General features: G+C 37.9%; 32 protein-coding genes and 10 long non-coding RNA genes across 162 annotated transcripts; 30 read left to right on the top strand and 12 right to left on the bottom strand.

The window, feature by feature from the left end:
- Positions 1-554: 554 nt before the first annotated feature.
- On the top strand, positions 555-146,825 carry LOC127511155 (gastrula zinc finger protein XlCGF8.2DB-like). Of its 6 annotated transcripts, none has more exons than XM_051891792.1 (3): positions 555-630; positions 1,255-1,442; positions 145,092-146,825. In XM_051891792.1, the coding sequence occupies exons 2-3, from the start codon at positions 1,322-1,324 to the stop codon at positions 146,501-146,503; spliced, it is 1,533 nt and encodes a 510-aa protein (XP_051747752.1). In that variant the 5' UTR covers positions 555-630; positions 1,255-1,321; the 3' UTR covers positions 146,504-146,825. The 6 variants fall into 6 exon arrangements, with proteins under 6 accessions (XP_051747752.1, XP_051747755.1, XP_051747756.1 ...); XM_051891795.1 differs by lacking the exon at positions 145,092-146,825 and adding an exon at positions 6,440-7,758; XM_051891796.1 differs by lacking the exons at positions 555-630; positions 145,092-146,825 and adding exons at positions 4,111-4,287; positions 6,440-7,760 and having other exon boundaries at positions 1,253-1,442.
- Positions 10,100-173,445, top strand: LOC127511188 (gastrula zinc finger protein XlCGF8.2DB-like). Of its 21 annotated transcripts, none has more exons than XR_007929862.1 (4): positions 10,131-11,530; positions 12,095-12,283; positions 14,292-15,481; positions 23,752-24,496. XR_007929862.1 is itself a non-coding variant. In XM_051891892.1 (3 exons), exons 2-3 carry the CDS (start codon positions 12,163-12,165, stop codon positions 23,308-23,310), a joined length of 867 nt encoding a protein of 288 aa, XP_051747852.1. In that variant the 5' UTR covers positions 10,100-11,530; positions 12,095-12,162; the 3' UTR covers positions 23,311-24,496. The 21 variants fall into 21 exon arrangements, 16 of the variants coding, with proteins under 16 accessions (XP_051747852.1, XP_051747847.1, XP_051747851.1 ...); XR_007929863.1 differs by lacking the exon at positions 10,131-11,530 and adding an exon at positions 13,547-14,181 and having other exon boundaries at positions 12,171-12,283; XM_051891892.1 differs by lacking the exon at positions 14,292-15,481 and having other exon boundaries at positions 10,100-11,530; positions 22,565-24,496.
- On the top strand, positions 57,147-58,573 carry LOC127511311 (uncharacterized). Its single transcript, XR_007929993.1, has 3 exons — positions 57,147-57,310; positions 57,799-58,016; positions 58,315-58,573. It is a non-coding gene; the product is annotated as an uncharacterized LOC127511311 (long non-coding RNA).
- On the top strand, positions 59,602-61,040 carry LOC127511286 (uncharacterized). The gene is made up of 2 exons (XR_007929968.1): positions 59,602-59,821; positions 60,093-61,040. It is a non-coding gene; the product is annotated as an uncharacterized LOC127511286 (long non-coding RNA).
- LOC127511182 (gastrula zinc finger protein XlCGF57.1-like) lies at positions 67,204-71,773 on the top strand. Its single transcript, XM_051891873.1, has 2 exons — positions 67,204-67,410; positions 69,973-71,773. Exons 1-2 carry the CDS (start codon positions 67,290-67,292, stop codon positions 71,115-71,117), a joined length of 1,266 nt encoding a protein of 421 aa, XP_051747833.1. The 5' UTR covers positions 67,204-67,289; the 3' UTR covers positions 71,118-71,773.
- On the top strand, positions 77,193-83,379 carry LOC127511170 (gastrula zinc finger protein XlCGF57.1-like). The gene is made up of 3 exons (XM_051891840.1): positions 77,193-77,268; positions 77,880-78,070; positions 80,078-83,379. The coding sequence occupies exons 2-3, from the start codon at positions 77,950-77,952 to the stop codon at positions 81,325-81,327; spliced, it is 1,371 nt and encodes a 456-aa protein (XP_051747800.1). The 5' UTR covers positions 77,193-77,268; positions 77,880-77,949; the 3' UTR covers positions 81,328-83,379.
- Positions 85,988-93,441, bottom strand: LOC127511179 (gastrula zinc finger protein XlCGF57.1-like). The gene is made up of 3 exons (XM_051891866.1): positions 93,380-93,441; positions 89,953-90,134; positions 85,988-87,293 (listed from the first exon to the last, which is right to left on the bottom strand). The coding sequence occupies exons 2-3, from the start codon at positions 90,071-90,073 to the stop codon at positions 86,107-86,109; spliced, it is 1,308 nt and encodes a 435-aa protein (XP_051747826.1). The 5' UTR covers positions 90,074-90,134; positions 93,380-93,441; the 3' UTR covers positions 85,988-86,106.
- On the bottom strand, positions 105,223-109,362 carry LOC127511174 (gastrula zinc finger protein XlCGF57.1-like). The gene is made up of 3 exons (XM_051891855.1): positions 109,310-109,362; positions 108,550-108,756; positions 105,223-106,537 (listed from the first exon to the last, which is right to left on the bottom strand). Exons 2-3 carry the CDS (start codon positions 108,704-108,706, stop codon positions 105,372-105,374), a joined length of 1,323 nt encoding a protein of 440 aa, XP_051747815.1. The 5' UTR covers positions 108,707-108,756; positions 109,310-109,362; the 3' UTR covers positions 105,223-105,371.
- LOC127511111 (gastrula zinc finger protein XlCGF57.1-like) lies at positions 109,605-116,757 on the bottom strand. Of its 2 annotated transcripts, none has more exons than XM_051891638.1 (3): positions 116,701-116,757; positions 115,817-116,062; positions 109,605-113,451 (listed from the first exon to the last, which is right to left on the bottom strand). In XM_051891638.1, exons 2-3 carry the CDS (start codon positions 115,971-115,973, stop codon positions 111,896-111,898), a joined length of 1,713 nt encoding a protein of 570 aa, XP_051747598.1. In that variant the 5' UTR covers positions 115,974-116,062; positions 116,701-116,757; the 3' UTR covers positions 109,605-111,895. The 2 variants fall into 2 exon arrangements, with proteins under 2 accessions (XP_051747598.1, XP_051747599.1); XM_051891639.1 differs by having other exon boundaries at positions 115,817-116,043; positions 116,701-116,748.
- LOC127511235 (gastrula zinc finger protein XlCGF57.1-like) lies at positions 121,320-126,306 on the bottom strand. Its single transcript, XM_051892012.1, has 2 exons — positions 125,953-126,306; positions 121,320-122,590 (listed from the first exon to the last, which is right to left on the bottom strand). The coding sequence occupies exon 2, from the start codon at positions 122,366-122,368 to the stop codon at positions 121,466-121,468; it is 903 nt and encodes a 300-aa protein (XP_051747972.1). The 5' UTR covers positions 122,369-122,590; positions 125,953-126,306; the 3' UTR covers positions 121,320-121,465.
- On the top strand, positions 128,627-132,488 carry LOC127511214 (gastrula zinc finger protein XlCGF8.2DB-like). The gene is made up of 3 exons (XM_051891966.1): positions 128,627-128,690; positions 129,300-129,553; positions 131,225-132,488. Exons 2-3 carry the CDS (start codon positions 129,361-129,363, stop codon positions 132,040-132,042), a joined length of 1,011 nt encoding a protein of 336 aa, XP_051747926.1. The 5' UTR covers positions 128,627-128,690; positions 129,300-129,360; the 3' UTR covers positions 132,043-132,488.
- An 11,199-nt stretch (positions 173,446-184,644) lies between the features above and the next one.
- LOC127511315 (uncharacterized) lies at positions 184,645-185,192 on the top strand. The gene is made up of 2 exons (XR_007929997.1): positions 184,645-184,757; positions 184,864-185,192. It is a non-coding gene; the product is annotated as an uncharacterized LOC127511315 (long non-coding RNA).
- A 7,242-nt stretch (positions 185,193-192,434) lies between these two features.
- Positions 192,435-210,699, top strand: LOC127511087 (uncharacterized). 4 transcript variants are annotated; one of them, XM_051891541.1, is made up of 4 exons: positions 192,435-192,683; positions 196,843-197,044; positions 197,291-197,339; positions 207,734-210,699. In XM_051891541.1, exons 2-4 carry the CDS (start codon positions 196,901-196,903, stop codon positions 209,578-209,580), a joined length of 2,040 nt encoding a protein of 679 aa, XP_051747501.1. In that variant the 5' UTR covers positions 192,435-192,683; positions 196,843-196,900; the 3' UTR covers positions 209,581-210,699. The 4 variants fall into 4 exon arrangements, with proteins under 4 accessions (XP_051747501.1, XP_051747500.1, XP_051747498.1 ...); XM_051891540.1 differs by having other exon boundaries at positions 196,853-197,044; XM_051891538.1 differs by lacking the exon at positions 192,435-192,683 and adding an exon at positions 193,328-193,765.
- A 4,769-nt stretch (positions 210,700-215,468) lies between these two features.
- On the top strand, positions 215,469-238,335 carry LOC127511263 (heavy metal-binding protein HIP-like). The gene is made up of 4 exons (XM_051892077.1): positions 215,469-215,924; positions 216,100-216,150; positions 230,045-230,176; positions 238,017-238,335. Exons 1-4 carry the CDS (start codon positions 215,552-215,554, stop codon positions 238,295-238,297), a joined length of 837 nt encoding a protein of 278 aa, XP_051748037.1. The 5' UTR covers positions 215,469-215,551; the 3' UTR covers positions 238,298-238,335.
- Positions 238,336-254,057: 15,722 nt separating this feature from the next.
- LOC127511164 (tripartite motif-containing protein 16-like protein) lies at positions 254,058-274,388 on the top strand. 4 transcript variants are annotated; one of them, XR_007929848.1, is made up of 8 exons: positions 254,061-254,372; positions 258,910-259,189; positions 260,432-260,527; positions 261,115-261,348; positions 268,381-268,540; positions 268,694-268,741; positions 268,951-274,072; positions 274,165-274,388. XR_007929848.1 is itself a non-coding variant. In XM_051891828.1 (7 exons), the coding sequence occupies exons 2-7, from the start codon at positions 258,914-258,916 to the stop codon at positions 269,481-269,483; spliced, it is 1,347 nt and encodes a 448-aa protein (XP_051747788.1). In that variant the 5' UTR covers positions 254,058-254,246; positions 258,910-258,913; the 3' UTR covers positions 269,484-274,388. The 4 variants fall into 4 exon arrangements, 3 of the variants coding, with proteins under 3 accessions (XP_051747788.1, XP_051747786.1, XP_051747787.1); XM_051891828.1 differs by having other exon boundaries at positions 254,058-254,246; positions 268,951-274,388; XM_051891826.1 differs by having other exon boundaries at positions 268,951-274,388.
- Positions 274,389-281,076: 6,688 nt separating this feature from the next.
- On the top strand, positions 281,077-299,153 carry LOC127511059 (NACHT, LRR and PYD domains-containing protein 3-like). 5 transcript variants are annotated; one of them, XM_051891419.1, is made up of 10 exons: positions 281,077-281,190; positions 285,195-285,362; positions 286,107-286,268; positions 286,906-288,762; positions 288,847-289,020; positions 291,835-292,008; positions 294,983-295,156; positions 297,180-297,347; positions 297,434-297,480; positions 297,816-299,153. In XM_051891419.1, exons 2-10 carry the CDS (start codon positions 285,214-285,216, stop codon positions 298,337-298,339), a joined length of 3,429 nt encoding a protein of 1,142 aa, XP_051747379.1. In that variant the 5' UTR covers positions 281,077-281,190; positions 285,195-285,213; the 3' UTR covers positions 298,340-299,153. The 5 variants fall into 5 exon arrangements, with proteins under 5 accessions (XP_051747379.1, XP_051747383.1, XP_051747384.1 ...); XM_051891421.1 differs by having other exon boundaries at positions 281,121-281,190; positions 285,158-285,362; XM_051891423.1 differs by lacking the exon at positions 291,835-292,008.
- A 22,292-nt stretch (positions 299,154-321,445) lies between these two features.
- Positions 321,446-570,642, bottom strand: LOC127511276 (uncharacterized). Its single transcript, XR_007929956.1, has 3 exons — positions 570,496-570,642; positions 437,150-437,244; positions 321,446-321,591 (listed from the first exon to the last, which is right to left on the bottom strand). It is a non-coding gene; the product is annotated as an uncharacterized LOC127511276 (long non-coding RNA).
- Positions 342,034-428,508, bottom strand: LOC127511160 (uncharacterized). 11 transcript variants are annotated; one of them, XM_051891807.1, is made up of 6 exons: positions 427,857-428,508; positions 426,870-427,229; positions 425,137-425,187; positions 424,910-425,041; positions 424,430-424,605; positions 389,506-391,560 (listed from the first exon to the last, which is right to left on the bottom strand). In XM_051891807.1, exons 1-6 carry the CDS (start codon positions 428,458-428,460, stop codon positions 391,456-391,458), a joined length of 1,428 nt encoding a protein of 475 aa, XP_051747767.1. In that variant the 5' UTR covers positions 428,461-428,508; the 3' UTR covers positions 389,506-391,455. The 11 variants fall into 11 exon arrangements, 10 of the variants coding, with proteins under 10 accessions (XP_051747775.1, XP_051747774.1, XP_051747773.1 ...); XR_007929847.1 differs by lacking the exon at positions 389,506-391,560 and adding an exon at positions 421,210-421,931 and having other exon boundaries at positions 422,095-424,605; XM_051891816.1 differs by lacking the exon at positions 389,506-391,560 and adding an exon at positions 421,214-421,931 and having other exon boundaries at positions 424,531-424,605.
- LOC127511199 (heavy metal-binding protein HIP-like) lies at positions 402,504-621,560 on the top strand. Of its 30 annotated transcripts, XM_051891924.1 has the most exons (6): positions 570,311-570,875; positions 593,255-593,408; positions 593,581-593,631; positions 593,727-593,858; positions 594,992-595,320; positions 607,585-609,017. In XM_051891924.1, exons 1-5 carry the CDS (start codon positions 570,363-570,365, stop codon positions 595,270-595,272), a joined length of 1,131 nt encoding a protein of 376 aa, XP_051747884.1. In that variant the 5' UTR covers positions 570,311-570,362; the 3' UTR covers positions 595,273-595,320; positions 607,585-609,017. The 30 variants fall into 30 exon arrangements, 25 of the variants coding, with proteins under 25 accessions (XP_051747904.1, XP_051747905.1, XP_051747903.1 ...); XR_007929873.1 differs by lacking the exons at positions 570,311-570,875; positions 593,255-593,408; positions 593,581-593,631; positions 593,727-593,858; positions 607,585-609,017 and adding exons at positions 436,759-436,858; positions 437,172-437,421; positions 437,596-437,646; positions 437,742-437,873 and having other exon boundaries at positions 594,992-595,748; XR_007929877.1 differs by lacking the exons at positions 570,311-570,875; positions 593,255-593,408; positions 593,581-593,631; ... (1 more) ...; positions 594,992-595,320; positions 607,585-609,017 and adding exons at positions 436,759-436,858; positions 437,172-437,421; positions 437,596-437,646; positions 437,742-437,873; positions 438,079-438,388.
- Positions 439,529-446,876, bottom strand: LOC127511080 (eosinophil peroxidase-like). Of its 2 annotated transcripts, none has more exons than XM_051891510.1 (14): positions 446,819-446,876; positions 444,747-444,840; positions 444,480-444,655; positions 444,253-444,385; positions 444,037-444,166; positions 443,733-443,939; positions 443,115-443,472; positions 442,810-442,970; positions 442,463-442,721; positions 442,200-442,370; positions 441,823-442,060; positions 441,366-441,562; positions 440,739-440,774; positions 439,529-440,517 (listed from the first exon to the last, which is right to left on the bottom strand). In XM_051891510.1, the coding sequence occupies exons 1-14, from the start codon at positions 446,874-446,876 to the stop codon at positions 440,354-440,356; spliced, it is 2,382 nt and encodes a 793-aa protein (XP_051747470.1). In that variant the 3' UTR covers positions 439,529-440,353. The 2 variants fall into 2 exon arrangements, with proteins under 2 accessions (XP_051747470.1, XP_051747471.1); XM_051891511.1 differs by having other exon boundaries at positions 440,410-440,517; positions 441,346-441,562.
- On the bottom strand, positions 462,724-470,633 carry LOC127511122 (beta-galactosidase-1-like protein 2). The gene is made up of 18 exons (XM_051891719.1): positions 470,248-470,633; positions 470,101-470,169; positions 468,697-468,792; positions 468,432-468,540; positions 468,227-468,319; positions 468,056-468,137; positions 467,338-467,402; positions 466,951-467,035; positions 466,575-466,712; positions 466,305-466,385; positions 466,080-466,186; positions 464,926-465,072; positions 464,735-464,806; positions 464,407-464,485; positions 464,199-464,286; positions 463,671-463,779; positions 463,435-463,551; positions 462,724-463,336 (listed from the first exon to the last, which is right to left on the bottom strand). Exons 1-18 carry the CDS (start codon positions 470,409-470,411, stop codon positions 463,244-463,246), a joined length of 1,794 nt encoding a protein of 597 aa, XP_051747679.1. The 5' UTR covers positions 470,412-470,633; the 3' UTR covers positions 462,724-463,243.
- LOC127511149 (uncharacterized) lies at positions 480,900-492,693 on the bottom strand. Of its 2 annotated transcripts, none has more exons than XM_051891760.1 (3): positions 491,966-492,693; positions 488,453-488,522; positions 480,900-483,701 (listed from the first exon to the last, which is right to left on the bottom strand). In XM_051891760.1, the coding sequence occupies exons 2-3, from the start codon at positions 488,461-488,463 to the stop codon at positions 482,105-482,107; spliced, it is 1,608 nt and encodes a 535-aa protein (XP_051747720.1). In that variant the 5' UTR covers positions 488,464-488,522; positions 491,966-492,693; the 3' UTR covers positions 480,900-482,104. The 2 variants fall into 2 exon arrangements, with proteins under 2 accessions (XP_051747720.1, XP_051747721.1); XM_051891761.1 differs by having other exon boundaries at positions 488,453-488,525.
- On the top strand, positions 502,663-509,908 carry LOC127511245 (membrane-spanning 4-domains subfamily A member 4A-like). Its single transcript, XM_051892059.1, has 8 exons — positions 502,663-502,793; positions 503,173-503,383; positions 503,877-503,987; positions 504,084-504,152; positions 507,902-508,051; positions 508,397-508,510; positions 509,381-509,461; positions 509,570-509,908. The coding sequence occupies exons 2-8, from the start codon at positions 503,198-503,200 to the stop codon at positions 509,639-509,641; spliced, it is 783 nt and encodes a 260-aa protein (XP_051748019.1). The 5' UTR covers positions 502,663-502,793; positions 503,173-503,197; the 3' UTR covers positions 509,642-509,908.
- LOC127511091 (gastrula zinc finger protein XlCGF57.1-like) lies at positions 510,674-544,599 on the top strand. Of its 7 annotated transcripts, none has more exons than XM_051891565.1 (4): positions 510,702-510,736; positions 518,737-518,952; positions 528,896-529,051; positions 542,122-544,599. In XM_051891565.1, exons 2-4 carry the CDS (start codon positions 518,781-518,783, stop codon positions 543,852-543,854), a joined length of 2,061 nt encoding a protein of 686 aa, XP_051747525.1. In that variant the 5' UTR covers positions 510,702-510,736; positions 518,737-518,780; the 3' UTR covers positions 543,855-544,599. The 7 variants fall into 7 exon arrangements, with proteins under 7 accessions (XP_051747530.1, XP_051747528.1, XP_051747525.1 ...); XM_051891563.1 differs by lacking the exon at positions 510,702-510,736 and adding an exon at positions 518,271-518,375; XM_051891570.1 differs by lacking the exons at positions 518,737-518,952; positions 528,896-529,051 and adding an exon at positions 511,212-511,366 and having other exon boundaries at positions 510,674-510,736.
- LOC127511167 (gastrula zinc finger protein XlCGF57.1-like) lies at positions 545,653-559,990 on the top strand. Of its 3 annotated transcripts, none has more exons than XM_051891831.1 (4): positions 551,901-551,959; positions 552,609-552,834; positions 555,249-556,689; positions 559,375-559,990. In XM_051891831.1, the coding sequence occupies exons 2-3, from the start codon at positions 552,678-552,680 to the stop codon at positions 556,472-556,474; spliced, it is 1,383 nt and encodes a 460-aa protein (XP_051747791.1). In that variant the 5' UTR covers positions 551,901-551,959; positions 552,609-552,677; the 3' UTR covers positions 556,475-556,689; positions 559,375-559,990. The 3 variants fall into 3 exon arrangements, with proteins under 3 accessions (XP_051747793.1, XP_051747791.1, XP_051747794.1); XM_051891834.1 differs by having other exon boundaries at positions 555,362-556,689; XM_051891833.1 differs by lacking the exons at positions 551,901-551,959; positions 552,609-552,834 and adding an exon at positions 545,653-545,984.
- On the bottom strand, positions 564,540-566,554 carry LOC127511280 (uncharacterized). The gene is made up of 4 exons (XR_007929959.1): positions 566,459-566,554; positions 566,236-566,286; positions 566,009-566,140; positions 564,540-565,580 (listed from the first exon to the last, which is right to left on the bottom strand). It is a non-coding gene; the product is annotated as an uncharacterized LOC127511280 (long non-coding RNA).
- Positions 584,607-704,675, bottom strand: LOC127511220 (uncharacterized). Of its 4 annotated transcripts, XR_007929884.1 has the most exons (6): positions 704,072-704,671; positions 703,842-703,892; positions 703,616-703,747; positions 701,816-703,411; positions 701,560-701,649; positions 700,888-701,454 (listed from the first exon to the last, which is right to left on the bottom strand). XR_007929884.1 is itself a non-coding variant. In XM_051891978.1 (5 exons), exons 1-5 carry the CDS (start codon positions 704,598-704,600, stop codon positions 587,035-587,037), a joined length of 951 nt encoding a protein of 316 aa, XP_051747938.1. In that variant the 5' UTR covers positions 704,601-704,674; the 3' UTR covers positions 584,607-587,034. The 4 variants fall into 4 exon arrangements, 3 of the variants coding, with proteins under 3 accessions (XP_051747938.1, XP_051747937.1, XP_051747936.1); XM_051891978.1 differs by lacking the exons at positions 700,888-701,454; positions 701,560-701,649; positions 701,816-703,411 and adding an exon at positions 584,607-587,315 and having other exon boundaries at positions 704,072-704,125; positions 704,168-704,674; XM_051891977.1 differs by lacking the exons at positions 700,888-701,454; positions 701,560-701,649; positions 701,816-703,411; positions 703,616-703,747 and adding exons at positions 584,607-587,315; positions 588,208-588,339 and having other exon boundaries at positions 704,072-704,675.
- LOC127511244 (membrane-spanning 4-domains subfamily A member 4A-like) lies at positions 627,072-699,416 on the top strand. Of its 17 annotated transcripts, none has more exons than XM_051892055.1 (9): positions 627,072-627,197; positions 627,612-627,822; positions 631,969-632,079; positions 632,174-632,242; positions 632,652-632,798; positions 633,067-633,180; positions 633,934-633,999; positions 634,111-634,207; positions 674,026-674,450. In XM_051892055.1, the coding sequence occupies exons 2-8, from the start codon at positions 627,637-627,639 to the stop codon at positions 634,183-634,185; spliced, it is 768 nt and encodes a 255-aa protein (XP_051748015.1). In that variant the 5' UTR covers positions 627,072-627,197; positions 627,612-627,636; the 3' UTR covers positions 634,186-634,207; positions 674,026-674,450. The 17 variants fall into 17 exon arrangements, 16 of the variants coding, with proteins under 16 accessions (XP_051748015.1, XP_051748012.1, XP_051748008.1 ...); XM_051892052.1 differs by having other exon boundaries at positions 634,111-634,205; positions 674,015-674,450; XM_051892048.1 differs by lacking the exons at positions 633,067-633,180; positions 633,934-633,999; positions 634,111-634,207 and adding exons at positions 656,808-656,921; positions 657,673-657,738; positions 657,831-657,927 and having other exon boundaries at positions 674,026-674,449.
- LOC127511242 (membrane-spanning 4-domains subfamily A member 4A-like) lies at positions 691,121-794,546 on the top strand. 7 transcript variants are annotated; one of them, XM_051892035.1, is made up of 8 exons: positions 691,121-691,285; positions 691,726-691,936; positions 694,596-694,706; positions 695,590-695,658; positions 696,359-696,505; positions 696,824-696,937; positions 742,059-742,139; positions 794,150-794,546. In XM_051892035.1, the coding sequence occupies exons 2-8, from the start codon at positions 691,751-691,753 to the stop codon at positions 794,225-794,227; spliced, it is 786 nt and encodes a 261-aa protein (XP_051747995.1). In that variant the 5' UTR covers positions 691,121-691,285; positions 691,726-691,750; the 3' UTR covers positions 794,228-794,546. The 7 variants fall into 7 exon arrangements, with proteins under 7 accessions (XP_051747995.1, XP_051747998.1, XP_051747994.1 ...); XM_051892038.1 differs by lacking the exon at positions 794,150-794,546 and adding an exon at positions 742,684-742,922; XM_051892034.1 differs by lacking the exon at positions 742,059-742,139 and adding an exon at positions 698,743-698,823 and having other exon boundaries at positions 691,122-691,285.
- LOC127511262 (membrane-spanning 4-domains subfamily A member 8-like) lies at positions 719,528-720,855 on the top strand. The gene is made up of 3 exons (XM_051892076.1): positions 719,528-720,060; positions 720,156-720,224; positions 720,620-720,855. The coding sequence occupies exons 1-3, from the start codon at positions 719,893-719,895 to the stop codon at positions 720,764-720,766; spliced, it is 384 nt and encodes a 127-aa protein (XP_051748036.1). The 5' UTR covers positions 719,528-719,892; the 3' UTR covers positions 720,767-720,855.
- LOC127511086 (52 kDa repressor of the inhibitor of the protein kinase-like) lies at positions 734,556-741,365 on the top strand. 2 transcript variants are annotated; one of them, XM_051891536.1, is made up of 3 exons: positions 734,556-734,989; positions 738,411-740,697; positions 740,843-741,365. In XM_051891536.1, the coding sequence occupies exons 2-3, from the start codon at positions 738,536-738,538 to the stop codon at positions 740,844-740,846; spliced, it is 2,166 nt and encodes a 721-aa protein (XP_051747496.1). In that variant the 5' UTR covers positions 734,556-734,989; positions 738,411-738,535; the 3' UTR covers positions 740,847-741,365. The 2 variants fall into 2 exon arrangements, with proteins under 2 accessions (XP_051747496.1, XP_051747497.1); XM_051891537.1 differs by lacking the exon at positions 734,556-734,989 and adding an exon at positions 737,072-737,382.
- Positions 742,673-806,428, bottom strand: LOC127511273 (uncharacterized). The gene is made up of 2 exons (XR_007929949.1): positions 806,282-806,428; positions 742,673-742,716 (listed from the first exon to the last, which is right to left on the bottom strand). It is a non-coding gene; the product is annotated as an uncharacterized LOC127511273 (long non-coding RNA).
- LOC127511289 (uncharacterized) lies at positions 755,854-781,561 on the top strand. The gene is made up of 4 exons (XR_007929971.1): positions 755,854-756,336; positions 780,284-780,577; positions 780,791-780,915; positions 781,496-781,561. It is a non-coding gene; the product is annotated as an uncharacterized LOC127511289 (long non-coding RNA).
- LOC127511247 (membrane-spanning 4-domains subfamily A member 4A-like) lies at positions 799,695-806,614 on the top strand. The gene is made up of 8 exons (XM_051892060.1): positions 799,695-799,847; positions 800,270-800,480; positions 801,401-801,511; positions 801,609-801,677; positions 802,178-802,327; positions 802,657-802,770; positions 805,631-805,711; positions 806,250-806,614. Exons 2-8 carry the CDS (start codon positions 800,295-800,297, stop codon positions 806,316-806,318), a joined length of 780 nt encoding a protein of 259 aa, XP_051748020.1. The 5' UTR covers positions 799,695-799,847; positions 800,270-800,294; the 3' UTR covers positions 806,319-806,614.
- Positions 806,615-809,016: 2,402 nt separating this feature from the next.
- LOC127511055 (NACHT, LRR and PYD domains-containing protein 3-like) lies at positions 809,017-835,716 on the top strand. Of its 2 annotated transcripts, XM_051891405.1 has the most exons (13): positions 809,017-809,924; positions 810,033-810,167; positions 810,577-810,673; positions 814,254-814,520; positions 815,102-815,257; positions 815,420-815,467; positions 821,979-823,758; positions 823,935-824,108; positions 827,343-827,510; positions 827,611-827,784; positions 830,740-830,913; positions 831,469-831,515; positions 831,594-835,716. In XM_051891405.1, exons 4-13 carry the CDS (start codon positions 814,274-814,276, stop codon positions 832,154-832,156), a joined length of 3,531 nt encoding a protein of 1,176 aa, XP_051747365.1. In that variant the 5' UTR covers positions 809,017-809,924; positions 810,033-810,167; positions 810,577-810,673; positions 814,254-814,273; the 3' UTR covers positions 832,157-835,716. The 2 variants fall into 2 exon arrangements, with proteins under 2 accessions (XP_051747365.1, XP_051747366.1); XM_051891406.1 differs by having other exon boundaries at positions 809,017-810,167; positions 814,251-814,520.
- Positions 835,717-837,803: 2,087 nt separating this feature from the next.
- LOC127511239 (CD209 antigen-like protein C) lies at positions 837,804-842,294 on the top strand. Of its 2 annotated transcripts, none has more exons than XM_051892024.1 (5): positions 837,804-838,130; positions 840,645-840,980; positions 841,196-841,320; positions 841,903-842,009; positions 842,125-842,294. In XM_051892024.1, the coding sequence occupies exons 1-5, from the start codon at positions 837,971-837,973 to the stop codon at positions 842,246-842,248; spliced, it is 852 nt and encodes a 283-aa protein (XP_051747984.1). In that variant the 5' UTR covers positions 837,804-837,970; the 3' UTR covers positions 842,249-842,294. The 2 variants fall into 2 exon arrangements, with proteins under 2 accessions (XP_051747984.1, XP_051747985.1); XM_051892025.1 differs by having other exon boundaries at positions 837,805-838,130; positions 842,085-842,294.
- Positions 842,295-854,176: 11,882 nt separating this feature from the next.
- Positions 854,177-1,028,077, top strand: LOC127511454 (C-type lectin domain family 4 member M-like). The gene is made up of 4 exons (XM_051892267.1): positions 854,177-854,356; positions 1,005,469-1,005,783; positions 1,027,758-1,027,885; positions 1,027,973-1,028,077. Exons 1-4 carry the CDS (start codon positions 854,209-854,211, stop codon positions 1,028,075-1,028,077), a joined length of 696 nt encoding a protein of 231 aa, XP_051748227.1. The 5' UTR covers positions 854,177-854,208.
- LOC127511210 (CD209 antigen-like protein C) lies at positions 906,374-938,567 on the top strand. 4 transcript variants are annotated; one of them, XM_051891961.1, is made up of 5 exons: positions 906,374-906,653; positions 906,835-907,293; positions 907,453-907,580; positions 937,705-937,811; positions 937,927-938,567. In XM_051891961.1, the coding sequence occupies exons 1-5, from the start codon at positions 906,527-906,529 to the stop codon at positions 938,048-938,050; spliced, it is 945 nt and encodes a 314-aa protein (XP_051747921.1). In that variant the 5' UTR covers positions 906,374-906,526; the 3' UTR covers positions 938,051-938,567. The 4 variants fall into 4 exon arrangements, 2 of the variants coding, with proteins under 2 accessions (XP_051747921.1, XP_051747920.1); XM_051891960.1 differs by lacking the exons at positions 937,705-937,811; positions 937,927-938,567 and adding exons at positions 909,720-909,847; positions 909,963-910,260; XR_007929882.1 differs by lacking the exons at positions 906,374-906,653; positions 906,835-907,293; positions 907,453-907,580 and adding exons at positions 919,985-920,304; positions 920,528-920,652 and having other exon boundaries at positions 937,887-938,067.
- Positions 943,657-996,862, top strand: LOC127511275 (uncharacterized). Of its 5 annotated transcripts, none has more exons than XR_007929952.1 (5): positions 943,657-943,855; positions 982,147-982,314; positions 983,050-983,177; positions 983,251-983,351; positions 983,467-984,629. It is a non-coding gene; the product is annotated as an uncharacterized LOC127511275 (long non-coding RNA). The 5 variants fall into 5 exon arrangements; XR_007929953.1 differs by lacking the exons at positions 943,657-943,855; positions 983,467-984,629 and adding exons at positions 979,602-979,975; positions 996,740-996,862; XR_007929954.1 differs by lacking the exon at positions 943,657-943,855 and adding an exon at positions 979,602-979,975 and having other exon boundaries at positions 983,427-984,629.
- Positions 985,276-990,072, top strand: LOC127511310 (uncharacterized). Its single transcript, XR_007929992.1, has 3 exons — positions 985,276-987,134; positions 987,294-987,461; positions 987,838-990,072. It is a non-coding gene; the product is annotated as an uncharacterized LOC127511310 (long non-coding RNA).
- A 24,020-nt stretch (positions 1,028,078-1,052,097) lies between the features above and the next one.
- Positions 1,052,098-1,054,027, top strand: LOC127511312 (uncharacterized). The gene is made up of 3 exons (XR_007929994.1): positions 1,052,098-1,052,661; positions 1,052,764-1,052,805; positions 1,053,507-1,054,027. It is a non-coding gene; the product is annotated as an uncharacterized LOC127511312 (long non-coding RNA).
- Positions 1,054,028-1,065,369: 11,342 nt separating this feature from the next.
- LOC127511455 (CD209 antigen-like protein E) lies at positions 1,065,370-1,069,406 on the top strand. The gene is made up of 6 exons (XM_051892268.1): positions 1,065,370-1,065,373; positions 1,066,514-1,066,675; positions 1,068,091-1,068,300; positions 1,068,667-1,068,848; positions 1,068,936-1,069,036; positions 1,069,152-1,069,406. The coding sequence occupies exons 1-6, from the start codon at positions 1,065,370-1,065,372 to the stop codon at positions 1,069,282-1,069,284; spliced, it is 792 nt and encodes a 263-aa protein (XP_051748228.1). The 3' UTR covers positions 1,069,285-1,069,406.
- Positions 1,069,407-1,074,374: the final 4,968 nt, after the last annotated feature.

A 1,074,374-nucleotide genomic window follows, 5' to 3' on the forward strand; every position in this document is an offset into this window, starting at 1 on the left:
TAAAAATACTTTAAGGTAAACACATTAATACAATACGAAGAATTAATTCTTTATTTGTGTATCATTTATAAACAAAACATTTATTGAACTGGCTGGTTTTAAAACTGCAGTGTTTTCTGTGGAGCAGGAGTGAATGTCTGTGTTCACTCATTGGTGAGTGATTTGAATCACTACATGGGCAGCAATTCACAAATTTTCAAACTCAAAAAATTGTCTCAATGACATTGAAGACTTGCTATTGATTTCATTAAAAATCTGTGAAATTACATTTTTAATTGGACTGAACCTTTTAGCAATAATTGTTGGTATACTTGAAATTATTATTGCTTATTTTACTTATACTGATTCTTGAAAGATAACTTTTTACACATTTTATACCTATTTTTAGACTTAAATGAACTTGTCCACATTTTTAATATTGGTAAAAACACACTGCCTTTTATATGTATTTAAATTCGGACACATGTATTAACTCTGCTTTATGATGAATTTATTAATAAGAAATTATCTGGTTGCACTTTTGTGATTTTAGGCAGCAGAGTGTGAGCAGGACTTTTATTTTGGAGTGGTGACATGACGCCATAATGCTGCTCCGTGTTCCTGCATCTGTTGTGATTCGGCTGGAGAAAGGTTTGTTTTAAGAATTTAAGCTGTTTAAATCGATAGACATCGTTCATTGTTTTATAGTTTTTACAAACGATGTAAAAGTTGTTTATTTACTATTGAATATAACATTGTAATGCTTTATCTAACTTTAATAAAGGATATTTTGTGTGAGTAAAGCGCATCCACACAATAGAAACAGTAAACCTGCGTCTCATTTCGCTCCCTTTATCGTGAATCAGTTTATCATAAACATGAATTCGGTCACTGGCTATTAGTGATGGAGAAACTGAGCTTTTCTAAACTCCGAGTCAATTGAATCAAATACTTTGCAAAATGATTCAGTGATTCGAATCGCTTGAATCACGAGACTTGCTGGTCAAACTATGAAGGAGAAACACGTGTAGTGGCAACTTTTTCAAACCTAAAATGTTTTCACAGTTTTATAAACTAAATACTAAATATAAATAATAAATGTTTGTGTTCTTTTATAAATTTGCAATGTTAGTTTTGAGTGTTTTTTTGTTTAATCAGGTCATTTAAACCTGACTGACTCTCTTTACCAGTGTGCTGAACTAGAGCTGACTGAGACGCACCCAAACATTTAGTATGGATTCATTCTTCTCTGTTAATGATTCTCATCTTAAACAGGACAGAGGGACCAAACACAGAAAAACTCTTGATGAAGCGACTGAGATCTATGTGACACATTATAAAGATGGCGTTTATTAAAGAGGAGAGTGAAGACTTAAAGATGGTGTTTATTAAAGAGGAGAGTGAAGACATAAAGGTTGAAGAAACATTCAGAGTGAAACAAGAAGAAACTGAGGAACAAACAGGTTGGTTTCATTCTCAGAGCTCAACTCAGTCATTTGATCCTCATTAAAATGTCCATCTCTACAGAAATAGAGAATAATACAGAATTAGCCTAAACAAGACAATTATTTAACATTAAACCCAATATCTACTTCTGAATAGAGAACAATGAAAAAGTCATGTTTTATATGGGAGTGTCAAACTCAGTTCCTGGGCTGCATTCCACTCCAATTTTAGACACGCACTCGCAAACTTCCCTAATCACTTCCCCTTGGGGGAATCCCTGCCACCCTTTTTAAGTGCATTCCACTTCATGAAGTGGACGAGGGAAGTTTATATGGACAGACTCTCGTCCCCTCAATTTTGACCGAGTTCACTCCGATGCATTAAGCCCCTTCTCGCACACAATTGAGTGCACAAGTCTTTTAGAGTATACTCCTTTGGGCGTGCACGCACTATCTAGCGGACTTTGTTTTCAAGCACTAAAGTCACTCGCACATGCGCTGTTGTATGCGCACCGTCTGCACGGTCACAAAAATTGAGCTGCACCACGGGCGGGGTGTGCGGACGCGGACAGCCGAAGTATTCTTTAGGCTTAAAGTGAACATTGTGCATGTTTACAGCTGTCTGAGGTGTTGCTGGTTATGTTTTGTTAATAAGAGACCTTGGTAACAAAAACTTTTGAGGAGAAAGAACAGGGGAGAATGGTATTTGCTCAGTTCAGCTGGGTTTTTGTCTTATGACATTTTTTTCTCAGCAGCTCTGAGCTTGGTTCTGTGGTCACAAAGAACATATCTTACAATCAGAAAGAGCTTTATTGCCAAATGTGCACGCACGAGGAATTTACCTTGGTATTGAAGCTTCCGGTACACACACATAAATATAACAAGACACATAACATTTAGGAATAAAAATTATAAAAAGTGTAAAGAGAGAAAAGTTTAGTCAGAATAACCATTTACATTTAGAGTATTGTAAATAATATGAATAAATAAGAATAAATTAATTTAGTATTGCACTTGGAAGGCATTTAACTGTTCAAGAGAGAAGTAGCCTGTTGGAAGAAATAGTTTCTGTGCATAGATGTTCTAGTGCCTAATGAGGTCTGGACGGCAACAGTTCAAATAGTTTGTGGGGTGAGTGGAGTCATGATTTTACCTGCCCTTTTCCTCACTCTAGAAGACTACAGGTCCTAGAGGGTGGGCTGGGGGCACCAATAATCCTCTAAGCATTCCGGACTGTCCGTTGTAGTCTCCTGATGACTGATTTGGTGGCTGAATCAAACCAGACAGTTGTAGATGAACACAGGACCGACTCAATGACAGCTGAACAGAACTGTGTCAGCAGCTCCTGTGGCAGGTTCAACTTCCTTAGCTGGCGAAAGAAGTACAACCTCAGCTGGGCCTTTATGACAATGGAGTCAATAATGTGATTGTCCCACTTCAGGTCCTGAGAGATGGTGGTCCCCAGGAACCTGAATGACTCCACTGCTTTTACAGTGCTATCCATGATGGTGAGTGGGGGGAGTGCTGGGATGTCCACTATTATGCCCACTGTTTTCAGCTGCAGGTTATGACTGCATCAGACGGCCAGTTGTTCAACCTCTTGTCTGTATGCAGACTCGTCACCATCCAGGATGAGGCCAGTGACTGTGGTGTCATCTGCAAACTTCAAAAGCTTGACAGAGGGATCTTTAGAGGTGCAGTCATTTGTGTACAGTAAGAAGAGCAGTGGGGAGAGGACGCAACCCTGAGGAGCGCCAGTGCTGATAGTCAGGGTCCTGGATGGGAGTTTTCCCAGCTCACTAGCAGCTGCCTATATGTCAGAAAGCTGGAAATCCATTGACAGATTGGGATGGGCACAAAAAGCCTGATCAGTTTGTATGATAGACAGAAGATCTGGGCTAATGGTATTGAAAGCCGAAGCGAAGTCTACAAATAAGATTGTTGCACAAGTCCCAGGTCTATCAAGATGTTGCAGGATATAATGCAGTCCCATGTTGACAGCATCATCCACAGACATGTTTGCTCTGTCGGCAAACTGCAGGGAGTCCAGCAAGAGTCCAGTGATGCTCTTCAGGTAGGCTAACACCAGTCTCTCAAATTACTTAATGACCACAGACATGAGACCTATAGGTCTGAAGTTATTAAGTCCAGTGATTTTGGATTTTTTGGGGACCGGAATGATAGTGGAGCGTTTGAAGCATCTTTCAACGGGCCCCAGTGGAGCTGGGAGATAGTGGTCGACATTTTGTGATGGCCCAACAGCTCTGTGATGCTTGCCGCAAGTGGCTGATGGCCCAGACATGCAACGTCAAGGAAGTGATTGATTTGGTGGTACTGGAGCAGTTCATCGTTCTGCTTCCTTAAAGAACAGCTGAGTGCGTCCAGTGCCACCGCCCGGTGTCTCTAAATCAGGCCATCCAGCTGGCTGAAGACCATCTGGTGGTGTGCCTCGGGGTCGGCGAGCCCCTCCCTAATCTCTCTCTCCAACTCCTCTCTCTTCTCTTTCTCTTGTCCTGTCCTTGTTCCCAGGTCATGGAGCAACATGCCCCCTTGAACCCTATAGCGGAGAAAAAGAGGCAGTCTGGCCTCAGAGTTTTCCCAAGGGGCTAGATCTGGGACACGAGGAGGCATGTCAGAAAGCGTTAGAGCCTCTGCTCCACATTCATCTCTTCCCTCTCTCCGCCAGTCTCTTGGCCATCCTTCTGACGCTGGGGTGGCGGGAAGACCTGGGCTGCCCTGCTGCAGATGCGGTTACCCAGGTCAATTCCAGGACCAGTGTCCAGTGATGGAGGTGGGAGCATTGATCCGGGTCCCTGACTCCCTGTGGGCTGCCCCTGATCAAGCCAGGCAGTACCAAATACCTGTGAGTATTAAGGGGGTACATATCACACTTTGGTGGATTCAGGCTGTAACCAAACCTCCATTCATCAAAGCCTGATGCAACAACGGGCATTGAATACGAGCCGCAAGATTAAGATGAGGTGTGTGCAAGGGGATGTGATGGATTATCCTTTAGTACCTGTCAGTATTCAATTTAGGGGAGAAAAGCATAGAGTTAAAGTGGCAGTTAATCCCCATTTTAGGCATCCGCTAATTTTGGGTACAGATTGGCCAGCTTTTTCACAATTATTGGGGATTTTGTGCAGGTACTTTTTGGTAGATAGGGCTAGGGACGAGAGAAGCGGTTGCTCATGCTGGGGACACTGTTCCGGGACCATCACAGACTGACTCGAGGAAACAAGGGCAGAATTAATACCTTCTGAGTTAGATGACTTTCCTCTTGAGCAGTCCCGTGATGAAACTCTCAGAAACGTGTATGGACTGGGTCTGCACCATTGACAGACAGTTACATCAGCTTGATCGGCCTCTTTCCTATCCTTATTTTTTTATTATAAAAGATAAAAGTTGTATTGGGTGGCCCAAAGCACCCATACAAAATACAACCCAGTTATTAGTGCCAAAAAGCTGTCGGGAAATGCTTTTCCAGGCAGCTCATTGTAGTCCCATGGCAGGCCACTTAGGGGAAGCAAAGACATGCTCATGGCCCAATTTTTTTGATCAGGCATTCACGAGAACGTCCTCCAGTGGTGTGTCGTGAACGTCAGCTGGTTAATCCTCAATATCATTATCTCCAGTAATGATTGGCAGCAGCATCTGGAACATCTGTGTGTTGTCCTAAGATCGCTGAGGGTGGCTGGACTCATGGCGAACCAACGGAAGTGTGCAATTGGGCATGTGGAGGTACGGTATCTGGGCTTTCACTTGGGACATGGGCAGGTGTATCCCCAAATTGACAAGACTACTGCGACTGCAGCCTGCCCAAATCCCAAGACCAAAAAAGAGGTGAGACAGTTCCTGGGGCTGCAAGATATTATAGGAATCTTACCAGCCTGCTGACTGATCTCACTAAAAAGGAAGCACCAGATCCAGTCCAGTGGACAGAGCTGTGCCAACAGGCTCTAACCAAAGTAAAGGCTGCCCTGTGCGGCAGGCCACTCTTATATTCTCCTAACTTTTTCTGTGGGGAATTCAATGGATTTCTTCACTGGATCTCCCATCGCTGTGTAGCAAAAGTGTCGCGTGATCAAGATAGGCCTGCGACTCGTGAGTAGCTTGTGGCACTGCTCTTTCTATTATTGATCTGAATGTTGTGCAATGTTGTGGTCGTGCCAGAATGACCTCTAACAAAATGTTGGTCGCACCGGCAGGAAAAATGGTCTAGAGCCCTAAACTAAAATTATATATTTCATTTTAACTGTTGTTTTGTTTGTTTGTTTTTTATCCTTGTATCTTATTTAAAGTGACACAATTATCAGAGATGAACCAGTCAAGAGTAGTTTCTAAAAACTGCATCTTATTTTAACTGATTGTTTCTAACTTATTGCATGTATATTTGTTTATATTTGTTGTGAGTCAGAGGAGTAGCTACAAGGTTCTTAAAGGGACATGGTGATGGAAAAAAATTTGAGATCGGAAGAAAAATTATCTTAATGCTTCTGCGTTCCTTAATGAAACTTTGCATTTGATTGCAAAGCTTTTCAGTTATTTGCGAAAGAACTCAAAGTTTCTCAGGTGAACGTGACAAATCTTTTCAGATAGGACATAAAAACATATTTGTTCCTTTCAAATGAGCCTGAAGGACTTGATTAGCTGGATTCAATTTCGGTTAAAGCTAAACTCTGCAAGGCTGTGGCCCTCCAGGAACTGAGTTTGACACCCCTGCTTTAGGGGTTCCATGTGGGTCTGACTGTCTAAATGAAAATAAAAAGGGGATGTTTGTATTGTTTTATTGTGCTGTTTTCTGTCCCTTCAAATTAAAAATAAAAATTCACACTGTGAATGTGATATCATTTAGAGCATCTGGATTTGGTAATCTGATCTCGATCAGGGTGATCCAGTCCAATTTTCCAATCCAGTCCCAACTTTTTGATGCTTTACATGTATAAATGTTTTGTTGTCTGTTGCTTTGTGCCATTAAAATGGTGTTAATTTGCATTTGTCTCTTTTCACCTTAGACCTGATGGTGCTGAAAGAGGAGACTGAAGTGCTGAATGAAATGGAAGAGAATGATCAATACAAGAATCATCATGATTTCATAACTGGAGAAAAAACTTTCAGTAGCTCACAGGCTGAAAAGACTTCCTCACGAAAAAGGGCTAAAAAGACAGGAACTAGAAGTAATTTCACCTGCCAACATTGTGAAAAGTGTTTCAACCAACATGAAAATCTTAAAGTCCACATGAGAATTCACACAGGAGAGAAGCCTTACACCTGCCAACAATGTGGAAAGACTTTTGCTGAAAAAGTAAGCCTTAAAAGACACATGAGAGGTCACACTGGAGAAAAGCCTTACACTTGCCAACAGTGTGGAAAGACTTTTGCTGAAAAAGTAAGCCTTAAAAGACACATGAGAATTCACACAGGAGAGAAGCCTTACATCTGCCAACAGTGTGGAAAGACTTTTGCTGAAAAAGTAAGTCTTAAAAGACACGTGAGAGTTCACACTGGACAGAAGCCTTATACATGCCCTCAGTGTGGAAAGAGTTTCAGTAGTAAAGGAAGCCTTAAAGTCCACATGAGAATTCACACTGGAGAGAGCCCTTATACCTGCCAACAGTGTGGAAACAGATTCAATATAAAAGGAAGCCTTAAAAAGCACATGAGAACTCACACTGGAGAGAAGCCTTACACTTGCCCTCAGTGTGAAATAAGTTTCACTCTGAAAGAAAGCCTTAACAGACACTTGAGAATTCACACAGGAGAGAAACCCTACACATGTCCTCAGTGTGGAAAGACTTTTGCTGAAAAAGTAAGCCTTAACAGACACATGAGAATTCACACTGGAGAGAAGCCTTACACATGTTCTCAGTGTGGAAAGAGTTTCACTCAAATTGGAAACCTTAAAGTCCACATGAGCGTTCACACTGGAGAAATGCCTTTCACCTGCCAACAGTGTGGAAGAAGTTTCAACCGAAAAGGAAACCTTAATTGCCACATGAGAATTCACACTAGAGCAACAGCGTGGAAGGAGTTTTTATCAACATGAAAAATCCACATGAGAATTCACTCTGGAGAGCAACCCTACACATGCCCTCAGTGTGAAAAAAGTTTTGGGGAAAAATAGCTCTTAAGTACCACATGAGTATTCATGTATGAGATAATTAGATTCAATGTATTGATTATAAAAATTAAAGGAACACTCCACTTTTTTTGAAAATAGGCTCATTTTCCAACTCCCCTAGAGTTAAACAGTTGAGTTTTACCGTTTTCGAATCCATTCAGCTGATCTCCGGGTCTGGCGGTACCACTTTTAGCATAGCCTAGCATAGTTCATTGAATCTCATTAGACCGTTAGCATCTCGTTAAAAAAGAGTTTCAATATTTTTCCTATTTAAAACTTGACTCTTCTGTAGTTACATCGTGTACTAAGACCGAAGGAAAATGACAAGTTGTGATTTTCTAGGCCGATATGGTTAGGAACTATACTCTCATTCCGGCGTAATAATCAAGGAACTTTGCTGCCGTACCATGGGTGCAGCAGGCGCAATGATATTACGCAGCGTCTCTCACAAATGTCTCCATGGTTGCAAGGCACGCTCCCTGTGCAAACGGGGTCACTGGCGCTGCGTAATATCATTGCGCCTGCTGCAGCCATGGTACAACAGCAAAGTTCCTTGATTATTACGCCGGAATGACAGTATAGTTCCTAACCATATCGCCCTAGAAAATCACAACTTTTCATTTTCCATCGGTCTTAGTACACGATGTAACTACAGAAGAGTCAAGTTTTAAATAGGAAAAATATCTCTTTGGTCATTTTTGAGCGAGATGCTAACGGTCTAATCAGATTCAATGAACTATGCTAAGCTATGCTAAAAGTGGTTCCGCCAGAACCGGAGATCAGCTGAATGGATTCGAAAACGGTAAAACTCAACTGTTTAGGCTCATTTTCCAACTCCCCTACAGTTATTTTCAAAAAAAGTGGAGTGTTCCTTTAAGAATGAACTACTTACAATTTTACATGTCAACAAAAGTATAAATCTGTATCAAATAAAATACATAAAACTGTGTAGGCCTGAGCCCAGATGCTGAATGATTTTAGGGAGCAATGATTTGAGATTAGCATAGTTAAAATCTCTGGCAACATTGAACAGTCCACCAAGCTTCTGCAGTTCTCTAATAGCCCCATATACAATTCACTGAATGCCTGCTTAGTGTTAGTGCCGGTGGGAATGTACACCCCAAGCTACCATGGTAAATAAGGTATTCTGCATCGAACAGTCACAAACTCCACCAGTGATGAGCAGTTTCACATAAACAGGGTAATTTGACTTATTGACTTAGTTCACATATGAGATGGATAAAAAATAAGTCTCTTTGTTGAATAAAGCAAACCACTGTCACATTAGTAAAGTTTTGATGTATGATGACTGTAATCAAGGAAAAGATGATTACAGTGATATACAGGAGTCATACATTAGGCATGTGTGAGTCTGTTATTATTGATGTGGAAACAAACTGTGTGCTCTGATCCCTATAACATTGTATTTTTGTATGAACACATTGAAGTATATTTGCAAAATGAATGCCCTGTGAGTGATTTATAATGGATGCTTGCCGAAGAAGAGTGTTTTTTGGGAAGTTTCTTAGGGTTTGTGTACATAAGGGCATCAGACACGAACACTCGCTCTGATGGAGGAGACCACTGTATATTTGAGAGCACATGGGTTTTGTATATTTGAGAGTTTTGTAATACATAGATATGCTCTACACATTTGTCATTAAAATAACATCATAGAAACTGCCTTAAATGAAATATAAAAATGAGAAGACAGTCATGTCTGGATGTCTCATTTAATTTTTTTTTATTAGTTAAAAAATTAATAAAATATCTCATTTTTTCATCGGTGTTTTACCATTATGGGGGCTCGAGTACCCACGGGATCGGTGCCAATGACAGGAACTGTTCACTTAAGACACCGACCCACCTTCAGATCGATGCGTTTCAACAAATTCAGAATGTTTCCTTTTTTTTTTTTTTTTTTTTAAAGATTACTTTTTTGGTGTTTTTGCCTTTATTGCGATAGGACAGTATTCAGACAGAAAGCGAAGTGGGAAAGATGTTCAATTCACATTTGCTGTCTAATATAACACCCAGGTCTTTAACTGTAGAGGATAAAGTAACAGTACATCCTTTTAGATACAAATTGTATTCTAAGAGATTCTGTGTGCAGGTGTTTGGTCCAATAAGTAATACCTCAGTCTTACCTGAATTTAGTAAAAGAAAATTACTGGTCATCCAATGTTTTATATCTTTATCACACTCTGTCAATTTGGATAATTTGGAGATTTCATCTGGTCGTGATGAGATAAATAATTGAGTATCATCGGCATAGCAGTCGAAACTAACTCTTATTCTTATAATATTACCAAGTGGCAGCATACAGTGCTGCTTTAAAGTTTGGGAACCCCTTGCAGAATCTGTGAAAATGTGAATAATTTTAACAAAATAAGAGGGATCATACAATATACATGTTTTTTTTTTATTTAGCACTGTCCTGAGTAAGATATTTTACATAAGAAATGTTTACATATGGTCCACAACAAAAAAATAGCTGAATTTATTAAAACGACACGCTCAAAAGTTTGTGAACCCTTGATTCTTAATACTGTGTGTGGTTACCTGGATGATCTATGACTGTTTTTTTGTTTTGTGATGGTTCTTCATGAGTCTCTTGTTTGTTCTGTGCAGTTAAACTGCCCAATATTCTTCAGAAAAATCCTCCAGGTCCTGAAAATTCTTCAGATTTCCAGCATCTTTTGCATATTTGAACCCTTTCCAGCAGTGACTGTATGATTTTGAGATCCATCTTTTTACACTGAGGACAACTGAGGGACTCAAACACAACTATTAAAAAAGTTTCAAACATTCACTGATGCTCCAGAAGGAAGCACGATGCATTAAGAGTCAGGGGTGAAAACTTTTGAACAGGATAGAAATGCCCAAATTTTTATTTTGTTTATTTTTTTTTTCTTCCATTTAGTACTGCCTTTCAGAAGCAACAGAAGACACTTAAATGTTTGCCAGAAGACAAATTAAGTACAATTTACCTTGATCTTCAAATTCAAAAGGTTTAAAAGTTATTTTAGTCAAGAGTGTAAAGTAGTACAGAGCCTCTAAAGGGACACGGTGGCGGAAAAAATATGGAATGGGAGACTGGGAATTAATGCAGACTGTGGCAATGCTTGGTTTAATTTCAAAAGTAATTTTTAGGGCTAATTCATGGGCTTGTTGTTAATGGGGAGATGTGGTGTGATTATTATGTGTTTATCATGGGCCTCTTTAAGAGAGAGAGCCTGTATGAGTAAGAGAGTTGAGCGAATAAAAGAATGGCAAGCGAGTTAACACGTTCAATGGGCCTGATCTCTTTTGTTTAATAACACGATAGCAGCAACCCACACAAATGACGCTTGATATTGAAGACTTGACTTTTGATTTCATTAAAATTCTGTGAAATATTACATTTTTAACTGAACAACCTTTTAGCAATATTTTTTTGGTATTGAATGAATTACATCTATACTTTAATTTTTACTGGTTCCTTATACTGATTCTTGAAAGATAACTTTTTACTCCTTTTTTTTTTTTAACTTATTTCTAGACACAAATTAACATTTAACATTTTTAATACTGGTAAAAACACACCGACTCTTATATGCATTTCAATTCGGACACGTATGAACTCTGCTTTATGAACATTTTTGTTTTTATATCACATTTTTCACTATTTTAATTTTTCATACAGGGATTATCTGGTACATTTCTATGCCTTTCCGTGCTTTTTTAATGCACTTATAAGATACAGACAGCAGCGATTGAACGGGACTTTTATTTTGATATGGTGATATGACGTCATAAGGCTGCGCCACACTCCTGCATCTGTTAAGATTCGGTTGAAGAAAGGATTGTTTTAAGAATTTAATCTGTGTAAATTGATATAAACCGTTCAACGTGTTGCAGTTTTTACTAGCGTTGTGAAGTTAGTCATTTACTATTGGATATAACATTGTAATGCTTTATCTAACTTTAATGAAGGATATTGTGGGTGAGTAAAGTGCATCCACACATGAGTAACGTTAACAGAGAAGGTGCGTCTTATCCCCATATCGTGAATCAGTTTATCATAAACACTAATTCGGTCACTGGCGAGTAGTGATGGAGAAACTGGGCTTTTCGAAACTCCGAGTCAATTGAATCAAATACTTTGTAAAAATGATTCAGTGATTCGAAGCGCTCGAATCACGACTCGTGCTTCTCAAACAGTGTAATTGAACGAGAACAACAAATACTAACATGTAATGACAACTTTTACAAACCAACTGCTAATGTTTTCATGAAAGTGTAATCATTTCAATATAATCTATAATTTATTATATACCAAATGTAGATCATAAATGCCTAAATATGAAGTGTCTGTATTATTTGTGTTCTTTTATTAATTTGCAGCGTTAGTTTTAAGTGTTTTGGGTTAATTTAAGTCCATTAACTCTCACTCTGACTGACTCCCTCACCAGTGCACTGAACTACTGAACTAGAGCTGATTGAGACGCACCCAGAGATTTAGTTTGGATTTATTTTTCTGTCTGTTAATTATTCTCATCTTAAACAGGACAGAGGGACCAAACACAGAAAAAATCCTGATGAAGCGACAGAGATCCATGTGTCACTATCATAAAGATGGCGTTTATTAAAGAGGAGAGTGAAGACATGAAGATGACGTTTATTAAAGAGGAGATTGAAGACATGAAGATTGAAGAAACATTCAGAGTGAAACATGAAGATACTGAGGAAAAAACAGGTTGGTTTCATTATCAAAGCTGAACTCAGTCATTTGATCCTTATTAAAATGTCCAGCTCTACAAAAAATAAAGAAAAAACATAAGTATAATCATACAGAGAATAATACAGATTGCTCTGATTGGTCAGATGGCCTAGTCTGTTGTGATCGGTTGGCTGCTTGCAATGCGTGTCGGAAATGAAACGGCTATTATTATATCCGAATTTCCAATCCTCAGCGATTGTACACACAGTAAAGATTTTAGCATTGATTTTACCATATCAATCTGAGCACGAGTCTGATGATTAAACATTGGAAGAACTAGTTATTTAACCCGAACCTCCATCGCAAGCAGTTACTAATAATATGTTTATTTCTTGGAAATGCTTGAGTTGAGATGCAAAAAATTAAACATTTAACAGCAATCTAATTTTTACATGAAACATTTAAATATTCTCTTATTAAATGTACCATTGTTCTATAGTATCATACCGAACTGATAGTGATCGTGATTATAGGAGGAGCGCTCTTTACTTGCTTTCTCTGTAATTCTTCGCAATTTGAAGTTTTTGTTTTCCATGAGACTTTGTGACTTCCTACTTCAGTACAAAAAGTGTCAAACTTTGACAAAAAATCATTTCTTGATGATTTTATATTTTAATAAGCCATCTACTGGTTATAGCGGTAATTTCATATCTTTATTTTTTAAATCTTGTTTTCCTGCTTCTTGAAAATTAGTTTTACAAATGGGGACAATCTTTGAAGGATAAACAAATAATGATTTTGGTCATGATAATAAAAATAACATTTAAATTGGATCATTTTAAGAGCTTTGAAGAGCTGGAAAAAGTGTAAAGCACTTGAAAGCCCTTGAAAAATATGATTTAAGTTGAACCGTGGTGCAAGTGCGTGCCGAACCGCAACTGCAACCCTTTTGTAGCAGTCTGGAGCCCTGTCAAAACAACGTTCAGATGTTTTATTTCAGGGCTGTCAAACTCAGTTCCTGGAGGGCCACAGCCTTGAAGAGTTTAGCTTCAAACCTAATTAAACACACCTGATCCAACTAATCAAGTCCTTCAGACTTATTTGAAAACTTCAGGTATTTGTGTTTAAGCAGGGTTGGAACTAGAGGCCTTCTTGGCTCCTATAATCTGTACCCGACCCGAATCGACCCGAATCACTTCTTTCCTAAACCTGACGTGCATAAATAAATAACTTCTTTTTAAAAGAAAAATCGGACCCGAACATCAACGGCATTGACGAGAGTGTAACCCTTCTACCCAGGTCCTACTCGCCCTGCTCTGTGCGGGGTTCAAACCTGGGTCTCTGGCGTGGGAGTCGGACGCTCTAACAAGGAGGCTAAAGGCTGCAACCTCTAGCGTCAGTCGCTAGAGCATCTCTTGAGATCAGAGGAGTGAGGTTTACTCGCACAGCAACTACTAGCTGGCCTCCGTTACAGTCACCCCCCTAAACCTCACACCCATCCGGGTCACGGCACCAATGTAGCCCCTCCAGTTCGCACCTGCCCGCTCCAAGCGGGACTTGAACCCGGGCCCGTCCGCATGGGAGTGCGGACTACTAGCTGGCCTCCGTTACATGAGCGCAGCCCTAGAGTCAGTCAGGAAAAATCCCACTGTCCTGCTGACTGATTTGGCCGCTGCTTCATTACTTTCATTTATTTATTCACTTATTTATTATTCCTTTATACACTGAATGTGTGTGGGTTGATGATGTAAAACTCCGGACAAGTTTTCAAGTGTGCATCAGTTTTTAACGCGTCTTGACTGTCGGACAGCTGAGATCCCACAGTGTGACATGAGGATCATGTTTGTACAGTCTGACAACCAACAATCGCAAAGGACTACTATAAATCGCGCATTGTGCACCCGGCTTTAGGGTAATAAGAAGGGGCTCCTCAGGTATTTCGAAGGACGTTGTTCTGGACAGAACATCTTCTAAAAAAAATTTTTGTTGTTGCTTTGTGCCATTTAAACTGGTGTTAATTTGCATTTGTCTCTTTTCGCCTTAGATCTAATGATGCTGAAAAAGGAGAGTGAAGTACTGAGTGAAATGGAAGAGAAAGATCAATATAAGAATCATCATGATCTTATAACTGGCCAAAAAACTTTTAGTTGCTCGCAGGCTGAAAAGACTTCCTCACGAAAAAAGGCTAAAAAGACAGAAACTATAAGTAATTTTACATGCCAACAGTGTGGAAACAGATTCACTCATAAAGGAAGCCTTAACAGGCACATGAGAATTCACAATGGAGAGAAGCCTTACACGTGTCCTCAATGTGGAAGGAGTTTCAGTCAACATGGAAACCTTAAAGTCCACATGACAATTCACACTGAAGTGAAGCCTTATACCTGCCAACAGTGTGGAAAGAGTTTCGGTCAACATGAAAAGCTTAACGTGCACATGAGAATTCACACAGGAGAGAAGCGTCGTACCTGCCGACAGTGTGGAAAGACTTTTGCTGAAAAAGTAAGCCTTAACAGACACATGAGAGTTCACACTGGAGAAAAGCCTTTCACATGTCCTCAGTGTGGAAAGAGTTTCGCTCAAATTGGAAACCTTCAAGTCCACTTGAGTGTTCACACTGGAGAGAAGCCTTACACTTGCCAACAGTGTGGGAAAAGTTTTAACCGAAAAGGAAATCTTAATTACCACATGAGAATTCACACTGGAGAGAGCCTTTTCACCTGCAAACAATGTGGAAAAAGTTTTAAGCGAAAAGGAAGCCTCAACAGGCACATGAGAATTCACACTGGAGAGAAGCCGTTTACATGTGGTCACTGTGGGAAAAGTTTTAGGTATAAAGTAAGCCTTAAGTGCCACATGAGTATTCATGTATGAAAGAACTGTTTTTGTTTGTCATCATCGTGAAATGATTTTCACATACCGGAAACACCTCATGTCTAATAATGTGCTGATTATTGTTATTGTACTAAATCACCTTTGAGGGCTGAATTCCCTGTTAATGTCCAGTGACTACAAGAGGAATAAAGAGTCAAGAATTAGATTCAATGAATTGATTAGTCAAATGAAGAATAAAGTAGTTACAATTTTACATGTCAAAAGAAGTATAAATCTGTATCAAATAAAATACATAAAACTCTGTTGGTCTGCACAAAATAATAAACAATATAACAGAAACAGGCTTTTGATTCAGAAGATACAGAGATGTGGTGATCTGGCAATAGCTGCTTTCAACGGGTGGGGCTAATAGCCTTGGACCTGTAGGACCGAGCCCAAAATCACATGGTTTCCACCACTGGGCCAGATGCTCTGCAGTGTTTTACTAAAACCCTACTTTAATGCTTCTCTCTGAAACAATGTCACACAACCACATCATTTCACCAACAAAGGGACGTTTTATCAGACTGGAAACTAGCGAGATTGCGAAACAAACGTGATAAATGTTTGCCTTTTTGTTTTTTATTTACTTTTTTTTTTTAAATTAAAACCTAAACATCGATGTTTTACCACAGTTTTACAATAAAAAGTGAAACATTGATAATTATTTTGTGTCAGGATTGCAGTTATAATATAGAAATAGTGTTTTCTACCATTATTTCACAAAAGAGGGAGGACACACGTACTTATTCAGTCATGTATTTCTGTTTATTTGTAGTCACAAGACGGCACAAATCTCTGGGGCTTTAGTCAGAAACGATGCACATAAAAAATACATATAAATTCTCATGTTTACATCACATTTCCTTAGATAATTTCTATAATGTTTCCACCATCTGAGGAGCTTTGAGCGCTCTCACCAGTCTCAATATATCGATATCATTTCAGCCAGAGAAACACAGGGAGCTCTTGAATGGAAAAACAGGAGTTATGTTAGAGGAAGCTATATTTTATGACATATGCACAGCTAAATATGCATATCAGGCAGTCTGGTATAAAGAGATGAGGCGTATTGACAGATAAAATATGTAACCAAATAAATACACGATTGTGATATATGATTTGTCTTATTTCTTTAAGCGGTGTCTTTACTGTTTACTCGGTAACTGTTAGCATGCAAAGCCTTTTGCATCACGGATAAATATATTTCTGTCTTATATGGTAATTGGAATCCAAATCGGATCACAAATGGAAGTTATTTTAGCACCTTAAACACAGAACCGTGACTTGTCAAATCCCGTGTGAAGCATCACGTCCATAAATGATATATCAATGCAGGTGACGTCAACAGTTTGTCACAGTTACAAATTGTAACATTTAAAAAATAATTAATTTGGTATTTCTGTATATTTAGTATGTGGTTCCAACAACCAGATGCATTTAGACTTGTTCAGTTTTCACTGAAATGCGTCTCAGACCACCTCCTGAAGTGGTTTGAGCGATCCGATTCAAATCCGTCCCGGAGGGCATTTAAACCTTTTTAAATGGGATCGGATAACTATCCAAACAGAGAAAACGCATGAAGTGACCAGCTCTAAACAGGCCCAAAATGTTTGTTAGACCCTATACTGACTAAGCTACTGAACGAGATGCTTCCAGAACTCATAGATCGTCTTCTTAAAATGATTTATTCATCATTGTCCAAAAAAAAAAAAAAAAAAAAAAAGAAACCATCAGGAAAACACATTAACATGATAATACAATATAAGTAAATAATTCTTTATTTGTGTATCATTTATACGCAGTCTTGAACTGGCAGATTTTAATACATATAACAGTTTTCTGCAGAGCAGGTGTGAATTGTGTCTGTGTTCACTCATTAGTGAGTGATTTGAATCACTACATAGGCAGCAGCTCACACATATGACCCTTCACACTGAAGACTTGACTTGCTATTGATTTAATTAAACATCTATGATATTACATTTTTATTTGGAACCTTTCAGCAATCATTTTTGGTATTGAATGAATTACATTTATATTTTTAAGACTAGTCTTAGTGGTTTATGCAACCGGCCCCTTGACTCTGCTTTATGAACTCTTAACATGTTTGGTTTTTTTTTTATCACATTTGTCACTTTTAAGTTTAAATCAGGGAATATCTGTTAAAAAATAGTACATTTCTATGCACTTCAGTGATTTCAGGCAGCAGAGTGTGAACGGGACTTTTATTTTGCCCTGATGACGTGACGTCATAAGGCTGCGACGCGCTCCTGCATCTGTTGATTCGGCTGAAGAAAGGTTTGTTTTAAGAATTTAATCTGTTAGTGTTCAGTGTTTGACAGTTTTTACAAGCGATGTGAAAATTAGGTAGTGCTATTTAATGAAACATTGTAATGCTTTATCTAACTTGAATGGAGAATATTTTGTGTGAGTAAAGCACATCCACTGATGAGACACAGTAATACTTGAGTCTCATTTCGCTCCCTATCACCCTTATTTTTCGACGCATATGTAAGGTGTTTTCTAGTGATGGAAAAATGAAACTTTGCGAAGCACCAAGGCTTTGTCCACTCAATTGTATCGTAAAAAGGTTCATTACTTGCATCTTTTCATCACGGTGCACACTATCGCCATCTTGTGGTCAAAAGGTGGAAAAAGCTGCCTTTGCGTCCGAGACAGACATTTTTAGACTTTTTCATATAATAAATCAGTGGGTGCTTTTATAACCGTATAAAACAAAGAAAATAGGCCTGAGTCTAAATAAGTTATTAACATGTCATTGGACTGACACAATGTATGAAAAAACGAGTGTGATTGTGTGAGTGTAATATCAAAATAAAAGATAATCGTGGAATGGTCAGTTGAAGTACTTATTAACTGGGAATTAATACAAATTTTAACATGATCAAAACTACACTTTAAATATTTATTCATATTATAATTTATTTTTGTCAAAGAAGCAAATGACGCTTGAAACTAAGCAAGGGGTTTGCGTTATTTGAATCATCATTGTGTTTATTTATGTGTGAGTATATGGGAAATACGGGTCAAATCACATCCTGTAATTATTTGATATGAGGCGCATCATTTTACCTGTAAATACAGAATGATTATGTGATGATTAAAAATAACTGGAAGCGAATGACACCGGACGGCAGTATTAAATTAACAAATGACCGCGCATGCTCTTACCTGAAAAATAAGGTGGATATTGTGAATCAGTTTATTGTAAACACGAACACTGTCGAGTAGTGATGGAGAAACTGAGCTTTTCGAAATTTGGAGGCAATTGAATCAGATACTTTGTAAAATGATTCATTGGTTGGAAGCGCTTGAATCACTAAACGCTGACGTCACCTGCTGCTCACACAGTGTAAATGAACGAGAACAACAAACACTAAAGGCAGGAACACACCAAGCCGACGGTTGGCTGTCGGGCAGTTTTTGTTCGTTGGCCGACTAAGTTTTCTCAGTGTCTTCCACACCGTCGGCTGAAGTTGGTCCTCGTTGGCTTTTTTTTTCAGGCAATTCGACATGTTGAATCGGCGTTGATCCATCGGGCCATCTGATCATTCTGATTGGCTGTTCAGCTACTGCCACCTGCTGGTACGGAAAGGCATTTCATATTGCGCAGGCGCAGAACGGACGTGCTACTTGGCTGTCGAGCGTCGGTTTGGTGTGTCAGGGCAACTTTGGACCCAGACGCTGCCGATGTGAGCCAACCCCGCAGTCTGCTTTCGTCGCCACTAGTTTGTCGGCGTCGGTTTGGTGTGTTCCTGCCTTAACATTTGATGACAACTTTTACAAACCAACTGCTAATATTTTCATTAAAATGTAATAATTAAAATATTTATTAAATGTAGATAATAAATGCCTAAATATGAAGTGTCTGTATTACTTGTGTTCTTTTATTAATTTGCAGCATTAGTTTTGAGTCTTTTTGGCTAATTTAAGGCCACTAATTGAGATGATTGAGACGCACCCAGAGATTTAGTTTGGATTTATTTTTCTTTTTGTTAATTATTCTCATCTCAGCAATTATTCTCATCTTAAACAGGACAGAGAGACCAAACAGAAAAAATCTTGATGAAGCGACTGAGATCCAAGTGACACTCTATTATAAAGATGGCGTTTATTAAAGAGGAGAGTGAAGACATTAAGATGGTGTTTATTAAAGAGGAAATTGAAGACATAAAAATGGTGTTTATTAAAGAGGATATTGAAGACCTAAAGATGGCATTTATTAAAGAGGAAATTGAAGACATGAAGATTGAAGAAACATTCAGAGTGAAACAAGAAGATACTGAGGAACAAACAGGTTGGTTTCATTCTCAAAGCTGAACTCAATCGTTTGATCCTTAATAAAATGTCCAGCTCTACAAAAAATAGAGAATAATACAGAATGCTCTGATTGGTCAGATATCCCAGTCTGTTGTAATTGGTCGACTGCTTGCAATGCATGTCGGAAATTAAACACCTATTACTATATCCAAATTTCCAATCCTCAGTGACTGTAAAGACAGTAACTATTGGGTTAGGGTTAGGCTTTTACTTGCTTTCTCTATAATTCTTCGCAATTTGAAGTTTTTGTTTGCCATGAGACTTTGTGATTTTCCTACTTAATAATTCAGTACAAAAACTTTGACAGAAAATCATTTCTTGATGATTTTAATAAGCCATCTACTGGATATAGCGGCAATTTCATATCTTTTTTTATTTTTTAAATAATCTCATTAGTTTTATTGCTTCTTGAAATTTAGTTTTACAAATAGGGACAATCTTTGAAGGATGAACAAATAATTTGGTCATGATAATAAAAATAACATTTAAATTGGATGATGTTTAGAGCTTTGAAGAGCTGGAAAAAGTGTAAAGCACTTGAAAGCCCATGAAAAGTAAATGTGTCATAAACGCGATTTAAGTTGAACCATGATGCAAGTGCGTGCCGAAATGTGGGTGGAGAACAGTATGGTTTGATTTTTTTTTATTTTATTTTTTTATCGAGAACCATTACACCCCTAGTTTCCATGTCAGCACTGTTTGATCTGATGTCTATGGTTTATAATAGTATTGTGCTCTGAATGTGAGTGCTTCCCACTAGATCTCTGTGATGTTATTAATTCTGGTCTGAGTGGTCTGTAGTATTAAACTGCTGTACTAGGCTTGAGTGTTGTTGTCTTTTTTAGCAGTGGGGTTACCCAAGCCTGCTTAAATGCCGTGGGAAATTTGCTGGTAGTGCAGGATGTGTGCTACAAGATGGCGCCGTGTATGTGGCAGGCCGTCTACTCTCTGTGTTTCCTGTGATGTTTTTATTGTCTTCTATGTTTTTTTTATGGCCACTCTCTGATTACCTACGACCGTCAACGATTGATGGACATTTTTCAATCTATGCCCAAGCTGTATGAGTCTCATGTGACTCACGGTGAACTCAGCAACTATTGCTTACACTCACCACCTAACCTCTCTAACCCTTCTGGCTATCTGCACTGTCAAATCATTGATGTCAAGGGCAGGCGATGACGAAGAAGACGCAGAAAATGGCCAGGTGTTGCCGTGAGGCTAAAGTTGGCTCTGGCTTTGGGCCGTCCTCCTATGACGGTTCGGTTCTTGCTAGACATGGACTGGTGTCTGCGGAAATCACAGTGATTGGATTATGTTAAAGGATTAGGCTAGGTCACTTCAGAAGTAAAATTTCCTGATAATTTACTCACCCCCATGTTTTTCTTTCTTCAGTTAAAAAGAAACTAAGGTTTTTAAGGAAAACATTCCAGGATTTTTCTCCATATAGTGGACTTCACTGGGGTTCAATGGGCTGAAGGTCCAAATGTCAGTTTCAGTGCAGCTTCAAAGAGCTCTACACGATCCCAGACGAGGAATAAGGGTCTTATCTAGAGAAACGATTGGTAATTTTCAAAAAAAGGAAAAAAAAAAAATATATATATATATATATATATATATATATATATTTAACCACAAATACTCATCTTGCACTGCTCTGTGCCACGCATTACGTAATCATGTTGGAAAGGTTACACGTGACGTAGGCAGAACTTCAAAATCGTCCCACATCGTTGTTTTCCTTTTTTTGTAAAGGTCGTTTGCTTTGCTTGTTCTCTTTGTAAACACTTGCTCAGTACTTCCGTCTACGTCATGCGTGACCTTTCCAACGTGATTATCGCATCGCAAGTTATTTGCAAGACAAGCATTTGTGGTTAAAAAGTATATACTTTTTCTTTTTTTTTTTAAAATGACCTATCGTTTTGCTATATAAGAACCTTATTCTTCGGCTGGGATCATGTAGAGCCCTTTGAAGCTGCACTGAAACTGACATTTGGACTTTCAACCAGTTGGTAGCTGTTGGAGTCCACTATTCTGCCATTTCTTCTCAGCAGCTCTGAGCTTGGTTTGGTGTTCACAAAGAACATCTGTGGGCCTACATCTTAAAGTCACGTGGTGGCCAGAACTGCATCATGTTGACTTAGTCATGTAGGCCACGCCCATACCAGATATACGTGGCGGGACATGCCTCGGCAACAGCCCGGAGATATCCTCTTGACTGGCGCGCAACATCGATCGCTCGGTGCAGATCATTCCTGGCTCTTTCTCTGTACGTAGTGCCAATGCGGAGGTAAATATTCCCCTCTTTACTGCAGTATTCGTCGTTTTGTTGATCAGTACCTTTAGCGCTCTCAAAGTGGGCACGTGGCGTCAGCCATTTTTTCATGGCGGACAATCAAAGCTTTGTTTTCATGTTCACAAATCCTTGCAGATGCAGAGTCCCTCCGTCACCTACTTCTCTCCCAACTGCAGCAAAATCAAAGGTCTCCGCCGTGAGTACCTCCTTAATGTGATGCATCTCATCGTCCGTCGGGTTATTCACGGTGAAACACCAGCGTTTCACAGGTTGTTCACGTCTAGGAGCATTCTCCCGTGGTGTCTCCAGATGTCGCGTCTTACTGGTGTCCTTAGACATGCTTCAGGTGTCGTATTTTCGATGAAATTGACAAAATTCGGTGGTGGTGCTTGGTGCCGCAGGTGTGCCAAACTCAATTTCTGAATGGCAGTAGGTCTGCAGAGTTTAGAATATTTTGTCCAGAATTGGTAAAATACCCTAACCTCGACTTTTTGGTGGACGAATAGTTTTGTTTTGTGCTGCAGTCCTCCAAGTCTGATGTACTCTGATTGGAGCGAAATTCTTATTTAGTCATCGTTTAGGGTAATAAGAAAGGGCTCCTCAGGTATTTTGAAGGACATTGTTATGGACCGAACATACCCCCACCCACCCCACTCTGTTCCCTTTTCCCCCTGGTGCAACCTCTTGTGTATAGGATCTAGGATCTGTATGTTGGTTTTGATGCTTTACATGTCTAAATGTTTTGTTTTTTGTTGCTTTGTGCCGTTAAACTAGTGTTAATTTACATTTGTCTCTTTTCGTCTTAGATCTAATGATGCTGAAAAAGGAGAGTGAAGTACTGAGTGAAATGGAAGAGAAAGATCAATGTAAGAATCATCATGATCTTATAACTGGCCAAAAAACTTTTAGTTGCTCACAGACTAAAAAGACTTCCTCACGAAAAAGGGCTAAAAAGACAGAAACTATAAGTAATTTTACATGCCAACAATGTGGAAACAGATTCACTCATAAAGGAAGCCTTAACAGGCACATGAGAATTCACAATGGAGAGAAGCCTTACACGTGTCCTCAATGTGGAAGGAGTTTCAATCAACATGGAAATCTTAAAGTCCACATGACAATTCACACTGAAGTGAAGCCTTATACCTGCCAACAGTGTGGAAAGAGTTTCGATCAACATGAAAAGCTTAACGTCCACATGAGAATTCACACAGGAGAGAAGCCTTACATCTGCCAACAGTGTGGAAAGACTTTTGCTGAAAATGTAAGCCTTAACAGACACATGAGAGTTCACACTGGAGAAAAGCCTTACACTTGCCAACAGTGTGGAAAGAGTTTCACTCAAATTGGAAATCTTAAAGTCCACATGAGCGTTCACGCTGTAGAGAAGCCTTTCACCTGCCAACAGTGTGGGAAAAGTTTTAAGCGAAAAGGAAACCTTAACAGGCACAAGAGTGTTCACGCTGAAGAGACGCCTTTCACCTGCCAACAGTGTGGGAAAAGTTTCAACCGAAAAGAAAACCTTAAAAGGCACATGGGATTTCACACTTGAGAAAAGACATTTATGTGGTCACTGTGGAAAAGTTTTAGGTATAAAGTGACCCTTAAGTGCCACATGAGTATTCATGTATGAAAGAACTGTTTTTGTTTGTCATCATCGTGAAATGATTTTCACATACCGGAAACACCTCATGTCTAATAATGTGCTGATTACTGTTATTGTACTAAATCACCTTTGAGGGCTGAATTCCCTGTTAATGTCCAGTGACTACAAGAGGAATAAAGAGTGTAGAATTAGATTCAATGAATTGATTAGTCAAATGAAGAATAAAGTAGTTACAATTTTACATGTCAAAAGAAGTATAAATCTGTATCAAATAAAATACATAAAACTCTGTTGGTCTGCACAAAATAATAAACAAAATAACAGAAACAGGCTTTTGATTCAAAAGATACAGAGATGTGGTGATCTGGCAATAGCTGCTTTCAACAGGTGGGGCTAATAGCCTTGGACCTGTAGGACCGAGCCCAAAATCACATGGTTTCCACCATTGGGCCAGATGCTCTGCAGTGTTTTACTAAAACCCTATTTTAACACTTCTCTCTGAAACAATGTCACACAACCACATCATTTCACCAACAAAGGGAAGTTTTATCAGACTGGAAACTAGCGAGATTGCGAAACAAACGTGATAAATGTTTGCCTTTTTGTTTTTTATTTACTTTTTTTTTAGATTTAAAACCCAAGCATCAATGTTTTACCACAGTTTTACAATAAAAAGTGAAACATTGATCATTAATTTGTATCAGGATTGCAGTTGTAATATAGAAGTATTGTTTTTTTTTACCATTATTTCACAAAAGAGGGAGTACTTATTCAGTCACATATTTCTGTTTATTTGTAGTCACAAGACGGCACAAATCTCTGGGGCTTTAGTCAGAAACGATGCACATAAAAAAGAGAAATTCTCATGTTTACATCACATTTCCTTAGATAATTTCTATAATGTTTTCACCATCTGAGGAGCTTTGAGGGCTCTCACCAGTCTTAATATATCGATATCATTTCAGCCAGAGAAACACAGGGAGCTCTTGAATGAAAAACAGGAGTTATGTTGGAGGAAGCTATATTTTATGACATATGCACAGCTAAATATGCATATCAGGCAGTCTGGTATAAAGAGATGAGGTGTATTGACATAAAATATGTAACCAAATAAATACACAATTGTGATATATGATTTGTCTTATTTCTTTAAGTGGTGTCTTTTACTTGTGCTGCGTTCACGCCACCTTGTATTTACTGGAATCTTGAGATGACAAATTCGGTATTTATAAAATATATACTATAAATATAAGTAACGTACACTGTGTTGGGACACCCCTCCAAATCATTGAATTCAGGTGTTCCAATCACTTCCATGGTCACAGGTGTATAAAATCAAGCACTTATAAATGCAGACTGCTTCTACAAACATTTGTGAAAGAATGGGTCGCTCGCAGGAGCTCAGTGAATTCAAGTGTGGTACCGTGATAGATTACCACCTGTGCAATAAGTCCATTCGTGAAATTTCCTCACTACTAAATATTCCATGGTCAACTGTTAATGGTATCATAACAAAGTGGAAGCAACTGGGAACAACAGCAACTCAGCCACGAAGTGGTAGGCCACGTAAAACCAAAGAGCGGGGTCAGCGCATGCTGAGGCGCACAACTTTCTGCAGAGTCAATAGCTACAGGCCTCCAAACTTCGTGTGGCCTTCAGATTAGCTCAAGAACAGTGCATAGAGAGCTTCATGGAATGGGTTTCCATGGGCGAGCAGCTGCATCCAAGCCTTACATCACCAAGTGCAATGTAAAGCGTCGGATGCAGTGGTGTAAAGCACACTGCCACTGGACTCTAGAGCAGTGGAGACATGTTCTCTGGAGTGACCAATCACGCTTCTCTGTCTGGCGATCTGATGGACGAGTCTGGGTTTAGCGGTTGCCGGGAGAACGGTACTTGCCTGACTGCATTGTGCCAAGTGTAAAGTTTGGTGGAGGGGGGATTATGGTGTGGGGTTGTTTTTCAGGGGTTGGGCTTGGCCCCTTAGTTCCAGTGAAAGGAACTCTTAATGCTTCAACATACCAAGACACTTTGGACAATTTCATGCTCCCAACTTTGTGGGAACAGTTTGGGGATGGCCCCTTCCTGTTCCAACATGACTGCACACCAGTGCACAAAGCAAGGTCCATAAAGACATGGATGAGCGAGTTTGGAGTGGAGGAACTTGACTGGCCTGCACAAAGTCCTGACCTCAACCCGATAGAACACCTTTGGGATGAATTAGAGCGGAGACTGTGAGCCAGGCCTTCTCGCCAACATCACTGTCTGACCTCACAAATGCGCTTCTAGAAGAATGGTCAAAAATTCCCATAAACACATTCCTAAACCTTGTGGAAAGCCTTCCCAGAAGAGTTAAAGCTGTTATAGCTGCAAAGTGTGGGCCAACTCTATATTAAACCCTACAGAATAAGAATGGGATGTCATTAAAGTTCATGTGCACGTAAAGGCAGGCGTCCCAAAACTTTTGGCAATATAGTTTAATATAAAAATATTAAATAATAAATAAATGATGAAATATGATAAATGATAAATGTTGTTCCCTTTTTTAGGTGTGTTTAAGATGTATTGGCGCTGTGCAGACCGATCGACGTATGCATCTCGAACAGTCATCTTTTGATTCAAGCTTCGAAGCCTCAGCGTCACATTCCACATCACTGTTTTCTGTGAATTCATTAATGTGCGAGCATTATATTATTTTACATTTTATTATTTTATTTTTCTGAAGGACTCTTTAGTATTTGGTGTGCAGTTCACAAATCCCGTATTAATTTGATATGGGACACATAATTTTACCTGTAAATACGGGACGATTATGTATTTCACAGGATGGGTGGCAACTCTACTGTACAGCTAAAAATAACTGGAAGCGAATGACACCGGACGTCAGTATTAAATTAACAAATGGCCGCACATGCTCTTACCTGAAAAATAAGGTGGATATCGTGAATCAGTTTATCGTAAACACGAACACTGTTGGGTAGTGATGGAGAAACTGAGCTTTTTGAATCGCAGAGGCAATTGAATTAAATACTTTCTAAAATGATTCATTGGTCGAATCACGACACGCTGACGTCACCTACTGCTCAAACAGTGTAAATAAACAAGAACAACAAACACTAACATGTAATGACAACTTATACAAACCAACTGCTAATGTTTTCATGACAGTGTAATCATTTAAATATTTATTAAATACCAAATGTAGATAAATGCCTAAATATGAAGTGTCTGTATAATTTGTGTTCTTTTATTAATTTGCAGCATTAATTTTGAGTGTTTTTTGTCTTATTAGATGATTTAAATCCATTAACTCTCTCTGACTCCCTCACCAGTGCTCTGAACTACTGAACTAGAGCTGATTGAGACGCTCCCAGAGATTTAGTTTGGATTTATTTTTCTGTCTGTTAATTATTCTCTTCTTAAACAGGACAAACAGACAGAAAAACTCCTGGTGAAGCGACAGAGATCCACATGACACTATTATAAAGATGGAGTTTATTAAAGAGGAGAGTGAAGACATGAAGATTGAAGAAGCATTCAGTGTGAAACATGAAGAAACTGAGGAACAAACAGGTTGGTTTCATTCTCAAAGCTGAGAATTTGATCTTTAATAAAATGTCCAGTTATACAGAAGTAATCATACAGAGAGTAATATAGATGTAGACAAAACAAAACAGTTATTCTGTGTATGTAGCATTGAACCCAATATCTAAGTCTGAATAGAGAACAATAAAAAAGTTTTTTTTTTCTCTACTCATACTCAAACGTGCTCTACTAACATTTTAACTCATCTAAACATAAATATGAAGTTAAGATAACGCAACATACCATCCTCCATCGTGTTCTCCAACAACGCCTTGGCCAAGTCCCTCCCTCCCATTGCTCGCCAGTCTACTTCCGTAGATTTGGTCAAACCACTTCGACGTTCTTCTGTTTGAACCACTCCGGCTGTTGTGGTTCTGTAGTTGCTTTTAGTTTTTAGTGTTCCTACACTGGTTGTAGGTCTGGTGGTAGCCGTGTGCGGCCAAGAGCTGAGCAACTTCCTGAAAAACTTTTTCATTCCAGGTCGCCCCATCTATGTCTTGCTGGATTCGCTCCTTGGCTCCCAACAAGAGGAACGTCTGCGTCTACTGACCACGATTCAGCCATTTATTTTTTCAAGTTGCGTGCAACGGTTGTTCAAAGCTAGTCATTTAAAAAGGTTGTGCGAACAAATGATACTGCGGTGGCTCGTGTCGCAAATCCAATGACGGTGACGATTCTCTGACCAATCAGTGAATCTGCAGTGTTTACACATCACATTTTAATATCAGTAATTAATTGACATGCATATGCATGGGCTCACTGTGAGGACACATTAAAAAGCGGTGGGATTGCACCATTTGGTGGTGCTATAATTGAACAAAACATAAAATTTGCTCTTACTACAGTACTGTTGGTCCTACAGTACTGTTGCACCTTAAGAAAAACATGGCCGCCATTTTACACAATGCCCAATGACAAAAAAGATCCGAAGCTGTAACTGCAGTGGTTTTGCATATTGACACCAACTCTCTCTGTATTGTTATGCCACTCTAAATATGTGCAGTGGTAGGTCCCTTGGACCAGGTATGAAAACCACTGGTGTATTGAGTATAAGATCTATAGGCGAGATGGGCAACTCTGGTCCTGGAGGGCCACTATTTTGCAAAGTTTAGCTCCATCCTTGATCAAATACACATGGAAAATTTAACCCAACCTCAAAATTTAACCCTAAAAAGATTAGGGACAACACTTAATTCTGCAAGACAGTGGCAAGGACCATCCCTGATCCATAGGATAGGATAGTGTATATAGCGTACATGTTGGTTTTGCTTTAAATGTCTAAATTCTTTTATGTCTGTTTTTTCCTTAGACCTGATGGCACTGGAAGAGGCGAGCTTAATGAAAGGGAAGAAGAGAAATACCATTATGATAAACATAATGATTACATGACTGGAGAAAGATCAACACAGACTAAAAAGACTTCCTCACAAAAAAGAGCTCAAAAGACAGGAACTAAAAGTTATTTCACCTGCCAACAGTGTGGAAAGAGTTTCACCCAAATAGGAAACCTTAAAGTCCACATGGGAGTTCACACTCGAGAGAAGGCTTACACCTGCAAACAGTGTGGAAAAAGTTTAAGACATAAAGGAATCCTTGAAGTCCACATGAGAATTCACACTGGAGAGAGCCTTTTCACCTGCCAACAGTGTGGAAAGAGTTTCAGTGGAAAAGGAAACCTTAAAATCCACATGAATATTCACACTGGAGAGAAGTTATTTCCATGTGATCAGTGTCGAAAGACTTTCAGACGTAAATCAACCCTTAATAACCACGTGAGAATTCACACTGGAGAGAAGCCATTCATATGTGCTCAGTGTGGAAAGAGTTTCAGATTTAAAAATAACCTTGAGTGCCACATGAGGATTCATGTATGAGAGAATGGTTTTAGATGTCGTCAATGTGGAAAGAGTTTCACAGCCAGGAAACATGAGAATCATGTAATAACTCGCACCGAGAGAAGTTCCCATGTCTTCAGTGTGAGAAGAGTTTCCCGCATCAAAGAGACGTGAAACAGCATTTGCCAACTTATTCTGGGAGGAAATTTCAGTGTTTATCTGTGTGACAAGGTTTAAAAATGTCTAAAAACCAACTGTGCAATCATTTTTGAGAAAGGCAATGTAATTTTGATCTGTGTAATAGAAAAAAAAAATGTCATTACACGTACAGATACACCTGAAAATTCTTGCAGATCTGAGGCTCTACAATTTAAAATGGCATCATGAAATATGTATCTGTGTGAAATGAATGCTATATTCACATTGCATCGCTCAGAAGGCTGTTCACATGACCTTTAAATGTGGCTCGTATCAGATACTTCAGGCACTTCTGCAAGACTCCACTCTGGAAAGTTCATCACAAGTGATTCACTCATTTTCACTTATTTTATTTGCTTTCTTCATCTCTCTATTTTTCAGACTTTTAATCTTTTTGTGTACATCCACACCTGACCATCTTGCTTTTGTCTCATTTTTCCTGTATTTTTTGTTTCTCAGTAGAGACTCTTATTTAGATATATTTTCTGTTCTTTTGTTTCAGTTCACATTTCTTGTGTCTATTAGGCTACGTTCAGAGTGTCAGTCCCTATCAGATTTTTGTGTATATCCGCTTGAAATACGATCAGATTTAGCACATGTGAATGGCAAAAAAGAAGAGCTGTGGTTTGAAATCCTATTCAAATCGCTTTTCTGGGAAACCTTTTCAGTTTGACCGCTTTGATTTTGGGTGGTTAATGTGGCTTTCTCATGCCACGTAAAACGTAAACGTCAAGCGTTGTTATAGGATACAAGCTGAAAGTCACTGCAGAAATAAGGTTGTGTTGTTGCAAATTACCAGACGAACAGAACAGTGGACATGACAGCGCGGAATGAAGCCACTCATACCAGCCTCCTATGTTTCTGGCCCTGCCTCAGAAGATGCAGTAGTCCAACGTGGCGGCTACACATTGTCATGTGGTAGATAAGACAACATTTGTATTGCAAACCCCTCCATGTTGCAGTTGCTGTCGTTTATGGCATATACCTACCATCATTGCAATAGAAACCAATGCAGATATTCCGGAAAATGAAAGAGCGGCATGGACACACAAATCAGATCTGAACAGTTGTGATACAGTCAATAATTTTAAATCAGATTCCAATCGCATGCACAAATAATCGGATTTGGATTGACAGTGTGAACATAGCCTTGGTGTCTACAGTTACTAATCATGTTTCTATGGTTTCAGCTTAGTTTCACTTGTGTCTTGTTTAGGTCCTTGTTTATCCCTTTGTATTTATGATATATGTCGGCATGTAGTCGGGCTTTGGAGTTTTGTTTATTTGTGTGCATTTTGTACCTGTTCCGCTCTAGGTCTGCTCTTGGGGCTTTTTCGCCAAATGGTAACTCCACGTGTTACGATCGTCAAACTCTTATTAGCATTCAAATGTCTTTAATGGCTTTGGGACCCCGAGACTCTGGTCATCGTGGCTTTACTCATCCTGCGTTTTTACTTTCGGTTCCCATGGAGGTGCTTCGGCGACGTTCCGAGCAAAAGAAGAAGGGACTCTAGAAATGTGGAAAACAAGGAGAAGTTTTGATTAAATCTAAGGCCCTGTTTACACCTGGTATTAAGATGCATTTTGGACGGCCTGATCACAAGTAGATGGAGACAGATACCCGTTTACCACTATGAAAGCAGTCCAGTCGAATGTGTTTTCGACTACCTCTGGAAATGGTTGAAAGTGGACAAGCTGGAAACATTTTACACCCCGTTTACACCTGTATTTAGCGTTGTCCACTTGTGATTTGATCGACCAAAATGCATCTTTATACCAGGTGGATACAGGGCCTGAAAGACAATTCCCAGGTAGCCAAAACAGTTCGGACCAATAATGGCCCAGATCCGGCAGGCCGGAAGAAATAACTCGGCCTGGTTGCGGTTGCCAGAACTGCAGGAGCCTCCTCAAGTAAGTGTACTTTAACCCTCTGGGGTCTGAGGATTTTTGGGGCCCTGGAGAAGTTTTGACATGCCCTGACATTTGTGCTTTTTTCAGTTGTTCATAAACATATTAACTCCCTCGGGTCGGCGGTCACGCCGGCGATACCACCTCGGTTTTTTTCTTATCAGTGTGAAAGAGACTCAAAATACTTCCTCAATGTTGCACATATAATTAAGAGTTATACACCATTAAAATTTGTGGAATATATTCTTTTATTTGCGTACACTCAGAGTAAAAACAAAATGATGTGCTTTTTGCAAAATAAAGAAAACTAACATGATGCGTGATCTCTCGTCTCCCTCTGAACGAAGTTTAATCTGATAGTTCTCAGAAAATGAACTGTAACTTAGTGAATACTAATGACACAAAAATGAGACTTATGTCTAAAATAACGTTGAAATGTCAGGTTTTAAATCGTGTAAGTCAAATCGAAAAATATTCTGTGTTTATGTAATCTGTATGAAAAGAGACACATGTCAGACGCCCATGATTCAGCTCATTATCCGCTAATGCGCCCACACCCACGGAGCGAGCGCTATTCAGACGCAAATTCTGAGGCAATACATGTATATATCATCTCAATTGTGCATTTATTGTCTTGAAAAGTGTTTATCTGGATGTTAAAGCCATGGTTAGCAATCTCTGGAAGACATGCCGTTAGCTCCTGAATGTCCTGTTCTTCTTTAGAGTAATTTGTGGACTAAAGGTGTACAGAGCGCCCTCCGGCTGCAAGTATGAATTGAAAACAGTATCCAGCGCTCACAGTGATGACAATAAATATTGAATAAATATTACTCCTCTGTATAGAAAATTGACATAAACATATGAGAATCCATCAATATTTCTCCAAATGTGCATGCTTTTAAGCTAAAAGACTATATGAAATGCCATTGAGGTAACATGAATGTTCAGACACTTTGCATCACAAAAATACATTATATTTTAAAGTATATAATAGAATACCATTATTTTAAATTGTAATAATATTTCACAGTATTGCTGTTTTTTTGTATGTTTGATATACACCATGATGAGCTTGAGACATGATCACAGAGGGTTTTTTCACAGCCTACCTGACTGAAAGGCCTCATTATTATGCAGGTCATTAGAGGTCTTTATGCGATTCTTTTGTCTTCTCAGGTGTAAATCACCCATTATTCATGATGATTCACGCCTCCACGCATACTGTGTTTCTTGACAAAAAGTGTCTTACAAAAACTAAATCAATATATTGTTATAAATGAACGAGTATGCAGGATCATTTTTACATCATTTTGAAGCAAAAACTCTAGTCTACAACCTCCAATACCCAGAAGTCTTGTGAACACAGATTTAATATATACTTTTTGGCTTTATTTCAGTGACTTAAGTTTTTTTTTTTTAATAACCACGCATAAACGTTATTCCTTCAAAAACACAAACATGTACATACATGTTCCTCACATATTATGGTAGCTTAGTTTGTGCTGAATACAGTGTAATGACACTTTTTCCATTAAAAGAGGGACAGAGAGAGAGACATCAAGGGGAACAGATAATGACACGTACGGTTAGTCAGATCTCAGAAATCTCAGATTGATAACATGAATGGTAACTCTGGTAAATGTTAACATTTGGACCATACCTTCGGTAGAATTAGTTGGCTTTTGGGCCCGCTCTTTTCTTCCCCCATCTCTGTCCGAAGCGAGTTGCAGCCATCTTTTGATGGATTTTTCTATCTCTCCATCTGATGCACTGGCAGTGCTTGCATTTTAGTTCCTGGCACAAGTCTGTGAGAAGGAACACCACCAACTGGCATTAATTTATTGGGTAGTCAAAGAAGCTTGAACAATGATTAAACTCATTGTACACCAAATATAGAACCCCATCAACCTCAATGATATTCCAGACTATGCCTACTACACCATTATGATATATGCAGTTATCTCCTGTGGATGCCTTGGCATAAAAGTGTGGAAGACTAGCCTCTTTGTACTAAATGATTGAAGAAGTGATGTAGATGGTAGTGGAACCTCGCTGTGTGGCTTTTTGAGTTTGGCTTTGTTTTGCTCACTTGCACTGCAATCTGCATTTTCTCTGACATTTGCCTCACAACTTGTGCAACTGGGAACTGAGCGCTGTGGATAATTTTCTTTATTTTTCCAGAGGTAGTTCTCATAGGGAAACCCAGATATGTTGTCCAGACACTGACCATGTTCTTTTACATCATCACTGAGACGTATAAGGCCATGCACATTGTACCCAAGATTTTCCCTGCCATAAAACTGTCCAAAATGTTCTACAAAAGACACAAGCAAAGTTTTTGCAAAGTCACAGAAGATCACACAGAGATTTGGACATGCCAGTATGGATATGGCAAAATAGAGCAACATGAAGTTGTTGTAAACTGGTGAGGCAAGAACATTAAGTAGTGCAACTGGCCCGGTATACAACAAAAACTGTCTATATTCAGTTGCCTTCCATCTATGTCTCTGCAACAGTTCTTGGCTTTCTAGCAAATTCACTGGGCATGTAACATTTGAAAGACAAAAGGGTTCCTGACAACTGAGCTACTTTATTGGAAAGCAAGAGTCCGCCACTGGTACCTGCCCTCAGCTCTAGGAGCTTCCTTGTTCAGTTCATCAAGCTAGTAGTCAGAGTTGGCTGTTGAATTTCTTCATCACTCTCAACCGCATTTCCACAGTAACTCGCTGTCTCAGGATAAGCCTCCGCTGTGCATTCACTTTCCATGCTTGTCTCCAAGTCCTGGCCACTGAGACCACCATTTTCAACTTCATCACCACCCTCAGCAACTTCTTCCATACACTCAGGAAGTTGACAGGCACTTTCATGAGGATCAGTAGCTTCATCTATTGAGGTAGAGTTTATCTAGATGCTTCCTGACTGTAGTTGTTGACTTTCTTAGCAGATTAGATGATTTAATGGGGGCAAAAGGGATTTACTTTAAGTACAATGGCAAATTGATACCAGTCCCACTCCGACTATGCCACTATGGGAATTTCACCCAAAGATTTAGAATAAACCACCTACAGAGGCATACACAGATTTGTATCACCAATTAGAGTCTGAGACATGGGTCATAATACAAAAATAAACTCTTTATTGACAAATCTTGAATAAAAACAATGGTAAAATAAATATGGAAACATTTGTTCCAGTCCAACGAGCCACTAAGGGTTTAGAACAAACCAAGGGCCAGGGACTAGAGCTTACCAGTAGAGGCAGAAAATCAGACCACACCACCTGCAGGTGAATCACTGCACTTCACTGTGTACACACACACGTTAAGACAAGTCACAAAACACTGTGAGGAAGATACCACCACCTAAAATAAAGCCAGTCCTCTGCCCCTGGCCCTGCCAAGACAAAGAAGATGCGCATCAAATAGTCACTTTGGGAGATGGGTTGGTTAACAAGCTCAGTTAGCCAGTCAATAAACAAATAAACTTTGTAACTAATGAATCAGCAAATTCCAACAAAATAAGAAAATCAATAAAAGGGAAACAAAATACAAACTTTCTCTATAAACAAATTATATATATACATCACAAAACAAATCTAATGCAACTGGAGAGAGCAAGTAGAAACAAACTAGAGAAAAATCACAAACAATTCAAACTTCAGAAACAAAAAAATATAATGCAACTGAAAAGAGCAAGCAGAAACAATATAAAACAGCCAAAGGAGAAAGATTAACAAAAAAAAAAACAAAAAAAAGAAATTTGGAAACAGGACAGCACTGCAGCCGTAAACGAACACGGAGCAAAAATATTAATAGGAACATTGACAGGGAAAGGGTATTACATTTAAGTTTATGGCTCACTGCTATATACAAATTACCACATTGTAAAAGGATACCCCCAGCACTCAACCTAAACTGGCCCCGGTCTGTATGGCCATATCTCACCCAAAATCAGACCAGCCCTTATGGGTTGAATGTTACTAAATGTGCTGTGTCTCAGTGCAAATCCGGCCAAATCCGCACATCCAAAGCCTAGCCAAATCTGACAACAAACACAGCAAATCATGAATTGTGAGGCCTCCAGGATGTTCCAGGAAGCCAGAATCTTGAGTAATGAATTTGTCACTACATTTGCCCCCATAAGCAGGGGAGATGAACATAAGTCCACAGGGGGCAATGGCAACCAAATACTTCAAGAGTATTTGAATAATAGTGACGATACGACTCCCCCCTGGAGTCAAGATTGTGCTTTTTGCAGAGTTGTCTCAGAGCAACCAAAAACAGGTGGTTTTCAAGAAGTTTTCCTTAAAGCACAGAGGCATCATACTACGGATTGTTTCCCGTGGCAACCATGGAATGTAGACACTCATGTGCTCCTCCACATTGTATCAAATCGTGACACAAGTGTAGCATTACACCCCTACTAAACAATGTTTCATAGTGGAGAGCGCCAGTAAATGCTGCTCCATCTCTGCAAGCACTGTGAGTTTGAGTCACTTATGATGTGCATTTGGAAAGCAAAATGTGCCAAACATCAAACGAGTGTTTGAAATAACTTCCACTTGGGATCTGAAGTGGCTTCTTATCACAGAATAAGGCAGACAAAATATTACTTTCTAGTATTCTATACTGTAATTAAAGGGTTAGTTCACCCAAAAATGAAAATAATGTCATTTATTACTCACCCTCATGCCGTTCCAGACCCGTAAGACCTTCGTTAATCTTCGGAACACAAATTAAGATATTTTTGTTGAAATCCGTGAGGCCTCCATAGCCAGCAATGACATTTCCTCTCTCAAGATCCATTAATGTACTAAAAACATATTTAAATCAGTTCATGTGAGTACAGTGGTTCAATATTAATATTATAAAATGACAAGAATATTTTTGGTGCGCCAAAAAAAAAAAAAAAAAAACGACTTATATAGTGATGGCCGATTTCAAAACACTGCTTCAGGAAGCTTCGGAGCGTTATGAATCAGCGTATCAAATCATAATTCGGATCGTGTGTCAATCCGCCAAACTGCTGAAATCACGTGACTTTGGCGCTCCGAATCGCTGATTCGACATGCTGATTCATAACTCTCCGAAGCTTCATGAAGCAGTGTTTTGAAATCGGCCATCAGTAAGTTATTTTGGTTTTTTTGGCGCACCAAAAATATTCTCGTCGCTTTATAATATTAATATTGAACCACTGTACTCACATGAACTGATTTAAATATGTTTTTAGTACATTAATGGATCTTGAGAGAGGAAATGTCATTGCTGGCTATGGAGGCCTCACTGAGTCATTGGATTTCATCACCAATATCTTAATTTGTGTTCTGAAGATTAACGAAGGTCTTACGGGTGTGGAACGGCATGAGAGTGAGTAATAAATGACATTATTTTCATTTTTGGGTGAACTAACCCTTTAATGCTACATCAATTAGCATTGTATTATAAATATACTTTATTCTTATTAAAATACCCACAATGATTGGCCTTTTCCACATTACTTGCCAGAAGATTAATATTGTTTAAATGGAAAGACCCTCTTCCCCCTCTAACCCCTCACCCCAGGTCTTACTCGCCCCACTCTGCGCGGGCCTCAAACCTGGGTCTCCGGCGTGTGAGTCGGACGCTCTTACAAGGAGGCTAAAGGCTGCAACCTCAAGTGTCAGTCACTAGAACATCTCTTCAGAGGCGTGAGGTTTACTTGCACAGCAACTACTAGCTGGCTTTCGTTACACTCACCCCACTAAACATCACTCCCGTCCAGGTCACGGCTGGCCTCCGTTACACCCCCACTTTTTTCACTGGATTGAGGACGTCATGCAATATCTTAAACTAGAAAAAATAAGATACTCACTTCAAGGGTCTACCCAGAGATTCTATGCAATCTGGCAACCCTTTCTGTTATTTGTTGAAAAACTCAAGTAGATTCCCAAATATGTATAATTCATGTGTGTTTTTTTCTTCTCTTTGTATGTAATTGATACTTATGTCTGATGGGTAGAGGGATGGGTTATGTTGGGGTTTTGACTGTATACTGTATTGTTTCGGTCTTTTATTTCTTCTTGCATATTATAACATTTTAAATAAACAGACCTTGTTCAAAAATAAATAAATACCCGCAATGGCTTGAGGATGGCTTGATAAACCATATATTGTCGCAGTCGTGGGTTTATTGTCTTCATGTTTTATAAGTCTTGTGAACAAATATTCAGTATGGGTTTTATGGCCTTATTTCAGTGACTTTTTTTTCACTAACCACACATAAATGTAATTTTCCCAAAACTGCAAACTTTTATTTACATGCTGCTCTCATATTATTGTAGCAGAGATTGTGCTGAATACAGTGTAATCAGACTTTAGCCAAGAAAATGTAATAAGACATAAGCACAAATGTCAGGGCATGTCAAAACAACTCCAGGGCCCAGAAAACACCTCAAACCCCAGAGGGTTAAGAAATCTGTGCATAAACAAATGCCCACAAAACTCAATGAACTGAAGCAACCGTGTAAGAAATGGTGGGCCAAAATTCCTTCAAATGATTTGAGAGACTTATAAAGTCATGCAGAAAATGATTACTTCAAGTTATTACTTGCTAAAAGTGGCACTACAAGCAACAGAATCATAGGGTGTCACACACGTCTTTTCCATTTTTCCTTTATTTTTGTTAAATAAATAATGACACAGTGTAATATGTCACGTGTTGTTGTTCATCTGATGTTGTCTTTACCTAATTTTAAGACCAGCTAACAAGCAGATGATTTTTTGTTATTATGCCCTGGTATGTAAAACCAAAGAATTCAAAAGGGTTTCTTTTTCACATGACTATATAGGCTATACATAACAAATAATCTTTCACATACAATGTCATTTAAAAAAAAAATCATCCCATTCATGTAACAGCTGCAGAATTGGCTAAAAAGTGATTTCTGGTTGACTTCTGACAGGATGACTGCTTAAGGGACGAAAACCACTTTGGGTCAAAGCATTGCCATTTATTAAACTTATTTGGGAGCAGAAATTGCAGTGTGCTGGTTATTTTGCATTTTTGCTTAAGGTACAAAAACATATCCTGAAAAAATTCTATAGAAATAAATCAATCCAATTTAAAACAATCTAAAATGTATTCTGTTGCAAGTTCACATACTTGTTCTCATGTTTTATTATTGAGCTGTCAAGTTGAAATAATCAGTTCATTTCTTATTCTTTATTTGGGTCTTTGAAGACTCCAGAGAACATCTATTCTGGTCACGCTGACGATCTCATCTCCAATCTGCCCATGAGACTCGGTACGTTTACACGACAACGACGTGAAGTAACGGAGATGTTTTTCCTTTGAGTTTTCCGCGTACAGACGACACCATTGTCAAAACGATCCCCATTTATACGAATCCGTGAAAATGACTAAAAACGCTTTATTCTGCTGGCAGGCCATTAAATGGCGAGGAAACACTATAGACTGAACATGTAATGTGCATGTGCATGACGTCATCGTTTTCACAGATATGCATTTTTGTTGTTTACACGGAGGCCGTTTTCAGAAACTTGCCCTTTGAAACCTGTTTTCAAAAGTTTGCGTTTTCAGGCCACCAAAACGTCATTGTCGTGTAAATGAACGGCCAAAACGCATACATTTTATTAATCAGAACATTAATGATTTAAGTATAATATAGCCATTTGTGTGAACAAGATCTATAATCATTTATCTGATTATGTGTGTCTGTGTAGAGGCTTGTGAGAGAAAGAAATGTGGCTGAATGGAATGTATTTGCATATATTTGCCAACGTTGGAGCCTCTTGCTCTGCCATCTGACTATGTATGTCTGTGTAGAGGCCTGTAAGAGAATGAAATGTATTTGCATATAGTGAAGCCTCTAGCTCTGCCATTAGATAAAGTTCTGGTCAGAATGATTGGCACCCTTGCTAAATATTAACAAAGAAACCTGTAAAAATAAATCTGCATTTTGATCTTTCATTAAACTGGGGAAAATCTCTTTATGAAATAAATGTTTTTCTCCAAAAAACGTTGGTCACAATTATTGGAACCCTTTTATTCAATTCTTTTTCCAACCTCCTTTTCCCAAGATAACAGCTCTGAGTCTTCACCTATAATGCCTGATGAGTTTGGAGAACACCTGACAAGAGATCAGAGACCATTCCTTCATCCAGAATCTCTCCAGATCCTTCAGATTCCCAGCTCCATGTTGGTGCTTCATCTCTTCAGTTCACTCCACTCATTTTCTTCAGGGTTCAGGTCAGGGGACTGGGACGGCCATGGCAGAAGCTTCATTTTGTGCTCAGTGACACATTTTTGTGTTGGTTTTGATGTTTGTTTTGGATCATTGTCCCGATGGAAGATCCAACCACGGCCCATTATAAGATTTATAGCAAAAGCGGTCAGGTTTTGATTTTTTATCTGTTGGTATTTGATAGAATCCATGATGCCATGTGTCTGAACAAGATGTCCGGACCTCCAGCTGAAAAATAGGCCCACAACATTAAAGATCCAGCAGTATATTTAACAGTGGGCATGGGGTACTTTTTACCCCTGTTTGCACCAAACCCATCTGGTGGGTTTGCTGCCAAAAAGCTCTTTTTTTTAGTTTCATCTGACAACAGAACCCATCCTGTTTGAGGTTCCAGTCGTGTCTGACTACTAAATATGTTGGAGATTTTTTTTGGATGAACAAGGAGGATTTTTCTTTAAACCCTCCTGAACAACTTGTGGGGATGTAGGAACTGTTCGATATTTTTTTAGGCTTTCTGTCCCCAAGACTAATTTCTGCAGTTCTCCAGCCGCATCCTTGGAGAGTCTTTGGCCACTCAAACTATTCTCCTCGCCGTACAATATAGACAGGGGCCTTATGTATAAAACTTCTCAGAAATTCTCTTAAGAATAGTCTTAAGCTTTGACTTCAGAATTTTTACTAAAATTCTTAGTAAAAAGAAAGAGACTTTTTTAAAGAAGCTTTCAAAGAAAGCAATTTCAGCAAAGTGTAAGACTAATTCTTAAGTGCCTCCTCAGTCAATGTTTAAGTGTTGCAGACTAAGGACAATGATGTCAACCCAAAATGGCCGCCCTCAACCACTGAATCGGCCAATAGTGAGCCTGGAAGGGTGAAGTCACAGCAGCACCACACCAATCATTTAAAGTAATTATAATAAAATCATTTAATTAAGGCACTGAAACTTTAATATTTACATTTATTTAAAAACAGTTATGATCTGATGTGACTTATATTTTTAAGCTCTAAACAACAACAATGATAATAATATTGCAATAGATAATTTATCAGATTTTTAAAATATTTTTATTGTTGAGACCCATTCAAAAGTATGGAACGTGTAAAATTTAAAAACTTGCAGAAATTGAGAAGAAATAATTAAAATAAATTTAAAAATGTAATTTATTTACAGTAAAGTTAGCCCCCATCCCCAAACCCCCCCCCCCCCCCCAATTTCTTTCTTTCTTTCTTTCTTTCTTTTTTTATACATGTGACCTTGAAGTAATCCAAAAGTAATCAGATTACATTACTTTCATATTGTGGTTCTTGGATTATGTTACTGAATAATTTTTTTATGACATAATTTGTAACTGTAACGGATTACATTTTTAAAGTAACACTCCCAAGTCTTCGCGTAATTCACGTTAACCAATCAGGAGCTTGCTCTAGTAGTGACGTGATTACGACGTAGCGAGAGGAGGCAGAAATCCGAAACAACAATGGAGGACAAAATCATTGTCACTGTATGTGGATACCCGGAGCTGTACGATACATCTTCATACTTTTATAGAAACAGGAATAAAAAGGATCTTGCTTGGAAGAAAGTGAGTGAGGAGGTCGGACAATCTGGTAAGTTGTAAAAAACGCTCTTTACTCAATTTGAGCTATATATATATATATATACATATTGAGACTACAAGCTAACTAAAGCCGGCAAATTGAGCTTATTCGCTGTATTTTACAACTACTTTCCTGCTGACAAGTTGATGTGTTTATTCAGAGGAAGTGTGCAGAAACGAGACTCGAGCCGCCTGGCAGAAGCCCCTCTGTTGTAAAGCGAATTTCACGCGCGAATGAAGCGATTTATTTGCGCAAGTTGCATCTGGTGTGAACGCACCATTAGTCAATGTGTCATGTGCTGATTGGTTATTGTCATGTCATGTGGTTATGAGTTCTGGTTGTTCATTGGTTGTCTTAGTCATGTGTTCCACTTGCCTAAAGGTGCGTTCACACCATGTCGTAATTACTGTAACTACGAGATTCTGGCTCGTAAAAAGCGTTCACGTCCTCGTAGAGCTCGTAATTGCAGTTTGTAAGCTGGGAGTTTTCTGAAAGCTCCCACGTGTACCACGTGGCCGCTGTACCACCTGACAGCTGTAGATTCATTTAGGCGTTGACAGTGGTGCCATAGAAATTAATTAATAATTCCCAGTCCGAGGACGTGAACAGCGCCGAATATAAAGTCACGTGTCGTCATCTCAAGATTCCGGTAAATACGAGGTGGCGTGAATGCAGCATAAGTATTTAAGCTGTCGTGCATTGGATTTATGTAACTCTGCTGATGGTGTGTTTCGTGTTCTTGTTTCAAGCCAAGCCAAGTCAAGTCTTTGTTTGTTTAGTTTATTTTGTTCATGTTTTGGATTTTTGTCAATAAACTGCACTTGGGTTCTGCAAACTTGCCTGCAGTGAACTAAGTTACAACATGTTTATGTAAAAACCAAATACAGCCACGCACTTCCTTTCAGGATTATTCCTCACCCAGTATAATTAAACGAATCTGTTGAAACTTGATGGGTTTATCGAGTTGATGTGAACATTGTCTCTGTTTACATGGATCACCTCAGATCATTACCGTAGGTGTGTTCGCATTAGCAGTAATTAGGTCACACAGGAACAGCTGGGCATCTCTCAATTTCAGACAAATTAAATAAACAGAAAATATTTGTTTTCATTTTGAAATATATAATTAAAAGTAGACACTTAAATGTTTCTATACATATATTGTTCATGTCTGTGTGACAAGTATTCATTGAGTTTTTCATTTTTGTGAGGCTCTCCAGAAAATAGTCCACATCCTGTGTGTTTTCTTTATTTTTCAAAAGCACAATGTTTTGTTTTGATTGTAAGTGGATAAATATAAAAGTAGACCATTTAAAGTTTCAAATTATGTATTGCTTATATTTGTATGGCCATAAACGATGGATTGTTTTAAGTTGATTTCGCTGCCATGTGAAAAAAAATCCAGCAACACATGCCGACACGTCCGTCAACCCCAGAGGGTTAACAGGTGCCCACTTTACATTAAGGTGCACCTTCACAAGTTATTAACATTTATAACTCTTGAGTAAATAGTGGAGCGCAGTTTGAATGTTTGCCGGTTGCCACCTCCTTCTTGCCTTATATAAGAACTGGTGTTACAACATGTCTGTCCGTAAGCCTTTGCACTTTTTTGCTTGTTCACGTGACAATTTGCAGGCCTCGCTGCATTTACGACAGCTTGTAACGTACTATTTCCTGCATGCGAAATGAAGAGAAAGCAGAAGAAAATGGGTAAATGTCAGTTCAGTAACAGTTGCAAGTTCATTCTTTATGTGCGTAGGGGTGTGTGATAAGCATAGTCTCGTAATTATTGTTTTAACGATGTGCGAGCTGACAGTGAGTTTGTCACTCACGCTTTCACTGCGTGATGTATGCAGTAATATGCCCTCAAAATTCACGATACACGCACTGTAAAAAGTAATACGCTATATCTACTCCATAACATTTTGGCAGCTGATTACAAGCAATATTATTAATTAAATTCAACAAATAGAATTGAGTTAGAATTAATCAAATTAATTCTTCAGATGTCAACCATTTAAAATGAGTAAAATTGAAACAAAAATATCTGAATAACAGACAGACAGATGAATTAAGACTTCTTTATTTTTTATTGTCAACATTGAAGACACCTGATGATAAAAAGCAGAATCACTGAAGGAAAGAGAAACACAAGAATTAACAGAGGTTTAGATGTTGATGTTGATTTTATTGAAAATGTTTGGTTACCGTTATGGTGGTCAGTGTTTCTTTTAGTTGGGCAGTTTGTGGTTTTTGTAATGGTGTTTGCTAATTTTACACATTTTAAATGGTTGACTTTTAAGGGATTAAATTGATTAATTCTTATGTTCAGTTTAATTAATAATATTGCTTGTAATCTGTTGCTACAATTTTATTGCAACAGACAAATGTTTTTGTTGTTCTGACTGAATCCGCGGTTTGACGATGAATGAATCAGTCGTTTGAACAAATCAGTTGAATGACTCACTCATTGACTCACTCAGACAGTGACTTGCTGCCCCCTACTGGCAGTTTAGTTTCATATTTAAAGTTCATTTTAATTAAAAAAGTTAAAATTAGAAATAACTTCATATTTGAATATTTAATTAAATTTATGTAGACAAATTGTAAATGCTGTGTAAATATATTAATGCCACTTCTCATGCCACATCTGTGTCACCTCTGCATTGCAAAGATGGATTTTGTTGATAATGATTTCATTTGATTGGTAATAACAGCCCTATACTGTGCTATTATTCTAACTGAATTTAATTTGAATGTGACATAAAAGGTAATGCATACATCCAATAAGTTTAGAAAAATACAGGGTGTGCAATATTGCACACCCTTAATGTAGGCCTATAGTATTAATTTTTATTTTTTCAGGACTTAAAAAGCCTTAAATTTGACTTAAAAAAATGTGCAACAACCCTAAGGTAAAATGGCCTGTCATGTAGAGCACTGTATGGATACTGCTCTATGTTGCGATAAAATATCAGGAGTTGAAATCTGTTCATATGTTGAAGAATTGCATAGGGGTTACACAACAGGTCTCTTTTTGAAGGTTGCTACCTGTCACGTTTGAGCACGCTGAGGCAGAAGATGAACTCAAATGAGGGTTTATTGGCAGAGGAGGTCATGATGTGAGAAAACGGCTTCTCATTTCTGTACATTCCTGTGGATAGAATCTCATCAAAACGTTATATAATAAAGTACGTCACATCATTTATGATAAATGGTCCTAAGCTCAGCCCCTTTCTGTCCTCACCTTCTGATGGACAGTTTATAAAGAGCAGCAGAATGCATGAGCTTCTTCACTTTTCTTACAGCACAGGAGTGCTGAACATTTTCTCTGCACAGGAATGAAATCAGGTTCTGTTTCTTTTTACTGTAGTTATAATAATGCAATTCTATTTGTTTTTAGTTACTTTGCATAACTGTTAAATACTGACCAATGATTACTGTTTTATTCTAACAGATTATCCTGAATAATGGGTGTCACAGTTTCAGTCGTCAATCAGACTCCTTATACCTGGTATTTTGCCACTCAGGACAAGGGGGTAAGAACTTTTGGTGCATTCACTACACACGATTGTTTATGCACTTCTATATTCTAAATCCTGTTTCATAGTTATTTTTCCCTAGTTAGCATTTCCTCTGATTAGCCAGATAATAACTTAAAGCATGACATAACATCTCGCAACAATATCAGTTTGTTCTTTGTGTTATCTTAATCTGTAACACTTTTGAATACTGTTCTGTCATGAAACCCTAAAACACATTTTTTTGAGATGCTAACAGATATGTACAGGTTGCACATCACTGAAAACAACAATATTACTCATTATGTTTATTATTAAAGGGTTAGTTCACCCAAAAAATGAAAATTCTGTCATTTATTACTCACCCTCATGTCGTGCACACCCGTAAGACCTTCATTCATCTTCAGAACACAAATTAAGATATTTTTGATGAAATCCGAGGGTTTCTGATCCACTCATAGGCAGCAATGTCATTGCACCTTTTGACGTCCAGAAAGGTAGTTGAAAACATGGTTAAAATAGTCAATATGACCGCAGTGGTTCAACCTTAATGTTATGAAGCAACAAGAATACTTTTGTGTGCAAAAACAAAACAAAAATAACGACTTTATTCAACAATTTGAATCGTTGTCATACCTAGTGAACTCAGTGCAGGCTTCAACTCAGTATTGGCCGTAGTATTGAGTTCACTACGTATAACGATGGTTCAAATTGTTGAATAAAGTCCTTATTTTTGTACACAAAAGTATTCTCGTCGCTTCATAACATTAAGGTTGAACCACTGTATTCAAGTCAACTATTTTAACCATGTTTTCAACTACCTTTCTGGACGTCAAAAGGTGCAATGACATTGCTGTCGATGTGTGGATCAGATACCCTCGGATTTCATCAAAAATATCTTAATTTGTGTTCCTTAGATGAACGAAGGACTTGCGAGTGTAGAACGACATGAGGGTGAGTAATAAATGACAGAAATTTCATTTTTTGGTGAACTAACCCTATAAGTGAAAAGTGGTTATTTTTTAGTTTTTCTGAGCCATTTCATTCTTCCAGTTTAAAAAGCAAAGTTGAACCAACGTCATGAAAAGTGAGGTATAAACCTTAATTCTGAGTGCTGATTGGCTGCTGTGGATGGACAATATGAATGTCCGTCAGCAGTTTTTGAGCTTTTCTCTACAATGAGCAAGTTTACATGAACACCAATAAGCTGATAACTCACAAATATCAGCTTATAACCAGTTTTACATGCAAACCAGTGAACTGACAACGCAAGTAAACCACTTTTACAAGACTTTATTAATAAACCAGGTTATTTTCCTGTAGTGACGTCAAAAAAATAATCATTTGCGCATCTGACTCCGAGGATTCCATGTTACTGTATGTCAGTTGTGATGTTAAAGGGATAGTTCACCCAAAAATGAAAATTTGATGTTTATCTGCTTACCCCCAGGGCATCCAAGATGTAGGTGACTTTGTTTCTTCAGTAGAACACAAATGATGATTTTTAACTCCAACCGTTGCGGTCTGTCAGTCGTATAATGCATGTCAATGGGAACACAATCTATGAGAGTCAAAAAAACATGCACAGACAAATCTAAATTAAACCCTGCGGCTCGTGACGACACATTGATGTCCTAAGACACGAAACGATCGGTTTGTGTAAGAAACCAAACAATATTTATATCATTTTTTTACCTCTAACACACCATGTCCAACTGCCTTGAGCGTACACACGGCATCCGGTGCGTGAGGTGTGTACACGCTCTGGCGTAGTTTAAAGGATTAGTTCACTTACAAATTAAATTTTCCTGATAATTTACTCACCCCCATGTCATCCAAGATGTTCATGTCTTTCTTTCTTCAGTCGAAAAGAAATGAAGGTTTTTGATGAAAACATTCCAGGATTATTCTCCTTATAGTGGACTTCAATGACCTCCAAACAGTTGAAGGTCAAAATTACAGTTTCAGTGCAGCTTCAAAGAGCTGTATATGCTGTACAAATGTATATGCTTTATAAACACAAATGATCGCCTTGCACGTGCTTCCGCTTTCCGTATTCTTCAAAACGTTTACGCTCTATGTCCTACGCCTTCCTTATTCAACTTACGGAAGGAACGCGGCGCCAGTTCCGTTTTTTCCTTAAGTGGAATAGGGAAGGCGTAGGACATACAGCGTAAGCTTTTTGAGGAATACGGAAAGCGGAAGCAGATAAACACTTTGGTGACTTTGTTTCTTCTACTGAAGAAACAAAGTCACCTACATCTTGGATGCCCTGGGGGTAAGCAGATAAACATCAAATTTTCATTTTTGGGTGAACTATCCCTTTAAATAAAGCTTGCAACATGTCAGCAAGAAATTTATTATGCATGCAGTTACAGATGCAGGGTTTTGACTGAACCAATTCTACTTCTGCTGCACGAGAGATGAGAACACATTTTTTACAATTTTCTGGGTCTTGAGTCTGCGTTTGTGATATTCTTCCTTTCCCGCAAAACGCTTGCTCTGTCTGGATGCGTTTAAATCTGCACTAAGGATGCGTTTCTGTCACGTATCACACATGTGCACTTCAATAAGCCGACAGAAAGCAGGTTAATGCGTTTACATACCGCGCAAAATCGGTGTTAGAGGCAAAAAACTACCTGTTCCGACCGGTTTATTCTTAAGCTGTTTAAGATCTTACTCCGATAAAAGAAAACAGGTTACCGCGTTTACATGACCACATTCGTTGTCGGCTTATTAAGCATAATCGGCTTAAGAACGTGGATGTAAATGCACTCATTTATTCATGAGAATGAATTCCAAACACTGCGCTGTGTTACGCATAAGATCGCATTACAGTGGAGAATTCAAATGTCAAGAAAGACCGTTTTAGCGTTGTTCGTTCACCTCTCCTGTTCAGCTCTACATTCGGACACACTTGTCATAAGTGTGTTTCCTCAGTAACACAAAAGTGTTGTTTGTATTTTCCCCACGATGCTGGAGTTTGACTATCAAACACGGGGAAGTTATGGCTAACAATATATGTAAGAACACGCAGAGAGCGCATGAGATCGGTTTCTACGTGGAACGCTGTGATGAGTTTAACAACGCTCGCAACGCAGATCATATATTTCATATACGGACCAGAGCAATTACGTTTTCTGGACATATTTCATATACTTTAGACCAGTGGTTCCCAAACACATTTTGCATGTCTCCTTTGTCTGACACACCCATTTCCGGTCTTGGAGTCTCGACTAATGAGCTGATGATCTGAATCAGGTGTGTTTGATTAAGGAGACATGGAAAACATGCAGTGCTGGGGAGGCTCCAGGAATGTGTTTGGGAACCCCTGCTTTAGACTACAGTTCTAAACATGAACCAGCACCGTGTATGCGCCCATTTCAACATGTCTCCTTCAAATGAAATATATGTGCAAATAAGGACAGCAGTACGTCTGATCATGAACACAATATGACACGATGAATTATTCTGATACACAGAAGACAATGATGTAGACCGAAAATTCAAAGAAGAATGGACAAAAAAAGTAGCCATGCCTTTATAATTTCTGTTAAACTGACACGTGTCATTTGTTCAGAGACTGTAGTGTTTGTAAATGTAATGAAAATATTATTAGACATTTTTAATGTTCTTCCACGTTTCTCCCTCATTCTTGGGACTTTGTTGTCACATAGGGTTATATTTTTAAAATATATCAAGTTTTTTTTTTTTTTTCAATTGTCATATTTTAGTATTCATTTGTCATGACACTTTAATAAATAACTACACAGGAACAAATTAGCAACGTATTATTAACATTCTAGTAATTATTAACAAAAACTCTGATTAACGAATTAGTAAGTAATAGTGCTCAGTTGAATATGGTAGTTCACTATTAGCTAATCAATAACTACTATTTATTTTTCATATTGGAGGACAACTAGTGTATTAAGCGCCTGCAATACATTCAGAACTCAGCTGCATGTGTCCTTACACATACTCCTTCTCGTCAGCACATCTCTGGCATGCTTAGGAACCTGCATTGGCCTTTAAAAACTGTACAAGCTGTACAAGGAACAAGAACAATTCTTCCAGAATCTGGCAGTAAATTTTGGGAGTTCATTTTTAGTCCATCTCCTACCCTGAAGTCAGTTTTGCAGAGATGGACTAAAACTGAACCCCCAATTGGTAAGATGTGCCCGGAAAAAAAAAAAAATCAGAAAATCAACTTGCCTAATAATTCTGCACGCACTGTACAGTAGTTCTAGTAGTCCTCTATTGATTATCTAACAGTGAATTACATTTGACTAAGCACTATTAATTACTAATTTGTTAATCAGAGTTTTTTGTTAGTTAATAGTAGTTACTAGAGTGTTAATATTGCGTTACTCATTCGTTCTTGTGTAGTTATTAATTAATGACGGAACAGTCTTCTAAAGTGTCTTACGGTTTATCCACTGCTTTTCTGATGGAAACTGATGTATAATTCTGCTCCCCAGTATACACGCATCGATGCTGGCTGCACAACATCCTATGAGGAGTATAGGGAAATCCATCGCTACTTCTACGTCAGATATAAAGATCACTCATGGAACAGTTTTAAGTATGAGTTTAACACCCATAAAGGCAACACCTCCTTCATCTTAAGGGAAACCTTCGACCGTTCCCAGATTCAGATGCACTGCACCTCTGAGGGTGGCACACATTACTGTACCAACTATGGTAAGTTCCTGCAAACATATCAGTTCTGCACAACACTATGCAGCTAAAAGTATGTTTACCCCGATCATCAAACCCATATGTAATTTTTGAGCATCCCATTCCATATTTATTTCCCCTTTGCTGTTTTAATAAGCTTCACTCTTTTGGGAAGACTTTTATGGGAATAATTTTATGCCCACAGTATTGCAATCACGGATCAAAAACACCTGTAAATATATATTGTACAGAACTGAAAAACAAATGCTAAATTATCAGAATAGCAAACAAATGGTCAAGAATAAAAAATAAATAAATACACATTTTAAAAAGTAAGCATAAATCCAAACTTACATCTTCTCTTGGCTTTCTTTGTCATGACAAATGTGTTTAATAAACACACAGATACAGCAGCCAGAGAAAAACTAATGTTAAAAAGTCAAGGGTAAAGAGCCCAGCTAAACCGAATACTGATCACCATAATGGTGACCTAAATCAGTGACTCTTTCCTTTAGTGATTCTGCTTGTTAACGCAAAGCAGAGTCCTGCACGTGGGCGGGTACCCGCCAAATTTTTGTAACAGGTGGAATATTATTTTTGTGTCGTGTGCGGTGCGGGTGCGGGTCAGACGCGCAGTAGGCACGGGCACACTGCAGGTCCAATAGCCAAGACTATTCCAACTCATTTCGGTGCATTTGACAGATGCTTTAAAATGGTTCCGTGCTCATTTGTGTTCACGCTCTGTCTGAAGACTGTTAAAGACTTACAGCATGATTTGCAGCGCTGAGCATTGTAGCCAATCGCGCTGCATCTGATTGAAAGCTATAGTGATTATATTAAAGGGAGCGCGCTTTGCTCACTCTATGTATTTAATATAAGGCTATTCACAATGTGAATAAAAGTTTTAGAATACTTTTCGCACTGCTACAAAGAGAACCAGCGGCCAGGTAAACACTGCTGAGTTTCAGAAGAGACTTATGTTTTAAAACAAATTATAAGTAAAGTGTTTGTGTTTCTTGAAAATGATTGCTTCAATTAATGTTTGACCCGTTCCAAAAATTCCCATTTACAAATTTGAGAGGATTTTGATATTGTACAGTTAGAATACATTTAGGGTCTCTATCATTTTCGTGTATGGAAGAGACTTGTTCCCCATGTAATTTTTGCTATATGGAATGCAAAAACTCAATATCTCAAAATTGCTCAAAATGCAGATAGAACCTTATAATTCCAAGGGGACGAAGTGAGACTGCGCACTGCACAGATATAGATATAAAACACAGACAAAGAAATGGTATGTCTACAGAACAATACAGTATATGTTTTCATCTCATCATGAAGTAATTAATTTGTTGACTAGATGCTGTATTAGTAGAGAAAGAACAGCAGTAGCCTATGTTTGCAGTCAAGACACTAACATTAGTTGCACCTCAAATAGTTAAAATAGTGTGACAAAGTCCAACCCAAATGTTTAAGGTCATGATTGTTGCCATCTATTTGCATTAGTTTATATCCAGCTGCTCATTTTTATTAATTTGTTTGCAACCAAAGTTGCGTATTTAATGATAGTGACATTAAAAAGCAAATTGATATTTTCATGCAGGTGACAGAAACAAATCAGAAATGCATTTGATTTCAGTTAATTTTTATGTAACATTTTATTTTGATTAGATAATCGTCAAGTGTTCTAAAATAGAAGCAAATAACATGATAGTATGCATACAATATACATATTCATACAACAGTTCTTTCTGGTTCTCAAATCTGATTGGCTAAGAGCCAATGCGATATGCGATATTCTACCTCGTTTGAATCACTCCGCTGTCAGCATTCTCACAACGAATGTCATGGTGGACAAGCAAATCCACCATATTTTTATAGATACTACTGTTATTTTGTAACGGAATGTAGTTTTAAGAGTTTTTGTAGGCAAGAATATAGTTGTTTAGACCTCAGATATGCGATAATGTAAACATAGCGCCTGTTTGAAAAATTGTTTAGATGCTTTCGGAGATATGAGCTCCAGGCCAACGTTCCAGGCGTCCTCTAATTGTCACTTAATTAACTTAACTTTACCAACAACTTAACTTTAACACTGCTTCAGTGTTCATTTTAACACTCTTGAATGTGGACTTAGTTAATTTACAACTAGGGTTTTTGCTGTGTATATTTCTCCTGATTATGCCCAGATTCTTTTGGTTCAATACATATTCACACAAGGGGAGATGCAAACCTACATTCATTATTTTATAAGTTTTCTGTTCTCTCTTCTACAGTCTATACAGCATGTTCCATGTAATCTGTAAGCTGTTTGTAATCCTGTGGTGTCTGATGTTTTTAAACAGGAAAAATTGAAGAAGATGAAAAACAGAGACAGCAAGAGGAGGAAAGAAGACGCCTGGAACGTTTGGAACGTGAGCAAAGGATTCAACAGGAGCTAGACAGAGAGAGTGAGTTATCTAGACACAAGCTTTCTCGAGCAACTGAGCGGCTTCGTCAAAAACAGAGCTTTAGAGGTCATGAGCAACATCATCAACGCACACAAGTTCTCCATCAGCAAATAGAAGATGACGCTGCTGCGATCGAGAGGGACGAGGTATGACTTTAATTTGGATTGAGCAACATAACTGTATATGTAGCATGTTGTAACTTAACTTTTTACTGAGATCCATTTTTGTTTTGCACATTTATGTAGGTTAATGATGTTGAAGAAAAATTCAAAGACCTTTTGTTAAAGTACCAGATTACAGAAGATAAAGAGGTACAGCACTACCAGATTTGGGACAGGATTAAGACACTCCAGAATGAACTTGCAGTTCAATATTGTAGAGAAAACAACCTTTCAGTAGGGTCTCAGTTTACCTTTGATCAAGCTATAGGATATAACGAACTGTCTCTTACAGAGAAGCTCACAGTTCTCGAAGCATCTCTACAGTTCATTCTGCACAGTAGCACTGCAGATGCTAAAGATGATGGGGATCAGCCGCTTGGCTGGGAGAAGTACAACTTTCTTTTGGGTTTGGTGGAGCATCTTCATGCCACAAATCCAACTTTGGCTGAACACATTTTATTAAATATACTTGACATGATCTCAGAGCTTTCACCAAAAAGTAGGGAGATTTTGGGTCAAATATTGTTCAACAGAATCTGGACACCAACAGAGGTAATGCTCTTCATTTGCAAAAGTCCAGCTATCAAATGTGATCAACTCGATTCAGTTCTCCACACAGCACAAACCTACCACCTGGACTGCATCCTCGTTCTCTCTGCTCTTACAAATGAAAACCCTTTAATGTTTCTTCAAGAACAAATAAAAAACGACAAGGAAAAAGACGCTGATACAATTGTGAAGGAACTTCGTGAAGCAAACTGCCCAGAGAAAGTCTTGGTGCTGTTGAAGGATGTGCTTAGATACGTAGAGTTGGAACTCCCAAAATATCAATTGGTGGACCTTAACAAAGAAAAAATCTATGATTTGAAACGGACAATAACTTCTCTTAATCTTACAAACCCAGAGAGTAACATTCTGAAAGATGTATTAATTGGAATGTCAATAGCAGTGCAAGACTGCTCAACCATCACCACAAAAGACAACACGAAGATTCAAGGCTATTTTCCAAGATGTACACAACTAGCATCATTGCTTTTGCTCCTTCTGGCACAGCTGACAGAAGATAAAGGTTGTCTTCTAGAGATTGGCACAGGTGAGGGCAAGTCCTGTATCTTAGCCATGTTTGCAACAATTCTGGCCATTCGTGGAACAAAAGTGGACATTGTGACAAGCTCTCCACTTCTTGCCCAACGAGACCAAGAAGAGTGGAAAAAGTTTTTTGAAATGTTTGGTGTCACCTCGTCTGTAGTACCTCCACGTTTCTCAAGTAACTTTACACCAGACGAACAAGAGGAACATGTTAAAGATGCTTACAGGCAACAAATAGTATATGGCACAGTGGGAGCCTTTGCAGCAGACATACTTAAACAGGAATTTGAGAAGAGGACTACTCGTGGTACAAGGCCATTTGAGCTTGTAATAGTGGATGAAGTGGACTACATGACCTTGGACAATGGAGTTCAAGTAACATTCTTGTCCCATGAATCTAGTGGATTTAGGCATGTGGAGCAAGTGCTTTCCAACATATGGGCCATGATATCTACTTGTCAACCGATTGAAATGTTTGAAACAGGGGAGATAAAATGGGCGACAAGGATACAGTACTTTCATAAAGCTGTAACAGCAGCCGTTATGGGGCTGGAAACATCAGACAGTTTTTCAGCAAATGAGATCTTGTTGCCTGGAGTGACTTTGGAGTTCTTCACCCAGGAGGATATTGATATGTTACATCAAGCTGAGACCAAGAAAGAAAAGGATGATGGGAATGAGGACAGAATGTCCACAGCATTATCTGAAGTCATGAAGAAACTTGGTGTTTCACAACAGTATGATCTTGTGAGTATATTTGAGGAGGTCTTGGAAAACAGTGCAGTGTTTAAGTGCTATTCTTTAGAGAACAAGAAAGCCAAATGTTTTCAAACTCAGGAAAAAAAAGGTGACCTTAATGTTGAAATGCTACTGCTGGAAGGAGGACTAGCGTGTGAAATCATGTCTGAGAAATCGCTCATTGATGCAACTGTAAGCACAATAAAGTCATCTATTAAGTACTCTGGTAACCTTCAAACAGCAGAAGAATCCAACAACTTCATTGTCCTTCCTGTTTTCTTGAAAAGTTATGTTGAGAATCAGTTACCAGTTTTTGTTGAGAATGCACTAAGGGCTGTTGAGATGACACGGGGCCGGGAATACATGATTGACACCTCACCGGCTGCTGAGAGAGACGTTGCTGGCACTCATGACAGAGACAAGTATAATGCGATAATTCCAGTGGACTTCAAAGCGAGCGGTGTGCTAGAGAAAAACAAGAAGTGGGGTAATGGTCTGCAACAATTCTTGGAGTTCAAGCACCAACTTGCAATTTCACCAATATCCAACGTGACAAATTACATGTCAAATTTCCATTATTTTAAAAGGTACCTCAGTGGGAGTGGCATATTTGGTGTTTCTGGTACATTAGGAGGCAAGGCAGATTGGGACTTTCTGGCAAAACATTATAAAGCAAAGAGCTACACTGTACCTGCACATCGCCATAAAAGGGTGGTGGAGCTTCCTGTCATCCAGGTGAAAGGTGGGAATGACCAATGGATCCAGACTATTTGCGAAACTTCATGGAAAGTAGCAAAGAGAGGACAAGTAGTCTTGGTAATTTGTGAAGATGTTAAAACAGCAGATGAACTACATAAGAAAATACAAGGTGGTGGCAGAGTTAAGGCAGAACAGATTACTCTGTACACAATCAGTGAGAAGCACAACATTGAAAGAGAGAAATTCTGTGCAGGCAGAATCATCATTGCTACAAATCTCGGAGGACGGGGGACAGACATAAAGGTCGATGAAAGTGTGAATAAGTGTGGTGGTCTTTTTGTTCTACTTACTCACTTTCCTCAAAACCGAAGAGTCGAGAAACAAATATTTGGTCGTACGTCTCGAAAAGGCAATCCTGGCATGGTCCAGATGATTGTCAGTTGTGATCATCTTGCACCCGCTTACCAAGATCAGTCAGTGGAAATCATGCGTCAGCTAAGAGAGGATTATGAAATTAAACGAATCCATGATATGGAAAGTGATGAGCTGGTTGAAATAAACCTAAAGGAAAATCTGTTCTCCACATTTTGCACATTGCTGATGAAATTTGATGGGAATTACACACAGCAAGAAAAACTGGACCCCATGCGAATGCAATTTGAGAATATTCCTGATTGCTTTAAACATTATCAGAATAGGTTTGATTATCAGCCAGCCATCAACGCTTTGAAAGAATCTTGGGCCTTGTGGTTGACCCTTCACGAGGATCACATCAATAGACATGATGACTTAAGAGAACTTGAAGCAGACCTTATGAGGACAATAAACGAAACAAGTGGAAAGCTGCTGCGAGGAGAATGCGATAATTTCTACGATCATGTGAAACAGGCAATTGTAAGAACTGATTTACACTGCCGTGACAAAACCAACAATGCCTTTGGAGCTGAATCCTACTGGCAAAAAGTTGCTAACTCTGACCCACACTACAAGGCTGTGGCACTCTATAACCAGGCGTACATCACCATCAACCTCGGTAAGGGTAACTATAAAGCAGACGCTATGAAACTGCTGAATGATGCAAAGCAATCAATTGACGCCTATGTTTCAGAAGTCTCAAACACAATGGTCTCATGTAACTTATCAGTCACTGGTAACAAAGATCAGAGCACAGACAAAAACAACAACTTTCAGAGTCAAATGGAGGCCAGAATGAACATCTTTAAGTCTTGGATGAAGTACATTGATAATGCATTGAATAAACTTAAAGAGCTGGAGAAAAGCAACAGTGATGCCATTACAGAGGACTGTTCAGTCTACATACTGTCTGAAGAAAAGGACTTCATCATCACTAATGAGCTGAGATCGTTATATGACTACGGCCTGGGGGTTGTTTTTGAGGTGAAAAAGAAGCCCAAGTTTTGCATAGATGCTTTGATATGTTTCATACTCGGGGTGGTACAGGTTCTTGCTGGGATTCTTATTTGTGCACTGTCACTTGGAACAGCCAGCCAGTTCGGAATGGGCCTGATTTCAGAAGGAGTTTCTGACATGATCAGTGGAATAGAGGGGATGATTAAAGGCACATTTGATTGGGTGTCATGGGCAATATCTAAGAGTATCAGCATTGGGCTTGCTTTGCTAACGGCTGGCTTTAGTGTTATCAAGAAAGCAGTTACTGCAGTGTTTAAAGTGACAAAAAGTCTCCTCAATGGTACAAAGTCTTTCTCTTCTGTTGCGAATGAATTCATCAAGTCAGGAAAGGCAATGTTTACTTCATTCAAAGGAAGTGTTAAATCTGGTTTATCGACCCTCGGTAAAGAATCTTTTAAGTCTACAATGAAAAACATGACATCTTCAGCAGTGGTCAAACAGAACTTCAAATTTGCAGCTAAATATGCAGTTCAGGAAATCGGGAAAAAGTCTGTGCTCACTGCCATGAACTACGCAATTGATGCAGCACTTCAGGAAGTCTTTAAGAAGATTTTACAAAGCAGTTTTGAAAATGTTGTTACTTCATCAGTGAAGCAGAGCAGTAAACTGGATCAGACTCTGGTTGAATTCATCAGCTCAGGCATTCCGAAAGCTGCCTTGAAAAAAGAGAATTTCAAGATTGACCAGAATTATGAGAAGCAAATAAAAAAATCAGTCGGTGTGCTCTCCGAAGAGATAATTCCTTACCTCATACTGGATTGTACCAAGGCACGGGAAGTTATCAGCAAACTCTCTGAGGTGTGTGAAGCTGCAACAGATCTTATGAATAAAGCGAAACTGTCAGGTGTGCTTGAAACGGCAAAGCTGGCTCTGAAAGTAGCTGAGTACACAACAAATCTCTGTCAAATATTAGGTGCCGTACCAACAAAACAGATTATAGACCAGAAATTTGTTCCTGAATTACTGGAGAGCATCAGTGAGCTTCAGAAAGATATGACAAAGTATGACCAAGATGGACGACACAGTTTACAGGATGTACAACGCCTTAAAGGAGAACTTCTACAGATTATCGCTCAGAAAGTTTCTGAGCAATTCATCAGTTCCTGTTCTGAACATATGACTTCTTTAATGACCAACACATTTAAGAGTCAGTTGAACACTGCTGCAGGACAGGCGTTAGACAAGGTCATGCGCAGACATAAAACTCAGAGTTTCTTTGATGACCAGAGAGAAAAACACAACAAGAAATCTACGAGCCACAAGGAAGTGGAACAGCTGTCAGATGAGGACAAAACAAAACTAATGCAGTATACAGAAGAAATGTGCAAAGCCAATCAGCCTGCTACAGCCCTCGATGTGTATGTGCTCACAAAAAGTAACCTGCTGAACGGAAAAGGGATTCAACTCACTGTCGTTGATGAAAATGGAAAACAGTTCACTGAGGAACGTTACCCAGGAACCACCAAATCAGCAGGCGATATAAAACTGAGAGTAACTAAATCTGCAAAAGCCACACAAACATCACAGTAAGACTAATCACTAGAGCATTACACAGTTCACATATAGAAATAAATTTCAATGTTAATGCTTATAAACTTTGTGTACTGAATGTAGTTCATTTTATTTTTTAAAACAGAGCTGATGCACAGATGTACAGCGGCCATTTTGACATTGTACAGGATGATGGCAGGATAATCAGCGTTAACTCGGATCGTCAGATTGCGCTTTATGATGCTGTAGCTCAAGCAACTGGCAGCAACACAGAAGACCCAAAGAAGGAAGCATTAATTCTACGTGAGAAAGTGAAAAATGAGGTGAGTACACAATTTAAGGCTCTGATTCCTTCATGGAACAACTTGTGCACATCCTGAGTGGAAAAGCCAGATTTTAGTTGTAGACCTGCTCATATTTACTGATGTACTGAAATCGCTGCCTGTCGCAGAGAGATAGATAGATAACTTTATTCATCCCAGAGAGAAATTCACAAAGAATTTGTCACTACTACATACGTTTATCACCAGGTTATCCTTTAGAAAAATACATGAGCTGAGAATGGCCCAGCTCATGTCACCTCCTGATGAAATATGGAGCAGAATTCCTTTCTAAGTAATTAAATACTCATGTGATGCTGTTAAAGGAAGATAATCAATAGCTGGATAGACCGATGAATGATAAGCGGTACAGAAAATAGATGGATGAAAATCCCATTCCTGGTGAATCAGTGTACAGTGTTACTCAATCCTGATCATCTCTCATTACATGTGCAGGTGACTGTGTTTAATCTCTCTTAATTTCTCATTAGATCCAGAAAAACTTTGAATCGTACACACCCCTGCTTATTCTCCAGAGAGGATACGACTTCTGCCAAAAAAACCCTAGGAAATATGACATAACTGGAGGAAGTAAAAAGGAGACGAATGTTGCACTGCAGGAATACTTACAGAGTGTTAGATTCATCAAAAGTGACAAACGGATCCTTATCAAAATGTACCATCTAGGATTTGTTGGTGAATATAACAGGTAAAGAATCTGATTGCTGAAAGTGATTTCTGTTATTTATTCACAACACAACAGTACAGAGGTCCATGGAAATAAGAAAGAAAGCGGATTAACCTGATATAGTTATATAAAAATGATTGTAATTTAAGTATTACAAAATAGTATAGATAACCAGGTGTGTCATTTGTACATTCCATACATCAACAGAAGCTAGACAAAGATCAAGTACTCACCTGAGCTCTAAATTAGCTTACTAGTTTAAATAAGCAGATTTCATGCTAATTTCCTTATGTCATTAATTCTCATTCTCTCTGGACAGTGTTCAAAGTGCTCGGAGGTCCATTAAGAACAACACAGGAACGCTCAACACAAGCCATATTCCACCGAAGGACTCCATCAGACTGGCTCAGACGGTCATAGAAGACCCAAACTCAGGGAGTGAGATTAAAAATAAAAACCCAGCGCTTTATAAACTGATCAGCAGCATAAAGACTGACAACAATGGATTGAACCTGATTGCCATGGAGGTTCTGGGACAAGATCACAGACAAGCTTTGACTACAGGCCCAAGCAGCCGCTCACAGACGGCCAGGTAATGTTCAAACTTACGGATGCAGGAAAATTATACAGAATTCCAATTAACATGCAGGAATTTGGAGTAGTATTAAACATTGAACATTTTAGGTACAGGATTACAAATGTAAGCAAGCAGCTGATTATTTCATAAAAACTAAGAAAAATTGTAAATCTGCTTTTAACATTTCTCTTTATTTACAGGAAACTTCTAGCAGACACCATGATTAGTGGAGACGTGGAGTTTCTGCTGAAACGCTGCATGATTCTGTATCACCCGCGTACCTCACAAAAGCTCAGAGAAGCTCTTGGTAAGAAACTCCTCCTCGTGCATGATCTACCCTCCAGCAGATACTGTGATTGGTCAGGCTGTTTTCTGTAGACACGATAATGGAGCGGTTTATATGGTGAAAATGTAATCTTACTAATCAGTTAGATTAGAGAGATTAAAGGATTAGTTCACTTTCAAATTAAATTTTCCTGATAATTTACTCACCCCCATGTCATCCAAGATGTCCATGTCCTTCTTTCTTCAGTCAAAAAGAAATTAAGGTTTTTGATGAAAACATTTCAGGATTTTTCTCCTTATAGTGGACTTCAATGGCCTCCAAACGGTTGAAGGTCAAAATTACAGTTTCAGTACAGCTTCAAAGTGTTCTACGCGATCCCAGACGAGGAATAATGGTCTTATCTAGAGAAACCATCGCTCATTTTCTAAAAAAAAATGTAAAATTATATACGTTTTAACCATAAATGCTCACCTTGAACTAGCTCTCTTCTTCTTCTCTATTAGAATTCCAGCAGTGTAGACACTTCTAAGTGTCTTACTGCCCTCCACAAGTTTGAACTAATTGTTATATACTTGCACTAGCATAATGTATATGAGAATTTAGTTCAAACCTTGACCTGTGGAGGGCAGTAATACACTTAGCAGCGTCTACTCTGCCGGAATTATAATAGAGAAGAAAAAGAAGAGAGCTAGTTCAAGATAAACATTTATGGTTAAAATGTATAAAATAAAAATTTTTTTTTTAGAAAATAAGTGATGGTTTCTCTAGATAAGACCCTTATTCCTCGTCTGGGATCGCGTAGAACGCTTTGAAGCTGCACTGAAACTGTAATTTTGACCTTCAGCCGTTTGGAGGCCATTGAAGTCCACAATATGGAGAAAAATCCTGGAATGTTTTCATCAAAAACCTTCATTTCTTTTCAACTGAAGAAAGAAAGACATGAACATCTTGGATGACATGGGGGTGAGTAAATTATCAGGAAATTTTAATTTGAAAGTGAACTAATCCTTTAAAGAGTTTTTGATACAGTAGAATGAAATAGCGGTCTCTAAAGCCTTGGTGAAACATTACAGAAGTCAAAGTGTCAGTTCACAATGAACATGACATTAAATACAACACGAGACTTTAAATACAACACAAGATATTAAATGCAAAGCATAAAACAACTCATAGTCTAAGAGTGAAAGAGCTGTAATGTTGCTGCACTTAATAACATTCTTGTGTGTAATTTCAGGTGAAATCATTCAGTCTCAGTGTCACATTTTGTCCGATAAAGACATCCGAGGCTACTACAAAGCAGGATACCGAAACCTGGTGTTGAAGTACAGCTACATGGGAATCGTGGATCAGAAGCAGCATGAGCGTCTGGATGCGTGGGTGACTCAGGACCAGCACGAGGACACCAACACTGCAGAGTACAGCCAGCTTCTGCAGGAATTAAAGTAAAAATGTCTAATGTTTATGAACACGTTTTCTTCAGAGCTTCATGATAAATATGATGATGGTAAGGAAGATGATAATAAGTAGTACTACAAAAAGTAGGAAATGATTGATCTCTGCCATTGAAATCTCAAAAAAAAAAAAAAAAAAAAAAATAGCAAGTTAAGTTGTCTTGTTCTATTGGTAGATCATTTTTTAAGCATTTATTTCTAGAAAGCAGCAATAGAATAAGAGCATTTAAACTCAAAATCAGTAAAAATGTCTAAGTTTGCATGATGATAATGTTGTAATGTGTGTGTTTGGGGTTTAAACATGTAGAGGGTTAAAATATTACAGGGTTATTTCACAAAACATGAATTGTATTCCAAATATAAGAATGTGGGGTTGTGATTAATGGTGTTGGGTTGTGATTAAATGTTGAAAATATATAACACAAAATCTAAAAGCAAATTTTCAGCTTCTTTTCAGTAAACTGATGTACACATTACAGCTCAGAACAGGAGCATGCCCAGTTTCAAGCTTCTCCCTGATTAAAACTACAAACACTGTGAAATCATTTTACTTAAAACTGTGCTAAATTTATAATCCCATACTTTTTCATAATCAGTGAAATGAGTTTCTGAACATCTACATTTTACACGTGTGTATTGTAAAATGTTTCGTTAGTAATCTGCATGATGCTGGATTTATACTTGTAACTCTCGGTTTCTGAAATATTTCCCAATAAAATTTCAATATTTTATTTTTGTGTCATTTTTATTCTTAAAAATGAGATTATCACCTATTATGGAAAGTAGGAAAGAGATAAATGACTAAACACATGGTAAAACTGATCTGACTGAATGACTTTATTTTAATTATTTTAAAAAATCTCAATCAAAAATCACTCTATGGCATTTGATTAAAACTTTTTAGATAATTAAATTGTTTTCTATTTTTAGCAATAAAATACTGCTATAGCTTAAAACCCAGTGTCTGTATACTGTATGAGTGGACAACATTTATTCTCATTGTATGGTTTTGAAGGCTTGTTTTGGGTTGAATTGGGAGTCTAAGTTTGGAAATTTTTCACTTTATTTGGATATTTTGTGAACAACCTTCATTTAAGAGAATGTAAAGGAAACAGGTCAATTTAGCTCAAAGGGAATTATTAATTAATTTTAAAGGAAATTTTGACAGAATTGCCTATGTTACGGTCAAAAAAATGAATCATCCAGTGCTTAATTTAACTGACCATAACTATCAACTCTGCAGTGGAAATTAATATCAGAAATATAGTGAAAGTACTATTATTAGCATGGTAACAAGATCAGCAGTTTAAGACATTAAATTATATAATGCACATAACACAAGACACCTCTTTAAAATACAAGAGTTTACTGAACTTCTATCTACCCAGCTAGCAGGGAAAGTTCTCAGAACTTTGACTAACATTCCCCACAAGTTTGGTTAATGTTTTTAAAGAAAACATTTGAATGTAATGTTTTAAGAATGTTTTCTCATTTCAAATAATGTTCCTATAAGGTTAAATGTAAACTAAGAGATAACGTTTTATAAGGATTTTTTGAGGATGTTGTTGAGATAACAGATTATACAATGTTCTCAATAAAACATTGGCACAATGTTCCATAATAACAAAGGAAGAACATTCTCACAGCAACATTAGGAAAATGTTATGAGGATGTCATTGAGGCAGGAGATGAAGGAGTGTTTTTAATAAAATGTTCTTGTGTTAAAAAAGCTAGAACATTTTACCTGCAACTTTTTGAGAATGTTTTGAGGATGTTGTTGAGGTAAAGGATTGTAGAATGATCTTTTATAAAATATTGGCACAATTTTACATAATAACAAAGAAAGAACATTCTCAAAACAACATTAAAAAAAATGTTATGATGAAGTCATTGAGGCATGAGAGGATGGAGTGTTTTTTTATAAAATGTTCTTGTAATGTGACGTGTCAACAAAGCTAGAACATTTTAAATGTCACATTTTGAGGATGCTGTTGAGGTAAAAGGTTGTAAAATGATCTTTTATAAAACATTGGCGCAGTGTTCCATAATGAAGGAAAAAGTTTCTCACAACATTAAGAAAATGTTATGAGGATGTCATTGAGGAATGAGATGATGCAGTGTTTTTTATAAGACGTTCTTGTAACGTTCTTGTGTTAACAAAGCTAGAACAGTTTACCTCCAACATTTTGAGGATGTTGTGGAGATACAAGATTATGCAATGTTCTTAATAAAACATTGGCACAATGTTCCATAATAACAAAGGAAGAACATTCTCACTGTCACAGATCAGCCAGGCTCTCCACCCAACAAATCACAGCACTTACTCTCTCCAGAATACTAATCATACACACCTGCACCTGCATACTTACCTGCCAGCGAGGTGTGTACTTCTGCTATCTGTCTGCTTCAGCAATCCATGATCTCCGTCATCGGTAAGGAAAAGACATTTCATTATCCTCCATCTCAGTTCAATGTAAATCATCATGTCACTGTCTACTCACCTGTTTCCTGTCTGAACGCTCATTTGCTGAAAAATAAAGAACCTGTTACTGCATTTCTCTGTCTCTGAGTCTGTATTCCATAACACTCACAGTGACATTAGGAAAATGTTATGAGGGTATCACTGAGGCCTGAGATGGTAAACATTCTTGTAATGTGACATGTTAACAAAGCTAGAACATTTCACCTGTGACATTTTGAGGATGTTTTAAAGATGTTGTTGAGGTAAAAGGTTGCAGAATGATCTTTTATAAAAGATTGACACAATGTTCCATAATAACAAAGGAGGAATATCAAATCAACATTTGTAAAATGTTTTGAGGTTATTTTTGAGGCCTGGGATGGCAAAATGTTTTTAATAAAACATTCCTGTTAAGTGGTGTTTTAACAAAAGTAGAACATTTTGCCTGAAACATTATGAATCTACAGCTCTACAGATGTCTGCTAGAGAGGCGCCTTGTGCCAACGCCCAGGAGGAGGCAACACTCAGAGTAGAGTGAGCTCTCACACCAAGTGGGCATAGCTCACCTTGGGATTGATACGCCAAGACGATGGCATCCACTATCCAGTGGGCTAACGTCTGCTTAGAGACAGACTTTCCCTTCTGCTGGCCTCCATAACAGACAAAGAGCTGATCTGAGGTCCTGAAACTCTGTGTACGGTCCACATAGAGACGTAGAGCATGCATTGGGCACAGAGATGCTAGGGCTGGGTCTGCCTCCTCTGGGGGCAGTGCTTGCAAGTTCAGACCTGGTCCCTGAAAGGAGTGGTGGGAACATTGGGCACATATCCAGGCCGGGGCCTCAAGATAACATGAGGGTAGGCCAGCCCGAACTCCAGGCACGTTTCATTGACCAAAAATGCTTGCAGGCACTTGCAGGCCCTCTACATAGAAGTGAGCGCAGTCAGACACGCCTCCTCAAGGGAGCTGAAGTGATAGTGTCTAGGGTAGGTCACTAAACCCTCCGGTCCAGAGACCACACGTGGAGTTTCCAGATGTCTGGACATGGGGGCCATATGGTGCCCCATCCCTGAGAAAGAATATCTTTCCTCAGGGGAATCTGCCATGGAGGGGCTGTTGTGAGGAGCATGAGTTCCAGGAACCAAAACGGCGCAGCCAGCAAGACCTGCTCCTCGTCCTCCCTGACCTTGCACAGGCGTTTCTGCATTAGTATTTTGAATGGAAGCTTGTGAATGGCCCGATTCAAAACACGCAGATCCAAGATTGGTCGTAACCCACCACTCTTCTTGGGGACGATGAAGTAGGGACTGTAGAATCCTGACCTCAATGGCTGGAGTGACCGGTTCTATCACGTACTTCGCCAGGAGGACTGCGATCTCCGCATGCAGGACAGGGGCCTCTACCTTCACCACTGAGGTGAAACAGATGCTGCTGAACCTGGGGGGACGCCGGGCGAACTGAATCACATAGCTAAGTCTAATCATCCAAATGAGCCAGCGTAACAGACCGGGAAGAGCTAACCAGGCTCCCAGAGACCGAACCAACGGGACCAATGGAACCACAGATGTACCCATGGTGGGGCAGCGAGGTGAAGCATAGGGGCCTGACCCGGAAGACACAGCATCCCAGAGTGGGGCCGTGAGTGTAACACTTACTAAGCTCCGTGGTTCCCACGAGGGAGTGGCTGGAGATGCGTGAGGAGGCACTGCATCCTCGAACCGTGGACTCCTACCTGTTGGCGAAAGAGAAATGGGATAAGAGTGGCAAGGCATAGCGTCGCTGACTGTCAAACCGTATTTCTCCTTACCCAGAGATTGAGGAAACTTCTCTTTTTTTGGGGGGCCAGTGGCAGAACAGAAATAAAACATTCTCCACCCGGCCCTTATCCGGGGAAAAAGCAGCTCCCTCCATCTCCAGGGCACCCTTCTCAGGGTTTTGCCGACCACTTGGAAGATTAGCGGTGGCCGAGACGGGTGTCGTCGTCTTCTTATTAATGAGTGAGTCATTCACTCAACTGATTTGTTCAAACAGCTAATTCAAGCATGAGATTTGTCTTTAATAAATAGGTTACTGAATCATTGACTCACCTGATGTGCGTTTCCCAAAGCGAACTATGGTCGGAAGTTCCGTTGTTACCAATAGAGTTCAATGGGACTTAAGACCATAGTTCAACAACAATGTTTTCAGGAAACGCACCCCTGATTTGTTAAAACCCCAGCATACATTCATCAATGACACACCGCTCTGTTCAGACACACACAACAGTTTTACTGTTCTACTGTTTTCGATGGCGAAACTGTCCAGAAACACACAATATTGCTCCTGAAATGCAACACAGTATTAACTCCTTGTTTATTGAACTGTTTGTATAAAATGAATTTCACATTTGCAATTGTGCAGATATTCTGTAAAAAAAAAATACCAATCTTTCTTTTGATCTATACCTATTAAATCTTATTTTTTACTATCTTTTAACAGACAGATGATACTAGTGTAAGAGAGCTTGATGATGACAACTTGTCAAGGTACGTTCCTATCTATGACACGACTGCTGCAAGGGGCTTCTGTAATGGGCCTATCCTAAATTAGGCCAAACAGGGTAGGGCCTATTAAGGAGTGTCCTACAGTTCAGTCCTGTTGTCAGTTAGCAGTTTCTCCAAAGTCTCCAGACTTCTTTCTTTTTCTTTGGATGCTCTTTGAAGGCCACTGGACTTTGAGATGAAGCTCAGTTTTTCTTGTGACTCAGCTTTTTCTGCATTATTGTCATCAGCAGACTTCAGAAGGACCCTCATATTCTCCTTTTGTTTCTTCTCTTTTGATTTTATCTCTGCCATTAGTCCTTTCCTCTTCTGTGCCTTCTGTTCGTCTTGCTCTTTGGACATCAAGATACAGAGCCGATCGTCCATATATGTCAGGTAGGGCCCCCTTGCTCATCACTACATAAAAGACCTGTACACTAAAACATTCAGGAATTACAACCATTCAGTTTAGATTTTCCATTTTTTAAGTCTACATTTAAAAAGTTATGAAAGTAAACAAAATGAATACTAAAGCATGAGCATATTTACTTAGAGCAAATTATCTCAGTCAAGATGAACTCTTCTTGTGTGCTTGCCACTTTAGAATCAATCTTAAAAAATACTTTCAGGAAATGCATTAATACAATGTGAAGAAATAATTCTTTATTTGTGTATCATTTATAAACAGGACATTTATTGAACTGGCAGATTTTAATACATATAATAGAAACAATTTGGAAAAACAATCTGCACAAATGCAGAGCTTTCTGTGGAGTTCAGCAGGAGTTCATTAGTGAGCGATTTAAATCACTACATAGGCAGCAACTCACACAAATGACCCTTGACACTGGAGACTTGACTTACTTTTGATTTAATCAAAAATCTGTGAAATGTTGCATTTTTAATTGGACTAAACCTTTTAGCAATCATTTTTGGTTTTGAATGAACATTTATACTTGAAAAATGGTATTGCTTCTTTTACTTATACTGATTCTTGAAAGATACATTTTTACACAATTTATATCTATTTTTTGACTCAAATGAACTTTATATGTCCACATTTTTAATATTGGTAAAAACACAATGACTCTTGCATGTGTTTCAATTCGGGCACATGTATGAACTCTGCTTTATGAACTCATACTCTTTTTAACAATTTTTTTTTTTTTTTTCACATATGTCACTATTTTTATACAATGATTATCTGGTAAAAATAGTACATTTCTAGAGACTTTGTGATTGCAGACAGGAGCGTGTGAACGGGACTTTTATTTTGGACTGGCGACATGGCGTCATAAAGCTGCACAGCGCTCCTGCATCGGTTGTGATTCGGCTGAAGAAAGGTTTGTTTAAAGAATTGAATCTATTTACAACGATAGAACACTTTCAATCTTAGTTATTTATTAGTTAGTTGTATTAACCAACGTTACTTATTTACTGTTGAATATAACACTGTAATGGTATATTTTGACACGAATTCGGTCACTGGCGAGTAGTGATGGAGAAACGGAGCTTTTCGAAACTCCGAGTCAACTGAATCAAATACTTTGCAAAATGATTCAGTGATTCTTAGCGCTCGTACTGGTAAAAGTGTAAATGAACGAGAACAACAAACACTAACACGTGTAATGACAACTTATACAAACCAACTATTTTCATGAAAGTGTAATAAATTAAATATAATCTATAATTCATTATATACCAAAATGATCATAAACACCTAAATATGAAGTGTATGTTTAGTTTGTTCTTTTATTAAATTGCAGCGTTTTTTTTTTAGCTAATCAGTCATTTAAGTCCATTAATTCTCACTCTGACTGACTCCCTCACCAGTGCACTGAACTACTGAACTAGAGCTGACTGAGACGCACCCAGAGATTTAGTTTGAATGTATTTTTCTTTCTGTTAATTATTCTCATCTTAAACAGGACAGAGTGTTCAAACACACAGAATAACTCCCAGTGAAGTGATTGGGATCTACATGACACACTATTGTAAAGATGGCATTTATTAAAGAGGAGAATGAAGACGTGAAGATGGCGTTTATTAAAGAGGAGAGTGAAGACTTGAAGATTGAAGAAACATTCATAGTGAAACATGAAGATACTGAGGAACAAACAGGTTGGTTTCATTCTCAAAGCTAGGGGCGGATTAAGGTCTACACAGGCCCCTAGAATCAGGAATTTCTAGAGGCCCCCCGCCCTACAAATTATATACAATATCCCGGAAATCGAGCAAGCGAGAGAGAAAGCCTGTTTCCCCCTGGTATTAAGATGCGTTTTTGGTGATCCGATCACAAGTGGTCAGCCAAGACGCATTACCATTACGATCTCTGGTTTTCAATAAAGGAAAACAGAAATAAGTATATGCTATATAAGGGGATTTTACGGTACTGCTGCATAGATGGTTGTGTGAATGGCTTGCAGACATAATAACTTATTTGTATTAGGTTTGCATTTGGATATAGCCTATATTTAGACATTATTAGAGACTACCTTTTGTCAAAATTGAGATTGTTTTTTGGTTAATTTGTTTAATTTGAATTTTACACTAAGCAACAAATATTATCCAAAAGTATGAATGAATTTGTAATTCCAATCGAAATATCAATAAACAGCAGTTCTGCTAAAAAAAAATTAAAAAATACAGAAAGATTTTTAAAACCACGGTTGTAAGGATCCCAGGATCAATTTAATTGAGTTAAAAATATTGTTCATGGCAACAAAGTAGGCTACTATTTCTACTATAGGCTACTATTTACTTCTGCCAGACGGCTCCAGTCTCGTTGCAAAATGGCTGACATGGATTTTGTTGAGAGGGTAGCTGCACTTTACGTGCTATGGAAGGCTGAAAAACGGCGTAGACTCATTCGGCGCCATGTCTGGGTCCATCAATATGTGTGTGTGTATATATATATATATATATATATATAGCATTTTTACAACTTACCAGATTGTCCGACCTCCTCACTCACTTTCTTCCAAGCAAGATTCTTTTTATTCCTATTTCTATGAAAGTACGAAGATGTATCGTACAGCTCCGGGTATCCACATACAGCGACGATGTCTGTTAGAGTATAGAAAAAAATTGTATTGCGCATGTGTCGGTCATCCGCAGTTGAGAATACTTTGAAAGATGCACGGACAAGTGAAGTATACTCGGCCCATTCGTCTTCAGAAGAGAAGTGAATTGCGGCCTCTCTTTGTCAAGAAGTGAATCAAACGGACGCGCTTAATGTTCCGTGTGATTGGGTGTTTGCCGCATATGTTGCACTTTCAGGTGCACGCGCTTCAGAGTTAATCACAAACTCTGGGTCAAACCTGAGTTGACAGAGAGCTTTTATACTTAGCGTTGTGAGACCGCTGAAACTGATCTAAACCAGGTTGGATTTATCTGGATTTGGCAACTCTAAACCTACTCTGAAACTGCAACAGGCCTCTGGCAATAAAGCTCTTTATGGTTGAGAATATATTTAATTTTAACTGTTGTTTTTTATAATTTTATATTAATTAAAGTGACACAATCATTAGAGATGAACCATTCAAGAGTAGTTTCTAGCAATTGCATCTTATTTTAACTTATTGCATTAACTTATTGTTTCTAAGTAATTGTCTGTATATTTGTTTTAATTTATTTGTTGTGGGTCAGATGAGGGGCTACGGAGCCCTTAAAGGGACATGGTGATGGGGAAAAAAATGTATATTTGCTATCCTTTTGTGTCCTGGGTAAATACAACACAAAGCTTTCCAGAGAGAACGCAGGAACTGAGTTTGACACCCCTGCTTTAGGGGCTCCGTATTGGTCTGACCATTTAAATGAAAATCAAAAGGAGATGTTTGTATTGTATTATTGTGCTGTTTTCTGTCTCTTCAACTGAAAAACACTTAAAGTTACCCCACATTGACTCTTTTACCTGCTGTTTTTCACATGGCTGATCTACACTGTGAAATGCAATTCCATTAAGAGCACTAGTAATTTGGGGCCAGTTGTTCAAAAGTTATTCTGATCGGATTTCGGCTATCGGATTGGATCAAATCTTGAAAATGGGTTGTTCAAAAGGAAAAAAGGATTCTGAAATCCAATCTTGGTTTTGATCTGGATAAAATTACCAGTTTGTGTTGTTTAAAACTTTTTAGTATGAATTGGGATACCTTTGATCCAAAAAATCTGGATTATACTGATCCCATCAGAAGGATGGATTTCAGGAACAAAAATGTAATAAAACTTTAAAACTGGTCAAAAAAATACAACATATTTATCATGTAATATACATACACACATTTTTTATTTTGCTCTTGATTAGTTTATCTGTTAAAGTAATAAATTAGAGGCTACATATTTATTATTTTGGTAACCTACTGTAAAGTAAAGATTTGGTGCCATAAAATAATCCACAAACAGCAAACAAAACAAAAATATTATATTTGACTCAAAGTGTTTTTATCACTGTTTGTGAACTACATTGGAACAATTATAAGAGATGAACCTGTCGAAAGTTCTTTGCAAGCGAATGCACAGTTTCTCGAGTGAACGCTATGTGGAACTTTTCTGAGAGATTGCAAAAGCATTGAATGCTCCCTCCCTCCCCCTGGTTTTTATGATTTACATGTCTAAATGTTTTGTTGTCTGTTGCTTTGTGCCATTAAACTAGTGTTAATTTACATTTGTCTCTTTTTGCCTTAGACCTGATGGTGCTGAAAAAGGAGAGTGAAGTATTGAATGAAATGGAAGAGAAAGATCAATATAAGAATCATCCTGATTTCATAACTGGAGAAAAAACTTTTAGTCGCTCACGAAAAAAGGCTAAAAAGACAGGAACTAGAAGTAATTTCACCTGCCAACAGTGTGGAAAGACTTTTACTCAAAAAGCAAGCCTCAACAGACACATGGGAGTTCATGCTGTAGAGAAGTCTTTCACATGCCAACAGTGTGGTAACAGATTCACCTTAAAAAAAAGCCTTAACAGGCACATGAAAATTCACACTGGAGAGAGCCTTTTCACCTGCCAACAATGTGGAATAAGTTTCACTCAAAAAGGAGACCTTAAAGCCCACATGAGAATTCACACTGGGGAGAGTCCTTTCATCTGCCAACAGTGTGGAAACAGATTCACCCTAAAAAAAAGCCTTAACAGGCACATGAAAATTCACACTGGAGAGAGGCCTTTCACATGCCCTCAGTGTGGAAAGAGTTTTGCTCAAAAAATTACCCTCAACAGACACATGAGCGTTCATGCTGGAGAGAAGCCTTTCACCTGCCAACAGTGTGGAAGAAGTTTCAACCGAAAAGGAAACCTTAAATTCCACATGACAATTCACACCGAAGAGAAGCCTTTCACCTGCCAACAATGTGGAATAAGTTTCACTCAAAAAGAAAGTTTTAACAGACACATTAGAATCCACACCAGAGAGAAGCCTTACACCTGTCAACAGTGTGGAAGGAGTTTTGATCAACATAAAAACTTTAAAGTCCACATGAGAATTCACTCTGGAGAGGAACCCTACATGTGCACTCAGTGTGGAAAGAGTTTCAATCAAAAACGAAACTTTAAATACCACATGAGAATTCACTCTGGTGATCAACCCTACACATGTCCTCAGTGTGGAAAGAGTTTCAATCAAAAACAATACTTTAAAGACCACATAAGTATTCACACTGGAGTGAAGCCTTTCACCTGCCAACAATGTGGGAAAAGTTTCAACCGAAAAGGAATCCTTAACAGACACATGAGAGTTCACACTGGAGAGAAGCCGTTTACATGTGGTCACTGTGGGAAAAGTTTTGGGTATAAAATAGCCCTGAAGTGCCACATGAGCATTCACGTATAAGAGAACTGTTTTTGTATGTCATCAGTGTGGAATTAATTTCACAGACAAGAAACACCTCATGTTTGATGTGCTGATTATTGTTATGGTACTAAATCTCCTTGGAGGGCTAAAATCCCTTTTAATGTCCAGTGACTACAAGAGGAGTAAATAAGCCATAGTCAAGAAATTAGATTCAATGTATTGATTAGTCAAATAAAGAATAAACTTGTTACAGTTTTACATGTCAACAGAAGTATAAATCTGTATCAAATAAAATACATAAAACTGTGTAGGCCTTTGCAAAATAATAAACAATATAACAGAAACAGGTTTTTGATTCCAAAGATAGAGATGTGGCAATAGCCGCTTTTCCATTGCGAGCCAGGGCTTTCAGCTGGCCAGGTGGGGCTAATAGCCTCGGACCTGTAGGACCAAGCCCAAAGCCCCCGCTGTGTTTCCACCATTGGGCCAGAATCTCCGCAGTGCTTCGCTTAACACTTCTCTCTGAAACAATGTCACACAACCCCATCATTTCAACAACAAAGGGAAGTTTTATCAGACTGGAAACTAGCGAGATTGTGAAATGAACATAATAAATGTTTGCCTTTTTGTTTTTTACTTAAAGCATCAATGTTTTACCACAGTTTTACAATAAAAAGTTATACATTGAAAATTAATTTTTGTCAGGATTGCACAGTAATAGTACAGAAATAGTGTTTTTTACCGTTATTTCACAAAAGAGGGAGGATACATACTTATTCAGTCACGTCTGTTTCTGTATATTTTATTCACAGGACAGCATAAAACTCTGGGGCTTTAGTAATGGGGGTAGTAACGGGAGCACAGGCAAACTTGAGCAGAAAACAATGACAACTGATTACAAGGCTTAAACAAGACATGAATGCAATGAAAATTAAACCAGAAACATAAAACAGAACTTAAACCATTACAGAACCCTGCCCTCCCAGAAGGCCTGTCCTTGCACCGTAAATCCACTGGGGTAGGTGGGCGACCTGGAGGCTGACAAGGGGTGGATTCAGGCGAACATGCAGCCACCAGGGCGGTGCAGGCAGTTCAGGGGGCCATGGCAGATCGGCCTCTGTGGCCTTGACCTGGGGGCTTTGCTTGGCCACTACGGCCTAGGACATTTACAGTAGCGCACCCTCCCCCCCAAAAAAGTTTCTTGGGACGATCTATCGGGTTGTGGATTGGAGTGGGCTCTTGGGCTGGAGTAGACTCTGGAACGGGCTTTTAGGCTAGAGTCCTCACTGGACTTATGATGGAAGCTGGAGTCCTCTCTGGACTCACAACGGGGACAGGAGTGTGCTCTGGACGATAGACAGGGGCTGGAGCTTTCACTGGACGACAGTCAGTGGCTGGTATGTTGGTTTCCTCCTCACTCTCCACAGTGGTTATGGGGGATCCATTGTGGACAGGCACCCACTCAACATAGTCCTGGAAGCTCTCCCGAGGCCCGTCTCCGGGCAGGCGTGCTCTGGTCTCTGCATTGAAAAAAAAATGACAGAGGCTGGTGTCATCATAGTGAACGAAAGGAACCAAATCCACATTCCTTTGTGTGTGGGCCTTGGGAGACATTTCCCCCTGAGAGGAGGAGAATCTCCACTGCTGCTAGATCCATTTTGTTAGGTCTGTTAATCTGTCACAAGGTGGTTGCAGGGTAAGTATAAACAGGATCCAAGTGCAGCAGTAACAGGTTTATTTAAGAGAAGAATTTATCGGGTACAGGGAACACCAGACAGAATGACCACTTCAACGTAACGGTTAACAGACAACTAGACAGAACAAAACTCAGGGATTAAATAGACAGGGACTAATCAAGGACACAAGACACAGCTGACAAGACTAATTAGGTAAATGGAGAACAACAGGTGACAGGAATCCAACAATCAGACACACAGGAAAACTAGGTAAAATTAACGGCACAGGCAAACATCAGCAGAAAACAATGACAACTGAATACAAGGCTTAAACAAGACATGAACACAATGAAATTTAAACTACAAACCCGATTCCAAAAAAGTTGGGACACTGAACAAATTTTCAAATTTCAATATTTTATTCAGAATACAACATAGATGACATATCAAATGTTTAAACTGAGAAAATGTATCATTTTAAGGGAAAAATAAGTTGATTTTAAATTTCATGGCATCAACACATCTCAAAAAAGTTGGGACAAGGCCATGTTTACCACTGTGTGGCATCCCCTCTTCTTTTTATAACAGTCTGCAAATGTCTGGGGACTGAGGAGACAAGTTGCTCAAGTTTAGGAATAGGAATGTTGTCCCATTCTTGTCTAATACAGGCTTCTAGTTGCTCAACTGTCTTAGGTCTTCTTTGTCGCATCTTCCTCTTTATGATGCTCCAAATGTTTTCTATGGGTGAAAGATCTGGACTGCAGGCTGGCCATTTCAGTACCCGGATCCTTCTTCTACGCAGCCATGATGTTGTAATCAATGCAGTATGTGGTCTGGCATTGTTATGTTGGAAAATGCAAGGCCTTCCCTGAAAGACACGATGTCTGGATGGGAGCATATGTTGTTCTAGAACTTGGATATACCTTTCAGCATTGATGGTGCCTTTCCAGATGTGTATGCTGCCCATGCCACACGCACTCATGCAACCCCATACCATCAGAGATGCAGGCTTCTGAACTGAGCGCTGATAACAACTTGGGTTGTCCTTGTCCTCTTTAGTCCGGATGACATGGCGTCCCAGTTTTCCAAAAAGAACTTCAAATTTTGATTCGTCTGACCACAGAACAGTTTTCCACTTTGCCACAGTCCATTTTAAATGAGCCTTGGCCCAGAGAAAACGCCTGCGCTTCTGGATCATGTTTAGATATGGCTTCTTTTTTGACCTATAGAGTTTTACCCGGCAACGGCGAATGGCACGGTGGATTGTGTTCACCGACAATGTTTTCTGGAAGTATTCCTGAGCCCATGTTGTGATTTCCATTACAGTAGCATTCCTGTATGTGATGCAGTGCCATCTAAGGGCCCGAAGATCACAGGCATCCAGTATGGTTTTCCAGCCTTGACCCTTACGCACAGAGATTGTTCCAGATTCTCTGAATCTTTGGATGATATTATGCACTGGAGATGATGATAACTTCAAACTCTTTGCAATTTTTCTCTGAGAAACTCCTTTCTGATATTGCTCCACTATTTTTCGCCGCAGCACTGGGGGAATTGGTGATCCTCTGCCCAGCTTGACTTCTGAGAGACACTGCCACTCTGAGAGGCTCTTTTTATACCCAATCATGTTGCCAATTGACCTAATAAGTTGCAAATTGGTCCTCCAGCTGTTCCTTATATGTACATTTAACTTTTCCGGCCTCTTATTGCTACCTGTCCCAACTTTTTTGGAATGTGTAGCTCTCATGAAATCCAAATTGAGCCAATAATTTGGCATGACATTTCAAAATGTCTCACTTTCAACATTTGATATGTTATCTATATTCTATTGTGAATAAAATATAAGTTTATGAGATTTGTAAATTATTGCATTCCTTTTTTATTCACAATTTGTACAGTGTCCCAACTTTTTTGGAATCGGGTTTGTATAAACTTAAAACAGAACCTAAACCATTACAGTAGCCTTTTGCATCACATATAAATATATTTCTGTCTTATACTGTGATTAGAATCCTATGGAAGCTTGTTTCCGCCACTGAATAAAAAGGCAGTTGCGAGAATTGCGAGTTCAAAATTGCAAGAGCAATTGCAAGTTATAGTCAGAATTGCGTGATATAAAGTCCCAATTGCATGTTATAAAGTCACAATTTTGTGTTATAAAGCCTTTTTGCGTGAATTGCGGGAAATGAAGTCTTTTATAGTCTTTATAGTTTATATCTCGCAATTTTTACTTTTTTTCTTAGAATTGAAAGTTTATATCCTGTAATTCTGACTTTATAACTCGCAATTCTGACATTATAACTTGCAATTGCTATTTATGACTCAGTGGTGGAAACAAGCATCCGTAGAATCCACATCAGATCACAAACAGAAGTTATTTCAAACACTCGCTGCTGTCTGAGAGTTTTGAGTTAAAATGATTTTAAATGTCTTAAATGCTGATGTTAGCTGGTAGCTATATATAAAATGACTGGCAGCGCTGACCCTCTCCAGACTCAGATAAACTCCGCCTTTGTTCATTACCGCTCCTCAAGCCCGAGCTGGCCCACTTTGGACTAAGGTATTCGGCGGGCCAAAAACCCCAGGCCGTTGGCCCTGAAGAAGCCCCAGTCATTATCACTTCACATGGTTATCAGCGCACAGGCTTGCAACGGGGAAGCGTTATGAAGCTTACTTAACAACAGTTCATATCGATATCTTAAAGGCAAGTTTCGCTGCTAGAGGTCACTTTTTTTAAACAAAAACAAAGGCGTAGCTTGATGCTGTGAATGAGCGAGCAATTAATTTTAAAATATAGTCTATTGCATTGGTTCCCAACCTTTTTTACTCCATGGTACAAGACTCTGCTTGAAAAGATTGGGCAGAACATGTGAATTAATAACAGAACAGAAGCTGATGAAGGCTCTTATGAGGACTTAAAAGCAGATGACACAGCCTTTTCTAGGCTTAAGTTTGTTCTCTTTTATTTTACGCAGGCTGATATCTCAAAAAATGAGCTTACGGTTAGATTATTTGGGTGCAGTACCAAACTTTTCCACTAGATGACCTCAAAGCTCTATACGTAATCCATATAAGGACTCTTCATTTCCAAAAATGGTTCGAGTGATCTGAACCATATATTTTCATAATTGTCATACTTCTACCAAATTTCATGATTTTTCATGTGCATCACTATTTCAAAATTTAAAAAAATATTCTGAAAATATTCTTGTTGCAAATGAATAAACCATTGTTCCAGTGTAACTTGTTTTGAAAATCAGTCACCAAATATGGAAACTATAGTTTGTAAATTTTCAAATGATATATATAGTTTGTCAATATTACAAATGACAAAAAATTCACAAATAATCACTAGACAAATAACTTCAATTTCAATCAAAACTTTATTAAACTGTGCTTTTTCTGCCTTCTGCTTATCTTGAGCAGCACTCAAACACATGGTATGAATAACACTATCAATAACTTAAATTATATGTGCCCTTTAGGCTGTTGAGTTGGGAAAAAACGGCAATGAACAACACAATTTAAAAAAACTGCAATGAATATAGAGGAAAAACAGTCGTGACTAGCTAGTTGATTTGTTCAACGATGCTCGTACTATGGTAGAGAAACAGCGAGTTACGTCATTGTATGGGAAACCCACCCCAGTTTAGATTTTCAATTTTTTAAGTCTACATTAAAAAGAGTCATGAAAGTAAACAAAATGAATAATAAAGCATGAATACATTTACTTACAGCAAATGATCTCATTCAAAATGAACTCAAAAAATTTCACAACAATTTTTCTTGTGTGTTTGCCACTTTAGAATGAATCTTAAAAAATACTTTCAGGAAACGCATTAATACAATGTGAAGAAATAATTCTTTATTTGTGTATCATTTATAAACAGGACATTTATTGAACTAGCAGGTTTTAATACATATAATAGAAACAATTTGGAAAAACAATCTGCAAAAATGCAGAGCCTTCTGTGGAGTTCAGCAGGTGTGAACTGTGTTTGTGTTCACTCATTAGTGAGCGATTTGAATCACTACATAGACAGCAACTCACACAAATGACCCTTGACATTGAAGACTTGATTTGCGTTTGATTTAATAAAAAATCTGTGAAATATTGACTGAACCTTTCAGCAATTTTTGGTTTTGAATTAATTACATTTATTCTTGAAAAATTATATTGCTTCTTTTACTTATACTGATTCTTGAGAGAAAACTTTTTACACATTTTATACCTATTTTTAGACTCAAATGAACTTTATCATAAGTCCACATTTTTAAAAACACAGTGACTTGCTTTATGAACTCGTACTCTTTTTAACATGTTTGTTTTTTATCACGTCTGTAACTATTTTAATTTTTAATATAGGGATTATCTGGTATAAAAAAAATAGTATTTCTATACACTTTTGTGATTGTAGACAGCAGAGTGTGAACGGGACTTTTATTTTGGTGTGGTGACATGACGCCATAATGCTGCACCGCGCTCCTGCATCGGTTGATTCGGCTGAAGAAAGGTTTGTTTTAAGAATTTGTTTAAATCGTTAGAAACCGTTCAATCCTAGTTATGTATTAGTTGTACTTATTTACTATTGAATATAACATTGTAATTGTATATTTTGCGTGAGTAAAGCGGATCCACTCATAGATAACCGAAAAGATGCGTCTCATTTCGCTCCCGTTTATCATAAACATGAATTCGGTCACTGGCGAGTAGTGATGGAGAAACAGCTTTTCGAAACGAGTCAATTGAATCAAATACTTTGCTAAATGATTCAGCGAATCTTAGCACTCGTGCTGGTAAAACAGCGTAAATGAACGAGAATAACAAACACTAACACATGTAATGACAACTTATACAAACCAACTGCTAATGTTTTCATGAAAATGTAATCTATTATTCATTATATACCAAAATGTAGATTATAAATGGTTAAATATAAAATGTCTGTTTAGTTTGTGTTATTTTATTAATTTGCAGCGTTTTTTTTTTTTTAGCTAATCAGGTCGTTTAAGTCCATTAACTCTCACTCTGACTGACTCCCTCACCAGTGCACTGAACTAGAGCTGACTGAGACGCACCCAGAGATTTATTTTTCTCTCTGTTAATGATTCTCATCTTAAACAGGACAGAGTGTCTAAAGACAGAAAAACTCCTGGTGAAGCGACTGAGATCCATGTGACACACTATTAAAAAGATGGCGTTTATTAAAGAGGAGAGTGAAGATATAAAGATGGCGTTTATAAAAGAAGAGAGTGAAGACATGAAGATTGAAGAAACATTCAGAGTGAAACAAGAAGATACTGAGGAACAAACAGGTTGGTTTCTCAAAGCCTTTTTGGATTCTCAAAGCCAGAGATGGATTAAGGTTTACACAGGCCCCTAGATTTCTAGAGGCCCCCCTATCTATCTATCTATCTATCTACTTGCTCAGGTGGTTGCTGGGTTCCTATCTCTATCAGCTTGCAATGTCATATCTATTGTTCACTAGAACACATAGCATGCATTTCTGTTGTTAAAGGCCCACTGAAATGTCTTCAAATGCACAGCATTATTCAATGTGTTGATGTAATTTCAACTGAAACAGGAAGACAGGGCGGATATATCGAACAGCTCCACCCCTTTTTTTAAATATAGCCAAAATAAGTTTCGTTTATACCACAGCTCAGCCAGAGCCGTTAAACTCAGTAAACAATGATATCTCCCAAGGGTAGCATGTACAGAGTGAAAAGCAACGGTCCTAGTACTGAGACTTGTGGTACTCCATATTGAAATTGTGATCGATATGACATCTCTTTGTTTACTACTATGAACTGACAACGGTCAGATAACAATCTGATGATAGGAGCAAATCATTTATAACTCTAACGCCGGTTTCACACTGCAAGTGTCAGCAGCGTGTATTTTTTTCGGTATGCATGTTAACCAACGGATGCATTCACACCGCGTAAGCGTGAAGCGGGGGTTTCGCCACAGAGTCTATTTTTGCTGCGCTGCTGATGCTCACTTAAAGTGAAAGCACACCTTTGATGGACAAAATAAATATAATTTCACACAAGAAGTGTTCAAAATGCACAGAATAAGCATGTCTAATGTGTCTTAACAAGAATTTGAGTATGACAGAAAAGAAAATTAAGAATCAAAAATATTTATAGAAGATTTACCCATTTAAACTTGTTTTTAATTATTCAGTTTAGGTTAAAGTATGGTGTATTATAAAAAACTAAAGTAAACTAGCCAGAAAATATGATATATAAACATTCTTTTAGTTATTACACAGACAGATATATAGGCTCTAGCATAACCAAATCAAACCCGAGTTTGCTGACTTTTTTCGCGGAGTTTGCTGTATTGTAAACGCACACGCGGCAGATGATGTAAAACACAAAGCTTACCTCATTCATGTGCAGCAATGGATGACACAAGGCTTTTATTTATTTTATATGAGAATGTTGTACACCTCCCCATGTTAATAAACTTTCAATACTATCAAGTTTATAAATAACTAACTTATAAAAACAAATTTCTTGCTGTCTTTGTAAAAAATAATGCTCACTTTATATGTAGCTTAAAGCCACTGCTGTGACGCTGTACAAACGCTTCCAGTGTGAATACTCGAGCGTCTCTGCAGCTGCAGTGACGATGTATTTACGCTCAAGTGCTGCTCACGCGCCGCTCACATGCGCAATGAGAGCAGTCTCAGTGAGCCGTTCTGATTTCGCTCCCCTTGTGACGTAGGAAGGGGATCTTATTATAACATTACCGCCCACTGAATCTGTGTGTTTACACCCACGGCGCCGCCATTGCTTTCGCAAGTGACGAGTAACACTGGTCCTGGAGTGCAGCAGCAGCTGTTCTGCACAGTTTAGCTACAACCCTGATCAAACACACTTGAATGTTTTCAGGATTACTAAAGCTACAAAAGTAAAATGGATTACCTGGTCCTGGATAGTAAAACATGGGATTTCAAAATCCAGATCATTCTGATCCAGATTAAACTTTTTGAACAAGTGGGCCCTGGAGACTCTGGTGCATCTTCAGCAGGATTCTTTATTGAGAAGATGTCCTTTTTTTTAGTTTTTCTTTATTTAGTGGTAACAAGATGGGGCTCCTCAGGTATTTTGAAGGACATTATAGACAGGACATCGATTTTCCACCCTATTAGCATCTGGGCCCTATTCACTCTGTCCCCTTTTTCCCACCGGTGCAACCCCCTGTGTATAGGATCAAGTTGTATGTAGGTTTTGATGCTTTACGTGTCTAAATATTTGTTGCTTTATGCCATTAAACTGGTGTTAATTTCCATTTGTCTCTTTTTGCCTTAGACCTGATGGTGCTGAAAAAAGAGGCTGAAGTACTGAATGAAATGGAAGAGAAAGATCAATACAAGAATCATCCTGATTTCATAACTGGAGAAAAAACTTTTAGTTGCTCGCAGACTGAAAAGACTTCCTCACGAAAAAGGGCTAAAAAGACAAAAACTATAAGGAATTTCACCTGCCAACAGTGTGGAAAGAGTTTTGCTGAAAAGATGCACCTTGAAAGACACATGAGAGTTCACACTGGAGAGAAGCCTTACACCTGCCAACAGTGTGGAAACCGATTCACTTTAAAAGGAAGCCTTACCAGGCACATGAGAATTCACACTGGAGAGAGACCTTACAGATGCCCTCAGTGTGGAAGAAGTTTCAGTTGTAAAGGACACCTTAAAGCCCACATGAGAGTTCACACTGGAGAGAAGCCTTTCGTCTGCCAAGAGTGTGGAAACAGATTCACTCTAAACGGAAGCCTTAAAAAGCACATGAGAATTCACACTGGAGAGAAGCCTTTCACATGCCATCAGTGTGGAAATACTTTTGCTCAAAAAGTAAGCCTTAACAGGCACATGATAATTCATACTGGAGAGAAGGCTTACACATGCCTTCAGTGTGGAAAGACTTTTGCTCAAAAAGTAAGCCTTAACAGACACATGAGAATTCACGGTGGAGAGAAGCCTTTCGCCTGCCAACAGTGTGGAAGAAGTTTCAACCTAAAAGGAAACCTTAAAGTCCACATGAGAATTCACACTAAGAAGAGCCTTTTCACCTGCCAACAATGTGGAATAAGTTTCACTCAAAAAGAAAGTTTTAACAGACACATTAAAATCCACACTATAGAGAAGCCTTACACCTGCCAACAGTGTGGAAGGAGTTTTGATCAACATAAAAACTTTAAAGTCCACATGAGATTTCACACTGGAGAGAAACCATACATGTGCACTCAGTGTGGAAAGAGTTTCAATCAAAAACGAAACTTTAAAGATCACATGAGAATTCACACTGGTGATCAGCCCTACACATGTCCTCAGTGTGGAAGAAGTTTCAATCAGAAAGGACACTTTGAAGACCACATAAGAATTCACACTGGAGAGAAACCTTTCACCTGCCAACAGTGTGGAAAAAGTTTCAACCGAAAGGAAATCCTTAACAGACACATGAGAGTTCACACTGGAGAGAAGCCGTTTACATGTGGTCACTGTGGAAAAAGTTTTGGGTATAAAATAGCCCTTAAGTGCCACATGAGTATTCACGTATGAGAGAACTGTTTTTGTACATCATCAGTGTGGAATGAATTTCACAGACAGGAAACACATCATGTTTGAGAGACTGTATAATGTGCTGATAATTGTTATGGTGCTAAATCACCTTAGAGGGCTAAAATCCCTATGAATGACCAGTGACTACGAGAGAAATAAAGTAGCCAGAGTAAAAAAATTAGATTCAATTAATTGATTACTCAAATGAAGAATGAACTACAGTAGTCAACATTTGAAGTGTATCAAAACCTTTCATCAAAGTTGTCCTAAAACCTTCTTCTTAGGACAACGTAGTTCTTAGGACAACTTTTCTGATCCACTTCAAATGTTGACTACTATAGTTACATATTTACATGTCAACAGAAGCATAAATCTGTATCAAATAAAATACATATTACTGTGTAGGCCTGTACAAAATAATAAACAAACAATATAACAGAAACAGGCTTTTGATTCAAAAGAAACAGAGACGTGGCGATCTGGAAAAGCCGCTTTTCAACTGTCATGCCAGGGCTTTCAACGGTTGGGGCTATTGGCCTTGGACCTGTAGGATCGAGCCCAAAATCACACGGTTTCCACCGTCGTGCCAGAAGGTCCACAGCGCTTTACTAAAATCCTACCTTAACACTTCTCTCTGAAACGATGTCACACAACCCCATCATTTCACCATCAAAGGGAAGTTTTATTAGACTGGAAACTAGCGAGATTGCAAAATGAACAATGTTTGCCTTTTTGTTTTTTACTTAAAGATTTTAAAGCAAGCATCAATGTTTTACTATAAAAAGTGATACATTGATAATGAATTAATTTGTGTCAGGATTGCACAGTAATCATACAGAAATAAAGTGGTTTTTACCATTATTTCACAAAAGAGGGAAAAGACGCGTACTTATTTAGTCACGTGTTTCTTTTTATTTGTAGTCACAGGATAGATTAAACTCTGGGGTTTTTGTCCGAAAGCATGAATATTGAAAAAAAAAATATATATATAAAATCTCATGTTTACATCACATTTCCTTTGAAAGAATGATAATTTCTATAATTTTTCAACCATCTGAGGAGCTTTAAGCGCTGTCACCAGTCCCAATATATCGTTATCATTTGAGCCAGAGAAACAGAGGGAGCTCCTGAATGAAAAACAGGAGTTATGATGGAGTATATATTATGGCATATGTGCAGTACAGTACAAAGAGATGAGGCGTATTGACAAAATATTGTGATGTATGATTTGTCTGGTTACTTCTAGCGGTGTCTTTACTGTTTACTTTGTAACGTTTAGCATGCAAAGCCTTTTGCATCGCATATAAATATATTTCTGTCTTATACGTTGATAAGAGTCGACACTGGATCCCAAACACAAATTACTTCAAACACTCGCTGCTGTCTGAAAGTGAGTTTTGAGTCAAAATGATTTTAAATGTCTTTAATGCATATGTAGCTGGTAGCTATGTATGAAATGATCAGCAGTGCTGACCCTCTCCAGACTCGGATAAACTCCACCTTTGTTGATGACCGCTCCTCAAGCCAGAGTTGGCCTGCTTTGGATTAAGGTATTTGGTGGGCCAAAAAACCCTGGGTTTGGCCTTGATGAGGCCAGATCAAGCCCCAGAAGCGGCTAATAATGTGGTGGAAAGAAGGTTCTCAGTCTTAATAAGACCCAATAATTTCAGGGAAAGTCCACTTAATGGAGGGCAAGAGAGCAGATAGTATCACAGTTCATGGGTCTGTGTGTTGCTGTCGGATTGCTTGTTAACCACGGTGCAGGTGAGATAACGCTCCTATATCTACCTCGTGTTTTGCTGTTTGTTATCAGATCGTTGTTTGCTCGGTTTTTTTTCTACTTCTCTTTTCCTGTTTTTGCATCCTGCCTTGTGTAGATTTACTTCTGCCGAGCTGTTTCTGGATTACTCATTCACTTCCGTTTCGAAACAGCTTATTGCGGTCTCTGTGCACCTAGGGCCTACTATTCATCTGAATGACAACAACATCTGACCATTTGCCTTGCATTATTTTCCTGTGCATTATAAATAAAATTTCTTGTTGCACTCACAATTGGACCTTGAGTTTCATTACTGACAGATAGATGATGATCCACAGATGCTTTGCAGTCTTCACAGGGGAACTCGAACAGGCAGATATTTGTCCTTGTCTGGGGTCATAATACACTAGATGTGAGGCGATGACAACACTAGTGCAATACGTGAGGTGTGTGTGTGTGTGTGCTAAGCATGATTGGCTTGATAAACATGGTTCTATAATAAAACAAGGCTCCATTAGTCTCTTTAGAGACTATGAGACCCAATAATATTACAATGAATAGTGAGACAAACACTTATAATCTTCAATGATGCACATTTTTTCTTTCTTTCTTTTGCTTTCAGGTTATGCCAGTTATGATAAGACTTTAACTTAATGACTATTACGACTGCATGTATGCCTGTGATGCTAATATTATACATTTTAGTGAATAAAGAGAAAATTAGTAATTTAATTATAAATGTTCTATTATTGTCAATGGACAGAAGGAGACAACACAGGTAATACGGTTTACAAAGGTTTATTATAGCAGGTGGCAGAGAACAAACAGGTGAGAAGATTAAATGATGACAGGTTGGATGAACTTAGCTTGATGATAACAGTCTTTTTGTATTTGTAGATGGTGGTGACCTGTGACGGAGTATTTTATCTATCTTATAGAAAACAATTGTAGAATTAGTTTGCTTACTATAAAAGCCAGAAGTGTTTTGAGGCCTCTTGGCCTACGTGATTACAAGGGTCAGATGTATCCGAGAAGGACACTAAGGTAATTTTCTGTTAATTTTCCACAACAGGAGGATGTGAAATGAATAAGATCATTATTACACGTGGGTGACACGTGAAGGCTTCTTGCCTCCGGGGAGTGTTGATTGTTTTTGATTCAATGTTTCATTTTACCTATGAGAAAGGGTTGACCATCAATTGGCAGAATTTCACCACGAGAGATAAAGTCAAAAGATGTAGACTAGTTGGCAGTTTGCCCCACCCTTACAAAGAGAATTATCTCTTGCATAAGCAACACCTGCAGTTTAATTGGTGAAGTGACTGTGGTAAAAATGTTGGGGAGTACTTGGGAGACTCCAGGAAGAGAAAGGGAGGAGAGTACCTGTAAATGAGATCATGGAAAAGAACTGTAGGGGTGGATCTTACACTGTTTTAAACAGATAAGAAAAATGTATAAAAACTGTGCCCTGGCTAGAGAGATTCAGATGTGGAGCTGGCATCTCACTTTGTTGCTTGTCAATAAAGTTAAACTCCTGGGACCTGGAACTTCGACTCTGAGAGTTTTTCTTTGAGACCAGAACTGAAGGGACAGAGACATTGAATTTGCCATAACACCTGCAGGCTGAAGATGATCTGGACTGAAGACGAGGGATGACGAAGCACAAACAGGTACGGAGTCAGGAAAGTTATATGAAATTACAATAATTAAATGAAAATTACGTTTTTAAATTTAATCTAAAAAATGGATTTAAAACAGTTCATGCGAATTCAGTAGTTCTACCTTAATATTATAAAGTGACGAGAATACTTTTTGTGTGCCAAAAAAACAAAATAACGACTTTTCAACAATATAGTGATGGGCTGATTTCAAAACACTGATTCGGAGCTTTACGAATCGAATCAGTGTTCATCTTCGGAACACAAATTAAGATAGTTTTGATGAATTCCGAGAGACCTTCTATAGAAAGCAATTTAATTACCACTGTCAAGGCCCAGAAAGGTACTAAAGACATTGTTGAAATAGTCCACATGACTACAGAGGTTCAACCTTAAAGGGTTAGTTCATTCAAAAATGGAAATTCTGTCATTAATCACTCACCCTCATGTCGTTCCACACCCGTAAGACCCGTAACACAAATTAAGATTTTTTTTAAGAAATCCGAGAGGTATATGACTCGTCCACTGACAGCAATATAATCACCACTTTCAAGGTCCAGAAAGGTACTACATTGTTAAAAAAGTTGACGTGACTGCAGTGGTTCAACCTTAATGTTACGTAGCAACAAAAATACTTTTTGTGTGCAAAAACAAAAAAATAATGACTTTGTTTAACAATATCTTCTTCACAGTTTACGTTCAGCACGGCGGCTCAGTATTGGCCGACTCCTGCGGCAGCATCACATGTATGCACCGTGCTGATGACGTGAACAGACGGGACGGGACACTAGTTAAAATTGCTTATTTCTCTGGATTTAAACATTCTTGGAAACATCTGGGATAATGTAAGTACAAGTCAACAAAATATATAAGCACTGTTCTAGTGGTTTTGGGATGTTTTAATTACTTTCCATTAATGTGACTTCTATTTTAACCATTTCATGTTTGTTTAAAAAAAAAAAATGAAAACAGAGAACAGCCGACTTGATAATCTCTAATGCCATCAGAAGCCGTGGGTATTAATTTTAGCATTAGCATTAAATTTCATTGTCAGTGACAATGTGGAGTGGTAATTACCTAGTCTTAATCATAAATCAGTTGTAAATTAAGTAGCTTAACCATTACATGTTTGCTTAAAAAAATGCATTAGGGATATTCACCAAGTCCGCTGCTCAGTTATTTTGAATTTCTTTTAACCCCTAAGCAAAGAAAGAAAAAGAACTCTGCCAGAGTATATCGGGAATATGTGAACCTCAAGATTTGCTTTATTTCTGCAATTCTTTCCTCAGTGATTGCACATGACAGGCTTTTCTCTGGTATGAGTTATTACATGATTCCTAAGGTAATTCCTGTCAGTGAAACTCATTCCACACTGATGACATTAAACAGTTCTCTCATACATGAATCCTCATGGTAATCAAGTGTTTCTTTATGTTTGAAAGCCTTTCCACAGTGACAACACTTAAATAGCTTCTCTCCAGTGTGAACTCTCATGTGTCGGGTAAGGATTCCTTTTTGGTTGAAACTTTTCCCACATTGTTTGCAGGTGAAAGGCTTCTCTCCAGTGTGAATTCTTTTGTGGTCTTCAAAGTGTCCTATTTGATTAAAACTCTTTCCACACTGAAAGCACATGTAAGGTTTTTCTCCAGTGTGAACTCTCAAGTGGAGTTTAAGGTGTCCTTTTTGATTAAAACTCTTTCCACACTGAGAGCATCTGTAAGGTTTCTCTCCAGTGTGAGTTCTCATGTGTCTGGTAAGGCTTCCTTTTTGATTGAATCCATTTCCACACTGTTGGCAGGTGAAAGGACTCTCTCCATTGTGAATTCTCATGTGTCTATTAAGGCTTCCTTTGTGAGTGAATCCATTTCCACACTGTTGGCAGGTAAAAATGCTCTCTCCAGTGTAAACTCTCTTGTGGACATTAAGGTTCCCGTCTTGAACGATAGTCTTTCCACACTGAGTGTATGTATAAAGCTTCTCTCTAGTGTGAGTTCTTGTGTGCCTGTCTAGGTTTCTTTTATGGTTGAAACTTTTCCCACATTGTTTGCAGGTGAAAGGCTTCACTCCAATGTGAATTCTTATGTGGTCTTCAAAGTGTCCTAATTGATTGAAACTCTTTCCACACTGAGGGCATGTGTAGCGTTTCTCTCCATTATGAATTCCCATGTGGACTTGAAGTTTTCCATATTTTTCAAAAGTCTTTCCACACTGAGAGCATGTGAAAGGCTTGTGAATTCTCATGTGGGCATTAAAGTTTCCTTTTTGACTGAAACTCTTTCCACACTGAAGGCACATGTAGGGTTTCTCTCCAGTATGAATTCTCATGTGGGCTTTAAGGTTTCCTCTTCTATTAAAACTTTTTCCACACTGTTTGCAGATTAAGTTACCTCTAGTCCTTGCCTTTTGAGCTCTTTTTCTTGAGGAAGTCTTTTCAGGCTGTGAGCAACTAAAAGATTTTTCTCCAGTTATGAAATCATGATGATTCTTATATAGATCTTTCTCTTCCATTTCATTCAGTACTTCACTCTCCTCTTTCAGTGCCGTCAGGTCTAAAAAAGACAGATACAAGTCAAACCCACTTAATGGCACAAAGCAACAAACGTTGAAACATTTATACATGTAAAAACCAACATACAAGTAGATCCTTTATCCACTAAACTACTATAAGAGGTGTTCATCTGAGAAGCCTTCTAAATATTGCTAACTCTTCACTTGCTTTAGGGCATGTCTCAAAAATGTCAAGCTGGCAGTTAAACTATAAAATAAAATAATAATTTTGACCCAGGAGATCTGAATAATTATAGATGTCTATGGAAGGGGTAGCCAACCCTGTTTTTGGAGGGCTACCTTCCTGCATTCTTCGGTTTCAACACACTTACTGTTATACCTTGAACACCTTGATTGGCTGGTTCATGTTTGTTTGACTGGATTAGAGCTAAACTCTGCAGGATGGAATCCTATGAGGAGCAAGGTTAGAGACACTTGTCTGAGGGGTTAAGATGAAAAAAATAATAATTTAAGGAACAAGTGGGGAAAGAAACAAGGACAAACTCCCCGCTCAACTGTGCATCATGGCCAAACAGTCTGTCCAAGGATAATGACCCAAAAGTCTTGTAGTTTGTTCAGATGCAACCTAAGCCATGCTGCCGTTCTTTTTAGAGAGAAGCTTTCTCCTGACAAACCTCCCAAACCTGTCATACTTTTTCAGTCTTTTTATAATTATACTGTCATGAACTTTAATATTTAACATGTTAACTGAGGCCTGTAGAGTCTGAGGTGTAGTTTTTTGCAGTTTTTCTGGGCATTGCACAGTCTGACCTTGGGGTGAATTTGCTGGGACATCCAATCCTGGGAAGATTGGCAACTGTCTAGATTGTTTTCCATTAATGAATAATCTTCCTCACTGTAGAATGATGGGCAGGGCATTGTGTTAACACACACCGAACTTGAAGTGGGCTTACCATAATCCGAAAAGGGATCGGACCCAATCAAGTTCCTTAAGTTGTTCCATGTATGTATACCCTCCTTGACTATTTGAGAACGTACATCACCTTTACAGCAGGACAGAACCTGAATCTTCACACTCATGCAACTGATCTTTAAACTTGATTAAGTGGATCATCAGACAATTCTAAAAGGTGCTAAGGAGGCTTACACTGGAGCACAGAGAGGATCCTATCCTTCCTTCCTGACTTGAACAATGAGACAATGAGGAAGCGGATTGAATTAAACCAAATTCAGAAGAAGATGATTGCCCTTGGTGTCACGCCAATTCTTATTTATCCAGCTGAGATCAAGTTGACACACTGTGGTCCATCTTCTCTCCTCCTCTTCCCCTCTTACAGAGGAAGAAGTCTTTAAATTTCTCCTCTCCAGCCACCGTACACTTACCCTTTAGACCCCATCCCCTCACACCTTCTACAAGCAGTCTCTCCTACACTTCTGCCATCACTCACACACATCAACACACAGGCATTTTCCCCACTGCATTCAAGCATGCTCAGGTAACCCTACGGTGTTGAAAATTATAGACCTATCTTCTCCAAGTCACAGCAAAACACTTGAATGAGTTGTTTAAACAAGGTGTCATCTTTCCTTTCACAGAACAACCAACTGGACAAAAATCAATCAAGATTGATTAAGAGTGGCCACTCAACCAAAACTGCCTTCCTGTCAGTCACTGAAACTCTACAACACATTCAACCAGATTGCGTTCATGGTGTAGAAGCTCATGTGGTCGTAAGTGTTCGAACAGCCGATAAAGACTGCATACTCTCCACCTACTAACACAATAAACATTATGGGAAGCGCGCTAGCCATATGGGATTTATATTTTGCCGGATGAAGCCATAAGTTTGGTTTGAAGATTAAAAATGTACTAAGCACAATGTTCTCTAATCAGTTCTGTTTTCTAACATGCACTTACCGCTGTCTCGCGGCTGTCAGTGCAGAAACAAAAGCTGATGCTCTCTGTACGTTTTCCTTTGTCTCCAGTCACGTTCATATGCAAATTATATATGGTTATTTCACCTAATAAATCAAAACTTCTGAAGAAGCCCATACATTTACCTGCCCATAGACCCTCCCCTCAAAGAAATCAGAACAGAAGTGGTCGAAAGTGGACAAAACAGATGGATTAAAACACCAGGTGTAAACGGGTATGTGTCTCCCTCGTCTACTTATGATCCGATCGACCAAAACACATCTTAATACAAGGTGTAAACAGGGCCAAAGAGATCTAAGACCACATTACTATTTAAGTAGACCAAAAAGGATCCGGGTTCTCTTTCAGGGTTCAGCTCTTGGTCCACTTTGAGGGGTCTCAGTTCAGTTCAATGTGGACTCAAGTGTGAAAACACTGCCCATGTTTATAACGTAAGAGCGCATATAACTAAGAGTTGCACATTCTGACTATAAAGGAAGAGTTCACTTGTGCATTTGCGTCCTTTTGTGGAGATGTAAGTTGTAATATTCCCCCGGTTTCACAGACAAGGCTTAAGCTAGTCCTAGACTAAAATGCATGTTCACTCATCAGCTTCAGCTCAAATGGCAATGCCTGACATTACTGACAATGACTGGATTATTTAAAACAATCATTTTCCTTTTAACTCTTTCCCTGCCAATGATTTTTTTTATTTGCCAATGCAAACATTGGATCATTTTAACCACTGAACAAATTTAATTAGTATCTTTGAGAATGAAACCAACCTGTTTGTTCCTCAGTTTCTTCTTGTTTCTCTCTGAATGTTTCTTCAATCTTTATGTCTTCACTCTCCTCTTTAATAATCGGGATCATTATGTCTTCATTCTCCTCTTTAATAAACGCCATCTTTATAATAGTGTCATGTGGTTCTCAGTCGCTCCACCAGGAGTTTTTCCGTGTGTTTATCCTGTATAATAAGAGAATAATTAACAAAGAAAAAAATTCAAAAATATAGCTGCAAGCAGCGATGACGGGCCCAAGCCCAGTGGCACCACCACCCCGGTGGCTTCAGGGCAACTGTGCACAGCGGGCAATAGGCATTTAAAATGGTTAAACAAAGGATTATGTCAAATTCACTCCACATTTACTGCACTATAAGGTGGCGCTATAGAGCCCCTTCTCCCCGCCCGTTTCTAAGGCTTTGCCCATGTCTACTGGATAACAATCCTGACGTGTGTGTCGAGTTTCATGCAATTTGCAGCATGCTAAGAGTCTCAAAAGCATCCAAAATGAATATTAAAGTTTGATGCATTGCCAAGGCAACAGTGCTTGAGATATCACGATTCTTTTCAATGTTTTGACATTATTCTGATGAAGTTTGAAGCAAATCGGGTAAAAATAAGAGGGTTATCTCAAAGTGTGTTCAAAGTGACACACTTCCTGCTGCCAGTTGGTGGCACTATAACTTTGACTGACAATAGTCACATCCGTGTGAACAGCCTTGTACAACGAACACACAGCTAGTTTCATCAAAATCAATTAATGTATGCAGAAGTTATAACACTTCCTGTTTCCCTTTTCTCACCATAAATAAACAACTTCAATGTCTTAGCACCAAGTTAAAAAAGTCTGGGGAGATCCTTTATTAATTTGGATTTCTTCACTTTTTTATTATAACACAAGAAACACAGAATGTCAATGTTATACTACATGCCAGGGAGCAAAAAAATAATATACCTTTTGAAAAGACTAAATTTTACAACTTTCTTTCTCTGTTGAGTGGATTCGTAAACACCTCTGATTGGCAACTGTGTTCACATGCTCATCAGATATGTCTGTGATTGGCTACAATGATCAGTGCACGGGAGTATTTGAAAGCACATAGAAGTGTTTGAATTTGAATCTGTCAGCAGACTGTTCCTGTGTGTATCTGTGTAAGCACTCAGTGAAGAGCCATTGATGACTATTTACGTTTTTGAAGCATTGATCATTGAAGCCAATCACAGACATATCTGATGAGCCGTGAACACAATGGCCAATCAGAGGTGTTTACGAATCCACTCAACAGCGCTCAAAGTGTCACATTTTTAAAATTTCAGTACTAACTTGGTACTGAAGTCGGTACTTTTGACAACACTAGAAAAGTCAGAAATCAAATACATAGTTTTAACTTTTCCAGAAAAAGGTTAAAGACTTACGCTTACAATATTTACACTTGTGTATAAAATATTTGGCGAGAACAAAATAAGATTAAGTAAATAATATGTCTGTTCTTTTTCACAATGTGTATAATCCAGAATAACATTTTCATATTTAAATTAAATTTTAGTAATTATACCACCAAAAATGCTCAAAATGTTTTCCCACAGATTCTTGGTACGCTCACAATACCATAATGAAATTAAACAAATCTTCGGTTTGGAGACCACAGAAGGAGCAATTTACATCAAGGTCATCAGAAATAATTCTTTGTAAAAAAAAAAAAAAAAAAAAAAAAAAAATTGTGGGATTGCACCAATGTATCATTTTATAAGACACTTCTTTGATCTTATTGTACAAAAAGAATTTTTGAGCCCATGCTCTATCCTAGTTAATATCACCTCCATGTCTATTCCAATAAAAGATGGCAATAGGACAAGAGACAACCTCATTCTGAATACTACTGTTGTTTGATTTGGTGGTAAGGGATAATTTACCATCAAATACATTGAGATGTGGCACCATCTGAGAGAGATAAATACCTTCATAAACATGATGATCCAAGAAGGAATAGCTACAAAAACAATAGCATATTCCTTTGCTGTAATTGGGATTTTATAATGTGACAAAAAATTCCTCATAATTTAAAGGAATTGCTTGGTCATTAAATAACTAACTCCCAAAAATAATTTTATTTTTAACCCAATTATGAAAGTAATTTTTGTGTGTTTTAAAAAAATATATTTTTTTAAAGTTAAAAAAAAAAAAAAATTTATATTTTATTTTTTAAATCATGTCACTACCGAAACAGTGTAGGTTTTAGTCCATTGGCTGAGACTGATTTTAACCACACATCTACATTTTTGATCAGGAAATATTCCTGTGTCCCTCCCTCTCATAGCCTCTCTTTCATAGTAGATAGGTACCATCGTTTTGAGTTAGATGTGTTCAAAAGTCTGAAAATCTATGAGTAACTTAAGTAACCTAAGAAATGTCACTACCAAACACCTTTTTTCTGCAATTAACCAAACTTTTTTGGGGTGTTATTTGATATATATATATATATTTTTTCTGTGTACAGCTGTTTAGAACTGTGCTAAGTAACCATGTGCTGATTATCATCTTTGAGCTAGGCTCAAAAGTATCAAAAATGGTCACTACCGAAACTTCAGTAGTGACAGAGGGGAACACATAATCGAAACTAAAACAAAATTTTAGTACAGTTATGCGAATCATTAAAATTTTAGTATCCAACACATTACAGTCACTACCGAAAATGTGCAGTCACGACCGAAACATGGGATGTTTTGTCAAAAATAAAGTATATTGAATTATCAACTAAGATGTTATGATAGTGTTTGGTTCAATGTTTATTCAAACTAATGAATCCTTCACTTTGAAATCTGTATGATTAACTTTATGCCTTTTACAAAGATTGGATTCAAAATACAACAAATCTTAAATTACACTTGAAATATTGTTAAAAATTGTAATTGTAATTGATTTACCTGTGAAAACTTTTTTTTTTTTTTTTTTTTTTTTAAATAACAAAAATATATTTACAAAGCAGATGTAAACAAAATCTTAATAGGTCAATGTAACCTTCCTTATTAAATTATTTATCATTGTGTTTCGGTGAGGAAAAATATTACAAAACTTTCTGAAAATACAATATGAGAATTAACTGTACAATTATTATTGATGAGCACCTTGGATATTATACAATTTGCATACATACAAAATTTGTGGAAAAATAATTTTTTTTCAAGACGTTTCTAACTCCGACTTTGCACCAATTCTGTAGAATGGCCCATATAGGGAGCGAAATGAGACACACCTTTTCTGTTACTCACGTGCGAAAGCGATTTACTTAACGAAAAATAATGTTCATTTATGTTAGATAAAATATTACAATGTAAATTTCAATAATAATTTTACGTCGCTTGTAAAACTGTAAAAATGCCTGAATGGTTAGTATCATTTAACCACCATAAAATGCTTAAAAACACAAACCTTTCTTCAGCCGAACCCCAACAGTTGCAGGAGCGCGCCGCCGCCTTATGACGTCATATCTCCAGACCAAAATAAAAGTCCCATTCACACTCTGCTGTCTACCATATATATGACTGATTCTTGAGATAAGGGACAAAACATATTTTAGAAGGTAGTTTTATTTAATAATACATATATATTTGTAGACAAAGGTCTCAGCTAATGAACTATGTAAGGGAACAGTTTCTCAAAAAGTTTCCTGAAAATGGAAATTTATTCACTTCATAACTTAATTTGTGTTAACTCCGTCAGACACATTAAAAAGCATGCTATTTTAATTTGATCCATCCAATAACAGTGTAAAAGTCTTCAAATAATATTTAATATGATTATTTTTACACAATAAATGTAAGAAAAAAGAATAAAATATTTCTTTCAAAATCAACAGAAACCCTCATCTGACGGTTTTAAATACTGAGGGAGTTGACAAAAACTGACGGAGTTGACAAAAGGTCCAATTGAGGTAACAACAACTGGTTGACAAGATAACAAATTAAGACAACTAACTAATTTTTTAACTAATATTTAATTTAATACAATAATCCTTCCAGTGGAATCCTTTCACAGGTCTACATCTGCCACGACTTTATTCTGACAAAGTTTGAAGCAAATCGGGTAAAAATAAGAGGGCGATTTTAAAGCATTATGAAAATCACACACTTCCTGTTGCCAGTTGGTGGTGTTATGACTTTGACTCACAATAGTCACATCCATGTGATCGGCCTCCTACAACAAACACACAGCTGAAGTTTCATCAAAATCATTTAATGTATGCATAAGTTATATCGCACTTCCCTTTTCTTGCCATAAATTCATTTCAACACCACAGTCAAACCGTTAGAGATATCAAAAATCCGCTCGCATCCTCAATGTCTTGATTTCATGTTGACCGAGTTTGGTTGTGATCGGATAATTCCCCAAGGAGAAGTGTATCAAATTCCAGAGCTTGCATTTTTTTCAAACGACCCTAAATAGGCGACTTCCTGTTGGGCTGGCATATGACTTAGAGTGCGAAAGTTGTTCGGCCTGATGAGATCTATAACTGTATGAAGTTTGGTGAAAAGGAGTGCGCTACAGAGCCCCTCAAATACAACCATATAAAAGGGTGTGCCACAGAGCCCTTTCAGGGCTTTGGCCCTAAAAATGCAGAGCGTTCTGTGAAGTTTGGCAGGTGTGAATTAGAGTCCTGCAACGGGTCGGGTACCCGCGGGTACCTGCATAAAAGTGGCTAAAACGGGTGGATTGTGACATTCCTAAAATTCACGGGCAGGGATGCGGGCAGATAATTAACTCCCTGCGGGCGGTTAGTAGCGCGGATGAAAAATATGCGCAATATTTAGGAGCATACGAAAACATTTCCCAACCAGCCAATGATTGCGCGGAATGTTTTCTCTCTATCCCAGCATCGAGCGCTGCGAGTGAGAGGGACTTTTCCACAGCTGGATTTGTAATTCAAGAACGGAGAATGCAACTTAAACCTGGGACTGTGGACGATATCCTTTTCCTGCACAGTAACCTTAAGGAAACGTAAATGCATAGGCCTATAGGCTATTGTTTGTGAGCGACAGGCTCAGGTTGTATTTTTTCTTGTTCTTTTTTTTTCCATTAATAGGTCTATTTGCAGGTTCCATAGCCTATTTAGGTGCCGATGGTAGGCTACTTGAATGGCGCAAAGCAAATCGCACTTTAGCGTGTTTCATTAGCCCATTCATGACGCTGTTGTGATGTTGAGAGAGGTGCGAGATGAAAAATAAAGCACTTTAATTGGAATGATTTTAGCGTGTGTGATTTATCCCGGGCACGGATCGGGTAACGGGCCAAATATTAACGGGTCTGGGCGGGTGCGGATTTAATTTTGATATTATCACAGGTGACGGGTCGGATCTGGTGCTGAACTTTGCGGGTACGGGCGGGGGCGGGTCTCCAAAAATGGACCCGTGCAGGACTCTGGTGTGAATCGAGTCCTTGTTCACTCATTAATTTGAATCACTACATAGGCAGCAACTCACACAAATGAACGTTGACATTGAAGACTTAGTTTTGATTTCTTTAAAAATCTGCGAAATACTACATTTTTAATTGGACTGATTCTTTTTTTAACAATAATTGTTGGTTTTGAATGAATTATATTTCTACGTTATTTTTTTATTATACTGATTACTGATATTATTATACACATTTGTAATATTGGTAAAAACACACCGACTCTTATTCGGACACATGTATGAACTCTGCTTTATGAACTCTTTGTAACGTGTCTGTTTTAATCTCATTTGTCACTATTAAAATTTTTAAAACGGTGATAATCTGTGATTGTAGACAGAAGTGTGAACATGACTCTTATTTTGGTGCTGCGGCATGACTTCATAAGGCCGCGCCGTGTTCCTGCATCTGTTGTGATTCGGCTGAAGAAAGGTTTGTTTTAAGAATTTAAGCTGTTTAAATCGATAGAAACCGTTCATTGTTTTATAGTTTTTACAAGCGGTGTGAAATTAGTTTATATATAAACATTGTATTGCTCTATCTGATTTTAATGAAGGATATTTTGTGCGATTAAAGCGCATCCACACACGAGTAAAAGGTAAAGGTGCGTCCCATATCGTGAATCAGTTTATCATAAACGCGAATAAGGTCACTGGCATATAGTGATAAGAGAAATCAAAGACGATAGGGACTTTGGAGAACCTGGGCTTTTCGAAACTCCGAGTCAGTTGAATAAAATATTTTTTAAAATGATTCAGTGATTCGAATCTCTTGAATCACGAGACGTGCTGGTCAAACTATGAAGGAGAACAAACACTAACGTGTAGTGGCAACTTTTACAAACCAGCTACTAATGTTTTCATGAAAGTGTAATCTGTTAAATGTAACTTATAAAATACATACAATATATAAATTATAAACATGAAATGTCTGTGTTAATTTGTGTTCTTTTATTAATTAGAAGTCAGTTTGTTGGGTTTTTTTTTTTTTTGTCTAATCAGATCATTTAAGTCCATTAACTCTCACTTTGACTGATTCTCTCACCAGTGCACTGAACTACTGTACTAAAGCTGATTGAGATGCACCCAGAGATCTTTCTTTATGTTAATTATTCTCTTCTTAAACAGGACAAACTCCTGGTGAAGCGACTGAGATCCACGTGACACTATTATAAAGATGGCATTTATTAAAGAGGACAGTGAAGACATGAATGCTGAAGAAACATTCAGATTGAAACATGAAGAAACTGAGGAACAAGCAGGTTGGTTTCATTCTCAAAGCTGAGAATTTGATCTTTATTAAAATGTCCAGCTCTACAGAAATGGCGAATAATACAGCAGTAACCTAAACAAAACAATTATTTAACATTAAACCCAATATCTACTTCTGAATAGAGAACAATGAAAAAGTCATTTTTTTATATTTGTCCTCAAAGGTCTCTACTAATATTATAACATACCTGAACATAAATCGCAGTAAATGAAGAAGTCATAATTGAGCGGATCATATCGATCCGAGCCATCAGATGTTTTTAAAGTTGCTGATCCTCTCCTCTGATAGAGCATCAAATCCAGGGTTGCCAGGTTTTCACAACAAAACCCACCCAATTGCTACTCAAAACTAGCCCAATCGCATTTCAGGGGGGGTCCCAAGGTAAAAACCGCATTCTGGGGGGTAAAATCCGCATTTTTGGTAGGGTTCCTCTTGTAAAACTCGCATTGCATGGGCTAAATATTATGTTATTTGGGGTCGCTTCAACTCACGGACATGAAAAACAATCCGCAGCAACAGTGTAAATGTAGCCCAATTCCACGGGAAAACCGCAGACTTGGCAACACTGATCAAATCCACCTTTTGATTTAAAATGTCACATCCTTTGCAAAAGCAACACAAAATCAAAATTTAGCTAATAAGTTGTTAGATCAGAGTGAACACCTAAAATTATGAAAAATATTTACCTTGTCTTTTGTGGTATGGCTGCAGGTCGGGAATCAATAACCACGGTTGGATTGCGGGTAGAGATGAAACATGAAAATTTTTGTCAAGCGGTATCAAATTTTCATGGTTATTTATACTTTTTGTTAAAGTACTGATACAAACTGATAATTTCACCAAAATTTATATTAAACCCACAAATAAATTAAGCAGCACTATGCAGTTTTTTTGTGAATAAACATTAAAATAATAACTTTACCATTAAAGATGGCACCATGTCGCCATGAGAGGTAAACCTTCCCTAGTGCAAGTTTGAAAGCTCCTAATTTTGCTATTTTAAAGGTTTCCACTAGTGGTGTAACAGTTCGAATTACTCTTGATTCAGTTTATGGTTCGGTATGTGCTATGTTCGGGAAAAGGGACTGTCAAATAAATATAAAGAAAATAAGAACAAATGATCAAACTACAAGAAACAGCACAAATAAATACAACAGAGCAAAGATACAAATAAAATATACAGTGCTTTTCAGGGTATCTAACAGTAGTTTCCAGGTACAAAAATTGAATAATCAAATGTAAAATAACATTACATATAATCTTAAGTGTATGAATTAAATTAGGGTAAATGTACCCTTTAAGCCCACTTTCAACTCTGAAGTCAAATAAAAAAGAAAAGAAGAGAAAACAAGTGATTTGTTACTTCCCTGACATTTTGTATTGCATACCAATCACATTTGTCAATGTTGAGTTAGCCCCACTCATGTGCATGCTGTCTCAGGGGACCTCACACAAAGACACCCAAAAACTGTTTCGGGACCCTTTAAAAAATCAGCAGCTATTTCTTTGCCAAGTACATTGATATTATGTCAAATAAGAGATGTTTTAATTGTACAACATAATTCAAAGTCAAATATAAACAAGTCATTTCCATTCACTGTAAATCACCCCAGGTGGAAGGGAAAAAAAAAAAAAAAAAAAAGTTACTGCACTGGCAATAGCAAAAGTTATTGCTCATTAAACAAAGCAACATGTTTCAAAATATTAGTACATGAAGTTATTCACAACCTAATCATAAGCTCTACTCTTCTGCACAATGGTAACAATCAAAACTTCAACATAACAGGAACTCTTTCAAATGTCAAACATATCTGAACATTAAACATTAACAGATATTTCCCCTCACTCAAAAACTATAATAAAACTTAATTTCAATATTTACTCTCCATTTCCAGCCATATGCAAAGCATGCTGGGAACTAACAATGGTGTCTCTAAATAAAACCGCATAATTTAACTAATTCTCCTAAATAGCTTTCTTTCCTTAATTTTATTTGCTTAATCGGTTAATCTATTCAAGCCTCAAAACTGCGTAAGTTTCCTTAAAAAAAATTAGGAAAATGTATTTCTTGGTTTTATTAGTGAAATATTCTCAATATTTTCCATACAACACTGAACCCCAATTTTATTAATAAAATATACACACTATTTTCAATTATCACCTTAATAAAATTACAAGACCGATGATTCATTTTTTACAGTGCTGCTTTAGGACCTGTTTAAAAAGGGATGTTTGTATTGTTTTATTGTGCTGTTTTCTGTCTCTTTAAATAAAAACACTTAAAGTGACCCCACAATGACTCTACCTGTGCCATTGAACTGGTGTTAATTTGCATTTGTCTCTTTTTGCCGTAGACCTGATGGCACTGAAAAAGGACGGTGAAGTACTTAATGAAATGGAAGAGAATGATCAATACAAGAATCATCCTGATTTCATAACTGGAGAAAAAACTTTTAGTTCCTCACAGGCTGCAAAGACGTTCTCACGAAAAACAGTGTGCCAACAGTGTGGAAAGTGTTTCAACCAACAGAAAAATCTTAAAGTCCACATGAGAATTCACACAGGAGAGAAGCCTCATACCTGCCAACAGTGTGGGAAGTGTTTCTCTCAAAAAGTACAACTTAACAGACACATGAAAGTTCACACAGGAGAGAAGCATTTTACCTGCCAACAGTGTGGAAAGACTTTCTCTGAAAATTCAAGCCTTAAAAGACACATGAGAGTTCACACCGGAGAGAAGCCTTTCACCTGCCCTCAGTGTGAAAAGAGTTTCGGTTGTAAAGGAAACCTTAAAGTCCACATGAGAATTCACACTGGAGAGAACCCTTATACCTGCCAACAGTGTGGAGACAGATTCAATCTAATAGGAAGTCTTAAAAAGCACATGAGAACTCACACTGGAGAGAAACCTTTCACATGCCCTCAGTGTGAAAAGACTTTTACTGAAAAAGTAAGCCTTAACAGACACATGAAAACTCACACAGGAGAGAAACCTTTCACATGCTCTCAGTGTGGAAAGAGTTTTGTTGAAAAAGTAGGCCTTGACAGACACATGAGAGTTCACACAGGAGAAAAGCCTTACACATGCCAACAGTGTGAAAAGAGTTTCACTCATATTGGAAACCTTAAAGTCCACATGAGACTTCACTCTGGAGAGCAACCCTACATATGTCCTCAGTGTGGAAAGAGTTTGAAACAAAAACGACACCTTAAAGACCACATGAGAATTCACTCTGGAGAGCAACCCTACATATGCCCTCAGTGTGGAACGGGTTTCAATCGAAAACAACACTTCGAAGACCACATAAGAATTCACACTGGAGAGAAGCCTTTCACCTGCCAACAATGTGGGAAAAGTTTCAACCGAAAAGGAATCCTTAACCAACACATGAGAGTTCACGCTGGAGAAAGCCTTTCACCTGCCAACAATGTGGAAAAAGTTTCAACAGGAAAGAAGTCCTTAACAGACACATGAGAGTTCACACTGGAGAGAGACCGTTTATATGTGGTCACTGTGGAAAAAGTTTTGGGTATAAAATAGCCTAAGTACAACATGAGTATTCGCGTATGAGAGAACTGTTTTTGTATGTCATCAGTGTGGAATGAATTTCAGACAGGAAACCACCTATTTGAGAGACTTTATAATGTGCTGATTATTATGGTACTAAATCACCTTAGATGGCTGAATCAGTACTGGAGGGGTTAGAAACCTTCCTGATGGTGACCCAATGAGCATTAACTCATTGCAATTCCTAGTATTGCTTTAATATCGCATCCTTCTCATAGGCATTTAATAATTTTTGACTTTTCAGTCTGAGTTAAATCTCGTTTTGGCTCATTTTATCTGTAAAAGAAAACCTGCCTAATAATTATGCACACCTCAATATAAGGCGTTTTCATTTCCAGCCCTCATGAACGATTTTATATATCACTTATAAATGATTAAATACAAAATTAATAGTAGTTATTAAGAGTGATGTGGTTTCGAATTGGTAAAATGTGCCTGGGGGAAAAAATATGATCAGAAAATCAACTTGCCTATTAACTCTGCACACTGTGTACATAAAACTGGACAACTGTCTAGTTTTATTTCTTCTTTTGTTATTTTCAGACAATAATTATGACCAAGTGTTAGAGACATACAGTATCAAAACATATCTAAATGTTATCCCTGTAAGTAAAAAAATGTTAGTTATGATTAATTTTAATTAAAATTTCTTTCACAATGACTTGAATGAAGCTGTTTGTTCTTAACCCATTTTCATGTTCCAAATCGGTCTTCATCTACTCATCGTCTCATCTGATTCTTTGTTCTAATACCTCAGTTTAAAAATTCAGGATTTGTCCAACCTCTTTGAGAGGTTTTGACCAATTAAGTATCGGCTTTGGTTCAGAGGTGGCTCTTTCTCCTCCTCTCACCATAAATTACATGTTATCTGTGGTCTCTTAACTTTCCCGCTTTTGGCAGTGAGTACAGTTTAGACATGATTTCTGTAAAAAGAATACAATACATTTTACACAGATTTCATTTAAGCCAAAAAGTTATGAACAGAGATTTACACTCAAACCAAACAAGGCACCATTCAATAGTTATAACAATTACACAAATTGTGAGTGATCTAAGCATAATGGTCACATATATAGGTTGTAGACGTGATACAGAATTATGCAGTTGAATGATGTTTGATTACAAGTCCATTTAGTCATAATTTCGGAATGCTTTGATGCTTTTTTTTTTATAAGTAAAAGCAATTTCTGTGGTTTTTAAGAGATTTGAGTCTTGTTTTTAAAAGGTCATTCAAAGGTCTTGTAGAAAAAGAAGGTCTGTCTTATTTCTGTATCAGGAAACCAAAAGAACTCTGGCGTTAACTGATGGTTTTCCTCATGCAAGTCACGATGTATCGTCTTTTCGACAATTAGTCTTGGGTTTACTGCCCAAAGTTGACAATGTTCTTCCTTATCTCTTACAAACTTGCAAGGCCATAAAGTACTTAGCTGGGGGTTTTGTTAGTTAGCCAAGACTGGATGGAGCTCACTTCATTTATGGTCCTAGAAATCGGAACAGCTATGAAAGAAATCAGCTAACAGCACAGGAAGAACATAGTTAAAGCATTTCAGAGTTGGGTTTTTGTGTGAAATTATGTTTGAACAAATCATCTGGAAGATTCATATGTGTCTGGTTCACCCTCGATTCCTACACCAGCAACATTCTCCTGTATTGAAGGATGATGACTCCTCAGGCTATCTCCCCTCAATACCTCTTCTTGCTCAAGCTGCTTCACTCACGACGGCAGACAGGTCTGGCTTTCTCCCTGCGTCAGGTGTTCCAGCCCCAACACCAGACCCCACAGGGGAAAAACCTCCTCAACTAGCCCTCATGGGCCAGTCTTTGAATTTTGAGATCGCAATAGACGTGAAGGACTATAATGTGTTAAGAGTACTCACTCAAGTACTGGGGAGCTAAACCATTTATTGCTTTGTAAGTAATCAAGATTTTAAAATTTGTACAATGTTTAATAGGGAGCCAATGCAGTGTTGACAGAAATGGGCTAATATGGTCATACTTCATGGTTCTAGTAAAAACTCTAGCTGCATTTTGGACAAGCTGGAGTTTGTTTATTAGGAGTGCAGGGCAACCACCCAGTAGAGCGTTACAGTAATCTAGCCTTGAGGTCATGAGCGCATGAACTGTCATTGGCTACGTTTACAGTACATGAGCACCAATAATCCAATTATTTCCAATAATCAGCGCAAGGTCTTAATCGCATTATGATGTCAGGAGCAAAGCCCTTCACTCCAGTTTACATGCAATTTTAATTAATCGGAATATTTGCTAAGAATTGTGGTTATTTTTTTTACCGCCATTATTCACATACCTCACTGCACAGCACAAATGACGGATCGCTGTTTAATATATTTGTGTCTATTGCAAAACACATTTGTATGGATGTATCCATGCTTTTTTAACACCATATAACTGTGATGGCAATGCTGCTTCAACTGGGGTTGCCTACACTGCCGTCTCGTTCTTCGCGCCCCATTATTTCGATAATGCAAAATTTCCTATCTTGTCTCATAGCATACATGTACTTAAATAAGTATCTGCCCTGAACAGCAAAAGGAACATTTGAATCCATAGTGGATGGATGCAGCAGCAGAACAGGATAGAGGTCTCCCTCAGCCAGTGGCCCCTGCAATCGACACAGGCAAAAGCCATCAGACGAGCACTTACACACCACATGGCAGCCATCCACTGAAGAGACGTTAGTGAAATCGGAACAGCTATGAAAGAAATCAGCTAACAGCACAGGAAGAACTGTGATAAGAGTTTGGTACATTCGCTGTACATAGTTAAAGCATTTCAGATTGTAACGTATATTTTCTTTCATATGATTAATCACTTGGTAGGACTGTAAGTGAATACTTTTATTTAAACTTTTTCAAGCAACAGCTTTGCCAACAAACATCATTTGTCCTTTGTATTTTGCTTCTTCAATAAAAAAAGTTCCATTCAACAAAAAAATTAAAAATTTAAAACAAAGGGCACTGTGTGATTGGAAACATCAATGGAATAACTGGAATTATGTGAAGAATAGCATTCAAACAGAACTACAGTTCTTCTAATTCAAAACAAAAGCTACAGCTGGTTCTTCTGCGTGGCAGCGCATAGCAGGAGCAGCAGTGCCGCGATCGTTTCGGAGCTGGGTCTATTTTTGCTGTGGTGCTGACGCTCAATTAAAGTGAAAGTACACTTTTGATGGACAAGAATGTGATTTTTTTTGGTGAAAGTATGGCGTATTATAAAAAACTAAAGTAAACTAGCCAGAAAATATGATATATAAACATTCTTTTAGTTATTACACAGATAGGTATATAGGCAGCAATACCCAAATCAAACCCGAGTTTATGGTCTTTTTTTCACAGTTTGCCGTCTTGTAAACGTACACACGGCAGATGATGTAAAGCTTACACAAAGCTTACCTCATTCATCTGCAGCAATATGACAAGAGGCTTCTTGTTTGTTCGTTACGTTTACATGAGAATGTTGTACACCTCCCCATTGTTAACAAACTTTCAAGACTATCAAGTTTATAAATCACCAACTTATAAAACAAATTTATAGTTATTTTTGTAAAGAAATGCTCACTTTATTATGTAGCTTGGAGCCGCTGTACAAATGCTTCCAGTGCTTGCATGTCTCTGCAGCTGCAGTGACAATGTAGTTATGCTCACGCACCATATTACTAGAAAGAAGAGCAGCACCACCCCGGGAGGGATGAATACCATCTCTTTTGAACAGGTCGGGTCTGCCCCAAAAACTTTTCCAATTATCTATGAACCCTATATTATTCTATGGATACCACTTAGACAGCCAGCCATTAAGTGATGATAGTCAGTTAAGTATCTCATCACTCCGACAAACAGGAAGAGGGCCAGAGCAAATTACAGTGTCTGACATCGTACTTGCGACTTCACATACCTCTTTAATATTAATTTTAGTGATCTCCGACTGGCAAAGTCGAACATCATTAGTGCCGACGTGAATAATAATCTTAGAGTATTTACGATTAGCATTAGCCAGCATGTTTAAATTTGCTTTGATGTCAGGTGCTCTGGCTCCCCGTAAACATGTGACTATGGTGGCTGGTGTCTCTATTTTCACGTTCTCTGTAATAGAATCGCCAATAACTAGGGCACTATCAACAGGATTCTCAGTGGGTGCATCACTGAGTGGGGAGAACCTGTTTGATGTTCTAATCGGAACAGAAGAGTGGTGTTTTGTCCCGCGACTATGCCTTCTCACAGTCACCCAGTTACCCTGCTGCATGGGCTCTACAGCCGGAACTGAACAATGTACAGAGTTCACTAAGCTAGTCACATCCAAAGCCCTTGCAATCTGACTATCCTCAATTAAAGTTTGGATGCGTGTCTCTAATCCTGAAATCTTCTCCATCAGCCTGACTATCTCTCTGCATTTATCACATGTGTAAATCTCACTGCAGACAGAGAAGGCTATACTATACATGTGGCGGGCAGTGCAAATGACAATAACAGGTGAAGATGACATGACTTGCCGCGTTTGTTGACTGATCCAACTCACTCGGACTCGTAAAGGTGCAAGCGCAAGAGAAAAAAAAAGACGGCAAGCACGGATGACAAGTTAACAGGCTAGCAAAATGCTAGCGCGTTGTGCTAGCAATAACGATTAGTCAGATTAATGTGATAGGCAATATTAGACAATATCTGATATACGGTGATGAGTAAGTTATATTTAACAATATAAACAGCATTGAATGATAGTAACTAGAGATTCAAAACAAAAAGCTATACAGAGCTTACAGACGCAAACCACTCAGCAGCGAGGAAGATCTCTGCTCTACGACTGGGTAATTACCACTCCACTTCACATTGTCATTGACAATGAAATTTAATGGTAAAATGAATACCCACGACTTCTGATGGCATTAGGGATGTTCTGCTGCTCAGTTATTTTGAACTTCTTTTAACCCCCAAGCAAAGAAAGAAAGAAAGAATTCTGCCTGAGTATATCAGGTATATGTGAACCTCAAGGTTTGCTTTATTTCTGCAAGTCTTTCCACAGTGACGGCTCATAAAAGGCTATTCTCTGGTGTTGTTACATGATTTCTAAGATGATTTCTGTCAGTGAAACTCATTCTACACTGATGGCATAAAACAGTTATATCATACACGAATCCTCATGGTAATTAAGTGTTTCTTTATATCTGAAAGTCTTTTCACAGTGACAACACTTAAATGGCTTCTCTCCAGTGTGAATTCTTGTGTGTCTGGTAAGAAGTCCTTTTTGGCTAAAACTTTTTCCACATTGTTTGCAGGTGAAAGGCTTCTCTACAGTGTGAATTCTTATGTGGTCTTCAAAGTGTCCTACTTGATTGAAACTCTTTCCACACTGAAAGCACAAGTAGGGTTTCACACCAGAGTGAATTCTCATGTGGAGATTAAGGTGTCTTTTTTTATTAAAACTCTTTCCACACTGAGAGCATGTGAAAGGCTTCTCTCCAGTATGAATTCTCATGTGTCTATTAAGGCTTCCTTTTTGATTGAAACTCTTTCCACACTGAGGGCAAGGGTAGGGTTTCTCTCCAGTGTGAATTCTCATGTGGCCTTTAAGTATTTCATGTTGATCAAAAGTCTTTCCACACTTATGGCATGTATAAAGCTTCTCTCTAGCATGAGTTCTCATGTGCCTGCATAGGTTTCTATTTTGGTTGAAACTTTTTCCACATTGTTTGCAGGTGAAAGGCTTCTCTCCACTGTGAATTCTTATGTGGTCTTCAAAGTGTCCTTTTTCATTGAAACTCTTTCCACACTGTGAGCATACATAGGGTTTCTCTCCCGTGTGAATTCTCATGTGGACTTTAAGTTTTCCAAGTTGATCAAAACTCTTTCCACACTGATGGCATGTGTAGGGTTTCTCTCTAGTGTGAATTCTCATGTGCCTGTTTAGACTTCCTTCTAGAGTGAATCTGTTTCCACACTGTTGGCAGGTGAAAGGCTTCTCTCCAGTGTGAATTCTCATGTGGGCTTTAAGGTTTCCTTTTTGACTGAAACTCTTTCCACACTGAAGGCACATGTAGGGTTTCTCTCCAGTATGAATTCTCATGTGGGCTTTAAGGTTTCCTTTTCTATTAAAACTCTTTCCACACTGTTGGCAGATGAAGTGACTTCTAGTCCCTGCCTTTTGAGCTCTTTTTCGTGAGGAAGTCTTTTCAGGCTGTGAGCAACTGAAAGATTTTTCTCCATTTATGAAATCATGATGATTCGTATATTGATCTTTCTCTTCCATTTCATTCACTTCAGTCTCCTCTTTCAGTGCCATTAGGTCTAAAAACAACAAATACAAGTTAATACCACTTTAATTGCACAAAGCAAGCCGAAATGTTGGTGAATAAATACGACAATGACCCAAAACATTCTAGTAAATCCACCAAGAAATGGCTCAAAACAAAGAAATGGAGAGTTCTGGAATGGCCAAGTCAAAGCCTGGATCTGAATCCTATTGAGATTTGAAAATGCAGGAAACCTCTCAGACATCACACAATTGAAAAGATTCTTTATGGAGTGGGAAAAACTTTCTCCCAGTCGATGTCAGAGACTTGCAGACAGTTATAGGAAACGTCTTAAGGTTATTTCAGACAAAGGGGACAATACCAGCTATTAGGGCACAGGGTGTACTAACTTTTTCCTTAGTAGGAATTGGCATCTTTATACATTTTTTTGTTAAATAAATTATATCATGGTTAAAATTTCATTGTTTTTGGTTCAATTACATCACCTTCATCTATAAATATTGTTTGAAAGAAGATCAGATATCGATATCCATATTTCTTACAAAAGAACTAAATATTTCATGGGGTGTCCTTTCTTTTTCACATGAGTGTAGCTATAAGATGGATTTCTGTGGGATGTTACAAACATTTTTTCCTTTTCTACGTACGTTTCTCAAAAATGAACTTGACATGAACGCGCAAGCACGCGCTGAAATTTTAATCACTCATCACTATAACCCATTACGTCCTATAACTTCTGCCGTAATGTTATTTACTTGACCATAAGATGATTTAAGTTTATTTTAATCCATGCTGATGGCGCTCCTTGAAACGAGGCAAAAAGCAACTGTGCTTTGCACATAGAAATGTGAATTCAGAGAGAATGTAGAAAAAGTGAGATAAAGTTGTCATAAAATTGTTTAAATAATAAAATTGTTAAATGCCTTATATAGATTTAAAGAATGTGTTTTCTCGGGTCCATTCGGGATAAAGCACATTTATTTTAAATTACCCAAGACCACTAATACTGAACCCGACCCGTGTCCGAGACCCTCGTCGAAGTTTAGTAAAATATCTAGCTTACACTCGACTGCCTTCCATATTCAAGTTATGAAGAAAGCGTAAACTGGCGTTGCGTCAGTTACACTTTTTTTCCGCAAGTTAAATAGGGAAGGCGTAGGATGTAGTGTAAGCTTTTTACACTTTCTTTGTACGTTGAATACGGAAGGTAGTCAGGCGGAATAAAACTGCGGTACATCTTGGTCACGTGACACGTGAGAGTAAAGTAGTCTTCAGAGGAATGCACGCAATGCATATATAGGCCTGGCCTACAGGAAAGCACAGTTTATGTTTCTAATATTTTGTTGGTCATACTATACAATCTGTGGGAGATAAGATTCTCTCTCCAATGATTATGGATTGATTTTGAGAATTTCAGAATAAATTCTCTGAATTGTTTTTAACCACAGATGCGCAATTTGGCTGTATGTGTTTTAGAAATGCCCATATTCTGCTTGCTTCCAATTCCTCACACATAAAGTTTGAAGGGCATTTGAGATCTGTGCATTAGTTTGAATGCAGCTTATTAGATCTCCCGCTGTCTTTGATGTCATCAGAAATAAACAGTAAAGCTGAGAAGGAGAAAAATTACTCAGGTCTTGAATGGAAAATGTTCAGATACTCTTACTTGTAATATGTTTTTCCCCCCTTTTATTAACTAACTTTTATGTTTGGTATCATTATTAGCTATATTTATATATATACATTTTTTAACATGCAAATTTTTTAATTTGTTTTTTTAATGTACTTATTTAAAAAAGTACTTATAATTACATACATAAACATTTTTAAATTTTATTAATAAGATTCATTAATAAGAAAAAAAAAAAAAAAAGTAGATCAAGAATTGTTTTAGAATTGGAGTCTCGGAATCGGACCATGAGGTGTCTAAAGATTCCCACCCCTACTATACAATGATTTATTGCTTATTTTGTTGAATAATACAGAAGACAAAGAGCTTAATACCCTTGGACAAATTTAATAAGACGCTTTGAGAATGAAACCAACCTGTTTGTTCCTCAGTTTCTTCTTGTTTCACTCTGAATGTTTCTTCAATCTTCATGTCTTCACTCTCCTCTTTAATAAACGCCATCTTCATGTCTTCACTCTCCTCTTTAATAAACTCCATCTTTATGTCTTCATTTTCCTCTTTAATAAATGACATCTTTACAATAGTGCGTCACGTGGATCTCAATCGCTTCACCAGGAGTTTTTCTGTGTTTAAGATGAGAATAATTAACAAAGAAATATAATTCCAAACTAAATCTCTGGGTGCGTCTCAATCAGCTCTAGTTCAGTAGTTCAGCACACTGTTGAGGGAGTTAATGGCCTAAAATGATCTAATTATTTAAAAAGAATAATAAAATAAAAATTAGCAATAAAAACTAACAACAGCATTCAAATTATACAAACTTTTTTGTTATGATTTACATTTGGTGTTTATTGATTTGTAGATATTTAATAGGCTACTACACTTTTATACAAACATTAGCAGTTGGTTTGTTGTCATTACACATGTTAGCGTTTGTTCTCGTTACATTTACAGTGTTTTGAGCAGCTGGTGTCCGCGTGCGGTGATTTGAGCGCTTCGAATCACTGAATCATTTTGCGATTCAACTGATTGTTACTCATGAGCGGATGCGATTTACTTAACAAAAACAGTGTTTATTTATGTTAGACAAAGTATTGCAATGTTAAATTAAATTATCAAGCTGTAAAACTAAAAAAAAAAAGTCCGAAACCGTTTGTATCGATTTAAAACACAAACCTTTCTTCAGCTACATCACAACAGACGCATGAGCGCGGCGCAGACTTATAACGTCACACCACCAGACCAAAATAAAAGTACCGTTCACACTGAAATAATTCATTAAATGTATGTTGTCCATTGATTTGATGAATATATTAACAACTAATGAAAGCATGTATGATTTTTATTAAACTATAATGTTTGAGTAAAGAATCCATTTGTACCAGATAAATTAGAAACAGATAGTGGCAAATGTGAAAAGTTAAAAGTTTAAAATAGTCTATGAATTAATAGAGCAGAGTTTATGCATGTGTCAGTATTGAAACTTATATATTTTGAAAGAAATGTCAGACCAAAACTAAAACAGATACAGTTCATAAAGCTTTTGCACAAATAAGACCACACAACAAACATAAGTGTGGACTCATTTGAAAGCAGACACTTGGCAGTTTTGTTGTCATCAAGTCGCAATTAATTATTGCCATAAAAAACGAAATATTTAGAAAGGCATAGGCCCGTCACAAGGGGGTTTGAGGCCCTGTGTGAACTTGATGTGTGAGGCCGGGGGGTTGCTATAGTAATACTGTTGCTGTAGAGACAAACAATTTGTAGTTTGTGTTGTGGATATTTAGGAAAAAAAGTTTTGCTCAGTATTGGCCAATGCTGTACACGTGATGCTGATGCAGGAGCCGGCCAATGAGTGGGCGTTCTGACATACAACCAGGAAATGTTGAACATAAACAGCGTAGGAGACTGACAGGGAAGAGAAGAAATGGTTGAATCAAGTCGTTATTTTTGTTTTAGCGCACAAAAAGTAATCTTATCACTTCATAACAATAAGGTTGAACCACTGCAGTCACGTTGACTATTTTAATGATTTTTTATTAATATGTTATTATGCTCATGGAACATTGTGTTATGTTTGCATTTTTTGTATTGCTTAGAGAGACAGGATGTAGTTAATTTTCACAGTATGCATGCAGTGTGAGCACTAACCGTGCTAGAGCATGGAACAGCTACTACTTTTGTGTGCGCTATCATTACGACGGCAAACATCTTTATTACTACATGGATAGTACACTTTTCAATTAATTTAACTAATTTTAGTGTATTTGTATATAACGGGTCTGGTTCTCACCTTTTTGATCTCACCATTTCTCCATTAACGTCAGCTGCCTTCGTAATGATCCTCTAATAATAAGTGAAAATCGCTGTGTTGTATAAATAATAAATCTATTAGGCAGTATCTTAGCGAAAGTGCTTTTTTTTCCTGTTTTCTTCCATACAAGAAGTTGCATCATATGTTGACGTAAGCGTGCTCCGGCCCAGAACGTTAAGTGCAATATGAGTGGAGGCCAGCGGGGAGTGTGGAGGGGGGAACAAGACTAAATATCTTATAGTTTCTTATATAGAAAATGCATCTTGATTTAAGAATTTTTAGATATTTGTACTTGAAATAAGACAAAAATACTCAGGAAAAGCATTTTTGCAGCGTGAATGAATGAATAAAGTATTTAAACATTACTTATGCTTTAAAAAGGGAGAGGAGACCAAAAGAAACCCTGGGTTTACCAAAGAAAACCTGCTCCCGACCAGGTTAGATTCACAGAGTAACTTACTATGGTAACTTACCCAGAGGTTTAGTTTTGTGTTTTGTTGAAACTGAAAATCACGAGTTTCCCTTTTCTGGGGTTAACAAACTCTGAGTTTCCAACTAAACCCACTTTCTGGAATACACCCCAGGTCTTGATGCCCAATTTTGATTTGTTGCCTATATCCGATTTTTTTTGACCGTCCGTTCACACGTTCTTTTAATTGTGACCCATATCCGATTCATGTGTTTACACTTGCCATACTATCTGAAACATTGCCAAAATTGACCTCATGTTTAATATATCCTTACATCTGCTATAATACAGTATTTTGTTAGTCTTGAGAATATTTACATTAGTCAATTAATATGTGGATCTGCATTTAATGTCAAATTGTCCTGATGAACTAGTGGAGGATGTTTTATTCAGCGTTCCGGAGGTTCTGGGTTCTAATCCGCCCTAGTATAATGTATTTTATTTTTTTCTTATTAAAACCAGAAATGTTCATCAGTGATTGTATATCAAGAGCAGGGACACATTTATGTGTATTTTGTTTTGTGATTTCACCGGAATTAATAGAGCCTCTGCAACAGTGTTTGATTGAAGCGCTTGTTCGTGTGAAGACTGTGCAGTGTGCACGAGCGCAAAGAGAACCATGTTGCGCCACTGATAACAGCGGCAACAAGCACTCAACATGATTTAAAAAACAACACACCCCAGTGTCAGATGCCTCTTCTTTAACACAAACGATTGAATTGCTAATCAACTAGAGATATGTTTTCTTTTGTATTAAACACATCTGTGCCGCAAGATGTTTCAAAAAGTGGTGGGAACAATATCAACCCTGGCAAAAAAGTGGTGGGGTCATGTCCCACCCGCAAATTATGAACATCGCGCATACTTAAAGGGGGTTTCTTGCACCGCACACGAAATATCCTCGAAAACAGAGTGACAACACTTAAACGGAAAGCATATGTAGGGTTTCTCTCCAGAGTGATTTCTTAAGTGTAATTTAAGGTTGTCCTTTTTGATTCAAACTCTTCACCTGAGGGCATGTGAATAGCTTCTCTCCATTGTGAGTTCTCATGTGTCTGGTAAGGCTTCCTTTGTGAGTGAATCTTTTTCCACACTGTTGGCAGGTGAAAAGGCTCTCTCCAGTGTGAGCTCTCACGTGCCTGTATAGGTTTCTTTTTTGGTTGAAACTTTTTCCACATTGTTGGCAGGTGAAAGGCTTCTCTCCACTGTGAATTCTTATGTGGTCTTCAAAGTGTCCCGTTTGATTGAAACTCTTTCCACACTGAGGGCATGTGTAGGGTTTCTCTCCAGAGTGAATTCTCATGTGGAGTTTAAGGTGTTCTGTTTGATTGAAACTCTTTCCACACTGAGGGCAAGGGTAGGGTTTCTCTCCAGTGTGAATTCTCATGTGGACTTTAAGTTTTTCATGTTGATCAAAAGTCTTTCCACACTTATGGTATGTATAAAGCTTCTCTCTAGCGTGAGTTCGCATGTGTCTGCATAGATTTCTTTTTTGGTTGAAACTTTTCCCACATTGTTCACAAGTGAAAGGCTTCTCTCCACTGTGAATCCTTATGTGGTCTTCATAGTGTCCTATCTGATTGAAACGCTTTCCACACTGATGGCACATATATAGTTTCTCTCCAGAGTGAATTCTCAAGTGGAGTTTAAGGTGTCCTTTCTGATTGAAACTCTTTCCACACTGAGTGCACATGTAGGGCTTCTCTCCATTATGACTTTTCATGTGGACTTGAAGTTTTTCATGTTGGTCAAAAGTCTTTCCACTCTGAGAGCAGGTGAAAGGACTCTCTCCATTGTGAATTCTCATGTGTCTATTAAGGCTTCCTTTGTGAGTGTATCCGTTTCCACACTGTTGGCACTTGAAAGGTCTCTCTCCAGAGTAAACTCTCTTGTGAACTTTAAGGTTCCTGTCTTGAACGATAGTCTTTCCACCCTGAGTGTATGTAAACAGCTTCTCTCTAGCGTGAGTTCTCATGTGCCTGCATAGGTTTCTTTTTTGATTGAAACTTCTCCCACATTGTTTGCAGGTAAACGGCTTCTCTCCACTGTGAATTCTTATGTGGTCTTTTAAGTGTCCTATTTGATAGAAACTCTTTCCACACTGAGAGCATGTGTAGGGTTTCTCTCCCGTATGAATTCTCATGTGGTATTTAAGTTTTCCTTGTTGATCAAAAGTCTTTCCACACTCAGAGCATGTGAAAGGCTTCTCTCCATTGTGAGTTCTCATGTGCTTTTTAAGACTTCCTTTTTTAGTGTATCTGTTTCCACACTGAGGGCAGATGAAAGGGCTCTTTCCAGTGTGAACTCTCATGTGGAGTTTAAGGTTTCCTTTTCTTTTGAATCTCTTTCCACACTGTTGGCAGATGAAGTGACTTCTAGTCCCTGCCTTTTGAGCTCTTTTTTGTGATAAAGTCTTTTCAGGCTGTGAGCAACTAAAAGATTTTTCTTCAGTTATGAAATCATGATGATTCGTATATTGATCTTTCTCTTCCATTTCATTCACCTCAGTCTCCTCTTTCAGTGCCATCAGGTCTAAAAAAGACAATAGAAGTTAACCCCATTACTGGCGTTTAATGGCACAAAGCAACAGACATCGAAACATTTATACATGAAAAAAACAACAACATACAAGTAGATCCTTTACCCACTAAGCTATAAGAGGTGTTAATCTGAGATGCCTTCTCAATATTGCTAACTCTTCACTTGCTTTAGGGAACGTCTCAAATATATCAAGCTGGCAGTAAAACCTTTTATTTAAAAAGCCCAGTTTGACCCCTGGAGATCTGAATTATAGACTGACCTTTTAAGGCAGAGATAGCCAACCCTGTTCCTGGAAGGGCAACCTTCCTGCATTCTTCAGTTCCAACCCTGCTTCAACACACTTACCTGTTATAACCTGAACACCTTGACTGGCTGGTTCAGGTGTGTTTGACTGGATTGGAGCTAAACTCTGCAGGATGGTAGCCATTCAGGAGCAGAGTTGGAGACCCCTGCTCAAGGGGTTAAGATGGAAAAAAATGAAAGAAACAAGGGGTAACTCCCCGTTCAACCATCAGATGAAAAACTCATCACACAGTAGTTCCATGTATTTATTTATTAAAAGTAAACTGGCAATATTTTTGTCAGGGATCAAGCAAAATATGTTTATTATAACTTTGGAATGACCCAACACGATGGTCCAAACATCACTTACAGGTGGAGCTACAACTCTCAATCGACCGAACCTGAACGCAAAACACTCATAGATACAAGTGAGAGAGCACAGCAGAACAACACAAGAGAAAAACAAAATGATATAAAAATAACCAACATAACACTATTTGTTCAAAAAAAAAACAACAGTAAATATTGTCTTATGAATTTAACCATGTTCAGTTTTGCAGAGAAACTGTATGTGCGATGGAAGCACAATCACAGAAACTGCCTATTGATGTTACAAATTACCTGCTTTTACCATTTGATTGTGTATTGAAGTAAAACAATGACAAAAAAGCATGTTAAGCATGTTGAATTGCACAAATGCATTGCATTATTATTCTCAGGTTAGGTATTACACCAGTGTCATTATTTAACCAAAGAAAAAAAAAAGAGAAGCTATACCCTGGTTTTACAGACAAGGCTTAAGCTAGTCCCAGACTAAAATGCATGTTTAATATCTTAAATTATTTCAGCGCCATTGTTTTGTCTCAACCAGTAATGTTTTTGTCTAGTGTACATTTATAAAAGCTACTTAAATGCCCTAATTGAACTAAGGCCTAATCCTGGCTTAGTCTAAGGGTGTGTTCACACTTGTCATGTTTGATTCGATTAAAATGAACCCTGGTGCGATTGCTCTCTTAGTGCGGTTCATTTGAACATATGTGAGCGCTGCCATCCGAACCCTGGTGCGCACCACGGTTCAAACACGGACCAAAGACATGTAAACGAACCAAAAACAGGAAGATGAGACCCTAAAAAGTACAGAATCCTCACGCATATCGGCTTTTCTCGTCATAGTCGCAAGTTTGCTCATCACAGGCATCAGACGCCCGTCTCCATGCAGCAGATCGTTTGTGTGTCACGGAGGGATTCCCGCCGCTATTTTGACTCCTTTACACATTTTATAAACTCTTCACAAGTTCCCAGCTGGCCAAAATACCATCATATGCAGGCTACAACAAGCGCATTTACCTCAGCACAGAGCATTGTTTTTGGATGTTCGGTAAGTTCCGTCTCAAAAAAAGCAATACGTCATAAAATCCGACCAATCAGGTTGTAAATGTATCCCTGTGCCTTTAGGTTTGGTGATAAAATGGCCAATTTGAACGCTAATTGGACCAGGACTAAATGTTTTTTTTTCTTTTTTGGTTCGGACCATATGAACCAAACGAACCAAACTACAAGTGTGAATGCACCCTAAGCCGTCTGTGAAACCAGGCCTATATGTGACAAACTAAGTACACCCAATGATTCAATTGCTTGTGAACCACTTTTAGCAGCAACAACCTGAAGTAATAATTTTTTATATAATATTATCAGTCTCTCACATTATTATGGAAAAATGTTGGCTCATTTTTCTTTACGACATTGCTTCAGTTCATTTCAATGAGGTTGAGCTCTGGACCTTGACTGGGTCATTGCAACATTTTGATTCTTTTCTTTTTCAGACCTTATGTTGTAGATTTTATGGTATGTGCTTATGGTATGTCCTTGTTTTTCTTATTAAATTTATTGATCAAATGTAAAAAAACTTGAAAACTTTCACATATGCTGATCTAAATATGTAAAAGCTGATGGAACACCGTTGAGAATATTGCTTCAGAATAAATTATATTTACACGACAAATAAATCCTTTTTCACCAGTGATTTTATTTACCATTGGACATTTTAATAAGTATCTTTGAGAATGAAACCAACCTTTTTGTTCTTCAGTTTCTTCTTGTTTCACTCTGAATGTTTCTTCAATCTTCAAATCTTCACTCTCCTCTTTAATAAACGCTGTCTTTATGTCTTCAAACTCCTCTTTAATAAACAACATCTTCATGTCTTCACTCTCCTCTTTAATAAACTCCATCTTTATAATAGTGTCACATGGATCTCGGTCACTTCACCAGGAGTTTTTCTGTGTGTTTGGTCTCTCTGTCCTGTTTAAGAAGAGAATAACTAACAAAAAGTAAAATAAATCTCAGGGTGCGTCTCAATCAGCTCTAGTTCAGTAGTTCAGGGCACTGGTAAGAGAATCAGAGTTAATGGCCTTAAATTATCTGATTATTTTTTTTTTTTTCAATAAATAAGTAAAATAACTAGCAATAAAAATGAACAACAGCATGCAAATTATACACACTTTTTTGTTATGATTTACATTTAATGTTCATTGATTTGTAGAAATGTAATGCTACACTTTAATTAAAAACATTAGCAGTTGGTTTGTAAAAGTTGTCATTACACGTTTATGTTTGTTCTGCTTTCATTTACAGTGTTTTGAGCAGCTGGTGTAGTCAGAATCGGTGATTCAAACGCTTCGAATCAGTGAATCATTTTGCAAAGTATTTGGTTCAATTGACTCGGAGTTTCGAAAAGCTCCATTTCTCCATCACTTGCCAGTGACCAAACTCTGATTCACTATTTAGAGAGCGAAACGAGACGCAAGTTTACTGTTACTTGTGAGCGGATGCGATTTACTTAACAAAAATAATGTTCACTGATGTTAGATAAAGTATTGCAACGTTAAATTAAATAATTATTTAGCTATCTTATGTTGCTTGTATCGATTTAAACACCGTAAAATACTTAACACAAACCTTTCTTCAGCTGAATCACAACAGATGCACGCGCGGGGCGCATCCTTATGGCGTCTCACCACCAGACCAAAATAAAAGCTTTTTTTTTTTTTTTAAATGCATGTTGTCCAATGATTTCATGAATATATTAACTATTAACAACTAACGAAAGAGTGTATGGTTTTCATTAAAAGGTAAAACTATAGGCACATAACTATATTCAAGGTCCAGTAATAAAGACATCATTAAAATAGTCAACTTGACTGCAGTGGTTCAACCTTAATGTTATGAAGCCACAAGAATACTTTTTGTGTGCAGTAACAAAAAAAAAAAAAAAGAAAGAAAGAAAAAAGGAAAAGGTACATCAAAAGTAAAACAACAGGCATTTAAAAAGAGGTTCAACACACAAGAAATATGAATACTGCTTGTATTACAAGGGAATGTTTGTGCGAAATGAGCTGTGGAGGCGCATGAGACGATGCAAGTCCAAACCAGCCAAGACAGATGAGGTTACAGAGGGCAGACAGAGAGTCCTCACCATTGCTGCAGCTCTCCAAAAACTTTTGTAAACATACCTTGTTTTTTGACTTTTTCTTTGCATTAACACGCCACGGCAATCCAGTTCCTCCGTAATCATATGCGATTTCTTCCCCCTTTTTTATGTCCGTAGGATAAATTTATTATCATACACTGAAATATGCTGAAATGTTTGCGGTAATGTGACCGAACCTATTTAAGACCCATTGAATCTGAATTTAAGACAATTTAATACTTCTGAGGCCTTTTATTTGGAAAACTAATGTCCCATGGCCACCCTGTGTAAGGAATTATTGGGTCCAACTAGTCCAATATATATATGTATATACAAGTGGTGTAGTCTACGTGATACACAGGTATACGCCGTATACCCACTAGGAAAGGACAAGGATTTGCACATACCCACTTAAATAAGCGCAAACTTTTTTAATACAGAACACTTTCATTCATAAAGGCTGATGTTGTCCTACACGGAACAGAAAATGAGCCCAATGCTATCGTAACGTTATCTGGTAAGGTAGCATAGTTTTAGATAGCAAGAGGCACTTTCTATTGTGTTATTTTAATGACAGACGGTGAGGGCACATCCATGTAAAGCGCGAGCACGACTCTCAGCGGATTTCCTTCACATGTAGCACAAAACTGGACACAGGCTCTCAAACATACAGTGGTTTCATGGCTCTCGTTTGGATATTACATGTGTGCACTCGGAGTTTTAGTTTGTCCTGTGCACAAGCTGATTTTAGTTAGCCAGTTCTATAGTTATTTTATTATTTAAAATGCCTTGTTATTTCAGTTAAGTGCTTATTGTAAACGGAGGCTTATCATGAGCCTCAGCTTTCCATTATTGTTAATAGTAGTTGCAACTTGCACTCTTGGATAAAACCTGTGCTCCAGGGACCATATTCCTAAAATATCTAAGGCTAAATGTAGCTCTTAACTGTATGCATACATTAGTGAGTGTGGATATCTAACACATAAACACGCACACATATTCACACTAGCTGCCGAAAGAGAAACTGAGGAAAGAATGATTTTTAAGAGCATGAAATGATGAAATCCCAAGTTTCTAGCAATGTATGCACTTTATAAAACCTGGCCTGAACGAACCATTAATCATTAATTTAACCCTTTTTTCGTTTCTTAGGCAGGGTTATTAAATTTATATCAATGCACCAGTTCAGCTAGAATCTGGAGGTATACATGCATCTGTTGTTTGTCTTTAAATGGGGATTCTCTCTGTTGGCACCTTTGGCTTGGAGAAGGGGTTTTCCCAGGTTCGTTGGGAAGCCAATCACGTTCTGGTATGCTGGATGAATGAAGTCTCCCTTGTGGCTGAAGTTTAAACTTTTGAGGTGGGCAAAGACTGTAGAGTCGTTGATTAAACTTTGTGGCAAAACGTAACTTAGAACACAAGACTCTAAACGGAAAAGAACAGAAACTAAGTAAAAGAAAGAAAAGTGAGACGAGAGTAGTTAGATGGCTTAAATTAAGCGGTTTACCCATTTTCATCTGATCTTGATCTTCTTCTGATCTACTCATCATCGTCTAATTCTTTGTTCATGTCCTGAGATTTTAAACTGAGTTGTTTGTCCAACCTCTTTGAGGAATTCTGACCAATTAGGTGTCGTCTTTGGTTCAGAGGTGACTTCCTCCTCCTCTCACCATAAATTACATGTTATCACCTGGTCTCTTAACTTTCCTGCTCTTAGCAGAGTATAGTTTAGACATAATTTCTATAAAAATAATGATACATTATACACAGATTTCATTCATGCCATCCTTTGAGTTATTAACAGAGATTCACACTCATACCAAACAAGGCACACCTTCAATCAACAATTCAATAGTTACAACAATTAGATGAATTGTGAGTGATCTAAGCATGATGGTCACAAATATAAGATGTAGACATGCAACAGAATTATGTGGTTGAACAATGTTTGATTACAAGTCCGTTTAGTCATCATTTTGGGAATGATTTTATGCATTTTTATATGTAAAATCAGTCTCCGTGGTTTTTAAAATATTTGAGTTCTGTATTTAAAAGGTCATTCAAAAGGTCTTATAGAAGAAGGTCTGTCTTATTTCTCTGTCCCGGGAATCAAACAACCTCTAGCATTATCTTGGTGGGGCTTGAGCTGTGCTCTCTTCAAACCAATCTGTCTTTTACAAACTGCCTAAGGTTGACATGTTCTTCCTTAGCTAGGCTCATCTTTTACAAGCTGGCACGACCATAAAGTACGTAGCTGGGGGTTTCGTTAGTTAGCTCAGACTGGATGAAGCCCACTTCATTTATGGTCCTAGATTGTTGATTTGGGGTCTGCAGTGTTTAGTTGGGTTTTTGTGTAGAGTTATGTTTGAACGAATCATCTCTGTCAGATCAGCTCAGTTCCTACAAAGGCAATTGCATCAACTATCCAGTGGGCCATCCTCTGCTTGAAGACAGCCTTTCCCTTCTGCTGGCCTCCGTAACAGACATGGTCACCTAGAATCTCTGCGTCCCATCCAGAGACCAGACATGAAGATTCCAGAGGTCTGGACCCAGGTGCCTCGTCTCTGAGAAAGCAGGTCCTTCATCAGAGGAATGCGCCAGGGAGGGGCTGTCGCGAGGAGCATCAGTTCCGGGTACCAGGTCCGGTTGGGCCAATAGTGCACCACTAAGACCTGCTCCTTGTCCGGCTCCAGAACATCTCCAAATCAGCTGGACTATCTGGGGATGGAGTCGCCACTTTCCGGGAAATGCAGGCTGTCGTGAGAGCTTGTCAACTGCATGCCCGTTGTACATGGCACCCCAGCCGGTGGTGGAGGTATCTGTAAAGACAACAGCATGCCTGGACACCTGTTCTAGGGGCACTCCTGCCCGTAGAAATGAAGGGTCTGACCACGGGCTGAAGGTTTGGTGACAGACCTGAGTGATTGTCATCCAGTGCATGCCGCATTGCCACGCCTATCTTGGGACTCGGCCGTGAAGCCAGTGCTGAAGCGGCCTCATATGAAGCAAACCGAGCAGCGTTACTGTGGCTGCCATATGCCCCAGGAGCATCTGAAATTATTTCAGTGTGGCCACCGTCCTGCCTCTGAACAAATTCAAGCAGTTCAACACTGATAGAGCATGTTCCTCTGAGAGGCGTACTGTCTCTTTGACCGAATCCGGCTCCTGAGAAAAGAGATCCTCTGCGCAGGGGAGAGTTTGCTCTTTTCCCAGTTGACCCAGTCACAACTGGCTGAGGTGACTGAGCACCAAGTCATATATCTACAGACACTGCAGATGCTCATCGGGATAAGGTGGGCAAAGTAATAAAAAAATAATCAGATTAATTGTGGGTGGGTCACACAAATAAGATAAATCATTAATAACAGAAATATTAACTACATTCCCTACAACGTGAATGTGTTTTAAAACGTTTTAACAATAGCTACACAACACCGTTTTCAAAATGCGTTTTGGCCGTTCATTTACACGACAATGACGTTTTGGTGGCCTGAAAACGCAAACGGTCCCCATGTAAACAACAAAAATGTGAAACTGTGAAAATGATGACGTCATGCACATGCGCATTACATATTCAGTCTATAGTGTTTCATCGCCATCTAATGGCCTGCCAGCAGAATACAGCGTTTTTAGTCAATTTCACAGATTCATATAAATGGGCATCGTTTTGACAATGGTGTCGTCTGTACACGGAAAACTCAAAGGAAAAACTTCTCCGTTTTAACCATATCGTTGTTGTGTAAACGTACCCTAAGTCTGCTGCTCAGTTATTTTGAACTTCTTTTAACCCCTAAGCAAGGAAAGAAAAAGTACTCAGCCCGAGTGTATCTATATGTGAACCTCAAGGTTTGCTTTACTTCTGCAAGTCTTTCCACAGTTGACGGCTTATGAAAGGCTTCTCTCTGGTGTGAGTTATTATTTGATTCCTGTAAGTGAAACTCATTCCACACTGATGACATAAAACAATTATCTCATACAAATCTCATAAAAATATCTCATACAATTTATCATAATATTTTCACAGTGACAACACTTCAATTGCTTCTCTCCAGTGTGAATACTTATGTGGCCTTCAAAGTGTCCTTTTTGATCAAAACTCTTTCCACACTGAGGGCATGTGAAAAGCTTCTCTCCATTGTGAATTCTCATGTGCCTGGTAATGCTTCCTTTTTGAGTGAATCCGTTTCCACACTGTTGGCAGGTGAAAGGGCTCTCTCCAGTGTAAACTCTCTTGTGGACTTTAAGGTTCCCATTTTAAACTATAGTCTTTCCATACTGATGGTATGTATAAGGCTTCTCTCCATTGTGAGTTCTCATGTGCCTGTATAGGTTTCTTTTTTGGTTGAAACCCTTCCCACATTGCTTGCAGGTGAAAGGACTCTCTCCACTGTGAATTGCCATGTGTCTATTAAGGCTTCCTTTGCGAGTGAATCCGTTTCCACACTGTTGGCAAGTGAAAGGGCTCTCTCCAGAGTAAACTCTCTTGTGGACTTTAAGGTTCCTGTTTTGAATGATAGTCTCTCCACACTGAGAGTATGTATATGGTTTCTCTCCAGTGTGAGTTCTCATGTGCCTATATAGGTTTCTTTTTTGGTTGAAATTTTTCCCACATTGTTTGCAGGTGAAAGGCTTCTCTCCACTGTGAATTCTTATGTGGTCTTCAAAGTGTCTTATTTGATTGAAACTCTTTCCACACTGAGGGCATGTGTAGGGTTTCTCTCCATTATGGATTCTCATGTGGACTTGAAGTTTTCCATGTTGATCAAAAGTCTTTCCACACTGAGAGCATGTGAAAGACTTCTCTCCGTCGTGAATTTTCATGTGTCTATTAAGGCTTTCTTTGAGAGTGAATCTGTTTCCACACTGTTTGCAAGCGAAAGGCTTCTCTCCACTGTGAATTCTTAAATGGTCTTCAAAGCGTCCTATCTGATTGAAACGCTTTCCACACTGATGGCATGTGTAGCGTTTCTCTCCAGTGTGAATTCTTATGTGCCTGTTAAGGCTTCCTTTTTGAGTGAAACTTATTCCACACTGTTGGCAGATGAAAGGGCTCTCTCCAGTGTGAACTCTCATGTGGTCTTTAAGGTTTCCTTTTCTATTGAAACTCTTTCCACACTGTTGACAGATGAAAGGTCTCTCTCTAGTGTGAATTCTCATGTGGGCTTTAAGGTTTACTTTTCTATTGAAACTCTTTCCACAATGTTGGCAGATGAAGTGACTTCTAGTCCCTGCATTTTGAGCTCTTTTTCGTGAGGAAGTCTTTTCAGGCCTGTGAGCAACTAAAAGATTTTTCTGCAGTTATGAAATCATTATGATTCGTATATTGATCTTTCTCTTCCATTTCATTTACTTCAGTCTCCTCTTTTAGTGCCATCAGGTCTAAAAACAACAAATACAAGTTAACTTCACTTTAATGGCACAAAGCAACAGACATCAAAACATTTATACATGTAAAAACCAACATACAAGTAGATCCTTTATCCACTAAGCTACTATAAGAGGTGTTAATCTGAGATGCCTTCTCAATATTGCTAACTCTTCACTTGCTTTAGGGCATGTCTCAAAAATGTCAAGCTGGCAGTTAAAACTTATTTTAAAAACCCATTTTGACCCCTGGAGATCTAATTAATTATAGACTGACCTTCTAGGGAAGGGGTAGCCAACCCTGTTTTTGGAGGACTACGTTCCTGCATTCTTCAGTTCCAACCCTGCTTCAACACACTTACCTGTTTTACCTTGAACACCTTGATTGGCTGGTTTAGGTGTGTTTGACTGGGTTGGAGCTAAATTCTGCAGGATGGTAGCCCTCGAGGAGCAGGATTGGAGACCCCTTGTTTTTTTGTCAGGGATCAAGCATAATATGTTAGTTATAACTTTGGAATGACCCATCACGATGGTCCAAACATCACTTACAGGTGGACTTACAACTAAGCCAGGATTAGGCCTTAGTTCAATTAGGGTATTTAAGTAGCTTTTATAAATGTACCCTGGAAAAAAAAAAAACATTACTGGTGTGCATCTTGAGACAAAACAATGGATCTGACATATATATCTCAGTGCAAGTTAAAAAAGTTCAAACATGTGTTTTAGTCTAGGACTAGCTTAAGCCTTGTCTGTGAAATCGGGGGCCAATCGAGAAAAAAAAAAGGTAAAATATTGTCTTATGAATTTAACCATGTTCAGTTTTGCAGAGAAACCGTATGTGTGACGAATTTCAGTGAAGATTTAAAGGTGCAGTATGTAAGATTTCCGTCCACTAGAGGTCGCTAGAGGCCTATTCAAAACAAAGGCGTAGCTTGATGACACCAAGCTTGAGCGCGGAATCTTGGGACATGTGGTCTTCACCTCAACGGACAGTGCAAAAGAATAGGGATAGGACTCGGGAAGAAATCATGTTCATGTATGCGATTATTAACGTTATTGTAGTATGAAGCAGTGCAGGACCGAGTGTTGTTGGAGCTGAAGGAGGCCGCTGGAGCGATTGCGCAACACACGCCTCACGAGCAGCGGGACTTTTATTATGCCACAGTCGCCAGCACCGCTTCCTCTTTTCTGGTCATGAGTATGAGGTAACGCAGCTCTGTTTGTCATATTAGATACATTTGAGTGTGTTGAAAATGTTATAACGTTACTCTGCGTTCGCTCGGCGGCTGCTGTGAGACACTGTTGCACACTGCAGTAAGATAGATCGGTATTAGAATATCATAATAAATGCTGGATGGCTTGTGTTGATAAATGGCATGCAATTCATTTTAAAACATTGTATGATGGAGAATATTCTGTATTACTGTTACTAAAAATAAAGCTGCATCTGATTATGCTATGTTTGCTACTTGACAAAATAGTGTTTTTCTCTGAGGCATGGTAAAGCATGGTACTCGCAAAAAAATCAGGAAAATTAGATTTAAACAATAAGACTAAACGTGTTGAGGTATATAACAATAATTAGTTTTCTGTCTATAAATGTAACCAAACAGTTGTTCCCTCGTCTATTAAAACATGTAATATATTAAAGCGTCTTTGGTGTTTCCATGGTTTTTACAAAATAAAACCGGAAACCGAGGGTAACGCGGGTATAACGCAATTGACAGGCGACTCCTCACACGTCCCGCAGCCTTGGTTAAAATTGCAATTTTCTCACGATTTACAAATAGTTGGAAATATTTGGGATATTGTAAGTACTCAAGTGAACAAAATATGTAACACTGGCCTAGTGGTTTTTGGATATTTTACTGCAAAAATCTTACACATTGCACCTTTAAGCCCCATCACAGACACTGTAAAGTGATGTTACAAATTACCTGCTTTTACCATCTCACCAAACAAAAAAGCATGTTGAGCATGTTTAATTGCACAAAAAATGCATTATATTATCAGTGGGGCTGATAATTACACTTTTATATGCATTACATTATTTTGGGGAGCTGAATTTGAACTGTGATTTCAACTGAAAACATTTCACACAATTTTAATTTTAAAAATATCAATAATCCATATTCACATTCAAGATTTAATTTGCAAAATACCACCTATAGCAGTGATATTCAAATGGCAGACCGCAGTCCGGTTCCGGACCTCGGCTTAGTTCCATCCGGACCGTGGGACATAATTGCGCCATTTTGACATTTCTACAGATTAAAGTGAGCAGCACGCCAAAACAAAGGAGCGGTTCGCACCACAACGGCTCAGGGTCACTTCCCATTACCAACTGCCTGGACTGATCAGCCATGATTACATTCAGCTGTTGGTCATTTACTTGTTAGCGTCTGCCTACATAAACCTGGTTCATTCAGTCACTCTTCGCTAGGTCTTGTATGTCTGTAGTTAATGCGTTTCTGAGCCTTTGTATCTTGTTTTCGGTTTCAAAATCAATAAATGTCTTTTCTTTCTCTTTTGTATAATTTATTGATCCTTAATAATTTTGTTTCAAATACAGTTTTTTGAACGTTATTTACATTTACAAACGTACGTTATTCATGATTAAGTAGTATTTTATTTAATGGAATTATTTTTTACTATGAGTTAATAAGGCAAAATAAGTTAGAATGAAGGATAAACTGAAATTCACTGCATTTCAACAAATTCTGCTCACATATTTGAAGGCTGCTATTGGATCATTGAGGGTAAACGTCATATTATGTGATACTTTACGGAAAGCTTACAACCTACTTAGCTAGGTTCTGCCTTAAGAACAAATGGTGCAACTGAATAAAGTACAGAGTTAGTTACAAACTAGCAAATAGTTACTCTAGTATGGACTTTACGTTCCAATTTAAGAAAACTTAAATGAACGGCTGGTGCAACCCTACCCTGGTCCACTTCAGTTCTTTTTAAAGTAGAGTCAGTGTGAAAACACTGCCCGTTTTGGGAAGAGCGCATCTAACAAGGGTTACACTTTCTGACTACCAAGGTTGAGTTCACTTGTGCATTCGCATCCTTTTTCTGGAGATGTAAGATATGATGTTTTTGTTGTATATATCTGAATAATCTCATATAGGATGTGTTTGGTTGAGTTTTTCCAAAGCGCTTCAGTTAACGAGTGTTCATCCATTCTTCAGCTTCAGCTCAACCAGCAATGCATTACAGACATTATTGACTGATTGGATTTTTTTAAACAATAATATTACTTTTAACTCTTTACCCACCAGTGTTTTTTTGTTTGTTGATTTGTTTTTTTCAGCCAGCTCCATCAATTTTCACCATTGGACCTTCTAATAAGAAGCTTTGAGAATGAAACCAACCTGTTTGTTCCTCAGTTTCTTCTTGTTTCATACTGAATGTTTCTTCAATCTTTATGTCTTCACTCTCCTCTTTAATAAACGCCATCTTTGTTTGTTCCTCAGTTTCTTCTTGTTTCACTCTAAATGTTTCTTCAATCTTCATGTCTTCACTCTCCTCTTTAATAAACTCCATCTTTATGTCTTCACTCTCCTCTTTAATAAATGCCGTAATTATAATAGTTTGTCACGAGTATCTCAGTCACTTCACCAGGAGTTTTTCCTCTGTGTTTAAGATGAGAATAATTAACAGAGAGAAAAATAAATCCAAACTAAATCTCTGGGTGCGTCTCAATCAGCTCTAGTTCAGTAGTTCAGAGCACTGGTGAGAGAGTCAGTCAGAGTGAAAGTTAATGGACTTAAATCACCTGAATATTTAAAAAGAACTAGCAATAAAAAATGAACAACAGCATGCTAAGTATTGTTATTTACATTTGTTGTTTATTGATTTGTAGATAGTATTTAATATTGAACTTAAACATTTGTAGTTGCTTTGTAAAAGTTATCATTACAGGTTTGTTTGTTGTTCTCGTTACATTTACAGTGTTTTGAGCAGCTGGTGTAGTCAGCATGCGTTGATGAGGTCGCTTGTAAAACTATAAAAATGCCTGAACGGTTTGTATCTATTTAAACACCGTAAGATGCTTAAAAACAAACCTTTCTTCAGCTGAGTCTCAACAGATGCAAGAGCGCGGCGCTGCCTTATGATGTCACACCACCACACCAAAATAAAAGTCCTGTTCACACTCTGCTGTCTACAATCACAATGAATAGGCCTTTTTCACCAAAATCTGAAATTAAGTCAGCACATGGTAAATTAGTTCCGCTACACGTCTGCACCTATTATATTAGTATGCTAACCTTTTCTGTTTCTGTTTTCCAAGTTGTTGTTATATCTACAAAGAAATAACATTTTACTTGTTTCTAACTTATATGGCTGCTCAGACCACTCGCTTGTTGAGATAATTAGCTCAAATTAAGCGGGTTGGTTTCTCTCCGGCTCCTATGTCAATGTCAAACCACCTAGCGGTACCCTCGAATCACCACATCATGATTAATTATTTAATAAACAACTAATTTATTTCCAGTACAGATGCACATTTTTTCAATAATAAGTTAAACAATTCTAAATGAGTCCAACTGATGAATGTATTAAACTCAATAATCCCGAAGAATAAAGCCACAAACCCAAGTCATGTTTCCCAGGGCACATCATACAATATACATCTACACCATCACGTTAATAATGAAAGATTTTATTAATAATAATAATGTGTATGATGTGTTGAAGGTACAATGTTAGAAGCTGACTCAAAAACTTAATGCTGGGTCATCATCAAAGTTGTAAAACGTTTGAGCTTTAGAGTAAAGCATCGGCAGTTTAAACATTTTCATAATATTTAATTTAAAAAAAGACTTTGACAATACTTTAATTCCCGAACTTGTTCTTTTTCCCTGCAAGCACCAATCCGGAAGCCACAAAATTGTCGTGAATTGTGGTGTCACCAAGTTTGGGCATGGTATTGATACTGTTCCCAATTAATTTCTTATGGCATATTGGTCAGCATTAATGGTTTTGAACATTTCGGGTAAAAGTTAATACTAGGTTTTAAATAATTATTTAATTATTACCATGAAAAACACAGGGGAAGTGTCCTCATTATGCCCAATTCAAATAATATTTCTATCACAGGAAAATCATGATGACTGCTGCTGTAAATTTACAATATGTTGTTCATAATTTATCTGGGTCCAGCAGTCACTGGAGAAGTTCTTTAGCTTATTTGTACACCTCTCAAACAGCATTTCTCATCCACACAGTGCAATTAAATTAGTCATTTAAATATCTCATTTGATGACAAAATATCACATAATATTTATGTGAGAGATAAATCTATATTTAATACCCACCTTATTCTTACAACTATTAATTTATCAATAAGAAAATATTTAAAACTGACGGGCCTAATTGAGTCACTTCCCCTAATCACACAAATTGTAAACAACTAATTATATACATTGACTGAAACAAACTAAATTGTTATAAAAAATGATGATGAAAATCCAAATACTTTTTCAAGTACATGAGAAGTTGCTTATTCGGACAGACACTTTGTGAGCTGGAAGTGCCTCCTTCCCAGCAAACACTGGTCTGAAGGCAACATCGTGTCCCTGGCCAAAAATAGTCGCAGTTGGATGGCATAAATGGGTAAAAATATATAACACAAAACATTTCAATAACAACTCGTTATTTCGGTGTGAAACAGTTCTGGAAATGTATCAATTAAAGTTAAAGCTCTGTAAGACTTGATTTTCCTACTAAGACAAAATCATGTCTTTCTTTCTTCAGTTGAAAAGAAATTAAGGTTTTTGAGGAAAACATTCCAGGATTATTCTCCATATAGTGGACTTCAACAGCTACTAACGTGTTGAAGGTCCTGTAACCTGTAAACCACATTTGTCTCTACCAGAAATGAAATTTCTGTCATCCTGTCGACATTACATTTTTGCCATAAACTAAATTTCACACACTTTAACTATTAATTCTTAATATTTTCATTAGTAGTATTTAATATAACATGTATATGTTTACATTTCTTTGCACGTTCGGGATTTCAGACTCTTATTTTGGTCAGAAGTTGTGACTTCATAAGGCTGCGCCGCGCTCCTGCCTCTGTTGTTGTTAATTTGGCTGAAGAAAGGTTTGTGGTTTTATGCATTTAAAGTGTTTAAACCAATGTAAACTGTTCAGTCAATTGAATCGTTTTGCAAGCTTGTAAAGTAAATTAATTGTTTTTAATGTAAAATTGTAATAATTTATTTATTAACGACCATTGTTGTTTTAGTAAAGCGCATTCACACATGATTAACGGAGAAGGTGCGTCTCATTTCGCTCCCTCAATCGTGAATCAGTTCATTGTAAACACAAATTCTGTAACTGACAGTAGTGATGAGAGAAACTGAGCATTTTGAAACTCCGAATCATTTGAACCGAATGCTTTGCGAAACGATTCAGTGATTCGAAGCGCTCGAATAACCTGTGTGTAATTACAAAATGTACATTCAACTGAAAATGTTTTCATGAAAGTGCAATATTAATTATAATTTCCAGATCCATAAATATAGTTTGTAGTGCTAGTGTTTTTTTTTTTTTAGAGTGTTTATGTCTAATCAGGTCATTTAAGACCATTCACTTTGACTGACTCCCTCACCAGTGCACTGAACTACTGAACTAGAGCTGATTGAGACGCACCCAGATATTGAGTTTGGATTAATTTTTCTTTCTGTTAATTATTCTCTTTCTTAAACAGGACAAACACACAGAAAAACTCCTCGTGAAGCAACTGAGATCCACGTGACACTATTTCAAAAATGGCGTTTATTAAAGAGGAGAGTGAGGACATAAAAGTGGTGTTTATTAAAGAGGAGAATGAAGATATAAATATGGTGTTTATTAAAGAGGAGAGTGAAGATATAAAGATTGCATTTATTAAAGAGGAGAATGAAGACATGGAGATTAAAGAAACATTCAGTTTGAAACATGAAGACACCGAGGAACAAACAGGTTGGTTTCATTCTCAAAGCTGAACTCAGTCATTTGATCCTTAATAGATACATGAAATGAAGGGGAATCATAGTAAATAGCTTATATATATATATATATATATATATATATATATATATAAATAAGAAAACGTCACCGAATGGATTTAAAAAAAAAAATAGTTTTCTTGTCTAAATTATTTTATGTTCTTATTAGGGCTGTCAAGCGATTAAAATTTTTAATCTAATTAATCGCACATCAACTTTGGCTGAGAAATTACCCCCAAAAGATCATCAAAGAGACATTACAAAAAGTAGCTTTAGAAAGAAATATTTCATTTGATTCAACATGAGGGTGAGTAAATGATGACAGAATTTTCATTTTTGGGTAAACTATCCCGTTAATGTTTTTTTTTTATTATTATTATTATTATAATTAAAATGGAAACTGGTAACCGTCTTAATGAGTGAGTCATTCATTCATTCGATTCATTCAAATGGCTGATTCATTCACACTGTGTGTTGCTCAGAGTCGCACAACTGTTCTGCTCTGGCTTTATAGGTAATATTTTCATTGGCAAAATTGAGCTAAAGCAGACAATATTATGTGTTAACTTCTGATTTATTGAACTGTTGTATAAAATCACTATCACATTTGCACTCGTGCTATTCGGGACAAAACTCATTCATTTAGTTGCTCAACTATATCATATGACATACATATTAGACGACAACTCATACAGGGGCATTTTTGACCTGATATCTTGAATTTTAGGATCATTCTAACTGCATTCTATAGGCTCCGTCACGCAGTGAGTTGTTGCCCTGCATCAAATTCGTCTTCAATCAACTGTATGAAATGTTAAATGACCTACATAGGTCAGGGTGGGTGCGTTAAATAATTTTAATGCGTTATTTTTCACTGTAACTAATCTAATTAACGTGTTAAATCGACAGCCATATTAATTACTATCAATATAACGCCTAGGTTCTTAACTTTAGAGAAATGCCTCACAGTACATACATTGGGAGCCAGCATCTTATGTTCCAAGATTTTTGGTCCAGTAATTAATGCTTCTGTTTTTGTAGAATAAAATAGAAGAAAATTACTAGCCCTCCCATTTTATATACCACTAATACAATAAATGTGCAGATTTTTCAGGTTGTAAGGAAACATAAAACTGAGTGTGATTGTCAAAACAATAAAAACTAATGAAAATGCCCCTCAAGGAAAGTGTATAAAAGGACAAAAGCAGAGGACCCAATATTGAACCCTGTGGCACTCCACACTTGTGTTCGATGAGAAGTCTTCATTCACACAAACAAACAAAGTGTTAGCAGTCAGGTAGATAAGACTTAAACCATGCTAATGCCTGTCCACTAATCCCAATATAATTCTAAAGCTATCCAAGAGAATGTCAAAAGAGCTAATAGCAATAGATGTAACTTTAATAAGGAAGGTTTCTATGCTACAATAGGGCTTAAAAGTACCGTTTCTCTGCAAAACTGAACATAGTTTTAGAAGACACTATTTTTAGATGATTTGAGACATAAAATTTAAATCATTTAGTGTAGACCAGCCTTGTTGGGTATAGGTTCTAGCATACGTGTTGTTGGATTTCTTGCTTTTTATGTCTGTTGCTTTATGCTATTGAACTGCTGTTCATTTTGTATTTGTCGTCTTTCGCTTTAGACCTGATGGCACTGAAAGAAGAGAGTCAAGAACTGAATGAAATGGAAGAGAAAGATCATGATTTCATTACGGGAGAAAAATCCACACAGACTAAAAAGAATTCCTCACAAAAAAGAGCTCAGAAAACCATATCTGACAGTTGTTTTACCTGCCAACAGTGTGGACAGAGTTTCACTCAAAAACAAAACCTTAAAGTCCACATGAGAGTTCACACTGGAGATAAACCTATCGCCTGCCAACAGTGTGGACAGAGTTTTACACGTAAAGGAAACCTTTATGTCCACATGAGAAACCACACTGGAGAGAAGCCTTTCACCTGCCAACAGTGTGGACAGAGTTTTGCACGTAAAGGAAACCTTAATGCCCACATGAGAGTTCACACTGGAGAGAAGCCTTGCACCTGCAAATTGTGTGGGAAGAGCTTCTCACGAAAAGAATGTCTTACGACTCACATGAGAATTCACACTGGAGAGAAGCCGTTTGTATGTGGTCAGTGTGGAAAGAGTTTCAGATGTAAAGAAAACCTTAATCAGCACACGAGGATTCACTCGAAAGAAAAACGTTTCATGTGTCATCATTGTGGAAGGAGTTTCAGAAACGGCCATCACCTTAAGAATCATGTAATAACTCACACTGTAGAGAAGCCTTTCACCTGCCATCACTGTGGAAAGAGTTTCAAACATAAAGGAAACCTTAACATTCACATAAGGCTTCACACTGGAGAGAAGCCTTTCACGTGTCCTCAGTGTGAGAAGAGTTTCACGTATCGAAGAGATTTGAAACGTCATTTGCAAACTCATTTTGGAATGCAACTGTAGTGTTCTGTATGTAGTAAAAGATTTACAAAAAAAACAGCAGTTTCAGAAATTACTTGCTTATTCACTTTGGAAAATGACCATTTAGTTTTGATAAATTTATATATAAAAAAAAACACTCTGAAAAGTCACACAGTTGTGAGACCCGTGAATTTACTACTGTACGTTTTTGGTGATGTTCGAATAGTGTAACAAGTTAATATTGCTGGTTGCTGCATTTTTATATTTAGTAATATTCTTCAAAAGAAGATACTAGTATCATGTTACTACCAAAACCAAAAGCATCTTAGCTGGACAAATGCTGCACCTCCAAAGCTAAAGTTTAATGAATGAGGCCCAATAACTTCACTATAAGATGGAAGATTGTGTATAGACATTTTTCATTGATACGTTTGTCTTTCCATGGATGGAATAAAGGTATGCTTCGTATTAAAAGATATAAACCTGTACATCGCTCTTTCTTGTTTTTACAGCAAATCTCATCAACTGCACTTTGTTCATTCTTATAATGACTTGTAACCAGTTCAGTGATTATTTCACTGTTTTGGACTGCCACCTTGAACTTGAGAACGCAACCTGTCTGGTGTCTTGTCCATTTAGCATGATGTGCATCATAGCCTATTTGAAGTTAAGAGGGTTAGTTCACCCAAAATTGAAATTTCTGTCATTAATTACTGTCATTCCACACCCACAAGACCTCCGTTCATCTTCAGAACACAAACTAGGATATTAAGCGATGAAACGAGATATGATACGTTTCAGTAAAGGGGCGGTCACACTGCACTTTTCGTTCCATATAGACTTCCATTCAAACGCATACGAATGCGTCAGACTCGTGCGAAAAAATTTCACATTTCGCTGCGTTTCAAAGTTCAAGTTTGGTGAACTGACCGACGAATTTACATCACGTGAAGACGTGTGACCAGTAGAAGATCGATTCGTCATGGCATGACCTCTTGGCTGAATTAAATTTTTGCAGTAAAGTTGAGTATGTTCTATATTTTTTACATTTTGAATGTATTACTTAAAATTATATGTTGAATTCATGTTTATAAAAAAGACGCTGTAGACCGTGACGTCATATCACGACTGTTACAGCATCCGAAGAAATTTCGCATTTGTTCAAAGTCTAGTGTGACCGCGGCTTAAGTTGTACTGTATCTTTCAACATACGCGCTCCGCGCTGCCCTTTGAACTGAGGTGCCTATTCAGCGATCTGTCACGCCACATCAAAAAGCGTCAAAACGAATTTGAATTTCATGATAAAATGGACAGAATTTGAAAAGATGGCACTTTGTTTCTCATCGAAAGTAACAAAACATAGAGCTTATTGCGATTATTGGTGGTTAATGCTGGTTAAAAGTGGTTAGGCTAAAAAGCATTACCGCGCACGCCCCCTTCTGGATTGCAGTATGGGTCGCCTGTGACTGACTGTATTCGTCGTCCAAATTGCGGGACGAATACATGTACTGTTACACCCCTTTATATCGCAAATTTCAACAGGGCATTTTGCTTTATTATTATTTATGAAGTTTGTAAATAGCCAAACTTCAATGAATAAGGGCAGATCCTTTGAGAGCAGCTGATGAAGCTTGAGTGATTAAGAACATCCTTGCAGTCTTCTCTCACAGGGAGCCTTCAGAGGTGGAACTGAGACGCGTGGAAAGGAAACAAGGATGCACAAATAAGAAATGAGAAACACCCACAGCCTCTGCTCTTGCGGCTGCCATCTCTGTCTGTGCTGTCCTCTATAGCCAGACAGTGATCATTTAAGGCCCCGATATACTTCAAGCGAAATTGAAGAATGAACTGATGCGATGCCATTTTGAACAAAATCAGGCCAAAATGAACTTTGTTTGGAGTTCGTTTTGGGAGTTCGAAACAGCTCCGCTTTCTTTCACGCTGAAATCTTTTCCAGTTTATTTCTTCTCGTAAGTACGTTGAGGTCAGACATCCGTGAGTAAAAATAAGAACACCCTAGAGATGACACTACTTCTGATGAAACGAGACACTGTTTTTCACGTTTAATATGGTAAAGCTGCTTGATTGTAAGCAATCTATTGTATTAAGTGCTATATAAATAAATGTGATGTGACTTTACTGAAGTGCCAAATTACAGAGCTTCTGCAAACATATCCACGGTGCTATGATGAGATTAAAAATGCTTTATTAAAAAAACTGCTTGCTGATTTCTCAATTTTATTATTGAGAGGAAAGCACCCAGCACATATTTACATATTTGATAACGTTCGATAACAGTATACCGCTGCTCACATATTTCGAACATTGTTTTACCCCAAAGCTCCGAGCAAAGCCAGAGAAAAGTCCAAATCCATTCTGTCAGCCAATGTGTTATTGCATTAACATTGTGTCACACTTTAGCTCCTATCCCCTGCCAGAAAACCCTGATATAAAATATGGCCAGACATGCCATTTGGTCTCACAGTGGAGTTAGGAAACATCTTTGATAATGACTTGTACAAATACATTTGTGTTTGACTCCAATAGTGACAGAAAAACTTGTCCAGTCCAATGTCTTTAATGCTACCACCGTGAGGTGCACTGTATTTTAACATCTGCAGTGGCAAAATAGGATCCTTGTCGCCTAATTTGAAGTCATTTCTCTCTTGCTTTGCTTTGCGCAGAGTGGTTAAATTAGGCAGATGGCTTGGCTCAGGATGTCCAAAAGCTTTGTTGCCTCTGACGCCTTTCATACGTTTTCATTCCACCCTCACACAATTTTTTGGCTTTCTGCACACACAAGTTACCAGACGTCACATGCTTGGCACAGCTAGTGTGCAGGCAGTCATCAGTGTTCTTAATTAATCTCTGTCACATTTTATGTGAATGTGGCCACAACACTCCTTACAGTTGCCTCTGATTTCTATGTATTTCTGTGTGGATGATGAATAGAGCTTGGCTCTTTTAAAGGCAAATGTGCAAGGGCTTTTCACTTCTTGCTAAATGTGATGATTTATCACATGCATCCAAATGCCAGGCTTCAAAATTGTGTGTTCCCCTTTTTGTGTTTTAGAGAACTTGTTTTTGTATTTAACTCTTTCAGGCATGAATTCAATCCATTTCTGAAGCGGAACTGCAAGATCAGAAGTCTAGCAATGTTTTGGTCTGGGGGAAAGGGACACTGGCTAAAAATTGTTTCATGATCACTTTCATATGTAAACAGCAGTCCATATGTTGTGTCTGTTTAATTTTAAAAAAGTGTATAGAGCCTTTGAAGTGATCTTGTTTTCTAGTTGCTCACTAAGCTTTGTCCAGATGCTCTGACTAGGAGTATTAGGAGAAAAGGGAATGTCTGTCGACTGCTGGTTTCTTGGGCATCTGGCATAAGCAAAGCATAATTACCCACTTAAATAATTCTGACTCAAAAAATGTCATGTATAGTATAAACAAGCATGGTTTGACTTTAGCTTTGTGAAATTATGCTTCATAAGACACTTGCACAAAACAAAATCAGCAGACGGACTGAATGAAAATGCAAATTCTCTCTCTGACAGTAGGTGGCGCTTCTGGATTAGCAGCGATACAGCTTTTCCATGGTCACCGCTATACACAAAGCTGTGCTGCGTTAATAAATAAGCTCCTACTAAAGATAAAAGATAAGGAGATAAGAGGAAAAGCCATCAAAACTTTTCTGAAGACAGTTCCCTTGAGAGATACATTCATATCAACCCCAATCCAAACCCTGTATGTTAGACACCCTGGTTTAAAGTGAGGGACAGAAGAATATATACATTATTAAATGTATATCCCTCTGCTGCAGCTGTCAATCATTCTTTGTTCAGCATTCAAACAGGGTGGGGGTATTATGATAACATGAATTATCCATGTTTCTTTATATTTTATTTTTACTATTACAAATTGTATTACATAAACAGAAACACTGCATAGCAGTTAAAAATTGTGGCGCATGTAACTGTGGAACATGAAACAAAAACACATGTATTTCATGTAGGTCGAAGGTCAAAATGGCCGATGTGCCCCTCTGTGCCTCCGTTGCGCGATTGTGTCATTGTGATTTATGCTGCCTTCAAGTGCTCTCAGAATTATCGTGAAAACATCTTTCCTAGGTAAAGATTGCACATGAACGCCCTGCCATTACAAAACTTGAATGCGATGAGTTTGTAATCACGACTTCAGAATTGGGAATTATCAAATTTCCAATAGCACGTGAAGGCAGCATTAATGTGCTGAGTAACGTAATTTTTCCCACCGCGTCCAATATTAAAATCAGTGTGACACGCTTTGCAAAAGGCGTGGGCAATATAACTTCGAGATATGAATTCACTTCGAGATATGAAATTAAAATCTTCCATTCGCCGGAGCACCACATGAGTCTTCTCCTCCCATTTCTTAGCAGTGATGCTTGCCTTGATTTTGTCGACTGTGCAGATATCAACAGCGCAACGGGGTTGTAGTTTGCCAGGTTGAGGTCACAAATGGGTTGGGATTTGTATGATATGTCGATTGCGTGAGTAGAATGCGTTTTATACAAGATCTGGCAACTGGACAGCCTTGGAATAATATATTTATGTGATTATTCATATAACGAGGTTTGGGGCATACAAATTAAGTGAGTTTCCCAGGAGAAATAGCAAAACGGGAGGGGGGCAGGAGATGGGTGTGAAATACGAGAGACTCCCGGCAAAAACGGTAGCGTTGACAGGTAAGCCATGTACAGAACGAGCGCCAGGTATTACATGTATTATATCTGTTTTTTATTTGTTGAACATAAATTAAATATTTCCCCTTTAAATGGGTTTGAGAGTTTTTTTGTATTTACTAATTCAGGGAACAGACACAGTCTCTATGTAATGATATCTAGGTGAAAGAGTCTATGTGTTGGGATTTATATGACTTCTGTGACATGAGACAGCTAGCAGACAGTCGGTTTAGCCAGTCTGTCTGCTTCTTGACCTGGGCCCCCGTTTGTCATGTTTCAGCTCTAAGACAATTGTGCCATATTACTAGAGAGAAGAGCGGCACCATCCCAGGAGGGATGGATACCATCTCTTTGCAACAGGTCAGGTCTGCCCCAAAAACTTTTCCAATTGTCTATGAACCCTATATTATTCTGCAGACACCATTTTGACAGCCAGCCATTGAGTGATGATAGTCTGCTAAGTATCTCATCACTCCGACGAACAGGAAGGGGGCCAGAGCAAATTACAGTGTCTGACACTTGCGAGTTCACACACCTCTTTAATATTAATTTTAGTGATGTCCGACTGGCGAAGTCAGACAACATTAGTGCTGACGTGAATAATATGCCGTCTCGCAGTCACATAGTTGTCCTGCTGCACGGGCTCTACAGCCGGAACCGAACAATGTACAGGGTTCGCTAAGCTAGTCGCATCCAAAACAGCATCTAGAGCCCTTGCATTCTTACTATTGTAACGGGGCGTGTTTTAGGAACTACAAATCCCATCAGCCTTAGTTCTATAAAAGGAAGTGATGAGAGTTGTTCTTCCACTTCCGCCTTTGTTTTTCCCACTGATGATTCATGAATGGAAGTCGCGGCAGATATAAGGTATGGCACTGTGACGCTAGATTAGTACATTTTTTGTTAAGTTATTGTACATGTAGTGATGTGTTAAATAATGGGTTGCCCTTCTGTTTGTTGTACATCTTCCTGTTTATTGAAATGGAAGTCGCAGCAGGTTTACGTATTGTATGGTGGCAATAGACCAGCAAATGTAAGGATCACTTATGTGTAGTCACATGTCAAATATTGGTTGAACATGGTTGAGTGTTGAACTCATGAGGAATCGTTTAGGAGGTAGTAGTTTTATTATCCAATGATCGCGTGGCCATGTGTATTTAACACGTGCTTTATTGATGTTATTTTGTTTGTTTTTTAGTATTATGGCTGGATGGTTGCCCGAGTGTCATAAACCAAAATAACGGATGGTAGAGGTATTATTCTTATTTTTCTAAAAAAAATAAAAAAAAATAAAGGGTTTATAAAAGGGGTTTATAAATGTTTTAATGATTTTAATGTGTATTTTGAATGTTTTATTTATTGTAAAATGTTTTGGGTATGTGACTTTTCCTTCTTTTTAGTAATGGATTGTGTTTTCCCTTACAGGGATGCACGATTACCGTTTATTTTAGGTTGAATTATTATTGAGATTGTGTGTTTTTTTTGTTTGTTTTTTGTGGGTAATTGCATTGAAGGTCTGCTGCATCCTTTTAACATGTTAATGTTTTTTTTCATAATTATATTATTTTCTTTTGAATAAAATGTTGTTTATGGAAGCTTCACTACTGCCTTCTGCCTGATTATTTTCACCTTTTTGGGTCATGATGTCACACTATCCTCAATTAAAGTTTGGATGTGTGTCTCTAATTCTGAAATCTTTTCCATTAGCCTGACTATTTCTCTGCATTCATGACATCTAAAACACTTGAGAACTGACAGAGAAGGCTATGCTAAACATGTGACAGGCAGTGCAAGTGACAATAACACGAGAGAATAACATGACTCACCGTGTTTGTTGATTGATTCCGACTTACCACAGTTGTTTGATGGACTCATAGAAAAAGGAGGGCGCAAGAGAAAAAGACGGTAGGCACGGATGACAAGTCAACAGGCTAGTGAAATGCAAACGCATTGTGCTAGTGATAGCGATTTAGATTAAAAGCTAGTGACGTCTGAGTCAAAGTGAAATCAGATCAGACAGGCCAACTTAATTTTATTGTTCAATGACAAAATGTATTATAACATGTATTAATACATAGAACATTAATACATAGACTCCCCCCCACATTATTTACTCCCCCTCATGTCGTTTATAAGTGTATGTGCGTGTGTTTTGTAGGAACGTAGCCATATACATATATACTCTCCCCCCACATAAAGTATTTACTCCCCTTCATGTGGTTTTATAAGTGTAAAGCAAACATTTAGAGTTTTCTGCGGAGCAGGTGTGAATTGTGTCTGTGTTCACTCATTAGTAGGGGATTTGAATCACTACATAGGGAGCAACTCACACAAATGACCCTTGACATTGAAGACTTGACTTAGTTTTGATTTTCATTAAAAATCTGTGAAATATTACATTTTTTTAATTGGACTGAAGCTTTTAGCAATAAGTTTTGGTATTTAATGAATTAAATTTATACTTTACATTTTTATTGCTTCTTTTACTTATACTGATTCTTTAGATAAACTTTTTTACAAATTTTATACCTATTTTTAGACTATTTGTCCATGTTTTTAATGTATTATATGATGAATATGTATTTAAATTTGAACATGTGTATAAACTCGTACTCTTTTTAACATGTTTGTTTTTATTCACATTTGTCAATATTTATTTATTTTTTTAATTCAGGGATTATCTGGTAAAAATAGACAGTACATTTCTATACACTTTTGTTTTATTAGGCAGCAGCGTGTGAACGGGACTTTTATTTTGGTGTGGATACATGACATAAGGCTGCGACGCGCTCCTGCATCTGTTGCGATTCGTCTGAATAAAGGTTTGTTTTAAGAATTAAAGCTGTTTAACTGTTACGTGTTTTATAGTTTTTACACGCAATGTGAAATTTGTTTATTTACTATTGAATGTAACATTGTAATGCTTTATTTAATTTTAATGAAGGATATTTTGTGTGAGTAAAGCACATCCACATATGAGAAACAGTAAACCTGCGTCTCATTTTGCTCCTTATATCGTGAATTAGTTTATCATAAACACTAATTCGATCACTTGTCAATAGTGATGGAGAAATTGAGCTCGAAACTACTGCACTGAACTACTGAACTAGAGCTGATTGAGACGCACACAGAGATTTAGTTTGGATTTATTTTTCTGTCTGTTAATTATTCTCATCTTAAACAGGACAGAGGGACCAAACTCAAAAAAACTCCTGGCTCCTGACACACTATTATAAAGATGGCGTTTATTAAAGAGGAGAGTGAAGACATGAAGATTGAAGAAACATTCAGAGTGAAACAAGAAGAAACTGAGGAACAAACAGGTTGGTTTCATTATCAAAGCTGAACTCAGTCATTTGATCCTTATTAAAATGTCCAGCTCTACAGAAATAGAGAATAATACAGAAGTAGACTAAACAAAACAATTATTTTGTGTAACTCAATATCTACTTCTGAATAGAGAACAATGTAAAAGCAACAATTTATATTCGTACTCAAGTGCTCTACTAACATTTCAATATACCTGAACATAAATAGCAATAAATGCATAAAATGAAGCAATAAATAAGTCAAACTTGAGTGGATTATATTGAGCCTTCAGAGCTGCCGATAAACCATCATATCCACCTTTTGACTAAAAATTTCACATCCTTTGCAAAAGCAACACAAAATCAGAGTTTAATATGTTATAAGTAGAACAGAGAGAAATGAAACGCCTATTGCTATATCTGAATTTCCAATCCTTAGTGATTGTACACACAATAAATACAGTAACAATGGTGTTGATTTTACCATATCAATCCGACCGCGAGTCCGATGATGAAACATTGGAAGAACTAGTTATTCAACCGGTTATTCAATTGTACAGATGGTGGTGCTGAGGGACAGGGTCTTATTGATTCCTTAATAAATTACAATTGTTTTGCATTAATAAGCGCAGTTCTTAATAATATTGCATGTTTATTTCCCGAAAATGCACATTTGACAGTAAAGCACTGAGTTTGAGATGCAGAAAAAATTAACTTTTTAACAAAAATCTTATTTTTATCGGGAAATATTTAAATATTCTACTCTTATAAAATGTGCCATTGTTCTTCTATAGTATCATACTGAAATGACTGACAGCTTCAGTGATTATAAGAGGTGTGCTTTTTACATGCTTTCTGTGTAATTCTTTGCAATTTGAACAAGTTTTCTTTGTGACTTTTCATACTTCAGAACAGAGTCAAACTTTGATAAAAATGAATCGGGATTATAATCGGGATTTCATAAAGTCTACATATAAATTTAAAAGCAAAATGTGTGAAAAAATATATATTAGGGAGTGGAAATGGCTAACCAAGAAGTGCTCCTCTGCTGCCATCTATTGGTTATATTGGTAATTTCATATATTTTTTTATTTTAAATAAAAGCATTTGTTTGCCATGTGTTAGTTTTTCTACATCTTAGTTTTACAAATGGGGACAATCTTCAATTACTGAACAAATAATGTTTTTGGTCATGACGTTAAAAATAACATTTATATTGGATAATATTTCGAGATTTAAAGTGCTGGGAAAAAGTGTAAAGCACTTGAAACTCCTTGAAAAGTGCTTGAATTTCACTCTCAAAAGGTTGTACGAACCCTGAAAATGAATAATGTAAAACATTCGACTATTTATGCCACAATACCATGGTTACAGTTAGCTTTGCTACATTAAATCCATGGTGAATGTTGGTGATTTTTGGACTGAAAAGTCTTCTATAACATTCATTCATGGCACAATGTTTTCACTAGGGGTGTAATGGTTCAAAGGTATGTGTGTTGGAGCAGGGTTGGAACTAAACTCTGCAGGGCTGTGGCCCTCCAAGAACTGAGTTTGACACCCCGGTATTATTTCAAGACAGTTGTTTTTTTCATCAGTGTTTCAGATTAGCAGTGTGGTCTCTCTGGAGCATCTGCTTTTGAAGCCAGACAAGTTGTCAAGCAGGTCATTCTTTGAGAGAAAAGCAGAGAACAGACTGAACACAAATCTTACATTAAAGGAAGCTTTAATGCGGTGGGAAATTTGTCAGTAGGGCAGGATGTGTGGATGATGTGAGTCAGAGCAGGTAGCAATGTTGGTGAGATCTGCTCCAGGTGCGTGTTCACGGTGTGCGTGTGTCTCGCTGCTGTATGTGTGCACTTGGATGGGTGAACGGCCGTTCGCCGTGGGCCGGAGCCTGCTGCTGTCCGCCATGATGTGGAGATGACCGAAGTGATCGAATCGGGATGTAGGGAAGAAGCAGACTGCAGAGATAACTAGGAGCCAAGCCAAGCCATGCAATGATTTGAAAGTGAGCACGAGTATTTTGTACTTGATACGATAGGCCACCGGAAGCCAGTGAAGATCAAACAGAATAGAGGTGATATGGGCAGAATGCTTGGTGTGGGTGAGTATTCTTGCAGCAGAGTTTTGAATAAATTGCAGTCTGGTGATGGAGCTAGCAGGTAAACCAATGAAAAGAGCATTACAATAGTCAAGACGGGATGAAATGAAAGCATGGATAACGATAATTTTGTTAGTAAGCGATGGGGTTCCAGTAATAATGATTTCCATCTTGTCCATGTTTAATTTCAGAAAATTGGAGATGATCCATTTTTTTAAATTCCATTCACACAGATGGCAATTTTATCAATATATACATTTAGTATATATTTGGATGTCATCAGCATAAATGTGATAATTAAAGCCATGATGATGTAATATCTGACCCAGAGGTAGTATGTAAATGATAAATAGCACTGGACCAAGAACGGATCCCTGAGGGACACCTTGCTTCAGGGGGTCAGTCGGAGATCTAAAATTCTGCATTGAAATGTAAAACTGTCTATCAGAGAGATAGGAGGAAAGCCAAGAAAGAGCAACACCAGAAATACACACATCTTAGAGGAGTGAAATAAGTTAATCATGACAGACAGTATCGAAGGCGGTACTAAGATCGAGTAACAGAAGTATTGAGAAGGGAGTCAGAGTCACCAGTGAGTAGTAGGTCATTCACTACCTTGACACAAGGGCAGTTTTAATACTATGGAATGGGCGAAAACCAGATTGAAAGGGATCAAAAAGCTTATTTTCAACTAGAAAAGACTGAAGCTGAGAGGCAACAGTTTTTCCCAGTAATTTGGCAATAAATGGTAGATTTGAAATTGGACGATAATTAGATGGAACTGAGGAGTCGAGGTTGGGTTTCTTTAGAACTGGGCTAACTGCAGCAGTTAATGAAATGAAAAATAGGTGCAGAGATGACAGAGTGGCATAATTTCAGGAGAGAAGTGGGGGCAGGGTCAAGTCAGCAGGATGAAGAATTGGATTTCAAGCTTAGCTCAGAGACAGAAGATGGATTAGTCAAAGAAAAGCTAGTCAATGATTGGCCAGAGAGATTAGGCAGGAAGCTAAACTCAATCGCCTCACCAGAAAAACACAGGTGGATGGCATCTCACTTTTCCAGTATATGATTAAAGTAGGAACAGCAAAATTTATCTGAAACTAATGCATCATGAGATGGAGGTTTGGTTAGCTTGTGTGTTGTTAAATAATGCTTTTGGCCTGTTGCTTGATTTGTTAATCATAGGAGAGACAAAACCAGAATGAGCAGAGTTCAGAGCAGATTTGTAACTTTTGAGGTGCTAATTATTGAACAGTGAGGCCTGTTTTCCTGAAAAGACGCTCAAGACTTGTACCAGTATCCTTTAAGATGTGTAGCCCAACAGGGAAGTGTTGGTAGATGACAGATTGTTGACAGATCTGATCTTAACAGGAGCATGCTTGTGCAAGATATCAAAGATAATGGAGAGGTATTCAGAGAGTATCAGTGAGGGAGAAGTGATATAAAAGATGCATGGAACCCCATTCGTCACATCACCAAGGCTTGGAGCATTGGATACTCATGGGGACTCGTGCTGAGCAATGTATATTTTGTGGATGGCGGAGATTTCCTAGACTCTGGTAGTATTCATATGTCAGATAATCAAGACATGGGCGGCAGTTCAAGGCCCTTAGTTGAGCCAGAGAATATCCAACTTCCATGACGTATAATAGATAAAAAACGAGGCAAAAAAGAAAAGACAAACTGAAAAACTGTTGGCCAAGGCATGTTTGTATTGTTGGAACAATGCCAATCGCTAACGAAAACCCCATCTGTCACATCACCAAAAACAGCAGGCTAAGAGGGAGACAACACATCCAGATAGCAAGCAGTTAACAAACCACACAACTGATAGATAGAGTGATAACTCACCCATCTGATGAGCTGAAATTGGTGGAAGACGCAACAGAAAAAATTGCAGTCAACAATCAAGTAGGCACCAACAGTTAGAATTGGAGTAATCCGAATGGTGATAGAGAAATCCAAATGAAGCAGTAATCCGATCAGCGCACCAATACATACGTACAATCAAACAATCCAGGTAAGAAACGGCAGCCAGTCGCACACAGCGTTCTCGACCCGAAGATAAACAATTTATTGTTAATTTATAGCACAAAAAATGATCGTACAGTTCACAAGAGTAAATACAAACATGAGTTGGTTGTTAGTTGCCAACAGCACAGCAGCCCGACAATCATGACACTCAAACCCAGTGTTACTCACGTGTAGAGCGGAATCGAAGCAGCCTCACGACTGTTTTCAGGCCTTCCCGCTTAGCTCTCTCCAGCGCTGGAAAGCTTTTCTAATATTAACATTTGTCCTAAAGCTCTTGCCCAGTCATAACCCTTCATTCCAGTGATATTCTTCTGAGCTTTTCTCTTTTGTATTGCCTCATCAGTCTTTCTTCAAATCTCCCTCTTACTCTTTCTCTCTCCTCAACTGTCACACGTCCCAAGTTTGTTGTTGGTGTCGGTCCGACTAACTTCCAAACAGCATTTTTGAAATATCGCTCACCCCTCCTTTACACTACTTGAGTTTCATGCACTTTTAGCATTTACTAGTGTTTATTAGTTCTGAATTCTCCTGTTGTATGCTCTGTTCAGAAAGTTTTTGTTGTTGTTGTTTTTCGATGTTTGCTACATTCAGAAAGTGTACTTTCTTGAAGCTGATAAAAAAAGTGAATACAACTGACTGCTTGTATTCATTGACGAAAATGTGAACTCAATCCGATCCAATCCGATTTTGCTTTGAAAAACCAGCACAAAAGTAAAATTGATTACCTGATCCTGGATAGCAAAACATTGGATTTCCAAATCCAGATCATTCTGATCAAGATTTAACATTTTGAGCAACGGACAACGCCACTGTGTATAGGCTCTAGTTGAATGTTGGTTTTGATGCTTTATATGCCTAAATGTTTTGTTGTCTATTGCTTTGTGCCATTAAACTGGTGTTAATTTGCATTTGTCTCTTTTCGCCTTAGACCTGATGATGCTGAAAGAGGAGACTGCAGTACTGAATGAAATGGATGAGAATGATCAATATAAGAATCATCCTGATTTCATAACTGGAGAAAAAACTTGTTCACAGACTGAAAATACTTCCTCACAAAAAAGGGGTAAAAAGACAGAAAGTAAAAGTAGTTTCATCTGTCAACAGTGTGGAAAGAGTTGCAACCAACATGAAAATCTTAAAGTCCACATGAGAATTCACACAGGAGAGAAGCCTCATAACTGCCAACAGTGTGGAAAGCGTTTCTCTCAAAAAGTACACCTTAACAGACATATGAGAATTCACACAGGAGAGAAGTGTCGTACCTGTCAACAGTGTGGAAAGACTTTTGCTGAAAAAGTAAGCCTTAAAAGACACATGAGAGTTCACACTGGAGAGAAGCCTTTCACATGTCCTCAGTGTGGAAAGAGTTTCACTTGTAAAGGAAACCTTAAAGTCCACATGAGAATTCATACTGGAGAGAACCCTTATATCTGTCAACAATGTGGAAACACATTCAATCTAAAAGGAAGTCTTAAAAAGCACATGAGAACTCACACTGGAGAGAAGCCTTACACCTGCCCTCAGTGTGAAATAAGTTTCACTCTGAAAGAAAGCCTTAATAGACACATGAGAACTCACACAGGAGAGAAACCCTACACATGTCCTCAGTGTGGAAAGACTTTTGCTGAAAAAGTAAGCCTTAACAGACACATGAGAATTCACACTGGAGAGAAGCCTTACACATGCCCTCAGTGTGGAAAGAGTTTCACTCAAATTGGAAACCTTAAAGTCCACATGAGCGTTCATGCTGGAGAGAAGCCTTTCACCTGCAAACAGTGTGGAAAAAGTTTCAACCGAAAAGGAAACCTTAATTGCCACATGAGAATTCACTCTGAAGAGAGCCTTTTCAGCTGCCAACAATGTGGAATAAGTTTCACTCAAAAAGGAAGCTTTAACAGACACATTAGAATTCACACTAGAGAGAAGCCTTACACCTGCCAACAGTGTGGAATAAGTTTCACTCAAATAGGAAGCTTTAACAGACACACAAGACTTCACTCTGGAGAGAAACCCTACATGTGCACTCAGTGTGGAAAGAGTTTCAATCAAAAACGACACTTTAAAGACCACATGAGAATTCACACTGGAGAGCAACCCTACACATGTCCTCAGTGTGGAAAGAGTTTCAATCAAAAACAACACTTTAAAGACCACATAAGAATTCACACTGGAGAGAAGCCTTTCACCTGCCAACAATGTGGAAAAAGTTTCAACCGAAAAGGAATCCTTAACAGGCACATGAGAGTTCACACTGGAGAGAAGCCGTTTACATGTGGTCACTGTGGGAAAAGTTTTGGGTATAAAATAGCCCTTAAGTACCACATGAGTATTCACGTATGAGAGAACTGTTTTTTGTACATCATCAGTGTGGAATGAATTTCACAGACAGGAAACACATCATGTTTGAGAGACTGTATAATGTGCTGATTATTGTTACTGTACTAATCACTTTAGAGAGCTAACATCCCTATTAAATGGTTAGTTCACCCAAAAATGAAAATTGTCATTTATTACACATCCTCGTGTCGTTCCACATCCATAAGAATTTCTTTCATCTTTGGAACACAAATTAAGATCTTCTTGATGAAGTCTGAGAGGTTTCTGTCTCTCCATAGAGATCCAGCACAACTACTACTCCAAGGTCCAGAAAGGTAGGAAAAAGACATCATTAAAGTAGTCCATGTGACTCCAGTGGCTTAAACTCAATTTGTATGAAGTGACGTGAGTGCTTTGTTTGTGCAAAAAACAAAAACAAACATAATTTACCACTTTATTTACAAAATAATATTACCCTAATCGAGTTTAATGGTTGTTATAGCTTTGCAGCTATAACAGCCTCAACTCTTCTGGGAAGGCTTTCCACAAGCTTTAGGAGTGTGTTTATGGGAATTTTTGACCATTCTTCTAGAAGCGCATTTGTGAGGTCAGGCAGTGATGTTAGCGAGAAGGCCTGGATCGCAGTCTCCGCTCTAATTCATCCCAAAGGTGTTCTATGGGGTTGAGGTTAGGACTCTGTGCAGGCCAGTCAAGTTCCTCCACTCCAAACTCGCCCATCCATGTCTTTATGGACCTTGCTTTGTGCACTGGTGCGCAGTCATGTTGGAACAGGAAGGGGTCATCCCCAAACTGTTCCCACAAAGCTGGGAGCATGAAATTGTCCAAAATGTCTTGGTATGCTGAAGCATTAAGAGTTCCTTTCACTGGAACTAAGGGCCCAAGCCCAAACCCCGAAAAACAACCCCACAGCATAATCCCCCCCCCACCAAACTTTACACTTGGCACAACGCAGTCAGGCAAGTACCGTTCTCCTGGCAACCGCCAAACCCAGACTCGTCCATCGGATCGCCAGACAGAGAAGCGTGATTCGTCACTCCAGAGAACACGTCTCCACTGCTCTAGAGTCCAGTGGCGATGTGCTTTACACCACTGCATCCGACGCTTTGCATTGCACTTGGTGATCAGGCTTGGATGCAGCTGCTCGGCCATGGAAACCCATTCCATGGTGCTCTCTACACACCGTTCTTGAGCTATTCTGAAGGCCACATGATGTTTGGAGGTCTGTAGCTATTGACTCTGCAGAAAGTTGGCGACTTCTGCGCGTTGTGCGCCTCAGCATGCACTGACCCCGCTCTGTGATTTTACGTGGCATACCACTTCGTGACTGAGTTGCTGTTGTTCCCAATTGCTTCCACTTTGTTATGACACCACTAACAGTTGACCGTGGAATATTTAGTAGTGAGGAAATTTCACGAATGCAATCATTGCACAAATGGCAACCTGACGGTAGCACGCTTGAATTCACTGAGCTCCTGAGAGCGACCCATTTTTTCACAAATGTTTGTAGAAGCGGTCAGCATGCCTAGGTGCTTGATTTTATACACCTGTGGCCATGGAAGTGATTGGAACAGCTGAATTCAATGATTTGAAGGGGTGTCCCAATACTTTTGGCAATATAGTGTATACGTGCAAGTATGTAACCAAGTTTTCAGATTCTGTAGAGCCCCCCCACCATGCCCACGTACCAGCTTTGGCTCGGCCCTAATGACCGCGGCTTCCAATGTGTGTGCAAATCGCAAACTGGTTCCTCTACATGTCCCTAATAGACCCTGGTCTCACATTGGAGTCGATTTCATCATGGATCTACCACCTTCTGACTTCCACACCTCTGTCCTCTTCATTGTAGACCGGCTCTCCAGAGCATGCAAGCTGATTCCTCTGAAGGGATTTCCCACTGCCTTTGAAATGGCTGAAACCCTCTTCCAACAAATCTTCCATCACTTTAGGATACCTGAAGATATTGTATCGGACTGTGGTCCCTAATTTATCTCCAGAGTATGGCATGCCTTCTTCCAATTACTTGGAGTTACAGTAAGCTTATCATATGGATATCATCCGCAGTCCAATGCCCAGACTGAGTGGAAGACACAAAAAATCAGGAGATACCTATGGTCATATTGTCACAATCATCAAGACAGCGGGAGCTGTTTTCTTCCATGGGCCCGACTATGAACAAAGCCACCAAAGAACTGACACATTTCCAGTGCATACTTGGCTACCAACCGCCGATGTTTCAGCTGTCCACCACTGGTTTCAAAGAGCGCAAGAGGGTCTGGGACTCAGCTCACATCCATCTGCAGAGGGCAGTTCGGAGACACAAGAGCCAGCCCTACGCTAGAAGGTCTGGCTCTCAACCAGGGACATCCATCTTCGACTGCCCTGTCGTAAGCTGAGTCCCCGCAACGTTCGACCCTTTACCATCAAGAGGCAGATCAATGATGTCACCTACAGGCTAAAGCTAAACCAGACCGCTGAAAGGTTGTTGGCTAGTGCCATTAAATTCCTGTGCGTCTGAGATTTCTGCCTTTGAGACCCCTTCATAACCTGCTGCAATACTCCACTATGGCCTTTGGGATGCGCAATGCTCCCGCCACGTTCCAAAGATTGATGCAACAAGTGTTTTCAGGAATCCCTATCTGTGAAATCTACTTGGATGATGTAGTAGTTTATTCTCACACTTGGGAAGAGCATTTAACTCCCTGGGTTCGGTGGTCGCGCCGGCAATACCACCTCGCTTATTTCTTATCAGTGCAAAATAGATTGTTCAACAGAATTTTACAAAGAATATTTAGTTTAAGTTATGAGAGAGTTAAGTTTTTTTTTTTTTTTAAATGGCTAGAATGTTGTAACATGCATTTTTTTTCTCCAATGAATTTATATACCCAAAATGGCGACGTATTCTGGGGGATACAAACATTTACATGCAGATCAAGAAAAATGTAAAAATTTAATTCATAAAATTTCAACACAAACATAATAAGCTAACGTTTAACAACTTTTTAAACATGCAAGTCCCCTCCAAATACTGTAAATATGTGAAATAACTGTTAGACAATTCAGAAATTGAATGCCGCTGTTTGTTGCTCGAAGACGAACAGTTCTGCTTTCTCTTTATATTTTCATTGGCAAAATTGAGCAAAACAGACAATATTGTGTCTGAAATAACAAAATAGGCCTATTAACTTATTGAACTGTTGTATAAAATCATCACATTTGTGTGATATTGCACTAATTTCTTGTGTAATATAGCTTAACTCGCATATAGCATATGATGTAAATATGAGACAAAAACTCAAACGGGCATTTTTTGCCTCATATCTTGAATTTTACGAACATTCTAACTACATTCTATAGGCTCCATCACCCTCCTTATTATTAGTCATCAATTAACTGTGTATTATGTCAGATGACCTGTGTAGGTCTGGGGGTGGGCCAAGTGCATTAAATGCGTTAAATTTAACGAGTTATTTTTCCACTGTGATTAATAAATCTAATTAACATGTTAAATCACTCAAACCATATATGGAAATCGATGAGTCATTATATGGTCACTGGTGGAATCTGGATGTCATCTAGTGGAAAAGTTTGGTACTGCGCACAAAACATCTTACTGAAAGTTATTTTTTTGAGGAATCAACTTAAATTTGGCACAGAACTTGTTCAGATATTAAGTTTTGAATTTCTTTAAGTTTTAGGGTTGAACATGATTTGTAAAATATATATTCTATATAAAATATAAGAATATATATTTTAAATGTATTTTTACACCCGTCTTTAGTTGTACAATAATCTGAAGTGTTCCCTCTAAAAAGATAACAAACTTAAGTCTGTGCTCTGAAGTTTTCAAGATTTTTAACAATTTAAGTTGTAAAAGTCCTTTTCAAGTCTATGCTCAAAAAGTGGGACAGACACTAACAGGTGAAACAACCTTTTATTTTCACAAACTTTAGTAGTTTCTTTTGAACAGCTGTCAATATGGGTCAAATTGACCCACGAACAGTTAAGAACGTATACAATTTCTGTATGCACATTTCACAACACATCAGCGTATTAAAACTTTGCATGCATGTTCATGATCCTAAATGAGAAAAAGTCACAAAATTTCAAGAAAAACATCATAGGTATGATTTTTATTTGAGATAGATTGAAAAAAGAAATGATAGCTCATTTTTACCATATGAGGCTGACAAAATATATATTTTTTTTTTTGTATTGAAATAAGTAAGGAAAAGCTTTTTTTCTTTTTTCTTTTTTTTTTTTAGCTTCGCAGGGTAGTTCAAAACTAAAATAACAAAATATATCCAAGAAATGTTATTTTATGTCTGTACAGTTGCCTTAGAACATTAAAATATGCGGGTCAAATTGACCTGTGAACATCACGAACATACTTTTGTGTGAATATGTAAAAACACATCAGTGTGTTGAAACTTTGCATGCATGTTCAAGACCCTAAATGAGAAAAAGTCAAAAAACAGGTTAACTGGTATTTTTCGACAACTCAAATGTCAAAACAGGTCAAACTGACCTGCAACAGTACATGAGGGTTAACATGTATTTTTATCTGTACACCACATTTGTCACTACTTGAATATTAATACTGTAATATTTGGTATAAATGAAATTCTGTATCCAAACGGTACATTCAGACAGAACCTCTCTATTTAACTATTAATATTTTTTTAATATTATACGTAAATTTGTACATTTCTATGCAGGTTTGTGAGCAGGGCTTTTATTTTGGTCAGAATATGTGATGTAATAAGGCTGCGCCGCGCTCCTGCATCTGTTATGATTCGGCTGAAGAAAGGTTTGTGGTTTTATGCATGTAATGCAAACTGTTCAGTCAATTGAATCGTTTTGCAAGCTTGTAAAGTAAATTAATTATTTTTTAATGTAACACTATAATGCTTTATTTAATAACGAAAGCTGTTTTTAAGAGTAAAGCGCATTCACACATGACTAACAGAAAAGGTGCGTCTCATTTCCCTCCTTCTATCGTGAATCAGTTCATTGTAAACATGAATTCGGTCACTGACAAGTTGTGACGAGAGAAACTGAGCTTTCTGAAACTCCGAGTCATTTGAACCGAATGCTTTGCGAAACGATTCAGTGATTCGAAGCGCTCAAACAAACTGAAAATGTTTTCATTAAAGTTTAATATTAAAAATAATATACAGATCAATTAATATCAAATCATAATTAAATAAATATGAATTGTCTGTGTAATGTGTGCTCTTTTAGTAATTTTTTAGTGCCAAGTTAGAGTGTTTTTTTTGTCTTGTCATGTTATTTAAGTCCATCAACTCTGACTCTCTTACCAGTGCACTGAATTACTGAACTAGATCTGACTGAGACACCCCGAGATTTAGTTTGGATTCATTTCTCTTTCTGTTAATTATTGTTATCTTTATCATGACAGTGTCCAAACACACAGGAAGACTCTTGATGAAGCGACTGAGATCCACGTGACACACTATTATAAAGATGGCGTTTATTAAAGAGGAGAGTGAAGACATGAAGATGGCGTTTATTAAAGAGGAGAGTGAAGACATGAAGATGACATTTATTAAAGAGGAGAGAGACGACATAAAGATTGAAGAAACATTCAGAGTGAAACACGAAGAAACTGAGAAACAAACAGGTTGGTTTCATTCTCAAAGCTGAGAGCAGTCATTTCGTCCTTTATTAAAATGTTGACTTATTAGAGTCGAGACAGAGAAGTCCAAGATCTTGATGAAAAATTGATGCTTCTCTTGATGGAAACAACATCACAACATTTACTTTCATCAAGAGGTGCATCAATTTTTGGTCAAGATCTTGAATTGACAATGCAAGAGTCGAGCACTCTGTAAAGTCTACTCCAGCACATCCCAAAGACTTTCAATGAGGTTAAGGTCTGGACTCAGAGGTGCCAATTCATGTGTGAAAATGATTCTTCATGCTCCCTCCCAACCATACTTTACCAATTTGAGCCTGATGAATCTTGGCATTGTCATTCTGGAACCCAGCTAACAATTTTATGTTATAAGAACGTTTCCATAACATTCCCATTAAGTTATCCCTTTATCTTAACTTCTAGGAACATTCAAAGCGTCCACTTTTTTTTTTTAGACGTTTTATTAACGTTCTTGCTTGCTTATTCAAAACGTTATTAGAACGTTCAATTCTCTCATTATATAAATGTTCTCTTAATGTTTTTGTAAGAATATGAAAATGTTCTTAACATTATTACAAAGTTCACCCAGTATTTTTGCATATAACGTATATAATATGATAATTATTTTATTAAAGTACCTTAAACAGAGAGCCATCTCCGCTTGGTCTGCCCACATGCTTTAACGTAAGAATCTTGTAACATAGCGTTATGATAACCTTAATTTAATTGCAGTGAGTATCGGCATATAAAGCTTGGGACTGGTAATTAGCCTGACATATGTTATGACCCTGGTCGAGGGTCAGGGAAGTTAACATAAATACAGTTGCTACCTAGCCTGTGTGTTTATTTATTTATTTATTTATTTATTTATTAAGAAGTAGCTAAATGGCTTATAAGAAAACAACAGGTAACACGAAGAAATAAAGGTCTAGACCAGGGGTTTTCAAACTTTTTTGTCAGCCGAACCCCTTTGACCAAATAATTTACTTGATATATTAGACCTGCACGATTCTGGATAAATTAAGAATCACGATTTTTTGATTTTGGTTTGATTTTTTTCTAGTAAAACAACATAATTTACTAGAGGTTCTGACAAAACGTTAATTGCTTTAGAATGAATTATTAAAACATGCTGTGAATGAATTATTCAACGACTTATAAGTACTTTATTGTTTCATAACTAGAATTGGCCTTTTTTAAAACAAATCTGTTGAATGAATGATTCAATGCAAAATACATTTTTAAACAGTCTCTTGTCGCCACCTAGTGGCATAACAGTGAAATTCATACAATTGTTACTTTCAAAAGGTGATTCACTCTATTTTGATCGCTAACGTAGACATTAGTGTTTATATATCCGAACTATACACTTTTATCCCCGTTCTTCTGATGAAATTAATATTTGTAACAGAAATAACGACTGTGTGGTTGACAAGACTGTTTGTGAAGCTGTTTCATACCTAACTGCTCTCTCTGGGTCAGCGCAGCGCAAACGCAGATTTGAATGTTCCAGTGTGATTTTGCTAAAAGTTTAAAAGACAGGAGAATTGTTGTAATTTAGGAATGAGATCGCATGGCCTCAATACTTTTTAAGGTCTTTTATAGGGAAAACTTTATTTAAGACATTTTAAGGACCCGTGGCCACCCTGATGTTATTTGGGTTCGCTTTAACCCGCGGACATGAAAAACAACCCGTGACAACAGTATTAAAGTTGCCAAATTCTGTGGGAAATCACGGACATGGGAACACTGTCCATCTGTCCTGCTGTGATTAACTGATGGGCATGTGCCCATCTATTACGCTAAACGTAGCAATGTTGGGAATGATCAAATAAAGACATTAAAACAATTTTTTTATATGTACTTTTAAAGCCTTTAAGTTTATTTTCCTAGAGTCTTATCTACTTTTGAAATATTGCACAATTAATTATACTATATAATAAATAATTGTGATTTTTTTTTTTTTTTTTTTTTGACCGTAAAAAATATTTTAACAAAAAACAGAATTTCAGTACATTGTGTCATTAGTTGTGTCACTGTATATACAAATTGTTTCTGAAGTTGATTTGCAGAAGAATAAAGCTGTATGACTAATTTGTAAGGACTAATACATTTAGTTTAAAGTGGTAACGAGTTTAAAACGTTCTGTAAGAATAACATTTTAATGCTAACATATTTAGAAAGTTTATCAATGACTTTACATTGGCACAACGTTCTACTAAAGTTACTGCAAGATGGTTTTGATAACTTTGTTGGCAACTTTCAGAGAACCTAAGCTAATGTTTTGAGAACGTCCCCTGTATAATTTTATTAAAACAGTAGCAACTGCTGCATAACTAAGTTAATCAGCATTGTGATTAAAATTATTTTATTCATACAACCAGCAAAATTCACTCAACTAACATGAAAGCTGCCGTCTTTAAGTGAGTAATCTATCTGTCCCACTGTGTTTGATTTGATGAAACATAATCTTTGAATCTTTTTCTCAACATAATATAAATAGCACTTTAAATAAAACTTACCAAGAGCACTCCTCTTTCGGTTCTTGTGGCGAGCGGATTCGAGATGCTCCAGTGCCGTCTGTCGCCTCAGGTAATCGACAGTGTGTTGACAGGCTTTAGAGAACATCTCTCTAATGCAGTCTTTTGATGTCTGTTGCTTTATGCCATTGAACTGCTGTTAATTTTGTGTTTGTCTTCTTTCGCTTTAGACCTGATGGCACTGAAAGAAGAGAGTCAAGAACTGAATGAAATGGAAGCGAAAGATCGTGATTTCATGACGGGAGAAAAATCCACACAGACTAAAAAAAAATCCTCTCAAAAAAGAGCTCAGAAATCCATATCTGACAGTTGTTTTACCTGCCAACAGTGCGGACACAGTTTTGCTCATAAACAAAACCTTAAAGTCCACATGAGGGTTCACACTGGAGAGAAGCCTTTCACATGCCAACAGTGTGGACACAGTTTTGCACGTAAAGGAAACCTTAATTTCCACATGAGAATTCACACTGGAGAGAAGCCTTTCACCTGCTCTCAGTGTGGAAAGAGTTTCAATCATAAAGGGAACCTTTATGTCCACATGAGAAATCACACTGGAGAGAAACCTTACACGTGTACTCAGTGTGAGAAGAGTTTCACGTATCTAAGAGACCTGAAATGTCATTTGCAAACTCATTCTGGAATGCAACTGTAGTGTTCTGTATGTAGTAAAAGATTTATAAAATACAACAGTTTAAGAAATTACTTGCATATTCACTATGGTGTAACAAATTAGCTCAAAGGGGAATTAGTTAATCAGATTAACTTGATGTAGCTACATTAACATTACAATAAATCAGTTTATCCTGTGAACACTCAGCATTTACAGCGCTTAGAGCGTGTAACAAGATCGAGGTTATTTTAGTGACATTTATTTGCAGGCAGGGAGTCAGAATCAAATATGTTTTGTGCACAAGTTTTATTAACTAAATCACAAAAACATAACTAAACTAACAAACACAGACACACAATCACACACACATGGTAAAATGAAAAATGGCAGAATGAAGCTGGAAATGGAAATAGGGAAGGAGGCTATGGAAAAGAGTAATTAAACCATGAAAAGAACCACCAGTCTCTGATTTCAAAACACCTAGTTCAGAGGATTCTACTGCTTATCCTAAATGTGATGATAATATGATGAGATGTTGATGCAGTGACTTAAAAGATGCTGATTCTATCCTGTGTAGGGCTGAACGATTTTGGAAAATAATCTAATTGCGATCATTTTTACCAATATTGCGATTTAATATGCAATTATTTTTTAAGCTCTTTATCTTCTGTGTTATTCAACAAAGGCAAGCGATAATTCATTGTAGGGGTGGGAATCTTAAAGCTTTGTTTACACTGCAAGCGTCTGCGGCACGTTACGGCTCCGGCAAGGTTTTGTTCCGTCCTCTGCGCAGTGTCACCTCACACCAGAAGCATTTCAGAAGCGAAGCGGCTGGATTCGCGAGACCACGAGATTTGCCTGTCTGACGTTTTTTTTTCATTGATTTTTTTCGTGTTTTTAATGGCTAAATGGTTATATTTTGTCTGGTTTAATTGCGTTTATTGCTATGCCATACTTTATTTTGCTGTAGCCTACAGATGAAGTTAAAGGGATAGTTCACCCAAAAATGAAAATTTGATGTTTATCTGCTTACCCCCAGCGCATCCAAGATGTAGGTGACTTTGTTTCTTCAGTAGAACACAAATGATGATTTTTAACTCCAACCGTTGCAGTCTGTCAGTCTTATAATGCGTGTCAATGGGAACTTCATCTATAAGAGTAAATAAAACTTGCTTAGATAAATCCAAATTAAACCCTGCGGCTCGTGACGACACATTGATGTCCTAAGACACGAAACGATCGGTTTATGCGAGAAATCGAACAGTATTTATATCATTTTTTACCTCTAAAACACCACTATTTCCAACTGCGTTCAGCATTCGGTGAGGTCTGATCGCGCTCTGACAACTGAAGTGATGTCTCGCGCTTATACTTCAATGAGTGCGAGACATCACTTCCGTTGTCAGAGTATAAATACTGTTCAGTTTCTTGCACAAACCGATCGTTTCGTGTCTTAGGACATCAATGTGTCGTCACGAGCCGCAGGGTTTAATTTGGATTTGTCTAAGCAAGTTTTATTTACTCTTATAGATGGAGTTCCCATTGACATGCATTATAAGACTGACAGACTGCAACGGTTGGAGTTAAAAATCATCATTTGTGTTCCACTGAAGAAACAAAGTCACCTACATCTTGGATGCGCTGGGGGTAAGCAGATAAACATCAAATTTTCATTTTGGGGTGAACTATCCCTTTAATACACTAAAAAGGCCAGTTATGGACAACAAGAACAAAGAAATTTCAAGTTTTTTAACTTCAAATCTCTTGTCATCAGTTTCTGGCCTCCTAGTGATGTGAAATATGAGTGGGAGTTTACATGGGGTGATTCTTTTGACTTTATTTTGTATTTGAGCTGTGCGTCTTGGACGCGGTGTCCGTCAAAAATAGGCGAGGCTCCTATCTTTAGTGAAAGGGTGCGGCGAGCCACTTCTGGGACACTTCTAAAACGCACCGCGGCGCGGCTGGTGTAAACACGAGCATTGACTAGAGTAGCCGCGTATCAGCTCTGGTAGCAGCGTCGCAGCCGTAATGTGCCGCAGACGCATGCAGTGTAAATGAGGCTTAAAGTAAAAATAATCACCCTGTGTAAACTCCCGCTCATATCACTAGGAGGCCAGAAACTGACAACAAGAGATTCGAAGTTGAAAAACTTGATTTTTTTTTTCTCTTGTCATCCACAACTGGACTTTTAAGTGTATTAAGTTCATCCATGGGCTACAGCAAAATAAAGTATGGCATAGCAATAAGCACAACCAAACTGGACAAAATATAACCATATTAACCATTAAAAACACGAAAAAAATCAAGGAAAACGTGTCAGACAGGCAAATCTCGTAGTCTCGTGAATCCATCCGCTTCGCTTCTGAAATGCTTCTGGTGTGAGTTGACACTGCATAGAGGACGTAACAAAACCTTGCCGGAGCCGTAACACGCCGTAGACACGTGCAGTGTAAACAAGGCTTGAGAGTGTTGAGGAGAGTTGAAGTCAGGTCAATTTTATGGTAATGAGCTATGACGCGGTTCAACGGCAACCAAACGCAGTGTAGAGGTCCTCGCTTGAGAGGATTCCGATTGATTGCCACAGCTTGTCATTTACTTTAACCCTCGTTATCACGATATTATCGCAAATGCGATTAATCTTTCAGCCCTAATCCTGTGTGTGGATGGAGTTTAACCAGCATCAGTTTAAATGTTAAATGGCAAAAAGGAAAAAAAAATTATGTTGAATGTTGGAAAAATTCCTATCCTAAAATTTCATCACAACTATGTGGATTCCCAGTCTCATTAGAGTTACAAATGATTTGCTCTTATCATCAGATCATGGCTGTATCTCTCTATTAGTGTTACTGGATCTCAGTGCTGCTTTTGACATTGTCATGGTTTAAATCATACTTATCTGACTGTTATCAGTTTGTAGTAGTAAACGAAGAGATGTCATATCGATCACAAGTTCAATATGGAGTACCGCATGGCTCAGTACTAGGACCGTTACTGTTCACTCTGTACATGCTACCCTTGGGAGATATCAGTAGGAAACATGGCGTTAGTTTTCACTGTTACACTGATGATACTCAGCTCTATATTTCTTCGCGCCCTGACGAAACTTACCAACTCACAAAATTAACAGAATGCATAGCTGATATAAAAAATTGGATGACTAGTAATTTCCTACAACTAAATTCAGAAAAAATTGATTCTAATTTTTGGACCAAAAACTTAACGTAATAACCTAGAATACTGTCTAAGACTTGATGGCTGCTCTGTTAAGTCTTTGTCGTCAGATAGGAACCTGGGTGTGCTCTCCTCAGCATGCACTGACCCCGCTCTGTGATTTTACGTGTTTTACGTGGGCTACCCCTTCGTATCCGAGTTGCTGTTGTTCCCAATTGCTTCCACTTTGTTATAATACCACTAACAGTTGACCGTGTTACTGAATATTCAGTAGTGAGGAAATTTCACGAATGGACTTGTTGCACAAGTGGCAACCTATCACGGTACCACACTTGAATTCACTGAGCTCCTGAGAGCGACCCATTCTTTCACAAATGTTTGTAGAAGCAGTCTGCATGTCTGGGTGCTTGATTTTGAACACCTGAATTCAATGATTTGGAGGGGTGTCCCAATACTTTTAGCAATGTATGATGTAAATATGAGACAAAAACTCAAACGGGCATTTTTTGCCTCATATCTTGAATTTTACGGACATTCTAACTAAATTCTATAGGCTCCATCACCCTCCTTATTATTAGTCCTCAGTCAACTGTATATGTCAGATGACCTGTGTAGGTCTGGGGGTGGGCAAAGTGCATTTTTCCACTGTGATTAATAAATCTAATTAATATGTTAAATCACTCAAACCATATATGGAAATGGATGAGTCCTTATATGGTCACTGGTGGAATCTGGATGTCATCTAGTGGAAAAAGTTTGGTACTGCGCACAAAACATCTTACTGAAAGTTATTTTTTTGAGAAATCAACTTAAGTTTGGCACAGAACTTGTTCAGATATTAAGTTTTGAATTTCTTTAAGTTTTAGGGTTGAACATGATTTGTAAAATATATATTTTAAATTTAATTTTAACGTTACTTTTACACCCGTATTTACTTGTACAATAATCTGAAGTGTTCCCTCTAAAAAGATAACAAACTTAAGTCTGTGCTCTGAAGTTTTCAAGATTTTTAACAATTTAAGTTGTAAAAGTCCTTTTCAAGTCTATGCTCAAAAAGTGGGACAGACACTAACAGGTGAAACAACTTTTTATTTTCACAAACTTTAGTAGTTTCTTTTGAACAGCTGTCAATATGGGTCAAATTGACCCACGAACAGTTAAGAACGTATACAATTTCTGTATGCACATTTCACAACACATCAGCGTATTAAAACTTTGCATGCATGTTCATGATCCTAAATGAGAAAAAGTCACAAAATTTCAAGAAAAACATAGGTATGATTTTTATTTGAGATAGACTGAAAAAAGAAATGATAGCTCATTTTTACCATATGAGGCTGACAAAATATTTTTTTGTATTGAAATAAGTGAGGAAAAGCTCCTTTTTTTTTCTTCTTTTTTTTTTTTAGCTTCGAAGGGTAGTTCAAAAACTAAAATAACAAAATATATCCAAGAAATGTTATTATTTTGGGTCTGTACAGTTGCCTTAGAACATTAAAATATGCAGGTCAAATTGAACATCACGAACATACTTTTGTGTGAATATGTAAAAACACATCAGTGTGTTGAAACTTTGCATGCATGTTCATGACCCTAAATGAGAAAAAGTTACAAAATTTCAAGCAAAAAAACAACAAAAAACAGGTTAACTGGTATTTCTGACAACTCAAAAATCAAAACATCAAATTGACCTGCAACAGTACATGAGGGTTAACATGTATTTTCATCTGTACACCACATTTGTCACTACTTGAATATTAATACTGTAATATTTGGTATAAATGAAATTCTGTATCCAAATGTTACATTCAGACAGAACCTCTCTATTTAACTATTAATATTTTTTTAATATTATAGTATGAGAAGTAAATATGTAATATGTAATAATTTGTACATTTCTATGCAGGTTTGTGAGCAGGGCTTTTATTTTGGTCAAAATATGTGATGTCATAAGGCTGCGCCGCGCTCCTGCATCTGTTATAATTTGACTGAAGAAAGGTTTGTGGTTTTATGCATTTAAAGTGTTTAAAGCAATGCAAACTGTTCAGTCAATTGAATCGTTTTGCAAGCTTGTAAAGTAAATTAATTATTTTTTGAATGTAACACTATAATGAAAGTTGTTTTTAAGAGTAAAGCGCATTCACACATGACTAACAGAAAAGGTGCGTCTCATTTCCCTCCTTCTATCGTGAATCAGTTCATTGAAAACATGAATTCGGTCACTGACAAGTTGTGACGAGAGAAACTGAGCTTTCTGAAACTCCGAGTCATTTGAACCGAATGCTTTGCGAAACGATTCAGTGATTCGAAGCGCTCGAATAACCGCATTCTGAAGACACGTACATGTGTAATTTTTACAAACCAACTGAAAATGTTTTCATTAATCAATTAATATCAAATCATAATTAAATAAATATGAATTGTCTGTGTAATGTGTGCTCTTTTAGTAATTTTTTAGTACCAAGTTAGAGTGTTTTTTTTGTCTTGTCATGTTATTTAAGTCCATCAACTCTGACTCTCTTACCAGTGCACTGAATTACTGAACTAGATCTGACTGAGGCACCCCGAGATTTAGTTTGGATTCATTTCTCTTTCTGTTAATTATTGTTATCTTTATCATGACAGTGTCCAAACACACAGGAAGACTCTTGATGAAGCGACTGAGATCCATGTGACACACTATTATAAAGATGGCGTTTATTAAAGAGGAGAGTGAAGACATGAAGATGGCGTTTATTAAAGAGGAGAGTGAAGACATGAAGATGGCGTTTATTAAAGAGGAGAGTGAAGACATGAAGATGGCGTTTATTAAAGAGGAGAGTGAAGACATGAAGATGACATTTATTAAAGAAGAGAGAGACGACATAAAGATTGAAGAAACATTCAGAGTGAAACACGAAGAAACTGAGAAACAAACAGGTTGGTTTCATTCTCAAAGCTGAGAGCAGTCATTTCGTCCTTTATTAAAATGTTGACTTATTAGAGTCGAGACAGAGAAGTCCAAGATCTTGATGAAAAATTGATGCTTCTCTTGATGGAAACAACATCACAACATTTACTTTCATCAAGAGGTGCATCAATTTTTGGTCAAGATCTTGAATTGACAATGCAAGAGGTGAGCACTCTGTAAAGTCTCCTCCAGCACATCCCAAAGACTTTCAATGAGGTTAAGGTCTGGACTCAGAGGTGCCAATTCATGTGTGAAAATGATTCTTCATGCTCCCTCCCAACCATACTTTACCAATTTGAGCCTGATGAATCTTGGCATTGTCATTCTGGAACCCAGCTAACAATTTTATGTTATAAGAACGTTTCCATAACATTCCCATTAAGTTATCCCTTTATCTTAACTTCTAGGAACATTCAAAGCGTCCACTTTTTTTTTTAGACATTTAATTAACGTTCTTGCTTGCTTATTCAAAACGTTATTAGAACGTTCAATTCTCTCATTATATAAATGTTCTCTTAATGTTTTTGTAAGAATATGAAAATGTTCTTAACATTATTACAAAGTTCACCCAGTATTTTTGCATATAACGTATATAATATGATAATTATTTTATTAAAGTACCTTAAACAGAGAGCCATCTCCGCTTGGTCTGCCCACATGCTTTAACGTAAGAATCTTGTAACATAGCGTTATGATAACCTTAATTTAATTGCAGTGAGTATCGGCATATAAAGCTTGGGACTGGTAATTAGCCTGACATATGTTATGACCCTGGTCGAGGGTCAGGGAAGTTAACATAAATACAGTTGCTACCGTGAGCCTGTGTGTTTATTTATTTATTTATTTATTTATTAAGAAGTAGCTAAATGGCTTATAAGAAAACAACAGGTAACACGAAGAAATAAAGGTCTAGACCAGGGGTTTTCAAACTTTTTTGTCAGCCGAACCCCTTTGACCAAATAATTTACTTGATATATTAGACCTGCACGATTCTGGATAAATTAAGAATCACGATTTTTTGATTTTGGTTTGATTTTTTTTCTAGTAAAACAACAATTTACTAGAGGTTCTGACAAAACGTTAATTGCTTTAGAATGAATTATTAAAACATGCTTTGAATGAATTATTCACTGACTTACTTATAAGTACTTTATTGTTTCATAACTAGAATTGGCCTTTTTTAAAACAAATCTGTTGAATGAATGATTCAATGCAAAATACATTTTTAAACAGTCTCTTGTCGCCACCTAGTGGCATAACAGTGAAATTCATACAATTGTTACTTTCAAAAGGTGATTCACTCTATTTTGATCGCTAACGTAGACATTAGTGTTTATATATCCGAACTATATACTTTTATCCCCGTTCTTCTATGATGAAATTAATATTTGTAACAGAAATAACGACTGTGTGGTTGACAAGACTGTTTGTGAAGCTGTTTCATACCTAACTGCTCTCTCTGGGTCAGCGCAGCGCAAACGCAGATTTGAATGTTCCAGTGTGATTTTGCTAAAAGTTTAAAAGACAGGAGAATTGTTGTAATTTAGGAATGAGATCGCATGGCCTCAATACTTTAATACTTTTTAAGGTCTTTTATAGGGAAAACTTTATTTAAGACATTTTAAGGACCCGTGGCCACCCTGATGTTATTTGGGTTCGCTTTAACCCGCGGACATGAAAAACAACCCGTGACAACAGTATTAAAGTTGCCAAATTCTGTGGGAAAACTACGGACATGGGAACACTGTCCATCTGTCCTGCTGTGATTAACTGATGGGCATGTGCCAATCTATTACGCTAAACGTAGCAATGTTGGGAATGATCAAATAAAGACATTAAAACAATTTTTTTATATGTACTTTTAAAGCCTTTAAGTTTATTTTCCTAGAGTCTTATCTACTTTTGAAATATTGCACAATTAATTATACTATATAATAAATAATTGTGATTTTTTTTTTTTTTGACCGTAAAAAATATTTTAACAAAAAACAGAATTTCAGTACATTGTGTCATTAGTTGTGTCACTGTATATACAAATTGTTTCTGAAGTTGATTTGCAGAAGAAAAAAGCTGTATGACTAATTTGTAAGGACTAATACATTTAGTTTAAAGTGGTAACGAGTTTAAAATGTTCTGTAAGAATAACATTTTAATGCTAACATATTTAGAAAGTTTATCAATGACTTTACATTGGCACAACGTTCTACTAAAGTTACTGCAAGATGGTTTTGATAACTTTGTTGGCAACTTTCAGAGAACCTAAGCTAATGTTTTGAGAACGTCCCCTGTATAATTTTATTAAAACAGTAGCAACTGCTGCATAACTAAGTTAATCAGCATTGTGATTAAAATTATTTTATTCATACAACCAGCAAAATTCACTCAACTAACATGAAAGCTGCCGTCTTTAAGTGAGTAATCTATCTGTCCCACTGTGTTTGATTTGATGAAACATAATCTTTGAATCTTTTTCTCAACATAATATAAATAGCACTTTAAATAAAACTTACCAAGAGCACTCCTCTTTCGGTTCTTGTGGCGAGCGGATTCGAGATGCTCCAGTGCCGTCTGTCGCCTCAGGTAATCGACAGTGTGTTGACAGGCTTTAGAGAACATCTCTCTAATGCAGTCTTTTGATGTCTGTTGCTTTATGCCATTGAACTGCTGTTAATTTTGTGTTTGTCTTCTTTCGCTTTAGACCTGATGGCACTGAAAGAAGAGAGTCAAGAACTGAATGAAATGGAAGCGAAAGATCGTGATTTCATGACGGGAGAAAAATCCACACAGACTAAAAAAAAATCCTCTCAAAAAAGAGCTCAGAAATCCATATCTGACAGTTGTTTTACCTGCCAACAGTGTGGACGCAGTTTTGCTCATAAACAAAACCTTAAAGTCCACATGAGGGTTCACACTGGAGAGAAGCCTTTCACATGCCAACAGTGTGGACACAGTTTTGCACGTAAAGGAAACCTTAATTTCCACATGAGAATTCACACTGGAGAGAAGCCTTTCACCTGCTCTCAGTGTGGAAAGAGTTTCAATCATAAAGGGAACCTTTATGTCCACATGAGAAATCACACTGGAGAGAAACCTTACACGTGTACTCAGTGTGAGAAGAGTTTCACGTATCTAAGAGACCTGAAATGTCATTTGCAAACTCATTCTGGAATGCAACTGTAGTGTTCTGTATGTAGTAAAAGATTTATAAAATACAACAGTTTAAGAAATTACTTGCATATTCACTATGGTGTAACAAATTAGCTCAAAGGGGAATTAGTTAATCAGATTAACTTGATGTAGCTACATTAACATTACAATAAATCAGTTTATCCTGTGAACACTCAGCATTTACAGCGCTTAGAGCGTGTAACAAGATCGAGGTTATTTTAGTGACATTTATTTGCAGGCAGGGAGTCAGAATCAAATATGTTTTGTGCACAAGTTTTATTAACTAAATCACAAAAACATAACTAAACTAACAAACACAGACACACAATCACACACACATGGTAAAATGAAAAATGGCAGAATGAAGCTGGAAATGGAAATAGGGAAGGAGGCTATGGAAAAGAGTAATTAAACCATGAAAAGAACCACCAGTCTCTGATTTCAAAACACCTAGTTCAGAGGATTCTACTGCTTATCCTAAATGTGATGATAATATGATGAGATGTTGATGCAGTGACTTAAAAGATGCTGATTCTATCCTGTGTAGGGCTGAACGATTTTGGAAAATAATCTAATTGCGATCATTTTTACCAATATTGCGATTTAATATGCAATTATTTTTTAAGCTCTTTATCTTCTGTGTTATTCAACAAAGGCAAGCGATAATTCATTGTAGGGGTGGGAATCTTAAAGCTTTGTTTACACTGCAAGCGTCTGCGGCGCGTTACGGCTCCGGCAAGGTTTTGTTCCGTCCTCTGCGCAGTGTCACCTCACACCAGAAGCATTTCAGAAGCGAAGCGGCTGGATTCGCGAGACCACGAGATTTGCCTGTCTGACGTTTTTTTTTCATTGATTTTTTTCGTGTTTTTAATGGCTAAATGGTTATATTTTGTCTGGTTTAATTGCGTTTATTGCTATGCCATACTTTATTTTGCTGTAGCCTACAGATGAAGTTAAAGGGATAGTTCACCCCCCAGGGCATCCAAGATGTAGGTGACTTTGTTTCTTCAGTAGAACACAAATGATGATTTTTAACTCCAACTGTTGCAGTCTGTCAGTCTTATAATGCGTGTCAATGGGAACTTCGTCTATAAGAGTAAATAAAACTTGCTTAGATAAATCCAAATTAAACCCTGTGGCTCGTGACGACACATTGATGTCCTAAGACACAAAACGATTGGTTTATGCGAGAAATCAAACAGTATTTATATCATTTTTTACCTCTAAAACACCACTATTTCCAACTGCGTTCAGCATTCGGTTAGTGAGGTCTGATCGCGCTCTGACAACTGAAGTGATGTCTCGCGCTTATACTTCAATGAGTGCGAGACATCACTTCCGTTGTCAGAGTATAAATACTGTTCAGTTTCTCGCACAAACCGATCGTTTCATGTCTTAGGACATCAATGTGTCGTCACGAGCCGCAGGGTTTAATTTGGATTTGTCTAAATAAGTTTTATTTACTCTTATAGATGGAGTTCCCATTGACACGCATTATAAGGCTGACAGACCACAACGGTTGGAGTTAAAAATCATCATTTGTGTTCTACTGAAGAAACAAAGTCACCTACATCTTGGATGCGCTGGGGGTAAGCAGATAAACATCAAATTTTCATTTTTGGGTGAACTATCCCTTTAATACACTAAAAAGTCCAGTTATGGACAACAAGAACAAAGAAATTTCAAGTTTTTTAACTTCGAATCTCTTGTCGTCAGTTTCTGGCCTCCTAGTGATGTGAAATATGAGTGGGAGTTTACACAGGGTGATTCTTTTGACTTTATTTTGTATTTGAGCTGTGCGTCTTGGACGCGGTGTCCGTCAAAAATAGGCGAGGCTCCCATCTTTAGTGAAAGGGCGCGGCGAGCCACTTCTGGGACACTTCTAAAACGCACCGCGGCGCGGCTGGTGTAAACACGAGCATTGACTAGAGTGGCCACGTATCAGCTCTGGTAGCAGCGTCGCAGCCGTAATGTGCCGCAGACGCATGCAGTGTAAATGAGGCTTAAAGTAAAAATAATCACCCTGTGTAAACTCCCGCTCATATCACTAGGAGGCCAGAAACTGACAACAAGAGATTCGAAGTTGAAAAACTTGATTTTTTTTTTTCTCTTGTCATCCACAACTGGACTTTTAAGTGTATTAAGTTCATCCGTGGGCTACAGCAAAATAAAGTATGGCATAGCAATAAGCACAACCAAACTGGTTGAAGTGAATTACAAAGACATTCGCATGCTTCATTGCACAGGATGCGCTGTGAGAATCGCTGACGCTTGCAATGTATCATCTCGCCCGCCGGTGTTTTCCTACTGTGCGTTCACACCGCCGCTGGCGAGAGCGTCAAAATTCGCCTTGGCTGCCAACAACGCTGTACTGTGCGTTCAAACGAGGGTTAAAGTAAATGACAAGCTGTGGCAATCAATCGGAATCCTCTCAAGCGAGGACCTCTACACTGCGATTGGTTGCCGTTGAACCACGTCATAGCTCATTACCATAAAGTTGACCTGACTTCAACTCTCCTCAACACTCTCAAGCCTTGTTTACACTGCACGTGTCTACGGCACGTTACAGCTCTGGCAAGGTTTTGTTCCGTCCTCTATGCAGTGTCAACTCACACCTTTCCGAACTTTATTAAAGATCATTTTGTGGATGGTTCGAGTGTGTGTGTTTGAGAGAGAGCAATTGGAAGCAAGCAGAATAAGTTTCTAAAGCACACGCAGCGCCATCACGCATCTGTGGTTAAAAACTAAGCTCAGGATCAATCCAGAATCGTTAGAGAGAGAATATTTTCTCCCATCTCTATTGTATAGTATGAACAACACAATAATAGATAGATTAAACATAAACTGTGCTTTTCTGTAGGCCAGACATATGCGTAGCATGCCAAGTTGATGCTTCCTCTGCAGACTGCTTACTCTTGTATCATGTGACGAGTGTGTAATCGCAACCTTTACGGTTAAAAAAAAATCACGTTTTGTCATACCACGATATTATCGCAAATGCGATTCATCTTTCAGCCCTAATCCTGTGTGTGGATGGAGTTTAACCAGCATCAGTTTAAATGTTAAACGGCAAAAAGGAAAAAAAAATTATGTTGAATGTTGGAAAAATTCCTATCCTAAAATTTCATCACAACTATGTTCCTTCTTGGAAAGAAATGGTATCTGTGAGGATTCCCAGTCTCATTAGAGTTACTAATGATTTGCTCTTATCATCAGATCGTGGTTGTATCTCTCTATTAGTGTTACTGGATCTTAGTGCTGCATTTGACACTATTGATCACAATATTCTTTTGAATAGACTTGAAAATTATGTTGGCATTAGTGGAATTGCATTGTCATGGTTCAAATCATACTTATCTGACCGTTATCAGTTTGTAGTAGTAAACGAAGACATGTCATATCGATCACAAGTTCAATATGGAGTACCGCAAGGCTCAGTACTAGGACCGTTGCTGTTCACTCTGTACATGCTACCCTTGGGAGATATCATTAGGAAGCATGGCGTTAGTTTTCACTGTTACGCTGATGATACTCAGCTCTATATTTCTTCGCGCCCTGACAAAACTTACCAACTCACAAAATTAACAGAATGCATAGCTGATATAAAAAATTGGATGACTAGTAATTTCCTACTACTAAATTCAGAAAAAACAGATTCTAATTTTTGGACCAAAAACTTCACGTTATAATACCACTAACAGTTGACCGTGGAATATTCAGTAGTGAGGAAATTTCACGAATGGACTTGTTGCACAAGTGGCAACCTATCAGGGTATCACGCTTGAATTCACTGAGCTCCTGAGAGCGACCCATTCTTTCACAAATGTTTGTAGAAGCAGTCAGCATGTCTGGGTGCTTGATTTTGAACACCTGAATTCAATGATTTGGAGGGGTGTCCCAATACTTTTAGCAATGTATGATGTAAATATGAGACAAAAACTAAAAAAAACCCTCATTTTTTGCCTCATATCTTGAATTTTACGGACATTCTAACTAAATTCTATAGGCTCCATCACCCTCCTTATTAGTCCTCAGTCAACTGTATATGTCAGATGACCTGTGTAGGTCTGGGGGTGGGCAAAGTGCATTTTTCCACTGTGATTAATAAATCTAATTAACACATTAAATCACTCAAACCATATATGGAAATCGATGAGTCCTTATATGGTCACTGGTGGAATCTGGATGTCATCTAGTGGACAAGTTTGGTACTGCGCACAAAACATCTTACTGAAAGTTATTTTTTTGAGAAATCAACATAAGTTTGGCACAGAACTTGTTCAGATATTAAGTTTTGAATTTCTTTAAGTTTTAGGGTTGAACATGATTTGTAAAATATATATTTTATATAAAATATAAAAATATATATTTTAAATTTAATTTTAACGTTACTTTTACACCCGTATTTACTTGTACAATAATCTGAAGTGTTCCCTCTAAAAAGATAACAAACTTAAGTCTGTGCTCTGAAGTTTTCAAGATTTTTAATAATTTCAGTTGTAAAAGTCCTTTTCAAGTCTATGCTCAAAAAGTGGGACAGACACTAACAGGTGAAACAACCTTTTATTTTCACAAACTTTAGTAGTTTCTTTTGAACAGCTGTCAATATGGGTCAAATTGCCCACGAACAGTTAAGAACGTATAAAATTTCTGTATGCACATTTCACAACACATCAGCATATTAAAACTTTGCATGCATGTTCATGATCCTAAATGAGAAAAAGTCACAAAATTTCAAGAAAAACAGCATAGGTATGATTTTTATTTGAGATAGATTGAAAAAAGAAATGATAGCTCATTTTTACCATATGAGGCTGACAAAATATTTTTTTGTATTGAAATAAGTGAGGAAAAGCTCCTTTTTTTTTTTTTTTTTTTTTTTTTAGCTTCGAAGGGTAGTTCAAAAACTAAAATAACAAAATATATCCAAGAAATGTTATTTTGGGTATGTACAGTTGCCTTAGAACATTAAAATATGCGGGTCAAATTGACCTGTGAACATCACGAACATACTTTTGTGTGAATATGTAAAAACACATCAGTGTGTTGAAACTTTGCATGCATGTTCATGACCCTAAATGAGAAAAAGTCAAAAAACAGGTTAACTGGTATTTTTCGACAACTCAAATGTCAAAACAGGTCAAACTGACCTGCAACAGTACATGAGGGTTAACATGTATTTTTATCTGTACACCACATTTGTCACTACTTGAATATTAATACTGTAATATTTGGTATAAATGAAATTCTGTATCCAAACGGTACATTCAGACAGAACCTCTCTATTTAACTATTAATATTTTTTTAATATTATACGTAAATTTGTACATTTCTATGCAGGTTTGTGAGCAGGGCTTTTATTTTGGTCAGAATATGTGATGTAATAAGGCTGCGCCGCGCTCCTGCATCTGTTATGATTCGGCTGAAGAAAGGTTTGTGGTTTTATGCATGTAAAGTGTTTAAAGCAATGCAAACTGTTCAGTCAATTGAATCGTTTTGCAAGCTTATAAAGTAAATTAATTATTTTTTGAATGTAACACTATAATGAAAGTTGTTTTTAAGAGTAAAGTGCATTCACACATGACTAACAGAAAAGGTGCGTCTCATTTCCCTCCTTCTATCGTGAATCAGTTCATTGTAAACATGAATTCGGTCACTGACAAGTTGTGACGAGAGAAACTGAGCTTTCTGAAACTCCGAGTCATTTGAACCGAATGCTTTGCGAAACGATTCAGTGATTCGAAGCGCTCGAATAACCGCATACTGAAGACACGTACATGTGTAATTTTTACAAACCAACTGAAAATGTTTTCATTAATCAATTAATATCAAATCACAATTAAATAAATATGAATTGTCTGTGTAAGGTGTGCTCTTTTAGTAATTTTTAGTGCTAGTTTATTATGTTTTTTGTCTTATTTAAGTCCATCAACTCTCATTCTGACTCTCTTACCAGTGCACTGAATTACTGAACTAGAGCTGATTGAGATTTAGTTTGGATTTATTTCTGTTAATTATTGTTATCTTTATCATGACAGTGTCCAAACACACAGGAAGACCCTTGAAGCGACTGAGATCCACGTGACACACTATTATAAAGATGGCGTTTATTAAAGAGGAGCATGAAGACATGAAGATGACATTTATTAAAGAGGAGAGTGAAGACATAAAGATTGAAGAAACATTCAGAGTGAAACACGAAGAAACTGAGAAACAAACAGGTTGGTTTCATTCTCAAAGCTGAGAGCAGTCATTTCGTCCTTATTAAAATGTTGACTTCTTAAAAAATCAAACTGTTGATGTTTGTGAGCGATACAAACAGTTTTAAAACAGAAACAGGTAAGACTTAGTCATTGTTTTGCAAGTTACAGTTAGGTCTCGGGTCAAGCCTAGAGTCGAGACGGAGAAGTCCAAGATCTTGATGAAAAATTGATGCATCTCTTGATGGAAACAACATCACAACATTTACTTTCATCAAGAGGTGCATCAATTTTTCATCAAGATCTTGAATTGACAACGCAAGAGGTGAGCACTCTGTAAAGTCTCCTCCAGCACATCCCAAAGACTTTCAATGAGGTTAAGGTCTGGACTCAGAGGTGCCAATTCATGTGTGAAAATGATTCTTCATGCTCCCTCCCAACCATACTTTACCAATTTGAGCCTGATGAATCTTGGCATTGTCATCCTGGAACCCAGCTAACAATTTTATGTTATAAGAACGTTTCCATAACGTTCCCATTAAGTTATAAAAACTTTATTTCTGATTGTTCTAGGAACGTTCAAAGCATCCAGTTTTTTAGACGTTGTATTAACGTTCTTGCTTGGTTAAAAGAACATTCTTGAACGTTCTAATAACGTTTTGAATAACGTAGACCTGCACGATTCTGGATAAATTAAGAATCCAAATTTTTTTGGTTTCAAACAGATCATGATCCTCCCACAGTTCTGAACAGACTACAAGTCCTAAACTAAACAATTTACTAGAGGTTTTGACAAAATGTTAATTGCTTCAGTCTATTTAAAATGTTTAATGAATCTAAATGACTTATTAAAACATGCTGTGAATGAATTATTCAACGACTTATAAGTACTTTATTGTTTCATAACTAGAATTGCTTTTTTTTTTTTAACAAATCTGTTGAATGAATGATTCAATGCAAAATACATTTTTAAACAGTCTCTTGTCGCCACCTAGTGGTATAACAATGAAATTCATACAATTGTTACTTTCAAAAGGTGATTCACTCTATTTTGATCGCTAACGTAGACATTAGTGTTTCCGAACTATACACTTTTATCTGAAATTAATATTTGTAACAGAAATAACGACTGTGTGGTTGACAAGACTGTTTGTGAAGCTGTTTCATACCTAACTGCTCTCTCTGGGTCAGCGCAGCGCAAACGCAGATTTGAATGTTCCGGTGTGATTTTGCTAAAAGTTTAAAAGACAGGAGAATTGTTGTAATTTAGGAATGAGATCGCATGGCCTCAATACTTTAAAAGTTTATAAGGTCTTTTATTGGGAAAACTTTATTTAAGACTTTTTAAGGACCCGTGGCCACCCTGATGTTATTTGGGTTCTCTTTCAATCTATTTGCAAAAGTTTTTTATATGTATTTTTAAAGCCTTTAAGTTTAACAAATAACAACAGTGGACAGTCGACAATGTGTTGACAGGCTTTAGAGAACATCTCTCCCTCATCCTCATAAATTTACAAATTATTTTGCTTAGCATACGTGTTGTTGGCTTTCTTGTTTTAATGCAGTCTTTTGATGTCTGTTGCTTTATGCTATTGAACTGCTGTTAATTTTGTGTTTGTCTTCTTTCGCTTTAGACCTGATGGCACTGAAAGAAGAGAGTCAAGAACTGAATGAAATGGAAGAGAAAGATCGTGATTTCATGACAGGAGAAAAATCCACACAGACTAAAAAAAAATCCTCTCAAAAAAGAGCTCAGAAAACCATATCTAACAGTTGTTTTACCTGCCAACAGTGCGGACACAGTTTTGCTCATAAACAAAACCTTAAAGTCCACATGAGGATTCACACGGGAGAGAACCCTTATATCTGCCAACAGTGTGGACAAAGTTTCACTCAAAAACAAAACCTTAAAGTCCATATGAGGGTTCACACTGGAGAGAAGCCTTTCACATGCCAACAGTGTGGACACAGTTTTGCACGCAAAGGAAACCTTAATATCCACATGAGAATTCACACTGGAGAGAAGCCTTTCACCTGCAAACAATGTGAACAGAGTTTTGCACGTAAAGCAAACCTTATTATCCACGTGAGAATTCACACTGAAGAGAAGCCTTATACCTGCAAACAGTGTGAAAAGAGCTTTTCTCATAAAGGAAACCTTAATCAGCACATGAAGATTCACTTGAAAGAAAAACATTTCATGTGTCATCATTGTGGAAGGAGTTTCATAAGCGGCAATCACCTTAAGAATCATGTAATGACTCACACCGGAGAGAAGCCTTTCGCCTGCTATCAGTGTGGAAAGAGTTTCAATCATAAAGGGAACCTTTATGTCCACATGAGAAATCACACTGGAGAGAAGCCTTACACATGTACTCAGTGTGAGAAGAGTTTCACGTATCGAAGAGACCTGAAACGTCATTTGCAGACTCATTCTGGAATGCAACTGTAGTGTTCTGTATGTAGTAAAAGATTTACAAAATACAACAGTTTCAGAAATTACTTGCATATTCACTATGTTAGAACAAATTAGCTCAAAGGGGAAATGTTAAAAATTATTCATAACTTGTTAGTGAATATTTGAATTAGTTAATCAGATTAACTTGATGTAGCTACATTAACATTACAATAAATCAGTTCATCCTGTGAACACTCAGTATTGATTATCAATTAGTTCTAAGAAAAGGGTATTTTTCATGGCCACAGAAAAATAATTCTTTCTTAGCATTTACAGCGCTTAGAGCGTGTAACAAGATGGAGATTATTTTAGTGACATTTATTTGCAGGCAGGGAGTCATAATCAAATATGTATTGTGCACAAGTTTTATTAACTAAATCACAAAAACATAACTAAACTAACAAACACAGACACACAATCACACACACTGGGAAAATGAAAAATGGCAGAATGAAGCTGGAAATAGGAATAGGGAAGGAGGCCATGGAAAAGAGTAATTAAACCATGAAAAGAACCACCAGTCTCTGATTTCAAAACATCTAGTTCAGAGGATTCTACTGCTTATCCTAAAACCCCATTTTGCTAAAAGATTCGATGCTTGCATGTCTTGCAGTAGAAGCAGTCTGTGTTCTGAACAGGTTCTTCGTGGTTCCGTGAATCGATGGTGTTGAAGTTGCAGTTGGTTTCTTCTGTGTTGAATGAAGAAATTATGATGAACTTGCATGGTTAGTTTGACTCTTGTAGTGAGGAAAGAGTTCTCTCTCTTCTAGGTAAGCACATGGCTGGAGTACAGGTTTAGGTCTGCCAGCCTGGACCAACAGGCCACCCAGCAGGAGGTGTCTCGAGTCAGTCACAGGAGCAAGAGAAGGCAGTGATACTGACAGTGCCTTTTTTCACTCTGTGTGGTGGTCCCACCTCCACAGGGTCAGCGAGCCAATGTTAGCTTAAGCTCTTGGAGGGAAACTTACGATACTTTGTCTCAAGCAGATCATTTGCATATGTAACTGGAATGGAGGCTGATAAAGAAACTATTAATGATTCTTGCAGTACTACTATGTTGCACAGGTATCAGTATATCATATACACAATGAGGTTAACTGTTGGTTCTATCATAAAACATTCATAAAACAATACAATGCAAGATACACTATAACAATAATCATACGCACAATGTCCTTGGATGCATGTTCATTTATAGAACAGTTTGTCTGTAAATTGAAGCATTAGAGTATGTTTTTACAGGCTTTGTGTCTTCCCTATGGCCTCTGCTTTTCCACATTACTTTCTTTAGAACAATAAACCATTTTATCAGTTGGTCTTTTAGGGGATGCGTCCACAGACCCCAGAGTGAGTTTTAAAGATTATTTGTTAAATATAACAAATTACTGTGTCTGATTTGTCTTAGTCATTACAATGGACAATGACCATTTCATTTTCAAAAGTGTAGAAAAAAACAAAAAAAAACCAGATTCTGTCAGCTGGGGACACACTTAACGACTAGCTGAAACATTCTAAAGCCTGCTGTTCTGACAGTTTGTTCTACCCTGTCAGTTTTTGCTACCTCCCATTGAAACAGTAGGTAGCACAATTCGACGGCGAAAAATGCTTCAGCATGTTATTAATGTGGTTTAAGGCTTCATTAACATCTACACCTACCCCAACCCTAAACCTACCCTTATAATAATGCAAGTACAGTAGTGGTAGCACAATCTGATGTAGCATTATTCGTTAGAACATGTACAAATCGGCAGCGAAAAATGCTACCTATCAAATTGTGCTTTATTAATGTCTACATCTACAATATAACACTAAACCTACCCTTGCAACAAAACAAATACAGTAATTTTGTGTTATTTATCATGACAAAAATGATGTAATATTAATGTGCGCAACCACAGTAAGCCCAGGTAGGACAATCTGACGGGTAGAATGAAATGTCAGGACACCGAGACATACTGCACGATTTTCTGTGATCATGGCTCCTAATCGGTGGTCCTGTGTCGTACAGTGAGAGAGGCTCAACAAAGGTCATTGTCACAGTCTTGTGACCAAACATAGCCTACGATAATTTTCTGACAGTGTCAGAAATTCAGCATGATCATTGCACAGTTTGTTTGCTGCTACGACCTATGTCTATTAAAACCATGACATGCCAACCACCTCCATTCCTCTCTTCGACCTTAAGGACATTTTTGTCTTTCTCAGTTTTGTTTTGTTTTTGTTTTTTTTCATCATTTTGCCTGTGTTAATGCCAACTACATAAATTTTGGCGCAAATCACCGACTATCATTGAAATCTCCTAACGAAACAAAACCGACTGTCTTTGAAATCTCCTAACGAAACAAAACCGACTGTCTTTGAAATCTCATAACAGAACAAAACCGACTGACACTGAAAACCAACCGTCATTGAGATCTAGGAACCCAGCAAAACTTACTGTCCTTGAAATCTCGTAGAGGAACAAAACTGACCATCATTGAAATCTCATAAACCAGCAAAAATGACCGTCATTGAGATCTCGGAACCCAGCAAAACCGACTGTCACTGAAATCTCGTAGAGGAACAAAACTGACCATCTTTGAAATCTCAAAACCAACCGTCATTGAAAAAAACTGACTGACAATGAAAACCAACTGTCATTGAAATCTCGTAAAGGAACAAAACTGACTGACCGTCATTGAGATCTCATAACCGAACAAAACCAGCCATCACTGAATTCTCATAACCGAATAAAACACGTCATTAAAAACACATAACCAAATAAAACCGACCATCATTGAAATCTCACAACAGAACAAAACCGACTGACACTGAAAACCGACCGTCATTGAAATCTCCTAAAGAAACAAAACCGACTGTCTTTGAAATCTCATAACAGAACAAAACCGACTGACACTGAAAACCAACCGTCATTGAGATCTCAGAACCTAGCAAAACCGACTGTCATTGAAATCTCATAATCCAGCAAAAATGACCGTCGTTGAAATCTCATATCTCAGGTTGAAGGTCCAAATTGCAGTTTCACTGCAGCTTCAAAGTGCTCTACACAATCCCAGACGAGGAATCTTACGAGGGTCTTATCTAATGAAACGATCAGCCATTTAAAAAAAAAAAAAAAAAATTACAAATTATAAACTTTTTAACCACAAATTCTCATCTTGCACTAGTTCTGCGATGCTCCATGCATTACATAATCATGTGGCGCATTGCAGAACTAGTGCTACATCTGTATTATTGACTGTAATATAATAAGTCAATTAATTGTGTCTGCTCCCAAAGCATATTGTTTTGAATCAACCGCACCATTATAGACACAATCATGGAAATTTAGAAAGCCTATTTTTAACCTCTACGTTGATTCCAGAGACGGGATTTTGATTCTCCACATTCCAATTATGTTGCGGAGGAGGAAATCAAAGGATGGAAAATAAACTAAGATTTAGGGAACATAAACAATGAGTGATGGTGATTACTAGTTGCTGTAATGTCATTATTAAAACTGCATATTTGCATGTGTCAATGTTAAGGACTCCAGGCAGCTGTTGAGGAATCACCGGTGGAAACGGATAGAAGCATTAGAGAAAGAAAGTGACTTTCTTTGGCACACTCTTGCATCCGTCTGTGCTGAGTGATACTTAGCTATGTAAGATATAATCACAATCTTTATATGTGACGTTGCTTATTATACATGGTTACATTTGACAAGACTACAGGACTAAACATTGTACCAAATGAATACACTGCTTTGAGTGGTTACTTGCAATTACCTTAAAGGGTTAGTTCATCCCAAAATGAAAATTCTGTCATTAATTACTCTCCCTCATTTATTTCTTTGTTTTTTATATCACAGACAATCATCTGACATTGAATCGGATGAAGACTGGGAGCCAGTCAGCAAAAAGCCACATACTGAGGGACATGATGACAGCAGCTCATCAGGAGAGGATCTTCATCCCACACCTTCCCTAAGAGGTTCTGCCAGCAGAAGACCAAGAGGCAGAGGACGGGGAGAGGGAGAACTGGCAGCAGCAACAATCAAGCTGAGAAGTCAACCAGCACATCTGAAGCAAGATGGGATCATGTTGACGTTCCAGAGGTCACACCACCACAGCCCACATTCAGACCCATCAATTCACCAGGACCTCAACTCATACGTACAGCTACCTACAGTTTTATAGCTTTACCAACTTTTTTAACAAACTCCATGTTACAGAAAATAATTGAAAACACCAATGACTTTGGCTAAACTCACCACTCGAAGCCCTCCAACCCGTGGATTGACGTGACATTACAAACATATATGTTTGCATTCATGGCCTTGATAATTTATATGGGTCTAGTAAAACTCCCTGCAATAACTGATTCTGGCGAGGAGGTAATCTGTACAGCTTGAAAACCGGAAAAAAGTTTCTTGGGATCTGCTACTCCCTTTACCTCAGTAGCTTGGTGGACTGTCACATATAGATTTGGTATGTTTTGTGCCAAGCCAAGTCTTTCTTTGTTTTGTATTTTGTTCACAGTGTTGCCAGTTTAGCGATTTTGTCACTAGATTTAGACTTACATGGACGATGCTGCTAATGAGAAGAGGTACAGCACAATTCTCTGCAAAATAAAGCCACTATACGTTAAGATGAGGGATGCCTGCAAAATAAACACCTGGCCAGGAAATTTCAATTGATGAGTGGATGGTTGCCATGTATCTGGCTGAAACAGTATATGAAAAATAAGCCTATACGCTGGGGATATAAACTTTTCGTTCTGTTGGACTTGATCAATGAGTACACTTGGGACTTCTTTGTGTACAAAGCTGTAAAATAGTGGCAAGGGGCTCAGTTATGAGTAAAATGTAGGCGAATGTTTTTTTTTTCCTTTTTCAGTGTGTTCAAAGTTCTATTACTCCATACCACAAAAGGCCCATTAACACCAAGGACGATAACTATAACAGTAAAGATATAGTTCTAAAAATCGTTCTCAATATTAAAGAATAGATAACACCACAGCTAAAACGATATAGAGAAACAATTTCATTGGGATCACTTTCAGAATGATTTTTTTCCCAGCTCTTGAATGATAAAACACTGCCAGCCAATCAGAATCCATTCTAATTTAAGGGCTCACACATTTAAAATGGCAGACGACATTGGAGAAGTTAATCGCAAAGGTCCAGACAAAGCCATCACTGTTTGACAAGTCAAACCCCCTTTTCAAGAAAATGGATTTGGAAAACAATTGTTCATACCCTCTGAATAAATGGAGAGAAGTATTACCTCAGATATTCAGCGATGTTGTACACACTTTGAAACTGCAGCGTGAGCTTAGAATAAACAGACCGTTATCATTCGTTGATGTGGATGCAAATATAGTTATAGTTATGGTTTTTGGTGTGAATTTTAACTTCGGTTAGTAATATAATTACTATATCATGATGTGTAGATTTAAAATGACTCGTATCCTGTAAAATTCTGGTCATTTGCTTTAATCCCACACTGAGCAGCCAGAGATAAATGTGGCGAGGAACTAAAAACTCAATTTTTAATGTTTTATTGCCATTTATCATTAAATGTTCAATTGGTCCATTGACAGTTTTCTTTTGTTCAGCTAGAAGAAGTAATTAAATGATACAAAGAAGTACTGAAGACTTTCAGGAAAGTGAGGACAATGTCTGCAGCCTTCCATCAACAGAGGAACTACTGCATCCACTGCTTCAGATCCTGGTTTTTACCAAGAGATAAACAAGCAATCTGACATTTTGCCAAAAGTTGCAATGCAATGATTCTACAAAGCAAAAAATAGAAGATATGATACAAATAAATGAGCTCCTGTCCTTGCAGTATAGTTATAATTAAGGCTTGGCTGATGCTTGATGTCTGACCTATGACCTATACCTGTTTAAATCGTAAGGTCTCTAATTTCACTGTCATGTTCTGTTTGGAAAACTCATTTTTTTCTGAGCAAACACATCTGTAATGTGCAGTACTATTTCAGTGTAGTATTACACAACTGATTTAGTTTTTCATATTTCAACCCCTTACTAGACACCCCCATTTTGGCAAGTGGGGTATAAATGACATACCCAAAATAAAAGGGTTGCTGCTCAGAAGTTATTCTGAATAGACACAACTAAAATATATTTAGAAAGATAATAATTGAGAGTTTACAGTTCAAGACTCAGAATTACCCAGACTGTTATTAAAATGGAGATATATAAGCTCAAACATAAAACATATAAATATGATGTATTATTTTTAAATGTATAAAAATATTATTTGTATGTGGTATAACAACTTATAACCACAATTAAACTGAAGCCATAAGTGTGCTCATGCTTCATTTCAAATCTGAGGATGATATCTCTAAAATTGCACATGTTATGAAGCATTTCCTAAGACCATGTTCATGTGAGTATTTAGAGAAGACTGATAAGATGCTAATAAAATGTTGTATTGCCCTATAAACACCTACTTGCAGTCTATTGTCTGGCGAGGAGAACTGCTCCATTCATGTTTTATTGTTCTCACTCAACAAACCTTTCACATCTCTGCCGATAAAAGATTTAATCTTTATTATTCTTTTATCATTATTCTTTTGTTTATATTCAGCCATTATTAGCCTTTATTCTGGCATTATATGGCTTGCCCATCAACACCACTTTCATCCCACTATACATTAATCCACTTTCTAGAAAACAAACAAAAATGTATTCTTGAATTTTTTAACAAATTAGATTGTAATAGAATAGTTCCTGGTGCTACAGGTGCATTAGAGCTACAATTAGCATCAAGCTACATAAAACAATTTAAAAGATTAGTATTACTTTTATTCAAAACTCACTTTAAACCACCATCAAAAGTTTGTGTTAACTTCCAATCACAATCTATATGTGGCTTTTAGTCATATAATGATGTTGAAATATGTTATATTCAGCATATTGTATGCAGCTAATTGCTACATCTGCTTAGCATTTATAATGTAAACATTCTTTATTCATATGAAAATACACTAAATTGCATGAAAATTGCATCCAGAAACGTGCCACCTAAGATGATTGACAGGCAGCTGGATGCAAACCAGGAACAGTAAAGACAGAGCTTGCTCTGAACGCTCTTTCAGCTCTTCAGATCACATAATTCAGTGAGAAATGAATAGAAATGATGTTCTGTATCATGAAATATTTTGCAAACATGATAAATCAATATTGCTCCATATAAGCGCACTTTTGGACTAAGAGCCCTAACGGACGCTGTTCAGTGAGGCTGTGTGAACACAAACAAATAGGAGAAGACGTGAGTGAATTCATATTCGCGTTGATAATCTATTCAAAATATAAAAATATTAAAGACTAATTATTTTGCACTCCTGGCATAAATTAATGTCACTGCAACCTAGTTTTATCATAAACAGTGGTCAAATATCGAAGCTGGAGTCTTTAATCTTTCTAATGATACTGTAATGAACCCAGCCGCCACTAGGGGGCACTGGCGAGATTTCTTATCGTGGGCTCGTACTTAAGCTGCCACCACTATTAATTCTAACCCGGTAAGGTCTGGGGGGAGCACTCAATGCACACTCACAAGGAGTTTTATTTAACAGAGAATATACATTTTATTAACAATAATAGCAACCTATTAACAAGTGTCTTTAACAAAACTTAGAAAGTTAGTACTGAGGTAGTTTTGACACTGAAATATTTTATTATATTATTATTGTTTTATAAAAAATATTTGTTGTATTTTGGCACTCCTGTAATCCAGTGTTGGCACTAATAAATTTTTATTCAGCAATGGTTACACTTTACAGAAATTATTTATTTTTATATCAGATCGCAGAGGCTTAGTTTCATTTTACTCAACAGTCATGTTTTCTGGAGGTGTACAGGAATTTTTAATGATTCACAGCACGCAGTTATTGTAAAGTGTTACCATTTTTTCTTGTACAGGAATTCTTCTTAAAGAGTTAGAGGATGTGTTAGCTGATACCAAAGACATTCAGAGCTCAAATCCGGCACTCGGTCAGTTCACATGGCCCAGAATAAAATGAAGTAGGCAGCTTTGAGGAAAGAGATGTTGGAGTCAGGCAGTGCTATCTGTTATCCGCTGTAAAGACTGGATTCCTGAACAGCTGTACTGTGAAGACTGTGATATATCGGCCCATGAAAGGAAACTTCACAACCGAGAGACCGATGTGGAGGGATTCTTTTGGCCCCTGTCCCCAACAACTTTGGTGAAGGTGAATATTGAAGGCCAATTCCAATTTGAGGTTAAAATAGTATGTAATATAGCTTTTTCAGAATTATAAAACCTTGAAATCTATCATGTGAATTTCCACGTAATCATAATAATAATAATAATGGAACAATGTTATTTTTGGTAAAGGTTGAATTTTTGCCTCTTGAGGCACCTGAGCAAATTTTCCACTGTACTGCTGATTTCATTGTGGTAGTGTAGAAATGCCTGTTTTTACCACAAAAATCAACTTAATTGCTTATCAAAACTAGCCCAAAACTAGCCCAATCGCGTTAAGTTTAATTCAAGTTTGATTATATTTCCCCACAAAGATAAATGTTTCAACGTATTCCGCTTTGAGAGGACTGTGGGACACAAGCAGGAGAGAGCCCATCTCTTGTCTAATATCTGTGTTTTCTCCCAAAGTTCTAATGCAATAGAGTACCTCAGGGATGACGTGTTTGTGTAGGCCAACCCGGAAGTTAGCGGCGCACGGGTTCCCTCGATCGAAAGCCTATTCATTTTTCCCATAGACTTTTGGAAAATCACAAAAAATAAGCTCTGTGTTCAACAAAGGGTTATGACACTTACACGTTTTGTCTATCAAGACCATCTTTACAAGTTAACACAACATTTATACATTTTGAAGCCTAAATAAAGTGGTCAGATATAAAAAGCTAACAGTAGGCTATAAACGGACTACAGCACATAATGGTCATGGATCAACGTCACCACCGCCAAGCTTCCTCAAACTTTATTTAGAAAACAACTTTATTTAAAAACATGTTCGCTGATTATGATATGCGCTGTGTATGAATACTTATCCACTTTTTCATGAGAAATGCTGTCCAAATGTTCTGTTTGTCATGATGACCCATTGACGATGGAACCGGAAGTCCTAAAATGCTAACTCGCTTCCGGGTTTTGCCTACAAAAACATTATCCTTGAGGTACTCTATGGACACTGATTGTAAAAGGTCAGAAGAAATTTATCTTCCACACTAGCAAGCATGAATAGCCATTTGATGCTGCGCTGCCAAAGAAAACGAAATTGAATTACCTGTGCATGTGAAATGTTGAATTGCATATAGTGTAAGTGTGGCAAATGAATAGTTGTTGCCAAACCTACACTTACCAAACAATTTACTGGTGAAACAAACCTGTCAACTTTGTGCAAACACTTGCAAAGCTACAAAACTTTTCCAGAACTACATAAATTGTATGTAACTGCTCTTGTCATTGGTGTGTCCTCAGCATTATGTAAGAGCTCATTTCTGACTCTGTCACAGGATCTGGACACTCTTCGTTGCTGTATGTAACACCAAAAAATGAGTCATTTAGTGACACCGGCCCATGAAAAGTCCATCACTGGTAGCTTAGATATGGATGAATTTGTTAAGACTTTTGCTAGAAAAACAGGAGGCTGATGCTGTAGATGATATTGTATCATTAAAGTAGTATGTCCCCAAAAACATACTACTGTGTTCAGCTGCCCTGCGCATCCGGTTAGTGAGGTCTGAACGCGCTCTGACAACGAAAGTGATCGCTCGCACTCATTGAAGCAAAGCGTGAGAGATCACTTCTGTCATCAGAACGCGTTTTCAGACCTCACTAACCGGATGCGCAGGGCAGTTGGACATAGTGGTGTTTTAGAGGTAAAAAATTATATAAATATTGTTCAGTTTCTCGCGCAAACCGATCATTTCGTGTTTTAGGACATCAATGTGTCGTCACGAGCCGCAGGGTTTAATTTGGATTTGTCTGTGCATGTTTTTTTACTCTTATAGACGAAGTTCCCATTGACATGCATTATACGACTGACAGACCGCAACGGTTGGAGTTAAAAATCATCATTTGTGTTCTACTGAAGAAACAAAGTCACCTACATCTTGGATGCCCTGGGGGTAAGCAGATAAACATCAAATTGTCATTTTTGGGTGAACTATCCCTTTAATGCACTTCATGTTGTTGTTAAAGACTGGAATATATTTTCTTTCTCTTTGTATTTTTACATCAGTATGGCACAATATTATCCTATTAAAATCAATGTGATAAACGAGTTAGGTCAGAAGTAATCAAAAAGTAGTCAGATTAGATTACCTTATATGTGTAATGTATAGATTACGTTCCTGACCACAATTTGTAAGTAATCTACCCAGCACTGAGTGTGACATTATTTTTGCACCAGTCATAAGAAAGAGCTGGTCGAGTCAACTAAGAGGTTTTATTACAGACTTCTTCTCAAGGTTTCATAAAGTTTCACACCAAAGATTCTTTTTATTTTTCTCACTACCCTCACTTGATAGTGGACCACACTGGTGTCTAAGAAAAATTTAATCTGTGGTCAACAACAACCAAAATATAATGAAAACCCCTTGCAAAACAGTATTAGATGAGACAGTGTTGGGAAGCACAGTCCAGTAATACTCCTGATTCTGAAGCAATCCCTGAATCTGTGACAGAAATGCATACTGCCACTGGGACTAATGCAACTCCTTTTCTGAGCATATGCATGTATATTGTGTGAAATCACAGTTTACTGGATTGCCCTCAATCCTGGTGATGAAGCAGACGACTGTCCACTTGACTGCTACTCTGACATGGAAGATAATCTATACATCTCACTGCAACATTGTCCTGTGAGATAACATTCTATAATTATTATTATTTATTTTTGTTGCTGTTGTTGCCAGAATTCAGAATTCACCCTCAAATATGGACAAACCCAACCATTGGTTTACATTTTTTAATTAAATCTTTAAACCCCCCCTGCTGAAAAAAACAGCATATTCTGGTTAAGGTAGGTTTTGGAGCTGGTATGCTGGTTTGAGCTGGTTTATGCTGGTCCAATGCTGGTCCATGACTTAAGCAGTGGGAAACAAGCAAGTAAATAATTACTGAATTTATATGTTTGCGTGAATTAACCCTTTATGCTCCCAAATAGAAACTGTATGAAATATATGTATGCATTTATATTACAGTAGTACCTTGAAAAAGTAAACTTTAAGAAATAAGCAGCTTTATTGAGCGTTTGTGCCCCAGACACTAACAAACAAAGGATTTACAAAAATCACATTTACATTTATTTGCATTTATGCATTTGGCAGATACTTTTATCCAAAGTGACTTACAGTGCTCTTATTACAGGGACGATCCCCGTGGAGTAACCTGGAGTAACCTGGAGTAAAGTATCTTGCTCAAGGACAGATCGAACTGGCTGCGGAGATCGAACCAGCAACCTTTTGCTTACCAGCTCAGTGGTTTAACCACTATACCACAAAAGTAATAAAGCTACAACAAAAATATATGAATATGAAATGAAATATGGCAAGAAACAGAATGCTGACATGAATTGTAAAACGTTTTAATCTGTTTAAATGTTTTACAGGTAGTCATGCTCATGGAGAGCACATGAATGTTTGGAGCAGACACAGCAGCAGCCAGATTGTCCCGCACATCTTCTCCCACTCTTGCTTCAAGGTTGTGGGGTTCAGGGGTCATGATGGTCTTCCTCATCCTCTGGATCAACAGTGTCCCCATTGAGAAGAGCAGCAGTGAGGGACATGATGAATGGCAAAGACAGGTGCAGGTGTTCACGGTGGTCAGCTGCTTCTTCAAAATAAAGCTGCAGAATGGGCACAGCTGTGTTGAGATGGCAGCAGGACTGTAAATACATGATTGTTAGAACAATAAGTTTGAATAAAGCTTTGTTTCATGTGTTGTTTCCTATTGTTGTCAGTAAATAATATATAATTATTTTATTAATTTATGCATTAATTCATTGCTTGACTAAATTGAGATGTATTCACATCAGCTGTATTTGTCTAGTGTGTGTTCATGCATAGCTATGTCATATGACAAAACAATTGCATTTTGCTTGTTTTACTAAAACATTTTCAGTAAAAAAAAAAAAAAAAGTAATATAATTAAGTATTGGTCAGCATTTATCATTATTGTGTGTAAGTGTTGGGGTAGGCTAGCAATGCAGTTCATTCTGCAGAAATCTTATCTTTACTTACATTTTCTGAGTACAAAATCATCTCCAAAAGCAAGATCTTCGAGCAGAGGAAAACCGTTCTAGCTAGGGTTGTCGAGTTACTGGTGCAATGAGGTGTTAGTGCACCCGTTACTGATATCTTTTTTTTATTTATTTAATTTTTTTTTTTTATTGCAGAACTTATAATTACATACAAGATCAGGGTAAACACCATGCTTGTATCTTTAACAATGAACAATCATAATGATAAAAAAAAAAATCATGTGTTTGCATACATTATAGTATGAGATTATAAACCCAGAAAAAAAGCACAATGACAAGGTTAAATATCTGAATAATTCATCATAAGGCTTCAAAAAATATATATTTTATTTATAAGCCTGAGGGACGAAACGACAGTTAAACTCAACAAGAGAAAGAGGAAAACAGGAGATTTAAACCACTTTTGCTTGTGGATGAAAATGTTTGCATATAAAATAAAGAAATTAACAACATATTCAAGAGATCACAATTTTAGGTTTTCGTAATTAAAAAAAAAAAAAAAATCTTTAAGGGTAAAACTGTTGGTCACATTAGTAGGGTTAAAAATATAAAAACTTTAATTAACCCCAAATGTATTGGTTATACTACAATCACAAAATAAATGGGCAGCTGTTTCAACAAGACCACAAAATGAGCAAGTTTAATCAATATCAAGATATTTACAGATAGATGAATTAAACCTGTCACTCATATATTTTAAGTTGTTGCGTTTGTGATAACGTCGTAGGTCACATGAAAACGTCAACGTGGCGGATGATGTCCGGATCGCATTCATACTCAATGAGATCGGTACTCTTTTAGGCTCGTTAAGTAATTGTAAAAGTAAACAGTAAAAGTAAAAAGTAAAATTGGACATCGTTATTTACAGCAGATTCTCAATTAAAATGAGTCCAACCTCAGCATAATCCCATAAGCTGATCACAAGATATTGATCACGCAATTACGACACATAAAACCCAACGCACAGATGCTAACTAAAACTAAAATGTAGCTATCACGTGGCATTTTCTCTTATAACTTCATGAAACATGCATAGATTGTAGAAAATGGCACATCATTACTTACAGTGGATACTCCTGATTAAAATGAGTCCAAGACCAACATATTCCCATGCGGTCACGAGTTACTCCACGTGAAAGAACGCTTTTAAAAGCGTAGCGTAAAAGCATAGCAGATTGCTCATATACAGTCGTGACGATAATCTATGTGGGGTCAGTTTGATTTATGCCATTCTCTGAGTTTTCAATTTCCAAAAGAGACTACGAATGTCCCAACACAAACAAGAGCGAATGAACTGTGTGCAAGTGGGGATAAAGAGAATTAAAGACCCAGGCTGCAGAGAAACACAGGCGCTCTCCCCTTCAACTCACCCCTGAAAGAGGAAGCTGACACTTCTGAGGGCTGGCAATGAAAAGACTGAGTTAATGCAGAAACAACAATGGAAACAAGCTGCAATGAGATGGAGAGAGAGAAAGACAACTGCATCCAGAGTCAAACTCCAATACTCCACCAGGTCTTCATCACATTACTGAGACACACTGGATGAAGAGAGACAATAAAACAGCCAAACATACTCAACTGATTGATGACCCCCACTCACTGACAAGTGGGGGACTTCCATCTCTTCCCTCGTGTGGGTGCAGGTACTGCATATACAGTGATCACTACAGAGAACGCCTCAAAATTGGACTTGTCATCACAACTTACAAATTGGTAATTCACTGGTCTCATTGCAGTTCTTCATTTTGTCAACGTACAGCACTTTTCTTTCAATAGGCACCAGTCCAACCCTATATGAAGTTAAGTGGATGCTTGATTCACCATTTGGTTAAACTGGGACTGGACTTAGCATAGGTAGAGGACATTGCATTTACAAACTAGGAGTAATGCTGTGCAATGAAGAGAGTTTAGACTCTGCTCTCAGGGCAGACATGTATGTTACAGAGTTCTCTTAATATGGATGGTAAAGCTATGATATTAGTCACTCCATCTTGGTTAATAGATATATTTAATATAAGGAATAACTCTAAAACTGCAAACTCATGAAATCACAAATGCTGTCATTACCAGACTTTGCGACTATTGTTGGCCATGGATCCAAAATTATGAGATCTCCAGTTTTTTTTAGTTTTTTTTTTAGTTTTTTTTAGAGCTTAGAGCAGCTCCATGAGAAAAAAAAAAAAAGATTATAATTTTTTTTATTATACAGTTGAATGATAAAATGTAATTAAGAAATTTGATCTCTTAACTGTGGCATGCCTAGGCCTAAAAGATTATTTGTTTAAATCAGATATTGAAAAAAATATCAGGTTTGTGACCACGGTGTTAAAATCAACCCTATTGCAACTGACATTGTCTGACTGTATTATTCCAAAAAAAAAAAACGTACACAGCCGAGTTTCTATTACAGAATTGTGCAAAACTTTTGCGATATTTTCTAAAGGTCGATAAAAACTATTGCGAAATGGCGGCGTTTCCATTAACCGATGTTATGCGACTAAAACTCTCATGATGAGTCATGATGAGTGGAAAATGATCAAAGAAAATCTCGAAGGCCATTTTAATTCTAAAATATTCATAAATATCCTGATGTATCTGAGCTTTACAATGGCAACGAATAGGGTTCACGGATATGAGCTGAACAAATTGCTTCCATCCACATTCATCCATCATAAACATGTGCTACAGGGGTTAATGATGACCTTCTGAAGCGAAGCGATGCGTTTGTGTAAAAAAATATCCATATTTAAACAAATTATGAAGTCGAATATCGAGCTTCTGCCAGACTGCCTTCCGTATTCAAGTTACAAAGAAAGTGTAAAACTCTTGCTTACGCTACGTCATGCGCCTTCCCTATTTAACTTACGGAAAAAGTGTAACTGATCCGATGCCAGTTTACACTTTCTTCGTAAATACGGAAGGTGATCTGGCGGAAGCTAGATATTTGACTTCACAACTTGTTTAAATATGGATTTTTTTTTTTTTTACACAAACGCATGTATTGCTATATTCAATTGTTCCAATATGACAGGTCATGTTGACACATTGTGGTTAGATATTGGATGCCTGCATGTCTTCTTTTGTTTTCCACTTCTCAATGCTCTGACCTTTACTCTTCATCTGTTAGTTTAGAATAAAATCCAGTCTATTATTTACTTGATTAATTTGTTTCTCTCTATAATTTTTACTTAATAAATTTATTATTCCATCAATGGTGGGTCCAAAATGGTCAATATTCATATTTGTGCAATTTATGCATATTTAATGTTAATCATTTTTATCATTTATGGCTTATGGTTTATCAATATTATCTTTGATTTCACTTATTAATGTAATCCTACTTCATATATTAATCCTCTTCATATATTCAAATGTATACTTCTTATTGTACTCATTTATGATTAGTCTTCATTGTATTTTCTTTTGTCTTTGAAATTGCATGTTATGTTCAGTTGTTCTTCAAGTGTTCAAGGTGGCAGGTTAAGTCGACACTTGTAGTTAGAATTGGATGCCTGCCATGTACTGCAGAAGTGAGGGTGTTCTCAGAATTAAAGCACTTTTGCACATGTACTATTTCCTGCAATAATATTTTGTACACAACATAAGACTTGATATTTGAAAAACTCATTTCTAAACTCGAGAAGGCAAAGGCCAAGGAGCTGGCTACTAAACCGGGCGGAAACACCAAAACTGATGCAATTAGATCCAATCAGTCAATGCGTTGATGAAAAATTATTTTTTTATTAAAAATCGTCATGCACAAAATATTATTGCAGGAAAAGGTACATCATGTGCAAAAGGGCTTTAATTTTGAGACCACCCTCGCTTCTGCAGTACATGGCAGGCATCCAATTCTAACCACAAGTGTCGACTTAACCTGCCACCTTGAACTCTTGAAGAACAACTGAACATAACAGGAATACGCACTACAAATGGAGTATGTGTGAAACGGGTTTAAGTATCTTGTCAAATCTCTTAATTGTACAGTGGAGTAAGGTCAGTGAATGGCATCCAGATAAATATATGCAAAAGGTAAGGTAAAGGTGAGATTTGTTAGGTGTACATGAAGGCCTGATTTCACAGACAGGGCTTAGACTAAGCCAGGATTAGGCCTTAGTTCAATTAGGATTTTTAAGTATTTTTTAAGTATAAACGTAAACTAGAAGTAAACATTACTGGTGTGTGTCTTGAGACAAGACAAGGGCTCTGGCATATTTTAAGATCTGTCAGTGCAAATTGCTTTCAGTTAAAACAGCTGAAACATGCATTTTGGTCTAGGACTAGCTTAAACCTTGTCTGTGAAACTGGGGGTAAATGTAACATTAAAGGAACGCTCCACTTTTTTTGAAAATAGGCTCATTTTCCAACTCCCCTAGAGTTAAACAGTTGAGTTGAGTTAAGTCAGAGTTGTATCTGCCTTACAGTGGCTAGGTTGTGGGTTTACAGTCAGGGCCTGTAAGCTGTTCATCTGGGCTCCTTTACAGCAAGTTCTGCTACAAGTTCCATACAATGAGCAATACTGTGCCAAGACTGTAGCTAGACTAAAAGCCTTTTATTTTATTTATATGCTCCCTCAGATGAGGTTCTAGCATCTGCAATCTCTGTAACTTACAGGAATAACGTGAGCTATTGTACTATTGTAAATATGAAATATATAGGTGGGCAATGGTAATCATGCAAGATTCATTCTATTTTGTTAACTGCTCGTTACTGATCTCAAATGTATTTATAGAACGGACTTTACAAATCTAACGCTAGGCTAACATGCACATGGCTAGCTAAGTTAGCTTACCTGACAACCTGTTTAGTCTCCGGTGTGACTTCTTTACCGCATCGTAGCTGAGCCATTTCTCGGGGTAAGGGTGTTCTTCAGTCAGCTTCCCGTCCATGAAATGGTACGAACACACATAAGGGCGCTTGGGTGGGCACTTCAAGTTTAGTGCCTTCAGCCATTGTTTGACCTGAGACCAAACATCCCTGATAGCACACATACATCTCGGAGACGTCTATTTGAGGTGTGTGTTTACGTCTGGAAGACGTATTTTTTAGAGTGTTTGCTCATCTGCAATACGTCTATTGGACGTTTCCTGTCAGATGTCAAATAGATGTTTAGAAGATGTCTTTAAGATGTTTATGATTTAGAATGTATGTAAAACTGACATCTAAAAGATGTCTATCAGATGTTTGTAAACAGCAGATGTTTTCCAGATGAAGTGATCTTTAACAGACATCTTGCAGATGTATGTGTGCTATCTGGGATGTTATTGTATTGTCAGTATTAAGTGTTATTTGTAGTGATGGTGAAATGAAGCTTTGTGAAGCACCGAGGCTTTCCCCTCAAGTGTATCGTAAAAAGGTTCATTACTCGAAGCTTTTCAACACGGTTCACACTAACGACATCTTGTGGTCAAAAGGTGGGAAAAAAAAACTGCATTTGCGTCCCAGACGACCTATTTTTGAACTGTTTCATGTAATAAATCAGTCTGTGCTATGAAAAGCGCATAAAACAATGTAAATTATTATTATACATTTAAAAGAAAGTCTTTCACATGTCATTTTACTTAGACAATTCGAATAAATGAGTCTGTAAATAATATTTTGGGGGGGAAATAGGCGAGCTTGGGCATATATTATCAAAATAAATGAAGATTGTCATAGAATTAAGTATGAACTGGGAATAAATACAAACTGAACATGCACAAAACTGCACATGTAAATATTTATTCGCATTATGGCATATTCTTTTGCTGAAAAGCAAATGACACTTCACATCTGCGCAAGGGTTCACGTTATGTGAATCAGAATACGAAGCAGTCACGTGGTTGGGTGCGAAAACGAAGCTTTGGACGCCTTTTCTTTTATTGCCCTACCTTCATTTTGAGGTACACACACACTTCTTTTAATATTGTACTCCCGTTTTACCCCTAGCCAAATATCCAATTACATCTAAGGGACATAACAAGCACAAAACAGGAGTTGTATGACTTAACTGGAATATGTTAGGCCTATGACATGTGGATGCATTAGTACGGTTAGGCACAGGGAAGAAACAGACGAAACATGAGACCAAATAAATACATGATTATATTCATATTTATTTTGTTTAAGTTCTTTAAACAGTCTCTGGTATTTTCCATAAGCATATTTATTATGGCAATGATTAGCTTAAGTAGCCTTTAGCATCACATGTATATATTCCTGCCTCCTATGGTGATCAGAATTCCCATCGGATCACAATCGGAAGTTATCTCAGGTGCTTGCTGGTGTCTGAAAGTGAGTTTGAGCTGAAAATTGTTTTAAATCTCTTAAATGTTGATGTTAGCTGGCAGCTTGATATGATAATCTGGAAAATGAGCAGCAGTGTTTTGCCAATTTAGAGGATTTTTTATTGTTTATCATTTATTTTCTTGATTTATAAAATTATGCATTGATATTTGTTTTCCCTCCATCTTATGTGACATTTAAAACAGTTCAGTGGAAAATTACTTATGCTGTTGTTTTTTAAAGGGATAGTTCACCCAAAAATGAAAACTCTGTCATAATTTACACACCCTCAAGTTGTTCCAAACCTGTAAAAAATTTCTTTGTTCTGTTGAACACAAAGGGAGATATTTGGAAGAAAGTTTGCAACCAGGCCGCTTTGGGGCACCATTGACTTCCATAGTAGGAAAAAAAAAAATACTATGGAAGTCAATGGTGCCCCACAACTGTTCAGTTTCCCACATTCTTTATAACAACTTCCTTTGTGTTCAACATTACAAAAAAAAAATATATATATATATACAAGTTTGGAACAACTTGAGGGTGAGTAAATGATGACAGAGTTTTCATTTTTGGGTGAACTATCCCTTTAAGAAGCACTTCTGAAACTAACAAAGGAAGTGAGGCAAAGGTGCAAATGTGTTTGTCTAGGCAGCTTGGACTTCAATAGGGCATTTGCTAAGTTTTAGACCCCTCTCTTTTTTATTCCTCTGATCCATATATGGTAACGTGTTATGATTGGTTGGGATAGAGAGGCGCATATAAGACAGCCGCACTGGGTGAGGATTTCCTTCTCTCTACAACTGTGTATCTTCTTTAAACAACCTTCTTGCAGAGCAACAGTTATAAAAATCAGCACAGAGACTTTCTGCAGCTACACATGAAGAGCAGATTCAAGTGGAATAATGGTAAGTCTTTTTCTCGTCATTTTACTTTCCTGGTGAAAAAAAAAAGTATACTTTATTGTATTTTAAATATATTCCCTTTTCAATAGTACATTGCAAATATACTAACAATTTTTACCATCTTTAAATATATAAAAAGTATATTAACATCATGCTTTTACCTATTTTCACAATACAACTTTTTACATACTTTAAAATAATTGTAATCCAGTATAATTTCTAAAAATATATTTTAGAAATATATACTAAACAAAATTAATGTTCTGTGGATTTTTTTTTAAAGTGGTCTTATTTGAACATTACTTTAAAATATGTTTTAGGTATATTTTAAACTGTATGCTCAAAATAGTCATTGTAACAATTCACTGAAAGTATATTTAAAAAATACATTATTTAAAATCCTGAAGAAAAAATTTGAGTATAATTTTTAAGCTTGCTTGGAATTAATTTCATTACTTGTGCATGTTTCTTTCAGAAAGTGTTAAAATGTATGACTAATGTGTTAAATGCCCAGTTTACACTGGCAGAAAATAATCCTGTTAGAATCATACACACAAATCTGTTTTAAACAACATATCAGCAGCAAGAAACATGCAAGAAAATAAGAGTTGAGCGGTTGAGAATTCAAATGTCTCTTCAACATGGTCTGTGACCAATCAGATTTTGTTGCTCATTGCCGTCAGCCAATCTGCTGACGTCTCGGTACTTGTCTGAATCCCCCTTGCTCACTCACAGAGGCTTGCAGGGGAAGTACAATGTCGCAATGCATTATTTATTTAATAAAACATGGAAAGAGCAATACATAGCTCAATCTTGGGAATTCTGACCAGTTTCAATCAAGTGACATCGCAACCTGACCTTGATGGCGACAACAACCGGCTAGGAATAAAATGCCTGCGCGATCCCGGAAAGAACCAGAGAATAAGTCCCTTTTCACAATGACTTCAGTTAACTTCCGCCTATCCACAAAGCAGTGGATCTGTAGTTCCGTCTTAGCTTCTCGCCAGAGACTTCTCGGGAAAATGCTTTAATAACTTTAAATGCGAACTGTATATGTCAAGAATTTACACAGTCAGTTTTTTTGGGTAACATTATTTATTACTTCCTTTCTGTAACTGCCTTGGTTAGGGTTTCCGCGAGCAGAAACTTTAGCAATGTTGTGTCCTTGAATTGCTGTCAGAGTTTTATCACAATGATTGTGTGTCCACACAAATCTTTTAGCCTATTTGGAATAACAAGAATATTGTCTTTTAAAACAAATCTTTATTTTTAGAAATTAGGCTATGATAACGGTATTGTTTCTTGTGAGATTTATTTACGAGTAATGGACACCTGAAAGTAGCACATCCACATATAATACAACGAAGAATTAATGGTGTGAAGATTTTAGATCATTTTACATCATACCAGTTTAAACTGAACTGCTGCAATATATTAAGATTGTATAATTTGTAAGAAGTGTATTGAAAATACCAAACAGAAGTATATGTGTTCATTTAATGTTATTCCCTGGAGAAATAATTTAATTTAATTAATTTATTGCTGCTATAACAACGAGTACTGTTGTAAATCCTCTGTATATTAATAAGTAGCACATTAAGCATTGAATGAAACTTTTTTTTTCTGTACATAAATGTCAGAAACGTGCGTTTATTTCACAAATACAGGTGCTGGTCTTATAATTAGAATATCATCAAAAAGTTGATTTATTTCACTAATTCCATTCAAAAAGTGAAACTTTTATATTATATTCATTCATTACACACAGACTGATATATTTCAAATGTTTATTTCTTTTAATTTTGATGATTATAACTGACAACTAAGGAAAATCCCAAATTCAGTATCTCAGGAAATTAGAATATTACTTAAGACCAATACAAAGAAAGGATTTTTAGAAATCTTGGCCAACTGAAAAGTATGAGCATGTACAGCACTCAATACTTAGTTGGGGCTCCTTTTTCCTGAACTACTGCAGAAATGCGGCGTGGCATGGAGTCAGTCAGTCTGTGGCACTGCTCAGGTGTTATAAGAGCCTAGGTTGCTCTGATAGTGGCCTTCAGCTCTTCTGCATTGTTGGGTCTGGCATATCGCATCTTCCTCTTCACAATACCCCATAGATTTTCTATGGGGTTAAGGTCAGGCGAGTTTGCTGGCCAATTAAGAACAGGGATACCATGGTCCTTAAACCAGGTACTGGTAGCTTTGGCACTGTGTGCAGGTGCCAAGTCCTGTTGGAAAATGAAATCTGCATCTCCATAAAGTTGGTCAGCAGCAGGAAGCATGAAGTGCTCTAAAACTTCCTGGTATATGGCTGCGTTGACCTTGGACCTCAGAAAACACAGTGGACCAACACCAGCAGATGACATGGCACCCCAAACCATCACTGACTGTGGAAACTTTACACTGGACCTCAAGCAACGTGGATTGTGTGCCTCTCCTCTCTTCCTCCAGACTCTGGGACCCTGATTTCCAAAGGAAATGCAAAATTTACTTTCATCAGAGAACATAACTTTGGACCACTCAGCAGCAGTCCAGTCCTTTTTGTCTTTAGCCCAGGTGAGACGCTTCTGACGCTGTCTGTTGTTCAAGAGTGGCTTGACACAAGGAATGCGACAGCTGAAACCCATGTGTTGCATATGTCTGTGCGTAGTGGTTCTTGAAGCACTGACTCCAGCTGCTGTCCACTCTTTGTGAATCTCCCCCACATTTTTGAATGGGTTTTGTTTCACAATCCTCTCCAGGGTGCGGTTATCCCTATTGCTTGTACACTTTTTTTCTACCACATCTTTTCCTTCCCTTCGCCTCTCTATTAATGTGCTTGGACACAGAGCTCTGTGAACAGCCAGCCTCTTTTGCAATGACCTTTTGTGTCTTGCCCTCCTTGTGCAAGGTGTCAATGGTCGTCTTTTGGACAACTGTCAAGTCAGCAGTCTTCCCCATGATTGTGTAGCCTACAGAACTAGACTGAGAGACCATTTAAAGGCCTTTGCAGGTGTTTTGAGTTAATTAGCTGATTAGAGTGTGGCACCAGGTGTCTTCAATATTGAACCTTTTCACAATATTCTAATTTTCTGAGATACTGAATTTGGGATTTTCCTTAGTTGTCAGTTATAATCATCAAAATTAAAAGAAATGAACATTTGAAATATATCAGTCTGTGTGTAATGAATGAATATAATATACAAGTTTTACTTTTTGAATGGAATTAGTGAAATAAATAAACTTTTTGATGATATTCTAATTATATGACCAGCACCTGTACATATAAACAGCTTCATCTGCAATAAAGACAGCAAAGTTTGCTAGTTAGGCTACTACAGGCAGTAGAAGGTGTACGGCTTCAGTTCTCCGTATACTTGAAGTTGTTCCATTTTAGCACACAAAAGTACACTAAATATACTTAAAGTTATGCTTTAATACAACTTAATTACAACTAAAATGTGCTTAGTACAAAATTAGTTGTTTCAAAATAGCAAACTTTAACTAATCATTAACACACTTATACTGATAATTAGTCTGGCTGCAAGTATACTTAACTTTTTTTTCACCAGGGTTAACGGGGTTTTTCACCAGAATGTAAACTTTTCCTACTCTAAGTCTTAAATTAATTTCAATATGGATGACACTCATCTTTGTTTTGTCCTTGTTGAATTAATGGATGTTAGGATCAAATAAATATAAAATTAGTATTCATTTAAGTGAAAAATAAATTATATATTTCCTAGTACAACACAAACAGATTTACGAACTATTGCAAAGTAGTTTGGCAAAGCCTTGATACAAAAAGGGATATATTTTCTTCATAGTTTTTAATCTTATGAGCCATATAAGTTGACCTTTCCTCTCCAGAGAAAAAGACTTAAGAATCATTTTGTAATATTTGACTGAAAAAAGTGGTTAAAAACCTATTTACAGTAATTGCAGATATAAACTTAGATAACTTTAAATTTGATTAAACATAACCAATTTCTCAGCAGTAGGATTTACAATTTAAAAAAAAAAACTATACTATTAGATTGTGAATCTTAATAATCTTATACAATCTCTCTTTTCTATTTATAATTGGCATGTCATACTTGGTTTAAACTGTGAAATGTAAAAATAAATAAAAAACATAGCTGTGTCAAATCTATAATTAATAAATAGCTTGTGTGAATAGTTTTGTCAAGGTGTATAACAGAAGACCCAAACGCAGAGCTGCCAGACAACTACAGACAATGGCTAGTCGTGGAACTCAGGAGAGCACGAGGAAAAGGAAGCAGACCACGAGTGATGACAGCCCAGTGCCCAGGACAAGAGGACCGGGACCGTCAACCCCAGGGAGAGCTGCCAAATCACCTTACTGCAAACCAGTAGCAAACGTGAGTAAAGCAGTTTCCTTAAACATAGAGCCTGCTGATTCTGCACTGATGAAAATATGAAAAATTTCCTAATCTGAAACGTTTACAGTAAAGTTGAAAAAGCTAAATACTCAATTATTTTTCATTATAGTAGGCAGTAGATTTAAAGGCCAAATTCTAAAGTGAAATGCACAAAAAATGCACTTTTTTAAATTGTGTTTTTCATAATTTGACTAATATTAAAAAAACTTTTTTTTATTTTTCAAGGCATGCCGTCATCAGCCGCTAACACCGAAAAAAACAGGGTTTAGTGCACGTAAGTATATTATCAGTTATTTTACATTTTAATAATATTTCACAATATTGCTGTTTTCAACTGTATTTTTGATTAAATAAATGTAGGCTTGGTGGATATAAGAATCTTCTTTCAAAACATGATAAAATCACAAACTTATGAACAGTAGAATTCCAGTTGTTTCATTATACAGTGAATATATCTTAATAGGTTAGTTCACCCAAAAAAAAAAAAAAATTCTGTCATTAATTACTCACCCTCATGTCGTTTCAAACCTTTAAGACCTTCGTTCATCTTCAGAACACAAATGAAGATATTTTTGATGAAATCCGAGGGTATCTGATCCACACATACGCAGCAACATCATTGCACCTTTTAGTGCCCAGAAAGGTATTAAAGACATGGTTAAAGGGGCTATATGTAAGATTTTTACTTTAATAAAGCATAAAAATACCCCAATATGTTTGCAGATATTTAGGAAACATGCTAAGTTCACCTACTTGTTTCTCAGAAAAACAATGCTACAGCCAAATATTCTACTTTGAAATGTGTGTTCCGTGTCGGAATGTCTGTCTTTGTTTTGGTCTGTGCGAAACCGTGTGCTGCCAGTTTATCCAATAGTATTTCGACATCACAGGTTGCCAGTTGACGGAAAACACCGCGTATTGTAGCCATGGAAACCAGCAAACAAACTGGGTCAGAGAATCGCAGATTCTACCCGACCTAAAAAGCCTCTGAATCCATCTAAAAATCTCTATGAACGACAGCATATTAAAACAGATAAATTAACTCATCAGCTTACAGCGTAAGTCTTTTCAGCTTTTATTGTCAGTTGCGCTCCCTCTTGTTGCGTGTCCTCAAGCTGGCCAACCGCATCTTTGAAGCAGGGGGCGGGGCAAACAATATTTTGAATTTGGACTGCAGTGCCTATTTTGACCACTGTGTGTCATTCCTACATAGAGCCCCTTTAAAACAGTCAACGTGACTGCAGTGGTTCAACCTTAATGTTATGAAGCGACGAGAATACTTTTTGTGTGCAAAAAACAAAACAAAAATAACAACTTTATTCAACAAATTCGTCTCTCCCCTGTCACTCTGCTACGCTATTTACGTCCAGCGCTTCCAGATTCTCTGTCGAAAGCAACACATTATTGGCTGTCTCCTGCATCAGCATCATACTCGTGCATCGTGCTGCTCATGTGACCAATACCAATACCGAGCCCACATTCTGACATAACACGGAAGCACTGCAATGTAAAAAACGTAGCAGAATGACAGGGGAGAGATGAATTTGTTGAATAAAGTTTTTTTTTTTTTTTTTTGCGCACAAAAAGTATTCTCATCACTTCATAACATTAAGGTTGAACCACTGTAGTCACGTTGACTGTTTTAACCATGTTTTTAATACCTTTCTGGATGTCAAAAGGTGCAATGACGTTGCTGCCTGTGTGTGGATTAGAAACCCTCAGATTTCATCCAAAATATCTTAATTTGTGTGTTCTGAAGATGAACAAAGTTCTTATGGGTTTGGGACGACATGAGGGTGAGTAATTAATGACAGATATTTCAATTTTGGGTGAACTAACACTTTAATTTGCAATCAACAGATAAGAGAAAAACAAAAAGATCATTTTAAAGTGGAATTAAGGTTAAACAAAAGCACATCTTTTCTTAATAGGGATTAAAGGTACAGTCGAAGTTATTAAATCACATTCAAAATCATGTTCAAATGAATAGAGCAAGCATCTACTATTAATGAAAGTGATTCTGATGATACATTAAAAAAAATCTGGTGTCCTTGTATCATTTTTCTTGAAAACATTTTTGGTTGCATTGTAGTCCTCAACTAAGAATGATCTGTTTGTTTTCTCTTGAATTTTCCTCTTCGTTAGGTTATTAAAAATTTAGATTGTCTGACATGATTTTATTATTTCTGGAAGTTTTGAGAAATCAGATGAATTTTCAAACTTAACAGCATTTTTTATAAACAGGTAATTACACTTTGTTGGCTGTTCAAAAAAAAAAAAAAAAAAAATCAGGTTTTGTATAGGTACTATACTACTAGCTGTACTAGCCTTCTAACAATTTAATGGAAAATAAAATCAAATGTTCCTTTTACCCCGGTGAGCCTTTAGCCCTGCTGTACCCTATACTGTGTAAAATAGAAATGAATACAGGCCTGTGCAAGATCACTTATATGTCAAATGATTCTAAATAGTATCACCATTTAACTTGTGCACAAAATTGGAATATCGCATAAAACATTTGCAAATGAAGCAGAGTTTCCATCCAGTGAGTCGAAAAGAACAAAATCGTCACTTCCTGATAAACTGGTGCTAAATATCACTAAGAAAAATGGAAGTTGCTGCAGTAGAAGAAGGCACTGTTTATAATATTTTCATGTATAATAAATTTCTCGTGCCTTAGAGTGTGAGACAAAACTAAATAAGGTTATCTTGCTTTTGAAGGTGGATGCTGGTGTTTGGTGGAACAGACATGTAAGACAGTTTTGCGAGGGAATTATACTGAACCACTTTGATAACAGATTTTGCTCAGGCATTTTAGAACAACCAAAACAGCATTTCACATGCTGTGCAACAAGAATGGTCCACTGGTTGGTCCAATTATGCCGTCCCAGCACGCAAAGTCACGTTTTTTTTTTGTTTTTTTTCAATGAGAATAATTTTTGTCTTAATGTGTTTGCAAGTGGCTGTATTTATGAATGAATTATTGAATCAATGACTTTCACGAACGATTCGTTCAAAACTACAGATCATTCTCGAACTACCGCTGTATCTGTTGTAAGTTCTTTCAAATTACACAATTTCACTACTTTCTTCCAAATGTTTAAGGATACATTTAACCAAGGATTATATGTAGTTAATAATATTTATCAGTCCAATATCTCCCAATGCTACCTGACAAGGTAGTGCCATTCCCCCTTTCCCTTCGATATCTCAAGTGTTTTAAATCTAATTCTGGTTTCATTCAACCCGGAATGTCTGACTTGCATAGCAATAGTTTTGCCACTAGACCACATGGGAATATGCAAGTTTAGCACGTGTCTGTGTATATATGGACTGAGACTTGCATATGGACTATATTACATTAAGAGCTTGACCATATAATGGGGAGCTAAATCATTTAGTACTTTGTAAGTGATTAGCAAGATTTTAAAATCTATACAATGTTTAATAGGGAGCCAATGCAGTGTTGACAGAACTGGGCTAATATGGTCATACTTCCTAGTTCTAGTAAGAACTCTAGCTGCTGCATTTTGGACCAGCTGTAGTATGCAAGTATGCAGGGCAACCACCCAGTAGAGCGTTACAGTAATCTAGCCTTGAGGTCATGAATGCATGAACTAACTGTTCCGCGGTTTTACAGATGTTAGAAACATGGCTTTCAAATGAAAGATTGGTATCAAAGAGCACACCCAGGTTCCTAACTGACGACGAAGGCGAAAAACTTCTAGTTTTGTTTTCTTCCAGCTGCACTCCATTTTTCTGACTGCTCCCTTTAGAGCCTGAGTGTGCTCATTGTACCACGGTGTTGGATTAATTTCCTTAATCTTTTTTAAAAATTAAAATTAAGGCCTTAAATTGCATTAAAAAGCATTACATTTTATTTTTACTGGCATTACATTTTTTTAGATAGTTAGAAGACAATACTACCAGTTTATTTTGAACCTTGCCTCTGGCCGGTGCAAAATTGCCGTAACGTTGTCTTGGACAGCGGCGGGCTGGGGCCTGAGGTGTTTCTCAATACCAAGTTCGGACCTGTGTCCTTGGTAGTTAGGACTTGGCAAGTTCGACTCAGGAGAACGAACTCCCGTGAACAGGAGAACCCAAGTCCGGTGATTCTGCAAATGGCACAGCAGCTTACATGATAACGTCACTCAGCTCGCTCTGGCTTCTCCAGTTATCTCTGTATGTATATTTTAGGCAACAATAAAACGAAATGTGTTATAAAACACCACTCTGACTCTTTTCGTTTTATTTAAAAAACAAACTAACAAACAAAAACATATTAATAGCCTCAGGCAATGCGTTCATTGACTATCTTCAATGTCTGCATATAGTATTTATAACAAAACGAAATATTAAACAACCCTGCCTCTTTTCGTTTACAGTTCAAAAATATTAAACATATTAATATGTGCATTCTCTGATTATCTTCACTGTAATAAAATGAAATATAACAAAACACAACCGTCTCATTTTGTTAAATGTCAGTTTTAATGATCAATAATAGCCATTATAAAAGGTATAAGAATATACAAGAAATAAAGCAAACAATTCAGTCAAGCGTACAAAATCAGTGCTTTAGTACGCTACAACGGTAAAGTTAAATAGCCTAAATATATAGTTATGAAACGTCACTTTGCCTTCAGCCAAAACGATTTGCCACAAAACAAATTATAGATTCATGAGATCAAAGATCACCCGTTAGATATACAAAAGAAGAATTATGTCATGTTTAACCACTACAGAGACATCAGAGCCAGAAGCAAACATCACAAGGACTAGCCGAGGTAAGGCTGCTCTCGGCTGGGCACATGAGCGCTGAGCGCCCGGTGATTGTCTGGATCTCAGAACTCTGACAACGTCAGATCAAATTTTCAGAAAGGCGCTATCTTTATCAATAAACCACAAATTTGAGCTTTAAACCAGTACATTCTAGCCTGAAAATCTCTTAAAACTACATATAATAACATAATAACAGTAGTATGTTTAAACTATGCGGGTTTTCTCCTTTACTATTGGCACTTGCTGGTTAGTGCGAGATGCATTCTGGGATACCTGGCTGTCTCAAGTCGGCATAAGTCACTTCTCGATGCATCTTTGGTAAAAGGGGCAGATCAAGAACACATCCGGGGATTTTAACTGTACTTGGCTAGATGTAAACTTTAAATTGGAACGGTACTTGGGCAGCTACTGATGACGTTTCACAAGTCTACAAGAACACAAAGTACAGACCAGAACGCATATTGAGAAACAGCTCTGGAGATGGAAGGCTGCATCACTGTTGCCAACTTAGCGCCTTTTCAGGCCCCTTTTGCGACTTTTTTCTAAGAAAGCGCGTTGTGGCGAATATAGCGACTTGTTAACCTGATCTAGCTTCCAAGACCCACCGGTACTACCGCACGAGTGGGAGGTCTTGCTTTCCTGCCGCAGGCATACCTCTCTGGTTCAGCAGCGCATTCAGTTGAGGATGTGCGCTCTGTTAGATAACAAATAAAATAGATACTATTGCTTCTAACCTAAAAGATCATTTTTTACGTGTACATATAGCCAAAATACCAAAGCGCAACACTCAGCCTTGTTTTCATTACTGAATGATTCAGCGTTTTGAACGAATCGGTTGAGTCAAAGATTAAATGACTCATTCATAAACAGTTGCCTCATTCTTGAATGAATCAGCCATTTGAATTAATCATTTGAATCAATGAATCAGTGACCCACTCATTAAGATGGTTACTTGCCACCACCTACTGGTGGTTTAGTTTCATTTTTAAAAGTATCATTTCCCCCCAACATTTCATTTTTGTATTTTCAAAAAATATTTAAAACAATCCCATAACATTAACATATGTCAAAGCTGCAATATTCTGAAAGGATATTGCTTCAGAACAAATTTATATTTCCACCACCACAAAAAAAAAAAAAAAAAAAATTTTTTTCCGGACAAGCAACTGTTTTACTCGTACAAGTGAATGACCGATTTACTCGTGTCCACATGACAAGGCTTAATGTCGAGCCCTGTATGTAGTCTTAATGGGTCGTGTTTCAGTCACCATTTCGTATTGTCTGACAACAAAAACAGAAAAAATATATAGATGAAACAATTTTATTGGGAATTTGGCTGTATTAAAATATATTATGTGACCAAAAGGGTAGCAGCAGAGAAGCAAACAAATGTAAAGGGCTGACACTTTTTTTTTTTTTTCACATCTTTTGGTAAGATAAAATGTTTTGTGAATACGGCCCCTGATATTGTTTGTTCTGTGAAGAGCCAACCCTTCTCCATTTGGCAGATATTGCTTGTGGTTTGTGCATTGTAATTCACAGAAAGTTTACAAAATATGTTCAGTCCGTAACGCATGTGTATTTCCCTCATCTAAAATATAAAGACTGATATTTTTTCTGATGTCTGGGGCCGTATTCACAAAACATTTTATCTTACCACTAAGAGTTCTCCTAAATAGCAGTAAAAGTTCTTAGCTAAGAGTTTTCTCTTAAAACCTATTCACAGAGCTGCTGAGACCAACTTTTACTAAGGAATAGACTTAAGTCTTAAGCTAAGAGTAAGGGCGGGGTTGACCTCGTTGCTATGGAGTATACACACAGTGATTGGCTGATGGGGGAGGAGTCAGCGATTTAATCATAGAAATACTGTAGAATGAGTTGTCATGTTTCCATATTAAAATAAAGGTTTTAAAATACAATTGTTGCCCTATTCAAATAAAGGTTTTAAAATGTAAGCTAAGTGTCACTAATTAAACAATACAGTTAATTGTGGACCGCCTCTTGGATGTCTGCATCTCAAGAGAATGCAGAATTCAAGCGACAAATTATGTTTTATAAACAAAGTTTGGGAGGAACACATTTAAACAGTATTTCTAATCAGCTCGAGAGGAGGAATATATACACAGACGAGAGCTGACTTGCCTATAGTTACTTCGACAGTTTTCTGCATCCCTCCGCCACCCCGCTCCTCACTCTCGGCTGAGGATATGAGGAGTACTTTGGGTTTGGGCTAAATTCCAAGCTCGGAGCCCTTGATCCCCTTGGATAGCACACCAAATACGCTTATTATATATATATATTTTTTTTTTACTCTATTCAATCATTTGTAAATGTGAACTCACGAAAACCACTGCCACAGGTAATCAGACAATATTTATTTATTAAAGATTTATTTTCCGTGTCTCATCGTAGATTCAAATCTATAAATAAAAATGTATTTATGAAGAAAAAGTTGAGCACCTAAGGCTCTATCACTATTTCCTCAATGGTGTTCAGTGTCTTTGGGTGGATTAGGATTGTTTGTGATTTGGTCTTAGTGAGTTCTCTTAGGGAGTCCTCTTGACTACTCCTAACGTTTCACAGATTTAGGAGCTAGTTTTAGCACTAAATGCTTTGTGAAATACTCTTAGAGCAAAAATTTAGGACTCCTAAAATTAGGACTGACACACCCATTATTTTTAAGAGTTTGTCCTAAATTTCGCAATTTAGGAGCTACTTTTAGCCTTAGCATGTTTTGTGAATACGGCCCCTGTTTTATTTAAATTTTCATTTTTGCATTTCGGAGGAAAAATCTATTATGAATGTAACTGACTATGGAAATGCATAAAAAAATGCATTTGCAGTCTATTACAATATAATAAAACACAATGAGCCCTTAAAATATAGAGGCATAGGCTAATTTAGTCTGCGAGCGTAAAGCATAGACTAAAGCACGCATAAAGCTTGTTGTAAAGCACCGGCAAAATTAGCCTAATAATTATGAATGTGTCTGGAAAATTTAGATATTTGAATTATTTAATTTAATTTTCTGAGTAAGTGTCGGCTGTAGGAGGATAGTGAATGTTGACCCGGGTCGATAAAGACCCGAGGTATGCATTTAAGGGTTAAAGTGCACTATTGCAGCTCTCCTCAATGGATGTACAGCGTATTTGATGCACCATAAAAGTCGACCTCAACCCTAATCCCTGACTTGCTGTCAATTAGTTTAGAGCTCTCCGTGTTTCTCTCACACATGCAAAGAGACAGAGAGTGAGAGAGTAGTGATGGGAAGTTCAGATACTGACTCAGATCTTTGAATCTTGTTCATCAAAATTATAATTATAGATAATTATAAAAAAATTATAATTTTATAGATAATTGTTTAAAAAAATAGTTATTTTTTTTCAAGCCATTTTATTCAATTCAGCAGAATAGAATTAAAAAGTTTACAGCCAAATTCCTATGCAGTCTGCACTGGAAATAAAAATAATTAGCTAAAAATAATTATCCAGAGTCTTTGGATCTGAGTCTTTCATTCTTTTGTCACATGACCATTTCCTGGCTCAGTACAGCAACAAATTAGTTTATCCGTATGATGGGGGAAAATCACTTTAAAGTTTATAGCATTAACCATCTGTTACATTCACGCCTTCCCGGACTCCAGTTCCCAGCATCCTCCTGTTCTCCACACCTGTCTTCACTTCCCTCATCAGTCTTCCCGCTATCTCCCCGGATTCCCAGCACCTGTTTGTCCTCGTCAGCACTCCCTTTAAGTTGGACTCACTCCTTGCACCCCTTGTCTGTTATATTGTTTGCCTAAGTGTGTAAAGCTGTCGTTCTGCTCCTTTATGTGATTAAAGCCCTTATAATTGTGGATATCCATATTCGCCTTATTAATAGTCACCTTTATTTATATAGCGCTTTTTACAATGTATTTTTTTATGCGTTTCCATAGTCAGTTACATTCATAAAAGATTTTTCCTCCGAAATGCGAAAATGAAAATTGAAATAAAACAGGGGCCGTATTCACAAAACATCCTAAGGCTAAAAGTAGCTCCTAAATTGCAATACAGCAGCACACATAACACCATCTCTTTATTACCACATTCAGTGTTATGGAAAATAACCATCATGATAGAAATTCACAACTTTATAAATTGTAAGAGATAACAAAGCTATATTTTAAGGCCAGAAATGGATCACATAACTATAAGTAAAAAAAAAAAAAAAAAAACTTGTTGGTGAGGAAGGTTGGGAATTATTGTATCTAATACGACTATCAAATCTTGTGACAAAAGAATGAACAGCTCAAACCTGAAGACTCGAGAGGTGAATTGATCATTTCTATTTCCGGTAAAGACTCTATAGCCTTAGTTGTGACATGATGAACAAACAACTCTGACCCATAACCTCGAGAAGTGAACTAATCAGTTCAATTTTCTATACAAAACCTATAAGATGCACAATGAACAAATCACTCTCTGAGACAACTTGTGAGGACAACTCGCATATTAAATATTTGTTCAAAAAGTTCATGAGCGACCCATCATTACGAAAGAGTCTGACGTACACAGAATTGACACACTAACCAGGTTTATGCTTTGTAAATCACAGGTGTATTCAATTTTGTTTCAGTGATCACAGTTTTTTTTTTTTTTAAACTTAAGCTACATCCACACAAAGCCAGAGCTTTCCCTATCCAATCTTTTTTTTGTCCAATTTATCCAATCTTGTCTTAAGAAATATCTGTACACACGAAACCACTAAAACTGACTCAAAACGATGTAGTATACATGCCAGATCAGTATATGGTGCTGTAATTCTGCCACAGAGATGGACTAAAAATGGAGAATAAGATTTGGAGCACGTGCAATACCCTTCCGTGCTGTATTCAGACTTTAGTAAAGCTTATAAAAAAAGCTTTATTTTAGTAAAGCGAATAGGCTCAGTAGCTTCTGCAGCACGAATACAAGCATGTAGTCCGCCATTGTTGTTGTTTTGTGCTGTTAGCGGTGTCTGACTAGGGTTGACACATGGGCTGATGACATCATCATTTCGCAAAATATACAGATTGGTGGTACACACGAAAATGCAAGGGTATCGTTTTCAGATTTATCCAGTCTGGGACCCGGTTTCAAAAAGTAGCGAATTCAGGCTCTGAAAATGCCGGATCCATCTGGATGAAAAGGCCAACACAATACAAAATTTTTGCATATAGCCTACTGCTAAACGTGTCTCCGAGTGGACGGCCCTTAAAGTGCTCCTATTATGCTTTTTTTTAATATTACCTTTCATGCAGTGTGTAATGTAGCTGTCTGTGAATGTAAACAATCTGCAAAGTTGTGAAGCTGAAAGTATTTGCTTTTGTTGCACTACTCTACCTGCCCATTTAAAAATTATTCAATTTTTGATAGTTGATACAATTTTAAAGTTGTCATGAAAACAAAATTGACCCTATTTTCTTTTATAGCACATATTACTGGTCTTGTGGTGAACAATTAATCTGTGCAATTAAAAGTTAATACACAGAAAAAGAAAAAAAAATTGTCGTGGTTATCTTTAATCAAAATCTGAAAAGATTTACTTCCGGTCTAGAATGGCGTTCCTTCTCTGGTAATGTCAGTTTGATGGCTTGGGTTGAAAATGCTTAAACCACTCCCCTCCAACCGTTAGTCTGCTATGAGCGAGAGATGGAGAGGAGGAGCGCTAAAGTAAAACTCTGCCCTCTATTCAATATTCCGTTTCACTTGCACCTGGAGAAACACTGGAGAAAAGCTGTTTGCAACTTCCGGTTCACGGTAAATCATTTGACATTTTAGTGGTATTGCACAGGGTTGTACTCACTTGTTTTGTATACTTTATTAATAAATGGACATACAAAAAATAATTTCCTTTTCTTTTAACCAGCAGAGGTGGAAAAAGGTGAGAGAAAGAATATTAGACTGTGCCAGCTTGCTATTAACAACGACCTTAAAATATCTGGAAAAAGCACAAGCAGTCAAATCATGGAAAAAGACCACAGCAGTATAAAGGGCTTAAGTCTTGCACATGTTATAAAGAACAACCGGAGCAAAAAAGTAGAAGATGGAAGCAATGAAAACCTACCCATGTTTAAACTCAACCTGGATGAAACATGGAAGAACAGTGATGGATTCTGCAGAAGATGCACATTTGGGAATAACATAACAAAAGAGAACAAGACCATTATGATGATCGGAGCCACAGGTGCAGGAAAAACCACTCTAATTAACAGCATGATCAACTACATTCTGGGAGTGCAATGGAAAGATGACTTCCGGTTTGTGTTAATACATGAAGGGAAGCAGAAATCTCAGGCTGAAAGTCAGACTTCAGAGATCACGGCATATCAAATTAATCACAGGCATGGTTTCCAGGTTCCATATTCTCTGACTATTGTGGACACACCAGGCTTCGGTGATACCAGAGGAATTTCACATGACCAGAAAATCACAAAGCAGATTCAGGAGTTCTTTTCTGCCCGTGGAGGCATCGACCGCATTGATGCCGTGTGTTTTGTAGTACAGGCTTCACTTGCCCGTCTGACACACACACAGAAATACATCTTTGACGCCATTCTTTCCGTATTTGGAAAGGATATTGCTGAAAACATCCTTGTGATGGTCACGTTTGCAGATGGGAAAAAACCTCCTGTACTTGAGGCCATCAAAGTATCTGAGGTTCCCTGTTCTACCAACGAGTCTGGAGAGTCTCTTCACTTCAAGTTCAACAACTCTGCTGTGCTTGCTACCAATAATCAATCTGCAGAGGATGAGGAGTTTGGCTGTAACAACTTTGATCAAATGTTCTGGAAGTTGGGACTTTGTAGCATGAAAAAATTCTTCACATCCCTCAGCAAGATGGAAACCAAGAGCTTGTCTCTGACACGGGAGGTCCTAAAAGAGCGACAGCATCTGGAAGTGCTTGTGGAAGGTCTCCAGCCCCAAATCAATGCTGGTCTGACAAAACTGGATGAAATCAAGAAGACAAGAGCTGCTCTGGAGCAGCACAAAGCTGAAATGGATGCAAACAAGGATTTTGAATATGAGGTAGAAGTAACTGTCCCAAAACAAATTGAAAACAACACTGACTGCTTCTTAACCAACTGCCAAAAGTGTCATTACACTTGTCATGAAACATGCATTTTTTCAAATGACAGTGATAAATATTTATGTTGTGCTATGACAGACAGAGTGTGTACAGTCTGTCCTGGAAAGTGTGATTGGAAAATTCACTTTAATCAGAAATACAAATGGGTTTATGTCCCAGAAAAAAGAAAGGAAACCTACAAGGAATTAAAAAAGCGATTTGAGGAAGCACATGGGCAGGTCATGTCAAAAGAAAAGATCTTTGAAGAGCTTGAAAAGGAGTTTCAGGTTGTCCAGGATACTGTAGCCAGACTAATTGAAAGATCTCAAAAGTCCTTGGAGCGTCTGCAGGAAATCGCCCTCAAGCCCAATCCTCTGTCCACCCCTGACTACATTGATCTGATGATTGAGTCTGAGAAACAAGAAGCCAAACCTGGATTTCAAGATCGCATTCACTCTTTAATGGAAGTCAGGAAGAAGGCTGAGCTTATCAGTCAGGTTTCTACAGGAGAAGTGCTTCCAGAGGATTGGGAAGGTCGCAAATCACAGGAAGAACTACCTTATAGTCCAGGCCTCCTGTGTCGGATGAAGGAAGGTTTCGACGAAGGTTTTCGAGTTATCAAAAAATTCCTACCAAAGAAACAGTGAATGAAACAAGCAAGTCTTTTAAATGTCACTGTCAACACTTAAATAACAGCTTTTTTGTTTTACCATATAGATATTAAAGGCACAGTATGCAAGTTTCGCCGCTAGAAATCGCTTATGCAAAACAATAAAAAATGTATAGCTTAATGACACTGTGAATGAGTGTGGAATCATGGGAGTTGTCGTCTTCACCTCCACATCCAATGGAAAGCATTCTGACAGAACTAAGGCAGAAAACATGTTCATAAATGAGCTTTGTAGATTTAAAGCAGGGTGGGGCTGAGAGCCACTGGAGCGAATGCTATTAAGAGATACCTGTGTGACACACCGGTCTCGAGTCCCATGGAATGACGGCAGTGAAGGGGGAGAGAGGACCGGGATTGGGACGTTGCTGTTTTATTATGCTTATATAACAAAGTCACTACTTTCATTTTGTTGTTTGCCTTATTTTAAGATAAAAATTTATGTTTAACATTTGCTGGTTCCTGCCTGCCTCCTACATTTGCTCGGTGGCTGATATGAAACAATCGTTTCACACTGCAGTAAGTTAGATAGATTTTAGTCAAGTCACCTTTATTTATATAGCGCTTTTTACAATACAGAGTGATTCAAAGCAGCTTTTCAGTCATTTCAGTGTTGTTACAGTTCCGCTGCAAAGAATATTTTTTAAATTAGTTCATTTAATCTATAAAGCAGTTCTGCAAAAAATATTGCCGTCCTCAGTTCAGTTCTAATTCAACAGTGTCAGTAAAGTCAGATCAAAAATATTGTTGAATGTTAAGTGTCCTCAACAAAGCAATATTAAAATATAATATTAATAAATCTGGATGACTTGTTGTTAAATGGCATGCAATTCATTTTAAAATATGTTGTATTGTGGTAAAAATGCAGTATTACCTTTGCTTCACATAAAGCTTTCTGATTATGAGTATGTTAGCCACTTGACTAAATAGTGTTGTCTCTGAGGTACAAACATGTTATACTTGTAGTAAATCAAGAAAACAAGATTCAAACAATAAGATTTAATGTGTTGAGCTATATAACAATGATTAGATTTCTGTCGATTAATGTATCCATTTAAACCGTAACTCACCTGTCTAATAAAACATATAATATACTAAAGCATCTTTGGTGTTTCCATTGCATCTACGGAAATCAAGGATAGAACAGAAATGAAATAATTGACAGGTGACGCAATGACAGGGGCAGTTACGCTGGTTGAAATTGCTAATTTCTCTGGATTTAAACATTGTTGGAAACATTTGGGATAATGTAAGTACACGAGTCAAAAAAAAAAAATATATATATATATATATACAGCATTTTTCTAGTGGTATTTGGATATTTTAATTCAATTCACATTTATTTGTATAATGCTTTCACAATCCATATTGTTTCAAAGCAGCTTTACAGAAAATGCATGCATCTATACCTGTGTAAGATTACTGCGTAAGCTACCTCCATGGGAAATGTAGCAAGCTAAGCTACAGCACAATAGCAAAAGTAGTTTACTACATCTAAGCTGTTTTTTAACATTTAATTTTTATATTGAACTAACTTTATTCCAAGTCAGTCAATAATAGAGATAAAAGAGATAATTGTTCAGTTTAATTGTATATTCAACAACTGTTCCTACGGTGGTGCATTGCTGCCACATACATATTATTTTTTCCACTCAATTATGTCGTTCAAACGACATCTATTCTCGTTAAAACAACATTTTTTGTCGTTAAAACCACATATTTTGTACGTGACGTGTACGAAAAACACCTTTATCTGATCTATAATAGAGAATTTATATAGCCTAGATCAGTGCCTTTATCACACTTCCGCACTCGAAAAGCAGAAGCAAATGTGGTGTAAAATACCTTTCGATGCCTGCATCAATGGCAGTGCAGAGTAATGAACACAATATTATTGTTTTATTGGCATATATGCAGTTTCTAATAGCCTAATAAAGCACAATTTTATCATTTAGCATTCCTTATTTTCTGGAAAATAGGTTTATTGGCCTCAATGAGTCTGAGACTCCCGGTCAGTGATTGTGTCTCAGACAACATTAAATAATTCGTGAATATTTGTAAATATTCGTGGCATAACAGGTGGAAAAATGACTGTACTGCAGTTCTGTGGATGTTTTGCCTAGGCAAGGTTATTAGCCTTTAGTTAACTAAAAATAAATAAACAAACTATTAAAAATATTTATGCTAATCGACATATGAGAATATATAAATATTAGTTGAAAATGATAATTTTCAATATAATTTAGTTTTTTTTCCCCCCTGACCTTCAACCAATGCGATCCTTTCATTAACCAACAAGATTGTTAAATTAGAATTAAACGAAATTAGAATGAAGAAAAAAAATCCCATGGGTTTAGTTTTAGGCTATATGCACATAGAAGAAACAACAAAACATGAGGGTTCATTGCATCACATGCAGCGCTTCTGTGAACGGAGAAAAAACAAGATGAAATCTTATAAAAGGAATAAATAGCCTATTCCTATATAGCTAGGCATACACAAAATATATTAAACCTAAATAATTAACATATGAAAATAAAAGAAAAAAAAAAACTGCGACAAGTAGATCATCTATATGATGAGTTTCGCTTCATTTTTGAGAAGCAGGTTCACGGAAAGGAATTGCTTGTCTTTATTTTTCAAGCAATGTTATTGTGAGTGTACAAAATTAATATTTACACCTTCACAGATTCGAATGGTGTTACTCTTATGACCATAAATGTCTGAGTATTTTAATTGTTTCCGCTTTTATAAGGAAATTCAAATGAACGCGCCGGCGCCTCACGCGCACACACAACATAGGCATCAGTTAGTAGCTACTTGACATCTCAGCCTATTGTCAAAATAAAATATAGTCAACCAAATATAGAAAAAGTTACTCTGCTAATTTATAGTCTGTGTATAATCAGAGCGTTTAAATAATAAATAGGCTAGACTATTTAGCATCCAAAAACATAGCTAGTGCACATTTGGATTTATTGTTTTATGCAAAATATAATTATAAAATAAACAAATTATATTGGCATTCATAACCTATATTTTAAGCGAAACAACAACAGCCTAAAATTGCTAAATTTTGTTATAATATTCATTCAAGCTAATTTTACTGCACAAATGCAGAGTTAAAAAAAAAGTGTTTAAAAGATTACATGTATTGGAAAAAATGTTAAAAAGTAAATGTTAGCCACATAAAATATAGGTTAGCAAATGAATGCCAATATAATTTGTTTATTTTGACAATAGGCTGAGATGTCAAGTAGCTACTAACTGATGCCTATGTTGTGTGTGCGCATGAAGCGCCGGCGCGTTCATTTGAATTTTCTTATAAAAGCGGAAACAATTAAAATACTCAGACATTTATGGTCATAAGAGTAACACCATTTGAATCTGTGAAGGTATAACTATTATTTTTGTACACTCACAACAACATTGCTTGAAAAATAAAGACAAGCAATTCCTTTCCGTGAACCTGCTTCTCAAAAATGAATCGAAACTCATTTCTTGGACTGACTGGATGACAGATCTGTATATTTAAAATTCAAAGTAATCACTTTGGTAATCTAAAATACTTTTTGAATGTAACTGTAATTTGATTACCATCTATTTAAAATGTAACTGTAAGGAAATACAGTTACTCAAATTTTGTATTTTAAATACATAACGTTGTTACATGTATTTCATTATTCCCCAAACCTGTGTGTGTGTGTGTAGATATATATATATATATATATATATATATATATATATCAGGGGCATTTCCTCCGAGGAGGCAAGGGAGGCAGTGCATCCTCAAAAAAACTGGATGAGAAAATAATTGATATTACAAAAATAAAACAATGCAAATTTTACAAAATTTGACGTTAAAAAGTGTAAGAGTCACACGTTTTTCTAAAGAAACACTGTCAAACAGCGACACCTGCAGGTGAAGTTACAGCGGGGAGTCCGCGTCTCTTGTGCCTCCCTTTTGCTCATAGAAACCAAAGAGTATAGAACCCAAGAGGCGACACTTTGATACTTTTTGGGTAACAGCCACTAGATGCCGCACTGCCATTATGGGGTGAAAATACTAACTGGACCATAGAATCCTTCACATCTCACGCAGCCAAAATCGGCAAGTTTCACAACCAAATTAGAAGCACAGTAGAACAGTTTTTTAAATTAAGTCACCAGTAAATTGTATGGCTCCTACAGTAAATGTATTGTACCAGTATTTTACCAGTTGTGGAATCCAACCATTCAACCATCTGAGGTAACGTAGTTAGCCTACTTTATTGAGTATTTCCATTTTATGCAACTTTACACATTTATTAATAGTAAATAATAATTAATACATCTAAGATCATCATGTTTGCAGCGAACAACATATTTCAGGCCTAGTGGAGTAATAGTAATAATAGTATCACTAGGTCTGAATTGAAATATGTATATTGTACGTTTTAATGGATCACGCTACAAACATAATGATCTTATAATACATGATGCATTGCGCCCGATATCGCATAATTCACACTTTTGGACACTTTGCTTTAACGGACATTAGACAACACTGCAAAATCAAGCTGTTATATTCATATTTATTGTCCAACATTTCCAATTGATGCATGTCCTTAATTTAATTTCATATGTTGCTATTAATTCAGTGTTTATAATGCTAATACTAGATCTTTTAAAGAATTTTAACCTAAACTGCCTGGGTTTCTATGAGCAAAGGTTTTGTGAAAAAAGTGGAAGACTTAAACACAAAGTGTGTAAAATAAACTGTTAGAAGGATTTGATGATCATTGATAGTATTTTATTCTGTGTTGTCATCATTCAAGTTGGATTTTAGCTTTAATGTACTTTTTTTTTTTTAACAAAGTAGCTGATATTGCCATAGAAACTAGTGGACTGCTGACTCACTTTCACCCCAAAATGGCGGAAACGCAGGGCTGCTGCTCGGCGCCGGTGTTGCAATGGAACGTTCTATTGAGTGTGGCTTCTTGTTAGTGTATATTCTTTGTAGAAACGAAGCAGAGACCCCTAAGTGGGTTTAGTGGGGGTAATTGAAAATGAATGGGGGAAAGTCACGTGAGAGAATGGATATGATCGGTTACGATTAGACATGATAGGTTTGTGCGATAAATCCCACCTCTTGTTTTCGTGCGCGTTCTCGTCTAATCGGTCTGAATAAAGACAGCGATGGGGTTAATGGAAGACTTAATTAAAAAGTAAGTAAACAACTGTCACATAGATATCACCGCTTTATTTCATGTCAAAATTAAACTCGAAATGGCCTGAAAACATGATGACTGCGGGGGGTTTTAATGAGCAATCAGCGTGGTGAAATTAAAGGTACATCTTTGTGTCTGTGAGTGACTGACCAGTGTGTACAAGCTTGATGACTGCTGAAAATAAATTGACTATTAAAAAGAAAAGCTGAATATTACTTTATAAATAATATATATTGTTTAAATTGTTACTGCCTTTAGTCATTATTTTGGAATAAATGTAAAAATGAGTAAAAACTCTAACTTGATTAAATTTATACTTGGTTGTAGTAAATAGAACGTTACATAGTGTAAAAACAACAAAATAGAATTGTATTTTGGTCTCTTTATGTAATGTTAACTTAAAATTGTGTAACAGGGACATAAATGAGGACTTAGCCTTCTCATTTTAAAACACCACCGCACACCACTGATATAAACTAAAAAAAAAAAAAAAAAACCTGAGAGTCAAAGTTATTTTCTTTTGAGATCAACATAGTGCCACAAATGTTGTAAATAGAGATAAACATATACTAAGCCTGGAACACCCTAGTAATTATGATTAATAATTAACTGCAGAACTACTTTTTTTATCTGAAGCAATATAAATCAAGTACAAAAGACAGTAAATCAGGAAACTATAAAAGGAACATGAGAGGCTGTGGGGATGACAGAGCAAGAGCTGGAAACAAACATCAGTGAAGAATGAAGGCTTTAGTATGTATACTGCTGCTGTTGGAAACCTTTGTGTTTGTCGTCCAGCAGCAGGTAGATGGAGGACTCAATGAGAATGAGATCAGTCAACAGATCAGCTCTGAGGACGGAAGACAGAATCCACCTCAAACAGACACTTTGAGAGCTGAAGCTTCAACTGACAGCCAACAATACTGCAATCTGGGCATCCCTGACATCCATGCAGCACTGAGAGAACTGACCGCCACCGTTACAGAGCAGAAAGGAAACATCAGAGAACTGACCGCCACCGTTACAGAGCAGAAAGAAAACAACAGAGCTTTAGAGACACAACTGAGGGAACAACAAACGTTTATCCTGGAAGAGCTGAACAAGAAAAATGAAGGTATCTCACCAAAACATTCACTCTTTTATCAATGATCCTCAAAGTAAAACACCAATGCAATAACATTGTATAGTGTAAATGTTAGTGTAAAGTTGAGAGTATACTGTGTAAATTGTGTTATCTATTACAATAATCAGTGTAAATGTCATTTAACAGAATCTTTATTTCTTCACAGAAATTTCAAATCTTACTCTGAGTCAAGTGGAGTTGAGAAAGGAAAATAGAGGTGAAAGTGTGCTTGAATGATGTTAAATTCAGAGTATAATTCTCAGTGTAATAGAGTAATATATCACAATATTGCTTATGTTTTTCAACAACAGACAGAGAAATAGCTTTTTCAGCTTCACTGATGGAATCTGGCAGTGGATATATTGGTCCTTTTACCACTGAAATCACACTAACCTACAGGAACGTCTTCACAAACATAGGGAACGCCTACAACCCAATTACAGGTAATTATCAATGAAATGGAGTCATGAAACTCAGTTTATAGTAATGAAAACCCTTCTGCTCCATTCAGACTTCTCTGCGGTTGTGTAATGTGTATAAGAGAATTAAACAATCTGCCATCTTTCAAAACTATTACAGTGTGTAAATGAAACAGCTGATTCTGTATCTCTTGTTATTTGATTTAGGTATTTTCACAGCCCCATTGAAAGGAGCGTACATGTTCAGAGTCTCTATATATGGTCATGCCGGAACTGCAGCAAGTGTATACATTATTAAGAATGGAGAGAAGGTTGTTTCAGCACATGATCATCAGGCTCAGAATCCGGATGTGTTAAACTCCTCTAATGGAGTTGTGTTGATCCTGGAGGTTGGAGATGTTGTCTATGTGAGACTTTGGTCTGGCAGGAGGATATATGAAAACCAGAATATACACAACACTTTCAGTGGTTTCCTATTGTTCCCCTTAAGAGAACAGGAGCTTTGCAGAATGTGATTCCAATAATTCTGAACCTTCTACGTAAAATCAGTAAACTTGAAATGTTAAATATCTTTTTAAGTGTATCTTGTCACTGATCCTTGATCTGTATCTCTTTATCCTACATACATAAGAGAACAAAGAGACATTGTGGCATTTTCTTTTACTCACATTTTCATAAATATTCCCCAAACAATGCTTGCTTTGAAGCCTTCATGATATTATATTTATCAGTCCCACCTGGATTTTGCAAAAAAAAAGAAAAAAAAAAAGTGTTTGTCTGTGTGTGTGATTTTTTTTTTTTTTTTTTTTCATTAAAAATGACTGATTTTGTGGTGGCAATTTCCAGAAATTCATGAAAAATTCACAATGTTTTATTTCTAATTAGAACACAGCATTTACCAGATTATTATGTTAGATGCACAATAGTCATACATGGCTCAAAAGACAAATAAAATGCATAGATCTTGTTTATTTTGACCTTTTGCCAATTTCTGATACATTTTAACTTTTAAAACAACCTATGGACATGTTTTAGCCATACTACACACATTATCACATGTCTGAGTTGATGTGTTAGAAGCAGGAAAAATGGGCAAGCGTAAGGATTTGAGCGAGTTTGACAAGGGCCAAATTGTGATGCTAGATGACTGGAGCAGAGCATCTCCAAAACTGCAGCTCTTGTGGGGTGTTCCCGGTCTGCAGTGGTCAGTATCTATCAAAGGTGGTCCAAGGAAGGAACAGTGATGAACCGATGACAGGGTCATGGGTGGCCGAGGCTCACTGATGCACGTAGGGAGTGTGGTCTGATCCAACAGACGAGTAGCTCAAATTGCTCAAGAAGTTAATGCTGGTTCTGATAGAAAGTTGTCAGAATATATATCACAGTTTGTTGCATATGGGGCTGCATAGCCGCAGACCAGTCAGGGTGCCCATGCTGACCCCTGTCCACCACCAAAAGCACCAACAGTGGGCACGTGAGCATCAGAACTGGACCACGGAGCAATGGAAGAAGGTGGCCTGGTCTGATGAATCACGTTTTCTTTTACATCACGTGGATGGCTGGGTGCGTGTGTCGCTTACCTGGGGAACACATGGCACCAGGATGCACTATGGGAAGATGGCAATTCAGTGGAGGCAGTGTGATGCTTTGAGCAATGTTCTGCTGGAAAACCTTGGGTCCTGCCATCCATGTGGATGTTACTTCGACACGTACCACCTACCTAAGCATTGTTGCAGACCATGTACACCCTTTCATGGAAACGGTATTCCCTGGTGGCTGTGGCCTCTTTCAGCAGGATAATGATCCTGCCACAAAGCAAAAATGGTTCAGGAATGGTTTGAGGAGCACAACAACGAGTTTGAGGTGTTGACTTGGCCTCCAAATTCCACAGATTTCAAACCAATCAAGCATCTGTGGATGTGCTGAACAAACAAGTCCGATCCATGGAGGCAAATTACAGGACTTAAAGGATCTGCTGCTAACATCTTGGTGTCGGATACCACAGCACACCTTCAGGGGTCTAGTGGAGTCCATGCCTTGACGGGTGAGGGCTGTATTGGCAGCAAAAGGGGGACAAACACAATATGTGGCTGCACTGGTACAGAGCGGTACAAAAACTAGTATTGCGCTATGAGGCAGTTACGGCAGTTTTGGATGCAACTGCTGCGGCCCACAAGGATGGGTCATTCGAGGCTACTGGACTTAAATTGGAGTCATACTTTTTTATTGTCAATCTTTACATTGCTGCAAAGGTATTGGCTATCACATTTGATCTGTCTGAACAGCTGCAGGAGTCTTGCTTTATTGTCCTTAAAGCAAAGGCTCTGATCAGAAGCACCAAAAAGCACCTTTACACCATCAGATCCAACGCTGATTGGGAGGCTGTGTTGAAAAAAGCAAAAAGCTTTGCTGTCACACTAGGCATTTCACCTGAGTATGCAGCCACAGTAGCAAAGTCCCAACCTGCAAGACTACAGAAAGAGTCATCACTTTTGAGTGGGCATCTCATTGCTTCAACCACTGGATCCAGAGAGACCATAGGAGCAGACAATGTGAAAAGGGTGTACTTCTCTGTCATTGATTATTTTGTTAACAAATTCCATTGTCGGTTCAGTGACAACAATGCCCCTCTACACACTCTCAGAAAATAAAGTACATAATTGTACCTTTAGGGGTACAATGGCTTGTCACTGGGGCTGTACCCTCAAGGGTACAGCTTTTGTACCCTTGGCATAGGGTTGGGAACATATATGTACCTTTTTGACCCTCAAAAAGGTACATACATGTACCTTGAGGTACAGTAATAAGCCCTATGGGGTACGTTAGTGTAGATTGTACCTTGGGGGACAGAAATGGACTCCTACTGTACCCCTATTTCTGACAGTGCAACCACTAGAGGCCTTTGATAAAAATTCACCAAATTTGTACATGGATTCAGCAATAATTGCTGCATTTGCGTACTGCTACGCTGCACATGTTGATGAAGTTATCCTTGAGTCCCAGGTCAGCACTGCAAGGATATTTTTTTAAGTGTGATGAAAAACCAACAAATGACAATACTATTTTGTCAGATTTATTTTGTCTGCCTGTTGCCTACAGTGACTGTATGTAAGTTTACTGAATTGTAGATTCAAGACTATTTTCTTGTCTTAATATTTTCTTCTCTGTGTTCTGTAAAGCTGTGCAACAATTTGCATTGTAAAAGGTGATGTACAAATAAATTAAAATGGAATTGTAATAAAAATTACTTTGGATGAAATCATCTGCCAAATGTGTAAATGTGAAATTGGTTGCACTCTCTGGCAGAACCTATGAGTAAGTAATAATTAACAAATGTAAAAACACAGTTCATATTATGGTACTGTAAAACAAGTCAATGTCAATGTTATCATGGTGGATAACCACTTACCCATAATCTAGGGCATTCTTGCTTGTGAAAAGTTGTAAATCAGGTTAATAATTACATTACATTACACCCCACAAGAGCTGCAATTACAGAAAATAACATTTAAAGGAATTTTGTGAAAGTTAAACTCCATCAGCATCAGCTCTTGCCAGCAGCCATATCACCCTGTAGCCCAAGACCGGTTCCTCACTGAAGCTAAGCAGGGTTGAGCCTGGTCAGTACCTGGATGGGAATGTTCTGGGAAAACTAGGGCCTGGTTTCATAAATAAAAAAAGAATAAGACAGGATAAGGCCTTAGTTCAATTAGGAGATTCAAGTAGCATCTATAAATTGCATTAGAAAAAAAAACATCTTGAGACAGAACAATGGCACTGACATATTTTAATATATATCAGTACAAGTTGCTTTCAGTTAAAACAGCTCAAACATGCATTTTAATCTAGGACTAGCCTAAGCCTTGTCTGTGAAACCGGGCCTAGGTTGTTTCTGGAAGAGGTGTAAGTGAGACAAGCAGGTGCTCACCCTGTGGTCTGTGTGGATCCTAATGACCCAGTATAGTGATGGGGACACTATACTGTCAAAAAGCACCACCTTTCCGATGAGACGTTGAACCGAAGTTCTGTGGTCATTAAAAATCCCAGGATGGCCTTTGAAAAAAAGAGTAGGGGTTTAACCCCGGCATCCTGGCCAAATTTGCCCATTGGCTTTTGTCCATCATCATGGCCTCCTAATCATCCCCATATATTGTTAGTCGGTGTGACCATTTATAGTACACCTTTTAATCCTAGATTATTCAGGTAGGGTAAGGAAAGTCAAATCTAGCCTAAACCATAAGATACTTACCCGCCGGCAGGTTGAAGTCATTCAGGAATGATGTAGAAGACTACCTTGTGGTTGTTCTTTGTCGAGGCTCAGGTTGTAGTTATAAGTAAAGTCTCACGGAAGGCAAACATAACAATAAAATATCTCTTTTATTGATTACAATACAAAGCAGTTAATGCAAAATAAAACAAAATAAAACTTAAATCAACTTAAGCTAAAAAGCTCTATAACCTAGCTTTATCCAGCAATATTGGAGATGCTGTTAAGCGCCCCTCGTTAGGGTACCAGGTGTCCTTCTACGCTTAATGCAGGCAGCATCTGAGGAGGCCTTTTACTCCTCAGACTTTTATACAAATTTTTGGGACATTCTAACTTAATATTACTCATCAATTGATCAATGTCTATGATCCAATCTTCCTGCTATAGGCGTATCAGTCTCTGTATCTCTTGCTTACTAAGCCGGATGTCCCTCCTTTGTCGCCTACGCTGTCGTCTTCTTCTAGCACTTTTCCTCTTCTTCACCGAAGTCTTCGTCTGGCTCACCTCCGCTTTAGGTTGCAACATGCTTTCTTCATCCTTATTGTTAATCTTTGTGGTTGGTTACAATCATCAAACTCAAAAACCTAACTTTCACAATTGTTGCTTAGTCATCTTATCTTATAACAAACAAAGGAAGTATTGCAGTTTAATTTCATAATCATTCAAGCATTCAAGCATATATGGCATTAACTTAAGCAAATAACAACATTCAAACAGGTAAATAGCAATATCAACATCAAAATCCAAAACAATATATATACTGATTGGTTTCATCACTCTGTCTCCTCTCCACCAAACAGCTGGTGTGTGGTGGGCGTCCTGGTATAATATGGCTGCCGTCGCATTATCCAAGTGGATGCTGCACATTGAGGGTGGTTGAGGAGATTCCCCCTTCCATGTGCAGTCTTTAGAGTGCTGAGAATAGCTGCAATATGTATATTATAGCTATATAATAGCTATAAATGTAACATTATTATTATTATTTACTATTTTTTGTGGCATGATCAGTCACATGGTCAGTCACAACAGAAATAAATTTTAAATTGTTCTTTAGTTTAAAAAAAATGTCATGCACTTACAATCGATGTAAATGGGCCAAGCAGTAAAGATTAAAATACACACTGTTTCAATAGTATAGCCACAAGACTTAAACATTATGTGTAAACGTCACTTTTTAATTTTGTCTGTGTAAATTTACATACAAAGTCTCCTCTTTTTTGTCATAACATAAAGCTGGTAAACCTAGTAACTTTTGTAAGATATTCACATGGATACCAGAGAGTGGAGTCAGAGGTCAGAAACATACCAGAGGTCGAGATTATCACTGACACGTGACAATAGCTAATGTATTTAATTTAAATAAACTCACTCAAACTTGCATATCAATTGGAGTAGTTCATGTGACTACAGTTGTTCAACCGTAATATTTTAAAGCGACGAGAATACTTTTTGTGTGCCAAAAAACCCCAAAATAATGACTTTTTTCAACAATATCTAGTGATGGGTGATTTCAAAACTTCATGAAGCTTTGGTTCTTTATGAATCTTTTGTTTCAAATCAGTAGTTCGGAGCATGTATCAAACTGCCAAAGTTACGTGAAGTATTGAAGTTTTAAAACACTTACGACGTAACGAAGCCTCCTTTACTGAAATCTTGTTTTTTGGTGCTCTGAATCACTGATTAGAAACAAAAGATTTGTAAAGCTTCAAAGCTTCATGAAGCAGTGTTTTGAAATCTCCCATCACTAGATATTGTTGAATAAGGTCATTATTTTGTTTTTGTTTTTTGCCACACAAAAAGTATTCTCTTTGCTTTATAATATTAAGGTTGAACCACTGTACTCACATGAACTGGTTTAAATACACTGGCCCTCATTTATCAAACGAACGTAGAAACCAGCGTACATCCGAACGGAAAATTCCACTCACTATAACGCTCACGTGGTATTCATTAAACTTTCGTATGCGTCCAATTCTGTCACACGAACGAACGGGTGTTGATAAATGTGGCGGCTGAAAACAATAGTCATTTAAATATCACGGCTCCAAATTTTAGAAGCCTCGCCCCATACGAATGCAACACAGACCAAAGACATGTAAACGAACCAAAAACAGGAAGACAAGACCCTGAAAAGGACAGAATCCTCACGCAAGTTGGTTTTTCTCGTCATAGTCGCGAGTTTGCCCATCACAGGCATCAGACGCGCGTCTCCACGCAGCAGATTGTTTGCATTTATAGTCTACATGGTCTTTGACCTGAGGATCCATAGTCTGCATTTTCTGTACATTTCATGTTGACATGAAATATTTCTATCACACCAATTAAAAGAAATATAACTGATTACAAAAACTGTCTACCGAAGCTTTGATTTATAGTGTTTTAAGACTTTAATCAAGAACACACCACAGAGAAGTCTTCTGACCAAACTGTGAGTAATTTAAAATGCTTATAATTTAGGCCAGACTCGACTTACTTTACGTAACCTGAGAATAATAAATAATAAGGTTAAAGGTGTTAAGATCAAAGTACACAAAACGGCTCATATTATGATACCGTAAAACAAGTTATTATAAACTTTATCATAGGTGCATAAATCCAGTTTCTCAAAATCAGGTTAATAATTACATGTAATGTTTTTATACATGTCATTACATTTATTAACTTGACATGTTTTGTGTTGAGTAATAATATTGAGTTGTACACATATAGTCTGTTATCTTCAGTATATTTTGTATATAATTGTATAATAACAGCAAGGAAAGAATGAAATTGATTTTGCCCTCGAATTACTTTTTTGTATTTATTAATCCATGCATTTATTCAGTTCTACATCTGTTTTTATTTACTGTGTAAATTAACATCCAAATTTTTTTTTTTTTTGTCATAATATAAACCTGGTAACTTTTGTAAGATATTCACATGGATATATTTCTGACCTCTGATTATATCAGAGGTCCAAAATATATCAGAGATCAGGATAATCACTGACATGTGACAATATCTAATGTATTTAATTTAAATAAAGTCAATCAAACTTGCATATAGGTGTACATTTTGAGGTAATAATTCCTCATAATCTCACAAGCCTGTTTTATTAAGTTAGGTGCTATAAATAAATACTATAAATACTACTAAAGTGTAAAAAGATTTTAACCTGCGCTAGCGTGCAGATCAGATGATCCATTCACACGACCGGAGGTTTCTGCGATCCAACAATCTTTGTGATTATCACTCCACCTCCCATAAGGTTGCTGATCTATATAAATTAAAAAAACAAAACAAACAAAAAAAGAACTGAGAGATGAGTCAAAAGCTATTTTCTGTTGAGATCAACATAGTATCACAAATGTGAATAGAGATGAACTTGCCTGGAACATCCTTTTGATTACGATTAACAATTAACTTGAACTACTTATTTATCTGAAGCAATATAAATCAAGTTCAAAAGGCAGTAAATCAGGACACTATAAAAGGAACATGAGAGGCTGTGGGGATGACAGAGCAAGAGCTGGAAACAAACATCAGTGAAGAATGAAGGCTTTAGTATGTATACTGCTGCTGTTGGAAACCTTTGTGTTTGTCGTCCAGCAGCAGGTAGATGGAGGACTCAATGAGAATGAGATCAGTCAACAGATCAGCTCTGAGGACGGAAGACAGAATCCACCTCAAACAGACACTTTGAGAGCTGATGTAATGATGGGTCGACAGAATGTGGATCCATTTGCAGCTAGTTTATTAAAAGTACTTACAGAGTAGACAGGGCAAAGGCAGAGGCATAAACAGTAACAGGCAATGGTCGAGGCAGGCGGCAGACAAACTGAGTCAGGGTACAGGCAAGGATCAGGGCAGGCAGCAAACAATCACAGTCCAGGAAACAGGCAAAGATCAGGGTAGGCAGCAAAGGGTCGCAGGGAATAAACAGTCCAATCGGTAACAGATAAACAGTCCACAGAAAAACGCTCAGAAATGATCACCTCGGCAAATCAAGACTTCGCGATGTGTGTGTGTGTGAGTGTGTCTTATATAGTGTGAGTGTGATGCGGTGCAGGTGTGTGTGCAATCAGTCCCAGGAGTGAGGGCCCATGGGAAACGTAGTCCGAATGAGAACTGATCAGTATTCCGGTGATGGCTCCCTCCGGTGGTCCGGAGGAAGGGCCGAAGGAGCCATATTCGTGACAGAGCCCCCCCCCTGTGAGCGGCTCCAGACGCGAGGAAGCGGACGCCGGGGTCTACCACGTGGTCGAGGGGCCGGTCTCTCCGGGTGCGTCCGATGAAATTCCTCTGTGAGTGAGGGGTCCAGGATATCATCCGCATTGACCCAGGATCGCTCCTCCGGGCCGTACCCCTCCCAGTCGGCTAAGTATTGTAGTCTCCTACCCCGGCGCCTGGAGTCGAGCAGCTCTCGTACTTGATAGGCTTCCTCGCCTTCAATCATCAAGGGTGGGGGGGAGCGGACCTCGGCTCCCTCTGGCTCCCCTCTCGGACCCCCGGAGGGTTTCAGCAGCGAAACATGAAAAGTGGGAGAGACACGGTAATTAGCAGGCAAGTCTAAACGAAATGATACTGGGGTGATTTGTTTGATAATTTGAAAGGGCCCTACAAACCTGGGACTGAGTTTTCTGCATGGAAGTCTTAGCCGGAGGTCTCTGGTGGACAGCCAAACCCATTGTCCCACGGCGTACTGGGGATTGGGACGTCGGTGACGATTGGCCTGCATCTCCTGCCTTCTTACGGCGCGTTGTAGGTGATGGTGAGCTTGGTCCCAGGTTTCTTCGCTTCTTTGCATCCATTCAGTAACAGACGGTAGATTGGATGGTTCACCAGACCAAGGAAATAATGGAGGTTGGAAGCCCAAGATGCACTGAAAGGGCGTGACACCAGTGGCAGGTTTCTGTAGGGAGTTTTGGGCGTACTCCGCCCAGAGCAGATAACGGCTCCAGTCAGTCTGGTTGCGCTGGCAGTAGGTGCGTAAGAATCGTGTTAATTCTTGGTTCATGCGCTCTGTTTGGCCATTGGATTCTGGATGGTACCCTGAAGTGAGGCTGACGTTGATATTGAGACTCTTGAAGAAGGATGACCAGACTCGAGATGTGAACTGTGGGCCCCTGTCTGATACAATGTCCTCAGGTAGTCCATAGAAACGGAACACATAATTGCATAGAAGCTCAGCTGTTTCGAATGCTGTGGGTAGCTTGGCCAGTGGTATGAGTCTGCATGCTTTTGAGAAACGGTCGATGACTGTGAGTATGGTGGTGTGGCCCTGGGATTCTGGGAGATCCGTGACAAAATCAATGGCTATGTGAGACCAGGGACGTTGAGGAATGGGTAATGGTTGTAACAGTCCAGCTGGCGCTTGGTGTGAAGCCTTGGTGGTTTGACAGGGTGTACAGTTAGTGATGAAGCGGGTAGTGTCGGATAACATGGAGTCCCACCAGAACTGATTTTGTAGCAGGTGGAGAGTGGCTGTAACACCCGGATGACCAGAGCTTGGGAAGTCGTGCACGTGATGAAGTAGTCTGTCCCGAAGCTGTGCTGGGACGTAGGTGTGGTCCGGCGGGCATGTTGGAGGAGGAATGGTCTGTTCGTTGGCATGTGTGATCTCTGTGATAATGTCCCATTGAACTGGAGCCAGCAGTAGGGTGTCAGGGATTATGTTCTCTGCGATTTCTGTCCGTTCCACCTCCTCATGCTGCCGTGACAGCGCGTCTGCCTTGGTGTTCTTAGAGCCTGGTCTATAAGTTACAGAGAACTGGAAGCGCGTGAAGAACAAGGCCCACCTAGCTTGCCGTGGATTTAGACGCTTGGCGGAACGCAGGTATTCCAGGTTTTTATGGTCTGTGAGAATGGTGAACGGATGTTTTGCTCCCTCCAGCCAGTGACGCCACTCCTCCAGTGCTGCCTTCATAGCCAGTAATTCCCGATTGCCCACATCGTAATTACGTTCAGCCGCCGACATTTTCCTGGAATAAAAAGCACACGGGTACATCTTCTCTGGGTTACCTTGGCGCTGAGAAAGGACGGCCCCTATGCCCGTGCTGGAGGCGTCCACTTCTACAATGAAGGGAAGTTCAGGGTCTGGGTGACGGAGAATGGGTGCTGACGTGAAACGCTCCTTTAGCTCTTGGAAAGCCTGTATTGCCTCAGAGGACCAGATGAGACGTGAGGACTGCCGCTTGGTCATGGACGTTAACGGGGCTGCAACGCCGCTGAAGTTCCGTATGAATCGCCTGTAGAAGTTGGCAAACCCCAGGAACCGTTGTAACTCCTTCAGTGTGCGAGGTTGTGGCCAGTCCTGTACCGCCCTCACCTTACTGTCATCCATGGCCACGCCCTCACGGCTGATAATGTAACCCAGAAAGGTTGTGGAGGTTTGGTGAAATTCGCATTTCTCTGCTTTTGCATAAAGTTTGTGTTGTATCAGTCTTTGGAGTACCGCCCGTACGTGCTGAACATGTTCCTTGAGAGAGTTGGAGTAGATGAGGATGTCATCTATGTAGACTATGACCCAGCGATTAAGCATGTCACGGAAGACGTCGTTAATAAAGGACTGGAAGACAGAGGGACTGTTGGCTAGCCCGAACGGCATGACGAGGGTCTCGTAGTGACCAGTGGTGGTGGAAAAAGCTGTCTTCCATTCGTCCCCTTCTCGGATGCGAATCAGGTTGTACGCACAGCGAAGGTCCAACTTGGTAAAGTATGTGGCCTGCCTGAGTTGTTCGAGGGCTGGAGGAACTAGAGGTAAGGGGTACCGGAACTTGATGGTGATGTCATTGAGTCCACGGTAGTCGATACAAGGTCTTAATCCGCCGTCCTTTTTCTTGACGAAGAAGAATCCTGAGGCTGCCGGTGATGTGGACGGGCGGATAAATCCTTTGGCTAGTTCCTCCTCGATGTAGGCTTTCATGGCTGCTGACTCGGGTTGTGACAGGGGAAAGATCCTGCCCTTGGGAGGTGTGGTTCCAGGCACCAGGTCGATGGCACAGTCCCCGGAGCGATGAGGAGGAAGTTCGGTGGACTTGTTCTTACTGAAGGCCACAGCCAGATCGGAGTATTCTTCGGGTATGTTTAATTTCTCGGTGTCAGAATCGTGGAGTGCAGCGGCTTGAACTGGCAGGGGAGTGATTTGTTTCAAGCAGTTTGCATGGCAGTTAGCGTCCCATTGTACAATCTGGCCCTCCTTCCAGGAAATGTGTGGGTTATGGGTTCTGAGCCACGGCAGACCAAGGATCACGGGGTTGTTGGGTGAGTGGATAACGTAGAAGCGAATGAGCTCATGGTGAAGGGCCCCTACTTGTAAAGCGAGTTCGTCTGTGATATGGATCACTTTGCCTCCGCCGATGGGCTTCCCATCTAGCGCCTCCACTGTCAACAGGGAATTACAGTCTGTTAGTGAGATGTTATGATTTTTGATGAAAGCATCAGACATGAAGTTCCCGGCGGCCCCAGAATCCAGCAAGGCGTGAGTGGATAGACGTTGGCCATTTACGGTAATCTGAATGGGAATTTTAAAGCAGTTGGAGTGTGGTACAGAACTCACCGCTTTGGGATTGGAAGACTGAGGTCGTACGGGGCAGTTAATCTTGATATGGCCGGCCTGGCCGCAGTAGAGACACAGATGTAGTTGTCGTCTCCTTTCTCTCTCTTCGGGAAGTAGCGGAGTGTAGCCGAGTTGCATGGGTTCCAAAGCGGGTCCGGCTGAGGCGGATAGCCGAACGGGTCGTCGGGTGCGTAGCAGATTGTCAATGTGAATGGCCAGTTCGATGAAAGCGTTGAGCGAGCTTCCCTCATCCCGGCACGCGAGTTCGGCTTGTAATTCCAGTGATAGACCCCTTCGGAAAAGCAGTTTTAATGTGTCCTCAACCCAGTTCGTCTGAGCGGCGAGAGTGCGAAAGTTGAGCGCGTACTCAGCTGCTGTTTGTTTACCTTGGCTGAGAGACAATAGCTGATCGCCGACGCTCTTGCCTCCTTCGGGATGTTCGAAGACCTCTTTAAAGCTTCGCAAGAAGTCCTGGAAGGTGGGGAACACAGGACTGTCATCTCTCCACACCGCGGTGGCCCAATCCAGTGCTTTGCCAGTGAGCAGGGAACACACAAACGATATCCGACTGGATTCGGTGGGATACAGAGACGGTTGTTGGTTGATGAACAGGGAGCATTGGAGAAGGAACCCCTTACATCTGGCGGGACTGCCGTCGAACTTTTCTGGGAGCGCTAGGCGAGGGTTGACCGCAGGGGAGGCCGCGAAGCCTGGATTGGCGGGAACAACGGGCGGCGGTGTGGCGATTTCAGCAGGGCTAAATCGGAGGCCTTGGAGCGTTTTCACCAGTTCTTCGGTAAGAGAAGTTAAGCGGTTAAGCTGATGTTGATGCACCGCTAGCTGGTTGGCCTGGGCAGTTAGTTCTGACGAAATCTGCATGAGGGCTGCTGGATCGCTGATCGGCGAAGTCTTCTGTAATGATGGGTCGACAGAATGTGGATCCATTTGCAGCTAGTTTATTAAAAGTACTTACAGAGTAGACAGGGCAAAGGCAGAGGCATAAACAGTAACAGGCAATGGTCGAGGCAGGCGGCAGACAAACTGAGTCAGGGTACAGGCAAGGATCAGGGCAGGCAGCAAACAATCACAGTCCAGGAAACAGGCAAAGATCAGGGTAGGCAGCAAAGGGTCGCAGGGAATAAACAGTCCAATCGGTAACAGATAAACAGTCCACAGAAAAACGCTCAGAAATGATCACCTCGGCAAATCAAGACTTCGCGATGTGTGTGTGTGTGAGTGTGTCTTATATAGTGTGAGTGTGATGCGGTGCAGGTGTGTGTGCAATCAGTCCCAGGAGTGAGGGCCCATGGGAAACGTAGTCCGAATGAGAACTGATCAGTATTCCGGTGATGGCTCCCTCCGGTGGTCCGGAGGAAGGGCCGAAGGAGCCATATTCGTGACAGCTGAAGCTTCAACTGACAGCCAACAATACTGCAATCTGGGCATCCCTGACATCCATGCAGCACTGAGAGAAATGACCGCCACCGTTACAGAGCAGAAAGAAAACATCAGAGCTTTAAAGACACAACAGACGTTTATCCTGGAGGAGCTGAAGAAGAAAAATGAAGGTACCTCACCAAAACGTTCACTCTTTTATCAATGATCCTCAAAGTAAAACACGAATGTAATACATTGTACAGTGTAAATGTTAGTGTAAAGTTGAGTGTATACTGTGTAAATTGTGTTATCTATTACAATAATCAGTGTAAATGTCATTTAACAGAATCTTTATTCCTTCACAGAAATTTCAAATCTTAATCTGAGTCAAGTGGAGTTGAGAAAGGAAAATAGAGGTGAAAGTGTGCTTGAATGATGTTAAATTCAGTGTATACATTCTCAGTGTAATACAGTAATATATCACAATATTGCTTATGTTTTTCAACAACAGACAGAGAAATAGCTTTTTCAGCTTCACTGACACAATCGAACAGTGAATATATTGGTCCTTTTTCCACTGAAATCACACTAACCTACAGGAACGTCTTCACAAACATAGGGAACGCCTACAACCCAATTACAGGTAATTATCAATGAAATGGAGTCATGAAACTCAGTTTATAGTAATGAAAACCCTTCTGCTCCATTCAGACCTCTCTGCGGTTGTGTAATGTTTATACAAAAATTAGGAGCCGTTTACACGACAACAGTTTCAACTAAAAACGGTAAACTTTGAGTTTTGTGGTTTTGCCGTTCATTCACAGTGTAAAGTAGGGTTCATAAACGTTGCGTGACACACACTCAAAAGAATAAAATAAATTACCGGAGAGAAGCAGCTCATGAACAGTCGTCTGTTTATTCACTCACATGCTTGGCGCTGAGAAAAACAACACCAACTTGCAATCCAGCCAATCAGGAAACACAACGATGAACACTGAAGTAAATCAAATTTTTGAACAAGAACACAGATTCCAGACTTTAACCCACTATCTCCCATTTATATAATTATATGTATATTTAACCTTACATTTCTTCCCCCACCCACTTAAGAAACGTCCCCGTTTCTTTACAGTTACATCCATTGGAAAGGGCAAAGTGCTAAGGAAACAGAACCAAAGGAACGAAGAAAAAAAAAAAAAAAAGTAAAATGCAAGTCATACCAGGTCCACAGGCATTTACTCTTTTTACATCAAGACATAATCTTTTAAATACCTAGGCAATTCAACCTGACGTCGACCTAGGCATGCAGCTGGACCAGAGCTTGAACTCTGAATAACAGGAGGACTAGCAGGCAGGGGGTCTGCCAGTAAAGGGTGAGGTCCAGGAGCAAGTGATGTCTGTGGCAGGATGGGGTCCTTAGATGTTCCCTTAGAAGTGCACAGGGCAATTTGTGGCGGTTTGAAAGGAAAGGCCCCTGATAGAGCAGTCAAGGATGGGGAAAGAGTTGAGGGGGTATTTTGTTTCTGTTTTTGAGGGACAGGTGCATGGTATGGTCTCAGATAATAACAGATAATAATGTATAATGTATAATAAGTGACACCCACATCACCCTCTGACTCCAAACAGTCCACAATTTCAAACGGCCCTTTCCAGTGAGGAGCAAGTTTCTGCCTGATTGTGGTAGGGTCATGCAGCCACACGAAGTCTCCCCGTTGATAAGGAGTGAACTTCAGTCCCTTATCATAGTGTCGCTTGCAAACAAGCGAAGCATGGCGGTTGCTCAGTGTTTGGATGTACAAATGAACACCAAAGTATTTTTTTAGTTCCTTCATCCCAGCCTATGAAGAAACAGTGGGTTAATTTTATTTTCTCTGGTAATGCGCCGACACAACTTTTCACCGACGACTGTTTCCTCAATTTGGGCCAATACAGAGCTGGCCTTGCTGAACATCTGAAAATAAAGTCTGGATCAGTACCAACTCTCCTTGGCTCAGCTACAAACCTCAGGCAAGTAAGTCAACTAACGTTATACAATTTTGTTGCTTTACTGTATATGGTTACCTAGTTTGTTATCCTTAGAATGTGGCTGTAACTTCAGCCCTGCAGCTAACAGCCCAGTTACTGTCATTAATGTAAAGGTAGATAGCATCAAGTATGTGTGTGAATACACACACTGTAACGTAAGTTACACAACGGCACCTATCCAAAAAGGTAGATGTAATAATGGCACAGGTCTGACTAATATAGTGGCGCTGGTTAGTGTCTATAGCTGATAATAAATATATATATATATATATATATATATATATACACACATAATAGAAAATCAGAGCAACATGAAAAGCCAACAACGTAGTAATAACTGTAACAGCATACATAAACATACATAAACAAACCAACTAAAATACTGTATCCAGACACAATATTTTAAATGAACCATTTGGAGACGTCCTGCTGTAGCCGTTGGGTTGCAACTTCTTCATCCGGTGCTTCTCCATCCGGATCAGATTCTGGGTCAAATTGAAAAGCTTGAACGACTGGGTGTCTACGAGCCATTGCGATACATCCACTGTCAACATTAGCGCATGGTACCGTGGCCACAAGCTGGTTAAGGCCACACACCCGCCCTCCACCTTGCCCCGCCTCTCTCTTCCTCATTAGCATTTAAAGCTACAGACCCAGAAACGGCACGTCCTGAGGAAAGCTCATTGTGGGACTGGCTTGTAGTGGCTGAAATTCTGTACCGTGGCTGAAATTCTGTATCAAGGCTGAATTTCGGGAAAGAGACTTCAGATACAGTACTAGGGACCACTAAGCCCTTTATAAAATCATCCAAAAAGCAGCACGTCATGGGACTTTTAAAACGTTCAACCATACCATCACCTTGTGGATGGTATGGGCTGGTTCTGGTCTTATGAACACCCAACATTTGACAGAGATGTTTAACAAGGTCTGACTCAAATTGCCGCCCTTGGTCTGTAAGACCTTTGGAATGCCATGATCGCAGATAAAATTCTCAAAAAGACACTTAGCCACTGTTGTAGCCTTCTGGTCTTGAATAGCGTAAAGGTTAACATATTTGGAAAAATAGTCCTGAACAACAAGAACATACCTGTTTCCTTGACTTGTAACAGGAAGTTCAAGAATATCTGCAGCCACTTTCTAAAGAGGTGCTGTCACTGCCACTGTTTTCATCGGTGCTTTTTGAACAGGGATTGGAGTGCGTCTGGCATCACAAGGAACACACTTCTTACACCACTCACATATGTCCCGGGACATGAAAGGCCAGAAGCAGAGTAGTTGTGCCTGTTGCAAGACTTTTTTTGACCAATAGATGACCAGCAATACGGTTGCCATGGAGGGACTGAAGGACCTGCTCCCTTAAGGTTTGAGGTACAATGACCTGAAAAATCACAGATTTGGTGCCTGGACTAACAATTTCACGACAGAGGAGCCCATTGTGTAGTGTTAGCCTGAAGTATTCTTTCCACAGAATTCTCTCCTCTGGCGACCGTCTGTTCATCTTCCTATATGGTGGTTTGTGGCCTTTGAGTTTCCAACTCACAACTTCCTTTAAAACTGGATCCTGTCGTTGCTGCTCTTTGAAACTCAATTCAGAGGTAGCCAACTGCAGAATGAAAGAGGAGGTTTTCTCCTCTTTCAAGAGGAGGTTTTTCTTGCTCAACACAGGCGGTTAATGTTTATTATATCATGGGTCATGCCGACTGATTGAACTGGTCTTTCAGTCCCTGAATAGTTGCTAATTGACAGCTGCCATTTGACAGTGTTGCCAAATTCTGAGCCTGAGTCTTGACGACATGACTGGGCGTCGGCATTGGCATGACTTTGTCCTTTTGTGTATGACCATCCATTCAAATGGATCTAATTCAAGGGCCCAGCGGGCTCGCCGACCAGTGCGATAGGCCCAGGAGGGGTTTGTGGTCCGTAATGATGAAGAAGGGCTGCTTGTACAAATAGTGGCGGAAATGTCTGACAGCCCACACAATGGCCCAAAGTTCTCTATTGTACATAGACCACTTCTTTTCAGCCTTTGTGAGGACATGGCTGGCATAAGCAACCACTGTTTCTTGAGTCCCTTTTTCCTGGGCAAGGACAGCACCTATAGCTGATGCAGAGGCATCTGTTTACAAATGGAATGGCCGGTGAAAATCTGGGAAAGAGACAGTAGGTGGATGAGATAGGGCATGCTTCAAATAAGCAAATGCATCATGACATTCAGCAGTCCAATGGAATCCAACATTTTTCTCTGTCAGTCTATGGAGAGGGACTGCGTGGTGAGCAAAATTCTTTATGAATTTGAGTAGCAGCACAATCCTAAGAATGCCCTCACTTCAGTAGGTGAGCATAGGATAGGCCAGTCCTGAACACTCTGAACATTTCTTGGATCAGGTTGAACGCTGTCTTTAGATACAATGTGACCCAAGAACTGAACCTCACTTTTGGCAAGCGAGCATTTTTTCAGGATTTGAATCTGGAAAAAATTTCCTCCAAATGCTGATGGTGATCCATAAAAGTCTTACTGAAAATTAAGACATCATCCAAATACACCAAGCAAGTTTTCCAAGGCAGCCCACAAAGTACCGTCTCCATTAACCTTTGAAAAGTTGCTGGAGCATTTGTCAGACCTATGGGCATAACTTTAAAATAGTACAGCCCACTACCTGTGGTGAAAGCAGTTTTCTCACGATCCTCTTTTGCCAACTCCACTTGCCAATAGCCATGCTGCAGGTCTATTGTGGAGAAGCAAGCAGATCCTGATAATGCATCTAATACATCATCGACTCTTGGAAGGGGATGAGAGTCTTTTATGGTTACAGCATTGAGTTTCCTGTAATCTAGGCAGAATCGCCATGTGTCATCCCGCTTACGCACTAAAACTATGGGCGCTGCCCAGGGGCTATAAATCTCTTCAATGACATCTGCTTTTAAGAGTTTCTTGTCTTTGTTCAGGCGTCACACTATCGGGCCTTTGTTTGATTGGCATGGCCTCACCTGAGTTCGATGTCTTCTTCTGTGGTGTTCAGAACTTGTACTACAGTCAGGCCATTTTGAACCTCAATGAGTGTGTGCAATGGCCACATTACTAGCTCGGTTGGGCTCCAGGACACCTGTGTAGTCAGTTGGCACAGGAGATACAGCCGTCGCTCCTGCCACACATGCTGTGATAATCGTTTCACTCCATGCCGGTAAATTTGGTAGATGTAAGCACAGAAACATTACAACAGGCTGCAGCTTTATGTCCTGTCAGGTGCAGAGGGAGCTCAACATTTCATAAGGACAATTTCTGATTAACTACATCAAGGACAGCATGGTGTTTTTGTAGGAAGTCCCACCCAAGGATGACTGGATGGTGTGCACCTCTAACCACCCGGAAATCATAAATCATGATGCAGCAATTCTTTCCAAGTCTCATACCTAGAACTAAGACACCTAAGGTGTCCAGACATTGCCCAGTGACAGAACGTGCAAGTACCATTGAAGTTTTCATAGGCCGTTTTTTTAACATTGGATGAGAATGTCGAAAATCTTCCCCCACAATGGAGATAGTAGAGCCCGTGTCCACCAGAGCAGAAATTTCCACTTCTTCCACAATTGCCAAAACATTTGCTGACACCTTGTTAGGGGGTTGTGTGTGCTCCTCATTTGTATTAAATACTGTAAAATCAGTATGGGGCCGGGAGGCTGAAGCTGATGTTTGCCCCTCAACATGCATGGCATTGTGCCCTTTCACAGCGACAATAAGAGTGTAATGTCCAAATGGCGCCACTATTGCGTGCCGAAAAAGTTCATAAAACTCTACAAAAAGCGCCACAAATGCAAAATAATGACCCAGCTGCCACCAAATGTAAAGTAGGGTTCGTAAACTTTGCGTGACACACTCAAAAGAATAAAATAAATCACCGAAGAGAAGCAGCTCATGAACAGTCGTCTGTTTACTCACTCACACGCTCAGCGCTGAGAAAAACAACACCAACTTGCAATCCAGCCAATCAGGAAACACAACGATCAACACTGAAGTAAATCAAGTTTTTGAACAAGAACACAGATTCCAGACTTTAACCCTCTATCTCCCATTTATATAATTATATGTATATTTAACCTTACAACAGAACAATAGCGTTTTGGGACCTGAAAATGCAAACTTTTGAAAAAGTTATTTACAAAAACTTTCAAAGTGCAAGTTTTTGGTAACAATACTGTTATTAGCATCCTCTCAGCCTCGACTGCAAACATACTACTGTTCTCCACTGATGCAGCATCTAGTCAACAAACTAATTACTTTATAATGATATGAAAACATGTACTGTAGTGTACACTGTATAACATACCATTTTGTTGTCTATGTTTTAAATCCATTTTTGAAGCGTCCCACTCACGTGTCAAAACAAACTCATCAGTGATATTTCACCTCTAGAGGCCACTCTCGTACTGTATAATGACAGCGCACACTTCTCAGCCACTCCAGCAACAGACGCAACCTGGAAAATGAAACCAACCATGGTTGTGGGAGCACTTGTTTGCACATGCTTGTTTGCAGTCTGTGTTCTTCCCGAATTTATTTTGCAGTAAGTAACGAAAATGCTTTGGGGAAATGTATTGGAGTAAAAGTATACATTTTATTCAGGAAATGTAGTGAAGTAAAAGTAAAAGTTGACAAATATAAAAACTCAAGTAAAGTACAGATTCTCCCAAATAATGTGTGAAATGGGCAAATAATGTGTGAAAGTATACACATAATAGACCTATGCTATGCCTTTGTGTGTAAAGATGGCAATTTTTAAGCATGACTGTTTGGATTTATATGAAATAGTAACACTTTGCAATAAGAGTCCATTTGTAACATTTAAGGTCAATAAAAGTATTGTTCATTGTTAATTTCAACATCTACATTTTAACATTTTAAAGTGGTCTCTTACATTAGTTATAATGCACTATGAATTAACATGATCAATGTATAAATAATATTAGTTTTTTATATTTAAAACTTACAATAAACATTTTGCAATTTTTTTTAATTCAAAGAAAACAAAATGTAATAAAGAGTTAAAACTGAACACAGTCTTGCTGTTCAAACTGTATATAGGACAATTTTTAATAATTTTTTTCACTCCTTTTATATTTTACATTTACTTGTACTTTTAATACTTGAGTACATTGAATATAAAAAAATACTTTTCATACTTAAGTACAAAAAATATCACATACTTTTACTCAAGTAATATTCTAAACAGTGACTTTAACTTCTACCAAAATCATTTTCTGGTAAGATATCTATACTTTTACTTAAGTATGGCTTTCAAGTACTTTATACACCACTGCAAACATGTGAATTTGTAAAAACTGTGATGTCATGCGTATTACGTGTTCAGTCTATAGAGGGTATGCACGTGACGTCACCGTCGACCATTATGACTGCGGTTACGCCCACTGAGTGGCAGCATTGGTTTTCAGCATGAATGCTGCGGAAAACACAAAAAAACATCCAAAATGTGAAAGAGCTTTGCGATTGACTGTACAAATAGCTTTGGCACAAAACCTGAGGTATATATTTAAAAACTGCCGAAAGCTACAGAAAAAAAAGAAGCAAATGGATCGCTGTAATTCACAGAAACAACTGGACTCCAGGCAAAGAAACATGGATTTGCAGTTATCATTTTGTTACATTGTTGGATTTTGAGGTAAAATCATACCGTATATATTGTATTGTTATATATTGTGTTGACAACTCGTCAATTAAATATTTACCATCTTATATTCTGCATAATTGGGTGTTTTTAAATAAACACTGACAAAAACTATACAAGTTTTAGGGCTGGGTTAATGACGAAATATATAACATTGATATAAGTGATCACTCGGATTTAAACCTACCTATATTGTAGTTATATAAAATATTCACAGGCAGGTTTGCTTTATGTATTTTCCCAGTGTTGAAATCAGGCACATATAAATGTCAGTAAAGCAAAATTCCAGGCTGCATGTACATATCCATGGATTAGGTTTATTTGACAAGTTGTAAGAAACACTTTCGAGATCAACCCTTAGTGTAATCGTTTATTTTACTCGCGTTTTCGCAGTTTCCCCTATTAAATCCAGTCATGCAGCAGCTTCTTTTACCACTCAGTCCAGCTGAGGGAGCGCGTTCTGGCGGGAAAGTGGCGTTGATGCATACCCTCTATAGGTGTGTAGTGTTTCTTTAAAAAGTGACACTGGCCTGGCAGCAGAATACATTGTTTTTAAGTTGTTTCCTTGGATCTGTGTGAACGGGGATCATTTTGACAACATTGTTGTCTTTACACGAAAAACACAAAGAAAAAAACATGTCTGTTTTAGGAAATTGTTGTCGTGTAAATGTAGCCTGAATTGATCTGCCATCTTTCAAAACTATTACACATTGTGTTTGGTAATTAAGCAATCATAAATGAATCGGCTAAATCTGTGTCTCTTGTTATTTGATTTAGGTGTTTTCACAGCCCCACTGAAAGGAGCGTACATGTTCAGAATCTCTGTATTTAGTCATGCCCCAACTGCATCAGGTGCCTCCATTTATAAGAATGGAGAGAAGGTGGTTATAGCATATGATAATCGGCCTCAGAATGAGTTAAACGCCTCTAATGGAGTTGTGTTGATCCTGGAGGTTGGAGATGTTGTCTATGTGAGACTTTGGCCAAACTCGAGGATACATGATAGCTATAATAACCACAGCACATTTAGTGGTTTTCTACTGTTTCCCTTAAGATAACAGGAGCTTTGCAGAATGTGATTCCAATAATTCTGAACCTTCAGCGTATGATTTAAGATGAAGAACCATTAACATATAAATCTGTATTAATGAGGACTAATGTGTGTTTGAAATTTGTAATAGATTACTGTATAAAAGTCTGACCTGCCTATACATGTAACATTGTATAAAGAGTTTCAGCACTGAGACAGGAACCATGAATATCATGAGACTCAAAAGTAGGGCTGTCACGATTCCTCAATTAAATATGAGTACTCTATTTTTAAAAAAATCCTCGATTGCAATCTACCTGTGTCGATAAATGCCAAGTTCACACTGCACAATTTTCAAACTCCTCAGATCACTGTTCTTTTCACAATGCACCACTATCTTGGGACAGCATTCAGTCACTGCTGTGAGCACATTGCTCGATGGATTGGTGACAGAGGGTTACATATTACATGACTTTACAATAGGAAGAATTGCCGACACCACTGTCTGGTCCTCAAACTACGCTTCACATCCAAACACACGTGAGGAGTGATAAGGGAACAACACAAGGACACGTGTGAGAATGGAATTGTTAGTAAAAATGTTAGCCGGCAAGAAGCTTGTGATCCAAATTGTCTGTGTGCTTACTTGCAGCGAAAAGGATTTAATAAAGAAAAAAAGAATTAGATTTTTTTTAAAATGAAAGAAAAAAAGATTATGGAGGAGTAAATGTTTGGCAAGACATAGGGCTGTGATGGTATGGGTTTTTTTTCTTATCGCGGTGATAAGCAACAAATCCCGCGGACATTTCAAGCTTTCTTTAGACGCAAGTTTCATGTTTGTGTATTAATTATTCGCCGAGTTTCAGTTCATTTTTGAGACGTTTCAGAAAGAGTCAGAGACAGATGAAACCGCATTCTGTTTTTTTTATTTTACAAAAGCAGAAGGTTTCGTTTTTATTGTGAGTGTACACAAATAAAAGTAGATCATTTGTAGTTTGTAATGATGTCTTGCAAATAATCTGTATCGCCAAAAATGACAGAGTAGGCCTATTTTAAGTTGTTTCAGCTGTCATGAGGAAAAATCCATCAGAACGCGCCGGCGCCTTCGTCGGCCAGACTGTCAAAGAAAACATAGCCTGTTTAGTTTCATATTTATGTTTCAATATTAGACTATAGCCTAATATTAGTTTTTAAATTTCATTTATGTTGATTATGAGAAGTGAACAGCATGACTAGGCTAATAAGATGCGCAATATATCGGAAGACATGCAGTGGGTCAGACGTGATTTTGACCACTTCATTAAGTTTTGTTTTGTAGTAAGCCTTTCTTTAGAGTGAATTTCATTTTGTATAAATTGTATCTTAGTTTTAATTAATGTTTTATCAACCAATTGCCTGGATTTAATAAATAGGAAGAAAACCAAGAACGTCGGGTGTGAACGTCATAATTATTTGCTATTGATATTTAATTACATAAATAAAAGATATTGTTGGTCTAACAATGTATTTTAGCTGAACATTATCTATAGAAATCACAAGTCCAGGAACCTAGCAGTTAATTAATAATCAGACCCAAGCACAAAATAAATCCCTATATATTTGGACTGTCCCTCCCCCTTGCCTAAAGCTGTTTTTTGTTCTCCAGAAGCACTTGATAGTAGGACAGAAGACAGTGAATTATGATAAACAATGATTATTGTGTTTATAGTTCATATCACACACCATATGCACTCCTGTAACTTTTACCAGCAAAGATAAATATATAAATAAATAAAATACCAAAAAAAATTGCGATGATGATGGTGATTACCTCAGCACTGCGGTAGGCACCTCATTACCGCGGTGATGCAGTAATTGTCCCAACCCTACAAAGACGTGGGTCTATAACTCCTCCCCGAACATCCCGCTGCCCTTTATCTTGCTCTCTCATTGGCTGTAGGTCATCGCTGATGTCATTTTCAGTCAGAACTCATTTCACACAGCAGGATTTTGAATCGCAGACAGGTCCAGATATTTAACATGCCAAATATCTCACGACCGCCAGCGATGCATTGTCGATTCTCTTTGATCGCGTCTTTGATAATTCACACTGCATCACTGTCACTCACATGACCGAGCACCAATTTACCTCTATTATCGCTAAATCTGTGCCTAAAATCGTTCGCATTCCACGGACGAGAGTCAATGAACCACATTATTAGATTGTTTCTAAGGCTGTCTCAGATCTCTCTAGATTATTTGTTCACAATGTACACGTTTATTGTGATTTTAACTGTACGAGAGACGCGCCTGCATGCCTAAACTGAATTATATGTAGCGCCTTAATGTGTTGTGTCAAAATCTCTAGATTCACATAAACAGGCTTTGTCTTAAATGAATGTATCTGGGAAAGAAATCGTGTATGTTAATCAGTGTATTGGATCCATGCATTACTGTAGTTCTTAAAGTGACAGTCTAATAAAACAAGTCAGTATACGTTCTATTCATAAAGCGAAGAATATGTTTTATTTTTTCATTTGATTATTCAATTTCTTGTATGCCGCTTTTAGGTATACTTGCTGTACATGAAAAATTTAAAGCAGTTTATTTCATTTGCATCTTTCTTTCATTGTATTTTTCCTTGTAGTTTTTTTCTATCCTGATGTTATCATTGCCTTTTGTAATAAAAACCACGATTCAAAGAGAACAATTCAAAATAAATGTGTGATATAGTGCAAGAATACGGATGTAATATTGCAACAAAATTTATATTTTTGTGCAAAAGATAAACAACTTACACTTATTCAAGAGCATTTGTAGCAATGTTGTTTTACAAAATAATAATAATAATCTTTGCAAACAAATTTCTTGGTTAGTGAAGCACATACAATGTAAGTGAATGGGATCAAATGTTGAAGGCCATAGGGTCAGCCATCAAACACTGAACTGGACTAGATCCAAAAAGCAACAGTATGAACACAAAGAGGTCTGAGACCACATTCCTACTTAAAGGTGCCCTAGAACCAGTTTTTACAAGATGTAATATAAGTCTAAGGTGTCCCCTGAATGTGTCTGTCAAGTTTCAGCTCAAAATACCCCATAGATTTTTTTTAATTAATTTTTTGGGGCATAATTAACTATGCACCGATTCAGGCTGCGGCCCCTTTAAATCACGCGCTCCCTGCCCCCTGAGCTCTCGACTATAATACAGTGCATTTACAAAGTTCACACAGCTAATATAACCCTCAAATGGATCTTTACAAGATGTTCGTCATGCATACTGCATGCATGCATGCGTCGAATCATGTGAGTATAGCATTTATTTGGAGGTTTACATTTAATTCTGAATGAGTTTGATGGTGCTTCGTGGCTAAAGCTAACATTACACACTGTTGGAGAGATTTATAAAGAGTGAAGATGTGTTTATGCATTATACAGACTGCAAGTGTTTAAAAATGAAAATAACGACGGCTCTTGAATCCGTGAATACAGTAAGAAACGATGGTAACTTTAACCACATTTAACAGTACATTAGACTGTTGTGTCACAGTCGGTGTAATGTTGAGATTCGTCTGTTTTTCGGAGGTCTTTTAAACAAATGAGATTTACACAAGAAGGAGGAAACATGGTGTTTGAGACTCACTGTATGTCATTTCCATGTACTGAACTCTTGTTATTCAACTATGCCAAGGTAAATTACATTTTTGATTCTAGGGCACCTTTAACTCACTCACTCACTCACTCTTCATTGTGTGGCCAATATGTAGGTATGATTTAGACATCAGTGTATGTGTGTGTAGCTCAGGACTCACTTTTCACCATGGGACCAATATATAGGTATGATTTAGAAATCAGTGTATGTGTGTTTTAGAGGTGTCGCAATATACCGGTATTGACGATAACCGTGATATTCAAAGCATGAAATATCGATATCGTGTTAATTTAGGGTGTGACGATATACCGGTATTGGCGATAACCGTGATATTTAAAATGAATAGGACTCTTATGATATCATGACATGTAAATACTCCAGCGCCAGTACCTGGTTGAGCTCTCAGGTGGCAGTATTGCACCTTAACGCTGACAAACAAGAAGAAGATGCAGTGCACGCAGCTATTCCGAGCGGGAGAGTGAGAGGCTCTGTCCACACCCGAAAAAAGTAAGCTCGACAGTATGGGAGTTTTTCGGCTCCTTAGACAGCCCAATCCGCAGGATTTGCCTAGCTACAGTCAGTGCGAAGGGTGGCAACACCATCAACCTCTTACCCACCTCTGTGTCCATCACCCTGCAGATTACTCCATTTTACAGAGAGTAAGTTGCGATTATTTTACTATTCATGGAATGGGAAATGTTATATTAACCTGTTAACAGCGATTTTCTGTGTTCATATATTTAAATAAAGAGTGATTCTTTTAAAAAGTAGCCTACTGCGTTTTCATTACTCGTCTTACTCAAAGTGATGCATACAGTTATATGCCCTCAAAATTCAAGATACACGGGCATTTTTTGCCCCGACAATTTTTTGTCATTATATCATATTATAAGATGTAGTTTTACAATATCACACGAGCAAGAGTGCCGTTTTCCCCAAATCAGCACAAATGCAATGTTCCTTTAACTTGTTAAATGAACAATGTGAGTTACATTTTAGACAGTATTGTTAATATTGTTTTGTTTTTTTCTTTATTTCGCCAACGAAAATTTCAAAATGATGAACAGCAGAACAGAGCCTCCGTGCACCAGAAATGTTTTTGTTATACTGACTGAATCGCATTTAGAACGAATGAATCCGAGCTTCGTTCCTGAATGAATCAGTCATTTGAACAAATCGGTTGACTCACTCATTCATTAAGACAGTGACTTGCTGCCACCTACTGGCAGTTTAGCTTCATATTTAAGGGACATTTTAATTAAAAAGTTAAAATTAGAAAAATGTATTTAAATATTGAATTAAATTTATGTAGACAAATTGTAAATACTGTGTAAATATATTAATGCCACTTCTCATTCTGCGTCACCTCTGTATTGCAAAGATGGATTTTGTTGATAATGATTTCATTTGATTGGAAACAGCCATAATGTATAGGCTACTATGCTAGTATTAATTTTTATTTCTTCAGGACTTAAAAAGCCTTAAATTTTACTTTTAAAAATGTGCAGCAATCCTGAAAGAGAAAAACTAAATAAACAAAGTAAAAATTATTAGACTGATAAATTTCCCCCCCCAAGGATTCTATAAATATCGCGATATATCGATATCGTGATATTTTTTGGCCACAATAACCGTGGTGTGAAAAATCTAATATCGTGACAGCCCTAGTGTGTTTAAATGTCCTGAAAAGTGATGAAAGCTGACCAAGAATAGCCAGTCTTAGAAGTGCGTCGATATAGAAATTCTCATTTTGTGTTCTATGGAAACAAATTCAAAAAGTTTTGAAACCACATTAGGTGAGTAAATGATTACAGAATTGTCATTTCAGATTTTACTGAAACTTATAAAATGTAACTGTATATTTACATTTATTATACGTTTAATGTCAGTTCCATTGTTACAATGACAATGTATTTAAACTTCACAACAACTGACACCATAAATGTTATACAATTAAATTATTATCAACAATACTCGTGAAATTGCCTGGATGTAGTCCTAGTAGATTAAAAAAATAATCAATGTTATCTTCTTGTGTTCTAATACAGTTTTTTTTTTTTTTTTTTTTAAACGATGCAGAGATTCAACAGCAGCACTGTGTTTCTACAGCATAAGATCCAGCTTTTTCAAAATAATACAAGGGTTGTAGTTGTTCTGATTTAAAAAAAAAATAATAATAATAATCTTTTTGGCACACATAGACATCAAGAATCAGCGAATGAATCTCAACAACGGCGACAAACAACATATTCTGATCAACACTAGAAAACAAGCTACTAAAAAGTCACATAAAACAGCAAAAATAAAATAGTGAGAATAAAGAAAATTACTAAGACAATTCAGCTTGTAATTTATTCATGCAGCAATGTATGATGGGAGCCATGGATAAATTTTGATTGGTAGCACCCAGAATGCAGAATGAGATTCACAGGCTGATTCTTGATGTCTGTGTCTTTAAATGAAAGATCGTTTTTTTTTTTTTTTTTTTTTTTTTTTTTTAAATCAGAACAACTTTTGAGAAATTATTTGGATTATATTGAAAAAGTTGATCTTCTGCTGTCGAATCACAGTGCTGCTGTAATCAATTATGTAAATCTAACTCAGAGATTGGGCTCTAAATGAGTTCAGTGATTCAGGTCAAACAATGATAATGTTAAAACATAACCAACGCCACCTGATCATCTTTTCTCTTTGCTTGTTTGGCTGTTACAACTCAGTTACAACAGCCAAACCAAATATAATATTAAAATGCCAAGGGACAAGAGCCCGACTAAAGCAAACCCTGATCTACATAATGGTGACTTAAAAATGTTCTCCTTTGGTGATTCTCCTTGTTAACATCAGGTGACTTCAATAACGGTCAATCATCACTCAATTAATCACTTAATTATCTCATTAACTTTAACACTGCTTCAGTGTTCATTTAACACTCTTATTTTAACACTTTAACTCTCCTGTGAGTATATGTGAGACCATACTCAAGAGTGTTAATTTAACACTGGATTTTTTGCTGTGTACCTCCTGGTTGAAAAACTGTGCTAATTAGCAAATCCAGGAGACTGGAACAAATTACAGAGGAGGACTTTCACTTTCTGAACCTGGACTTTACACCTCTGACATTAGTACCTTTTCGGAGTAAAAAAAGGTACAAAAATGTCCCTTTAAAAGGTACTGCCCCAGCGACAAGCTGTTGTACCCCTAAAGGTACAATTTTTTTTCTGTGTGTAGGCAAATAGTGGAGCTCAGCCATCTACTGGATAAAGTGATAATTTTTTACTTATAAAACTGCATTTTTTTTAAAAAATCTTACACTAAACCATGTCAAATTATCCATGTTATCCCCATGAATGAAAGTTAGAAATGTGGGTCTTTTATAAAGTGATTTTTACATAAAAAGCTGTTTTTGTATAAAAACGTATTTAAAAATATATATATTTTAAAATTATTTATATAAATTTTAAAAAATCTAAATCCTCCAAAAAGCACAAATGTGGAGTAAAAAAATTGATAAAATTAAAATTACATTTGTAATATATTGTAACATATTATGCTTGTAAAGATTGTTTTTAACCTTATTATTTATTATTCTCAGGTTAGGTAAAGTAAGTCGAGTCTGACCTAAATTATAAGCATTTTAAATTACTTACAATTTGGTCAGAAGACTCCTCTGTGGTACGTTCTTGTTCAAAGTCTTAAAACACTATAAATCAAGCCTCGGTAGGCAGCTTTTGTAATCAATTAAATTTCTTTTAATTGGTTACTTTTCTTTTTATAATAAACGTAAAACGTAAACGTAAAAAAATGTAAAGGCAAATAAAACTTCATCATTAAGGTATAAAATACAGTAATCACTCTTTTGAGTCAAAGGTGTAGTCAGCTCTGGGCTTCCCATCTTCAGCTTGGGGTTTCTTGTCCTCAGCTCTGGGCTTCTAGGCGTCGGGGGTACTGACGTATCAGTATCCGAAGAGGCAATCAACTCATCAGTCTTTTATACTCCTGCTGTTTATTGCAGACGTTGGGCTATCTTCTTGATTGACGTACGTTGTAACTTTCCCAAAGTTTCCAGATCCTTCTCAAGGCCTCGCAGGTGCGAGCTGTCTGGCTTTTGTGTCCTTGAACTCCAGTAAACTCATCCAAGATGGCTGATGTCCTTATAAGGTTGTAGGAGTAGAACCACAGTTCTCTGTGTCCTTGAGCTCACACACATAGAACCACACACACATATCCAACAATAACTGTACATCTCTGGCCATACAGTATAATACATTTCTTAGAAACAAACAAAAATAAATAATAATAATATTGTAAGCAATGCCTAATTTTTAATACATTGGCCAAATGTGTAGCAACAGACTTCCAAAATCTAAACAAGGAGGCAGAGTAATTGCATTTTCTTGATATAATACAACAAGATGAACTTCTTTCTGAGGGAGTTAAAGATTCTTTTGTTGTTATCCAGTTGTCTCATCATCCATGACTTCAAACCAAAGGCCTCATCTGCCACAACAACATAAGGGACAGGGGTTTGACGTCCAGGCAGGTCTTCTGGTGGTAGTATGTTCAGTGTGCTGTCCTCCAATGTCCGGCTCAGCCTACACTTGGCCCAAACTCCCCCGTCGCTCTCTGTCATTTGTCCCTACATCTATGTAAATAAATTTCAGGTCAGCATCTACTAGAGCCATGAGAACTACTGAATTGAAACCTTTGTAGTTATAGAAATGGGACCCTGAATTGGGTGGAGGATAGATGTTGACATGCTTTCCATCGAAGGCACTGATGCAATGTGGGAAGTTCCACCTCTCCTCAAATCTAGTGTAGATGTGCATCCACTTCTCTTCAGCGGATGGTACTTTGAGGTAATGCTGTTGTAATGCCTTGTAAAAAGCATCGCTAGTCTCGACTACAATCCTAGAAATGCTGTGCCTACTAACCTGGAATGTGAATTCCAGAGAGGAGAAGGTCTGTCCTGTGGCCAAGTACCTCAATGTTATTGCCAGTCTCTCCCCAACAGGTATTGCCTTCCTCATCACTGGGTCTTTCCTTCTTAATGGTGGTTCCACCAGGCTCACCAGATTGTTAAATGTGTTTTGTCCCATTCTAAACCAGTTTCTGTAGCCAGGAGGATCTTCATCAGCCAGCTCCCTCAGTAGTTGGCTGTAACAACCCCTCTTCCTCCTCAGCAGCTATTTTCTGGTCTATGTCCTTTTTTGCTGAGATGAATTAAATAAAAAGGTTACCTGATTATTTTGATAACATGTTAGGGGCCGTTCACACAGAATGCGTTTTTCTATTCCAATGCGCTACTTTCCCGTTGTTTTTCTATGTAAACACGCGCTTGATGTACGTGCATGACCGTTACGCTCGCGTCTCGCGTCTTTTGCAGCGCCTCTCACATGAGCGCCGTGTTTTTAAGACGGCGTGTCAAGTTAAAAGAATTTCAACTTTTACACGCAGCGCTGCTCATCAATGTCAGTTCCAAAACAGTGGACCAATCAGAAGAACTCGGAGGCGGGGCAAGCGTGGCGAGCTTCTGTTTACAGTAGCAAGTTGGCATGACAACTGTTTTATTTGACGGCAACATGGCGGAGGAGTCGCTCTTTATTATTATATTATTTTCTCTTTTTCCATGTCAAAACTCGTTTCTATCAATTCTGCTGTTTGCCTATTTCATATTATTTCCGTTATTGTCGTTATTGCATCACGCCTCAAAAGCGCGTCTCGAGACCCTCGTGTTCTACGCTGCGCTTTTTTCAAAACCATTCCTGAGCGCTGCGTCTCGCGTTTTTAGACGCAAAGACGCGTTCTGTGTGAACGGCCCCTTATGGCACAGTTACATGCATACATTCCATCATTTTGTTTTAGATGTGTCAGCTTTCAGAATGCTTATAGAATGCACTTTGAAACATTTGTTCTCGTACAACACCGAGCTCTCCGCATAACATGCAGAAAAAAATATAGTGTCCATGAATTAAGAAATTGTCGATCATATTTGTTAACAAAGGGGTTCACAACTTAATACTAAATCGCTGTTTAGTGTTCAAATGTACGATACTTGCAAATACCTTAGCGTTTGAAGACTGTCCGGATATGCAGTCTCAAGAGAAATTCTTGATGATTCGGTCCGAGCTCAACACACTCTCATGACATTTCACACTCCCAGGAGAATGGAGACTCCATCCCCAGGAGGTCCAGTGGATCTGGAGTCAATTTGGGGATGCACAGACCTGTTTGGCTCCCAGAAGTCCTCCCACTGCCAGCTCTTTTACTAACAAAGTCTTCATTTGTCTTTTTTTTTTTTTTTTTTTTTTAAATATCGCAATAAATATTGTACCGTGGATTCTTTACTGAGATATTATCATATTGTGAGATTATGATATCGTTACATCCCTAATAACGAGTGTGACATATTTAAGTGTGGCATTTCGGAAATTTATTTGCATAGCGTTTTTCACAAGATGTATCTTACGTTATGTACAGGTGCTGGTCATATAATTAGAATATCATCAAAAAATGGATTTATTTCACTAATTCCATTCAAAAAATGAAACTTGTATATTATATTCATTCATTACACACAGACTGATATATTACAAATGTTTATTTCTTTTAATTTTGATGATTATAACTGACAGCTAAGGAAAATCCCAAATTCAGTATCTCAGAAAATTAGAATATTACTTAAGACCAATACAAAGAAAGGATTTTTAGAAATCTTGGCCAACTGAAAAGTATGAACATGAAAAGTATGAGCATGTACAGCACTCAATACTTAGTTGGGGCTCCTTTTGCCTGAATTACTTCAGCAATGCGGCGTGGCATGGAGTCGATCAGTCTGTGGCACTGCTCAGGTGTTATAAGAGCCCAGGTTGCTCTGATAGTGGCCTTCAGCTCTTCTGCATTGTTGGGTCTGGCATATCGCATCTTCCTCTTCACAATACCCCATAGATTTTCTATGGGGTTAAGGTCAGGCGAGTTTGCTGGCCAATTAAGAACAGGGATACCATGGTCCTTAAACCAGGTACTGGTAGCTTTGGCACTGTGTGCAGGTGCCAAGTCCTGTTGGAAAATGAAATCTGCATCTCCATAAAGTTGGTCAGCAGCAGGAAGCTTGAAGTACTCTAAAACTTCCTGGTATACGGCTGCGTTGACCTTGGACCTCAGAAAACAGTGGACCAACACCAGCAGATGACATGGCACCCCAAACCATCACTGACTGTGGAAACTTTACACTGGACCTCAAGCAACGTGGATTGTGTGCCTCTCCTCTCTTCCTCCAGACTCTGGGACCCTGATTTCCAAAGGAAATGCAAAATTTACTTTCATCAGAGAACATAACTTTGGACCACTCAGCAGCAGTCCGGTCCTTTTTGTCTTTAGCCCAGGCGAGCCGCTTCTGACGCTGTCTGTTGTTCAAGAGTGGCTTGACACAAGGAATGCGACAGCTGAAACCCATGTTTTGCATACGTCTGTGCGTAGTGGTTCTTGAAGCACTGACTCCAGCTGCAGTCCACTCTTTGTGAATCTCCCCCACATTTTTGAATGGGTTTTGTTTCACAATCCTCTCCAGGGTGCGGTTATCCCTATTGCTTGTACACTTTTTTCTACCACATCTTTTCCTTCCCTTCGCCTCTCTATTAATGTGCTTGGACACAGAGCTCTGTGAACAGCCAGCCTCTTTTGCAATGACCTTTTGTGTCTTGCCCTCCTTGTGCAAGGTGTCAATGGTCGTCTTTTGGACAACTGTCAAGTCAGCAGTCTTCCCCATGATTGTGAAGCCTACAGAACTAGACTGAGAGACCATTTAAAGGCCTTTGCAGGTGTTTTGAGTTAATTAGCTGATTAGAGTGTGGCACCAGGTGTCTTCAATATTGAACCTTTTCACAATATTCTAATTTTCTGAGATACTGAATTTGGGATTTTCCTTAGTTGTCAGTTATAATCATCAAAATTAAAAGAAATAAACATTTGAAATATATCAGTCTGTGTGTAATGAATAAATATATAATATACAAGTTTCACTTTTTGAATGGAATTAGTGAAATAAATCCACTTTTTGATGATATTCTAATTATATGACCAGCACCTGTATATATGCAATCTATTTGCAGTTTATGTCATTAAATTAACATGAATGAATTGTTAGGTGATGATACACGGGGCAACTTTTTGAGCAATGTTGAGGGGCAATGTTGCTTGGGCATTTTCCCTTTGAGAATGGACAACAGATTTCTATCTGTATACTTCATCGAAATTTGTTGCCCATTCTCAATGGGAAAGCGCCCAAGCAACATCGCTCAGCAACATTGCTGTTACCCTGTGTATCATTATCACCTTAAGAGTGGTACAATTCACGGTGTCTGTTAAACTCAAGTTTACGCAAACGCTTATGTGATATGATATATATGCGTTTGAGTAGTGATTTAACAGACATGGTGGATTGTAAGATTCATTTGAAAAATTTTATCGGCAAGTTTGTTAATGATTTTACTGAATTTAAAAATGTGTTTAGATAGGCTTATCATTCATTCATTTCCAGTTAATGCGGCATTGATGAACCCCATGCTTGCGTGTTTGTTTGTTTATTTATGCATGTATGCCTGAGTGAGTGAGTGAGTGATCAATGTTGTGGACAAAACTTACCATAACTTTCCATTATATTGCCTGGATCCAGCAACATTTGTTCAGATGTTGCTGAAAGTTTTCTGGAAGTAATGGTCCGATTGAATTGATCCCTCACACCTTTGCGATTGTAACTCCAGGTGACCCACAGCCAGTGACGGTTTTTGTCGGTATCTTCTCCAAATAAAGCAATGGAGAGCTATGACCAAATTGGTGATGCATACTTTTGAGAACATTTTAATATTTCAGCTTTTAGCAGTTCTTGCACTATACATTCTTTTCCCCCTGCCTATGCCCAGACATCTTTCCTTGCCTGTTTATGTCACTTTTTAAACCTACCCATGATGATATGTGAATGTTTCTTCAGTCTGGGCACTCTTTTATAAGGTTTGTAAAATAACACACCTGTCTTACCAATTCATGAGGACATTGGTGGAATCAGGAACTTGTCATGCCAGATTAATTAATGTTAATGTGAATGTTTCCAAAATGCGAAAATCACTAATTCTATTCAGGTGCAGATTGTAGAAATGGTTTAGGATATTGCTCTTACATTGACAAATGTCTTTCAGGCACTTGAACTATATTAAATAACCTACACATTTGTTTTCTAAGTTATATATTGTTGATTTGACCAAATAATATAAATATTCACACACAAATTCACAATGCACTTAAAAGGTGTAGTCTAAATTGTGTAAATGACACTGGAATGCATAATGCTTATCTAAGCTCAGCCTGAACTCAAACCGGTGTCCTTCTTGTTGGTAGTCGATAGAGTTGATCGCCGCGAAATCTCATCTCATGTGAAAACATCTTTAAGTTGTCATATATTATGGTTCACATTTAGTCTGCTCAAAATCTTTTGAGCTATATTCTGCAACATGGCGTGCAGTAGAACCATGAGTATTCAGCACCACGCCCCTGGACAGCGACCATGGCATAAAATCAGACCAGTTTTTATAATGATAAACACTGCCAAATTCTTCTGAAGTGAAACTTTTCACTGTAGCATATTCAGTTAGCTTAAAGAAAGTCATTGTAAACAATTTTAAAATAACATGTACCATGTAAGATTTAATGATCACTATATGCTTGGCATTATAAGCAGTGTACCTTTCAGATGAAGAGTTTAGTATATTCAGTGAGGTTAAACAAATATATTACAGACCATTTTAAAACTAACCGTTCCACTGCATAAGATCTTTTGCGCACATCTCTTGTGTGTCGAGTAGATATATGCATAGTCAAACCTTGAGGTGTAGTATGTAATTAATAGGATGCTTAATAATGATAAAGTAATTTTGGGCCCATATGTGCATGTACAAAAAAGATACTGAAATGGTGAAGTATTGCAGTTTAGAAATATTAGGGAAAAGGGTTTAAATTTGTTTTTGAGAAATCTATAGAAAACTGTTGAACACTAAATGGATTCTAAGAAAAAAAAATAACACTTTAACTGTTATTTCAATACACTGGTGCTCAGCGAAACCTTGTGCGTTCAGCACCATGGGTGTCGACAACAACCATGTAGTAAAAAACGATAAATTAATTAAATTCACATATTAAGATTTGCCGCCACCTACTGATGGATTAAGTAATTTCATGCATATAATCGTACAATTTCATTTACCCCAAATATTTCTTTATTTAAAATGTTATTTGTGATGCGATCTGGGAAAACTCGTCGGATGTCGCGATGAAACGTTTTTAGTAAAATAAAAAAATAGGTCGAATGTCATTTTCTTTGTCAAAATTGGGTTTTCATCGAATTGTCATTCTTGTCTATCATTTTTGAAAATATCTTGGCAAAATTTGCCTAAGTTTTTTTTTGTTTGTTTGTTTTTGTTTTTTTTCTGTTAAGTGCAGAAAAATAGCGATTTATAGTGGCAAGGCTGTCTTTCTCTAACGTTAGCCTAGGATACTGTTTAAGAACACACCCAGCGGAAGAAAAAAAAAAAAAAACGCCCATAGCTTTCCCTCTCTTAACACTACAAAGACTGGTCACCTATCAAAATAAGCCATGTAACATATAAAATTAAGGTGTATTAATGCACATTTCCCGCCAGTCCTATATAAACTATGGCATGCAAAGATTTTTTTTTCCTAATACGTTATCGTGAGAACAACGGAGCTAAAATGAACACACATGTTCTATTATCAAATACTGCCAAACTGCCCATACTACTTCTGAATAGGATGTGTACTTCATAAAATGTATGAAAATATTGAAATATATGGTTCAGATAACTCAAACTATAAATGGAGGCGCCCTTAAATGGTCAGATATGGAGCTTGGGTGTCATCTAGTGAAAAAGTTTGGTATTGCGCCCAACAAAATCTTACTGAAAGCTCATTTTTTAAATATTTCAACCTAAAATTTGAAATGTTGACATTTTTGGCTTTTATTTTCTTGCCGTTTAAGAGTAAAACATGCTTTGTGATATAAAATATAAACAATTAAACTTCTATAACTTTTTTTATTTCACTTTCATAATTTATTTCACTTCTACAATACTCTGACAAGTGTCTTCTTTAAAACAAGACCAAGTCTATATTTACATATATTTACCATTTATGTTTGGATAGTGCATTTTCATGTCTATGCGAAAAAGCGGTGACAGTTATTTAAACCTGTTTTTCTCAAAATTCCGTTCCTAAAAATAAGAGCGATCAGCCGAATTCGGATAACCATAACGTTTGTTACCGACAAGCTATGAAAGAAGTAAAAACAGATATGGAAAGGGCTCAAATTCAGCTTTCGAATGGTATTGAAACCTGCGATAGGTAAAATTTCACCATGTGATGGGTTTTTGCAGATCACATTACAATTAAAATAGCAAAATAATGTTATTATTGTTCTAAATGTGTGGAGTAAATGGATTTGATGATACTTATTTAATTAGTATGACATCCTTATAGTGTGTATACTGTTAATTAGCTTAAATATTAAAAAGATGTTCAATAGTATGTATTTGTATTTTATTTTTTCAGAAATAATTATGAGAAGGGAGGTTTTTTTCACTTGTCAAAATACACAACCCTAGCAGTCAACCTGTATGCTCAGCTATCCAGTTAATTTGAATAATCTATTTCCAAGCTTCAGTCCTGCTGTGGCAGCTGAAACAGACTGTCAGGAAGAGACTGATAATGAAGAGAGAGATGTGGATTCACTAGGTAGTTCAGACACAGAAGGGGAGAAAATATTTTTTCAGAAAGCCCCATGAAATAGCATGATCAAACAAAGAGGGCAGGATGTGCCATAAATAGTAAAGCTGTTATGTGTGAGATATTATAATTATGTAAATAATTTTTGGTGCAATAATATATATTGAATATATATATATATATAGATACAAGAGAAGTTTAAAAGGTTCTATCTGTCTGTCTAAACTCAAAACAGCAGTTCAAGATCAGTTTTTCAGTGATTTTTCTTTGACTCAGCAATGATGGACAAGGACAAATGTGTGTTTGTCTTTTTTATGTTTGTCTTAACTTCTTTTGTAAAGTTTGTGTCGTGTGAAATACAGATATTCAGTTTTGAATCCTGAAACATCATGCCAAGCAAATGTATCATGAATTAGACAAAACATGTCGTGTAATTTGTAGACTGTCCCTTGGATATCGCTGACCTCATCACCGCCCATGGAGAGCAATGTTTTTTTCGCATTTGAAAGACATCGACTCTAAAAGAAAACAGAATAGTAGATGATAGTTACACATGGAGGTAATAATAATAATAATCTCATACGAACATTTTTGAACACGCCGTAAGGAAGTTATTGAGGGCAAAAGTCCGAATGTGTGAATATAAAAACCAACGTTACCGCAGTCTGAACTTTTCTACACACAAGTAAGCTAACATAATCTAAATTTACTATTTTGTTTCTTCATTGGATTAACTGGCTGGAATTTTAACCTAAGATGTTCATGTCTTTCTTTCGTCAGTCGAAAAGAATTTAAGGTTTTTGAGGAAAACATTCCAGGATTTTTCTCCATATAGTGGATTTCAAAGGCTACCAACAGGTTGAACGTTTCAGTGCAGCTTCAAAGGGCTTTAAACGATACCAGACGACGAATAAGGGTCTTATCTAGCGAAACGATCGGTCATTTTCGAAAAAAAAAAAAATACAACTATGCTTTATAAACACAAAATATCGCCTTGAACGTACTTTCCGTTTACGCATTCTTCAAAACGCTTACGCTGAATGTCCCACGCCTTCCCTATTCACCTTACGGAAAAAAAACTAAACTTTCGAAAATGAGCCGATTGTTTCGCTAGATAAGACCCTTATTCCTCATCTGGTATCGTTTAAAGCTCTTTGAAGCTGCACTGAAACTGTAATTTTGACCTTCAACCTGTTGGTAGACGTTGAAATCCACTATATGGAGAAAAATCCTGGAATGTTTTCATCAAAAATTTCTTTTCGACTGAAGAAAGAAAGACATGAACATCTTGGATGACATGGGAGTGAGTAAATTATCAGGAAAAGTTTATTTAAAAGTGGACTAATCCTTTAATCATTTTTTTTATTTTGACTCCTGTTTCTTCAAAATGATTCAAAGGTTGAAATGTGAGGTTTAATTTATAAAACTTATTTGAACATTTAGTGCATGTTTGTAGACAACATTATGTTGTAAATCATCCAATCAGCACACGTGTTTATTAAAAAAATCTGGCTGGCATATAGCAATTTATATAATACTGTATTGTAGTTAGTGTCAATTTCATGTTTTGTTCAATTACAGTATCACCAAGTGACACAATTCCGATTTTTTTTTTTTTTTTTTTTTTAATTTTTTTTTTATGTGTCCTCAGAGTACGCCCATGATGCCCATTGGTGAAAATATCAAATTTTGTTTAGGAGTTACAGATATTTATATTTATAAGCACATAAAAAAATTACCCATGCATGACTTTGACGGCATTTTTTTGCCAATTACTATAAAAAGTTTGACTTTCACAAATATCTTTAAATCTGTTAGTCCGATCGAGACTAAACTAACGTAGGAAAATGGAAAACATAGGTCGTTGGCGAAATGCTAAAAAATTACCCATGCATGACTTTGACGGCTATAAAAAGTTTGACAATTGAAAAATGCCATCAAAGTCATGCAATTTTTTTAGCATTTCGCCAACGACCTATGTTTTCCATTTTCCTACGTTAGTTTAGTCTCGATCGGACTAACAGATTTAAAGATATTTGTGAAAGTTGTTTAAACGCTAAATCACAACGTTGCACTAACCACTAACCAAGGCGAAACCTAGCGTGTTTGGTATCGTTGGAATTGGCAAGGATTCAGGAATCTAAGGAGATGAATCCCTTGTAAATAAGTCAACCATGTCCAAAGTTATATGCGTGTAAATAATTTTTTTCACCACTGGGTGGTGCTGGCCCGAAACTTTTTTTTAGACTCCTTCAGGGCATTATGCCAATGACCCATACCATGTTTCATAATGATACGTTCATGTGCTTGTAAAATACAGCATTTTTTTTCTTTTTTACAAAATGGCCAATGCACAAAATGACCGATATGGGAAAATTGGATATTGTTCAATTTGGCATGCCTCCCTGAATCTAAAGAGACCACTTTGACCACTTTTTGATTTTTGGGCAAACCATTCAGAAGTTATAAGTAAAAATAGCAATTTTTCATATCTGCGGTCCAGTAGGTGGCGCGGGGCCGAATTGCAGCATGTAGCCTCAGGTTATGCTTGTGATAACGTACCAAATTTGGTCAGAATATGCCTAAGCGTTGCAGAGATATAGCCCCACGTTCATTTTGGTGGGCACGCCATCAAATTTTTTTTATAGGTAGCACTTTCTATGAAGCCTGTATTTATAATGCATTATAAGGGTATTCTTAATGTGTTATAATGCATAATGCCTTATAAACAACATTATAATTTGTTGTATCATCTTACAAATAATTATAACAACAGTTACAATACATTATAATACCTATTTGTGGTTATATCTTGCATTATAACACCAGGTGAAGCCTGCATTTATAACGCATTATAAGGGAATTCTAAATGCGTTATAATACACGCATAATGTCTTATAAACAACATTATAATGTGTTGCATCATCTCATGAAATGACAAAAACTTTTAAAAAGCTTTATGATGTGGTCATAATATTTATAAGTGGTTTTTGTCTGCTTTAAGTAAAGTAACAAAAGTTCTTTTAAACAGCTATAAGATATCATGAAGTGATTATAAGACATTTGATTTAAACATTTTTTATTTGCTTTGAACATTTTAATTGCAATACTTAGAAAATGTGTTCCATATGTGCAAATCAGCTTAAACATATGGTATTGTTTTAAACGTAAAAGAGTTTTCATTGAGTTTAAAGGGATAGTTCACCCAAATATACAAATTCGGTCATCATTTACTCACCCTCAAGTTGATCCAAACCTGTGTGAATTTCTTTATTCTGCTGAACACAGAAGAAGATGTTTTAAAGAATGTTGGTAACCAAACAGTTAACGGTAGCCATTGACTTCCATAGTATATTTCTGTCCTACTATGGGTGTTTGATTATCAGCTTTCAATAAAATATATTCTTTTGTGTTCAACAGAATAAAGAAACTATTTTTTGGCCTTCATAGGAAACACTTAAATATGAACAAAGTAACAGTGAACCATTGAAAGTAATTTTTTTTTTACACATGACATGATTTGCATTGTGAAGATATTGTTCCTTTGTACTTTTCTTCACAACTTTGATTTTACTTTAAGGGAAATGTCATATAAACACTTCATGATATCTTATGGCTGTTTAAAAGAAGAATTAACTTGTGTTACTTTACTTAAAGCAGACAAAGACCACATAAATATTATGACCACATTATAAAGTTTTTTAGATGTTTAGAAGAATACTTTGTTTTCATCACTTTACTTTACGCAGTTAAAGACCACTCATAAGATGTAGTAAGATATTGATTTTTTTTTTAATCATTCAAATTTGGCTGGGTGGTTAATAACACATTTTTCTGCAGTGTGACAAACTCAGAACACATACTTTAAAATGACTTTACAGGGAGTTTAATATAATCTTAATATTATTGATTCGTCCCCTCAAAGAAAGGGGCAGCAGATCCCAACATTTAATATCTAGTTTCAGACCACAGCTTTGTAGAGGTCCTTATGATTATGTAGCCCAGAATCCCAAATATAGTATCTTTTCTGTAGTAACTTTAAAAGGAATCGAATTATGTGTGGCAGCTGTATTGATTGGCATTAGCTCACTTTTTTGAAGATTTATTTTGTAGCCAGATATTTTACCAAATCTTTCCAATATATTCAGTGATTTAGGGAGAACTGGTAAAGGATCTGATAATTACAGTAACAAATCGTCTGCATAAAGCGAGCCTTTACACTCTATTGAATTTTGATCTAAAATTATGGCCAAACCCAAATTTTCCTTGAGTGTAAAAAAGTTAGTCCCACTTCATCCAATCAAAGGCCTTTTCAGTAGCGAGCGATATCAAAAGAAGAGTACCAATTCTTCATGAGCCTGGCTGGTCTGATGAAATTAAGGAGGGCATGAGCACCTCAAGATGTCGGGCCAAAAAGTTTTGCCAAAATCTTAACATCTGTGTTTAGGAGAGAGACTGGCTGATATGAGCTGCACTGAGAGGGATTCTTATCTTTCTTCAAAATAAGAGAGATGGTCACTTCACGCATAGTTGGGGAAGAGAATTTGAGGAAAGTGATTCTTTGAATACAGTGAGGAGCAAAGAGACAAGAATATCTCACTTATTATTATTATTTCTTTTATTTTTTTTTGAAGAACTTTTATGGAAAGCCATCTGGCCCTTTGCCACATTTCATACTTATAATTGCTTCTGTGATCTCTTCTAACGAAATATTCTCTAGTTTGGCAGCCAGTTCTGGATCTAACCTGGAGATATCCAAACTATGAAAAAAATAATCTAGGACAGATTTATTATCTAGTGGCTCTGAGGTGTAAAGGGCAGCATAGTATCGATGAAAGCATGAATTTATTTCCATATGATCTCTGTGTTTTAGACCTTGCTCATCACTAACCTTCAAAATGTACTGATTGGCAGCCATCTGAAGCAACTGATGTGCTAAACATTTTCCAGCCCTCTCGTCGTATTCCTAAGAGATATGTCTAGATTTTAGTATAAGCTTTTCTGCTTGATGTGTCAAGAGGAGATCAAACCCCATTTTAGGCATCAGACATTAAGTACATAATCAGAGTAAGAGTGGCTGTATCTAATATCTCATTTCATAATATCATCTGTCAGACTTGCATACAAACCTGTTTTGCATTCAAACAGAAGCAGGAAACTTCTCAGTGAAACTGAAACTAAGTATAATTGAGCTGTTTGTGTCTCTTTCTGTTTTTGTGCAGTAAAATGTCAGAAGCCAGAATTTATCAGGATGAGTTGAGGTGTGCAGTGTGTATGGATGTCCTGAAGGATCCAGTGACCATTCCCTGTGGACACAGTTACTGTAAGAGCTGTATTACAGTCTGCTGGGATGAGGAGGATCAGAAGAGAGTCTACAGCTGTCCTCAGTGCAGACAGACCTTCAGTCCAAGACCTGCTTTAGCTAAAAACACCATTCTGGCTGAAATGGTGAAGAAACTGAAGAAGGCTCAACTTCCTGATGACTGTTACGATTTGAAAATGGTAAAACTCAACTGTTTAACTCAAGGGGAGTTGGAAAATTAGCTTATTTTCAAAAAAAGTGGAGTGTTCCTTTAATTAAAATGTACTTTAAATATGAAACTAAACTGCCAGTAGGGGGTCACTGTCTTAATGAGCGAGTCATTCATTCAACCAATTTGTTTGTCTGATTTATTCAGAAACAACCGATTCGTTCAAAACGCAGATTCAGTCAGTATATATACTGTTGCACAGAGACTGTTCTTCTGTTCTTCATTTTGAAATTTTCGTTGGCGAAGTGAAGAAAAACAAACTATCGACAATATGTTAATTTATTATTCATTTAACTGTTGTAGCAAACAAATAATGAGCTTACAACGGTTACTGAACTGACATTTACCCATTCTCTTCCTTTCATGTGCAGGAGACAGACGTTATATGCTGTAGTAAATGCAGCGAGGCCCGCAAATTGTCACGTGAACAAGCAAATCCATAAAGCAAAATAAAATAAAAATAATATTTAAGCTAATTAGATATTTTAATTTGGTAAATGATTTAGTTATGTCTAAGTCAAATTGTCATCTAAAATTTAAGACCTCTCATAAGTAAAAATAAGACTTTTTATGGCCTAAAAATCTAATTTAAGACTTTTTAAGGATCCGCGAGAACCCTGGATAGTGAGAGGGTGCATTTCCGCAAATCTGCGTCAGGATAGGTCACACTAAAGGCTCAATGAAAGGAGCATGTAGCACATCATGTGGGACCTTTTGATTTCTGTCTATCACTGACTTAGCAAGTTGCAGTATCGTGACTAAGAAAACTGGATTTTTGTATGAGCATGGAGTGGTTCGACTGATTTCTGTTGATATGTGCACTTCATTGCTGTTCATACTGGTTAGATGTTACAGGACACTAATAAAAGAAACTAGGTATGATGACGTGTGTAATGGTGTAGTAGTGGTGTCCCATTTCTTAGGGGTATATCTTCACCCCTACACCTTGCTACTCTGTTTCAAGGGGAAGGGCGAAGGGGTATAAAATAGAATTGGGATTGTGCCTAAGAATCAGAATCAACAAATTTGTGTCTGTGAGAACACAAATTGGCCGATGTGAATTCTTTATGCGATACCGGGCCCCTAATGAGCGAATAATTGAAAGTACTGGATACCCAGAATAATCAAATATCTAAATGGATACATACATCAATCACACTATGATTTTGTGACAGTTTTATGTGAGATTTACTGTTATTCATTTGTTCTCAAGAAAGGGTTAAAGGCTACGCAAAGGATGCCTCAGCAGAGGATCCAGCAGAGAGAGAAAGATCTTCAGCAGCTGAGAGAGGCTTTGGAGTCTCATAAGGTGAGTTTCAGGAGTCTCACACTGCAGACTGTGAGGGACCAGTAAGAGCTGTAGCTCCCCTCAGTAATTTCACGAGCACAAAGACTGTCTGATGACAGTTTATTGAATGGTTCACCATCAGGATAACCATCCAACTTAAAATGCAGTGAGAACTAAATACAAAGAATATAAACAAACAAATAAGAATAAATATTGTTTTTGTAACTTATCAAAGAATTTTCACAGAATTAAATTCACTTTAACAGCAAAACTAGTCTTTAGATATTGCTCCTTTCCACACAATAGAATCCACATCATTCACATCTGAAACAAATGCAAAAAATTACTTCATTGGCTAATTATTAATAAAGGAGAACTTAATCTTGTAATATCTTCTGTAACTTAAGATGAATAGATTAACTTTAATAATCATCAGAAATGTAGAACACTCTTTAACTCCAAATGTGGTGCAGACATTTTCCTTGCGAGTTGCACTGTTTTCCTTTCATAATAAAAGAAACAGCTTTTTTATAAGCAGTTTCTTATTAAAGGTATTTAATGACTTCTATGTCAGTTACAAGAGCTGCTTTTGATGTGTGTCCTAACAGCGCTCTGCACAGACAGCAGTGGAGGACAGTGAGAGGATCTTCACTGAGCTCATCCGCTCCATTGAGAGAAGCTGCTCTGAGGCCACACAGCGGATCAGAGATCAGGAAAAGACTGCAGTGAGTCGAGCTGAAGGACTTCTAGAGCGACTGGAGCAGGAGATCAGTGATCTGAAGAGGAGAGACGCTGAGCTGGAGCAGCTTTCACACACACAGGATCACATCCATTTATTACAGGTAACTGTAATATAGAAGAACAGTGTAGTGGACTTGAGCAAGATCCTCACTGTAAAAATTAAGTTGCTGGATTTACTTTAAAAAAAAAATAGTGTGTATTATTTTTTTGTGAGCCACTTCTTAAGCATTTTTCATGTGGAATTTTAAGCAATGTCAACTAAGAAACCTTAGCTGGCTATACCCAATGTCTGAGGCAACACTTATAGCATTTACCCTGACGGCTGTCAAGGTGAAGGAATTTCCCTTGCAGTAATTTTGAGTGTCTCAATAGCACGATATGCATATCATGTTATTGAGCCACTCAAAATTACTGCAAGGGAAATTATATATATGTGATGTGATCTGCAAAAACCCATCACATGGTGAAATTTTACCAATCACAGGTTTCAATACCATATGAAAGGATTCGAGATCTTTTCCAAATCTGTTTTTACTTCTTTCATAGCTTGTCGGTAACAAACGTTATGGTTATCTGAATTCGGCTGATCGCTCTGATTTTCAGAAATGAAATTTTGAGAAAAACAGGTTTAAATAACTGTCACCGCTTTTTCGCATAGACATGAAAATGCACTATCCAAACATAAATGAAATAAATTATGAAAGTGAAATAAAAAAACTTATAAAAGTTTGGTAGGCCCCTCAAGGCCTCCTTTCTCAGATGACATGCTGGCATAATGCTTGTATATGGCCATTACTGCTTTGAGCCATGCACCACCTCCTTGAGGAGGCCTTGGTAGGTCTCATGAGGTTTAGTGGAATATTATTGATTTGAATAATGTGCATGGCTTAAGTGGTATGGTAGTATGGTCACCACTTGCTGATGCCACGTGTCTACTGAGGGTAGGCTCTATCGGCCTCCCATGTATTATGTTGGAGTTCAATTGTGTACTCCTTCAGTAGAAATGAAGTAACTGCTGAGTACTTTTTAATATGGTTGACCTTTCAGGTTGGTTTATTTGCTTAATTCAGGTTTTGTATACATTAGCCTCCTGGAGTCTGGGTTTTTGGGTGATTACAACTTTGGGTGATTACAACCACTAGACTTTCGCTATTGTCTTAGGGACATACTAGCGTTTGTGATAGCATAATTCTTTTTGTTAATTATTAGTCTGTCATGACTTGATTTCTGGTTGGCCAGGGCCCTAGGGGTTGTTTTAACCTCCTTTGGGTAAGTTAATCATCCTTGTTGGTGCCTCAAACACTGTCACGAGCTGATGCTGCGTTTCTGCTGAGGTTATAGGCCGCTGGGGCCTTCTTTAGCAGTAGGTGGCGTTTGTTGTACCCCTCATGTTTAGAGGTTAAGGGTTCTTTCCCAAGTACACTGCTCGTTGGATTGTATTGGGTGGATGTTCAAGCACTGTGTGGCTCAATGCAAGAATCTTGTTTAAGAGTGAAAAGGTTCCTTTAGACCGAGTACACTGCTCGTTGGATTGTGTTAGGTGGACGGTTATGTGGGCACTATCACAGTCCTTCTTGTGGTATGCTAGTCATGGTTTCTTGCAGTAGCAAGAGAGGTCTCCAAGGTGGCCCCACGCGCGCCTTTTATACTTCCAGTACTTCCCTACTAGGGTTGTCTGCATAATTGTGCCTAGTTCCCTAAGCACACAGCTCTCCTCAGTGCAAATAAGCAGGCGCTGAGTAGATCCTAGGATTGAGCGGATTTTACTCCCCTCAATATGAGGGTTTATAGCTTTCAGCTGAGTTCTGCTCTCCAGGATGCCCGTCTCTACGCGTGGGTTTGAGTTTCCTACTGCCCCTTTGCAGTCGCTCCTACTTGCTCTCTTCTCTGAAGAATGCGTTTTTGAGATTCTGTGATCCAGACAGGGTTGGCTAGGACACTGAGTTGGTTGGCCTCCCTGGTGGCAGTGAGGGTGATATTTTTCCCCTCTAGTGACTGGCTGGGGGTTCCTTTCGGTCTCCCGGCCACATTCCCTTGAAGGGACCACTTTCCTTTGGAATTGTTTGGTCCCAGAAGCCGGAGCAAGAGCCTGGGTAGGCTCTCTACGGAGAGCCTCTTTTAGGCTTAGCTTGGGCTGTTTGGCCATAGGGAATGATGTCACTGACAGCCTTGTGCGACCCTAGGGTGAGCTGCTTCTGGTTTCCTTTGGAACCATTCCTATGTTTCTTAGCCGTTTCCTGGCTTGCACTGCCCTCAAGCATGGCGGCGTGGGTATACCGTTCCCCATAGCGTGAAGCAAACGCAGAGTTGAGTTCCCTTTCGAAAGGGAACGTCTCAGGTTACGTATGTAACCATAGTTCCCTGAGAACAGGGAATGAGACTCTGCGTTTCCTTGCCATGCTCTGGGCTGCCTGCTGAACAGTCCCTCAAGACAAGTTAAGATGCTGGCTGTTTCGCTAGGCGCGCCTTTTATACTTCCAGAGTCGCGCCCTATTACGTCATGGGCTGTCGCCGGCCAATAGGATTGGAATTTGTTGACATTTGGCTTTCAACACCGAACGTCACATGGACGTTCCCCCATAGCGTGAAGCAAACGCAAAGTCTCGTTCCCTGTAGACCTACTGTTGGTCTTGTTTTAAAGAAGACACAGATTGTAGAAGTGAAATAAATTATGAAATTGAAATTAAAAAAAAGTTATAGAAGTTTAATTGTTTATATTTTATAATAATATATTACAAAGCGTGTTGTACTCTTAAACTGCAAGAAAATAAAAGCCAAAAATCTCAACATTCTAAATTTTAGGTTGAAATATTTCAAAAATGAGCTTTCAGTAAGATTTTGTTTGTGCGCAGTACCAAACTTTTTCACTAGATGACACCCAAGCTCCATATCTGACCATTTAAGGGCGCCTCCATTTAACTGAGTTATCTGAACCATATATTTCCATATTTTCATAAATTTTATGAAGTAGACATCCTATTCAGAAGTAGTATGGGCAGTTTGGCAGTATCTGATTTGAATTCAACCTCTAAAAAACACATAATTAGAACATGTGTGTTCATTTTAGCTCCGTTGTTCTCACGATAACATTGTATTAGAGAAAAAATCTTTGCGTGCTGTAGTTTATACAGGACTGGTGGGAAATTTGCATTAATACACCTTCATTCTACATGTTATGTGGTTTGCTTTGATAGGTGAACTGTCTTTGTAGTGTTAAGAGAGGGAAAGCTATGGCCGAGTATTTTTTTTTAACCTCCGCTGGGTGTGTTCTTAAACAGTAAAGTTAGAGAAAGACAGTCTTTTCAGCTTGCCACTATAAATCGCTATTTTTTTTTGCACTTAAATGGCAAATTTTGCCAAGATGTTTTCAGAGATGATAGACAAGATGTATAGAATAATTTAATGAAAACCCAATTTTGACCAAAAAAATGACATTTGACCTATTTTTTGACTACTGAAAATGTTCCATTTTGACATCCGACGGGTTTTCACAGATCGCATCACATATATACACTGCCCTCCAAAAGTTTGGAAACGCCCTAGGAAAGTGGGGCTTTGGACACTATTGGCATGAATCCTTTTTAATTTGTGATAATTTTGCACTGATAAGGGACAACACAAACTACGAAAACATATTTTATTACATAAACAGTTTATACATAGAAAAAACTTAAATTTTCGATTCATCAAAATATCCACTATTAGCAGCTATTACAGCTCTGGATAATCTGGGCATCCAAGCTGTCAGTTTATTCAAACATTGACTTGCTATATTACTCTAAGCCTCCTGAAGTCTCTAAAAATCTTTTGAAAACCTGGGCCAAGTTAGCCAGGCATCACAGCTGGCAAAGGGGCATGTCTGACTTTGACATGTATATATTGCCATTATTATGTAATCAAAATGATAATTATTATTGCTGGTCTTCAATGATAATGTCAAGTTACTGTAATGTATTTGCACAAAAAAATTGAGGATTTATGCTGATATCGTCCAAAACCACATTTTGCCAGGGGTGTTTCCAAACTTTTGGAGGGCAGTGTATATCCCTCGAAGATCCCTAAAGCGTCACTTCAAAGCATCATCAGCTGCGCTCAAGGTATCTGCCCTTATGTTGTTAAAGTTTGGTTATTTAAGAAAATCACAATAAATATTAATAATGCAAGATGGCCCATTGAAATATGTGAGATGTAAAGTTTATTTAAACTGCAAAAGTAAAGAATACATTTAAATTATTGTGACATATATCAATGGGGAGGACAATGTATACATGCGTCAAGTTTTTCAACGAGAAAGACTTCTGCAAAGGATACACCTGTGTATCCTCGCTCATAGCTCATCTGAAAGCTTCCTTACTCCTCGTTCCTCGCCTCCTTGTGGTGCAATTAGATAATTGAGATGTCCTTCAAGATGGCTGAGTTCGGTTGGTTTCCGGGTCACAGGCTGGAGGATGTAGGAGCAAGGAAATGAGGAAGCTTCGATTTTTGAGTATTGAGAAGCACCCCTAGTCATTACCATCAATACGAGTGTGCCAATTTTTCTTCATTTTCCTATGGTCTGTTCATAGGGCTGCCATAGATTCCCGATCTTTGGACTGAGCCACACATAAATGTCTGAACAGAAAATTCATCATTGTTCAAAAGTTATGATGTCACAAAGTTAACAAGGTCGGAAGGATGGAAGAAGTTTGTAACCACCAGGACTCTTCCTAGAGCAGGTCGCCCGGCCAAACTGAGCGATCAGGGGAGAAGGGCCTTAGTAAGGGAGGTGACCAAAAACCTGATGGTCATTCTGACAGAGCTCCAGTGTTTCTCTGTGGAGAGAGCAGAACCTTCCAGAAGAACAACCATCTCTGCAGCACTCCACCAATCAGGCCTGTATGGTAGAGTGGACAGACTGAAGCCACTCCTCAGTAAAAGGCACATGAAGGACTCTCAGACAATGAGAAACAAAATTCTCTGGTCTGATGAAACAAAGATTGAACTCTTTGGCCTGAATAGCAAGTGTCATGTCTGGAGGAAACCAGGCACCGCTCATCACCTGACCAATCCCATCAGTGAAGCATGGTGGTGGCAGCATCATGCTGTGGGGATGTTTTTCAACGGCAGGAACTGGGACACTAGTCAGGATCGAGGGAAAGAAGGATGCAGCAAAGTACAGCGACATCTTTGATGAAAACCTGCTCCAAAACGCTCTGGACCACAAACTGTGGCAAAGGTTCATCTACCAACAGGACAACGATCCTAAGCACACAGCCAAGATAACAAAGGAGTGGCTACAGGACAACTCTTTGAATGTCCTTGAATGGCCCAGCCAGAGCCCAGACTTGAACCAGATTGAACATCCCTGGAGAGATCTGAAAATGGCTGTGCACCGACACTCCCCATCCAATCTGATAGAGCTTGAGAGGTCCTGCAAAGAAGAATGGGAGAAACTGCCCAAAAATAGGTGTGCCCAACCTATCTTGTAGCATCGTACTAAAAAAGACTTGAGGCTGTAATTGGTGCCAAAGGTGCTTTAACAAAGTATTGAGCAAAGGCTGTGAATACTTTTTCTTTTATTTCATTTGTTATTTTTAATAAATTTGCAAAGACTTCAAACAAACTTCTTTCACGTTGTCATTATGGGGTATTGTTTGTAGAATTTTGAGGAAAATAATGAATTTGATCCCTTTTGGAATAAGACTGTAACAAAATGTGGAAAAAAGTGCACTGTGAATACTTTCCAGATGCACTGTATATGTACTCAACAATTTGTAAATAAAACAATTGCTTGCAGTTCAGTTCAGCCATGTATCGCTGCTTTTTTGCCTCAAGTAGGGTGTTATTGTGTTGTGAACACATTTGCAGACACATAACACACTAGGTAGACGTAGTTAAAAATTATTTTAATATTAATAAGTTGCATAGGTATCAACATAAAATATAAATGATCATTCAGATAATTAAAATAGGAATTCATAGATACCAAAACATGGTATATGCGATCTTGATTAGGTAATAATAAAACATTTATTCAGAGAGTTTAGATTAATACATAGTGTTACGAGTTTACAGATGTTAAATGGAATGAACGCAACATTTAGGTGAGATGCAACTGTTGCAGTGTGAGGAAGAACAGGCCGGACAACAAGGGTTGCAAAAATAACCCGATCTTTATTGACACGGGTGGAGAAAAGGACAATACAAGAGAAACAAACTCAAAAGAAAGAAAAGAAACGAGGGTGTCGCCAAACAAAAGAAATAATCAAAACAAAACCCCATTAACTAGCGCCCACGCCCCTAAACTAACTACCAAAAATAAAATGTAGAAACAAAACCGAAAACTTCGGCGTATACGACGCCTTAACTAAACTCACTACATAAATAACCAAAAGTACAATGGAGGCGAACACCCCCCCCACACTAACTAACATAAATCACTAACTAACAAATCGAGCCGTCATTCACTACAATTGTCAAGAAGGTTGAGATTAACACCGAGTAGGGCTGTACATAACAAAGGGATCATTATTTCCCAATCAAGACCGAATCAAGTGGTTAACTTCACACCAGCATACGAATGCGCACATACAATGAATACGTGAAACTTGTATCACGCTCTAACTCCATCAGATTAACTATTACACGAGTGCATCAAACAACTCACAGAATACTGTCTCAGTAAACCACAGACTAAGTGAACGGCTCAAAGACACGTAGATTGGCTGAGTGCTTCTGGCTCGACAAAGGTGAGTGAGGTCCGAGGCCCAAACGCTCACTGCAGATGGACGCCGCCAAAAGCCCTTTAAACAATCCGCAACCCGCAGATTGGCAGAACGCTGGTCGTGACGTCAGAGCGTCATGACATCACGATGATTGCTGGTCTTCCGGTCCAATAAGATCAACCTAAAACAACTCGATGGATAGATAACATGAGAGGGAGAAAACAAAATACAATACAAAACATACATGGAACGTAACAATAGACAAGGTGGGTGAGTTTGCTGGATTATTCATTAAATATAATGAATAATTGTGTGTCAGACTGGTCCAGATGCTACAAAAATGAATTCATTTTACACAATTTTACACAACTTTGACAAAATGTCAATGTTCAAAGGGGTTACACTACTGTTTTTTTTTTTTTTCTGTAGAGTTTCCAGTCTCTCTCAGCACTTCCTGAATGCACATCCATACTCAACATGCCCTTCAGTTCTCTCTCCTCTTTTGATGGTGTGAGAGAATCTGTCCGTCAGCTGAGAGACAAACTGGAGGATTTCTGCAAAGAGGAGCTGAAGAAGATCCCTGACAGAGGTAAAGTCCTGGAGATTCATCTGCTCTCAGAAATGATCCTCCATCATCTCATATCATGTAGAAGATCATATTAGAAATGTCTTAGGAACGGATGCAGGGATCATTTTCTCTTGACATGATAATCACACTCTTCATGTCTGTTGATTTCCACAGTCACTTTCACCAGCATTGTTCCCAAAACCAGGAACGAGTTCCTAGAATGTAAGTCACTAATCAATCAACCAACAAAGAACATTTTAGAAACATGATGAAAGATTTATAATTGATCATTTAAATGATTTGCACAGGATATCTGGTAAATTGTACTGAGACATTGAACACAAAGACATGAAGAGTTCAGCAACATTAAAAGAGCAAACAGATTCATAATTCATGATTTCATAATTCCTGACGTGTTTTATCTTCATCAGATACCCATCGGCTCACTCTGGATCTGAACACGGCACATAAACGCCTCCATCTGTCTGAAAAGAACAGAGTGATTACTGAAACTAACAAAGTCCAGTCGTATCCTGATCATCCAGACAGATTTGATTATTGGTGTCAGGTGTTGTGTAGAGAGAGTGTGTGTGATCGACGCTGTTACTGGGAGATTGAGTGGAGTGGGCTCCTTGGTCTGTATATATCAGTGTCATATAAGAGCATCAGCAGGAAGGGTGAGGGTTATGAGTGTTGGTTTGGACATAATGATCAGTCCTGGAGCTTGTTCTGCTCTTCCTTCAGATTCTCATTCATTCACAATAAGATAGAGACTGATCTCCCTGTAGTGTCCTGCTGTAGAATAGGAGTGTATGTGGATTACAGTGCAGGAATTTTGTCCTTCTACAGTGTCTCTGGAGACACAATGAGCCTCATCCACACAGTCCAGACCACATTCACTCAACCGCTCTATCCTGGGTTTTGGGTTTATCATTGTAGATCAAGAGTGAAACTGTGTCAGTGAATCAGAGTCGATTGAAGAGAGATTCTACACATAATATTTAAAATAACATTCATTTCCAGAGCCTTGAGAAAGTTTTTCCTGTTTTGTTGGAAATAATAAAAAAAAAAAAAGGATTTTATGTAATGGACTTTAGTGGTAGGTTCAAATTGTTAAAGAAGAATGGGATAATACGAATTATAAAACAAAAATAAAAACTGAAAAGTTACGAGTGCATGTGTATTCACAGCATATCAGTGCTATAAAATCCCTAGAAGAGTAACATTTTTAATTAGTTCAACCAAATTATGCTGTCTTCACATGCACATGCACAGTTTCCTAGGTTTAAATTGCACATTTAATGCCCTCCCATTTCGAAACTTGAGTGCGATGAGCTCATAATCACGACTTCAGGAGTGGGAACTATCAAATTTCTGATAGCACGTGAAGGCAGCATTAACCCTTAATTGTCCCTTAATTGGACTAACGTTTTAGTCAGATAGATCCCAAACTTACAGAGCGATTGCATAAGGAAATATACATTTTTTTATATGATAAACTATATATCACTTTTTAAATTTACTTCTCAACTATGCATTTATGCTGTTTTTGTGGATATTTTGAAGTTTTTTACCTATTTACTGCACAATTACTTAACCACACCATAAATTGGCTAATGAAAAATTGATTTTTAATGAAAGAAATCACTTTAATGAACTTAATTAAATCTAAATTGTATTTGGACATTGCTCTATGTGTTAGGGATAGAATACTGCCATCTACAGGTTTTTGGAAAAACTTTAGAAATTATAGTTAAAGAAAGAATGTGCAATGACCACATATATCCAATAGAGGTCAATGGGGACTCATTTCAACTTCATTTGTCTTGATGCTTCAACCTATGATAAATATTTTTTTTATATATATATTTTGTGAACATGCTTGTTCCATGTTGCCTTTGTGCTCTAATATTAGTACTTCATTTATGTATGGACATTTTTCAGATTTATGCCAGTTTTGATGATTTTATTTGCCAATTTCTACAAAAATGCCCTCTGTTAAACACTTTGTGTTTATGGTCTAGGACCAGACCTTTATTTAAATGTAGAAATTTTAAGTTTTATGCCAGTTTTGTTGATTTTATTTGCCAATTTCTATAAAAAGGTCCCCAAGGACCTTTAACAGTGATTTTTTTTTTTTTTTTTTTTTTTAACAACCAAATCAAGCCCAGATTTTGTGTGCGCACTTAGATAGATTATTTAGGAAAAGTCTCATACCCCTGAGATGAAGAGAACCGTTTTTAAAAATGAAGGAATCTTTCAGTGGGTTCAGCTGGACCTCAAGGACCAATTAAGGGTTAAGGTGCGTTCATGTCATATCGTAATTACTGTAACTACGAGATTCTGGCTCGTAAAAAGAGTTCACGTCCTTGTAAATCTCGTAATTGACCCTTCGCAAAGACCCGCCCCCCCCCCCCCCCCTTAGTTACTGTTGCTTTGTCCGACAAGCCATGGCGCTGTCACGCCACACGCAGTGAAAAATACATCGTGAAGCAAAGAGGACACTGACAACATGCCACTTGATGCCACTTATAGCATCAAATAAACATGAATGAACATGAGAAGGAATGTTGTTTCAAATGTGGTAAGATGTCAGTACACACCATTTTTCAAGTTTAAGTCCACCGAGGTTAATCGTCTAACTCCTGACTGCTTTGTCGGACAAAATGGCGGATTCGGCTTTCTGATTGGTTAGATCGCTTGTCAATCAAACTCCTGGCGAAGGGTCAATTACAGCTTGTAAGCCACCTGACCGCTGTAGATTCACTTAGGCATTGATAGAACAGCCCCGAATACAACGTTACATGTTGTCATCTCAAGATTCCGGTAAATACGTGGTGCTGTGAACACAGCATTACTTCAGAAGTCACATAATTAGTTAATTAATGTTCACCTGTGTGCAATCAAAGTGTTGCATGATCTGTCACATTGTATCAGTATTAGTATACCTGTCACATGTGCTCTGTGTTTGTCCTTGGACTTTTAAGTTGAAGTGTTTCCTGTGCTTTATGTTGTAGTTCTTTGTAGTTTTTCATGTTGATTTGTCTCCCCAGGTGTTTCTTGTTTCCTTGTTAAGCCTGTTTGCCCTTGTGTGTATATATAGCCCTTGTGTTTCCTGGTTCTTGGCTAGTCGTTCTGTAACGATCGTTGAGAGACAAAGCAGAGAGAGAATCCAATTGCACGCACACTTTTAATAACAAAACTCCATACGAAAAGACTGGAACCTTAGACCCAAGACATGAACACGATTCGTCACAACACATGAAACAACGACTAGCAAAGAACAAGAAAACACAAGGGCAAACAGGCTTAACAAGGAAACAAGAAACAACTGGGGAGACAAATCAACATGAAAAACTACAAAGAACTACAACATAAAGCACAGGAAACACTTCAACTTAAAAGTCCAAGGACAGACACAGAGCATGTGACAATACCTAGTCTGCAAAACCACTAATCATGTGGACCAAGGAACTCTCCAAACACATCAGAGACAAAAATTTGGAGGAGTGTAGATCAGGTTTGGTAAAAAAAAAAAATAATAATCACCATTAATGAGAAGGTCACCAACCAGAACTCATAAACAGGGCAATGAGGTCATTAATCAGAGATTCAACAAAGATATCAAAGATAACACTGAAGGAGCTAGAAAGATCCACTTTAGAAATGAAAACATCTGTCCATAGGACCACTTTAAGTCAAACAAAGAGGGGTTTATGGAAGAGTGGGTAGAAAGAAGCCATTGCTTAAAGAAATAAGAAAACATGTTTGAAGTTTACCAAACAGCATGTGGAAGACTCCTCAACCACATGGGAAAAGCTTCTCTGGTCAGATGAGACAGAAATGTAAAGGCCTTTGCACACTGAGTCTGAAATTTTCGTACTTTGTTTGTCATACAGTGCCACTCCTTTGTGCTGTAGAAGACATGAATCAACTTGTCAGATGGCATTGGGGATTTTGAAATTGTCAAACTCTGAACGCTCTGAATTGTCAAAACGTCTCTCAAAATGCGTGGCATGGATGCGAAAAACGCAGAAAATCGAACCTGATCCGAATTGTTTATGACGGACGAAAGTTTCGGAGGCAGTGTGTAAACGTGATTGACACAACGTGAGGTCATATTTATTTTTTAACGTGCGAACATTTCGCACGTCCGAATTTCGGACTCAGTGTGCATATCAAATTTAGGACCAAGATAGTTCCTTATTAGGTAATCAATAATTACTGAATGAGATAGGAATCATTAAAAACTAACAGGCAATTATGACAAATTATAAAGAATTACTAATGAATTATTAATCACAACATTAATGTGTGAGATGTGAGCAATTGTCTTTTTTTACTTAGAAGATGGTCGTAAAAAATGCATCACTATTTACTCAAGTGTTACCTAAGCCTCGTTCGGACTATCAGTCCAAATCCGATTTTTGTGCATATCTGATTGAAATCCGATCAGGTTTAGCAAGTCTGAATGGCCAAAAATCAAATGAAATCCCTCAAACTCCACTATTAAGTACATACATTTATTTTTTAAGTTTTTTTTAATTTTATTTCATTTTTTGAAAAGCTTCAAGCCAGAAACACATATTGTTTATTAAATTTGTTGTAAACGTGTTTATGAATTTTCAACTATGTAACAAAATGCACATTTATAGAACTACTCCATATGTAAAAGAGGAAATGAGACAAAATAACTGTAAAATAAATATTTTGCTCTCTATTTTCTAAAACTTTAAGAAATTGACTGTTTTTGAGATCTTGTCAACTAAATGAATGCCAAGTTTAGAAGGGGTTAGGGGATAGTAAAAAAAAATATTCCTAGTGGTTGAAGGTACTGTAGGCTACATAAATTTCCTCACTGAATGAAATGATGTTCTGCAGCTTAGCAACTTTACTGTCAATGTACTGTTGATGAATATGATGATTATGCAATTACTCTATTTTGTTTAAAGTTGTTTTTCTTTGTAGTAGCTTTATGTAACCCAATTAGTGATGATGCATAAAAATGTATTGAAATGATGTAATGTAGAAAAGAAAACTATGTATAAGAATGATATTAATGGCTATTATGTATGCATGTATACTTAACCATGTTGAAGTAGTTTATATATGGCTGTTTTACTTACAGTATATGTTTATGTTAAAAAGAAATATTAAACTGTAGTGTATAGTACAAAATTTATATTAAAGTAATGTAGAGTAGAGAACATTTATGTATTAGATACAAGGAAATTGTAATGCTGTAGATAAAGCATATTTTACAGACGAAAAAGGAGACGGACACAAAGTAGAAGAGCCAAGAGGAGAGCTAACAGGAGAAAACGCAGGCTACGTCAGAAACACCTTAAAAGGATTGTGGAAGACTTGGCAGCTCTCCAACTGATGACAACAGGCAAGAATTTAACATCAGCAGTGAACTGTTTGAGTATAAAAGACGGATGAGAAGACTGGCCAGGCAGATACAGATTGAGCAGTGTCTCTCGACGTGAGAAACCCAGTTGATTGACTCAACCTAACCTGAGAATAATAAATAATAAGGTTAAAGGTGTTAAGGTAAAAGTTATACACCATAAAACAGTACACATGACTGTTTTTGCCTGGTCCAGTTTGAGAGTATTCATTTTTATTTATTTATATTTTTGCAGCTTCTTTGCATTTGAGACCGTTACTGTTTGACTCAGTGGGCATGTTGGTTTCCTCAGAAGTCTTTTCAGTTTGTTCAGGTGATTCTTGTACTTGAAAGTGCTGAAGTTGTAAAGGACACCATGCTTTTTTTGCATCATCTGCAAGATATTACAGTCTTCAGCATCACTGTAAAATAACAATGTTTGAAACTCCATATGAAACACTTCATATTCACAGAACACAATTTTGTGTTTTCTTTTTCTATTGTGTTGTTTTCCACGTTTTGATAGATTTGACTTGTGTGCTGTCCTAGTTGTATGTTTGAACACATTCTTTTTTCCCTTGTTTAACTTGGTAGGGTTGTGTTTTTGGTTTAGAAAATGTAAGCTTTGCTCGTTTTGGACTGTGTACTTCACAGAGACTCTAACACAGTTTAGTGTACTACTACAGTAAAATGTGAATCTTAAAGTCATATCTGTTATTTTTGGATTCAAATATTTAATGCACTTACTTAATACTCCAGAAAAATTTAAACACTCTGGAAACGTGAATTCTGCTACTTTGAAATCCATACATATGGCGGTAAGAAATTAATTGCTTACATTTTATCTAGTTTTATCACTTGAATTCATATAAACATAAATATAAACAGGGCAGCACAGTGGCTTAGTGGCTCAGTGGGTAGCACTGTCACCTCACAGCCAGAAGGTTCCTGGTTCAAGTCCTGGCTGAGCCAGGAGTTAGCAGGTTCTCTGTGTGTCAGTGTGGGTTTCCTCCGGGTACTCCAGTTCCCACCACAGTTCAAAGACATACAGCAGAGGTAAATTAGCGATAAGTCTCTGTGTGTGAGCCCGATGATAGACTGGCCATCCTTTTGTCATGTTTTGAACGTTCAGAAAACATTTAATAACATTTCCAAAATTATACAATGGAAAATATACAACGTTCACATAAACCAAGAAAGAAACATTCTTAATACGTAAAAACAACCTGATAATTTGAATGTTCCGAAAAATATTCCAAAATAACGTTTTCATAACATTTCCAAAATGATAGAGTGGAATGTTCCTCTAACATTCACATAAATCAAGAAAAAAAACTGGATGTTTTCAATGTTTAAAAAACATTCAGAAGTAACGTTTTCATAACTTAATGGGAATGTCAGCAAAACATTCTAAGAACATGTTTTTGTTTGCTGGGAACTCAGGGTGATTCCTGTTTCTTGGTTCTGTGTTTGAGTGATGTGTGTAAAACAGGTGTGTCTGTAAAGCAGCTTCCTCATTCCTGATCCTGAAGAGTCTCATTTCTACTAAGTTTTTAGTTTCCGTGTGTGTTCCCACACACATTGTGTCCTATCAGTCTCAGACATGCACTCAAACAATATAAGTTAGAGAGAAGCAACACAACACGCTTAAGTTCAGTGATTCTGTATCCTAAATACTACACTGGTACTGAAATCATTACCATGAAATCAAAATGGCCAGATCTTGTTTTTATTGAATACTGCAGTAATTATTATAAATGATTTATCCATGCACATCATTATTTTGTTAAATCCATGTGCGCTCGTAATCTTGAATCAAAATAAATTCCCCTCCCTTTTGCAGTGACATCTCTTCTCTGATGACGAGGGCGGGGCAACCTGTCACTCACATGAGATCCACCAATAGCAAACCACTTCCATCCAATCAATTCCCTATGGACAAATTCAAGCCTACATGTGTTCTTGTTCCTGAGACCATTTCACTTGGATATACTGTATGTCACGATAGCAAGGTATCGTACCTTATATATCATGCTGACATTAATACCTCATGAGTGATTTCACTTTGAGTGTCATGAAATATTTAGTCTTTTCAGAAATGTACACCAACAGCTTTATCTTCAGGAGCTGTATTTTTGTTGAGAGCGTGTCTGTCTGCAATACTGTGTGTGAAAATAAGTTATTTCTTATTAGATATTTATTGATATAACTTCGATTGTGTTCATCAGAAAGAAGAAAGTCATATACACCTAGGATGGCTTGAGGGTGAGTAAAGCTTGGAGTAATTTTCATTTTAAAGTGAACTAATCCTTTAATCTTCAGTTGCCTTCCAGGTTAACTTGTCATCTATAAACACCAAACTTCTTAAGGCCAAGAAACATTAGCAACAGCACAAATAAATTCAATAGAATAGAGAGCTATGAAACTAAGTTTTTCAGGTTAAGTAGGTTTTTATTCAGGTAAGAAATACTACAGAAATTAAAGTAATCAAATGTAAAATAACACATCCAGTGTAACACATTTATTGTAAATATTAAATACAGATTTATTCGTACCATTAAAGTTATAAAACGTATTCAGTCAAGAGCAGAAAGTGATTTTCTTTGTCTTTTGTTCTTTAAATAACATGACAGACAGCAGCAGGAATATTGGACTGCTGTCCCTTTAAGAGTTTATGAACAGACCCAATACTGTTACACAATATGCGTTCTCTTTCTTAGCTATTTAACGATCCAAAACTGACTGTGTTTATCTGAATAATCACCAAGACGGGCATTTTGATATAATTTTGTATGTATTTGACCTTTTAAGTGCAGTAAGTCACTCATTTTGGTACATGTGACTCTGTTTGACTTCTGTCTCTGTTTGAGACTGAGCGTGGCTTGTTCACTCCACTAATATAGATCAGTGGTGTACGTGCTTTTGGTGTGAGCACGAAACCTGCGGGAACCGGAGCGAATGAGACTCATGGTGTGTGTCACTTCACCGTTGGAGAGAAGAGAGCAAGAATGCGCAGCTGACGTTATTGCCTGTGTGGCGCCGCTGGTAACAACGGATCGGCTCGGAATTGGAAAGAAGTGAGACTGACCTGCTGGACTTGGTCGAGACCAACTAGAACTTTTAGCGAGACCAATGAACAAGTCCGAGACAATTCCGAGTGCAAATACCAACGAGTCAGAGACAACAGAAAAAAGTCTTGAGTCCGGACTACAGCACTAATTGATGTAAAAAAAAAACAGTCAAATTGGCATCAATTTGACGTCCACACACTGATATCCAATTGATGTTGAAAAAAAAAAAAAAAACGTCAAATTGACGTCAAAAACTTGATATCCATTTGATGTCCACACAGTGATGTCCAGATGTTGAAAAAAAAAGTCAAATTGATGTCAAAAAATTGACGTCCATTTGACATGCACACACTGATGTCCAATTGATGATCAAATTGACGTCAAAAAACGGGTCAAAAATGCAAATCAAACTGATTTTCTTTCGACCACCAAAATAACGACGCAATGCAATGAAAGAAAAATACAAGGTTCTGTCATGAAACTAAATGGGCAAGCTAATAGGTCCTCAACCCAACTGCTCGTAATCACATCATTATCTATAGGACACAGATGATTGGTTCCTGCTGTATTAGTAGCAAATACACAAATCTTCAAATATACAAATAGCATTTGCCTTTGCAGTGCAGCACGCTTTCAGAAACCCTCCACCTTCCCCAGCTCCACCTGTATAGATCTACTACGGGTAATTCATGTACGCTATATTGTACAGCAGCAGCATGTCTTACTTGCTTACAGCAGTGTGTTGTGTATGTAGCAAATCCTGTACTTGCTCTGCAGAAGCAGCAGCAATTATCAACAGCCGCAGCAGCAATAAAAGCAGCAGCAGCGTAGCAGATGTATTCCGCCAAGACCAAACATATCAACATTGTCATACCCGTTACCATGCCAAACACTCAGAGTTGTCATGACAGAACTTTTATTCAGCAAACTTCAAATCAATAATACAAATGTAAATAAAAACAAAAATGCCCCTATTCTTATTGAGAACAAAGATCAATGGCTGTCTGACCCTTCTGGCGTCCCATACCCCCATATCTGTCGGGAGCTGATCGGAGATAGTTCTTTATGTATTTGATGATGTCAGCCTCAGACGATTCTGGATTTGACTGCTGTGCAGCACCTGTATGAAGATGGAACAACTTGTATCACTCATTTTAAGACATTATAAACTACAGCATTAATTACAAGATTTTCAGCCACCATACTCATACTAACATACTGTAGCAATCCACAAAATAATTAAAGCTCTCGAAACAAGCATGGATAACCACCTAGATCAGTAATCCTCACGATTTCTTACAAGTAAGCCACACCAGCAGGATAAAGTCAACAAGCAAGTTGCCACAATAAAAAACATGCACGGAAATACACATCTGCCAAGTACAATATGCAATGCATTTAGCCACTGCCATTCTAATAATACAAAACTGTTAAGGTGTACAAGTTGCTTTAAAGGTGGGGTAAGTAGATTTTCAAAAACGCTGTTGGACATTGTTGATATCCATTCACTGATGTCCAATTGACGTTGAAAAAAACATCAAATTGACGTCAATTTTTTGATGTCAATTTGACGTGCACACACCGATGTCCAATTGATGTAGAAAAAAACCCATCAAATTGACGTCAATTTTTTTACATCAATTTGACGTCCACACACTTATGTCCAATTGATGTCGAAAAAAAAAAAAAACGTCAAATTGACGTCCACACACTGATGTCCAATTGATGTAAAAAAAAAACATCAAATTGACGTCAATTTGACGTCCACACACTGATGTCCAATTGATGTCGAAAAAAACCCCCATCAAATTGACGTCAATTTTTTTATGTCAATTTGACGTCCACACACTGATGTCCAACTGACACGTAATTACGCATACATGCTATAACGTCTGTACATGAAATTATGGAAAACCTGTGAAACTAACGTCTTAACGCATAATCAAAAAAAAGTTGCATCCACTGGCACCGCAAACTCTACATTTACATTACATTTACATTTATTCATTTGGCAGACGCTTTTATCCAAAGCGACTTACAAGTGAGGAATACAACAAGCAAGTCATAATTAAGAGGCAAATAGACACAAGAAGTGCTCACAATACAAGTTTCAGACATTGCTCAGAGTATCATAAGCTACAATAGAGAGGGCTTAAAGGAAGTGAAAGGATAGGTAATGAAAGGATAGGGGGTTTTTTTTTTTAGTTTTTTTTTTTTTTTTAGATGAGGTTAAGTGCTCACGAAAGAGATGAGTTTTCAGCTGTCTTTTGAATATTGCCAGGGATTCTGCATTCCGGATGAAGGGAGGAAGATCGTTCCACCAACATGGAGCAGTGAACAAGAATGTTCTGGAGAGTGATTTTGTGCCTCTCTGTGATGGTAACATGAGCCTTCGCTCCTTCAGTAAGCATAGGCTTCTAGTAGGGATGTAGACTCGTAAGAGTGAGTGGAAGTAGGAGGGTGCTGAGCCTGTGGTAGATCCGTAAGCAAGCGTCAACGCCTTGAACTTGCAGCAAGAGGTAGCCAACCAGCTCACAAATCTTTTATGGACCAGCATAGGACCAGCTCAGGACCAGCATGGAACCAGCTTAGGGTCAGCACAGGACCTGCATAAACCAGCTCAAACCAGCATACCAGCTTCAAAACCTACCTTAACCAGCATATGCTGTTTTTTTCAACAGGCTTGTTCTTAAAATATGGATCAATGCCCAGTTTATTTGGACCAGCTTGCTCCTCTGACTCTCAACCTGTAAGTATGATTAATAATTGATGTTTATATTTTCTAGCGATCGTTCAAAATTCGTAGTTTTGTATGTTATGTTGTGTAACGTACACCAGTTTGTCTCCTGCTAACCAGCTAACTCGCATTTCTGTAGTTCTGCTATTCAGATGTGGGTCCAATATTGTCTAAAAATGTGTCGATTAATGCAGCTTGTCTGTCTTATTACTTGGAGTAATGATGACTTTTGTTTACAATGTCTTGCGAATTGATAGCTGTCATTCAATTATAGTAATGGGTGCACACAGTAGACCAAGCACAAAGGATTGGGCCATCTGACCAATCAGAGCAGTGTAAGCTCATGGAAAGAAGGGGTTTAGAAAGACTGATTTATTGAACTGCTTCTAACGAATCTACCAATCTTTGGTGAACTGAGGTGAAATTAAATGTATATTTTGAGAAAACTAAAGTGTTTTTTGACCTTGCATGCATGTAAACCTGTTGTAGGAGACTCCCAAAACAATATTAAGAACCTTAAAAATGGCATAGGGGCACTTTAAATTATTATTATTATTTTAAAGTTTGAATATCAGTAGCATTTCTCCTGCATTACTTATGATTATAAGACCAAAGCAGTTGCTTCAGGATTTAGTAACAGAACATACATTTTGAATTAAATGTCATGTATAATTTTATGTTTGTTTGTTTTTTTTCTTAAGCAAAATGCATATATTACTGTCCTTAATAATGCTGTTATTGTTGCTATTATTCTTTTCAATATCTAACATTTTTAGCAGATAGTTTAGATAGTTGTGTATTATTTGGATGTGTAACCAAGTAGATGACTCCTATCCTGCATCATTGCATTATAAAATATATGGGTTGTGACACACATAGGTAGATTAAAACATAGAATGCATTATGTTCTCTTATACATTTTAAAACAATTTAGACAAAACCTGTTTTATGCCGTTATGCTAAATCATTCATGATTTCTTAAAGTTTTTCGAAGCTAAATGTCTGACAAATGTCAAGGGAACTTTATCTCAGTAAACATTTTTGACAGACTCAAGCACATTTGTAGATAAGCAAGAACCATATTTATTACTCAGTGGTAAAGTTTTCTTTTTGAATATAAGCAGTTCCAGATTCTAATCCAGCCAAATAGAATTTTTCATGACTTTCATAACTCTACACACAATAAAACTTGAGCCCAGTGTCTGACTGGCGTTTATGTAAACGTGTGTAAGGACGCTTGGACAAGTTCGTATGTTTAACTCCAAAAAAGAAGGTGACATGAGAAGCATGAGTGGCACCTGCTATTGGCCAATCACAGCCCTCTGCTGTCAGGATTGACCAATCACACTCGCGATAATACTTGTTATTTGAATCTTCAGTCACAGTAATAGAAAACGAAACCAGAAGTTCGCATTTGGTAAGACGCCATTTCAGATCGCTAAACCAAAGACTACAAGTTCTATCATATTTATTGGTAAGTCCAGTAATGTCCTTCTCATAACTTCCATGAAGTTTTCATAAAAAATATCTTGACGTGTGTGTGGTATTTATATTTATGATGAAACTCAATTGAGAGTTTATTACAGGGTATACTCGAGGCGTGAGGCAAAAGTAACAAATAATGTTTATCATATAATGTATTATATACATTTCTGCAAAATATGAATAAATCTAGGTTTTAATGAGGTTTTATTAACATTCACATCGAGGTCAACATTTGTTATATTTTTATTTACCTCAGTGTCGTAGCCACGGGTTGGGCTGGGCCTTCCAAGGAAACGTACATAGATACTGTTTTCTCTAGCTTCAAATCCGAATCTTGAATTGTTTTTTGTGTTATTAATACAGCATCATCTGCCCTGCTTAGTAATGCATAGTACAATAGATAAGGTTACTGTTTACAAACAAATGCTCAACGATGGCACTTCTGGGTTCTTTTTGGCACACCAGAAATGAATTGCACAATATTAAAAAAAAAAAAAGTGGCTTTCAGTGGCTAGCCAGCTATGTTGTCACACTTTCAGGTCATAAACTTTGGATCTAACCCTGAGTTGACAGTTGACCCACTGAACATGATCTAAACCAATTCTGAAACTCAAAATTTGTTAATCTGAATTAGCGTGTACTGAAGTTTTTTTTTTTTAAATGTGTTGTTATAGGCAGGCCTATGCGTGCAGGTGTGTACAGCCTGTCTCACATTTAAAAAGTAGATCTATATCTTTTATCTTTATATATATATAGTAAATTTATGTCATTTTTACACTTAATTTTCCTGGTTAAATATTACATAAAAAAAAAAAAAGAAACCAAATGACTCTTTTTGTACTATGTAATGTTTTGTTTATTAAAACCCAGTATAAATTGCAAGTCAGGGTTTTTGCACATTTTTACATTTATTCGAAAATAATATCTAAAGGCAGTAACAATTTAAACAATATATATTATTTGTGAACTAATGTTCAGCTTTTCTCTTTAACCCTCATGCACTGTTCGATTTCTGGCGACTGCCTGTGTGGTCCGGGTCAAATTTACCCTAATTGGATTCAATACAATTCCCCAAAAATCACGCTGAGAAAAAAAACATACAATCATGTACAAATAATTAACTTTTAATATCAATACTTTTCACACGTTACAAAGAATAAATATCTGAATTTATGAGTTTTTAACCACTATTTTTAAGACTGCCCCTCCCCCCACCAATGGGACATTTGCCATTACATTTATAACAATAATATCTTAGTCTAAACCTAAATTAATCTTGACAAACTATATAACATTTGAAAGCTTTCAGACTCTAGTTTTCATATTTGGTGACTGATTTTCAAAAGAAATGACAGAGCAATAGAGAAATAGCGATTTGTTGGTGCCAAACTATAACATGCTCTGATTCTTTCCGTATGTTTTTTGTGGTTTTGGGATTGAATTTAAATCAAATATTAACATTACTGCACAAACATCTTCATAATAGGATGTCTACTTCATAAATATTTTGAAAAGTATGGAAAAATATGGTTCAGATCACTCAAACCATATATGGAAATTGAAGAATCTTTATATGGTCACCGGTGAAATCTGAATGTCATCTAGTGAAAAAGTTTGGTATCTTACTGAAAGTTCTTTTTTTGAGATGCCAACCTAAAATTTGACACAGAACTTGTTCAGACACTTAGCTTTGATTTTCTTGAAGTTTTAGTGTTGAACATGTTTTGTAAAATATATATTTTATATAAAATATAAAACATATATATATTTTACATTTTTACAAACTTCTATAACTTTTTTTAAACTTTACTTTTACAACTTTTTTTTTTTACTTCTACAATAATCTGTGAAGTGTTCCTTTTAAAAAGATACCAAACTTAAGTCTTAAAACTCTTTTAGATTTTTAACAATTTTAGAGTGAAAAGTAATTTTCATATCTATGCTCAAAAAGTGGGACAGACAATTAACAGGTAAAACAACTTTATGTTTTCACAAACTTTGAAAATAAAAAGTTGTTAAACTCAGTAAGACACTGGTACTTAAGTACTAGAGTTGAGGAGTTCTGACATACAACACAGAAGTGTTCTGTATTTTAGGTCTTTACAGTTGCTTTTGGCCTTAATAGTCAGCTTATTTTCAGCAGTTATCAAGCTTGTACACACTGGTCACAGACACAAAGATGTACCTTTAATTTCACCAAGTTGATTTCTCAGTAAAAAACCCCCATAGTCACCATGTTTTCAGGCCGTTTCAAGTTTGATTTTGATGTGACATAAAGAGGAGATATCTAAATGGCTGAGTTGTTTACTTTACTTTAATGGCATCATTATTGTCTTCATTCATTAGTTCAAGAACACACACAAACCAATCATATCCTATCATAATCGATCATATCTATGACTTTCCCCCATTCATTCTTAATTATCCAAACCTGCAAAAACATTCGAGCTCAGAGTGGCAGTGCTAAAGCTTTGAGGCCACAGTGACACCTTGTGGTGTGACTAAACAAAACGCAAGAGGTTTGGACTTGCAAGAAGTCGCACAGGGAATGAATGACTTAGAGATGGGCAATTTATCCAAAATCTTATATCACTGTTCAAGTCATTTAATATCACCCTAACTGTATGTATATACCATCTTTATTCCGAAAAACATCGCCGGTCGGGATTTCTTAATTGTCTTGGCACACGTGAACAGAAGCAACTGCCTTCAACAAATCTGATAACAGATACTTTGACACAGAAGCGTGTAAATTATCCACTGTAAATGCGCTGGATGGGGCTGATAAGAGCTTGCATTTATTGTCAATGAGACTTGCACACCAGCTCAGAACGCAGAGAGAATTCAGTGCACATTTCGCTGAAGTCTATGCAAGCATATTGATCAATGCTTTCAAAATGTGGCTTCAAATACAGTTTATATTCGCGTTTCCTAATTTTGCATGCATAACTTGACAATTCAAATGCTTAAAATAAAATGCATATTTCATAGATGCTGCTCTTAGATAACCTACTGATTAATCACAAGTCATCAATTGGAATTATTCGGGATTAAATCAAACAAAAAGTGCTCATGTAAATGCAGACAGTGAGACGTGCATCTCACAATGCATTGTAGATCTGTACACAGAAGCATCATGCCCATTCAAACAGCACCTGTCGTGCCCCCTCAGATTTCTGAGCCAACTGCATTTTTAATGTAACTTCCAAAAACAATGTTGACAGCAAAGACACAAACTTTTCTATTAAGAGGTCGTATTTCCCCCTATAAATTGCTTTCCAGGGGCATTTTATTCAAACCATATTAAATATGCATCATCGTATGATCAAGTCCTTTATTTTAATCGAAAAATTCAGTTATTATATTAATAAGACACTATGGCTGTTACCAGTAAAATAAAATCAACAAAAGCCATCTTTGCCACCTACTGGCTGTTTTAGTTTCATATTTAAACATATTTCATTGATTCCATCATTTCATATTTCTATATTCAAAATTGTATATTTAAAACAATCTCATAATGATTTCTATGCAATTGTAATGGCTGTGTAAAAGAATTATGATCTGCATTAAGCAGTCTGTGTATATATACCTAATACCACTTGAAGAGACAGCTTCTGTCCCACCTCTGCAGTGCAAAGATGACTTTTGTTAATTTTATTTTACTGGTAACAGCCATAGTGGCATATGACACTGAAAAATCACATGTCAAATAGAACATTTCCCTAGCACAAACACACTTAATTTTCTTTGCAAAATGACTACTACATAGTTAGCTGTCAACAAAATGACAAAGTGCAAAGAAATATGAAAATCCTATGAACAGATTTCATGATTGTTTTTTTTTTTTCTTAGTTTTGTTTTCTTGTGTGAGATTCGGCAACCTTGCATTATAGAATGATATTGTTTATTAGAATTGTTTATTTTTTTCTCTTATATATCATTTATGTTCTCAGTGTTTCTAACAGGCTGAAAATCATGATTAAATTATAGGAGAGCACCGCTTGTTAAAATGAGTCTCTCTGAGGAGAGAGAGGAGGGAGATCCTGTTCAGAACCAGAGAGCAACATCTCCAGAGCCCAGCTGTGTGTCTATGAAGAGTGATGAATCCATGAGAATCCCTGTCACTTTCAGTGATGGAGAAGTGATCTTCAACCCCAGGTGAGACAATAACCAGTATTGGAGACAAGAAACAGAACTATTCATTAAACAACAGAGAGATCATCAGAATTATCATTTTATTAGTATCCGAATCCATCATGTCCAGTATCCAGCTGTGTCTATGAAGAGTGACAGTGATTTGAATCCTTTCATCTAATTTTTTTTTTTTGTACACGACAAATGACGTCAGAAAAGCATCAGTACGTTATAATCCGTTATGGTCTATTACTGAACCGATATCGAATCGTCCTCGTCTGCATCGCAATGCATCGTAGAAACTTTTAGAAAAGATTACTTTTATGATGGATGGATGGATATTTTTTTGTGTTTGGCTGAACAAAGGAAGTCATATACACCTAGGATGGCTTGAGAGTGAGTAAATTATGGAATAATTTTCATTTTTGGGTGAACTAACCCTTTAAAGAAGACCTACTATGCCACTTTTTACAAGATGTAATATAAGTCTCAGGTATCCCCAGCTCAAAATACACCACAGATCAATTATTATTCCATGCCCTAAAATGCTACTTTTTGGGCATATGTGTCTCTTTAAATGAAAAATAACCTGCTTCTTCCCACTTCCTCTTCTAGAAAAGAAAAAAAAAAAAAATTCTTGTTGACTGTGATTCGGCAAACCTGCATTATAGAATATTGTTTATTAGAATTGTCTATTTCTTTTTCCTCCTATGTATCATTTATGTTGTCAGTGTTTCTAAAGGGCTGAAAATCATGATTAAATTGTAGGAGAGCACCGCTTGTTAAAATGAGCCTCTATGAGGTGAGAGAGGAGGGAGTTCAGACAGAGAGAGCAACATCTTCAGAGCCCAGCTGTGTGTCTATGAAGAGTGATGAATCCATGAGAATCCCTGTCACCTTCAGTGATGGAGAAGTGATCTTCAACCCAAGGTGAGACAATAACCAGTACTGGGGACAAGAGAAAATTATCTGTATGTATATATATCTGAAAAGTTATAGCATATATTTCTTAGTAACTAAAACCCACAGCTTTACAATTAGTAGAGAGACACTGCCAGGTAGAATTAATTCACACACAATTGGTCTCTTACTAATGCATTATATAAATGTAAACTTTACTGTGCTAATTTATCTGTATCTGATTTAGAGCGAGCAGAAATCTGTGAGAAATATAATGACCCAAAATGATGAAATTAAACTGTTATGTAGCAATAGCCTTGTGGGCAGCGCTGTGTCATACGCCATAGCTGAGCATAAGGCGGTCCGTGTTCTTCTCAGCTCAAGGTTCAGGCTTATTTGTTCATTAATGACATAATCAGCAATAGTCAACGTCCATTCGACTTTAATCACATAAATGTCGACTTTATGTGATTACAGTCATCCACCAGCTAGACCAGAACTATGCCAGCTCTAAACAGCCTGGACCAACATGGAATTCATGCTTGATTTTTCAGCAGGGTTGTGTCTCAGTTGGTTCTGAGAATGACACACATGGCTTTACTAGAAAATCTTGCAGCTAGTGCCCTCATTCATTCTATGTGTTTTTTTCCCTCTGCTGTGTGGATAGAGATGATCTGACTGGAGAACTGCAGGATTCTCACCTACCAAAAGATGATGAACTACAGAAAACCAAAGACCAACACAAAACCAGCATGAAGAACAAGAACGAGAGCTTATTTGAGGGAATCAAACTACAAGAGAATCAAACTCTTCTGAACAGGATCTACACACAGCTGTACATCATAGAGGGAGAAAGTGAAAAGGTGAATGAAGAACATGAGGTTTTGCATATGGAGAAAACTCCCAGAACACAACACTCACAAGACATTCCAATCAGCTGCAATGACATCTTTAAACCTTTGGCTGAACCAGGATGTGAGCAGAAAGACAAAATAAAGGTTGTTCTTACTAAAGGCATTGCTGGAATTGGAAAAACCGTCTCTGTGCAAAAGTTCATTCTGGACTGGGCTGAGGGAAAAGCCAATCAGGATGTAGATTTCATGTTTGTGCTTGCATTTCGGGAGATAAACTTGATTAAAGAAGATCAGTACAGTCTTCACAGGCTTCTGGTTGACTTCAATCCTGAACTTCAAAATCTGGACTCAAAGATTTATGAGGAGTGCAAAGTTGTGTTCATCTTTGATGGTCTGGATGAAAGCAGAATTACACTGATGTTTTCAGACAGTGAGAAAGTTTCTGATGTAAATGAGTCTTCATCAGTGGGTGTGTTGATGTCAAACCTCATCAGAGGAGAGCTGCTTCCCTCTGCTCACATCTGGATCACCTCCAGACCAGCAGCAGCCAATCAGATCCCCTCTAAATATATCAACCGTGTGACAGAAATTCAAGGATTCAGTGACCCTCAGAAGGAAGAATATTTCAGGAAAAAAATTAGTGAGGAAAAACAAGCCAGCAGAATCATCTCACACATTCGAAGATCAAGAAGCCTCCACATCATGTGCCACATACCCGTCTTCTGCTGGATCTCAGCCAATGTGCTTCAAAACCTCCTGAAACAAGATGGCAGTGTAGAAATCCCTCAAACTCTGACTGAAATGTACATCCACTTCCTACTCATTCAGATAAACACAAGGAATCAGAAGTATGAAGAGAGAGATCCAAAGAAACGCTTGCAGTCCAACAGAGAAGTGATTTTGAAACTTGCTGAACTGGCTTTCAAACAGTTGATGAAGGGCAATGTTATGTTTTATGAGGAGGATCTAAGCGAGTGTGGCATAGACATCACTGATGCCTCAGTGTATTCTGGGATTTGCACTGAGATCTTTAGGGAGGAATCTGTGATTCATCACAGGAAAGTCTACTGCTTCATACATCGGAGCTTTCAGGAGTTTCTTGCAGCTTTATGTGTATTTTACTCCCATCTGATGAAGAAAATGGAATCATTGCAGTTTTTTCTGGATAACAGAACTGAGAGCTACACATCTAAGCCAAAGTCTTTGTGTGAGCTTCTAAAATCAGCAGTTACTAAAACTCTTCAGAGTACTAATGGTTACCTGGATCTTTTTCTGCGGTTCCTGTTGGGCATCTCACTGGAGTCTAATCAGAGACTCTTAGAGGATCTATTGACACATACAGAAAAAAGCTCAGAGACCATCAGAGAAACCACACAGTACATTAAAGACAAAATTAAGGAAAGTTATGGTCTATTAGCTGACAGATCCATCAGTCTGTTCTTCTGTCTTCTTGAAGTAAATGATCAGACTCTGTACAGAGAGATTGAGGAGTTTGTGAAATCGGGTGAACATTCAGAGAATAAACTCTCCCCTGGTCACTGCTCAGCAATAACCTACATTCTTCAGATGTCAGAGGAAGTACTGGATGAATTTGATCTCATGAAATACAACACATCAAATGTGGGTAGAAGGAGACTAATACCAGCTGTGGTTAACTGCAGAAGAGCTCTGTGAGTATTTACATATATTTTTTTGTCAATCACAGAATACAGATAACATTAGCCTTCTCACTCCATTGTTATTCTTTGCTACAGACTTGTTGGATGTAATCTATCTGATCAGCACTGTGAAAGTTTGTCTTCAGCTCTGCAATCATCAAACTCCCGTCTGATAGAGCTGAACTTGAATAACAATAACCTGCAGGATTCAGGAGTGAAGCTACTCTCTGTTGGACTGAAGAGTTCAGACTGTCAACTGAACATACTGAGGTTTGAGTTTTACACTGATTCAATCAGTACGTTGAAATATGTTAATGAATAGTTTGTTTAAATAAACCAGTTAATGTCATAGTATTGTATTTTAAATATTTGTTTAATGGCATCTTTTTTATGAAAGAAGGCCAGTATCACTAATTCCAATATTGCTACTGATGTCTCTATGAAACTGATTTTTATTACTTAAAGGCATTCAGCTTTACAGTGTAATTGAAAGCTATCTCTTTTTTTAACATTTATTAGACTAAACATACTAAATGATATAACAACTTTAAACTTAAAACTTAAAATAACTTTAAAACAATTTTCACATAAAACCATTATAACAAATGCCACAATCACCTGTTACCTTCAGTTATTTCTATTGGCCCAGTCAGACCAGTTCAGATTTTTACTTTATGAAAATGGAAAAAAAGTTATTGTTTTCGTTGTTTTTGACCCATGTAACCTTGTAAACAGTGCTTTAAGATTTTTAGGTAGGTCTAACAGGTAGAATATATACAGAAATTGAATAAGTTATCAAACACTTCACAGTTTTCACTGCATAAATTATAAATTAAATATAGATTAAATATAATTAAGTATTGACCCCTTTGACTGAGAGAGAAGTTCCCTCCTGGACGAAATCTACATAGGAGAGCCATCAAGGAGAGAAACGAGGTCCGAAAACCAAACTCGGGCCGACCAGAATGGGGCTATTAGCAGAAGACAGACCACGTCAAGGTGAACTCTCTCCAGAACTCCCTGGAGCAGAACAATCGGGGGAAAAGCGTACAGATACAAGCTCGGCCACTTCTGTACCATGGTGTCCAGCCCAAGAGGAGGTGAGGGAGAACCACAGTGGACAATAAGTCGTCTCTAGAGATGCGAAAAGATCTACTTCTCCACCACATCAGGGTAAAGTCTCCATTCCCCGGGCCTCGGCCCCTGCCTTGATAGGATGTCTGCTCTCTGATTCAGGTACCCTTGGATGTACACTGCACTCAGAGAGAGCAGCTTCCCTTGGGCTTACATGAGGATCTCGTGAGCCAGGTTGTATAAGGAGACAGCATTTCCAGGCAATTTATGTGCCACGAAAGAGGACAGTCCTGCCACAAAACTTGAGTCGAGCAACCAGTTATAATCGCCCCCTGCTGGTCAGGGATGCATCCATCGTTAGCACGACATGACGACCAGGAGCCCCAAGCACAGGTCTTTGGGTAAGGAACGAAGGCATCGCCACATGACCTTGATCATGTGGAGTGGGTTTCTCCTCGGGAAAGCCCCTTGGTTTTGAGCCACCACTGCAAAGGTCTCATGTACAGCAGACCAAAAGGTATCACATTAGACACAGCTGCCATCAGACCTAACAGTCTCTGAAACTGTTTGACAGTGAGTGATTGGCCTAGCTTTAGCATCGTCGTCAAATCCAATACCACACCTAGAAAAGTGGTCCTCTAAGCAGGAGAAAGCAAACTCTTCTTGGCATTCATTCTCAACCCCATCTTTCTCATGTGTGCGAAAACGACATCTCGATGTTGAACCGCTAGATTCTCCGATTGAGCTAGAATCAACCAATTGTTGATACAATTTAGTATGCGGATGCCCTGGAGTTGCAGAGGAGCCAGAGCTGCATCCACACACTTTGTGAAAGTGCGAGGTGATAAAGCTAGGGCAAAAGCGAACCTCAGGAACTTCCTGTGTTGAGGAAGGACGGATACATGGAAGTATGTGTCCTTGAGATCTATTGTGACAAACCAGTCCTCGGACCAGATTTGTGACACGATTTGCTTTAGAGTAAGCATTTTGAATTTGAGCTTCAACACAGATTCTTTTTTGGAACAATAAAGTACTGGCTGTAGAACCTGGATTCCCTTTAGGGCCTTTACTTCCTGCTCCATAAGCAGAGCCTGCTTGGGGATTGGGGTGGGCGAGACCTGAACTGAATGGTAAAGCCTTTTTCGACTGTCTGCAGGACCCAACAAGATATGTTTGGCAGTAGTGTCCACTCTGTCAAAAAATGTACTAATGGAACCAGTTTTTCGAGACTGGCCTCTGGTGTAACTTAAGCAGCTAGTGCAGCGCCCTGAAGCGGCGAACTGGCAGGGAACAACTGACTCAACTGCTCTAGAGCCCTCTTTGAAGGAGCGAGGAACTCAACGCCTCTACATTTCCGAGCAGACGTTGGGAATACATCAGTGATTCTTATCCCTTTTAACAAATCATTCACTTTATTACTTTTTGGCTTTACCTACATATTACTTCTAGAACAGTCTAACTTAGGAATTAAATGCATGTTAAGTCACCTCCACATATTAAATTTCCTTGGGCATCATTATGTCATTGTGAATGATGTAATTGCATGAGGATGTAACCAATTCATTGAAACGAACTGTCTGAAAGAACAAATTTGTGAAAAAGAACCATACTTCCCATCACTAATTCCTGGAGGGCCACTGTCCTGCAGAGTTTAGCTCCAACCCTAATCAAACACACCTGATCCAGCTAACCAAGGTTTTTAGAAGTTCTAGAAACTTCCAGGCTGGTGTGTTGGAGCTAGGAGCTAGTGGCCCTCTAGGAGACGAGTTTGACACCCCATCCTAAAGTGTATTTAATTGGTTTAATTGGTTTCCTCTTAATGTGATGGTTAACAATTATATCTTATAATTACTGTACATATCCATCTATAACTTTATCTTAACAAAACATTTATACAACAAAGTATATTATAATATCTAATCCAAAGGTGATATTTGTAAATACAGAATTAGTATCAAATTTTGTAATAGGCAATTATTGGGTATACTCACGTGTTTTGTTTTTCTTCAGATTGACAGGTTGTAGATTGACTGGTGAGTGCTGTGAAAGTCTGTCTTCAGCTTTACAGTCATCAAACTCCCATCTCAAAGAGCTGGACCTCAGTAACAATAGCCTGCAGGATTCAGGAGTGAAGCAGCTGTCTGTTGGACTGAAGAGTTCACATTGTCAGCTGAACATACTGAGGTTTGCCTATCACATTTAGTTCTAAATAAGAGATTTAAACAAAAAATAGCTTGTGAGCAAAGACTCCAAGTGCAGTTAAAAAAAAAAAAAAATTGTGACACCCTTGGTTGTAGCATGGTTTTAAGCAGTTTATATAATTTAAATATCAAATAAAAATTACTTTATATAATTTTAATTATAAAAACACTTTAAAATAAAAAGTAAAAATAAATTAGTTGTATGTAGGCAAGTAATTTTCAACATACAAATGCATAGTAATAAACGCACTACAAGCAATACACAAAATGTTAGACATATTTGCTGAACAGTTGAGGTGAGTCAAGTGAGTTCACTCTTTTGTCTGCACTTCCTGTTTCCCCACGTCTTCTGTGCTTGTTTACATGTGCCATGTACATGTGTGGCCACATATTCTTCAGTGATTTTTGCACATTGAACATACACTGCATTCCAAACTAAATAAATGATTCCTATGTAAGGCAATTGGAAGGGAAAATACTCTTAAAAGGTCATGGGTCAGATTTACTAACAGTTTGCACCAGAGCAGACACTCTTTTGCCCTTAAAAAAGAAGTCAGGATTTACTTAAGACAAGCAGTGAAAAGTTAACATTGAAAAGGCATGGACAGAGTCATTTTTATAGCTTGTCTTATTACAAATGCATTTGTTAGGAGTCTCAGACACAAAATTCACGCGGTTTGCGGTAGTCAGTTTACTGGCATTTGCAACATTATTTAACATTAAAAAAAAAAAGTCTTAACCCATTATGATCTGACATGATGTTACACAGGTTTCAGAGATGGTCACTTCTGGGCAGATTTTCCATCTCATCCCCTCATCTGGAAACTAGTTCACTGTAGTGCTGTTGTTCATAATTGAAACACTCATTACATACATTCAGTTTTTAAATAAAATGAAATGTGTTAAGGTTGAGACAAATAGTTTTCAAAAGTTCATTCTTCAAAAAAAGTTGCAAAGCTGCTTTGCATTGTGACAGTTAATTACAAAACAATCAGCAGTGAACTGTATATTTACAAACTGAAATGAAGATCAGGCTGAAATGATCAGGGACCCTGTTTAAAATGATTCTGCTAGATACTATGCTAATAGTATAGGGTCTATGCTAATAGGGCAGAGATCATTACCAGTCATGGGCAGGGCTTGCTCTACATCACAGTAGGCAGAAAACTGGGACAGCTTGTTTGGAGACACTGCAAAAAGGAGTGTGTGGATTTTTACCATTATTATATACAGTATCTCACAGAAATGAGTACACCTCTCACATTTTTGTAAATGTTTTATTATATCTTTTCATTTGACAACACTGACGAAATGACACTTTGCTACAATGTAAAGTAGTGAGTGTACAGCTTGTATAACAGTGTAAATTTGCTGTCCCCTTCAAAATTACTCAACACACAACCATTAACGTCTAAACTGCTGGCCACAAAAGTGAGTACACCCCTAAGTGAAAATGTCCAAATTGGGCCCAAAGTGTCAATATTTTGTGTGGCCACCATTATTTTCCAGTACTGTCTTAACCCTTTTGGGCATGGAGTTCACCAGAGCTTCACAGGTTGCCACTGGCGTCCTCTTCCACTCCTCCATGACAACATCACGGAGCTGGTGGATTTTATAGACCTTGCAATCCTCCAACAGGGTTTAGGTCTGGAGACATGCTTGGCCAGTCCATCACCTTTACCCTCAGCTTCTTTAGCAAGGCAGTGGTCGTCTTGGAGTTGTGTTTGGTGTGTTTGTGTGTCGTTATCATGTTGGAATACTGCCCTGCGGCCCAGTCTCCGAAGGGAGGGGATCATGCTCTGCTCATTCATGGTTCCCGCAATGAACTGTAGCTCGCCAGTGCCGGCAGCACTCATGCAGCCCCAGACCATGACACTCCCACCACCATGCTTGACTGTAGGCAAGACACACTTGTCTTTGTACTCCTCACCTGGTTGCCGCCACACACGCTTGACACCATCTAAACCAAATAAATTTATCTTGGTCTCATCAAGCCACAGGACATGGTTCCAGTAATCCATGTCCTTAGTTTGCTTGTCTTCAGCAAACTGTTTGCGGGCTTTCTTGTACATCATCTTTAGAAGAGGCTTCCTTCTGGGACGACAGCCATGCAGACCAATTTGATGCAGTGTGCGGCATATGGTCTGAGCACTGACAGGCTGACCCCCCACCCCTTCAACCTCTGCAGCAATGCTGGCAGCACAACCTCTGGATATGATGCTGAGCACGTGCACTCAACTTCTTTGGTCGACCATGGCGAGGCCTGTTCTGAGTGGAACATGTCCTGTTAAACCGCTGTATGGTCTTGGTCACCATGTTGTAGCTCAGTTTCAGGCTCTTGGCAATCTTCTTATAGCCATCGCCATCTTTATGTAGAGCAACAATTTTTTTTTCAGATCCTCAGAGAGTTCTTTGCCATGAGGTGCCATGTTGAACTTCCAGTGACCAGTATGAGAGAGTGAGAGCGATAACACCAAATTTAACACACCTGCTCCCCATTCACACCTGAGACCTTGTAACACTAACGAGTCTCATGACACCATGGAGAGAAAATGGCTAATTGGGCCCAATTTGGACATTTTCACTTATGGGTGTACTCACTTTTGTGGCCAGTGGTGTAGACATTAATGGCTGTGTGTTGAGTTATTTTGAGGGGACAGCAAATTTACACTGTTATACAAGCTGTACACTCACTACTTTACATTGTAGCAAAATGTAATTTCTTCAGTGTTGTCGCATGAAAAGACATAATAAAATATTTACAAAAATGTGAGGGGTGTACTCACTTCTGTGAGATACTGTATATTACACATTTATTTTCAAACACCATGTTAAAAGTGAGTTTTGCAAAATAGGTCCCCTTCAAGGTAGAAGTGATCACTGCAAATGCCAGCCAGAATATGTCATTTAATGATTGTTGTGACAGGAGTTTCTTACTTCTTTATTGTTCTGCTTAGATTGGTCACCTGTAATATCACTGGTCAGTGCTGTGACAGTTTGTCTTCAGCTCTACAATCATCAAACTCCCATCTGAGAGAGCTGGACCTTAGTAACAATGACCTGCAGGATTTAGGAGTGAAGCGGCTGTCTGCTGGACTGGAGAGTTCACACTGTCAACTGAACATACTGAGGTATTTAATAGAATTACTCTCATCAAAGTAAACATGTCAGTTTTGTCCTGCTCTTTAATGTCTTGGCAGAACCTAGTTGCTGCATTTGCTCCAGTCTTTTAATGAAGGCAATGGAAAATAGTGACATTCTATTTACACTGACAATAGCAGCATTTTCTTAGCGATATGCTATTTACATTAAGTGAAAAAATCAATATTTTCTATTTACATTGTATAAAAGTAGCAGTTCTTTGCAATAAGTGCAAATAGTTGTTGGATACTATTTACTTTTAAATAGTGGCTGATAGTATTGTTGTACATTAACAGGATTCAGTAATAACAAAGTGTAAATGACTATATTAAAATTATTAAATGGATACCGCTTCATTGGGACAATAAAGCCCTCCCTACACCTACCCCTACCCCTAACCGATAAACACTTTATTATTAAACAGTTGTTAGGCACTTTATTTCCACTTTTCAAATATTTTCTTTATTTTATTGAAAATAAATGGCTTTCCGATCTGATGTGATGGGAAAAGGGAGAAGAGGAAGTTCAGCAAAAGGCAGATTCGAACTTGAGTTGAATGCATAAAAAGTTACTTTCAGGCACCACATTCCCTATGGCCTACGCCACTGCAGACGTTAAGTGGCGCGTGTCTTTTTTAATCTTGTGTGGCCCAACCAGACGTGGGTGGAGTTAGTGTAAATAGCCTTTGCCAACAAGACAGGCTATTTACACATAGCAAAGGGTGTTCTACTAAGTACCAAAGATGCTTACCATAAAGGGGTTGAATAATTTTGAGACTGCAGAAGTCATTAAAAGTTGCATTTTCTGTTGAATTTGGGGAAATCACTTGAAACATTTGTTGAGCCATTTCAATTACTTTTGTCTGATTTGTTTATTACAAACAGCTGAAAGTCTATAGCCAATAAAACTGATTTGCAATGAGGGTTGAATAATTTCTAATAACTTTAAGTGCTGGAGTGATGCTGTTAACAGTGCCCTTTTAACTGAACATGAACACAATCCATTCAGATTAGAATCTCACCTAAGGGTTTGAGAAGCACTGACCTATATATATGAACAATATACATCAAATTACTATGTGCCATTGTTATTGAATACCTCCAGTTTTGCAGACCACACTACATCAAGAAAACAGCATTTTCAAATATATCGCCCTTGGAGAGTATTTTGGTAACACTTTAGAATAGGGAACACATATAAACTATTAATTACGACTTTTTTCTCAATAAACTCCTAATTGACTAATTATTAATAGTTAATAAGGTAGTTAAGTTTAGGAATTTGATAGGATTAAGAATGTAGAATAAGGCATTAATATGTGCTTAATAAGAACTAATAAATAGCCAATATTCTAGCAATATGCATGCTAATAAGCAACTAGTTAATAGACCCTAAAATAAAGTGTTACCAGTATTTTCAATAAGTTCTCACAGTATTTTTACAGTTTCATTCTATTGTAGAAGGAGGACCAAAATATAGAGGAAAAATATGCATTTTCAAATGTATCTAGATCAGTAGTTCCCAAACTTTACCAACTCGCAGTCCAGTTTGTGAAGGTAGGAAATGTTTAGAATTTATTAAGTGCAGCATTAAGTCAGGCTGAATAAAAAAAAGTTGCAAATGGAGATCAGGCTCGACATTAAAGGGGTCATGATGAGAAATTGAATTTTTCCTGATCTTTTGACATATAAGAGGTCTTTGTATCATTAATACATCCTGCAAGTTCCATAATTTAAAACATTCTTGTTATCAATAAAAAGGCATTTCTATAATCAAGCTGTAAAAATAATTAGTTTGAATCCAAGGTGCATACAATTGCCTCTGGAGCCAGACAACAACACCTACTTTTACATCGTTGCCAAGTGGTAGCGAGTTCTGTTGTTACCAATAGAGTTCAATAGAACTTTCGACCATAGTTGACTGATGACACTTTGGGAAATGCACCCCAGATCATGGGGTGATAAATAATGATCTTTCTTTGTCAAATTGGACTCTTGTTGTGTATGTCTGTAGGTTGTCTGGCTGCATGGTGACAGAGGAGGGCTGTTGTTATCTGTCTTTGGCTCTAAAATCCTCACACTTGATAGAACTGGATCTGAGCTACAATCACCTAGGAGATTCAGGAGTCAAGCTGCTGTCTGATAGACTGAACCATTCAAGCTGCACACTGGACAAACTTAAGTATGTTGACACTACTGTATATGCTTGTGTGTTTACTGATTGTATCAAGTCTGTAGAATGTGTGTTTTATGCTTTGTGTTTTACAGTGTGGATCATGGAGGAGAGTTGAGGATTACAACAGGACTACACAAATGTATGTCTACGCACACACACACACTTGTTACATGGTTTACGGGGACTCTCCACAGACGTAATGATTTTTATACTGTACAAACTGTATATTCTATCCCACTACACTTACCATACCCATAAACCTACCCATCACAGAAAACTTTATGCATTTTTTGAATACCAAAATACACTTGTTTAAGTCATTTGGTTTACAGGAAGGACACAGGAAGTGTTATCATAAACCATGTTTATATTACATAATACCCATGTCATTATACACATTTGTGTTCTCATAATCCAAGAACACACACACACACACACGCTTTGTGATTGTTAAATGTCTCTTTTTGTGTTCAGATGCTTGTGATCTCACACTGGATCCAAACACAGCACACACTCGCCTCGTTTTATCTGAGAAGAACAGAAAGGCGACAAATGTGGAAGAGTATCAATCGTATCCTGATCATCCAGAGAGATTTGATGGGTGTCCTCAGGTTCTTTCCAGAGAGAGTCTGTCTGAACGCTGTTACTGGGAGGCTGAATGGAGTGGAAATGCTATTATATCAGTGACATATAAAGGAATCAGAAGGAAAGGAGGAAGTTGTTCCTGTGAATTTGGATACAATAAAAACTCCTGGAGTCTAATATGCTTTAATAACAGATTTACTGTCTGGCACAATCTTATTTCAATTGACATATGTGTTCCTTCACACTCCTGTAGAAGAGTTGGAGTGTATGTGGATTTGTCAGCTGGCATTCTGTCCTTCTACAGTGTCGCTGACACAAACACACTCACTCATTTACACACATTCAACAACACATTCACTGAGTCTCTCTATGCTGGATTTACAGTTTTTGATTCTTTGTCTCTGTGTCAGTAAGTAAAAAGAGAACAGCACAGTGTAAGAGTCGCAGCACAGATCAGCATGGTGTATGTCATGCCTCCAAGCTGTCTTATTCGTTTTGTTAATAAATGAAGAGTTCATTTGCAACAACGATAAACGCCACTTTAAAAAAGAAAAAATTTAACTGACTGCTGTGTGTTATTCTCCAAATATAGAACGTTCTGAACCCTAAATACATTTTGTCAGAAAAGCCGGTATTGTCCATTGTCAAGTCCTTTTACACCATACACGTCTTACATGTTGAACCCTTGGTTGTCCTTTTGCGATTGTGTGAGTGTGTGTATGTGTGTGCCAATCTGTTAGTGTGTTTGAGTGTGTTTTAAGTGCTGTTACAAAGCAATTACTTGGTTTGGTCAAACTCTGAAACATGAAATGTGGAGTTATCTGCTTTTGCCAAAAAACAAACTTTTAATATGGAAAAAAAACACTTTCAATGAACCTTAATCTTGTAAGTTACATGTATTTTTTGGAGTTATTATTCAAAACAACCCAACTGCAGTTTGATTGATATTATTTGGAATGCACAATAAAAAAAAACATGATTTGTGAGAATTTATAAAAATGGAGTTATCTGTTTTTGCAAATTAACTCTTCAAATGTTCTGTTTAATATAAGCGAGATTATATTTGGTTCCACAGTGTTTGCTGTTTTTCAGTTTTTTATTAAAACTTTGTGTAAGTTATTTGTTATTTTATATTAGGCCTATAGCATGGTGTATGCCATGGTTATTTGCTTTGTTAATTAAGCTGTCTTATTCCTTTTGTTAATAAAATTTCTCTGTTTAATATAAGCAAGTTTTGTCATTGTACTGTTTTGTTGTTGTATTTTTCATGTCTTCGGATGTGAATTACAGCATTATTCAGGATTATTCACGCCTCCATGCATACTGTCTTCCAAAACAAAAAGTGTATTACAAAATTTAAATCAGTATATTGTTTTATGTGATTGAGTAGGCAGGATGATTTTCACATCATTTGGAATGTGAAAATCTCTAGTCTACAACCTCCAATACCCAGAAGTCTTGTGAATAAATATTTAGTATTTGTCTTGTGGCCTTATTTCAGTGACTTCATTTTTTTTATTGTTTTACATGTTTCTCACATATTATGGTAGTGTAGTTCATGCGGAATATAGTGTAATGACACTTTTGCCATTAATATTTTTTATAAACAACTGAAAAAAGCACCAATGTCTGGGCATGTCAAAACTTCTCCAGGGCCCCAAAAATCCTCAGACCCCACAGGGTTAATGACAGATTTACTGTCTGGCACAATCTTAATTCAATTGACATATGTGTTCCTTCACTTTTGTAGGAGAGTTGGAGTTTATGTGGATGTGTCAGCTGGCATTCTGTCCTTCTACAGCAGGGGTGGTGTTATGTCCCCTGTTGGCGTAGGGGTATGAGGAAAACGTACATAATGAAATTGAAGCACACTCTTATAATTTTGGTCTCTGGGGAGTACTGTGGGAGAATGACACAAGGGCAACTGGCATAACTATAAGTGGTTCACTTTTATTTACAAAGGAAAGAACTTACACAAATGAAAACACATAAACCAAAATCCTTATTTACAATTATGTACAACCAAGCAAAAGAAAAGAAAAATAATAATAAATTGAAATAAGCCACAGAGAAAAAGAAAATGAGCAGTGCTAAACAAACTAAAATAACAAAATCAAAACATTCACTAACTAATTCCCCGCCCTCTAAACTAAACAAAACCAGAAAATAAAGAAATCTTCGGTGTTCAACACGTCATATCTAAAGCTTCACTAACTAACAAAAACAAAACTTACACGAGGTTGCACACGCTCCTTCCCTAGTGTGTCTAACAGAGGTAATTCTGCGTGTCTGTAAGATGTTAGTCACGTGACATACTTCCCTTTTCTTTATCTCCGGGCTGGTGAAGTTTAGGTCAGATAAGACATTCTCTGACAGACAGTCAAACACAGCAAGCAAGCAAGCGAACCACCACTAAACAGCAGCATCAAACAGATGGCACAGCCAACGAACACTCCAAGCTCCCTCCTCTTCCGTTCTCCACAGCATCTTTTAACTTGAACCCATTAATGATTAATGGTTTCTCAAGATCATTCATAATGATGGACACGCTACACAACCAATCACAGCACCTAAAAAGAGAGAGACAGCAGAGAGCGGGAAAACAGGAAGAAACCAATAACAAAGGAGAGGGAACAACAATCCAAGCACGTAACAGGTGGGGAATGTTGATCCTGGAGGGCCACTGTCCTGCAGAGTTTAGCTCCAAAGTTTGTATACGCAGAGTATAAGGAAACGCAGAGTCTCATTCCCTGTTCTCAGGGAACTATGGTTACATACGTAACCTGAGACGTTCCCTTTCGAAAGGGAACTCAACTCTGCGTTTGCTTCACGCTATGGGGAACGATATACCCACGCCGCCATGCTTGAGGGGAGTGCAAGCCAGGAAACAGCTAAGAAACACAGGAATGGTTCCAAAGGAAACCAGAAGCAGCTCACCCTAGGGTCGCACAAGGCTGTCAGTGACATCATTCCCTACGGCCAAACAGCCCAAGCTAAGCCTAAAAGAGGCTCTCCGTAGAGAGCCTACCCAGGCTCTTGCTCCGGCTTCTGGGACCAAACAATTCCAAAGGAAAGTGGTCCCTTCAAGGGAATGTGGCCGGGAGACCGAAAGGAACCCCCAGCCAGTCACTAGAGGGGAAAAATATCACCCTCACTGCCACCAGGGAGGCCAACCAACTCAGTATCCTGGCCAACCCTGTCTGGATCACAGAATCTCAAAAACGCATTCTTCAGAGAAGAGAGCAAGTAGGAGCGACTGCAAAGGGGCAGTAGGCAACTCAAACCCACGCGTAGAGGCGGGCATCCTGGAGAGCAGAACTCAGCTGAAAGCTATAAACTCTCATATTGAGGGGAGTAAAATCCGCTCAATCCTAGGATCTACTCAGCGCCTGCTTATTTGCACTGAGGAGGGCTGTGTGCTTAGGGAACTAGGCACAATTACGCAGACAACCCTAGTAGGGAAGTACTAAGTTCAACCTAACAGTATTGCGGGCACCTGACCGAGGAGGCCTGTAAGGCCTACCTCTGCTGGCAGAAGAATGAGAGGCAAGACTCACAAAGTCAAAAGTGTAACGTCAGAAACACAGAATCCAACGGTGGCCCGTGGGGCCACCTTGGAGACCTCTCTTGCTACTGCAAGAAACCATGACTAGCATACCACAAGAAGGACTGTGATAGTGCCCACATAACCGTCCACCTAACACAATCCAACGAGCAGTGTACTCGGTCTAAAGGAACCTTTTCACTCTTAAACAAGAGGAGTACAACATACGTCATCATGCATGCAAGGAAGGTCCGAAAACAGGCCTATGACCTCAGCAACCAAGGCCGTAGAAGGCCTACAACCATGAACAGCTTAGGGAACTGAGCACTATTACACAGATCAACCCAGCAGGGAAGTACAAAGTTCACCTTAACAGGTAGACCTCACTGTGGGCACACAATAATGGAGGCCATAAAGGGGCCTACCCAATAGGACTTCATATGGAAAAATGAGTCACTGGTAGAAGTGATGGTTCTACCATATTTATGGCATGGAGGCAGTTTAGCCGCCTTGACTAAATGTAGTATACACGAGACTAGATAATGATCTGAGATGTCGTCACTCCCACTGAAAGGAGCGTACATGTTCAGAATCTCTGTATTTGGTCATGGCCCAACTAGGTCAGGTGCAGCCATTGTTAAAAATGGAGAGCGTGTGGTTATAGCATATGCTTATTAGGCTCAGAATGAGTTGAACTCCTCGAATGTAGTTGTGTTGATCCTAGAGGTTGGAGATGTTGTCTATGTGAGAATTTTCTTTGACCTGACACAAGGATAATTGAAAACGAGAATAACCACAGCACTTTCAGTGGTTTTCTACTGTTTCCCTTAAGATAACAGGAGCTTTCCAGAATGTGATTCCAATAATTCAGCATGTGAGTTTAAGATTAAAATCATGAAGAATCATTAACAACCTGTATTAATGAAGACTAATGTGTGTTTGAAATTTGTAATAGATTACTGTATAAAAGTCAGTATAATACACTATACTCATAAGTTCTGAGCTGTCTTTATGTAAGCACTGATCCAAACAGGACCCATGAATATCACATGTGACTCAAAAGTAGGGCTGTCACAATTCCTTGATTAAATTTGAGTACCCTATTTTAAGAAAATCCTTGATTGCAATTTACCTGTGTTGAATAACTGGCAAAATACCAGAAGTGGCGCATATCCACAGACAAGAATCCATGAACTGCATTATTAAACTGTTTTCTAAGGCTGCATAATATATTAAAATGATTAAAAAAAAAACAACATAGCATAGTGCCATTGTGAATTTCACAAAGGCTGCGATTCAATTAAATAAACATATGCCCTGCAGGTTTAATATATGCCCTTTATTTACATGCGTTATGAATCAGCGTGTCGAATCATGATACGGATCACGTGTCAAACCGCCAAACTGCTGAAATCACGTGACTTTGGCGCTCCGAACCGCTGATTCGACACGCTGATTCATAACGCTCCGAAGCTTCATGAAGCAGTGTTTTGAAATCGGCCATCATCACTTTATTTTATTAGTTGTTATTTTTTTATTTTTTTTGGCGCACCAAAAATATTCTCGTCACTTTATAATATTAATATTGAACCACTGTACTCACATGAACTGATTTAAATATGTTTTTAGTACCTTTATGGATCTTGAGAGAGGAAATGTCATTGCTGGCTATGGAGCCTCACTGAGCCATCGGAATTCAACAAAAATATCTTAATTTGCGTTACGAAGATGAACGAAGGTCTTACGGGTGTGGAACGGCATGAGGGTGAGTAATAAATGACATTTTCATTTTTGGGTGAACTAACCCTTCAATATGATATTCTAAAATTGATCTATCTTACTACAGTTTGTCTCAAACAAGTATCTCACAGCAGCCGCTGAGCGAACGCACAGAGTAACGTTATAACATCATTTTCAACACACTCAAATGTATCTACTATGATAAACGGAGCTGTGTTACCTCATACTCATGACTGGAAAAGCGGAAGTGGTACCTGCGACTGCGGCATAATAAAAGTTCCGCTACTTGTGAGGCGTGTGTTGCGCAATCGCTCCAGCAGCCTCATTCAGCTCCCACAACACTTGGTCCTGCTCTGCTTCATACTACAGTAACGTTGATAATCACATCCATGAACATGATTTCTTCCTGAGTCCTATCCCGGTTGTTTCCACCGGCTATGATGTGAAGACCACATGTCCCAAGATTCCGACCTCAAACTTGCCATCATCAAGCTACACCTTTGTTTTGAATAGGCCTCTAGCGACCTCTAGCGGACAGAAATTTTACATATTGCACCTTCAACAAAAGTAAACACATACATCTTTGAAACACAGTTTTACACTAGTTTAAAACAGTTTTTGAATCAGTTTTGCTCACCTGTAAAATAATAAAGAAGACTCTGTAAGACAGGACTACGGTGTCCATCCTCACACCTCAGTCATACAACGAAAAGGCATCATGCCTCAGACTAAAAGGCTTCAGTCATCGGACAAAACGGCATCACGCTGTAACGATTAGTCCAAACTGAAGGCGAGATGATGAACCCAAGTGCAGTTTATTGTAACAAAGTGAACAAACAAAGCAACCAGTTGACATGAACTTGAACAGACTTGGACTTGAACAGACTTGACAATAAGACTCACCAACAGCAGGGTTACAATAACAATACACAACAAAGTAACACAGGGAAGACAATGGCTTAAATACATGAACTTAGTGAACACATGACTATGGCAACCAATGGGGACGTGACACAAGGAACAAGGGAACCAATGACAGAACAGAACTGAAAACCACATGACCATAAACAACCAATCAGAACATGACACATAGCCTAAGGGAGAACATGAGGAGCAAGGGAAGCATGACACAAACAAGCAACATGAAACAAACTACAAAATAAAAGACATGAAAACATGAAAACAAAACCCAAAACAAGACATTACACGTGCCCACTGAGATTATTTTGTAAATTTGTATTATTCGCTAGTTTTATTTGCATGTATAAAAAGTTAGCTAAATAACACATTGCAATTTGCTTGCATTGCAAACTATTGTGAACACATAGGCTACGAAAATTAATGGTTAAAAGTGTGTTAACTATGATTTTTTTGTCGGATTGATAGGCTACTATTTGTATAACAATATTTTTACCATAAACTATAGTGTAGCAAAACCATGGTTAATTTGTGGTTACCATGGTTAGAACAAAACTATTCAAGGCATTCTTGAAAATATATGGCAGATTAACAGCACCAATAACAATGATTCCACTCGGTCTGAAACATCTGGATATCAAGCATGTTATGTCTTTTCAGCGATATACGACAAGATATTGAATTGCACAACAAGATCCACTCCACTTGGCTGTAAAGGTAAACAAATGAAGGCAAAGATTACACAGTCTTTAGCTCGGATCACATGTTTCTTGTGTGGAGAGCAAGGGCATGTTCAAATAAACAAACAGATAAGCTGTCTAATTTGCAAACAATTGAGCAACATGTTGGACAAAATAATGACCTTGTTTCAGGTTGCTGACAGTAAATGAAAAACAACTAACAGGAATAGAAAATAATAAAGCGACTCTAGATTGTACACAGCAAAGCAAATGACTTTCTAGATGAAACTAAAGGGGCTCGCAAGCCACAAATTGAGGCATTTTTCCTTGATTTTAAGTGCTTTTTGGCATCATAAAAGTAAAACTGCAATGAAAAAAAGCAACCTTCTGAGAACTTTTAGACCGAAGCATTATCGCCTCAAGAAAATAGTAACAAAGTTTAAAGATAAAATGCAATGTAAAGAAGGTTTGATTTTTTTTTTTTTTTTTTTTTTTAAGAAGAGAAAAGAATATGTATCTTGCATTTTGATGTCATTTGTCTCTTTTTTTTTTTTAATAGTCAGCATCATGACATCCTTAAACTTTGGATCTTTGAATGTTAATGGATGTTGTGATGCTGAAACACACAGATATAAATAATCAAGTACAATGGCTAGGTGAATAGAAAGGTAAAGTTTTTCTTAGCCATGGTTCAAATGTAAGCTATGGAGTAGCAGTTTTTATTTCTTCAGATTTACAAATCCAAGATAGTAGAGCTGAAGAAATTATACCAGACAGAATGCAAATGATAGATATTAAGTTATATGAGTTATTTTTTTCTTATTAATATTTGCCTGAGGCTGTTCTCTTTGCTCTACAGAACACACAGGTCAGATGTGTCCACATGTCATGGATGGTAAATCTAAAACATATCCCACTGCAAATAAAAATCATATCACATGCATAATGCAAAAAGCCGTCATGTGTAACATGACAAGCACATCTGTGAAGTACAAAGAGATCAGGGTGATATATAAACAGGGCAATATGAACTACAAATAGATTCATTTGAAATCAAATCTATTCCCAAATCTATTCCCAGTTGTTACAAATTCTGTTCAATTTGGCAAACCACATGACTGATTTAATCAGCCAAGAACTGAAAAAGGAAGAAAAAAGTTTTTGTTTTTTTTCTTTTAATAGAGGGACCAATAGAGAATACAATCAGCAGGATGCGTGTTATTTAAATGAGTTTTGATAGCTTTTACATACATTCAGCACCAAAAAGTGTACACAAAAATGTCCCAATTTATTTATTAAGACTTAAGTAGAGTTTAAAGTTAGTCCTGGGACACACTAGACGATTTTCAAATCTTAAACGATTTTAAAACTGTGGGAGACCACAGACATAATGACAGTTTCAACAGTTTTTTCAGGAATATGGGTGATCTTTTTTCTCAATACTCCACTTTTGTGGCATGTTTGTGGCTGCCAAGTTTCAGTTATAGAAGCTCAACCAAGAGTTGTAAATATCAAACATGTTTGATATTTATGATTTGAGATCGGGGATGCACTGTCTTGATCAGGAGCAGTTAAATATTCGTAATGACACCACACAATAGAGGATTTTTTGGACATCAAATTTTTTGCGACAAGCTTTGAATCTGGTCACGCCCCCCCAATCACTTAAAATCTTCAAGTGTGTGCCCAGCCTTAGCAAGCATTTTCAAAACATGCTCATGTACACACACAAAAAATTGTTGCAGCCACGAAAGTCAAATTATACAGAAATAAAGTCGAAATAAAGTGATTTCCTCTTTGTAAAGGTCAAAATGGAAAAACTGGATCTAGTTGAGTGTTTACTCATGGTTATATATTGATAGAAAAATGTCAGTGTGGCTCTGCTTCTAAGAGATTCAAGTACACTGACCATGAACTCATTCTCTGAATTGCAAATCAACTCGTATTGTATATACACTGAACAAAATTATAAATGCAACACTTTTTTTTTTGCCCCCATTTTTCATGAGCTGAACTCAAAGATCTAAGACTTTTTCTATGTACACAAAAGGTCTATTTCTCTCAAATATTGTTCACAAATCTGTCTAAATCTGTGTTAGTGAACACTTCTCCTTTGCCGAGATAATCCATCCACCTCACAGGTGAGGCATATCAAGATGCTGATTAGACAGCATGATTATTGCACAGGTGTGCCTTAGGCTGGACACAATAAAAGGCCACTCTAAAATGTGCAGTTTCATCACACAGCACACTGCCACAGATGTCGCAAGTTTGCAATTGGCATGCTGACTGCAAGGAATGTCCACCAGAGCTGTTGCCCGTGAATTGAATGTTCATAAGCCGTCTCCAAAGGCGTTTCAGAGAATTTGGCAGTACATCCAACCAGCCTCACAACCGCAGACCACGTGTAACCACACCAGCCCAGGACCTCCACATCCAGCATTTTCACCTCCAAGATCATCTGAGACCAGCCACCCGGACAGCTGCTGCAACAATCGGTTTGCATAACCAAAGAATTTCTGCACAAATTGTCAGAAACCGTCTCAGGGAAGCTCATCTGCGTGCTCGTCATCCTCATCAGGGTCTCGACCTGACTGCAGTTCGTCGTCGTAACCGACTTGAGTGGGCAAACTCAATGACATTCGATGGCGTCTGGCACTTTGGAGAGGTGTTCTCTTCACATATGAATCCCGGTTTTCACTGTACAGGGCAGATGGCAGACAGCGTGTATTGCGTCGTGTGGGTGAGCAGTTTGCTGATGTCAACGTTGTGGATTGAGTGGCCCATGGTGGCGGTGGGGTTATGGTATGGGCAGGCGTATGTTATGGACAAAGAACACAGGTGCATTTTATTGATGGCATTTTCAATGCACAGAGATACCGTGACGAGATCCTGAGGCCCATTGTTGTGCCATTCATCCACGATCATCACCTCATGTTGCAGCATGATAATGCACGGCCCCATGTTGCAAGGATCTGTACGCAATTCCTGGAAGCTGAAAACATCCCAGTTCTTGCATGGCCAGCATACTCACCGGACATGTCACCCATTGAGCATATGTGGGATGCTCTGGATTGGCGCATACGACAGCGTGTTCCAGTTCCTGCCAATATCCAGCAACTTCGCACAGCCATTGAAGAGGAGTGGGTCAGCATTCCACAGGCCACAATCAACAACCTGATCAACTCTATGCGAAGGAGATGTGTTGCACTGCGTGAGGCAAATGGTGGTCACACCAGATACTGACTGGTTTTTGGACCCCCCCCCAGTACAGTAAAACTGCACATTTTAGAGTGGCCTTTTATTGTGGCCAGCCTAAGGCACACCTGTGCAATAATCATGCTGTCTAATCAGCATCTTGATATGCCACACCTGTGAGGTGGATGGATTACCTCGGCAAAGGAGAAGTGCTCACTAACACAGATTTAGACAGATTTGTGAACAATATTTAAGAGAAATAGGCCTTTTGTGTAAATAGAAAAAGTCTTAAATCTTTGAGTTCAGCTCATGAAAAATGGGGGCAAAAATAAAAGTGTTGCATTTATAATTTTATTCAGTGTATTTACTGTTAAATGTTCAAACTAATCCAATGATTCTCGTTTGTATGGCGTAAATTCAGTTTGCTTTGCATTCATTCTTGAGGTCATTCTCATGTCGCAATGATATCAATTTCACTGAAACTTTATTGGCATGACAAATAGACAAATCTGCGGATCAACACTCAGACTGAAATTATTTTATCTAAGAGTTTGATTACGAGCGATGATGCAACTTGTCTGCTCGCCAGATTTACAGCCAATCATCATCTATCAAACTGCCTGCTCTAGGTTTAGAACATTACCTACAGGCACATCGATTAACATACGTCTACACACACACTCGCTCACGTCTCTGTCTGACTTTGAGACCATTGAGACTTTGAGACTGAGGTAATCAATCGGTATTCACAGAGATCTTAGAGTTTTGATAACAGACTTTAGTGTAGTCCATTATCTCAGAAAAAAAAAAAAAATCAGGCAACTCCAGTCAAAGTCTCCATTTCCTCTACATTTAATCTCACGGCTGCCTACAGGAAATCTGACCAAGCCGTTATGCTACTGTAGCATCAGTTAGAAAAACCACATGCCACAACCAACCATGCATGACCATGAGTCAGCTACACACACACAGCTACAGTAGGTAGTCAACCAAAATGCCTATTATAGCCACGTTTCCGAGACAGCGGCGTTAAGTACAACCCAGTCACCTGCAACACTTGTTCATGAAATCACCAGCAGGTATGGAACATTTGACTTCTGTTACAGTGAAATATTACAGGGACAGCAGTGCATAAATGTGCTTATAGCGTATAGTACTAGCCAGTATTTTAGATTCTTACATGATAAATAAAGTGATAGAAAAGGTGAATTACTCTTAATGGGAACAGTGCCAAAACACATGAATTTATATACTTTGTCAATTTTTTGACCAAATTACTGTGTCCAAATGATTTTTAAAAATAAAATGTTTAAAACTACATTTAAATGTCACAAAAGTGCTGTTCATTCACCTCTGTGTTCGGACACATGAACCGTGTGTGTTTCCCTCAGCACAGTAGCACAAGTGTTTGTATTTTGCCCGCAATGCAGTCTAAACTGGAGTTTGAAAATGAACACATGAGAAAAAAAAAAGAAAAAAAGATGATGATAAACATGATCGGTTTCAGCGCGGAGCTCCGCGATGAGTTTAACAACTCTCGCCACATGGATTATAGATCGTATACAGAATAAAGGGTAAGACTTTACATTAAGGTTCCCTTTGTAAAAGGTTTATAAAGGTGTTTGTTAATGAGTAATGTCATTTACAAATGCATTATAAATCATTAATAAGCAGTTATAACTGCATGAATAAAAAGGGCGACTTTAACGCAATACCTGCAAAATAGTGAGCCATTTTTAACTGCTTAATGTATTTATTCACACTTATTTAACTCAAAACCAGATTCCTGGTTTATTTCATGATGCAAAAATTGACTATCATAATTAAACTGAAGGTTGTTGTATTTGTGGTTTTCTTATTAATATCTCATGACTGCCACTTTTCTTACTATGTTGCTTACCAGAAGTTTCTGTCTTACCCATGATACTCTCCAAAAATCTCCATGATACTCTCCCGCGCAGGTACTGCAAGTGTGGATAGCCAAAGCCAAATACTCAAGTTACGGTGGCCTTTGTCATGATATCAAAAATAATTATTGACTGCATATTAATATGCTAATGTTCTGTAACAGTGTATTCGGTCATTGATTTAATGATTTACACAACTGTTTAAAATAATACATATTAAGGTGCCTTTATTCACTTGTTATTTTTTTTTATTAAACACTTTTACACAACTGACCATTGACCAAAGTGCTGTACAAATTTGTAAACACAAAGACAATCACAACCATGAAACACAACACTAAAACCAGAAATAAAATAACAGTGAAATAAAACCCTCAATTTTAAAAGAATTTCTATACCCCATTAAATGCTAATGCGAGGAGGTATTCCTTAAGTTTGTGTTTAAAAACACTTAGTGTGGGTGCCGATCTGAGAGAAAATGGTACACTGTTCCAAAGTTTTGGAGCTATCGCTACAAAAGCTCGATCTCCACTTCTCCTTTTCATTCGCAGAATCATCAAACCTTAAAGACCATTTTGGCTCGTATTTCTCAATCAGATCCACCAAGTGCAATGGAGCCATACAATGCAGTGATTTGTAAACAAAAACCAAAATTTTAAAATTTATTCTGTAGTCAATCGGCAACCATTTTAAAAAACAACACTGGAGTAATATGGTCTCTCTTACGAGTACCTGTCAAAAGCCTCGCAGCAGCGTTTTGGACTAGTTGTAAGCGGTTAAGCAAAGATTTATTTATGCCAACATATAATGAGTTGCAGTAATCTAACCTTGTAAATATGAACGCATGAATGACTTTTTTGAGATCATGCATGGACAAAAATGGTTTTACTTTCGCTATTAATCTCAAGTGATAAAAACAAGACTTAACCACAGAATAAATCTGTTTCTCAAACTTGATCACTGTCAAAAATAACTCCTAGATTACGCACTGATGGCTTACAAAAAGAGGCTAAACTGCCCAGATCAGCAAAGTTGTTTGGGACTCCGAACCACACAACTTCTGTTTTATTCTCATTCAGTTTTAAAAAATGTAAAGATAGCCATGATTTGATTTCACATATGCAGTCCCACAACGACTCTATTTGGTTCTTACTGTTCTTTTTCAGAGGAAGATAGACTTGCCTGTAATCTGCATAGAAGTGTAAAGAAATTCCATGCTTACTAAAAATGGACCCAAGTGGTAACATATACAAAGAAAACAAAATCGGACCGAGAATTGACCCCTGTGAAACCCCACTAAGGAAAGAGAAAGGTTGTGAATGATCCTGACCAACATTTACAGAAAATGCTCTATTTGAAAGAAAGGACTTAAACCATGCAAGTGCTATATCATGAATTCCCACCACCTTTTCAAGGCACGAGAGTAAAATCTCATGGTCGATGGTGTCAAATGCAGCACTAAGGTCCAATAGAACAAGAACTGCTGAAGACTCTGAGTCAACTGCCGTCAATATATCATTTAAAACCCTGATCAAAGCCGACTCAGTGCTGTGATAAGCCTTGAAACCTGACTGAAAAATTTCAAAAATATCGTTTTGAAGCAGAAAGGTGTTTATTTGATTCAAAACCACCTTCTCCAAAACCTTTGATAGAAAAGGTAACTTTTAAATTTGGCCGATAGTTTGATACAACAGCAGGGTCCAAATGTGTTATTTTCAAAAGAGGCTGAACAAGAGCATGTTTAAACTGATTAGGAACTACTCCTGTTAAAGGACTATTATTTATAATAGATAGGATACTAGGGCCAAGAACATCAAATGCTTCCTTTACTAATCTCGCTGGAATAATATCCAGTAAACAGTCAGTTGATTTTGACTGCTTGATTACATCGGCTCGTGACTGCAAAGAGATCAGTTCAAAATGGTCAAAACTAACAGATGATGGCCAGACAACTGAAGGATCAAACAAGCTAGGTTCGATCATAGATCTAATTTCAGAGATCTTTTGAACAAAATAATCCAAAAAAGCCTCACAAGTGATAATGGGAGGGTCAGAGAACACATTAGTTGTTGGACTGATTGCAGAATTTACTACATTAGATAAAACTTGTGGCTTACTACTATTTTTTGTAATTACTTCTGCAAAATAATTTCTCTTAGCCATCTTTATGTCACAGACACGCCAGGCTCCAGCACCCACCAATCACAACGCACACCTTCCCCTGAGTACTAATCACCGCCACCTGCATCTCATCAGCACACTCATCACCAGCACCATTTAAGACACTCACACACTCAGTCACATTGTCCGGTCTCGTTCGCATCAAGGAACTTACCTCTGTGCTTACCTCAAGGACTCCCATTGCTACTTACCTGTCTCCTGTGTCTCCGTGCTACCTCGTGTGCTCCAAGTCTGTGTGTCATCCGCCAGCATTGTCTCCAGTCTGCCACCGCCATCAACCTGCAAACCACAAAAGGACAGTATTATCACCCATTCATTCATCCTTCACCTCTACAACCACAATCTACTCACCTGTTGTCACTGTTACCTCTGCTTGTGTCCAATAAACCATCTAAACTGTTATCTTCTGCCTCCAGCTGGTACTTACTATAACACTTTACGGCATTCTGATAATTGACTTGCGACTCCCATAACATTTCAAGAGATACCTGTAACTTTTCTTTTTTCCATTTTCATTCAAATTGTATTTATAAAATATTTTTGCCTTATAGCTGCAGGGCTCCTGCACCTATAAATCTTTATATTGAATAATATGTGTCAAATAATGTTCTTAGTCTTTCCTTCCTGAAGCTACACCAGTTTACCCCAAGAGCCCAATCACCTTCAAGTGTTAACAAAACAAGCCAACGGTACGCTGAGTACCTTGGTCTGTGATATATGCATCGCAAGCTCCACCCCTCTGTGTGGGTATATAAGGAGCAGTGCGAGCAACTCACATATTCAAGTCTTCGCCGAGGAGCCGAGCCAAACGACCCGGCTATTTCAATAGAAAAAACAAAAATTTTGTCAAAGGGACGTAACGTCTCTTTTCCCTCCCTCAGGGAACGAGGGTTCCCTTTCAGTCGGTAACGTTCAACGTTACGTCAGAACAGACTGACGAATGGGGTCCCTTACAAAATGCCACAATAGCTGTCTTCAATGACCTGCATAAGCAGTAGCACCCCGTCGCGAGGAAGCACAAGCAAGGGGCTATACTTAACACAGAATACACTAGGTAGCATATTCCAGCTGGAAGTATGCCAAAGGTAGTCTGCTTGAAGGAGGTCTTACAAGCATATATGAACCGATGTAGTGGTAAACATATGGAGAATCTCTGAGGTACCCAGCCTGCAGGGTGGATATATTTCAAAGTCAGAGCTGGCAAGAGTGGCTTGCCAAGGGAAAGACACGTGCTACCGCAGGAGACTTACCGTGGAGAACACAAGTGGGATTACCCAGAGCGGGGAATCACAACATATGGAGGCACCTAGTTTGACACAGGGGCTGACCGAATGGGCATGCACACCAGTGTAAACATAACAGTGCTGGAGGAACCCAGGGTTCTAACTGAGGAACTCACCTGCGACAATAGTGCACTCATCCAGTCTGAGGAGTGGAATGGTGCAGCAAGCGAATGACACAGAGCCGGTCCTAACTACTGCCCCGAAGGGGCGAGTACCCAGGAGGAAACAGGCTCTACACAAAGATATGGAATCTCGCAAATGTGTTAGGTGTCGCCCAGCCCACATGCGCCAGCTCCCAGGAGGAAGCCACACTCCTAGTAGAGTGGACTCTCACCCCTAGGGGGCATGGCAGGTCTTGAGATTGATAAGCCAAGACAATAGCATCCACTATCCAGTGGGATAACCTCTGCTTGGAGAGAGCCTTTCCCTTCTGCTGGTCTCCAAAACAAACAAAGAGCTAGTCTGAGGTCCTGAAGCACTGAGTTCTGTCTACGTAAGTGCGAAGAGCACGTACTGGACAGAGCAGTGCCAGGGCTGGGTCTGCCTCCCCTGGGGGCAGTGCTTGCAAGTTCACCATCTGATCCCTAAAAATAGTGGTGGGAACTTTGGGCACATATCCAGGCCAGGGTCTCAAGATAACGTGAGAGTTGGCCGGTCCGAATTCTAGGCACACTTCGTCAACTGAAAATGCCTGCAGGTCCCCGACCCTCTTAACTGAAGCCAAAGCCATTAGGAGTGCAGTTTTCAATGATAAAAATTTCAGCTCCACTGAAAGCAAAGGTTCAAAGGGAGCCCTCTGCAGTGCACATAGAGCCACTGCGAGGTCCTAAGAGGGAACTTGTTGAGGGCGAGGCGGATTAAGCCTCCTGGCCCCTCTCAGGAACCTGATGATCAAGTCGTGCTTCCCCAAAGACTTACCATCAATAAGATCATGGTGAGCCGCATTAAGCCTCCTGGCCCCTCTCAGGAACCTGATGATCAAGTCGTGCTTCCCCAAAGACTTACCGTCAATAAGATCATGGTGAGCCGCAATGGCGGCCACATAGACCTTCAGGGTGGAAGGAGACAGCCTTTGTTCCAACCCTTCTTGAAGGAAGGAGAGCACCGACCCGATCAGGCAAGTCCAGGGGTCTTCTAGATGAGAAGAACACCAAGTGATGAAGAGATTCCACTTTAGGGCATTGGCATGTCTAGTAGTCAGGGCTCTAGCTGAAGAGATGGTAGCAACCACCTGAGGTGGCAAAATACCTAAATCTTCTGGGACTCATCCAGAACCCACTTATGCAGGTTCCAAAGATCGGGACATGGGTGCCAGAGGGTGCCCTGTCTCTTGAGAAAGGTGGTCCTTCCTCAGAGAGATAGGCCAGGGAGGGGCTGTCGCGAGGGAAACAAGTTCGGAGAACCAGGTCCGGCCGGGCCAATAAGGCGCAACCAAGAGGACCTGCTCCTCGTCCTTCCTGTTCTTACACAGTGTCTGTGCCAGAAGGCTTACTGGGGGAAAATGCTTCTGACTCCATTAAAGGAGATGGCGGGCGAGTTGCGACATGCGACAGGAGTGTGTACCACCCTGACGGTTGATGTAAGCTACGATCGCAGTGTTGTCCATACAGACCAGGACGTACTTGTCTCTCAGCAGGGCCTTGAAGTGGTGCAAAGCAAGCCGAACTGCTAGCAACTTGAGGCAATTGACATGCCACTGAAGTCTGGTTCCTGTCCAGGAGCCTGACACAGCATGTCCATTGCACATGGCACCCCAGCCCGTGGCAGAGGCATCTGTTAACACAACAACGTGCCTGGACACTGGTTCTGGGGGAATACCAGCCCGTAGAAACGAGAGGTCTAGCCACGGGGTGAAGGTTTGATGGCAAGCCGGAGTGATGGTCACTCGGAGCGTGCCCTGTTGCCATGGCCATCTCGGGACTCGGCCGTGCAGCCAGTGCTGAAGCATTCTCATATGAAGCAATCCCAACAGAATAACTGCCAGGCAGTTCAGCAGTGACTGCGCACGCTCGCTCATATACTGTGCGAACATGGCAGCCGAGTCTATTTCCATACCATGAAAAGAGATCCTCTGCACAGGGCAGAGTTTGCTCTTTTCCCAGTTGACCCAAAGGCCCAAATGGGTGAGGTGTCTGAGCACCAGATCCTTGTGCTCAAACAACTGTTCTCGAGAGTGAGCCAGAAAGTTTTGAGTTTCTAAACTACTTTAGTGATAAATCACAGGACAACTAGTTTCTGCGTTCCTCTCTGTGTGCGTGATCTTCACATTTTGTGCAGCTACTGTTTGTATGAGTTTTCGTGCCACAATGCAGCTGCGTGAGTATGGTAGCTCGAAATAGTATACAAAAATCGCTTGAATGTCCAAACTGGCAAACTTTAAAACAAATACAACTGACAAAGTTTAGTGAAGACGCAAGGCTCACCGATTGCGCCATCACTACGTGTTGAACCGGCGTTCACATCCGTGTTGCTTTTATGCCACTGACTGGACGGGGCAGAGTCACGTGGCTACACACGCGGTAGTATGTTTTTAAGGGGGAAGTATTAACAGGATTAAAAAAACGAAATAACCGTCGTGGGAAAATTACGCCGGTTTCGATTACTTTTCGATTAATCGTCCAGCCCTAGTTTCGGGCAGTTAAAGATGCCTTCCATGAACTGGTGACTTCCTGATGCACCTCTGGGAAGAAAGGAACCAGTGGGGGGCGCTGACGATCAGCGTGTGCAGCCCCCAGGAACCAATTGTCCAGCCTCGAGCGCTCGGGACAGGGCAGAGGATTCCACTCAAGCCAGATGCTCTGAGCTGCCCGGGAAAGCATGTCCGTCAGCTCGGGATCAGACTCGGACAACGCTGGCGTCCTAGGGGGAGGCAACGCAGCCGAATCCTCATCTCCCGAGGACTCAAGCCCACCTTGTGATGCGGCAATCGGCATCTGGTCATCTTCCAGCTCTGGAATGTATCTCAGAATCCATCAACTGACAGGACAGGATTTACAGAATTGTTCAGGGCAACATGGCACAAGTTCATACTACAGTAGTCAACATTTGAAGTGGATCAAAAAAGTTCATCAAAGTTGCCCTAAGAACTAAGTTGTCCTAAGAAGAAGGTTTTAAGACAACTTTTGATCCCCTTCAAATGTTGAACTATATGACTACTATAAAATAAAAAACTACAACTAGGAAAGCCCAGTGTCATGTAGGTTGGGGACAGAATAATCAGGCAAAACATCAGAAGTCAGCAGAGAAAGGGGGGAAACTAGATCCAGATTATGTTGGTCCATTCACTGTAACAAAAACAAAAGGATGGAAAAACCATTGACCTTCTGGATGACAATGGAAAAAAACATATCCCAGGGCTGCCTCCCAGCCTGCTGCCTCCAGCACTGCTGCCTCCCAGCCGCCTTCAGCACTGCTGCCTCCCAGACTTCTTGTATGAATCCATTTTTAACTTCAAGGATAATTAAATGAAAATTGAGCATTGCTTCTCTTTTGGTCCATTTAGTCTTAAAATTAATCTGGGCAGGGAAAGTAGGAGGAAGGCTCTATTGCAAAATAGGTCCCTATAAATTGTTTATGTGGGATCTTGAGCACCTCAGGCCAGGGGAGAAGCTTGAGAGTGAGGTCAGTGACTTCATGTTTGGTTTTGTTCACGATTTCATAATAGTTATGAAATTAATTAGTTTGCACCAAACATGAGCCAGCGTGGTGTAAGCACACATATTTCATCATTTCTTCTTCAAATGAAATTTATGTGCAAACTGGACACTGATACAGTGGTGTATCTGAACGTGATGACACGATTATTCTGATACACAAAAGGCAATGATTTAGACTGAAAATAAATTCAAAGAATGGACAAAAAAAGTAACTATGTCTTTATTCTTTCTGTGTTAAATTATCTGTCGTTTATCATGACACTGTAGTGCTCGTAAACATAATAAAAATATTATTAGTAGGGCTGTCAATAGATTACAATTTTTAATCGTGATTAAAAATTACACTTAATTTTACACTTTTTGTGAAATTAAGCATACACCATTTATCTTGTTTGACATGTCCATTTTGTCATCATTGCCTATAGATCCAGCAAAGTAAACATCAGATTGAAGTGTGATTCTCACAACAGTGTATTTTTCAGCTTTTTTCAAGGTAAATTTAGGTGTCTTTCCAAAACAAAAGAACCCTTGCAGACTCCAAAATAACCAAATGATGTGAGTCCATATAATTCATACATTTATGGACACCAAAGCACCCATAAAAATAAAAATCACAGCAAAAAATGTTTCAGAATTCACAGTATGTAGTATGTGCAACAGCAATGAGCTTGTTTACATTTTAGACAAGTCAAGTTGCGATACTGAACAGGACCACATTGAGATGCCAAAATTTTGTGGATTCAACACAAGTTAAACTCCATCAGCTTTTGCCAGCAGCCATATCACCCTATAACCCAAGACCGGTGGCCCACTGAAGCTAAGCAGGGTTGAGCCTGGTCAGTACCTGGATGGGAATGTCCTGGGAAAACTAGGGCCTGGTTTCACAGACAGGACTTAGATTAAGCAAGGATTAGGCCTTAGTTCAATTAGGACATTTAAGTAGCTTTTATAAATGTAGCCTAGAAAAAAAAAACATTACTGGTGTGCATCTTGAGACAAAACACTGGCACTGACATATTTTAAGGTATGTCAGTACAAGTTGCTTTCGGTTAAAAAAGCTCAAACATGCATTTTAATCTGGGACTAGGCTTAAGCCTTGTCTGTGAAACCGGGCTTAGGTTGCTTCTGGAAGAGGTGTTAGTGAGACAAGCAGGTGTTCACCCTGTGGTCTGTGTGGGTCCTAACTCCCTAGTATAGTGATGGGGACACTATACCGTCAAAAAGTACCACCTTTAGGATGAGACATTAAACCGAGGTCCTGACTCTCTATGGTCATTAAAAATCCCTGGATGGCCTTTGAAAAAAAGAGTAGGGGTTTAACCCCGGCATCCTGGCCAAATATGCCCATTGGCTTTTGTCCATCATCATGGCCTCCTAATCATCCCCATATATATACTGATTGGTTTCATCACTGGTGCATTATGGCTGCTGTCGCATTATCCAAGTGGATGCTGCATATTGGTGGTGGTTGAGGAGATTCCCCCTTCCATGTACAGTGTTTACAGTGCTGAGAATAGCTGTAATATGTATACTATAGCTATATAATAGCTTTAAATAACATTAACAAATAAATTAACAAATTAATATTATTATTTACTATTTTTTATGGCATGATGTTAACCACCACAGAAACAAAATGTTAACTCGTCCTTTACAGGGTTTCTGCAGGTTTCATCAAATCTAATATAATGCTTTTTAATGCATTTTTAATGCCAATTTTTTAATTTTTAATGCCATATATATATGTCGATAGATGACGTCATGCGGCAATTTGTTTGCTTCTCTGCTGCTACCCTTTTTGCTCACATAATATATTTTAATACAGCCAAATTCCCAATAAAATTGTTTCATGTATATATTTTTCTGTTTTTGCTGTCAGACTATATGAAATGGTGACTGAAACGCGGCCCATTAAGACTACATACAGGGCTCGACATTAAGCCTTTTCATTCACTTGTATGAGTAAAACAGTTGCTTGTCCGAAAGAAAAAAAAATACATGTAAAATGTAATGTAAAATGTATGATTCATCTTTCATTTTAAATTCGATCAATACATTTAATTGGAATAAGACACTAAGGGCTGTTACCAATCAAATTAAATCATTTACAAATTTACAATTGCATTAAATAATGTTATGGGATTGTAAGAAATGTTGGGGGAAAATGATACTTTTAAAAATTAAACTAAACCAACAGTAGGTGGCATCAAGTAACTGTCTTAATAAGTGAGTCATTCATTTAAACGATTCATTCCAATGGCTGATTCATTCAAGAATGAGGCAGTTGTTTATGAATGGGTCATTTAATCTTTGACTCTAAATGCTTCAAATTGCTGAAACATTCAGTAACAAAAACAAGGCTGAGCCTGCATCTCAATGTGCATTCTATCCATCCTAAATAGTATGTAACATTATTAATATTCAATACTATTTAGGGCGGATAGTATGCACATTGGGATGCAGGGTGAGTGTTGCGCTATGGTTCTGCTGTGATCTTTGTTTGAAACTATTTTTGCTGCTAAAATAGAACAAAAACAGTCAATGTTCCTTCTAAAAGTGACTTAATATTAACTATTTGTAAACTGAACTGTTGTATGAAATCAGTGTCACGTTTTTAATCATGACAGTAGCCTATTTAGGAAAACAGCATTCTTGGTCGTGTGATTTTGCTTACCTGTATCAAGTTATAAAAACTCCACATTTTTAATTTTTACCGCAGTATGTTTAACTGAGATTCTTTTTGTGTGTGCTTCGCTTGTTTCCATTTCTCCTCGAGATGGTGTGCGAGCCTCAACAGCACAACCTTGTTATTATCAGAACATTATACAGACTATTATTATCCACTATCGAGCACCACTTACACTAAATGTAATAAAAAATCATTCTCGTGTTTTTTTTTTTTTTTTTTTTTATTGACGTTTTAATCAGGTCCTTGTCCGGCCAGGCAAGTAAAATTCTCTTTCACTTGCCCCTTCAAAAAAATCCACTTATCCCAGACTAATTGACAAGCGTTAGTGTCGAGCCCTGACATGTTAAACCAGTGCTAAATCCTGATTTATAATCGAGACATTATCTGACAAAATCACATTACACATAAGATAAAGATAGTTCAGTTGCTGTGATTTTGGCTAACGTTATATGTACACGTAAAATGATCACTCAGATTAGAAGCAATAGTATCTATTTTATTTGTTCTCTGACAGGGCGCACATCCTCAGCTGAATGTGCTGCTCCTCTCAGCCACTCACTGAACAGCAGACGCAGAGAGAGGTGCGCCTGCGGCAGCGTCAGAAAAGCAAGATCTCGCGCTCGTGCGGCAGTACCGGGGAGTCTTGGAAACTAGATCAGGTTAACAAGTATATTCGTCACAACGCGCTTTCTTGGAAAAAAGTCGGAAAAGGGGTCTGAAGAGTTGCTAAGTTGGCAACACTGATGCAACCTTCCGCCTCCAGGTCCCAGCCCGCTGCTGTCCAAAATGGCGTTACGGCAATTTTGCACCGGCCGGAGGCAATTACCAAACTGGTTCCGTGTGTGTATCACACCAATGTACATATTTTACGACAGCAAATAAAAGTTATTAATTATGAAGGCTAAATTCAATATAAACTGGTAGTATTATTATTCTTCAAAACTATCTAAAAAAATGTAATGCCTGTAGAAATAAAATTTAATGCTTTTTAATGCCATTTAAGGCCTTAATTTTCGCAAAATCCATTTAATGACTTTTTAATGCCCCGTGGATACCCTGCTTTAGTTAAAAAAAAAAAAAAAAAGTCAGGCATTTACAATCGATGTAAATGGGCCAAGCAGTAAAGATTAAAATACACACTGTTTCAATAGTATAGCTACAGGACTTGTAAATGTCTTGTAAATGTCACTTTTTAATTTTGTCTGTGTAAATTTACATACAAAGTTTTTTTTTTTTTGGTCATAACATAAAGCTGGTAAACCTGGTAACTGTTGTAAGATATGCACATGGATACCAGAGAGTGGAGTGACCATCTAGATCAGAGATCAGAAACAGGCTATATCAGAGGTCAGGATAATCACTGGCATGTGACAATAGCTAATGTATTTAGTTTAAACAAAGTCACTCAAACTTGCATATGGATGTACATTTTTGAGATAATCATTCCCCATAGTCACACAGCCTGATCCGACAATCTATTTAATATATCTGTGATCATCCCTCCTCGTCCAATAAGGATGCAGAGTGCTGATCTATATATATATATATATATATATATATTTTTTTTTTTTTTTGCAAATAATAATAATAATAAAAAAACTCAAAGTTATTTTCTTTTGAGATCAACATAGTGTCACAAATGTTGTGAATAGAGATAAACATCATCTGAGCCTGGAACATTCAACTAATGATTAACAATTAACTTGAACTACTTATTTATCTGGAGCAATGTAAATCAAGTACAAAAGACAGTAAATCAGGACACTATAAAAGGAACATGAGAGGCTGTGGGGATGACAGAGCAAGAGCTGGAAACAAACATCAGTGAAGAATGAAGGCTTTAGTATGTATACTGCTGCTGTTGGAAACCTTTGTGTTTGTCGTCCAGCAGCAGGTAGATGGAGGACTCAATGAGAAGGAGATCAGTCAACAGATCAGCTCTGAGGACGGAAGACAGAATCCACCTCAAACAGACACTTTGAGAGCTGAAGCTTCAACTGACAGCCAACAATACTGCAATCTGGGCATCCCTGACATCCATGCAGCACTGAGAGAACTGACCGCCACCGTTACAGAGCAGAAAGCAAACATCAGAGAACTGACCGCCACCGTTACAGAGCAGAAAGCAAACATCAGAGAACTGAGGAATGAGATGAAGAAGAAAAATGATGGTATCTCACCAAAACATTCACTCTTTTATCAAAGATCCTCAAAGTAAAACACCAATGCAATACATTGTATAGTGTAAATGTTAGTGTAAAGTTGAATGTATACTGTGTAAATCTATTACAATAATCAGTGTAAATGTCATTTAACAGAATCTTTATTCCTTCACAGAAATTTCAAATCAAGTGGAGGAGTTAAGAAAGGAAAATAGAGGTGAAAGTGTGCTTGAATTATAAATTCAGTGTATACATTCTTAGTGTAATACAGTAATATATCACAATATTACTGGTTTTTCAATAACAGACAGAGAAATAGCTTTTTCAGCTTCACTGATGGATTCTGGCCATGGATTTATTGGTCCTTCTCCCATTGAAATCACAATAACCTACAAGAACGTCTTCACAAACATAGGGAACGCCTACAACCCAATTACAGGTAATTATTAATTAAATTCAGTCATAAAACTCAGTTTATAGTAATGAAAACCCTGCTCCATTCAGACCTCTCTGCAGTTGTGTAATGTGTATAGAAAAGTTAGGAGCCGTTTACACGACACCAGTTTCAACTAAAAACGGTAAACTTTGAGTTTTGTGTTTTGAAAAAGTTATTCCTGTGTAAACTACAAAAATGTGAATTTGTGAAAACTGTGATCTCATGCGTATTACTGTCACGAATGTGGCTCTCGCGCCTCCTCCTCCGCACCACCGGAGGGAGCCGTCACCTGAATATTGACTGGTTTACATTCGGACTACGTTTCCCATAGGCCCTCATTCCTGGGACTGATTGCGCACACACCTGCACCTCATTACACTCACACTATTTAAGACACACACACCCTTTGCGAAGTCTTGATTTGCCCCGGTGATCACTACTGAGCGTTTTCTTGTGGATTGTATTTCTGTTGCCGTTGGACTGTTTATTATTATTTTTTATTGTTATTTGGACTGTGTTTGTTAGCCGCCTGCCCTGACCATTGCCTGTGACTTTACTCTGCTTGTCTGCCGCCTGCCTCGACCATTGCCTGTCCCTGTTTGTGTCTCTGCCTTTGCCCCTGTCTGCTTTGGTGATTATCTTAATAAAGCTGCAAATGGATCCTCATTCTGTCGACCCGTCATTACAGAAGACTTCGCCAAACAGCGATCCAGCAGCGATCATGCAAATTTCCACCGAGCTGTCTGCCCAAGCCAACCAGCTCGCGGTGCACCAACACCAATTGAATCGATTGACTTCCCTTACCGAGGAGCTGGTGAAAACTCTGCAGGGCCTTCGATTCAACGCCACCGAGGTTGCCACGCCACCGCCTGCGGCCTCCGTCAGTCAAGCCTTCACTGCCGCTCCCGCCGTGAATCCACGCCTCGCACTCCCGGAGAAGTTTGACGGCAACCCCGCTAAATGTAAGGGATTTCTTCTCCAATGTTCTCTTTGTCAACCAGCAGCCATCTCTCTATCCCACTGAATCCAGTCGGATCTCCTTTGTATGCTCCCTGTTGACTGGTCGAGCGCTGGATTGGGCCACGGCGATGTGGCGAGAGGATGGTTCCGTGTTTCCCACCTTCTCTGCCTTCCTACGAAGCTTCAAGGAAGTGTTCGAACATCCTGAGGGAGGCAAGAGCGCTGGGGATCTACTGCTGTCGCTGAGTCAAGGTAAAACCACGGCTGCGGATTATGCTTTAAATTTCCGATCCCTCGCCGCACAGACAAACTGGGTCGAGGACACGCTAAAACTGCTGTTTCGAAAGGGGCTGTCCCTGGAACTGCAAGCCGAGCTCGCATGCCGCGACGAGGGAAGATCGCTTAACGAATTCATCGACCTAGCTATACACATTGACAATCTTCTCCGCTCACGACGCCCTGTTCAGCTGTCCGCTCAGACCACGCCTCCCTCGGAACCCATGCAGCTCGGATACACTCCGCTTCGCCCCGAGGAACGCGAGAGAAGACGACAACTTCATCTGTGCCTCTACTGCGGCCAAGCTGGTCACATCAAGACCAACTGCCCCATTCGACCCACTCCGTCTAACCCAAAAGCGGTGAGTTCTCCACCTCCCACTGCTTATTCCTCTAACTGCCTCAAAATTCCCATACAAATAGCTCTGAATGATCTATGCATAACCACGCACGCTCTTCTGGACTCTGGTGCAGCGGGTAACTTCATGTCTGATACATTCATCAACGAACACAACATCACATTAACAGACTGTAACTCTCCATTGACAGTGGAGGCGCTAGATGGGAGACCCGTCGGTGGTGGAAGAGTGGCGCACATCACTGTCGAACTGACCCTACAGGTGGGAGCCCTTCATCACGAGCTCATCCAATTCTACGTCATTCACTCACCCAGCAACCCAGTCATTCTTGGTCTCCCGTGGCTCAGAACCCACAACCCGCTAATTTCCTGGAAGGAGTGCCAGATCGTACAGTGGGACGCCGCTTGTCACAATCGCTGTCTGAAACGGATCACTCCCTTACCTGTGCAGACCGTCACTGTTCACGAGTCCGACACCACTGAGCCCGACATACCTGCTGAGTATGCTGATCTAGCAATCGCGTTTAGCAAAAGCAGGTCCACCGAACTACCACCTCACCGCTCCAGTGACTGTGCTATAGATCTCCTACCTGGTACGACACCCCCCAAGGGCAGAATATTTCCCCTGTCACAGCGCTAGTCAGCCGCCATGAAAGCATTCATCGAGGAGGAGCTGGCCAAAGGATTTATTCGACCTTCTACCTCCCCGGCGGCATCCGGCTTCTTCTTCGTTAAGAAAAAGGACGGCAGTCTTCGGCCCTGCATCGACTATCGTGGTCTGAATGATATCACAGTGAAGTTCCGCTATCCTTTGCCATTAGTCCCCGCAGCCCTGGAGCAGTTGAGACAGGCCAGGTACTTTACAAAGCTGGATCTCCGGTGTGCGTACAATCTGATTCGCATCCGAGAGGGGGATGAATGGAAGACGGCCTTCTCCACCACCACCGGCCACTATGAAACCCTCGTTATGCCCTTCGGGCTGGCCAACAGTCCCTCCGTCTTTCAGTCCTTCATCAATGACGTCTTCCGGGACATGCTCAATCGTTGGGTCATCGTCTACATTGACGACATACTCATCTACTCCAAGACCCTCGAGGAACACGTCCAACATGTCTGGTCCGTACTGCAGCGGCTCATTCAACACAAACTGTATGCCAAAGTCGAAAAATGTGAATTCCACCGCACCTCCACCTCATTCCTGGGATACGTCGTCAGTCAAGAGGGAGTGGCGATGGACGACAACAAGGTGAGGGCGGTGCTTGAGTGGCCTCAACCACGCACGTTAAAGGAACTACAGCGGTTTCTGGGGTTCGCCAACTTCTACAGGCGGTTCATACGGAACTTCAGTGGCATCGCTGCTCCGTTGACCTCCATGACCAAACGACAGTCCACACGCCTCTCCTGGTCCCACGAGGCGGTGCACGCCTTTCAAGAACTAAAGGAACGATTCACCACAGCACCCATTCTCCGCCACCCAAACCCAGAACTCCCCTTCATAGTCGAGGTCGACGCCTCCAACACAGGTATTGGGGCCATACTCTCACAGCGTCAAGGTAATCCCGCAAAGATGTTCCCTTGTGCATTCTACTCCAGGAAATTGTCAGCGGCAGAGCGCAATTACGACGTAGGCAATCGGGAGCTCTTGGCGATGAAGGCGGCGTTGGAGGAGTGGCGCCACTGGCTGGAGGGAGCACAACACCCGTTCACCATACTAACCGACCACAAGAACCTGGAATACCTCCGGTCTGCTAAACGTCTGAACCCCCGACAAGCTAGGTGGGCCATGTTCTTCACTCGGTTTCAATTCACGGTAACCTACAGACCCGGGTCAAAGAACGTCAAGGCAGACGCCCTATCTCGTCAGACAGAGGAGAGGGAACGGTCAGAGAACGAAGAAAATATAATCCCAGTCAAACTGCTGCTCGCTCCGGTTCAGTGGGACGTCATGACCGAAGTCACCCAAGCGAATGAACTAACAGCACCACCACCAAACTGCCCACCGGATCGCACCTTCGTACCTGCACACCTCCGCGACAAAGTGTTACACCACGTTCACGATTTCCCCAGCTCTGGCCACCCTGGTATCACAGCCACACTACACCTACTACAGAACCGGTTTTGGTGGGACACCATGGTACTAGACACCACCCAATTCATCAACCAGTGCTCAGCCTGCCAAACTTCTAAAGCATCTCATCAAGCCCCAGCGGGTCTGTTGCAACCACTGCCCATTCCCCAACGTCCGTGGTCCCATATTGCCGTTGACTTTGTCACTGACCTCCCTGAGTCCCGTGGTCACACCACCATCCTCACTGTAATTGACCGGTTCTCCAAAGCATGCCGTCTCATACCACTCCCCAAGCTACCCACCGCATTGGAAACCGCCGAAATCTTATGCAACTACGTGTTTCGATTCTATGGTCTTCCAGAGGACATTGTGTCTGACAGGGGCCCACAGTTTACATCCCGGGTATGGACAGCTTTCTTCAAACACTTAAACGTCAATATCAGCCTCACCTCCGGGTACCACCCCGAGTCCAATGGACAAACTGAACGCCTGAACCAAGAACTCACCAGGTTCCTACGCACGTACTGTCAGCAGAACCAGTCAGAGTGGAGCCGCTATCTGCTGTGGGCCGAATATGCCCAGAACTCACTACAAAAACCTGCCACTGGCATCACGCCCTTCCAATGCGTCCTGGGTTTCCAGCCTCCACTCTTCCCCTGGTCCGGGGAACCATCCAACCTGCCCGCAGTAACCGAGTGGATGCAACGCAGCGAGGAGACCTGGGACCTGGCCCACCATCACCTCCAACGAGCTGTAAGACGACAGGAGCTACAGGCCAATCGACGTCGTCGTCCCAATCCCGAATACACCGTGGGGCAGTGGGTCTGGCTGTCAACCAGGGACCTGCGTCTAAGACTTCCATGCAAAAAGCTCAGTCCCAGGTTTGTAGGGCCTTTTCAAATTACCAAGCAAATTACTCCCGTGTCATTTCGTTTGAATCTACCTGCTAATTACCGTGTTTCTCCCACTTTCCATGTGTCGTTGCTGAAACCCTCTGGTGGTCCGAGAGGAGAGGCGGAGGGAGCCGAGGCCCGCAACCCCCCACCCTTGACGATTGAAGGCAAGGAGGCCTATCAGGTTCGAGAACTGCTCGATTCCAGGCGCCGGGGTAGGAGACTACAGTACCTAGTCGACTGGGAGGGGTACGGCCCGGAGGAGCGATCCTGGGTCAATTCGGATGATATCCTGGACCCGTCACTCATAGTGGAATTTCATCGGACGCATCCGGAGAGACCGGCCCCTCGACCACGCGGTAGACCCCGGCGCCCGCTTCCTCGCGTCTGGAGCCACTCGCAGGGGGGGGGCTCTGTCACGAATGTGGCTCTCGCGCCTCCTCCTCCGCACCACCGGAGGGAGCCGTCACCTGAATATTGACTGGTTTACATTCGGACTACGTTTCCCATAGGCCCTCATTCCTGGGACTGATTGCGCACACACCTGCACCTCATTACACTCACACTATTTAAGACACACACACACACACACCCTTTGCGAAGTCTTGATTTGCCCCGGTGATCACTACTGAGCGTTTTCTTGTGGATTGTATTTCTGTTGCCGTTGGACTGTTTATTGGACTGTGTTTGTTTGCCGCCTGCCCTGATCCTTGCCTGTTATTTGGACTGTTTGTTAGCCGCCTGCCCTGACCATTGCCTGTGACTTTACTCTGCTTGTCTGCCGCCTGCCTCGACCATTGCCTGTCCCTGTTTGTGTCTCTGCCTTTGCCCCTGTCTGCTTTGGTGATTATCTTAATAAAGATGCAAATGGATCCTCATTCTGTCGACCCGTCATTACAATTACGTGTTCAGTCTATAGGTGTGTAGTGTTTCTTTACAAAGTGACATCACCAACTACTGGCCTGGCAGCAGAATACAGTGTTTTTAAGTCGTTTCCATGGATCTGTGTGAACGGGGATCGTTTTGACAATGTTATTGTCGGTACACGAAAAACGCAAAGAAAAAACATCTGTTTTTAGGACATTGTTGTCGTGTAAACGTAGCCTGAAATGATTTACCGTCTTTCAAAACTATTACACAGTGTGTTTGGTAATTGAGCAATCATACAGGAAACAGCTGATTCAGTATCTCTTGTTATTTGATTTAGGTGTTTTCACAGCCCCACTGAAAGGAGCCTACATGTTCAGAATCTCTGTATTTGGTCGTAGTGGAATTGCATCAGGTGCCTCCATTTATAAGAATTCAGAGCGTATGGTTTTGGCATATGATAATCAGCCTCAGAATGATTTAAACTCCTCGAATGGAGTTGTGTTGATCCTAGAGGTTGGAGATATTGTCTATGTTAAACTTTGGCCTTTCGCGAAGATATATGATAGCAAGGATAACCACAGCACTTTCAGTGGTTATCTACTGTTTCCCTTAAGATAACAGGAGCTTTGAAGAATGTGATTCTAATAATTCTGAACCTTCAGCATATGATTTAAGATGAAAACCATGAAGAATCATTAACATATAACCTCTATTAATGAGATCTGATGTGTGTTTGAAATTTGTAATAGATTATAAAATTCTGAGTTGTCTATACATGTAAGTTTGTATAAAGAGTTTAAACACTGAGTCAGACAGGACCCATGAATATCACGTGATTTAAAAGTAGGGCTGTCACGATTCCTCAAATAAATACAAGTACTTTTTTTTTTTTTTTTTTTTTTTTAATAATAATAATTTACCCATGTCGAGTAATGCAGAGTTCACACTGCACGATTTTCTGAGGGAGTATTCTAACTGCTGCTGTGTGCACATTGCACGATGGATCAGCGATGGGGTTACACATTGCATGACTTCACAATAGGAAGAAACGCCAACACCTGTCTGGTTCACAAATTATGTTTTGAGCCATTCCACCAAATGGGTAACATTTCTGTCCCCAGGACATTGTATGTATAAATATGCATGAAAATTAAAATACATTTTACTATTAAGCAAAATGTCCTGAACAATACTCTAACTGCAAATTTTAAATATACAATTTAAAACATTATTAAAAACTGCTCAGAACACTAAAAAATAGCATTTGTTACATGTCTCGCTGTCTAAAAAAATGAAATATAATCATTAAAAGCTATCAGAAATCTTTTTTTTTTTTTTTTTTTTGCATTGTTGTGTTACTCCATATACCATTTGCTAAACAAAAAGAAATTTCATGAGAAATCCATAATATATTATATAAAATACACATTTTAGTTGTGTCCCCAGGTTTTCACTCAGTCCTGTTACCCTCACACATTGCCCCTTCTAAAAAACTTGAAACATGCCACAAGACATTTTCAACAGTAAGTTACATCATCTGGATCTTATGCAGGCCATAAGAAGACCAAAAGTAAGTCCTTTCATTTTAATTTCTGCTTAGTGTCCTCATGCTATTAGCATGTATGCCATGTGGCCACATGTCATGTGTTTGATTATTTTTTGCTTAAAATCTCAATTCTGTTACTTTCAGTCCTGTTACTCATTTGAAAAATAACAGGAGTGAGTTAAGAGTAACAGGAGTGAGTAGAGTCCTCTGTTTTGTTGATTTAATAATGTGAATATTAGTTGATATAATACTATTCACCTGTATCATGAGTTGTACAATTGAAATTACTTAAATTGTAGATTTTTAGGATTAGTTTTACAGCATGAATACCATACTTGCAGGGAGCCAGTCCACCACAATGTGATTTAATCTTTTTGTCTTTCTCTTTCTTATCTTTTGTAGAAGATGGAGAGAAACCATACTGTGCAGTTGCAAGAAACACCAATTCATGTCATGCTGCAAGATAAGGAGTGAAACACACCCGCAACTCTCTTTTCTCCCCTTTTTGTCTTTCCTTCCCTCTCTCTCTCTCTCTCTCTCTCTCTCTCTCTCTCCTTCTTTCTCTTTCCACCTCCTTCTCTGTGATGTACTACTAGCACACAGCACATCCCTTCAACACAGAAATCTCACTCACACACATGCACACACAGCCATGTACACACTCTCTTTCTTGCACACATGCACACACATATGGACACTCATTCCTATTACCCAGTGTTCATTCCTGTTACAAAGTGCTCATTCCTGTTAAAGGAACACTCCACTTTTTTTGAAAATAGGCTCATTTTCCAACTCCCCTAGAGTTAAACAGTTGAGTTTTACCGTTTTCGAATCCATTCAGCCGATCTCCGGGTCTGGCAGTACCACTTTTAGCATAGCTTAGCATAGTTCATTGAATCTGATTAGACCGTTAGCATCTCGTTAAAAAATGACCAAAGAGTTTCAATATTTTTCCTATTTAAAACTCGACTCTTCTGTAGTTACATCGTGTACTAAGACCGAAGGAAAATTAAAAGTTGCAATTTTCTAGGCCGATATGGCTAGGAACTATACTTTCATTCCGGCGTAATAATCAAGGAACTTTGCTGCCGTACCATGGCTGCAGCAGGAGCAATGATATTACGCAGATGTATAACGAGATGCTAACGGTCTAATCAGATTCAATGAACTATGCTAAAAGTGGTACTGCCAGACCTGGAGATCGGCTGAATGGATTCGAAAACGGTAAAACTCAACTGTTTAACTCTAGGGGAGTTGGAAAATGAGCCTATTTTCAAAAAAAGTGGAGTGTTCCTTTAAACATGCTTTTTAAATGGCACATAAGTTTTGGTAACAGGACTGAGAAAACATGCATTCATCTTCTGCTTTGAAACCTTTTTAAAAAATTAAATAAAGTTGCCTGAGATTGACCAATACACATTTTGAATAGTTAAATATGTGTAGTATTAGATTTAGTGTTGAAAGAATATGAAAAATAAAGTTTAATTTTGAAGAGTTTCAACAAGCAAATGTTACCCATTCGGTGTTAATGGCCCTTTTATTAACAAAGTTCGGGAGGAACACATTCAAATGATCTGACTAATCATCACATCCTGATCCAAACTGTCTATGTGCTAACTTGCAGGGAAAAAGAAAAAAAGATCACGAAGGAGGAAATGTTTGGTGAGACGCGGGTCTATAACTTCTCCCCGAACTTCCCTTTGCCTCTGATTTCAGGCATTTGACGGTGATTTTGTTAAATCTGTCAAAGATTTGTCTGTCGAGTGAAAATGGGGCCTAAAATCGTGCAGTGTGAACTCGGCATAATACCAGAAGTGGCGCATTCCACGGACGAGAATCCATGAACCACATTAATAAACTGCTATATAAGGCTGTCTCATATCTCTACAAATTATTCGTTCAGAATGCACACTTGTTTATTGTGATTTTACTGTGTAAGAGAGACGCGGCTGTACCAGTTTACATTTTTTTTGATATATGGTTTTACGAGCGCACACACTTAGCGCATGCACGGAAAACCAGCTGTCATAGCGCATGTACTAAACTGAATTATCTGTAACGTCTTATTGGTTTAAAGTGTCAAAAAAACCCAGGTTCACAAACAGGTTTTGTCTTAAGTGAATGTATCTGGGGAAGAAATTGTGTATGTTTATCAGTATATTGGATCAGTGCATTACTGTAGTTCTTAAAGTGACAGCCTGATAAAACAATCAGTAGAGAATCAGTATGTTTTATTTTTTCATTTAATTTAATTTATAATTTCTTACTTGAATGCCACTTTTAGGTATACCTACTGTACAATGAAAATTTAAAGCAGTTTATTTCATTTGCATCTGTCTTTTATTGTATTTGTCCTTGTTTTTTTCTATGCTGATGTTATCATTACCTTCTGTAATAAAAAACATGATTTAAGGAAAACAATTCAAAATAAATGTTATTTACAAAGATGGATATGTGATATAGTGCAAGAATACGGATGAAATACTGCAACAAAATGTATATTTTTGTGCAAAAGATAAACAACTTAAGCTCATTTAAGAGCATTTGTAGCAATGTCGTTTTACAAAATAATAATTATTAATTATAATCTTCACAAACAAATTTCTTGGTTAGTGAGGCACATACAATGTAAGTGAATGGGATCAAGGCCATAGGGTCAGTGTTGTAGGATGGTTGTATTTAGGCATCAAGAGGTTGATTTTATAGCATTTAAAAACAAGGAGAGTCAAACTCAAGGATGATGGGACTTTAATTTTCCCAATTAAGGCCAAATGTCTTTAAATCCATTTAAAGACATAACAAATGACTAAACTTTTCTAAACAGAAAACAAAACTCACATGTGAGTCGAATAAAAAATAAATAAATAAACAACTTTCAAAATTACAATATACAAAATTGGCTTCTCACTAGCCAGTAACCAAGTCACTCAGGTGACCAAGACAAATTACAGACGTCCGTTTGCTTTTTGCAACACTAAACAGCCTTCTTAAAGCTGTAGTCCGGAACATTTTTGGTTAAAAATTGTCCAAAATCAATTTTTTAGCAAGTACATAACCAGCCAGTGTTCAAAACGATCTCCTTACCTTAGCCAGATTCACAATGATAACCATGTAATAATGTTTTATAATAAGAGCAACCTGGTGGATTTCCGTGGGAAATTCGAGCATGCAGCTGTTCATCTTTGCGTAATTATGTCACGTCTGTAAACAGAAAGTGAGGATGCTTGTTGTAGCGGATCATTTATAGCCTTTTCTCACAGCAGCTGAAATAATTAAACATATTTTGATGGCGGATTGTAATTCAGAAAGGTCCAAATGACAATCATCAGTGACAACTGGAGATTCAGCCGTAGTCAAAAGCAAAAGACCTTCGGACTGGCTACAGAAATTGAAATCTACAGGTAATACGCTAATACACTCTAAATACACTTACGCAATGCTGATGTTGTTAACATTAACAATTTGAGAACAAAGTATAACAGTAATAATAATTTGCATTGTTTGGCGTGATCCGAGCTAAGAGATCGTTAGATTTAATCATCATTGGCAGCACGATTTGCTGTAGGCTAATGCTTTTCTTCTCAGTTGGTCAGAACAAAAGTGGCAGAAATGCGAGCTTATATTTTCCAGTGAAAATTCTTATATTGGTCATACTTTCAAGACGTAGAATCTGTAATTCTGAATTACAGTATCCACACCGGTGTAGTGATTGACACCAAACATTAGATTCATCCACTGAGGAGCCGTGCCAATGCACAACGCAAGTAAAGATAACAATTCTGCATTTGACTGCATTTGCAGGTTTCAAACAGAGATGGCGACAAAGAGGAAAAATGCCGGACTGCAGCTTTAAATAGAATCAATTTCTGCCAGTCAAATTGGCCTAAACCAATAACAATAATATCACGGGGGTACACAAATTCATAATATCTGAAAAATACTAGTAAAATAGTAGTTTTAAACCACATATAGTGACACTTACACTAACCCTTCTTCAATAAGCACATAATAGCAGCAAAAAAACAAAACAACACAAAAACTCCCTACAGGTAGCATTTATATAAGGTGCTCACTAGGGCGTGCTCCTGTAGTGAGACCTACAAACAGTCAACCATGAAGAAGAGATGAAGGTAAGACGATGCTAACATGTTTAACAGCTAAATATGAAATAAATAAAACTTTGCAAAACGAAAACAATTTGTATAGTGATTATTTGGACATATGGGAATATACACTACTAAGAATTACATCTGCCATATATCAGATGTTTTTTAACATTTGTTCTCTCTGCAGCGCAATCTATTTAATCGGTGCACACAAATAAATGCATCTGCGTGAGTATCACTAAATACATTGTGTATACGTAAGTTCCAAACAACAACCATTTATATAATGTAGAAATTGATGACTCAGTAAAAATAAATAGTTTTTACTAGAACCCATAATATTAATAATACATAGTCCAATGGCAGAAATGTCTGCCGTGATGGAGCGTAATCTGTCCCATCACAGTCAGCCATCAAACACTGAACTGGACTAGATCCAAAAAGCAACAGTATGAACACAAAGAGGTCTGAGACCACATTCCTACTTAAGTGGACCAAAAAAGGATCTGAGTCCTCTTTCAGGGAAAAGGTTCACCTCTTGGTCCACTTAAAGGGGTCTGAGTTCGACTCTTTTAAAGAGGACTCTATAATGTTCTTATCTTAATCACAGTCAAGGCTGGTGTCTCCCTCCACTTAACACATGCATTTCAACACACTTCACTTCTTCTTCTTAGTTGTCTCTCCCCAAAACCCTTAACTATGTTTGCCTGCCCCCTAGTGTCTATAATTAACATAACATTAAACATTGCAGACTCTGGGTTGCTTATAATGTTCATCTGGGAACACAATGTGCACCATTTCATCAGATTTGTAAGGTAAATCATTTATAAACTTATGCCAACACAGGAGAATACATCAATATGTTTCTAAAATATGCAAACTTCATGATTTCAAAATAAAAGTTTAAACCATTTTTCTGTTTTGCATGTTTTGATGTCCACAAATTCTTGCAAGAAATGACAGTGGCTGTTGCATTTCTACCGTAAAGAAGTGGCCAAAGATTAAGTGAACATTTTCATTAAATGTCATTTGGCCAATATTAAAAAAGGATTGATCTGCTGTAAAGTGGGACAACAACAACACCAGGGTGTTGGCACCCTCTGCAGGCATTTGTTTTAATACATACTGTACAAGTACCACCAGCCCTGCACATTTTGTATGTCTCCCTATATCTGACATGCCCATTTCAGGTCTTGCAGTCTCTACTAATGAACTCAGACATACAAAATGTGCAGGGCTGGTGGTACTCCAGAACAGGTTTGAGAACCACTGGTCTATATTATGTATATTATACATGTATCTTAATTTTTTTTTTTTTTTTTGCCTTCTAAATTGAGGTCGTAACGTCTGTTTGTTGTTCTCAGGGTCCTTTTTGCAAGTGCAAGGGCAGACTGAGTGAGAGCAGTCACCTTAACACATCTCTCACAAAAACCCCTCGCTGTTTGAGCCACTGTTGCTTTCGGGGTCCAGTCATGTCCTCATCTAATGCCTTCATTTTATATCTTTGTTTATTTGTGTTTGTGTAGATTTGCTTTGTGTTTCTGTCACCAACCTCAATTTCTCTATCAATTGTATCGATTACCACCATGCGGTTGAAGTGGTTTCGGCCATTTCGAACCCTTGTCAAGAAATCCTAAAGGATTCCAGTAAGAAAATTACAGGATTCGAAGTAAAATATATATTTTTGAACCGTTCCTATAAGATTCCTATAAGAATTGTCTGTAAATTGTAAATATCCTGAAGGATCAGTTCTATGGGTTTTTTTACTGGGATCCATTATTCAGGTGTATTTGTGAATTCAAAGTGATTTTTAAGGTGCCCCGTTCCACTGAGTTTACTGACTCTTGCAATCTGACCTAACTCTCCTCAACATTGACACTGTTCAGAGAATATCAACTTATGTTAGTAACATAATAAACAACATGGCCGCTGTGCTGGTGGGGGCAGCAGAGAGGGTTTTGCTATTGTTCTGGGTGTTGATCATGTGGTGGAAACTACTCTTAACGGTTATAAGACACTGATGATGGTGTAACCGAGCTTCTGTATCGGGTTCGCCTAAACACTTTTGAATAAAAAATTATGAAAATGAGACTCAGGAGTTCCATGAACGGTGGATAATTTTAAATTTTCCCACATTTCAACCACATGTCCCACACAAATCCACACATAACCTTATGCGCATGCACAAGCCTCTCTTGCCTACGGCAAGCCCCAAAGGACAGAATGTATTACAAACACATAAATGCAACATCCCTTTAGCCTAAACTTCAACTCAACTCAGAATTTAACCTTTAAAACTGTCCATCCCCCTAAAATAAACGTCCCCCTTTATCTACCAAACAACGAGGGATAAAACAGAAACAAGAATAATAGATATTAACATGTGTAACACCTGAACCTGTGTCCAGCCATAGAACAGTTTGTACCATATGAAATGCCAATACAGTTATCACTTATACATGGTTAATACATTTTTTTTCACAACAATGAACCGGTACATCAGTACAGTACAAAATCGACACAAAGCGACACAACAGTTCATTTACTATAGAGAAGCGGTTAAACTCTGTCCAATATTTACGTAAACTCTAAGATGGACAAACTCTGTGGAGAAGAGGCTGATGTTGACTGGAGTGCACTTGCTGCAGAGATGAAGATCCTTCCAGAACTCCTCCAAGCAAAGAAGACCACATTTGAGCTTCTCACTTACCTCTCTCAAAATGAGATCTGTGAGTTTTAGCCAAATCTTTGGGTAGCTCTCCTGATAGCCTGCAGTCTCTCTGTGACTGTTACATCTGCAGAGCGGAGCTTTTCTAAACTAAAATTGACTTCAGATCTTCTATGGCTCAGGTAAGACTGAGTGGACTTGCTCTAATTAATATCAATAACAGAATTGCCCGTCAGTTCTCTTATAATGATATAAACGAAAATGCTGGAAGCATATGAGTCAAAGGAAGCTACAAACAAGAAAGTGGCACAAATGATAAAGCCAACAAAAGATTTCTTGAACCAGCGATAGCAGCTGTTCACTTATTGTAAATGGCATCTATTACTGAGAAAATATTAGATATGCATCTAATTGCTATGTACACTTAATTTCATTTCACACCGTCAGGGACACGCAGCGACATGATCCCGTTCATTTTCAATGCCGCGCTGGCGACTTCCGGTGACAATGACCGTCAGTAACAGAATGTAGTCGTGTCGAGCGACGCAAAATACATGACAAAAGTTCAGAAATTTCAACTTTATGCAAATTTACAGCTAATTTCGAGAGTGACAACGAACAGGAGTGAAGTCAGTGGAGTGCATGTGATTCGTCTGCTGTAGTGTGGTGTCGTGACAAGATGGAGACGTTGATTTCAGCGGTTAGCAGTTTCCCTGTACTTCACAATATGTCTCTGTGTACATACAAAAAATGATGCATGGAAAAACGTGTCAGAGATTGTGGGCATATCAAGTAAGTTTCAGTACTTCACTAAACTGCATGTAATATAGTCTACCTAGTAATTGATTACAGTGTGTTTGTCCTATTCTAATAATGTACAGTGTTCTGCAAAACACTAGTAATAAAAACTGCGATATTTAACAATTTTATAGTTATATTATTTAATGGAAATATTACTATTACGAACGCTCATAGTAATGTTATAACATCATTTTTAACACACTCAAATGTATCTAATATGATAAACAGTGCTACTTTACCCACATAGGCTTGACTAGAAGAAGAAGCAGAAGCGACTGTGGCATAATAAAAGTTCCTCTAATTCTTGAGCCGTGTTGCGCTCTGCAGTGAGGACCATCTCGCTAGGGCTGGGAATCGATTCCAAAAAGAATCGATTTCTCGATTCCAAGGCGTTGGGAATTGAGAGTCGATTCCAAAGGTTGGAATCGATTCCGTTAAGGGGAATCAAATCCTCTTTAAGATTTTTTTTTTTTTAACACAAACCGCGGCCTGTAGCCGATTTCATTTGTCAACACAATCACGTCACCTGTAAAGAAATAACGTTCAGACTAAATAAATAGATCCAGTCGTGACACAGAGCATTGTGTAGCCAATCAGCGCAATGACTGACCCAATGAAATCTTTAGAATCGGTTGCTGGGCGGGGTTTGATCTTACTCATTGTAGTTTAGGACAAGAAGAATAAATCAATCGACAACAACAATCAATCACACTCACGCGAAGTCGAAGAAGAATGCCTCCAAGGTCAACATCAGTAGTCTGGCGCTACTTTACGTTAGATTCGACAAAAAATGAAGTTAAATGCCAAATTTGCGATAAAAAATTAACATATAATAAAACAACATCCCCAATGATAAAACATCTTAGGGCCGTTCACAAAAAGGAGGTGACAGAGGAGGATCAGGTAACAATTAACTAATCTGACGCACCATTTTACATCAGATACGTAAGCAGATCAATTTGAAGGTTTAAAAGACAGGGGAATGTAAATCAAACTGCTCAATAAATTACTAACGATTGTGGTTAGTCAGATTTAGGTAGCCTAGCCTCATTAACTCAGCAAGGGTTTTTTTTTTTTCCTAATCGCAATTCCAAAAGGAGGATGGGGAGGGAGAAACTCTGCCAGCCCTGAAAAAGCGTTTGATCCAGTCATCAATTGAACAACAGTTTGGGGCCAAGATGCCATACCCTGGTAGGTGTTTACTCAAATTATTTATTGTAAGATTATTTGGTGTAGGGAAACTAAGCAAGTATACAGTGTAATCATCCCATAAAAATTTTCTGATGTTTGTCAATAATAGTGCTGTAGTAATTTCAGTCTTAGTTGGTTAGTTTAGGTTATTTTTTGCACATAAGATTTAAAAATGTCTTTCTTTTATCTGACTCGCTGTTTTCTTTATATGATTGTTCTTTCATTGTAGCTCATAGTCTTCCCAAACAAAAACTGGATCAAAAGCTAATTGAGTTCATAATCAAGGACATGAGCCACTATCTGTTGTGAAGGTTTTCGAGCATTCGTGAAAGTACAGGACTCCATGCAGACAAACAACAAAACAACTAATTTTGGAAAGATATTCAAAAGAAAAACAAGCTCTGAAGGACCAGCTCACTGTACGTCTGAATATTATTAGGATACACAGTATTATTGTTGGCAGATTATTGTTGGTTTATGATTATTAAAACTTTTGAGTGGCCTACTTTATAGTACAATTGCTGGCAGATGGGAATAATTGAAGTCATTTTGAAAACGTAATATTTTTTAAAATTCCATTTGATAATGTTCGTTCTGTAGAAATTACTCTTTTTTTTTTTTTTAAGAATTAAATTCAGAAATTTAGATTTAACAGTCATGAAACTATGTGCATAATAAATAATCTGAGCTGAGTATATCTTATTTCTTTGTTAGATTTGAAGGAAGACACACAGCTGATGCCATAGCTACACACCTCCGCAGTATCCTTCTGGAGTGGGGTCTTCAGGACAAAGTTTTTTTGTGTAACTACAGACAACGGATCAAATGTGGTTGCAGCAGTAAAAAAAAAAATGAACATGAGACATCCAGCATGCTTTGCGCACACTCTCAGTCTTATTGTAAAAGACAGTCTTGCTGCAGTCACTGAACTTGATGACTTGAGATCCAAAGTGAGGAGAGTGGTAGGATTTTTTAGATCCAGTTGCACAGCAAAGGTGAAGCTAGACAACTTGCAGAAAGACTTGAAAATGCCCCAACTGCGCCTTCTCCAGGAAGTTGAAACTAGGTGGAATTCCACCTATTTAATGCTAGAGAGGTTTTTTAACCTCCGGGAACCCCTCTCTGCAGCAATGAGCAACATGGACCTACCCATGTTTTTCCCCCAGGACTGGACTGCAATGGCTGACGCAATTGATGTGACCATACTTTGTATCATATTGTATAGATAGGCTTTGTTTGTGGGGCTTGTTTACAAAAAACCTTGATTTAACCTTAATTTTAAACAAAGTTTGTTTTACCAACTGTTTTTGTATAGGTCCTGAGACCATTCCTGGAGGTGACAGAGGAGATGTCTGCTGAAAGCCACGTCACATCCTCTAAGTTAATTGTCTTGGTACGCAACTTGCAGAAGCTAACTAGAAGTATGGCAAACACTTATACTCCAGAGTCTGTTGGTCAGAGGCTAGCTAGCTCTTTAAACAAGCACCTGACCAAAAGGTGTGGCGACTGTGAATCAACTAGGTTTGTATAGATTAGTTATATACTGAGATATATATACTGAAATTAATCAATTTATAACTAAAGTTGTTTAATTTGCCAAATGTACAACTTTAGATTTCTTTCAGTGTCAATGTTGCTGGATCCTCGATTTAAAAAAGTAGCATTCGGCATGGATACAAATGCAGACAACGCTGTTCGAGCGTCGACATCCGAGGCCAGCCAGCTTAATGCAGAATGTCAACCGGAGGCAACGACTTCTGTTTCACTGCACATACAACAAACTGGGGCTAGTTGTGTGTGGTCTGATTTGGATTTGAAGGTTACATTTTGTCATCAGATTCTTGGAAAAACTGTTAATTAGGGGTGTGTAATGAGATCCTGCGATACTAAAATGTGGCAAGATTTCTCTTCAAGTGAAAAGCTGTCCCGCGACATCACCATCTTTTTTCTTCTTTTATTAAGACTTTTTTTTATAGAATTGAAAACCTAATTCAGTTTGATAACGGTCGCTTCAATTGTAAACTATTTTAAACGTCTGCCCTGCTCATCCAGCACGAGCTGCTGATATCAAAGCTATCTTAGGCTGGGCTGTGTAGGTATAACCACCTTTAGCTCTGGTCTCTGTTTGCACTTTGAATATTGAGAGAGTACTTTGATTATGGTTGCACTTATTGTTTGCATTTAATAAGACTGAGAAAAAATGGAATAAAACTGAATTTTTATTTCTATGTTCAATTTGTGGAAAGGAGTTAATTTTAGGAGGTCAAAATGTGCAGCCTCAGGTCTGAAGCGAATAAATGAGAAAATTAGAATGTTTTTCTTTTTCTCCCTCCTGAATTCAGGGATTAATAGGCAAGATTTTTCTTACACTGCTTTTTAAAAAACAACCACGTACAGTATGGAGACTGACGCTGTCAGTGACTACGTTTACATGGGCTGCAGTAATCTAATTATTGACCTTATTCTGAATAAGACAATATTCTGATTAAGGTGTTTACGTGAGTTGCTTTTAGATTATTCCGTTCATGTTCCCATGTTACATGTTACAGATCGATTAATGGCACACGTCATTACGTCTCCATGCCATGCAGTCCAACGTTCCTTCCAGAATTATCAACATACAGTTTGTCTTCGTTATAGTACTATAAACAGTTTTGGCTGTTTCATTTTCAAATTTTACGAAAGCTTCAAGTGCAGTTAATTACCTCAAAGCAAAGTATGAGTCACTTCGTCGTTGTATTAACAACGTTAATAGTTAGATTAAGGTGTGTACATGTCTGTAATGCAGTCCAATAATGCGACTAAAATAGGAATACTCCACGTCTTAATTCGATTATGACTTTAGCCGGATTAAGGTAATTAGAAATCACTGTTTACATGGTAGTTTCTTAATCAGAGTATTGTTTTAGGCTAATCAGGTTAATATCGGAGTATTGTTGTCGAAAGTCCCCAAACTCACAGACACTTACAAAAAAATACTTGGCCATAATGGCAACATCTGTGCCAAGCGAGCGTGTATTTTCAAAGTCTGGCAAGCTTATTTCAAAACGTCGCTCTTGCCTAAAGAGCTCTCAGGTGAAACAGATGATGTTTTTGCATTACAATATGTAATTGGTCTAGGCTATGATGAGTGTGTATGCCTCGTTCTATTTATGACCTAGCAGCACTCGCAATACATCTAATAGGAAGGACAAATGGATTTGCAATGGTCGCTTTGTCACGCCCGGTGTAGAGAGTTTTTCGCTGTGTGGCACGGTAAGACGCAACAATGTTAGACACGGTGTTGGTATTTAAAAAAAAAGAATCGAAAATAACAGTGAGGAATCGATTCTTGGAATTGATTCTTTCGATTCCAGAAACAGGAATCGGAATCGACTCCAAAAAATCCGGAATCGAACAGCACTACATCTCGCAGCCTGCATCTCACATCCAAGTTTGACATCAAAAGCCACACCCGTGCTCAATACGTCACCTCGTGACTCCCTACTAAACCACTTCACCAGAAATTTCGCCCTGCAGGTAATTTTATTTGGTTACAGTGACGGGTAGGTTTAGGGATCAGTGTTTGGTGAAGGCAATCATACTGTGATTGACATGAGCAATAACATAAAGTCGGCTGCAGGGCGGCATGGGCCTGTCTTCTGACGTCACACTTGGATGTGGGCCAGGTTGGATGTCCACCGCAGGCTGCAGTGAGACGTTACACAATTACCACATCAGTTTCGTGTGTACTTTTGATGTTTTATCACGTGGGACACCACAGGACGTTTTTGTAATACATAATCTGGTAATTGTGGTGTCTTAATTAGAAATAAAACATAAATTCTGGAAATTGTCACCACAAAATCAGTAATTTTGACCAAAAAAAAAAAGCGTAATCCAGGTGGGACTGATAAATAAATCATAAATCCTTTGAAGCAAGCATTGCTGGGGAAATATTCATGAAAAAATGAGGAAAAGAAAATGCCACAATGTCTCTTTTTTTCTTTCGTTTATTTATGTAGGATGAAGAGATAAAGATCAAGTCACACTTAAAAAATTATTAAACATTATAGCTTTACTGCTTTAACAAAACACTTTTCAGTAAGGCTGTCACTAATGATTATTTTGGTAATCAGTCAATTATTTTGACGATTAATCAAAAAAAAAAAAAAATTGTGGTAATAAAAATAGACCAAGCAAACAATAGCTTTTAAAATGACTTAAAATACATAGATAATAATAATAATAATGAAGCAATAATATTTGGTATTAGAAGCAAGTAGTCATATGGTTTTATAGCACAACACTTCTAAAATACATAATATAATATACATAATATAGACAATCAACTTTTGTACATTATGTATTAAAACAAATGCCTGCAGAGGGCGCCAATAGCCTGGTGATTGTTACACTTTACAGCAGATCAAATCCTTGTTTAATATTGGCCAAATGACATTTAATTTAAATTCACTTAATCTTTAATATTTGGCCACTTCTTTGATAGAAACTCAGAGCGAGGGTTTAAACTTTTATTTTGAAACCACGATTAACAGTTTGCATATTTAGGAGTGTAAAAATCACGTTCTGAGGGGTAAAAAACACTTTTTGGCAGGATTCCCCTATGGCAAAATTTGCATTTCAGGGGCTAAATATCATGTTAGTCCTGGGACACACTAGACGATTTTCAGATATTAACCGATTTTAAAACTGTGGGAGACCACAGACATAATGACAGTTTCAACAGATTTTTAGCATTATAATCCAAACATGTTTGATATTATTTGAGATCGGCGTCGCTCCATCTCGATCGGGAGCAGTTAAATAATCGTAATGACACACCACACAATAGAGGATTTTCTGGACAAAAAATTATTTGCTACAAGCCTCAAATTGGGACACACCCCTCCGATGGTTCGGGAGTGCAAATCAGGCTTAAAATCTTCTCGTGTGTGGGCAGCATTATTTGGGGTCGCTTCAACCCGCGGACATGAAAAACAACCCGCGGCAACAGTGTTAAAGTAGCCCAATTCAGTAGTCCAGTCCACGGACTTGGCAACACTGCACATAACCTACACTCATGGAAATAATTAAAGCTCATATACATTAAACCCGCAGGACATATATTTATTTAATTGAATCACAGTCTTTCTGAACTCTCAATGACACTATGTTATGCGGTTTTTCAAAGGTTTTAATATATCGTGCAGCCTTACAAAATGATCCAATAATGCGGTTCATGGATTCTCGTCCGTGGATATGCACCACTTCTGGTATTTTGCCGGTTTCTTGACACAGGTAAATTGCAATCAAAGATTTTTTTTTAAACAGAGACTACAATTTAATCAAGGAGTCATGACAGCCCTACATTTGAGTCACATGTGATATTCGTCCCGTCTGTCTCAGTGCTGAAACTCTTTATACAAACTTACATGAATACAGCTTATGCAAATTCCAAACACGCATTAGTCCTCATTAATACAGATTCATATGTTAATGATTCTTCATGATTTTCATCTTAAATCATACACTGAAGGTTCAGAATTATTGGAATCACATTCTTCAAAGCTCCTGTTATCTTAAGGGAAACAGTAGATAACCACTGAAAGTGCTGTGGTTATTGTAGCTATCATATATCTTTGCGTTAGTGCCAAAGTCTCACATAGACAACATCTCCAACCTCCAGGATCAACACAACTCCATTCGAGGAGTTTAACTCTCTCTGAGGCTGATGGGCATATGCCGTAATCACACGCTGTCCATTCTTATAAATGGATACAGCTGCTGCAGTTGGGCCATAACTAAATACAGAGATTCTGAACATGTACGCTCCTTTCAGTGGGGCTGTGAAAACACCTAAATCAAATAACAAGAGATACAGAATCAGCTGTTTCCTGTATTATTACTTAATAGTTTAAGCAATAATACAGGAAATCAGGAAAACTTAAATAGTTTTGAAAGATGGCTGATGATTTCAGGCTACATTTACATGACAACAATGTCCTAAAACAGACACGTTTTTTCTTTGCGTTTTTCAAACAGATCCGTGGAAACAACTTAACTCTGTATTCTGCTGCCAGGCCAGTAGTTGGCGATGTCACTTTGTAAAGAAACACTACACACCTGGAGACTGAACATGTAATACGCATGACATCACATTTTTCACAAAAAAATGTTTTTCCCATTTTTTCCCCATTTTCAAAAGTGTATTTTCAGGACCCCAAAACGCTGTTGTCATGTAAACGGCCTCTAATTCTCTTATACACATTACACAACCGCAGAGAGGTCTGAATGGAGCAGAAGGGTTTTCATTACTATAAACTGAGTTTCATGACTCCATTTCATTGATAATTACCTGTAATTGGGTTGTAGGCGTTCCCTATGTTTGTGAAGACGTTCCTGTAGGTTAGTGTGATTTCAGTGGTAAAAGGACCAATATGTCCACTGCCAGATTGCACCAGTGAAGCTGAAAAAGCTATTTCTCTGTCTGTTATTGAAAAACATAAGCAATATTGTGATATATTACTGTATTACACTGAGAATGTATACACTGAATTTAACATCATTCAAGCACACTTTCACCTCTATTTTCCTTTCTCAACTCCACTTGACTCAGAGTAAGATTTGAAATTTCTGTGAAGGAATAAAGATTCTGTTAAATGACATTTACACTGATTATTGTAATAGATAACACAATTTACACAGTGTACACTCAACTTTACACTAACATTTACACTATACAATGTATTACATTGGTGTTTTACTTTGAGGATCATTGATAAAATAGTGAATGTTTTGGTGAGGTACCTTCATTTTTCTTGTTCAGCTCTTCCAGGATAAACGTCTGTTGTTCCCTCAGTTGTGTCTCTAAAGCTCTGATGTTTTCTTTCTGCTCTGTATCCGTGGCGGTCAGTTCTCTGATGTTTCCTTTCTGCTCTGTAACGGTGGCGGTCAGTTCTCTGATGTTTGCTTTCTGCTCTGTAACGGTGGCGGTCAGTTCTCTCAGTGCTGCATGGATGTCAGGGATGCCCAGATTGCAGTATTGTTGGCTGTCAGTTGAAGCTTCAGCTCTCAAAGTGTCTGTTTGAGGTGGATTCTGTCTTCCGTCCTCAGAGCTGATCTGTTGACTGATCTCATTCTCATTGAGTCCTCCATCTACCTGCTGCTGGACGACAAACACAAAGGTTTCCAACAGCAGCAGTATACATACTAAAGCCTTCATTCTTCACTGATGTTTGTTTCCAGCTCTTGCTCTGTCATCCCCACAGCCTCTCATGTTCCTTTTATAGTGTCCTGATTTACTGTCTTTTGTACTTGATTTATATTGCTTCAGATAAAAAAAGTAGTGCAAGTTAATCATAATTAAGAGTTGTTTCAGGTTCAGTAGATGTTTATCTCTGTTCACAGCATTTGTGGCACTGTTTATCTCAAAAGAAAAGAACTTTTACTCAAAAGATTTTATTTTATTTATTTATTTTGCTTTTTTAGTATTTTGACAATCATAAAACACAGACCTAAAAACACTAACATCAGGTGGCATTATACAGTGTTTTCTTTTTCTGTACAAAACAAGAATGACATTCTCTACTGCTTATATGTTGCATGGCCCATTGTTTACATTACACTACACAATTATTCCTAAGATTTGAAATTGAAAGAACTACTTTCAATTTTTGAACCACTTTTTATAAATATGAACTTTGAATTTTAGCATAAACACTCTAAGATCTAATCTGCACATACGCATATTTAATGAGGGTTCATATGAGCACTTACTATAAATGCTTCAATTCAGTGTTGTTCAGTCCAAAGTCTGTTCAGGGTCTGATCTGAAGCTTTTACTGCAGGCCTGTTTAACAGCCTGAATGTCATTTGTGCTTCTGCACGTGTCAAAAATATACTTTCGTTATTGATTAACCACTATATACTTTATGGTGGTTTACACACCCTGATGACACCTTTTATGAAGAAAAACAAATAAAAAACAATCTGACAACACAACACATTCAGACATGTCAGTCTAGTAGATGTCAGTGAACACATTATCAAAAGTGTCGATTCTTCTACTTTCCCATAATTTAAGAAGATATTCTTGCATGTGAAGAAAAACCACACATATAATTATTAACTCATTGTAAGACTGGAAGAGTACACTTCTATTTTAAACCAATAATAGAAATAAAAAGCAGTTGGAGATATGTATAATGCCATTATTTATCAGGCTCTGAACTCATAGGAAAATATAGTGTAGGGAAATTTACAGTTGAAGACCCGAGGATCAGATATGATGAATGAAGACCAGGAGTCAGAAGTGCAGTCAACTGAAGAAAATTGTACAGTTTCATCAGCAGAAGTCAACTTCAACACTCAGCAATGAGTTTGTAAGCTGCTCTCACTTTGAAAGATTGTGATTGGTTTAAGGGTCAGTTCCAGGATTAGGTCTTAGTTCAATTAGGGTATTTAAGTAGTTTTTATAAACATGCCCTAGTAAAAAACATTACTGGTGTGCATCTTGAGACAAAACAATGGCACTGTCATATTTTAAGATATGTCAGTACGACTACAATATGCATTTTAGTCTAGGACTATCTTAAGCCTTGTCTGTGAAATTGGGGGATTATGTCCTGGCTAATCCAAGCTTTACAATAGCAGTAAATAGAGGATGAGATTTTGAAGCCCAAAGAAGTGCATCAATCCATCATAAAAGATATTCACACGGCTCCAGGGGGTTAAAAAAGGCCTTCTGAAGCGAAGCCATGTGTTTGTGTAAGAAAAATATCCATATTTAAATCTATTTTACAAACTAAAAGAACTAGGTTCTGACAGACGGCCGTATGCATCGATTTACAGCGAAAGAGTGAACTCTGACCTGACGCATGACGTAATGACATACGTGGAAGAACAGAGGAGAGAGCAAAACAAAACACCAGTCACGAATTGTAAAACAAAGAATTTTTAAAGAGAAATGTCAGGATTTTGAAGAGTAGAGGAGCTTGAGTTTGTGGCCGAGCCCTATTTGTTTAAACCGCGAGAGGCGTCAAAGCTTCTCTCTCAAACCTTACAAAAACAAGTCCATATTCAGACATGTAATTCTGTAACTAATGTCGAGCTTGAAGAAATCATTGAAATCATTTAATACGTAGAAGGATAAATATTGATTATTAATTAATATCTTGATTATAATTCACTCATTACAAATTTCTCAAAAGGATATACTGAATAAATCCAGATTCAGAAATAATGAACTATTTATTCATCTGCACTGTCATTCTTTGTGTGACATGAATCAGTGTGTTCAGGGTCTGATCTGAAGCTTTTACTGCAGGCCTGTTTAACAGCCTGAATGTCATTTGTGCTTCTGCACGTGTCAAAAATATACTTTCATTATTGATTAACCACTATATACTTTATGATGGTTTACACACCCTGACGGCACCTTTTATGAAGAAAAACTAATAAAAAATCTAATCTTACCACACAACAAATAACTTAGGATATTCTTGCATGTGAAGGAAAACCACACATATATTTATGGATAATATATATTAGAATCAGTGTGTGTGTTCTTAATACACTGGATTCAGGAATTGGACCCTTCAATAGGATTAAAGAGGGGAGAATACTTGAACATATTCTCCTCAATGCATGTTTAAACAACAACACCTACATCGTACATTAGTATACTTTAATATAAAGTACACCACAATTCAGTTCAGTTTCTAAGCTGTCAGATGAGACCAAACATGACATAGTTACATTGTAACACTGCTACAGTAAAGCCCTGCATGATGCTCACTTAAGTTAAAAAAAAAAAAATCAGCCATTGAAGCAGAAGCCAGCTTCAGTTCTCACAAGGAGGTTGTAGGCCGCTCTGCTTACATTACATTTTCACAGTTACACCTCACATCCCTGTGACCTTGGCTGTCTTGGTCAGCTAGAAGAGAAGAAATATGTTTTAATCTCTCTCAAAAACATAAGCTTAAAGATGTTATTCAAATCATTTAATAGGTAAAAGGAAAAATATTTGTTAATAACTCGTTACACATCTCTCAAAGCATATACATCTGAAGCGGCAGTGGATTTCGAAATCCTACCCTTCAGTGCCATGCCTAAATATTTATCATTTATTTTTTCGTTTGTTGGTCAGTAAGGACTTTTATTTTGATGGACCAGCCCATTAGAAGGGAAGGGTGATCATTTTGAAGAGGGATGTGTGTTGTGAGAGTATTTGTCCAAAAAAGTCATGGTGTATTAGACTTTAGAGCTGTTTTATAGGTGCACGCTCTAATCTGGAATATACTTTTTTCAGACTAAACTCTGAGAACTTTTTTTCTTCAGCTGGAGGATAATCTGTGTTTTTGTGGTGCCTGGACCAGCAGATTATACTTTTTCTCTTCTTTGGGACATTTGATTTTTCCATCTGGATTTTCGGTTTGTCATCAGGCTGATGAGTATTATTTTTATTATTACCTTTTATTTCTATGGACTAAGGAACTGGTGTGTTGCGGCCAATGAGCCTATTGATGGAATATTGGGACTATTTTGTTGGAGTTCATAAAAAGTCAACAGTTTGTGTTTTGTTTGGTGTTACCTTCTAGCAAATGAGTAAAAGGGAACAATACAACCAAACTCTCCCTGTGATAGTGATTCGACCCTTTCGTAAAGAGGTTGCAGTTGTTATAACATGTTAGAAATCACTATTAGATAAATAGTATGTAGTGGAAAGCACGTGTTCTGTGAAGCAAAGGGTACAGATGTGTCACAACACCCTACTTATAGAGATAGTTCACCCAAAAATGACAATTGTCATTTACCCACTTTAAAAGCACATTTCTCACCGTTCTCAGTTATCCTAAAGCAACCAGGGTGGCGGTGGCACCAGAGCTTGGGCCCGTCATCGCTGCTTGCAGCTATATATTTTTTTCTGTACATTTGTTATCAGTTATCTCCTTCAGACAAAAATGGACCAATACTGCTAACTGTGTTAGCACTGAGAGAACTGACCGCCACCATTACAGAGCAGAAAGAAATCAACAGAGCTTTAGAGACGCAACTGAGGGAACAACAGACATTTATCCTGGAAGAGCTGAACAAGAAAAATGAAGGTACCTCACCAAAACATTCACTCTTATCAATGATCCTCAAAGTAAAACACCAATGCAACACATTGTATAGTGTGAATGTTAGTGTAAAGTTGAGAGTATACTGTGTAAATTGTGTTATCTATTACAATAATCAGTGTAAATGTCATTTAACAGAATCTTAATTCCTTCACAGAAATTTCAAATCTTACTCTGAGTCAAGTGGAGTTGAGAAAGGAAAATAGAGGTGAAAGTGTGCTTGAATGAAGTTAAATTCAGTGTATACATTCTCAGTGTAATACAGTAATATATCACAATATTGCTTATGTTTTTCAATAACAGACAGAGAAATAGCTTTTTCAGCTTCACTGATGGAATCTAGCGATGGATATATTGGTCCTTTTACCACTGAAATCACACTAACCTACAGGAAAGTCTTCACAAACATAGGGAACGCCTACAACCCAATTACAGGTAATTATCAATGAAATGGAGTCATGAAACTCAGTTTATAGTAATGAAAACCCTTCTGCTCCATTCAGACCTCTCTGCAGTTGTGTAATGTGTGTAAGAGAATTAGGGGCCGTTTACATGACAACAGCGTTTTGGGGTCCTGAAAACACACTTTTGAAAACGGGAAAATGTGAAAAACATTTTTTGTGAAAAATGTGATGTCATGTGCATGCGTATTACATGTTCAGTCTATAGGTGTGTGGTGTTTCTTTACAAAGTGACAACGCCAACTACTGGCCTGGCCAGAATACAGTGTTTTTAAGTCGTTTCACGGATCTGTTTGAAAAACGCAAAGAAAAAACTTGTCCGTTTTAGGACATTGTTGCCATGTAAATGTAGCCTGAAATCATCAGCCATCTTTCAAAACTATTTAAATTTTCCTGATTTCCTGTATTATTGCTTAAACTAATTAAGGGGGTTAGGCTCCAGACCCGCCATGGCCGTCCACGTCTCCTGACCCGCCATGGCCGCCCACGTCCCCTGACCCGCCACGGCGGCCTGAACTCCTGGACCCGCCCTGGAGACCTCCGTGCCCGTCCGCTCCTCTCCCTGCACCTGCGTGAGGTCTCCAGGGCACCCACTCCCCCTCCCCCTCTCCCTCCAGTAATACAGCATTCTCTCCGTCATACAATATTAATTTCATGCCATTTATCAATACAGCCCAAAAAACCCCTGCATTTATTAATGTGATCTAGCTTACTGCAGTGTGCAACAAGTGTCTCACAGCAGCTGCCGAGCGAACGCAAAGAGTAATGTTATAAAATCATTTTCAACACACTCAAATGTATCTAATATGATAAACAGAGCTGTTACCTCATACTCATGACCGGAAAAGTGGAAGCGGCACCGGCAACTGCGGCATGAAAAAGTTCTGCTGCTCGCGGCGTGTGTTGAGTTCATCTCTCATAACCAATCGCTCCAGCTGCCTCGTTCAGCTCCCACAACACTCGGCCCTGCTCTGCTTCATACTACAGTAACGTTAATAATCACATGCATGGACATGGTCTTACTGCATAAGAGACAAACACGTCCAATTGTCTTTCGAAAGTTTTATTTCTTGCAAGTAAGGTCAGACAGTCATACAGACTCACAAGTAGCTGCAGAGTGTAAGACAAAGAATGAAAGCTTCCCTTCACTTTTATATTTCTAACCTCCAAGGCTAAAGCCTCTGTCCTTTTACCATATTAGGAACATGTTTACCACTTCAGTACTTAAGCACTTCTGAGAAAAACAAAATCATTTAACCATAAGTATATAAGTAAAATCATATGGAAATTCAAAATTTCCCCTACAGGTGCTATAGAGCCATTTTGCCACACCTAATTCTGAAACCCATATCAGACGTAAATATTCACCACTTCTAACGCGTGTGAAAAGTTTCATGAGTTTTCGAGCATGTTTAGGCCCTCAAAAATGTGATTCATTTCGGAGAAGAAGAATAATTGACTAAGCAATTATAATAGGGTCCTCACACCATCGGTGCTCGGCACTAATAAAGCACATACAAAAGACCTGAACCGTAAGCGATGCGAGTTGTTTTACATAATACGGAAGTTTGTTGTGCATAACCGTCAGAGTTTCTAACTGCAACACTTTTAGAAATCAGATTACCACTTTCACAAAACTTGTTCTGAAGTTCAGTGTCCGTCATTCTCAGTGACATGATATCATGGGAAGTGAATGAAACACACTCACAAGAGATGAGATCAAAGTCTTCAACGTTTATTAAGGACACACAAGCGACATTTTAAAAAAAACAATTTATGATTTAGCCGTTTTCCTCATGAGGGCCGACATTTACTTTTACATTTTACGTAGTTTCATGCCTTGTATGTATTCCTGTGTGTTGGAATATTGCTTTTGGAAAGCTAAACATAAGTTTATTAGACATGTATGACTGGAATGTTTATTCTCAGTACATTATCAATCCTTCAAAATGCTGTTTATATCAATTTCAGACAAGATTAAAAACCCCAGGAGCACTTACTCTAAATGCTTCAATTCAGTGTTGTTCAATCCAAAGTCTGTTTGAAATTATTATACAAGTGTCTTTTTTTCTGTCTGTAAGATTATGAAAATAATCTTTCATTTAGTTAACGTGACCGTAATTACATGATATGTAATAAATGATCATTTATTTCCAGTTTCTGTGATTCCCAATCTTAATAAATCCAGATTCATAAATAATGAACTATTTATTTATTTACACAGTCATTCTTTGTGTGATATGAATCAGTGTGTTCAGGGTCTGATCTGAAGCTTTTACTGCAGGCCTGTTTAACAGCCTGAATGTCATTTGTGCTTCTGCACGTGTCAAAAATATACCTTCATTACTGATTAACCACTATATAGTTTATGGTGGTTTACACACCCTGACGAAGAAAAACAAATAAAAAACATAATCTTACAACACAACAAATTTAGACATTGAAGTTTAGTAGATGTAATGTACACATTATCAAAAGTGTTGATTCTTCCACTTTCCCATAACTTAGAATGGCAATTTGTTTACATAGCACAATTAAATACAACCTACATTGTCTAATGTGCTTTACAATAACTAAAAATTAAATAACTAAAATAACTATAATTTTAAATATTAAAATTAATAACTAAAAATTGATTTAGAGATAGACAAGAGTCTCTAATTTGATGACCAAAAAGACCTTCTTGCATGTGAAGGAAAACCACACATTGAATTATTAACTCAGTGTAAGGCTGGAAGCGGTAATTTATAATAACTTTCATTAATATGTCAACCATTTAAAATGAGTAAAATTTAAATAAAAATATCTGAATAACAGACAGATGTCAAAGATGAATTAAAAACTCTTTATTTTTATTGCCAACAATAAAAACACCTGATGATAACAAGCAGAATCACTGAAGGAAAGAGAAACACAAGAATTAACAGAGTTTTAGATGTTGATTTTTATTGAAAATGTTTGGTCGCCATTATGACAATCAGTGTTTCAGTGTTTAGTTGCCAGTTTGACTCATTCTCTTTAATAGAATTAATTTGATTCATTCTAACTCAATTCTTATATGTTGAATTTAATTAATAATATTGCTTGTAATCTATTTTATTAAATATATAGAGCGTATTACTTTTTACAGTGTAGCCGTACTATTAAACCTGTCCCTAACCTTGCCCGTATCACTCCTCAACAGCAGCACAAGTGTTTTTGCAATAGAACATGAACATAATGAGTACATTTTAACTAACAATTATTTTTATTATTATTTTAATGCAAGTACGCAGATAAAGACACCTTGTATAAAGTAAGTCATTCTTATAGTGTTGAACATTTGGATCACTCATTGCTACCAAACACCTTTTTGCATTTGTACATTTGTAAATGCAAAAAAAAGGAGGTGAAGGAGGATGGCTGAATGCAGGTTTCCAGACACAACAACGGAGCTGGACTTCACACACGAAGACGAAGCACACAGGAGGAGACAGACTGGAGACAGGTAAGTAATCCAACGGAGTCCTTGAGGTAAGCATACAGGTAAGATGCTAACGAGACCGGACAATGAGCGCGTGTGAAAGAGAGTCCTTTATACTGCCGGTGATGAGTGTGCTGATGACGTGCAGGTGTGCGTGGTTAGTATTCTGGTGACGGGGTGCGCTGTGATCGGGTGACGGTGGAGCCTAGCGTTTCTGTGACAACATGTTTAAAGAATGGAAAAACACATACTCCATAGAAAAACTTAACTGTAACAAATAATGCAGTTGTGAAGGAGAGGCTGTGAGAGTTTTTCTTGTAGAATGGGTTAGAGCCTTTCTCCCAGATCAATAGCTACCTTTCCTTCTTACCCTGAGCAACGGATTGTTAAACATGAGTGGAACACCAAAACCAGCTGACAGGAAACCGAAAGATAAGGGAAATAGGTGGAGATCAAGAGGGGAGAATACATTAACATATTCTCCTCAATGCGTGTTTAAACAACAGCACTGAGATTGTACATTAGGATACTTAAATATACAATGAGGACATTTCCACAAAAGATAAATAGAATTATAGCCCTTGCATTAGCTCTACTACTACATATATTTATGGAGATGAGAAAAAAATCCTGCCCTGTACAGTTTTGATCAGCTGTTCGGCTGAGTTTTCGATGTTTTACGGAAAGGCCAAAGCTGAACGATTGCTTCTTGTCACATGACCTGTGGTGCGCTTGTGGAATTCGGAAAAGTTGGCCTGGAAAAAGCGAGTGCGTCACGAGTGTCACTTCTGTTATGAGCGTGCTTGTCGTGTGACTACATTGGAAATAACAAGTAACATGCTTGAGAGCGCAAAAGACACGACATGTGAAAATAGAGACACCAGCCACCATAGTCACATGTTTGCTGGGAGCCAGAGCGCACACAGGTCACACAGGTTCCCATAAGGATGCCGAACGCTGTCTATAGAAATATATTAAAAAAGAAAAAACTAATAAAAACAAAACAAAAAAACTTTGAGTCAAACATAGCGTCACAAATGTTGTGAACAGAGATAAACATCTACTGAGCCTGGAACATCCCTTATAAACAATAAACTTGAATTACTTATTTACCTGAAGCAACATAAATTAAGTACAAAAGACAGTAAATCAGGACACTATAAAAGGGACATGAGAGGCTGTTACCATTACAGAGCAGAAAGAAAACATCAGAGCTTTAGAGACGGAACTGAGGGATGAGATGAACAAGAAAAATGATGGTACTTCACCAAAACATTCACTCTTTTATCAATGATCCTCAAAGTAAAACACCAATGTAATACATTGTATAGTGTAAATGTTAGTGTAAAGTTGAGTGTATACTGTGTAAATTGTGTTATCTATTACAATAATCAGTGTAAATGTCATTTAACAGAATCTTTATTCCTTCACAGAAATTTCAAATCTTACTCTGAGTCAAGTGGAGTTGAGAAAGGAAAATAGAGGTGAAAGTGTGCTTGAATGATGTTAAATTCAGTGTATACATTCTCAGTGTAATACAGTAATATATCACAATATTGCTTATGTTTTTCAATAACAGACAGAGAAATAGCTGGACTGATGCAATCTGGCAGTGGATATATTGGTCCTTTTACCACTGAAATCACACTAACCTACAGGAACGTCTTCACAAACATAGGGAACGCCTACAACCCAATTACAGGTAATTATCAATGAAATGGAGTCATAAAACTCAGTTTATAGTAATGAAAACCCTTCTGCTCCATTCAGACCTCTCTGCAGTTGTATAATTTGTGTAAAACTTTGTAAGTGTTTTGGTTGTTCATTCACACAACAACAGCATTTTGGGGGCCTAAAAATGTAAACTTTTGAAAACGGACTTAAAAGTACAAGTTTTTGGAAACAATACTGTTATTGTGTTTGTGTAAACTACAAAAATGTGAATTTGTGAAAACTGTGATGTCATGCGTATCAATTACGTGTTCAGTCTCCAGGCGTGTAGTGTTTATTTATAAAGTGACATCACCAACTACTGGCCTGGGAGCAGAATACAGTGTTTTAAGTTGTGTCCACATATCTGTGTGAATAAGGGTCGTTTCGAAAATGTTGTTGTTGGTACGTGGAAAGCGCAAAGAAAAAATGTGACTGTTTTTAGGACACGTAGCCTGAAATGATCTGCCATCTTTCAAAACTATTACACAGTGTGCTTCGTAATTAAGCAATAATACAGGAAACAGCTGATTCTTTTCTGTATCTTTTGTTATTTGATTTAGGTATTTTCACAGCCCCACTGAAAGGAGCGTACATGTTCAGATTCTCTATATTTGGTCATGGCGGAACTACAGCAGGTGCATCTGTTGTTAAGAATGGACAGCGTGTGGTTATGGCAAATAATAATCAGGCTCAGAGAGAGTTAAACGCCTCAAATAGAGTTGTGTTGATCCTGGAGGTTGGAGATGTTGTCTATGTGAGACTTTGGCCTGGCAGGAGGATATTTGATAACGAGAATAACCACAACACTTTCAGTGGTTATCTACTGTTTCCCTTAAGATAACAGGAGCTTTAAAGAATGTGATTCCAGTAATTCTGAACCTTCAGCGTATGATTTAAGATGAAAATCATGAAGAATCATTAACAACCTGTATTATTGAGGACTAATGTGTGTTTGAAATTTGCAATAGATTACTGTAAAGTCAGTATAATACACTTTACTTATAAGTTCTGATCTGTCTACACATGTAACTTTGTATAAAGAGTTTCAGCACTGATCCAGACAGGACCCAATTTCTGAGTCTTTCTGAGTACTTTTGAGTCACATATGACTGAAAAGTAGGGCTGTCACAATTCCTTGATTAAAATTAAGTACTCTATTTTAAGAAAATCCTCGATTACAATTTACCCGTGTTGAATAACCAGCAAAATACCAGAAGTGCCATTGTGAATTCACAAAGGCTGCAATTCAATTAATTAAATATACAGGTTTAATATATTTGCGCTTTAATTATTTACATGCGTGGAGCGTCTCAAGCTCCATCTCTGAAAGTTTGGGTTGCTTATAACATTCATCTGGGAATGCAATGTGCGCCATTTTATAAACATGGGAGAATACATTAATGTGTTTCTAAATATGCAAACCGTTCATTGTGATTTCAAAACAAAATTTTAAACCCTCACTCTGTGTTTGCATGTTTTGATGTCCACATATTCTTGCAAGAAATGACAGTGGCTGTTGCATTTCTATTGTAAAGAAGCAGCAAAATATTAAAAATTAAGTGAACATTTTCATTAAATGTCATTTGGCCAGTATTAAACAAGGATCGATCTGCTGTAAAGTGGGACAACAACAACACCAGGCATTTGTTTTGATACATAATGTACGTAAGTTGATTGTCTATATTATGTGTATTATATTATGTATTTTAACAATGTTGTTCTAGAAAACCATATGATTACTGTCACGATCACTGTCTGTTCCTGTCAGTTCCTGGACTCCACTTCCCAGAATCCTCCCTTCCAATCACATGCACCAATTGCCACACACACCTGCAGATCATTACCTGGACTATTTAAGACACACACACACCCTTTGCGAAGTCTTGATTCACCCTGTGTTCAATTCTGAGCGTTTTCCTGTGTTTATTGTCTGCCTGTTATCGATCCTGTCTGGTTACCTGTTTATGATTCCCTGCTGCCTGCCTTTGGACTATTTATTGTTATCTGGACTGTGAACGTTTTCTGCCTGCCCTGATCTACTGCCTGTATCCTGACCACGATTCTGCCTGTCCCTTGCTGTTCCTGTTTGCTCCTGTCTAACCCTGCCTGTACGACCACGCTCTTATTTAATAAAGCTTGCACATGGATCCTCATTCTGTCGACCCGTCATTACAATTACTTGCTTTTAATACCAAATATTTATTTGAACCAAAAATTATTGCCTCAATATTATTATATGTGTATTTTAAGTCTTTTTTAAGGCTATTGTTTGGTTAGGTCTGTTTTTATTACCACACACACACAAATCAGATTACTGGATTAATCGTCAGAATAATTGACTGATTACCCGATTACCAAAATAATAATTTGTGACAGCCTTATTCAAAAGGGTTTGTTAAAGCAGTAAAGCTAGAATGTTAAATAATACCTTTTTAAGTGTATCGTGTTACTGATCCTTGATCTGTATCTCTTCATCCTACATGAATAAAGAAGAGAAGAAAGAGACATTGTGGCATTTCCTTTTCCTCATTTTTTCATGAATATTTCCCCAACAATGCTTGATTTGAAGCACTCGTGATTTATTTATCAGTCCCACCTGGATTCCGCAAATTTTTTGCAATCACACACAAAATTTGGACAAACATTTTTCTTGTAGGAATATCATATAATGTTACCATAATATTCTCTATAAAGGGTTACAGGAATACCACAGAAATACAAAAATATAACACAGTTAAGCACTAGCCCCTCACTGCAGAACATGAGATCCAGGGGGCGAGGTTAGATCCAGATCCAACTCCTCCCACTTTACATATCCCTAAACCTACCCATCTCCACCCCCTGGATCTGGATCCTGGTCCAGATGTTCTGCAGTGAGGGGCTAGTGCTTAATTGTGTTATATTTTTGCAGTATTGTGTGGTATTCCTGTAACCCTTTATTTCTAGAATATTATGGTAACATTATATGATATTCCTGCAAGAAAAGTGTTGTTTGTCCATGATAAACCTGCGATATTACTTACATACTAGTCATAATCTGAAAACATATGTAGTGCACATGCAAGACAAGGCTTTAGTGATCACAAGTTCATATTCAAGGTAAACTGCTACGGGAGGTCATCATGTTAGAATGTGACAGACCATATACACTTGTGTTATTACATTTTAACATTTATTCACAACACATGGTAGGGTGATTGGGACACTTTTTGCCATTGAGATGACTTTTTGAACACCCTGTGTTCACACACATCTTTATTCCCTACAAACTAGGGTAAAAGCACAATGACTCAAAGAATGAAAATGGAACTATATATTGAGACAATACTTACATGCTACGATCACTAATCTTTCGCTCATTTGAGAGTTTGTTGCGAGCTGCTTCTTTTAAGCATCTTGAGTCCTCATCAGGGAAATCACATCTCATCTTTCCTGCGAGGGAAAATAGGACAGCTTAGCTGAATGCCACTGCATAGTTTAACAGAGGAATAAGTGGTAATGGGTCATTGAATTACTGAAAAACTCATTTTCAATAATTGTATTCCAATAATACTACAGCTACCATGTCTCAAGACATTTTTAGGTTTATGTCAAAACTTTTTTTTTCTCTAGGTTTTTGTCCCTAAAATTATTTTCCAATACAGCACAATACAGGTTCATGACAATTCCTACCCCTCACTGATATACAATTAGTTAAAACAATTAGCTTATTTCTAGTGCTGTCAATAGATGAAAAAAAAAAAAACTAGATTAATCACACATTTTTTCTGATTTATTGCAATTAAAAACACAATTTTATATTTTATAATGTAATAATTTCACAGTTATTCTCCAAGTTAATGTAGAAACAACATAAAGACAGTATATTTTAAATACTTGTTTATTGGCATCTTTTTATGAATGAAGGCCAATATCACTGATACTAATACAGCGACTGATGTCTTGATTAAATAGATTTTTTCCTCCAATTTTAAACATGAATTATTGCCATTCAACATTACAGTGTAACTGAAAGCTATAATTTTTTAAACATTAGGCTTTATACAGAAATTGAATAAAGTTGTCAGTCTGCACTGCATAATTTATAGCCTAAATTAAATATAGATTAATCCTTATTAAAGGATTGTTCAGTGGCGCCGCGCGTGTCCGGTGTAGACAACTCTTCCGCTTCCATAATGCCGTGCATTTGCATGAATAACAGTTTGATTGTATAATGTAACACTAGCCAACGGATGACATTAAACTAGCAAAAGTGGATTCGGACACGCCGTAAGTGCACTTGCGCTGTGCGCTTATATCGTTAAAATAGGGCCTATAATGCACTGAGTAACGTCATATTCACCCCCATGTCCGATATTAAAATCAGAGTAACACCCTGCAAACAGTCTCTGCCTGTGGCCTACAGCGAGTTAAAACTATTCCAAATCACAATGAAACTACCTATCACAACAGCTTCCAACGACCACTTTTTAAGTAAAAACGTATATGAGGACAACAATGTGTAATGAGAGACCTAATGCTTATGTCTTTGGAGAAGAAATTTTTTGGTGAAAGGTTTTGATTTGGATGAATTTAATCACCGACTTCGCACTGCCCAGACCTCGCCGCTACCCACTCATGCAATAAAAACTGCACTGCGACAAAAGGTAAGGCATGTGTTTTCATATATAATGCTGTTCAGTCAGTTTTAATCATTAGTGTAATAAAGTTACACTATTAATTTTCAAGCATTGTGTTTAGGTATAATGTGGGTTTATCTTTCGGGAATGTCATTGTATGTATATAGCCAGAGGGGATTATGCCATACCCTAGGTTTTTGCGAAACGGCGCCACTGTTTGTGATGTGTCTAAAGCCCTGAACACACCAAGCCGAAGCCGACGAACTAGTGGCGACGAAAGCAGGGGGTTGGCTCATGTCGGCAGCGTCTGGGTCCAAAGTTGCCCTGACACGCCAAACCGATGCTCGACACCCGACGGCCAATAGCACATCCGTTCTGCGCCTGCGTAAGAAGAAATGCCTTTCCGTACCAGCAGGTGGCAGTAGCTGAACAGCCAATCAGAAAGATCAGATGGCCTGACTGATCGACAAGCTCCGACGCCGATTCGACATGTCGAATCAGCCGAACAAAAGCAGACGAGGACCAACTTCAGCCGACGGAGCAGAACACACTGAGAAAAACAAAAACTGCCCGACGGCCGTCCGTCGGCTTGGTGTATCACTGACCTCTGATACTATGTATATTGTTCTCTTTTATTTGATTTATTTTCTATGTATTCTTTTCTGTGCATTTCTGCCTTACATTTGTTATCAGTTATCTTCAGACTAAAATGATCAGTGAAAGTATATTACTGTCAATACTGGTAACTCCCTTCGTAAGAAAAGTACAATAAAATATTAGTTAAAAAAACCTGTAAACAACTCAGTGATTTTGCTCCATAAGACTAGAATCTAAATTCACAGCAATGGCAAAACAAAGGGTAAAATGAGAACAAACAGTAGTATTACATACAGTGTACTTTTAGACAGACTACTCTGCATAAGAACCAAAACAGAGAACTTTTACAAAAGCGCTCTAAAAAAAAAAAAACCCAAATATTTCCAATCTTTATCAAGATAAATGCTTACCATAAGCCATAATAATTTCTTAAATATCTTAAGGATTTTCCTTGGCACTTTTTCCTTTGGCTGCTTGTGATTTATAAGAATATTTTCTTTTCTTAATATTTTCTTCTCTGTGTTCTGTACAGCTGTACAACAATGTGCATTGAAAAAGGCGATGTACAAATAAATTAAAATTGAATTGTAATATAAATTATTTTGGATTAAATCACCTGCCAAATGTGAAATTTGTTGCACTCTCTGACAGAACCTATGAGTAAGTAATTATTAACAAATGTAAAAACACAGTTCATATTATGGTACTGTAAAACAAATCAATGTCAACGTTATCATAAGTGCATGAGTCCACTTTCCCATAATCTAGGGCATTCTTGCTTGTGAAAGTTGTAAATCAGGTTAATAATTACATTTAATATTTTATACATGTCATTAAATTTAAGCTTGTGCATTTATTCAGTATCTGTTGATACAGGATGTTGTTGCATGTCGGGAGAAAATAACATTTAAAGGAATTTTGTTGATTCAGCACAAGTTAAACTCCATCAGCATCAGCTCTTTCCAGCAGCCATATCACCCTGTAGCCCAAGACCGGTGGCCCACTGAAGCTAAGCAGGGTTGAGCCTGGTCAGTACCTGGATGAGAGATCTCCTGGGAAAACTAGGGCCTGGTTTCACAGACAGGGCTTAGATTAAGCCAGGATTAGGCCTTAGTTCAATTAGGACATGTAAGTAGCATCTATAAACTTGCTAAAAAAACATTACTGGTGTGCATCTTGAGACAAAACAATGGCACTGGCATAGTTTAAGGTATGTCATGGCAAGTTGCTTTCAGTTAAAAAAGCTCAAACATGAATTTTAATCTGGGACTTGGGGAATTTGAATCTTAAGCCTTGTCTGTGAAACTGGGCCTAGGTTGCTTCTGGAAGAGGTGTAAGTGAGACAAGCAGGTGCTCACCCTGTGGTCTGTGTGGGTCATAATGCCCCAGTATAGTGATGGGGACACTATACTGTCAAAAATCCCCACCTTTCAGATGAGATGTTAAACCGAGGTCCTGACTCCAAATTTGCCCATTGGTTTGTCCATCATCATGGCCTACTAATCATCCCCATATACACCGATCAGGCATAACATTATGACCACCTTCCTAATATTGTGTTGGTCCACCTTTTGCTGCCAAAACAGCCCTGACCCGTCGAGGCATGGACTCCACTAGACCCCTGAAGGTGTGCTGTGGTATCTGACACCAAGATGTTAGCAGCAGATCCTTTAAGTCCTGTAAGTTGTGAGGTGGAGCCTCCATGGATTGGACTTGTTTGTTCAGCACATCCCACAGATGATCGATTGGGTTAAGATCTGGAAAATTTGGAGGCCAAGTCAACATGTGCCCACTTTCAGTGGTGGACAGGGGTCAGCATGGGCACCCTGACTGGTCTGCGGCTATGCAGCCCCATACGCAACAAACTGATACACTGTGAATTCTGACACCCAGGGTGCGATTTCTGTAAAAAAAGAGTGGGGATGTTTTGAATTTTTTTTTATTTTTGTCTTTTTTTTCCCCCCCTTGAAAATAAATCACAAACCACAGTGGAGCAGCTGCCTGTTACAGAAACATTTTTACAATAAATCATCTGATTTAACCTTGAGATTTGAAGCATTAGATTCAATATTTGTACCACTATTTACAATGACACTAATAATTCTTAATTTCTGATAGGAATGCAAAATCATGCAAAATCAATCGGTAGTTATTGATTTTTTTTAATAGAATAACAAGACACAAACCTCTAGATTCAATCGCGTTTGCTCTCCCTTTTTTTTTGATCACAGTGCATACACATACAAATTTTTAGTCCAAAAGTGCACGTTTACCTCATATTTCGTTAGATAGAATAGAAGCAGGGCCGTACGCAGAGTTTCATAATTACCGAGGTCACAAAGGACACTCTAGTGTCCTGCTCCCCCGAGAAAATGTAGATTTCCCTGGTGTACATATGTGCATTTTAAGAAGGCCATAAAATTTGGTTAACAATAAATTAAAAAACAATTAACAATTAACAATAAAAAAAAACCATGTCAACAAATACATACGTTTTACTTGGCGATGTTTTAAAAAAATATATATTTTTTTTTTTTTTGTATTTTATATGCTCTTTTGGTGGTTTGTGAAGTAGCAACCCACCGGGGCAATTTTTTTTTTTTTTTCAATCCCCACCAGGGATAAAAATAATACAGCAGAGGCAGGGATACACAGACCACAAGGGGGAAATGCCCCCCATCCCCCCCTACGAATTGCACCCTGCTGACACCTTTCTATCAGAACCAGCATTAACTTCTTGAGCAATTTGAGCTACAGTAGCTCGTCTGTTGGATCGGGCCACACGGGCCAGCCTTCGCTCCCCACGTGCATCAATGAGCCTTGGCCGCCCATGACCCTGTCGCCGGTTCACCACTGTTCCTTTCTTGGACCACTTTTTATAGATACTGACCACTGCAGACCGGGAACACCCCACAAGTGCTGCAGTTTTGGAGATGCTCTAATTCAGTCATCTAGCCATCACAATTTGGCCCTTGTTAAACTCACTCAAATCCTTATGCTTGCCCATTTTTCCTGCTTCTAACACATCAACTTTGAGGACAAAATGTTCACCTGATGCCTAATATATCCCACCCACTAACAGGTGCTGTGATGAAGAGATAATCAGTGTTATTCACTTCACCTGTCAGTGCTCATAATGCATGATTGGTTTCATCACTCTGTCTCCTCTCCAACAGTAAGTTGGTGTGTAGTGGGTGTAGTTCCAGTAATGTTTAACAACTAACTTGAACTACTTTTTTATCTGAAGCAATATAAATCAAATACAAAAGACAGTAAATCAGGACACTATAAAAGGAACATGAGAGGCTGTGGGGATGACAGAGCAAGAGCTGGAAACAAACATCAGTGAAGAATGAAGGCTTTAGTATGTATACTGCTGCTGTTGGAAACCTTTGTGTTTGTCGTCCAGCAGCAGGTAGATGGAGGACTCAATGAGAATGAGATCAGTCAACAGATCAGCTCTGAGGACGGAAGACAGAATCCACCTCAAACAGACACTTTGAGAGCTGAAGCTTCAACTGACAGCCAACAATACTGCAATCTGGGCATCCCTGACATCCATGCAGCACTGAGAGAACTGACCGCCACCGTTACAGAGCAGAAAGAAAGGAACAGAGAACTGACCACCACCGTTACAGAGCAGAAAGCAAACATCAGAGCTTTAGAGACGCAACAGACGTTTATCCTGGAAGAGCTGAACAAGAAAAATGAAGGTACTTCACCAAAACATTCACTCTTTTATCAATGATCCTCAAAATAAAACACCAATGTAATACATTGTATAGTGTAAGTGTTAGTGTAAAGTTGAGTGTATACTGTGTAAATTGTGTTATCTATTACAATAATCAGTGTAAATGTAATTTAACAGAATCTTTATTCCTTCACAGAAATTTCAAATCTTACTCTGAGTCAAGTGGAGTTGAGAAAGGAAAATAGAGGTGAAAGTGTGCTTGAATGATGTTAAATTCAGTGTATACATTCTCAGTGTAATACAGTAATATATCACAATATTGCTTATGTTTTTCAATAAGAGACAGAGAAATAGCTTTTTCAGCTGCACTGATGCAATCTGGCAGTGGATTTATTGGTCCTTTTACCACTGAAATCACACTAACCTACAGGAACGTCTTCACAAACATAGGGAACGCCTACAACCCAATTACAGGTAATTATCAATGAAATGGAGTCATAAAACTCAGTTTATAGTAATGAAAACCCTTCTGCTCCATTCAGACCTCTCTGCAGTTGTATAATTTGTGTAAAACTTTGTAAGTGTTTTGGTTGTTCATTCACACAACAACAGCATTTTGGGGGCCTAAAAATGTAAACTTTTGAAAACGGACTTAAAAGTACAAGTTTTTGGAAACAATACTGTTATTGTGTTTGTGTAAACTACAAAAATGTGAATTTGACCTCTCCGCAGTTGTGTAATGTGTCTAAGAGAATTAGGAGCCGTTTACACGACACCAGTTTCAACTAAAAGCGGTAAACTTTGTGTTTTGTGGCTGTTCATTCACAGGACAACAATGTTTTAGGGACCTGAAAACGCAAACTTATGAAAAAGTTATTTACAAACTCTTTCAATGTGCAAGTTTTGGAAACAATACTGTTATTGTCTCTGTGTAAACTACAGAAATGTGAATTTGAAAAAAACTGATGTCATGTGTATTACATGTTCAGTCTCCAGGCGTGTAGTGTTTCTTTATAAAGTGATATAAAGCCTGGCCTGGCAGCAGAATACAGTGTTTTTGAGTTGTTTCCACAGATCTGTGTGAACAGGGATCGCTTTGACAACGTTGTCATTACACGAAAAACTCAAAGAAAAAATGTGTCTTTTTAGGACATCGCTATCATATAAACATGAAATGATCTGATCTGAAATATTCTGCCATCTTTCAAAACTATTACAGTGTACAGTATTACAGTGTGTTTGGTAATTAAGCAATCATACAGGAAACAGCTGATTCTGTATCTCTTGTTATTTGATTTAGGTATTTTCACAGCCCCACTGAAAGGAGCGTACATGTTCAGAGTCAATGTACATGGTCTTGGCGGAACTGCAGCAACTGCCGAAATTTATAAGAATGGACAGCGTGTGGTTATGGCAAATGCTAATCTGCCTCAGAATGATTTAAACTCCTCAAATGCAGTTGTGTTGATCCTGGAGGTTGGAGATGTTGTTTATGTGAGACTTTGGTCTAACAGGAGGTTATTTGATAATGAAAGTAACCGCAACACTTTCATTGGTTTCCTACTGTTTCCATTAAGATAACAGGAGCTTTGAAGAATGTGATTCCAATAATTCTGAACCTTCAGCGTATGATTTAAGATGAAAATCTTTACGAATCATTAACATATGACCTGTATTAATGAGGACTAATGTGTGTTTGCAATAGATTACTGTATAAAAGTCTGAGCTGTCTATACATGTAAATTTGTATAAAGAGTTTCACCATAGACTGTAAAAAAATATGGACGTAGTGTCTGTGACGTCACCCGTAGATTTCTGAAGAGCATTTCTGAAGCGAAAATGAGGCCGCCGCCATCTTAGCATCGTGTCACTCCTGGATAACTGAAAATGGGCAAAGAGGCGGGACGTGGTTGGAACTGAGGTGACTGGTTGCTGAAACCACACCCGCCTAGCTCGATGTGATCATATAACTTGTTATCTTTATTAGTTAATAAAGAAAAGTTATATCATTAGAAATTTCTAAAGGTTTACTGTCAATCTACGGTGTCTTTTTTACGATATAGATGCACCAGCAGCACCAGTAATTGTAATTTGTGTCGGGTGTGCGAAAAACCAAATGGGACTTCATACCTTTACAATGAAATAGTGATCGCGAGATGAATCCAATCCTTGGCTCTGGGTAAATGATGATCATTATAGTAAATCTCACGAACAAAACTTTTAGCCAATGCCACAATCCAACGTGTGTTCTGTATATCTTCCGCATGCGAGCACATGCACACAGACGCACATCTGTCACGAGTCTCAATCATTAATGCACCAAGCCATATTATTTTTTTAATTGCATAAAATAATCCTGAAAAAAAGTACAAACACAGCAAAGATGCCAAATTCAGCGGCTGGAATTAGCTGAGGTAAGGTGACGGCTCACAGACAGCAGCGCAATCCACCTGTCACTCAAGTGAACACGCCCTTAATTATGCAGAACTTTATGGCTTAATATCATTTAAACAGATGAGTTATAAAAAAATTCACCCTGCTCAGAGCTGTCATGAAGGGCAAAATTAGTTGTATATACAAACCACAATTTGATCCAGGCTGTAAACGTGTTTTTTTCTGCTGTGAAGTTGGCCATTGTAACATGGGGGTTAATGAGATTCTGTTCTCTTTTGGAGCCTGTCCCTAGAGGCCCGTTGATGAATCGCAGTTTAAGTCACTTCTGTATTAGCTTCAAGAGAAATTGAGGGAGGTTGCCGCTTGGTCCTGACTGACTCCTGACACCAAAGAATGAGCTCTTGAAGCTCCGCCCTCTAAGGCCGAGCACAGCAGCTCATTTGCATTTAAAGGGCACACACTGAAACAGCACGTTTTTGCTCACCCCCCAAAAGTGGCAATTTTAACATGCTATAAAAAATTATCTGTGGGCTATTTTGAGCTGAAACTTCACATAGACACTCCGGGGACATCAGAGACTTATTTTACATCTTGTAAAAGGGGGCATAATAGGTCCCCTTTAAAAGAACCAAACAGTAAAGTGAACCAGAAAGGGAACTTAGCTGAAAGTGACCTCAGTCCTTTTGGTGTTTACAATCTAGAGGACTCAAAAGAGAACCCAGTTCTTTTTTTGGTCCTCTTCAGTGTTGAAGTGATCTGAGACACTTTCTTGTTCACAACACAACTTCATAAGAACTCAGACCCTGGCTTTCTGTGTTTTCAGTAACACTGCTGCATCTCTCCAATTGTGAAAAATACAGAAAAAAATAAGCGAATAACTGATGAGAAGTTTATCACATATCACACGATTGGCTCAACCTAATCAATCTCATTTGGTACTATAATCTTCATGTCTGTAACTCTTTTGTAGCTACAGAAAAAGAACAACAATAACACTTCACAATAAGGTTCTATTAATTACCTTTAGTAATTCTTTTAGGTATCATGAATTAACAGCATTTTTATTAGGGCTGGGAAGCGGAGCGTGTATCTGTATTAATCTCAAAATTATATGTATCTGTATTTGGATAAAACTGGAAGTGATAGTGTAATGGTTGAGAAAATGTCATTTATAAGTTGAACTGACTGTCGCTGTGAAAGGACGTAATTTCTGTCCTCTCGTGTTTTTAACTGTGTATTATTTGCTGCCGGCACAGATATCCCCTAGGTCTGAGGTAACAATAGCTTTAACCAGAAGTTTTTACAATTACTCGAAGACTGTCATGTCTATGGTTTTAAATGTATATCTATTTCCTTTGTAGTTCAAATGTGCCATATAGCTCACAATATAGCTTATATAATATATTATATACTGATTAGAGAACAAGTTATAAAATAATAGTGGCTGAATATTGCTTAAACAACTTTTTCTATGCATACAAAAAACCTATGGAACTTGTTATAAAAATATAAACATAATGGGTTAGAAAATGTAGACATTAACAAAGATTACATTCGTAGTTTATATTAAGTGTAGCAAATATATTAAGCATTCCCCCTGGAACGCGTTTGCGAATGGACCTTGTTTTCAGCAGTGACAGAAAAGACGGAACAGCGGATATGGCGAGCCTGAAGGTACAATTGTCGAAACGAAACAAAGCGCACTGGGACCTTGATGCTTTCACATGTCACAAAGAAAACTAACCACAAACGGACCCACAAATTAACCATACTCAGACCACCTCTGGAGGTTCGCTTTTCGGTCCTTTTAGGGGTGTCTAAGATCACTTGCTTTGTTCACATATACACGCTGAACCACTCCAAAAGAGCGTTTGAAAGGGTTAAATGAAGTAGGTATGAAAACACCCTAAGATATGTCAGTGCAAGTTGCTTTCAGTTAAAACATGCTCAAACATGCATTTTAATCTGGGACTAGGCTTAAGCCTTGTCTGTGAAACCGGGCGACAAGAAGGTGCTCACCCTGTGGTCTGTGTGGGTCCTAACGCCCCAGTATAGTGATGGGGACACTGTACTGTCAAAAAGCACCACTTTTCGAATGAGACATTAAAGCGAGGTTGTGACTCTCTGTGGTCATTAAAAATCCCATTGGTATCTCTGGGTCTGCCCGTATATGGCAGGACATACACGGCAGCAGATTAAGTTCTGGGCCCTGGAGCTCCCTTTATTAGGGAAGGTTATCGTGACACCCTTACTATATGCCTCCTCTCTTTTGAGAGTCGTTTTGTGAGGTCTTAATATAGTGGGTAGCATTAAGAATGAAATATCGCCTGTAGTGAATGGCATGGCCTCCTCTCGATTGGAGAGTTGGTTTTCTGAGGTTGCCGCTCATCTGAGCTCCAGATAGTTGATCTGTCAGGTGCTTGGCCCTCTGGGGTCTACCCTGATGATCCTTTTGGGTTGAGTGAGTTGGCTTCCTCTCGTTAAGAGAGTCGTTTTGTTGAAGCCATCGCTCTACTGAGCTCCAGGAAATATCACGATTTGAGGTGTATTGCCTTTGTTAGGCCCCCTTGATACCTTCCCTAGGTCAAGTGAAGTGGTGAGTGTGTTGGTTTCCTCTCACTTAGAGAGTCGTTATGCTGAAGCCATCGCTCCATTGAGCTCCAGGAAGGTCATGAGCGCGGGTGTGCCGGCCCTTCTTTTTGGGCCACCCCGATATCCAGCCTAGGCTAGTACTTCAGGAATACATCTTTTTAGACAGAGGCGGTTCTGCTGTAGCTTTTCCGCCTCCTAGCATGCATTAGCTCAGACTAGGCTACTCCTAGGAGAGCCTCTCCAGCTTAAGACTGGCAGCTAGTGATCCTAGTACGTCTCCTCAAACTGTGAAAGTCGTCCCGGCGGGGGTCCGGCCTTCTGCATTAGGCTAATAATACGAGTAGCAGGCCTTGCGGCCTCCTCAATCTGCTTAGGTTGAGTTGAGTATGCTGAGCTAGTTTCTTAGTGGTGTTGGGCACAGACAAATAGGCAGTTGTTGTAGGCTTTCGTAGAAAGCCTTCCCTGTGGTTGTCCTTGAGCGTTGTTAGACTTCCTCTCATTTAGAAAGTGGAAAGCACTATGCTTAAGTCTCTGTTCTCTAGAGCTTTGGTAGTAGCTTTTTCTAGTTCAAGCATAGAGCAATCTCTCCATCAAAGCTCCTTGATTATTATCAAGTCGCGGGTGTAGTGATTTTGGATTAACCTCATACAAGGGCACCACAAATGTAGTTATTTATGGTCTTAAATATTAATATCAATATTTTGTATTAATATTGAGTCAGATGATTCCTTCCAATATTTCGGGGCACCAGCCAAAGACTCTTACCTTGACGATAAAGATCATGGAAGATTGTTGACTGAATTAGAATTTTATAAATTGCCAGAAGTTTATCATCTGACCAATGTGAAGGATTTAGTGAGATTCGGGCGAGCTTGTAGAACCTTTGATTATCAACACAAGACACAGTTTGCAATAAAAATGAATTTATTAACAAAAAAAGAGTAAAATATCACACTCATTAAATACTATGAAGGAAAATGACTAAACTACTTCTAAGAAAATTGAATCAATAATTGAGCAGAAACTACAAACTACTACACAAATGGATGTTAACAAAATGAATGCCAAGTAGATGAGCAACAGATTGGATGAAGCAATGAATGGGTAATTAGCAGTTTATGGGGGAGTCAATTGTGGTCTTTCTGAATGCTGGTATGAACAAGTAAATAAGCATTTACTATGAATACAGATAACGTGTCTGATGTATCTATCTGTATATGCTGACCCTAGATAAGCAGTCTCTACACAAATAGCAATCTCGTATAGCAACAACCTAATACCAAGGCCTTTGGGAAAAGGTTTGGCTAGCTTATATGTACGTTTCACTTGGTTGGGTGATCAGTCCAGCAATGGGAAACGTCTTCCACTGGTATCCTTCCATTTGCAGTGGGAGAGACTGGATTGATTTCCAACAGTTGCAGAGCTGCACTGAGTGCTGGGGTCTTTGTGTAATCCAGAGAACTGTAGGTCAGATGGTGGTCGAGCCGCAGAATTTTCTGTAGGTTGGAGGTATTTGAGTTATGCAGGTCAGGAGCCAAAGTCTACTTGAAGTTCCGTGCGGTGAAAGGTTTACCTTGATGGTGCTGTTCTTCCCTTGTCAGGTTAGAAACTCAGAACAATGTTTTTTCACTTGGGAAAGCTTTTATTCCTTCCCGATGTGGTGATGTTATAAGGCTGGAAGCTTACGCTGCTATTTTGAACCAATAATCAGAAACAAAAAGCAGTTGAAAGATGACATGCATAATTCAGTTATTTATCTGACTCCAATATAATTAATCTGACTCCATTAAAGTTGTTGTTATTCTTTAACCTCTTATTCTTTAAAGGTAAATGTCTTTCTTAGAACTGATAGGAAAACGTAGGATTTAACCTGAACGTTTAGATAACGAAAGTTAGTCACTTTAGCTTTCAACATTATCAGTGATAAAAGGAAAGATTCTCAAAACCTTTAAAGCAGGCAAAGTTATTTATTAAGTTACATGTTTAAATATACAAACAGTAGAATGGAACAACATACGGTATAGAAAAACTTTGTTGTAACAAATAATGCACTGCTGTGCAGAAGAGGCCGTAAAAGCCTTTCTTGTAGTACGAGGTTACGCACTGGTGTACGGCAGTGGCAGAGTTAAAGCCTTTCTCCCAGATCAACAGTTACCTTTCCTTCTTATACCCTGAGCAAAGCATTGTTATACATGAGTGGAATACCAACACCAAAACCAACTGACAGGAAACCAAAATATATGGAAAATGGCTGGTGATCAAGAGGGGGAGAAGTACATTAACATATTCTCCTCAATGCATGTTTAAGCAATACCCAGATTGTACATTAGGATACTTTAATATCTCTATTAAGTACACTACCATTCAGTTCAGTTTATAAGCTGTCAGATGAGACCAAACATGACATAATTACATGTTAGAAAACACTAGTAGATTAAACAGTATGTAGTTGAAAGCATATATGTCATGTGAAGCAAATGGTACAGATGTGTCATTGAGCTGTAAATGACTCTGTTTCTCCAGACAGAACCATCCTGTGCCTGGAGTGTCCCAACAGTCCTCAATCAGCATATTGATGAATCCCTTGCACTAGATAGGCATTAGCATACTGTGATGATGAAGGCCACTGTTCCACGTTTAGTTCACATGTATACCTTTGAAGGGATTTCTGAAGTACTAGGGCAGTTCTACCCATACTCGCTCAGCCCTACAATGTGATTGAGTCGTAGCATTCCAGGTGTCTGCCTATCACGCCCACCTTTCATCCTGTGGAGCTTGTTGCATTGTCCCAAAAATACACAGTTAAATAAAACAATGTCTTTAAGACCTTGGAAATGCTTTATTTCTTTTTTAAACCTTTCTCAAAGTCCTTGTGGCAGTGTTCTGAATTAATAGAGTGCAAACTTGATGTGAATTGGTTGAGGTATCACAATTCTGTCTCAGTGGGTGCGATTGCATTAGCTTTTATTCCAGGTGCGGTTTCCACTGTGTGTGCAGAGTTTCCTGGATGAGTAAAAAGATGTATAGGAAATGTTCCTTACAGTATTCCCTTCTTTTTTTGGTGATTTCAAGCCAATGTTTTGAAATTGTCTTTCTCTTAAAGCCTTTCATTGTTCTTGCTGTGCTCTAGCCAGAACTAGTTTGGTGGCCCTGAGAGTCCATGATCGTTCACACATTGGTCTCAGGCATGGAGGGCTAAGGTGAACAAAGGCAACTCGTGATGAGATTAGCCTGTGTTCAATGGGCCATTGATGTCATCTTTCCTGCCCTCCACCTTTGGCAGTCCTGATTACAATAGTCATTTAATTGTCGTTGAGCGTCCTATCACACTCCTTTGTATTAATCAAAGTGGGACAAAAGGATTCTTGTTTTGACGTGTGAACTTCTGTTGTGAAGCTCTGGTGCCATCATGTCTGCTGTTCACTACATGGGTTCGAGTGTCGCAGGCACCTCCTGTAAAATTCCATTCCTCCAGAGCTGAGATCAGACGGTTATTCTCGGCTTGGAGCAGGAGTTTTTGCTCAGGCTTTTACCCTTGAGCCTTTCTCGGGTCTAGCTCACCTCGCTCCTAGAGCTCTGTGCCCATATGTGCCCAACACCAGTGATGCTCAGGTCGAACGTATCGAGTACTCCCTCCTTTCATGGTGGGTTAAGCATGCTCCCTTAGAGCTCAAGTATTAGCCCCGGGACTGTGGCTGTGTTTTGCTAGAGTAGTAGGCCCTAATTGAGGCCTCCTCAGTAGCCTGGTTACATATATTTGTACTCTCCTTGTTTTAAGGGTAGAAAGCGATATGCTGAGTACACTGCTCATGATGGCAATGCAAAACGAGTATTCCAAGCCTGCAATACCACTTGTGGCTGTCTCTGCTGGAGTTAGATTTGCTACCAAGTAGTTGGCCCTTCTTGAGTCTCCTTGAAAGCAATCCTCCAGGTTGAGCTGGGTTCCTGAGTGTCCCAGATCCCTAGAGTTGAGCAGACTGTTATCAGGTAGCTCAGGCTCCCTGATATCAGGCCTAGAGTTCTAAATCTGCTACCAAGTAGTTGGCACTCGAGCGGGCCACCTTGAAGGCAATCCTATGGGTCAAGTAGGCCCTTAGCACTTCCAGCTAAGAGAGTATCCTGACTCCCTAGAGTTATGTCAGGGTGTAGGCTCTAATGGAGCCTCCCTGGTACTTGTGTTGAGCTTGGTCAATACTCATCTCAGTTGAGTCTAGTTTGCATTGAAGGTTATTCTTTAGAGTACTGGGCTCCCGAGGTCTGGTTGGAAGATCGAAGGAGGAGTGGTTATGGCATTTCGTCACAGCCATTCTTTGTCATGCACTCCCCTCAGCATGGTCGCATGGGTATTTCGTTTCCCATAGTGCTAGACAAAATGCGAGTTCCCTTTCAAAGAGAAAGTCTCAGGTTACGCATGTAACCATGGTTCCCTGAGAACAGCCGCCTGCTGAACAGTCCCTTCAGACGATAAGCTAATTACTTGTTCTCTAGGTGCCCCTTTATGTGCGTTTGGGTCATACTAGTAGTGATGTCATAGGCTGTCGCCAGCCAATCGTGATTTGAATAGTTGTAATATGTATACTATAGCTATATAATAGCTATAAATGTAACACATTATTGTTATTATTTACTGTTTTTTTGTAACATGATGTTAATCACCACAGAAACAAATGTTAACTCATTCTTTAGTTAAAAAGTCAGGTGCTTACAATCGATGTAAATGGGCCAAACATTAAAATACACAATGTTTTAATAGTATAGCCACAGGAATTAAACATTATGTGTAAATGTCACTTTTTAATTTTGTCTGTGTAAATTTACATACAAAGTTTCCTCTTTTTTTTGTCATAACATAAAGCTGGATATGAAGATATTCACATGGATACCAGAGAGTGGAGTGACCATCTATATCAGAGGTCGGGATAATCACTGGCATGTAACAATAGCTAATGTATTTAATTTAAATAAAGTCACTCAAATTTGCATATGGGTGTACATTTCTGAGGTAATCATTCCCCATAGTCACACAGAATGTTTTATTAAGTTAGATGCTATTTAATACTATTAAAGTGAGATTTTAACCTGATCCGACAATCCATTCACGTGACTGCAGGTCTATCTGTGATTATCCCTGTTCGTCCAATAAGGATGCTGTGCACTGATCTGTAATAACAAAAAAAAAAAAAAAAAAAAATTGAGTCAAAGCTATTTTCTGTTGAGATCAACATAGTGCCTCAAATGTTGTGAATAGAGATAAACATCTACTGAGCCTGGAACATCCCAGTAATGATTAACAATTAACTTGAACTACTTATTTATCTGAAGCAATATAAATCACGTACAACAGACAGTAAATCAGGACACTATAAAAGGAACATGAGAAGCTGTGGGGATGACAGAGCAAGAGCTGGAAACAAACATCAGTGAAGAATGAAGGCTTTAGTATGTATACTGCTGCTGTTGGAAACCTTTGTGTTTGTCGTCCAGCAGCAGGTAGATGGAGGACTCAATGAGAATGAGATCAGTCAATAGATCAGCCCTGAGGACGGAAGACAGAATCCACCTCAAACAGACACTTTGAGAGCTGAAGCTTCAACTGACAGCCAACAATACTGCAATCTGGGCATCCCTGACATCCATGCAGCACTGAGAGAACTGACCGCCACCGTTACAGAGCAGAAAGAAAACATCAGAGCTTTAGAGACGCAACTGAGGGAACAACAGACGTTTATCCTGGAAGAGTTGAACAAGAAAACTAATGGTATCTCTCCAAAACAATTCACTCTTTTATCAATGATCCTCAAAGTAAAACACAAAAGCAAAACACTGTATAATGTAAATGTTAGTGTAAAGTTGAGTGTATACTGTGTAAATTGTGTTATCTATTACAATAATCAGTGTAAATATTATTTAACAGAATCTTTATTCCTTCACAGAAATTTCAAATCTTACTCTGAATCAAGTGGAGAAGTTGAGAAAGGAAAATAGAGGTGAAAGTGTGCTTGAATGATGTTAAATCCAATGTTAAATTCAGTGTATACATTCTCAGTGTAATACAGTAATATATCACAATATTGCTTATGTTTTTCAATAACAGACAGAGAAATAGCTTTTTCAGCTGCACTGACACAATCGAGCAGTGAATATATTGGTCCTTTTTCCACTGAAATCACACTAACCTACAGGAACGTCTTCACAAACATAGGGAACGCCTACAACCCAATTACAGGTAATTATCAATGAAATGGAGTCATAAAACTCAGTTTATAGTAATGAAAACCCTTCTGCTCCATTCAGACCTCTCTGCAGTTGTGAATACAAAAATTAGGAGTCATTTACACGACACTAGTTTGAACTAAAAACGGTAAACTTTGAGTTTTGTGTTTCGGCCGTTCATTCACAGGACAATGGCGTTTTGGGGACCTGACAACGCAAGCTTTTGAAAGTAATTTACAAACACTCAAAGTGCAAGTTTTTGGTAACAATACTGTTATTGTCTCTGTGTAAACTACAAAAATGTGAATTTGTGAAAACTGTGATGTCATGCGTATTACTTGTTCAGTCTATAGGTGTGTGGTGTTTCTTTATAAAGTGACATCACCAACTACTGGCCTGACAGCAGAATAGTGTTTTAAAGTCATTTCCATGGATCTGTGGGAACGAGGATCGTTGTGACAATGTTGTTGTCAGTACACAAAAAACACAAAGAAAAAATGTGTCTGTTTTTATTTACAGTGTCATTGTTACATGTGTTACATGTAGTTACTATAGTAATAACTGTAAAATATGTATAATTACATGCAACTAAACCTAAACCAAACCAAAACCCTAATCCTAACCCTATAGTAAGTACATGAAGTTACTTAATATTACTCAGTACTTAAATGTATAGTTTCAGTGTAACAAAGACACCTTAAAATAAAGTGTAACCCATTGTTGTCGTGTAAACGTAGCCTGAAATGATTTACCATCTTTCAAAACTATTACACAGTGTGTTTGGTAATTAAGCAATCATACAGGAAACAGCTGATTCTGTATCTCTTGTTATTTGATTTAGGTATTTTCACAGCCCCACTGAAAGGAGCGTACATGTTCAGAATCTCTGTATATGGTCGTGGCGGAACTCCATCAACTGCCTCCATTTTTAAGAATGGAGAGCGTGTGGTTATGGCACATGATAATCACCATCAGTATGAGTTAAACTCCTCAAATGGAGTTGTGTTGATCCTGGAGATTGGAGATGTTGTCTATGTTAAGCTTTGGCCTAACACAAGGATATTTGATAGCGTGTATAACCACAGCACTTTCAGTGGTTATCTACTGTTTCCCTTAAGAGAAGAGGAGCTTTGTAGAATGTGATTCCAATAATTCTGAACCTTCAGCGTATGATTTAAGATGAAAGTCATAAAGAATCATTAAAATATAAATCTGTATTAATTAGGACTAATGTGTTTGAAATGGATTACTGTATAAAAGTCTGAGCTGTCTATACATGTAACATTGTATAAACAGCTTCTGCACTGAGACAGACAGGACATGAATATCACATGACTCAAAAGTAGGGGTCACAATTCATCAATTAAATTCTAGTACTCTATTTAAAAAAATAAAAAAAAATCCTCGATTGCAATTTACCTGTGTCAAGTAATGTCGAGTTCACACTGCATGATTTTCAAACTCATCAGATCACTGTTCTTTTCACACTGCACCACTATCTGCGACAGCATTCAGTCACTGCTGTGAGCACATTGCTCGATGGATCTGCGACAGGGGGTTACATATTGCATGACTTCACAATAAGAAGAATTGCTGACAACTCTGACTGGTCCTCAAACTACACTTCGCAACCAAACACATGCGAGGAGTGATAAGGAAATAACACAAGGACACGTGTGAGACCAGAATTGTTATTAAAAATGTTAGCCCGCAAGAAGCTTGTGATCCAAATTGTCTGTATGCTTACTTGCAGGGTCTATAACTCCTCCCTGAACTTCCCGTTGCCCTGTGTCTTGCTCTCTCATTGGCTGTTGGTCATCGCTGATGTCATTTTCAGACAGAACTTATTTCAAACAGCAGGATTTTGAACCACAGACAGATCCAGATATTTAACATGCCAAATATCTCACTGGCGTCGACAATGCATCGTCAGTTCTCTCAAATCGCATCTCAGATCAACAATTTGCATCCGATTTCAGGCATTCATCCGCAATTTTGCTAAATCTGTCAATGATTTGTCTGTTGAGTGAAAATGGGGCCTAAAATCGTGCAGTGTGAACTCAGCATAACTGGCAAAATATTGCTGTAATGTGTAATAATCACCAGGCCATTTGTTGTATAGTATGTAATTCCTGTAATATTCTTGCAGCACTGTGTGGTATTACGGTCATATTTCTGCAGTATTTACCACAGGATTTTGTGCTGTACACTATGTAATATTGCTGTGATATTATTGTTTTACTACTGTCATATTTCTGCAGTAATACTTGGAATTTCCTGTAATAAACCTGTGGTCCTTAATTGTGTTATATTTTTGCAGTATTGTGTGGTATTCCTGTAACCCTTTATTTCTAGAATATTATGGTAACATTATATGATATTCCTGCAAGAAAAGTGTTGTTTGTCCATGATAAACCTGTGATATTACTTACATACTAGTCATAATCTGAAAACATATGTAGTGCACATGCAAGACAAGGCTTTAGTGATCACAAGTTAATATTCAAGGTAAATTACTACGGGAGGTCATCATGTTAGAATGTGACAGACCATATACACTTGTGTTATTATATTTTATTATTTATTCACAACACATGGTATGTTCGCAAACATCTTTATTCTCTACAAACTAGGGTAAAAGCACAATGACTCAAAGAATGAAAATGCAACTATATATATGAGACAAGACTTAAATAAAATGAATACATACTACGATCACTAATCTTTCGATCATTTGAGAGTTTGTTGTGAGCTGCTTCTTTTAAGCATCTTGAGTCCTCATCAGGGAAATCACATCTCATCTTTCCTGCGAGGGAAAATAGGACAGCTTAGCTGAATGCCACTGCATAGTTTAACAGAGGAATAAATGGTAATGGGTCATTGAATTACTGAAAAACTCATTTTCAATAATTATACAGTCTGAAGTAATTTATTCCAATAATACCACACCTACATGCCTCAAGATATAAATCTAGGTTTTTGTCCCTAAAATGTTTTTCTGATATAGTACAATACAGGTTCTTGACAATTCCTGCCCCTCACTGATAAACAATTAGTTAAAACAATTAGCTTATTTCTTGTGTAGTTGTTACATCTGTCAGCTGTGGATGCAATTTTTTAACAGCAAATGGCAGCCTAGTTTATAGTTTTTATGCTTTCAGGGGTTAAACACTTTAGAAGATTTTCTGTTTCTCATCAAGTTCATCATTGAGTCTTTTGATTTCTTCACATTTAGTTTTTGCAGACCATCTTAGACTGTTTGACACTAGGCTATTCCTGTAAATGGTTATGATTATTTAAGTCTGAAATAAAAAATAATTAATAATTATTAAATAACTAAGTCCCATAATATTTTTCCTTCAGAAGTAATCTTGGTAGTTTATCAAATGTGCATTTATTAATTTATTCATATTTATTCATTCTACCATGGTGAATAAACGAAGGTAGCGGCTATGCACGACCAATTTGAAAATTCTGTGCGACTGCCACTAGGGGGCGAAATGCGACAATCGTGCAGTGAAAAGGTGGCTTACCCTTTTACAGTCTATGGGCTTACCGTGTCCTTTTTTTAATTTTTTTTTATTAAGCTTACCGTATCCTAACCAGACGTGACAAAGCTACAAGGCGACAAAATCAAACATAAATCACAGCCAATCATAACAGCTTGTGGGCGGGCTCTGTTTGCAGCTAAACACAAAAACCAAACGAAATTAAACTAAACAAAATTAAACCATATAACATTATTCAAAATACATACTCAGTGACTGATACTGTCACGAATACGGTTCCCGCGGCTCTTCCTCCCGGCCGCCGGAGGGAGCCGTCACCGGAGTTCTGATCATTTCCCATTCGGACTACATTACCCATGGGCCCTCATTCCTGAGACTGATTGCTCACGCACCTGCGCTGCATTACACTCGCCCACTATTTAAGACACACACACACACTCACACCGCGAAGTCTTGATTTGCCCCGGTGATCACTACTGAGCGTTTTCTTGTGGATTGTATTTCTGTCGCCGTTGGACTGTTTATTGGACCTGTGTTTGTTTGCCGCCTGCCCTGATCCTTGCCTGTTATTTGGACTGTGTTTGTTTGCCGCCTGCCCTGACCATTGCCTGTGACTTTACTCTGCTTGTCTGCCGCCTGCCTCGACCATTGCCTGTCCCTGTTTGTGTCTCTGCCTTTGCCCCTGTCTGCTCTGGTGTTTATCGTAATAAAGCTGCAAATGGATCCTCACGCTGTCGACCCATCATTACAGAAGACTTCGCCATCAAACGATCCAGCAGTTCTCTCACAGATTTCCACCGAGCTATCAGCACAGGCCAGCCAGCTCGCGGTACATCAGCATCAACTGACCCGCTTAACATCCCTCACTGAGGAGCTGGTGAAAACCCTGCAAAGCCTGCGGTTCAATCCTCTCGAGGCCGCCATGCCGCCGTCCGCTACACCTGCCAGCCACGCGGTTCCTGCTCCCCCTGCAGTGAACCCGCGCCTCGCTCTGACAGATAAATTCGACGGCAATCCAGCCAAATGTAAGGGCTTCCTTCTTCAATGCTCTCTGTTTGTGAACCAACAGCCCTCACTGTACCCTAACGAATCCAGTCGGATATCTTTCGTATGCTCTTTGCTTACCGGCAAAGCGTTGGACTGGGCTACGGCAGTATGGAGAGAGGATGGCTCCGTTTTCCCCACTTTTGCCGCTTTTCTACAAAGTTTCAAGGAGGTGTTCGAACATCCGGAGGGTGGTAAGAGTGCGGGCGACCAACTCCTCTCATTAAGCCAAGGTAAATCGACAGCTGCTGAATTTGCTTTAAATTTTCGCACCCTGGCCGCCCAAACTAACTGGGTAGAGGACACCTTAAAGCTGTTGTTCCGTAAGGGCTTAACTTTGGAGCTACAAGCTGAGCTGGCATGTCGTGAAGAGGGAAGATCACTAAACGAATTCATTGAACTCGCCATCCACATTGATAATCTCCTTCGAGCTCGGCGTCCCAGCCGATTACCCTCCATGTCCAATACTTTCGCTGAACCCATGCAGCTCGGATATACCCCACTTCTTCCCGAAGAACGTGAGAGAAGGCGCCAGTTACATCTGTGTCTCTACTGTGGCCAGGCCGGTCACATTAAGGTGAACTGCCCCATTCGACCCAGCACTCCCAATCCCAAAGCGGTGAGTGTTTCTCAACATACAGACTATGCATCCAACTGTCTAAGAATTCCCATTCAAATAACTGTCGATGAACGAGTCATATCTGCCCACGCACTCCTGGACTCTGGCGCGGCTGGAAATTTCATGTCTGACACATTCATTCACGACCACAAGATTGCTCTAACCAGCTGCCATTCTTCATTAACAGTGGAGGCGCTAGATGGAAAACCCATCGGAGGAGGAAAAGTGGCGCACATCACCACCGAGCTCGCCCTTCAGGTGGGAGCTCTCCATCACGAACAGATTCGCTTTTACGTCATTCACTCACCTAACAACCCAGTCATCCTTGGTCTGCCCTGGCTCAGAACACACAATCCACACATCTCCTGGAAGGAGGGTCAGATCACGCAGTGGGATCCCACATGCCACCATCGCTGCCTGAGGTCTGTCACTCCACTACCCTCTCAAACCATCCCCAACTGCGAAACCGAACCCGATATAAAGTCAACCATACCAGCTGAGTACTTGGATCTAGCAATTGCTTTCAGCAAGACCAAATCGACGGAGCTGCCTCCTCATCGCCCCAGCGACTGTGCCATAGAACTGCTGCCCGGTACTACACCGCCTAAGGGCAGAATATTCCCTCTATCACAGCCTGAATCCGCAGCCATGAAGTCTTACATTGAGGGGGAGTTGGCTAAGGGGTTCATTCGGCCTTCCACGTCACCGGCTTCCTCAGGCTTCTTCTTCGTTAAGAAAAAGGACGGCAGTTTACGGCCCTGCATTAACTACCGTGGCCTGAACGACATCACGGTGAAGTTTCAGTATCCCTTGCCGCTAGTTCCTGCAGCCCTCGAACAACTACGACAAGCCAAATATTTCACCAAGCTGGACCTCCGCTGTGCTTATAATCTAATTCGCATCAGGGAGGGAGATGAATGGAAGACAGCCTTTTCCACCTCCACTGGTCACTATGAGACTCTCGTCATGCCCTTCGGGCTAGCCAACAGTCCCTTGGTCTTTCAGTCTTTCATCAACGACGTCTTCCGAGACATGCTCAACCGCTGGGTTATCGTTTGGGTTATCACCGAAGCGGTAAATGCTTTCCAAGAGCTAAAGGAGAGATTCACTTCAGCGCCCATTCTCCGTCACCCTAGATCCTGAGCTCCCTTTCATCGTGGAGGTGGATGCCTCCAGTACGGGCATTGGCGCGATTCTCTCACAACGACAGGGTGATCCGGCCAAGATGTTCCCCTGTGCGTTTTACTCCAGGAAACTGTCTGCGGCAGAGCGCAACTACGATGTGGGCAACCGGGAACTGCTGGCAATGAAGGCGGCGCTGGAGGAGTGGCGCCACTGGTTGGAAGGGGCGAAATATCCATTTACCATTCTCACCGACCATAAAAATTTGGAGTACCTCCGGTCTGCCAAACGTCTGAATCCTCGACAAGCACGATGGGCAATGTTCTTCACCCGCTTTCAGTTCACGGTTACGTATCGACCGGGGTCAAAGAATGTCAAGGCGGATGCTCTGTCCCGGCAGGCCGAGGAGGTCGAACGTCCAGAAGACACAGAGAACATAATTCCTGAAATCCTATTACTCGCCCCAGTCCAATGGGATGTCATGACCGAGATCTCGCAGGCCAACGAACAAACAGCGCCTCCACCAGCATGTCCACCCAACCGCACCTATGTTCCCATCCATATCCGGGACAAATTGCTACATCACGTCCATGACCTTCCCAGTTCCGGCCACCCAGGTATCACCGCCACCCTACACCTGTTACAGAATCAGTTCTGGTGGGAAACCATGCCGGCAGACTTAACAAACTTCATCACCAACTGCACCGCCTGTCAAACTTCTAAAACCCCACATCAAGCTCCCGCAGGTCTGTTACAACCTCTTCCCATTCCTCAACGACCCTGGTCCCACATTGCCATAGATTTCGTCACCGATCTTCCCGAATCCCAGGGCCACACCACCATACTCACCATCATTGATCGCTTTTTGAAAGCGTGCCGGTTGCTACCACTCCCCAAACTACCCACTGCATTAGAAACAGCAGAACTCCTGTGCAACCAGGTCTTCCGGCTCTACGGTCTGCCGGAGGACATTGTATCCGACCGGGGCCCGCAGTTCACTTCACGGGTCTGGGCAGCATTCTTCAAACAGCTGAACGTCAACATCAGCCTCTCTTCTGGGTACCACCCTGAATCCAATGGGCAGACTGAGCGCATGAATCAGGAGCTCACAAGATTTCTACGCACATATTGTCAGCATAATCAATCAGACTGGAGCCGCTATCTAATGTGGGCCGAATATGCTCAACTCCCTGCAGAAACCTGCCACCGGCATCACGCCGTTCCAATGCGTCCTGGGGTTCCAACCACCTCTCTTCCCATGGTCTGGGGAACCATCCAACTTACCCTCTGTCACTGAGTGGATGCGCCGAAGCGAGGCGACCTGGGACATGGCACATCATCACCTGCAAAGAGCTGTGAGACGACAGGAGGCTCAAGCCAACCGACATCGACGCCCCAATCCTTCGTATGCTGTGGGACAGTGGGTTTGGCTGTCTACCAGGGATCTACGTCTCAGACTTCCATGCAGAAAACTCAGTCCCAGGTTTGTAGGGCCCTTTCAAATCACAAAACAAATCACTCCTGTATCTTTTCGTCTCAATTTACCTGCTAATTACCGTATTTCTCCCTCTTTTCATGTATCGTTGCTGAAACCCTCCGGGGGCCCGAGGGAGGAGCCGGAGGGAGCCGAGGCCCGCAATCCCCCACCCCTGATCATCGAGGGCGAGGAAGCCTACCAGGTTCGAGGGCTACTCGATTCCAGGCGCCGGGGTAGAGGACTGCAATATCTGGTGGACTGGAGCGATCCTGGGTCAACGCGGATGATATCCTGGACCCATCTCTCATTGAGGAGTTTCATCGGACGCATCCGGAGAGACCGGCCCCTCGACCACGTGGCAGACCCCGGCGCCCTCTTCCTCGCGTCTGGAGCCGCTCGCAGGGGGGGGGGGCTCTGTCACGAATACGGTTCCCGCGGCTCTCCCTCCCGGCCGCCGGAGGGAGCCGTCACCGGAGTTCTGATCATTTCCCATTCGGACTACATTACCCATGGGCCCTCATTCCTGAGACTGATTGCTCACGCACCTGCGCTGCATTACACTCACACTATTTAAGACACACACACTCACACCGCGAAGTCTTGATTTGCCCCGGTGATCACTACTGAGCGTTTTCTTGTGGATTGTATTTATTGGACTGTGTTTGTTTGCCGCCTGCCCTGATCCTTGCCTGTTATTTGGACTGTGTTTGTTTGCCGCCTGCCCTGACCATTGCCTGTGACTTTACTCTGCTTGTCTGCCGCCTGCCTCGACCATTGCCTGTCCCTGTTTGTGTCTCTGCCTTTGCCCCTGTCTGCTCTGGTGTTTATCGTAATAAAGCTGCAAATAGATCCTCACGCTGTCGACCCATCATTACAGATACAATCTTTGTCATGAAATACACTTGTTTGAGCTTTGCTTAATATTAAAATGGTTTGAGCTTGAATATCATTTTGCATGACTTTAATAGCCACTATGAGAGCAACAATGGATAATTTACCTCAGAATTTGAAAAGAAATAAAAGGAAACAAGAACGTTCAAACTAACAAATACTTTTCTTTGTGCATTTATGTCCTTGTTCCCTCTCTATGACCTGAACTATTAGCTGCAAAATCCCAGAAATATAGAAACCATTCCAAAAATAGAATCCTTTGTAATGTTGCGACCATAGACTGTAAAAAAAATATAGACGTAGTGTCTGTGACGTCACCCGTAGATTTCTGAAGAGCATTTTTTAAGCGAAAATGAGGCCGCCGCCATCTTAGCTGCGCGTCACCGCACGTCACTCCTTGAAAACTGAAAATGGGCAAAGAGGCGGGACGTGGTTGGAACCAAGGTGACTGGTTGATGAAATCTATGAAATATTGATATATTATCCATTGTTTGTATCACATTTCTTCTGAATGATCTGCTCTCCATCATCGTTCTTCAAGAAATTATGCAACCTGAGCAGCGTTTATGTTGTATAACTGTATATGATCGTATCTAACAAACAAATGAGCCCGCGTCCAAAGTATAATTTTTCAAAATGGAGCAGTTTTAGTTATAATATCCAAGCAGTGCTGTCGGAGTTTTATATCCTCCTGCCATTGTCATTGTAGTAAATCTCATGAACAAAACTTTAAGCCAATACCACGATCCAACAATGTGTGTTCTGTTTATCTTCCGCATGCCTGCACATCTACACAGACGCACATCGTCTCGAGTCTCGACCATTAACGCAGCAAGCAATATTATTTTATAATTGTATAAAATAATCCAGAAAAAAGCACAAATACGACTGAGATGTCAAATTCAGCGGCTGGAATTAGCTGAGGTTACATGATGGTTCACAGACAGCAGCGGCAATGTCACCTGTCACTCAAGTGACCACGCCCAAAAAATTCACCCCCCTCAGAGTTGTCATGAAGGGCAAAATTAGCAGTATAGACCAAAACCACAATTTGTACCAACTTGTAAACATGTTTCTTTCTGCTGTAAATTTGGCTGCTTTAACATGGGACTCAATGAGATTCTGCTCTCTTTTGGAGCCTGTCCCTTCTTGAAAGGTTGCATGTATGGGTCGGAATCTCAGGTACTGCACTGAATGGTTTACATCTTACCTTACTAATCGATTTCAGTTTGTGAGTCTTGGGAAAAATCAATCTGAACCAACATTAGTTCAACAGGTGTCCCACAGGGGTCTGTACTTGGGCCCATCCTGTTTAGTGTTTATATGTTGCCTCTGGGTTCGATCATTCGCAAGTTTGGGTTAGGGTTTCACTGTTATGCTGACGATACACAGATCTATGTCAGCATGCACCTTAATCCAAACCTTGCAGTTACAACTCTTATGACCTGCTTGGACGAGATAAAAGCTTGGATGCATGATAATTTTCTTAAGCTCAATGAGACAAAAACAAAAGTTCTGGTTGTCGGAACTCCACGGCCTTGCGTAAATTTAATAGTTCCAATTTGATTACTGGCAATGACTTTGTTACCTCGTCTGCTCATGTGCGCAATCTTGGCATTATTTTTGACCCACAACTATTGTTTGATGCCTATATCAAAATGGTATCGAAAACTGCATTCTTCCATCTAAGAAATATCGCCAGACTTCGACATTCTTTATCGCTGCTGGATGCAGAAAGACTTATTTATGCTTTTATTACAGCTTGATTATTGCAATGCACTTTATGTCGGTCTCCCAAACAAGTCTATCAAGAAATTACAATACATTCAGAACTCAGCCGCCTGGCTATTGACATATACAACTGCTCATCAACATATCTCCCCGGTGCTTTATAACTTGCACTGGCTTCCTATACAAGCACGAGTTGTTTTTAAAATACTTATTTTAACATATAAAGCGATTCATGGGACTGCCCCCGCGTATCTCTGCAGTTTAGTTGCCTCCTACACTCCAGGCCGTTCTCTCTGCTCCTCTGGGTCACATATTCTTCAGCAGCCAGTATATAATTTAAAGTCTATGGGTGGTCGAGCTTTCTCTGTTTCATCTCCTTGTGGAACGCATTACCACCTGTGATTAGAGACTCTCCAACACTGGACTGTTTTAAGAGCTCTTTAAAGACTCACCTTTTTAGAGCTGGTTATTGTAATTGACTATGACTTGTCTCTCTTTCTCTCATATATATTATATATATATATATATATGTATATATAAACTAAAAAAAAAAACTGAGAGAAGAGTCAAAGTTATTTTCTTTTGAGATCAACATGCCACAAATGTTGTAAATAGAGATAAACATCTACTGAGCCTGAAACATCCCTTTGATTATGATTAACAATTAACTTGAACTACTTATTTATCTGGAGCAATATAAATCAAGTACAAAAGACAGTAAATCAGGACACTATAAAAGGAACATGAGAGGCTGTGGGGATGACAGAGCAAGAGCTGGAAACAAACATCAGTGAAGAATGAAGGCTTTAGCATGTATACCGCTGCTGTTGGAAACCTTTGTGTTTGTCGTCCAGCAGCAGGTAGATGGAGGACTCAATGAGAATGAGATCAGTCAACAGATCAGCTCTGAGGACGGAAGACAGAATCCACCTCAAACAGACACTTTGAGAGCTGAAGCTTCAACTGACAGCCAACAATACTGCAATCTGGGCATCCCTGACATCCATGCAGCACTGAGAGAACTGATAAGAATTTATAAGAATGGAGTGCGTGTGGTTTTGGCATATACTAATCAGGCTCAGAGTGATTTAAACTCCTCGAATGGAGTTGTGTTGATCCTGGAGGTTGGAGACGTTGTCTATGTGAGACTGTACCCTAACACAAAGATATTTGATAGCGAGAATAACCACAGCACTTTCAGTGGTTACCTACTGTTTCCCCTAATGTGAGGACTAATATGTGTTTGAAATTTGCAATAGATTAATGTATAAATGCCTGAACTGTCTATACATGTAACTTTGTATAAAGTTTCAACACTGAAACAGACAGGACCCATGAATATCATGTGACTCAAAAGTAGGGCTTACAGAATGTAGAATACATGAATCGCATTATTAGACCATTTTCTAAGGCTGTCTCAGATCTCCACAAATTATTGCTTTAAAGTGTCAAAACACTCTAGATTCACATAAACAGGTTTTGTCTTAAGTGAATGTATCTGGGAAAGAAATCGTGTATGTTAATCAGTATATTGGATCAGTGCATTACTGTAGTTTTTAAAGCGACAGCCTAAAAAAAAAAAAAAAAAAAAAAAAAATCAGGAAATCAGTATACGTTTTATTTGTTCAATTCAGCAAAGAATTTGCAGTTTTATTTTTTCATTTGATTATTCAATTTCTTACTTGAATGCTGCTTTTAGGTATACCTACTGTACATGGAAAATTTAAAGCAGTTTATTTCATTTGCATCTTTCTTTTATTGTATTTGTCCTGATTTTATCATTGCCTTCTGTAATAAAAAACTTATTTTAAATTGTTTTCCTTAAATCATATGTTATTTACAAACATGGATATGTAATATACTGCAAGAATACTGATGTATATTTTTGTGCAAAAGATAAACAACTTACACTTATTAAAGAGCATTTGTAGCAATGTTGTTTTACAAAATAATAATAAATAATCTTTACAAACAAATTTCTTGGTTATTGAGGCACATACAATGAAAGTGAATGGGATCAAATTTTGAAGGTCATAGGGTCAGCCATCAAACACTGAACTGGACTAGATCCAAAAAGCAACAGTATGAACACAAAGAGGTCGGAGACCACATTCCTACTTAAGTGGACCAAAAAAGGATCTGAGTCCTCTTTCAGGGACAGGGAAACTGAACGAAAAGACAGCTGGGTCCTTTTTCACTTGGTTCACCTCTTGGTCCACTTAAAGGGGTCTGAGGCTACTGGAAATTCCACAAAGTACCGCAAGAATATTACAGAAACATTACATACTGTACAATAAAATCCTGTGGTTAAAAACAACACAATACTACACAATTATCACACCAATTTTATGTGGTACTTCTGATGTTTTATCACATGGAATACCACAGGACATTTTTGTATGATATTATATAATACATAATCCCAAGTAAGGCTCGCTGCAGCCTGCGGTGGACATCCAAGTGTGACTTCAAAAGCCACGCCTGTGCTCAATACGTCACCTCATGACTTCACCAGAAATCCCACCCTGCAGGTAATTTTATTCGGTTACAGTGACGGGTAGGTTTAGGGATCAGTGTTTGGTGAAGGCAATCATATTTTGTTCAATTCTGCCAATGAAAATGTAAAGACAAAGCAGAACTGCTCAGCAGTGTTTCTTTTCTGAATCTACATTTTGAAAGAACCGAGTGAAATCAATGATTCAGCGGACCATTCATAAAAGACTTGTTGAACTTGAAGTGGCGCTACAGACCGATCGGTGTATGACAGCGAGAGCGATTCAAAAGCATACATCTGCTCTCTATTCGCTCTCATGGTACTTTACTACTCTGATGTCACACATGTCATCGGTCTGTATAGTGCCGCTTCAAGAAGAGAACCATTTATTTACTTCACTGTTGAACAAATCCAGCCATTTGAATGAATCGAATGAATGAATGTGAACAACTTAATCATCAAGACTTTTACTGCCAGCTACTGGCAGTTTTAGTTTCTTTTTTAGAGTAATTTTATTTTTAGGTATATAAGGTATGGTTCACCCAAAAATGAAAATTCAGTCATTATTTACTCAACCTCATGGTCCGAGAGTTAATTTGTAATAATTTCTGCGTTGAATCGATTTAAATATTTCTCTCTGAAGCTACTTTTTTGTAGTGTCTATTTGATGCTTTATAATAATGACTTCAAATTATCTTTTGGGGGTAATTTCTCAGCCAAAATTGATGTGTGATTAAATTGCGATTAATTAGATTAATTAATCACCACATCATTTAATTAATTAGATAAGAAAATTTAATCACTTGACAGCCCTAAATAAAACATAAATAAATTCTGGAAATTGTCACTACAAAATCAGTTATTTTGACCAAAGAGGGGGGTCTGATAAATAAATCATGTGCTTCTCGAAGCAAGCATTGTTGGGGAAATATTGATGAAAATATGAGGAAAAGAAAATGCCACAATGTCTCTTTATTCTCTTATTTATTTATGTTAGATGAAGAGATAAAGAATCAGTAACAAGATACACTTAAAAAGGTATTATTAAACATTATAGCTTTACTGCTTTAACAAAACACTTTTCAGTAAGGCTGTCACTAATGATTATTTTGGTAATCGGGTAATCAGTCGATTATTTTGACAATTAATCAAATAATCTAATAAAAAAAATTGTGGTAATAAAAATAGACCAAGCAAACAATAGCCTTTAAAATGACAAAATACATAATAATGAGGCAATAATATTTGGTATTAAAAGCAATAGTCATATAGTTTTATAGCACAACACTTCTAAAATACATAATATAATATACATAATATAGACAATCAACTTTTGTACATTAGTCCTGGGACACACTAGACGTTTTTCAAATCTTAACCGATTTTAAAACTGTGGGAGACCACAGACATAATGATAGTTTCAACTGATTTTTAGCATTAAAGTCTAGATGAATTGACCGGATTGCGACACACCTGTTGACTGCAGGAACGATTTCACAATGAGACAAGAGGCTTGTTCAACTTGATGCAGCGCCGCACAGACCGATCGGCGGCTGACACAAGCAGTGCATGCCGGTAAGAAATTTTGTCCGACTTGAGACAGCGCTTATGCCATGTGACTGTGACTTATGGCATCAAAGAACCACGAGAGCGATTCGAGATCAGCTGCCTGAGTCAGCCAGTGCAGTTTCTCTCTTTTTTTTTTTCCCCCCAAAATTATTTATTGTACAGATTTCACATATATTCAACAGATATAAATGTTTCACAAAATAATGCTTTGATGAGTTTCATATCATCAACCAGCGCAGTTTCTCATGAGGAGCTGCACGAGCTCTGATGACGACACAGCTGTTCCACGATTGGCCGGATTCTTCGCATGACAACGATCACGTGTGTTTCGTGTTTATTTTCATGCCTTCAGTTCCACTAATGCTCACAAATCTGTATTTTATAACTTAAAAAACTTAGACCCCACTACATTAGTTTTTATATAGTAAATGCTTACATTGAACTTTATTCTTGTAAAAACAGATGCTGTGAGCAGTACATAAAGTATTGAATGAAAATATCTCTGAAACATCAGTGTATTAGTCAAATATTGCATTTATTTCACTTCAGCTGTGATAAAGTATGCAAACGCAGCACAAGCGTCACTACGAGAAGCAGAAAGTGTCCGACTTCACGTCTCCATTTTCAGCTCCTCCCCGCCTGCACGCGGCTACTCTCGCCGATCGGTTACATCCAGCCGCAGCTGATGTCGAACACACCTGTCATCTCACTGAGACTCACGAGATAAAATGTGACTTGAAAATAAAAACAAATGGAGGACAATTGACGTTGTCAGCAGGCTTTCCTGTCACATGATCTGCTTTACAGTGAAAAACAAAATAGAAAAAAAGATAATATGGGTGATCTTCTTTCTCAATACTCCACTTTTGTGGCATGTTTGTGGCTGCCAAGTTTCAGCCACAGAAGCACATAACATCCGGTAGGTGACGCTTGATCATTCTCATTGGCTGTCGAGGGTATCAAGAGTTGTAAATATCAAACATGTTTGAGATCGGTGTCGCTCTCTCTTCATCTGGAGCAGTTAAATAATCGTAATGACACACCACACATTAGAGGATTTTTTGGACAAAAAATGATTTGCTACAAGCCTCAAATTGGGACACGCCCCTCCGATGGTTCAGGAGTGCAAATCATGCTTAAAATCTTCAAGTGTGTGGGCAGCATTATTTGGGGTTGCTTCAACCGGTGGACAAGAAAAACAACCTGCGGCAACAGTGTTAAAGTAGCCCAATTCTGCGGGAAAACCACAGACTTGGCAACACTGCATGTAACCTACACGCATGGAAATAATCAAAGCGCCTATGTTGCACTCCTGGACAGACACGACTCCGTCTTCCTTTTTTTTTTTTTTACAACTTTATTCTTCCCAGTTCGAAGTTGGAGTTAATATTTACACGTGAGAATTTCTCTACACACACACAATCAGCAGTTCACGTTCGCTCTCTTCTTCTGTCTCGCTCGAGGGCGTTCGCTGATGATATTACTCTTCTGCTCACCTCTGACCTCTCGACAGCAAAGTCAGTCAACATAATTTAACAAAATAAAACTAGGATGTAATTTTAATATATTCCCCTTATAAAACTAAAATCCATATCTGGTTCAAAAATGTAAATTGCAACATACTCCTAGCGTGCAACACATATACATTAAACCCACAGGACATATATTTATTTAATTGAATCACAGTCTTTCTGAACTCTCGATGACACTATGCTATGCGGTTTTTCAAAGGTTTAAATATATCGTGCAGCCGTACAAAATGGTCCAATAATGCGGTTCATGGATTCTCGTACGTGGATATGCACCACTTCTTGTATTTTGCCGACACGGGTAAGGATTTTTTTTTTTAAACAGAGACTACAATTTAATCAAAGAGTCATGACAGCCCTACTATTGAGTCACATGTGATATTCGTCCCGTCTGTCTCAGTGCTGAAACTCTTTATACAAAGTTACATGAATACAGCTTATGCAAATTCCAAACACACATTAGTCCTCATTAATACAGATTCATATGTTAATGATTCTTCATGATTTTCATCTTAAATCATACACTGAAGGTTCAGAATTATTGGAATCACATTCTTCAAAGCTCCTGTTATCTTAAGGGAAACAGTAGATAACCACTGAAAGTGCTGTGGTTATTCTCGCTATCAAATATCCTTGTGTTAGGCCAAAGTCTCACATAGACAACATCTCCAACCTCCAGGATCAACACAACTCCATTTGAGGAGTTTAAATAACTCTGAGGCTGATGGGCATATGCCATAATCACACGCTCTCCATTCTTATAAATGGATGCAGCTGATGTAGTTGGGCCATGACCAAATACAGAGATTCTGAACATGTACGCTCCTTTCAGTGGGGCTGTGAAAACACCTAAATCAAATAACAAGAGATACAGAAAAGAATCAGCTGTTTCCTGTATGATTGCTTAATTACCAAACACACTGTGTAATAGTTTTGAAAGATGGTAAATCATTTCAGGCTACATTTACACGACAATGTCCTAAACTGGACAAGTTTTTTCTTCGGTTTTCACACAGATCCATGGAAACGACTTAACGGCATATTCTGCTGCCAGGCCAGTAGTTGGCGATGTCACTTGTAAAGAAACACTACACGCCTATAGACTGAACATGTAATACGCATGCACATGACATCACATTTTTCACAAATTGTAGTTTACATGGAGATGATAAAACTTGCACTTTGAAGCCCGTTTTTTAAAAGTGTGTGTTTTCAGGACCCCAAAACACTGGTGTCGTGTAAACAGCCCCTAATTCTCTTACACACATTACACAACTGCAGAGAGGTCTGAATGGAGCAGAAGGGTTTTCATTACTATAAACTGAGTTTTATGACTCCATTTCATTGATAATTACCTGTAATTGGGTTGTAGGCGTTCCCTATGTTTGTGAAGACGTTCCTGTAGGGTAGTGTGATTTCAGTGGTAAAAGGACCAATATATTCACTGCTCGATTGTGTCAGTGCAGCTGAAAAAGCTATTTCTCTGTCTGTTATTGAAAAACATAAGCAATATTGTGATATATTACTGTATTACACTGAGAATGTATACACTGAATTTAACATCATTCAAGCACACTTTCACCTCTATTTTCCTTTCTCAACTCCACTTGACTCAGAGTAAGATTTGAAATTTCTGTGAAGGAATAAAGATTCTGTTAAATGACATTTACACTGATTATTGTAATAGATAACACAATTTATACAGTATACACTCAACTTTACATTAACATTTACACTATACAATGTATTGCTTTGGTGTTTTATTTTAAGGATCATTGATAAAAGAGTGAATGTTTTTGTGAAGTACCTTCATTTTTCTTGTTCATCTCATCCCTCAGTCGCGTCTCTAAAGCTCTGATGTTTTCTTTCTGCTCTGTAACGGTGGCGGTCAGTTCTCTGATGTTTCCTTTCTGCTCTGTAACGGTGGCGGTCAGTTCTCTGTTCTTTTCTTTCTGCTCTGTAACGGTGGCGGTCAGTTCTCTGATGTTTCCTTTCTGCTCTGTAACGGTGGCGGTCAGTTCTCTGATGTTTCCTTTCTGCTCTGTAACGGTGGCGGTCAGTTCTCTCAGTGCTGCATGGATGTCAGGGATGCCCAGATTGCAGTATTGTTGGCTGTCAGTTGAAGCTTCAGCTCTCAAAGTGTCTGTTTGAGGTGGATTCTGTCTTCCGTCCTCAGAGCTGATCTGTTGACTGATCTCATTCTCATTGAGTCCTCCATCTACCTGCTGCTGGACGACAAACACAAAGGTTTCCAACAGCAGCAGTATACATACTAAAGCCTTCATTCTTCACTGATGTTTGTTTCCAGCTCTTGCTCTGTCATCCCCACAGCCTCTCATGTTCCTTTTATAGTGTCCTGATTTACTGTCTTTTGTACTTGAGTAGTTCAAGTTAATTGTTAATCATAATCAAAGGGATGTTCCAGGTTCAGTAGATGTTTATCTCTGTTCATAACATTTGTGGCACTATGTTTATCTCAACAGAAAAGAACATTTACTACTTTTTTTTTCTTTTTTAGTATTTAAAATAAAGTTTTACATCCTTGTGGGACGTGGAGGAATAATCACAGAAACACACCTCCAGTCATGTGAATGAATTTACCTAATTCTGGCATGAAACTCTAGATAGCGCAGGCTGATAGGTCTTTAACTCATTTGGTAGCGATTACGTCATTATCTACATTGCACAGCTGATTGGTTGTTGTTGCATCAGTGGTCAATGAGCTGCGGCTTAACATTCAAAAACATACTGGTAGTGTTGCTTGTTAGCAGTTTGCAGGGTGTTTTCTGAAACTCCTCACCTTCCCCAGCTCCACCTGTATAGATCTGCTACAGGGGTTAATTCATGTAACATTCACATGTTACATGTGCAGCAGTGTTACATACCTTACATGCTCACAGCAATGTCTGTGAATGTACTGGCTGTAGCAAGTTTCGATACTTGCTCCGGAGCAGCAGTGTAGCAGATCTATTCTGCCAAGACCGAATACATTAACCCTTTGGAGTCTGAGGCTGATTTGGGGTCCTGGAGAAGTTTTGACATGCCCTGACATTTGTACTTTTTTCAGTTGTTCATAAACATATTAATGGAAAAGGTGTCATAACACTGTATTCAGCACGTACTTGGCTACCATAATATGTGAGCAACATGTACATGTTTGTGTTTTTGAAGGAATAACGTTTATGCGTGGTTATTGAAAAAACAAAAAACTTAAGTCACTGAAATAAGGCCAAAAAACTCATATTAAATCTGTGTTCACAAGACTTCTGGGTATTGGAGGTTGTAGACTAGAATTTTTGCTTCAAAAGTTCATATAAAACAATATATTGACTGAAATTTTGTAAGACATTTTTTGTCAAGACACATAGTATGCATGGAGGCGTGAATCTTCATGAATAATGCTGTGGTTCACACCTGAGAAGACAAAGACCCGCATAATGACCTGCATAATGACCCGCATAATGAGCTCTTTCAGTCAGGTAGGCTATGTGGAAAAAACCCTCTGTGATCATGCTAATAAAAGGATCACATCAGCTATTGTATTAAAGTTAATGTACTGTCCACTCTTGACAAAAAAAACATGATTTTTTGTGATCTCATGCATGCACGTATTATTTACATCATGTGAAGAAAAATTTGTATAGGCCTATTATAGTTTAAATTACAGTACCAGTCAAATGATTGGACGCATTACTATTATAATGTTTTTAAAAGAAGCCTCAAGCTCATCATGTTGTATATCAAACATACAGAAAAAAACAGCAATACTGTGAAATATTATTACAATTTAAAATAATGGTTTTCTATTTGAATATACTTTAAAATACAATGTATTTCCGTGATGCAAAGCATCTGAACAGTCATGTTACCTCTATGGTATTTCATATAGGCTTTTAGCTTAAAAGCATGCACATTTGGAGAAATATTGATGGATTCTCATATGTTTATGTCAATTTTCTATACAGAGGAGTAATATTTATTCTATATTTATTGTCATCACTATGAGCGCTGGATACTGTGTTTTCAATTCATACTTGCTGTATGAGCTGACACATGGACATCTGACATGTGTCTCTTTTCATACAGATTACATAAACAGAGAATTTTTGTTTTCGATTTGACTTGCACGATTTAAAACCTGACATTTCATCGTTTCTTTAGACATAAGTCTCATTTTTGTGTCATTAGTATTCACCAAGTTACAGTTCATTTTCTGAGAACTATCAGATTGGACTTCGTTCAGAGGGAGACGACAGATCACGCATCATGTTAGTTTTCTTTATTTTGCAAAAAGCACAACATTTTGTTTTTACTCTGAGTGTACACAAATAAAAGAAGATATTCTATAGTTTCAATTGATATATTACTTATGTCTCTATGACAAAAAATTACAGAGTATTTTAAGTCTGTTTTGCTGCAATGTGAAAAAAATCCTGAATCCTGAGTGTTAACATTGCCATCTCTATTACCTTACCAATCTCCAGAGAGTTGTCATTACAGAATGTAGGATCTGCGCACTAGCGCAGGCTAAAATATCACACTTTAATAGTAGTTATTGAACCTAATTTAATAAAACAGGTTGTGTGACTATGAGGGACGATTACCTCAAAATATACTGTAGTGATTTTACTTTCACCCATCCAATTACACTATTTCCGTAAGTTTAATAGGGAAGGCGCGTGACGTAGCGTAAGCTTTGTAAACTGCAAGAGGTTTATACTTTCTGCGTACTTTAAATATGGAAGGCAGCACTGCATGAAGTCAAACAAGTCTTTAAACTACTGAGAAGCGCACATGTAAAACCAAAATAGTCGTTTACCAATCAGTGGCCAATTTCAAAGTACAATGGATGTTTTTCAACCATTTTCAACAGACTTGCTGAAAGTATGAAGGCCCACCCCTAAACCAAGCCCCCAGTGGATTAGAGCAAATCAGGGTAAAGCAGTTGAAAAACCCATCGTGGTTTGACATGCCCCACTGATTGGGAAACACCCACTAGTGTTCTGCAGAGATACACATCTGCATGATCTTGTGCTCATCCACTACAAATCACTGTTAGTTCAATGTCACTGTCTCAATCCATGTGTGCTGTCAGCTTTCATCAAAATTTAAATTCTGATCCAACACACTTTAAACATTGAAATATCAATCTCAAACAAAATGATGATTTGGATTAAAACAAAACATTGTATCAATTTCACCATGCTATCAGGGTCACCACCAGCCCATGTTTTGGCTTTCTGACATAGAACCTGGAAGTGCTGAACTTCGTTCACTACAAACAGTTCAAATTGTCAAATAAAGTCATTATTTTTGATTTATTTTTGCGCACAAAAATTATTCTTGTCGCTTCATAATATTAAGGTTAAACCACTGTAGTCATGTTGACTATGTCGTGAATACCTTTATGGACCTCAAAAGGTGCAATGACGTTGTTGCCTATGTGTGGATCAGAAACCAAGGCCAGTAGACCAATACTCTACATAGGTTCCCTCATGAGAGGCATACTTCCAGCTCCAACAGGAGCTGATCTACCAAGGGAGATCTTCCTAAAGAATATCTTAAACCTTTAAGACCTACTCAGGGAGCGAGGTCCTATATATGATGACCCATACAAGAGAAGGGAGTACCTACAGCCTAAAATACTGATCTACCAGGGAGGTGTCACAAGAGACCTTCAATCATCCGACCAGAACTCGGTAGTGTTGTACTCTAAGGAACGACCCTCAAAGCGAGGGGAGTACAAACTAGACTCAACCGAGATGAGCATAGACCAAGCTCAACCGAAGTACCAGGGAGGCTCCTGAAGAGCCTACACTCTGATATAACTCTAGGGAGTTTGGATACAAACTTAGCTGGAAGTGCTAAGGACCTACTCGACCCAGAGGATTGCCTTCTGGGAGCGAAGTGAGCTAAACCCGAGAAAGGGCTCAAGAGTGAAAGCTTGAGCAAAAACTCTAGCTCCAAGATGAAAAAGTCTGAGCTCAGCTCTGGAGGAATGGAGGCCCCAACAGGAAGAAATTCCACCGGAGGGCCTGCAACACTCAACCCTGTGACTTGATAATAATCAAGGAACTTTGGGTGGAGAGATTGCTCTAAGCTCAAACTAGACAAAGCTACTACCAAAGCTCTAGAGAGCAGAGACCTCAGCATGGTGCTTTCCACTCTCTAAATGAGAGGAAGTCTAACAACGCTCAAGGACAATCACAGGGGTTGCTTCCAACGAAAGCCTACAACACCTGGCTATTTGTCTGCCTAACACCACTAGGGAACTGAAGCTCAGCAAATCGCTTGTACTCTAATATCAAGAGGAGCCTCAGCTCAACCTAGGCAAATTGAGGAGGTCGTAAGGCCTGCTACTCGCATTAATAGCCTAATGCAGAAGGCGGCCCCCGGACAGGGGCGACTCTCACAAAGAGAGGAGGCGTATTACGATCACTAGCTGCCAGTCTTAAGCTGGAGAGGCTCTCCTAGGAGTAGCCTACTCCGAGCTACTGCACGCTAGGAGGCGGAAAGCTGCAGCCAAACCGCCTCTGTCTAAAAGACAGGCCTTAACAGTCCAGCACTTGAGGACATCGACTACCTGGAGCTCAGTGGAGCAGAGGCTTCAATAAAAAACTCTCTAAATGAGAGGAAGCCAACACACTCATCATAGGGCTAATTGTCAAGGTGGCCTGCAGTAGGCCAACGTCAAAACATCAACTACCTAGAGCTCATATGAAGCAGCTTCAAATAGAGACTCTCAAACAAGAGGAAGCCAGCTCACTCATCACAGGGTGATGTCAAGGCGGCCCAGAGAGGGCCGACACCTACAGTCATGATCTATCTGGAGCTCGGGGGAGCGGAGACTTCAGCATATCGCCTTCTACTCTCTCAGCAAGAGGAAACCACTACACTCGACCTAAGGAAGGTATCAAGGGGTCCTAACAAAGGCCAACACCTCAAACCGTGATATTACGTGGAGCTCAGCAAGAGCGGTGGCTTCAGCAAAACGACTCTCTTAACGAGAGGAAGCCAACTCACTCAACCCAAAAGGATCATCGATCATCAACTTATAAATTACATTTTCTCAACCCATTACACTATCACTTCCAGTTTTATCCAAATACAGATACATATAATTTTGAGATTGTTACAGATACACGCTCCGCTTCACAACACTAATAAAAATGCCTGGAGGGCCAAGCATCTGACATATCGACTATCTGGAGCTCAGATGAGTGGCAGCCTAGAATACCGACTCTCAGAATGAGAGGAGGCCATGCCATTCACTAGAGGTGATATTTCGTTCTAAATGTTACCCATTACATAAAACCTTACAAAGAGAGGTGGCACATAGTAAGGGTATCACGATAACCACAGAACGTAATCTGCTGCCGCGTATGTCCTGCCATATACGAGCCTGCATAACCTTGCATAAATTACATGCTGATGTAAACAGATGCAGGACAAAAACAGATTCTTCCACACCCTGTCGATCTCAAAGCAGAGATCAAAAGAGAAAGGAAGGCTCATATACACGGGTGCAGATAAACAACACGCGACTGGGGTTGCCATGAGAAACACACAAAGCTTTCAAACAGCTTTGAAATTGAAAGAACTACTTTCAATTTTTGAACCACTTTTTATAAATGTGAACTTTGGCGTAGATTTTAGCGTACACACACTCTAAGATCTAATCTGCACATAAGCATGTTTTATAAATGAGGGTTCATATGAGCACTTTCTATAAATGCTTCAATTCAGTGTTGTTCAGTCCAAAGTCTGTTCAGGGTCTCATCTGAAGCTTTTACTGCAGGCCTGTTTAACAGCCTGAATGTCATTTGTGCTTCTGCACGTGTCAAAAATATACTTGCATTATTCATTAACCACTATATAGTTTATGGTGGTTTACACACCCTGATGACACCTTTTATGAAGAAAAACAAATAAAAACAATCTGACAACACAACAAATTCAGACATGTCATTCTAGTAGATGTCAATGTACACATTATCAAAAGTGTCGATTCAAAAGTGTCGATTATCAAAAGTGTCGAAGATATTTTTGCATGTGAAGGAAAACCACACATATAATTATTAACTCAGTGTAAGACTGGAGGCTTGGGCTGCTATTTTGAACCAATAATAGAAACATTACCCCATGATTTACTCACACTCAAGCCATCCTAGGTGTATATGACTTTCTACTTTCAGATGAACACAATCTGAGTTATAATACATAGGCCTGGTTTCACAGACAGGGCTTAGACTAAACCAGGATTAGGTCTTAATTCAATTAGGATATTTAAGTAGGTTTTATAAACATGCCCTAGAAAAAACATTACTGGTGTGCATCCTGAGACAAAACAATGGCACTGTCATATTTTAAGATATGTCAGTACAAGTTGCTTTCAGTTAAAACAGCTACAATATGCATTTTAGTCTAGGACTATCTTAAGCCTTGTCTGTGAAAATGGGGGATTATGTCCTGGCTAATCCAAGCTTTACAATACCAGAGTGCAACAATCCATCATAAAAGATGTCCGCATGGCTCCAGAGGGTTAATAAAGGCCTCCTAAAGTGAAGCGATACATTTGCACTATTTTACAAACTAAAAGAACTAGGTTCTGACAAACGGCCGTACACATCGATTTACAGCGAAAGAGTGAACTCTGACCCAACGCATGACGCAATGACGTACGTGGAAGAACAGAGGAGAGAGCAAAACAATACACCAGTCACGAATTACAAGTGTAAAACAAAGAATTTTTAAAGAGAAATTTCGGAGGATTTTGAAGAAGAGAGGAGCTTGAGTTTGTGGCCGAGCCCTATTTGTTGGAACCGCGAGAGGCGTCAAAGATTCTCTCTTAAACCTTACAAAAACAAGTCCATATTCAGACATATAATTCTGTAACTAATGTCGAGCTTGAAGAAATCATTCAAATCATTTAATACGTAGAAGGATAAATATTGGTTAATAACTCATTACACATCTCTCAAAGCATATACATCTGAAGTGGCAGTGGATTTCAGAATCCAGCCCTTCAGTGCCATGCCTAAATATTTATCATTTATTTTTTATCATGTATATGTTGATTTTGAGCATTTGCATATGCTTTTTGTTTGAGGGGAGTTAGGGGGACGTTTGTTGGTCGCTAAGGACTTTTATTTTGATGGGCCAGCCCATAAGAAGGGAAGGGTGTCCATTTTGAAGAGGGATGTGTGTGTGGTGAGGTGGCATGCTTTTACTACTCTAACTCCAGAGTATTGGTCCAAAAATGATCTCTGAAAATAGAGTCATGGTGTATTAGACTTTAGAGCTGTTTTATAGGTGCACGCTCTAGTCTGGAATATACTTTTTTTGGACTAAACTCTGAGGATTTTTTTTTTTTTTCGGCTGGAGGATACCCTGTGTTTTTGTGAGGTCTGGAACCAGCAGATTATACTTTCTATTTTTGGGGACATTTGATTTTTCCATCTGGACTTTCGGTTTGCTGTCTGCCCTAAGCAGAAAAGGACTGAGTCATCAGACTGATTAGTATTATTTTTATTATTACTTTTTATTTCTATGGACTAAGGAACTGTGTGTTGTGGCCAATGAGCCTATTGATGGACTTTCAATATTGGGGCTATTTTGTTGGTGTTCATAAAAAGGTCAACAGTTTGTGTTTTATTTGGTGTTACCTTCTAGCAAATGAGTAAAAGGGAACGATACAACCAAACTCTCCCTGTTATAGTGATTCTACCCTTTCGTAAAGAGTTGCAGTTGTTGTAACATGTTAGAAATCAGATGTGTACAGATGTGTCACAACATCCCACTGAAAGGGACAGTTCACCCAAAAATGACAATTCTGTCATCATTTACCCGCTTTAAATGCACGTTTCCCACCGTGCACAGTTATCCTAAAGCAACCAGGTCCAGGGCCTACATGAAAAGGCAGACAGCTGAAGAGTTGATTGCCTCTTTGGAAAGTGATACATCAGTCCCTCTGACTCCTAGAAGCCCAGATCTGACTACACCTTTGATTCAAAGCAGGAATATTGTACTTTATACTTTAATGATGACATTTTATTTGCCATTAAATTTTTTTTATTATAAAAAGAAAAGTAACCAATTAAAAGAAATATAACCGATTACAAAAACTGCCTACCGAAGCTTTGATTTATAGGCCCGGTTTCACAGACAGGGCTTAGCCTAAACCAGGATTAGGCCTTAGTTCATTTAGGACATTTAAGTAACTTTTATAAACGTACACCAGAAAAAAACATTACTGGAGTGAATCTTGAGACAAAACAATGACACTGATTTATTTTAAAATATGTCAGTACAAGTTGCTTTCAGTTAAAACAGCTCAAACATGCATTTTAGTCTAGGACTAACTTAAGCCTCTTCTGTGAAACGGGGGTATAGTGTTTTTAAGACTTTAATCAAGAACATACCACAGAGAAGTCTTTTGACCAAACTGTAATTTAAACTGCTTATAATTTAGGCCAGACTCGACTTTATCTAACCTGAGAATTACAATAACAAGATAAGGTCAAAAGAAGATCAAAACACACTCTGCGAAACAACAGCTCATATTATGGTACCATAAAAGTTATTGTAAACTTTATCACAAGTGCATAAATCCAGTTTCCCAAAATCTAGGGCATTCTTAAATCAGGTTAATAATTACATTTAATGTTTTTATACATGTCATTAAATTAATTTAACTTGACAAGTTTTGTGTTGAATAATTATAGTGATTTTTACACATATAGTCTGATATCTTCAGTATATTTTGTATATAATTATACAGTAACAGAAAGGAAAGAATGAAATTGATTTTGTCCTCAAATGACTTTCTTTGTATTTATTAATCCATGCATTTATTCAGTTCTACTTCTGTTGATACAGGATGTTGTTGCATGTGGGGGGAAATAACATTTAAAGGAATTTTGTGGATTCAACACCAGTTAAACTCTGTCAGCAACAAGCTTCAACATTATATGTAAACATCACTTACTAAATTTTTTTTTTCTGTGTACATTTACATCGAATCTTTTCTCTTTTTTTTTTTTTTTTTTGTCATAACATAAAGCAGGTAAACCTGGTAACTTTTGTAAGATATTCACATGGATACCAGAGAGTGGAGTGACCATCTATATCAGAGGTCAGAAATATATCAGAGATCAGGATAATCACTGACACGTGACAATAGCTAATGTATTTAATAATAAAAATAAAAAAAAGTCACTCAAACTTGCATATGGATGTACATTTCGAGGTAATAATTCCTCAGTCACACAGCCTGTTTTAGTTAGGTGCTATAAGTACTATTGAATTGTAAAGAGAGTTTAACCTGTGCTAGCGTGCAGATCAGACGATCCATTCACATGAACGGAGGTTTCTCAGATCCAACAACATTCTGTGATTTATCACTCCGCGTCCTATAAGGTTGCCTACTGCTGATCTATATAAATAAAAAGAAAAGAGTGAGAGATCATTCAAAGTTAATTTCTGTTGAGATCAACATAGTGCCACAAATCTCGTGAATAAAGCTAAACATCTACTGAGCCTGGAACATCCCTTTGATTATGATTAACAATTAACTTGAACTACTTATTTACCTGAAGTAATATAAATCAAGTACAAAAGACAGTAAATCAGGACACTATAAAAGGAACATGAGAGGCTGTGGGGATGACAGAGCAAGAGCTGGAAACAAACATCAGTGAAGAATGAAGGCTTTAGTATGTATACTGCTGCTGTTGGAAACCTTTGTGTTTGTCGTCCAGCAGCAGGTAGATGGAGGACTCAATGAGAATGAGATCAGTCAACAGATCAGCTCTGAGGACGGAAGACAGAATCCACCTCAAACAGACACTTTGAGAGCTGAAGCTTCAACTGACAGCCAACAATACTGTAATCTGGGCATCCCTGACATCCATGCAGCACTGAGAGAACTGACCGCCACCGTTACAGAGCAGAAAGCAAACATCAGAGAACTGACCGCCACCGTTACAGAGCAGAAAGCAAACATCAGAGAACTGACCGCCACCGTTACAGAGCAAAAAGAAAAGAACAGAGAACTGACTGCCACCGTTACAGAGCAGAAAGAAAACATCAGAGCTTTAGAGACACAACTGAGGGATGAGATGAACAAGAAAAATGAAGGTACCTCACCAAAACATTCACTCTTTTATCAATGATCCTCAAAGAAAAACACCAATGCAATAGATTGTATAGAGTAAATGTTAGTGTAAAGTTGAGTGTATACTGTGTAAATTGTGTTATCTATTACAATATTCAGTGTAAAAGTCATTTAACAGAATCTTTATTCATTCACAGAAATTTCAAATCTTACTCTGAGTCAAGTGGAGGAGTTGAGAAAGGAAAATAGAGGTGAAAGTGTGCTTGAATGATGTTAAATTCAGTGTATACATTCTCAGTGTAATACAGTAATATATCACAATATTGCTTATGTTTTTCAATAACAGACAGAGAAATAGTTTTTTCAGCTGCACTGATGCAATCTGGCAGTGGATATATTGGTCCTTTTACCACTGAAATCACACTAACCTACAGGAACGTCTTCACAAACATAGGGAACGCCTACAACCCAATTACAGGTAATTATCAATGAAATGGAGTCATAAAACTCAGTTTATAGTAATGAAAACCCTTCTGCTCCATTCAGACCTCTCTGCAGTTGTGTAATGTGTGTAAGAGAGTTAAATGATCTGCCATCTTTCAAAACTATTACAGTGTGTTTGGTAAGTAAGCAATCATACAGGAAACAGCTGATTCTGTATCTCTTGTTATTTGATTTAGGTATTTTCACAGCCCCACTGAAAGGAGCGTACATGTTCAGAATCTATGTATTTGGTCACGGCCCCACTACAGCAACTGCATCCATTTATAAGAATGGACAGCGTGTGGTTATAGCATACTGTTCTCGGCCTCAGAGTGATTTAAACTCCTCAAATGGAGTTGTGTTGATCCTGGAGGTTGGAGATGTTGTCTATGTGAGACTTTGGCCTAACGGGAGGTTATATGATGACCAGAATAACCCCAACACTTTCAGTGGTTTCCTACTGTTTCCCTTAAGATAACAAGAGCTTTTGAAGAACCTTCAGCATATGATTTAAGATGAAAATCATGAAGAATCATTAACATATGAACCTGTATTAATGAGGACTAATGCGTGTTTGACATTTGTAATAGATTGCTGTATAAAAGTCAGTATAATTCACTATATTCATAAGTTCTGATCTGTCTATACATGTAAGTTTGTATAAAGAGTTTCAGCACTGAGACAGACAGGACCCATGAATATCACATGTGACTCAAAAGTAGGGCTGTCACAATTCCTTGATTAAATTTGAGAAAATCCTTGATTGCAATTTACCCATGTTGAATAACAGACAAAATACCAGAAATGGCTCATATCCATGGACGAGAATCCATGAACTGCATTATTAAACTGTTTTCTAAGGGCTTGTTCACAAAGAAAGCGTTTTTGCTTTTTAAAATGCGAGACGTGGGCAGTGGAACGGGGGAAAAAACTCAAGGTCTCGAGACGCATTTTTTAAAAAGTTGAACTGATTTTAACTTGAGTGCCGTGTTTTTTTAGAACACCATGTAATGCTTGAGATGCTGCACAAGTGCAACAGTTTTGCACGTCCGTCTAGCGCGTTTACATAGAAAAACAATGGAAAAGTAGTGCGTCGGAAAGGAAAAACGCATTCTGTGTGAATGGCCCCTAAGACTGCATGATATATTAAAATGATTAAAAAACCATGTTATAGCGTAGTGCCATTGTGAATTCACAAAGGCTGTGATTCAATTAATTAAATATATGCCCTGCAGATTTAATATACACGCTTTAATTATTTACATGGTGGAGCATCTCAAACTCCATCTGCTGTGAGTTTGGGTTGCTTATATAGTCCATCTGGGAACACAATGTGTGCCATTTCGTCAGATTTGTAATGTAAATCATTTATAAACCTACGCCAACACAGGAGAATACATCAATGTGTTTCTAAGTTTACAAACTGTTCATCGCAATTTAAAAAATAAAAGTTTAAACCCTCTCTCTGTGTTTGCATGTTTTGATGTCCACATATTTTTGTAAGAAATGACAGTGGCTGTTGCATTTCTATTGTAAAGAAGTGTCCAAATATTAAAGATTAAGTGAACATTTGAATTAAATGTCATTTGGCCAATATTAAACAAGGATTGATCTGCTGTAAAGTGTAACAATCACCAGGCTATTGGCACCCTCTGCAGGCATTTGTTTTAATACATAAAGTACAAAAGTTGATTGTCTTTATTATGTATATTATATTGTTTTTTAACAGTGTTGTTCTATAAAACCATATGATTACTTGCTTTTAATACCAAATATTAATTTGTATCTTGTTCCTGTTTTCATGAATATTTCCCAAACAATGCTTGCTTTGAAGCACTCATAATTTATTTATCAGTCCCACCTGGATTTTGCAAAAAAAAATTTTCTTTCTGATTTTGTGGTAGCAATTTCCAGATTTGGTAAATGTGGTGTCCTAATTATACATAAACAGATTATGTATTGTCCCTTACAAAAAATGTCCCATGTGATAAAACATCAAAAGTACCACACAAATTGGTGTGGTAATTGTGTAGTATTAGTTGTTTTTTTCCCAGTAGCCCCTCACTGCAGAACACACAAGATCCAGGGGGTGAAGTTGGGAAGGTTTAGGGATATGTAAAGTGGAAGGAGTTGGATCTGGATCTAACCTGCCCCCCTGGATCTCGTGTTCTGCAGTAAGGACCATCTCGTTTTTTGGGGCACTTTATCACAGTATTTTGTTGTACAGTATGTAATATTCCTGTAATATTCTTGCAGCACTGTGTGGTATAACTGTCATATTACTGCAGTATTTACTACAGGATTTTGTGCTGTACAATATGTAATATTACTGTGATATTATTTTGGTACTACTGTCATATTTCTGCTGTAATACTTGGAATTTCCTGTAAAAAACCTTTGGTCCTTAATTGTGTTATGTAGTTTTCTGTGGGATTCCTGTAACCTTTTATTTCTAGAATATTGTGGTAACATTATACGATATTCCTGCAAGAAAAGTGTTGTTTGTCCATGATAAACCTGTGATATTACTTACAAACTAGTCATAATCTGAAAACACAGTATGTAGTACACATGCAAGACAAGGCTTTAGTGATCACAAGTTGATATACAAAGTAATTACTACGGTAGGTCATGTTAGAATATCACATACCATATAAACTTGTGTTATTACATTTTATTATTTATTCACAACACATATGGTATGTTCACAAACATCTTTATTCTCTACAAACTAGGGTAAAAGCACAATGACTCAAAGAATGAAAATGCAACTATATATATGAGACAATACTTAAATAAAATGAATACATACTACGATCACTAATCTTTCGCTCATTTGAGAGTTTGTTGTGAGCTGCTTCTTTTAAGCATCTTGAGTCCTCATCAGGGAAATCACATCTCATCTTTCCTGCAACGGAAAATAGGACAGCTTAGCTGAATGCCACTGCATAGTTTAACAGAGGAATAAATGTTAATAGGTCATTGAATAACTGAAATCGTCTTAGGTTACAGATGTGACCCTGGTTCCCTGAGTAGGGAACGAGACGCTGCGTATAACGCATTGGGGAACCTTCTGCGTGATAACGTCATTGAAGCACTCATGTATCTAACCAATCGCGTAGCGAGACGTCAGAGGCGGGTGACATCACGGACCAGGAAACTATAAAGCATACCCGGATGCAGAGATCGCTAGCTTCTGGGATAAGTCTGAAGCAAGCACTCGCAAGTATGCTGGGGGTACGGCAGGAGACGCAGCGTCTCGTTCCCTACTCAGGGAACCAGGGTTACATCTGTAACCTGAGACGTTCCCTTTCGTGGGAACTGTCGACGCTGCGTATAACGCATTGGGAAAGCAATCCCAACTGTGCCGTAGCTTCAAGTACTTGCCAATGTTAGCTTGACAGAATAGAAGACCCCGGAGTGGAGCCAACATCAAGGTTATAAAACCTGATAAATGTGTGCTGGCATGACCATCCAACTGCATCACAGATATCATTAATGGAAATACCAGACATCAAAGCCTTTGATGCCGCCATACCCCTGGTAGAATGGGCGCGGACATTCAATGGAGAAGGCTGTCCGGCCGCTTCATATGCAAGTGAGATGGCCTCGACCACCCACTTGCTCATCCTCTGCTTAGATGCTGGGCCCCCTTTCTTAGGGGACCCATAACAGACAAATAATTGATCTGACTTTCGCCACAGGGCAGCTCTGTGGACATACGCATCCAAAGCCCTCACTGGGCAGAGCAGATTCAGTTTTTCCTGATCCGAAGACTCGAAGGGAGGAGGATAGAAGGCCTGGAGCACAATGGGACCTGGGACATTGGTGGGGACCTTCGGCACATAGCCAGGTCTAGCGTGAAGGAATGCCTTCACCATTCCTGGGGCAAATTCCAGGTAAGATGGAGCAATTGAAAGTGCTTGTAAGTCTCCTATCCTCTTCAGAGAAGTGATAGCAAGTAAGAAAATAGTTTTCAGAGTGAGGAACTTTTCTGGAACCTCCTCTAATGGTTCGAAGGGAGCCTCGGCTAACCCTTGCAGTACCACAGCCAGGTCCCAGGCCGGAACCCTTGTGCGCACTGGAGGCCTCAACCTCAGTGTACCACGGAGGAAGCGTGTAATGAGGGGGTCTCGTCCTACCGAGGAATCCCCCTCAAGAGGAGCATGATAGGCTGAGATAGCCGCAACATAAACCTTCAAGGTTGAAGGAGATAGGCCCTCCGAGAACTTTTCTTGGAGGAATCTTAGCACGAAGCTTATAGAAGAGTGGACAGGGTCCGTATTATTTCGTCTACACCAAGTAGAAAATAAATTCCATTTATAGGAATACAGCTTCCTCGTGGAGGGAGCTCTGGAGTTAAGGATGGTCTCCACAACCTCAGTTGGGAGACCAGGGTCTATGAACCTGGCCCCCTCAGAGGCCAGGCCCATAGCTTCCACAGTTCTGGACGAGGGTGTATTATCGTGCCGCCTGCTTGCGACAGGAGATCCTGTCTGAGGGGAAGCTCCATTGGGGAGCCGTCTAATAGGGACACTAAGTCCGAAAACCATATCCTGGTTGGCCAGAACGGGGCTACCAGTATTAGGTTGGCCCCCTCCTGGCGTACTTTCTCCAGAACTCCCGGGAGCAGAGCGAACGGGGAAAATGCGTACAGACGTAGCCTCGGCCACGTCTGCACCATGGCATCCAGACCCAGAGGTGCTGGATGTGTTAGGGAGTACCAGAGTGGACACTGGGTTGACTCTCCCGAAGCAAATAGGTCGACTTCCGCTTGACAGAAATTTTTCCATATGAGATCCACCACTTCTGGGTAGAGTCTCCACTCCCCGGGCCTCGGCCCCTGCCTCGACAGGGCGTCTGCTCCCACGTTTTGATACCCCGGGATGTAAGCTGCCCTTAATGAGAGCAGCTTCCCTAGGGACCATAGGAGGATCCGACAGGCCAAGTAATATAGTTGGCGAGACCGCAGACCCCCCTGATGGTTTATGTATGAGACCACTGACATGTTGTCCGTGTGGACCAACACATGGTGGTCTCTCAGGTCTGGGAGGAAGTGTTTCAATGCTAGAAACACCGCCATCATCTCCAGCCGATTTATGTGCCAGGAGAGCTGATGGTCCTCCCATAAACCCTGAGCTGAGCAACCACTCATGATCGCCCCCCAGCCCGTGAGGGAAGCATCTGTCGTAAGCATTACACGACGAACAGAAGTCCCCAGCACAGGTCCCTGGGACAGGAACCAGGGATTTTTCCACATGGCCAGAGCACGAAGGCATCGCCGCGTGACTTTGATCATGCGAAAAGAATTTCCCCTCGGAGAAAATCCCCTGGTCCTGAGCCACCACTGTAAGGGTCTCATGTGCAGAAGGCCAAAAGGTATCACGTTGGACGCAGCTGCCATCAGACCCAACAGTTTCTGGAACGGTTTTACAGTGAGTGACTGACCTAATTTCACCCCTTTCACGGCTGCGAGAATGGAACTCACATGAGCAGGGGACAGATGTGCCCGCATCGTGGTGGAGTCCCAGACTACACCTAGATAAGTGGTAGTCTGAGCTGGAACTAGCACACTCTTTTTGGCATTGAGCCTCAGCCCAGGCCTTTTCATGTGGGACAGAACAGCATCTCGATGCTGAACTGCTAGTTGCTCTGATTGAGCTAGAATCAACCAATCGTCAATATAATTCAGTACGCGGATGCCCTGGAGTCTCAGTGGAGCCAGAGCTGCATCCACACACTTCGTGAATGTGCGGGGTGATAATGACAGGCCGAACGGAAGAACCCTGTATTGGTAAGCTTCACCCCCGAAAGCAAACCTGAGGAACTTCCTGTGAGAAGGATGGATGGACGCATGAAAGTACGCATCTTTCAGGTCTATCGCCACAAACCAGCTCCTTTTTGCAAAAGTGTCATAACCTCTTGTTCCATCACCAGAGACTGCTCGGGGGTCACCACTGTGGGAAGAACCCCGTTGAACCTGGGCGGGCGAGACCCGAACTGAACCATCAAATTCCAGCAGCAGGAAACAGACATACTATTTTACCCACAGATTTTTTTCTGTAGTGCTGGAATGTCTCGCTGTCAGGGACTGTGCTGGTAGAACTCATACGAACACGAAGGGAATGAAGATAAGGCTGACTTTAATAAATCCACAGGCATAGAAGGTAACACACATCCGTACACAAACGAGACCCGACAACGATGAACAGAAACCAGGGAACTAAATACACAGACGAATTAACTAATAATGACAAACAGCTGTGAGGAACGTGATGAGTGTCCATGGTGACTGATTGTGGTGGGAAACTAGACAAAGGAAACAAACTGAACACAAAGGAAACTAACTGAACAAAACCGTGACATTACGCTCCCTCCGGCAAGGCGCGTCCTCGTGCCGTGGAAGGATGAAGACATACAGATAGATGGTGGAGGTTTAGGAGGAGGATGAGGATGTGGCGAAGGGCTGGAGAGAAGGGGAGGCAGCAGGATGGCAGAAGCAGGCAGATTGGACCATGGATATGCAGAAGATGCAGGTGGTGGTTCTGGAGGTAGACGGCCAAACGGGAGGGGGCGGAACATAAAAGTCCAGGGTGGTGCAGGAGGTGGTGATAGCCAAGTGATGGCCTTGAGCAGGGGCTGCTGATGATCCAGGCCACAGCCAGGGTAGTGCCCCACGGCGGCATTGATGGAGGGAGGAGCCATGGTGGAACACAGATGAGGGACGCCATGGGGATGACTGGAGACAATCACGGCGAGGATGGAGCCCACCGCGCAGCCGAAGAGCCGAGGTGGTGGAGAGATGGCGAAGATCCTGGTAGCCGCGACGGAGCCGCAGCGACGACCTCCAGAGATCGAGGAGGGGATCCAGAGGTCTGAGGACGAGCTGGAGCGACCGAGGGCGGAGGCGGAGCGAGCCATAGTCTAAGGGGTGAAGGACCAGAAAGCAGCGGACTGTCCGCAAGTCCACAGCGGAGGTGAAGTGACGCCTGATCCAGGTGGAGCCGACGTGCCGAGGGAGTCCGGCACAGCCAAATGGCCGATGGTCCACTCCGAGGTCGAGGGTGGAAGGAGCGCAGGTGCAGGAGCCCGGGCGACAGGTTGAGGCGCCTCGAGACCCTCTGAGGCTGGAGGCGGAGCTTCGGGCTCTTCGTGCCCAGGAGGAGACGGTTCCCAACAGGCCCGAGATGGTGCCCCACTACTGAGAGGAGGTGGTACAGAGGGACTGGAGGGAGATGGAGATGACTGGGTGGCACCGATGGCTGGAGACTGGGAAACAGACTGGAGAGATGGTGTGAGAGGCATGCTGGGCAGGATCAATGGAGTAGGAAGAAGACAGGCAGGTTCAGATGACAGTATAGGGGCTAGGAAAGTGTCCACTTCACATCTTGAGTCGAGCAGTAATTCAGCCAAAAACTTACTCTCAGTAGCGGGAGGGTGGGCGGGGCTCACTTCCGAACCCTCAAACTCTACCAACACTCCCTCAGCGATGGATGGCTCGGCTGGCTCACACACCTGGTCAGGCGCACGCTGCTCAGACTCCGTGACAATGTAACCCTCGGTTGCACTTGTGGGCTTGGGCTCCATTGCAGCGGTCTCCGTCGCGCTTGCTGCGGTGGGCTCAGGTCGTTGATCCTCGCCATCTGGATGGTTCTGGCTGGGCACTGGATGGGGAGTGGGGCTGGCGGCAACCTCGATGGTGAGCGCTGATCCACAGGATGCCAGCACCCACTCCACATAGGACGCAAAGCTCCCTCGAGGACCCTCCCCAGACAGCTGTGCTCATGTGGCGGCGTTGAGTCCAACAAAGAGGAACGAGCACAGGCAGTAGTCCGGGAAGGTGGTCAGATAAGCGAGATCCAGGAATTTTTCCAAATGTCTCTCGAGGGAGCTTTCTCCCTGCTCAAGGCACATGAGTTGGACCGGTGCAAAATCCATAGTGCCAACGGGCGAGAACAGAACGAAAAAAAAAAACCACTGAACACGAAAAGTGAGAAAAAAAGTTTTTTAAGCACGATGCTAACACTCTTTATCTAAGTCGGGTCTTCTGTCAGGGACTGTGCTGGTAGAACTCACACGAACACGAAGGGAATGAAGATGAGGCTGACTTTAATAAATCCACAGGCATAGAAGGTAACACATCCGTACACAAACGAGACCCGACAACAATGAACAGAAACCAGGGAACTAAATACACAGACAAATTAACTAATAATGACAAACAGCTGTAAGGAACGTGATGAGTGTCCATGGTGACTGATTGTGGCGGGAAACTAGACAAAGGAAACACATGTGACTGAAGGTATCAAACTAAAAGTCCATGAAAAGGAAACTAACTGAACAAAACCGTGACACTCGCGGTGTTGGTAAAATATAAAACTAACACCACTTAACTTTCAATTGAGAGAGAAATGGTTAGCAATAATTTTATTATAATTTACATACTGAGATGGCGTATCTTAGGGAAAAAATGTTTTGATTTTTTTTTTTTGTTATTTTCTGAATTGCTCATATCTGATTTATCCATGTATGCTGGTAATAAATTAAAAATAAATGCAGTAACCTTTCATATAAATAATGGACTTTTTTTGCATTCAGATTTCAACAACTGTAATGTCATGAGTAAGGTACGGTGACCTGGAGGGGACATTTTTGGTTCACTTAGTTTTATCATGGCCACGAGATCATTTTGGCAAGGTAACAACATCCTTATGTTTTGTCCACGTGATGTAAAGTTGTGGCCTCGAGATCCTATGTTGAGGGAACGACATCCGTTTCTCGTGGCCATGACGACTTATGTCCAGGACGCCTCTACGGATACCGCTGGATGTGTGCAAAATGCCTGGAAAATGATATACGTGCAGAAAAAGATCCAGAATGTTCATGTCAGCAAAACTTTTCTCAAGGACCCAATTATATTTGGCATGTAGATTCTTATGATAAACTCAAAGCACATGGAATCTGTATTAAAGGGTGGACAGATGGATTTTCTCGCAGAATCATCTTGCTCAAGGCAGAATACACTAACATCAACCCTGATATTATCGCTGGTTACTTCGTGGATAGTGTGCTACAAAATGGGGGATGTCCACGAATTATAAGATGCGAACTGGGAACAGAGAATGTGATCATTTGTGACATCCAGATGTTCTTCAGACGAAATGTTCTTGATGAGCATATTTCCAGCATATATTTTGGAAATCTGTTGTCGATGTTCTTCTTTGCCACTTGTAGTACATACTTGTTTCCTTAATCTCTCAAACAAGTTACTTTTGCTGTCTGTATTTTCCAGGGAATGATTGGCACAGTTGCCACTCTGTCTCCATAACAGGGAATGTGTTTGGCTAGCTCTGTCTCTGACATCAGTGGTATTACAAATGCAACAATCTGTTGAAAGAAACAATTGAAAAATTAAATCAAGTACACTGAAAAAACTACAAAAGCATTAAATGGTAATCTTTATTTCCTTGCATGCCAATGTGCATTGGCTTGTTTATTTACACAAGAGGATTGGTCTTCCCGAACAACATACAGTAATGTGCTTTGGCTTGTTGCATACAGCAAAAAAAGTAGGCTTTACAATGACATAAACGTATGTATATTGGATTGTATTTGGCCCAAAGTTTAACAGTCTTGTTCAGTGAATTTTACAATACAGCTTCGAAAAACATATCAAAAACAAAAACATAAATAATAAGCTTTACAATCACATAGTCAAATAACTTGAACTGTATTTGGCTGAACAGCAGTGACGGGCGGCCTGCTTTACTGTTTCTTGATGCTCTTCTGGTCATCCCCATTTGATGAAGTACAACCAGACAAACACAGCAACCAGACCCCCCACAAAGAGCACAAAATCATGATCCAGTCAATGTCAGAGGTGGCATATGTAATTGGTGTGGCAGGTAACTGTACAGGTGGTGCCTCTACCATTATGTGGCAGACAACAGTCCCATTGTTGCTGGCAGGGCCAACGTACTCGATGTACATGCTTTCAGTGAAGTAGGTTGCCTTCCCTATTAACTTCTTTGATCATCACAAGGCGACCAAGGTGCATCGCAATTTGGATACCTCCAAGTATGCCGTCTTTCCACTGCAGAAATATTTTTGAATATACATAGAAGAAATGTTGGGGGATGAAATTAAATCGCCAGTAGGTGGCGGCAAATGACCGTGTAATGAGTGAGTCAGTGGTTCATTCTATAAAGCGATTCATTTAAACAGCTGATTTATTCCAGAATAAGGAAGTCTTTTATGAATGGGCCATTGAAAATTTGACTCAGTAATGCGACACTACTGAGTGTTAATTGCTGTGAGAGGATGTGGTTCTGATGTGATCTTTGTTTGGAACTATATTTTTACTGCTGAAATAGAAGAAAAACTGTCAATATTGCTCCTAAAATGTAAGTGACTTAATTTTAACTAGGTGCTTGTTTATTGATGTGTTGTATGCTGTCATTCAGTGTCACATTTTCAATTGTGATTTTAATAATGTGGAAAACAGCACTCTACTTTAATGTTGCTTAACTGTATCATACGTTATAAATAAAAAAATCAGCATTTTGATTTTTTACTGCAGTATTTTAATTAAGTATCTTTGTTTGTGTTGCGCTCATTTAATTTGATTTCTCCTCAAGAGGCTGTGCGAGCCTCAACAGCGCAACCTTGTTACGGTGTATCAGTCACCACTTACTTCGAATGTAATAAAATCAGAATCACTATCGCATTTTGGTGATTGCCTAGTTATTCTTTGTTACTGATGTTTTAATCAGGCAATATTGTCTGGTCGAGAAAATAAAATTCTCTTTCACTTGCCCCTTCAAATAAATCCACTTGTCCTGACAAGCGTTAAAGGGTTAGTTCACCCAAAAATTAAAATTCTGTGATTTATTACTTACGCTCATGCTGTTCCACACCCGTAAGACCTTTGTTAATCTTCGGAACGCAAATTGAGATATTTTTGTTTAAATCCGATGGCTCCGTGAGGCCTACATAGGGAGCAATGACATTTCCTCTCTTAAGATCCATAAAGGTACTAAAAACATATTTAAATCAGTTCATGTGAGTACAGTGGTTCAATATTAATATTATAAAGCGACGAGAATATTTTTGGTGTGCCAAAAAACCAAAATAACGAATTATTTAGTGATGGCCGATTTCAAAACACTGCTTCAGGAAGCTTCGGAGAGTAATGAATCAGCATGTCGAATCCGCAGTTCGGAGCACCAAAGTCACGTGATTTCAGCAGTTTGGCGGTTTGACACGCGATCCGAATCATGATTCGACACGCTGATTCATAACACTCTGAATCTTCCTGAAGCAGTATTTTGAAATCGGCCATCACTAAATAAGGCGTTATGTTTCATGGTTTATTTGGTTTATTTTCAAGTTCATGCTTTGTTTCATTGCTTTGTTTATGTTTGCCATGCGTTCCCTGTTGTCACGTGATTCCCTTGCCCTCATATGATAATAGGCTTGTTCGAGATGCATCGGCGCTGTGCAGACCGATCGGTGTATGACATCAAAGTACTGCGAAAGCAATTCAATGGTATAAGAAGTCGTAATGTGTAACCCGCTGTTTGGTGAGTGTCTGTTTATGTCAAGCCAAGCCATGTCAAGCCACGTCTTTGTTTTCGTATTTTGTTTGGAATGATATTAAACTGCACTTAAGTTCACTACGCTCGCCTTCAGTGGACGTTCTTTACAACCTTCATTGCAGTGATATTCTTCTGAGCTCTTCTGAGCTGATTGGTTACTCGTTTGTTGTTGGTGTCGGCCGACTAACTTCCAAAAATAATAAGTTTAAAGGTTTTAAGATCAAAGTTCACACCACAAAACAACAGTTCACATTATGATACCATAAAACAAGTTATTGTAAACTTTATCAGAAGTGCATAAATCCAGTTTCCCAAAATCTAGAGCATTCTTGTACGAGAAAAGTTGTAAATCAGGTTAATAATTACATTTAATGCTTTTATACATAATTTATTAACTTTTATTAAGTTTTGTGTTGAATAATTATAGTGATTTTCACACATATAGTGTGTTTTTCTGTATATTTTGTATATAATTATACAGTAACAGGAAGGAAAGAATGAAATAGATTTTGTCCTCAAATTACTTTTTTTTTGTATCTATTAATCCATGCATTTATTCAGTTCTACATCTGTTGATACAGGATGTTGTTGCATGTGGAAAATAACATTTAAAGGAATTTGGTGGATTCAACACAAGTTCAGCAACAATGGTTTCATTAGTATAGACACAAGGCTTCAACATTACATGTAAACATCACTTACTAATTTTTTTTTTTTTTTCTGTGTAAATTAACATCCAATCTTTCCTTTTTTTTCACAACATAAAGCTGGTAAACCTGGTAATATTTGTAAGATATGCACATGGATACCAGAGAGTGGAGTGACCATCTATATCAGAGGTCAGAAATATATCAGAGATCTGGATAATCACTGACACAATAACTAATGTATTTAATTTAAATAAACTCACTCAAACTTTCATATGGGCACACATTTTGAGGTAATAATTCCTCATAGTCACACAGCCTGTTTTAAGTTAGGTGCTATAAATACTATTAAAGTGTAAAAAGATTTTATCCTGTGCTAGTGTGCAGATCCGACAATCCATTCACACGACTGGGGATTTCTGTGATCCAACAATCTTTGTGATTATCACTCCGCTTCTGCTATCTATATAAAAAATACAAAGTAAGAGATGAGTCAAAGTTATCAACATGGTGATCAACATAGTGTCACAAATGTTGTGAATAGAGATAAACATAATCAAAGGGATGTTCCAAACTCAGTAGATGTTTAACAATTAACTTGAATTACTTATTTATCTGAAGCAATATAAATCAAGTACAAAAGACAGTAAATCAGGACACTATAAAAGGAACATGAGAGGCTGTGGGGATGACAGAGCAAGAGCTGGAAACAAACATCAGTGAAGAATGAAGGCTTTAGTATGTATACTGCTGCTGTTGGAAACCTTTGTGTTTGTCGTCCAGCAGCAGGTAGATGGAGGACTCAATGAGAATGAGATCAGTCAACAGATCAGCTCTGAGGACGGAAGACAGAATCCACCTCAAACAGACACTTTGAGAGCTGAAGCTTCAACTGACAGCCAACAATACTGCAATCTGGGCATCCCTGACATCCATGCAGCACTGAGAGAACTGACCGCCACCGTTACAGAGCAGAAAGAAAGGAACAGAGAACTGACCGCCACCGTTACAGAGCAGAAAGCAAACATCAGAGAACTGACCGCCACCGTTACAGAGCAGAAAGCAAACATCAGAGAACTGACCGCCACCGTTACAGAACTGAAGGATAAGATGAACAAGAAAGATGATGGTACTTCACCAAAACATTCACTCTTTTATCAATGATCCTCAAAGTAAAACACCAATGTAATACATTGTATAGTGTAAATGTTAGTGTAAAGTTGAGTGTATACTGTGTAAATTGTGTTATCTATTACAATAATCAGTGTAAATGTCATTTAACAGAATCTTTATTCCTTCACAGAAATTTCAAATCTTACTCTGAGTCAAGTGGAGTTGAGAAAGGAAAATAGAGGTGAAAGTGTGCTTGAATGATGTTAAATTCAGTGTATACATTCTCAGTGTAATACAGTAATATATCACAATATTGCTTATGTTTTTCAATAACAGACAGAGAAATAGCTTTTTCAGCTTCACTGACACAATCGAGCATTGAATATATTGGTCCTTTTTCCACTGAAATCACACTAACCTACAGGAACGTCTTCACAAACATAGGGAACGCCTACAACCCAATTACAGGTAATTATCAATGAAATGGAGTCATAAAACTCAGTTTATAGTAATGAAAATACAGGAAACAGCTGATTCTGTATCTCTTGTTATTTGATTTAGGTATTTTCACAGCCCCACTGAAAGGAGCGTACATGTTCAGAATCTCTGTATATGGTCATGGGGGAATTACATCAACTGCAGCCATTCATAAGAATGGAAAGCAGGTGGTTTCAGCACATGATATTCAGCCTCAGGCTCAGGATCGGTTAAACTCTTCAAATGGAGTTGTGTTGATCCTGGAGGTTGGAGATGTTGTCTATGTGAGACTTTGGTCTGGCAATAGGATAGTAGATAGCTATAATAACCACAACACTTTCAGTGGTTTCCTACTGTTTCCCTTAAGATAACAAGAGCTTTTGGAATATTGTGATTGCAATAATTATGATCCTTCAGTGTATGATTCAAGTCATAAGGAAACATTAACATATGAATCTGTATTAATAAGGACTAATGTGTGTTTGAAATTTGTAATAGATTACTGTATAAAAGTCTGATCTGTCTATACATGTAAGTTTGTATAAAGAGTTTCAGCACTAAGACAGACAGGACCCATGAATATCATGTGACTGAAAAGTGATCTGTTAAAGTAGTAAACCTAGAATGTTAAATAATAATTCTTTAAAGGATTAATTCACTTTCAAATGAAAATTAGCCCAAGTAGCCCATTTTGCCTAGGATGGAAGTACTTTCTTCAGCTCATACTCATTGGTCACTGCCATTATAAAGCTTGGACACTTCAGGATATTTATTAATATAATTCTGATTGTGTTCGTCAGAAAGAATAAAGTCATATACACCTAGGATGGATGAGTAAAGATTGGGCTAATTTATAAATAAGAGAATAAAGAGACTTTGTGGCATTTTCTTTTCCTCATATTTTCATGAATATTTCCCCAACAATACTTGTGTCATGATCCCAGTCTGTTCCCCTGGTTTTCTGTGGACGTATTTCCTCAGTTCTCCATGTTGGATTTATTATGTTTATTCTTTTATTAAACTCACTGCATTTGGATCCAGCTTTCCTTTGTTTTTAAGTTCACTCCGCTTAACAGCTTGCTTTGGAGCACTAATGATAACATATTTATCAATCAAATTTTACAATTAAAATAACTTTTTATTTCATAAATTTGCAAAACAATTGTGATGTTTTATTTATAATTAAGACAGCACATTTACCGGTTTGTGTTATGTTAGATGACAGTAGTCATTCAGACACAAATGACACGAAGGACAAACAAAATGCATAAATCTTGTTTAATTTTGTCTCTTACCAAATTCTGGTATATTTTAACATTTAAAACAACATGGACATTTTCTTCAGGCGTAGAAAGGGGGTTGTTGAGTGCGATGAATGGGCAATATAACCCAAATCTATAGGCTAAGCAAACCACAGCAAAACAAATACTTGCCTATTAGTAAAAAGTTCTCAATTAATAAGTAATAAAGTAAACAGTTAGTAATAAAATTAGAACAAAGAAAGTGACAATAGCATAAATAAATAAAGCACAGTTTCTGTCTGTATATTTATGTTGTAAGTTTAAGTAGCTACTGTTTTTTGTTTCTGTTGTTTGATTAAATTAAGTTGCTTTCAATTTAAGACTTACAGTAATGTGCAGATTAAATACTGACACGCCCCAAACTATTTTTGTTTGTTTACTTAACACATAACCCCCAATATGGACATTTTAACACAATTTTGACTGTTCAAGTGCAATAAGTCTAAAAAGAGAGCACAATTCGTGCAAACACAGAAATTGGCAGCCAGTCTATTGGTCAGTATGTCAGAACCAAATTAAATCTCTTTTGCCGTTCACTGCACTTTTACTTACTCTCTTTAGTACTATCAAATGTTTCTTAATCGCTTCACATGGTCTTTGGCACTTATGTGAGATGGCAGAAGTGAAAGATTCGCTTTCGCTTAGTTTCACACAGACCACTAACATAACGTGACATCTGTATCCTTGTGAAAATTACAACTTTGTTTATGTTTATGTGGTATAATAATGGCACTGCATTGTAATTCCTGACAGGACATGTAGTCTTCATGTAATTTACAGTTATTGTTTCTAAAATCTAAAATTATTGGATTAAAAATCCTGAGCAGCAAAAACAGAAAGTCCTCGAATACAATTCATAATTGCTGGCCACTGGTTATTTTCCATAACAACACAGATTTTAGTATATTCATTACCTTCATCATTTGGATGGAAATAAACCACGACTGGCTTGAGCATGTAAGCAGTAAGTTCTGCGGCCGGTTACATAACTCTTTAAGACCTGAAGGCATTCTTACATGTGAGCAGCATCTGGATCAAATTTTGTGGTGATAGCATAAAGTAATCAGAAGTTACAGCTTTTGGAACCAAGGTAGTCTTTTTGTTTAGCCCTTGACACCCCAAATGGGCATTTTTAAAATCCTTTACTCAGTGAAGAATATCTGCAATAAATTGTTGATTTTGGACTCATGTCAATCGGGAGCATCCACTGCAAGCAGGGTGAAAATTACGGAATTTCGCCCCTGAAATGGGTCGTACTATTGTCAGTGCATGATCGCGCCGAACAGGCTAAATGCGGGAAAATACCGAGCAGTGTCAACATAACAGAAGACACTGTAAGTGTTCAAAAGATATGTTTTCTTGGAAATTAAATGTTTGAATTTAATTTTAAGTGTCTCTCATGTATGGCCTACATTTCACACACTGTTCATCTAAATTAAACGTTTAATGTGAGATGGTTAAGATGATGTGATTGTGGTCACTTTACGACTTGAGTGTGATGAATGAATTATTAATGGTAAAATCGGGAATGCCTACTGAAACCCAGTAAACAGGCCACCCCGGGGCTAAATTAAGACTGTATTATTGATAAGCTTGGACTATATTGATTGAACCTCTGTCAATAATGGAGAAATTGTACACTTACTAATTCTACATAACATAGATGTTATCTTCCTAATTCTATCTTGCCAACCTTTTAAAGTTTTTTTATATGTGATACTTACAAATAAGGAAGTAATATAGGAAGTAATAGCAATACCATAGTTTCAAGAACTGTCTATAATAGTACAAACTAGAACAGGGAGGGATTTAAAAAATAAAGAAGGTAAAGAAAAATATATTTTTTAGGTAAGGGTCTGTAGGAGGCAGTTAAGTGCACATGGAAGAGATGAGTTTTCAGCGTTTCTTGAATATAGATTGGTTGTCCAGCTGGTCACTCTGTGAAAGGATGGTTGAAAACAACTTGATCAAGTTCTTCACTCAAGTAGGGCTTCACACAAGGGCTTGACACTGCAAGGACTCCAGTTAAGTATGCAATAGATAGCAGGGCTGGGAGAATAAATCGAGATTCATCTCGATTCATGGATCAATTCTGAGATTTCCCGAATGCATTGCGATTCTCTCTTGAATCGATTCTGAGCTCAGATTTAACAGCAGATGGCGCTCACTGCTCAGTCACTGCTGGAAAGGGTTCAAATATGCAAAAAATGCTGGAAAACTGAAGAATCTGCAGGACCTGGAGGATTTTTCTGAAGAACAGAGCTCAGTTTAACTGCTCAGGATAAACAAGAGACTCATGAACAACCATCACAAAACTAAAAAACAGTCGTAGATCATCCAGGTAACCACACACAGTATTAACCCATTTGTGCCCAAATTTTTCTGAATGGTTTCATGCATATAGTCATGTTAATAGTGTCCTATGTGAACATGTTCTGCAATTATTTTCCCCAGGTTTTTTTTTTTTTTCTTGAAAATCATGTTTGAATGTGCGGCAACTATAGTTACCGGTGGGCAAATATGTTGTAAGCACCCTTTCAATGTAAAATTTGAATAGGAGGAGAACATTTATGCATTTAACTCAAAATAACTGTTTTCAACAGATCAATCTTTATTCATAAACACATTTATTATGTAGAAAAGTCAAAGAACATTCGATGCAAACCCAAAAAAGCTGCATCTAGCTTATAATCTCTTCAATATGAAAACACAACGAACAACAAATCCATTTGTCTTAAAGTGGTGGAACATAGTGCAGAACAAAGTGCAGCCATTAAGCTGCCCCAACAGGGCATTGTATATCAAAAAAGTTAAATGAAAATAAATAAATAAAAACAAATAGAATTAATAAAAAAAAAAAAAACATCTATATAACAAAAACAACAACAACAAAATAACAAAAATAACAGTGCATACAGAATTATTTTTAAAGACATTCGGAATGGGAAGTTATGTAATACGTCTCCTACCCACTCCCCTTTTCTATCTCTCTTCTCCCTCCACTCCTCTCTCTCCTGGGTAGATTTTAGTGGTTGGCATGAAATTTCCTGAAGCACTCAATATGCAAGGCAACACTGCATTTCTCACATGCAAAGGAAGTGCGTCCATCACATCTTCGACAACTCATGTACTTTCTTCCTGTGTTGTGGGGCCAGTGGTTCAAGTTGTCAAATCTGGCAGCCTCACATATTGCAGAGCCCAACACTGACCTTCTTCCATGCCCCTGTGGCCTCATCCCATGGCGCTGGAGTAGACTCTGGGCAACCAGCCTTTGGAAGGAGAGAAGATCTCTGTCTCCCCCTTTACATGACCTGTATGGATGGATTGATGGATGAATTTTCAATTTGTGGGTATTGAATGAATTAAATAATTAATAAATACATGTTTTTGTTTTTGTGTCATGCCACTTAAGATATAGACCCATCCTTCCACCCTGCAGCCTCACCTCCCACTTCCCATTACACCCCCATGTACCTGTAATAACACCAGGCATTGACCATAGCACTATTGAGTGCCCAACTGTAGCATGGCCACTACCACTTCTTTGATCGAATGCCAGTCCGGTAACGGTTCACACATTGGTCGTGCAGGTCAACACCTCCCATATGTGTGTTGTGGCTCTTTATACATGTAGGCTGTTTCACTTTATCCATTGCGTGTTTCTGTTTGTTCCATCGTTGAGTGTCAACATCGGAGTACTTATTCTCCATATTGGTCACAACAGTGACCACGCTATTGTCATTCCATCTCACGATCAGTTTTCCATCTTCAATAAGGAATTCTGCATTACCTCTTGAGGTCTTCCGGAAGCTCTTTGCTGGTGTTAGTGGGATATCAAAGAGACGATTCTCCCGAAGTGTGCCACAGCTGCCGTAGCCCCTTTTGGTCATCTCATCAACCAGGGTGAGTGTTGTGAATAGGTTGTCATGATAGAACTTGCATCCAGGTGGCACTCCAGCTTTCTCTGCCAAGCGAAGAACCACACTTGGACCCTGACCCAGTCCAGTTTCAACGAGACGAGTGTGGCTACCTGCATATGGTTCCATCTGGTAGACAAATCCAGATGAGGATGCAAGACTCCAGATCTTGAAACCAAAGCGAATGGGCTTCCCCCTGATAAACTGCTTGCATCCATGCCTACCAAAGTACTCAATCATCATCTCATCCACTGCCAGATATTCCTGAATAGTCATGGTTTTGTTGACTTTATTCAGCTCCTCAAACACAGGACGCACCTTGAAGAAAGGGTCATCTGTGACTTTCATGTTATCCACAACATGAACGGAAGCCATTATCTCATCAAATCTGTTCCTCCGCATGGCCTCTTTAATGCTTTTGTTGTTCACATCATTGTCATCTGACCAAAGAAGACGTCGTCTTGGGACTGAGTTGTAGGCAGTGGTCAAAAGAATGCCATAGAATGTTAGGAGCTCTTCATCAGTCAGATTGAGGGTGGCACCTTTCTGTGCTGCATATAAATTTGACATTTCCAGGGTGATATCCCGTAGTGATTTGGGATAGAATGTGAGAAAGATGTCTGCTGGATCATCTGACGTGATGATGGGATTGGTTGGCTTGTGTTGATAGGGAGGGAGTTTATGACGCTTGGCCTGTATTATCTCTAATATTATCTCCCTTATTTTGTTAAAATTATTAACATTTTCACAGATTCTGCAAGTGGTTCACATACTTTTTCTTGCAACTGTACATCTGAAGCGGCAGTGGATTTCAGAATCCAGCCCTTCAGTGCCATGCCTAAATGTCTATCGTTTATTTTTTATCTACATTTTTGTACGGGTAATACATAATCTTGTAATTGTGGTGTCCTAATTAGAAATAAAACATGAATAAGTTCTGGAAATTGTCAACACAAAATCAGTAATTTTGACCAATAAAATTGCTTTTATTTTGAAACCACGATTACCAGTTTGCATATTTAGGAGTGTAAAAAACACATTCCGGGGGGTAAAAAACACTTTTTGGCGGGATTCCCCTATGTAAAATTTGCATTTCAGGGGCTAAATATCATGTTAGTCCTGGGACACACTAGACGATTTTCAGATCTTAACCGATTTTAAAACTGGGAGACCACAGACATAATGACAGTTTCAACTGATTTTTAGCATTATAATATGAAAAACAACCCACGGCAACAGTGTTAAAGTAGCCCAATTCTGCGGAAACCCACGGACTTGGCAACACTGCATGTAACCTACACACATGGAAATAACTAAAGCACACCTGCAGGAGATATATTTATTTAATTAATTGAATCACAGTCTTTCTGAACACTCAATGACACTATGCTATGCGGTTTTTCGAAGGTTTTAATATATTGTGCAGCCTTACAAAATGGTCCAATAATGCGGTTCATGGATTCTCGTCCGTAGATATGTGCCACTTCTTTTTTTGCCAGTTACTCGACACAGGTAAATTGCAAGGATTTTTTTTTAAACAGAGTACTACAATTTAATCAATAAGTCATTACAGCCCTACTATTGAGTCACATGTGATATTCGTCCCGTCTGTCTCAGTGCTGAAACTCTTTATACAAACTTACATGAATACAGCTTATGCAAATTCCAAACACACATTAGTCCTCATTAATACAGGTTCATATGTTAATGATTCTTCATGATTTTCATCTTAAATCATACACTTAACTTTCAGAGTTATTGGAATCACATTTTTAGCAAAGCTCCTGTTATCTTAAGGGAAACAGTAGGAAACCATTGAAAGTGTTGTAGTTATTCCCGTTATCATATATCCTTGTGTTAGGGTACAGTCTCACATAGACAACATCTCCAACCTCCAGGATCAACACAACTCCATTCAAAGAGTTTAACACATTCTGAGCCTGATGGGCATATGCTACAACCACCCGCTCTCCATTCTTAAAAATGGACGCACCTGATGCAGTTGGGCCAATACCACATACAGAGACTCTGAACATGTAAGCTCCTTTCAGTGGGGCTGTGAAAACACCTAAATCAAATAACAAGAGATACAGAATCAGCTGTTTCCTGTATGATTGCTCAATTACCAAACACACTGTGTAATAGTTTAGAAAGATGACAGATGATTTCAGGCTACATTTACACGACAAAAATGTCCTAAAAACAGACACATTTAAAAACGTGCGTTTTCAGGACCCTAAAAACGCTGTTGTCATGTAAACTTCCCCTAATTCTCTTACACACATTACACAACTGCAGAGAGGTCTGAATGGAGCAGAAGGGTTTTCATTACTATAAACTGAGTTTTATGACTCCATTTCATTGATAATTACCTGTAATTGGGTTGTAGGCGTTCCCTATGTTTGTGAAGACGTTCCTGTAGGTAAGTGTGATTTCAGTGGTTAAAGGACCAATATATCCACTGCCAGATTGCATCAGTGCAGCTGAAAAAGCTATTTCTCTGTCTGTTATTGAAAAACATAAGCAATATTGTGATATATTACTGTATTACACTGAGAATGGATACACTGAATTTAACATCATTCAAGCACACTTTCACCTCTATTTTCCTTTCTCAACTCCACTTGACTCAGAGTAAGATTTGAAATTTCTGTGAAGGAATAAAGATTCTGTTAAATGACATTTACACTGATTATTGTAACAGATAACACAATTTACACAGTATACAGGTGCATTTCAATAAATTAGAATGTCGTGGAAAAGTTAATTTATTTCAGTAATTCAACTCAAATTGTGGAACTCGTGTATTAAATAAATTCAGTGCACACAGACTGACTTTGGCTCACATTTAACAAAAACCCACCAATTCAATAAATTAGAATACTTCATAAGATCAATAAAAAAAAAAAAGAAATTAAAAAAAAAAATTTAAACAGAAATGTCAGGCTTCTGAAAAGTATGTTCATTTCTATGCACTCAATACTTGGTTGGGCCTTCTTTTGCATGAATTACTGCAGCAATGTGGCGTGGTATGGAGGCGATCAGCCTGTGGCACTGCTCAGGTGTATTGGAAGTCCAGGTTGCTTTGATAGCGGCCTTCAGGTCATCTGCATTGTTGGGTCTGGCATCTCTCATCTTCCTCTTGACAACACCCTATAGATTCTCTATGGGGTTCAGGTCAGGCGAGTTTGCTGGCCAATCAAGCACAGTAACACCATGGTCAGTGAACCAGCTTTTGGTACCTTTGGCAGTGTGGGCAGGTGCCAAATCCTGCTGGAAAATGAAATCAGCATCTCCATAAAGCTTGTCAGCAGAAGGAAGCATGAAGTGCTCTAAAATTTCCTGGTAGATGCCTGTGTTGACTGTGGACTTCAGAAAACACAGTGGACCAACACCAGCAGATGACATGGCAGCCCAAATCATCACTGACTGTGGAAACTTCACACTGGACTTCAAGCAACATGGTTTCTGTGCCTCTCCACTCTTCCTCCAGACTCTGGGACCTTGATTTCCAAATGAAGTGCAAAATTTACTTTCATCTGAAAAGAGGATTTTGGACCACTGAGCAACAGTCCAGTTCTTTTTCTCCGTAGCCCAGGTAAGACGCTTCTGACGTTGTCTTTGGTTCAGAAGTGGTTTGGTACGTGGAATGCGACAGTTGTAGCCCATTTCCTGAAGATGTCTGTGTGCGGTGGCTCTTGATGCACTGACTCCAGCTTCAGTCCTCTCCTTTTGAAGCTCTTAAATCGGCTTCACCTGACAATCTTCTCAAGCCTGCGGTCATTCCTTTCACTTGTACACCTTTTCCTACCACACTTTTTCCTTCCAGTCAACTTTCCATGAATATGCTTTGGCACAGCACTCTGCGAACAGCCAGCTCTTTCAGCAGTGACCCTCTGTGGCTAACCCTCATTGTAGAGGGTCTTGACAATCATCTTCTGGACAACTGTCAAGTCAGCAGACTTGCCCATGACTGCTGTTGGGATTACCGACCTAAACCCAGTATTTATACCCTGAGAACGGTAATTTAATAGAACTTGAAATTAAATATTCTAATAATTTGAGATACTGATTTTTTTATTTTGATGAGCAGCAAGCTGTAATCATCAAAATGAAAACAAAAAAGTCTGGAAATATTTTACTTTATGTCTAATAAATCTAGAATATATTTAAGTTTTACATTTTGAATTAAATCACAGGAAAAAAAAAAAAAAATTATTGAGATTCACCTGTACGCTCAACTTTACACTAACATTTACACTATGCAATGTATTACATTGGTGTTTTATTTTCAGGACCATTGATAAAAGAGTAAATGTTTTGGTGAAGTACCTTCATTTTTCTTGTTCATCTCATCAATCAGTTGCATCTCTAAAGCTCTGATGTTTTCTTTCTGCTCTGTAACGGTGGCGGTCAGTTCTCTGTTGTTTTCTTTCTGCTCTGTAATGGTGCCGGTCAGTTCTCTGATGTTTGCTTTCTGCTCTGTAACGGTGGCGGTCAGTTCTCTGATGTTTCCTTTCTGCTCTGTAACGGTGGCGGTCAGTTCTCTGATGTTTTCTTTCTGCTCTGTTACGGTGGTGGTTAGTTCTCGGATGTTTCCTTTCTGCTCTGTAACGGTGGCGGTCAGTTCTCTGATGTTTTCTTTCTGCTCTGTAACGGTGGCGGTCAGTTCTCTGATGTTTCCTTTCTGCTCTGTAACGGTGGCGGTCAGACACATTTAAAAACGTGCGTTTTCAGGACCCTAAAAACGCTGTTGTCATGTAAACTTCCCCTAATTCTCTTACACACATTACACAACTGCAGAGAGGTCTGAATGGAGCAGAAGGGTTTTCATTACTATAAACTGAGTTTTATGACTCCATTTCATTGATAATTACCTGTAATTGGGTTGTACCCTCATTGTAGAGGGTCTTGACAATCATCTTCTGGACAACTGTCAAGTCAGCAGACTTGCCCATGACTGCTGTTGGGATTACCGACCTAAACCCAGTATTTATACCCTGAGAACGGTAATTTAATAGAACTTGAAATTAAATATTCTAATAATTTGAGATACTGATTTTTTTATTTTGATGAGCAGCAAGCTGTAATCATCAAAATGAAAACAAAAAAGTCTGGAAATATTTTACTTTATGTCTAATAAATCTAGAATATATTTAAGTTTTACATTTTGAATTAAATCACAGGAAAAAAAAAAAAAAATTATTGAGATTCACCTGTACGCTCAACTTTACACTAACATTTACACTATGCAATGTATTACATTGGTGTTTTATTTTCAGGACCATTGATAAAAGAGTAAATGTTTTGGTGAAGTACCTTCATTTTTCTTGTTCATCTCATCAATCAGTTGCATCTCTAAAGCTCTGATGTTTTCTTTCTGCTCTGTAACGGTGGCGGTCAGTTCTCTGTTGTTTTCTTTCTGCTCTGTAATGGTGCCGGTCAGTTCTCTGATGTTTGCTTTCTGCTCTGTAACGGTGGCGGTCAGTTCTCTGATGTTTCCTTTCTGCTCTGTAACGGTGGCGGTCAGTTCTCTGATGTTTTCTTTCTGCTCTGTTACGGTGGTGGTTAGTTCTCGGATGTTTCCTTTCTGCTCTGTAACGGTGGCGGTCAGTTCTCTGATGTTTTCTTTCTGCTCTGTAACGGTGGCGGTCAGTTCTCTGATGTTTCCTTTCTGCTCTGTAACGGTGGCGGTCAGTTCTCTCAGTGCTGCATGGATGTCAGGGATGCCCAGATCACAGTATTGTTGGCTGTCAGTTGAAGCTTCAGCTCTCAAAGTGTCTGTTTGAGGTGGATTCTGTCTTCCGTCCTCAGAGCTGATCTGTTGACTGATCTCATTCTCATTGAGTCCTCCATCTACCTGCTGCTGGATGACAAACACAAAGGTTTCCAACAGCAGCGGTATACATACTAAAGCCTTCATTCTTCACTGATGTTTGTTTCCAGCTCTTGCTCTGTCATCCCCACAGCCTCTCATGTTCCTTTTATAGTGTCCTGATTTACTGTCTTTTTTACTTGATTTATATTGCTTCAGATAAAAAAGTAGTTCAAGTTAATTGTTAACCATAATTAGTGGGATGTTCCAGGCACAGTAAATGTTTACAACACTCTGTTCACAACATTTGTGGCACTATGTTGATCTCAACAGAACATAACTTTTACTTTTTTTGTTTGCTTTTTTAGTTTTTTTTTTTTTTTTTTTTTTTTTTTTTTTTAAAGTTTCATATAGATCAGCAGTCAGCATCCTTGTGGGACGTGGAGTAATAATCACAGAAACACATCTCCAGTCGTGTGAATGGATTTACCTAGTTCTGGCATGAAACTCCAGATGTCACAGGCTGATAGGTCTTTAACTCATTTGGTAGTGATTACGTCATTTCAGGGATCTACGTTAACATTTATCTTTAGGAGCACTTTCTGATCAATAACAGACATTAACTTTTCTATTACAGGGCGATATTTGCCCCTTTAAATTAATTTCCAGGGGCATTTTTTTTACCATTATAAGAGCAATTTCTTCTAATCTTATTAAATGTATGCATCATATTTCATCAATTTCTTAAGTTAAAATAGTAAATGTGTTTTTAAATGTTAAACAATAAATTCAGTTAGAAACAATTCAGTTAAGACCCAATCAGACTGTTACCAATCAAAAGAAATCATCAAAAAAATGCATCTTTGCACTGCAAAAGTGGCATAGAAGCTCCATCTGAAGCGGTATTATTTAGACACATTTACATAGACTGCTTAATGCAGCTCATTGATATATAATGTTGTACAAATGTTTTTTAATAGAATTTTTTGAATTTAGAATACATGTAAAAAGTAATCTTTAAAAGTTTGATATTTTAAGTAGAGGACTCTTAAGAGTGGCTTGCAGACGCCATCCACCATCCACTTCTTCTATCTCTACCTTGCTGATATACTACAGCAATCAGCGCCACACTGCCCCTAGTGTCAGGTAGTGGATTTACATTTACAAAGGCAACTAATGTGACAGGTCAAGACTGTTACATACCCTCCCCCTCAGAAGAAGGTTGACTAAAACCATAACATGGCTTCAGATTTTGAACATGTACAGTTTCCACAACATTAGGATCATCCATGTACCTTAAAAAACAATTAACAGGCCCAAGTACTTTTACTACCTTCGCAGGGCCTTTCCATTTTGCTGCCAACTTAGCCATATACCCTTCGTTAGCTCTGGAAAGAGGATGGGTTCGGACCCAAACCACATCTCCCACCTGAAACTGAACTGATTTATGCCGTTGATTGTAGTATCTCCTCTGTTTATCTTGGGCTCTTTCAACATTCGCCTTCACCAAGTTGCTGAGTTGTTGTTGTCTGTCGATAAAGTAAGTAGGGTTGTCCGGATTAGGCGGTTTGTGGATGGCTCTTTCTATGGGTCCCTTCAATTTTCGCCCCAATGCAGCCTCTGCAGGTGTAAACCCAGTGCTCTCGTGCCATGCTGCGTTGAGGGCAAAACGAAACTCTGCAAGCCACTTGTCCCGTAGTCGATGTTGGTCACCGACATAAGAAGCAATCATTGTTTTAAGGTTGCGGTTAACCCTTTCTGTAAGGTTGGTTTGGGGGTGATAAGCAGTTGTCAATTTCTGGATAACCCCCCATTGCTTGCAGACTGCATTGAGTAGTTGAGAGGTAAATTGTACCCCTCTATCCGACACCAAATACGCAGGCGTACCCCATCTGGTGAAAATCTCCTCTAGAAGAATCCGAACTATTTGCGGTGTCATGGCTTTCCGCAACGGAAACATTTCTACCCATTTAGAGCAATAGTTAACAACCACAAGGAGGTATTCATTTTGTTTACTGCTCTAAGGGAAAGGTCCCATTAAGTCCACTCCGAACATATGTCCAGGTTCGATGACCGGCGTTGATTGGAGATGACCAGACAACTTGGTTATTGCAGGTTTGTATTTTTGACAGATGGTACATTCCTTGCAATACTTCCACACATCATTTCTCACATTTGGCCAATATGCTATGTCGAGTAATTTTAGAAGAGTTTTCAATCTCCCTAGGTGTCCACTAAGGAGACTGTCATGTGCGTAATGTAACAGAGCTTCACTTTGACTGGATGGAATCATCAGTTGGAGTTTTTGTCCTTGTTGTCCTTTTGGTAGACTACGAAAGAGAAAACCATTCTGCATCACGTAATGGACACGGGTAGGATCAGCAACATCCTTGCACTGTGCCTCTTGAATCAGTTCTTGTAACTCTGGGTCTCTTTGTTGATCCGTGGCAATTTGTGCTAGATCCACTTCCATGTTGTTTGGTAACACATCTGTGGTTTTTATTACTGCAATCATTTCCTGAGTATGGTTATGTACTCTGGACAAGATGTCAGGCACCACATTGCATTGACCTTTACAATATTTTATTGTAAATTGAAACCCTTGTAACCTTAATGTCCAACTGGTGAAACGTGATATTGGCTTTGGGTGTTGGAACACCCATGTCAGTGCTGCATGGTCTGTAATAACTGTAAATGAACGCCCCTCCAAATATGGCCTCCACTTTTCCACAGCCCAAATTACAGCCAAACACTCCTTTTCAGAAACAGAGTAGGCTTTCTCTGCTCCTCGTAGTAAATGTGAAGCATAGGCAATGACCTTTTCTTCACCTGCCATTTCCTGAGTGAGTACCGCACCTAACCCAACTTCACTAGCATCCGTTTGTACTGTGAAAGGTTTGCTGAAATCAGGGGGTTTCAACACTGGTGCTTGGTTAACTGGTGCTTAAATCCTGTTTTATAGTGTTGAATGCATGTTGGCATTGTTCTGATCATAACCAAGTAGAGTTTTTTTGTTTCAGTGCATGGAGTGGGGCAGCTTTCTCAGAGAAATGTGCAATACAGCGGTGATACCAACCGGCAAGCCCCAGAAAGCGCTGCACATCCTTGAGTGACTGAGGGGTTGGAAAGAAAGTGACTGCCTCCACTTTTGCTGGATCTGTTTTTATCCCACTGCTTGACAGAATGTGACCTAAGAAGGTAAGAGTCTGCTGCATAAAGTTACACTTGCTCAGGTTGAGGGTTAGACCGGCTTTATGGAGACAATGAAAAACTTGCTGTAAATGGTAGAGATGATCTTCCTCATTCTTGGAGAACACTACCACGTCATCAATGTAGATGAAACAGCACTTGCCTTTGAGTTCTCTTAGAGCATGTTCCATTAGTCTCTGGAACGTTGCAGTGGCATTTTTGAGCCCAAACGGAAGATGACAAAATTCATATAGCCCAGATGAAGTGACGAAGACAGTTTTCTGGATGCTGTCAGGCGCCATTTCCACTTGCCAGTATCCACTTTTCAGGTCAAGTGTACTGAATATTGCGACGCCATGCAAGGATTCAAGAATATCTTGGATTTGTGGCAAAGGGTAGGCATCGAGGTAAGTTTTAGCATTCAAACCACGATAGTCCACACACAGTCTTGAACTACCATCCTTCTTTGGCACTACTACAACAGGTGCTGCCCACGGAGAAGTTGATGGCCTGACAAACTTCTTAGTCAGCAGATTATTGATTTCAAATTTGATGAACTGCTGCTTGTCTACAGATACTTTATATGGGCGTTTCCTGACAGGCACTTCATCAGTTGTGAGAATTTGGTGTTTTACCAGGTTGGAATGTCCTATTTCATGTGTGCATATTGCAGGCCATTGCAACATTAACTTCTCTAATTGGGTTTTGAACTGAAAACTAGTATTAGCTTGTTGAACCAGTTTTTGAATGGATAGGTGGGTTTCACTGGATGTAAGAGGGATGGGTAAGGCTATATAAAAATTTACTGTTGCTTGGGGTCCATGTGGCAAGAAAGGAAAGGCTTCTTCAGTTCTTCCTTCACTGGCAGGTATGATGTATTTTGATCTCTGGAAGTCTAAAGTCAATCCAGAACCCATCAGTAAATCCATCCCTAGGATGATTGGCACGGTCAAATCTGTGTCATTCATTATGTATAACGTTAGCTCCATCTTACATCCCTGGATCTCACATTTCCAAGTCACTCTTCCAATTGCAGTCTGCTGCTGTCCATTGGCGAGAAGGAATGCTTGACCACCACGTGGCTGATATGGCTCGTTCTTGCTGATCTGTTCCCAGGTTGACTTTTGAATGAGAGAGAGTGTACTACCCGTGTCTATCATCGCTGAACAGTACCGGTCTTGGAGAATAATGGGGATGTTGACGGTCTTGACTCCAGTTAGAGCCAAGTTATGAAAAGGTTGTACAATACTGGTATTGGTACGAGGAGGTCCTACTTGGAGACAGTGAGTTGACTGAACTTTCTTTTTTTGATCAGCTGTATTAACTTGACTCCAATATCTCTTAGACTCTTCAAAATCCCTTCCAATTTGTGTGCCAATTCTTATCAGTTCACCAGCATCCTTTACTGTCCCTCTAAACAGACTAGCTAGCCGAGGGTTACAGTTTCTTAATATAGCCTGGACAATGTCTCTCTCACTCATCTCACTTTTCCATTTCATACACAGTGCTCAGTACTGGTAAGCAAGGTCCCGAATACATTCCTTCCCCCTTTGTTTCCTTTCTTGCAATCTTCTAATCGCTACTTCTTCATAGTCTTCACTTAAGAAGGACTGTAAGAAGACTTCTCGAAACTGCTTCCAACTCCTCACATGTTGCCGTTCCACCATCCACCAGTCTTTAGCAGTGCCTTTGAGCACAGCAGTGAACGCAGCCATAATTTCAGCATCACTGAGAGGTCGAACTGCAAAGTATTCTTCACATCGCTCAATGAAGTTTACAGGATCCTCTTCCTGCATTTCACAAAAGCTGGGAAACACAAGTTTTACTGGAGGATTGTAATGCAAGGAAGTATGACTTTCTGGACATACTGAGGGAATGTTCTGTACACTATAAGTTTGATTTTGAGAAGCTGAATATGGGGTAGAGCAATTGGGAACAGTCTGTGTGGAGTTATACAAGCATTGATAGATTTTAATTTTTGGTCAATTTGGGCATCCCTCCATTTCAAAGAGTCTATCATGGATTGTCCCAAGTCCCTTACTGCTAGTTCCAGTTGTTCCTTCATTCTATCTCTCTCTCTATCAAAATGGTAGTTCATTTTATCCCTCAAGGCTTGAAACTTGGCATCCAACATCTCTTGAGAAACACACTCACTCACCCTCTGTTTGCGCTCTACCCAGCAGCCTTCGAGTGTAGTTAGTCATTCTGATAGCCTCTCTACTGACATTGCCGTTATTGTGGGTGTAGCCGAATTATACTCACTTTCAACCTCAAGCGGTGGTGGAGATGGAAATGTTTCCTGTACATCATCGCAGATCATTTCCTCCTCTCCTTCAGAATCTCCAGTTGCTGAATGTATGAATCATCTCACCAAATGGGTCTCTTCGAGTAGTAAATGTCTCCAATGAGAAATCTGGTTCAGGACCAAATCCATCCTCTCCCAGAGCAGCCTCACTTGCCATACTGAAGTATCTAAAATATACACTGACCACCAAAGATTATAAACGCCTGAAGGTCCCTGTTCGGGCGCCACTATGTAACACTTGGTCTAGTATTTTAAATCCAGACCAACTGCCACAAGATTTATATGAGGGAGGGAACCACCGGCAAAGATCCATGCAAGTCAAAATACTCAGTAAGGCAAACAGTAGATGCAAAAGTATGTGTAATTCGAAAAAGAGAAAAATAAAGAACACATCCAATCATCAAGACAGGTTATGAAATCACACATAAGCACGTAACAACTGGAGTCAGACCATTTCCCCAATGGGAAGGAAAGATCATATATAAATAAACACTATTCACTGGTGAAATGTTATCTTATCTGGATAGTCCGCAATGATGAAGTCCTTGCTGCTGTAGTCCAGTGAATTAAAGTCTTGGAGTGATGTGAACTGAACCAGTCAGTGATAATCCATCAAGTATCATAGCGTACAATCATACATTTCCGCTAGTGCCTCAACCCACAAGATCACAAGGAGGTTGGAAACCGCTACTTCCTGAGGTTAAATGTCCTTTTTGGTTAATAATCCATCTTGGTATTTTTCATAAGGACTAAAGAGTCCTTCTACAAATAAGCAAACAGAATTGACATTAGACCATATGTAAATAAACACAAAAAGAAACAACTATACATACATAACTATACAAAACACAAAAGCAAAAACAACACCTTACATTGACCGAGCAAAAAATCCCAAAGATTCCCAGTCAGGACTCTTAAGAGCTACCATGCTGTAGCACCAAACCAATCTAACTTCTTCTATCACTACCTTGCTGATATACTACAGCAATCAGCGCCACACTGCCCCTAGTGTCAGGTAGTGGATTTACATTTACAAGGGCAACTAATGTGACAGGTCAAGACTGTTACAAGCTTTGTTTGAAACTATTGTCACGAAATAGAGCAAAAACAGACAGTATTGTGGCTAAAATATTAAATCACTTAATATCAACTTGTTTATTAGACTTCAATAAGATCAGTAAGTATTACATTTGCAATCATGCCAATACTCTGAGAAACAGGAGTCTACTCGTGTGATAGAATTTAACTTGCATATTAGGCTTGCTGCGATAGACAGTGTTTCTGGTGTTCAGCAACAACACCTGTTATATTACTTGCCCACCGTCACCGTGGCACCGCCCCCACCGTCGTTTTGATTTTTTTTATAGTAATAAAAATCATTTAGTTCAGTTAGAGAACAGACACTACAGTTAAAAACTGAACACATCTGCTCAATTCAGCGTGAGCCGAACGTGAGTCAGCAGGAGTCAGATTTCACCTCACTTCACACTTTTCGCCTCACTTTTCTGAATGACAAGACGATGGATGAAGATTTGGTTCCAAAGTGTGAGATTCTAAGAACATCATGTGCTCTGTCTCCTTCAGACATCATGTGACCTTTCTCTGTACATCCTAAAAGGATGTAGCCCTTACCTTTTTTGTACTTTAGTTAATGAGCTGTCAGTTTCACTTCTTATATTTTTCTTATATAATGTACCCCTGGACAATAAACTGTGTGCCATGATTGAACTGCACTTTATGTGTCTGTCTAATCATTGGTACCCAGGTATACCTGCTTTTCTGTGCTAGATCGCTTAACCTGAAAGATCTTCCTGAAATACTTGATCTCCAAATTATTTTATCTTACACAAAGCGAAATGTAAAAGCACATATTTAAGGGGGTGGTTCATTGCGATTTCACTTTTTTAACTTTAGTTAGTGTGTAATGTTGCTGCTTGAGCATAAACAGTATCTGCAAAGTTACAGCGCTGAAAGTTCAATGCAAACGGAGATATTGACTTTTAAAGAATTCTCTGTTTAAGACTTTGAATAAGAACACCACAGAGAAGTCTTCTGACCAAACTGTAAGTAATTTAAAATGCTTATAATTTATGCCAGACTCAACTTACTTTACCTAACCTGAGAATAATAAATAATAAGTTTAAAGGTTTTAAGATCAAAGTTCACACCACAAAACAACAGCTCACATTATGATACCATAAAACAAGTTATTGTAAACTTTATCAGAAGTGCATAAATCTAATTTCCCAAAAGCTAGGTCATTCTTGTACAGGAAAAGTTGTAAATCAAGTTAATAATTACATTTAATGTTTTTATACATAATTTACTAACTTTTATTAAGTTTTGTGTTGAATAATTATAGTGAGTTTTACACATATAGTCTGATATCTTCAGTATATTTTGTATATAATTGTACAGTAACAGCAAGAAAATAATCAAAGTGATTTTGCCCTCAAATTACTTTTTTTGTATTTATTAATCCATGCATTTATTCAGTTCTACTTCTGTTGATACAGGATGTTGTTGAAATTTGTGGATTCGACAAGTTAAACTTCAGAAACAATGGTTTCATTAGTATAGACACAAGGCTTCAACATCACATGTAAACATCACTTGACCGGTTCCTGTGATCCAACAGTCTTTGTGATTATCACTCCGTTTCTGCTGATCTATATAAAAAAAAAAAAAGTAAGAGATGAGTCAAAGTTATTTTCTGTGGACATCAACATAGTGTCACAAATGTTGTGAATAGAGATAAACATCTACTGAGTCTGGAACATCTCTTTAATTATGATTAATAATTAACTTGAACTACTTTTTTTATCTGAAGCAATATAAATCAAGTACAAAAGACCATAAATCAGGACACTATAAAAGGAACATGAGAGGCTGTGGGGATGACAGAGCAAGAGCTGGAAACAAACATCAGTGAAGAATGAAGGCTTTAGTATGTATAGACCTTATGTAGCCCCGCCCCTTTTCAGCGCTGCGCTCGTTGTCTTTTGACTTCCGGTTTGTATTTCCACAGCGATCTTACATATTTATGAATGAACTGCTCATTTTAAAATCTTCCCGGTCTACTGACATTTGTTAAGACATCTGCTTTAAACATTACAGTGCTCACGATAACTTTCATTAACTCTACAACAAGTAAATCCACTTAACCAGCTAATTATTCTTTGACAGCGATGCCATAGAAATGTACAGAACTACCGCAAAACGGAAGTTCAAAGACAATTTTATAAAGATGGCGGCGTGCTTATTTCTCTGGTGCATAAGGCCTATACTGCTGCTGTTGGAAACCTTTGTGTTTGTCGTCCAGCAGCAGGTAGATGGAGGACTCAATGAGAATGAGATCAGTCAACAGATCAGCTCTGAGGACGGAAGACAGAATCCACCTCAAACAGACACTTTGAGAGCTGAAGCTTCAACTGACAGCCAACAATACTGCAATCTGGGCATCCCTGACATCTATGCATCACTGAGAGAACTGACCGCCACCGTTACAGAGCAGAAAGAAAACATCAGAGCTTTAGAGACGCAACTGAGGGATGAGATGAACAAGAAAAATGATGGTATTTCACCAAAACATTCACTCTTTTATCAATGATCCTCAAAGTAAAACACCAATGCAATACATTGAATAGTGTAAATGTTAGTGTAAAGTTGAGTGTATACTGTGTAAATTGTGTTATCTATTACAATAATCAGTGTAAATGTCATTTAACAGAATCTTTATTCCTTCACAGAAATTTCAAATCTTACTCTGAGTCAAGTGGAGTTGAGAAAGGAAAATAGAGGTGAAAGTGTGCTTGAATGATGTTAAATTCAGTGTATTCATTCTCAGTGTAATACAGTAATATATCACAATATTGCTTATGTTTTTCAATAACAGACAGAGAAATAGCTTTTTCAGCTGCACTGACACAATCGAGCAGTGAATATATTGGTCCTTTTACCACTGAAATCACACTAACCTACAGGAACGTCTTCACAAACATAGGGAACGCCTACAACCCAATTACAGGTAATTATCAATGAAATGGAGTCATAAAACTCAGTTTATAGTAATGAAAACCCTTCTGCTCCATTCAGACCTCTCTGCAGTTGTGTAATGTGTATAAGAGAATTAAATGATCTGCCATCTTTCAAAACTATCACAGTGTGTTTGGTAATTGAGAAATCATACAGGAAACAGCTGATTCTCTGATATCTCTTGTTATTTGATTTAGGTGTTTTCACAGCCCCACTGAAAGGAGCGTAAATGTTCAGAATCTCTGTATATGGTCATGGTCCAACTGCAGCAACTGCAGCCATTTTTAAGAATGGAGAGAAGGTGGTTATGGCACATGATAATCAGCCTCGGAATGCATTACACTCCTCGAATGGAGTTGTGTTAATCCTGGAGGTTGGAGATGTTGTCTATGTGAGACTTTGGTCTGGCACAAGGATATATGATAATAACAATAACCACCTTGGTTTCCTACTGTTTCCCTTAAGATAACAGGAGCTTTGCAGAATGTGATTCCAATAATTCTGAACCTTCAGCGTATGATTTAAGATGAGAATCATGAAGAATCATTAACATATGAACCTGTATTAATAAGGACTAATGTGTGTTTGAAATTTGTAATAAAGTTCTGATCTGTCTATACATGTAAGTTTGTAAAGAGTTTCAGCACTAAGACAGACAGGACCCATGAATATCACGTGACTGAAAAGTGATCTGTTAAAGTAGTAAACCTAGAATGTTAAATAACAAATTTTTAAAGGATTGTAGTAGGCCGATCACATGGATGTGACTATTGTGAGTCAAAGCCGTAGCGCCACCAACTGGCAGCAGGAACCGTGTCACTTTCAAAAATGCTTTGAAATCGCCCTGTGATTTTTACCTGATTTGATTCAAACTTCATCAGTGTAATGTCAAAACAGGGCAGATGTAGACCTGTGAAAAGATTCTTGATATCTTAAATACTGTTGCCATGGCAACACATCAAACTTTAATCATATTCTTGTGTTTCATCCATGCTTCAGATACTCAACAACAACAAAACTGGAGAATATCTTGCATCCAAAATGTCAGAAATTGTCAGTAGCATGTTCAGCCTTTGTTTGAACTATAGTCGGACACTGATGGAGAGACTCAGGAAAAAGTTACAACTTTTAGAATGCAACTTGATGTTTTTAAATGGTTAGTGGATAAATTTATCTAGTTGTTGTGGAGTTACGTTGATTCAACTCTTCAACTAGCATGTACTGTCATGTTAATCTTTTGTGCAAATCCAGAGTTGAACTGACCCTCGTTTGTGAAGCATTCCGTTGTAAAATGATTTGCACAAATATATAACACTTTACCAACTTTCTTCGGCACATTTCCTTCATAAATTAAATTCAACCACTGGAACCGCTTGTTTGGATAGAGTGTATGATTTATGGGGATAATAAAAAAGGAGTAGGTGGATTTGGACCATTATGTATGACCATTATGTACCAGTATGGTGGACCATTATAGGTTGGTTGTTAACACACACTGTAAATACACATTTGTGTTCAAACACCTTAAAAAAGAGAATTTTGCATAATAGGTCCACTTAAAGGTCACAGTGCCCAAAGTCTGAGTTCCTATGACTGAGAACTGGAATTCATATACACCAGGTATCTGGCAAAAGAACAACCCTGATATTTGATATTTGATAATTTATTTTCATTTCAAAAAGGGACAGTGTACATTAGTAAACATTCATGAAAGTAAATGTACACGAAGGCTAGTTTTCATTGGTAGTCCCTTTACTAAAAAGAACAATAATAATACAACTAGAAATTCTAAACAACTCTGTAAAATACAGTTAGATAACGTGTTATACAAAAAGACAATATATATATATAAATATAAAAAAGACAAAACAGAACAGAAATCGAGTGGCAATGACAAGATCACTGCATTCATGTTTGTCTTCGGCTACAATACTCATCGCTGCACACTTTGATGCGACGGGAGATCTAAATATAATTCTATAAACACTTTTTACAATTAGTTAATCTTGACAGCTGTAATAGTAAAAATGTAGTAAAGGTTTTCGAGAGAGTTCCATGTTCCAAAAGACAGAAGAGCAGTAAGAAGACAAAGTGTTGTTATGGGTTAAATAATAATAAATATTGCTGCAAGCAGCAGTTATCGTGGCCAAGCACAAAGTGCATGATAAGCCATGCCAACATGGCTGGGAGCATCAGACCAGCTGCAACAAGCAAGTAACAACATTTTAAGATGATTTTAGGCAAATTGGCATCATGCCTAAAATATGTTGCTGCGCTATACAAAAACAGTTTTGTCTATCAACATGAAATCCATATTTTTTTGCCGGCATGGTGAAGGTGATCTGACTCGAATTTGGTGAAAATCGGACTAACGGTCCCTAATAAAGGGAGCAACATCAATGTTCACATTGTTGATTATAAAGAAAAGATTTCCTAAAATTAAACTTAAATGAGTCAAATGAAATGCATTCTCTAATTGATTGTGGTATAGAATTCCACTGATGTGATGCTCTGAATAAAAAAACAAAGGACCCAACTGAACACAATCACTTTAGCAGAGACAGGAAGGGTGGTGCCAACAGAAGCAGGTCCTGGTGGTCCTGGAGGTCCTGGGGGTCCAGGCGGGCCTGCTACACCTTGGGGACATGGAAAAATTAATTATTAAAGAAAATATATATATATATATATATATATATATATATATATATATATATTGATAACATATGAATTTTTTTTTTTGCATTAGTTGTAATCTTGGCTCTGTTAGTTAGTTCTGGTCTCTGGCTTTAAAAAAAATGTTGGCGGCTTTGTGTTGAAGGAATATTTAGAGGGATTGTTTGATGTATGACTGGCTTACCAGGTTCCCCTCGAGGTCCTTGGAAGGACTCTGTATCTGAGGAGTAATGCAAATATGTTATATGTTTGTACTTTAAGCCGAACTATTCACATCAAAGGAAAAAAAGTTTTAAATGTAAAAGAGGCCCCAAACCCAAGCAAAACCCTTTGAAGCAAGTGAAAGGCAGAAAGAAGGACTAAACAGTTTACAAAGGTTTGGTGCAGCTCATGTGCAGTCATAAAACACTGCTTAACAGTTGTGACATTCAATGGTTTTACAGTGAACTAATTGTCATTTTAAGGTAAATAATAGATCATGTGCACAACAACATTACTCATCTTTTTGCTTGCAATTAGGAGAAAACACTTGTCTAACCTCATTTCCAATGTCTAAAATGTTGATGTCACCATAACCTGGAAGGCCAAATACCAAATTACAGGTGAACCAAATGATGGTGACCATGCGAACAAATTGTAAAATGTCTTCAATACCTGATATGTGCCTATACTACCATAAATTAGGTACTCTACAAGCACAAATAAAGTTAGAAAGAAGCTTAGAATTTTCCAGTCAGAGGAAGAAGATTTATGTATGACCACATAGCACATAGCAATTTAAGAGCTCTTACTGTATACTACGGTGCCGTACCAGTTTCAGTCCAAGGGTTGAGGTCTAAGGCTGGAATATCCCCACAGTTAACGAAATTGGCAGAACTGGTGAAGCGGAAAGGGTCATTGGGAACTCTGCTGATTCCAGTGTTGTCGCAGATGATGCGGGCGAGCGACACAGAGGCCAGTGATGCTTTTTGCTGGGTGGTAAACGCTCCTTTGTTCTCCCACCATAACCTGAACACACCATGCCACATAGCATTAACACCTCAAACATATACTAGTTTCAGAAACTAAATCAGGGGTATCCAATCCTGCTCATGGAGGGCCAATATCCTGCAGAGTTAGGTTCCAACCTGCCCCATTGCATGTACCTGGACGTTTCCTGAAGACCTTGATTAGCAGGTTCAGGCGTGTTTAATTAGGGTTGGAGGAGGATAGTGGCACTCCAGGAAAGGGACTGGATATCCCTTTACTAAATACACAAAAATCTTTACCTGTCTCCCTCACGAATGTGCTGGAACTGTGTAGAGATAAGGCAGGCAAAAAGAGCACCAACACGACCACCAGGAACAAAAGGCTCAGCGACGCCTCCCAACCAAATGTCAATGTTTTCAGGGGTGCCATAAAGCTCAATCAGCCTGTGAGCCAATTCAGTGTTGTTCATCACCACAGCCAATTCTTGCTCATTTTGAGGGGAGGACAGTCCACAGAACCGACGCCATGCATTATAGCCTTATGAGGAACAACATAAGGATATGCGGTAAGTCTTCTCTTAAAAACACATGGAGTGGTAATGTAGTATGAAGCTGAGTTGGCCTTACATGGTTTGGTTTAAAGAGTTACAAGATTTCAGATATCCAGAAATATGTACCTGGTATTGCATGGTCACGACTTCTTTGCATGTTGAGGGATGCCAAGTCCAAAGCAATGTGGGCTGTAAAGGCAAATAGTTTCTCTCTGAGAGCATTTACCATCATGTGGTCCTGCGTATTCAATTTTGCCGGCCGACCAATCAATCCACGGAGCAGAGGATCGATGCCCCCTAAGCAAAAAGCAAAGCAGAAATAAACTAAGATTGAAAGAAGACAGATTTACGACTCAGTAGGTATGCTGCAACAAGCCTGACAAACTCACCTTCGAAGATCACCCTCCATGGTGAGAAGAAGGTCTCAAATAGGGGCACGTTTGGAAATTGAGTATGGGTCTGGTAATTTTCATCAAGACGAAATATGATGGGTTGGATGGCTAGGTGGGCAAAACGGAAAGCTGCAGTGGCAAAGACGTTTGCAATGGTAGGGTCCACATTTTCATTGTAACCTGAATATTGTCCAAGGTGTTTATTGTAAGCATCAGGGCCCACAATTAATGGCAAGTATTCCTTAATCACCAAGATCTAAAAGAGAATATGAGAATAAATGAATATATGTTGTACCCAACATGTAATTGCTTGTGTTAATGCATTTTTTATTGAGTGTCTTTACCTGGTTGTAGGCACCCACAATTTTTCTTGCCTCTTGATAGAGGGTTTCACTACTCCATGTTGGATTGAGTACATGGAGGGCACGAGCCAGTCTATTGTGCTCTCTCAAGAAAAGTGCGTGTAATGAGGTAAGAGCAATGTTCTCAACAACACGAACATCCCCTACACACATCAAGAGTACATTACCATTAATATTAGGAGTATACCACACATTTTAGATGTTGCATTTACCAATGACTACTAGGAAAATGTCTAATAATTGCATATGAAAGCATAAGATTTTCTAAGAATGAAAAAGTTACTGACCTGCAATGAAGCAAGGCACCTCTGTTAAGGTGGTGTCATTGAGGGTTTTCCCACGCGTGGCACACATGTTGCTTTTTACACTGGTAAAGGGCAGGTGCTCTCGTCCATTGTCCAGGAACTGATTGTTGACACGTAGAAGACCACCATCATTGGTCAGGTCTCGTAGTTCCAGTGCTAGCCCATCCTCTGCCCCGTAAACCTGTCCAGCATCTAGGTAAGCTGTTAGAGCATTGATCTGTTCCCGAACTTTGGGGACTCCACCAAAGAGATAGGCAGTGTTTCCAGAACCACAGGCAGGTGATGAACGGAAGAAAGGGAGACAGGTGTCAGGACGCAGGCGTTGATCTCCTGGAGGGGCCTGTTTTTTGACATTAAATATAGCATGGAAGATACTTATTATACAATAACAACCCAGCAAACAGTCCAACTGCAACATCGTGTCCCTGGCCAAAAATAGTTGTGGTACGATGGCATAAATCGGTAAAAATATGTAACAGAGTACATTTCCTAAAAACGTCCGTTCATATTTTATTTTGGAACAATTTTTCGACCATGATGTCCAAATGTTTGCAGGGAAGATTGGGACAATCTTTGACAAAATGACAATCTTTGACTAACCGGAATAGGGAAGCAGGGTTCAGAGCGCTCACAGCTCTCATCACAGTTGAGGCCACTGCTGAAGGACCTAATGCTTGGTGAGGTGGGCGTAAAAGTCAGATCGTGGTCAACCCATTGCCCAAAGATGGTAAGCATGAAGGTAAAGTCACGATCACTCTCTATGTCAGCATCTGCAGTGCTTAGAATACGATTGGAAACCAGTCTGACCTGGAATCAATGATGAAGACAGAATTCAGACATTGTTAATTATTTGGTGGCCTGCTTGTAGACTTCAGTAAACTATTCATAATCATCTCCATCATACCAAGGGCAGCGCTGCACCATTGTACAATCTGTTGGGATCCCACCCTTTGGGCTGGGAGATGTCATCCTCATAGACAGCAGGCAACCAGCGGGCAAATGGGGTGTTGGATGCACCAAGAAGTGGGTTCCTCCTGGGAATTATAAATTTAGTTGTTTAGCTAGGTGAAAACTGAGTCTTTAAAAAAAGACTACTGTGAATAAGGAGGGCAAGACGGACCTGTTGTTGCAGATATTTGTGGCAGTTCGGTACTTGTTTATGAGGGGTGTGGTCCTACAAGAAGGGGGCCGGGTTTGAGCCGCACAGCCTGTCAGACGTTTAATCGTGTTAAGCTCATCCAGAGTGAGCAGATCTAGGGGAAAACACAATGACAGTTTTTAGCATGGAACATCAGTCAGTGATGGATCTTATCTGAGCTTTGTAAGTTTTGCAACATGTCCTCATACTTGTAGCATTGATGGACCTCTTGTGTACATGATGGGCTTTCTCACTGATCAGTCTGAGCGTTTGCGCCATGTAGTCTGCGGCTCTCACAGCCTCTCGTGTCTTTCGAGCTGGCTGTTTCAGCAGACGTAGCTTGTCAGAAGGCTTGATGACATCTCTGCGCACCCTTGCTAAACTCCTGGAAGGGAGGAGGTTTATAAAAAATAAATAGATCAGTGACTGATGATGGCACAGAAATACTGAGCAACATTCTTACAAACTTTACTCACTCATCACGAGAATACTTGTAAGCAGCATCTACTATTTTCTTTGCTTCTTCAATTGAATCTAGAATGAAATCTCCACTGGAACTCTCTTCTTCTGCTAAAAAAGAAAATGGTATTAAATCATGAGATTGCCCTAGATAGGCTAATAATGACTAATTTTAATGAAATGTATTTCAAACTTCTTTTTTCCCCTAAGCGAAGAATGAAAAAGAAATTCGCCATGAGCATATCAGGGGCCTCATTTATAAAACTTTACATAGATTTCATCCCAAAAGTGTACAGTACATATGCATAAAAGCTAGATTTTGTATATGCAGAAAAGTTTTCAGATTTATAAAACCATTAGTACGCCAGAACCTGCGCAAAAAAAAAAAAAAAAAACTTTTTAAAACCCAGTCAGGGGAAGATCACCATATATGGAGCTTACAACGCCTAGTTTTACTATGCATAACCTCATCTGCATATCATTTCCATGCATATTCCTTCTTTAACACCGCCGACTATAAATGTCATTTGTGCCATACGCATTACATAAAATTCATCCAATATCCTCATGTTTTACAATATTATTAAAATATCCATAAATGAACATTAAAAGAAAAGTAATAATTGCGGCATTAAATTTAGATCTGCTCATGTTGCATCATGCTTTTTACACGTTTTACAGCGTTGCGCACTATAACCAATCACACACGATTTTGCTAAGCTTATAAACGCAATGGCAAATCAGAAACGTTAAGATTAGTAATCGCTGAAACGCTGTAGTTTTGTTCAGTGCAATAAACTCTGTATTCTGACTGAATTATGCACTCGCGCAAATACTTTCTCATCATAAACTAATAAACATAAACCGATTTAATGATTGTGCTCTTGAGAGCGTCGAAACTGATATAGTTTTTTTTTTAATTACAACGTATTTTGCAGCATTAAGCACTGTAGCCAATCACAAACATATGATTTCTTGAAAGCAATGGCCAATCAGACATTATAATTTAACTTGTAACAAAAATTGTAGACATTATGTAGGCTAAATTAGATATTCATTGTACAGTCAGCTTAATCAATTAGCAGAACTTCAGATGAATTAAGATGAGTGATTGATTATAAAAGGAGCGCTTTTATGCATGCTTTCTAGTCTATAATCCATTCAGAATTTGAAGAAAACGTATGTTTTGCTGCATTAGGTAAGTTTTTAAGGAGGACTCGCATCTAGCCTTACCCTAGAATTGGTTCACCCTCCACCTATGCTTCTTAGATAAAGTTTTTAGAATAGAGTTGATCTCAGTCTTTCCCACTGGCCATATAGTGTTTTAAACAATTAAACTTTTAGGATGTTTATAGGCTATTTTTAGTGTAAACAGATCAGCCTACTTATTTATTGCAGTGTAGTCTGACTCGGTGTGTCATTGACAAAGTAGCCTATTTTAAAAAGGAAACGTTTTCTTCAAGTTGTATCCTTCAAATACATTTCATAATGTTGAGAAGATACCTTCACACATGACAACACTGTGCAGCTGTGGTTGTACAGTAATATATGATCATTGGACCTATTCAAACCAGATAATGGACCGTTCGAATCATTTAAAACACTGAATCCAGCAGTGTCTGCCATAATTTCGAAGTTAAGTGTGCATCATATTTTCTCATAACATGAGATCTGCAGTTTAGTTTAAAGAGGAATTACGGTCCGCCTAGCACTCCTCGCTGTTATTAAAAGTGCGTGTCACAGGAAAAGTGATCAAAAGTCACACATCCACTACAAATAGGTCTATCTAAATTCATATAATTTTTGTTGAACTTTTGCGTAATGACTTCGTGATTTCAATGCTTATCGCCATTAACGAGTGTGTCATATTTAAATATATCAAATAAAACAGAGTTTAAAATCATTCTGTTTACTTTATTACTTTTCTCACTCCAGGAAAAATAGTTCTTACGCATGATCTACAGTTTGCGTATGGTGCACGCATATTTACGGCAAGTTTATTTTTTATAAATCCTGACATGTGCGTGGAAAATTGTGTATGCATATTTCTATGCCCATTTTGTGCGTATGATTTAATTGATAAACTTACCACCAATTGAAAGGGCGCAACAGCACCCCACCACAAAAAGAAAGGTTGGAAGTTTCATCTCTGCAACACAAAGTGTGATCATATGAAAGACATTATGTTTATGAAAATTGCACTTTTTGTTTTATGCATTTCATCAATTTTGAAAGATAAATTCCTCTTCATTTAATTGAAAAAAAAAAAAAAAAAAAAGATTTAAAAAAAAGAAACAATTTAACTTTTTAAAAGCTGCTAAGTTAGATTAAAATGTGTACATTTGCAGTATAAAATAGCATTTTAATCTAACTTGGCAGTTTTTAAACAAAATAAATTTGTTTCAATACTGTGCATATTTTAGATTTTAAGAGAATTAAAATCTAAAAATTAATACAGATTTTATTGTGAAAGAATCTGAAAAATTTGACAATTAAAAAAAAAAACATTCTAGAGCAAGAAGTGTCTATTAAATGTAACAAATAATTATTCTAAATACATTCTTAGCATAACAGAGTTTCAAAACAACTGCATAAAAAGTGCAATTAAATTTATATTAAAGTCATTTTAGATGTGTTGCATTTCTCACCTGGTGACAGGTCTCAGGCTCAGAAAGTGTTGTACTGAGTGGATGTGTGGACGTGCTTTTATACCATCCTTCATCTTCACTCTGTTAAGCATCTCTGAGGGAGTCTGAGGTGGGTAAACAGGTTTACTTCCTTCTTCCTTTTCACATTTACCATTTAATATAAAAACATTTTGAGGTGAGTGTGACACCTAGTTACTACGCATACAGGAATGTAAACACATCTTTAGATTTCGGTATGTAGCTTCAAGGTGACACAAAATATTTAGGCAAGGCAATTTTATTTCATACACAATGGTAATTCAAGGTACTTTACATAAAGAGGAAACAAATACATAAATACAAAAATGGAATGCATAAGAAATAAAAATAATAGTAAAAACAGACTCAGCAAAAGTAAATACCCCTATCTGGATGGAAGAGTCGGGGAGTTTCCGTCAGAATATTTGTAGCCAACAGGGCTAACTCAGCTTTCCATCAGTGGATCTAAATGGATCTTCCTCACACTGGAGGATAACTGTAAAAAATATTTATATTTGTCAACAGTACCCTTACAGACAAATCTTCCTGGGCTAACTCTGTCAGAGCTCCATCCAGGGATAACTCTACTCAACTTTGTTGTCCGTCAGAGCAGAACTAAACGGGTCTATTCATCAGAGCAGATTTAAAAGGATAGTTCACCAAAAAATTTAAATTCTGTATTATTTATTCACCCTCGTGTTGTCCCAAAACTGTATGCATTTCCTTTTTTTTGTGGAAAATAAAAGAAGATATTTTGAGAAATGTCTCACTGTTTTTTGTCTATACAATGGAGGTCAGAAGCCTCCTACGTTGTTTGGTTCCCAATGTTCTTCAAAATATCTTCTGTCACACGCTCTGGCTGAAAGGATAAAAGTATAGCGAGAGACGGAGAGATCACTCAAACCTCATCAGATCGCAACCATCGCATAATTTCGAGGAAAATTAATAGAAATGTTCAGAAATGTGACGTAAACATATGATATTTTATCAATATTTTTCTAAATGTGTAAGCCTTTGGATTTAAAAGCCTGATCGTAAATAAATGTCTGTCTGTTTTTCATTTTTCCTATTTTTCAAAAATCCTACTTCCATAAAACGCTTTCATGATTGAGGTCATATCAAGTTTAATTTCATGTCATTTTATTGCATTTAACTACTAAAAGTAAACGCCTACAGATTTGAAAAACAACTGATTCTTTTTTATTTTTTATTACACAGAAAATTTCTTATAAAGATGTTTAAAGCATTTAGAGGAGCTTTCTTTGTTGACTAAGTGAAGGCAAACAAAGTCAATTTTTAAATGAAACATTCAAGTGCAAGAACACATTTTTTTTTTATTGTCATGGTATATTAGTCAACTTACAGTTTATCATTTAAACAACTTTTGACATTGTTCAAGTTGTGCAAAAGATGAGATGCTTCTTTCATTTACCTGAGGTGAGGTTTAATTTTAATAGTGCAGGCAGATAAAACAAATATATGTTACACTCTAATTACACTCTATTGACTTTTTAGTTTATGAAGTGTCACAGATAAGGTACAGTGTTCTCAATATGTGCTCAAAGAAAGTATATAAAAGATTATTAAAGCTTGAGGATCATATTAAACTGATGCAAATTTGATTACTAATAATGTCATACTGTTGAATCACATTGTTACACAAATAGAGACTCAACAGACTTGAAACTGACTGACTGAAATGGTCCTGTCAGCACTGCTAAAAGATGTGGTCATCCAAAACATCTATGGTATGTTCATGGTGAACTTTAAAATCTTATCGGAGTTTCCTGAAAAGTATTTCATGTTTACAGGAATATATTTGGCGGTTTTTTGCTTTAATACTGTCCCTCTTACTCACTCTGTTAAGCATCAATGGGCGAGTCTCAGGTGAGGCAGCTGATTTATTTCCTTCTTCCTTTTCACAATTACCATGTGTCGTTTTGGTTTTGTTTGTTTTTTGAGGCGAGTCTTCCATGACAGGAATGCAAAAACAATACAGATTTCTGTACTTGGCTGCTTAATACTAACACAAAATTTTTAAAGGGATAGTTGAAACATCATTTATTCACCCTTGTGTCATCCTAAAACTGTATGATTTTCCTTTTTCTGTGGAAAATAAAAAAAAAGATATTTTGAGAAATGTCTCATTGTTTTTTGTGTGTACAATGGAGGCCAATAGGTTCCTATGTTGTTTGGTTCCCAATGTTCTTCAAAATATCATATTTTGTGTTTAACAGAAGAAAAAAGGTATACAGGTTTGGAACAACATGAGTGCGAGTAAATGATGACAATTTTCAATTTGTGGTGAACTATCCCTTTTATAGTTTCTTGCACTGAATATATACTACAGTATGCCATTTTATAAGCTATATAACATATACATATATATATATATATATATCAGTATCTCACAAAGAGTACACCCCTCACATTTCAGCAACCATTTTATTATATGTTCTCAAGGAACAATACTATAGAAATGAAAATTAGATATACTTTCGAGTAGTCAATGTGCTGCTTGTATAGCAGTATAGATTTACTGTCCTCTAAAATTAACTCGACATACAGCCATTATTGTCTAAATGACTGGCAACAAAAGTGAGTACACCCTAAGTGAACATGTCAAACCTGTGTCCAAAGTGTGAGCACCATTGTTACCTAGCACTGCCTTAATCCTCCTGGGCATGGAATTCACCAGAGGTGCACAGGTTGTTGCTGGGATCCTCCTTAACATGCTGGCAGCACTCATGCATCTATTTTTTGAAGCCAGCTTCTGCACCTGACGCACAGCACAAGGTCTCAACTACTTTGATTCAACTTCTTTGGCCTGTTCCGAGTGGAACCCGTCTTGGAAAACCTCTGTATGACCCTGGCCACTGTGCTGTAACTCAGTTTCAGGGTGTAATCTTATAGTCTGGGTCATCTTTGTGGAGAGCAACAATTCTAATTCTCTAAAACCTTTTACGTCAAATTCTAACATTCTACAGTACATTCTACATATACTACAGTATGTCATTTTATAAGCTACATAACATATATATATATATATATATATATATATATAATGTATATACACATACAGTATCTCACAAAAGTCAGTACACCCCTCACATTTCAGCAACCATTTTATTGTATGTTCTTAAGGGACAATACTATAGAAATGAAAATTGGATATACTTCAGAGTAGTCAATTAAATTCAATTAGAATAACAGCACAGTATAGGGCTGTTACCAATCAAATTAAATCATTATCAACTGATGCAAAAACTTGAGAAAATGAGATCCAGGCAGTCCAGCAATGATTATGTCAGAGATTAAATCTGAATAAGGAATAACAAATTTATTAATTAGAAATTATAGAGACACACAAATTAATTAATTAATAGTTAATAACAAAATCTAGAGTATTGTAAAATCCAGAGTATTGTATCTAATATACAGAAAGAAGGAACAAAATTAAGACATTTGCAGAATGAAATGAGAGATAGAAGAGAAGAAGCAGAAGAGCAAGGGAAAGGCTAAACTATCAACGACTCAGTCCATTTTATACCATAAGCATAGGGAAATTTTCATCCCACTCAAACTTATGTTTTGGTCTAATAAGAAAAGGTCAAATGGATTTATCCATTATGTCACAGACTGGTCCGATGTCAAAAAAAATAGATGAAAATAGATATAGGGGATGTTTTGACCCCCTTAAGGGAATTTTGCAGATCTTACATTATCACATGTCAGCAGAAATAGAAACGGACATATTTTGATACAAAAGGTACATCGAGTTCAAATGAGCAACTAATTACGAAAACACCATCGCTTCTGCAGTACTTGGAGGGCGTCCAATATCTAACCACAAACGTGTCAACGTGACCTGTCACACTGGAACACTTGAAGAACAATTAAATATAATAAGCACACATACTCTTAAATATAAAAGAATAATAACCATAAAGGGTACAATAGAAAGTAAATACTCGAGAATATGATGAAGATTAATATATGGAGTAGGAGTACATGAATATATTAAATCAAAATATTGATAAATCATAAGCCATAAATGATTAACATGAAATATGAATATTGACCATTTTGGATCCACCAATCCCCCACTTAAGTCTTGATAGACTCATTACAAAATTTAAAAGATACAAAATGGATACAGAACGAATGAGATCTAAAAAGCATCAAATATAAATGAAGCTACGTGTACCTCTCTAACCCCAGCTAACTGCATAGAATATTGACTGGAAGCCTTCACCTAAAAGAACCCGACCCCGAACATCCCCTGGGTTGAGGACTTACCGCAGCTGTCAGGTGGATAAAGGTGTGGTCAAATTTTTTTTCACTAATCAGCTAACAATACATTAGCACTCGGATTAGTAGGATGAATTTCCTCAATGTTAACAGCACGGCTTTGACCTGTGAATGAAAACCTTGAAATGCTTTTGTTAGAGACAACATATATTTACACATCACCCCGTCCAGTCCACCTTGGGGTAACAAAACCTGTGAAAATTCATTTGGTGTGAGGGTTATCCAGGGCTGTTCAGGGCTTGAACCCATGACATTCCCTGATCTGGCAATCTCATACATAAGTCCATTATCATTAAATCATTTCTTGTTTTTACCCAGTAATATCGATTTCTCAACCTGGATAACACTCATCCCACCTTGGTGTTAACAATCACAAGATAATACTTTATACATTTAGAACCGAATCAGTTCATTTAGTGGAATCCATCATGACATGCTGAAAAGAAAAGTTAGGTGTGGGGTAAACAGGACAAGCTTGCTTGTTCTGCCTTCCTAAGAAATTCCCCTTGCGCAGGTGTGGCATTGTTTCTTTCTTCTGCCACAATAACCCAGGTCAGGATAGTTAGCCCATTTCATCCATGACCATTATTTTATTAGGCATAATTCACATAATGTGGCCATTTTAGAAAATTTGAATACAGCTGTTTATGGCATTTTTCTTTGCCATGGTGCACCATCACTCACAAACACACACACACTCTCACACGCTTTCACACTTTTTCGGTCTCTGGCCAGAGTATCTTTTTTTTTTTTTTTTTTTTTTGTCACTGCATCTGCAAACAGTGAACTGAATGGGGAATGTATATTGTTAAGAGTGGAATACCACCAAGTCGAATCGAATAAAACTCTTTCGATGATGTTGGAAATGATGAAACATAGGCACTGTGGCATTCCCCGTGCAACGGTGTCTAAGTTTTTGGAAGGATTTAGTCAGACGACGTCGGTCGCAATAGAATTGATTTTAAAACCCGCAAAAACAAACACTAGTTTTAAAGAAATATTATTTTAAGCCTAGGCATGCCACAGTTAAGAACCATTTTCTTAAATATATTTTATCATTCATCTGTATAATAAAAAAAAAAAAAATCCTTTTTGCTAGGAATGCACCGATCCGATACTCAGATCGGGTATCGGCCGGATGGGACCGAACCAAATCCGATATTGTGCGTGTACTATTCTGTGTTATTGTTAAGCTCCACAAAAGGCACAAAAACATTAAAAAGCACCATAAAGTTTACATGCACTATATTCCAAGTGTTCTGAAGCCATTCCGTAGTTTAATTTGAATCTGAATCTGAATTTGAATCTGTCAGTCATTCTCTATTCAGCATTTAGACTGCGTGTCGCGTTCGGTTACGACAGTCAACACAATGAAACTCTCTCCAAGATGAATCAGTGTTTCTATTATTATACTTCATCTGTAGACAACGATACCGGTCATACAATACGCATATCTTCACTTTGCGCTTTGAACTTTTCAATGCGGAGCGCTGCCGCTGCGCGCTGTAACTCCGTGATGCTTCAAGCGCATCATTCTGCACACGGGATGCGCATAAGCGCTTTGTGCCGCTCTGTATGGGAGCCATTCATATTATATTTTTGCGCAATGAAAGATTGTTAATAGCATTTTTTGTTCTGTCCTATCTATCATATGTGGCTGCCTCATTAAAAAAAAATCCGCTATAAATTTAAAAGAAATGTCTTTTAATTTTATTGTATAGCCTATATTTATATATAAATATATTTAGTTTATGTCATGTATGACTCATACATTCATGAAAAACAAACCATGAGTCATGGATGAAGGAATCAGCTGGACTCCTGTTTATTTTGAATGTCTACCAAGCTAGTGAAGCTATTGGTTTATTTACAGTTGTTGCACTGATGCACAATTATTTAATAAATTATTCACTACATTTGTGTCTGTTTGTTATTTTGTTTTACAATGTTAAGAAAGTAATATTTAAGTCAAGCCTGATACCTTGCACAAAAGAATGATCCTAGTTTCTTCCACACAGTGAGGCATACAGTTTACTAGGTATCCGTATTGGCCGATACTGAATCCCAGGTTTCGGAATCGGTATCGGAAGTGAAAAAGGCGGATCGGTGCATCCCTACTTTTTGCTGTTGCTCATGAGCTGTCCTAAAAAAAAAAAAAAAACTGGAGATCTCATAATTTTGGATCCATGGCTAACCATAATCATAATCTCTGGTAAAGACAGCATTTGTGATATAAAGATTTTGCAGTTTTGGAATTTTTCCTTATAAAAAAATAAAAAAATAAATATCTATTAACCAAGATGGAGTGACTAATATCATATCTTTACCATCCATTTTCTATTTAAGAGAACTCTGTAATATAAATGTCTTCTTTGCAAAATGCAGAAAATAGCAAACTAAACTATTTTTAATTATCTAAACATATTATAGATGATCCTCACAAATACATCAAAATAAAATGAAAATGTTCTTTTTTACTTAAATCAACTTAATTTCGTTTAACAGTCACTCAATCTTGTTCTTATTTAACACAGTGCAAAAGTTATTTCCATTAACACATACTAAAATCTTTAACCTATCTGATACAATGCATAAATGAATAATAATAAAAAAAACTCTTCAGCAGAATTATCTAAATACAGTTGTACATATTGTATCACTACAAATTTGGAACACAATACTTTAAAGATATCAGCACACTTGATCTAACACAGCTGGGCCAGAACTGAGCAGGACAGGATTTGGTTAAAAACTAACTTCACCTCATCAAAGGGATTTGGAGGAAATAGTGGCAAAAATAGCCATTAGTTGAATTTGTAAACCTTTTTACAATCCAATCTCCTTTATGAGACGGACATCCACGTACAAAAATAATTGCTGACGTACTGCTCTGCTTTGACACCCATTCTGACAAGATTGATTTATGTAGGAAATTTAGAAAGTTATTTAGCATTTTAGGTTTTAGTGCCTTGCAAGGACTTCACTATACAATAGAATAGGTCATGACCGTATAACTTCATCCATTAGATAAAACACTCAAAGAAAAATTGTTCTCTTTGAAGAACAACTGAATATAGCAAGCATACATACGCTTAAATATAAAAGATTAATAATCATAAAGGGTACAATAGAAAATAAATACTTGAGAATATGATGAGGATTAATATATGGAGTAGGAGTACATGAATATATGAAATCAAAAGTAATATTGATAAATCATAAGCCATAAATTATTAACATGAAATATGCATGAATATGAATATTGACCATTTTGGATCCACCATCAACAAAATCCATCTTTGCAATGCTGAGTTGACACAGAAGCGGCATGAGAAGATTCAGTCAGTATATATATATATATATATATATATATAATATTTGACTGTTGCACGGAGACTGTTCTACTGTTGGCAAAATAAAGAAAAAACAAACAATATTGCTGATATTGTGTCTAAAATGTAACTCACAATGTTAACTTATTGTTCATTTAACTGTTGTATAAAATTAATATCACATTTGCAATCGTGCTGATTTGGGGATACAGCACTCTTGTCAAATTGTCACGTGAACAAGCAAATCCACAAAGAAAAAATAATAAAAAATTAATTAGATGGTTTTAATTTGGTAAATGATATAGATATGTCTATATCAAAGTGTCATCTAAAATTTAAGATGTCTCATAAGTAAAAAAATAAAACTTTTAAAGACTTTTTATGACCTTAATTTTTAAAAATCTAATTGAAGACATTTAAGGATCCACGGGAACCCTGTAGAGAGGCAGCAGCTTTTCTTTTCTTTTGACTGAGTGAATGCTAGGATAGGTTTAACCACATTTTGATGTGGTTATGGGCTTTGCTTCCACTCATCATCAGTCTCAGTAGTTTCCACTGTCATTTGTTACACTTTATGTTTTAAAGTGCAACAAATGACAGACATTACATCCCATTTACATTTTAAATTGTACATCAAATAGATGAACACATGAAATTATGGAATTAATTATGAAACAAATGCATAGAATATTTACACAACAGCACATACATTCCTGCTAAATATAATCATAATGTTAATAAAAACATGACCTAGATCAAAAGCCAAGTTCTTCGCGTTTACTTGAAAAGTACAGTCATGTGTGCAGAACGATCGGAAATAAACTCAGCAGGAATGTGGCTATCCAGGTCCAGGAATGAGGAAACCCTGGATGCTTTACTGTCATGCAGACGTGAAGATATTTTAAGAAGAATACAGAAACTGTTGCTTAAATTACAAACCATCAAATTCATTACTGATGTGTCCAATTATTTATTTCTTAGCATAACATAAGAGTGGGCCATTTGTAACGTGAATGTGTGAGGCTTCTGGTGTCATTGGCTTCATTATTTTAGTCTGTTTTGTTGCTTGACATTGCAAACTGGTATTTGCTATCATATATTTTAATTCATAATCATAAACAAACTGGTTTGTAGCGCAAATAGTTTTACTATTTACTGCACTTTGTTGTTTGCTAGTTATTTCCCTGTAGCGGCTAATAAATCAGAAGTCTCGCACATTCAAATAAAATAGCTTACTTTCATGTTTCGAAATAAGATTGTATGAGAAGAACGTAGAGGTGGCTGTCTTTTCCGACCATAATCAATGTTTTGTTTGTTTTTTTGCAGCAAAACCTGTTAGTGAACTGTGGTCCGACTGCCCGTCACACTACCACTGGTAAGAAAAATTCTGAAGTACTTGCTGATTTGCCAAGATTTTTATCTACTTTTTCTACTGAAGAAAGAGTTGACATCATTGTTCAGTCTTTTCTGATGAACTTCTGAGGAAGGAGGTGGATTACTTATTAAAATAAGAAAGAGATTTATTGCCATGTTTAAGCATGTGTAGCCTGTTTGGAAGAGTGAAATGTTAATTGTATTTTATTTTTGTATGATGAACTTCCTTTAAGCATTAAATTCCTACACAGGTCATGCAATGTTATTGCGAGTAGGAACTATTCATAGTAACATTATCAAAATTATTGTACAAATATGATAATTATTGTACGTCTGGCACTAGATGTAACTCACACACTCCCCAAAAGACTTACGATAATTATTGTATTTGATAATATTTATATATTATCAATAATGAAAAAAATCCCATAATGTACAATAATTTCATTTTTTGACATTTAAAATGATTGACATTGTAATGGCTTCTGTGCTCATTGACCTCGCTGTGGAATCCTACATCTGCCGTCATGAATGTGAGGATAATGTGTACGTGATGTTACATGTCTTCCATCTCATCTCACGTTACGTCTTCTTGGCCAATCATTGTGGAGAATGACTCATACGAGCACAAGGTAATGTTTCTGCTGTGGCTCTAAGGTCAGGATTGCCAACTTTTGACAATCGTGGTTCTTTATAGGAAAATAAGGGACACTCAAAATATTTGTACTGTACCACACAGTGTATGTCACTTCAGTATCTGCAGTTAAGTATGTGTATAAAAGATGTATGAAAGATTAACACATTGGGTAATTTCGTGTCAAAATCAACCAAATTTCAGAAACTTTCCCTGCTCAATTTTTTGATTTTCTTTTTTTTATGAAGAAAGAGAAACATAAATGAAGAAGAAAGCCAAAATATTACATGTAATGGATGTATATTTACTGAGTAATCCAATATTTTGTAGAGGGGGGGTCAGAATTACAGTTTTCACCGGAGATTTGGATTCAGATTACAGGGGGGTAAAATTACTTTAGAACAACATCATTATTTTATTTTTTACACAGAGATTGTTAGGCCTGTTAGTTAAATCTGTTGACGTTAGCAATCTTAGTTTCATTATATGCCAACAGTTGAAAAATGGCAAAAAGCACTTTTTTTGTTTTTCGCCCAAAGTTTGTATTTCTGTAACTCATATTACAGATATCTTAATATCCTTTTAGATTATAATTCTTAACAAGCTTTTCTTTTAATTGTTAAGACCCAATATGGTTAATTTCCAGAAATAAGGATCTCAATGCACCTCCATGAGTACACTGGTACACATTTTCTGTAATTCTAACTTTTAAAGATATCTCTATATGTCTATATTCTCATTCTTAATAAACTTTATCTTTTGTAATCTTCATTTTAAAGGCCCTATAATATGGTTCAATCCCATAGATATGTGGCTCCATGTTCAAATTGTTGAATTTTACCCATTTTCTATATATAGCTACACCAATGGATATTAAACATCAACCTCTATTCAAAACCATAAAAAAAAAATAAAAAAAAATGTCAGGAAGACAGGCCTACATAACATAGATGGCATACAATTAGAAAGCACAGTAACTGAATATCTTTGAAATTTTAGCCAATAAAGCATTTTTAAAAAATGGCACTTAAAGGATTAGTTCACTTTTAAATAAACTTTTGCTGATAATTTACTCACCCCCATGTCATCAAAGATGTCCATGTCTTTCTTTCTTTCTTCAGTCGAAAAGAAATGAAGGTTTTTGATGAAAACATTCCAGGATTATTCTCCTTATAGTGGACTTCAATGGACACCAAACGGTTCAAGGTCCAAATGACAGTTTCAGTGCAGCTTCAAAGGCTTTAAACGATACCAGACGAGGAATAAGGGTCTTATCTAGCGAAACGATCGGTCATTTTCGGGAAAAAAATGTAAATGTATATGCTTTATATAAACAAATGTTCGCCTTCTAAGTGTTTCCGCCAAAACCGCATTCAACTTACCCTATTCAACTTACGGAAAAAATGTAACGGGCGCTGCGTTCGTTCCGTAAGTTGAATAGGGAAGACGTAGGACATACAGAGTAAACTTTTTGGAGAATACGGAAATGCGGTTTTGGCGGAAACACTTAGAAGGCGAACATTTGTTTATATAAAGCATATACATTTACATTTTTTTCCGAAAATGACCGATCGTTTCGCTAGATAAGACCCTTATTCCTCGTCTGGTATCGTTTAAAGCCCTTTGAAGCTGCACTGAAACTGTCATTTTGACCTTCAACCGTTTGGAGCCCATTGAAGTCCACTATAAGGAGAATAATCCAAACTGACAAAGTTTCATTGATGCGTTAAATACGGGATGATTCTGTATTATACTGAATGGTTGGCAACCCTAGTTGTTTCCCACTTAAGGTATTTATCAATTGTGGTAATTTGCAGGTTGTGTCAAAACGTTGTTGGTCTAGATAAATAACTGTATTCTATACGTTTGACTCGTCAAGTCAAGTGACCTTTATTTATAGCGATTTTTACAATACAGATTGTGTCAAAGTAGCTTTACAGTGACAGAGGGAACATAATTTTGGCTGTACAGCAGCTCTAGAAGAAAACAGTGATTGTCCACTGTCCAGCTTCAGTGAGTTCAGTATTAATTCATTCCGTTCAATCATTAGCCTAGTTATTAATTTAGTTAATTTATCTAAAACTTCATATTATCAATAACTTGTGTATGATAATTTTCTTCTAAATACGATAATTTTGAGCTTCTGGTATGATCATTTCTATCTGGCCACACTGACCGTGAATGGACGCTGGCGAAGCAAGACACACATTCTCCCTTCTCTTCTTTCAGTCACTATTGTTATGTCTAAAAGTATTAATTAGGTTAAAGTTCATGTAAATATCAATGATTCAAGTATACATGTGTATTGGTTACATGTGAGTTTTGTGAGTTTTGTCTGATGCAGTTTTAACATTGGTGAAGAGGTGCTGGCAAATTTTGCAGGCCCACATAAGGCCTTTCACGCTGCTCAAAATTGGAGACACCTGACAGACAGAAAGACCTACGGGTCTGCACATTAACCTGTTAATACCTTACTTTCCTACATATCTTCCATTGGGGCTAACCAATTTTCCTCTTTTACCAGTGATGAGGATGGGGTATATGCTTCTTGACAAATAGTTGCTGAGGGACATCTGAAAAAAGTACTTGCTAAGTTGCCCAGATTTTAATCTCATTTTTCTACTGAAAAAGAGTTGATGTCATTGAGCTTTTTCATTCTTTTCCTTCCTTGTTTTCTGATGTACCCAGTTGGACAACTAATCTGAAACATGACATAGGTTTGGCTGGGTTAACCCTATGAAATGGGATCTTTATTTTTGTATGATGAATCATTTTTGTATGATGAACTTCCCAAAACTGAAACTCCCCAAGTTATTTAATTCCATGAAGTATTAAATTCCTACACGTGTCAGGCAATGTTATTGTGAGTAGGAACGATTAATTATGGTGTTTTGTTCAAGTGGGATGCTTATCGGTTTTGTGCGCTATGCTTTTGGGGAGCACTTGAGTTATGTCAGCCTTGGACGCTGGCGAGGCAAGATCCACATTTCCCTTCTCTTCTTCCAGTCACTGTTTGTATGTCTAAAAGTATTAATTTGGTTAAAGTTAATTTAAATATCAAAGGGAATGTGTTCTGAGTCAAGTATACATGTGTATTGGTTACTTTATGTGAGTTTTGTCTGACGCACATTGAGTTTGTACACAGTGTTTAACGTTGGAAGAAGTTAGCGCAACGCAAGTTTCTCTGATCAAGTGTCCCATGTGTTTCAGATCAATAAATAAAGCTGTTTAGAAGCTGTCCTGCTGTCTCCAGTGAAATTCCTTATGTACAGAATCAGATCTGCTTACACATGTAATGTTTACACACACAAGTCTTGGTGACAGGAGCTTCCATTGCAGAAGAAAGTACAGACATAGTGCAGACGTGTAAAGGCAGGAACACACCAAGCCGACGGGCAGTTTTTGTTCATCGGCCGACTAAGTTTTCTGTGTGTTTCGGACCGTCGGTTGAAGTTGTCGTCGTCTGGTTTTTTTCAGCCGATTCTACATGTTGAATCGGCGTCGGAGCTCATCGGTCCATCTGATCATTCTGATTGGCTGTTCAGCTACTGCCACCTGCTGGTACGGAAAGGCATTTCATCTTACACAGGCGCAGAACGGACGTGCTACTTGGCCGTCGGCTGTTGAGAGTTGGTTTGGGGCGTCAGGCCAACTTTGGACCAAGCCCCGCAGTCTGCTTTTGTCGCCACTAGTTCATCGGCGTCGGCTTGGTGTGTTCCTGCCTTAATGATTGTTGTTCCCAACGTGGCCTTAACACATCCCACACAACCGTCACAAACTTAAAATGGACGACTGGGCTGTTGAATGCTCTAGTCTGAAGAAATTAGTCCCACACGCGCGAGTGTTTTAAGGGCAAAAATCTGACAAATGTTTTGAAATACAACATCTGAACAGTGTCTTGAGGTGCGGTAACTGTAGTATAAGCGGAATAATTGACGACGGGCCGTGAAATTCTCTGTAACATTTAACTTTATCAGTTATTTTACTTCAGGTATTCATGAATCTATTGCGCTGCTGAATGGGCGGAGTGATTACTTGTATTTTTACAAAGGTGAGTGTTTTTGATTATATAAGTTAGATAATAGCACTATTTTCAGATATTGTTGTGCAATTGTTCAGAATTTATGTGAAATATAAAAAAGTGTACTTTTTAATATGTTTTTGGAATGTTAGTTTCATTCAATCTTGGTTTCTGTTTGAGGGAACTCGACTCTGAATTAAATGTTGACGCTATGGGGATACATCTGCTGAGGCAGCGTGGTGGCTATGATTGTGGGGATCACAGTTAGAGCTGGTAGAGGAGCTTGAAAGGGCTTCTCATGCTAGCTCCATAGCTCTCATGCCCGATCCCAAAGCCCACTCTGTGGCCTATTCCGGCTTGGCTGAGTGCATGATGTTGATTTCTAATTCTGAGGAACTAGATGTGGAGGGAGTTGACGCCGATGTTATCAGTGGAGGGAGTTGACGCTGATGTTATCAGTGAGATTGCATTTGTTGGGGCTTACAGTGAGATTGAATTTGAACAGGTGTAGCGTTAGTCAGGGAGTTGCGCATGGCCGTTTATATGAGTGAATCCTTGCAAGTCACACATGCTCCCCACTGGTAAGCCTTTTAATTCTTCCAGACAGACTTCCACACTGAAGTGTCAGGGTTGTGGAGAAACCGTTGTCTCAAGAAACTGTATGTCAGTGTATTCTGGACATTGCTTCACTGATTTCCCTTTGCTCCAGCTGGTACAGTGGCCACAGCTTTTATTAGTGCTCCTCTCTTAAAGGATTAGTCCACTTTCTAATAAAATTTTCCTGATAATTTACTCACCCCCATGTCATCCAAAATGTTCATGTCTTTCTTTCTTCAGTCAAAAAGAAATTAAGGTTTTTCATGAAAATGTTTCAGGATTATTCTCCTTATAGTGGACTTCAATGGTCTCCAAATGGTTGAAGGTCAAAATTAGAGTTCCAGTGCAGCTTCAAAGGGCTTTAAACGATACCAGACGAGGAATAAGGGTCTTATCTAGTGAAACGATCGGACATTTTCTAAAAAAAAAAAATACAAATGTATATGCTTTATAAACACAAATAATCACCTTGCAAGTGCTTCCGCTTTCCGTATTCTTCAAAAAGCTTACGCTGTATGTTCTACGTCTTCTACTTGCGAAAAAAACGGAACTGGCGCCGCGTTTGTTCCGTAAGTTAAATAGGGAAGGCGTAGGACATACAGTGTAAGCTTTTTGAAGAATTCTTGCAAGGCGATCATTTGTGTTTATAAAGCATATACATTTGTATTTTTTTTTAGAAAATGACCAATCGTTTCGCTAGATAAGACCTTTATTCCTCGTCTGGTATCGTTTTGAAAAAATGACATATGCCAATTTTGCTACATTGACACATGCTGCCACAACTTGTGAAATGTCAGGAAACCTCGTCAATAAAAATTATATTCGGTAGTCTGAAATATAAATTATATGGCATATTATGTCTAGCACCTTGTGTTTAGACAATCCTGTTGCAACTAATGTATGTTGTGCTTATGTGTATGATCCGTGATTAGTTAGTTAATACAATACAGCTAGTACTGGAGGAATACTAAGGTTAGTAGTAAGAATATAAGTGTTTATTACACTTTATCTATTTGCATCAGTAGATTTCAATTATAATACATATCTTTAAAGGCTGTTTTCTCACTTCAGTAGCACTTGCATACACCAAACGCTCCAGTTTTATTCCTATTTATATTCTGAAAGTTTTTACAGAGGGATTTGTTCATTTAACATTTTCTTGATTTATACATTTCCTAAAAACATGGAGATTTTTTGAGGCTTTACATACATTATTTTCTGATTTATGGAGTGATAAAAAAAGATCCAAAATCCTCTGTGTTAAAAAAACTTAAAATCTAATATGTCAACAAAATGAAACAAGAATTTTGAACCTGGTTTTATCCAATGTTTAAATTTCTGTTCTGGAAATGTATGCATATTAGCACAAAATTAGATAATGCATCATTCACGTATTTAAACAACATTTCAGAAATCTTGCAATACAAAACCATTTTCTTAATGCTAAATGATAAATCAAATGGAAAGGTGATATACTACTACAAAATTAAGTCATTTGTGTTCAGATCTGTAGTTTTGATGGATGTAAGCCTGAGATACATTGTAAAACTGCAGGTGTGTTTCAAACAAGGATGCAAAACTATTGCGTAGATACGTTGATTGTCTTTCCATATTCTGGATTTTCAGCAAAATGGATTTTTTCCGCAGCTTTGAATTCCTCAAAAACTATAATCTAAATGATCGAAAAAGAAAGAAAAGATTGACATGTATTACATTTCATAGATTTAAACAAGACAGATTTTGTATTGATATTTACACGCAGCTAGTCACCTCATTATCTCCACTCCTGAGCCAGGGACCAGGGAGATAGAGGGATTTCTGAGGACCAACCGACCAGTGGCGTCCAAGATTTTGCCCGTTCACAAAAACCACTCCTTTACTCCAATTCTGCCAACAATACAGAACAACGAGATTCGTGGTTCTAAGACTGTGAGGGAACATGTCAGTCAAGGATAAAAGCAAATGTGAAGAAAAAATAAAACTGTAGAAATTTGCTGGATTCTCACCGGCAGCTTCACAAAAGTATCTGTGGGCTTATCCACTACCAGGGTTCCCCTGAAAAACGCAGGGTAGGTGGGCTTCTGACCGGCAGACATCCATTTCTGTGACTGCAGTCTAATGAAAATTGAGAGATTCAGTTTTGTCCTGTGATTTAAAAAAAATATCAAATGTGTGCAGAGATGGTACCAGTTCTTAAACCTCAGATAAGCCAATAATTGCTGAAGTTAAATTTTATATAACACTATTATGGAAGCTTATATCAGCCATGGAATAAAAACAAAAAAGGACATTTTACCTCACAATTCTGAATTTTCACACAAGTTTATATCTCACAACTCGGAATTTATAACTCACAATTCTGACTTTTTTCCTCAATTCCGAGTTTATAGTTGATTTTTTTCCCAGAATTGCCATAAAAAAAGTCAGAATTGTGAGATATAAACACAATTAACTTTTTATTTTTTATTCCGTGGCGGAAACGAGCTTCCATACACTATAGACACACAATACAGAAGCAAATACTCAGAATTAACCTGTTAATGAAACTGGTTTTCATATCCAAACAGTACATGGAGAACTTTTTCAGAGGTACATCTTCCAGAGTTATATCTCCAGTAAGCCCTGTATGGATGAAAACGATAATGAATGGCATGTTGTTATGGTCACTACACACCATATCATATCTATTACAGTATTGTGACATACAGCTATATTTGTTTTAATTAAATAATCTTCCCACACCTTTGTGCTGGTTGTCCATGGCTGGACCATAGTTCACTCGCCCACAGTTCTCAACAAGCAAACTCAAGGTCCTCTCACTCTGAAAAAAGAAATCAGGGATGCACAATAATTCATCATAAAATGTAATTATCTTAAGATTATATGAATACATTCTAGGAAAAAGACTGTTGTAAGTCAAAGAACAAAAATGAGCTCAAAGTGCTCAAATTTTTATGTTTTATAATAATACTACTAATTATTATTATGCAAGCAACTTTTATAGTTAACTTTTATGTTGTATCATAACCTTTTGTAAAATTTTAATATACTAAGAGTGCATCATATTTACCTTACTGTGAGATATTTTAACTGTCTGAGTTCTGTAGTCCAAAACACCGATCAGCTCTCTGTCAATAAACACCTTCAAAAGAGATTGGAATTAAATAGAATTCAGTTCTCCCTTGATTTGATTTGTTTGTTATTGTTATCCATTATAACCTTTATAAAATGGAGGCCAAAATAGATCGGAAAAGATCTTACTAGAGCTCTGTCATGAACATGGTTCCTTGAGTTGAGTTCTCCACCTGAATGAATGTCAGTCTGATAGAGTGTGTACCCATAGGACTGACCATTGCTGTGGTTTGCCGGAAGGTTCTCCATGCTGATAGGATCATCAGCTCGGAAATGCTATTGGACAAAGGTTTATAGTCATTTTGAGAACATTTCTTGCCAAATGTTTTCTCCTCTTTCTAGTTTTTTCCTATAACATGAAACAGCATTCGCAAACCCATTTTTATTTCATAATGTAACATATTTCCTAGTGAAACAGGATATTTAATAATAAAACAATGTAAACTGGGTCAGTTTTGATGAAATGGAAGCTCAAATGTTCAAACGTGCATGTTTGGCATGGGAAAACCAATAGGGTTGGTGCTCATGCTCATGGTTAGGTACTACAACACTTAGTTTGGCAAGTAGCACATAAACTTTAGCACCTTCTTTACACAAATGATGTTGGTACACAGCTTACATACTTACAACAGCTTTTGCATGATAATTGCTTACTTGATTTGATGGCATTACAATTTATTCAATATTTTTACTAATAACAGTGAAGTTATTTATTTTATTTAATAATCATAAAAGTTATGCATTTTTTATCAAACTAAGTGTTCCGGTACAACCAGCAGGAGAGGAGTGATGTATGAACTAAATTTGGTGACAGTACAGTGTGTTACAGTGAGGTTATTGAGTATTTTTCATAATATAAAATGAGCAAAAGGGTTTTGCACTTTTCAGACGGTCCCTTCAGACGTGTATCTCCGCCGCCTGCTCATAGAGACCAATTTATTATAAGCATATTTGAGGAAAATTGGGTTGTTGTAGCTCGTTGTCTAGGTTACTATGATTGAAAATAGCTGCATTTGTGTTTTAACAACGTTTAGCTCACGAGTTATTGATCCGGGAAGCTCGAATCTGTGAATATATTGCCAACCACAATGTGGTGATTGTGCATATTATGAGAAAATGAAAGTATAGTGTATATTATGAGAAAATGAAAGCGTTTTTTGACCTGTTATAGGAGACCTCCAAAACAAAATAAAGAACCTTTAAAATAGCATAATAGGGGCACTTTAAGGGAAAGTAAAGAAGTAAAAGAAAGAATGTTATATAGTAGGATACATTGTTCTTACTGTTTCTGCACACTGAAGAGTCTCCCATAGAGAAATGTAATGAGAAACAACCACCGGCTCATATGCTCTTCTGCTCTGCACAGCTGGCGGCTCTAATAGTGGCTTCTCTGTCATAGATAGAGACAAACAGACATAAAGAGACAAGCACAGAAGGACGGAGAGATTCATAAATACACTTTTAAAATGGCAGATTCTGTAATCAGGGACCACAGTGTAGAAACGTACTGTTGTAGGTGCGCAGCAGGTCCCTCAAGAGATGATATTTGGTTGTATAATCACCGCTCTCAGTCAATGGAGCATCATAATCTAAAAGAGACGTGATTTTAAGTGCCAATTGCTATAAAAACACATGTACACAAATATATAGTAAAGACAGAAATATGATTTAAAATGCAATTATTATCAACACTGAAAATAGTTGCGCCGCTTAATATGTACATTATAATCATAACGTGTACATTGTCTCAGAAGCCATGAATATTAAAACTACAGAACCGTAGCTGCTCGTCTGTGGTTGGTAGGTCCATTCGTTATTTGCGCCATTCATGAATCCAAAGCTGGTTCCTCCATGAAACATATAAAAATTGATGGAGATGCCACGATCCAAAAGCTGTCGCACTATGGGGATCATTTCTGTCATAACAGAAGAAATACAGAAACAATATGTGTCAAAGCAGAATTTATCAGACAGTAAAGTATATACTGACAAGGAAAAATGGATCACGCAATGCAAATTGATTGTTTTTCACAAGCATATACATATTTATGTATTGTGTCATGCAAAAAGATACAGATTTAAAGGCAGTGCCTATTCTAAGTGGTTTGTTCTTTCTACCTTGGTAGAACATCTGTGTCCATGTCCATCCTTTACCTTGAGCAGCGAAAACATGATGAGGTCCTCCCCAGACATCAAACCACCCAGGCCAATACTCCATCACCATCAGCGGCTTCTGTGGCTGCAGCACAGAAAATGTTCATTATCTCTTTTGTGCTGCCTCTATGTTGTAGGATAGATTTATAAACTGTTGCTGCACAATTATTTTAGTATTTTATATAATTCATGTTCTAGTATTTGTAGGTGTTTCATTGTTCATTAAGCTTTATATCTATCATATATCAGTGTAGTATAGGAGGTTTTACTTGGGCTGTAAGAAATATAGCAGATTTGAATGCAGATGCAGTCATTTTAGCAAAGTAAAATGATGAATACAATTGCAAATAAGGAAAAATGTGAAAACATTCTAAAATCTTTACTGACCTGCAGTTTTGCTAAATGCTGTAGACCACCGTTTGACAGTTTCTGCAGGTTCACTGTCTGCAAGGCTTTTAGAAAAAGTGAGAACAATTCAATTTAATCTGCGGGAGAAGAGCTTTACTTACCTACCGTTCAAAGTTTGGGGTCAGTCAGACTTTTTAAAAAAATAATTAATAAGCAAGGACGCATTAAATTGAACTTTTACATTGTTACAAAAAAAAATCTATTTCAAAGAAATGCTGGTCTTTTCAACTTTACATTCATGAAATATACTGAAAAAAAAATCTAATACGGATTTCCACAAAAATATTAAGCAGCACAACTGTTTTTAACATTGATAATAATAAGAAATGTTTCTTGAGCATCAAATCAGCATATTAGAATGATTTCTGAAGGATCATGTGACACTGAAGACTGGAGTAATGATGCTGAAAAAATACATTTAATTTTAAAATACATTAAAATAGAAAACATTTTATTTGATAACATTTTTGATAAAATAAATGCAGCCTTGGTGAACATAAGAGACTTCTGTTAAGAGCTTTAAAAACTCTCTGAACCCAAACTATTGAACAGTAGAGTAAACACAATGAAATGACTGCGTATGCGCAAAATACTATCCTAACATTGTAACTGTAATTAACAATACCAAAAACATGAATATCACATTATAAACAAGCAGTGGGAACACTAAATAAATGAATGGATATATAAGTGATACCTCCATCCACCCCTCCACATTTTAACCCTTCGTGGCTGTCTGATGTCAGAAGAAGCTCTGAGATTCCCCGGGACACTAATGCCTGTTGATTTTAAGAACAAACTGTATGTATAAAAGAAACGGATTACCATATTTCAGAGTAAAAGATATTGATTTCATTTCATTCCATACCTCTTTGATGAACGACAGGTATTGCTTATCCTTCGCATATAAACCATATTCATTCTCTACTTGAACAGCAATAATAGGGCCTCCATTCTTAAACTGCAGGGAGAGCAATGAAGGCAGTTTCAGGATAATAATTTACAATTCTAATTTATTCAATCATTTTCAACAAATAAAAACAGGTAAAAAAAGAAAAGAAAAAAAAAGTCACCTGGAGGGGTGTGATTCTCGGAATCAGATGATCAAAGTATGAGTTCACAGCACTTGTGAAACCAGAGTAGGTCGTTCTCACTTTCATTTTCTTATCTTGCAGCAACCAGCTAATTAAAATAAGGTAAAAAAAAAAAAAAAATGTATTATATATATATATATATATATAACTAATGCAAGACTAAAGCAAACAACAAAAGATGCACAGACATTCACCACAAAAAAATAAAAATAAATAATTTTCATAACACAGTTTATGCACTAACCTTGGTAAGCCACCCAAATCCCACTCGGCACATATATATGGTCCTGGACGCAGAATCACCCAGAGGCCTAATTCCCCTGCGAGACGAATATACGCCCTTCAAACAAGCAAAAGAGTTAAAGATGCCGTATGTAGGATTTCTGTCCGCTAGAGGTCACTAGAGGCCTATTCAAGACAAAGGCGTGGCTTGATGACGCCAAGTTTAAGAGCGGAATCCTGGGACATGTGGTCTTCACATCAACAGACAGTGCAAAAGAATAGGGATAGGACTTGGGAAGAAATCATGTTCATGAATGCGATTATTAATGTTACTGTAGTATGAAGCAGTGCAGGACCGAGTGTTGTGGGAGCTGAACGAGGCCGCTGGAGCGATTGCGCAACACACGCCTCACGAGCAGCAGAACTTTTATTATGCCACAGTCGCCGGCGCCGCATCCGCTTTTCCGGTCATGAGTATGAGGTAACACAGCTCTGTTTATCATATTAGATACATTTGAGAGTGTTGAAAATGATGTTATAACGTTACTCTGTGAAACGTATTGTATGATGGAGAAAATGCTGTATTACTGTTACTAAAAATAAAGCTGCATCTGATTATGCTATGTTAGCTACTTGACAAAATAGTGTAGACGGTTGGTAAAGCGTGGTACTCGCAAAAAATCAAGAAAATTACATTTAAACAATAAGACTAAACGTATTGAGCTATAGAACAACAATTCGTTTTCTGTCTATTAATATATCAAAACAGTTGTTCCCTTGCCTATTAAAACATGTAAATATTAAAGCGTCTTTGGTGTTTCCATGGTTTCTACAAAATAAAATGGAAACCGAGGGTAACGTGGGTATGACGCAATTGACAGGCGACTCCTCACACGTCCTGGAGCCTTGGTTAAAATTGCAATTTTCTCACGATTTACAAATAGTTGGAAACATTTGGGATATTGTAAATATTCAAGTGAACAAAATATATAACACTGGCCTAGTGGTTTTTGGACATTTTACTGCAAAAATATTACATATTGCACCTTTAAATTGATGAGGGGGAAATACTTAAGAGTATGTTCAAAACAAAAATTGTTAGGTGCAAAAACAAAAATATTTACTGGTAGTGAGGTGGGATATGGGTAAGGTTAGGGACAGTTTAAGGTTTAAGGGTGGGTAAGGGATGGGTCAACAGTGTAATTATAGATATTAATTACAGAAATTGATTACAGCTGAGCTGTAATTACATGCAGGTATTAAATATAAGCACAATGTAAAAACATGCATGTGCACAATAAGTGCATTGTACCAAATTATTAATTTAAATGTAGGCGCACAGTAGTTAAAGACACTTAATATAAATAAAGTAGGACCCCACCACCACCACCAAAAATAAATAAATAAAAATAGAAACATCACTTACTCCATATCCAGCTGCTCCTGAAACAGATAAACTCCTCTTTCTGGTTCATGCAGATTCCATGGCACATACCTGACAGACAGAACAAATATGACTCTTTAAGAAGATTTTGAGGGGGAAAAAAACTGTGAACCCCTGTCATGGTCTTACGTGGTGAGAGTATTGAGACCACAGGCCTTCAGTTTCAGCAGCCGGTCTCTCCAATATGCCCTTGGGACCCGAAAGTAATGAATGGAGCCTCCCAGGATGAGAAATGGTGCTCCCTCTAAAGTGAAGTGGGTCGAGTCTGCCCTTAGTCCCTTTTTCGCTGACATTCTCTGGAAGAGCCACAACGAGATTAAAAATTACAGAATAGTTTATATAAAATATAGTATCTATGTTTACTCTGGATCTGAAAAACAACAACGTTTTGGTGCAGTTTGTAAACAGCAATGTTGTCTCTTTTCCTAAGAGCACATTCTGCTGTAAAGTTTGGCCTATCTGTCCAATGAGAGTTATTATTGTTGTGAAAAGACGTGTGCTTAATTGTGCTGAATGTGTACTTCAAATCTTAAAAGTATATTTTTATAAACTGTTTTTGCAGATAATCCAATATTAATGAAATATAAAAGTGCAATAATGTCAATTTTAAAAAAAATTTTTTTTACTTTAAAGTACATTTTAAATCGTTTTTATAATCTTTTGTCATGCTTTAAAGAAGTACTTATTTTGAAGTGTTGACTAACATACTAAAGCATGTGTAAAGTACTTTAAAAAAAAATTAAATGTAGTGTGTTATTTGATATTACATTTAAAGTTAATATATTTTAAATGGTCTAAACAGGAATTTCATCATTTCAAGTGTAATTGCAATTAAAGCTGCAAGCAGCATTTACTCGGGTTCAAGCACTTTAAAGCCTTTAAGCACATAAAAAAGGTATTATATTTTATTTAGCAAGCATGTAAACACTTAGATCGTAGATGGAAAAGACCATTTACAGCCAACAGGCAATTTAGTAAGGAAAAATACGTTTTTTAAAGGTTTTTTTGACAGTTATAGCGCCACCTATTGCCCGATCTCCACCACTTTTTTGGGGTGTCCTCAGAGTGTGCCCATACATATGTGTGTTAATTTTGGTGAAAATATCTTGTTTCATTTTGAAGTTATAGATACTTATATATATGAGAGCATAAAAAATCAAAATTTTGACATTTGGGTTAATACTTTACATTAATCAACTTAGGTTCCGTGTTTCTTATGCTGGTTTCGTCTCGATCGGACTAGCGGTTTCGAAGATTCGCGAAAGTTTTTAAGCGCTAAATCACAACGTAGCAAAAACCATAAGGCGAAACATTGCAAGTCTGGTATCGTTGGACTCGGCAAGGATTCAGGAGTCTAAAGACGTGACTCCTGTGAAAATATGTCAACTACACCCAAAGTTATATACATTTTTAGCCAAAACAATTAAAAAAATGATAAAAGCTTTTTATCAGTTATAGCACCACCTATGGTTCGATCTCCATAAAAATTGGCATGCTTCTTTAGAGTCATATGCTGCATGTGCTCAGTTAATTTCGTGAAGTTTTTGTTAAGGATTTATAGGCTTTTGGGAATATTTAGCCACGCCCATTTTCTAAATGACCCTGTAATAGCGACCCAAAGGGTAAAGTTCAACTTTTTTTTTGATAATTATTGATCTAGAGAGTCCAGAGAATTGTCCTGCAGTGGTTTGGTACGATTGGGCTAGTTCGTAAAAGTAGGTTTTTCAAAAAACCCAAAATACCCCAAAAATTTCATGCATCTTGTCCGCCTCGAGCCAAGGATTCCAATGTTATAAGACACTTGAGCCTGGGCCTAACAGTTCAGGAGTTATGAGCCATTTCGTACTTTTGACCACTGTAGCGCCCCTGTCAGGCCGATCGGGGCGAGCCTTGGTGACTTTGTAGGCGGTATGAGTACTATCAGCCCTCAAAGTTTCAAGTCTCTACTACTTACGGTTTGGTCTGCCTGATCACTTTTAGGGGAAAATGCTGATCCTTGGAAAATTTAACAATTACAATAGGGTTTCAGCTGAAACCCCTAAATATATTTAAATATATAAAACGCAAGTTTCAAGAGAAATGCATATTTTTAAATGTGTAAGTATACTTTAGTTTACCATTAATTTTTGTCAGTACATTCAGCAGTTTCACTATATTTCAAAGACAACAGAATAATGAAATTACATATAAAGATGTACTTAAGCACTCTTAACTTCAACCGATAGGATTTGATATAAATTTCAACAACAATACATTTTAATTTAATTGTAAATGACATGCATTTAAGTGTCTTAAACAGTATTTAATTAATGCTTAAGTATATTATTTCCCTAATAAGTATTCTTTTTAAATCTTTGCTTTTAACGATGGTTAGTAGTAGTAATGTTATTAGAGCAATTTGAATCAAATGGCTCTAATTAAAAATAACATACACTACAGATAACAACACAGACGTACAAATCACATATTAGCAGAACTATGAGTCTTACCTTACATAAAAAAGAATCATACAATGCAATTGCACTGGTTGTTATTAAGAGAGGAGCACTAATCAAAGCTGTGGCCACTGTACCAGCTAGAGCAAAGGGAAATCAGTGAAGCAATGTCCAGAATACACTGATACAAAGAGAACAATGCATGCTTTGCTTTGATGGGCAAACAAACATAGGTTCAATGTGGAAGGTTCTTTATTTGTCACATGCATATACATGTCAAATGGTTTTCCTCTAGGTTCTCTCACACAATGCAACAATACTAACAAGAAGTTAAAATCAAATAAACCTATATATATATATATATATATATATATATATAATATGTGTGTGTGTGTATGTGTTTGTGTGTGTATATAATACAAACATGAATATAAAATAAAATCAGTATATGATAATGTTTCTGTCTTTACGTAGAACTGTGTTTAGCCTTGCAGTCACTGGTATAGAGGGAGTAAAGCAGGGGACTGAGGACAGAGCCTTGAGGGGCTCCGAGGTTGAGAGTGAGTGTAGAGGAGGTGTAGTTTCCCATTTTAACCACCTGTCCAAAAAATTCAAGATCCAGTGGGAAAAGAGGAATTCAGCCCTAGAATTTGAAGCTTTTTGCAGAGATGTAAGGGGACAACACTGTTAAAAGCAGAGCTATAATGCATGAAAAGCATCTGCACATATTTCGCTTTCCTCTGAAAGAGCAGAGTGTAAAATGTGGTTAATAGCGTCATCTGTAGACCTATTAGGACAATATGCAAACTGTATAGGGACCAGACCACTGCAGAGAGAGGAGCAAAATAAGTTTTGACCAATTTATCAAAGCACTTAATCACTAAATAAGTGAGTGACGATAATCATTCAAAGTGGCAGTACACGGGTCTCAGGTTTCAGGATAATAAATGAAGACTTAAAACTTGTGGGAACAACACCCTGATTAAGAGAAAGATTAAAAATAGTTGTAAAAATTGGTGCTAATTGATTAGCACAGACCAGAGATATTGTCTGGCCCACATCCTTTCCTAATGTTAACTTTATATTGCTCCTTTCTTACATCCATTTCAGTAAGTACAAATGTCAAGATGTTCACAAATTCAGCAAAACAAAAACTAATTGTATGCCTAAAAAGCACACTGTAAATCCCTGAAAACTTTTCCTGCTCTGAAACGGAAAGAAAACTGATTTGATTGGTCTTAGTTTGCTAAATATAGACAGAATAAACTCAAAAAAACTAAGTAAATATGCATGTCCATGCTGGTCCTATGCTGGTATTAAGCTGGTCCAGGACCAGCATGGACCAGCATACCAGCTCCTAAACCTACCTTAACCAGCATATGCTGTTTTTTTTTCAGCAGGGCCGTATCCTACTCCCACCTCATCTGTGTTGCTGAGCGACATCAACTGACACTACTAACGTTATATAACATGAAATATCAAAATCACGAAAACCACAATATAGTGAAAGTCTTGACAACAGTGTAGGTTAAAAAAAACACAATTTGATATAAAAGGGTTGTCAGTCAAATAATGCACAGCACAGCAGCCATTTCAAAGTATTGCCTCTCATTAAATGATGCCACCTCTAAATCAATTTCAGACATTAGACTATAATTCATTGTTTATTCTAACACTGTTGCACGTGTAACTTTTTCATTTGAAAATGAAAAATAAAACGATATCTATCCTCTGCTTAGTAGCACCTGCTCCATCGCAAACCTACTTACTGCTGCCTCAGCTCAAGAGCGCATGCGACACGAGGGTCATAGTTTAGTTCTTAAATCTGATTGGTTGGCATAATCGTTATTGGTTTTTAAATTCCATAACATAGCGTGACTGCAGGAGTTAGGTGGGCGACTGTGACGTAACATTGTGGCCACGCTACAGTATGGAACGCTGAGCCTGAGTGTGGTGCAGTTGAGTTCAGGAGAAGTGATACAGGTATTAGCAGTGATTAGAGTTGATATTTGCTTGTTAATATTTTATCAATCCAATTGTGATTCATTACGATCCATTGTGAAGATGACATTACTGAGCAAAGTTCTTGCTGGCTTTAGCCGCTTGCCTAAACGGCTCGTGACAAGGCAAAGTGTGCAAGAATTTAGCCACATTCATGAAGAGTCCATCCAGAAACCTCCAGAAGACATAGAGGTGGAGACCCAAAAGAGAGATTGTGAGGTATCTTCTGCTGAGATGGAAATATTTGGAGCAAAATGCTACGGTTGAAGAGGAGCGTCCACCCAAAAGGCGAGGGACAAGAAAGTGTAAGAAGGAGAGGAGAAAGAATCCGAAAACTCCATCACCTTCAACTGTACAGAATGATTGGATGGAGACATGCAACATTGCAGGTGGCACCTGCTGAGGTGGAAACACCACCATTTACCTCCACCACAGTGGCTGAACCACTGATGATTCAGGTTGCACCGCTACATCCTGCTACGGTTGAAGAGGAGCGTCCACCCGAAAGGTGAGGGACAAGAAAGTGTAAGAAGGAGAGAAGAGAGAATACCAAAACTCCACTACCTTCAACTATATGGAATGCTTGGATTGAGACATGCAACATGCAGGTCCACCCATCCAGAAAATGAATGGCTGGAAGACCACATAAGGAGAGAGAAAAGAACAAAGAAGAAGAGAAAAAATGACCATCCAGAACAATCAACTCCACCACCAACAAAAGTAAAACTGGCTTGGATAGAAACATCTAATACACAAGTCAGTCATGAACAAACTACAAAGGTAGAAGAAGATTCAGAGTCTGAAACAATGGTGGAGATACTGACAGTGGCTAAAGAAAAGATAAAGAAGGAGAGAAAGATTGAATATCATAATGAAATTCCACCACCTGCAACAAGAAAACTGGCCTGGATGGAGACAAGTAACACACAAGTCACACACCCGGAAGTAAGAAGGCCAAAAAGAAAAGAAAATGAGCAGGAAGAGACTCAGCAGGCAAAAAATACTCCATCAACTGCAAAGGAAAAATGTGTTCAGACAGGGAGCGATAGAAAGGGGGCAAGCAGCCGGCCGTCCCATGTGAAAAAAAAACTGAACCAGAGTTTTTTCATATTTATACAATGTCAGAGCTGAAAGCCTATGAAAAAAATGAAAGAGGAGCGAAAACAGAGGCAGTCTGCCAATGAGCCCTCTTTGAAAGACCGTCTTATCAACAGGCTCAAAAAATACATCTAGTGGACGGTCTCCCTCTGTAGGGCAGTGGTGGCCTAATGGTTAGAGAGTTGGACTTGTAGCCTGAAAGTTGCAGTTTCGAGTCTCAGTACCAGCAGGAAATGTAGGTGGGGGGAGTGAATGCCACATACCCCCATCGCCCCTTGCAGGCAGTGGGGTACCCTCGAGGGGGGACCTGTCACGGTGGCCGCAGCACCTGAGGGTAAGGACAGACGAGGCGAGACATCAGGAGCGACGGAGACGAGAGAGGACAAGAAAAATATTCTCGGTCCAGTTCCCAAACCTCCTCCACCAGCTGTGGATTCCCCGCAGCAGCGAGGGCTCTTTGACAGCGCGTTCCTCCTTCCTCCCGGGTTTCGGCACCAATGTAACACACTAGCGCCACCGGCCTCACCCTGTTCTCACGGCCCTCGGCCTCATCCTGCTTGCCACAGTTTTACAAAGCATTTTTTTCAGAGCATTATGCAAACATTCCGGGAACATTACTTTTGAGTGTTCTCTAAACATTCTGAAACAAGTAGTAACAAGTAAAAAATATTAGACAAACAACCAACTAAGACGTTTCAGAAAAAATGTTTTATGAATGATTTATAAATAATGTTTTTGTGCTAACATTTTGAGAACATTATTAAAGACCAGATAAATTTGTACAACCTTGCACAAGGCTTATTTTAGCTGGGCAAAAACAGTTCATTATGCTGCTTGGATTAGAGGATGGATGATCGATTAGATCATCCATCCTGTAGACATACATATGCCAGTTTTTATAAAAACCTCTCTAAGCCTTCATCCACATGATTACCAGAGAATACACACACAATAGGAGTATCAAAACCATAATTAGCCTAAACTCATGGTCATTTTTGTCTGGCTGGTGATGTGTAGATTTAAGCCCTAATTTACATAACAGGTTGTTTTGTCCTCCTTTCTTTGAAAATGCTGTTTAGATTGGGGCTATTTAATATGTTTTTGAACTGGTTTTGAACTTGCTTCAACACTGCCTCATTTGGGGTCTGTATCGAGAGTTCAGGGACAGGTCCATCAGTTCGGGCAGTGGTTAAAATCTTTGGTTCTGTTTATTACGTTCCGTGATTAAACGCACCTGTTCTGCAGGTGAAACATGCACATAATTAGCTCGCGCTGCGCGGTTCAAAAAAGCAGTATTTCGTCTCACTTTTCACTTGCATGCTTAGTGTTCGATGATTAACAAACGCTACATAATCAAAGAGAATTGGCTAACTCGTAATCAATTTATCTACCAATGGGAACGACAAATAAGGGAATCACAACCTGCATGGCCCTCTTGTGTTCACGCAATCGTAACCGTTAAACCATGCAAACATTTATGATACGTTACGTTTGAACTTACAATTACTATAAAATGTGTTCAGATGTTGTTGTACAAGCATACTTACGTTCAAAACAGTTCTTCATGATACGCAGCACGCCTCGCGTTTGAAGTGGCTGCCTGCATGTGCACATTGCGCATGCGTGGATTAAGTCATTATTACGAGAAAGTTTCTCATTATTATGAGATGTTAAGTCATTATGATGAGAAAGTTTCTAATTATTATGAGATGTTAAGTCATTATTATGATAAAGTTTCTCATTATTACGAGAAAGTATCTCATTACAAGATGTTAAATCATTATTATGAGAATATTTATCATTTTACGAGAAATTTTCTCATTATTATGAGATGTTAATCATTATTATGAGAAAATTTCTCATGATTACGAGAAAGTTTCTCATTATTATGAGATGTTAAGTCATTATTTCGAGAACGTTTCTCATTATTATGAGATGTTAACTCATTATTACGAGATGTTAAGTCATTATTATGAGAAAATTTCTCATGATTACGAGAAAGTTTCTCATTATTATGAGATGTTAAGTCATTATTATGAGAAAATTTCTCATTATTATGACTTAAGAAATCATTTTTTTACACAAATGTGGCGGAAACGGGCTTCCATAAAAAGCAGCGTTTCCATCCAGTGATCCGAAGATAACAAAATCGTCACTTCCTGATAAACTGGTGCTAAACATCACTAAGAATGGTAGAGTACATGGCCTGTTGGTTTGTGTTGGATTTATTCGCTCTAGTCAAGCTAAATAGTTACCTCACTAAGTAAGTCTGGTTCTATTATGGCTCCTAGAACTTTTAGTTGCCACTAGCTGGCGCCACGTGTCTGTGAGTTTGAGAGCACGTATGTCTTTGTACTCCTCTTGCTTAAAGAGTAAAAGGTGTTTTACTGAGACCCTCTTTCCTCGGACGGTTTGGTCCCAGAAGCCTTGGAGCGGCCTTGGTAGGCCTTCTGCGGAAGGCCTCTTTGAGGCTTATAGCTTGGGCTGTTGGCCGAAGGGAATGCTGTCACTGACAGCCTTTGTTTGACCCGAGGGGGAGTTGCTCTGGCGTTTCATTTGAAACTGCTAGTTGACATTTGTCTAGCCATCTTCTTGGCATGCACTCCCCTCGAGCATGGCGGCGTGGGTATATCGTTCCCCATATGCGGTAAAACAGTGTTGAGTTCCCTTTCAAAAGGGAACGTCTCAGGTTACGTATGTAACCATGGTTCCCTGAGAACAGGGAACGTGACACTGCGTTCCTTGCCATGCATCGGGGCTGCCTGCTGAACAGTCCCTTCAGACGATAAGATACTGACTACTTCTCTGGCGTCTCCTTGGCCGCGTCTTAATGACGTCATAGGCAGTTGCCGGCCAATAGGATTGGCGAGATTTGATACATTGCTTTCAGACACCGGTTCACGAGTGACGTTCCCCATATGCGGTAAAACGCAGTGTCACTTTCCCTGTTCTCAGGGAACCATGGTTACATATGTAACCTGAGACGTTATGATTACAGATATGAGCAGGTAGCAAAATCTAGAAAGTTTAAGGCAGTAATTTGGCAAGCACAGCACAAGACACTTGTATACGTGAAAAATCAAATAAGACTTTATTGAACTAATCTAATACACACAAACTAATCTAACGAAAACTCACACACACACACACATTCATTCATACAGTTACAGAGAAATGGTGAGATTGTTATCGGGAGGTGAATGGAGTCCCTAATTGTCTAGCTTTAACAATATTCTTTGACCGTAACCTTAGAGAATTAATATACTAACAATTCAACCATAGTTTAATTTGCTTAATAAAAATTGCACCAACTCAGCAAAATTAGGAGACCTGTGTTGCTCAGTCAAGAGTTCTGAAGAACGGCGTTCCATGGGGAAATAGTTGGCTTTGCAGGAAATGGAATCTTCGTTGAAGTGGTTGCAGGGTTAAGCCTTCGGATGCTGTAACGGTCATGATATGACGTCACGGTCTACAGCGTCTTTTTTATAAACATGAATTCAACATATAACTTATACATTCAAAATGTGAAAAATATAGAACATACTCGACTTTATTGCAAAAATATCATTCTTTTAATTCAGCCAAGAGGTCATGCTGTGACGAATCGATCTTCTACTGGTCGCACGTCTTCACGTGATGCAAATTCGAGTTTACCAAACTTGAACTTTGGAACGCAGTGAAATGCGAAATTTTTTTCACACGAGCTTGCGTTTCTGGTCTGACGCATTTGTATGCGTTTGAATGAAAGTCAATGGAATGAAAAGTGCAGTGTGACCGCCCCTTTACACATTTAAAACAGAAAACACAAGTTTTTGTGTTAATCAGAAAAAAGAAAGTTATATACACCTAGGATGGCTTGAGGGTGAGTAAAGCTTGGGCTAATTTTTATTTGAAAGTGAACTAATCCTTTAATCTTCACAACCACTCATCCAGGCAGACTTCATGATGTCTGGTTTACCCACTGAGAATTATCACCCCTTTTGCTTCACTCATACACTTCAAAGACACTTAGGACATTGATTGTTCTCAATGAGAGAACAATACAGGCTACAAGAAACAGACATGCCATCCCACAGAAATGGAATTCTAATGAATGAACATACGTTTCCCCAGTACATGTTGTGTATTATTAATGTTTATATATTGTTCTTTTGTATTGTATGGTGTTATGCATGCCTGATGACAGAACTACTAGATAATGTAGCCCATCTAGGGGGTGTCTACTATCAAAATATTCCTCATTTAATGACTCACTCTTTGGTGGACATCACCTTCTCATAGAATGCAGTGCATGTTTGTTATATTTATCAGAGTATAAATGGACACAAACTGCCAGCTTACTCCAATCATGCAAATGAGTCAGCTTTTTAAACAAAGGAACTTTTCTGCTTGAGAATTGCACCTTTCTCTTCGGTCAAGCCAAAACTCAAGGGTGTCACATCTTTGTAGAGCTTAAAAACTAACAGAAAGTTCCCTCCTTGCTGGTTTCTGCTCCTGATTGCTATTTGCGTAAGACCTCATCCAGAACCAGAGAAGGTGCAGCTTTGCCGGCAGGCCTCCTCTACATCAAGCCTTATGTACCTTCCTCGACCATAACAGAGTCAAACTAACACTGCAAGTTCACCATCGTTTCTTCATTCAATGTGGAAGAAATCCGTATTCATGTTACCGTAACTCTTGAACCGTTTTCGCTATCGTAATAATTCAAATTACTACAGACAGTAGACAAAATGGGCTTTTTACAGTAATTTCGTGCCGTCCGTCAGCAAATGACAGCCACTTTCGGGGAGAGAGGGTGGAAGGAGGATTTGAACGGAGAGATATGGAGCACGGCAGTTTAGGGAGTTTTGGATCACATAAATAATAGAAGAAACAAACAAAAATATGGCGAAGGAGTACACAGGCGATTGGGATGATTATTGATAAGACTTGGGAGGAGGCCAAGCGAGACTCTTTCGCATTTGGTGTGTGTATCTGTATAATGTGTCTGTGCGGTATGCGTGCATATGTAGTATATGTACAGTATGCGTGTATGAAAAAAATTCTCCTGAATGAAAACTGTGCAACCCAGTGTCACAAAAAGACTTTTATATATGTAATATAGTTGAATTTTCAAGTTTGAAGTATTAGATTATTTTAATCATCATTTTTCTCTTCTACATTAAAATCAGAAAATTTATTCTTTTTTTTTTTGTCTATTTAAATTCTATTTACAAACTCACCATACATAATGGTCAATAACTAATTTATTGAAAGCCATTTGTTTTCTGGAAAAAAAAAAAAAAAAAAAAAATGACACTGCACTTGAAGATAGCACATTGTGTGAGAATTTTATAATAAAAAAAAACATAATATGTGAAAACGGGCTATTTTAGCTTTAGGTTCTAAAGGGTTAAACAGATAAGGTAAATGCAAGTATCATACGATATTCTAAATCACTGATTAGTTAGTTAAAGTTGTGAACCCCTTTGTTAACAAAGAAGCTTTGTAGTAAGGACTGATGGTTCTTCCAGGTGGTTAAATTACTCTTGATTCCCCTGTTCTTTTCCAGTTTTTCTCTTTTTACCCATGTATGCATAATTGTGTATATGTGTTTGTTTAGATTACTTATGTTTATTTGAATAAAACTTTTGTGGACATTCATGTGAGTTTTGATTCTGGTCCCTGCTTGTAAATCAACGTCAATTTAACGATGCAAACACAGCTACATGCTAAGAAAGGGTTATTTTGCTGCGGCCACAGAAAATATCCTTTCTGAGAGTTGATAGATAATCAATACTGAGTGTTCGCTGGACAAACAGATTAATTGATTGTTATATTAATTCAGCTACATCAAGTTAATTCTATCAGCTGGTCCAAATATTTATAATTATTTATAACAAGTTCTGATTAATTATTCATATTTAAGCTAATTTGCTACATGCACAAGATAGAGACAAAAAAAAAAAAAAAAAAAAAACTTGATAAAGATGGTGTGCACTCATTTAAATGGACAAATTCTATTTTTCATATGAAAGGTTCAAATATGCCTATACATGTTTTTCTTTTTTGCATCCTTTCCCTAATTATTTGTCACTTATTTGAAGATAATGAGGTTTTCTAGCTCGGTCAACAAAATACAACATTTATGAATGTAATATATTCTTGTATTTATTTTAGTTATTTTATTTAATAAAAAAAATTGATATTGACATCAAGACAGACAAATCTGAAGGAAATAACAATACAGGCAAAAGTATAAAAAAAAAAAAAAATGAAAGACTCCAACAATTGAGATAAAACATAAAAGAGTTCAATCAGGATTAACACAAGTGTAAACACAATGTTCATGGATGCAATATTTTCTGTCAAAACTACCATTTAGTACCAGCTTGATACTATATTTTATTTTCTTTATTATTATTATTATTTACAGATCATTCTCATTGATTTCTTGTCCTCTCTGCATTTGTTCACTGCCCACTAAAAACACGTTCCAGTTTTGTCAGACCAGCTTTCAGATAACTCAGAGCATCTTTATTTGCTTCCTCAGCTTCAGCGGTTCTCTTCATTTCCTCCAGCTCTTGGGCCCAGTTTACTTTCCTAGCCTCCTTCAGTCTGGGGATGAAGAAGTCGAGATGATGAAGAGTGAACGCGGAGTCTGGCTTTAATGCAATCTGAGACAGATGCTTGATGGTCCTGTAAGCATTGAACAGAAGAGTTGACTTTTGGTCCTCAAGCTCCTGCAGATCTTTGCTAAGATGTTCCATTACAACCAAATGTGTCTTGGTTTGTTCTAGGGCTTTTTCATATCTCTTTTTTAAATCTTCAAATTGCATCACAATGTTCAAGTTTCTGATGATATATTTCTTGTTTTCTTTGACATGTTTGCTGTGATGGCACTTCCCTGTGCAGACGGTGCAGTAGCCTTTTTTCATGACTTCACATTTGCTGGGATTAGAAGCCCACCAGCAGTCAAGCTCATGGCAGTTTTCCTCACAGACAGTACAGGTTGTCGCATTCCTGCTCTTCCATGACATGCTTTCAATGGGAACCTTCTCTTTGACTGTTTTTTTTACTCTAATGCTAAAGTTTGCATGTCTGTCAACCTTATCTTTGTTTTGTCTTATTGCCTCCTGGATCTGAATTTTTTCAGACATCTTTGATTCTTTCTCTTGAATTCGCAGCCGTAAGTTGCAAATATACGCTTCAAATTGAATGCGCTCTATCAGGACATTTGAAGTCAACTCTAAACTCTTCCTGTTCTTTTCATCCAGTGACTGAAGAAATAGATTCATCTCTTCCATGCTGTTTTCCCAAGCATCTCTTTGAGCACGAAGGTAACGTTTCTCATTGTGGTGGGCTTCAGCCTGACGGTTGTTAAATATGAAATGAACTGGCTTGTTATTGTGGTCTCGTCTGCAGGGGATTTTAGCTATATTAATGGCGCCAAGGACGTTATTGGGTTCCAGACCATCAGAGTGTGTTATTAAAAACACAATGTTGTTCACAATGTCTTTCCCAAACAAAGACAGAACTGAACTGATAATATAATGCTGTCTGTCCGAGAGACGATTCTTAGATGCTTGAATGACAAAACAAATGGCATCAATCTCATGAACTCCATCATTACTCTGAAACAGAACAGATAAATTCTCAGCAACTTCTAGATCTTTTTCCAGTCCTCTAGTGTCTCCGTAGCCTGGAGTATCAATGATGGTGAGAGACATGAGACTCTTTAATGGACAGAACTCGTACATGGTGATTTCAGAGGTTTGTGATTCTGATTGGTCTCTGGCTTCTTCTTCTGTGATTTCATACCACATTTCATCCTCAAACTTCACCCCCAGCAAATAGTTGACCATGGTGTTAATGAGAGTCGTCTTTCCAGCTCCGGTTTCTCCCACCAGCAGAACAATTTTGTTTTGTTTACTTTTGTCTTTTATCCCAAAAGTCCATTTTCTGACTTTTCCATTATCATCAAGCACATTTCTTTCTGTGGCTAGACGAAATCGTTTTGGTGGGCCACGATGAATCAAATAGGATGTGCGTGGTAAAGGACTCAACTTTCTGTAAAATATGGAGGTAAATGTTTTTCAGAATATTTATGTACCAAGAATTTCAGATTAGTAGTGGCCATAAATATACAGATATATTTTGTTACATACATTTGCAACATGAACATACAAAACAATATTTTAGGAATATTTTTATGTCAGATAACCTACTTCATTTTTGATGTGAATGCTAGCGTATGCAAAAACTGCATGTAACTAGACGGACCACAATAGTCTATGCAGACACAAAAATTGGGCTGTATGTGGATGGTGTGCGTGGATATCTTTACTCTTAAAAGAGATTGTCAAAACGATCCCCATTCACACAAATCCATGAAAACGACTAAAAATGCTGTATTCCAGAGTCCTGCATGGGTCCTGTTTGATAAACAGCATTATTAGCTTAACTTATTACTGACAAGTTTGACTTTATTTCTGTCAGGCGTCTACAAAAGTTCTTACTGAGAATTAACAAAGGCTTAGATGTCACCATTATGGAGATCGGTGTTTGCTTTAGTTGTGCTCTTGACCCTTGGCTTTTGAACATTAGTTTTTCTCTGGATGCTGTAACTGTGTGTTTATAAAACATATTTGTTACAGCAAGAAGCACCAAGAGGAAATATGATCAGATTATGCTGGTTATGTATTGATAATGACATAGTCATCATATAGTGACCTTATTTACTGATCTTATCCAGTATTTCATATAATTACATAGTTGAGGTTTAATTAATTTTGCATTGTCCATTAAATTTGCTCTGTGATTCTACAGCATGAGATCCAACAGTGTTTATACAATCTGAAAGATTTTTAAAACACATTATGCAGAGAAAGTTTTGAACTACTGTATCATTCAGACACATAAAGACAACAATCAGCATATAAATCTTGACAATGGTGACAAACCAAAAGCTTCATGCCACAATGCATGCTGGATACCAGCATAGTACAAATCTCAACCATGACTCCCAGCATACATTGCAGCATAAATTATGTAGATGAATTGTCTTAGTGTTTTCTTTTATTCTTACTATTTTAAGAATATAAGAATTTTACTTTTATTTTATTGTTTTGTTGTCACTTTAGTTGCTTGTTTTGTGGTGTTCAGTGTTATTCTGTTTATCCAAATATTGTGATTGTCACCATTGTTGAGATTCTAATGCTGATTTTTAATGTCTGTGTTTGTCTTAATTAGGTAGTAGTTCAAAACTATCTGTGCACAATGTGTTTTTGAAATCGGATTATCTGATTGTCACAACACTACTAGATCTCAAGCTGTATTATCATAGGGCTACTATAATGAACTATGCAAAACTAATAAAACATGACCTATAGAATTACACATTACAATACTGCATGAGATCAGTGAAACAAGATACTACTTGATAATTATGTGACCATCAACAGGTAGCTGACATCACCAGATCATATTTTCTATTGGTTTTGCTTGTCATTAAAAAAAAAAAAAAAAAAATTCTACAAACACTCAGTTACAGCAGCCAGAGAAAAAACTAGTGTTAAAAAGACAAGAGTCAAACTGCCCAACTAAAGCAAACACTGATTTCTATAATTGTTCAAACCAAACCTTTTCAATAAAATATTAACATCTAAACCTTTTGTAGATGAATGAAAGAAATAAAGTCAAACTGGTCAGTAATTGAATTTGTTTTTCAAATAAAGGTTTCTGAGTCAGTAATATCAGTTTGTGTATGTGTTCTTATTGTACTTACACTTGCAATGTCACACTTACCCTGTAACTACATGGAACAAGAGTATATGTCCCCAGTATTTAAAAAAAAAAAGTTTAGTTTTACTTCCCTTGAAACACAGAAGCCCAAACTTAATCAGTGTACTTTTGTTATAAAAACATTTACTGTATAAATGCATTGATATGTACCCTGTATTTTTAAAAAAATCCTTTATGTATTGATATACTATTACACAAAGCTATAAGCTATCATAACAGAAGTACCCCTTAGTCCTAAAATATTTACAGTATAAATAAATTGTTAATTTTACTGGTTGTTACCCCTTTATTCCCTTTATAATAGTTATAATAGTTTATAATAAATTGTGTTATAAGTGTTCATGTCATGTTTAAATGATCAAATGTGAGAAAGTATTCAGTGTGATGTTATATTTGACCATTAGTTAGAGTTATCAACTTGGTAAATGTAGTTTATTTGAGTGCTGTTACCGGGTGAATGGTGCATTGCGTGAGATGGCGGCGAAGTGTGTGCGTCCCATGTGAGAGATGAGTTAGGGGCTAAGCAGCTAAGATCTCGATTAATTAATATATATATATGTATATAAATAGATAAATATAAACTGATAAATAATAAATATTTAAAAATATATGTATAATTATGTATATTTTGTAAGCACACTAAAGATATATTCTAGTCTATTAATATATATTGTCCATTGCATTCATTGTGTTCTGTGGTTAACTACCTGGTGTACTTAACATATATTTTATGATTAACAGGCAAAAGAGCAGAGAGTTACAGATAACAGTGCCTGTCTGTGTCAGGGATATGTGTGTTTTGCCTTTTGTTTTTGGATTTGTCTTCTGTGTTTTCAGTTTGACCTAGTTTTTCTCATGCGTTTCACCAGTTAATTTCTATCACCTGTGCCTTGTCATTCACCTCGTTAATCATCTTGTTTGCTCATTAGTTGTCTGTGTATATAAGCCTTCAGTTTGAGTCTAGCCTTTTTCCTGTATTGATGATGTTTTCAAGGTTAGAGTGTGTTATTGTTTGTTTCTACGTTCCTGTCATGCCTTTTGAAGTAAATATATTGTTGGATTTGAATTCTTCATCGTTTGCATCTCTTCAGCCTGTTATTTTGTGACAGGCATGTTAATTGGTATCTAAGCCACTGTAATGCTGTTTTGAATTATTTGTATATATGAATGACATGTTTGTGAATTGATTATTATTATAATTAATATTTGTATTATTCATACTATTACATATGTATATTGTGAATTGTACATCCTCTTTCCTGCAGTGTCACTAGAGAGGAAAGGCAAAAGAGCAGAGAGTTGCAGACAATAGTGCCTGTCTATATGTGTGTTTTACCACACAGGCACTGAAATTAACATCAAAAATCAACACAATGCAGAGGAACCGCTACACGGGCAGTAATCTAAAACGTTACCCTTTTTTTTTTTTTTTTTTTCTTTCTTGTTGCTCTTTCCTTTAGTGATTCTGCTTGTTCATAACACTTGAATGGTCTTGGAGGACTGGTGCTCATTACACCTCTAAGATTAGATGTGTAAATGTCTAAAATTACCTGGGGGTATTCCAGAAAGCAAGGTTATCTTACTGTCAAATATACCCTGAACTCTTGGTTGATTAACCCAAATCTTGCTTACTTGAGGGATGGTGGTACACATTGCCACCTATTTGGTGGATGTGCAATCATCTTTTCATTTAAAAAGTAATCTTTATTCACTTAGAATAAGAATTATATTGTTGGTTTAATGCTAATTATTTAATAAGATATCACATATGTGTTTTATTATAGAAATTATAGCATAGAAAACAGCAGATCCATGTGTGAGATGACAATAAAATACAGTCAAACCACAATTTATTCAGACACCTTGAACATTTCATTCATTATTACAGTTTATTCACTATAGTTTAAAAAAATGGTAATAAAATATGACTTTTCCATTGTTTTTCTATTTTAACTAGTCGACGTCATGCTTAAAGCATCACGGCAGAGCATTAAAGTCGACTATTCAACTAGTCGATTAGTCGGTGCAACCCCTAAAATATATATATATATATATATATATATATACATACACACACTGTATTGCCAAAAGTATTGGGACACCCCTCCAAATCATTGAATTCAGGTGTTCCAATCACTTCCATGGCCATAAAATCAAGCACCTAGGCATGCAGACTGCTTCTACAAACATTTGTGAAAGAATGGGTCGCTCTCAGGAGCTCAGTGAATTCAAGCGTGGTACCCTGATAGGTTCCCACCTGTGTTATAAGTCCATTCGTGAAATTTCCTCACTACTAAATATTCCATGGTCAACTGTTAGTGGTATCAAGTGGAAGCAATCGGGAACAACAGCGACTCAGTTGAGGTTATCTGCTTACTTACTCTTAAACATACCCAGGTATGTCACATAACCTGCTTTCTGGAATACCCCCCTGGTTTCACAGACAGGGCTTAGATTAAGCCAGGATTAGGCCTTAGTTCAATTAGGGCATTTCAGTAGCTTTTATAAATGTGCTTTAGAAAAAAAACATTACTGGTGTGAATCTTGAGACAAAACAAAGGCACTGACATATTTTTTTATATATTTTTTAGATCTGTCAGTGCAAGTTACTTTCAGTTAAAACAGTTCAAACATTTATTTCTGGGACTAGCTTATGCCTTCTCTGTGAAACCGGGGGTATGGGTGTTCTTGGCTTCACAGATCGTGTTGGATGCTGTGAACAAATACACAGGTTGTGTTAATTTTAAAACTACACATAACTTTGTAAAACAACTGAATTCTTCTCAGTTTTATTTAATATTGACACAAAATGTGTAAACTATAGTCACATAATATGTGTCTTCTAAGAGTGTAAGGGGTCATAACTGACAAAAATGATCATTTTTACCCTTCCGCTCAAACATTGCACTGCTTACACCATTTACAGCTATAACTTGACTGTGCTGCAAGTAACCATGTTATAGCCATAGATTATCCCTTAAATCATTTATGTAGAAATCACATAAATTTAAACTCACCTGGAATTCATGGTAATCACTGGACTGAATGTGTCAACCTCACAGAAGACCTTCACTGTCAGTCTTCAGTCTGCTTACAGAAAAACAATTCATTACTTTATTTGTAAACACTGTATTTATGTAAAAAAAAAAAAAAAAGCTATTACTTAAACTTGTATATTTAACAAGTCTAAATGGCTGAAGTCCCTCCGAATGAGTCATTCAGGAACATGGTTTTTCCTATCACTGTTATGCTGATGACACACAACTCTACCTCTCATTCAAACCAGATGATCCGACGGTTGCTGGTCGCATCGCAGCCTGCCTGATAGCCATTTCTGCCTGGATGAAGGACCACCACCTTCAACTCAACCTTGCTAAAACAGAACTGCTTGTGGTCGGTGCCAACCCAACACTTCATCATAACCTTTCCATTCAACTTGGGTCGTCAACCATAACTCCTTCTAGGATGGCCAGGAACCTTGGAGTGGTGATGGATGATTGTTTAAGCTTCACAGATCATATTGCTACAATGGCCCGGTCCTGCAGATTTGCTCTGTACAACATTAGGAAGATCAGACCCTTCCTATTGGAGCTTTCCACACAAATTCTTGTCCAAACACTTGTTCTATCCAGACTGGACTATTGTAATGCTCTCTTGGCAGGCCATCCAGCATACACTGTCAAGCCTCTACAACTGATCCAGAATGCTGCAGCAAGACTGGTCTTTAACGAACCGAAGAGAGAGCATGTCACACATCTCTTCATCAGTTTGCATTGGCTGCCAGTAGCTGCTCGCATCCAATTCAAGGCTCTGATGTTTGCCTACAGAACATCTACTGGCTCTGCACCTCTATACCTAAACTCACTACTTCAGACTTACGTGCCCTCCAGAAGCTTGCGTTCTGCAAGTGAACGGCGCCTTGTGGTGCCATCCCACAGGGGCACAAAATCACTCTCACGGACCTTCTCCTGGTCTGTTCCTGGTTGGTGGAATGACCTACCACGCTCTATCCGAGCAGCGGAGTCTTTAGCCATTTTAAAAAAACTGCTAAAGACATATCTTTTTCGTCAACATATGACCCAGCAATATTAGCACTTTTTATTTTACTTTTCTTTTTTCGATTTTCTATTCTCTTTCTCCATCTATTTGCGTATATTTAAAAAAAAAAAAAATCCTTGCTACAAGTACTTTATCGATGAAACTGTGACTTGACACGGCACTTACATACTGTTGTACTCATGTTGATTTGATTGCTTCTACTATTCTCATTTGTAAGTCACTTTGGAGAAAGGCGTCTGCTAAATGTAAAATGTAAATGTAGTCACCGCTCAAAACGCTGGAGTTTTTGTTCAGTTATGATTTCTGCTTGCTCTCGCGAATCCTCTCATTAACAGAGAGAGATTCGTTATGCAGTGTGTCAGACAACTTTATTGATTTGAATGGAACGTTGTAAGATCGCAAACTGAGATGAGTGACAGCTTTTGAGTGATTGTAAAGTGAACGCTCTTTAGTGCTTGCAAGGCTTAATAGCTATAATCCATTTTATAAAACGGTTAGTTCCTGTCCTTGATTCTGATTGGTCAATAGCTGTGGTTTATTCACAATAAAACACAGCTATGACCGCTTCACCCACCGGTTCTGTGTATCACTACACAACACTCTTAGCAACGTAAACTGTATGTTCTCAATTGATATTGTTCATTGAAGCTTACTGTATTATGTAGAAGAGTATTGTGAGAAAGAGATCGAGTGAGAGAGTGTATTACCTGCATTCAGATTTTAGCATTTTCTTTCAGGTCAGTCCTATGGTCATAATAAAACATCTGTTTAAATGTCCGATGTATTATCTTGTCCTTTTAACAGTTAAGGTGTTTTACTGTGACTGACAGTGCTAGTCAAAGCATTTGTCAGCTGTGTTTTGTTCTGTGTTCACAACAATTCAGTCTTTTCAATGTAAAAGTCTTCGCTACTGACTGAATCACTCATAAAGACTAATGGCGTAATAATGTAACTTCTGTTGCTGTTCTCGGTCAGGGACTATTTTTTTTTTCGACGGAAGGCTTTTAGTGAAAGTTTACTTCATTAAAGTTGAAATGATACATATTTTTGACTTTAATATTTGTATTGTGTGGTAACTGTTTTATAAAAGCAATAAGGTACTCGAGGCTAGTGCTGTATCGTGAATAAGTCACGATTGAAGGGGTTGCAATGCCCTTCATCCGTGATTTATTCACGATACAGCACAGCCTCGAGTACCTTAATGCTTAAGAATAAAATTGTTGTTTTTCATGCTTCTAAGAGGACCGATAGCCAATTACACACTGCAAAGTTTTGGAAGTGACGTCTACACATAAATGCAGGATTCACTCTCGATACATGTGCAGTTTTGTTCTGTTTATGCAGTTTTTCTTTGACTACCTTGTGAATCGATGCCACCAGGCACGGTTGCCACCTTGTGGTTAAATTAATTACTGTGACCTGCGCATAAAAGGTGAACTATAATTTGGGCTTTAGTAATAACTAGTGGTGGCAAGATGAAAATACAAATATACTTAAAATTTACTTAAGTATACTTAATAAAATTAACTTGATTTATTTTTTGAAAGGGTTATGAGTACAGTCAAGGCTGAGGGGTTTCAGGCATGCCACGAAACGCCCTTAAAAATACAAATATACTTAAAATTTACTTAAGTATACTTAATAAAATTAACTTGATTTATTTTTTGAAAGGGTTATGAGTACAGTCAAGGCTGAGGGGTTTCAGGCATGCCACGAAACGCCCTTCGGCTGTGACTGTATTCACAATAGAATAATATACAGACAGTGATGCATGCGCAACAGCAACAATGTGCATAGTTCTGATCTACTGTCTTAATATAATTTATGGCTGAAAGGTATAGAAACAGTATTTTCAAACAGATTGTACTTCTGTTTAACAACATGCTGATGAAATGTCATTCTAAAAGCTTAGATGAAGTTAATTTTTATTATTATTATTATTATTATTATTATTATGTGCCTCATGCCTATGTAAAATCCTATTTCATGGCACACACCAACTGCTGAGTGTTATTTTAAAAGCAACGTTTGTATTCAGAGCCTTACTTTACAAAGCTTTTTACATACTACTTCTACAATATTTATGAAGCTTTCTGCTTTTAGAAAATGTGCCATAGAGATTAACCATTTTAGTGCTTTGGGTAACCCAGGCATATTAGTGGCATTAGTCGAAGCAAAGGTAATACAGTGAGAGAAAAATGCAGCCAGGAAAGTAAATGTAAATATATATTTACTATACAAATGTAATACACAAATTATTTTTACTCCTTTTTTGTGCCTAACATTTGTTTATTGTTCCATTTTTTTATTGTTCCAAATGCAAGGAAACAAATAATTCCTAAATCAAACACCAAAAATATGTGACTTAAACAGGTTCAAGAATAAATTCAAGAAGGTCTTAAAATATCCTCCTTACTTATATACTGTGTACTTTGTAATGTAATGTTTAATGGAGACAACAATCTACTTACATGTCCCGCAAGAAGACTTGGTCCAATTTAATCAGAAATGTTGCATCCTGCCGAACAGTATAATGAAGCACTGAGGAGAGTTACTTCTCTCTTATTTGGACTGAACTGTTCGAAAGCCTTTCTTATGCAGTTTCCACTTCCTGTTTTTTTTTTTTTTTTTTTTTTTTTTAAGCCAGATGCAAAGGCCCCAGAGGTGTAAAGTATTTGAGTAAATGTAATTGGTTACTGCACTTAAGTATCTTTTTCACTATTTTGTAGTTGTACCGAGTATTTGAGTATAGATATTAGCAACTTTTACTCTCTACTTGACTACATTTTTGAACAAGTAAATGTACTTTTTACTCCAGTACATTTGTGATGAGTAATGTAATTACACATTACATTTTTCATGGCACCTAACTTTTTCTGCAGCAGTTTGTTTCTGCTGTAAAGAAGTGATTTCGCCATCTACAGGTACTATATCTTGTATGTTTTGCCTTTACTCATCCAAACTTGTCAACAAGGATACTTTACTTGAATGTGAGTGCATTAGCAGGTAGTTGCTGAATCACAGGTGTTTCAGATATGAGATGAGGTCATGACTGCAGCCAGTGATGAGGCTGAAAACAGCACATCCAGTGCAAGTACACTTTGACTAGTTCATTTTACTTAACATTATTTTATTTATCCGCTATATTGACAAGACCTTTTTGAAGGATATTGGTTTACTTATGGCCTTTCTGTGCACTCTTAACTGAGACTTGAAAGTTTGTAGACATTTAAGAGGCTGATGTGTTGACCTTGATTTATTGCAATTTTGAGGTTGTTTTATTTTGATTTTAGAAAATAAACATGATTTCTCATCTTACAAATCAACTGTTTCTTATTTTCACTGGCATGTCTCTTAGATGTTGAGGGCTAGTGCATCTTTGAAGACTTTTACTCAAGTCGTATTGGAATTGGTGACTTGTAACTTGTAATGGAGTAATGTTCATTGTAATGTATCTGTACTTGTACTCAAGTATGTTTTTCAGGTACTCTTTATACCTCTGAAAGGGCAGAGAATGTAAAAGCTATTCAGTTGATTTGTTTGCATTTTCCCCCCAATTTTGTTTTTCATTGCTAATAAAGAAAATTAAGATTTTTTTTTTTTTAATATTTTTTGACTCAAATTTGGGCATTATCCAATGAACAGTGTAGGACAGCAATCAAAATAGCAGTCAGGCAAAATAAAATAAAAATAGTCAAACTGTGACTTTGGGCAAAATCATATATAAAAAGTCAAGTCAAGTGGTTTTATTGTCATTTCCTTTCTCTATGCAGCGGAAGAAGTCAAACAGTTTCTCTGAAAAACCACAGTGCCAAAAAAAGAAAAAAAGAAGTACACTATGTATTATGAGACATGTTATTGAAGGGGGTAGATTTATAATACAGGTGCTGGTCATATAATTAGAATATCATCAAAAAGTTGATTTATTTCACTAATTCCATTCAAAAAGTGAAACTTGTATATTATATTCATTCATTACACACAGACTGATATATTTCAAATGTTTATTTCTTTTAATTTTGATGATTATAACTGACAACTAAGGAAAATCCCAAATTCAGTATCTCAGAAAATTAGAATATTACTTAAGACCAATACAAAGAAAGGATTTTTAGAAATCTTGGCCAACTGAAAAGTATGAACATGAAAAGTATGAGCATGTACAGCACTCAATACTTAGTTGGGGCTCCTTTTGCCTGAATTACTGCAGCAATGCGGCGTGGCATGGAGTCGATCAGTCTGTGGCACTGCTCAGGTGTTATAAGAGCCCAGGTTGCTCTGATAGTGGCCTTCAGCTCTTCTGCATTGTTGGGTCTGGCATATCGCATCTTCATCTTCACAATACCCCATAGATTTTCTATGGGGTTAAGGTCAGGCGAGTTTGCTGGCCAATTAAGAACAGGGATAACATGGTCCTTAAACCAGGTACTGGTAGCTTTGGCACTGTGTGCAGGTGCCATCTCCATAAAGTTGGTCAGCAGCAGGAAGCATGAAGTGCTCTAAAACTTCCTGGTATATGGCTGCGTCGACCTTGGACCTCAGAAAACACAGTGGACCAACACCAGCAGATGACATGGCACCCCAAACCATCACTGACTGTGGAAACTTTACACTGGACCTCAAGCAACGTGGATTGTGTGCCTCTCCTCTCTTCCTCCAGACTCTGGGACCCTGATTTCTAAAGGAAATGCAAAATTTACTTTCATCAGAGAACATAACTTTGGAGCACTCAGCAGCAGTCCAGTCCTTTTTGTCTTTAGCCCAGGCGAGACGCTGTCTGTTGTTCGAGTGGCTTGACACAAGGAATGCGACAGCTGAAACCCATGTCTTGAATACGTCTGTGCGTAGTGGTTCTTGAAGCACTGACTCCAGCTGCAGTCCACTTTTTGTGAATCTCCCCCACATTTTTTAATGGGTTTTGTTTCACAATCCTCTCCAGGGTGCTGTTATCCCTATTGTTTGTACACTTTTCCTTCCCTTCGCCTCTCTGTTAATGTGCTTGGACACAGAGCTCTGTGAACAGCCAGCCTCTTTTGCAATGACCTTTTTTGTCTTGCCCTACTTGTGCAAGGTGTCAATGGTCGTCTTTTGGACAACTGTCAAGTCAGCAGTCTTCCCCATGATTGTGTAGCCTACAGAACTAGACTGAGAGACCATTTAAAGGCCTTTGCAGGTGTTTTGAGTTAATTAGCTGATTAGAGTGTGGCACCAGGTGTCTTCAATATTGAACTTTTCACAATATTCTAATTTTCTGAGATACTGAATTTGGGATTTTCCTTAGTTGTCAGTTATAATCATCAAAATTAAAAGAAATAAACATTTGAAATATATCAGTCTGTGTGTAATGAATGAATATAATATACAAGTTTCACTTTTTGATGATATTCTAATTATATGACCAGCACCTGTGTGTAATGAGTAATACATTACTAATAACTTAAAACATAAAAAACATTTTTGTTCCCTTGCCATATTTTTTAAAATCTAATCTAAACCTTAAACTATCTACAAATTGCACCAGATTTAAATATACATCAAATTATTACTACTACTAGTACTACTGTACATTATATGAGTTATATACATAACCCAAATCATCTGAATAACAATCTGTGAAGAAATAACGTTACGTTTACCTCAGAAAGATTTGGCCAATAATGACTTTATGTCACAGTCACATGGATTTTCAGTTTGTTTGTTTCCATCTGTCACGTGTTCCTTTGTTCTAGTTTCCCGCCACAATCTGTAACCATGGACACTAATCACATTCATCACAGCTGTTCATCATTTGAGTTAATCAGTCAGTGTATTTAAGTTCCTGTGTCTGTTCAGTATGTTGTCGGGTGTCGTTTGTGTCTACATTGGTGTATGTTCCTGTCTGTTCCTGTATTCTCCTGTTGGATTTTCAAGTAAAAGACTTATTTGACTCTTATCTCCTCGTCGTGTGTTTAATACACCGGTAGAATTGTAACACTTTAGTTCGTTAGTTATCTACAAAAATGAAGGAGAAAAAAAAAAATTATAAATAGTTTTGTAGAAAATAAAAAAAAGTTATGACAATCATTTAAATTTTTATTTCTTAAAAATGATTACAAACATATAGTGACAGTTAGAAAGCAGAAGCTTTATTTTATTAATTTAGTGTATAAAACTTAAAATGTGTTTCAACTCAAATTGATGGAGCACATCATAATCACAAAGTTAGTAAAGTCTTTATGAAATCGTTGAGTAGTACTGAATTGTGAAGTTAGAACGTTAAACAGTTTTTTACCAATTCTGTGTTCAGGAATTTTTGGGCGGAGCTAAAATGGGGGCTGGACTGGAGCCCCCAAGCGTGGCCCCGCCCCTAACACTATATCCATGGGTTTCAAAGACGTCACTTCCGCTATTCTAGAGCTGCATACGCACGCTGAAGCTGAAGAGAATGAACACATCCTATATAAGATAATTCATTTATTTATACAAAATAAAAATAATATTACAACTCTTTGCATAAAATCACGCACAGATGAACTTGAACTAAGTAACGTAGTCAGAATAATGTAGCTGTTGTGGATCCGTTCTTCCTGTAACAACACGCCGAAACACAGCAGCTAAGCCCAAAGAATTCACAACGTTTTATTACAATAGTGTATACAATTATAATGTTATGAATAAGATAGGCCCAATCATAGTTATTAATGTTTTGCGTTGCTGTTTGAGAGGAAGATGATCATCAGTATTGTACTGAATCAGTACAACAAAGGTCTGCAGGTTGTTAACCTCAACGAAAACGCATCCTATATGAGATTAATCATATATTTATAAGCTACATAAATTTAATATTACTACTTTTATCTGCACAAAATCACGCGAATGCACAAGTGAAGCTTGAACTCATGTGCTAGAATACCTCGCAAATAACATTAGTATAATTTAATCATTACTTACCAATTTAACTTAACGACTTTAGGGCCAGATTTACTAAACAGGGCAAATTAGCCTGAGAGCGCAATTCCACAAATGCGCCGATGGGAGTGGCAAGTTTTGGGCGTGATCTTCTGCTGACACACAAATTAAAGAACACAAACGCAGTCAAATCGTTTACATAATGACCAAAGCAATCTAAGAAGAGCTTCGCAAATAAGCAGAGCTGATGCTCTCATCAGGTGCGGGTCGACACAGGCGCAACGACAGCTTTTTTTGGGCGTTAAATAATGGCGCAAATACCAGTAAATTGACGAGCGCAAATCTTAATAAATTGCATTGCATGATTCATTTAAATACTCTCCTCCCATAAATTTTGCGTCTGAAAGGGAAACTCCTACAAATGCATATGGAATAAGGTCAGTCGCAAAAACAGCTCAGTCCACGCCTTTTCAGTGCTAATTTTGGACTGCGTGTCTTTAGGAAATCTTAAAAGTAGTTTTTCAATGCCAAAAGAGGGTTTGCACTGGCGTAAGCTGTTAGTAAATCTGGCCCTTAATCTTTTAGATGTGGCCTGCTGTGTCAGCAATTTCACAACGTCCAAAAAATTAAATTACTGCCTTGTGCTATATTGACCAATCAGTGCAGTTGTCAAGGCAGAATTTCAAACATGACCAATCATATTAAACAGAGACAAAGCAGACAATTTTAATAAACTGAAATTTTGAGTTTATAACACTTAAAATCTTATTTTGAAAGATTTTTGCTGCCAAATGAGTACATTAAACACACCTGTTTAAGTTTTGATGCTTGGTATTTTAAGTAACGTTAAGTTAAGATAACTTGATTTCTTTATTAATGACAACATTGGGGTTTACAGTGTATAACTTTTGAAAGGGTACCACCGCAGTGACAGCTTTTGTACCTTTTATTATGAGAGTGATGAGAAGCTTAATACATAACACCATGAGACAATAAAAAAATAAATTACATATAGCATACACAGAACAAAAAAAAAATATGTTTTAAACCACTTAATAAAAGATAAACAAGGTGTAAATCTTTTACATTTACCCAAAATATACTTCAAACAACAACAGCAAACTTTCAGCATGTTGCTCCTTCTCTTTTCTCCATCTTCTGCCACCAAAACAGGTTGAACTCAAAACATTCAACCTGCAATAACTACAGCAATTTTGTACAATTTAATCTATTAATATCACACTGCTATAGTAAAGTTTACTGGTTGAAAATCAGACTTGTTACTCTTATTGCTGTTGGTTTGGTACCTGTGGTATCTGTGAGAAGAGATCAAATGCTGAAGAAACATTTTGAGGCAGTGAAGTAAAGCAAAAGGAACTGCACAAAAAAAACATACATGCAAGCTCACAATTTATTTTTAAATGAACTAAATTCACGACATTTGAGAAGTCAAACTAGTAAAATTTAATACACCCAGTTTTGTGTGCTATACTTTAGACAAAGTGACAAATTGTGTGCAGTTTTTTTTTTGTTTGAAGCTTAATCTGCAATTACTGCACGCAGGATGTGTTCAGTGTAAACAGGATATCGGCATTTTTGTGGTTGGGTAATTTTCTGTTGCATTTAGTTTCTCACGTTTCTGCGCTCAAGCTTCTTGATAACATGTGCCAGGTTTATTTATAACATTAGACAGTATCGACTCTCATCTACTCTGTCGATCATCTGTGAAATAAATAAAAAAAAATCCTTTTATATTCAATATTTTTTTAAACTTCGCACAATACATATTTGCACAATAAAGAACACCTCACTTTAATACTTGAATAAATGCAAATGCATTTAAGTTAATACTCCATACATCTAATCACCTTTAGCCCCAGATTGGCTGTATTTGTCAGTGTTTACTATATACTGTGCTAAGTTAAAATCATATTTATTACATTTATCATGTCATCACATTGGAATTATAAGGTTCAATTTGACATTTTTTTTCAAAATTGAGTTATTCACATATTCTGTGACAACTTATTTAGATTATGTGATATTTCCTTTTTTATGTTGTGTACATTTTGGAAAACTATAAGGTTCTATTTGTGAGCCAGTCAGCACATATGGGTGCTCCTGCCAAAGTTTGACTAAATTTTCCTCCATTTCATGGATCCAAATAGACCGAGAAGGAGCCTTTTTCAGAACCAAGGCCATGCTTGCTGATATTCTGGTCTATAACTCCTCCCTAAACCTCCCGCTGCCCTGTATCTTGCTCTCTCATTGGCTGTAGGTCATCGCCAATGTCATTTTCAGTCAGAACACACTTCACACAGCAGGATTTTGAATCGCAGGCATCTCATGGGCGTCATCGTCGATTCTCTCAGATCGCGTCTTTGATGTGTGATTGTCACTCACGTGAACGAGCACCAATTTGCCTCAGATTTTGGGAATTTGTTGGTGATTTTGCAAAATCTGTCTGCGAGTGAAAATCAGAGCATTTTGTGTTTAAAAAGTATATATATTTTTTATTATTTAGATAATGACTGATCATTTCGCTAGATAAGACCTTCATTCCTCATCTGGGATCATGTAGAGCTCTTTGAAGCTGCACTGAAACTGACATTTGGACCTTCAACTCGTTGAACCCCAGTGAAGTCCACTATATGGAGAAAAATCCTGGAATGTTTTCATCAAAAACCTTAATTTCTTTTAGACTGAAGAAAGAAAGACATGAACATCTTGGATGACATGGGGGTAAATTATTAGGAAGTGAACTTATCCTTAAACTTGATGTTAAGCAAGAGGTGTTATGTTAATGATTTTATCATCAGTAAATTTGATTTATTTTCCATTACTTTTTTTTTGTTTATGAATTTTCAACTATGTAATTCAAATGCATAAACTATTTAACAAAATGCACAGCTATAGAACTACTCCGTGTCACGATCACCAGTGAGAGTACCCATCATTGCCACCAGAGGGCACTCCATCCTGGACTACACACATCATTTGGACTCCATTTCCCATCTACCCTCATACCCTGGACTGATCACCCTGCACCTGCTACCCATTATGCAATCACTCACTCACACATACACTTGCACCCACACCTCCACGCAAAGTCTTGATTTTCCCTGGTGATCTTTTCTGAGCGTTATTGTGGATTACTATTCTTGTGTTTGATTCTCTGCTGCCTGCCCTGACCTTTGCCTGTTCCTGGATTCTGTACGTTTGCTGCCTGTCCCTGTTTACACCTCTGCCTTGTCCTTGCCCTGTTGTGTTTGCTTATCAATAAAAACTGCAAATGGATCCTAACTCCGTTGACCCAATCCTTACACTCCGTATGTAAAAGAGGAAATGAAACAAAACAACTGAAAATTTTGCTCTCTATTTTCTCAAACTTGCAGAAATCAACTGAGATTGGGATTTTGAGATTAGGTTAGGGGATTGTCAAAATTAAAAAAAAAAAATTCCTTGTGGTTGAAGGTACTGTAGGCTACATAAATCTCCTCACTGAATGAAATGATGTTCTGCAGCTTAGCAACTTTACCACCAATGTACACATGACTGTTTTTGCCTGGTCCAGTTTGAGAGTGTACTATTTTTTATTTATTCATTCATTTTTTTGCAGCTTCTTCGCATTTGAGAGAATCTTTTTACTATTTGACTCAGTGGGCATGTTGGTTTCCTCTGAAGCCTTTTTAGTTTGTTCAGGTGATTCTTGTACTTGAAAGCGCTAAAGTTGTTAAGGACACCATGCACCATTTTTTGTATCTTCTGCAAGATGTACAAGGCAGTGTGCATTATAGGACAAGAATTGTGGCCCATACAGTTGACAAAGTGAGTGATAAATAGAGCCAGTATGTCATTGGCGTAATCACTGTAATCTTCTATCAAACTGTTGACGCACAGAATGAAAATTCCCACAAAAAGCAGTTTTTTTACACCTCTGTGCTGAGGAGATCTTTTATCATGACGGGTCCGGTATACAATAAAAAGTGTCTGAACTCTGTTGCCTTTCAATTTCCCTCAAACTCCATGGGCACACTTCTCTGAGCATTCACCAACTTTTCTGTCAATGTGTGGACTTGAAATCCAGACAGTCTACAAGTGAGAGACCCATCTTCAGCCACAAGTGGAGATGCTGTCTCATAATTACAATACAAGGCATACGAGGTGCATGTAATCGAGGGGGAAGCCAGAGACCATTTCTAGGGAAGTTTCTTCAAGAGGTGAGGTACCATGATGTTGATCAGAGTCTGTCTTGTTTCTGAAACTCTCATTCATTTTCAGAGGCATGTCATGTCTTTGAAATGTAATTGTGTTTTCCAGGTACACTCCATCCTGTGTGCATTGTTCACATCCGTGATAGCCTGTGTGACCTTTAACGTTTTTCAGAAATGCACGTGCAGGTGCATCACAAACTCTCAAAGACAGCTGGTAGGTTTACAAGTGCTACAAATCAAACCTATTGTCACTGGTTCCTCTTGTCTAATATTTTGCATTGTTCCTAGAATGGGCCAGAACTGTGTTGCTGAATTCTTGTAGAGAGGCAAACCATCAATGTTGACCTGAAGCTCAGAATGTAGATGTTAATTTGAAATGGTAATAATGGCCAACAACCTTGACTTGTATTTCTGTGTGGGAAAGCACAGTTCCTTAACAATGTCTTTTGGAAGATTTAAACTATGCTGATATAGTATGTTGAGTAGCAAATTCAATGCCATGTGTGTTTTGTGTTTAATAGCCCAGGTTGCCAAATCGATTGTGAAGTTTGATGTTCACAAATCAAACCCTGTTGTTTCTCCCACTGTATCTTAAACAGTTCAGTGCACATTGTGTTCTTTTTAGGTTTTCTGAACTGCTTACCAGGGACCCCAAGAGCATGATCACCTAAGAGAGGAGTTCCTTGAATATCAATTGATAGACATCCCCATGACTCAAGACCCAGCCACTTTCGACATTGAGAGTTTTGGGGGGAATATGTAATCAATGAAGAAGAATAGGGTAAGAAATATTCTACACCCTTTGACATCTACTTAAATTAATGAGTGCTAATAAAAAATTAAAGAGATTTATTTTTGGTTCATGTTTTTTTTTTTAAAGGTGACTAGTTTGAGCAGATTTGGTAGGCTGTCTAAGATTTCCAAACTGGTTTTAGTTCTTCCCCACTTGAATGCAGATGCAGAGTGTTCTCCATGGTGGGTTTGAACAAAACCAAAACTAGAAACAGTTTGGCTCTGGACAGGACTCTATCATCCATCATGACAGTGAAAATGGCTGGCCTTGAGCCCCCTACCCCTGTCATCAAGGCATCAAAACTTGCAACAAACACTTACAACACAAAACACCATTCATAAGCTCTCACTTATGAGCTCTCTCTGAAGAATGAAACCATAAAACATTTTTGATTCTAACTTCGAGATATCACACCACTACAGAATAACTTTCATGGTTGAGGACAACTGGGATGTCATGGGTTTCCATTGCAAATATTCTTGGCATTGGTTTGTCAACCCTTTCTCATTGGTGAGATGTGTTTGGACTAGTTGACAATTATGCCATTTCAAACAGTCAGCTGGATGACATAATTAGAAACATCACTGCACAACTAGATAACATTTTAAATAATCACTCTAGTATAGGCGATTTTAAAACTGTGGCTATGTTTGTTCAAGTGTGAAACACAACACTCAGAGGTGATTACATGTGCCATGTCTGTAATGTAGCCCTCGAAGTTCACCCGTCTGGAGTTATCGCTAGAGTAAACAGTAACAGAAAACCCAACAGGATAATTGGATCATTGATACCATGACCCCAATAGTCACAGTCTGTCTGCTTATACTAACAGCTACGTAAGAGTGACTTCTAGAGAAGAAAGCACATGTTAGTGGAATGATAGTTGTTTTGTTTTTTAAATTCAAAACTGAATCAAACCAGTAAAGTGTTAATGCTTTGTTTTGGAACAATGATTATGTATGATTATTGACTGAAATTCATTTGACAAGAGGAGAATGAATGCTAATTTTATAAAAACTTTATAAAATTAAATTACACTTCTAAGTTACAAAAGGTTGAATCTGTTATCAACTAAAGAGTGTTACCTGCTTTCACTATGGAATTTTAAATCATGCTGTGCTAATCATTATTATTTCGATCACATTTTGTTTTACAGTATTTATATGCAGATTACTTGCTATGAAGTACAACATAAACACATTTATGAATACTTCAGTTAATTATTGTCCTTTGTGCCTGCTTTACCACCCCTTCTAACCACCTGATCTCCACCTGATTCCCGTTTCATTCTGGGAAACAGTATCAGCAGTTACTCTTATTACATCTTAGTTACATCGGCTCATCTCAGAAGAGTGAACTCAACTACAGTGTGGTAAACCAACTGAAGAGAAGATTTATTTTCCGGTAAAACAACAAATTATACACTTACACAGACTATCTGACTACCTGTATACAGATGCCTATTCTCTATAATGGTTGATAGGGCACTTTTGTAAGTGTCTTTGGAAAAGAGGATCTGCTAAATGCCTTAAATGTTAATGACGTGGATCAATTTAAACATGAGCTGTTTGTTATATAGCATATACTCTGTTTTTAAGGTCTAATAGAGTAACTATTATTGACATAAGTGTTTTCATAGGTTTTTCAACAATGTGAAGTCCACATTTATATTAATAACTGTAATGAATATATAACATTTTAATAAATAAACTGGAAAGTTTGTTTACATAGAAAATGTATTTTATAATTATATCTAATCTCAATTTACTATGATTTTGTACAGGTCAATTTCAGATTCAGAAACAAGAATGTCTCAAACTGTCATACCCGTGACCTCTTCGACGCTTGTCATCCAGTTTCAACCACCAACACAAACAACAGCAGCTGGAACTGGGACAAATGCTCCTGTGCCTGTTTACGGACAACAGCCAGCAGGAGTTTCACCTTTTCATGGACTTCAGGCATTTCTGAAAGGCCAACCAAAAGCCCTTGGGGTGAGAAATTGATTATAAACCCAAATAATTGTATAATTTGTATGTGTGTATGTCAGTGTGAGGTAAGGAATGATTAAATTCTTAAAAAAAAAAAAAAAAAAAAAAAAAGGAGTGGTACACACATGAACAAAGCATACACATATGTTTATTGAAGAATGTGACTTATTGCCTTGTGACAATGCAGTAAATACAGCAATATAATGTTAGGTTTATCATTTACAGGGTAAAATAGTAAAAAATTATAGTGTATCAGTCTCAGACAAGAATGTTTTAAGAGTTGCAAACTAACAAAAAATGTCAAGTAATGGACAAATTTTGCTCATCCGTAAATCGGTATGTGATTTCATGCAATGAGAATACCTGGATATTTTTGTAGTGCAAGCATAAGTCCAAAACTACAGCTTCTTTAAATATATATTGTACATTTTATAATGTTCCCCAAAATTTGATGCTGTTTTACTTTCTTTATAAAAGACTCTCTTGTCCTTCACAGACTGTCCAGATAATGATTGGTCTGTTGACTCTCCTGTTGGGAATCGTGTCTACAATTTATGCAAATTCCATCTCTGTCATTAGTGGTATTCCTTACTGGGGATCTCTCATCGTAAGAAACAATTATATAATTAAGTGTTGTGTCTTTCTAACATAAGTTATAGATTCCAGCAGAAGTCTTGATTTGTGTCTTTCTCTCTGCTCTCAGTATATTTCCGCAGGCTCACTCTGCATTGCTGCAGAAAACAAACTGAATTCACCCTCCAGTTTGTGTTTGGTATGTACACAACACTTGTCATTTTTAGGGCTTGAAGCACCAGAAGTACTTGAAACCTATAATGTTTGTACTGATTTTTTCATCCTTATTTTTCTTCTATAAAAGTGTATGGGCATCAGTGACCGTAATTTGTAGAGAACCCAAACTTGTCAGTAACTGAAGGATTGGTAAAGTTGAAAATTAATATGAATCTTTTTTGGTGGATGTCATAACAAACTTATAATATGATTTGGCTACATAAAAAGTCCACTAGCAGCCAATCAAATTTCAGTTACTAATAAAGTCAAATCTGAGTGGCCTACCTTTAAAAAAAATTGACTTATTGATGTACATCAGAGCCGATCCTCCCTATACGCAAACTACGCAAGTTGCGTAGGGCCCTCGAATTACCAGGGGGCCCCCTTGCTCATCACTATATAAAATAAAAATTATGGTAATTTACCATAATGTGAATATAACATGCAAATATACACAGATCAGGCATAACATTATGACCACCTTCCTAATATTGTGTTGGTCCCCCTTTTGCCAAAACAGCCCTGTCCTGTCGAGGCATGGACTCCACTAAACCCCTGAAGGTGTGCTGTGGTATCTGGCACTAAGATGATAGCAGCACTAAGATGTCCTTTAAGACCTGTAAGTTGTGAGGTGGAGCCTTCATAGATCGGACTTGTTTGTTCAGCACATTCCACAGATGCTCGATTGGATTGAGATCTGGGGAATTTGGAGGCCAAGTCAACACCTCAAACACGTTGTTGTGCTCCTCAAACCATTCCTGAACCATTTTTGCTTTGTGGCAGTACGCATTATCCTGCCGAAAAAGGCCACAGCCACTAGAGAATACCGTTTCCATGAAAGGGTGTACATCAGGGGTCTCAAACTCAGATTGGCTGGGGCCCATTGCTGTGATTGAAACCTCATAGGAGGCCCATTTTAACATTCAAGCACAACAAGAAAGCAGAACATTTCTGAAAATTTATTTCATTTTTTTAATTTACTTCAAATTCCATTACTAAAATATTTTTGTCAAACTTAAAAAATATAAACAGACACATGGCAGCGTTTCTGCTCGCACAATTTACCCTGATGGAAGTCACAATTGAAACTCTGAGTACAGCTTCAAGATGGGCATCACTAAGCCTGGACCTGTACTTGCATCTATTGAAGTTCATAGTTGAGGAAAGTTTCTCACACAGATATGTGCTTCCAAAAAGGCATATTACCGGGCTGAACACTTTGGATAGCTCTGGGAAGCATGGAGGTAATTCTCTCAAAACCTATCCAGTCTTGTCTGCTTGTCCCTGTGCCTCTCTGAATTTAGTTTTTAGCTCACTGTTGCACTGCAAGTCAATAAGTTCCATTTGCAACAAAAGGGGCTTTCGCACCAGAGGAATCTTTTCATAGTTCCTAGAACTATTGGCTGAAGTACCCAGATTTTGCTGTGTTCACACTGCAGGAACTAGGAATGATTTTAGTTCTAGGAACTCCTTTTGGTGGAACTAAATTAGCTTCTACTTTAGAGTAGGGTCTAAACTAGCACTATAGGAACTATAGGGCAGAGCTCAAGGTCTGGTAAAGCCAGTCCCTGACAGGCATTACCTTTAAGGAAATGCGGGAATAGAGAAAAAAATGAGTTCCTTTGCCTTGTCACTATACTAGTAGGATCTGGTTCAACCCCTGAGGACCACAGGGCAACTGAAAAGACATGCTCAATCCTGCCTGACTCAAGGTCAGGATCTCTGAGCCAAATAAAAAAAGGCCCCAAGACGGGACCGATCAAAGACAGTTTACCAAGGTGGCCTCACAGAAGGCCGAACACTTGATGTCACCATCTAACTTTAACCCTGGTGAGCAGAGGCCTCAGCACAACAACTCACTATTCTGAGAGGAGGCCAAGCATGCTCAACTTCATAGACAATATACCAAGGCGGCCAACAGAAGGCCGGACACTTGATATCACTGTCTAACTGGGGCTTAGGTGAGCTGAGGCTTCAGCAGAAAGACTCTCTAAAATGAGAGGAGGCCAAACACACTCAATTTCAAAGACAGTTTACCAAGGCGGCCTCACAGAGGGCATAATACTTAATGTCACTGTCTAACTTGAGCCCAGATGAGGAGAGGCTTCAGTAGAATGACTATAGTGAGAGGAGGCCGGTCATATTCAGATTCAAAAACAGATTATTATGGTGGCCTACATTGGGTCTTGATGTTACTGTCTAACTTATGCCCAGGTGAGCAGTGACCTCAGAAGAACGACTCTCAGAGTGAGAGGAGGCCAACCAAGCTCAACTTCAAAGACCGTTACCAAGGCAGCCCTACAGAGGGCCGAACACTCAATGTTCCTATCTAACTGGAGCTCAAGCGAGCAGAGGCTTCAGCAGGACGACTTTCTATAATGAGAGGAGGCCAAACACACTCAATTTCAAAGACAGCTTACCAAGGCGGCCTCATAGAAGGCTCAAATGAGCTAAGGCCTTAGAAGAAAAAACTCTCCATAGCTAGAAGGCCAACCATACTCAAACTGACAGCCAGCTTACCAAGGCGACCTAAAGAGGGCCAAAATTTGGTGTCGCTGACTAGCTGGAGCTAAAGTGAGCAGAGGCCTCAGCAGAATGACTCTCTATAGTGAGAGAAGGCCAACCAGCTCAACATAAAAACAGATTATCAAGGCAGCCACACAAAGGGCCAAACAGACTGGAGCTCAGGTGAGTGGAGGCCTCAGTAAAACAACTCTAAAATGAGAGGAGGACAAACACACTCAACCAAAAAGAGTCTTTCAAGGTGGGGGGCTCAGATGAGTGGAGGCCTAAGCAGAACGATCCTCAGATCGGGATGAGGCCAAACTATACTCAATCTTAAAAACAACTCACCACAGTGGCCGACACACTGTCTAAATAGAGCCTAAGAGAGTCGAGGCCTCAACCGAACGATTCTCAGATCAAGAGGAGGCCAAACCACACTCAAGGCTAAAAGACAGCTCACCATGCGGGCCACAGAGGACTGACACTCTTGATGTCAGTGTCTTAGCTGGAGCTCAGGAGAGCGGAGGCGTAAACAAAACTCTCTAGAATAAGAGGTGGCCAGCTACACCCAACCTTGAAAAACAGCTCATCACAACGGCCCGCAGGGTCGTAAATTTGGTTTTAATTTTACTTAATTGTTCTTACTGCCAATTTAACATGTTTTATCAGGTTTTCCTTTACATATTTATGTAGGCCTATGTTTTTCATAACTTGCAGTTTGATTCCTTGATGTTTTAATTTCATTAGCTATAGAAAACTGGCAATGCACCTTGTATAAACCATTGTAATTATTACTTAAGTTTATGGAAATTTTGGGTTTTTTACTAAATTTCAGTGTTTAACATGAGTCCATATACACCCCGTATATTTTACGATCGCATATCTTACGACAGTAAATAATATATCTATATACAGAGGATTTGTTTTGGACTAGAAATAAGAGGGAGGATTTCCATTTGTCCCTTTTGACACCAGCATATTTGCTGTAACCTAAACTATCAGTGAAGATTGACTGGACTTTGCTGTAAAAACTACATTTCAATTGTATCCCTTAATCATCCACATGAGCTTGGACCCTGATAATTGATGCTTGTGGGTATATTTTATTCATTTATGTCAAGCAGTGTATTTTTTATCACACTCCATATACCTTTCCATCTATGTTAACAAGCTAAAGTTCTTGTTAATTTATTAATCAATTTTATGTTGTTGGTTTTCTACCTATAGGTGAAAGGTTCACTTGGGATGAACATTTTCAGTACTATAACTGCAGGCATTTCCTTTATCATAATTTCAATGGATTTGGGTCTAGGGCCATTGAACATGTACATTTACTGCAATGATTATGAGTGTTATGATATTGAGGCAAAGTATAAGGTATGTCACCAACTTTTATATTCACGTTTATTTATTAATTACAGTAAGATCACTGTGTGGTCAGAACACTTGTCAAAAGTCAAGCCATAATCTGCACTCATCTGTCCAGTCTTTTTCCCAACATTTTCAGAAGTAGTTTATAGATCTTTTACTATTACTGATCATTTACAATGTAAGAAAGCATTGACATTATACATTAATTGTAAACTCAGTCCAGTTTGACCTATAAATATGTTGTATTATGAACCTCAAGGATGGTAGATTCTGATCTTCTGAACAGCCATTGTACCAGTGTGAGTGCTAATTATCAATTATTTTGTCATTATTATTTTTGCTCTCTCTCAGACTCTCTTCTTTGGAATCAATAGTGTATCATTGATATTCGCAGTCCTTGAGTTTATCATCTCCATCTGTCTGTCAGCATTTGCTTGTAAAGCCACCTCCTGCTGTTCTCCACAGGTGAGTGATGCATCAAGTCAGGGGTTCCCAAATGTTTTTGTCAGCTGAACTCCTCAGATATGCAAGACAAATATATATTTCTTAAATTTTTCACTCTCAAATGTTCAAAACCTCAAACTTTTACCATGTTAAATTCTCAAGGTTTAAACTTATGTCCACAAAAATGTTGGAAATTATGTGTAAGTAAATAAAGTGAAATTAGCACACATTACATTACAAAACAGTAAATTTGCAGCACTTGCTGAGATGGATTTTGTGAGAAGAAACATTTACTGTGACCTGAGCCACTTTAAAAATGTGGTATTATAAGCTGCACACGTGTACATGATCACAGTACAGCTTTTTACTCTGAAACATGCAACTACTAATTCAATGGAGTCAATTTTCCCAATTTAAAAACATTGTTCAAACATTTTATTTCAAGACATTTATCAGATTTCTGTCCTTAAAGCACCCTTTCTTGTAGAACCCTTTCTCATCCCTTAATCCAAAACATCATTTTCGAGCTAGTAATTGAGGTTTGAGCCACTGATATACAGAGATTAAACGTCTGTGAATTACCAGTCTCTCAACAGTGTTCAACGTCTCTACTAATAGCAAAACTCCAAGTTTAACTGCTTCAAAAACAGCAACATTACCATCTACTGAGAAATGTCATATGGTTTTTCAATCGTGAAATTATTTTAAGAAATCCAAATGAAAGCATGAGGTTTCACACCAGGACATTTCTGTCTTTTGCTTTTTTCTTCTCTATCTGAAGTAGATTGATGTCTATAAACCTGTAATATTGAAACTGTCTGCCAGTGTCAATGAATATATGTCATTTCACAGTAAGAAGGCATAAAACACTTCTTGTGCATTTTTCCAAAGGTGGCGTTTGTTCCACAAGTTTTACCTCAACACCCCTGTTGTTTTGGGCACAATCATTTCCATAATCTTAACAACCCAGAGGTAAGAGAAGCTTGTAAGCCCAGTTTACTTTTTTTTTTTTTACTCAAAGTTTATTAATCTGTAATCAATGAAGCTGATCATATAGTTTTGTTTTTTGTTTTCTTGCAGATATCTGTGGTCAGCAACCCTGCCATGCCACTTCCTGCAGAAATTCCTCCACAATACAGTGAATTTAAATAAATATTAAAACAGAGTTCCTGCAGTTGTGTGAAATGCTTTTGTGGGTTTTCCTGTCCATTATCTTTCATTTAAAAAAAAAGAACATGACAGCAAAGGAAAAATCACTTGATCAGATAATAATGATTATTTTTTTTAAGTCACTATTTCATGATTTTTTTTCTTTAGTTAAGAAATTTGCCTGATCATTAATGAAATTGGATTGCTTGTTTTGCACAACTAATTAATACAGTATAATCTGTAAAAAGAAAGTATACATAATAAAAAAAAAAAGGCTTATTCTTGTCTCTTTTGTTTGTTTGTCACCTTTCACCTTTATTTAAAGTTTGTGATATTGCATTGTCATAAGTTTCGTGGGTCTTGTACAGCAGAGTACCCCACCCTCTCCATGTAATGTAATAGGACGTGGGGCAAACAATCAAATTACACATAAATTTTTTTTCCCAAAGATGGTTTCTCTCATTTTAGGCAGTTTTTGTCACGCTGATATAAGTTCAAGTGTTCATTATTTAAATAAGTTTGTTTTTAGTTAGTTATTTGATGCTATAAAAATGCAGGTTTTGACATCATGATTGACAGCTTCTCTGAGTGAAGTAGTCACTGAAGCACCAACAGACTTTTTTCTGGATCTTCAGGAGGAGATCGGAGCTTTAACTTTAATTTCTACATTTCCAGAAGTGTTTATTTCACAGCAACATAATGAGTTGTTCTGCAGTAAACTGTATACTGTATATAGACACAATAACAGTAGATCTCTCTCTTCTGGGTTGCGAATAGCAAAAATGCATTAATATTATCGCATATAGAAATGGCTGGGAAGAGAAATGGCAAGATAACGTCTATATAGCAATCATATTTTATAAACATTTGTCACTATTTGCATTTAAATCTAATTTATATCTGATATAAAATGGTTTCTTCACCCAGACATTAGAGTTTTTCCTTTTAGACAAAATCTCACATTATTTGTATATATTGTTCTATGTAAATTTCTATGCATTTTAAACAGCAGCAGCAGGACTTTTATTTTGGTGTTGTGGCGTGGCGTCATAAAGACGCGCCGCGCTCCTGCATCTGTTGTGATTCGACTGAAGAAAGGTTTGTGTTTAAAGCATTTGAAAGTGTAGAAACCGTTCGTTCAACTTTAACGTTTTACAAACGACGCAGAATTAATAGTTTATTATTGTATGTAGCATATTATTGTTTTATTTGCGTTACTTTTGTGAGTAAAGCGCATCCTCACACGAGTAACACAATGGTGGCGTCTCATTTCTCTCTTTTTATCAGTTCATCATAAACGTGTTTAATTAAGACTTAAACCAATAGAAAATGCTTCCATTAAAGTGTAGTATATGTGATTTACAAATCATTAGATGCCAAATATAAGTCATAAATACCTACATGTCAACTTTCATTATAAATTGTGTTATTTTATTAATTTGTAGTGCTGTCTTAAGTGTTTTTGTCTAATCAGGTCAATTAAACTCTCACTCTGACTCTCTTACTAGTGCACTGAACTAGAGCTGATTGAGACACCTATTTTCTATCTGATAATTATTTTCATCTTAAACAGGACAGAGTGTCCAAAGATACAGAAATACTCCTGGTGAAGTGGCTGAGATCCACGTGACACTATTACAAATATGGCTTTAATTCAAGAGGAGACTGAAGACATAAAGGTTGAAGAAACATTCAGAGTGACGCATGAAGATACTGAGGAACAAACAGGTTGGTTTCATTTTCAAAGCGAAACTTGGTTACTGACATTCTTCCAAATATCTTCCTTTGTGTTCAGCAGAACAAAGACATTCATACAGGTTTGGAACAACTTGAGAGTCAGTAAATGACAGACATTTTTGGGTGAACTATTCCTTTTAAATTGGTTTTATTTGACACGGAGCAGGTCAAAGTATGTGGACAGACATGTTGAGATCACATGACCTGACAAATACTGCTGCTGCCTTCAAGTGAACCTGAGAAGATCCTACCTCCATGTTGGTCATTCATTATTACAACTAGGGTTGGGAACCGAGAACCGGTTCTCATCCAGAACTGGTAGTGTTTTTTGAAAAGAACCGAAGATTTCTAAGTTTCGGTTCCGGAAACGGTTCTGGTGTGTGATGGGTGGGCGAAGTGCCGGGAGCGTATCCTTTAATAGAGACAGCTGAATATTATAGCAATGAATGCATCGAAAAGCCCTCGCGCTACTCAAATACGCCAGATATCAATGCAGAGAGAGGTACACAAAGCTGCACGATTAATCTTCGAAAGATCGCGTTCTCGATTTAATCACCCGCATGATCTAATTCCTAAATGACAACGATTCGCCCGTGTATATTAACCTTTGACAAAAATAAAATCTCTACATTCAAATCTGCGTTTGCGCTGCCGTTGATCTAAAGAGAGTTGTCATGTGTAGATATAAACAGCTTCACAATCTTTTCAAACACACAGTATCATTATTTCTGTGTGACAAATATTCCAGTTATAACAGAAGCATATAAAAGTTTATTATTCAGTTAGAAACACTGATGTTACTGATCAAAATATAATAAATTTCCTTCTGAAAGTAACTGGACTTCAAATAACGACTGTATCGATTGCATTGTTACACCACTAGGTGGCAACAAATTACTGTTAAAAATGTGTCTATCACTGAATCATTCTTTCAGAAACAAGTCTTTATGAATCCAACTTACAAAAATATTCTGTTTCACCTGTCTGAATCTTACATGTGTGTTCAAGCATCTTATCTAATTTGTGGTAACACATAACAATAAGGTTCATTTATGAACTAACCATGAGCAATACATTTGTTACTGTATTTGTTAATCTTTGTTAATGTTAGTTAATAAAAATACAGCTGTTCATAGTTTGTTCATGTTACTTCACAGTGCATTAACTAATGTTAACAAATACAACTCTTGATTTTAATAATGTATTAGTAAATGTTGAAATTAACATTAACAAAGATTAATAAATGCTGTAGAAATGCAGTTCATTATTAGTTAAAGTTAATGTAGGCCTAGTTAACTGATGTTAACTAATGAACCTTATTGTAAAGTGTTAGCGAATATGAGATTAGCAGTCTATTAAATTAATTTGACAAGAATAATAAACACAAATAGGACTGTTTGAGTTGAGTATTGTGCATTTTTCCCTTACTACTATTTTTTTATTAGTTATCTAATTGTTTTAATGGAACCGGAACCGGAAAATTTCTTACGATTCCCAACCCTACCCTCCAGAGCAGGTTTGGACACCTCTGGTATAGGATCTAGCATAACATGTTGTTGGTTTTGATGCATTACATACCTAAATGTTTTGGGGCCAGATTCACTAACAGCTTGCACCAGTGCAAACCCTCTTTTGGCATTAAAAAACTACTGTCAGGATTTAATAAAGACAGACCGTGCAAAATTAGGACTGAAAAGGCGTGGACTGAGTTGTTTTTGCGATTGACCTTATTGCCTATGCATTTGTAGGAGTTTCCCTTTCAGACGCAAAACGTATGGGAGGAGAGTGTTTACTAAAAAATCACGCAGCACTAATGATTTACTAATGTTTGTGCTAGTCAATTTACTGGTATTTGTGCCATTATTTAATGCCCCAAAAAGCACATCTTAACCCATTTTGTGACATGGCTGCAATTGTTGCTGCTAGGAGGAGACCAGAGAACAGAGAGCATGTGGTAGAAATGAGAAAATATTTTCCACTCATATTAATTTCTTTGAAATGCCAGAGGAAGATGTTATCCGAACATATCGTTTGCCAAGCCATGTTGGCCTATATATATATATATATATATATATATATATATATATATATATATAATGTGTGTGTATGTGTTTGTCAGATTACATGTAACAAGTTGTGCCTGTGTCTACCCGCACCTGATGAGCATTAGCTCTGCTTATTTGTGAACCAACGCTAATTTGCGCTGCTCTTGGTAGATTGCTTTGGTCATTATGTAAATTATTTGACTTCGTCTCTGTTCTTTAATTTGTGCGTCAGCAGTAGATCACACGCAAAACTTGCCACTCCCGTCTGCGCATTTGGGGAAATGCGCTCTGACGCCAATTTGCCCCGGTTAGTAAATCTGGCCCTTGAATGTCTGTTGTATTGTGCCATTAAATTGGGGATAACTTTTATTTGTTTTGATTTTTTTCCACTTTAGCCCTAATGGCAATGAAAGAGGAGACAGAAGTACTCAATGAAATTGAAGAGAAAGATCAATATGAGAATCTTAATGATTTTATAAATGGAGAAAAACCTTTTAGATGTTCGCAGACTAAAAAGACCTCCACACGAAAAAAAACTCAAAAGAGTTTCAATCAACAAAGAAACCTTAGAGACCACACAGGAGAGAAGCGTTTCACCTGCCAGCACTGTGGGAAAAGTTTTGCTCAACATGTAAACCTTACAATCCACATGAGAATTCACACTGGAGAGAAGCCTTACACATGCCAACAGTGTGGAAAAAGTTTCAATCAACATGGAAACCTTAAAGTTCACATGAGAATACACAATGGAGAGAGTCCCTTCACCTGCCAACAGTGTGGACAAAGTTTCAAACATAAAGTAAGTCTTAATATACACATAAAAATTCACAGCGGAGAAAAGCCTTACTCATGCCATCAGTGTGGTGAGAGTTTTGCTAAACGTGTAAACCTTAAAGTTCACATGAAAATACACAATGGAGAGAGTCCCTTCACCTGCCAACACTGTGGAAAAAGTTTCAACAGAAAAGGAGACCTTAAATGCCACATGAGAATTCACACCGGGGAGAAGCCTTACACCTGCCTGCAGTGTGAGAAAAGTTTCACTCATAAGGGAAGCCTTGACTGGCACATGACTATTCACACTGGAGAAAAGCCTTTCACATGCCCTCAGTGTCGAAAACGTTTTGCTCAACATGGAATCCTTAAAGCACATATGATGATTCACACTGGGGAGAGACCTTTTACCTGCCCACAGTGTGGAAAAAGTTTCCATCACAAAGGAAGTCTTGAGAATCATATACGAATTCACACTGGAGAGAAACCTTACACATGCCAACAGTGTGGAAAAAGTTTCAATCAAAGTGGAGCCCTTACAGTCCACATGAGAATTCACACTGGGGAGAGCCCTTTTACCTGCCAACAGTGTGGACAAAGTTTCAATCGTAAAGAAAGGCTTAACAGGCACATGAGAAGTCATACTGGAGAAAAGCCTTACACCTTCCAACAGTGCTTAGAGCCCATATGAGAATTCACTTTGAATAGAACATCTACACATGCCCTCAGTGTTTACGTTAACAGTAATGAGCACGAGAACGACTGTACATCTCTCTCTTTTTATACAGATAACAGAAAATGTTTATGTTTTGAATTGGATAATTGGGTGACATGCTCCAAAAAAAGTTAACGGAGGCCGAAATGGCAGAAAGCACACCCTGTTTGTTTTCTTTATTTTACAAAAACAATGTTTTGTTTTAATTGTATGTGGTCACAAATAAAAGTAAATCCTTTCAAATGATGTATTGTTATCATCTGTGTGACTAAAATGACAGAGTATTTTAAGTCGATAAATGCCTCAAGATTAAAGTCTCTAGTATGTGGTTATTCCCGCATTTTGTTCTTCTTTTGGTTTTTAAAGGAAATCAAAACTGAACTTACTTAAGCTGGACAAAAGCCAATAGCCTTCATCCAAAAAGGGGAAACGAAGCTGGCTAACCCCCTATCCTCAGATTCTAGCCCATTAAACGCAGCCAGGAACTGGAAAATGCGAGTCGACTTAGACCAGAGACTCACTTTCCCAATAGCGGTTGCTTTGACCAATCTGCGCCCAGACCTAGTGCTGTGGTCCCTTGGGAAGATGCCATCGGTGAAGCATAGGAAAGGAAAAAGCTGCGCTATGCCACCTTGGCAGCTGGAGCGTGAAGGTGTGTCCATTGGAAGTTGGCTGCAGGGGCTTTGTTGCCAATTCTACTACAAGGTTTCTGAAGGAAATGGGCATCAGAGGGCAGGCCCAGAGGAAGACCATCAAAGACACAGTCGCTGAAAGGAGCAGTCACTGGCTGTGGGGGAATCAAATGATCACTCCGTCCCCTTGCGACACACCAATGTCTGATCAGCCTGTGGTCGGCCTGCCTCGGTGGAGGGTGTCTTATGGTAAACGGCCAAAACAACCAAAGAAGCCAAGGTGCACAACTGAAGATTGTATAGGAGGAAACATCAGTAAGTGGTCACCAACGAAACCCCCCAACCAAGATGATGCCTCAAAACCCACTCAAGGCAAGTATCGGACTGAATCAGTTGGGATTGCAACATCTAGTCCTTATTATGCCATTTGAATATAAAACTATGTTGTCAGTGCACTACAAATGAACTGGATTTATGCCTTTATTTTAACTCATATAAATAGACAAGGCCTAAGAGATTCCTTATCCTGTAATGCAGGCCAAAAAACACAGCAGTGTAAGGGTTAAACTGTAAACCATGAAACACACAAAGAGGCAGAGTGAGACCTAAGGATAAGTTGTAAGCTGTTTACCAGTCAGTTAAAAGCCAGAAAATTTAACATTTAAGTAAGCAATAAGGTACTCAGAGGCTGTGCTGTATTGTGAATAAATCACAGCCTGCAACCCCTTCAGCCGTGACTTATTCATGATAAAGCACTAGCCTCGAGTACCTTACTGCTTTTATAAAACGGTTACCACACAATACAAATATTAAACCCCAAAAATTTGTATCAGTGCAAATTTCATGAATTAAAAGCGAAAAAAATAGTGCCTGACTGTGAACAGCAACAGAAGTTACATTATTACGCCATTAGATGGCGGCAAAGACTGTCTTTATGAGTGATTCAGTCAGTAGCGAAGACTTTTATATTGAAAAGACTGAATTGTTGTGAACACAGAACAAAACACAACTGACAAATGCTTTGACTAGCGCTGTCAGTCACGGGAAAACCCCTCAACTGTTAAAAGGACAAGATAATACATCGGACATTTAAACAGATTTTTTAGTAAGAACATAGGACTGACCTGAAGGAAAATGCTAAATCTGAATGCAAAGAATAAACTCGCTCAATCGATCTCTTTCTCACAACACTCTTCTACATAATACAGTAAGCTTCAATGAACAAAATCAATTGAGAACATAGAGTTTACATTGTTAAGAGTGGTTGCTAAGGGTGTTGTGTAGTGATACACAGAACCGTTGGGCGAAGCGGTAAATAAAACACAGCTATTGACCAATCAGAATCAAGGACAGGAACTAACCATTTTATAAACAAAAATAAATTCTAAATTATGACAAAGTTGTTTTTGATCATGTCTAAATATATATCCAAATGCAATACCTGATAAAAGGATTATGTCTGAACAATTTCAGTACAACAGCACCACATAAAAGCACTCGCCTCGTCTCCCCAGGTTTTCCAGTCTAGTTAAGACATAGTGAACTACTTACCTATGATCTCCAGCGTCTGTATCCCCTTGTGTCTCCTAGTCCTTTGTGTGTGATTTCCCCACACTTACCATTCAGCGAGGTGTGTGCTTCAACCATCCATGATTTCCCACATCTGTAAGCAAGTGACATTTCAGTTATTATCCATCTCCAGTCATCGTAAACTTTCTTTGTACCGTCGACTCATCTGTTTTCATGCCACATTGCTCTGTGCTGCAAAATAAAGAACGTGTTACTGCATTTCTCTGTTCCTGAGTCTGTGTTCCATGACAGGTACGTATCTCTGCAACATTTCAGCTGTACATTAAGTATAAATGGTTGATATATTGATAAACACAGTGAACACAATGTATGTTTATGCTGAAATACAACTGAATAATGGTATTGTGTGTCATGGTGTGCATTGAGCTGGTTTGTGCAATTCTGTTTCATGCTTCAGAATCTCTATTAAGGGAACATTTAGTATTTAAACAATAAGTACATTTTATTTTTACATAAGTACATAGTAGTTAAACACACCTGTTATAAATGTTTTGTAATGTAGTACTAAAACTATTGTAAAAAAACACAAGACATTTGAATTGTAATACAAAATATAAAAATATATGATGTTTGAGAGTGTGTAGAGACCCTTAAAAAAAGCTTTTTTTTCTATGGCTAATGGCTGTAATTTTTTTTATCATTTATCATCAATCAGTTTATGGCTTTAAAATTGAAAAAGTGACCCAAATAATGTCAGTATTTGTTGAAGGATTTAAGATATAATGTAAATAAATCTCATCAATCATAATGTTTAGACATTTTATACCTATTTTCAGGAATTTTTAGTCTCGAATGTCCACTTTTTTAAAATGAGAAAAACACTAACTTTTATGTGTTTCAATACTGACACAAGAATAAACTCTGCTTTATGAACTTGTGCACTTAAAAAAAAATAAAATAAAAAATCATATTTGTCAGTATTTGCATTTCAATCTAATTTGTATCTGGTATAAAATGTTTTTATTATTTATTTATTTTTTCCAGCCAAATATTACAGGTTTTCTCTTTAGACAAAATCTCACTCTAGTAGTTTCCTAATATTTTCAGCACATAATTGGACAACATACAGTACATTAAACTCTGAATTCCTGTCAACTCTTTTATTATTTGTATATATTGTTCTATATAAATTTCTATGCATTTTAGACAGCAGCGTGTGAACAGGACTTTTATTTTGTTGTTGTGATGTTAAGTCATAAAGCTGCGCCTCGCTCCTGCATCTGTTGTGATTCGACTGAAGAAAGGTTTGTGTTTAAAGCATTTAAAGTGTAGAAACAGTTCATTCAACTTTAACTGCAACAGGAACACAAACGTGTTTAATGAAAACTACCAGTAGAAAATGTTTTCATGAAAGTGCAGACTATTAAATGTGATCTACAAATAATTAGATACCAAATATGAGCCATAAATACCTAAATGTTAACTTTCATTATAAGGTATTTTATTAATTTGTGCTAGTCTTGAGTGTCTAATCAGGTCATTAAAGTCCATTAACTCTGACTCCCTCACCAGTGTGCTGAACTACTGAACTAGAGCTGATTGAGACGCACCCAGATATTAGTTTATTTTACTTTTTTCTTTCTATTATTTTTATCTTAAACGCAGAAAAACTGAACAGCGACTGAGATCCACGTAACTCTATTATAAAGATGGTGTTTATTAAAGAAGAGAGTGAAGACATGAAGATTGAAGAAACATTCAGAGTGAAACAAGAAGAAACTGAGGAACAAACAAAGATGGAGTTTATAAAAGAGGAGAGTGAAGACATAAAGATGGAAGAAACATTCAGTGTGAAGCATGAAGATACTGAGGAACAAACAGGTTGGTTTCATTCTCAAAGCTGAGCTCAGTCATTTGATCCTTATTAAAATCTCCAGGGGCCTCATGTAAAAACCTTTCTGTAGATTTCATCCTAAAAGTCAAAAAGCAACTCACGGTGCTTTTTGATATGAATTTAAACAGAAATATTTGTTGTGGATGCGCTGCTTTTGAACACTTTTCCTGTGGCATGCTGTGTTTTAAAGTTTTAACTAGCGAGGTTTGCTTGGCGCATGATATTTCCGCTTTAAATTGTGTTCTCAATAGCAGAACTCATGTTCTGAGAAAATATTTAGATGATGTTTTAAGCAGATGGCTTAGTAACATAGATGGTGTAATAACAGACACTGAAGAACTCGCTCGGAGATCGAACGGTCCACTGGCCTGTTTGAATAAAAAGTTCACAGTACTGTACAACCTCTGCTGAACGCAGGTGTGCTGTTAGTGTCGTACACAGATGGACAGTTGCCTAATGACAAGCATTTTTGTGGTCTTCCCAATATTATGATAAATACCAATGCATTTGAAGGATGGCATTTGAAGCAAATACGCAAGAACCATTGAGGTTCATTGTCTTGTTACACAGCAAATTTGAGCTTCAGCAAGAACCAATGAGGTTCATTCTTAAGTTACGCAGTACGTCTGAGCTTCAGCAAGAACCAATGAGGTTCTCGTGAGTCTGAGGTGTGTGTTCAGTCTGAGGTGTAGTTCTTGGGTTGTCTGCAATTTCTCTGAGCATTGCAGGCTCTGATCTTGGGCTAAATTTGCTGGGAAGATTGGTGTCTGTTTTGAATATTTTCCACTTGTGAATAATCTATTTTACTGTAAAATATGGACTTCAAACTGTTTGGAAATGGCCTTGTAACCCTTCACAGATTGATGGGCAGCAACAATTGCTTCTCTAAAATCATTGCTGATGTCTTTCCTCCTTGGCATTGTGTTAACACACACCTGAAGTCTCCAGACACTCAAACTGCCAGAACTTCTGCTTTTATAGAGTTGATAACACTTGCTGATGATCAGTTAATCAAAGGCATTTGATTAGCAGTGCCTGACTTACCCTCTTAAAGGGATAGTTCACCCAAAAATGAAAGTTCTGTCATCATTTACTCGCTCTCAAGTTGTTCCAAACCTGGATAAATTTGTTTGTGATTGTGAATAATTGGACATCAATATTTACAGCAGATTCTCACAATTAAAATGAGTCCAATCCGATCACAAGATATTGATCACGCAATTACGACACAAAACCCCACAGGTGCACAGATGCTAACTAAAACTAAAATCTAACTATTACTTGGCATTTCCTCTTATAACTTAATAAAACATGCATAGCATTGTAGAAAATGGCACATCATTACTTACAGTGGATTCTCTCGATTGAAATGAGTTCAAGAAAAAATCCCATGTGTCTGTTACAAGTTACTCCACGTGAAAGAACGATTTTAAAAATGCCCATCGGGGGGCGGCAATGGATAAACAAAAAAACTACCTCTGTTCCAAATGCTGTAACTTTTGATTTTTTTTTATGCGATCACCACAAAAAGTTACAAATAAAGTATAAAGTCTAACTGTAGTATTAATTTTCATGTACAGAAATGTAATAATTAAATGTAAAATGACAATGTTCACTGTATAAGTGTAATATAGATTAATCTTTGTTAAAGCTGTGTTTTGTTGTTTGATTTACATGACAGACAACAGCAGGTATTTATAGGTTGCTGTCACTTTAAGACCCCATGCACGCTCACATCCGATAGAAACACATCCGAATTCTCACCTCGTTCAATTAAGACATAACCGAATGTGTTTACAAGAATACTTGCCGAGAGGGGTATTTTGACTGACATAATGCGTGTATGTGTCCATCCAAGTGCATTGAGGACGCGAAAGAGAAAAAAATTTGGAGTTTGCGAGTCAATCAGTATCCTCTCTCTATGTGTGTGTGCCCGAGCCTTGTACTGTGCTATTTTGAGACAGCATGAAATATGAACTAAAATGTGCTTTTAATATACTATTTCTGTATTTAAAAAATATATTTAGCTACCACTTCTAGTACACTATGGGTTCAAATGTACATGCTGTCTCAAAATAGCACAGTTGAGTACACTTAGATGTTCTTAAGATTACCTTAAGTAGTACTAAAGAAGAATTTTTAGTATTCTAAGTACAAAATTAGTGCACGAAAATAGAGCACTTTAAGTATATTATAGAAATGTACTTTTTTTTTCACCTGGGGTATGTATTTAAAGGGAGCAAGAAGAGGAAGCAGAGAAGAGTCTTCGTCAATATGTTCCGTCTAAGTTAGTTGTAGCCAATATGCTATGCTATATAAAGGATAAGGTAATTATTATCAAATTAAACATAGCACAATTCGACTCGCTCTGGAACAAATAATAGATTAAGACCAAAGATTGCCCGTTTAATGTACTCAAATTGAATTATGTCTCATGTTCAACCACTATAAGAGCCAGCAGCAAATCCCCGAAGCACTGGCCGAGATGCAGCTTACACAAGCACTGAACGGCTGCTGACGGCCTGGAGCTCGCATCTCCGAAAACGTCAAAACAAATTGCAAAATAGGCGCTATTATTAAATATGAGTTACATATTTCAGGTCTAAACAACTACATTCTTATCTAAAAAACTATTAAAACTATAGTTCGTGGCACAACAAGTAGTATTCGCAAAAATTACGGTGGATTTGAATGACGGTCACTTCAAGCGGAGTGATACAAACGGTGTAAAGGTAGGAGTGCTGTTATCACTGAAATATCGCATGGCTATCAGCCAATCAGATTCGAGAACCAGACATAACTGTTGTGTGTGTATATTATATTTTATATATATATATATATATATATATACACATACATACATACATATAATATGTGTGTATATGTGTTTGTCAGATTACATGTAACAAGTTGTGCCTGTGTGAGCCATTAGCTCTGCACTAATTTGTGCTGCTCTTGGAAGATTGCTTTGGTCATTATGTAAATGATTTGACGTCTCTGTTCTTTAATTTGTGTGTCAGCAGTAGATCACACGCAAAACTTGCCACTCCCATCTGCGCATTTGGGGAAATTTGCCCCAGTTAGTAAATCTAGCCCTTGATTTCTGTTGTATTGTGCCATTAAATTGGGAAAAACTTTTGTTTTGTTTCTTTCACTTTAGCCCTAATGGCAATAAAAAAGGAGAAAGAAGTACTCAATGAAATTGAAGAGAAAGATCAATATGGGAATCTTCATGATTTTATAAATGGAGAAAAACCTTTTCGGTGTTCGCAGACTGAAAAGACTTCCACACGAAAAAAAACTCAAAAGAGTTTTAATCAACAAAGAAACCTTAGAGACCGCACAGGAGAGAAGTGTTTCACCTGCCAGCAGTGTGGAAAAAGTTTTGCTCAACATGTAAACCTTACAGTTCACATGAGAATTCACACTGGAGAGAGTCCCTTCACCTGTCAACAGTGTGGAAAAAGTTTTGCTCAACATGGAAACCTTAAAGTTCACATGAGAATTCACACCGGAGAAAAGCCTTACACATGCCAACAGTGTGGGGAGAGTTTTTCTCAACGTGTAAACCTCAAAACCCACATGAGAATTCACAGTGGGGAGAGCCCTTTTACCTGCCAACAGTGTGGAAAAAGTTTCACTCGTAAAGAAAAACTTGACAAGCATATAAGAATTCACACTGGAGAGAAGCCTTACACATGCCAACAGTGTGGAAAAAGTTTCCATCAACCTTACAACCTTAAAGTCCACATGAGAGTTCATACTAAAATGAGTCCATTCACCTGCCAACAGTGTGGACAAAGTTTCAATCATAAAGCAAGTCTTAACAGGCACATGAGAATTCATACTGGAGAAAAGCTTTACTCATGCCAACAGTGTGGAAAAGTTTTTAATCGTAAAGAAAAACTTGACAGGCATATACGAATTCACACTGGAGAGAAGCCTTACACATGCCAACAGTGTGGAAAAAGTTTCCATCAACATGGAAACCTTACAGTCCACATGAGAATTCACACTAAAAAGAGTCCATTCACCTGCCAACAGTGTGGACAAAGTTTCAATCATAAAGCAAGTCTTAACAGGCACATGAGAATTCACACCTGAGAAAAGCCTCATACGTGCCCACAGCGTGGAAAAAGTTTCCATCAGCGTGGAAACCTTAAAGCCCACATGAGAGTTCACACTAGAAAGAGTCCCTTCACCTGCCAACAGTGTGGACAGTTTTTCAGTCGGAAGGAAAGTCTTAACAGGCACATGAGAATTCATACTATGCCAACAAAGTGTGGAAGAAGTTTCACTCAAACAGGAAACTTTAACAGGTACACGAGAATTCACACCTGATAAAAGCCTTACATCTGCCAACAGTGTTTAGAGAGTTTTGCTCAACATGGAAACCTTGAAGCCCACATGAAAATTCACACTGAGGAGAGCCCTTTTACCTGCTAACACTGGAAAAAGTTTCAACAGAAATGGACATCATAGGGTGTACTCACACTATACGCTCTGAACCGTGCCTGAGCCCGTTTGACCCCCAAAGACTGGTTCGTTTGATTAGTGTGATTGCTCTATACCATGCACGGTTCGCTGAACTGTCCCTGACCCATTTGGAAGAGGTGGGCCAGAGCACGGTATGCATGCAGTATGAAGCACAGAACAGCTACTACTCTTGTGTGCGTTACTGTCATCATTATGTTGGCAAACATCTTTACATTTACTACTTCGATAGTATACTTTTCAGTTACTTTAACTAATTCAAGTGTATTTGGGTATATTCGGCTGTTTTTAAACTATCCGACCGATAGTGTGAAAATTTGCTTTTATCGTCCGATTATTGGGGATATATCAGTGCATCTCTAGCATTAACGGTAATGAGCTCACACAAGAATGACTGTACATCTCTCTCTTTTTATACAGATAACATAAACAGAGAATATTTGTTTTGAATTAGATCATTTAAAATTTGACTCCTAAATGTTTCTATAGATATATTGGCCATATCTGTGTGACATAGTTTTGTTTTGTTTTTTTTCTTCATTTTTGTGACATGCAGTTGTATGTGGACACAAATAAAAGTGATTCTTTACAGTTTCAAATGATGTATTGCTTTTATCTGTATGACTAAAATGACAGAGTATTTTAAGTCAATAAATGCCTAAAGGTTAAAGTCTAAACTATATGTTTGTTCCTGCATTTTGTTCTTCTTTGGATTTAACTACACAGCATACACAACAGAATGACGAACCTCCAAAACAAAATGAGTTATGTTAAAGCTGTAACTTTTTTTTGGTTGAAATGATAAAAAGTTTTTGTGCAAGTACATAACCAGCCAGTGTTCAAAACTATCTCTTTACCTTAGTCCGATTCACAATGGTAAGCTTGTAATAAAGTTTTCTAATTCGAGCGGTACTGAAAGGTGTCCGCAGGAAATTCGAGCATGCAGTCATGCATCTTTGCATCGTTATGTCATATGCTAAAAAGTTGTGAAATTTGGCACACTGATAGAGGCCAGTCTCAACTGTGTCTATAGCAAATTTGGAGTCTCTAACTCAATCCCTCTAGCGCCACCACCTGTCCAAAGTTTCACTCATGTTTATGCTAATAACTTTTGAACCGTAAGGGCTAGAAACAAAAAAAATTCCGCTTATTCCTTGGTTCGACGATTCGAATGCACCCTATGACATCATTTTCCATCATAAAAATTTTCCTGCCATTTTAATTTTTCAGATTTTTTTAACTCCTCCTAGGCCATTACTCCGATTTTCACAAAAATTGAACCAGAGCATCGAGACCATGGGGACAAAAAGTGATCAAAAGCTTTCTGATAGAACCATCTGTTCTCAAAAACTGCCCAAATGAATTCGACAAAAAGTTTGTCAAATCGGATTTGAGGCTATATCTCCACAAAGTTTTATCGTATTTAGACCAAACTTGGTTATCACAAGAATGACCTGAGGCAACATGCAGAGTTTTGACGCAGCACCACCTACTGGCCCCGATATACAAAAAAATTGCTATTTTTGCTTATAACTTCTGATGGGTTTGTCCAAAAAATCATAAATTTGGTCTCATTAGATTCGGGGCATCATGCCAAGTTGAATGATATCCAGTTTTTTTTTATTTTGTGCTAAAATGCTGCATTTTATGAATGCATAAGCGTATCATTACAAAACTCGGTATGGATCATCAGCACAATGCCCTGAAGGAGCCTGAGAAGTTTTGGACCTGTGCCACCTAGTGGACAATTTTTTTTCCATATGCTTATAACTTTTGATGTGGTTGAATTGTTTTCACGGGAGTCACATCGTTAGACTTCTGAATCCTTGCCGAGTCCAACGATACCAAACATGCTAGGTTTCGACTTAAGGTTTGTGTCTTTGTGTCTTCAATATCTTTGAAAAAGCATTAGTCCGATCGAGATGAAACCAGCGTAGGGAAACACTGAACCTAAGCTGTTTAACTAAATGTCAAAATTTTGATAGGAAATGGCAAAAAAATCAAAAAGTCATCCATGGGTCATTTTTTATGCTCTCAAACATGTAATTGTCTATAACTCCAAAACGAAATGAGATATTTTCACCAAATTTGAGAGACAGATGTATGGACTCATAAAAAATTGGTGGGATTGTGCCTCTTGGTGGCACTGTAATAAAAAAAAAAAAAAAACATGAAATTGCCATTAATAACAATACAGTATTATGATATAAAATGCTATATTATATGAATGCATTGTTGTTCCATTACAAATCCAGTATGTGTCATCAGCACCATGCTCTGAAGTTTCTCAAAATGGTTTCGAGACCTTGTTATAATAACATAAAAAACAAAAAAAAAACGATAATAGCTTTATATAAATGTGTCCTATTGTAATGAGACTGGTCTTAATAGATTGCGTGTGTAATGCTGAGAACATTGATGCCAATTTTGCCAAAGTCTGCGGATAAAGTCCTTGTTGTTGGTGATTTTAATATCCATGTATATAATGAAGACGCATTGGGATTGGCATTTATAAACATTCTAAACTCTATTTGAATTAGACAACATGTGTCAGGACCCACTCATTGTCGTAGTCATAATTTAGATCTAATATTGTCACATAGAATCGATATTGATGCCGTTGAAATTCTGCAGCAGAGCGATGACATCTCAGATCATTATCTAGTCTCGTGTATACTACATTTAGCCAAGGCAGCAAAGCCGCCTCCCTGCCATAAATATGGTAGAACCATCACTTCTACCACTAACGATTGCTTTATAAATAATCTTCCTGATCAGTTTCATTGCCTTAGCATACCAGATAGCTTAGAAGAACTCTGTTGCAACAGAAACTATGGACTCTCTTTTTTTCAGCGCATTAGACTCAGTTGCTCCTCTGCGCTTAAAGAACATTAAGGAAACTAATCCAACACCATGGTACAATGAGCACACTCGGGCTCTTAAGAGAGCTGCCAGAAAAATGGAGTGCAGCTAGAAGTTTTTCACATTTCGTGGAGAGAGAGAATGATTGAGTACAGAAAGGCCTTAAAAACTGCTAGATCTGCTTATTTCTCAAATCTTTTAGAAGAAAATAAACACAACCCTAGGTATTTATTTGATACTGTATCTAAATTAACGAGAAATAGAGCTTCAACTTCTGATAATTCCAAACAGCACAGCAGTAATGACTTTATGAACTTCTTTACTTGCAAAATTGACAATATTAGAGAGAAAATTATAACCATGCAACCGTCTCTACAGTATCGTGTCCGACAGCACATTGTAGTATCCCTGAGGAAAAATTCAATTCATTCGTTGCTTTAGGAGAGGAAGAAGTGTCTAAATTGTTAAATCATCAAAATCAACAACATGTATGTTAGACCCTATACCGACTAAGCTATTGAAAGAGATGCTTTCAGAGGTCATAGATCCTCTTCTTAATATTGTTAATTCGTCTTTATCATTAGGATACGTACCAAAAAATTTTAAACTGGCTATTATTAAACCTCTTATTAAAAAACCACAACTTGATCCTAGAGAATTAGTCAATTACAGGCCGATCTCAAATCTCACTTTTCAAGGCAGTTTTATACCAACTATGTTCCTTTTTAGAAAGAAATGGTATCTGTGAGGATTTCCAGTCAGGATTTAGACCGTATTTAGAAATTCAGAAAAAACAGAGATTCTAATTTTTGGACCAAAAACTTTTTCACGTAATAACCTAGAATACTGTCTAACACTTTATGGCTGCTCTGTTAAGTCTTCGTCGTCAGTTAGGAACCTGGGTGTGCTCTTCATTTGAAAGCCATGTTTCTAGCATCTGTAAAGCCACATTCTTCCATCTTAAAAATACATCTAAACTACGACATATGCTCTCAATGACAAATGCAGAACAGTTAGTTCATGCGTTCATGACCTCAAGGCTAGATTACTGTAATGCTCTACTGGGTTCCGTTCGTCTGTTAAACAAACTACAGCTGGTCCAAAATGCTGCAGCTAGAGTTCTTACTAGAACCAGGAAGTATGACCATATTAGCCTATATTTATCTATGTATAGATAAAACGTTATCAAATTATTCCAGTTCGCATAGATCCTCGGACACATCTAATTTTTCTGTATTATGCAGACCAGAGAAGTAATTTGGCAATATCACTTTGTAAAAAAGACTAAGCGTCTGCGCACATACACATTCAAACATGCAAACCTATAGACTAAACACGTAAATAAACGGCAAGAATGCATTGGAGTTATTCGTTTTTTCAGTGAGAAGGGTGTCATTTAAGTGGCCCCTAAAGTAATAATTAACAATTTTTACAACAGAAGTGATTCAATAAAAAACAACAACTTTAGCTTGATAATAATTTTCCTATTGTCACTGTGAAGCTGCTTTGAGACAATGTGTATTGTGAAAAGCGCTATATAAATGAAGATGACTTGACTTGACTTAATTATGACTCTTTCACCTTTTAGATAGAATTTCACATATTACTTTGATATACTGAATGTAACTACCAATAACAATGTACAAGTACTGTATATTCAAACATATCACCACTGAATATATTTCACCGTTTTTTTTTCTTTTATCAATGTATTCTGTTTATAAATTTCTATCCAATTAAATTTCTATGCACTATATAGGACTTTTATTTTGGTCTGGTGGTGTGATGTCATAAGGCTGCGCCGCGCTCCAGTGTCTGTGATTTGGCTAAAGAAAGTGGTTTGTGTTACAAGCATTTAAAGTGTTTACATTTGGTACAAAGCATTCAGTCTATTTTATAGATTTAACTTTTTATTTTTTTGTTAATGTTAATTAAAATACAGCTGTTTATTGTTTGTTCCTGTTACTTCACAGTGCATTAACTAATGTTAACAAATACAACTCTTGATTTTAATAATGTATTAGTAAATGTTGAAATTAACATTAACAAAGATTAATAATGCTGTAGAAGTGCAGTTCATTATTAGTTCATGTTAACTAATGTAGTTGACTAATGTTGACTTAATATGTGTATTGAGCTGGCTTGAGTGATTCTGTTTCATGATTCAGAATCTTTATTAAGACATTTTGTATTTAAACAATAAGAAAACTTTATTTTTACTTAAGTACATAGTAGTTAAACACACCTAATATATACGTTTTGTAATATAGTATTAAAACTACACAAGACATGTGATATAGAGAGTGTATAGAGACTTCAACCCTTAAACAAAAGCTTTTTTCTATGGCTATAGTTTTTTTTTTTTTATCATTTATCATCAATCAGTTTATGGCTTTAAAATGGTAAAAAGTGAATGTCAATAATTGTTGAAAGATTATGAAGATATAATGTAAATAAGTCTCATCAATCATAATGTTTAGACATTTTATACCTATTCTCAGGAATTTTTAGTCTCGAATGTCCACTTTTTTAAAATGAGAAAAACACTAACTTTTATCCGTTTCAATATTAAAGAAGAGAGTGAAGACATGAAGATTGAAGAAACATTCAGAGTGAAACAAGAAGAAACTGAGGAACAAACAAAGATGGTGTTTATTAAAGAAGAGAGTGAAGACATGAAGGTTGAAGAAACATTCAGTGTGAAGCATGAAGATACTGAGGAACAAACAGGTTGGTTTCATTCTCAGAGCTGAACTCAGTCATTTGATCCTTATTAAAATCTCCAGGGGCCTCATGTATAAAACTTTCAGTAGATTTCACCCTAAAAGTGTACGTACACATAAAAGCCAGATTTTCCGTACGCTCAAAAGTTTTCAGATTTATAAACCAAGCGTACGCAAGAACTTGAGCAAAATCCATCAAACCCAGTCAGCTGAAGATTGTGCGTACATGAATCTCCACCCTGAAATAACCATATGTGACCCTGGACCAAAAAAACAGTCATAAGGGTCAATTTTTTGAAATTGAGATTTATACTTCATCTGAAAGTTGAATAAATAAGGGATATGACAATATTTGGCTGAGATACAACTATTTGAAAATCTGGAATCTGAGGGTGCAAAAAAAAAAATAAAATATTGAGAAAATCACCTTTAAAGTTGTCCAAATGATGTCCTTAGCAATGCATTTTTGATATATTTATGGTAAGAAATTTACAAAATATTTTCATGGAACATGATCTTTACTTAATATCCTAATGATTTTTGGCATAAAAGAAAAATCGATAATTTTGACCCATACAATGTATTGTTGGCTACAAATATACCCGTGTCTTACGATTTTGTAGGTCCAGGATCACATATATGGAGCTTACAACACCTAGTTTTACTATGCATTACGTCATCTGCATATCATTTCCATGCATATTCCCATCTACGGTAACACTGTGTTTAACGGCACAACACAAGACATTAGAAAAAATATGATAATTAATGCTGTCACATTACATTGCTAAAAATCATTCAATCTCATAGTCTTGTTTTAGAAAAGTTATTCTCATTCTTTTCCACTGGCCAAACAGTATTTTTATTTGTTTTAAACAAATCAAATTTATGCAATTTTGCCTATTAGGTAAACATATATTTTAGGATGTTTATGTATTTTTTATGGAAACGGATAGGCCTCATTTTTGCATTGTAAATAATTGTCTGACTCAGCGTGTCACTGAGAAAACATTTTAAAAATAAAATGTAGGGCCTATATCTTACCGATTCCTTCAAAATCTGTCCTTCAAATAAAATGCCATTTTTCAAAATATTGAAAAGACTATGAAATGGGTTATCTTTAGGCTACTGTCTGTCTGTGCAGGACACCAGCAGCACACCTGCATTCAGCAGAGGTTGTATAGTACTGTGTGTGTGTGTATGTATATGTATACGTGCAAAAATATTTCATGTTCATGTGAAAATAAGATGATGCGCTCTTGACTCTAAGCAGATGGTGTAATAACAGACGCTGAAAGACTCACTCGAGTGGTCCACTGGCCTGTTTGAATAAAAAGTTCACACAGTACTGTACAACCTCTGCTGAACGCAGGTGTGCTGTTAGTGTCGTACACAGATGGACAGTTGCCTAATCACAAGCATTTTTGTGGTCTTCCCAATATTATGAAAAATACCAATGTATTTGAAGGATGGCATTTGAAGCAAATGCGCAAGAACCATTGAGGTTCATTCTTACGTTACGCAGTACGTTTGAGCATCTGCAAGAACCAATGAGGTTCATTCTCGTGTTACGAAGCATGTTTGAGCTTCAGCAAGAACCAATGAGGTTCATTCTCATGTTACGCAGCACGTTTGAGCTTCTACAAGAACCAATGAGGTTCATTCTCATTGCGGAAGCTAAAAACATGCTGCGTAACACAGGAATGAACCTCATTGGTTCTTTACTGAAGCTCAAGCATGCTTCGTAACATGAGAATGAACCTCATTGGTTCTTGCAGTAGCACTAACTTACTGCGTAACACAACCAGTAAGGTTAATTCTCATGTTACGCAGCACGTTTGAGCTTCCACAAGAACCAATGAGGTTCATTCTCATTTGCTGGGAAGTCCACTCCTGGGAAGATTGGTGTCTGTTTTGAATATTTTCCACTTGTGAATAATCTATTTTACTGTAGAATATGGACTTCAAACTGTTTGGAAATGGCCAGCAACAATTGCTTCTCTAAAATCATTGCTGATGTCTTTTCTCCTTGGCATTGTGTTAACACACACCTGAAGTCTCCAGACATTATCATTATGACTCCATTATCATCATGTAAATGATTTAACTGAGTCTGTGTTCTTTAATTTGTGCGTCAGCAGTAGATCACGCTCAAAACTTGCTACTCCCATCTGCGCATTTGGATAAATTTGCCCCGGTTAGTAAATCTGGCCCTTGATGTCTGTTGTATTGTGCCATTAAATTGGGAAAAAACTTTTTACTTGTTTTTTTTCACTTTAGCCCTAATGGCAATGAAAGAGGAGAAAGAAGAACTCAATGAAACTGAAGATAAAGATCAATATGAGAATCTTCATGATTTCATAAATGGAGAAAAACCTTTTCGGTGTTCGCAGACTGAAAAGACCTCCACACGAAAAAAAACTCAAAAGAGTTTTAATCAACAAAGAAACCTTAGAGACCGCACAGGAGAGAAGCGTTTCACCTGCCAGCAGTGTGGGAAAAGTTTTGCTCAACATGGAAACCTTACAGTTCACATGAGAATTCACACTGGAGAGAGTCCCTTTACCTGCCAACAGTGTGGAAAAAGTTTCAACAACAAAGGACACCTTAATTGCCACACAAAAATTCACACTGGTGAGAAGCCTTACACATGCCAACAGTGTGGGAAAAATTTCTCTCATAAACAAAGCCTCACCTGGCATATGATGATTCACACTGGAGAAAAGCCTCACGCATGCCAACAGTGTGGAAAAAGTTTCAATCGTAAAGAAAGTCTTGACAGGCATATACGAATTCACACAGGAGAGAAACCTTACACGTGCCAGTGTGGAAAAAGTTTCCTTCAACGTGGAACCCTTAGAGTCCACATGAGAATTCACACTAAACAGAGTTCCTTCACCTGTCAACAGTGTGGACAAAGTTTCAATCATAAAGTAAGTCTTAACAGGCACATGAGAATTCATGAGAAGCCTTACACATGCCAACAGTGTGGTGAGAGTTTTGCTCAACGTGTAAAGCTTAAAGTTCACATGAGAATTCACCCTGGAGAAAAGCCTTTACACATGCCATCAGTGTGGTGAGAGTTTTGCTCATCATGTAAACCTTAAAGTCCACATGAAAATACACAATGGAGAGAGTCCCTTCACCTGCCAACACTGCGGTAAGGGTTTCAGACATAAAGGAAACCTTAAAGCCCACATGAGAATTCACACTGGAGAGAAGCCTTTCACCTGTCAAGAGTGTGGGAAAAGTTTCACTCAAAAAGGAAGCCTCACCTTGCACATGGCTATTCACACTGGAGAAAAGCTTCACACATGCCCTCAGTGTGGAAAAAGTTTCCATCAACATGGAAACCTTAAATCCCACATGAGAATTCACACTAGAAAGAGTCTGTAGTGTACAGCTCATTCCAGGGCCCAGTTTATGGCCGGGCCCCTCTCTGTCCGTAACAGCGGACAAAGTTTTGCTACATTTTGATTGGATCTTGGTGGACTAACACAAACAAACTGTCCAACGCCATCAGATAAAGATGTAAGGACAACACCCAGACCTCTCTTAGAGGGCAAGAAGAAGACCTCTTGTACCAAGCCTGGGAAGGACAAGACTTCTCATTGGTCCACATGCAGTTTCTGCCCTTCACCCATCTAGAGACTACTTCCTAAGGTTGGCCAGAGACTGCCATAAAAATTCCTCGGGACCTCAGCAGCAATGGGTGAAGCAAAAAGAGATCACAAAGATCCATCCAAATCCATTCAAAACTATGTTTGAAAACCTTAGAACTGAAGCAAACTACACATCCATTTCATACTTATTCACAGGAATAAATATTCTCAGTGACAAAATCGCCAAATTGCAATCTCCTCCTCATCGGAAAGGGATAAATGTACCCTTTCAAAAGACACTCCTGGTTCTGAGTCTGCCCTTCAAAGGGGAAAGACATAACAGATATACCGTTCTGGGTCTCAACTCTGTAAGGAGTGAGACATTAACAGATATGCCGTTTTGAGTCCCGGCTTGTGAAGCTGAGACACTAACAGATACAACACCGTTCTGAGCCTCTGGTCCATCCAGAGAGACAACAACAGATCCCATGATCTGAGTCTACAGCTTGTGAGGCAGCAACAGAGACGACCACGTTCTGAGCCTCCAGCCTGTGAGGAAAGAGACATTAACAAACACTACGTTCAGAGTTTCCGTCCAGCGAGACAGTAACGACATTTGCAACAAGGTTAAGCTCAGGAGAGCAAACCTTGCTTCCAAGGTACCTTCGTCTGCGTGTTCCAGATTGTTCAGGACCTTCTGCACCTACGCCAGGGCCTCATCTGCGTGTTCCAGATTTTAGGACCCTTTGGTGCTCCAGGAGATCAGCATCCTCCTTCGTGTTCAAGACTGTTGAAACAGATTCTGGCTCCTCTCCCCACTGCATTGTCACCCAGCACAACCAGTGGAAGACGTCACCGTCATCGGACTCAAACAAGTGGAACGTAAATATCACTTAACCAAACCTCTTTCCAGAGACCTTGGCATTGTTGTATTTATCAGTATATAATTTCCTAATTCCCATTAGATGTAATATAGCTGATGTTAGTTAATAACAAATAATCTTTCGTTTATTTGTTTAGTGCGTAATACGGTTCTTTATTATTTTTTTTATTTTCAGAGAAACAGTTTATCTTTCCATAAGATAACGTAACTCTTCCATAGCCACACTCAACTTAATCACTTGTATTCTATGTATCTTATGCACTTTTTTTTATTCCTTTCTCAATCATGGTATTCATTTAGTAGTTGTGTTAGTTATTCTTGTTTATCTTTTTGTTAATAAAATGTATTTTATTACACTTGTGTCTTCCTTGTGCTGATAATACAGAAGAGGCTCTACAAGTTAGCAATCTCACCAGTCTTTCAGATAAATCAGCTGACCACTTTACATTAATTCTAAATGAATGAAAGCCCCTGTTGGGAGTGTTCTCATACTGTCAAGGTAAAAGACCTTAACTGGTGCCCTGAGCTACGAAAAGAGGAGAAAGTGGTCATTTGATGTACTCATAACCACACCTTAAGAGACGTGTGATCCAAAAATTACAACGTCAGCGGTGACGTGAGTACCAATCCCTATTTTACTTTGCATCCTTGGATGGGCGAAAGTGTGGAAAAAGTTTCCATCAGCGTGGAACCCTTACAGTCCACATGAGAGTTCACACAGGGGAGACCCCTTTTACCTGCCAGCAGTGTGGACAGTTTTTCAATTGTAAGGAAAGTCTTAACAGGCACATGAGAATTCATACTATGCCTACTGGAAGAAGTTTCACTCAAAAAGGAAACTTTAACAGGTACACGAGAATTCACACCAGATAAAAGCCTTACATCTGCCAACAGTGTTTAGAGAGTTTTGCTCAACATGGAAACCTTGAAGCCCACATGAAAATTCACACTGAGGAGAGCCCTTTTACCTGCCAACACTGGAAAAAGTTTCAACAGAAATGGACATCATAGGGTGTACTCACTCTATACTCTCTGAACTGTGCTTGAGCCCGTTTGACCCCCAAAAGGCTGGTTCGTTTGATTGGTGTGATTGCTCTATACCATGCACGGTTCGCTGAACTGTCCCTGGCCCGCCTGGAAGAGGTGGGCCAGAGCACGGTTCAGCTGGGCTCAAGCGCGGTATGCAAGCAGTGTAATCGCTTGCATACACTACTCTTGTGTGCGTTACTGTCACCATTATGTTGGCAAACATCTTTATTACTACTTGGATAGTATACTTTTCAGTTAGTTTAATTAATTCAAGTGTATTTGGGTTTATAACGGGTCTGGTTCTCACTTTATTGATGAACAGGAATTGTAGTTTGCAAGTAAAGCTGCAAATTGGATCAAGTCGCTCCTCAAAATTAAACCGAAACTGTGCTCTTTTTCTGAGGTAAATTCTACCAGGATTATTCCTCACCCAATCCTAAAACAATGCAAAGTACATCAATCTGATGAAACTTGATGCATTTAATCAAGTTTATCTGGGCGTTTACTCTGTTTGCATGGATTGCCTTTACCGTAATAATAGAGTGCTGTCCGGAGTCGTGTTCACATTAACTAGAAATGCACAGATACTAAATTTCTCACCAATACCGATAGCCGATTATTCGAGTGATATCCGAGCGATATCTGCCGAGACCGATAATGATAGTTTGGGGATTATCATTTATAACTTTTAAATGAATGGTAATTTCATTACAATTAATAATTAATCATTTTTTAATTATTATATTTTGAAAGAATTGCAAATACAAACTTTATATTCTCTCCATTTCATCAACTTGTTTCAGAGTAACTGGGGTAAACACATTTCTGAATGTTATTAATTCATATCATTATTATTAATATTGAACATCAAACTGATTTTTTAGCATTTTCTTTACACAAAGCACAAATTCAGTGCTTTTCCTGCCCTTTTTTGATTGACAGGATATATCGGCTGTTTTTAAACTATCGACCGATAGTGTGAAAACTTGCTTTTATCGTCCGATACCGATTAATTAGAATTAGTTTTGAATTAGATTATTTAAAATTGTAAAATGTTTCTATAGATATATTGGTCATGCCTGTGTGACAATTTTTTCTTCTTCTTTTTTTTCATTTCTGTGACGCAATTGTATGTGGACACAAATAAAAGTAGATTCTTTACAGTTTTAAATGATGTATTGCTTTTATTTGTATGACTAAAATGACAGAGTATTTTAAGTCAATAAATGCCCAAAGGTTAAAGTCTAAAGTATACGCTTGTTCCTGCATTTTGTTCTTCTTTAGAAAGCATACATGACAGAATGACAAACCTCAAAAACAAAACCAGACAGGATCTTGATCTGGTGGTCCTCAATCCACACCTTGATTGACCTGGCTGTATGGAAAACAAAACACAACCCTAGGTATTTATTTGATACAGTGGCTAAATTAACGAGAAATAGAGCTTCAACTTCTGATGTTTCCAAACAGCACAGCAGTTAATGAACTTTACACTTTATTACAAATTAGATTAAAATGCAAATAGTGACAAATATGATTATATATATATATATATATAATCATATTTCCTATTTGTCACTATTTGCATTTTAATCTAATTTGTATCTGGTGTAAAATGTTTTTTTTATCTTGTTTTTTCAGCCAAATATTACAGTTTTTCTCTTTAGACAAAATCTCACTCTAGTAGTTTCCCAATGTTTTTTGGACAACATACATTTAAATTAGTTTTTCACCAATACATTAAACTCTGAATTTCTCTCGACTCTTTTATCATTTGTATATATTCTATGTAAATTTCTATGCATTTTAGACAGCAGCGTGTGAACAGGACTTTTATTTTGTTGTTGTGATGTGACGCCATAAAGCTGCGCCGCGCTCCTGCATCTGTTGTGATTCGACTGAAGAAAGGTTTGTTTAAAGCGTAGAAACAGTTCATTCAACTTTAAAGTTTTACAAGCGATGCAGAATTAATTGTTTATTATTGAATGTAACATATTAATGCTTTATCTAAAATGTACGTTATTTTTGTGAGTAAAGCGCATCCACGTGCGCGTAACACAACAGTGGCGTCTCACTTCTCTCTCTTTATCGTGAATCAGTTTATCATAAACATGAATTCAGGTAGTGATGGAGAAATTGAGCTTTTTAAACTCCGAGTCAATTGAATCAAATGATGCGCAAAATGATTCGCTGACGTCACGTGCTCGTCAAAACAGTTTTAATGCAACAAACGTGTTAATTAAGACTTAAACCAGTATAAATGTTTGCATGGAAGTGCAGACTATTAAATGTGATCAACAAGTAATTAGATACCAAATATAACTCATAAATACCTAAATGTGAACTTTCATTATAAGTTATTTTATTAGCTAGTCTTAAGTGTTTTTGTCTAATCAGGTCATTAAAGTCCATTAACTCTGACTGACTCCCTCACCAGTGCGCTGAACTACTGAACTAGAGCTGATTGAGATGCACCCAGATATTAGTTTATTTATTTTTCTTTCTATTAATTATTTTTTATCTTAAATGCAGAAAAACTCCTGAAGAAGCGACTGAGATCCACGTGACGCACTATTATAAAGATGGCGTTTATTAAAGAAGAGAGTGAAGAGATGAAGATTGAAGAAACATTCAGAATTAAACAAGAAGATACTGAGGAACAAACAAATATGGCGTTTATTCAAGAGGAGAATGAAGACATGAAGGTTGAAGAAACATTCAGTGTGAAGCATGAAGATACTGAGGAACAAACAGGTTGGTTTCATTCTCAAAGCTGAACTCAGTCATTTGATCCTTATTAAAACGTCCAGCTCTACAGAAATGAAAGATTTTTTTTGAAGAATGTCATATGAGTGTCCTAATTAAAGTGGTTTTATGACCAGACAAATACTAATGCTGCCTTCGAGTTAACCTGAGAAGTTCATACCTCCATGTTGGTCATTCGTTATTACGACATGTCACACATTAAATTAAGAAGGAAAAAAATAAATAAAAAATTAAATAATGCAGAAGTTGTCTAAACAAAATAAATCTTGTATGTAACATTAAACCCAACTTAACTGCAACTTAATAGATCATACAAACTGTGGGTGTTTCTTCTTCTGGGGCCTGATTTAAAAAAGTTGCATATGCACAAAATGGGCATATCAGGAATTATAAAAAATAAACTAGGGGTAACCCGTATGAACAATGTAGACCGTGCTCACGCAACTCTTTTACTGGAGTGAGCAAAGTAATGAAGTAAACGGAGTGATTTAAACTGTCTTACATCTGATATATACATTTACATTAAATATGTCATTCCACACTCAAATGACATTAAATCAGTATCCAAAATTTACATTTTGTATTTAAATAGAAATATTTGTTGTGGATGCACTACTTTTGAACACTTTTCCTGTGGCATGCTGTGTTTTAAAGTTTTAACTAGCGAGGTTTGCTTGGCGCATGATATTTCCGCTTGAAATTGTGTTCACAATAGCAGAACTCGTGTTCTGAGAAAGTATGTTCATGTGAAAATAAGATGATGCGCTCTTGACTCTAAGCAGATGGCTTAGTAACATAGATGGTGTAATAACAGACGCTGAAGAACTCGCTCGGAGATCGAATGGTCCACTGGCCTGTTTGAATATAAAGTTCACACAGTACTGTACAACCTCTGCTGAACGCAGATGTGCTGTTAGTGTCGTACACAGATGGACAGTTGCCTAATGACAAGCATTTTTGTGGTCTTCCCAATATTATGATAAATACCAATGTATTTGAAGGATGGCATTTGAAGCAAACGCCCGAGAACCATTGAGGTTCATTCTTACATTACGCAGCACGTTTGAGCTTCAGCAAAATCAACGAGGTTCATTCTCGTGTGTTACGCAGCACATTTGAGCTTCCTCAAGAACCAATGAGGTTCATTCTCGTGTTACGCAGTACGTCTGAGCTTTAGCAAGAACCATTGAGGTTCATTCTTGTGTGTTACACAGCACATTTGAGCTTCAGCAAGAACCATTGAGGTTCATTCTTGTGTGTCTGAGGTGTGTGTTCAGTCTGAGGTGTAGTCTTCAAACTGTTTTGAAATGGCCTTGTAACCCTTCTCAGATTAATGGGCAGCAACAATTGCTTCTCTAAAATCATTGCTGATGTCTTTCCTCCTTGGCATTGTGTTAACACACACCTGAAGTCTCCAGACACTCAAACTGCCAGAACTTCTGCTTTTATAGAGTTGATAACACTTGCTGATGATCATTTAATCAAAGGCATTTGATTAGCAGTGCCTGACTTACCCTCTTAAAGGGATAGTTCACCCAAAAATAAAAGTTCTGTCATCATTTACTCGCTCTCAAGTTGTTCCAAACCTGGATAAATTTGTTTGTTTGTGATTGTGGAAAATTGGACATCAATATTTAAGCAGATTCTCAAGATTTAAATGAGTTCAATCTGATCACAAGATATTGATCACGCAATTACGACACACAAAACCCCACAGATGCACAGATGCTAACTAAAATCTAACTATCAGTTGGCATTTCCTCTTATAACTTAATAAAACATGCATAAATTGTAGAAAATAGCACATCATTACTTACAGTGGATTCTCTCGATTGAAATGAGTCTAAGATAAACAAAATCCCATGCGTCTGTTACGAGTTACTCCACGTGAAAGAACAATTTTAAAAATGCCCATCAGGGGGCGCCAATGGATAAACAAACTACCTCTGTTCCAAAAGCTGTAACTTTTAATTTTTTCTATGGGATCACCATGAAATTTGATCCAGATACAGCTTACAAATAGAGGAACATCAAAAAATTGTCCTCCTACCTTATTTCCTCTCTGCGTTATTGCATGTCAAATATGAAATATATGTAAAATTTCCCTTGAGCAAACTTTTATTTTTTGCCTTTATCAGCAGTTTCTCAGCATGAGAATGTCCAAATTTAATTTTTTTTTTTATTTAAAAATGCAAAATTTTCTTTCAAACGATACCAACCTTTTGAATCTCCTTGCTAGAGATTTGAAATTATAAGTCATTCTTTGTGCATGTCACTCAGGAAAAAAAAAAAAAAATTATTAAAAATGCCTACCTTTGTTCTAAATGCTGTAACTTTTGATTTCTTCATGCGATCACCACAAAATTTGATCCAGATACAGCTCATATATAGAGGAACATCACCAGAATGAACTGCTACCGAATTTCCTTCATGAGATATTCCCTTTTAAAATAAAAAAAAAATGTAAATTTTCAGTTTTTCCACTTTTTTGCTGTTTATTTGCAGTTTCTCAGCATGAGATTGTCCAAATTAAAAAAAAAAAAAAAAAAAAAATTATTTAAAAATGTAAGAAGTTTCCTTTCAAACGATACCAACCATTTGACTCTCCTTGCTATAGTTTTGGAGTTACGAGTCTTTACTTTTTTGTCACACACATTAAAAAAAACCCTCTGAAAATACCCTCAGGGCTTAAGGGGTTTAATAAATAATGACACAGTGTGATATGTCATGTGTTGTTATTCATCTGAAGTTTTATTTTCAAAATTTTAAGATCTGCCTAGGACCAGATGATTTTTTTTTTTATGCCCTGATACAGAAAACCATGGCATTCAATAGGATCTTTTTTACATGACTGTAGGTTAGTGGCCATCCAGAGCAGGTTTGGACACCACTGGTATAGGATCTAGCATAACATGTTGTTGGTTTTGATGCATTACATACCTAAATGTTTTGGGGCCAGATTTACTAACAGCTTCCACCAGCGCAAACCCTCTTTTGGAGTTAAAAAACTGCTGTCGGAAGTCCCTGTAAAGCCATATTAAAGTATGTGTTTGTCACACCACAGAAAAATGTTTTATTAACCACCCTGCCAAATTTGAATGATTAAAAAAAATCGCCAAGTAAATGAAATAAGTTACCAAAATCGTAAAAAAAATAAGCAGTGCTCTCTGCTCTCAAACGCTGGGGGCGTGTCCGCTGTCGGCGCTAAAACCACACCCACCCGTGAGAGCTGCCGTCTCAACTGACTTGTCTAATGAGTCAAACATACTGATGCATATAAACAAAAGAATCACATTAGAGGGTTGCAAAATTGAGAGTTACTGTGGACTACCTACTAATTATAACATAAGCACACAAGGCAACTTACACTCATTGGTGGGTACGTAACGTTACTGCTGACTGTTGTCGACATATGTCAGCGCCGCAAGACTGGAGGATGAAGGCCGGGACGGGAGAGACTCGGTCCGGCCCCATTTCATCGGTTGTCGGTGCGACGGGAGTATGAAGGCCGAGGCGGGAGATAGTCTGTTCAGCTCCATTCACTAATAACAGTGGATTATCAGTGAATCCTAGTTGTCTCTAATGAAAGTTTGTAGAACTATCCGGTGTAAAATGATCACTGCAGAAACTAAATTAATCCATACCTTCTTCATATCATCGTGTTTAAGAAATTTAAAAAAGGAGACCGGGCTGTTTTGTATATTATCGCAACCAGGTAATATGCATTTGCGTGACAAAGTCATTGCTAGCTAGCAAAGTGTAGGCAGTATAACTAACGGTAATGACAGTAACTCGAGATTGAGCGGGCGAGCCGCTGTAGCGTTGGGGCGGTGCTATGCTCGGTGGCTCTAGTGCATCATTGATATAGTGTTAGGAGCGGGGCCATGTTCGGGGGCTCCAGTGCGTCATCTAGCCCCTGTTTTAGCTCCGCCCAAAAAATCCTGAACACAGAATTGGTGAAAAACTGTTTAACGCTCTAACTTAACAATTCAGTATTACATTGTTCACAGTCTTTGTAATGTTTCAGCAGTACATTTGTAACATTTATAATGTGTTTAGAAACAATTCTCAGAATTGACATTACAGGGACTTTAATAAAGACACATTGCAAAAGTGAGTTGTTTTTGCGATTGACCTTATTTCCTATGCATTTGTAGGAGTTTGCCTTTCAGACACAAAACATATGGGAGGAGAGTATTTGAATAAATCACGCAACGCGATATACTAATGTTTGTGCTAGTCAATTTACTGGTATTTGCATCATTACTTAGTCCCCCTAAAAATAAAAAAAAGCACGTCTTAACCCATTTTGTGACATGTCTGCAATTGTTGCTGCTAGGAGGAGACCAGAGAACAGAGAGCATGTGGTCGAAATGAGAAAATATTTTCCACTCATATTATTTTCTTTGGAATGCCAGAGGAAGACGTTTGCCAAGCCATGTTGGCCTATATATGTAAATGTGTATGTGTTTGTCATATTACATGTAACAAGTTGTGACTGTGTCTACCCGCACCTGATGAGCATTAGCTCTGCTTATTTGCGACCCAACGCTAATTTGCGCTGCTCTTGGTAGATTGCTTTGGTCATTATGTAAATGATTTGCCTGCGTCCGTTTTCTTTAATTTGTGCGTCAGCAGTAGATCACACACAAAACTTGCCACTCCCATCTGCGCATTTGGGGAAATGCGCTCTGGCGCCAGTTTGCCCCGTTTAGTAAATCTGGCCCTTGATGTCTGTTGTATTGTGCCATTAAATTGGGAAAAACTTTTATTTGTTTTTTGTTTTTTTCATCTTAGCTCTAATGGCAATGAAAGAGGAGACAGAAGTACTTCATGAAATTGAAGAGAAAGATCAATATGAGAATCTTCATGATTTCATAAATGGAGAAAAACCTTTTAGATGTTCGCAGACTGAAAAGACTTCCACACGGAAAAAAGCTCAAAAGAGTTTCAGTCAAAAAAGAAACCTGAAAGACCGCACAGGAAAGAAGCCTATCACCTGCCAGCAGTGTGGAAAAAGTTTTGCTCAACATGGAAACCTTAAAGTCCACATGAGAATACACAATGGAGAGAGTCCCTTCACCTGTCAACACTGTGGAAAAAGTTTCAATCATAAAGCAAGTCTTAACAGGCACATGAGAATTCACACCGGAGAGAAGCCTTACACATGCCAACAGTGTGGGGAGAGTTTTGCTCAACGTGTAATCCTCAAAACCCACATGAGAATTCACAATGGAGAGAGTCCCTTCACCTGCCTACACTGTGGAAAAAGTTTCAACAAAAAAGGACACCTTAATCGCCACACAAAAATTCACACCGGGGAGAAGCCTTACACCTGCCAACAGTGTGGGAAAAGTTTCACTCATAAAGGAAGCCTCACCTGGCACATGACTATTCACACTGGAGAAAAGCCTCACACATGCCCTCAGTGTGGAAAAAGTTTCTATCAACATGGAAACCTTAAAGTCCACATGAGAATTCACTCTGGAGAGAGCCCTTTTACCTGCCAACAGTGTGGAAAAAGTTTCAATCGTAAAGAAAGTCTTGACAGGCATATGCGAATTCACACTGGAGAGAAGCCTTACACATGCCAACAGTGTGGAAAAAGTTTCCATCAACATGGAAACCTTACAGTCCACATGAGAGTTCACACTGAAGAGAGTCCCTTTACCTGCCAACAGTGTGGACAAAGTTTCAATCATAAAATAAGTCTTAACAGGCACATGAGAATTCATACTGGAGATAAGCCTTTCACATGCCATCAGTGTGGTGAGAGTTTTGCTCGTCATGTAAAGCTTAAAGTTCACATGAGAATACACCCTGGAGAAAAGCCTTACACATGCCATCAGTGTGGTGAGAGTTTTGCTCATCATGTAAACCTTAAAGTCCACATGAAAATACACAATGGAGAGAGTCCCTTCACCTGCCAACACTGTGAAAAAAGTTTCAATCATAAAGCAAGTCTTAACAGGCACATGAGAATTCACACCGGAGAGAAGCCTTATACCTGTCAAGAGTGTGGAAAAAGTTTCACACATAAAGGAAGCCTTAACTGGCACATGGCTATTCACACTGGAGAAAAGCCTCACACATGCCCTCAGTGTGGAAAAAGTTTCCAGCAACATGGAAACCTTAAAGCCCATATGATGATTCACACTGGGGAGAACCCTTTTACCTGCCAACAGTGTGGAAAAAGTTTCAATCGTAAAGAAAGTCTTGACAGGCATATGCGAATTCACACTGGAGAAAAGCCTTACACATGCCAACGGTGTGGAAAAAGTTTCCATCAACGTGGAACCCTTACAGCCCACATGAGAGTTCACACTAGAAAGAGTCCCTTTACCTGCCAACAGTGTGGACAGTTTTTCAATCGTAAGGAAAGCCTTAACAGGCATATGCGAATTCACACTGGAGAAAAGCCTTACACACGCCAACAAAGTGTGGAAGAAGTTTCACTCAAACAGGAAACTCTAACAGGTACACGAGAATTCACACCAGATAAAAGCCTTACATCTGCCAACAGTGTTTAGAGAGTTTTGCTCAACATGGAAACCTTGAAGCCCACATGAAAATTCACACTGAGGAGAGCCCTTTTACCTGCCAACACTGGAAGAAGTTTCAACAGGACATCATAGGGTTTACTCACTCTATACTCTGAACCGTGCCTGAGCCCGTTTGACCCCCAAAGTCCGGTTCGTTTAATTAGTGTGATTTAATTCAAGTGTATTTGTGTTTATAACGGGTCTGGTTCTCACTTTATTGATGAACAGGAATTAAAGATGCAAGTAAAGCTGCAAATTGGATCAAGTCACTCCTCAAAATTCTGAATGTTATTAATTCATATAATTACTATTAATATTGAACATCAAACTGGTTTCTTAGCATTTTCTTTAAACAAAGCACAAATTCAGTGCGTTTTCCTGCCCTTTTTTTGATTGACAGGATATATCGGCTGTTTTTAAACTATTGACCGATAGCTGATAGTGTGAAAATTTGCTTTTATCGTCAGATACCGAGTATTGGGGATATATCAGTGCATCTCTAACATTAACGGTAATGAGCTCACACAAGAATGACTGTACATCTCTCTCTTTTTATACAGATAACATGAACAGAGAATATTTGTTTTGAATTAGATCATTTAAAATTAGATACTTAAATGTTTCTATAGATATATTGGTCATGTCTGTTTTTGTTTTTTTTTGTTTGTTTTTCATTTTTGTGACATGCAATTGTATGTGGACACAAATAAAAGTGATTCTTTACAGTTTCAAATGATGTATTGCTTTTATCTGTATGACTAAAATGACAGAGTATTTTAAGTCGATAAATGCCCAAAGGTTAAAGTCTCTAGTATCCGCTTATTTCTGCATTTTGTTGCACTTTGGATTTAACTACACAGTATACATAACAGAATGACGAACCTCCAAAACAAAATGAGTTATGTTAAAGCTGCAGTCCATAACTTTTTTTTTGGTTAAAATGATCCAAAATAATTTTTTTAGCAAGTACATAACCAGCCAGTGTTCAAAACTATCTCTTTACCTTAGTCCGATTCACAACGGTAAGCTTGTAATAATGTTTTCTAATTTGAGTAGAACTGGGGTCCTTAAAGGGTCCTCTCGCATCTGGTGTTTCTCGCAATGCTGATGCAAATATGGAAAGTGCAGCTTTCTCCCTTGAAGATCCCACTCAAAAAGCTTCAACAGCTTCATACATGTCAGCAATAGTGTGGTTCTTGCCTTGTAAAAAAAAATTAAGCTGATTTAGGTGAGACATGATATTGCACAATAAATGCACGTATGCCATCTCTGTGTTGTCGTTCAAAAACCTCAGAAATTTCTCTGCCTTTTGGCTTTGAAGATTCATTTTGAACACTCTATCCAGCACACGAGCCTTGCTCAGCCATCGGACATCGTTGTGTAGCAAAAGATCATGCTGTTCTGCATGCATTTCCACCAGCAAGGCTCGAAAAAGGCAACGTTGCAGACCAGAACTCACGCGAATACAGTTTACCAGCCTCATCACAGTATCAATTATGTCTAATGTTAAAAAAATGCAACTCTTTTAATGTATTAGAAATGTTGAAATTAACATTAACAAAGATTAATAATGCTGTAGAACTAATGTACTTGACTAATGTTAGCTAAAAAAAAACTTTATTGTAAAGTGTTACAATGAATTAAATATTATAATTAATTAATATTTAATTCATTGTAACACTTTACAATAAAGTTTTTTTTTAGCTAACATTAGTCAAGTACATTAGTTCTACAGCATTATTAATCTTTGTTAATGTTAATTTCAACATTTAAATCAGTTTATCATAAACACAAATTATGTCGATGGAGAAACATTACTCAATTACTCAGTCACTGAGTCATCAATTACTTTTCATTACTCGGAGTCAACTGAACCAATTGTTTCCCAAAATGATTCAGTGATTCAAAGCGCTTGAATAATCGCAATGTTGATGACACGGAAAACAGAAAAACTCCTAGTGAAGCAAATGAGATCCACTTGACACACTATTATAAAGATGGTGTTTATTAAAGAGGAGATTGAAGACATAAAGATGTTGTTTATTAAAAAGGCGAGTGAAGACATGAAGATTGAAGAAACATTCAGAGTGAAACATGAAGATACTGAGGAACAAACAGGTTGGTTTCATTCTCAAAGCTGAACTCAGTCATTTGATCCTTATTAAAATGTCCAACTCTACAGAAATGAAAGATATTTTTTGAAGAATGTCATATGAGTGTCCTAAAGTGGTTTTATTTGACATAGAGCGGGTCGCCATTACTAGCACACGTATCAAAATAGCTTTATTAACAATGTTTCGGTCTCATGACCTTCATCTGGCATATACAAAAAACAAAACATTTAAACTAAATGTCATTTAAAATCCACACATGACCAATCACTGCGAAGATCCAATGGAAAATGGAAGAAGTGAATTAACGGTGGCGTCAGACAACTGAGAATATTCATCACAATCAACCAAAACAAAGGCAGAGAGCAAGAGCTATAGAGGTGACACAATCTGGCATTGCTCTTTAAAGGGTTAGTTCACCCAAAAATTAAAATAACATCATTTATTACTCACCCTCATGTCGTTCTACACCCGTAAGGCCTTCATTCATCTTCGTAACACAAATTAAGATATTTTTGATTAAATACAATGGCTCAGGGAGGCCTCTATAGACAGCAATGACACTGAACTTCTCAAGATCCAGAAAGGTGCTCAAAACACATTTAAAACAGGTCATGTGAGTACAGTGATACAAAATACTTGAATATTATAAAATGACAAGAAAACTTTCTGTGCACCAAAAAAACAAAATAACGATTTTTCAACGATATCTAGTGATGGCCTATTTCAAAACACTGCTGCGAATCTTTTGTTTCAAATTAGTGATCTAGAGCGCCAAAGTCATTTGGCATTTTGACTGGATCCGAATCACTGATTCGAAACAAAAGTTTTGAAGCAGTGTTTTGAAATCGGCCATCACTAGATATCGTTGAAAAGTCCTTATTTTGTTTTTTTGGCGCACAAAAAGTTTTCTTGTTGCTTTATATTAAGATAGAACCAATGAAACTCACATGAACTGTTTTAAATATGTTTTGAGTACCTTTCTAAATCTTTAGAACTTCAGTGGCATTGCTGTCTATAGAGGTCTCACTGAGCCATCGGATTTCATCAAAATATCTTAATTTGTGTTCCGAAGATGATGAAGGTCTTACGGGTGTAGAACAGCATGAGGGTGAGTAATAAATGACATTATTTTCATTTTTGGGTGAACTAACCCTTTAATTCGACTAACTGCTCCTCCATGTCAACTGAAAGGTCTTTTCCTCTGCAAATGAAGAGATCTCTGACCCAAGCAAATAAACTCACAGAAATAAGAGTTTAATTGTTGTTTCAGTCCTTCAACATGTTGAAGGACAGATGGGGCACTGTCTTGCAAAGTTTAGCTGCAACCTCAATTAAACACACCTGTACCAGCTAATGTCTTCAGGCAACTTCAGAAACTTCCAGCAGGTGTATAGGGGCTAGTTGGAGCAAAACTCTCTAGGACAGTGGCCTTGCAGGAGAAGGTTTGGACACCCCTGGTATAAGATCTAGCATATATGTTGTTGGTTATTGCATTACATATCTTAATGTTTTGTTGTCTGTTGCTTTGTGCAATTAAACTGGGGTTAACTTTTATCTGGGCTTGTGTTTTTCACCTTAGACCTAATGCCATTGAAAGAGGAGAAGGAAGTACTCAATGCAGAGAATGATCAATATGAAAATCTTCATGATTTTATACCTGGAGAAAAATCTTTTAAATGCTCACAGACTGAAAAGACTTCCACACAAAAGAAAGCTCAAAAGACAGGAACCAGAAGTTATTTCACTTGCATTCAGTGTGGAAAGAGTTTCAGTCAAAAAAGAAACCTTAAAGTCCACATGAGAATTCACACTGGAGAGAAGCCTAACAGATCCCCTCAATGTGGAAAGAGTTTCAATCAAGATGGAAGCCTTAAATTCCATAACAGAGTTCACACTGGAAAGAGTTCCTTCACCTGCCAACAGTGTGGAAACAGTTTCACTCATAAAGGAAGTCTCAACAGGCACTTGAGAATTTGAGAGTTTCAACAGAAAAGGAAACCTTAATTACCACATGAGAGTTCACACTGGAAAAAAGCCTTACACATGCTCTCAGTGTGGAAAGAGTTTCACTCAAAAAGGACATCTTGAAGTACACATGAGGTTTCACTTTAAAGAGGACTTTTAAATGTCATCAGTGTGTAATGAGTTTTACAGGCAGAAACACCTTAGGATTCATGTAATAACAGGGAAGGGAAGGAAAGCCTTTCAAGTGCAATCACTGTAAAGACTTCCAGATGCAAAACAAATCTTAAGGTTCACATAAACTGGATGATGGCACCGTCGTCTTGTGTTGAGCTGCTTAATACCTGAATCACATCTTGCAACACTGACACTGGTATCTGAACTGAAGTGAATCAACAATGAACTGAATAACTACATTGCTTTCTTTTGTAGAACTGTTTACATCTGAATTGACCTTGTTTCAAATTGATGAATGTCACACTGTTATTGATCTAAAATAACTTGAGCTAAATAATGACACCATTGTCTTTTAAGGTGTACTCACACTAGGCATTCTGAACTGTGCCCGAGCGCATTTGGCCCCCAAAGCCCGGTTTGTTCGAGTAGTGTGATTGCTCCGTACCGTGCCCGGGTGCGGTTCGTGTAGCCGTCCCTGGTCCACTTGGAAGAGGTGGGCCAGAGCACAGTTCAGTTGGGCTTGGCCATGGTTCGCATGCAGTGTGAGCGCTTAATCGTGCCGGAGCACGGAACAGTTAGTACTCTTGTGTGCGCTACTTTCATCATTACGACAGCAAACATCTTTATTACTACTTCGATAGTACACTTTTCAATTAACGCAATTAATTCAAGTGTATTTGGGTTTATAGTGGGTCTGGATCTCACCTTATTGATGAACAGGATTTGTAGTTTGTGAGTAAAGGTAAATTCCTCCATTAACGTCAGCTGCCTTTGTAATAATCCTCTGTTAAGTGAAAATCACTGCGCGGCATAAACGATAAATATATTAGGCAGTATCTAAGTGAAAGTGCTTTTCTTCCTGTTTTCTTCCATACAAAAAGTTGCATCGTATATGACGTAAGTGTGCTCCGGCCCGAAACGTGGAGGGCAATGTGAGTGCAGGGGAGTGAGGAGGGGGAACAATCGTGCTAGGTTCAAGGCAACCGCGCCTAGTGTGAGTACACCTTTAAAGCTGTTTGACAGCACAATATGAATTGTCTCCATAGCCAAGTCGCTGCCTCTCCTGCCTCACTTATCCACTTCACGAGATCACTATTACCTTAAATTTTGAACTTAAGACTCCATTTCCCACAACCCATTGCCCAGATTTAGCTGGAATTAGCTGTTTGTCATTAGCAATAGGTCTATATAAGCAACCTCTGTTCACTCACTAGTTGCAAGGTCTTGTTTGCTACTGCAACAATTCTGAGCGTTCCTGTATTTTGTTTCTCTGCCTGTTCCAGTTTGGGCCTTTTTGCCTTTCTTTAGACCTCTGCCTATTGCTTATCTACTGTTTGCCTGTTGCCAACCCCAGCCTGTCTGACTACAAACTGATTGTTGTGTTTGCCCATCTTGGTTTGACTATTGCCTGCTCTGTTTTTTGACGATGGTTTGAATCTACTGACTCCAGCAGCTCAGCACTAAAATCTCAGCTCAAGCGATAATGCCGTCATCCCACCATCAGCAGTTGTGCCGGTTGACATCTCTACAAAGGAACTCATCAGATTTCTAATTGTGTACATTGATGACATCTTGGTATATTCACCTAGTTTGGAGGAATGCATCGAGCATGTCCATGTGATCCTCAAACAACTCATAAAGCTTCAACTGTACGCAAATGCTGAGAAATTTGAGTTTCAACTGGAAAAGCCACCTTTGAGGAATGACGTCACTAGTTGGAAGGAGCGAGACATCTATTTTTGGTTTTAACTGATCATTGCAACCCTGTGGTCAGCCAAAAGCCTCAACTTAGCTAGGTGGGAGCTCTTTTTCACTAAATAAATTTTTTTATTACCTACAGTCTGGTCAAAGAACTGATGCTCTCTCTCGCATTCATGATTCTCTTGATTTAAACTCTGTAATATACTCTCAGGAGCAGAATCGTCCACCCTCTGTACAAGCAGGCCCCTCGATATAGCAAATTATGGAGGAGATTGAGCAGGCGCTGCTTCACAAACCAGCTCTAGCTTATTGCCCTCCTGGCAAGATTTATGTACCTCCTATTCTCTGAGTGTGAATACTTCAATGAGTGACCATCAGGTTACCACACACGGTGTCTGTGGATCCTTAAAAAGTCTTCATATGTCTTGAATATGTTTCAGTGAAATACATGTTCTGATAAAACTGTCTTAAATACATGAAAATCTGAAAATCTTAAAACCATGTCAGTGTGTTGTGCCAGGAATGCACCCGATACAGTTCTCATGGAAGCAGACTTTCTTTACATATGTTACAGTCCTGTGCTGGAGTGCTTTTGAGAGCCACCAGAGGGCACTCCCCTGTTCATTGCCATTTTCATCTCGGACTTAATTACCCATAACCCACTGCCCAGACTAATGATTGTCTACAGCTGTTTCTTGTTACCTCATCAATCTCACCCTATTTAAACCCTGGTTTCTGTCTCATTCTTTGTTCAGTCTTGCTAATGTTTATACTGCTTTCCTAGCATTGGTTTTCCAGTTTTCTAAGTTTTGTTGTGTTTTCCCTTGTTCAGTTTGCCTGTGTTCTAGATATCATTGTTTGGACTGCTCACTCTGTGTTTGACCATTTTCCTGTTTTTGGACTTGATTTTGGATTACTCCCTCTAATAAATACTGCGTTTGGATCCTCAACCTTTGTGTAAAAATTTTGTAAATCCAGCAGTATCTATCTTAAGGTCTTTTATTAATTAACCTAATTATTTAAGTAATTATATAAAATATGTTGTAAAAGCACTACAAATTGAATGCTTCTATGCCTTTTTTTTGTTAATCAAAATCAGTCTGTCCAGCCATCCTCGATTCACCACATCTGTAAGAAAGGACATTTCAGTTATTATCCATCTCCAGTCATTGTAAAGTTTCTTTGTTCCATGACGGGTACGTGTCTCTGCAACTTTTCAGCTGTACACTAAGTATAAATTGTTGATAGATTGATAAACACAGTGAACACAATGTATGTTTATGCTGAAATATAACTGAATAATGGTGTCGTGATGTGTTTTGAGCTGGTTTGCGCGATTCTGTTGTATGCTTCAGAATCTCTATTAAGGGAACATTTTGTATTTAAAGAATCAGTACATTTTATTTTTACATAAGTACATAGTAGTTAAACACACCTAATATAAAGTGGGACCTTGTTTTGTAATATAGTACTAAAACTATTGTATAAAACACAAGATATTTGAATTGTAATACAAAATATAAAAGTACATTTTGTTTTGACAGTGTATAGAGACTTAGCTTCAAACAAAAGCTTTTTTCTATGGCTTATAGCTATAATTTTTTATCATCTTTAAAATTGAAAAAGTGACCCAAATAATGATTATTAAGAAATAATGAAAATAAATTTCATCAATCATAATGTTTAGACATTTTATACCTATTTTCAGGAATTTTTAGACTTGAATTAACTTTAGGCTATATGTCCACTTTCAAAATGAGAAGAAAAAAAAAAACATTAACTTTTATGCATTTCAATACTGACAATCAAATTTGTCACTATTTGCATTTTAATCTAATTTATGTCTAGTCTAAAATGGTTTCTTCACCCAAACATTCAGGTTTTCTTTTTAGACATAATCTCACTCTAGTCGTTTTCTAATATTTCAGCACATAGTTGGACAAAATACTTTTAAATGAGTTTTTCACCAATACATTAAACTCTGAATTTCTGTCAACTTATTATTTGTATATTGTTCTATGTAAATTTCTATGCATTTTAGACAGCAGCGTGTGGACAGGACTTTTATTTTGGTGTGGTTGTGTGGCGTCATAAAGACGCGCCGCGCTCCTGCATCTGTTGTGATTCGGCTGAAGAAAGGTTTGTGTTTAAAGCATTTAAAGTGTAGAAACCGTTCATTTAATTTTACAAGCAATGCAGAATTAATTATCTATTATTGAATATAACATATTAATGCTTTTTCTAAAATATACGTTATTTTTGTGTGTAAAGCGCATCCACACACGAGTAACACAACAGTTGCGTCTCATTTCTCTCTCTTTATCGTGAATCAGTTTATCATAAACATGAATTCAGTCACTGGCAGGTAGTGATGGAGACACTGGGTCCGAGTCAATTGAATCAAACGCTTCCCAAAATGATTCGCTGTGAGTCACGTGCTCGTCAAAACAGTTTTAATGCAACAGGAACACAAACGTGTTAATTAAGACTTACATCAAAAGAAAATGTTTTCATGAAAGTACAGTCTATTAAATGTGATCTACAAATCATTAAATACTAAATATAAGTCATAAGCACCTAAATGTGAACTTTCATTATAAATTGTGTTATTTTATTAATTTATAGTGCTAGTTTTGAGGGGTTTTTTTTTTTGTCTAATCAGGTCTTTAAAGTACACTAACTCTGACTGACTCCCTCACCAGTGCGCTGAACTAGAGCTGACTGAGACGCATCCAGACATTTAGTTTGGATTTTTTTTCTCTCTTTTAATTATTCTCATCTTAAACAGGACAGAGTATCCAAAGATACAGAAATACTGGTGAAGCGACTGAGATCCATGTGACACACTATTATAAAGATGGCATTTATTAAAAAGGAGAGTGAAGACATGAAGATGGCGTTTATTAAAGAGGAGAGTGAAGACATGAAGATTGTGTTCATTAAAGAGGAGAGTGAAGACATGAAGATTGAAGAAACATTCAGAGTGAAGCATGAAGAAACTGAGGAACAAACAGGTTGGTTTCATTCTCAAAGCTGAACTCAGTCATTTGATCCTAATTAAAACGTCCAGCTCTTCAGAAATGAAAGATTTTTTTCAAGAATGTCATATGAGTGTCCTAATTAAAGTGGTTTTATGACCAGACAAATACTAATGCTGCCTTCGAGTTAACCTGAGAAGATCCTACCTCCATGTTGGTCATTTGTTATTATATGTCACACATTAAATTAAGAATAAATAATACAGAAGTTGTCAAAACAAAATCATTCTCATGTGTAACTTTAAATCCAATATTTATTTCTGAATGGAAAAGAATGAATTTCTATCAATTAATTATACCACAGTATCTAACAAAAACATTTATTTTGTGTAAGGCAAACCTTGAAATGTGAGTGATTAACTTTACATTTGGTAGAGTTACTGCTGCTGTCTGCATTTGTTCTTCGTTTAAAGGGCTTTGATGAGCAAATAAAACCACCAGTGGGCACTAATTTTATAACAAACTGCAATTTATTAATTATTTTTAATCAAACTGTTTGAACGTTTGAGTGACAAACAGTTCAAATCAAAAAGAGTCAAACGGGAACTAAAGAAACATCTGTTGTGACTTTCACACCTTCTATCAAGCTCAGCTGTAAATGTAACATAATATGTTGATCTTGGATGGGTGTTTCTTCTTCTGGGGCCTGATGTATAAAAGCTGCATACGCACAAAATGGGCATATCGGGAATTATAAAAAATGAACTAGGTGTAAATGTGTGTGCACCGTACGGACACTCTTTTACAAAGTAGTAACAAAAGTAAACAATGATTTTAAACCGTTTTGATATACACATTTAGATTAAATATGCCACTCCACACTCAAATTACATGAAATCAGTATCCAGAAATTACAACATTTTTAGAACCAATGAGGCTCATTCTCATGTGTTACGCAGCACGTTTGAGCTTCCGTAAGAATTAATGAGGTTTGTTCTCGAACGTCAAGCATGTACGATTGAGCTGTTTGTTCGCTGGTTAATGGTTATATGCGATTTAAAAGTCTAAATTCAGCATGTTCATCATATAAAGTGATCATTTCGCTTCTGACTAAATCACTCATTGAGATAAGTCTATAATTAACTATATCTCCTGGGTAAAACTGTTTTTTTTTCTTTTGTTTTTTTTTAAATAAAGGGTTTAAAGGAACACTCCACTTTTTTTGAAAATAGGCTCATTTTCCAACTCCCCTAGAGTTAAATAGTTGAGTTTTACCGTTTTCGAATCCATTCAGCCGATCTCCGGGTCTGGATATCAGCTGAATGGATTTTAGCATAGTTTAGCATAGTTCATTGAATCTGATTAGACCGTTAGCATCTCGCTCAAAAATGACCAAAGAGTTTTGATATTTTTCCTATTTAAAACTTGACTCTTTTTACATTGTGTACTAAGACCGACGGAAAATGAAAAGTTGTGATTTTCTAGGCCGATATGGCTAGGAACTATACTCTCATTCTGGCGTAATAATCAAGGAACTTTGCTGCCGTACCATGGCTGCAGCAGGCGCAATGATATTGTGCAGCGTCTCTCACAAATGTCTCCATGGTTGCAAGGCACGCTCCCTGTGCAAATAGGGGTCACAGGCACTGCATAATATCATTGGTACCCATGGTACGGCAGCAAAATTCCTTGATTATTACGCCAGAATGACAGTATAGTTCCTAGCCATATCGGCCTAGAATATCACAACTTTTCATTTTCCATCTGTCTTAGTACACGATGTAACTACAGAAGAGTCAAGTTTTAAATAGGAAAAATATCAAAACACTTTGGTCATTTTTGAGCGAGATGCTAACGGTCTAATCAGATTCAATGAATTATGCTAAGCTATGCTAAAAGTGGTACCGCCAGACCCAGAGATCTGCTGAATGGATTTGAAAAAGGTAAAACTCAACTGTTTAACTCTAGGGGAGTTGGAAAATGAGCCTATTTCCAAAAAAAGTGGAGTGTTCCTTTAACTGCCATTTTAAAGGTTTTTGGGATATGACCTAAAGAAAGTAAAGAGTTAGCAATATTGTGAAGAGCAGCGTTTCTCAACTCTGGCCCTCAAGGTCCCCTTTTCTGCAACCTTGATAAAACTCACCTGCTTTTAGCTTTCAAAAAATACATGAAGACCTTGATTAGCATGTACAGGTTTGTTTGGGGTTGGAGCAAAACTCTGAAGGAAAGGGAGTTTTAAGGGCCAGAGTTGAGTACTTCAGAAACTTCCGGCAGGTGTATTGGGGCAAGTAGGATAGTGGCCCTCCAGAGCAGTTTTGGACACCGCTGGTATAGGATCTAGCATACATGTTGTTGGTTTTGATGCATTACATACCTAAATGTTTTGATGTATGTTGTATTGTGTCATTAAATTGGGGATAACTTTTTTGTTTGTTTTTTTTTCACCTTAGCTCTAATGGCAATGAAAAAGGAGAAAGAAGTACTCAATGAAATTGAAGATAAAGATCAATATGAGAATCTTCACAATTTCATAACTAGAGAAAAACCTTTTCGATGTTTGCAGACTGAAAAGACTTCAACACAAAAAAAACCTCAAAAGAGTTTAAATCAACAAGGAAACCTTAAAGACCACACAGGAGTGAAGCCTTTCACCTGCCAACAGTGTGGAAAAAGTTTTGCTCAACATGGAAACCTTAAAGTTCACATGAGATTGCACACTGGAGAGAACTCTTACACATGCCCTCAGTGTGGAAAGAGATTTGCTCAACATGGAAACTTTAAAGTCCACATGAGGATTCACACTGGGGAGACCCCTTTCACCTGCCAATACTGTGGAAAAAGTTTCACTCGTAAAGTAAGTCTTGACAGGCACATAAGAATTCACACTGGAGAAAAGCCTTACACATGCCCTCAGTGTGGAATAAGTTTCACTCTAAAAGGAGATTTTACCACGCATATGAGAATTCATGTTGGAGAAAAGCCTTACACATGCCAACAGTGTGGAGAGAGTTTTGCTCAACATGTAAACCTTAAAGTCCACACGAGAATACACACTGGCGAGAAGCCTTACACATGCCAACAGTGTGGTGAGAGTTTTGCTCAACATGTAAACCTTAAAGTCCACATGAGAATACACACTGGAGAGAGTCCCTTCACCTGCCAACACTGTGGGAAATGTTTCAAGAAAAAAGGACAACTTAATTGCCACATGAGAATTCACACTGGGGAGAAGCCTTACACCTGCCAGCAGTGTGGGAAAAGTTTCACCCATAAAGGAAGCCTTAACTGGCACATGACTGTTCACAGTGGAGAAAAGCCTTTCACATGCCCTCGGTGTGGAAAGAGTTTTGCTCAACATGGTAACCTTAAAGCCCACATGATAATTCACAGTGGGGAGAGCCCTTTTACCTGCCAACAATGTGGAAAACGTTTCAATCATAAGGGAAGCCTTAACAGGCACATGAGAATTCACACTGGAGAGAAGCCTTACACATGCCAACAGTGTGGAAAAAGTTTCCATCAACATGGAAACCTTACAGTCCACATGAGAATTCATACTAAAAAGAGTCCCTTTACCTGCCAACAGTGTGGACAAAGTTTCAACCGTAAAGGAAGCCTTAACAGGCACATGAGTATTCATACTGGAGATAAGGCTTTCACAAAAAGGAAACTTTAACAGGCACATGAGAATTGACACCAGATAAAAGCCTTACACCTTCCAACAGTGCTTAGAGAGATTTACTTAACTATCTATTTAAGGCCACATGAGAATTCACACTGAATAGAACCCTTACATTTGCCCTCAGCCATTATAAAGCTTTGGAGCATCAGGGTGATTATTAACTGTGTTCGTCTGAAAGAAGAAAGTCATACACCTAGGGTGGCTGGAGGGTGAGTAAATCATAGGATAATTTTCCTTTTAAAGTGAACTAATCCTGTAAATGGATAGTTCACCCCAAAACGGAAGTTCTGTAATCATTTTCTTATCCTCAAGTTGTTCCAAACTTTCTTTGTTCTGCTGAACACAAAGGAAGATATTTTGAAGAATGTTCAAGGATGCACAAACAGTTGTGGGGTACCATTGACAAAATTCTATAGAAGTCAGTGGTCCCCCACGACTTGGTCACAAACATTCTTTAAAATATCTTCCTTTGTGTTCAGCAGAACAAAGAAATTTATACAGGTTTGGAACAACTTGAGGGTGAGTAAATGATGACTGAATTTTCATTTTTTCGTGAACTAACTGGCACATGAGTATTTGAACTCGCCAGTGATTCTTACATCACAAACTACCTTGTAACCTATCGTGTCAAGGTGCATAGAGTGAACTATGATCACTCTATATCAGGGAAGTCTCAAGAGAAGCCAGGTTATCCTGGTATATTTTTCTGTTGATTTGAAAACTCATGTACATTTGGTGATATAGCAGGTGATTACACACACATACATGCATACAGTTTACCAAGGAAAATAAAGCTGAAACAAAATACAGGAAAGCAAGAAGTTGTAGCATTGTTTGAAATTCAGCAGATCAACAGCCTTGAGCAAACCATCAGTTTAGTTCTAACACACCCTTATTTAAAAGGGGTAGGGATACTTAATGTAGCAAATAATTTGACTAAGTTTGATATTTGCATGTCTCCAATTTGAATTAAACTGTACTGATGCAATTTGTTGAGGCTCCAGTTGATCTTTGCTGATGTTTTCTTGATGAAAGAGAACCAGATGGGGGTCAAAGGATCTTTGGTGGATGGAAAGACAAGGCCAAAGCCTGGCACAAACTTAAGGGTCCTTAGAAGACTTCTAGTTCAGCATCATCTTCACATCAGAATTTCTCAAAAAGTGGAAAAACCGCATGATCTTGTGATCAGTCATCTTTTAAAGTTTGAAGATGTCACACCCAATAAGAAGTTGTTCCTTTGGAGGGAAAATTTATGATCCTTTGTCTTCTAGCAGGTATTTGCATATGTAATTTGATTGGGTGTTAAAGAGAAGAATGTTTAGGTTACTATTGTAACCCCCGTTCCCTGAAGGAGTGGGAGCCCAATCACTTCCAAGTCGTACAAAACGAGCCAATGGGAATTGGCCAGTGAGATTTACATGCCGAGTCACACCTACCCGGCACATATGGGTATAAATAGGACCGGCATACTCGCTTCATTCATATTTTGCTGAGGAGCCAAGACAAGGAACCCGGCCATTCAGCGGTGGTTCAGGGCTATAGCAAGGGGACATAACATCTCCGTTCCCTCCTTCAGGGAACAGGGGTTACAATAGTAACCTGTACATTCCCATTCAGTCAGTCACGTTCAACGCTACATCGATACTGACGTAATGGAGTCCCTATGGAAAATGCCATAGTGACTGAACCATGTTACGAGTGTTGGAGATGCAGAGGCTGGCAAGCCTGCGCCATGCCAAAGGCAAGTGCTTCTAAAAATTTTTGTAACTTGCCCAGCATCCAAAGTAAGCCAGAGAGAAGTCCTCCATACCAAAGGGGATGAAGGGTATGGGGATGGTCAAAGCTGCTGTTTCTACCCCAGCTGTTCCTATCCCAGGGAAGAGTGCTTCAGAACTCAATTCCCACGTTTTTCAGCCATAACAAATACGCTAGGGAAATGTTCCCAGTGCAATGGAGGGAAACGCTACGGAGACCGCACCCTGCCCATGTGGAAGTGCTACATATGGAGGATCCCTGAGGTAGGTCCTACTTAACCAGGGAGGAACTGCTACTGGCACCGAGATAGGGCAGAACAGAGCCACCCAGGAAAAGACACGGGTTTACCATCAGGGAAACCATGCCATGAACAAATATACACATACATATGGGATTATCTGCAGGGAATCACATCATATGGCCATCTAGCCCAGTACAAGATGCTGGAGGAACTCCACAGGGTTCGCCATCTGGGGAAGCAGAGGAGCAGAATAAGCGCTCACATCCCCTCCTTGGAGAAAAATGGCGCAGCAAGCGAGGACCCATGGCTATCTACTTGTCGACAGCACAGTGGGTCCATTCCAAGATTATAAAATCTTGAGAATGTGTTGGGTGTCGCCCAGCCCGCAGCTCTGCATGTGTCTGCCAGAGAGGAAGCAGCAAGCCAAGGCAATGGCATTCACTATCCAGTGGGCCAACCTCTGTTTGGAGACAGCCTTTACCTTATGCTGACCTCCAAAGCAGACAAAAAGCTGCTCTGAGCTTCTCAAGCTCTGTGTGCGGTCCACTTAAACGCACTGAGCGCCAATGGGATACAGCAACGCAAGGGCTGGGTCTGCCTCCTTCAGGGGCAGTGCTTGCAAGTTCACCACCTGGTCCCAAAAGGGAGTGGTGGGAACTTTAGGCACGTATCCAAGCCGGGGTCTTAGGATGATGTGAGACAAAGCAGGCACGAATTTTAGGCACGATTCGCTGACCGAAAATGCTTGCAGGTCCCCCAGAGATCCCAAGAGGGGATGAGGTGTGGCCTGGGAGGATTTAATCTCCTGGCGCCTCTCAGGAACCAGCTCTGACACGTATAATGGCTAGGACTGTTTACAGTGCACAGTGATTTTTTTTTAAAAATCCTTTTCTTGCAGAATCTGCCACATGAAGTAGCATCCCTGAATCTACCTCTTCATGTATGCAAGAGGAAATCTAATTTGATTCTTGTGCAGGCCATTGTGCCAAAACAGAAACTGAGGACTTTCTTGCTGTCATGGTACACCAGTTGATTCAGTGTACTGGTTGTAGGCGCATGTCAGCAGGATGTGGAGACTACTGGCAGTTACAAATCCAAGGCCCTACACGTGTTCTATGCCTTCACCGGCTGTGACACAGTATCTGCATTTGCAACCAGGGGCAAGAAGATAGCATGGGATACCTGGAATGCAGATGACATGGCAACTAAGAATGTACTGGTGCTGCAATGAACACTGTTGAGGACAAGTACTTAAGGTGGCAACAGACTAGGGTTGGATGGGCCCAAGCATTTGGAGACATTGTGGTCAACTCTTCCACAGCCAAGCAAGACCATCCTTGAACTCTTAAGCTGTGGCTGCAAGAAAGGCTGCCGGTCAGCACTGAAAATGTAAAAATGCTTCCTTAAAGTGCACAGCTTTGTGTCAATGTGGAAGAGACTGTGAAGAAGGCTGAAGAATAGGTTCAACAACAAAACAATCAAACATGTTTCTGAAATAAATTTCTTTAAATCAATCTTTGTTTGACATTCTTTACAGTCACAGTATTTTCAAGGTTAATGAACAAAATAATTAAGCTTTTAAAGTTCTACACATGCATGCAACAGACACGCTATTATAAAGTCTAGCCTAGGTACTCAGATACTAGGTGCATCCCAGTTTGCGTAGTTATGCACTATTCTATGACGTTTTTAAGTATAAATAGTGTGAGTAGTGTGTTCTTAAAATATGCCAGTGCAAGAGAAATTCCCCAGATTAAGGGTATGTTTACATGACAACAATGTACTTAAAACAGATGACAATGTTGTCAAAGCAATCACCGTTCACACAGATCTGCAAATACGACTAAAAACGCTGTATTATGCATGCCAGGCCAGTAGTTGGCGATGTCACTTTTGTAAAGAGAAACTCCAAGCCTATAGACTGAGCACAAAATATGCAAGCACATGATGCCACCATTTTTACAAATTCACGTTTTTGTTGTTTACATGGAGATGGTAAAGGTATCGTTTTCAAAACCTTGCACTTCAAAAGCTTGCATTTTCAGGCCTCCAAAAAGCTGTTCTCGTGCAAATGAATGACCAAAATGCATAAAAAGTTTTTAGTTTGAAATAGTGTTATGTAAACATACCCTAAACCCTGCTCCAACACACCTGTCTGTTATTATCAAGTGCTCCTTAAGATCCTAATGAGTTGGTTCAGTTATGTTTGATCAGGGTTAGCAAGGAATGTAGATCTCCAGGGACAAGATTTGGGATTCCTGTTTTAGCGTCTCTGCAATCAGATTATTTTAAACCACTAAACTTCTTTATAATTTGTATTTTACTATTACTGTTTTTACTATTTTTACTATTTTGTGGTTTTTACTATTCTGAAAAGGAGCATGGGCGTAGAATACGCGGGGGATGTGTCGCACTTTTAATAAAACGTAAATTCGTCCCCCACACTTTTTGTATGACCTGTCGTTGTATTCTTAACTAAATTGAGGTGATCTATTGAGTGCTCACTCTCGTGTAACATGTTTCATTCATACTGGAAGCTGGGGGCGCTCTCTCGCAGAATGTCCAAAACGGTTTCGTAGAAGTAATTCAGCTATTCGATGTAGCTGCAGCAGCTGAATAAAATGCTGAAACGTATTGTCTGATGAAACGAAGACAAACACACGATTGCGACAAGATTTGGTTTATGTGTGTTTTTCAAGGCATTTATTGACAATAAAGTATATGAATAATGCAATGCTAATTCGCAACTGTTTTAATGTTTTTGAAAAAAGTCTCTTATGCTCACCTAGGCTGCATTTATTTAATAAAAAATACAGTAAAAACAGTAATATTGTGAAATATTATTACAATTTAAAATAGCTGTTTTCTGTGTGAATATACTTTAAAATGTAATTTATTCCTGTGATGCAAAGCTGAATTTTCAGCATCATTACTCCAGTCTTCACATGATCACATGTCACATGATCCTTCAGAAATGTGGAGAAACCATGATACATTTTTTTCTGGATTCTTTGATGAATAGAAAGTTCAATGAACAGCATTTATTTGCATTTATTATCACTGTTACTTTGATCAATTTAATGCATCCTTAATGAATAAAAGTATTAATATCTCTCTCTTTTTTAATCTTACCACAAATGTTTGAATGGTATCATGGTTTCCACAAAAATATGAAGCAGCACAACTGTTTTCAACATTTATAAATGTTTCTTGAGCAGCAAATCAGCATATTAGAATGATTTCTGAAGGATCATGTGACACTGAAGACTGGAGTAATGATGCTGAAAATTCAGCTTTTATCACAGGAATAAATTACATTTTACAATATAGTCACATAGAAAACAGCTGTTTTAAATTGTAATAATATTTCACAGTATTACAGTTTTTACTGCATTTTTTTGATTAAATAAATCCAGCCTTGGTGAGCAGACGAGACATAGGTCTATTTCAATTGTACAATTACAACTGTAATGTTTACAAACTTTTGATAGGTACTGTATTTTCTGCCTTATTCTGTGATTTTTTTTTTTTTTTTTTTTTTTTTTTTTTACATCATATATAATCCATGGGGACTTAATGCACTTAATAAACTAATCATAAAATTGTCATAAAAATTAGACCAGGGGTGTCAAACTCATTTTAGGTTGAGGGCCGGATGGGAAAAAATGTAACCATGTGTGGGCCTAATTTTTTTTTTTAAACCCATTACCAGTTACATTAATATTAACCATACAAGATACACATTAATTTGCAAGAAAAAAAATACACTACTCACGGCATTTGTTTTTACTGCGAAAAGACTTTGGCCTTTCCGTAACAACATTGAAAACTCAGCCGAACAGCTGATCAAAACTGTACAGGGCAGGATTTTTTTCTCATCTCCATAAATATATGTAGTAGTAGAGCTAATGCAAGGGCTATAATTCTATTTATCTTTTGTGGAAATGTCCTCATTGTACATTTAAGTATCCTAATGTACAATCTCAGTGCTGTTGTTTAAACATGTATTGAGGAGTATATGTTAATGTATTCTCCCCTCTTGATCTCCACCTATTTCCCTTATCTTTCGGTTTCCTGTCAGCTGGTTTTGTTGTTCCACTCATGTTTAACAATCCGTTGCTCAGGGTAAGAAAAGGAAAGGTAGCTATTGATCTGGGAGAAAGGCTCTAACCCATTCTACAAGAAAAGCTCTCACGGCCTCTCCTTCACAACAGTGCATTATTTGTTACAGTTAAGTTTTTCTATGCAGTATGTGTTTTTCCATTCTTTAAACATGTTGTCACAGAAACGCCAGGCTCCACCGTCACCCGATCACAGCGCACCCCGTCACCAGAATACTAACCACGCACACCTGCACGTCATCAGCACACTCATCACCGGCAGTATAAAGGACTCTCTTTCACACGCGCTCATTGTCCAGTCTCGTTAGCATCTTACCTGTATGCTTACCTCAAGGACTCCGTTGGATTACTTACCTGTCTTCAGTCTGTCTCCTGTTCTCCTCCTGTGTGCTTCGTCTTCGTGTGTGAAGTCCAGCTCCGTTGTTGTGTCTGAAAACCTGCATTCAGCCATCCTCCTTCACCTCCTTTTTTTTTGCATTTACAAATGTACAAATGCAAAAAGGTGTTTGGTAGCAATGAGTGATCCAAATGTTCAACACTATAAGAATGACTTACTTTATACAAGGTGTCTTTATCTGCGTACTTGCATTAAAATAATAATAAAAATAATTGTTAGGTAAAATGTACTCATTATGTTCATGTTCTATTGCAAAAACATTTGTGCTGCTGTTGAGGAGTGATACGGGTAAGGTTAGGGACAGGTTTAATAGTACGGCTACACTGTAAAAAGTAATACGCTCTATATATTTAATAAAATAGATTACAAGCAATATTATTAATTAAATTCAACATATAAGAATTGAGTTAGAATGAATCAAATTAATTCTATTAAAGAGAATGAGTCAAACTGGCAACTAAACACTGAAACACTGATTGTCATAATGGCGACCAAACATTTTCAATAAAAATCAACATCTAAAACTCTGTTAATTCTTGTGTTTCTCTTTCCTTCAGTGATTCTGCTTGTTATCATCAGGTGTTTTCATTGTTGGCAATAAAAATAAAGAGTTTTTAATTCATCTTTGACGTCTGTCTGTTATTCAGATATTTTTATTCAAATTTTACTCATTTTAAATGGTTGACATATTAAGGAAAGTTATTATAAATTACCGCTTCCAGCCTTACACTGAGTTAATAATTCAATGTGTGGTTTTCCTTCACATGCAAGAAGGTCTTTTTGGTCATCAAATTAGAGACTCTTGTCTATCTCTAAATCAATGTTAAACTGGAGGGGGGACCGTGCTTTTTCTGCAGTTGGCCCCAGACTCTGGAATGACTTGCCCATTTCGATAAGACTGGCTTCATCTTTATCTGTTTTTAAATCTAAGTTAAAAACATATTTGTTTGACAAAGCATATAATTCATGTTGAAGCACCTTTACATTGTATTTTATTGTTATTTTTTATTTAGCACTAATTTTAGTTTATTTTATGGTATTTTTCTACAATTCTTTGTGTCTGTGTTTTATTGCTTTATAGTTTTGTTTTTTTAATTTTTTGTTTTTAGTTATTGTAAAGCACATTAGACAATGTAGGTTGTATTTAATTGTGCTATATAAACAAATTGCCATTGCCATTCTAAGTTATGGGAAAGTGGAAGAATCAACACTTTTGATAATGTGTACATTACATCTACTAAACTTCAATGTCTGAATTTGTTGTGTTGTAAGATTATGTTTTTTATTTGTTTTTCTTCGTCAGGGTGTGTAAGCCACCATAAACTATATAGTGGTTAATCAGTAATGAAGGTATATTTTTGACACGTGCAGAAGCACAAATGACATTCAGGCTGTTAAACAGGCCTGCAGTAAAAGCTTCAGATCAGACCCTGAACACACTGATTCATATCACACAAAGAATGACTGTAAATACAAACCCGATTCCAAAAAAGTTGGGACACTGTACAAATTGTGAATAAAAAAAGGAATGCAATGATGTGGAAGTTTCAAATTTCAATATTTTATTCAGAATACAACATAGATGACATATCAAATGTTTAAACTGAGAAAATGTATCATTTTAAGGGAAAAATAAGTTGATTTTAAATTTCATGGCATCAACACATCTCAAAAAAGTTGGGACAAGGCCATGTTTACCACTGTGTGGCATCCCCTCTTCTTTTTATAACAGTCTGCAAACGTCTGGGGACTGAGGAGACAAGTTGCTCAAGTTTAGGAATAGGAATGTTGTCCCATTCTTGTCTAATACAGGCTTCTAGTTGCTCAACTGTCTTAGGTCTTCATTGTCGCATCTTCCTCTTTATGATGCACCAAATGTTTTCTATGGGTGAAAGATCTGGACTGCAGGCTGGCCATTTCAGTACCCGGATCCTTCTTCTACGCAGCCATGATGTTGTAATTGATGCAGTATGTGGTCTGGCATTGTCATGTTGGAAAATGCAAGGTCTTCCCTGAAAGAGACGACGTCTGGATGGGAGCATATGTTGTTCTAGAACTTGGATATACCTTTCAGCATTGATGGTGCCTTTCCAGATGTGTAAGCTGCCCATGCCACACGCACTCATGCAACCCCATACCATCAGAGATGCAGGCTTCTGAACTGAGCGCTGATAACAACTTGGGTTGTCCTTGTCCTCTTTAGTCCGGATGACATGGCGTCCCAGTTTTCCAAAAAGAACTTCAAATTTTGATTCGTCTGACCACAGAACAGTTTTCCACTTTGCCACAGTCCATTTTAAATGAGCCTTGGCCCAGAGAAAACGCCTGCGCTTCTGGATCATGTTTAGATATGGCTTCTTTTTTGACCTATAGAGTTTTAGACCTATAGAGTTTAGGTGCCCTGGAGACCTCACGCAGGTGCAGGGAGAGGAGCGGACGGGCACGGAGGTCTCCAGGGCGGGTCCAGGAGTTCAGGCCGCCGTGGTGGGTCAGGAATCGTGGGCGGCCATGGCGGGTCAGGAGACGTGGGCGGCCATGGCGGGTCTGGAGACGTGGACGGCCATGGCGGGTCTGGAGCCTAACCCCCTTAATTAGTTTAAGCAATAATACAGGAAATCAGGAAAACTTGAAAAGTTTTGAAAGATGGCTGATGATTTCAGGCTACATTTACATGGCAACAAGTTTTTTCTTTGCGTTTTTCAAACAGATCCGTGAAACGACTTAAAAACACTGTATTCTGCTGCCAGGCCAGTAGTTGGCGATGTCACTTTGTACAGAAACACCACACACCTATAGACTGAACATGTAATACGCATGCACATGACATCACATTTTTCACAAAAAATGTTTTTCACATTTTTCCCGTTTTCAAAAGTGTGTTTTCAGGACCTCAAAACGCTGTTGTCATGTAATTCTCTTACACACATTACACAACTGCAGAGAGGTCTGAATGGAGCAGAAGGGTTTTCATTACTATAAACTGAGTTGTATGACTCCATTTCATTGATAATTACCTGTAATTGGGTTGTAGGCGTTCCCTATGTTTGTGAAGACGTTCCTGTAGGTAAGTGTGATTTCAGTGGGAAAAGGACCAATATATCCACTGCCAGATTCCATCATTGAAGCTGAAAAAGCTATTTCTCTGTCTGTTATTGAAAAACATAAGCAATATTGTGATATATTACTGTATTACACTGAGAATGTATACACTGAATTTAACATCATTCAAGCACACTTTCACCTCTATTTTCCTTTCTCAACTCCACTTGACTCAGAGTAAGATTTGAAATTTCTGTGAAGGAATAAAGATTCTGTTAAATGATATTTACACTGATTATTGTAATAGATAACACAATTTACACAGTGTACACTCAACTTTACACTAACATTCACTATACAATGTGTTGCATTGGTGTTTTACTTTGAGGATCATTGATAAAAGAGTGAATGTTTTGGTGAGGTACCTTCATTTTTCTTGTTCAGCTCTTCCAGGATAAATGTCTGTTGTTCCTTCAGTTGCGTCTCTAAAGCTCTGTTGATTTCTTTCTGCTCTGTAACGGTGGCGGTCAGTTCTCTCAGTGCTAACGCAGTTAGCAGTATTGGCAGTAACTCTGTTATCAGTATTGGTCCATTTTTGTCTGAAGGAGATAACTGATAACAAATGTACAGAAAAAAAAATATAGCTGCAAGCAGCGATGACGGGCCCAAGCTCTGGTGCCTCCGCCACCCTGGTTGCTTTAGGATAACAGAACGGTGAGAAATGTGCTTTTAAAGTGGGTAAATGACAATTGTCATTTTTGGGTGAACTATCCCTATAAGTAGGGTGTTGTGACACATCTGTACCCTTTGCTTCACAGAACACATGTGCTTTCCACTACATACTATTTATCTAATAGCGATTTCTAACATGTTATAACAACTGCAACTCTTTACGAAAGGGTCGAATCACTATAACAGGGAGAGTTTGGTTGTATCGTTCCCTTTTACTCATTTGCTAGAAGGTAACACCAAACAAAACACAAACTGTTGACTTTTTATGAACTCCAACAAAATAGTCCCAATATTCCATCAATAGGCTCATTGGCCGCAACACACCAGTTCCTTAGTCCATAGAAATAAAAAGTAATAATAAAAATAATACTCAACAGCCTGATGACAAACCAAAAGTCCAGATGGAAAAATCAAATGTCCCAAAGAAGAGAAAAAGTATAATCTGCTGGTCCAAGCACCACAAAAACACAGATTACCCTCCAGCTGAAGAAAAAAAGTCCTCAGAATATAGTCTGAAAAAAGTATATTCCAGATTAGAGCGTGCACGTATAAAACAGCTCTAAAGTCTAATACACCATGACTCATCATTTTTGGACAAATACTCTCACAACACACATCCCTCTTCAAAATGGCCACCCTTCCCTTCTAATGGGCTGGTCCATCAAAATAAAAGTCCTTATTGACCAACAAACGAAAAAATAAATGATAAATATTTAGGCATGGCACTGAAGGGTAGGATTTCGAAATCCACTGCCGCTTCAGATGTATATGCTTCGAGAGATGTGTAACAAGTTATTAACAAATATTTTTCCTTTTACCTATTACATGATTTGAATAACATCTTTAAGCTTATGTTTTTGAGAGAGATTAAAACATATTTCTTCTCTTCTAGCTGACCAAGACAGTCAAGGTCACAGGGATGTGAGGTGTAACTGAAAATGTAACGTAAGCAGAGCGGCCTACGACCTCCTTGTGAGAACTGAAGCTGGCTTCTGCTTCAATGGCTGATTTTTTTTTTTTTAACTTAAGTGAGCATCATGCAGGGCTTTACTGTAGCAGTGTTACAATGTAACTATGTCATGTTTGGTCTCATCTGACAGCTTAGAAACTGAACTGAATTGTGGTGAACTTTATATTAAAGTATACTAATGTACGATGTAGGTGTTGTTGTTTAAACATGCATTGAGGAGAATATGTTCAAGTATTCTCCCCTCTTTAATCCTATTGAAGGGTCCAATTCCTGAATCCAGTGTATTAAGAACACACACACTGATTCTAATATATATAATTCATAATTATATGTGTGGTTTTCCTTCACATGCAAGAATATTCTAAGTTATTTGTTGTGTGGTAAGATTAGATTTTTTATTAGTTTTTCTTCATAAAAGGTGCCGTCAGGGTGTGTAAACCATCATAAAGTATATAGTGGTTAATCAATAATGAAAGTATATTTTTGACACGTGCAGAAGCACAAATGACATTCAGGCTGTTAAACAGGCCTGCAGTAAAAGCTTCAGATCAGACCCTGAACACACTGATTCATGTCACACAAAGAATGACCGTGCAGATAAATAAATAGTTCATTATTTCTGAATCTGGATTTATTCAGTATATCCTTTTGAGAAATTTGTAATGAGTGAATTATAATCAAGATATTAATTAATAATCAATATTTATCCTTCTACGTATTAAATGATTTGAATGACTTCTTCAAGCTCGACATTAGTTACAGAATTACATGTCTGAATATGGACTTGTTTTTGTAAGGTTTGAGAGAGAATCTTTGACGCCTCTCGCGGTTCAAACAAATAGGGCTCGGCCACAAACTCAAGCTCCTCTCTTCTTCAAAATCCTGACATTTCTCTTTAAAAATTCTTTGTTTTACAATTCGTGACTGGTGTTTTGTTTTGCTCTCTCCTCTGTTCTTCCACATATGTCATTGCGTCATGCGTTGGGTCAGAGTTCACTCTTTCGCTGTAAATCGATGCGTACGGCCGTCTGTCAGAAGCTAGTTCTTTTAGTTTGTAAAATAGTTTTAAATATGGATATTTTTCTTACACAAACACATGGCTTCACTTCAGAAGGCCTTTATTAACCCCCTGGAGCCGTGTGGATATCTTTTATGATGGATTGATGCACTTTTTTGGGCTTCAAAATCTCATCCTCTATTTATTGCTATTGTAAAGCTTGGATTAGCCAGGACATAATCCCCCAATTTCACAGACAAGGCTTAAGATAGTCCTAGACTAAAATGCATATTGTAGTCGTACTGACATATCTTAAAATATGACAGTGCCATTGTTTTGTCTCTGGATGCACACCAGTAATGTTTTTTACTAGGGCATGTTTATAAAAACTACTTAAATACTCTAATTGAACTAAGACCTAATCCTGGAACTGACCCTTAAACCAATCACAATCCTTCAACGTGAGAGCAGCCTACAAACTCATTGCTGAGTGTTGAAGTTGACTTCTGCTGATGAAACTGTACAATTTTCTTCAGTTGACTGCACTTCTGACTCCTGGTCTTCATTCATCATATCTGGTCCTCGGGTCTTCAACTGTAAATTTCCATACACTATATTTTCCTATCAGTTCAGAGCCTGATAAATAATGGCATTATACATATCATCTTTCAACTGCTTTTTGTTTCTATTATTGGTTCAAAATAGAAGTGTACTCTTCCAGTCTTACAATGAGTTAATAATTATATGTGTGGTTTTTCTTCACATGTAAGAATATCTTCTTAAATTATGGGAAAGTGGAAGAATCGACACTTTTGATAATGTGTTCACTGACATCTACTAGACTGACATGTCTGAATTTGTTGTGTTGTCAGATTGTTTTTTATTTGTTTTTCTTCATAAAAGGTGTCATCAGGGTGTGTAAACCACCATAAACTATATAGTGGTTAATCAATAACGAAAGTATATTTTTGACACGTGCAGAAGCACGAATGACATTCAGGCTGTTAAACAGGCCTGCAGTAAAAGCTTCAGATCAGACCCTGAACAGACTTTGGACTGAACAACACTGAATATGAACCCTCATTAAATATGCGTATGTGCAGATTAGATCTTAGAGTGTTTATGCTAAAATTCAAAGTTCATATTTATAAAAAGTGGTTTTGAAATTTGAAAGTAGTTCTTTCAATTTCAAATCTTAGGAATAATTGTGTAGTGTAATGTAAACAATGGGCCATGCAACATATAAGCAGTAGAGAATGTCATTCTTGTTTTGTACAGAAAAAGAAAACACTGTATAATGCCACCTGATGTTAGTGATTTTAGGTCTGTGTTTTATGATTGTCAAAATACTAATTAAGCCAAAAGAAATAAATAAAATAAAATAAAATATTTTGAGTAAAAGTTATTTTCTTTTGACATAAACAGTGCCACAAATGTTGTGAACAGAGATAAACATCTACTAAACCTGAAACAACTCTTAATTATGATTAACAATTAACTTGAACTACTTTTTTTTTATCTGAAGTAATATAAATCAAGTACAAAAGACAGTAAATCAGGACACTATAAAAGGAACATGAGAGGCTGTGGGGATGACAGAGCAAGAGCTGGAAACAAACATCAGTGAAGAATGAAGGCTTTAGTATGTATACTGCTGCTGTTGGAAACCTTTGTGTTTGTCGTCCAGCAGCAGGTAGATGGAGGACTCAATGAGAAGGAGATCAGTCAACAGATCAGCTCTGAGGACGGAAGACAGAATCCACCTCAAACAGACACTTTGAGAGCTGAAGCTTCAACTGACAGCCAACAATACTGCAATCTGGGCATCCCTGACATCCATGCAGCACTGAGAGAACTGACCGCCACCGTTACAGAGCAGAAAGAAAACATCAGAGAACTGACCGCCACCGTTACAGAGCAGAAAGAAAAGAACAGAGAACTGACCGCCACCGTTACAGAGCAGAAAGGAAACATCAGAGAACTGACCGCCACCGTTACAGAGCAGAAAGAAAAGAACAGAGAACTGACCGCCACCGTTACAGAGCAGAAAGAAAACATCAGAGAACTGACCGCCACTGTTACAGAGCAGAAAGAAAACATCAGAGAACTGACCGCCACCGTTACAGAGCAGAAAGGAAACATCAGAGCTTTAGAGACGCAACTGAGGGATGAGATGAACAAGAAAAATTATGGTATTTCACCAAAACATTCACTCTTTTATCAATGATCCTCAAAGTAAAACACCAATGTAATACATTGTATAGTGTAAATGTTAGTGTAAAGTTGAGTGTATACTGTGTAAATTGTGTTATCTATTACAATAATCAGTGTAAATGTCATTTAACAGAATCTTTATTCCTTCACAGAAATTTCAAATCTTACTCTGAGTCAAGTGGAGTTGAGAAAGGAAAATAGAGGTGAAAGTGTGCTTGAATGATGTTAAATTCAGTGTATACATTCTCAGTGTAATACAGTAATATATCACAATATTGCTTATGTTTTTCAATAACAGACAGAGAAATAGCTTTTTCAGCTGCACTGATGCAATCTGGTCATGGATATATTGGTCCTTTTTCCACTGAAATCACACTAACCTACAGGAACGTCTTCACAAACATAGGGAACGCCTACAACCCAATTACAGGTAATTATCAATGAAATGGAGTCATAAAACTCAGTTTATAGTAATGAAAACCCTTCTGCTCCATTCAGACCTCTCTGCAGTTGTGTAATGTGTGTAAGAGAATTAGGGGCTGTTTACACGACAACAGCGTTTTGGGGTCCTGAAAACACACACTTTTAAAAAAATGGGCCTCAAAGTGCAAGTTTTTGGAAATCTAAATCTATTCTCCATGTAAACTACAATTTGTGAAAAATGTGATGTCATGTGCATGCGTATTACATGTTCAGTCTATAGGCGTGTGGTGTTTCTGTACACAGTGACATCGCTAACTACTGGCCTGGCAGCAGAATACAGTCTTAAGTCGTTTCCACGGATCTGTGTGAAAAAAAAAAAAAACAAAGAAAAAACTTGTCCATTTTAGGACATTGTTGTCGTGTAAATGTAGCCTGAAATCATCAGCCATCTTTCAAAACTATTACAGTGTGTTTGTTAATTAAGCAATCATACAGGAAACAGCTGATTCTGTATCTCTTGTTATTTGATTTAGGTGTTTTCACAGCCCCACTGAAAGGAGCGTACATGTTCAGAGTCTCTGTATTTGGTCATGGCCCAACTACATCAGCTGTATCCATTTATAAGAATGGACAGCGTGTGATTATGGCATATGCCCATCAGCCTCAGAGAGAGTTAAACTCCTCGAATGGAGTTGTGTTGATCCTGGAGGTTGGAGATGTTGTCTATGTGAGACTGTACCCTAACACAAGGATATATGATAACGACAATAACCACAGCACTTTCAGTGGTTTCCTACTGTTTCCCTTAAGATAACAGGAGCTTTGAAGAATGTGATTCTAATAATTCTGAACCTTCAGCGTATGATTTAAGATGAAAATCATGAAGAATCATTAACATATGAATCTGTATTAATGAGGACTAATATGTGTTTGAAATCTGCATAAGCTGTATTCATGTAAGTTTGTATAAAGAGTTTCAGCACTGAGACAGACGGGACGAATATCACATGTGACTCAAATGTAGGGCTGTCATGACTCCTTGATTAAATTGTAGTCTCTGTTTAAAAAAAAATCCTTGATTGCAATTTACCTGTGTCGAGTAACCGGCAAAATTCCAGAAGTGGTGCATATCCACGGATGAGAATCCATGAACCGCATTATTGGACCATTTTGTAAGGCTGCACGATATATTAAAACCTTTGAAAAACCGCATAGCATAGTGTCATTGAGAGTTCAGAAAGGCTGTGATTCGATTAAATAAATATATGTCCTGCAGGTTTAATGTATATGAGCTTTAATTATTTCCATGCGTGTAGGTTATGTGCAGTGTTGCCAAGTCCGTGGACTGGACTACTGAATTGGGCTACTTTAACACTGTTGTCGCGGGTTGTTTTTCATGTCCGCGGGTTGAAGTGACCCCAAATAATGCTGCCCACACACTTGAAGATTTTAAGCCTGATTTGCACTCCCGAACCATCGGAGGGGTGTGTCCCAATTTGAGGCTTGTAGCAAATCATTTTTTGTCCAGAAAATCCTCTATTGTGTGGTGTGTCATTACGATTATTTAACTGCTCCCGATCGAGATGGAGCGACGCCAATCTCAAATAATATCAAACATGTTTGGATTATAATGCTAAAAATCAGTTGAAACTGTCATTATGTCTGTGGTCTCCCACAGTTTTAAAATCGGTTAATATCTGAAAATCGTCTAGTGTGTCCCAGGACTAACATGATATTTAGCCCCTGAAATGCAAATTTTGCCATAGGGGAACTCCGCCAAAAAGTCTTTTTTACTCCCCAGAACGTGATTTTTACACTCCTAAATATGTTAATCGTGGTTTCAAAATAAAAGTTTAAACCCTCGCTCTGAGTTTCTATCAAAGAAGTGGCCAAATATTAAAGATTAAGTGAATTTAAATTAAATGTCATTTGGCCAATATTAACAAGGATTTGATCTGCTGTAAAGTGTAACAATCACCAGGCTATTGGCGCCCTCTGCAGGCATTTGTTTTAATACATAATGTACAAAAGTTGATTGTCTATATTATGTATATTATATTATGTATTTTAGAAGTGTTGTGCTATAAAACCATATGACTACTTGCTTCTAATACCAAATATTATTGCTTCATTATTATTATTATTTATGTATTTTAAGTCATTTTAAAAGCTATTGTTTGCTTGGTCTATTTTTATTACCACAATTTTTTTTTTTTTTTTTTTTTTTTGATTAATCGTCAAAATAATTGACTGATTACCAAAATAATCATTAGTGACAGCCTTACTGAAAAGTGTTTTGTTAAAGCAGTAAAGCAATAATGTTTAATAATTTTTTAAGTGTGACTTGATCTTTATCTCTTCATCTTACTTAAATAAATAAAAGAATAAAGAGACATTGTGGCATTTTCTTTTCCTCAATTTTTCATGAATATTTCCCCAGCAATGCTTGCTTCATAGGACTTATGATTTATTTATCAGTCCCACCTGGATTACGCAATTTTTTTTGGTCAAAATTACTGATTTTGTGGTGACAATTTCCAGAATTTATGTTTTATTTCTAATTAGGACACCACAATTACCAGATTATGTATTACAAAAATGTCCTGTGGTGTCCCACGTGATAAAACATCAAAAGTACCACACGAAACTGATGTGGTAATTGTGTAACGTCTCACTGCAGCCTGCGGTGGACATCCAACCTGGCCCACATCCAAGTGTGACGTCAGAAGACAGGCCCATGCCGCCCTGCAGCCGATTTTATTTTATTGCTCATGTCAATCACAGCATGATTGCCTTCACCAAACACTGATCCCTAAACCTACCCGTCACTGTAACCAAATAAAATTACCTGCAGGGCGAGATTTCTGGTGAAGTGATGTCCACCGCAGGCTGCGAGATGGTCCTCACTGCAGAGCGCGACCCAGCTCAAGAATTAGAGGAACTTTTATTATGCCACAGTCGCTTCTGCTTCTTCTTCTTCTAGTCAAGCCTATGTGGGTAAAGTAGCACTGTTTATCATATTAGATACATTTGAGTGTGTTAAAAATGATGTTATAACATTACTATGAGCGTTCGTAATAGTAATATTTCCATTAAATCATATAACTATAAAATTGTTAAATAGCGCAGTTTTTATTACTAGTGTTTTACAGAACACTGTACATTATTAGAATAGGAAAAACACACTGTAATCAATTACTAGGTAGACTATATTACATGCAGTTTAGTGAAATAGTGAAACTTACTTGATATTCCCACAATCTCTGACACGTTTTTCCATGCATCATTTTTTGTATGTACACAGAGACATATCGTAAAGTACAGGGAAACTGCTAACCGCTGAAATCAACGTCTCCATCTTGTCACGACACCACACTACAGCAGACGAATCACATGCACTCCACTGACTTCACTCCTGTTCGTTGTCACTCTCGAAATTAGCTGTACATTTGCATAAAGTTGAAATTTCTGAACTTTTGTCATGTATTTTGCGTCGCTCGACACGACTACATTCTGTTGCCGACGATCATTGTCACCGGAAGTCGCCAGCGCGGCATTGAAAATGAACGGGATCATGTCGCTGCGTGTTGCTGACGGTGTGAAAGGAAATTAAGTGTACATAGCAATTAGATGCATATCTAATATTTTCTCAGTAATAGATGCCATTTACAATAAGTGAACAGCTGCTATCGCTGGTTCAAGAAATCTTTTGTTGGCTTTATCATTTGTGCCACTTTCTTGTTTGTAGCTTCCTTTGACTCATATGCTTCCAGCATTTTCGTTTATGATATCATTATAAGAGAACTGACGGGCAATTCTGTTATTGATGTTAATTAGAGCAAGTCCACTCAGTCTTACTTGAGCCATAGAAGATCTCAAGTAGTTTTTGATCAATCTGAGTTTAGAAAAGCTCCGCTCTGCAGATGTAACAGTCACTGAGAGACTGCAGAGCTACCCAAAGATTTGGCTAAAACTCACAGATCTCATTTTGAGAGAGGTAAGTGAGAAGCTCAAATGTGGTCTTCTTTGCTTGGAGGAGTTCTGGAAGGCTCTTCATCTCTGCAGCAAGTGCACTCCAGTCAACATCAGCCTCTTCTCCACAGAGTTTGTCCATCTTAGAGTTTACGTAAATATTGGTCCGAGTTTAACCGCTTCTCTATAGTAAATGAACTGTTGTGTCGCTTTGTGTCGATTTTGTACTGTACTGATGTACCGGTTCATTGTTGTGAAAAAAAAAAATGTATTAACCATGTATAAGTGATAACTGTATTAGCATTTCATATGGTACAAACTGTTCTATGGCTGGACACAGGTTCAGGTGTTACACATGTTAATATCTATTATTCTTGTTTCTGTTTTATCCCTCGTTGTTTGGTAGATAAACGGGGACGTTTATTTTAAGGGGATGGACAGTTTTAAAGGTTAAATTCTGAGTTGAGTTGAAGTTTAGGCTGAAGGGATGTTGCATTTATGTGTTTGTAATACCTTCGGCCCTTGGATGCTTGCCGTAGGCAAGAGAGGCTTGTGCATGCGCATTAGGTTATGTGTGGATTTGTGTGGGACATGTGGTTGAAATGTGGGAAAATGTAAAATTATCCACCGTTCATGGAACTCCTGAGTCTCATTTTCATAATTTTTTATTCAAAAGTGTTTAGGCGAACCCGATACAGAAGCTTGGTTACACCATTATCAGTGCCTTATAACTGCCAAGAGTAGTTTCCACCACATGATCAACACCCAGAACAATAGCAAAACCCTCTCTGCTGCCGCCACCAGCACAGCGGCCATGTTGTTTATTATGTTACTAACATAAGTTGATATTCTCTGAACAGTGTCAATGTTGAGGAGAGTTAGATCAGATTGCAAGAGTCAGTAAACTCAGTGGAACGGGGCACCTTAAAAATCACTTTGAATTCACAAATACACCTGAATAATGGATCCCAGTAAAAAAACCCATAGAACTGATCCTTCAGGATATTTACAATTTACAGACAATTCTTATAGGAATCTTATAGGAACGGTTCAAAAATATGATTTTACTTCAAATCCTGTAATTTTCTTACTGGAATCCTTTAGGATTTCTTGACAAGGGTTCAAAATGGCCGAAACCACTTCAACCGCATGGTGGTAATCGATACAATTGATAGAGAAATTGAGGTTGGTGACAGAAACACAAAGCAAATCTACACAAACACAAATAAACAAAGATATAAAATGAAGGCATTAGATGAGGACATGACTGGACCCCGAAAGCAGTGGCTCAAACAGCGAGGGGTTTTTGTGAGAGATGTGTTAAGGTGACTGCTTTCACTCAGTCTGCCCTTGCACTTGCAAAAAGGACCCTGAGAACAACAAACAGACGTTACGACATTTAATGAAAATGTTCACTTAATCTTTGGCCACTTCTTTACGGTAGAAATGTCATTTCTTGCAAGAATATGTGGACATAAAAACATGCAAACTCAGAGAAAGGGTTTAAACTTTTATTTTGAAATCATGAAGTTTGCATATTTTATAAACATATTGATGTATTCTCCTGTGTTGGCATAAGTTTATAAAAGATTTACCTTACAAATCTGCTGAAATGGTGCACATTGTGTTCCCAGATGAATGTTATAAGCAACCCAGACTCACAGGAGACGCAGAGATGGAGTTTGAGGGTGTTTTCACTCTCCAGTCTGTAATGTTTAATGTTATGTTAATTATAGACACTAGGGGGCAGGCAAACATAGTTAAGGGTTTTGGGGAGAGACAACTAAGAAGAAGAAGTGATGTGTGTTGAAATGCATGTGTGAAGTGGAGGGAGACACCAGCCTTGACTGTGATTAAGAACATTATAGAGTCCTCTTTAAAAGAACCGAACTCAGACCCCTTTAAGTGGACCAAGAGGTGAACCAAGTGAAAAAGGACCCAGCTCTCTTTTCCCTGAAAGAGGACTCGGATCCTTTTTTGGTCCACTTAAGTAGGAATTTGGTCTCAGACCTCTTTGTGTTCATACTGTTGCTTTTTGGATCTAGTCCAGTTCAGTGTTTGATGGCTGACCCTATGACCTTCAAAATTTGATCCCATTCACTTTCATTGTATGTGCCTCAAAAACAATAAAGACATTTGTTCGTAAAGATTATTATAATTATGTATTATTTTGTAAAACGTTGTTACAAATGCTCTTGAATGAGCTTAAGTTATTAATCTTTCGCACAAAAATGTAAATTTTGTTGCAATATTACATCCGTATTCTTGCACTATATCACACATCCGTCTTTGTAAATAACATTTATTTTGAATTGTTTTCTTTGAATCATGGTTTTTATTACAGAAGGCATGAAAACATCAGCATAGAAAAAACAAGACACAATACAATACAATAAAAGACAGATGCAAATGAAATAAACTGCTTTAAATTTTCCATGTACAGTAGGTATATCTAAAAGCAGCATTCAAGTAAGAAATTGAATAATCAAATGAAAAAATAAAACTGCAAATTCTTCACTGTATGAATAAAACGTATATTGATTCTACTGATTGTTTTATCAGGCTGTCACTTTAAGAACTACAGTAATGCACTGATCCAATATACTGAAAAACATACATGATTTCTTTCCCAGATACATTCACTTAAGACAAAACCTGTTTATGTGAATCTAGAGTGTTTTGACACTTTAAAAGCAATAAGATGCTACAGATAATTCAGTTTAGTACATGCGCTGTGACAGCTGCTTTTCTGTACACGCACTAGGTGTGTGCGCTCGTAAAACCGCATATAAAAAATTTAAACTGGTACGGCATGCAGCCGCGTCTCTCTTACACAGTAAAATCACAATAAACAAGTGTACGTTGTGAATGAATAATTTGTAGAGATCTGAGACAGCCTTAGAAACGGTTTAATAATGCGGTTCATGGACTCTCGTCCGTGGAATGTGCATGATTTTGGGCCCCATTTTCACGCGACAAACAAATCTTTGACAGATTTAGCGAAACGGCCGTCAAATGCCTGAAATCAGAAGGAAATCGGTGCTCGTTCACATGAGTGACAGTCACACAGTGTGAATTATCAAAGACGCGATCTAAGAGAATCGACGATGCATTGCTGACGGTCGTGAGATATTTGGCATGTTAAATATCTGTACATGTCTGCGATTCGAAATCCTGCTGTGTGAAATGAGTTCTGCCTGAAAATGACATCAGCGATGACCTACAGCCAATGAGAGAGCAAGATACAGGGCAGCGGGAAGTTCGGGGAGGAGTTATAGACCCATTTCCTCCTCCATAATCTTTTTGTTCATTTTTTTTAAAAATGAAAAGGATCTTTTTCTTTTTTCAATCCTTTTCGCTGCAAGTAAGCACACAGACAATTTGGATCACAAGCTTCTTGCGGGCTAACATTTTTACTAACAATTCCGGTCTCACACGTGTCCTTGTGTTATTCCCTTATCACTCCTCGCATGTGTTTGGTTGTGAAGTGTAGTTTGTGGACCAGACAGAGGTGTCGGCAATTCTTCCTATTGTAAAGTCATGCAATATGTTCAGTGACTGAATGCTGTCGCAGATAGTGGTGCAGTGTGAAAAGAACAGTGATCTGATGAGTTTGAATATCATGCAGTGTGAACTCGACATTACTTGACACAGGTAAATTGCAATCAAGGATTATTTTTTTTTTTTTAAATAGAGTACTCATATTTAATCGAGGAATCGTGACAGCCCTACTTTTGAGTCACATGTGATATTTATGGGCCCTGCTGAAACTCTTTATACAATGTTACATAGACAGCTCAGACTTTTATACAGTAATCTAAAGCAAATTTCAAACACACATTAGTCCTCATTAATACAGATTTATATGTTAATGGTTCTTCATCTTAAATCATACGCTGAAGGTTCAGAATTATTGGAATCACATTCTTCAAAGCTCCTGTTATCTTAAGGGAAACAGTAGATAACCACTGAAAGTGTTGTGGTTATTCTCGCTATCAAATATCTTCGTGTTAGGCCAAAGATTAACATAGACAACATCTCCAACCTCCAGGATCAACACAACTCTATTTGAGGAGTTTAAATCATACTGAGGCTGATTATCACACGCTCTCCATTCTTAAAAATGGAGGCACCTGATGCAGTTCCGCTACGACCAAATACAGAGATTCTGAACATGTACGCTCCTTTCAGTGGGGCTGTGAAAACACCTAAATCAAATAACAAGAGATACAGAATCAGCTGTTTCCTGTATGATTGCTTACTTACCAAACACACTGTAATAGTTTAGAAAGATGGCAGATGATTTCAGGCTACGTTTACACGACAACAATGTCCTAAAAACACTCTTTTTTTCTTTGCGTTTTTCGCATAATGACAACAACGTTGTCAAAACGATCCCCGTTCACACAGATCCGTAGAATCAACTTAAAAACACTGTATTCTGCTGCCAGGCCAGTAGTTGGCGATGTCACTTTGTAAAGAAAAACTACACACCTGGAGACTGAACACGTAATACGCATGACATCACAGTTTTCACAGATTCACATTTTTGTAGTTTACACAGAGACAATAACAGTATTGTTTCCAAAAACTTTGAAAGTGTTTGTAAATAACTTTCAAAAGTTTGCATTTTCATGTCCCCAAAACGCTGTTGTCCTGTGAATGAACGGCCAAAACACAAAACTCAAATTTACTGTTTTTAGTTGAAACTGGTGTCGTGTAAACGACTCCTAATTCTCTTACACACATTACACAACTGCAGAGAGGTCTGAATGGAGCAGAAGGGTTTTCATTACTATAAACTGAGTTTTATGACTCCATTTCATTGATAATTACCTGTAATTGGGTTGTAGGCGTTCCCTATGTTTGTGAAGACGTTCCTGTAGGTTAGTGTGATTTCAGTGGTAAAAGGACCAATATATCCTTCACCAGATTGCCTCAGTGCAGCTGAAAAAGCTATTTCTCTGTCTGTTATTGAAAAACATAAGCAATATTGTGATATATTACTGTATTACACTGAGAATGTATACACTGAATTTAACATCATTCAAGCACACTTTCACCTCTATTTTCCTTTCTCAACTCCACTTGACTCAGAGTAAGATTTGAAATTTCTGTGAAGGAAAAAAGATTCTTTTAAATGACATTTACATTTACACCCAAAAATGAAAATTATCCCACATTATAAACCTTGGAGAACTAAGGATATTTTTAAATATATCTCGGATTGTGTTCGTTTGAAGGAAGATAGTCATATAAGGTGAGTAAATCATGGGATAATTTTCATTTTTGAGTGAACTATCCCTTTAATAAGTGTTATTAGACAAGATAACACGCCTAATGTTAGCCATGACGGGAAAATAACAGATGATCATTTTCTGGCAGTTACTAATTATTTGTATGGGTATAAAATAATAATTTGCAGGACAAAACTAAGGATAGGCTACTCTAATTAATCATTATTACAGTGTTTTGAAATCGCACATATTGTTGAGAAGTCGTTATTTTGTTTTTTTGGTGCACAAAAAGTATTCTTGTTGGTTTATAATATTAAGATAGAACCACTGAACTCACATGAACTGTTTCAAATATGTTTTTAGTCCCTTTATGGACCTTGAGAGTTTCAATGGCTTTGCTCTCAATGGAGGCCTCACTGAGCCATCGGATTTCATCAACAATATCTTATTTTGTGTTCGGAAGATGAACAAAGGTCTTACGGGTGTAGAACGACATGAAGGTGAGTAATAAATTACATTATTTTCATTTTTGGGTGAACTAACCCTTCAAGATCAAAGTAGACACCGCAAAACAGCTCACATTTAAGGTTCTAGGAGTAGAACCACAGTTCTTTGTGTCCTTAAACACACACACACACACACACTTCTGTGTACTGGCAGTCCAGTTCTGCTCCTTTTTCTCGTGGGTAGTCACATACGTACATAACTAACAATTACTGTACAACTCTGTCCATACAGTATAAGGCAATTCTTAGAAAAAAAAAAACAAAAATAAATAACAATTTAAGCATTGCATTATATTCAACAATTTGATCAAATATGTGTAGCAAAAAGTCATCTAAAATAAACATTCATGTGCAGATTAGTCGGCCTAAAATTACACTGTATGTAATACTACTGTTTGTTTGTGCACATCTATTTCCTATTCGTATTTAACCCTTACTTTACTCTTTACTTTACTCTTTACTTTTAACTGCCATTACTGTGTATTTAGAATCTGGTCATATGGTGTAAAATCACTACGTGTTTAAGTTTTTTTTATCAATGCTTTTCTTACAGTATTGACAGTAACTCCGTTGTCAGTATTGGTCCATTTTTGTCTGAAGGAGATAACTGATAACAAATGTACAACAGAAATGCACAGAAAAAAAATATAGCTGCAAACAGCGATGATGGGCCAAAGCCCTAGTGCCACCGCCACCCTGGTTGTCTTGGGATAAGTGTACATGGTGGGAAATGTGCTTTTAATGTGGGTAATATGAGAATTTTCATTTTGGGTGAACTGTCCCTTTAAGTCAGGTGTTATGACACATCTGTACCCTTTGCTTCACAGGACACATGTGCTGTCCACTAAATACTATTTATCTGTTAGTGATTTCTAACTTGTTATAACAACTGCAACTCTTTACGAAAGGTTGAATCATTACCACAAGGAGTGTTTAGTTTTATCATTCCCTTTCACTCATTTGCTAGAAGGTAATACCAAACAAAACAAACTGTTGACCTTTTTATGAACACCAACACAATAGTCCCAATATTGAAAGTCCATGAATAGGCTCGTTGGCCACAACAAAGCATGCTGCACAAGTCCTGAAAAGTGAAGACAAAGCGCTGCGATCGCCCCCAGGTTGTTGTATATCCCAGTATAGGTCATAAACACCGCCCTCTCCATGTAATTTAATGGGACGTGAGAAAAACTAAACAATTAAATTACACTTCAATTTTTTTTTTCTCCAAAGATACTTTCTGTCATTTTATGTAGTTTTTATCACATTGATGTAAGTTAATTGACATCATAATTGACAGAGAAGTAGTCACTGAGGCACCAACAGACCTTTTTTAGGAGGAGATTGGAGTTTTAACTTTAATTTCTACATTTCCATAACTTTTTTTCACACTGACATGAGTTGTTCTGCAGTAAACTGTGCTAAACAATTCTGCGGGAGTGCTGGCGCCTAGATAATGTAGTTCTGTGACCCAGGGGGTCACTTCGTCCCTAACTCTGGGCCCAGGTGTCATCCACATGATCAGTGAAGATATTGTGGTAGATTTTCCCCTACGCATCTGACTTAAGTTTACGTTTTTACCTGGGGCGTCTCCTAATCGACACCCGAGCGTCTCCTAATCGACACTCAACAATATACCTGATGTTTCGGCGCGTCTCCTAATCGACACTCAATATCTCAATAATATCTTTCCCCTTTTCTTATATTTGGACATGATTCAGACACACACTAATTATGATTAATTAAAAATTCCATTACAATATGCTTCTGCCTATCAGTCCATGTGTGGAAATTTACTGTTTATGATTTTCATAGCCAATCAGAATCATTCATACCTTAAGTAATGATGTCAGGGCTCCAGACTGCGATTAAATGGTCATATTTTGTGACCTTTTTTTCTGCCAGCGCGACTAAGTTTTGATAGAGGTCACACTGGTGCGAGCAACACATTGCACAACTGATAAGAGCTGCCATTTCTGTTTCATATGAGACAGAAATGGCAAACAAAATTAAAGTGAAATGTAAGCACTACTTGTTTGAGCTGTGCAGTGTTTATCAGCACTGTGCAATAATAGACAGCACAAGCTCAGCATGCGTTGATCTCGATCACGTGACACTCTTTACTGCTGGGAGATCCAGTGAGAAAGAGTTTGAATACACAGCAAAATTAATAACATCACTGTGAGATCTAGTGGGAAGCATTCACATTCAGCGCAGAATTGACCGTACACAAATACCCGCCCTCTTTACTTATGTTGCTATGTCCGACAAGCCATGTCGTTCTCATGCCACACATCATGTTCTCAAACAGAGAAAAATGCATTGCAGACAAAGATGACACTGATGATAACACGTCGACAGACAAGACAGAGAAGGTTACTTTTGAAACATTTTTGAAATTTTGTCATTTTTAAAGGTAAGTGAGTCAAACCTGATCTAAATTATAAGCACTTAAAAATACTTAAAATCAGACAGAAGACTTCTCCGTGGTCTGTTCAGGTTCAATGACTTAATGTCACGTGAGGCAGAGTTTGGTTATTAAGTTATAAGTTAGTTTATTTATTACATTTAGTATTTTTAGCAGTACATATATTCTACAAACAGTCTATACAAGTAATTAAATTAAGTATAAATATTAAGTTCTTCAGTCAAGGCAATATCACTGATGGAGGCAATGTCAGCGATGGTTCTGGTGCCGGAGAAGCTCTTCAGGTGTGAAGCAGCATGTCCAGTTCTCTTCACGTTCCAGCCTTTTATAGACTATCTGACCTCTTCTCTTTTGCTGTCTCCGATGTCTCGTCTTGCAACACTTCATCCAAAGGTAACGATCTTTTTTGTACTTTATAGCAAAGCTCTTTCTAATACATGTTTTTCTCTATTCTACCAACATGGTCCTAATAAAATCTTAAAACAACAGTTGTCTTTTTTTATAAACTACATTCTTATTAATGTTTTTATAACAATAAAGTGTTTTGTCTCTTTTCTTAATAAGCAATTATCTTATTAAACACTTTTACAAAAAACAGTTGTTTTGTCTTTCTTAATTAATACATGCTTTAATAAATGTGTTACACCAGTTGTCTTTCGTTCTTTAAACCAAACATCTATTTTCCTCCAAGTTATCTTCAACATTTTTTATATGAAAAGCTATCATTTGCTTTCTATAAACCAAACTGTGCTGCTTCTTTTCTTTTAAACAATTATCACTTTTATCAGTCACTTAGTGTTTTTCCAATAAATATTTTGCAGTTGTGTTTTTTCTTCTTATTAAACTTATTATGTTGCATGTTCTAATGAAGCAGGGTATTGCTGATAACAACAATTGATATAGAGTCTAATAATCCCGCCTAAGAAGCGATAGAAATGTTAAATTAATGATTGATGGTTCGTTTAGATCAGGTCTGATGAAGTGCATATAGAGCTAGAAATTTGGGATTTCATCATTTCACTCTCTTAAAACACGTTCTTTCCTCAGTTTCTCTCTTTCTGCAACTTGTGTGAATATGTGTGTGTGTGCGTGTTTGTGCTAGATATTAGTTTGTGTTAGAATAATCAAAGTCTCATTTATATTTTTAAAGAGAAGTGTCTTGTGTTATGTGCTTATGTATTTAATGTCTTCAACTGCAGATCTATGTTACCTTACTCATACTCATATCCACTACAGAGCTTACGGCCCATGCTGTACGCTGTACAATTCCTTTGCTCGGTTAAAATAATGCTGCGTTCACGCCACCTCGTATTTACTGGAATCTTGAGATTAAAACGTGACGTTATATTCGGAGCTGTTCACGTCCTTGGACTGGGAATTATGCATTTCCATGGCACCACTATCAACGCCTATTAATCTACAGTGGTCAGGTGGTACAGCGGCCACGTGGTACATGTGGGAGCTTTCAGAAAACTCCCAGCTTAAAAGCTGTAATTGCGAGCTGTACGAGGACGTGAACACTTTTTACAAGCTAGAATCTCGTAACTACAGGAATTACGAGGCCGTGTGAACGCACCTTATATGACATGGTTTAAAAAAGACACAGCTGAAACTGATAAACTAATAATGAGCAGAGAGTTCTGGGAAATGGAGTCCGGGAATAACAGTGTGACTGTAAGGGACAAGGCTGCAATCTGCAGAAAACAAAAGTTTTGACATACACCTAAAAATGTCTTGAGGCATGTATGTGTGGTATTATTAGAATAAATGACTACGGACTGTATAATTATTGAAATTTTTTTTTTTTTTTTTTCAATTCAATGACCCATTACCATTTATTCCTCTGTTTAACTATGCAGTGGCATTCAGCTAAGCTGTCATGTTTTCCCTCGCAGGAAAGATGAGATGTGATTTCCCTGATGAGGACTCAAGATGATTAAAAGAAGCAGCTCACAACAAACTCTCAAATGAGAGAAAGATCAGTGACAATAGTATGTATTCATTTTATTTAAGTATTGTCTCATATATAGTTGCATTTTCATTCTTTGAGTCATTGTGCTTTTACCCTAGTTTGTAGGGAATAAAGATGTGTGTGAACACAGGGTGAATTCAGGTTGACACTTTTTCCAAGTCATCTCAATGGCAAAAAGTGTCCCAATCACCCTACCACATGTGTTGTGAATAAATGTTAAAATGTAATAACACAAGTGTATATGGTCTGTCACATTCTAACATGATGACCTCCCGTAGCAGTTTACCTTGAATATTAACTTGTGATCACTAAAGCCTTGTCTTGCATGTGTACTACATATGTTTTCAGATTATGACTAGTATGTAAGTAATATCACAGGTTTATCATGGACAAACAACACTTTTCTTGCAGGAATATCATATAATGTTACCATAATATTCTAGAAATAAAGGGTTACAGGAATACCACACAATACTACAAAAATATAACACAATTAAGCACTAGCCCCTCACTGCAGAACATCTGGACCAGGATCCAGATCCAGGGGGTGGAGATGGGTAGGTTTAGGGATATGTAAAGTGGGAGGAGTTGGATCTGGATCTAACCTCGGCCCCTGGATCTCATGTTCTGCAGTGAGGGGCTAGTGACTCAATTACCACACCAGTTTTGTCTGGTACTCTTGATGTTTTATTGCATGGAATACAACAGGACATTTTTGTAAGCAATAATACATAGTCTGGTAAATGTGGTGTCCTAATTATAAATAAATCATAAACAAATCTGGAAATTGCCAAAGTCAGACATTTTGATTGCAAAAAAAAAAAAAAAAATCACACACACACACAAAAATCCAGGTAGGACTGATAAATAAATCATGCATCTCTCGAAGCAAGTATTGTTGGGGAAATATTCATGAAAATATGAGGAAAAGAAAATACCACAATGCCTCTTTATTCTCTAATTTATTTCTGTAGGATGAAGAGATACAGATCAAGAATCAGTAACAAGATACACTCAAGTAATCATATTGTTTTATAGAACAACACTGTTAAAATACATAATATAATGTACATAATAAAGACAATCAACTTTTGTACATTATGTATTAAAACAAATGCCTGCAGAGGGCGCCAATAGACTGGTGATTGTTACACTTTACAGCAGATTAAATCCTTGTTCAGTATTGGTCAAATGACATTTAATTAAAACGTTCACTTAATCTTTAATATTTGGCCGCTTCTTTACGATAGAAATGCAACAGGTTTAAACTTTTATTTTGTAATCATGATAAACAGTTTACATATTTAGAAACACACTGATGTATTCTCCTGTGTTGGCTTTGGTTTATAAATTATTTATGTTACAAATCTGATTAAATGGTGCCCAGATGAAAGTTATAAGCAACACAAACTCTCAGAGATGGAGTTTGAGACGCTTCACGCATGTAAATAATTAAAGCCCATATATTAAATGGCAGGGCATATATTTTTTTAATTGAATCGCAGCCTTTGTGAATTCAGAATTATTGGAATCATTCTGCAAAGCTCCTGTTATCTTAAGGGAAACAGTAGGAAACCACTGAAAGTGCTGGGGTTCTGATCGTTATCAAATATCCTTGTGTTAGGCCAAAGTCTCACATAGACAACATCTCCAACCTCCAGGATCAACACAACTCCATTAGAGGAGTTTAAATCATTCTGAGCCTGATAAGCATATGCTATAACCACCTTCTCTCCATTCTTATAAATGGAGGCACCTGATGGAGTTGGACCATGACCATGTACATTGATTCTGAACATGTAGGCTCCTTTCAGTGGGGCTGTGAAAATACCTAAATCAAATAACAAGAGATACAGAATCAGTTTCCTGTATGATACCAAACACACTGTACTAGTTTTGAAAGATGGTAAACCATTTCAGGCTACATTTACACGACAACAATATCCTAATACAGTATATATATATATATATATATATAGAAAGAGAGAGAGAGAGAGAGAGAGAGAGAGATTACATTTATAATACCATGGTTGCACTACAAACATCAAAACATAGTTATGGTAATTGAGACTCTAGTACTAAATACTGTTGCTGTAGTATTTTTACTGTGGTAAAACCATGGATAACTAGAAAGAAAACATTCTCACAGGGCGAAAACGTTTTTGTTTCATTTCAATGTATTTTTAATATATGCATTTAATATATGCAATCATAAATAAACATTAAAAAAGCTGAAAATAATGGTCAAGCTCATTCATTATTTAGCTCATAATCAGCAGGTGATGTGTTAAAGATGACAAATAGTTTTTTCTTTGCATTTTTCTCATACTTTCACACAGATCTGTGGAAACAACTTAAAAACACTGTATTCTGCTGCCGGGCCAGTAGTTGGCGATGTCACTTTGTAAAGAAACACTACACACCTATAGACTGAACAAGTAATGAGCATGACATCTCCATTTTCACAAATTCACATTTTTTGTACTTTACATAGAGACGACATCACTATCGTTTTCAAAAACTGCATTTTTAGGCCCCCAAAACTCCTTTGTCGTGTGAATGAACGACCAAAACACTTCCAAAGTTTTCCTTTTTCAGTTGAAACTCGTGTCGGCCACTAATTCTCTTACACACATTACACAACTGCAGAGAGGTCTGAATGGAGCAGAAGGGTTTTCATTACTATAAACTGAGTTTTATGACTCCATTTCATTGATAATTACCTGTAATTGGGTTGTAGGCGTTCCCTATGTTTGTGATGACGTTCCTGTAGGTTAGTGTGATTTCAGTGGTAAAAGGACCAATATATCCACCGCCAGATTGCATCAGTGCAGCTGAAAAAGCTATTTCTCTGTCTGTTATTGAAAAACATAAGCAATATTGTGATATATTACTGTATTACACTGAGAATGTATACACTGAATTTAACATCATTCAAGCACACTTTCACCTCTATTTTCCTTTCTCAACTCCACTTGACTCAGAGTAAGATTTGAAATTTCTGTGAAGGAATAAAGATTCTGTTAAATGACATTTACACTGATTATTGTAATAGATAACACAATTTACACAGTATACACTCAACTTTACACTAACATTTACACTATACAATGTATTGCATTGGTGTTTTACTTTGAGGATCGTTGATAAAAGAGTGAATGTTTTGGTGAAGTACCATCATTTTTCTTGTTCAGCTCTTCCAGGATAAATGTCTGTTGTTCCTTCAGTTGCGTCTCTAAAGCTCTGATGTTTTCTTTCTGCTCTGTAACGGTGGCGGTCAGTTCTCTCAGTGCTAACGCAGTTAACAGTATTGGCAGTAACTCTGTTATCAGTATTGGTCCATTTTTGTCTGAAGGAGATAACTGATAACAAATGTACAGAAAAAATGTATAGCTGCAAGCAGCGATGACGGGCCCAAGCTTTGGTGCCACCGCCACCCTGGTTGCTTTAGGATAACTGAGAACGGTGAGAAATGTGCTTTTAAAGTGGGTAAATGACAATTGTCATTTTTGGGTGAACTATCCCTATAAGTAGGGTGTTGTGACACATCTGTACCCTTTGCTTCACAGAACACATGTGCTTTCCACTACATACCATTTATCTAATAGCGATTTCTAACACGTTATAACAACTGCAACTCTTTACGAAAGGGTCGAATCACTATAACAGGGAGAGTTTGGTTGTATCGTTCCCTTTTACTCATTTGCTAGAAGGTAACACCAAACAAAACACAAACTGTTGACTTTTTAGGAACTCCAACAAAATAGTCCCAATATTCCATCAATAGGCTCATTGGCCGCAACACACCAGTTCCTTAGTCCATAGAAATAAAAGGTAATAATAAAAATAATACTCAACAGCTTGATGACAAACCGAAAGTCCAGATGGAAAAATCAAATGTCCCAAAGAAGAGAAAAAGTATAATCTGCTGGTCCAGGCACCACAGAAACACAGGTTATCCTCCAGCTGAAGAAAAAAAGTCCTCAGAGTTTAGTCTGAAAAAAGTATATTCCAGATTAGAGCGTGCACGTATAAAACAGCTCTAAAGTCTAATACACCATGACTCATCATTTTTGGACAAATACTTTCACAACTCACATCCCTCTTCAAAATGGCCACCCTTCCCTTCTAATGGGCTGGTCCATCAAAATAAAAGTCCTTATTGACCAACAAACAAAAAAAATAGGTAGGAGGGTAGAAGGGTAGGATTTCGAAATCCCCTGCCGCTTCAGATGTTTATGCTTTGAGAGATGTGTAACGAGTTATTAACAAATATTTTTCCTTTTACCTATTAAATGATTTGAATAACATCTTTAAGCTTATGCTTTTGAGAGAGATTAAAACATATTTCTTCTCTTCTAGCTGACCAAGACAGCCAAGGTCACAGGGATGTGAGGTGTAACTGTGAAAATGTAATGTAAGCAGAGCGGTGTTACAATACAGAAGGGACTGAGGCAGATATAACAGACAAGGATGTTTATTGATACCAGCAATGGTGAAACAGCAGTGCAGGTGAATATAACGTGATGTAATTGAAGATGGATAGAGTGCAGATAAGTAATACTGTCCTTAGTTGATTGTAGAAGAGGGGAACTTGAATGACGCTGGAGAAACTTGACGTTGGAGACGGAGAACACTCACACACAGATGGGAATCACACGAGGAGAACAGGAGACGCTGGAGACAGGTAAGTAGGTTTGTAGGAGTCCTTGAGGTAAGCATACAGGTAAGTCTTGATGCAAACAAGACCGGACGAAGACTGTGTGTGATTGTGGGTGTTAAATACTGTGGGTGATGCGGTGCTGATGAGGTGCAGGTGATCAGTACTCTGGGGAATCGGTGCACTGTGATTGGTGAGTGGTGGAGCCTGGCGTGTCTGTGACAAGCGGCCTACGACCTCCTTGTGAGAACTGAAGCTGGCTTCTGCTTCAATGGCTGATGGCTGAATGGCTTTTTTTTTTTTTTTTTAACTTAAGTGAGCATCATGCAGGGCTTTACTGTAGCAGTGTTACAATGTAACTATGTCATGTTTGGTCTCATCTGACAGCTTAGAAACTGAACTGAATTGTGGTGAACTTTATATTAAAGTATCCTAATGTACGATGTAGGTGTTGTTGTTTAAACATGCATTGAGGAGAATATGTTCAAGTATTCTCCCCTCTTTAATCCTATTGAAGGGTCCAATTCCTGAATCCAGTGTATTAAGAACACACACACTGATTCTAATATATATAATTCATAAATATATGTGTGGTTTTCCTTCACATGCAAGAATATCCTAAGTTATTTGTTGTGTGGTAAGATTAGATTTTTTATTAGTTTTTCTTCATAAAAGGTGTCATCAGGGTGTGTAAACCATCATAAAGTATATAGAGGTTAATCAATAACGAAAGTATATTTTTGACACGTGCAGAAGCACAAATGACATTCAGGCTGTTAAACAGGCCTGCAGTAAAAGCTTCAGATCAGACCCTGAACACACTGATTCATGTCACACAAAGAATGACTGTGCAAATAAATAAATAGTTCATTATTTCTGAATCTGGATTTATTCAGTATATCCTTTTGAGAAATTTGTAATGAGTGAATTATAATCAAGATATTAATTAATAATCAATATTTATCCTTCTACGTATTAAATGATTTCAATGATTTCTTCAAGCTCGACATTAGTTACAGAATTACATGTCTGAATATGGACTTGTTTTTGTAAGGTTTGAGAGAGAAGCTTTGACGCCTCTCGCGGTTTAAACAAATAGGGCTCGGCCACAAACTCAAGCTCCTCTCTTCTTCAAAATCCTGACATTTCTCTTTAAAAATTCTTTGTTTTACAATTCGTGACTGGTGTTTTGTTTTGCTCTCTCCTCTGTTCTTCCACGTATGTCATTACGTCATGCGTCGGGTCAGAGTTCACTCTTTCGCTGTAAATCGATGCGTACGGCCGTCTGTCAGAAGCTAGTTCTTTTAGTTTGTAAAATAGTTTTAAATATGGATATTTTTCTTACACAAACACATGGCTTCATTTCAGAAGGCCTTTATTAACCCCCTGGAGCCGTGTGAATATCTTTTATGATGGATTGATGCACTTCTTTGGGCTTCAAAATCTCATCCTCTATTTACTGCTATTGTAAAGCTTGGATTAGCCAGGACATAATCCCCCAATTTCACAGACAAGGCTTAAGATAGTCCTAGACTAAAATGCATATTGTAGTCGTACTGACATATCTTAAAATATGACAGTGCCATTGTTTTGTCTCAAGATGCACACCAGTAATGTTTTTTTCTAGGGCATGTTTATAAAAACTACTTAAATACCCTAATTGAACTAAGACCTAATCCTGGAACTAACCCTTAAACCAATCACAATCCTTCAACGTGAGAGCAGCCTACAAACTCATTGCTGAGTGTTGAAGTTGACTTCTGCTGATGAAACTGTACAATTTTCTTCAGTTGACTGCACTTCTGACTCCTGGTCTTCATTCATCATATCTGATCCTCGGGCCTTCAACTGTAAATTTCCATACACTATATTTTCCTATCAGTTCAGAGTCTGATAAATAATGGCATTATACATATCTCCAACTGCTTTTTGTTTCTATTATTGGTTAAAAATAGAAGCGTACTCTTCCAGTCTTACAACGAGTTAATAATTATATGTGTGGTTTTTCTTCACATGCAAGAATAAGTTATGGGAAAGTGGAAAAATCGACACTTTTTATATTGTGTTCATTGACATCTACTAGAATGACATGTCTGAATGTGTTGTGTTGTCAGATTGTTTTTTATTTGTTTTTCTTCATAAAAGGTGTCATCAGGGTGTGTAAACCACCATAAACTATATAGTGGTTAATCAATAACGAAAGTATATTTTTGACACGTGCAGAAGCACGAATGACATTCAGGCTGTTAAACAGGCCTGCAGTAAAAGCTTCAGATCAGACCCTGAACAGACTTTGGACTGAACAACACTGAATTGAAGCATTTAGAGTAAGTGCTCATTTATAAAATATGCGTATGTGCAGATTAGATCTTAGAGTGTTTATGCTAAAATTCAAAGTTCATATTTATAAAAAGTGGTTCAAAAATTGAAAGTAGTTCTTTCAATTTCAAATCTTAGGAATAAGATAATTGTGTAGTGTAATGTAAACAATGGGCCATGCAACATATAAGCAGTAGAGAATGTCATTCTTGTTTTGTACAGAAAAAGAAAACACTGTATAATGCCACCTGATGTTAGTGTTTTTAGGTCTGTGTTTTATGATTGTCAAAATACTAAAAAAGCAAAAAATAAAATAAAATAAAATAAAATCTTTTGAGTAAAAGTTCTTTTCTTTTGAGATAAACAGTGCCACAAATATTGTGAACAGAGATAAACATCTACTGAACCTGAAACAACTCTTAATTATGATTAACAATTAACTTGCACTACTTTTTTTTTATCTGAAGTAATATAAATCAAGTACAAAAGACAGTAAATCAGGACACTATAAAAGGAACATGAGAGGCTGTGGGGATGACAGAGCAAGAGCTGGAAACAAACATCAGTGAAGAATGAAGGCTTTAGTATGTATACTGCTGCTGTTGGAAACCTTTGTGTTTGTCGTCCAGCAGCAGGTAGATGGAGGACTCAATGAGAATGAGATCAGTCAACAGATCAGCTCTGAGGACGGAAGACAGAATCCACCTCAAACAGACACTTTGAGAGCTGAAGCTTCAACTGACAGCCAACAATACTGCAATCTGGGCATCCCTGACATCCATGCAGCACTGAGAGAACTGACCGCCACCGTTACAGAGCAGAAAGGAAACATCAGAGAACTGACCGCCACCGTTACAGAGCAGAAAGAAATCAACAGAGCTTTAGAGACACAACTGAGGGAACAACAGACGTTTATCCTGGAAGAGCTGAACAAGAAAAATGAAGGTACCTCACCAAAACATTCACTCTTTTATCAATGATCCTCAAAGTAAAACACCTGCAATACATTGTATAGTGTAAATGTTAGTGTAAAGTTGAGTGTATACTGTGTAAATTGTGTTATCTATTACAATAATCAGTGTAAATGTCATTTAACAGAATCTTTATTCCTTCACAGAAATTTCAAATCTTACTCTGAGTCAAGTGGAGTTGAGAAAGGAAAATAGAGGTGAAAGTGTGCTTGAATGATGTTAAATTCAGTGTATACATTCTCAGTGTAATACAGTAATATATCACAATATTGCTTATGTTTTTCAATAACAGACAGAGAAATAGCTTTTTCAGCTACAATGATGGAATCTGGTCATGGATATATTGGTCCTTTTTCCACTGAAATCACACTAACCTACAGGAACGTCTTCACAAACATAGGGAACGCCTACAACCCAATTACAGGTAATTATCAATGAAATGGAGTCATAAAACTCAGTTTATAGTAATGAAAACCCTTCTGCTCCATTCAGACCTCTCTGCTCCATTCAGACCTCTCTGCAGTTGTGTAATGTGTGTAAGAGAATTAAATGATCTGTCATCTTTCAAAACTATTACAGTGTGTTTGGTAATGGACTACTTGCACTGAGCTTCATGACACACTTTGAAATACAAGCACAACTCATTTATCTCCACTTATGTATATCTTCAATGTGCTCTAGTCAATTACTTTACTAAATGGCACATAAAATGAGTGTCTATGAGAAGATTTTAAAAAATCTGGACATTTTTCAGTCAGGAGAAGAGATATTCTGATGATTACTGTGTAACGGATTTTCCAAACTCAACAGAACATGAAGTTTTAATCAACTCAAGTCGATCTGAGAAAGCAGCAGCTGTTAAACATTCATGATTATTTCAGCACAGGGTGTCAGTGCTCGTCTAAACTAGTGACTGTGATGCTGAAGTGTGAGACCTGATGAATATGAACCTTTATTTATTTGAATTAAATAGTTTAATCACTATTCTGTGTAATTTTTTCATTGTCAATCATTTCACCGCCTATATAATTTGCATGTGTATGCCTAATTTTTTAAAAATTTATATTTTAAAGTAGTAGCACTGTTAACGTGTTAGTGTTTAGGATTATTTAAATATTCAATGTCATTAAATTTATGTTTAAGGCACACACCGCACATTCATTCAACTATTTTAAAAGACTGGAGTAAGAGCTCCAGCACACACAATCAATCCTTTTATCAGTCAAATTCATTTAAAAATGTGAATTCAGCAGGTATGAAATATGATCAGTAAGAGAAAAACACTGTTAATGAGAAGACGAGCACTGGACTGATGCAGGTTAGTGGGGAAATATATTTATTTATTATTCAGAATGCACAGCTGGAAAGAAAATATATTTATAGGAACATTTCAGCAGGTTCAAAATAATTCATGTTAACTCAGAGAACATGATTCATTGTTTTAAACTGACAGACATAAAACAGTAATAAGTAGAACGAGGAAGTAGTTGTGCAAGTAGTCCATTCAGCAATCATAGAGGAAACAGCTGATTCTGTATCTCTTGTTATTTGATTTAGGTATTTTCACAGCCCCACTGAAAGGAGCGTACATGTTCAGAGTCTCTGTATTTGGTGTTGGCCCAACTGTAGCATCTGCATCCATTGTTAAGAATAGAGAGCATGTGGTTATAGCTCGTGGTGATCAGGCTCAGGGTGTGTTAAACTCCTCAAATGGAGTTGTGTTGATCCTGGAGGTTGGAGATGTTGTCTATGTGAGACTTTGGTCTGGCACGAGGATATTTGATAACGGGAATAACTACAACACTTTCAGTGGTTATCTACTGTTTCCCTTAAGATAACAGGAGCTTTGCAGAATGTGATTCCAATAATTCTGAACCTTCAGTGTGTGAGTTAAGATGAAAATCATGAAGAATCATTTGAATCAACTTATGAACCTGTATTAATGAGGACTAATGTGTGTTTGAAATTTGCAGTAGATTACTGTATAAAAGTCAGTATAATACACTATATTCATAAGTTCTGATCTGTCTATACATGTAAGTTTGTATAAAGAGTTTCAGCACTGAGACAGACAGGACCCATGAATATCACATGTGACTCAAAAGTGTTTTGTTAAAGTAGTAAATCTACACTGCAAAAAAATGCTTTTTTTTCCCTTTTCTTTTTCTTACCCCATTGGCAGATGATTAAAGATTTTTTATTTAATTTTATTTATTTATTTTTATGTTAAATAATACCTTTTTAAGTGTATCTTGTTACTGATACTTGATCTGTATCTCTTCATCGTACAGAAATAAATAAGAGAATAAAGAGACATTGTGGCTTATTTTTTTCCATCTTATTTTCATGAATATTTCAGATTTCACTTTCATTTTAAACAATGTTTACTTTGAAGCACTCATGATATCATATTTATCAGTCCTGGATTGTGCAAATTTGTGATTTTTTTTGTGTGTGTGTGTGTGTGTGTGTGTGTGTGTGTGTGTGTGTGTGTGGTGGCAATTTCCAGAAGGGTGGGCCTAATTTCCTTAGGATGGGCAATATGACCAAAATCTTATAGGCTAAGCAAATCAAAGCAAAACAAATAAGTAAAAACTTCTCAATTAATAAATAATTAAGTAGTCAGTAATAAAATCAGAACAAAGAAAATGACAATATGATAAATAAATACAACATGAAGATACAGATATATGAGGCTGTATTCATAATCATGTAATCATGCTGGTGACCCCTGCTGGTCTCACATAGACATCTCCAACCTCCAAATACACTTTTTACAAACATAATTGCAAATGTTTTATTGAAAGTAAAATCTATCCAATGCAATGAACTAAAACTCTATTTAGATTTAATATCAAGTGTCTGTATAATGTGTGTTATTATATCCACATGATTCATGGAAATGTGTTTCTGTAAATGTGTTCAGCACAGATATTTTTCTGATTTTCAATCATAAAGTGAGCAGGATATATTAAAATTTATGTATCATGATACTAAGCGGCTCAGCGGGTGTCTGAGTCTCCTCAGCTCTACAGCAAAGACAATGTCCAGACCAAGACCAGTCCTCTTCAGCTGTGTATATCAGTCTGGATCAGGTCAGTAACTAGTTTGCATGTCTGTTTTTTATATGTAGAGTTGCATATCAAATTAATGAAAGTATAAATCGTTGAGTTTAAACATGCTCATGTGAATAGCCTTTTTATAGTTCTGTTGTGTTTGTTTTATGTTTGAGAATAGACATGACTTTCTTTTTCTAACTGTAATTCCTCCACAACTTGTAATATTTTAAAACATCATTTCAAGGCAATACTACATTTAGGCAATTCTATGCGTGTGTCGTCTGATATCGGTCAGTATGTCAGTACTGAATTTAGTTTTTTTTCTTCCCCCTTTTAATAACACTGTTTAATACTACCAAATGTTTCTTAAAGTGCCCCTATTATGGATTTTTGAAAATGACCTTTCATGTAGTGTGTAACATTGCTGTAAGTGAATGAAAACATCCTGCAAAGTTTTAAATCTTAAAGTGCGCCGTATATAAAGTTATTGTCTCTCAAGTCAAGTAAATGAGTCATTTGTAAAACGAATCGCAAGCCGTTTCGTTGTGACGTCACACCGAAACATTAGCATATTGCCTGCCCACTTATTGCGCATGCAGACACCAGGGAAAATTCATTTTTTCAATGAAACCACAGCAGTAAAATCTTTTGTTGTGTTCCCGTCATGTTACTGACGACTGCTTCTCAGACCTCTGGGAGTTTAATGCAGGATTCACAAAACGCTTGGTCTTAAAATATTGATCAATGCCCAGTTTATTTGGACCAGCTTGCTCCTCTGAATCTCAACCTGTAAGTATGATTAATAATTGATGTTTATATTTTCTAACGATCGTTCAAAATTCATAGTTTTGTATGCTATGTTGTGTAACGTACACCAGTTTGTCTCCTGCTAACCGGCTAACTCGCGTTTCTGTAGTTCTGCTATTCAGATGTGGGTCCAATATTGTCTAAAAATGTGTCGATTAATGCAGCTTGTCTGTCTTACTACTTGGAGTAATGATCAAGGATGGAGCACGACTTTTGTTTACAAAGTGTAATGCATTATAAGCTGCTCGGCTAACCTGGGAGTTTACAACATACAAAACAAACAGTTTTTTATATTACAATAGAGTGAAGCTCTATCTGTATTGTAATAGGATGTTAAGATGCTAGTCCACGCTAACTAGTTGAAGTATTCTCTCTGTAAACAGTAAACACTCATTGTAATGTCCAACAATTATATAGTCATTTTTTACGTAGTCTGTGTACTCATCTGGCCTAAATGTTTATCTTATGTTTAGAGGTTTTCAGCTTCGCTTGGCATTCTGATACAGTTCCCACAGGTGCACCTACATAAAGTATAACAGTGACGCTGCTATCACGTCTTATAAATAACTAAGGTGACACTTACCATATAGAAACGTCCTACTTCAGTTGTGATTGCGATTCAGTTTCTGGTTGATCGACTACTTCAGACGTTTCATTGTCAGACTCGGGCTCGAATTGATAGGGTAAAATCGATTTGCAATGGTTGCGTGGTGCGCACAGTAGACCAGTCACAGAGGATTGGGCCATCTGACCAATCAGAGCAGCGTAAGCTCACGGAAAGGTGGGGTTTAGAAAGACTGATTCATTGAATTACTAACGAATCGTTTACAAAACATTGAAACCTCAGGTGAAATTAAATGTAGATTATGAGTAAATGAAAGTGTTTTTTGACCTTGCGCGCATGTAAACCTGTTGTAGGAGACTCCCAAAACAATATTAGGAACCTTAAAAAACGAATAATAGGGGCACTTTAATGGCTTCGCCCGATCCTTGGCACTTATGAGAGATGGCAGGAGAGAGTTTAGTTTCACACAGACCACTCACTAGTGTTGTAGTAATCGAGACCAGTCTTAATAATAACCCCGCCTAAGAAATGATAGAAGGGTTAAATTAATGATTTATTCAGGTCAGGTCTTATAAAGTGCATATACTGCTAGAAACTTGGGCTTTCCTTTCCTCACTTTCTTTCTTTCTGCAACTCGTGTGAATGTGTGTTTATGTGTTAGATATTCATTTTTGTGCGTTAGAATAATCAATAAAGTCTCGTATTTAAAGAAAAGTGTTCTTGTGTTATGTGCTTACGAATTTAATGTCTTAACTGCTGATATTTTTGTAAATACAAGGTGGTATTTTGTACAAATGTAGAACAATTTCAGTATAATTTCATTTTGAACATAAGTTGCACATTGTTACTTTCAACCCCGTCAGATGGGACGAAAGTAACAGACAGGTGGGTCAAAAGTAACAACAATACAAATTAGATTTTTACTCTTGTTTTTATTAAATATACCTTGTTAATATGTAACTGCAAACCTATTTTGTCTTTCATCCGAAAGCATCAAATATGTGTGGAGCGATGAGGAGACTTCAACGTTCCTCGAATCAATCCAACAAACTAACAAAAACCGCAAAGAAGCGCCACCATGTATCAGTGGCTGCAGAAACAAATGTTAGACAGAGGCTTTGAGAAACCATGGCATATTCTCAGAAGACTGGGGAAAAGTTTGAAACAACACTATATGAGCCAGAAGAGTCAAGTGGCAAAAAGAGATCCATTTGAATGGAAATCTGACTAATGTTAACAGGCATTAAAAGATGAACAGTATAAACAAACAGGAACATTAAAAAAGGCATTAGCCTACGCATTGTCACAGTTGTGACAGATATAATGTTCTGCACCCTCACTGCATGCCTCATGTGACCAGAGCTGGCAAAAGAGACACTTTTCTTTGGAGTGGGCGGCTTCCTCTGGATCCTCTTCTGTTGCTCCTCCTCCAGATCTGCAACATTAAAAGTGAGAAAAACTGTCAACATTTAATATATAAATTTACAGCCAGTTATTGCGTATCCTCTGTCCACATGGTAGCAGTATGCAAAAAGAAATTACTCAGGACAAAGCAAACACCAAAACGCCACTTACCTCCTTTTGCCTCTTCGTTTTGTGTCCTTTCTCGGTCCAGCCTTAGGAAAGGGACGTACAGCTTCTGGAATGAATGCCTGGACTATTTATATAATTACAAATTTATTCACCTCATAGTTTTATAATCTGTATATATTTATCTGTATAGGCTACAGTATGTATTATCAAGATCTTTATTTTATATCTGTTATTAAATTTTATATAGCAATGAATTTGTCTCATGTATTTTAAACCACTAAAGCTTTTTAGTTTTAATGAATTGTAAACTTCCAAATGTCCTTTGCTTCAAAAGGGTAGCAGTTAAGAACTGTCTGCAGATTGTTATAAAAATGTGTTTTACTGAAGCAGGTGGAATGGGACATGCAAGTGAACATTTTGTCCTCAAAGTTGATGTGTTAGAAGCAGGAAAAATGGGCAAGCGTAAGGATTTGAGCGAGTTTGACAAGGGCCAAATTGTGATGGCTAGACGACTGGGTCAGAGCATCTCCAAAACTGCAGCTCTTGTGGGGTGTTCCCGGTCTGCAGTGGTCAGTATCTATCAAAAGTGCTCCAAGGAAGGAACAGTGGCGAACAGGCGAAGGGGAGTGAAGGCTGGCCCGTGTGGTCCGATCCAACAGACGAGCTACTGTAGCTCAAATTGCTCAAGAAGTTAATGCTGGTTCTGATAGAAAGGTGTCAGAATACACAGTGCATCACAGTTTGTTGCGTATGGGGCTGCATAGCCGCAGAATCAATGTTTAATATTGTCAATTCATATAATAATTATATGATTATATGTATTATACATAATTATAATTCATATAATATAAATACTATAAATAATTAGCAGCAAAAGATGAGCAGTTTTGTCTTTTAAATGTTTTCACTAAATGATTTCATTTGGAGCAAGAGATACAGGGGGAGTGGCTTTATTGCATCAGATACAGGTCACTTTATTCACAGCTGATTGGTCGAGTTTGGTCGATACCGCTGATCTATATAAATATTTAAAAAAAAATTGAGTCCAAGTTAATTTCTGTTGAGATCAATATAGTGCCACAAACATCTACTGAGCCTGGAACATTTCACTTATTATGATTGTAGGATCATCCATGAATGAAGCCCACCAAATGAACACAACACCACATTCCAAAGATCACAGAGATTCCCCACTAAACCATTAGTGAGCCAAAACAAACAAACCTGTGGTGAAGGAGGAAACGAAACTGCTGAAGGAGACTGATCTCCCATGCCTGCTGAATCTCAAACCAGTGTTTGTATTAACAGAGCTGATCAATAAAGTTGACTCTCCTTTGTTCCACAAACTTTAAAGTGCACAACTTTGTGTCAATGTGGAGGAGACTGTGAAGAAGACTGAAGAATAGGTTCAACAACAAAACAAGCAAACGTGTATCTGAAATAGATTTCTTTAAGTAAATTTTTGTTTGACATTCTTTTTAAGCTATGTTTCTAAGGTCATATTGAATATTCTACTCTTTACATTCACAGTATTTTCAGGGTTAATGAACAAAAGGATTAAGCTTTTAAAACTACACAACATGCATGCAACAGACATATTATAAAGTCTAGCCTAGGTTCTCAGATACTGTTTCCTTCTCACATCACTGAAATCACCATTAACTATTCACCTGAACAGTTTATGATGTTTTATATGGTATCATTGTAATCCTTGACCATCAAAACATAAGGGTAGACATCACCTTTTCTGTGTTATCATGTTTGATTCAGGAGATATGATACAAAATACATAATTTGGTTATGCTGAAAAGAGCAAATGGTTGCCATGGCGACCACAAGGCTTTTATTGCTATGGCTCAATTTCTGAAAATGTTCAGGGCCCCAAACTGTACAAGTGCACCAAATTTCATGCTTTTATGAAAAATTGGACATTATTTTTCCATATCACCTGGACTTTAAGTGATTCTGCTATTTTCTAGTTTATCTCTGTGAAGCTGCTTTGATGCAATCCATACAGCATAAAGTTTTATAGAAATAAAAGTGACTTGACATAAGAGTTCATGCTGACAGGCCACCCATGCTGCTGGGAGTTGCATTTAGAGGAATATGCAAATATGCGCTGCATGTTTTCCTCTCAACAACAAAATGAACGTAAAACAGAAATGACAGTGGTAACAAATCAGGAGGTAGCCCCAACTCAGTATTGGCCGAAGCTGATCACGTGAGCAGAACAATGCAATGCATGTGATGCTGACAGGATCTGGCCAATAATGAGCCGGCATTTGGACGTAAACAAGGAAGCCTTCACTGAGTTCACATGTATGACAACAGTTTAAATTGTTGAATAAAGTCATTATTTTTGTTTTGCTTTTGCACACAAAAAGCTTTCTCGTCGCTTCATAACATTAAGGTTGAACCACTGTAGTCACGTTGACTATTTTAACCATGTTTTTAACTACCTTTCTAGACGTCAAAAAGGTAGATGATGTTGTTGTCTATGTGTGGATCAGATACCCTCGGATTTCATCAAAAATATCTTGATTTGTGTCAGTAAGTACTTTTACAAAAATGAGAGCCGTCATCTTATATTCTTATTTAAATAAAGTCTGTTTTTCTACCCAAATGTGCAAAAAATATTATAATTCACCATGAAAAGTTTGGTCTCATCTGTGATGGATACAGTGTGCTTTTTGTGTTGCGTTTGTTGCGTCCTGTTTAAGGATACTAATAAATTCTTCTACTGAAAACATATTAAACAATTTCTTTGACATGTAAAGCAGGGGGATATTCCATGAAGCAAGGTTAACTTAAGCTGGGTGCACACTTTGTACACATTGTATTATATGAGTTTTAACAGTATGAGTTATAACAGTCTTTTACGATTGTTGCTTGTCAAACTGTATGAACATGATCCCAGCTATAAGCCATGCCATAATGTGGGATCTCAGTTGTCATTAAGGTCAGACTGTAAGACAATCAAGACATGCAAACAGACTCACCCAGAGTTCCCTCACCGTCACTGAATGTGTCACAGATTGATGACATAAAACGTCTCGGGTTACGTATGTAAACATGGTTCCCTGAGAACAGGGAATGAGACACTGCGTTTACCGTATATGGGGAACGTCACTCGTGAACCGGTGTCTGAAAGCAATGTATCAAATCTCTCCAATCCTACTGGCCGGCGACAGCCCATGACGTTATCAAGACGCGGCCAGTGAAGCAGTCAGTATATTTTCGTCTTTCGGGACTGTTTTGTCTGATCGCGATTTCATTGAATCTGGTAAGGAAACTTTGTATTATGTCTGACAAACCCTGCCCCTGATCCAGATCTTTCAGCAGGTCGGCCTGGTACGCTTGTAACACCGCCATGGTGTGTAAAGCCGCACCGGCCTGACCCGCTGCTGCGTATGCCCTGCCGTTTAAGCGAGAGGTGGTCTTAATGGGCTTAGATGGCAGGACCGGAGCTTTCAGTGTCGGTGCCTGCCCCGTGACGAGATAGTTCGCATGGTGACTATTTGTACTCCCCTTGCTTTTAGGGTTTTTGGTGTTTTACTGAGTACATGACCTGATGGATTGCATAGCTCAGGTTGAGTGGTAGGGAACCTCACTTTCAGTTTGGTTCTTTTTAGCTGTCTTTAGAGTTAATCTCTGCCACAACAGCTTATTGTGTCTGTGGAGTTGAAGGCTCGGGTAATCTGAGCCTCCTTCTAGCACGATAGCTTGTGGTTTCACAAGTGTTGTTGGTAGATGTTCATGAGATTTTGCTCACTTAGCACTGCCACAGGTTAATGGCCGTGTCTGTCCGAAGTAGTAGGCCACTTCAGGCCTCCTTCAGACCATGGTAGCATATGTTTTTGTGCTCCCCTGTCTGTTAGGGTTTAGAGTGTTTACTTACATTGCCTGTTGGAATGTGTAGCTCAGGTTAAGTTAGGCTAGTTAACCGCAATTGTCTGTTGGGTTTTAGAGCTGGTTCCCTTTGAGCTTGGTCACCTATGAAACCACTAGCTGACGCCACGTGTCTTTTGGAGTCGCAGGCCCCTCTTGGGCCTCCTTCAATTAACATTTTGGCACAGTTCTGTGTTGGTTTTGCCATCACTGCCACTGGCTACGCCCGTATCTGCTATAGCAGGCCCGGTTTGGGCCTCTCTCAGAGTATGCTGGCGGAGTGTGTACTCTTGCTTTAAGAGTGAAAGGTGTTTTTCTGAGTACATAGCCTCTTGGCTGGTGTTGATTTATTAGCTCTAGTCGAGCTGAATAATTACCTCACTAAGTAAGTCTGGCTCTATTATGGCTCCTAGAACTTTTAGTTGCCACTAGCTGGCGCCACATGTCTGTGAGTTGTAGGCCCTCTGGGCCTCCTTTGTGAGCATGTTGACGTATGTCTTTGTACTCCTCTTGCTTAAAGAGTAAAATGTGTTTTACTGAGTACATTGCTGAGTGGCCGTTGGCTCAGGTTGAGTTTATCTAGTTAACCTCACTTTGGTTCGGTTTTCTTATGTTTGCTCCCTTGAGCTTGAAACACTGCCACGAGCTGACGCTACGTGTCTGTCTGAAGTCGTAGGCCCGCCTTTGGGCCTCCTACAGAACATGATGGCATATGTTGTACTCCTTGCTTTAAGAGTAAAAGGTGCTTTTACTGAGTACACTGCTTGTTGGATTGTGTTAGGTGGACTGCTATGTGGGCACTCTACAGTCTTATCTGCTGGTTTAACTCGGTTTCATTCTGAACGAGTTACATGTTTGTGGGTTCTTGCTTTCAGCAAGCTAGCTGTTCGAGGGATTGGCCTTAACAGGCCGCCCTTGAAGTTTTCCCACCCCCACATCTGGGCGTTGAAACTTAAGCAGATTTAACATGTAGCTTCACATGTAGGCCTTTAGCAAGGCTGCTGTGTTATTTATTGTTTCTACACTGTGTAGAACTGTTGTCATGTTGTATGCCCCTTCTTGGGCCTCCATGATTTTGTGCCTACAGTACAGTCTATCTGTTAGGTTGAGGTCTGTACTCCCCTTGTTAGGGTCGTCCTGCATAATGCTTAGCTCCCTAAGCTGGTCAGTTTTGAAGGCCTCCATGAGGCCTCCCTTTTGTGATCCAGACCCAGGCTGATTGTGTTTGAGTGCACAGCCTCCTCAGTGCAAATAATCAGGCGCTGAGTAGATCCTAGGATTGAGCAGAGTTTACTCCCCTCATTTGTAGGGTTAAGAGCACTTTGCTGAGTCCTGCTCTCCTGGATGCCCGTCTCTACACTCTGGTCTGAGTTGTTTACTGCCCCTAGGCAGTCACTCTTACTGGATATCTTCTCTGAAGAATGCATTGTTGAGGCTCTGTGTTCAGACAGGTTGCTGGCCAAGACTAGGTTGCTATCAGACCGGGTCGGCCTCCCCTGGTGGCATTTGGGGTGACTGTGTCCCCCTTCTAGTGACTGGCTGGGGCTCCTTCCGGCCCCCTAGCTACATTCCCTTAGAGGGACCCACTTTCCTCGGAAAGTTTGGTACCAGAAGCCTTGGAGCGGACTTGGTAGGCCTTCTGCGGAAGGCCTCTTTGAGGCTTATAGCTTGGGCTGTTGGCCGAAGGAAATGCTGTCACTGACGGCCTTTGTTTGACCCGAGGGGGAGTTGCTCTGGTGTTTTTAATTGAAACTACTAGTTGCCGTTTGTCTAGCCATCTTCTTGGCATGCACTCCCCTCAAGCATGGCGGCGTGGGTATATCGTTCCCCATATGCGGTAAACGCAGTGTTGAGTTCCCTTTCGAAAGGGAACGTCTCAGGTCTCAGAACGTCTGAGAACAGGGAACGAGACACTTCACTGGCAGCTCCTTTATACTTCCGGGCCACGTCTTGATGATGTCATAGGCTGTCGCCGTCTAATAGGATTGGAGAGATTTGATACATTTCTTTCAGACACCAGTTCACGAGTGACGTTCCCCATATACGGTAAACGCAGTGTCTCATTCCCTGTTCTCAGGGAACCATGTTTACATACGTAACCTGAGACGTTTTATGCTATCAATCTGTGACACATTCAGTGACGGTGAGCTACATTTCCACATACATGCAGATTTGAAATTGTGCTTAGCAAACAAAAACAATCTTAAAATGACAAAGCTGATCCATTTATGTACTTGTGTTCTTGAAAATTATTGTACATTTCCAAAATAAAAACCAAATGGCATATACTCACAGTGTTTCTATGTTAGCCAAGATTTAAAAAAAAAAAAGTCATAAAGTGATGTCACGCTTACCAAAGGACAACTAAAAGAAACCTGTCTGGAGCTAGATAAAAATATTACAGTATATAGCAGTGAAAGATCATTACCATTAAAGGGATAGTTCACTCAAAAATGAAAATTCTGTTACCATTTACTTACCCTCATGTTGTTCCAGATCCTGTAAAATTTATATTTTTAATGAAATCTGAGAGATTTCTGTCCTTCCATTGACAGTTATGCAACTACCACATTTACACTTCAAAAAGTTCATAAAGAAATTGTAAAACTAATCCATATGAATTGAGCAGCTTTTTATTCACATGTAAATATTGATCTGCAAAAATAAACAGAAGCTCAATCAAAATATCTAAAGATTCTGAAATCCAAATGCTTTTACTATTTAACTAAAAGAACAAAGCATAAAAAAAACTTTGAGTGTCACAAATGTTTTGAATAGAGATAAGCATCTACTGAAGCTGGAACATCCCTTTGACTATGATTAACAATTAACTTGAATTACTTATTTATCCGAAGCAATGTAAATCATGTACAAAAGACACTGAATCAGGACACTATAAAAGGAACATGAGAGGCTGTGGGGATGACAGAGCAAGAGCTGGAAACAAACATCAGTGAAGAATGAAGGCTTTAGCATGTATACCGCTGCTGTTGGAAACCTTTGTGTTTGTCGTCCAGCAGCAGGTAGATGGAGGACTCGATGAGAATGAGATCAGTCAACAGATCAGCTCTGAGGACGGAAGACAGAATCCACCTCAAACAGACACTTTGAGAGCTGAAGCTTCAACTGACAGCCAACAATACTGCAATCTGGGCATCCCTGACATCTATGCAGCACTGAGAGAACTGACCGCCACCGTTACAGAGCAGAAAGAAAACATCAGAGAACTGACCGCCACCGTTACAGAGCAGAAAGAAAACATCAGAGCTTTAGAGACGCAACTGAGGGAACAACAGACGTTTATCCTGGAAGAGCTGAACAAGAAAAATGAAGGTACCTCACCAAAACATTCACTCTTTTATCAAGGATCCTCATAGTAAAACACCTGCAATACATTGTATAGTGTAAATGTTAGTGTAAAGTTGAGTGTATACTGTGTACATTTTTTAGTTTATCTATTGCAATAATCAGTGTAAAAGTAATTTAACAAAATCTATATTCCTTCACAGAAATTTCAAATCTTACTCTGAGTCAAGTGGAGTTGAGAAAGGAAAATAGAGGTGAAAGTGTGCTTGAATGATGTTAAATTCAGTGTATACATTCTCAGTGTAATACAGTAATATATCACAATATTGCTTATGTTTTTCAATAACAGACAGAAAAATAGCTTTTTCAGCTGCACTGATGAAATCTGGAAGTGGATATACTGGTCCTTTTACCACGGAAATCACACTAACCTACAAGAACGTCTTCACAAACATAGGGAACGCCTACAACCCACTTACAGGTAATTATCAATGAAATGGAGTCATAAACCTTTCTGCTCCATTCAGATCTCTCTGCAGTTGTGTAATGTGTAAAAGAGAATTAAATGATCTGCCATCTTTCAAAACTATTACACAGTGTGTTTGGTAATTGAGAAATCATACAGGAAACAGCTGATTCTGTATCTCTTGTTATTTAATTTAGGTGTTTTCACAGCCCCACTGAAAGGAGCGTACATGTTTAGAATCTCTGTGCGTGGTGATGCCGGAACTGCAGCAACTGCAACCATTTTTAAGAATGGAAAGCGTGTGGTTATAGCTCATGATAATCAGGCTCAGGGTGTGTTAAACTCCTCAAATGGAGTTGTGTTGATCCTGAAAGTTGGAGATGTTGTCTATGTGAGACTTTGGTCTGGTAGGAGGATATTTGATAGCCAGAATAACTTCAACACTTTCAGTGGTTATCTACTGTTTCCCTTAAAATAACAGGAGATTTGAAGAATGTGATTCTAATAATTCTGAACCTTCAGCGTATGATTTAAGATGAAAATCATGAAGAATCATTAACATATGAACCTGTATTAATGAGGACTAATGTGCGTTTGAAATTTGCAATAGATTACTATATAAAAGTCTGATTTGTCTATACATGTAAGTTTGTATAAAGTGTTTCAGCGCTGAGACAGACAGAACCCATGAATATCACGTGACTCTAGTGTTTTGTTAAAGTAGTAAACCTACACTGCAAAAAATGTTTGGTTTTTTTTAGATTTTTTTTATTTTAAGTCCAGATATCTACAAATTCTTAAATCAAGATGCATTTACTAGATAAGTAAAATGGCATAAGATATGTCTTGTTTTCTGAAAATTCAGTGAGTTTTTGCTTAAAACAAATCAACTGCTAATGGGGTTATTTTAAAGGTGCCATAGAATGCTTTTTCACAAGATGTAATATAAGTCTAAGGTGTCCCCTGATTGTGCCTGTTAAGTTTCAGCTCAAAATACCCAAAATAGATTTTTTATTATTCAATTTTTTAACTGCCTATTTTGGAGCATCATTATAAATGCGACGATTTAGCGTGCGTCCCCTTTAAATGCTCGCGCTCCCCGCCCCCGAGCTCGCGACTCTATAATACATTGCATAAACAAAGTTCACACAGCTAATATAACCCTCAAAATGGATCTTTACAAAGTGTTTGTCATGCAGCCTATCGTATCAATGTAAGTATAGTATTTATTTGGATGTTTACATTTGATTCTGAATGAGTTTGAGGCTATGCTCCGTGGCTAAAGCTAACATTACACACTGTTGGAGAGATTTATAAAGAATGAAGTTGTGTTTATGAATTATACAGACTGCAAGTGTTTAATAATGAAAATAACGACATGGTCTTGTCTCCGTGAATACAGTAAGAAACGATGATAACTTTAACCACATTTAACAGTACATTAGCAACATGCTAACGAAACATTTAGAAAGACTATTTACAAATATCACTAAAATATCATGATATCATGTTAGTTATTATTGCCCCATCTGCCATTTTTCGCTGTTGCTTACCTGCATAAAGTCTGTTGATTTAGCTGTGCACAGATCCAGACGTTAATACTGCCTGCCCTTGTCTAATGCCTTGAACATGGGCTGGCATATGCAAATATTGGGGGCGTACATATTAATGATCTCGACTGTTGTGTCACAGTCGGTGTAATGTTGAGATTCGCCTGTTCTTCAGAGGTCTTTTAAACAAATGAGATTTATATAAGAAGGAGGAAACAATGGTGTTTGAGACTCACTGTATGTCAATTCTATGGCTTCTTTAAGGTTTTTTTTCTTACCTCATGATTAAAGATTTTTTATTTTATATTATTTGTTTCATTTTTATGTTAAATAATACTTTTAAGTGTATATTGTTACTGATCCTTGATCTGTATTTCTTCATCCTACATAAATAAAGAGAATAAAGAGACATTGTGGCTTCATATTTTCATGAATATTTCAGATTTCAATTTCATTTCAAACAATGTTTACTTTGTCCGTGTATCTTGTGGTCATTCGTTTTTTGATTTAATATTGAAATCGGAAAATGAAAAAACAGCACCTTTTTCGTTTTTCATTCTTTTCCAACAAAACGTAAAACAAGAATTCGGCTTGATTTTTCATTTTTCGTTCAGTGGCCTGTTGCACAAAGTGGGTTTCAGTTGCTACCCAGGTAAGTTCAAGATTAGTTTGAGCAAACTCTGGTTTTTCGGGTTTATGAAGGTGGAATGGTTTTTAGCGGGGTTCATTGCTATGGTTCATTACTTGCTCCGGAGCAGGATTTATTCTGAGTTAGAGATCACAAACCCAAACTCGACTGTGAGTAAAGTGACATGTATCAGATCCAATAAAGCCACTCCCCCTGTATCTCTCGCTCCAAATTAAATCAGTTTATAGTGAAAACATTTTAGAGACAAAATTTCTCAACATTTGCTGTTAATTAGGCCTATTCATTTTATTTATATTAAATAAATTAAAATTATGAATAATTCATGACACATTCATATAATTAGGCCTATTATATTAATTGACAATATTAAACTTTGCTTTTAAATTAAAATAAATATAATACATGCATAATATATAAAGCTTTGAAACAGATTAAGCTTGTATTTGTTTGAGCTCTTTGTGAAACTATATTAATTATTTGGTCTATTTGTTTGATTCACATGCATTGATATAGTCAGATATTTTCTTTCAGCTGCCTTCTCAAACTTTCACTGCAGCAGCAGTGTTTATTCCTGCTTTGTAAATGCGTTTAATTTCATATTTTTCATAACGATCTCTTAATCTTCGGAAGAGACATGAATTGCGCGGCTCTCTCACGAGAAGTGAATCAAACTGACGTTCTCCTTGTTCCCTGTGATTGGCTGTTTGCCGCACGTGTCACACTTTCAGGTGCACGCGCTTTGCAAACTCTGGATTAAACCTGAGTTGACAGAGAAAGTTTATACCGAGTGTTGTGCAACAGTTGATCATGATCTAAACCAGGTTGGATTTATCTGGATTTGTCAACTCTAAACCTACTCTGAAACTCAGAGTTTGTTCAACTAGCTTCATGCAACAGGCCACAGGAGTATAAAATGAATAAACAACTTGAATATTTGATCTCAACATGTGGGCGGGATTGAAACACCCCTTTCTGCTGATTGGTCAACCAAACATTAAATGGTGCCATCATGTGGGGCACATTCAAGATCAAACCGGTGCGCAACGTTTTGCTACGGGTTTGAGATACGTTTTCTCTTGTTTGGTGGGTGTGTCAGAAATTTCAGCCCAGCATCAACATGTATATAAACCACATGGTAGAGACAGCTGGCACAATGAGTATGAAAGTAACATAATTATATATTTTTATATATATTTTTTTTTAATAATTTATATATTTATAAATTAACATTATTATATATTTTATCAATATTTTGTATTTTGGAGTGACACTTTCATAAACTTTTCTATTCTCCTCTGATTAATGGTAAATATTACAATCATAGGCGCCGATTTATGTTTCTGCCGGTGGGTACCCAGTACAGACAGTTCCTCAACACAGCATTTCAAAAACAACACGTTCCAGTGCAGTTTTACCTCTAAAACACCACTATGTCCAACTGCTCTCCACATCCGGTTAGTGAGGTCAGAAAACGCATTCTGGTGACGGAAGTGATCTCTCACGCATATACTTCAATGAGTGCAAGACGTCACTTCCGTTGTCAGAGCGTGTTCAGACCTCACTAACCGGATGCTCAAGGCAGTTGGACATAGTGGTGTTTTAGAGGTCAAAAATGATATAAATACTGTTCGGTTTCTCGCACAAACCGATCGTTTCGTGTCTTAGGACATCAATGTGTCGTCACAAGCCGCAGGGTTTAATTTGGATTTGTCTGTGCACGTTTTTTTTTTACTCTTATAGACAAAGTTCCCACTTAAATGCATTATAAGACTGACAGTTAAAAATCATCATTTGTGTTCTACTGAAGAAACAAAGTCACCTACATCTTGGATGCGCTGGGGGTAAGCAGATAAACATCAAATTTTCATTTTTGGGTGAACTATCCCTTTAAATCAATATCAACCAACTGCATGAAGTTGCTTTCAGATGTAGCTACTTACAGTAAATACATTTACACAGCAATTACAACTGTATAATATAATGAGTTTCACATTTTAAACAACATTTTAATACAGAAATATGAAATGACACAATGAAATCTTATATCCCACTCTAAGTTTAGACTTTTCGTACAGGGTCTGGAGATAAAAAGATTCTGTTCTTCCCATGATCTTCATAGCTGTATGAATAAGACGTCCAAGCCTGGATTTCAACTGTACTGTCAAATTACCATACCAAAGGTATATTCTGTATCTAATCACATTCTTCATTTTCATAAGCATAAAAACACTTTTTACAAACACAATTGCAAATGTTTTATTGAAAGTAAAATCTATCCGATGCAATGAACAAAAACTCTAATAAGATTTGATATCAAGTGTCTCTTTAATACGTTATTTCTGTATAATATAATTAATCACCTGATATAATGCACTTATTGTGTACATACATGTTTTTATACTGTACTTATATTTTAAAAATAGCTGTATGTAATTACAGCTGTAATTAATTTCTGTAATTACATCTATAATTACACTTTTGACCTTCTCTTACACCTTAATACACCCTTAAACCTATCCATACCACCAAACCTGTCGCTAACCTTACCATATCCCAATAGCAGCAAAAATGTTGTGCAATATAATATGCGCACAGTAAGTACATTGTACTTATTTTATGCAAGTACATAGTAGTTGCAGTCACACTAAGATAATCTTAAACTGACAGTATGAATGACAATAGCATAACAAAGTTTAAAGTTTCTATGACTGAATGCAATACTGCACAATTTCAGCACCACTGGAAATGAACAGCGACTGATCAAACAGAAAGCACAGACATGTCAAGTAGTTTACATTATATCCTGAAACACTGACTGACATCAAGAACAGGTGACAAGCGTTAACTGCACATCAGTTGTCTATATGCAATCTCTACTTAGGTTATATTAACATAATCATTTCCAGGTAGCAACTCGGCCCTCAGGATCTGCAGGATAGTATGAACAAATAAACTGACCTTTGAAATGAAGAATAAATAAATGTCTTATTTTACATTATTTTTCACAGTAAATGCACAATTGGCTCGACGTGCTTGACAGAATATGTGCTTGTCACGATTAATAGATAATTTAATTGATACTGACACACATAAAATGGATAAAATGCCAAACATAATGGATATAGTCCGGCAGCTTGTGTTCTTTTTTATTTCTTTTGTTTGTCTGTTTGTTTCAGGATTTAAAATACAAACTCGATTCCAAAAAAGTTGGGACGCTGTACAAATTGTGAATAAAAAAGGAATGCAATAATTTACAAATCTCATCAAATGTTGAAAATGAGACATTTTGAAATGTCATGCCAAATATTGGCTCATTTTGGATTTCATGAGAGCTACACATTCCAAAAAAGTTGGGACAGGTAGCAATAAGAGGCTGGAAAAGTTAAATGTACATATAAGGAACAGCTGGAGGACCAATTTGCAACTTATTAGGTCAATTGGCAACATGATTGGGTATAAAAAGAGCCTCTGAGAGTGGCAGTGTCTCTCAGAAGTCAAGATGGGCAGAGGATCACCAATTCCCCCAATGCTGCGGCAAAAAGTAGTGGAGCAATATCAGAAAGGAGTTTCTCAGAGAAAAATTGTTTGAGAGTTTGAAGTTATCATCATCTACAGTGCATAATATCATCCAAAGATTCAGAGAATCTGGAACAATCTCTGTGTGTAAGGGTCAAGGCCGGAAAACCATACTGGATGCCCGTGATCTTCGGGCCCTTAGACGGCACTGCATCACATACAGGAATGCTACTGTAATGGAAATCACAACATGGGCTCAGGAATACTTCCAGAAAACATTGTCGGTGAACACAATCCACCGTGTCATTCGCCATTGCCGGCTAAAACTCTATAGGTCAAAAAAGAAGCCATATCTAAACTTGATCCAGAAGCGCAGGTGTTTTCTCTGGGCCAAGGCTCATTTAGAATGGACTGTGGCAAAGTGGAAAACTGTTCTGTGGTCAGACGAATCAAAATTTGAAGTTCTTTTTGGAAAACTGGGACGCCATGTCATCCGGACTAAAGAGGACAAGGACAACCCAAGTTGTTATCAGCGCTCAGTTCAGAAGCCTGCATCTCTGATGGTATGGGGTTGCATGAGTGCGTGTGGCATGGGCAGCTTACACATCTGGAAAGGCACCATCAATGCTGAAAGGTATATCCAAGTTCTAGAACAACATATGCTCCCATCCAGACATTGTCTCTTTGAGGGAAGACCTTGCATTTTCCAACATGACAATGCCAGACCACATACCGCATCAATTACAACATCATGGCTGCGTAGAAGAAGGATCCGGGTACTGAAATGGCCAGCCTGCAGTCCAGATCTTTCACCCATAGAAAACATTTGGCGCATCATAAAGAGGAAGATGCGACAAAGAAGACCTAAGACAGTTGAGCAACTAGAAGCCTGTATTAGACAAGAATGGGACAACATTCCTATTCCTAAACTTGAGCAACTTGTCTCCTCAGTCCCCAGACGTTTGCAGACTGTTATAAAAAGAAGAGGGGATGCCACACAGTGGTAAACATGGCCTTGTCCCAACTTTTTTGAGATGTTGATGCCATGAAATTTAAAATCAACTTATTTTTCCCTTAAAATGATACATTTATCATTGTACATTTACAATGATACATTTTCTCAGTTTAAACATTTGATATGTCATCTATGTTGTATTCTGAATAAAATATTGAAATTTGAAACTTCCACATCATTGCATTCCTTTTTTACTCACAATTTGTACAGTGTCCCAACTTTTTTGGAATCGGGTTTGTAATAATAATATATAATAGATGAATGGTTCTTTTCATTCACTGTTAATAAAATGATACAAATCATTCTACTGTTGTTCTTTCATTCTGAGTTGAAAATGCTTTAGTTTACAGTATAACAGAATTTTTAAAGTTCTGTTATTAAAAGAAGCTTGTTTTCTTGATGTTTCATAGACATTCTTCTTGTTCTTTCCAAATTTTATCACATATGTGTCAGCAGATAGACGAGGGACACAGAGGTAAGTGATACAATCAACAGCAGGTTTATTGAACAGTAATGAAGATAACACAGCAGTGATAGCAGTCCAGGTAAGCAGGCTGGGAGAGGGAATGTCTTGGTGTGGCTTTTCTGTGTGTGATGCAGTCTTTGTGTTTTCCCAGGAGATCCAGTGGGGCAGTGAAGTGTGGAGAGGACGGAGAACAGGAGCTGACGAGAACTTGGACGGTTAGCAGGAACAACAGGTAAGTGTAATGCAGGTAAGTCGTTGTACAGGTACATGGTAAGGTTGAGACCAGACAGTGAGTGAACGTGTTGAGTGCAGTTATATGGAGCTGGCTGCTGATTGCTGACAGGTGAATAACATTAGTAATCAGGTGACTGGGATCTGGTGACGGTGGTGACCGTTGACTCCCTGACAATATGAATGCAACTTCCTAAAAACCCCTTTTTTTTCTCTCTCTTTTTTCTTTAAACATTTTAGTTGAATAATAATTACAATATTCTAGTCCAAAAAATAAACCTGAAGTAAAATATTATATATTTACAAAAAAGAAAAGTCCAATTTTAAACTATTCAATAAATATGTTGAGACGAGATTCCAATCCATCTATGGTCATGAAGAAAATGAAAGGTTCATAGCTGCAGACTCCTCCCCAAACCGGAGACAGTAAAAAGTGAAACCGTTTTATAGACGCAGCTCTTTATATAAAGTCTGAGAAACCGTCACTAAACCTAAACGAAACCTAGTGAGATTTTCAAACTTGTCCATTATACAGGCAAAATGAGTGAACGTGATGTACATGGTAAGTGCATTTTAATAATTAGATTTATATTATTAACTTTGATAAAATCATGAATTAAAAAAAAAACATGAATAAATAAATTAAAATTGATAAAATGCTGCATGTTGTGATAATTATAGGCATATAAACTCAAATAAGAAAAAAATAATCACAAATATTATAATGTATTTTATAGTCAATGCATGTTGATATATATATATATATATATATATATATATATATTTTATTGTTTGATCTCTTTAGCAGGTTGGGAAATACTGAGTAAAGTGAGAAAATTAGATTGCAGAGTGAAGGAAATAAAACCATTTTAAAATGAAACAGAAACACTGCTTCTTATCGAGTCTGAACTATACAGGCCTTTATCTGAACAATCTACTAATAAAACAGACACATATAAGGAAAAATCCAAAGTCCAAATTCAGTCCATTCAGAGTGACCATAAATACTAATGCAACATATCATAAAATGTGTTTTGGAGTCAGTAATTAACATTTCCAAAATTATTAGCCATCCAGATAAATAGATATCTGTGACCGTTAAAATTTGTAAACATACTGTTTAGTTGGTTACTATAAAAATCATGTAAATTATGATAAAAATTCAAGTTAATTTTGTGCAAATTTAAGTTTGTGTTTTCTGTGTCTTCTGAAATAGAACTTCATGCAACTATTTGTCTTTTATCTACAGATGACAAATCAAATATAATTTATACCAAACGGCTACGGGGAGGACGACACCCCGTAGATTTCAATATTTCAAGTGATATAAATAAGAATTTACTTAAAAAAGAAACATGGGAAATCAAAAAAGAAACTACAAAAAAACCAAGTATCCAACTTGCATCAGTCAATGTTGATTTACTGGACACCATAAACATCATTGACACATTTGACAATCCAAAAAACACCAGCGCAGAGGGCAAATATGCGAAACATGGAAAATATTTAGTAGGTTTGGAAGACAAACCAGGACACAGAATTCCCAAGGCAGGAGTTTTTGCAGAAGCAGGAGTGGGTCGTGCTGTAGCTGAAGTGAGTGTATTGAAGGCAGATGCCAAGGGCCCAAACGCTTCGGCTGGTGCTGAAGCAAGTTGGACTGGAGCTGGAGTGGTGGCTCGTGCTGAAGTTGGAAGTGTTTCAGCAAAAGCTGGCCCAGTTGCTGCTAAACTGGGACTTGGAGTTGACACGGGTGCATCTATTGGTCTGGGTGGACTGGAGGCAAAATTCCTGGGAACTGGAATCTCAATTGGTCCAAAAACCAGTGTTTCTGTCTTGGGTTCAGAAGTGTCATGTTCAGTCATGTAGTCGTGCAGATATTCAATGATAATTCATTCCTGTGGACCATGAGGAAGATTACAAGAATATTAAAATATATATTTTCAAATTGATTTAAAAAACACATTTGCAGTGATTAATATTGAACTGAATCATACTTTAATAAAATATAACTCTGAATAAGGTCGGTGTTAATGTATTGTATTCTCTTTTCTTCAGTACTGTCATGCCTTTTGTAATGAGATTAGAAACAGTTCACGTAAAAAATCATTTCCTAAATAAATAAATCCCAACAATAAAGTCAATAAAAACCTTTAAAAATATACATTACAATTCTGCTAAATGTGTTTTTTTATTTGTTGAGTTGAGTTCATGAGTCCACTGCAATATGCAACTAATATGATTCCTATACAGTCTTTCCTTTATATTATTATCATCTCTAACCCAACCATTGCTATATCATCTACACACTGCATACAGAAGTTACGGTCATTAACTTTCATTTCATTAGTGTGGACAGAGAAAACAACAAATTATAAAACACAAGTGTGAGGAGCAGTTATACTTATTAATAAAACTCTTTGGGGCAGATCTGACTGGAAATCTTTTATACAGTAGTGTTAGTGTGGCAACCAAATTACCTCTTCATTTCTTTTATGGTCAAATTCATTTTCCTTTCAAGGCCACCATACTATTAAAGTCCCCCTGTAGTCAATCATTTTATCCACTGAAGACTGTGAAAACATTGGTGCACATGTAACATTTACATTCGCCCATTAAAACATCACATTGGCATACAACGTTGCTCCCAGCAGCTAGTATTAGAGCGTTAGGAAAGGCCCTAAAACTTCAATGCCCAATAGGGACCTCACACCAGTCCAGGACAGTGCAGATCCCTTTGAGCAGAGCTAGAAAAATTGACTCGGATAAGTCAATGCCTACATCTAATCACCCAACCAGGCTGTAATTCAGAATATGAAGTTGCTTGTAGCAATTCAGGTGGTAGTAAACTACATTTGAGGCAATAAAAAGGAGCATAACCTCACTCAACATCCAGTTTCTGGAGAAGGCAACAGAAGAGAGCACTTATTTTTGTCTCTCACTGAAGTCTATAAGCGTGCCAGCTTTCTTTTTTTCCTCAATGGTGCTTTGCAGTGGCTCCTGTCTGCATAATTATCTGCACCGTTCTGCAAAATCAGTTTCTATCTTCTTTGGAAAGTGCCATGCAAATCTTTGTAGGCTTCGATGTCACAAGCCTTGAGCTCTGCAATTGCTGCAGTATCCACAATGGTCTTTCTGTCCATGCCACATTTGTAGTATGCCTGAGGTTTTATTTTCCCACCTTTCAAATAGCCCAGGACCTTGTTGTACCTCTTAATGGCTTGCTCTGGGAGAAATACTGACAAAAAACAGAGAGTAAACCACTGTTTTATAAATCAATGGAAGTCGGAAGGATTCGGCCAATAATGAGCTGGCATTCGGACGTAAACAAGGAAGCCTTCACTGAGTTCACATGTATGGCAACAGTTCAAATTGCTGAATAAAGTCGTTATTTTTGTTTTGTTTTTGCACACAAAAAGTATTCTAGTCGCTTCATAACATTAAGGTTGAACCACTGTAGTCACATTGACTATTTTAACCATGTTTTAACTACCTTTCTGGACGTCAAAAGGTGCAATGATGTTGCTGTCGATGTGTGGATCAGATACCCTCGGATTTCATCAAAAATATCTTAATTTGTGTCAATAAGTACTTTTAGAAAAAATGAGAGCCGTCATCTTATATTCTTATTAAATAAAGTCTGTTTTTCTACCCAAATGTGCAAATATTATACTCGCCATGAAAAGTTTGGTCTCATCCGTGATTCTCTTCTGGATGTAATGTGCTTTTTGTGTCGTGTTTGTCTTTCTCACGGGAACAGAATTACTGCAAACATTAAACTGTTGCAGCTGTTTTAGGATACTAATAAATTCTTCTACTGAAGAGATATTAAACAATTTCTTTGACATGTAAAGCAGGGGGATATTCCAGGAAACAAGGTTAACTTAAGCCGGGTGCACACTTTGTACACAATTCATTAGATGAGTTATGACAGTATTATATGAGTTATGACAGTATGAGTTATTACAGTCTTTTATGATTGTTGCTTGTCAAACTGTATGAACATGATCCCAGCTCTAAGCCATGCCATAATGTGGGATCTCAGTTGTTGTTAAGGTCAGACTGTAAGACAGTCAAGACATGCGAATAGACTCATCCAGAGTTTTACATCATCAATCCGTGACTTACATTCAGTGACGGTGAGCTACATTTCCACAAACATGCAGATTTGAAATGGTGCTCAGCAAACAAATACAATATTAAAATGACAAAGCTGATCCATTTGTTTATGTAAAATTCTTGAAAATGATTGTACACTTCCAAAATAATACCCAAATGACATATACTCACAGTGTTTCTATGTTAGCCAAGATTTTTAAAAAATAAACAATAATTTTACCATGAAGTCCTCACAACATTGTCATAAAGTGATGTCACGCTGACCAAAGGACAACTAACTAACAGAAACCTGTCTGGAGCTAGATAAAAATATTACAGTATTTCAGCAGTGAAAGATCATTACCATTAAAGGGATAGTTCACTCAAAAATCAAAATTCTATCGTCATTTACTCACCTTCATGTCGTTCCATATCCCATAAAACTTACATTCATTTTCGAAGCACAAATGAGGATATTTTTATTGAAATCTGAGAGATTTCTGTCCTTCTATTGACAGTTTTTCAACTACCAGTTTTTGCTTCAAAAAGTTCATAAAGTGATCGTAAAACTAATCCATATGAATTGAGCGGTTTAATCCAAATTTTCTGAAGACACACAATCACTTTATATGATGAACAGGATGAAATAAGGCTTTTTATTCACATGTAAACTTTGATCAGCAAAAATAAACAGAAGCTCAATCAAAATATCTAAAGATTCTTAAATCCAAATGCTTTTACTAGATAACTAAAAGAACAACAACAACAACAAAACTTTAAATCAAACATAGTGTCAATGTTGTGAATAGAGATAAACATCTACTGAACCTGGAGCATCCCTTTGATTATGCTTAACAATTAACTTGAACTACTTATTTACCTGAAGCAATATAAATCAAGTACAAAAGACAGTAAATCAGGACACTATAAAAGGAACATGAGAGGCTGTGGGGATGACAGAGCAAGAGCTGGAAACAAACATCAGTGAAGAATGAAGGCTTTAGTATGTATACTGCTGCTGTTGGAAACCTTTGTGTTTGTCGTCCAGCAGCAGGTAGATGGAGGACTCAATGAGAATGAGATCAGTCAACAGATCAGCTCTGAGGACGGAAGACAGAATCCACCTCAAACAGACACTTTGAGAGCTGAAGCTTCAACTGACAGCCAACAATACTGCAATCTGGGCATCCCTGACATCCATGCAGCACTGAGAGAACTGACCGCCACCGTTACAGAGCAGAAAGAAAGGAACAGAGAACTGACCGCCACCGTTACAGAGCAGAAAGGAAACATCAGAGAACTGACCGCCACCGTTACAGAGCAGAAAGAAAACATCAGAGCTTTAGAGACACAACTGAAGGAACAACAGACGTTTATCCTGGATGAGATGAACAGGAAAAATGAAGGTACTTCACCAAAACATTCACTCTTTTATCAATGATCCTCAAAGTAAAACACCAATGTAATACATTGTACAGTGTAAATGTTAGTGTAAAGTTGAGTGTATACTGTGTAAATTGTGTTATCTATTACAATAATCAGTGTAAATGTCATTTAACAGAATCTTTATTCCTTCACAGAAATTTCAAATCTTACTCTGAGTCAAGTGGAGTTGAGAAAGGAAAATAGAGGTGAAAGTGTGCTTGAATGATGTTAAATTCAGTGTATACATTCTCAGTGTAATACAGTAATATATCACAATATTGCTTATGTTTTTCAATAACAGACAGAGAAATAGCTTTTTCAGCTGCACTGATGCAATCTGGCAGTGGAAATATTGGTCCTTTTACTACTCACATCACACTAACCTACAGGAACGTCTTCACAAACATAGGGAACGCCTACAACCCAATTACAGGTAATTATCAATGAAATGGAGTCATAAAACTCAGTTTATAGTAATGAAAACCCTTCTGCTCCATTCAGACCTCTCTGCAGTTGTGTAATGTGTGTAAGAGAATTAAATGATCTGCAGTCTCTCAAAACTATCACAGTGTGTTTGGTAATTGAGAAAATCATACAGGAAACAGCTGATTCTGTATCTCTTGTTATTTGATTTAGGTATTTTCACAGCCCCACTGAAAGGAGCGTACATGTTCAGAGTCTCTGTATTTGGTGTTGGCCCAACTCAAGTATCTGCACACATTGTTAAGAATGGAGAGCTTGTGGTTATAGCTCATGATAATCAGGCTCAGGGTGTGTTAAACTCCTCGAATGGAGTTGTGCTGATACTGGAGGTTGGAGATGTTGTCTATGTGAGACTTTGGTCTGGCAATAGGATATATGATGACCAGAATAACCGCAACACTTTCAGTGGTTATCTACTGTTTCCCTTAAGATAACAGGAGCTTTGCAGAATGTGATTCCAATAATTCTGAACCTTCAGTGTATGATTTAAGATGAAAATTATGAAAAATCATTAACTTATGAACCTGTATTAATGAGGACTAATGTGTGTTTGAAATTTGTATTAGATTACTGTATAAAAGTCAGTATAATACACTATATTCATAAGTTCTGATCTGTCTATACATGTAAGTTTGTATAAAGAGTTTCAGCACTGAGACAGACAGGACCCATGAATATCACATGTGACTCAGAAGTGTTTTGGTGAAGTAGTAAATCTAGAATGCAATCCTACACTGCAAAAAATGCTTTCTTTTTTGCTTTTTTAGATTTTTTGTTTGTTAGTTTCCAGTCCAAATATCTAAAAATTCTTGAATCGAGATGCATTTACTAGATGAGTAAAATGGCATAAGATATGTCTTGTTTTCTGAAAATTTAGTGAGTTTTTGCTTAAAACAATCAACTGCTAATGGGGTTATTTTCAGATGATTAAAGATTTTTTATTTTATTTTTATTTATATATTTTTTGCAGTGTAGAATGTTTAATAATACCTTTTTAAGTGTATCCTGTTACTGATATTTGATCTGTATCTCTTCATTCTAAATAAATAAATAAATAAGAATAGTTTGGAAAGAGATATTGTGGTTTCTTTTTTCCATCATATATTCATGAATATTTCAGATTTCAATTTTATTTAAAACATTGTTTGCTTTGAAGCGCTCATGATATCATATTTATCAGTCCGGGATTTTGCAAATTTTTTGTGTGATTTTTTTTTTTTGTTTGTTTTTGTGGTGGCGGCAATTTCCAGAAGGGTGGGCCTAATTTCCTTATGTAGTAAGTGGCTCCCTGGGGCACCCTGTAGACACACCGCACTGGGGGTAAGCAGTACACCACACACACACACACAGCCTTGGCAGACCGACGTCACACTCTGCAATCCACAGCAGTAAAAGAAAAGGGGCGGGCTTTTGACCAAGACGCTCCCCAGGGGGGCATGAACAACAAATTTATATACAAAAGCAGAGCGGTGTCTCATTGGCCACGTATTTAATGATGGTGACGTTTCAAACACGTCACAAACATCACTACACTTAGGATGGGCAATATGACCAAAATCTTATAGGCTAAGCAAATCAAAGCAAAACAAATGAGTAAAAACTTCTCAATTAATAAATAATCAAGTAGTCAGTAATAAAATTAGAACAAAGAAAATGACAATATGATAAATAAATACAACATGAAGATACAGATATATGAGGCTGTATTCATAATCATGTAATCATGCTGGTGACCCCTGCTGGTCAGAACAGTGTAAATGCAACAAAAACTCAGGCCAAACATAAGGTTAAGGTATACTTTATTGTCCCTGAGGGAAATTTGTCTTGGGTTCAACACATTCGACGCTTACATGCTATCTTGTTCACAAACAGCGTCACATTACCGCAGGCGCCTTCTGGACTGGAGTGGGGATTGCCTGTGATTGACTGTATTTGTCATCTGACTGCATCCACCGAACCGTGATGTTCGGGATGAATACATGTACTGTTACACCCCTAGTAAACAATAACTATTTAAGACTAGATACTATTTCATAATAGTAATAGCCACTCGACTGCATTGCCACTTTAGTGGATCCCAAATACAAGGACAGGCAAGTTCAGTAGGCCATGAATGCTATGATAAAACTTTATTATTCTTTATGTAACCCTAAGTAAACTTAGGTTAATAAAACCTGTCAATGATTAAAAAGCTCTTAATCTGTGAACATTTTAACTGGACACATACAAATGTGTTCATTACTGTCGTTATTTTAAGAGTGTGAATCTATATTTATAATGTATGCAAATATGGTTGAGCAAAACCATTTTTTTTTTTTTTTTGATTGGCTGTAAAAGTTATAGTCCCACCTTCCATACTGGAAGGTGCACTCTTATTGGTGAGTAAAGATTCATTAGGGGAGAAGAGATAAATCAGTGAAGAAGAGCGGTCACAGAAGTTTTTTTCCTACAGTGATTACTTATTCGTAATGTTGCTACCTTGTTTGTATGCTGGGTGTTTTCGACAATAATTTACTCTGTGAGTGTTATGTGAGATGACATTATTTAAGCCATTTTTATTTTATTTTTTTATGTTGATTCTGTGTTGCAAATGGTTGGAGGATTTTTTAAGTACACATCATTTATGTAATTTCAGATAGTTCAGATTGGATTTGGCCTACCCAAATTAAAAAGCTTCCCATACCCACATGCAGTGCTCTAAATTTTGGTGTAATTTTACAGAAAACCCTTTGAATGTACATAAACCACTGTTGACAGTGATAAAAAATGATAGTATATGTTCTCCGTGCTGTAATAAACCCAAAAAAGAGGCGCTTTTTTTTTTTTTTTAATTATAAAGTTATAAATTAGTTATACATTTTTCTTTGAAAGTGTATAACTCAGGCCATGTGTGCTCTAGCACCCTGCAGACAGTTTCATGTTAAAACCAATGTTTTAAAATCAATACGTGTCTGTATTGGGAGCCAATTCAGTTTGTGAAGAACCGGAGAAATATGCTGACGAGCAGTTGTATAAGACAATACGCGTGCGGCTGAGTTTTGAATATTTCTTAATAGACTTACCAGAATAAAGGGAATTGCAGTAATTAAGCCTCGACGAAATAAAGGCATGGATAAGCATTTCTGCATCAGGCAGGGAAAGAGAAGTCTGGCAATATTTCGGAGGTGGAAAAATGCTGCTTTCAAGACAATATAAGGTTAAAACAATAAGGTTAAAACATACGATATATTGAATTATATGATCATAACTTTCTTATAAATTTCTTTTGCTCCCTCTGCTGAAAGTAAAATTTAAAATTTAATTGTTTAATTACGATTACATTATTAATCAATGTCACTGGTAAACTGGTAAAAGAGCTTGTGCACATTGCAAAACAAGAACAATATGAAAACCAATAAAAATGCCCAATAAAACCATAATCATAAGCAGTTTGTTCAGTGATGGGTTATGAGAAGAGCTCTTTCAATCACAGTTAAAATCAACTTGATAATGAAAATTCAAAAGGAACTCACATGTGTCAAAATCAATAAAAGGTATGTCAGTGCAGCCAGGAGCATGAAATAAAGTTGAAAATAGTGATAGCATGCACTTTTAACAATTGCTGAAAGAGAATTAATTCAACCAAGTCAATGGCAAGTGCCCAACTAAAGAAAACACTAATCACCATAATGGTGACTTCAATCAGACTTCAACAACCAATGTACATGTACCATATGAAAGAAATAAAGACAAACTGGTTTGTAAAAAGTGAATATGGTAATGCTGTTTTGGATTTGTTTAATCATCCTCTGGTGAGATATTGATTTTTTTTTTTTTTTTGCAGTTGATTTCATCAAATATAGTTTTGAATTATGGGTATTGATGGATCTTATTGTTAACTGGAACATTGTTTTGTTAATTTTTAAATGTATTACCTTATAAAATGGAACATATTGTATAGTGAAGCGTCAGGTTCAGTGGTCGGCTTTACCACCCCTCCTAATCACCTGAGCTCCACCTACTTCACCCTTCATTCTGGGAAAGAGTATCAACAATTATGACAACTATTGACATAGAATTTGCCTTATCTTATCTCTGAAGAGTTACCTAAAAACAAGAGAGCAAAGTGTAAAAGATTAGATTTTTATATATTTTTTTATTTGATTTTTTTTGTAAAACAATATTATTTACTTTTGCACTGTTAACATTTTAGATTAAAATATATGGTAACTGGGAAGGGACATGTTCAGTTCACTTAGTTTTGTCATGGCCGTGACATAGTAAGTCATGGGAATGTCACAGTATGCTGAGGCCATGACATAACTCAGGGGAACGACATTTTTTTCTCATGGCCATGAGTTTAAAGTGTAAACAAAAAAGCATGACCGCAGCAACCTGGGATTATCTCAAATGGATATTATTAATAAATTGAAATGATAACATTCCTGAGACAATATGGGGGAACGCCTCAGCATGACTGGTATCTGAAGCAACTGTAAAATCGCAGCAAACCCATTGGCCGGTGACAGCCTATGATGTCTCATTTAGGGTTTTGTGTGTCCTTAATTTGGTTTGATCAAATTTAAGGCCATAAAAAGTCTTAAATGGTATATCAAAAGTCAAATTTTTTTTAAGAGGTCTTAAATTTGGAAAATTAGAGTGATACACCACAATGAATATGTGATTTACTAAACTTCAGAACATTTGTGATTCAAATAAATAAATGTAAGCTCTGCACGTTTCAAAGACCAAATGTTATGATCACCTGCTGGAGTGCCCTTGATAGCCACCAGAGGGCACTCCACCCTGGACTATTGTCACTATCACGGACTCCAATTCCCATAACCCACTGCCCGGACTTACCAGCCATGATTGCTTTCAGCTGTTTTCACTCATCTTGTTAGTTTCTGCCTATTTATACCTGGTTGTTTCTGTCATTTGTCATTGAGTTTTTGTTGTTACCACCCTGCACTTCTGAGCACTCTCCTTGGTTCCTTGTTTTTGCTGGATTTTGTAAGTATTTTGAACCTTTGCCTGGCATACATATGCTGGATTTTCCAATAAAACTGCAATTGGATCTTACTAAAGTCTCAGAGCATTCTGTGACAGTTGAATGTGCAACAGGACCATGGTTTCAGAGTAGTTCGCAATAAATTAATATCAAATTTATGCCTATCGTTTGCTTATAATGCACCTTTAATGAACTGAATAGCTGTTTCCATCACCCTGTTTATGCGCATTTTGAAGTATCGCATCAGAAACGAGTGATGGAAATGCCTAATTTTGAACAAAAATCCCTTAATTCACAAAGTTATGCTCACTTGAGGTGGTTTTTGACTTGTGCGAAAAACCGTAAATGTGAATAATGGGAGATGGAAACGCATTTGCTGAATAAATGGTGAGGACGTCGAGAATGAGCTTGAAAACACACAGAGCAACGCTGAATCAGAAAGTACCATGAAGCCCTAATTCACAGCTTGTTGCAGCTCTTTTTAACTTAAAGGTTTACTTCACTTAAAAGTGAAATTTCTGTCATTTAGCCTATTATTCACCCTCATGTACATTATCTTTGAAACACAAATGAAGATATTTTTTTGATGAAATCCAAACTGACTCGTCCATAGACAGCAATTTAATTACCACGGTCAAGGTCCAGAAAGGTACTAATGACATCATTAAGATAGTCCTCGTGATTGCAGTGGTTCAACCTTAATGTTATGAAATGATGAGAATGCTTTTTGTGCTCAAAAACAACACAAAAATGACTTTATTCAACAATTTCTTCTCTCCCATGTCAGTCTCCTACACTGATGACATAGTGCAGCACTTCCGTGTTTATGTCCAAACGCTGGCTCAGTATTGGCTGACGTTGTTCATGTGAGCTGCATGATGCATGTGTGTGTGATGCTGACGCAGGAACCGGCCAATAATTTGTCAAACTTTTATTTCTCAATAAAAATCACTTCCACAAAGTCGTTTACACCATGCTCTCTCGTCTTATTTCTCATTTTGGTGTGTAAATGTATTCAATTAATCCAAGTCTACAGTTGTGATCCACACTCAAAGTTCTTTTAAGCACTTTATTGTATATTTATCAGTGAGCTGAAATGTCAATGTCAATAAAAATCACTAAAATATCCCTTCTGTGCCCACATTCTTCATCACCCAGTTACACAAGCACATTAAATAACCACATAATCTTGGGTGCCCATAATTACTGCCCATAAACACAGCTAACAGCATTTTATTATCTTACATTGACTAATATCGACATATATTACCATGAATTACCACATTATAGTAAAAGATTATCAGAGTGTAAAAGCTTCTTGTGCTTTTCTTTGTGCGCTACAGAGTAAAATCACAATCAATCACTTTTATATGTTACCCAATGAGGGTGTGATTGAAACCCACTCCCTCTCTTAATAAGGTAGAAAGTAGCTACTGCTTTATCTAGTATTTACATGCCTGTTTCCAAACCAGCATGCAGATTACTTGCTATTAAGTACAACATAAACACATTTATGAGTCCTTCAGTTAATTATTGTCTTTTGTGGTTTTATTATCTTATGAAATGGCCAGCTTTGACACCCCTCCTAACCAGCTGAGCTCCACGTGCTTCTTGTTCAGTCTGGGAAACAGTATCAGCAGTTACTCTGACATCTTACTGTACATCGGCTCATCTCAGAAGAGTGAAATCAACTACAGAGTGAAGAGAAGATTTATTCCGGTAAAACAACAAATTATACACTTACACTGACTATCTGACTACCTTTATACAGATGCCTATTCTCTATAATGGTTGGTAGGGCACTTTTGTAAGTGTCTTTGGAAAAGAGGATCTGCTAAATGCCTTAAATGCTAATGACGTGGATCAATTTAACATGAGCTGTTTGTTATATAGGATAATTTCTGTTTTTAAGCTCTAATAGAGTTATTTTAGTTGATGACAATAATTTAATGGTAATAACTACTATTGACATAAGCTCATTCATAGGTTTTTCAACAACGTGAAGACCACATTTATAATAATAAAAATCATGAATATATAATATTTTAATAAATAAATGGGAAAGTTTGTTTACATCAATCTATTTTATAATCATATTATTTACATGTCTCAATTTACTCTGATTTTGTACAGGCCAATTTCAGATTCAGAAACAAGAATGTCTCAAACTGTCGTACCCGTGAACTCTTCGACGCCTGTCATCCAGTTTCAACCACCAACACAAACAACAGCAGCTGGAACTGGGACAAATGCTCCTGTGACTGTTTATGTACAACAGTCAGCCGGAGTTTCACCTCTTAATGGACTTCAGGCGTTTCTGAAAGGCCAACCAAAAGCCCTTGGGGTGAGAAATTGATCATACACACACAAAAATCATACAATTATTTGGGTTTATGTCAGTGTGACAAGTACATGAATAAATTCCAAAAAATGAGTGGTACACACATGAACAAAGCATTCACATTATTATTATTTATTTTTTTTAATTGAAGAATGTAAATTATAAACCTTCTTATATTTCTGTATTTCCTGCATTGTCACCAAGGCATTGAATCACAGAGTAAAATCATGAAAAAATTGATAGTGTATCACTCTCACAGTCACAGAGAAGAATGTTTTTGGGAATTGCAAACTATCAAAAAATGTAAAGTAATGGACAAATTTTGCTCATTCATAAATCCGTATGCGATTTAATGCAATGAGAGTACCTGGATATTTTTGAAGTACAAGCATAAGTCCATTTTTAGTACAGCTGCTAAAAAGTGTACGTTGTACATTTCATAATGTTCCCCAAAACTTTTTATCGGAGTGTCTATTTACACTAAGTGCAAATAGCGTCCCTTGTTGGCAAATGCTATTTACACTAGCTCCGCCCACCAATGTCTGTTTTTTAAAAAAAAAAAAAGACAGAATTCAGTGTCCTCAGTGGCGCAGCAGTAGCGAGTGAGGCTTGCAGCTCTGGCATGTAACATGATCGAGGCGGGTTCGAATCCGCCTTTGGCCAAGCTCGCATTTATTTTCAACAAAAATGAAAATAATGTTCTAAAAGTGGAAATAAACTGCAAACGAGTGTTTAATAATATTAAAAGTGTTTATTGGGTAGGGTTAGGGGAAGGTGTAGGGTGGGTTTCATTCTCCCATTAAGGCAGCATCCATTTAATAATTTTAATAAATATAATCATTTACACTCTATGATGTTATTGCATCCTGTTAACCCTCTGGGGTCTGAAGATTTTCGGGGCCCTGAAGAAGTTTTGACATGCCCTGATGTCAATTGTGCTTTTTTCAGTTGTTCATAAACATATTAATGAAAAAAGTGTCGTTACACTGTATTCAGCACGAACTAGGCTACAATAATATGTGAGGAACATGTATGTACATGTTTGTGTTTTTGAAGGAATAACGTTTATGCGTGGTTATTGAAAAAACAAAAAACTTAAGTCACTGAAATAAAGCCAAAAAAAAAAAAAAATATTAAACCTGTGTTCACAAGACTTCAGGTTGTAGACTAGAGTTTTTTCTTCAAAATGATGTAAAAATTATCCTGCCTACACGTTCAAATAAAACAATATATTGATTTAGTTTTTGAAAGACACTTTTTGTCAAGAAACACAGTATGCGTGGAGGCATGAATCATCATTAATAATGATGTAATTCACACATGAGAAGACAAAAGAATCGCATAAAGACCTCTAATGACCTGCATAATAATGAGCCCTTTCAGTCAGGTAGGCTGTGAAAAAACCCTCTGTGATCATGTCTCAAGCTCATCATGGTGTATATCAAACATACAGAAAAAACAGCAATACTGTGAAATATTATTACAATTTAAAGTAATGGTATTCTATTATATACTTTAAAATATAATGTATTTCCGTGATGCAAAGAGTCTGAACATTCATGTTACTTCTATGGCATTTCATATAGCCTTTTAGCTTAAAAGCATGCACATTTGGAGAAATACTGATGGATTCTCATAGGTTTATGTCAATTTTCTATACAGAGTAATATTTATTTAATATTTATTGTCATCACTATGAACGCTGGATACTGTGTTTTCAATTCATACTTGCAGCCGGAGGGCGCTCTGTGCACCTTTAGTCCACAAATTACTCTAAAGAAGAACAGGACATTCCAGGAAATAACGGCATGTCTTTCAGAGGTCTCTAACCATGGCTTTAACATACAGATAAACACTTTTCAAGACAATAAATACATGATTGAGACGATGTATACATGTATTGCCTCAGAATTTGCGTCTGAATATCGCTAGCTCTGTGGGCGTGGCCGCATTAGCGGATAATGAGCTGAATCGCGGACTTCTGACATGTGTCTATTTTCATACGGATTACATAAACACAGAATTTTTGTTTTCGATTAAAAGAAGAAGTTCCACAGATTAAAATGGTGTATAACTCTTAATTGTATGTGCAACATTGACAGAGTATTTTGAGTCTCTTTCACACTGGTAAGAAAAAACCGAGGTGGTATCGCCGGCGTGACCGCCGACCCGAGGGAGTTAATGTACGAAAATCCTGAGGTGCAAATACTATCTGCCAATATAAAGTATAGATAGCATCTAATTACTATTTACTCTTATTGCAAAGAACTGATCATTTTACAGTGCATCCGGAAAGGATTCACAGCTCTTGAGTTTTTCCACATTTTCTTATGTTACATCCTTATTCCAAAAGGGATTAAATTCTTTATCTTCCTCAAAATTGTACAAACAATACCCCATAATGACAACATGAAAGATGTTTGTTTGAAATCTTTGCAAATTTATTACAAATTAAAAAAAAAAAAAAAAAAAAAATCACATGTACATAAATATTCACAGCCTTTACTCAATAGTAATTCCAGCCTCAAGTCTTTTTGAGCATGATGCTAAAAGCTTGGCACACCTATTTTTGGACAGTTTCTCCCATTCTTCTTTGCAGGACCTCTCAAGCTCCATCAGGTTGAATGGGGAGCGTCGGTGCACAGTCATTTTCAGATCTCTCCAGAGATGTTCAATCGGGTTCAAGTCTGGGCTCTGGCTGGGCCACTCAAGGACATTCACAGAGTTATCCCATAGCCACTCCTTTGTTATCTTGGCTGTGTGCTTAGGTTCATAGTCCTGTTGGAAGATGAACCTTCGCCCCAGTCTGAGGTCCAGAGAGCTCTGGAGCAGGTTTTCATCAAGGAAGTCTCTGTACATTGCTGCATTCATCTTTCCCTCAATCCTGACTAGTCTCCCAGTTCCTGCCACTGAAAAACATCCCACAGCATGATGCTGCCACCACCATGCTTCACTGTAGGGATGGTATTGGCCAGATGATGAGCGGTGCCTGGTTTCCTCCAGACATGCTATTCAGGCCACAGAGTTCAATCTTTGTTTCATCAGACCACAGAATTTTGTTTCTCATGGTCTGAGAGTCCTCCAGGCAGGCTGTCATGTGCCTTTAACTGAGGAGTGGCTTCCGTCTGGCCACTCTACCATACAGGCCTGATTGGTGGAGTGCTGCAGAGATGGTTGTTCTTCTGGAAGGTTCTCCTCTCTCCACAGAGAGTCCAGACGGATCCAGCGTTTTCAAAAGGTGAAACCGGGTCCCAGAGTGGATAAATCTGAAAACGACGCCCTTGCATTTTCGTGTGTACAGCCAATCCATATATTTTGTGAAACGATGTCGACGCTAGTCAGACACCGCTAACAGCACAAAACACCAACAACAGCGTACTACATGCTTGTGTTCGCGCTGCAGAAGCTACCGAGCCTAAAGCCTTATTAAAATAAAGCTTTATTTCGAAGCTTTACTAAGGTTTGTATACAGCGCGCAAGGTTTATGCGCATGCTCCAAGTTTTATTCTTTGTTTTTAGTGTATCTCTATTGCAGAATTACAGCACCACATACTGATCTGGCATGTATACTACATCGGTTTGAGTCATTACAGTGGTTTCGCGTGTACGCAGATATTTCTAAGAAGACTAGGGGAAAAAAAGATTGGATAGGGAAAGCTCTGGCTTCGTGTGGATGTAGCTTCAATTTACCACAGGTGGACTTCCAATCAAGTTGTAGAAACATCTCAAGGATGATCAGTGGAAACAGGATGTGCCTGAGCTCAATTTTAAGTGTCATGGCAAAGGCTGTGAATACTTATGAACGTGATTTTTTGTCATTTTTTTTTTTTAATAAATTTGCAAAGATTTCAAACAAACTTCTTTCACGTTGTCATTATGGGGTATTGTTTGTAGAATTTTGTGGAAAATAACGACTTTAATCACTTTTGGAATAAGACTGTAACATAACAAAATGTGGAAAAAGTGAAGCGCTGTGAATACTTTCCTGATGCACTGTACATGGTGTAAATAGAATTCATAGCTATTTTCACTTAGTGTAAATAGCATCTATTGCAAAGAAAATATGCTATTTTCACTTAGTACAAATAGCCACTGCCAAATTTTATATTGTTTTAGTTACTTTATAAATGTCTCTCTTGTCCTTCACAGACTGTCCAGATAATGATTGGTCTGTTGACTCTCCTGTTGGGAATCGTGTCTTCACTTCATGCAGATTCCATCTTTATCTATAGTGGTATTCCTTACTGGGGATCTCTCATCGTAAGAAACAATTATACAATTAAGTGTTGTGTCTTTCTAACACAAGTTACATATTCCAGCAGAAGTCTTGATTTGTGTCTCTCTCTGCTCTCAGTACATTATCGCAGGCTCACTCTCCATTGCTGCAGAAAACAAACTGAATTCACCCTCCAGTTTGTGTTTGGTATGTACACAACACTTGGTATTTTTAGGGCTTTTAGAGGTACTTGAAACCTATTGTGTCTGTAGTGATTTCTTCTTCCTTATTTTTCTTCTATAAAAGTGTATGGGCATCAGTGACTGTAATTTGTAGAGAACCCAAACTTGTCACTCATGATCCTGGTAGTGTGCCTTGTGTTTGTATTGACTTTTATGTTGAAGTGTTTTCTCTGTTCCCATTTGTTTCTGTGCTCAGTTCCTGTTTTCCTTGTTGTCTTGCCTGCCTTGTTTGTTACCATAGTTACCCTGATTAGTTCATGATTGTTTGTGGTTTGTCTGGTGTTGTGTGCACACATTTGTTTTAGTTCCTGTTGTTTGGATTATTTTTATCAAATCTATTTTATGGTTTTTTTTTTTTTTTTTTCTACCTACAGGTGAAAGGTTCACTTGGAATGAACATTTTCAGTACTTTATTTGCAGGCACTTCCCTTATCATAATTTCAGTGGATTTTGTTATAGGGCCATTGAACAGTTACTGCGACAATTATCATGATTGTTATTATCTTGAGAGAAAATATGAGGTATGTCACCAACTTTTATATTCACATTTATTAATTAGAGTAAGATCACTGTGTGGTCAGAACACTTGTCAAAAGTCAAGCCATAATCTGCACTCATCTGTCCAGTCTTTTTCCAACATTTCAGATAGTTATAGATCTCTTACTATTACTGATCATTTACAATGTAAGAAAGCATTGTAGATTCTGAACTGATGATTGTACCAGTGTGAGTGCTAATTATCAATTATTTTGTCATTATTATTTGTGCTAATGTTGAATTCTCTCTCAGACTCTCTTCTTTGGAATCAGTGGTGTATCATTGATATTCGCAGTCCTTGAGTTTATCATCTCCATCTGTCTGTCAGCATTTGCCTGTAAAGTCACCTGCTGCTGTTCTCCACAGGTGAGTGATGTGTCAGGTCAGGGGTTCCCAAACTTTTTTTGTCAGCTGAACTCCTCAGATATGCACATATAATGGATTTGTTTTTTTAAGGGTGTTCGCACATAGAATTACCAAATGTTAAACTTGCAGCACTTGCACAGATAGAGTTGGTGAGAAGCAGCATTTACTGTGAACCGAGACACTTTAAAAACATGGTATTATAAGCGGCACACGTGTACATGATCACAGTACAGTTTTTCACTCTGAAACATGCAACTACTAATTCAATGGAGTCAGTTTTTCCCTACCTAAAAAATTTAGTTTCAAGATATTTGTCAGGTTTTTGTCCTTAAAGCACCTTTTCTTGCAAATTCTTTCTCACACATCCCTTATTCTAACACATCATTTTAGAGCTAGTAATGGAGATTTGAGCCATTGATATACAGAGATTAAACATCTGTGAATTACCCGAGTCTGTGCGTCTCTCATCAGTGTTCAGCGTCTCTACTAATAGCAAAACTCCAAGTTTAACTGCTTCAAAAACAGCAACATTACCATCTACTGAGAAATGTCATGTGGTTTTTCAGTTGTGACATTATTTAAAAAAAAAACCCAAATGAAAGCATAAGGTTTCACACCAGGACATTTCAGAAGGATTTCTGTCTTTTGCTGTTTTATACTTCATTTGAAGTACATTGTCTATAAACCTGTAAAACTGAAACTGTCTGCCAGTGTCGTTGCACATATTAATGCTTCTTGTGCATTTTTCCAAAGGTGCCGTTTGTTCCACAGGTTTTACCTTTTGGGCCCAATCACTTCCATGATCTTAACAACCCAGAGGTAAGAGAAGCTTGTAAGCCCAGTTAAATTAGACTATGTGTAAGTACTCAAATAAATAAATAGTACTTTAAAAAAAAGAAGGCTGATCATATAGTTTTTTTCCCCCTACAGATATCTGTGGTCAGCAACCCTTCAATGCATCACCTTCCTGCCGAAGTTCCTCCACAATACAGTGAATTTAAATAATGAATATTAAAACAGAGTTGAGGTGGGACACATGAGTTTCCCAGTGATTTCCTGTCCATTATCTCTCATCTTCTTTCATTAAAAAGAGAACATGACAACAAAGAAAAAATCTGATAATAATTACAATTTTTTAAGTCACAAATGTGTAAACAATAACAATTCAAGACTAGATACTATTTCATGTTTTTCTTTCTTTAATGAAGTAAAGAAATTTGCCTAATTATCAATGTAACTGAATAGATTGTTTGAACAACTAAATGCTTAATAAAGTATAATCTGTAAGAATAAAGTATACAGAATATATATATATATATATATATATATATATATATATATATATATATATATATAAAAATGGCTTATTTATGGCTTTTTTGTGTGTTACCTTTCACCTGTATTTAACCAGACAAGTCACTTAAGAACAAATTCTTATTTGCAACAACAGTCTGGCAGGAGAATATCAATCTCCTGGAGGACATACAGACATATATCTCATTAAAACTTCATTAAAACAACGGTGATTAAACATAATAAACAGATATATAGATATTTTACAATCTTAAATTATCTGGGCTGATCAAGGTATTTTTAACAGATCTATATTGGATCTATTAAGCCTGATCCTTTAATTTACGTCAGCCATCGTGCAAGTGTCCTAAACGTAGAGCAGGAATACTTGGATAAATGTCTGCAGTGTGGAATTATTTTCAAATGGAATATGAAGGCAGTCGGCACCATTTGCCAGGAGGCCGGAGTCTGCTGCCACAATCATATTATATTGTTTTTCATTAACATTATTAATCAGCACGTTAAGAGCATTTTATAATAAACAATGCTATAATTGGGAACATTTATTTATAGATGCCCTTACAAAAAAGAGGTTTATTCAAGTGTGCTATTAGTACACCTCTTTTAAACTAAAAATAAGAAGGTATATTTTCAGTCTACTTTTTATGTACTTTTCAGAAATATACTTAAAATTGCACTTACATATACTTGACTTACTGACAGAAAAGTCTTAGTATATTTGGCCTTTACTTGCACTCAATCTTTTGGTCCAGATATACTTAAAAATATAATTAAGTATTCTAAGTATACGTGGCTTGTAGTTGTGTCTACCGTCTTCAACATTCAGTACCCAGAAGTCCTAGTTCGTGCTGAATACAGTGTAATGACACTTTTGCCATTAATAAAGAGCTGAAAAGAGTACATGTCAAAACTTCTCTAGGGCACCAAAACCCCCTCAGATCCCAGAGGGTTAATCTGATCGGTGCAACCTTTTTTAATGTACTAGTGAAAATGGTGCCCATACTGCTAGTCATTTCCTCAAGTTCATGTGTGTTTGGGTACATTGATCAGCTGAGACAGATCAGGCCGGTTATTTGTGAATCTATCTATAGTGTTTGGGATAATTGTTCTTCCTGGCTGATAACGTGGTGCGACATGGCAAATTTAAGCAGTACAGTTGCATACAAACATATTAATAAATAAAGTCTGATAAGCTGTATTCAGCACAAACTCTGCTACAATAATATGTGAACATGAATCTACATGTTTATAATTTTGAGAAAATAACGTTGATGCGTGGTTGTTGAAAACACACATTTTAAGTCACTGAAATAAGGCCATAAAACATACCAAACATTTGTTCACAAGTCTTTTGAATATTGCATCTTGTAGACTAGAATGTTTTTTCACAACATGATGTGAAAATCACCTTGCCCACTCATTCACATAAAACAATATATTGATTTAATATTTTAAGACAGTTTTTGTTTAGAAAGGCCAAATGTGAGTAGGCGTGAATGATCATGAATAATGATGTGATTCACACCTGAGGAGACAATGATCCTCCCTAATATGACTCAGGGGGAAATACAAGAAAAAATGTGAGGACAAAATAAATATTTTTTTGTTTGTAATTTATTTACATTATAGTTAAAAATATAGCCCAAATATAAATGAGGATCAAAGGCACATTTTAATACTCATACCTGTAAACAAATCCTGATCAAATACTTAAGTGCACATCACATACCTGGCATTCACAAAGGTGTTTAATTTTTCTATGCACTGGAGAGAAAAAAAAAAAAAAAACTTGCTTGCAAGCAGTGAGCTCACCTTCACCAAATTCACATAGCATATTAGTCCAATGTAGCTGTACATCTCAATAATGCTCACATTTATCCAGTTGACTCTGACCTTTTGCATTTGCCCTGACAGCCTGAGCATTTGTGTGCACATAACCGAGACAAAAAAAAAAAAAAAAAAAAATGAGGAGAGTCAGGGGAGGGTTTGTGGTCCAGGTTCACAGCCAAGCTGGTATCTGGTCACTATCATTCTCACATCTGTGAAATGTGCTGTTGCTGCCTGATCTTGATTACCGAAAAACACATTCCTCCTGAAGCAATAGAGTCACTATATTCAAATCCACTTGGCAGGATATCATTTATTGTGAAGTAAAGAATTTTAACATGAGGAACACCCACACTTAGAATTACTCATCCTTACAAATATTTTGTCGCTTCACTCCTAGTACAAATGCTATATGTGAATGGTTAGATGGATGTCCATCCCTACAAAAGCTTTTCTGCTGGTCCCGTTTGCTCCTTAGATATGACAAGAAGATCCTCTGGATGACAGCCAGGTACAACAATCTAAGTAACTTGCATATTAGTACACCAGTACAGAGATGTGCTGAAAAGGCTAAGAGATGTTGTCATCTACCTTGGGACACGGGTGCAGGCATTTTGTAGTCACTTAGAAGTAGTGTTGCCAGATTGGATCAATGATTTCTAGCCCTAAAGCTCTCCAAAAAATACCCACTCCAAGGAAAACCCACCCAAAAGAATCACTGTCAAAATAATATGATATAATGACAAAATAAAATTATACAAATAAATCAATTTCCCTGACAGGAAAACAGATGATCAAAAAAACAGGTTTTAACGATTATTCCATCAGGCAGCCGATAAGATGCAACACACATTTATATTATATATTTATATATATATATATATATATGCACAAAGAAAGTGACAAATGAAAACAAACTGAAAGTCCATACAAACAGAAACTAACAGACTGTGACATCTGCAATAACTACAATGTCTTTTTGAATTCGTTCTGAATTATGGATCAAAGCAGATTTATATTATTAAAGTCTTTACTGATGCTGCATCCTCTTAATTTTACATCCCAGACACAGAGTACAAACACTTATCTCTCAATTCAAACCTGCAATAATTAATAAGTTTAACTGTCCCAGAAATTTATGTAGGCCCGTGTTGAAAATGTTTAGGCCAATTCACGAAGCTCCACATTGACATGTGGGGGAAAAACTCCTAGAGCTTTAATCGGATCAACATCATATTTGGTCAGTCTAATCTAAAGGCCTTTGCGATGTTAAATTGTGAAGATCTAGAGTTTTCACTGAAGGGCGTGTCCGTGGCACCCTTACGAATTTCGATGTTTCGCCATGAAAAAGGAAGTTGTTGTAACTCTGGCATACAATGTTCGATCTACCTCAAACTTCACGTTTTATTAGAGTCCTGGTCTGAAGACATCTACATGCCAATATTCAGTTACAGTCATAGCGCCACCTGCAGCCAACAGGAAATGACATGTTTTGGACTGTGATTAACTCATTTTGATTTAACCAGAACAACTTCATTTGTTGGTCAGTCTAATCTTAAGGCCTTATTGATTGAATTTGCAAAGATCTTGAGTTTTCGCTGAAGGATGTGTCCAGAATATCTCTGGCAATATTCAAAAGACAGCTGAAAACTCATCTCTTTCTAGAGCATTTAATCTCATCTTTTTAAAAAAAAAAAAAAAAAAAAAATGCTTTCTCTTCCTTTAATCCCTCCCTATTCTAGCTTATGCTACTCTGAGCAATGTCTGAAACTTGTATTGTGAGCACTTCTTGTGTCTATTGACTCTTCACAATGACTCGCTTATTGTATTCCTCACTTGTAAGTCGCTTTGGATAAAAGCGTCTGCTAAATGAATAAATGTAAATATCACATTTTGTTCTACTGTATTTACATGCCTGTTTCCAAACCAGCATGCAGATTACTTGCTATAAAAAACATTTATGAATACTTCAGTTAATTATTGTCTTTTGTGGCTAACCACCTGATCTCCACCTGCTTGCCGTTTCATTCTGGGAAACAGTATCAGCAGTTACTCTTATGACATTTTACTTACATCGGCTCATCTCAGAAGAGTGAACTCAACTACAGAGTGCGGTAAACCAACTGAAGAGAAGATTTTTTTTCGGTAAAACAAATTATTTACTTACATTGACTATCTGACTACCTTTATACAGATGCCTATCTCTGCGTTATGTCTGTTTTTTTTTTTAATTTATGGATTTCCTTTATTTGGCAATAATCTATAATGGTTGGTAGGACATTTTTGTAAGTGTAGCATCTTCTAAATGTCGTAAATCATATAGATCAATTTAAACATGAGGTGTTTGCATATTCTCTGTTTTTAAGGTCTAATTCTAATTGATAACAATAATTTAACCAATGGTAGTAACTACTATTGACAACTGCATTCATAAGTGTTTCAACAACATGAAGACCATGTTTTATAATGAATATAAAATACTGGAAAGTTTGTTTACATAAATCTATGTTATAAAGATATCTAGTCTCTATTTACTATGATTTTAAACAGGTCAATTTCAGATTAAGAAACAAGAATGTCTCAAACTGTCATACCCGTGAACTCTTCGACGCTTGTCATTCAGTTTCAACCACCAACACAAACAACAGGAGCTGGAACTGGGACAAATGCTCCTGTGCCTGTTTATGGACAAAAGGTAGCAGGATTTTCACCTTTTCATGGACTTCAGGCATTTCTGAAAGGCCAACCAAAAGCCCTTGGGGTGAGAAATTGATCATAAACCCAAATAATTGTATAATTTTTATGTGTGTATGTCAGAGTGAGGTCTGGAAAGTACATGAATAAATTCTTTAGGAAAAAAAAAAAGAGTGGTACACATGAACAAAGCAAACACATTTGTTTATTGTAGAATATGACATTGCCTTGTGACAATGCAGGAAATATAGCAATATAAGATACTGTTTATCATTTACAGAGTAAAATAGTACAAATTTATAATGTACCAGTCACGGAGAAGGATGTTTTTGGAGTTGCAAGCTATCAAAAAATGTTTTATCTGCAAATTAGTATGTAAAATTATGCAATGAGAGTACCTAGATATTTTTGTAGTACAATCATAAATCCATAACTACAACTGTTATAAATTTATATTGTTTATGTTATACTGTTCCCCAAAATGTTATACAGTTTTACTTGTGTTATAAATGTCTCTCGTCCATTACAGACCGTCCAGATAATGATTGGTCTGTTGACTTTCCTGTTGGGAATCGTGTCTACAATTTATGCAGATTCCAACTCTGTCCTAAGTGGTATTGTTTACTGGGGATCTATCATCGTAAGAAACAATTATACAATTAAGTGTTGTGTCTTTTATAACACAAGTTACATATTCCAGCAGAAGTCTTGATTTGTGTCTCTCTCTGCTCTCAGTACATTATCGCAGACTCACTCTCCATTGCTGCAGAAAACAAACTGAATTCACCCTCCAGTTTGTGTTTGGTATGTACACAACACTTGTACCAGATGTACTTGAAACCTATTGTGTTTGTACTGATTTCCTCTTCCTTTTTTTTCTGCCGTAAAAGTATATGGGCACCAATGACCATAATATTCACAGAGAACCAAAATTTGTCAGGAATGTCAATGCTATTTTTTTTTTATTTTATTTTTTTAATTGAACTTTATCTCCTAAACGCAACACCCAAATTTAACGAAAGTTAATAGACATAAACTGCAGGACATTTTGAGAATTCACATCAAATTGTGTATTGTTTGCTCTAAAACTACATCATTTTTTTATTTTATTTAATATGTCAAGCAGTGTATTTTTTAATCACACTCCATATACCTTTCCATCTGTGTTAGCAAGCTAAAGTTCATGTTAATTTATTAATCTATTTTATGTTGTTGTTTTTCTACCTACAGGTGAAAGGTTCACTTGGAATGAACATTATTAGTACTTAAACTGCAGGCATTTCCATTATCATAATTTCATTGGATTTGGCTTTTGGGCCATTTAACACTTGGTGCAACGATTATTCTTGTTATTATATTGAGGGAAAGTATAAGGTATGTCAACAACTTATATATTCACATTTATTTAGTAATTACAGTAAGATCACTGTGTGGTCAGAACACTTGACAAAAGTCAAGCCATAATCTGCACTCATCTGTCCAGTCTTTTTCCAACATTTTCAGAAGTAGTTTATAGATCTCTTACTATAGGTTGTTTGCAATCACGTGGTTCTGGTGACGCGTGAAATACCAGTGGAGGGCAAGCAGTGAAAATTAGAACGGAAGAGATGGAGAAAAGTCCTTTCTGTGCTGGTTTAGAAAGGTATAAACAGAAAATCACAACATGTGTTGGACGTGATCTTTATGTTATGAAGAGGAGCGACTTTTCCACTGAATTGAAAGACTTTCCTGCCATCAAGGAGGTAGATATAGAGAATATGAAGCTGCCGTCACACCGTGTTCAGGTCTATTCTGGTTTGTTTATATCGCACTGCCTTTCTGCTAGTGAAGTTAGGGTTAAAACAACGGTGATGGAACTGTGTGTCATTCACTCTTCAAAATAGCCTTCCTTTTTTCTTTAAACATAGGAAACAGATATAAATATAGATATTAGGGATGTCCCACACCAATCTTAAATTATCTGGGCCGATCAAGGTATTTTTTTTAACGGATCTATATCAGCTCTATTAAGCCTGATCCTTTATTTTACGTCAGCCATCGTGCAAGTGTCCTAAACGAAGAGCACAATTTGTGGCAGGAATACTTGGATAAATGTCTACAGTGTGGAATTATTTTCAGTTGGAATATGAAAGCAATTCAACAGCCATTTTCAATATCTGCAATGCGAGCATTTAACGAGGCGATAGCAACAGAGCTGTGTTCAATATTACCAGTTTGATACGGCACCTCAAAACAACAAAAACTCAATGAAATACAGGGAGTTCACTCAGGTAACTCAGACTAAGACTACAACGAAGGAACACACACTGGTGGACATGGAGAAATTTTCTCTGGAGAGCGACAACGCCACAAATATTACAGAGGCTAACTGTTAATTTGTTCATGGAGCTTTTGGAGCCACAGTATGTTCTGCCTTCTCGACACTACCTATCAGAAACCGTTATACCGAAGCTTTACAAAAAAAATCAACCGACGAGGTCTTTTATGAAATGTGACTGCTATTGCTTTTACCACAGACATCTGGAGTTCTGATGTTTACCCAATGTCATTGCTTAGCATCACTGCACACTGGATGGACTCCAATTTTGATTTAAAGTGTGCAATATTGCTTTGTCATCAGTTTCATAGGTCTCCAGGGATTAAAGTTCTCCGTCACTACGACAGATTTTGGTCAATAGCTTGTTTAGTCACGTGGTTCTGATGACGAGCGAAATTCAGCTGGAGGGCAAGGAGTAATGAAACAGAATGGAAGACATAGAGGTAAGTCCGTATTGTAATGTTTAGACAGTATTGAAAAAGATAGCTATAAACAAAAATCACCACATATATTGGACGTGATCCTTATGTTATGAAGAGGAGCGATTTTTCTAATGAATTGCATCGAGGCAGTAGATATAGTGAATGTGAAGCCATCACAGCGTGTTGAGTTCTAGACTGGTTTGTTTATATCACGCTTGCCTTTCTGCTAGTGAGTTTAGGGCACTAGCAGAAAAATGTCGCCATTGTAGGTCATTCATGCTGAATCGAGAATTGATTATATGCACGGAGTGTTCTTTAGAACTTCCCCAATAATATAGGCCAGCTTATATTAAACTTCCGGTGAAATGTCACTTGCTTGTGGTGTTGGGCATAAATATTGTAATACTTAGTTTATAATCAGAATATAGTCACTTAAATAGTCAAGCGTAGCATTAATTTAGTTATTCAAACACAAAAAAATAAAGACATACCATGTTCCTCCTCAGATAAATTCAATTCGACCATCAGTTTTCACACTTTCATGTGAAAAAAAGCGTCAAAAATTAAATTATTATAGTTTTATTTATACTATATAAATTAGTTTTCACAATTGTGCCAAAATCATCAAGCTTGCGCTGCACTGACTGACAGCTGCTGTGATTACAAAGGGAAAGAGCGGTGCTCGCTTTCTGTGTTTTCACATGAAAAGTTATTGTTTTTCATGAGATTTTGTGAGTACTTAATACTTCACATTGACAAAACTAGTTATTTTATAATGTTTAATATTTGTTTAAAAACAAAACCTAAGTGAAAAACTATTACAAGAAATGACTATTTTACATTCGAGATTATTAGGTGGTAGGTCATCTAATAATGATAAGCACACCTGAGTGGTGACTTGAGGAAACCCTTGCTGTCCCTCGCCTACTAGTCCAAACAAAAACGCATCCAAAGGGATGCTACTAGGGAAAAACTAAGGGGGAATCATCAAAAAGAGTCATTAATGCTGAGAGGACCAATACCCCCTACAGTCAAGTGCCCCGCATATATAAATCATATAAATATAAATCATATATAATCAAAACATCCATTACGATTATCGTACTCCCCTTCTCCACGACCAGATCTGGTTTAATGAACGACTGAGCGGTGGGGATGATAGGCTTGACCCAGGTCTTAAAGGCTTCCCTGTTCAAGTTCACATCTAGCCTCTTGACGACCCTGTTGATCTTCCATCGTGTGTTATTTCGCAGATCTGGAGGACATGATTTAACGTTTCTCTTGCCTTGCAACCACCTCTACATCTCTCTATATATGCGCAAATAAATGCTACTCTTCCGCCACCTGCTGGTTATATGATTATTTGTCAAGGTAAATATCATTTTTCATAGATTAAAAATAGCTTTTAAAATACGCAAACTGGCAATATTAAAGCTGTTTAAAACATCTCCCCTTAAAACGCCATTGGTCTCGACTATTTAAATAATGTGTCGGTTAAAGGAATATGACTTGGCCTGAAAAAAAATTCAGTCAGAAGAATTTTTTTCACTTTAATCCTTGGGTCTCACAGCAGAGAATATTAAACAGGCAATTGAGGAGATGCTGAACATTTGGGAAAACGTTCAATGGGTCTGTGTCATTTTGCGGGACAATGCAAAAAATATGAAAAAAGCAATAGATGGTATAGGGGTACCGAACATGGGCATCGCGCACACACTTCAGCTTGTTGTATATGAGGGTCTGCTTTCTCAGCGCAGCTTCACCGAGACACTGGCTATTGCGAGGAAGATTGTAGGGCATTTTAAACATTCACAACAAGCCTACACATGTCTGGAAATGAAAATGCCAACCAAGCGCCTACAGAAAGATGTGTAACTTAGATGGAACAGCAGTCAACACATCATAATGCAGAGCAAAAGTGGCCTCTCTGTGTCTACGCAGCTGACCACAACCTGCCAGTGGACACTAATGGAGAAGACAGTCGATGTTTTAGCTCCCTTTGAATAACTGACGAAACCAGTGATCATTGAGACTGCAGCTTTCTATAGAGCACAGCACTGATCAAAGTATCAAAATGATTAAAGCCACTTTCCTAGAGGCAGTGGATAGACGCTTTAGCTAGGTTGAGATTGAGCCACTCGACTGCATTGCCACTTTAGTGTATCCCAGATACAAGGACAGGCAAGTTCAGTATGAATGCTATGATAAAACTTTATTATTCTTTATGTAACCTTGGTTAATAAAACCTGTCAATGATTGAAAAGCTCTCAATCTGTGAACATTTTATCTGGACACACACAAATGTGTTCATTACTGTCGTTATTTTTAGGAGTGTGAACCTATATTTATAATGTATGCAAATACAGGTGCTGGTCATATAATTAGAATATCATCAAAAAGTTGATTTATTTCACTAATTCCATTCAAAAAGTGAAACTTGTATATTATATTCATTCATTACACACAGACTGATATATTTCAAATGTTTATTTCTTTTAATTTTGATGATTATAACTGACAACTAAGGAAAATCCCAAATTCAGTATCTCAGAAACTTAGAATATTACTTAAGACCAATACAAAGAAAGGATTTTTAGAAATCTTGGCCAACTGAAAAGTATGAACATGAAAAGTATGAGCATGTACAGCACTCAATACTTAGTTGGGGCTCCTTTTGCCTGAATTACTGCAGCAATGTGGCGTGGCATGGAGTCGATCAGTCTGTGGCACTGCTCAGGTGTTATAAGAGCCCAGGTTGCTCTGATAGTGGCCTTCAGCTCTTCTGCATTGTTGGGTCTGGCCTATCGCATCTTCCTCTTCACAATACCCTATAGATTTTCTATGGGGTTAAGGTCAGGTGAGTTTGCTGGCCAATTAAGAACAGGGATACCATGGTCCTTAAACCAGGTACTGGTAGCTTTGGCACTGTGTGCAGGTGCCAAGTCCTGTTGGAAAATGAAATCTGCATCTCCATATAGTTGGTCAGCAGCAGGAAGCATGAAGAGCTCTAAAACTTCCTGGTATACGGCTGCGTTGACCTTGGACCTCAGAAAACACAGTGGACCAACACCAGCAGATGACATGGCACCCCAAACCATCACTGACTGTGGAAACTTTACACTGGACCTCAAGCAACGTGGATTGTGTGCTTCTCCTCTATTCCTCCAGACTCTGGGACCCTGATTTCCAAAGGAAATGCAAAAAATTTTCTTTCATCAGAGAACATAACTTTGGACCACTCAGCAGCAGTCCAGTCCTTTTTGTCTTTAGCCCAGGCGAGACGCTTCTGACGCTGTCTGTTGTTCAAGAGTGGCTTGACACAACAGCTGAAACCCACGTCTTGCATACGTCTGTGCGTAGTGGTTCTTGAAGCACTGACTCCAGCTGCAGTCCACTCTTTGTGAATCTCCCCCACATTTTTGAATGGGATTTGTTTCACAATCCTCTCCAGGGTGCGGTTATCCCTATTGCTTGTATACTTTTTTCTACCACATCTTTTCCTTCCCTTCGCCTCTCTATTAATGTGCTTGGACACAGAGCTCTGTGAACAGCCAGCCTCTTTTGCAATGACCTTTTGTGTCTTGCCCTCCTTGTGCAAGGTGTCAATGGTCGTCTTTTGGACAACTGTCAAGTCAGCAGTCTTCCCCATGATTGTGTAGCCTACAGAACTAGACTGAGAGACCATTTAAAGGCCTTTGGAGGTGTTTTGAGTTAATTAGCTGATTAGAGTGTGGCAGCAGGTGTCTTCAATATTGAACCTTTTCACAGTATTCTAATTTTCTGAGATACTGAATTTGGGATTTTTCTTAGTTGTCAGTTATAATCATCAAAATGAAAAGAAATAAACATTTGAAATATATCAGTCTGTGTGTAATGAATGAATATAATATACAAGTTTCACTTTTTGAATGGAATTAGTGAAATAAATCAACTTTTTGATGATATTCTAATTATATGACCAGCACGTGTATGGTTGAGCAAAACCACTTTTTTTCTGATTGGCTGTAAAAGTTTTAGTCCCACCTTCCATACTGGAAGGTGCACTCTTATTGGTGAGTAAAGATTCATTAGGGGAGAAGAGAATTTGTGCATTCAAGTATTTACGAGCTGAACGCACATGAACGACACCACAATGCCGTGAACACGAGTGGGAAGCTCGGGATTTTCGCTAAGCCCCGATCTGTACGAGTTGAGGGCGTGTGAGTGAGAAACATAGCGGAATACCACAATACTTATAGGTATTTAGCAGTGACATTGTCAGGCTTTTCTGTTTACAACGAAGTAAGCTAATACCCTGCACAATATAATATGTAACGATAAAGTTTACAGTGGCTTCATAAATTAATTAAAAACAAAAAAGCAAAACACACCTGATGAACATTCTTTGTTCTATGTTTTCTAGAATTAGAAGTGTTGTATTTTTGTGTAATTAATTAAGAGAAGATACACCACCATCTTACTATGACAAAAGTGAATTGAACGCACCTACTGTCGTAAACACAACTTCCCACCTCGTAATACGAACTTCCAGGAGGACTTGAATCCACCAATACATCAGTGAAGAAGAGCGGCCACAGAAGTTTTTTTCTCCAGTGACTACTTATTTGTAAAATCTTGTTTGTATGCTGGGTGTTTTCAACAAGAATTCACTCTATGTGTGTTATGTTTTGTATCAAGTGAGATGACATTATTTAAGCCATTTTTATTTTATTTTTATGTTGATTCTGTGTTGCAAATGGTCAGATGATTTTTGTTTTAAAGGAACATGCCACTATTTTTGAAAATAGGCTCATTTTCCAACTCCCCTAGAGTTAAACAGTTGAGTTTCACCATTTTCAAATCCATTCAGCCGATCTCCGGGTCTGGCGGTAGCACTTTTAGCATAGCTTAGCATAGTTCATTGAATCGGATTAGACCGTGAGCATCTCGCACAAAAATGACAAAGAGTTTCGATATTTTTCCTATTTAAAACTTGACTCTTCTGTAGTTACATTGTGTACTAAGACTAACGGAAAATGAAAAGTTGCGATTTTCTAGGCCGATATGGCTAGGAACTATACTCTCATTCCGGCGTAATAATCAAGGAACTTTGCTGCCGTACCATGGCTGCAGCAGGCGCAATGATATTACACAGTTGATATTACAATTGATGCACCTAAATTGTTATGCATATTGTGATTTTCAGTTGAATGTTGAATAAAAGACTTTTCCATTCATATATTTAATCATTGAGGATTTCTTAAAAATAGTGTAAAAATTTTGTCTCGTCTTATTCTCGTGAACCCAATCTCATGTCTCGTCACACCCCTAGTAATGACACTTTTGCCATTCATGTTTATAAGCTACTAAAAAAAGCACAAATGTCAAGGCATGTCAAAACTTCTCCAGTACAGATTCAAAGAGCTCTACATGATCTCAGCCGAGGAATAAGGGTCTTATCTAGTGAAACGATTGGTCAATTTCTAAAATAAGTAAAAAATTATATACTTTTTAACCACAAATGCTCGTCTTGCACTGCTCTGCGATGAGCCATGCATTACGTAATCATGTTGGAAAGGTCACACGTGACATAGGCGGAAAACTCATTTTCTCCAACTTCAAAATCGTTGAAACCAACATCGTTGTTCAACATCGTACCTTTTTTTGTAAAGGCGTTTTGGCTTAGTCTTTGCACGTTTGCTTTGTGGGCACTGGATTGGTACTTCCACCTACGTGACCTTTCCAACATGATTACGTAATGCGTAATCATTGCAGAGCAGTACAAGACAAGTATTTGTGGTTGAAAAGTGTATGTATGTATATACATTATATAAATATATATATATATATATATATATATATATTATATATACACTTTTTTTTTTTTTTTAAGAAAATGACCAATCATTTCGCTTGATAAGACCCTTATTCCTCATCTGGGATCACTTCGAAGCTGCACTGAAACTGACATTTGGACCTTCAAACAGTTGGTAGCCGTTGAAGTCCACTATACTGTATGGAGAAAAATCCTGGAATGTTTTCCTCAAAAACCTTCATTTCTTTTTGACTGAAGAAAGAAAATAAAACATCTTAGATGACATGGGAAGTGAAGATGTGCTCTTACGAGTGCCCAAGGTGTCACCTGATTTAGAAGCTTTGTCTGTTGTTTGGAACAAGTACCATTTGGCAATGTTTTTGTGAGGGGAAGACATACATGGCTTTGCACATGGGCAGTGCTAGGTACCAGCCGTTGAATTGTATGTGACCATTACTCTCCCAATGAGATTATAGTAATGAACAGTAGGCTCATGTATGGAGAGAGTGATTTGCTTTTGAGATTCACCTAATGCCACCAACACTGAAATTAAAACATGAGCTGTCTGAGCTAATTTTTGTCTTTTCAAATAAACTGCCTTCTTGAGATGGTCAAGCTTAAATTCATAGGAGAGCTATGAATTTAAGCTTGACCATCTCATCAAGGACACTTGGTTCCAGGTGCTCCTCAAATGCTGTGTCAAAACAATAATCCAGTGAACAAAAGTGTTCACAGAGACTAAATGTGTGTCCACTCCAGTGAGCAAGTTGCCGGTATTGGCGACACTACTCTAACTCACACCTAACATAATGAGTTTTACCCTATGTCTTTCTCTGTACATGAACTGGTATAGTGAAACCATGATCACTTCTTTGAACTCCTGACAGTCCATTTTAGGGATCAATACACACTGGAAAGATGTGACTCCATTGTAATATCTTTCAAATGGTCAGTATGTTTTCTGTTAATGTAGATTATCTGTAATGAACTGCTCCAAGACACAAATGGTTGAGGATCCAAATGCAGTGTTTTATTGAAAGGATAATCCACAATCGTAGTCCACAAACAGGCAAAAGGGTCAAAACACAGGTGGGCAGTCCAAACAATAAACACAGAACAAGGCAGGGTGGCTTTGAGGATTCAGGAGGCTCACCATCTTCATCCTCATCAGCCATCTCCTGCTCTCGTTTGGCTTAGAACAAGAAGAGCAACTGCTGCTGAATCTAACAATGTCATTTACAACACATCATCATAATCACACAGCTCTCTCCCGTCACGGGGAATTTCACCCCTTCAACTCTTCAATAAGCTCCAGCTGAAAACCCCATGATCTAGTCTCTACTCTGCCTCAGCAAGAGTAAGACCCGAACCATTAGGTGCAGCTGCCGGTCCTTCTCCTCTCGAGGAAAAGACCAGAACAGAGTGGAGCATTTTACAATAAAACACACAATAAAAACAGACAGATCCCTCAAGAACTGCTCTTTTGTTCTCATAAAAGACAACGTTATAAGTTATATATGTGATCAGATGTCAACACTACGGGACATGGATGCACACACTTCCTGAAACGTTTGTTAGACATAATTTGTCTTACCTTAATATTGGTTTTATATCGCTTGCTTTCAAACAAAATAGTCCCTAATGAAAAGATACTGACTGGTTCTCTAGGAGCTCCTTATATACTGTGATGTATATAATGATGACGTCATAGGCTGTCGCCGGCCAATAGGATTGTCGTGAGTTGATATTATTTTCAGACACCGGTTCACGAGGAGGCGTTCCCCAAAAGTGTTTTCGAATGCAGTGTTGAGTTCCCTTTCGAAAGGGAACTATATTTTGTTCTAATGTATGTATGAGATTTGATTAACTTGCTTAGTTAATTTAAAGCTGCAAATATTTTGTTGTTTCAGGTACAGAAGCAAACAGGGATATTTGTGGCCTTCTTTGCAAAAGAGTGGAGAGGCATTTAACAATACTACATCATTTTAATGTGTAACTTTCTCTCTTTTTGTTTTTATTTGATTATGGCTCATCAGATATTGTTTAACATAAATTAGTCATTTGTTTTTAAAGTATGTTTTTGCATGTGCAACAGGAACATAGTTTCAGAGCAGTTCACAATAATTTAATATCACACGTTTATGCCTATCGTTTGCTTATAATGCACCTTTGATGAACTGACAATAGCTATGTTTCCATCGCCCTGTGTTTATGCACATTTTGAAGTATCTCATCAGAAAAAATTCACAAAATTCAAGTTTTTTGACGAAATGGATAGGATTCTCGGCCACAGACCTATCATTAGGACTCTGGCTTCTGTCATTAACAGTTCAGGTTGGTATTGAGTTATTTCTGTTATTATTATTAAATTACTGGTTAACATTTAAAGGGATTTTTCAACATGGGCCCTGTGTTTACATTTTTTTTTGTGTCTAGAGACGAATGGTGAGGACGTCGAGAATGAGCTTGAAAACACACAGAGCAACGCTGAATCAGAAAGTACCATGAAGCCCTAATTCACAGCTTGTTGCAGCTCTTTTTAACTTAAAGGTTTACTTCACTTAAAAGTGAAATTTCTGTCATTTAGCCTATTACTCACCCTCATGTACATTATCTTTGGAACACAAATGAAGATATTTTTGATGAAATCCGAGAGCTCTCTGACTCGTCCATAGACAACAATTTAATTACCACTGTCAAGGTCCAGAAAGGTACTAAAGACATCGTTAAAATAGTCCACATGACTGCAGTGGTTCAACCTTACATTTCTCATTTTGGTGTGTAAATGTATTCAATTAATCCAAGTCTACAGTTGTGATCCACACTCAAAGTTCTTTTAAGCACTTTATTGTATATTTAATCAGTGAGCTGAAACGTCAATGTCAATAAAAATCATTAAAATATCTCTTCTGTGCCCACATTCTTCATCACCCACAGTTACACAAGCACATTAATAACCACATAATCCCTGATCTCATCAAACATTATGTTCTTATTTGAAGTTTACATTGTGACATACTGCTATACTAGTTGAATAAATAATACAGACAATGCTATTACTATACAAATAATTGTCAAAAACAAATCACATACAACTCTTTTAGTTATTAAAATGTATGGATTGCTTTCTTACTGTGGGCACCCACAACACAGCTAACAGCATTTTATTATCTTACATTGACTAATATCGACATATATTACCATGAATTACCACATTATAGTAAAAGATTATCAGAGTGTAAAAGCTTCTTGTGCTTTTCTTTGTGCACTACAGAGTAAAATTAAATCAATCACTTTTATATGTTACCCAATGAGGGTGTGATTGAAACCCACTCCCTCTCTTAATAAGGTAGAAAGTAGCTACTGCTTTATCTAGTATTTACATGCCTGTTTCCAAACCAGCATGCAGATCACTTGTTGTTATATACAACATAAAAACATTTATGAGTCCTTCAGTTAATTATTGTCTTTTTTGATATTATTATCTTATGAAATGGCCAGCTTTGCCACCCCTCCTAACCAGCTGAGCTCCACGTGCTTCTTGTTCAGTCTGGGAAACAGTATCAGCAGTTACTCGGACATTTTACTTACGTCGGCTCATCTCAGAAGAGTGAAATCAACTACAGAGTGAAGAGAAGATTTATTCCGGTAAAACAACAAATTATAGACTTACACTGACTATCTGACTACCTTTATACAGATGCCTATTCTCTATAATGGTTGGTAGGGCACTTTTGTAAGTGTCTTTGGAAAAGAGGATCTGCTAAATGCCTTAAATGCTAATGAGCTGTTTGTTATATAGGATAATTTCTGTTTTTAAGCTCTAATAGAGTTATTCTAGTTGATGACAGTAATTTAATGGTAATAACTACTATTGACATAAGCTCATTCATAGGTTTTTCAACAATGTGAAGACCACATTTATAATAATAAAAATCATGAATATATAATATTTTAATAAATAAATGGGAAAGTTTGTTTACATAAATCTATTTTATAATCATATTATTTACATGTCTCAATTTACTATGATTTTAAACAGGTCAGTTTCAGATTCAGAAACAAGAATGTCTCAAACTGTCGTACCCCTGACCTCTTCGACGCTTGTCATCCAGTTTCAACCACCAACACAAACAACAGCAGCTGGAACTGGGACAAATGCTCCTGTGCCTGTTTATGTACAACAGTCAGCAGGAGTTTCACCTCTTCATAGAATTCAGCCGTTTCTGAAAGGCCAACCAAAAGCCCTTGGGGTGAGAAATTGATCATACACACATAAAAATCAAACAATTATTTGGGTTTATGTCAGTGTGAGGTAAGGAAAGTACATGAATAAATTACAAAAAATGAGTGGTACACACATGAACAAAGCATTCACATTATTATTTTTTTTTTTTATTATTGAAGAATGTGATCCAATGCCTTGGTGACAATGCAGGAAATACAGAAATATAAGATAAGGTTTATCATTTACAGAGTAAAATCATAAAAAATTGTTAGTGTATCACTCTCACAGTCACAGAGAAGAATGTTTTAGGAATTGCAAACTATCAAAAAATGTAAAGTAATGGACAAATTTTGCTCATTCATAAATCATGCAATGAGAGTACCTGGATATTTTTGAAGTACAAGCATAAGTCCATTTTTAGTACAGCTGCTAAAAAGTGTATGTTGTACATTTCATAATGTTCCCCAAAACTTTTTATCGGAGTGTCTATTTACACTAAGTGCAAATAGCGTCCCTTGTTGACAAATGCTATTTACACTAGCTCCGCCCACCAATGTCTGGTTGGGCCACTCAAGTTTTAAAAAAAGACCAACAGAATTCAGTGTCCTCAGTGGCGCAACAGTAGCGAGTAAGGCTTGCAGCTCTGGCGTATAACATGATCGAGGCGGGTTCGAATCTGCCTTTGGCCAAGCTCGCATTTATTTTCAATAAAAATTAAAATAATGTTCTAAAAGTGGAAATAAACTGCAAACGAGTGTTTAATAATATTAAAAGTCTTTATTGGGTAGGGTTAGGGGAAGGTGTAGGGTGGGTTTCATTCTCCCATTAAGGCAGCATCCATTTAATAATTTTAATAAATATAATCATTTACACTCTATGATGTTATTGCATCCTGTTAACCCTCTGGGGTCTGAGGATTTTCGGGGCCCTGAAGAAGTTTTGACATGCCCTGACATTTGTGCTTTTTTCAGTTGTTCATAAACATATTAATGGAAAAAGTGTCATTACACTGTATTCAGCACGAACTAGGCTACAATAATATGTGAGGAACATGTATGTACATGTTTGTGTTTTTGAAGGAATAACGTTTATGCGTGGTTATTGAAAAAACAAAAAACTTAAGTCACTGAAATAAAGCCAAAAAAATATATATTAAATCTGTGTTCACAAGACTTCAGGTTGTAGACTAGAGTTTTTTCTTCAAAATGATGTAAAAATTATCCTGCCTACACGTTCAAATAAAACAATATATTGATTTAGTTTTTGTAAGACACTTTTTGTCAAGAAACACAGTATGCGTGGAGGCATGAATCATCATGAATAATGAGGTAATTCACACCTGAGAAGACAAAAGAATCGCATAAAGACCTCTAATGACCTGCATAATAATGAGCCCTTTCAGTCAGGTAGGCTGTGAAAAAACCCTCTGTGATCACGTCTCAAGCTCATCATGGTGTATATCAAACATACAGAAAAAACAGCAATACTGTGAAATATTATTACAATTTAAAGTAATGGTATTCTATTATATACTTTAAAATATAATGTATTTCTGTGATGCAAAGCGTCTGAACATTCATGTTACCTCTATAGCATTTCACATAGCCTTTTAGCTTAAAAGCATGCACATTTGGAGAAATACTGATGGATTCTCATAGGTTTATGTCAATTTTCTATACAGAGTAGTATTTATTTAATATTTATTGTCATCACTATGAACGCTGGATACTGTGTTTTCAATTCATACTTGCAGCCGGAGGGCGCTCTGTGCACATTTAGTCCACAAATTACTCTAAAGAAGAACAGGACATTCCAGGAAATAACGGCATGTCTTTCAGAGGTCTCTAACCATGGCTTTAACATGGCTTTAACATACAGATAAACACTTTTAAGTGTCTTTACTCAAGACAATAAATACATGATTGAGACGATGTATACATGTATTGCCTCAGAATTTGCATCTGAATATCGCTAGCTCCGTGGGCGTGGCCGCATTAGCGGATAATGAGCTGAATCGCGGACTTCTGACATGTGTCTATTTTCATACGGATTACATAAACACAGAATTTTTGTTTTCGATTAAAAGAAGATATTCCACAGATTAAAATGGTGTGTAACTCTTAATTGTATGTGCAACACTGACAGAGTATTTTGAGTCTCTTTCACACTGGTAAGAAAAAACCGAGGTGGTATCGCCGGCGTGACCGCCGACCCGAGGGAGTTAATGTACGAAAATCCTGAGGTGCAAATACTATCTGCCAATATAAAGTATAGATAGCATCTAATTACTATTTACTCTTATTGCAAAGAACTGATCATTTTACAGTGCATCCGGAAAGGATTCACAGCTCTTCAGTTTTTCCACATTTTCTTATGTTACATCCTTATTCCAAAAGGGATTAAATTCTTTATCTTCCTCAAAATTGTACAAACAATACCCCATAATGACAACGTGAAAGATGTTTGTTTGAAATCTTTGCAAATTTATTACAAAAAAAATAAAATAATAAAAAATAAAAAAATCACATGTACATAAACATTCACAGCCTTTACTCAATAGTAATTCCAGCCTCAAGTCTTTTTGAGAATGATGCTAAAAGCTTGGCACACCTATTTTTGGACAGTTTCTCCCATTCTTCTTTGCAGGACCTCTCAAACTCCATCAGGTTGAATGGGGAGCGTCGGTGCACAGTCATTTTCAGATCTCTCCAGAGATGTTCAATCGGGTTCAAGTCTGGGCTCTGGCTGGGCCACTCAAGGACATTCACAGAGTTATCCCATAGCCACTCCTTTGTTATCTTGGCTGTGTGCTTAGGTTCATAGTCCTGTTGGAAGATGAACCTTTGCCCCAGTCTGAGGTCCAGAGAGCTCTGGAGCAGGTTTTCATCAAGGAAGTCTCTGTACATTGCTGCATTCATCTTTCCCTCGATCCTGGCTAGTCTCCCAGTTTCTGCTGCTGAAAAACATCCCACACCATGATGCTGCCACCACCATGCTTCACTGTAGGGATGGTATTGGCCAGATGATGAGCGGTGCCTGGTTTCCTCCAGACATGCTATTCAGGCCAAAGAGGTCAATCTTTGTTTCATCAGACCAGAGAATTTTGTTTCTCATGGTCTGAGAGTCCTCCAGGCAGGCTGTCATGTGCCTTTAACTGAGGAGTGGCTTCCGTCTGGCCACTCTACCATACAGGCCTGATTGGTGGAGTGCTGCAGAGATGGTTGTTCTTCTGGAAGGTTGTCCTCTCTCCACAGAGAAATGCTGGAGCTCTAGGAAGAGTCCTGGTGGTTCCAAACTTCTTCCATTTACGGATGATGGAGGCCACTGTGCTCACTGGGATCTTCAATACTGCAAAACATTTTCTATAACTTTCCCAGATCTGTGCCTCGATACAATCCTGTCTCGGAGGTCTACAGACAACTCCTTGGACTTCATGGCTTGGTTTGTGCTCCAACATGCACTGTTAACTGTGGGATCTTGTATAGACAAGTGCGTGCCTTTGCAAATCATGTCCAATCAACTGAGGCCCCATCCACACGGAGACGAGTTTAGCTGTATACGCAAAAATTTTGTATCGTATAGGTGTTTTGTCTAGACGGTTCCGGCGTTTTCAGAAGGTGAAACCGGGTCCCAGAGTGGATAAATCTGAAAACGACGCCTTTGCATTTTCGTGTGTACAGCCAATCCATATATTTTGTGAAACGATGTCGACGCTAGTCAGACACCGCTAACAGCACAAAACAACAACAACAGCGTACTACATGCTTGTGTTCGCGCTGCAGAAGCTACCGAGCCTAAAGCTTTATTAAAATAAAGCTTTATTTCGAAGCTTTACTAAGGTTTGTATACAGCGCGCAAGGTTTATGCGCATGCTCCAAGTCTTATTCTTTGTTTTTAGTGTATCTCTATTGTAGAATTGCCAAATTTTATATTGTTTTAGTTACTTTATAAAAGACTTTATTCCTTCACAGACTGTAGAGATAATGATTGGTCTGTGGACTCTCCTGTTGGGAATCGTGTCTTCACTTCATGCAGCATCCACCTTTGTCTATAGTGGTATTCCTTACTGGGGATCTCTCATCGTAAGAAACAATTATACAATTAAGTGTTGTGTCTTTTATAACACAAGTTACATATTCCAGCAGAAGTCTTGATTTGTGTCTTTCTCTCTGCTCTCAGTACATTATCGCAGGCTCACTCTCCATTGCTGCAGAAAACAAACTGAATTCACCCTCCAGTTTGCGTTTGGTATGTACACAACACGTGTCATTTTTAGGGCTTGAAGCACCGGAAGTACTTGAAACCTATTGTGTTTGTACTGATTTTTTTCTTCCTTATTTTTCTTCTATAAAAGTGTATGGGCATCAGTGACCATAATTTGTAGACAGCTCAAATTGTCAGTGTCATGATCCTGGTGGTGTGTCTTGTGTTTGTATTGACTTTTATGTTGAAGTGTTTTCTCTGTTCCCATTTGTTTCTGTGTTCAGTTCCTGTTTCCCTTGTTGTCTTGCCTGCCTTGTTTGTTACCATAGTTTAGTGAATTAGTTCATGATTGTTTGTGGTTTGTCTGGTGTTGTGTGCACACATTTGTTTTACTTCCTGTTGTTTGGATTAGTTTTATTAAATCTATTTTATGTTTTTTTTTTTTCTATCTACAGGTGAAAGGTTCACTTGGAATGAACATTTTCAGTGCTGTAACTGCAGGCACTTCTTTTCTCATAATTTCAATTGATTTTGCTGAGGCAAAGTATAACGTATGTCACCAACTTTTATATTCACATTTATTAATTACAGTAAGATCACTGTGTGGTCAGAACACTTGTCAAAAGTCAAGCCATAATCTGCACTCATCCGTCCAATCTTTTTCCAACATTTCAGAAGTAGTTTATAGATCTCTTACTATTACTGATCATTTACAATGTAAGAAAGCATTGTAGATTGTAGATTCTGAACTGCTGATTGTACCAGTGTGAGTGCCAACTATCAATTATTTTGTAATTACTTTTGTGCTAATGTTGAATTCTCTCTCAGACTCTCTTCCTTGGAATCAGTAGTGTATCATTGATATTCGCCATCCTTGAGTTTATCATCTCCATCTGTCTGTCAGCATTTGCCTGTAAAGTCACCTGCTGCTATTCTCCACAGGTGAGTGATGTGTCAGGTCAGGGGTTCCCAAACCTTTTTTGTCAGCTGAACTCCTCAGATATGCACATATAATGGATTTGGTTTTTTTAAGGGTGTTCGCACATTTAATTACCAAACGTTAAACTTGCAGCACTTGCACAGATAGAGTTGGTGAGAAGCAGCATTTACTGTGAACCGAGACACTTTAAAAACATGGTATTATAAGCTGCACACATGTACATGATCACAGTACAGCTTTTCACTCTGAAACATGCAACTACTAATTCAATGGAGTCAGTTTTTCCCTACTTAAAAAATTTTGTTTCAAGTTATTTGTCAGGTTTTTGTCCTTAAAGCACTTTTTCTTGCAACTACTTTTCTACACATCCCTTATTCTAAAACATCATTTTAGAGCTAGTAATGGAGGTTTGAGCCATTGATATGCAGAGATTAAACATCTGTGAATTACCCGAGTCTGTGCGTCTCTCAACAGTGTTCAACGTCTCTACTAATAGCAAAACTCCAAGTTTAAATGCTTCAAAAACAGCAACATTACCATCTACTGAGAAATGTCATGTGGTTTTTCAGTTGTGACATTATTTTAAGAAACCCAAATGAAAGCATAAGGTTTCACACCAGGACATTTCAGAAGGATTTCTGTCTTTTGCTGTTTTCTACTTCATTTGAAGTACAATGTCTATAAACCTGTAAAACTGAAACTGTCTGCCAGTGTCGTTGCACATATTAATGCTTCTTGTGCATTTTTCCAAAGGTGCCGTTTGTTCCACAGGTTTTACCTTTTGGGCCCAATCACTTCCATAATCTTAACAACCCAGAGGTAAGAGAAGCTTGTAAGCCCAGTTAAATTAGACTATGTGTAAAATAGTACTCAAAAAAAGAAGGCTGATCATATAGTTTTTTTTCCTGCAGATATCTGTGGTCAGCAACCCTTCAATGCATCACCTTCCTGCCGAAGATCCTCCACAATACAGTGAAATTAAATAATGAATATTAAAACAGAGTTGAGGTGGGACACATGAGTTTCCCAGTGATTTCCTGTCCATTATCTCCAATGTCCTTTCATTAAAAAGAGAACATGACAGCAATAATAAAACAAAATTTAAGTCACAAATGTGTAAACAATAACAATTCAAGACTAGATACTATTTCATGTTTTCCTTTCTTTAATGAAGTAAAGAAATTTGCCTAATTATCAATGAAACCGAATAGATTGTTTTGAACAACTAAATGCTTAATACAGTATAATCTGTAAGAATAAAGTATACAGAATATAAAAATGACTTATTTATATCTTTTTTTTTTTTAACCTTTCACCTGTATTTAACCAGACAAGTCACTTAAGAACAAATTCTGATTTACAACAACAGCCTGGCAGGAGAATATCAATCTCCTGGAGGACATACAGACATATATCTCATTAAAACTTCATTAAAACAACAGTAAGGGAACTCATGCTGGGTCGAATGACGCTGTGGGAACACTGTGTGATTGTCGTGAAGCACATGCGAAATCAGTCCAATGGTGTGACGAGACATCAGAAGCTGGTGATGTCACAGACCAGGAAACTATAAAGCATGATGAAAACACTGAAGCGATAGCTTCCGTTTCTTCAGCAAGCGCCATATATGTAATCGTTTGTCTTATTTGGCGTTGTCCGTCTACCCACTCTATATATTATCATGGTGACTAAACAGGAGCAGTTTAGACCGTGTTCATCCCTGCCCTCGTTTCAATACGGGTGGGGATACACAAGACCACAGATGAATAGAGTACGAGGAGGAGAAAAGAGGCAGCAGCTCACTGTCCCACACAAGGGAGAGGCGACTCTTGGAGTTGAGTCAGAAGAGACAGAACTTGCTTCCGAATAGACGTCGCTTGAGGATCTACTAGGGGACTCTTTCTCTTAGACAGAAAAGTCCAGCAGCGGGATTGAGAGGGAAATTAATCTCTATCCCACTCAGTTGCTGCCCTCTGAAGTGGTGGAGAGAAAACAGCTCTAGATATCCTTTGCTATCTCCACTTGCCAAAGCATACCTTTCCATCCCTGCTACCTGTGTTCCAAGTGAGCGTGTTTTTTCAACTGCAGGAGACATAGTTACTGCCCAAAGGTCTCAACTGCTGTCAGAAATCGTCAACATGCTTATATTCTTGAAAAAGAACATGACCATATCTGTTCTGTGTAGTTTATTTATCTCTTTTTCATGCTTGAAGAAAAAAATAGTTTCTGTTTGCACTTTTAGTTTTGAGAGAGCAGTACTTTGATTATGGATGCTCTTATTGTTTGCATTTAAAGCGTTATTTATATATTTATTTTATTTATACTGTTTATAATTTTTTATGCTCGATTTTTGGAAAGGAGATAGATTTGTCATGTGAAATCGTACAGGGAAAAGGCCAGTCGGTAGAGTTTGTGGCAAAACATTTTGCAGTGTCTGCATGTTCTTTACTGCATAGAATTCATTAAAACAGAAGTAAAATGACATTCATTACAAGTTGATATCAAAATGCACCTAAATTGTTTTGCATTTTGTGATTTTCAGTTGAATAAAAGACTTTTCCATTCATATATTTAATCATTGAGGATTTCTTAAAAATAGTGTAAAAATTTTGTTCTCGTGAATCCAATCTCATGTCTCGTCACACCCCTAGTAATGACACTTTTGCCATTCATGTTTATAAGCTACTAAAAAAAGCACAAATGTCAAGGCATGTCAAAACTTCTCCAATACAGATTCAAAGAGCTCTACATGATCCCAGCCGAGGAATAAGGGTCTTATCTAGTGAAACGATTGGTCAATTTCTAAAATAAGTAAAAAATTATATACTTTTTAACCACAAATGCTCATCTTGCACTGCTCTGCGATGAGCCATGCATTACGTAATCATGTTGGAAAGGTCACACGTGACATAGGCGGAAGTAGCGCGGTAGGGTGAAAAACTAATTTTCTCCAACTTCAAAATTGTCCAACATCGTTGTTTAACATCGTACCATTTTTTGCATGTTTGCTTTGTAGGCACTGGATTGGTACTTCCACCTACGTGACCTTTCCAACATGATTACGTAATGCGTGGCGCATTGCAGAGCAGTACAAGACAAGTATTTGTGGTTGAAAAGTGTATGTATGTATGTATATATATAAGAAAATGACCAATCATTTCGCTTGATAAGACCCTTATTCCTCATCTGGGATTGTGTAGAGCCCTTCGAAGCTGCACTGAAACTGACATTTGGACCTTCAAACTGTTGGTAGCCGTTGAAGTCCACTATACTGTATGGAGAAAAATCCTGGAATGTTTTCCCCAAAAACCTTCATTTCTTTTTGACTGAAGAAAGAAAATAAAACATCTTAGATGACATGGGAAGTGAAGATGTGCTCTTACGAGTGCCCAAGGTGTCACCTGATTTAGAAGCTTTGTCTGTTGTCTGAACAAGTTCTTATTTGTTTGGAACAAGTACCATTTGGCAATGTTTTTGTGAGGGGAAGACATACATGGCTTTGCACATGGGCAGTGCCAAGTACCAGCCGTTGAATTGTATGTGACCATTACTCTCCCAATGAGATTATAGTAATGAACAGTAGGCTCATGTATGGATAGAGTGATTTACTTTTGAGATTTACCTAATGCCACCAACTCTGAAAATAAAACATGAGCTGTCTGAGCTAATTTTTGTCTTTTCAAACAAACTCCCTTCTTTTACTCTCCTATGAATTTAAGCTTGACCATCTCATCAAGGACACTTGCTTCCAGGTGCTCCTCAAATGCTGTGTCAAAACAATAATCCAGTGAACAAAAGTGTTCACAGAGACTAAATGTGTGTCCACTCCGGTGAGCAAGTTGCCGGTATTGGCGACACTACTCTAACTCACACCTAACATAATGAGTTTTACCCTATGTCTTTCTCTGTACATGAACTGGTATAGTGAAACCATGATCACTTCTTTGAACTCCTGACAGTCCATTTAAGGGATCAATACACACTGGAAAGATGTGACTCCATTGTAATATCTTTCAAATGGTCAGTATGTTTTCTGTTAATGTGGATTATCTGTAATGAACTGCTCCAAGACACAAATGGTTGAGGATCCAAATGCAGTGTTTTATTGAAAGGATAATCCACAATCGTAGTCCACAAACAGGCAAAAGGGTCAAAACACAGGCGGGCAGTCCAAACAATAAACACAGAACAAGGCAGGGTGGCTTTGAGGATTCAGGAGGCTCACCATCTTCATCCTCATCAGCCATCTCCTGTTCTCTTGTTTGGCTTACAACAAAAAGAGCAATTGCTGCTGAATCTAACAATGTCATTTACAACACATCATCATAATCACACAGCTCTCTCTCGTCACGGGGAATTTCACCCCTTCAACTCTTCAACAAGCTCCAGCTGAAAACCCCATGATCTAGTCTCTACTCTGCCTCAGCAAGAGTAAGACACGAACCATTAGGTGCAGCTGCCGGTCAAGTCAAGTCAAGTCACCTTTATTTATATAGCACTTTTTACAATGTAGATTGTGTCAAAGCAGCTTTACATTGATAACTGGTACATTGTTTGGCTGCACAGCAGCTCTTAAAGAATAGTGTCAATGCAGGCAGATCAAAGCACTGTTGAATATCAAATGTCAAGTCAAATGTCAAGTGTCCCCAACTAAGCAAGCCAGAGGCGACAGCGGCAAGGAACCCAAACTCCATCAGGTGACATTAGGTGGCAGACAAGTGGCAAATTGGTGTTAAAATGGAGAAAAAAACCTTGGGAGAAACCAGGCTTAGTCGGGGTGCCAGTTCTCCTCTGGCCAACAGTGCTTTGTTACAATTCAGGTTGCTATCATAAGTCCAATAGGATCGCAACATTAAAAGTATTTATTTCAGTTCCATCCAATTGAGGATCACGCCGGTATGGACGGTTGTTGAGGAACTGTGTCGTGGCTGTCGTGTCGATGAGGCCCTCACAGTGGATGATCTAGTTGACTCAATCTCTGCTGATACGTCAGGGCTGCGTTGTGGTCGTGTCAAGGTGCAGGTCCTTGGTCTCACCTGGATACGGCCCGGATCCGGTTGAATACGGTGAACCTCGGGATAAACAGAAAGACTAATATTAGCGTAGATGCCATTCTTCTTCTGATGTAACGAGTACATCAGGTGTTATAGGAAGTGTTCCCGGTTCCGGCTGACCTAATTTATGCAGCCTAATAATCCTTTAACGGATTTGAAAATATAAATTGGTTATGTGTATGCCAGGTTAAAGAGATGCGTTTTTAGTCTAGATTTAAACTGACAGAGTGTGTCTGCTTCCCGAACAATGCTAGGAAGATTGTTCCAGAGTTTAGGTGCCAAATAGGAGAAGGATCTACCACCTGCAGTTGATTTTGATATTCTAGGTATTATCAGCTGGCCTGAATTCTGAGATCGCAATAGACGTGAAGGACTATAATGAATTAGGAGCTCGCTCAGGTACTGGGGAGCTAAACCATTTAGTGCTTTGTAAGTAATTAGCAAGATTTTAAAATCTATACGACGTTTAACAGGAAGCCAATGCAGTGTTGACAGAACTGGGCTAATATGGTCATACTTCCTGGTTCTAGTAAGAACTCTAGCTGCTGCATTTTGTACGAGCTGTAGTTTATTTATCAGGCGAGCAGAACAACCACCCAGTAGAGCATTACAGTAATCTAGCCTTGAGGTCATGAACGCATGAACTAACTGTTCTGCATTTTTCATTGAGAGCATATGTCGTAGTTTAGATATATTTTTAAGATGGAAGAATGCGGTTTTACAGATGCTAGTAACATGGCCTTCAAATGAAAGATTGGTATCAAAGAGCACACCCAGTTTCCTAACTGACGACGAAGACTTAACAGAGCAGCCATCAAGTGTTAGACAATATTCTAGGTTATTACGTGAAGAAGTTTTTGGTCCAAAAATTAGAATCTCTGTTTTTTCTGAATTTAGTAGTAGGAAATTACTGGTCATCCAATTTTTTATATCAGCTATGCATTCCGTTAATTTTGTGAATTGGTAAGTTTCGTCAGGGCGCGAAGAAATATAGAGCTGAGTATCATCAGCGTAACAGTGAAAACTAACGCCATGCTTCCTAATGATATCTCCCAAGGGTAGCATGTACAGAGTGAACAGCAACGGTCCTAGTACTGAGCCTTGTGGTACTCCATATTGAACTTGTGATCGATATGACATGTCTTCGTTTACTACTACAAACTGATAACGGTCAGATAAGTATGATTTGAACCATGACAATGCAATTCCACTAATGCCAACATAATTTTCGAGTCTATTTAAAAGAATATTGTGATCAATAGTGTCAAATGCAGCACTAAGATCCAGTAACACTAATAGAGAGATACAACCACGATCTGATGATAAGAGCAAATCATTAGTAACTCTAATGAGAGCAGTCTCAGTACTATGGTACGGTCTAAATCCTGACTGGAAATCCTCACAGATACCATTTCTTTCTAAAAAGGAACATAGTTGTGATGATACTGCCTTTTCTAGTATTTTTGACAGAAAAGTGAGATTTGAGATCGGCCTGTAATTGACTAATTCTCTAGGATCAAGTTGTGGTTTTTTAATAAGAGGTTTAATAATAGCCAGCTTAAAAGTTTTTGGTACGTATCCTAATGATAAAGATGAATTGACGATATTGAGAAGAGGATCTATGACCTCTGGAAGCATTTCTTTCAATAGCTTAGTCGGTATAGGGTCTAACATACATGTTGTTGATTTTGATGATTTAACAAGTTTAGACAATTCTTCCTCTCCTAAAGCAGTAAATGAATTGAATTTTTCCTCAGGGACACTACAATGCACTATCTGACACGATACTGTAGTAGACGGTTGCATGGTTATTATTTTTTCTCTAATATTATCAATCTTGCAAGTAAAGAAGTTCATAAAGTCATTACTGCTGTGCTCTTTGGAAACATCAGAAGCTGAAGCTTTATTTCTTGTTAATTTAGCCACTGTATCAAATAAGTACCTAGGGTTGTGTTTATTTTCTTCTAAGAGTTTTGAAAAATAGGCAGATCTAGCAGATTTTAAGGCCTTTCTGTACTCAATCATTCTTTCGCTCCACGAAATACTTCTAGTTTTGATTTCTTCCAGCTGCGCTCCATTTTTCTGGCTGCTAACTTTAGGGCCCGAGTGTGCTCATTGTACCATGGCATTGGATTAATTTCCTTAATCTTTTTTAAACGCAAAGGAGCAACTGAGTCTAATGTGCTGGAAAAGACAGAGGCAATAGTTTCTGTTGCAACATCGAGGTCTTCTAAGCTGTCTGGTATGCTAAGGCGATGAAAATGATCAGGAAGATTATTTATAAAGCAATCTTTAGTGGTAGAAGTGATGGTTCTACCATATTTATGGCATGGAGGCAGTTTAGCCGCCTTGACTAAATGTAGTATACACGAGACTAGATAATGATCTGAGATGTCGTCACTCTGCTGCAGAATTTCAACAGCATCGATATCGATTCCATGTGACAATATTAGATCTAAAGTATGATTACGACAATGAGTGGGTCCTGACACATGTTGTCTAACACCAATAGAGTTTAGAAGATCTGCAAATGCCAATCCTAATGCGTCTTTTTTATTATCTACATGGATATTAAAATCACCAACAACAAGGACTTTATCTGCAGCTAGTACTAACTCTGATAGAAAGTCAGCAAATTCTTTGATAAAGTCTGTATTGTGTCCTGGTGGCCTGTATACAGTAGGCCAGCACAAATGTCAACTTACATAATGTTACGTAAAGTACCATAGTTTCGAAGGAATTATATTTGAAAGACTTCTGACTAATACTGTAAATATTACTATAGATTACAGCAACACCTCCCTCTTTGCCTTTCTGACGGGCATTGTGTCGATAATCATAACCTTGAGGACTAGACTCATTTAAAGTAATGTAATCGTCCGGTTTTAGCCAAGTTTCTGTCAAACACAGCACATCTAGATTATTATCTTTGATAATATCATTAACAATAAGTGATTTTGAAGAAAGGGATCTAATATTTAACAACCCGAGTTTTATCATTTGTTTAGCATTATTATCTCTATTTTTTATTTGTTGAACATCAATTAAATTTTTACCATTAAATGGGTTTGGAAGTTTTTTGTTTTTACTAATTCGGGGTACAGACACAGTCCTTCTCCTCTCGAGGAAAAGACCAGAACAGAGTGGAGTATTTTACAAGTAAAACACACAATAAAAACAGACAAGATCCCACAAGAACTGCCTGTACATGCTCTTTTGTTTTCATAAAAGACAACGTTATAAGTTATGTATGTGATCAGATGTCAACACTACGGGACATGGATGCACACACTTCCTGAAACGTTTGTTAGACATAATTTGTCTTACCTTAGTATCGGTTTGATATGGCTTGCTTTCAAACAAAACAGTCCCTGAAGATGAAAAGATACTGACTGGTTCTCTAGGCGCTCCTTATATACTGTGATGTATATAATGATGACGTCATAGGCTGTCGCCGGCCAATAGGATTGTCGTGAGTTGATATTATTTTCAGACACCGGTTCACGAGGAGGCGTTCCCCAAAAGCATTTTCGAATGCAGTGTTGAGTTCCCTTTCGAAAGGGAACTATATTTTGTTCTAATGTATGTATGAGATTTGGTTAACTTGCTTAGTTAATTTAAAGCTGCAAATATTTTGTTGTTTCAGGTACAGAAGCAAACAGGGATATTTGTGGCCTTCTTTGCAAAAGAGTGGAGAGGCATTTAACAATACTGCATCATTTTAATGTGTAACTCTCTCTCTTTTTTGTTTTTATTTGATTATGGCTCATCAGATATTAACATAAATTAGTCATTTGTTTTTAAAGTATGTTTTTGCATGTGCAACAGGAACATAGTTTCAGAGCAGTTCACAATAATTTAATATCACACGTTTATGCCTATCGTTTGCTTATAATGCACCTTTGATGAACTGACAATAGCTATGTTTCCACCACTCTGTGTTTATGCACATTTTGAAGTATCGCATCAGAAAAAATTCACAAAATTCAAGTTTTTTGACGAAATGGATAGGATTCTCGGCCACAGACCTATCATTAGGACTCTGGCTTTTGTCATTAACAGTTCAGGTTGGTATTGACTTATTACATTAAATTATTGGTTAACATTTAAAGGGATTTTTCAACATGGGCTCTGTGTTTACATTTTTTTTTGTGTGTCTAGAGACGAATGGTGAGGACGTCGAGAATGAGCTTGAAAACACACAGAGCAACGCTGAATCAGAAAGTACCATGAAGCCCTAATTCACAGCTTGTTGCAGCTCTTTTTAACTTAAAGGTTTACTTCACTTAAAAGTGAAATTTCTGTCATTTAGCCTATTATTCACCCTCATGTACATCATCTTTGAAACACAAATGAAGATGTTTTTGATGAAATCCGAGAGCTCTCTGACTCGTCCATAGACAGCAATTTAATTACCACTGTCAAGGTCCAGAAAGGTACTAAAGACATTGTTAAAATAGTCCACATGACTGCAGTGGTTCAACCTTACATTTCTCATTTTGGTGTGTAAATGTATTCAATTAATCCAAGTCTACAGTTGTGATCCACACTCAAAGTTCTTTTAAGCACTTTATTGTATATTTAATCAGTGAGCTGAAACATCAATAAAAAAAATCACTAAAATATCCCTTCTGTGCCCACATTCTTCATCACCCACAGTTACACAAGCACATTAATAACCACATAATCCCTGATCTCATCAAACATTATGTTCTTATTTGATTTTTCTACCTTTCTAACAAAAGCAAATGTATGTTTGTAAGTTCACATTGTGACATACTGCTATACTAGTTGAATAAATAATACAGACAATGCTATTACTATATAAATAATTGTCAAAAACATGTCACATACAACTCTTTTAGTTATTAAAATGTATCGATTGCTTTCTTACTGTGGGCACCCACAACACAGCTAACAGCATTTTATTATCTTACATTGACTAATATCTACATATATTACCATGAATTACCACATTATAGTAAAAGATTATCAGAGTGTAAAAGCTTCTTGTGCTTTTCTTTGTGCACTACAGAGTAAAATAACATCAATCACTTTTATATGTTACCCAATGAGGGTGTAATTGAAACCCACTCCCTCTCTTAATAAGGTAGAAAGTAGCTACTGCTACATCCAGTATTTACATGCCTGTTTCCAAACCAGCATGCGGATTACTTGCTGTTATATACAACATAAACACATTTATGAGTCCTTCAGTTAATTATTGTCTTTTTTGGTATTATTATCTTATGAAATGGCCAGCTTTGCCACCCCTCCTAACCACCTGAGCTCCACCTGCTTCTTGTTCAGTCTGGGAAACTGTATCAGCAGTTATTCTGACATCTTACTGTACATCGGCTCATCTCAGAAGAGTGAACTCAACTACAGAGTGCGGTAAACCAACTGAAGAGAAGATTTATTCCGGTAAAACAACAAATTATACACTTACACTGACTATCTGACTACCTTTATACAGATGCCTATTCTCTATAATGGTTGGTAGGGCACTTTTGTAAGTGTCTTTGGAAAAGAGGATCTGCTAAATGCCGTAAATGCTAATGACGTGGATCAATTTAACATGAGCTGTTTGTTATATAGGATAATTTCTGTTTTTAAGCTCTAATAGAGTTATTTTAGTTGATGACAATAATTTAATGGTAATAACTACTATTGACATAAGCTCATTCATAAGTTTTTCAACAACGTGAAGACCACATTTATAATAATAAAAATCATGAATATATAATATTTTAATAAATAAATGGGAAAGTTTGTTTACATAAATCTATTTTATAATCATATTATTTACTACTCAATTTACTATGATTTTAAACAGGTCAATTTCAGATTCAGAAACAAGAATGTCTCAAACTGTCGTACCCATGACCTCTTCGACGCTTGTCATCCAGTTTCAACCACCAACACAAACAACAGCAGCTGGAACTGGGACAAATGCTCCTGTGCCTGTTTATGCCAGAGTTTCACCTCTTAATGGACTTCAGGCATTTCTGAATGGCCAACCAAAAGCTCTTGGGGTGAGAAATTGATCATACACACATAAAAATTATACAATTATTTGGGTTTATGTCAGTGTGAGGTAAGGAAAGTACATGAATAAATTCTAAAAAGTGGTACACACATGAACAAAGCATTCACATTTTTTTATTGAAGAATGTGATCCAATGCCTTGGTGACAATGCAATACAGAAATATAAGATAAGGTTTATCATTTACAGAGTAAAATCATAAAAAATTGATAGTGTATCACTCTCACAGTCACAGAGAAGAATGTTTTAGGAATTGCAAACTATCAAAAAATGTAAAGTAATGGACAAATTTTGCTCATTCATAAATCCGTATGTGATTTCATGCAATGAGAGTACCTGGATATTTTTGAAGTACAAGCTTAAGTCCATTTTTAGTACAGCTGCTAAAAAGTGTACGTTGTACATTTCATAATGTTCCCCAAAACTTTTTATCGGAGTGTCTATTTACACTAAGTGCAAATAGCGTCCCTTGTTGGCAAATGCTATTTACACTAGCTCCGCCCACCAATGTCTGTTTTAAAAAAAAGACGGACAGAATTCAGTGTCCTCAGTGGCGCAGCAGTAGCGAGTGAGGCTTGCAGCTCTGGCATATAACATGATCGAGGCGGGTTCGAATCCGCCTTTGGCCAAGCTCGCATTTATTTTCAATAAAAATGAAAATAATGTTCTAAAAGTGGAAATAAACTGCAAACGAGTGTTTAATAATATTAAAAGTCTTTATTGGGTAGGGTTAGGGGAAGGTGTAGGGAGGGTTTCATTCTCCCATTAAGGCAGCATCCATTTAATAATTTTAATAAATATAATCATTTACACTCTTGATATTATTGCATCCTGTTAATGTATGAAAATCCTGAGGTGCAAATACTATCTGCCAATATAAAATATAAATTGCAATAAGAGTAAATAGTAATTAGATGCTAAGAACTGATCATTTTACAGTGCATCCGGAAAGGATTCACAGCTTTTCAGTTTTTCCACGTTTTGTTATGTTACATCCTTATTCCAAAAGGGATTAAATTCTTTATCTTCCTCAAAATTGTACAAACAATACCCCATAATGACAACGTGAAAGATGTTTGTTTGAAATCTTTGCAAATTTATTACAAATAAAAAATAAAAAAAAAGATCACATGTACATAAGTATTCATATCCTTTGCTCAATACTAATTACAGCCTCAAGTCTTTTTGAGCATGATGCTAAAAGCTTGGCCCACATATTTTTGGGCAGTTTCTCCCATTCTTCTTTGCAGGACCTCTCAAGCTCCATCAGGTTGAATGGGGAGCGTCGGTGCACAGTCATTTTCAGATCTCTCCAGAGATGTTCAATCGGGTTCAAGTCTGGGCTCTGGCTGGGCCACTCAAGGACATTCACAGAGTTATCCCATAGCCACTCCTTTGTTATCTTGGCTGTGTGCTTAGGTTCATAGTCCTGTTGGAAGATGAACCTTCGCCCCAGTCTGAGGTCCAGAGAGCTCTGGAGCAGGTTTTCATCAAGGAAGTCTCTGTACATTGCTGCATTCATCTTTCCCTCAATCCTGACTAGTCTCCCAGTTCCTGCCGCTGAAAAACATCCCACAGCATGATACTGCCACCACCATGCTTCACTGTAGGGATGGTATTGGCCAGATGATGAGCGGTGCCTGGTTTCCTCCAGACATGCTATTCAGGCCAAAGAGTTCAATCTTTGTTTCATCAGACCAGAGAATTTTGTTTCTCATGGTCTGAGAGTCCTCCAGGCAGGCTGTCATGTGCCTTTAACTGAGGGGTGGCTTCCGTCTGGCCACTCTACCATACAGGCCTGATTGGTGGAGTGCTGCAGAGATGGTTGTTCTTCTGGAAGGTTCTCCTCTCTCCACAGAGAGTCCAGACGGATCCAGCGTTTTCAAAAGGTGAAACCGGGTCCCAGAGTGGATAAATCTGAAAACGACGCCCTTGCATTTTCGTGTGTACAGCCAATCCATATATTTTGTGAAACGATGTCGACGCTAGTCAGACACCGCTAACAGCACAAAACACCAACAACAGCGTACTACATGCTTGTGTTCGTGCTGCAGAAGCTACCGAGCCTAAAGCTTTATTAAAATAAAGCTTTATTTCGAAGCTTTACTAAGGTTTGTATACAGCGCGCAAGGTTTATATGCATGCTCCAAGTCTTACTTTTTGTTTTTAGTGTATCTCTATTGTAGAATTACAGCGCCACATACTGATCTGGCATGTATACTACATCGTTTTGAGTTGTGTACGCAGATATTTCTTGCTCTGGCTTCATGTGGATGTAGCTTCAATTTACCACAGGTGGACTCCAATCAAGTTGTAGAAACATCTCAAGGATGATCAGTGGAAACAGGATGCGCCTGAGCTCAATTTTAAGTGTCATGGCAAAGGCTGTGAATACTTATGAACATGTGATTTTTTTCAGTTTTTATTTGTAATAAATTTGCAAAGATTTCAAACAAACTTCTTTCACGTTGTCATTATGGGGTATTGTTTGTAGAATTTTGAGGAAAATAATGACTTTAATCACTTTTGGAATAAGACTGTAACATAACAAAATGTGGAAAAGTGAAGCGCTGTGAATACTTTCCAGATGCACTGTACATGGTGTAAATAGAATTCATAGCTATTTTCACTTAGTGTAAATAGCATCTGTTGCAAAGAAAATATGCTATTTTCACTTAGTACAAATAGCCACTGTCAAATTTTATATTGTTTTAGTTACTTTATAAAAGACTCTCTATTCCTTCACAGACTGTCCAGATAATGATTGGTCTGTGGACTCTCCTGTTGGGAATCGTGTCTTCACTTCATGCAGAATCCATCTCTGTCTTCAGTGGTGTTGTTTACTGGGGATCTCTCATCGTAAGAAACAATTATAAAAGACACAACACTTAATTGTATAACACAAGTTACATATTCCAGCAGAAGTCTTGATTTGTGTCTTTCTCTCTGCTCTCAGTACATTATCGCAGGCTCACTCTCCATTGCTGCAGAAAACAAACTAAATTCACCCTCCGGTTTGCGTTTGGTATGTACACAAACACAATATACTTGAAACCTATTGTGTTTGTAGTGATTTCTTCTTCTTTATTTTTCTGCCGTAAAAGTGTATGGGCATCAGTGACTAATTTGTAGACAGCTCAAACTTGTCACTCATGATCCTGGTGGTGTGTCTTGTGTTTGTATTGACTTTTATGTTGAAGTGTTTTCTCTGTTCCCATTTGTTTCTGTGCTCAGTTCCTGTTTTCCTTGTTGTCTTGCCTGCCTTGTTTGTTACCATAGTTACCCTGATTAGTTCATGATTGTTTGTTGTTTGTCTGGTGTTGTGTGCACACATTTGTTTTACTTCCTGTTGTTTGGATTATTTTTATCAGATCTATTTTATGTTGGGTTTTTTTCTATCTACAGGTGAAAGGTTCACTTGGAATGAACATTTTCAGTACTTTGATTGCAGGCACTTCCTTTATTATAATTTCACTGGATTTAACTCTAGGGCCATCGAACACTCACTGCCACCATTATCGTGATTGTTATGAAATTGAGAGAAAGTATGAGGTATGTCACCAACTTTTATATTCACATTTTTAATTACAGTAAGATCACTGTGTAGCCTTTGCGCACTTCACACTACAACAAACTATAATTAAGCGCAAGTGCCTAGGAACTTTCCCAAGGAGGAGTAATGAAACAAAAAATATCCCAAGCTCTAATTCACTTCACTCAAAACACACACACACACACATTATATATATATATATATAAACCATAATCCAAAAATTATTTTTTTCTTCCATTACAATGTATTTAGTTGAAAACACAATATCCCTTGTAACTCAGAAATCAATGTCCTTTTAGTATAGAACCAAATGTCCTTTCAAAATTAGAATCGGAGCTCTGATAAAAAAAAATAAACTCCAAAAATATTAAATAAAATGTTCTACCCGGGTAGTAAGTGTAATGAGATCTCAAGCGCTTATCTGTGAAATGAAATTAAAACACGTCGAATGGAAACAGTTCCTGCTGATTACTAAAAAAACATATTCATAATTGTACAGCTGTTTACAATTTGAAAAGGTTACATCTTTCTCTCTGTCACTACACACGTTAACTCAGACTAGCTTATTACATCATAACCGAGATTATACGCGGCTCGTAATAGCATTTCAGATTCATACGACTCAAATTCACTCGAAAAAATACACATCAAGATATTGAGATATTAAGATCATAGTATTACCACAAAACAGTATTTTGCAAAAGCAATACTTAAAAAACTGCGTCACGCTAGCATAGTGAACACGCGGCAAACTCACCGGAGAAAACAGAAAATAATCCACAAATCCTTGTCAGTAGTAAAACGCCTCGTCCCTCTTGATACCGTATAAAAGATGATTTCTGTATAGAAACTAGCAAAAAAACAACTCAGTATGGTTCTTTCCTCGTGCAGAGCTCAGTTCACTCCAGTTCTGTCGCGTTTTCTTTTCCTTCTCGCTACTGAAAACTATATTGGTTTCACCTCTCTGCAGCACCATTACTGCCATCTGCTGGGCAATAATGATATGTAGTTAAAAGACATAACTGAAAATAACCTAATAGATAAAACTAAAAATCTCTTAACTCTGCTTTTAGGTTAATTTTAAGTAGATTACAACTGTGTGGTCAGAACACTTATCAAAAGTCAAGCCATAATCTGCACTCATCTGTCCAGTCTTTTTCCCAACATTTCAGATAGTTATAGATCTCTTACTATTACTGATCATTTACAATGTAAGAAAGCATTGTAGATTGCAGATTCTGAACTGCTGATTGTACCAGTGTGAGTGCTAATTATCAATTATTTTGTCATTATTATTTTTGCTCTCTCTCAGACTCTCTTCTTTGGAATCAGTAGTGTATCATTGATATTCGCCATCCTTGAGTTTATCATCTCCATCTGTCTGTCAGCATTTGCCTGTAAAGTCACCTGCTGCTATTCTCCACAGGTGAGTGATGTGTCAGGTCAGGGGTTCCCAAACTTTTTTTGTCAGCTGAACCCCTCAGATATGCACATATAATGGATTTGTTTTTTAAAGGGTGTTCGCACATTGAATTACCAAACGTTAAACTTGCAGCACTTGCACAGATAGAGTTGGTGAGAAGCAGCATTTACTGTGAACCGAGACACTTTAAAAACGTAGTATTATAAGCGGCACACGTGTACATGATCACAGTACAGCTTTTCACTCTGAAACATGCTACTACTAATTCAATGGAGCCAGTTTTTCCCTACTTAAAAAAAAATTAAGTTTCCAGATATTTGTCAGGTTTTTGTCCTTAAAGCACCTTTTCTTGCAACTTCTTTCTCACACATCCCTTATTCTAAAATATCATTTTAGAGCTAGTAATGGAGGTTTGAGCCATTGATATGCAGACTTAAGCATCTGTGAATTACCCGAGTCTGTGCGTCTCTCAACAGTGTTCAGCGTCTCTACTAATAGCAAAACTCCAAGTTTAACTGCATCAAAAACAGCAACATTACCATCTACTGAGAAATGTCATGTGGTTTTTCAGTTGTGACATTATTTAAAAAAAAAACCAAATGAAAGCATAAGGTTTCACACCAGGACATTTCAGAAGGATTTCTGTCTTTTGCTGTTTTCTACTTCATTTGAAGTACATTGTCTATAAACCTGTAAAACTGAAACTGTCTGCCAGTGTCGTTGCACATATTAACGCTTCTTGTGCATTTTTCCAAAGGTGCCGTTTGTTCCACAGGTTTTACCTTTTGGGCCCAATCACTTCCATAATCTTCACAACCCAGAGGTAAGAGAAGCTTGTAAGCCCAGTTAAATTAGACTATGTGTAAGTACTCAAATAAATAAATAGTACTTTAAAAAAAAGAAGGCTGATCATATAGTTTTTTTTCCTGCAGATATCTGTGGTCAGCAACCCTTCAATGCATCACCTTCCTGCAGAAGATCCTCCACAATACAGTGAAATTAAATAATGAATATTAAAACAGAGTTGAGGTGGGACACATGAGTTTCCCAGTGATTTCCTGTCCATTATCTCCAATGTCCTTTCATTAAAAAGAGAACATGACGGCAATAATAAAACAAAATTTAAGTCACAAATGTGTAAACAATAACAATTCAAGACTAGATACTATTTCATGTTTTCCTTTCTTTAATGAAGTAAAGAAATTTGCCTAATTATCAATGAAACCGAATAGATTGTTTTGAACAACTAAATGCTTAATACAGTATAATCTGTAAGAATAAAGTATACAGAATATTAAAATGACTTTTTTATATCTTTTTTTTTAACCTTTCACCTATATTTAACCAGACAAGTCACTTAAGAACAAATTCTGATTTACAACAACAGCCTGGAATATCAATCTCCTGGAGGACATACAGACATATATCTCATTAAAACTTCATTAAAACAACAGTAAGGCAACTGTGTGTCATTCACTCTTCAAAATAGCCTTCCTTTTTTCTTTAAACATAGTAAACAGATATAAATAGATATTTTAAAATCTTAAATTATCTGGGCTGATCAAGGTATTTTTAACGGATCTGTATCAGCTCTATTAAGCCTGATCCTTTAGTTTACGTCAACCATCGTGCAAGTGTCCTAACTGAAGAGCACGATTTGTGGCAGGAATACTTAGATAAATGTCTGCAGTGTGGAATTATTTTCAGTTAGAATATGAAAGCAGTGCAACAGCCATTTTCAATATCTGCAATGTGAGCATTTTGAGAGGTGGTAGCAACAGAGCTGCGTTCAACAATACCAATTTGATACAGCACCTCAAAACAAAACACTCAAAGGAATACAGAGAGTTCACAACCTTCCATCTACATTGACAGCAAGCCAGTGGACACTAATGGACAGTAATATTATTAATAAATTTAAATAATAACATTTTTTAATAATAATAAAAGTACAAAAAAAAAACGCAGAATTATGATATGATTATATTAGCCTATATTATTGTGTAAAGCAGGACGAGGCTGAGGGCCTGAGGTTCTCACGGAGGAGCTTCGGAAGCATAAAAGGAGCGACAGCAGTGAAGGACAAGAGAGGATCAGGCCTGGATTTTATGTTATGTTTTCTTTATGTGTGTGCTGCAGTCGTCTGCGAGGGGCTGCCGGCTCTACTTTTGTTTTATGTGTGTATATTGATACATTCACCGGTTCCTGCCTCCTTCTTCCTGAACACAAATGTGTTACATTGGTGCCAAAACCCAGGAAGGAGAGCATGCTGTCGGAGAGCCCTCGCTGCTGAGGGGAATCGCGGAATCATATTATATTGTTTTTCATTTACATTATTAATATTTACATTATTAAGAGCATTTTATAATAAACAATGCTATAATTGGGAACATTTATTTATAGATGCCCTTACAAAAAAGAGGTTTATTCAAGTGTGCTATTAGTATACTTCTTTTAAACTAAAAAATAAGAAAGTATATTTTCAGTCTACTTTTTATGTACTTTTCAGAAATATACTTAAAATTGCACTTACATATACTTGACTTACTGACAGAAAAGTCTTAGTATATTTGGCCTTTACTTGCACTCAATCTTTTGGTCCAGATATACTTAAAAATATAATTAAGTATTTTAAGTATACTTGGCTTGTAGTTGCGTCTACTCCTTTGATTGAGTAGCCTATTAAATATACTTTTTTCCACATAGTTTTACATACTGTCTAATAAACTTAAATTTAAAAAAATACTGATTTATAAAGAAAACTGATATGTCCCTGATTCTAAGTATCTGAATTTTTGTCTAGGCTAGTCCACTGGTAGTGCACATAGGATTTTACTTCACTTTACTCTTTCCCCGCCATTGACTGAAGTTCCCTTTCAAGGGAACTCATGCTGGGTCGAATGACGCTGTGGGAACACTGTGTGATCGTCGTGAAGCACATGCGAAATCAGTCCAATGGTGTGACGAGACATCAGAAGCTGGTAATGTCACAGACCAGGAAACTATAAAGCATGATGAAAACACTGAAGCGATAGCTTCCGTTTCTTCAGCAAGCGCTATATATGTAATCGTTTGTCTTATTTGGCGTTGTCCATCTATCCACTCTATATATTATCATGGTGACTAAACAGGAGCAGTTTAGACCGAACAGGCACAAGAACTGCCTGTACATGCTCTTTTGTTCTCATAAAAGACAACGTTATATACGACATGGATGCACACACTTCCTGAAACGTTTGTTAGACATAATTTGTCTTACCTTAGTATCGGTTTGATATGGCTTGCTTTCAAACAAAACAGTCCCTGAAGATAAAAGATACTGACTGGTTCTCTAGGCGCTCCTAATATACTTCCGTCGCACAATGATGACGTCATAGGCTGTCGCTGACCAATAGGATTGTCGTGAGTTGATATTATTTTCAGACACCGGTTCACGAGGAGGCGTTCCCCAAAAGCGTTGTCGAACGCAGTCTTGAGTTCCCTTTTGAAAGGGAACTATATTTTGTTCTAATGTATGTATGAGATTTGGTTAACTTGTTTAGTTAATTTAAAGCTGCAAATATTTTGTTGTTTCAGGTACAGAAGCAAACAGGGATATTTGTGGCCTTCTTTGCAAAAAAGTGGAGAGGCATTTAACAATACTGCATCATTTTAATGTGTAACTCTCTCTCTTTTTTTTTATTTGATTATGGCTCATCAGATATTAACATAAATTAGTAATTTGTTTTTAAAGTATGTTTTTGCATGTGCAACAGGAACATGGTTTCAGAGCAGTTCACAATAATTTAATATCACACATTTATGCCTATCGTTTGCTTATAATGCACCTTTGATGAACTGACACTAGCTATGTTTCCATCGCCCTGTGTTTATGCACATTTTGAAGTATCGCATCAGAAAAAATTCACAAAATTCAGGTTTTTTGACGAAATGGATAGGATTCTCGGCCACAGACCTATCATTAGGACTCTGGCTTCTGTCATTAACAGTTCAGGTTGGTAATGAGTTATTACTGTTATTATTATTAAATTACTGGTTAACATTTAAAGGGATTTTTCAACATGGCCTCTGTGTTTACATTTTTTTTTTTTTTGTGTGTCTAGAGACGAATGGTGAGGAAGTCGAGAATGAGCTTGAAAACACACAGATCAACACTGAATCAGAAAGTACCATGAAGCCCTAATTCACAGCTTGTTGCAGCTCTTTTTAACTTAAAGGTTTACTTCACTTAAAAGTGAAATTTCTGTCAATTAGCCTATTATTCACCCTCATGTACATCATCTTTGAAACACAAATGAAGATGTTTTTGATGAAATCCAAACTGACTCGTCCATAGACAGCAATTTAATTACCACTGTCAAGGTCCAGAAAGGTACTAAAGACATCGTTAAAATAGTCCACATGACTGCAGTGGTTCAACCTTAATGTTATGAAGTGACGAGAATACTTTTTGTGCGCAAAAAACAACACAAAAATAATGACTTTATTCAACAATTTCTTCTCTCCCATGTCAGTCTCCTACACTGATGACGTAGACGTATTTTTCCACCTTTGTAACAAAAGCAAATGGATGTTTTTGTCCATTTTCAAACTTCTTTGAAGTTACATTATGATATACTGCTATACTATTTGAATAAATAATACAGACATGCTATTACATTTTATGAACCATTAGCACAGTAATCGACACTCCAAGACTTTGAATCTTTGCTCGGAACAATAAGCAAAAGCCTCAGAGCTTCACAAGGCTTCATTTTCCCATCTCTACTGCTCACAGCTTCTACCTCGCAGGCATTCGCCGCACCAGTTTTCAAAACACTGCTTCATGAAGCTTCTGAGCATTTTGAATCAGCGTGTTGAATCAGCGGTTCGGAGCACCAAAGTCACGTGATTTCAGCAGTTTGGTGGTTTGACACGCGATCCGAATCATGATTCGACACGCTGATTCATCATGCTCCGAAGCTTCCTGAAGCAGTGTTTTGAAATCGGCCATCACTATATAAGTCGTTATTTTGTTTTTTTTGGAGCACCAAAAATATTCTCGTCGCTTTATAATATTAATATTGAACCACTGTACTCACATGAACTGATTTAAATATGTTTTTAGTACCTTTATGGATCTTGAGAGAGGAAATGTCCCTATGTAGGCCTCACGGAGCCATCGGATTTCAACAAAATTATCTCAATTTGCATTCCAAAGATGAACAAAGGTCTTATGGGTGTGGAACGGCATGAGGGTGAGTAATAAATGACAGAATTTTCATTTTTGGGTGAACTAACCCTTTAATAAGGTAGAAAGTAGCTACTGCTACATCCAGTATTTACATGCCTGTTTCCAAACTAGCATGAAGATCATTTGCTATTAAGTACAACATAAACACATTTATGAGTCCTTCAGTTAATTATTGTCTTTTGTGGTTTTATTATCTTATGAAATGGCTAGTTTAACCACCCCTCCTAACCACCTGAGCTCCACTTCTTGCTTCCTGCTTCTTGTTCATTCTGGGAAACAGTATCAGCAGTTACTCTGACATCTTACTGTACATCGGCTCATCTCAGAAGAGTGAACTCAACTAGAGTGTGGTAAACCAACTGAAGAGCAGATTTTTTCCGGTAAAACAACAAATTATAGACTTACACTGACTATCTGACTACCTTTATACAGATGCCTATCCTCTATAATGGTTGGTAGGGCACTTTTGTAAGTGTCTTTGGAAAAGAGGATCTGCTAAATGCCTTAAATGCTAATGACGTGGATCAATTTAAACATGAGCTGTTTGTCATATAGCCTAATCTCTATTTTCAAGCTCTAATAGAGTTATTCTAGTAAACAATAATTTAACAAATGGTAATAACTACTATTGACATAAGTGCATTCATAGGTTTTTCAACAACGTAAAGACCAAATTTATAATAAAAATATTGACTATGTAATATTTTAATAAATAAATGGGAAAGTTTGTTTACATAAAACTATTTTATAATCATATTCTTTACATGTTTCGATTTACTATGATTTTGTACAGGTCAATTTCAAATTCAGAAACAAGAATGTCTCAAACTGTCGTACCCGTGAACTCTTCGACGCTTGTCATCCAGTTTCAACCACCAACACAAACAACAGCAGCTGGAACTGGGACAAATGCTCCTGTGACTGTTTATGTACAACAGCCAGCAGGAGCTTCACCTCTTCATGGACTTCAGGCTCTTGGGGTGAAAAATTGATCATATGCACATAAAAATTATACAATTATTTGGGTTTATGTCAGTGTGAGGTAAAGAAAGTACATGAATAAATTCCAAAAAAGGAGTAGTACACACATGAACAAAACATACACATTTTTTTTTTAAATTGAAGAACATGACTCAATGCCTTGGTGACAATGCAATACAGAAATATAAGATAAGGTTTATTATTTATAGAGTAAAATCATAAAAATTGATAATGTATCACTCGCATAGTGACAGAGAAGAATGATTTAGACTGAGTTGATGATTGATAAATGTAAAGTAATGGACAAATTTTGCTCATTCATAAATCAGTATGTAATTTAATGCAATGAGAGTACCTGGATATTTTTGTACATGCATAAGTCCATTTTTAGTACAGCTTTTAATGTTCCCCAAAACTTTTTATCGGAGTGTCTATTTACACTAACTGCAAATATCATCCCTTGTTGGCAAATACTATTTACACTAGCTCCGCCCACCAATATCTGGTTGGGCCTCTCAAGTTTAAAAAAAAGGACGGGCAGAATTCAACGTCCTCAGAAGCACAGCAGTAGCGTGCAACGCTTGCAGCTCTGGCATTTAAAGGAACACTCCACTTTTTTTGAAAATAGGCTCATTTTCCAACTCCCCTAGAGTTAAACAGTTGAGTTTTACCGTTTTCGAATCCATTCAGTCGATCTCCGGGTCTGGCGGTACCACTTTTGCATAGCTTAGCATAGTTCATTGAATCTGATTAGATCGTTAGCATCTCGCTCAAAAATGAACTTTGCTGTCGTACCGTAGGTGCAGCAGGCGCAATGATATTACGCAGCGTCTCTCACAAATGTCTCCATGGTTGCAAGGCATGCTCCCTGTGCAAGCAGGGGGTCACATTGCCGTAATATCATTGCGCCTGCTGCACCCATGGTACGGCAGCAAAGTTCCTTGATTATTACGCCGGAATGAGAGTATAGTTCCTAGCCATATCGGCCTAGAAAATCACAACTTTTCATTTTCTGTCGGTCTTAGTACACGATGTAACTACAGAAGAGTCAAGTTTTAAATAGGAAAAATATTGAAACTCTTTGGTCGTTTTTGTGCGAGATGCTAACGGTCTAATCAGATTCAATGAACTATGCTAAGCTATGCTAAAAGTGCTACCGCCAGACCCGGAGATCTGCTGAATGGATTCAAAAACAGTAAAACTCAACTGTTTAACTCTAGGGGAGTTGGAAAATGAGCCTATTTTCAAAAAAAGTGGAGTGTTTCTTTAAAGTGATTGACGCGGGTTCGAATCCGCCTTTGGCCAAGCTCGCATTCATTTTCAATAAAAATGAAAATAATGTTCTAAAAATGAAAATAAACTGGAAACAAATGTTTAATAATATTAAAAGTGTTTATTGGGTAGGGTTAGGGGGAAGGTGTAGGGAGGGTTTTATTCTCCCAATAAGGCAGCATCCATTTAATAATTTTAATAAATATAATCATTAACACTGTATTAGGGTTGCACAATTAATTGAATTTATAATCGTGATTACAATTACGGGTGACACAATTATGTAATCATTCAAAGGCACAATTACAAAAAAAGTCCACTTATATTACTTTGCATGCTTTTTTTTCTACAGGTTATCTAAAGATTTTTTCCCCCCATTGTTTTCATTTTAGTTTTAGTATAACATTATGATACCATGCATATTTATCCTTTTTTTTTAATTTAAAGAAGAAACCAAACCATTGTATAGTTGTTTTCAGCTTATTTTCTTTTGAAAATATGGCATGCAGATGCTTCAAACAATGGAATAAAGCTATTCAATACATCATTCAATGTAAATTGTGATAATCGTAATTAATAATCGCAATTACAATTTCAAGGGAATAATCAACAATTATGATTTGTCATAATCGTGCAGCCCTACACTCTATTATATTATTGCATCCTGATAAATAAAATACTGAGGTGCAAATAGTATCTGCCAATACAAAGTATAGATAGCATCTAATTACTATTTACTCTTATTGCAAATATCTGATACTTTTACATGGTGTAAATATAATCTATCGCTATTTTTCACTTAGTGTAAATAGCATATCGCTAAGAAAATGCTGCTATTGTCACTTACTGCAAATAGCCACTGCCAAATTTTATATTGTTTTAGTTACTTTATAAAAGACTCTCTATTCCTTCACAGACTGTCCAGATAATGATTGGTCTGTTGACTCTCCTGTTGGGAATCGTGTCTTCACTTCATGCAGAATCCATCTCTGTCTTCAGTGGTGTTGTTTACTGGGGATCTCTCATCGTAAGAAACAATTATACAATTAAGTGTTGTGTCTTTTATAACACAAGTTACATATTCCAGCAGAAGTCTTGATTTGTGTCTCTCTCTGCTCTCAGTACATTATCGCAGGCTCACTCTCCATTGCTGCAGAAAACAAAGTGAATTCACCCTCCAGTTTGCGTTTGGTATGTACACAACACTTGGTATTTTTAGAGGTTTAAAGCACCAGAGGTATTTGAAACCTATTGTGTTTGTACCGATTTCTTCCTTATTTTTCTTCTATAAAAGTGTATGGGCATCAGTGACTGTAATTTGTAGACAGCTCAAACTTGTCACTCATGATCCTGGTGGTGTGTCTTGTGTTTGTATTGACTTTTATGTTGAAGTGTTTTCTCTGTTCCCATTTGTTTCTGTGCTCAGTTCCTGTTTTCCTTGTTGTCTTGCCTGCCTTGTTTGTTACCATAGTTACCCTGATTAGTTCATGATTGTTTGTTGTTTGTCTGGTGTTGTGTGCACACATTTGTTTTACTTCCTGTTGTTTGGATTATCTTGTTCTGGCCTGGATTTATTTCTGTTGTAATCTATTTTTATCAAATCTATTTTATGTTTGTTTTTTTCTACCTACAGGTGAAAGGTTCACTTAGAATGAACATTTTCAGTGCTATAACTGCAGTCATGTCCATCATCATAATTTCAATGGATTTGGTTCTAGGGCCATTGAACAGTTACTGCGACTATTATGATTGTGATTATATTGAGGAAAAGTATAAGGTATGTAACAAACTTTTATTAATTACAGTAAGATCACTGTGTGGTCAGAACATTTGACAAAAGCCAAGCCATAATCTGCACTCATCTGTCCAGTCTTTTTTTCCTCCCAATATTTCCATTGTACCAGTGTGAGTGCTAATTATCAATTATTTTGTCATTATTATTTTTGCTCTCTCTCAGACTCTCTACTGGGGAATTAGTGGTGTATCATTGATATTCGCCTTCCTTCAGTTTATCATCTCCATCTGTCTGTCAGCATTTGCCTGTAAAGCCACCTCCTCCTGCTGTTCTCCACAGGTGAGTGATGTGTCAAGTCAGGGGTTCCCAAACTTTTTTTGTCAGCTGAACCCCTCAGATATGCATATATAATGGAGATGTTTTTTTTTAAGGGTGTTCACGCATTGAATTATCAAACGTTAAACTTGCAGCATTTGCAGAGATGGAGTTTGTGAGAAGCAGCATTTACTGACACTTTAAACATTTGGTATTATAAGCTGCACACGTGTACATGATCACAGTACAGCTTTTCACTCTGAAACATGCAACTACTAATTCAATGGAGTCAGTTTTTCCCTACTTAAAAACGCTCAAATTTAGTTTCAAGATATTTGTCAGGTTTTTGTCCTTAAAGCACCTTTTCTTGCAACTACTTTCTTACACATCCTTTATTCTAAAACATCATTTAAGAGCTAGTAATGGAGGTTTGAGCCATTGATATGCAGAGATTAAACGTCTGTGCGTCTCTCAACAGTGTTCAGCAGTGTTCTCCAACTGCTTCAAAAACAGCAACATTACCATCTACTGAGAAATGTCATGTGGTTTTTTAGTTGTGGCATTATTTTAAGAACCCCAAATGAAAGCATGAGGTTTCACACCAGGACATTACAGAAGGATTTCTGTCTTTTGTTTTTCTACTACACTGATGTCTATAAAGCTGTACAACTGAAACTGTCTGCCAGTGTTGTTGCATATACTAATGCTTTTGTGCATTTTTCCAAAGGTTCCGTCTGTTTCACAAGTTATAACTCAACAGCACTGTTGTTTTGGACACAATCACTTCCATGATCTTAACAATTCCCAGGTAAGAAAAGCTTGTAAGCCCAGTTAAATTAGACTTTGAGTAAAATGGTACTCAAAAAATATATATATAAATAAATAAAATCCACAAAACAATGTATTATTTAAATTTGTTTCACTGTATGAACTGGAAGTGTGTAAATCACTAAGTAATGGGTACATTAATTGTTCAATATCAATAAATAAGTAATCTGTAATCAAAGAAGGCTGATCATATAGCTTTTTTCTTGCAGATATCTGTGGTCAGCAACCCTTCAATGCATCACCTTCCTGTAGAAATTCCTCCACAATACAGTGAATATAATGTATAAATATTAAAACAGAGTTGATGTGGGACACATGGTTTTTCCCAGTGATTTCCAGTCCATTATCTCTAATGTTCTTTCATTAAAAAGAGAACATGACAGCAAAGAAAAAAATGATCAGATAATAATGCATTTTTTTTTAATTCACAAACGTTTAAACAGTAACTATTCAAGACTAGATACAATTTCATGATTTTCTTTCTTTAAGTCAAGAAATTTGCCTAATAATCAGTGAAACTGAATAGATTATTAAGCAATTAGTTGTTCAAAACAAAGTATAATCTATAAGAATAAAGTATACAGAATATATATAAAAAATGGCTTTTTGTGTGTTACCTTTCACCTGTATTTAACCAGACAAGTCACTTAAGAACAAATTCTGATTCACAACAACAGTCTGGCAGGAGAATATCAATCTCCTGGAGGACATACAGACATATATCTCATTAAAACTTCATTAAAACAACAGTAAGGCAACTGTGTGTCATTCACTCTTCAAAATAGTAAACCGATATAAATATAGATATTAGGGATGTCCCGCACCTATCTTAAATTATCGGTGTCACATGGCTGTCTGTTTTGGACTCTCTAGGCTTGTTCGACTTGATGCAGCGCCGCACAGACCGATTGGCAGCTGACTTGAAACAGTGCATGCCGGTAAGAAATTTTTTCCGACTTGAGACAGCGCTTATGCCATGTGACTGTGACGTATAGCTTGAAAGTACCACGAGAGCGATTCGAGAGCAGCCGCCTGAGTCAGCCAGTGCAGTTTCTCAAGAGGAGCTGCACGAGCGCTGATGACGACACAGCTGTTCTACGATTGGCCGGATTCACCGCATGACAATGTTCACGTGTGTTTCGTGTTTATTCTGAAAACTACAATTCCACTAATGATCACAAATCTGTATTTTTATACCAGTTAAAGCTCTTTTCATGTAGTCGCGATGTTATATTGTGTCATGTTTATCAAAATAAAACTGATAAAAAAAAACTTACATTGGTATTTAAATAATATATGCTTATGTTTAACTTTATTCTTGTAAAAACAGATGCTGTAAGCAGTACATAAAGTATGAAAATGTCTCTGAAACATCAGTGTATTAGTCAAATATTGCATTTATTTCACTTCAGCTGTGATAAAGTATGCAAACGCAGCACAAGCGTCACTACAAGAAGCAGAAAGTGTCAGACTTCACGTCTCCTTTTTCAGCTCCTCCCCGTCTGCATGTGGCTACTCTCGCCAATCGGTTGCATCCAGCCGCAGCCAACGTCGAACACAGCTACGACTGGATGCAACCGGTCGGCAAGTAGCCGCGTGCAGGTGCGTGTAGCAACAGAGCTGCGTTCAACAATAGCAATTTGATACAGCACCTCAAAACAAAAAACTTAAAGGAATACAGGGAGTTCACTCAGATAACTCAGGAAAAGGTTGCACCGAAGAAACACACACTGGAAGATACTTTCAAAAGGAGAGAGTAATTTCCTCTGAAGAGCGACAAGGCCACAAATATAACAGAGAGGCTAATTGTTAATTTAAGTGCTTATTCTTTTAAAGCTTTTGGAGCCACAGTATGTTCTGACCTCTCGACACTACCTATCAGAAACAGCTAGACTGAAGCTTTACAACAAGGTTTGGGACCAGCAACGAGGTCTTTTATCAAATGTAACTGCTACTGCCTTTATCATCTGCTCAATGTCATTGCTTTGTTTTACTGCACAATGGATTGACTCCAATTTCGATTTAAAGTGTGTGATACTGCTTTGTCATCAGTTTTGTGAGTCTCATACAGCAGAGCATATAAAACAGGCAATCAAGGAGATTTGGGAAAATAGACAAGCAACGGGTCCATGTTATTTTGCGGGAAAATGCAAGAAATATGGAAAAAGCAATAGGTGGTATATTCTAGAGCAAAAGCGGCCTATGCAGTGTCTATGCAGCTGACCACAACCTTTTAGCTACTCTGACAGCAAGCCAGCGGACACAACTGGTTGTTGAAAAGACTAATTTTAAGTAACTGAAATATGGCCATAAAACACATCAAACATTTGTTCACAAGTCTTTCGAGTACTGCATCTTGTAGACTAGAATGTTTTTTCACAAAATGATGTGAAAATCACCCTGCCTACTCATTCACATAAAACAATGTATTGATTATTTTAAGACACTTTGTTTAGAAAGGTCAAATGTGAGTAGGCATGAATGATCAAGAATAATGATGTGGTTCACACCTGAGGAGACAATGATCCTCCCTAATGTGACTGAGAGAGAACTACAAGAAAGAATATGATGACAGAATAATTTTTTGTTTGTAGTTTATTTAGAATATAGCTAACAATATAATCCAAATATAAATGAGGGTCAAAGGCACATTTTAATACTCATACCTGTAAATATTGCTGCCAAATTTCAATTACTGAAAAACACATTTCTTCTGAAGCAATAAAGTCACTGTGTCTTAATAAAAATCTATCAAATTCACTTTGCAGGAGATCATTTATTGTGAAGCAAAGAATTTTAACATGATGAATACCCACACTTAGAATTACTCATCCTGACAAAAATTTTGTTCACCACTTCACTCCCAGCACATATGCTATATGTAAATGGTTAGATGGATGTCCATCCCTACAAAAGCTGGTCCTGTTTGCTCTTTAGATATGACAAGAAGATCCTCTGGATGACAGCCAGGTACAACAATCTAAGTAACTTGCATATTGCCTGGACAAAGCATGAACGTGCAGTTAAACATTCAGTTTAGTGCACCAAGTGAACAAAGGTACACAACAGATCAGTACGACGAACATGTTAAAAAGTTGTCATCTACCTGGGGACACAGGAGCAGGCATTTCGTGGTCACTCAGAAGCAGTGTTGCCAGATTGGGTTGACGATTTCTAGCCCAAAAGTAAAATAAGCAAAAGAAAATGAGCAAATATGACCAACAAAAACAGTTTCCACTTTCTACCCAAACTGGTAGAAACGATTAAATTATGTCAAATACTTGCAAACAGCAGTCAAGAAATTAATAGACCTTAACCCTCAGAAGCACCAGCCGACTTCATTAACGTCATGATCACAGACTGGATGGAGTACATGTACACTTTGGATTTGTATGTTAATGAATTTGCCTAAATGTGAAGGCTAAAAATCACCAAACGGATCCCAATCCAGCTCAATTTTTGTCCACTTGCCCAAACCACTTTTGACCCGCACAATCAATTCAAAACCACACAATCTGGCAACATTGCTCAGAAGGGGAAAATTCTGACAACTGTGGGAATTATGTGGAGCTTGTTAACTTGCTTTGAAAATATGATTACAAACTAGCACATCACTTTGAAATTGGCACAGTTTACTCTGGCCTGTCAAGTCACATTCAAAAAAAGCTTGATAACTTAAATGTCGGTTAAATTGCAGCACTTAGTGACTGGTGTGTAATCCAACATGGTGGAATATTTGCAAAATGCAGACCACTCAAACATTCCTGCACATTTTGTGCCTTGGTGATAAGACAACGACATGCCAGACTTTCACCATTGTTTCAGGCCACACCACTCTTTGTTGATGTTTGTATTTATGGCTTTCTTGAAAGCATTGTCTTTACCTGGGAGTTTCTCCAGCATATGGTCTATCATAGTGATGGAGATGAGTCCTCATCTCCTAAGTTTTTCAGCCCACATATAACATTTTTTTTTACATTTTTAAGATCTATGTTGATAGACCATATGTTGCAGGACTCCTTGTTCTTCTTGAAGATAGTCCTTAATAACTCTGTGACACCATACCTCCCTACTTTATAGTAGTTGAAAAGCAGTATGTGGAATGAAGTGGTGTGTCTGAATTCATAGTATTCTTAAAATGTTAGAAAAAGTACCCGGATGACCTTCTACTTCTGCCAAGTTCTAAACTTAACATCCAATGGACACTTCCCTTTACACAGGCCATGGGAGATGAGTCTTGAATGGCAGGGAAATTAAGCAATAATGATGATGCTAACATTGCGGGAGATGTAGTACATTTAAACTGCATTCATAGTACTAACATTCATGCTTAGAAAGGTACAAATCTTATGTGAAACGTTCTGTCTCTGTCTGAAAAGATCACATGATCTGTGAGAAATATTCAGAGTAAAAGGTTTAGACTAGAAAATACAGTAGATCTAAATTAGTTCAAGTTTCTTTAGAATTTTTTTTTTTTAATTATTGTCTTCTGTAATGCAAATAAATACAAGGAAAGTGGACAAATATTTGATATATTAAAACATTTATGTCTCATCAATCATTTCATATTTTTGTGTATTTCATGTTTTTCTTTAGTAGCTCAAGAACATCTAAGTGTACTCAACTGTAACACCATGATCTCTATTTTGAGACACCATGAATATGTATCATGTATTATTCTTATATTTTAAAAAATTCGTAAGTGTATTTTATATGTCTGATGAATATATTTAAAAGTGTATGAAAAATGGGTTCAAGTGTACTACATGTGGTAACTAAATAATTTTTTTTTAATACAGACATAGATATAGTACTGTTCTGACCACAATGCACTAAAGAGGGAAAAAAAAAAAAAAAAAACACGGCTAGGTGACAGATCCTTATACTGTAGGGACAGTTAAGATAAGTTTTTAACTTGGATTTAAATTCAGATTCTGAAGAGACTAGTCTGAGGGAAACTGGAAGACTATTCCACAGTTTAGGCCCAGCAATTGGAAAAGGCATGGTCACCTCTCAATTTCAAGAGATATGATCAAATTTGCGGGTGCCAGTCAGAAGTCTGGCAGCTGCGTTTTGAACCATCTTAAGTCAATTTATATTTGATTGACTTATTCCAATATAAAGGGAATTACAATAATCAAGCTGTGATGACCCAAATGCTGGGATCACTCTCTCAAACTCCTGAAAAGTTTAAAAAAACCTCTTGCCTTTTGATAGCAATCTTAATTGGAAGAAACTGGATTTGACTACAGAATTTGAGAGCAGAATCGAAAGTAACACCCAAATTTTTCACAGACAGTTTTCTGTAGCAATCCAGATCTCCCAAATCACAATCGGGGGTTCCTGAAGGCCCACAATGCAATCCCATCAACACAATGACCTCTGTTTTGCTCTCATTAAAATGTAAAAAGTTCAAAGAGAACCAAGACTTAATATCAGACAAACACGTATTTAGTGATCCTAAGTCTCTTTGTCATTTTCCTTCAAGGGCAGGTAGATTTGGGTGTCATCAGCATAAAAATGAAATGCTTGGTAAGGATGAACCCCAGAGGAAGCATATATAATGAGAACAGAACAGGGGCTAAAATGGAGCCTTGAGGAACGCCAAAATACAGGATAGAGCTAGATGAAGAAAAACCATCAAGACAAACAGAAAACGTTCTGTCATCAAGATAGGATATAAACCAGTCGAGAGCACAACCTGTAATGCCCACACATTGTTCAAGACGTGAAATAAGGATCCTATGATCGATAGTATCAAACGCAGCACTTAAATCTAATAGTAGAAGTATCACAGAGTGCCCCGAATCTACAGATAATATCATTCAAGACTTTTAAAAGTGCAGTCTAAACCCAGATTGAAATCTTTAAAAAAATATTATTTGACTCTATAAAACTCTGCAAATACAACTTGTATGGGGACTGGTGAAAGCAAGTCTCAACAGGTAGAAGTATACTATAAAAGACAATAGACAATAAAAGGTCCAACATATGAGCAATATTTTTAGCTGTGTTGCTATGTGTCTTGAGTAAGCATTTAAGCAGGCAACACTGTCTAGAGCGAACGCGAGCGTCTCGCTTTTAATAAATCCATCCAATGTATCTGCACCGGGAGAATTCTTCAAAAAACTATTTGAGGCTGTTCACACAGTACACACCAAATTAAACGTTATCAACTGGAACATTTGTCTTTCTCAATGAGTGCGTGTTCATTGTCGTTCATTCGAGTGGTTTTGGGAATTCATGGCAAACAAGTGGAAACTATCCTAGTCACTGGCTCCACGTTCACCTTAAGACAGCTGTGGGAAGGGTTAGCTAAACCAGGTGAACAAATGAAGGAGCATTTCAACAGGACTTTCTTGCTAGCTGATGGGAAGGTGCAAACCTCAGAAGGCAGAGTCCCTATAACTTATGAATGGCATGGGATGGTGTGGACGGTCGACACCTATGGTGTCGAACCTTTCCCCCTTCTATTAGGCCTGGATTTTTTAAGTCAAAAATAATTACATGTGGGAAAACATAGTTATGAACTATGAATCAATGGGCCGATGACTTTGAAGGCCCCTCCTTCACCAGAAGGAGATATTTGTTTTCTTGTAATTTTTTAATAAATAAACATACTTTCTGGATTAATTTAATCTGCGTGTGACCTCCCCGTTAGTGTTTCACCGCACTGAGCCATGCTGGTTGTAACACCTACAATTCACATTAGTTCTCGCAGCTAGCTGAGTTCTTCACCGCTAAGAGTATCGACACAATAACTTACCAATGCAATGTCAGTACCACAACAATGCCATTTGATTGAAATTCATTTGACAAGAGGACAATGAATGCCAATGGATTTATTACACTTCTAAGTTGTAAAAGGTTAAACACATTATAAATGTTAGAAATATATTGCTGAAATCAGATTACAAAGACTGTGAACTATGTAGTATTCAATTGATTTAGACCATTTAACAGTTTGTCACCATTTTTGTGCTAAGGATTTTTTGGGCAGGCCTGAAATCATGGCTTAGTCGACGCACTAGAGCCTCTCCCCTAACACTATAATAACTAGAGCATATTAGCAGCTAGCTATGCCTTCATCACGTAAATGCTTATTACCTGGTTGCGATAATTTCCAAAACAGCTGAGGATCAGCACCAACACCTGCCTCTGCAGTGAACATTTTACACCGGATAGTTTTACACCTTTTCACAAGTTTTTCACTGATAATCTGTTGTTACTGGTGAATGGGGCCGAACCTGTCCCGGCCTTCATCCTCCCGTCCCACTGACATCCGGTGCCATCGTCTGCAGTACGTCCCCACCAATGGCGGCAGCCTTCTAGTGAGTGGGCTTGGTTTCAGCACTGACAACAGACACGCCCCCAGCATTTGAGAGCAGAGAATACTTATACTTATTTTTTCAAGATTTTGTTAACTTTTTTTAACTTTTATTCACTTAGCATTTTTTATCATTCAAATTTGGCTGGGTGGTTAATAACACATTTTTCTGTGGTGTGACAAACTCAGAACACATATTTAATATTGCTTTACACAGACTTTAATCTGTTATCAACTACAGAGTATTACCTGCTTTCATCATGGCATTTTAAATCATGCTGCGCTGATCATCGTTATTTATATCACATTTTGTTCTACTGTATTTACATGCCTGTTTCCAAAACAAGCATGCTAGCAGCACGTTTATGAATACTTCAGTTAATTATTGTCTTTTATGGTTGCATTTTCTTATGAAAGAGCCAGCTTTGCCACCCCTCCTAACCAGCTGAGCTCAACCTGCTTCCTGATTCTCGTTTATTCTGGGAAACAGTATCAGCAATTACAGCTAAGACATCTTACTTACATCGGCTCATCTCAGAAGAGTGAACTCAACTACAGAGTGCGGTAAACCAACTGAAGAGAAGATTTATTTCTCCCGGTAAATCAACAAATTATTTACTTATACTGACTATCTGACTACCTTTATACAGATGCCTATCTCGGTGTTATGTCTGCAATTTTTTTTTTTTTTTTTTACTTATGAATGGATTTCCTTTATTTGGTAATCATCTATAATGGTTGGTAGTGCACTTTTGTAAGTGTCTTTGGAAAAGAGCATCTGCTAAATGGCGTAAATATAAATAATATATAGACCAATTTAAACATGCTGTTTGCCTATTCTGTTTTCGAGGTCTAACTATAATTGATGACAATAATTTAACCAATGGTAATAACTACTATTGATATAATTGCATTCATAAGTGTTTCAACAACATGAAGACCATGATTTATAATATTTTAATAAATTGAAAAGTTTGTTTTTATAGAAAATCTATTTTATAATCATGTCTGGTCTTGATTTACTTTGATTTTGTACAGGTCAATTTCAGATTCAGAAACAAGAATGTCTCAAACTGTCATACCCGTGACCTCTTCGACGCTTGTCATCCAGTTTCAACCACCAACACAAACAACAGCAGCTGGAACTGGGACAAATGCTCCTGTGCCTGTTTATGTACAACAGCTAGCAGGAGTTTCACCTCTTCATGGACTTCAGGCATTTCTGAAAGGCCAACCAAAAGCCCTTGGGGTGAGAAATTGATTATAAACCCAAATAATTGTATAATTTTTATGTGTATATGTTACTGTGAGGTCTGGAAAGTACATGAATAAATTCTTTAAAAAAAAAGGTACACTGTCTCTGTCACAGTCACACAGTCACCCTCAACACTACACTTCCCAGATGTGACTTTGGCAGTTTGATACACGCTCCGAACCACTGATTCAAAACAAGATTAGTAAAGGTTTTGAAGCTTCATGAAACACTGTTTCGTAATCACCTATCATCAGGTTACTTCATAAAAAAAGTATTCAGTAACGTAATCCAAGTACCACAATATGAAAGTAATGTAATCTGATTACTTTTGGATTACTTCAAGGTCACACACATATATATAAGAAAGAAAGAGAGAGAAATTTGGGGGAGATCAACTTTGCTATAAATAAATTGCATTAAATTTAATTTTAATTATTTCTTCTCAATTTCTGCAAGTTTTTAAATGTTACACATTCCATGCTTTTAAATGGGTCTCAACAATAAAAATATTTCATAAATCTGATAAATTATCTATTGCAATATTATTATTGTTGTTGTTGTTGTTTAGAGCTTAAAAATATAAAAGTCACATCAGATCATAAACAAAATAAACAAGTTTGGATCAAACATTTCTGTTTATGTTTGTTCTGCTTTAATTTTAAAGTTAAGCATTTTGGTTACTTTTAAAACCTATTAAAACTAAGCAATTATGTCTAATTTCCACAACTTTGGAACACACAGCCCTGAATATATAAATATAAAGGGCTATACAGACATCTAGTGGCTACAGTATGGTATTACAGATTATTTTTTTAGTCCTTTGAGAAAGAGTTTTCGCAGCTGGAAGGCAGAGTTTGCACTGTATACTGTTTGCATTTTCTTCTTTGAAAACAAAATAGCTGCAAAATTTCCATGAATTGAAAGCGTTTTTTCCCCGCGGGCAGCATCGTTTCAGCTAGCAGCAGTGATTCAATCTGCATCTGAGGAGATTGTAGACAGGTGTTATTTGCGCATGTACCAGCGTCATCAATGGCAACAGAACCAGGAAATACTGTATAATCAATCAGCACTTAATATGTGTTATCATGGCAAAATAATGATTTATTTAGTTTTAAATGAAATGATTGTAATCCTGATAGTATCCCCCCTTTTTTTAAAATGTAACTGTAATCTGATTACTAAGGTTTTTGACGTAACTGTAACGAATTACAGTTAGGATTTATGTATCCTGATTACGTAACGCCGTTACATGTATTCCGTTACTCCCCAACCCTGCCCATCACTACTACTTAACAGTGATCGCTATCTTCAGTGTTCTGTCATTCGTCTTTAGCCTCAGTTGTCAGTGACCATTAGTGATGGTAGAAAGGAAGCTTTTGAAAACTTCGAATCAACTGAACCAAATGCTTCTCAAAAAGATTCACTGGGCCCTATTTTAACGATCTAAGCGCATGATCTAGTGCACGGCGCAAGTGCGCTTAGGGCCTGTCCGAATCCACTTTTGCTAGTTTAAGGACGGGAAAAATGGTCGGTGCACCAGGCGCATTGTCTAAAGAGGTTGTCCCTATTCTCTTAATGAGTCATGGGTGTGTTTTGGGCGTAACGTTTAATAATCCAACCAGAGTCTCGTCTCCCATTCCCTTTAAAAGCCAGTTGTGCTTGCATCATGGCGTATTCGCTATTTACAAGGCGGAATTTGAAAGCGGAATAATTGAACGCGTCTATAGTGGAGAAACGGATCTGCTCGTGCGCGCTGACCATCTACGGGAAAAGCCGGATTCCACCAAAGCATTTTTTATTTTTATGCACACAATAATAATCTTTTACATTGTAATTTTTATTTTTAATATTTTGCATGTTTGTGTGCTGCTACGATTCCGTGTGTATAATAAGCAGAATGCACGTGCGTTGTGCATCCGCATATAGGTGCATATTACTAACACGCTCTTTAAAGGGCATGAAACCCACCCCTTCTGTCTCCTTCTGTTGCATGACATGTACACGTGAATAAAGCATTAGAATAAGACTTATTTCCTTGTGACAATGCAGGAAAGACAGCAATAACATAAGGTTTATCATTTACAGAGTAAAATAGTAAAACTTTATAGTGCATCAATCACAGAGAAGAATGTTTTCGGAGTTGCAAACTATCAATAAATCGTTTGCTTTATACACAAATCAGTATGTGAATTTATGCAATAAGAGTACCTAGATATTTTTGTAGTACAATCATAAATCCATAACTACAGCTGTTAAAAATGTATATTGTTCATGTTATTGTAACGCGCTGGTTGTATATATAACACACGACGAAGAAGATAACTAACAAAGAAGTCTTTACTTGATAATCCAAAGGGAGAATACAGAATCCAGGCAGGAACACAACACAACACAAGTAGATACGAGACCCGACCAAGACACATTAACAGAACTGAACTAATATACACAGACGAATTAACTAAAATGACAAACAGCAGTGATGAATGTGATTAGTGTCCATGGTAACAGATAGTGGCGGGAAACTAGAACAAAGGAGCACGTGACAGAAGAAAACAAACAAACTGAACATGACGGTGACCGTGACAGTTATATTGTTCCCCCAAATTTTATACTGTTTTACTTGCATTATAAATGTCTCTCTTGTCCTTCACAGACTGTCCAGATAATGATTGGTCTGTTGACTTTCCTGTTGGGAATCGTGTCTTCACTTCATGCAGAATCCATCTCTGTCTTTAGTGGTGTTGTTTACTGGGGATCTCTCATCGTAAGAAACAATTATACAATTAAAGTGTTAGTTCACCCAAAAATGAAAATAATGTCATTTATTACTCAAGCTTATGCCGTTCCACACCCTTAAGACCTTCGTTGATCTTTGGAACACAAATTAAGATAATGTTGTTGAAATCCGATGGCTCAGTGAGGCCTGCATAGCCAGCAATGACATTTCCTCTCTCAAGATCCATTAATGTACTAAAAACATATTTAAATCAGTTCATGTGAGTTCAGTGGTTCAATATCAATATTATAAAGCGACGAGAATATTTTTGGTGTGCCAAAAAACAAAATAATGACTTATATAGTGATGGCCGATTTCAAAACACTGCGTCAGGAAGATTCGAAGCGTTATGAATCAGTGTGTCGAATCAGCGGTTCAAAGTGCCAAAGTCACGTGATTTCAGCAGTTTGGCGGTTTGACACGCGATCCGAATCATGATTCGATACACTGATTCATTACGCTCTGAAGCTTCCTGAAGCAGTGTTTTGAAATTGGCCATCACTAAATAAGTCGTTATTTTGTTTTTTTGGCGCACCAAACATATTCTCGTTGCTTTATAATATTAATATTGAACCACTGTACTCACATGAACTGATTTAAATATGTTTTTAGTACATTAATGGATCTTGGGAGAGGAAATGTCATTGCTGGCTATGGAGGCCTCACTGAGCCATCGGATTTAAACAAAAATATCTTAATTTGTGTTCCGAAGATTAATAAAGGTCTTACGGGTGTGGAACGCCATGAGGGTGAGTAATAAATGACATTATTTTCATTTTTGAGTGAACTAACCCTTTAAGTGTAGTGTCTTTTCTAACACAAGTTACATATTCCAGCAGAAGTCTTGATTTGTGTCTCTCTCTGCTCTCAGTACATTATTGCAGGCTCACTCTCCATTGCTGCAGAAAACAAACTGAATTCACCCTCCAGTTTGTGTTTGGTATGTACACAACACTTGGCATTTTTTGGGATTTAAGCTCTGGAGGTACTTGAAACCTTTACCCTCGGTTTCACAGACAAGGCTTAAGCTAGTCTCAGACTAAAATGCATGTTTGATCTGTTTTAACTGGAAGTTACTTGTACTGACAGATCTTAAAATATGTCAGTGCCATTGTTTTGTCTCTTGATTCACAACAGTAATGTTTTTTTTTTCTAGTGAATGTTTATAAAAGTTACTTAAATGCCCTAAATGAACTAAACTTAATCCTGGTTTAGGCTAAACCCTGTCTGTGAAACCGGGCCATTGTGTTTGTACTGATTTCTTCTTCCTTATTTTTCTGCTATAAAAGTGTTTGGGGATCAGTGACATAATTAACAGAGAACCAAATTTTTGTTCTCATTTTTCACATATTTAACTTGATCTCCAAAACGCAACACCCAAACTTAATTAAACTTAATAGACATATGCTGCAGGACATTTTGAGAATTGTATCCCTATTGTATCCCAATTATATCACTTAATCATCCACATGAGCCATTGGTGCTTGGACCCTGATAATTGATGCTGTGGGTATATTTTATTTATTTATGTCAAGCAGTGTATTTTTATCACACTCCATATACCTTTCCATCTATGTTAACAAGCTAAAGTTCTTGTTCATTTATTAATCTATTTTATGTTGTTGTTTTTCTACCTACAGGTGAAAGGTTCACTTGGAATGAACATTTTCAGTACTTTAACTGCAGGCATTTCCATTATCATAATTTCATTGGATTTGGCTTTAGGGCCATTGAACACTTACTGCAACCATTTTCATGATTGTTATTATATTGAGGAAAAGTATAAGGTATGTCACCAACTTTCATATTCACATTTATTTAGTAATTACAGTAAGATCACTGTGTGGTCAGAACACTTGACAAAAGTCAAGCCATAATCTGCACTCATCTGTCCAGTCTTTTTCATTTTCAGAAGTAGTTTATAGATCTTTTACTATTACTGATCATTTACAATGCAAGCATTGATATTATACATTAATTGTAAACTCAATTCAGTATAAATATGTTGTATTACTATATGAAGATTCTGAACATTCTGAACAGCCATTGTACCAGTGTGAGTGCTAATTATCAATTATTTTGTCATTATTTTTGCTCTCTCTCAGACTCTCTACTGGGGAATTAGTGGTGTATCATTGATATTCGCCTTCCTTCAGTTTATCATTTCCATCTATCTGTCAGCATTTGCCTGTAAAGTCACCCCCTGTTGTACTCCACAGGTGAGTGATGTGTCAAGTTCCCAAACTTCTTTTGTCAGCTGAACCCCCTCATATACATATATAATGGAAATGGTTTCTTTAAGGGTGTTCACACTTGGGTTCACGCTTTACAAGGACCAACAAATACTACAATACAAAGTTACAATGCAAATATTTATTTCTTAAATTCTTCACTTTCAAATGTTCAAACCTTCAAGCTTTTACCATGTCAAGTCAAGTCATCTTCATTTATATAGCGCTTTTCACAATACATATTGTTTCAAAGCAGCTTCACAGTGACAATAGGAAAAAAATGTCTTCTGAGAGAACATGTAAATTCTTGAGCTTTAAAGTGGAAATAAAGGAGTCAGTCCAGTTTGCATTATTTAGTAATCTGATTTCCACTTCATTAAAACATGAATAATGTAACCATTTTAAAGAAAAAAGGATGTTTTTTTATAGCTTTTGGATTAAGGGCGCCGCCATCTTGTAATATCACAGCGTGTGACGTCACAGGGTTTGTTTGCTCCTTTGGACAGTGAAGTAATATAAGCATTTCTTTACTTTTTGAACACATGCTTGTTTTGAAATGGAGGAAGATGAACTCATAATTATTCCTATTGCTTATGCATTTGAGCCGATGCAGCGAGGGGATTGAGCAATATTACCGTTAAGGGTGGAAGAAGTCGTGAATCTGCTGGTTTGGGGTGAAGAGAGGGTTGGAAACACTACCTGGAGTAAGTGTGGATGGTATACGTTGATACCCACCGTATCAGAGTCCATCTGCTGTCAGGAGGCTGATCTGGACCATGTATTGCGTGGTGAAGTTGACAGTTTGATGTTGGATATTCATCCAAATTATGGTAAAACCCAAAAACATTACTTTTAATAAAGTACATTGGAAAAGCAGTAATAAAAGAGCCATACTAGAAAATAGCAAACATCCAAATAACATTAGACCCTTTTGTCTTCTGATGTGGCTTTCCACATAAAGTGGAAACGTCACACGCTGTGGTATTAAGATGGTGGTGCCCTTTCTCCAAAAGCTCGAACAAAACATCCTTTTTTCGTTAAAATGGTTACATTAATCATGTTTGTTATATATTTTTTTATTGGAAATCAGTCTAATAAATAATGTAAACTTGACTGACTGCTTCATTGGAAATTATCTGAATGTAACGTGAACTTAGCACACATTGCATTATCATCAATCTTTAAACTCGCAGCACTTGTAGAGATAAAAATGTGGTATTATAAGCTGCACATGTGTACATGATCACAGTACAGCTTTTCACTCTGAAACATGCTACTACTAATTCAATGGAGTCAATTTTTCCCTACTTAAAAACATTGTTCAAACATTTTATTTCAAGACATTTATAAGGGTTTTGTCCTTTTTTGCAACTACTTTCTTACACAACCTTTATTCGAAAACATAATTTTAGAGCTAATAATGGAGGTTTGAGCCATTGATATACAGACTTAAGCGTCTGTGAATTACCCGAGTCTGTGCGTCTCTCAACAGTGTTCGGCAACAACGTCTCTACTAATAGCAAAACTCCAAGTTTAACTGCTTCAAAAACAGCAACATTACCATCTGCTGAGAAATGTCATATGGTTTTTCAGTAGTGACATTATTTTAAAAAATCCAAATGAAAGCATAAGGTTTCACACCAGGACATTTCTGTCTTTTGCTTTTTTCTTCTCTATATGAAGTCGATTGATGTGTATAAACCTGTAATATTGAAACTGTCTGCCAGTGTCAATGAATATATGTCATTTCACAGTAGGAAGGCATAAAACACTTCTTGTGCATTTTTCCAAAGGTGGCGTTTGTTCCGCAAGTTTTAACTCAACAGTCCTGTTGTTTTGGACACAATAATTTCCATAATCTTAACAACCCAGAGGTAAGATAAGATTATAACCCCAGTTTAATTGTTTTGTGGAATATTCTTTTTAAGTACCATTTTACTCAACGTCCAAAGTATTTTTTGAATTTATTGTCAATATATATGAACTGGAAGTATGTAAAGCATTAAGTAATGGATGCATCAACTGTTTAATATTATCAACAAATAAGTAATCTGTAAGGAAGCTGATCATATAGATTTTTTTTTTCTTGCAGATATCTGTGGTCAGCAACCCTTCAATGCATCACCTTCCAGCAGAAGTTCCTCCACAATACAGTGAATTTAAAGAGTGAATATTAAAACAGAGTTGAGGTGGGACACATGAGTTTCCCATTGATTTCCTGTCTCTCTAATGTCATTAAAAAGAGAACATGACAACAAAGGAAAAATCACTTGATCAGATAATAAGATTTTTTAAAGTCACAAATGTGTAAACAACTATTTAAGACTAGATAGATTATTCATAGACTTCTTTTTTTTTTCTTTACTTAAGTTTACTTTATCATTACTGAAATTGGATAGATTGTTTCGAACAACTACTCGCTTAATACAGTATAATCTGTAAGAATAAAATATACTAAATTAAAAAATGGCTTATTTGTTTCTCTTTTTTGGGTTACCTTTCACTTGTATTTAACCAGACAAGTAATTAAGAACAAATTCTGATTTACAACAACAGTCTGGCAGGAGAATATCAATCTCCTGGAGGACATACAGACACATATCTCATTAAAACTTCATTAAAACAACAGTAAGGGAACTGTGTGTCATTCACTCTTCAAAATAGCCTTTTTTCTTTAAACCTGCTGACAAATCCAGAATAGGCCAGCATTGATTCCATGCTGATCCAGGCTGGTTTATGCTGGTTAATGCTGTGTGGCTGGTGGACCAGCATATTCATGCTGTTTTTAAAGGGTTAGTTTACACAAAATTTAAAATCTGTCATTTATTACCCACCCTCGTGTCGTTCCACATCTGTAAGACCTTCATCTTCGGAACACAAATTAAGATATTTTTGATGAAATCCGAGAGGTATCTGTCCTTCCGTAGAGATCCAACGTTGTGAAGCTCTCGTGAACACTTGCGCATGTGCATTGAGTTGATGCTCGAACCTGAACACAACACGCATGCATTGTGAACACTCGTACGTTATGTTGACGCGCGAGTCTGAACACAACACATGTCCTGAAGCTCTCGTGAACACTCGTGCATGTGCATTGATGCGCGAACCTGAACACAACACGCATTCGTCGTGAAGCTCTCGTGAACACTCATGCATGTGCGTTGAGTTGACGCTCGAACCTGAACACAACACGCATTCGTCGTGAAGCTCTCGTGAACACTCCTGCATGTGCATTGATGCGCAAACCTGAACACAACACGCATTCGTCGTGAACACTCATGCATGTGCGTTGAGTTGACACATGAACCTGAACACAACACGCATGCATCGTGAAGCTCTCGTGAACACTCGTGTATGTGCGTTGAGTTGACGCTCGAACCTGAACACAACACGTATTCGTCGTGAAGCTCTCGTGAACACTCGCGCATGTGCGTTGAGTTGACGTGCGAACTTGAACACGCATACGACGTGAATATCTTGTGAACATGCGTTGCAGATCAATATTTTTGTAAGTTAAGTGGTAAATTATGTTTTTTTGCACAAACAAAGCACTCATAAAATTGAGGTTAAACCACTGGAGTCACATGGAGTACTTTAATAATGTCTTTTCTCTACCTTTCTGGACCTTAGAGCAGTGCTTGCATTGTATCTCTATGGAGAGATAGAAACCTCTCAGACTTCATCAAAAATATCTTAATTTGTGTTCTGAAGATGAACGAAGGTCTTACGGATGTGGAACGACACGAGGAAAAGTAATTAATGATAGAATTTTAATTTTTGGGTGAACTAACCCTTCAAGCAAAATGGAGCTGGTGAAGCTGGTTTGCAGGGTTGAGTGTGAGTAGGTCAGCTGTCTGTATGCAAGCAGTGTTTGGGGACAAGCATTGTTTTTGCTTGCATATTTCTATATTTAATAATGATGTAAATGAAAAACAATAAAAGGTTAAAAAATGATTTATTGAATTATATGATTATAACTTCATAATTTCTTTTGTCACTGGTAAACTGGTCAATTACAAAACAAGAGCATTTAAAGATATGAAAACCAAGAAAAATGCCTAATAAAAGCATAATCATAAGCAATTTGTTCAATAACAGGTTATGAGAAGAGCTCTTCAGACAGTTAATATCAACTTGATAACAAAAGTTCAAAATGGAAAGTTTCATACTCATTTAGGAACTCATGTGTCAAAATTCAGCTGACAGTCACTGATTCCAAAAAATGCACATAGTAAAAGATATGTCAGTGGAGTTAGGAACAAGACATATTGTTGATAATAGTGAACTGCTGAAAGAGAATTAATTCAACCAAAGACAATGCCAAGTGCCCAACTAAAGGGATTAAGTAACATTTGTACATGTGCCATATGAAAGAAATAAAGTTGTTTAATCTGTTTGATCTGTTCCTGACCCCGTTTTCGTCATCTGTCTGTCGTCCTGCTCATTCGCCCTTTGGATCCTCCTGTCTTCCTCACCGCCTACACAATTTCTGCAACAAACAATGACTGCATTATCGTTAGCTAAGTTCACCTGCAATATCCTTACCTGCATCACATTACTGATCTGCTATTTCATGCATTCCTGCAAATAAAAGACTGTTTTGTACTCACCTTGTCTGCCTTCATCTGTTTGTGACATTAGGCTTGATTTCCTGGTTCAGTGACCAGCTTTATCACCCCTCCTAATCACCTGAGCTCCACCTTTCATTCAGGGAAATAGTATCAACAATTATGACAACTTAAGACATAAAATCTGCCTTATCTGATCTCAGAAGAGTAACCTAAAAATAGCAGAGCAAAGTGCAAAAGAAGAACTGAGGATTGGATTCTTCGACCTCAGGATTAAGATCTTTAGTGATCCACTAACCTGCAGTGCAGCAGTAATCAGACAGACTCCAGACAATGCCTTCAATATCCTTTAACTTGAAGATCTCAGACCACTTTCAGAGAAAATCCCCAGATAAATAAACAGTTTTTATAGAAAAGGAACATGGTAAAGGTGACATGATTCCTTACGTTATTTTCTTCCAACTTTGTTGGTTCCACATTTATAATTCTTTGTATATCCAAATAGCAAAATTTGTCTGGCTCACCTCTGGGCCTCATCCTTGCTTCAGTTCTGGCTGGGTCCCCGGCCCAAAACTGGCCCACATGAACAGCCTCAAATAGTTGTGGTGCATCATGTCAAAAAAGCCTCCCAGTGCAGATATGTTAGATTGTCTCATTTAATAAGTCCATCTCATGCGCTCTAGAGTCTAGACACGTGCAACCAAATTATCCATTAATAATCGAACTGACAGCTCAGTCAGACAGAAAAGCCTTCATGTAAACACCTTAATCGATCTGACTGAAATTTCGATTGGAATGAAAGGGGTGGTTTATTTCTTTTCTAATCCGATAGAGAGATCCTGTAAACACTTGATCAGATTGAAAACCAAAACTGGAAAGGACTGCACATGTGAGCTCTACTAATGAGCTGATGATCTGAATCAGGTGTGTTTGATTACGGAGACATGGAAAACATGCAGTGTTGAGGGGGGCTCCAGGAATGTGGTTTGGAATTAGCATAATTATTATTAATAGAATAGAGTTTTAATGCATGACAAAACAAAGCACATTTAAAACAATTATTGAAGAATTGTTACATGTTAAAATCTGACTATTGATCAATCTGGGCCCACCCGTAGCTCCACCCCTGCTTCAAAGCAAGCATTGTTGGGGAAATATTTATGAAAATGTGAGGAAAAGAAAATGCCACAATGTCTCTTTCTTCTCTTATTTATTTACAGTATGTAGGATAAAGAGATACAGATCAAGAATCAGTAACAAGATACACTTAAAAAGGTATTATTTAACTTTCTAGATTGGATGGAATTGGATTAAATATTTTGATTCATGACCGGTAATCCCAATATGAATTGGATTACCATCCCCACCCACCGACTGAACCTGGTTTCTCCTAAGGTTTTTTTCCCTCCATTTTTGTCACCTGATGGAGATGAGGACCTGTCTGTGTCAGTGCTGAAACTCTTCAAGCAAAGTTACATTTATAGACACCTCAAATCTCAAACACACATTAGTCCTCATTAATACAGGTCCATATGTTAATGATTCTTCATGATTTTAATCTTAAATCATACGCTGAAGGTTTAGAATTATTGGAATCACATTCTTCAAAGCTCCTGTTATTTTAAGGGAAACAGTAGATAACCACTGAAAGTGTTGTAGTTATTCGGGCTATCATATATCCTTGTGTTAGCCCAAAGTCTCACATAGACAACATCTCCAACCTCCAGGATCAACACAACTCCATTCGAGGAGTTCATCCGATCCTTAGGCTGAATATCATGTGCTATAACTATACGCTCTCTATTCTTATAAATGGCTGCAGATGTAGTTCCTTCAACACCAAATACAGTGAATCTGAACATGTACGCTCCTTTCAGTGGGGCTGTGAAAACACCTAAATCAAATAACAAGAAATACAGAATCAGCTGTTTCCTGTATGATTGCTCAATTACCAAACACACTGTGTAATAGTTTTGAAAGATGGCAGATCATTTAATTCTCTTACACACATTACACAACTGCAGAGAGTTCTGAATGGAGCAGAAGGGTTTTCATTACTATAAACTGAGTTTTATGACTCCATTTCATTGATAATTACCTGTAATTGGGTTGTAGGCGTTCCCTATGTTTGTGAAGACGTTCCTGTAGGTTAGTGTGATGTCAGTGGTAAAAGAACCAATATGTCCACTGCCAGATTCCATCAGTCCAGCTGAAAAAGCTATTTCTCTGTCTGTTATTGAAAAACATAAGCAATATTGTGATATATTACTCTATTACACTGAGAATTATACTCTGAATTTAACATCATTCAAGCACACTTTCACCTCTATTTTCCTTTCTCAACTCCACTTGACTCAGAGTAAGATTTGAAATTTCTGTGAAGGAATAAAGATTCTGTTAAATGACATTTACACTACTAATTATAATAGATAGACTAAAAAATTTACACAACTTTACACTAACATTTACACCTGTTTAATGTATTACATTGGTGTTTTACTTTGAGGATCATTAATAAAAGATGAATCTTAATGTGAATGTTTTGGTGAAGTACCATCATTTTTCTTGTTCAGCTCTTCCAGGATAAACTTGTGTTGCATCTCTAAAGCTCTGATGTTTTCTTTCTGCTCTGTAACGGTGGCGGTCAGTTCTCTGATGTTTTCTTTCTGCTCTGTATCCGTGGTGGTCAGTTCTCTGATGTTTGCTTTCTGCTCTGTAACGGTGGCGGTCAGTTCTCTGATGTTTGCTTTCTGCTCTGTATCCGTGGTGGTCAGTTCTCTGATGTTTGCTTTCTGCTCTGTAACGGTGGCGGTCAGTTCTCTGATGTTTGCTTTCTGCTCTGTAACGGTGGCGGTCAGTTCTCTCAGTGCTGCATGGATGTCAAGGAAGCCCAGATTGCAGTATTGTTGGCTGTCAGTTGAAGCTTCAGCTCTCAAAGTGTCTGTTTGAGGTGGATTCTGTCTTCCGTCCTCAGAGCTGATCTGTTGACTGATCTCATTCTCATTGAGTCCTCCATCTACCTGCTGCTGGACGACAAACACAAAGGTTTCCAACAGCAGCAGTATACATACTAAAGCCTTCATTCTTCACTGATGTTTGTTTCCAGCTCTTGCTCTGTCATCCCCACAGCCTCTCATGTTCCTTTTATATTGTCCTGATTTACTGTTTTTTTGTACTTGATTTATATTACTTCAGATAAATAAGTAGTTCAAGTTAATTGTTAATCATAATCAAAGGGATGTTCCAGGTTCAGTAAATGTTTATCTCTATTTACAACATTTGTGGCATTATGTTGATCACAACAATAAGAAAGAAAATAAGAAAATAACTGATTCATCTCTCTCCCTTTTTTTAATTTATTTATATAGATCAGCAGTCAGCATCCTTAAAGCATGCAAAGGGAAAATCAATCAACCCTCTAGTCACATGAATGGATTTTTGGATCTCACATTTTAATAGTATTTATTGGACCTAACTTAATAAAACAGGCTGTGTGACTATGAGGAATGATTAACTTAAAATGTATGTCCATATGCAAGTTTGAGTGAAATGAAATACATTAGCTATTGTCACATGCCAGTGATTATCCAGACCTCTAATATATTTCTGACCTCTGATATAGATGGTCATGCCACTCTCTGATATCCATGTGAATATCTTACAAAAGTTACCTGGTTTACCAGTTTTATGACAAAGGAAACATTGGATATAAATTTACATAGACAAGATTAGTAAGTGACGATTACATATATAATGTTGAAGCCTTGTGGCAATACTATTGTTGTAACAGTCAGGATCCAATGATGATGAAGATGAAATAACATAAGATTTATTTACGAACACAATAATAAGCCAAACTCCAAAACAGTGTGCTAGTGCACAGACAACAACCGACAAATGAAGAAGACAAAGGGAGGAACTTAAATACAGAGATGATCAACTCAAATGACGAACAGCTGTGATGATTAGTTAGTGTCCATGGTGACTGATAAGTGTCGGGAAAATAGAATAAAGGAACACGTGATGAATGAAAACAGAAACTAACAGAAGATTACTGTGACATTGCAACTCCCTTCAGCAAGGGCTGGGTTTCCCGGCTGGATGGGGCTCTGGAACGAGCACTGGGCAGACCTCTGGGACTGGATGGAGCACAGGGAGGAGCTCTGGGACTGGAAGGAGCATAGGGTGGAGTTCTGGGAATGGAAGGAACCCATGTGTGTGCAGCCCACACACACACACACAACATGGCTGTGGCCATAATGGTCAGCGCTTCATTCACAGAAGCTGACTCAAGGGCAGGAACCAGCTCTGGGATTTCTCTCTCAGGAACAAGCTCAGGCATGGCGACCATCTTGGCTGAGGGCTCAGGCGCGGCTGCCATGACAGGACTAGACTTTGGAATGGCGGCCATGACTGGATGAGACACTGGACTGGCAGTCATGACAGAACAAGACTTTGGACTGGCGGCTATGACGGGAAAAGACTCTGGAATGGACAAGTGTGTCTTTGTTGGTCATAATGAGCCAAGGAACAGGTGGTAGCTGCCACTGGAACTTGTTGATGGAGTTGGTAAATTAATTAAAAGGAATGAAAAGGACAAACAGGGAAACAAATAGCACACTCTAACCTAATAATAATAGGCTAATAATAAAATATTATACATTTTTTAAGGAATATCAAACAATTTCACATTATTTAAATGGATAGTTCACCCAAAAATGAAAATTCTGTCATCATTTACTCACCCTCAATGTTGTTCCAAACCTGTATACATTTCTTTGTTCTGCTGAACGCAAAGGAAGATATTTGGAAGAATGTTTGTAACCAAGCAGATCTCACCCCCCATTGACTACCAGTATTTTTTTTCCTACTATTATATTCAATGGGATGGCGATTTATTCATTGTGGACGAGTGAACCCGGGAATTGCTGCTCATGTGGTCAGTGACATGATTGTCTGCTGTAAATAAAAAGTCATGTGCTTGGAATAACAAGACTACATTCATACTTAATTTAATAATAGAAAAAATAATGTCCTAATTATTCTTTAATTATTTAAACTTCCTGTTTAAAAATAGGAAGTTAGACACTATATTTGAAATGATTTACTGTCTTGCATTAAATATAAAATGATGGATGTCATTTTAAAAGCAGTGATGAAATAGTATTCTTTTAAATACTTTCCAGTGAAGCGTAGCGGTTATCGTACAGTGCTCGACAGTTTTAATCTCAGAATTTTTAAGCGATCTCTTCTTGTAAACTCAGAGATGTGGATTTGAGCAATTAAATTACCACACATCAAATTTTTATGGATTGGGTTAGTCAGCTGGAGAACTTGTTTAAAATAAGCTGTTTAAAGTAGCAAAGGCAAAATGTTCCACCAAGCTACACGCTGTGACGGAGAGACATCCTTGCACTGAACTATTTAAATCCCTCCCAATCTTTGATCCAGCCAAGGTATCTGGTTTAAAACCTAATATTAAGAAGTATGTCCAAGTTGTCCCGGCTTTGAGCAAAGTCTTTGCAGAGTAGTGGCATCTCTTCATATGTATGGACAAGGGTGTGCAGCTGAGGTTAGAGCAGTGGAGTGGTGGGCGGCAAGGGAAGATCAACTGCCAGCACTCGCCCCACTGGCTGCACTGTACCTGCATCTCCCCACTACTTTAGTGGAAGTGGAGAGACTTTTTTTTTACTTCTAACACAGCACAGACCCAGCCTAACAGGACAATATTAAAACAAGTGCTCTTCATGTGGGAAGAGTTTCTCTCAGTCAAGAAACCTTAAAGACATGAGAGCGGTCATGAGAAGCTGCACCAGTGCTCTACATGACACTTCAGCCTATGCCAGTGGTCAGCCTATGCCAAAACTGGCCCGCCAGCAATAATATCTGGCTTGTGCCCGCAGCCAGATTATTTTTTATAGCTGCTGGTTCTAAAATAGATCTTCGTCTCGTGGTGCCGTCTAATATTATCGACTTTTTTCGTGTCGCATTGTGCTGCAACAGCTAAAAGTTGCCTACACTGTTACGCAACAAACCGACCATTGCAAAGCACTTGGACTACGTCAGAAACAGAACGGGGAATCCGTTTACTGTTGCGAATGTGTTATGTCGCGTGACTCGCATCATGCGGCATCTAGTATAGACAATATCATTGATTATAATGGGTTCTATTATCTTATGACGCGTTGCATCGCGCCGCTCACGTCCGGTGTAGACATGGTGTTATATTCTTTGAAAACAGCTACAACTTTGTTGCAGATAAGACACACTGGCTTTGCATTCACAAAACTAGGTAAGAACGCATAGTTGTCTTTCCATTCTTCTTTGTATGCCCTATTTTTGCTGTCAACTTTCCTCTTTAGACTCTTTGATAGTGCCGTTTTCTCTCACCAGCTAGCTTAAATGTTAACATCACTCTGCACACGATGTAATAACGTACCTCCAACATGCAAAAAATTAAAATAAATGCAGTTTAGTACGTGAGGATGCCAAGGAATAATTCTGAGTGTAACAGTAGGCAACGTCAAATAATTATTACAATAAGTTAGGCTCCATTGTGTAAAAAGCAAATTAAAATGATACACATTTATTGTTCACAATATGGAAAGAGGAAATAAAACATAGGCCTAGTTTGTTAAGAGCATGACTCAAACATGCCATTAATGGGCTTATTCACGGGCGCCTTTTATTTTCTGCCTTTTTTTCCTCTTCTGGACAAACTCAGAAAATGCCATTTCCGGTCGATAATTTTCGGCAGCCAAAATTTTGGTGCATCCCTACTGAATTTAAAAGTAAATTAACAGTTAACACAGTTACATTGTGACGACGTAACTGGAACGGGCCATATTCGTTGTAGCGACGTACCAAATAACGTTCCAGTGACGTAACTTTGTAATTCCCATAATCGTCATTGCGACGTTATAGTGGTACATTGCTGGAACGTGGCTGGTAAGTCCTAACGACCACCTTACCACCTTGACCTTTACTCACCTTTACTCCAGGGAATGGATATGTGCTCGGTCGGTCCATAACCTTAAAATCCATGTAAAACTGATAAACTCAAACATCTCATTCTCTGTGAAAAACCGTATAAATTCTAATGGTTAAAAGCAATTGTATTGTTTTAATACCTTTACAAATCAATATGCAATGGAAACCAATACAAACCCTATGAAGAAACGCAGAAACACTGCATTAATTCAATACTATTCAGTGTTACTACAGTGTTACAATTATGTCCATTCTGATAATCGCCCAGAAAATGAACTGTAACTGTAATGATGGGTCGACAGAATGTGGATCCATTTGCAGCTAGTTTATTAAAAGTACTTACAGAGTAGACAGGGCAAAGGCAGAGGCATAAACAGTAACAGGCAATGGTCGAGGCAGGCGGCAGACAAACAGAGTCAGGGTACAGGCAAGGATCAGGGCAGGCAGCAAACAATCACAGTCCAGGAAACAGGCAAAGATCAGGGTAGGCAGCAAAGGGTCGCAGGGAATAAACAGTCCAATCGGTAACAGATAAACAGTCCACAGAAAAACGCTCAGAAATGATCACCTCGGCAAATCAAGACTTCGCGATGTGTGTGTGTGTGAGTGTGTCTTATATAGTGTGAGTGTGATGCGGTGCAGGTGTGTGTGCAATCAGTCCCAGGAGTGAGGGCCCATGGGAACCGTAGTCCGAATGAGAACTGATCAGTATTCCGGTGATGGCTCCCTCCGGTGGTCCGGAGGAAGGGCCGAAGGAGCCATATTCGTGACAGAGCCCCCCCCCTGTGAGCGGCTCCAGACGCGAGGAAGCGGACGCCGGGGTCTACCACGTGGTCGAGGGGCCGGTCTCTCCGGGTGCGTCCGATGAAATTCCTCTGTGAGTGAGGGGTCCAGGATATCATCCGCATTGACCCAGGATCGCTCCTCCGGGCCGTACCCCTCCCAGTCGGCTAAGTATTGTAGTCTCCTACCCTGGCGCCTGGAGTCGAGCAGCTCTCGTACTTGATAGGCTTCCTCGCCTTCAATCATCAAGGGTGGGGGGGAGCGGACCTCGGCTCCCTCTGGCTCCCCTCTCGGACCCCCGGAGGGTTTCAGCAGCGAAACATGAAAAGTGGGAGAGACACGGTAATTAGCAGGCAAGTCTAAACGAAATGATACTGGGGTGATTTGTTTGATAATTTGAAAGGGCCCTACAAACCTGGGACTGAGTTTTCTGCATGGAAGTCTTAGCCGGAGGTCTCTGGTGGACAGCCAAACCCATTGTCCCACGGCGTACTGGGGATTGGGACGTCGGTGACGATTGGCCTGCATCTCCTGCCTTCTTACGGCGCGTTGTAGGTGATGGTGAGCTTGGTCCCAGGTTTCTTCGCTTCTTTGCATCCATTCAGTAACAGACGGTAGATTGGATGGTTCACCAGACCAAGGAAATAATGGAGGTTGGAAGCCCAAGATGCACTGAAAGGGCGTGACACCAGTGGCAGGTTTCTGTAGGGAGTTTTGGGCGTACTCCGCCCAGAGCAGATAACGGCTCCAGTCAGTCTGGTTGCGCTGGCAGTAGGTGCGTAAGAATCGTGTTAGTTCTTGGTTCATGCGCTCTGTTTGGCCATTGGATTCTGGATGGTACCCTGAAGTGAGGCTGACGTTGATATTGAGACTCTTGAAGAATGATGACCAGACTCGAGATGTAAACTGTGGGCCCCTGTCTGATACAATGTCCTCAGGTAGTCCATAGAAACGGAACACATAATTGCATAGAAGCTCAGCTGTTTCGAATGCTGTGGGTAGCTTGGCCAGTGGTATGAGTCTGCATGCTTTTGAGAAACGGTCGATGACTGTGAGTATGGTGGTGTGGCCCTGGGATTCTGGGAGATCCGTGACAAAATCAATGGCTATGTGAGACCAGGGACGTTGAGGAATGGGTAATGGTTGTAACAGTCCAGCTGGCGCTTGGTGTGAAGCCTTGGTGGTTTGACAGGGTGTACAGTTAGTGATGAAGCGGGTAGTGTCGGATAACATGGAGTCCCACCAGAACTGATTTTGTAGCAGATGGAGAGTGGCTGTAACACCCGGATGACCAGAGCTTGGGAAGTCGTGCACGTGATGAAGTAGTCTGTCCCGAAGCTGTGCTGGGACGTAGGTGCGGTCCGGCGGGCATGTTGGAGGAGGAGTGGTCTGTTCGTTGGCATGTGTGATCTCTGTGATAATGTCCCATTGAACTGGAGCCAGCAGTAAGGTGTCAGGGATTATGTTCTCTGCGATTTCTGTCCGTTCCACCTCCTCATGCTGCCGTGACAGCGCGTCTGCCTTGGTGTTCTTAGAGCCTGGTCTATAAGTTACAGAGAACTGGAAGCGCGTGAAGAACAAGGCCCACCTAGCTTGCCGTGGATTTAGACGCTTGGCGGAACGCAGGTATTCCAGGTTTTTATGGTCTGTGAGAATGGTGAACGGATGTTTTGCTCCCTCCAGCCAGTGACGCCACTCCTCCAGTGCTGCCTTCATAGCCAGTAATTCCCGATTGCCCACATCGTAATTACGTTCAGCCGCCGACATTTTCCTGGAATAAAAGGCACACGGGTACATCTTCTCTGGGTTACCTTGGCGCTGAGAAAGGACGGCCCCTATGCCCGTGCTGGAGGCGTCCACTTCTACAATGAAGGGAAGTTCAGGGTCTGGGTGACGGAGAATGGGTGCTGACGTGAAACGCTCCTTTAGCTCTTGGAAAGCCTGTATTGCCTCAGAGGACCAGATGAGACGTGAGGACTGCCGCTTGGTCATGGACGTTAACGGGGCTGCAACGCCGCTGAAGTTCCGTATGAATCGCCTGTAGAAGTTGGCAAACCCCAGGAACCGTTGTAACTCCTTCAGTGTGCGAGGTTGTGGCCAGTCCTGTACCGCCCTCACCTTACTGTCATCCATGGCCACGCCCTCACGGCTGATAATGTAACCCAGAAAGGTTGTGGAGGTTTGGTGAAATTCGCATTTCTCTGCTTTTGCATAAAGTTTGTGTTGTATCAGTCTTTGGAGTACCGCCCGTACGTGCTGAACATGTTCCCTGAGAGAGTTGGAGTAGATGAGGATGTCATCTATGTAGACTATGACCCAGCGATTAAGCATGTCACGGAAGACGTCGTTAATAAAGGACTGGAAGACAGAGGGACTGTTGGCTAGCCCGAACGGCATGACGAGGGTCTCGTAGTGACCAGTGGTGGTGGAAAAAGCTGTCTTCCATTCGTCCCCTTCTCGGATGCGAATCAGGTTGTACGCACAGCGAAGGTCCAACTTGGTAAAGTATGTGGCCTGCCTGAGTTGTTCGAGGGCTGGAGGAACTAGAGGTAAGGGGTACCGGAACTTGATGGTGATGTCATTGAGTCCACGGTAGTCGATACAAGGTCTTAATCCGCCGTCCTTTTTCTTGACGAAGAAGAATCCTGAGGCTGCCGGTGATGTGGACGGGCGGATAAATCCTTTGGCTAGTTCCTCCTCGATGTGGGCTTTCATGGCTGCTGACTCGGGTTGTGACAGGGGAAAGATCCTGCCCTTGGGAGGTGTGGTTCCAGGCAACAGGTCGATGGCACAGTCCCCGGAGCGATGAGGAGGAAGTTCGGTGGACTTGTTCTTACTGAAGGCCACAGCCAGATCGGAGTATTCTTCGGGTATGTTTAATTTCTCGGTGTCAGAATCGTGGAGTGCAGCGGCTTGAACTGGCAGGGGAGTGATTTGTTTCAAGCAGTTTGCATGGCAGTTAGCGTCCCATTGTACAATCTGGCCCTCCTTCCAGGAAATGTGTGGGTTATGGGTTCTGAGCCACGGCAGACCAAGGATCACGGGGTTGTTGGGTGAGTGGATAACGTAGAAGCGAATGAGCTCATGGTGAAGGGCCCCTACTTGTAAAGCGAGTTCGTCTGTGATATGGATCACTTTGCCTCCGCCGATGGGCTTCCCATCTAGCGCCTCCACTGTCAACAGGGAATTACAGTCTGTTAGTGAGATGTTATGATTTTTGATGAAAGCATCAGACATGAAGTTCCCGGCGGCTCCAGAATCCAGCAAGGCGTGAGTGGATAGACGTTGGCCATTTACGGTAATCTGAATGGGAATTTTAAAGCAGTTGGAGTGTGGTGCAGAACTCACCGCTTTGGGATTGGAAGACTGAGGTCGTACGGGGCAGTTAATCTTGATATGGCCGGCCTGGCCGCAGTAGAGACACAGATGTAGTTGTCGTCTCCTTTCTCTCTCTTCGGGAAGTAGCGGAGTGTAGCCGAGTTGCATGGGTTCCAAAGCGGGTCCGGCTGAGGCGGATAGCCGAACGGGTCGTCGGGTGCGTAGCAGATTGTCAATGTGAATGGCCAGTTCGATGAAAGCGTTGAGCGAGCTTCCCTCATCCCGGCACGCGAGTTCAGCTTGTAATTCCAGTGATAGACCCCTTCGGAAAAGCAGTTTTAATGTGTCCTCAACCCAGTTCGTCTGAGCGGCGAGAGTGCGAAAGTTGAGCGCGTACTCAGCTGCTGTTTGTTTACCTTGGCTGAGAGACAATAGCTGATCGCCGACGCTCTTGCCTCCTTCGGGATGTTCGAAGACCTCTTTAAAGCTTCGCAAGAAGTCCTGGAAGGTGGGGAACGCAGGACTGTCATCTCTCCACACCGCGGTGGCCCAATCCAGTGCTTTGCCAGTGAGCAGGGAACACACAAACGATATCCGACTGGAGTCGGTGGGATACAGAGACGGTTGTTGGTTGATGAACAGGGAGCATTGGAGAAGGAACCCCTTACATCTGGCGGGACTGCCGTCGAACTTTTCTGGGAGCGCTAGGCGAGGGTTGACCGCAGGGGAGGCCGCGAAGCCTGGATTGGCGGGAACAACGGGCGGCGGTGTGGCGATTTCAGCAGGGCTAAATCGGAGGCCTTGGAGCGTTTTCACCAGTTCTTCGGTAAGAGAAGTTAAGCGGTTAAGCTGATGTTGATGCACCGCTAGCTGGTTGGCCTGGGCAGTTAGTTCTGACGAAATCTGCATGAGGGCTGCTGGATCGCTGATTGGCGAAGTCTTCTGTAATGATGGGTCGACAGAATGTGGATCCATTTGCAGCTAGTTTATTAAAAGTACTTACAGAGTAGACAGGGCAAAGGCAGAGGCATAAACAGTAACAGGCAATGGTCGAGGCAGGCGGCAGACAAACAGAGTCAGGGTACAGGCAAGGATCAGGGCAGGCAGCAAACAATCACAGTCCAGGAAACAGGCAAAGATCAGGGTAGGCAGCAAAGGGTCGCAGGGAATAAACAGTCCAATCGGTAACAGATAAACAGTCCACAGAAAAACGCTCAGAAATGATCACCTCGGCAAATCAAGACTTCGCGATGTGTGTGTGTGTGAGTGTGTCTTATATAGTGTGAGTGTGATGCGGTGCAGGTGTGTGTGCAATCAGTCCCAGGAGTGAGGGCCCATGGGAACCGTAGTCCGAATGAGAACTGATCAGTATTCCGGTGATGGCTCCCTCCGGTGGTCCGGAGGAAGGGCCGAAGGAGCCATATTCGTGACAGTAACTTAGTGAATACATATCACACAAACATATGTCTAAAGAAACGTTGAAATGTCAGGTTTTAAATAATGTAAGTCAAATCAAAAAAAAATATTCTCTGTTTGTGTAACCTGAACAGGGAGAGAGATGTCAGTCGTTTGCGAGTCACCACCTTGAAAAAAAAAACGTGTCAAGTTTAGTCAGATTTATGTACTTTTCATCGCTTTGAGACAGGGTGAGGAATAATGCTGGAAGAATTTACCTCAAAGGAAGAGACTATTTAAATATGAATCCTGTATGTCTCTGAATGGCGCAGATGCAGTTTTGTTTATTACACTTACATTATTAGTAAACATGCCATATTCCCTAAACTATATTGTTATACTGAGATGAGTGAAATCGACTGAAATATATAGGAAATATATATGGTATGAAATATATGTTAGCAACATATTAAATTGCAAATTGTTAAGTGCCACATCAATGAAGCTTTTCTTCACAATGAATGATGAAAATTCATCTTTGCGTAACAGAAATTAAAAATTATATTTTGAATTGTAATAATATATCATAATATTGCTGTTTTGGAATGCCAGGTAAGGGATATTCACTTATATCAGGATTTATTTCCAAGTAAAACTATATACTCAATATGTGCCTTCATTTATTCAAAATGTTTATATTGTTAACTTTATTCTAAATAAACTACAAAATAAACTTTGTTCTCAAATTCTTTAGTTCTCTCACACATAGCATACCTGACTGAAAGGCTCTTTATGAGGCTCATTATGCAGGTCATTGTCTCATATGGTGTGAATCACAGCATTATTCAGGATTATTATTTACGCCTCCACGCATACTGTCTTTCTAAACAAAAAGTGTCTTACAAAATGTAAATCAATATATTGTTTTATGTGAATGAGCAGGCAGGATGATTTTACATAATTTTGAAGCAAAAATTCTAGGCTTCTACATTCAGTACACAGAAGTCTTGTGGGCATATATTTAGTATTTGTTTTGTGGCCTTATCTCAGTGACTTATTTTTGTTTTGTTTTTTTTCAATAACCACGCATAAACGTTATTCTCTCAAAAATACAAACATGTTCATACATGTTGATCACATTTTATGGTAGCCTAGTTTGTGCTGAATACAGTGTAATGACACTTTTTCCATTAATATGTTTATAAGCAACTGAAAAAAGCACAAATGTCAGAGCATGTCAAAACTTCTCCAGGGCCCCAAACATCCTCAGACCCCAGAGAGTTAATCTGTTATTGATTAAAGAGTGTTACCTGCTTCCACTATGGCATTTAAAGTGCCACTATTATGCCATTTTAAAGGTCCCTAATTTTGTTTAGGTCTCCTACAACAGGTTTACATGCATCAAAGGTCAAAAACACTTTCATTTTCTCATAATTTACATTGCCTCCGGTCCTGAGGCTTCCGGAGCTCAGCGATTGTACACACTGTAAAGACAGTAATGATGGCATTGATTTTACGATATCAATCCGACCGTATAATATGAGATGTTGCAACTGTAATTCCTATACATCAGCATTAACAAGTGTATGTCCATCAACAAACAGATGTGTATATTTCTCATTTAGTGCAGTACACATGTGGGAACTGTATTATCAACTGTATCATTAACAGTGTAAATGTAAAATGCATATATAAAAATGCAATATAAATATAAAATATATAAAATATAAAATGCATTTTAAAAACTCGAAAATATATAGAAAATATATACATCAATAATTTATCATACTTACAGGTTGTGATTCTGAGGAGCAAGTTGATCCAAATACAGTGCACTCTGTAAATACCATTTAGACCTCATGGAGATATAAGAAGCCATCATCAAGAGGTTATACTGCTGTTGTATTGCTGTGATCATTTTAACCACTGACTCTTCACATCCTCATCCCTTTGGAAGTGTTTACAAAAAGAATTTGCTTTTGAAGAGCAAAAAACAGCATCTTCTCGACTTGGACACAATACGAACCAGGCAGCTTCAGTGTTTGAGGGCGGGTCAAGTTGTTCATAGGCGGGCATTAGGCAAATGTGTTATCCAGTGATGTGTAGCCATCACAGAATTGGGATTTGAATTCCTGACGACTCATTTAAGCGGTTCAGAGTTGACTCTTTCTTTTGAGACTTTCCCCTGGTTTCACAGACAGGGCTTAAGTTAGTCCCAGACTAAAATGCATGTTTGAGCTGATTTACCTGAAAGTAACTTGTACTGGCATATCTTAAAATAAGTCAGTGTCATTGTTTTGTCAAGATGCACACCAGTAATGTTTTTTTCTAGTGTATGTTTATAAAAGTTACTTAAATATCCTAATTGAACTAAGGCCTAATCCTGGCTTAGGCTAAGCCCTGTCTGTGAAACCGGGCCAAAAACTTTATTATCTTACACTTTCGGTTTTTTAACTTTGCAGATTGTTTCTATCCACAGACAGCTACATTACACATTGCATGAAAGGTTATATTTGAAAAAGCATTATGGGGCACTTTAAAATCATTCTGCGCTGATCATCGTTATTTGTATCACATTTTGTTCAGAAGTATTTACATGGCTGTTTCCAAAACCAGCATGCAGATTACTTGCTATAAAGAACAACATGAACACAGTTTATTGTCTTTTATGGTTTTATTATCTAACAACCTGACCTCCACCTTCTTCCTGCTTCTCGTTCATTCTGGGAAACAGTATCAACAGTTACACTTTTGACATCTTACTGTACATCGGCTCATCTCAGAAGAGTGAACTGAACTAGAACTAGAGGATCTGCTAAATGCTGTAAATGTAAATGATATAGATTAATTTAAACATGAGATGTTTGCATATTCTCTGTTTTCAAGGTCTAATTCTAGTTGATGACAATAATTTAACCAATGGTAATAACTACTATTGACAACTGCATTCATAAGTGTTTCAACAACATAAAGACCAAGTTTATAATAAGTATAAAATATTTTAATAAACAAACTGGAAAGTTTGTTTACATAGAAAATCTATTTTATATCATGTCTAGCCTTGATTTTCTATTATTTTGTGCAGGTCAATTTCAGATTCAGGAGCAAGAATGTCTCAAACTGTTGTACCCGTGACCTCTTCGACTCTTGTCATCCAGTTTCAACCACCAACACAAACAACAGCAGCTGGAACTGGGACAAATGCTCCTGTGTCTGTTTATGTACAACAGGTAGAAGGAGTTTCACCTCTTCATGGAATTCAGCCATTTCTGAAAGGCCAACCAAAAACCCTTGGGGTGAGAACTTGTTCATAAACCCAAATAACTATAATTTTTGTGTGTGTGTATGTCAGTGTGAGGTCTGGAAAGTACATGAATAAATTATTTTAAAAAAGCAGTGGTACACTTTCACAGTCACTAGCTCAGGCACCTTCAACACTACACTTCCCAGAGTCCCTTCTGCTCACCATCTGCACACACTACTCAATCACCTGCACCTGCAAGATGCAAGGAAGACTGTTGCAAAGTTTAGGTGCTAACCAACCTACGGTTGATTTTGATATTCTAGGTTTTATCAACTGGCCAGCATTTTGAGATCACAATAGACGTGAAGGACTAATTAAGAGCTCGCTCAGGTACTGCAGAGGTAAACCATTTAATGCTTTGTAAGTAATTGGCAAGATTTTAAAATGGATATGATGTGTAATAGGAAGCCAATGCAGTGATAACAGAACCAGACTAATAAGGTCATACTTCCTGGTTCTAGTAAGAACTCTAGCTGCTGCATTTTGGACCAGCTGGAGTTTGTTCATCAAGCGAGCAGGGCAACCACCCAGTAGAGTGTTACAGTAATCTAGCCTTGAGGTCACGAACACATGAACTAACTGTTCCACATGTTTTTTATTGAGAGCATATGACATAGTCTAGATGTATTTTTAAGATGGAAGAATGCAGTTTTACAGATGCTAGAAACGTGGCTTTCAAATTAAATATTGGTATCAAAGAGCACACCCAGATTCCTAACTGGCGACGAAGACTTAACAGAGCAGCCATCAAGTGTTAGACAGTATTCTAGGTTACTACATGCAGAGGTTTTTGTCCAATAATTAGAGTTAAGTAGTAGTAAATTACTGGTCATCCAATTTTCTATATCAGCTTTGCATTCCGTTAATTTTGTGAATTGGTAAGTTTCATCAGGGCGCGAAGAAATATAGAGCTGAGTATCATCAGCATAACAGTGAAAACTAACTCCTAATGATATCTCCCAAGGGTAGAATGTACAGAGTGAAAAGCAACGGTGCTAGTACTGAGCCTTGCAGTAATTCTACAATGAACTTGAAGCGATACGACATCTCTTCGTTTTTACTAATGCAATTCCATTAATGACAAAATAATTTTAATGTCAATTCAAAAGAATATTGTGATCAATAGTGTCAATTGCAGCACTAAGATCCATTTACACTAATAGAGAGATACAGCCACGATCTGATGATAAGAGCAAATCATTAGTAACTCTAATCCGTTTCAGTACTATGATACCGTCTAAATCCTGACTGGAAATCCTTACAGGTACCATTTCTTTTTAAGAAGGAGCATAGTTGTGAGGATACTGCCTTTTCTAGTATCTTTGACACAAAAGGTAGATTAGAGATCGGCCTTTAATCGAGTTGTTTTTTTGTTTCGTTTTTTAATAAGAGGTTTAATAATAGCCAGCTTCAAAGTTTTTGGTATGTATCCTAATAACAAAGATGAATTAATGATTTTAAGAAGAGGATTTATGACCTCTGGAAGCATCTCTTTCAATAGCTTAGTCGGTATAGGGTCTAACATACATGTTGTTGATTTTGATTATTTAATGAGTTTAGGCAATTCTTCCTCTCTTACAGCAATGAATAAAATGGAGGTTTTCCTTAGGTTGTTTATAGAAGGATGTCTGACGCAATACTGTAGAGACGGTTGCATGGTTGTAATTTTCTCCCTAACATCAATCTTGCAAGTTAAGAAGTGTGCTGTTTGGAAACATCAGAAGTTGAAGCTTTATTTTTCTTGTTAATTAAGTCACTTTACCAAATAAATACCTAGAGTTTTGTTTGCTTTCTTCTAAGAGAGTCGAAAAATAAGTTTTTAAGGCCTTTCTGTACGAAACGGTGAAACAGTTTTTTAATCAATTTTCAGGGCTTGTTTTGTTTGTTCCACGGATGGCTCAGCTAAACAGGCGAATAAGAGACTATAAACTGCTATTCCTTTTAATTATACTAATGTCTAATTAAAATGTCTACAAATGAATACAACTAAATAAAACAGAGATCAGGTAAAAACCATAGACAATTGTTCAATGGTTCATCACTAGGGGGCGATCACCCCCCAGAGGTGAACCATTGAAATTTTTAAAAGTTTCGAAACAGTTATGACGAAACAAAGCCTCGTTTTCTGAAATCACGACTGGCAGTTTGATACATGCTCCGAACATGTCATCTGTTTTAAGTCATCAGTCATCATTGGTGATAGGAGAATCAAAGCTTTTCAAAGCTTTGAATCAAATTGAACCAATTGCTTCGCAAAATGATTCACTGTTTCGAAGCATTTGAAACGCCACTCGCTGGTGACATATGCTGGTCAAAACAGAGAAATAACAACAAAAACTCAGGCCAAACATGCATAAAAACACATTTTACAAACACATTGCCAATATTTTATTGAAAGTAAAATCTATCAAATACAATTAACTAATTATCTAATAAGATTAAATATAAAGTATCTGTCTAACATGTGTTCTTTTATCAATTTTCAGGACTTGTTTTGTTTTTTTCATGGATGGCTCAGCTAAACAGGTCAATAAGAGACTATTAACTACAATTATTCCTTTTAATGATACTAATGTCTAATTAAAATGTGTAAACAATGTATAAAACTGGTCAGAGATCAGGTAAAACACAGACACCTGTTCAATGGTTCGATAATGATTGGTCTGTTGACTTTCCTGTTGGGAATCGTGTCTACAGTTGATGCAGTACCCTTCTCTGTCTTAACTAGTATTCCTTACTGGGGATCTATCATCGTAAGAAACAATTATACAATTAAGTGTTGTGTCTTTTATAACACAAGTTACATATTCCAGCAGAAGTCTTGATTTGTGTCTCTCTCTGCTCTCAGTACATTATCGCAGGCTCACTCTCCATTGCTGCAGAAAACAAACTGAATTCACCCTCCAGTTTGTGTTTGGTATGTACACAACACTTGTACCGGAAGTACTTGAAACCTATTGTGTTTGTACTGATTTCTTCTTCCTTATTTTTCTGCCATAAAAGTGTATGAGCATCAGTGACCATAATATTCACATTTTTCACAAATTGAACTTTATCTCCGCAACACCCAAATTTAACTAAAGTTAATGTCCATAGACTGCAGGACATTTTGAGAATTGAATCCCAATTAACTCCATCAATCATCCACATGAGCCATTGGTGCTCTGATAATTAATGCTTGAGAGTATATTTTTAATTTATGTCAAGCAGTGTATTTTTGATCACATTCCATATACCTTTCCATCTATGTTAGCAAGCTAAAGTTCTTGTTCATTTATTAATCTATTTTATGTTGTTTTTTTCTACCTATAGGTAAACGGTTCACTTGGAATGAACATTTTCAGTGCTATAACTGCAGGCATGTCCATTATCTTCATTTCAATGGATTTGGTTATAAATATACCTGTGACGTCACATGCTGTGGTATTAAGATGGTGGTGCCCTTTCTCCAAAAGCTAGAACAAAACATCCTTTTTTCTTTAAAATGGTTAAATTAATCATGTTTGTTATATATTTTTTAAATCAATTTAATAAATAATGTAAACTTGACTGACTGCTTCATTTCCACTTTAAAATTCTGTCCACAAAAATGTTGGAAATGATCTGAATGTAAAGTGAACTTAACACACATTGCATTATTAAACGTTAAACTCGCAGCATTTGCAGAGATGGAGTTTGTGAGAAGCAGCATTTACTTTGAACTGAGACACTTTAAAAACATGGTATTATAAGCTGCACACGTGTGCATGATCACAGTACAGCTTTTCACTCTGAAACATGCAACTACTAATTCAATGGAGTCCAGTTTGCCCTACTTAAAAACATTGTTCAAATATTTTATTTCAAGACATTTATTTTTGTCCTTAATGCACCCTTTCTTGCAACTACTTTCTTACACAACCTTTATTCCAAAACATCATTTTCGAGCTAGTAATGGAGGTTTGAGCCATTGATATACAGAGATTAAGCGTCTGTGAATTACCCGAGTCTGTGCGTCTCTCAACAGTGTTCAACATCTCTACTAATAGCAAAACTCCAAGTTTAACTGCTTCAAAAACAGCAACATTACCATCTACTCAGAAATGTCATGGCATTAACGGCATTAACTGTTTAATATTATCAACAAATAAGTAATCTTGAAGGAAGCTGATCATATAGATTGTTTTTTTTCTGCAGATATCTGTGGTCAGCAACCCTTCAATGCATCACCTTCCAACAGAAGTTCCTCCACAATACAATGAATATAATGTATAAATATTTAAACACATGAGTTTCCCAGTGATTTCCTGTCCATTATCTCTAATGTCCTTTCATTAAAAAGAGAACATGACAGCAAAGAAAAAGGTCACTTGATCATTTAATATTTACATATTTAAGTCACAAATGTATAAACATTAATAACGTCTTTTTCCTACCTTTCTAGACCTTGGGGCGGTGGTTGCATTGTATCTCTATGGAGAGACAGCAACCTCTCAGACTTCATCAAAAATAAACTTAAGTTATTAATGATTGTAGGCTCTTTAACAGTAAAAGATAATTGATGGATTGTACTGTAAACTGAAACATTGTTTTGAGGTTTTTAAATTTATTATCCTATAAAGGGGCACATATTGTACTGTAGCCTATAGTGAAGTGTCAGAATTGATTTCCTGGTTCAGTGGCCGGCTTTATTACCCCTCCTAATCACCTGAGCTCCACCTTTCATTCTGGGAAATAGTATCAACAATAAAATCTGCCTTATCTTATCTCAGAAGAGTTACCCAAAAACAAGAGAGCAATGTGCAAAAGAAGAAATGAGGATTGGATTCTTTTTGTGTAAAATTATATTACATACTTTTACTTTGTTAAAAATTTAGCTTAAAATGTATGGCGACTGGGAAGGGACATGTTCAGTTCACTTAGATTTGTTTTGGACATGACAAGATAATTTGTGGAAATGTCAGTGTGTCAAGGCATTGACCGTAGCAACTTGCGATTTTCTGAAAAGGATACTGTTATTAAATTTAAATAATACATTATATTTTGAATTAAGAATGACAATGTTATGTATATAACCTACGTATATAACGAGACGCTGCGTAATCGCTATGGGAACGCCTCTGCGTGATGTCGTCGTGAAGCATGTATGAAATCTGTCCAATAGGGAGACGGTACGTCATAGGCGGGTGACGTCACTGACCAAGAACTATAAAGCCTACCCGAAAACACTCACATTCAGCTTCTGTGTCTTTAGCAAGCGCTACGTGTGATCTTGTCTGTCTTATTTACTGTTGTCTGTCTACCAACATTGAGTATATTATGGCAAGCGAGCAGCCGTTCAGGAAGTGTGTTCATCCCTGCCCTCATTTCATTACAGGTTCATTACAATGACGTACCGTCTCCCTATTGGACAGATTTCATACGTGCTTCACGACGACATCACGCAGAGGCGTTCCCATAGCAATTACGCAATTACTTGAAAGGGAATTAAGGTTTTTGAGGAAAGCATTCCAGGATTATTCTCCTTATAGTGGACTTCAATGGCCTCCAGTCGGTTGAAGGTCAAAAATTCAGTCCGTTTCAGTGCAGCTTCAAAGGGCTTTAAACGATACCAGACGAGGAATAAGGGTCTTATCTAGCGAAACGATCGGCCATTTTCGAAAAAAATATAACTGTATATGCTTTATAAACACAAATTATCGCCTTGCACATGCTTTCACTTTCTGTATTCTTCAAAAAGCTTACGCTGTATGTCCTACGCCTTCCCTATTCTACTTGCTGAAAAAAACGAAACTGGCACTGCGTTCATTCTGTAAGTTGAATAGGGAAGGCGTAGGACATACAGCGTAAGCGTTTTGAAGAATGTAGAAAGCGGAAGCACGTGCAAGGCGATAATTTGTGTTTATAAAGCAAATACAGTTGTATTTTTTTTTAGAAAATGACCGATCGTTTCACTAGATAAGACCCTTATTCCTCGTCTGGTATCGTTTAAAGCCCTTTGAAGCTGCACTGGAACTGTAATTTTGACCTTCAACCGTCTGGAGGCCATTGAAGTCCATTATAAGGAGAATAATCCTGGAATGTTTTCCTCAAAAACCTTAATTTCTTTTCGACTGATGAAAGAAAGACATGAACATCTTGGATGACATGGGGTGAGTAAATTATCAGGAAAATTTTATTTGAAAGTGGACTAATCCTTTAAGAGCATTTCATAAATTATTTGTAGATGGCAAAGAAAGACAACTTAAACTTTGAAATTACTAGTTAACTTTGTTTTTTTGCTCATAATTAGGGCATTTTAATTATGTACATTGTTTGTTTTTAGTAGATACTTATTTTAAGCGAAATATAAAAATGGAAAATACAGCCCTGAACTGCCTTTGGGACTCCAGATTTATCCTCAGGGTTGACTCCCGAAGCCTTACCCATGGCTGGGTATAGCCACAAGGCAGCGGAGGTTAGACGGGCTACCTTCACAGGTTAACGAGCCCCATCTGCCCAAAGCAAAACTGGTTTTAACTGTCCTAACCAGACACGTGATAAAAGGTATCTTTTTCCATGTTAATCAGAGTTTTTGTCCTAACCAGCTGCGACGGCGACACGCGAATATTCTATTTTAGAAACGGTTTCTATTTCTCCGCGACGTCGCAGTTGGAACAGCAACACAAAGTATGGCAATGATAATATCAGGTACTGTTTATGTGCTTTATTTAATGTTAAAAGCGTCTAATGTGAGTTTGAATATCATTCTGTGTTCCCAGCTTTTTAGCTGTAGTGAAAAAAACACTGGCTAATTCACCTCAGATCTTGAAAATAAATAAATGGGCACAAGAACTTTAAAACTGTCAACTCAGTACTAACAAACAAGTGTATTCTATGACAAAGATTGGTTCAGTCACTCTGTATGTACTTTAACGTTTAAATTGTGTAATATTTATGAAATTTACTGTACTTGCCCATTTCATTGTGTCTGCTTTGCTCTTGCCGAGAGAGCCCGCCAAAAACTCTCTTCTGATTGGCTGTGGTTTTTGATTGATTTTATCGCTTCTCGTTTTCACGTCGCGTCTAGTGTGGACAGTCAAATTGCTCGCTGCTGGAATCTTATTGCATCGCATCTGGTTAGGACACAAGGTAAGGCGCCAGTGATCACCTTCGCCCCTTCTCAAATCAGTGAAAATGTTTCCGCCGGGTTTAGATGCTAAACCACACATGAAGGCCAGGAGCTGGACTTGGTTGTCAGAGGCTAATTTAGATGCATGCCTTTTGGGGAGCACTTTATAGGCAATAGGAGCTTATCCCCACTACCACCTCCTTGGCATTAGCAAACTTTAGAACCAAAACTTTCCTTTGGTAAGTTTGGAAGAGACAAATTAGCACATTATTAATAGAATAGAGTTCTAATTACTGAAACAATTACTGAAGAATTGTTAAATGTTAGAAATGTATATTCTATATAAAACATTTATTAGGTTTCTGGTTCAAATGTGTTTGCTTCATCTGAATTTGATTTGAAACGGTTACTCTTTGACTTAACTTGATGTTTTCAATTTGAAATAATGTTTAAATCAAGTAAGCCATTCAAACAGGACTTTCACTTCCCATCATGCTTTGTAAAGGGGCTGAATTGGGAGAGTAAATGTTGAGATAAAGTGTTTTTGAATACATTTTTAAGCAAGATGAGAAAATGCAGATATGTTCTGTTATGTTGGGGAAATATTCATGAAAATATGAGGAAAAGAAAATGCCACAATATCTCTTTATTCTCTTATTTATTTATATAGGATGAAGAGATACAGATCAAGGACCGGTAACAACATTTAAAAAAAAATGAATTTGTTGGATTTACTTAAATAAGACGTGTCAAGTGGTTCCATGCAAATATATTGATTAATTTGTACAAATAACAATTTAGTTGTATGAACAAAAATTCAAGTAAAACATTTCTTTGAGTAAATATAACTATAGATTCATGTAGTTACATGTTTTTAAGTAATGTAAACAAGGATGGTTTGAGTAAAACTAACAACAGTGAACGTTATTTTATTTGAGTGAAGCTACACTTAAAAAGGTATTATTTAACTTTCTAGATTGGATGGAACTGGATTAAATATTTTGACTGTTCCGATCTGACCATAATGCTGCCTGAATCATACACTGTGCATTGTTGGCCAGAGAACTGGCCCCCCAACTGAGACTGATTTCTCCAAAGGTTTTTTTCCCCTCCATTTTTGTCACCTGTCTGTCTCAGTGCTGACACTCTATACAAAGTTACATTTATAGACAGCTCAAACTTCAAACACATTATTCTTCATTAATACAGGTTCATATGTTAATGATTCTTCATGATTTTCATCTTAAATCATACGCTGAACTTTCAGAATTATTGGAATCACATTCTTCAAAGCTCCTGTTATCTTAAGGGAAATAGTAGATAACCACTGAAAGTGTTGTAGTTATTGTGGTTATCATATATCCTTGTGTTAGCCCAAAGTCTCACATAGACAACATCTCCAACCTCCAGGATCAACACAACTCCATTCGAGGAGTTTGCCCGATCCTTAGCCTGAATATCATTTGCCATAACCACAAGCTTTCCATTCTTATAAATGGCTGCAATTGATGAAGTTCCGTCAATACCAAATACAGAGACTCTGAACATGTACGCTCCTTTCAGTGGGGCTGTGAAAATACCTAAATCAAATAACAAGAGATACAGAATCAGCTGTTTCCTGTATGATTGCTTAATTACCAAACACACTGTGTAATAGTTTTGCAGATTATTTAAATCTTATACACATTACACAACTGCAGAGAGGTCTGAATGGAGCAGAAGGGTTTTCATTACCATAAACTGAGTTTTATGACTCCATTTCATTGATAATTACCTGTAATTGGGTTGTAGGCGTTCCCTATGTTTGTGAAGACGTTCCTGTAGGTTAGTGTGATTTCAGTGGTAAAAGGACCAATATGACCACTGCCAGATTGCATCAGTGAAGCTGAAAAAGCTACTTCTCTGTCTGTTATTGAAAAACATAAGCAATATTGTGATATATTACTGTATTACACTGAGAATGTATACTCTGAATTTAACATCATTCAAGCACACTTTCACCTCTATTTTCCTTTCTCAACTCCACTTGACTCAGAGTAAGATTTGAAATTTCTGTGAAGGAATAAAGATTCTGTTAAATGACATTTACACTGATTATTGTAATAGATAACACAATTTACACAGTATACACTCAACTTTACACTAACATTTACACTATACAATGTATTGTATTGGTGTTTTACTTTGAGGATCATTGATAAAAGAGTAGATGTTTTGGTGAAGTACCATCATTTTTCTTCTTCAGCTCTTCCAGGATAAACGTCTGTTGTGCCTCTAAAGCTCTGATGTTTGCTTTCTGCTCTGTAACGGTGGCGGTCAGTTCTCTGTTCCTTTCTGCTCTGTAACGGTGGTGGTCAGTTCTCTGATGTTTCCTTTCTGCTCTGTAACGGTGGCGGTCAGTTCTCTGTTCCTTTCTTTCTGCTCTGTAACGGTGGCGGTCAGTTCTCTGTTCCTTTCTTTCTGCTCTGTAACGGTGGCGGTCAGTTCTCTGTTCCTTTCTTTCTGCTCTGTAACGGTGGCGGTCAGTTCTCTCAGTGCTGCATGGATGTCAGGGATGCCCAGATTGCAGTATTGTTGGCTGTCAGTTGAAGCTTCAGCTCTCAAAGTGTCTGTTTGAGGTGGATTCTGTCTTCCGTCCTCAGAGCTGATCTGTTGACTGATCTCCTTCTCATTGAGTCCTCCATCTACCTGCTGCTGGACGACAAACACAAAGGTTTCCAACAGCAGCAGTATACATACTAAAGCCTTCATTCTTCACTGATGTTTGTTTCCAGCTCTTGCTCTGTCATCCCCACAGCCTCTCATGTTCCTTTTATAGTGTCCTGATTTACTGTCTTTTGTGCTTGATTTATATTGCTTCAGATAAAAAAAGAAATTCAGGTTAATTGTTAACCATAATTAGTGGTATGTTCCAGGCTAAGTAGATGTTTATCTCTATTCACAATATTTGTGTTGATCACAGCAGAAAATAGCACTGATTCATCTCTCTCCCTTTTTTTCCATTTATTTATATAGATCAGCAGTCAGCATCCTTAAAGCATGCAAAGGAAAATCACAGAAACCTCCGGTCATGTGAATGGATTTTCAGATCTCACACTTTAATAGTATTTATTGGACCTAACTTAATAAAACAGGCTGTGTGACTATGAGGAATGATTAACTTAAAATGTATGTCCATATGCAAGTTTGAGTGAAATGAAATACATTAGCTATTGTCACATGCCAGTGATTATCCCAACCTCTAATATATTTCTGACCTCTGATATAGATGGTCACTCCACTCTCTGATATCGATGTGAATATCTTACAACAGTTACCAGGTTTACCAGCTTTATGACAAAAAAAGAGGAAACATTGGATATAAATTTACACAGACAAAATTCGTGTAATGATAGGTCAACAGAATGGGGATCCATTTGCAGCTTTTATTAAGAAAAGTATTCTCACAGGCAAGGGCAAGGCAGAGACGTAAACAGGGACAGGCAAGGGTCGAGGCAGGCGGCAGACAGACAGAATCAGGATACAGGCAGAGATCAGGGCAGGCAGCAAGCAAACACAGTCCAGTAAACAGGCAAGGATCAGGGCAGGCAGCAGAGAATCACAAGGGGTAAACAGTCTAGACAGCAACAGTATAACAATCCACAGAAAAGATCACCGGGGCAAATCAAGACTTCGCTGTGTCTGTATGTGTGTCTGTGTCTGTGCGTGCGTGCTGCTTAAATAGTGTGAGTGTGATGTGGTGCAGGTGTGTGCGTAATCAGTCCCAGGAATGGGGCCCTATGGGAAACGTAGTCCGAATGATGGTAGGTTCAGTATTCAGGTGAAGGCTCCCTCCGGTGGTGCGGGGGAGGAAGTGTGGGAGCCTCATTCATGACAATTCGTAAGTGACATTTAATGTTGAAGCCTTGTGGCAATACTATTGTTGTAACAGTCAGGATCCAATGATGACGAAGATGAAATAACATAAGATTTATTTACAAACACGATAATAAGCCAAACTCCAAAACAGTGTGCTAGTGCACAGACAACAGCCGACAAATGAAGAAGACAAAGAGAGGAACTTAAATACAGATATGATCAACTCAAATGACGAACAGCTGTGATGATTAGTTAGCGTCCATGGTGACTGATGAGTGGCGGAAAAATAGAACAAAGGAACACGTGATGAATGAAAACACACTGAAAGTCCATGAAAACAGAAACTAACAGAAGATAACTGTGACATTACAACTCTCTTCGGCAAGGCCTTGCACCATAACAGAACAACAGATGGAGGGCCGGAGGGGGCTTTGGAGGTGGACGAGGTGATGGTGAAGGGATGAAAACAGGATGAAGCACAGGGATGGTGACAGGAGATGACGGAGGACTGACACGATGACGACGATCCCCTGGCAGTAATGGTTGAGATGGTCCACTAGCACAGACCCAGAGCTTCCCAGTGCCGACAGCCCACGGCGGAGTTGAGGGAGGGAGGAGCCAAGGTGTTGTAGTGACTGACGACAGCCGAGGGGACGACGGTGAGAGACGAGGACGAAGGATCCATGGGCGCAGACAGAGGACCGCAGGAGCCGAGAGACATCACTGGTAAAGGAGACCCAGGCGAAGTCTCGGTGACGAGCATCGCAGGTGGAGTCAGAGAATCTGAGGACAGGGGCGATGCTGGTGAGACAGAGGCAACCCAGAAGGGAGGAAGGAGCCTGCAGCGGACAGCCCGGATGTCTGTGCCATAGGCAGAGCGATGATAGACCAAGGGGGAGCTGGTGGGATCAGGGATCCCGGTGGTGTCACTTGGACGAGGGTGCCTGGAGGAGCCAGGGCGGAGCCGACAGGTCGATGCACAGAGATGGAAAGAGGGCGTCCAAGGCCGAAGGCAGAGCCGCAGGCTCGACGTCTTGGCAGGGCATCTCCAGGGATGTCACAGGGCTGCAAACTTCAAACAGCAGTGGAGCTGGAGGACTGTCTGAGCTCTGGGATGATGGAGTTGAAAGCAGACTGGACATGATGATGGTGAGTAAGGTAACTTCTACGCACATTAAAGAAATGAGCACATCACAGTCCAGTTCACTTATTTTGCTGTCTTTAAACAGCGGTGAAGGGTCAATAACAATTACAGTACTGCCTTTAAACAGTGATATAGGTTCAAATCAGGTTCAGGTTAGAAATACTCTAGAGCGGCACCGGAAGTTCAGGGGACTTGGGCGTAGCTGGCAGCTTAGGGGACCAGGGTGGTGTTGGCAGCTCAGGAGACAAGGGAGGCTCGGCCAGGGACGTATATACCCCCCTCCCCCAAAATTTTCATGGGGGGAGCTATGGGTTTCTGTGATGGATGGGGTTCTGGAACGGGCACTGGGCGGAGCTCTGGGACTGGAAAGAACACAGGGTATTATTAATATTATTATTATTACCAGTAATTTATTTTGTTATTTTATCTTCATTTTAAAGTATAAATGTCACAGCAGTCTTACACAATGTTGCAAACCGTCCCCTTGCGCTACTTGGTGGTGTTTTTGCGACAAGTGTGACATAACACTGGGTTGTATTTAATGCTGCGGTGTTACAAGCGGCAGTAATAGGCATTTTAGTTGAGTACCTACTGTACCTGCTTTCACCATGGCATTTTAAATCATGTTGTGCTGATCATCGTTATTTATATCACATTTTGTTCTACTGTATTTACATGCCTGTTTCCAAACCAGCATGCAGATTACTTGCTATAAGAAACATTTATGAATACTTCAGTTAATTATTGTCTTTTGTGGTTTTAGTATCTTATAAAAAGTGCCAGTTTTACCAACCCTCCTAACAACCTGATCTCCACCTGCTTCCTGTTTCATTCTGGGAAACAGTATCAGCAGTTACTCTGACATCTTACTTGCGTCGGCTCATCTCAGAAGAGTGAACTCAACTACAGAGTGTGGTAAACCAACTGAAGAGAAGAGATTTTTTCGGTAAAACAACAAATTATTTACTTACACAGACTATCTGGCTACCTTTATACAGATGCCTATCTATTCTCTATTTACTATGATTTTAAACAGGTTAATTTCAGATTAAGAAACAAGAATGTCTCAAACTGTCGTACCCGTGAACTCTTCGACGCTTGTCATCCAGTTTCAACCACCAACACAAACAACAGCAGCTGGAACTGGGACAAATGCTCCTGTGCTTGTTTATGGACAACAGCCAGCAGGAGTTTCACCTCTTTATGGACTTCAGGCATTTCTGAAAGGCCAACCAAAAGCTCTCGGGGTGAGAAATTGATCATAAACCCAAATAATTGTATAATTTGTATGTGTATGTTACTGTGAGGTAAGGAAAGTACATGAATAAGTTCTTTAAAAAAAAAAAAAAAAAAAAGTTGTACACGAACAAAGCATACACATTTTTTATTGAAGAATATGACTTATTACCTTGTGACAATGCAGGAAATACAGCAATATATGTGTTACATTCCCCTCCCAGTCTAGGGGTCAAGAGGGGAGGTAACAAAGGAAATTAAAATATGATAATAAAAAGTAATGCAGAGATGTTTAAAAAAAAAAAAAAAAAGCTTCAGTCTCAGAGTGAAAACATAACACAACTTTAAGCAAAAGTAAAAATGTTTATTTCGTTCATGTACCAAAAAGCTTAACAAAAATAAGGGGATAAATCTTCAGGAGAGAATATGGCATAAAATAATAAACAGAACAGGTAACTAAGGTTTAGAGAAGCTACTTACCCTGCTCAAAAACAAAGATAAAAAAATCAACAACATAAACATTCCTGAGCTTCCTCTCTGACCAAAAACAGGAGAAAATTATTGTACACAAAATAAAAAGGCACTCTTATCCCTACATTTCCCAAGTAACCATTAACTAGTTAACAGAGATAAGAAGTGATACAATACCTTTTAGTTACTCACAGGTAAAAGTCAATACTAAAATGATACAATACCTTTTAGTTACCCACACAAGGATAAATTGGTAAGCAAACTAAGGCTGCATTTACACGGGGCGTCAGCGTCAATGCTTGACAGAGGGCGTGTCTGAAGCTTGTGTTGACACGACCATTATCAAAGAGCTTAGAACCCAAGAGGCGACACTCTGATACTTTTTGGGCAACAGCCACTAGATGGCGCTCCGGTAGCGTGGCCACCATTATGGGGTGAAAATACTAAGTGGACCATAGAATCCTTCACATCTTACGCACCCAAAACCGGCGAATTTCACTGCCAATACAGTTTTTTTGAAATTAAGTCACCAGTAAATTGTATGGCTCCTACAGTAAATGTTGTATTGTCTTATATATGTTTTATTTTACCAGTTGTGGAATCCAACCATTCATCCGAGGTAACATAGTTAGCCTACTTTATTGAGTATTTCCATTTTATGCAACTTTGTTTACACATTTATTAATATTGGATTTGGATTTCAGCTTTAATGTGCGTTTTTTTTAACAAATCAGCTGATATTGCCATAGAAACTAGTGGACTGCCGACTGGCTTTCACCACAAAATGGCGGAAACGCAGCGCCGCTGCTGGGCGCCGGTGTTGCAATGGAACGTTCTATTGAGTGTCACTTCTTGTTAGTGTATATTCTTTGCCGTTATAGTGATAAAAGCCAATCACATTACTTTCCATTGTTGCACGAACGCAATTGGCTAGCAACTGCTCTAGGGTATTTGCATAGGGCGATCTGATTGGATGATGCCTGCGTTGGCGCTTGAAAAGTTGAGAAATCTTCAATTTCTGCCGCTTGCAACGTAAGTGAAGCGATGCGACGGAACCCACAATTCAGTACAGCAACGCATGACATCACCCATTCAAAGTAAATGAGAAGCGTTAACGCCGGCGCCCCGTGTGAATGCAGCGTAAGGAACAGTTGCTGACACATATCTTTGAGTTAGGTGTGGGACCCATACTTATTTGCTGTAAGCACTAGTTCTCACTCCACATGCACAGACACAGAAATTTTCCATTTTAAGGCTGGGGAGAAGTGTTCCTCAGCACAGGATCTTCTGACTCTGGCATGATTACAACGAGTTGCAGCTGATGGTAATTAGCCTGAGTAAGAGAGTACTCAGAGAGAAACAGAGAGCACAACAAAGGGCACACAAACATTCTCTCACCAAAAAAAAAGTGATATTAGAACACCCTGGGACGTAACAATAAAGGCAGATACACACTGTGCGATTTATAATAGTCCTTTAGGATTGTTGCTTTTCAGACTGTACGAACATGATCCTCATGTCACACTGTGGGATCTCAGCTGTCATTTATGTCAGACTGTACGACAGTCAAGATGCGTTAAAAACAGACGCGCACTTGAAAACTTGTCCGGAGTTTTACATCATCAACCCACACACATTCAGTGACAGTGAGCTGCATTACACGCGGGACTGAAATGGTGGCTAACAAAGAAATCTCTAGCGTTAATTTTGATCACGGCTTATCTTGAAAAACAAAGACAATTTGACGTTTGTCGTAAGCCCGAGATACACTGCATGATTTTTGGCTGTCCCAGACGAAAGATTGCCATCGTGAAACAATCGTGGCGATTTCTGTGATCGTGGCTCTGAATCGGTGGTCCTATGTCAGACAGTGAGAGACGTTCAAAGACGACCGTTTTCCCGGTCTTGTGACCAAAGATAGCCTACGATCGTTTTCTGACAGTGTCAGAAATTCAGCATGATCATCGCACAGTGTGTTTGCCGCTACGACCTACGTCTAATGAGCAGCCAATAAAAATACGACATGAAATCAAAGCGACATGGCGCTAAAACTTAAAACTGCTCACCTCAAGCTCTTTTCCCTTCTTCTTTCGCCACTTCCTTTTTTTCCCCAGCGCACATAAAAACTACAACTGCCAAAGTGTGATTCAACATGGTGTTTTGTTTACCAGTAGCGCATGCTGATGATGTTTTATTCTTCTATAGAAACTTGCATCGTAGCATACAAGTCAACAGGTGTCATCATCGTACAGTCTACATGCATGTCGTGCCCAAGTTTAGTAGATCCATATCACACAGTGTGATAAAGTCTTATCTTATAGGATTGCTAAAATCATGCATTGTATACCGGGCTGTAGGAGAAGTCACAAATTATGCAACGAGAGTTCCTAGATATTTTTGTAGTACAATCATACATCCATAACTACAGCTGTTATAAATATATATTGTTCATGTTATATTGTTCCCCAAAATGTAATACTGTTTTAATTGCATTATTGATGTCTCTCTCATCTCTCACAGACTGTCCAGATAATGATTGGTCTGTGGACTCTCCTGTTGGGAATCGTGTCTTCACTTCATGCAGAATCCATCTTTGTCGTTATTGGTATTCCTTACTGGGGATCTCTCATCGTAAGAAACAATTATACAATTATGCGTTCTGTCTTTTATAACACAAGTTACATATTCCAGCAGAAGTCTTGATTTGTGTCTCTCTCTGCTCTCAGTACATTATCGCAGGCTCACTCTGCATTGCTGCAGAAAACAAACTGAATTCACCCTCCAGTTTGTGTTTGGTATGTACACAACACTTGTACCGGGTGTACTTGAAACCTATTGTGTTTGTACTGATTTCTTCTTCCTTTTTTTTCTGCCATAAAAGTGTATGAGCATCAGTGACCATAATATTCACAGAGAACCAAAATTTGTCAGGAATGTCAATGCTAATTTTTCACAAATTGAACTTTATCTCCTAAACGCAACACCCAAATTTAACTAAAGTTAATAGACAGACTGCAGAACATTTTGAGAATTCACATCAAATTGTGTATTGTTTTCTCTAAAACTACATTATTTTTTAAAAGATAAATTTCAGTCATATCCCTTAATCATCCACATGAGCTATTGGTGCTTGGACCCTGATAATTGATGCTTGTGGGTATATTTTATTTATTTATGTCAAGCAGTGTATTTTTATCACACTCCATATACCTTTACATCTATGTTAACAAGCTAAAGTTCATGTTAATTTATTAATCTATTTTTTGTTGTTGTTATTTTTCTACCTACAGGTGAAAGGTTCACTTGGAATGAACATTTTCAGTACTATAACTGCAGGCATTTCCTTTATCGTAATTTCAATGGATTTGGCTGTAGGGCCATTGAACACTTGGTGCAACGATTATTCTTGTTATTATATTGAGGAAAAGTATAACGTATGTCACCAACTTTTATATTCACATTTATTTATTAATTACAGTAAGATCACTGTGTGGTCAGAACACTTGACAAAAGTCAAGCCATAATCTGCACTCATCTGTCCAGTCTTTTTCCCAACATTTCAGAAGTAGTTTATAGATCTCTTACTATTACTGATCATTTACAATGTAAGAAAGCATTGACATTAATTGTAAACTCAATTCAGAATAAATATGTTGTATTACTATATGAACTTCAAGGATGGTTGATTCTGATCTTCTGAACAGCCATTGTACCAGTGTGAGTGCTAATTATCAATTATTTTGTCATTATTATTTTTGCTCTCTCTCAGACTCTCTTCTTTGGAATCAGTAGTGTATCATTTATATTCGCAGTCCTTGAGTTTATCATCTCCATCTGTCTGTCAGCATTTGCCTGTAAAGTCACCTGCTGCTATTCTCCACAGGTGAGTGATGCATCAAGTTCCCAAACTTCTTTTGACAGCTGAACTCCTCAGATATGCATTTGTAATGGAAATGGTTTCTTTTAAAGAACACGCCACTTTTTTTGAAAATAGGCTCATTTTCCAACTCCCCTAGAGTTAAACAGTTGAGTTTTACCATTTTTCAAATCCATTCAGCCGATCTCTGGGTCTGGCGGTACCACTTTTAGCATAGCTTAGCATAGATCATTGAATCTGAAGAGACCAATAGCATCTCGCTCAAAAAAATGACCAAAGAGTTTCGATATTTTTCCTATTTAAAACTTCACTCTTCTGTAGTTACATCGTGTACTATGACCAACGGAAACTGAAAAGTTGCGATTTTCTAGGATGATATGGCTAGGAACTATACTCTCATTCCGGCGTAATATTCAAAGAACTTTGCTGCCGTACCATGGGTGCAGCAGGCGCAATGATATTACGCAGCATCTCTTACAAATGTCTCCATGGTTGCAAGCGGTTGCATGGCACGCTCCCTGTGCAAACGGGGTCACAGCTGCTGCGTAATATCATTGTGCCTGCTGCACCCATAGTATAGCAAGAAAATCGCAACTTTTCATTTTCCGTCGGTCTTAGTTCACGATGTAACTACAGAAGAGTCAAGTTTTAAATAGGAAAAATATCGAAACTCTTTGGTCGTTTTTGAGTGAGATGCTAACGGTCTAATCAGATTCAATGAACTATGCTAAGCTATGCTAAAAGTGGTACCGCCAGACCCGGAGATCGGCTGAATGGATTCGAAAACAGTAAAACTCAACTGTTTAACTCTAGGGGAGTTGGAAAATGAGCCTGTTTTCAAAAAAAGTGGAGTGTTCCTTTAAGGGTGTTCACACTTGGCTTCACGCTTTACAAGGACCAACAAATGCTACAATACAAAGTTACAATACAAATATTTATTTCTTAAATTCTTCACTTTCAAATTTTCAAACCCTCAAGCTTTTTAACATAAAATTCTTGAGCTTTAAAGTGGAAATGAAGCAGTTTAATTATTTAAGTTTGCATTATTTAGTAAACCGATTTCCATTTCAATAAAACAAACGTGATAAATGTGACCATTTTAAAGATAAAAGGATGGGGGTTTTTTTATAGCTTTTGGAGTAAGGGCGCCGCCATCTTGTAATATCACAGCGTGTGATGTCACAGGGTTTGTTTGCTCCATTGGACAGTGAAGTAATATAAGCATTTCTTTACTTTTTGAACATATGCTTGTTTTGAAATGGAGGAAGACGAACTTGAAAGGACTGTTGAGCCCATAGTAAGTCCTATTGCTTATGCATTTGAGCCGATGCAGCGAGGGGACTGAACAGTACTACCATTAAGGGTGGAAGAAGTCGTGAACCTGCTGGTTTGGGGTAAAGAGCGGGTCCGAAACACTACCTGGAGTAAGTGTGGATGGTGTACACCGATACCCACCGTGTCAGAGTTCATCTGCTGTCAGGAGGCTGATCTGGACCATGTATTGCATGGTGATGTTGACAGTTTGATGCTGGATATTCATCCAAATTATGGTAAAAACCAAAAACATTACTTTTAATAAAGTACATTGAAAAAGCAGTAATAAAAGAGCCATACTAGAAAATAGCAAACACACAAAACATCATATAACATCTGACTCTTTTGTCTTCTGATGTGGCTTGTGGTATGTGGCTTTCCAGTTTCCATCTTTAAATGTCTTTGTCTTTACCTTACCCTGTCAGTCTTCTACTTCATCTATTTACCTCAGGCAACACAACAAACCTGTGACATTATACACTGTGGTATTAAGATGGTGGTGCCCTTTCTCCAAAAGCTAGAATAAAACATCATTTTTCTTTAAATGGTTACATTAATCATGTTTGTTACATATTATTATTATTGGAAATCAGTTTACTAAATAATGTAAACTTCACTGACTGCTTCATTTCCACTCTCAACTTCTGTCCACAAAAATGTTGGAACTTGTATGAATGTAAAGTGAACTTAACACACATTGAATTATCAAACGTTAAACTCACAGCACTTGCAGAGATGGAGTTTGTGAGAAGCAGTGTTTACTGTGAACCGAGCCTTTAAAAATGTGGTATTATAAGCATGGCCGTATCTACCATTGAGGACACCGAGGTCATGTCCTCGGTATTTTTTCCCTAAATTTCAAATTAGTCAAAGCTGAAATCCAGCAGTGATGATCAATGCCAAACACAGAATCCGAATCTATATGTCGTATGTATTTTCTCCCAATTAAATTCACATTCTCCGTCTAATCTCAAGTGAAATCTCCGCCTCTATCTGTCTTTGCAGGCAGTGGCACGTGACACGTTACCTAGGCTACAGATTCAGAGAGTCTGGAAAGCCGGCAGGCTGATTGTATGTTTTTTCACGTAAGCTAATACATCGTAGTGTGGTCTTGAGCGAAATGCAGACATGAAGAAGAACTTGCATCAAACTAAATTAAGTTTTAAAAAGCCAACAACAGAAGGGCAGGGAAAGAGTAGGAGAGAAGGTGAGCCTGTGTGTGTCAGTGGCAGACTGTTCAGCGCTGTGAAGCGCTAAGTTTCATTTGTCATTAGAATCTCGAGAAACACACAAAACTACGTTGTCATAGGACTGACTAAACAGGCTTGTTCGAGTTTGCTGGCTAAGTAGATTGATAGTACTTTATCCGTTAGACGGTCAGCTAAGCAACATCAGCAATAGTGACTTTTGCTCAACGAAAAAAGTCCCACTCACAGTCACAGCCAGCCATTCGACGAGCCCGTTTAGTCAGATATGCGCAGCCTGCTCATCTGACTGTGATATTTTACTGTGAACTAGCAGTAGGCAAGGCTATGCCATGGTTCCTGATGGCCTCGTTGTGATTGAAGTAGCCTAGATTGCCCATATTCAGGAGGCTCTAAAGATACAGAATCATTTACCTTATCCATCTATGAGATAGACTACTGCCAGTTCAAAAACATATCATTCAATAATCAATAGGCCTTTTTACAAATATTGTGATAACAGCCAATAGCCTAATCATAAAAATAACCATAACCATAGGCTAATGATTCATGCAAAAATGACAACATGCAAAAATAAGTAAGCTATTGAGAGGGACACTTTTCACATTATTCATTAGTAATGAATAATGTGAAAAGTGTCCCTCTCAATAGCTTACATATTTTTGCATGTTGTCAATCAAGGGATAACAGCAGTAGGCTATTGCAATTAGGCTACCATTCATTTTTTCATTCATTTAGCTTAAATTCTTTTTTGTTTCAATCAGTTCTTAGAAGTTTTGTTAGTACAGGCTAGTCAATTACTGTGAGGTTCTCTTAGGCATGGCCCTCACATATAAGCTAAATTATTGTGAATTTATTAATTAAATAATGCATCTGTTATTAAGACTTGTTGTCTTAATGTTCAACAGATGAGACAGGAGAGAGAGATAATCAGGCAGAGAGAGAGTCAAGACAAGAGGAGAGGGAAATAACAGGTGCAACACAGTCAGATGGTCCGACTCCGAGTGCATGTTCCTCCGTCTGTGATCCAGCTATGTACAAAGGCAAAAGTAACTACTCAGATGAGGAAAAAAAAAGCATTCTTCAATGTAGATGGACTAGGGACCACCAGTATAAATATCCTCAAAGTCAGTTTGGGACAAGGCTTCTGAGATACAATGGAGACTGGGAAAAAAAATACTCTTGGCTTCGGTACTCCCCATCTGAGAATGCTGCATATTGCTGTGTGTGCATATTGTTCAATAAACAGAAGGGGACAAACATGACATTCCAAACAGAAGGATTCAGGGACTGGAAAAATGCTGTCGGTGAAAAACGGGGAATAATCTCGAACCACGAAAAGACACCAGGACATATGACAGCTTCGACTCTAGCAGAAAATTTCCTCTCTGTAACAAAAGGACAAATGGAAAACATACAGTCAGTGATCAGCAAGACATATTCTGACAAAGTTGAGAAAAATCGTAAGACTTTGTTGTCAATACTCGATGTTGTTATCAATCTTGGGCAAAGAAATGTTGCATTCCGTGGCAACTGGAAAGGTGACAGTGAAGATGGCAATTTCATTCACTTCATTCAATGGAAATCTCATTTTGATGATGTACTGAGCCAACACCTGGAGACTGCACCTGGCAATGCAAAGTACTTGTCACCAATTATTCAGAATGAGATGATTTCCTGTTGTGGTGATGAAATCAGAGATTTTATTGTTCGAAGAATTCAGAAATCAAAGTACTTCTCTGTATTGGCTGATGAGACAGCTGATATTAGTGGCACAGAGCAGTTGTCAATCTGCATTCGTTATGTATCTGAATCTGATAATTTTGAGATACACGAGGATTTTCTTGGATTCTGTCCACTTCTTAAGCAGGATTCTGAATCCATCACAAAAGCCATCATTGAACAGTTATCCAAATGGGGGCTTCATGTCTCTTTACTGCGTGGCCAAGGGTATGATGGTGCCAGCAACATGAGTGGAAGGCTGAGTGGAGTTCAGAAGAGAATCCAAGAGGTTCAACCACGAGCCCTTTATACTCATTGCCGTAGTCATGCCTTGAATCTTGTTGTGGTCCATGGATGTACAGATGTCCCAATAGTGAGGAACACTATGACCTTAATTGAGAAGGTGGCTGTGTTTTTCTCAGCAGGCACCAGGAAACACAAGCTGCAAGACATTTTGCAAGAACAGGGAAGTGATGATGGACCCAGAGGAATCCCACTGATGTCTGATACTAGATGGGGGTCCAGGATAAAAACAGTGAGTGCCTTTATATCCAAGCTTGAGCCAACTCACAGTGCACTGCAAGAAATTGAAAGTGACTGCACCCATAACTCTGAAAAAGCCAGCAGGTTGCGCAACTCAATTGAATCCTTTGACACGATCATCACATCAGTTGTAACCCAAAATGTTCTGGGATATATATGGCCACTGACCCTTAAACTGCAGTCACCAAATGTAGACCTTTCAAGTGCCTACAAAGAAGGAAGACAAGTGGCAGAAGTCATTGAGAGCCTTCGCAATGATGAGGAAAGATTCTGCAAAATATATCAACAAGCAGTGCAGCTGGCAAACGCCATTGATGTTACACCTGTGAAGAAAAGAATAGTGGTGAAACAGCAACACAGGGGCAATGTACCTGCCCAATCAATTGCAGAGCATTACAGGTTGAATTTATTCATTCCCTTCATCGATCATGTTACAAACGAATTGAGAACCCGGCTTGCAGAGTCCACTGAACCAGCCCTGCTTGCAGCCTACTTAGTGCCCGAGGCTTTGCCACAGCTCAGTGAGGAAAGAGAGAACCGTCTGTTGGCATGGTATAAAGAGGACTTGCCTTATCCTGACACTGCAGAGCAGGAAATACACAGATGGAAGCATCAATTCCAGAATCACACTGGGCCTCTCCCTGCTACTGCAATGGAAACATTGCAGAATGGAATTTTGGAGTTTTACCCAAATGTTAAGTGCATGCTTTTGCTTTTCTTGACATTGCCAGTCACCACTTGCTCATGTGAAAGGTCTTTTTCTGCATTACGTCGACTCAAAACATGGCTTCGCTCTACCATGGGTGATGAGAGGCTATCTAGTCTAGCTCTCATGCATGTCCACCAGAACACTGAAATTGACCCCCATCGAGTGCTCCAGAGATGGGATGCTTCTGGCCACAGGAGAATTGTTACTTGCTTTGACAAGAGGTGAGACTTAGTGTAATCTAACAATATGAACTAACTATTATGACATGTGTTGCATGTACTACAGTTGGTACTGTATTAATAGGAGGAAAGGGGAGGAATACTGATATATTAATTGTTTTTTTTTCTATTCATTATGTCATTACAGTTAATGATGTGAACACTGGATGGATGGATTGATCTCCACCACAAGACAAGAGGCCAGATTATTCTCTCTCTTATTCTCACACACATAGACACACAACTACAGACACATGCATATACTGTACAAATTTTACAATCTCTCACACTTTGCCTTTATTAAAACATACCTTTCACAGAGGCATACACACACAGAATAGGTTGGTTGCAAGTCATCAGTTCACACTCTCTCTAGGCCTACTGTATGTCTCTCCACATACACCCACAAATGGCCTAATACACACACACACACACTCACTCTCTTTCTAAAACACACAAACACACACAGACACATTGATATATGCCAAGCCAACACTTTAAGGGTTCATATTAAAAGAATACAGCAGTTGTTGGCTTTCTATTGCCATGTGTTATGTTAGTTACAATGTAAATATGGCTGTAAATATTAGGTAGCTGAGTAACACAGTCAGTTATGGTGCCATTGTTACACAAGTTTAGAATTGTGAAAATAAATGTGTCTTCCAAATCTATGGTATTTTTTTGTATTTATATGTAAGTGTATGTATGTGTGTGTGTGTGTGGATGGGGGGGGGGGGTGGAATTTGAAAAAATGACCTCGGTATTTTACAAATCCTGGCTACGGCCCTGATTATAAGCTGCACACGTGTACATGATCACAGTACAGCTTTTCACTCTGAAACATGCAACTACTAATTCAATAGTATTGTCCAGTTTGCCCTACTTAAAAACATATATTTTATTTAAAAGACATTTATCAGTGTTTTGTCCTTTAAGCAACTTTTCTTACAACTACTACTTCTTACACATCCTTTATTCTAAAAATTATTTTAGAGCTAGTAATGGAGATTTGAGCCATTGATATATAGAGATTAAGTGTCTGTGAATTACCCGAGTCTGTGCGTCTCTCAACAGTGTTCAACGTCTCTACTAATAGCAAAACTCCAAGTTTAACTGCTTCAAAAACAGCAACATTACCATCTACTGAGAAATGTCATATGGTTTTTCAGTTATGAGATTATTTTAAGAAATCCAAATGAAAGCATAAGGTTTCACACCAGGACATTTCTGTCTTTTGCTTTTTTCTTCTCTATCTGAAGTAGATTGGTGTCTGTAAACCTGTAAAACTGAAACTGTCTGCCAGTGTCATTGAATATATCTCATTTCACAGTAGGAAGGTAAAACACTTTTGCATTTTTTCTAAGGTGGCGTTTGTTCCACAAGTTTTACCTCAACAGCCCTGTGATTTCAGGCACACTCATGTCCATGATCTTAACAACCCAGAGGTAAGAGAAGATTATATCCCCAGTTTAATTGTTTTGTGGAATATTCTTTTTGAGTACCAGTTTACTCAAAGTCCAATGTATTATTTGAATTTAACGTCAATATATATGAACTGGAAGTGTGAAAAGCAAAGTAATGGGTGCGTTGAAGGGTTAGTTCACCCAAAAATGAAAATTCTGTCATCATTTACTCACCCTCAGGTTTTTCCAAACCTCTATAAATTTCTTTGTTCTGTTGAAAACAAAGGAAGATATTTTGAAGAAAGTTTGTAACCCGGCCGCTTTGGGCCACCATTGACTTCCATGGTATTTTTTTTCCTACTATGGAAGTCAATGGTGGCCCAAAGCAGCCTGGTTACAAACTTTCTTCATTTTCTTTTGTGTTCAGCAGTACAAAGAAATTTATACAGGTTTGGAACAATATGAGGGTGAGAAAATTATGACAGAATTTTTATTTTTGGGTGAACTAACCCTTTAACTGTTTAATATTATCAAAGAATAAGTAATCTGTAATCAAGGAAGCTTATCATATAGCTTTTTCTTGCAGATATCTGTGGTCAGCAACCCTTCAATGCATCACCTTCCTGCAGAAATTCCTCCACAATACAGTGAATTAAATTAATGAATATTAAAACGGACTGGACAGAGTTGAGGTGGGACACATGAGTTTCCCAGTGATTTCCTGTCTCTCTAATGTCATTAAAAGAGAATATGACAACAAAGGAAAAATCACTTGATCAGATAATAAGATTTTTTAAGTCACAAATGTGTAAACAACTATTTAAGACTAGATACTATTTGTACTACTATGCTATTTCATTTTTTTTCTTTAGTTAAGTTTACCTTATTACTGAAATTAGATATTCTTTTGAACAACTAATTGCTTAATACAGTATAATCAGTAAGAATAAAGTATACCAAATTTAAAAACGGCTTATTCGTTTCTCTTTTTTGGGTTACCTTTCACATTTTATTTAACCAGACAAGTAATTAAGAACAAATTCTTATTCACAACAACAGCCTGGCAGGAGAATATTAATCAATGGTACAGTCTTTGCAGAGATCGGCCAAAATAAAACTTAGAACTGTTCCAATTTAAGATTGTTCTCCCGCGGTAGAAAACGCGTTCCAGGGTGGGGGGAGAAATGGGAACGCGGGGGCACCGCGATGCGACCGCAAAGGGCACTTTCACTTTCGCGATCAAAGGGGCAGGGGCTCAAGTTCAAGTGATTATTTATCACAGAAATCATTATTTTAGGAACAAGATAAGTATTTATGAATCTTACAAAGCTATTGTGTTTCACCTGTCTGGATCTTACATGTGTGTTCGATGGTGCACCAAACTGAAGAGAGTAAAGGACAAAAAAAAGTACACTGAAGGAATGGCATCTATTAAGAAACTTTGTGACGTGACAGTCAGCTCATTTTGTTTTTCATGTTGTTTCAATATCTAAGGTGTTTGTATGCATATTAATGTATTTCTAGAGAGGTTTTCCATGTAAGAGGTCGGTCCTCAGCACAGAGGATTATGCGTCAGGGAATCAGACCACAGAAATGAAGAGGGACCTTCAGATGGAGCCCAGTAGAGGAATAAAGCTTTCTGAAAGAGGTAAATCATCACCCTTCTGGATTCATCATACATCCTGATGTACCATGACACGGCTCATCACCAGATGGGCAGGTGTTCGACCCTAAAGCTGAACCTGTGTTTGGACTGCTAGAAGTGAAGTGCCCAAATATAAGAAGCTATGTAGATTGCGCCTACCGTAGGGTCCAAACAGTCACACACATACTATTGACAGATACAGGCCCAACTAATCATCACTGGTTTAGAATGGTGTGATTTTGGTGTCTATGCTGAAAACAATACTTAAAGATGCATTTACTAGATGAGTAAAATGACAAGATATTATGTCTTATTTCTGAAAATATAGTGAGTTTTTGCTTAAAACAAGCAAAATTAACTGGGGTACGATAAATAATCTGAATTCAAATGGAAAATAGATTATTTATAATAATAATAGAACATTTAACAGTACATTAGCAACATGCTAACGAAACATTTAGAAAGACAGTTTACAAATATCACTAAAAATATCATGATATCATGTCAGTTATTATTGCTCCATCTGCCATTTTTCGCTGTTGTCCTTGCTTGCTTACCTGTATAAAGTCTGTTGATTCGGCTGTCCTGCTCCAGACATTAATACTGCCTTGTCTAATGCCTTGAACATGGGCTGGCATATGCAAAATTTGGGGGCGTACATATTAATGATCCCGACTGTTGCATCACAGTCGGTGTAATGTTGAGATTCGCCTGTTCTTCAGAGGTCTTTTGAACAAATCAAATTTACATAAGAAGGAGGAAACAATGGTGTTTGAGACTCACTATATGTCATTTCTGTGTACAGAACTCTAATTATTTAATTATGTGGAGGTAAATTCAATTTTCAATTCTAGGGCACCTTTAAAGAACTGAGAATGTGACATCCATGATAGCCTGTGTGTTCTTTAACATTTTCAGAAATGCACATATGCAGGTGCATCGCAGACCCTTGAAGACAGTTGTAAAGTTAACTTTACTCCTTCAAATTCAAATCCATTAGTCAATTCTTTAAATTCAGAGATGAAGTCTTCAAGATATTCAGTTAGTGAGGTATGTTTACATGTGCAACAAAATAAACCTGTTGACACTGGTTCCTAATATTTTGCTTTGTTCCTAGAATGGGGCAGAAAGGTTAGGGTTAGTGTTGCTGAAGTCTTGTAGAAAGGCAAACCATCAATGTTGACCTGAAGCTCCATCTTGTGGATGTTGCTCACAATGTAGATGTTCTGAGGTAGCACCTCTGTAATTGACTTCAGCACACTGAAATGGTAATGCTGGCCACCAGCCGTGTCTAATATTTCTGTGTTGAAACGCAGAGTTCCTAGCAGAGTCTTTTGGAAGATTTAAACTATGCCATGTAGTATGTTGGGTAGTGAATTCAATGCCACATATGTGATTTTGTTTTCAGTTGCCCAGGTTGCCAAATCGTCTTTCAGGGAAGTTTGTCTGATTCACTGTCGTCAAGAATACTTGCCATATTGACACCTTCTTATCTAATCAAAATGAGAGACGGTCCATAAATGTGTCGTCATCATCATTTTGACAGGCATTACTTGTCATTCAGCATCCCATGATCGAGTGCAGTGATATCACCTGTGCGAGTCATGTTTCAACTATTTTGGTCTTGTCAAAGATCTGAATTTCAAAGAAAGCATGCATTGGAGGCATCTTTCATGATAGTAAAAAGTCTTTTGTAACCAAAATGTTTTGACAATTTGTAGTGCAATCCCTTGAGTGTTTTTGTTCATGTCTAGTAGTTTAGCATCATATAATACAAAAGCAGAGGGAGCCCGCAAAGGCCCCCAATTAACTACACTTCTTGGTAAATGGAGGCAAAGAAGGACATTATAAGACTTCCCCATAATATACCTCCATTTCCAACGTGATCCCATGAATTTGTCTGTTGCAAAAGAATGTGTCACGATCCCAGTTTGTTTTGTATAAACTCTTGCACCACACTAACTGTTGTCACCCCAGACTACATTTCCCATCATCCATTGCACTGATTACACTGTAGGGAATCACACACCCTACATAAGCCATGGACTTCCTCTCTCTCACAGCCGAGTATTGTTTAGCGTTTATGCTGTTTTGCGTAGCTACTTTACGGAGCCTGCTCCCAGTCCTTGTGTGAATTTCTAGTTTTAGTCATAGTCTAGTCATGTCTTGTTTTCTTATTGCCTGTTTTCTGATTACCTGCCTGTTTTGGACTTCTCTCTCGCCTTGCCCTTTGGACTCTGTTTGCACCTCTCTTGGACTATTGCCTGTTTTCCCTGGATTATTCTTTAGCCTAGCCCTCCTGGATATTGTTCGCCACAGAACGAACACGCTTGTCCCTAGATTACTCTTCTGTCTTGCCATCTAAATACCTGTATGCCATTGTCAGACCCTTGCCTGTTTTTGATCATTTTTGGAATAAAGCTTTGCATATGGATCCACACGCCTCTCGTTGCAGTCCCTCCGTAACAGTATCTTGAGGATATTTTCTGATTGGGTGATTGTTCACTTTGTGTAGTTAACTGTAATAATGGATAATAGTTTACAGTACTTATGTAGCACACAGGCCTAACAACTACAAAATGACAGACAATTTAAATTTTCAAAAGTAAATTTTAATATTTATGGTAAGTATGAAAATTTCAACAGCAGTATTGGATAGTCCAGGTGAAAAACGACAAACACAAGCAGACATCAAAAGCAACAAAAACAATCAGTAAAGAACAGCTAGAAAGATTTAAAGGGATAGTTCATCCAAAAAAGTTTTTTAAAACCCTAGAGCCTCATTTGCTCTGTTGACGTACACGTTCTACGACGCTGGCTTTCAAATCAGTAGCAGTTGCGAAATGATTAATGTCATGCTTTTTCATTACATCTTGAAAATGTTTGTTGAAAAATTGCTTCCCCTGATCCGTCTGCAATTTCTGCGGTTTGTATCCCTCTACAAGTATAGAGTTAAACGCTTTAGTAACCTCGAGTCCACTCTTATTCTTTAGCACACAAGCCCAGGTGTACTTGCTAAAAACACTGATACATATATTTTTCATATATTTATATATGTAGACTTTTACTGTATTCTCATAAACTCACAAACTGTGGCTGTGAAAATGAATTTATTACCTTTACTTAATTGAACACTTGTATTCAGTTCATTCAAAATAAATCAGTTTAGCTGGTTAAGGTCAAGTTAATTTACTCTAGTATGTTAACTTTATTACATCAACCACAATTTTTATTAATTTACCGAGACATAATTTTCTTTTGTTTATTATTGCTTCATTATACATTGTGTATAATAAGAAAAGCCTGGTGTCAGTACTGATATTAGCACAGAACACCGAGTGTCCACAGCCTAAGTATAGGCAACAAAAATTACAGAAACTCTTCTAAACGTCCAGCATAACTGAACATTAAACTACCAACATCTTTCCCTTTACTGAAAATAACACTTAATCCCTAAAGGTACTATTCTAATGCAGCCCCTCGCAAAGCATGCTGGGAACTACACATGTCCTCCATTTCCTGTCAAGTTTAACTTTAATCCTAATCAACCCATTAATCAAGGTCTTCAGGATTACTGATTTTACTAACAGTAGGTAAGTGTGCTGTAGCGGGTTGGATCTAAACTCTCTAGGACAGTGGACCCCTGCCCTGTAGAGCACTATCAGTGTTTTACTGCATCAGTCAAAGCTCTTAAAAGATGAAAATGTGTGAAGTGCTGACTTTTCTTTTTTGATGAATATCAGTTAAAGATTATTCATCTTACTTTCATTTTTAGTTAGCCATATATATGGTTTGAAACTCTGTTTACTTATATCACATAAAGGGCTATCTGTCTTTTTACTGCATCAGTCAAAGTCTTGAAACTGGAAAATGTGTGAAGTACTGTCTTTTTTCATAAACATCAGTTAAATATTACTTTCATTTTATTTAGGCCCGGATATGGTTTAGAACATGGCTCTCTCTATTTAAATCCTAGCTGTATTCGTTGGATATGGCAGAGAATTCTGTTGATGACAAATTTTACTGGTGTACAAAGAAAATGGAACATCGGGTGCAGACAGAATATCTGAAGAAGGAAATGTCCTCTTCAACATTTGAAAAAGCTTGGAAAGATGCTGAACAGAATCTCAAACCACCAGGAGATAATTTGTGAAAGAATCATTCAGTTGCCATTTATGTGTACACTAACACAGCTTTTGATGTATAAAAGAAATTTAATGATGCTACTCGTATTGATAAACAAAAATATAAAGATGAGACATATGCTTACTATTCACTTTACTTTTGGTTAACAGAAGCGATACAGATTTCGAAGAAAACACAAACTAAATGCTATAATACTTACCGTGGTATTAACGTTCAATTTGATATGAATGTTAAAGGATTAGTCCACTTTCAAATAAACTTTTCCTGATAATTTACTCACCCCCATGTCATCCAAGATGTTCATGTCTTTCTTTCTTCAGTCGAAAAGAAATGAAGGTTTTTGAGGAAAACATTCCAGGATTATTCTCCTTATAGTGGACTTCAATGGCCTCCAAACGGTTGAAGGTCAAAATTACAGTTTCAGTGCAGCTTCAAAGGGCTTTAAACGATACCAGACGAGGAATAAAGGTCTTATCTAGCGAAACGATCGGTCATTTTCGAAAAAAAAAAACCAACTGTATATGCTTTATATAAACAAACGTTCGCCTTCTAAGTGCTTCCGCCAAAACCGCATTTCTGTATTCTTCAAAAAGTTTACGCTTATGTCCTACGCCTTCCCTATTCAATTTACGGAACGAACGCAGCGCCATTTAAATTTTTTCCTTAAGTAGAATAGGGAAGGCATAAACATACAGCGTAAGCTTTTTGGAGTATGCTGAAATGCGGTTTTGGCGGAGGCACTTAGAAGGCGAACGTTTGTTTATATAAAACATATACAGTTGTATTTTTTTCGAAAATGACCGATCGTTTCGCTAGATAAGACCCTTATTCCTCGTCTGGTATCGTTTAAAGTCCTTTGAAGCTGCACTGAAACTGTCATTTTGACCTTCAACCGTTTGGAGGCCATTGAAGTCCACTATAAGGAGAATAATCCTGGAATGTTTTCATCAAAAACCTTAATTTCTTTTCGACTGAAGAAAGAAAGACATGAACATCTTGGATGACATGGGGGTGCGTAAATTATCAGGAAAAGTTTCTTTGAAAGTGGACTAATCCTTTAAGGGCAAAGAAGTTCGTTTTGGCCAATTTGCTTCATCCTCACTTGAACGTAAAGTAGCAGAAGGTTTTGGAACTAAATCTTGTTTTGAAATCAGAACTTGTTCCGGTGCTGATGTGACACAATATTCAAAGTATCCTGATGAAAAAGAGGTGCTGATTCCTCCATATGGGACATTTAAAGTCATTGATGTGAAGCAAAAAGCAGAGCAGAAAGATCCCTGGTGTGACACTGTGTTCATTTTGAAAAGCTAAAAAAAAAGTTTCCTGAACTGTGCAGTGGCAACCAACAGTGGAGACCAAGTTGTCTTTTTTAATGGTCTATTCATGTTAACGTTTTTTTTGCTACGTGGTTAGCTACTAATCAGATAAATACTGCATGTTTCTTGTTAAACATCAAACTGATTTGTCATGCTTTATTCAATCAAATGTTTGGAAAAATCAAAGCAGCTGAAGGTTAGGATTCTGAAATCCACTGCCGCTTCAATATATATCTTTTGAGAGATTTATGATCACGTTATTAATCAACATTTATTCTAATATTAAATTATTTGGATGAATTATTCAATGTATGTTATAGCATTTATTTTCCTTTCATCTTCAAACACTAGAGAATAATGATGTATATTGTCCGTAGCTCTCACTGAGAGAAAAGTACAACTTATCAGTACGTTTTGTGGAAGATTAACCAACTTCAACCTTGGAGAAGCTGTGCATCTTGTGTATCTGTGTATGTGCGCTAGTGTTCTGTGTGCAGGTCTTGTATTGGTATTGATAGACAACTAGCCTTCTACTTGAGACCTGCCGGAGCCTTTCATAACTTAACTGGTCACCATGTGCCTAAATCTAGGGTCCCGAGCGTAAGAATCGTGATGATGGAGATACGCTTCTGCCTTTCAGTTCATGTGTGGAAAATTACTAATTTTGTCTATTTTTTAGCCAAACAGAATCATTCAACCTGAAGTAATGACGTAGTTAGTTGACTCTGTTAGAGTATAATTGTTGTGGAAATGTGAATGTACGCAGAGCGGCCTACAAACTCTTTGTGAGACTTGAAGCTGGCTTCTGCTGATGAAACTGCAAACTATTCTTCAGTAAAATTTTCTTCAATTTAAACTCTGACTCCGGGTCTTCATTCATCATATCTGGTCTTTGGGTCTTTAACTGTAAAATTCCCCTACACAGCTGATATTGAAAAACTGAGATTTGAATCTTTACAAAGCATGCAAATAATAAAATTGTTTAATAATTTTAATTAAATTGTATCTTGATATTAAGTAAATACTTCATTTTTTTTTTTAGTGCATATAACTAAACTCAAAACTTGTAATATGTGCTATAAACTTGTGATTTATCAAGTCAAGTCACACCTTTATTTATAGCGCTTTTTACAATGCAGATTGTCAAAGCAGCTTTACAGAGATAACAGGAAACATCTTTTTGGCTGTACGGCTGTTCTAGAAGAAAATGGTGTCGTAGTTTTAAAGCTTAAAGTTTGATGGTTTTGAAGGCAGTCAGATAGATAGATAGATTGTAAAATCCAACAGTTCTAACTACTTTTAGTTAACTTAATGTCTAGTAATCTAGTAATCTATGCTATTCTATCTATCTATACTGATCTCATGGTTATTCTGACACATTCAGTTGCGTTAGTGCTCACTCTATTCATGTAACATTAATGCTAGGCCTATAACATATTGTCATAGTTATCAAAATAAAAGTGGAGACAATACCTCAAAAGAGGCACATTATTATCACTTTTCCAACATTTATTATTCTTAAAAGTAATGTAAATTATGTTTGCAACAATAGCTGTAGGTTTATTGATGAGTCTGAGACTCCTGGCCTGAGATTTTGTCCCAGACGGCATTAAATAATTTGTGAATATTTGTAATGCGTGGCCTAAACAGCTGGAAAATTGACTGTAATGCAGTTCTGTAGATGTTTTGCCTATAGTTAACTAACAAAAACTAAAATTATTAAAAACAATTATTCTAATTGAAATAAACTTGAAATATAAGAAAATGTAAATATTAATTGAAAAAAAAAGAAAATTCAAGTGATCGCGCCGGCACCTCACGCGCACACACAACATAACCTAACAGTTTTCGTGACTTGACATCGCAGCCTGTTTATTGTCAAAATAACATACAGTCAACCAAATATATAAAAAGTTATACTGCTCATTTTAAGTAGTCTGTGTACAATAAAAGCGTTTAAATAAATATAGTTTAGCATCCAAATACATTGTGAATATGGAAACATTTGGATTTGTGCCAAATTAGAGAGGTTATAACGCCGGCTTCTGATTCAGTTTAGCTTTAAATGAATTCTTTTTGGCTTAACGTTTATATATTATATGTTTCACATCTAAAATAGCCTATGTAGTGGTGCCCTCCATGGGATTAAAATGCCCCCCCAAAATGATCCAAAATCAATTTTTGAGAAAGTACATAACCAGCCTGATTCACACTGATAAGCTTGTAATAAAGTTTTCTAATTCGGGTGGTACTGGTGGTGTTACATCCACGCCTTCCCGGACTCCAGTTCCCAGCATCCTCCTGTTCCGCGCACCTGTCTTCACTCCCATCATCAGTCTTCCCGCCTTCTCCCCGGATTCCCTGCACCTGTTGTTCCTCGTCAGCACTCCCTTTAAGTTGGACTCACTCCTAGCACTCCCGGTCCGTTGTTGTTTTATACGTGTGATGCTGTGCACTTTCCTGGATTGTCTATTAAAGCCTATTGCATTGTGGATTTCCGTATTTCGCCTCGTCTTTACAGCAGCATCGGTGACAGGACAACGGACCAAACCGCTGGAGATCCACTAGCAAGATGGGATTGTTCATAGTCTCCGAGGCTCCTACTTCTCCCATGCCTCCCATGCCTGTTTCTGCCGCGGATCGCCTCATTGGGCTGCTTCAGGACGGCCGTTTACTGGAGAAGTATGTGGAGGAGTTTGTTGAGTTGGCCTATGTGACGAATTGGCCAGATGCTTGTTTGAACGCCCTTTTCTGGAGGGGCTGGACGAGAGCACGATCCGTTTTGATGAACCTGCCGATCATTTATCCTTAATCGATACCATTGATTTGATTTTGTATTTAAATGGTTCTAAGTTTGTTATTGAAGAGGTTCCGGATATAGTGTGCATTTCACGTTCAATTCCTCCAAAAACACGGGCGGCCTGGCCAGTTCGTCGGCCTCCATCTTCCTCCGCATGCCCCTCCAGTGAGCTTTTCTCCTGTGTCCTGCCGGACCCACAACCCTCTGCTGGGTCCAGACGACCCAAGAGAAGGAGGAGGAAGACCAAGCCGGCCAAGTTCCCTGAGTTTTCTGCCCCCATGCAACCCAAGTTTCCTGAGTTTTCTGCCCCCATGCAACCCAAGTTTCCTGAGTTTTCTGCCCCCGAGCAGCCCAAGTTCCCTGAGTTTTCTGCCCCCGTGCAGCCCAAGTTCCCTGAGTTTTCTGCCCCCGTGCAGCCCAAGTTTCCTGCTCCCGTGCAGCCCAAGTTTCCTGAGTTTTCTGCCTCTGACCAGCCCAAGTTCCCAGAGTTTTCTGCCTCCGTGCAGCCCAAGTTCCCTGATTTTCCTGCCGTTGAGCCCGCTCCAGTTCCAGTGTGGCTTTTAATTGAATTTGAGGGGATAAACTGGACCCCATTGCCAGGCCCCGCTCCATGCACCGCTGAGCCCGCTTCATGCACCGCCGAGCCCGCTCCAGCCTGTCACGAGCCCGCTCCAGCTCCAGCCGCCGCCACCGAGCCCGCTCCAGCTTCAGCCGCCGCCGCCGAGCCCGCCCCAACCACCGCTGAACCCACTCCAGTAGCCCACGAGCCCTTTGAACCCCTGAGTCTCCCAAAGAATTTTTTTGGGGGGGAAAGGTATCCGTGGGTGGGAAAGATGGGGGTGGGCTCGGAGACCTACCATGGCCGACCACGGCCTCTGACCCGTCTCGGCCACCTGAGACTCTTGACCCGCCGTGGCCGCCCACAGCCCCTGACCCGCCGTGGCCATCCCTGGCTTCAGACCTGCCGTGGCCATCCCTGGCTCCAGACCCGCCATGGCCGCCCATGGCTTCAGACCCGCCATGACGGCCGAGGACCTAGTACCGCCCTGGAGACCTCTGCACCCGCCTGCACCCCCCGCACCTGCCCGTAGGTCTCCAGGGCGCCCATCCCCCCTCCCCGCTGTTTCATCTGAGGCGTGAGGACACGCCTTCCGGGGAGGGGGAGGTAATGTTACATCCACGCCTTCCCAGACTCCAGTTCCCAGCATCCTCATGTTCCGCGCACCTGTCTTCACTCCCATCATCAGTCTTCCCGCCTTCTCCCCGGATTCCCTGCACTTGTTGTTCCTCGTCAGCACTCCCTTTAAATTAGACTCACTCCTAGCACTCCCGGTCCGTTGTTGTTGTTGTTTTATACGTGTGATGCTGTGCACTTTCCTGGATTGTCTATTAAAGCCTATTGCATTGTGGATTTCCGTATTTCGCCTCGTCTTTACAGCAGCATCGGTGACAGGTGGGTTATTGTGGGAAATATGAGCATACCGTCGTTCGTCTTTGCGTCATTAGGTCACGTCCGTTTACATGAAGAAGGAGATTATATGGCATGTGAGGATGCTGCTGGTAGCGGATCATTTATAGCCTTTTCTCACAGCAGCTGGAATAACTAAATTTATCATTTTGATGGCGGATTGTAATCCAGAAAAGTCCAAATGACAATCATCAGTGACAACTGGAGATTCACTGTAGTCAAAAGCAAAAGACTTTGGACTGCAGAGTGGCTACAGAAATTGAAATCTACAGGTAACACTAACACACACTAAATACACAGTCACACAGTGTTGATGTTGTTAACATTAACAATTTGAGAACAAAATATAACAATAATAATAATTTGCATGGTTTGACGTGATTCGAGCTAAGCGATTGTTAGATTTAAACCATCGGCAGCGGGATTTATTGTAATACTTCTTTTTTTTCCCAGTTGGTCAGAACAAAAGTGAAAGACATGTTACTTACTTGTTCAGATGATATTTTCCGGTGAAAATACTAATTTTGGTCATACTTTAAAACTACAATCTGAAGTACAGTATCCACATCGGATTCATCAGCGCTGAGAAGACGTGCCGATGCACAATGCATGTAAAGTTAATAATTCCGCAAATAACATAAATTGCAGGTTTCAAACAGAGATAGCGACAAAGAGGCAAAATTATGAACTGCAGCTTTAACAATACCTTCAGTCCTGTGTTACTAAATTGGTTTGTTTTGCCTCTTTGTTGCCTTACATCAGATTTCATGATTTCTCAACACAAAACAATTTCAGGAAAGCATGGGTGAGACTGATACGGCAAGATGAAGGTCCTTGTTTAACCCTCTGGTCCTATTCGTTTAGGAGTCACACTTGGCTTCTTAACGGTCAAAAATGACCGAAGCCTAAAAATGTAACTTTTTTTCCCCCCAGGAAAACTAATGAAATATATTTTTGTTCAATAATATTTTTTGAATATTATTTAGAATTTTGAGGGTATTTTATGATACTATGCAATATTTATACAATTTTTATGAGCTATTTTCCCCAATTGAAAATTCTTTTTTTTTTTATTATTATTATTTTTCAATTAAAGCAGTATTCTATGTTAAAATAGAGACAAGGCATTTAAAATCCAATTAATTAGTGACATCTGTTGGGAGTAAAAAAAAAAAGGAAAACTTTTATAATGCCATGGTGTAACCACTAGATTCCTATATAGTTCTATATAAAGTGGCTTATAAATTATCTAGTGTTTTTAGACATAAATACTTTTTTTAATGCATTGTGGATTTGGATTTATACTTAGACATTCTCAAACAGTACTTTTTGTCAAGGTTTATATATATATATATATATATATATATATATTTTATTTTATTTTTATTTTTATTTTTATTTTTTTTGAAATGTTGATTTGAAGTGTCAGTTTTTGCATGAATTTTTCTACAGTCAAACCTGAACACAGAGGAGGACATTTTGTTACACATAACAGCAAAATTCAATAAAAATGTGACAAAAATGAACAGGTATGTTTTATCACAGCTTAATAAATCTGGGTCTGATCTGATATCAACCTCTTATTTGAGTCTTCTGGCTCAATTTTACCATATTGTTACAGCCACACCAGTTCATTTGTGTGTATAATAGTGTGTTGTGTGTGTGTTTCTCTGCATGTGTGTGTTTGAGTGGGTGTTTCTGTTTGGTACTCTCGATGTTTTAGAGTGTAACCTCTTCCTGCTGTTCATTATTTACTGCTTTGTGGCTGAATTATTGTTTTTATTTCACACTTTTGCAAAAACTTGCTCTAGTCAGGCTAGTCCATATATACAATATGTGTATGGGGGGGTGGGGGGTTGGATGTGTCTATTTTGCACTCTTGACATTTTAGAGTGCCCCCCTTCATTACTGAATTATTAGTGTGTTCATGTGCAGTATACATTTCCAAACTGAGGATGTTTACATCTCATCTCATCTCGAACCTGCTGAAATGTTCCTGTAAATATATTTCCTTTCCAAATGTGCATTTCCCCAGTAACCTGCCACAGTCCAGTGCTTGTTCTAAACGTTGTAGAGGAATTTTTATTGCTTATCATTTATTCTCCTGATTTATAAATGGATGCATTGATACTTGTTTTCTCTCTGTCTTGTGTATCATTTAAAACAACTTGTTCAGTGGAAAATTACTGCTAATGCTGTTCTCTTTTAAGAAACACTTCTGAAACTAACAAAGGAAGTGAGGCAAAGGTGCAAATGTGTTTGTCTAGACAGCTTGGACTTCAATAGGGCATCTGCTAAATTTTAGACCTATTATTCTTATTTTTATGGAATATTGCAGTATTTATAAATGATTTATTTATAAATTCATGTGCCCCCATAATCTTTAATTAAAATAACTTCCCCTCCCTCTTGCAATGACTTCTCTTCTCTTCTCTGATGACGTGTTTACTGGAGCGAGAGCGGCACAACCTGTCAATCACATGATATTACAACAATGGCCGAGTTTCACTCGAATATACATCACAAAAGGGAAGAAAGACTCACAACTACTGTTTCATGTCAACTTTAAGGGTCTGATGTCATGTGTTTGTTTTCACACATTGACCGCAAGTTTGTTTGTCACTGGCTTTAAAAAGAAGACGAGTGCTGACTATATCTACAACGAACAAGGAACAAGATCATTTAATGTTTGACGGTTAAAGAGCAGTCTGATGATATTTATGAAGATGTGATCAGGACTGAGTCTGAGGGAATGAACACAGACAGAGTGGAGATGACAGTGGTAATCTATGAGAGTGCAGAATGTGTGAGAGATCATGACTTCAGGACAGAGACAAACACACACCAACCACTTCAGCGTACAGGTAATCACATTCATTACTTTGATCAAATCATCAGAGTCTGCACATGTTCAGTCATCTAATGTCAGACCTGTGGTGTTCAGAAGTGATTGTGTGAAGATCAGAAGCAGCTACAGTGTGTTTGGTTCTGCTTTGTGTTCTTCTGATGCTATTGTAGGATTTAATAACTAACCATTTGTATATGATTTTGGAGAGAGAGAGAAAAAAAAAAACAGACTAAAATGTTTACTCAGCCTGTGTGTTTCAGTTAGGATGGTCAGTCAGTTTCGTCTGATGCCTTTTTTTTGTCTGAGGCCGTTTCGTCCGATATCTAATTGTACGAGACCTGACACTGATGTTTTTTCCTGAAGCCTGAAGCCTTTTAGTCTGAGGCGTGATGCTTTTTCATCATATGACTGAGGTACCTGAGGCCTTCATAATAATGTTGATGAGAATGCTGCTCTATCTTTGTGTTGGTGTAGAAACAGAGAAACCACAGGCTTGACTTTACTGCCTTTATGACACCAAATTTGTATCACTGATTGTACATATACTCATATACTGTGCCAGCCTCATTATGTCAATAAAGTTCAAAATCTTTACCCTAGCCTCCTTGAGCATTGCACCTCACCTCACTTTACACTGACCTCAGATCATTTCCGTTCTCAGTGTAATGTGATTGACTTGCATTAAGAAGCATCGCAGGCAATAGAAACAAACATGCAACAGAAGAACACAGTAAAGTGACTTTTCTCTCATGTATAACTGTACTGTGCTAATTTGAACCCGGCTGCTACATCTAACTACAATAGTGTCCTCTAGGAAGAGCTTTTTGTTATGCAAATATATTGGTTTTAACAGGAAGGGTGTCACATGCTCTTACTGTGACATACTTTGCCACTTATTGACCTCAACTTCTAAAAGTAGAGTCTCAAATAGCAGAGGACTACAGAGTAGAAACACACATAGCTTCCATCATGTGAACAAAAATGTCTCAGCCTGTTCATGGCAATATAAACACTGAACCAAGAGAAACCATACAGTTACACATACAACACAAACATACAATTAGGAAACTGAGAAAACATTTATCTTGATATCTGTCATTTTTAGGAAGTGATTATGTGAGGATCAGAAGCTCCAGAGCAGCTGCAGTGTGTTTGGTGCTGCTGTGTGTTCTTCTGCTGACTGCAGTCATAGTGCTGTGTGTCCACATCCATACAAAGAGCTCAAACTACACACCAGAGACACACCAGCTACTAACTAACATCGCCAACCTCTCAGAAGAGAGAGACCAGCTACTAACTAACATTGCCAACCTCTCAGAAGAGAGAGATGGGCTGAAAATAAAGAACAAAAACCTGACCAATGAGAGAGACCAGCTACTAAACAAGAACATAGCCTTGACAAATGAAAGGGATGAATTAACTAAAGAAAGAGACCAGTTCAATCAGAAGAGAAATGAACTGTGGAAGATGCTCAGTGAAATGGGTAATGTTAAATTAAATTACAATTACTTGTGCAAGTGTTTACTTAAATATCTAAATGGGGTCATTCCATAATCTTTATTGTCTTTATATACATTTAGTTATATACACCATAACCTAACCCACACCCCCACACACAGTTTTTAAGTATCAAAGAATTGCCATAATTCAGTACAGGTGGGGGAAAAAAACTAGTCAATGATCTGGTTGTGTTTACAGGTGGATATATTTATCAGTCCAGTTTTTACTTCATTTCCTCTGAGAAGAGGAACTGGGCTGAGAGCAGAAGATACTGTACAGAGAGAGGAGCAGATCTGATCATCATCAACAACAGAGAGGAACACGTGAGTGAAAAATAGATTGGGCACCAAAGGTTGTGCTGCTCACAGTATGAATGTCTACTCACCAACACAGACCATAAGAGTTAGTTCACCCAAAAATGATCATTCTGTCATCAATTCCTCACCCTCCTGTTTATTCAAACCCATAAGACTTTCGTTCTTCTTCAGAAAACAAATGAAGATATTATGAAATCTGAAAGTTCCCTTTCAGTCGGTCACGTTCGACATACGTCAGTAGTGACCAACGAATTGGGATATTGCTAGAGAGCCCTATCAGCTTCGAGTGAACTACAACAGGCCAATGAAGTTGGCGTGCGATATTTGCATCATGCGCACCGCCCCCGCCAGGTGGTATAAATAGGGGAGCAGATGCAATCGCACTCTGTCTTTCGCTTCGGAGCCAACCTGTGAGTTCCTGCTATTAGTCTGAGAGTGACTTCACAAGCCTTTGAAGAGCTTTTGTTCTACAGTGCTGGCTTTATGGCACCTTACAGCGAGGCCGCGAGCTTTCCCAGAGTGAGCTTCTCGAGCTGTTATACAGCTCTCAACTGCTGTTTTCACAGCATTATTTGCCCCATTTGGTTTGCAATTTGGGCCGGTTCCTCTGTGTCTGTGACTCAGGGAATGAAAAGTGTACCTGCAGTCACATCGCGGCTGTTCCCTGTGTGCTTCGGCACAAAGAACAAGAGCTTCACAGACAGACACTGCGTCTTTTTCAAGACGTCATTCTGTCTGTGCGTTTTTGGAGGCGGTCGTTTCCTGTCCTCACTGACGGCCACAATCACTTTCTCTCATGTCTGCTTAACGTGCTGAGACTGTGTTTGTGGGTGGTTCATATTCTCTTGTAAAACAAAAAAAAGAGAGCATGCCCATGTCGGCGCGTTGTTCGTCTTGCCTTTCTCGTAAGGGCTTGAGCGCTCAGCGCCGTGTGCCGTCGAGCTGCCGGCTGACAGCGCGCGTTGCCATGGCAACCCAGCGCGTTGTTCGGTGCTCTAGATGCGTGGTCGAGACTCGAGTGCCTCAAATGAGGTGGAGTCCCCTCACCTATTCCCCGATCTAGTTTCTCTTTCTGAATCAGAAAAGTACTACTTTTGGTGAATAAGCCAGGGTGACCAGAGGATCACAGTGGGGCAATACCCGCCGAGCCAATCTCCGTGGGCCCCCCACTCCTCTAATGCATCGCAAACATGTTGTGACTGTGTTCGTGGGTGGTTTATGTTTGGTAACAACATGGCCACGTCGGCGCTCAGCGCCGTGTGTTGTTCAGTTAGACGACCACGTTCACTGTCCCACATGGCTGGTAGCTTCTGGGTGGATTGCTGGTCCTTCTCATGGGGGACCTAGCATCTTAGTCAGGGCTCCAGCAGAGGATCAGATGTCGACTGCTACATTGGAGAGAGAGTTGTTGGGCTCTGCACATGAAGATGAGGCTGAGCATCCCACGGTTGTAATGTGCTCATGCTGAATCAGATTCAGAGTTAACGACCATGCTTTCCCGGGCCCCTGGGGGCGTGGTGCGACGCATACTCGCCTTGCCCCGCCCCCTGTCTTAGCCCGGACGTGCATGAAAAACTGTAGCAGTTTGGAAGCCTTTTTTGGTGCCAAATATGGAACACCAAAAGGGTCATAATCTGCACTACCCTCTGTGGTGGGGTGGCAGTGCTACGGGCACACCACCTCTGCCCTGCATGGGTCTTGGCCCCGGCAAGTCTGTGGAAGGCCAAAGCACTCATTGCATATGGGTAGTTCGGAGTCGGGGTTGAGCTACGCATGATGTATGTCATAGCGCAGGCCCCTGGCCAGACAGTGTCCACCATGGTGGTCCGGAAACACCCCTGGCTAGCCTTGCAGAGGTGTGTCATTGTCTAAGTACGCTTTCTCGATGCTCTCATCTCACAAGCTGGCCTAAAATCCAGCCCGCAGCCAAGCCACTTGGCTAGCGAGAAGCGGTCCTGGAGAAACGGGTGACCTGGAGCTGAGGTAAACAGTTCTTCGGGAGACGATGCCCGCATCACTCCCTCCCTGGAGGAGGGCCGGGTGGAGAATTTTGGTTTGTTCCGCTGCTGGCTCTCCGGAGTCCAGCGGTACCCATGAAGCAGAACTGTTTTCTAACCCTCCAGGTCCCAAGAGGGCACGGCTGGCAGTGTGCGAGGCCCCACCTCGCCACTCTCAGCCCCCTCTCACTTCGCCAGCAGGTCCCAGTGTGTTGGTCGAGACCGCCTCCCATGTGCCGTCTCCCATTCACACTGCCACCTTGCAGAGTCTGACCCCACTACGGGCCGCTATGCCGTCCGAGTCGGGTCCCAGCACTCTACCTCGCTGCCCCACGCCCGGTATGTCTGTGGTGCATTTGGTCCCGCTGGTTCGGTGTCTGGAAGCCTGGCTAACGCTTTCCAGCCTGTCCCGCTGGCTCATTCGTACCATCAGACTCGGCTATGCGATTCAGTTCGCCCGGCGTCCCCCGGTGTTCAGGGATGTCCATTACACTCGTGTGTCCCTGGACAATGCACCTGTTCTCCGGGCGGAGATTGCTGTCCTCCTGGCGAAGGATGCAGTCGAGCCGGTCCCTCCAGCCGATATGGAGTCAGGGTTCTCCAGCCCCTACTTCATTGTACCCAAGAAGGGCGGTGGGCTACGGCCAATCCTGGATCTGCGTGTCCTGAATCGGTCCCTTCACAGGCTGCCGTTCAAGATGCTTACGCAGAAGCGCATTTTCAAATGCATCCGTCCCCAGGATTGGTTTGCAGCGATCGACCTGAAGGACGCGTACTTTCATGTCTCGATTCTGCCTCGTCACAGACTCCTACGGTTTACGTTCAAGGGTCGGGCATGTCAGTACAAAGTCCTACCCTTCGGGCTGGCCCTGTCACCCCGCGTCTTTACGAAGGTTGCGGAGGCGGCCATTGTTCCGCTCAAGGAACAGGGCGTTCGCATCCTCAACTACCTCAACGACTGGCTCATCCTGGCCAGCTCGCGGGAGCAGTTGTGCAAACACAGGGACATGGTGTTAGCTCACCTCAGCCGGTTGGGTCTTCGGGTCAACTGGGACAAGAGCAAACTGGAACTGGATTCGGTCACCCGGACCAGTCTGTGTTGACCTGCCTGAGTACGCTCAAGTGCAGGACAGCGGCCCCACTGAAACTCTTTCAGAGGCTCCTGGGGCATATGGCATCCGCAGCCGCAGTCACGCCGCTCGGATTGCTTCATATGAGGCCGCTTCAACACTGGTTCCGCGGCTGGGTCCCGAGATGGGCATGGCAGCGCGGTACGTTCCGTGTCCCCGTGACACTGAACTGCTGTCGCACCCTCACCAAGTGGTCGGACCCTTCGTTCCTGCGGGCTGGAGTTCCCCTCGAACAAGTGTCCAGGCATGCTGTGGTCCACACAGATGCCTCTGCCACAGGGTGGGGGGCCACGTACAACGGGCATGCAGCGTCAGGTCTGTGGACAGGGCCCCAACTGCATTGGCAGATCAATTGCCTCAAGTTGCTAGCAGTACGTCTTGCACTGGGCCGCTTCCAGGACCTGTTGACAGACAAGCACGTACTGGTACGCTTGGACAGCACTGTGGCCTGTTGCGTACATCAACCATCAGGGTGGTCTACGCTCCCGCCGTAGGTCGCAACTCGCCCGCCATCTCTTGCTATGGAGTCAGAAGCATCTGAGATCGCTTTGTGCCATTCATGTCCCAGGCGTGCTCAACCGTGCAGCCGACAAGCTCTCACGGCAGCCTCCGCCTCCGGGCGAATGGAGACTCCATCCCCAGGTGGCCAGCTGATCTGGCAGCGCTTCGGCGAGGCACAGATAGTTCTGTTCACCTCCCCGGAGACTGCCCACTGCCAGTGGTTCTATTACCTGATCGGCGGCACGCTCGGCACGGATGCCCTGGCACTCAGCTGGCCCCGGGGCACACGCAAATATGCGTTTCCCCCAGTGAGCCTTCTTGCACAGCTCCTGTGCAAAGTCAGGGAGGACGAGGAGCAGGTCTTGTTAGTGGCTCCATACTGGCCCACTCTGACCTGGTTCTCGGACCTCACGCTCCTTGTGACAGCACCTCCCTGGCCCATTCCTCTGAGGAAGGACCTCCTGACTCAGAGACAGGGCACCCTCTGGCACCCGCGTCCCGACCTGTGGAAACTCCATGTGTGGTCCCTGGACGGGACGCGGAGGTTCTGAGTGATCTCCCGCAAGCGGTCACAGACACTATCACTTCTGCTAGAGTTCCTTCTACGAGGAACCTCTATGCGCTGAAGTGGAACCTGTTCATCGAATGGTGCTCCTCTCACCAAGAGGACCCCCGATTATGTTCGGTCAGAGCTGTGCTTTCCTTTCTGCAAGAGGGCCTGGAGCGAAGACTGTCTCCCTTCACCCTCAAGGTGTATGTTGCCACTATCGCCGCACATCACTATGCAGTTGATGGTAAATCGTCAGGTTCTTGAGCAGGGCGAGGAGACTGAATCCTCCCCGGCCCCCCTCTGTACCCTCTTGGGATCTGACCCTGGTTCTTACATCTCTCCGGGGTCGTCCCTTCGAGCCTTTGCAATCAGCTGAGTTAAAAGTACTGTCCCTAAAGACCGTCCTCCTGGTTGCATTGGCCTCGCTCAAGAGGGTAGGGGACCTGCACGCATTTTCGGTTGACGAATCGTGCCTGGAATTCGGGCCCGGTGACTCTCACGTTATCCTGAGACCCCGGCCTGGATTTGTGCCCAAGGTTCCTACCACTCCCTTTCGAGATCAGGTAGTGAACCTGCAAGCGCTGCCTTCGGAGGAGGCAGATCCAGCCCTAGCTTTGCTCTGTCCCGTCCGCGCTCTGCGCCTGTACGTGGACAGAACGCGAAGCTTTAGGACCTCAGATCAGCTCTTTGTCTGTTACGGAGACCAGCAGAAGGGAAAGGCTGTCTCCAAGCAGAGGATGGCCCACTGGATAGTGGACTCCATCGCCCTGGCGTATGAATCCCAGGGCGTGCCTTGCCCGCTCAGGTTGAGAGCCCACTCCACCAGAGGATTTGCCTCTTCCTGGGCGCTGGCACACGGCGCCTCGCTGACAGATATCTGTAGAGCTGCGGGCTGGGCGACACCTAACACATTCGCTAGATTCTATAGCCTTCGTGTAGAACAGGTATCTTCCCGTGTACTCGCTTCCACCAGCCGGTAGACGCGAAGAGCCCGTTCTAGTGTCAGCTTGCAATGCCACTCCCGCCCCCTGGGCCGGATACGTGCATCCTTTTTACTCCAGTCGAGTTCCCCGCTTGGCGAACCCTGTCGAGTTCCTCAGCCTCCCCCTTCAGCTCGGACATTGCGGAGTGTCTGATGCCAGGCCAAACCTCTGTCTCCGACGTTGACGTTTGGCTGGGTTCCACATGTCGTGACCCCTCCACGTGAGTGGTCCCATGTGTGTATTTGTCCACGGTCAACTCCCCACGATGAGCCCATGTCTTTCCCTTAGCAGAGCCAGCTCTGCTGTCACCTGTCAGATGAGTCTCCCCCTACCCAGGTGGAGCCATCCCAGGGACTCCATATGTGTACTGCCCACGGCCAGTCCATATGTGTACTCTCCACGTAAATTCCTCCCCTACGGGTGGGTAGTGGTCTCCGCAGCATCCCCTACGGGTTCGCTTCCCCAGTGTAGTCTAGTTTACTTAGTGGGTATATCGGAACAGCAGTAGACTCTCTCGGCATCAGCTCGCCCCCTTCCCGTCCCACTGGTGCGCCGGTTGGCTAGAGCTTGCGCTGGGCACCGGAAGGGGTTCATACTGTGGCGCTTTATTTGGGATCCCAATTCGTCGGTCACTACTGACGTACGTCGAACGTGACCGACTGAAAGGGAACGTCTCGGTTACGTATGTAACCCTCATTCCCTGAAGGAGGGAATGGAGACGTACGTCCCGTCGCCACAGTTGCTGTACCCTCGCTGTAGTTCGGACTAGGTTGTCTCCTCAGCGAAAAACAGAGTGCGATGGCATCTGCTCCCCTATTTATACCACCTGGAGGGGGCGGTGCGCATTATGCAAATATCGCTCGCCAACTTCATTGGCCTGTTGTGGTTCACTCGAAGCTGATAGGGCTCTCTAGCGATATCCCAATTCGTCGGTCACTACTGTCGTACGTCTCCATTCCCTCCTTCAGGGAACGAGGGTTACATACGTAACCGAGACGATTTCTGTCCCTCCAACGAAAGTGTATTCACCCAAAACCGTTCTTGCTTAATGCATGAGAACAAAGTTGCTCTACATCTGTTTGCTGCTCAATGTTTATATGTGAATAAAACACTAAATTAAACCTGTTCATCATATATAGCTATCATGTCTCTTTGGAATGCTCAATTCATATGAATTACATTTACAATCTCTTTATGAACTTATTGAAGCATCATAGTTTTGGGTGAATAGATTTTTAATGGAGGGACAGAAATCTCTCAGATTTCATTAAAAAATATTGTGTACTGGAACAACATGAGTGAGGAATTGATGACAGGATTTTCATTTTTAGGTGAACTAACCCTTTAAATGTTGCTTCCTGCTTCATTCTACTAGGAGTTTGTTAAAAAGATGTCTGGTGGTACTGGAGTCTGGATTGGTCTGACTGACAGCGATGTGGAGGGCAGATGGAAATGGGTTGATGGCAGCACACTGACCTCTGGGTGAGAAATCACTGAATTTAACTGATTATTCTCTTATTAATTATCATATCTTACAGTCAGTATCATATCACACAGAAAGCAGCACTGAACATCTAATGCTGATCTGTTGATACAGGTTTTGGGCAACTGGAGAACCAAATGGATATGAAAAAGAGAACTGTGCTGTGTTATATTCATCAGGGTGGCATGATTATCCCTGTAATGATGCATTTAAATGGATCTGTGTGAAAAATATTTAAAAACAAAAAATAAAAAAAAAAAAGGAAAAAAAGAGCAATTAAATTAAATATATTTGGGAAGCGTGTTGTAACTGAGTCAAGTTTCTTAATATTCTCACCATAGATGTAAATAATGGCAGTAACTACTGTATCGGGTCAGTGGGTAAAGTACACGAGGACATCTTATCACAATAAATACATTATTTAACATTATTTATTAACGTATTTATTAAAGTTCAAACAATGAGTTCAGTCAAATATAACCAACAGTAGCTTGAACTCAGACCACAAAACTATTAGCTTTGATGGAACATAAAACCTTTAGATGACACACAGCTCCTATACTGAAGATTGACCAGATCAATACAGTGAGAGACACAGATAACATGCAGTCAGTGAAACAATGTTAATGCGTCAACATTAATTCCAATTAGTGTTGAAACAATGGTGATATTTCAACAAAATAATCAATGGTAATGTCAGTGAATCAACGTTACAGTATGATTGATTCCACATCATTGTTGAATCAATATTGAAATGAACAAAAATAATAAATGGTAAATATTGTTTGATCAATGTTAATGTGATGTTGATTCAAAGTCACTTAAACAGTATTAATATTTCAGAAACACTTCAATAATGCATCAACAAATTCCTGACCATTTTAAAAATGTGGAAAACCTTTTAAAATATAAATGACACCTTTCCAGCAATTAAGTCAATTTATTTAGTTTGACAGTTTAACACAATCAATGACAAAATTACGTGCAAAAAGGACAAAAGCATCACAACCTTTAAAAAAACCATTAATTTCAGAAGTCTAATGTCATAATTACAAGTGGTCCAACGATTCAAGCTTTCAAAATCAACATCAGACTACTGCCTCTTTTCCTTTGAGTTCTCTGAAATCTGAAAAAGAAACCATGATGTTACCTAAGAGCAACTCAATTCAGTTGTCAAACATAGTCACATTCAGAAATGTTAATATGCTAAACACAATATGATTCACTTTTTATAAAAACAGAATATTCTAACTCTATTTATAATACTGTTAAATTACGTATATATTTAATCTATATATCTACAATTGTGCTGTTCTCTATGAACATTTTGCATTTAGTCTATTAACAAGTTGTCGTAGAGTGACCCCTTCTGTTCAAAGTGGGGTATTGCATATAATTATTTAAGTCCTTATATGATGACATCACTAATGTGAGCCAAGTTTCAGCAGCCTAGAAGGGATACAGCAACGGCCGGAAGTGAGGCAAATACCTTTATTAAATAAATAAATATTAAAATGTCCAGTGGTCCTTCTAGTCTTTACCAAGAGCATGCGGTCATGGCTATTGCTGCTTGATTTAAGTTGATTTGAAGGCACTTTCGGTATGTAGATATTGCTACATTATAATTCCTGTGCATAATTACTTTAAATTGTTATATCTTATAGGCCAGATGTTAATTTAATTTCCCTTTATTTTGTGAATTGCACAATCTATTTCTGATATAGTTGATGCTAACTATAAGGAATGTAAAGAGCCTTTGTTGTGTTTATGTGAACATGTTATTGATTCTGTACACTAAGAATTCTGTATTTTGTACTTTTACAGTTTAATGTTATTCCTTGGATAGCAGTAAAAGGGTTTATCTGACTGCATACTCAACGCTTCAATGTCAAATGGAAGCACTATTAGTTGCTATTAGTTTTTCTAATAATTTTAAAGTGAATCATTTTAATATATTGAGTCAGTTGAAGGCCACACTGCTAAATAAGGCCCCAGGCCTGGATGGTATATGTGGTATAACACTGAATCACTGTGCTGAACATCTTAGTGGAGTTCTCCATGTACTCTTTCAGTCTTCCTGAGATCTAGGGTTGGTACCTGATCTGTGGAAAACTATTGTTCCAATACCTAAAAAAAGCTAAGACAGATTCTTTCTATTGCCTTGACCTCTTTGGTCATGAAGGCGTTTGAAAAAGAGATCAAAAAGCATATAATGACAGCTTTAGATCTGCTGCAGTTTGTATATTGCGCTGGAAGAGATGATGCAAAACTGTTTCTGTTAAATATTCTCTATCAGCATCTGGAAAATACACTGTAAAAACTGTTAGATTCAACTCAAAAAAATTAAGGCAACATTTTCCAACTACTTTTTGTAAGTTTAGTGAACTTCTTGGTATTTTGAGTTGGTAAAAATCAGTATTATGTATTTTACTGTATGCTAAAAAATGAAGTAGAGTCTACAAGATAAAGCAAAACATTTGAGTTTAACCATTGTGACAAAAAGCAGCATATTGACCAAATCATACTTAGTTAAAATAAGTAACATTTAAAATAAAAAATTAAACTTTTTGATTTTAATTAATTCATTTACTCTCATTAATTTAGACAAATTTATTTCTTCAATCCACTTGAAATAATTAGTTAGCATTGCCATAACTTTAATAAATAAGGAAAGAGAGGTATTCATTTCCAACGTTTATTACTCTATAACAGCTTCCATATACAAACAATTGGGTGCACTAATTTTCTGTAATCAATTTTAATGTTAATGTAACACAATGGTAATGTAAACATTTTAACATTAAAAATTACAGAAACTTCTGACCTCATCTTTAAGTGCAGCATAGAACACCTTCAAAGTGCAATCTGTGTACTCTTAACACTGACACCAAATACAGTGACTCTTGACCTGAGCGATTTACATAAAAGGACTGACTTTAGTGCACAGTACAGTACCTTTTCATATGTATTAAAACATAATAAACTAATACAAGAACACGTTTTAAGTACAATTTGTGCCATATTCTACTAAAACATTTGACAATGAAATAAAATAAAGGGCCTCTGACCTCAGCACTTGACATAACAGAACTGACTTCAGCTCAAGTGCCCAGCAGCTGGAGGCTTATCCAGGAACTGAAGAAGTCTGTGCTTGACTACCACGTTGTTCTCAGTTAAACTGCCCACCGAGCAAGAGTGGTGAAGCAAAGAAAACGTCAAAAAAACAAAAGCATAATCTTACATACAGGTGCTGGTCATATAATTAGAATATCATCAAAAAGTTGACTTATTTCACTAATTCCATTCAAAAAGTTAAACTTGTATATTATATTCATTCATTACACACAGACTGATATATTTCAAATGTTTATTTCTTTTAATTTTGATGATTATAACTGACAACTAAGGAAAATCCCAAATTCAGTATCTCAGAAAATTAGATTACTTAAGACCAATACAAAGAAAGGATTTTTAGAAATCTTGGCCAACTGAAAAGTATGAACACGAAAAGTATGAGCATATACAGCACTCAATACTTAGTTGGGGCTCCTTTTGCCTGAATTACTGCAGCAATGCGGCGTGGCATGGAGTCGATCAGTCTGTGGCACTGCTCAGGTGTTATAAGAGCCCAGGTTGCTCTGATAGTGGCCTTCAGCTCTTCTGCATTGTTGGGTCTGGCATATCGCATCTTCCTCCATACAATACCCCATAGATTTTCTATGGGGTTAAGGTCAGGCGAGTTTGCTGGCCAATTAAGAACAGGGATACCATGGTCCTTAAACCAGGTACTGGTAGCTTTGGCACTGTGTGCAGGTGCCAAGTCCTGTTGGAAAATGAAATCTGCATCTCCATAAAGTTGGTCAGCAGCAGGAAGCATGAAGTGCTCTAAATCTTCCTGGTATACGGCTGCGTTGAACTTGGACCTCAGAAAACACAGTGGACCAACACCAGCAGATGACATGGCAACCCAAAACCATCACTGACTGTGGAAACTTTACACTGGACCTCAAGCAATGTGGATTGTGTGCCTCTCCTCTCTTCCTCCAGACTCTGGGACCCTGATTTCCAAAGGAAATGTAAAATTTACTTTCATCAGAGAACATAACTTTGGACCACTCAGCAGCAGTCCAGTCCTTTTTGTCTTTAGCCCAGGCGAGACGCTTCTGACGCTGTCTGTTGTTCAAGAGTGGCTTGACACAAGGAATGCGACAGCTGAAACCCATGTGTTGCATACGTCTGTGCGTAGTGGTTCTTTAAGCACTGACTCCAGCTGCAGTCCACTCTTTGTGAATCTCCCCCACATTTTTGAATGGGTTTTGTTTCACAATCCTCTCCAGGGTGCGGTTATCCCTATTGCTTGTACACTTTCTTCTACCACATCTTTTCCTTCCCTTCGTCTCTCTATTAATGTGCTTGGACACAGAGCTCTGTGAACAGCCAGCCTCTTTTGCAATGACCTTTTGTGTCTTGCCCTCCTTGTGCAAGGTGTCAATGGTCGTCTTTTGGACAACTGTCAAGTCAGCAGTCTTCCCCATGATTGTGAAGCCTACAGAACTAGACTGAGAGACCATTTAAAGGCCTTTGCAGGTGTTTTGAGTTAATTAGCTGATTAGAGTGTGGCACCAGGTGTCTTCAATACTGAACCTTTTCACAATATTCTAATTTTCTGAGATACTGAATTTAGGATTTTCCTTAGTTGTCAGTTATAATCATCAAAATTAAAAGAAATAAACATTTGAAATATATCAGTCTATGTGTAATGAATTAATATAATATACAAGTTTCACTTTTTGAATGGAATTAGTGAAATAAATCAACTTTTTGATGATATTCTAATTATATTACCAGCACCTGTATATCCTTACAAGGACATTAAAATAAAACACAGGGAAGCCGGATCACGGCATTTGACACAAAAGAACTGACTTCAGCTTCAATCCCTAAGTGCACAGTACAGTATATCTTAGTATGTATTAAAACATTTTACCATAAAATGGTTTATATAACAGAACTTCTGAACTGCAGCCAATTACAATTAAACATTCAGAACAATCTTCTGAAAAACTCTGAAAAACACAACAAGATTGCCATTTATGAGTGTGAGGCTGGCATTTGACCAACTAACTCAGAAGTTTGTTTTTTAGTGTTATGAATCGGGAGGAAGGCTTTGGGCGCAGTGTGTCAAGTCCCACAAAAAGTCTTTGGAACACCTCAAATGTTTTGCAGAGTTGTGGTGGATACTGCAGGTTCAGAGCATATGTCATCCCCAGAAGCAGGCAACATGCCCTGGCCAGATTTTCAAGATCAGTAAGCATTGGGATTCCCTCAATGATGATGCCCACTGCATCTGGTTCACGGCAGACATATATCTGCATATTGCGCATTTTCAAGTCCTCGTGGACACTGCTCTCCGTTTTTCCCTGTATGAGACATAAACAGAACAATAAGTGGCAACAGAGAACGATCTTCAAAAGCCTTCAATAAAATCACACATTAAAAGTTCACAAAAGGTTTCAAGTTTGGTCGAGCCAGCTCCTGCACAGAAAGCCTGGCCTGTTGAACTGGCTTCACAGTACAACTTTCAGTAGAGACTCACTTGCCACAACAATCCTGCTAGACTACATCACATACACAAGTCTCCAAGGCCTCAATCCTTAAAGGGGAGAGGGGTTCAGCTGGTAACACATAGGTGTGGTTAAGTAAAAGTATCTGGAAATGCCACTCTTACAGTTATATCATCAGATGATTATAACTCCTGCATTAATGTAAAACAAGGATTTTACTTCTGTGAAGCTGCAGTTGAAAAATATGACAGTATTTTTAAAATCAAGTCTACTAGCCACTGGAAGACCAAAAGGTTAATGTTGGACACTGGTTCCTGCACATACATTTGGGTGTTTGTAGGTGTGTTTTTGAACTTTTGACAGAGCCAGACTAGCCATTTCCACCCAATTATAGTATTTGTTCTAAGACAAGCTAACCAATCCCCAACTCCAGCTAAGTGCTTTTCCCCAAAAAGTTGAACTATGCTTTTTAAACAATACTTACATAGTAGTCAGAGATGAGCTCTTGCCCACTCTCTCCCATGTATTCAATGAGGCATCTCAGAGTCACGTCTCTCTTCTTCACCACAGAGGTAAGTGAATAATGAAAAACTGAATCTTGCAGGCAATATAACTACAAACATACAATGCCATTATCAGTGTGGGTCTGTACTACCTATTCAACAGAGCTTATATATACATTTTTTTTTTTTAATATTTAACCTTAAAATTAATTAGGAGCTGTAAACAAAAATGTTTTTTTGCAATATTCACCCAATTAGGCAAGACAAAAGAATAAAGTACTTATTGTATTAATATGCCCCTGCAACATTGTTATCATTTTTACCTCACCTGTATCAGTTCCATTAACAAGTTCTTGATGCGTTGACCAACCGCTCCACCCTTCGCACTAAACAGGTCGAGAAGTTCTGGAGTGTACTTGTCCAGCTGGGACATAAACACTGATTCTAGTGGAACTGCAGCACACCTTCGGAATTCTTCATTTATCTGTAATACATCAATTGTTTGACTGTTATTTGGAACACTCAGGATGTGTAAAGAATTGGCAACCTTTCATTTTTATGCAATCCAATACTCCATAAAATATGTGGGGTGGGTCTTCAGTATGTGTTCAGCAAAAAGTGTCTAGCATCACATAAACAACCTTGTTCACTATTATTTGCCTTTTAAAAAAAAACTGAGTGAGCAGCATGTCAGTGATAAATCATTTGCCTGGAATGGTTCAAAGAGGGCAGGCCATCTTTCTTTAAATTTTGCCACATCTGGGGACTGGACAACCACTTCCATTCTTCTCCAGCTATATGTCCTGGCCATCATGTCATTTATGCTTTTGACGTCCCTTTTCTTGCTGGCTTCTATTAGGTCAAGCCTCACATTCTCAAGGCTGCTGTCTGTTTCACCAGAAGGGTGCTGAGGCAGGTAATTTACTTCTGCCCTCTTTGGTTTCTTGATGTTTTTAGCAGGTTTTCTGTCATCTCCCATCTTGTATTTCATTGAGTTTATCAGGAGTTCAGGGCTTCCCAATGCTTTACGTTTGGTACGATAGTTTCCACATTTGTATTTCAGGCTTTGTTGCCACCCATAAATTCCATTAAAAGATCCAGGCTCCTTCAAACAGGGATGCTTTTCTATTAGTGCCTGTGCTACTGCAGACCTCTGGGCATCATTGGGGTACGCTGTGTAGCAAAACATGGCCTCTGCCAGGCGCTCCAAGATATCTGCTTTGACACTGGGTGATGTCAGTGGGGTGCCATCTCTTAAATAAATCTCATTACCTTGACTCAGAGCCAGCTCAGTGTTGTGTGAGAAAGTTGGAATTGGAAATACAGCAGGCCATGGATTTTGCCTTTCAGAGGGTGAAGGAGACAGAATCACAGTATCATCTGAGCCGTCAGAGTGTGTCACAGACTCGGATAAAGAGTACACACTGGAGGTATCGGGGTGCTTTCCTGGGAAACAAGGGTCAGTGTTGTGTTTAGCGGTACATACACTACTTTCAGTGTGTCTTTATCTTAGAGTTCCTTTGTGGTCGTTAGGGTGAAAAAGTCATCAAACTCTTCATCTTTGTACTGAAGACTGATTTCTGTGGTGATGGCAAATTGTTCTTTGATGGCTGCAACCAATTCATCCACAGTTGAGGGTGTGCCACTGTTGAGTGTAAGTTTTTTGACTTCGTGATCAATGAGGACCCGGAATCTGACTGTTGGTTCCATGTCTAGAAAGACAGAAGAAACAAATATGTTATACAAAGTCATACTCAACACTGGAGACAGATGTGGCGCTTTAATGTCACCATGAGCTTTCCTGCAACAATATAGGCTGACAGGGGACAAACATCACTAAGGTTTTGTTGTTCAACAAGAGTTATGTGATCGGTCTTCTCAAGATGAAATCCACGATAGTGTTCATCATACCAGGACATGAGTGTTTTCACAATAAAATGCACCTTTTCCCCAAAAAGGGCAATTTGAACAATCTCTGCAAAATCAGGAAGACCAGCAGTACAACCATAGGCCACGATCATGCCTTTTGAGTACCTTGTTCCATGGAAGGTGACTGTATCAGCCAGCTGTACTTGAGACTGACAAGGAAACAGATGCTTGATTGTTTCTTGAACATTTACATGCAGGGCATCTAATGGCACTGATGCGACTCTTACAACACTCAGAGCGGGCACAACTGTTGTGGAATGCAGGTGGTGACTTATCATAAGCTGATGCTTTGTGGCCAGAGAAAGGAGAATGTTCTTAAAGTTGCCAGTATGTCTCACAATCTGCTTAAATTGGCTGTGCTTCGCTTCAAACCTCATTGTCCAGAAAGCAATCACAGGTCCAAAAGCATTTATTAATGCAGGATAGTGTTCTAAGAAGTGGTGCTTTGGGATTAACCCTTCATTAGGAAATACTTCTTGGAATCTGTGTCGGTGTTCGGAAATTTTTGAGTCAAGATATGCAACACTTTCTTTGTTGTGGACTGGGGCAACAACAAGTTCAATAATGTCTTTTAAAGACATGAGTAGAAGCCAGGCTGGATCATTCAAAGGTATTCTGTGTCCAATAATGAATGGCAGCAGTCGTATGAGGGCCCAACTTTCATGTGCATTTCCTCCAATCTTCTTTTTTGAGGAAAAGGTTGTAGGCAGTGGCTGAGGACAATCAGTTTTGTCAGCCCATTTATACGGAAATTGTGTGATGGCACCTGTTAAGTTCACTGAAAGTTAAATATTTCTTTGAGATAAAAACACTGAAGCACAGACCCAATTCCAAGGGAACGATGCCTTCAAAAATGTTGTGCAATATATCGGGTGGATAGCCAGTCACACAGTGGAAATAGCTCAGATTTTCAGTAAGTGGGCAAGCATTTTTTACACCGTAACAGTGTGTCAAAGCAGGATTTTCTTTAACAGTCAATAAATGAGTGGCATGATTCTCTTTGGTCCGAGCAGGAAATGCACCTGACCTCATCTCCTTTCTTTGAAATTCTGATCGCTCTCCAAGACAAAATCTTCAAATGAATGGTCCACAAAAAATGTCCACAAGTCCACAAATTGAATGTGCCCCAAGGTTATCAGCGACTACAGAAAACACAGAGCCTTTAACATGTTGTCCAACACTGGAAATGTAGACACCGTCACGCTCCAAAATAGCAATGTCTTTTAACAAAGGACTGGAGAATTGGGATATACTGGAAACTTCTCTTTTCATTTGGTTCAAGGATGTATTCAACAGGCTCAACAACTTCAAATTTTTCTTTATAATACTGTCACCTTCTAAATGATGATGAAAGAGGACCACCAGCACTAAGTGCTGTGCTTAGTGGATTTGATTTCCACAATTCTTCCACTAGAGATGTTACCAACGTGTCAGCAATCGTACAATTATTTTTCTTTAAGTGTGAAACAACAATCTCTCTTATTGCAGTTATGGATGCAGAACTTGCTATGAAGTGAAGATCTTCTACCAGTTCATCAATGCACCGAATTGAAACATTATGAACACTTTCTAATTTCAAAAGGAGGGATGCTATGTACTCTACAACCACATTGCTTCCATCATCCTCTTCATAGTGAGCATCTGAGCGAGAGACTTGATAATTGGCATCATTGTGATCATCATCCTCTTCAGAGGCTTCAAAAACAAGTGACTCCTGTTCAGTTAACTGCCTTTCACAAATAATGCCTGGTTTGAAATCTTGTGAAGTATGTGGCGTACGCTTCCTGTGTTTGTGTGTCGCGAAAGTCCCATACACATTTGTTTGGTGATCGCACCCTGCAAAAACACACTTTACAGTCTCATTATTCTTCAGATGATGACCAATGTGTTCAAAAAACTCCTTTTTGCTAGGGAATCCAGATTTTTGACATGATAGGCAGGTAAAGAAAAGAGTTACTTGAGGTGAGTTAAGTGAGTCAACTGCTGGATGTTGTTGTGATAAGTGACAGCGGAAGCTACTCCAGTTTTTAAAAGAGCATGGGCAGTCTATATGTATACAAGGCAAGGCATGGCTGTGTCCAAAGGTCCCATGATGCAGTCTATAATGTTTTAGAATATCAGTCTTTGCTGGTACAATAGTGCTGCATAATTTACAAGGCCATCCCATCTGTCATTAAAAAATAGGAAGGGATGATAATTTGTTTTTTTTTTTGTTTGTTTTTTTCCTTTTTTCCTGACTTCTGGTTACCTTAATTCCTCTAAATGACAGATAACAACAAACCTCTGAAACATTTACCTCAATTCCACCTACTAAAGAGCTTACCTACTCCATGAACTCCTCCTCCCAGTAGATCTGATGGTCTTCTAAAGAAGCAACACAAATGAAAGAAGAGTTTATTTATGAAAATATCAGGATCATTGATGTTATTTCAATGCAAAAGAAATATTTAATCTTTTTACTTGAACAAATGGTTTTAAAATATTTCAGACAAATATATCAATAGATTAAGTTAAAGCATTTAAAAAAACTGATAAAACAATGTTAAAGCGGACTAGGTCCATAAACAGCTGCTTTGCTGAACACTTAGCCTGCTGCCAGTCCTAACTTTCTACTTTAAGTCTAACAACTTTTTTACCCTCATTCAAAACAGAATGCGAGGAGAGAGCAACACACACGTATACATATTTACGAATTTTCATGATACCACGTTGCAGAGAGAGAGACGCCAGGAATATATTATGTCCTCATCTTTTTCAATCATGCAGGGACAACAACAGTAACTACAAACCTAGCAGTTAAAGGAACACTCCACTTTTTTTGAAAATAGGCTCATTTTCCAACTCCCCTAGAGTTAAACAGTTGAGTTTTATCGTTTTCGAATCCATTCAGCCGATCTCCGGGTCTGGTGGTACCACTTTTAGCATAGCTTAGCATAGTTCATTGAATCTGATTAGACTGTTAGCATCTCGCTCAAAAATGACCAAAGAGTTTCGATATTTTTCCTATTTAAAACTTGACTCTTCTGTAGTTACATCGTGTACTAAGACCGACGGAAAATAAAAAGTTGCAATTTTTCTAGGCCGATATGGCTAGGAACTATACTCTCATTCCGGCGTAATAATCAAGGAACTTTGCTGCCGTACCATGGGTGCAGTAGGTGCAATGATATTACGCACCTGTGTTCTTTGTCCATAACATACGCCTGCCCATACCATAACCCCACCGCCACCATGGGCCACTCGATCCACAACGTTGACATCAGCAAACCGCTCACCCACACGACGCCATACACGCTGTCTGCCATCTGCCCTGTCCAGTGAAAACCAGGATTCACCCGTGAAGAGAACACCTCTCCAAAGTGCCAGACGCCATCGAATTTGTGAGCATTCAAACATTCACTGATGCTCCAGAAGGAAACACGATGCAATAAGAGCAGGGGGGGGTGAAAACTTTTTGAATTTGAAGATCAAGGAATATTGTACTTACAGGTGCTGGTCATATAATTAGAATATCATCAAAAAGTTGATTTATTTCACTAATTCCATTCAAAAAGTGAAACTTGTATATTATATTCATTCATTACACACAGACTGATATATTTCAAATGTTTATTTCTTTTAATTTTGATGATTATAACTGACAACTAAGGAAAATCCTAAATTCAGTATCTCAGAAAATTAGAATATTGTGAAAAGGTTCAATATTGAAGACACCTGGTGCCACACTCTAATCAGCTAATTAACTCAAACCACCTGCAAAGGCCTTTAAATGGTCTCTCAGTCTAGTTCTGTAAGCTACACAATCATGGGGAAGACTGCTGACTTGACAGTTGTCCAAAAGACGACCATTGACACCTTGCACAAGGAGGGCAAGACACAAAAGGTCATTGCAAAAGAGGCTGGCTGTTCACAGAGCTCTGTGTCCAAGCACATTAATAGAGAGGCGAAGGGAAGGAAAAGATGTGGTAGAAAAAAGTGTACAAGCAATAGGGATAACCACACCCTGGAGAGGATTGTGAAACAAAACCCATTCAAAAATGTGGGGGAGATTCACAAAGAGTGGACTGCAGCTGGAGTCAGTGCTTCAAGAACCACTACGCACAGACGTATGCAAGACATGGGTTTCAGCTGTCGCATTCCTTGTGTCAAGCCACTCTTGAACAACAGACAGCGTCAGAAGCGTCTCACCTGGGCTAAAGACAAAAAGGACTGGACTGCTGCTGAGTGGTCCAAAGTTATGTTCTCTGATGAAAGTAAATTTTGCATTTCCTTTGGAAATCAGGGTCCCAGAGTCTGGAGGAAGAGAGGAGATGCACACAATCCACGTTGCTTGAGGTCCAGTGTAAAGTTTCCACAGTCAGTGATGGTTTGGGGTGCCATGTCATCTGCTGGTGTTGGTCCACTGTGTTTTCTGAGGTCCAAGGTCAACGCAGCCGTATACCAGGAAGTTTTAGAGCACTTCATGCTTCCTGCTGCTGACCAACTTTATGGAGATGCAGATTTCATTTTCCAACAGGACTTGGCACCTGCACACAGTGCCAAAGCTACCAGTACCTGGTTTAAGGACCATGGTATCCCTGTTCTTAATTGGCCAGCAAACTCGCCTGACCTTAACCCCATAGAAAATCTATGGGGTATTGTGAAGAGGAAGATGTGATATGCCAGACCCAACAATGCACCTGAGCAGTGCCACAGACTGATCGACTCCATGCCACGCCGCATTGCTGCAGTAATTCAGGCAAAAGGAGCCCCAACTAAGTATTGAGTGCTGTACATGCTCATACTTTTCATGTTCATACTTTTCAGTTGGCCAAGATTTCTAAAAATCCTTTCTTTGTATTGGTCTTAAATAATATTTTAATTTTCTGAGATACTGAATTTAGGATTTTCCTTAGTTGTCAGTTATAATCATCAAAATTAAAAGAAATAAACATTTGAAATATATCAGTCTGTGTGTAATGAATGAATATAATATACAAGTTTCACTTTTTGAATGGAATTAGTGAAATAAATAAACTTTTTGATGATATTCTAATTATATGACCAGCACCTGTACATGTTTCCCTGAAGACAGATTAAGTATCTTAATCCAAAAAAAGTATCTGTTGCTTCCAAAGGGCAGTACTAAAAAAAAAAAAAAAAAAGATATTTCAACAAAATAAGAACAATTTGGACATCTACATCTTGTTCAAAAGTTTTCACCCCTATCCTGTGTTACTAAATTTGTTTTGCCTCTTTGTTGCCTTATCTCAGATATCACAAATTCCCAACACACACACAAAAAAAAAAAAAATCAGGAAAGCATGGGTGAGACTGATACAGTGGAAAAAAAAGGTCCTTGTTTAAAAAAAATATATATATATTAAAAAAAATGTTTGTGTGCAGTATGCATTTCCAAATTGAGGATGTTTACATCTCATCTCATTTTGAACCTGCTGAAATGTTCCTGTAAATATATTTCCTTTCCAAATGTGCATTTCCCCAGTAACCTGCCACAGTCCAGTACTTGTTCTAAACGTTGTAGAGGAATTTTTATTGCTTATTATTTATTTTCCTGATTTATGAATGATGCATTGATACTTGTTTTCTCTCTGTCTTGTGTATCATTTAAAACAGCTTGTTCAGTGGAAAATTACTGCTAATGCTGTTCTCTTTTAAGAAACGCTTCTGAAACTAACAAAGGAAGTGAGGCAAAGGTGCAAATGTGTTTGTCTGGACAGCTTGGACTTCAGTAGGGCATCTGCTAAATTTTAGACCTATTATTCTTATTTGTATGAAATATTGCAGTATTTATAAATGATTTATTTATAAATTCATGTGCCCCCATAATCTTTAATTAAAATAACTTCCCCTCCCTCTTGCAATGACTTCTCTTCTCTGATGACGTGTTTACTGGAGCGAGAGCGGGACAACCTGTCAATCACATGACATTACAGCAATGGCCGAGTTTCACTCGGATATACATCACAAAAGGGAAGAAAGACTCACAACTACTGTTTCATGTCAACTTTAAGGGTCTGATGTCATGTGTTTGTTTTCACACATTGACCGCAAGTTTGTTTGTCACTAGCTTTAAAAAGAAGGCGAGTGCTGACTACATCTACAATGAACAAGGAACAAGATCATTTAATGTTTGACGGTTAAAGAGCAGAAATGTCTGATGGTATTTATGAAGATGTGATCAGGACTGAGTCTGAGAGAATGAACACAGACAGAGTGGAGATGATGGTGGAAATCTATGAGAGTGCAGAATGTGTGAGAGATCATGACTTCAGGACAGAGACAAACACACTCCAACCACTTCAGCGTACAGGTAATCACATTCATTACTTTGATCAAATCATCAGAGTCTGCACATGTTCAGTCATCTAATGTCATTCCTGTGGTGTTCAGAAGTGATTGTGTGAAGATCAGAAGCAGCTACAGTGTGTTTGGTTCAGCTTTGTGTTCTTCTGATGCTATTGTAGGATTTAATAACTAACCATTTGTATATGATTTTGGAGAGAGAAAAAAACACAGACTAAAATGTTTACTCAGCCTGTGTGTTTCAGTTAGGATGGTCAGTCCGTTTCGTCTGATGCCTAATTGTACGAGACCTGACACTGACATTGTTTTTCCTGAGACTTAAAGGCTTTCCATGTAAGGCATGATGCAGTTTTGTCCAATGACTGAAGCATTTTAGTCTGAGGCATGATGCTTTTTCATCATATGACTGAGGTCCGAGGATGTCCTAAAATGTACACTGTACCTGAGGCCTTCATAATAATGTTGATGAGAATGCTGCTCTATCTTTGTGTTGGTGTAGAAACAGAGAAACCACAGGCTTGACTTTACTGCCTTTATGACACCAAATTTCTATCACTGATGGTTCATGCTCATTGAAAGCATCATTCTGTGCCAGCCTCATTATGTCAATAAAGTTCAAAATCTTTACCCTAGCCTCCTTGAGCATTGCACCTCACATCATTTGAGACTTTACACTGACTTCAGACCATTTCCGTTCTCAGTGACGTGTGATTGACTTGCATTAAAAGAAGCATCGCAGGCAACAGAAACAAACATGCATCAGAAGAACAGATTTCAAGTACAATTAAGATACATTTTCTCATCAATTTTAATTTCACTGGATTAAGTAAAGTGACTTTTCTCTCACGTATAACTGTACTGTGCTAATTTGAACCCGGCTGCTACATCTAACCACAATAGTGCCCTCTAGGAAGAGCTTTTTGTTATGCAAATATATTGGTTTTAACAGGAAGGGTGTCACATGCTCTTACTGTGATATACTTTGCCACTTATTGGCCTCAACTACTAAATATAGAGTCTCAAATAGCAGAGGACTACAGAGTAGAAACACACATAGCTTCCATCATGTGAACAAAAATGTCTCAGCCTGTTCATGGCAATATAAACACTGAACCAAAAGTAACCATACAGTTACACATACAACACAAACATACAATTAGGAATTGAGAAAACCTTCATCTTGATATCTGTCATTTTTAGGAAGTGATTATGTGAGGAACAGAAGCTCCAGAGCAGCTGCAGTGTGTTTGGTGCTGCTGTGTGTTCTTCTGCTGACTGCAGTCATAGTGCTGTGTGTCCACATCCATACAAAGAGCTCAAACAACACACAAGAGACACACCAGCTACTAACTAACATCGCCAACCTCACAGAAGAGAGAGACCAGCTACTAAACAAGAACATAGCCTTGACAAATGAAAGGGATGAATTAACTAAAGAAAGAGACCAGTTCAATCAGAAGAGAAATGAACTGTGGAAGATGCTCAATGAAATTGGTAATGTTAAATTATTGTACAATTACTTGTACAAGTGTTTACTTAAATATCTAATTGGGGTCATTCCATAAACTTTATTGTCTTTATATACATTTAGTTATATATACTATAACCTAACCCACACCCCCACACACAGTTTTTAAGTATCAAAGAACTGTCATAATTCAGTACAGGTGGGGAAAAAAATAGTTGATGATCTGGTTGTGTTTACAGGTGGATATATTTATCAATCCAGTCTTTACTTCATTTCTTCTGAGAAGAGGAACTGGGCTGAGAGCAGAAGATACTGTACAGAGAGAGGAGCAGATCTAATCATCATCAACAACAAAGAGGAACAAGTGAGTGAAAAATAGATTGGGCACCAAAGGTTGTGCTGCTCACAGTATGAATGTCTACTCACCAACACAGACCATAAGAGTTAGTTCACCCTAAAATGATCATTCTGTTATCAATTCCTCACCCTCCTGTCTTTTCAAACCCATAAGACTTTCGTTCTTCTTCAGAAAACAAATGAAGATATTATGAAATCTGAAAGATTTCTGTCCCTCCATTGAAAGTGTATTCACCCAACTGTTCTTGCTTAATGCATGAGAACAAAGTTGCTCTATGTTTGTCCGCTGATCAATGTTTATATGTGAATAAAACACTAAATTAAATCTGTTCATCATATAAAGCGATTGTGTCTCTTTGGAACACTTAAACCGCTCAATTCATATGAATTACATTTACAATCTCTTTATGAACTTATTGAAGCATCATAGTTTTGGATGAATAGACTTAATGGAGGAACAGAAATCTCTCAGATTTCATTAAAAATATTGTGTACTGGAACAACATGAGTGTGAGGAATTGATGACAGGATTTTCAGTTTCAGGTGAACTAACCCTTTAAATGTGACTTCCTGCTTCATTCTACTAGGAGTTTGTTAAAAAGATGTCTGATGGTGCTGGAGTCTGGATTGGTCTGACTGACAGTGATGTGGAGGGCAGATGGAAATGGGTTGATGGCAGCACACTGACCTCTGGGTGAGAAATCACTGAATTAAACCAATTATTATCTAATAAATGATTCTCACAGTATCATATCACACAGAAAGCAGCACTGAACATCTAATGCTGATCTGTTGATGCAGGTTCTGGGCGACTGGAGAACCAAATGGATATAAAAAAGAGAACTGTGCTGTGTTATATTCATCAGGGTGGTATGATTATCCCTGTAATGATGCTTTTAAATGTATCTGTGAGAAAAATATTTTTTTTTAAAAATGAGCAATTATAAATATATTTGTGAAGCGTGTTGTAACTGAGTCAAGTTTCTTAATATTCTCACCATAGATGTAAATAATGGCAGTAACTACTGTATCGGGTCAGTGGGTAAAGTACATGAGGACATCTTATCACAATAAATACATTGTTTAACATTATTTATTAACATATTTAATAAAGTCCAAACAATGAGTTCAGTCAAATATAACCAACAGTAGCTTGAACTCAGACCACAAAACTATTAGCTTTGATGGAACATAAAACCTTTAGATGACACACAGCTCCTATACTGAAGATTGACCAGATCAATACAGTGAGAGACACAGATAACATGCAGTCAGTGAAACAGTGTTGATGCATCAACTTTAATTCCAATTAGTGTTGAAACAATGGTGAGATTTCAACATTTGTTGATTGTACATCACTGCTATTGAATCAATATTGAAATGAACAAAAATAATAAATGGTAAATATTGTTTGATCAGTGTTAATGTGATGTTGATTCAAAGTCACTTAAAGATATGAAAACCAAGAAAAATGCCTAATAAAAGCATAATCATAAGCAGTTTGTTCAATATGAGAAGAGCTCTTTCAGACAGTTAATATCAACTTGATAACAAAAGTTCAAAATGGAAAGTTGCTGTTCTGAAGACTTTCATACTCATTTAGGAACTCGTGTCAAAATTCAGCTGTCAGTCACTGATTCCAAAAAATGCACATAGTAAAAGATATGTCAGTGCAGTCAGGAACAAGACATATTGTTGAAAATAGTGATAGCATGCACTTTCAACAATTGCTGAAAGAAAATAATTCAACCAAAGTCAGTGCCAAGTGCCCAACTAAAGGGATTCAGTAACATTTGTACATGTACCATATGAAAGAAATAAAGCCAAACTAGTTTGTGTCATGTTTCCGCCCACTGCTGCTTCCTTCCACTCCCCACCAGAGGTCTCCGTTTCACCATTAAGACTTTTTCATTGCACACACGCAGTCACTTCACTCTGGACTACATTTCCCACAATCCCCCAGCTAGGCACGATCACACTCACACCTGTTTCCTATCAGGAACTCTTTATAAGCTGCACTCCCTCAGACACGTTGCTGAGTATTGTTTTGGCTTTCGTTTGTATCCCGTGTGATTCCCTGTTGTTGGCTTATTTCCTAGATGTCTTTCCGTGTTCTGCCTTGCCTATCTGTGTTTTTGACTCTGGACTGACTTCTTGTTTTTGCCGTTTGCTGCCTGCCATGACCATTGCCTGTATTTTTGATAACTCCTTGCATTGCCTCTTCTGATTCCGTTTGCTGGTGTTGACATCCTGCCTGTTTGACTTTGGTCTCTTTTAATAAAGCTTGCTTTTGGATGTACCACCCTTTCTTCTCGATCACCATCATTATAGTTTATAATAAGTGAATATGGTAATGCTGTTTTCGAAGTTGTTTGATCTGTTCCTGACCCCGTTTTCGTCATCTGTCTGTCGTCCTGCTCGTCGCCCTTCGGATCCTCCTGTCTACTGCAACAAACAGACTGCATTACCGTCAGATAAGTTCACCTGCATCGCATTACCGATCTGCTATTTCATGCATTCCTGCAAATAAAAGACTGTTTTGTGCTCACCTTGTCTGCTTTCATCTGTTCATGACATCAGGCTTGATTTCCTGGTTCAGTGACCAGCTTTGTCACCCCTCCTAATCACCTGAGCTCCACCTTTCATTCTGGGAAAGAGTATCAACAATTATGACAACTTAAGACATAAAATCTGCCTTATCTGATCTCAGAAGAGTAACCTAAAAACAACAGAGCAAAGTGCAAAAGAAGAACTGAGGATTGGATTCTTCGACCTCAGGATTAAGATCTTTAGTGTTCCACTAACCTGCAGTGCAGCAGTAATCAGACAGACTCCAGACAATGCCTTCAATATCCTTTATCTTTAAGATCTCAGACCACTTTCAGAGTACAAAAGTTTTTATAGAAAACGAACATGGTAAAGGTGACATGATTCCTTACGTTATTTTCCTCCAACTTGATTGGTTCCACATTTGTAATTCTTTGTATATCTAGATAGCAAAATTTGTCTGGCTCACCTCTGGGCCTCATCCATGCTTCAGTTCTGGCTGAGTCCCCGGCCCAAAACTGGCCCACATGAACAGCCTCAAATAGTTGTGGTGCATCAAATCAGTGCAGATATGTTAGATGGACTTATTAAATGAGACAATCTCATTTGCTCTAGAGTCTAGACACATGCAAATTATCCATTAGTAATCGAACTGACAGCTCAGTCAGACAGAAAAGCCTTTATGTAAACACTTTAATCAATCTGAATGAAATTTCGATTGGAGTGAAAGGGGTGGTTTATTTCTTTTCTAATCCAATAGAGAGATCCTGTAAACACTTGATCGGATTGGAAACCGAAACTGGAAAGGACTGCACATGTGAGCTCTACTAATGAGCTGATGATCTGAATCAGGTGTGTTTGATTACGGAGACATGGAAAACATGCAGTGTTGAGGGGGGCTCCAGGAATGTGGTTGGGAATCCCTGAATTAGCATATTATTATTAATAGAATAGAGTTGTAATGCATGACAAAACAAAGCACATTTAAAACAATTACTGAAGAATTGTTAAATGTTAAAATCTGACTATTGATCAATCTGGGCCCACCCGTAGCTCCACCCCTGCTTCAAAGCAAGCATTGTTCAGGAAATATTCATGAAAATATGAGGAAAAGAAAATGCCACAATGTCTCTTTCTTCTCTTATTTACAGTATGTAGGATAAAGAGATACAGATCAAGAATCAGTAACAAGATACACTTAAAAAGGTATTATTTAACTTTCTAGATTGGATGGAACTGGATTAAATATTTTGATTTATGACCGGTAATCCCAATATGAATGGGATTACCATCCCCACTCACCGACTGAACCTGGTTTCTTCCAAGGTTTTTTTTTTTTTTTTTCTCCATTTTTGTCACCTGATGGAGTTTGGGACCTGTCTGTCTCAGTACTGAAACTCTTCAAACAAAGTTACATTTATAGACAGCTCAAACTTCAAACACACATTAGTCCTCATTAATACAGGTTCATATGTTAATGATTCTTCATGATTTTAATCTTAAGTCACACGCTGAAGGTTCAGAATGATTGGATTCACATTCTTCGAAGCTCCTGTTATCTTAAGGGAAACAGTAGGAAACCACTGAAAGTGTTGTGGTTATTCGGGCTATCATATATCCTTGTGTTAGCCCAAAGTCTCACATAGACAACATCTCCAACCTCCAGGATCAACACAACTCCATTCAAGGAGTTTATCCGATCCTTAGGCTGAATATCGTATGCTATAACCATACGCTCTCCATTCTTATAAATGGCTGCAGATGTAGTTCCTTCAACACAAAATACAGAGAATCTGAACATGTACGCTCCTTTCAGTGGGGCTGTGAAAACACCTAAATCAAATAACAAGAAATACAGAAAAGAATCATGTTTCCTGTATGATTGCTTAATTACCAAACACACTGTGTAATTGTTTTGAAAGATGGCAGATCTTTTAATTCTCTTATACACATTACACAACTGCAGAGAGGTCTGAATGGAGCAGAAGGGTTTTCATTACTATAAACGGAGTTTTATGACTCCATTTCATTGATAATTACCTGTAATTGGGTTGTAGGCGTTCCCTATGTTTGTGAAGACGTTCCTGTAGGTTAGTGGGATTTCACTGGTAAAAGGACCAATATGTCCACTGCCAGATTGCATCAGTGCAGCTGAAAAAGCAATCTCTCGGTCTGTTATTGAAAAACGTAAGCAATATTGTGATATATTACTGTATTACACTGAGAATTATACTCTGAAATTAATTCTCTAATGTTTTCTTTCTGCTCTGTAACGGTGGTGGTCAGTTCTCTGATGTTTCCTTTCTGCTCTGTAACGGTGGCGGTCAGTTCTCTCAGTGCTACATGGATGTCAGGGATGCCCAGATTGCAGTATTGTTGGCTGTCAGTTGAAGCTTCAGCTCTCAAAGTGTCTGTTTGAGGTGGATTCTGTCTTCCGTCCTCAGAGCTGATCTGTTGACTGATCTCATTCTCATTGAGTCCTCCATCTACCTGCTGCTGGACGACAAACACAAAGGTTTCCAACAGCAACAGTATACATACTAAAGCCTTCATTCTTCACTGATGTTTGTTTCCAGCTCTTGCTCTGTCATCCCCACAGCCTCTCATGTTCCTTTTATAGTGTCCTGATTTACTGTTTTTTTGTACTTGATTTATTGCTTCAGATAATAAAAGTTGTTCAAGTTGATTGTTAACCATAATTAGTGAAATGTTCCAGGCTCAGTAGAAGTTTATCTCTATTCACAACATTTGTGGCACTATGTTGATGACAACAATAAGAAAGAAAATAAGAAAATAACTGATTCATCTCTCTCCCTTTTTTAAATTTATTTATATAGATTAGCAGTCGGCAGCCTTAAAGCATGCAAAGGGAAAATCACTGAAACCTCCGGTCACATGAATTAATTTTCGGATCTCACACTTTAATAATATTTATTGGACCTAACTTAATAAAACAGGCTGTGTGACTATGAGGAATGATTACCTTAAAATGTAGGTCCATTTGCAAGTTTGAGTGAAATTAAATACATTAGCTATTGTCACATGCCAGTGATTATCCAGACCTCTGATATATTTCTGACCTCTGATATCCATGTGAATATCTTACAACAGTTACCAGGTTTATGACAAAAATTTTACACAGACAAGATTAGTAAGTGATGATTACATATATATAATGTTGAAGCCTTGTGGCAATACTATTGTAACGGTCAGGATCCAGTGATGACGAAGATGAAATAACAAAAGATTTATTTACGAACACGATAATAAGCCAAACTCCAAAAAAGTTTGCTAGTGCACAGAAAACCGACAAATGAACAAGACAAAGGGAGGAACTTGAGTTGATCATCTGTGTATTTAAATGACAAACAGCTGTTATTAGTTAGTGTCCATTGTGACTGTTAAGTGGTGGGAAAATAGAACAAAGGAACACGTGATGAATGAAAACAAACAGAAACTAACAGAAGATAACTGTGACATTACAACCCCCTTCAGCAAGGGCTGGTTTCTGGGCTGGATGGGGCTCTGGAACGGGCACTGGGCGGGGCTCTGGAACGGGCAGTGGGCAGAGCTCTGGGACTGGATGGAGCACAGGGTGGAGCTCTGGGACTGGAAGGTGCATAGGGTGGAGCTCTGGGAATGGAAGGAGCACAGGGCGGAGCTTTGAGGCAGAATTGGGCATAGCTCTTAGTTTAGGGGCTGGTGCCATCACTGGACTCTGGTCAGGGGCTGGAACCCACGTGTGTGCAGCCCACACACACACACAACATGGCTGTGGCCATAATGGTCAGCGCTTCATTCACAGAAGCTGACTCAAGGGCAGGAACCAGCTCTGAGATTTCTCCCTTAGGAACAATCTCAGGCATGGCGACCATCTTGTCTGAGGGCTCAGGCGCAGCTGCCATGACAGGACTAGACTTTGGAATGGTTGCCATGACAGGACGAGACTGGACTGGCGGTCATGACGGAACGAGACTTTGGACTGGCAGCCATGACGGGACAAGACTCTGGAATGGACAAGGGTGTCTGTGTTGGTCATGTCTCCATCAACCTCACCGACTGTGAGGGAAGAACCACTCAACCATAATCAATATAATGAGCCAGGGAACAGGTGGTAGCTGCCGCTGGAACTTGTTGATAGAGTTGGGAAATGAATGAAAAGTAATGAAAAGAACAGAGAAACAAATAGCACACCCTAACCTTACAACAACGTCAGTAATAATAATAGGCTAATAATAATATATTATATATTTTTTAAGGAATATCAAACAATTTCACATTATTTAAAGGGATAGTTCACCCAAAAATGAAAATTCTGTCATCATTTACTCACCCTCAAACCTGTATACATTTCTTTGTTCTGCTGAACGCAAAGAAAGATATTTGGAAGAATGTTTGTAACCAAGCAGATCTTGCCCCCCATTGACTACCAGTATTTTTTTTCCTACTATGATATTTAATGGGATGGCGATTTATTGTGAACCCGGGAATTGCTGCTCATGTGGTCAGTGACATGACTGTCTGCTGTAAATAAGAAGTCATGTGCTTGGAATAACAAGACTACATTCATACTTAATTTAATAATAGAAAAATTAATGTTCTATTTAAATTTTCTGTTTAAAAATTGGAAGCTAGACACTATATTTGAAATTATTTTCTGTCTTGCATTTAATATAAAAATGATGGATGTAATTTTAAAAATATGGAAATTAGCTGAGGTGGAGCAGTGATGAAATAGTATTCTTTTAAATACTTTCCAGTGAAGAGCAGCGGTTATCGTACAGTGCTCGGCAGTGGTCAAAAAGGATTTAAACTGAATTTTTAAGTGATCTCTTCTTGTAAACTCAGAGATGTGGATTTGATGGTGGGCGGCAAGGGAAGATCGACTGCCAGCACTCGCCCCACTGGCTGCACTGTACCTGCATCTCCCCACTACTTCAGTGGAAGTGGAGAGACTTTTTTTTACTTCTAACACAGCACAGACCCAGCCTAACAGGACAATATTAAAACAAGTGCTCTTCATGTGGGAAGAGTTTCTCTCAGTCAAGAAACCTTAAAGACATGAGAGCGGTCATGAGAAGCTGCACCAGTGCTCTACATGACACTTTAGCCTATGCCAGTGGTCAGCCTATGCCAAAACTGGCCCGCCAGCAATAATATCTGCCCCGTGCCTGCAGCCAGATTATTTTTTATAGCGGTTAGTTCTGAAATAGATCTTCATCTCGAGATCTTTGTCTCTTTAACGAACTCCTCCTAGAGCTTCAATCGGATCAACATCATATTTGGTCAGTCTAATCTAAAGGCCTTTGTGACATTAAGTTGCGAAGATCTTGAGTTTTCACTGAAGGGTGTGTCCGTGGCGGCCTGAACAAAGTTCAGTGTTTCGCCATGAAAGAGGAAGCTGTTGTAACTCAGGCATACAGTGTCCGATCTGCCCCAGACTTCACATGTGTGATAATAGCCCTGGCCTAAAGACATCTACATGCCAATATTCAGTTAGTCATAGCGCCACCTGCTGGCAGCAGGTAGTGTGGTGCATCAAAATGACTTATTTTGCCATTTTTCTCTTCTATTTATCCGCTTAAATGAACATTGCCCCGTTTACAGTTTTCCACAGGCCAACGGTTGGCGGTGAGCCCCGGTGAGAGGGCCCTTCATCACTGCTTGCAGCTGTATTATTATTAATACTATTATTACCAGTAATTTATTTTATTTTATCTTCATTTTAAAGTATAAATGTCACAGCAGCCTTACACAATGTTGCAAACCCATGCGCCACTTGGTGGTGATTTTGTGACAAGTGTGACATGACACTGGGTTGTATTTAATGCTGCGGTGTTACAGGCGGCAGTAATAGGCATTTTAGTTGAGTACCTACAGTACCTGCTTTCACCATGGCATTTTAAATCATGCTGCGCTGATCATTGTTATTTATATCACATTTTGTTCTACTGTATTTACATGCCTGTTTCCAAACCAGCATGCAGATTACTTGCTATAAAAAAACATTGAACACTGAACATGAATACTTCAGTTAATTATTGTCTTTTGTAGTTTTATTATCTTACAAAAAGTGCCAGTTTTACCAACCCTCCTAACCACCTGATCTCCACCTGCTTCCTGTTTCATTCTGGGAAACAGTATCAGCAATTACAGCTAAGGCATCGGCTCATCTCAGAAGAGTGATCTCAACTACAGAGTGCGGTAAACCAACTGAAGAGAAGAGATTTTTTTCGGTAAAACAAAATATTTATTTACACTGACTATCTGACTACCTTTATACAGATGCCTATCTCTGCATTATGTCTGATTTATTTTTTTTTTATTTTTTTAATGGATTTCCTTTATTTGGCAATAATCTATAATGGTTGGTAGGACACTTTTGTAAGTGTCTTTGGAAAAGAGCATCTTCTAAATAGCATAAATGATATAGATCAATTTAAACATGAGGTGTTCATATGTTGCATATTCTCTGTTTTCAAGGTCTAATTCTAGTTCATGACAATTTAGCCAATGATAATAACTACTATTGACATAACTGCATTCATAAGTGTTTCATCAACATGAAGACCATGTTTTATAATAAATATAAAGTACTGGAAAGTTTGTTTACATAGAAAATCTATTTTATAGAGATATCTATTCTCTATTTACTATGATTTTAAACAGGTCAATTTCAGATTCAGAAACAAGAATGTCTCAAACTGTCGTACCCATGACCTCTTCGACGCTTGTCATCCAGTTTCAACCACCAACACAAACAACAGCAGCTGGAACTGGGACAAATGCTCCTGTGCCTGTTTATGGACAACAGCCAGCAGGAGTTTCACCTCTTCATGGACTTCAGGCATTTCTGAAAGGCCAACCAAAAGCCCTTGGGGTGAGAAATTGATCATAAACCCAAATAATTGTAGAATTTTCATGTCAGTGTGAGGTCTGGAAAGTACATGAATAAATTATATTTAAAAAAAAAAAAAAAAAAAGTAGTACACACATGAACAAAGCAAACACTTACTGTATTGCCTTGTGATAATGCAGGAAATACAGCAATATAAGATACTGTTTATCATTTACAGAGTAAAGTAGTAAAAATTTATAGTATACCAGTCACAGAGAAGAATGTTTTCGGAGTTGGAAGCTATCAAAAAATGTTTTATCTGCAAATTAGTATGTGAATTTATGCAATGAGAGTACCTAGATATTTTTGTAATACAATCATAAATCCATAACTACAACTGTTATAAATTTATATTGTTTATGTTATACTGTTCCCCAAAATGTAATACAGTTTTACTTGTGTTATAAATGTCTCTCGTCCTTCACAGACTGTCCAGATAATGATTGGTCTGTTGACGCTCCTGTTGGGAATCGTGTCTACAATTTATGCAGATTCCATCTCTGTCTTAAGTGGTATAGTTTACTGGGGATCTATCATCGTAAGAAACAATTATACAATTAAGTGTTGTGTCTTTTATAACACAAGTTACATATTCCAGCAGAAGTCTTGATTTGTGTCTTTCTCTCTGCTCTCAGTACATTATCGCAGGCTCACTCTGCATTGCTGCAGAAAACAAACTGAATTCACCCTCCAGTTTGTGTTTGGTATGTACACAACACTGGGTACTTGAAACCTATTGTGTTTGTACTGATTTCTTCTTCCTTATTTTTCTGCCATAAAAGTGTATGGGCAACAGTGACCATAATATTCACAGAGAACCAATGTTCATTTTTCACAAATTGAACTTTATCTCCTAAACGCAACACCCAAATTTAACTAAAGTTAATAGACATAGACTGCAGGACATTTTGAGAATTCACATCAAATTGTGTATTTTGTGTAGTTTTAGTTTTATATTTTATTTATTTATTTATTTATTATGTCAAGCAATGTATTTTTTAATCGCACTCCATAAACCTTTCCATCTGTGTTAGCAAGCTAAAGTTCTTGTTAATTAATCTATTTTATGTTGTTTTCTACCTGTAGGTGAAAGGTTCTCTCGGAATGAACATTTTCAGTACTTTAACTGCAGGCACTTCCTTTGTCTTAATTTCATTGGATTTGGCTTTAGGGCCATTTAACACTTGGTGCAACAATTATGATTGTTATTATATTGAGGAAAAGTATAAGGTATGTCACCAACTTTTATATTCACATTTATTTAGTAATTACAGTAAGATCACTGTGTGGTCAGAACACTTGACAAAAGTCAAGCCATAATCTGCACTCATCTGTCCAGTCTTTTTCCAACATTTCATAAGTAGTTTATAGATCTCTTACTATTACTGATCATTTACAATGTAAGAAAGCATTGACATTATACATTAATTGTAAACTCAGTCCAGTTTGATATATAAATATGTTGTATTACTATATGATCCTCAAGGAAGGTAGATTCTGATCTTCTGAACAGCCATTGTACCAGTGTGAGTGCTAATTATCAATTATTTTGTCATTATTATTTTTGCTCTCTCTCAGACACTCTTCTGGGGAATCAGTAGTGTAACATTGATATTCGCAGTCCTTGAGTTTATCATCTCCATATATCTGTCAGCATTTGCCTGTAAAGCCACCTGCTGCTGTTCTCCACAGGTAAGTGATACATCAAGTTCCCAATATATATATATATATATATTTTGTCAGCTGAACCCCTCAGATTTGCATATATAATGGAAATGGTTTCTTTTAAGGGTGTTCACACTTGGCTTCATGCTTTACAAGAACCAGCAAATACTACAATACAAAGTTACAATACAAATATTTATTTCTTAAATTCTTCATTTTCAAATTTTTAAAACCTCAAGCTTTTAACATGTATTCTTAAGATTTAAGGGGTCATGAACTGGGTTGTTTTATTGTTTTATAATGTTTCCTGGGGTGCACTTATAATGTTAACATGATTTTTACATCAAAAATTGTCATAATTTAGAAATAAAAGGCATTTTTCCTACCCTGATTTTAGTGCTCTGATTTGAACGCTCTGTTTTAAGGGCCGTGTCTGCTGTGAGACTTCAGTGTAAACCTCTTTCCATTTGAAATATCCAAGTATTACTCCCTCTTTTAGCACGTTTTACTATTACAGCTCTCAAGGTTAACTAATCGTGAAAAGTGCTGCATTATATCTATGGGATTACATTTAGATTGTATCATGAAAGGTTGCAGAGATGAACATTTTAGCCGATCACAGACATTAACTCTAACATGTCAACAACATACTCTTATTGCATTAATGTGTTTCGTACCTGATGATCTATAAGGTAGTCAAAATCAATCATCATGGACAAGATATAAAATAATACACTATAAAATGTTCAAGAGATATTACATTTAATATATTTTACCCTTTTTTAATTAATACATTTTTTTCTCCTTTATAACCACCACACAAACACATATAACATCAGACCCTTTTGTCTTCTGATGTGGCTTGTGGTATGTGACTTTCCAGTTTCTATCTTTAAATGTCTGTCTTTAACTTGCCCTGTCAGTCTTCTTACTTCATCTATTTACCTCAGGCAACACAACAAACCTGTGACATTACACGCTGTGGTATTGCAAGATGGCGGCGCCCTTGCTCCAAAAGCTAGAACAAAACATCCTTTTTTCTTTAACATAGTTACATTAATTGTTCTTGTTATATATATTTTATTGGAAATCAGTTTACTAAATAAGGTAAACTTGACTGACTGCTTCATTTCCACTTTAAACTTCTGTCCACAATGTTGGAAATTATCTGAATGTAAAGCAAAATTAGCACACATTTAATTATCAAACGTTAAACTCATAGCACTTGCAGAGATGGATTTTGGGAGAAGCAGTGTTTACTGTGAACTGAGACACTTTAAAAATGTGATATTATAAGCTGTACACGCAGAATCACAGTACAGCTTTTTACTCTGAAACATGCAACTACTAATTCAATGGAGTCAATTTTTCCCTACTTAAAACATTAACACATTTTATTTCAAGACATCAGGTTTTTGTCCTTAAAGTACCCTTTCATGTAGTTAACTACTTTTCTACACATCCCTCATTCTAAAACATCATTTTAGAGCTAGTAATGGAGGTTTGAGCCATTGATATACAGAGATTAAACATCTGTGAATCACCCGAGTCTGTGCGTCTCTCAACAGTGTTCAACATCTCTACTAATAGCAAAACTCCAAGTTTAACTGCTTCAAAAACAGCAACATTACCATCTACTGAGAAATGTCATGTGGTTTTTCAATCGTGAAATTATTTTAAGAAATCCAAATGAAAGCGTAAGGTTTCACACCAGGACATTTCTGTCTTTTGCTTTTTTCTTCTCTATCTGAAGTAGATTGATGTCTATAAACCTGTAATATTGAAACTGTCTGCCAGTGTCATTGAATATATGTCATTTCATAGTAAGAAGGCATAAAACACTTCTTGTGCATTTTTCCAAAGGTGGCGTTTGTTCCACAAGTTTTACCTCAACACCCCTGTTGTTTTGGGCACAATCATTTCCATAATCTTAACAACCCAGAGGTAAGAGAAGTTTAATTGTTTTGTGGAATATTCTCTTTGAGTACCATTTTACTCAAAGTCCCATGTTTTATTTGAATTTAACGTCAATATATATGAACTGGAAGTGTGAAAAGCAAAGTAATGGGTGCATTAACTGTTTAATATTATCTGTAAGGAAGCTGATCATATAGATTGTTTTTTCTTGCAGATATCTGTGGTCAGCAACCCTTCAATGCATCACCTTCCTGCAGAAATTCCTCCACAATACAGTGAATTTAAAGAGTGAATATTAAAACAGACTGGACAGAGTTGAGGTGGGACACATGAGTTTCCCAGTGATTTCCTGTCTCTCTAATGTCATTAAAAAGAGAACATAACAACAAAGGAAAAATCACTTGATCAAATAATTACAGATTTTTTAAGTCACAAATGTGTAAACAACTATTTAAGACTAGATAGATTATTCATAGATTCATTTTTTTTTCTTTGCTTAAGTTTACTTTATCATTACTGAAATTGGATAGATTGTTTCGAACAACTACTCGCTTTATTCTTACAGATTATACTGTATTAAGTATACCAAATTAAAAAATGGCTTATTCGTTTCTCTTTTTTGGGTTACCTTTCACTTGTATTTAACCAGACAAGTCACTTAAGAACAAATTCTGATTTACAACAACAGCCTGGAATATCAATCTCCTGGAGGACATACAGACATATATCTCATTAAAACTTCATTAAAACAATGGTGTGTCATTCACTCTTCAAAATAGCCTTCCTTTTTTTCTTTAAACGCAGTAAACAGATATAAATATAGATATTAGGGATATCTATATTTATCCGCACAATCTTAAATTATCTGGGCCGATCAAGGTATTTTTAATGGATCTATATCAGCTATATTAAGCCTGATTCTTTATTTTACATTAGCCATCGTGCAAGTGTCCTAAACGAAGAGCACGATTTGTGGCAGGAATACTTGGATAAATGTCTGCAAAGTGGAATTATTGTCGATTGGAATATGAAAGCAGTGCAACAGCCATTTTCAATATCTGCAATGCGAGTATTTCACAAGGTGGTAAGAACAGAGCTGTGTTCAATATTACCATTTTGATACGGCACCTCAAAACAAAACACTCAATGAAAGTTAATGCAGTTCAAAGTGCTTTACAGGCAGGAAGGAACCAAATAGATACAGTATAAATTAGTAAAAATTAAAATGAGGAAAATTAGAACAAAAATAAAAATAGACCCATTAAAATAAAAGAACAAGAATAAAGTTACTGCCGATACTGCATACCGGTGAATACCGGCCCACTTTGAGCACTGGATCCAGGTCAGACAGAGTGGCCAACACTGGCTCAGGGACAAACAAGGCTTCTCATGGGCGCAGGCAAAGCATCCATAACGAGGTCTGGATCAGTGATGTTGTGATCATCCACGGTGGAAGAGCCAGCTCCACACACTGGCAAAATGTTCCTTGAGGACCATCTATGGGCAGCAGTGACTTGAGTGATACTTTTAATTCTGTTCAAACATTTTTATTAGGAATAATTACACAAAAGAAATGTGAAACTAAACTAGAAACAGGTTGATTAGTAACTAAGGTAACCATGATAAACAGGAAATAAACCACTGGAAATGTGAACACATATAAAAGATCTTAATATAAACTATGTGTACCCTGCTGACACATCAGGAATAAACCAGCATTGATTCCATGCTTGACCAGAATATTCATACTGTTTTTAAAGGGTTAGTTTACACAAAATTTAAAATCTGTCATTTATTACCCACCCTTGTGTCGTTCTACATCCTTAAGACCTTTATCTTCGGAACACAAATTAAGATATTTTTGATGAAATCCGAGAGGTATCTGTTCCTCCGTAGAGATCCAACGCAACTACCACTCCAAGATCCAGAAAGTTAGGAAAAAGACATCATTGAAGTACTTCATGTGACTCCAGTGTCTTAAACTCAATTTTATGGAGCAACTTGAGTGCTTTGTGCAAAAAAATAATTTACCACTTTATTTACAAAATAACATTATCCAAAGTGTGTTCGCGCAACAATGCAAGCTCTCGCAGCGTGAACACAACACGCATGCATCGTGAAGCTCTCGTGAACACTCGCGCATGTGCGTTGAGTTGACATACGAACTTGAACGTCGTGGAGATCTTGTGAACATGCGTTGCAGATCAATATTTTTGTAAGTTAAGTGGTAAATTATGTTTTTTTGCGCAAACAAAGCACTTGCGTCGCTTCATAAAATTTAGGTTAAACCACTGGAGTCACATGGAGTACTTTAATAATGTCTTTTTCCTATCTTTCTTAACCTTGGAGTGGTGGTTGCGTTGTATCTCTATGGAGAGACAGAAACCTCTCAGACTTCATCAAAAATGCCAAAATTTTTGTTCTGAAGATGAACGAAGGTCTTACGGATGTATAACTTTGTAATTTCTTTTGTCACTGGTAAACCGGTCAAACGTTTCACAGCATCAAAGGAATTGTCTCCTGTTTCAAAATATCTGTACGCAAATCAGTTAAAATCAATTAAAATGTTTGTCCTCATTGCAAAACAAGAACATTTAAAGATATGAAAACCAAGAAAAATGCCTAATAAAAGCATAATCATAAGCAGTTTGTTCAATTCAGTCATCATTGACTGCTATCCTTACCTGCATTGCATTACCGATCTGCTGTTTCATGCATTCCTGCAAATAAAAGACTGTTTGTTTTGTGCTCACCTTGTCTGCTTTCGTCTGTTCATTACATCAGGCTTGATTTCCTGGTTCAGTGACCAGCTTTATCACCCCTCCTAATCACCTGAGCACCACCTTTCATTCGGGGAAACAGTATCAACAATTATGACAACTTAAGACATAGAATCTGCCTTATCTGATCTCAGAAGAGTAACCTAAAAACAACAGAGCAAAGTGCAAAAGAAGAACTGAGGATTGGATTTTTTGTGTAAAATTATATTATATACTTTTACCTTACACAATGTTAAAATTTTAGATAAAAATGTACGGCGACTGGGAAGGGACATGTTCAGTTCACTTAGATTTGTTGTGGCCATGACATGGTAATTTGTGGGAATGTCATAGTAGGTTGAGGCCTTGACATAACTTGTGGGAACGACATCCTTGCATGACCGTAGCAACTGCAATTTTCTGAAAAGGATATTATTAATAAATTTAAATAACATTTTATTTTGAATTAAGAATGACAAAAAAAAAAAAAAAAAAAAAACTATGGAATTAAGATGTGATTATATTAGCCTAAATTATATTGTTTTTCCATTTACATTATTAATCAGCATGTTAAGAGCATTTCATAAGAATCGTTATAATTGGAAAAAAAAATGTAGATAGCAAGGAAAGACAACTTAAACTTTGAAATTGCTACTTAACTTTGTTTTCTGCTCATGATTAGGGCATTTTAATTATCATGTACATTGTTTGTTTTTAGTAGATACTTATTTTAAGCAAAAAAATCATGAAAAATAATAATACATTTTAGTATTCTTGACTATTTTGATGGTTTAAAATGCTTTTCTTTTACAAAGCACTACTAATGTCCAGATGGAAATTTATAACTATTCCAAAAAAATAAAAATGAAGTAGACTCTAACGACGACAACTTGCTTCAAGTCGGACGACGTTTTGCACCCTAAATTAAAGGATTAGTTTAAATGAAAATTAGCCCAAGCTTTACTCACCCTCAATCCTAGGTGTATATTACTTTGTTTCTGACGAAGACAATCGGAGAAATATTAATAAATATCCTGACGCATCCAAGCTTTATAACCGCCTTCTGTATTCTTCAAAAAGCTTACGCTGTACGTCCTACGCCTTCCCTATTCAACTTACGAAACTGACGCAACACCAGTTCCGTTTTTCCGTAATTTGAATGCGGAAGCTTTATATTTCAATTTATAACTTGTTAATAATGGATTTTTTTTTTTTTTTTTTTTACACAAACGCATCGCTTCGCTTCAGAAGGCCTTTATTAAAGGGTTAGTTCACCCAAAAATGAAAATAATGTAATTTATTATTCACCCTCATGCCGTTCCACACCCGTAAGACCTTCGTTCATCTTCGGAACACATATTTAAATCAGTTCATGTGAGTACAGTGGTTCAATATTACTATTATAAAGTGACGAGAATAATATTTGTGCACCAAAAAAACAAAAAAAACAACGACTTATATAGTGATGGCCGATTTCAAAACACTGCTTCATGAAGCTTCGGAGCGTTATGAATCTTTTGTGTCAAATCAGCAGTTCGGAGCACCAAAGTCATTTTTGGGTGAACTAACCTTATTTTTATTTTAGGGTGAACTAACCCTTTAACCCTCTGGAGCCGCGTGGAATATGTTTATGATGGATGAATGTGGATGGAGACACTTTCTTCAGCTCCTACTCATTTGGTAACGCATACTGCTACTGCATTTTCAACGGTTGCTTGTTTTGGGGAGTTTCCGGCTTTAGTCTCCTCTTCAGCTGGTGAAATGCTTGTTCAATAGGATTTAAATCTGGAGTTTGACTTGGCCAATCTAAGACCCAAAATTTCTTTACCATGATAATCTCCTTGATTGAGTTGGCACTACTAGTGTTTTGGGTCATTGTCCTGTTGCCATATGAAGCACTTCCCAGTGAGTCTGGTGGCATTTTCTTGAACACTGGTAGGCCAGATTTTTTTGTACACTTCTGAATTCATTCTTCTGCTGCCATCGTTGAATAAGTCATCAATAAAGAAGAGTGAGCCTGTTCCAGAGGCAGACATGCATGCCCATGACATGACACTACCTCCACCATGCTTTCCAGATGAGCTTGTATGCCTTGGATCATTTGCCGTTTCTTTTCTCCTCACTTTTGCTTTCCCACATTGATAAAGGTTAATCTTTAACAAACTCTCTCCTAGAGCTTAAATCGGATCAACGTCATATATGGTCAGTCTAATTTAAATCCTTTGTGACATTAAATTGTGAAGATCTTGAGTTTTCACTGAAGGGTGTGTCCGTGGCGGCCTGAACAAAGTTCAGTGTTTCGTCATGAAAGAGGAAGCTGTTGTAACTCAGGCATACAGTGTCCGATCTGCCCCAGACTTCACATGTGTGATAACAGCCCTGGCCTAAAGACATCTACATGCCAATATTCAGTTAGTCATAGCGCCACCTGCTGGCAGCAGGTAGTGTGGTGCATCAAAATGACTTATTTTGCCATATTTCTCTTCTATTAATCGGCTTAAATGAACATCGCCCCGTTTACAGTTTTCCACAGGCCAACGGTTGGTGGTGAGCCCCGGTGAGAGGGCCCTTTCATCACTGCTTGCAGCTGTATTATTATTATTATTACCAGTAATTTATTTCAGTATTTTATCTTCATTTTAAAGTAGAAATGTCACAGCAGCCTTACACAATGTTGCAAACCGTCCCCTTGCGCCACTTGGTGGTGATTTTGCGACAAGTGTGACATAACACTGGGTTGTATTTAATGCTGCGGTGTTACAGGCGGCAGTAATAGGCATTTTAGTTGAGTACCTACTGTACCTGCTTTCACCATGGCATTTTAAATCATGTTGTGCTGATCATCGTTATTTATATCACATTTTGTTCTACTGTATTTACATGCCTGTTTCCAAACCAGCATGCAGATTACTTGCTATAAAAAACATTTATGAATACTTCAGTGAATTATTGTCTTTTGTAGTTTTATTATCTTATAAAAAGTGCCAGTTTTACCAACCCTCCTAACAACCTGATCTCCACCTGCTTCCTGTTTCATTCTGGGAAACAGTATCAGCAGTTACTCGGACATCTTACTTGCGTCGGCTCATCTCAGAAGAGTGAACTCAACTACAGAGTGCGGTAAACCAACTGAAGAGAAGAGATTTTTTTTCGGTAAAACAACAAATTATTTACTTACACTGACTATCTGACTACCTTTATACAGATGCCTATCTCTGCATTATGTCTGATTTTTAAAAAAAAAATTATGGATTTCCTTTATTTGGCAATAATCTATAATAGTTGGTAGGACACTTTTGTAAGTGTCTTTGGAAAAGAGCATCTTCTAAATAGCATAAATGATATAGATCAATTTAAACATGATTTAAACATGAGCTGTTTGCGTTTTCAAGGTCTAATTCTAGTTCATGACAATTTAACCAATGATAATAACTACTATTGACATAACTGCATTCACAAGTGTTTCATCAACATGAAGACCATGTTTTAAAATAAATAAGTACTGGAAAGTATGTTTACCTAGAAAATCTATTTTATAAAGATATCTAGTCTCTATTTACTATGATTTTAAACAGGTCAATTTCAGATTCAGAAACAAGAATGTCTCAAACTGTCGCACCTGTGAACTCTTCAACGCTTGTCATCCAGTTTCAACCACCAACACAAACAACAGCAGCTGGAACTGGGACAAATGCTCCTGTGCCTGTTTATGTACAACAGCTAGCAGGAGTTTCACCTCTTCATGGACTTCAGGCATTTCTGAAAGGCCAACCAAAAGCCCTTGGGGTGAGAAATTGATTGTAAACCCAAATAATTGTATAATTTGTATGTGTATGTTACTGTGAGGTAAGGAAAGTACATGAATAAATTCTTTAAAAAAAAGAAGAAGAAAAAAAAGTTGTACACATGAATAAAGCATACACATTTTTTTTGAAGAATGTGACTTATTGCCTTGTGATAATGCAGTAAATACAGCAATATAAGTGTTACGTTCCCCTCCCAGTCTAGGGATCAGAAGGGAAGGTCACAAAGGACAAGAAAATATGATAATATAAAGTAATGCAGAGACGTAAAAAAAAAAAAAGCGTGGAGAACACACTTCAGCTTCAGTCTCAGAGTGAAAACATAACACAACCTTAAGGAAAAGTAAAAATGTTTATTTCCTTCATGTACCAAAAAGCTTAATAAAAATAAGGGAATAAATATTAAGGAGAGAGTATGGCCTAAAATAATAAACAGAACAGAAGCTAACTAAAGTTTAGAGAAGCTACTTACCCTGCTCAAAAACACAGATAAAAAAAAAAAAAAAAAAAAAAAAAAAAAAACACACAACAACATATCCCTACATTTCCCAAGAGACACAGACACATTCCAGTCTAAGGCTGGGGAGAAGTGTTCCTCAGCACAGGATCTTCTGAGTGCACTATTTATACTGCTCTGACTCGGGCATGATTACAACGAGTTGCAGCTGATGGTAATTAGCCTGAGTAAGAGAGTACTCAGAGAGAAACAGAGAGCACAACAAAGGGCACAAAAAAAATTTTTTTATCTGCAAATTATTTAACGAGAGTTCCTAGATATTTTTGTAGTACAATCATACATCCATAACTACAGCTGTTATAAATATATATTGTTCATGTTATATTGTTCCCCAAAATGTAATACTGTTTTAATTGCATTATTGATGTCTCTCTCATCTCTCACAGACTGTCCAGATAATGATTGGTCTGTGGACTCTCCTGTTGGGAATCGTGTCTTCACTTCATGCAGCATCCACCTTTGTCTATAGTGGTATTCCTTACTGGGGATCTCTCATCGTAAGAAACAATTATACAATTAAGTGTTGTGTCTTTTATAACACAAGTTACATATTCCAGCAGAAGTCTTGATTTGTGTCTTTCTCTCTGCTCTCAGTACATTATTGCAGGCTCACTCTCCATTGCTGCAGAAAACAAACTGAATTCACCCTCCAGTTTGTGTTTGGTATGTACACAACACTTGTACCGGGTGTACTTGAAACCTATTGTGTTTGTACTGATTTCTTCTTCCTTATTTTTCTGCCATAAAAGTGTATGAGCATCAGTGACCATAATATTCACAGAGAACCAAAATTTGTCAGGAATGGCAATGCTCATTTTTCACAAATTGAACTTTATCTCCTAAACGCAACACCCAAATTTAACTGAAGTTAATAGACAGACTGCAGAACATTTTGAGAATTTACATCAAATTGTGTATTGTTTGCTCTAAAACTACATTATTTTAAAAGATAAATTTCAGTTGTATCCCTTAATCATTCACATGAGCTATTGGTGCTTGGACCCTGATAATTGATGCTTGAGGGTATATTTTATTTATTTATTTAGTATGTCAAGCAGTGTATTTTTATCACACTCCATATACCTTTCCATCTATTTTAGCAAGCTGAAGTTCTTGTTAGTTTATTAATCTATTTTTTGTTGTTGTTGTTTTTCTACCTACAGGTGAAAGGTTCACTTGGGATGAACATTTTCAGTACTATAACTGCAGGCATTTCCATTATCATAATTTCAATGGATCTGGTTATAGGGCCATTGAACATGTACATTTACTGCAATGATTATGAGTGTAATTATTTTAAGGAAAGTTATAAGGTATGTCACCAACTTTTATATTCACATTTATTTATTAATTACAGTAAGATCACTGTGTGGTCAGAACACTTGACAAAAGTCAAGCCATAATCTCCACTCATCTGTCCAGTCTTTTTCCCGACATTTTCAGAAGTAGTTTATAGATCTCTTACTATTACTGATCATTTACAATGTAAGAAAGCATTGATATTATACATTAATTGTAAACTCAATTCAGTATAAATATGTTGTATTACTATATGAAGATTCTGATCTTCTGAACAGCCATTGTACCAGTGTGAGTGCTAATTATCAATTATTTTGTCATTATTATTTTTGCTCTCTCTCAGACACTCTTCTTTGGAATCAGTAGTGTGTCATTGATATTCGCCTTCCTTGAGTTTATCATCTCCATCTGTCTGTCAGCATTTGCCTGTAAAGTCACCCCCTGTTGTACTCCACAGGTGAGTGATGCATCAAGTTCCCAAACTTCTTTTGTCAGCTGAACCCCTCAGATATGCATTTGTAATGGAAATGGTTTCTTTTAAGGGTGTTCACACCCTTCTTGAACTTTAAAGTGGAAATAAAGGAGTCAGTCCAGTTTGCATTATTTAGTAAACTGATTTCCACTTTAATAAAACACGATTAATGTAACCATTTCAAAGAAAAAAGGATGCACTTGGATGGACACATACACGCATTATGTCAGTCAAAATACCCCTTTAGGCAAGTATTCTTGTAAACACATTCGGTTATGTCTTAATTGAGAGGTGAGAATTCGGATGTGAGCGTGCATGGGGTCTTAAAGTGACAGCAACCTATAAATACCTGCTGTTGTCTGTCATGTAAATCAAACAACAAAACACAGCTTTAACAAAGATTAATCTATATTAAATTTATACAGTGAACAGTGTCATTTTGCATTTAATTATTACATTTCTGTACATGAAATTTAATACTACAGTTAAACCTTGTACTGTATTTGTAACTTTATATTGTATTTATCTATGCTTGTAATTGGTGTACAGTATTTGTACTTTTTACAGTCTGTTCACTCGCCTTTAATAAGTTAAAGTGGCCTAAGTAATAAATGCAAAGGTTTTTTTTTTTTTTTTTTTGTGCTGATCCGAAAAATGATCCGATCCGTGACTTAATAACCGTGATATGATCCGAACCGTGAGTTTTGTGATCCGTTGAACCACTAACCGTTAAGGGTGGAAGAAGCCGTGAACTTGCTGGTTTGGGGTAAAGAGCGGGTCCGAAACACTACCTGGAGTAAGTGTGGATGGTGTACACCGATACCCACCGTGTCAGAGTTCATCTGCTGTCAGGAGGCTGATCTGGACCATGTATTGCATGGTGATGTTGCCAGTTTGATGCTGGATATTCATCCAAATTATGGTAAAAACCAAAAAACATTACTTTTAATAAAGTACATTGAAAAAGCAGTAATAAAAGAGCCATACAAAAAAAATAGCAAACACACATATAACATCAGACTCTTTTGTCTTCTGATGTGGCTTGTGGTATGTGACTTTACCGTTTCCATCTTTAAATGTTTCTGTCTTTACCTTACCCTGTCAGTCCTCTACTTCATCTATTTACCTCAGGCAACACAACAAACCTGTGACACTGTGGTATTAAGATGGCGGCGCCCTTTCTCCAAAAGCTAGAACAAAACATCCCTTTTTTTTTTTTTAAATAGTTACATTAATCATGTTTGTTATCAGTGGTGTGCAGTGGTGTTCTGAAATGAGGAGGCACATTTTTTATTTATTTATGAATCAAATGTAAATTCATGTGCATTACTCTTAACGTTGACACATGTTCCTTGTTAAATGAACATTACTTTACATTACATCAAAAAAGAAACCAAATACAATTCTATTTTGTAATTTTACATTAACAATGTATTGTAATAAATGTTGTTTACATCAAAACCAAGTCAATCTCAACAAGTTAGTGTTTTAAGCATTTCTACATTCATTCCAAAATAATAACTAAAGGCAATAATTTAAACAATATATTTTATTTGCGTATTGATGTTTTTCTTTTGTAATTGTCAACTTAGGCTATTTTGGATCATCAGTCATGCTCCGTAAACACCGTCTGTCACAGACACGAATTGTATTTTTAATTTCACCAAGCTGATTGCACTAAAAACCCCTGCAGTCATCGTGTTTTCAGTCCATTTCAAGTTTGATTTTGACGTGACATAAAGCAGTGATATCTAACTGGGTGATCTGTTTACTTAGTCTTCCCATTGACGCCATCATTTGTTCATTCAAACTGAGGCGCGGAACGTGCACGTAAACAAGAGGCAGGATTTGTCGCACAAACCAATCATATCCAATCATAGCGCGATGGAGACATTGCCTCCTCTCACGTGACTTTCCCCCATTCATTCTCAATTACCCCCCACAAAACCCACCGCACGCCAGGGGTCTGATGGTTTTCTATGGTTTTCTATGAGAGCAAAGGGAGGCATGACTCCTGCTGTAACTTTACCTGCGGGTGTCGCTGTTGGACAGTGTTCCTTAAGAAATATGAGTGACTTGCGCTCTTTTTAATGTCATAATTTGTAATATTTGTGTTGTTTTATATGTAATATGGATTATTTTCTCATCCTATTTTTTTTTTTGAGGAGGCGCTGCCTCCCTCGGAGGAAACGCCCCTGTTTGTTATATATTTTTTATTGGAAATCAGTTTAAGCATTTACTGTGAACCGAGCCACTTTAAAAATTTGGTATTATAAGCTGCACACGTGTACATGATCACAGTACAGCTTTTCACCCTGAAACATGCAACTACTAATTCAATGGAGTCAGTTTTTCCCCACTTAAAAACATTGTTAACATATTTTATTTAAAGACATTTATTTTTGTCCTTAAAGCACCCTTTCTTGCAACTACTTTCTTAAAACATCCCTTATTCCAAAACATCATTTTCGAGCTAGTAATTGAGGTTTGAGCCACTGATATACAGAGATTAAACGTCTGTGAATTACCAGTCTCTCAACAGTGTTCAACGTCTCTACTAATAGCAAAACTCCAAGTTTAACTGCTTCAAAAACAGCAACATTCCCATCTACTGAGAAATGTCATGTGGTTTTTCAGTTGTGAAATTATTTTAAGAAACCCAAATGAAAACATAAGACTTCACACCAGGACATTTCAGAAGGATTTCTGTCTTTTGCTTTTTTCTACTTCATTTGAAGTACATTGATGTCTGTAAACCTGTAAAACTGAAACTGTCTGCCAATGTCATTGAATATATCTAATTTCACAGTAAGAAAGCATAAAACACTTTTGCATTTTTTCTAAGGTGGCGTTTGTTCCACAAGTTTTACCTCAACAGCCCTGTTGTTTCAGGCACACTCATGTCCATGATCTTTACAACCCAGAGGTAAGAGAAGATTATAACCCCAGTTTAATTGTTTTGTGGAATATTCTTTTTGAGTACCAGTTTACTCAAAGTCCAATGTATTATTTGAATTTAACGTCAATATATATGAACTGGAAGTGTGAAAAGCAAAGTAATGGGTGCATTGAAGGGTTAGTTCACCCAAAAATGAAAATTCTGTCATCATTTACTCACCCTCAGGTTGTTCCAAACCTCTATAAATTTCTTTGTTCTGTTGAAAACAAAGGAAGATATTTTGAAGAAAGTTTGTAACCCGGCCGCTTTGGGCCACCATTGACTTCCATAGTATTTTTTTTTCCTACTATGGAAGTCAATGGTGGCCCAAAGCAGCCTGGTTACAAACTTCATTTTCTTTTGTGTTCAGCAATACAGAGATATTATACAGGTTTGGAACAATATGAGGGTGAGTAAATGATGACAGAATTTTTATTTTTGGGTGAACTAACCCTTTAACTGTTTAATATTATCAAAAAATAAGTAATCTGTAAGGAAGCTTATCATATAGCTTTTTTTCTTGCAGATAACTGTGGTCAGCAACCCTTCAATGATCACCTTCCTGCAGAAATTCCTCCACAATACAGTGAATTAAATTAATGAATATTAAAACGGACTGGACAGAGTTGAGGTGGGACACATGAGTTTCCCATTGATTTCCTGTCTCTCTAATGTCATCAAAAGAGAATATGACAACAAAGTAAAAATCACTTGATCAGATAATAAGATTTTTTTAAGTCACAAATGTGTAAACAATAACTATTCAAGACTAGATACTATTTGTACTACTATGCTGTTTACCTTATTACTGAAATTGGATATTCTTTTGAACAACTACTTGCTTAATACAGTATAATCAGTAAGAATAAAGTATATCAAATTTAAAAATGGCTTATTCGTTTCACTTTTTTAGGTTACCTTTCACCTTTATCTAACCAGACAAGTAATTAAGAACAAATTCTTATTCACAACAACAGCCTGGCAGGAGAATATTAATCAATGGTACAGTCTTTGCAGAGATCGGCCAAAATAAAACTTAGAACTGTTCCAATTTAAGGCCGGTTGACCTATGCATCTCCATTTTCTTTTATTGTCCAAATCATCCCCTGTGCTGGATTAGGACCTAGCTGTGCTTTAGTGTTACTTTTACTCTCTATAGACCGGGACCATATGAAAACTGAGTGTTTGTTTAACACTGATAATTTTACTATGTTAACCAGCAACGTTTTTTTTTTTTTTTTTTTTCTCCTTTAATAAATAATTTATTAAATTAATTTGGAAACTTGGCTTGGCCTTTATTTATCTACAAACACACGCTAAAAAATGTGATATGTAACACATACACAAGTTGTGGGTTTGTCCCTCGAGGGACAAACCCACAACTTGTGTATGTGTTACGTGATATGTATGAAATGAAATGGGAACGCGGGGGCGCGATGCGACCGCAAAGGGTACTTTCACTTTTGCCAGTCCCCTGGCCCCCCCTTGTGCATGCCAGTGGTTTTTGGTATGCCAGGTGGGTGAATATTATAGGAATGAATGCACTGAAAAGCCCTCGCGCTACTCTTATAGGTCAGATGTCAATGCAGAGAGAGTGAGAGAAGCACAAATGGAAGCCGCACGACTAACCTTTAAAAGATCGCGTTCTCGTTTTTATTACCCACATGATCTAATTCCTAAATGACAACGATTTGCCCGTGTAGGCTATATTAAATCTTTGACAAAATTAAATCGCGAGATGCAAGTCTGCATTCGCGCTGCCGCTGATTTAAAGAGAGCTGTCATGTTTAGATATAAACAGCTTCAAAACAATCTTGTCAAACACACAGTATCATTATTTCTGTGTGACAAATATTCCAATTATCACAGAAGAATACAAAAGTTTAGATATGTGGGCTGATGTCTACCTTACTTATCAAAACAGAATAAATCACCTTTTGTGTTCTAAAGTGCTTCAAATAACGCTGTATCGATTGCATTGTTACGCCACTAGGCGTCTCTTGTGCCTCCCTTCAGCTCATAGAAACAAAGCAGAGCCTCCTAAGCGTGCGGTGGGTTAAGTGGGGGGTAATTGAGAATGAATGGGCGAAAGTCATGTGAGAGGAGGCAATGCCTCCTTCACGCCATGATTGGATATGATCGGTTACGATTGGACGCGATTGGTTCATGCGATAAATCCCGTCTCTTGTTTTCGGGTGCGTTCTCGTCGAATCGGCCTGAATGAAGACAGTGATGGCGTTAATGGAAGACTAATTAAAAAGTAAGTAAACAACTGTCACATAGATATCGCCGCTTTATTTCATGTCAAAATCAAACTCGAAATGGCCTGAAAACATGATGACTGCGGGGGGTTTTAGTGAGCAATCAGCGTGGTGAAATTAAAGGTACATCTTTGTCTGTGAGTGACTGACCAGTGTGTAGCTTGATGACTGCTGAAAATAAATCGACTATTAAAAAGAAAAGCTGAATATTACTTTATAAATAATATATATTGTTTAAATTGTTACTGCTTTTAGTTTTTATTTTGGAATAAATGTAAAAATGCGTAAAAACACTAACTTGATGAAATTTATACTTGGGTTTAATAAACAGAACATTACATAGTGTAAAAATACAATACAGAATTGTATTTGGTCTCTCTTTTTATGTAATGTTAACTTAAAATTGTGTAACAGGAACATAAATGAGGACGTTGCCTCCTCATTTTAAAACACCAACGCACACCACTGCTTTTGACCCATCTATATCTCATACCATTAAGCAACAGTTATGATTAGAAGATAAAGAAAAGAGCACAAGATATTGTAACGGTCAATCATTGTTTAATTATGGCACTTATGGCATTTTTTTTCTTCATTTCTTTCTTTTATTTAATTTTTTTTATAAATATCGCAATATTTATACCTTTACACTATGTCTGCATTTTTTTTTTTTTTTTTTTTTTTTAGTTTTGTTTCAGATTAAAATGTACAGTGACTGAAAAGAGACACTTAGTTGTGTCATTACCATGACATAGTAAGTCATGGGAAAGGTCATGGTGCACCAAACTGAAAAGAGCACAGGACAAAAAAAAAGTACACTGAAGGAATGGCATCTATTAAGAAGGTCACATGTGACTTCCTCTAGAATCAGGTAACTGTAAACTTTGTGACATGACAGTCAGCTCATTTTGTTTTTTTATGTCGTTTCAATATCTAAGGTGTTTGTATGCATATTAATGTATTTCTAGAGAGGTTTTCCATGTAAGAGGTCGGTCCTCATGTACCATGTGTCATGTACCATGACTTGGCTCATTACCAGATGGGCAGGTGTTCGACCCTAAAGCTGAACCTGTGTTTGGACTGCTAGAAGTGAAGTGCCCAAATATAAGAAGCTATGTAGACTGCGCCTACCGTAGGGTCCAAACAGTCACACACATACTATTGACAGATACAGGCCCAACTAATCATTACTGGTTTAGAATGGTGTGATTTTGGTGTCTATGCTGAAAACAATACTTAAAGATGCATTTACTAGATGAGTAAAATGACAAGATATTTCTGAAAATATAGTGAGTTTTTGCTTAAAACAAGCAAAATTAACTGCCAATGGGGTACGATAAATAATCTTAATTCAAATGGAAAATAGATTATTTTTCTGATTATGATTATTTATCATTATTTAATGATGGCGTCGATTTGTCACAATAACATATAAAATTAAATCATGACCAACCACTGCAAAGATCCATCAATTACCAATCACAATCAGTGACTTAATGCATCATTGCATCCTCATCATCATTATATAACTGGGCCACTTCATGGATATGTTGATATATGGATATGTTCCTTGCTATGTGTCACATTGTATTAAGTATGTTTGAAATGTGGAAAGCGCTAAAGAAAACTATGTATATCTTTAGGACTGTAGGAGAAATAATGGCTGTCAGTTAGGCCTAAGGTGGTCCAGCGCCAAATTTCCTGATGCATTAGTGCTACAAGTTCCTATGCAGTGGGTCTCTAGAGTTTGAACAATGGAATAAAAATGATCTGGGAGATGGACAATATTGACACTTTATAGCTCATATAATTTTATTTAGGTGATAATGATGGAGAGATGTTTTTACAAAGACTAATGCACCATTCTCTATTATTTCAGGTGGACTCAGCCACAGAAAGTTGAGACCTCACTGAAGACATCCTGAGCTGTCGGTATCTTGGTATTGTCAGCGTGGAGAAGGATGAAATAACTCAGTATGTTGAAATGGTTAATAAACATCCATTTGAGTGAGTTTTTTCCAGAATTAAACTGATTTTTCTTTCTCCAGGGCTATTACCCTTCATGCAACTCTGAAGCTGATCCCTGTGCTGCAGGAGATAGGAAAGGGTTTGGGGCTTTATGGCCTTGGTGATCTGACAAAACACCCAGTCAGTAACTGTTTGTTTCAGGAACAGAAACAGAGGTAAGTGACAGAAGTTACCCAGCTTTAAAGGAATAGGTAAAGGCAATGGTATTACTTCCTAATTTGACTTTAGCAATCAAAATTAATGTACGTTTATTCACTTTGACCAAGCTTTCACTAGTGGCCCACTCTGATAATTTAACAGTTACACAGCTACATAGAGGGCAAGGTTGTTTAGAAAGAGGAACAGTTAATCTATTGGCTGTAAAGACTGTCAGATGTATGACATACATTAAAGCTTTATATTACAGTCCTACTCGTATAATTAATTGTTTTTAGCAAAAGAGTGAGAGAAAAGAGTTGTCTCTTGAGACACTCTTGTCTCTTTCACAATGTAATAATAAAAATATTATTATTATAAATGTGTGTGTGTGTGCGTGTGTGTGTGTGCGTTGACTTCTGACTATAGGAAGTGGTTTTTATAAAAGTGAAAGAGATTACAGAGCTGCTGGTAAAGTCAACAGTTTCAGAGGAGGAAATGGAAAGATCTACAAATATTATTTGAGGTGAGTGTTTCATCATTCTTTAGTTGTTTTTTTATGTATGAGTGTCGACTTATGATGTGTCATTGGTCACTTCGAGATTCTGAGACTTTAATGCTGTGCTGAAGTCATTTTGATGATTAATTTATTTCAACCTCTTTATGTCGTGATCAAACATGATCGAGTATGTCTTTGGAAGTGAATCACAGAAGGCTGCACATTCTGATATTGTTGTCACATTGTGTGAAATCACTGTGTTTCTCATTAGATTGTGTTTATTAGTGAACCTGTGATTTCTCAAACAGTATTTCTTAACATGCAGACTCCAGAATATGCCTTAGAATATGCTTTAATCACAGCCAGAGGACCTCATATCAATCACAGAGAATCCCACCAGGAAAAGTAATACAACAGTTTATATAGGATAGGAGCATGGCAAAGCATTCTACAATATGACTGGTTCTTCATATGTCAAATCCTCATGTTTCTAGTTAAAGCAAGATCTGCCCAAATCATGTTTTTATTAGTTCGTTGGTTACTCAATATCATCGCGCTATTATATTTAGATGGTTGTCTAGCTGTCCCTAAGTTTAATTTCCCCCTTTTCTTATATTTGGACGTGATTAGGCCCAAAGTTTGAGGACATTTAGGTTTCAAAAGCATATAAATGTTATTCCTGCAAGGAAAAAGAATGTTAGTTATGATTAATTAAAAAATTCCATCACATTACGTAATGCCATTACATTACAACAGAAAACATGGAAAGCTGGGAATTTCCATCAATGGTAGGGAAGCGTTGTCTCAAATGATGGAAAATTCTGTCAGTGGTGGGAAAGAGTTAATAATATTTAATAAAATAATATAATCATTTGTTTATATACAGTGGTAAATTATGTTTTTTGTGCAAACAAAGCACTTAGGTTGCTTCATAAAATTGTGCTGTGTTGACAACCCTATCACACTCGTGGTGTTCCCGGTCAAAAATGACCGGTTTGCAAAAAATTGCTTATAAATCTCTTGTTATACTACTTTATCACCAAATATTGGATTAAATCTTTTTGTCAGCTTGTTTTCTTTCAATTAGGACAGAGTTTATATTTATTTCTGAAACTAGGGTGACCACCATCAAATAAACCAAATGTGGGACGATTACTAAGTTTGTGTGGGACAATGTGGGACATGATACCAACACTAAAACATAACCTGAAACTCTTATATAATGTATATCTAACTTAATAAAACACTTGTATTCTGCCTTTAGCTGATAAAAATACTTTAATGTTTTTTTAGTCCCTTCCAGAAAACACCATTACATCACAATGTAACATAACATGTCATTTAAATTCAACATAACTGAGCCCAAAGGCAGCAGGAATCATGCAGATAAGTATTTTTGAAACAGTTCTGACCAAGTCCAACAAAATAATAATGAACAAATAAAATATAAAACAGCATGCAATTAGTTAATTGACAGTCTTTATATATATAAAAAGGTATCCACTTCTTTCGGTCCTATCCCAGTCTTTACTAAAAGAACATTTTCTCTTTTTTTGTTGCCATTATGCCGCCTTGTAAAATTTTAATTTACCAAATTATCCATTTGTTTTCTGACAGGGAACACATACGAATCACCGCTCCACATTTTGATTGACAGCCGTCACAACCTACTAGTGACCGTGTTTACTCCTTTCTTTTCAACCATTGGATAGGATTTAAAAAACGGCTGTTGTATTTGTGTAAGGCGGGATGTTACTTCTGACGAAGTGGTGTTAAGTATAGAAAAACAAAAAGAATAAATAAAATGCTTTCTTAAAAAGGCAATAGAACACATGCACGTTTTCTTAACGTGATAATTAAAAACCAACAGACTAATGAAAATGCGGGACATTTTCTCAATATGCAACGTGCGGTACAAAGGGTGAAAATGCAGTGCGGTACAACGCAAAGTGGGATGGGGTAGTCACCCTATTTGACACTGATCAATCGCAGGCCTTATTTATCTGAGGTTATGTACCTCAGTTTTTAAGTGAAAAAAAAAGTGTTATTTGTGGATAATTTTGTCAATTTTACATTAAAAAATTGCACTGTGTATCACACTAGTGTGCTTTAATGTTTAAACAGGAAATTTGTTTTGAAATGGTTTTATTTTGATTTATTTATTACAAAATAGCACAAAGTCACACTTGTGGTGTTCCCGGTCACAAATTACTGGCCTGCAGAAAAATAACTTCACTTGTTACACTATTTTATTAGCAAATATTGGATTCAATCTTTTTGTCAACTTGTTTTCTTTAAATTAGGACAGGTTTTGTATTTATTTTTGAAACTGATTGATCATAGGCCTCATTGAAATGAGCCTCACTGATTTGAGGATAAAGTTCATCTCTGTGTTTACTTTGTGCCATTTTGTAATAAATAAAAACCAAAATAAAAACATTTCAAAACAATTATCCTGCTTAAACATTAAAGCACACTAGTGTGATAAACAGTGCACATTTTTAAAATATTTTTTGTAAAATTGACAAAATTAGCCACTAATAACGCTTTTTCACTCAAAAACTGAGGTACATAAGCTGAGGTACATAAACAGATAAATAAGGCCTCTGATCAATCAGTTCCAAAAAGAAATATAAAACCTGTCCCAGTTGAAAGAAAACAAATTGACAAAAAGATGGAATCCAATATTTAGTGATAATGTAGCATAATGTAGCATAAATTTCTAAGCAATTTTTTGTATGGCGGTCATTTTTACTGGGAACACCACAAGTGTTACAAAAATTATCAAAATAAATTTGGGAAGTTGTTAGACTCTGGGTGAGTAAAGTCAGTAAATTTTAGTCCAATGTGATCACATTAACTAGCATTTTTGGGTACGGGAAAATCCTCAAAAAGTGGTAGTTGTGTAGCTGCCAATGGAGGGACAGAAAGCTCTCAGATTTCATCAAAAATATCTTCATTTGTGTTCCGAAGATGAATGAAAGTCATTCGGGTTTGGAACGACATGAGGGTGAGTAATTAATGACAGAATTTTCATTTTTGAGTGAACTAACCCTTGAAGTCCAATGCAGCTGCAGAATCACACAGACACAGATTTAGTTACTCATTTGTCCACTAGAGGTCAATGATGTTGTCAATGATGTTGTTGATGTGACAACAATGTACCTAGTACAGGCAATGGTTACTTACTGCTCATCTTTCAAAAGAAACAGAAAGAAGAGAGATTATTAATGAAATAGACAACTCTACTACTACAACATCTACTACAACACTCCAGCTTCTACCTTATTATTGTCATGAGCCTTCCTTATTGCCACCTCCAGACTAACTTCCATGCAATCCATAGTAATCGCCCCTTAATAAAAATACTCTGGTGTTGGGAAAATAACCTCTTTTTCTCAATAAAATACACCAAACATTGACATTACAATTCACTTTATAAGTTTGCACAGGTTGGAGGTCAATGCTATAGGCTTTTAACTGCTTGATTTAGATTGATCTTTTTCTGGCTTAGGGTCAATATAGGGTCATTATCATGTTTGTTGACCTGCTGTTTTCAGTGTTGTAGTACTAGTGTGGTAATGGACGTTTTCTTCTTGTCCAGCAGAAGCGAGTCAGTGACAGAAGATGACGTCAGAGCACCTTCTGGACACACTGGATGCTTTAGACAGAGAAAAACTGAAGAGGTTTAAATGGCACTTACAGCAAGATGCTCATGTTTCAGCTGCCGATCTAGAGAATGCAGATGCCATTGACACAGTGGATCTGATGATGGCATGTTGTGGACCAGAAAGAGCTGTGATGATCACAATGAACATCTTGAGAAAAATGAGACAAAACCAACTAGCTGAAGAGTTAGAGAATGAAACCAAAGGTAACAACAGCTGCAAGTGTCAGTTACTGGATGAATTCAACATGACATGACAAATGAGTACATGCAAGATTTTAACACACCCTTTGAATTATCAACCCAGAATGACTGTCACCATCTACAGGTTTTAGTTTGTTGTGCATTAATTGAAAGTGAACACACAAAAGCATTTTACAGATTCTACAGCTGTTAGGAACCTGAAGTTCAAAACATCCAGTTGACACACGTTGCTATGAAGCACTTAACATTTATCTGTAACTTGTTTATTTTTTAAAACTTGCATCTGGTATGGTCTGTATTTAGTTGGAATTGGACAATATTTTTTTTAAAGCAAGTATCACTTAAGTTTTGTTCAAAGATAAAGCCACACCTGTTGCTTAAATCAAAGATGGCAGCTAGTCTTGTGGAATCCAGTTAATGGGTTCATTGATAATATTACTAACAGAAGCAGAAGAATAAAAATTCATTAGTGTTTTTAATATTATTATTATTATATGGTGTTCTTTAAAGCGTGTATACTGACCCATGATAAGTTGCAATGCATTTAAATGTGTGTAAAAATAATAAATCAATATCTCTTTCAGTTCACAAAGCTCCAGACCAGATGAGCAACAGTGCTCAGACTGGAGTCAGTGTTGATGTGAAAGCTGAAACAGGTGCAAGTGTAAATGCTCCTGTATTGACTGGAAACACCATGACAGGACCAGTAATCATTTATGGCTCAAATACTGCAGGAAATGGTACATTTTCATTACTATGACAAGACACACTACTAATAATGTGATCTTAATGGGGCACACATGATTTAGCACCATTTTAATGCTATGGAATAATATCTTGCTTAATATTTATCTTCTGTTTATTCCTTGCATTCTGTATGCATCTTTTCTTTCTCCTCACAGATCAACACACATGCTCAGAGACAGCAGAGAAACACACAGAAAAACAAGGTAAATCAACAGATACAACAGTGTTTTACAGCCATATATTTTAATATTTAGTAATGCCTGAGATACTACACTACTCCAATTTCTCATGGTAAGGAAATCCTAATAAAAAAAATATATTAAAACACCCAATATAACTGTTACGAAGGTGTAAAAGAGCAGGCAGTGAAGCAGATCTAAACGCAGGATTACTTACATAAAACATGGAGAAACACTAGGAACAATGACACCCGAGGAAACACCACATATAACACCTACAGCGACTAACGAAACACAAGTGAAATACAAGTACTATATATACACACAAGGTTTTCAAATTCACACAGATTCATGAAAATGACAAAAAAAAGGCAGTATTACTCATGCTAGGCCAGTAATTGCCAATGTGTCACTTTGTAAAGAAACACATGTGCCTACAGACTGAACACGCAATATGCATGCATGTGACATCACCGTTTTCACAAACTCACGTTTTTGTAGTTTACATGGAGACGATAACAATATCGCTTTCAAAAACATGCAACCCCAAAACACTGTTGTCGTGTAAATTGACAGCCAAAATGCATACATTTTTCCCTTTTAGTTTTAAATGCCAAGTTTACACTACAGGACTTTAAACGTCGGCAGATCGCTGTGCTGTTCAGACTACATGACTTGCTGTGGAGTCTTGAAGTCGTTGTGGTGTTCACACAATGTGACACTACATAAATGATCAGCAACAGGAGGTTACACACTACACGAGGTGACAACAACTGTCACCAAATGACTTATTTGAAAATGATAAAATTGGGAAGAAATTAGATTAAATTTTGAATTCAATTTAATTAAAATTAAATGAACCCTTTCACACACAAGTTTAAAATATTCTGGCTGACCTCCCAGAGGTAAGGCCACTATTAGAATGTTTCCTTTATTGTTTCCATGATGACACATCATGATTGTCACATGACACACCGCTGCCACACTGTATGACAGATGTATCGCTTTTCTCACCATGTCATCAACTATCTGATATTCCGATTGTCATATATTTACAAGTGAGTGTTTTGTCATGTAAAAACCTACATCATGATCCTGATCTTAATCTATAACACAAGATGGGCGCTGCCTTGTTTGTTCAGAGAGTCCTGTCAGTCGGATTTATAGGCTACAGCAGGTGAATCAATCCATTTGTACCAAAATACATGTGGCTGGTGAACTAGGAGAAGAATAGAGTGAGCTTTATAGTTACTTACACAATGTGCATCTGATATGAATAAACGTCGGCAAATTATAGGCTATTTGAATGGATTGTTATTGCTTCTTCCATAGACATCAGCGTATATTTCATTGGCTGTTTTCCCCCGATCACAGCCCGACCTGTCGGCGAGCTTGTTAACTTGCAAATCGGGCTTAAAATCCTGTAGTGTAAACTTGCATTAGATGGCAATCAACTGCAAATAAAATACACCTTTAAATGGAACTAATTAACACTGATCTATCTGAATGTGAGAGGTTTAGCTTTATTTAGAGTTACTGATGTTGTTTCACTTCATTCATCAAGTGTTACATTTGGTTGGGTACTTGGACTTTGCTTAATATTGAATTTAATATCTTCCTTATTGTACAGCAGTGTTACTAAAAGCACCTACCTTGTTTATACCAAGGAAAAGTGTATAAAAAATATGATTATGCCACTTTTAGCATTGAGATGAATGCTAAAAATTGGGTTGATTAATTGTTGCCATCCTAACTGTAATAAGTGAATGCAAAGATTATAGTGCTGAATCTATGATCATTGTAACAATACAATTTGTTATAATATAGTGGAACTACAATGGCGAAATACTGTTGTATTAAGGTGAGCAGATACTGCCTCTGAAGAATTTGTAGACATTTTGCCAGATTTTTAGTGTACAACCTGAACTCCGGAAATGTTGGGACATTTTTTAAATTTGAATAAAATGAAAACTAAAAGACTTTCAAACCACGAGCCAATATTTTATTCACAGTAGAACATAGATAACATAAATGTTTAAAGGGAGAAATGTTACACTTTTATCCACTAAATGAGCTCATTTCAAATTTGATGAGACCTGTAGCAGGCCTCAAAAAAGTTGGCACGGGGCCAACAAATGGCTGAAAAAGCAAGAAACTGAAAATATTCAGCTGGGAGAATATCTAGCAACTAATTAAGTTAATTGATATCAGCTCTGTAACATGATTAGCTATAAAAGGGATGTCTTAGAGAGGCAGAGTCTCTCAGAAGTAAAGATGGGCAGAGGCTCTCCAATCTGTGAAAGAGTGCGTAAAAAGATTGTGGAATACTTTAAAAACAATGGTCCTCAACGTCAAATTGCAAAGGCTTTGCAAATCTCATCATCCACAGTGCATAACATCAACAAAAGATTTAGAGAAACTGGAGAAATCTCTGCGTAAGGGACAAGGCCAAAGACCTTTATTGGATGCTTGTGGTCTTATGGCCCTCAGACGACACTGCATCCGTCATTGGCATGATTGTGTCAATGACATTACTAAATGAGCCCAGGAATACTTCCAGAAACCACTGTCCGTAAACACAATCTGCTGTGCCATCTGCAGATACCAACTAAATCCCTATCATGCAAAAATGAAGCCATATGTGAACAGGGTCCAGAAGCGCCATTGTGTCCTGTGGGCCAAGGCTAATTTAAAATGGACTGTTTCAAAGTGGAAAAGTGTTCTATGGTCAGACGAGTCCAATTTGACATTCTTGTTGGAAATCATGGACACTGTGTCCTCTGGGCTAAAGAGCTCTACTTAAATAGAGTTTTAATATCAAATTAAAAATATACCAACAAATAAATTAAAAGAGATATACGTCATAAATGATGTATGCGAATACAGCACGTGAGCTTCGTAACGCCCACATCCAGAAAACACACATTCCCACTCCCACCTAAACACAGAGATGTTAGTCCCGTCTGAGTCGGTACATGAAATCATAGACATCGGGTGAAAATAATTGAAACTCAAACTACGTTTGTAAAACTAGTCTGAATAGGGCTTAAGTGTCTCAAATTTTACATAAAAGATGTTTAGCATGTTTGCATTACAGTGATCTTTTTAATCACAACAGCTGCATTTTAAAATGAAAGCAGACATCTTAACCTTATCTAATTTTATATCAATCTTTCTTTAGCAATACACAAATGTTCTCTGAAAACACTTCAATTGCAATTGCTGAAAGAGAATTAAAATAACAGAAGTCAAGGGTCAAGTGCACAGCTAAATCATCAATGATCCAGCTAAAGCTAAACCTGTTAATTCTCAGTGAGAACTTCTGGTATGACAGAACTAAAGTCAAACTGATTTGTAATAAGTGAATATGGTAATGCTGTTTTTGGAGTTGTTAAATCATCCTCTGCTGAGATCTTAAAACTGTTTACCTCAAGCTCTTTTCACCTTCCTCTTTCGCCGCTTCCTCTTTTTTTCAGCACAAAAACTACAACTGCTAAAGTGTGTTTCATCATGGTCTTTTAGTTTACCACTAGCACATGCTGATGACGTTTTATTCTTCTATAGAAACTTGCATCTTAGCCTACAATTCAATAGGTATCATCATCGTACACTCTACATGCTTGTCGTACCTAAGTTTAAAAAATCCATGTCGCACAGTGTGATTTGTAATGATCTTATAGGATTGCTAAAATCGTGCAATGTATCCCGGGCTTAAGACTGTGGCTGGTACTCAGTTGTATTTCTGCTCATCTCTTCTCTTTCTTTGTGTTTTTGTTGCTTCTCTTTCCTTCAGTGATTCTGCTTGTTAACAGCAGGTGTTAATCATTAATGCTCAATCATCACTTAATTAATCAATTATCTCATTAACCCCCTGGGGTCTGAGGATTTTTGGGGCCCTGGAGAAGTTTTGACATGCCCTGACATTTGTGCTTTTTTCAGCTGTTCATAAACATATTAATGACAAAAGTGTCATTACACTGTATATAGCACAAACTAGGCTACAATAATATGTGAGGAACATGTATGTACATGTTTGTGTTTTTGAAGGAATAACGTTTATGCGTGGTTATTGAAAAAACAAAAAACTTAAGTCACTGAAATAAGGCCAAAAAAATATATTAAATCTGTGTTCACAAGACTTCTGGGTATTGGAGGTTGTAGACTAGAGTTTTTGCTTCAAAATGATGTAAAAATTATCCTGCCTACTCGTTCATATAAAACAATAGAGAGAGATTTAAATTTTCTAAGAAATTTTTTGTCAAGACACACAGTATGCATGGAGGCGTGAATCTTCATGAATAATGCCATGATTCACACCTGAGAAGACAAAAGATTTGCATAATGAGCTCTTTCAGTCAGGTAGGCTGTGAAAAAACCCTCTGTGATCATGCTGATAAGAGGATCAATGTCCACTCTTGACAAAAATGTGAAGAAAATTTTGTATAGGCCTATGTTAAATTACAGTACCAGTCAAAAGATTGGATACATTTTTTAAAAAGAAGTCTCTAACCAAATAATGGTTTTCTATTTTAATATACTTTAAAATATAATGTATTTTTGTGATACAAAGCGTCTGAACATTCCTACCTCTATGGCATTTCATATAGGCTAATATATTTGTTATATTATATAGCCTAAATGTTAATGTGCAGTTGACAAACTATACATCATTAAAAAGATCTAAGACTCAAGCTTCACATTTTGACTCTTAAAATCTTATATTGACCGTAATTTCTTAATATGCTTGAAAGCATGCACATTTGGAGAAATATTGATGGATTCTCATATGTTTATGTCAATTTTCCATACAGAGGAGTAATATTTATTCATTATTTATTGTCATCACTGTGAGCGCTGGATACTGTGTTTTCAATTCATACTTGCAGCCGGAGGGCGCTCTGTGCACCTTTAGTCAACAAATATCTCAGTAAAAGAAGAGGCATATCATGTGACATTCCAGGAACTAACAGAGGCTTCCAGAGATCGCTATAACATGCAGATAAACACTTTTAAAGATAATAAATACACGATTGCGATGATGTATACATGTATTGCCTCAGAATTTGCATCTGAATAGCGCTCGCTCCGTGGGCGTGGCCGTATTAGCGGATAATGAGCTGAATCACGGGCGTCTGACACGTGTCTCTTTTCATTCAGATTACATAAACAGAGAATTTTTGTTTTCGATTTGACTTACATGATTTAAAACCTGACATTTCAACGTTTCTTTAGACATAAGTCTAATTTTTTTGTGATTAGTATTTACTAAGTTACAGTTCACTTTCTGAGAACTATCAGATTGGACTTCCTTCAGAGGGAGACGAGATCACGCATCATGTTAGTTTTCTTTATTTTACAAAAAGCACATCATTTTGTTTTTACTCTGAGTGTACACATAATAGAAGATATTTCACAGATTAAAATAGTGTATAACTCTTAATTGTATGTGCAACATTGACAGAGTATACTGATAAGAAAAAAGCACGGTGGTATCGCCGGCGCGACCAGCCGACCCCTGAGTGTTAACTGCAATTGCTTCAGTGTTACTTTTTAGCACTCTGTAGATTAGGCCCATATAGACATAGAATAGTGTTCATTCAACACTGAGGATTTTGCTGTGTATCATGTTGAGTTTTTAATAAAAAAAATTAAGTTTTAGAAACATCATACTAACCTTCAAATAATGTTCTATTATCTGTCTGTCTGTGTAAAAATCTGTGTAAAAGAGCTTTTCTCTAAAAATGGTCTGATAACATGTGAAGGTGCCGTTATCTCTTCCTAAAGCCCGGGATACACTGCACGATTTTTGGCTGTCCCAGACGAAAGATTGCCATCGTGAAACAATCGTGGCAATTTCTGTGATCGTGGCTCTGAATCGGTGGTCCTATGTCAGACAGTGAGAGACGTTCAAAGACAGCCGTTTTCCCAGTCTTGCGACCAAAGATAGCCTACGATCATTTTCTGACCGTGTCAGAAATTCAGCATGATCATCGCACAGTGTGTTTGCCGCTACGACCTACGTCTAATGAGCAGCCAATAAAAATGCGACATGAAATCAAAGCAACATGGTGCTAAAACTTAAAACTGCTTACCTCAAGCTCTTTTCCCTTCTTTCGCCGCTACCTTTTTATTTTCAGCACACATAAAAACTACAACTGCCAAAGTGTGATTCAACATGGTGTTTTGTTTACCACTAGCGTATGCTGATGACGTTTCATTCTTCTATAGAAACTTGAATCTTAGCCTACGAGTCAATAGTCATCATCGTACAGTCTACATGCATGTCGTACCCAAGTTTAGTAGATCCATGTCGCACAGTGTGATTTGTAATGACCTTATAGGATTGCTGAAATCGTACAGTGTATCCCGGGCTTTACAGGAAGCTCAAATGACTTTGAAATTTTGGTTTGCAGGACAGTGCTGCTTTTAGCAGTATGAATTTAATCTGTTTTCCTGCACCAGTTAAATATTGTTGTCAATTTATTTTTTTAAATGCTATTTCCTTATTTATGTTGATTTTTTTTTTTAATTACAGAAATTTTAAGGCTGCAAAAATTCTTGGAAACTCACAAAACCAACATGAAGAAGAAAGCAGAACATATTTTTGAGGGCAAGAAAGAAAATAAAGCACATCTCAAGGATATTTACACAGAACTCTTCATCACAGAGGGAGATATTGAAGACGTCAATCAGGAACATGAGATTCTGAAGATTGATGATGCTTTCAAGAACAAAAAAACACAGGACAAACCAATAAAATGCAATGATATGTTCCGTTTATTGAGGGAAAACAGTGAGAAGAACATTGTGCTGACCAAGGGCATCGCTGGCATTGGAAAAACTGTTTCTGTGTACAAGTTCATCCTGGACTGGGCAGAAGGAAAAGACAATCAAGACATACACTGTGTGTTCCTGCTTCCATTTCGAGAGATTAACATGCTGAAAAACAGAGAGGTCAATCTCAATGAGTTTCTACAGGTATTTTATCCAGAACTAAAGGAATTGGAAAAATCAAAGTTATATGCTAAACGTAGTCTGTTTATATTTGATGGACTTGATGAGAGTCGACTTCCTATTAACTTTAAAAGTGGAATTCTGGCGAGTTTTGAGGAAAGATCATCTGTAGATGTGCTGTTTACAAATCTGGTTAAGGGGACACTGCTTCCCTCAGCTCTTGTCTGGGTGACCTCACGACCAGCAGCAGCCAATCAGATTCATCCTCAGTATGTAGGTTTGTTCACAGAGGTGCGAGGATTCAGTGATGAACAGAAGGAGGAGTACTTCAGAAAGAGAATAAAAGATGAGACTCAGGCCTCCAGAATCATCTCATACATTAAGACATCTCGTAGTCTGTACATCATGTGCCACATTCCTGTGTTCTGCTGGATCACGGCCAAAGTACTCCAAAATATTCTCATCAAGAACAATGCAGAGAACATCAGCACAACACTCACCGAAATGTACATTCACTTCCTGCTGATACAGATGAACATGAAGAACCAGAAGTACAATGAACAAGAAGAAAGACGACGTACAAAGCTCTTACATTCAAATAGAGAAATGATTCTGAAGTTAGCCAAGCTAGCGTTTGAACAGCTGAAGAGAGAATGCATTGTGTTCTATGAGAAAGATCTGGAAGAATGTGGTATTGATGTGAATGTAGTCACTGAGTTCACAGGAATGCTCGCTGAGATCTTTATGTTGGAAGATGGACTTCATGAAACAAAGGTCTTCTGCTTTGTGCATCTGAGTGTTCAAGAGTTCCTCGCTGCAGTGCATGTGTTCCTCTGTTACCTGAACAAGAACATGCAGGAGCTTCAGTTTTTCTTTGATAAAACCAAAGAAAATATTACATTGCAGGAGCTACTGCAGAAGGCTGTTGATAAAGCTATGAAGAGTCAGAGAGGACATCTGGACCTGTTCCTGCGGTTTCTGATGGGAATTTCACTGAAATCCAGTCAAAACTTGCTCCAAGGCCTGATCACACACACTGAAGACTCCACAGAGAGCATCACAAAAACAACTGAATATATTAAAAGAGTACAAGATGGGCACTTTATCTCAGATGAAACTTCAGTCAACCTATTTTACTGCTTACTTGAGCTCAAGGACCATTCTTTATATGAGCAAATCCAGAGATACCTCAGTTCAGATGCACATCCAGGAAGAGAACTCTCATCTTCAATGTGCACAGTGCTGACCCATGTACTGCTGATGTCAGAAAAGGTGCTAGATGAGTTCAACCCAAAGAGGTTCACGTCATCTTCAAACTACACAAGACTTGTTTCTGCTGTGAGACGCTGCAGAAAAGCCCTGTGAGTAATTTCACTCACTGCGGTTTAGTCAAAGGTTTTGTTCTACATCACTTAACAATTGGATGTCAAAATTCTATGTGAAATATCTTGTTGTCTTGATTATGAAAGGTACAATGTTTTATTGCAGAAACGCTGAACATAAGAATATAATCTGCATAAACATTCTGTTTTGGCAGATTTAACGGCTGTGATCTCTCTGATCGGCACTGTGAAAGTTTGTCTTCAGCTCTACAATCATCAAACTCTTATCTGAGAGAGATGGACCTGAGTAACAATCACCTGAAGGATTCTGGGGTCAGGCTACTTTCTACTGGACTGAGAAGTTCACACTGTCAACTGAACATACTGAGGTTTGACTTTAACATTTAATTATTCACTCTGTTCAGTGTTCATATGTAAATGAATAGGTGACTAGCAGATATTTCCCCCTGTCTATATTGTAGTAAGAATGGTTCAGTGATGTTTTCTTGAGGGACACAAGACAGACAGTGCCTCTCATTCATTAACGATTGCCACATCAGCAACTAATAAAGAATCTATCTGATTCATAGAGGAATTGCTATTAATTAAATGAGTCATCATGAATTAATTCTTTATTGTCATTGTGTTTCCCTGTGACCTAGTTTTCCTAAGTTGTCTGATTAGTCATTATGTTCACCTGTTGTCTTCTTAGTTCTGTTTGTTTGCTCCATGTATTTATACCCTCTGTTCTCCCTCATTCTCTGTTCTCGTTGTGTTAAGTTTGACATCCCTGTCTGTTCTCCTGAGCTTGTCATTAAAGACATTTTTGTCAGGGTTCTGCCACTTCGGTCTGTGTATTCTTTGTTTTGTTACAGAGCTCTGACACTATCGTCTTGTCTTTGTGTGAGCGTGTGGTTTCAAGCATGCTTGAGCCGTGCGTTCTTGTGGGTTGCGTGTGGTGTTCGGAAGTCTGTTTTGTGTCAGGATAAGGACATTCATGCTCCATGTGTTCGTCTTCCTTCCTGAGCACATTGAACATTCGCTCGTTCTCATGCGCTCTGTCTTGTTGTGTTTCGAGTTTGCTCAGACCGTACACTCTTCTGTCCACATGTTGTGTTGTGTAGCATGTGGATTTTTGTTTATCTTTTGTAAGTACATTTTATTTTATTATACTTGTGCCTTCCTTTTGTTGATAATAAAGTAAGAGGCTCTACAAGTTAGCGATATCTCACCAGACCATCTCCCTACAGTATACATTTTAATTGATTGAAAAGTCCACTGTTGGGAGTGTTTTCATACTGCCAAGGTAAAAGTCCTTGACTGCTGCCCTGAACAAAGAGGAGGGCAAGTGATCACCTAATGTTCTCATAACCACACTTTAAGTGACAAGTGATCCAAAAATCACAACGTCAGCAGTGGTGTGAGAACCAATCACTACATTTCTGTGCACAAAAACCCAAAGTGCGCACACAGAGCCGTGTCTCAGACAGTGCTAGAACACATAATTGAGTTCTCCTTTGTGTCTTCTTGAGTCTGATATAAACAGATGTCTTTGACTTCAGAAAAGATTGAAGTTGTCAATAAAGTTCAGTTCTCTCATGTTGCATGGTTTTTGCAGCCGAGTGCATTGAAATCCTTCTTAAGGAGTTCAGACTGCTCTTTCCGAATATCATTCTTTCCCACATGAATAATAATCTGTACTTGTATCTGTAGTCTTGTACTTCTTCAGAATGTTTTGAAGCTCCCTGTTTACATCAGAAACTTTTGCTTGAGGAAAGCAGCATGTAGTTGTAGCCCTGATGCTAATGTTTCTGATTATGGAGTCACCCATTATCAGAGTGCTGGACTTGGCTGCGCTATGAGAAGAATGCCACTGTCAGCTTGCCTGTTAGCTGGAATGATTCCTCTTTCCTTCAGTGATTCTGCGTGTTAACAGCAAGTGTTATCACTAATGCTCAATCATCACTTAATTATATAATTAACTTCAACATTGCTCTGGTGACACTGACCAGTGTGCATTTAACCCTCTGGGGTCTGAGGATTTTCGGGGCCCTGGAGAAGTTTTGACATGCCCTGACATTTGTGCTTTTTTCAGTTGTTCATAAACATATTAATGGAAAAAGTGTCATTACACTGTATTCTGCACGAACTAGGCTACCATAATATGTGAGGAACATGTATGTACATGTTTGTGTTTTTGAAGGAATAACATTTATGCGTGGTTATTGAAAAAACAAAAAACTTAAGTCACTGAAATAAAGCCAAAAAATATATATTAAATCTGTGTTCACAAGACTTCTGGGTATTGGAGGTTGTAGACTAGAGTTTTTGCTTCAAAATGATGTAAAAATTATCCTTAATACTCATTCATTTATAACAATATATTGATTTAGTTTTTGAAAGACACTTTTTGTCAAGAAACACAGTATGCGTGGAGGCGTGAATCATCATGAATAATGGGTGATTTACACCTGAGAAGACAAAAGAATCGCATAAAGAACCTCTAATAAGCTGCATATTAATGAGGCCTTTCAGTCAGGTAGGCTGTGAAAAAACCCTCTGTGATCATGTCTCAAGCTCATCATGGTGTATATCAAACATACAGAAAAAACAGCAATACTGTGAAATATTACAATTTAAAATAATGGTATTCTATTATATACTTTAAAATATAATGTATTTCTGTGATGCAAAGCGTCTGAACATTCATGTTACCTCTATGGCATTTCATATAGTCTTTTAGCTTAAAAGCATGCACATTTGGAGAAATATTGATGGATTCTCATATGTTTATGTCAATTTTCTATACAGAGGAGTAATATTTATTCAATATTTATTGTCATCACTGTGAGCGCTGGATACTGTGTTTTCAATTCATACTTGCAGCCGGAGGGCGCTCTGTGCACATTTAGTCCACAAATTACTCTAAAGAAGAACAGGCCATTAAGGAACTAACGGCATGTCTTCCAGAGATCGCTAACCATGGCTTTAACATCCAGATAAACACTTTTCAAGACAATAAATGCACGATTGAGATGATATATACATGTATTGCCTCAGAATTTGCGTCTGAATAGCGCTCGCTCCGTGGGCGTGGGCGCATTAGCGGATAATGAGCTGAATCACGGGCGTCTGACATGTCTCTCTTTTCATACAGATTACATAAACACAGAATTTTTGTTTTCGGTTTGACTTACACGATTTAAAACCTGACATTTCAACGTTTTTTTAGACATAAGTCTCATTTTTGTGTCATTAGTATTCACTAAGTTACAGTTCATTTTCTGAGAACTATCAGATTAAACTTCGTTCAGAGGGAGACGAGAGATCACGCATCATGTTAGTTTTCTTTATTTTGCAAAAAGCACATAATTTTGTTTTTACTCTGTGTACACAAATAAAAGAAGATATTCCACAAATTTTAATGGTGTATAACTCTTAATTATATGTGCAACATTGACAGAGTATTTTGAGTCTCTTTCACACTTGTAAGAAAAAAACCGAGGTGGTATCGCCGGCGTGACCGCCGACCCGAGGGAGTTAACACTGGCGATTTTGCTGTATGTGCTTTAGATTATACCTGATAAACATTAATAACACTATTTGTTTTGTTCTTTATACAGGCTATGTGTGTGTAATCTCACTGGTCAGTCCTGTGAAAGTTTGTCTTCAGCTCTACAGTCCTCAAACTCCACCTTGAGAGAGCTGGATTTGAGTAACAATGACCTGCAGGATTCTGGAGTGAAGCTTCTTTCAGATGGTCTGAAGAGTTCTAAGCTGGAAATACTGAGGTTTGAGTTTCAAATAGTTAGATTTTTTTTGCATAAAGTTAATTACTAAAAATTACACTAAGATTTATTCTGTTTCCAATTACTTTGTTTTCTTGCTTAGATTTTCCACATGTAATCTTACTGCTCAGTCTTGTGAGAGTTTGTCATCAGTTTTACAATCCTCAAACTCCTGTCTGAGAGAGCTGGACCTGACTAACAATGACCTGCATGATTCAGGAGTGAAGCTTCTTTCTGATGGACTGAATAGTCCAAACTGTCAGCTGGAGATTCTGAGGTAGAGGGTTTTACAGAAATGAATTAATAAAATGCTATCATGATAAATGACTGGTAAATTTTATCAACAAATGTGGCATCTGCTCTCAATGGAAAGCCAGAACAAGAAAACATTTTGACATTTAAAATGAAGAAAATATTTGAAAAATTGAAATAAAGTGCCTAACAAGTGTTTATAATAAAGTATTTATTGGGTTGGCAATAGATTTGCTCCTCTCTGATTAGTTGCTGCCAACTGTCCGTTGGCCTAATTAGTTACCCTGTGTCTCATCAGGTTGCCGTTGACGGCAACATTGCCCAGCAACATTGCTCAAAAAGTTGCCTCGTGTATCATCACCTTGAGAAGTATGATCCATGTGAACTGCATATTTTTCTCCCTTTCTTTTTCTAAAACGCGACAAACGCCAGTCTCCCTTTTCTGCAGAACGCGATATATCCACTCAGCTAATCACAGCGCACCATTCCACGCACTGTAAACAGTAATGGCGGCGCTCTGAATACACCCGGCATCCTAGTTTTCCTTATCTGCTTTGTACTTTGTAATCAACAAAAACAGAAAAATTAATAATTTTGACGGTATCGATGAACCTGTGGTGGTTTCTGTGGTGGGGAAGAAACGTAAGCCATCGAAATCTAATCATTTACGTGAGGAGATTAAGAAGATGAGGCACTCGAGTCGGGAGGAGGGAAAATGCCGGCTGTTGCTCGTTCCACGACAACATCAAACTTCCGTCATGGTCCCCAAAACTGAATCATGGACAGTTTTTAAAAGCTGTTTTTAATACCAATGTACTCGGCAAATGTGTTTATTTTAACCGTGCGGTGACACGGAGACATAATTAATTTACAACATTAACAAGATGACTTGTTGAATTAATTTAAAAATTTTGCACTGGGTTACAGATTTAATTTCTTGTGCCTATGAGGTGCACGGCCAGGATTATATATGTGAATCAGAGAGATGTTAATTGTGAGGTTTTATGTAGATTTTTTTTTTTTTTAATTTGCCATTGTTTCATGATCAATTGTATGCTTATGAGCTATGGTGAGCCAGAACCAGTGATTCAGTTAAGATAAGAGCCTTCTGCTGAAGTTCAACCAAGACCTGATTGCTTGGAAGGAATTTTCTCAATTATTGCTAAGCTGCTATTCCCTACGCATACACTACCTGGGTAGAGGTTGAGAAAAAAAGGCCTTAACATTATACATTCATTCTACACTTACACATACAACTTAGAAATGAACCAGGAGGACTTTTACATTTGATTTTCTTTATTTGGTTTCTTTGATTTATTATACACAACCTGGAATCACCAGGATTTAACCATTTCTATTTTAATGGGATTACTGGCTAAATGTATAAATGTATATACACTGGCTTCCAGTCCATGTGTATATTGATTTTAAAACTCTGGTTCTAACATACAAAGCAGTTCATGGGACCGCTCCTTCATATCATCGTGAGCTGATTATTCCTTATTACACCATTTTCCATCTCTTCGTTCAGCTGGCTCTTTTGATCTACATCAGCCTGTCCGTCGATTACAATGTAGGGGACAAAGACCATTTTCTTTCACTCACCTAAGATTATGGAATGAATTGCCTATATCAAATAGGTATGCCCTGACACCCAAATGCCTTGTGTAGGTGGGGCTAGCAACAGAGGATTCTTATTAGCTAGTGAGATTTTGATTGACAGTTTCTTTATTTTTTATTTATATTTATATAGCACCTTTCAAAACAGTTACAAAGTGCTTTACAATAAAAACACAAAATAAAAAGCCAAATAAAATACAGAATTGACAATATAATAATAATAATAATAATAATAATAATAATAAAACATAATTACTATACATTCTATCAGATTAAGAAAAAGCCATAAAATAAAAGTGAGTCTTAAGGAGAGACTTAAAAGAGGATACTGTGCTTGCCTGTCTGAGATCCTCAGGCAGGGAGTTTCACAGCTGAGGGGCACGGACAGCAAAGGCGCGGTCACCTTCAGTGACAAGGTAAAACAGAGTAAAGAGCATTACAATAGTCATGTCTTGAGGAAATAAAAGCATGAATAACCTTCTCTAAATCTGCAAAAGAAAAAAATTACTTGATCTTTTTTAGCTGTCTCAATTGCACGTAAAAGGACTGCACCACTTTAGTCACCTGAGCATCTAAGGACAGTTCTGAATCAAAAATGACACCTAGGTTGCGGGCCTCTTTTCGAACATTATTTGACAATCACCCAGACTATAGGAGAGATTGTCAATGTTACTAGTACTGGGGCAGCATGGGGTAATTATAAGCACATCTGATTTGGAGTCAATTAACTGCAAAACATTTTAAGACATTCAGTTTTTAATCTTGGTGAAGCCGGATATGATGCAGGATGTATCTGTAGTACCAGGCTGTATTGGGACATACAATTTCCTTGTGTATGTGGGGCTAGCAGCAGACAATTCTTATTGGCTAGGGAGTTTTTGAGTTTCTTGACCTGGAAGTGAAGATTTCAGTGTTGTGTTTACAAGTGTGACTGAGAATCAATTTCATTTTAGTAAGATGAAGTTTTGTTTTTAAATCTTATATTCTTTCTTCTTACACTATTTTGTCGACATAAGATTTCAGGAGCAGTATTGTCTGTGTAAGATCAAATGCCTTATTTACTGCATTTAAACAAATGTATAATGTTCAATGATTTTGTGGAATATTTGTTTCTCCTGATAGTGGTGAATGAGCACAAAATGATCTTTTATGAAATGACAGTGAGATAAATTAAAAATGGCACTTCAGGTTTCGACCGCTGGTGTCTAGTGCCAATATAGAATGAATTATTCCTGTTCTTTAATTAAGTATAAATGTTTCTGTTGACTTCACTTTTGTTTCTTTTGTGAAACTACAGAGAATAACAGCTACCTCACAGATTGACTAATGTGATGTGGACTGTTGCTATGTGTGTTTGTAGATTGTCTGGCTGTATGGTGACAGAGGAAGGCTGTGGTTATGTGTCTTCAGCTCTGAGTTCAAACCCCACATACCTGAGAGAGCTGGATCTAAGCTACAATCACCCAGGAGATTCAGGAGTCAAGCTACTCTCTGATACACTCAACCATCCAAACTACAGACTGGACAAACTCAAGTATGTTGAACTTTTTATGTTTTATTATTTTAAATCCTCAGTGTCTCTGTGTGTGTAATATACAGTCAAACCAAAAATTATTTAGACGTTTTTGATATTTTTGATATATTTTTTACTAGTGGGTGCAGGACACTATAGTTCATTTATGTAAGTGGGACTCTGTATTGCCAGATACTTGATATTCATTGACTTGGATCTGATCAGAGACAAGAACAACTTGATTAAGTCATCCCTACTCCATTCCCAAGCATAAAACACAGTGTGCATCTTCCTTTGAAATATAGCAGGGTGGCACGCTTTCTGGCTTGCCATTTTACTAACTGACTACTTCAACACAGAGAAAACAAACAATATGACAAACAATTCACACATATGGCTTCACTTTACTAGAATGTTTTAACATGTTGTTAGCATGTTTTAGAATATTGATAGTATGTTTAAAGCATGTTTTATTAATCATTTGAAGCCAAAATTGTCATTGACCATATATTTTGATTAATTGCCTTAACTGCTGTGTGTGTGTGTTTACTGACTGTGACTCTGTGTGTATTATAGCATGGATCATGGAGGAGAGTTCAGGATTACAGCAGGTCCACGAAAATGTACGTCTACAAACAAACACACAGACACACCTTTAGTGATTGTTGCTGAGTTATAAATGTCTCTGTTCTTGTGTTCAGATGCCTGTTTTTTCACACTGGATCCAAGCACAGCAAACACTGAACTCATTCTGTCTGAGGGGAACAGAAAGGTGACACGTGTGCTAGATAGGCTGTATATTCATCAAGCAGTGAGATTTTTTGGTTATCAGGTGTTGTGTAGAGAAAGTGTGTGTGGACGATGTTACTGGGAGCTTGAGTCGAGTGGAAGTGTGTCTATATCAGTGTCATATAAGAGCAACAGCAGGAAGGGATGGGGTGATGAGTGTCTGTTTGGATCTAATGATCAGTCCTGGAGTTTGTTCTGCTCTATCTTCGGTTACTCATTCAGGCACAATACGATAGTGACTGAACTTCCTGTAAAGCCCATCAGCAGTAGAATAGGAGTGTATGATGAGGATGATTTAGAGTCCATGATCAGCAGTAGAATAGGAGTGTATGTGGATCACAGTGCAGGAACTCTGTCCTTCTACAGCGTCTCTGGAGACACAATGAGCCTCATCCACACACTCCAGACCACATTCACTCAACCGCTCTATCCTGGGTTTGAGGTTTTTCCTTTATCATCAGTGAAACTGTGTTGATGAATCAGAATAGACTATAGAGAGATTCTACCCATAATGCTTTGAGCTCATGATGAATCAGTAACAGTGAGATTATATAGAGTCTTTTATTTTCTCTTCATTACATTAATACTACAGCTGAACTTCTGTCAGTGTACTAATATATCTTTTTCATTTAAAAAGTTGTATTTGTTCTCATTAGTTCATGCAGTATGAACTAACAACTATTGTGTGTGTACAATCCATTATGGTTAATGTTTTAAAATATTGCTGGTTGTGCAGTATGATATCTTGTACATTTATGAATTCAAAACGTTATGTAGATATCAGTCCTATCAATATAGCTCCTATCTAATAAAATAAAATTAGGTGAAAATTAGTTTTTCGGTGTGAATGAACAGACATTTGTATTTGATAGCTGAAGCAGGAATAGCTGAAAGATGTCTGAGATGTTTTGACAATGTTTAAAGTAACTTGGATTTGAGACACAGAGACAAACTGTGCAACCAACTCCTGAGCAGATAAGAACATCATTCACAAACACAGTGCTCTATTGACAAAAAAAATATAAAATAATGTAAATTGTTTGCCATTTTCACATGTACACCATACCTTTGCATATTATTTTCTCTCTGTCTTACCAAATAGGTTTATCTTTAATAATACTAATGCGTTCATTTCATATAAGTTGTTGGAATATTCAGGGTCTTCATTCTTCAATATTTGGTTCTAAATGCAAAGACCCTGATTTTCTGAAAAATATCAAAGATGCTGATATCATCATTCTCACTGAAACCTGGTGTAAAAATGATGTGTTTACCTACTGTCCCTCAGGCTACTATGAAGTAATTGTGCCCTCAGTTAAATTAAGTACAGTCCATCGTGGACGAGACTCGGGAGTAATTCTGGTGTGGTACAGGGAGGATCTGGCCAAACACATTTCTGTTATTACAGTTGGAAAATTTCATTGTTGGTTAAAACTAAACCAAATTGCCATTTCAACTACCGATACATATCTCTGTGCTATCTACATTCCCCCAGCAGAATCCCCTTACTATGATGAGGAATATCTGAACAACCTCCACACAGAAATCAGCCGTTTCCAGGCCCAGGGCAATGTGCTGCTGTGTGGAGACTTCAATGCAAGAACAGGATTTGAATATGAATATGTCTTTGGCCAAAACCCATTGAGTCTCACAAAAAAATCTCCCACCAAGAAACAACCTTGACCAAACTGTAAGTAAAAACTGTAGAGAGTTAGTGCAGCTCTGCCGAGCCTCGGGCCTGTACATACTTAACGGCAGGATCAGAGGGGACTCTTTAGGGAGGTTCACGTGTTTTTCAGGTCTTGGAGCTAGTGTAGTTGACTATGCCATCACTGACATCCCTTCCTCCTTCAGTGCATTTACTGTCAAACAGCAAACTCCACTCTCTGACCATAACCAAACTAACATTTACATCAAAACACATCACACACCAGAACAAAACAGGCTGAAAACCTGCAAAATATATCAGGTCCAGGAGAGATACAGATGGGCTCCAGACAGCCCAGACAAATTTATCCAAGCCCTCAATTCGGAAGAACTAATAATGTAATAAATACATTAATTAATAAGAAATTTGAAACAACTAAAGATGGTGTTAAAAAAGCAGCACATAGAAGCGAATTGAAAAAGAAAGGCAAAAAATATACAAAAAATACAGCAAAAGATGAAAAATGGTTTGACTCAGACTGCTAAATATTAAGGAAACAACTTTGAAAATGATCATATCTGAAACATAACGAACCAAACAACACAGACATCAGAACTGAATACTGTTCAAAACTAAAACAATACAAAGACACAATTAGAGTGAAAAAGAAACCCCATCTGACCAAAAATTTACAGGAAATTGAAAATTCAATAAACCATAATCAGTTCTGGGATATGTGGAATAATCTGAGCACAACAAAACCACAAGACCTACCAATACAAGATGGAGAAATCTGGACAAAACATTTTGAAAACTTATATAAAGAAATCCCACCAAAACAACTCAATGACAATTATAATCTGATCAACCAAAATCTACAAACTTATGAAGACACAATTAAAAATAATCAAAATCCACTTGACTTCCCAATTACACATGAAGAACTGACAACAAACTCAAAAGCCAAAAATGTAAGAAATCTTGTGGTCCTGACAGCATGCTAGGTGAAATGCTGAAACAAAGCCCACCTGAGCTGCAGACAGCTGTGCTCAAATTATTCAACATTGTACTTAATTCAGGCTGTTTTCCTGACATCTGGAACCAAGGACTTATTACCCCAATTCATAAGAGTGGGAATAAATTGGACCCTAATAATTTCAGAGGTATTTGTGTGAGCAGTAATCTGGGGAAGTTATTTAGCAGTAGAATTGTAAACTTCCTTACCGAACACAATGTCCTGAGTCCGAGTCAGATTGGCTTCCTTCCAAATCACAGAACAACTGAGCACATTTACACCCTACACATCCTAATCAATGAACATGTAAAACACACCGAAAATGGAAAAATATTTGCATGCTTTGTTGATTTCAAAAAAGCATTTGATTCTATTTGGCACAACGGATTACATTATAAAGTGCTGTTACAAAGTGGTGTAGGGTTTGACATTATAAATTATACATCAAATTCTGGATGCATCTAAAATCAAGTCCCACAGAATCGCTACATTTTAAAGCATTACAACCCCGAGAACTGAACCCCGAAAAAAGTCCCCTCAGTCAGCTGGTTCTGAAACTTACTAATCTGACTAACTCTACTAACACTAACCAGTCTCAGACCAGCACTGCTTCTCATCCAAACATCAGAATAAACCAAATTATCAAGCAATCTAAAAATACATATCTGGAACATTGGGAGCAGAAAACTAAAACACAAAGTAAATTACAATTCTATCGAACTCTAAAATCAAATTATGAATTAGAAGAATATCTCCAAAGTGTCAAAAACACAAAGCAGAGACGGATCCTGACCAAGTACAGGCTCAGTGAGCACAGTCTAGCCATCGAGACCGGCAGACACAGAAAGAGCTGGTTACCCAGAGAGCAAAGGGTGTGTGTTCACTGCAGGAGAGATCGAGACAGAGACGCACTTCCTCCTTCACTGCCACAAATACACACATATAAGAGATCACTTCACCAAATTCAGTAACTCAATAAAGAACTTTGCAGTCATGACTGAAATAGAACAAATAGAGTTAATACTAGGAGAGAGACAGACAGCAGCACTGGCTGCGAGATACGTGTGGATGTGCCACAGCCTGAGAGACAGCAGGTGAATGTGTGTATGTCTGAACTCAGTGTGTTTCCCTACTGTCCACCACAGTGACCCTCAGTACGTTTGTGTTTATGTTAAAACACTGTCGTATCAAATGTTCAGACATGTTCTAAGTTGTTACGCTGTTAATTTAAGTTTAAGTTGTTATAATATTTGATAGTGTTATAATATTTGATAATATTTTCTTCTATTATACAGATGTTTTTATGTATATATATGCTTTGGCAATATTTTATTATTTACAGTCATACTAATAAAGCGATTTTGAATTTGAATTTGACTTTGCTTTGCATCATTCATCTTCCAATGGAGTAACACATCTCCTCATTTTCATTCTGGCAAATCAAATATACACTCTATAGCAGGGGTGTCCAAATGCGGCCCGGGGATGAATTTCAAACGGCCCGCAGCCTGTCTATTAAAATCTATTATATGTGGCCCGCCATGCATAGTTTACAAATCTTGCAGTTTCACAATGTCAACACAAGGTGGCAGTACTAGAATTTAGGCCAAGGAAACATAACGCGCCAAAAGCAGAACGAAACAGCGCTACTTGTGCGCACCGCACAGGGCGCGACTCACAAGCTCACAAATGTTTACTTGCTGAGTGTCTCGATCACACGACCACTAAACAGCCAGTGAGAAGTGTTCAAGTAATGATAAAATGTGTTGGATGTGTCTATTTTGCACTCTTGACATTTTAGAGTGTCCCCCCCTTCATTACTGTGCACTTTTTTTTCTGCACAGTGGCTGTGTTAGGATGTACCAACAAGTTATTTACAATATATAAACAAATGTAAGTTTGGCTATGCCAAAGTCCAGGCCCAAAAATACACATGCAATTCAACCTCTCCAGCCTAACTTCCCCTAAAATGGCTGCCTTTTAAAGCTTTGGCTCCGCCTATATTTGGGACAAACCATTTTTAGGGGGGAAACCTATAAGTTGCAAGCAGATGACAAAATAAAACCATCATACCTTCATTATAGTTCGGCTCTACAACATAAATCATTTGCATCTATTACAGTTTAAATTGCTCAAAACAATAAAGACAAGACATATAAGAAAACACTTACATCCACAGTTCTCTCCCTCCCCTATGAGGTCAGAACCAGATGGAGAAATCTGCCATGAGCAAATGTTAGCTTAAATATGGCTACTTCCCATGTGGACAGGTTTGGCAAGTGAGAGGTGCACCAGAAGGTATGTCTAGCTGTTTGAAATGCATTGAAGTTAACTTGAAAACTAAATGAAATAAACACTTATTGTGTAAAGTATTCTTTTCTGTGTAATGACATTGGAACAGCATGCATCATTGAACATTAAACATTTAAACAGACAAAAACAAAACTAACAACTTGGGATGATAAATGGGATGTCACAACACCAAAATTAGGGCTACAAACATACAACTACATAAGGATGGTATAGTTAGCCGGCATTTAGTTTGTATGTATGGGTAGTGGTGGAAAGAGTTTGTTGTGTGCACATACCCATGCTCAGTCCCTTCAAAATAAAAGTCCTAGGTCACAGTCAGTCTGTGACAGGCTGATTTGTAGTTTGTGTAACATCAAAAGAGTTTTCATATATTTTCGTCATTTCCTATGTCGGCCATTTTTGACCGTGAAGGAGCCAAGTGTGACTGATTTTTTTTATGAGCCTATCTGAATCATGTCCATGATTTTTTTTGTGCGTTCACATAGCTAGTGCGACAAAAGTCACAAAGTTTCATCCCATTCAGATGAAGCAAAAAAATTTACAATTTCAAAACATGAAAGTTTTCTATCATTTGTGCCCGAAGAGGACCAGAAAAAATGTGTGGGAGTGTGTTCATGTGCAGTATGCATTTCCATACTGAGGATGTTTACATCTCATCTCATCTTGAACCTGCTGAAATGTTCCTGTAAATATATTTCCTTTCCAAATGTGCATTTCCCCAGTAACCTGCCACAGTCCAGTGCTTGTTCTAAACATTGTAGAGGAATTTTTATTGCTTATCATTTATTCTCCTGATTTATAAATGGATGCATTGATACTTGTTTTCTCTGTCTTGTGTATCATTTAAAACAACTTGTTCAGTGGAAAATTACTGCTAATGCCGTTCTCTTTTAAGAAACGCTTCTGAAACTAACAAAGGAAGTGAGGCAAAAGTTCAAATGTGTTTGTCTTGACAGCTTGGACATCAATAGGGGATCTGCTAAATTTTAGACCTATTATTCTTATTTTTTTATGGAATATTGCAGTATTTATAAGTGATTTATTTATAAATTAACATGCCCCCATAATCTTTAATTAAAATAACTTCCCCTCCCTCTTGCAATGACTTCTCTTCTCTGATGACGTGTTTACTGGAGCGAGAGCAGCACAACCTGTCAATCACATGACATCACAGCAATGGCCGAGTTTCACTCAGATATACATCACAAAAGGGAAGTTGACCACAAGTTTATTCACCAAGAAGACGAGTGCTGACTACATCTACAACAAACAAGGAAGATCATCATTTAATGTTTGATGGTTAAAGAGCAGAAATGTCTGATGATATTTATGAAGATGTGATCAGGACTGAGTCTGAGAGAATGAACACAGACAGAATGGAGATGATGGTGGAAATCTATGAGAGTGCAGAATGTGTGAGAGATCATGACTTCAGGACAGAGACAAACACACTCCAACCACTTCAGCGTACAGGTAATCACATTCATTACTTTGATCAAATCATCAGAGTCTGCACATATTCAGTCATCTAATGTCATTCCTGTGGTGTTCAGAAGTGATTGTGTGAAGATCAGAAGCAGCTACAGTGTGTTTGGTTCAGCTTTGTGTTCTTCTGATGCTATTGTAGGAATTAATAACTAACCATTTGTATATGATTTTGGAGAGAGAGAAAAAACTGACTAAAACATTTACTCAGCCTGTGTGTTTCAGTTAGGATGGTCAGTCCGTTTCGTCCGATGCCATTTCGTCCGATGTCTAATTGTACGAGACCTGACACTGACATTGGCTATGTTTACATACACCAATTTTCGTCAACCCGAATAAATTGAATTCGATTGCAGATCTGTTTACATGTACTCTAAACATTGTAATCTGATTCAAATATCCATTTATATGTGTTTTATATACATTCTGATTAAAAACATTTGCGCACGCGCTCTGCGTGTGTGACGTCATATCAATCACACTTGCGGTGACAACCATGGACGACACCAACAGAGCTCATTGTTAATTTTGTCCTGTTGACAGTGGCGTACCGGACAGGCGCGCAGGGCACGTGATAACCCAGGTTGCGTCAACAGACGATGGTCATGTATGGACGATAGCCAGAGATATTGTCAAAAGCATCAAATCTTGGCAATATTAAGAGGATTTGGTATTTCCATGTAGGCCTGTTACATTCTTCTAGTCTATTATTAGCCCATTACTATTAGGTTTGGCTTTTTTTATTATTACATTAATATTATAATAAATTTGCCCCGCAATAATTTCATAGCGCATCACCACATAACTGACGTGCTGTGAGGATAATAAAAGATTAGGCTATTAGCTATCTTTAAAATATTTTTTTAGGTCTATTATACAATGAATTATAGGCCTATAATTAAAATTATTAAGAGTGTATAATATTTCCTAACACTGCAGTCATCAATGAAAATTAAGCGCAGCTTTACTTAAAGGATTGTCTTTAAAAAAACAACCTGTTTAACACAAAATACTATTATTATTTCCTTCACTAGCCTATATGTACGGCCACAAGAGAAATAATGGAATAAATAAGACAGTTATATACTGTTATCAGCATATTATGTTGAAATTCGTCTCTGAGAGAATATGCTCCGTTAATGCAGCGTCAGACAGCTCCGTCACTTTTTACTTTCACTTTCTGTAGTGAATACTGACTGAGGTTGAGACTTTTTCTCCGGCATAACTCTTGCGCAAAGTTTGCACGTTGGTTCTTGTTTGATATCCATTGGCTCCCCTTCTTGTTTTAAAATGAAAAGATTTCCAATATAATGACGAAGGGATACAGCTACACCACTGCCTGTTGGCATACATCTTTACAACTAAAGACGTCAACATTGTACTGCGCATGTGCCCCAGAGACTTCTGAATACGATTGAGAAAGTAGTCTTTCAAGCGTTTACATGGTCATTTTTTGCTCTTGGATCAGATTAGAAAAGGAATAAACCACCCCTTCCAATCTGATCGAAATTTCATTCGGATCGAGCTCGATTGGATCGATTAATGTGTATGTGAATGTTTTTCAATCCAATTGAGCCGTCAATCCGATTACAAATGGATTGTTTGGGTGCATGTAAACTTAGCCATTGTTTTTCCTGAGACTTGAAGCCTTTCAGTCTGAGGCACGATGCGGTCCAATGACTGAAGCCTTTTAGTCTGAGGCGTGATGCTTTTTCATCATATGACTGAGGTCTGAGGATGTCCTAAAATATACACCGTACCTGAGGCCTTCATAATAATGTTGATGAGAATGCTGCTCTATTTTTGTGTTGGTGTAGGAACAGAGAAACCACAGGCTTGACTTTACTGCCTTTATGACACCAAATTTGTATCACTGATTGTACATGCTCATTGAAAGCATCATTCTGTGCCAGCCTCATTATGTCAATAAAGTTCAAAATCTTTACCCTAGCCTCCTTGAGCATTGCACCTCACATCATTTGGGACACACTGACCTCAGATAATTTCCGTTCTCAGTGACGTGTGATTGACTTGCATTAAGAAGCATCGCAGGCAATAGAAACAAACATGCAACAGAAGAACACAGATTTCAAGCACAATTAAGATACATTTTCTCATCAATTTTAATTTCACTGGATAAAGTGAGGTGACTTTTCTCTCATGTATAACTGTACTGTGCTAATTTGAACCCGGCTGCTACATCTAACCACAATAGTGTCCTCTAGGAAGAGCTTTTTGTTATGCAAATATATTGGTTTTAACAGGAAGGGTGTCACATGCTCTTACTGTGATATACTTTGCCACTTATTGACCTCAACTTCTCAAATAGCAGAGGACTACAGAGTAGAAACACATATAGCTTCCATCATGTGAACAAAAATGTCTCAGCCTGTTTATGGCAATATAAACACTGAACCAGGAGAAACCATACAGTTACACATACAACACAAACATACAATTAGGAATTGAGAAAACATTTATCTTGATGTTTGTCATTTTCAGGAAGTGTTTGTGTGAAGATCAGAAGCTCCAGAGCAGCTGCAGTGTGTTTGGTGCTGCTGTGTGTTCTTCTGCTGACTGCAGTCATAGTGCTGTGTGTCCACATCCATACAAAGAGCTCAAACTACACACAAGAGACACACCAGCTACTAACTAACATCACCAACCTCTCAGAAGAGAGAGACCAGCTGAAAATAAAGAACAAAAACCTGACCAATGAGAGAGACCAGCTACTAAACAAGAACATAGCCTTGACAAATGAAAGGGATGAATTAACTAAAGAAAGAGACCAGTTCAATCAGAAGAGAAATGAACTGTGGAAGTTGCTCAATGAAATGGGTAATGTTAAATTATTGTGCAATTACTTGTACAAGTGTTTACTTAAATATCTAATTGGGGTCATTCCATAAACTTGCACTATCTTTATATGCATCTAGTTATATATACCATAACCTAACCCACACCCCCACACACAGTTTTTAAGTATCAAAGAACTGTCACAATTCAGTACAGGTGGGGGAAAAAAATAGTCGATGATCTGGTTGTGTTTACAGGTGGATATATTTACCAATCCAGTCTTTACTTCATTTCCTCTGAGAAGAGGAACTGGACTGAGAGCAGAAGATACTGTACAGAGAGAGGAGCAGATCTGATCATCATCAACAACAGAGAGGAACACGTGAGTGAAAAATAGATTGGGCACCAAAGGTTGTGCTGCTCACAGTATGAATGTCTACTCACCAACACAGACCATAAGAGTTAGTTCACCCAAAAATGATCATTCTATCATCAATTCCTCACCCTCCTGTCTTTTCAAAACCATAAGACTTTCGTTCTTCTTCAGAAAACAAATGAAGATATTATGAAATCTGAAAGATTTCTGTCCCTCCAACGAAAGTGTATTCACCCAAAACTGTTCTTGCTTAATGCATGAGAACAAAGTTGCTCTACATTTGTTTGCTGATCAATGTTTATATGTGAATAAAACACTAAATTAAATCTGTTCATCATATAAAGCGATCGTGTCTCTTTGGAACACTTAAACCGCTCAATTCATATGAATTACATTTACAATCTCTTTATGAACTTATTGAAGCATCATAGTTTTGGATGAATAGACTTAATGGAGGAACAGAAATCTCTCAGATTTCATTAAAAATATTGTGTACTGAAACAACATGAGTGTGAGGAATTGATGACAGGATTTTCAGTTTCAGGTGAACTAACCCTTTAAATGTGACTTCCTGCTTCATTCTACTAGGAGTTTGTTAAAAAGATGTCTGGTGGTGCTGGAGTCTGGATTGGTCTGACTGACAGTGATGTGGAGGGCAGATGGAAATGGGTTGATGGCGCCAACATGACCTCTGGGTGAGAAATCACTGAACTGAACCGATTATTATCTAATAAATGATCATATCTCACAGTCAGTATCATATCACACAGAAAGCAGCACTGAACATCTAATGCTGATCTGTTGATGCAGGTTCTGGAGGTCTGGAGAACCAAATGGATATAAAAAAGAGAACTGTGCTGTGTTATATTCATCAGGGTGGTATGATTATCCCTGTAATGATGCATTTAAATGTATCTGTGTGAAAAATATTTAAAAAAAAAAAAAAAAAAAAAAAAAGAGCAATTAAATATATTTGTGAAGCGTGTTGTAACTGAGTCAAGTTTCTTAATATTCTCACCATAGATGTAAATAATGGCAGTAACTACTGTATCGGGTCAGTGGGTAAAGTACACGAGGACATCTTATCACAATAAATACATTATTTAACATTATTTATTAACATATTTAATAAAGTCCAAACAATGAGTTCAGTCAAATATAACCAACAGTAGCTTGAACTCAGACCACAAAACTATTAGCTTTGATGGAACATAAAACCTTTAGATGACACACAGCTCCTATACTGAAGATTGACCAGATCAATGCAGTGAGAGACACAGATAACATGCAGTCAGTGAAACAAAGTTGACGCGTCAACTTTAATTCCAATTAGTGAGGCTTCAATGGTGAGATTTCAATAAAATAATCAATGGGAATGTCAGTGAATCAACATTACACTATGATTGATTCCACATCACCATTGTTGAATCAATATTGAAATGATCAAAAATAATAAATGGTAAATATTGTTTGATCAATGTTAATGTGATGTTGATTCAAAGTCACATAAACTATTAATATTTCAGCAACACTTCAATGGTGCGTCACCAAATTCCTGACCATTTTAAAAATGTGGAAAACCTTTTAAAATATAAATGACGCCTTTCCAGCAATTTAGTCAATTTATTTAGTTTGACAGTTTAACACAATTAATGACAAAATGACGTGCAAAAAGGACAAAAGCATCACAAACTTTAAAAAACATGAATTTCAGAAGTCTAATGTCATAATTACAAGTGGTCCAACGATTAAAGCTTTCAAAATCTGGCTTACATCAGACTACTGCCTCTTTTCCTTTGGGTTCTCTGAAATCTGAAAAAGAAACCATGATGTTACTTAAGAGCAACTCAATTCAGTTGTCAAACATAGTCACATTCAGAAATGTTAATATGCTAAACACAATATGAATCACTTTTTATAAAAACAGAATATTCTAACTCTATTTATAATTCTGTTAAATTACATATATATTTAATCTATATATCTACAATTGTGCTGTTCTCTATGAACATTTTGCATTTGGTCTATTAACAAGTTGTAGTAGAGTGACCCCTTCTGTTCAAAGTGGGGTATTGCATATAATTGTTTAAGTCCTCGGAAGTTAGGCAAAATTTCATAATAAAATAACAGTAAATTAATTTGCTACTTATCAGATTGTATGTTATTAATGACTACACCTACACCCAACCCTAAACCTACCCTTACAATACTACAAATACAGTTATTAAATTAAATAAATAAATATTAAAGTGGCCCTTCTAGTCTTTACCAAGAGCATGCGGTCATGGCTATTGCTGCTTGATTTAAGTTGATTTGAAGGCACTTATGTAGATATTGCTACATTATAATTCCTGTGCATATCTACTTTAAATTGTTATATCTTACATGCCAGATGTTAATTTCTCTTTATTTTATGAATTGCACAATCTATTTCTGATATAGTTGATGCCAACTATAAGGAATGTAAAGAGCCTTTGTTGTGTTTACAACATAACAGTCATTTGGTAAAATGTGCAGATGATCCTGTTCTTCTTTACTTGCTTTCACACTCTGACCAGGACTTCCAGGCAGGTGTGTTGGAGCTAAACTCTACATGAAGAGGAATAAACACCTATAAACTATTGCCAGTTTTTGACCCTATGTACACCTTAATCTGTTTAAATATCACAAAATATCCATGTCAGTCACTTTCTCATAAACACAAGTTGTAGTTTTTTTTGTTGTTGTTTTTTTGTGATTGTGTTTCAGTGGGAACAGGCTTAAAGGATTAGTCCACTTTCAAATAAACTTTTCCTGATAATTTACTCACCCCCATGTCATCTAAGATGTCCATGTCCTTCTTTCTTCAGTTGAAATGAAATGAAGGTTTTTGATGAAAACATTCCAGGATTATTCTACTCTACTTCAATGGCCTCCAGACGGTTGAAGGTCAAAATGACAGTTTCAGTGCAGCTTCAAAGGGCTTTAAACGATACCAGACGAGGAATAAGGGTCTTATCTAGCGAAATGATCTGTCATTTTCGAAAAAAATGTAAATGTATATGCATATTCCTATACGCCTTCCCTATTCTATGAAACTGAAACTGGTGCTGCGTTCGTTCCGTAAGTAGAATAGGGAAGGCGTAGGACATACAGCGTAAACTTTTTGAAGAATACGAAAATGCGGTTTTGGTGGAACCACTTGGAAGGCGATCATTTGTTTATATAAAGCATATATATTTACATTTTTTTTTTAGAAAATGGCCGATCGTTTCTCTAGATAAGACCCTTATTCCTCGTCTGGTATCGTTTAAAGCCCTTTGAAGCTGCAATGAAACTTTAATTTTGACCTTCAACCGTTTGGAGCCCATTGAAGTCCACTATAAGGAGAATAATCCTGGAATGTTTTCATCAAAAACCTTCATTTCTTTTCAACTGAAGAAAGAAGGACATGAACATCTTGGATGACATGGGGGTGAGTAAATTATCAGGAAAATTTTATTTGAAAGTGAACTAATCCTTTAACTGAATGGAGATCAGTTGCATTCCTCAAACTTAATAAAAATTCAGGAATATGAATGATTACTGGATTAAGCAATAATGAGGAATCAGGAGTTAAAGAAGGCACAGGATAGCATCAAGTCCCAGGTCAGCTGATAATCCTATCGCTTACAACTCAATTAATATATCAATGTCACATTTATCAAGAGGGTGCTTCTCATTTTTTTTAATTGTCCATCCTCATCTACCTTCACTAAAGCAAAGAAGGCGGGTGCTCTGCAAGCACTGAGTAATAGATGCAGTACGAGGGCTGTGTGTAAAGTATGACATTCTTGCTCATGTTCATGTCTAAAGCAAGATACATGCACTTTTTAAGAATGTAGAAAAATGGATGGTTTATTGAAACACTTAAACTAACGCATTTTATTACAGTAGATCCAGTTAAATAAATCAAGTGCAAATAACAAACACACAAAGAAAGGAACAGATAAATGATAAGATAGATGCACTATTGTTTGAAAGCCATTGATGTCAGGTGGTTTAACACAAGACTTCAGTATAGGATGCACCTGTGTTTTTAGACTCCTGAGAAGCACACATGCAAAACCAAAATGGGTATTTAACAATCAGTGGCCATTTTCAAACTACAATTGGTGTTTTTCAACCATTTTCAACAGACTTGCTAAAATCGTGAAGGTTCACCCCTAAACCAAGCCCCCAGTGGATTAGAGCAAACTGGGTAAAGCGGTTGAAAATGCCCATCATGAACTGACGCGCCCCACTGATTGGGACACATGCAATAGTGAGTTGGCGTTGATACGGTTTCCATATGTATAGCAGAAAACGTTATTAACATTGTAAGTGAACCTTAATCATATCTTGCTCTCATTCCTGAAACTCCTATTTGAATAAATAAACAAATATTTTTAGTTTTCTTCTGATGGCTGCGTTCACACAACAGCAGAATACAGATGTCAGTCCTGTTTTAGAGAGATAAATATGGTTCCCTTTCATGGGAACATCGACGCTGCGTTGAATCGCATTGGGATCACCTCTGCGTGATTACGTCTTGAAGCACTCGTGAAATCGAACCAATAGTGTGACGGGACGTCAGAGCGGGTGACGTCACGGACCAGGAAACTATAAAGCACTCCTGAGAACAAAGAACGCCAGCTTCTGTGTCTTCAGCAGCGCTCTGTGTTTTCGTGTGTCTTATTTGGTGTTGTCTGTCCGCTATATATACAGCTAACGAATATCTCTTCGTCCGAGGACAAGAGCAGTTTTTTTGTTACACCAAGCACTTATATATATATATATATATAAGAAAAGACACTTATTATGGCGACAAGCAAGCAGCAGTTTGTCAAGTGTGTTCCTCCCTGCCCTCGCTTCATCACGGGCGGGGATACACACGAGATGTGCGTTGCTTGCTTGGGAGTGGAGCATGCCCAGGCAGCTCTCGAGGGAGCTGTCTGCGTGCATTGTGAGAAGCTAACGCTCCGTATACTCCGTTCACGCCGGGCGTTCTTCGACAAAGAGAAAGAAGGCGCCGCGGCGAGTGTTCCCCGGGGATCGGGTCCCGCTGCTGCTGAGGCACAGCGACGGCTTCATTCCTGGAGTTCACAAATGGATCTGGTGGAGGGGTTAGAGACGGGCCCGGCCTTATCTCGGCCCTCACCTGCCAGACCCAGTGTCTCTCCTCTGGTTGTGGAAGCACGCGCTGCGGTTTCTTCCCCCAGGAGAGAGGCACCGGCGCTTCATCTATCCAGCTCCGAGGAGTTGGATGTGATGAGCGTCGAGGCTGGAGAGGAGGTCTCGCCATCCTCATCTCCAGCATATGAGGAGCTGTTGGAGGTTGTGACGCGGGCGGTGGCCAAATTAAATATCGACTGGCCAGCCGAAAGACCTGAAATGCGGCAAAAGAGCAAGTTAGATGAGCGTCTTTTGCCCGCCCGGTCACAGCCTCAGCGTCGGGGATTGCCGTTCTTCCCCGATCTCCACACCGAGGTGTGGAGATCGTGGCAGAAGCCGGCTCAATATAGAGTTTACAGCCCCCAGACATCTATATATTCTAACATCGTGGGGCTGAAACAACATGGTTATGGGACGATGCCCCGGGTTGAAGAGACACTCGCGGGCTATCTCTCGCCCGAGTCCGCGTCGTCCCTTAAATCCCCGACGCTGCCCACCAGGCCATTACGTACAACATCGGCCTTGGTGGGCAAAGCTTATGCCTCAGCAGGTCAGGCTGCAGCCTGCTTACATACAATGTCGATCCTGCAAGCCTACCGACCTGCTGGGGGAGATTGATGAGAGCGGTGAGGCGAGCTTTGAGACCATTCAGGAACTGCGAAAGGCCACCGATCTAGCTCTTCGGGCCATCAAGGAGACGGCAAAAACAATCGGCCGTTCTATGGCAGCCCTGGTGGCCACGGAGAGGCACTTATGGTTAAATCTTTCAGACATCAGGGAAAGAGATAAAAGCATGCTGCTGGATTCGCCACTGTCTCCCCTGGGCCTCTTCGGCGATTCTGTCACCTCGGTCCTTGAGAGGTTCCAGGAGGCCAAAAAACAGTCAGCGGCCTTTCAAAAGTTCCTCCCTCGCCACTCTCTCCCTGCCGAGGCTGCTGAGCGGGAGCAGCCTCGGCCATCTACCAGCTCCGCATCTGTGCATAGAGCGCAGCAAAAACAAAGCGTCGCCACCCGTGCTCCCCCGCAAAGATCTTGGGGACCGGGGCGAGCGACACAGTCGAAGCCTTCCAAAGGTAAGACAGATCTGCGGACTGTCATTATCGCTAGGAAGGCTTCGAAGAAGTCCTGACGCCAGGGGCACAGGACTTCTGAGGGCAGCCCCCTTCAAAGAGGGTCCTGTATTAAGATCTATAAAGTTAACCCCTCTTCGGTGCCCTCAGGGGGCCGTTCTGCCAACCCTGCCACCTCGTGTGCTTCAGGGCGCAGCGGTCCCCACCGACCCTCTGAGGAGGGTCGGCCAGCGTCTGATTCGGCTGTTCCCTGCCGGTGCGCCGCTTCAGGGCACTGAATCAGGTGCTCAAATAACACCAGAGGCCAGCCTCGAGAGGCTGGTTCCCTTAGTAAAATTTCTAGAAGAATGGAAACGTCTTCCCAATATTTCTCGAAGGGTGCTGCTCACAATAGAAAAGGGTTACAAAATACAGTTCGGGTTTCACCCGCCCCAGTTCAAAGGGGTCCTTCCTACAGTGGTGGGTCCCGAGCAGTCTCTGGTTATGGAACAAGAAGTTATGACACTCTTGCAAAAAGGAGCTATAGAAAGGGTTCCTCCTCCCAGCAAGCAGTCAGGGTTTTAAAGCCGTTACTTCATCGTTCCGAAGAAGGATGGAGGGTTGCGTCCTATTCTAGATTTGCGCATGTTAAATCGTTCAGTGCAAAAGCTCAAGTTCAAGATGCTTACACTCAAACAGATCACTACACAGATCAGGTCCGAGAACTGGTTTGTGACAATAGATCTGAAAGACGCTTACTTTCATGTGTCAATCCATCCTTCGCATTGGAAGTTCCTCAGGTTTGCTTTCGGGGGCGAAGCTTGCCAATACAAGGTTCTTCCGTTCGGCCTGTCTCTTTCACCCCGCACCTTCACGCAGTGCGTGGATGCAGCTCTGGCTCCCCTGAGACTCCAGGGCATCCGCGTACTAAATTATATCGACGATTGGTTGATTCTAGCTCAGTCAGAGCAACAAGCAGTTCAACATCGAGATGTAGTTCTGTCACAAATGAGAAGGTTAGGGCTGAGACTCAATGCCAAGAAGAGCGTACTTCTTCCAGCACAAACTACCAATTATCTAGGAGTAGTCTGGGATTCCACCACGATGCAGGCACATCTGTCTCCTGCTCGGGTGAATGGCATTCTCTCAGCCATAAATGGGGTGAAATTAGGCCAGTCACTCACTGTGAAACAGTTTCAGAGACTGTTGGGTCTGATGGCAGCTGCGTCCAACGTGATACCTTTTGGCCTGCTGCACATGAGACCCCTACAGTGGTGGCTCAGGACCAAGGGGTTTTCTCCGAGGGGAAACCCTTTCCGCATGATCAAGGTCACGCGGCGATGCCTTCGTGCCTTAGTCATGTGGAAGAAGCCTTGGTTCCTGTCCCAGGGACCTGTGCTGGGAGCTCCTTGTCGTCGCGTAATGCTAACGACGGATGCGTCTCTCACAGGCTGGGGGGCGATCATGAGTGGACGCTCGGCTCAGGGTCTTTGGGAGGACCATCATCGTTCCTGGCACATAAATCGGCTGGAAATGATGGCGGTATTTCGAGCACTCAAATACTTCCTCCCAGACCTTTGGGGCCACCATGTGTTAGTTCGCACAGACAACATGTCGGTGGTTTCCTACATCAATCATCAGGGGGGTCTGAGGTCTTGCCAGCTGTGCAAGTTAGCCCATCAGATCCTCCTGTGGTCCCAGGGGAAGCTTCACTCTCTGAGAGCAGCTTATATCCCAGGGCATCAAAATGTGGGGGCAGACATCCTGTCGAGACAGGGGCCGAGGCCCGGGGAGTGGTGACTCCACCCCGAGGTGGTGGAGCTCATTTGGAAGAAATTCGGTCGTGCAGAAGTCGATCTATTTGCCTCGAAAGAGACCTCTCATTGCCGTTGTGGTATTCCCTGACCCATCCAGCCCCGCTGGGGTTGGATGCAATGGTACAGGCGTGGCCGAGGCTGCGTCTGTACGCATTTCCCCCGATTGCTCTGCTCCCAGGAGTTCTGTGGAAACTGTGGGCTTGGCCTCTGAGGGGGCCGAGCTCATAGAATCCGGTCTCTCAACTGAGGTTGTGGAGACCATACTCCACTCCAGAGCTCCGTCCACGAGAAGACTTTATGCATATAAGTGGAAGCTGTTTGCTACTTGGTGTAGCCTATCTCAGGTGGACCCGTTCCACTCATCCATCAGTCATGTACTGCAATTTCTCCAAGAAAAATTCTCGGATGGCCTATCCCCTTCTACATTGAAGGTTTATATTGCAGCTATTTCCGCCTATCATGCACCTTTGGGGGGTATTTCTGTGGGAAAGAACCCCCTAGTCATACGTTTTCTCCGTGGTACCCAGAGGCTGAGGCCTGCTGTGCATACAAGAACTCTGTCCTGGGACTTGGCTATTGTATTGGAAGGGTTGGCTGCGGCTCCCTTTGAACCTTTAGAGGAAGTATTTGAAAAGTTCCTCACTCTGAAAACTATATTTCTGTTGGCTATATCATCTCTCAAAGAATTGGAGATCTACAAGCACTTTCTGTTGCTCCTTCATGCTTGGAATTTGCGCCTGGAATGGTCAAGGCTTTCCTGCATCATAGACCGGGGTATATACCCAAGGTCCCCACCAATGTCCCGGGGCCCATTGTTCTGCAGGCCTTTTGTCCTCCACCCTTTTCAGATGCGGATCAGGAGAAACTAAATCTGCTGTGCCCGGTGAGGGCTTTAGACACTTACGTCCACAGAGCTGCCCTGTGGCGCAAGACCGACCAATTATTTGTCTGTTACGGGTCCCCTAAGAAAGGGGGCCCAGCGTCTAAGCAGAGAATGAGCAAGTGGGTGGTCGAGGCCATCTCTCTTGCCTATGAATCCTCCGGACAGCCTTCACCTTTGGCTGTCCGGGCACACTCCACCAGAGGTATGGCTGCTTCAAAAGCTTTGTTCTCGGGAGTTCCCATCAGCGAGATCTGTGAAATACTCTAGAAACCAGATTGAAAACCCTCATCTTTAACAGGAAGTGTTTGTGTGAAGATCAGAAGCTCCAGAGCAGCTGCAGTGTGTTTGGTGCTGCTGTGTGTTCTTCTGCTGACTGCAGTCATAGTGCTGTGTGTCACGTTCACTCAAGAGAGACAACAGTTAATATCCAAGAATGAAAACCTGACCAATGAGAGAGACCAGCTAAAACTGGAGAAAAATGATCTTCAGATGAGTCTTGGTAAACTGGGTGAGTTTCTTTTGTCATTTTAGTAGTTGCTACAGGGCAGGAATATAATCTGGTTAGTATTCATAGGTGTTTGTATGTCAAGTGTAATTCTAGTGCACATATTAGAGTATCTCATTAGAGTATCAGTAGACTGTCTGCTTCATATTTGCTGACACTTTATTTATTTTGCTGAATACAAGTAACTTTACAACTACATGTCAGTTTATTCTACTAATCCAGACCCTAACCCTACCCTAACAGTCTACTGATACTCTAATGAGAGTTAGCTGACTGCAGTTGCAAAGTTATTATAGTTAGTCAATGTCTAAAATGAACCATCAAAATAAAGTGTAACCATAAATTCAAATATAAAACCTGTTTACAAAGTATGTAAAGAATATACAAAAGTGTCCTATTTTTAGGATAATTATAATAATAAATTTATGAAATTCTTAGATTTTTGGAGTGTAGGTACAATCCCTATGAATACTATTGAGATTGTGTTCATAACTGACACTTGTTAAGTGACGTGTTAGGGTTAAGTGACTTATTTTAAAAGAGATAGTTACCACCCACTAACACTAAAGCTCACAGATAAACGAAAAGTTTTCACCCCCGTCCTGCATTACTAAATTGGTTTGTAGCGTCTGGATAGATCCGGCGGGGTCAATCAACTTTGGACATTTCAGAATGCTTTTAGCCTCCTGAACTGTGCATGTAAATCACGAATCGGCTCCGGCAAGTCCGGGACCAATTGCCCCATTGGCACCTTTGTTACCCCAGTAAAGAAAAACAGAACACATTCTCACCAGCTCCAGAGACTTCAAAGAGTCACCCTGGTGGGACTAAAGGACATATGGTCACAGACACTGGCCACAACCCCAATACACACACACATACAGACACTCACAAACACGCATGGAGATTGTGAATGTACATTTATCCTCCAAATATGACTGTGCCAATATGTACCCGTCGCTGTATTTAAAGGTGCATGTATTTATCTCTAGTATATAAGCTTAGCTATGACTCTAGTTGTATTAGTTTTCTTCTAAACGATAAAACTCAAGTATAAACTGTATCTCACCTTTTATGTCTTTGCCATCTGACAAATTTGGTCTCATTGTAAAGCTTTCGTTATGCTCTAATTGAAAATGTATGTCACATGACTGTAAAATGCATTCTTCTATTTTTAATGGTACTTTGAAGAAAATGTACTCAGATCGGACACTTCATAAACCATGTAAATTAGGTCATAAATGGAGACAAAGAAAGAGTTTGCCCGCCAAAATCGCACCCTCATCATTGGCTGATGTATCCCAGGAGGCGTTCTGGCCTGTTGTCCTTAAAACACAATGACACGCATCTCTCATTGTCTCTCGATTGTCTCTCGCCATTTCACACACGTCTCTCCCGGACGTCTCGGCGACCGCGCTTCCATCACGCGCCCCCTCTCTTCGGGACGACCATCTTTTGGCAACAAGTTTCTTTGTCAAACCCTCTTCATCCGTCGCCCTAAGTCTTCACTCTTCATCGCCTAGGAGACGGACTCTTTTTCTTTATTTTCCGGTTATCTTACTCTTAAGTTAAACCCTTGTTTGAAAATCCCTCCGAAGAACACCTTCTCGGAAAAGGACCAATCGCTTCAGCCGCACGCACCGAAACTCCTGCAGAAACACGAAACGACCACAGCACCTGAACCTATGCAAGTATAGAACCATTCTTTCCCAAAGCGTTTTAAGCTCGATGTGTAAGCTGAGTTTCCTTGCTGGCTCTCAAAGGTTTTAACTGTTAGTAAGTTGCCATTCCTTTGATCACCTCTGTTTTCTTGACTTTACTTTCGCTTTCTATATATGTGTATTGTTTGTGTATGTTTAGTAGTATAGTCTCTGTATCCGTAGTTTCACATATTAAATACATTATATTCATGCTCGATTGTTTTTTTTGCTCATGCAACAAACCCAGGTCACTTTAACGTTTCGATCCAGTATCCTTGCTTTACGCATTGATGCTAGAATAGGAAGTCTTTCTCGTGGCCAGAGAAAAACCTTCCTTTTATAATCGGCTATGAGGAGCTAACGGTTTGCTGGACAAACTAATAGTTTCTCTAAATTATTACCAAACCAGAACTAATCATATATGTGATTGATTATAATTCGTTGTAATTAATTCACAATATATGTATAATTCCCTCTCGGGTCGGTATATGTATTATAATTAATCATAAAGCTTTATGATTTATTATATTCATATATTCCACCCATAAATTAATTAAATACCTGTACTGATTCGCTACAGGTTTGTTTTGCTTCTTTGTTGCCTTACCTCAGATTTCACGATTTCCCAACACAAAAAAATTTCAGGAAAGCATGAGTGAGACTGATACGGTGAGATGAAGGTTCTTGTTTTAAAAAAAAATGTGTGGGAGTGCATTCATGCATTTCCAAACTGAGGATGTTTACATCTCATCTCATCTTGAACCTGCTGAAATGTTCCTGTAAATATATTTCCTTTCCAAATGTGCATTTCCCCAGTAACCTGCCACAGTCCAGTGCTTGTTCTAAACATTGTTGAGGAATTTTTATTGCTTATTATTTATTCTCCTGATTTATAAATGGATGCATTGATACTTGTTTTCTCTCTGTCTTGTGTATCATTTAAAACAGCTTGTTCAGTGGAAAATTACTGCTAATGCTGTTCTCTTTTAAGAAACACTTCTGAAACTAGCATAGGAAGTGAGGCAAAGGTGCAAATGTGTTTGTCTAGACAGCTTGAACTTCAATAGGGCATCTGCTAAGTTTTAGACTTCTTTTTTCAACTTTTATGATCCTAATATGGTAACGTGTTATGATTGGTTTGGGGTAACAAGGAACAATAAGAGGGGTATATAAGACAGCCGCACTGGGTGAGGGCGTTCTTCTCTGTAGAACTGTGTAGAAATCTTCTTTAAACAACCTTCTTGCAAGAATAAAATCAACAAAGACATTTCCTGAGTGTTTGTTTCATTACATTCTCACCACTGAAAGAATGAAGAATTTTTCCACAATAACGAATAAGTCACTGAAATCAAAATCAACTATTCTTATTTTTTTTTATGAAATATTGCAGTATTTATGAATGATTTATCAATGAACATCACATTTAAAATTCATGTGCCCCCATAATCTTAAATTAAAATAACTTCTCCTCCCTCTTGAAAAGACACCTCTTCTCTTCTCTGATGACGTGTTTACTGGAGCGAGAGCAGCACAACCTGTCAATCACATGACATTACAGCAATGACCGAGTTTTACTCGGATATACATCACAAAAGGGAAGAAAGACTCACAACTACGGTTTCATGTCAACTTTAAGGGTCTGATGTCATGTTTTTGTTTTCACACATTGACCACAAGTTTGTTTGCCACTGGAAAAGAAGACGAGCTGACTACATATACAACAAACAAGGAACAAGATCATTTAATGTTTGACGGTTAAAGAGCAGAAATGTCTGATGATATGATCAGGACTGAGTCTGAGAGAATGAACACAGACAGAGTGGAGATGATGGTGGAAATCTATGAGAGTGCAGAATGTGTGAGAGATCATGACTTCAGGACAGAGACAAACACACTCCAACCACTTCAGCGTACAGGTAATCACATTCATTACTTTGATCAAATCATCAGAGTCTGCACATGTTCAGTCATCTAATGTCATTCCTGTGGTGTTCAGAAGTGATTGTGTGAAGATCAGAAGCAGCTACAGTGTGTTTGGTTCAGCTTTGTGTTCTTCTGATGCTATTGTAGGATTTAATAACTAACCATTTGTATATGATTTTGGAGAGAGAAAAAAAAAAAAACGGACTAAAATGTTTACTCAGCCTGTGTGTTTCAGTTAGGATGGTCAGTCAGTTTTGTCCAATGCCTTTTTTTGTCTGAGGCCGTTTTGTCTGATATCTAATTGTACGAGACCTGACACTGACATTGTTTTTCCTGAGACCTGAAGCCTTTTAGTCTGAGGCATGGTGCTTTTTCATCACATGACTGAGGTCTGAGGATGTCCTAAAATGTACACCGTACCTGAGGCCTTCATAATAATGTTGATGAGAATGCTGCTCTATCTTTGTGTTGGTGTGGAAACAGAGAAACCACAGGCTTGACTTTACTGCCTTTATGACACCAAATTTGTATCACTGATTGTACATGCTCATTGAAAGCATCATTCTGTGCCAGCCTCATTATGTCAATAAAGTTCAAAATCTCCTGTGCATATTTACTTATATATAATTGTAATATCTTATATGCCAGATGTTAATTTAATTTCCCTTTATTTTATGAATTGCACAATCTATTTCTGATATAGTTGATGCTAACTATAAGGAATGTAAAGAGCATTTGTTGTGTTTATGTGAACATGTTATTGATTCTGTACACTTAGAATTCTGTATTTTGTACTTTTACAGTTTAACGTTATTCCTTGGACAGCAGTAAATCCTGAAAACCATTCCTGGGAGGCGTTATCTGACTTCATACTCAAGCAAGGCGTTTGAGATCAAGGGCAGAACAACAATCTATTAACGCTTCAATGTCAAATGGAAGCACTATAGCAAGGTGTCCAATCTTTCTAGCCAACTTTATCTCCAGCCCTAATCTCCAGTTTATCTCCAGACTGTATCAATACATTTGCTAACGTTGAGGAGATGGTTGATTTAAAAGATAGTTGCTATTAGTTTTTCTAATAATTTTAAAGTGAATAATTTTAATATATTGAGTCAGTTGAAGGCCACACTGCTAAATAAGGCCCCTGGCCTGGATGGTATATGTGGTAGAACACTGAATCACTGTGCTGAACTTCCTGAGATCTAGGTTTGGTACCCGATCTGTGGAAAAGATCAACTATTGTTCCAATACCTAAAAAAGCTAAGACGGATTCTTTTAATGACTATCATTCTATTGCCTTGACCTCTTTGGTCATGAAGGCGTTTGAAAAAGAGATCAAAAAGCATATAATGACGGCTTTAGATCTGCTGCAGTTTGCATATTGCGCTGGAAGAGATGATGCAAAACTGTTTCTGTTAAATATACTCTATCAGCATCTGAAAAATAGTGGGACATTTGCACAGCTTTTGTTTGTGGATTTCTCATCAGCATTTAACACTCTACAACCTGTTAATTTAGGGAAAAAAATTATTAGTCAGTTTAATTTTAATCATGGTTTAGTCTCATGGATTATGAGCTTTTTAACAGATAGGCCACAAAGGTTTAGGGTTAAAAACTATGAAGTGTTGCTTCACTTAGTGAAAGAAACAACGGATAGCATAGAACCGTCGGGAACTGGCATAATGCTACAGCTGGTTGAAGGTTCGCTTACTTGTAGTTAACTTTAAGGACTGTAGTCCAAAACTACCAGCAGCTTGCTTGCTAACATATTAGCCCCAATGTTGTAAGTTCTGTTTTATTTTTCCTGTATCGGAGTCAGAGAATTTCACTCTGTGCTTGGGGCAGCTCTGACAAACACTGCAGCGTGATTGAGGGCTACGTTACTCTGACAAATATTGTCAATATTAAGACGATTTGGCATTTTCAATTAATGTAAGCCTGTTACATTCTTCTAGTCTATTATTATTACTATTAGGTAAGCTACTTTTATTATTAAATTATAATAAATTTGCCCCGCAATACTTTCACAGCGCATCACAGCATAACTGACGTGCTGTGAGGATAATAAAAGATTAGGCTATCAGCTCCTCTTTGAAAATGTTTTAAACATTTTTTAGGTCTATTATACAATGGATTAGATGTATAATTAAAATTATTAACAGTCTATAATATTTCCTAACACTGCAGTCATAAATGAAAATTAAGAGCAGCTTTAGGCTACTTCACCAACTTTAAAAAAAAACAAAAAAAAAACAAAAAAAAAGCTGTTTAACACGGATTTGCGCTACGCCACTACGCAGAAGTGTATGACATTTGTTCGGAAGCATGGTTTGATGCAGATAATAGCCGGGTTTCCATCCAGCTTTGCGTTAATGAAAATTCAGCTCAAGAATATGCGCATCTGCGTGTGTTCCCATCAACTGTGTAATGCGAATAAAAATGGACATCAGCCTAATAAAGTGATGTGTTCCGACCAATGACTACATATATATATTATATAGTCATTATATTATAATGCACAGTTATTATCCTCATTAAACCCAATGAGGATAACGTTAACCGTCAAGAATGTCAGAAATCACTAAGAGTTTAGCACTGTCCTTGCATACAAGGCTGTGCAACATGACAAAGTTTTTAATTGATTTTTATTTATAAAGTTGTATTTATTTTATTTAAATGTATATTTAAGTTTACATTTATGTTCCAACAAACTTGAAAAATTCAGCTTGATAAATGCTCTAAAACTTTTATGTAAGTCAGTGTTCAATAAATGATGTTAAGTTTAGAAATGTTGTGCATCCACTTATTATTAGTGTGACATTTTAGCATGCAAATGAAGGGGAAAACTTCAAGATAATAATAAAAATGTATATATATAATAAAAATCGGCAGATAAAGTTTCATTTTCCAACAGGACTTGGCACCTGCACACAGTGCCAAAGCTACCAGTACCTGGTTTAAGGACCATGGTATCCCTGTTCTTAATTGGTCAGCAAACTCACCTGACCTTAACCCCATAGAAAATCTATGGGGTATTGTGAAGAGGAAGATGCGATATGCCAGACCCAACAATGCAGAAGAGCTGAAGGCCACTATCAGAGCAACCTGGGCTCTTATAACACCTGAGCAGTGCCACAGACTGATCGACTCCATGCCACGCCGCATTGCTGCAGTAATTCAGGCAAAAGGAGCCCCAACTAAGTATTGAGTGCTGTACATGCTCATACTTTTCATGTTCATACTTTTCAGTTGGCCAAGATTTCTAAAAATCCTTTCTTTGTATTGGTCTTAAGTAATCTAATTTTCTGAGATACTGAATTTGGGATTTTCCTTAGTTGTCAGTTATAATCATCAAAATTAAAAGAAATAAACATTTGAAATATATCAGTCTGTGTGTAATGAATGAATATAATATACAAGTTTCACTTTTTGAATGGAATTAGTGAAATAAATCAACTTTTTGATGATATTCTAATTATATGACCAGCACCTGTACTTCCTGCCCCAAAATGATTTTCATTGACAGTTTTACATGCACATAGCAGACCCTCGGGTTTTGAATGACTGTGCTATTAAAATTATTTATATATTTCATGTCGAGTGGCCATGATTACCTGTCAGAATGGATAAGTTAACAGCTGTCAGTGTTATGGATGTATTGTAGTGTGAATTCTGACTGAACGGATATAGACCAGAAAATAAAGGTAATTTGCATTTGATATTTTATCTACAGTTATCAGTTTTAGAATTCCATTTTTTGAATGAATTCGAGTGAGCTAGGGAGAGAGAGAGCGCGAGAGAGGAGCTACAGTGAAGCTTTTGGCTTATAAGAAAAACAATAACATGGCGGCCTCTTTTAAATTAACCGGGCAAAGGTTGAAATTCAGCTGCTGAATGTATATGTGCGTGCGCAATTTCTTTCTAGAAAAATAGATAACGTTAAACATGTATCCCACCTCAATAATAAAGCTGCGAATTTTTAGTGCGAGTGCATACAAGCATGTCTGCTTCATAGTACAACATTAAAGCTACCTTTTAGTGAGCAAACGTGCCGCCCTCGCCTTGTGATGGCTTGGAAATCCAATGGGAATCAGATATGCGTGTTTAGACGTAGGTCGCATGTCCAGAGATCAGATATGTATCGGATTTAAAACCACATTTGAATGGCTGCGTTTACACTGGCACAAAAAATCAGACCTTTTGCTCACATCTGACACAGATCGGAATTAGTTGCGCACTTGTAAACACAAAAATCCACACGAGATCCGATTTTTTCGCATCCGATCTGAGCCACTTCCAAATGCATTAAAGTGATGTCTTAAGTGATGTTAAAGTAAAGTGTCTTATTACAAAATTTTGACCGGAACGTAACCAGAAACGGAAACTAAATCAAATGTAACCATTCTGAACCGAATTGCTAATTTGAAATGGCCATTAACTGGTTAATAACATTATTTTTTCATTCTATTTTATATTTTGATTTGGCAGTCAACCAATCACAAATTCAAATAGTACAGCCTTTGCAAATGTGACGCTGATGCATTCAAAGTGTGTGAAATACCCACGCGTCACGCGCCCAGGCTCAGCTGTCAAGTCATCATGGGTAAGGTAAGTCACAATGGCAATGCCCTGGCGTTAGTTTTTCCTATGTCACCAACCGTCAAACATTAGGCCTACATTTAGGCTAAGTGAAAATGAATGTCAATTAGGATAATATGCAGCTTGTGCGTTTTGAAACCAGCGAAAATTGCAGGATATGTAGAACATAAGTTCACACAACGTCACATCACGCACATGCAGCGCTTCTGTGAACGGAGAAAACAGAATTAAACTATAGGCCTACATAACACATACAATAAAAGGGAATATTTAGGCCTATAGGCTATATGATATTTCACTACATAATTAGGTCTACAGAGTAACAAAACTAAAGTGGTTCATTGTGGTGTACTCCAAAGAACTAGGAAAGGAAACAGACATTCTGCTTGTTTTCGTTATTTAAGTGTCTTTTGTAAATGTATGAATTATGTCTTGCTTTTACCTGTATGACCATAAATTATGGAGACAGTTTACTGTCTTAGAAGGAAAAAAATTCCAGTGGTCGCGCCGGCGCCTCACACGCGCACACAAATTCTTGCATTGCTTACTTGATATCGCAGCCTGTTAAATAATTAAAATAAAATACAATTAACCAAACATATAAAACGTTAAACAATGCCGAATGAGAAAGGTAGGCTTCAGATTCACTTTAAATTCGTTTAGCATCTTATTTAGTTTTATTTCTAATAAATAAACAAACCTGTTTCTCACCTTGAATATAGCATAGAAGCTGGAATGGCGTTAAAAAAAATAAAATAATTTTTTTAAAATTAGTTTTGGCTTGACGTAGGGAAGTTTTGTTCATAATTTATGTTTACAAACATTATAATTATATTAGGCCTATATATAGGCTAGGCTATTTGTAAACATTTTATTTTATTTACCGATAAATTACATTATTTCTGAATGTAATAATATACGTGACATTTCTTTTTTCCTCTCAAGAATAGCGTCTGTATTTTTAACTATGCAGCTGTCACAAACTCCGTAGCTCCGTAGCTCGGAGGGAGCCCTCACCTGAGTACTAACATTCATACACTACATTTCCCATCAGCCTTCACCCCGGACTAATTACCTGCCAGCTGTAGCTCATTCACTGGACTATATAAGGACTCACGTTTCCCACAGTCAATCGTGAAGTCTTGTATTGCCGTGGTGTACAATTCTGAGCGTTATTATTCTGTCTGATTACTCATTGCTGATTCTGTTGTTTATCGTTTACGAACCTCTGCTGCCTGTCCCTGACCTGTGTTTTGTATCCTGATCAGTGAGTGTTATCTGCCAGCCCTGACTATCTGTCTACGATTCTGCCTGCCCTATATCATACCTGTTTGCTCCTGATCTACCCTGCCTGTACGACTACGCTCTTGTTCAATAAAGCATGCAAATGGATGCCAGCCGATGTGACGATTCATTACAGCAGCAAACATTTTAAAATATCTTGAAAAAATATTTTATAAACTGTTTATAGTTTTTCCTTTTGTTTAATAGGTTTACATTTGGACAGAATCTTGTTTTAAAAGATAACAGTAGGCCTATTGGTTAAAACAGCAAATACTCTGTTTTTTAATAAATAAAATGCTGTATGTATTATTACTATTATTATTATTATTATTGTTATTATTAAGTAGGCTACATGCAAACAAAAAACAAAAAAAATTTTTTTTTTTAAATTATTGAAATTGGACAATACTACATTTATACTTTGTAATATTTATGGTCATAATTCCAATCCGTTGAACAAGGCCTTATTTGCAAAGGTTTCTGATATTATTCAATGCAAATTTGATGCATTCCAAGCTTCGTATGTTATATTTTCAGGCGATTTTAATGAATGCTTGGATAATTTGAGTGATAGACATCCTCCTCGTTCTTCTCAACGTGACGCACATTCAAACTTAGCTTCTCTATGTGGCAATTTATCATTTACTGATACTTGGCGATTCTGCAACCCCGGGTTATCAGAATATACATGGTCTAACAAAGACAAATCCTTGCAATCTAGAATTGACATGTTCTTTATTTCTACCTCTTCTTTGCAATATGTCAAGGAAATTGTTCATAATTATGCCCCTTTAACTGATTATAAGCTTATTTCTTTAACGCTTACAGGTACAAAAGAGAACTCTAGTCTTAGAGGGTACTGGAAATTTAATAATAATCTTATTAATGATAAGTACTTTAATGATGAGTACTTTAATAACAGTGTTAAAAAAATCACCAGTGATATTTTGGGAGGTGTAAAAGAAGGATTTAAGGATTTTTCAAATATAACGTCAGAAAGATTGCAGTTAAACGTAGTAAAGAATTAAAAAAAAAAAAAATCAATAGACTAAATGAGATAGAATTAATTGATAAAATAGGGAAATTGGAACAGAAGCAAAATCTTACTATGGAGGAAGAAGCCAAATTGGTCTCAATTCAATCCCACCTAGACCTGATCTATTTAGACTTGGCTAAAGGTGCTTTTATTCGTTCTAGGGCGAAATGGCTTAAAGAGGGTGAAAAAAAATACGTTATTATACGTGAAAAATAATGTTATTTTTTCGCACTTGAGAAAAGAAATTTTAAAAGAAATGCTTTAACTGCTTTAAATATGAATGGGAATCATTGCATGAATCCAAAAAAAAATTCTGACTTTGTTTACTTATTTTATAAAGAATTATATAATTCCAAATTTGATCTATATAATTGTGAAGAGCTCATTCAAATAGTCCATCAACATATTCCTATTATTGATAAAGAATTTCAAGACTTCTGTGAATCCAATATAACTTCTTCTGAGATCAAAGATGCCCTGATTAGAATGAAAAAAATGGAAAGCACCAGTTATAGATGGGTTGACAGTAGAATTTTACTTACATTTTTGGGAACTGATCGAAGTTCCTCTTTATAATATGTATAATGAATGTATTAACATTAGCGAAATGACTACTACTATGAAACAAGGTATCATTTTGTTAATTGCTAAACCGGATAAAGATCCAAACTTTATTGAAAACTGGAGACCAATCTCTCTTCTAACAATTGATTATAAATTAATTACTTTAGTATTTGCTAATAGATTACAAGAAGGTTTAAATAAAATTATTAGTGAATACCAATCAGGTTTTTTAAAAGGTTGACACATAACTAACAATATTAGACGTGTGCTTGACCTTTTGGATTATGCTGAGAATGTTGATGGAGCAGTTATTTTTTTTCTGGACTTTTATAAAGCATTCGATACAATTGAACATGAATTCTTATTTAAAACTATAAAGCTTTTTGGATTCGGAAATAAATTTTTGAATGTAGTTAAAATGTTTTACAATGGTATTAATAGTTCTGTAATACTTAACACTTCCACCTCTAAAAGATTTGACATTAACCGAGGAGTACGTCAAGGTTGTCCAATTTCCCCCTTTTTATTTTTGTTGGTAGTTGAATTATTATCCATTGGTATCGTTAATGATGAACAAATTCAAGGTCTCCACATTTTTGGTAAAGAAATTAAAAATAAAGTTGTGTCATCTGCCAATTGTGATATTTAAAGAGCTTATCTCTTATTCCCAATGCTATCTCCTTCATCAGTATTTTCTCCAAGGCTTCTGGTTTAACTCTAAATTTATCCAAATGTGAAATCCTCCCTTTACACAATTTAAATGATAAAGTTATTAATAACATTCCAGTGAAGACCTCTGTCCAATAGCTATGAATTGTTACAGAAAGACAAAACTTAAATTTCTCCTCTAGATTAAAAAAGACAAAAGCGTTATTAAACTGTTGGTTACAACGTGATCTCTCTGTTTATGGTCATGTCCTATTATCTAAAGCAGAAGGCTTATCTCGATTTGTCTATCCCTCCCTATCTTTGTATGTTAAAGATTCTTACTGTAAAGATATCAATAATTTGTTTTATTCTTTTATTTGGAAAAACAAATCCCAAAGACTTAAGAAAAGGGTTCTTACTAATAAGAAAGCTGAAGGGGGCTTGGAAATACTTTATTTTGAAGATGTTAATAGAACTTTTAAAGTCAACTGGATTAAAAAATGTTTGATTAATCGTAACTCCCTTTGGAACCACATCCCACACAGTCTCTTTAACCAAACAGGTGGCTTAGTATTTCTGTTAACTTCAATATTTCTAAACTCTTCCTGCTTTTAGCCTGGAAAATTTGCTACTCACACAATTTCTCTCCTCACTCTTCCTTCATTTGGAATAATGCCAATATAACGACTGCCAATAAATCTTTATTTTTAAGGAATTGGTTTAACAGGGATATTAATCATCTTATGAATATGTTTGATAATTACGGGAATATTTTAACTTATGAACAATTCATGCAAATCCAGTTTCCCTGTGCATTTTAAGGAATTTAATTCGGTCATTAAAGCTATTCCTCCTACTCTTGTTCATCTTGTTAAAAGTCATATTCACTATAACTCTACAATAATGACAAAACCAAAATTAATTTTAAACGGTCTTGAACTGATTGATAAAAAAATGCAACAACAAACATATTTGTACTACTTTCCAAAATGGGGGGGGGGGGGGGGGGGGATGATTTAATTCGTCATTTAACTATTATTCATTTACATTACTTATCATTTAACCTTTTTATTCATCTATATCATACATTGTTATAAAAAAACAAATGGCATAAATGAATAATGTTTTATAATTTATATAAAGGGATGTTGTTGCACCAGAGGGCACTCCATCCTGGACTACACACATCATTTGGACTCCATTTCCCATCTACCCTCATACCCTGGACTGATCACCCTGCACCTGCTACCCATTATGCAATCACTCACTCACACATAAAAGACACTTGCACCCACACCTCCACGCGAAGTCTTGATTTTCCCCGGTGATCTTTTCTGAGCGTTATTGTGGATTACTATTCTTGTGGTTGACTGGACTGTTCCCCGTATTTGATTCTCTGCTGCCTGCCCTGACCTTTGCCTGTTCCTGGATTCTGTACGTTTGCCGCCTGCCCTGATCTCTGCCTGTTTACGCCTCTGCCTTGTCCTTGCCCTGTTGTGTTTGCTTATCAATAAAAACTGCAAATGGATCCTAACTCCGTTGACCCAATCTTTACAACCATCTATCCTGTTAAATCAAAAATTTCAAGATACTCTGATATTGATGATTTATGCTACTTTTGTAAAAATGAGAAGGAAGTGTTAACACATTTGTTTTTTGATTGTAAAATTACCCAAAATTTTTGGAAGGAAATGGCAGAATTTATTTTTAATCTAATAAAGGATAAATACTGTTTTTCATTAAAAGGATATTATGTACTATGAAAACAATGTTAACAAATGTCTTGAATACATTGTTAATTTTTTCATATTGTTTATGTATATACACATAAACAAAAATGCTTTCATTCATCCCCAATATTTAAGGTATTTTTAGTGGAATTTGATTTTGTATCTTCTCTAAAATTGTTAAAAAACAAAGTCATTAACATGTTTAAAATATATTATTTTCAGATCCCCTGTTACTAATTAATGTCACACTTTGTATTGCACTGCCTTATGCTATGCTCTGTTTGTAAATTGTTCTATTTTCATTAAAAAAAAAAAAAAGAAGAAGAAGAAGTCTACAGTGTTTCATTGCCATCTAATGGCCTGCCAGCAGAATACAGTGTTTTTAGTCGTTTTCACAGATTTGTGTGAATGGGGATCATTTTGATAATGGTGTCGCCTGTATGCGGAAAGCTCAAAGGAAAAACTTCAAAACGTGCTTTGTGGAATGTCCTACAGAGACAGCATTTTTCAGCTTTTAAACACAGCATAGGTGTACACAACTGTCACATTGGTGCGTGCAAAAAAAAAATTAAATCACAGTATGCTCTTTATTTAATTGAATAGAAAAGGCAGGAAATTAAGAAAATTCTTGAATTTTAAAGATCTAAATATCTTAAGATTAACAGATCAGTGCTTTGACAACCCTAAATGGATAACACACAAACTCAGTTCCTACCACATTTCCTCTGAGTGGAAGAACTGGACTGACAGCAGACAAGACTGTTTGCAGAGAGGAGCGGATCTGATCATCATAAACGACAGAGAGGAACAGGTGAGTGAGAGTATTTGAATCTGTACTGAAAACTGTTTATGGTCTAAATCATATTTCATTCTATAGAAATTTATTGAAAAGTTTACCAGTGGAAACGTTGTCTGGATTGGTCTTTCTGAAAGTGATGAAGAGGGAGTCTGGAAGTGGGTTGATGGCAGCAACATGACCTCTGGGTGAGCAGCTTGCTCAATCGGACTGTTTTGTATGAAAAAGTATAGATAATGTAATACATACCTTCTTCTTCATAAAGTAACTTCCAAAGTAAACCTATTTAGTCACATGAGACATAAACACATGCTGTTCTGTTGTTGCAGGTTTTGGGGACGCGGGGAGCCCAATAACAAAAGTTTTGATGAGGACTGTGTGTTGTATTACAGTTTAATTTTCTGTGTAATTACGAGGTTCAACAAAGCTGTCAAAGCATAAAATCTGTACATCCAAAGCAATGCAGCAACCAAATTGATTTGTTGTACTGTGCAAAATTATAAGATACTTTATTATTATTTTAATGAGTATTTGATGCTCGTTTCATAATATTCAAAGAAATATATGATATTGAAACTAATGAAAAATCAAATTTGCACTCATTTGTCAATGCTACCTTTTATGTGTAAAATTTATCAAATTGTCCTTATGAAATAAACAGGGAAGTCAGATTTGATCATAACAACATTGAAGGATCTGAAGATTTTCGATAGCAACCTTTGTGTGTTACTTTAAGAGTTTTATTCACTCTGTTTATGATTTAATTTCATTCATCATTTAACTATTATTCATTTACATATCATTTAACCTTTTTATTCATCTATATCATTCATTGTTATAAAAAAAACAAATGGCATAAATGAATAATGTTTTATCATTTATATAAAGGGATGTTGGTCTTCGCAGGTAGGAGATACACATCTAAGACTATTCAATAAACTCTGCTCTTTTATTATCATCACTTTGTCTCCTGCTTCTGCTATTCTCTGGCTTTCTCAGTCAAACTCTCAGGCTGATAGAAGGCTGTTAATAGAGTTCTTGAGGTACCAGACAAACGGATATCTTTTGACAAGATCCCGATTTGATATTTTAGACGTGGAGATTTCATCCCATCTATGTAGTCAGATTTTATCAAAACCACGGAGGTGGGAAGCTATAGTAGCTAACTCTCAGAAGAAACACTGCTAATGTTTTAATTTGCCAAATACATACACTATATTGCCAGAAGTTTTGGGACACCTGGCTTTACATGCACAATTATGTTAATGACATCCCATTCTTAATCCTTAGGGTTTAATATGGAGTTGGCCCACCCTTTGCAGCTATAACAGCTTCAACTCTTCTGGGAAGGCTTTCCACAAGGTTTTGGAGTGTGTTTATGGGAATTTTTGACCATTCTTCTAGAAGCGCATTTGTGAGGTCAGGCAGGGATGTTGACGAGAAGGCCTGGCTCACAGTCTCCGCTCTAATTCATCCCAAAGGTGTTCTGTCGGGTTGAGGTCAGGACTCTGTGCAGGTCAGTCAAGTTCCTCCACACCAAACTCGCTCATCCATGTCTTTATGGACCTTGCTTTGTGCACTGGTGCGGAGTTATGTCGGAACAGGAAGGGGCCATCCCCAAACTGTTCCCACAAAGTTGGGAGCATGAAATTGTCCAAAATGTCTTGGTATGCTAAAGCATTAAGAGTTCCTTTCACTGGAACTAAGGGGCCAAGCCCAACAACCCCACACCATAATCCCCCCTCCACCAAACTTTACACTTGGCACAATGCAGTCAGGCAAGTACCGTTCTCCTGGCAACCGCCAAAAACCCAGACTCGTCCATCGGGTTGCCAGACAGCATGATTCGTCACTCCAGAGAACATGTCTCCACTGCTCTATACATAAATATTGAGTAAAATAATATTTTTATTTCACTCATTTAGCAACACTTTCAGCACAGATGAAATTATTAGTTCCCTACTGTTTGGATCAGTGGTGAAATACTCCAACCACTTCAGTACACACGTACTGACACAAGCAGACTGAATGCTGCTGCACCTTGACATACAAAATTAAGGTTCCAGAAGGGTGTTTTTGCATTGATGCCATAGATGAACCATATTTGAAAAACTTTTCAGACAACAGTCCTTAAAAGAACCATTATTTTTTTTCTCAGTATGAAGAACATTTTACAATTCTAAAGAACCTTTGTCAGCTATAAAGAACCTTTTGTGTAATGGAAAGGTTCCATGGATGTAAAAGTTTCTTCAAGGAACCATTGATGCCAAGAGACCTTATTCAGAGCAGCGCCATGAATTGTATGAAAGTGAGGCTGTGAGGAATAGACTTACTGTGTTTTCAATGGCATCTGCTGTAAAAAGCTGTATAAAACTCCTAGATCACTTAAAATTTCCCACAGCTCATATTGTCGGGAGTTTTTTGTCAATTACAAAGATATTTTTGCAGTGTTTCAGTCAGTAGAACAATCCAAAAACACATTAAATAACTACAACTCACTGAAGAGATGAATGTCTATCCCTGACGGCCCTGCTTTCATTCTCGTTGAAAATCAATGATGGCACTAGTAGTGCCATATTCTAAAATATTCTATTAACAGATCTTTTTTTCTTTTTGATGCAGCACGATTTGCTGTCTCTTTGCGCTTGTGTTTTACAACTGATGTTTTCTTCTGAGGATGTTTTGTTTTCTTCTGTGTCTGGCCACTCCTGTGGGGTCTGCATTGTGACTGGTGTAACATACCATTTTTCTAACCGTTTAATTAACAAAAACACTGTTTCACAGGTCTAAAGTGTAGTTTAGCACACACCTTCCCGTAACTTCTTGATTTTGGTCATCTTTCACTTGTATACTTATCTCGGTGATGGAAGATTTATTAACCAACACGTAATGTGGTCATATCTTACACTAACAATCTTGTTATTCTCACCATCTATATGTACACACCTTAGTAGCGGGACATGATGATCACCAACTGATTGATATTCTTCGGAGGTCCTTTCAGAAACAATTTGTTTTTTACATGGTCAAAACCAAAACTCACATGCGATGGTAGGTAAAGTAAAGTAGTTTAGAACAGTGATTAACTTACCTGCACAATAAACTGTGTAAAACGTGCATTCAGAGAATGAACAATGATAATCCAGATGGTATAAAAACATACCTTGTGGAGCGCTCACAGAGTATGCATTTATTTGTCATTTTCAGTGGACTGAAAATTAAAGTAACCGAGAGGATTTCTTATCTGTGGTCTTTCTCAAGCCAACTTAATAATATTAAGTTTAAATAGCATTTCAACATGAGAATCAGTCACTACTCTTCAAAGAATAACTTTAGTAACTTTAATAAGAATTGATGTACATTTAATTAATACGGTGATTACTATACCTGAGTTTTATTTTTACTTTTGATTACTTTATTCAATATCTGTATAGTAGGCTATTATTACTAGTAGACTAAATTGTTTATTTCATATGTATCTTTTTTTTCTCTTGGATTTTTCCTATTTTTTCCTATTTCCCGTAATTTTATTTTTATGGTATTTCTGACTGTTTCAACTCGTTGTTGACAGTGAAACTGCTCTGAAAGAACAGATTAAGGGGTTGGGGGTAATTATTAATAATAATAATAATAATAATAATATTTTTTTTTTTTTTTTTATGAACGCACTGAGGGGGGCCCCTTAGAAGTTTTGCTTAAGGCCCCCAGAAGTCTAGGACTGGCACTGGCCCCCTGCACTGCATATTTTGGTTACACTTTATTTTACAGTACGTGTACTTACCCAATAAAGTACTGGTAACTAAATGGGTTAAGGTTAGGTTTAGGGTTAGTACATAGTTATAACCCAGTTATTGTAATTACTATAGTAAGTACATAGTATGTACCATGCAGAACTGGACTGTAAAATAAAGTGCTACCCATTTTTTATATATATCCTTTATCTGACACCCCCAATTCAGGTCTTGCAGTCTCAACTAATGAGATGAATTAGGAGTGTTATATGAGGGCGTACAATATGTACAGTGCTGGGGGTCCTCCAGGACAGGTTTGAAAACCCCTGCTCTAGAACATGCTTTCCGCTACAGAATTCACATTAAGGTTTAGTTGTCTAACCTAACAGTCCACTGTGTAATAATAATAATGAAAACATATATCATAGAAGAAACTGTCTACCTATAACATTTTGGGAAATATATAAATTTGTAAGTAAATATAGTTTGTGACAGAGAATCACAAATACCTTGTAATGAAGAAATGAATAGCATTGACATTCAAAATGCAAAGTAAAGCCTTAGTCAATATTCGATTTCAAAATACCAGTTTGGTTCAATTTTTATTTACCAAAATGTGTCAACAACAAATTGCTCTATTTTCTAAATTATATATTCCAGTCAATGAAATTGATGGGTGATTTATCCCACTCTCCTTCCATTTACAGCGAAGGGGTTTTTGAGAGAGTGGATGATTTGTTTTGTATGCCTGTTTATTGTGAAATGGTGGCACACACTTGCACCGTGGTCCATCTCGAAGAGAAGGGGCTTAAGCCCCTGCTCCTTTGATCGCGAAAGTGAAAGTGCCCTTTGCGATCGCATCGCGGTGCCCCCGCGTTCCAATTTCTCTCCCCCGAACCATACCAAAACTGTGACGCTAAAACCGTGATACGAACTGAACCGTGAGCAATTTGAACCGTTGCACCCCTAGTAAGGACACATCCTGTTGCCAAGGGAAACAATGACAGGTACATGGGCTGGTTTTAAAATGTCATTTGGAAAGAATTTGATTACATATTTGCCAAAAGAAAAAAAGCTCCTGCTGCTGAATCTCGGTTCCTTATGGAGTTTGTATTTGCTCTCCAGTAATAAAGCTGTGCTCTCTATAAATTTGCTTTATTGTAATATATTGCAACATGTGTTAAACTGAATTTCAGTTTGATTAAATTGCTATCTGTATTTGATACATGACAGTCCTTTGACAGACACATTGCATGGATACTATGATAATGGAGGGAGTTGTATGGAATGTAGAGCAGATCGGTCTGACCAGTTTCTGAGTTTTACTGTAAGGACAACTTTTAATAAACACACACACACTGTAATAGTTTATCACAGTCTGGAGTGCTTCACTCTAAGAAGTGACATTTTTGTGAAGATGGACGACTACAGTGGATCATCCAGACAACCTGGTGAGTCTGTCCATATGAACATACTTAACTTACTGTTCTTTATTGGGTCAAGATACAATAACATTGATGGCATTAATGAACAGTAAACTTTTGTAACAGAGGAAGATCCGAAAGTGTCAACAGGATTCCAAAGAAGAGGAAGCAAACATAAAATTATGAGCAGTGAGTTTTACATTTAAAAATAAATGCTTAATATAATGTAGTTTCAAGCTGCCATATTACAAATATAGAACAGATGTTTCTCATTTAATTTTTTTATTATTATTATTATTTTAATAGTATTTTATTTTTTATTTGGCTAGAATAAGTCCAATAATTAACATTTGCAGTCCAATAATTATTTTGGGTCTGTGTATCTTTTGATATCTTTGTAAACGGTGCCGTCATCGGTTCTTCTGCAGTTCAGCGCAACAGAATAATAGTCCTTTGCTGCGATGGATTCTTAATGTGTTTAATGCAACTACATTTAATCTCTTTCTCATTAAACAGCCAGACTAACGAATGGCTTGAGACATACCATACCGAGGCAGAGCCTAGACAAGCTTTCTTCTGTGTCCATAAATTCAGCAACTTACACGTGTTTATCTCAGAAATATTATCATTATACTAGTTTATTTCAGATATAATAACTTACTTAGCTCCTGCACTCACAACTACCTAATAGCTAACACTTTTGGCACACTGCCTGTTTTATTATTGCTGACCACCTATCAAAATCTGTGTGGCAACGCTGCGCGACTCACGGGACAGCACAGAGATATAGTGAAGCCTAGACCAGTATCAATTTAAGTCATCATACACAGATGTCATAACTTTTGTTATAGGCAATAGGCTGAGATGATTTAATTAATATTAAGTATTGACCGGCTAACTGATGGCTACAGAAAGGTTATTTTCTCTGCCAACTAAACTTCCCAATGCAAATAAAGTCACAGAACCGTTGTGCGACTTACTCGCAGTAGGCACTAGGGGTGTAACAGTACACAAAACTCACGGTTCGGTATGTACCTCAGTTTTGAAGTCACGGTTCGGTACGGATTCGGTACAGCAGGTGGGTAGAAAACTAAACATAAAATTGATTTTTTATTATTAAACAGTGGTTTACTAAACAAATTGTGTTTTTGTCTTTAAATATGTTAAATTAAATTATAACTAAAAGTTTCATAAGGATAAAAAAAATATCTTTGCTGATGCAATAAACTATGTAGGGAGCCCTTACTTGCACATTATGCTACTATATTAAAGGTTAACATTTGAGCCCAAACAATTAGCCTAAATTCAATTGCTTTTTATTTTTAGATAAAATAATCAACACTCAAATAACAAATTGTATGCAAACATGTAAGCTGCACATAAGACAGATTTAGAAGTTAATGCAAAAACTAAGTATAAAATTAAGTTTTACTCCAATTCGTTGTTGAAATATAAGCATTTATACCCAGTGGCTGTCATTTTCATGACAGCTTACTTAAACATAGGCCTATATTAAATAATCAAAATCTAACAGGTTAAGTAAAATATAATGAATATATGGACTAATACAGTGCATATATTAAGCGAGTTAAGAGTTCATTTCTCTTGCGAACTAACAAGATGTGGACAGTGAATGGCTTTTCTGAGGTAAATGCTATATGACTTATTGTTTACAATCTGTTTTATTGATGTCTTTCCGCCATTGAAACACTAAATAAGCGATAACACAAGATATTATACGTTTCAGTAAGTTGTACTGTATCTTTCAACATACATTCAGATGTTCATTTAAGTTTATTCTGTATCTAGTGAGGAAGAGATGATCGCGTTCACTCGCGCTGCCGGTTGAACTGAGGCGCCTGTACAGAGATCTGTCATGCCGCATCAAAGCGCGTCAAAACGGCAATTTCGTGATTTCGTGGACAGAATTTGAAGGATGAGACGTTGTTTCTTATCGAAAGTAACAAAATGCAGAGCTTATTGCAATTATTAGTGGTTAATGGTGATTAGGCTATATTGCAATGTAATGCATTTGGTACACACGTGCACCGAACTGAAAGCCCTGTACCGAAACGGTTTGGTACAAATACGTGTACCATTACACCCCTAGTAGGCGCACAGAGTTGTTTCATTCCTGAATGAATAAGAGTCTTTGAACAACCCATTAATATAGACGATGATTCAGTGACCAATTAATATAGACAGACACTTGATTTTACTCCTGAATGAATCAGCGTTTTGAACGAATCGATGAATGAATAAATAACTCCTTCCTTAACACAATGACTTACCGCCACCTAGTGGCGATATTACTTTCATAATCCAAGTGTTATTTCATTTTGTCATTTCATTTTTCTGAATAAAAATGTTGTTTAAAATATTAATCTCATTATATTATACACTTGTAATTGCTGTGTAAATTTATTTACTGTAAGTACATCTGAAAGCACCTTCATGCAGTTGGTTGATACTGATTTAATTGCTAACAGCCTATAGTGTTATATTATTCTAATTTATTTGACTAAATTCAAGAATTTAACATTATAGATAGCATACATATATTTAATAAGATTAGGAAAGAAATTCTATATAAAGGTAAAAGAAAAATACTCCTGAAAATCATTTGTCCCATTTGGGAAAGTTAATTTCTGACACTGTAGATGGCATTAAATATGAAAACCCTTCATCTCTGGTTTATTGTTCAAAGTTTGAGTTATATGAATAAAACCCTGAAATAAGTTCACCTTAAAATCATTACGTCAAATTCATATTTCACTAAAGTCAATCAATGAAACAACCATTCTATGGGATAACGACATTATGATATTCATCATTCATGTAAAATGCTGTATGAATAAAAATCATAATATAACTATAATAGATGTGCTGTGAACATAAACTATGAAACAATGTCATTTCTTTTCATATCTGTCATTTTATTTCAAGTTCCTCCATTGTCCAAATCTCAGCGTATTGACTATAACAAAAGTTATGTCATCTGTGTATGATGACTTAAATTGACACTGGTCTGGGCTTCACTATATCTCTGTCTGTCCCGTGAGTCATGCAGCGTTGCCACACAGATTTTGATAGGTGGTCAGCAATAATAAAACAGGCAGTGTGCCAAAAGTGTTGGCTATTAGGTAGTTGTGAGTGCAGGTGCGAAGTTAATTATTATTTATGAGATAAACTAGTATAATAATACTATTTCTGAGATAAACACGTGTATCAAATATTCGAGTTGTTTATTATTTTCTACCCCTGAACGAAAAATCAAGCCGAATTCTTGTTTTTCGTTTTGTTTTGAAAAACAAAAAAGGTGCCGTTTTTCATTTTTTCGATTTCAATATTAAATCAAAAAACGAATGACCAAAAGATACCCTGACTGTGCACATTCTGGTAATTTGATTTTTGTTTTAAAAAGAGAATTTTAAAAATGAAAAAGGACTGTTATTTTAATTGTCTTCTAATACTCCAGAATCAAACAATGGAAAAACAATCCATTTTCCCTTTTTTCCATTGATGCACGGAAAAGAAAAACAACATGAAACTGATTTTGTAATGTTTGAATGCTGAACCACAGAGTTTCAGGACAGCAGCGCCAGGCAGCAGTTTATGCAGTCTTGAGAGTTCGGCTAGCTTTAGTGTAGCCTATAAATTGTATTTATAAATCATTTGTAAAGTGTATTATTACAAATACATATAACATAAATGTCACGTTCAGTTCCATTTATTTTCAGTTTGTTGTCATTGATCACATGTGTTCCTTTGTTCTATGTTCTTGCCACGATCTGTCTCGCTATGTGTGGGAAATAGGCCTACACAGAATAAACTTGTTTAACAAAATACGTCTCTTATTTTATTTTACTAATGTTGGCCACAAGAGAAATATTAAGATAGTAAATTAAGACAGTTATATAGAGTTATCAGCATACGATGAAGTAGATTTATCTCTCCTCGTCTCTGAAAGAATATACGCTGTTAGTGCAGCTTCAGATGCTGAAAGCTTGGTCATTTTTTACTTTCACTGTCTGTATTGAATAATTTACTGGGGTTTGAGGCTTCTTCACCGGCATAACTCTCACACAAAGTTTTTACATTGCTTCTGTGATATCCACTGACTCGCCTTCATGGTTAAAAATGGAAAAATTTTAACTATTGCAATGTGACACTTTTCTTTGTCACCAATTGCAAAATGATGGACAACGGTTCACATTTTCCTTGATAATACAATTAAGTACATATTAAATGAATAAATAAACAAGTAAATTAATGATCAAGTAAATAAAAATAAAAAAATGTTACGAGTCAGAAATCTGTTTAAAATCAAAAATCGCACAGTGTTTGCCCGGTTTAAGCATCAAGAAAGTAAAAGCTCAATTTGAATGTTAGTAACCTGTGTAAGTATTTGATAAAACTGTAAGATTAGTTATGAATTGCCTGTAAGGTCCAGAATCTTTCAGGGTTTGGTTGCATTCTTTGCAACCAAATTTCTCTTTCTGTTGAGTTTAAGCCAACTGTAATAGTCACATAACAGGTTTCAGGCATTGTCTTAGGCACTGCCTTAAAGAATGAATTAGGTCAGAAATTAAATGGGTTAGAGACTGGTTAAAAAAACATCAGCTGTTTATATAAAGTTGTTTTTTTGTAATTCCAGTGACCAAACAAGAGAGGAGAATAGTGCTGCTGGGGTCACACACAGATGTTAAAGCCTCCTGTGGGAACACAATCCTGGGACGGCAGGTGTTCTCAGAGTCACCGTCCTCCCATCGCTTGTTTGAGAAATATGCAGGGTTGAATAGTCTGAAGGTCATCAACACTCCTGATCTACTTGAACTCGCTCTCTTTTCTGAAGAAGACAATGTGAGGAGATTTTTCCACTTAACTTACCCTGGACCACATGCTCTGCTGCTGGTCCTTAAATCAGGCACATTTACAGAACAGGATAAAGATGCCCTTAAGCTCATTAACATCATTTTTGGTGCAGGAGCCTCAGAGTATGTGATTGTGGTCTTTATGTGCGAGAGCCAGATGGAGTATATGAGCGCTAATGACTCTGATATTGGCAGCAGAGCGGTGGAGTCTCTTTTACAGACCTGCAGACAGCCACACCACCATCTACAGAAGACAGGAGCTCAATCCCAAGTGCAGAAACTTCTGGAGAGCATTGAGACAATGTTGGAGGAAAAAGGAGGCCATTATTTGAAGATTCCTGAAGAATCAAATGTTACTAGGGAAATGGACATAATTTGCCAAAAATCTAAGGGTAAGGAAAAACTTAAAATTGCAGTTTTGCAGTAATATGGTAATCCCTGCATTGAAAAACAGCAAAATGAAGTAGACAATTAGAAGTAAAGTGAAATAACATGAAGGCCAAGTATAGCAACCCATACTCTGAATTTGTACTCTGAATTTCACTTATCCAAGTTAGCGCACACAGAGTAGGAGTAATGAGTAGTAAACACACACTGCAAAATGTGGACACACACACACCCGGAGCAGTGGGCAGCCATTTTGCTGCAGCACCCGAGGAGTGATTGATGGTTAGGTGCTTTGCTCAAGGGCACCTCAGTCATTTCCTGCCAGTATTGAGACTCAAACCCACAACTTTCAGGTTACCAGTCTGACTCTAGGCCACAATACCCAGCAACAGGTTTACAATGTATACAATGCATATGAGTGGCTTTTAATAGAAGTCACAAATTAGCACAATTTTAAGCAAATTATAAGAATTGTTTTGCTAATTTATGTATTTTTAACATTTTGTTTTATTGTTCAAAAGAATCTTTTTTTTAAATTTTAATCTGCAACAAATTCAATTGATGTTTGTAAATTCAACCTGTAATGAAATGAGCTGTGTTCACACGTCATTCAAAAACATTTGAGTGGTAATTACATTTCTATACGCCTAACCCATAGTAATCTTGTTCCACCACCATTGTTCCCTTGAGCAAATGCTACTTCATGGGTGTTTTCTCTAAAATGTTTGACTTCATTAAGAATGATTGACAGCTGCTTTGGTATGAAACACGCAAGGGTGGAGTTCAACAAGTCACTGCTCAGCAAACCAAATAAGACCCTAAATAAAACCAGTACAGCAACTGTTCAAATCATAACACCATATCACCACTCACAAACTACTGTAAGGATGTGAAATTCCTTTGAATGAACTTTACATACAAACTTTAATCTAAAGTGACATGCAAAGTATCACAAAACGATGAAATGGAATCAAAACCATGATGTTAGTATTGCTACAACCCTATATCCAACATCATAATCAGTGATCCACAGCTGTAGCTGTCCACTGCAATTAAAAACATCTACCCCCGGTTTCACAGACAAGGCATAAAGGTGCCCTAGAATTTAAAATTGAATTTACCTTGGCATAGTTGAATAACAAGAGTTCAGTACATGGAAATGACATACAGTGAGCCTCAAACACCATTGTTTCCTCCTTCTTATGTAAATCTCATTTGTGCAAAAGACCACAGAAAAACAGGCGAATCTCAACATAACACAGACTGTGACGCAACAGTCGGGATCATTAATATGTACGCCCCCAACATGTGCATATACCAGCCCATGTTCAAGGCAGTATTAACATCTGGAGCAGCACAGCTGAATCATCAGACGTTCTGCAGGTATTGTGAAGCAAGCAAGGACCATAGCGAAAATGGCAGATGGAGCGATAATAACTATTCATGATCCATGATATATTTAGTGACATTTGTAAACTGTCTTTCTAAATGTTTCGTTAGCATGTTGCTAATGTACTGTTAAATGTGGTTAAAGTTACCATTGTTTCTTACTGTATTCACGGAGACCAGAGCCATGTTGTTATTTTCATTTTTAAACACTTGCAGTCTGTATAATTCATAAATGCATCTTTATTCTTTATAAATCTCTCGAAGTGTGTAGCTTTAGCCCCATTAGCTGTGCAGCACACTATCAAACTCATTCAGAATCGAATGTAAACATCCACAAAATACATGCCATACTTACATGATCTGTTATGCTGCATCACGAACAGTTTGTAAAGATCCATTTTGAGAGTTATATTTGCAGTGTGAACTTATTGTATTGTTTATGCAATGTTTAATGGAGACATGAGCTTGGGGGCGGGGAGCACAAGCATTTAAGGTGTACACCGCCAAATCAGCGCATTTTTAATCCCACCCCAAAACAGGCGGTTAAAACATGGTATAATTAAAAATCTATGGGGTATTTTGTGCTGAAACTTCACAGACACATTCTGGGGATGCCTTAGACTTATATTACATCTTGTGAAAAATAGATTCTAGGGCACCTTTAAGCTAGTCCCAGACTAAAATGCATGTTTGAGCTGTTTTAACTGAAAGCAACAAGAACTGACATATCTTAAAATATGTCACTGTCATTGTTTTGTCTTAAGATGCACACCAGTAATGTTATTTTCTAGTGTATGCTAATAAAAGCTACTTAAACATCCTTATTGAACTAAGGCCTAATCCTGGCTTTGGCTGAGCCCTGTCTGTGAAACCGGGCCCTAAAGTATTTTATAGACTCCATGAATATTGCTGATGTTTTAACCAGGTCAGACTGTCTCAGGACCAGAAATCAGTGTAAATCTTAATAATAATTATTATTATATGAAATAAAATAATCAGGATAAATTTAAACTTACTACAAGGCTAACTTAGTAAAATAATTAAATGTTTTCAATGGTTGAATGATCTTGCAAACTTTACCAAAACAAGACCAATGTCAAAACTGTATTGCACAGTAAAACCGGGCAGAAGGATGTAAGCCCTGATAATCATGCAAAGCAGTTGGTACATTGTTTTACATGGCTAGCCAGCGGCAATCGTGTAGGCTTTGGCTTTAAACAAAGGCATTGCCATTTTCAATGTTGCTGCTATTCTTTGGACAGAAAAATAAGTTATTTATTATTTGGTGAATAGTAGATGACTGCATAGACATTTTGAAGAACAACTAGTGAGTGTGTGTGTGTGCATGCTATAGAGTTGAAAGTGGACTGATGTAGCTGTGTATGATTTAGGAATAACAGAGAGGCTATACACTGGTCAAATTCAGGCAGACTCCCCACATTTTTTCAAGATCGAGAGCTCAGGAGTTGCTCATAAGGTTGCTCTATTTTAGATGGGTCAATTGTGTTGTAGCATTCTTCATTTTAAATCGCTTTTATGATAATGCATTTATGACGTTCTTTATTCTAAAGAATCAAGACAGGTTTCAGCCAAAACCCATTGTAAATGTAGGTAAATTGGCAAAAAAATAAAAATAAAAAAAATAAGACCCATGTTTGACAGGCTTAATTTTTTAGTACAAGAAAAAATTTAATCTGACTTTCACATTATAACATTTCTGATTGTATTTAACATTTAAACATTTGTGTTTTCTTATTGACAGACATTGCTGGTACTGAGAAGAAATCCAAAGATGTAAGGATCGTGTTAATTGGAAAAACTGGAGTGGGAAAGAGTGCAACTGGAAACACCATTCTGGGGTGCAACGTGTTTCAGTCTGAGGGCTGCATGACATCTGTGACAAAAAAGTGCCAAAGAGAGAGTGGAGACGTCTGTGGGCGACACGTGACTGTGGTGGACACACCAGGACTCTTCGACACAACCCTCAGCAATGACGAGATTCAGCAGGAGATCATGAGATGTGTTGAGTTGTCCACTCCTGGACCACATGTGTTTCTGCTAGTGATTGCTGTCGGCCCATTCACACAAGAAGAGAGAGAAACCATTCAGCTCATCAAGATGACCTTTGGACAGAAAGCAGAGGCCTACACTATGGTGGTGTTCACGCGAGGAGATAACCTCGGAAAAAGTATCGAAGACTACATTAAGAAAGGCGATCCACTTGTCCAGCAGTTGATCCACGACTGTGGCGGGAGATATCATGTATTGAATAATAAACGGAAGAATCCTGCTCAAGTCAAGAGTCTGTTAAAGAAGATTGATAAGATGGTGTCGAAAAATAATGACACTTTCTATAATGACAAAATGTTTCAGGAGGCTGAAAGAGCTCTCATACTCATCCAGCAGTACAAGAATAGAGAGGAGGAGGTCAGACAAGAGATGGAGACCATTAAAACAAAATATGAGTCAGAAATTCAAGAATATAAAGAGAAACTAGAGGACGAAAAAGCCAAAGGGAAAATCAGAGAAATTCTGCTCAATTTGAGAGATTTCACGCTGTATAGAAAACATCCTGCAGGAAGGACAGAGTCTGCAGCCACTGTAGATGCCAAACAAATAAAATATAAATTCTTTCAGAAAAAGAAGAACGATAATGAAAAACACATGGGGGGACCAAAAAAGATACTTTCAGGAAAAACGGATGTGGACACAGAGACAGGGACAACACAAGGAGCAACAGAAAGAGAATCTGAACAAGTCGGCAAGAAAAATACTATAGAACTAAAAGGTATTAAAGCTGGAATCTTTACGTTGAAAGAAAGAAAACAAAAACGAAGGCAACGGATTGAAATGTGTTTGGAGGAAAGTGTAGCAAAAGAAACCGCAAGTGAAGAGAAAAGAGATACACTACAACATACAGTCACAGATCAGATGTTCAGCAAAGATACTGACACACTTAGTAAAGGCAAAACCCTGATGAAACCAGGAGATGATATCGAGCAAGAAAACATGGATTTTCCTAAATTATCTGAGGATTTGAAGGAAACGGTGAAAGATAAACTTATGCTCCAGCAGATGAAGGAAATAGAGGAACACATGCAGAACATGGTGGAGGACATGAGAAGGTACAGAGACATCGCTGAGATTCTTGCTGCAGAACTCAAAAGAATTCAAGATAGAAATTCTGATAACATTAAGGGATTTCGAAACAAGAATCGTGGAAAATGTGTGCTTCAGTAACAGACACACTGCGTTGTATTTAGTCAGATCGACATATATTGAATGTAGAGCTTAAAAAGCACTATGGAAAACAATTTACATTTTATTATTATTATTATTATTATATGAGTTTTGCTTTTATCGGACAGAGCAGAAAAAAGGCTGGTAGACACGACTGAGGAAATGACCATGGCTGGAATCAAGTATAAGACTCAGGACACAACTTCATTTTATATTTAACACAACATAGTTTTTAAAGGTGCAATCAGTTATGTTATCTTAATTTTGTTCTAGGCAGTATCATAGACTGTATAACAGAGATAGACCAAAGGCACATTAATTACCCAAAAAAAAAAAAATAAATAATGCAAAAGCAACAGTTATAAATAATGTCCTTAGTATCAAGATGGTCATGTGATCACAACATGTCTTTTTTAATGAGGCCACCTGTGCTATTAATTTGTGCTGTCAGTTTAAAAAATTCGTAAAAGTACTACTAATTTATTTGTATGTAAAACTGTTGAATGAAGACAAATACAAAGTAATGATTCCACAGTTACAACTAGTACTTGATAATATTTTGTGGACTTTTGAATGTGAACACTGGGAGACGGTTGTTTTGAAATGTTTCTTGATGTCATTTGGTTATTTTTGTATCCTGATTATATTCTGACACCAAACTCAGTTTATCCCTGTGTTGTATTTTGTCTGAATTTTTTTTGTATCAGTTGTCAGGTTTTATTTGTGTAAGATGGTACCAGTGAATCTTGTTTTCCTTATGCACTTGCATACTCTTTCCCTCCTCAAAAAAAGAATCAATTGTCTTGCCTAATAAAATAAAGTAGATCCTGGATACCGCCCATGGAGGTTCAACCCCCTAATTCTTTCAGATGAAATTTTTGTGAATTTTTTTAAATCAGAGATTGATCTCTTTCTATCCCACAAAAGGACTGGATATCTTTCTAACAATTTGGGAAACACTGAAAGCATATCTGAGGGGGCAGATCATTTCATATGGTTCAATGCAAAGGAGAGCCTCTACCGAACATCTTAGGCAGCTGACGGATGATATTTTGAAATTAGATATTAGATACAGCCACTCACCATCCGATGAGATACTTAAACAGTGTCTGATGCTTAAGACAGAGTTTGATCTCCTCTCAATACATCATGCAGAAAACCTTATATGGGGAGAGGGCTAGAAAAAAATTTAGCACATCAGTTGCGTCAGAAGACTGTTAATCAGTATATCTTGGAGATTAGTGATGAACAAGGTCAAAAACATATAGATCATATGGAGATAAACTCGTGTTTTCACTACAACAATCTGCCCTAGACAAATGTTTTCATAGTTTGGATATTCCCAAGTTGGATCCAGATTTGGCATCTAACCTAGAGAAAGGCATTTCGGTAGAAGAGATCACAGATGCAACTAGAAGTATGCAATGTGGCAAATCACCAGGGCCAGATGGCTTCCCATCTGAGTTCTTTAAAAAAAAATTCAGACACACTTGCCCCTCTACTTCTCACAAAGAGTCTTTGTCCTCAAATTCTCTCCCCTCAACTATGCGTGAAGCAACCATTTTTCTTATTTTGAAGAAAGATGAGAGTCCCTCTCAGTGTAGCTCCTATCACCCGATTTCCCTCCTAAACTCAGATGTCAAGATTCTTGCGAAACTGCTAGCACGACATCTTGAGGCGCATGTTTCCTCCATTATTTTGTCAGATCAGACTGGTTTCATAAAGAATCTGTACTCTTTTTTTAATGTTAGGAGGCTTTTAAATATTATTTACAGTTCCTCCCCACCCGACATACCAGAGATTTTGATATCGCTTGATGCTGAAAAAGACTTCGATCGGGTGGAGTGGGACTATCTCTTTTGCACCCTAGGAAGATTTGGATTTGGTCCTAATTTTATATCGTGGGTTAAATCCTCTATTCCTCCCCAATGGCAGCGGTCCGCACCAACAATAATCGATCTGCCCTATTTACTCTACAAAGAGGCACTAGGCAAGGTTGTCCGCCTGGTCTCCACTTTTATTTGCCATTGCAATCGAGCCACTGGCAATAGCCATATAGCAAGACACTTCTATTAAAGGAATTCGTAGGGGGGGATATGGAGTGTAAAATTTCACTTTATGCGGACGGTTTATCGTATTTATCAGATCCTTTGCCCAGGGGCTCTCTAAATTATTGAACATAATGGAAAGATTTAGCAGGGTATCCGGCTACAAAATAAACTTTCAAAAAAGCGAGTTAATGCCAATCAATGCAGCTGCTACACATATTTCTTTTAATTCGATTCATTTTAAAGTTACCATAAAAAAAAAAAGATAAAATATTTGGGAATATGGGCTACACGCAATTACAAGGACCTATATAAAGCTAACTTTCTGCCCTTGATAGAAGGTCTGAAACAGGAAATCAAACGCTGGGATCTGCTGCCCCTCTCTTTAAGTGGAAGAATTAATATTAAGATGAATGTAGTGCATTAGTTCCTATATTTGTTTCAAAATCTTCCAATTTTTTTAACCAAATATTTCTTTAACTCCACAGAGAAACTTATATCAGCATTTATCTGGAACAACAAAAATCCTCGGATTCGGAAAAGTGTATTACAAAAACCCTGCACCCTAGGTGGCATGGCACATCCCAATTTTATGCTTTATTACTGGGCGGCTAATATGAGAGGACTGATTTACTGGATGAGGGACAGTGGTAGCCCTGACACCCCTAAATGGCTTAGTTTGGAGAAAATCTCCTGCAAACCTGTTTCAATATCTTCTTTAATGTGCTCTGAACTTCCAATGCTTGAACCTGCCTCTCACTATTCCTCTAATCCTATGGTGACACAATCCCTAAAAATTTGGAATTAATTTAGAAAGTCATTTGCTCTTCGTAGCCTCTCTTTATGTGCCCCATTAAGTAAAAACCATATGTTTACTCCTTCAATATTAGATAAAGCCTTTGATGTTTGGGCTAAGAGTGGGGTTTGTACATTTCAAGATCTTTATATAAGTAACACTTTTGCATTTTGACGAACTGGTTAATAGATTTAAGATTCCCAGATCCCATTTCTTTAGATATCTGTAAGTACGAATTTTTTTGGTTTCACATACTGATTGTTTTCCTTCATATTCTCCTATATCTCTATTAGACTCTATTTTTAAGATAGGAAAAGACTTAAAACAAATTACAGGCAAAATTTAGACCATTTGAAAAATAAATGGAAGAAAGATTTGAATGAACAGATTTCGGAAACAACTTGGCAGAAAATTATTAAACAGATCTACTCATCATCTATATGTCAACGTCATGTGGTTGTACAATTCAAGGTGGTACACCGACTACATTGGTCAAAGGTTAGGTTATCTAAATTTAGACCAGAGCTAGATCCTATTTGTGATAAGTGTAGGCAGGCTCCTGCGAGCCTTTTACATATATTCTCGACATGCCCAGCTTTGTATAACTTTTTGAAATTGATCTTTGATGCACTTTCAGAAATAATAGAATTGCCAATAGACCCATCTCCTTTTATTGCTTTATTTGGTGTCACAGCACAGAACATGCGCCTAAGTAGCTATAATTGTAAAATGTTGGCCTTTTCCACTTTACTTGCCAGACGATTAATATTGTTTAAATGGAAAGACCCTCTTCCCCCCACCTTTTTTCACTGGATTAAGGACGTCATGCAATATCTTAAACTAGAAAAAATAAGATACTCACTTCAAGGGTCTACCCAGAGATGCTATGCAATCTGGCAACCCTTTCTGTTATTTGTTGAAAAACTACAGAATACAGTACCAAATATGCATAAATCAGGGTTTTTTTTTTTCTTTTTCTTTTCTCTGTATGTAATTGATACTTTTTGTCTGATGGGTAGAGGGATGGGTTGTGTTGAGGTTTTGATTGTATATACTGTATTGTTTCTGTGTTTTGGTTTTTCTTGGATATTATAAAATTTTAAATAAACAGACCTTGTTCAAAAAACAAAACAAACAAACAAACAGTAAGAGTAGTGGTATCATATACATAGTGCTTGACAATCTCAATTCTTCAGTTCAGTTCTGACATAATGTCAAACATGACTGACTGAAAGGGAACGTCTTGGTTATGTATGTAACCCCCGTTCCCTGAAGGAGGGAATGGAGACATTACGTCCTGTCACCACAATTGCTGTACCACCGCTGAACGGCCGGGACACACCGTCTCGGCTCCTCAGTGAAAAAACTGAATATCCCACAGACAGAACTTTGGGTTAAGATTCTTGAAGGCTGACATTTTAACATTGCTGCTGAAGAACTGTGCTACATTACCACCTTAAAATAAATTCTTCTCCCCACAATAACTCTGGTCTAGCTTACTCAATTTTTGTATTAGAGAAATCTAATACATTGGTGAGCCACCCAACTGCTCAGCCAAATATAGCTGAACTGAAAGTTTTGCACCCAAGTCAGACCTGTCTGTTATTGGCTGAAGCTCAGGGCTCCAACCCAGTAGTTTGTGATTTATGAGGACACAAATTTGTATAATGACATGGGTATTACACTGGTATTACGACATAAACATGTTTTATGAGGACATTTCATGAGTCCTCATATTTAAAATAGCTTTAAAAACATACTAAACAATGTTTATTAAATATGTAAAAATGCAGAATGTTTTCTGTGATGGGTAGGTTTAGGGGTAGGAGTAGTGTAGGGGGATAGAATGTATAGTGGGTACAGTATAAAAACCATTAGGCCTATGGAATGTCCTCAGTAAGATATCAAAACAAACGTGTGTGTGTGTGTGTGTGTGTGTGTGTGTGTGTGTGTGTGTGTGTGTGTGTGTGTGTGTGTGAGAGAGAGAGTTTGTGTGAGTGTGTCTTATATTTTCAGGTTTGGACAAAGTTAAAATGTGAGAAATTAAAGGATTTGCAAGATCAGAGAGAAGGACTGGAGCTGCTGCAGTAGATGTAATTCTACAGGGATTTACAACACCACAATCTTTTAAAATGACATCAGAAAACAGGGAGTGCTCTTATGTTGTGCAATAGAAACAATGTTAACAAACTTGTTGAAGAACATAACAGACTGAAAGAAACAACATTTACAAAAACAGATGAAGACAAGAACAGCACAGACAGATTTACTATATGGTCAAGAGTCCAACTAAAGGAAACACTATTACTGTATTGTAATTTCTGTTGTAACGATCGGCCCTATTGGTCAATTTTACATGGATTAAAATTGGGGTCAAATTATACTGTGTGAGAGGTTATGAGTGTTTAAAAAGATGAGACAGACAACGTAAATGAATAAATAAATAAAGTGTATTTACAATATTCACAAGGAACTTAAAACACCACAATAAAACTAGAAAAACTTAGGCTGTTAAAAGTGTGGAATCCGTTTGCACCATACCCTAAAACAGTCCTTAAGAGTCCTAGTAGCGTGCTGAAAGTCCCAATGTGAAAGTGTCCACCGATGTATATACAAAGTCCACAGAAGTGATAATCCAATGAAAGTGATGTGGTGGAAAGGTTAGTCCTTAAAAACAACTCCACAATCCAGCTTGTGGTCTTTGATTATTGGCCCAGTTTGTTTGCCATGCTGCCTCCTTTATACTGGCTTACTTCCTGATTCCTGTCATGTGATCAGTCACATGACAGGCAGACCCAGACTCATTTAAAGACATACACACATTAAAACCAATAAGAGGAAAAATGAACTAAAAAACATGTAAACCAATTAAAACTCTATTATACATAAAATCATTGTAATAAATAGAGCGGTAAAACATGTATTTTATGTGACAGTGTCACACTGTCATAGGGACTCATTTTTAAAAATGAATCATTTTTAATTTAAGACAACTGCTAAACCTCTTTTAATTATCAATAAGACCTTCTGTAGATGTATGACAGAAATAAAGTCAAACTAGTTCATAATTGAAGCTGCACTGTAAAACCTGATAAGTTCAGAGTACTCAAAATTATTGTAGACACCAATTACCTCAAAAAATTTAAGTTAAGCAACTCAAATCTTTTAAGTAAAGAATAATTACAAATAACAATCAAGTCAAACTGATTTTTTTAATTTTCGTTTTATTTAAGGTTTAAGGTTTTTTACCATATGTAATGTTTATTTTTCAATTATTTTGATGCAGTGGTTGTAAAACCCAATGAGTTCAGAATACTCAAAACATTTAAGTAAACAACTCAAAGCTTATTTTCTACTACACAAATTCAGTAATTACAATTTAATTGAAATATTGAATAAACTAATACCTAATCTTCACGGTTAAGTGTTAGTTAGCAACAGCGCACCAGCATACACTAATATAACCATCAAAGAGACTATCACTATTTACTTGCATGAACTATTAATCAACATGCAGTATATAGAGACATGATGTTTCACAGCCCATTCTCGACCTAACCACAGGCACTACTCTTCACCATGATGGTAACCCTACAAAACTTCAACATCACAGAAACACCTTTAAATACCAAAATAACAGAACATTAAACAATAACACATATTCCTCTGTATTAATCTTGTGCAAAAACACACAAAATTCCAACATTTATTCCCCCTTACAGAGTGGAAGCATGCTGGGAACTTGAAATCTGCTGCAACTCAGTTTAATGTTGAATGGACTCTTCTGATAACATCGGTTATGTGGTAACATCGGCAACGACGTGACATGGATGACGTCACTTTATATCGTTCAGTAAACTTAAAAATAATTGAATTATAAGGGTTTACTCAAAAATAATAAGCTACACAAAAATAAAACTAAACTTCTCATTCAGAAAATGTAATTGTTTTAAGTTGCATCAATGAAATAACAGAATTTAATTGCAACGCACTCGATCTTTATAAGTTAGTAGTACTATCCGGGTTTACAGTGTTGTAATGGTGTTTGTGGACTTGTTTAATCATCCTTTGCTGAGATCTTGAGAGATTTAATGTCTTCTTTTATTTCCATTTGATTTCATCTAAGGCTGTGTGACTAAGTCAGTTGCAGTTGTTGTGTTTCTGCTCGTCTTTTCTTTTTATTCTGTCCTTGTTGTTCCTCCTTCAGTGATTCTGATTGTTAACAGCAGGTGTTCATCACTAATGCTCAATCCTCACTTAATTAAAAGGGATGTCTAATGCTATTTCATCCATTCTGACTTGTTGGATTCTCATGCTACATATGGCCAAAGTTTCAAAAAAACAAGTTGGGAGTATTTCTGTGCCAAATACACTCCTTCAGGGTTTGTATAAGTTTCAGACATCTGTGCCAAATACACTCTTTCAGGGATTGTATAAGTTTTCCCAAAGTGCCGATACAAAATTCCTCGCATAGGCACTTGTCCCGGGAGAGCGCGTGCACACATCGACCAGAGGAAGCGCACCCATCAACGTGCTTCATTTGAGTTATTACGGAAATCACTGGCAGCACTGCACAGGACTGGCTCTAGAAAGATTTGTAATTTTGTTTTAGACTACAAAATAAACAATGTCACCAAAGAAGTGTGTTTTTGATAATGAGGGAAAGACAACCTTGTTCAGCTTCCCAAAGAACGCAGTGTTAAGGGAACAGTGTTTTTCCAATGCAGCAACGGAGTTGTGCAAGTGTTTGATTGTTCCTGGCATTTCAGTGACGAATGTTTTATAAACAAGACCCAGTTCGACGATGGATTTGCAGATCATTTGAAACTGAAAGATGGAGCAGTTCTAGCGATAAAAGATCCCTGTCATAAGTCCGAACTGTAGGCTGTAAGTAAAACTGCATCAAATCTCTGTGTTGTCGGAAATCGGGGCGTAAATGCATAATCTAAACATGTACAGTATATCAAAAATTATCCAGGGATAATGCGATGATGTATTATGTGTGTTTAAATACATTTGTTTAGCTGACCACCCTAAGTTCTTGTGACTTTAGCTCCACACCACGCCTCCAGGAGCTCGACTGTTTTTGGAAAGAATCGGTACAGCTGTATCTATTTTTTATAAAACTGATAAAACTAAATACTTTTCGGAGATATGAAGGATGCAATACTACTCTATAGGTACTCAAGATTAACATAAGATTGAAGAAACTGTGTGTGTTATGTCCCCTTTAAACACTTCATTATCTCATTAAGGGCAAACACTCTGTAAAGTGGACTCATATAAACGCTCAGCAGTGTTAAGGCGGGCATACACTGTGCAATTTCTGTGTGAATTCAGCAAGGTTAACAACTTGCACTGATCGCACACTATATCACATGCAATTGTAACCAGCCCAACTCTGATGCTGTTATGACCACGGTCAAATGTTTTCTCTGTGATTTTATCGCCTCTCCTCAGCGCGTTCAATGCGGTCTCAGCAAATATCACAATAATAGTTAGATAAAAAAAGTTTGTCACAATTATTAAGTTGGCTTGAGCCAGACCAGAAAGTTTGAATAAGTGTTAAAATTTTGGAAGTTTAAAGAAGTTTTAATGGTTTTGAAGGCAGTACAGTCTATTAAAAACACAGATGCTAACATTATTTAACATGTTGCTATCACGTTGGTAACATGAAATAGCACATTGCAAACATGATTACCACGTTTATAACATGATTTTACACATTGCTAACATGATTAGCATATTAGCCTTATTTAGCATTTGGTTAACCTGATTAGCATGTTACTATAATGATTAGCTTTGTTAACATGATTTAACAAGTTAGCATGATTTAACTTGTTTCTAACATGATTATCACATTGCTAGCATGCTGCTAACATGTTGCTAACATGATTTAACATTGCTAGTATGTTGCTACTATGATTAAACGTGTTGCTAGCATGTGTTCTGGAGCACGTCTCTAAACTGAAACAAAACTGTGAATACTCGAATGAATGAATGAATGAATGCATGAATGATGCATTTATATAGCGCTTTCATATGTACTACTGTACACCCAAAGCACTTTACAATCATATCAGGGGTCTCTCCACATCCACCACCAGCGTGCAGCATCCACTTGGATGATGCGACGACAGCCACAGTACAACGGCGCCAGTGCACTCACCACACAACATGTCTTATTACACAGACATGAGCAATATATCTATTGAAACATTTAAGTATCTACTTTTAAATTATCTAATTCAAAATGAAAACATATATTCTGTGTTTATATAATCTGTATGAAAAGAGAGAGATGTCAATTGTTCTTGTGTAATCTCATTATCCGCTAATGTGAACACGCCTACTGACAGTGCATGCTATTCAAACGCTAATGATCTGAGGCGATCGATGCAAACAGTGTCAATGGCCAGATCAGCTTGACAAAACGCATCAAGTTTAATCAGATTCATGTACTTTACGTCATCTTGGGACATGGTGAGGAATAATTTACTTAAGAAGAAGAGCTAGTTTTGGTTTTATTTTGAGGAGCAAGGATTTTATTCTTTATTCTGTTCTTTATTCTAATCGCGATATAGTGTCTGAAATCTTCAAAAAAAACTGTTTAAATATGAATCCTATATGTTATGCATGTCTCTGTGTGAATTAATGGCGTATATGTGCGGTTTAGTTTACTACACTTACATTAGTAAACATGCTATTTTTATGTACACATTGACTAGTTTAGCTTTTCCCAGGTTTATTTTTTCTTGACAGATTTGATAATCACAGTAACCTAATACTGGCCCGAATATGACCTGAATATGGTGAAGGTGAACTTACTGACTAGAAGCAGGAAAGTTTTTTTTTTTTTTCTCTCCAGTGCATAGAAACACCAAACGCCTTGGAAATGCCAGGTATGTTATGTTCACTTATATATTACAGGATTTGTTTCCAGGCATGACTGTGTACTCAAAATGCGCCTTAAGGCTGGAATACACGCCAGTATCGAGTTCTCTGTCATGCTTGAATGAATAATAACACACACAATTATTCCAAAATGTCACTTTTGTCTAGTATCCTCATGAGAACAGTCTTAAATTAGTTAAATAAGTTTTAAATGAAAGTAAAGAGTTGTGAGAAAATAAGACTGTCAAATACGCATTATGTGAAGCAGCGGCAGCTCTTAAAGTGACAGCAGCCAATGCTGTCTGCCATTGAAGATAATCAAAGAACAAATGTAACAGAGAAAATTACACATTGCTCATGACTAAAGTAATTGTGTAGTTTTAATGAGGATTAATCTATATTTAATTTATAATTTATCTAGTGCAGACTGTTTGATAATTTATTCAATTTCTGTATACCTGTTAGACAGGTAAGGCCACAGGTAAATATGACGTTTATCATGGGTTTAAGTGAAAGTTATATTAAGTTAACTTAAATTAAAGGTTGTTTTATTTTTTGGAGCCTAATAAATGTCAAAATTTATAGCTTTCAATTACATTGTAATGTTGAATGGCAATAATTAATGTTTAAAATAAAAAAAAAGACATCAGTACCAGTATTAGTGCCAGTGATACTGATATTTGTTAATATTAAAAATATTTATTTGACATTAGGCCTATATATGGTGGTTCTTCCCTGTGGTATTGAAAATCGATAGTTCCCTAGGTATTGTATCAAGTGGTATCGTGACAACACTAGTGTAGGGTGCCACAAATGTTTGGTCCCATGACTGAAAAAAGGTTGGGAAACACTGAGTTAGAGTGTCATATGTTGATATAAAATTATTTTATTAATGATTTTTACTTTGAAATGTCCAAAACATATTTCTTTATTATTAAAATTTTGTTAATGTACATTTTATGCTTGTTTAAGCATATACCTCTTTATATATCTGCAGAAGCAGTTTCAATCAAGATTGGTGAAATTGACATCATGAAGACTGCTATGAACGTTTTAACAGAGCAGAAATTGAAAAGGAACACAATAAGATTGCTAAACAGCGATCACAAAAAGATTGTTTGGTGAGTAATATGTAAACATCATCACACTACTCTGTGATCAACACCTCAGTCCATTAACAGTTAATTATTATTAATTAATTTTATTAATTAACAGTTTCCTTAGTCATTTTGCTTTTAGACCTTATATTTTTATTTAAATTATATATATATTACACCTGATGCACCCTCTTCATCGGCACCCTGAGCTGTTTCCACCTCTGTAATGACCTCATCAACCTCATTACCATCACCACCTCCTGCACCACCTACGTCATGCTCATCCTCTCCTGTGCAGCCTTCATCACCTTTTCCTGTGCCGTCCTCATCATCCTCATCCTCGTCTGTGCAGCCCTCATCGCCTTCTCCTTTTCCACCCTTATCATCTTCCCCCCTCTGCAGCCGTCCACATGCGAATGAAACTATAAATTGTATAATAAATGGACACCGAGACCTGCCAAGGACAGCAAAAACACTGCTTGCCACCGGCAAAAAAGTTGGAGATGAAATCAGGAATGCGGTATATCTACCTTGGCTGCAAAGACCAGCTTCTAAAACATTTGATAATGTATCCTTTACAGTATATTACTGATTTAGATTTCACTGACTTTTGGTTTGCTGCTTTTCAAAAGTAGGAAGCAGACACTGTGGCCAGTATTGTGCCAGTTGAATTCATCTCAAGGATTCAGTATTGGCTTTGTGTTTTGGTTTGTCAAACTTTCTTGATAATGTCGTTGGTGACCTTGACAGTATTATAGAAAATGGACTAGAGACAGTGGTTTGATTAGGATGAAGCTGTGTTGTGTTACAAGGCTCTTGTGAAGTCCATAAAGCTGTGTTCAGGCTATTATGGGTGTGGCAGATGTACACAAAGAAGGAGTGTGGGATGGCCATCGATGATCTATCTTGAAATAACCAATCTAACATTGAGAACTGATAAAACATTTCAAGATCAGACTCAGGAGGAGCACCACTTGCCTTCAGATGTGTCTCTATTTTGCCAGCTCCTGATAAACATGATTGAACAGTTCCCTGCTGAATATGTGCACCAATTTTGTCTGGGAATCAGGCATGTTAAGCAGGTCAGTTTACAGCATCTGTAGCTTAAAACATGCATTCAAAATGTGTTTACAAAGAAACCAAGAGGCTTGGAAGACATTGACAGATGGAAGGCCACAGAACTGAGACAGTTTTTCCTCTTCACAGGAAAAATTGAGCTTAGAGGCATTATTTCAGAATAGCTCTATGAGAACTTCCTGGTTTTTAGTGTGGAATTATCCATCCTTGTTTGCCCAAGACTGGCAAAACAGTACAATTGCAATGCAGAGAGGAGTTTTTGGTGTACATATTGCACAGGGGAGACATTTGTATGGAGACGGGTTTCTTGTTTACAGTGTCCATAGTTTGGTACACCTGGCATCGGATGCAAACCTTTTTGGCAGTCTAGATGAGTGCAGTGCTTTTTCTTTTGAGAATTACTTGCATCAGATGGGAAGATTGGTCCATTCAGAGCTAAATTCTCCTACAGATTGTGAGACGGCTTGGTGAAGCAGACAAACTGAGAAAGATACATCTGTGATGGCCTGTGTGACCTTTAACATTTTTCTGAAATGCACATGCAGGGGCATCGCAAACCCTTGAAGACAGTTGTAAAGTTAACTTTACTCATTCAAATTCATTAGCCAATTCATTAACTTCAGAGATGAAGTCTTCAAGATATTCAGTTAGTGAGGTAAGTTTACAAGTGCCACAAAATAAACCTGTTGACACTGGTTCCTAATATTTTGCTTTGTTCCTAGAATGGGGCAGAATTGTCTTGCTGAACTCTTATAGAAAGGCAAACCATCAATGTTGACCTGAAACTCCATCTTGTGGATGTTTCTCACAATGTAGATGTTCTGATGTAGCACCTCTGTAATTGACTTCAGCACACTGAAATGGTAATGGTAAAATGTATTGTAAAACGCAGAGTTCCTAGCAGTGTCCTCAAGTCTTTTGGAAGATTTAAACTATGCCAACGTAGTATGTTGAGTAGCGAATTCAATGCCACATATGTGATTTTGTTTTCAGTAGCCCAGGTTGCCAAATCATCTTTCAGGGAAGTGTGTCTGAAGGTGTCAATATGTCAAGTATTCTTGACGACAGCGAATCAGTCTCATCGATATGAAAGAGACAGTCCATAAACATGTCATCATCATCGTTTTGACAGGCATTACTTGTCATTGACCATCCTTTGATCGAGTGCAGTGATATCCTGGTGCGAGTCACGTTTTTGGTCTCGTCAGAGTTTGAAAAATCTGAATTTCAAAGAAAAGCCTTTATTGGAGGCATCTTTCATGATAGTCATAATAGTAAAAAGTCTTTTGTAACCAAAGACAGACATTAAGACTTATTGGCTTCCCCATAGTATACCTCCATTTCCAATGTGATCTCATGAAAATGCATACATATTTGTGCATAAAATTTGTCTGTTGCAAATGTATTTATGTGATGTTTGAATGGACACCTATACTTAGAATATACACATATGGGGTCTTCTTAAACATTAAGGTCTTATGTATTTGCACATTTAATAACGTATAACTGCTTACATATTGTCACAGACACGCCAGGCTCTACACTCACCCAATCACTGCGCACTCCCTCCCCTGAGTACTGACAAGCCACACCTGACGCTCATTCACACTCATCACCACAGCCACATAAAAGAAACGCCAGATCACTCAGTCACTGTCCGGTCTCGTTGACACATACCAGTGTTTACTTACCTCCAGGACTCCCGTTACCCGACTACTTACCTGTCTCCAGCGTCTTCTGTGATCCCTTGTGTCTCCTCGTCTCCTGTGAATCTCCAGTGTGTTCATCTGCTCCACGTCTCCCGGCATCCACGCTTCCTAGAACACACAGACAAGTATCAGTTCCAGTTCTACGTCTCATCGACCTTATCATCTGCTTCTACTCACCTGCACTCTGCTTCACGCTCTGTTTTACCTGAAATAAACCTGTTAACCCTTACCCGTGTCTCCGCTCCCTTCTGTACGTAACAGAAGACCGGACCAACACCGCCCAGGTAACAACATGAGCACCCCGGATCCCATTCAAGAATTGGTTGATGCACTTCGTCGCACTTTCACCGGCACTTCCACGGCAACAACTCCAGCGAACACTTCCGCATTCACCGCCGCAGCTCCTTCACCACCCGCGGTCGCCAGTCCCATGGCCAAACCGGCGCCCTTCTCTGGTCTGGCGGAGGATTGCAACGGTTTCCTCCTGCAGTGTTCGCTGGTCCTGGAGATGCAACCGCACTTATACCCTGACGATCGATCAAAGGTGGCTTTCATAATCTCTCAGCTTCACGGGAAAGCGCTGCGATGGGCTGAACCTCTCTGGAACTTAAATAACCCCGTTGTATCATCCTTGTCAAGTTTTATAACCCACTTCAAGGAAGTTTTTGGAAAACCCGCTTGGGATTCGTCGATTGGTGAGAGATTGTGCAATTTAAAACAAGGTGCACTAACTGTGTCTGATTATGCCCTCCAGTTTCGTACCCTCGCCGCTGCAAGTGGCTGGAATGAGCAGGCTTTGATCACCACATATCATCAAGGCCTCGATCCACTTGTGCGGTTGCATCTCGCTGCATACGAGGATTCCATCGGGCTCGAGAAATTCATTCAGTTATCCATCAGATTCGCCACTTGTATGCAGCTGTGCCTAGAAGAGCACCAGGGCCAGCCATTATTCCCCTCCACTCTCCGCCAGCCAGAGTCCGTCAGCTCCCCAGAACCAGCAAATGACAACGTGCAGATAGAACACTCACGTCTATCATCAGCTGAGCGACAGAGGAGGCTGACCCAGAATCTCTGTCTGTATTGTGGTGGTGCCGGGCATTACATCTCAGAATGCCCCCTTCGTCCTGCCCGGCCTTTGGTGAGTGCCATCCTGCCCACAATGAATAAAATGAAACCACTCTCAATTGTAGTAAACCTTACTGCCGCGGATTTCTGTCTTCCAGTCAGTGCGCTCCTCGATTCTGGGTCAGCTGGAAACTTCATCTCCGGAGCCCTCTGTCGCCAGCTGCATCTCAAGACCACCCCAACGCCGAAGATCTACCAGATCCACGCGATAACAGGAAAACCATTACGGAAAGTACGTTACAGCGTGGGACCCCTCCGTCTCCAAGTTGGAGTGCTCCACATCGAGGAGATCCAGCTGCTGGTTCTGGAGGAGTCAACATCTGACGTGATCCTAGGGCGCCCATGGCTTGAGCAGCACAACCCCACCATCTCCTGGAGGACAGGAGAGATCCTGAAGTGGGGTAACCAATGTTTCCACGGCTGTTTTCCCGAATTCCCCATGTTCAGTTCTCCAAGTTCCCAAGAAATCCAAGTCGGGGCTACTACAGTGGAAAGCCCACTCGAACAACGTTCTACGGACATCCCAGCCTGTTACTCCCACTTCAGAGATGTCTTCTGTCCCAAACAAGCCTCCAAGCTGCCTCCCCACCGGCCATGGGACTGCGCCATTGACCTCATCCCAGGTGAGCCAGTGCCCAGAGGGAAGATATATTCCCTATCCGTTCCGGAGGAGAAAGCCATGGAGGAGTACATCGACGAGGCTCTTAAGCAAGGCTACATCCGACCGTCCACTTCCCCTGCTGCTTCCAGCTTTTTCTTTGTGGCAAAAAAGGACGGAGGCTTGCGGCCCTGCATTGATTACAGAGCACTCAACCAAATCACCGTAAAGTTCCGTTACCCCCTTCCTCTCGTCCCAGCAGCCCTGGAACATCTACGCGGCGCCACTGTGTTCACCAAGTTGGACCTCCGCAGCGCGTACAACCTCATCAGAATACGTGAGGGGGACGAGTGGAAAACGGCTTTCGTGACCCCTACTGGCCATTATGAGTATCTCGTCATGCCGTATGGGCTGGTCAACGCCCCCTCCGTATTCCAAGACTTCATGCATGAGGTGCTCCGGGAGTTCCTGCACCAGTCTGTCCTGGTCTACATAGACGACATTTTAATCTACTCCCGGAGCTTGGCCGAACACCACCAGCACGTTGCGGAGGTCCTCCAACGCCTGAGAGACTACCACCTTTTCCTGAAGGCCGAAAAGTGCACCTTCCATCAGCCCTCTGTGCAATTCCTGGGCTATAACATCGACCACAGTGGCATCCGCATGGACGAGAGGAAGGTCACCGCAGTGAAAGAATGGCCCGTTCCCTCAACCATCAAAGAATTACAAAGATTCCTAGGATTTGCAAACTTCTATCGACGATTCATCCAGAACTATAGCACCATCACCGGTCCACTCACCAACCTCCTCCGTGGTAAGCCCAAGTCTCTGTCCTGGACCCCAGCCGCCACCCAAGCCTTTGAGGCCCTCAAGGCCGCCTTCACGACCGCTCCCCTCCTGGCTCACCCTGACCCAGAGCTCCCCTTCGTCGTCGAGGTTGACGCCTCAACCACCGGAGTGGGAGCGGTACTATCCCAGCAGCAGGGGAATCCCAGCAGACTCCATCCATGTGCTTTCTTCTCCAGGAAACTCAACCCGGCGGAAATAAATCATGACATCGGCAACCGCGAACTCCTCGCCATCAAACTCGCCCTGGAGGAATGGAGGCATTGGCTTGAGGGAGCAAAACACCCCTTCGTGGTTTTAACTGACCACAAAAATCTGGGATATTTGCGAGATGCAAAGAGACTGAATCCCCGCCAGGCCAGATGGGCTCTGTTCTTCACGAGGTTTGACTTCACCATCTCCTATCGTCCTGGATCAAAAAATGTGAAAGCCGATGCCCTGTCTCGTATCCACAACCTCGATGAGAACAACGAAGATCCAGAGCCCATCATCCCCGAGAAACTCGTTGTGAGTCCCATTTCCTGGTCTGCTGAGAAGCTCCCCGAGTCCAATGCCTCCACCAGCATTCCGCCGGGTTGCCCCCCCGGATTGAAGTATGTACTACGGACACGACGCACACCCCTCATCCACTCGACACATACTTCACTGGGCACTGGCCACCCCGGGGTCAACGAAACCCTCTCGCTGTTAAAACAGCGCTTCTGGTGGCCCAACATGACATCTGACGTCAGAAGGTACGTGCAAGGGTGCAGGGAATGTGCCGTCTCCAAGAGCCCACGCCATCTTCCCTCCGGAAAGCTCCAACCTCTGCCCGTTCCCACTCGTCCCTGGTCACACCTAGGAGTGGATTTCCTTACCGACCTTCCCGTCTCTGATGGATGCACATGTGTGCTAGTGATCGTCGACCGCTTCTCCAAGTCCTTCCATTTAATTCCCTTGCCTGGACTCCCCACTGCCATGGAAACGGCAGAGTTGCTGTTCAACCATGTGTTTCGCTATTTTGGATTACCAGAAGACATTGTATCTGACCGTGGATCCCAATTCACCTCCCGAGTCTGGAAGGCTTTCTTCAAACTCCTAGGTGTGACCATAAGTCTCTCCTCCGGTTACCATCCCCAGACGAACGGGCAGACGGAGAGGAAGATACAGGAGATCGGCCGTTTCCTGCGTACCTTCTGTCACGGCCACCAGGACTCCTGGAACCAGTTCCTGGGCTGGGCCGAGTACGCCCAGAACTCTCTCCGTCAGCCCACTACAGGTCTTACTCCTTTCCAGTGCGTACTCGGCTACCAGCCCCCACTGTTCCCCTGGGATGGGGAACCATCAGACGTTCCGGCGGTGGATTACTGGTTCCGGGAGAGCGAGAGGGTCTGGGACTCAGCACATCTGCAACTCCAGCGAGCCCTACGCAGGCGCAGGTTGACAGCCGACCTTCGACGCTCCCATGCACCCAACTACCAGCCAGGACAGAAGGTTTGGCTGTCAACCCGGGACATCAGGATGCGCCTGCCCTGTAGGAAGCTGAGTCCTAGGTTCGTTGGCCCCTTCACCATCATCCGGCAAGTCAACCCCGTCACCTATCACCTGCAACTCCCTCCTGAGTATCGCATTCACCCAGTTTTTTCATGTGTCACTCCTTAAACCTCACCATCCCTCTGTCCTTCCCTCCACAGAGCCTGGCGACACCGAGGATCCCCCTCCTCCACTCATCGCGGAAGACGGGGTAGCCTACCAGGTGAAAGACATTCTGGACTCCCGGCGTCGTGGTGGGTCCCTTGAGTATCTAGTGGACTGGGAGGGATACGGTCCCGAAGAACGTTCATGGGTCCCGAGGAATGATATTCTGGATCCCAGCCTCCTTGACGACTTCCACGCCAGACATCCCAACAAGCCAGCTCCCCGAGGCAGAGGTCGACCACCACGACGTCGGGGTCCGCGGTCCTCAGGAGCGGACCGTGGAGGGGGGGGTAATGTCACAGACACGCCAGGCTCTACACTCACCCAATCACTGCGCACTCCCTCCCCTGAGTACTGACAAGCCACACCTGACGCTCATTCACACTCATCACCACAGCCACATAAAAGACACGCCAGATCACTCAGTCACTGTCCGGTCTCGTTGACACATACCAGTGTTTAATTACCTCCAGGACTCCCGTTACCCGACTACTTACCTGTCTCCAGCGTCTTCTGTGATCCCTTGTGTCTCCTCGTCTCCGGTGAATCTCCAGTGTGTTCATCTGCTCCACGTCTCCCGGCATCCACGCTTCCTAGAATACACAGACAAGTATCAGTTCCAGTTCTACGTCTCATCGACCTTATCATCTGCTTCTACTCACCTGCACTCTGCTTCACGCTCTGTTTTACCTGAAATAAACCTGTTAACCCTTACCTGTGTCTCCGCTCCCTTCTGTACGTAACACATATATCCTTTAAACTGTATAGGCGGAGCGAGGCTAGCCTCTGCATAAACACTGGTAGATGTGTGTATCGTCTAACATATTTCACAGATGGTGTTTCTCATAACTGCTGCTTACTTAATCAGGACTGCGCCTTGTAACGTTCTTTTTAAAATAAACAATAATCCAACATTAATCGGTCCAAATCCATCTCTAAACCAGATGACTTTGGTGAATAATAAATTCATAATTTTAACGTGTGCAGAAGAATCTCACTCCCATAGATTTTTTCTTTTAAATTATAACATTTAAAGTAATCACTTCTGTTCTGAGGAAATCATCTGGGTGCTAAAAAGTAGCTATAATTAGAGCATACATCCACACCATTTAGATTCAATTTGTTTTATTGGAGTAAAAACATATTGGCTATTACACAGCAAATTTGGAAGAAAACTAGAATTTAAACTAACATCTGTTGCATTTGCAAAGAATGATTAATATGGGTCTTCAGTGTGAAAATAAAATGATCATTATTCTTCAGTATTTTATCAGGTGAACACCTGCTATTTGAGAAAAATTATGTATTTAAAGGGTTACCTGCAAGTCCTTAGTTCATCTTTGCAAATTAAGATTTTTTTGATGATAGAATGCAGTCAGATTTCTTTCCATAGACTGCCTTTGCAAATGAAACTTTGACACTTCAAAAAGTTCAGAAAACTAATCCATATGGTTAATTCTTGTGGTTAAATCAATAAGGTTCATTCTTGTGTGTTATGCAGCATATTTGAGCTTTTGGAAGAGGTTTATTCTTGTGCGTTCTTTATGTTCGGTTGACCTTCTGCTTATGTTCACTGATCAATGTTTATTTGTGAATAAAAGCCTAAATTAAATCTTTTCATCATAAAAAGCGATTGAATCTCTTCAGAAAATCTGAACTAAACCACCCCATTCTAATGACAGATGACAATTTTTTTTTATTATGCAGCCAATCAAGCAGTTTGTTCACACGTGGCTCCACCAATATGTTATTAATATGCATTCATATTTCTTTATATTATTGTTTATTGTTACATTGTTATTATATAGAATAGGCACAGAAGTTTACGTGAGGGATAATGTACATTCAGCCGGTTGTCACAGGACAAACTACAGGCTGTTAAAGGCTTGAATCTGATTGGTTGATGAACGTTCTAAGGTGTGCAGTTATTTTCAGGGAAACACACGGCTGAAGTAGTTCCAGGCATTACAGCTCCATATCACTTTGTGTAGATAACTGTAATAGTATACAGTACCTATGTAGCACACAGGCCTAACAACAACAAAATGACAGACCATGAAAATTTCATGAAAAGACATGAAAATTTAAACAACTGGGCAACAGCAGTATTGGATAGTCCAGATGAAAAACAATATAAACGCAAGCAGACATCAAAGGCAGGGTAAAAAACATGAAGGACCCCTTAGATCCTTTCTGTTTATTGCACTTCTATGTTCTGTTATCCTCTCTTTTAATGTTTCACCTGTCACGGTCACCAGCTCTGACACCCTCAAACACTACACTTCCCATCATCCCTCCTTCTGTTCACCTGCACTCACTTCACTATCACCACACCTGTTTAGGATCACCCTCATCAGCACCTCTCATTTATCTCACCTTTCATAAGCAGTCGTTCTCCCTATCACAGTGTCTAGTCTTGTTGTTGTTACCTCATGCTACAACTTACCTGGCTACCTACCTGTGCTACTTACCTGAGATCATCATCAGCCTTCATCTGTCTTCACTCTGCAACCTGCAAACTAAGAAAGACTGTGCGGTTCAAGCTAAGTTGTCTCAAACTAGCACTAGCACTGCTAGCAACAAACTAGCATTGCTATAAACACTGCCATCACTGTGGAAAAAAGACGCCTACACAAATAAAACTCTGGATTTACTGTCACCTTCTGCATAATCTGTCAGAAAAATAGAGCTGCACCAGCACTGTAGTGAACAGCACATTCCAGGGCCTGGTTTATGGCCGGGCCTCTCTCTGTCTGTAACAGTGGACAATGGATTGTTGCAATTTGATTGGATCTTGGTGGACTAACACAAACAAACTGTCCTATGCCATCAGATAAAGATGCTAGGACAACAGCCAGACTCCCTTTTAGAGGGCAAGAAGAAGACCTCTGGTACCAAGCCCAGGAAGGACAGGACTTCTCATTGGTCCCAAATGCAGATTTTGCCCTTCACCTATCTAGAGACTAATTCCTAAAGCCCCGGGTATACTTCGGAAAATTATACTTCGGGTATAATTTTCGTCATGCGGAGGGCTTGCGGCCAGCCGCACACCCCATCCGCATGCAGCCCAAATTTCGAGACCGCGCAGAAAGTGCGCATGCAACAGCACATGCACAAACAGGACAGAAGAGTCCACTAGGTGGCAATACGCACAGTACTGAGCACAACGTGCAGTCGTCGAAGAAGAGTGTGTAAAGAGCGATTCAAAAACAAGACGAGTAAACTCAGAAGCATGCTTTCTCCATTGTTTTTGATTCCTGTTCTCTTGGTGTATCTTCTGAACTTCTGTTGCAATGGTGGATGCACTATTTTTCTTCTCTGATCCTGCCCAGCGAATGTCCCGTTGATGACACGATGTCTAGTTAAAGTATAGAAAAAATTGTACTGCGCGTGTGTCGAACTCGGTCATCCGCGCGCATTCGTGGTTTAGTATACTTTGAAAGATGCGCAGACGCAACTGCACGCGAGAAGCGTCCGGGCGCGGAAAGTGAAGTATACCTGGGGCTTAAGGTTGGCCAGTGACTGCCATAAAAATTCCTCAGGACCTCAGCAGCAGTGGGTGACACAAAGAGAGACCACAATGATCCATCCAAATCCATTCATAACTATGTTTGGAAAACTTTAAACTAATGTAAACTACACACATCCTTTTCATACTTATTCAAAGAAATAAGTATTCTCAGCTATTTGTAGTGGAACATCTCACACAAATTCAGCTGTTATTGTACAAATGAATGAATGCATGACAGTTCAACCTTTTCCCATCTTGTTTGGACTCTATTTGTTTAGAATATTGCCAAAGGTATTCTAGTGGTGGTTTGGAAAGTGAAAAATGCATTGGTAAATCTTTAAATACACTTTAAAGGACTTATAACTGAGTGCCACACAGTATTTGTGAAGCTCCTCCTCATCGGAAAAGAATAAATGTACCCTTTCAACAGACTTTCCTTGTTCTTGGTCTCTGGTTTATCCAGTGAGACATTAACAGATTTAACTTCTGGGTCTTTTGTTTATTCCATGAATCATTAACAGACAGATACAATCACGTTCTGAGTCTCTGGCCTGTTACAGGTAAGGCAGCCACAGATAAACCGCACCGTTCTGAGCCTCTGGTTTGTCCAGAATAACAACAATGATCTGATTCCATGATCTGAGTCTACCAATAGGAAAGAATTTATTGCTTAGTGGTTGCTATTCCTAAGCTCATGAGACTTAGTTGTGATTCTCATATATACCTCATTTTAGTATCAACAGTTTCAAATGTTTCTTCTAACATTCCTTAAATAAGAAATAAGAGTAGACAGAAATGAGACATGAGAAATATCTGAGAGAAAAAGTGTCAAATCTGAGAGAGTGATGGAAGACAGATAAAACATCTCTTTATGTTTTATCTGTCTCTTTATAGGAAAATTTTATTGCTCAGAGGTTGCTATTTCTAAGCTCATGAGACTTAGTTGTGATTCTCATTCATCTCTCATTGTAGTATCAACACTGTCTCAGATGTTTCTCCTAAAATTCCTTAGGAGAAATAAAAGTAGACAACTGAGTCATGACAAAGTTCTGACAGAAAGCAGTCCAAAATGAGTAACGAGAGATCTCTTTATTGTAAAAATATCTTCAGAGGTTTTTTTTTTTTTTTTAATGACATTGGGTTTTTTCACCTTTAATGGACAGGATTGTAGGATGAGAGACAGGAAACAATGGGAGAAGGTCAGAAGAAAACAGGAGCAGGAAAGTACCTTTAGCTGGGACTCAAACTCATGCTGTCTGAGGTGCTGCTGTCCCTCAATGTTGAAGTGTTGCCCACAAGGCTATGGTTCTGACAGAGTTTTCTCCAAGCTCAGGATACAAGTGCTGATTATTCTCTTATGTCTCATTTAGGTAACATGTAACCCAGAGTGATTACAAATAGAAATAAGATTAAGAAAAAATGGTAAGCCAGAGGGGTTACTAAAAAAAAAAAAAAGTGAATATCTAAATTCATAAATGCAAAGTTAAAACTTCTCATAAATGATCAAGAAGAGTGATTTCTTTTTCTTGTTATTTTTCTTGTTATTTTGTTATTATGTTGAGAATGTAAGAAATGTACATGGTTGAATGTTACGTTTCCTTTAAGAGAATGTAAGGTGGAGTTCACTGCCGACCTATCAGGAGAGAGACATAGACCAGTGTAGGTTTCAGTTAAGGAACCTAAAATCTAAAACGGTTTAAATAAATAATTAGAACACAAAAAGATGAATAGGTAAAAAGAAAATTAAATTAGCAATACTAAATATACTAAACTATACTAATACTAAAAATATTGAACTAGAAATAATATACTACAACCTTGATTTCAAAAAGATTTAAAAGGAATAAGTCCTAAAAGAAAAAGAGATTAAAGAAGGATAAATAACAGATCATTCTAATAAGAAAGCAAACCCAGAGCCCAGTTTATTTATTTTTCTTGCATTTATTGTTAATCAGTAATTTCATTGTTATTTTGTTGATCATCAATCTTTTCATTGTTTCTGCTTTTACCTGAAAGAGAAAAAATTTGTTAATTCATTTCATTTATCATTTACCTTGATAAAAATTTTCCAATATAATTTGAACTTACCTTTGTTGGCTGTCTGTTCTTTCAATCTCTCACTACTGCTCCTTATGAACCTAGAGGTACTGGTCCACGTTTCCTCTTGTTTAACTCACCTGGGTGTCCATTCAGCTGTGGTGTCCTGGTGACCTGAAGGAGGCGTTACAAACAGCTTTGTCTTCTGGTGCCAGTTGCATAAACTTAACAGAGTTGCATATTAACTTAAGAACTAGTCTGACTAAGTAGCAGTTAACCAAAGGGCAAGGAGGGAACCGGCAAATGTACAACAATACTTTGATAAATAAACAAACATAAAATAAAAGTAAAAGCGGCAGTCCCGCATGATATATCATTTTGGCATTAATATTGCGATGTGTCTATCGCGGATGCGCGATGTCTAGTGGGGATCGGTAATCCGTACAGACCACAGTTCAAAACGCACGTGATTCTCAGATTAATTGCTAAGTTTGACCATCATACAATATAAGTTTATCATTTGAAAGTGTTTTAGGTCCTGCCAGTTTTAACATTTAAGTGATTTTAAACTATTTGAGTGCATGAAGACACAAAAGAGAACTCAATTCTGAACGTGCGGCTGTTTTCTGGTCGGACACACACAGAGCCAGGTAGATGCACATGAACACCGAATGCCGTTCTCTTCCACATCTATTTGCGCCTGAACGGCCACATGCAAAAAAGTTAAAAATGCACGTAAAACATTGAATATCCTCGTGAACACAGTTGCTTATGGCTTAAGTCAGTGGTTCCCAAACTGGGGTACGTGAGGTGAAAGAAGGGGGTACGCGAACAAAATGCTGAGTTTTGCCGTTCATTAAATTCTTCTCGACCTTAAAATAACATTAAAACTGAGCATGTATTTCTAAACAGACACAATTTGCAGTCAAAACTGACTGCATCCATCCATATAGATTGCATGCAAAGTTTGCTGCCTTAGCAAATCACGCTACTTTACTGTCGTTCTCGACAATGTACCTGTAGATTTAGCATTTACTAGCATGAAGAACAAATAGCCTGGCACAGGCCCTCCCTCAGGCTCCACCTCCGCCCTCCCTCAGGCTCCACCTCCGCCTTCGGTCGCTCCAGCTCAACCTCAGGCCTCCGGATCCCTGCTTCCACCTCGGGGGGTCGTCGCTGCAGCTCCGTAAGCTGTTTGTCATTTTGGTTAATTGCTCTTTGTATTTAAGTTCCTGTTTTCCCTATGTTCATTGTCCGGTCTCATCTTTCGTGAGTTGTGTTGCGGTTCTGCCTGTTCCTGTTGGATTTCTCTAGTAAAGACTTATATATCTCTTTCGTCGAGTGTTTCCTGCGCAAGCAACCCCTGACATTAGTGTTTTATTATTACCTCACATTTTAAAACATTTAAATAGTATATTAAATAAAAATATTTTCCTCATATTTTGATGGTTTAAGCAAAATTGTAGGGTCATTAAAAAAAAAAAAAAAAAAAAACTTTGTACATCAATTTTGGCCACTATGTTTGGAGTGGTAAGTTTAGCAATAGTACTATTTAAGAGCCTGTTTACTGTGGACTGATGGGTTTAAGTCATTACCTGTGCACTGCTGCATTTTTAGTTACCAAAAAAGGGAATTACTATTTTATTTCTACAGTCAGAGCATTGATTTGTAGAGTGGGAGAAGTTGTTACATTTAAAGTTATTAAAAGTTTATTCAAAGTCATTAAATGTATTAAAATGCATTAAACATATTAATTATTGTTTAAGTAATATTTAATAAATGTATTACATTTGTTTTAAGTTATTACATTTCTTATTAGGTCAGTTACAAAAAGAATTGACAATCAAGTTTATATCATTTTATCAACTCCATGTCATCATAAAACTCCAGTACTTCTTAACTTTATTGGAGAGCGTGTGTCTCCTCTTCTTTGCTGCCATCTTGTTACTCCTGACTAGGTTAAGAGACCTCTCCAGCTCTCCTAAATAATTTAGGAGCTGAGACCTAGTCTTAGACTCTTAGGAAACTTTATGAATCATACTTATCCTTAAGTCTAGGAATAAGAGTAAAATTACGTCATTCTTAGAATTTTGACACACTTAAGTTTAAAATTTTAGTCTGAGCGGATTTAGCAAAGATTACCAACCTTACAGAAGAGACACACCAGCTACTGACTAATAATATTATTAACCTTACAAACGAAAGAGTCCAGCTACTATCCAAGATTACCAACCAAACAGAAGAGAGAATCCAGCTGATAATTGAACTTCTGAGTGGTAAACAGAACAAGCTTCTTTAGTCTGTGTAGTCATTTGTTGTGTAACAGACACAATATATAATCTTTGAGCCTATGCTTCTTTATAAGATATGGGATGAAGTGTAGTTGGGAATAATAAGCTAGTAGTTGTAATAAGCTAAACTGGTTGTGTTACAGATGGATGGATTTACTATCAATCCAGTCTTTACTTCATTTCCTCTGATTTATATATACGGGCCCTGATTAAGGACCTTCTGCACCTATTTCTGGGCCTCATCCTTGTGTGCCAGATTTTAGGACCTTTTGGTGCTCCAGGAGATCAGCATCCTAGGAGAGCTTCGTGTTCAGGACTGTTGAAACAGATTCTGGCTCCTCTCCCCACTGCATTGAAGCTATGTCTTCCATTACAACTCACTTTTTAATAATGATGTGTTTCAGTAGAAAGTAATTTTTAACCATCCAGAAATATCAGTTTTGGAAAGTTTGGCCAAAATGTTTTGAATAATCAAACAGGTTCCAGATCATTAAACTTCTTTCAGTACTCATGTGTGGCCCTGTGTGACATTCTGTGGTGAGCTGTACTTCCTGTACATATAAATACTTAAAACCTTTCCACACACCAGGACAGATATCAGGAATATAATAAGGTCCACCTCAGAGCCGCTAGTATTAGTTATTTTTTTATTTTATTTGTTAGTTCGTAACTAAAATAAAATAAAGATTATTTTAGAAAACTCTCATCTTCACTGGAACTTTCTGAAAGTAAATAAAAGCACGACTCAGAAAATGGACAGAGAAGTGAGACAAATGAAGACTGACAATATCTATGAAAATGCTGATGCTATAAGAGGTGAAATCACAGAAGACACAGGACACTTGAGAACAACGAGACTACAGCCACCTGAACTTACAGGTAAGGAGTTTAATCATTAATACTTTACTCAAGAATAATAATAGCACAAATCTATATATACATATTTGAAGGCACAAGCAGTACTCTTAAAAAAGTAAAGTTTTTAAATAAGGTATGTAGTTGTGCTGTAAAAAAAAAAAAAAGCTAATGAAGAGATTCAAATCATATCTTTTATTATCAGGAAGTGATTATGTGAGGATTAGACACTACAGAGCAGCTGCAGTGTGTTTGGTGCTGCTGTGTGTTCTTCTGCTGACTGCAGCCATTGTGCGGTGTGTCACAATCACTCAAGAGAGAAAGCAGCTCATTCAAGAGAGAGACCAGCTACTAATCAAGATTACCAACTTCACAGAAGAGAGAGACCAGGTTCTGACCAAGATTACCAATATCACAGAAGAGAAAGGCCAGCTACTAACCAAGATTATCAACCTCACAGAAGAGAAAGACCAGCTACTAACTAACAATACTAACCTTACAAAAGAAAGAGACCAGCTACTAACCAAGATTATCAACCTCACAGAAGAGAAAGACCAGCTACTAACCAAGATTGCCAACCTCACAAGAGAGAAATATCAGCTACTATCCAAGATTACCAACCAAACAGAAGAGAGAATCCAGCTGATAATTGAACTTCTGAGTGGTAAATAGAACAAGCTTCTTTAGTCTGTGTAGTCATTTGCTGTGTAACAGACACAATATATAATCTTTGAGCCTATGTTTCTTTATAAGATATGGGATGAAGTGTAATTGGGAATAATAAGCTAGTAGTTGTAATAAGCTAAACTGGTTGTGTTTACAGATGGATGGATTTACTATCAATCAAGTCTTTACTTCATTTCTTCTGAGGAGAAGAACTGGGCTGAGAGCAGAAGATACTGTACAGAGAGAGGAGCAGATCTGATCATCATAAACAACAGAGAGGAACACGTGAGTGAAAAATAGTGTGTGAGTGTGCAAAGTAATCTCATGAGTGTGTGTGTGTGTGTATATATATATATATATATATATAGTTTGAAATATATACACATTTAATTCATGTAATAAATTAACTAGGTGGAGAAAGTAACTCTTATTATGTATTTGCTTTTAATATTTACATTTTATAGTCACTGCACATAAACCTAGAAATATTAAGTAAATTTTAATCTAAAAGTGTAGTGCGTTTGAATCCACATACACTGATGAAAATGATTCTGTGGTGAAGTAAATACAACAGAAAAAACAAATGTAATTTCTACATGAAATAGCTAAATTCTATATTACTACTCAATTCAAGCTTGCAGAAATTAAAGCGTAAATGTCAGCGATATAAAGTAAAACCTACTCAACTTTTCTGATACTGGTGTTCCCTTCATGCACTGGGACACGAATAATTATTAAGGTTTATTTTTCGCTGTTTTCTAGCTGTATTTACACTATTTTATCATTGCTTTTGTTGTTTGGATTAGTAACTTGGAATTTTCTAAAATGACATTAATACTCAAAAACGATCCATCGAATGTTACGTCATTGTTTATTGTTTACCAAGTATTGAAGTCTCTGTGTTCAGGTGCCGCATTACTTCTATTAAGTAGATATGGTGTCTGCACGATATCTATTGTATCATTTACTAAGATGTTTCTAAGGAAAACGTACACTTTAAAAGCATGATTTAATTCAGTGTTATATTATTTGAGTAAAAAGTTAATTTTGTTAAATTTACTCAACTTAGTTAAGTAGTTTTACTTAATTCTATATGTGAAATTAAATAAATTAAATATAATTAAGTAATATTTGCTTAATTTCTTTATGAATGTTAAGTCCAATAGTAAGTAGACTTTACTTGATTATAACAGGTAAATTGTGCAGAGCAGTATAAGTAAAATTTACTTTAAATGTGTTAATCCAAATTGTTACGAGGATTTTATTAATTTTTTTTTTTTCAGTGTTGACATGTCTTTTACACCCAAACATGATACCCTTATTCACCTGTTAATTGTGGACTGTTTTAAAACAGTTCAACCCGGATTTTCACTTTTATTTTGCCTCTGTCATAACTTTTTATGTGTTTATGTGTTTATATTTACAAAATACAATGAAGTTGGTCACTGAAAAATACTGGAATCTTTTCTCTGTACTTTTGTCAGTTAAATAAAGTTAAAAGAGAATTAACAAATGACTCTTGATTTTATTGCATTTTACAAAATCTCCCAGCTTTCCTAGATTTGGACTTGTACAAATAAATAACCTTCCAGAAGTACAGATGTTTCCAAATACTTTTATGAATACTGATTTCATGGAAATAATTGGTTGATTCTATTCTATTTATTATCAATGAGATTGTTTTAAAGCAGTTGACACATTTACTTGATTTGAAATGATAACATTTCATTCTGTTCTGTGTGATTCTGCCAACTCGTTTCAAAATATTGCAAAATGTTAAGTCTATGTTTTAAAACCTTAAAATGAATAACATTTCTGCAATTGTTTAAGCATTACTTGTGTAATATTTCTTTTGTCTGACGTGGGACAAGGAGTTTTCTCAACATATTGCTATGGTTCCAAAAATGACCACAAAATACAGTACAAACTAGAAAACATAAATTGATCATAAAAAGCAAAAGAGCATTTTGTTTGTGTGCTGTAATCCAAGTCTTTGAAATCCATATGATTGTAGACCCAAATTTAAGCCTTTATTTAACAACCATTGTCTCCATCCTCAGTAGTGACCGCAAACGTCAAATCCCAACGTCAAATTTGCATGGGGTGACATGTGGGGTAAGGGTTAAGGCATTTAAAATATGTCTATAAAATGGTAAAAATATAACTATATAAATATATATAAATATAAAAGATCAGTAAATATTTGTTGTCTCTATAGCTGTAAATATGTAATAATAAATACTTATGTTGGCCCGATATGTTGTCGATACGTCAATATTTTACATTTCAGTAAATATACATTGCTATAAACAGTGAGACCAAGGCTTGTGTGTGTGTGTTGTGGTGTTTAGCTGCTAAGAGAGAGACAGTCTGCTGAAATGTGTTTATTGTTAGTTTATGATATGAATGTGTTATCCTTCACAGCATGTTGTTGAGAACATGATAGCATCTGGAATAATCCATGTTGGTTATTATGGTTTCTGGATTGGTCTGACTGACAGTAATGAAGAGGGCAGATTGGAATGGGTTGATGGCAGCACACTGACCTCTGGGTGAGAAATCACTGAGATTAACTAATTATTATCTAATAAATGATCATATCTCACAGTCAGTATCATATCACACAGGAAGCAGCACTGAACATCTAATGCTGATCTGTTCTTTCAGGTTCTGGGTGTATGGAGAGCCAGGACAGAACTGTGTTCTAAGTCATTACTCATGGTGGTTTTATGATTCATGTAATGCTGCTTATCCATGGATCTGTGAGAAGAGTTTTTTACCCTAGGAACCCAAATGTAACATTACAACATCTTCTTATTTTCTTGAATTACTGATAAAATTGAAATACATTTCAATAAATACTTAGGTTGGCCTAATATATTACTTTACAAACACACATGCTTGATCAAGTTGCCTATTATTACATAATATTGTAACAGCTTTTTGTTTTATTGTTATTCTGTAATAAACTAGATTTAAAATAACAAATCTCTTGGTTTTGAATACACATACCTACTCTTTTTTGTATTAATAATACTCTTTTTTTTTTAATATTAATAATAAAATGATTTCTAGATTTTGTAAGTCATCAAAACTACGGAAGAACACAAAAGATCAAAATATATTAAACAAATCTGTGGAGACCCTAAAGCGGGGGTGTCCAAACTGCGGCCCAGGGATGGATTTCTATTAAAAATTTGTCCATTAAAATTTATTGTACATGGCCCGCCATGCAGAGTTTACAAAACGTGCAGTTTCACAATGTCAACACAAGGTGGAAGTACTAGATTTTAGGCCAGCGGAACGAAACAGAACTAGTTGTGCGCACGACTCACAAGCTTCCAAATGTGTTTACTTGCTCAAGTTCGGCGTAGAGGTCTCCGGTACAAGCTGTAAATCTCTCTGTGATTTAATTAATTTTTTATATTGATAAACATAGTTTTGAACAGAAATCCCCATATGAAATGTTTTAATAGAGTTTGTATGTAAAATGCACATAAAAAATAAAACTTCCCACTGTGCCATTTGCAAAGTATGATGATAAAAGTGTTAAAAAGTAGAAATAAAGGAGGAAATATACAGAATTTAAATAACTTAAATTGAGGAAATTGTCTTCACTGATTGGTTTTCAGCTATGTTTTGTCACAGGTTGGATGCCAAATATTTTACTTGTATCTGCTTAAAAACTATCACTGCTTACTTTTAATTTTTCTAAATTCATACTGTCAAAATCCATTGTCTCTAAACCAAAGATATTAATGGTGCTGCAAAACAACCTGTTTCAAACCGAGAAAGAGGCAAACTATTGGCTAAGTCTGAGTAAAAACTTGACAGAAAAGAGAGAGCAGTTAAGGAAGGACTTGGCGAAACTCCAGGCCAGGCTTTACGAACACAGTAATCATTTAGTATAGTTCCAAACGCTTATAATGTGCACAGTCATTTTTTTTTTCTTTAAAAATTAAAAAAGTTTAACACAAAGAATGTTAACTGAAAAAAGAATGTTCTAAGGCTGCGCTACAAATAAAGCTTATTCGTCAGTTTGACTGATTGATCTGTTAATTTTTCTTTCATGTTTTATTTTCAGACATCATGAGAATAACGTATTGCTTGGTGTTTTACTGTGACATGTTATAACAAGAATATCTATGGCAAGAGATCTTTTCAGTCGCTGTGATCTTTTCCTCATGATTATTTTATTTCCCCTTTGTGTTCTGTATATATAGTATGAAAAAGGACAACATATACTGCACATTTGTGATTTAATTTACGATATATCATCATTGCACCTCCATTGATTGTACAAAAACATTCCTCTGCTATTGTAAAATTAAAATCCTTGAATCCAGTAATTAAGAAACAACATAAAATGCATTTCTTTCAAACTCTTAATAATGCTAAAATTATTTGGGATTCACGATCAAAACCAAAAGGTCTTTTTGGGCCATATTAATATTCGCAGTATTGTTAATAAAACAGCAAATGGAACAATTATTAAGTGAATCTAATGTTGATATATTAGGAATATCTGAAAGTTGGTTGACTCATTCATCGTCTTCAGCAGCCGTCAACATTCCAGGATACAATGTATTCAGAAGAGACAGAGAAACAGGGCGAGGCGGGGGAGTATTGGTTTATGTTAGGGACAATTTTAAATGTGAATTAATTAGGTGGACAGTAGAAGTTAATGTTGAATGTATTGGTCTGAATATAACACTGTCTACAGCAATGTCTTTCATAGTGATTTGTATGTATCGACCTCCCTCTGCAAAGGATATATTTTATGATCAATTTGAGACAATTTTAAAACAATGTAATTCTAAAAGGGAAATAATTTTTATGGGTGACTTTAATATCAATTGGGACAATAAGTCAGACAGAAAGAAACTGAAACAACTTGCAGACAAGTATAATTTAACACAGACTATAAAAGGACCAACAAGAATAACAAATATGTCAAAAACAACAATTGATCTAATATTTACTAATAAGCCTGATAGAATTTCTAAGACTTTTAATTTTCTATCTGGACTCTCTGATCACAATTTTATTTTGTGCTCAAGAAAAATTAAGAGACAGCACTTAATGACACCTACTAGAGTTACTCATTATCACTTTATACCCAAAGGTGATCAACAAAATCTGAAAAATGAATGTATTGAACAACAATGATATTGACGCTAGTTCTGACATCTTAATTAAAAGCGTCAAAGACATTTTAGCCCATTTTATAAAAAAGGGGGGAATATAAACAACGAAGAAAAAACCTTCCCTGGCTAAATGATGACATTAGGAAATTAATGAAAGAGGGAGATTGTGCACTTAAAAAATCTTTAAAAACAGGGATTACAAGTGGCCGTCAGATTTTTACATCACTTAGAAATAAAGTTGTAAATCGGATCCATAAAGCTAAAGCAAATATCTTTACTGAAATAATTAAAGGGACAAATGGAAATGGAAAATTAATATAGGAAAAATTAAATGATCTGTTAGGACGAAATAATGGTGTAAATTTCAAAGATTTGCAACTTCAAGTTAATGGTATGCTAACTGATAATTTGGACATTACTGTTAATAGCTTTAACAGATTCTTTATTAGCTCAGTTGAGGATCTGACAAAGCATTTTAAATGCCTAGACATCACATACAAGCCTCTAGATGCTAATAAACCAATATTTAGTATACAGGATATATCTGTCCCTGATGTTATAAAAATAATTTCATCTTTAAAAAGTTCAAAAGCCAGAGATACTTTTGGTTTCACTAATGATCTTTTAAAATTCCATAAAGAGGCTTTTGCAAGCCCAATTGCACACCTGATAAATCTATCTATAAAACGGAATAGTGCCCTCAACATGGAAGACTACTAGGGTTATCCCAGTCTTTAAGGCTGGTGATAAGACAAAACCAGAGAATTTTCACCCAATAAGCATTCTACCAATAATTTCAAAAATAGCTGAAAAATGGGTTGCTTCACAGTTAATTGAACACCTAAACAGTGGTGATACCCCTCTCCATCCAATGCAGTCTGAATTTCGTAAATATCATTCTACAGAAACAGCCACTTGTTATTTTCTTGAGAATTTAAAAAGCCTCTTAGACCAGGGCGGCTTTGTAGGGGCTGTTTTTTTGGACTTGAAACGAGCCTTTGATACCATTAATCATAATGTGCTTCTTGCTAAATTGACTTATTTTAATTTCTCTGAAAGAGCACATTGTTGGATGCAATCATATTTGTCAGACAGAAAACAAGCTGTACAAATAGGAAATTCACAGTCATCTTATCTTACTTGTTCTGCTGGAGTCCCACAAGGCTCAATACTGGGACCGATTTAGTTCAGTCTCTATGTTAATAACTTACCAAATGTCTGTTCAAATATTAAAATGCAATTATATGCTGATGATACAGTATTGTATACTCATGCAAAAACAAAACAAGAAGCTGCTGCAATACTTTCTGGGGCTATGGTACCAATGTCCCATTGGCTCCGAAACTCATGTTTACATTTGAATACTACAAAAACTGTCTGCATGTTCTTCTCACGGCAGCCAGCGGAGGGGCCAGAGCCATCTGTCTTAGTCAGTGGAGAGAGACTAGATGTGGTAGAACAATTTAAGTATCTTGGTGCGGTCTTTGATCCACATCTGACATTTAAGCAACATGTAAAAAAATCTCAAATATTATAAAATTTAACTTGTCAAATTTCCAACATATAAGGCCTTTTCTTACTGTTGAGTCAGCAAAGGCTTATATGCATGCAATGATATTTACTCACATAACTTACTGTTATACAACCTGGTCTCATACAACCAAGAGCATTTTAAAACCCCTCAAGTCTCTCTTCAAGAAAACATTGAAAATTCTAGACAGGAAGCCTATACATTTTCATCACTGTAATATTCTAAGTAAATATAATATTTTAGATCTTGATAGTTATTAGATGTTTTTGGATGTCTGTCTCATTTTTAAAGTTTTGAATGGGCTTGCCCGTCACCATTAAGAGACTTTATAAATAAAAAAACTAACATTAAAGTAAATACTAGAGCATTAACCAGAGGAGACTGTAATGTACAATGGCGCAGAACTAAATTTAGCCAAATGGTGGTGTCTATCAGAGGCACACAGTCATGGAATACATTACCAGTTCAAGTTAGGAATTGTGACAATTACTTAACCTTTAAAAAAACCTTAAACACTAGCTGAAATCAAACCAGCGATGTACCCATATGTAAATAATTTTCTCATTGGATGTCTGTTCATAGTGGCCTTTTAACCTTTATGTGACTGCTGTTTGTACTTAGTTTTTGTTGTTCTGTGTAATATGTCTACATGCATGTTGTTATGTTTGTAAGTAATCTGTATTTTGTGTTTTATGATACCTGCCTTAGGACAACGGATGAAATTTAGCTATTGTGCTAATTCCGGCATATTTACACTGATGCTTATTGCTGATTTGTTGATTAATGTGCACTGTCCCAATTAAAATAAAAAATAAATAAATAAATAAAGTCATCGCGTCACTGCAGCGGCTGTTAGAAGCTCCGGTTCCTTTAGAAACAGTCAGACGCGCGCCTCCGAAATGAGGCACAAGAGACGCGCATTTAGGACTGCGCATACGCATTAGCTTGATCCAGCCTGAAAAAATACTGTTTTTTTTTTGTCGTGATTCGAATTTTTAGAAACAAAATTTATGAAACAGTTGTTGTCAGATTTCAAATATTAAATTTAATCGAAAGCTTGGCAAACAGCTTTAGAGAATTTGATGTTTCCCCATTCAAAGACATAGGAGCTGCACTTGAATGCCCAAGAGACATTTCAAAGATGGCCGCTGAGTGAAATGACTTGTCTTAAAGGGACTTTGCGCCCTACACAGGCTTTCTGTGGACAATGCATTTTTAAGCCAATTAAGCAATTTTGTGAGCTCTAATGTACATGAAACTGTTAGATGTTGTGTCCTGAGCACTGTACTGTAAGTATTACTCTATAAAATCATTGTTGTTATGAAATATGACCTATTACTGTATCCATGGAAAGCCTGTGTAAAGCCACTACAAATTGTTACAAATTGGTTATTACACAGTTATTACATGTCATACCCTGCATATTTACAAGTTTTTGTCTTAAATGAATCCAGGGGCCTGTTTCATAAAACAAGTTTATCAAATAATCCAGGTTTATTTCAGTAAGTCTGATTTATTGTCAGGTGATTTGGTTCAAATTGATCAGACTAACTGAAATAAGCCTAGCTTATTTGGCAAACTTGTTTTATGAAACAGGCCCCAGTTCAGGTAAGTTGATCATAAACATTTCTCACAATAGTAATAATAACAATAATAATAATACTATATAACAATGTAATAAAGGCACAGGTCTGTGTAATAACAGCTTAATAGCAATAACGAAAAGTGTGTAATAACGTTTTTATATAATATTAGGAGAGAGAGGATGCCTAAGTGCCCACTGTGTCCCACTGAGGTTCAAAATGTCAGGCAGCACCTAAGGGTTATTCATTCAGTTTTAAATGTCCAAAAAAAAGGGACATTTTGATAAAGTTTGCCTGGTCCAGGGTCAAGCTGGAGAACCTTCCATGTCCCCTTTGCCACAAACTTGACCACTTTACCACTAGTTTCCTATATAGTTCTATATAAAGTGGCTTATAAATTATCTAGTGTTTTTAGACATCATTTATATTGAGTTGTGGATTTGGATTTATACTTAGACATTCTCAAAGACTACTTTTTGTCAAGGTTTAGATTTATTTTCTGTTTAAAATGTTGATTTGTAGTGTCAGTTTTTGCATTAATTTTATTACAGTCAAACCTGAACACAGAGGAGGACATTTTACTGCACAAAACCGCAAAATTCAATAAAAATGTGACAAAAATGAACAGGTGAATATTGTGTTTTGTGTGTGTGTGTGTGTTTCTCTGCATGTGTAAGTGAGTGTGTGTATGAGTGGGTGTTTCTGTATTGTACTCTCGATGTTTTAGAGTGTAACATCTTCCTTACTGTTCATTTTTTACTGATTTGTGGCTGAATTATTGTTTTTATTTCACACTTGCACAAATTTGCTTTTTGTTATAGTTGTGCTAGTTCATATATATGTGTGTGGGGGGGTTGGGTGTGTCTATTTTGCACTCTTGACATTTTAGAGTGTCCCCCCTTCATTGCTGTGCACTTTTTTTCTGCACAGTTACTGATTTGTATGTCGGTCATTTTTGACCGCGACGGAGCCAAGTGTGACTATTTTTTTACGACCCTATTCGAATCATGCCCATGATTTTTTTCTGTGTTCACATAGCTAATGCGACAAAAGTCACCAAGTTTCGTCCCATTCCAATGAAGCAAAAAAAAAAAAAGTGACATTTTTGACCGAAAAGGACCAGAAAAAATGTGTGAGAGTGCATTTGTGTGCAGTATGCATTTCCAAACTGAGGATGTTTACATCTCATCTCATCTTGAACCTGCTGAAATGTTCCTGTAAATATATTTCCTTTCCAAATGTGCATTTCCCCAGTAACCTGCCACAGTCCAGTGCTTCTTCTAAACGTCTAAACGAGGAATTTTTATTGCTTATCATTTATTCTCCGGATTTATAAATGGATGCACTGATTCTTGTTTTTTCTCTTTGTCTTGTGTATCATTTAAAACAGTGGAAAATTACTGCTAATGCTGTTCTCTTTTAAGAAGCGCTTCTGAAACTAACAAAGGAAGTGAGGAAAAGGTGCAAATGTGTTTGTCTTGACAGCTTGGACTTCAATAAGGCATCTGCTAAGATTTAGACCCCTCTTGTTACATACAGAGGAGGTCGGAGACACAGGTGAGGTTTACGATGTTTTATTGAGACAACCAGAGCAGTGAGCAGGTGAGTGAAGCCAGATAAAGTTCGTGATGATCGATGACAGAGATACTGATACTTGGTTTCTTCTAGGAGTCGTGGGTGGTGGATGGTCCTTGGAGCTGAAGACACACAGAGACACTCATGGAAGACAGGAGAACATGGAGGATCTAGGAAACACACTAGAGACAGGTAAGTAGTTGATCGAGGAGTCCGTAAGGTAAGCATTAGGGTAAGTATGCGTTAACGAGACCAGACAATGACTGTGTGGCTGTGAGTGTCTCTTATAGTGCTGCTGATAGGGGTGGTGATGAATGTCAGGTGTGCGTGATCAGAACTCTGGTGAAGGAGTGCGTCGTGATTGGGTGAGTGAAGAGCCTGGCGTGTCTGTGACACCTCTCTTTTTTTCAATTTTTATGATCCTAATATGGTAACGTGTTATGATTGGTTTGGGGTAACAAGGAACAATAAGAGGGGTATATAAGGCAGCCGCACTGGGTGAGGGTGTTCTTCTCTGTAGAACTCTGTTCTCACCACTGAAAGAATAAAGAACTTTTCCACAACAGCCAATAAGTCACTATAAAATCAAAATCAACAATTCTTATTTTTTATGGAATATTGCAGTATTTATGAATGATTTATCAATGCACATCACATTTAAAATTGCCCCCATAATCTTAAATTAAAATAACTTCCCCTCCGTCTTGTAATGACTTCTCTTCTCTGATGACGTGTTTACTGGAGCGAGAGGGGGACAACCTGTCAATCACATGACATTACAGCAATGGGAGAGTTTCACTTGAATATACACACAAAAGGGAAGTTGACCACAAGTTTGTTTGCCAAGAAGACGAGTGCTGACTACATCTACAATAAACAAGGAACAAGATCATTTAATGTTTGACGGTTAAAGAGCAGAAATGTCTGATGGTATTTATGAAGATGTGATCAGGACTGAGTCTGAGAGAATGAACACAGACAGAGTGGAGATGATGGTGGTAATCTATGAGAGTGCAGAATGTGTGAGAGATCATGACTTCAGGACAGAGACAAACACACACCAACCACTTCAGCGTACAGGTAATCACATTCATTACTTTGATCAAATCATCAGAGTCTGCACATGTTCAGTCATCTAATGTCATTCCTGTGGTGTTCAGAAGTGATTGTGTGAAGATCAGAAGCAGCTACAGTGTGTTTGGTTCAGCTTTGTGTTCTTCTGAAGCTATTGTAGGATTTAATAACTAACCATTTGTATATGATTTTGGAGAGAGAAAAAAAAAACTGACTAAAATGTTTACTCAGCCTGTGTTTCAGTAAGGATGGTCAGTCCGTTTCGTCCGATGCCTTTTTTTTGTCTGATGCCATTTCGTCCGATGCCTAATTGTACGAGACCTGACACTGACATGGCTATGTTTACATGCACCAATTTTCGTCAACCCGAATGAATTGAATTCGATTGCAGATCTGTTTACATGTACTCTAAACATTGTAATCTGATTCAAATATCCATTTATATGTGTTTTATATACATTTGCGCACGCGCTCTGCGTGTGTGACGTCATATCAATCACACTTGCGGTGACAACCATGGACGACACCAACAGAGCTCATTGTTAATTTTGTCCTGTTGACAGTGGCGTACCGGACAGGCGCGCAGGGCACGTGATAACCCAGGTTGCGTTAACAGACGATAGTCATGTATGGACGATAGCCAGAGATATTGTCAAAAGCATCAAATCTTGGCAATATTAAAAGGATTTGGTATTTCCATGTAGGCCTGTAACATTCTTCTAGTCTATTGTTAGCCCATTACTATTAGGTTTGGCTTCTTTTATTATTACATTAATATTATAATAAATTTGCCCCGCAATAATTTCATAGTGCATCACCACATAACTGACGTGCTGTGAGGATAATAAAAGATTAGGCTATTAGCTATCTTTGAAAGAGTGTAGGCTATATTTCCTAACTCGGCCACAAGAGAGAAATAATGGAATAAATAACACAGTTATGTACCGTTTTCAGCATATTATGTTGAAATTCGTCTCTGAGAGAATATGCTCCGTTAATGCAGCGTCACTTTTTACTTTCACTTTCTGTAGTGAATACTGACCGAGGTTGAGACTTTTTCTCCGGCATAACTCTTGCGCAAAGTTTGCACTTTTGTGTGATATCCATTGGCTCCCCTTCTTGTTTTAAAATGAAAAGATTTCCAATATAATGACGAAGGGATACAGCTACACCACTGCCTGTTGGCATACATCTTTACAACTAAAGACGTCAACATTGCACTGCGCATGTGCCCCAGAGACTTCTGAATACGATTGAGAAAGTAGTCAAGCGTTTGCATGGTAATTTTTTTTCCCCTGTTGGATCAGATTAGAAAAGGAATAAACCACCTCTTCCAGTCCGATCAAAATTTCATTCGAGCTCAATCGGATTGATTAAGGTGTTTACATGAAAATTACATGAATGTTTTTCAATCCAATTGAGCCGTCAGTCCGATTACAAATGGATTATTTGGGTGCATGTAAATGTAGCCATTGTTTTTCCTGAGACCGATGCCTAATTGTACGAGACCTGACACTGACGTTGTTTTTCCTGAGACCTGAAGCCTTTCAGTCTGAGGCGTGATGCTTTTTCATCATATGACTGAGGTCTGAGGATGTCCTAAAATGTTGCTGGTGTAGAAACGGAGAAACCATCATGTGAACAAAAATGCCTCAGCCTGTTAATGTCAATATAAACACTGAACCAAGAGAAACCATACAGTTACACAAACATACAATTAGGAAACTGAGAAAACATTTATCTTGATATCTGTCATTTTCAGGAAGTGTTTGTGTGAAGATCAGAAGCTCCAGAGCAGCTGCAGTGTGTTTGGTGCTGCTGTGTGTTCTTCTGCTGACTGCAGTCATAGTGCTGTGTGTCCACATCCATACAAAGAGCACAAACTACACACAAGAGACACACCAGCTACTAACTAACATCACCAACCTCACAGAAGAGAGAGATGGGCTGAAAATAAAGAACAAAAACCTGACCAATGAGAGAGACCAGCTACTTAAACAAGAACATAGCCTTGACAAATGAAAGGGATGAATTAACTAAAGAAAGAGACCAGTTCAATCAGAAGAGAAATGAACTGTGGAAGATGCTCAATGAAATGGGTAATGTTAAATTAAATTACAATTACTTGTACAAGTGTTTACTTAAATATCTAAATGGGGTCATTCCATAAAATTTATTGTCTTTATATACATTTAGCTATATATACTAATATATACTTAATATATATATATATATATATATTAGGTGCCACTATCATAAACTAATGTCATAATTCAGTACAGGTGGGAAAAAAAATAGTCAATGATCTGGTTGTGTTTACAGGTGGATATATTTACCAATCCAGTTTTTACTTCATTTCCTCTGAGAAGAGGAACTGGGCTGAGAGCAGAAGATACTGTACAGAGAGAGGAGCAGATCTGATCATCATCAACAACAGAGAGGAACAAGTGAGTGAAAAATAGATTGGGCACTAAAGGTTGTGCTGCTCACAGTATGAATGTCTACTCACCAACACAGACCATAAGAGTTAGTTCACCCAAAAATGATCATTCTGTCATCAATTCCTCACCCTCCTGTCTTTTCAAACCCATAAGACTTTCGTTCTTCTTCAGAAAACAAATGAAGATATTATGAAATCTGAAAGATCTCTGTCCCTCCAACGAAAGTGTATTCACCCAAAACTCTGACGGTTCAAACTGCTCATCGAACATATATAGAGCTCAACCGATCTTACTTAATGTATGAAAACAAAGTTGCTCTATGTTTGTCCGCTGATCAATGTTTATATGTGAATAAAACCCTAAATTAAATCTGTTCATCATATAAAGCGATCGTGTCTCTTTGGAACACTTAGACCGCTCAATTCATATGAATTACGTTTACAATCTCTTTATGAACTTATTGAAGCATCATAGTTTTGGATGAATAGATTTTTAATGGAGGAACAGAAATCTCTTAGATTTCATTAAAAATATTGTGTACTGGAACAACATGAGTGTGAGGAATTGATGACAGGATTTTCAGTTTCAGGTGAACTAACCCTTTAAATGTGACTTCCTGCTTCATTCTACTAGGAGTTTGTTAAAAAGATGTCTGGTGGTGCTGGAGTCTGGATTGGTCTGACTGACAGTGATGTAGAGGGCAGATGGAAATGGGTTGATGGCGCCAACATGACCTCTGGGTGAGAAATCACTGAATTGAACCGATTATTATCTAATAAATGATCATATCTCACAGTCAGTATCATATCACACAGAAAGCAGCACTGAACATCTAATGCTGATCTGTTGATGCAGGTTCTGGGCGACTGGAGAACCAAATGGATATAAAAAAGAGAACTGTGCTGTGTTATATTCATCAGGGTGGTATGATTATCGCTGTAATGATGCTTTTAAATGGATCTGTGTGAAAAGTATTTTTAAAAAAAAAGAAGAAAAAAAAAGGAAAAAAAGAGCAATTAATTTAAATATATTTGTGAAGTGTGTTGTAACTGAGTCAAGTTTCTTAATATTCTCACCATAGATGTAAATAATGGCAGTAACTACTGTATCGGGTCAGTGGGTAAAGTACACGAGGACATCTTATCACAATAAATACATTATTTAACATTATTTATTAACATACTTAAAGTCCAAACAATGAGTTCAGTCAAATATAACCAACAGTAGCTTGAACTCAGACCACAAAACTATTAGCTTTAATGAAGACAAAGACTGAACATAAAACCTTTAATGACACACAGCTCATATACTGAAGATTGACCAGATCAATACAGTGAGAGACACAGATAAAATGCAGTCAGTGAAACAATGTTGATGCGTCAACATTAATTCCAATTAGTGTTGAAACAATGGTGAGATTTCAACAAAATAATCAATGGGAATGTCAGTGAATCAACGTTACACTATGATTGATTCCACATCACCATTGTTGAATCAATATTGAAATGAACAAAAATAATCATTGGTAAATATTGTTTGATCAGTGTTAATGTGATGTTGATTCAAAGTCACATTAACTATTAATATTTCAGCAACACTTCAATGGTGCGTCACCAAATTCCTGACCATTTTAAAAATGTGGAAAACCTTTTAAATGATGTTTTATTAACAAAATTCGGGAGGAGCACGTGCAGATAATTAGACTAATTATCACAAGTGGAAAGCATTCAGCTAATCAACCAACAGAGGTATATATACTGCAGACTTACCTCTGTTCGTTGACAGTTTATCAGCATCCCTCCACCACCCCATCGCCTCACTTCTAGTCCTATCTCTCATAACCAACTCTGGGTTCGGGCCAAAATTCCGAGCTCAGAGCCCTCCCCCTGGACAGCACGCCAAATACGCATTACTTTACTCTATCTAAATATATGTATATGTGAACTCGTGAAAATATAAATGATGCCTTTCCAGCAATTTAGTCAATTTATTTAGTTTGACAGTTTAACACAATTAATGACAAAATGACGTGCAAAAAGGACAAAAGCATCACAAACTTTAAAAAACATGAATTTCAGAAGTCTAATGTCATAATTACAAGTGGTCCAACGATTCAAGCTTTCAAAATCTGGCTTACATCAGACTACTGCCTCTTTTCCTTTGGGTTCTCTGAAATCTGAAAAAGAAACCATGATGTTACTTAAGAGCTACTCAATTCAGTTGTCAAACATAGTCACATTCAGAAATGTTAATATGCTAAACACAATATGATTCACTTTTTATAAAAACAGAATATTCTAACTCTATTTATAATTCTGTTAAATTACGTATATATTTAATCTATATATCTACAATTGTGCTGTTCTCTATGAACATTTTGCATTTGGTCTATTAACAAGTTGTCGTAGAGTGACCCCTTCTGTTCAAAGTGGGGTATTGCATATAATTGTTTAAGTCCTCGGAAGTGAGGCAAAATTTCATAATAAAATAACAGTAAATTAATTTGCTACTTATCAGATTGTATGTTATTAATGACTACACCTACACCCAACCCTAAACCTACCCTTACAATACTACAAATACAGTTATTAAATTAAATAAATAAATATTAAAGTGGCCCTTCTAGTCTTTACCAAGAGCATGCGGTCATGGCTATTGCTGCTTGATTTAAGTTGATTTGAAGGCACTTACGTAGATATTGCTACATTGTAATTCCTGTGCATGTCTACTTTAAATTGTTATATCTTATATGCCAGATGTTAATTTAATTTCCCTTTATTTTATGAATTGCACAATCTATTTCTGATATAGTTGATGCTAACTATAAGGAATGTAAAGAGCCTTTGTTGTGTTTACAACATAACAGTCATTTGGTAAAATGTGCAGATGATCCTGTTCTTCTTTACTTGCTTTCACACTCTGACCAGGACTTCCAGGCAGGTGTGTTGGAGCTAAACTCTACATGAAGAGGAATAAACACCTATAAACTATTGCCAGTTTTTGACCCTATGTACACCTTAATCTGTTTAAATATCACAAAATATCCATGTCAGTCACTTTCTCATAAACACAAGTTGTAGTTTTTTTTGTTGTTGTTTTTTTGTGATTGTGTTTCAGTGGGAACAGGCTTAAAGGATTAGTCCACTTTCAAATAAACTTTTCCTGATAATTTACTCACCCCCATGTCATCTAAGATGTCCATGTCCTTCTTTCTTCAGTCAAAATGAAATTAAGGTTTTTGATGAAAACATTCCAGGATTATTCTACTCTACTTCAATGGCCTCCAGACAGTTGAAGGTCAAAATTACAGTTTCAGTGCAGCTTCAAAGGGCTTTAAACGATACCAGACGAGGAATAAGGGTCTTATCTAGCGAAACGATCTGTCATTTTCGAAAAAAAAATGTAAATGTATATGCATATTCCTATACGCCTTCCCTATTCTATGAAACTGACACTGGTGCTGCGTTTGTTCCGTAAGTAGAATAGGGAAGGCGTAGGACATACAGCGTAAACTTTTTGAAGAATACGAAAATGCGGTTTTGGTGGAACCACTTGGAAGGCGATCATTTGTTTATATAAAGCATATATATTTACATTTTTTTTTTAGAAAATGGCCGATCGTTTCTCTAGATAAGATCCTTATTCCTCGTCTGGTATCGTTTAAAGCCCTTTGAAGCTGCAATGAAACTGTAATTTTGACCTTCAACCGTTTGGAGCCCATTGAAGTCCACTATAAGGAGAATAATCCTGGAATGTTTTCATCAAAAACCTTCATTTCTTTTCAACTGAAGAAAGAAGGACATGAACATCTTGGATGACATGGGGGTGAGTAAATTATCAGGAAAATTTTATTTGAAAGTGAACTAATCCTTTAACTGAATGGAGATCAGTTGCATTCCTCAAACTTAATAAAAATTCAGGAATATGAATGATTACTGGATTAAGCAGTAATGAGGAATCAGGAGTTAAAGAAGGCACAGGATAGCATCAAGTCCCAGGTCAGCTGATAATCCTATCGCTTACAACTCAATTAATATATCAATGTCACATTTATCAAGAGGGTGCTTCTCATTTTTTTTAATTGTCCATCCTCATCTACCTTCACTAAAGCAAAGAAGGCGGGTGCTCTGCAAGCACTGAGTAATAGATGCAGTACGAGGGCTGTGTGTAAAGTATGACATTCTTGCTCATGTTCATGTCTAAAGCAAGATACATGCACTTTTTAAGAATGTAGAAAAATGGATGGTTTATTGAAACACTTAAACTAACACATTTTATTACAGTAGATCCAGTTAAATAAATCAAGTGCAAATAACAAACACACAAAGAAAGGAACAGATAAATGATAAGATAGATGCACTATTGTTTGAAACCCAATTGTTTGAAAGCCATTGATGTCAGGTGGTTTAACACAAGACTTCAGTATAGGATGCACCTGTGTTTTTAGACTCCTGAGAAGCACACATGCAAAACCAAAATGGGTATTTAACAATCAGTGGCCATTTTCAAACTACAATTGGTGTTTTTCAACCATTTTCAACAGACTTGCTAAAATCATGAAGGCCCACCCCTAAACCAAGCCCCCAGTGGATTAGAGCAAACTGGGTAAAGCGGTTGAAAATGCCCATCATGAACTGACGTGCCCCACTGATTGGGACACATGCAATAGTGAGTTGGCGTTGATACGGTTTCCATATGTATAGCAGAAAACGTTATTAACATTGTAAGTGAACCTTAATCATATCTTGCTCTCATTCCTGAAACTCCTATTTGAATAAATAAACAAATATTTTTAGTTTTCTTCTGATGGCTGCGTTCACACAACAGCAGAATACAGATGTCAGTCCTGTTTTAGAGAGATAAATATGGTTCCCTTTCATGGGAACATCGACGCTGCGTTGAATCGCATTGGGATCACCTCTGCGTGATTACGTCTTGAAGCACTCGTGAAATCGAACCAATAGTGTGACGGGACGTCAGAGCGGGTGACGTCACGGACCAGGAAACTATAAAGCACTCCTGAGAACAAAGAACGCCAGCTTCTGTGTCTTCAGCAGCGCTCTGTGTTTTCGTGTGTCTTATTTGGTGTTGTCTGTCCACTATATATACAGCTAACAAATATCTCTTCGTCCGAGGACAAGAGCAGCTTTTTTGTTACACCAAGCACTTATATATATATATATATAAGAAAAGACACTTATTATGGCGACAAGCAAGCAGCAGTTTGTCAAGTGTGTTCCTCCCTGCCCTCGCTTCATCACGGGCGGGGATACACACGAGATGTGCGTTGCTTGCTTGGGAGTGGAGCATGCCCAGGCAGCTCTCGAGGGAGCTGTCTGCGTGCATTGTGAGAAGCTAACGCTCTGTATACTCCGTTCACGCCGGGCGTTCTTCGACAAAGAGAAAGAAGGCGCCGCGGCGAGTGTTCCCCAGGGATCGGGTCCCGCTGCTGCTGAGGCACAGCGACGGCTTCATTCCTGTGGTTCACAAATGGATCTGGTGGAGGGGTTAGAGACGGGCCCGGCCTTATCTCGGCCCTCACCTGCCAGACCCAGTGTCTCTCCTCTGGTTGTGGAAGCACGCGCTGCGGTTTCTTCCCCCAGGAGAGAGGCACCGGCGCTTCATCCATCCAGCTCCGAGGAGTTGGATGTGATGAGCGTCGAGGCTGGAGAGGAGGTCTCGCCATCCTCATCTCCAGCATATGAGGAGCTGTTGGAGGTTGTGACGCGGGCGGTGGCCAAATTAAATATCGACTGGCCAGCCGAAAGACCTGAAATGCGGCAAAAGAGCAAGTTAGATGAGCGCTTTTTGCCTGCCCGGTCACAGCCTCAGCGTCGGGGATTGCCGTTCTTCCCCGATCTCCACACCGAGGTGTCGAGATCGTGGCAGAAGCCGGCTCAATATAGAGTTTACAGCCCCCAGACATCTATATATTCTAACATCGTGGGGCTGAAACAACATGGTTATGGGACGATGCCCCGGGTTGAAGAGACACTCGCGGGCTATCTCTCGCCCGAGTCCGCGTCGTCCCTTAAATCCCCGACGCTGCCCACCAGGCCATTACGTACAACATCGACCTTGGTGGGCAAAGCTTATGCCTCAGCAGGTCAGGCTGCAGCCTGCTTACATACAATGTCGATCCTGCAAGCCTACCAGGCCGACCTGCTGGGGAAGATTGATGAGAGCGGTGAGGTGAGCTTTGAAACCATTCAGGAACTGCGAAAGGCAACCGATCTAGCTCTCCGGGCCATCAAGGAGACGGCAAAAACAATCGGCCGTTCTATGGCAGCCCTGGTGGCCACGGAGAGGCACTTATGGTTAAATCTTTCAGACATCAGGGAAAGAGATAAAAGCATGCTGCTGGATTCGCCACTGTCTCCCCTGGGCCTCTTCGGCGATTCTGCCACCTCGGTCGTCGAGAGGTTCCAGGAGGCCAAAAAACAGTCAGCGGCCTTTCAAAAGTTCCTCCCTCGCCGCTCTCTCCCCGCCGAGGCTGCTGAGCGGGAGCAGCCTCGGCCATCTACCAGCTCCTCATCTGTACATAGAGCGCAGCAAAAACAAAGCGTCGCCACCCGTGCTCCCCCGCAAAGATCTTGGGGACCGGGGCGAGCGACACAGTCGAAGCCTTCCAAAGGTAAGACAGACCTGCGGACTGTCATTATCGCTAGGAAGGCTTCTGAGGGCAGCCCCCTCCGAAGAGGGTCCTGTATTACGATTCTATAAAGTTAACCCCTCTTCGGTGCCCTCAGGGGGCCGTTCTGCCAACCCTGCCACCTCGTGTGCTTCAGGGCGCAGCGGTCCCCACCGACCCTCTGAGGAGGGTCGGCCAGCGTCTGATTCGGCTGTTCCCTGCCGGTGCGCCACTTCAGGGCACCGAATCAGGTGCTCAAATAACACCAGAGGCCAGCCTCGAGAGGCTGGTTCCCTTAGTAAAATTTCTAGAAGAATGGAAACTTCTTCCCAATATTTCTCGAAGGGTGCTGCTCACAATAGAAAAGGGTTACAAAATACAGTTCGGGTTTCGCCCGCCCCAGTTCAAAGGGGTCCTTCCTACAGTGGTGGGTCCCGAGCAGTCTCTGGTTATGGAACAAGAAGTTATGACACTCTTGCAAAAAGGAGCTATAGAAAGGGTTCCTCCTCCCAGCAAGCAGTCAGGGTTTTACAGCCGTTACTTCATCGTTCCGAAGAAGGATGGAGGGTTCCGTCCTATTCTAGATTTGCGCATGTTAAATCGTTCAGTGCAAAAGCTCAAGTTCAAGATGCTTACACTCAAACAGATCACTACACAGATCAGGTCCGAGGACTGGTTTGTGACAATAGATCTGAAAGACGCTTACTTTCATGTGTCTATCCATCCTTCGCATTGGAAGTTCCTCAGGTTTGCTTTCGGGGGCGAAGCTTGCCAATACAAGGTTCTTCCGTTCGGCCTGTCTCTTTCACCCCGCACCTTCACGAAGTGCATGGATGCAGCTCTGGCTCCCCTGAGACTCCAGGGCATCCGAGTACTAAATTATATCGACGATTGGTTGATTCTAGCTCAGTCAGAGCAACAAGCAGTTCAACATCGAGATGTAGTTCTGTCACAAATGAGAAGGTTAGGGCTGAGACTCAACGCCAAGAAGAACGTACTTCTTCCAGCACAAACTACCAATTATCTAGGAGTAGTCTGGGATTCCACCACGATGCAGGCACATCTGTCTCCTGCTCGGGTGAATGCCATTCTCTCAGCCATGAATGGGGTGAAATTAGGCCAGTCACTCACTGTGAAACAGTTTCAGAGACTGTTGGGTCTGATGGCAGCTGCGTCCAACGTGATACCTTTTGGCCTGTTGCACATGAGACCCCTACAGTGGTGGCTCAGGACCAAGGGGTTTTCTCCGAGGGGAAACCCTTTCCGCGGCGATGCCTTAGTCATGTGGAAGAAGCCTTGGTTCCTGTCCCAGGGACCTGTGCTGGGAGCTCCTTGTCGTCGCGTAATGCTAACGACGGATGCGTCTCTCACAGGCTGGGGGGCGATCATGAGTGGACGCTCGGCTCAGGGTCTTTGGGAGGACCATCATCGTTCCTGGCACATAAATCGGCTGGAAATGATGGCGGTATTTCGAGCACTCAAATACTTCCTCCCAGACCTTTGGGGCCACCATGTGTTAGTTCGCACAGACAACATGTCGGTGGTTTCCTACATCAATCATCAGGGGGGTCTGAGGTCTCGCCAGCTGTGCAAGTTAGCCCATCAGATCCTCCTGTGGTCCCAGGGGAAGCTTCTCTCTCTGAGAGCAGCTTATATCCCTGGGCATCAAAATGTGGGGGCAGACATCCTGTCGAGACAGGGGCCGAGGCCCGGGGAGTGGAGACTCCACCCCGAGGTGGTGGAGCTCATTTGGAAGAAATTCGGTCGTGCAGAAGTCGATCTATTTGCCTCGAAAGAGACCTCTTATTGCCCGTTGTGGTATTCCCTGACCCATCCAGCCCCGCTGGGGTTGGATGCCATGGTACAGGCGTGGCCGAGGCTGCGTCTGTACGCATTTCCCCCGATTGCTCTGCTCCCAGGAGTTCTGGAGAGGGTTCGCCGGGACGGGGTCCATCTCATATTAATAGCCCCGTTCTGGCCAACCCGAATATGGTTCTCGGATCTAGTGTCCCTATTAGAAGGCTCCCCCATGGAGATTCCAATCAGGCAGGACCTCCTGTCTCAAGCGGGCGGCATGATAATTCACCCCCGCCCGGAGTTGTGGAAACTGTGGGCTTGGCCTCTGAGGGGGCCGAGCTCATAGAATCCGGTCTCTCAACTGAGGTTGTGGAGACCATACTCCACTCCAGAGCTCCGTCCACGAGAAGACTTTATGCATATAACTGGAAGCTGTTTGCTACTTGGTGTAGCCTATCTCAGGTGGACCCGTTCCACTCATCCATCAGTCATGTACTGCAATTTCTCCAAGAAAAATTCTCGGATGGCCTATCCCCTTCTACATTGAAGGTTTATATTGCAGCTATTTCCGCCTATCATGCACCTTTGGGGGGTATTTCTGTGGGAAAGAACCCCCTAGTCATACGTTTTCTCCGTGGTACCCAGAGGCTGAGGCCTGCTGTGCATACAAGAACTCTGTCCTGGGACTTGGCTATTGTATTGGAAGGGTTGGCTGCGGCTCCCTTTGAACCTTTAGAGGAAGTATCTGAAAAGTTCCTCACTCTGAAAACTATATTTCTGTTGGCTATATCATCTCTCAAAGAATTGGAGATCTACAAGCACTTTCTGTTCCTCCTTCATGCTTGGAATTTGCGCCTGGAATGGTCAAGGCTTTCCTGCATCATAGACCGGGGTATATACCCAAGGTCCCCACCAATGTCCCGGGGCCCATTGTTCTGCAGGCCTTTTGTCCTCCACCCTTTTCAGATGCGGATCAGGAGAAACTAAATCTGCTGTGCCCGGTGAGGGCTTTAGACATTTACGTCCACAGAGCTGCCCTGTGGCGCAAGACCGACCAATTATTTGTCTGTTACGGGTCCCCTAAGAAAGGGGGCCCAGCGTCTAAGCAGAGAATGAGCAACTGGGTGGTCGAGGCCATCTCTCTTGCCTATGAATCCTCCGGACAGCCTTCACCTTTGGCTGTCCGTGCACACTCCACCAGAGGTATGGCTGCTTCAAAAGCTTTGTTCTCGGGAGTTCCCATCAGCGAGATCTGTGATGCGGCTGGGTGGTCATCTCAGCACACCTTTATTAGGTTTTACAACCTTGACTTGGGCTCCACTCCGGGGTCCGCGGTGCTCTCGTCCCAAGATAACAGGACAGGCACTTGGTCCTATGGCCTAGTTGGGATAGGGTTCCCAATGCGATTCAACACAGCGTCGATGTTCCCATGAAAGGGAACATCTCGGGTTACGTCTGTAACCCTGGTTCCCTGAATAGGGAACAAGACGCTGCGTTGCTCAGCCATACTCCCTGCGCACCTGTGAGCGTCTGCTTCATCCACATCAGAAGCTGGCGTTCTTTGTTCTCAGGAGTGCTTTATAGTTTCCTGGTCCGTGACGTCACCCGCTCTGACGTCCCGTCACACTATTGGTTCGATTTCACGAGTGCTTCAAGACGTAATCACGCAGAGGTGATCCCAATGCGATTCAACGCAGCGTCTCGTTCCCTATTCAGGGAACCAGGGTTACAGACGTAACCCGAGACGTTCTGTTCACACAGTCTGGATATGAAACTAAAGTGACTTCCTTTCAGGACTACAAATGAATTTGAGTAAATTCATTAAACGGGGAGTCTAAATATGCAAGAAACAAGCGATAATGAGAAGCAACTTTCCCTAGCAATGTCGAGCAACCAGCAGAAATACTCTAGAAACCAGATTGAAAACCCTCATCTTTAACAGGAAGTGTTTGTGTGAAGATCAGTAGCTCCAGAGCAGCTACAGTGTGTTTGGTGCTGCTGTGTTTTCTTCTGCTGACTGCAGTCATAGTGCTGTGTGTCACGTTCACTCAAGAGAGACAACAGTTAATATCCAAGAATGAAAACCTGACCAATGAGAGAGACCAGCTAAAACTGGAGAAAAATGATCTTCAGATGAGTCTTGGTAAACTGGGTGAGTTTCTTTTGTCATTTTAGTAGTTGCTACAGAGCAGGAATATAATCTGGATAGTATTCATAGGTGTTTGTATGTCAAGTGTAATTCTAGTGCACATATTTGTTACGGAATTGTGTAATTCAGTATATTGTTTATTTTGTTTGTTTCCTGTTATTTCTGTCTATGTGTTCTTTTGCTTTGCTTGTGTTAAGCAGGATATCACGTAGCCTAATCGGTTGCGGGATGGCTCCACCTCTCTCTGCCGGGATTGGCTTAGGACGATTGAATAAGGGTTTAAAACCATCTCTTCCGCTTTCTGCAGTTGAGCTGTGCGACTTCGGGCCGGTCGCACTTCTCCTGTCTCCTCTCCAGCCGCCAGACCCCCATTACATATTGTGTATTTTATTTATTTTTGACTCTGTTATATATTTTCTTTTCTTTACAGTGATGGTGCTAGGTAGGGTTGACCTGCCCTTTTCTTTTGAAATTAAGTTCGCTCTGTTTTGTTAGTGTAGTAAGGGTAATTTGTTGTATTTTGTTTTGATAATCTGAGGGAAGTTATTTTGGATATTTTTTGTTTATTATTCGTTTTGTTTGTTATTTTGGGCCTTGGGTCTTCCTGAAGTTTATGCACCTACTGGTTTATGTTATCCTGGAAATTCTCAAATGTTACTCATTTTCTTTTATCTTAATAAAACGTTAGTTGTTTTTTTGAACCCTGAATCTAGTGGTTTTGATTTATTTATCTATTTATTTTTTTTCTTTGGTCTGACGACTGGGCGGGGGAGGCATTTTTCTTTCTTTTCTTAATTTATTGCGATTTAACCTAGACGGATCGTAATATATTAGAGTATCTCATTAGAGTATCAGCAGACTGTCTGCTTCATATTTGCTGACACTTTATTTTGATGCTGAATACAAGTAACTTTACAACTACATGTCAGTTTATTCTACTAATCCAGACCCTAACCCTACCCTAACAGTCTACTGATACTCAGTTGCAAAGTTATTATAGTTAGTCCATGTCTAAAGTGAACCATCAAAATAAAGTGTAACCATAAATTCAAATATAAAACCTGTTTACAAAGTATGTAAAGAATATACAAAAGTGTCCTATTTTTAGGATAATTATAATAATAAATTTATGAAATTCTTAGATTTTTTGAAGTGTAGGTACAATCCCTATGAATACTATTGAGATTGTGTTCATAACTGACACTTGTTAAGTGACGTGTTAGGGTTAAGTGACTTATTTTAAAAGAGATAGTTACCACCCACTAACACTAAAGCTCACAGATGAACGAAAAGTTTTCACCCCCGTCCTACATTACTAAATTGGTTTGTTTTGCTTCTTTGTTGCCTTACCTCAGATTTCACGATTTCCCAACACAAAAAAATTTCAGGAAAGCATGAGTGAGACTGATACGGTGAGATGAAGGTTCTTGTTTTAAAAATAAAATGTGTGGGAGTGCGTTCGTGCATTTCCAAACTGAGGATGTTTACATCTCATCTCATCTTGAACCTGCTGAAATGTTCCTGTAAATATATTTCCTTTCCAAATGTGCATTTCCCCAGTAACCTGCCACAGTCCAGTGCTTGTTCTAAACATTGTTGAGGAATTTTTATTGCTTATTATTTATTCTCCTGATTTATAAATGGATGCATTGATACTTGTTTTCTCTCTGTCTTGTGTATCATTTAAAACAGCTTGTTCAGTGGAAAATTACTGCTAATGCTGTTCTCTTTTAAGAAACACTTCTGAAACTAGCATAGGAAGTGAGGCAAAGGTGCAAATGTGTTTGTCTAGACAGCTTGAACTTCAATAGGGCATCTGCTAAGTTTTAAACTTCTTTTTTCAACTTTTATGATCCTAATATGGTAACGTGTTATGATTGGTTTGGGGTAACAAGGAACAATAAGAGGGGTATATAAGACAGCCGCACTGGGTGAGGGTGTTCTTCTCTGTAGAACTGTGTAGAAATCTTCTTTAAACAACCTTCTTGCAAGAATAAAATCAACAAAGACATTTCCTGAGTGTTTGTTTCATTACATTCTCACCACTGAAAGAATGAAGAATTTTTCCACAATAACGAATAAGTCACTGAAATCAAAATCAACTATTCTTATTTTTTTATGAAATATTGCAGTATTTATGAATGATTTATCAATGAACATCACATTTAAAATTCATGTGCCCCCATAATCTTAAATTAAAATAACTTCTCCTCCCTCTTGAAAAGACACCTCTTCTCTTCTCTGATGACGTGTTTACTGGAGCGAGAGCAGCACAACCTGTCAATCACATGACATTACAGCAATGACCGAGTTTTACTCGGATATACATCACAAAAGGGAAGAAAGACTCACAACTACTGTTTCATGTCAACTTTAAGGGTCTGATGTCATGTTTTTGTTTTCACACATTGACCACAAGTTTGTTTGCCACTGGTAAAGAAGACGAGTGCTAACTACATCTACAACAAACAAGGAACAAGATCATTTAATGTTTGACGGTTAAAGAGCAGAAATGTCTGATGTTATTATCAGGACTGAGTCTGAGAGAATGAACACAGACAGAGTGGAGATGATAGTGGTAATCTATGAGAATGCAGAATGTGTGAGAGATCATGACTTCAGGACAGAGACAAACACACTCCAACCACTTCAGCGTACAGGTAATCACATTCATTACTTTGATCAAATCATCAGAGTCTGCACATGTTCAGTCATCTAATGTCATTCCTGTGGTGTTCAGAAGTGATTGTGTGAAGATCAGAAGCAGCTACAGTGTGTTTGGTTCTGCTTTGTGTTCTTCTGAAGCTATTGTAGGATTTAATAACTAACCATTTGTATATGATTTTGGAGAGAGAAAAAAAAACTGACTAAAATGTTTACTCAGCCTGTGTTTCAGTAAGGATGGTCAGTCCGTTTCGTCTGATGCCTTTTTTTTGTCTGATGCCATTTCGTCCGATGCCTAATTGTACGAGACCTGACACTGACATGGCTATGTTTACATGCACCAATTTTCGTCAACCCGAATGAATTGAATTCGATTGCAGATCTGTTTACATGTACTCTAAACATTGTAATCTGATTCAAATATTCATTTATATGTGTTTTATATACATTCTGATTAAAACATTTGCGCACGCGCTCTGCGTGTGTGACGTCATATCAATCACACTTGCGGTGACAACCATGGACGACACCAACAGAGCTCATTGTTAATTTTGTCCTGTTGACAGTGGCGTACCGGACAGGCGCGCAGGGCACGTGATAACCCAGGTTGCGTTAACAGACGATAGTCATGTATGGACGATAGCCAGAGATATTGTCAAAAGCATCAAATCTTGGCAATATTAAAAGGATTTGGTATTTCCATGTAGGCCTGTTACATTCTTCTAGTCTATTATTAGCCCATTACTATTAGGTTTGGCTTCTTTTATTATTACATTAATATTATAATAAATTAGCCCCGCAATAATTTCATAGTGCATCACCACATAACTGACGTGCTGTGAGGATAATAAAAGATTAGGCTATTAGCTATCTTTGAAATATTTTTTAGGTCTATTATACAATGAATTATAGGCCTATAATTAAAATGATTAAGTGTATAATATTTCCTAACACCGCAGTCATCAATGAAAATTAAGCGCAGCTTTACTTAAATGATTGTCTTTAAAAAAAACAACCTGTTTAACACAAAATAATATTATCATTTCCTTCACTAGCCTATATGTACGGCCACAAGAGAAATAATGGAATAAATAAGACAGTTATATGCCGTTATCAGCATATTATGTTGAAATTCGTCTCTGAGAGAATATGCTCCGTTAATGCAGCGTCAGACAGCTCCGTCACTTTTTACTTTCACTTTCTGTAGTGAATACTGACCGAGGTTGAGCCTTTTTCTCCGGCATAACTCTTGCACAAAGTTTGCACGTTGGTTCTTGTGTGATATCCATTGGCTCCCCTTCTTGTTTTAAAATGAAAAGATTTCCAATATAATGACGAAGGGATACAGCTACGCCACTGCCTGTTGGCATACAACTAAAGACGTCAACATTGTACTGCGCATGTGCCCCAGAGACTTCTGAATACGATTGAGAAAGTAGTCGGATTCAAGCGTTTACATGGTCATTTTTTGCTGTTGGATCAGATTAGAAAAGGAATAAACCACCCCTTCCAATCCGATCGAAATTTCATTCGGATCGAGCTCGATTGGATCGATTAATGTGTACGTGAATGTTTTTCAATCCAATTGAGCCGTCAATCCGATTACAAATGGATTGTTTGGGTGCATGTAAACTTAGCCATTGTTTTTCCTGAGACTTGAAGCCTTTCAGTCTGAGGCACAATGCGGTCCAATGACTGAAGCCTTTTAGTCTGAGGCGTGATGCTTTTTCATCATATGACTGAGGTCTGAGGATGTCCTAAAATGTACACCGTACCTGAGGCCTTCATAATAATGTTGATGAGAATGCTGCTCTATTTTTGTGTTGGTGTAGAAACAGAGAAACCACAGGCTTGACTTTACTGCCTTTATGACACCAAATTTGTATCACTGATGGTTCATGCTCATTGAAAGCATCATTCTGTGCCAGCCTCATTATGTCAATAAAGTTCAAAATCTTTACCCTAGCCTCCTTGAGCATTGCACCTCACATCATTTGGGACACACTGACCTCAGATCATTTCCGTTCTCAGTGTAATGTGATTGACTTGCATTAAGAAGCATCGCAGGCAATAGAAACAAACATGCAACAGAAGAACACAGATTTCAAGCACAATTAAGATACATTTTTTCATCAATTTTAATTTCACTGGATTAAGTGAGGTGACTTTTCTCTCACGTATAACTGTACTGTGCTAATTTGAACCCGGCTGCTACATCTAACCACAATAGTGTCCTCTAGGAAGAGCTTTTTGTTATGCAAATATATTGGTTTTAACAGGAAGGGTGTCACATGCTCTTACTGTGATATACTTTGCCACTTATTGACCTCAAAAGTAGAGTCTCAAATAGCAGAGGACTACAGAGTAGAAACACACATAGCTTCCATCATGTGAACAAAAATGTCTCAGCCTGTTCATGGCAATATAAACACTGAACCAAGAGTAACCATACAGTTACACATACAACACAAACATACAATTAGGAATTGAGAAAACATTTATCTTGATATCTGTCATTTTCAGGAAGTGATTATGTGAGGATCAGAAGCTCCAGAGCATCTGCAGTGTGTTTGGTGCTGCTGTGTGTTCTTCTGCTGACTGCAGTCATAGTGCTGTGTGTCCACATCCATACAAAGAGCTCAAACTACACACCAGAGACACACCAGCTACTAACTAACATCGCCAACCTCTCAGAAGAGAGAGACCAGCTACTAACTAACATCGCCAACCTCTCAGAAGAGAGAGATGGGCTGAAAATAAAGAACAAAAACCTGACCAATCAGAGAGACCAGCTACTAAACAAGAACATAGCCTTGACAAATGAAAGGGATGAATTAACTAAAGAAAGTGACCAGTTCAATCAGAAGAGAAATGAACTGTGGAAGTTGCTCAATGAAATGGGTAATGTTAAATTATTGTGCAATTACTTGTGCAAGTGTTTACTTAAATATCTAATTGGGGTCATTCCATAAACTTGCACTATCTTTATATGCATCTAGTTATATATACCATAACCTAACCCACACCCCCACACACAGTTTTAAGTATCAAAGAACTGTCATAATTCAGTACAGGTGGGAAAAAAAATAGTCAATGATCTGGTTGTGTTTACAGGTGGATATATTTACCAATCCAGTCTTTACTTCATTTCCTCTGAGAAGAGGAACTGGACTGAGTGCAGAAGATACTGTACAGAGAGAGGAGCAGATCTGATCATCATAAACAACAGAGAGGAACACGTGAGTGAAAAATAGATTGGGCACCAAAGGTTGTGCTGCTCACAGTATGAATGTCTACTCACCAACACAGACCATAAGAGTTAGTTCACCCAAAAATGATCATTCTGTCATCAATTCCTCACCCTCCTGTCTTTTCAAACCCATAAGACTTTCGTTCTTCTTCAGAAAACAAATGAAGATATTATGAAATCTGAAAGATTTCTGTCCCTCCAACGAAAGTGTATTCACCCAAAACTGTTCTTGCTTAATGCATGAAAACAAAGTTGCTCTATGTTCGCTGATCAATGTTTATATGTGAATAAAACACTAAATTAAATCTGTTCATCATATAAAGCGATCGTGTCTCTTTGGAACACTTAAACCGCTAAATTCATATGAATTACGTTTACAATCTCTTTATGAACTTATTGAAGCATCATAGTTTTGGATGAATAGACTTAATGGAGGGACAGAAATCTCTCAGATTTCATTAAAAATATTGTGTACTGGAACAACATGAGTGTGAGGAATTGATGACAGGATTTTCAGTTTCAGGTGAACTAACCCTTTAAATGTTGCTTCCTGCTTCATTCTACTAGGAGTTTGTTAAAAAGATGTCTGATGGTACTGGAGTCTGGATTGGTCTGACTGACAGTGATGTGGAGGGCAGATGGAAATGGGTTGATGGCGCCAACATGACCTCTGGGTGAGAAATCACTGAATTAGACCAATTATTCTCTAATAAATGATCATATCTCACAGTCAGTATCATATCACACAGAAAGCAGCACTGAACATCTAATGCTGATCTGTTGATGCAGGTTCTGGGCGACTGGAGAACCAAATGGATATAAAAAAGAGAACTGTGCTGTGTTATATTCATCAGGGTGGTATGATTATCGCTGTAATGATGCTTTTAAATGTATCTGTGTGAAAAATACTTAAAAACAGAAAAAGAAAAGAAAGAAAGAAAAAGAAAAAAAAGAGCAATTAAATATATTTGTGAAGTGTGTTGTAACTGAGTCAAGTTTCTTAATATTCTCACCATAGATGTAAATAATGGCAGTAACTACTGTATCGGGTCAGTGGGTAAAGTACACGAGGACATCTTATCACAATAAATACATTATTTACACTCTGACCAGGAATATGGTCCAGCTCTGCATGATTTTATCTCTTGGTGAAACAGTATGAAATTAGACTTAAATGTCTCAAAAACTAAAGAGATGGTTATCAATTTTAGCAGGAAAACACTTGCACTTGTGATTATTAATGGTACACAGGTCATTAGAATAAATGAAAATTTCCAGGCAGGTGTGTTGGAGCTAAACTCTACATGAAGAGGAATAAACACCTATAAACTATTGCCAGTTCTTGACCCTATGTAGACCTTAATCTGTTTAAATATCACAAAATATCCATGTCAGTCACTTTCTCAAACACAAGGTGTAGTTTTTTTGTGATTGTGTTTCACTGGGAACAGGATTAACTGAATGGAGATCAGTTACATTCCTCAAATTTAATAGATTCAGGAATATGAATGATTACCGAATTAAGCAGTAATGAGGGATCAGGAGATAAGGCACAGGATAGCATCAAGTCCCAGGTCAGGTGATCGACCACAACTCAATGTATAATCAATGTCACATTTATCAAGAGGGTGCTTCTCATTTTTTTAATTGTCCATCCTCATCTACCTTCACTAAAGGAAAGATGCAGTACGAGGGCTGTGTGTGAAGTATGACGTTCTTGCTCATGTTCATGTCTAAAGCAAGATACATGCACTTTTTAAGAATGTAGAAAAATGGATGGTTTATTGAAACTCTTAAATTAATGCATCTTATTAGATTCAGTTACAATAAATCAAGTGCAAATAACAAGCACGCAAAGAAAGGAACAGATAAATGATAAGATAGATGCACCATTGTTTGAAAGCCATTTATGTCAGGTGGTTCAACACAAGACTTCAGTATAGGATGCACCTGTGTTTTTAGACTCCTGAGAAGTGCACATGCAAAACCAAAATGGGCGTTTACCAATCAGTGGCCATTTTCAAACTACAATTGGTGTTTTTCAACCATTTTTCAACAGACTTGCTAAAATCATGAAGGCCCACCCCTAAACCAAGCCCCCTGTGGATTAGAGCAAATTGGCTAAAGTGGTTGAAAATACCCATCATGAACTGATGCGCCCCACTGATTGTGAAACAACCACTAGTGTTCTGCACAGATACATACCTGCATGATCTTGTGTTCATCAACTACAGGGCTGAATGTGTTTTGTTGCACAATGAGTTTGCACTGCAATTCAGAGCTGTAAGATTTACGAAATTTTCCCCGAAATACATAAGTATGTGGCCGGTGAACTGCGAGAAGAATGGAGTCAACTTTATTGTTTCATACAGATTGTGTATCTGATATGAATAAAACACTTTGTCCAATTATATAGGATTGAAGGGGTTATTATTGCAGCTTCCTTAGACATCTGTGTATGGAATAGGACAAGCGCGTCTGTCTCTAGCTCAGCGCCCAAGCATTGAATTTAGCAGTGAATTTTTGCATTTTATTCTTTGCCATTATCCTAACTGAACACTGGGTGTATTACAACTTCAGAATTATATTCGTATTGACTGATAAGATATTGCTAAGAGTGGTCCAGACCAACCTTACAAACGAATGACTTACAGAAGGTATACTTAACTAACGTTAAGGTACAGCTTAAGGTATAATTTAAGCATGACGTAGAGATAAGAAGGTTTCTGGAAATCCAGCCCAAATCACTGTTCAATGTCACTGTGTCCACCCATGTGTGCTGTCGACTTTCATCGAAATTTCAATGCTGATCCACACACTTTAAACAATGAAATGTCAATCTCAACCAAAATGATGGATTGGATCAAAACTCAACATTGTATCAATGTCACCATGCTATCTGGGTAGTTGAAGGGGTCATGACAAATCAAATTTGCCCTTTTGACATATAACAAGTCTTTGTACCATTAGAACATCCTTCAAGTTTTGCTCATGAAACATGGCAAGTTTCTAACGACTTTTTCCACCTAAATCTCCTCACTCCATCTGGATACAGCTACCTGGCCAAACCTCCTTTAACATCTAGAGGTGGTGGTCTGGCTGCTGTCTACCGCAGCAATATCCCTCTCAATACTATCGATCTTCATGTGACATTATCTTTTGAATATCTAGTTCTCAAAATCTCTGGTACTTCTCCATTGCTTGTAGTTCTCCTGTATCGTCCACCCAAATCAATGTCTGATTTTTTCAGTGAACTGCATGAACTGTTAACTCTTACCTGTGCCATGTCTCCTTCAGTTATATTACTTGGTGATTTCAAACAACACATTGATAGTGATCGTGCAGATTCCCGTGAACTCATGTCAGTGTTTGAATGTTTCAGTCTCGTACAGCATGTTGATTTTCCTACACACTTAAAAGATCACACACTGGATTTGGTCTCTACTGCTGGTTTACTTAATGTTTCTGTGTTTGGCTCTCAAATTGGACTTTCTCATCACCTCTTCATTGAACTAAACTGTGAAATGCCTTAGGGTGAAATCCACCATAACCTACCGTAACCTCAATTCTATCAATCCATTACTGTTTTCTGAATCTGTACAAACATATCTGTCCAACATTACTGAACACACTAGCACCCTTGAAATCCTTGCCAAATATAATGCCTCCATTTCCAACTCTCTTGATATACATGCTCCTCTTAAATGTAGACTTGTACACATACATCTCCCTGGTTTACCTATACACTTCGCAAACTGAAAACTACTGGTCGCCGCCTTGAAGGCCTTTACAGGAAAACTGGTTTGAATGTGCATCTTATTGCCTACAAGGAACATATACAGTTATACAAATCCGCTCTAAATACTGTATGCTCCAGCTACTACTCTACCCTCATTACTAATGCATCCTCTCGTCCTAAAACACTGTTTTCTGTGGTCAATAAACTCACCAACCCTCCTGCACCTGTCATGAGTAACTCAGCGGACCTCTGTGAGTCATTCTTACACTTCTTTCAAAATAAAATAAATCGCATATATGATCTCTTTCCACCTATTTACTCCTCTCACCTCTCGCATGACTTCCCCTCTGATTTTGTACCTGGTACTTTTACTGACTTTAACCCTCCAACCCCTGTTTATATCTCTGAGCTAATCAAGAAATCAAACGTATCTTTCTGTTGTCTTGATCCTGCTCCTACTGCTCTACTTAAAAACTGCACCTGTCATCTCACTGCCTATTTCACTTCTCATTTCTCAACTACTCAGTACTGGTGCTGTTCCTCTGGAATTATGTCGGCTTGTATTAATGATATAAATGCTTGGATGACCAGTAACTTTCTCAAACTCAACACAGATAAAACAGATCTACTTCTTGTTGCTTCACCAAAAACTGTATCTTGTTTCTGTCTAGACAATGTTAACATTGCTGGAGTCTTGGTTCGACCTTCCACCTCCGTTAAAAACCTGGGTATAATCTTCGACTCATCTCTCTACTTCCTTCCACACATCTCTACACTCACTAAGTCAGCCTTCTTTCACATCCGTAATATTGCACGTTTACGTCCCTTCTTAAATATCAATGATGCTGAGACACTGGTTCACGCATTCATTACTTCCTGACTCGACTACTGTAATTCTCTTTTCTATGGTTTACCAAATACAATAATTAATAAGCTCCGATATATTCAGAACAGCTAGGGTTCTCACTTTACTCCCATTCTACACAGACTCCATTGGCTAACCGTTCGTTTTCGTATTCAATACAAGATATTCCTCATCACATTCAAAGCACTTCATGTTCTTGTCCCCCCCAGTATATTTCTGATCTCATTCATATCATTCATCTCATCTCATTCATCAGTTTCGGAACCACTGGTTCTTAATACTGTGTGTGGTTACCTGGATGTTTTTTTGTGATGGTTGTTCATGAGTCCCTTGTTTGTCCTGAACAGTTAAACTGAGCTCTGTTCTTCAGAAAAATCCTCCAGGTCCTGCAGATTCTTCAGTTTTCAAGCATCTTTTGCATATTTGAACCCTTTCCAGCAGTGACTGTATGATTTTGAGATCCATCTTTTCACACTGAGGACAATTGAGGGACTCAAACACAACTATTAAAAAAGGTTCAAAGATTAATTGATGCTCCAGAAGGAAACAGGATGCATTAAGAGCCGGGGGGTGAAGACTTTTTGAATTTGAAGATCGAGGTAAATTGTACTTAATTTGTCTTCTGGGAAACATGTAAGTATCTAATGTTGTTTCCGAAGGACAGTACTAAAAAAAAAAAACATATTTCAACAAAATAAGAACAAATTGGACATCTTCATCCTGTTCAAAAGTTTCCACCCCCGTCCTGCATTACTAAATTGGTTTGTTTTGCCTCTTTGTTGCCTTACCTCAGATTTCATGATTTCCCAACACAAAAAAAAAAATTCAGGAAAGCATGGGTGAGACTGATATGGCGAGATGAAGGTTCTTGTTTTAAAAAAAAAAACGTGTGGGAGTGCGTTCGTGCATTTCCAAACTGAGAATGTTTACATCTCATCTCATCTTGAACCTGCTGAAATGTTCCTGTAAATATATTTCCTTTCCAAATGTGCATTTCCCCAGTAACCTGCCACAGTCCAGTGCTTGTTCTAAACGTTGTAGAGGAATTTTATTTTTATTATTTATTCTCCTGATTTATAAATGGATGCATTGACACTTGTTTTCTCTCTGTCTTGTGTATCATTTAAAACAGCTTGTTCAGTGGAAAATTACTGCTAATGCTGTTCTCTTTTAAGAAACGCTTCTGAAACTAACAAAGGAAGTGAGGCAAAGGTGCAAATGTGTTTGTCTGGACAGCTTGGACTTCAGTAGGTCATCTGCTAAGATTTAGACCCCGCTCTTTTTTTTTTCAGTTTTTATGATCCTAATATAGTAACGTGTTATGATTGGTTTGGGGTAACAAGGAACAATAAGAGGGGTATATAAGACAGCCGCACTGGGTGAGGGTGTTCTTCTCTGTAGAACTCTGTTGATTTTATTCTTGCAAGAAGGTTGTTTAATGCAGATACAAAGACATTTCCTGAGTGTTTGTTTCATTACATTCTCACCACTGAAAGAATGAAGAATTTTTCCACAATAACGAATATGTCACTGAAATCAAAATCAACTATTCTTTTTTTTTTATGGAATATTGCAGTATTTATGAATGATTTATCAATGCACATCACATTTAAAATTCATGTGCCCCCATAATCTTAAATTAAAATAACTTCCCCTCCCTCTTGCAATGACACCTTTTCTTCTCTGATGACGTGTTTACTGGAGCGAGAGCGGCACAACCTGTCAATCACATGACATTACAGCAATGACCGAGTTTCACTCAGATATACATCACAAAAGGGAAGAAAGACTCACAACTACTGTTTCATGTCAAAGGGTCTGATGTCATGTTTTTGTTTTCACACATTGACCACAAGTTTGTTTGTCACTGGCTTTAAAAAGAAGACGAGTGCTGACTACATCTACAAGGAACAAGGAACAAGATCATTTAATGTTTGACGGTTAAAGAGCAGAAATGTCTGATGGTATTTATGAAGATGTGATCAGGACTGAGTCTGAGAGAATGAACACAGACAGAATGGAGATGATGGTGGAAATCTGTGAGAGTGCAGAATGTGTGAGAGATCATGACTTCAGGACAGAGACAAACACACTCCAACCACTTCAGCGTACAGGTAATCACATTCATTACTTTGATCAAATCATCAGAGTCTGCACATGTTCAGTCATCTAATGTCAGACCTGTGGTGTTCAGAAGTGATTGTGTGAAGATCAGAAGCAGCTACAGTGTGTTTGGTTCTGCTTTGTGTTCTTCTGATGCTATTGTAGGATTTAATAACTAAGCATTTGTATATGATTTTGGAGAGAGAAAAAAAAAAACGGACTAAAATGTTTACTCAGCCTGTGTGTTTCAGTTAGGATGGTCAGTCAGTTTTGTCCGATGCCTTTTTTTTTGTCTGAGGCCGTTTCGTCCGATATCTAATTGTACGAGACCTGACACTGACGTTGTTTTTCCTGAGACCTGAAGCCTTTTAGTCTGAGGCGTGATGCTTTTTCATCATATGACTGAGGTCTGAGGATGTCCTAAAATGTACACCGTACCTGAGGCCTTCATAATAATGTTGATGAGAATGCTGCTCTATTTTTGTGTTGGTGTAGAAACAGAGAAACCACAGGCTTGACTTTACTGCCTTTATGACACCAGATTTGTATCACTGATTGTTCAGATACTCATTGAAAGCATCATTCTGTGCCAGCCTCATTATGTCAATAAAGTTCAAAATCTTTACCCTAGCCTCCTTGAGCATTGCACCTCACATGATTTGAGACACACTGACCTCAGACCATTTCCGTTTTCAGTGTAATGTGATTGACTTACATTAAGAAGCATCGCAGGCAATAGAAACAAACATGCAACAGAAGAACACAGATTTCAAGCACAATTAAGATACATTTTCTCATCAATTTTAATTTCACTGGATTAAGTAAAGTGACTTTTCTCTCACGTATAAACGTACTGTGCTAATTTGAACCCGGCTGCTACATCTAACCACAATAGTGCCCTCTAGGAAGAGCTTTTTGTTATGCAAATATATTGGTTTTAACAGGAAGGGTGTCACATGCTCTTACTGTGACATACTTTGCCACTTATTGACCTCAACTTCTAAAAATAGAGTCTCAAATAGCAGAGGACTACAGAGTAGAAACACACGTAGCTTCCATCATGTGAACAAAAATGTCTCAGCCTGTTCATGGCAATATAAACACTGAACCAAGAGAAACCATACAGTTACACATCCAACACAAACATACAATTAGGAAACTGAGAAAACATTTATCTTGATGTCTGTCATTTTTAGGAAGTGATTATGTGAGGATCAGAAGCTCCAGAGCAGCTGCAGTGTGTTTGGTGCTGCTGTGTGTTCTTCTGCTGACTGCAGTCATAGTGCTGTGTGTCCACATCCATACAAAGAGCTCAAACTACACACAAGAGACACACCAGCTACTAACTAACATCACCAACCTCTCAGAAGAGAGAGATGGGCTGAAAATAAAGAACAAAAACCTGACCAATGAGAGAGACCAGCTACTAAACAAGAACATAGCCTTGACAAATGAAAGGGATGAATTAACTAAAGAAAGAGACCAGTTCAATCAGAAGAGAAATGAACTGTGGAAGTTGCTCAATGAAATGGGTAATGTTAAATTATTGTGCAATTACTTGTACAAGTGTTTACTTAAATATCTAAATGGGGTCATTCCATAATCTTTATTGTCTTTATATACATTTAGTTATATATACTAATATATACTTAATATATATATTAGGTGCCACTATCATAAACTAATGTCATAATTCAGTACAGGTGGGAAAAGGTGCTAGTCAATGATCTGGTTGTGTTTACAGGTGGATATATTTATCAATCCAGTCTTTACTTCATTTCCTCTGAGAAGAGGAACTGGACTGAGTGCAGAAGATACTGTACAGAGAGAGGAGCAGATCTGATCATCATAAACAACAAAGAGGAACACGTGAGTGAAAAATAGATTGGGCACCAAAGGTTGTGCTGCTCACAGTATGAATGTCTACTCACCAACACAGACCATAAGAGTTAGTTCACCCAAAATTGATCATTCTGTCATCAATTCCTCACCCTCCTGTCTTTTCAAACCCATAAGACTTTCATTCTTCTTCAGAAAACAAATGAAGATATTATGAAATCTGAAAGATCTCTGTCCCTCCAACGAAAGTGTATTCACCCAAAACTCTGACGGTTCAAACTGCTTCAAACAGCGAACGTTTGTCCGCTGATCAATGTTTATATGTGAATAAAACACTAAATTAAATCTGTTCATCATATAAAGCGATCGCGTCTCTTTGGAACACTTAAACTGCTAAATTCATATGAATTACATTTACAATCTCTTTATGAACTTATTGAAGCATCATAGTTTTGGATGAATAGACTTAATGGAGGGACAGAAATCTCTCAGATTTCATTAAAAATATTGTGTACTGGAACAACATGAGTGTGAGGAATTGATGACAGGATTTTCAGTTTCAGGTGAACTGAAAAAATGAGCTATTATATTAAATATATTTGTGAAGTGTGTTGTAAATGAGTCAAGTTTCTTAATATTCTCACCATAGATGTAAATAATGGCAGTAACTACTGTATCGGGTCAGTGGGTAAAGTACACGAGGACATCTTATCACAATAAATACATTATTTATTAACATACTTAATAAAGTCCAAACAATGAGTTCAGTCAAATATAACCAACCGTAGCTTGAACTCAGACCACAAAACTATTAGCTTTGATGGAACATAAAACCTTTAGATGACACACAGCTCCTATACTGAAGATTGACCAGATCAATGCAGTGACAGACACAGATAACATGCAGTTGTAACCCAGGTTACTAGTGGTTAGTGACTGAGAAAGAAAAAAATAAATAAACCTTTGAAGTAAACAAACTATATATAAAACAATATATTAAACTAAGTATAAAGAGGCTGAAACCATAAATTATGATGTAATTAATTTTACTAATTACATAAAATTGTATATAATATAAATATATATGTATAAAATATTGAAGGTTTCAAAATTCTCCAATAATATTCTCACATTATAAAGTATCCAATGAGATCGCGCCTGAGATCGCGTTCGAGATCTTTCTCTTTTCTCTCTTATCTCTGATGCAAACGGACGCTTCTCGCTATCCCGGGAGATTCAGCGCCTTCCTGAGATGTCTGTTTGAGTTTCGTGGAGCCAGCCGCTGAATGTTGCCTGATGTGGATTAATCAAAGCATGAATCCTTGTGAATCGTCTCAACTCCTTCCTGCACTTTCTATGTGCATCTTGGAGTTGGACTGGTGGCCACCAGTAGAGTGAATCCTTAACTTCTTGTGAACTTAACCGTGTGGTCGTCGAACGGTAGGATGGGAATTGCACAACAAACAGACTGAATTACACCACGTTCAAGGAACTTTTTTTCCAGGAACGGAACTGAATTCATGGACTGATTTTGATTTTTATATTTTATTTTTTTCATTTTGAGGTCTTCCATTTTATGGTGAATGAACCCTGTGGTTACTGGTTATTCAGTCCAATAGCTGAAATTTTATTTGTTCATGTTAAACTGATTGGATGTTAATGTGTAAAGAGTGAAAACTAAATAGGGTTAAATTCAAGAACAAGTAATTCAGACAGAAAGGACAGTGAAAGTTTATTTTATTTAGTCTCAATTTATACACAAACAAATTACATTTGCCCTAATTGAATTCTGAACTGAAAATTAATTGTAATAAGTGAAACAACTATCAAATTCCTGGAAAGGAGGAGGAATAAAATAATCAATGGGAATGCCATTGAATCAGTATTACACTATGATTGATTCCACATCACCATTGTTGAATCAATATTGAAATGATCAAAATTAATATGGTAATGTCAGTGAATCAACGTTACACTATGATGTTGATTGTACATCAGTGCTACTGAATCAATATTGAAATATACAAAACTAATCATTGGTAAATATTGTTTGAAATATTGTCAGTCCTTTTTGTCTTTAGCCCAGGCGAGACGCTTCTGACGCTGTCTGTTGTTTGAGAGTGGCTTGACACAAGTAATGCGACAGCTGAAACCCATGTGTTGCATACGTCTGTGCGTAGTGGTTCTTGAAGCACTGACTCCAGCTGCAGTCCACTCTTTGTGAATCTCCCCCACATTTTTGAATGGGTTTTGTTTCACAATCCTCTCCAGGGTGCAGTTATCCCTATTGCTTGTACACTTTTTTTCTACCACATCTTTTCCTTCCCTTCGTCTCTCTATTAATGTGCTTGGACACAGAGCTCTGTGAACAGCCAGCCTCTTTTGCAATGACCTTTTGTGTCTTGCCCTCCTTGTGCAAGGTGTCAGTGGTCGTCTTTTGGACAACTGTCAAGTCAGCAGTCTTCCCCATGATTGTGTAGCCTACAGAACTAGACTGAGAGACCATTTAAAGGCCTTTGCAGGTGTTTTGAGTTAATTAGCTGATTAGAGTGTGGCACCAGGTGTCTTCAATATTGAACCTTTTCACAATATTCTAATTTTCTGAGATACTGAATTTGGGATTTTCCTTAGTTGTCAGTTATAATCATCAAAATTAAAAGAAATAAACATTTGAAATATATCAGTCTGTGTGTAATGAATGAATATAATACACAAGTTTCACTTTTTGAATGGAATTAGTGAAATAAATCAACTTTTTGATGATATTCTAATTATATGACCAGCACCTGTATACCATCCAGGTAGAACACTGAATCACTGTGCTGAACATCTTAGTGGAGTTCTCCGTGTACTGTTTCAGTCTTCCTGAGATCTAGGGTTGGTACCTGATCTGTGGAAAAGATCAACTATTGTTCCAATACCTAAAAAAGCTAAGACAGATTCTTTTAATGACTATCATTCTATTGCCTTGACCTCTTTGGTCATGAAGGCGTTTGAAAAAGAGATCAAAAAGCATATAATGACGGCTTTAGATCTGCTGCAGTTTGCATATTGTGCTGGAAGAGGTGTAGATGATGCAAAACTGTTTGTTAAATATTCTCTATCAGCATCTGGAAAATAGTGGGACATTTCCACGGCTTTTGTTTGTGGATTTCTCGTCAGCATTTAACACTCTACAACCTGTTAATTTAGGGAAAAAAAATATTAGTCAGTTTAATTTTAACCATGGTTTAGTCTCATGGATTATGAACTTCTTAACAGATAGGCCCCAAAGGGTTAGGGTTAATGGGGTTTTATTGGACATGTTAAACACTTCTATAGGTTCACCACAAGGTTGTGCACTCTCCCCAATCTTTTTTTTATATTATACACTAATGATTGTCAGAGTTTACAACATAACAGTCATTTGGTAAAATATGTGGATGATCCTGTTCTTCTTTCCTTGCTTTCACACTCTGACCAGGAATATGGTCCAGCTCTGCACGATTTTATCTCTTGGTGTAACAGTATGAAACTAGGCTTAAATGTCTCAAAAACTAAAGAGATGGTTATCAATTTTAGCAGGAAAACACTTGCACTTGTGATTATTAATGGTGCACAGGTTATTAGGATAAATGAAAATTTCCAGGCAGGTGTGTTGGAGCTAAACTCTACATGAAGAGGAATAAACACCTATAAACTATTGCCAGTTCTTGACCCTATGTAGACCTTAATCTGTTTAAATATCACAAAATATCCATGTCAGTCACTTTCTCAAACACAAGGTGTAGTTTTTTTGTGATTGTGTTTCATTGGGAACAGGATTAACTGAATGGAGATCAGTTACATTCCTCAAATTTAATAGATTCAGGAATATGAATGATTACCGGATTAAGCAGTAATGAGGGATCAGGAGATAAGGCACAGGATAGCATCAAGTCCCAGGTCAGGTGATCGACCACAACTCAATGTATAATCAATGTCACATTTATCAAGAGGATGCTTCTCATTTTTTTTAATTGTCCATCCTCATCTACCTTCACTAAAGGAAAGATGCAGTACGAGGGCTGTGTGTGAAGTATGACGTTCTTGCTCATGTTCATGTCTAAAGCAAGATACATGCACTTTTTAAGAATGTAGAAAAATGGATGGTTTATTGAAACACTTAAATTAATGCGTCTTATTAGATTCAGTTACAATAAATCAAGTGCAAATAACAAGCACGCAAAGAAAGGAACAGATGAATGATAAGATAGATGCACTATTGTTTGAAACCCAATTGTTTGAAAGCCATTGATGTCAGGTGGTTTAACACAAGACTTCAGTATAGGATGCACCTGTGTTTTTAGACTCCTGAAAAGCACACATGCAAAACCAAAATGGGTATTTAACAATCAGTGGCCATTTTCAAACTACAATTGGTGTTTTTCAACCATTTTCAACAGACTTGCTAAAATCATGAAGGCCCACCCCTAAACCAAGCCCCCAGTGGATTAGAGCAGTCTTCCTGAGAAGATCGGGTAAAGCGGTTGGAAAATGCCCATCGTGAACTGACACGCCCCACTGATTGGGACACATGCAATAGTGAGTTGGCGTTGATACGGTTTCCATATGTATAGCAGAAAACGTTACCATTGTAAGTGAACCTTAATCATATCTTGCTCTCATTCCTGAAACTCTTATTTGAATAAACAAATAATTTTAGTTTTCTTCTGATGGCTGCGTTCACACAACAGTAGAATACAGATGTCAGTCCTGTTTGGTTCTGTTCACACAGTCTAGATATGAAACTAAAGTGACTTCCTTTCAGGATTACAAATTAATTTTGTGAGTAAATTAATTAAACAGGGAGAGTCTAAATATGCAAGAAACAAGTGATAATGAGAAGCAACTTTCCCTAGAAATGTTGAGCAACCAGCAGAAATACTCTAGAAACCAGATCGAAAACCCTCATCTTTAACAGGAAGTGTTTGTGTGAAGATCAGAAGCTCCAGAGCAGCTACAGTGTGTTTGGTGCTGCTGTGTGTTCTTCTGCTGACTGCAGTCATAGTGCTGTGTGTCACGTTCATTCAAGAGAGACAACAGTTAATATCCAAGAATGAAAACCTGACCAATGAGAGAGACCAGCTAAAACTGGAGAAAAATGATCTTCAAATGACTCTTGGTAAACTGGGTGAGTTTCTTTTGTCATTTTAGTAGTTGCTACAGAGCAGGAATATAATCTGGTTAGTATTCATAGGTGTTTGTATGTCAAGTGTAATTCTAGTGCACATATTCACAGCATGGAAAGAGTCTATAGTACAAAATAAATTTGTTAACACTTTATTTCGATTGTCCACTTTACACATTCTACTGAATACAAGTAACTTTACAACTACATGTCAACTAACTCTCATTAGAGTATCAGTAGACTGCTTCATATTTGCTGACACTTTATTTTGATGCTCCCAACAGATATTCCACTGGCTACAAGTAACTTTACAACTACATGTCAGTTTATTCTACTAATCCAGACCCTAACCCTACCCTAACAGTCTACTAATACTCTAATGAGAGTTAGCTGACATGCAGTTGCAAAGTTATTATAGTTAGTCAATGTCTAAAGTGAACCATCAAAATAAAGTGTAACCATAAATTCAAATATAAAACCTGTTTACAAAGTATGTAAAGAATATACAAAAGTGTCCCTTTTTTAGGATAATTATAATAATAAATTTATGAAATTCCTAGATTTGGAGTGTAGGTACAATTCCTTTGAATACTATTGAGATTGTGTTCATAGCTGACACTTGTTAAGTGGTGTGTTTGGGTTTAGTGACTTATTTTAAGGGTGTTTTCACACCTAGTTCATTTGAGCCCTCCAAACGCTCGTGGTTCAGCGTGTATATGTGAAGAAACCAAGTGATCTCAAAAGAGATAGTTACCACCCACTAACACTAAAGCTCACAGATGAACGAGACAAGTTAAAAAGACTAAAAAAAAGTGCTAATAGTTAAACTGGTTGTGTTAACAAATGGATGGATTTACTATCAATCCAGTCTTTACTTCATTTCCTCTGAAGCGAGGAACTGGACTGAGAGCAGAAGATACTGTACAGAGAGAGAGGCAGATCTGATCATCATAAACAACAGAGAGGAATAAGTGTGTGTGTTTGTTTAGCTTCTACTCGTAAATGATGAAATGTATTGTAAGGCTGGAAGCTTACGCTGTTATTTTGAACCAATAATCGGAAACAAAAAGCAGTTGAAGGATGATGTGCATAATTCAGTTATCTGACTCCAATATAATTAATGTGACTCCATTAAAGTTGTTATTTTTTTACCTCTTATTCATTAAAGGCAAAAGTCTTTCTTAGAACTGATAGGAAAACGTAGGATTTAATCTGAAAGTTTAGATAACGAAAGTTACAATCAATTTAGCTTTCAACATTATCACTTACAAAAGTATCACTACAAAACACTAGTAGATAAACAGTATGTAGTAGAAAGCATATATGTCATGTGAAGCAAATTGTACAGATGTGTCATTGAGGTGTAAATGACTCTGTCTCTCCAGACAGAACCATCCTGTGCCTGGAGTGTCCCAACGGTCCTCAATCAGCATATTGATGAATCCCTCGCACTAGATGGGCATTAGCATACTGTGATGATGAAGGCCATTGTGCCACATTTAATTCACATGTATACCTTTTAAAGGGATTTCTGAAGTACTAGGGCAATAAAGAGTTCTGCAGCAAATTCAAACACGCTCTCTCTGGATCTCCCAGCACTTTCTAGTAGGCTGAAACCATAAATGAATGTTATAATGCAAGTAGAACGGGAATGAAGGCTTCGTCGGGACAGCACGGAGAAGCGCAATTACAAAACATTTAAGATGAAGAGAGACTTGGTTTTCAACTACAGTAATGAATGTGCTCAGAGAATCAGACACTATTGCTTTTTGTATAACACATTTCCCATTATGAATTATGATATCATTTGGTTCGTTGGTTCATCCGTTGGGTCGGACTGCTTTCACATCTCAAGCGAACCGTTTGAAAGCGCACCGAGACCACCTCTTCAAAGAGGTCTTGGTAAGCTTGGTATACTTTTGGTGCGCACCCGAGTGCAATTGCTGAACACCTAAACAGAACTCAATCAATTTATTCCAAACCAAGGAAACCAACAAGCAGAGAACAGAGAAGTACAAAACCAATTAACAAACTAACAGTGGATACTAGACCAGGAAAACTAAATCAAACAGAATAAAAAACATGAAAATCAGACTCTGACAGTACTACTGTACTGTCAAAAAAACAAAACAAAAAAAGACAAAAAAAAACCAGCTGAATTTATTAAAATAACCCCGTTCAAAGGTTTGTGAACCACTGGTTCTTAATACTGTGTGTGGTTACCTGGATGATCTACGACTGTTTTTATGTTTTGTGATGATTATTCATGAGTCCCTTGTTTGTTCTAAGCAGTTAAACCAAAGTCCCTTTAAAGGAACACTCCACTTTTTTTGACAATAGGCTCATTTTCCAACTCCCCTAGAGGAGTTGGAAAATGAGACTATTTTCAAAAAAAGTGGAGTGTTCCTTTAAGACCAGTCATTTCACTCGGCGGCCATCTTTGAAACGCCTCTCGGGCATGCAAGTGCAACTCCTATCTCTTAGAATGGGGAAACATCAAATTCTCCAAAGCTGTTTGCCAAGCTTTCAATTACATTTCATATTTGAAATCACCAATGAAATCTGACAACAACTGTCTCATACATTTTTTTTTTTTTTTTCCCCAAACGCTCGAATCATGACAAAAAAAACTGTATTTTTTAGGCTGGATCAAGCTAATGCACATGCGCAGACCTAAATGCACATCTCTTGTGCCTCGTTTCGGACTGTTTCTATAGAAACCGGAGCTTCTAACGGCCTCTGCAGTGACGCGATGACTTTACCAGTCGGCGATTGGCTCTTTTTTTAAGGCGGGACTTATTCCGCCATATTGCACCTTACACTTTCTCCCATTCAAAACAATACAAGTGACACGTCTTGTGTTATTCTATAGTCTTTGGTTAAACTAAGCTCTGTTCTTCAGAAAAATCCTCCAGGACCCAAATATTCTTCAGTTTTCCAGCATATTTTGCATATTTGAACCCTTTCCAGCAGTTACTGAATGATTTTGAGATCCATCTTTCACACTGAGGACAATTGAGAGACTCAAACACAACTATTAAAAAAGGTTCAAACATTCACTGATGCTCCAGAAGGAAACACGATGCATTAAGAGCCGGGGGGTGAAAACTTTTTATATTTGAAGATCAAGGTAAATTGTACTTAATTTGTCTTCCGGGAAACATGTATTTTCTGTTGCTTCCAAAGGGCAGTACTAAAAAAAAAATATATATATTTCAACAAATAAAAACAATTTGGACATTTTCATCCTGTTAAAAAGTTTTCACCCCCTGTCCTGCATTACTAAATTGGTTTGTTTTGCCTCTTTGTTGCCTTTCCTCAGATTTCACGATTTTCCCAACACACACAAAAAAAAAAATTCAAGAAAGCATGGCTGAGACTGATACGGCGAGATTAAGGTCTTTTTTTTTTTTTTTTTTTTTTTTTTTTTTTTATAAAGTATGGGAGTGTGTTCATGTGCAGTATGCATTTCCAAACTGAGGATGTTTACATCTCATCTCATCTTGAACCTGCTGAAATGTTCCTGTAAATATATTTCCTTTCCAAATGTGCATTTCCCCAGTAACCTGCCACAGTCCAGTGCTTGTTCTAAACGTTGTAGAGGAATTTTTATTGCTTATCATTTATTCTCCTGATTTATGAATGGATGCATTGATACTTGTTTTCTCTCTGTCTTGTGTATCATTTAAAACAGCTTGTTCAGTGGAAAATTACTGCTAATGCTGTTCTCTTTCAAGAAACGCTTCTGACACTAACAAAGGAAGTGAGGCAAAGGTGCAAATGTGTTTGTCTTGGACTTCAATAGGGCATCTGATAAGATTTAGACACCTCTCTTTTTTTCAGTTTTATGATCCTAATATGGTAATGTGTTATGATTGGTTTGGGGTAACAAGGAACAATAAGAGGGGTATATAAGACAGCCGCACTGGGTGAGGGTGTTCTTCTCTGTAGAAATCTTCTTTAAACAAACTTCTTGCAAGAATAAAATCAACAAAGACATTTTCTGAGTGTTTGTTTCATTACATTCTCACCACTGAAGGAATAAAGACTTTTTTCACAACAATGAATAAGTCACTATAAAATCAAAATCCACAATTCTTATTTTTTATGGAATATTGCAGTATTTATGAATGATTTATCAATGCACATCACATTTAAAATTCATGTTCCCCCCTAATCTTTAATTAAAATAACTTCCCCTCCCTCTTGTAATGACTTCTCTGATGACATGTTTACTGAAGCGAGAGCAGCACAACCTGTCAATCACATGACATTACAGCAATGACCGAGTTTCATTCGAGTATACATCACAAAAAGGAAGAAAAGACTATCACAACTACTTTTTCATGTCAACTTTAAGGGTCTGATGTCATGTTTTTGTTTTCACACATTGACCGCAAGTTTGTTTGTCACTAGCTTTAAAAAGAAGACGAGTGCTGACTACATCTACAACGAACAAAAAACAAGATCATCATTTAATGTTTGACGGTTAAAGAGCAGAAATGTCTGATGGTATTTATGAAGATGTGATCAGGACTGAGTCTGAGGGAATGAACACAGACAGAGTGGAGATGATAGTGGAAATCTATGAGAGTGCAGAATGTGTGAGAGATCATGACTTCAGGACAGAGACAAACACACACCAACCACTTCAGCGTACAGGTAATCACATTCATTACTTTGATCAAATCATCAGAGTCTGCACATGTTCAGTCATCTAATGTCATTCCTGTGGTGTTCAGAAGTGATTGTGTGAAGATCAGAAGCAGCTACAGTGTGTTTGGTTCTGATTTGTGTTCTTCTGATGCTATTGTAGGATTTAATAACTAACCATTTGTATATAATTTGAGAGAGAATTAAACTGACTAAAATGTTTTCTTAGCCTGTGTGTTTCAGTTAGGATGGTCAGTCAGTTTTGTCCGATGCCTTTTTTTTGTCTGAGGCCATTTTGTCCGATGCCTAATTGTACGAGACCAGACATTGACGTTGTTTTTTTGAGATTCAAAGCCTTTCCATGTAAGGCATGATGCCGTTTTGTCCAAATGACTGAAGCCTTTTTAGTCTGAGGCGTGATGCTTTTTCATCATATGACTGAGGTCTGAGGATGTCCTAAAATGTACACCGTACCTGAGGCCTTCATAATAATGTTGATGAGAATGCAGCTCTATCTTTGTGTTGGTGTAGAAACAGAGAAACCACAGGCTTGACTTTACAGGCATAGTGCTGTTAGTTACAATCGTTCTGTGGCAAACAAATGAAGAAGTTTTGAAGATTTCACATATGAACTTGAGGAAAAAGCTTAAAAGAACACAAAAGCACTATTGAAAGTATCATAAATTATGACTATATGATCTGGGGGTTCATTCAAAGTCTTCTGTAGTCATGAGATATCTGTAGTCATATCTTTAATTTATACTCTAGCATGTCTCCTAATCAACGTCGACTGAGTTGGTAACATCTTGACCCTTTTGAACACTATCACTTGGGAATAAGGTCTCTAGTGTTCCCTAACTTGCTGCACAGCAAAAACCCAGGCAGACTCCAGACTATGCCTTAGAATATGCTTTAAAGGGGTCATGAACTGGGTTGTTTTATTGTTTTATAATGTTTCCTGGGGTGCACTTATAATGTTAGTATGCTTTTTACATCCAAAATTGTCATAATTTATAAATAAAAGGCATTTTTCCTACCCTGATTTTAGCCCTTTGGTTTGAACGCTCTGTTTTTAGGGGCGTGTCTGTTTCTCAGTTCATCACCCCTTTAATCACAGCCAGAGGACCTCATATCAATCACAGAGAATCCCACCAGCAAAAAGAATACAACAGTTTATATAGGAAAGCATTCTACAATATGATTGGTTCTTCATATGTCAAATCCTTCTGTTACTAGTTAAAGCAAGATCTGCCCAAATCATGTTTATTAGTTCATTGGTCACTCAATATCATGAGTATTATATTATATTTAGATGGTTGTCTAGCTGTCCCTAAGTTTAATTTCCCCCTTTTCTTATATTTGGACATGATTCAGACACACACTGACTTAGGCCCAAAGTTTGAGGACATTTAGGTTTCAAAAGCATATAAATAAAAGAAAAAGAAATGTTAGTTATGATTAATTTAAAAAAATTCCATCACAGTAGCTAAGACTTAAATTGCAAAGACTGAATTGTTGTGAACATGGAGCATGACGCAACTGACAAATGCTTTGACTAGTGCTGTCAGTCACGGGAAAACCCCTTAACTGTTAAAAGGACAAGATAATACATCGGACATTTAAACAGATGTTTTATTATGAACATAGGACTAAACTCGCTCACTCGATCTCTTTCTCACAATACTCTTCTAGGAAGTGATTATGTGAGGATCAGAAGCTCCAGAGCAGCTGCAGTGTGTTTGGTGCTGCTGTGTGTTCTTCTGCTGACTGCAGTCATAGTGCTGTGTGTCCACATCCATACAAAGAGCTCAAACTACACACAAGAGACACACCAGCTACTAACTAACATCGCCAACCTCACAGAAGAGAGAGATGGGCTGAAAATAAAGAACAAAAACTTGACCAATGAGAGAGACCAGCTAAAATCAGAGGAAAATGATCTTCAAATGAGTCTTGGTAAACTGGGTGAGTTTCTTTTGTCATTTTAGTAGTTGCTACAGAGCAGGAATATAATCTGGTTAGTATTCATAGGTGTTTGTATGTCAAGTGTAATTCTAGTGCACATATTCACAGCATGGAAAGAGTCTATAGTACAAAATAAATTCAGTAACACTTTATTTCAATTGTCCACTTTACACATTCTACTGACTACAAGTAACTTTACAACTACATGTCAACTAACTCTCATTAGAGTATCAGTAGACTGTCTGCTTCATATTTGCTGACACTTTATTTTGATGCTCCCAACAGATATTTTACTGACTACAAGTAACTTTACAGCTACATGTCAGTTTATTCTACTAATCCAGACCCTAACCCTACCCTAACAGTCTACTGATACTCTAATGAGAGTTAGCTGACATGCAGTTGCAAAGTTATTATAGTTAGTCAATGTCTAAAGTGAACCATCAAAATAAAGTGTAACCATAAATTCAAATATAAAACCTGTTTACAAAGTATGTAAAGAATATACAAAAGTGTCCTATTTTTAGGATAATTATAATAATAAATTTATGAAATTCCTAGATTTGGAGTGTAGGTACAATCCCTTTGAATACTATTGAGATTGTGTTCATAGCTGACACTTGTTAAGTGGTGTGTTTGGGTTTAGTGACTTATTTTAAGGGTGTTTTCACACCTAGTTCATTTGAGCCCTCCAAACGCTCGTGGTTCAGTGTGTATATGTGAAGAAACCAAGTGATCTCAAAAGAGATAGTTACCACCCACTAACACTAAAGCTCACAGATGAACGAGACAAGTTAGACAAAAAAAATGCTAATAAGTTAAACTGGTTGTGTTTACAGATGGATGGATTTACTATCAATCCAGTCTTTACTTCATTTCCTCAGAGAAGAAGAACTGGGCTGAGAGCAGAAGATACTGTACAGAGAGAGGAGCAGATCTGATCATCATAAACAACAGAGAGGAACACGTGAGTGAAAGTGTGTGTGTGTGTGTGTGTGTGTGTGTTTAGCTGCTGCCTGTAAATGATGAAATGTCTCTGTTTTTATTCTTAGGAATTTGTCAGTAAACGTTCTGATGATTTCTGGATTGGTCTGACTGACAGTGATGTGGAGGGCAGATGGAAATGGGTTGATGGCACCAACATGACCTCTGAGTTTAACTGGTTATTATCTAATAAATGATCATATCTCACAGTCAGTATCATATCACACAGAAAGCAGCACTGAACATCTAATGCTGATCTGTTCTTTCAGGTTCTGGAGGTCTGGAGAGCCTAATAATTCCAATGGCAATGAAGACTGTGCTTCGACTCATTCAACAGGATGGAATGATTATCCATGTTATGGAGCATTTAGATGGATCTGTGAGAAGATTATTTTTAGATGACACATTTCAATAAATATGTGAGCAGAATGCATTATGAACACACAAGCAACTATAATAATGTAATAAAGCAAAAATGTAATTACTGCACAAAATGTAATGAGTATTACATTACTAATAACTTAAAACTTTTTTCTAAATCTTAAACCAGCTACAAAATGCCTCAGATTTAAATATTCATGAAATTATTACTACTGCTACTGTACTGTACATTACTTCTTATACATAACCCAAATCATCTGTATAACAACCTGTGAAGAACTAAGGTCACGTTTACCTCAGGAAGATTTGGCCAATGACTTTAGTTTCGTAGTTATCTACAAAAAAAAAAAAAAAAGAAAAGAAAAGAAAAAAAAAAAGCATCTCTATAGAGAATCATATCACTAAAATTATAAATGGTTTTGTAGGAAATAAAGTTATGACAATCATTTAAAATGTTATATCTCAAAAACGATTACAAACGTATAATTACATAGAAATCAAAAGCTTTATTTCATTAATTTAGTGTATAAAACTTAAATTGTGTTTCTGGGTCAAATCAACTCATATTGATGGAGCACATCATAATCACAAAGTTAGTAAAGTCTTTATGAAATTGTTGAGTTCACAATGCAGCCTAATAAGCTGACTTTTCTTTTATTGTAATAGTTTGATTACTCTTTATTTTAAGATGTCTTAGAGTGAAATTATACATTTAAATACTGAGTAATATCAATTAACAACATGTACTTACTATATGGTTAGGAATAGAGTTTGGTTTAGGGTTAGTTTCATGTATAATTTAATTATGCACCATTTACTGTTATAGTACTGTAAAATAAAGTATAACAGCTAGTTTTACATTAAACTATTATTACAACTGGGCTGAAATGTATTTTTAAAGGGGTCATATAATGCCACTTTTACAAGATGTAAAATAGGTCTCTGATGTCCCCAGAGTGTGTATGTGAAGTTTCAGCTCAAAATACCCCACAGATTTTTTTTATAGCATGTTAAATTTGTCACTTTGTGAGCAAAAACGCTCCGTTTTTGTGTGTGTCCCTTTAAATGCAAATGAGCTCCTGCTCCTGCTCCTAAGCAGAGGGCAGGGTTTCAAGAGCTCATGTTAGCACAAAGTGTTAGCAGCGCCAATTACCTTATAAAGACTCACTGAAAATGTCAGAAACTGTTCAGTCTTTTATGTTCAAACCGAAGTCAGACAATGGAGAGACTCAAGAAGAAGTGACAACATGTAGAATGCAACAGGACGTTTCTGAATGGTTAGTTGATGAATTTATGTAGCTGATGTGGAGTTAGCTATATTAAAGTCATTGATTAGTTAAAAAAGGAGTTTAAAAAGTGAAATCATAATCAACCAGCCCTTTTAATATTAAATATTACCTAATGAACTGTCATTACATTAAAATTTGATATAGTGTGTTGATAATATAATACATTTCTCATACAAAAACCTGACATTGTGAAAAAATTACATTGAAAAACCATCACATGAGCTTATGAAGATTTATGAAGAATTATTACATTAATTATGTAATACTTATTACATTATGTATTATATTATAAGTTGATACAACTCCTAAATCACAATTAATTGTGACTTAACAAATTCATGTTACTGTTTGAAAGGCACTTTTCTTTATTATGCTGTTGTCACGATCACCGTCTGTTCCTGTCAGTTCCTGGACTCCATTTCCCATAATCCTCCCTTCCAATCACATGCACACTCCACACCAATCACCAATTGCCACACACACCTGCAGATCATTACCTGGACTATTTAAGTCACACACACACACACTCTCTCACCGCGAAGTCTTGATTTGCCCTGGTGATCATTACTAAGCTTTTTCTTGTGGACTGTTTTCCTGGTTTAAGTTGGATTGTTTATTCTTTGTGATTCTCTGCTGCCTGCCCTGAACCTTGCCTGTGTACTGGACTGTGTTTGTTTGCCGCCTGCCCTGATCTCTGCCTGTGACCCGATACTGTTTGTCTGCCGCCTGCCTCGACCCTTGCCTGTCCCTGTTTATGTTCTTGCCTTTGCCCCTGTCTACCTGTGTATCTACTATTCTTAATAAAGCTGCAAATGGATCCCCGCTCTGCCGACCCATCATTACAGAAGACTTCGCCAACACAAGATCCAGCAGCTACCGTGAGTGTTCCTGTCTCAGCTAACATGAGTCCATCCGTCCAGTTAATGTGTCTCCGTCAAGGAGACAGAACGATAGAGGACTATGTCAAGGACTTTATTGAACTGGCACACTTAACCACCTTTGACACTGTATGCCTCATGATATTCTTTCGTGGGGGACTGTCTGATCCGCTCCGTTCCATCATGCCATTGCATGACCCTGATGGGACGCTAGAACAATATATAGATCTGGCATTACAGATGAGTGGCTCTAGCTTTACCGTGGGTGTCGCGGAGGAACGCGACACCTCGTCCCCTCATGTAATGGCTGCCTCTACAGAGAGCATTCATAAAATGGCGGCCACAACAGCATCACATCATGTCTCCACTGATCTTCCAGAGCCAAGTCAAGTCTCCGTTGACCGTCTAGAATCACGTCACGTCTCTGAATCTGTCCGGAAGCGGAAAGGGTTGCGTTCCAGCGTGGATGATCCACCGCTGACTTCAGCACGAGCGGCGGGCATTCCTAAACCTCCGCCGGCCGCTTCGCACTCAAGCAACGCACTCAGGGTTTACAGCTGTTTTGTAATAAACTAAATGTAATATTAAAGCTTTAAAATTGAATTATCACTATCACAACACAAATTCAACTTACGGAACGAACGTGGCGCCAGTTCCGTTTTTTCCGTAAGCTTTTTGAAGAATATGGTGTTCTGGTGGAAGCACTTGTGATGCGATCATTTGTGCCTATAAACCATATACGTTTTGATTTTTTTTTTTTTCGAAAATGACCGATCGTTTTGCTAGATAAGACCCTTAGTTGGGTGTGTCTATTTTGCACTCTTTACATTTTAGAGTGTCCCCCCTTCAGTGCTGTGCACTTTTTTTCTTGCACAGTGTCTGATTTGTAGTTTGTACCAACAAAAGAGTTGTCGTATTTTTTCGTATTTTGTCATTTTTGACCGCAAAGAAGGTAAGTGTGACTATTTCTTTTACGACACTTTAACATGTGAATCATGTCCTTGATTTTTTTTTTTTTTTTTTTGTGTTCATATTGCTAATGCGACAAAAGTCACCAAGTGTCATCTTATTCTGATGAAGCTATGATTTTTAACATTTCTCGGTCAAAAATGACCGAAGAGGGCCAGAGGGTTAACCCTCAAACGTCCCTCATTTCCTGTTTATCAGTGTGGTCTTTGGGGTCAATATGACCCCAAGCATTTATGGAGCAATTGTACATAAAATATAAATTTTTAATAATACAAATTTATATATCAGTTATTAGGTGATTTCAATCTCACGATGCTCTATCGACACTAACTTCATAGTGTTTAACACCTCCGCTTAATGATGTTTTATTAACAAAGTTCAGGAGGAGCAGGTTCAGATAATTAACCTAATTAGCACAAGTGGAAAGCATTCAGCTAATCAACCAACAACAAGGGGTATATATACCGCAGACTTGTCTCTGTTCATTGACAGTTTATCAGCATTAGGTCCCGCTCTACGTTCCCAACATGTCTGAAATCGAGCTCTCACCATCCGATGAGAAATCCTTCGTCCTCGAGGAATCTTTACCGCAATTCTCTGGCCTAAAGAGCAATTATCCTCCACCCAGCACCACCGCCGATCCCTCGATGTTATCTCATGGGCATCAACCCAAACAAACCGGTCCCAGCACACCGAGGCCTACACCGGCCACCACGGGCAAAACATCCGCAATCTCTTTCCCTCTCTTTCTCATCTCTGGCCCATTTAATCCTTCAAGAAATGGAAAATAAAGCCTCTCGAACACAAAGCTTATGTCTCGGGCAAAGCTGCACTCTTCCCGCAAAGGAATGGGCCTTCCTCCAGCGTCAGGCCCCTGCAGCAGGCCTTCAACAAGCCACGCCGCAGATTCATTTTTCGGCCAGCTCCCACTCACCACCCCCGAAAAAAAATGTAAGAGCACAGCTCAAATCCTTTTCGTTTTTCTGCCCCTGGTTGAATTTCACTTTGCTTCAGTTGCAAAATCACGAGCATAGTTTATGCTATCTGGATACTCAATTTGGATCATGTTTTAAACCGTTTTCATACAAGTGATTTGCCGTTTCTAATCTAACGCTCTGCTTCCTTGCATTTTAAATGCACGCGTACAAACTGCTGCTTGGACATTACGTGCAGTCAGATCGCACGCACAGTTGCACTCAGAAATTTTAATAAGAACTTATTGTCAGCGATTTATAAACAAAATCGATTAGAAACTTAAAGTTATATAGCATTATGTGTTTCTGCTTTGAAGTAACTTAAAACCCAGCTTCACTATTGTTAAAGAGACGCTGCACAGACTGGTAGGACAAATTCATACACACATTCATTCTCACTAATGGATTCAAATAAATTCCACGTCATCTGTATCTGATAAGTAATGTAAATCAGCTTTAGTGATACCAGGAAAATAATTTTGGCTGCACAGCAGAAAATGGTGTCATTGTCTAGCTTAAGTAAGTTCAGTATTGATTCATTCTGTTGTAAAAACCATTAGTTATTCAGTTAGATAATTTATCTATACAACAGCTCTGGAGGAAACAGTGATGTTGAATATCAAGTGTCCCCAACTAAGCAAGCCAGAGGCGACAGTAGCAAGGAACCACGGCTGCCCCAAAAAGGCAGAGAGCCTCCCGAGTTGTCGCCTTCAGCCTGTTTGACGAAGCTGTCCCACAGCGTCACGCTGATCTTGCCCGTCCCGTCGCAGATCAGCACTTCTTTCAAAGGGTCTAACTGAATGTGATGGAACCCTGGCATGGTCTTGTCATAATTGATCAGGGGAATATGGAGAACTGCATTGGGGAAAGTTTGGAAGGCTGCACCCTGCTACCACGCTCTTGCTCAGATTTGTAGGTTTCCCCTGCTCCCTATTATTCAGGCCAAAAGAGAGGACCACGTGTTGGGCCCCCAATGACACATCGATTTTTGATTAACTTTATATTTAGATTGGGTTAAGATTTCTTGCTAACATTTTTCTTTGATAATACTTGTATTTTTTCATTTATTTTATGAATATATTTTTGTAAGCAATAAAATCGATCTGACCTTGGATCTCCCAATTGCATCAGTTTGCAATAAATATTTTCTAAACACAGTAGATTCTTAAATGCTATATGACAAAACAATTACCTGCACACAGAGCAGTAAAAGAGAAAGTAGTGAGTCATGTAGTTACAATACAGTTCCATCTATTCAAAATACATTTCACTTTGTTAGAAAGCACATGGAAAAATGCCGCACATGGAAAGATCATAAATGCATGAAAGTGGAAATAAAATAGGGGTGTAACGACACGCTCAGGTCACGATACGGTACGTATCTCGATACTGGGTTCACGATATGATACGCATCACGATATTTTGAAGAAAATTTAAAAAATGAAACAAATTCAAATAACAGATTTATTAAAAAAAAACATTAACAAATTTCAATAACTTTCTTTGTTGTACATACAAGATCACATATCAAGGTTTAATAAAAACCTTCTGTTTTTAAATTAACAACTGAATAGGTCTGTCTGTCACTGAAAAAAAAAGAGTTAAATTTAACGTGAACTTACAATTAAGAAGCCTAAGACAGAACTTCTTTAAGCCAAGCATTGCAAGCACCTTTTGCTTTTCCAGAAACAAGCTGAAAGTCGCTGCAGAAACAAGGCTGTGTTGTTGCAAAGTGCCAGACGAGCATAAATTAGCAATAGGCTATAACTGAGACATGTTTTGAGACCGGCGGAGATGACAGCATGGAATAAAGCCGCTCATACCAGCCTCCTATGTTTCTGCCATTGCCTCATCATAACGCAGTAGTCCAGCGCCGGCTACACATTGTCATGACGTAAATAAGACAACATCTGTATTGCAAACCCCTCCATGTTGCGGTTGTTGTTGATGTTTTGGCGTAGCTATACCTACCAACGCAACGTCATTACCATAGAAACCAATGCAGATATTCCGGAAAACGAAAAAGCACCATGGACACACAAATTGGATCTGAACAGTTGCAATACACAGTGTGGACGTCAATCATTTTAGATCAGATTCCTTTCGGATACACAAATAATTGAATTTGGACTTTCAGTCTGAACGAGGCTTAAATATGCAGTGGCAACCCGGCTTCTCTCACTGCCACCTCCATGTTGCATGCGTTGTCAGTAACAACAGCAGTACTAAGAGGAGCCTTTTCATGCTTTTAAAACTTCAGCTATATTAGTTCCAGTGTGTGTTTAAAAAAAAGCGGGCGAGTCTGAAACATGAAACTTTTTTTTTTATTTATTTATTTTATATAACCATCGACCTGTCACATGACTGGAAAACCAAAATGCTGCCAGACGTTGGACTTATAAGAAGACAGGGCATCTTCAATTTCAGTTTCAGCCGAACTCATGTTGCCCTAATGTTCAGTTCAAGCGATTTCTGCGGCGCTGTTGCAGAGGAGGTCTACGATACATATCGTAACATTTTTGCATCGCGAAATATCGTTACGTTTTAAAAAGGGTAACTTGAAGGGGTGTAACAAGTAGTGTAACTATTTCAATTAGTTTATTAACATAATGTAACTGATTATATTTGATTACTTTTCTAAATTTCTAACAAATGTTTTCAACTGTTAATCATTTTCAAACATTTAAACCAGGCAGGGTTAACCTTACAGTAGTACTCAACACTGATTACTGTCAGACTTTCAAAATTCTTCATCACTTGAATTAAGATTATAGTAATTTAATTTTAAAGCACAGCCACCACAAAATCAGACTTTAGAATCTCTTTTTACTTTAAGATCATTCTGAGGTTAAATACAGATTTCTGGACTAAATGATTTTTAATTTTCCAGCACTGGAAAGCATTTTTATCACTCACCATGGTGGCAACTCTCAGACAGGTTGCAGCCTAAAGCTTTCAGCAGTAATGTGGATTGATGTAAATGGTAGACATGGGATGCTGCAAATTCAACCAATCAAAAGCATCAGAATAGCATCGCTTTGCCTAACGGCCTTTAAATGGCAGGAGGCATCGTGCACATCAAAAACAGGCAAAGTGACAAAACAATATTATTCAACTAGTGCTGCTGTCAATTGATTAAAAAACATAACTAATTAATCATGATTAATAGCACCCAATATTAAAGTTTTTTTTAATATATTTTTATATTGTAATTATTTGACACACTGCCAACAGTGCCGGTGAATTTATACCGGGAAGAGACCCCTGTCTGGTATTTCCTTATAAGTACTGGACTTTATTCTACACCTGTGTCTGGAAAGATCTGAATGACAGTAGAGAAGAACCTTTGTACATCTCAGAGCGGGATGGGGTAACTCCTAATCATCGCTACAGAGTGGTCGGTGATCACTCTAAAAAGAAGCCTGCTGAGTGCGTTTACATATTCTGCTGCAAAGACAAGGCGAAGCTCAGCGATCGCTCAGGATTCATCCTACAAAATGAGCATCGCGCTATATACGAAGTGCAATTTTTATTCAAGTGGTGCGATCGGGATCTGCTGAGTTGTCTTTTTTCAATCAAAAACAAAATGTTCAAATGGTGTGACATGCGTGATGGATACAATAAAGTTAAAGTGCAGCTGTTCCACCCTGAGAGATGCGCGCGCAGCAGTACATACTCTTTGCCGTCCCCGCCCATTCACTATGCCCATAAAGCGAGTGGTAAGCCAGTCCCACCCCACACAACATCTTTATAAGCCATGTCTCAAGACGATGCTCACGGCTGCAGCTACGATGTCGCTTTCGACCCTGGGGTTGACCCACCTGATGACAACGCTACTGATACTATTCTGACGGACGAACCTGGGGCATCTGATACCAATAAATGATGGTTAGATAAATTCTGCAAAGAACTTGGATATCGCAACCTGAGTTTCCTAACTGGTCTGTCTGACACTGCCTCTACCTTAACCGAAAAGGGAATTGATGCCCCAAGACGGATGCTTCACCGACCTCGGATTCAAAATCATAAAAGCTCTGATTGCCGTACTTCTGCAACATCTCATCGACGAAAAGCTAAAGGAGGACTGTGAAGGCTGTGCGATAAATCATCCGAGCCAACTGCAACATTCATGCCTGTTTGAACCACCCACATACTTTTTCGACACCCACTTTGATGAGCTGACCCGCAAACTGTTTAAACCTGATCTATGAACCATCATAGCCTATGCCCTACACCGGTCTGGCTTAAAGTCACATCCTCAGCGAATTCAAGGAACAGCCGGAGCTATTTTGCACGAATTAAAAGACGAACCATTCATAGCTGCAAAGCTACAAGAAATCAGAGTCAAACTTCTGGACAAATCCTGTGAGAAAGTTGTGCACGACACCGTCGATCTCTGGCAAGGTTTCTCAATTGTGAATGGAGAGTGAGCAAGACCCCACCACCATGGGCGCTGTATGTAGCCAAAGTAACATCATAGAAATTCTGTTTAAAGGTCATTACAAAAGACAAATGATTACATTATTGAAAAATATGATCGAAGATGCCCTCGATTCGGATGATGATGATGATTGTGATGAGGATACGACCCATGAATCAAAATTCAAGAAATACATGCGTCATATTAAAGGGCTGGCTGATTCATAGGAAGATTTGACAAACATATGTGTTAAAGGGACTGAACCATATTGTAAGATGATACGAAATGTTCTGGATGCAATGACTCAATGTAGCGAAGACTTTCGCCTCGGTGACATCCTCTGTATCTACACATGTAACAGATGTTTGTGTGGAATTGGCTAGAAAACGTGATGTTGATTGTTTCACCATCGGTGATATTGTTGAAACAACGGTCAACTATGCTCTAACTGTGATTTGAAGGCATGCAGAGACTATCGCTAATGTTATTTTTTTAACATTTTACTTACTTAGAGCATGAGGCCATTATCTATCTTTCTGGCTAGATTACATCTTATATCATTATAACGTTTTACTTAGTGTGTAGCCCATTTCAATGTATTCTTTTATTCTTATTTAGAGTTTATTATGTAATCACATTTTAATTTATTCATTTATTACTTATGGCATGCTGTCATTATGTATTATGTTCTTAATATTTTTCTGTAACGCCATTATTTTGATTTTTTTAATAAAAGATTGAATCTCCCTGTTTGTATGTCTTATTCTTTTGTGCAGTTTGAAACGACAACATGTCAGAGCTTATGAAAAAAGCTTATTACACGCCGCCCAACCCCGGTTCTTTGGATGGTAAAAAACGATTAAAAGACTCTGTCTTAAAGGATAGTGGAGTATGTCTAACCGATAGAGGTTTCGGATTGGCTGGCCGGGGAAGACGCTTACACATTACACAGAACAGCGCCTATAAAATACAAACGCAATAGAGTTGTCTTGTACGGTGTGGATTCCCAGTTCCAAGCGGATCTCGTTGACATGTCGGCCTTTTCCAAGGACAATGATAATAATATATATTTGCTAACGTGCATCGACGTATTTAGCAAGTACGCATGGGCTCGTGTGGGCTGGCGATGGCATCCGGAAGACATCTTAAAAATCAAGTGCTCTATTGACAGGGATGACTTTCTGAACGGATACACCCTTTATGCCTTCAACCTCACGCCTGACGAAGAGTGTGGTCAGCACGTATCGCTTATCAAGTCAGGCAACATCAGACTCGAGGCCTGCTTCAGACAACCGTTGCTGCATACTATTAATTTAATTGTCTACTCTGTATTTGACAGTATCATTGAGATGTCTAACCGCAGACAGGTCCTGGTCGATTACTATTGAAATTACTGCCTGCGGTTTATAGGAATCGTAACATAGAGAATGTTAAGGGCCACTTTGCACAATGTTAAAATGAGTTTGATTGTAAAATGAGCCGTCGTTGTTTAGGCGTAGCTTTATGTATCAGTTTTAACAGCGGTAGATGTTTACAAAGTCTGGCAGACATGACGTCTGATCACATTCTTTTTTTCGGGAGATAAACCACTTGGCGGTTGGAAAGCAAACCGGTTTTGAGTCTGTATTGTTCAGGAGTTTTTGCTTTATAGTCTATCATTAAATATCCAAAAGGCCTGCTGGTAGCATCTTGATAACACTCCATAAAGTATTTTGCATTTCCAGGATACATTTGACGTCCTAGTATCGCTACTTGATTGGCATCCCGTGGGTTTTTAAACAAAATCATATAATTTGTGTTTAAGCTAAGGTTTTGCTTTGAGTGAATAAATTTTGTACAATATAAATAGCGCTGAGATTATGGTGATGTAGAAATTGAGTGAAAACCTTTTCGACCTGGTTGTTCCCACCCGCTTCGTTCATTAGATCATCCAGAATCAAAAGATTTGTTTTGGTCACAGGTAATAAATCATCATCATTGAGACTTGCCGGTAATCCTTCCACAAATTGAATGTCATACAGTTTAAGTGATTCATCATACAGAGGTTGCCAACAACTGTAAATATAAACAATGTTTTCAGTTTTTTTAGAAATCAATTTCACCCCATTTTCCAGCAGACTTTTTACAAAATAACTCTTCCCTGAATTTGAAGGTCCGCTGATTACGGCGGAGAATTGATGCTGAAGTCTGAAATCAAAATTAGAAGCATCCCGAAGCCCCCTGTGCAGCATCGAATCAGTAGCCATAAGGAAGAGTGGTGAAATCTGACAAAAGTCAACGTTTATTTTACACCACCTTAAACCTTTTAACGACTGATTTGTTGTGCAAAGTGAGAGTCTTTTTATCCCTCACAATATTTTCAGTGTGGGCCAGGATGCATTGTGTGCTGTCGCGTGCTGTCACATAGCTGTCAACCAGACCAATAAGACTCTCCAACCGAATAGCTTGGGAATTTTTAGCGTTAAGCGTTATACCCTTTGCCTTCATGCATACTTTACCTTTGGCGGTGCAATACCTGTAAGATTTTGGTCCGCTAGAGCAAAATTCCGTAATATAATCTCCGTCGTCTACCTCATTCATCAGCTCTCCCAAATGATCCCCTAGAGGTGGGTCCCAGTCACCCTCCCTAGATACGAAAATAACGCTGTCCGTGTCTGAGTATAACAAATGGTCGCCGAGTTTGTCCATGAGTTCGTACAACTCCAAGCGTGCGTGAGTCATAGTAAACGCACCGACAAACACATTAATGTCACGAGTCTCCTGAACTTCATCTTTTGTGGAGCGATGCTGGACAAGAGCAACGTCGTCCGAGACGAATGTGAAATATGACAGACTGTCGGTATCACCAAAAACAATTCTGGTGAAATGCTCGGGGTCTTTCACAAGAGTAGTTTGAGGTAAATTCTCCCTCATAGAGAACCGTCCCCAAAGACTATTCAACAATAATTTGTTGATAGACCTCTGAGCTGGGTTGTGGGAGATCTTTTTGGGGTCGAGACGAATACACTCTTTCTCATAATACTCATGAATGTAAGACTCTGTCAGCATCAGTGACAACATTTGATGGGTAACCGGATGCCTGCTGTTTCAAACGTAAAAAAGTCTTTACGTAATTGCAAAACAATGTATCCGACCTTTGTGGAAAATGCCAAAGTTCATCGATCTTGACTACCACGTAACCCTTCTCTATGGCTTTTAAAAGTTTGAGACTGACCCAGCAACCTGTGAGCGCCCTCTCTTCATCCGTATGGCTACAGTTCATTGTCTGGTTTGGACGTGCACGCATGTATGACATAACGGAAACATAAGTTTCCCACCGCATCGGTAAGGGAGAACGGGGTGCAGTAATTTGCGGGGCGGATAAACGGTAGCTCTGATAAGACCGTAATAATTTTCGATCGGTTCAAAATCTTTGAAAATGATTTGGGGGTGTCCAATCGGATAGCTTTTCCTAGCCTGGCAGAAGGGATATAAGCTGGTAAAATCTACGTAACTTATTTTCTCACCATCGGCCGTTTTGTGACTTTTTTATAAGCATTAGTACATCCCCGAAACAACGCATCTCGTGTTTTCAGTCTCTCAGGGGCTGAATAGTTACTCATAAATTCCATCACAGAAGGGTCGGTCGGCTTCATCTTTTCCGATTCACACTCCCAAAGAACCTCAATTTGCAAACCATACGCATTCCGCAGAATATCAACCTTATCATCAAATTGCCTCCTGAGAACCCCATAGGGCACTCCTGACATGGGATTCGTCCGATGGGGTTCAAAGCGGCATTCGTGACCATGATGTAAACATCCGTTGTACTCTAGCCCATGCCTTGTCCCTGACTTTTAATAGAAACCGTCTAAAAAGAAACGACCGATCGACACTTCGCCGTGGTTTACAGCATGATGAATATCCACATCTCGAATCTTTTTTACATACTTGAGCCATTCATTCGAAGCATTCGAGTAGGTCTTACTCTGTCGGACGTATGCGTTATTGTGCATCAGAGCCAACGTATCTCTTTCGAGATAATGTGTTTTGAAGACGCCCATACAGCACAATGCTAAAGTAGTAAAGCTGAATGTATCAAGTTCGGTACATTCTATGAACACCTCTCTGTATTTCATGCATGCTTCACGTAGCAAGACAACATCGTTCACGCTGTATTCACACAACTCTTTTCTGAAGTTAAACAATTTACCCGAAACGCTGGTGTACCACGCATCAAACTTTACACGGTCTTTATCAGACATGTTTTCGTAGTTCTAGAACTTTTTAGCTGTTGATTCATCGCTGTGCAAAAGCTTCGTCGTACATGAAGATTAATTTACAACCTTGCATTATGACATCTAACACAATCCCCGCATTGCAGAAATACTCCAGAATTAGAAACCAATCAAATCTGGATGCGCAATGAGCTATGAAGCAGTATCCTTTGTATCGCGGTTGTCTGATTTGATCAGTAAATAGATTGACATCGTAATTATTCCCATCTGTTAAAATGGTTTGAATGGGTGATGTCAGAGAAGACCCCGTAAGGGTAATATTGATTACGCTAGCATCACCGCCAATGTCTCTAGCAAAGGACACTATTTCGCTAAAAGCATTGTGTAAAAAAATGTGATACGATGCTAAATCTGTAGAGTTAATCTCTCTCAGATTCAGCGGTCTTCGCAATTGTACGCTATTGAAACGGGGTCTCGGTAATATACGGTAACCATTTACTTCCCCGCCCTCGCGAATCAAAGTATCAATGTCTGCTCATGTTAGTTGCGATATACCTGTAGGGGGATCGGGGGTGCTGCATTGCTGGTTGACGGTCGCACCAGGCTTGCAGGCTGAGCTGCGACAGTAGATGCATTACCCGTTGATCCATGACTATTATTTAAAGCTCCGCTGTCATGTGCGAATCGTATGTCTCATGTGATTAATAATTTCTGTAATCAGGAATTTGGTCAATAGAAGATTGCAAATGTTCCAAATTAGAAGTTTGTTGTAATGGTACATCATACATCTACGAAATCTGTATACATATTTATCAATTGTTGTAATCTTTCACACATGTGATGCGGATTTGCATTTTGTATTTCAAACATACTCTGTAACAGGTCTGAGAGAGTTTGGTCTGGTTGACAGTTGGGTGCTTCAGCTGTGGAAAAAGATTTCTCTGCATCCATTTTAAATCTTTATTTTTAGGCCAAAAGCGAACATAGTATGCAATATCACAAAATTAAGAAAAAGAAAAAACAATTAAAGGTACTACAATCAGAAAAAAATCATGACATGTCTGTTCTGAAAAAGGTACTACAATCACATGTAACTAATACCATAAAATTGAATACATAATCCATTATACATTTCTAACTTGGATGTGCACAGGTAACCAGTCTGAATATCATACTGGTCATCATTTCCGCACCCCGTCCCCTGCACTTCTTCTTCTTCTTCCTCCGGCGTTTTGTAAAAAGGATACGGCGTCTGTCTGTCTCTCACTGTAGCCTCGTCGTATCGATCACTGGTCCAAGACGATCGATCCCATTCGCTGACCTGTGATTCCGTCCATGTTAAAACATCATCCCCGCTCCTGACGTGTCTATTTGTATAAAATAATTAAAAACATCAAAACTAATTTTCCACGTCAATGGATGTTATGCTGGGGAATACTGTGATTAATATAACTGTAAATCTGAAAAATAAGATAGTCTTACCCTGAGGGGTTTGGTGTGAATTAGATCCAGTTGTTTTTCCGTTTCCTCTGAGGTTCAACGACGCATACGTCAGACTTTATGTCAGAATCTGATGTGAGGTTGATTATTTGTTCAGCACAGCCGATGCGTCTATCTGTATAAAATAAATAAAAAAACATCAAAAACTATTTTCTACATCAAAGGTAATGCTGTGAATATTGTAAAAATTTCTCTAAAAAAATAATAAAAGAAAGATAGTCTTACCATTAATTAGATTAACCTGAGGAGTTTGGTGTAGGGTAGAGTCATCTATGTTTTTCCGTTTCCTGGGAGGTTCAGTGACACACACCTCAGACTCTTCGCCTGAATCTGACATGAGGTCTACCGGTTCAGTAGTACTGATTATTTGTTTCCCCGGAGATCTCGCTGACGTGTAAGTAGTACAGGGATCTCTTATCCTATCAGCATCGCTGGTGCTCGGCCCATGTTCTTCAAAATCCTGTGTCAGATCAATAAACCCCGGTTGTGTCACTAGAAGCGCTATTTTTATAAAAGATAAATATGGTTAATATTTGGCATTAACATTATATAATATTATTACAAAAAAAAAAAAAAAAAATTACCGGCATCTGAGACGTGTACGTCCATCTGGGGTTCCCGTCACTGTAAACAAATAACAAATTGGTAAATTTCATTTTGTATAAATAAATAAAATATACACTTACAGAGATTTATGGTGGTGAATGCATTCTGTTCAACATTTGTTTATATTAAATATATAAAAAGCCTGTTATGAATTTACCCAATTAATAATTAGATCCATATTCAAACAAACATTTCAATTAACATTAAACTAGAAATTTATCTAAAGTAAACATTGTTAAAAAAAAAAAAAAAAAAAAAAAGCAGCAGTTTGGCATCTTGCGGGGAATATAGAACCCAAACATACTTTAAACAGAAACTAAATGTAATTAAATATCAATTATTATTTTTAGCTTTACAAAAAATGAAAAGGTAGAAAATAGTAAGTGAAATATATAACATTTAAAACAAATTAAACAAGAATTTATCAAAATTAAACAATGTTTAAAAAAAAAAAAAGGCAGCAGTTTGGCGGCATCTTGTGGCCACAGTGCAGAAACGCAACTACAGAACCCAAGCATACTTTAAGCAGAGACAAAATGTAATTAAATATCAATTATTATTTTTAGCTTTACAAAAAATGAATAGGTAGAAAATAGTAAGTGAAATATATAACATTTAATACAGATTAAACCAGAATTTATCTAAATTAAACATTGTTAAAAAAAAAAGCAGCAGATTGGTGGCATCTAGTGGACAATGTATAGAGACGCAGCATCATTGCAACATATTAAAGCATAAGCATTCATACAATATAACTTTTTAACAGACATTTTATATAAATTAATAATAAAATCATGTAGACAATATACCAGCAGTATGTGAAAAGCCATTTATAAATGCATCATTAAGAAAATACTTTTGCACGTGTCGACTGTGAAGACGGCAGATTGCAAGCACATTTAAACACAACGGAAAATCACAGGATCGTTAACCCAAGCTTAGCGTGTATGAAAAACTACATGTACGCCATATCAGGAAGTCTGCAAAGCGTAATCGGTATGAAAAAAACTACAATTTGTTTCATGCAATTATACGTCAGCATGGTCTAAACACGCCGAGTTATGACGTAACGTTATCTTGGCTTGCGTTGACAATAAGAATAACAATAACAACAGAATGGGTAATTTGTGACAAAATCTTAACATGATCAAACAATAGAATAACTATAGACAGATAGGTAATTCGTGACAAACATGACGATGCAATCTTAAGCTACTCCATAAATATCAACGCATAAAAACAGAAAAGTCAAACAGACAACAAAAAGATGAATAAAGCTTTCGTCAATTGTGAAAACAGTAATTCAAACAACATAGCTATCATAATAATGATGATGAGAAAATAACGAACATAGGTCATTAAACAATGACATTAAGAAAATGTAGATCGTCATTACAGAAAAACAATCTTTCATTTAAACATTCTATATATATTAAACATAGTTTATCGCTAGCTGGTACGTAGGAATGGCCTAAGTAGAAAAAAATTGAGTAATACGACGATTAGAAAATTTTTTCCTAATACTTTTCAACAAAATACTAACATCCTTACTAAAACGCATGCATTTCAGAAGACACAGGTTAAATATGAAAAAAAGAAACTAACCTTTTGTTGTCATCTTTTTCGGAGACTTGGAGAAAAGCAGCAGAAGATTTCGTTTTCTCACAGAAAAGTGTAACTAAGATATGACACTGAGCAACTTCATACAAGCAAGCAATCCCAGCGTGAAATAGAGGGACGGGGCCTTGTTTTATTATTCTACATGGGGGGAAATAAACATGTGTAGAACAAATTAAGTCACCAGATAATGGCTTAAATATGTTTAGAATGTATTAAATTGTGATTTTTTTATTTTTATTTTTTTTTTTTAATTATGTTTGATCTACATTGAATATATCCCTATACCAAGATATCGCTATATGAATATGTTTAACAAGATATGTAGGTTATAATAGAATATAGATATTAGAAAATGTGTGCATGTACAGGTGCTGGTCATATAATTAGAATATCATCAAAAAGTTGATTTATTTCACTAATTCCATTCAAAAAGTGAAACTTGTATATTATATTCATTCATTACACACAGACTGATATATTTCAAATGTTTATTTCTTTTAATTTTGATGATTATAACTGACAACTAAGGAAAATCCCAAATTCAGTGTCTCAGAAAATTAGAATATTGTGAAAAGGTTCAATATTGAAGACACCTGGTGCCACACTCTAATCAGCTAATTAACTCAAAACACCTGCAAAGGCCTTTAAATGGTCTCTAAGTCTAGTTCTGTAGGCTACACTATCATGGGGAAGACTGCTGACTTGACAGTTGTCCAAAAGACAACCATTGACACCTTGCACAAGGAGGGCAAGACACAAAAGGTCATTGTAAAAGAGGCTGGCTGTTCACAGAGCTCTGTGTCCAAGCACATTAATAGAGAGGCGAAGGGAAGGAAAAGATGTGGTAGAAAAAAGTGTACAAGCAATAGGGATAACCGCACCCTGGAGAGGATTGTGAAACAAAACCCATTCAAAAATGTGGGGGAGATTCACAAAGAGTGGACTGCAGCTGGAGTCAGTGCTTCAAGAACCACTACGCACAGACGTATGCAAGACGTGGGTTTCAGCTGTCGCATTCCTTGTGTCAAGCTACTCTTGAACAACAGACTGCGTCAGAAGCGTCTCGCCTGGGCTAAAGACAAAAAGGACTGGACTGCTGCTGAGTGGTCCAAAGTTATGTTCTCTGATGAAAGTAAATTTTGCATTTCCTTTGGAAATCAGGGTCCCAGAGTCTGGAGGAAGAGAGGAGAGGCACACAATCCACATTGCTTGAGGTCCAGTGTAAAGTTTCCACATTTAGTGATGGTTTGGGGTGCCATGTCATCTGCTGGTGTTGGTCCACTGTGTTTTCTGAGGTCCAAGGTCAACGCAGCCGTATACCAGGAAGTTTTAGAGCACTTCATGCTTCCTGCTGCTGACCAACTTTATGGAGATGCAGATTTCAGTTTCCAACAGGACTTGGCACCTGCACACAGTGCCAAAGCTACCAGTACCTGGTTTAAGGACCATGGTATCCCTGTTCTTAATTGGCCAGCAAACTCACCTGACCTTAACCCCATAGAAAATCTATGGGGTATTGTGAAGAGGAAGATGCAATATGCCAGGCCCAACAATGCAGAAGAGCTGAAGGCCACTATCAGAGCAACCTGGGCTCTTATAACACCTGAGCAGTGCCACAGACTGATCGACTCCATGCCACGCCGCATTTCTGCAGTAATTCAGGTAAAAGGAGCCCCAACTAAGTATTGAGTGCTGTACATGCTCATACTTTTCATGTTCATACTTTTCAGTTGGCCAAGATTTCTAAAAATCCTTTCTTTGTATTGGTCTTAAGTAATATTCTAATTTTCTGAGATACTGAATTTGGGATTTTCCTTAGTTGTCAGTTATAATCATCAAAATTAAAAGAAATAAACATTTGAAATATATCAGTCTGTGTGTAATGAATGAATATAATATACAAGTTTCACTTTTTGAATGGAATTAGTGAAATAAATCAACTTTTTGATGATATTCTAATTATATGACCAGCACCTGTATATACCGGAGATTCACAGACGCATGTCAGTACAGATTTTATGTTCTTGTTCTTGCATCTTATCCCGCTTAAATTGTTTAATAGCCCTTGAATGAATGATAGCATGATCATATGTAACCCCTCTACCCAGAAAAATATCTGAAAATATTCAGATGTAACCCCCTACATTTTCATAAGTAACTGTAATTTAATTAGATTTTTTCTCAGTAACTGTGACGAATTACAGTTACATTTATTTTGTAAGTAAAATACATGTACAGGGCTCGAAATTAACTTTTTTACTTGGTAGCACTGGTGCTCCCAAATTCAAAAAGTTAGGAGCACCGGCAAAAATTTAGGAGCACGACAACTAAAAGCCTTGTCATTCGCTTGTCCAAATAATAAAAGTTGTTTGTCTGGAAAAAATAGGATTCTTGTGTTGTAAATATAACTTATTCTGAAGCAATATTCTCATCAGTGTTAACTCAGCTTTGACATTTAAATCAGCATATTTGTGATATTTACTCTGAGGGCTTTTTTTTTTTTTTTTTTTACCTTATAAAGGGCTTTTTCCTCTAATCTTATTAAGTGTATACTTCATATTTCATTTAAAATTCTTAAATTTGATCAGTAAATTTAATTAGAATCATAAGACACTATAGAGCTGTTACCAGTCAAATTAAATAATTTACACTGAAAAATTATAATGTTATGAGAATGTTTTATTTTATTTTATTTATTTTTTTAATATACAAATAAGAAATGTTGGAAAGAATGATACTTTTAAACATGAAACTAAACCGCCAGTAGGTGGCGGCAGGTGACCTTCTTTAGGAGTGAGTCATTGAGTCATTCATTCAATAATGACGCAGTTGTTTATGATTTGGTCATTGATTCTTTGACTCAACCGATTCGTTCAAAATGCTGAATCATTCAGTAATGAAAGAAAACACGATTGTGTTGTCATGAAATGCGCATGGTTCTGCTGTCTTTGTTTGGAACTATTTTCGCTGCTGAAACAGAACAAAAACAGCCACTATCGCGTCTAAAATGTGAGTGATTTAATTTTAACTACTTTTTACGGTTTATTGAACTGTTGTATGAAACCAGTGTTACATTTTCAATCGTGATGGTTTTATTCAGGATATTCAGGAAAACTGTAGGGCTACTCTTGGTCGTGTAATGTTGCTTAACTGTATCATATGTTTTAAATGTAGTGATGGGCAGATTGAGGCTTCGTGAAACACTGAAGCAGTTGAAACAAATGTGCCGTAATGTGTCGAGGCTTCGAAAAAACCTGACACCCGTCTCTACGGTGACCCATAGTGGTCAGAACAGTGCAAATGCAACAAAACTCAGGCCAAACATGCATTAAAAACACCTTTTACAAATGTATTGCAAAAGTTTTATTGAAATCTATCAAATGCAATTAACTAATCATCTAATAAGATCAAATATAGAGTGTCTGTATAATATGTGTTTTTTTTAATCAATTTTCAAGGCTTGTTTCTCTTTTCCATGGCTCAAGCTAAACAGGCCAATAAGAGATTAATAACTACTATTATTCATTTTAATTATTCTAAGGTCTAATTAAAACATAGGGTAAAACCCATAGACACTTGTTCAATAGTTCTCAGTGAATCTGCATGATTCATGGGTTCACTTTATCATTGCCTCTCTCTACTTTATCATCGCCTGAACCATTGAAATTTCAAACTGTTTTGAAATGTTTTGAAACAGTGATGACGTAATGAAGCCTCGTTTTCTAAAATCACATGACTTTGGCAGTTTGATACACGGTCCGAATCACTGATTGGAAACAAAAGATTCATAAAGCTTCATGAAGTAGTGTTTCAAAATCGGCCATCACTACTTAAATGTAAAACCTCAAGTGTTAATGTCGAGCCCTCTGTAACAGTGTTCTTTTCATCATCTCTCTTCAGCTCTTTATATTTTGTGCGATAGTTTGCTCCCTGTCACGTGACAACGGAGCACAGTGAAAGGGAGTGATTGACTGCTAATAATAACCAAACTAAAATCTGCTTTAAACTTAAGAATGTAAAGATGAAATTTAATTGCTTATGTGACAGAACGGTGGACCGCTTACTGCATCAGCTCACAGCAGGCACATACTGTGCTGTAATTAGCGTGCGTTCTGTAGAGATATGAAAACAGGTCGCACCTTTTAAGGTCACAAACATTAAATTTAGGGAGCATATGCGACTAAAATGGTCGCAATTTTGAGCCTTGATGTAACTAGTTGCTCCCCAACACTGCTTGCATTGAGATCTCTTCTCTGATGACGTGTTTACTGGCGCAACCTGTCAATCAAATGACATCACAGCAATAGCAATGGCCGAGTTTCACTCGAATATACATCACAAAAAGGAAGAAAAGACTATCACAACTTCTGTTTCATGTCAACTTTAAGGGTCTGATGTCATGTTTTTGTTTCCACACATTGACCACAAGTTTGTTTGCCACTAGCTTTAAGAAGAAGACGAGTGCTGACTACATCTACAACGAACAAGAAACAAGATCATTTAATGTTTGACGGTTAAAGAGCAGAAATGTCTGATGGTATTTATGAAGATGTGATCAGGACTGAGTCTGAGGGAATGAACACAGACAGAGTGGAGATGATGGTGGAAATCTATGAGAGTGCAGAATGTGTGAGAGATCATGACTTCAGGACAGAGACAAACACACTCCAACCACTTCAGCGTACAGGTAATCACATTCATTACTTTGATCAAATCATCAGAGTCTGCACATGTTCAGTCATCTAATGTCATTCCTGTGGTGTTCAGAAGTGATTGTGTGAAGATCAGAAGCAGCTACAGTGTGTTTGGTTCTGATTTGTGTTCTTCTGATGCTATTGTAGGATTTAATAACTAACCATTTGTATATGATTTTGGAGAGAGAAAAAAAACTGACTAAAATGTTTACTCAGCCTGTGTGTTTCAGTTAGGATGGTCAGTCAGTTTCGTCTGATGCCATTTTTGTCTGAGGCCGTTTCGTCTGATGCATAATTGTACGAGACCTGACACTGATGTTGTTTTTCCTGGGACCTGAAGCCTTTCCGTCTAAAGCATGATGCCGTTTTGTCCAATGACTGAAGCATTTTAGTCTGAGGCATGATGCCTTTTCGTAATATGACTGAAGTCTGTGGATGTCCTAAAATGTCCACTGTACCTGAGGCCTTCATAATAATGTTGATGAGAATGCTGTGTTGCATTGTCTTTGTGTTGATGTAGAAACAGAGAAACCACAGGCAGTGTGCTGTTGGTTACAATCATTCTGTGGTTAAAAAAAAAAAGAAGCCGTTTTAAAGATTTCAAAACATCGAAACTCGAGGAAAAAGTTTAAAAGAACACAAAAGCACTATTGAAATATCTTAAAAAACATCATAGTAAAATGTGTGGCATGTGCTGATTTTAATCACATTAAAAAGACATGAAAAACACTTTAATCACATTTATTCCACTCTGACCAAAGTGTGCATGTACATTTTTGCAGGCAACTTAAACAAACATGCAACAGAAGAACACAGATTTCAAGCACAATTAAGTTAAATTTTCTCATCAATTTTGATTTCACTGGATTAAGTAAAGTGAATTTTCTCTCACGTATAACTGTACTGTGCTAATTTGAACCCGGCTGCTACATCTAACCACACTACCACAATAGTGACCCCTAGGAAGAGCTTTTCGTTATGCAAATATATTGGTTTTAACAGGAAGGGTGTCACATGCTCTTGTACTGTGACATACTTTGCCACTTATTGGTCTCAACTACTAAAAGTAGAGTCTCAAATAGCAGAGAACTACAGAGGTCTTCAGGGGTCCAAAAATCCATACCCGAACCCGAAGAGATCTGTAAATGTGCTACATGGAACCGACCCGGGCCCGACTATTATTTTGAAAGTTGGACCCGGACCTGGCCGGGAAGACACAGACCCGACTGGACCCGATCGGCACATATTCCACAGCAAATTGCTATTAATAAGTCAATAAACAAGTTGCGATAATAAAACGTTTTGTCTTACATTTGACGGTTTGCCCTTTTTAATGATCGCTTGTTCAGTGACATGGCCGCTGACGTTAGCGTTACTTATTTGCGATCATTTCTGTGCTCTCTGAGCCGAGTCTGACCAAACTTTAGATATAACAAGACGGTTCATTCATAATATTATTATAAAAATAGAGAAAGAGAAAGAAAGTGCGCTTGCATGAGACTGCACATGCGCGTTAGCTGGAGCAACCTGAAACATAAGCTTTTAAACGCATTTTGAGCATCATAGAAAACATTCATGTGATAGTTCATCTCAGATTTTGTTGTTGATTTGAAATATGTTATTTAAATGTGAGTGTGCAAGGCTGCAAGCAGTTTTTGAGATTTTAAGTTTGTTTGCATTACTGTTGCGCACAATAGGAATAGAAAAACTCGATGATCACCATTCGCTTGCATTAACTCCGCTCACTCCGCTTCTGATGGCTGGGGTCACTCGTGTTTTTTTCACCTTATTTCCTGGCTCATACTTTGGAAGTTACAAAACACATGCACAGCGCTCACTGACTCTGAACACGGCCAGGTGATCTCCGAATCAGATCAGCTTGGGTAAACACACAATGTTAAACGGACCCGGGAACCAAAGTAAAAGATTGGGACCCGACCCGGACCCGGCTGACCTTTTAAAATATAGACTTGGGTCCCAGGTACTCTTTGTAGAGTACAGAGTAGAAACACATGTAGCTTCCATCATGTGAACAAAAAATGCCTCAACCTGTTTATGGCAATATAAACCACTGAACAAAGAGAAACCATACAGTTACACATACAACACAAACATACAATTAGAAAACTGAGAAAACATTTATCTTGATGTTTGTCATTTTCAGGAAGTGTTTGTGTGAAGATCAGAAGCTCCAGAGCAGCTGCAGTGTGTTTGGTGCTGCTGTGTGTTCTTCTGCTGACTGCAGTCATAGTGCTGTGTGTCACGTTCACTCTAGAGAGACGACAGTTAATATCCAAGAATGAAAACCTTCAAATGAGTCTTGGTAAACTGGGTGAGTTTCTTTTGTCATTTTAGTAGTTGCTACAGAGCAGGAATATAATCTAGGTTAGTATTCATAGGTGTTTGTATGTCAAGTGTAATTCTAGTGCACATATTCACAGCATGGAAAGAGTCTATAGTACAAAATAAATTCACTAACACTTTATTTCGATTGTCCACTTTACACATTCTACTGACTACAAGTAACTTTACAACTACATGTCAACTAACTCTCATTAGAGTATCAGCAGACTGTCTGCTTCATATTTGCTGACACTTTATTTTGATGCTGAATACAAGTAACTTTACAGCTACATGTCAGTTTATTCTACTGATCCCGACCCTACCCTAACAGTCTACTGATACTCTAATGAGAGTTATCTGACTGCAGTTGCAAAGTTATTATAGTTAGTCCATGTCTAAAGTGAACCATCAAAATAAAGTGAACCATAAATTCAAATGGAAAACCTATTTACAATGTAAAATGTAAAGAATGTACAAATGTTTCCTCTTTTTAGGATAATTATAACAATTTTGTGGAATCCCTAGATTTGGAGTGTAGGTACAATCCCTTTGAATACTATTGAGATTGTGTTCATAACTGACACTTGTTAAGTGACGTGTTAGGGTTTAGTGACTTATTTTAAAAGAGATAGTTACCACCCACTAACACTAAAGTTCACAGATGAACGAGACAAGTTAAAAAGACTGAAAAAAGTGCTAATAGTTAAACTGGTTGTGTTTACAGATGGATGGATTTATTATCAATCCAGTCTTTACTTCATTTCCTCTGAGAAGAGGAACTGGGCTGAGAGCAGAAGATACTGTACAGAGAGAGGAGCAGATCTGATCATCATAAACAACAGAGAGGAACACGTGAGTGAAAGAGTGAAAGTGTGTTTAGCTTCTAACCATAAATAATTAAATTTATCTGTGTTATTATTCTTAGGAATTTGTCAGTAACAGTTCTGATAGTGTCTGGATTGGTCTGACTGACAGTGATGTAGAGGGCAGATGGAAATGGGTTGATGGCAGCGCACTGACCTCTGGGTGAGAAATCACTGAATTTAACTAATTATTATCTAATAAATGATCATATCTCACAGTCAGTATCATATCACACAGAAAGCAGCACTGAACATCTAATGCTGATCTGTTCTAGCAGGTTCTGGGCGTCTGGAGAGCCTAATAATTACAGAGGTGATGAAGACTGTGCTTTGACTCTTCAACAGGATGGAATGATTATCCATGTAAAAAAGCATTAAGATGGATCTGTGAGAAGATTATTTTTAAATGACACATTTCAATAAATATGTGAGCAGAGTGTATTATGAACACACAAGCAACTATAATAATGTAATAAAGCCAAATGTAATAACTGCACATAATGTAATGAGTATTACATTACTAATAACTTAAAACATAAAAAACTATTAGTCATCTACAAAAAAAATGCATCTCTATAGAGAATCATATCACTAAAATTATAGTTTTTGTAGGAAATAAAAAAAGTTATGACAATCATTTAAATTTTTATTTCTCAAAAATGATTACAAATGTATAATGACAGTTAGAAAGCAGAAGCTTTATTTTATTAATTTAGTGTATAAAACTTAAAATGTGTTTCAACTCAAATTGATGGAGCACATCATAATCACAAAGTTAGTAAAGTCTTTATGAAATTGTTGAGTTCACAATGCAGCCTAATAAGCCGACTTTTCTTTTAATGTAATAGTTTGATTACTCTTTATTTTAAGATGTCTTAGAGTGAAATTATACATTTAAGTACTGAGTAATATCAATAACAACATGTACTTACTATATGGTTAGGAACAGAGTTTGGTTTAGGGTTAGTTTCGTGTATAATTTAATTATGCATAACTTACTGTTATAGTACTGTAAAATAAAGTATTACTGCTAGTTTTACATTAAACTATTATTAAACTATAATTGTGCTGAAATGTATTAATATCAAATGTATTACAGTGAACTGTCATTACATTGAAAGTTGCTATAGTGTGTTCATTATATAATAAATTTCTCCTACAAAAACCTGATATGTGAAATTATCACATTGAAAAATCATTACATGAGCTTAAGATATTTTTTTTTTTTAGAAAATGACTACATTTATGAAGAATTTATTACATTAATAATGTAATACTTATTACATTGTGCATTTATTACATTACGCTTTATTATATTATGAGCTGAACTCCTAAATCACAATTACTGTGACTTAAATTCATGTTACTGTTTGAAAGGCACTTTTCTTTATTATGCTGTTCTGTAATAAACTAAATGTAATATTAAAGCTTTAAAATTGAATTATCACTATCACAGCAAACTTTTATGTATTCAAATTTGAGATACATACCCAACAAAATTCATCATTGATATGAATCAGATGTAAAAGTGTGTATGAATTTAAACTCTGCTACAATGTGTGATTTGACAGGAATTTCATGTTTGATTAGTTACTATTTCACAGGGCCGCATAACAGTAGACGGGGCTGAAGCCCCAGGGCCCGAGCAAGGAGGAAGCCTGTGGTTAGGGCTGTCATGATAATCGCAATATTGTAATATTATGATAATGACAAGCCAACAAGCCAAACCGCAAGCAACTGCCACAACCACAATGTTCACGTTTTTTCTCTTCAGAAGGCTATGCTCTTCTTGTTTTAAACAATGCATGTGTAGCAAATGAGCTCAAAAGGGAAATATGAATAATTATAAATGTTTGGATCAGTTAATATAATTAACTTGATGTAGCTGAATTAATATTACAATCAATTAATCTGTTCATCCAGCGAACACTCAGTATTGATCATCTATCAACTCTCAGAAAGAATATTTTTCTTGGCAACAGAAAAATTGAGATTGATTGATTATTGATATTTTGAAGATATTTTTTATTACAAATATTAAGGATAATCACAAATGCTTTGTGCATATAACCTAGCGGTACAGTTGAGGTCAAGTGTACATAAACCTCACAGAATGTTAATAATTTTAACAATAATAGGGATGAAAAAAATTGCCTGTTTTTATTTAGTGTTTCCCTGAACAAGCTATTTCACATAATAGATGTTTACATATAGACCACGAGACAAAATAATAGATGAATTTACACAAAATTAATCCATTCAAAGGTTTATATTTACTTGAATCTTAATACTGCGTGTTGTTTTCTGCAGAGAGATCGGGACGATTCAAAGGGCCCTGGTCAGACAGGGGGTCCATTCAACATATTTTGTATTAAAGCAAGAGTTCAGAACTGTCAATTTGATTTATGAGGTCCAACAACACCTGATGAACATGTCTATCATTGTTTGTCGGCGTCTGTCTGTGATGTGAATTGGCCTTTAGGCGCTTCACTATCCAGACAGTCCATTTTCAGCACAGATCAGAGCATGTGTGGAACACCACTTTACTGAACTGCACCAAAGACTTTATATACAGAAAGACGGTGCTCACATATTACTTAGAAATGGGAGAAAGTGCAATGCGTAATATGGCAGAATAAGTCCCGCCTTCTAAATAAAAGAGCTGATTGGTAAAGTCTACGCAGTTGCTGCTGTTAAAAGCTGCAGTTTCTGGTGTTTTGAGACTGTTACGTAGTGCTCCGAGACTGAGTGAAGATACAAATGGAGCTTGTATTAGAGGGACAATCCAGAACAGTTATCCAAATACAGGCAATGGGTCAAGCACAGGAAGGCAGTCCAAACAAACAAACAACACTTCAGGGAACTCAGGCAAAAGGGGAATTCAAGAAACAAGAAACCAGGGAGAATGCCCAGAATTACAACACAACAACATACAAAACCTTGCAGTGAATGATAGAATGAACCAGACTTATATACAGAGTTAACAAGGCTAATGAGCAACAGCTGAATGTAAACATGGCTGATTAGACTGGGCAAAGGATTATGGGGAATGGAGTCCGTGATAGTGTGGTAATTGTCCGGGTTGGAGTGCCTTCTGGTGGTAATCCCGGGCACTCTCACTAGTGATCGTGACAGAGAAGCACTCAGGACTGCACATGCGCATTTCTTGGTCTTGCCTGGAAAACAAGCTTTTTTTTTTCTTTTCTGACGGCTGCGTTCACACAACAGCAGAATACAGATGTCATATGTCATATGAAACTAAAGTGACTTCCTTTCAGGACTACAAATGAATTTTGTGAGTAAATTCATTAAACAGGGGGAGTCTAAATATGCAAGAAACAAGCAGGAACACTGTGATAATGAGAAGCAACTTTCCCTAGCAATGTCGAGCAACCAGCAGAAATACTCTAGAAACCAGATCGAAAACCCTCATCTTTATTACTTCTGTTAATGTCAGTAGGTGTTATTCATGACTATCTTCCAATTAAAGGAATGTTTTGGTGTCAAAACTAGTTTAGCTCAAATTTAATTGACAGAATTTGTAGCATAATGCTGATTACCACAACAAAAAGGACTTAACTTTGTACTTCAGCCTTTACATATAATGACACTGAGTGATTCTGTGATAAATGCATTTAAATGTGCACAATCTGTATTGTTAAAAAATCTTTTCAGTTACCTTTGAAGTTCCTTAATGCATAAATACTTGAAACATTTCCACAGAACAGTTCCTTTTGCATTAATACAATCAATACACACAAACACAGATGAGGAACAAAACACACTTCACTCCAGAGGAGAAACTAGTACTAGTTCGTTGGCATCTTGAAGACACTAAAACTGTCTGAAAGTGTAAATGAAAATATAGAAAGGAGAACAACCTGCAAAATGAACAGAAAAGATGGACAGACCACTAATATCTACGAAAATGATGACGTTATAAAAGGTAAAATTGGAAAAGAGATCACAGACTCAACACAAAGAAAATAATCTGAATTCACAAGTACTGAAATTAATAATTCACTCAGTTTTCATGCTTTCAGTTAATGTGTGCTGTGTTATGTGGATAAACAAAGAGAATAATATCATGTTTGTTATTCTACAGGAAGTGTTTGTGTGAAGATCAGAAGCTCCAGAGCAGCTGCAGTGTGTTTGGTGCTGCTGTGTGTTCTTCTGCTGACTGCAGTCATAGTGCTGTGTGTCACGTTCACTCAAGAGAGACGACAGTTAATATCCAAGAATGAAAACCTTCAGATGACTCTTGGTAAACTGGGTGAGTTTCTTTTGTCATTTTAGTAGTTGCTACAGAGCAGGAATATAATCTGGTTAGTATTCATAGGTGTTTGTATGTCAAGTGTAATTCTAGTGCACATATTCACAGCATGGAAAGAGTCTATAGTACAAAATAAATTTGTTAACACTTTATTTCGATTGTCCACTTTACACTTTCCACTGACATGTAGTTGTAAAGTTACTTGTAGTCAGTTTATTCTACTAATCCAGACCCTAACCCTACAAAAGATACTGTACAGAGAGAGGAGCAGATCTGATCATCATAAACAACAGAGAGGAACAAGTGAGTGAAAGAGTGAAAGTGTGTTTAGCTTCTAACCATAAATAATTAAATGTATCTGTGTTTTTATTCTTAGGAACTTGTCAGTAACAGTTCTGATAGTTTCTGGATTGGTCTGACTGACAGTGATGTGGAGGGCAGATGGGAATGGGTTGATGGCAGCGCACTGCACTTTAATTTGCCTCACCACAAACAACTCTATGATATATTATTTTTTTAAATATTTGAAACATACATATATACATATAGAATGCTGCATTAAACAATTTTGTAAGGGGAAAAAAATAAATAATAAATCAGCTCCATTGCAGATTCTATGGAGCTAGAATTATGACAATAGTATTTGAATTTGAATTGTGTAAATTTGAATTATAGACAAGTGTAATTTAATAAAATTGAATATTATGTGGCATTTTACATAGTTCTGAATTAGATTTTTTAAAACTTGAATATTAAACATTTGAAATTGAACACAACTGAAATGTTTTCATGGCAGAATTTTATAGACATGTATTTTCAAACAGCAGATTTTTCATTCTGAAATTTTAGACTGTAAATATCCAGTTTTTAAAAATACAGCTTCAAGTTTTCAAGATAAAGAAGAAATTCAGAACATCAAATTCAATATTGTAAATTCAAAGCGCAGAAATTCAGATAGTATAGAAAGTAGGTCAGAGGCCATCCGCAGGGAAGAGTAGAGGCTCTCAGAAGAGTCGAACGCAGAATTTCGGCCAAATACAGAGTCTATGCTTAAACATTTATGAGCTGTATTTATATGTTAGGCTGAAATGAAACATTTGTCTAAGTTTCTCTATTGTTTGTTTTAAAGTATATTTGGTGTGAAAGTGATTAGCATGCTACTGTGTCTAGAACCCATTGATTATAATCAGTAATATAATGTATGATGTAATGTAATGATATTTTACATAAATGAAGTTTACATATAGTCCACAAGACAAAAAAAATAAATAAAAAAAATAGCTGAATTTATTAAAATAACCCCATTCAAAAGTTTGTGAACCATTGATTCTTAATACTGTGTGTGGTTACCTGGATGATCTACGACTGTTTTTCTGTTGTGTGATGGTTGTTCATGAGTCCCTTGTTTATCCTGAACAGTTAAATTGAGCTCTGTTCTTCAGAAAAAATCCTTGTAGATTCTTCAGTTTTCCACCATCTTTTGCATATTTGAACCCTTTCCAGCAGTGACTGTATGATTTTGAGATCCATCTTTTCACACTGAGGACAACTGAGGGACTCAAACACAACTATTAAAAAAAAAAAAAAAAGTTCAAACATTCACTGATGAACAGGATGCATCAAGAGCTGGGGGGTGAAAACTTTTTGAATTTGAAGATCAAGGTAAATTGTACTTAATTTGTCTTCCGGGAAACATGTAAGTATCTTCTGTTGTTTCCAAAGGGCAGTACTAATAAACAAAAAATAATAATAATAATAAAAAAATAATATAATAATAATAATAAATATTATATATATATATATATTTTTTTTTTTTATAAAGAAAGTTTTCGAGCTGCCGCCATTGAAGTTTTAAGCAGTTCATAAGCCGCTCCGTAACCAGCGATTGGTGGCGCGATCCCTGACGTCAGACCCTTACACCAGCAGATTGATGGACTGATCGTCCAATCAGAAGTCACACCTGAAAAAGAGTACACAGACACGCACACATATGCAGCAGCAACTACATAGCACAGTGTACGTAACACCTTGTTTAAAAAAAACAATGTGTGGGAGTGTGTTCATGTGCAGTATGCATTTCCAAACTGAGGATGTTTACATCTCATCTCATCTTGAACCTGCTGAAATGTTCCTGTAAATATATTTCCTTTCCAAATGTGCATTTCCCCAGTAACCTGCCACAGTCCAGTGCTTGTTCTAAACGTTGTAGAGGAATTTTTATTGCTTATCATTTATTCTCCTGATTTATAAATTGATGCATTGATACTTGTTTTCTCTGTCTTGTGTATCATTTAAAACAACTTGTTCAGTGGAAAATTACTGCTAATGCTGTTCTCTTTTAAGAAACGCCTCTGAAACTAACAAAGGAAGTGAGGCAAAGGTGCAAATGTGTTTGTCTTGACAGCTTGGACTTCAATAAGGCATCTGCTAAGTTTCAGACCCCGCTCTTTTTTTCAATGTTTATGATCCTAATATAGTACCGTGTTATGATTGGTTTGGGGTAACAAGGAACAATAAGAGGGGTATATAAGACAGCCGCACTGGGTGAGGGTGTTCTTCTCTGTAGAACTGTGTAGAAATCTTCTTTAAACAACCTTCTTGCAAGAATAAAATCAACAAAGACATTTCCTGAGTGTTTGTTTCATTACATTCTCACCACTGAAAGAATAAAGAACTTTTCCACAACAGCCAACAAGTCACTATGAAATCAAAATCAACTATTCTTTATAATTTTACGGAATATTGCAGTATTTATGAATGATTTATCAATGCACATCACATTTAAAATTGCCCCCATAATCTTAAATTAAAATAACTTCCCCTCCCTGTTGCAATGACATCTCTTCTCTTCTCTGATGACGTGTTTACTGGAGCGAGAGCGGGACAACCTGTCAATCACATGATATTACAACAATGGCAGAGTTTTACTTGGATATACATCACAAAAGGGAAGAAAAGACTATCACAATTAAAGCTGCAAGCAGCGATGAAAGGGCCCTCGCACCCGGGCTCACCGCCACCCGTTGGCCTTAGAAAAACAGTGACCGACATGCATGTAAGAAATATGAATACAGAAGAATTGCGTTAAATGTCTACGAGAAGTTAATCACAGTGTAAAATATGACATTTCCTGTTGCCCACAGGTGGCGCTATGACTGTAATTGAATATTGCCATGTAGATGTCTTCAGGTCAGGACTCTAATAAAACATGTGAAGTTTTGGCAGATCAGACATTGTATGCCCGAGTTACAACAACTTCCTGTTTCATGGCGAAACATCAAAATTTGTCAGGCCGCCACGGACACGCCCTTCAGCGAAAACTCTAGATCTTCACAATTTAATGTTGCAAAGGCCTTTAGATTAGACTGACCAAATATGACATTGATCTGATTAAAGCTCTAGGAGGAGTTTGTTAAAGTACGTGTGGAAATGGCAAAAATTGCACAAATTTTGCAGAGAAAATTCACAATATCTCACTTCCTGTTGGTTTTCAGATTTCGTACCAAGAGACTTTTTTGTAGGGAATGGGCTGTTACATGTGCGTGAAACATAGCGCAAGGGGCACTTCATTGAAATTTTGTAGGTGGCGCTATCGAGCTATTTTGCCACACCTAATTCTGAAACCCATAACAGACGTAAATTTTCACCACTTCTGATGCGTGTGCAAAGTTTCATGGGTTTTTAAACATGTTTAGGCCCTCAAAAAAGCGATTCATTTGCCAGAAGTGAAAGAATAATAAGAAGAAACGGAGCAATTCCAATAGGGTCCTCACACCATCAGTGCTCGGGCCCTAACTACTGTTTCACGTCAAAGGGTCTGATGTCATGTTTTTGTTTTCACACACTGACCGCAAGTTTGTTTGTCACTGGCTTTAAAAAGAAGACGAGTGCTGACTACATCTACAACGAACAAGGAACAAGATCATTTAATGTTTGACGGTTAAAGAGCAGAAATGTCTGATGGTATTTATGAAGATGTGATCAGGACTGAGTCTGAGAGAATGAACACAGACAGAATGGAGATGACAGTGGTAATCTATGAGAGTGCAGAATGTGTGAGAGATCATGACTTCAGGACAGAGACAAACACACTCCAACCACTTCAGCGTACAGGTAATCACATTCATTACTTTGATCAAATCATCAGAGTCTGCACATGTTCAGTCATCTAATGTCATTCCTGTGGTGTTCAGAAGTGATTGTGTGAAGATCAGAAGCAGCTACAGTGTGTTTGGTTCTGCTTTGTGTTCTTCTGATGCTATTGTAGGATTTAATAACTAACCATTTGTATATGGTTTTGGAGAGAGAAAAAACTGACTAAAATGTTTACTCAGCCTGTGTGTTTCAGTTAGGATGGTCAGTCCGATTGTATGAGACCTGACGCTGACGTTGTTTTTCCTGAGACTTGAAGCATTTCCATGTAAGGCATGATGCTGTTTTGTCCAATGACTGAAGCCTTTTAGTCTGAGGCATGATGCCTTTTTGTAATATGACTGAAGTCTGTGGATGTCCTAAAATGTACACTGTACCTGAGGCCTTCATAATAATGTTGATGAGAATGCTGCTCTATCTTTGTGTTGGTGTAGAAACAGAGAAACCACAGGCTTGACTTTACAGACATAGTGCTGTTAGTTACAATCGTTCTGTGGCAAACAAATGAAGATGTTTAGAAGATTTCACATAGGACCTTGAGGAAAAAGCTTAAAAGAACACAAAAGCACTATTGAAAGTATCATAAAATATGACCATATGACCTGTGGGTTCATTCTAAGTCTTGTGTAGTCATATGATATCTTTGTGTGAAGAACAAACTGAAATTTAAGTTATTTATTGATGATCTTCTCCTGTGAGCTGTTCAACGATACAACTGAATCAGAGTCGTGATTTCATTTACATCCACCCTGAAAATGCAGTTATATTGAGATTGAGGCAATATTGTGATTAAACTTGACCTCATGTAAACGTAATTCTTCAATGAAATTGATTCGACTAATCTCATAATCATAGTAAAATGTGTGGCATATGCTGATTTTAATCACATTAAAAAGACACACAAACACTTTAATCACCAGTGGTCTCAAACTCAATTCCTGGAGGGCCACAGCTCTGCACAGTTTAGCTCCAACTAGCTCCAGCTCACACCTGTTTGGAAGTTTCTAGTAATTCTGAAGACCTAAGCTGGATCAGGTGTGTTTGATCAGAGTCGGAGCAAAACTGTGCAGAACTGTGGCCCTCCAGAAATTGAGATTGAGACCACTGTTAATCACATTTATTTCTTTGACACTTTATTTTAAACTTTACCCGACTGCTACATCTAACCACACTACCACAAGTGTGATTTCCCCCCCCCCAAACAGCTCAGTGTAAATCCCCGCCCTGCAACCAGTTTCATTGACTGAGGTTACAGTGACGGGTAGGTTTAGGGATCAGGGTTGGGTGTAGGTAATCGTTTACTGTAATTGACATGGCCAATTAAATGTTTAGAATCGGCTCCAGGGCGGGATTTCCGCTGAACTGGTTTGGGGTAAAAAATCATGCCTACCACAATAGTGCCCTCTAGGAAGAGCTTTTTGTTATGCAAATATATTGGATTAACAGGAAGGGTGTCACATGCTCTTGTACTGTGACATACTTTGCTATTTGAGACTCTACTTTTAGTAGTTGAGGCCAATAAGTGGCAGAGGACTACAGAGTAGAAACACATGTAGCTTCCATCATGTGAACAAAAATGTCTCAGCCTGTTCATGGCAATATAAACACTGAACCAGGAGAAATCATACAGTTACACATACAACACAAACATACAATTAGGAAACTGAGAAAACATTTATCTTGATGTTTGTCATTTTCAGGAAGTGATTGTGTGAAGATCAGAAGCTCCAGAGCAGCTGCAGTGTGTTTGGTGCTGCTGTGTGTTCTTCTGCTGACTGCAGTCATAGTGCTGTGTGTCCACATCCATACAAAGAGCTCAAACGACACACCAGAGACACACCAGCTACTAACTAACATCGTCAACCTCTCAGAAGAGAGAGACGAGCTACTGACCATGATTACCAACCTCAAAGAAGAGAGAGATGGGCTGAAAATAAATACCAAAAACCTGACCAATGAGAGAGACCAGCTAAAATTGGAGAAAAATGATCTTCAAATGAGTCTTGGTAAACTGGGTGAGTTTCTTTTGTCATTTTAGTAGTTGCTACAGAGCAGGAATATAATCTGGTTAGTATTCATAGGTGTTTGAATGTCAAGTGTTATTCTAGTGCACATATTCACAGCATGGAAAGAGTCTATAGTACAAAATAAATTCACTAACACTTAATTTCAATTGTCCACTTTACAACTACATGTCAGTTTATTCTACTAATCCAGACCCTAACCCTACCCTAACAGTCTACTGATACTCTAATGAGAGTTATCTGACTGCAGTTGCAAAGTTATTATAGTTAGGCCATGTCTAAAGTGAACCATCAAAATAAAGTGAACCATAAATTCAAATGGAAAACCTATTTACAATGTAAAAATGTAAAGAAAGTACAAATGTTTCCTCTTTTTAGGATAATTATAATAACAATTTTATGGAATTCCTAGATTTGGAGTGTAGGTACAATCCCTATGTGTGGCGTTACGAACTAATAAATTATACAGACTACGCTACCCGGAGGCTATTTCCGGGACTGCCCTCAACATTAAGGCACACAGGTTCGTCACGACTGGGTCAGGTATCAGACCAGAGTTGAGTTTAAAACAAAAACTTTATTCAAAACGGATTCAATTTGATTCACCGTATCAAATAGTTAAAAATAAAACAAACAAGACATCCCACTTCAGGGTGGGGGAAGGCCTGGCGTCCTTTAAGCAGAGAGAACACAGCACTCGCGCGTGCACACACGCACCACAGCACAACACGGCACACCTCACTGTGAACACTGCAGGTAAAAGGCCCACCACCACAAGATGCTACACTGCTGCCGCCGGCCGCCCCACTCCTGAAGGGAAAAGAAACAAACACATAATTTAAAACACATAAATTGGACCAAACATCACATACAACAACCTGATTCTCAACACAGTCAGCTATCCAAAAATACTGCTGGTTACTTAGAGCGCCCCAGCTACTGGGTTACCAGCAGGCTACAATAGGCAAAACGCCAGTAAAAATGATCACAGAGACACATGTACAAAAAAAGGGATGCATGTCACAAAAGGAAACAAAGAAAAATAATTCAACTGGGTTGATCAGAAAACAAAAGAAATTATACTACAAACTCAAACCAATAACAAAAAAAGTAGAAACCAAAAAGAAAGATCAATAAGAATAATACCAAGCAAAAGAAGAAAAAAATAATAGAAAACAAACAATTAAATCAAACACAATAACCCAAAAAAAAGAAAATGATGAAAGTGACAGTCAGGTAGTAGCTACCCTGTCGCACGCCACTTTTAGATCAGTTACTCACGGTACTATTGAAAATAAGCACCATACCCCAAGTCCAGACCGCAGTCCAGCTGATCCTGTAAGTATTTAAATGCGGCAATGATACACTGTTAACATACGGAAGCGTCAAAATGTTAATCAACTGTTAATCCAGCGTCACCGCATACAGTGCAGATGGAAGATAACACAGCTCCAGAGACCAGATATGTAGAAGAAGATACACAGCTGAGCAAAGCGAAGCAGACAAGAGAGATGACGCAGCGTGAAGCAGCTGTAGGTAGATAAAGCAGGTAATCAGGCAAACATCAAAGCAGGGTCAAACGATGCACATAGCGCAGAAAAGCCACACAGCAAGCGACAAGCCCACTACAGCAGCCCACTGTAACGTCCCTTGCACATTGGCCCGCACCTTAAATAGGGGAAACATACTTTAATCACCCGATCATGAAAACCCATATAAAGTTAATAGTAAAGTCAACGTCAACACATACCTGTACTGAGACTCACGAAGCACGGATGCAGATGTATAATAAGAATGTCTCCATTACACGCAGCTATTAAAGGGCTTCCCGAAAAGCTCCTCAGTCCACCCTTAAATAAAATCGGTTCATAAAACCCAGTGTAATAAACCATAAGCATTGCAAACCACTCACTGCCAACACTCCTACCTCGCCACCATCCACACGAAAACCCGGAAGTACGGCGGCTCGCTCGCTGACACAAAACAAACGCACACACATAACGCAAACCGAAACGATTTTATAGGCAGGTAAATGACCCTCAATCAGACCACGCCCTCAATTTGCTGGATGACGTCAGGGGAGGGCAGATCGTACTGCTACACTATGAATACTATTGAGATTGTGTTCATAACTGACACTTGATGTGTTTGGGTTACGTGACTTATTTTAAGGGTGTTTTCACACCTAGTTCATTTGAGCCCTCCAAACGCTCGCTGTTCAGTGTGTAAATGTGAACAAACCAAGTGATCTCAAAAGAGATAGTTACCACCCGCTAACACTAAAGCTCACAGATGAACGAGACAAGTTAAAAAGACTGAAAAAAGTGCTAATAGTTAAACTGGTTGTGTTAACAGATGGATGGATTCACTATCAATCCAGTCTTTACTTCATTTCCTCTGAGGAGAGGAACTGGACTGAGAGCAGAAGATACTGTACAGAGAGAGGAGCAGATCTGATCATCATAAACAACAGAGAGGAACAAGTGAGTGAAAGTGTGTGTGTGTGTGTGTGTGTGTGTGTGTGTGTGTGTGTGTGCACGTTTTTATGATTTATGAGGACACAAATTTGTATAATGACATGGGTATCGCTCTGGTATTACGATGTAAACATGAAATATGAGGACATTTCATGAGTCCTCATATTTAAAATAGCTTTAAAAACACACTAAACAACATTTTATTAAAAATGTAAAAATGCAGAATGTTTTCTGTGAGGGGTAGGTTTAGGGGTAGGGGTAGTGTTGGGGGAGAAAATGTACAGTATAAAAACCATTACGCCCATGCAATGTCCTCACTAAGAAGAAAACCTGTGTGTGTGTGTGTGTGTGTGTGTGTGTTTAGCTGCTGCCTGTAAATGATGAAATGTATCTGTGTTTTTATTCTTAGGAATTTGTCAGTAAACGTTCTGATGATTTCTGGATTGGTCTGACTGACAGTGATGTAGAGGGCAGATGGGAATGGGTTGATGGCAGCACACTGACCTCTGAGTGAGAAATCACTGAATTTAACTGATTATTATCTAATAAATGATCATATCTCACAGTCAGTATCATATCACACAGGAAGCAGCACTGAACATCTAATGCTGATCTGTTGATGCAGGTTCTGGTGGTCTGGAGAGCCTAATAATTACAGAGGTGATGAAGACTGTGCTTCGACTCATTCAACAGGATGGAATGATTATCCATGTAATACAGCATTAAGATGGATCTGTGAGAAGATTATTTTTAAATGACACATTTCAATAAATATGCGAGCAGAATCCATTATGAACACACAAGAAACTATAATAATGTAATAAAGCACAATGTAATAACTGCACATTATGTAATGAGTATTACATTACTAATAACTTAAAACATAAAAAACATTTTTGTTCCCTTGCCATATTTTTTAAAATCTAATCTAAACCTTAAACTATCTACAAATTGCACCAGATTTAAATATACATCAAATTATTACTACTACTAGTACTAACGTACATTATATGAGTTATATTGCATATTTGGACTACGTAGGAAACAGATATATATTTAAAAGCACAGACATGACAGTCTTGTCAAGTAATTGTAAAAACTTCCGGTTAAAGCTCCGTCACTTCCAGTTTAGTCCGAATACAGATACAAATCATCTGGAGATTGTTGCAGATACAGGTTCCACTGCACGCTCCTAATATAAATGCTGTTAATCATTGATACCTAAAATAATTACCAAAGGTAATTAATAGAACCTTATTGTGAAGTGTTATTAATGTCCTTTTTCTGATCTACAAAAGATTTACAGCAGACATGAAGATTATAGTATCAAATGAGTACTGAATTCTTATACATAACCCAAATCATCTGAATAACAACCTGTGAAGAAATAACGTTACGTTTACCTCAGGAAGATTTGGCCAATAATGACTTTAGTTCAGTAGTTATCTACAAAAATGAAGGAAAAAAAAAAAAAATAAAATTATAAATAGTTTTGTAGGAAATTAAAAAAAAAAAAAAATGACAATCATTTAAATTTTTATTTCTCAAAAATGATTACAAACATATAATTACAGTTAGAAAGCAGAAGCTTTATTTTATTGATTTAGTGTATAAAACTTAAAATGTGTTTCAACTCAAATTGATGGAGCACATCATAATCACAAAGTTAGTAAAGTCTTTATGAAATTGTTGAGTTCACAATGCAGCCTAATAAGCCGACTTTTCTTTTAATGTAATAGTTTGATTACTCTTTATTTTAAGATGTCTTAGAGTGAAATTATACATTTAAGTACTGAGTAATATCAATAACAACATGTACTTACTATATGGTTAGGAACAGAGTTTGGTTTAGGGTTAGTTTCATGTATAATTTAATTATGCATAATTTACTGTTATAGTACTGTAAAATAAAGTATTACAGCTAGTTTTACATTAAACTATTATTACAATTGTGCTGAAATGTATTAATATCAAATTTATTACAGTGAACTGTCATTATAGTGAAAGTTGCTATAGTGTGTTCATAATATAATAAATTTCTCCTACAAAAACTGATATGTGAAATTATCACATTGAAAAATCATTACATGAGCTTAAGATTTTTTTTTTTTAGAAAATGACTACATTCATGAAGAATTTATTACATCAATAATGTAATATTTATTACATTGTGCATTTATTACATTACGCTTTATTATATTATGAGCTGAACAACTAAATAAGGCTGAGAAATCACAATTATTGTGACTTAAATTCATGTTACTGTTTGAAAGGCACTTTTCTTTATTATGCTGTTCTGTAATAAACTAAATGTAATATTAAAGCTTTAAAACTGAATTATCAATATCACAACAAACTTTTATGTATTCAAATTTGAGATACATACCCAACAAAATTCATCATTGATATGAATCAGATGTAAAAGTGTGTATGAATTTAAACTTTGCTACAACGTGTGATTTGAGAAGAATTTCATGTATGATTAGTTACTATTTCACAGGGCCGCATTAACAGTAGACAGGGCTGAAGCCCCAGGGCCCGAGCAAGGAGGAAGCCTGTGGTTAGGGCTGTCATGATAACCGCAATATTGTAATATTATGATAATGACAAGCCAACCGCTGACGAATCCAAGCAACTGCCACAACCACAATGTTCACGTTTTTTCTTTTCAGAAGGCTATGCTCTTCTTGTTTTAAACAATGTATGTGTAGGAAATGAGCTCAAAAGGGAAATATGAATAATTATAAATATTTGGATCAGTTAATATAATTAACTTGATGTAGCTGAATTAATATTGATCATCTATCAACTCTCAGAAAGAATATTTTTCTTGGCAACAGAAAAATTGAGATTGATTTATTATTGATATTTTGAAGATGATATTTTTATTACAAATATTAAGCATAATCACAAATGCTTAGTGCATATAATCTAGCGTTACAGTTGAGGTCAAGTGTACATAAACCTCACAGAATGTTAATAATTTTAACAATAATAGGGATGAAAAAAATTGCCTGTTTTTATTTAGTGTTACCCTGAATAAGCTATTTCACATAACAGATGTTTACATATAGACCACAAGACAAAATAATAGATGAATTAACACAAAATTAATCCATTCAAAGGTGTACATTTACTTGAATCTTAATACTGCGTGTTGTTTTCTGCAGAGAGATCGGGACGATTCGAAGGGCCCTGGTCAGACAGGGGGTCCATTCAACATATTTTGTATTAAAGCAAGAGTTCAGAACTGTCAGTTTGAATTATGAGGTCCAACAACACCTGATGAACATGTCTATCATTGTTTGTCAGCATCTGTCGGTGATGTGAATTGGCCTTTAGGTGCTTCACCAACCAGACAGTCCATTTTCGGCACAGATCAGAGCATGTGTGGAACACCACTTTACTGAACTGCACCAAAGACTTTATAAACAGAAAGACGGTGCTCTCATATTACTTAGAAATGGGAGAAAGTGCAATGCGTAATATGGCAGAATAAATCCCGCCTTCTAAATAAAGGAGCTGATTGGTAAAGTCTACGCATCGCTGCAGCTGCTGTTAAAAGCTCCGGTTTCTGGTGTTTTGAGACTGTTACGTACAAAATAAATTTGTTAACACTTTATTCCAATTGTCCACTTTACACATTTTACTGACTACAAGTAACTTTACAACTACATGTCAGTTTATTCTACTAATCCAGACCCAAACCCTACCCTAACAGTCTACTAATACTCTAATGAGAGTACTCTAATTTTTGGAGTGTAGATACAATCCCTATGAATACTATTGAGACAATCCTGTTCCTGGAGATCTACCTACCTGCAGAGTTCAGATCAAACCCTGATCAAACACACCTGTCTGTAATTATCAAGTGCTCCTGAAGATCTTAATTAGCTGCTTCAGGTCTGTTTGATCAGGGTTGGAGCTGAACTTTGCAGGAAGGTAGATCTCCAGGAACAGGATTGTGCACCCCTGGTCTAAAGAGAGACCAAACAAAAGAACTAAATGACAAACACCTGAACAAAACTCAATCAATTTGTTATAAAGGAAACCAACAAGCAGAGAACAGAGAAGTACAAAACCAATTAACATACTAACAGTGGATACTAGACCAGGAAAACTAAATCAAACAGAATAAAAAACATGAAAATCAGACTCTGACAGGGACTCTGCTCATGAGTCCCTTGTTTGTCCTGAGGAGTTAAACTGAGCAATGTTCTTCAGAAAAATCCACCCCAGTCTCATTAGAAAAACGTACCTGTGGGAACGTTTTCGCGGTTCACAAAATACGTACCAATACGTACATATCGCTGCAGTTTCGATGTGAAATGTCCACTGAGTGGCGCTTTCATTTTTTTGCCAGAACAGATAAACGTGAATGTGGTACGTTTTTATGACGTTGGTTTTTATACGAATCACAGCAGTTCTGATTTGAAATTTGCACTCCGCTGCGTTTTAAAATAATGTACCACCAACACTACACCTAAACCTACCCGATAGTGTTAACAAAAGCAAATGTGACATAAAAGCATCCGTAATCATGCCGTTTTAGCTTGTTTAGATATCTTTTTGAGCTCTCTTACCTTGACTCGCCTTTCACAGGATTCGTACCCAGGGCTTCCTCGTCTTGAGTACAACTCTGTATCAGCTGAGCTACCGAGCAAACTTGTTATGTTAGAAAAGCGAAACATATGGAGCTGGTTAAGCGATGCAAAGTCCAAAATATATTTGTTTATAAATCATGCACTGTGGTAAAAAAGCGTTTGAAGTCATAATATAATATTGTGCAAGGAGACGTGAAAATGGGTCTTTATTAATCCATAGTCTGACCCTGTAATCACAACTGTGTATGAAAACGATCAAAAGCGCTTGGCATTTTACTGTTCATTTCTGTTGGAAACTGCAGTGATGTCATGATCACCGTCTGTTCTTGGACTCTAATTCCCATAATCCTCCCTACCAGTCACATGCACACATTCCACACCAATCACCACATACACCTGTAGATCATCACCTGGACTATAAAAGACTCACACACACCACCTCATTGCGAAGTCTTATGTTGTGTGCAATTCTGAGCGTTCATATTCTGTCTGCCTGTCTATTGTTACCATTCCTGCCTGTTACCCGTTATCGACCCATTGCTGCCTGTCCTGACCCTTGCCTTGTCTGCTGTTCTGTGAATGATATCTGCCTGTCCTGATCCTTGCCTGTATCCTGACCACGATTCTGCCTGTCCCCTGCTATCCGTTTGCTCCTGTTTGACCCTGCCTGTACGACCACGCTCACCTTTAATAAAAGCTTGCAATTGGATCCCTGCCTGAGTCCCGCTCCGTTACAAGTGATATGTACGCATTTTGGTGACTCGCGAAAACGTTCCCACAGGTAAGTCTTTCCTATGAGACCGGGTTGAAATAAGAACAATTTGGGCATAATTATCCTGTTCAAAAGTTTTCACCCCCATCCTGCGTTACTAAATTGGTTTGTTTTGCCTCTTTGTTGCCTTACCTCAGATTTCACTATTTCCCAACACAAAAAAAAATTCAGGAAAGCATGGGTGAGACTGATACGGCGAGATAAAGGTCCTTGTTTTAAAAAAAAATGTGTGGGAGTGCGTTCATGCATTTCCAAACTGAGGATGTTTACATCTCATCTCATCTTGAACCTGCTGAAATGTTCCTGTAAATATATTTCCTTTCCAAATGTGCATTTCCCCAGTAACCTGCCACAGTCCAGTGCTTGTTCTAAACATTGTAGAGGAATTTTTATTGCTTATCATTTATACTCCTGATTTATGAATAGATGCATTGATACTTGTTTTCTCTCTGTCTTGTGTATCATTTAAAACAACTTGTTCAGTGGAAAATTACTGCTAATGCTGTTCTCTTTTAAGAAACGCTACTGAAACTAACAAAGGAAGTGAGGCAAAGGTGCAAATGTGTTTGTCTGGACAGCTTGGACTTCAATAGGGCATCTGCTAAGATTTAGACCCCTCTCTTTTTTTCAATTTTTATGATCCTAATATGGTAACGTGTTATGATTGGTTTGGGGTAACAAGGAACAACAAGAGGCCTATATAAGACAGCCGCACTGGGTGAGGGTGTTCTTCTCTGTAGAACTGTGTATCTGCATTAAACAACCTTCTTGCAAGAATAAAATCAACAAAGACATTTCCTGAGTGTTTGTTTCATTACATTCTCACCACTGAAAGAATAAAGAACTTTTCCACAACAGCCAACAAGTCACTATGAAATCAAAATCAACAATTCTTATTTATGGAATATTGCAGTATTTATGAATGATTTATCAATGAACATCACATTTAAAATTGTCCCCATAATCTTAAATTAAAATAACTTCCCCTCCCTGTTGCAATGACATCTCTTCTCCTCTCTGATGACGTGTTTACTGGAGCGAGAGCGGCACAACCTGTCAATCACATGATATTACAACAATGGCAGAGTTTTACTTGGATATACATCACAAAAGGGAAGAAAAGACTATCACAATTAAAGCTGCAAGCAGCGATGAAAGGGCCCTCGCACCCGGGCTCACCGCCACCCGTTGGCCTTAGAAAAACAGTATTAAGACCGACATGCATGTAAGCGAGTGAATACAGATTTACAACAAAGTCATTTCAAAGTGCCACACTTCCTGCTGCCAACAGGTGGCGCTATGACTAACTGAATATTGGCATATAGATGTCTTTAGACCAGGACTCTTATCACACATGTGAAGTTTGGAGCAGATCGGACACTGTATGCCTGAGTTACAACAGCTTCCTCTTTCATGACAAAACATCAGACATTGTCAGTCCACCACAGACACGCCCTTCAGCGAAAACTCAAGATCTTTGATATTTATCATCGCTATGATCTTAAGATTAGACTGACAACATATGATGTTGATCTGGTTAAACCTCTATGAGGAGTTAATCACAGTGTAAAATATGACATTTCCTGTTGCCCACAGGTGGCGCTATGACTGTAATTGAATATTGCCATGTAGATGTCTTCAGGTCAGGACTCTAATAAAACATGTGAAGTTTCGGCAGATCAGACATTGTATGCCCGAGTTACAACAACTTCCTGTTTCATGGCGAAACATCGAAATTTGTCAGGCTGCTACGGACACGGCCTTTTGTAGGTAATTTTGTAGGTGGCACTATCGAGCTATTTTGCCACACCTAATTCTGAAACCCATAACAGACGTAAATTTTCACCACTTCTGATGCGTGTGCAAAGTTTCATGAGTTTTTGAGCATGTTTAGGCCCTCAAAAAAGCAATTCATTTGCCAGAAGCGGAAGAATAAGAAGAAGAAATGGAGCAATTCCAATAGGGTCCTCACACCATCGGTGCTCGGGCCCTAACTACTGTTTCACGTCAAAGGGTCTGATGTCATGTTTTTGTTTTCACACACTGACCACAAGTTTGTTTGTCACTGGCTTTAAAAAGAAGACGAGTGCTGACTACATCTACAACAAACAAGGAACAAGATCATTTAATGTTTGACGGTTAAAGAGCAGAAATGTCTGATGGTATTTATGAAGATGTGATCAGGACTGAGTCTGAGGGAATGAACACAGACAGAGTGGAGATGATGGTGGAAATCTATGAGAGTGCAGAATGTGTGAGAGATCATGACTTCAGGACAGAGACAAACACACTCCAACCACTTCAGCGTACAGGTAATCACATTCATTACTTTGATCAAATCATCAGAGTCTGCACATGTTCAGTCATCTAATGTCATTCCTGTGGTGTTCAGAAGTGATTGTGTGAAGATCAGAAGCAGCTACAGTGTGTTTGGTTCTGATTTGTGTTCTTCTGATGCTATTGTAGGATTTAATAACTAACCATTTGTATATGATTTTGGAGAGAGAAAAAAAACTGACTAAAATGTTTACTCAGCCTGTGTGTTTCAGTTAGGATGGTCAGTCCGTTTGTACGAGACCTGACGCTGACGTTGTTTTTCCTGAGACTTGAAGCATTTCCATGTAAGGCATGATGCCGTTTTGTCCAATGACTGAAGCCTTTTAGTCTGAGGCATTATGCCTTTTTCATCATATGACTGAAGTCTGAGGACATCCTAAAATGTACACTGTACCTGAGGCCTTCATAATAATGTTGATGAGAATGCTGCTCTATCTTTGTGTTGGTGTAGAAACAGAGAAACCACAGCCTTGACTTTACAGACATAGTGCTGTTAGTTACAATCGTTCTGTGGCAAACAAATGAAGATGTTTTGAAGATTTCACATAGGAACTTGAGGAAAAAGCTTAAAAGAACACAAAAGCACTATTGAAAGTATCATAAGATATGACCATATGACCTGTGGGTTCATTCTAAGTCTTGTGTAGTCATATGATATCTTTGTGTGAAGAACAAACTGAAATTTAAGTTATTTATTGATCATCTTCTCCTGTGAGCTGTTCAACGATGCAACTGAATCAGAGTCGTGATTTCATTTACATCCACCCTGAAAATGCAGTTATATTGAGATTGAGGCAATATTGTGATTAAACTTGACCTCATGTAAACGTAATTCTTCAACGAAATTGATTCGACTAATCTCATAATCATAGCAAAATGTGTGGCATATTCTGATTTTAATCACATTAAAAAGACACACAAACACTTTAATCACCAGTGGTCTCAAACTCAATTCCTGGAGGGCCACAGCTCTGCACAGTTTAGCTCCAGCTCACACCTGTTTGGAAGTTTCTAGTAATTCTGAAGACCTAAGCTGGATCAGGTGTGTTTGATTAGAGTCGGAGCAAAACTGTGCAGAACTGTGGCCCTCCAGAGATTGAGATTGAGACCACTGTTAATCACACTTATTTCTTTGACACTTTATTTTAAACTTTACCCGGCTGCTACATCTAACCACACTACCACAAGTGTGATTCTCCCCCCCCCCAAACAGCTCAGTGTAAATCCCCGCCCTGCAACCAGTTTCATTGGCTGAAGTTACAGTGACGGGTAGGTTTAGGGATCAGGGTTGGGTGTAGCTAATCGTTACTGTAATTGACATGGCCAATTAAATGTTTAGAATCGGCTCCAGGGCGGGATTTGTTATGCAAATATATTGGATTAACAGGAAGGGTGTCACATGCTCTTGTACTGTGATGTACTTTGCTATTTGAGACTCTACTTTTAGTAGTTGAGGTCAATAAGTGGCAGAGGACTACAGAGTAGAAACACATGTAGCTTCCATCATGTGAACAAAAATGTCTCAACCTGTTTATGGCAATATAAACACTGAACCAAGAGAAACCATACAGTTACACATACAACACAAACATACAATTAGGAAACTGAGAAAACATTTATCTTGATATTTGTCATTTTCAGGAAGTGTTTGTGTGAAGATCAGAAGCTCCAGAGCAGCTGCAGTGTGTTTGGTGCTGCTGTGTGTTCTTCTGCTGACTGCAGTCATAGTGCTGTGTGTCCACATCCATACAAAGAGCTCAAACGACACACAAGAGACACACCAGCTACTAACTAACATCACCAACCTCTCAGAAGAGAGAGACGAGCTACTGACCATGATTACCAACCTCAAAGAAGAGAGAGATAGGCTGAAAATAAATACCAAAAACCTGACCAATGAGAGAGACCAGCTAAAATTGGAGAAAAATGATCTTCAGATGACTCTTGGTAAACTGGGTGAGTTTCTTTTGTCATTTTAGTAGTTGCTACAGAGCAGGAATATAATCTGGTTAGCATTCATAGGTGTTTGAATGTCAAGTGTAATTCTAGTGCACATATTCACAGCATGGAAAGAGTCTATAGTACAAAATAAATTCACTAACACTTTATTTCAATTGTCCACTTTACAACTACATGTCAGTTTATTCTACTAATCCAGACCCTAACCCTACCCTAACAGTCTACTGATACTCTAATGAGAGTTATCTGACTGCAGTTACAAAGTTATTATAGTTAGTCAATGTCTAAAGTGAACCAACAAAATAAAGAGAACCATAAATTCAAATGTAAAACCTTTTTACAATGTAAAATGTAAAGAAAGTACAAATGTTTCCTCTTTTTAGGATAATTATAATAACAATTTTATGGAATTCCTAGATTGGAGTGTAGATACAATCCTTATGAATACTATTGAGATTGTGTTCATAGCTGACACTTGTTAAGTGATGTGTTTGGGTTTAGTGACTTATTTTAAGGGTGTTTTCACACCTAGTTCATTTGAGCCCTCCAAACGCTCGTGGTTCAGCGTGTAAATGTGAAGAAACCAAGTGATCTCAAAAGAGATAGTTACCACCCACTAACACTAAAGCTCACAGATGAACGAGACAAGTTAAAAAGACTGAAAAAAGTGCTAATAGTTAAACTGGTTGTGTTAACAGATGGATGGATTTACTATCAATCCAGTCTTTATTTAATTTCCTCTGAATCGAGGACCTGGACTGAGAGCAGAAGATACTGTACAGAGAGAGAGGCAGATCTGATCATCATCAACAACAGAGAGGAACACGTGAGTGAAAGAGTGTGTGTGTGTGTGTGTGTGTGTGTGTGCGCGCACATTTTTGTGATTTATGAGGACACAAATTTGTATAATGACATGGGTATTGCACTGATATTACGACGTAAACATGAAATATGAGGACATTTCATGAGTCCTCATATTTAAAATAGCTTTAAAAACACACTAAACAACATTTTATTAAAAATGTAAAAATGCAGAATGTTTTCTGTGATGTGTTGGGGGAGAAAATGTACAGTATAAAAACCATTACGCCCATGGAATGTCCTCACTAAGGAGAAAACTTGTGTGTGTGTGTGTGTGTTTAGCTGCTGCCTGTAAATGATGAAATGTATCTGTGTTTTTATTCTTAGGAATTTGTCAGTAAACGTTTTGATGGTTTCTGGATTGGTCTGACTGACAGTGATGTGGAGGGCAGATGGGAATGGGTTGATGGCAGCACACTGACCTCTGGGTGAGAAATCACTGAGATTAACTAATTATTATCTAATAAATGATCATATCTCACAGTCAGTATCATATCACACAGAAAGCAGCACTGAACATCTAATGCTGATCTGTTGATGCAGGTTCTGGTGGTCTGGAGAGCCTAATAATTACGATAGTGATGAAGACTGTGCTTTTATTACTTCAACAGGATGGAATGATTATCCATGTAATACAGCACTAAGATGGATCTGTGAGATTATTTTTAAATGACACATTTCAATAAATATGTGAGCAGAATCCATTATGAACACACAAGCAACTATAATAATGTAATAAAGCAAAATGTAATAACTGCACATTATGTAATGAGTATTACATTACTAATAACTTAAAACATAAAAAACATTTTTGTTCCCTTGCCATATTTTTTAAAATCTAATCTAAACCTTAAACTATCTACAAATTGCACCAGATTTAAATATACATCAAATTATTACTACTACTAGTACTAATGTACATTATATGAGTTATATTGCATATTTGGACTACGTAGGAAACAGATATATATTTAAAAGCACAGACATGACAGTCTTGTCAAGTAATTGTAAAAACTTCCGGTTAAAGCTCCGTCACTTCCAGTTTAGTCCGAATACAGATACAAATCATTTGGAGATTGTTGCAGATACAGGTTCCACTGCACGCCCCTAATATAAATGCTGTTAATCATTGATACCTAAAATAATTACCAAAGGTAATTGATAGAACCTTATTGTGAAGTGTTATTATTGTCCTTTTTCTGAGCTACAAAAGATTGACAGCAAACATGAAGATTATAGTATCAAATGAGTACTGAATTCTTATACATAACACAAATCATCTGAATAACAACCTGTGAAGAAATAACGTTACGTTTACCTCTGGAAGATTTGGCCAATAATGACTTTAGTTCATTAGTTATCTACAAAAATGAAAATAAATAAATAAATAAATAAATAAAATTATAAACAGTTTTGTGCGAAATAAAAAAAAGTTATGACAATCATTTAAATTTTTGGTAACACTTTACATTAAGGTTCCCTTTGTAAAGGGTTTATAAAGGTGTTTGTTAATGAGTAATAAGTCATTTACAAATGCATTATAAATCATTAATAATGCAGTTATAACTGCATGAATAAAAAGGGCGACTTTAATGCAATACCTGCCAAATAGTGAGCCATTTTTAACTCACATGTTATAAATGCTTAATAAATGTATTTATTAACACTTTTTTTTAACTCAAAACCAGATTTCTGGTTTATTCCACGATGCAGCAAAAATTGACTGTCATAATTAGACTGAAGGGTGTTGTATTTGTGCTTTTCTTATTAATATCTCATGACTGCCACTTTTCGTACTATGTTGCTTACCAGAAGTTTCTGTCTTACCCATGATACTCTCCAAAAAGGTCATGATGCCCTATCCACAGCAGTGTATAAAAACTGATTTCTTGTTTTTTAAAGATGAAATTCCAACTTTATTTTGAAAATAAAACCAAAGATAATAACCATAACTTGATTAGATATTAATAATGAAAAATTTAATTCCAGTATTAGTTACCTGTGAACCTTAATGTAGGGTGGACACTTGTGAACCATTTATTCATGAGTTATAAACATTAATAACCTGTGAAAGTGAACCTTAATGTAAAGTGGAAACCTGTGAACCATTATTATTGAGTTATAAACATTAATAACCTGTGAAAGTGAACCTTAATGTAAAGTGGAAACCTGTGAACCATTATTATTGAGTTATAAACATTAATAACCTGTGAAAGTGAACCTTAATGTAAAGTGGAAACCTGTGAACCATTTATTAATGAGTTATGAACATTAATAACCTGTGAAAGTGAACCTTAATGTAAAGTGGAAACCTGTGAACCATTTATTAATGAGTTATGAACATTAATAACCTGTGAAAGTGAACCTTAATGTAAAGTGGAAACTTGTGAACCATTTATTAATGAGTTATGAACATTAATAACCTGTGAAAGTGAACCTTAATGTAAAGTGGAAACCTGTGAACCATTTATTAATGAGTTATGAACATTAATAACCTGTGAAAGTGAACCTTAATGTAAAGTGGAAACCTGTGAACCATCTATTAATAAGTTTCAAAAATTAATAACCTGTGAAAGTGAATCTTAATGTAAAGTGAACACATGTGAATCATGTATTTATTAATTATTAATGTACACAAAGAAAATAGTATTTTTTTCTAATGAAATATTTTACTTTTTTGATGCATGTATTAGTAAACACAACTTTAAACTTGAAACAAAAAAGTTTAAACTTTTCTTTTACAGCAAAAAACTTACAGAGAATGACTTCTCATGAAAAGTGGCTTATGCAAGTAAACTCAAATTAAAATCTATCACATCTATAAGCCAAACATGATACAAGCTGAATAAAGGCACCTAAATATGTATTATTTTATTTAACAGTTGTGTAAATCATTAAATCAATGACCAAATGCGCCGTTACAGAACATTAGCATATTAATATGCATTCAATAATTATTTTTGATATCATGATAAAGGTCACCATAACTTGAGGATATTTGGCTTTGGCCATCCGCACTTGCAGTACCTGCGCGGGAGCGCCGGAGCGGTTATAACCCAGCGATAACACATATAATATAAACACTAGAAAAACATAGTCTGCGATTTCACCTCAGTTAGCTTACCCATCAAATCAGTAAACACAAATTTTCACTTCAAAGCATGTTGGAACAGTACTGTGTGACTTCTCGTGAAAAGTGGCAAGGTTTTATTGGATGCTCACTAGCGCCAACTCCTGTCACACGCCAGAATTAACAGTGATGAGAACCTGAAAGAGTATAATAAAGTATATAGCCTACTACTACAACTATTTATAATAATAAGAAGAAGAAGAAGAAGAAGAAGACATTGCTTATTATACATTATTGTCACATTTGGTTGTAAAGAGCAGTGAGGAAGCAGGAATTAGATGCAGCATTTTTTTATTATGAAGATAACTGAACTAAAAAATGTAGGAGAACAAACTATAGTAAGCTACAGAAATAAAAACTAGACGTGACAATAATATATTAGGCTATACTTTATATAGTCTTTCAGGTCACATCACTCTTTCAGGGTCACATCACTAAGCATGCGTGTTCTGGCGTGTGACAGGAGTTGGCGCTAGTGAGCATCCAATAAAGCCTTGCCACTTTCATGAGACGAAGTGGCGCAGTTACCAGTATTGTTCCGACATGCTCTGAAGTGAAATTTTGTGTTTTACGTTACTGATTTGATGGGTAAGCTAACTGAAGTGACATTGCAGACTATGTTTTTCAAGTGTTTATATTATAATCGCTGTGTTAGTTTGTATATTATATGTGTAATCGCTGTGTTAGTTTGTAGTTATATTAAACAAATAACCGCTCCGGCGCTCCCGGTTCTGTCGTGCGCAGGTACAGTATGAATGGCCAAATACTAAAGTTACAGTATCCTTTATCATGATATCAAGAACAATTATGAATTTCTTATTAATATTTCAACAATAAAATATGTCAGCAGGAAAAAAAAAAAGATCTTCTGTGTGTGCTTTAATAAATACATGATTCACGTGTGTTCACTTTACATTAAGGTTCACTTTCACAGGTTATAAATGTTTATAACTCATTAATAAATGGTTCACAGGTTTCCACTTTACATTAAGGTTCACTTTCATAGGTTACTAATGTTCATAACTCATTAATAAATGGTTCACAGGTTTCCACTTTACATTAAGGTTCACTTTCACAGTTTATTAATGTTTATAAGTCATTAATAAATGGTTCACATGTGTTCACTTTACATTAAGGTTCACTTTCACAGGTTATTAATGTTTATAACTCATGAATAAATGGTTCACAGGTTTCCACTTTACATTAAGGTTCACTTTCACAGTTTATTAATGTTTATAATTCATTAATAAATGGTTCACATGTGTTCACTTTACATTAAGGTTCACTTTCACAGGTTATTAATGTTTATAACTCATGAATAAATGGTTCACATGTGTTCACTTTACATTAAGGTTTACTTTCACAGGTTATTAACGTTTATAACTCATTAATAAATGGTTCACAGGTTTCCACTTTACATTAAGGTTCACTTTCACAGGTTATTAATGTTTATAACTCATGAATAAATGGTTCACAAGTGTCCACCCTATATTAAGGTTTACAGGTAACTAATACTGGAATTAAATTTTTCATTATTAATATCTAATCAAGTTATGGTTATTATCTTTGGTTTTATTTTCAAAATAAAGTTGGAATTTCATCTTTAAAAAACAAGAAATCAGTTTTTATACACTGCTGTGGATGGGCATCATGACCTTTTTGGAGAGTATCATGGGTAAGACAGAAACTTCTGGTAAGCAACATAGTACGAAAAGTGGCAGTCATGAGATATTAATAAGAAAAGCACAAATACAACACCCTTCAGTCTAATTATGATAGTCATTTTTGCTGCATCATGAAATAAACCAGGAATCTGGTTTTGAGTTAAAAAAAGTGTTAATAAATACATTTATTAAGCATTTATAACATGTGAGTTAAAAATGGCTCACTATTTGGCAGGTATTGCATTAAAGTTGCCCTTTTTATTCATGCAGTTATAACTGCATTATTAATGATTTATAATGCATTTGTAAATGACTTATTACTCATTAATAAACACCTTTATAAACCCTTTACAAAGGGAACCTTAATGTAAAGTGTTACCAAATTTTTATTTCTCAAAAATGATTTCAAACGTATAATGACAGTTAGAAAGCAGAAGCTTTATTTTATTAATTTAGTGTATAAAATTTAAAATGTGTTTCTGAGTTGTAAAACTTAAAATGTGTTTCAACTCAAATTGATGGAGCACTTCATAATCACAAAGTTAGTAAAGTCTTTATGAAATTGTTGAGTTCACAACGTAGCCTAATAAGTCAACTTTTCTTTGATTACTCTTTATTTTAAGATGTCTTAGAGTGAAATTATACCTTTAAGTACTGAGTTATATCAATTGACCACATGTACTTACTATATAGTTAGGAACAGAGTTTGCTTTAGGGTTAGCTGCATGTACAATTTAATTATGCATAATTTACTGTTATAGTACTGTAAGATAAAGTATTACAGCTAGTTTGACATTAAACTATTATTACAATTGTGCTGAAATGTATTAATATCAAATGTATTACCTTATGAATTGTCATTACATTGAAAATTTCTGTAGTGTGTTCAATAAATTTCTCATACAAAAACCTGACACTATGTGAAAAAAATTATTACATTGAAAAATCATTACATGAGCTTAAGATTTTTTTTTAGAAAATGACTACATTTATGAAGAATTTATTACATTACGCCTTATTATATTATGAGTTGATACAACTCCTAAATCACAATTATTGTGACTTAACAAATTCATGTTACTGTTTGAAAGGCACTTTTCTTTATTATGCTGTTCTGTAATAAACTAAATGTAATATTAAAGCTTTAAAATTGAATTATCAATATCACAACAAACTTTTATGTACTCAAATTTGAGATACATACCCAACAAAATTTATCATTGATATAAATCAGATATAAAAGTGTGTATGAATTTAAACTTTGCTACATTGTGTGATTTGACAGGAATTTCATGTACTGTAAGATTAGTTACTATTTCACAGGGCTAACAATAGACGGGGCTGAAGCCCCAGGGCCCGAGCAAGGAGGAAGCCTGTGGTTAGGGCTGTCATGATAACCGCAATATTGTAATATTGTCACGAATGTGGCTCCCGCGCCTCCTCCTCTGCACCACCGGAGGGAGCTGTCACCTGAATATTGACTTTCCACCATTCGGACTACGTTTCCCATAGGCCCTCATTCCTGGGACTGATTGCGCACACACCTGCACCACATCACACTCACACTATTTAAGCCACACACACGCACTCACACTTTGCGAAGTCTTGATTTGCCCCGGTGATCATTTCTGAGCGTTTTTTTGTGGATTGTCATTCTGTTGCCATTTGGACTGTTTACTCTCTGTGATTCTCTGCCGCCTGCCCTGATCTCTGCCTGTTTACTGGACTGTGTTTGCTTGCCACCTGCCTCGACCATTGCCTGCCCCTGTTCACGTATTTGCCTCTGTCCTTGTCTGCATTTGTACTTATCTTAATAAAAGCTGCAAATGGATCCCCATTCTGTTGACCCATCATTACAAATATGATACTGACAAGCCGACCGCTGACGAATCCAAGCAACTGTCACAACCACAATGTTCACGTTTTTTCTTTTCATAAGGCTGTGTCCTTCTTGTTTTAAACAATGTATGTGTAGGAAATGAGCTCAAAAGGGAAATATGAATAATTATAAATATTTGGATCAGTTAATATAATTAACTTGATGTAGCTGAATTAATATTACAATCAATTAATCTGTTCATCCAGCGAACACTCAGTATTGATCATCTATCAACTCTCAGAAAGAATATTTTTCTTGGCAACAGAAAAATTGAGATTGATTTATTATTGATATTTTGAAGATGATATTTTTATTACAAATATTAAGCATAATCACAAATGCTTAGTGCATATAATCTAGCGGTACAGTTGAGGTCAAGTTTACATAAACCTCACAGAATGTTAATAATTTTAACAATAATAGGGATGAAAAAAATTGCCTGTTTTTATTTAGTGTTACCCTGAACAAGCTATTTCACATAACAGATGTTTACATATAGACCACAAGACAAAATAATAGATGAATTAACACAAAATTAATCCATTCAAAGGTGTACATTTACTTGAATCTTAATACTGCGTGTTGTTTTCTGCAGAGAGATCGGGACGATTCGAAGGGCCCTGGTCAGACAGGGTCTATTCAACATTTTGTATTAAAGCAAGAGTTAAAGGGTTAGTTCAACCAAAAATGAAAATTCTGTCATTTATTACTCTCCCTCATGCCGTTCCACACCCGTAAGACCTTCGTTAATCTTCGGAACGCAAATTAAGATATTTTTATTGAAATCCGATGGCTCCGTGAGGCCTACATAAGGAGCAATGACATTTCCTCTCTCAAGATCCATTAATGTACTAAAAACATATTTAAATAAGTTCATGTGAATACAGTGGTTCAATATTAATATTATAAAGTGACGAGAATATTTTTGGTGCGCCAAAAAAAACTAAATAACGACTTATATAATGATGGCTGATTTCAAAACACTGCTTCAGGAAGCTTCGGAGCATAATGAATCAGCGTGTCGAATCAGCGGTTCGGAGCGCCAAAGTCACGTGATTTCAGCAGTTTGGTGGTTTGACACGCGATCCGAATCATGATTCGACACGCTGATTCATTACGCTCTGAAGCTTTCTGAAGCAGTATTTTGAAATCGGCCATCACTATATAAGTCGTTATTTTTTTTATTTTTTTTTGGCGCACCAAAAATATTCTCGTCACTTTATAATATTAATATTGAACCACTGTACTCACATGAACTGATTTAAATATGTTTTTAGTACCTTTATGGATCTTGAGAGAGGAAATGTCATTGCTCCCTATGTAGGCCTCACGGAGCCATCGGATTTCAACAAAAATATCTCAATTTGCGTTTCGAAGATTAACGAAGGTCTTATGGGTGTGGAACGGCACGAGGGTGAGTAATAAATGACATTATTTTCATTTTTGGGTGAACTAACCCTTTAAGAACTGCCAATTTTATTTATGAGTAAGAGTTAAGGCCAAGTAACACACTGACGAATGTGTCTATCATTGTTTGTGGGCGTCTGTCTTGTGGTATGACTTGGCCTTTAGGCACTTTACTAACCAGAACAATTTTCAGCACAACAGTTTGCTGAACTGCACCAAAGACTTTATATACAGAAAGACGGTGCACTCCTATTACTTATGAATGGGAGAAAGTGCAACGCAATATGGCAGAACAAGTCCCGCCTTCTAAATAAAAGAGCCAATCGCTGATTTTTATTGCTGATTTTGCCCGAAATATCTGCACGGATGCATTGCGAATACGGCCACTGAGTGAACAGACTTTCCTTGAAAGGGACTAGATCTTAACAAAACAACGAGAAGATACGCTCAATGTGGACCAAAAAAAAAAAAAAGCAGATAAAACAACATTAACAAATTAGTTAGTCAACAGAAATAATGTCTCTCAGAACAGTGACTTCATAGACATTGTTATCCTCTTCTTTACATGTAGGACACTGGATAGAAGTTTCCTAACATTGCAGCACACTTAGATATTCAATAAATGAAGTTTTGTCTAAAGTTTAGTCGTTTTGTCTGGTTAAAAGTTTTTACAAAAAGTTCACTCTCAAAGAAAGCAATAGGAATTTAAACAACAAAAAAAAAGTGTACATTTTCATGGTATGAAGACATTCGCAATAGAAATGTTAGCGGGTCATCTATCACATGATCAGCCAAGTATACTGGATTTTTTTTATTTCTGTAACCTCCCGTTATTGGATACTTCATTCATGGTTTGACTCATGGCCAACTGCAAATAACTTATTTCCACAATGCCAACCGTATCTGAATGCTAGTGCTTTTACATTTTGCTACATACACATGACTTACTGTAAGTGCACTCGCAAGTCCAAATGACAAATTGGAATTCATGCAAAGCATGAATGTTGGCAATGCAAACCTTTGTATATAAGACAGTTGAATGCTGCCCGTAGCTCTTGTGCTTGAGAGTCTGTCACCACCAGTGTACTTCTCCTGTTACTGCAGTCAGAGAGCGGGACTTCTTGTTGGTCTTGGGCAGTCGGCACAACTGCTTCATTGTTTTCAAACTCATCCTGCAAGCCACTGCAGTCATCATCTTTATGACTGAAATGAGGACACAAAAGATAACCAACAACACACACACACACACACACACACACACACACACACATATATTCCTCTACCGCACGCATTATGATAGACCTATAGAAAAAAATATTTGACTTTTTCTTTTCTTAGAATGGCTGAACTGGAAGTGCTGTAAAAAAAAAAAAAAAAATTGGAAAAAAAAATTATTTTAAGGTACTTTACGATATGTTGTCATACGGCAACAGCATACAATAGTGGAAATAACTTAGAATAAGTGTAAGTGTGTATAGTTAATATTTTTCCTCAGAAATGTTGTTTGTATTGAATCAATTGGTGCTATTATAAGCTTTAGCAGTAACGATAAACAACGCCTTATACATACTTTCCAACATCTTGTGCTTTTATTCCATTCTTTTTTGCTGAATAATGCTTTATATTCTTTGAATTTCATTATATTTTTCATGAATATTATTTAAATTGCAAATTTATACAGTTAAATACAAATATAATACTGTTCATCATGTATCATAAAACATTGACATAAAACCAAAAACATTGCAGTTCATGAAAATTCAACATTATATATATATAAACTGCCTGGCATCACCTGTCAGTGTTTGGTGGCAGCAGGCAGTCTAATTCTGGCAGTTCACGTGACTCACTGTCGCTGACGTTATCTCGTGGGCATCAACCCAAACAAACCGGTCCCAGCACACCGAGGCCTACACCGGCCACCACGGGCAAAACATCCGCAATCTCTTTCCCTGTCTTTCTCATCTCTGGCCCATTTAATCCTTCCATCCATAAAGAAATGGAAAATAAAGCCTCTCGAACACCAAGCTTGTGTCTCGGGCAAAGCTGCACTCTTCCCGCAAAGGAATGGGCCTTCCTCCAGCATCAGGCCCCTGCAGCAGGCCTTCAACAAGCCACGCCGCAGATTCATTTTTTGGCCAGCTCCCACTCACCACCCCCACTGGCTCAAAACCGTAAGAGCACAGCTCAAATCCTTTTCGTTTTTCTGCCCCTGGTTGAATTTCACTTCGCTTCAGTTGCTAAATCACGAGCATAGTTTATGCTATCTGGATACTCAATTTGGATCGGAAGAAATACATGTTTTAAACTGTTTTCATACAAGCGATTTGCCGTTTCTAAACGCTCTGTTTCCTTACATTTTAAATACATGCGTACAAACTGCTGCTTGGACATTACGTGCAGTCAGATCGCAGAAATTTTAATAAGAACTTATTGTCAGCGATTTATAAACAAAATCGATTAGAAACTTAAAGTTATATAACGTTATGTGTTTCTGCTTTGAAGTAACTTAAAACCCAGCTTCACTATTGTTAAAGAGACGCTACACAGACTGGTAGGACAAATTCATACACACATTCATTCTCACTAATGGATTCAAATAAATTCCACGTCATCTGTATCTGATAAGTAATATAGTGAAGACTCATATAACTTATGAAATCAAATTAAGGTGAGGGTTCCTCCTAGTGATGGGAGAAATGAAGCTTTCGAAACTTTAAATCAATTGAACCAATTGCTTCGCAAAATGATTCACTGTTTCGCTCTAAATTTCACACGCTTGTATGGAAAAACATTTTGCTAACCAATTGCAACTGTTTTATTGAAAGTGTTAGATATTAACACATTATCTAATACCATTATAAATGGTGTCTGTATTATGTGTTATTTTACTAAATTGTTATTAAATTGATCTTGTTTTGTTTGTTTTATGGAGGTTGCCAGCAACATCAGAGCACAGATTTTTTATGAAATTCAGGCTGCTGGCTCCAAAGGCGGATCCAACCCCAACCTATTTACTTTTCCAGTTATTTGTTACGCATAGGAGCTTCGGACTGAGAGCCTTCACCTCCGCTACACTCATCCTTCTGCAGCTTGGAACAGAAAAACGCAATAACGCATAAACGGCACCCTGGTCACCTCCACGCTGGTCCCACAGAAGCATACAACATCGTGGCCAATCTTGATCAGAGAAGCCTATAAGAAACAGGCAAAAGTCCCAATTTAAACCGAGCCCACCGGCGATTCAGCACAACACACTCCATCAGTGAGGTCGATCTCTAAAAACAGTTAGGCTGCTTACTTATTCTGTGCATGCTTCTCATCCCGAAAACGACCAATCTGTGGTATTCCTGCCTGGTGCTTTGCAGAACGGCAGTGAAAAAATGAGAGTTTTTCCTAGACTGCTTTCTGGGTGACACGTTATGGATGAACCCTTCCACCGCGTCTTCACCGTCTTTTCACACTTTAGCTGGACTGGCCATCCCTCCGCTGCTTTTCCATATGGCGTCTTCACCTGGCGCTGCAAATTGGCTGTTTCAAACAAATGACAGCGTATGCGACCACTTGGGCCTATTTATACCTCTGATATGCAAATTAAGCTCAGATTGAGGAGTGGCCTGTCCCCTGCCTCCGAAGCGGGCGTGGCCAACCAGGTGCACTATAACAGTTTCTGATTTAACTAAACACTAAACGAGTCATACAACTTATTTATAAAAAGGTAACCCTACTGCAATAACATAATCCATTTAACAAAGCATAAAACAAATCAGAGACTCTCATTGAATGCAAAATATCATATTTATATTTACTAAAAATTCAAGTAAGCATAGCAACATTATCCTCATCACATCAAAACACACAAAGACAACCAAAATGTAAATAGAATTTAAGGCAGATCATGAATGTCCATAAATTAGCTGCACTGTAGTCAAAGTCTTATCTGAATTCCAAGTTCTCACAATGTCCAGTGTATCCTCCATCCAAATCCCCCAGCCAGTTGTCAATATTAATCCATTTTCATGTTGTACTCAAACCTTAAAGTTCATGGAACAGCTGTACAAAAGGTGATATTTGCCTGATGGATTGAAGAGCAGACTATGTATGTTCAAAGACCATAATCCTCCAGGTAACAGGATTATTAGGATTTATAGGCTTTTGGGTACATTTGGAGATGGCCATTTTCTTAATGATCCTGTTATGGCTATCCAAATGGTAAAGTTCAACAGTTTTTGATAATTATTGACCTAAAAATGAGAGAATTGTACTGTAGTGGTTTTGATGTTTAGTGAAACATCTAGGACCTTAAGGCAAAGTTATAGAGAATGAGGAGATTCAACATGTGCTATGAATATTGTTTATGTGCGATAAGTAGCGCCACCCAGTGGCTGATTTCTTTCATACTTCACACAGACCGCTAGAGTCAAGAATCAAACAGGCCCACCAAGGTTAGTTTTGATCGGCCTTCGTTAACCTGGTCTAACAGGTTCTCAAATTTTATAGGCCAATAGCAGCCATGTTTTTAGAGAGACACAAAGGTCCTCATAGACATTCATGGTGCCTTCGACCAAGACACTGCAAGCAATTTCAAGTCAATCGGACTAACGATTGTGTAGTTATAGCCATTTTCATGTTTTTATTCCTGTTATAGCACCACCAAATGGACAATCGCTTTACCGTCATGGCAACTTGGACAAGGACAGTGCATGCAAATTTTCAAGTCAATCAGACTGTTGTGTAGATGTAGTGGTTTTCATGTTTTTTTCCTATTACAGTGCCACCAAGTGGCCAAATGCTACAATTTTATGTGAAAAAATCTCATTGCAATCAAGAGATATAACCATTTTAGTAAAAGGCAACTGCCTACTTTAAACATTTTGACGTTCTGTTGCGAACCTGAATCACCAATCGAAATTCTTTTGATAACTTTTTGCCATAAGTATTTCTAGATTATGCATGTCAAGTTTTGAACAAATTGCACAAATGGCCTATGAGGAGTTCGAAAAAGTAGACTATTTTTCAAATAATCGTAAATGTTTAATGAACAATTTGATTGACAGCAGTGGTTCTTGAGGCAAAGTTGTTCAGAATGAGTAGATTCAACATATGATATGAATATTGTGTGTATGTGTGATATGTTGCGTGATATATAGGGTCTAAAACAGGGGTGCCTAACCCTGTTCCTGGAGATCTACCTTCCTGCGAGTTCATCTCCAGCCCTGCTCAACACACCTGTCTGTAATTATCAAGTGCTCCTGAAGATCTTAATTAGCTGATTCAGGTGTGTTTTTTCAGGGTTGGAGCTAAACTTTGCAGGTAGGTAGATCTCCAGGAACAGGGTTGGGCACCCCTGGTCTAAAACATGATTGCGCCACCCAGTGGCTGTTTTCTTTCAAACTTCGCACAGGCCCACCGCAGGCCTGCGTTAACCTGGTCTAAGAGGTGCTCAAAATTTATAGGCAGATGGCAGCCATGTTTTTCAAGATACACAAATGTCATCATAAACCATCAAGGCAGCTCAGACAAAGAAAGTGCATGCCAATTTTCAAGTAAATTGGACTAACAGTTGCGTAGTTATAGCTGTTTTTATGGGGTTTTTTTTCTATATTACAGTGCCACCAAGTGGTAAATCTCAGCAATTTTTTGTATGACCACAGAATGAACTCGTACATGAGTTTGACAAGTTTGGTGAAAATATCTCATTTCGTTCAAGAATTATAACCATTTACAGTTTTTTTCAATTGATTTGACACATTTCTCCACATTTGTAATCCTCAGTCTCCCAAAGTTTTAAACAAAGCCGCGGTTGTGCTTTTACACACAAGAGGCGGCTGGGCAACAACAAACCTTTATGAGAAAGGAGAGTCACGACCTGCGTGTCGACGTGATCATGTTCCCTCGAGAACATGAATCACCCACAAACACTGTATCCACATGCTGGGAATGTGAGACAGTGATCGTGGCCGTCAGATTATACCAGGAAACGACCGCATCCAGGAATGCACGGACAGAGAGGCATCTTTAAAAAGACGCTCGCTGCCGTGCTTGCTCTTTTAGGGAAATACTCTTAGCTGAAGCGCCCATGGGTGAATGCTGCCCTGTGTAAACAGCAAGCTGGATGCAAACACCGCCGGAATGCGCCATCACACCTGCAGAGAGATCCCTCGACGAGCTGCAAGCAAAATAGCTGTTTTTGGAGTGTTCTCCTGATAGCAATTAAAATTGCTGTTATTTTATCAGAAATGTACTCTCAGAATTGGAAGAGCAATCGCTGTACAACCGCTCGGCTCCGAAGCAAAAGTATGAATGGAAGTGAGTAGGCTGGTCTTATTTATACCCGGATGCCGGGGGTGTGGTCCGGCATGTAAATCTCACTGGCCAGTGGCTTGTTTTGTACCACTTGGAGGTGATCGGGCTCCGAAGCGAGACCCCAGGGAGACCCTCTGTCCTGAGCACTGTCCTGAGTAAGATATTTTACATAAAAGATGTTTACATATAGTCCACAAACCACAAAAAAAAAAAAAGCTGAATTTATTAAAATAACCCCATTCAAAAGTTTGGGAACCATTGATTCTTAATACTGTGTGTGGTTACCTGGATGATCTACGACTGTTTTTATGTTGTGTGATGGTTGTTCATGAGTCTCTTGTTTATCCTGAGCAGTTAAACTGAGCTCTGTTCTTCAGAAAAATCCTTGTAGATTCTTCAGTTTTCCAGCATATTTTGCATATTTGAACCCTTTCCAGCAGTGACTGTATGATTTTGAGATCCATGATGCTCCAGAAGGAAACACGATGCATTAAGAGTCGGGTGGTGAAAACTTTTTGAATTTGAAGATCGAGGTAAATTGTACTTAATTTGTCTTCCGGGAAACATGTAAATATTTTCTGTTGCTTTCAAAGCGCAGTACTTAAAAAAATCTATATATATTTCAACAAAATAAGAACAATTTGGACATCTTCATCCTGTTCAAAAGTTTCCACCCCCGTCCTGCGTTACTAAATTGGTTTGTTTTGCCTCTTTGTTGCCTTACCTCAGATTTCACGATTTCCCAATACAAAAAAAATTCAGGAAGGCATAGGTGAGACTGATATGGCGAGATGAAGGTCCTTGTTTTAAAAAAAAATGTGTGGGAGTGCGTTCGTGTGCAGTATGCATTTCCAAACTGAGGATGTTTACATCTCATCTCATCTTGAACCTGCTGAAATGTTCCTGTAAATATATTTCCTTTCCAAATGTGCATTTCCCCAGTAACCTGCCACAGTCCAGTGCTTGTTCTAAACGTTGTAGAGGAATTTTTATTGCTTATCATTTATTCTCCTGATTTATAAATGGATGCATTGATACTTGTTTTCTCTCTGTCTTGTGTATCATTTAAAACGGCTTGTTCAGTGGAAAATTACTGCTAATGCTGTTCTCTTTTAAGAAACGCTTCTGAAACTAACAAAGGAAGTGAGGCAAAGGTGCAAATGTGTTTATCTGGACAGCTTGGACTTCAATAGGGCATCTGCTAAGATTTAGACCCCACTCTTTTTTTTTTTCAATTTTTATGATCCTATCCTATAGTAGCGTGTTATGATTGGTTTGGGGTAACAAGGAACAATAAGAGGAGTATATAAGGCAGCCTGCACTGGGTGAGGGTGTTCTTTGAGAACTCTGTATCTGCATTAAACAACCTTCTTGCAAGAATGTTACGGCCTGTGCCTTGTGTGTGTTGTGTGACGTCATGACTCTACTCGTCATTCTGAGAGTTTGATTGTAGGTCCGCCCATGTGCACCTGCATCTATTTGTGTGCGCTTATATGGAGGAAGCTGAAGGAGACTGGGGAGAGGAGACACACTAGCAAAAAAGTTTTTTTTTTTTTCCCTTGCTTCTTTATTTTGTCTCTTTATTTAAGTTGATTTGTTTGTCTTGGGTTAAGTCAGGTATTCATTTATTATTCTTAATTTTGGTTAATTGTTGGTTTTATTTGGGGCATTCATTTGTTTGTTTTTTCGTATGATAGGCTACGTGTTCCCGATTTCTTGTTTCTTGTTAAATAAATATTTAACGACGTATTGGGTTTCACGTGTCCTTCTTTGTGTTACGTTTCCCCTTTTCTGCCTTTAAAGTAGGGGTGCGTAACAAAGAATAAAATCAACAAAGACATTTCCTGAGTGTTTGTTTCATTACATTCTCACCACTGAAAGAATAAAGAACTTTTCCACAACAACCAACAAGTCACTATGAAATTAAAATCAACAATTCTTATTTTTTAAGGAATATTGCAGTATTTATGAATGATTTATCAATGCACATCACATTTAAAATTGCCCCCATAATCTTAAATTAAAATTTTAAGATTTTAACATCGAAATCGAAAACAACATCGAAATTTGTCAGGCTGCTACGGACACAACCTTCAGCGAAAACTCTAGATCTTCGCAATTCAACATGGCAAAGGCTTTTAGATTAGACTGACCTAATATGACATTGATCTGATTAAAGCTCTTGGAGGAGTTTGTTAAAGTATGTGTGGAAATGGCAAAAATTACACAAATTTTGCAGAGAAAATTCAAAATATCTCACTTCCTGTTGGTTTTCAGATTTCGTACCAAGAGACTTTTTTGTAGGGAATGGGCTGTTACATGTGTGTACCGAATTTCATACCTGTACGTGAAACATAGAGCAATGGGCACTTCATTGAAATTTTGTAGGTGACGCTATCGAGCCATTTTGCCACACCTAATTCTGAAACCCATAACAGATGTAAATTTTCACCACTTCTGATGCGTGTGCAAAGTTTCATGAGTTTTTGAGCATGTTTAGGCCCTCAAAAAAGCGATTCATTTGCCAGAAGCGGAAGAATAATAATAAGAAATGGAGCGATTCCAATAGGGTCCTCACACCATCGGTGCTCGGGCCCTAACTACTGTTTCACGTCAAAGGGTCTGATGTCATGTGTTTGTTTTCACACACTGACCGCAAGTTTGTTTGTCACTGGCTTTAAAAAGAAGACGAGTGCTGACTACATCTACAACGAACAAGGAACAAGATCATTTAATGTTTGACGGTTAAAGAGCAGAAATGTCTGATGGTATTTATGAAGATGTGATCAGGACTGAGTCTGAGAGAATGAACACAGACAGAGTGGAGATGACTGGTGGAAATCTATGAGAGTGCAGAATGTGTGAGAGATCATGACTTCAGGACAGAGACAAACACACTCCAACCACTTCAGCGTACAGGTAATCACATTCATTACTTTGATCAAATCATCAGAGTCTGCACATGTTCAGTCATCTAATGTCATTCCTGTGGTGTTCAGAAGTGATTGTGTGAAGATCAGAAGCAGCTACAGTGTGTTTGGTTCAGCTTTGTGTTCTTCTGATGCTATTGTAGGATTTAATAACTAACCATTTGTATATGAGAGAGAAAAAACTGACTAAAATGTTTACTCAGACTGTGTGTTTCAGTTAGGATGGTCAGTCCGTTTCTTCCGATGCCTTTTTTGTCTGAGGCCGTTTCGTCCGATGCCTAATTGTACGAGACCTGACACTGACGTTGTTTTTCCTGAGACTTGAAGCATTTCCATGTAAGGCATGATGCTGTTTTGTCCAATGACTGAAGCCTTTTAGTCTGAGGCATTATGCCTTTTTCATCATATGACTGAGGTCCGAGGATGTCCTAAAATGTACACTGTACCTGAGGCCTTCATAATAATGTTGATGAGAATGCTGCTCTATCTTTGTGTTGGTGTAGAAACAGAGAAACCACAGGCTTGACTTTACAGGCATAGTGCTGTTAGTTACAATCGTTCTGTGGCAAACATATTAAGATGTTTTGAAGATTTTACATTTTTAGTTCTTAAAAGAACACAAAAGCACTATTGAAAGTATCATAAAATATGACCATATGACCTGTGGGTTCATTCCAAGTCTTCTGTAGTCATATGATATCTTTGTGTGAAAGACAAACGGAAATTTAAGTTATTTATTGATCATCTTCTCCTGACCAAAGTGTGTGTGTGCATTTTCACAGGCAATTTAAACAAACATGCAACAGAAGAACACAGATTTCAAGCACAATTAAGATACATTTTCTCATCAATTTTAATTTCACTAGATTAAGTGAAGTGACTTTTCTCTCATGTATAACTGTACTGTGCTAATTTGAACCCGGCTGCTACATCTAACCACACTACCACAATAGTGCCCTTTAGGAAGAGCTTTTTGTTACACAAATTAATTTTCACCAACAGGATGTCACATGCTCTTGGACTGTGATATACTTTTCCACTTATTGGCCTCAACTACTAAAAGTAGAGTCTCAAATAGCAGAGGACTACAGAGTAGAAACACATATAGCCTCCATAATTTCCATGACCAGGTGAACAAAAATACCTCAGCTTGTTTATGGCAATATAAACACTGGACCAAGAGAAACCATACAGGTACATATACGTAAGCAATAAGGTACGAGAGGCTGTGCTATGTATTAATGCAACGTTCATGAAGTAAACTTTCACTAAAAGCCTTCCTTCCGCCGGAAAAATAGTCCCTGACCATGAACAGCAACAGAAGTTATTACGCCATTATTACACCATTCGATGACGGCAAAGACTGTCTTTATGAGTGTGTCAGTCAGTAGTGTGGTAGATTTTCCCCTACGCACCTGACTTAAGTTTACCTGGGTCGTCTCCTAATCGATGCTTTAACAATTTATACTCTAGCGCGTCTCCTAATCGGCCTTGGCTGAGTCGGTCAACGTCTTGACCCTTTTGAACACTATCACTTGGGAATAAGGTCTCTAGTGTTCCCCAACTTGCTGCGCAGCAATAACCAGACAGACTCCAGACTATGCCTTAGAATATGCTTTAATCACAGCCAGAGGACCTCGTATCAATCACAGAGAATCCCACCAGGAAAAGTAATACAACAGTTTATATAGGATAGGAGCATGGTAAAGCATTCTACAATATGATTGGTTCTTCATATGTCAAACCCTCATGTTTCTAGTTAAAGGAAGCAAGATCTGCCCAAATCATGTTTATTAGTTCACTGGTTACTCAATATCATGTGGCTATCAAATTTAGACGGTTGTCTAGCTGTCCCTAAGTTTAATTTCCCCATCCTCTTATATTTGGACATGATTCAGACAGATGCTGATTTAGGCCCAAAGTTTGAGGACATTTAGGTTTCAAAAGCATATAAATGTTATTCCTGCAAGGAAAAAGAAATGTTAATTATGATTAATTAAAAAATTCCATCACAGTAGCTAAGACTTTTACATTGAAAAGACTGAATTGTTGTGAACACGGAACAAGACGCAACTGACAAATGCTTTGACTAGCGCTGTCAGTCACGGGAAAACCCCTTAACTGTTAAAAGGACAAGATAATACATCGAACATTTAAACAGATTTTTTATTATGAACATAGGTGTCACGATCACCAGTGAGAGTACCCGTCATTGCCACCAGAGGGCACTCCACTCTGGACTACACACATCATCTGGACTCCATTTCCCATCTACCCTCATACCTTGGACTGATCACCCTGCACCTGCTACCCATTATACAATCATTCACTCACACATAAAAGACACTTGCACCCACACCTCCATGCGTCTGACATTTCTGAGCGTTTCCCCTGGATTCTGTATAATTGTGTTTGACCTTGGACTGTTACTCATTTCTGATTCTCTGCTGCCTGCCTTGACCCTTGCCTGTTCCTGGATTGTGTATGTTTGCTGCCTGCCCTGATCTCTGTCTGTCACTGTTTCTGCCACTGGCTCATCCTTACTATTATTGTGTCTGTGAACTTAATTTTAATAAAAGCTGCAGATGGATCCTCACTCTGTTAACCCAATCCTTACAATAGGACTGACCTGAAGGAAACTGCTAAATCTGAATGCAGATAATAAACTCGCTCACTCGATCTTTCTTACAACACTCTTCTACGTAACGTTTTATCGTTAATAAAACACAGCTATTGACCAATCGGAATCAAGGACAGGAACTAACCGTTTTATAAAACACAATCATACAATTAGGAATTGAGAAAACATTTATCTTGATGTTTGTCATTTTCAGGAAGTGATTGTGTGAAGATCAGAAGCTCCAGAGCAGCTGCAGTGTGTTTGGTGCTGCTGTGTGTTCTTCTGCTGACTGCAGTCATAGTGCTGTGTGTCACGTTCACTCTAGAGAGACGACAGTTAATATCCAAGAATGAAAACCTTCAAATGAGTCTTGGTAAACTGGGCGAGTTTCTTTTGTCATTTTAGTAGTTGCTACATAGCAGCATATATTCACAGCATGGAAAGAGTCTATAGTACAAAATAAATTCAGTAACATTTCAATTGTCCACTTTACACATTCTACTGACTACAAGTAACTTTACAACTACATGTCAACTAACTCTCATTAGAGTATCAGTAGACTGTCTGCTTCATATTTGCTGACACTTTATTTTGATGCTCACAACAGATATTCCACTGACTACAAGTAACTTTACAGCTACATGTCAGTTTATTCTACTAATCCAGACCCTAACCCTACCCTAACAGTCTACTGATACTCTAATGAGAGTTATCTGACTGCAGTTACAAAGTTATTATAGTTAGTCAATGTCTAAAGTGAACCATCAAAATAAAGTGTAACCATAAATTCAAATGGAAAACCTTTTTACAATGTAAAATGTAAAGAATGAACAAATATTTCCTCTTTTTAGGATAATTATAATAATAAATTTATGGAATTCCTAGATTTGAAGTGTAGGTACAATCCTTATGAATACTATTGAGATTGTGTTCATAGCTGACACTTGTTAAGTGGTGTGTTTGGGTTTAGTGACTTATTTTAAGGGTGTTTTCACACCTAGTTCATTTGAGCCCTCCAAACACTCACAGTTCAGCGTGTAAATGTGAAGAAGCCAAGTGATCTCAAAAGAGATAGTTACCACCCACTAACACTAAAGCTCACAGGTAAATGAGACAAGTTAAAAAGACTAAAAAAGTAAAAAAGTGCTAATAGTTAAACTGGTTGTTTTAGCAGATGGATGGATTTACTATCAATCCAGTCTTTACTTCATTTCCTCTGAGAAGAGGAACTGGGCTGAGAGCAGAAGATACTGTACAGAGAGAGGAGCAGATCTGATCATCATCAACAACAGAGCGGAACAAGTGAGTGAAAGAGTGTGTGTGTGTGTGTGTGTGTGTGTTTAGCTTCTACCTGTAAATGATGAAATGTATTTGTGTTATTATTCTTAGGAATTTGTCAAGAAAAATTATGATAGTTTCTGGATTGGTCTGACTGACAGTGATGTGGAGGGCAGATGGGAATGGGTTGATGGCAGCACACTGACCTCTGAGTGAGAAATCACTGAATTTAACTAATTATTATCTAATAAATGATCATATCTCACAGTCAGTATCATATCACACAGAAAGCAGCACTGAACATCTGATCTGTTCTTTCAGGTTCTGGTGGTCTGGAGAGCCTAATAGTTACAGTGGTGATGAAGACTGTGCTTTGACTTCTTCAACAGGATGGGCTGATTACCAATGTAGTAGAGTATTTAGATGGATCTGTGAGAAGATTATTTTTAAATGACACATTTCAATAAATATGTGAGCATAATGCATTATGAACACACAAGAAACTTATAATGTAATAAAGAAAAATGTAATAACTGCACATAATGTAACAAGTATTACATTACTAATAACTTAAAACATAAAAAACTATTAGTTATCTACAAAAAAAATGAAAAGTATCTATATAGAGAATCATATCACTAAAATTATAGTTTTGTAGAAAATGAATTTTTTTGGACAATCATTTAAATTTTTATTTCTCAAAAATGATTACAAATGTATAATTACATAGTTAGAAAGCAGAAGCTTTATTAATTTAGTGCATAAAACTTAAACCCCCAGTTTTACAGACAAGACTTAAGCTAGTCCTAGACTAAAATGTGAAATGCATGTTTGAGTTGTTTTAACTGAAAGTAACTTGTACTGACAGATCTTAAAATACGTCAGTGTCATTGTTTTATCTCAAGATGTACACCAGTAATGTTTTTTTCTAGTGAACGTTTATAAAAGCTACTTAAATGCCTTAATTAAACTAAGGCTTAATCCTGGCTTAGGCTAAGCCCTGTCTGTGAAACCGGGCCAAAATGTGTTTCTGGGTCAAATCAACTCATGGAGCACATCATAAATTTAGTAAAGTCTTTATGAAATTGTTGAGTTCACAATGCAGCCTAATAAGCCGACTTTTCTTTTAATGTAATAGTTTGATTACTCTTTATTTTAAGATGTCTTAGAGTGAAATTATACATTTAAGTACTGAGTAATATCAATTAACAACATGTACTTACTATATGGTTAGGAACAGAGTTTGTTTTAGGGTAGTTGCATGTATAATTTAATTATGCATAATTTACTGTTATAGTACTGTAAAATAAAGTATTACAGCTAGTTTTACATTAAACTATTATTACAATTGTGCTGAAATGTATTAATATCAAATTTATTACCTTATGAAATTTTATTACATTGCAGTTATTTTATTTGCTTTGGTACTATTTTCACATCTAAGGTGTACATTTTCAAAACTCTTAGTACACAAGTCCAAACTGATCACACTTGTAACACAGCTAGTCATTCTTTCAAAACCTGATCTCATGCTTTCATTCTAGTTGTACATATTTTCCTTCTACATAATCACTGTTTCAAAACACAAGATCGTTGTGATATGTAAAGAGAACATTTGGTTTAATCACAGAAACACAACAGTATGTTCTTCTTTCAGTTTAGTACTTTTAACATTCAGTTAATTCAATAGCAAAATACATGTTTCAAATCACCCTTGATGCTGAAATAATTACAGTTACACAGGATACAGATGCCACATTAAAAAATGCACTTAAATTACATAATTGGCATAAAATCCATAATGTTTGTAATAATATCTATCTATTCAGTGTGTTATCAAAAGGTGTGAAATGGCCATGAGGTTTTGTCTGAGGAGAGAGTTTGCTGCCAATACAGTAAATGTTCTCACTGTACCATATGATTGAATCTATACTGTATTTGACCTTTATAAGGGTGTTACAGTAATGTGGCAGTCTTTCTACCATGGTAATCTGTTTACAGTATCACATAGCATACATACTGTAATGTAAAATGCTGCATTTGATGCTATCTGTCTCTCTTCTTCTTATGTATATCTGATCAATCTGATGTTATAAAGTCATTGACTGTTTCCATGTTTTATGGGGACATTCCATAGATGTAATGTTTTTTTGTTTGTTTGTTTGTTTTTACTGTACAAACTGTATATTTTATCCCCTACCCCTAACATACCCACCACAGAAAACGTTCTGACATTTTAGATTTTCAAAAATGTATAAATTTATAAGCCTTTTTCCTCATGGGGACCAAAAGTATTTAGAATTTACTGGTATCACTGTTCTTTTGGGGACATTTGGTCCCCAGAATGTAGATAAATAAAATCTCGATTTTTTCAGAACGATTGACCGATTCACGATTTCGATTTTTTTTTTTTTTTTTTTCCTGTTTAACTACTCAACTTAAAAACTTAACTACAATATGATTTAAGTAACCTTCTCTTTATTAACAATCTGGTTAAAAAAAGTTCCATTCCAAGTGCACCACACATGAAGTGATCAACATGGTGTAAAAGTAAAACAATTTGTTAAATATCTTTGCAGAAAATATGCCTGAAATATGAAGGCAAATGTTGTACAAACTTATCTTAAACACATCCTATATACTCAGAAATAATATAAAATAAGAAAATGCTAAATATTTCTTAGCCAAAAAGTAATAGCAATAAATAACACCAGTAATAGGCTATTATTAACAGCAAATGCTCTATAAAAACAGAAAACAGCAGCTTTCAGCCCGTTACCATTATGCAAACATGAAATATCAAACAGGTTTACAGGTTTTTGCATTCCATTGCGCTATTTGTACTATTGTTTTTATGTTTGGCGGACATGTTGCACTTGTGTCTCGCATCTTTTGCAGCATCTCACCCATGAAACGGCATTCTAAAAACACGGCGGTCAAGTTAAAAAAAGTTCAACTCACGTTTAATAACTTTGCCTTTTTCCTCATTCCACTGCCTGCGTCTCATTTTTATAACGCGTTAACGCATTACTGAATGAACAGCCGCTTAAGAATAGTGATGTGTTCTATGTTCATAGAGCGTCACATGAGAGCGGTTAATCAGGCGCGCCGGCGCATCATGAGGTCGGATCATTTTCTTCTCCTAATATGGTTATCATTGCTGTATTGTCAACATGTCTAACGTGTATGCTTGTAACATGTAACGCTTGCTAACATTTTTATTCAAAATCACAATTTCTTGATTTAAAAAATAATAAAATCGAGGCAAAACATTAAATTCGAATTAATCGGCCCTACTTATAATGTAAAAGAAAAATTTATTACTTATGATTATCTGTAGATAATCATTCTGTGTCATACTTCACACCTTTTGATAACACACTGAATAGATAGATATTATTACAAACATTATGGATTTTATGCCAATTATGTAATTTAAGTGCATTTTCTAATGTGGCATCTGTATCCTGTGTAACTGTAATTATTTCAGCATCAAGGGTGATTTGAAACATGTATTTTGCTATTAACTGAATGTTAAAAGTACTAAACTGAAAGAAGAACATACTGTTGTGTTTCTGTGATTAAACCAAATGTTCTCTTTACATATCACAACGATCTTGTGTTTTGAAACAATAATTATGTAGAATGAAAATATGTACAACTAGAATGAAAGCATGAGATCAGTTTGGACTTGTGTACTAAGAGTTTTGAAAATGTACACCTTAGATGTGAAAATAGTACCAAAGCAAATAAAAAAACTGTAAAACTGAATTATCACAACACAAACTTTCATGTATTCAAAAATGTCAAATCAAATCAATGAAATCAAAATTCATCATTGATATCAGAAATCAGATATAAAAGTATTACTTTGCTACAATGTGTGATTTGACAGGAATTTCATGTGATTAGTTACTATTTCACTCCTACATCTTCAGAGTATTTTCCCATGTAATTTAGTTATGTCTACATGGCTACAAATTACAGTATTTTTGATCCTTCCAGAAACATCAGTTTTGGAAAGTTTGGCGATAACATTTTGAACAATCAAACAGTGGAAGGTTCCAGGTATAATTATTAAACTTATGTTAATTCAAGCACCTGTGTGACATCATGTGTTGAGCTGGACTTCCTGTACCTTTACACAGGGCTGCATTAACAGTAGACGGGGCTGAAACCCCAGGGCCCGAGCAAGGAGGGGCCCGTGGTTAGGGCTGTCATGATATGATACTGACAAGCCAACCGCTGATGAATCCAAGCAACTGCCACAACCACAGTGTTCACTCAGTATTGATCATCTATCAACTTTCAGAAAGAATATTTTCCAAACAATTGAGATTGACTGATTATTGATATTCTGAAAATGTATATTTTTTTATTACAAATATTAAGGATAATCACAAATGCTTTGTGCATATAATCTAGCAGTACAGTTGAGGTCAAGTTTACATAAACCTTGCAGAATGTTAATAATTTTAACAAAATAATAGGGAAAAAATTGCCTGTTTTTATTTAGTGTTTCCCTGAACAAGCTATTTCACATAACATGTTTACATATAGTCCACATGACACAATAGATGAATTTACACAAAATTAACCCATTCAAAGGTGTACATTTACTTGAATCTTAATACTGTGTTGATTCGAAGGGCCCTGGTCAGACAGGGGATCCATTCAATGTATTTTGCATTAAAGCAAGTTTGAACTGTCAGTTTGAATTATGAGGTCCAACAACACCTGATGAACGTGTCTATCATTGTTTGTCGGCGTCTGTCTGTGATGTGAATTGGCCTTTAGGTGCTTCACTATCCAGAAAGTCCATTTTCGGCACAGATCAGAGCATGTGTGGAACACCACTTTACTGAACTGCACCAAAGACTTTATATACAGAAAGACGGTGCTCACATATTACTTAGAAATGGGAGAAAGTGCAATGCGTAATATGGCAGAATAAATCCTGCCTTCTAAATAAAAGAGCTGATTGGTAAAGTCTACGCATCGCTGCAGCTGCTGTTAAAAGCTCCGGTTTCTGGTGTTTTGAGACTGTTACATACTGCTCCGATACTGAGTGAAGATACAAACAGTGCTTGTATTAGAGGGACAATCCTCTAGGATTAAGGATTATGGGGAATGGAGTCTGTGATAGTGTGGTAGTAGTCCAGGTTGGAGTGCCCTCTGGTGGTAATCTCACTAGTGCTCGTGACAGAGAAGCACTCAGGACTGCACATGCGCATTGTTCTTCGTTCTGCCTGGAAAAGAAGCTTTTTTGTAACACTATTTGAGCATAAAAAAAAACAACATTTATGAGTAATTTCTTGGCTAATTTTAATTTTATTGCTGATTTTGCCAAAAATATTTGCCCCAGAGGCATTGCAAATACGGCCACTGAGTGAACAGACTTTCCTTGAAAGGGACTTTGACTGTATGCAGATGTTACTGTACACTACAACTATACAGTAAACAGCGACTTCTTGTATTTCAAATTTGCTGTTAGATCTTATCAAAATAACAAGATACGCTCAAAATGGACCAAAAAAAGACAGATAAAACAACATTAATGAATTAGTTATTCAACAGAAATAATGTCTCTCAGAACAGTCAATGCATCAGTAAGGCCTCCCGACTTCATAGACATTGTTATCCTCTTCTCCATATTTAGGACACTGGCTAGAAGTTTCCCGCCATTGCTGCACACATACTTTACATCCCACAAGGCTCTGGCAAAAGAGTGCATACATTGGCTGCTAGAAGGGTCCTGTAAAACAAGAGATATTCAAATAAAAGTTTGAATTTGTCTTTAGTCATTTTGTCTGGATTTTTACTAAAAGTTCAGTCTCACAGAAAGAAATAGGAATAGAAAAATTATATTTTCATGGTATAAAAACTTCAGTCACAATAGAAATGTTGATAATAAACCATGTCATCTTATGGAGGCCGACATGAGGATATCGAACAATCAGACAAATATACTGGCTTTTTATTTCTGTAACCTCCAGTTATTGGATACTTCACTCATGGTTTAAATCATGGCAAACTGCAAACAACTTATTTCCACAATGCCAACCGTATCTGAATGCTAGTGCTTTTACATGATGCTGCATACACATGACTTACTGTAAGTGCACTTGCAAAATGACAAATTGGCAAAATGAATTCATGCAAAGCATCAGAGTGTGTACAAAAGTAAGGAGTTGCAAACCTTTGTATATAAGACAGTTGAATGCTGCCCGTAACTTTATGCTTGAGAGTCTGTCACCATCAGTGTGCTTCTCCTGTTACTGCAGTCAGAGAGCGAGACTTCTTGTTGGTCTTGGGAAGTCAGCACAACTGCTTCATTTTGTTCAATCTCATCCTGCAAGCCACTGCTGTCATCATCTTTATGACTGAAATTAAGACACAAAAGATTATCAAGATTACACACACACACACACACATACAGTGCCCTCCACCCTTAGTAAATATGAGCAAAGGCAGCTGTGAAAATAAATCTGCATTTTTTATCCTTTTGATCGTTCATTCAAAAATTTCACAAAATTCTAACCTTTCATTGAAATAAAACAATTGAAAATGGGGGATTATGAAATAAATGTTTTTCTCTAGTTCACGTTGGCCACAATTATTGGCACTCAATTATTGCAATGTCCTTTTCCCAAGAAAACAGCTCTCACTCTTCTTCTATAATGCCTGATGAGTTTGGAGAACACCTGACAAGAGATCAGAGACCATTCCTTCATGCAGAATCTCTACAGATCCTTCAGATTCCCAGCTCCATGTTGGTGTTTCTTCTCTTCAGTTCACTCCACTCATTTCTTTAGGGTTCAGGTCAGGAGACTGGGATGATCATGGCAGAAGCTTCATTTTGTGCTCAGTGACACATTTTTGTGTTGATTTTGATGTTTGTTTTGGATCATTGTCCTGATGGAAGTTCCAACCACGGCCCATTATAAGATTTCTAGCAGAAGCAGTTTTGATATTTATCTGTTAGTATTTGATAGTATCCATGAGACCATGTATCTGAACAAGATGTCCAAGACCTCCAGCATAAAAATAGGCCCACAACATTAAAGATCCAGCAGTATATTTAACCGTGGGCATGGGGTACTTGTTATCCACGTGTGCACCAAACCCATCTGGTGGGTTTGCTGCCAAAAAGCTCTTTTTTCAGTTTCATCTGACTATTGAAGCCGGTCCCGTTTGAAGTTCCAGTGTTGTCTGACAACTGAATATGCTGGAGATTGTTTCTGGATGAGAGCAGAGGATTTTTCTTGAAACCCTCTCGAACAACTTGTGGTGATGTAGGTGCTGTTTGATCATTTTTTTAGGCTTTCTGAGACTTAAGACTCAACTAATCTCTGCAATTCTCCAGCTGTGATCCTTTGGCCACTCAAACTTTTCTCCTCACCGTGCATTAGGACGATTTAGACACATGTCCTCTTCCAGGCAGATTTGTAACATCTTTAGTTGATTGGATCTTATTAATTATTGCCGTGATAGTGGAAATGGGGATTTTCAATGCTTTAGCTTTTTTCTTACAGCCACTTTCTATTTTGTGAAGCTCAACAATCTTTTGCTACACATCAGAACTACATTCTTTGTTTTTTCTCATTGTGATGAATGATTAAGGGAATTTGGCCTTTGTGTTTCCTCATGTTTATATTCCTGTGGAACAGGAAGTCATGGCTGGACATGATCACCCTTGTACGCTAAAAAAATGGAAATATGAATGGAAATATACAGGGATATTTTACTCCTAAGAATTTCTAGGGGTGCCAATAATTGTGGCCAACATGTATTGGAGAAAAATATTTATTTTCCCCCCGCTTTCAATTGTTTTACTTCGATGAAAGGTTAGATTTTTGTGAATTTTTTAATGAAAGATCAAAAGGATAAACAATGTAGATTTATTTTCACAGCCGCCTTTGCTCATATTTACTAAGGGTGCCAATAATTGTGGAGGGCACTGTATATACATACATACATATTATATACACACACGCACTCCCTGTCAGTGTATATACATCACCTGTCAGTGTTTGGTGGCAGCAGGCAGTCTGATTCTGGCAGTTGTTCATGTGACTCACTGTCGCTGTGGGCTTCATGATGACCCGTTGAATCATTCACATCACCATGTTCATCATTGTCATTCAAATGCACATTTTGGTTGGAGACCTGCAAAGTACACACACCCAGCATTTCTTGAGTTTTTGTTTGTTTGTTGATTTGTCTTTTTTTTTAATACCATAATTAGCCTATATGGCAAAATCATTGCTCAATTATTGTTTTTATTATCATTGATTAAAGCTTTTTTACTCAACATTCAATCTCATCATACTCTATCGACACTAACTCAGTGTTTAACACCTGAGCTTCAGGAATAAGATTTTTAACTAGCAGCACCTGAAAAATCCTGCCCATTTTCTCATTGGACATGTCATCCTCACACTATCTTGTTGCTTTTGAAATGGTATTTAATTTCATCAGAAAGAAATGCTTCCATTCATTTTTACTTTAAAACAATTTTTTTTTTTTTTAGAATTAAGAAAACTATTATTTCAGAGAGATCGCACTGTCAGAGATTTTTTCTGAATATTCACACATAATTTATACACATAGGAACATGAGATCAGGGTTTTAGAAGAGAACAATACATTTTGTTCTCGAATTTTGAATAAAAACAAAAAACAAAACAAAACAAATGGGGCACAGTGTACACTGACCCTTAAGGTGTAGGCTAGTAATTATTAACAGCTTACCCAAATCAAAATTACGTCATATCCGCATTACCTTCGAATTCCAGTTCTACATTTGCAGAAAGTTAAACTTACATTGTGTGCCTTTAATAGTAGTTATTAGAATGTCAATAGTGCGTTACTCATTTGTTCTTGTGCAGTTATTCATTAATGACTGAACAGTATTCTAAAGTGTTACCTGAATCACTGGTAAAGATATTTGTTCTGGAGCCCTTTTATTGTCTTCAGGTATGATGTCTTCAGGTATGTTGTTATCTCCTAAAAGCAGTTAATTGTAAGTTACCCACAGTATTACTGTCAACTGTCACTGCTTTCATTCTATTTACTTGGTATATTCAAATTAAATCAAATTATAATTGATGTTATAGTTTTAGAGTTCTAAATTTACACTGACCATAAACATAAAACTGTTTTATCAACTATAAAGTACAATTTTACATGTGCATATATATGAAAATACATGCCATGTTAGCAGATTTTATGTATTTGCTTACCTTCTCTCCACACACTGAAATCACCAAAGCGCCTCAGTTTCTCTCTGACCTGCAAAAACAGAGATGGCATGGCTTAAAGCAAAGTTGTGTACAAAGCCTCTGATCATTTTAACAAACTATAAACTTGTTAGATCTGGTGGTTACAGTTTGATGTGATAGTTAAAATGTATATTCATCTTTTAGGTTAAATCTTAATTTTATCTATGATAGTTTATGCAATGTTGTATTATTATTATGTGTTAATGAAAAGCATTATTGGGGGGAAAAGGAGGCATTTTTGTTAACTTGAATGGATTTTCATGAAACAAGTAAAAAAAAAAAAAGGATGGTATCATTGTTTGATTCTAAAAAAACTGTTTTCAACATTGATAATAACCAGACATGTTTCTTGAGCAGCAAATCAGCATATTTCAGTAAGAGATAATTATACTGTGGCTCTCTCTTATACATACATGCAGACAGACAGGCTAACAAGCTTAACAAAATCAAAATAAAGTGAACTATAAATTCAAATGGAAAACCTATTTACAATGTAAAATGTAAAGAATGTACAAATGTTTCCTCTTTTTAGGATAATTATAATAACAAATTTATGAAATTCTTAGATTTGGTGTGTAGGTACAATCCCTATGAATACTATTGAGATTGTGTTCATAACTGACACTTGTTAAGTGGTGTGTTTGGTGTTCAATGTGTTTATTATAATGTGCGTGTGTTGGATCTGGTTGTTTGCTCTTTCTTTCTCTCTCTCTCGTCACGAGACAGGTGCTTCAATCAGCTGTGTTCAATCCGGTCTTGGGTGATTGGATGTTGACGGGAAGGAGTGGGAATTTAAGACGTGGTGGATTTGTGGAGAAGAGAGAGAGACTTCCTTCCGCCAGGGCAAATGCTTCCTCCTGTTGCCCAGACTCACTTGTTGTTAGATTGTGTGATTTATGATTTATGATATATGAGTCAGTGAACTCCGTATTTTGTTGAGCTCTTTAACAGAAAGAGAACTGAAGTTGTTCAATATCTTTTGATTCTGTTCATGCCTTATGTTATCTATGTTTGTTAACCTTTTACGTTCTTTTTGATTTAAGGGATGGTAGGGGGAGGGTGCCATTTTTATTTGTGCTCCTCTTTTTCTCCTGGTTATGGCTAGGTAGGGAGAGAGGGAAGTTGTATGTATTTTATTTGTGGATTATCTTTGTCTAGGTAATTTATTTAATTATTGGGTTAGTTACTTTGGCTTTTGTTTGTTATTTTGGCCTAGCCCTCCCCTGAAGTTTTGTTCCTTTTACATTTGTTAATACTTTGAGAATACTAATTTTGTTTATAAATCTTTCTTTTCAATTAAAAGACCCTAATTTGAATTGGTGTTTGTGTTGATTCTGGGACGGGAGGTTGGATTGCCCTGGTTCTCTCTCCAAGGTTTTCTTTCTTTAGTTATTTTTATTTATTTTCTTATTTTGTTACTGGCTCCCCAGCCCTAGATGGGTAGTTATGTAACATAGGGTTTAGTGACTTATTTTAAGGGTGTTTTCACACCTAGTTCGTTTGAGCCCTCCAAACGCTCGTGGTTCAGTGTGTATATGTGAACAAACCAAGTGATCTCAAAAGAGATAGTTACCACCCGCTAACACTAAAGCTCACAGATGAACAAGACAAGTTAAAAAGACTGAAAAAAGTGCTAATAGTTAAACTGGTTGTGTTAACAAATGAATGGATTTACTATCAGTCCAGTCTTTACTTCATTTCCTCTGAGGAGAGGAACTGGGCTGAGAGCAGAAGATACTGTACAGAGAGAGGAGCAGATCTGATCATCATAAACAACAGAGAGGAACAAGTGAGTGAAAGAATGAAAGTGTGTGTGTGTGTGTGTGTGTCTGTCTGTCTCTGTGTGTGTGTGTGTGTGTGTGTGTGTGTGTCTGTCTGTCTCTGTGTGTGTGTGTGTGATATTTTTGATGAGTTTCAAACTGGAGACCAGTCTGGTATGAATCATGATCAACATTCTGTCATGTTTACATGAATATCTATCAAGGTTGTATACACTGTTCATACTGTACAACACTTTTCATGATAGTATCTTTCTCTTAGAATATGCAGTCTGCTACGTTATTATTTTCAATATTTTTAGTGTTCATTCATATCTTGTGTACATTATAGGATCATTTGAGGAGCTTCTTGTCCACAACACATGCGTTTTATTTCAATCTGTTTGTGTTTCCCTTTCGAAAGGGAACTTCAACTCTGCGTTTACCACTATGGGGAACCGTCACTCGTGACAGGTGTCCGAATGCCAAAGAATCACACCACTCCAATCCTATTGGCCGACGACAGCCTATGACGTCATCATAGCGCGAACCTGGAGTATAAAGGGAGCGCCTGAGGAAGCAGTCGACACCTACTCGTCTTGAGGGACGGTTCTGTCTATGCCATTGTATTCAACACCGGTAAAGAATTACTCTATATATGCCTTACAAACGTTCGGCAGAATGTGTTCATCTGTGTCCAAGGTTTTTGACACTTGATTTACACGTTTCTGGCATTTTTTTCTGTCTGGAGAGGAGCGCGCATAGACGGTGCTTGAGGGCGCTGTCAGTGTGTTTGTCTGTTGTTTACTGTGAGCGTCTCCCTTTCGGGACGCTCCGTTCTCGTTCGGTACTCTTCTCGAGGGAAGAGGTGTCTGCATCTGTGCCTGGTGATTCTAGTCCCGTGTGATGAGGCAATACGGCGGCTGCAATCGTAGCGAGCGCTCCTCTAGCTGCTGGGAATGTGGAGCCGCTGTATTTTTGGGACGCGCTTTTCGGCGTGCTGCAGCCGCCGTGAGAGCGCGTTAAGAAAGGGGCCGCACGCGGATGGCTCGACGAACGGTTCCTTTCTGTCCATGAATGTTGCGGCTCCCATAGATTTTTCATTCCTTCCTGATCTCCGCGTTTGAGATCGGGAGGGCATGGAAAACCCCCTTAGCCATTCAGATTTGGATCTGAGCCAGACAGACGGGAGGAGCAAGAAGAATATTTTATATATATATATTTTATATATAATATAATATAATATATATATATATATATATATATTTTATTTCATGCTCAGGTGCGTCTTTTACAGTTAGGCTGACGGCTGGGCCTTTGATAATATTTTTTCTAAAGGCCACCTTCTGGCTTGATAGTGAAAGTGCTTTTAGGCTTAAAAGAACTTTTTGATTTCATCCTTCTTCATGTATAAAAATAAGGAGGGAAAATCTTCGTTCTACGAGCCGCAGGATGGTAAGCTGGGTCTATATTTTTGTAGAACTTTGTCATGCTTATAATGTCTTCGCATGAGCCCCTTGAATTATATTCAAGTTTGAGTATATGGTGCTAAATGTTTTTAGCTTTCGTTCTCAGGGGTTCAATACAGATCTCAGATCTGTTTTGTGAAAACATTAATCCTGTTTGGATGGCATGTATTACAAAGCATTTACCTTTGCTTTGGGTTCTAAGCCTTAGCCCTACATACTTTCATATATGTGAGCTTACTCTAGCGCTGCCACAGGTTAGCACCTGGTTCCGTGATAGCAGGCTGTGATTAGCCTCTATCTAAGAACGTGGTGTTTTGTTGTACTCCCCAGTTCGGGTTTGTGTTCCAGTGAGTGCATCACCTGTTGGATTGCACACTCAGGTTGAGTGTAGAGAGTCTTATTCTGGTTAGAATAGTATGATCTCTGTTAGCTCCCATTCGATCATGACCACAGCAGCTGTTTTACATATACTGTTAAGTCTGTTGGCTCTTTTTGATAGCCTCTTTCTGAGTACAGCTTGTATCTCGGGCGCTGTTGGTTTACGATCGTGAGTTTGCTCACGTATCTTAGCACTGCCTCAGGCTTATGCTCATGTTTGTTTGAGGTGGTAGGCCTTGTGGGCCTCCCTTAGACCATGATAGCATGTTTATTTGTACCATGTACATTGCCTGTTGGAATGTGTAGGCTTAGCTTAGGTTGTGTAGCTAGTTACCCACAATTGGCTTGTTGGGTCTAGAGCTGGTCCCCTTTGAGCTTGGTCCCTATTTATGACCACTGGCTGGCGCCACATGGTGCTAAAAGTAGTAGGCCCTGCCAGGCCTCCTTTTCAGTTTTTATGTTGGCCCAGCTGGTTTGGTTATATTTAGACTAATTTCCATGGTTGAGTCTTGTTTGCTGACTCACGCCGCCATCGGCCACTCCCACCGCTGTAGAGTAGGCCCTAGGTCAGGCCTCTCATAGAGCACTGTGGCGCAGTGTGTACTCCTCTTATCCAAGTGTTAAGGTGTCTTATTGAGTACTTGGCCTACTGGCTGGTTTAGTCATGAAGCTACCACTGGCTGATGCCATGTGTTCATGGAGGTTGAAGCCCCCACAAGGACCTCCTTTCAGTTTGCATGTTGGCACAGTTGTGTGTTGGTTTCTATGTGACTCATCACCATGGATGGGTCATGATTGCCACTAGCTGACGCCATGTGTTTCGAGTCATAGGCCTTTGTAGGCCTCCTATGTATCATGGTGGAGTTTGGCTGTGTACTCCTCCCATTTAGAGAGTAAAAGGTGCTTTTACTGAGTACATGTTCTGAGTGGCTTGCCTCTCAGGGTGAGCTGATGCCACGTGTCTGCTGAGGTTATAGGCCCATGGGGCCTTCTTTAGCACGTGATGGCGTATGCTGTACTCCTCTTGCTTAAAGAGTAAAAGGTTCTTTACCGAGTACATTGCTTGTTGGACGGACTGTTTCGTGGGCACTCACAGCTACTTAATTACTTGGTTGGTTGTGCACCCAGCATGCTGTTTTCAGGTGAGTGGCCTTATGGGCCATCCTGGAATACCACGTTACCATTTGAGTTTCTGTGTGATATTTAGTTCGTTTTTAAGAACTTTAGTTATGTTGAAGGCCCTTTTTCCGGCCTCCATGACTATGTGCCTACAATATGGTCTGTCTGTTAGGTTGAGCTTTGTACTTCCCTTTGGGTTGACTGTAATTGTGCTTAGCTCCCTAGGCTGGTCATTGGTTGTAGACTTCTATGAAGTCTCCCGTTGAGACCAGCCTTAGGCTGGTTTGTGCTCCCCTGTACCAGGGTTTTTCTAGCGCACAGCCTCCTCAGTGCTTTAATCGGACACTGAGTAGATCCTAGGATGAGCGGATTATACTCCCCTCAATACGAGGGTTTATAGCGCTCAGCTGAGTTCTGCTCTCCAGGATGCCCTTCTCTGCGCGTGGGTTTGAGTTGCTCACTGCTCTTTCGCAGTCGCTCTTACCTGCTCTCTTCCCTGAAGAATGCGCTTTGGAGATTCTGTGTATCAGACAGGGCTGGCCCAGACTAAGTTTGGCTTTTGCCAGATTAGTACGGCCTCCTTGGTGGTGCTGAGGGTGACTTTGTTCCCCTTTAGTGACTGGCCAGGGTTCCTTTTGGTTTCCTGGCCACATTCCCTTTAAGGGACCACTTTCCACGGAATGCTGGTCCCAGATGCTTTGAGCAGCCTTGGAAGGCTTTCTGACAGCCTTGCGTGACCCGAAGGGGAGTTGCTCCCGTCATTTCTCTGGAACTGCCGGACGTTTGTCTGGTCATTTGGCATGCACTCTCCTTTAGCATGGCAGCGTGGGTATATCGTTCCCCATAGCGGTAAACGCAGAGTTTAAGTTCCCTTTCGAAAGGGAACGTCTCAGGTTACGTATGTAACCATGGTTCCCTGAAAACAGGGAACGAGACTCTGCGTTGCCCTGCCATGCTTCGGGCTGCCTGCTGAACAGTCCCTCAAGACGAGTAGGTGTCGACTGCTTCCTCAGGCGCTCCCTTTATACTCCAGGTTCGCGCTATGATGTCGCCAGCCAATAGGATTGGAGTGGTGTGATTCTTTGGCATTTGGACACCTGTCACGAGTGACGGTTCCCCATAGTGGTAAACGCAGAGTCTTGTTCCCTGTTCTCAGGGAACCATGGTTACATACGTAACCTGAGACGTTATTTTGCTTTTTGCTTAAAAAAAAGAAGACATGTTCTTATCTTTGTATTGCTTTAATTTGTATGCAAAAGTCTGATCAAATTAGAAGGCCTCATACACTTGTTTGATGACACTGATACTCTCAATCATTGAACTACAAACCATAGTTGGAGTATGTGTGCTAATGTTAAAACTCTTCAATTTCTTAAGAAGGCCAAGGCATTGTCTTGCCTTCATATGGATGGACCCTACGTTACTTTCAAAGTTAAGTTTATCATCAATAATTGTTACAAGGTATTTAAAATTAGAGACATGCTGTACAGTTTGTCCTTTTATGATGACTGGTTTGTATGCAAGGCCTGTACCTCCTATTCTCATTAGGTTCCTGAAGCATAGCTCTTTTGTCTTTTCAATATTAAGATGCAAAAAACTGCTATCAAACCAACGGATATTCAAAGTATGAGGACCTGTTCATTTCTTTCTGACAGGAGACCAATGCCATTTCATCAGCATATTTTATGAGGGGGTGCTTATCATCTTCTCAGTGTAATTTATTAACGCATATAGAAAATAGTATTGGAGACAGTACACATCCCTGCGGTACACCAGTTTAAAACCAAGGGTTAGTTCACCCAAAAATGAAATTTCTGTCATTAATTACTCACCCTCATGTCGTTCCACACCTGCAAAACCTTTGTTAATCTTCAGAACACAAATTAAGATATTTGATGAAATCTGAGAGGTATATGACTCTTCCATAGACAGCAATTTAACCACCACTTTCAAGGTCCAGAAAGGTACTAAAGACAATGTTAAAACAGTCGACATGACTGCAGTGGTTCAACCTTAATTTTATGAAGAGATGAGAATACTTTTTGTGTACAAAAACAAAACAAAAAAATAATGACTTTATTCAACAATTTGAATTGTCATACATGGGAACCATTATTGGCATTTTATTGACCATGCAGACACTGCAGCCACAACCTGTTGACAAAATTTAAACAAATCAAGTGACAAAGAGATTCAACAAAACAGAATAGCAAATGTTAGCTAATAATAGTTAATGCTAGATTGTGAGGGGAAATAGATTGCTTGAAGCTTTTAACAATGGTAGCTAGCTAGAAAATTCACACAAATTAAATGTTAAAGTGCCCCTATTATGGATTTTTGAAAATGACCTTTCATGTAGTGTAATATAGCTCTAAGTGAATGAAAACATCCTGCAAAGTTTTAAATCTGAAAGTGCGCCGTATATAAAGTTATTGTCTCTCAAAAGTAAGAGTCGACTCTGAGTCAATTAAACGAGTTGTTTCTAAAACGAATCCCAAGACGTTTCGTTGTGACCACACAACGAAACATTAGCATATTGCCCGCCCAATTATCGCGTGCGCAGACGCCAGGGAAAATGCTTTTTTTTTTTTAACAATACCACAGCAGTACATTCTTTTTTGTTCCCGTCATTTTACTGAGGACTGCTTCTTAAACTTCTGGGAGTTTAACGCAGGATTCACAAAACGTTTGGTCTTAAAATATGGATCAATGCCCAGTTTATTTGGACCAGCTAGCTCCTCTGAATCTCAACCTGTAAGTATGATTAATAATTGATGTTTATATTTTCTAATGATCATTCAAAATTTGTGGTTTTGTATGTTATGTTGTGTAACGTACACAACATAACAACGTGTCTGTCTTATTACTTGGAGTAATGATCAAGGATAGAGCACGACTTTTGTTTACAGAGTGTAATGCATTATCAGCTATTCACTTTTGTGCTCGGCTAACGTGGGAGTTTACAACATATAAAACAGTTTTTTTCCTCTGCTTTTTTATTATTACAGTAGAGTGAAGCTCTATCTGTATTGTAATAGGATGTTAAGATGCTAGTCCACGCTAACTAGTTATATTCTCTCTGTAAACAGTAAACACCCATTGTAATGTCAAACAATGATATAGCTATTTTTCTTTGTTAATAGTTATGATGAAAAAGTCTGTGTACACATCTGGCCTAAATGTTTATCTTATGTTTAGAGGTTTTCAGCTTCTCTTGACATTCTGATACAGTTCCCACAGGTGCTCCTACGCTGCTATCACATTTTATAAATAACTAAGGTGACACTTAACTGGAGTACAGTGGTTCTATATTTTATGAACGCGAATCGGTTTCTGGTTGATCGACTACTTCATACGTTTCATCGTCAGACTCGAGCTCCAATTGATACAGTAAAATCTGTAACCCATTGTATCACTCTAGTATGGGGTTCTAAATGAACTAATCAGGATGAATGGGCACAGTAGCGTGACAGTATAGTTAACGTCTAAGTTCGTAAGGAGAATTTGAGACAGCAATTTCAATACAACTTGTGAAAGAAAAAAAAAGTTTGTATTGGTACCATCCATTTAAAATAGTTTGCAAACATAGTTAACGGAACTAAAAGGAAATAGAATCAGGCCTGTTTGGTATGACCAATAATAGAAAGGTTTCCCCAAACACTGTTCAGAAATTCTTTTCTTAGTGTTATTATTTGTCTTTGTCTTTTTGATAAAGTCAGGTCCTTCCAGGAAGAAAATTTTAAGGAAAAAATAGAAAAAAGGAAAAAAAGTAGTCACGTGACAGAAGAAAAAAAAATTACTACCCGGTTAGTTTTAAACTCAGTTTCACTCAAGGTATCCTAAGTGTATGGTGTGTTGTATTCTCTTATCTGTATCCAGCAGAGGTGGGGGACTCGAGTCACATGACTTGACTCGAGTCAGACTTAAGTTGCACATTTTAGGACTTGAGACTTGCTTGACAAGTATTAACAAAAGACCTGACTTGACTTTGACTTGACTCGGACTTGAGATAAATGACTCGAAATAACTTGTCTTTTGTTTAATATCTGTTTTTGAACGCACCGCAACCTAACCACCTGACCCAGCAGGCAAGCAGAGAGAGCTATTGTGAGCTCTCTGATGGACAGAGCATGGACAGCCGTGACTAAACATGGAAGGCGCTACACCAAGAATAATTAAGTAAAAAAAAAACAATAATAATAACGTTTTGGACATGTTAAGAGTTGACTTTGAATTGGTTTTGTGTTCATTAAACAGAAAATTGGGTTAAAATCAGTGCTGTCAACATTTTCCAGTTTAACGCAAACGCAGCATCCGTTTTTTCTGTCATCCTTTGGCTAGCATTACAATATATGATCACGTTCTTATTCATGCAAATGCAACCATTTAAGCGCGCCAAAAGAGAGAAAGAGAACGCGCTGTCTGTGAATGTCCTGTCACACACACAACGCATAGAAACTGACGCGCGCCAGAATGTCACGCTTGAACACAATGCCAAAAATGTCAGTTTTGTCGAGTATCCTCATTAGAGCAGCATTGAATGAGTCTTAAACTAAAGTAAATAGTTGTGAGAAAGTGGGACGCGCGTGAGATCCGCCTCAAGTGCGGCAGATCTTAAAGTGACAGCAACCAATGCTGTCTGTCATTGAAGAACAAAGGTAACAGAGAAAATGATCACATTTACTTTTTTTGCAAGTGCAATGCATTGTAAATGGCTATTCACTGTTTATAAGGAAATGTCAGCTTTTTTTTGCAATAGCACTTAGTATGTGTACAGTGTCTAATAATTGGTCTTCAGTGAAAAGCCTATAGATAGTTTATGGGGATGCACATAAATATATTGTATACACACACACACACACAAAGAAAACATAATACAGGCTTGCAAACCCACCATGCACATGCAAACAATACACTTTTCACTCATACACGCACGCACACACATTTATTTATTTTATTTTTAGATTTTTATTGTATTGACAGCTCAGCTGTATGTGGACACCTTCTGAGTAGAAATGCATATTGCTTTTTTTTGTTGCAAATAAAACTCCCATAGTCCATAACTACTGTTGTTTTAACTTATTTTAATATAAATTCAGTTAAATCATCAAACATTTGTATGATTTTCCAGTGACTTGTTTGACCCAAGCTACGACTTGACTTGAATTGCTTGACATAAAGCAGTTACTTGACTTGACTTGCTTGATTCTAACAAAAATTGACTTGGACTTGCTTGAGACTTGAAGATTAAGACTTAAGACTTACTTGTGAGTTGTACAAGTGTGACTTACTCCCACCTCTGGTATCCAGGGATTGATTACAGAATAAGGATGCTGAACGTGCTGCAAAGAAAGGGTTGCGACATCAACTAGGCACTGTTGGTTCGCTGTTCACTCGTCCACGATCGAAGAAATACACGTCAACAGGAAACAAGAAAAAAAAAAACAACCTGCATAATGCAGAAAACTTATCACTCATTCACATTCACTTCATCTGAATTGACAACAGATAAAAAGCACATGAGATTTCAGAGCTTTCTCTTTTTCTTTCTTCAACTGCATATTAATTTGTTAACTTATCTTACAAAGAAAATCCTGGGAGAATATACCCACTTAATCAACATTAAACAGAGCAATGTCTGACATGTTATATGACTAAATAAAAACGAAATAAGACAACTGAATGTCATACTTGCATGTCATCACATACTTTGATTCTTTTTCTTAACAGTATATCCCCATATAGTTGATTAATAATATCATACTATCACAAATTGGCTGTTTGCATGAACTATTGCACATCAAACAACATGTTACGCAGTTGATTTTAACAACTCATATGATTGAACTCCGATTGTTTTTTTATGACAAACTATCCTTTATCTCTTTTTACATGCATATTTCTTACCGTAAACCATTAATTGAACGCATATGACTGATTACAGTGCAATAACAGAGGAACAAAACACTCTCCGGAGTTCCTCGAAATAAAAGTACAAAAAGATGTTTCTTCCCCTAGATTCGACTGGAAAAGAACTTAAAACTCTTTCTTCACACTCTATATTACTCTCTTTTAAAATATTTGCACTCTGAATAAACAATCTTCTATCTCCACTCTCTCTCATTCGTAAAATGGCTCCTTTCTCAATTATTTCGCTCATCACGGAGAACAGCAGTCACTACACTTTTTTTTTTCCTTCAAATTAAGGGTCTGTTAACCACCCTAATTTCAAGGGGTTACATATCTTTCTGTCCATACATTGTATACAACATCTTGCGAATTGATAGCTGTCATTCAGTTATAGCAATGGGCGCAGTAGACCAATCATAAAAAGGATTGGGCCATCTGACCAATCAGAGCAGTGTAGGCTCATGGAAAGGTGGGGTTTAAAAAGACTGATTCATTGAACTGCTTCTAACGAATAGTTTACAAAACATTGAAACCTCAGGTGAAATTAAATGTATATAATGTATAATATATATATTGTTGACCTTGTATGCATGTAGACCTGTTGTAGGAGACTCCCAAAACAATATTAGGAACCTTAAAAAAGGCATAATGGGGCACTTTAAACAACTGCTAGTTTACAACAATCGGCTTAAATTCATATGCAGGCCATCTCTCTCTGAATAATTTTCATGCGATTTGGGGTATTTTCATATCAATAAAGGATGTTCACATTGTAAATGCTAAGCAGGTAGCGATTAGCTGCTTATAAAAGGTTAAAATATTTATGACCAAAATCCATTGTAGATCGCATTCTTAATTTATTACTAACACTCTATGGTGGTTTAAAGTGAGCTTTGAGTAAAAGTGTGTAAAAAAAAAAATCTTATAAATTGTGTTATGTAGCTTGATGCTAATTGTAGCTCTAATGCATTTATTTCATGCTGTTTTTTGTTAAAAAAAAAATTCCTGTAAGGTCCCAAAAAAAATGCTTTTTTTTTTTGTCTTTCTAGAAATACTTCTGATAAATGATGTTTTATTAACAAAGTTCGGGAATAGCGTGTTCAGATAATTTACCTAATTAACACGAGAGGAGCGCATTCAGTTAATCAGCTCAATTAACGAAAGAGGTATATAAACAGCAGACTTGCCTCTGTTTATTGGCAGTTTATCAGCATCCCTCCACCACCCCTTCTCCTCCCTCCTAGTCCTAAACTATTCTTACCACATTGGGGGGAAGAGGCTACTCTGTGTTCAGGCCAAAATTTGGACAACATGCCAAATACGCAGCCTTACTCTACTTAATTAAATGTGCATGTGAACTCGTGAATAGGTCGATAAATGCATAGTGGGATCAAAGTAGTGTTGATGAGCAAGCGATGCAATGCCATTAATGTTAATAGTGGCCGAATAAAAACAAAAGAATAATGTTAAAAAATAATAAAGAGTAGGTCTCATACCCAGCAGAGGTGTGAAAGGTTTGTCGAGTGAGAACAATAGAAATATTAATGGGATAGTTCACCACACCAGACATTGCTTTTAGGGGGCAATACATTATTTATTAGCTTATTTTAGCATTCTTTAAAAACATAATCTTAGAAAATGTTTCACAAAATGTATATTTTTAAGAGATAACATCCTCAGATTTTAAATGAAGCATGACCACACTTGTGGCTTCAGCTTCACTGTTTAAGTTTGTACAATACAGCCACATATTTTAATACATTTAAAAAAATATATTCTTAATATTTTTTATTTTTGTTTTTATGTTTGAGCTTATATATCTCCATATTAATAACAGTCTGAGTAATTCTGAGTTTTGAACTGTAAACTCTCAAGTGTGGCTTTCTAAATATATGTTGGTTATGTGTCTATCCAGAATGACTTATGAGCTGCAACCTTTTTATTTATGCCACACTTGAAAAAACTGCACAGAGGTTTAAAGGGTTAGTTCACCCAAAAATGAAAATAATGTCATTTATTACTCACTCTCATGCCGTTCCACACCTGTAAGACCTTTGTTCATCTTCAGAACGCAAATTAAGATAATTTTGTTGAAATCCGATGGCTCCGTGAGGCCTGCATAGCCAGCAATGACATTTCCTCTCTCAAGATCCATTAATGTACTAAAAACATATTTAAATCAGTTCATGTGAGTACAGTGGTTCAATATTAATATTATAAAGCGACGAGAATATTTTTGGTGCGCCAAAAAAACAAAATAACGACTTATATAGTGACGGCCAATTTCAAAACACTGCTTCATGAAGCTTCGGAGCATTATGAATCTTTTGTGTCGAATCATGATTCGGATTCGCGTGTCAAACCGCCAAACTGCTGAAATCATGTGACTTTGGCGCTCCGAACTGCGGATTCGACACAAAAGATTCAGAACGCTCCGAAGCTTCCTGAAGCAGTGTTTTGAAATCGGCCATCACTATATAAGTCGTTATTTAATGTAATTAATGACAGAATTTTCATTTTTGGGTGAACTAACCATTTAAGGCTTTGTACTTGTCCATGTGAGAATTGATCATTTAAAAAAAGCTTTGGACTGAAAAGGAATTGCTTCTGTACTGACATATAATAATATGCAAATTATGTCTATCCCAACTGACATGCAAAACTACTAAATTATTCTAGCTTAACAAAGTTGTGATATCTCTTTGTGAGTTTAAGCACTCTGGTGTGATATTAAGTGAAGTGTATGCCATTTCTTTTTAAATAACCAACTGGTGACTTAAAGGAAAATACTAAAGTGTTTAGGCACTGCTTGGACTACTGGTTTTTAGAGAATGTCTTTTTCCATTTCAGCAAGGCATTTCAAACCTTTCACAATAACTTGGTTATCTATTTAATATATTATTTAAAAAAAGAAAAAGGAAAAAAAAAACTCTTCAGCCTTAGCTGAACAAAAGTTGAATGTGTAGTGCTTGGCCATGCAAGATCATGAAGATCAGTATGTTTTGAACAGTTTCAGCGGTGATAGAGAATCTGTCAACAGAACAATGGCTGTGCACTGTTGTCTTATTCTTATCGTAGAATAAGACAACAGAAAATAACTAAGTTTTGTACTGACAGTAGAAAAGGAATAAAAGAAGATTGTTGAAAATGGAAACGGAGTGTGACAAACGAAGAAGAGTGATAAGAGATACTAGATAGGAGACATTATTAAAGGAATTGTGAGAGGCACAGAAGAGCAAACGTCATAGACATTCATCCTACCAGTAAAGAGAGAGTCTGCATGAAGATGTGGAAGACGTGTGTGACTTTGGCACTGCTCATGTGTGTCCAAGGTAAGACCTTACTCTCAAGGACAGTGACAAATATTGTCACTTCTAGGGCAGCTTCTGTTTTTAAGTTAAAGAGATAAAGATTTAAGTGATATTTCTATAGAATAACATGCAAAAATGTCCTTACTACCTGACATCACACTTGTTTTACATGATTGTCATATCTTTGGAGGGTGGATTTTTGTAGAGGGAGGGAGATCCAATTGAGTGGTTAAGTCTGGCAGAAGTTATCAAAACATCTAACATCTTACGGCATCTTTAATAAGACACCCCATGGTTTTCTAATAGAAAAGCTTTTGTCATCTGGAGCCTATGAAATATTTCTGTCTCTGAGCAGTCTCTCTCTTTCTCATAGTTTGTGCACATGGCCCTTTGTACCCTCGTATTGGGGGTGGTGTTGATGCCCGTCCGGGTGTGTGGCCGTGGATGGTTAGTTTGCACAAACCCCACAGCCATTTTTGTGGAGGTTCCCTCATCAGCAGTCAATGGGTGCTGTCGGCAGCTCACTGTTTCATTGGGTAAGAGCCATATCAACACATACAGTATATACAGAACACCTGCCTTTTATGATTGCTTTTGCACTATTTTTGTTTTATAGGCGTAATTACAGTATTAATGTGGGCAACCTACGTGTGTACTTGGGAAGGATGACACAGCATGGAACAAATAGGAATGAAACCATGAGAAATGTACAAAAAATCTACATTCACAGCTTGTTTGATAATACGACTGACAATTGTGACAACGACATCGCTCTGCTGCACTTGTCTTCTCCAGTCACCTTTAATAACTATATTAGTCCAGTGTGTCTGATAGCTCAAGGCAGCGATTTCCCTGCTGGCACCAGGAGTCAGATCATAGGCTGGGGACAAACTGCACCTAGAGGTACATATGTCCTTGTGTTCTGTCAGTAACTGGATTTGACTAATTTATTCAGATAAAGACATCATGGTGATGATGGTGTGTGTGTGTGTGTGTGTGCAGTGGCTCTACCTTATCCTAAGACTCTGCAGGAGGCTGAAGTTTCTGTGATTGACCATAATCTGTGTCATAACCAGCTGACAACAATCATTAATCAAATGAACTGGCCAAAAAAACGGACAAATGCAACCATCACCAACAATATGATTTGTGCTGGAAATTCTGCTAGTGTTGTAGGCATATACTGTGTACGATGATTATTACTCATTACTACACAGACCATGTCTGGCAAGGTTCACTGTATCTTTAAACATCTAATACTTGATTTTTTTTTTTTTTTTTTTTCAGTTTGTATTTCTGTTTGATGATTGTTAGCATGAAAAAGCAAAACAGGTGGATGAAAACACAATCTCTTTCTGTCTGCAGGGGGATTCTGGAGGTCCAGTTATGAGTCAGTACTGTTCAAAATGGGTTCAGTTTGGCATCACCAGTTTTTTTTTTAACTGTAGTTCAAACATCGTGCCCAATGTGTTCACCCGCGTCTCACAGTATCAGCAATGGATTACAGACACTATCCAGAACCATCCAAGCCAGGACCTCCCACAATTCGTTAACATAAGCCTTCCATGCCCAAGTAAGATTTTCTCACACACATTTATACAGTTGCACACATGTGTATGCATCATAAATAACACACTTCATTGACTGATGATTTGTTTATGTGTACTTGGTGCAGGGCCAGGAGCAAGGGGCAAAATATTGAGATGGTGCTGCTGTTGTGAGTCACACCACAATAATACACACACAACACATACATGAGCGATTTCACACCAACAAGAGTGTGTTGTGGCTGTAAATCAGTATGTGTTCATATACAGCTATAACACACATCTGTGAATGTGAAATTCCTTTCATACAACAGTTCAACAGAAAAATATGTGAATAATCAAGGAAAAACCAAGGAGTGTCCCAAAAAAAAGTACTTTCTTCAGCTATGGATTCAGGATCTGCTGTTGCTAATTCAAGTCCAAGCCTCCGATACTTATTCTAAAGAACTACTGTAGCAATGATGGCTTGGGCTGATTTAGGATGGAACTCTGAATGCTATGCTAGAACTATGGTAACTTTTCATTAGGGGAATAACAAAAGATCTTTAAATCCTGTATCCCATGAATTAAGGACAAAGCTTAAATTTAAATGTTTAGTTCACTAAAATGTAAATTCAATAAGAACCTGTTGAAAATCAGTATCAATGTCTTACATAAATAAGTAGTTAACTTACAAATGTTATTGTTGTTAATAGCAGGGAAATTTACTTCTGTATCCTATCTCAAAATGCGCTGTACTGTCAAATTTGCATTTTTGTCTGACAAAGATTGCAGTATTTTATTCTAGATTGTAGATGTTAGATTCTAGCCTCATCGAAAAACTCAAACTGTACATTCTCTCACTCTCTATTGTTTATTTTTGTCTCTGCAGTAAAAGGTGAGGAGTAGCTCTGAAGACTCTTCTAGGATTACCTTCCTTGGACACACGCCAGTCACATGATTACGTCTCTTCAACTTCCAGGATTAAAGATTGCTTCTAAAGCTCTGCAATGTCATTAATCAGTTCCACTGCAAACTATTTCACATAACTGCAATGTTTAATGAGCACTTTTCTCTCTCTTTTTCTCTCATCTGTTCCTCTCTTCTTTTCTTTTTTTTTTTTTTGCATAATATTTGCCAATAAATATCAAGCATAAATCTCAAACATAAATGTGTCTTTACACCAACTCAAAATGGCTTTAATTTGAAATTTAGTTTGTGATCGGCATTTGTTTTTTTTGTTTAGTTTTTTTTGACAAATGAGACAATTTCAAATGAATCTATTTTTTGTCAAAATAAATGGTAACACTTTACAATATATGCACTAATATGAAATAATTCATGATTATCTAATGCACAGCTAATATTTAGTTAATCTGTGACTAATGATTAACTAAACTAATTTTATCTCCTTAAAACTCATCTTTGATCACAAAATTACATATTTAAACTTTTTTTTCTGTGAAATTTTTTTTAATGCCTTAAAATAGCTTGTATGTAACTCTACACCCTTGCCTCATTTAATACACATATGATAATTAGCCCCGCCTCCACTCACTCACATGAGTTCAGACGAGATCCACTCGGTCAACTTAATGCCAAGTTTACACTACAGGACTATAAACGTTGGCAGATCGCTGTGCTGTTCAGACTATGTGACTTGCTGTAGCATATACTACTCTATAGGTACTCAAGATTAACGTGAGATTGGCAGAAACTGTGTGTGATACCCCCCCTTTAAAGCATGACGGCGAGTCAGTGTACTGTATATCACACGAGCAGTGTGCAGATTTTGCATTAGAGTTATGCCGATGAAGAAGTCTCAATCCCCAGTGAATTATTCAGTAGCCTTTACAAAAAAAAAAATAAATAAAACCGACGAGCCTTCGGCGCATATTCCCTCAGAGACAATGAGAGATAAATCCTACTTCAACATGCTGACAACGGTAGGCTGTCTTAATTTATTTTCTTAATATTTCTCTTGTGGCCCATACTGTATAGGTAAAAAAAAATGATAAGAGGTGAACAACAAGTTGTTTTTGAAATAAAGCTGCTTTTCATTGACTGATTATGGCAGTGTTCAGACACATAGACTGTTAATAATTTTAATTAAAGGCCAATAATTTATTGTATAAATGTCTTTAAATCATTTTCAATGAGGAGTAAGCTAATATATCAAATCTTTTATTATCCCCGCAGCACGTCAGTTATGGGGTGATGTGCTATGAAATTAGCCTATTGTGGGCCAAATGAATTGTAATAAATATCCATTTAATAATAAAAGTAGGCTTACCCTAATAATAATAATAAAATGGAAATGCTAAATCCTCTAGATATCCATAGCTGATGCTTTTGACGATATCTCGAAACATCATGGTCAATCGGTGCAACCAAGCACATGGGTTTATATTTCAAACGCATAGTGTGAGCAGGTAAGATAAGAAGCTGAACATGACCGACGCAATATACAGCAATATTTGCCTACTGTTTACGATTAAAAAAAAAAAAAGTTAAACGACTGACATTCATTTCCAGGGTTGCAAACTACTTGTGACCGAGCGATAGCCAATTATCGCACTTGATTCCGACTACGCCACCGGGGTTTTGATACCCACAGAAATAATTAAACACAGCAACACAAGTTCTATAGCTAGTAAATGAAGAACAGAGACGTGACCTTTTATTAATACAACACTTTTATTAATAATCAGTACTGAAATCTCTGAGTAAGCAATCAACTTCACATTTATAACCATCTAAAAAGAGAGAATGACAATTTTAAGATGTCTAGACTTTAAGTCAAATATTAAAATCATAACCCACAATTTGTGAATGCAAGAACAACCAAGCCTGCGGGAAGAAGAGAATGTCACTGGGCCACAACCTCAAGAGCACATACCACATGTGCACTGACATGCACCAAACAACAAATTTAAAAAGGTGCAGTGAATAATAATACAAATAACTCTACACTCTCAAATCAATACCCATGCAGTGCAGGAAACCTCACACCACATGCAGTAAAGGAAAGACCCAGATGACCCCAGAGGAAAGTACTCCCACGCAGGCTGGCTCCTGGAATATAGAAAAATGGGTTAAAAACTCCCCTTTTCTCCACACATCATATAGACCCTTAGCGATTGGTACAAACAGGACTCAGATAGCAAAATCAATAATGATAACAGATAAGAAATAACTTAAACACAAACATCAGTATATGACCATCAGCTTAAAACTTTTATGAAAAAAAAAAAAAAAAATCATAAGCAAAACAGCAGGGCCCAGACATCAGAGGTCCATATGCACAGAGCTCCAAAAAAGGAAGATCTGTCAAACAGAAAAACAAATACAAAACAACTTTATCAATCTTTAACAAGCTAAATTAATAAACAATATAAAATCAACACAAATAAAACACTTGCCATGGCGCAAATCTAACCCAGCATCGTAACCACTCAAAACACACAATCCTTTAAATCACTAATAAACATACATCAACTCCGATGAACTGTAATAAAGTGCTCTCACCTTCATTACTGCCGTATCCAGTATCACTCTGGAGGCTGTAAGCTGGATCACGAACAGTTTTTACAGATCTGTCCTTGAGTAACAACTTTTTAGCACAACCTATGTTTTGTATTGTCCCTTTGTATTGACATTTGTTCACAAAGAAGTCCGGTGTGAAATGATTCGCGCAGACATAAACGAATTTCGGTAGAGTTGAGGGAGCATTTTCTTCGAAAACAAAATGAATCCACCTCGTCTTCAGCAGCTCAGATTTAGGGAGTAAATAGTATTAAAATCGTCTTCGCACGTTCTATGATATGGCTCTATTTATTAATTTTATAATTTAATTTTTTCATCGTATACCACACATATTGAAATTAAATGAAAGCATGCTTTTGGTGCATAAGATTGGTGCACAAGCTCATGGAGGTCAAAAAACACGTGCAGAGAAGTGTTAGAATAATACAACATCAGCAATCACTGACATTCGCATTAAGACTGAATTACATTTCTCAGAGCACTGTTGAATTTGTTCAACAGTAAATATATTTTACTCAAAATTGCTATCAAATGAAAGCCATATGTCTAGTCAAGTTGTGTTCCAAATTTGAAGATGATATCACAAAAATTGAAGCTCCTATGAGATTTTGTTTAGGCGCTTGTACCAAAAATAGCCACCAGGTGTCATCGACATTCCATTGATTTTTTTTAAAATGCATTCTCCTGTAACAAATTTATACGTTTTTGTCCAAATGTCACTTCTGTCACCAAATCAGTTGGCAAATATGGAACTGTGAGACTCATACCTTTCAGACAATATGTGTTTTGTCAAGATCAGAAAAGGTTTTGAGTAGTTAAAATAAATTTTTTACTTTGCTAAAAGAAATTTAAGTACCGTTTCCATAGTAAAACATCGGATTTCAAAATGGTTTTCACGAGATGAATCTTGAGCTTGTAAGCTTTCAAATGATACCTCATTTATGATGATTACTAAAATATGTGATATGAAAAAAAATGCAATAAATAAAAAAAGAGTGCCAAGCATCCCAACAGAGGGAATGTGACAGTTTTAAAACAAAATTCTTTTCCTGAAAATCACAGCGATCAGCCAACTTCAGATAACCATAACTTTTGTTACAGATAAGCTATGAAAGAACACACACATACACACACTCAGTTTGTGCTCAACAAACTCAATTTCCGTTTCCGGTGAGAGTAAGCTGTGCACGTCTTGCTGCCGCTTCTCACTGGAATTCTTTGTTTGTTTGTTTTGCTGTGTTGTGCCTCGTGTTATCGTGTCATCTCTTCTCCTGCTGTACTGGATCTATACTTCGTCTTTACTGGACTATAACTGGACTTTACTATTGTCATTCTACTGTGGATTATAACCGACAGGGATCCCAGATAGCAGACCAACCTTGAATCAACGTTGAATCAATGTTAATGCATTAACCAAATTATCATTGAATCAATGTTAAATTTTAAATTGATTTTTTATCAGGTTTGCACCCTGAAATAAGGTTATTTCAATGATGAAAAATAGATCAAGATGGTTGTAAAAATCAATGTTTTTTCAACCTTAATTAAATCACCAATTTAACACTGAATTAACGTGGAAACAATATCAAATCAATCTTGCTTTATGTACAGCAAGATTCTAATTTCAATCAGAGACAATGTAAGGGCTGCAGTTAATATGGTTTTAATGAAAAATTCACAACTTCCTCCAGTTTACATACAAATGTATTCATTTATAACCACACACTGTTTGAACAGGAATTAACATCACATTCAGGAAAAACAAGTGGCTGTAAAAATGGCATTTCATGGTCACAAACAAATAGACCTGGTTTCACAGACAAGGCTTAGGCTAAGCCAGGATCAGACCTTAGTTCAATTATTTAAGTAGCTTTTATAAACATGCCTTAGAAGAGTGTTTATCTTGAGACAAAACAATGGCAGTGACATATTTTAAGATATGTTTTCAGTTAAAACAGTTCAGACACGCATTTTAGTCTGGGACTAGGTTTAAGCCTTGTCTGTGAAAGGGGTTAAGTAGTAGAGAAAAAATACATTATTGGCATTCATCTTGAGACAAAACAATAGCACAGAAAAATTAAGATGTCAGTGCAAGTTACTTTCAGTTAAAACAGCTCAAACATGCATTTTAGCAACAATTATTACAAAACAGATATTTTTCAGAGAAAAACAACACAAAAATCACATGCATTTGGGATGGCATAAGTTAATGAAGATCTGGTTTGGGTAATTCCAAGTCTAAAGTTTGTTAAAGAGGTAACATGCAAGTCAATAAACAACATGGATTTTACTTTATCCAACATTAGTAATTCATTAACAACTATATCATTTTTTATATAGAAATGACTTACGATGTATTGCAAAGTGTCCTCGGTTGTCAAACAACATTGAAAAGCTTTAGGTCCTAAGAGGAGAAACATTTTTACAGCATTAAGTGTCGAAAGTTGTTTGCTAAGTCAATTAATTAGTTGTGCAAATACTACTATTATAATCTACTATTTCTACTAAAATCATGATCATGATTTATACTAAAAATATCCTAACATTTTTCCCTGGACGAAGCAAAACACCAAGTTAGGCAAATGTAACGTCAGCTCACAATGTCTTTACTTACAGATTTGGATCATCATTTTGGGCACATGAAATCAGAGCTAACATGTCAAAGACAAAATAACAGACAAATATTAATTTAAAAGCTTAACTCAATATTATAATGCAGGAATCACGCGCACTTATCGCCCACAGCATTTCAAATATCTCGCGCTGTATACACGGTAAAGGACGCATTCATTTTAAATTCGATTAATTACGATTCCGTTTGTATTCATGTTCACAAACAATGTTAATTAACTGTAAAACACACATTCAAACGCTGCATTATCGAATTTATAAAGTAAAACAAATTTCCAAGTTCAACCTACCTTTCAGTCCGAGAAAATAGATCGATTTGAGCAGAAAGTTCGAATCGTCCGTCGTGACGTCAGCAAAACGTCTGACGCGGGATCCTTAAAGTGCAGGTGTGATGTTTGAGTAGTTGTGAATTTACTATTTAAGTTGAAAGAGTGTAACGATATTATAATAATAATGTCCAGCTGATTCATCTCACTGACTTCCAACTGGTTGCAGTTTACCTACACACTTCAGTTGGCAGGATTTTTTTATTTATTCAATTGTTATTTATATGTTTATTTATTTATTTATTTTTGTGGGACTAGACTAGAGGGAAGGGTCATGGGGAGCATGAATGCTAATGTGAATAAAGTGTTGAATGAGGGAACAGATGAATTGACATGGGGAAATGAAGCTGACCAAAAATCAACATTGATTCAATGTTCGTATTTTTTAACACTGAAAAGCATTGAAATATCAACGTTGATTCAATGTTGTCTTTTTCAACACTGAAAAGCATTGAAATTTCAATGTTGATTCAATATTATTTAACATTGAATTTTCAATCTCAACCAAAATGATGATTCTGATGGAATTTCAACATTGAATCAATGTCACCTTGCTATCTGGGATAACTTCTACTCATCACTGGCTACTCATTCAACTCACACCACTCTGCTGTCGTTTGCCTATCTTTATCTTTGCGCTACTCCATCGGACCTTCTACATAGCTGGCGGGTGAGTCTCCACTCCATCGTTTATCTATCGTGGACAGTATTTTGGATGGTTGGTAACCCCCTGCCATTCAATCTGACTGAAAAGGTCCCCATACTGCGCTGATCGTGCTCAATTAGTGACGAGAGTGCTGCAGCTCTCTTGCGTTTTATTGCAAGAGAAGTGTGTTCTTCAATCACTGGTGATGTTGTGTTGTAACTGCTTGTCTGTGATTTAATCATGCCTACCATCGCTCGCAACGTCCCAGTACCTGCTCTTCTTAGAGTTTTAACTCTGGGCTTATTATTCAGCTGCATCGCAAACATGACACTCAACTACTCGCTATCTCAACTGCGTAGCCTGAAATCGCACCCCCGTCTCGACTTGACTACATACAGGCTCTGTAAGGAGCTTGGGATTGCTTGACATCCATGTTGTGTTCATCGTTCCTGTTGCCACCATTTCTCATCACGCTTCCTGTCATCCTCATCTGTTCCATCTATCTGGTCTAACCACTCGGATATTCGCTATTCTATGCTGCCGGCCACCCACTGTGGAACAAATCTTACATCATTAATTACTGTATCCTGAAATCCATCTCTGACTGATCTACATACACGCAATGAGTGCACGTTTCATCCCGCATTTGCGTTGTTTAACTGTCGTACTCTCACGGATAAGGCTACTGCGCTTTGCGCATTACTAACAGAAAAAAACCTTGACTTCCTGCTGCTCACTGAAACATGGCAAGTTCCTAACGACTATTTTCACCTAAATCTCCTCACTCCATCTGGATACAGCTACCTGGCCAAACCTCGTTTAAAGGAACACTCCACTTTTTTTGAAAATAGGCTAATTTTCCAACTCCCCTAAAGTTAAACAGTTGAGTTTTACCGTTTTTGAATCCATTCAGTCAATCTCCGGGTCTGGCGGAACCACTTTTAGCATAGCTTAGCATAGTTCATTGAATCTGATTAGACCGTTAGCATCTCGCTCAAAAATGACCAAAGAGTTTCGATATTTTTCCTATTTAAAACTTGACTCTTCTGTAGTTACATTGTGTACTAAGACTGACGGAAAATGAAAAGTTGCAATTTTCTAGGCCGATATGGCTAGGAACTATACTCTCATTCCGGCGTAATAATCAAGGAACTTTGCTGCTGTACCATGGCTGCAGCAGGCGCAATGATATTACGCAGCGCCTGTGACCCCCTGCTTACACAGGGAGCGTGCCTTGCAACCATGGAGACAATTGTGAGAGACGCTGCGTAATATCATTGCGCCTACTGCACCCATGGTACGGCAGCAAAGTTCCTTGATTATTACGCTGGAATGACAGTATAGTTCCTAGCCATATCGGCCCAGAAAATTGCAACTTTTAATTTTCCTTCGGTCTTAGTACACGATGTAACTACAGAAGAGTCAAGTTTTAAATAGGAAAAATATTGAAACTCTTTGGTCATTTTTTAACGAGATGCTAACGGTCTAATCAGATTCAATGATCTATGCTAAGCTATGCTAAAAGTGGTACCGCCAGACCCGGAGATCGGCTGAATGGATTCAAAAACGGTAAAACTCAACTGTTTAACTCTAGGGGAGTTGGAAAATGAGCCTATTTTCAAAAAAAGTGGAGTGTTCCTTTAACATCTAGAGGTGGTGGTCTGGCTGCTGTCTACCGCAGCAATATCCCTCTCAATACTATCGATCTTCATGTGACATTAACTTTTGAATATCTAGTTCTCAAAATCTCTGGTACTTCTCCATTGCTTGTAGTTCTCCTGTATCGTCCACCCAAATCAATGTCTAATTTTTTCAGTGAACTGCACAAACTGTTAACCCTTACCTGTGCCATGTCTCCTTCAGTTATATTACTTGGTGATTTCAACATACACATTGATAGTGATCGTGCAGATTCCCGTGAACTCATATCAGTGTTTGAATGTTTCAGTCTCGTACAGCATGTTGATTTTCCTACACACTTAAAAGATCACACACTGGATTTGGTCTGTACTGCTGGTTTACTTAATGTTTCTGTGTTTGGCTCTCAAATTGGACTTTCTCATCACTTCTGCATTGAACTAAACTGTGTAATGCCTCTTCCCCGCCATAGGGTGAAATCCACCATAACCTACCATAACCTCAATTCTATCAATCCATTACTGTTTTCTGAATCTATACAAACATATCTGTCCAACATTACTGAGCACACTAGCGCCCCCTTAAAATCCTTGCCAAATATAATACCGCCATTTCCAACGGCCTTGATATACACGCCCCTCTTAAATGTAGACTTGTATACATAGATCTCCGTGGTTTACCTATACACTTCGCAAACTGAAAACTACTGGTTGTCGTCTTGAATGCCTTTACAGGAAAACTGATTTGAATGTGCATCTTATTGCCTAAAAGGAACATACAGTTATACAAATTTCATTCTTACCCTTCTTCCAAAATAAAATAAATCGCATATATGATCTCTTTCCACCTATTTACTCCTCTCACCTCTCGCATGACTTCCCCTCTGATCTTGTACCTGGTACTTTTACTGACTTTAACCCTCCAACCCCTGTTTATATCTCTGAGCTAATCAAGAAATCAAACGTATCTTTCTGTTGTCTTGATCCTGCTCCTACTGCTCTACTTAAAAACTGCACCTGTCATCTCACTGCCTATTTCACTTCTCATTTCTCAACTACTCAGTACTGGTGCTGTTCCTCTGGAATTAAAAAAATGCTGCTGTCACACCTGTCTTAAAAAAAATCCTGGTCTTGATCCTTCTGACATGATCAATTACAGACCAATCTCGAATCTTCAGTTTCTTTCGAAGCTGCTTGAAAAAGTTGTTGTTGCTCAACTTCAATGGTATTTGTCATCTCACAACCTCTACGAATGTTTCCAATCCGGTTTTCACACTCACCACAGCACTGAGACAGCACTTCTTAAGGTTGTCAATAACCTCCTTATGGCCACTGACTCAGGCTCCATTAGCATTTTAATTCTGTTAGACCTTTCCTCTGCTTTTGACACAATCTCTCATAGTATTCTCATTTCACGACTCTCTGCTCTTGGTATTTCTGGTACTGCTCTATCCTGGTTCATTTCCTACCTGTCCGAACGACAGCATTACATCTCTATTCACTAAGCTAAGTCCACTACTGCCCCGGTTTCTCACGGTGTTCACCAGGGTTCTGTTCTTGGGTATTTACTGTTCATCATCTACATGCTCCTATTAGGTAACATTATCCGTCATCATGGCTTCAACTTCCACTGCTATGCAGACGACACCCAACTCTGTATTAGTTTTCAACACAACTCTCATTTTCTCATCAACTCCATGTCGGCTTGTATTAATGATATATGATTGGATGACCAGTAACTTTCTCAAACTCAACACAGATAATGTTAACATTGCTGGAGTCTTGGTTCGACCTTCGACCTCTGTTAAAAACCTGGGTATAATCTTTGACTCATCTCTCTACTTCCACACATCTCTACACTCACTAAGTCAGCCTTTTTTCACATCCGTAATATTGCACGTTTACGTCCCTTCTTAAATATCAATGATGCTGAGACACTGGTTCACTGTAATTCTAATTATAGTTTACCAAACACAATAATTAATAAGCTCCAACATATTCAGTATTATATTGGTGGTCGGGCATTTTGTATCTCTGCCCCCCACACTCTGGAACTCCATTCCCAAACATTTGTGATCTCTCATCATTACATGATTTCAAAACCCGCCTTATAACATATCTTTTTGTTTCTTGTTTCTCTGACCTCTGACTGTATGATCTAATTCATGTTAAGTATTTTATGTTTCCATTTTGTTTTTCTGTCTGCTGTCATATTTGTGTTACAATATTGTAAAGCAACCTTGAGTTTGCAGAAAGGCACTATATAAAATAAACTTATTATTATTATTAAGAAATAAAAACAGATTTGGAAAGGGCTTGAAAGCAGCTTTCATATGGTATCAAAACAAAAAGTATTAGTAAGTGTAGCATTCCCGGCTGAACAGATGCAATTTACTCTCAGGAACTGATGTTTATAAAAAATTTAATTTCCAAAAACACTGTACGAGCTGAATAAAAACAAACAAACAATATTAGACATCTGCCTGCTAATTGTATGCAAATATCCATAAACCTATAAATGAATACACATTTGCAATTAATTGGCTTACACCATAAATAATGTGACAATAAATCACATTTTAGTATACAGGCTAATGTAATAACCTATATGATTTTATGAATTGTTTTAATTACAACAATCTCCCTTTAGAGTGCGATGTTAACTACGTTATATGAAACACCTGAGTTAACAATGAATTAATTTTGGTAAAACTGACGATCTCAATTTAGAGAGAAAAACATTAATTAAATAAAATTACCAAATAAAGTGCTGATTTACTGTAAACAATCTATTTAGAGTGCAAATCAAGAGAAACACTGACGAGTCAATACTACACTGTGCATAACAACATTATCAAATGAAAGAGATCAATAAAATAAACACTTCAAAGTCCTTCAAAGTTTACCACACAACATAAAATTAAAACGGTACCTTGTGCCCTTCAGCCAGGAGCTAAGATGTAGAAAGAAACCTTTTTAAACAAACATTTGTACAGTGTGTACCCAAAAGTTCATCCTTTCTCTGGTAACATTAAATCAGAATGATGTTTCACGTAAAAAGTGCGCCAATGAACACACAGGGTGCCGCTGCACTTCCTTTTCCAGACTTCAAAATAAAGGCATGTGTGGTAAAAAATGTAAACACTCTTGTAAAACAAATAAGAATACAATTATCCACATTAAGTATGCAGCGAGAATTATTAGTCAACCAAAACAAACAAAAGGTTTTTTTTTTTAAGTAACATTTTCAATTATAAAGTCCTTTCTTGTGAAAGCCTTTCTCAGGTATTCTATGGCAACACTGCCCTCTATGGTTGGAGGTAAAGATGACGGCCTATTGCAGAGATTGGGAATTTGATGGTCATTTACAGTAAGTATATACTATAATAAGTAAAATTTCACCATGTGATGGGTTTTTGTAGATCACATCACATATAGTACACAAGACAAAAAAAAAAAAAAGATAGCTGAATTTATTAAAATAACCCCGTTCAAAAGTTTGGGAACCATTGATTCTTAATACTGTGTGTGGTTACCTGGATGATCCACAAAGGTTTTTTTTTTTTGGTATGGTTGTTCATAAGTCCCTTGTTTGTCCTGAACAGTTAAACTGAGCTCTGTTCTTCAGAAAAATCCTCCAGGTCCTGCAGATTCTTCAGTTTTCAAGCATCTTCTGCATATTTGAACCCTTTCCAGCAGTGACTGTATGATTTTGAGATCCATCTTTTCACACTGAGGACAACTGAGGGACTCAAACACAACTATTAAAAAAGGTTCAAACATTCACTGATGCTCCAGAAGGAAACACGATGCATTGAGAGCCGGGGGTGAAAAATTTTTGAATTTGAAGATCGAGGTAAATTGTACTTAATTTGTCTTCTGGGAAACATGTAGATATCTTCTGTTGACTCTTTGTTGCCTTACCTCAGATTTCACGATTTCCCAACACAAAAAAAATTTCAGGAAAGCATGAGTGAGACTGATACGGTGAGATGAAGGTTCTTGTTTAAAAAAAAAAAAAAAAAAAAATGTGTGGGAGTGTGTTCGTGTGCAGTATGCATTTCCAAACTGAGGATGTTTACATCTCATCTCATCTTGAACCTGCTGAAATGTTCCTGTAAATATATTTCCTTTCCAAATGTGCATTTCCCCAGTAACCTGCCACAGTCCAGTGCTTGTTCTAAACATTGTAGAGGAATTTTTATTGCTTATCATTTATTCTCCTGATTTATGAATGGATGCATTGATACTTGTTTTCTCTCTGTCTTGTGTATCATTTAAAACAGTTTGTTCAGTGGAAAATTACTGCTAATGCTGTTCTCTTTTAAGAAACGCTTCTGAAACTAACAAAGGAAGTGAGGCAAAGGTGCAAATGTGTTTGTCTAGACAGCTTGAACTTTAATAGGGCATCTGCTAAGATTTAGACCCCGCTCTTTTTTTCAGTTTTTATGATCCTAATATGGTAACGTGTTATGATTGGTTTGGGGTAACAAGGAACAATAAGAGGGGTATATAAGACAGCTGCACTGGGTGAGGGTGTTCTTCTCTGTAGAATTCTGTATCTGCATTAAACAACCTTCTTGCAAGAATAAAATCAACAAAGACATTTCCTGAGTGTTTGTTTCATTACATTCTCACCACTGAAAGAATGAAGAATTATTCCACAATAACGAATAAGTCACTGAAATCAAAATCAATTATTCTTATTTTTTTATGGAATATTGCAGTATTTATGAATGATTTATCAATGAACATCACATTTATAAATTCACATGCCCCCATAATCTTAAATTAAAATAACTTCCCCTCCCTCTTGCAATGACTTCTCTTCTCTTCTCTGATGACGTGTTTACTGGAGCGAGAGCGGCACAACCTGTCAATCACATGACATTACAGCAATGGCAGAGTTTTACTCGGATATACATCACAAAAGGGAAGAAAGACTATCACAACTACTGTTTCATGTCAACTTTAAGGGTCTGATGTCATGTTTTTGTTTTCACACACTGACCGCAAGTTTGTTTGTCACTGGCTTTAAAAAGAAGGCGAGTGCTGACTACATCTACAATGAACAAGGAACAAGATCATTTAATGTTTGACGGTTAAAGAGCAGAAATGTCTGATGGTATTTATGAAGATGTGATCAGGACTGAGTCTGAGAGAATGAACACAGACAGAGTGGAGATGATGGTGGAAATCTATGAGAGTGCAGAATGTGTGACAGATCATGACTTCAGGACAGAGACAAACACACACCAACCACTTCAGCGTACAGGTAATCACATTCATTACTTTGATCAAATCATCAGAGTCTGCACATGTTCAGTCATCTAATGTCATTCCTGTGGTGTTCAGAAGTGATTGTGTGAAGATCAGAAGCAGCTACAGTGTGTTTGGTTCAGCTTTGTGTTCTTCTGATGCTATTGTAGGATTAAATAACTATTTGTAAATGATTTTGGAGAGAGAGAAAAAACAGACTAAAATGTTTACTCAGCCTGTGTGTTTCAGTTAGGATGGTCAGTCAGTTTCGTCCGATGCCTAATTGTATGAGACCTGACACTGACATTGTTTTTTCTGAGACTTAAAGCCTTTCCGTCTGAGGCGCGATGCAGTTTTGTCCAATGACTGAAGCCTTTTAGTCTGAGGCATGATGCTTTTTCATCATATAAATGAGTTCTGTGGATGTCCTAAAATGTACACCATACCTGAGGCCTTCATAATAATGTTGATGAGAATGCTGCTCTATCTTTGTGTTGGTGTAGAAACAGAGAAACCACAGGCTTGACTTTACTGCCTTTATGACACCATATTTGTATCACTGATTGTTCATGCTCATTGAAAGCATCATTCTGTGCCAGCCTCATTATGTCAATAAAGTTCAAAATCTTTACCCCAGCCTCCTTGAGCATTGCACCTCACATCATTTGAGACTTTACACTGACTTCAGACCATTTCCGTTCTCAGTGACATGTGATTGACCCGCAATTAAAAGAAGCATCGCAGGCAATAGAAACAAACATGCAACAGAAGAACACAGATTTCAAGCACAATTAAGATACATTTTCTCATCAATTTTAATTTCACTGGATTAAGTAAGGTGACTTTTCTCTTATGTATAATTTTACTGTGCTAATTTGAACCTGGCTGCTACATCTAACCACACTACCACAAGTGTGATTTTTTTCCCCCCAAATGGCTCAGTGTAAATCCTCACCCTGCAACCAGTTTCATTGGCTGAGGTTACAGTGACGGGTAGGTTTAGGGATCAGGGTTGGGTGTAGGTAATCGTTACTGTAATTGACATGACCAATTAAATGTTTAGAATCGGCTCCAGGGCGGGATTTCCGCTGAACTGGTTTGGGGGAAAAAATCATGCCTACCACAATAGTGCCCTCTAGGAAGAGCTTTTTGTTATGCAAATATATTGGATTAACTGGAAGGGTGTCACATGCTCTTGTACTGTGATGTACTTTGCTATTTGAGACTCTACTTTTAGTAGTTGAGGTCAATAAGTGGCAGAGGACTACAGAGTAGAAACACATGTAGCTTCCATCATGTGAACAAAAATGTCTCAACCTGTTTATGGCAATATAAACACTGAACCAAGAGAAACCATACAGTTACACATACAACACAAACATACAATTAGGAAACTGAGAAAGCATTTATCTTGATATCTGTCATTTTCAGGAAGTGATTGTGTGAAGATCAGAAGCTCCAGAGCAGCTGCAGTGTGTTTGGTGCTGCTGTGTGTTCTTCTGCTGACTGCAGTCATAGTGCTGTGTGTCACGTTCACTCAAGAGAGACGACAGTTAATATCCAAGAATGAAAACCTGACCAATGAGAGAGACCAGCTAAAACTGGAGAAAAATGATCTTCAGATGACTCTTGGTAAACTGGGTGAATTTCTTTTGTCATTTTAGTAGTTGCTACAGAGCAGGAATACAATCTGGTTAGTATTCATAGGTGTTTGTATGTCAAGTGTAATTCTAGTGCACATATTCACAGCATGGTAAGAGTCTATAGTACAAAATAAATTCAGTAACACTTTATTTCAATTGTCCACTTTACACATTCTACTGACTACAAGTAACTTTAAACCTACATGTCAACTAACTCTCAGTAGAGTATCAGTAGACTGCTTCATATTTGCTGACACTTTATTTTGATGCTCCCAACAGATATTCCACTGGCTACAAGTAACTTTACAACTACATGTCAGTTTATTCTCGTGGTTCAGCGTGTATATGTGAACAGATGAACGAGACAAGTTAAAAAGACTGAAAAAAGTGCTAATAGTTAAACTGGTTGTGTTTACAGATGGATGGATTCACTATCAATCCAGTCTTTACTTCATTTCCTCTGAGGAGAAAAACTGGACTGAGTGCAGAAGATACTGTACAGAGAGAGGAGCAGATCTGATCATCATAAACAACAGAGAGGAACAAGTGAGTGAAAGTGTGTGTGTGTGTGTGTGTGTGTGTGTGTTTAGCCTGCCTGTAAATGATGAAATGTATCTGTGTTTTTATTCTTAGAAATTTGTCAGTAACAGTTCTGATGGTGTCTGGATTGGTCTGACTGACAGTGATGTGGAGGGCAGATGGGAATGGGTTGATGGCAGCACACTGACCTCTGGGTGAGAAATCACTGAATTTAACTAATTATTATCTAATAAATGATCATATCTCACAGTCAGTATCATATCACACAGAAAGCAGCACTGAACATCTAATGCTGATCTGTTGATGCAGGTTCTGGAGGTCTGGAGAGCCTAATAGTTACTGGGGCGATGAAGACTGTGCTTTGACTTCTTCAACAGGATGGAATGATTATCCATGTAATACAGCATTTAGATGGATCTGTGAGAAGATTATTTTTAAATGACACATTTCAATAAATATGCGAGCAGAATGCATTATGAACACACAAGCAACTATAATAATGTAATAAAGCAAAATGAAATAACTGCACATTATGTAATGAGTATTACATTACTAATAACTTAACACATAAAAAACATTTTTGTTCCCTTGCCATATTTTTAAAAATCTAATCTAAACCTTAAACTATCTACAAATTGCACCAGATTTAAATATACATCAAATTATTACTACTACTAGTACTACTGTACATTATATGAGTTATATTGCATATTTGGACTACGTAGGAAACATTTAAAAGCACAGACATGACAGTCTTGTCAAGTAATTGTAAAAACTTCCGGTTAAAGCTCCGTCACTTCCAGTTTAGTCCGAATACAGATACAAATCATCTGGAGATTGTTGCAGATACAGGTTCCACTGCACGCCCCTAATATAAATGCTGTTAATCATTGATACCTAAAATAATTACCAAAGGTAATTAATAGAACCTTATTGTGAAGTGTTATTAATGTCCTTATTATTGATCTACAAAAGATTTACAGCAGACATGAAGATTATAGTATCAAATGAATACTGAATTCTTATACATAACACAAATCATCTGAATAACAACCTGTGAAGAAATAACGTTACGTTTACTTCAGGAAGATTTGGCCAACTGACTTTGTCACAGTCACATGGACTTTCAGTTTGTTTGTTTTCATCTGTCACATGTTCCTTTGTTCTAGTTTCCCGCCACAATCTGTAACCATGGACACTAATCACATTCATCACAGCTGTTCATCATTTGAGTTAATCAGTCAGTGTATTTAAGTTCCTGTGTCTGTTCAGTATGTTGTTGGGTGTCGTTTGTGTCTACATTGGTGTATGTTCCTGTCTGTTCCTGTATTCTCCTGTTGGATTTTCAAGTAAAAGACTTATTTGACTCTTATCTCCTCGTCGTGTGTTTAATACACTGGTAGAATTGTAACACATTAGTTCATTAGTTACCTACAAAAATGAAGGGAAAAAAAAAAAATTATAAATAGTTTTGTAGGAAATAAAAAAAGTTATGACAATCATTTAAATTTTTATTTCTCAAAAATGATTACAAACGTATAATGACAGTTAGAAAGCAGAAGCTTTATTTTATTAATTTAGTGTATAAAACTTTAAATGTGTTTCAACTCAAAATGATGGAGCACATCATAATCACAAAGTTAGTAAAGTCTTTATGAAATTGTTGAGTTCACAATGCAGCCTAATAAGCCGACTTTTCTTTTAATGTAATAGTTTGATTACAATTTATTTTAAGATGTCTTAGAGTGAAATTATACATTTAAGTACTGAGTTATATCAATAACAACATGTACTTACTATAGGGTTAGGAACAGAGTTTGGTTTAGGGTTAGTTTCATGTATAATTTAATTATACATAATTTACTGTTATAGTACTGTAAAATAAATACTTTATTACATTACACTTTATATATTATGAGCTGAACAACTAAATAAGGCTGAGAAGTTACGATTATTGTGACTTAAATTCATGTTACTGTTTGAAAGGCACTTTTCTTTATTATGCTGTTCTGTGGAGGGCAGATGGAAATGGGTTGATGGCAGCACACTGACCTCTGGGTAAGAAATCACTGAATTTAAAGGGATAGTTCACCCAAAAATGAAAATTTGATGTTTATCTGCTTACCCCCAGGGCATCCAGGATGTAGATGACTTTGTTTCTTCAGTAGAACACGAATGATGATTTTTTAACTCCAACCGTTGCAGTCTGTCAGTCGTATAATGCACGTCAATGGCAACACCATCTATAAGAGTAAAAAAACACGCACAGACAAATCCAAATTAAACCCTGCGGCTCGTGACGACACATTGATGTCCTAAGACACGAAACAATCGGTTTGTGCGAGAAACCGAACAGTATTTATATAATTTTTTACCTCTAAAACACCACTATCCCTTTAACTAATTATTATCTAATAAATGATCATATCTCACAGTCAGTATCATATCACACAGAAAGCAGCACTGTACATCTAATGCTGATCTGTTCTTTCAGGTTCTGGTGGTCTGGAGAGCCTAATAGTTAGAGTGGTGATGAAGACTGTGCTTTGACTCATTCAACAGTTTGGGAAGATTATCCATGTAATACAGCATTAAGATGGATCTGTGAGAAGATTATTTTTAAATGGCACATTTAAACAAATATGTGAGCATAATGCATTATGAACACACAAGCAACTATAATAATGTAATAAAGCAAAATGTAATAGTTCCACATAATGTATTACGTTACTAATAACTTAAGAGTTTTTTTTTTTTTTAATAAATTTAAACCAGCTACAAAATGCACCAGATTTAAATATAAATAAAATTATTACTACTACTATTAGTACTACTGTACACAGGGTTGCCAGGTCCTAGAAATATTTCCAGCCCAATGACAACTCAAAACCCACCCAAATGGAATGAAAACTAGCCCAATTTTTCCAGTGTCCAATCAGATTAAATGTGAGATATATATATATATATATATATATATATATGTACAGTTTTTGCCTTTTCTCTTAACCCTCCCCCAATTCTTATAACACACACTGTATTTTTTACACAATCTTATACAATAAAGGACAAACAAGAGCATGTCCTTGCTGATATTGTTGTGACGTCAGTGCTCTCATCCACAATAAGAGAGTATGGTCCAATTCCTATATCCTCCAGAAGGTCTTCAAGCACTACTGGTCCTATCACTGAATTAATTAGTGCTGTGCATTTTGTTCAATGTAAATTAGTACCTTTCTTGGAAATTTCTTCTACAACACTTCCTAAATGATCAACAGTTAAGGTGCTTGAGTGGCAAGCAACATGCGCAGCCAGCTTCAACTCTGCCTCCTTCACAGCAACATTAGTTCTTAGAAAGGAACTGCCTGTGCCAAATAATGTTCTGGTATTTGTTTTTCAGTTGCAGCGTGAGCTAACAGATCACCGTGGTGAGCTCTGATTTCACATTTGCAATATTTGCAGAACGCTTTTTTATCGTCATTTAGAACACTTCTAATCCGTTCCATTAATCCTTTCTCTGTCTCCCATTCTTTGCAAAATTTCTTTCCGTATTTTCCCCATTTACCTAAAATTTTATAATGCTGCTAATTCATCCACAGACCAACAGACGCTTCTACAACCGGCAAATGTGGGCGTAAAAGTAGCCCAATTGTGCGGGAAAACCATGACCCTGGCAACTATGACTGTACATTACTTCTTATACATAACCCAAATCATCTAAATAACAACCTGTGAAGAACTAATGTTACGTTTACCTCAGGAAGATTTGGCCAATAATGACTTTAGTTCATTAGTTATCTACAAAAAAAAGAAAGAAAAAAGAAAAAAAAGAGAAAAGCATCTCTATAGAGAATCATATCACTAAAATTATAAATTTGTAGGAAATAAAGTTTCATGACAATCATTTAAAAAAAAGTCTGTAGTTTTGAGAAAATGTTTATGTGTGGTAAGTGAAAAAAAGTCACTGAAATAAGGCCATAAAACCCATACTGCATATTTGTTGACAAGATTTTTGAGAGCTGGATCTAGTAGCCTAGAATTTTTGCTTTGAAACTATGTGAAAATCATCCTGGCCACTTATTCACATAAAACAATATATTGATTTAAAATTTGTAAGAATGTTTTGTTTAAGTAAGTCTGTATGCAAAGAGGTGTGAATCATCATGAATACTGATGTTTCAAACCTGGGAAGGCAAAGACCCTCCCCTCCCCCAGCTGAATGGGACTAGAAGAAAGAATACAAGGAGACTGAAAGAATAGCTTTTTTATTGTTTGTATTTTATTTACAACACTACACAATCCAAATATACATAACGAAGGACAAAAAGGCACTGATTTAAACAGAGACTTGAACAGTCACACACCTTTGTGTCATTCCTGAAACAGTTCCTGTTCAACATACGTGTCATTTCCAAGGTTTTTGCTTTTTCTTTGCCCTGCCATCAGTAGACAGTGATAGAGCTTATTTTACAGTGTTCATGTAGGATATCAGTCCAGTGTAGCAGTGTAGTATTTAATGTTAAATAATATTGGACCAATGTTGAAAATTCAATGCTAAAATAGTATTGGATCAATGTTGATAATTTAATGCTTCTTAATGTTGAAAAGACAAACATTGAATCAATGTTGATTTTTCATCAGGTTCATTTCTCCACTGGTGGGGCTTTAGACATGTCCCATCTATACTTTAAAGCAAATCCAAATCAATTGGGTACATTTCCTTGAAATGTAGTGAGCACATTCATGCTCCTCAAAGGATAAATCCTGTTAATTTTGTCACCTCATAATGGGTAATGGGTCATGACACTTCCCGCTGACGCCACCACCAAAAAACAAACCAAAAAAAAACCTGCCAACTGAGTGTGTGGATTAACAAAGAACTCTCACCATAAGTTGGAATTCAGTAAGATGAACCGGTTTATTATTAGTAGTAATATTAATCTTAATATTTTCCAAACTCCACCATCATGGAAAACATCTCCAACACTCTACACAATGTTTCGGCTAGCTGCAGGAGCACATTCAGCCAGATACTTATAATGAATGTCATTTAAGTCTTCAATTTTTAGAGTCTTTAATTTTTAGAAAATGTAGGCTAATATTATTATTATAACTTTTTTTTAAACTAATGTAGAATTTACATACATTTAACTGACTGTTTGCAAAGACCCACCCCCTTTAGTTACTGTTGCTATGTCCGACAAGCCATGCCGATCTCGAAAAATACATCGCGGAGCAAAGAGGACACTGACAAAGCGTCGACAGACAAGACAGAGCAGGTTACTTTTGATATGAAACAAAGTCTCAAATTTCAAATTTTGTAATTTTTAAAGAAATTTTAACAATAAATACCATTTTGTGGCTCTTTAATGTGTCGTGACAGATCGCTGTAGCGCCTCAGTTCAAGCGGCTCGTGAACCGATCATCTCTTCCTATTAGCTCGTTTATAGCATCAAATAAACATGAATGAACGTCATAAGGAATGTTGCTTCAATTTCGGAAAGATGTCAGTACACACCATTTTTCAAGTTCAAG

The sequence above is a fragment of the Ctenopharyngodon idella genome, chromosome 4 (assembly GCF_019924925.1).
Source record: "Ctenopharyngodon idella isolate HZGC_01 chromosome 4, HZGC01, whole genome shotgun sequence".
Classification (NCBI taxonomy): Eukaryota; Metazoa; Chordata; class Actinopteri; order Cypriniformes; family Xenocyprididae; genus Ctenopharyngodon; species Ctenopharyngodon idella.

Bases quoted from the DNA above. Each gene is read 5' to 3' on its own strand.
- LOC127511091 (XM_051891565.1), top strand. From the start codon at position 518,781: ATGGTGTTTATTAAAGAAGAGAGTGAAGACATGAAGATTGAAGAAACA. The intron at 518,953-528,895 runs GTTGGTTTCATT...TCAATATTAAAG, and splicing joins AGATACTGAGGAACAAACAG to AAGAGAGTGAAGACATGAAG. The intron at 529,052-542,121 runs GTTGGTTTCATT...TTTTCATCTTAG, and splicing joins AGATACTGAGGAACAAACAG to CTCTAATGGCAATGAAAGAG.
- LOC127511170 (XM_051891840.1), top strand. From the start codon at position 77,950: ATGGCGTTTATTAAAGAGGAGAGTGAAGATATAAAGATGGCGTTTATA. The intron at 78,071-80,077 runs GTTGGTTTCTCA...TTTTTGCCTTAG, and splicing joins AGATACTGAGGAACAAACAG to ACCTGATGGTGCTGAAAAAA.
- LOC127511220 (XM_051891977.1), bottom strand. From the start codon at position 704,600: ATGAAGGCTTTAGTATGTATACTGCTGCTGTTGGAAACCTTTGTGTTT. The intron at 588,340-703,841 runs GTGAAAGTGTGC...TTTCAATAACAG, and splicing joins GTTGAGAAAGGAAAATAGAG to ACAGAGAAATAGCTTTTTCA. The intron at 587,316-588,207 runs GTAATTATCAAT...TATTTGATTTAG, and splicing joins CGCCTACAACCCAATTACAG to GTATTTTCACAGCCCCACTG.
- LOC127511179 (XM_051891866.1), bottom strand. From the start codon at position 90,073: ATGGCGTTTATTAAAGAGGAGAATGAAGACATAATGATCCCGATTATT. The intron at 87,294-89,952 runs GTTGGTTTCATT...TGTCTTTTTTAG, and splicing joins AGAAACTGAGGAACAAACAG to ACCTGACGGCACTGAAAGAG.
- LOC127511160 (XM_051891812.1), bottom strand. From the start codon at position 428,460: ATGAAGGCTTTAGTATGTATACCGCTGCTGTTGGAAACCTTTGTGTTT. The intron at 392,521-426,869 runs GTACTTCACCAA...ATTCCTTCACAG, and splicing joins GATGAACAAGAAAAATGAAG to AAATTTCAAATCTTACTCTG. The intron at 391,737-392,242 runs GTAATTATCAAT...TATTTGATTTAG, and splicing joins CGCCTACAACCCAATTACAG to GTGTTTTCACAGCCCCACTG.
- LOC127511245 (XM_051892059.1), top strand. From the start codon at position 503,198: ATGTCTCAAACTGTCATACCCGTGACCTCTTCGACGCTTGTCATCCAG. The intron at 503,988-504,083 runs GTAAGAAACAAT...CTCTGCTCTCAG, and splicing joins CTTACTGGGGATCTCTCATC to TATATTTCCGCAGGCTCACT. The intron at 508,052-508,396 runs GTATGTCACCAA...GCTCTCTCTCAG, and splicing joins ATATTGAGGCAAAGTATAAG to ACTCTCTTCTTTGGAATCAA.
- LOC127511214 (XM_051891966.1), top strand. From the start codon at position 129,361: ATGGCGTTTATTAAAGAGGAGAGTGAGGACATAAAAGTGGTGTTTATT. The intron at 129,554-131,224 runs GTTGGTTTCATT...CTTTCGCTTTAG, and splicing joins AGACACCGAGGAACAAACAG to ACCTGATGGCACTGAAAGAA.
- LOC127511210 (XM_051891960.1), top strand. From the start codon at position 906,527: ATGGACAGAGAAGTGAGACAAATGAAGACTGACAATATCTATGAAAAT. The intron at 907,294-907,452 runs GTAAATAGAACA...TTGTGTTTACAG, and splicing joins GATAATTGAACTTCTGAGTG to ATGGATGGATTTACTATCAA. The intron at 907,581-909,719 runs GTGAGTGAAAAA...TATCCTTCACAG, and splicing joins TAAACAACAGAGAGGAACAC to CATGTTGTTGAGAACATGAT.
- LOC127511188 (XM_051891878.1), top strand. From the start codon at position 96,578: ATGGCATTTATTAAAGAGGACAGTGAAGACATGAATGCTGAAGAAACA. The intron at 96,663-99,027 runs GTTGGTTTCATT...TTTTTGCCGTAG, and splicing joins AGAAACTGAGGAACAAGCAG to ACCTGATGGCACTGAAAAAG.
- LOC127511262 (XM_051892076.1), top strand. From the start codon at position 719,893: ATGTGTAAACAATGTATAAAACTGGTCAGAGATCAGGTAAAACACAGA. The intron at 720,061-720,155 runs GTAAGAAACAAT...CTCTGCTCTCAG, and splicing joins CTTACTGGGGATCTATCATC to TACATTATCGCAGGCTCACT. The intron at 720,225-720,619 runs GTATGTACACAA...TTCTACCTATAG, and splicing joins CACCCTCCAGTTTGTGTTTG to GTAAACGGTTCACTTGGAAT.
- LOC127511242 (XM_051892035.1), top strand. From the start codon at position 691,751: ATGTCTCAAACTGTCATACCCGTGACCTCTTCGACGCTTGTCATCCAG. The intron at 691,937-694,595 runs GTGAGAAATTGA...TGTCCTTCACAG, and splicing joins GCCAACCAAAAGCCCTTGGG to ACTGTCCAGATAATGATTGG. The intron at 696,938-742,058 runs GTGAGTGATGTG...ATTTTTTCTAAG, and splicing joins CCCCCTGTTGTACTCCACAG to GTGGCGTTTGTTCCACAAGT.
- LOC127511086 (XM_051891536.1), top strand. From the start codon at position 738,536: ATGTACAAAGGCAAAAGTAACTACTCAGATGAGGAAAAAAAAAGCATT.
- LOC127511111 (XM_051891638.1), bottom strand. From the start codon at position 115,973: ATGGAGTTTATTAAAGAGGAGAGTGAAGACATGAAGATGTTGTTTATT. The intron at 113,452-115,816 runs GTTGGTTTCATT...TGTCTTTTTTAG, and splicing joins AGAAACTGAAGAACAAAAAG to ACCTGATGGCACTGAAAGAG.
- LOC127511239 (XM_051892024.1), top strand. From the start codon at position 837,971: ATGTCTGATGATATTTATGAAGATGTGATCAGGACTGAGTCTGAGAGA. The intron at 840,981-841,195 runs GTAATGTTAAAT...TTGTGTTTACAG, and splicing joins GAAGTTGCTCAATGAAATGG to GTGGATATATTTACCAATCC. The intron at 841,321-841,902 runs GTGAGTGAAAAA...TCATTCTACTAG, and splicing joins TCAACAACAGAGAGGAACAC to GAGTTTGTTAAAAAGATGTC.
- LOC127511122 (XM_051891719.1), bottom strand. From the start codon at position 470,411: ATGTCAGCGAAAAAGGGACTAAGGGCAGACTCGACCCACTTCACTTTA. The intron at 468,138-468,226 runs GTATGGAATGAA...TAAAATCAACAG, and splicing joins ACCTGTCGTTCATCAAAGAG to GCATTAGTGTCCCGGGGAAT. The intron at 467,403-468,055 runs GTATCACTTATA...TTTTTCTAAAAG, and splicing joins ATGTGGAGGGGTGGATGGAG to CCTTGCAGACAGTGAACCTG.
- LOC127511055 (XM_051891406.1), top strand. From the start codon at position 814,274: ATGACGTCAGAGCACCTTCTGGACACACTGGATGCTTTAGACAGAGAA. The intron at 815,258-815,419 runs GTACATTTTCAT...TTCTCCTCACAG, and splicing joins CTCAAATACTGCAGGAAATG to ATCAACACACATGCTCAGAG. The intron at 827,511-827,610 runs GTTTGAGTTTCA...TTTCTTGCTTAG, and splicing joins TCTAAGCTGGAAATACTGAG to ATTTTCCACATGTAATCTTA.
- LOC127511164 (XM_051891826.1), top strand. From the start codon at position 254,320: ATGTGTGAATATAAAAACCAACGTTACCGCAGTCTGAACTTTTCTACA. The intron at 254,373-258,909 runs GTAAGCTAACAT...GTTTTTGTGCAG, and splicing joins CTGAACTTTTCTACACACAA to TAAAATGTCAGAAGCCAGAA. The intron at 261,349-268,380 runs GTAACTGTAATA...TTTTTTCTGTAG, and splicing joins ATCACATCCATTTATTACAG to AGTTTCCAGTCTCTCTCAGC.
- LOC127511455 (XM_051892268.1), top strand. The intron at 1,066,676-1,068,090 runs GTAATCACATTC...TGTCATTTTCAG, and splicing joins CCAACCACTTCAGCGTACAG to GAAGTGATTGTGTGAAGATC. The intron at 1,069,037-1,069,151 runs GTGAGAAATCAC...CTGTTGATGCAG, and splicing joins GGCAGCACACTGACCTCTGG to GTTCTGGAGGTCTGGAGAGC.
- LOC127511059 (XM_051891419.1), top strand. From the start codon at position 285,214: ATGAGTCTCTCTGAGGAGAGAGAGGAGGGAGATCCTGTTCAGAACCAG. The intron at 288,763-288,846 runs GTGAGTATTTAC...TCTTTGCTACAG, and splicing joins GTTAACTGCAGAAGAGCTCT to ACTTGTTGGATGTAATCTAT. The intron at 289,021-291,834 runs GTTTGAGTTTTA...GTTTTTCTTCAG, and splicing joins TGTCAACTGAACATACTGAG to ATTGACAGGTTGTAGATTGA.
- LOC127511199 (XM_051891926.1), top strand. From the start codon at position 570,363: ATGAAGGCTTTAGTATGTATACTGCTGCTGTTGGAAACCTTTGTGTTT. The intron at 570,876-593,254 runs AGAGCTTTAGAG...CATGCAGCACTG, and splicing joins CAGAGCAGAAAGGAAACATC to AGAGAACTGACCGCCACCGT. The intron at 593,632-620,306 runs GTGAAAGTGTGC...TTTCAATAACAG, and splicing joins GTTGAGAAAGGAAAATAGAG to ACAGAGAAATAGCTTTTTCA.
- LOC127511182 (XM_051891873.1), top strand. From the start codon at position 67,290: ATGGCATTTATTAAAGAGGAGAATGAAGACGTGAAGATGGCGTTTATT. The intron at 67,411-69,972 runs GTTGGTTTCATT...TTTTTGCCTTAG, and splicing joins AGATACTGAGGAACAAACAG to ACCTGATGGTGCTGAAAAAG.
- LOC127511244 (XM_051892042.1), top strand. From the start codon at position 627,637: ATGTCTCAAACTGTCGTACCCGTGAACTCTTCGACGCCTGTCATCCAG. The intron at 632,799-633,066 runs GTATGTCACCAA...ATTCTCTCTCAG, and splicing joins ATCTTGAGAGAAAATATGAG to ACTCTCTTCTTTGGAATCAG. The intron at 633,181-683,259 runs GTGAGTGATGTG...ATTTTTCCAAAG, and splicing joins CCTGCTGCTGTTCTCCACAG to GTTCCGTCTGTTTCACAAGT.
- LOC127511263 (XM_051892077.1), top strand. From the start codon at position 215,552: ATGAAGGCTTTAGTATGTATACTGCTGCTGTTGGAAACCTTTGTGTTT. The intron at 216,151-230,044 runs GTGAAAGTGTGC...TTTCAACAACAG, and splicing joins GTTGAGAAAGGAAAATAGAG to ACAGAGAAATAGCTTTTTCA. The intron at 230,177-238,016 runs GTAATTATCAAT...TATTTGATTTAG, and splicing joins CGCCTACAACCCAATTACAG to GTGTTTTCACAGCCCCACTG.
- LOC127511174 (XM_051891855.1), bottom strand. From the start codon at position 108,706: ATGTCATTTATTAAAGAGGAAAATGAAGACATAAAGATGGAGTTTATT. The intron at 106,538-108,549 runs GTTGGTTTCATT...TGTTGTTTTTAG, and splicing joins AGAAACTGAGGAACAAACAG to ACCTAATGGCACTGAAAGAG.
- LOC127511080 (XM_051891510.1), bottom strand. From the start codon at position 446,876: ATGAAACTTCCAACCTTTCTTTTTGTGGTGGGGTGCTGTTGCGCCCTT. The intron at 444,167-444,252 runs GTCCGTCTTGCC...TATAATTCCCAG, and splicing joins ACAAATATCTGCAACAACAG to GAGGAACCCACTTCTTGGTG. The intron at 440,518-440,738 runs GTAAGCCAGTCA...CATGTCCCCAAG, and splicing joins AGGACCTCGAGGGGAACCTG to GTGTAGCAGGCCCGCCTGGA.
- LOC127511155 (XM_051891792.1), top strand. From the start codon at position 1,322: ATGGCGTTTATTAAAGAGGAGAGTGAAGACTTAAAGATGGTGTTTATT. The intron at 1,443-145,091 runs GTTGGTTTCATT...TTTTCGCCTTAG, and splicing joins AGAAACTGAGGAACAAACAG to ACCTGATGATGCTGAAAGAG.
- LOC127511247 (XM_051892060.1), top strand. From the start codon at position 800,295: ATGTCTCAAACTGTCGCACCTGTGAACTCTTCAACGCTTGTCATCCAG. The intron at 801,512-801,608 runs GTAAGAAACAAT...CTCTGCTCTCAG, and splicing joins CTTACTGGGGATCTCTCATC to TACATTATTGCAGGCTCACT. The intron at 802,328-802,656 runs GTATGTCACCAA...GCTCTCTCTCAG, and splicing joins ATTTTAAGGAAAGTTATAAG to ACACTCTTCTTTGGAATCAG.
- LOC127511087 (XM_051891538.1), top strand. From the start codon at position 193,734: ATGTCAAGAATTTACACAGTCAGTTTTTTTGG. The intron at 193,766-196,842 runs GTAACATTATTT...TTGTGTGAATAG, and splicing joins TACACAGTCAGTTTTTTTGG to TTTTGTCAAGGTGTATAACA. The intron at 197,045-197,290 runs GTGAGTAAAGCA...TTATTTTTCAAG, and splicing joins ACTGCAAACCAGTAGCAAAC to GCATGCCGTCATCAGCCGCT.
- LOC127511235 (XM_051892012.1), bottom strand. From the start codon at position 122,368: ATGAGAATTCACACTAGAGAGAGACCTTTCATCTGTCAACAGTGTGGA.
- LOC127511167 (XM_051891831.1), top strand. From the start codon at position 552,678: ATGGCATTTATTAAAAAGGAGAGTGAAGACATGAAGATGGCGTTTATT. The intron at 552,835-555,248 runs GTTGGTTTCATT...TTTTCACCTTAG, and splicing joins AGAAACTGAGGAACAAACAG to CTCTAATGGCAATGAAAAAG.
- LOC127511454 (XM_051892267.1), top strand. From the start codon at position 854,209: ATGTCTGATGATATGATCAGGACTGAGTCTGAGAGAATGAACACAGAC. The intron at 1,005,784-1,027,757 runs GTGAGTTTCTTT...TTGTTTTAGCAG, and splicing joins GATGACTCTTGGTAAACTGG to ATGGATGGATTTACTATCAA. The intron at 1,027,886-1,027,972 runs GTGAGTGAAAGA...TATTATTCTTAG, and splicing joins TCAACAACAGAGCGGAACAA to GAATTTGTCAAGAAAAATTA.